Source organism: Equus asinus, chromosome 3 (genome assembly GCF_041296235.1).
Source record: "Equus asinus isolate D_3611 breed Donkey chromosome 3, EquAss-T2T_v2, whole genome shotgun sequence".
NCBI lineage: Eukaryota > Metazoa > Chordata > Mammalia > Perissodactyla > Equidae > Equus > Equus asinus.
Genome location: NC_091792.1, coordinates 49,360,830 through 50,514,262, shown reverse-complemented (window position 1 = coordinate 50,514,262; position 1,153,433 = coordinate 49,360,830). Strand labels below are relative to the sequence as shown.

Here is a 1,153,433-nt window from a genome sequence, read left to right as displayed (position 1 = left end):
AAAACTCATCTTCCACATGACAGCTCTTCAAATATTAGCAGACAAGGAGACTGTCCCTAGTGAATCTGCTGTTTTTTGTGCTGTGGTTAGGAAATTGTCCCCAGGCAGAAAGTGGGGGCAATTGTAGGGCTTGCCTTGTGGGTTTTGCTTCTTTCTGGGATTGCAATCATGTACCCTCTGTTGTTTGCTGCCTGAAAACAGTTGCTTTGTATATTTTGTCCAGTTTTATAGTTGCTTTCGGTGGGAAGTCTAGTTAAGTATCAATTACTCCATCATGTGAAGCTATGTTTTACATAGTCTGAATTTGCATTTTTGCAAACCTAAGCTGTTGTCTCAGACCTTGGAATCATGCTCAATGTCACTGAAGATTTATTAGCTTATTAAATACTCTTAAAATCTCAATGAGGTAGGTATAATTTTATGCTCACTTTACATATGAGGGACCTGAGGTACAGAGAGGTTAAGAAATTGCCCAATGTTACACAGCCAGAAAATGAACATTTCTGGGTTTGTATATAGACTAAAAAATAATGTACACTCAGTGTGGCTTTCTTTTTATTATCTCTCTCTTTTTTTTTTTTTAATATTGGCACCTGAGCTAACAACTGTTGCCAAACTTCTTTTTATTTTTCTGCTTTTTCTCCCCAAATTCCCCTGGTACATTGTTGCATATTTTAGTTGTGGGTCCTTCTAAGTTGTGTCATGTGGGATGCCGCCTCAGCATGGCCTGATGAGTGCTACCATGTCTGTGCCCAGGATCCGAACCGACAAAACCCTGGGCTGAGGAAGTGGAGCGCACCAAATTAACCACTCAGACACAGGTCCGGCCCTATCATTATCTCTTTAGCTGAGTGAATATTTGACTTCTTTTGCTCTTTTGATAACTTTGGAATAACTTTGATATCTAACTGTTACTATTCATTATTGAAAACATAAAATTACATCATTATCCCATTCTAAATTACTCGTGAAAGTAGAACGGATTACAATTTGGAACCAGAAACCACTTTGGGGGATTATAATCTTTACCATCCAAAGGGGCACTAACTTTTTGTCTGTTTTGTCCACTATTGTACCTTCTTGACGAGAAGAGTCCTGGAAAGAAATGTGCACTTAATAAATATTTGTTGAGCAAATAAAATTTTATATTTTATCCAATTTCATTGAGATGGAAACACATTTTTCACCTTTTATTACTTGAAACCTGATTATACTTATCCCGCAATTATAAAAGATAACTTCTCTGTATTCCATATTTTTCACTTGCCATAAAATCTTCTAAAAGTAGTGATTATCTCTGTTTTTTCATTTAATTCTTTGTATACATTTATCTTTTGCCTTATACAAGTAACACTTTTCATGTTAGAAGGTGCTAATAACAAGGCTTATTTTAAGGATAATTTGTTCTTGGTAGAGTAATAGCGATTTTTCATTGCTTTGACATAAATAATAATACAGATACAGAGACAGGTATATTTGGGCTCATAAATGCATCATGTTTACAAGATACATGCTTCCTTTAACAAATTAGTCCATTTGACAGCTCTGAATTGCAAAGATGGAAAGTACTTTGTTAATATTACTTATATTTTTGATCCAAGAACTATTGCACTTTAGTAAGTTTTTCTCCTGTGTGCTGTATCTTTTCAATTCAGTTTCCATATATTATCATTGTTCCGTGGAGATTGCTAGTGAGACATCTTCATGAAATCTTATTTTCAAAGCGTGAAATTCCAAAGGCTCCATTCTCCAGGGATTAAAGGTACCAGTGTATATTTCATGCAGTCACCAAAGGGAAAGCTCTGAAATATGGTCACAAAAGTGACCTTTTGTACTTGGGAAAATGGCTAAACCAGCCTTATCTTGATATAGGAGAATGGCTAGTCAGAAGGACAGTGTGAGTCTGTGTGTTTATCCCGACAGGAGTGAGGAATCCTTTGCAAAAAAATAAATGCAGAGCAATTCTCAGATTCTGAACCACCAGTTTTGAAAGGCATCATCCAATTAGTTTCAGTTTTAGTTTTACTTTTACAGCTTTAATGAAGTATAATTGGTATATAGAAAATGGTACACATTCAATTTATACCACGTGATGAGTTCTGACACATGCACACATCCTTGAAACCATCACCAAAATCAAGGTCATAAACATATTACATATTAGTAGTTATTCTTTAACATTTTTCTTGATGGGAAGAATGTTTTTTTGTTTAATCAATGGGAAGATGCTGTTTGGGTTACAAATAGACAACGAGCAAGGAAAATCTCCTTAGTCAATAAGAAAATGACATAAAATAAAAAACGTTTCTGCTTAAGAGCAGAGGCATCTCATAGGATTATTTAGACAGGATTTTTCTCACCTGGGATATTTTTGAAACAAAATATCTTTTGCGTAAAATTGTACACAATTTTGTGACCTTTTTTGCGTGAGGTAAGTAAGAAGATATGCTGAAGGAATAAACATTAAAGAAAGCTCTCAAGTATAACAGTGGTCTTACTGAAATAAAACAGACAATTTGTAGAGAAAATAAAATAAAATAAAAGCAACAGCAATCACCCATCTTCCTGAGGAGAAAGAGCCCATGTCAATGTTTTTTACAGCGTAAGACTTTGTCGGCTGGCACTCTGTCATCATTCGTTTCCATCTTGCCTTCATCTTGTAGAAGCCACATGAAGATAGTGGGTGAGAAAGTGACAAAGGGTTATGCTCAAGGATTGGATGAACTTTGGGATCATCCTTGGCTCCTCTCTCACACACCTCACATCCAACTCACCAGGAAATCCTGTGGGCATTACTCAAATCCGATCACTTCTCATCATCTTCATTGCTGCTACTGGAGCTCCACCATCTCTCGCCTGGGTTATGCAATAGCTTCTTTCCATGTCTCTCTGTTTCTACCCTTTTCCTACAATCTATTTTCCATGTAGCAATTGGAGTGACCCTTGGATAGGTAAATCAAACCACGTCACTCCTCTGATCAAACTCTGCAGTGGTTCTGCAACACTCAGAGTAAAACTGAAGTTCTCATGATGGCATACAAGGTCCCAACCTACGGGATCTGATCTCAGTTATTTCTCTGACTTCATCTCCTGCTCTTCTCTTCCTAGTCATTCCACACCAGTATCACTGGCCTTCTTGCCTCTTGAACATATCAGGCACCTTTCTACCTCAAGGTGTTTACTTGAGCTATTCTTTTTTCCTGAAATGCTTTCTCCAGATACCCACTCAGATATCCACGTTTTTCAAATCTTTGCTCCAATCTCACCTTTCAATGAGGTCTTCCTTGGCACCTTATTTAATATTGTAACTTATCCTCCAGCCTCCACTCATTCATTTCTGATACTCTTGACCCTAATCTTGTCCTTTTTTCCCCATGGTACTTACCACCTTCTACTATACTATATACCAGACTACATGTTCTTTATTATATTTACTGTTATTGTTAGTCCCTGTGGAGTACCTACTGCTCCCCACAAAATATAAACTTCATAAGGGCAGAGTCTGTTTGTTTTATTACCTGTTACATAATAAGGACCTAGAATTATACCTGGCATATAATAAGTTTTCAATAAATGGTTGTTGAAGGAATGAATGGAAGTTATCTGCTTCTTTGAATGGAATGAAAATCTGTGGCTGCTATTTAAAGTTCCTCATGAAACACTTTAACGTTATTTTAAATTCTTTTTTTTTTAAATAAGCAGTTCAAACACATGATACACAATTCAGAAGGCACAAAAACATGTATATTAAAATTAAGCCTCCTTCACAATTATCCTTAGGCCATCTCTTGAAAGGAAGCTAATTACTAGTTTTTTAAGTACTTCTTTCAAAGGTATTCTATATATTTAGAAATATATAGGCATTTATAAGCTTTCTATATTAACACGAATGGTAATATTCCATTTATCTTGATTTTGGTATCAAACAACATATCTTGGTGATTATCTTATTATAATACACAGAAGAACTCTCTTGTTCTTTTGAAGAACTGCATAGCAATCCATTTATTAATGGACAATTGGTTAGATATCAAATTTTGCTCTTCTATGTAATGCTGCAATGACTATCTTGTGCATGTGTTAATATAGCTGTAGGATAAAGTTCTAGAGGAGAAATTGCTAGATCAAATAACATATGTGTTTTAATTTTGAAATATACTGCCAATTTTTTCTCATGGAAATGTTAAAATTGACACTTTCTTCAGCAATATATGAGGATTTTTATATCATTACTCACACTGTGTATTATTAAAGATTTTGATCTTTAATTCATTTTATTTCAAATTGACACAGACTAACAGTAAAAAATAAAAACATTAAAATAGTGTAAAATGGTGAGCGAAAGCACTCAAGTCTTTCAGATACCTCATTTGCAACCTCCACGGATAATCACGGTTAACAGCATCTTGCATATATTTTCAGAAATTTTCAGTACACATACAAACATTATATACATAGGCATATAATTCTTTTATACACAAATTTAAACATAATTATACTTTGCAACTTACTTCTTCATCTGACACTATATCATGGATATTATTTCAATTAATATATATAATGCTACCTTATTTTTTTTTATGGCCACACAATAGAATATGTACCACGGTTTATTTAATCTAGTTTGTATAGATGAAAGTTGGAAATATTCTAAAGATTTTAAGATTTTAATTTAAAGATTTTAAAGATTGCAAACAATGATGCAAAGAATGGCTTTGTATATGCATCTTTAATTTGTTATTGCAAATATGTTTCTAACAGTCAAAAGACGTGCATCTCAAATTTTGATAGTTATTTTCAAGTTACTCTATTAAAAGGTGGAATGCTACTCTTTAAATTAGATATTTGCTTCTCTACATACTGTTGTTCTTCACCATTATTGCTTGTTTTTGTTTGCAGAATCAGTATTTGTTCAACTGATGTGGAATGGTGTGTATTCTAATGGGATGTGACATCGGGAAAAGAAACAACCTTTCCACTGCCATTGGGGATTCTCTACAATTCTGAGACTTCTACAAAATGCCATGTGTAGCAAACTCAGTGTATTTCAGATCTCTGGAGAGGTCTGAATTGCAATTGACTGCCTAGAAGGAAGTGACAGCATAGCACTTATGCTACTAAAGTCAACAGAAAACTTCGTTACTTTGAAAATTTTGTACATATAGGTTACTCTCCTACTGAAATTGTTTCCCATATGTGTCCTCCATTCTTCATTGTGACTTAGAGTTGCTATTATAGCAAATGAGTTGTCATGAATTTTGCATTATTACAATCATCCTTAAACATCTTTGCATACTGCCTAAGCTCAGGAGACAAAATTATTTACATATATTTTCAATCTATTTTAAAAAGGTATATACACAGTAGTCCAACAGTTCATTTGTTCTATGGTCTTGATAGGAAAGCTGGGAAAATATAATGGAATAGTTTGCTTGTTAACTGCAAGTATACGGTAGAATGAGCTATAAAATAAATTACTTCTTATAAAGATTTAAAAGACTAGAGGGTAAAAAATCCAGAAAAGTTGTTGCTGTTGTTTTGTTTTCCCAGAGGTAAGCAAATCATTTATTCTGTGTCTGTGCCTGATCCATTTTATCTGCCAAAAAACTTCCTTTTGTTTACTTTGGAAATGGTTTCCTTCCACTATTTTGTAGGGAATAGCTAGTTATTTAAAGCATCCCACTTTGTAGCTTCTAGACTCTTAGGCACTCCTCGTGACAACTTAACAAGGCAGTTAGTTATTTCAATACCAGGCCAGAGAATGGAGAGAAGAAGCAATTATAAAATATAATCACCTTGTTGTGCTGGAGATTGGGCAGTGATAGAATAGAGCCAGCCAGAGTGCATGCATATCTGGTATTCACTTCAGTAAGAGGAATCTGGTAAGAACTAGAGTTCCAGGAAGAACAGGGGTCAAGATCAAATGAAGAGAGGCAGGAGGACCTATGGCTTAAGTCTAAGGCAGTGTTTTCCAAGTTTGAGTGATGATAAAATCGTTTGATGATAAAATCGTGTGATAATATTTGTTAAAAGACAGATTCCAAGATCTCACTTTGAGACTCCAATTGAGAAGTGCTATGGGAGTGGAAGGAGGGGAGTGGCTAGGAATTTACATTTTAGCATATGATCCTGCTGCAGATAGTCTACCTACTGCATGTTGAGAGATAGTCAACATCTAGAGAGTTGTCTCAATCTAGTGGGTCAGAGGTTAACCAGGACATCAGTGATAAGTAGGGTTGGCATGCCAATTCTAGCCACTTCTAGCCAGAGGGCTTCTCCCATCTGGTTTAATCTGCCTGAAAGATTTGAATCATGTTTGTATACGGATCTGAGCTCTCATGGAGAGATAGATATAAATATTAGGATATTCCACATCTTACACCAAACAAAGGTAAGGTCAAATTAACAGTTTTCTTTTAGTTGTGTTGCTTTCCTTCGACATTTGTGACTTGGATCCAGACCTAACCTTTGACAGCTGGTGTCATGTTCATTTTTACTCAGTTTTTCCTACTTAAGAAGGTATTTTGGCTTTAGGTCTAAATTCTTCCCACCCAAGCTTCTATTTGAACAGCTTCTGTGTGTCTTCCTTTCTTCCATTCTCTTCCAAATGAAAGTTTGTTTTCTCAGTAGGAATAGACAATGACTTTAAATCAGACAACCCGAAAGACTACCTGTTTCCATGGATTCATGATTGATCTTAATCAGAGGTTCCAAACGCAAATGCCTCCCAAAACTGTGTGAGGAGGAGAGTATGTGAAGAACAGGGGAGTGAATCAGAAGGGAGTGGCAGAAACCTCAAACTGACAAGGACATGACTTGCCAAAAAACGTTAAAAAAATCAAAATGAAGAACCATGTTATCAAAACAAAACAGGTCTTCAGACTAAATTCTGACTGCTGGCCATCTGTCTATACCCTTGACTTAAAGTCTTACGTTGGTCAACTTGTAGTCCCTGTCTCAGGTGGTTATGACTTCATGATGGCACTATCGTAGTGACTGTACAATAAAGTGTTGTGTGAACATGGGAACACGGTAAGATACAGCACAGAAACTTTGGGATACGTTGGGAACAGTAAAAATAAGGCAGGTGGGGGAAAGAGAGAGAGAATATGCAAGCCGTTTCCAGTAATACTACCTACTTAACTTTGAATAAGCTACAGAGCTTCTCTGAGTCTCTGTTTCATGTGTAAAATGGGGACAAAATATCTGTTTCAGGAGATTTTCTTAAGGTTTAAGTGAGATAATACTTGTAAAACTACATAATGCTTGGTACATCGTAGGCACTACATAAAGTCTCTTAACTGATTTTATGTGGCAGAATTTACTAGGAATGTTCCGAAGATGATGGGATTTCTCTAGCACTAACATATGGACTTGGTGATGTGAAATGCCATGTAGAGATGCCTTCCCTCTCCCCTTGACAAGGCTATTGATTGGCCCCTTGTCCAAGGGTAAGCTGGAAATGTCGAATGGAGATTGTTAACGGCTGAGAGCAAGGTAGATTACATCCTTTTACTGCTAAATTCAAAGCCACACTTTTATTATTATCTTTTCTTTTTCCCCTTCTCCCTCACTTCTTGCCAAATCCAGGGGTGGTACCTACTCCTATTCTTGAGTTTTCTGAATGACACCCCTACATAGAGGTTACGGAGTGGCCCACTGCTCCAGGTATGGGAATAGGGTGGGTGGAAGGAATGGAGTCTCCTATGATGATCAACGGCAGGCTTCAAGGAGGGCTCACCTGGGCACCTTAGACCCTGCAGTGTGCCACTGAGAGAGGCCAGCTCCAGATCCCTCTGAGAACACTTTGAATTCCTTCAGCTTTGGAAGGTTATTTCCGCCACATATTCAAGGGAAGAGTGGCCAGATCCATCCCTTTTCTGCTGATGCCTCATTTCCTCTCTTCCACACATGAGCTCTGTGAAAAAAGGGATCACCGTGAGAAGTTGAAGAGAGCTGTGGGAAAGAGATAGTTACTGAATTATGGTAGGGATATCAGAACTTTGTCTTTAGGAGGCAAAGTTTTAAATCATAAGTGAGAGAAAATTTGTTGGATTGGATTGGACATACTGCAATGGGCAGAATAAGTTTTTTCATCTGGGCAGGGGTTGGGGTTTGTGGGGTAATAGCCATAGTTTTAAAAACAGAGCAAGTTTCAAGTAGTACATCTCTGATGTTTAACGGTTCAATTAGTACATGGCATGCATATTCTCTGAGCAATTTTCCCTGTTATGTTTTTGTGTTTACCCTAATCTCTTCATTCTTTATTCTCCCAATATCCTTGTGAGTAGCTGCATGTAGGTTACAAATAGGGGACACCAGTGTGGGACTGGGGTCCAGCATTTATTTCTGCTTGGAACTACTTGATTTCTATGGTTATCGCACCAGCAACTTTGGCCTCATTAAAAAGGGAGTCAAAAGACCTAATGGGAGTCGAATACTGTAGTACACTAACTTTTGCATTTCTTCCTTCAGAAGTGTATTATTGAGACCCTGTTTTGTGCCATATTCTCTTCTGGGTGCTAGAAACATATCTTTGGACAAAAGAAAGCCCCTATTCTTATAAAATTTACATTTCAGTGGAGGTACGTAGACCAAAAAAAAAAATCAGTAGCTATATTCTATGTTTATCATAAAGAAAAGAAAAGCAGAGTAGGAGACGTGATCCGGTGGGGGAGGTGGCATTTGACCGGCAACAACCAGTGGATGGAGCCACTTGAGTATCCACCTGAATGTTCACAGGAGAGGTGAGTGTTCTACAATGGCCTTGAATCAGAGAGCAATTAGCATGTGTGAGGAACAGCAAGGACACCCATGTGGCTGGAGAGGAAGAAGCTGGTGACAGTGGAGGTAAATGACATCAGAGATGTCCTCGGGGGCCAGGTCATGACCAATCACTGTAGGCCCTAGTAAAGACTGGCGATTTTATTCTACTAAGATGGAAAAATATTGGAGGCTTTGAATATAGAACTGACATTTTAAAAAGATCATTTTTACTGTGTGGAGAAAATGTCGATTGTGCCAACGATGCTATAATTAACACTTTATTACCTTGTTTGCACATAGGATGACAATGTGCAAAATCAATCCATTGATTTTGTTCCCATATTTACAAAGCAAAGTGTGCTCAACAACTATTATTTCATGGTATGATATGCCGCATGTGATGATATGCCTCTTAAGATGCAGTGCTTGAAGGATTTTTTTCCTAAGGGTGTCTTTAAGTCTGTAAAATAGTCTGTCCTGTTTTCAAAAGTTGTTGTGATACTGCAATCTGGAACTGTTCTGTTCTGCCTCTTTCAATCTTTTTATCCCATAAACACCATATCAGACCATAGTCTATTTGCTAGAATTAGGAAGGGGAGGTAAGTGTCTTAATTCAGTCAGTTCTAATTTATAGTATTATGACTTAAAAAAATTGTATGTATAAAAACTGGGATATTTTCAAGTTAAAAGTTTTGGATAATGTCAAAAGTGACTATTAAGTGAATAGTCTGGTTTATTTCCACAGATTTACAAATTAAAGCACCCCAGAGATGAACAAAGTCAGATAGCTTCGAAAAAAGGAAATAAAAATTAAAATAAATAATTTTTTAAAAATGTTATAGGGACTCAATATAAGGTCAAAGGTGAAAGGAACTGTGCGAACCAGGAAAAGAACTTCCAGGAGACAGCAAGACATTACCACTTTTAGACCGTTTTTTGAAATGTCTTGTTGATCCTCATTAAATGTTCTTTATTTTTAGAATAAGCTGAAATGTTCCTCGACTACCACAAAATGGCTAAAAATAGGATAATATATTCATCACATAAGCAAGGAAGGCCTTAGAGAAAGAGAATATGACATTTTCCCTCACAGCTGAATTTCTTGCTGAATTGGTGCTAAACGTCTGTGAGAAATTATTACTGAAAAATGAGATAATATCCAAATACTAAATAGAATATACCATCACTGAAGACAAACTTGCATATTTTATTCTTCCCTATAAAACAATAAATTATACCCATTTTGTCAGTAATAGACTATTAGTGAGCTAAAATTTAATTAAAAATGAGAGAATTAAGTCAATTTATTCTATTAGGGGAATAATAAACTGAAAATATGACCTTTCCAACTCAAAGAGGTAAAAAGTTTTGATATTCTGATTGATGTCTTTTTAGGAGATGCACAACTTTTAATAATTTATAATATTGTCACACCATTTCTTACCCTTCTCATCAATAAGTCAAAATATTTTACAATCAATAATTTTCATGTATTTTTTCCAAATACAATTACATAAATTTAGTTTCTACATACAATCATGCTCGCTTCATTTTAAAGTTATGAAACTATGTCTGTAATGACGTGTTACTATTGCTGTCCTTGTTTCTATTGGTGCTTGTTGCTGCTTGTTACTATTGGTGTGGTGATTCCAAACCCCAAAATAACTAGGCTGTTAGAGCAAAACAAAAAGAAATCCTTTGTGTAAATGAAGTACGTGGATACCCAGGAATATATGCAAACTCAGGCAATTGGATTAACCTGTTTAATTCTAATTTTCTTCATCTATAAAAAGGCATTCCAGAAAGATTAAATGAAATATCGTGTCTAAACATCTAGTATAGTAGATGCTACCCAAAATGTGAGTTCTCTTTCCTTACTATCTGATGAGTCAGTTAAGGGATATCATGATAGTAATTATATATAAAATAGAAAAATAGTCCTTGATTGGTAAATTCACTGTAATTCATGGATTTAAGGCAACAAGGAATTGAATCGCTATTCCTTGAACTGTAATCTTACAGCTAAGATGATGTAATTTACCAGCTCCAAGCAAAGGCAAATTTCAAGTGACAGGCTGTTTGGGTGCCTTCAGCGTTCTTATTTTCACTCATTTTTCTTGTTCTGTTGTTGTTTTCCCTTTGTCTGCTTTTTGAGCAACCTATACTATAGATTCACAGAATCGTGGAGTATGAAAGACTCTTAGATTGGAACATAAGAAACCCTTATCTGACGGAGGACTTCCTTCTACAGCCTGCCTAACAGGTGCTCACCTACCCTCTGTGTGTATACTTTCAACAGAAGTGAGCTGAAACCTGTCTAACCACACTTACGTAGAGCAGTGAGAGTTTTCCTAAACTCTCTTGAAGCTGAGTGTTAACTACTAAGTTTATACCATGGAATGTGAGCAAAAGTGATAAGCATTATTTTTAAATCAGAGATTTAAAATATTGGGGCATCCATCCTTCATGTACTCTCTATCTACTTTCTATGAGCCAGAACATGGATGTGCTTTCAGTGTAGCTTCCATTAGGTGGATAAAAAAATAGCTAAAAAGAAGATTGAAGAAACCTGACTTCTTAATGACAATCACCCTCTGCCTAGAACACTAATCATGGATTGTCATGTAATAGGAAAATAAACTTCTATCTCTTTAGGCCGTTGAATTAGTATTGAGTCTCTGATACAACACCTTGTTATTATCCTAATTCATGTAAGGGATGCTTCACTTTTTTTACTCCCTGCGAGAGATTGGTCCAGACTGGATTTATCTATTCCTTAAATGTTTCATAGAAGTTGCTTATAAAATCATTTAAACTGATGCATTGTTTACTGGAAGATTTAAAGAATAGATTTAATTTATTTAATGAGTATATCACAAGTCAGGTTATCTACTTCTTCTTGAGTTGGTTTTGGTAAAATTCTTTTTTCAAGTTTTTTTTTTAAGTTATCAAGTGAGAAACAACTAATTAATTTTCAGTTATTAAAAAGAATTATATAGAAGTATGTTTTTAAATGTCAAAATTTAGAAATAAAGCAGTTATTTCAAGGAATTAGTATTAATTACTGAGAAGGACTTACTAAAATACTAGATTTGTCAGTTTCTTCTTAAGGCTTAATAATTTTTTTCTCTATGTATTTCGAAGTCATGTTATTTGGTGCATATAAAAAAGCATATATGTTTACTATATTTCATCTGTTTGGAGTTATGGCTATTTCTTTCTATTTATTCTGCATTGTCTGTGTTTGTTTTTATTTCTTTCTTGCCTTTTCTTGGGTTTTTTTGCTTTTCAGATTTTGCCTTTCTTCTATTTTCACCCTTTACTCGTTTGAAAATTATACCCTCTATTACTCTACAAGTTTTAACATGCATATTACACACAACAAAGTTTAAATCTAATAACTTCACCCTCTTCTCAAACAATACAAGAAATTTCTAAATGCTCTAATATCAACGAATATTTCATACAGTCAGTGTTTGTTAGATTTCACTATGTTTACCATTTTCTTTGCTTGCTTCTCTTTGTTACATTTTACTTATTCTTTCTGCGACCATTTTCTTTGTCCTGAAACATATTTAAACGTTTAGTGGCAATCTCTGAATTGTAAAGTCGCATTTTTTATTTGAAAAAGTATAATTTTATTCTCTTTTTGAAAGGTAGATTTGCTGTTTGTAAACTTCTATGTGGTGGGTTATCATCTATCAGCATTTGGAAAAGACAGTTCTATGTCTTCTGATTACGTTGTTCTACTTAAGCAAGCAGTTGTCAGTTAAATATTTATTTTTATGTAAGTAGTTTCTCTTTTCTCTTGAGTTAACTTTGAAAATCTCTGTTTCTTGTGCGATGTAATGTAAAATTTTAAAATGAAGAAAATGACTCTATACTTTTTTAATGGATACATATACAGGTAGTAAAAGTATAAGATTATGATTGAGAATAATGCAGAAAAAATATTCTCTGTTTCTTTGTTATGTGTAGTTATATTATGATATGATGTAAAAAAAAAATGTTCTGCTAAGAGTTCATTTAGTTTTTTAAGTCTATGTCTTGGAGTTTTTAATCAGTTCTGGAAATTTCTTGACCATTTTCTCTTTGAATATTTTCCCTGCTCTATTCTCTCTCTTCTCCTATGAAGTTTCAATTTAATGTAGGTCAGATATGTTCACCCTGTTCTCCATATCTCACCCATTTAGTGATCACTAACACCAGTTCCCTCGTCCTTTCTCTCACAGCCAAGGAAATCCAGCTTTGGAAATAGGAGAGAGATTTTCCATGTAAAGATTAAGGCAAAGATTCTTTATTTGGAATCTCTGCAGCCTTGTTTGATGTATAGTCTCTTTGCCAGATGCTTCCTCTTCTTGATGAATGTTTCCAAATTTGCATATGGTGAAGTTTAGACAATAAGGGCCTGCAAGCATTTTTATATCTATTCTGTTTCATTTTGTTAATTCTTATGCTGTCATATTTTTCGCAGCTCTTGGGCCCATACTTGTCCAATTTTGATGGTTTCTGTACTCCTAGCAACAGTGAAGTTCATTAGCTTTCTTTGCTTGCTCATACTGAAAGGAGTATTACTCACCTTCCCAGAAAGGTCAATGAATTAGGGCAGGAGCACCTTTGAATGACAAGGTGTCATCTCCTTTGTGTGTCATTGAGTTAAGCTACTAGATCATTTCTGCACCTTGTAGTCCTAGCAACTGTGCATTGATGAAAGTTCAAAAAATGTTTAGTAAGTTACTGGAGAATTAGGAATAATGAATTATCTGTCATCAACATGCACGTAGAGTTCTGATTAATGGCCTTTTTTTGGTGATGGTAATAAATTTAATATACCTCTTCTTTCTTAAAGGACAATAAACTTGGGCTCTTTACTTTTATTTTTGGTAACTTTTGAAAGTAATCAACCCACACTGTCTGAGGGAACAAGGCTAAATGAATTAACAAGACTTGGATTTAATTAAGATGAACAAACACTGGAAGAAAGGAGGACTGTGCTTTTTGAATAGATTCCCTTTTATTGGCCAGTGAGTGCAATGAGAACATACATTCCACCATTTAATCACTAGATTTGGTATTTTAAATGTATTAATCTATTATTAATTAATTAATTTAAATTTTTTTACTAGTTTTATAGGCCAACAATGTTACCTGGTTTTAATTTTTATTTCTTTTATGCTGAGTGAAGTCGAACATCTTTACAGATAACTATTCTGGTATTTCAAGCTACATGAAACACTAGATGTGCACTTTAGAAGCAGAGATATCAGAGTGCCTGGTATATATCATTGACTTATGGGTTCTTTCAAGTACAGAAGGTAATAGAAGGAACAGATCAATATAAAAATCCTGGAATGCTTCATGAAAGAGATGGAAACTTGAAAGAAGAGGATTTTTGATCTGATATACATGGTTCAGGGGTCTGATTTATCTTACTTTCATCCACTAAGTATGCTCGTATATTGTCTAAAAGCAGTGGGAATTAAATATCAAAACAGGAAACCAATAAGCATGTTAGGATTTTGAACCAGAGCAGTTGATACGGCCTTTGTTCAGAGTGGGAGATGGACTGCATTGAATAATTGAACACAGAAAGTAATCATATGTGAACCAGAAATCTAAATCAAGCAAGTTAATAAGACAGGCCTGACAGGTTCTAGATAATCTGTAAAGTCTAAAGTAGCCTTGACCATGGGCTAGTTTTCTTTAAAGGAGTCAACTTAGGGAATTAAGTCTGGCCAAGAAGGATGCAGCTCCTGCAGGTTGGGCTTTTGCTCTAATGTCATCTGGAAGAGAAGCAAAATGGAGTAGATGGGAAGGGGTTTGCTCTGTCAACAGTGTAATGATGGGCCTATAGAGGTCATCCCTCTGCCCAACCAGGGGAGCTCTGTTTGGAGCAGGGGGAGAGCCTTTCCAGTTTGGAAATAGTACTTCTCTTGTTCCTTTGATATTTAGAAAATAGCTCAAATAAGAGGCGAGGACCAAATCCCTTAACTCTTGTGAAGTAAAATATTATTCTTGAAGTGGCTGGTCAGACTGCTCCTAACACTCATAGGTTTGGGCCACGACTGCATGTTAATTTAAAGGAGTAGGTGGAGTGGTGAATTGTTATTTACAATCTTCCTCGTATCTCTTGTACCCCTGTAGTTTCTATCGCCTATCAAATGCAGGGTGTTTGAAAACAGTGGTTGACTTTCTGATTACAGTTACCCCCACAGTTGTATTCTTCCTTTCAAAGGCAAGGGAGGCAGCAGAGCAGAAAAAAGAAAGCATTCCCAAGTAGGCAATTAGGACCACACAATTAGACATAAACCACACTGTGAACATTTGCCATCAGGAGGTGTCAGCAAGTAGAAAAAGAAATGCAAGTGGAACATCATTCTCTGTGCTTAAGAGAACTGAGTGTGGTTCTTAGATCACAGGGCAATGTCATCCTCAGCTAAACTCCACACTCCTTCCCATACTTTGTAGGTCTTTTGGAAAACCTGATTAAAAACTACTCATTCAGCTTTTATCAAGAAGAGAGACTGAACTTATTGGCCAAGGTGATCTTTGTAGCCAAGTTTCTGATGTCCAGAATAAGGTAACAGATGAGCAACCTCTTTATGGAATGCTCCCTGCACGAGGCTTGTTCTTTTGTGTGTGTTAGTCTTGAAAGGCATCACCATCATATACAATTCACACGTTAAAACTGCTGATAGAAGCAAACCCAGTCAAGAAAATAATTTTTTTTGTAGCGCTATTATATATTGACAATAATAATATATTCTAGTTTTTTCCCCTTGGTATATTGCTCTCTTCACAATCCTGCTCCGTTACGTTTTATCTCTCTCTTCTTTTCATTCCAATAAACTTTATCTGCTCCTACCTATTCTGTTATCTCTTTTCTACCTCTATCCTTCTAAGTACTCCTTTTATTTATTTGGAGTTCATTCTCCTCTCTCATTTAAAGCTCTCTCTGTCTCAGGAACGGCCACAGGATTCTGTGTTGCTGTTATTGACCTGCTGACATTGTTCTTGATCAAAAGTCTCAGTTGTAGTTTCAATTACCTTGCTGAGGATTTACCTACTAATTGATTTTGGCTGTGAATCATTCTTCAGGTGAAAGACCGAAACACGGCTGGTGAAAAGCCTCTAATGGAGGAAAAAAGTCAAACAAAACGACATGGACTTTTCACCTGTTCATTTCTAGAGGAGTGCGGCAGAGATATGTAAATAATGGAGCTATTTATATCAGCTGTCACTCTGCTTTACCCGAGAAGTAACTCTGCAGCTCCTTTAAACAATTCTGCCTGGCATCTATTTGGATGGGTGATAACTGTAAAACATTTTCAGTGTCAAGAACTATGCATTTTAATGCTCTTTTTCATTTTAATGGACTTGGAAGCTTTGAGAACAGTCCTGATGGAAATCTTCAACCAACCCTGAACCTACTGTTACATTAGACACTTAAAGGCAATGGCAGTAGTTTTGTCTCTGCAAATACGTAATCGTACGCACAACCAATTTTTAATTGAGAGCAAAAGAAGAAAAATAACTTTAATATTTTGGAACTGATTAGACACATTTCCCATTGGATATAGGATTTTTTTCCCTGAATTTAGAAATGCAAACATTTGGAGTATTTAAAATAAGTATGGTGCTGTTTGGCTAAATATTTGTCGAAACATTTATTTTGCTCTCCTGGAAAACATCCTCTGCTCTAGGCTATGTGATTCTTTCCAAAAGTTTCTTTTCTTTTAGTAAATGTTTTTATTGAGCTGAGGGGTCCTGTGCTTGACAACATATGTCTTTACAGTTTTATGAACCGGTTCATTTCCTTTCTCCTTATCTTTTATATTTTTGACTGTATCTAAAACATCCCAAACACATTAAGCTAGCTCACTGAGTCTGTATTTAGAAATAATGAAATGCAAAAATTGGATATTTAATTCTTTTCTTTGGTGCACCGTATTAAAAAACTTTGTAAATGGTTTTTGTTTTCTTTTGTTTCCATTACATTTGTAAATCATTTTGTTTTCTTTTATTTCCATTCTACACTTAAGTATCACACACAATTGATACTATGCCTGTATGAGAAAAAGCTCTCTTTTCATTATCAAGACCAGGGAACCTGGTTTAATTCACTTTCCAATGTGTAAGATACAAAAAAGAACAATTCTTTCTCTTTGAAAGTCATGCTGTGCAGCTGGTGTTATGTTAGAAATACGCAGTCTTCAGTATAAAGAATGCATATAAAATTGTAATTCTGTAAAACTGGATAGTGAGATCCTAGCTGTAGCTGCTTCAGCTGCACATCCTGGGAATTATTTCACTTCTCTGTATCTCATTTTCCTCTTTGGTAAAACTGGAAGCCATAGTTGCCTTAATTTGCAGGATTTTGAATGTAAAATGAGGTAATCAGTGATAAATGCCTCACAGTATAGGGATCTTTCCCAATGTAGGAATCACGATTGTGTTTGCCTTTGCAGGTCTTCACAAGGTAGCCCTTCTGTGACCTGTGAAACCCGTGAGATGTAGTTGAAAATAAATTAAAACTGTCTGGTAACCCAGACACAAAAGTGCTTATTCTAGCTCTCTCACTCACTTGTTAATGATGCTAGCAGTTTATTTCACCTCGCTGTTTATCACTGGATTGAAATATACTGTCAAGATAAGGAGATTAACTCATCTCACAGTACTACTGTGAGGCATAACCAATAAAAAGGAATTTCTCTGTTTAGAAAAATCACGAAAGACATAGTAAAATCTACACGACAGTGTTATAATTCTACCTTCCCAGCATAGCCTCTGGGATTGATGTATTCATGAATACAAATAATACACTGATTTTAGTACAGAGTAAGCAAATGTAATTTTTCTGCCCATTTATCCCGTCAAAGTGCACTTACTTCTTGAAATAGTTCATTCAGATTTTCCAGAATTGGTAACAATCAGTCACATCTTCATTGTACACGTGTAAACTCCATTGCTTAACATTTTTGTAAACCAGAGAATTCACAAACTTGTAGTCCCTAATTATTCACTGCTACAGGAACAAAAACAAAACAAAAACATGAGCTAAATGGTGTTTAGAGAATATTTTTGCAAATACCCTTTGATCATGGGGAGTAAAATCAAAATCTCACATAGTCAAGCTACTTTATTTGAAACACTTCAGTGATGGTATATTGGAGTGCAAATTGTGATAATATGAGCTAATTGGAAAGCCAAAGAGTTGCACAGGCCTATATTCTCCATCTCCAAAAGAACTGGTCTTATTACTCAGATTCTTATTGGAGTTCTTGGATGTGATTTTTTTTCTTCCTTTTGCTTGTTTTTTTTTTTTTTTTTTTTTGAGGAAGATTAGGCCTGAGCTAACATCTGTCAATCCTCCTCTTTTTGCTGAGGAAGACTGGCCCTGAGCTAACATCTGTGCCCATCTTCCTCTACTTTATATGTGGGACGCCTACCATGGCATGGTGTGCCAAGCAGTGCCATGTCCACACCCGGGATCCGAACTGGCAAACCCTGGGCTGCCGAAGGGGAACGTGTGCACTTAACCGCTGCGCCACCGGGCCGGCCCCTCTTGGATGTGTTTAAGTCACAGTTGAACTGCTTTATTCTTATCTTGCACCCCCTTGAAGTCAAACCGAGCAACCTGCTTCATCTTCTTCCTGAATGCCCCTGCCCAAACCAGATACAATTCCACTACTCAATAGCAAGTTAATTAAATGCTACTTAAGGTTTAATGGGGAATAAGGGAGAGTATTTAGATTGGACACCACAGAGCAAAGTTTCATCAAAATTCCTGTTAGATGTCCCCCCTAAACATTTCTCTTCCATTCCTAGCTGCTCCATCTTTTCCCCTCTTTTCCCCCCAACAAATCCTCGGTATCCCCAGTTATATCTGCATTTTCCACATCTTCTCTTTCTGTATATCCGATCAAGTCATTGCTACATACCCTATTTAGCTGAACAAAAGCCCCGGTTATGTTGTCTTTAGAAAGCAGTTCACTGACTAGAGAAGACTGCCCCTGGGAAGTTTCAACCATCCCTACTCTCAGTCTGGCAAATCCTGTCTCTAGGAAGCTCAGAAGGGAGCACAGAAATTTTCCTAAGTAAAATGAAATGTTTCTCTCGTAACTAATTATGAATTAAGAAATATTTGTTAAGAAGCTACTATTGTGGTCCAGACGCTATGTTAGGCACTTGAATATGACAAAATAACAACGAATAACAATACAACAAAAACAGAAACAAGGTCTATGCTTATAGAGAAGTAGCCATTTAATAGGAAAGATAGTAATTAACCAAAAGGAGACACAAATACAGTCACATGTTGCTTAATGACAGGGATACATTCTGAGAAATGCATCATTAGGTGATTTTGTTGTTGTGTGAACATCATAGAGTGTACTTACACAAACCTAAATGGTATAGCCTACTACATACCCAGGCTGTACAGTACTAATCTTATGGGACCACCATCATATATGCGGTCTATCATCGACTGAAATGTTATTATGCAGTGCATGACTGTATATGCACAATTATGATTGGGATAGCAATGAGGAAAGAGAGAATAACATTGTGCTATAAGCCTGTATAATTAACGCAGTCAGGGAGGTCAAGGAACCTTTCTCTGAGAAGCTGAGACATAAGGGAAGAGTAAAATTTAAGTAGGCAAAGGAAGAGGTGAGTGGTGAGGTTGTTTCAGACATTGGGAGCGCATAAGCAAAGGAGAAACATGAGTACTAGATGAACTGAAAGGAGGCAAGTATGGCTGAGGCATGGAAAGTGAGTAGAAGTATGGTGTGAGATGAAGCTAGGGAGAGGAAGGGGCCTGTCCTGGCAGGTCCTTGTAGGCCACATTAAGGATTTTGGTCTTTAAATCTTTTGAAAGTTTTTAAACTGGGACAGAGCATGGAGAAAAGGAAGGTCACACATCCACAATTATATTTTGATGCAATAGCTTTGAATAGAATTAGAGAATGAAGTGGATAGGGGAGGGCAATTGGATATGGACAAATAATCAGACAGCTCTTGCAGTACAGTCTAATTTAGACATAATGGGAGCATGCACCAGAGTGGTGGTAACCGAGATAGAGGGAAGTGAATGCATAAGAAAGTTAACTTGGGTTTGGTAAAGAAAGTGAGGAAGGGGGCATTTAGAGATGACTGAGGTTTGAGGCTTACAGACCAAGATGAAAGAAGGTGGCACCATTCATTGAGATAAAGATACTGGAAGTAGATCAGATTTGGGGAGGGAGGCCAGGATTTCCTTTTTTATGTGCTGATCTGGCGATGCATTTGCAGAATATATGTGGAGATTGGCTAGATGAGTCTGGAGTTCAGAGAAGAGGTCTAAGTTGGACATAAAATTTAGGTTCATTTCCATACAGTTGCTTCGTTGTTGTTATTAACCTTTTAAAAAATAAATTTATTGATATAGTTCACATACTGTACAATTCACTCACTTAAAGGGCATAATTCAATGGTTTTTAATGTGTTACAGATACGTGCAACCAACAGCAGCCTATTTTAGAACATTTTCATTTCACCCCACCAAAATTTGTATGCTTTAACTATCACCCCAGCCTTCTCTCAACTCCAAGCCCTAAGCAACCACTAATCTACTTTCTGTTCTATAGATTTCCCTGTGCTGAAAATTTCGTAGAAATGGAATCCTACAATATGTGGCCTTTTGTGTCTGGCTTCTTGTCTTATCATTATATTTTCAAGGATCATCCATGTTGTAGCATGCAGCAGTAGTTCATTCCTCTTTAGGTCTGAACAGTGTTGCCCTGAATGGATATACCACATTTGTTTACCCATTTCTCATACAGTTGCTTTTTGATGGCATAGTTGAGGTATGATTATTTAAGAAAAGATTAAGGTGTGAGAAGAAAACAGGGCTTTATGAGCCACTTTAAGAATTTCTCACATTTAATGGCCAGATAGTAGAGTTTGTAGAGGAGATGGAGAAATAATAGCCAGAATCATAGGAGAAAAAGCATCGAATTTTGTGTCATGGAAACTAAATAGCGAGAGTTTTTCAAAAAGGAAGAAATCAACAGTGTCGAACACTGACGTGAAGTTCAATAAGGTGGAGACTGAAAAGTATCTCTTCAGTTTGTGGATATGAAGTCAATTGATGACCTTAGCAAGTGCTATTTTGGAGGAATGATGGGGGAGCAAACTGTATTGGAGTGAATGGAGGAACCGAGATGAGGAAATGGAGGTAGAAAATGTAAATAATGACAGCCACATTTTAAAGACCTTGACTGAGAAAGAAAGAAGGAAAGGAGAAAAGGAGCTTGAGAGCTCAAGGGAAATGTGTGGTCAATGAAAGGCTTAAGGAATCTTAACCAAATCCAAATGGTTTAGTTATGAGAGAGAGATTAAATACACAAAAGACATCTGGAGCAAGTGAAATGGGCTCCCACACTGGATGGAAGACTAGATTTTAGACAGGAAAAGAGACAATCCTTCTACAGTAACATGAAAGAGTATAAAATGGATATTTTCCTATATGGGTGCATATGTATTTCATTTGAAAGATGAGAGAATTCCCATCTACAGGCCTCTATTTTCCTTGTGAAGCAGAGGTGAAATCATCTTCTGACCATGAAGAAGGAGGAAGGGAGGCCAGGGTTTTGAGGTGAGAAACTTGGAAAATGTCATTGTGGATATTGGACGGTGAGCTAGTCAGTTGGAAATTAGTGAAACCACTGGGCAAGATTGTGGGCTTATTTGAGGTGGTGATTATGATCATATAGTGGAATCAATCAACAATCAGAAATTTATTATCACTTTCTCTGGTAATTTTCCTAAACTCCTTAAAAATAGGTTGCTTCCCTCCCATCATAATCCACAGCTTTGAGCTTGAGATTTCAACCTTATTAATGGTTTTAAGGCAACAGGGAATGAACCAATGTACACCAAGAAGATCCACTCAGTGCTAGGTACATCATACCCAAGAGAGAGCTAGTAGGTAAAATCACAACTTTTTGTATTATTAGTTCTACTCTACTTCTATCCTATCCATCACCACTCATTTATTCATTTATTCATTAGAAGTATTTGCTTAGTGCCTAGGTGTGCCAAGCTCTCCACTACTTCAATGATTACCTATTCTTCCCTCTCCACCTCTTTGTCCTTTCCACTAACCTTCTCTTATTTCCTTTTTACTTTCTCTCTTTGTTTTCCTATCTCAGGATGGAGATGTTGGAGTCATCAATATTTTCCCATACTTTAATATCTTTCATTCACAGACAGATGTCTATGTCAAGCCTGGAGGTGATGTCTATGAGGCACAAATGGGTGGGGCATGAATGGTCTGTGAAGCCTGTTTACTATGAGACCCATAGGGATATGGGATAGAATATGAAGAATGTGTCATATTTTAAAGGTTTATTTATGCATTCTCCTCGCCAGACTGCCATTTTTTTATGGCAATTTCTGGAGTTTAGTAGCTATGCCTGTTTATTTAATAAACATTTATTGAACGACCATGTGTCTGTGAATTACTATGCACAGGAGGGAGGGGGAAGTAGATAGAGTACTGAAAAGAAACAATCTTTTTTTCAAGGAGCTCAGAGTCCCATAGGGTAGACACATAGGTGAACATATGCATTATAACATGATGTGACTAAGGCCACAACCTAAGTATGCCTGAGAACAGATTTAACACAGAAGAGTGTGGGTTAGTCAAATGCTTTTTGGTGAGAGTAAAATTTGAAATGATTTTGAATGGTGAATTGTTTACCAGGGAGTCAGAAGATGAGGCCAGGTGAGTGGGAGTAGTGCCTTATAAGCAGGTGGAACTACCAGCACTGCTAAGGCCTAGAAAGTATGGGGAAGACCGACAAGAGAAAAAGAAGGAAACATAGGCAGGGGTCATATTGCAAAAGGCCTTTTATCCATGCTAAGTGTTTGGGCTTTAGTTTATAGGTGATAGAAAACAAGTGAAGAGCTCTAAGTGGTGGGAATGACATGACCTAAGTTGTCTTTTAGCGCAATCATTCTGGTAGTAATATGGAAGATTGCCTAGAAGGGTTGACACTTAGAAGAAGGAGCTCAGTTTAGAGTTTGGGCAAGAGATGCAGAAGTCCTGAACCAGGTCTTGGGAGTGTGAATGCAGAGGAAAGCATAGATTCAAGATCCATAGAGCAGATAGGATCAACTAGGCTTGTGACTGACACGATGTAAAGGTGGAGGAGAGTGAGAGGAAAGACTGAAAGGTGACGCCCAGATTCTGGTCTGTGTGACTGGTTGAATGGTGGCACCACCAATGATGGTTCTGAGTACTCAGTGCGAAACAGGTTTGCAGAGAGTAAAAGATCTGTCTTAGGCTTGTTAACATGGAAGAGCCTCTGGAACATCTAGGTAGAGGTACATAATAAGTAGATTTATAGAAGTTAGGAAAGAGGTCTGTGCGAGTAATAAAGAACTGTAATTTTTTAGCCTAGGAATAGTAATTAAAATTATGAGAACAGGTGAGTTTGTCTAGAAAGAGGTAAAAGTGAAACAAGAAGAGAATGAAACATGGAGCCCTGAGAAAGACTAGTATTTAAAGGTCCAGTGGAAGAAAAAGATAAAAATAACAGTACAAAGTGGCCAGAGAGGTAGAAGAGAACCAAGAGAAGCCAGCAAAGGAGACAGATTTGAGGAAAACTGTGATAAATGTAAAAAACAGATAAGGTAAGGAAGCAGTCTTGTCCATTGGTTTGTGAATTAGCACAAATTAATGTCTTTGAAAAAATACAATTCCAAAGGTAGGCATGGGGATAACAGATTGGTGAGAAAAAAAGATCAGTAATCAGATGTTACTGGGTTGTGGGATAAATACAGAAAGTGAGGAAAATAAGAAATGGAAGGTAGACATTTTCAAATTTTAGCACAGCCAAGATGATGAAAGGGTAAAAATATTTAATGTCCTAGAGAAAGAGTTCATTAGGCTTTTTTTTTCTCTTAAATACTCAAAGGGCTAGCAGGTGGGATGTAGATGGCTCTTCTGCGTGGTTCCACATGTCACTGCTATCAATGGTAAGTGGATATTACCAAGAGAGGGAATATTCTAATAATTAAGAGCTTTCTAACATAGGAATGTCCTTCTTCGGAAAGAAATCTATTACCGTAAGACAAATTAAAGAAGAATCTGAATAGCCACTTATCAAAAAACTGGAGAGGAAAGTCCTGCGTCATTTAAGAGTTTGAGAGAGAGTCTTTTTAATGTGCGACCACATTAAATTATCTTTTGTTTATAATGGCTGACAATTGTAATTTGACTTAAATGAAAAGTCTACATTACAGGCCCCAGAATTGCTTTATAATTCTCTTCCTGTCTAATATACTCTCTCTTCTTGTTAAACCTTAGCTTGCGCTACCAAGAACTCATTCTCTTTGATCTCTGTCCCATTTTGCACACATCAATGGACTGAAATCCTCTCTTTGCTCATCTGCTTTAGCTTTCTTTCCATCCTGAAGCCTTTGCTCAGACTAGCCTTCTTCAAGTTCCTGTCACATCAGTTGCTCCAGCCATTTCTTCTGCTACTGGCATGTGTCAATCCACAGATCAATGATACAGCCGCTGTTCGTCAAGACGTCAGAAAATACACATGTGCTTTTTTATGTGTGGTTTGCTAATTTGGCTGGCAACTGCCATCCTATATCAGCATTCCCCAAGTGCATCCAAAAATTTAACAAAGAAAAGATTGACTTTGCAAGTAAAGAGCAAAGAGAAAAAAGTGACTATTTTATAAGATGAACAATTTTTTTGATATGTCACGGTTTCATGTGAGAAAAAAAGCTATATTCAAAGGAAGAAAGAGAGAATAATGAGGAGGGAGTAACAAAGGATGTGATTACTATTTTCTATCTATTTATATGCATTAATTGACTCATCACTGATAGTCCTGAACTATATCTATTTCTGTTTTATGTACGTGTTACCACTAGCGTTCAGAATTTTTAACGACGGAGCCATTCTAGGTAACTGTTTTCTTTTTTTTTTTTATTGAGTTATTGATAGGTTACAATCTTGTGAAATTTCAATTGTACATTAATGTTTGTCAGTCATGTTGTAGGTGCACCACTTCACCCTTTGTGCCCACCCCCCACCCCACCTTTCCCCTGGTATCCACTAAACTGTTCTTGGTCCATAGTTTTAAATTCCTCATATGAGTGGAGTCATACACAGATTATCTTTCTCTCGCTGGCTTATTTCACTTAACATAATTCTCTCAAGGTCCATCCATGTTTTTGCAAATGGAATGATTTTGTTCTGTTTTGCAGCTGAGTAGTATTCCATTGTATATATGTACCACATCTTCTTTATCCATTCGTCTGTTGATGGGCACTTAGGTTGCTTCCACGTCTTGGCTATTGTAAACAGTGCTGCAATAAACATTGGGGTGCACAGGACTTTTGGGATTGCTGACTTCAGGCTCTTTGGATAAATACCCAGTAGTGGGATGGCTGGATCGTATGGTAGTTCTATTTTTAGTTTTTTGAGGAATCTCCATACTGTTTTCCATAGTGGCTGCACCAGTTTGCATTCCCACCAGCAGTGTATGAGGGTTCCTTTTTCTCCGCAACCTCTCCAACATTTGTTGCTATTAGTTTTAGATATTTTTGTCATTCTAACGGGTGTAAGGTGATATCTTAGTGTAGTTTTGATTTGCATTTCCCTGATGATCAGTGATGATGAGCATCTTTTCATGTGCCTATTGGCCATCAGTATATCTTCTTTGGAGAAATGTCTGTTCATGTCTCCAGCCCATTTTTTGATTGGGTTGTTTGATGTTTTGTGGTTGAGTTGTGAGAGTTCTTTATATATTAAGGATATTAAGCCTTTGTCAGATATATGACTTGCAAATATTTTTTCCCAGTTAGTGGGTTGTTTTTTTGTTTCAATCCTGTTTTCATTTGCCTTGAAGAAGCTCTTTAATCTGATGAGGTCCCATTTGTTTATTCTTTCTATTGTTTCCCTTCTCTGAGAAGGCATGGTGTCCGAAAAGATCCTTTTAATGCTGATGTCAAAGAGAGTACTGCCTACGTTTTCTTCCAGAAGGCTTATGGTTTCAGGTCTCACCTTTAGGTCTTTAATCCATTTTGAGTTTATTTTGGTGAATGGTGAAAAAGAATGGTCAATTTTCATTCTTTTACATGTGGCTTTCCAGTTTTCCCAGCACCATTTGTTGAAAAGACTTTCTTTTCTCCATTGTATGCCCTCAGCTCCTTTGTCAAAGATAAGCTGTCCATAGATGTGTGGTTTTATTTCTGGGCTTTCAATTCTGTTCCATTGATCTGTGCACCTGTTTTTGTACCAGTACCATGCTGTTTTGATTACTGTAGCTTTGTAGTATGTTTTGAAGTCAGGGATTGTGATGCCTCCTGTTTTGTTCTTTTTTCTCAGGATTGCTTTAGAAATTCGGGGTCTTTTGTTGCCTCATATGAATTTTAGGATTCTTTGTTCTAATTCTGTAAAGAATGTCATTGGGATTCTGATTGGGATGGCATTGAATCTGTAGATTGCTTTAGGTAGAATGGACATTTTAACTATGTTTATTCTTCCAATCCATGTACATGGAATGTCTTTCCATCTCCTTATGTCGTCATCCAATTCTCTCAGAAAGGTCTTGTAATTTTCATTATATAGGTCCTTCACTTCCTTAGTTAAATTTACCCCAAGGTATTTTATTCTTTTTGTTGCGATTGTGAATGGTATTGTATTCTTGAGTTCTTTTTCTGTTAGTTCGTTATTGGAGTATAGAAATGCTACTGATTTATGCAAATTGTTTTGTACCCTGCAACTTTGCTGTAGTTGTTGATTACTTCTAAGAGTTTTCCAATGGATTCTTTGGGGTTTTCTATATATAAGATCATGTCGTCTGCAAACAGCGAGAGTTTCACTTCTTCCCTCCCTATTTGGATTCCTTTTATTCCTTTTTCTTGCCTGATTGCTCTGGCCAGGACCTCCAGTACTATGTTAAATAAGAGTGGTGATAGAGGGCATCCTTGTCTCGTTCTCTAAGTAAGTGTTTTCTAAATGGTTGAGGGCTTACCTTTTTTGAGTATAATAACTGTTTTCTTTCTTTTTAAAATTTTTTTTCCTTTTTCTTTCTTTTTTTTTTTTCCGGGAAGATTAGCCTTGAGCTAACATCTGCTGCCAATCCTCCTCTTTTTGCAGAGGAAGACTGGCCCTGAGCTAACATCCCTGAGCTAACATCCACACTCATCTTCCTTCACTTTACATGTGGGATGCCTGCCACAGCATGGCTTGATAAGCTGTGTATAGGTCCACATCCAGGATCTGAACCAAAGAAGCCCGAGCCGCCCAAGCGGAATGTGTTAACTTCACTGCTGTGCCACTGGGCCAGCCCCTCTGAAATATACATTAAATTGCTTTCTTAAAATGAAAATGCTAAATATAAATTTGACATTTCACTGATTCAGAATTAACATTATAAGATCAATTGATATGCTTATCTCATTGAATTACTCATTCCTTTATGGAACCTGATTAGCTATCAAAAACCACGTTAGGCTCTGAGTCTGCCATATAGTATACTACAAGGTGTGCGGGCTGCTTACACTTAATGGCCAGAGCCAGCTCTGATTTCAGACTTTGTGTTTTAGACTACCTTGCTGTCAGTCTCCTGGTTTTAACTGTTTTTGAGAGTGGACTCACGGACTCACCTCTAAGCAACCTCCTTCTCCACCTCTAATTTTTTGGATAGATTTTCTGTATACATAATAAAAATGAATCTATAAAGTAAGTATATAAACTGAATGTAAATCTGCTACGAGTGTCCTAAGAGGTTCTCCTTTGAGTAATTGCATAATTTTAGAGCACAAACGTGTCATCAATTTTAGGTGCTGAGAGGCCCCACATGCATATATTAAGATGGAAATAGATTGTTCAAGGGAACACAAACTATAATTGATTAAGTAGTTGCTACTGCTTCTTGTTTTCATTAGGATTGTGGATATATAAACAATATTCATCAAATAATAAACTCTGACTTTATGCTCAAAACTTTAGATTTTTTAGCATACTTCCATTTATTGGGTCCAGCTGATGGCTTTACTGACATCACCAAGATGGAGAAAATTTTATTCATTGAATTTCAGGGAGGTTGGGCTCACTCAGATAATAAAGAGGTCCCTGAGAATGAATAGTATTATACTTCTCAGGCAGTTGTAGGTAATGAGAAGGCTGATGTGGAGGGAGTGTAGGCTGTGGGATATAACAGGCAGACAGGAGAGGTGGGCGAGAGGCACTAACGTAGCAGAAGACTATGAGGCACATCGTCTAATTTCCCCCCAAAACTCCTATAATCCTCCCTAAACTTATCACACTCGTAAAATCATGTGATCAGATATTTTGTGGAAACAAGGATGAGGCTGAGCTTCATTTCTGAGTGGGACCTGAGGAAATAAAGTTAGAAATTTGCTGAAATCATAGACAGGAGTTTTCTGGACTTTCCAGGCCATGCTATTGGCCATTCAATCCAATTACTTAAATTTTTAAGGGAAATTTTTGGGTCCCCAAATGATTATTAGGTTACATTTAAACAGGAGTTAGTGCAAAAGTGAAAGACTAAACAGAAATATAGTTCATGTACTTGCAAATGGTTTTTAACCACAAGTAGGCATAAATTTGTAGCTGCCATATGGATAGGTATTTCTGTCATTTTTCTGTATGTAATGTAAACAGGTGTGTGTGCTTTTTAATTACTCCTATTAGACTAAACTGGTATTTCTGTGCAGGGATCTATTAGGTTTTCCATTTTTGCAACCCTTCACAGAACCTAGTAGAATTCAAGAGTAGTTAATTAACGTCATCTATTGTACCACTAACTGAATGTCAGAAATAGTAGGTTCCTGTTAGCATGAGCGAACCCAAATATGGAAGAGACATAGGCAGTGACAAGAGAGTTGAAAAAATGGGACAAAGGAACTGGTAAAAATAAAAGAATATTGAATACTTTAGAGCTACACAATAGAATTACATAAATATTAGGGCAAATATCCTGATTTTGATGCACATTGTGACATGTCATTAAAGTTTCAATGAGTAATTTATGCCATCCATCAAGCAAAAAACAAAATTAAACACAATCCAAAAAATCTATGGTTTAAATTAATGGAAAAAGGGAGGCATTTCAATGTGAGGCAAGCTTAGATGTGGTCCAGTGGGATATAAACCAAAACTAGGCTAGTGTTTCTCAAAGTATGATTCTCAGGTCACCTGTATTGCGATCATGTGATGCACTTGTTAAAATACAGATGTATGAGCCCCAGTATAAGATGCTAAGTCAGAGTTTCTGGGAGAGAGGGCTCAAGAATCTGGACTTTTAGTCTGCACCCCGAATAATTCTGCCCTGTTCAAGTTTGAAAGCACTGCCCTAGAATGTAGATTTCACTGTGATTTCAGAGTTGATGGATATGACTGATACTATAGGGTAGGGGAAAATGACAAGGGGGTATTTGTGGGTAACTGGGCAGGTATGGTAGTATGGAAGTGAAATGGACATTACAGGAAAATGGACGGGGATTTGACTAGCTGATGCCTTGGGCAAGTCATTTAATTTTCCTGATTTTCTGTCTTCCTTCCTGTAAAATGCAAAGAAGAGTGAGATTGTGATCTTGAATATTGATAATTTGTATAAAGAGCTTGACACATGTAGAGCGCTTTGTAAATCAGAGCTGTGATTGTTGAGCCCTGCGAAAGGAGATTTTACTATGCTTAAATTTTGCAACCCTGGATCTCAGGAAACTGCTGGAAGCACAAAGATACCATAGTTGAAGAAAATATTTTGTAAACTGTCCCCTAACCCAATCCAGTCATCACCAGTACTAGATACATAGAGGACAAATGTGATCCCATAAGAAATTCAGGGCCCGAGAGAAAAGAAAATAAAATCTATTGCAGGAACATGATAGCCTAATGCAAACTTTCTACTGCTTTGCACCAGGACATGATTACAAAGGAAAAGTGTAACTTCCTAAAGAGCAAAAAGAAATCATTTTGATTAAATTTGATGGGCTAGAAAAGATAAACGCTGCAGATAACAAAGAAACTAAAATTATAGCTCCCAGGAAGTAGAAGACGAACATCAAGTTTTTGTTGTGTATGTGATTAAATATCAGAGGAGCATGACAAGAAGACCCGAAGTGAGAAGAAAAGACATGGCAGGTAAAATCTGTAAATGTTCAGTATCCCTGTAGCGAATTGGTGCAGTTTCGTGTTTGTTTCTATGAAGAAATAACTGTTTCAGGCATTAGGCCCTGATAAAGATAGAAAGCAAGTCATGGATGGCTTATAACATAAATTGCAAAAGACTTTCTTGCGGAAGAAGCACAGTTAATCCTTTTTCTTCTCAAATTTTCAAAGTGAGTATTTGGACATTTGGGTGATTGTCAGAGGTAGATTTTAATTTTTACAGCTTTTTTTTTTTAATGTAGGGAGGGAAGCAATGTCTTCCTAGAGAATCCTAGCGTAATTATTTGCAGTTTGTTACGTGGTTGTAGCTCCAATGTTGAACCATTAGAGAGAGAAATATTCTGGTAGTAGTTAGATTATTGGCATCAGACAATTAGCAAAGATAATAAGACTTTCTTATAAATCAGCTGTTGTGTTTTTTCCCCCGGCTTTATTGAGAGATAATTGACATGTAACACTGTATACGTTTAAGGTGCACGAAGTATTGATTTGATAAACTTATATATATGATTACCACCATAGCTTTAGCTAACACCCCCATCATGCAAAATAATTACCATTTTTTCTTTTGTGGTGAGAACATTGAAGATCTACTCTCTTAGTAACTTTCAGATATATAATATGGTATTATTAACTAAAATCATCATGCTGTACATTAGATCCCCAGAACTTATTTGACTTATAACTGAAAGTTTGTACTCTTTGATCTTCTCCCACTCCCAGCCCCTAGCCTTTAGTGACCACCATTCTACTGTCTGTTTTTATGAGTTTGGCATTTTTAGATTCCACATATAAGTGAGATAATACAGTATTCGTCTTTCTTTGTCTGACTTATTTCACTTGGCATGAGGTCCACCCTTATTGTCTCAAATGGCAGGATTTCCTTCTTTCTCTTGACTGAATACTCCATTGTGTATATACCCCACGTTTTCTTTATCCATTCTTTCATTGATGGACACTTAGATTGTTTGGCTATTGTGGATAATACTGCAGTGAACATGGGAGTGCAGATATCTCGTCAAGATACTGATTGCATTTCCTTTGGATGTTTACCCAGAAGTGGGATTGCTAGATCGTACGGTAGTTCTATTTTTAATTTTTTTTGGAAACTCCATATACTTTTCCATAGTGTTTGTGCCAATTTACATTCCCACCAACAGTGCACAAGAGTTCTCTTTTCTCCATATCCTCACCAACATTTGTTTTTTCTTTTCTTCTTGCTGGCAGTCATTCTAACAGATGTGATGTGATATCTCACTGAGGTTTTGATTTGCATTTTCTCTGATAATTAGTGATGTTGAACACCTTTTCATGTACCTATCAGCCATTTGTATATCTTCTTTTGAAAATGTCTATTCAGTTCTTGTGTTCATGTTTTAATTGGATTGTTTGTTTTTCTGTTATTGAGTTGTATGAGTTCTTCATATATTTTGGATATTAACTCCTTATATGTGATTTGCTGATATTTTTCTCCCATTCCACAGGTTACCTTATCATTTTGTTGTTGATTGTTTCTTTTGCTGTGCAGAAGCTTTTTAGTTTGGTGTAGGCCCACTTGCTTATTTTTGCTTTTGTTGCTTTTGCTTTTGGTGTCAATTTTCAAAAGATTATTGCTAAGACCAATGCCAAACAGCTTTTCCCTATGTTCTCTTCTAGGAGTTTTACAGTTTTGATCTTACATTTAAGTCTTTTTTTTTTTAGGAAGATTAGCACTGAGCTAACTGCTGCCAATCCTCCTCTTTTTGCAGAGGAAGACTGGCCCTGAGCTAACATCCGTGCCCATCTTCCTCTACTTTATATGTGGGACGCCTACCACAGCATGGCTTGCCAAGCGGTGTTATGTCCACACCTGGGATCCGAACCGGAGAACCTTGGGCCGCCGAGAAGTGGAACATGTGAACTTAACCGCTGCACCACCAGGCCGACCCCACATTTAAGTCTTTAATACATTTCAAGTTAATTTTTGTGAGTGGTTTAAGATAGGGGTCAAGTTTCATTCTTCTGTGTGTGTTCATCCAGTTTTCCAACACTGTTTATTGAAGAGACTACGCTTCCCCTCATTGAGTATTATTGGCTCCCTTGTCAAATATTAGTTGACCGTATACATAACGGTTTATTTCTGGGCTCTCAACTCCGTTCCATTGATCTGTCTATTTTCATACCAGTACCATACTGTTTTGATTACTATAGCTTTGCAATAATAGTTTGAAATCAGGAAGTGTGATGCCTCCAGCTTTGTTCTTTCTCAGGGTTACTTTGGCTATTTGGGAGTCTTTTGTGGTTCCATACAAATTTTAGAATTGTTTTTTCTATTTCTGTTGAAAGAATGCCATTGGAATTTTGATAGAAATTGCATGGAATCTGTTATTTGTTTTTTAATAATGCTATCCAAGGAATATATATATACATACACACACACATATATATAACAGTATTATTCAAGAATTTTCATTATGCGTCTGTTTCTACTCAATGCTAAAATCTATTTTTAGCTTAAATTCCAACCCAGAAGTCTTTTCAGAAAAAAAATACACAAAACAAAATCCTCCTCCTATTGCTAATAAAGAAACAAACCACTGGTAAAGTGAAGGGAGAAAAAGCCGTGGGGCCACAGAACTCAATAGGGAAGTCATTCCTCAGTTTGTGTCCACCTGACAGTTAAACAGAATCTATTGAATAAGACTGAAGTTCCTTAGAAATCAGTTCATGAGGTTTCATTGTTTAGGCTATTAACTATAGGCAACTGTATACAATCTGATAATCACAGGTTGCTATGGGAAAATGTAGGACATCCAAAATAGAATTATCAGAATCAAAAAAGAGGATCCTAGATCAACCTAGAAGAAAATCATTCATTTGGCCATACCTAACCAAAGGTTTTCACCGTTAGCTAGGGATTAGATCTTCAGTCAGTATGCTCCATGATATTATTAAGCACCTAGTAGATACCAACCACATGCTGGAGAGTCAGTGGTGAATGAAGACATAGACTATGTCATCAAAGAGCTTACAATCTAAGGAACTAAAATTCCACACATCGTCTGTGTGCGTGTGCAAATATGCATGCTTGAGTTTAATGTACTCTAAACTATAAGTTGTCATTATTTTAGAATAGTTTATTTCACTCATTCTCTATTTACTCTTTCACTGTATTTCTTAATAAACTCTAAGACCATGCTACTGAGAAATAGCTGGAAGAGGCACACTGATGGTTCCGTCTGGATAACAGTGACTCATTATGACCAGGCCACCTGTCATACCCTCTGAGGAACATGGCCTTAACAGGGCTTACTTGAAGCTGCAAGTGCTATACATTATGAACAAAGGCACATTATTCCTTTACTATAGGAAAAAACCATTGTGAATGATTATACAGAAAAGTGATGTTAAATACAATAGATAAAATAGTCATTAACCTCCCTTTAAGAGATTTCAACAAGAATCCAAATTGACTTTTTTATGGGGAAGAATCCAATTTTTTCATAAAGTGTGTCATTATCATCTTGGCATAATTCATTGGCAGGGAATGACTCCTCGCACAGACACTGGTGATAACATGGCATTTGCATTTTTCTTGCATTTCCTTGTAGCTCAGAACTTTATATTAAAAAAAATGAGTAAAGGGTAAGGATAGGATCCTAATCTGTTCCTACCTTCACTGAGACATCAACACCTCTGTGGCATGATTTCACTGTGCTAGCCCAGGCTGAAACTGCCATTTTGATATTTTAAAAATTATATCTTCTAACTATCTCACCCAGTGCTTTAAAAGTGATTATTTCAAGCTCAGTTTCATCTTCTTGGTGATTTCTCACAATTCTGGTGGATGGAGTTGGTTTTATTTTGACATATGGTATAGTTATCATATCCAAATGGACAATATGGACTTTAGTCAAAGGCCTTGACTTGTTCCTTCTAAAACTATTTAGTATCCTAAACCAGGCAGCTGTGGTCAGGCTTCTAAATCTTCCATCTGACTTAGAGAGGAGGAACAGAAAAACCCAGCTTGATCATTTTTTTAAATATATAAATCTAAATTTAAAAGCCTCCAGTTAGTTTTTTCTCCCAAATTCATACATATGGAGTCACATGTGAGAGCACATGACTTCAGTTGCTTTCCATAATGATTAATTGCTGAGCAACAAAGGCTTCCCTAATTCTTCCGAAGGAGCATCTTCCTGGCTTACAGTTAATGCTATTCCCTTGACAAAGTCACTAGCAGGAAGGGGGAAAAGAGCTTGTTTTAAATAGTGAGCACATTTCCATTTGTCATAAGCCCAAGCTAAGCTTTTCACAGCTGCATTTCATTTGCTTTGTCTTCAGCTAAATAACCTCTAAACCAGGAAATTTCTCTTTAGTGATGATGTGACTGAGGCATGAGTGTTACCCTTTCGAAACATTCCAACCCGACTTCCTTCCTTTCTTTTAAATACTAAGTACATGGTCATAAATTAGAACATGCATAGATTTTCAGTTATATCCCATTTATTAAGATCTGACAGAATAACTCCATCTAGTTAAATCAAGTCGCAGGGCACTACAATTTATTAAAGGGAACTGTAATGCATCTCTTTAAAAGAAGAGCTGGGCACATCCTCTATATTCAGAGTTCATGGTGATTTAGCAGAAATGTACCGAACATTTCTTTTTCCTTCTGACTTTATGACATTTTTGAAAACTTCAGAAATAATAAACTAGAAAATGTAATTTTTCTCTCTGAAAGATTGTCTTGTGGGTTTGGTATTTCTCACTATCTAAAATTCAGTACTGTACAAAGTTTGCAGGTATGCATATCTCTGTTATAGCAGAGAAGTTGATAAGGAAACAAGTTGCAACAAGTCCATTTACTGTGGAGTTAGAGGTGTTCTTCAGTGACTTTCTGATCTAAATTGTCCCATAAGACAATGTAATCTTGGTCCTTTGGCTCTTGCGTAACAAACTATCAGTAGAAAAGTCATTTTAATGGTAGATTTAATTCTTTAAGACTGTAATGAAATAAACAACAACAAAGTGGCTAACAAAGGGGATAATAGAGACCAATGGTCATTATTTTTTAATTTTACCAATAATAAAAAAAAATCTGTGATGTTTCAGAAGGTGTTCTGTCACAATGGCCGTTTGGACTAAGGAGTAAGATCACTCAATGGCTCATGCTCCAAGTATATCAAATAAATGTGAAAAAATATATTCGCCGTGCTCTGTGAACATTAAAAAGTTACTTGCTTCAAAGGCGTGCATGAGCGCTTTCTTCTCTAGGCTCCTCGTGCTACTGTACACCAGAGTGGTCAAGTGTTTTAATAGGGAAACACTTTCAAGCAGGAAATCCAATGTTTTCTGTGTCTTTAGGGCTTAGTTCTGTTGGCATAGAGCAGTAACTCATCTAAATTATTCAGATCAGTGATGGAGTGATTGAATGAGTCGATGTGAAAGTTTTCTCTTAACTTTCAGGTGTCTTTACATTTTTAATTGATACAAAAAATATAGTATCAGTAAGATGGAGAAAAGTATACTAATGTCAGTGCTTGGAAATGCAGTAATTCCCCGGTTCCCACATGTGAACTGTCTGCCCTTAGATTTGCGAGCATTGCCATTTCGCTTTCCAGCTGCCTTTTTTTCTTCTGCACAATGTGTCCTTTGTACCTTCTCCATTGCTCCTGTGCTTTAGGAGCTGGCTTTTTTGTTACAGAAATTTTATTTATTAACTTCAGGGAATGCTAGAGTCCATCCCCTCCTTCATTAGCATAGTTGAATGTTAATTGTATTTTGACAACTCTTCTTTAGTTTTGTGTCTTTTCTCTCTTGTCCTAAATCAAGGAGGGATCCTTGTTTCATTGGCAGGAAAATCTTCAGTGGAATAATGACAGTAAATGGTTTGTTTGTTTTCCTTTAAGCAGAGATATAATTTGGTCTGAATAAAGAAGAAACATTTCTATTATGTTTTGAGTTGAAAAAGTTATGGGCATGAGGATAAAAAAAAGTAAATCAAATGAGAATTGTTAAGTAAGTAGAATAGTCAGTTAACTAGCATTAGCTGATTATCCAGGTAAATGCACTGTGCTCTCTTTCATCCCTGTCTCTGGCCAGTTTACAGATCAGAGACGAGTAGGTTAAAGCAACATTCACAAGTAATAAAAATTACTACCATTTACAGGTTAAATACTATGTGTCAGCTATGTGGTGAGGAGTTGACCCACATTAACACGTATTTGATCTTCACAGCAACTCTGAGTTAGACATAGTCCCCATTTTATAGATGTGAAAACTGAGATTTATAGAGGCTGAGATCATATAGCTACTTAAAGGAAGAACTATATGACTCCAAAATCTGTGCTTGTAAACTTATACTCTTCTATGAATTTAATGAACACTACTCTGCTGCTCTTTAACAGGATACTGATTATTTGGGGCACAGGCTTAAGCTAGCCATTAAAACTGTGTTTGGGGCCCAGCTCCATGGCTGAGTGGTTAAAGTTCCCGCACTCTGCTCCCGTAGCCCCAGTTCATGGGTTTGGATCCTGAGTGTAGACCTACTCCACTCATCAGCCATGCTGTGGCAGTGTCCCACATACAAAAACATAGAGGAAGATTGGCACAGATGTTAGCTCAGGACTAATCTTCCTCAAGCAAAAAAGAAGATGATTGGCAACAGATGTCAGCTCAGGATGTTTGAATTTATATCCTGATTTTATTTTTTCAGTCTATCTTTGACTTTTTTTTATCTTACAAGGAGAAAAAAATTAAGAGTGCAGGTTAGGCTTTTTATTAATCATATCCAATCATAACACATCCATGACCACAAATCTCCAGTGAGTAATCAGTTCTGGCAAACTTACCATACCTCTGCAGTTTCTTTTCTTCTCCAAAATGAGTATCCTATTCGTGCTCCTCTTTCTTTTATTAAATCTTCATCCATCAGATTTTTTCATTTGAACGCTAGATTCACATCAGATACAATTAGTCAAAACTACATTAGATACAGTTAGTCAAAATACTTCTTTTGTATAATGAAGCATTTTTATTTTACTTTCCTTAGGGTTTATAAGTGAAAATAAATCTAGAGTCTTAAAAATAGTTTATTCTATTTGTATCATTTTCTTTTTTTCTACCTCCCTGCCATTTCATATCCTCTGACTCAGCTAACCATGTAGCCTCATTTTCTTTTAGGAAATCAGTACAACTGGAGCTCCCTCACCTTCTTGGTAGATGAGCCCTACGATCCTTCCTGAATCTGAATCTGTACTCTCTCCTTCTACAAAGGATGAAATGATCTGCCCTGATCAAAGGCACACTTTCCATTTGTATCCTGGACCCCAATGACTCTTTCTTTTAAAAAAATTTTCCTCCTATGTTTATCCTCTTTCTCTCCTGTCTCATTGGTTTCTTCCTTTTTACTGAATTGCTCCTCCTAGTGGATAGACATGCTTGTATCTTTCGCCTTAAAAAAGAATCCTCTCTTTAGCTCCCATTTGCCTTCGGCTATTGTCCTCAAAACTCTGCTTTTCACTGCAGAACTTCTTGAATTTTCTGTAGTAACTGTCTTTATTTTGTTCCACCCATTCTCCCCTCAATCTACTCCCATCAGGCTTATGTTATCACTGATCCTTTGAAAATGCACTTGACAGGATGGCCCATGAAGTCCATTTCTCAAATCCAATTATCACTCTCTGACCCTGACTTCTCAGCAGCATTTGACACAGTTGACCACTCTCTTCTTTTGGAAGCACTTTCTTCTCTTTGCTTTCACAACATCACCTTTTCTTGGTTTTCTCTCACTTGATAGTCACTCGTTCTCTGTCATTTTTGCCTTTTCCTTTGGACCTTTAAATGTTAAGCTGCCTGTGAGCTTTGCCATTTACACACATTTGCTAGCCAATTTCATGGCTTTGAATACTCTCAAATATTTCTAGCTCAAACTTCCTCCAGAATTCACTTACCTACTTAACATGTCATTTGCGTTTCTAATAAATGTTTCAAACTTCCATTTTTTTCCTGTTCTTCCTCTGATCTTCTCGTCTCAGTAAATATAACCACCACCTTCTGAGTTACTTAAATTATCCTTGATTCATCTCTTGTCTTCATTCTCCATATTCGTCAGAATGGTTCTTGGTTTTACCCCCAAAATATATTCTGCTGAATATTCTCATCATTATCATCACCTCGATACAAGATGCTTAGACTACCGCTGTGGTTCCCTTACTGGTCCTCTGCCTCCACAGTCTTGTCTTCTCTACAAGTGACTTCTTTCATTCACCCATTTAAATCATTCCTCAGTGCAGTCAAAGAAATAATTTCTTTGAGCTGCAGGAACAGATGCCCTCTTAAATATAAACATTAGTTTTTATTCCATGAAAGATTCAGGTGTGGATATCTTTGTAGACGCCCCATGCTTGGTATAGCTAATTTGTAAACTGCCCAAAAAACTAAGACATCAAACAGAGCAGGGAACAAATGTCTGCATCTTTTATTCTTGCGGAAATAGATGTAGGTTGCAAATATTTTACATATAAATGACATTTTTATTATGATTTCTTCGCTATGCAAAATTAAGAAACAGGCTTATGCTCATGGGTTTCTACTTAAAAGCAGTCTGCTGACTATAATGAATCTTGGTGTATTACCATGATTGTGAATAAACAAAAGGCAAACCACCACTTCTACAATTGTAAATTCCTTGTATTTAATTCGGTTCTTAAAAAAACATGGGGTGAATATATCTGTCTCTAGTGTCACTATCTAGTCATGATTGCAAACAATTTCAACCGACTTATTATTATTTATAAATAAGAATTTTTCTAAATAATACATTATTTTAGCTTGTAGGTGAGAAAAGCTGCTTGGCTCACAGGCTAAGCAGGAGGAGGGATTCAGGGTACATACTCTACGTAGATGTGTGTCTTCATTAGTTAATGCTCTTTTTTGCTTCCTGAAATGTCTTTTGATTGATGTCAAATCAATAACTCTTAAACCATAAGAGGACACAAGAGGTTAAACACTTGTGAGGAAAAAAAAAGATTTCTATGAGGAAATTGGGTTCCAAACATATTAAGAAGCAGGAGGTGCAGTAAATTTGCTTATGGTATGGAAATTAGGCAATAAGCATTCTGAAGATGATCATAGGTAACATCCTTACTCACTTATAGGTTTGTAGGCCTATAAGGATCCGAAGAAGTCTTCTGATTGGTGCTCCTCTCCAGCAGTACACACTCATAAGATATCTTATATGTACTTGTTTGTGCCTTCTGTGGTCTACTGCTTGTTCAATTTCTCAGTTCTTTGACACATCCTTTTTCTTGGCGTCCTCATTTTCCCCAGACTCTGGACATAACTAAATTAATAGCTTTGACTTTACTCCCATATTTACTCCTCTATTTACTCAGTTTAAAAGACTGGAGGAAAGAAAGCAGAGAAGAAAGTGTTAACATTGTGAACTATCAATTGACTGCATCTCTAAAACGTATTATGAAAAGCACTTTCAAGTTTTGATTTGATTTACTAAAATTGAATTGTGGCTACAATTCCCTAGCAATATGTCTGTTAAGTGAGGAAGAGCTGTACTGCTTTTTCTTAGCAACCAGCTAACTGGAAGGCAAATTTTTATCAAGTAGAATGCAGTGCTTGTGCCTACTGAGGAGGTACTTGAAAGCTCTGCTGACAATGATAAGTATTTAATATATTAAAAGATATACACACTATTCATGGTTATTTTTGAATTCTTTGTACAAACTATTTATTATATAGGCCTCACTAAAAATTCATTGCTAGCTTCTTGGTGGAGATGGTGTTTTTTGTATATACTTTTTGGGCTATTCTTCACTGTTAAAATTTAGGCTGGCTATGTTTTAAGTTGTTTTATAAAAGCATTGTGGATATTTTGGTCCCAAAATTCTTCCAGTGCTGGCTAGGAGAGCCTCGGTTGTTTTTAGCTATTCTTTTTTAAGAGGCAAATAATAATTCATATTATTAGTGGTTGGTATAGAATTTCTTTTGCCTTTCAGGATTGGAGAAATCCCTAAAGGCTAGAGCAAGGCATCCGTATGGCATGGTGAGACTTCTGTGCTAAATTTGCTGTTAGGCATCTAGTGCATGGGGAAATGAAAGACAATTTCTTTTTTTCTTAAAAGTTGGCACCTGAGCTAACATCTGTTGCCAATCTTCTTTTTTTTTTCCTTCTTCTTCTTCTCCCCAAAGCCCCCCAGTACATAGTTGTATATTCCAGCTGTAGGTCCTTCTGGGTGTGCTATGTGGGATGGCGCCTCAGTGGGCTGATGAGCAGTGTCGTGTCCATGCCTAGGATCCAAACCATCGAAAACCTGGGCTGCGGAAGTGGAAAGCTTGAACTTAACCACTCCTCCATGGGGCTGGCCCGAAAGACAGTTTCAATGGTTCTTGGAATTTAAGTGTTCTTCTTGAACCTTCTGCTACAGAAAAATGAACATGGAAAACTTCTCTGTCTTCAGCCAAGGTAGGAGGTGAGGGATGATGGCTGGAAAAAATTATTTGACTTGCATCATATTTGGAGAAAAACTAGGAATTCCTTTGATCCTTTGGGAAAACGTGTATGCAGACATTTGAACGTATTCTTTATGATGTATGCCCCCAAACCTCTCATAATATCACCTTGCGTTCCTTTTCTATAAACTAACCCTTTTCTTTCTGATCACTGTGAATATTTTTGCTATTTACCTATTTCATTCTGTTAACTATCGCACTTCTGTGATTTAAAAAATCCTCTTTGCTATTCTCCAAGTAAGTCACCTTATAGAGATGGTATTGTGTCTTATTATAAGCAGTGGCTCCTAAATATGGTCTGCAAGAGACCATATCAGTAATTACAGAGGCATTTAATGTATGTATTTCCTCTCCCTCTTGTGTATGTTTGGGGGTGTGTGTGTGTTTTCCTGAATCTCACCACATCTCCCAGGTGATTCTTATACAAGGCACTGTATGGTAATCCCTCTAACTAATGTCACATTCCAAGCCCCATCATCTGACCCTTATAGAAAGACGGTGGAAGTCCTCAAAATTACCTGTTGGGTCAGGTATTCAGACAGTGAAGATTTTATGTGGGTTGTGAAGAGATGATAGAAATTTTTATCTTGGTGTAAGAGAAGACATTTTTATCTCTTGTGGATTTTGTCTCTTTGACAGGCTTTTCCTGTGGGGTTGGAGTGTAAAATGAGACCAGATCTTGTCCAGCTTGTGAGGCTGTGGTAACATGAGGCCAGGGTTCAGGGGACAGGAGGCAGGGAGTAATATCTCGGGCATGTTGTGAGTCAGAGTGGAACAGAGAAGAGCAGATAGGGTCCTCGTGGCTTTCATGAGGTTCAGAGAGTGGAATCTTGGCTAGCAATAAAATCTTTATTTGCTTGGAAGATGTCATCTTTGTCGTAAATACTCCTTGGGGAACTTGCTGGTGTGGCTAACATCATGGACTATAGTGTGATAGGATTGGTGGAGTGAGGATTCTGTTTCATGTCCCAGAAGACTTTGGTAAGGATGCTCCAGAGAGAAAATACGTATGTTGTAGTTAGCAGCAGAGTAAAAGTCCTAGAGTGCCTCTAAGGGCATCATTACCCTAGAAGACCCTTATCCTTTTTGACCCAATATGTTACATTAAAAAAACAAAACAAACCCAAAAACAAAATGAAAGAGAAAAAATTCAGGGTGATGTACAAAAGTGCAGCAAAAAATTCCTACTTTCTATTAAGACAATAATATTTTTTCCTAATAAAACCTGAATGTAACAGAAAAATGGACTGACATGGATAGGTCAATTCTGTTATATATATATATAATATAGACTTTTGATGAGTTTGCCTTAAAACAATTTGTGTTAAAAATGAAGACGTTTTCTTAAAGTGACAGTTACATCTTAACATTTTACTTTGTCATCATTATTACATGGTATTTGATGCAAATAAAATTGGTACACAATCTGGAAAAAATATAAAATTAAATAACAACAACAACAAATTCAAACCTGTGATTAAAAATATCAAAGTTATCAGTATTAAAAGGCTTTTTTCAAAGCTTGCCCTTGATATGTGCTCTTAGACACTCACTGTGGACTCTTTGCTCTTTAATTTCTAAAACATAGTTTTTTTTTTAGGTTATATTTGACATTGTGTTGACTACTAGAGCCCTGGTACTATTCACTTTCAAGCAGCTTCAACTGTTGCAATGTAACCTGGACCACAGAGAGAAAGGAAGTCTTGTGGATCCTTTCCAGGCATGAGCATGCCTGTGGATGGGTTCCTGAACTCTCACAGAGGGATGGTTTAACCCAAATTTCATCCTATTTAACTTGACCATTTAAAGGGCTGACCTTTTTGTAATGTAGCAACTTGAACAGATTCCACATCTCTTTTATGGCTGAACTGCTTTCTTTCCAATTGTTATTTTTTTACGTGTGAAAGGCTTTAGATCAGATACTGAGAAGCTCATAACACTAAAGGGAGCTTAATTAACGTCAATGGAAAATTCACAGTGAGAGAAAATGAAAGCAGCAAGCAATAGAAATTACATAGGCTTGATCTAGAAGCCCATCGGGAATAAACCCTGGAGGCTGAATGCCTTCAGGACAGTCTATCAGATCAAGGGAGAGAGAATAAAAAGTGGAATTTAAGTTAAAAGAGAAATCCCTCATTGCTAACTCAAAATTCTGCATTCAGAATATCTTAAAGGACAAGACATCTGATAGAGTCGGATCCTTTTTCTTTTTTCTTTGTGTTAAACCAGATTTTTGTGATTATACAGCATGTTATGGGGCAGGCCTCCAAGGAAGCCTGTCACAGGTGGATATGGGGTCTAGGTTTGAGAGTAGAAGGGCAGCTTGGAGTGTGATCACCTTCGTGGCCTTTATCGCAAGAGCATGAGTGCTCCTGTGAGTGAAGCCAGGAGAATCATCAAGCACTTAGCATATGTTGAGTCTGTAGGAATTGTAGATTCTTTGGGTCACTATTCTCTTTTGAGTCTCTAATTGCCTCTGTCCATCTTATTTTTGCTTTCAATTCTTTGCTTGATTTGAGCCTTTGGTGACATGACATGGCACAGTGGACCATCACTAATGAGAATAACTCAAGGGACTGAATCGAACAAGATCTTTAACATTTTTTAATTTTCCTAAAATCTGATTATATTTGCCATTTGTTGATCACGTGTGTTCCAAGGTCTAGATTTTAAAAAGAATCATCCATTTTCCAAATGGCCTTTTGGCTGTTAGAAGTTTTAATAGAAACCCCAACAGATTTTTATGCACGTTACATAGGTTGCTGGAGGAGTATCATGAGCTTGCAGTCCTTTCGGTAGCATAGCAACCATTCCAGGCGTGCCTGTTCCTCAGCATACACAGCTAAACAGCATGCTCAGTGTTCTCCCACAAGGCATCAGTGGCTGAGCCAGAGTCTGACTACGTCCTGGCCTTGACTGATCACACCATGGGAGGTGCTAATAACACGGAGAGTAAGTGAACTCTGCTCCAAAGCATTCCCCTCCTGCTGCTTTGAGACTCAGGAGGTGTTTAAGCGTTTCTATTATTATTTAGGTCCACACACACGAAATGAAGTTTATGATATTGAGACAAAAGTTATCCTCTTTTATTTCATTTATGACATTAGTTCCATAAATGGTTAAATATTTACTGAAAAAAAAAGAGCTGTCCATTGGTGTGATCGTCTGGACATTAACTTATAGTTATTGGCTTAATTTAGTCCCTTTCCCTCAACAGTGATTTTCTAAAACAAAACCAACCCAAACCAAACCAAAACAAGACAAAATAAAACCCTGCTACAGCAACAGCAAACAGCTAACATTTGGGCGTCCTCACTTTTCGCACAAACTCAACAAGGATTTCACTAATATCGTTTGATACTCTCAAACTCTGTGACGTATTATTATCCCCATTTTGCAGATGTAGAAACTGAGGCTCAGAGAAATTAACTCTTCTATCAAAACCACAGAGAAAGTTAGGGGTGGGAATATAAGCTCAGGACCAGCACGCTCCAAAACCTGTTCTGTCAGCCACTTTCTCTCTTTCTCCAGGGACAGTGATTTGTCATTGGACCCAATGCCCAGTGCAGAGCCTGACACTTTAGGTGAATAGTAAATATGTTTGGACTAATCTGATCCAGTTCAACAAAGATCTTCAGTTAGTCTGTTTGTAAGATTGTGGAAGGTAAGCAGTTTCTCTCCATTTCTCTAGGCACTTTAAATTTTTGAGAAGTCAGAATTCCAGGAACCCAGTTTATAACCCAAGAACCCTGTAGATTTGGTACAGACAGCTGTCTTACCGGGGACTTGGTTCACATAGCCCACATGAGAAGTTGGCAAATGGGGGGTGGGGGGAGAAGTGAGGGACATCTTGCTGCAGGATTTGAGTGAGGTGAGAAAGCAGGGAAAGGAAATGGATAAATTTGTTGTTGCCTCCGAGGTTAATGGAAAATATCCGTGCTTTGCTGAGCATAACTCACTGCATAAAAGATGCAGCAAAGTTGCTTAACAAGGTCACTCAGCTCTGCGGAGGTTTTTGATCTATGCTCAATCAAATCTTTTCACCTGCAGTGGCCGGTCAAACCTTGCAAGAGTCGTCGACCAAATTAGTCACCTGAAATTCAAGTGCTCAGAGTGCACTTTCTTAGGATTTAATTCCTTGTCACTGTCACCACCCAGGAATGACACCTCCTAATTGAGTGTATTCAGTAATGCCCAGAGGCTTCTCTGCTGTAAGTCCCAGAGGACACCTATTTATCTTGTTTAGATTCAGCCTATTTGCTGAAGAAAGGCATTTGTGTCAGCAGAAGGAGCCAACTTTGGAAAATAAGGAGGATCCCAACAGCACAGGTTTCAGTTATCACTGCATCACTCTCTAGATAAGCAAAAAAGAGATAACATTCTTTAAAATGTTGAAAGCATAAACATAGAGTTAAGAATTAAGACCTGCAGTTTTGGTCTCAGCTGTCATTAAGGAGCATAGTGCCTTGGTCCAATTCCCAGCCGCTCAACCTAGTGTTTCTACCCAGAGGCCACAGTAACGAGAAGAGATGTCAAAACCCCTCTTCATAGTGATGCTGGATTCCTCAAGGTCAGTCTCCTGGAGATACTTGAACCTTACTATTTTAAATATTATTATCGTGAGCTGTGATGAAATGCCTTGCCTGATTCTATTTCTGAGTATATTACAAACATGTTGACTATATACTGCAATGCTATAGCAAGAGACTTGTTTTCAGAGAACTCTATCTGGGAACTTCATGGACAGCAGCAAAGTTCTTCAACAACTGTCACCAGCATCTTGGCTGAAGTATTGGGTTTAATATCTCTCACCTGAACTATTGGGGCTGTCCTTTAATTGGTCCTCCCAACTCTTTTTACTCCCCACACCAATTGTTCCTACTCATTGGTGACATATGAATCAAAACTTTGTCCATGACACTTTTTCTGCATATATATTATTTCCTTATTTTATTTTATTGAGGTCACATTGGTTTATAACATTATGTAAATTTCAGGTATACATCGTTATATTGCCACTTCTGTGTTGACTGCATGGTGTTCGCCACCAATAGTCGAGTTTTTTCCATCACACATGTGCCCTTTTACTTCTTTCGCCTTCTCCCCACCCCCTTCCCTTCTGGAAATCACCAAGCTGTTCTCTGTATCTATACACATAAAAATTTTTTGTCTCCCTATTGCCTTCAGAATGAAATCTAAAAATCTTAACCCAACACAATCTCCCAATCATTTGTCATACGCATTTAACTATTCTGCAGTGAAATATAGCTGTTTTCTCTGTACGCAATATATATTTTTCTTCCTTATTTTTGTTCATGCTCTTGCTGTCTCCTGAAATGCCTGTCTTCCTCATCTTGTGGATGTTCTTTCCATCTCAAAGGCTATCTTTTCCTCGAAGTTTTCTGATGGTCTTAAAAAGGTTTATTTTCTTTCCTTTGAACCTCTATTAGCATCTCTCATGGTACATATCTTTACTCTTTATTTACTCTAATTTATAAATTTATATTGTCCTCTAATAAGGCTGTAAGTAACATGACATTAGGGATTATGTCTTATCTTTGTTTTGCATATAGTAAGATCTCAGCCAAAATTTTTTTTAAAGATTTTATTTTTCCTTTTTCTCCCCAAAGCCCCCCGGTACGTAGTTGTATACTTTTAGTTGTGGGTCCTTCCAGCTGTGGCGTGTGGGATGCCACCTCAGCACGGCCTGTTGAGCGGTGCCATGTCTGCACCCAGGATCCAAACCGGTGAAACCCTGGGCTGCCGCAGTGCAGCGCGAGAACTTAACCACTCGGCCACCAAGCCGGCCCCAGATCTCAGCTAAAATTTACTGAATTCAATTGAACTCTTGCTAGTGAGACTGATTTAATTTCTTCTGAGTATCCACTTGTTTCATTTCCATTTGGAGAATAGTGAGTGTCATTGGTGATAATCTAGCACCTGTAAGTTTTTTTAATAGTATTTCAAATACTGATATCTATTGAATGTGATCCGTTTCTAATGTTGAAAGGAAATAGGTTAAAGCTCACGGACAAAGGTTTTATTTTGCCTGAATTTCCCCCTACTTTTAATTCTCTTTGTCATCAAAGGAATTAGCCCTCTGCGGCATTTAATTACACATAACACTCCAAACTACTTGGCATTCCACAAAACTAGTTAAACACTGTGTATTGTTGAAGATGATAAGTAAAAGTAATTTTCATGTAATTTTACATACATTTGCTCTGGCAGGAACTAGAAAATGGAGATTGTACCCAGTAGCCTTTTTACATTTAATCGGTTGTTGCAATTTCCAGTATTCTCCTCTGGCATTTCCTGTATTCCAGAGAATAAACTGACACCTGTGACTTACAATGTTTTGTAACCATACTGAGACTTGACTTAAGAATTGTAGCATTTCAAACTGAATTGAAATGAAAATTAATCTTAGAGGCTATCATGCTTCATTAGGGATGCACAGGACAGGAATTTGCTAAATGTTCGACGGGATCTTCCTTTATATCTAGTTCTCACAGGTTCACGTGCCTGAAGTTTAAAAAACATCTTGGAACTACGATGAAGTCTCAAGCAGGAACATAAATTGGAGTTAACCATAAGTTCAAAACTACTGTTCAAATATTACTCTGGCAGCTTAAAAACTATAATTCAAGTTTTCAATATAGACTTTAAAAAATCTAATATGGTTCATCGTCTTTAACTTGTAAATACTCAACAAAAATCAATAATTATACCAAATTATTATTTCCATTATTTCTCTTTGATAGTATTGTATTTTGCCATTTTAGTCTTTCAGGGTCCTTTATGGCTGTCTAGAATAATTGACAAATTTCAAGACAAAACTGAAAAAAACCCTCTTCATTTTTAGGAGTAGGATAGATATTATTTTTTAAGACAGCAACTCTCTGAACTACAACTTGACAGAGAGTCTGTTTATAAACATCTGCATTTACCACCAGGGGAAAGGTGATTATATCTACTCACGATGATGTTAGGACTTGCGTATTTGCCTGCCTAGTGCAGCTCTGAGGTGTTGTCATATGGGGTTTTTGTAAGCATGAGGGATTTAGCTCTCAAATTCTGTGTTATCACTTTACCCTTTATTGGAATATAGCAGCAAAATTAATGACCTTTAAAATAAACAAACGCTAATTTTAGAACAAAATGCCTTAAGCTCTTCTAGACATGTTTTTAAGGCTTCCTGCAGGGATGCTGTCTGGTGACCACGCTTAGCTAGCATAACAATCATCCCAGCATGATGCTAGATACTGTTGGGCTGGCATCACTTATCCCACAACCATGTGATGCTATAGTGTGCAGAAGGTTTGGGGTTATGCTCAGTGACATTGTTTCATGATTGTTAACATCAGAAGGTGGCTCAAGGATGAAGAAGCAGTGCGTGGAGACTACCCGAGGAGCCTAAGTTTGAAAAAGGCAACAGATTACCGACACTGGCAACGTGCTTCATCTTAGCAGAAAAATATGTGACCGGGCCACAAAATTAGAGACATGTCAAGTCTGGAACATTTCAGAATATGCTGACTTAGTATGTAGTAAAATAGGGAATGGTCTAACTAATAATTGTAGGTGAATTCTGGCTGCCACTCCAGTAAACACTTTCAAAATTTATAAGTAAAATTTTAGTGAGGTATAATTATATACATTATATTAATTTCAGGTGTACAACATAATGATTCAATATTTGTGTCTATTGCAAAATGATCACCTCATAAGTCTAATTAACATCAGTCACTACACATAGTTACAAAAACTTTTTTTCTTGTGATGAAGACTTTTAAGACCTACTTTCATAGCAACTTTCAAACATGTAATACAATATTATTAACTATAGTTACCTTGCTGTACATTACATCCTCATGACTTATTTATTTTATAACTGGAAGTTTGTACCTTTTGACTCCCTTCGCCAATTTTACCCACTCCCCGCCTCCTGCCTCGGGCAACCATCAATCTGTTCCATGTATCTATGAGAGAGATTTGTTTTTGTTTTTGTTTATTTTTAGATTCCACATACAAGTGAGATGATATAGTAATTGTCTTTCTCTCTCTAACTTATTTCATTTAAAGATTTTATCTTTTTCCTTTTTCTCCCCAAAGCCCCCCGGTATGTAGTTGTGTATTCTTAGTTGTAGGTCCTTCTAGTTGCGGCACGTGGGACACCACCTCAGTGTGGCTTGATGAGTGGTTCCATGTCCGCGCCCAGGATTCGAACCGATGAAACACTGGGCCGCCTGTAGCGGAGCGCATGAACTTAACCACTCGGCCACGGGGCCGGCCCCTCTAACTTATTTCATTTAGCATAATGCCTTCAATGTCCATCCATGTTGTCGCAAATGGCAAAAAAAACCTGAAAAAAACCCTCTTCATTTTTAGGAATAGGATAGATATTATTTTTTAAGACAGCAACTCTCTGAACTACAACTTGACAGTGAATCTGTTTATAAACATCCGCTATTATTTTTTTGGCTGAATAATATACCACATTTTCTTTATCCATTCATCCATTGATAGATATTTAAGTCATTTCCATATGTTGGCTGTTGTAAATAATGTTGCAATGAACATGGGGGTGCATATATCTTTTAGAATTAGTGTATTTGTTTTCTTTGGATAAATACTCAGAAGTAGAATTGCTGGATCATATGGTAGTTTTTTTTTTAATTTTTTGAGGAACCTCCATACTGTTTTCCATGGGGGCTGCACCAATTTACACTCTCATCAACAGTGCACAAATGTTCCCTTTTCTTCACATCCTCGCCAGCACTTGTTATTTCTCATATTTTTGCTAATGGCCATTCTAACAGGTGTGAGGTGATATATCATTGTAGTTTTGATTTGCATTTCCCTGATAATTAGTGTTGTTGAATATTTGTCACGTACTTGTTGAGTAAATTAACTTTTTTGAATATTTGTTTAAAATCAGCTGTTTATCTAAATTTTTTAAATGGTAAAAACACACAATTGACAATGTTTCAATGTACTGAAAATTCTCTGTTAATTTTCATTTTCTTTTGAGAAGGCTAATTTTTCTTTAAGGATTTTAAAAGCATCCTGATTTTTTTTTTGTGATCCAAAGCTGTTAATGGAAAAATGCTAACATTTTAGAGACAAGCATATCACAGTATGAAAGGTGTGTGAAAAGTATTTACTTTGTTATTTTTTATTCACAGGCATTTCATATAGACCACCATGGGTCAGTTCTATGTTTACGAATTTGTGCTTATCCGTATTTTGGTCGGAGTCCTGGCAAGAAATAGATGGCTCTCTCTATGGGGTAATTGAAGAGAGTTAAATGAAAGGACTGTTTTAAAGTTGTGAGTAGCTTAAGGTAACCAATAGGGCATGGTGCAGCATTCTGTTAATGGTAGTCATGGGAACCTGTTACCATCTTCATCCTGATGGAGAAACAAGGGGAGTTTTTAGTGGATCCGTGGGAGAGTTGTGGCTGCAGCAAAGGGACACCAATAGAAGAGATATGCAGCTACTGTCAACCATTCTGGCCTACAGGGAGCCTGGGGAATAAACGTGTTTTCTTTCCAACGGTATCCCAATATCCTACTGTTGTCTTCCACTGACCAAACCCAACCAAAAGGCAGAGGCAAGGGACTTGGTTGATAAGATCCTTAGGGGTCAGCTGCCTGGGGCATAGAACAGGGTGGCAATGGGTAGAGTGTGGACTTGGAAGGGCAACCGGTGATACCAGCACAACTATTATATTGTCAAATCTTTTAAATAGTGACAGTGAACTTGTTCACTCACATGAGGTGGTAGAAAATCTGGCAAAGTATCTCAAAACCTTAAAAATCCTAATTTTAAGAACGTATTATATGAAAATGTCATAAATATGTAAAATGACTAAGCTATGAGATTGTTTTTCAAAACCGTTTATCATAGTACAAAATTCAAGTAATCTAAATGCCTTAAAGCAAGAAATTAATTAAGTAAACTGTAGTTTATCAATACAGAGAAGTAAAAGTCATAAAGTAATGTGGAAGTATATCTTATGACAGGGAACTACATTTCATCATAACTTTTTATAAAATAGACTTATGGTATGACCTTATTTTTCATATATAAAGAAACAAACAACATATATATGTAAAGCAAAAGGTTAGAAGGATAGTCATCAAAAAACAGTGGTTTTTCTGTTGGATTGTAGATAATTTTTTTAAATAAATTTTTTAAATGTAGGTTTGTCCATAATTTCAATATGTTTATGTATATATATGTTTTTATGGTGAATATGTATATTAATTTGGTTATTCAAATAACATTTTCAAATAAAAACGATTCTGTTTAAAGAAGAGTACTTGAAGGACTTGTATAAGGAACAAGTCAGTTTCTCTTCAGTTAGAATAAGGACCATGATGATGCCTATTGGAATTCTAGAACTCAGAAACTGATGCAGGAGTCAGGCAGATCAAAAAGATGGAGATCAAAAAGTCAATGTTATCTTTATTGATGGAACTTTCAGACCAGGGCTTAGGTAGACAAAAGCAGTAGGTTGCCCAGTTCTGTTCTCAGCCTAAGACAGCCCTATCTGTTGCAGGTGGCACCAGACATCCCCTCTCAGGCCCTGTCCCTGTGTTGCATGGAGAAGCAGAGCAGTGTGCTCCCTGGAGGCCAGTCATAGAAAGAGTAAGTTGTTGAGCTGTGCAGGCCTGGTTCTTTGTTGAAACATAGCAGTCTGAGAAGCCAATTCTTTCTCTCTGAGTGGAGAAATTTGAATGAAAGACCTACATAGAATGAAACCTGCCTAATACATCACTCTTACATAAAAAAATCAGTGCACGATTGCTTATAAGCTATTGTTATAATTTCATTGATATCAAGTTAATAGGAATGACATTCAGGTTAATTCAACAGACATCATAGCACTATGAGCCAGGTACACTGATAGCTGTTAGGGATGTAAATGTGAATAAGACATGATCCCCTGAAAAGTCGTACTCTAGAGGAAGTAACAGAATTAAACCACACAAAACTAACCTGCTGGTCTCTCTACATGTTAAACTGTCTAGTTCACCTATATATGCTTCTGTCCCTCAAAGGCAGCATGTCTACAACAAAATTCATTATCCTTCCCCATGAAGCAGTACCTATTCTTGGTTTTGCTTTTTGGTGAATGGCACTGTCAACCCAGTGAGCGGTCCATTCCAAAACCTGGAAGTCATTTTCAGCTTCTCTTTTCCTTAGTTCACCACATCCAATTGATGATCAAATCTGATCAAATCTATTCCTTATCATCACTTGATTTCATAGCCCCTTCTCCTTTTTAATGATCTTTGACCTATTCTCTTTCATCTGGGTTACGTCAAATGTTACCTAACGGATCTCCTTACCTACAAATTGCCACCTTATAATCCTGCCCCCCCACTGGTGCTAGAGTTACTTTTATCATATGTATAATTAATTACGTTCTTTCCTTACATAAAAAGTCTTGAATGACTCCCAGGCTTGAATGTATCCCTAATAACTTAGCTTGGTGGGCAAGGCTCTCTATTATTTGGTCTCTCTCTAGTTTTTAAACTTAATTTCTCAGCGTATGTTTTTTTTCATGTGATTATTGAACATTGCACTTTTTTGGACAATTTATTAATTATTTTATTTGAAGTCACATTGGGTTATAACATTGTGTAAATTTCAGGTGTATATTATAATATTTCAGCTTCTATATAGACTTCATCATATTCACCCACCATAATCTAGTTTTTATCCATCACCACATGTATATTCAGCATATTTTTTAAATTTGTTTGTTTATTCTTATTTTTGTGTTCCTAGTATAACAACGTATGTGTAGTTTCCTAATGTGGCATTCTCTTACCTCTCTGGTCTTTGAACCTATTGTTGTTTCTGCTGGGGATACTGTCTCCCATTCTGACAAACTCTAACTTGTCCTAAAAACTCCACTAAAGCATCTCTCTGTTGGGTTGAATTGTGGTCCTCTGAAACATTTATCTAAATCCTAACCCCTGGTACCTATGAATGTAAACTTATTTGGAAACATGGTCTTTGCAAATATAACTCAGGTAAAGATCTTGAGATGAAATCATCCTGAATTAGGATGGTCCCTAAATCTAATGATCAATGTCCTTATAAGAGACAAAAGGAGAGAAGACACAGACACACAGGAGAAGGCGATGTGCAGAAGGAGGCAGAGATTGGCATTGTACTTCCACAAGCCAAGGAACACCTGGAGTCCCCAAAAGCTGGAGAGGAGAGGAAGGATTATCTCCCAGAGCTTTCAGAGGGATGCTGCCCTGCCAACACATTGATTTTGCACTTAGGGCCTCCAGAACTGTGAGAAAATAAATTTCTGTTGCCTTAATCCATCCAGTTTGTGGTAATTTGTTATAGCAGCCCTAGGAAACTAATGAAATCAGTTCCTTAGGAAACTTCTCTTTGGGAAGCAGTATCAAATTACAGCTAGGCATGCGGATTCTCGTCTCAGGCTTGCATAGAAAGCTCACCTTATTAAACAATAACTGTGATTTTGGGCTAGATTATTAAGGTCTCTGAGCCCCAGTTTTTTCATCTGTAAAAAGGAGTAGTAATATTTACTTTATAGGATTGTGATAAGGAATTAAATGAGACAATCATGGAAAATGCACATGATGTAAAAGCTTGATAAGTGTGAACTGTGGTGTTGTTCTTCTTCTAAAACCCTGCCCCCAGTCAAAATTAAGTACCCCCTTTTAATGTGTTCCCTAGCTCCTTTTACCAACTGATATTGTGGTGTTCATTGCTCTGTAACTCCTTCATTTTTAGATAAGATATGTTTACAAATCTTTCCCCCTGGTTGCCTATTAAACTTATTAACGGCAGAACTGTGTCTTAGTCCTTCTTATCTGCCCAGTGTGTTGTCCAAAGCCAAGCACATGGTAGGCATTCAGTAATAATTGAATCGAGAGACTGTGGCACCATGATGATTTCCAGGATGGGGCCTGGTACAGCACTATGAAAGGATAATAAGATGCTCAGTAGATATGATTCTATGATTCGCTACAGGATTCATAGATCTACAGGACTTATGGGAAAACTCTTGCAATTTATACAGAGACAGCAATTGACCCACGTAAATCCATTTATTATTGAACTACTTTATTTTCAATTTTAAGATCACAGAAACTTAAACTAATTTGGGCCTAGATGTTCATGACCTTGCTCAAGAATTTCTTGCTCTGTGAAGTCTGCATTGAGATTCCCCTCCCTCTCCCCCAACTAAGTTAGTCATTTCTTTTCCTACTGTGCATGTGTTTCTACTATTGCACTTACACCACTGAATAGTCCATATTTATTTACTTAGTTGTCGAGTCTCTACACTGCTTGAGGACAAGCTCCATGTATTATTCATCTCTGTATCCTCAGTGCCTAGCAAGGTGCATAATAGGCAACAGTGAATATTTCTTGAATGAACAAATGAATGAATAGAATCCTATTGTTTACAGGTGATCAAAAGTAAGATCCAGAGCTATTGAATTGCTCACAGTTATTTGCAGGCCTTTGAAAACTTGGATAAGAACACAGAACTCCCAGTACCAAGTTTTGGGCTTATTCCACCACATTGAAAGGCAAATACTATGTGGGGGAATATTGAGTTAATATCCAGTAACAATTCTAATTCTCACAGGGAGTTGTACACTCTGCAAGAAAGTTAATCATTCTTCTCTTCCTATTTATCAGCCCATTGAAACTGGGAACACAGAGGAATTGCAAAGCCTGATTTGCTTGTCATGGACTAGACCACTCTCTTCCCATGAGGCTGCTTTCCCACTTAAATCATAATTCATATTCTGTGCTTTCTCGATTTATGCTTCATGGAATGTCAAACATTTTTTATCATAGGTTGCATAATGCAGCCCATTTATGGAATGGCAGTGGCTATAATCATCTTTTCCATGAGGCTAGTCCCACGGAGGGGAGGATTCTGTCATGACACTGTGATGAAAGCTAATTATTTTCCCCTTTCCATAATCCTTCTTCCATCATGCCAGAGAATGACTATCAGGAGATTGCAGCCAGACCCTTCTCCTCCTTCACTCAGACTCTGTCAAGAACTTTATTTACCACAGAGATGGAAAGTATCTTTCCTCCTGCCTTAGGGGCCTCTATGTATAATTTTGACAGTCTTTATTTTATCAAAGAAATTGTGTCAATTTAAAAACTGTAGCCTTCCTTACTGTGGTTGAAGATCAAATTTTAGATATAGAAGGATCTCTTTTAATGCTGAATTTAAAAAAGAATTTAAGGCCAAATTAGAGAAGATTTATACTTTTGAAAAGCCATTGGTGTTATAATGATCATTGCGGCATTGCTCCAGCAGGATTTCCTTAAGTTTGAATTCTCACCAGATACCACTATTGTTTTAAGCCATCAACAGGTATACATGCCACATGCATGTCAGGCTATATATATATTCAACATCGGGGGAGAGTGTTTAAGATCCCAACCAACCTGCATAACTTTATGTAGGATTTCTGATAGGTGAGGTAGTTGGTAAAGAAACATAGAGGCAAGCATCTCTGAGACCAATCCATCAATGACAGAACCAGTGCGACTAAGAATTTGATAGGTCCTTTCCAAATGGCAGCAGACATGCCCCTATAGACCAGAGCATACTCTGTCTGTATTTGGCTTTTCTCCTGCTTTTTTTGACATAAAGTAGGGGTCCTTTGTCCTGGCTACACATTAGAAATATGTGTACCTTATAAATATCTCAGGGAGCTTTTTAAAAAGTCCGATGACTGGGGCCGGCCTGGTGGCGCAGTGGCTAAGTTTGCACCTTCCGCTTTGGCAGCCTGGGGTTTGCTGGTTTGGATCCCGGGTGTGGACCTACATACCACTTGTCAAGCCATGCTGTGGCAGCTGTCCTACGTATAAAGAAGAGGAAGATGGGCACAGATGTTAGCTCAGGGCCAGTCTTCCTCAGCAAAAAGAGGAGGATTGGTGGGAGACATTAGCTCAGGGCTAATCTTCCTCAAAAAAGAAAAAAAAAGTCCAATGACTGAGTCCCATCCTAGTCCAATTAAATTAGAATGACCAGGGATGAGATCCAGGCACAGGTACTTTTAGAAAGCTCCCTAGGTCATTCTGTTGTGCTTTAAAACCACATCTAAGCTAAGTTTTAACTTGTAGTCACATTAGGGGGCTGACATAGTCCCCAGAAATGCATTCAAAACATCGTAGCATGAACTTCGCTGTCGACAGGCTACCAAAATGGTTATAAATTGCGTTCTTTTGCTTCACTACCCTCTCTGCTCACCACCGCAAACTCTCTCCCCAAGGCACAGTTTCCAAACTACTACAAAATGCCAATTTAATGGAAAGGTCAAGTCAAAGTAAGACCAGGGTGAACAGATGAGCCTTATATACTGTGCCCAGAACAGCCTACAGCTTAAAATGCCTAAACATACACACTTGACCATAGGGAGAAAAATCGCACAGCAGAAATATTCTAGGCAGACAAACGTCTTTCCTCAACTTCAGCTGCTCTCATTTCAGTTCAGTCTAAGTGTCAAGGCTGTCCTTGTGTGTTTCCCATCTTGCTGCTCTGAGTCTTTTCACTGATGCTTCTGCTTAATTGGTTGCATCTTCCCCAGAATTTGAACTCAAGGTCCTAGGAAAAGCCTTATCTATCTGGAACCAGTTAATACGGAAAGAAAGTCTTTTTGTGATCAGATCATGCCTTTTCTCTCCGCTATCAACCTGCACACCTGGTTCACAGCCCTCCATGAAAGATGACTCCTGAGGCCAGGGCCTATCTCTCGGGCCTGCGACGTCTGGTGACGTGAAAGGGGAAGTATTTGGGTTGCTCTTTTCTATTTAAGATTCACTGCTTGTGCTGACTAGAGCAGACGGACTGCAGCTGTGGTGAAACCTCTATTTGTTCCAGTTGGTTCTTTCATTCCCTCCTGGGCCATCTTGTAAATTGGCAGTTACAAGTAATGACAAAGAGACGCTCTCAAGGTTGGCAGGTGTGATGAGTAAGTAACACACCAACATATCACCTGCAGTAAAACAATCTCTCGGCTGTCCCCGTGAGATGGGAAAAAACCTCTCCACCTCTATCAGCTCTCCCCTCGAAGTACCGAAATTTCAGGTTCTCTTCACCGGGAGCCTTGAACCTTAGTTTGATTTAATCTCATAGCAGGCTCTATTTTCTTGCTCTACGGAAAGTCTAACCTATTTGAAAGGAAATGAAGTGAGCTGGCATACATATTGACTTCATTTTGGTAGGCAAATTCACTGGCTGGTGAAAAACATAATCCACCAGGATGGAAAGAGCCACTGACGAGCAGCCCCTGGACAGATCAGCAATTCAAGGTTGGCTTGGATTATGGCCATCTAATTTAACAACCCAGAGCTAAATCCACCACTTCATTATTCATAAAAAACTCAACTGTTTTACAGAGCCATTGTATTTTTAAAATTGAGTCCACTTCATCATATTGTCATCTATTTAAATTGAGATGAATAGATTTATTATTTATTTGGATTTATTTTATTTTGTTCTATTTTTGTGTAAGGCATCAAGGGTAAATAGTATAGATTTTAACCTGGTTTTTCAGAGTCCATTTCCTGTATGTCAGGCACTAGTAACTGATTTTCTGGGCTGTTAAAAAAATATATTTAAATTGATGAGGACCTTTTGTTTGGGAATATTATGACTTAAACTCCTTTTTTTGAGTGGCTATTGGTCCCAATGTGTTTTTTTTTTTCTTGTTTTGAGTTACCATTATGGTCATTTTTCTGGCATTAAGTTCAGTAATAAATTCTCTTTACTAATCTCCCAGAAAAGTCAGTTTGATTTTATGTACTTGGATTATAATAGTTTTTTAAAGCAATATGGATTAAAAGGCAAGGTTCAGAATTCTTGACCTATTATTAAAAAGAGCTATAATACATTATTACATTTACATCCATAATATTGTTAGGGACTCTTAATCCACTGATTATTCACCTGCTAGACAGTGAATGAATCACACTTCTTTAGAAACATTGTGATTTATCATCTTAATAGGAATTTGAATATTTTAGAAATATGAAGGGCTATAACCTCAGGACCCTCTTCTGCTGTTGCCAGAATGGTTATTCTCCTGGGAAGTTTATGTAACAAACAATTAGCAGGATGTGCCCAATGAATGTTGCCTCTGCTGAGCAGCCTAGATAGCTTTTTCCTTCTTCTTATAAATCCCTCTAGGCTTTAGGCGCTATGGAATATCGCCAATGACTGAGTGTTTTTAAAATGGAAAGGATCCAATTCCATCTCAGCCTTGTGACTTTCTCCTTGTTTTGTAATACATATAACCTGAAATCTCCAGTTATTGTATTTTTAAATGAAAATTTCATCTCTTTGTGGTCTTCTTGCCATTCAGCAGCTCATTCCCAACTCTTGGAACCACAATGGAGAGTAGAAGAACCATGTCAATGTTATGGACCAGGCATAGATTTGGCTCATAACAAAGAAGGAATCTTGAAGTTCTTAGGAAAAACCATTGTGTTTCTCAAGATTGTTTTAACATCAGTGACAATTGGGCCTGTTAAGGTAAATTATATCTTTTATTGAGTACTGAGGTCTCTGCTAAAGAGCAATCCAAGAGTGTCATTGTCTATACTGAGTTAAGATTCTGGAGGTTACTTGGGACATTGATCTGGGCTGGTAGTGGGTAAGCATGTCAGAATTTCTAGGACAAGACTTAGTACTTCTAAACCTTGCACAGTCAGAAATAAAAGGTATCAGCTTCATTGATACTTGAAAGAGCAGCCATAAGCAGTATCTATGAAGCACTGCTCTGCAGCAGTAACTTGTTGAAAGCTGAAGTTAGAAACATTGGTGTTTTTCATAATGAACAGCTATCATTTTGTCGCTTCCCTTCTGGTAACGGTTTTTCTCTTCTTTTGGGGAGATGCATTTCCTTCCACTTCAATTAATTATTTTATTTCATCCTCTTGGTAACAGGAGTGACAGCATACCTCAAGCTGGTGTACTTCGAGTACTTGTTTATTTTTGATTTTTGTTGCTTGTGCTTTTGGTGTCTTATCCAAAAAATCTCCGCCAAGACCAATGTCAATAACAATTTTCCCTATGTTTTCTTCTATGAGTTTTATGGTTTCAGGTCTTACACATAAGTCTTTAATCCATTTTGATACAACTTTTGTGAGTGGTGTATGATAGGGGTCTAGTCTCATTCTTTTACATGGGAATATCCAATTTCATCAGCACCATTTATTGAAGGGACTGTCTTTTCTCCATTGAGTATTCTTGGTTCCCTTATCAAATATTAGTTGATGTATATGCATGGGTTTATTTCTGAGCTCTTGATTCTGTTCCGTTGGTCTATGTGTCTGTTTTTATGCCAGCACCACACTGTTTTTGATTGCTATACCTTTATAATACAGCTAGAAATCAGGAAGTGTGATGCCTTTAGCTTTGCTCTTCTTTCTCAAGGTTGCTTTGGCTATTCAGTCTTTTGTGGTATCCACAGTGTTTTTTAAAACATCAGAGCAAACAGTCACTATCACCAAAACTAATACACGCAAACTAAAATTGCTTTATTCAAAATATTTTTCCTTAGCAATAAAATGTCTATTTTATGAGAACTAATTTTGATTAAAATTTTAAAATACTTTAATTGTAAGTGTAAAATGTACTTCTTCTTAACAAAAATAAATTGGGCAATATGTTGAAGTAAGAGATTATGCAGACAATTTAGTCTTCACTATTCCTATCTTATTTATTTAAAGACTAAAAAGACAAAATATCCTGTCTTTTTCTCTCACAAATAGTTGCTTTTTTTAGAAGGAATAAATAATATCTCAAAAGGAAATATTCATTTTCTAACTGCAGAAGCAGTTATCGCTATTACAAACTAGATTATCTTCAATGGCGTCTGACGTACCTGGTACTCCAGCATCTCTATGAAGTCACTTGGGGAGAAATTCTTTAAAACCTCACCAGACACCTGAAATTCACTGTGGTTGGTATTGTAGACCATATTTATAACATCCCTGTGTCACTTGTGGTTTGTTGCCATGAGAGCTTTCCTTTCTATCATGCTGATTGGGACTGAGAATTTGGAGGCCTCAGCAAAGGCCAGATTATAGAACAAGAGAACTGAGGTCTCTGTGGCCTGACAGAGTTGGGTATGTAGACATAGGAGAAAAAAATAGGAGACTGTTGTTTTGGGTGTGAATCAAAGCTATGTTTCAACCTGGGAAATTTGATCTAGAGGGAAAAAGAAGGCAGCATGAGAATGCTGTTGGAAAAGGTCAGCCTGAGAGGAGTCCCCAGAGATCTGCTCAACTAGATATATATAGTTGGAGGTCTAGGTGAGCAGATTTGGGGATGTTAGGAGGATCCAGGTGCAACTAACAAGGACTTGGTTGTGGGAATATTGGGATATAGTCAGCAGGAATCTAGACTTTGGGTAGACCTGGACCCCAAGCAGGGAATGTCATCATTGGAAAGACTGTACTTAGTGCCAGAGACTGGGGGATGTAAGAGTTAAGTCACTGAGGACCTGGGTACTGGTTGGGAGGCTCCATTGCACTGGAATGTGAGGAAGGGCCCAGTCCTAGGGAACTCAGTCAATCCTAAACTACCATGGACTTCTTACACTCTGATGGAGATGCTAGATTATTCCCAACTTTGACTAAAAATGGACTAAAAATATTACTAATAGCAGCTAAGACTTACTGAGGACCTTCTATGTTCTGAGCACTGTTCTGAGTTCTTCACATGTATTAACTCATTTAAGTCTCACAGCAGCACCATGAGGTAGGGTCTATCTTTATCTACATTTTACAGAAAAAGAAATCGAGGCTAAGTAACTTGCTCACAGCCATATAGTTAGTGAGCCATGGAGCCCAGTTTGTAACCAGGCAGTCTGGTCTCAGAGCCTGTGGTCAAAGCCAATTTGCCATTGAGTTATTACAGTACTACTTACATATCAATGTCAAGCACAGCCCCAGGTTAGGATTTCCAGGAAGCATATTCTGAGATGCCGTTTAGTATGCAAGGCGTTCTTTATGGAGTGCCCTTGAGATCAACAACTGTGGGAGGGAAGCAAGATTGAGCAAAGGGAATAATCAACCAGTAGGGAGCTCTGGAGCTGAAATGGCCTGAGACAGTTGTCCTGTGTTGGACTGGAATGGCCTGGGCTGCCCTAGGAAGGGCATGCTCTACGGCAGACAGCCCTCTGTAGCTGAGGCATTTATGAAGGAGCTGACAGTAAAGGCTGCTTATTGGCACCACTCCTAGGAGTTGGGGAACTTTCTTAAAGGGGATCTGATCTGGGAAGTACAACTCTATGTCCATTACAAGTACTCTCATATTTTCTGAAAATATCTAGAAAATATTAATTAAGATTTATTCTGCTACTCCTGTCCCTTCATAGAGTGACCTTAAGTCTCAACTTGCTGGACACAGTCTTTGTTTACCCTTGTATTTCCAGGGTAATTATTAATAGCTCCTCCTTTTATTCTTCAAAGTATCCTGGTTGGATGTAAATTGTCTTCCTGCTGTGCGTCTATTTCTTCTTGTTCCTCTACTAATAATCTTTTGTTAATTTCATTCTAGAAAAAATTTATTTTTATAGAAATAAGGGCCCTGACTTTGTTTACACAATCTTTCAAAGATAAAACAATCATCAGGTTGGCCATCATTTATCTGTTATAAGCAAGCTAGCTGAAAGAAAAATTCAAAGTTTGAAACCCATAATTCAATATCTTTTCTTTTTTTTTCTCTGCTTTTGTTGGTCTGTTAATATCTTTATTTCACTTCCCTTTTGAAACATATATTAATTGTATATTTAAAACCTTGGTTGACAATTCTTTTTTTATTGCAGAAACATTGGATTATAACATTATATAGCTTTCAGATGTACATCATAATATATTTTGAGTTCTGTGTAGATTACATCATGTTCACCACCCAAAAACTAATTATAGTCCATCATTACACATGTGAGTCTAATCACCCATTTTTCCCTCCCCCTTTCCCCCTTCCCCTAGGGTAACAACCAATCCAATCCCCATTGATATGTGTTTGTTTGTAATTGTTTTTATCTTCTACTTATGAGTGAGATCATACAGTATTTGACATTCTCCCTCTGACTTATTTCACTCAGCATGATACCTTCAAGGTGCATCCATGATGTCACAATGGCCGGATTTCCTCATTTCTTGTGGCTGAGTAGTATTCCATTACGTATATATACCACATCTTCTTTATCCATTTATCCCTTGATGGGCACCTAGGTTGCTTCCAAGACTTGGTTATTGTGAATAATGCTGCAATGAACATAGGGGTGCATGTATCCTTATGCATTTGTATTTTCAAGTTCTTTGGATAAATACCAAGCAGTCGAATAGCTGGATCATATGGTAGATCTATTCTTAATTTACTGAGGTTACTCCATACTGCTTTCCATAGTGGCTGCACCAGTTTGCACTCCCACTAGCAGTCTACGAGGGTTCCCTTCTCTCCACATCCTCTCCAACACTTCTTGTTTCCTGTCTTGTTAATTATAGCCATTCTGACTGGAGTGAGGTGATATATCACTGTAGTTTTGATTTGCATTTCCTGATAGCGAATGATGTTGAACATCTTTTCATATGCCTGTTGGCCATCCATATATCTTCTTTGGAGAAATCTCTGTTCAGATCTTTTGCCCATTTTTTTAATCAGGTTTAGTTATTTTGTTGTTGAGATGTATGAGTTCTTTGTATATTTTGGATATTAACCCCTTATCTGATATATGGTTTGCAAATATCTTCTCCCAATTGTTATGTTGTCTTTTCATTTTGTTCATGGTTTCCTTTGCTGTGCAGAAGCTTTTTAGTTTGAGTCAGACATGGGACTTGAAAAAATGCTGCTAAAACTGAAGTCAAAGAGCGTACTGCGTATGTTTTCTTCTGGAAGTTTCATGGTTTTGGGTTTTACATTCAAGTCTTTAATCCATTTTGAGTTGATTTTTGTGTTTTTGTGCATGGTGTAAGGTAATGGTCTACTTTCATTCTTTTGCATGTGGCTGTCCAGTTTTCCCAACAACATTTATTGAAAAGACTCTCCTTTCTCCATTGCATGCTTTTGGCTCCCTTGTCGAATATTAGCTGTCCATAAATGTGTGGGTTTATTGCTGGGCCCAGAATTTTTTCTCAATTCTGTTCCATTGATCTGTGTGTCTGTTTTTGTGCCAGTACCATGCTGTTTTGGTTACTATGGCTTTGTAGTATATTTTGACATCAGAGAGTGGGATACCTCCAGCTTTATTCTTTTTTCTCAGGAATCCTTCAGCTATTTGGGGTCTTTTGTTGTTCCATATAAATTTTAGGATTCTTTGTTCTATTTCTGTGAAAAATGTTGTTGGAACTTTGATAGGGATTGTGTTGAATCTATAGATTGCTTTAGGAAGTATGGACATTTTAACGATGTTAATTCTTCCAATCCAAGAGCATGAAATATCTTTCTATTTCTTTCAACAATGTTTTATAGTTTTCGGAGTACAGAACTTTCACCTCTTCGGTTAAGTTTGTTCCTAGGTATTTTATTCTTTTTGTTGCAATTGTAAATGGGATTGTATTCTTAATTTCTCTTTCTACTACTTCATTGTTAGTGTATAGAAATGCAACCGATTTTTGTATGTTGATTTTGTATCCCACGACTTGACTGTATTCATTTATTGTTTCTAAAAGTTTTTTAGTGGATTCCTTAGGGTTTTCTATATATAAAGTCATGTCATCTACAAAGAGTGACAGTTTCACTTCTTTTCCAATGTGGGTCCCTTTTATTTCTTTTTCTTGCCTGATTGCTCTCGCTAGGACTTCCAATACTATATTAAATAAGAGTGGTGACAGTGGACATCCTTGTCTGGTTCCTGTTCTTAGAGGGATTGAGAATGATATTAGCTGTGGGTTTGTCATATATGGCCTTTATTATGTTGAGGTATTTTCCTTCTATACCCATTTTATTTAGAGTTTTTATCATAAATGGATGCTGTATCTTGTCAAATGCTTTCTCTACAAGTATTAAGATGATCATGTGATTTTTATTCTTCATTTTGTTAATGTGGTGTATCATGTTGATAGATTTGCGGATGTTGAACCATCCCTGCATCCCTGCAATGAAACCCACTTGATCATGATGTATGATCTTTTTAATGTATTGTTGTATTCGATTTGCTAGTATTTTGTTGAGGATTTCTGCATCGATGTTCATCAGTGATATTGGCCTGTAATTTCCTTTTTTTGTGTTGTTCTTGTCTGGTTTTGATATTAGGATAATGTTGCCTTCGTAGAAGGCATTTCTGATTTTATTTATTTGAGCCTTCTCTCTTTTTTTCTTGGTGAGTCTAGCTAAGGGTTTGTCAGGTTTGTTTATCTTTTCAAAGAACCAGCTCTTGGTTTCATTAAATTTTTCTATTTTTTTTTAGTCTCTACTTCATTTATTTCTGCTCTGATTTTTATTATTTCCTTCCATCTGCTGATTTTGAGCTTCGTTTGTTGTTCTTTTTCCAATACCTTTAGATGAGCTGTTAGACTGTTTATCTGGGATTTTTTCTTTGTTGAGGTAGGCTTGAATTGCTATAAACTTTCCTCTTAGAACCACTTTTGCTGTAGCCCATAGATTTTGGCATGTTGTATTTTCATTTTCATTTGTCTCCAGGAACTTTTTGATTTCTCTTTTGATTTCTTCATTGACTCAGTCGTTGTTCAGTAGCATTTTGTTTAATCTCCACATTTTTGTGGCTTTTCTGGTTTTCTTGCTGTAGTTGATTTCTAGTTTCATACCTTTGTGGTCAGAAAAGGTGCATGGTATTATTTTGATCTTCTTAAATTTATTGAGCCTTGTTTTGTGGCCTAATATGTGATCAATCATGGAGAATGTTCCATGGGCATTTGAAAAGGATGGATGCTCTGTGGTTTTTGGATGGAATGTTTTATCTGTATTCACTAAGTCCATCTGGTCTAATTTGTCATTTAAGGCCAGTGTTTCCTTTTGGATCTTCTGTTTGGATGATCCATCCATTGGTGTAAGTGGAGTGGTAAATTCCCCTACTATTATTGTGTTATTGTCTATTTCTCCTTTTATGTCTGTTAATAACTTCTTTATATATTTAGGTGCATCTATGTTGGGTTCATAGATATTTACATGTGTTATATCTTCTTGTTGGGTTGTTCCCTTTATCATTTTGTAGTCCCTTTCTTTGTCTCTTGTTGCAGTTTTTGTTTTAAGGTCTATTTTGTCTGATATAAGTATTGCTACCCCCACTTTCTTTTCTTTGCCATTTACATGGAATATCTTTTTCCATCCTTTCACTTTCAGTTTGTGAGTGTCTTTAGGTCTGAAGTGTGTCTCTTTTATGCATCATATATACGGGTCTTGTTTTCTTATCCAATCAGCCACCTTATGCCTTTAGATTGGAGCATTTGTGCATTGACATTTAAAGTAGCTGTTGATAAATATGTACTTATTGCCATCTTGTCACTTTTTTTTTTCTGGGTGTTTTAGTAGTTCTTCTCTGTTCCTTTATTTTTCTCTTGCTCTCTTCCCTTGTGGTTTGATGGCTTTCTTTAGTCATATGTTTGATTTCTTTTGTCTTACTTATTTGCTTATTTATAGGTTTCTGTTTTGTGATTACCATGAGGATCCAATATAATATTCTATGTATATAACAGTCTAATATTGAGTTCATAGACTCTTTAGCTTGACCTTTTTCTAAAAGCTCTACTTTTTCACTCCCCTCCTCCCACATTTTATGTTTTTGAAATCATATCTAATCTCTTGTTTTGTGTGTGTCTGTCCGTTAAACTCTTCTCATTGAAGTAGGTGATTTTAGTACATTTGTCTTTTAACCTTCATATTGTCTTCACAAGTGATTGATCTGCTAACTTTACTATATTTTACCTTTACCTGGTGATTTTATTGCCTGATTTTTTTGGGGGAATTTTTTTTCCTAATTTTTTTATCCCTATTTGTGGTCATCACTTTCACACTTAAATAAGTCCCTTCAGCATTTCTTGTAGCACTGGTTTCTTGGTGATAAACTCCTTTAATTTTTGCTTGTCCGAGAAGCTCTTTATCTCTCTTTCCATTCTGAATGGCAACATTGATGAACAGAGTATTCTTGGTTGTGGATTTTTTCCTTTTTGCATTTTAAATATGTCATACCATTCTCTTCTTGCCTGTAGAGTTTTGGCTGAGAAGTCCTCTGATAGCCTTATGGGCTTTCCTTTTTATATCACTTGTTGCCTGTCTCTTGCCACTTTTAGGATTCTCTCTTTATCTTTAACTGTGGATATTTTAATTATAATGTGTCTTGGTGTGGGTCTTTTTGGGCTTATCTTGTTTGGAGCTCTCTGTGCTTCCTGTACTTGGATGTATGTTTACTTCCTTAGGTTAGGAAAATTTTTGGCTATTCTTTTTTCAAATAAATTCTCGGTCCCTTTGTCTCTCTCTACTCCTTCTGGGACACCTATAGTACAAATGTTAGTGCACTTGATATTGTCCAAGAGTTCCTTTAGACTGTTCTCATTCTGTATAATTCTTTTTTCCTTTTTCCATTCAGCTTGGGTGATTTCCTCTAGTCTTTCATCTAGCTTGCTGATCAGTTCTTCTGTATCCTTTATTCTGCTATTGAGTCACTCTAGTGAAGTTTTCATTTCCAGTACTGTATTCTTCATTTCTGATTGGTTCTTTTTTATATTTTTCAGTTCTTTGTTGATGAACTCACTGTGTTCATCCAGTCTTCTCCCAATATTTGTGAGCATCCTTATGAGTTTTTGTTTGAACCCTTTGTCAGGTAGGTCACTTATTTCTGTTTTGTTTAACCCTTTTTCTGGAGTTTTGTCCTTTTCCCTTGCTTGAAATGTATTCCTTTGTCTCCTTATTATGCCTCTTTCTCTGTGCTTATATCTGTCTATTAGGTGAGTCATCTATGTCACCTATCTTGGAGAAGTGGCCTTACATAAGAGAAGCTTTTTGAGGCCCAGCAGTGTGATTCTCTCTTGTCACCAGTCCAAATGATCCAGGAGTGACACCTTTGTGGGCTACTTGTGTCCTTCTGCTGTGGCAGGGTTGCTCTTAGTGCAGGTAGCCATGGAGTCTAGTCTTTCCTCCCTTGGTCAGCTATTTGTAAATCTGGTTTGGGAAACCACAGCACCCTTGGCTACAAGGTCTAACTGCACACTCCTGTTGCAGTTTTCTTGTTAACTGGGTAGGAACCCAGTGTAGCTGCTTGCTAGGCTCAGGGGCTTACAGTTGCTATAGGCCCCAGGCCTGCAAGGCTGTTGTCAGTTCTCTTAGGAGTGCAGCTGAGTGGGACTGGCCCTAGGCACAGGAGCATTCGATTGTTTCAGGCTTTGGAAGGTGGGGCTGATCCTTTTTATGGCTATTTGTGAAGCACAGGTCTTCTGTTGCTGATAAGCCTCAACCCCCACAGGACCACACACACCATCAACACAGTCCTGGTTCATTCACACTTCTCAATCCCCTGAAGCATACCCTGACACCCCACTGCAGAGGACCCCTCTTTCCAACAATGCCCCCCACAGTTCACCTGGTCCTCACACAGGCCATGCCCCACAGAGGCAGACACACTCACCTGCCTGTAGAGAATCAAGGTGCCCAGTCAATGCAGGCTGACAAGTAGCCTGAGGGCTTGCTGTTGGGCAGAGCTGGTCCCTAAGGCGGGCTGCCTGCCCTGGCTGAACTAGATTAAATCTGTGCTCTAGTGGATATGACAGACCCCTCAGCTAACAGACCAGGGGAAGAATTTCAAAGGCATCTGCCGGGATCTGTGTCAGCATGCCTGGACTAGGTCACAGCAATGGCCCCCACCAATTTCTCAGTCTCCATAGAGGTCTCTCCTCTCACTGAGATGCACCCAGAGCCTACCAGGTCAGTCTCTTTTCACCAAAGGACTATCAGATTTCTCTCTGGTGATTTCAGGTTGCAGAGATGGGTGAGTTTGTGCATGAGCCCTTTAAAATCTGAGTCTTTTCTGTTTTCATCTGATAACTTTTCTGGCACTATCCCTGCTGTAGTTAATAGCCAGCAAAGCCAGATAGTAAGACCTTCGTCTCAACTGTGCTGAGTCTGAAGGCCGATACTCATAGCAGTATTGGCCCCTGCTCCAGACCTCACTTCTCCATGGAGGGCTGCAGACCTTAGGGTAGCTCCCTCCTGGGTAGCTGAGAAACTCCACTCCTCCTGAAGGTGGCTTTTTTTTCTCTCCAGAAGGAATTTTTGCCTCTTCTGCCTTAGTCAGGACTGTCCCTTGTTGTGGGGGTTCTTTTTATCCAGTTTTCAGTTTTATATCCAGGGTCATTTTTTCAAAAATGTTGTAACCTGGTTGTGTTCATGGGAGGAGATGAGTTCAGGGTCTGCCTACAGTGCCATCTTGATGAGATCTCCTCCTCAATATCTTTTCTTATACTCATCTTGATGAGATAGTATTACCTGTTACTAAGGATATGTTTTCTTTAGTTTTGTAAAATATCATGTAAATATGAGGCTGGAATTCTTTAAGACTGGTTACCTAAATAGAATAAGGTCTATTGTGACACTTTCATAAAAATTTTGTTTTAAAATTGGAATAAATGAAATATCTTCTGGTCTCTTTGCACTGTATTCAAATGAAGTAGCATCAATACAAACACGTGAATTTTGCTAAGGCATCACCTCCACCCTGTGTCCCTTACCTTGGAACCAAAGCATCTTTACCAATCTTTCTCTTTTTTTTTGTGAATTGCAAGGTGGCATTCTCTATGATCTATAGCTCCTACATATCCTTCTGCTATGGCCTCCTGACTAAATTCCTTTTCTCACAAGCCATTAGAAAGGGGTACCTGGCTTCCAGAGGACAATCATCATTGCCCCCATGACCACTTTCCTTGCCTAATGATGCTCTCTACAGTGTTCAGGCCCTCTCTGCCTCATGGTCCCTGCTACCTACTGACCTCCACTTGGGTATGTAGAGTTGCCCACCCCCTCTCAGGGCTGGGCTCAGATGCAGGACTGATTGTGTTTTTAGCTTCATTAAGACAGTCCTGCTGCTTTCACACCTTGGTCATAGTGCATCACATCTAATCCATGAAGTGGGCCAAGGGAGGTCCGTAGATTCTCTCTGTTCTCTTGCCTCTCTTGAGTTTGGTCCAGGCATGTAAATGCAGAATATCAAAGGTAATATTGACTCCTTACATATAAACCCATTAAACACATGTCTGGAGGATCACTGACCCATCAGTTCAACAGATGTTAACATTTTCAAAAAGTTAAATAGAAAAACCTTTTAGTGGGTATATGTTAAAGATTCAGGGATCTATTTAGGTTGTTAATGATACAGAATAACAAAGTTAATTACATACATACACACACACGTATGTGGGGAAATTAATTGATAGAATAAGAATGCTAACTTAGATTCAAAACCAGTTAATGTCCTACAGGGCAATACAATGGTGACCTTTGGGTTATCTTACCTTTTCTAATAGACTGAAATAATTTTCATCTCTCCTGGACATTTGGAACTTACTCATTTTCTATAAGATAACATTTAACTTTTCAGAGTCCAAGCCCTAATAACTATTAAATAGTAACTCAAATAAAGTTACATTTTCTAGAGAGTCAAACAACCCTCAGGGAACCAGATATCCCTCAGCAGGACTTGTTAGACAATGCACTGGCGTGATTTTGAAAAAGCTCACTGTAATATTCTTGCTTTATTTTCAAGTTTTGGATAATTTTTCCTAATATACATATACCATAACAGGATTATATATATGACATATAAATATACCATAAAATTTATGCCATAGTGGGATCCCCACACATATAAGTAAGGATGCTCAGAAATATAGTTTGCCTTTAGTAATATTACTCTTAGTTTACCTTTGCTCCAGTCCATCACCTTTTTTGTTGGTTTTTATCCCTTTTTTCTTTATTTTATGTCTTTGCTGTAGGTCTATCTTTTCACATAAGCTTCCTGAAATCTGTTGTGAAAGATCATTGGGTATAAAAAATTAGCAAATAAAAATACACGTATTACATCAAATACCATATAATTAGAAGTTTATAACACTAACTTGATAAAAATTCATTTTAGGTTGAACATATCTATAATTAACTTAATGTAAATTTTTATAAAGATGGAGTGATTTAAAAACATAAAATTAAATCAAATAATTAAAAAATTGAATTGCTTAAAGTATCTGGTGATTATGACATTGGCATTGAATTTTCACAAACCTGGATTTGATTTCTAGTTTTAATTTGTTAGTTATATGACCTTAAGCAGGATACTTAGAGTTCATTTTCTTATCTTAAAATGGAGATAATGTAACCAGCTGTTATGAGCTGAACTGTGTACTCCCCCAAATTTATATGTTGAAGTTCTAACCCCCAGCACTTCGGAATATGGCATAGTTGGAAATAGGAAGTTTAGTTAAAATAACGTCATTAGTGTGGCCCCTGACCCAATATGACTGGTGTCCTCATAAGAAGAAGAAATTTGGACACAGACATGGGCAGAAGGAAGATGATATGAAGAAACAGGGAGAAGAGGTGATCTACAAGCAGATCCTGGAATAAATCCTTTCCTTGCAGCCCTCAGAAGGAAGCAATTCTGCCAACACCTTGATCTCAGAACTTCCCAGCCTCCAAAACTGTAGCAAAGTAAATTTCTGTTGTTTAAGCCACCTAGGCCATGATGCCTAGTTATGGCAGCCCTAGCAAACTAATACATCAGGGTTGATATTCAGCTGGTAAGCAACCTCCAGGATAAATTGGTAGTTATGATCTGGGTCTATACTGATAAATCAATGGTGGGGCTATGGTGGTTGTTAACATTTTGAATATTACCCCCAATAATACCTACTATGTAGACCCTTGTAAAGTGCCAGGTATAGTATTTACTGTATAACAGGCATCCAATAAATCAAATAATGCATCCTTTTCCAAAAGAACATCTAAGGAAACTAAATTTGTAGGGTATGGTGAGGTGGTGTTACATAGTAATGGAAGAGTTGGAGAAAGATGGGAGTATGTGATAACACACCTGCCAACTGGATATTTGTCTTTTTTTTAAAAAAAAAAAATAACAATTGATATCAGAGGAACGGCCATATTTGAAAATTTTAACTGTGTCTTATGTAATAATTTCAAAAGAATATTGATTAAATAAAAAAAACCTCTCCTGATAACAGGATCTTATTTCGTGAGAAGTTTAGGAGCCCCAGCTGCTCAGTATGGGAACAACTTAGTTCGCATTATATTGCTGGCCAGATCATTTGTTTCTAAGAATCTTCCTCAATTCTACATGTGGATAACCACGTGGCACATAACAACATATTAGTCTTTTAGTGTCTCAAAGCACCTTCTGAATTTTAATTAAAAATGGAAGTATTTTGTAAATGCATATACTTTGTGCATATAAACATTAAATATAACATAATTGTATGTAATGTAATTGTATTTGTAAAGATTTTTCCACTTCCAATGCAGAAGGGAATATGAAAGCTTGCTAATCTCATGTTTGATATGGTAGCAGCCTTTGCCAACTGGCTTTTCTCCAGAACTATTACGTGCTAATGTTCCTAAATGTGCTACTATCATCACTGTTCAATATCAGAACATTCTGCAGTGAATTGAAGTATACAGACTGAACTGAGAAAACATGCTGCCATCATTTTTGAACTATTTAATTTTTTTTCTATAGGATGAAAGCAAGAACTGGACCAAGTAATAATTATTAATTACTTATTTAAATACATGTTATAGGCTGTGGAAGACATTGGTAATGAAGGGCAGTAGCTGCTCATGAAGAAAATTTGGACCTGGTTTTTCCAGTGAAAAGAAACTTTTACTAAATCCTAAGCTGCTTCCCACATTAACCCACTTCTTTTCAAAGAGTTTTGTCTCACTACTTATATTTTTATTTGTTCATATATGAAATAAGTCTTTAGATAGGGCACAGTCTGGTTAAACACCTTTCTTTATTCTGCACTGAAACTCACTTACTAAGAAAAATAATGGTTCGTAAAGTCTTCAGAGTTTTTCTAGGAAGGCACAAAGTAAATGCGAAATATTCATTATAAAGGGAATATTTAAACATTTTCCTTTGGTTGTTGTTCTGTTACAGAGAATGTCTACTATTATCTACTATGAAGTTCACATTTGGCTGTTTTCAAGGAATTTCAAATGTTTGGTGGTGTTGACCCTAATTTACTTTTTTACTTTTTTTCATGAGAGTCACATTAATCTCTCTGCCTCCTAAATATTTATTTTAATAAACCTAGGTTCTATGTCTGCCACACTGTGGAAGCATCTTGTGGAAAAGCACAGAAAATTAAACTTGCTTATCTATTGTTGATTTGATATTCAATGGAGTTATATTAAAATCTGTCCTCAGTAACTGCTTTCTCAGAGGTCATAAATCTCAGCTTTTGTAACGCACATCACAGAATATTTTTTCTCATGTTACTTGGGAAAATGATATATTTCAGATCAGAGAGATAAGTTAAGATACAGCTTATTGAGGCCAACTTGATCAGATTGCAAAAGATAATTTAGGTACTATATACATTTTTTTCAGAATGGTTAGTTTATAGTCAGACTAAGCATCAAGAAACTGTGTACTTATCCAACTGTGCACAGCAGGGACAGGATAAAATGTACATAAGACTGACAGCAAGGGGGGAAAACAAACCCAGGAGTGATGGCATCTACTTAAATGGAAAAAATTTACTGTTTATTAACTGAATGACTATAATACAGAATCAATTTTATACATATTAAAGAAATATGGTCATGTTTTCTAAAACTATCGAAAAGGTAAAATGATTATAGAACTAAAAGCTCTTCCAGGTGCCACAGGGCTCAGAAATATTTGGAATTTTTTTCTGGTCCTGCTTGTCTGCAGCACGTATACTATGTTTATCTAGAATGAGGAAAGAAATTTCTGAATTGGATGGGTCCACTTGAGTCACCATGCAAAGATGTACCATGCTTAAATACTTAGCAGATAGTCTTTAAAGGCATGAAAATGAAAGGAAATGCTTTAAACTATTTACTTTTGAATTTTAAATGAAGTCTTAGTTAAAGCTGCATAGCTAAGATACAGTCAACTCCATCATTCAAATAAGAATCATCACTGAACATTCTGATTATAAGTCCATGTGAAATAAGCAAAAAGTTTTTATCTTTTAACATCCAAATACAGAGAAAAATGACTGACTTCTTCACTGAAGCCAAATGCTTTAAAATTCTATTTATTTTTCTAATTACTGATAGAGGACTGGTAAAATAAATTATGGCATATCATTGCAATGGAATGTTCTGTAGCTCATTAAAAATAACAGAATAGATCCATATTTTCAGGGTGAAAGCAAATGGTAGACTAATATATATTGTATAATACTAATTGCTTAAGCAAAGTTTAAAAAGACTCCCCATTGTATGTTTTTTGTCTTTGTGTGTGCTAACAGTTTTCTAGACAGTAATCTAGAAATCCCCAGTGAAAATTTGGACTATGGATTTGAGTGGCAAAGTTTTTACCTTTATATTCTTAGGTTATGTTTGATTTTTTAAAAATTCATATTTATGTTTTACTATTATAATTTTAACAATGAACTTGATTATTTTAAAGATCAATTGATTTTCTCAAACCCTGCTTTCTCAATGTTGTACCCTACAGTGGGAGATTTAAAATAACAGAAACTCAAGCTAAACCAGCTTATGCGAAAAGCAGAAGATATTTTTTCACAAAAGGCTCTTCTCCTCAGGAACATGAAGGAACTCTAATTATCCCAGCTTATGTCATTTGCCAAAGCCTTGGAGCCGTCTCTAACATAAAGAGTGGTGTTTGCAGACATGCGTGATGTGATTTCTCCAAGACCCAAGGCCAATTATTGTGGCAAAGGAAACATCACCAGAGTTTCAGCCTCTAAGAGAGGGCAGCCTGTTTTCCAAATAAGGGAGAGGTGCTAGGCAGACAGAAACCACAATACACACAATATTTGGAAAATGTATTTAGATATTATTGTGATTAATAAAGTATAAATCATTTAAATGTGTTAGTAAATCAATAGTACCTTTTTTCACTATAGATTTTTCTCAAATAATAGACACTAAATGTATAAGTTCATTTTTGTAGGAGGGGCTAAACAATTTTATTAACATTTTAGAATTTCCCCACTTTCAAAGAGTTGAGACCACTGGTTGAGGTCTGAACTAGATTACTGGCAGTTTTAACGAAGAGTGGGTACAGATGGGGACAGATTTTGGTAGTAGAAAGTAGAGAAGTTTGAAACTGCCAATTACAGGAGCAGAGATGAGGTAAGAGTAAAAATATTGTACCAACGTCTTGGTAATTATTTTAAAAGCTTCACAATGAAATGAGTGTACAGATACATGGCAGTCAAGAAGCAAATGTAGTAACAATATTTTGTCTTTCTGCTTTTAACTTAATATATTTATGCAGAAATAATATATCTTTTATTACTGTTTATTTAAAAGAAGAGGGTTACTGTGTAAAAGATAGTATGGGAATGCCAAACCAAGGGAGAAGTGAGCAGATTAGGGAGGCAGGTAGGAAGACTTTGGGATTCAGGTTTGGTTTCCTCAAGGAGCATTTTCTATAGCAAATGCTTGATGGTACAATCAAAATATTTTTGGCAGAAAAACACTGAGAAAATCCCACTGGCCTCCGAAGACGAGACAGAGTGATTTAATAGTGACACTGTGTCCTATTGCTGCTGTTTTGGTTAGTGAGTGAATACACTGGCAGTTGTGTGTAAACTGAGGTGCTAAGAGAGGTTGAAAGGATCAGCTATTACATTTGAAAAATGTTTTCACTGTAAAAAACATCGCCACTGTCATGAACAACATAAATATATTTTTGAACACCTACTATTTGATATAGCTCTAAGGTTTCTGGGATGGATTTGAATTGCCTTTTGCTTGCAACAAGGAAATCATTAAGGGAGAATATGTCATCAGTCTCTGCTTCCTAATATAACTTAATGAATACCTGGACCATATTAATCATGGTTAATTCAATGCTTAGTGTTTGTTGTCCCAAAGAGAAATCAATCCTTTTGGAGTATATTACAATAAACAGTGTTTTCTGGGACTGTCCAATCCAGACTTTAGAATCTTCCTTGAAAATGGCAGCTTAAGTCTTTTCTTGACAAATTTTTGAAGGATTGTTTATTTGAGGATTTTAAAGAAAGCCAATGAAAGAAACTTTAGTCCCTTGACTGAGGTAGGTGAGATAAGAAATAAATGGCTCCATGAGTTGGGACTGGGAGTCCGAGCCTCTGGTCCCCGGGGCGATGTAGAAGGCTGGTGGCATCCTCGGCCATAGTTTTGCTTGATGCCCAGTGGAGGCAGTGGCCTGCCACGGACACAAGTTGTGGCGGGGTCGACGCAGGCTTCCCGAAGACCCTTAGCTCTGCCAGCCCCACCGGACTGTGGCAGGACGAAGGGCTGTGCTTGCCAAAGCAAAGGATCAGTGGTGAATGTGGCTCTCCCGGGCCGGTCACCTAGTTGGGGTAGGAAAGGAAGAGTGAAGGGGCGGGAAACAGATGGGAGGGAAAGGCAAAGAAGGAGGTGCGTCTGGCCATGAAGAGCCACCAGCTGCGGCTTCCTGGGCCGCGGGGATCTGCGTCAGAGATGTAGTCCAGTGGACCCCTTTCAAATGGAAGAAGAAATTAACACCTGAAATGTACACAATGTTATAAACCAATATGACCTCAGTAAACCAATTAAGAAAAAAAAAGAAATTTAAACCTTTAGATTTCTTCTTAAAATTAAACAATGGAAGTTGCTCCTGAAGTGCTATGTATAGTTAGCTATTACTTGACAGTTTGAAAGGTTTGTCTGACTTATATTTCAACAGAGCCAAAACTTCTGCAGGTCACCAAAGCAAGAAAAGGTTGAAAACATTAGGTGGAATCACATATAATTGCTGTTTTTATAGGTCAAAACTGTCAAAAATCAGCAGTTTTGTATGATTCCAACTTATAGATCTTCCAGTTGGCCAGCAGGTGGTGAGTGGTAGCTGGTAAAGCTGCCTAATGGAGGGCAGAGGTTTGGGAGCAAAGACCATCTTTATCTGCCAAATGTCAATGTGAGCAGTGACTTTCTCTTTCCTTTCTTTCACTTTTCCTTCCTTCCTTCCTTTCTTCCTTTCTTCCTTGCTTTCTCCCCCTCCTGCCTCCCTCCCTTTCTTGCTTTGTTTCTTCCTTTACAGTAAGAACTCTATTGAGATACCATCCATGTAGTATAAAATTCACTCATCTAAAGTGTACAATTAAATGGCATTTAGAGCAATGACTTTTTCAAGCTAACTGGAAGATCAATGGCTGGGAGTTACTAACATGGATGACGACCATATCAGTCAATGTTTAACCAGACAAGCAGAACCGTTAGGAGATACATATTGAGAGATTTATTTCAAGTAACTGCTTTGCATGATTGTGGGGTCTGGGCAGGCAAGTCTGAAATTTGCAGGGCAGGTCTTCAGGAAGGGCTAGCTGGAAACTCTTAGCCTAGGCTGAAGTAACAGCAACAGGTGAAATTTCTTCCTCAGAGAAGCCTCAGCCTTGCTCTTAAATTCTTTCAACTGGTTGAATCTGGCCCATCCAGATTATCTAGGATAATCTCCTTTACTTAGAGTTAACTGATGACTTTAATTGACTTATAGACAACTAATGATTGACTTTAATCACATCTACAAAATACTTTCATAGGAACACCTAGATTAGTGCTAGATTAAATAACTGGATATTATAGCCTAGCTAAATTGACACATAACATTGACCATCACAATGACCTAGAAAAACCCTTTCAACATCTAATTAGAGATAATGAAAACATTTTATAGCAAGATAATAATCAAACACAGAGCTAAAAGGCTCTTTACATGACAGTATACTCTGCCATAGCATTGAATTCTAGCCTTGTTTTTGCTAGCTTTCAGAAGTGGTTGGGGCAGGTCAAAAAATCAAGCACTTCAATTAAAACAAAAAAGTTTCTTTATTTTAAAACATTAGATAGTCAGGAGATATATTTTGATGTTTTCCCTTCTGAGAGCAAGTTGTATTCTAGGTTTCAGGCTAATTTTGATGTTTGTGTAATAATTCTTAAGCATGTACAGCATAAGTTACTTTGTTATTTCTTAGAACATGGAACTCAGAGAGGGCTTCCAAATTTTCACTATTACAAATAATGTATCAGTTAACATTTTTTTGCACATAAGTTTCTTCTTGAGTGTTTAAAAAAACTTTTTCTTTAGAAATAAATTTAGGCAGTTGCATCAGCATCACAGCAGAGTCAGTTGTTCCTTTTGTCTTTCCCCTCTAAGTTACAACTAAATTGACATTCATTAACCAGCAGTGGATTCCCTGCACATCACAACAGGGCATCTGTGAGATCCATGAAGCCATGCATCTAAAGGTGGGTGGACTAGATCCCCAGGAGGCAGTGCAACTAAATGAGTGCACACCTCCCCCTCCCTGATGGCAGCAAGCCAGGTCCTGGATACTCACACAGCAGCCAGAACAACTGTAAGAGGAGGTGGGGGAAGTCCAGCCCATGAGAATGCTTTGGAGTTGTAGCCCAGCCTGTGGGAGGCCCTGTGTGGGAATACTTCCCATCAAGGGGTGGTGGCTCAGCCCTGGTGAAGGCACCTGACCACTGAGAACAGAACATGCGAGAAGGCACCCTGCCCACTCAGGAAACACCTCTCCCATGGATCCCATGGAGTGGCAGCTCAGCCCTCATGTGGGGGCCCCTCCCACCTAGCACAGCACAGGTGAGAAGGTGCCCTACCTACTCAGAAGGTGGTCCTCCCATGGAACACAGCAGCTCATGGGACCCACTGAGTGGTGGTTCAGCCCTCAGGAGAGTGCCCCTCAACCTAGCTTAGAAACTCAGCCAATCCTCTGCTGAGCATGGTGGGGGGGCCCCATCCATGCAAGAGTGATCTGTTTGCTGAGCACAGAGGGCTTGCCGATGGTGCACAACCTGCCTGCCCAGCACAGAGTCTCTGCCCACGTTAGTGCAACCTGCAGAGCAGCTGTGACAAGCCCACCCAAACACAGAGCAGCCCTACCTGCAAAACTTGAAGCAGACAGGGCAGGATCATAAAACACAGCTCCTTCTCCCCGCTAGTGGTGGCAAGTGGAATCTGCAACCTGTTACTACAACAAATGTGATGGCAAAGGATCAATTCATCAAACACCAAGAAAAATTACAGTAACCCTTCAGAGCACAGGGAAAATGACAAGTCTCTAGCAAACAATCCTGAAAATCACAGAGACTTGCAATTTAAACAACAGAGAATTCAAAATAGTTATCATAAGGAAACTCAATGAATTACAAGATAACTCAGAAAGACAGTTCAATGAGCTTGGGAGTAAAATTAATAAGCAGAAAGAATACTTCACTAAAGAGATTGAAACTCTAAAAAAAAAAAAAGCCAAACAGAAATTCTGGATATGAAGAACACAATTAATGAGATAAAAATAATCTAGAAAGCATAAAATAGAGCTGATGTTATGGAGGACAGAATTAGTGAATTTGAGGACAGAAATTTAGAAATGCTTCAGGTAGAGGGGAGAGAAAGATTTTTAAAAAATGAAAAACTCTTCAAGAAAAATCCAACTCAATTAGGAAAAGCAATATAAGGGTTTTAGGTATTTTAGAAGGAGAAGTGAGGGAGAAAGGAGCAGAGAGCTTGTTCAAAGATAATAGCTGAGAAATTCCCAAATGCTTGGAAGCAACTGGATTTATAAGTACATGAAGCCAATAGAGCTCCTAATTACATAATGCAAAAAGACCTTCTCTGAGGCATCGTATAATATTAAAACTGTCAAAAGTCAATAACAAAGAAAAAATATTAAGGGCAGCAAGGCAGAAGAAAATAATCTGCAAAGGAACCCCTATCAGGCTTTCAGCAGATTTCTCAGCAGAAACCTTATAGGCTAGGAGACAATAGGATGATATATTCAAAATATTGAAAGACAAAAACTTTCAGCCAAGAATACTCTATCCAGTGAAACTATCCTTCAGATACAATGGAGAAATAAAAGCTTTCCCAGTTAAACAAAAGCCGAGGGAGTTTATCACCACTAGACCTCCCTTACAAGAAATGATAAAGGAAGCCCTCATACCTGCAACAAAAAGGCAAAGGTTTACAAAGCTTTAAGCAAGGAGATGAATAAACTGACAAGATCAGAAAATTGCAGCTCTCTATCAGAACAAGTTATCAAACACTTAATGATAACATAAAAGATAAAGGGAAGGAGAGCATCAAAAATAATTATAAACACTTCAGTTTAGTCACAAACTCACAACACAAAACAGAATCATTTGTGATGATAACTCAGAAGGGGAAGAGAAAAGAGATCGAAACTGCCTAGGCTAATGGAGATAAGAGGCTATCAGAAAATGGACTATCTCATCTATGAGATCTTATATACAAAACCATGGTAACCACTAAACAAAAAATCAGAGCAGAGCCACAAATCATAAATAAAAAGAAAACTATCACAGAAAACCACCAAACTGAAATGGCAGTCAGAAATACAAGGGAAAAGAAACAATGGATATATAGAAAAACAAGAATACAAGAGACAAAATGGCAGTATTAAACCCTCATATATCAATAATCTCCCTCATATATCAATAATCTCTCCAAATGTAAATGGATTGAGTTCTCCAATCAAAAGACGCAGAGTGGCTAGATTAAAAAACAAGATCAGGGGCCGGCTCTGTGGCCAAGTGGTTAAGTTTGCATGCTCCGCTGCCGTGGCCCAGGGTTCGGATCCTGGGTACGGACATGGCACCGCTCGTCAGGCCACGTTGAGGCGGTGTCCCACATCCCACAAGTAGAAGGACATGCAACTAAGATATACAACTGTGTACGGGGGGTTTTGGGAGATAAAGCAGAAAAAAAAAAAAAAGATTGGCAACAGTTGTTAGCCCAGGTGCCAATCTTTAAAACAAACAAACAATCAAAAAACAAAAAAAAGCAAACAAAGCAAGCAAAAAAACCCAAGACCTAACAATATGCTGCCTCCAGGAAACACATCTCATCTCTAAATACAAACATAGGCTCAGAGTAAAGGGATGGAAGATGATATGCCAAGCAAATGGCAAACAGAAGAAAGCAGGTGCTGCCATACTTATATTAGACACAGCAGATTTCAAGATAAAAAAGAAAATGAGAGACATAAACAGGTAGTATATAATGATAAAAGGGACATTCCACCAAGAGGAAATAACGTTTAAAATGAATATATATGCACCTAACACAGGAGCACCAAAGGATATAAAACAACTACTGACAGACCTAAAGGGAGAAATTGACAGCAACACAATAATAGTAGGGGACCTCAGCACCCACTTACATCAATGAATAGATCATCCAGACAGAAATCCAACAAGAAAAGAGCAGCCTTAAGTGAAACAGTAGACCAAATGGACTTTATAGATATAAATAGAACATTCCACCCCAAACCAACAGAATACACGTTCTTCTCCAGTGCATGGAATATTCTCAAAAACAGATCATAAGTTGGGAAACAAGGCAAGCCTCAGAAAATTTAAGAAGATTGAAATCACATCAAGCATATTTTCCAATCACAATGCTATGAAACTAGAAATCAACTACAAGAAAAAAGCTGGGAAAGGCACAAATGTGTGGAGATTAAACAACATGCTACTGAATGACCATTGGATCAATGAATAAATCAAAGGAGCAACAAAAAAAAAAAGTCTAGAGACAAATGAAAATGAAAACGCAACATACCAACTCTTATGGGATGCAGCAAAAATGTGCTAAGAGAGAAATTTATAGCAATACAGGTCTACCTCAACAAACAAGAAAAATCTCAAATAATCTTAAACTGCACCTAACAGAACTATAAAAAGAAGAACAAACAAGGCCCAAGGTCAGCAGAAGCAGGGAAATAAGAAAAATTAGAGCAGAAATAAATGAAATAGAGACTAAAAAAACACTAGAAAGGATCAAAGAAACTAAGAGCTGGTTCTTTGAAAAATAAACGAAATTGACACACCTTTAGTCAGACCCACTAAGAAAAGAAGAGAGAAGGTGCAAATAAAACTAAAATTGAAAGAGGAGGAATTACAAAGTGTACTGCAGAAATACAAAGGATTATAAGAGAACACTATGAAAACTTATATGACAACAAATTGAATAATCTAGAAGAAAAGGATAAATTTATTAGACCCATCCAACCTCCCAAGCCTGAATAAAGAAGAAATAGAGAATCTGAGTAGACCAATCACAAGTAGAGAGATAGAAACAGCAATCAAAAACCTCCTCAAAGCCGAAAGTCCAGGACCAAATGGCTTCTCTGGAGAGTTCTACCAAACAGTCAGAGAAGAGTTAGTACTAATCCTTCTCAAACTCTTCTGAAAAATTGAAGAAGACAGAATATTTCCTAATTAATTCTTTGAGGCCAACATCACCCTGATACTAAGACCAGACAAGGACAAAACAAAGAAGGAAAATTACAGGCCAATTTGGCTGATGCATATCAATGCAAAAATCCTCAACAAAATATTGGCATATCAAATGCAACAATACATTAAAAGGATCATATTCCATGATCAAGGGGGATTTATGCCAGGAACTCAGGGATGGTTTGACATCCACAAATCAATCAATGTAATACACTGAATTAACAAAATGATGAAAAAAAATCACATGATCATTTCAGTAGATGCAGAGAAAGCATTTGACAAGATACAGCATTCATTTATGATAAAAATTCTCAATAAAATGGGCATAGAAGGAAAGTACCTGAACATAATAAAGGCCATATATGAAAAACCCATAGCCAACATCATACTTAATGATGAGAAACTGAAAGCTATCCCTCTGAGAACAGGAACAAGACAAAGTTTCCCACAACTCTTTCCACACCTATTCAACATAGTACTGGAGATTTTGGCCAGAGTAATTAGGCAAGAAAAAGAAATAAAATTACCCAAATTGGAAAGGAAAAAGTAGAATTCTTGCTGTTTGTGGATGATGTTATTATATATATAGGAAACCCTAAAGAATACACCAGAAAGCTATCAGAAATAATCAACAGCTACAGCAAAGTTGTGAGGTACAAAGTAAACCTACAAAAATCAGTTGCATTTCTATACACTAATAATGAACTAGCAGAAAGAGAAGTCAAGAATACAATCCTATTTACAATCTCAAAAAAAATAATAAAATATCTACGAATGAATTTAACCAAGGACCTAAAAGACCTATACACTGAAAACTATAAGATATTATTGAAAGAAATCAAAGAAGACACAAAGAAATGGAAAGCTGTTCCATGCTCATGGATTGGAAGAATAAACACAATGAAAATGTCCATATTACCTAAAGTAATTTACAGATTCAATGCAATCCATATCAGAATCCCAATGACACTCTTCACAGAAATAGAACAAAGAATTGTAAAATTTATATGGAACAACAAAAGATCCTGCATAGCCAAAGAAATCCTGAGAAAAAAGAACAAAGCAGGAGACATCACAATCCCTGACTTAAAAATATACTACAAAGCTATGATAGTCAAAGCAGCATGATACTGGCATAAAAACAGACACACAGATTGATGGAACAGAATTGAAAGCCCAGAAATAAAACCACACATCTATGGACAGTTAATCTTTGGCAAAGGAGCCAAAAACATACAACGGAGAAAGGAAAGTCTCTTTGATAGATGGTGTTGGGAAAACTGGACAGCTACATGCAAAAGAATGGAAGTAGACCATTATCTTATACCACACACAAAAATTAACTCAAAATGGATTAAAAACTTGAATGTAAGACTTGAAACCATAAAACTTTTGGGGGAAAATATAGGCAGTATGCTCTTTGACACTGGTCTTAGCAGCATCTTTTAGAATACATGTCTACTAAGGCAAAGGAAACAAATGAAAAAATAAACAAATGAGACTACATCAGACTAACATCTTCTGTAAGGCCAAGGAAATGATGAAAAAAATGAGAAGACAACAAACCAACTGGGAGAAAATATTTGCAAATCATGTATCTGACAAGGGGTTAATTTCCAAAATATACAAAGAACTCCTACAATTTAACAACAGAAAAGCGAACAACCTGATCAAAAAAATGGGAAGAACATATGAATAGATATTTTTCCAAAGAAGATACACAGAGGCATGTGAAAAGATGTTCAACATCGCTAATTATTAGGGAAATGCAAATCAAAACTACAATGAGATATCACCTTACACCTGTCAGAATGGCTATCATTAACAAGACAAAAATAACAAATGTTAGATAGGATGTGGAGAAAAGGGAGCCTTCATACACTGCTGGTAGGAATGCAAACTGGTGCAGCCACTATAGAAGACAATATGAAGATTTCTCAAAAAATTAAAAATAGGAGTACCATATGTTCCAGCTATCCCACTACTGGGTATTTATCCAAATAACATGAAGTCAACAATGCAAAGAGATTTATGCACCGCTATGTTCATTGTTGCCTTAGTCACAATAGCCAAGATGTGGAAGCAACCTGAGTGCCCATCAACTGATAAATGGATAAAGAAAATGTGGTGTGTGTATATATACATATGTAATACTACTCAGACATAAAAAAAGACAAAATCATCCCATTTACAACAACATGGATGGACCTTGAGAGCATTATGTTAAGCATAATAAGCTAGATAGAGAAAAACAAATACTGTATGATTTCACTTACATGTGGAAAACAAACAAACATGGGGATAAAGAGAATGGATTAGTTGTTACCAGAGGGGAAAGGAGTGGGGGGTGGGCAAAGGGGGTAAAGGGGCACATATGTATGCTGACAGATGAAAACTAGACCATTGGTGGTGAGCACAATGCAGTCTACAGAAACTGATATATAATAATGTACACCTGAAATTACACAATGTTATAAACCATTATGACCTCAATAAAATAATTTTTTTAAAACGAAAGTAATTTCAGACTTATAGGAAAGTTGCAAAAATGTCCAAAGAATTTCTGTGGTGGTTTATACAGATTCCCCAAATATTAATATTTTACCAATTTGCTTCATCATTCTTTTTCTCTCACTTTCTCTTTTTATATTATTTTTTTATTACTATTATTATTATTTTCTGAGACATTTGAGAATAACTTGCAGACAAAATATTTTACCCCAAGTGTTTTGGTGTAAATTTCCTAAGAACAAGACATTTTCTTACATAACCACAGTATTCAAAAACAGGAAAATAACGTTACAGTACAATAACATAACAGTACTAAATTCTGCTTAGACCTTGTTGCTATTGACAACTATTCCGCAAATTATAACAAAGAAAAATAATTCAAAGTCCATCTAGGATCATGCATTACATTTATTCGTCATGTCTCTTTAGTGTCCCTTAATCTGGAATAGTTTCATAGTCTGTCTTCCACGATCTTGATATTTTTGAAGAGGACAAGTTATTTATTTTGTAGAATATCCCTCAACTTGAATTTGTCTGATGTTTTTTCATGATTGGATTCAGGTTATGCATTTTTGGCTAGAATACCACGGAAGTGATACTGTGTCTTTATTGGTGCCTCATATGGAGGCACATGATATTTATTGCTCTTTACTTGTGATGTTAACTTTGATCACTTGGTTGAAGTGGCATCTGCTAAGTTTTTTTAGTGCATATTTACTATTTTTATCTTTGAAATTAGTAAGCATCTTGTGTAAGAGATACTTTAAGGTTATGTAAATGTCCTATGAGTAATAGAAAAACAGCTTCTGACCCAGGAGTTGGCCTGGTATTACCACATAGACCTTGATTTTGTTATGAACTGTCTGGGTTAGGGTTTGAACACAGATAAAACCATGGATATTGCCCAAACTGAAAAATGAGCAAACATCCCTATATCCTGACTATTATGAATGACTATTGCTTCTTTATCAATTACGGCTCTTCTTTTCTCCTTCTAGATAAGATTTATTAAGATAACCAATCATAGAATTACCCTAATCCAAAACTAATCCCCTTCTTTAAACTCTCTCTAAAATCACCTAACAAGTATAAATCCTATAATTTATTATATCTTATAATTTATTACATAATTTGTTATATCCTTTCTAACACCTTCTCACTGAGATGGCCCACAGTGCCTCATAGTGTGCATCCTCCTTTGTTGCAACAAGCAATAAATCTAACTTCTTCAGCTACTAATGTGTTCCTGGTGGTCTCTGGCTGGAGGATATTGTCAGATGCTTTAAAATTATGTAAATGTCCTTTTTCACATTAAAATTTTACCCATTAGTTTTAGCATCCATTGATGCTAATGGTCTGAAATGAGTATTACTATAATTGCCAAATGAATATTTTCTGATTCTATCAATGCTTATACATTATTAGTTCACATTCTAGTATAGGGAGAAGATTTGCTTCTCCTTATTTATTTATTTATTTATTTATTAACATTAGTATAGGTTGAGAGATTCTTATTTCATTCAACACTTTATAGTCTCTTAGCCTCAGTATTTATTTTGATGCTCAAATTATTGCAGGTTTGGTCAGTGGGATCTCCTTCAAGCTGGCTCTTGTGTCCTTTTGTGTGACCACATCATGTTTAAACTTCTTCTTACTTTCCACAATGGCAAAATTTTCTCAGTCCATCTTCTATTCATTGTATTGGAGTTCCTAGTCAGGGTGCAAAAAAAGAAAAATAAATGAGTAAAATTAAATAAAGAAAAGAATTAGAAAGAAACAAAATGATCTGTATTTATAGATGATGTAATTATACACATAGAAACTCAAAAGAAACTGAAGATAAATTTTGGAAATAGCAAGAGAGGTTAGAAAAAAATGTCTAGCTATAAAGTACCACAGAAAAACTAAATGTAATTCTTATTTCTGAAAAGCAATTTGAAAATGCCTTTTAAAAACATCTTTTTTAGGATTGCTGGGAAGATGGTGGTGTAGGAGGACTCTGAACTTACCTCCTCCATGGACACAACAAATTTACAACTACTCTTGGACCAATTACGTCTGAGAGAGAGAACTGAAAACTGGATAAAAAGAACCTCAACAAAGAGGGACAGTGCTGACTGAGGTGGAAGTAGCAGAAATTCCTTTTTGGAGAGGAAAAAGCCATATTCTATCCATGGCACTTCACAGCCACGAGTAATCTTGAGGTATGAAGCTTTTCCCAGAGGAGTGGGGGATCTGAGAAGGAGAGCTTTGCCACAATAAGCAGCTTTTGGACACAGCACAACCAAGATAAGTGTTATAATATCTGGCTGTGCTGTCTGTTGACAACAATGGGGACTATGCCTAGAAAAGCTATCCAACATAAGGGAAAGAACAGCTGGCTCTTAAAGGGACATGGACAAATTTACTTGTTTTGGAAAGCAACCAAAAATCACCAGAAAGAAATGTGCACAGTGCTTTGGTGAACAGAGACTCATTTGATAGGCTCTGGGTGTATCTTGGTGAGAGGAGAAACCTCCCCAGGCTGGGACCTTCTCCCCAAAGACTGAGACATTTGCAGCAGCCATAGCTGTGACCTAGTACAGGCATACTGACACAGACATTGGCAGACGCCATTGGAGTTCTTCCCCTGGACTGTTAGGGGAGGGATCTGCCCCACCCACTAGAGCACCAATTTAATCCAGCTGAGCTGGGGCAGGCAGTCCTAAGGAAGGCAGTCCTGGCATAAGAAAGGAAACAGAGATCCAGGTACAGGAAGTACAGAGGCCAGCAAACAAGGTAAACTGAAAGAGGCCTACATGAAGACACATTACAATTAAAGGCTCAAGAATTAAAGAGAGAATCTCAAACGCTGCCAAGAGAAAGGCAGCAAGTTACATATAAAGGAAACCCCATAAGCCTATCAGTTGATGTCTTAGTAGAAATATTACAAGCTAGAAGGAAGTGGCACAATATATTTAAAGTGCTGAAAGGAAAAAATCTACAGCCAAGAATACTCTATTTGGCAAGGTTATCATTCAGAATGGATGGAGAGATAAAGAGTTTTCTAGACAAACAAAAACTAAAGGAGTTTCTCACCAATAGCCAGCCTTATAACAAATGCTAAAGGGATTTGTTTAAGCAGAAAAGAAAAGACCACAAACAGGAATAAGAAAATTATCCAAAAAAAAAAGCGACAAAATCACTGGTAAAGGCAAAAATATAGTAGAGGTAGCAGACCAATCACCTATTAAGATAATATGAAGGTCAAAAGACAATAGTATTGAAAGTACCTATTTCCATGATAAGAGGGTAATGGACACACATGCACAAAATAAGAGGTTAGACATGATATTAAAAACATAAAATTTGGGAAGAGAAGAGTAAAAGTAGAGCTTTTAGCAAGAGGTCAAACTAAAGCCATCATCAACTTAACATAGATTTCTATATACATAGGTTATTATATTTGAACCTCATGGTAATCACAAACCAGAAACCTATAATAAATGCACAAAAAATTAAGAGAAAGGAACTCAAACATAATACTAAAGAAAGCCATCAAACCTCAAGGGAAAAGAGCGAGAGAAGAAGAAAAAACAGAGAACTATGAAACAGAACAAAGGAACAAAATGGCAATAAGTACATATTTATCAATAGCTACTTTAAATGTCAATGGACTAAATGCTCCAATCAAAAGGCATAGGGTAGCTGATTGGATAAAAAATAGACCCAAATATATGCTGTATACAAGAGATACACTTGAGACCTAAAGACATGCACAAACTGAAAGTGAAGGGATGGATAAAGATACTCCATGCAAATGGCAAAGAAAAGAAAACAGGGGTAGCAATACTTACATCACACAAAATAGACTTTAAAACAAAAACTATGAAGAGACAAAGAAGGGCACTACATGATGATAAAGGGAACAATCAAACAAGAGAATATAACACTTCTAAATAGCTAAGCACCAAACATAGGAGCACCTAAATATATAAAGCAATTATTAACAGAGATAAAAGGAGAAATAGACACAGACACAATAACAGTAGGGGAATTTACCACTCCACTTACACCAAAGGATAGATCATCCAAACAGAAGATAAATAAGAAAACATTGGCCCTAAAGGACACATTAGACCTGATGGACTTGGCAGATACATACAGAACATTCCATCCAAAAACTACAGAATACACATTCTTTTCAAATGCACATGGAACATTCTCCAGGATAGATCATATATTAGGTCACAAAACTACTCTCAATAAATTTAAGAAGATTGAAATAATACCTAGCATTTTTTCTGACCACAGTGGTATAAAACTAGAAATCAACTACAGGAAGAAAATTGGAAAAGGCAAAAATATGTGGGGGTTAAACAAAATGTTATTGAATAACAATTGATCAATGAAGAAACCAAAGGAGAAATAAAAAATATTGGGAGACAAATGAAAATGAAAATATGACATGCCAAAATCTATGGGATACAGCAATAGCAGTTATAAGAGGGAAGTTTATAACAATACAGGTCTATTTTAACAAACAAGAAAAGTCTCAAATAAACAATCTAACAGTGCACTTAAAGGAACTAGAAAAAGAAGAAGAAACAAAGACCAAATTCAGTAGAAGGAAGGAAGTGATAAAAATAACAGCAGAAATAAATGAAATAGAGACTCAAAAACAATAGAAAAAAATCAATGAAACCAAGAGCTGGTTCTTTGAAAAAATAAAATTGACACTCCTTTAGCTAGACTCACCAAGAAAAACAGAGAGAAAGCTCAAATAAATAAAATCAGAAATAAAAGAGGACAAATTATAGAGAAAAAGCTCAAATAAATAAAATCAGAAATAAAAGAGGACAAATTATAACAGACAGCTCAGAAAGACAACAGATTATGAGAGAATACAAATTGGATAATCTAGAAGAAATGGAAAAATTCTTAGAATCACATAACCTTCCAAAACTGAATCAAGAAGAAATAGAGAATTTGAATAGACCAATCACCAGTAAGGAGATCTAAACAGTAATAAAAAATCTTCCCAAAAATAATAGTCCAGGACCAGATGTCTTCCCTGGTGAGTTCTACCAAACATTCTAAGAACACCTAATACCTGTCCTTCTCAAACTCTTCCAAAACATTGAAGAGGAGGGGAAGCTTCCTAACTCATTCTAAGAAGCCAACATTACCCTGATACCAAAACCAGGCAAGGATAACACAAACAAAGAAAATTACAGGCCAATATCACAGATGAACATCGATGCAAAAATCCTCAACAAAATACTAGCAAATAGAACACAACAATACATTAAAAAGATCATATATCATGATCAAGAGGGATTTCTTCCAGGGATGCAGGGATGGTTCAACATCCACAAATCAATCAATGTGATACACCACATTAACAAAATGAAGAATAAAAATCACATGATCATCTCAATAGATGCAGAGGGAGCATTTGATAAGATACAGCATCCATTTATGATAAAAACTCTGAATAAAATAAGTATAGAAGGAAAGTACTTCATCATAATAAAGGCCATATATGACAAACCCATAGCCAATATCATACACAGTGGAGAAAAACTGAAAGCTATCCCTCTAAGAACATAAAGCAGACAAGGATGCCCACTTTTGCCACTCTTATTTAATATAGTTTTGGAAGTTCTAGCCAGAAAAATCAGGCAAGAAAAAGAAATAAAAGGGATCCAAATTGGAAAAGAAGAAGTGAAACTATCACTATTTGCAGACGACATGAGGTTATGTATACAAAACCCTAAAGAACCCGAGAAAAATCTTTTAGAAATAGTAAATGACCCTGGTAAAGGTGAAGGATACAAAATCAAAATACAAAAATCAGTTGTATTGCTATACACTAATAACGAGGTAGAAAAAAGAGAAATTAAGAATATAATCCTATTTACAATTGCAAGAAAAAGAATAAAATACCTAGGAATAAACTTAACCAAAGAGGTGAAAGACCTGTACACTGAAAACTATAAAATATTGTTGAAAGAAAGAAATTGAAGACATGAAAGAATGGAAAGATATTCCGTGTTCTTGGATTGGAAGAATTAACATCGTTAAAATGTCCATACTTCCTAAAGCGATCTACAGTCAATGCAAACCCTATCAAAGGTCCAATGACATTTTAGACAGAAATAGAACAAAAAGTCCTAAAATTTATATGGAACAACAAAAGACCCTGAATGACCAAAGCATTCCTGAGAAAAAGCAACAAATTTGGAGGTATCACACTCCTTGATTTCAAAATATACTACAAAGCTATAATAATCAAAATAGCATGGTACTGGCACAAAAACAGACAAACAGACCAATGGAACAGAATCAAGAGCCCAGAAAAAAACCCACTCATCTATGGACAGCTAATTTTCAACAAGGGAGCCCAGAACATACAATAGAGAAAGCAAATTCTCTTCAATAAATAGTGTTGGTAAAACTGGACAGCCACACGCAAAAGAATGAAACTATACCCCAAAATTAACTCAAAATGGATTAAAGACTTGAACGTAAGACCTGAAACCATAAAACTTCTAGAAGAAAACATAAGCAGTACACTCTTCGACATCAGTCTTAGCAACATATTTTCAAGTACCGTGTCTGATTGGGCAAGAGAAACAATAGAAAAAACAAACAAATGGGACTACATCAAACTAAAAATCCTGTGCACAGCAAAGGAAACCATCAACAAAATGAAAAAACAACATAACAACTTGGAAAAGATATTTGCGAACCATGTATCTGACAAAGGGTTAATGTCCAAAATACATTCAAAATACATCCAAAATACATATCCAAAATTAATAAAGAATTCATACACCTCAACACCAAAAATCCCTAGCAACTCAATTAAAAAATGGGCAAAAGAGCTGAACAGACATTTCTGCAAAGAAGATATACAGATGGCTATAGACACATGAAAATATGTTCAACATCACTAATTATTAAGGAAATACTAATCAAATCTACAATGAGATATCACCTCACACCCATCAGAATGGCTATAATTAACAAGACAGAAATAACAAGTGTTGGAGACGATGTGGAGAAAAGGGAACTCTCATACATTGCTGGTGGGAGTGCAAACTGGTGCAGCCACTATGGAAAACAGCATGGAGATTCCTCAGAAAGTTAAGAATAGAAGTGCTGTACGATCCAGCTGTTCCACTGCTGGGTATTTATCCAAAGAACATGATAACATGAATGACTAAAGGTACATGAACCCCTATGTTCATTGTATATTATTTACAATAGCCAAGACTTGGAAGCAACCTAGGTGCCCATCAAGGGACAAATGGGTAAAGAAGATGTGGTATATATACACAATGGAATACTACTCAGCCATAAAAAGATGAAATCTTGCCATTTGCAACAACATGGATGGACCTTGAGGATATTATGCTAAGTGAAATAAGTCAGATAGAGAAAGTCAAGTACTGTATGATCTCACCATAAATAGAAAATAACAACAACAACAAACAAACACATAGAGACAGAGATTGGATTGGTGGTACCAGAGAGAAAGGGGGGAGGGAATAGTGTGAAAGGGGTGATTAGCCACATGTGTATGGTGATGGATGGTAATGAGTCCTTGTGTGGTGAACATGAAGTAATCTACATAGAAATCAAAATATAATGATGTACTCCTGAACTCTGTATAATGTTATAAACCAATGTTACCTCAATAAAAAAATCATTTTAATAGCAACAAACACTATAAGATATCAGCAATAAAATATAAAAAAAGTTGTACAAAAAATCTAATTTTAACAACTTCATTGATAAAGCATAAAGAAAGACTTAAGTAGATGGGAAGATAAACCATATCCATGAACAGGAAAACTTAGTATCATAGAGATGTAAGTTCTCTTCATAGCGATCTATAGATTCAATTCAATTCAAAACAGTATTTCAACATGGTTTGGGAGTAACTTGACGAACAGATTCTAAAATTTATGTGAAAAGCAAAGAGACAATGATAGACAATCTTGTTGAAGAAAAATAGAGTGAGCTACTTAGTAATAAGACAGTGTGGTGCTGGTGTGAAGATAAATAAAAATAAAACAAAATAGGGAACTTAGAAACGGACCTAAATGTTATATGTGATAGGGATAGCATTTGCAGATCATTGGAAGAAAGAAGGGACTATTCAGTAAAATACCTGGCATTATCACATACCCTATGTCACACATTCCTTCCTGGGTATACTTTATAGATAAATTCCTGCACAAGAGATGTACAAAATATTCATATTAGCACTAGGATAGAAGAAGATAGAAGATATTTATGATACATACAACTGCCAAAGAATTCCAATAAATCCATAAGAAAATAGATACAAAATCAAATGGAATAATGGACAAAATATGTGAACAAGCCTTTCACAGGAAAATATGAATGACAAATAGTATTTGAAAATGAATTCAATCTTATTAATAGAGAAATGAAATGTAACATCATTTACAGCTACAAGATTTACAAAACTTGAACTCTGTTAATACCAAGTGTTGCGGAGAATGTGACTCAATGGGACATCTTATATACTGTTGCTGAGAGGATAAATTAGTGCTACCAAATTGGAAAAATATTTGGCATTATCATATACTCTATGCCACAGACATTCCTGTTTTAAGTGAATTTTCTGGATAAACTTCTATGCAAGAAATTTAAAAAATGTCCCTACCAGCACTATTCATCATCATCATCATCATAATTGAGAACAACTCAAATGTCAATCAAAAGCAGATGTGGAAAAACACACATACAGATTGATGGGGGTATGTCAAAGGGACACAGAAGCCAACCGAAAGAGCTCCCAGTGGCCAAAGTTGGAACAGTTAGAGCAACAAAATAATAAAGTATTATTCAGTTATAACCCAAAGTTAGAATTAGATAGAGATAAAGGTTGCACAAGGTTGTGAATGCACTAAATGCTAGTCAATAGTTCACTTTAAAGTGGTTAATTTTATGTTTATGTGAATATCGCCACACACACAAAAAGAGGCAATTATCAGCAGGGTTAGCAGCAATCTCCGAGAGCAAAATAATAGTACAGTCAACAGAGTAGCAGTAGAAAGCAACATTCTTCCCTAACAGTCTGTGTTTTCTTGGATTTCTAAAAAAAAAAAAATTTTATGGTGGAAAATATTGGATTTCCATGGTAAAGAAACAAGAGCACAGAGCATGGTATTTAGAGATGTGCTCTATATGGTGTATACTCACCAGAAAGTGTAGCCTGGGTCACATCAGTTCAAAGTATTAACCATTGCTGTTAATGAATAAAAGGATCCCATGTTTATTGAATTCTTTTTAAAAAGTGGGACTCGGCTAATTGGAAGCTCTTTGCATGTAGATGGAGCTTTTTAAATGTAGGCTGTTGAGGGGGACACCAAATGTCAGTATGCTTAGCTCTTTTCTCATGGGTTGGTCAGATTCTTCAAATAAGTAGATTGCCAGATTTAGAAAAAAAATACAGCTGCTCAATTAAATTTTACTTTATTTAAGCAAAGAGTAATTTTTTAGTATAAATACAACCTAATTATGATGTGGGGATATGGTTACTTTGCAAAATTATTCATTCTTTATTTGAAATTCAAATATAACTGAGCATCCTGTATTTAATCTGGCAACCCTATGGACAAGCCTCTTATAATCTCCTGCCTGGGGTGTAGAATCCTTGCTGCCAGCGTTCTTAGACCTAGGTGCAAGCAGAAGACTGGGGCTACCATGTTTCCTATATAAATTTTCAATTAAATGCTTCAGTTTTTAGTATAGTTCCCCACCATCTGTTTTACTACCTCCAAAGAAGAAACTTCCAGTCTTCTGCTGAGATGGAGGTGGCCTTTTGACAATTTCAATTTTCCTAATCAACTTTTAAATTTTACATCTATTTTTAGTTCCATGTTTACACCTACCTTCATTTCTATCTTCATCCTTACTTCTAGATGTACTTGTTACCACTAGTTCCTGACAGTTTTGCCATCTGTGGTGGCAATTGTCTTTCTTCTTGGCTTTCTTTGCAGCCAGTTAAGGAATACGTTTACTCCATCTTCTAAGACAGTTATCATTTATCCATCTATTTTTCAGCTTTATAAGTCCCTCCATTTGGGGAGGGAGCAGAGGCAAATATACATCTTCACATCTTCTTTAACCAGAAGTCAAACTGTCCTAGTCTGTTCAGGCTGCTAGAATACCATAGGCTGTTACCCAATATTGGTTATAACAACAGAGATTTATTTCTCACAGTTCTGCAGGCAGGGAAGTTCAAGATCAAGGTGCCAGTAGATTTGGTGTTGCGAAGTTCTGCTTCCTGGTTCATATGCTTGTCCTCACTGGGTGGAAGGGGCAAGGGAACTCTCCAGGATCTCTTTTATAAGGATACTAATCCCATTTGTGAGGGCCTCACTCCCATTACTTACTCACCTCCCCAAGATCTCACCTTCAAATACCATCATGTTGGGGATTAGGTTTCAACATATGAATTTTGGGGGCACACAAACATTCAGTCTATAACACAGATCTAGATGTTTTAGTAGATGATAGTCAAAAAACAGATAATCTTAAGTAGACTTTTCCTGGGAATAAAAAGTGAGAGAATAATTCCCAACTAATTTTATGAGGGAATATAATTTTGATACAAAAAAAAATTCAGAAAAATATTTATAAGAAAATACATTTCATTTTTCTCACAGATATTAAGACACCATATCAAGAAATTTGTTACATTTGAGTATTTCTTTTAAATTATCTATATTAAAATAATTGGAAATAAACATTGTAAGCAAGTTGAATTATACCAGGAGTGTAAGGATTTTTAACATTAGAAAAACCTGTTAATGTAATCAACCAAAAGATACAAAGAAAAATATATAATTGTATCAAATAGAAGAGGCATCTGATAAAATTCCCCACCCCAATTCAAGAGAAAAACTCATGGCACACTAGAAATAGAAAAATAGAGATAACCTATATTCCTACCAAATATCAAGACTAAATACCATAATTATCTACAAAATATCAAGATTAAACTTCATATGTATCATTAGGAGCATTCCAGTTCATGTCAAGAACAATGAAAGCATGCTCACTATCTATGCTCCTAATCAGATTGGACTGGAAACTTTAAATCAGCTCAGTTGGTTGGGAATAGAAAATAAAAGATATGATGATATTAAGAAAAATAAATACAACTCTCACTCTACAGATAAAAAGATGGCCTACATAGACAATCCAAGACAATCTATAGGGAAATTATTAAAACTAAGAGCAGCCAGCACAACTACTGATTGCACAGTAAGTTACCAAAGCTAATTGCAATTTTATACATCAGCAAAAATTTTTTAAAAATTAAAAATGTAGTTTTTAAGAGCCAGAAAATATAAGTACCCAGATAAAATCTAACAAATGATGTTTTAGACTTTTATAAAGAAAACTATAAAACTCTATCAAAAGATATATTTAAATCCCTAAGTAAAAGGAAGTTTTACAGTTTGGAAAATTCAAGAGAACAAATATATCACTTACCTCCTAATTCACTTTAATTTTTATTACAATTCCACTTAAAGTTCCAGTAGAGTTTTTGCGATTTTGTATGGAAATATAAAAGCTGATTCAAAACTTCTCACGCATCAGTAGAGGGTCAAGAATAATCTTAAAAATTTAAGGAATACAGAGTATAGATTCACTTTAGCAGATATGAAGATTTGTGATGAAAGCTATACAAATATAAAAAACAGGGCTGGCCCAGTGGTACAGCAGTTAAGTTCGTACATTCCACTTTGGTAGCTTGGGGTTAACTGGTTCGGATCCCTGGTGTGGACCTAAGCACTGCTTGTCAAGCCATGCTGTGGCAGGCATCCCGCGTATAAAGTAGAGGAAGATGGGCACGGATGTGAGCTCAGGGCCAGTCTTCCTCAGCAAAAAGAGGAGGATTGGCAGCAGATGTTTGCTCAGGGCTAATATTCCTCAAAAAAAAAAGTCTTTTAAAAAAATAAAAAATAAAAATATACATGAAAATGATAAATACTAAATTCAGGATAGAGGTTATATCTGGGGAAAAAAAGAAAAATGGAAACCAGAAGAGGTACGTGAGGCTTTAACTGTATCTGAAATGTCTAATTTCCAAAAAAACTCTAAGGCAAATATGGTAAAATATTAAGGTTGACAGAGCTGGTGTTAAGTATATTATTCTACAGTTTTCCCATATGAAATATTTCATAATACAAAGTCAAGATAAAAGATTTAGGCATAAAAATAAGAAACTTTGGGGATAAATTAAAATATCTGACGTACCATGCCACGAGTCACTCCAAAAATGTTTAAGCTGCTTTCTTCACTTTTTGCAGTGAGTGATTATTTTCTGGCCCACATCCTAATGAAGAAAACCTGGTAGCAGAAGTTCCCATTGTATTTTATAAATATAGACCTAAGTCCGGTTACAACAAGTCAATGGGCCCATCTAAATATTTTTATTGGCAGTTTACTTGGCAACCCTCTCTCTCATCTCCAATTGTGGTCATTGCATATCTTCACCACCTTTTTCCTGGATTTCCCCCAGCCCCACTCTTTCTCATTCTTGTCCAATGACCTGCCCCTGAGAGGACACCAGATGGGAGTTAAAACCTACATTTGCTCCCGTCCTTTCCTTTTCCTCCTTAGGCTCAGAGGATGACAAGTCTCTCCTTTTATGAACTTGAAGCTGCACCATTAGGCATCTCTCTGGCAGTTTTCCTCTTTGACTGTATCCTCAACCTCTTTTCTCTGTCTTATTTACCTTCCCAGGATCTGCTCTCTTATCTGTAAAATGGGGACAATAAATACTAATTTCCAACAGTGTTACAAGCATCAAATGAGATCAAACAGAGAATCTATGTAAATGTTAATTTTTACTGTAAAAACCATATGTCTTCAAGAAATTATCATTTGCAATCTAGGTTTTTAAGTGTAGAAAGATTTTATTGACTTCCTTAGAAGGTTCTATTTATATCATATTGGTCTCTAAAACACCTTCAGAACTCACCTGCAAAAGTAAATTCATAAACAGAAACCAGAGAAGAAAAAGAAAATGAAATGTGTGCCAAGTGTTAAAAGTGAACCACAGGGAAGATACTTAAGTTAGTAGAGAAGTATTTATTTGATAGTCATCCTGGATTCTCTTCATTCTGCTTTTTTTCCCATAAGGTGATATTTTCTTCTCCAGAACTAATCAGAAGAAGGTTTGGGTATTGAAAGTGCATGTTTTAAAATTGTTAAAAACTGATGTATTTTCTTATGTTCAAATTGGTAATTGATAGAGAACTCTGAATGAACAGCAGGACATAAAAATACTTTTGAACAGTATTATGAACCATTACAGATGCTTTTTTTGGACTAGCTGCTCACTTCCTAAATAGATGTATTTGATAGCTTTTCTCATCTAATAAAAGGATGAATTGGAAAAATATGAACAGATTGTAATAACCAAAAATAAATGAACTTGACAAGCTGGAAGAGCAGCAATTGCCAATGGACTGAATAATAATGTAGGAGCACTTTGGCACGTGCGATTTATGTATGAATAAGAAAAACTTTTGACATTTTAGTTTAGAACAGACTGCCTAGAAGTGGATTTTGGAAAACATAACATTTTTAATATTCTAAAAAATGTTTTTCTGAAATGCACAGTCAACTATATTTTACCTAATAATTTTAAATATCCTGTTTTTCTCCCTCTGTCTTTCTTTCTTTCTTCATTTCAAAAAGGTAAAAATAAAATTCTAGGAATGACTACAATGAAGACTAAGTTCTTCCTGTTTTAATTCCATATTACCCATAAAAAGTGAAAAATTTAACCTTTTGCTTAAATATCTTGATTACAGTTGATATCTCTGAAAATAGGATAATCATCTTCTTAGAAAACTGGCATTTTCATTCCAGTGGTTTCTTGCTACCTACGTAATCTTGAGCAAGTCACTTAACATCGCTAAGCCTCGGATTCGTCATATGTAAGAAAATAGCAATTCAAGAATGTTGTGATAATCAAACTGCAGTAATGCATCTGATAGCGTGTTAAAAACTATAAAGTTTTTAAACTATGCCAAAAGAAGACATTTTACACATACATTTCACACATTATCATTTCCCCATTGGCATTGTCGGTACCATGTATTAGAGCATCCAGATGATTGAGCTTTTATTTTTCAATCATATATTTGGCATTGTGTAGAAACATCCAAGCAGCCATAAACCAATTAAGCATGAATGTATTTAAGCATTTAAGAAAGGAACCTGGCAGAGGTGGTCTACTCTCTTTGTGTTATAGCTAAAGAAACAAAGCCACAGAGAAGTAAAGGGAGAACCCAGGGGCAAACCAATAGCTCGATAATAATAAGGGCAGGACTTGGGGCTCAGGGGTTCTGAATCCCTCCTAGTGGTATACTCTTTACTATCCCATACTACCTTCCTTTTCATAAGATAGGGAAATAAACCATTGCTTATTGTCTTTGCGAGTCCTGTTTAGGTATTTTTATGAATTCTTCCAAACAAGAAACATTTTTTGAACACTTCATGTGATGGGCAATGGGAATTTAAAGATAAAGCACAACTGTTGCCCGCAAGCAATCACAATGTAATAGAGGAACAAGTGTGTGTGAAAAGAGCAGCAATAAACCAGGATATGTACTTTACTAGGAATACATAAAAAAATGTTCAGAGATGGTACTAAATAAGGGAACAGAGAGGTTATGGTCAGGGTAGATTTCTGAAAAAAGAGGCACCTGATTGATTTGAATGAGAAAGAATTTGCCAATTGTGTGTGTGTAGATGTAGGGGTGGAGGGACCTGATGGATATGGCTGAAAAAGAACATTCCATATGAAAAAGGACAACATGTGCAAAAGTACAGAAGAATCAAGAAAACTTGTGTTTGTAAAACAGCAGGCTGTGTTGGGATGTAGACTGTGAGGGAGGGAGAAGCAGAGGAAGGGTTTAGAGAGAGAGAAGAGGGAGAGAGAGGCCAAGGCAGGTGAGCAGACCTGAGTTGAGATGTGAGAATCAAAGAAAGCAAATACTATAGTGTAGAGTTCTTACAATCAAAACCAGTGGAAAGCTATTAACGGGTTTAATGTAGGCAGACTAGTCTCCCTTAAGTTAGTTTTTTTGTTGCTGTTTTCAATTAGAAAAATTATCTCCCTGGAGCAAAATGGAGGAAGAATTATAGTGGTAAAAAGTGGAGAGGGAAGGCAAGTTAGGAGACTATTGAGAGCAATGATGGGGTTTGATCTGAAGCAGTGGCAGAAGAGATAGGAGAATGGATAACAAAGACGATGAGGCAGGTATTGATATCCCCATGCTGCAGGTGAACAAATTGAAGCTCAGACAAGCTAAGTAATCAGCTCAAGCTCCCATGAGCCAGGAAGGAGAAGAATCCAGATTGAAACACTGGTCTCTGTTAACTCTAATGCCAGGGCCATCTTCCAAGCTGCATTCCCCTCCGTAAGTCACATCTACCTAAGGAGGCCACTGTCTTAATCATCCAAAGCCACTTAATGAGCCCAAAAGGCATGCTCAAACACAATGCTCTTTCTACTGTGGCACCATATGTCCTGGATCAGACATTTTACTTTAACAATTTCATTTTTTCTTTAGACAAAACTGCTGTAAGAGTACAGTTTACCTTCCTTTTGGAAATGCTATTATTAATGATCAAATAATACCTCTGAGCCAATTTGAGTCTCTACAGGTGGAAAAGAAACTGTACTTAAAAAAAAATTGTTAATACAACCTGTCTTTTTTTTTTTTTAACAGGCTCATGGATCCCAAGTATTTAATTTGTCTAGGCTTCCTTCTTTCCTTCCCTCCTTCTTTCTTTCTTTCTTTCTTTCTTTCTTTCTTTCTTTCTCTCTTTCTTTCCTTCCCTCTCCCCCCAACCTCTGTTTTACTTATAGAATGGTGGGGAATAATCTGTAAAAATTATGCAGGTAGAAAAAAGTTAGTAGAAATTTTAATAAAAGCAAAGACTTTGTTAGTACTTGGACTCATTTAAAAATTTTTCATGTGTATCAAACTTAATATACTGTTTAATATAACTATTCTCTAATAAAAAGTAAGATGAAGATTATTGAGTTTTTCTGCCTTTTACCTGGAGACTAATCTATAAATAAGAAGATCACACTTAGATTTCTCATAGAAGTCTTTTACTTAACTAAAGGAAGCTTTGTTAAGGGAACAATAAAGTAAAAACAAAAACCCAGCTATTTGTTTTCAAAATTATTTAATTTTGAATTGTATAATTCAAATACTTAGTGGGAGGTTTTAATCTTGGAAGACTTGAGAGGGGACCATTTTAGGGAATACAACTTTGGCAAAAGAAGTGAAAGGAATTGCAGAATCTAGGTTTTCATGAGGACACACAATCAAACTGACATCTCCTTTAGTGTACAATTGCTTTTAGTAAATTTTAGACTAAACATACAACTCTGGAATAAACAAACTTCTCATGGAGTAAACCAGGTCTTAGTAAATTTCTTGTCCATGGAATAAAACTCACGTTTTATGAGGGCTCTTGTTACCGAGCAAAAGTTGGCTTGCCTCCTGGAGAGCTAAAATCAGCCTCTCCACTAGAAGTAGTTGTCGCACCAAGTAGAGCTTACCTGCAGCAACTAGGAGGCCAGGTGGAATCATTTACAAAGTCGTGGCTGTCCCAGAGCACAAGGAGAGCAGGGGCCTTTTATTTCAGATCGGGAATGAATATTCAAAAGGGAGAGGTGGCATTTACTTGGGCAGGCTCAGTTGGCATCTCTCAGTTCATCAGCACAGGTGCTGCTCCTGTGGTGGGGCTCAGTCTGGTTCAGGGGGTTGGTGATTGCATCTCTTAACATGACAACAAAAAAAACAATTTGGAGAAACAGTTAAATACTTCCAAAACCTCCCTTGAGTTTCTCAGGGTAATTAGTCAGTGACACTCTCAACTCTCTGATGTGTCCGATTTTTTAAGTGCCTTGTGATTCAATTGCTTTGAACAGTAGAATTAAAAATGAGCTTAAGAAATTGTGAAAACTGAGTCAGGAGTTTCAAGTTGATTCAAGACAAATTTGAATAAAAATTCTGTTTCTCATTTAAGAATAAATAATAATAGCACCCATTGGTATTAGTCAGTGTTCTCCAGAGAAACAGACCTAACAGGATGTGTTGAAGGCAGAGTTGCAGTTTGAGTCCAAAGGCAGCCTGCTGACAGAAGCCGTCTTGCAAGAGGAGGTCAGTCTTGGTTTTATTAAGGCCTTCAACTGATTGGAAGAGGCCCACCCACTTTATGGAGACCAATCTGCTTTACTCAAAGTCTACTGACTTAAACATTGATCTCATCCAGAAAACCACCTTCACAGAAGCATCCAGAATAATGTTTGACCAAATATCTGAGCATGATGCTTAAAATTAATTAACTACAATAACCTTATGTGGTTAACTTTGTCATCATATCATCTCAAAAGAACATTCTGAGTATTAAATGATTTAACAAATTTCAAACACTTAGGACATTTTCTGGCACACAACATTAATTGAATGTTGACTCTTATTGTTATTGATAATCAAGCAGTTACTTTGTTAAGACATATTGAAAAAAAATGACGGTTTTATAGCTTGTATAAGAAATACTTCTGTTTGAATGATGAGACATTTTAAGTGATCATGAAAAACATCCAACATGATGTAGATAAGAGCTTCCCAGTAAGTTGCTGGATGTTCTCATTCAAACTGAACTTTTGCAAAGAGGCATACATTTATGTATCTATCCCAAGGTAAATACACCAGAAAAATTTCTTTTACATTGCTTGCCCTGGCAGTTTTAGAGATACAACTCTTTCCTTTCCAGGGGCTAGAAAAAGCTCAGTTCCTCAAATCTGATCAGGAAAAGTGGCTTGCTTCCTTTTAAATTTAAAGTTTGTTCTTTAGCTTCCACTTTCCCTTTTGCTACTACTGGGGCATCAGTATAAAATAAAGGCTCATAAAATCTTAGGCAGCAGCATAGTTACATTACTCACACTTAGTTCAAATGGAGAAATTCGTTACAACCAGAAAAGTTACGAAAGATGTGCGGTTCCCAAGAGGATTGGCCTTCCACCCAATAAATCATTGATGAATGCACAAGGTTGTAGCCTGGGCTTCCCTCTTGCACCTATTTCGTTGTAGGATTCTCTTCTGCCCGGCGTCTGCTGCCCGCATGCTGATCTAACAACTGAAGCTCAAAGTTCAGAGATGAGCAGTGTCTTGCTCTGACAGCAATGATCTTCTCCCTTTCTTCAATAATTGCGAATTCTGTCAAAGCATATTTTTTTTAAAACAATCATAATTTGTTAGGAACTCTATACTCAGATTCCTTAATAAATCATCTCTTTTCTCAGACAATGTTCTGACTTCCCATTTATTTTGAGATGGTTTGAAATTACCATCTTTTATTACAAACGCCCTTGGCTCCTTTTCCTTTTTGTTCCACAGGCTTTGAATTGCTTTCCTTCTCCTCTTGTGTCATATGGGAGTTCGTTCCCTGGGCAGACAAATTTGCTGCTTCTGGTAGGAAAAAGTGTTATTCAGCTGCTTCTCTTTTGTCCCATGTTCTTTGTTTCTCAGCCTTATTAATAGTTAATCGTATAAAGGCCTCTGTTCGCTGCAATTGCAGGCATCCTGGGTGGGCATTGGCGTAGTCAGCCTGCCAGGGTTGAGGGTGGGGCAGCCGGGGTAGCTGCTCAATTGGGCAAATTGAGAAAATGTGGTGAAGGTGTTTGGGGTGCCCTTTGTCCCTCCTCTTGGGTGCCCATCCCTCCGACTCTTGCAGCTGTGCCCCTCCCTTTCCATTTTCTCAGCCAATGCTCTTCCTCTGTCTTCAGAACCTTTTATCCCTGAGAAGTTAATTCAGGAGTTAAGGATCTCATGTTACCTCTTAATTTCCATTATACATGATGGCAATATGAAGACAGCAATATTCAACCCAAAGGAAATGAGTTGAATATCTAGGCTCCTGGGATGGATAGCGTGTCCCTTCAACCACATTATATAGGTGATTACATACTCTATTTGTCGGGGGTCATTAAAGAAGTTCTCACTGTGAAGTCGATCCTGCTGGTTTCCTGATAAGCACACAATGTATTCGAAGCTCCTGGTTTCCCACTCTGATCCCAAAACAGTGCTGGTGTCATCATCTCCCAGTTGTTGACAGCTCACAGCTGTAAACTTTCTTAGTAGACTTCCCATCCACCGGTTGAAGCCATCTAACTGAAAAACTTCTGGGCCATTATTCTTGCCCTGAGGGCAGCCCACAGACATGGCCAATGGCTGACTGATATGCAGGACAAAATCCCAGCCACCTCACCTAAAGCTGAAACTACTGTGGGTTACCATTCAGGCTCCCGAACTCATTGGCTCAGCCAGAAGCTGGTTTCCGTTGAACCCACATCTTTGCCTAGCTTCTACCTTATCCCTACTCTGCTCCCTTCACTTACTTTTAGGCTTCTCCTGAGAACACTATCTTAAAATCACTTGCACAAAAATGCACCCTGAGGCTCTGCTTCTAGAGGACATGACCGAAGGCCCTGAGCATAAGGTTAGGGAACCAGCAAAGCATGGAACCTAAAAGAGAGAAGGAACATTTTTTGCAGAAAGAATTTGGTATTTCAAATTTTAAAAAATAACATCGAAGCACTCAGCATGGAGTAAATCAGAATTTTGACTTCTTTTTTAGAGTTTCATATTGTTTTCATTTTGAGTTACATCAGGCAGGTCACCTAATCTCTTGAGTGCTTAGTTACTCTACATGTCCTAATCAAGCATTGGTAGTAGGAAAGGGAATCTGTTGCACGCTCCCGTTCGTTTTCCATTCATTCAAAACTGCTGCCTCTGTGGATTCATGAAAGGAGAAATGCACATAAATTGTAGAATTCACAAATTTAACCATGTGCAAATCTCATAACTACAAATGAATCTTCCAAAAGAAGTGCAGTGGTGAGCTGCTAGGTGGTAATGCCTGCTAGAGGAATTTGCACTTGGCCACTCTAGGAACAAATTCTGGTCCAGGGAGGTGTGGGATGCTCTGGTATTTTCTGTATATTAAAGGAGGTCACATCACTTCCAGGATCCAGTTAAGAACTGTGAGCTTGTTTTGCTGGGCATCCTGTCTAGAAAACGACCTCAAAGACGGAGAAAGTCCAGAAGAGTTTATCCTTCAATGGCAGCAGGCTTCTGCCTGATCACGGAACTGTTCAAATTTAGGCAATCCTCTTATTGGATGGGCCATATCTCTTCAATTTTCCACAACCCAGAGCCATGTCTGTTTATGTTCACATATCACATTTAAGGAAGCTAGATTTACCCATGTAAGGCACACTCTCTATTCACAAAATTAACGTCTTGTTCTCATACTGCATCTACGGTTCTTCACTGATTGAAGGGTTTTACATCCCATCTCTGATCTGCCTCTGGACCTTCTCATTTGACCTTGGTATTTGGATTCACTTGGTTTGGTTCCCTCCTCCTCCTTTACTTACCCTTCTTCCCTGTTTCCTCACAGGAGCTCCTGCAGATGGACAAACCATTTGAGCATCTTCCAGGATAAGTGCACCAGCACTGGCTCATTCTTCAGCCATATCACTGCCTCATCTTCTTAGACACCATCCTCAATGTAGCCCTCACAATAGAACAAGACAAATAGAACACAAGGGAAGCCACCAAACAAGTGGGAGGCTTCCAACTGCCAAGCTTCCGAATAGATTAAGTCTTTACGTTCTACCACCTTTGCTCCAAGGACTGTGAGATCCCCATGGGATGAAAGGTAGGCTGATTTCTTGAATCTCTATGTTGACCTCATCCTGTCAACCAAGGTTTTTCACTAGGGGGAACACTAGCTTACAAAATGCCTCCTGTCCATGTTGCAATTACTAGAGCTTCAGGAACAGGGTCAAAATATTTTTTCTATTATGACTATATCTACTGCTACCTATCTTTTATTGCATACCTACTATGTGACAGGCACTGTGCCAGATACTTTTAGAGTCGTTATTTTTAACATCTTATTGCTGCGTGCGGGGGTAGGTATTATCTCCATTCTGCAGATGAAATTGTGGTTAAGAGAGGGCTAAGCTCAGACATTAAGTGACAGGAAGGTCTGACTTCCAAGCCTATATCTTGTTACATCCCTTTTTATTGTTCTCCAACCACTCATCTCAACCTAGTAACTATCCATTTGCAGAGTCCCCTGTATTAGTTACGTATTGCTGCAATACAAGCTTAGTGGCTTAAAACAACACACATTTGTTATCTCACAGTTTATGGGTCAGGAGTCTGGCCATGACTTAGTTGGCTTCTTTGCTCAAGGTCTGGAAAACACAATCAAGGTGTCAGCTAGGCTTCCTTCCTTTCTGGAGCTTGACGTACTCTTCCAAACTGTTAGCAAAATTCATTTCCTTATAGCTGTATGGCCAAGAGCCCTGGCTTCTTACTGGCTGTTGGCTGGGGGTCACTTTCATTGCCTAAAGGACCCGCACTTTCCATTGGCAGTTCACAATATGGTTGGTTGCTTCTTGAAAGGCAGCAAGAAAGTCTCCCTCTCCAGCGTGCTATGATGTAGTAATATATGCTTAACCTAATCAAAGGAGTGATATCCCCAAACCTTAGCCATATTCTATTGATTAGAAGCAAGTCGCAACTCCTGCCCACACTCAAGGGGAGGGATCCTACAGCGAGTAGATTATTGGGGGTCACATCAGAGTGTTTCTACCACAATTCCTTACCAAATTCTCACAGGGCTGCCGATGAAGGTTAGAAAAGAATAGCTCAGAGCGTGAGAGATGAAGTTCCTGCTGCTTCTGCTGGTTCCAGCTGCCATTTTCCTGCCCAATTTAAGTGGAGGGAATATTATTTGTCTACTTTGCTGGGGCAGGGTGACAATTTGGCCATAGAATGCTTTGATATCCATGATGAAAGACTCTTTATAAAGCCAAAATACATTTTTTTCCCCAAAAAAGAAAAATAGAAAGAAGTCATCTGTTGCTAAGGAAACCACAACCTTTCACTGTGCTTATTTACAAAAGAGACATATTCAAGAGTCTTCACTGTAGGAACAGAGATTGTGCTGTATGTTGGTGAGAATAAACAAAAAATATCATTCCTCTCAAATAGAAAAAAAATCCATTATTTTGCGTCGCTGAAAATATTTTATTCTCGGAAGTTCAATTCAAAATTCATCCCTTTTTCCCCCTGCTATTTTTGCCTTGTTCACATATGAAACTTCTTTGAAATTGGCAAAATCTTTGAGGCTGGGCAAAACATAAGAAGCTGGATGGAGATTGGGCAAGCTATCAACAACCAATTCAAGAATGGCCTGGCTAAAAGGTTATGGGCTCTCCCACACCCGTCCAGATTGCGCCTGCGCACTGTCAACAAAGAGCCAGCATTTTTTAATACTTACTCTTGGCATATCATCAGACTCCTTGTGTGATTGCTGAAAGGATCACATTCTCAAAAAGATACTGTGGTTCAAGTCATGCTTTTTAAAAAGGCAGTTCTATTTTCAGGTGTCTGGAATTTTAGCTAAAATGATTTAATGCAGTTTGACTCTATGCATCGCCTTCACAGACACTTCAAATCCAAGTCTTCTCCTTTGTGTCTTTGTAGGTGGCCTCCTCTTCCAGGGTCGTGGTGAACAGGCTTGCTGAGCACAGGCCTCCAATCTGAGGTCCGATGGGACTGCTAGTTAGAATCTCCTCAGGGATTTTCCAGGGATATTTACTTGTGAAAGTGTAGAGGAGAGACAGGATGGGGCAAGGAGGAGATAACTAGTGTTCGCATCTACAGAAATGTCGTCACATAACAATGGTGTGTGTCTGGTAACATGATCCTAGTTAGCCTCACTTTAAATCTAAAAGAAGAGAAAAGACATCTGGAAATTGAGGAGAATATTATTTTGGATTGGCCTTGTGTGCAGTCTGTATGCCACTAATTCTTCTGCTGTTTGTTACTGGAGGAAAAATATTTCCAAGTGGATTTTATGTCTTCTCTTCCTTGGTAGGGAGCTGTGTGCTCTTGAAGATTGTTCTCACCTACTCCTGCCCTTGATCATTAACGGGATGAGGAGAGGGGTGTGGACTTAAGAACCCTAGTTGTCCGAAACCCATATGCTAGGCAAGCAGAGCATTGCAGGGGTTTAGCTGCACTGTGGACTGTAGATAGTTGACTAATAAAGGGAATAATTATTTTATATCTTCTATTTGTCTCAGATGTCCCTTTCATAACTCTCATTGCTCTATGAGTCCAGGCCTGTGCTGATGGAACAATATCTTATTCATTATTGTAATGACTACATTGAAGTTTGTTAATTCAAGCTGTTAAGTTCTCTCTAGGAAAAATTCTCAAATGGTTGCAGCCATCGTTTAAACAGATCTTATACTGACGATCATAAATACAATACAAATAAATATGGAATAAAGTTCATTCTTTAGTTCAACACAAAAGGGTTAAAACGTAATATTTAAAACAATGCTTTGAATCACTATTTTGCCATTGTCATTTATATCATACTAAGAAAGAACAATGTGAAATAGATTTCTAATTATCATTCAGTCTCAACAGGGTATAAATTTATAACTTTCTACAGGAAAATATAGCCATTTTAAACTCCGCATCTGCCCACAAAAGAAACGTTACGTGAGGCCAGATGTGTGAATTACTGGAAATTATACGGAAAATTTTATCTAGGGAATATAAGATGGACCTGGGTTTCAAAGAGAGAATGTGTCATTGTATTCCCCAATTTTCAATATTATTATACTAATAATTGAGGAATCAAATACCTGGTTAGAAGCTAGGAGTAAAATGCTAACATTCTTCTAATTTTAAGTTATGAGTAGCACCATATGTTTCTAATAGCACCAAACACAATGTTGGTATTTGGTAGTAAAAGAAAAAAAAATAAAACCACTCAGTTTGTATGGTTGCATAGCAATAAGGCACAGCTGATTTTTTTCTTTGTGAGGAAGATTGGCCCTGAGCTAACATCTGTTGCCAATCTTCCTCTCTTTGCTTGAGGAAGATTGTTGCTGCTCTGGCATCTGTGCCAATCTTCCTCTATTTTATGTGGGGTGCTGCCACAGTGTGACTTGATGAGCCATCCCAGGTTTGCGCCCAGGATCCAAACCTGTGAAACACGGGCCGTTGAAGTGGAGCAGTGCGTAAACTTAACCACTAAGCCACCAGGCTGGCTCCAAGGCACAGCTGTTTTGAACCTGACAGGCTACACAAAAATATCTACCCACATTGTCTGCCTCATATATTTCTTTGTTGCTGGGAGATTAAAAGCATCAAGAAGGTAAATGAAATGGGCAGGAAGACTAAGTGGAAACACTTACCTTTGGTCAGCCTGTTCTGCCTGAAAATAGCAGAACATAATGACTTACAGTGGTAAACAGAGTTTATTTACTCATAGTCTGCTTGCTATTTTAGATCAATTCACAGCCTATGTAACACTCACAGAGAAGCAATTTCGTAAATTGGAAAAAAGAATTAAAGATTAGATATAATTCTAGAAAACTATTTGAGAAAAAATTTGCCGACTTTGAGAAAAACCTATCTTTCAACATCAAATTAAGCTTAATTCTAGCCCGCACACAAATATTTTTCTTCCTTTTAAAAACTTTTGGAAATTGAAAAATCAACAGATTATTTGGAAATCATTTCATTACCTTGGATCAGGTATGAAGCCATGGACGTGATCTACATATTTAGTAGTTATAGGACTTAGAAATAAGATTTGTCAATGAAGGTTCTTAGCCAGCCTATTTTAAAAGTTAGTAATTACGTCCTTTTCCAACTTTCTCCACATACTCTGCAGCCTGTGAAGTAAAATATTTTCAATAGAAATTGATGATTAAAAGGTGGAGGAGTTTCCAATATGTGATTAGAGAATCTCCTAATCTTTTTTCATTGGTCAGACAATTTCATGCAACTTGTCACTAACAGTGGAGAGATATAACTACAGATTCGCTGTCTCTACCTTGTTTTGCTCTGTGGAAGATGAGCAGAGATGACCCTAGATTTGTAGATTTTCAAATCCCACACTTACCTCATATAAATACAAGTGCAGATATAACATTTTATATTTAAAAGGCATCTTAGCAATCAATAAATGATGGATCAGAGCCAGAAAGGTACAGTGATTTGCCTGGAGTCATGAAGACTGATAATGTCAGAGCTGAGACAAAAGAGAAGGTTTCCTGGTTCTTAGCCCACTACATTCACAGCACCCCATTGAGGCATCAGAATTTGTTTTAATTGTGTAAAGTAAATATAAAAGTGTTACATTGTGATTTTCAGAACTCCTTGTGGACTTCCATAGGACATGTTTTCTAAATGATTATGGAAGCTTAAGTTAACACATGCTGCTTTTGAATAAAAAAGACATTTTTTTCTTTATAAATTTCTCCTTGCTTTTACTGTAAGTGCCAACAACAGAACCCAAGCTGTCAGTATCTTCATTTTTAAAAAGCATACAACAGAAAGTGGTTTAAAAGGTCTTATGAGGGGGCTGGCCCCGTGGGATAGTGGTTAAGTCTGATGCACTCTGCTTTGGTGACCTGGATTTGTGGGCTCGGATCCCAGCTGTGGGCCTACGCCACTCGTCAATTATGCTGTGGCAGTGACTCCCATACTAAATAGAGGAAAGATTGGCACAGATGTTAGCTCAGGGAAAATCTTCCTCACCAAAAAAAAAAAAGTCTTATTAGGGACGTGATGAGCTACACTACAGCCAAGATTGTGCCTCTTTCTCTACTTAGATGTGTTTGATAAATAATTTCCGTAGTCTGACCATCTTTTACATTCCTACAGATGCTACACTACACAGAAACATCAAGCAGATTAAGCAGAGATTTAGACTTTTTTTTATTAAAGTTAACATATTTAAAATGAAACAAGAAATGCGTTTGGTTAGAATTCAGTGTCTCCTCGGTGAATTGTTCTAATAACAATGCTGATGCCAGTGGGTTTTAAATGTAGTTAAAAGAGTTTACAAATACACACTAAAATTATATAATAGCCCGTGGTCATTTGGAGCTACGTGGACAAGTGCTAATGGCAAGGGTTCCAGCCTGTATTTTCCCTGAAATCACAAGCTTGTTATTTGATAGGAATTGAGTTCAAGTTTGCCTTGTCAGGTGGACTAAGACAAATTTGGCACATGAAAGTTGGCTAGCAAGAAGCAATACTGAGTAGAATCACTAGGTGCCGCAGAAGAGTGGTTAGGCTAACTTAGACTTTGCCTTCTCAGGAAAGAGCAGTTCTCATAGGAACTACTGGTTGGGAAAAGAGTTTGACCTAGACATCCTGTCAAGTCAAGCTGCAAATCTCAGCTGCTTTCTGACTAAAACTTTCCATTTTCAGTGGCTTACATGCCCAGTAACTATGAATCTATACTTACTATTTAATGTGATTCTGATTGCAGTTGGGTGCATGTTGACTGAAGAAATATATTATCAAGGAAGTTGACTTGCAAAGTCAGTGGTTTGGAAATCTTTCAAGCTCCAAATAATCTGTTCAAATGTCAATTTAAAATTCTTTGTCCTGTCACCTTCTGATCATTTCTACGATGCAATATTTATGTGGGTTTTAAATCTGGAAAAATTTTTTTAACGAGTGAGCTTTGGTGGGACATTTTACTCTTAATTCTACCACCTTGATGTTGTTCAATACAATGAGAATACATCCAGATCTTAAAATCGGGTATCTGTCTCTTACCTCAGCTGAATAACAATTCTCTCTATTTACTCTTGTGATGTGTAGGGGTTGGCAAACTTTTTCTATAAATGGCTAAATAGTAACTATTTTAGCCTTTGCAGCCATGTGGTCTCTGTCACAACTATTCAACCCTGATCTTATAGCACAAAAGTAGGGACAGGCTGTAGGTAAATTAATGAGAAGGGCTGTATTCCAGTACAAATTTATTTACAAAATCAAGTGGTGGGCTGGATTTGGCCTGCAAACTGTTAGCCAAACTGGGTTTTAGTAAACTGTCTGAAGTGAGAAAAACTCTTAAAAAAGTCCCTGAGCTTTAAAAGTCTCTTTACTAAACTGCTAGGAGGAGTGTTCCATAGAGTGAGTCTTACAAAAACAGCTACTTATAAATTTATTTCAATTCATGAGATATGTGAAGATATATTAAAGTTAGTTGATGGGAAGTAAAATTAAGAAATCTACTATTCTCGTTATTTAACAAATTATGAGGGAGTATAAAACTAAGTCTTGCAGAGATTACAGAATAAATGTAGCTGATTCGTCAATGCCAAAAGCTAGAAGCGATCAATTTAGATCACTACAGTCTGGAAGTCTACTCAAGAGAATGAATTATCCAGCCCATTAATTTAAGAATTGGCTAGTGTTGTGAGAACTTCTCTAGTTATTGATACTCTCATTTGCATCTTGGCCAATAGAAGGATAACTTGCCATTAGAATTGACGTATTAGATTGTGAAAAAAAAACTAATTCCTATTTTTGAGACATACAGTTTGTCATCTGAATTTACTGCTAAGAATATATAATACTACTGGGTAAATAAATAAGTATTGGCCAAGAAAGTTGCTTGAGGAAAACCAGGCAGTCTGCCAAATAAAACTAAGATCAAATATAGGAAAAGTTTGACAGATTCTACATGCTATTTTTATGAATATTTCGTTTAGTTTTTAGTCTCTGTTTAGGAAACAGAAGCTATGAAATTATTGTTTCTAGGTACACTATATTTGTGTTTTTATGACTTACATGACAAGCAGACTGATCAGGGCTAGGAACGTGTTAGAATTAAGAATGGAGGTGTAGGATATGATGAAAACAACAGGACCAATATTCTTGATGGTTTGAACAAGATTATTGTATAGGTTCAATGATGAGTGGGAAATTAATAGAAAATGTGTGTTAAAATATGAAGAGGATAAGCAAGCACATAAAACTTGATTTAAGTTTTATGTAGGCATGCAAGCAGGCATGTAAAACACTGATTCTAGAAAGGGCAAAGTGTGATGGCCTGCCTACAAGATGACCTTAATGTTCCTGCCTTCTGCTATTCACTCTCTTTGTTTAATTCCCTACCACAGTGAATGAGTGTGTGAGCAATAGAATGTGTCAGAAATAATGATATGTAACTTTTTTTAAAAAAGATTTTATTTTTCCTTTTTCTCCCCAAAGCCCCCTGGTACATAGTTGTGTATTCTTAGTTGTGGGTCCTTCTAGTTGTGGTATGTGGGATGCCCTCTCAGCATGGCTTGATGAGCGGTGCCGTGTCTGTGCCCAGGATTTGAACTGGTGAAACCCTGGGCTGCTGCAGCGGCGCACAGAACTTAACCTCTCGGCCACAGGGCGGCCCCAGATATGTAACTTTTGAGGCTAGATGATAAAAGGCATTTTGGCATTTGATGTACATTCTTTTGGATTGCTCATTTATTGTTATTGTATATATTTAGGTGTACAACATAATTTGATACATATATACATAGTGAAATGATTACTATGGTCAAACCAATTAATATGTCATTGATATATACCATTTTTGTGTGTGGTGAGAGCACCTGAAATCTACTCACTTAGAATATTTTTAGTGTTTAATACACTATTATTAACTATAGTCATCATGCTGTATGTTAAATCTCTCGACTTATTCATCCTACATAACTGCAACATTGTACCCTTTGACAAACATCTCCCCATCTCCCCACCCCCAACTCCCCAACAGCTCCTGGTGACCACTGTTTAACTCTCTGCCTCTATGAGTTTGATAGCTTTTCTTTTTAGATTCCTCATATCAGTGAGATCATACAGTATTTGTCTTTCTCTGTCTGGCTTATTTTACTTAGCATAATGTTCTCCAGGTTCATCCATGTTGTCACAAATGGCAGAATTTCCTTCTTTTTCCTGGCTGAATAATATTCCAGTGTGTGTGTGTGTGTGTGTGTGTGTGTGTGTGTGTGTGTGTGTAGCACATTTTCTTTATCCATTCATCTGTTGATGGACACTTGGGTTGTTTCCCTATCTTGGCTATTGTAAATAATGCTACAATGAAAGTGGGAGTGCAGCTATGTCTTCAAGATATTGATTTCATTTCCTTTAGATATATACCCAGAAGTAGGATTCCCAGGTCATACAGTAGTTCTGCTTTTAATTTTTTGAAGAACTTTTAAACTATTTTCCATAATGACTGTATCAATTTACATTTCTACCAACAGTGTACAAAGGTTCCCTTTTCTTAACACCCTTGCTGAATGCTTGTTATCTTTTGTCTTTTGGATCATAGCCATTCATTTAGACGATTTTGATTTACATTTCCTTGATGATTAGTGTTATTGAGCATGTTGTCATGTATCTGTTGGCCATTTGTATGTTCTCTTTTGAGAAATGTCTTTTCAGGTCCTTTGCCCATTTTTCAATTGGATTATTTGTCTTCTTGTTATTGAGTTGTTTGAGTTCCTTATATATTATGGATATTAAATTCTTATCAGATGTATGGCTTACAAATATTTTCTCACATTCCATAGGTTGTCTCTTCACTCTGTTGATTGTTTCCTTTGCTGTACAGAGACTTTTTAATTTGATGCAATCCTATTTGTCTATTTTGCTTTTGTTGCCTATACTTTGGGTATCATATCCAAAAAAATCATTCACCAGATCAATGTCAAGAAACTTTTTTCCTGTGTTTTCTTCTAATAGTTTTACGGTTTCAGGTCTTATATTTAGTCTTTAATCCACTTTGAGTTGATTTTTCTATGTGAAGTGAGATAAGGGTCTAATTTCATTCTTCTTCATTTGGAAAATCAGTTTTCCCAACCTTGTTATTGAAGAGACTGCCTTTTACCCATTGTGCATTTTTGGCAACTTTGTTGAAAATCAACTGACCATAAAAGTGTGGATTTATTTGTGGGCTGTCTATTCTATTCCATTAGACCATGCGTCTGTTTTTATGCTGGTACCACGCTGTTTGATTACTACAGCTTTGTAGTATATATTGAAATCAGATACTGTGATGCCTCCAAATTTGTTCTTTTTGTTCAAGATTGCTTTGGCTATTTTTTGTGGTTCCACCTGAATTTTAGGATTGTTTTTTATATTTCTGTGAGAAATGCCATTGGAATTTTGATAGGGATTGCATTGAATCTGCTTGTGGGTAGTATTGACATTTTAACAATACTAAGTCTTCCACTCTATTAACATGGGATATTTTTGCATTTATTTGTATCTTTTTCAATTACTTTCATTAATGTTTTATAGTTTTCAGTGTACAGAGCCTTCACCTCCTTGGATAAATTAAATTTATTCCTCAGTATTGTATTTTATACTGTTATCAATAGGATTATTTTCTTAATTTATTTTTTGGATTGTTCATTTTTAGTGAATAGAAAGGCAACTGATTTTTGTATGATGATTTTGTACCCTACAACTTTACTAAGTTTGTTTATTAGTTGTAACAGTTTTTTGATGGAGTCTTTAGAATTTTCTATATATAAGATCATGCAAACTGAGACAATTTTACTACTTCCATTCGGATCTGAATGTCTTTTATTTCTTTTTCTTAACGTATTGCTCTAACTAAGACTTCTAGCACTCCATTGAATAGAAGTGACAAGAGTGGGCATCCTTGTCTAGCTTCTGAGCCTAGAGGAAAAGCATTTCGTTTTTCACTGTTGAGTACAATGTTAGCAGTGGGCTTGTCAAATATGGCCTTGGTAAATTGAAGTGTGATCTTTCTATACCCAGTTTCTTGAGATTTTTTATCATGAAAGGGTGTTGAATTTTGTCTAATGCTTTTTCTGCACCTATTGAGATGATCATGATTTCCTCCCTTCATTTTGTTAAGGTGCTTTATCACACTCATTGATGTGCATATGTTAAACCATTCTTGCTTCCCAGGGATAAATTCCACTTGTTCATAGTGTGTAATCCTTTTAATGTGCTGCTGAATTCAGGTTGTTAGTGTTTTGTTGAGAATTTAGTTAGTTAGTACTTTGTTGAGAATTTTGCACAATCGTTTTCTGGCTTTGCTCTCAGGGTAATGCTGGCCTTGTAAAATGAGTTTGGGAGTGTTCTCTTCAATTTTTTGGAAGGGTTTGAGGAGGATTGTCATTAATTCTTCTTTAAATGTTTGGTAGAATTTACCAGGGAAACCGTCTACTCCTGGGCTTTTCTTAGTTGGGAGGTTTTTGATTACTTATCCAATCTCCTTACTCATTATTGGTCTGTTCAAATTTCTGTTTCTTCATGATTCAGTCTTGGTGGGTTGTAAGGTTCTAGGAATTTATCCATTTCTTCTAGTTTATTCAAATTGTTGATGTATAATTGTTCTTTCCAGTTGCCCTTGCTTCTTCTCCTGGATTGAACCTCCTGAATCTAGACTCTCTGTATTTCTGTCTCTTGGTTTAATCCCTCTTTGGGGGAAAACATACTCTCCAGTGTCATCCTGGAAAAGGTAAAGATGAGGTATAACTTTTCATACCTTGGATGTCTGAAAATGTCTTTACTTTTAGATTGACTTCTTGGTGTGGTATAGAACTCAAGGTTGAAAATAATTTCCCCTCAGAATTTAGAATAATTTTTCCAGTGTATTTTAGCTTCTGATACTGCTGTCCAGAAGTTTGGTTCATTCATTCACCAAATAATTATTGATGCTTACTATTTTACAGACACTGTTCTAGTGTATTTCTAGGGCTCTTCGCTCCTTTTTGTGGATCCAAATTTCTGTCTGGTATCATTTTCCTTCTAATAGAAGGATTTCCTTTTATATTTCTTGTAGTGTTGGTGTGCTGGTGATGAATTTTCTCAGCTTTTGCTTGTCTGGAAAAGTTTTTATTTCCTCTTCTCTTAAAAGATATATTACCTGTGCATAGAATTCTAGGTTGATTTTTTTTTTCTTTCAATACTTTAAAGATGGCGCTATACTGTTTTGGCTGTCATTGTTTCTGACAAAAATTTGGCTGTCATATTTAGCTGTCATACTTCATTTCTCTCTATGTAATGTGTCTTTTTGGGGCAGAGATACTTTAAGATTACTTTGTCACTTTTTAAAAGAAATTTGTTTATGATGTGTCTTGATGTAACTTTTTTCATATAACTTATGCTTGGAGTTTATTGAGCTTCTTGGATCTGAGAGCTTAAAATTTTCATCAAGCTTGGGAAGATTTCAACCATTATTTCTTCATTTTTTTTTCTGTCTCCCCCTCCCAACTTTCACAGCTCATTTTTTTTCTCATTCCATAGCTCATGCCACAGTTCACTTTTCTCTTAGTCTTATTTCTTTTCATATTTCATTTTGGATAATTTCTACTGCAACATCTTCATAATCATTAATATTTTCTTATGCAGTGTTTAACCTACTGTTAATCTCATCCAGGGTATTTTTCCTCCCATACATTTTCTTTCATTTCCAGACTTTTGGTCTGGGTTTTACTGTCTTCTATGTCTCTTATTATGCTCATGCTTTCCTCCACCTTCTTGAACATATAGAGTATATTTATAATAGCTATTTCAATGTTCTTGTCTACTAATTCTATCTGTATCATTTTTAACCTCCTTCTATATTTTATTTACTCATTGCATATTATATTCTCCTGCTTCTTTGCATATCCATTACTTTCTGATTGGATGTTAAACCAGACGTGGCAAATTTTACCTTCTTGGGTGCCAGAGTTTTTATTTTGTATTTGTAATTTGTATTTATTTTTTATTGAGGTAACACTGATTTGTAACATTATATAAATTTCAAGTGTACATCATATTTCCACTTCTGTATAGACTACATCCTGTTCATCATCAAAAGTTTAGTTGCCATCCATCACTGAACACACGTGCCCCTTTACTCTTTTCGCCCTCCTCCCACCTCCCTTCCCATCTTGTAACCACTAACCTGTTCTCTGTATCTGTGTGTTTGTTTATCGTTGTTCTCGTTTTATCTTCCACATATGAGCAAAATCATATGGTATTTGGCATTTTTTTCATATTTCTTCAAATATTTTTTGGCTTTGTTCCTGAGTAAAATTAAGTTACTTGGAGATAATTTGATCCTTTCAAGTCTAGCTCGTAAGCTATATTAGTCTAGAATAGCCTTTAATCTTGGGTTAATTTGATATCACTATTGTGGCACAATATCCTTCCTAAGACTCTACTTGATGCTTCATGTGTTAGAAAGTCTGTCCCCTCTGGCTGGGCTTAGAACATGAACTATTCCTGGTTATTTTTAAGCTCTGGGGCTCTTTTTTCAAGTGGTGCTTTCCCCAAACTTAGTGGTTTCCTTTCGGCATGTACTGATCAGTAATGTGGGTGAAGACTCAAAGAGGACTCTATGCGTATCTCCACAGGTCTCTTTCTGTACAGCTCTCTCCTCTTTAATTCTCTACCTCAACACCTCTGGCCACGTTGGCCTTCCTGAACTCTATCTTCTCAACTCAAGCAAATCACTGGACTCTGTTGGGTTCCCCTTCCCTACAGCTTGAAAACTCTCTCCAGGCAATAAGATGGGGCATTTTTAGGTCTCATCTTGTTTCTTTCCTTTCTTTCAACACTGCCTATTGTCCAGTGTTGGACAACTGTTGTTTCATATATTTTGTCTAGTCTTTTAGTTATTTTAGGTGGCTGGAGGCAAATCCAGTTCCTGCTACTCTTTAACAGATGAAAGTAGAAATTCTGGGGCAGAGGTTTTGATGGGATGTGCGAGGAGTTTTTTCGTGATATAATTTTATACCTAGGATATGAGGTAAGATTGTACTATAATGCAATTTCTTTTAAAAGTAAAATCAATTTTAATGTTTTTCAAATACATTGATTCTCGACTCTCATATCTTATGTGAATTGTTAGGAAGATTATAATTGGCAATTATTTGCCTTATGAAATAACTTTAATTTTCTGTTTTAGCATTTCCTTGTAGTATTTGTTATTAATTGAAGAACCAAAAACAATGTATTTTCTTCTGTTTCATATTTTTCAATCCTATATTTTAAAAATTCTATAAGTTAAAAATTTTATAATTAATTATATTGTGTCTATTAGTCACTTTTCCTTTAATTATATTTTTTCTATTAGTCTTTTTTACTAATCATATTCCCTATATTCTAAACCACACTAAACTGTTGATTTATGATTTAGTTGACAGTGGATAGTTATATTCTCTAAACAAGATGCCTGGATCAATTGTGTGTAACCATATGTAATCCTAAAGTTCTCCAGGAAATACTAGCTTTGAGGCACAAGTGAAATCATATTTATTTTTATTCCTCACTTCTGATGATTCTCAACAATACCCTTCATGTTTAAGCAGTGTCTCAAAGCATTTCTCAGCTATTTCTGGGAACCCCCAAAGGCATATCTCATATACGCCTATAAACCAGCGTTATGCCAATGAATCACCTGCAGTTCATCATATAGCATCCACCATTTTTGACATCCACTGTGTATAAAGTCACTCCATAAAGCCACTCTGCTGACATGGTTGATGGCACTCATGGTGAAAATATCACAGTCCTTGACAAGGGCATTGCCCCGTGATTCTTAAAATGATAGCATGGTGTTGGTTTCTGTGCAGAAACAGGGAGAATGCGCTGGGAGTTTCTCCCAAAATCTCTCTTAAAATAGGTCAATTTCTGGCATTCATTCTTTACAGAGAATCTCATCAAGTCCTTTATGAAAATAGTTCCATCAGCTTCTAGCCTTTACTTCTCCAATCAATGTGATTCAATGTGGTTTAAAGGAGCCTGATGGGTAATAGATACAATAAATTCTCTTAATCATGTTTTTCCCTTTCTCCCTAGGGAAACTTGACCTAACCAAACTACTAGCTCCTTCTGTAGTTACAAAATAATCTCCTCCACGTGTATTAAAGCATAAAAATTGTGCACAGAAAGAGGATGGATGCTGTTCCCATCAACAAGTCAAATTACTCAGGTACTTTTAAGAAAATTGATCCCAGATAAGCTTTAAACAAATACATCATAAAATTTGCAGTCTCTAATAAACCATGATAATTAACTCTATTTTTAAAAAGCCAACATATATCAATAAGTGGGCCATTTCCTACATCTAGATTGTGTAGTTTGCTTATTTTCCTGGATAAATAATGATCCATTGTTCTAAGAGCTTTACATGTATTAACCTATCTAATCCTGACAACAACCTTATGCATTAGGCATTCATATTTCCATCCCACAACTTGCCTAAATTTCCACAGCTCAGAAGTAAAGGAGCCAGGATCAGAACCATGTTAGTCTTGCTATGATATTTTGCCACTCTAAAGAGGAAGTAAACTCTAGGAAGAGTTCAGTTGACCGTAATTTTGACCCCTCTTTGAACACTTGTATATAAATTTTTATGTACCTTTATTTTCTTATTGCCCTTTAAAAAATTATACTTTTCAGAATTTTCAGATTGTGGGTAGAGTTTTGTAAGCTAAATATCTAGATGAAAACTGAAGATTCAGTAAAACAATTGGAGATTTCTAATTATCTTAAACTGATTGGACAAGTGATCATGTTATTCTTTCATTTTTAGGCCTTTCATATATATACAAATATATATATATATACATACATACATTTCGTGATAATTCTGGATATTTAGATATTAATCTATTATACTTGACGATTATAAAAATAATATTTTTGTGTGTGGGTGTAGTGTATTGGTATCTTTTTTGCTTCAAAGTGACATAAACATACATCTGCTTAAATTAAGCCCATTCCAGTGAGCCTAACTCTGGAATAGAATAATGAACCAGGAAAATGTCTTTTTTTTCCCCAAATACATTACTAAGCCTATTTCAACTGATCCGCTTGATTAAAACAACTGATCCATCTAATACATTCTAATGTCAATATATTAGAACTAAAAGTCTGGAGCAGGAAGAGACTTGTAAGCATTTTGCACTTTATTGAGATATGGGTAGCACTGGCACCCTGATGTCAGGGCCAGCTGTGAAAAGATGATTTCAGATACTATTCTATAAACTTACCTAAGGAGCATACTCTTTGCTCCAGAATATTGCCTGCAACTGTCACATGATATCCTCAATCTAGGTACCTCTCTGTAATTATAACTGAAGGGGCCGTTTTAACTCAGTTTTTTCTGCTATCCAGCATCTAGTTGTTTCCTTGTGTTAATACATTGGTATGCAGTTGGAGTGTCAAGTCATGGAAGCAATGGGAGAGGATTTTGGTAAGGGAGAGGTACACTATTCAGATTTGAGTGAATATAGTGTTGCAGTGTGTAGCTTGGAGACACGAACTGTCTGGGGTTGTGGAATAGTCAGAAGAAGTGATGAAGATGAAGGACGAAAAAGAGAAGTGTGGATGATGCTTGTTTCAGTATTTTACTGCACTTAAACTCTGTTCTCAGTTGAATTCTGGTGGTCTATGCTATAAGCCACATCTTGAATTCCCGTTAGATATCTGCACACATCCTAAACCCAAACAAGGTTTCTCTTTCCTCTGAATTTCTTTGAAAGTCATTTATGTTTCTGCTACCCTCTTTAATTCTCTGTTGATTTAGGCTTAGATTTAAACATTTTTTTCAGCTTCCCAGTAAAAAAACCTGATGAATTTTCATCTTGAAATATCATTTATACTAAAATTTCTTTTCAAGTGTATTCATTATATAACCATCAAGTGTTAATGATTAAGTTATTTTACATGTAAAAACTTGAGTATTGTATAAACAAACCACTGAAGCAGCAGAGAAATGACTTCTATAGAGTCCTTTGCAATTGACAATGACACTAGAAAAATCTTTGTGTCAGAAGATAGTTTGAGGAAATTGCTTTGTCCTGTTCTGTGCATGGAACAGGGTCATCCACAAAGTGTGTGGACAGAAGGCATACCACCTACTGTAGTGTGGCTTTCAGAAGGGTCAGCCTTCCTGCCTGGCAAGGCTTTCAACCATGCGATTCTTTATAAAGACTTAATTCTAACTTTGTTTATAATTTATTGAGTATATTTAGGCAAAGTACTGAATACATACATTCTAGTCCACTTTCTCTGTGATGTTTGCATTCTTAAGCAGTATGACATATTCAGGGTAAGTTCCATGTTACTGTATATTTACAATCTTTTATGATTATAAGAAAATGAAGTAAGTGATTTCTTATGATGAACTGAATGAACACTTGTCTTTCTTCAGTTCATGGGGGTTTTTGTCCTTGTATGTCATACATAATAAATATATACCCAATATTAAGCATAACAAGCTCATACCCATATATGCAACAAACAGATGTATACCATGTGTGGCAAACATGGAGATGTGCCCACAGATCGTCCTTCAAAAAAGGAGAGTGGCCAACTTATAGCCTCCTGTTGTTAACCCCTTCAGGTCCACCTCAGTTTTTGAGTCAAGATCATACTATTCTTGAGGTAAACAAGTCAATGACAGAGCAAGAAAGTGGAACAAGGGCCTAGCCATTTCCACTCAAATGTGATTCCTTTAATGGATAATCTTTGCACTTGTGGTCCTTCTTGGGCAAACAGGGACTTTGTTAGATCTGCATTGCTGTCTCAAGGCTCCCCATGCCTGATCCTGCTTCCTCTCTTTTGCTTTCACAGATGTTACACCCCAATAAACTTTCGGTACTCTTAACTCTGTCTCAATGTCTGCTCCCTGAAGTCAGCACCCAACTGCTGTGGTAGAGTTGTAAAGTTCACTTTAAGCTTTTGTTCTTCATGCTGACTTCCAATTTCTCACTAGAAATTAAAGAGAAAATGTAGTATAATTTAGTCTTCTTTGGAGAATTGCCATTATTGTTCATCCTCTCTGAGCCTTCCAGTTGTATGAAGAGAGTAAAACTAGTTTTTATAAACACACCTATCCTTTCCTGGGCAAAATTTCAGTGCTGCAAAATGATGGTGGGAATTTCAGACCATTAAACTCAAATTTCATCACCATCTTGGCCTTTTCATTAAAAAAGAAAAATCCAGCCTACGTTCCCAGCTTGATAAAATAGACTACTGCACTCTAATTGGTCATTTTAATAAAAGAAAGTGGCTTGTAATCATATAAGCCTCAGCTATTAAACAATGTTGCTTCAGTAACCGACATATGTGCCTGCTCTAATGAAGTCGCCTAGATCTCTAGGTGCTAGGAGATTCATTTGAGTCATTTAAAGTCAATTCTACAAAACTTTAAACGTGCAAAATGATGTTAGTACCCTATCCTATGGCTTCTAAACTTTAAAGTAAGGCTGAAATGGTTTTTATTAGGTTAATTGGCTCAAATACGAAGTTTCTGATTACCAAGTACATGCAATATAGATGGAAAAAAGATAAAATACTGCTTTTGTATAAGAAGATAAAGCTATTTACAGCTTCAGTTGGCTAACTGTTGAGAAATTAAATAATATAGCAGCAAAAGACCCAGGAAATACTCCTCTTCTTGGAATATTTTTAGTCTCTAGTTTTCTAAAAGCATTATGGAGTTCCCACTATAACAATTTAAAAAGACTGGATCTGCAGTCGACATATCTACATTTATATCACAGCCTTGCCACTCGCCTGCTGTGCAAAAATGGCATCATTTAACTTCCCTTAGATCTGGTTTTTTGGTCTATAAAAAATTTCTTCCAAAGATTGTTGTCATCTCCACATGGGAAGATGTGCATGATAACACTTTGTAAACTTAAGATTTATTCTGGTATTGAATATTATTTTTTTCTATATTATCAAATCTAAAAAGCAGAGGTGACTTATTCTGAGAAAAGTTATTAGGCATTTTGCAAGGAAAATGAGGCAAACATGTTACTATCAAGTCATCATCATTACTTCAACCACAAACAGCTTGGCAGCTTGGAAGGGTATAGAGTGACGATGACTCAAATCTATCAATTTCTGTACATTCGAGCTTTGTCTGTCATGGAGTGTGCGATCAGACACCAGTCTTTGTGACATATTCATTTGCTAAGTGACCAAGTATCTCTGAATTTGAAATATCTATATTTGCAAGCATTTGTTAAGAACTTTTGGTTTTGTATAATGTACTCTTGCTCACATATTCATATATATGCAAATTCTAGTCTTTCTTCTCCTTTTTTCTTCCTTTTTCTTCCTATTTTTTGTTAAGAAATACTACCTGTATTGCATCATGTGGCCATAAATGTAAGATTATACAGTGAAAAGACCTTTTTATGGCTTAACTTGAACCAACATTGTTCTCTTCCAACAGGGCTGCCTTTCCCCATAACTATCCTGCATCCTGGAGCTCATTTGTGTTACTGTAGTATTCTTCTGCAAAGCAAGTCTGATTTTATTAAGAAAGGGTGTGACAGGATGTTTTCCAAGATGTGTCTTTGCCAACAGGAATATAACATACAATATATAGGATCTTATATAAAAAAATCTTCAGAAATGCTACATAGGTATAAGTCGCTGCATCAAAACATTTCTATTCAAAAGAACACATTTCTGCTCAGTCAACAAATATTTTTTGAATACCTACTATGTACCAAAAAGTTTTAAACTGTTAATATTCCACCATAGCTACTCAACAAAGGGAAATGAGATCGTCATTATTCCCTCATTAATACATGCATTGAATTTTCTCCAGGTTTTAAAATAAAAATTAATACACTCACTTCATTAAAATTGCGAACATTACAGAAGATTGACATAAAATGGAAAGTAAAGGTCTCCTCCCTCCCTCCAGAATTCCCATCAACAATCCTCAGAAGTAACCACTCATAACAGTTTGTTGTGAATCCTTTCAGAGTGCGTGCATGTGTGTGTGTGTGTGTGTGTGTGTGTGTGTGGGTGTGTGTATAATTAGTCTGCTCAGCCTGCTGTAACAAAATGCCACAGACTGAATGCTTTAAACAACAGACATTTAAGACATTTGTTTTTCATCGTTCTGGAGGCTGGGACGTGCCAGCTGATTTGGTTCCTGGTGAAGGCTTGCAGATGTCTGCCTTCTCACTGTGTCCTGAAATGGTGGAGAGAGAATCATCTCTCTTCCTCTTCTTATAAGGCCACTAATCTCATCATGAGGACCCACCCTCATGACTTCATCTTACCCTAATTACCTCCCAAAGTTCTTATCTCTAAATATCATCACATTGAGGGTTAGGACTTCAACACGTGAATTTTGGGGGAGGCACAATTCAGTCCATAGTGTGTGTGTGTGTATTTACACACACACATTTATGTAAATATATATAAAACAATTTGAATCATATGATAACAACTGTTAAGCATTATGATTTTTCACTGGAGTAATTTTTTTAAATAGACTTTATTATTTCGAGCAGTTTTAAGTTCACAGCAAAATTGAGTGGAAGATATAGAGATTTCCCATATATCCACTACCTCACACATGCATAGGCTCCTCCATTATCAACAGCCCCCACCAGAGTGTTATGTTTATTACAATTGATGAACTTACATTGACACATCATTATCACCAGAGTCCATAGTTTAAATGAGGATTACCCTTGGTCTTGTAGGTTCTATGTGTTTGGACAAATTTATAATGACATATATCCACCATTATACATGCATCATACAGAGTAGTTCAACTGCCTTGAAAACTGTCTGTGCTCTGTTTACTCATCTCTCTTGCTCCCCTAACCCCTGGGTCTCACTGATCTTTTGTCTGTCTCCATAGTTTTGCTTTTCCAGAATGCCATATAGGTGTAATCATACAGTATGTGGTCTTTTCAGATTGGTTTCTTTCACTTAGTAATATGCATTTAAGATTCCTCCATATCTTTTCATGTCTGGGTAGCTCATTCTTTTTAGCACTGAATAAAATTTCATTGTCTGGATGCACCTCAATTTATTCATTCACCTACTGAAGAACATCTTGGTTGCTTCCAGTTTTAGCAATTGTGAATATAGCTGTTGTAAACACCCATGTGAAGGTTTTGTGTCAACATAAGTTTTCAGTTCCTTTGGCTAAATACAAAGGAGTGAAATTGCTGGATTGTGTGGTAAGAATGTGTTTAGTTTTATAAGAAACTGTCAAATTGTCTTCCAAATTGTCTGTACTATTTTATCCTTTCACCAGCAATGAAAGAGATTTCTTGCTGTTCCACATCCTCACCAGCATTTGTTGTCAGTGTTTTCAATTTTGGCCATTCTCATGTTGTGTAGTGTTATCTTACTGTCTGTTTAATTTGATGACACGATGTGGAGCATCTCTTCATATACTTATTTGCCATCTGTATATCTTCTTTGCTGCAGTGTCTGTTCAGATATTTTGCCCATTATTTAATTGGATTGTTTGTATTATTGTTGAGTTTTAAGTGTTCTTTTTATATTTTGGATAACAATCCTTTATCAGATACATCTTTTGCAAATATTTTCTCCCACTGTGTTGCCTTAATCATCTTCTTGACAGTGTCTTTCACAGAACAGAAATTTTTAATTTTAATGAAGTCCAGCTCATCAATTCTTTCTCTCATGAATCATGCCTTTGGCATTGTATCTAAAAAGTCATGGCCATGCCCAGTGTCATTTAGATTTTTCTTCTATGCTATCTTCCAGGAATTTTATATTTTTGTATTTCACATTTAGGTCTGTGATCCATTTTGAATCAATTTTTGTGAAGGGTATAAGGTTTGTGTCTAAATTTATTTATTTATTTTTGCATGTGCAGGTCCAGTTCCAGCACTATTTGTAGAAAAGACTATCTTTTATCCATTGTACTGCCTTATCAAAGATCAGTTGATATGTTTACGTAAGTTTGTTTCTGTGCTCTTTATTCTGTTCCATTGTATTTTTCTTTTTCTTTTTTTTTTCCACTACTACACTCTCTTGATTACTGTAATTTTACAGTCAAATATAGTCAGTTCTCCAACTTTCTTCAATATTGTGTTGGCTATTCTGGGTCTTTTGCCGCTCCATATCATATTAGGATCAGTTTGTTGATATCCACAAAACAACTTTCTGGGATTTGGTTGGGATTGCATTGAATCTATAGATCAAGTTGGGAAGAACTGACATCTTGAAAACATTGAGTCTTCTTGTCAATGACTGTGGAATATCTCTCCATTTATTTAGTTTCTCTTTTTCTTTTATTTTTTTATCAGAGTTTTGTAATTTTCTTCGCATAGATCTTACACATATTTTGTTATATTTATGCCTAAGTATTTCATTTTTGGAGTTGCTATTGACTAATTTTAACTTGTGAAATTTTTGTTGTGTAAATAATGTAATAACAATATTAAGGGAGATTCAAAAAAACTAAAATCAACAAAATAATGCTACCCATATAGTTTGGCTTATTAACATTCTCTTCCGCTTCTTTTCCACATGAACACCTACTTTGCAGATATATGATTGTATTCCACATACTCTTTTAAATCCTATGCTTAAAAATTGACATTGATGTGGATATTTTACTTGTGACTATGTTGTTTTAATAATTAACCTTGGCAAAAATTGTATGTATATCATTATTCATTTCTGCTCATAGCTGATTTTTTTTCTTACTTATAACTGGGAAGTTGGTTTTAAAATTCACAACTTACTAGGAAAAGTAGTATGAAAATACTCTTACATGGCTACAAGTCTTCTGTACTTTCTAGCTATGTGACTTTGAGTATGTTCAGAACTTAACTATACCTTATTGTTCTTGTTTGTAAAGTGGATCTAAATAATACATCTATCTTTTTCCTAGAGTGCAATGAAAGCTAAACCCTATGATGTATTTTAAGCTCTTAGACTATTCTCCAGCATATAGTATGTGCTCAATAAATGATAAATGTATATGTTTATTAATTAAAATTATTAGTAAAAATGCTTATTTAAAATGTTTAGCATATTTAAAATGTTAGATATATGGTTAAATCAACATCAGATGATTTGAGGTCCACAAACTAAACTATCAACCAAAAGATACTGCAATAATGCTGCCAAAAAAAATATCCAATGATATTAAAGTTGTTTTTCTTTTCTATTAGCACTGTAGTACAAGATGGATAGACCAGTCATGGATGACTCAACTTTCTCCATTAATCAGAAACTTCCATTGACTTGGTTGATTGCTGACAACTATTTTCTGAATATATGCAGAAGGCAGTGAATGGATGACCTACAGAAAATATCATTGTGAGAAAGCTATGTGTAGAAATGCAGCAGACCATGAAGAGTTTACTGTACTTAGCAAAAAACATAACACTCTCAGGGCTGCATAAAAAAGTAAGTCTTTATGCCTAAAATGCTGACATTCCAGAGAGATGGATGTCTATTTCTAAGTTCTCCTGAAGAACAACATTAGCTGATCCTCAGGGTATGGCTGAATTTGCTACACAGAGCAGCTAGAGTGACCTCAATTCCATATCCATCAATGAGATTTATGATTTGATTGTAAAAGGCAAAAAGCAAAAAATGCATTAAATGCTAATAGGATCCACAACAAAAACCTTACAAGGAATATACATATGCATGCATGTATGCACAAATGCACATACATGGACACATTTTGATTGTTGCTTTGCCAGAAAGATATACAGAAGAGTCTTCATTGTATGATTCGTCTTGATCCAGAGATGGCTAAAAATGATGAAGAAAATACATAATTTAAAGTAAATCGTGGCCTTTTCCCACTTCTTGATACTTCTAAAGATCCTGAAAATTTCCCTTAACGTTTTTTGGTTGAGGAGAAAGACTGAGCAGGTTGGATCCATGCATAAGTATTTTACAGTCGAGCAAAATTTTATGGTTCTTTACAACAATCCAAGAGAGACTGGGCTTTCTTCCAGGAGCTATCCCTTGCTTCATTAATTTTAAGGCCACCTTTAACTGCACAGATCATGATTACTTAAGAAGAATTCTTATACCATAAGGACAAATAAAATTTCAATTGGATATTTAGGCATTTGATTCTTTTCCAAAAAACATAGGGGCTGTTTTCTGAAATTCTGGGGACAGATGCAAAATTGAACACATTCAGGGATGGCATGATCTTGCTTAGCAATAGTTTATGTAAAAAAAAAATTGAGTATATTATTTACCAGAAATTGTTTCCTGCTGGAGTTAAAATAATAAAATGAGATTTCAATAACGCTATTTGCAACTTAGAGAAAATCAGAAGCAGCAATTTGAGTTACCACCAAATGTTTAATAGTCTAGCAAATCTAGTCTTGTACACGGAGCTTGGAAAAAAAAATAAGGAAAATTTACTTTGAAGATTTTCAGTTCATAGAGTCTCAGGCTTTAATGGAAACTGGAAATCACCAGCACCTCACCTCACCCCTTTAAAAGACCATCTCCCATATCTCCTATGGTGCTTTTCTCATGTGATCTTTCAATCTCTGCCTTGATGTCCCAGCACTTGCACTGTTGGACACATGTAGTTGCTAGAACCGCTTACATGGAGATAAAACTCATCCCTAAAATGCTCACTAGTTTTTCCTGGATCTGCCTCTGAATAGGAGAGAAGATTTGTTCCTTTTGTTTACTAATGAGCTTTCATTTGATAAAAAATCACAATTGCTTTAGGAAAACTATTACATTTTCCCCAATATTTTATTACTTATGCTAAGCAACTATATGCACAGACATTGAAGCTGAGCTGAGACAAAAATTCCTACTTGCCACTTCCTCGTTGTGTGACTTTATTGAACTTTTCAAAGTCTTAGTTTTCTTGTTTGTAAAGTGTTACAAAGCAACAGACCTTATAGTCTCTGAGCATTAAATAACAATGCAGGCTCTCAACAGATGTTAGCTACTGTTTTTATTCTTTTCAACTATTCCTTGAGTAACTTAAATCCTTAAGGGCTAGAATAGATCCAGATAAATTTGATTTGAATCTACTTCTTTGAAAAAAGTCAGTGTTTAATTTCTATAAGTTTCTGGGAGTGGAGGTTGAGAGAGAAAGAGAGAGAGAGAGAGTGTGTGTGTGCGTGAGCATGAGTGCATGTGTGTGGTGTTCATAATGGCCCTGATATCCATTCTCCTACATTAAACCTAGCGTATATGGGGTTAAAACCAAAGCACTCATTCCCTGCTTACTCCCTGGCTCCCTGGATCCAGAATCCACAATCTGCTGTGGAGACAAATGGCCAAGGACAGCCACCTGCACATTCTCTTATCAAATTCTTCAACATGTAAGGAGCTTCCCAAGGCCCAACGCAGGCTGGTGGGAAAGCTCCGACTAGCAAGGCCACTGACTCCCCCACCCCCTCTACAAATAGACACATTCCTTGCAAACTTTAAAAACCCCTTGCCTCCCATCTTTTGGGGAGATGAGATGAAACGAATTTGAGGGCTTACTCTCATCTCCTGGCTGACATCACCCGAAATAAAAACCCTTTCCTTGCCATAAGCCTGGCATTCTAGTTTTTATTTGGCCCCTCTTGTGTGGTAGGTAAGGAACCTATCTTTGCAGCCAATAATAGTGTTTGTGTGGTGTAGTTGCATTTCTCTGGCATCTCAAGCTCTGGCATTTTATCTCCATTGAAGTCTTACTTTCCATGATGTGGGTTATGGTTATTTTTCCTGGAGTCAATCTAAACACAAAATTTGGCCCCATTTTGATTACATACATTCATATATGCACATGTATATACACTCAGGTCAAGTCTCTGAATATGCAGAAACTTTAATAAAGGTTTGGGAAATTAAAAAGGCTTTACTTCATGGCATGTAAAAACTTAAAATTGAATATCTGACTTCTCTGTTCTAAAATGTTTTCTCTACATTCAGCTATGTGTCTTTGCCACCTCTGTTTTATGATCTCCTTCCTCTCTCTCTGGAGCAAAACCACGGAAATTCCTCTGAGGAGCATTTCCTTATGAAAATGATCAGATTCTTAAGATTCAACTGGTTTAGAATTTAAGGGTACTAGTGACAGGTATTACAAAAATTACTTGGCTTTAATTAATAAGTTCCTCTTTTTGGAAATCTTATCCCTTCATAAACTTCAATGACAAAATAATGTAATCCTACAGAGAGCTTTTCTGCATTGCCAATTTGAGAAGATAATGTAGCTATTTATGGAAGATCTTTAAACAAAAACAGTTTGATTACCTTGAAATCACTTGCAGATGTTATTCAATATCTTTGCAGTTGCTGTAAGATTACAACTGAAGATACGGCACTCGTTATAGCCATCTGTTTAATTCTTTGTTGAGAAACTTCATCCTTGTAGCTTTTTCAGGATGATTTTTGAGTCCAAATATGAGTAAGATAAGTGTTTAAAATCCTTGTCTGCATAAGAACCTAAGTAGTTACTTGTGGAATTTTAAGTGTGTCTTTATTAGATGAGATTGTAAACATTATGAGGGCAGACATCCTGGCTGTGCTGTTTTCTGCTGTTTGCTCATCATTTGGCACAATGTCTGGCACATGGTAGAGTTTCCATAAATATTGGTTGAATGAATGAATGAACGAACACAATTTTAAAGACATATAACAGAATAAAAATGTAAAAAAGTATCCTTAATTCATTTTCAGATGACCAAGCCAGGTCCTTAATATCTGTCGAATTGCCCAGCCTTTCAAAAATTAAAACTACAGTTTTAATAATCACAAGCATTGTGATTAGGATTTGGCATTAAACCATGACCACATAATCATGACGTCTAATTATGATTTGACAGTAAAATAAAAGTTATGGAGAAAAGCAAAGGAATAGAGTGGTGAGGCCCAATTTGAATTATTTTGGTAATGGTTGAGATTTCTTAGTACTACTCACATCAGAATAATAATTATTGGTGAAGAACAGTGTAGGAGCAACCTGTTATCATTTGGAAAAATATAGATAGAATTTTTACAGGACCCTTTTGTTAGATATCAATACACAACTGTGTCTCCCCTCTCCCCTCCCCCAGTACAATGTAGATTAACACAGAGAGCCAAGAGTATGAACTCTGAAGCCAGGCTGCCTGGCCTGGCTTTGTTCTGTACCTCTCAAGTCATTAACTTCTGGGCAAGCTTCATAGCTCTCATTGCTTCAGTTCCTCCCATGGAAAGTGGAGATTATAATGTACCTATCCCCTAGGCTTATTTAATATCTCTAAAGTTCTTGAAAACTACACTTTCTTCTCCCCCTTCTTCACTCCCTCCGTCCTTTTTTCTTCCTTCCTTTTTCTTCCCTCCCTCCTGTTAGCACCTATAAACATATGTTCCCTACCCGCCACATAAGAAGGGCCAAATAAAAACTGGCACTCCAGACTTATGGCAAGGAAAGGATTTTTATTTTGGATCATATCAGCCAGGAGACAAGAGTGAGCCCTCAAATTTGTTTTGTTTTTCTAGTCTCCCCGAAAGATGACGGGTGAGGGATTTTAAAGTTTGTGAGGAATGTGGCTATTTGTAGAGAGGCAATGTGAGCAGTCGGTGGCCTTGCTGGTTGGAACTTTCTCACTAGTCTGCATTCAGCCTTGGGATGCTGCTTTCAGGAAGGAGGAGGAAATGATAAGGAATCCAGGTGACTGTCTGTGGCCATCTGTCTTCATGGCAGATAGTGGATTCTGGAGCCAGGGAGCCAGGGAATAAGCAGGGAAAGAGTGCTTTGGTTTTAAGCCCATGTATGCTGGGTTTAATGTAGAGGAACTGATATCAGGGCCAGCATCTCTCCCTCCTTTCTTTCTTTCTTTCTTTCTTTCTTTCTTTCTTTCTTTCTTTCTGTCCTTCTTTCTTTCCTCCTTCCTTCCTTCCTTTATTTCTCTCTTTCTCTTTCAAAACAGTGTTTCCCTTAATTGCTGTTTGTTTCTAGAATAATTTCATAACATACTTTACATTAAGTTGAAACATATGAAATTGGTTCAATGTTTTTTGGGGGACTACAAAATGGGAATTTATAGCTTGTAGAAAGAAGATGTGATAAACTTAAATAAGCAGGTAAAAGTAATTAAAGTCATGCCTAGGTGATGTTTAAATTAAGATTTGGGTTATCCTCTGTTTTCCATATAGAACTCTCTTTTATTTCCTCCATGCTGAGCAGAATTATGTCAGCTATCACATTATTATTTCTACTACTTTATTTTATTTACTTTAAGACATGTTTTTTTTTTCACGCTTCAACATCTCTGAAAGTGGGATGCATTTTACAAACTATAAAGTATGGTAGCCACTGTCAGCCGTACATCACAAAGTAGCTCTCACTGTTTGTGCATACGTGAATTTAGTCATAGCTGTACATATTGTCATGCCTGCACTGGAGTTACATGCATTGCTGATGCTACACATTTTGAGTTTGGTTGTGATTTGAAATGTCTAAGATATGTTAATCCATGATTTGATGTTTAAAAAAATGCTGTGGAGAAAACAAAGGAAACAGAGCAGTGAGGTTTAATTTTGACATTAATGAAACAAATGTTTGTCATTGCAGTTATAACCATGATTGCATTATTTTCTTTGAAAGCAAATCCAAGTGCTTTGTGGAAACTAAGAAGTGTAGAGACTCACAAGAAGAAGTTGTGTTACGTTCTATTACTGAAGTATTTTCAGAATGATTGCATCTGTCACTGTGATGCAATTGAAAGTGAGACAAATTGTTAATATCTTCAGATTAGATTTTTTAAAACTTCAAGGCAAAGAGACACTAGTGGGATGAAAGAAATATTTCAAAAAGTATAAAGTGAAAAAAGTTCTAAGTGATAAGAAAAAATTATATCATGGTGTAATTAGTATTATTTATTTTAGTAAATGACAGACATGTGAAGGATGACGTGAGTGGAGCCATATTAACATAGAGCTGGAACAGCTATTTCAGAGGAATTGCCTAGTACGTCTTGTTTTCGTTATCTTTCAAACTGGACCAAACCTCCAACATTCCAAGAAGTCTGTAAAACAAGAATATCCTGTTTGTAAGGACTGATAAAACTGGATTTGCTGATGAATGAATCTCTAACCAGTCAATGAAGACTAAGTCTAGCCTTTCCTCATAGACTAGCCACCAATAGACTCTTCTTTAATACAACTTACCTCATCTTCCTCCTTTTTTCCCATAAAAACCCTGAGCCCCTCTGCTGTAATCAGGACACTATTTGGGTTTCCACCTGAATCTGTGCTCCCCAAACTGTAATTCTTTGATCCCAAACAAACTCTTTGCCTCTTAAACTAGTTTTTGGTTTTATAGGTTGACACATAAACTAATGATGTATCATACAACCAGTGTCATCTTAGATTCATTGAAATAAGGTAAAATATTTTGTGTTTGGCCAATAACCACAACAGATTTTAATTTCTTCAACATATATTACTTCAGCGCTTCCCATGCGTAAGACAATAAATACATTAAATGCTGAATTAGTTTCCAAAGACTTCCACAAATACAACCACAAAGTGGGTAACTTAAAGCAACAGAAATGTGTTTTCTTATAGTTCTGGGGGCTGGATGCCCCAATTCAGGGTATTGGCAGAGCCATACTCCCACCGAAACCTGTAGTGGAGAATCCTTCTTTGTCTCTTCCTAGCTCCTTGTGGTGGCTGTCAATTCTTGGCACTCATGGGCTTACCAGCTGCCTCACTCCATTTTTGCCTCTCTTGTCTCAAGGCATCCTGCCTGTGCGTCTGCATCTTCACATGGCCTTTACCTCTTCTTATGAGGACACCAGTCACATTGGATTAGACCCTAACCCTAATGACCTCATCTTAATGTCATTACTTCTGCAAAGACCCTAATTCCACATAAGGTCACATTCACAAGTGTCAATACACCACTGTTCTCTCCTCTCTGTTATATAATAACAGAGGTTAGGGCTTCAACATATCTTTTTGACAGATACATTCAACCCATTACAGGTGCTATTTGTGAAACAGAAAAGATGAGATACATATGTGTTTGGCATACAAGTTGTTTACATTGTGGTAGAGAAAGATATATTGTATATAGTTTATATATACAAATGATAATACAAGTTGTAAAGAAATAGCAATTATAAAAAAATTCAGTTAAATGTCAGAAGAGTTGAAATGAAGAAAATCTTACTTTCATAGTACCTATCCTCTAGCAACTTCCATTCCAAGAAACACATAAAACCATAAACATGTCAATGCTTAGGCTACTATCCCAGCAGTGTCCATTAAATAATTAACTAGCTACATTCATTAATGTTTCATATATAATAGTATTCTCTTTTCCTCTATAGTTAACCTTGAGACAAACATATCTATATTGATTTATAATAATGATCTCCACTTCCTATTTGATTTGTAAGGTTAATTGTAAAAAAAGATTATTTTTATTACTTAAATACAGAAATCTCAAATATAAAATACATAAAAATAAAACAATGTGCAGAAACTTCTTAATTTTACCCCAAAGGCATGAAAGAAATTTTATATTTTTCCACAGTTGACTTTTTCCTAAATCAGGAATTTGCTTAGACATTGAAGTTGCCAGTTCAACAAAGAAAATGAAGTTGACTTTTTTTTTTAAAGTTTTGTTTCTATGTTTTGCTTTTGTTTTCTTTTATATTAAAATTTTTTTCTGGCTTTATTGATTTATTTTATGTATTATATCAATTATATAGATATAATTGACATATAACTGTGGAAGTTTAAAGTGTAGAATGTGTTGATTTAGTAGACTTATATATTGCAAAATAATTACTACTATAGCATTAGCTAACACTTCATCACATCATGTAATTACCATCTCTTTTTTGTGGTAAGAACATTTAAGATCTACTCTCTTAGAAACTTTTGAGTATATAATACAGCATTATTAACTATAATCACTATGCTGTACATTAGATCCCCAGAACTTATTTTCTTTCAATTTGATGCTGTGCATTAAACACCTCTTTTCCTGCAGAAGGGCTATATTTACGTGTGTTTTGTGTTGATATTCTTTGGGCAGATCAATGAATCACCCTGAGGCTCAGTTTACCCATATATAGAAAGTAAGTGTTGGGCAGATTTAAAGTGGCCCCCATCATTGCTACTTACTGGTACCCGTGCACTTGTATAATCCCCTGCTTGGAGTGTGGATGGGACCTGTTACTTGCTTCTAACAATAGAATATAACAAAGGTGATGAGATGTCATTGCTTTGATTACATTGTGATATATACAAGACTTTGTCTTGCTAGAGGATATATTAGAGAGGTTGCTCCTCACTGGCTTTGTGGAAACAAGCTGCCATGAATAAGTCGCCATACTGGAGAAGTCCAGATGGCAAGGAAATATGGGTGTCCTCTAAGAGTTAAGGCTGCTTCCAGCAATAAACTGAAGCGCTCAGTCCTGAAGCTACAAGGAAATGAATCTTCCACAAATGCAAGGGAGTTTGGAAGCAGATCTTTCCCAAGTCAAGTCTCTACTGGGATCACACTCATGGCCAGAATCTAAACATGTGGCTGGGTAAGATCTTGAAAGAGAACAGTTAAGCTGTGCCCAGACTTCTGACCCACAGAAATGATAAAATAATAAATGTATGTTGCTTTAAGTGGCTAGGTTTGTGGTCACTTATTATGCAACACTATAAAACTAATACAATGTAGATGATATTATGAACTTCTCACAATGGTTGTAAGCAGTAAATAAGGAATGCATGTGAAAGACTCAGGAGCAGGCATGGCATATTGTAGGCACTATTCACATGTTAGCTCCTATCCTTCCTCAGAATCCAGAGTATGCACTTCTAGTCACCACAATTTAAAACTAAGGCAATATATGAATGGTGCAGAAACCCGACAATAAATTTACCTATAAAAATATTAATGTGTATTAAAACTTGGCTGATTTTCATAGCAGCAATAAAAAAATTCAAAACAAAATTGGGTGAGGAATGAGGAGATGATCAGTGAGATGACGCTTTATTGCCAGGAAAATTTTTCTGGGTTAAACTTCTTAAATTGCTATAGCAAAACTTTCAAACTTAGGAAGCGCCAAAACACTATTATTGAATGAACTTAACGGTTCCCAGTATGAAACATAGATGATGTCTGAGGCTTCACTGAAATTTGTCCAGGGTACTGTTCTTTTGATTTTTTCCTTATATGTGTGCTTCAAGATAGAAATCATTAATGTAAAATAGTTCTCAGAAGACTTTTGCAAGGATTAACTTTAACATTTACCTTTTAACTGAATCCAAATTCTTATACCAATTTTGAGTCTCCTATTTACCTTCTAAGTATATTTGTGTATACAGATTGGACTTAGTATGTGCCTTTTTTTCATTCTGTTGTTGATGATATCAAGATCTGAAGACATTTAAATAATAAACTTAGACACTATGTCTTCATTTGTGGAGCTTTGTCTTCCTCCGTATTCATCATTATTCAAAATCAGACTCACTATTGCCACCAAACTAATTTGCAAAATGTTAAAAGACAACGTTAAGTAGTATTTTTTCTCTTCTTTTCGATCTGCTCTTCTTTAAATAGTAATTCCACTGTGCTACTGTGTTGATTGTGTAACAAAGCAACAACGTTTTTTACTAGATTTGAAAATAATTTATACATTAGCATGATGAAATCAATTTTATTGCAAGTCTAAAACCATAAATGATGCCATCACTACTATCCCAGAAAGCCTATAATGCAGTCTTTGCCAAATTGTATTTCATGGAATATTTCTCCACAGAGTTCCATATACAAATTAAATGAAGGAAATTTTGAGTGCAACACTGAGAATTTTGATATGTTAATGTGCATTCCAAGTAAGGTACATATAATGTAGATTTTCAAGACATTCATTTGATCCTAGTTCCCTTAAAAGAATCACCTGTTATCATATCCTAGATCTAGAATCTACTGAAATCCATTTTGGGAAATTCTTCATTAACTTTTGATGTTATAAAGTGTGGGACACTTGTTAAGGGGGAGAAAACTCTGATTTATTTGTTTCTATTGGAAGAGGATCCAACCGTACTTGCTGCTGAGGATTGAAGCCTCACCTTATGTATTTTATGCCTGCCTAATCCGAAAAGTATGATTCATTGATTCAGGAATAAGAAAGAATACTTGAATATGAGAAACATCATAGCATATTCCAAAACTAAGAGTTTACTCTCAAAACTTAAAAAAAAAAAGAAATAGCAAATGTGCCTATGGTTAAATATCAAATAGTGGGAAAGAGGTAATAACGAAAAGCCACATTGACCTGCACCATCCTTCCAACCCTGCCAGTTCTGCTTCTCGGAATCAGCCACTGTTTTCATTTTTGTCATGGTTACCACGTGGCTCTAAATAACATATGCTTATACTTCATTTAATTTAGATACTGTTTATTGACTTTCGGTAATGATATATGAGAATTTGCTCATATATACAGCCTTTCATATCACTTCCCTCTCTCCAATAGCTAGATTAACATCATCCTTGGAATTATGCTGGCCACCTCTACAAATTCAAACTACCTAAGCTCTGCTCCTTGTTCCATCGCTTAGAAGAAGCTTTTCTCTTCCCTTTGCACTTATCAACCTCTGTCAGCTATGCCTTTACTCTTATACTAAGAACATAGATCATTTTATTCCATCCTGTAAAAATAGTCTTCTGTGATTTGATTATAAAAGTATAAACCAGTTGATGAGTACATAGTCAAATACAAAATACTATAATAATGTAATGACAGTATGTAAATCACTTTTGCTGTAGTATGAAAGTTAAAAGAGAAAAGTATTAAAAATAACTATAAATACAAAAAATTGCTAATGAGTACACAGTACAAAAAGATCTAAAGTATGACATCGTTAAGAAAAGGGGGAGTGGAAGAGGTAAAAATGTAGAGTTCTTGTACATGATTGAAGTTATTAACAGCTTAAAATAGACTGTTATAATTATAAGATGTGTTATGTAAGCTTCATGGCAAAAACAAAGAAAATACTTATAATAGACACATAAAAGAAAAAAGAGGAAGGAATCAAAGCATATCACTCCAAAAAATCAACAAATCACAAAAGAAGACAGCAAGAGAGGAAAAGAGGAATAAAAGAACTACAAAACAGACAGAAAACAATGGCAATAGTAAGTCCTTACCTATCAGTGATTAAACATAAATGGATTAAACTTTCCAACCAAACGACATAAGGTAGCTAAATGAATTTTTAAACCCCCCAAATCCAACTATATTTTGTCTACAAGAAACTCATCTCAGCTTTAAGGACACAGATTGGTTCAAAGTGAAGAGTTGGGAAAAATTATTTTAGGCAAATTGTAACCAGAAGACAGAATAGTGGTTATACTTGTAACAGACAAAATAGACGTTAAAAAACTGTCACAAAAGACAAAGAAAGTCATTATATAGTGATAAAAGGGACAATTCATCAGGAAGATATAACAATTATCAACATGTATGCATCCAACTTCAGAGCACCTAAACAAGGCAAATATTGACAGGTTTGAGAGGAAATACATAGGAATACAATAATAATAGGCGACTTCAATACTCACTTTCAACATGGATAGAAGAGCCAGACAGAAAATCAATAAGGAAACAGTGAACTTGAACAACACTGTAGAACAAACAGACATAGCAGATACATACAGAACATTCCATCCAACAGCAGCAGAATACACATTCTTCTCAAGTACACATGGAACATTTTCTAGGATAAATCATATGTTAAGCCAAAAAACAAATCTCAACAAATTCAAGAGGACAGAAATTATATCAAGAATCTTTTATGACCAGAAAGTTATGAAAAGAGAAATTAATATCAAGAAGAAAGCTGGAAAAGTCACAAATATGTGGAAATCAAACAACATATTCTTAACCTTTGAGATAAGGGAGAAATCAAATTGCAAATTAGAAAACATCTCAAGACAAACAAAAATGAAAACACAACATACCAAAACTTATGGGATACAGCAAAAGTAGTACTAAGAGGGAAGTTTATAGTGACAAACACCTAAAATTAAAAAAAATCTCAAACAAAAGGCATGACTTTACACCTCAAGAAACCAGAAAAAGAAGAATAAACTAAGCACAAAGTTAGCAGAAGAAGGGAAATAAAGATAAGAGTGAAAATCAATGAAATAGAGAATGGGAAAACAGTAGAAAAAATCAACAAAACTAAGAATTGGTTTGAAAAGATGAACAAAATTGACCAGCCTTCAGCTAAGAGAAAAAGAGAAAAGACTCAAATAAATTACTGTACATTATTATATATAAACAACTATACACCAAAAAATTGGATAACGTAGAAGAAACAGACAAATTCTAAGAAACACACAAAGTACAAAGACTAAATCATGAAGAAAGAAGAAATTTGAACAGATTAATAATGAGGAGGGAGATTGAATCAGTAATTGAAAATCTTCCAACAATGAAAAGCCCAGGACCAGATAGCTTCATGAATAAAATCCACCATATACATAAGAAAGAAATAATGCCAATCCTTCCAGGAAATTGAAGAAGACTGAACACTCCCAATCTCACTTTATAAGGCTGCTATCAACCTGATATCAAAGTCAGACAAAGACATTGCAAAATAAAACAAAACATAGGCCAATATCCCTGATGAACATAAATGCAAAAGATCCTAAAAAAACCCAACCCACTAGCAAACTAAATTTGATAGCATATTAAGAGGATCATACACCATGACCAAATGGGATTTATCCCAGAGATGAAATTATGGTTCAACAAATAACGTGATACACTACACTAACAGAATAAAGGATAAGATCCACATTCACATCTTCATAGATGCAGAAAAAAACACTTGACAAAACTCAACGCATTTTCATGATAAAAATTCTCTACAATATAAGGATAGAAGGAATTTACCTTAATATGTTAAAGACTATATATGATAAACCCACAGCTAACATCAACAGTGAAAGCTTTTCCTCTAAGATCAGGAACAAGGTAAGGATGCCCACTCTTCCCACTTTTATTCAACGTAATACCAGAAGTTTAGAGCAATTAGGCAAGAAAAAGAAATAAGAGGCATCCAAAATGGAAAAGAAGAAAAATTATCTCTGGTTGCAGAAGACATGATCTTATATACAGAAGATCCTAAACTCCACACAAAAAATTGTAAGAGCTAATAAGTGAATTCAATCAAATTGCAGGGTACAAAATCAACATGCAAAAAACCAGTTGCTGCACACTAATAATGAACTATCTGAAAAGATAAAATACTTGGGAATAAAATTAACCAACGAACTGAAAGACTTGTACACTGAAAACTCTAAAACATTGAGGGAAGAGATTGAGGAAGACACAAATAAATGAAAAGACATTCCATTTTCATGCATTGGAAGAAATAATATAGTTAAAATATCCATACTACCCAAAGCAATCTTCAGATTCAATGCAATCCCTATTCAAATCCCAAAGGCATTCTTTACAGGAATAGAAAAGACTATCCTAAAATTCATATGGAACTACAAAAGACACCAAATATTCAAAGCAATCTTGAGTAGAAAGAAAAAAGCCAGAAGCATCATGCTTCCTTCTTTTCAAAATATGTTACATAGCTACAATAATCAAAACAGTATGGTACTTGCATAAAAACTGACATATAGCCCAGTGGGACATAATGGAGAATCCAGAGATAAACTCATGGTTGCATGGTCAATTGATCTTGGGCAAGGTTGCCAAGAATGCACAATGGGGAATGGACAGTCTCTTCAACAAACGGTGCTGGGAAAAACAGATATCCACATTCAAAAGAAAGAAATTGGACCCTTGTCTTACACCATTCACAAAAATAAACTCGAAATGGATAAAGATTTAAACATAAGACTTGGAACTGTAAACTCCTAGCAGAAAACATGGGGAAAAACTCATGGTATTGGTCTTGGAAATGACTTCTTGGTTATGACATCAAAAGCAGAAGCAACAAAAGCAAAAATACAAATGACATGTGGGACTAAATCAAACTGAAAACCTTCTGTAGAGCAAAGGAAACAATCAAATAGTGAAAAGGTAACGTACAGAATAGGAGAAAGTAGTTGCAAACCATCTATCTGATAAGGGATTAATGTCCACAATATATAAGGAACAAATACAACTCAGTAAGAAAAAAATTTGAGTAGACATTTCTCCAGAGAAAGATATATGGTATAGGTCAAGAGGTATATGAAAAAATGCTTGATGGGGAATCAACACTGGAAATGTAAATCAAAATCACAATGATATATCACACATGTTAGGATGGCTATTACCAAAACAACAAAAGATAACAACTGTTGGCAAGGATGTGGAGGGATTGCACCCTTGTACACTGTTGATGGGAATGTAAAATGGTGCGGCTACTATGGAAAAAAGTATGGTAGTTCCTCAAAAAATTAAAAATTGAATTAACATGATCTAGCAATCCCACAAAAGTATATTTCCAAGATAATTGAAATCAGGACCACAAAGAGATATCCGTACTCACATATTCATTGCAGCATTAATCATAATAGCCACAATATGGAAACAATCTAAATGTCCATCAACAGATGAATGGATAAGGAAAATGTGGTTGATACAAACAATATTATTCAGCCTTAAAAATAGTAAGTCCTGCCATACATGTCAACAGGATGAACCTGGAGAACATTATGCCAAGTGAAATAAGTTGGTCACAGAAGGACAAATACTGCATAATTCCACTTATATAGATTATCTAAAACAGTAAAACCCATAGAAACAGAGAACAGAATGATAGCTGCCAGGAGTTGTGGGGAGAGGGAAATGGGAGTTGCCATTCAATAAGTATAGTTTCAGTCATGCAAAATGAATATGTTGCAGAGATCTTCTGTACAACACTATACCTATAGTTAACAGTACTCTATTGTGTACTTAAAAATTTGTTACAAGGGTAGATACAATGTCAAGTATTCTCACCATAATTTTTTTTAACGTATGGGGAAAAAGTGTAGAAACCAGTAAACATCATTGCACATTCATTATCTTGAGAGTCAAATCACACACAAACATGTTTCTTTTACTCTGGGTCCAATGCCCTGTTCCTCTCAAATAATCCTTCTAGTATCTTCTTCAAATGGATTTTCCCTTCCCACATTCCAGTTAGATTTATAATACATTCAAGTTTTTCAAAATTCTCAATTACATTATCAGTTTTAACTATTCCTCACCTGTGTTTTTGGAGAATTCTCTGTCTACTTCCTCACTCTTGGTAAGGACGCCATTCTGGACTTTGGTTTTGCAGGCCTCCTGCACAGGTATATGGGGCAGAAGCGAGTACCCTTCGTGGCTAATCTGGATTAGATCCATTGTATTTCAGATTACGGGCCTGTCTTTTTCTTGGTTAACTTTCTTATATCCAGAAGTAACTTACTAAGAAATGGTTCATGGGAAATAAGCTTAAGTCTTGGCATGCTTAAAAGGATTTTCTTTCCTGCTTTTACATTAATTTATAATTTTGAAATCATAAAAATTTAAATTCACCTTCTCTCAGAATATCGTCTTCATTGTCTCTTAACAGTCACTGTTGTTGATAAGAAGTCTTACATCAGTCTAATTCTTGTTCCTTTGTAAATAAACTCTTTCATTTCCTCTTTGAAAGAATTTCAAATCTCTTTATTATTGGTGTTCTGAAATTTCACAATCATATACGTTCTACTTTGTTATTTGTTTGTATGTTTGGCTATTCTACTGGGCGGTTGGTAAACTTGTAAATATGAAGACTTGAACCTTTCAGTTCTAGGAAATACTCTTATATTATCTCTTTTATAGTTTCCTTATGTACATTTTCTTTAGTCTTTCTCTCTAGAATTCCTAGAATTAGAAGGTGGAACTATTTCATTCATGTGTGTATTTTATCTTTCCTCATATCATTTTTTAAAATTAATCAAGCAAGAAATATACAGGCATAATTATTTTGGCCACTTATACCCTGCATTTCTTCTTTATCTTCAGTCTTACTATTTAATTTATTTTAATTTCTGCAATCATTTTAATTTCAGAATTTTTTTCTTATTCACTGAACAAACATGCTGTTCTTGTTCTACAAACGAACTATGTTGTTAAGTGACTCTGAGGTACCATATTTTTAAGTTTTTTTCTGTCTTTTGAATTACGCCTGTCCGTTGAATCTTTTTTTTTTAGGTTTGAACTTTCTCTTTATTTTTTTTTTTTTTTTGAGGAAGATTACCCCTGAGCTAACATCTGCTGCCAATCCTCCTCTTTTTGCTGAGGAAGACTGGCCCTGGACTAACATCTGTGCCTGTCTTTCTCTGTTTTATATGTGGGACCCCTGCCACAGCATGGCTTGATAAGCAGTGTGTAGGTCCACACCTGGGATCAGAACCGGGAACCCTGTGCTGCTGAAATCAAGTGTGCGAACTTAATCACTATGCCACCCGGCCTGCCCCTGAACTTTCTCTTTTATATTCAAGGTATTTTTTAAAAATTTGATATTTCTTGATTGTCCAATGAAGGATTGAAACAAAATTAAAAGTTGATTTGGGGCTGGTGTATTGAGCTTGTTTTTGATGGTTAAGCATCACTTTAAGATGCTTGGCTGGTAAACTATGATGGGACACCTCCTTCTAACGGACAATATTGGAGCCATGTTGCCCAGGGGGAGCCCAGAAGCCAAAATATCCATTCAATTTCTGTTCATTTAGGGAAAAACTCCTAGGTTTTTTTTTAACTCTAATTCTTTTGTGTGTGTGTGTGTGTGAGGAAGATTGGCCTGAGCTAACATCTGTTGCCAATCTGTCCTCTTTTTCTTCTCTCTCCAAAGCCCCAGTACAGCTAGTATATCCTAGCTGTAAGTCATTCTAGTTCTTCTATGTGGGATGCCACCACAGTATGGCCTGGTGAGCGATGTGTAAGTCCGCACCCAGGATCTGAAACAGCAAACACCAGATTGCTGAAGCGGGGCCTGTGAACCTAACGAATTGGCCACAGGAGCAGCTTTGACTCTTAGGTTTCTGTGCTTTGGTTTCTCTATTTAGAACAGGGAATTAAACAACTTTGGAGGTCATTGGGAAAGAAATATTTGTGCCTGTGTGTTATAAATATATATATATTTGTATATGTTCAAAATATTTATGTTGATAAGGATGCATGATCAAAAAGGATTTTGAAGCCCATATTGATAACAATATATCTAGTTCAAGTGAAAATGATCAAATCATTAGGCTTTGGCATATATGATATCAAATTAAATGGCCATGTACATTACCTGAAATGGACAGTTAGATTAACTTAAGTATGTTATCTTTGTAATCAAAATTTGGATGTGGGATTGAGACTTGTGAGAACACAAAACTCATTTCTATACTAAGACGGGGAAACTTACGTGTGCTAGTTCATTAATATAAAATGCTGTTGTTACATAAAATCACTCTAAAAAGATTGTTATCCTACTTAATATATTTACATGTTGAGCTCCTTTTTTATGAGAATAATTTGAGCATCTGAAGTATAACAGAGCTAGTACCATAGCACTCTGTCGAAAATGCAAGTGTGTGGAATTCTGCAGAAGTTCTAGCCATGATAGAGCACCAGGACACAAATGAGTAAACTGGCTAATTCCTCAGGGAATTGTAAGAAAGATCTTTTCTTATGGACATTATCTAGTTTCTGCCTTCTCGTTAATTTGTAAAAACTTACTTTGTGCAGATACTCTACAAGGCAGTCTGAGAATAATAATAAAAATACACACAGATGACATCTTCCTTATGTGTAACAATGCTTTAATATAATTTCCATTTTTCAGAAAGTTTTTTTCCCTGGATGTAAGCATATTTTATTTTATTGTGGTAAGAACACATTATGAGATCTACTTTCTTAAAATTTTAAGTGTACAGTACATTATTGTAGACCATAGGTACAGTGTTGTATATCAGGTCTCTAGAGCTTATTCATTTTACTTAACTGAAACTTTATGATTGTTGATTAGTAACTCCCCATTCCTCCTTCCCTCTAGGTCCTGGTAACCACCATTTCACTTTCTGAGTCTGTGAATTTTACTATTTTAGATACCTCATATAAGTGGAATCATGCAGTATTTGTCTTTGTATGATTGGTTTATTTCATTTAGCATAATATCCTCAAAGTTCATCCATGTCCTCACATATTTCAGAATTTCCTTATTTTTTAAGGCTAAATAATACTCTATTACATGTATATACCACACTTTCTTTATCCATTCATCTGTTAATGGACAGTTAGGTTATTTTCACAACTTCTTTGTTGTGAATAGCAATGACTTAGAAGTGCTAACATCTCTTTGAGAGCTTGATTTCAATTCTTTTAGATAAATACCCAGAAGTGGGATTACTGGATCATATGGTAACTCTATCTTTAATTTTTTGAGGAAACTTCATAATGTTTTCCATAGCAGCTGCACTACTTTTCATCTCACCAACAGTGTGCAAGTGTTCCTATTTCTCCACATCCTCTCCAGCACTTTTATCTTTTGGGCTTTTCTTTTTGATAAGTCATCCTAAGGTATGATATTGCATTGTGGCTTTGATTTGCATTTCCCTGATAATTAGTGATATTAAACATTTTTCATATATCTGTTGGCCATTTTATGTCTTCTTTGGAGAAATATTTATTCAAGTCTTTAGCTCATTCTTAAATCCAGTTATTAGTTTTTGTAAATTCATTTTAATGAAACCTAATTTTCTGTGCAAAGGATTTTTCCAACTTATTTTATTAGGCAAAATAGCTAAAATATACAGAAAAATTGCCTTTACCCTTGTCATCTGCCTTCTTCCTCAACTCCTCCCCTTTCTTTATTCATGCTTTTCGAGAGAATCATCTGAAGTAAAAAGGAATCAAGGCTCTGCTATCAGAAAGTCTCTCTACCACTTCCTGATTGAGGTCCTGAGCAAGTTGGTTGCTTTCTCAATTTGTAATCTGCATAAGGATGACCACAACAGTGAACTCATTGGATTGTTTGAAGGATTAAATTAGATAACATGTGACAATGACCAACATTGGCTAAGAATATAATACGAAAATAAAATCCTTTTTCCAGTCTGATTTTTACTCTTCCTGTCCAAGATTTCTATATTCCAGTTGACATTTAGTTAAGCACTTTGCAGTGTTTTTGTCTCCAACCTATTATACAATTTCCTTCACATCTTAACCCTTAGGTGATTCAGGTCCTTCAGAAAATATAGCCCACTGATGCAAGATCCTTTAGCCAGGCTAGATTCAGCCTTTCTTCCATGGACAATTTTCCTTTTGTACAAGAAACCAAAATCAAAGTTACATCAAACATGAGTGTTTTCTGTGGCAAAGATCTTAAGGAATTCTTTATATTCTCCAGTATGTTAAAAAACAACAACAACAGTAGTTTTGGAGATAATTTCATCATTTCATGGTGTCACTAACCAACTCTTCATTTTTATGAGAGTAATTTTTTAGTTTTTAGATTATCCTTGCCCTTTATTTCTCCACCCTTTTTTTGTGTGTCTGTCTCTTGGCTATTTTTGTTGCTCATTAGTTCTTCCATCAGAGGACGGGAAATGGAAATAAAAGAAGATGAAACTCATACTCAGGCAGTACCTATGCAATATAAATGGCCCTTCAGGGGTGAAAGAAAACCCACCTGATTGGCTGTGGGGATCTTAATGACTGAATTATACTCACTATTCAATTTCAGACTGTTATGCACACAGTTCTGGTCAGCTACTTAAACTCATTTTTCTTCTTCAAATGGTTGATTGGTACTCATTACTACAGTGATATCCATCAGCCACCAAGGCCATCAAGCATGCTGAGTGATGGTCTTGATCTTTGATTGGTGGGCAGCTGTCTCCGCATAGCTTTCAGCCTCATCCAGGTCTGTATGCTGATTCACTTACCTATTCTCATTCCCCATCTGCCTGCTAGGGCTTGGCTTCTCACCACAACTTCCAATTCAATAGGACCTTTCAGATATACTAATATCCTGGGAGCCAATATAGGTAAGGACTTCAAGGACAGAGGGAGATCCAACTTTTTCACTCACTTTTCTGGCCAGAATGAAGGTAGGATTGGTTTACTTTCTTAAATGATCTATTCTAAGGTTTGGCCACCGATAGTTTTCCATTTTTTCCCTGAGATTTTGTTTTTCTATAAATGTCACAGTCCTTGCCAAAAATATAACCTTGATAAAAAACTGACTTGTTTTTCAAAACATCAAAATTCAGTTTATTATAACCAGTTATACTGTCCATAGTTAGTTTAGAGCTATATTTTGTTAACACTTTCTGGTCACAGATTTGGTTGTGGAACTATGGATGTCTGTGGGTTTCAAGTAAGTTTGCTTTAACTTCTCATTAGCATGAGAATTAAGAGTGGGGTACAGTCAGCTGAGTTATGTATAAATAAGTTATTTTTTACAAGCAGCTTTAAACTCTTGGCTAGAGTGCTTCTCTATTGTTTAACAATATGAATTAATAAAACTTCTGAAACCACCTATATATTAAATGTTTCTTTTAAATTCAGTGTCTCTGAGTGAGTCTTTATTCCAATAGAAAAAGGATAGAAAGAAGCCCTGAGAAGCTCCTAGTCAGACACTCATTGGATACTTCAATTGCCTATTGCTGGCTTAAGATCGTTCATTCCAGTTTTCAAATCTTATTCAGCTTCCAAAAAAAGTGCACTCGAAAACTGTAATATTAAATATTGGAACCCCTCCCTCGCCACACACACACATTGGCTGAAATTGCCACAACTGCCCTCTGAATGTTGAAATAACCCTAGTAAGAAAAGGTTGGAGTAACTGTGGCAGAAGTCTTTTCTAGCCAGGCTCATTTTTGCAATATTTGGACTGATAACATTATGACAGGACACCCTGAGGAGGCAAAGAAAAATGGGATTAGGAAGAAAAGGGAAGAACAGGAAATTAATGAGGAATTTGTATGAAGAGCAAGGAACAATAGAGCTGTGGTTTTCTAAATTTAGGGCTGTATGAATACACTCTGTGTCCTGCAGTATAAGAGAGCGGTAAGCCAGTTGCTGGAAGTCTGATCTTCTTTGAATATCCTCTTCTTCTTATTTTTAAAGGAATTAGGCTGAAGAGGAAATGTGCAAGGTAAGTTGACAAAGTGTAAAATTCATTTCACACCCATTCCTGAGTGTCTCAAGAAACTGGCTCAGAGATTTGAAAGGGCAAGCCACCGTATGTATGAGGAGTAAAGACCTGGTCTTCAGGCCCTGCGGTGGCAGACAATAATCCCATTGTGAAAACTTATGACAGGAGCGAAATTAATTAGCTCTCTCCTCCAACTGTGTGAGGCAACAGCGAGAGTTAGAACTCAGAGGAGCACCCCAGCGGGGGACATGGACTTCAGAGGAGAACAAGGAGAGAAAGTACTTTTCTCTCACCAAATTGTCACATTCATGTCACAAGGAAAATGGATGAAAACAATAAAAAAATGGCATTCTTTCCCATTTTGAGCATTTAATTGAGATCTTAGTTTGCTTTTAAAAATGAAAGTGGAGTAATTAACTCTGTTATCAGACAACAGCCAGACTGCAATGATTATTTAGAAAAGTTAGAAAGGGTGTCTGTTCTATAGTCAATATGACCTTTATCATTTATTAGGTTGTTTATCTGGCTGCTTTAAAAAGTTTTTCAGAAACTTTTCCTTTTAATTACGCGGGTAAATATCTTTGTGGTCTTTATTAATTGATTTTTAAAGTCACATTCAGAATTCCGTGCCTTGCATTTGCAAAGGTCAGGAATGTTTTGCACATAAATGACATTGAGGGAGAAGTTCTATAAATAATATTTCTGATTTTAAAAGGTCACATGATAAGAAAGAAAAAACTCAACTTTGTACTTCATGTGTCTCAGACATATTGTGTGCTTTTGTAAATGAGTCCTTTGCCAACATACCATATAACATGCTCTTCTTAACACTGACATTTGCCCCTCAATAATCTAGATTTTACTCTAACTAAGTTAAAAGAAAGAGTATGCCTCATATGACTCAGCAATTGGTACAAATCTGATTAGGGGAATTATTGGAGCCATGAGACTTTTAGAGTTTGGAGGAATGTTAAAGATGAGCTTAAATGCCTTCTTTTACCAAAGGAGACGTGAAGACCAGGCATGTTACATGGCTTGTTCTAATAAGAGAACTACTTATGCAGGAGTGGAGCTAGAACCCAGGTACCCTGATTCCCAGTTTTGTACTCTTGGTTAATGTAATCTCAATGAGCTACTGGCAGCACTTCCTTTAGAAGGAAGGTGTTCACACAACTACTTCTCAAAAATAAAGTCTAATTAGATTTTATTTTATGCATGTCTTTTTAAATAAGTCTTTATTGAAGTATGATATAAATACAGAAACGTGTCAACTAATACATGTACAGTTTGATGAATTATTATGAAGTATGCACATTCATGGACCCAATAATCAAATAAAGAAATAGATTATTGCCTGCACCCCAAAAACTCCCCCTCGGGTCCTTTCTCTGTCACTACTTATTTCCTATCCAGCGACAATAACAATCCCAATTTCTGTCACCATATGTTAATTTTTGCCTGTTTTCAAACTTAATGTATAAACAAAGTCTTCTGGTCTGGCTTCTTTTCCCTCAAGATTTTGTTTGCAAAATGTATCAATGTTGTTTTGCATGGTTTTTTCCTTTACATTGATGTTTGGTCTTCCATTCTGTGACTAAATCACCGTTTATTTATCTGCTCCAATATTGATGAACAGTTGGGTTGTTTCCAGTTTTGGACACTTAGAAATAACACTTCTGTGGATGTTCTTGTTCATGTCACTGGATGAATATATATGCCATATCTTTTAGGTGTATTCCTAGAAGTGAAATAAGGTAATGAAATATGCATATGTTTAACAGACACTGTCAACTTTCCAAAGTGGTTGTGCCAATTTACACTCCTAACAGCAGTATGTAACTTGTTCCACATTCAGACCAAAGCCGCATATTACCAGAATTTTTACTGTTATCTATTCCGGAACATATGTAGTGCAGTCTTATTGTGGTTTTGATTTGCTTTTTCCTGAGGGCTAATTACTTTGAACACTTTTCATATCATTTATTGGCATTTTGTATTGTCCCTTTTCGAAGTTCCTGTTCAAGTTTGCACTTTTTTTTTTTTGGCTTGTCTACTTTTTCCTCATTGATTCATGAGTTCTTTAGGCATTCTGGATGAGTTTTCGGTTAAAAACATTACAAGTATGTTCTAGTCTGTGGCTTGACTCTTTATTCTCTGAAGTGTGTTTTGGTGGAAAGATGTTCCCAATTTTAGTGTAGTCCAATGCGTCACTTTTCCCCTCATGGTTAGTGTTTTTTTAATGCGTATGTGCTCTGTTTAAAGATATTTGTTTATCCTCAAGGTCTTGAAGTTATTCTCCCACGTTATCTTTTAGCTGATTTATTGTTACACCTTTGATATTACGTCTCTAAGCCAACTGGAATTGGTTTTTTTTGTGTAATGTAAGGTAGAGAATTGGCATTCATTATTTTTTTCACATAAATATTTCCAGTGTGCTCAGCATAATTTCTTGAAAAGACTGGCCTTTCCCGACTGCTTTATAATCTACTTTTTTCATAAATCAGGTGTCCACATATGGGCGTATTTCAACACTTCCTATTCTGTTCCATTGGTCTGTTTGTCCTTGTGCCAATACCACACTAATTTAATTTCCCACGATTCTACTTTTTTGCAAATCCTATTAGTTTCACATTGGCCCTCTCATTCCAGATTCTCTCTCTATTTCTACATGCAGCCTTCTGGGTAACTCTGCCAGATTTGTTTTCCAGTTTGTTATTGCCCTCTTCTGATATGTTTAATTCACTTTTAAATCATTCCATCGAATATCAAATTTGTTCTGAAGTTCCACTGAAGTCTTGCTCTATTCCTAAGATTGTGTCTACTTTCTTATGTCTTTAAACATGCTTATGTTCTCTTTCAGATTAAGTTCCATTATCACAAAGTTTTTTATGACATTAAAGTGTGTTTGATGATTCTCATTTACAATTTTGTTTGTTTTGTAAATGTTGATTATGTGTTCATGTTTGGTGAAGATTTTTTTTTCCTGTGATCATGCCTCAGGACGAGAAGACGTTCCTCCACAGAGGTTTAGAGTGTGCTTCTGCCAGGTACCTTACACATATCATTAGTCTGGGGCAAATTTGTATGTTAAACCCCAGCTTTCTGTGCCACATGCCGATGCAAACCCCAAATCTGTGTTAGGTCAGGCCCAAGATTTTTCAGTGGTTTCTTTTTTATCCCGAACCATCACAGTCATAGACCTTGTCACCTCTCAAAGGATGGGCTCCTGGCAATAATATATATGAGATATTCCCAAAAGGAACAAGTATGGCACAAATATAAAATGTATTGCTTTTTATTTTATATAAAGATGCTACTCATATATGTTTAGTACAAAGAAACCTTACAATACTTAATAACATTCACTATTACAAATGTTGTAATAATGAATTGAAAGTCTAATTCAAAAACTACAAGGGGAAATCTTTCCCCTTGTATGGTAGTCTGCCCTCAGAATATTGGAACTGAAAGAACCTTATTGTACTTTTTCTCCATTTATATTTTACATTGCATTTTACCTGTCTCTCCCCTGCCCCACTTTGTCTAACAGAACGGAAACTCCACCGTGCGCGACATGTCTGATGCACAGGAAAGTGCACAAACTTAAGTCAGTGCTTTAGTGATTGTGTATTGAGCAGACCAGATGAACTTGAGCGTTTTCATCCTGCTGTCCCTGTCGCTAGATGCTTCAGAAACTAAGTCTCATGTATACTTAGAGGCAAACATGTAGCACTTTGTGAATCATGCACTCTCTTTCAGATCAATGGTCAGAAAGATTCTAGGCTGAGCGAAGAAGCAGATAATGAGAGAAAAAATCAAGGAGAGTAGGGCTGGAGTTAATTCATCTTTGTTAAGAATCTTCATTGCAGAAATATTGGCAGCACTGGCCGTGAGATTCTAGCTGAGGATGAAAAGAAGAAATTCTTATTTTCAATCTCCTGGGGAAATAAGAATAAAAATGAATTGTACTGGGAAAAAAAAAGCAAGCAGAATGTTTTCATCTGACTGATCAGAATTCTTCATAAAGCTCCATATCTAAGATTTTCAACTTGCTCCCGGAAAGAATTGGCAACATGGAGAGACACAAATTATAGGTACAGTAAGAATGAAGGCAAATCCAACAAAAAGCTTTCAGTTTCTTTCATTTTAGTTGAATATCTCAGCATTTCTTAGCTCTTAATTTATTTCTATTTTAATTCATATGATTCTTAGTTGGGACTGCAACGACTAAAACATTAAGGCTCCATCCATGCTAATGTGTCAAATGGGGATCTTTTTCATTTGTATCATCTGGATTTAAATGTTCCCTCGGTTACAAATTGTCTTAAAATGGAAATCAACCTGATGAGAGTTGAGAGTACTTTTTGTACTAAAGGATAACTTCATTGAATTCGTTAAAATCTCAGAACTTTAATAATGGATTATTCGTGTTTAAAGTGACAGAATGGAATTTTGATTTTTTTGGTACATATCTTTTTAAAATATCAATTAGCTTTCTCCTAGATCTAATTGAGTTTTATATGGGATGAGCTATGATGGTTATTAGCTCATATGTTGAAAAGGGTGACATACAGAGTTGGCTTCTTTTTTTATAGGTGCTTGTAGGTGTGGTGGTGAAACTTCTAAGGACAACAGCAAGAAGACCCACATTCTAAACCATCTCCCCTTTGCCTGTCCCAAAATACTACATCCAGTTAAATAGGCAAATGCTCTTATCATTGATATCTTTTCCCTCTCAATAGGAAAAGATTTAATCTAGCTGCAGATAGAGATGGACTGTTTAATGTACCAAACAAATTAAGTCAAAGAGAATACAGAAACTTCTCAGAATTCTCCAAACATTTCTAGTCATTCTTAGTTTGATCAAATGCTAAAAGTAATTCATCCTGTAGAAGTAATAAAAAATTCAAATATTTAAGGCCAGATATATAGCTGGATTGGAAATAGATTATATTTAATTTAAAAAAATTTCTATGTATCTAGTAAAATTTGGCTCTTTGTCAATCAGAATGATACAAGACCAGAAATCTAACTGAAATTTGCCTACTTATCACTTCACTTTCTATTTTTCTTTAGCTTCAGTGAAAATAAATGTATCATTACCTTAATGCCATCTATGAATAATACCCAACAGATAATGTTTACAGAGCACTCGCTTTATACAGAGTTTTACAATCACTATCTTATTTAAACTCATGCAAGCTTATGATATAGGTTCTATTTTTGTCACTTTCATTTCATATATGAGGAAACTGAGGTTTAGCAGTGGCAGAGCTGAGGTTTTAAATTGGGTTTCTCAAAACACAGAAGAAATCAGGATTGCCATGTACCTGGCAAGCCAGGCAGATAACCAGTAAATAATTAATATAACTGTATCTATCTATCTATCTATCTATCTATCTATCTATCTATCTAATCATTGATTCTCAAAGAAATAGGTAGAGAAATTATGAGTGTATTTACTATGAATAGATGTAGTCTACCTATGAATTTAAAGGCTGCATTTTTTTTACAGCCATGGAACTGATTATTGAATTTACTTAATTCTCAAAGTTTCTTCATAAGTCTGTTTTAAGATAAAATTATATGGTATCTGTTAGGGTTCTTTTAGTTACAAGAGACAGAAAGCACTTACATTCTCTTAAGAAGAAAGAATAGTAGTAAAATATTGGCTTACATAACTAAAAAGTCCAAGGATGGCATGAGACACAGCTTGATCCAGAGGCCCTAGTCATGTCATCAGGACCCTATTTCTCTCTATGTGGTGGTAACTTGACTGCCAGCAGTATCAGGTTTTCAAATATAAAAGAAAACTTACTGTTTTTCAGCAGGTCCACCTGCATCCCAGAACTAATTCTACTGAGTCTGATTTTGTCATGTGGCCATTTTTAAGCTCATCATTGTGCACAGGGAAATGTTATGCTTTACTTGTCCGTATGTCTGGGTCATATGCCCACTCCTATAACATGGAATTGAGGGGGGTGGGCAGTTCTGTACAATTCACGTGGATTAATGATGGACATTAGTAGCTCTTCAAATTAAATTTAGCAAATTATTTTCATAAGAAGAAGGGATGGATGCTGTAGAGCAAAAAAACCCAAAGTTACGCTGCAGCTTTCCTAATAGTTCAAATATTTTACAAGGGATTTGGAATTCCTTCCTAGGAAAGTTATGGTTTTAGGGCAGAACCGATGAAAAAAAGTGCATATCAAATGCTGAATTTTGTTGTAAAGCGTTTGAAAATGCTGGCTTTTTACCAATACCAAAATATGATTTTTGTGAGTTAGCTATACAAATGATGGATGATAAAAATAAGATCATCAATTATAATTACTGACTAAAAGTAAATATGTGGGCCTACCATATAGACGGGTAAGTCATTCTACATTGAATTAAGAACCTCGTCTATCCTACAATCCAGAATTTTCTGCTGAGGGTCTTATTTTGAGGAGGAAACAAATAGCGGATACCCAGGGGTCATTTTTTCTAAATAATCTTATAACAATGTAACCTTCATTTCAATGCACTTCACAAGTTCCCTGGGTCATTAGTTCCGGGATTATTGTCTTTGCTGGTCTGTATTTCTTCTCCTGGCACTGTGGGTAATGCCTGAAATATGGGCTGGTATGATATACTCAGTCCTCTTGCTGGCACCCTTAAGGCAAGATTAACACCCTTAATACAAGATTATTAGAAAAGGAGCTTAGTTAGTAGGAAAATAAACACAAATTCCAATAGCAGAAAAATATATGGAAGCTGAAATCCTTCATGTCACTGCATGAGCACAGTTTAGGTGCATTTCACTTCACCCTTAGTGTCTACAGAGGTGGACAGATTTTTTGGTCCTACTATGCCACTGATCTTAGAAAATTATACATGATTTAACCCTGGCTATAGTAACCAACATTTGCAAGTGTTTGCAAATATGCTACTTGATTCTGTCCCTTTCAATTAATTAAGATTTTTTGGGTCACTTTATGGCTGTCAATAATGGAAGAGGTTTTTTTAAATTTTATTTTTTCCAGTTTTATTGAGATATAATTGATGTATAACACTGTGTAAGTTTAAAGCATATAATATGAAGATTTCATACAAGGACTTACTGCAAAATGATTACCACAATAAGGTTAGTCAACACATTTATTACCTCACATAGTTGCCCTTTTTTTTTTTTGGTGAACATTTAAGATCTATTCTCTCAACAAATTTCAAGTATACAATACAGTATTGTTAACTGTGGTCACCACGCTTTACACTAGATCCCTACTACATATTCGTCTTCTAACTGGAAGTTTGTACCCTTCGGTTAACAGCTCCCCATTTCCCCTACTCCCTAGCCCCTGGCAACTACCATTCTACTCTCTTTTTCTATGATTTTGATGTTTTTACATTCCACATATAAGTGAGATCATACAGTATTTGTTTTTGTCTGATTTATTTCACTTATAATGCCCTCAAGATCCATCCATGTTGTAACAAATGGCAGGGTTTTCTTCTTTTTATGGCAGAATAAAAAGATATATACGTGTGTGTGTGTGTGTGTGTGTGTGTGTGTGTGTGTGTGTATCACATTTTCTTTATCCATTCATCTATTCCTGGACACTTAGGTGGCTTCCATGTCTTGGCCACTGTAAATAATGCTGCAATGAACATGGAGGTGCAGATATTTCTTCACAGTAGTGATTTCATTTCCTTCAGAAGTGGGATTGCTGATAGTTCTATTTTTAATCTTTAATTTTTGAGGAACCTCCATACTGCTTTTCATAGTGGCTGTACCAGGTTATGCTCCCACCAACAATGCATAAGGATACCCTTTTCTCTACATCCTCACCAACACTTGTCTCTTACCGTGTGTCTTTTGGATGATGACTATCCTAACAGGTGTGAGGTAATAGCTCATTGTGCTTTTGACTTGGATTTCCCTGATGATTAGTGATATTGAGCATCTTTTCATGTACCTAATGGTCATTTTTATGTCTTAGTTCGAAAATATCTATTCAGGTCCTTTGCTCATTTTTAAATTGGATTATTTGTGTTTTTTGTTGTTGTTATCGAGTTGTATGAGCTCCTTATGTATTTTGGATACAAATCTCTTATCAGATAGATGGTTTGCAAATATTTTCTCCCATTTCATAGGTTGTCTTTTCATTTTGCTGATTGTTTCTTTTGCTGTGCAAAAGTTTTAGTTTGATATAGTCCCGGTTGTTTATGTTTGCTTTTGTTGCTTGTGTTTTTGGTGTCATATTAAAAAAATCCTTGTCAAGACCAATGTCAAGAAGTTTTTTCCTGTTTTCTTCTAGGAGTTTTATGGTTTCAGGCCTTACATTCAAGTCTTCAATCCTTTTCAAGTTAAGTTTTGTGAGTGATGTCAGATAGGGGTTCAACTTCATTCTTTTGCAAGTGAATATCCAATTTTCCCAACACCACTTACTTAAGAGACAGACTATCCTTTCCCCAAAGAATATTCTTGACTCCCTTGTTAAATATTAGGTGAGTATATATGCAAGGGTTTCTTTCTGGGCTCTGAATTCTGTTCCATTGGTCTGTATCTATTTTTATGCTAGTACCATACTGCTTTGATTACTATAGCTTTGTAATAATAGTTTGAAATCAGTAAGTGTGATGCCTACAGCTTTGTTCTTCTCTTTCAGAATTGCTTTGGCTATCTGGGATCTTTTATGGTTCCATACAAATTTTAGGATTGTTTTTTCTATTTCTGTGAAAAATGCCATAAAAATCTTGATAGGGATTGCATTGAATCTATAGATGTCTTTGGGTAGTATGGACATTTTAACAATATTAACTCATTTGATCCATGAACACAGGGCAGCTTTCCATATATTTGTGTTTTCTTCAATTTCTTTCATCAAACTCTTATAGTTTTCAGTGTACAGATATTTCACCTTCTTGGTTAAATTTATCCCTAAGTGTTTTATTGTTTTCTATGCTATTATAAATGGGATTATTTTCTTTATTTCTTTTTCAGATATTTCATTGCTAGTATATAGAAATGAAACTAGTTTCTGTATGTTGATTTTGTATCCTAAAATTTTACTAAATTCATTTATTATTCTAATAGCTTTTTGGAGGAGTATTTAGAATTTTCTATATACAAAATCTGATCATCTGCAAACAGAGACAATTTTACTTCTTCCATTCTGATTTGGATGCTTTTTTGTTGTTGTTGTTGTTGACTAATTTCCCTCGCCAGAACTTCTAGTACTATGCAGAATAGGAGTGGTGAGAGTGAGCAGGCACCCTTGTCTTATTCCCTAGCTTAGAGGAAAAGCGTTCAAACTTTTACCATTGAGTATGAAGTTACCTGTGAACTTGTCAAATATGGCTTTTATTATATTGAGGTACATTCATTTTATAACCAGTTGCTGAAAGTTTTTATCATGAAAAGGTGTTGAATTTTGTCAAATGCTTTTTCTGCACATATTGAAATGATCATATAATTTTTATTTTTCATTTATTAATGTGGTGCATCACACTGATAGACTTATGTGTATTGACTCATCCTTGCATCCAAAGACTAAGTCCCTCTTGATCATGGTGTATGATCCTTTTAATGTGATGTTGAGCTCTGTTTGCTAGAATTTTGTTGAGAATTTTTGTACCTATATTCATTAGGGATATTGGCCTCTAGTTTTCTTTTCTTGTCGTGTCCTTGTCTGGTTTTAGTATCAGAGTAATGCTACCTTGCGGGAAGGGTGACATAGATAAAGAGAAACTGTTCCTCTTACCCTCTTCAATGCATCCAATATTGGCTTTTTTCTTCTCCAACAGTATGATGGAACTTCTCTGCTGGACTCCTGGACTTCCACAAATGCTCTCCTGTCCATGAACGATGGTTTAAATCAGTGTTCTTCTAGAGCAAGATGGTAAAAAAAACCTCTTATTCTGCCATGTGAATGATGTCACTCTCCCCTACTGGAAGAGATTTAAGCTAAGCCCTGGAAAACTTTGAAAAATAGCTGATTAACAACAGGGGAGAAAAGTGTATTACCTTACTTGAATGAAACCCTTGACTTGAAGTCCACAGGTAAACACTAGCCTATCAGTACTGATGCTTCCTTCTGAGGCATAAGAGTATAAGATTTTTCCTTATTAAAAAAATAAAAGTAGAGGTTGGCTCCATAGGTAGTGGTTAAGTCCGGCGTGCTCCACTTCAGTGGCCCGAGTTTGTGTGTTTGGATCCTGGGTGCAGATGCACACCACTCGTTAAGCCATGCTCTGGTGGCGACCCATCTACAAAATAGAGGAAGATTGGCACAGATATTAGCTCAGGGCTAATCCTCTTCAAGCAAAAAAGTGGAACATTGGCAACAGATGTTAGTTCAGAGCAAATCTTCCTCACCAAAAACAAAAGTGAATCGTTTACATTTTCATTGGGTTTAATTTTACCAACATTTCAAAATGAATGAAAGAATTTTCTTTTTGACTGATTGGCTTCAGTTGTCTCAGAATCTCTTTTGTGCTTGTAATGGTTACATTTCTATTCACTGATAATATTCCTGATAATATTACTACTAATAAATATAGCTGATGCTTCTGAATGTTCACTTTGTGCTATGTATTCTGCTAAGAAATTTTTAAGACTTTTTCTCAGCCCAGACTCCTGAACAGAAACCCAAATCTGTATAGCTAACTGCCTACTGGACATCTTCCCTCTGATGTTTTCAAGATACCTGATCATCTTCAGCCCCAAACTTGCTATTCTTTTGTGTTTTCTGGGTTAATAAATTGGATCCCTTTCCCTCAGCTCCTCAGTCTTGGATCTGGACATCATATTTGGCCTGTTGTTCTTTCTCTTCATCCCGATTGATGAAACATTGAGCCATAGTTTATAAAACTGTCAATGCTAGCCTACAAGTAGCTTGCAAAGTGGTCTATCCTTCTTCATCTCCGTGGCTGTCATCTGGTTTACACCTTACCTGTTCCACTGCAAGAGGGGCTTTTTTTTTTTTTTGACATATGACATTGGTTTCATATTGACTTATTAGCATATTAGTTTCAGATGTAGAACATAATGATATGATATTGTATACATTGCAAAATGATCACCACAATGAGTCTGGCTGACATGTCACTTTATATAGTTACAAAAAATTGTTTTCTTCTGATGAGAACTTTTAAGATCTATTTTATTAGCAACTTCCAAATATGCAACACAGTATTATTAACCATAGTCACTATGCTGTACACTACATCCTAGGACTTATTTATTTTGTAACTGGAAGTTTGTACCTTTTGACCACCCTCACCCATTTCTCCCACCTTCCACACCGTCCTCTGGCAACCACCAAACTGTTCTCTAGATCTATGAGCTTGGTATTTTGTTTTTATTTGTTTTGTTTTTTAATTGAGGTATAGTTGACATACATCATTATAATAGTTTCAGGTGTACAACATAATGACTTGATATTTGTATAGATTTCAAAGTGATCACCACAATGTCTGGGTTAACATCCATCACCATGCATTGTTACAGAATTTTTTTTCTTGTGATGACAACTTTGAAGATTTAACCTCTTAGTAACTTTCAAATATGCAATACAGTGTTATAAACTATATTCACCATGCTGTACATTTCATCCGCATGACATCTATTTTGTAACTGGAAGTTTGTATTTTTTGACCCCTTCGCCCATTTTGCCCATCTCCCCAACTCCTGCCTTTGGGAACTACCAATCTATTCTCTGTGACTATGAGCTTGGGGTTTTTTTCTTTAATTAGATTCCACATGTAAGTGACATCATACAGTATCTGTCTTTCTCTGTCTGACTTATTTCTCTTAACATAATGCCTTCAAGTTTCATTCATGTAGCAAATGACAAGATTTCCTTCTCTTTGGTGGCTGAATAATATTTTATTGTATATATATGTACCACATCTTCTTTATCCATTCATCCATCGATGGACAGTTAAATTGTTTCCATATCTTGGCTATTGTAAATTATGCTGCAGTGAACATGGGAGTGCACATATCTTTTCAAGTTAGTATTTTTGTTTTCTTCAGATAAATGCCCAGATGTGGAATTTCTGGATCATATGATAGTTCTATTTTTAATTTTTTGAGGAACCTCCATATGGAAACCCATAGTGGCTGCACCTTTTGACTTTCCCACCAACATGCGCAAGGGTTCCCTGTTCTCCACATCCTCACCAACAGTTGTTATTTCTTCTCTGTTTGATAGCAGCCATTCTAAGAGGTGTAAGGTGATATCTCATTATAGTTTTGATTTGAATTTCCTGATGACTAGTGATGTTGAGTATCTTTAAGTGTACCTATTGGCCATCTGTATGTCTTCTTTGGAAAAATTTCTGTTCAGATCTTCTGCCTATTTTTAAATTGAATTGTTTTTTGCAACTGAATTTCTCTTATTCAGTAAGTTGCTTTTTCATTTTATTGATGGTTTCCTTTGCTGTGGCAGAAGCTTTTTAGTTTGATGTGGTCCCATTTGTTTATTTTTGCTTTTGGTGTCAGATTAAAATAAAATCATTGCCAAGACTGTCAAGGAGCTTACTGCTTACTGTTTTCTTCTTGAAGTTTTATGGTTTCAAGTCATACATTCAAGTCTTTAACCTATTTTGAGTTAATTTTTGTGGATGCTGTAAGTTAGTGGTCCAGTTTCATTCTTTTGCGTGTAGCTGTCCAGTTTTCCCAACACCATTTACTGAAGAGACTATCTTTTCCCTATTGTATATTCTCTCCTCCTTTTTGGTTGATTAATTGACCATATAAGTGTGGGTTTATTTCTAGACTCTCTATCCTGTTCCATTGATCTATGTGTCTGTTTTCATGCCACTCTCATACTATTTTGATTACTATAGCCTTGTGTAGTCTGAAATCAGGAAACATGATGCCTCTGGCTCTGTTCTTCTTTCTCAAGACTTTTTTGGCTATATGGGGTCTTTGTGGTTCCATACAAGTTTTGGGATTGTTTGTTCTGTTTCTGTGAAAAATGTCATTGGAATTTTGACAGGGATTGCATCGAATCTGTAGATTACTTTGGATACTATGGATGTTTTAACAATATTAATTCTTCCAATCCATGACCATGGTATATCTTTCCATTTATTTGTGCCGTCTTCAATTTCTTTCATCAATGTCTTGTAGTTTTCAGAGTGCAGGTCTTTCACCTCCTTAGCTAAATTTATTCCTAGGTATTTTATTCTTTTTGGTGCAATTTTGAATAGGATTATTTTCTTAATTTCTCTTTCTGATAGTTTGTTATTCATGTATTGAAATGCAACAGATTTTTGTATACTGATTTCTTATCCTGAAACTTTATTTAATTCTTTTATTAGTTCTAACAGTTTTTTAGTGGAGTCTTTAAGATTTTCTATATACAATATTGTCATCTACAAATAGTGACAGTTTTACTTCTTCCTTTTTGATTTGAACGAGTTTTACTTCTTTTTCTTGCCTAATTGCTCTGGCTAGGACTTCCAGTACTATGTTGAATAAAAGTGGTGAGGGTAGGCATCTTTGTCTTGTTCCTGATCTTAGAGGAAAAACTTCCAGCTTTTCACCATTGAGTGTGATGTCAGGTGTGGGCTTGTCATTTATGGCCTTTATTAGGTGATAGTACGTTCCCCATTTATATCCACTTTCTTGAGAATTTTTCTCATAAATAGATGTTGAATTTTGTCGAACACTTTTTCTGCATCTATTCAAGAGGCTCTTAAAGCATCTCTTTATATCTATCCTTGCTGCCCTCTGACCTTTGCTCCACTCTACAGCCAGAAAAATGCTGATGTGTTCACATCACTTTTGAAACATTCTCCTATAAAATAAACATCTAGTTTCCCATTCTACTCCATCGGCTGCCTATTCCCTTACCCCATACTCCTGAACATTCAAGTCTTAGTTCAGAAGATACTTCTTTGGAAGAACATTCTTGATTCCTTACAATCACTTAGCTATATCTATTATGAGTCCACAGTACATTTTACTTTTTTTTAACTCCTTACAATTATGTATATACTAACTATCTTCCTCACAAGACATAGACTACATGAAGGCAGGAAATACAGTCATGTTCACCATAATATTTATATTGTCTAGCATAATGCAAACACTCCATAAATGTTTTTTAAGCAAGTGAATAAATCCTACATGAGTCCTCCAGTTCCAAGCCTGGACTCTTTACACTATGCCATTCTGCTTTTAGACACATTTTTATCTTATTTTCATGTCATAAAAATTCAATATTTGCCTCAGGGCTCCAAAAGGAATACCCAGTATATTTGATGTAGACTTTCACATTTGCTTTCTATTTAGGCAATATCTCAGTTTTTCTTAGTAATGATTTCTCAGGCTCTTTTTGAAATCTTTAGTAAAAAGATCAGAGAGGAATGGGCGTTTTTGAGTGAAAGTGATTAAAGTACATTTAAATGGTGCTGGATTATCTGAAGGCAAATTAAAAATATGCTTCAGGCAAAAGATTTTGAATATTGACATTTCCCGAAAAGAAAAAATGTAATCCTGATGGAAAAAGTCAGAAATTTGTTAAACTTCCTAAAACTCATCTGAATGTTTATTATTGGTTTTACTTTTGATTATATAAGCGGGCTCAATTATATTAGGCTCACTAAAGGCCTTAACGGGACTCAATTTTGAATATTAGTGTTAAAGAAAAATGTTTGATTTTCTACCTTTTCTAAACCAAGGATCTTCACTTTCTGTATTAATAATAATAACCCAGTAGTATTTTATATCAGATACTACTTCAGGTATTTTTCATGCATTCTCTCTAATTCGTGTTACCATGAAAGTTAGGTGTTATTCTCACAATTTTATAGATGAAGAAAGTAAGAGAATGGCCAGGTAACAAAGTAAGCTCCCCAACCTGCATTCTTTCTGGCAGATCACACTGGTTCATTCTGTGAGAGAGGGGATATGACTTCTTCCTCATCATATTCATTCTGGTAAGACAATTCCAATTCTAACCATGCAGCAGGATTGCATATATTGCTTCAATCTGCTTAAATTGGCTACTGTGCAAAACTGAAGTGAAGCCCTCGCAGCTCAATAGAAAATCCATATGTTCCAGCAAGATGCCCGCAGGGAAGCTGCAGATCTCTAATTTGAAACAATCAGTACAACAGGGCGTGTGGCATGGCTGCTTGGAAGAAATATACAAGAGTTTCGGTCATTGTAGTTGATGGAAGAACTGAGATTTATTGTAGAAACTCAGTATTTTCTTTAGAATCACTCATTGCATGGATCTGGAGTCAGCAGCTAAATTTCCTTTATTCAGGGCCTAGTTATGTCACTAACTGGCTAAATGAAGTTATTTAGACAGAGAGCCGTACCCAGTATTATAAAGCTAGGGCTAAAGTTTGAGTAAATAAAATAGTTGGAACCAGTTTAATCCAATAAAGTGTATTGAATAAGTCAAATTTACCTGAGAAAGTTTGGAAGTAGCTAAGATGAACTGGGAAATTCTACAGCTGTACTTTGTGGCAGACCTTTATTGAAAAGGTCTACTTCAACTGCTTAGAATTTTTTTGGCTTTTGTCCCTGAGGTGGGCCCTTGAGGTGGCATGGATCAAGGCCAGCTCTTCTCCTTTGGTGGCACTAGTAGATCCTGGATGCTCAGAAAGAATGCTAGTGCTGAGCTAGACCTGGATACAGGCTCAAGGAGAACCAAATGTGTAACTGTTTGCAAGAGTTTCTGAAGAAATGTACAGGAAAAGTGATAAGAAAAGTGAATAAATCAAGTGGTAATTTAGTCAATGTAAAATGAATATCTAAACCAATGAACCACCTTTACCTCAAAGGTAGATAGTAACGTTTTCCCTTAGTTTTAATTTGCTAGAAAATTTCCTCTTTCTTTCTTTTTTTTAAATTCTCCTTCATAATGCACAAATTGAAGGCAGCCCTTTCCTTTCTAAGCCTACTTCCCCTGCTGATGACTCGCCCTTCCCCCGCCTTCTTGACTCATCCCCTAAGATATGGTTTGCCGGCCTGACTTTCTACTTGATGCCTTCTTGCCTCTTCATGTGAATTTCAATGAGTCACGGTGGCTGTGCTTATTATAACAGTTCAACACGCAGCTAGTTCTGTAGTTACAAATGCACCAACTTTCGTGGAATATGACGGTTAGAATATGGTGTTAATAAGGCCAAGTGTGCTTATCCTCTTATAGGTTCATTAGTATCACTCAGAGAAATTGTCCATTCTAAGGGTAGCATTAGGGATTATGCCTCTGATCCCAGGGACGGAGCATGCCATTGTGTATATGGTGAAGCAAAGATTGCCCTTGTCCCCTGATATCCATTCTCCACTTCTTCCACAGTAAGAGTAAATAAACACCAAGGAAAAAGCCTAGGACAGCATTTCGCAGCTTTCCTTGCAGCACAGTGTGGTCATATGTCCAAAGCTATACTGTAGGAGTGATAAACTGGAAGGACCCTGGGTACCTGAAACCTGAGAGCAAGACAGCCCAACCCTGCTCTGCCAATGTCCAACCTTCTACATGAGAAAGAAATTAACTCCTGTCTTGTTGAAGCCACTTTTATTCTGGGTCTTTGTTACTCAGGGGTGAACCAATCCTAACTGATTTATAAGGCAAAGAGTATGAATGTCTCCAAGAACTACTGTTGGTTTTATTTAGAACATATATCTTCAGCATATTAGTCAAAATTATGAAAATAATTGAGCACAATACTTAAGTGAGCATTCAAGATTATATTTTGCACTAACTAAATTTAACAAAAAATTATTCAGTATTGTCTTTTAGATTAAATTAAATGAGAACATATATAGTTCCCCAGAGTAAATACCAAGTACATAGTGAATGTTCGATAATAATTATATTATCCTCCTTCTAAATAAAGGCACTGCATTTTCTTTATAAAGCTCTTATTATTTATTTTTATTATAAATATCGTTACAAAGTAGTATAATAGGGACTTCCTCTGATCTGAAAACTGCCCCACTGTGAAAACACTTGGATAATCTGACTACACTCCTCTAGAATAATTTTATCTAAACACACAAATTGTCTTATTTCAAAGCAGCAATCTTTTCCCACTATGGAGCATGGTGGGAAAGGAATGAACTCTAGTGGCCCTTAATGAACCATGCCTTCTGGGAGCCATGCTCTTGCGTGGTCATTGTCCTCTCCCACATTGACACTGGGTTTGGCCAGGTGATTTACTTCGGCCAATGGGACATCAGCAAACACAGGGCAAGCAGGAACTCGATATATGTTTACACATTGGAGCTTGCTCTTTTTGAATGTTGCTACCACCACGTGAGGAGGCTTAGACTAGCTTCCTTAAGGATGAAAGATCATGTGGAGAGAAGCACCCAGCTTCCCCGGCTATCCCAGCTGAGCTCAACCCCCAGTAACCATCCAGTTAAAGAGAACTGATTATGTGAGTTTAGGTGAGATCAGCAGAAGAACCAGAGTCATGAGAAATAATAAATCACTATGTTTTACACTAGTAAGTTTTGGGGTGATTTACTACTTACCCACAAATAACAGATACCTAAACATATACAAACTTCTTTTGTGTATGAAGTATATAATTTTTTCATAGTAAGGGATAGAGTAAAAAGACAACTAAGCTTTACTTTTCTCCTTATACTTTATCACCTTAGCAAAAAACCTAACCTCCTTTTTCATGTGTTTGACTGCTAGAAATCAGAGGAAAACATCAACAATTAAATTTGTGCACTGTGGAAATTCTGACCAGAGACTGACAGATTGGTTAACTGCGTTAGGAGCCTATCTACATAACATTGTTTTTTAAATTATAGAAAAATGTATCATAATAAAAGTCAAGTATTTTGTTTTTAAATTTCAGGAACTTTAATGGAAGCTAAAATCCAATGTGAGAGAGAGAGCGAGAGCAAGCGCACGCATGAGAGAACGGGATTGTCATGCTGCTATATTTTTAAGAAGCAAATAACTGAGGAACCAATCATACAACTCACCAGGCTATTTACCTGTTTTTTAAGAGTTCCCCTTGTGTGTTTATTCCGTTAGTGAGAGACTGATTGGAGGCCACTAGATATTTCCAGTAGCTGGAATTAACTTGCAAAGCAGGCAGAGCTGGGTTCCCGTTTGCTTTTCTATCATGATAATCTGCTTTCTAGACTAATGTTTTCTAAATATTACATCTTGAAGTGTTTTTAGGACATCTAGGAAGAAAATATAAATATCGTTTATATTTAAGTGGCATTGATTCCATAATTTCAAAATCCCCATCCCAGCTGTAAACTAGCTGTCCTTATCATGTTCAAAACAAATGAACCCACTCCTAGTGAACGTCATTTCTCTTGATGCAGGTTTATGACAACACTGACACTTTCATAGTGAGGTAAATATTTTATTATAATTTTGTTATTTTGTTAATTCATAGTTTGTAGGTCTTTCAAGGATCTTTTTCATATGCATAATATGGATAAACACTGAGTCTAAAACCCAGAATGCCTGAATTATAGACCCAGATGTAACATTGCCTAGTCGTATGACTTACAAGTAAGTAATTTAACTTCTCCAATTAGTTTTTACTTTAAAACATGTGCTTAGTAATATCTTCTTTGTTTTCTTCAAAGGATTTTTGAAGAACGAAACAATGTATGAGAAAGTATTAATTGGTATTAATAACACTTGACAATTTAGAGTAAGAAATAACTGAAATTATGACTGAAAGATCTCTCCTTAAAATCTTCTCAATACTTATGGGGCCGGCCTGGTGGTGTAGCAGTTAAGTTCGAGCACTCTGCTTCAGGGGCCTGGGGTTCACAGGTTTGGATCCCGGGCACAGACCTACACACCACTTATTAAGCCATGCTGTGGCAGGCGTCTCACATAGAAAATAGAGGAAGATGTGCACAGATGTTGGCTCAGGGCCAATCTTCATCAGCAAAAAGAGGAAGATTGGCAGCAGATGTTAGCTCAGGGCTAATCTTCCTCAAAACAAAAAAAATCTTCTCAATAATTCTTAAGTATTCATGCATTATATATTTATGACACTGTACATTGAGGTAGTTCTATGGATAGTGGTCTAAGAAATAACCATTCTCTCAATACACTTGAGAGAATATTATTGAGGAACTAACGGAGAACTTTAAATCTGGAAATATAAAAGCAGGAGGCAGTGACTTTATCATGAGGAATCCTGTGCCCAGTTTGGGAACTTTCCAAAGACACAATAGAATGATTTGGCTTTCAAAAGTGTTAGTTAAACATGACATGAACCTTATTCAAAGTGACATTTGGTCTACCTTGCCATCCTTCAATTATATCTGAATTGCTTGCTAATATATCCTGGCATTTGAAAAGTAAAATGTTTATTATTTCCTGTGAATGTTGAGTTTTCTTTGTACAGCAAACACGCTGGAAAAAATATGCTAGAGTGTACCAAAACATACATTACAGACAATGTTATTTGCGTGCCATCAATCTTATGTTTGACTTCAAAACATTATTTGAATCATTTGTGTGAAAACACGATCTTTGTCTTTTAGGAATTTATCTCCTCCTGCTGTTATTTATCTTATACTGTATTATGACTTCAAGTGAGGGAAAAGCAGCAGGAACAGATGAACTCTTAAAAATAAAAATCCTGTTTTCATGCAAATACCTCTAATAATTAAAACAGAGAAAAGGGAAAGTCGTCCACAAATTCTCTGACAAAATTTAATCAAGTTTTTCAGGACTAAAAAGGCTTTCATGTTTTGATTTGACATCTGAAGTCAGTGGAGTTTGCATATGTTACTTTGATCTTTAAAACCTGTTAAAAAACAAAATTCAACTGAATAAATTTGAAGATCTAATTGGCTTTATCCAACAATTCATGAAACAGGCAACATCTCATCTACCAAGTAGAAAGGAGGTCTGAGGAGCTGTGCAAAGTGGAAGGTTTTTAAAGGCTGAAAGGGGATGGGACAAGAAAGTCATAAACAAAAGAAAGGATTATTTCAGGCAAAGTCACCTTCCTTTGGGAGAAGGGCTGGGATCTATTACGTAGATTCCATCACCAGTACTGATCAAGTAATTCCAGATTGACTGCTTAAAGGTCACATTCCTAGGGGTGACTGAATCTACAACTAAGTCTTGATTTGCTGTTGTGGAGACAAGTGACTCCATTTTAGGCCTGTCTTTTTTTTTTTTTTTTTTAACAAATCTTACATGGTCTTGGTGCTAGTGACATTTAATGGGGCCACTTAGGTTTCCTGCAGTCTTTTTCTCAAAAGGGCTAAGGGGAAACTAAACACAATGTTTTCTCTCAGTTTGGTTTACAAACATTTGTTGTATTTGAAGATGACAATAATATTGTGCGTGGTATATAGACACATATGTGTGTGTGTATATATATAATTGTTACACTACTTTATATTTGACTAGCTTTGTAAATTAAAATATATTTCTCTGACAAAATAGTAATTTTCAGCCATTTCAAGGATGGGAATCTATTTTTGTCTTCAAATAATTTTGTCACCTTTCCACATGATAAAAGTTTCCTTTTTATTTATTCCAACTTTGGACAATGCTTACTGTGTACATAAAGTTTTGAACATCTTTTAGTAGCTGTGCTTACCCCACTTCTCTTGCCAAAATAGCTGATTCAGTGTATCTTTGATTTGTGCTTTTCTTTTTTTAGTGAGGAAGATTGGCCCTGAGCTAACATCTGTTGCCAATCTCTCTCTCTCTCTTTTTTTTTTCCCCCCAAAGCCCCGGTACGTAGTTGTATATCCTAGTTGTAAGTCCTTCTAGTTCTTCTGTATGGGATGCTACCACTTCAAGGCTTGATGAGCAGTGTGTAGGTCTGTGCCCAGGATCTGAACTGGTGAAGCCTGGGCTGCCGAAGTGGACTGCGTGAACTTAACCACTATGCCATCAGGCCTGCCCCAGTATATCTTTAATTTGGTTCTTTATTATTGCATTTCCATTTTGTATGTTGTCTACAGGGCAACTTGACTGGGTTGATAGATCTGTTTCCATGATGATTCACTCACATGGATGCCAAGTTGGGTGCTGGCTGATGGCTGAGAGCTCAGCTGGCATGTTGGCCAGAGGCCTATGTTGCTTTCTATGTGTGTCTCACTATAGGCTGCTTGGAATTCTTCATAGCTTGGATGCTTGGTTCTAAGAGTGAGAATTCCATGAGATGGGAATAGAAACTATTGGTCACATAATGCCTGGGCTCAGAAATTTGGTACAGTATCTTTTTTCCCATATGTCATTGGTCAAGCAGTCACAGAGCCCACTCAGATTCACGGGAGGGACAGGGACAGCACCTCTTAATAAGAAGACTGTCAGAATTTTCAACCACTTTTAATGTATGACAATTCATTAAAAAAAATAAATCAAGATCCAGATATTGGTAACTAGGCTTTACGTCATCTTTTCAAAAGATCAGCATTCTCTGCCAGTCACTCTAGAGGGCACAATACATTCCAGAAAAACTTACTCTTCTTCCTTTGCTCTCTCCTGTGCTAGGGCCTCTCTAGGACTGCATAACAACCCTGCAGCTATACAAACTACCACAGATCTTATTTCTTGGGCTTGTTTACTCACATGGCACCAGCATATAGGGAATTCAACTTCACAGTGACACTAGCCCTCTCTGCTTCTGGTTGAGGTCCTTGGTGACCTTCAAGCCTTCACTGGGAATACTCAGACGTCCTGTGACAACAGTAGGCAAAGAATTATGGAAGGCAATTCTGTAATTTAAAAAAATATGGAATCAGTGAAGAGTTGTTTCTTCTTATCCTCTCCTGAAACCTCCATCATCCCTGACTCTAGGACCTATCCTCTTTCCTGCCCACACAGGCATGGAAAGGATTGAGTTTTTCTCTTTTGCACAGTTGGTGAGATTCCTTGTCACTCTTTTGCCATGTCTTTTTAAATAGCAAAAGGCCTTACCTGGGGAAGCTAAAAGTAGTTCAAACTAAGAATATTGGATTTGGTATTCAAATGAGTGGAATGTTAATATTTTCTGGATGTAAGGACTTATGACTGACTTCTCAATATGGCGATTTTGTGGTTTAGATAAGCTATGGCTTGTGAGGTGGTCACCATCTCAGAAGATAGCATCACCTAGATGTAAGAATGACATTTGAGATGAAAGTTAATATTTGCACATAGCTCTTATGCTCTTTCCAGGTCTTCTTCTATGTGGAGCCTCCCACACAGTACATCTTTCTTCCTGTCACCTCAAGCTTAATGTAAAGTTACCAAACCTACCTCCATCATCACTTCATCACTTTTACTTTAATCCAGACATTTGGAGGCTTGAGAAATATACACAGATCTTTATCTGTCCCGTGTGACTTAGGTTTATCCAAATTTAGATGCAGGTCTATGGAGGAGATGAACTCAGCGTCCATAAAAATGACAATGGTACTCTGAACTCTAAGTTCAAACCCCTAGGCAGATTACACCTTCCTCTGAAACAGAAACAACCAGCTGGGCTAATCCTTCTGAAATCTTTCATGAAAATATGATTCTCAATTATAAAGGAGTAAAATCAAGTTTGCAAGAAGAATCTATTCTTATTTAACCAGCCAGTTTTAGTTGTTCTGTCATATTTTACTTTTATGATAAATAGTAAAACATGCAGAAGCAGTAAGTTGATTTTCAATTGTCCCCTTACCTATAAATTTCACAAGAGCCATTCAGTTTTAAGCGTTAAATTTGACCTAAATACAGAAATATGAAAACACACCCATGGTTCTATAGTACCTTAGGGGGTCTGCATGATCTTAGAACTATCAGATGTCAGAAGGTCCTAAATATGTCATGGACCTTCCCCGGCCAGTGAAGATGCGCTCGTGAATGGCACAGACTGCACATTCAGACCGGCCTTGTCCATCTGACTCCGAGGACATTTGATCTTTCTTCCTACTCTGAGGCATTATCTGAATATGTCATTAATTCATTTGGTGAAAGAAATGCACCATCTTTAGATTAAACCAGTATTTTTGAGGAACATGAGCCCTGATCTAACATCCACCGCCAGTCCTCCTCTTTTTGCTGAGAAAGATTGGCCCTGAGCTAACATCTGTGCCCATCTTCTTCTATTTTATATGCAGGATGCCTGCCACAGCTTGGCTTGATAAGCAGTGCATATGTCCACTCCCAGGACCAGAACCCACCAACCCCCTGCCTCCGAAGGGGAGCACGTGAACTTAACTGCTACGCCTCTGGGCTGGCCTCTAAACCAGTTTTAATTGTAAATTACTCAAATAGAATGTTAAGAAGAAAAGAGCACATTAATAACGAGGCTAAAATTGCTGACATTTTGGAGAATGACTCTTCCTCTTCCTTCTAGTCATCTTTTCCTTCTAATCTCTTCCTCCTTTGTTCACCATTAATGTGCCATTTTTCTTTCTTCTCTTCTATTCCCTTCAGGTTTAGGGCAAACTATCTTTTCCTAAACTTCTTTATTAATGGCATAACTTTAGATAACAATCAGAACTTTACTAGCCTAACACCTTCTGTGATCTAACTCCTAAAATAAGAGAACTTTAATTAGTGTGACTTTTGGTGCCACAGAATTGGCTACAGTGAGTAGAAAAAACATTTCTTTTTCGAAAAACCTTTACCAAATGAGATACCTGATTGACCATCAGATATTAACAACGTCCTGTGGTATGAGGCACTCAATTTAAAAACAGTAATAATGAAAAGGTTAAGAAAGGAAAGACTGCCTGTGTCAACTACAAAAAATGAGGTAAAAAATTTCTTCTAAGCTTTTATTTTATTAACACTATCTTTCCCTAATTTAAAACTTTCATTGGATTTGAAAAGAATAGTGAAGACTGAAGGGAATGTGCGATTAAAGAATTATTCGTGGTTGAATACCTGCAAAAAGTTCCCTAGCAAGTCCCTGCTACCTCCTCACCGAAAATATTCTCGTTCTGTACCAGGCCATAGTCTGCTCGCTCACTCTCCTCTGCTCTGATTCCCTACAGGGCTACCCCATAACCACGTAGGTCCTAAATATTCATAACAGACACTTGCCAATTTCTCTCCTTTCATTCCTAGTTAACTTTCCTCTTCTAAGAGTAGCTATATCCATGAAGTGTTTTATAGTGGTGTTAATTTTATGCATCAACTTGGCTAGGCCATGAGGTGCCAAGATATTTGGTTGAACATTATTCTGAGTATTTCTGTGATGGTATGTTTTTGTAGGAGATTAGCATTTAAATCAATGAATTTTTAGTATAGCAGATTGCTCTCCATAATGTGGGCCAGCCTCATCCAATCAGTTGAAGGCTTGAATAGAACAAAAAGATTGGCCTCCGCCAAACAAGAGAGAATGAATTCTCCAGCAGATTGCCTTCAACTGTAACATCAGCAATTCCTGGTTTTACAGCAGACTGCCTTCATACTCAAATGGGAACACTGGCTCTCCTGGGTCTCCAGCCTGCTGGACTACCCTGCAGATTTGGGACTTGTCAGCCTCCATAATCACATGAACCAGTTCCTTATAACAAATCTCTTTCTCTCTCTCTATACACATCTCATTGGCTCTGTTTTTCGGGAGACCCCTGACTAAGAAAATTGGGTTTCGTTGGGACCCCAACTATTAGATTGCCCTATTACCATTTAGCAATCATTCAAACACTGTTTAATTTCTCTCAGTCTCTGTTGAATATCTTTCAAAAAATATTGAAAAATGAAGTAGAATATTTACACAGTATACTCATACATGCAAAAACTTAGTTTTCTTTTTTGTTTATAAAAGTTCTCTTATTGTTAATGAAGCACCACCCCACTAACGGGGATTGGGGGAGGGAAGAAAAGCTAAAACTTGACGAATTTAACTAGAACTCTTCAAGTTTACAAGAGTTTCTTTAATGTTGTCTCAGTTTGTTTTGGATGATTATTTAATAAAATTCGAGGTTCAATAACTAGTTTTGTGTCTGTCTAAAAATTTTACTCTTTCTCCACCTCTTCCTCAGGAGAGGGTATTTAAATGTAAGAGTAAGTTTATGATGATGGATTAAGGGACAGTGGAAAGGCTGGCCTTCATTCTAGTCTTTGTGTACTTTTCACTGACCCCTGTGGAAGTGTCCCTAGTTCTTCTTGGCCACTGGGCATGCTGTTCAAATATACTATAGGTATACATCACTATTGAAAATCAGGACCTGTCCTTTCTGAATTGGCAAAAGTCCTGGGAAGTTGGACCTTGCCCTCCACTGAGTAAGGTCCCATTTTGGCTTGCCTGGCACTAAAGATCCCTCTTGTTCTGGGTGGGACTTCCTTTTAGTCCTGAGCCTGGTGGTCCACCCAGTAGTTTTTGGTATAAGAGCATTTTACCCCTGCCACAGTGATGACAACTGGGCCCACTCATTAGCAAGCTTGCTAGCCGAGTAACACGTGAACCTAGAAAGATTTTGGAATGCTACCTCCAGCCCATCCTCTGTCTAAATATGCCAGACCGCTCTTCTTATACTATCCCCTCGTGTTGGTTTGGAGCACCATTCAAAGAGGTGAGATCAGGATTCAGGAGCCCTCTGAATCAGACATTCAATGAGGTCCCTATCTTCTCAACACAAGCCAGGGGTGAGGGGATACTGAACATACTCTAAAAAGTTTCATCTTTCTCATCAAGAAAGAAATACCTCTTTCTTCCGGATTTCCCCCTTACTCTCTTGAGAGTTTTCTTCCATGTTACTTCACCTTCTTCTCTACTTACAATATGTGCTGCAGTCTAGGCAAACTTCACTCATACTTTTTCTAAGTAATAACCTTCATGGTGTAGCCTTAGTGAGATAGTTATAAGGGAAATAACTGGATTAATTAGAAGAGAAAATACATTGGTTTAATATTTTTGAAGCATAATTCCTGGTATATTCTGATAGTCACAGTATTTCCCTTGACCACTTGACCATTATGATATTATATACCTACATTTATATGTCATGAATCTCTACTAAGAGGAACAGAATTCTTTCTTCTTTAGGTTTTACTGAGAGCTGAACATGAATAAATAAAAACAAATAAATATTCTGTAGACTCTACCACTTGAAATATAAAGATTTTAGGTTCTGTGAAATGTGGTCATAAATCTTCTTTTAGAAAATGTAGAATTTTATAAACTTTTTTCAGGTATGTGGTTCCTTAACATAATATTACCTTCACAATGATTACCCAGTCCAAGTTATTTGGGGGCAGTGTCATGGTTAACTGCATTTATCAAACGATGCCAATAGCTCTTAACTTTGAGCTGAAAATTGTACAGTCTACTAATTTCTATCACTCTATTCTGTGCTTTGCATATAATGATTATTTGCTTATTATTTTTAAACATCTCAGAAATTGGAATACATTCTGCAATGACTGGCAATTTTAGAATTTTTTGCAACATACATTAAATAGGATTTCTTATGTGAGAGGGTTTTTCCCTGAGGAATAACCTGACCTCAACTGCAGGAGCTCAGGGAAAAAGAAGAAAACCTGGATTTAATAGCTAGCATTCAATGCTCATGAATCACAGAAATTTGAGAATATGCGTTTTATGTAGAGAATTATTGACAACTAGACATGATATAAAATCCTGATAAGTTACATTGGGGTGAGAAAGGGCTACAATCCTAGTAGGGGACAAGAAAATAAATTGGTGGTTTTTACTAGAGCTGAGATAATATGGTAGGGTTAAAGGAAAGATTTGGCTTAAGGGACAGGAGTGACTAGGACTCATTCTCATAGTATGGTCCCAACCTTGGCAGATGGATTAATTCTACAGTCCATATGTTAGCATGCAGGCATCTGTGGTCAGCACTGGATCAGGATAAATGGTACTAAGCATGAAGGTTGAAGATACAAATGCCTACAGCTGAGAAAGACTGGTAACTATCAAAGAATAAGAATAGATGTTGAAAATATAAACCTTTGTCTAGTTTATCTAGGTCTCATTAAAAGGTTGATCTCTTTGTTATCGCTAAAATACATGAAAACTATGCTGGACATCCCTACTATTAACTCTGTCATTTATTCATTCAACAAATGATTACTGGGCTTCTACAAAGTTCTGAGCAGTGGGGGATGGAGCTTAACAAAACAGGCAGAGTTTCTGCTCTCACTGAGCAAGCTTTCTAATGATAGTCTTGGGGCAGGGCAGGCAACCCCAAAATATCGCATGATAGGATATTGATTATTTTGAATTAAAGTTATGTGAGAAGCAGAAAGGGTATTCTGTCTCTGTTCCTCCTGAAAGCGGGAAATAAATCTCCCCTGTGAAAGGTGCTCTTCCTGTATCCTTGTCACCAGAGTGAGGGGATGCAGGACTGAGAAACTTGGATAAGCAAACCTTGCTAATTTACTACCTTAAGCCTACACTCTGCTTAAATGCCTCGCTAATTACGTACCTCAAAACTAAGTTTCTTTGTCCTGTCATTCCTCACAAATTTATTATTTCTTTGTGTAAGATATATATACTGCTTGCTTTGTTCACTCTCTGAGCATCCTTTCTCCGTGATCTCCAGTATGTGCATATTAAACTGAGTTTTCCCCCTGTTAATCTGATCTTGTGTCAATATTATTATTGATCTAGCCATAAAACACAAGAGAGAAGAAAGGGGATTTTCCCTACCCTGACAAACGGATCGAGACGAGAAGCCAGTAAGTAAACAAATAATTTTTTAAAATGTCATGGTATGATAGACTCTGTGAAGGAGATAAACTAGGTAAAGTGACAGAAGGTGGCCAGGTGGAGAGCACTTTAGTAGGCTGATCAGGGAAGGCATCTGTGAAGAGGCAACCATAGAGAAGAGGTGTGAACCATAAGCAAAGATCAGCCATGACAAGATCAGACACCACAAGTAAGCACTTAAAGCAGGAAAATCTTGGATCAGTTAAGTTATATTGAGAAGGCTTGCAAGGCCAGATCACAGTGGGAGAGGGGAAAAGGTGCATTATGAAGTAGATATGAATGAGACCATGGAGCCTAGCAACCATGGCAAAGAATCAAAATTTTATTCTAAGTACAAAGAGAAGCCATTGGAAGGTTTTAAGCTGTAGTGTGACAGTCCGAATAACATTTTCTCAAAATTATTCTTTTTTGGACAGATGATGTTAAAGCAGGGGAGATTGTTTGCCAACTTTCTCCACTGTAAAGGGACCATTTTCCCCTTTCCATGCACTGGCCTTTGTAAGCAGGTCACTAAGTCCAGCCCACATTCAAGGGAAAGGTAATTAAGCTCCACTTCCTGGAAGGGGTTATCTACGCGTATTTGAAATTAGGTGAACACTACTTTATGCATGTTATGTATTTAATCTGCATTACAATCTTGTGAGCTACATACGTTGCACTAATCACCTTGAATTTACAGATGAGAAAACTGAGGCTTAGCAAGGTCATGTAACTTTCTTAGTGTTACCCAGCTGGATTAATACTTATTAATAAGGAGCATCTGGTTCCATAAGGCATTTTGTTAACCCCTACTACTACTATTGTTCCCCATCAAGCCTGACTAATAAAAACAACCTGGAAAAATCAATTATAAAAAGAATGTAAACTTATGGTTCCCTATGTAATAACATTAAGAGTAAGAATAGAGAAATTATTCTATTTCTTGAAATTTTTGAACACCTGACCACTATATCTGCATAATAATTACATATTTCCTAAAGTTTAAAAAAAAAATCTTCAATATGTGTTTAATCACTTACAAACTTAAAGAATTAGGAGAGGGGCAGGCCCCGTGGCTGAGTAGTTAAGTTCATGCGCTCTGCTGCGGCGGCCCAGGGTTTCGCTAGCTTGGGTCCTGGGGGTGGACATGGCACTGCTGGTCAGGCCACGCTGAGGTGGCGTCCCACATGCCACAACTAGAACGACCTGCAACTAAGATATGCAACTATGTACCAGGGGGGATTTGGGGAGATGAAGCAGAAAAAAAAAGAATTAGGAGAAAATACAGAAGGGATGTGCATGTACCATTTTAAAGGTATTGTAGTATCAATTCTATTAGCATTATTCTTGGTTTTAATTTGCCTAGTGTTTCATTGAACTTATTTATAAAGTTATTACAGCATTGTACATTATAATATGTTTGAATAAGCTGATAAGCTTTAAATATGGCTTAGTCTACTTTGTTTACTATTTTTATATTATGTATCTGGCAATTACTTGTAATCTAGAGGAGAAAATTTTGATGATATTATTCTAAAAGATAAAAATTATTGTTAATAAAAAGTATATTGTTTGGGGTTTCTTTTTAAAGTCATAAAAATGCTCAAAAATTGACATGGTGATGGTTGCACAAGTCTGTAAATATACTAAAAACCATTGCATTGTATGCTTTCAATGGGTGAATTGTATGGTATGTGAACTATATCTCAGTAAGCATGTTTAAAAAAGAATATTGTTTAATTCTGTCACAGTAATGACCAGTGTGTAAGATTTTTTGCCTTAGAGCAGCCCACTCCAAGGAAGAATGTCTGTTTCAATTTTCTAGATGTACCTTCTCCTTTGCCATCAGTAGGTTGTGTCAGCCCTGGACACCCTAGTGGTGGAAACAGCTATTAGTGACTGGGTTCCAACGTGCCAGGCCCTGTGCTGAGCAATTTGTATCAATAACTCCATTGAATTCACTAAGATTTGTAGATGTTTGTGTTCCCGTTTAACAGGTGAGAAAAGTGAAACTGAGAAAGTTTAAGTAATTTACCTTTATTCATACGGTTGGTAAGTAGTAAAAGCAGGAAGTGAACCAGGTCTGCCTGATTTCAAATACTGCACTTTAACTTCCTGTCCTTTCATGTGATCCCCTCTTGTTGTGATATTCTCTTGCATTGAGATGGTGAAGGGGAAGAGAATTTTCCATCCTAAAATATGTCTCTTTGGCATAATAATTATTTTAGGCTGATTATTTTTAAGAAAGAGCAGATGTAGGAAAAGCTCTAAAAATCAAGTAGAAGTTACCCTTTTGTAAGAGACCCTTACAAGGGAAATCTCCATCTGTAAGGATATCTCTCTCTCTGTACCGAGAAGAGGAGGATGTGTAAATTTCTAGAAACTCATATCAATGGAGAAGACGTGGACTTAAATCTGCATAAAAATCACACCCTTGATTACTGTGCTTTGCTTAGTAATCTCTCATAACTGATCTCCCTCTTCCCACAGCATCTTCTTTTGTCTTTAGCTATAGATGGTATTTAAGGTGGTGGCTTGGACCATTTCAGAGTTACTCAATTTTCCTGGATCTCTCCCACATCTATACGAGGTATATATGTTAGTAAACTTCTGTTGTTTTTTGTCCTGTTAATCTACCTTTATCACATGTAGGTCTCAGCCAAGAACCTAGAAGGGTAGAGGAAAAATTATTTTTCTTCCCCCACAATGGGAAATAGATTAGGTGATTGAATGGTGCCCTTTTCCTCTGGTAGTCATTTTCTCCCTCTCCGCCTTCTCCTCCCCTCCCCCTCCTCCTCTCTCCTCCTTCTCTTCCTCTTCCTAATCCTCTTCCTTATCCTCCTTTGTTTCAGGCTGACAACTAAAAGATAATGAAGAACTGTGGAAAAAAGTAGAAAACAGAACACGTAACTCAGGAGTAATGGCAGTTTAATTAAATTCTGGCTCCTTTCTGCAAGTTTTACAGAGGAAAAGGATACAGTCTTGGACTTTATTGTACTACAAAGTCTTGATTCTAATTCCTAAGAATAGACTTCCTTTTTAAAGTCGCCACCTCTCTTGTACTGGTTCAGAGTGGCCACAGATCACTGGACATATGTGGTGCCACATTCTGGAATGGGAACTGGGGCAAGGGAGGTAATTGTTATCTTGTTTGTGGGTGGGGCAAACTGTCCACAAGGGCCCCAAATAAATATATAATCTAAGTAAAAACATTCACTTTGAAAATGAAGCTTCAAGACAAATCCTTTAATTCACCCTACCTTCTCCCTCAACAGAGGGTGCTGCTAATCCCTTCCTGTAGAGGAATTCTGAGACTACCACTCCCGTGGTGCGTATTGTCAAAAAGAAAAACCAGGCCCAAAATGGAGTTACCTGAGCTAAGCCCCACACCAGCAAACCAAAACTTAGTACCTAACCTAACTGCAGTTTCAGCCTTTCCCAGGAGTGGAATTTTAAACCAATCAGTCTGGAATTTTCCGATCAACACTAGTGAGATAATCTGCCCTATAAGACCCCTGCTGTACCTGGCTTTTAAGGAAAGGTGACCTTGCCTGAAATGATCTGCTCTTTGTTTTTTACCTTCTTCATTCCTCCCCTTCTGCCTATAAAAACATTCCATTTGTACAGCTCTTCAGAGCACCCTTCTATTTGCTGGACGGGATGCTGCTTGACTCATGAATCGCGGGAATAAAGCAAATTAGATCTTCAAATTTACTCAGTTGAAATTTTTTTTGAGGAATATTAGCCCTGAGCTAACATCTGCTGCCAATCCTCCTCTTTTTGCTGAGGAAAATTGGCCCTGAGCTAACACATGTGTCCGTCTTCCTCTGATTTAGGTGGGACGCCTGCAACAGCATGGCTTGACAAATAGTGCATAGATCCATGCCCAGATTCGAACTAGTGAACCCCAGGCTGCCAAAGAGGAGTGTGTGAACTTAGCCCCTATGCCACCAGGCCAGCCCCACTGAATTTTAGTTCTTTAACAATATTTTGGGAGAATCAAAAACTTATAAAGTATGGTCTTTTCTCTCAATGAGCTTATAATCTAATTGGAGAGTAAATATATAAACTTGTGGAAAAAGTAAATAGCAATAAAATATATATTAAAGTTTTTTTTTCAGGCACCATTTTTTATAAAAATGCATTGATGGGGTTCAGGGCAGGCCACCCCAAGATGTGCTCTCTTGTTTGCAGATTATTTTGAGCTAAAGATGATAAAGGCTCAGAAGACTCAGGAAGAACATTTGACCTTCCCCTAACTAAAAGAATTTAAGAAAGAAGCCCTGTTTCAGGAAGGAGCTAATGCTAGGAAATAATTATAGTATAATGTAAAATACGTGTGTTAAGAAAGGCACCAACAAGCCCATTTTTTATCAAAGTTCTGTCTCTTGGGCCACATGCTCTATAGGTGGCCCAGCAAACACTTGTTTAACAAACATTTGCATTTCCCTCTTCATATAAATTGCCTGCCTTCCCTTTGAAGTCCCAAACCACTTTGTCTTTAGCTGAAGATGGTATTTAAAGTGGCAATTTCAGCGAGTTGCTCAGTTTTCCTGAGTTTCTCCCATGTGTACATGTTATTAAACTTTGTCTGATTTTTTCTTGTTAACCTGCCTTACATCATTCTAATTATTTGACCAACCACAAGAACCAGAGGAAAGCTGGGTGGGAGAATACTCCCTTTTCTCCTATAGCATAGTCTCATTTTCCACTCTTTAAAATCACATTCAAAAATTGGCGAAAGAAGGCCTTGCAGAGTGAGCAAATGGGAGGTGGGGGCACTCTGACCTAATCAGAGGGGAGTTGGGGGTTAGGGTAAAACATGATACAGGGCAGAGAGACTGGCACGAAGTTGAAGGTGCATGTAGTGGGCAAGGTGATGCCCTGCGGATGGTGGCACTGGCAAGACAGGGGGTGATAGGACTGGACAGCTGGGGGGCACACTGACTGGCCTGGGGCTGTGCTACCCAGCTTGCCTTACTGCGGTCCTGGGCAGCCAAGGCCTCTCCCAGCCCTGGAGCAGAGGGACTTCAAGGGGCCAGCATAGGCTAGTGTTGTACAACCCACAGTTTCCTTTCTGTGGTCCCTGAACTTGGGCACTTAGGGTGAGAGGAAGGGGGTGCTACAGGAAGGATGAAGAGGAGCAGAATTTGCTACCCAAAAGTGTCTCTTTGGCATAAGGATTATTCTAAGTTGACTATTTTTAAGAAACAGCAGACACAGGGAAACTCTGAAAATTGAGTAGAAGTATCTCTTTTGTAAGAGACATTTACATTTACAAGGGAACTCCATTTGTACGGGTGTCTGCGCCTCTGAACCAGGAAGAGAGGATGACTCCAAATCTCTTGAAACTCCTATCGATGGCGAAGGCAATGACCTAAATCTGCATAATGACTTTACCCTTGTTTTCTACGTTTTTCCCAGTAACTTCCCATAACTGTCTCCCACCCCACAACATCTTTTGTCTTTAGCTGAAGATGGTATTTAAGGTGGTGGCTTGGGCCATTTCAGGGAGTTACTCAGTTTTCCTGGGTCTCTCCCATGTATACAGGAGGTATATGTGTTATTAAACATCTGTTTGTTTTTCTCCTATTAATCTGTCCTTTTTTACAGCCATGAACCTAGAAGAGTAGAGGGAAAATTATTTTTCCCTCCCTACAAGGGCAGTAGCATCTGCTGCCAATGGCACCCTCCAGGTCAAGCCCCACAGTGCCCAGAGTCTGAGGTGGGAATGAGGGTAGCTAGTGACACAGGCTCTTCTGGGATGAGGGCACAGGAGTTCCAGTCACTGTGGGAGGCCCTGGGCAAGGGAGACAATGGACTCTGTCCTCCACCAACTGGTTGGAGGGCAGGACAGCGCAGGGCTCTGTCTAGTGCTCTGTCTCTGTCACAGAGGGGCTAACGCATCTGATAATTCCAAACCATTGCGTCAAATGTGTATAGTAAACCAAATCAGTAAATCCAGGAGTAGTTTCTCTATACTATTGAAAGTCTCCTTAATGTGTTATAGTTGGTTTAAAAAACATCAGTATTTTGGGGATCATCTTCCATTTTATGCGCTCATGTTTACAAGTGCACATACCCACTTCACATACCAACAGTCTCAAAAGTTGGCTTTGGACTGTGCATTTTGCTGGCTAGCTGGCTACAAGACCCAGCCTGGAGGCAGGAGCATGAACTAAGACACCTCACGAGGACCTTTCCAGAACTCTGATTCTTAGGTTATATACCAACCTGAGACAGGGAGAAGAGGTAACTCTTGGAATAATTTCCAGTAGCATCACACTCCACTTGTCATTTCATGTTCTTGACCCAGAAAAAGGAGAAACTATTTGGATGCAGTGGCTGGAGCTTTCACTAAGTAAACAAATAAAATTAATGGAGCAAGGTGTGTGGCTCTGCATGTGTGTGTCTTTCCATCACAATGTCATATGTCATGAAGATACAGGGAGTTCTAAGCAAGATGAAGCAAATAGCAAAGCAATTTGTAATGCAAAATGTAGATTTATTCAGCAAGCAATACTTTTGACCAGATAGAAATGATGATAGCTCCTTAGGAGTTTATAATGATATTACTAGATTGCAAAGATTGTTTGAATAAGTAAGATGCTGTCAATACTTTCCAAGAATGACATTTATTTACTCTTTACTATATGGATATTAGTAGACACTTTGAAAAATTAGAATGTAGACATATAGCTAAAATGAAGAGACTTTACATTTTAGGAGATGCAAATAAATGTGGACTATTTCTCATAGTTTATCCTTGCCATTTTAATCTGTTGAATTTTATTGCCAGATTATTTTATGATTATCAAATCAAATAGAATTTCTAAATTATTGCTTCCATAAATGCTCACAAAAGGGTTCCATAAACTATGACTTGAGGACAATCTTCCCAAAGCCCATTGGCACACAGTGAAAAGGAAGCATAATATTTAGCAGGGGTCAACCGCATGCCAACCAATTTACTCACATCTTTTAAAAATTTAACCGGTAGTCAAGAGTTTAAGTAAACAGTATATGTTCACATAGCTAGTAGATGGAGTCAGGATTCTGATCCTTTCCATTATGTCATTCTACTTCTCTGAAGCCACTGTTTTGGATTCATAGAAGGATAACAAGTAATTAGGCAGAGACTTTCCCTTTCTATCATTTGTTTCCTTGTATATATAGTAAGAAAGTGTTTCTTTTTGTGTCATTGGAACTTTGTAGTTAAACAGAAGAAAATACTTGTAAGACAATTATCAAGTGGGAAACATTTCAGTGATCAATAATTATAGACTAATTTGATAAAGCAGTCTAAAGAAAAAGACCATTTTGTAGTAGTAAAAAAAAATTAAGTAATTTCTGCTTCTTTTTTTAGGCAAGGTATTTTGAAACCTTAACTTATCCAAATTTATAAGTACACATTACTAGGACATATGCTAGTAAAAATTTGCAGTTTTTTTTATATTTAAATTCATTGATAAATACACTGGCAATACTATATACAAGTAAAACTGTCCTCTTACTGTTATTTAGATTTGTTTCAATACCAAGACATTCCATAATCTTAACCAAACTTCTCCTTTAACTTCAAAGCTTTAACTTTCAGGACTGGGAGTGTATCTCCTTAAGATGACATCCTCTAGGAGGATATAAATAAAGAAACTTTGGATTTGGAGGAAGATGGGTTTGGACCTTCAGGAATTAACCAGTGAGGCCCAGTGATCCTTAACGGCACCGACCACTGGGACTACCCACATGAGTGAATGCCAAACTTTAGCTTGTGTAGTCATGCATCGCGTAATGACAGGGATGCTTTCTGAGAGATGCATTGGTAGGTAATTTCGTCACTGTGGAAACATGTACTTATATATATATATATAATGTATAGAGTGTACTTACACAAACCTAGATGGTATAGCCTACTACACACCTAGGCTGTATGGTACTAATCTTATGGGACTACCGTTGTATATGCCGTCAGTCATTGACCAAATCATTATGCAGTGCATGACCTGCATTTTTTTGATCCCTTTTTGAGGTGCACTCCCTCTCCTTTCTAAAATTGTAGATTTTTCTTTTATCCTTATAGCCTAATGAACTTTCATTTTTCAGACTTAAGCAATTTTAAAATTTACATTTATATATGTAACTATATTGGAAATGAGTATTAGAACAATTCAAATAAGACAGGAGAACCAGGAAAAAGCCTGTTGTGCCCCCTCAAACTCATTTCTTCCTTCTCCCTTTGCATCCCATCCCTAAACTTGATGTATATTGTGTGAAGTCTCTTTCTATGCATATGCTTGTATAAGTTTGGCTTTCTCTTTTACATATATGAGAACATTTTAATCAAAGTCTTTGTTGACTTGCTTTTCTTTGTCTTTCCTTCTCTTTTTTGGAAATCTTTACAAATGTCTTTTATTCTTTATTCAGATTGTCATGAACAATGCTGCAGTAGACATCCTTATACATATATTTGTACATATGGGCTATCCTTTTTGTAAGATATATTTCTAGAAGTTGAACTGCTGGGTCAAAAGGTATGCACATTCTAAATATTAGAACATATTACCAGATTGCTTTCTTTTAATTCTATCCATAGTGTATGAGAGTTCTTGAAGACAAAATTTTATCTATCTTTTAAAATTTTACAATTGAATGCCCAAAAAGATATCTTATTTTTATTTTGAATTCCTTTGATTACTAAAATGTTAAATATATTGGGATATTTTTATATTTACAGGTCATTTGCATTTCTCTTTCTGATAACCCTTTGGAAAGTTTTGCTCATTTTTACTGGATTTATAAGAACTCTTCACATATTATGGAAATTTACCATTTGTCTGTTGCACAAACTGTTTATATCTTGAAAATATTTTCCCCAAATTTGTTGCTTGTATTTTAATTTTGCTATGCAACTTATTGAAAAGAAGTTTTAAATTTGCATATAATGAAATCATTTAATTTTCTCTTATGACTACTGAGAATTTGTTTAGAAAATCTCTTCCAACTTGGAATTGTAATAAAAAATAGTTTCCTATCTTGTCTTCTAACTAGTTTTTAGAATTTTTTTTTTTAAAGATTTTATTTTTTCCTTTTTCTCCCCAAAGCCCCCCGGTACATAGTTGTGTATTCTTCGTTGTGGGTTCTTCTAGTTGTGGCATGTGGGACGCTGCCTCAGCGTGGTCTGATGAGCAGTGCCACGTCCGCGCCCAGGATTCGAACCAACGAAACACTGGGCCGCCTGCAGCGGAGCGCGCGAACTTAACCACTCAGCCACGGGGCCAGCCCCTAGAATTTTTTTTTTTTTTTTACATTTAGATATTTAAGTCTATCCGGAATTTATTTTTGAAAAGATATGAAATAACATCTAACAGTTTCTCCCCAAAGCACATCTAATTGCCTTAACACCACTCATTTAACATCACTGCTTTAAAAACTACTAACTTATGAATATTTTCATATGTTTATATATCCTCATATATATATACTACATATTTATACATTCACTATATATGCATGTAAGCAGGTATTATGAATATATATACACACGCATACATATAATGCTTATATACATGTATAGTATATGTATATATGTATGTACATATAGTATATAGAACATATGTATACATACATACATATGTATTTGGGTATTTATATTTCCTTAATAAATATATTGTACTTCCTATGACAATAATAAATTTTTTTAGTTAAAATATTCTATGACATATTTTGAATATTAAAGGGCAACTCCCTACTCATGTCCTTTTTCTCACACTTTTGGAGTTTTTTTTGTACATTTAATTTTCCAAAAGAACTTCAGAGTTACCTTAAGATCCATTTTAAAATCCAAGTGAGATTTTGATTATGTTTACATTGAATTATAGGTCAATTTTGGAAGAATTTATATCTTTATAATATGGAGTCTTCTCAACCAGAAAATTAGCATGATTCTCCACTGATTCAAGTATTCATTTATGTCCTTCATTAAATAAAGCATGTTTTACAAAAGTTTTTTACATTTCTCATTAATTTTATTCCTAGGTGTATCATCCAGGACTAGGTTTGGCTGAAAGTAAAAGAGACTCAAAGTAATAATGGAGTAACAGTGGCTTAAATATGAAAGAAGTTTATTTCTGCCTTACATGGAAGTGTCTCACAGAGGGCTGATATGGTAGCTCCACTGCACAGAGTCTTCAGGGCCCCAGGTTCCTTCCACTTTGCCCCATAATCTCTTAAGATGTCTGTTCTGGTCCTCATGATTTGGGATAACTGCAAGAATGCTAGAGACCACATCAGCATTCCAGGGAGGAAGACTGAGGAAAAGATATACAAGAAGGAGTCCAGGAGAAGATCCAGGAATCTTACAGGGAAGCATTTTGGAAACTGATACAGAATGATTCCACTTATATCCCACTTATATTCCATTGGCCAGAATAAGATGTCACATGGCCACCACTTGGTGGCAAGAGAGCCTGAGCAATATTTCCTTACTCTGGGATACTATGAGTCAGCAAAAAATCCAGCATTCTATTAGTACGGAAAAAGGAGAAATGGACATTCGGGTACAACTAGCAGACTCCACCACAGTAAATACTGTATAGTTTTTGTTGCTATTATAAACACATAGTATTTTGCATACACCTTTTCTTGTGATTATGTAAACAGAGAAAACTCAGTCATAACTTGAGAAATAGTGTCCAAAAACTCCTACCTGATAAAATGTAGAATTGTGCCATTGTTCAGTTAATGGAATGACCAAGGTGAGACTATGTGGCAGCCTGATGGAGTTCTAGGGTCAGGCAAGGTGGATCCCAAATCAACTTGGTGCTACCTGGGGACAGTTCTGCCTTCTGCGCCTGCTTAGGCTTGCCAGGATGTCTGAGAAAATTTAAGGAATAGTTAGGTCACATGGTAGCCTTTTGGTTTATCCCCTTAGGGAAGACCAGGTTGGCAGAATTCTAGGACACCGGAATTCGCCCTTGTCCTTTCCCTCAGTTGCCTGCAGTTCCCTGTTCAGCATCATTCTCTTTCCACATGCCCCTCACTCAAAGGTAAAACTTCAGCCCACCTTTCATTTAGAATGGGGGCTCAAAGGAAGAAGAGTATTATTTACGTTATGTACAAATTCCCATCAGTGGGGGGTATATTATAACAGAGTTTTTGGTAATATCTGCACATTGTAATAAAAGTCAAGAAAAAGATAAACATAAAAAGTAAGCAAAAATCACATATAACTCCATATGGTAAAAGTAGGGAATATTATTTTTTCTCCTCTCTCTCTCTCTCTCTTTCTTCCTTCCAATTTTCTCTTTTTCTGTAAACTTACAAGATGACTGTGAGATGTTACGTAGATTGATCTGCACAGCTTTGCTGTTCAATCACCCATTCTGCCACCTATAGTGTTCAAACCCTTCCGACATCATTCATCTCAGCTACTGAGCTGGTGGGAAGTGGGCTCTACAAGCAGGTTGTCTCCCAAAGATGATGCCCCAGGCAAATGTTTACAATATTTTTACCTAGTAAACCAACTTTTTTTTTTTAAGCAAACCAAATCAAAACAAAAACAACAATCTGTTTTCCCCATAAGCTGATAAAATGGCTCAAAATGGGTTGGAATTCAAATGAAAATAAATCACCTCTGGACACCTTCAGGACTCGCAAACTTTGAGCTAATAACTAAGGGGGAAATGTATGAAACAGTAGAAAAAGGACTCAATTATACTTTGGTTTGGGAATATTCTTGCCTGAAGTGAGACAAAACCATTTGTGTCTCAGTCCTCATGGGTCGTCATCATCTAAGGTGGTACGGCGTAGTGTTCAAGATGACAGGCTCATAGTCAGGCAGACTTGGTTTGCAATCTCACCTTTGCCCATTACAATCTTGGCTACATTATTTGTTCCTGCTAAGGCTCACCTTCCTTATCCTTTTTTTTTTTTTTGATTGGCACCTGAGCTAATAGCTGTTGCCAATGTTCTTTTTTTCCTCTTCTTCTTCTCCCCAAAGCCCCCCAGTACATAAATGTATATTCTGGTCGTAGGTCCCTCTGGTTGTGCTATGTGGAACACCACGCCAGCATGACCTGATGAGCGGTACCATGTCCATGCCCAGGACCCGAACCAGTGAAACCCTGGGCCGCTGAAGCGGTGTGCTCAAACTTAACCACTTGGCTCTGGGACCAGACCCTCACCTTCTTCATCTTTTGACTGAAGGTAATAACAACACTTTTCTGGTAGTGTTGTTGTGAGCATTAAATGAGATAATTCATGCAAAGATTTTAGACCATAGTGAAGTCAATAAACATTAGCTATTACTACATTATTATTATTATTATTATTATTTGTACTCTTACTATGCAAAGATGTTAATCTAAACTCTGTGGACTCTAAGGGAGGTAAGGTAAGATGTTAACCCTTAATATGCTCAAGTGCAGTTTGGGAGAATACGTTTAACAAGTCATAATCACGTTTGATAGGTAAAGATACCATGCTTCTTATTAAGGCTTCTTATTAAAGATACCATGCTGAATTATGAATAAAGGCCTCCATTGAATCACCTTGCCCTGTATCTATGCTTCTTTGCAATGTGATACTGCCATTTCTCCCATAATGGGCAGTCTATTTCAAAATTCCTTGAATCTAGGATGGCTTTGAGATTTGATTTGGCAAAAGAGATATTGTGTGACTTCCAAAACTAGACCTTAAGAATTCTTGCTACTCCCACTTTTGCTGTCTTGGAACACTTCTGCCATTATTTGAAGAATCTTTGCCTAGATTCCTGGAAGATGAGAGACCATGTGGAAGAGAACCAAGGCACTCCAGGCAATATCCAGTGCTAACTGCCAGGTGCTTGAGTGAGGCCATCTTGGATCATCCAGCCCCAGCTGAACCATCAGATGACTGCAGCCACATAAGTGATCCCAAGAACAACCAGCAGAGGAGCCATCCAACTGAGCTCAACTCAAATTGCTCATGAGCAAGTAAATGGTTCTTGTTTCAAGCCACTAAGTTTTGGGGTGGTTTGTTGTGCAGCCATAGTTAACTGATCCCAGTTGTGTATATTATTTGCCTCTACAAACTCCTTCCATTTAAACAATTTGAAGGCCCAGGGTTGTGCTTGTGCATATTGCTTTAGGATACATATGATGGATCCTGGGTCTAGATGTTCCTGCTTGTGCTTGCTAAGTCCCCATTTGAATGGAGAGATTTTTCTTGGAAAGGAGGTAAGCTGCAGCATTCAGACAGTAAACCATATGATCTAAGAAAAAAGACAAGTTTATATCTTTTGTATATTTCTGCTTGAAATTGAATGAGAAAAATAGTTTGCACTGAGATTGTAAAATTAAAGTAGAATATGTAGTAAAATTTTAATAATCAGAATTCTGAAGGGCTATTTTCTTCAGAATGACACTTGAAACATTTGAGGAATAAGGAGGAATTGGAACTTGCACCAAGAAAGGCTTAACTGAGCCAGCCCTCATGATCTAGTGGTTAAAGTTTGGTGTACTCCACTTTGGCAGCCTGGGTTTAGCTCTGGGCATAGAACCACACCATTCATCTGTCAGTAGCCATGCTGTGGTGGTGGCTCACATAGAAGAACTAGAAGAACTTACGACTAAAATATACAACTATGTACTGGGACTTTGGGGAAAAGAAAAAAAGAGGAAGATTGGCAACAGATGTTAGCTCAGAGTCAATCTTTCCCAGGAATGAAAGAAACAAAGAAGAAAAGAAAGAAAGAAAGAAAGAAAGAGAGAGAGAGAAAGACAGAAAGAAAGAAAGGAAGAGAGAGAGAAAGAGAGAAGGAGAGGAAGAGAGGAAGGCAGGAAGGGAGGAAGAAAGAAAGAAATGAAGAGAGGAAGGGAGGAAGGGAGGAAGGGAGAAAGGGAGAAAGGAAGAAAGGAAGAAAGAAGGAAGGAAGGGAGGGAAGGAGGGAGGGAGGGTGAGAGAGAGAGAGAGAAAGAAAGAGAGAGAGAGAGACAGAAAGAAAGAAAGAGAGTGAGAGAGAGAGAAAGAAAAGAAAGAAAAAGAAAGAGAGAGAGAGAGGAAGAAAAAGAAAGAAAGAAAGAAAGAAAGAAAGAAAGAAAGAAAGAAAGAAGGAAAGAAAGAAAGAAAGAAAGAAAGAAAGAAAGAAAGAAAGAAAGAAAGAAAGAAAGAAAGAAAGAAAGAAAGAAAGAAAGAAAGAAAGAAAGGAAGAAAGAAAGAAAGAAAGAAAGAAAGAAAGAAAAAGAAAGAAAGAAAGAAAAAGAAAAGCTTAACCATGCTTGGTCTCAGGAAATGTAAATCATCTCTGTTCTTCAAATGACATGGGAACCAGAAGTAACTCCAGGCTAGATGCTGGAACTCAGGGAACAGCCAAGTGATAAGCCACTTCTTGAAAAAAGGAATGAAAGAAAACAAGAAAGGTGAAAGTATAGAAATTTTAGGGGTTGAGAACTTTGCAAAAGGGTAAAAGATGGCTGTTTAAAATAAATGTGGGTTAGCCTAGAGTCTGAAAGAAGAAAGAAAGGAGGGAAGAAGAGAGGAAGGAAAGGAAGAAAAGAAGGAAGGAAGAAAGGGAGGAAGGAAGGAGAGGAGGTGGGAAGGAAGTTTCTGTGGTCAAATCAGGATCTTTCCAAAAGCCTGAGCCAGAACCTACAAAGCGTACGTTCGCTAATGGATCAAAGTTTCTTACAGCCCAGCATAAGGAAAGCTCCTAAGGGAAAACAGGAAAGGATTTCTCAAAGGTCTGAGAATGTTTGTAGAAGTCACAGTGTAGTAACTTGCCCTTTCTGGTAAACTTACTTGGGCTCATGTTAAATGACTAATATATTCTAACTCTCATCTCACTTTCAAAGAGAGAGTTGAAGACCGCTTTGTTTCTATTTTCCCATCTTGTAAACCTATTTACATAAAGCAATCAAGTTAAATATTTCAATTACATTTCAGGTTGAAGACATTTTGTTGTAAGACTAGAAAAGGAGGACTCAGGGCCAGCTCCGTACCTGAGCGGTTAAGTTTGCACGCTCCTCTTTGGCTGCCCAGGGTTTCACTGGTTTGGATCCTGGGCACGGACATGGCAGTGCTCATCAAGCCATGCTGAGGTGGCGTCCCACATAGCACAACCAGAGGGACCTACAATCAGAATATACGTTTATGTACTGGGGGGCTTTGGTGAGAAGTAGAAGGAAAAAAAATGATTTGCAACTGACGTTAGCTCAGGTGCCAATCTCAAAAAAAAAAAAAAGGAATGCTATCTTAAACTATAGGTGACACCCTCTCATTGTCTCATCATACAATTTATTGAGAAATTTATACATACACTATCTTCACATGTCTATCTTCCATTTACTTTCAATTCACTGTAATCAATTTTTACTCCCACTCCCGTAAATCATTAACTCTTCTTCTAAGGTCCCCAAGGTTTGTAGTAGAAATATTTTAGTCTTTATTTTTCATGACCAGTGTATAGCATTTGACAATAATGTACACTTCATAAAATTCTCTCTTCCACTGACATCTGTGACCCAGGTTCTTCCATCTCTCTCACTAGATTCCCTCACTCTCTTTGTCCTTTAAACACCAGTGGTCCAAGGTTCTACTCCATTGTTGGAACTCTTTACTCCTTTTTTTGCATAGTCTTCCTTGTCAATCTTATCCATCCTTCCCCATGAGTTTCTCTCTTTTTTTGTTTAAAGTATGCTTTTATTTTTGATGAGGAAGATTGGGTCTGAACTAACGTCTGTTGCCAGTCTTCCTTTTTTTTTCTCTCTCCAAAGCCCCAGTACATAGTTGTATATCCTAGTTGTAAGTCCTTCTAGTTCATCTATGTGGGATGCCCCCACAGCATGGCTTGATGAGCGGTGTATAGGTCTGTATCCAGGATCCAAACCAGCAAATCTTGGGCAGCCAAAGCAGAGCACACAAACCCAACCACTATGCCACCAGGACGGCCCCTCCCACAGGTTTTATATCACCAGCAAGTTGTTTACTCCAATTGTGTTTAGTCTTTATTTCTTTCTCAAGCTTAAAATTGAGTGGTATACTCAGCTGTAATCTGTGTGTCTCTTGGATGTTCCTAGCATGTAACACCAATTTTATTTTTCTTTCCCCCAACTTGCTCTCCTCCTACCCCCACTCTGCGCCAGTATGAATTCATCCTGTCATACAAGGTAGAAACTTCAGAGTCATCCTTGACTTTTTCCTTTTTATTACTTTAAACATCCAATTAGTCACTAATTGTTGATATTAGTGACGAATATCAACTTTAGATATATAGGAAAATATCCTTAGTCTCTCACTTCTCCAATCCAAATATAATATTGCCATCAGAGTTCTCTTTGTAAAACCGAAATCTAATCATCCTACTTAAGTACCTTTGGTGGTCTCTTATCCTCCATTGAATAGTTCATAAATCCTTTGAGTTTGATAGAAAGGACATCTTTCACAATGTGGCTTCACGGTACATTTCAGCCTCATTTGCAGCCACTTTCACTGCAATTAATACTACTACCATGGAACTATTCTGCATTTCATGGATAGACCGTGTAACATCAAACTCCATATCCTCTACTTGCTAATCTATTTGCATGGGTGTTCTTCCTCTCATCCATCTGGTTATGGAATAGATGAAGGAACGAAACATTCCTTAAGACACAGCTCACATGTTATTTACATTGTGAAGTCATCCTTGATAGTCTCAATTTTTCCTCTTAGTCTTTTATAAGTATTTTTATTTAGAACATATCACATTGAATTACAATCATTTTTTTTGTGAACAACAGTGAACTTCAAATATCCAGTCCCTTGCCCAAAGCTTGACCCTTGGGATGGTATTTACATATACACCAATCAATTGGCTTATGAATGAACGAATGGGTGGCAGCACTTGATTTTCTTGTGCCAGACTATTTTCCTTGTCATATTTCTATCACTAGTTTTCAAGTTGAAATACAAACGCATGACTTTGTAATAGAAATATGAATGCTTCTTATTTAATGTTTCCTTTCAAGAAAATGTACTTCTAAGATTGACGTTACTAAGACAAGTATTGATGGCTTGATTGCTTCTCTCTATTCTTTTCCTTACCCTCAAGTTAGTTATTGAATCTCTAGGTTACTGATTATAATACTACTGGCAATGGTGATTTTCGTCTTGTTGAATGTGAATTATAGATTCAGGTCTCTAGACAAATCAAGGTTCTTTTTATCTGATTTAAATTTCTGCATCATGAATAACTCTCTCAGTCTGTACTTTCACCATGTTAAGTTTGTTTGGAGGTTCCATACATGGTTTTGTATACCTTACTGAAAGCTAAATGCAGTTTATTTAGAAAATTTAAGAGTGATGGGTGATTTTTAAAAAGTCCAAAAGCAAAATATGTATCTGTTTTGTAATGGTGATTTTTCAACTTTATTTAAAATATTCTTTTAGAAATTATACATTTCTCTGGGTGAGTGAGCAGATAATTAAGCAGAAAATTCCAGTTAAAATGGCACTTCTTAAAAGTTAGAAATCCAGTGATTTTGCTTATTTTTATTTCACTTTTTAATGGTCACATACTATTCCACTGAATAAATGGATCATACCATTTGTTGACAGGACATCTATATTGCCTCCAATTTTTTACCATTACCAGCAATGTTGTTTTATTTTATCAAATGTGAGCTTATTTTAACAAAAATCTTTTGTCCGACTTTCATATTTTTGACAGACTGATAGAGGAGTAGTGGTATTTCAGAGTAGTTTTAAAATTTCATTTTCCATTATCAGTGCTCAAGATCAACTGAACATCTTTTTACACGTTTAAAGGCCATTTGCATTTCTTTTTCCACAGATTGCCTGTTCATATATCCTGCTCATTTTTCTAATTGTTGGTTTTTTCCTTCTGTTTTAAAAGATTATTTAAACACTAAGATTATTAATACTTTATCATTGATAAAGTACTATATAAGTTGAAAATATGATACATAAGTTAAAAAATATGAGATATAAGTTGAAAAAATGTTATATAACTTGAAAATATTTTTCTAGTCTTTGACTTTTTTTATCTTGATCATGATAATATAACATTTTTCATACACAAGAGTGTGGAATTTAAATTTATTTAAATTTAGCATTCTATTTAGTGTAATTTATCAATCATTCTATTATTGCATCTTGATTTTAGTTAGAAAAGCTTTTCATAGCCCGAGGTTATAGAAGAATTTAGCCATGTTTTCTTCTAATACTTGAATGACTTTATTTTTTACATTTAAATATTTGATCTATTTAGAATCTATCGTAGTGTACAGGAACAGTTTCAATTTTATATTCTGTTATTTTCCTATCCAGTTATTTCAAAACCACTTATTAAAATGTTTGTATTTTCCCCAGTGATTTAAGATGCAGCCTTTATCACGTGCTAAATTTTCAATGAGATTAGTTCTACTTCTGCATTTTTCAATTCTATTCCATTGGCCTGCCAGCTTATTTATACTCCAGTGCCACACTGTTTTAATTACAGAAGCTGTATAGTATGTTTTAATATCTGGCACAGCAAAATACCTCCCAACCCCCAAGTGCTTTTATTTTTGGTACTCTCCTGGCTATTCCTGATTATTTTTTCTTTCAGATAAATTTTATATTCAACTTGTCTGATGGCAGAATAAAAAATAGAATTAATGGTGCTTTTATTGTAAATATTTTATGTTTATAAGTTAAATTAGTCATCCTGTTTGCTCTTGAATACACTCCCACAAATCCAACAACGTTGTTCTTGTCAAAGTCAACAATGTCATGTTTCAAAATCCATAGGCCAATTCTCAGGTCTTCTTTTCCTTGACATCTGCATAATATTTGACATAGTGTGTTATTTCCTCTTCTTTGAAATACTTTCTTTACTGGGTTTTCAGGACATGACTCTCCTAGTTTTCCTCTCACCTTACTGGAAGGTCCTTCTCTCTCCTCTCCTGGTTTCTTCTAATCTCTCAGATCTCTAAACTTTAGGGAGTCCTAGGACTCAGTATTTTGCCTTCTTTTTGCCATCTAAACTCAAACTCTTTGGTGATTGCATCATATCTTACGGGTTGAAATACTATCTATATACTGATGACTCCTAAACTTACATCACCTGCTCAGGCATCTCTTCCATTTTCCAGCCCCTGTATCCAACTACCTCCACTTGAATGTCTGATAGTCTACAGTTTCACTTAGATTTCTAATAAGAAGCTGAAAATTAGCATACCCCAAACTGAAATCCTGATCTTCCAACCTCAAAACTGTCACTCTCACTCCTTTCTTCTAGTCTCATAAATGACAAATCTCTGTTTTCAATTGTTCAGTTAGAACTGTTGGAGATATCATTGACTCTTCCACTAATAGCCTGGTGCAAGTCACTCCTGAGTTAATGCAATGGCCTCCTACCTGGGCTCCTTGCCTCCACCCTGGCTTCATAAAAATGTTCTCAAAACAGCAGATAGACTTATCCTGTTAATACACAAGTCAAGTCATGTTGCTCCTTTACTCAAAATTCTCTGTTTTTCCATCTGATTTAGTAAAACCAAAGACCTTACAATGTCTCGAAGGCTCCACCATATCTAGCGCCTAGTTCCTTTTCTGACTTCATCTCCCACTACGCTCACTCTTATTTGCTCTGTTGCAGTCCCTTGTCCACGAGACACTCTTTGCCAATATATCTACACTGTTTGTCCCATATGTCCTTCAGGTCTTTCTCAGATGCCATCTTCTCTATTGAGGACTTTACCACACCACATTATTTAAAATTGTAACTATATTCTCATTCCTTGGCACATCTTACCCACCTTCCTTGCCTTATTTTACCCGTGGAGTTATATTTTGACATCCTATTAATTTTGTTTATTTCATTGATTCATTTTTGATATATGCCCTTTCAAGAACGTAGCCCTCAAGAGCAGGGATTTCTTTTTTTTGAGGAAGATTAGCCCTGCGCTAACATTCATGCCCATATTCCTCTACTTTATATGTGGGATGCCTGCTGCGTGGCTTGATAATCGGTGCGTAGGTCTGCACCCAGGATCTGAACTGGCAAACCCTGGGCCAACAAAGCAGAGCACACAAACTCAACCACTTCACGACCAAGCCGGCCCAAACAGGGATTTTTCTTTTTTTAACTGCTGTATCCTCAACACCTGAAACAATGTCAGGTACTGTTCACTAAACATTTACTGAATGATTCAACAAATGAACTAAAATTAAGTATGTATACTTTATGCTTTAATTTTACTTAATGTATTATTGATTTTCTAAGGTGATCAGTATTGAAAATGATCATATTAACCACTAGACTATTAATTTATTTGACTATTTTAAATGGATTTAAAGGCATTTCTATTTTTTTTTACCTGTACTTTTGGCTTTTAAGATTTCCTCTTCCTGTCAATCAGAGGATAAATAAAGAAAAAACCCAAAACAAGGCAAGTAACTTAACTCAAATAAAATGCTAAGCCAGTTTACTTCATAAACACATTACCAAATGAATGCACAGATTATCCAGTTTTTAAGAACCAACGATTAACTGTGACACTTTTCAAGGAAATGTCAATCAAGTAAATATTTTTCTAGGAGAGTCAGTTAAGCGATGTGAGATATCTTCAGTTTCAACATTCTTAGTTTTCCATACGAGGAAATGGAGGTATCAAAAAGACAGCCATTAATATTTTCCAGTAACAATGTCACGCAAGAATCTGGATTAATAGTGAATCATCAGTTTAGTAATGTTTTCCCTAATATCTGTTCTGAAACAAAAATTGAAACATATGAACTTATGAGTTAAGTTTTTGAGGTCATAGGCGAGATTATTTAAAATCAAAAGGAGCTATCAGAAAATTTGTTCCATACGGTAATCATAAGAGATCATAACGCATTCCTATCTCCTGGTCAAATATCTTCTTCAAAGTTCCTCTTTAAAAAGCACGTTTTAGCTGCTGCCAGTTCCCTTACAAGCTAAGTAAATAAGGCGTTTATGTACCATCAACTTAGTCACCCACATACGTAGTGTGGTCTGAAGACCACTGAGGAAGTTACTCCTCCTCTCCCACCACCACACAAACATTTCTCTTCCTTAACTTCTTCACTTCTTGAAGTAAGAAGGGTCTGGAGCAAATGGAACACAGGAAAAAGTAACTTCTAATGGTGAGAGAGGGAGACAGGAAAGATTGAGAATTTGAAGTTCTACTTGCCCTGATGTTGCATTGTCGAAGGGACCGTAACATGAAGAAATCAACTACCTGCCATGGAGTTCTAGAAGGAAGAAGTTTCGTAGATGGAGTCTGACCAAATTTGGAACAACAACTTTGCCTCCTTCATATTTTGAGTATAAGCCAAGTCAAGTAAATAGCATAAGACGGTTTTCCATAGGTTACTCAAAGAGAGGAAGTTGTAAGTTCAAGAAAAGTATGACGTAGTTAATCCTATATAAGAAAATACTTGAATTGTTGCATACTATATCAGCTCATTCTCTTTTAGTGTAAGAAATGAAAATGGAAAATCACATAAAATACCATGGAAAAAGTACGAATGCATAAGGTAGATAGATAAGTTGAATTTTAATTACTTTAATTTTAATGTTGTTCATGATAGAATTGATTATGAAGCCAAACTGAAAAGTGGTTATCCCCTGGGCAAATGCTAATGTTCTCAAGACTCCCAACAAGGATATATTTAAAAAGGTGAAAAGAGGTTAATAAATTGCATCATAAGAATATCATCCTTTAAGCTAGATGTGCTCACAGAAGGATCACATCATCTCTTAAATGTATGAGTTTCCTTGAATTCAAGAATGTATCCCAATTAGAGTAGCTGTCAGCTTTTCATGCCTTAAAGCCACAGCATAATCTGTAAGTATGTGAGTAAAATTCTTATATCGGAAGAGAAAAGCTCATTATCTCACCATAACAGCATCAAAGGTGCTGTGAGGGACATTGTAATGGTTTGAGTGTCCTCTGAAGAGAAGGAAAGGGGCAGAGGCGTGTCATCGCACAGATGATGTGCTATGTTGTGTGTGTCACTGGACACTTGAAAGAGCCATTCTAGAAGGTGGGAATGTCTTTTGCATATCACATGTATGCTGGCTTTGTGATGATACAGTTCAAAATTAATATTGTGTTTAATAGTCTTTAAAAACTTGTCTATTTTCTTTCAGTGATAGAATGATTTTGCTACTTATCAGCCAATTAAATAGAATGTACTCACTGGGATCATCAGAGATCATTTTTTAATAACTCAAGTTTGGAGGAACGTGTTAATATACTCACATCATAGGAACATTTGTAAAGAGCATTAGGCATTAAAAGTGATTGAAAAATTAAATTTCTGTCTTAAGACTAATGTTGAGCTCCAATTGTTTTCTTCATATTTTTAATCTATCATTGATTTATCATGTGACTTTAGGCAAATTGATGGACATCAGCTAGAGTATAAATGGTGAAATTTGTAAAAGAATAATTCCCTTTCTAGTTTAGAATCTCCTTGGTGTAACTGTCACATGAATATCAGGATTTTGAAGCTACTTTAAGTCAAGTCTTATGCAAATGAATAACCATATATATATCCATTTTATTATATCAGCCTATATTCTCTGGATATGCAACAGATTCTTTCTTTTATATTATTCCCTTCATGCATGGTAGTAACATAAGAACTTGATAAACATACTAACCCCTCCAAAATCCTATAATCTCATTTTGTGGTAATATACCCAGTATATGACTTTATTTCTAAATAGTTATGGCAAGTTGTATACCATCATTTGTATCCAACAAACATGGTGTAAAATTTATCAAGATTTATTTTAGATTACTAATAACTTCCAAGTTTGAGAAAATTTCACTATATATTTTTAAATGTCTCAAAAACATCTGCTCCTTTTTTTTCTCTTTGTAACAGTGACAGCACTAAAGATCCAACATTGAATAACTCACTCAAGATCATAGATGAGGCCGGCCCCATGGCCAAGTGGTTAAAAGTTCACGCACTCCGCTTCTACAGCCCAGGGTTTTGCTGATTGGGATCCTGGGCATGGACGTGGCACCACTCATCAAGCCATGCTGAGGTGGCGTCCCACACAGCACAACCAGAGGCACTCACAACTAGAACATACAACAGTGTACTAGGGCGAGCTTTGGAGAGAAGAAGAAGATGAAAAAAAATAAGATTGGCAACAGATCTTAGGTGCCAATCTTTAAAATAAATAAATAAATAAAAGATCATAGATAAAGTAGATTGTGGAACTAAGACTCAAGCTCTGGTTTTTGGTCTCTGCATATTTCTGTTAACACTCATGTCAAAGCAAGAGTATATGAATATTTTAATATACTGCTCAAGTTGTGCATGAGTTCAACCATAAAGGCAAGACTTTTCCGGCAAACTGTCTCTGAATGATATGAGTAAGATGAGTCTGTTAGAAATGAGAGTTTTAACATGTAGTATAAGCATATTTAGCATCTGAAAAAATACTGTCAGTTCTGTGTCAAAATATGTGAGAAGTGCGCCCTTGTTCTCTCTGACAATTATCTGTGAGTTTCCCAGATAACACCACTGTGAATTTCACATAATATATTTTATAATATTTTCACATATTCTTTAAAAGAGAGAGTTTGGAGATAATGTTGATCACATTCTGTGTCTTCTCAATGCCAAAATAATCTTTTAAAATAAGTCTATTTGTTTGTTTTTGTTTATACAATGCCAGGATTAAAAAGTTGAGCTTCTCATGAAGCTGGCTAATATTTTTTAAGCAAAATTTATTGGCTTCTGTGGTTGTTTTTGTCCCAGTTAATGATAATAAATAAAGAGTTCAAGGAAATAGATTGTGACATGAGGTATTATTTTCAATGGTTTTATCAGAAAAGGCTTCTTGGAGGACGTAAAATTTGAATATAGGCCTGAATGAAGTCACAAAGAAGATAGCTGGGGAAAGGACATTCTAGGAAGAGAAAACATCTAATGCAAAGGCTCTGAGGTAGGAGCACGCTTGACTGATTGAAGAAATACCCAGAAGCCAGGAATTAGTGATTCTGCGTAAGGGTGATAAGAGATGCTAAAGGAAAGTTAGCCAGGCCAAGTCATGTAACTGCAGAACTTTGCAAATTTAAGGTAAAAACTGAATTTGTTTTCTAAGTATGATGGGAAGCTGCAGAAGGGTATTAAGTGAGGAATAATCAGTTTTAATGTCTTAAAAGAATTATTATGACTACTCTGTGGAGAAAAGACTTAGAGAAGAAGCAAGGACTCAGGATGCTTTGATTATGTTCTAGGTGAGAATAATGATGGCTTGGAATGGGGTGATAGCAGTGGAAGAAACAAGAAGTGTTAAGATTTGCCTTATTCTTTAACAGAATTTGTTGATAGACTTGAGGTGAGACGTGACGTAAAATGAGACTCAAGGATGATGGTACACAAATGACAGTACTATTTACTGAAGTGAGGAATCTTGAAGGAGAAGTATTGGAACTAAGACTTTGGTTTGTAATGCTTACTCAAGTGAAGACTTTTGCGTATATTAATCTGAGATTCATCAAAGTTGAGTCTGAAGTGAAACTTTAAAGTCTTCAGCATAAAGATCATATTTAAAGTCAATGAAATTAGAAGAGATCACCCAAAGAATTAAGGTAGAGACAAGACACAATGAATAAACCCCCAGGACACTTCAGCATTTACAAGTTAGGAAAGGAAAGATATCCGTCACAGGAGATAGAGAATTGTCATGTGATATTGTGATTTATAAGAAATATATATTTGGTCATTCAGATGACCAAAATATATTTCTCATGTATACTTGGTCATTGTCCACAGCTCCTGGTTCACAGCTCCCAAAACCTTTGGACTTTCCTGAGTGAGGGGAGCAACGAAGATGTCTTTTATTATGTTAATGAGGTGACTTTTGGACTGCTACTAAGAATGGGAGCTAGTTGGTAGTGGAGCCAATCATGTGATTTGAGGACTGGAACTTTCAATCCCACCTCTGGGGAGAAGAGGGAGCTGGAGGTTGAATCAATCACCAATGACCAATGATTAACCAATCATGCCTATGTAATGAAGCCTCCATAAAAACCCAAGAGAACAGGATGTGGACAGCTTTCAGGTTGTGAACACTTGAGATGTGGGGGAAATGGCACACCTGGAGAAGGCATGGAATTTCTGCACCTCTTCCCACATACCTTGCTCTATGCATCTCTTCCATTTGGCTGTTCTTGAGTTGTATCCTTTTATAGTAATCCAGCCATGTAGTAAGTAAAATATTTCTCTGAGTTCTGTGAGCCACTCTAGCAAATTAATCAAATCCAAGGAAGGGGTCACAGGGACCTGCAATCTGAATCCTGTCCATCAGAAGCCCAGGTAACAACCTGGGCTTGCAATTGGCATCTGAATTGGGGGGAGCAGTCTCGTAGGACTGAATCCCTTAACCCATGGAATCTGATGCTATCTCTGGGTAGATAGTGTCAGAAGTGAGCTGAATTGAGTTAAATTCTCGGATATTCTGCCGGTGTCTGAGAATTGCTTGGTGTTGTGTGGGAAGCCACTACCCATGCACACGTTGGAATTGACACAGGAAGCCAAAGCATCAGATGTTAAAAAAATCAGAAAGCATGGTGTTTCAGAAGTCAAATGTCCAACCAAGGCATTTCAAGAAGGACACAATTGAATGTTTCAAAAGTTTCCAAGAAGTTATATAAGATAAAGACCGAAAATGAAACACTGGAAGAAGTATTGTGAAGATCATTGATTAACTTGATAAAAGCTGTTTTAGTAGAGTAGGTGGAATGAAATCCTGATTGGAGTGAGACAGAACCAGTGAATGTGAAAGTTGAGTCAGGGAGTGTGGACAACTGAAGTTTTTCTTTAAAGAAGAACAGAAAAATAAGGCAATAGCACTAAGAGGGATTTTTTTAAGATAGAAGAAGTGAAAGTACATTTGTACGCTGACCACAAGATCTAGTAAAAAGAAAAAAATTAATAGTGCGGAAGAGAGCGAGAGTACTTGAAGATGGGTAATTCTGGGGCAGATGAGAGGAAATAGGATCTAGAGAATAAGAAGAGTTGATGCCTTAGCAGGAGCAGGCGTATTTTGTTGTACAGATGATATCATGTGAGGATAAGGAAGTTACCTAATGAGAAGGTCTTCATCTGCATGTGACAAGGGGGAGGGTTATTGAGGGGTTTGGGAGAGAATAGAAGATAGGAAATAATGGCCCCAGTAAGTCAGAGAATGAGTTGACTAAGGCAATGTAGTAGGACTGTAGGCAGTGAGGAGAGTTCACTGAGATTGGAATAGCCTGGGATAAAAGTAGCAAATCATAAACTTGAGTTTGATTTGGGCAAACGCCAATATATGAGCAAATCAAATGTAATAGGTGAAGAGTCTGGCAGCTGTGGTCTCTGAGTAGCCACAATATTTAAGCTTGAGTAAATGACTATATTAGTTTCTTGAGCACTTTTCTGATTTGGAGGACAATCTGCTTTTACATTTGTTATCAGGATTTCAACAAAGCCAGTTGGCGTTTAGAGTATGCCTCCATTCCAAGCAAGGAACGTGGAGTGCTAATTCCATAAACTGAGGCAAAAAACCAACCTTCACAATGAGAAGAAAAGCAGAAGAGAGGAGTGTTTTGCTAAGGAATCCAGGTATCCAGATCTACTCAGCTCACTGGATCCTGAATCTAATATAGTAAATCTTGTCTCAGACCAGGAATTCTGACTCAGTGGGGCCTCCTAATATATTCCTCCTCCTGGTCAGGTTAGGCTCAATGTCCAGGTGGGATTGGGTCTCCATTGAAGGGCCAAGATGGTGGCAGATAAATGAGGCAGAAAAAAGGCATGATTGGAAAGGATTAATGAGTTCGAAATCGTCTTTTGGAAACATGAAACTGAAGGTGCCTCTAAAACTAGCAGAAAAAGTGAAATGTTTTCAGGACCAGATTTGAATTACAGTGTTTGGTGAGTAAATTTGATGCTGTTTTCATTCAGCTAAGATTCAGAAAAGAAACACAGCCTTTATCTTGTGACAACTGAAAGCATGCACATCCATCTATAAAGATGTTCTTTTTGTTAAACTAAACTAAAGCACAAATTGATCACGTGCGTCCTTGGATAGAGAACAGTGAATGACAGAGGGTACAGAGTCTTTAAGCACAGTCTTATGATCAGTAAGGAAAGCCTGTACAATCTGTTTTTTTTTAAATCAATTCTCCATAAAAATAGGGAGTTTGACACTGAATTGGAACTAAGCAAAGGCAAAGATGTGAGAAGTGAAGATAAATTTGCACAGAAACTTTGTTCCTGATGGTCAAGCTCAAAGCAATGTCAGAACGTGACACCTCTCTATTAAGTGAGTAATTAACACACTCATTATGAAACAGCTCTCAAATTACAAGTATCATAAATGAGTTTTGCACAGGTGTTGGAGCTCATTTAATTTGTGTTCAAATCCTATGAGAGCTCCTAAGAGTATAGATATTTTACACTGTTGATTACAGCAAAGCCTGGTGCTCTAGAGGCCCAAGGGAGGGAGGACAGATATGATACCAGACATGACGTCCCATTACCTAGCCGTGTAAGGTGTTGGGCACTGCCAAAGCGCTATTGTAGGTTTCCATTTAGTCTTAGAGGTCAAGGCCTTATAGATGCTGCTTGCACCAGTCCTTCAAAGAAGATGGTAACTCTCATGTAATTTTCTGTTTCTTTGTCAATAAATGCAATGCTGAATGATCAGCTCCCAACATAGTAGAATTTGATGATAATTTGAACTCAGTATTTTATAGTTTCTTAGATCAACACCGTGAAATTGATTCACATATTGTGAATTTCTCCTATGAAGCATTTTCTTATGTATTCTATGCCAAGGAATAAAAACTGAATGAAAATGTTTCTGCTTATATATTGTATGAGCTTTATCCTGTATAATTTGCTACATAGAATTCCTAATTCTTATTTTGGTGTCACTGAATTCAAGTTCTATTAAAACTTTTATTAAATTTCCTACTAACCTTCTTTTTTCCACCAACATGATTTGGTGGCAGATGAATGATGATTACTTTCCAAAAGAAGAAAAAAAATTACTCTGTTTATCAAAAGCATTGAATACATATGAGACAAGTTAAGAACCAAAGAATTTGGCTATAAAAAATGTAGTAGTCTGAAAGAGATAGTTGCATGTTAAATTGTAAAGAATCATGTTTAAAAACTATTTTGATAATATTTATTTTAATGTAGTTCTCTTTTAACAGAAATCTTACATATAAGTTGACTCAGCTATTTTACAGAATATGTATATGTGTATACACACTTTTTTTTTTAAGATTTTAAAATTTTTCCTTTTTCTCCCCAAAGGCCCCTGGTACATGGTTGTATATTTTTTAGTTGTGGATCCTTCTAGTTGTGGCATGTGGGATGCCACCTCAGCATGGCCTGATGAGTAGTGCCATGTCTGCGTCCAGGATCTTAACTGGCGAAACCCTGGGCCACCGAAGCAGAGCACGTGAACTTTACCACTTGGCCATAGGGCTGGCCCCTACACACTTTTTTAAAAATATAATTGATGCTTTTTGGACACATAGAAACCTGCTAGTGGCCAATTTTCATTAATTCCCTTTTAGAATAAATAGATAATTTAGAAGATAAATACTTCATGTAGTACATTCAACTGTTTCAGGTACTGTGTGATGCATCACACATTCTTCATGCTTTATTTTTAAAAATAGTGTGTTTTTTTATACATTGTGGAATTAATGAGTATTTAAAGCTCAATGCAATATTGCTTGACTAATTATGGGTATATACATTTTAACTTAATGTATTACTTAGTTTTGAAGTAAAATATAGTATATATATTCTATTACTTAGTTTTGAAGTAAAATATAGTATATATATTCTATCTACTAAGTAAAATTGAGAAGAGTTCTTTATAAAGGTTTTGAAAATTCACTATTTAGTAAAGTGACTCTAAGTCAGAGTTATAATTCTGGTAAAGGTTAACTACAAAATCTTATAAAAGCCACTTAACCTTTCTGGGCCTTAGTTACTTTACAAGGTATGGTCTAAATGATTTCTGAGATCCCTTTGAGCTTAAATTATATGAAGTTGTCAAGCTGTGTCAAAATTTTTATGAAAAGTAGATAACAAAGTAATTACAGTGCTATATCAGCTGTGTTATGAATAGCTGTAATAATAAAGTATAAACATTTATCAGCAGAAGTTTATGTAATGACTGGTATGCTGACCATCAAAAAATTAGTGTTATATTTTCCCCTTAAGAGGATTTAATATTTAAAATAAACCCTTTCATCTTCTTAAATCCACAGGTGGGATTGCTTGCTACAAAGGAAAATCTGAAAGAAGTAGGCTTACACAAGATCTGTTTACTTTAAGGATAAAATACATAATCCACACATCAGATTAGATATTTTTTCCTCTAGAAAATGACTTGTTTTAAAAAGAACTGTGTAAATAGAAATTAGACTACCTAATTTAAATATTCAAAGTTAACAGATTATTAATGACAAAACCAGCTCTTAACAATTTCAGAGGCCTTCCATATGTACTTATTCATTTGATCTGCATGATGTGTTAGTGAAAGAAACAGTGCAGATATTACTATTTCTGTTTTACAAAGGAGGAAAATGAGAGTGAGAGAGGTACAGTGCATTTTCTAAGGACTTACAAGTAATGCAGATGTACAACCTCCCCCATCGCTCCTCCCAATCCCCTGGTGTGTCTGTGGGCTCTGTATGCATACAATGGGGAAGTTTAAGAAGAGAACATTCAGTCTTAGGGTCTCAAACTGGGAGGCCCATGAGTAGGCCAGTAGTTTGCAGTTGCTGGTAAATGATTGTAGCTTCCTTCACTTATCCTCAAAGATGGGGTTGGAGGGTTTAGAGATCTCTCAGCCTCTTTTTGCCTGGAAACCTGCAAGAGGATCAGAAATCAGACACCATCTTTTTTTTTTTTTCCTGAGGAAGATTCGCCCTGAGCTAACATTCATACCAATCTTCCTCTTTCTTTTCTTTTTTTTTTTTTTAGTAAGTGGGCCACCAGCACAACATGGTCACTAACAGAGCAGTGTAGGTCTGCACCTGGGAACCCAACCTGGGTCACCAAAGTAGAGCACACTAAAGTTAATCACTAGGCCACTGGGGCTGGCCCAGACACCATCTTTTTCAGGACTGCTTGCCCCAGAATAAGACACACAGCTCTTTTCTTGATGTGTAAGATTTCTATCATACAAAAATATAAAATAAAAAAAACAAGAGTGTTGATTTTACTAATAATATTTTCTATTTTACACAAGGAGAGAAGTTCTCATAATTAAAAGGCGGACCCTTTCTCTCACTCATGGCTCCTCACTTCTTCTCCCCATTCCTCCTTCCAAGACACCTCTTCAGGTCTTACAGCGAGAGTCCTCTTCCACCTCTCCAGCTCTCTCAGGAAAAAAAGCACATTTTTGGAGTCTTGTTAATTCAAGAATTTCAGTTTAGATCTAGAGGCTGACTGGAACTTATTCTGCTCATTCATTCCTGATAGTGAAGAAAGCGCGATGGGTTCTTTTCTGAAAAGTCAGTGGGCATTGTCACTCCAGCTCAGTATTCCTCACTTCCCCAACAAGTGTCGATGTTGCATTTCTCACAGTTACCTAAAACTATGACATCTCAAAAGATGAATGTGAATTTTCTTTCAAAGACTGTGAAGGATGACATGAGTGGAACCATCTTAAAATAGAGCCAGAACAGCCATTTCAGAAGAGTTGCCTTGCACATCTTGCTTTCTTTGTCTTCCAACCTGGCCAAACCATCAGTATTCCAAAAAGTCAGCAACACAACAATATCCTGTTCATAAGGGCTGATGAAATTGGACTGTGCTGATGACCGAATTGCTAACCAATCAGTGAAGTAGAGGACTAGCCTTACGCCATCTAGCACCAATGAAATATTCTTTCAAACAACTTATCTTATCTTGCTCCCTCTTTCCCATAAAAACCCTGAGCCCCTCTTCTGTAACTGGGACACTACTTGAGTTCCTACCTGAATCTGTGCTCCCCAAATTGCAATTCTTTGATTCTGAATAAACACTTTTCCTCTTAAACTGGTTTCTGTTTAGGCTGACAACTACAAATGTAGCATCATATGAGGAAAGCTTGTTTATACTATTAATACGACTTAGGCTGTCCTACTTTCAAATGAATATACTGACATCATTTTTCTAAGGAGCGTTTGACAAACTGCAGAGCCTGCTTATATTACAAAGACCACCTCATTGGCTATGAATGACTCTGAACCATCTGGTATAGGTGGAGTTATCCCAATGCAGTCTATTTTGATTCCAAACTTTCTGCTGGCTGGGGATGAGGTTGCATTCAGTTCATTCTGGTGATATATGTATGTATATAAATATATGTGTGCACACACAAACATATGCATATATATGTATATATATGTGTATGTAGATACATAGATATAATACTTGGTTCTCACTATTTCATGTTGCCTTCCAACTTGGTAAATCTCTGATTCTGGCTTTAATGTTAACAATTACCATGAAAAACTTTAACAGTATTTCCCCAAACTTTCAGTTTTTCTTTGTTTCTTGCCACACACGCCTTTGAAACTAGGTGTGGCAAAACGACTTGCTTTGGACAATAAAATGTGAATGAAAGTGACGTGTGTTACTTCTGGGCAGAAGCACTTAAAAGCTACCATAGTTTCTTCATTTACTCATCTCCTGCCATGATAAACCATAAAGTCTTGTATTGAGGTGGCAACATTATAAGATGGTAGACTTCTGTCCCTAGCTGAATCTGTGTTGGACATAACAAGTGAGTGAGAAATGAGCCTAAATAATTTTAAGGGTGAGATTTTGGGGTATTTGTAAACACAACATAACTTAGCTTATCCTGACCATTATACTAAGTCTTAACAGTATCTTTTAATTTGTTGAATCCTGAAAGTTAGTTCCTTGTCTTTATATCCCCAACCCCTTCTAATACTATTTCACTGTATTAAAATAATTTTTGTTTTACTACCATGACTTCCCAGAAGATTTGTGTGTTTGTTTGCTTTTATACATACAAATTCTGCCATGACACACATGCTAAAATTGTTGTATATTTACTTTCCCCTGAAAGTTTTAAATACACAACACATTTTGAACCTAATGGCACAATTTTTAGTATTTCTACAGAGGTTTTTTTTAACGTATTATTTGAAAATATTTGAATATACTATAAAAGAGGAGTACATAGGCAACACTCATAAGATGTGTTAGGTGTGTATATATAATGAGTAAGCAAGTAGCTTGTGAGATATAGACAGAATTTATAAGATGATCTAAGTAAAGATAAGAAAGGTAGTAAGCAGAGCCTGTGTAAGATTAACATAGCTACAAAAAGATAGAAAGATCAAAAGACACCTAATTTGTGTGATACTCTAAAAGTATGGGAGACACATAGTATTCATGAGGCACCAATTATATGTAAGCCCTTGAGTATTCATAAGGTTTTAATTTGATCACTCACTGGTAAAGTCAATTTTGGCCCCATGTGTCTTCTACTTAACAAACACAGATAAAATCCATAGCTTCTCATAGGGCTAATTGGTCAGTCCAGTGTTTGCTTAGGTTTACTTGTCCTACATCTCTCTGTTACAACAAGTATGTGTGCTGGTCCCAAGCTACTTCTGTCTATGAAGTCTGTTTGTTCAAACCTCAGCTTTAATGCTTGTAACTATACCATTAGTGGGACAGTGTGGCTCAAAAGAGAAAGAGATAGAGAGAGAGAAAGAGAGAGAAACATATGCACATTGTATTATCCAGAAGTTAGTGTCATCTTCCACTCTGCTTGCACACTATTTCAAGCCATCTTTTCCCCTTTGTTTCTAACTATGTATTTTAATTGCTTAAATATACCATATCATTTGAGCATTTTAATTTGTTCTGTGCCTTTCTCTTCTGTGGGATTTAGGATCTTGCCTGCAAGTGTACTTGGAGGATACCATTGCATCAAGATAACCTACTTTATGACAATTTTCTTCATAACAGGGAATATTCTAAGGCAAGACTAACAAACATCATAGCAATGTTAGTTTGGCTGCTCTATTTGAGGATTATTAATCCTGCAATACAGCTTGGGAAACATATTTGTAGAAATGCATATTTATTTTGTTTTTCTGAAAAATTACCAAAAGAAGAATGTTCTGAATACCACAAAGCATCTTCCAGCCCATGCTTCTTTAAACAAGTTGATATCCAAAGTATTTGATAGCTCTTTAATAAACTTTGTTTAAGGGGCTTCTATGTGTAATGCATTATGTTAGATAAAGTGGAAATTACAAATGTGTAGAAGATATAATCTGTCTTCAAGGAACTGATGTCTGGTAGGGCAAGGAAAGTTTATATGAGGTAAAATAGTACAAAAAAAGTAAAATGTAAAAATAAGCAGCAATAGAGGAATATAGAGGAGAGATTCAGAAGAGGGAGAGATGTCATTTACAAAAAGGAAATCTGGAAAGGCTTTATGAATTTAGGAATGGAAGGAATGTAAAGATAAAAATTTTCTGAGGAAAGCCAACTGCCTGCTATGGGGACTTACAGAATGCCATTACCTTGGAGAGAATTTACCAAGTGATAAGGCCAATTTACAAGTTAATTTACCTTATTTTTAAATGCTAGGAAACAGAAGTGAACTTAATAATTGTACTACTATAAAAGAAACACACTGAGAATTTATAATTCTATGGTAAAATATTGAAAAACATGAGAGCAAACATCTTTGGGGCAGAAAGCATACATTGACAGTGAAATTATCTTCCAGAGAACAAGATTGTGTTGCTATTCTTAAAATGTGCTTTAAATATAAACTTTATGTAATACATAAATTGCTATTAAAATAGGACATATAAAACATTATTGCCAACTCGTACCAATCTCATGAATTCTACCACTTTAAATACTATAAGCTTCTGTACAATAAAAATATAGAGATTAATGCTTTTAGAAAACTTGGGAAAATACCAACATTTCGTATATATACCAATTCATTATTTTGGGAGCAACTAGGAATATAGGAACAATGTGCTATTGGAATTTTAGTGCTGCTGAAATTTTAGCTATTCTTTTTTCTTCTTCTTTCTTTAGCTTTTGCTTGACATGTTCAGCCATTATAATGATCTTGGTTTCTTGTGAATAGAATAATAAATACTGCTACAAGAACTAATTAAATTATGTACACATGTGTGTATTCTTGCTTAAATTTCTAGAAAATGCCGGGTCTCCCTTCATTGTGTCCCTTTGCCCAAGAAGACCCTAAGAATCAATCGTGCACAGTTAGGCTGTGCAAAGTGCTGTCCAGGGTGCTGAACCAGGCTTCTTGACCCAAGGCTACAGCCTAATCACCAATCCAGCCAAGTGCTTTTTCTTGCTGTACACTTATGTGACTACAGGAATCTCAACTGTATACTCAAGAAACTACTATCAATTTCCTGTATATGGCTCACAAATTAAAGCCTAATAATCAAATTAAGTCTAAGGTCATGTCTCAGCCTTACATGAGCTTCAAAGCTCATTTTAGGCCCAGTGGTGCAGTGGTTAAGTTTGCACGTTCTGCTTCAGAGGCCTGGGGTCCGTTGGTTCAGATCCAGGGTGTGGACATGGCACCACTTTGCAAGCCATGCTGTGATAGGCGTCTCACATGTTAAGTAGAGGTAGATGGGCATGGATGTTCGCTCAGGACCAGTCTTCCTCAGCAAAAAGAGGAAGATTGGTGACAGATGTTAGCTTAGGGCTAATCTTCCTCACAAAAAAAAAAAAGCTCATTTTAGTAAGTACATAATAGACTGATCTGTAAACTGGAATGATAGTTTATTAATTCTTACATAAATTGTACCTAAATGAATGCTTATCAAAGGATAAATAGTCCCACTTTAGTCAGAAAATACTAATAACTAGCATTTACTATATACCAGGCACTGTTTAAAGTGCTTCATACATATTAGGTGATACAATCATCTCAACAAGTCTATAAAATCAATACTCATTACTCTCATTTTACAAGTGAGAAACTTTAAGTACATATCTAGAAAATGATGAACCAGAATCCTGCTCCAGGAACCAGTTTGGTCAGGAATAGGGGTCAGGGTACTCCCTTAATTCTAATGTATTTTTTTTGTGTGCTCACTAATAATAATCAATTCCATTTGCTATTTATTTAAATAAAGGCAATATTGCACATTGATTAAGTGGGCTCATAGGATAGACTGCCTGGGGTCTAAATATCACCTGGGACATTGGTAGCTGCATGACCTTTGCAAGTTGCTTTCCTTTTCTGCACCTCAGTTTTCTCATCCATAAAATGGGGAAAATAATAATGCTTGTGGTATAAATTTGTTGTGAGAATTATATGAACTAATCATATCAAGTACTCAGAAAAATGCCTGGCATATAACAGACCTCAGTGAACATTAGCTATCATTATTGCATGTTTGCATGGCCTTAATTATGCTGCAATGATAGTTTTGATAAATCTTTATCTTGTTCACAAAAATTTTGTGGCCAAAGGACATGATTTAAACATTTAATTTTCTTTCTTATGAATTGATTTTACTGTTTAAATATAGAGGCTTGGCTGTTTTTTAATTCCTCCTATTCATCTCCTAAATTTGGTCTATGTAGCTGAGTAAATGTGAAACAACATAAATTACAAATGAACACATCCAAACAAACAGTGTTTTTCATTGAACAGCTAATATACAATATATGCTATTGACGGCAGAAAAGTAACCACTATCAGCATTCGTACATGAACCAAGTCAATTAAAGTTAACAGAAGAATTGCTGTTTCTTGGCACATATGGTTAGTTAATCATTATTGGGCAGCTAAGACAATAAAGAAACCAGAAAAAAGTGGGCAGTTGCCACAATGAGATGATCAAATGAGATACACTATATAAATATCTAGCCAGTATTGAATCAGGGACACAAACAAAATGGGCACTTTTGGAAATGTTGCAATGCAACAATTCCTAATAGATAGTGTTTCATTTTAATATTAGTGTCTTTCATTTATAAAGCATTCATATGATTAATAAATTATCCTACGTTTCATACCTTGACATCCAGTTAAATTTTGGTTTGCAAAAGAGAAAACAAACAAACAAACAAAATGCAAGATGAAGTTTTCATCTTTAAAAATTTCAAGGTCAATAGGAGAGAGAAATTATGGCAATACAGTAAGAGGAGGTATGTATAAAGTGGCGTGGGAATAGAAATGAGGAGAGGCATGGGAGGGAGGTTTCAAAGAGTATCTACTTTTTTGACTTTCTGAACTAGTATCTTATTAGAAAGTACAGTTTAGTTTTTAAGGTGTAGGTTTGAAGTGAGTTCTGATTTCAAGTCTTGTTTTTACACTTCATGGTTGTGTGAACTTGTGCAAACCTCTTAAGCTTCATCTCAGCTATTATAATGAGTATTAAATGAGATAATGCATATAAAGTACTCAAACTCTAGCCTACTGGTGTTCAGTATAATGTTTCTATTATAAAAGATGAGAAAGAATTTGCCATGAAAGAGTTATTGTGTGTGGGTGCGTCCCTTTCAGAAATAGGAAAGAGATTACTTACAGCAAAGACGCAGAGAGTATGGGACTTTAGTAAAATGTAAGTGCATGTGGGCAAGCAATAGAAGAATAAAACAGAAAATTAGAGAGTTTAGGCTTTATTTCAATATGAGGATATTTTTAATATACGTGATGGAAGATTTGATTGCCTGGGGAAACACATAGTGACAAAGCCAGTATGAAGTCAGTCATGTTTTAAATGAGCCGCCATCTAATTAAACGCCATAGCATGATTTTTAAAAAAATAGTAGTATGCGTGTATATGAGACTGATTATTCCCAGACAATTCCTGGGTGCATAAGGAATTGTATATCATTTGTAACAACTCTGTTTGTAAACTACTGCCAATGACGATGCAGAATACTGAAGATTTTGCTCAGGGGAATGACATTTGCAGGTTTGCATTTGAGAAAGGGTACTCTGTCCATGGTCGAAGGATGGGCTGTAACAGGGTGAGGGAGAGGGTGAGAGTGCAGGCATGAAATCAATTAGAGGCCATTTCAATGGTTTGAAGAAGGGATATGTATCAGTCTGTGTCTTGGTAGGAAATAGAGGGTGCAATCTGCTGGGATTTATTAAAAGACATTTTAGTAAAGAAAGTACTTACTGAGATGTGGGTTAAGTTAAAGTAGCCAACAGATTAGGGCTAGCAAGAGGAGGAGGAGGCCATTACTACCCTTAAACCTTATTACCCTTACTGCTCTTAAGATATAAGAACCTGGTTGAGGGCTGGAATCACGGGAGAAGCTGTAATCGTGAAGCAAAGCAGTATCCATCAGAACCACTGTGAAGCAGAGAGGGAATGTGGGAAATATAAACCCAACTCTGTCTCTTTCCACTCGCCAAATCCTTCTGGTACCTACAAACCAAACTCAACCAGAAGCCAGAAAGCAAAAAAAAAAAAAAAAAAATTCGAGAGTGGTTAACTCTCTGGGACACTGAGAAAGACAAAGAAGAATATAGACTAGATCTAGAGGGGCAAACAAAATAGCCAGAATAAGATGAAAAGAGTTTAAATAAGGACAGTGGCAATGGGTGTGCAGAAGGAGAAACAGCTACAAGAAAGTTTTGTGAAGTGGGGTCCACGGGACTTTGTGACTATGTCACTCACATCCTATAGGGCTCTACTAACACACATGATAGGACATTGGATTGAAAACATATAATGACAGAGTTGTCATGACATCAGGCATACTTTAAAAGAACTGGCATTTTAATTAATGAAAATAGAATAATTTGTTAAAAAATTAGCTATATGTTTATATATGAGATATTGATTATTCCAATGGGATGTGAGTGAGAGAAAAGATCTTGCAGTGATATTTAGATTTCTTGCTTGAAAATCTGGATGAATGGTGGAATTATTTGCCAAGAAAAGGATTACGGAAGACAGAGCAGGAAGGAAGAAGGTTTGGAGTTGGACTTAAGAAAAGGAAGTCAATAAGTTGCATGAGGTTCATTTTTAAGGAGTAAAATTGTTTTATCATATTCCTCTTGGGTTAATCTTGTTCCAAAAGGCTTCAAAGTTAATGCTGTTCTAAAGTTGCAGTATTAACAACTTATTTGGAGAAAGTGACAGCATACAACTTTACAGTGAAACATAACAATTTCACAGCTAGTCATCACTTACTGTGAAAAAATATCCCTGCAATGAAAATCACCCTCCCACCTGATCAGGACAACTGCAGAGAAAACTCTCTTGCCTAGATATATGGCTTCAGGGTCTCCAATTCCCTGGCAACAACTTGAGAGAGCTTATTAATGTGATATTAGGAAACTGAACTATGATTTTAAGACATTGACAGTTCTGTTAGGCTCAGCACTGTGTTAAAAAATGGCATATTTTTTCCACTTCATTTGTTTGAAGTTGTTTTATTGACATCATGACCCTGGGCCTTGAAAGCAGTGATTTCTTTCTCTCTTTTTTTGATATGATAAATTACTCTTTAATGAACATCTTTGTGGATAAATATTTTTTCCCCTGCATCTATGGTTAGTTTTCTATAGTAGATATTTTAAAAAATCAAATCAGTACCTCAAAATCTATGGGAATTCTTAAAGCATTTGGCATGTATTACAAGTTATGAAAATCTTTTCTTGATACTTGAAAAATTATATCTCAATTTTTTAACTTGAATTTTAGATTTCAATTTTCATGCTTTTTTTTTGCCACTGGCATTTTGTTTGTGTGTGTGTGTGTGTGTGTGTGATTTCTCTATGTCTCTTTCTTTCTTATCTACTGAGGTCTTAGTGCTCTTTATTGATTTGTATGAACTCTATATATAGAATATGTTGCAAATATTTCATTCAGTTTATTAACCTTTTAATTTTTTTCTTTTTGAGGAAGATTAGCCCTGAGCTAACTACTGCCAGTCCTCCTCTTTGTGCTGAGGAAGCCTTGCCCTGAGCTAACATCGGGCCCATCTTCCTCTGCTTTATATGTGGGACACCTACCACAGCATGGCGTGCCAAGCAGTGCCATGTCCTCACCCGGGATCCGAACCGGTGAACCCCCGGGCCGCCGAGAACCGGAACGTGTGAACTTAACCGATGCGCCACCAGGCCAGCCCCTGATCTTTAAATTTTTATATGGCATTTTTGATATTCAAGAAAATTTGTATGTTGCTTAATAAAATATGTAACTATTTTTATTTGTGATTTCTTTCATTGCTTATATCTTAGAAATTCCTTTCCCATGAGATAAGTGCCTATCTATATGTTTTTCTTAATTTGATTTTAATTTATTTTTATAATGTTTAACACAAATCCTTCCAGACTTATTTTGGTTCATATACCAAATAAAGCAAATAATTTAACCGCTTTGTGCATCAGGTTTCTCTCTTATAAAAATGGGAAAAATAATAGTACCTACCCTGGAAAGTTGTTGTGAGGCTTAATTAATAGACGTAAAGTGCTAGAGCAGTGGCTGACACACAGTCGATCCTCAATAAATGGTAACTGTTATTATTCACAACCACTTGTCTGAATTTTAAAATCTAGAAATCTCTGAATAATGAAAATTTTTTCACAACTCATTTGGCATAAAACATGACCTGAATTGATATGAGTCTTATTTTATCACACTTGATCTGAGCCTTCATATATTTCACTGCAGACATATTGCTGTGTTTGATTTCAGGTTGCTGAACCAGTGGGGATACTATACAAAATACACTGTATACTCTATATTTTCTTTCTAAATGAATAAAAAGTTTGAGGATGAACTAGTCCCCAAATCCAGGCTATATTAGTTATTGATCAGTTGTTAAGTGCCAGGAATCATCCTAGGTATTATCTATATTCTGTTATTTTACTTAATCATCACAATGGTCCAGTCATACATTCATTCATTCACCAACAGTTTCCAGTTTCAACCAATAGGCCCCGTTCAGGGTGTTTGGAATATTTCATTAACAAAGCAGATTAATTTCTCCTTCCTTTGTTGAGATAGCATCTTAATTCTTCAGACTACATCATCACTGCTTGTTATAATTAATAAAATAACTTTTGGCGGGGAATGAGAAAAAAGATTGCATTAAAAGTACACTAGAATTGCACACATCTTGATTTCAAAAACATTAAAATAAATTGAGAAAAAATGACTTTGTATTTTACAGGAGAAAGTGAGGTTCAGAGAGATTAAGATACACTGATCAAAGTATAATAAATAGCAAAACTGGAGTGAAAACCTTTTCAAAGGCATACTCTTTCCTCAGCTCCATTTTCAAATCTGTTAGAAAGCTCTCCAACGGAATATATTTTACTTTCTTCCTTCTTGCTTTTCCTTCTCCCTCTTCTTGCCCTAGTCATCATAATCAACTACACATAACTGAATGTCCACTATAACTGTACACAAGGCCCTATTTAGAACTGTTACAACTTATCTTACTTATATATCACACTTCCACTCTACTTTCTTTTCTCCTAAAATCTTCACAAGTGAGAGGTATGCAAGACAAGTATTATTAACTTCCTTTTCCAAATGAGAACGATAAGGTGGCCAGGTTAAATGAATTGCTTAAGTCAAAAAAGATATCATTAAGAGAGTTAGGTCCAGAAGCAACGTTGCAGCCCTGTGAGCTCTTTTCACATGGCTCTCAGTGTACTTTAGGAATGAAAGTTGACTTGGAAAATCAGGAATGTCTATTGAGGTGTTTCCTAGGCAAATATATCTGTTAGCGTTTTATCTCATTATAGCTAAAAAGATAGAGCCTTGGGAAAATAGTTTGCTGCAAAGATCAAGAACTGTGACTCAAAAATCAGAAAATTATTTACTTGTTGTGAGTATTTTATTCTGTGTTGTCCTTAATCCCATGCCTATAAATGGGATCAACCAAGGTAATCGAAGTAATTTGAGGATGTATACACAATCACAAGATCTGGGTGGAAATATTGACAGCAGATCACTCACACTGCTATTACAGCTGAAGACCATGAGCATTTGGTTAAGAAAAATTTCAACTTAAGATGATGAGGAGCTGACATATGCTTAGGTAAATCATCAGCATCTCTACTTTTCAGATACTTTTATTTTAGGAGAAAATTGTATACATACATTCTTTCATAGCCTACTATTGCTATCCATAGAGTTTTCTTTTCCTTTCCACAAGCAGTGTGTCTATTTCAAGAGAAATTTTCCTTATCCTTTCCTCTATCTTTAACCGAGTGTAGTTCATCTGTGACCACTTTTATGCCGTGTTAGTGCCAAACGACCACCATTACCGACAGAGCATCTGGAAAATGAGCATCACGTCATGGGACAGGCTACCTATTCTGTAAAATAAGGATGCTTAGTGACAGAAGAACATACTGAAGCCAAAGTCAAAATAACATTAATATTTAGATCACGTGCTCAATAAATTAATTTATGCCTGCTAACGCATCTTATGGATATAAGGATTCCCGTTGTTTACCTTACTTCATAAATGACAAATTAATACAAAAAGCTGGGTTAGCAGCATACCTTGAAAGGATGATAATCTGTTATGTGTACCTTTTAACCTTCCCATAAATCCATTCAAATTTGTTAGCAGAGTTGCTAAATATCAGCCGATTATCAAAAAGGTAAGATAAAAAAGGATTATGAAAAAATCTATACTAAATCTTTCTACTTAAAGAAGCTTAGTTATACATTTGTGCCCAGGGAATATTACTTTCCATGATAAAAACATATAGGGCCTTTGAGAGGCAATACATAAAATGATCTATTTTCCTTGCTAATATCCACAGTAGGGAAGAAAAGCTTCATTTGGATGGGTGATGCAGTTTGCCTTCCCAGACACACTAATGGATTAGCTGTACAGAGAAGACAGTTGCTGAGGTGGTCTTCATCTTTATGTAAATTAATGGTTTATGGCTACTTTTCCTTTTTCCTTCATTTTACAGTGATCTGTCTCCAAGTACAAAATCACCACACCTTGCTTTACGTCTCAAACTGTTTAAGGATAGATTAGAAACTAAAATTTAGTTGATACCCTGAGATTTTTTTTCCTGGTAAATAACTTTGGAAGCATTTCATTAACGGAGATAATGGAAATAAAATTCATGATAGATTTGATAACTGATGGCAAAGTTCACAAAGGCATAATGTCCACTCCACCATATATATATAGAATGGAATACATATATATATTCACCACACTTCCAGTTTTTCAGAGGAAGAATTATCTAAAAGTTCCTAGTATGCTATTACGAGACCAGCCTCCACGTGTTTAGGCTGATAGAATAAAATCTTGAATTTGACTTGTTACTGATTTAGTTGCCTGGCCAACATTTTAACCTCCCTAGCTGTCTGTTTCCTCATCTTCAAGAGAAGTTAATAAGACATTCATGTCATGGGGTAATTTTAAAGATCAAACAGACTAATGCACATAAGCACTTAGCACAGTATTTGGCACATAAGGGCTTAATAATACTAGTTTTCCTTATAATTTATTATTTATCAGCGGTTAAAAATTCATAGCTAAGAAAAAGTTTTTAAAAAGTCATTAGCTAGTAATGAGTTTATTAATTCAGATAAAACTAGAGTAATTTCATATTTCATGAAATCCACAAGGGAAAATATTAAAAGGTGTCTGTTTTTTCCCACCAAAATATTCATTGTTTTTTGAAGGGAATCATGTATCAATATGAAAACAGTGTAGCAGACCATCAATAATTGGGGCAGAGTTAATATTTCTACTCTGAATTTTCAATTCCAAGAGTTAATATATTCACCATTTAAACAAGATTAGAACGTAAGATAGATTTGTAAGACATGAGTTCAGACGTATTTTTTCCTAAGAATTATTATACTTTTTTCAAAGTAACAACTGGATGTTTTATTTCAGTTATTTATAGCCAACCATTTGGATAAAAATATCTTAAAATATTCAAACAGCATGACTTAAAAATTACAAATAAAGAGAAAAGGATTCATTAGAAGCAAGAAATGTCAGTGAGACAGGCAAGGATCTTGGTAGGTTAACACACACTGGGAAAGAAGTTCTTGTAGAGATGCAGTAAATTCACTTTGCTAAGATCAAGGGCTTCCGCGAAGACCACAGCTGGTATTTTCAATTCTCAAAGAAGGCCAGAATGATATAACTGAAGACTTTTCCATAGGACCAGATAAATGATCACATACAAATGCACTTCATTTTTCTTACAGTAAGAGATACAAGTTTTGTTTAACCCTTTAGAGTAGTGATAAAAAAATGCTGAAGGATACACTTTCTGATCTTTCTGGTTATTTGTCTAAGTTCCCCAGTCTGCTAACACCCGATGACCTTCTTCTTGTCTCCATACTTGTGCATTAGTCCAGAGAATGCCAAAGAACAACAAGATAAACAGAAGCGATGAAGATAGATGGGGCATCAGAGAACCAATCTAGGAGGGAAAGCTTACAACTTGACCTTCTGATATACTTAGAACAGCATCATTAGCAGTTCTAATTACTTTTTTTCAAGCAATTAGATCCTTTGTCTATTCTCAAAGACGGTCATTGCTTACGTTACCAAATTCATACCACTCAGGGTTTTTTATCATCTAGTTTATTTCCTAGCAGCCCTGATTTTAAAAAATCTTCATTATTTGATATTTAAAAAATACTCATTTCTAAAAGTTGCTCATGCATTTATATGTTCTTTTGTCCTTTGAACGAAAGGATAAGTGATTATCTTAAAAATTTTTTTAATCTTTAAAACAAAAGCCAGGATGTTAACAAGGGTGTGAAATATATACTTACAAAATATATAATATATATTAATGATACCTAAAGTGTTTTAATTTGAAAACAAATAAATGTAAGTCAATATTTTTATATTTCCTACATTATTTCCAAACTATATGCATCATGGCCTTTTTGATATTTTATTTTTAAAAATAATTTCTGATCCTACTTTTTCACACAATTTATTACCTTTCCCTTAGAAGAGTCCTAGTGAGTTTCAGAATTTCATAATCCATTAACAAGCTTGTTTAATAGAGTGACTAGCCTTCAAGTTGTTGTTATATTGAGTTCTTCTCTTTGTATTTACAAAGATTAAGGAGTTCCTAATTGTACCCATATTTATAATAAAGGCTATTCCAAGTTTCTTTATACTTCTAAAGGATGATGGTGTATGAACCCGCTGGCAGAGACCACATCTTCCTACCTACAGCGAGAATTTTTAACACGAAACTGCCCTAGACTGATGTAGGATTGGCTCTCAGACCTGGGGTGTATATGTGTGTGTGTATGTGTGTTTTCATTAATACAAGGGAATCTTCGAAAGTATTGATGCTGTATGTTTATTCCTCTAATAAAACATCTATTGATATAAAGAATATTAAGCAATAAGAATTGACATCACATCTTTTATGGCTTATAATGAACTTCTTATGATTTAAATGGTTCATCAGTGATGACAATCCTTGGGTGAGGCCACGAGGAAGTCACTTCTAGAATGTCCACTAGTATTTGGTGGGGAAGGAAGGAGGAAAAAAACTACAGCCACGAGGAAATTACAAATGTGGGAGCTTGAGGGCGGCGGTCTTTTCCGTGTTAGTATCATAGGGTCGTCGTGGCCCCCCAGGATCCCCATGCATTGTTTCAGATTCTTTCGCCCATAAACAGTACATGCCTTTCTTCATCCTTTTAGCTGCTTGTCATTGACGCTGCCACCGGCCAGACATCCTAAACTTTCTCACTGAGGCTGGGGCTCCGGAGTCCCAGGGGTTCTAATCATTTTCCCAACTGCGTCATAGGTGTCTGTCAACGTGCTGGGGCGCATGAGCTGCCAAGAAGCCAAAAAACTTTCTCCTTACCCTTGGCATCTGCCGTCAGTCTAAACACTGAGTTAGGAATCTTTGCAGCAGAGACAGCACTTTTCGTCCTGGGCTCTATCCCCACCACACCCACCCTGCCCACACCCTCGGAACCACCTTTCCGCAGACCCCTCCTTGACTCCAGTTAGCCAGGCCAGGCAGGTTCTGGGTACGCCTAAAGGCTTTGCTGCCGCCTCCGCCCGTGCCGTGTTCCCTGCGTGAGCGCTGGATTATTCCAGTCTTTTGAGCATGGCAGATTTCCACCGGATGACATCATGGGAGCCGAGCGAGTGCCGGCTCCGAGAGGGGGACGGAGAAAGGGAGGGGGAGGAGAGGAGGGGAGAGGGCTGGGAAACCGAGCCAGAGCCGGGCTGCCTGCCATCCGGCTGCACGTCCTCAAGCTGGGGAGGAGCGCTCCGCCCGCTACTGACAAAGGATGGGAGGATGCCTGCGCCCCGGGATGCTCGATGCGCGCAGCCCGGCGGCCGCCTGAGCGACTTCGCCCTCCGCCGGTGAGTGGTTGCAAAGATCTTTTATCAGCCTCGCTGCGAGCCCGTACCCTCCTCGGCTCGCCGTCCCGGGCACCTGTGTCCCTGACCCCGAGCAGGGCTTGGCACAGCACCAGACTCGGAGCACAGGCAGCAAGTGCCTTTGCCCAGTGGGTCAGCGGAGGAGCTGAAGCTCTTGGTTGGGGTTCGTGGTGGGTGCTGCGACCCAAGCCCCTGGCGGCGGGCTCGCCCTGTAGGCGCCGCTCTGAGTGGGGGCTGTTCCAGCCGGCTGCTTGGGGTAGTTACCTCTATTGGCCGGCCAGCGCCAGCCTTGCGCGCAAGCAGTTTCTGGTGGATCCCCAGTGCGCGGCGCGCTGTTTACGCCGGCTTCTCACTAGTCACCGAGCCGCACCCCTCGGAAGGCGCGGAATCGATGACGGCCACTTTACAGGCTCACGCGCTACCAGTGTGGGCTTAGGGGGCGGGCACCGATTACCCAGGGGGGGGCGCGCCCTACGGACCACCGAGGGCAGCCTTTGTTTCGGGTTTAAGGCTGATGTGCGTAAACCTAAGTCAGGCTGTCTGCAACTGTCCAGTCGGATCCGGGTCCAGGCACCCGCCCGTCTGTGCGAGGGATGCCATTGTGTTCCTGCTGCAGGCGGGACTGAGAGCTGGGATTTAAGACTCGAGAAGAGTCCTGCGCCCACTGGTGAGTGTTGCAGTTGTCCAGGTGCAGAGCAAGCTTCTTAAGCTCCAGGAAGTGAAGTGACCAATCGAGGCAGAAGGACGCCCAAGTTCTGTCCCTGAGCGGTATGAGTGAAAGAGCAAACTTGACGAGACTCCCTCTCGCTCTCTTTTTTCTGGTTTCTGAGGCGCTTGTTTTGAGGAGTAAAATAATCACAGTAAAATAATCTGTGGCAGGTGGATGGAGTTAGAGGCATGTCCAGTATATAGTTAGGGAGATCCACGTTTTTCTGGAGATCCCTTTTGTTATTCACTGGTTCCGGAGGAGGGTTGCTTGCTAAACATTGTTGAGCTCAGTATCTGTACTGTTATAGAGCCTTGTAGGCTTAAATAGGAAAGATTCGGAACCCGCTTCACTGAGAGTTGTGCTACGTGTAAGCGTTGTAAAGCCAACATACCAATACCCACGCCTCCTCGCGACCTGCCGGTTCCAGACATATTTTATCCATGAATTCTTTCTGTTTCGGAAAAGTCCAATTTTCAGATCACAGAGAAGTGGTGATACCTATTGGAATATTTGACTTTAATGTCAGTTTATTTTCCAAATAAACATTTTTGAAAAAGGTGGAAGGAAGCCTAAGTTTGCTACTTTGGGGTTTAGTTCCTTTTCTTTTTAGAGTTTCATCCACTGCAATCTAAAATATTTAAAATTTTAGGAACTATTTCATATTCATGAACTTAGGGTATAGCAAATGACCCCTGGATACTAAGGAGATTCTTGATATACAAGTTTGATATTCCAGCATCTAACATAATATTAGAATATAAGAAAGTCACAATCACACTTATAGTTCAGATGGTCATTTTATTTTCTTTTTCTTAAAAAAGGTTTTCTGATTTTCCTTTAGATTGTTTCTTTTTCCTTAAAGATAGGTTATCCTAATGAAGCTTTTCTAAAACAGAAGTATCAAAGTAAGTTTTCTTGATTAGTGATTGCTCTTCTGATAAAGTTTGGGGTCTTTTCGGAACAGACATAAAAGAAAATTATTGGAATAAGAAATGTGGTGGAAGTGGAAAAGGAACTGGGAGAGATAAGAGAAGGAGATTTTGCTAAGTGTAAAAGGTGGGACAATAATGGGCATCAGAGGATGTCACATCAGTTTTGTTTTTGGAAAAGCTCATTGCAGCTTTTACATGCTTGTCTCTCTTTCCAGCAAGTGCAAGGTTAAATGTTTGATTATGTTATGTTATGTTGAGAGACCAATGATAGGACCAAAGAGAGCTTGTCTTTGTTCAAGACTTCCGGGGTTAGGCGCAACATTTTCTCCTGTGATTCAGAAATAATTTTTGTTTCATTATTTATTTCCTGACTTCTTATCACAAAGGGCTCTACCTGTTTCTTTGAAAGCTTTATTTCTTTCTAACTTTATTGTACTCATCTCTTGATAGTAAAGCTTAAGGAGTTTTATGTGAAGGTTCTTAGAAAACCTGTTGCTCATGCTGGCTGCTTTCCTGAAATGTTATAATAACAAAATCTTTTTTTGAAATTAGCGCAGAGAACATATGGTCTGCTGATGTGCTTATGTGATGGGGAGTACCTGACATAAAAATATACATGTATATGAAATATATATAACCCCAGTTAGACAATCATCCAGCAATGATAAGCAGGAGGCACGTAGTATTCGGCCCATGATTTTTGGCAGATGATGTTTCTTTTAACAAAAGGATCTTTTATCCTTTGTATGTGGTAAGAAAAAAAATGTACATTAAGGATAACAGGTTGTATTTTATGTCTGAAATGTTTTATTTCAAAAATATTTATCCAAGAAGGTCAAAAATGCTCTGGCACTTCACTGCACACGCTAGGATATGTGAGGAAAGTCCTTAGAAAGTGTATTTTGTAAATATATGTGATTTGATATATTTTCTAGGCAGGAAAATATTATTTTTAAAAACATAGGAAGTAAAATAATGTCCTTGAACTAGAGAATAGTCTCATAATGTTTTTAAATGTATTTAATAAATATTTTGGCTATTTTGTTACACAAGGATTCTTAATCGGGAGAGATGAGAGGAAGTTGCCTTATAGGACAAAAGCAAAGCTATAGTATATTTCCCGGAATAGGCAATAGTGATGTTTCAAGGTCATGGAAAAGAGCATTATATCAGAGCACTGCAATATTTCCAAGAAAAGATTATGTACAAGGAACAAGCCTACACAATTTGGTAGCCTCTTGCTTTCATCATTCCAGTTGTTTGAGTGAACAGACACTGTAGGATCTCTGTGATATAGAGAAACTCTCTCATTTTTCTTGAGGCAAAATTATATCTTGAACTCAATCAGAAGGTTCTTTTATGGGCTTTTCCATGGTGTAATTCAAATTCTAGTTTAAGGATGCTTTATGGATCCCAGAACATTGTGATTTTAACTTTTGTGTAGGCCTTCGATATGGAAATTGGTCAGTAAATCTTTTTGGCTGAAAGGTTTTGGCATCTCAGCTTCTTCTGGAATTAATGAGTTAAGAGTGAAAGGCAACAGTTAGAGGATTATTGAAATATTCAGGAATAGGATATCTTATTCATAGGGTAAAATAATATTGTTCATGGAGTTCTTAAAAATAAAGTTAAAGAAAATAGAGACAAAATCTCCAGAAACCGAAATTATCCCTTTGTTATATATTGAACACCTATTGCAACTTAATGGACCTATATGATACTATTAATTCATTTGCTACTTCCCAGTGTGAGAATGAGGAGCACTGTGTAGGAAATGTGTTGTGGTTTTGACTTTATCGTCTAATTGAGAACGAGTCTCTGAACCTTTTGAACATTACTTTCATTTTACATAAAATAAAGATGATAATGTCTGCCCAGACTTCCCACAGGGAATGGTGCATAGTAAATGATCTAATATGCAAAAGTGATTTTGAAACTATGGGAAGAACTACCTAACAAATATTATCTCTAAGTTAACTTTTTAACTTCTAGGTCTTTTCAGTTAAAGTTGTAAATTTACATAGAGGTGAATCCAGTTTGTGATTTGTCTTTTAAACATCTGGTTTTAATTAGTGGCATTCTTGACAATTCATTTAATATAATTTATCAAAAAAATTATTAAGTAGGTTGTTATATATCTTTTTAATTCAAGTTTGCTGGTAGTAAATTCTCTCATTTTTTGTGTGTTTGAAAATGTTCTTACACAGCCTTTATTTTTAAAGAATATTTAAGCTGGACATAGAATTTTTTGTTTGGCAGTTATTTTCTTTCAACACTTTAACTTGTATTCCTTTGACCCTGGCTTCTATCAAGTCTGTCAGTCTTATTGTCGTTACTTTGAAGATAAAGTGTCTTTGTCTCTGGCTGATTTAAAATTTTTTCACTTGCCTTTATTTTTCTTCAGTTTTACTGTCATGTTCCTTGGTATGGTTTTCTTTTTATTTGTCCTTAGCGTTTGCAGAGCTTCTTGAATTTGTGGACTGATGTCTTTCATCAGATGAAATTTATTGGTGAATTCTTGTTATATAGCTCTCCTCCATGCTGTCTCTTTTTCTGAGATCTCAGTTGTATATTTAATACATGGTTTCACTGCGCCCAACATGCCTTTTACCCTTGTTTCATTATTTTCCACTCTTTCTTTCTTTCTGTGCTTGTTTAGATATTTCCTTTTGACCTTTTCTTCCAGTTTCCTAACGTTCTCCTACACTATGCCTATTGTGCTGTCAAGCTCATCTATGGGTTATTACTCTAATTATTGTATTTTTTCCAGTTTTCAAATGTGCATTTTATTCTTTTCTATGGATACCAATTTATCTATTTTCTTCATCCTTTCCTCTGTTACTTTGAACATAGTAATCAAAATTATTTTAAAGTTTTTGTCTGCTAATGCCATAACTGGATTGCTGTGAGCTTCTTTTCAGTGTCTCTCTTTACTCTTGATTTTATTAATTGTGTATAAAAATTTTACAAGTCTCTTTATCCAAGTCCAAAGAGTTGTCAGCATTTCTTCTATTAGGCAGATTAAATAGAGAGGTGGCCAGTTGTTGTAATCCAGTCAGTGACTGAGTTGACTCAAGTGCTCATAGACTTCATCACCTGCAGGGGCACCCAGATGCCAAAGTACAGATATCCAGAGCCTTCCACTGGTGTAGTCACAAGTATTAAATACAATTCAGGGGAAGACTTCTGAGAATCCTGCTCTTCTTTTCAGAATCTTTCTTCTTGGTGTCTTAGCCTCCTTCAGTCTTGTGTGGAACTTCAAATGTCAGCAGTATTTTGTGGGTAAAACCAAGCGTGTACCAGCTTGGTGCTTCGTCATTTATTTCTCATTGGGATCTTGGTGTCTCCTATCTCTAACTTTTTATCTTTAGCTCCACAAGGCTGCCAAAATTTCTTCTGGATTCTCTACCCCAAATCAGTAGTCTTCTGCTCAGGCAGAGCCCATGTTCTCAGGCTCTTGCTGTGTGTCTAGATTGGCAAGTGACCCTACTCTCTGTCCCAGGGGAAAAAAGCACCCTCAAAAATTCAGCTTTCCTGTTTGATGCTTCCTGCATCTGGAATCTTGAAACCTCTAGTCTTGGCTTCTTCAAGGCTCACCAACAATTCTTTTAGAATTTTTTTTTTTGTATATATATATATATGGCTTTTCTAGTTGTTCTTGGTGGTAATGTTGGTCTACCGTGAGTTACTCCACCATGACTCTCAGCTGAAGTGGGTTGTTGTTTTTCACTGATTACAAAAATAGATGTATAGCCATGCAAGATCATTACTTGGTGATAAAACTGGTGTTAATAATCCCAGCCCACAGGCCCCTAGGCAATACAGCTAACTCTGAACCAATTTGATTTAAAAAGTATTGTCTTAAAAAGAGGTTACATTCTACTAAGTACTTATATTCTGTACAGTATGGTTTGGAGACAGCTTGTCTATTTCCTTTTTGAAGTAGAACCTAGCATCAGTGAAAGCCAATGATTCAAATAGCTAGTAAATTCAAGTTCATGGTAACTAAATGTAATAAATTGGCAAAACTTTTCTTTTCCTTAGGAGTGATACACACACACACACACACACGTGTATGTATAAAAAATAACACTCTTTCCTGAACATAAGCACTCTATGATTTAGGAATCGTCCTAATTTACAAATCAATTCCACATATAGAGAGTGAACAATGTGGGAAGTCTGAAGCCTCTCTCTTCTTAGAAATCATTGTCCTTTGTTTTTCAAATTGTTACTCTGAAAAGCAACTGATACAGGAGATATCATATGCATATAATAAAATCAACAAGTCAATAATATATCAACTTCTTATTGGTATATGGATAAAACTCAGAATATATTTCATCCAGAAGAAATATTACAAATGGTGCTTCGTTGTTTTAGAAATAGTGTCTTTGACAATGCTATACTGAAAACATGACCTAAATTAACTATAGTTCGTTTAGTGGATTAGCGTAGGATTTTTGTTGAATCTGTCTATTGATGGATGGATTCTCAAGGTGAACTAAAATGTATAATGCCATTTTTAAGTGATTAAATATTTCAGACGACACAGTAGAAACCACTGACTTTTTGGGACACAATCAAGTGGAAGTTGGAGAATACCTGGAATGGACTTTTTTGCCTGCTTTCCATTTGATGTTCTAACGTGCATAGGAAATTCACTGAAGCTTGGTGAGAGTGATAACTTAGGTACTGTGGTGTTGCTGGCTCATTATTTGGGGCTGACACTCTGATGAGCAATGCTTTGATACTCATAAGATATATCATATGCCTCTTGTCTCCTGTCTTACATCCTTTCAGCCTCATTTCCGGTTCTATGACTGTGGCAAACATTGTAGGCAGGCTGTGACTCACTTGTGCTGACTTCTTCTCACCTTGAGCTGTGCTGAGTATCTTTTACTCTGTGACTTTACAGGCATGTCTTATGTCTGCCTCTGTCCCTGGAAGTGCAGCCTAGAGTGGGGAGGAGCTAACACCACTTAGGAAACCCCTCCATCAGTAGGAACCGGGTGGACAGATCTGAGAGGCTGTCTATAGTTCCTCAGAAGGTCTGGGTCACATAGAGCCTCAGTTGGCCATGGTGATGACCCAGCTTCGTACACTTGTATTGGTTCTTATTCTGTCCCCATTTCACTTTACCTGGTGCTTCATTCTTACTCTCTAGGATCTCCTTCTACTATTGGTGCATAAGTTTTTATTTCAGATTCTGCTTTTGAAGGGAATGTGGCTAAAATATATTGTAAATTAGCTTTTTTCTCTAGAGGAAAATGAAAACAAAGAAAGAAAAAGAATCAAGACTAAATCCCAAGCCACATCCATTTACAATGAGAGAAAAATGGTAAGGAAGAAGCTAAAATAGAGTATTTTTCAAAGATATTTTGTTTATAAATTCATCATCTTTCCGGTCACCAAATGAGGCCAGTTAAATAATTCGTTTAGTAAGTATGAGGTCATCTCTTGACCTAATGATTAATTTCCTTTCCTCCCTTCTTTCTTTTTTACTTCGATACAGCATAACTCATTTTATCGCATTTCACTTTATTACACTTCACAGATACTGTGTTTTGTACAAGACCCTCCACTGGCAAAAAAAAATACAACTGGTTGAAGGCTCAGATGGTGGTTAGCCTTTTTTAGCAATAAAGTATTTTTTAATTAAGGTATATACATTGTTTTTTTAGATGTAATGCTGTTGCATACTTAATAGACTACAGTATAGTGTAAACCTAACTTTTATATGCACTGGGAAACCAAAAATTCACGTGACTTGCTCTGTTACCATATTTGCTTTATTGTGGTGGTCTGAAACTGAACCCACAGTGTTACTGAGACATGCATGTATTTATTTATTGACCATCCACTCTATGCCCTGTACTCAGCCAGGTCCTGGTGGTATAATGAGTAAAAATGTGACAAGATTCCTGCCTCTTCAGAGCTTTTTATTCCTGTGAAATTAGTTAAAAAATCTTACAAACAAATGCACACATGCGAGAGTGAAAGCACTGAAGGACAGGTACACAGTGATGAGAAAGCCTTTCATAGGGGAGTTTGACTTGGGCAGAGAGGTTTGGGCAAGACTCCTTCAGGCGGTGACACTTGAGCTGCCATCTAAAGGATGAAAAAGAGTTAGTTAGCTGGAGAGAGAAGGAAAGAGTTTTCTGACAGAGGGGCAAAGGGTGTGTGCTCAAGATCCTGTTGCTGGGAGAAGTTTGGCAATTTTGAGGGAGTCACAGACAGCCCAAAGGAGGAAGTGTGATGTGGATTGAAGAGATGTACCAGATATGAGGGACTGTCACAGAATATTTTGAATATTAAAGAAAGAGGTGTGTGTGCATGTGTGTGTGTATGTGTGATGGTGGCAGCGAGGAGAGGCCTCACAAGTAAACAGGATGATAGAGTAGCAAAAAAGAAATATATGAAGGATCTGGGGAGAATATTGTATAAAATATGCAGACCAACAAACATGAAGAGTTATGAACATTTGAAAAGTATGAGAAGTGTTTGTTGTTAATGCTGTTGAGTCAATTCTGTCTCCTAGCAACCCTGTGCCCATCAGAGCAAAGCCCAGCTGCATCTTTTTGTGCCATCCCCTCATCTTCCACTGCTGTATCAGACTGCTCCACTGCTATGCATAGGATTTTCATGGACAATTTTTTCAGAAGTGGGCAGGCAGGTCCTTCCTAGTCTGTGCTAGTCTGGAAGCTCCGCTGAAATCTGTCCACCATGGGTAACCCTGCTGAAATTTGAAATACCAGTGGCATAGCTTTCAGCATCACAGCAATAGGCAGCCACCACAACGTGACAACAGAAGGGTGGTGTGGTTCCTTAGGGAAAGGATCCTCTGCTGCCTCCACAAGATCTCCAAATCTTACCCACTAGACCACCATGGCTGGCTATGAGAATTGTAGGAATTGATATTTTTTAACCGAGTGATTTTCTAAATAAACAGGCTTGAAAAAAAAGAGGGAATAAGATATTTATTCGTTTACTGCCAATTTATTTGTCCTAGCTTGTGATGACCTTAAAAACTGTATGTGAGACTTTTTCAGTTCTATAAAGTCATGCATAGCTTAATGATGGGAATACGTTCTGAGAAATGTGTTATTAGGTGATTTTGTCATTGTGCGAATCTCATAGAGTGTATTTACACACACCTAGATGGTATAGCTTACTACCACCTAGGCTATATGGCACCAATCTTATGGGACCACCGTGGTATGTATGGTCTGTCTCTGAAAAGCTGTTATGGGGCACATGACAGTACTTCACTTCCAACATGGATAGAGGATTCGAACAGAAAATCAATAAGGAAACGGTGAACTTGCACAACACTGTAGACAAAATGGACCTAACAGACATGTACAGAACATTCCATCCAACTGCAACAGAATACACATTCTTCTCAATCGCACATGGAACATTTTCTAAGATAGACTCTATGTTAGGCCACAAAACAAGGCCATATCTAAGCAACGCTACATTGTTATGAAATTTATATATTTTTACTAGTTATCTCTTAATTTTGGGGGTGGTTAAATTATAGATAGACTTTTCTCTTTTAAAAGTATTTCAACTAAAATTTTACTTAAGATTCACTTTAATAGTGTAACACAAAACGAATCTGTATATATGCTACTCAAGCATGGTGCACAGCGACATTTAATTACTCAGTCCCAAGTCAGTTCTTGTACTTAGGTTTTAATAAAGTTAAATTGCTTATGTACTCACACAAGTGTGGATTCTGGTTCTGCTAATTTCTCCCAAATTTGAAATTCAAAGAATTAGAGACAAATTATTTTCCACTTAAAGCTATATTTCCTTTAATACTTCTTAGCAGTTTTGACTTAATTGAACGCAAAGTTATATTCCAGACACAGTGTGAAACGACTCTTTAAGATTTAGCATAATATACACAATAGCTCTTGCCAGCTACCTTTCCTTTTTAATGAGATAACTTGGTTTATTTTTATAGGTTACTTTTAAACAATCTTTTTTGAAATCTCTTAACCCCGTGAGTATGTCTTATTTTAAAAGCAATAAATAAATGAATAAACAAGTATTTATTTAATAACTACCACATGAAAGAAAGATTTGTGCTATGAACAATTGCAGGGAATTAGACAGAAGTGGGGGAATTAATTGGGAAGATTATTAAGATATTTAGTAACAAGTATAAAAGGTAAAGTCTGGGAATTTTTGATTTATTACTAATGGTGTTCATGGAAGAGGATAATCGCTCACAGACTCAGAAAAATAACCTTAGAGAAAATCCCCTCCCCTATTTTTTGTAGACCAAAAGTGAAAAAACAAGTCTTAAAAAGCAATGATAGAAGACACTCTTCCGTGGACTTGTGTTATAAGGATGAACCATAGTCGTCAATTTGTAGAAACAGTCAAAAATGATGCAAAAGATGTTAAAGTTTTTCCATCGTACATTACCCAGTAACCCAGAAAGCCCAAAAATATATTTTGGGGACATGTAAAAGGGATCTTAGAAGTCTAATTACAATATGTTCTTTAAACAATGAAAGGAAGTATTTCAAAATGTTGATAGTGGTCATTGAACTATGCTTAGTTTTTCATCCTGCTTTTTTTTATTTTCCAAATACTTTTTAATAAGTATGATTTACTTTTACAATAAAAATGTAAATAAATGCTTCTTGAATAAAAAATTTCATATCTGAAGGAAAACTTCAAAATCTTAACCTCTGTTAAATCTGAATAGTTCTTTTGTGGGTGTTTGCTATTTTTTAATACTCTTCTGCATGTATATATATAGAGTTTGTGATAAAATTATATACAGAGGAAAAACTGATATGAAAGAAATCTTCTATTTCATGCTAAATTATGCTCTGTGGAGATATATCTAATGCTAAAATTTTTTGCGCAATTTGCCTCTCAATAGTATGAGACGATGTGTGTCTGGCTGTTTCTCAGTGGGATCCAAGAATTGATGTTTGTTTTAAGTAAGTTGTTCTAAAGAAATTGTTGATTATCCTCACTCACTTATTCCAATAAATAACTAAGAGGACAATCTAATATAGCCAAATCTTACTTTTGTGTATTTTCATGAAAAATGAAGAGTAATGTGTATCTCCCCTCCCCCCCTTTTTTATGGTAGTAACAGTTATATAGATTATAGACTTTGAACTCGTAAGCCCCTGAGTTCATCATGGGTCCTACTCACTTAGCAACTGTGGTGTGAATTTGATAATGTACATTTCACCATGTGGATGCTAGGGGGGTGTCTGTGCTTTTAGAGATGAATCCTTTTATGTTAATTCTTCCTCAATGAGAAAAAAAATTATTATCGTTTAATTATTATACTTAGGGAAACATTTGTTAGATAAAGGAGTTTTGAAAATTGATTTTAAGCATAAGTTCAGTTTCCCTGTTAGAGGAGTAGAAGATCATGGTAGTTGGAAAAAGCTCAGACTCTAAGCCATTTTGAGCTGTCTAGGAATCTCCATTCATTAGTTAGGTGACACTGGTCAAAATGCTTAACATGTTTGAATATTGGTTTCCTTATGTTCAAAACATGGATAATAGTACCTTCCTGCTAGGGTTCTTATGACAATTAATGGTAGTAGGTAAATTCCCTAATAAATAGTGGGTATTTAATGTAAGTAGTTTGTACCATTATTAAAGCTAAATTATATATTCTTTAAACACTCAAGTATAGTTTTCTTTATAAGATACATGTCATACATTTTAAGCTTTGAGTTGTCTTGGTACTTTTTGTGTATGGATAAAATTTGAAGATTTAGTTGCAGGAGAAGCTAAGACAGTTGGCAACAACAACTACCACCATCTCCAAGTAAATCCAAATGAATGAATGAATAGTATTAATAATTGGCATTCGTTTACAGTGAGTGCTTTTGTTTTTCCTTTTTCTCTTTATTTTTTAAATTTTCAATAAAGAGAGCATATCACTTTGATAATAGTAATACCAAGGCAGCTACTTGAAAAAATAAGTTAATGGCTTAATTATTAGTTTGTGACATTCAATTTGATATCCAAGAGTATTTTTGCTATACCATAGTAGCGTAATAAACACAATACAAAATAAGAGAACGAATGTGGATTTTTTCAATGTTTTTGAGGCTGTAAAACTAGAAGGTAAAACATGTTTGTTGTAAAAAATTTAAGCTATATAGAAGTATCAAGTGTGAAAAGTGAAAGACCTCCTTTGGTTCCCTCCCAACTCAAAAATATTTCCTTCCTGAGATGTATCCACAAATACAGACATTTTGTAGTCATATACATTAATTAGCTCAGATATATTAGAACATACACACTTTAATAAATACATATTGTGTTGTGCCTTATCCTTTTTTTTTTTGGTGAGGAAGATTGGCCCTGAGCTAACACATCTGTTACCAGTCTTCCTCTTTTTTGCTTGAAGATTGTTGCTAAGCTAACATCTGTGCCCATGTTCCTCTGTTTTGTATGTGGGACACTGCCACAGTTGGCTTGATGAGCGGTGTGTAGATCCACGCCTGGGATCCAAACTGGTGAACCCCAGGCCGCCTAAGCGAGCGGGAGATCTTAATCACTATGCCACCAGGCTGGCCCCAGCCTTATATTTTTATAACATCCCTTGCATATCTTTTTCATGTCTATATAGTCTACTGACTGTATGGTATTACCTTTCTGGAGATATTCAGCAGTTTGACTTCTAGAAAAACTCTTGTTTCTGGGTACAGAGAAACATGAATTTATGGGAGTGTCATTTGTATTAATTTAAAACTTCTAAAAATCCTAAATTATGGTATCTTGATGCACCTGAATACTATATAGTAGTTAAAATGAATGAACTAAAATTTACGTGTCAATGTAGATCAATCTTTAAAATTTAATTTGAGTGGGAAAGAAAGTTTCAAAGGATAATTATAGCGTTACCTAACTTTTACAAATTTTATAGACAAAAAAGAAATTCTATATGTTAGTTACAGATCCTTAAATATGGAGTAAAATGGTGAAAACGTGGCCATGGTGTTCAAATAGCGGTTTGTATTTTCAACAGATATTTCTAGACCTGTCTATCCTCACAGATAATGTTATTGCTCTTCATAACGGTTGTACTAGTTTACACTCCCTTCAGCAATGTGTGAAGTATTATCAGACTTGTTATTTTTTGCACGTGTGTTTAAATATCTCATTGGTCTTTTATTTTCTTATACCTGATTGGTGTTGTTGAGCATCTTTTTATATTTAGAAGGACCATTCAGGTCTTCTCTTTCATAAATTGTCTTTTAAATCCTTTGTTCTTTTTTCCCCTCAGTTTGGATTTTTTTCTTCTGAGGAAGATTAGCCCTGAGCTAACATCCGCTGCCAATCCTCCTCTTTTTGTTGAGGAGGAGTGACCCTGAGGTAACATCTGTGCCTATCTCCCTCCACTTTATCTGCGGGATGCTGCCTCAGCACAACTCGATAAGCAGTGCGTAGGTCCATGCCTGGGATTTGAACCGGTGAACCCTGGGCTGCTGAAGCAGAGCGCTCGATCTTAACCACTGTGCCACCAGGCCAGCCCCTAAAATGGATTTTTAAGAATTGTTTGAACGTTCTGAGCACTAACTTTTTATCACTTATATGAATGAAAAATATTTTCTTGCTTACTGTCCCTTGTTTTTTAATTGTATTACGACGTCATTTATTATATAGAGATTTTGAAATTTTATTACTCTGTTTTATTATTGGTTTCCTTTTTGAATTTTGGTTTTGCTTGTTTGTGTAACTTTTTCTTAGAGATTATAAAGATATCACCTAGTTTCCTACTGAAGCTTTAACTACATTTCGCACTAAGGTCTCTGGCATGGTTGGAATTTAATTTTGTAGTTGTTTTGAAGTAGAGATCGACACTCCCTCCCGACACCCCCCTTCCATGTACAAAGCCAGTTGTCCTAGTTTAACTTATCCCACTGATTTGTAAGGCCAACTCTGGCATTTGTAAGTGTAATATATTTAAATCTGTTCTGGATTCTCTATTCTGTTCCACTGATTTGCCTAATCCTGTGCCAATTCAATACTTAATTCGTTAATCCTTTTAACATTATAAGCAGTCTTTATATCTGTTAGGAAGAATTCCACTCCTCATTCTTATTTTTCAAAATTGTCTTGGCTGTTATTTTATTTGTTTGTTTATTTAAATTGTTTCATTGGAGTCATATCGACTTACAACATTGTGTAAATTTCAGGTGTACACCACTATATTTCAGTTTCTGTATAGACTGTACCGTGTTCACCACCAACAGTCCAGTTTTTATCCATATTATTTTAGAGTCTGCCTTTAAATTCCATATAACATTCTATGTGATGGATATTCTTCATTTGCCTCTTTAGACCAATTCTCCATGGAACTACATCCCTTGTGCTTTTAGCTTCTAACTTCTAGCTGGGTTTGGTCAATGGGAGACACCAGCAGGAGATTGGGGTCGGGAGAGGAGAGAGAGAGGTAAGGAAATTTGTTCCTCTGGCTCTGTCTCTGCCCCTTAGCAAATGTGGCAGCAGATGCATACTTGTATGCCCACAACTCCTATACTACAAGGTTCCAGTTCCATCTGGATTTCTGTAACTCCATTCCTTCCCTTCACCCCATCAGGCCTGGGAGGTAGTGGTGGTTGTGGTAGTGAAGGGGAAGATAGTAGATAGTGGCATCCTTCTTTTAATTATCATCACATCTCTGTATCTAGTCTCTTTGGATGTGCTATCTCTTTGCTCCAAACTTCTGACATACACCTTGCTGGGATTGGAAGTGCATCAATTTTATAGTTTGAGAGACCTGCCATTTTTACAATGGAGCCTTCCAATCCATATATATGTTACACTTCTCCATTTACCTAGTTCTTCTATGTGCTCCAGTGATGTTATAAATGTTTTTCTGTAAAGGTCTTTCTTACCTTTTTAGAAATTTATTCCCAGGATTATTATTGTCTTTGTTGTAATTGTGAATGAGATATTTTAAGAGATACATGTTATAAATGTTGATTGGTGATGGATATTGTTTGTTACATGTTGATTTTCCATCCAGCAAACTTACTAAACTATTTTATTTCTTCTAATAGACGTTTTTGGAGGTTCTGTTCTATAGGCTAAGTAGATAATCATGTTGTCTCTGTATAGTAAAAATAATCATAATAATCATTAGTAATTACTGAGAACTTTTTCGAAAGACATACTTTAAATGGAGTCAGTCATTTAATCTTCATTTCAATCCTATGATATAGATACTATTATTAATCATGCATTCACATTTTAAAAAATTTTCTATTTTTTAAAAATTTGTTTGGCTTTCCAGCTTTATTGAGATATAATCGACAATAACATTGTGTAAGTTTAAGATATACAATGTGATGATTTGATATAGGTATGTATTGTAAAATGATTACCACAGTAAGTTTAGTTAACACATCCATCATCGCATATAGTTCCTGTTTTGTGAGTAGTGAGAAATTTAAGATTAACTCTCTTGGCAACTTTTACATATACAATACAGTATTGTTAGCTATAGTCACCATGCTGTACACTATATCCCAGAACTTAACCATCTTATAACTGGGAGTTGGTACCCCTTGACCAGCTTCACCTACTTCTCTCACCCCTTCATCCCTGACAGCCATCATTCCACTCTCTGTTTCCATGAGTTTGGATTTTTTAGGTTCCACATATACATGAGATCATACAGTATCTTTCTTTCTCTGACTTATTTCACTTAGCATAATGCCCTTAAGTTTTAACCCATGTTATACAAAATGGCAGAATTTCCTTCTTTTTATGGCTAAATAATATTCCATATACATATGGTATATTATACCATTCACATTTTCTTTGTCCATTCATCCACTGATGAACATTTAGGTCATTTACATGTCTTGGCTCTTATGAATAGCTCTGTAGTGAACATGGAGGTTTGGATATCTCTTCGTGATAGAAATTTTATTTCTTTTGGATATATGCACAGAAGTGGGATTGCTAGATCATATAGTAGTTCTATTTTTAATTTTTTGAGGACCCTCCATAGTATTTTATCTAACGATTTACCAGTTTACATTCCCACCAGCAGTATACAAAGGTTCCCTTTTCTCCACATCTTCACCAGCACATGCTATCTCCTGTTTGTTTGATAATAGCCATCCTGACAGGTGTGAGGTGATATCATTGTGGTTTTGATTAGCATTTCCCTGGTGATTAGTGATGTTGAGCACCTTTTCATGCACCTGTTAGCCGTTTGTAGATCTTCTTTGGAAAAAATGCCCATTCAAGTCCCCTGCCCATTTTTTAATTGGATTATTTGTTTTTTTTGTTATTGAGTGGTATGAGTTCCTTATGTATTTTGGATATTAACCCTTTATCAGATATATAGTTTGCAGGTAATTTCTCCCATTCAGTAGGTTCCCTTTTCATTTTGTTGATTGTTTCTTTTGCTGTGCAGAAGCTTTTTAGCTTAATGTAGTCCCACTGGTTGATGTTTGCTTTTCTTGCTTGTGCTTTTGGTGTCATATCTAAAAACTCATTGCAAAAACCAATGTCAAGGAGCTTTCCCCTATGTTTTCTTCTAAGAGTTTTATGGTTTCAGATCTTACCTTTCAGTCTTTAAGCCATTTCAAGTTAATTCTTGTGTGATGTAAGATAGAGGTCCCAACTTTACTAATCATGACAAAAGGAGAGGGGACTCAAAATCAGAAATGAGGGGGCTGGCCCCATGACCAAGTGGTTAAGTTCGTGTGCTCTGCTTTAGCGGCCCAAGATTCCAGTCTATATTTAATGAGTGTTTTATTTTGCCTCATTTGGAAATTCTTTTCTTCTATCATTTGTTGGTTCTGTATTTGTTTGGTGTTGGTATGTATGTGTTTGCCACATAGAAGCTTGAAACAGAATGGAACACATGCATGTTTTATGTATACTAAATTGTTTTCTTGTGAGATTTACTGTTAATAAGGCTTTTACCTCCTGGAGTATTTTATTGTTAGAGACTATGGCAATTGTGTATGCAACCAGAATCTATGTATCCTAATCAGTAATTTTTTGTCGTTGTGAGAAATGATTCCAACAATTATATTTTATAGAAAAACATGTTTCCAGAAAAATAATTTAAACAAAAATGAAGCAGTCTGTTAGGACTGTAACTAAAAGTAAACAAAATATCAAAATGAAAAATCGGAACAGAGGAACAACTATTGTAGATGATACTGTTTGTAGATGAGTTTCTAGTTATAGCAAAAGTTTGTCTCTTTTGCTTGCTAAACTGTGTTAAATACTGTTATATAAACTCCTTGTCATTTTATAGCTCTGGTATTTTCATCCTCTGCCTTGACCAGCTTTTGATAAATCACAAATCACTATTTAAATTTTAACTAGTGAAAAAAGTGCACCATTTGAACCTCAACTGTATTGGTTATTACTCTGTGTTATAAAGGAAAATTCCTGACCTTTCCTGGGTAGTAAAATGTGACTGTTTTCCAGTCCAGTTAGTTTTAGGTGTCTGTGTGTCAATAAACTTTGGTAGAAGGCCACTGATGGAGGCAGAGCTTCCTAGAGCTCCCTAATGGCCTTACCTTCATCCACATAAATCATATGTCCTTCAGACATGAGAACTAGTAAAAAAACAATTGTTCATTTAGATTCCTCTGGTGTGGAATAAATACACCACTGTTTTCCTACAATAGTTCAGATAATAGAGAGTTGACCATTTTAAAACAAAATAGAATTGTTCACATGTGTTTGAAGGATTACATGTTTTAAAGTATGTCTATCTCTGTCTTCGAGATAGTCACACACGTAACTGCCCAGAGGTTTTAGGTATTATTCATTGTTCCTTAGAAAAGATTTTCTATATAAGCCGTTTTCTCTATTTATTCATCTGCTATGTCTTTAAAACTTCTGTACCCTAGGCATACTTAAATTTAAACTACGTATTTGGTTTTACTGAGGGTAAAAAAATATGAAGAGTAAGTCTTAGAATTCTACAAGTGCTTAATGTACCCAGGAGTTTTAGTGTGCCCCAAACACTCTGGATTTGTGTTAATATTTTGGGGCCAACCAGGTAGGGATGTATGATTAAAATTGTTAGTGTTCATTTCTGTCAATGAAATTGCACTCCATGTTCTGTGGTCATTATAGTGCAGTGTTGTGTATGTCATTTCACAGTCCACTCCAGAAGTTTGTATACCTTAAAGGCAAAGTTCTGCCTTCATGAGTTATCTTTTAAAATTGTACATGTTTAGAAGGCAAACCTCAGAAACGCATGACCAGGGTTAATGTTTGATTATGCTACAATAAATCCTCCTGGTGGAGGATTCTTTTGGGTGTATTCAACTCCCTCTACCAAAACCAGCTTCCTGTGGTTGTAGGGAAATAAATGCAAAGGTCATAGTTGCACAGATGTCTGCAAAAATGAGAGAATGATCACAGAGGCAGAGTTCAAGGAAAAGGAGGAGAGAGGCAGAGTGAGAAAGAGGAGAGAGAAACTGTCTGTTCTCAGATAAGTAGCAGTTGCAGTAAATACTGCGGATGTTTTTAGTGTCCATAATGGAGGGACGCAAATTCCCTTATGGATTTATATTATACCAATCCTTATATTAGCAAATTTGAAAGTGTGGCAACAGCTGGCATTAAAAAAGAATGGTGGTTGATGAAGGATCTAACTTAATTTGAACTTTGAATAACTGTAGACAAAAAGCATAAGAATTCTTCTGTTAATATCAAAGGTTTGATATAAGGAGGTACCTATGTCAAAAAGCAAGTGTGGAACACACAACTTTGCAGGGAAGAGAAGAGGATAAGCCAATAAAACTTCAGAAGAAGAGAATACAGCCAGGGCTAGGATCTGTTTCAGCCGTGTTTAACAAAGTGTTTCACCCGTCCTTAATGATCGTTATAACCAGAACTAGTACATAGCATTAGGTTCATTTATATGTGTTTGCTTCAGTTACCTAATTCGTCAATAAATCGTATACAGTGGGCCCTCCCTACCTGCAGATTCTGCATCCGCGGATTCAACCAACTGTGGGTCAAAAGGCCTATGATGGTTGTGTCTGTATTAACATGTGCAGACTTTTGTTTTCCTGTCACTGTTCCCTAAACAATACAGTGTAACAACTATTTACATTGCATTTACATTATTTTAGATATTATAAGTAATCTAGAAATGATTTAAACTATACGGGAGGATGTGCATAGGTTATATATGCAAATTCTGCACCATTTTATCCAAGGGATTTGAGTATTCTCAGATTTTGGTATCGCCAGGGGGTCCTGGAACCAACTCCCCCTCAATACCCAGGGACGACTGTGCATATGATTTACTATCAATTGTGGATCCAGGTATTCTCCACTAAGAATTTCTGTTTCTATAAAAATTCAGAGTTGGAAAATCCTTTCAGCTATTATTATAAATAAGTATATGAAAAGGATCATCGCAGTTGAAATTTTGGTGCGTATAGCAGGAACGTCAGTGCCGAGAGCCATTTACTGCAGTGTGTCTCCAAGCACATCCATGGACTTCCTGCATCAGAAACTTCTAGAAAGGCTCATAAAATGCAAAACCACTTCCCAGACCAACTCTTTGGGTGGAGCTGAGAAGTGCACATTTAACCAACCCTTTTGGTGATGCATATATATGATGAGCCCCAACTTGATAGAATGCTGGCCAAATAAAGCCTATTCCTGTTTGAATATGAACACATGCCATGGTCTTACCACGGGCATTCTATTTTGTGTTATTTTTCTTTCATTCTGTCCCTGGAAGTACCACAAGTAGCCACCTGCTGTGTTAGACATATTGCAAAACTTGGAAAAAAACCCAGATCTTTTCCCCCCTAGTGGACAAAGCTGGAAGCTTTTATCTTGCAAATGAAGCCGGTGGGAGGAAAGCCAGCCGTTCTGCTGGGTCGCAAAGTCTTCATTATGGTCTTCTTGTTAATGATTACTCAAGGACAGTTAACGAGATGAGCTGGGGCAAGTGTTGCTACAATGGTCGCCTAATACCTCTGTGGCATGCTGATGGCATGGAATGATCTTGGGGGTCGTGCTCATATTGGCTACTAAAATATGACACCGTCCGAAATGATGCCAGTTTTATTTTAAAAATCTATATTCAGTGCTTCTCAGATTTTGCTGTGAATCGCAGTCACCTGTAGAACTGCTAAAAATCCAAATTTCTGGGCCTTGCTCCCAGAGATTCTGACAGTTTTAAGTGAGAACAGCCACCTGTCATTTTCCTAGTGGCCTGCCTCTCCCAGAGAGATGGACTTACAGGTGGGAGCTAAAATGTAAGCACGTATGTTATGATTTCTATGTAAGCATTATCAGTACTTATGAGGATATTTTTTTAAAAATAGACATTGTTACTGCAAAGAATTCACTATAAAAAAATATTAAGCTCTAGAGGATGCCTTATTTATTTCATACCATAGCTAATACACTGAAATTGCAGATAAAAATGATCTGAATATTATGTTGTGTATACAGTTGGTTAAACTGTACATCCACCTTATAATATATAGAATATGGACTAGGGACTTCCATGATGTACTTACAGCACATCAGGAGTAAGGGCTTCAGAAAAGCTTAACTGGGCATCATAGACTTTAGAAAATGTTTCTTCGCGACAGAGGAAGCAGCTAAGGGGTCTCTCTTGGTGGGTAGCAGAAATAGTAGCTTGATTGGAGGGTCTCACTTCAGACAGACCTGCTGAAGTTTGTTTACAGCTTTTAAATGCATCGGACAACAGTACTGAAAACAGTGGCAAATGAGGGGAACAGTGAATTCCTCCCAGAACATCACTTCGTGAATAGAGTACTATCTCTCAGAACCACCACGCATGCAATGACACACATCAGTGGACTTAATAGAGTGCTTACGGGCACGATGCAAATGTCCACGTCTGCCAGAAATTCTCTACCAGCTGGATGCGAAGGAACAGAATTGCTTTCCCATTAAACACACCTAACGCACTAGCAGTGTTTACTCTGAATCCCCAGAAGAAAACAGAAATCTTTTTTGTAATTTAAGGTTAGGCTTTCTGGAATAATTAGAGAAACTCCTTCTTTAAATGGATTGAGATATCAGAATATATTAACATATCTTCCTCCAAATATTTTAAAGAAAAATGCCATTCCTATAAAAATACGTGGAAAAAATTAAATGACCTCTGTAGCTTCCTTTTATATTTCTATGTTTTTATTTTTTTTAATGTCCAGTTGCTGAATGCCCAATATTATCAATACTTTGAAAAAGCCAGTTCTTAAAGTAACAAATATCACTCAGTAACATTTCCTATTTCAAAAACTATGCTGAACTTGGTTTAACAGTCAGAAAATAGATTTCGTTTTCTTGGGATGGTATTAATAATATTAATCCAATTACAACTTGTTTTACAACTTGAAGATCTTATTCACTGACTTCCTTCCTTCATGATATCTGCTTAAATGATAAAGTACTTAAATTAACCATTTACCAAGAGTGATATCAGCTTATGCTTCTTTTTCACTTTTTTTATGTCTCCAAAGCAAAAATCATGTTGAAAATGTCATTTATTTTTATAATATTAATTTTAGATACTCTGTGTAGTAAGTCTCATTTTGAAATTCTTGCTATTCTGCTTCTTATCACAGTTTTTTTTTCTTAAACAAAGCCAAGGTTTCTTTTATCTTCTAATTCTTTCTGTGGTGCAAAGGAAACTTCCCTGGTGCCTCATATTCAATGTTAGTTGGCCAATGACTTTCTTTTTAGCATTTGTGCCCCTCAGTCACATGGGCTGTCTCAAGGCTATCCACTTAAGAGGGACTTCTATCTATTTCTAGTGATTCCAAGAGATCCCGGGGGCTCCTGCTATGCATCTAGGTCTTCACAACCCTCCTGGGCTCACGGTCCAAGGAGCAGATGTTCCCTAGCAGAGGAGGTTCCACAAGGTCTGTTCTGGCTCACACCTCGGGCTCTAGTTGTGTACTGTGGACTGACTGTTGTGAGCTCAAAGTTGTTGTGGGGGAGATTTTCATGCCTTCCTGGGGAGTGGCTCATATTCTATTTATTAGGAAAAAATAGCCACAGTCTATAATTTCTGCAGTGTTTCCCTCTCCTTATGATTCTCACCTTGCCACCTGTCACCTGAGCGCTGGCGATTTACAGACTCAATGGGAGAATCTGAAACTTCCTGCTGCCATGATCCCTTCCAGAAAATGGATTTTTCCTTCTTTCTTCTGAGATTTCTGGGAAAAAATGATTTCTCAGCTATCTATTTTGTACAAACTTATTACCTAGCTGAAGGTTTTATTTTGTCAATGTTGGGATGGTCCGAAAAAACCTCTTTTAGTTTTTATCAATTACAAAGTTTTCACCGGTTGACACTCAGTACTTAAGATAAAATAACTCACATTCATTTTACAATGCCACTGTCACTATGGGATTCTGACTTTCTTCTGTATTGAAATTTGAACTATAATCAGAATTATTCTCTTAAGTGTATTATTATTACATTATAGTTTTTTTAAATTGGCATTTCTTATATGTCTTATGGGGATATGGTAGGCTGAATAATGGCCCCCTGCAATATCTCCATTTTCTGATTCCCAGAACCTATGACTGTTAATTCTTATGGCAAAAGGGACTTTGCAGATGTGATTAATTTAAGGATCTCGAGAAGGGGAGATTATCCTGTATTATCTGGGTCGGACAAATGTAATCACAGCAGTCCTTATAAGAGGGAGACAGGAGGAATCAGAGTTGGAGAAAGAGGTGTGATGACAGAAGCAGAAGATTAAGTGATGTGCTGTGGGGATGGAAGAAGAAGCCTCAAGCCAAGGAATCTAGGTGGCCATAAGAAGCTGAAACAGGCAAGGAAACAGGTTTTGTCCTCCAGAATGAACCAGCCCTACCAACACCTTCACTTTAGCTGAGTGAAACTGATTTTGGATTTCTGATCTCCAAAACTGTAAGATAACAGATTCGTGTTGTTTTAAGCCACTAACTTTATGGTGAATATTATAGCAACAATATGAAACTAGTACAGTCTGCATAAGTATGAAGGAGAGTCTTAGACTTGCCTCTCCCCAAAGATGACAGAGAAGATATTCCTGTACTTTGGTGTGATATGAAATTAGATTGGCACACATGATTTTTAAACGTAGACTATTTGCACAGAGAGGCAGTTTGTATATCCACAGTATCATGATAATAAGAGTAATAGTACCTTTTCTTTTCCAGGATTATTGAAAGTATGTGTATGTGTGTTGGCATAAATATTCAGGTGCTTCTTATGAATCTGAATATGTCTTAAATGCATTACAAAGATTACAATTTAATCCTCACAGTCTGTGAAATATCTGCTATCATCCCAGTTTTATAATGAAGAAACTGAGGTTTAGTTGACCAAAATCATTCAATCACATAGCAATAGAGTTGTTCTAGCTGTAGTGTTTCAGGTTCTAAAAGCCAAATATTTATTTAACCACCATGTTATATTATCTTCTATATATTTGAAATTTCTTGAAACCTTTTGAATAATGTAAGTTTGAAATATCATCATTTACATGGGACTTTCCTGTTTTACCTCAAATGCGAAAGAAATATTTTCCTTTCTTCCTTCTTGTTTCTTCTTTTGTATTATATTCTTTATAGATAACTGCATGTACTGATAAAACATCCCTCCAAGTATAGTGGTTCTGATTATGATATTCGAATTCTGTAAATTATAGAGTATTTGAAGTCTTAGGAAAACCCTTACTCTCTAAAATTGCATTAATTTCAGAAGCATTTCTATAAAGGGATATGAAAACTATAATATTGAATAAACACTGGAAAATGAGTACTGTATTTTAAACAGGATATACTGGAAAAAAATATCACCAGCGTTTCTTATATAAAGATTAGTAGTTCTGAATGAGATTGCTCATGGAAAAAGGATACTTCAAAACTGGGAGATGTTGAGTGGCTGATGGTTTGCTATTATTAACTTTGTGCTTTGTTTTAATAATACTGTTGGAGATGAAGAGAATGAAAATGCAGAGGCATTGTAACTTCAAAGTTCGCTTCTATTCAAGGGTTGGACTGGAAAATGTTTTTATAGTTCATAGTTTATCTAGCACTTTGAGAAGTACAATGGACTCTTTCATGTGGCTAGTATAGCTTTCAGAGGATGCACATTAGATGCCAGGAAGTTAAACATGAACTTGTGAGTGGGAGGCAGGTGTCTTTTGGTAACTCACAGTAGATTGATTACCAGAATTAATTCAAAAGCTGTGGCAGGGAGAGGCTTTCTTTTTCTCCCCCATCATTATTCTATCCTGTTCTGTGTGCATTAGTAACTACCCCTGTGTGTCAGGAGGAGTAAAACTTTTCCAGATAGAAGAAGATCTTCAGGTGTACAAAAGCTTTGCTTACTGTTAGAAACTCAAAGCAGGTTTTGTTGATCATAAATGAACTGTCTTCGCTGCTAGAATGTAAGATGCTCGAAGACAGGGAGCTTGTCTGGCTTATTCTTGTGGTATCTCCAGTATCTGGAAAAGAGTATGAAATATAGTAGTGTCTCAATAATTTTTGAATGTATGAATAAATTGGCCAAACATCCCCTGCCGTGGTCACATACAATTAAAGACTAGGAGATCATATATTTTTTTTAGGTAAGAATCATATCTCCTGGTTGTTTTGCTTCATAATGCTGGTTTGTTATTATTATTAATTCATTCTCTGACCATAGTTTTATTTCTAAGTAGAAACAATATTGTTATTAAACTCCCCTGGAGTTTAGAGCCCCATGGCTCTCACATCAGGCTCCAAGTCTTCTCAGAAGAATATCAATATGTTCTCTTCCATCTGGATCTTTTGTGAGGACCCAAGGAGAGTGACACCTACTTATAAGCAAGCTATCATATATCTGTGTCTTTGGCTCCTCTAGATCATGGGAACATACCATAGAACTCAAAAAGAAGTTGACATTTTAATTGAATAAAGATTATCTCTATATTCTTCATGTCTTATTGCAAGAAATCAGTTTGTACTCCCTCTCTCTTCTCCCTTCTCCCTAAATAAAGGCAGTTTATAAATCAACACCGACTGAGGTGCAGTCTGGGCTGCTGAGCAAGCTCTATACTTTTAAGTAAGACAGATCTTCTACAAAGAAAATCAGGCAAATTCTCTTGATGCCAATTATTGGGCAGAATGTCTAGATTTTTATCTTCCCTCTTCTATCTGCTCCTAGAAAATTGCAGAAATATCAGATTACCACTCCCTGCCACCCCCCCCCCCAAAGAGGCAAGTGTTCAGTTTTCATTCATTTAATTTAGTTTATTATTTAATTCTTCCTGCCTTTTCAAAACAAATTTTTAAAAATCTAATAAGATTAGGGATAAGGCTAGCATCTTAAACTCTGGGTACTGATAAAATGAATATATAGAATAAATTGTATTAAATGTCATGAACACAGACATTTTCTATTCACTTTAGCTCTAAAATAGGTGTTTTTCATTTTATTTCTTTAAATATTTTGGTTCTTGCTTCTCTAAATTAATGTCCACGAAGTACAGAAGCTCCTTAGTGACTACAGAACTCATAATTAACAATTTTCTTAGTACTTCTCTCCTTTAAACAGCTATTAAGAGCTTCATCATTCTTCATTTTGAAGACTAAGATAGGAATATGCCTTGATTCTTCTAAGAAAAAAATGAGAGCACAGTGGGGATATAAGAACTAAATAATTAACCCACTTTGGGAAATGGGACAAGCTGCCTTTACCAGTATGATAAATTAAAAGAAAATAAAAATAGCTAAGGATAGGCAAAGGAAATAATTTCAGCATCATTCATTAACATGACCCAGGAGGTACAGCAGGCCCCTTGGAAGAGCTGGATGATAGAGGACAACATCTGGCCCCTTTGCCTGAAATAAATGTTTGTTTCTGGCAAAGAAAAGAACTTACCCGATGATTCTTCATTGTTACAGCTCTGCAGGCCATTTCTCAGCTGTGTGAGTCACCAGTGGCAGTTCTCGTTCAGCAGCATTTGGAAGGACACATAGAAATAAAGTCTGGAATCTCTGATAATGCAAAAAGAGAGATATTCGAAAGAGGTTTTCGAGAACTGCACATCACTTCTTCATTTAGCGGAGTCCAAAATCAAGCTGTTCCTTACAATTTGTTTCCACTTGTTCTCCATTTATTCACTCAACAGAAGTTGAGCACCTGTTGTGTGCCACACTCAGTTCAAGGAGCGTAGGAAATGTCAGTGAAGAAACAAAGGCCCACTTCTCCCCAGCATACTCTCACTTGGAAGGTGATCCCACTTGTGAATCCCAGGACAGAAGGAACTTAAAAAAAAAAATCTAGAAATGTGAGTACAGGTACGTGAGTCTAAAAAATAAACCAAGGAATTTTTTAAATTAAAAAATTAAATTAATTTTGATTTACGTTTACATTTTTTTTCTTAAGGACATGTAAAGAAGGATAGTCCTGACTCATTTAGGCATTATGAAAATCTCTATAATGTATATGGCTCTTTGTAAATCTGCATTCATTCACTCATTCATTCATTTGTTCAAGTTATTAACCCTAGTGCCAGGTACTGTGCCATAATGAAGCTATCTTTTGAAATGATTCAGCAGCATCTCTGAAGTGAAAAGACTAAGCTTTTTACATGCCCAACTGTTTACGTTTAAGCATATGTACATATACATACAGGTTTGGCAATATCAGCATTTGTCGGAATCATTCATTACTGTACTTGGTACTAGACGTACTGAGAGGCAGAAGATGACAACCAGGTCTCCAGAACCCTTTGATCCACCCATTAGATGTATTCTTAAAAGACTAACTATTTGTGAAAAATGCAGTTTATATATATATATTCTCTTCAAAAAATAATAGATTATAGAGAATTGTAAAACACATCTTCTGTTTAAAAGTATTGAGAATTTTTTCCCATAGCAGTGAATCTATCTATTCAGTAACATTTGACTTCTGTACATTTACAGAATATAAAATTTTACTTATCCCAGTATTTCTTTTGTCTCTTTATTACTTGAGCTCAACTCCTAAGAGGCTCATTTTCGATATCCTGGTATATCTGGGGAATTATGTGTTTAGGTCCGCTTAGCTCATTTACTCAGAACTAATGAGAACAAAGTCTCAGCTCTGATACCCAAGGGAACGTGTGGTCATTGACTGTACACTTGCCATCTCAGCTCTTAGCTGGAATGGTGACTTTGTCTCAGCAGCAATCAAACCATAGGCCTGATAAAACTCATGTTATTGTTAAAAATTCTCTTTCTATAAATCCCTGATCTTATTTGTTTACTTAATTACTAATAAAGGCATTATGAATGATTTTTATTATTGTGAGAATCATTAAATCAGGTTTTGGTATATTCTTATGAAACTCTTCAGAGAGCTTCTAATATTTGCAATGTGTTGTCAGGTTCTGGAACTCAGAAATACTTTAGTGTTGCCAAAAATGAGGAAAATAAGTAACTTGGAAAAAAATAGCAGCAGATGATAAAATATTAAAACTGTATTTAATAGAGAAGCCAAGTCCCAACGATAGTATTTGCAGTTGACAATATTCACAGGCTAGTGGTAAGCAAATTCACATCTGCATGAGGTATGAATTACAGAAACAATTTAAAGTCGTGGCTTATTGATTGTAGATTTAGTACCTAGCGTAGTCCTTGGCACATGAAAACTGTTTACTTACTGTTTGCCAAAGGGAAAAATTAACTAATGGGTCCATGAATTGACTTTGGTTATGAAGAACCAAACTTTTTAAACACAGAGAGCAAAAAACTTCTTTACTTTAATCTTCTGTTTCATTAATTCTCAGTGCCTGGGTAGGTTGGTTCAGGATGGGTGTGTTCCTTTGTTGGAGGAGGTCGTTGAGAGGATGTGACCGCCTGTTGACCCACAAGTTGTACGTGGGCAATGGATGATTCCTTACCCTCTCTGCTGTCCTTGAAATGTACCTTCCACCCACCGTTCCCATAGCTCAAGCCATTTCAAGGACATAATCTTGAAAGAGCCGTGTGTTATTGAGACCATCTGGACTAGATACCTGACTGAATCCAGTTAAGGCCTCTATATAAACTTTTAAGATTCTGTTGGGTAAGTGTGGGGATCTACTTGTTTTGTGGCCACCCAAGACAAACCTCTGGGTAAGTTCCCTTGCTTATTAAACCTGCTGCCTACCAGTCTGGAGTGGCCTGCCTCTTTCTTTCATCTCTCCCCACCCTTCGTGTAAGGGGGCCAGTTTCTAATTTCCCTAGGGGAGCTCCTTAGGTTGTGAACCCACATCCTTGCTATTTTTTAGACCCATTTTGTAGATGTGCAAATGGATGGACAGGAAGGTTAGATTTTGCCAGAATTTATGGTTAAGTAGCATCAACAGGAAGAGAAGTGGCTCACAGACTCCAAATTCATTTCTGTATACTAGTCCATTAAAGCTGGTTGCCTTTCTAGATCCTCAGTGAGCCTACTTTTTATCACTTGGTTTCACTCTCAACCAAGTCGTGGAAGAGAACGTTGACATAGAAAATGAAATAATCAAATTTTGTTGAAGATGAACCCTTCATTTTAATATTCAGAGGTGCTGAGTAACAACACACACACACAGAGTCAATAGAAGACTATTAATATACTCAAAACCAAGTGCTCCACAAAGTTACCCTTTCAAGGCTTTACTTTCTTTCTTTCTTCCTTCTTTTTTTTTTCTCTTTCTTTTAGGAGGTTATTTGATTCTCACTATGGTGTGAAAGATTGATGGACAGAATTATCCTGAGCCATTAATAAGCCAGTTAGTATGAATCATCACTAACTTGTAGGAGCGAAAGATTTTTGTACAAAGGTAGCCTTATTTCTACCCCTTTTCTGTGATGGTTCACATCCTTTGCTTTTAATACCAATAAGGACAGAAGAACAAGCATTTGCAATCTGTTACTATGGCGGGTTGCCTGCCACACCTACAAAAAACAGTGAGAAGAAAGTAACCCTCATACTAATAATATTCACAAATTTTATCCTGAAAGCAAATGTATTCTTACTACAAGTATAAACAACTCCTACTGTGAAAGAAAGTCACAATAGGAAATTTTCAATAGATTGGTTGCTGCTTCCAAGATGCATTATTTTAAAATATGAATATTTGCTTTAAAAGGAAAGAAAGAATAAAAAAAAAAAAACACTTGTCCTATAACCCTTGCTATGTATTATGAAATAAATGGAGTAGGAAAACTGATTTGCATGAAAAAATGATGGCAGAGACCTCTGGGTCCTTTGAGGCCGGTCATTTATTTTACAACAGATATTGCATATTCTGTACATAGCCTGAAAGACAAAATCCTTTCTGGTTAATATTTCCATTCTTTCTGCCTCATCCAAATATCGTATTACCTTCCTGTTTTAACACCACTTCCTGCTGTTTACTAAACATTCCTACCTGATGGGCTCTCCTTCATGCATATTGGCAATTTTCGGAATAGGCCAATTTGGTTGTTAGTCTCTCATCTATCAAGAAGACAGCACTGTCTTCCCCTTTGATGGTCTGGTTGGAAAATCTTCCCTTTCACAGCTGTGAACTTTCTGCCTCAGCATTTTATATTCATAAGTTTGATACTAATGTTGTCTCTCAGTACAGCAAATGCAAGTTCATTAACTCTCATTGAACAAGTAACTGTTCTTTCCACAACTACTTATTTTAGTTGAAAAAGAAAAGAGTTTCTATTGAAAATACTATGTAGTATACTAAGCTTGCCTGATTGGTGATTGGAAGAGAGAATATATATATATATATACCCACATAATTTTATGTGCTTACAATTACATATTACAAATATATACAATTTTATAATATAATATTTAAATTACATCTTATTTTTATTGTGTAAAATCTGAAGCATATACAATAAGAGAGAGGACAATAAAATGAACTCCCATGTTTCTGTTGCCCAGCTTCAACAATGATCAACTCATGGCCAATCTTGCTTTTACTTCTGCCTTCTCCCATTCGCTCAGATCATATTGAAGAAAATTACAGACATTTCATTTCACTCCTACATTTCAGTATATATTTTTAAATACAAGGACTGTTAAATAACTATATGCACAATACCACAATCCCAACTAAAAATTAGCAGCATTAAAGTATAGTTAATATAGACAACTCGTAACAAACTATGTTAGAGTGTTTCCTTTCTAAGTCAGCTTTCAGAACCCCTCAGTGAAAACTACAATCTTATAACTCTTATTTGGCATCCAAACTGTATCACAGATGCCCAGTTAATCAAGATGCTGTTAAAGTGTGGCACTAATTACACTGAGTTCTAGGTGCTGGAATCAGGGCTTTTCTTTCTTGTGCTCAAGGCCAGCCCTAAAGTAAATTTTGCAATGCAGTAAAGCTGATCTTCTTTTCTGCATCCTGGATCCTGGCTCTTGCCTACATATTGCCCCCAGGACTCACAGTGGTGCAGGGAGCCCAGCCTCTTCCTATCCTCCACAGTGCTGCCTGCTACCATATCACCTCACTTTGTTCCCTGCTCTCATCCCCAGTGCAATGTCCTATTCTTACAGAATTCCTTTCCAGAGTAAATTTCAGTAGAAAGGCAACCTGTACTAATACCCACCCACCAAGATATGTGAATTAGAAATAATCATTTTTCTAAAAGCAGCCTTTTAATAGTTATTTTTGAAACAGTCTTTGGCAGGAAAAACAGGAAGGTAGGAGGAGATGGGAACCGGAACAACAGCCATTTGTGTTCTGGGTAATATGTAAACTCTGGGCATCCTGAAAGTGACAAATAAAGAAGACATGACAAGACATGTTCTAGCCCATTATTCCATCTTCTTCTCTTTCTGTCTGCATGCCTATCATTTTTCTTTGTCATAACCTTAATAGGAACAGACAGAATAAGAGGAAGAATAAGTTAGAAGGGGAAGAATAAAAGGTAGAAAAGAAAGACAGAGGTAAGGGGAAATGCAGGAGAGAGAGGAATGCTCTGTGGGACATTGAACTATGTGGGATGCTGGCATATTTCTAAAGAACAAAAATGTTGAGAATAGGACTACCCATGTATTTATTAAAACGATTTTTTTAATGATAGGAATGTGAAAGTTTGTCTTCTCTGCTATTGTATATGTTTGAAATTTTATACCACAAGGATAAGTAGAAGTATAAATATAATATTATAAAAGAGATGATAATGAGGTTGAGAAGATTGAGAGAAGTATTCAGAGAAGATTTTTCTCTTTCACAGTGTGCATAAAGTTTATCCTGAGAATTAGAAATTATATATGTATGGATGGGTAGATAGATATGTATATATATACACACACACATACTCATAATACTATATATAAATGTGACAAAAAGAGAAGGAAAATGGGGTGAGTTAAAGCGTTCTTTCAAATGCTTACAAATGACCTGTTAAGGCCAATGATTCTGAAGAGAAAGAATAGAAGTGCCCTCCTGTGGCATTTTAATAGTCTTGTATTAATATCTAAAAATACATGCATATATGCAAGTAAAGCATAAAAGGCTGAACAAAAGAAATTAAAGTGCTAAAATCCAATTGTGCAAATGAGAAGTCCAGAATCAGAGGGGTGGACTTTTATTCTTTGTCTTGAAAATCTTGGTTTTAACAGGTTGCCTTGTGAAGCACTTGAAAGAATGATTTAACTGACCCTGTTTTTCCTTTCTTTCTTTCACAGGACCTTAATTATTCACCATTGTAATTAATTCTTGCATTTTATACTGTTTTTTAATGTTACTTATTTTGAATGGCCCACTATTTATTTTCCTGTTTCTTTGCCATCAGTAAAATCTCCGAGATCATAATAAAAGGCAATGCTATTCACTTAGGAGAGGAAATCTCATGATTATTTTTTAAATAAGAGAGGAGAAAAGAAATATTAACTAGTGATATAAAAAGGACGAATAAAACTACTTAAAAAATATTTTCGCCAGAAGAGCTAATGGTTAAGTATCTCAGACTTTCAAGCAGCTTAGTTATCTCACCCAAAAAATGTAAAGCTGTAATTCAGGAATGGATGTACTTGTATGTGTCTGTAAGTAACATTCAAACTTGCTTTTATAGAAGTGGATCACTGTTACATCTGGGACGTTTGGCAAAAATATGATTTATATGTTTCAACAAATATAGGTATAGTTTGAATGGTTGGTAACGGCTTCATTTCCCAAAGGGTGGGAAAAAACCAAGTGCTGTTGCATAACCATTGAGAGAAGAGCTCTCTTGCCAAGTAGGATGGCAGTGTTTTGCATACTGTAATCCTATCCTGTATCAGTCAATACCGCATTTTCAGAGACCCCCTGAATGCCTCCATGCAGAAGACCAACTATGCGTATGTTCTTTACCGTGTTCTTGCAGTGGTTTTACTACATCTCCACATTTGAACGTTGTCTGTTCCACGTATTTGCAAAGGAAACCCTGTCAGCTTTATTTCCTCAATGACAGATTGGATAATCCTGGATTTTACAATTTGCGGTGGTTGAAACATATGGAACTTTCATCTTGTGATTGTCGGTGGAGTTTAGGCACGTGTGTGTGCGTGCACAGAGCATTGGCAGCAGTAGTGGCTGTGAGTGAGAGATCAAGTGATGGAGGGAATGAGAAAACAACTATTCCTAACTTCGTCCTGTACCCTGTTGTAGAGGATAAGACGGCAACTCAGTGAGCTGTTTCTCTGGAAAGACTTTGTGGGCTCTGAACAGACATCACACTGTTGTTGTTCAGGTGACAAAATAAGGTTTGCAGGTGAAAACACCATTTTTTCTCATCTTTCTCAAAGAATCAGGAAGCCAATCAGGTGGCTTTAGAAGCAGAAGGTGAGAATGCCGTTGGCATAGGCTTGGCATTTTCACAAAGAGGCTTTCTCTGTGGTCACCCCAATGGAGAACAAAGGAGGAAAACTGAACAGACGCTGTAGCTAAGAGACTGGTGTGTGAGCGAATGTGAGACATCCCTATCAGAACCCCAAGAAACACCGGAGGACCCTCTGAGGAGGCGGTGGAAATGTGATGTGAATAGATGGGGGCTCGGAGCCATTGTAATTGGGCATTAATATAATTATGATTTTTTTCTCTTCCTACCTCCCTTCCTTCCTTCCCTCTTTCCTTCCTTCCTTGTTCTTCTTCTTTTTTTTTTTTTAATCTCAAGCTGGTGAAATCTGGAACACATGGACTGCTTTTCTTATATTTTAATTGAAATATATACTATTCTAATACTTTTGGCAGGAAAGGGTTATAAATTTAAAAAGAATCAGATGTCACAATTCCCGTAAGTAAAAGATTGTCACAGAGGTCAAGAACAGTTTATTTTTGCCAGGGCGCATCTGTTAATTTCTCACGATAATGAAGATTTTATCTGTTTCTGGCAGTTTTTAATCTTGTTCCGGGAATCAAATGACAGAACTTTGTTTTGGGTGGAAAGTCCCCTTCCTTCCACAATGAGGTAAAGATGTACAATACTGAGAGAATCGTTAAGGGATATTTAAGTTCTAAACGCAAGAGTGCATTACATATGCTTAGGTTGGTAAGGTATTTGAAATACATTAGTGATCCTGCCAGGAAAGAATTCTTAACTAGAAGTTTATTCTATGGCAAGAATGCTTAAACTAGGCATCTTTTGTGAATTACTGTGCTGTACTTCAGTCTTAGCATGTGAATTATGTAAATTAACACAATTTTAAAAATATATATTTGTCTGTTTAAATATATTGCTTGTAAGTTGATACACTGACTCAACTAGATACTAGGGCTTTGCTCTTCAGTTGCCATATTATTGATAGCATTTGGCTTCTTTAAGAAATAGATTAAGGCTGAAATAAATTTTTTATACCTGACTGGGTGAATATGTTCTTTTTGTAATAGTTTTAAGGCTTTAGAATACTTCCTTGCAGTTGGTATACAGTTGTGGAATTCATAAATCTAAATGTCACTTCTTGCTGTTTTCAAAATAAAAAGTAAATGTTTACAGTGTTGCTAACATTTCATTGCCTTTTAGAACACACCTAATTTGTTGGGCTCATTTTCCCTCTACATAGTCAGATATGAGAAAATGTGTCCTTTATTAAAATATTGGTCTACGTCTAACTTTAGAATTTTCTCCACAAATATTTTTAAAGCCTCTTAAAAATCCATGCTCCATAGCCGTCTGCTCTTCTGATTCCAGGCACTGTCCCTCAAGTTATAGGATAATAGATATCCTACATTGTGATGGGACACAGTTTTTAACTCCAGCCATGCATCTCTCCTGAGTCTCAAACCTGAGACCTTTCCTTGGATGTCCCACATTCAACTCACACTTGACATGCCTCATGCTAGACCTCTCCCCAACCTGCTCTTCCTCCTGTCTTAAAGGATGGCTGCACCAGCTTTCCAGCTACACTAGCCAGAAACTTCATGGGCTGGAAAGTCATCATAGATTCCTTTGTTTCCCCAAATTCCTATATCAAATTAGAAACCTAGTATTAAAGACTGGTTTTCTGTTATTTTCCCTTTTCTCTCTACTGACATTGCTTTAGAATAGGCTATCATAGTTCTCCCTAAATTACTGAGATGGCATTCAAAGTGGCCTTTGCTTCCAGTGTCACCCTCTTCAGTCCATTTTGGATGCAGAGCTCAGGGAGTATCTGAGCTTGTCACTCCCTGACTTAAAAGCTTTTCAAAATCGTTTTCAAATGCCCAGACATACAAAATCCTTCTATTTTGCCTCTACTCATTTCACTGACTTAGGCATGACCATCCCACCACATTCCTCACTCTCGCCCCCATCTTAACTCCAGCTGTTACAAAAGAACTGCAGATTCCTTCTTTAACACTATGATACTTCATTTTCTCATCACTTGCAGCAGCTGTGCTCTTCACTCTTTCTCTATTTGTCAAGACTCATCTCAATAGTCACATCTTGAAGGGGGTTTTTGTTAACTGTCATTGAGCTATGCTGCTCCCTCTGTTTTCTCAGAGGATTCAGTATGTATCCAGTTGAGGCTCTGGCAGTATGACTTATAATTGCTGGTAAATTGTCCATCTCCTCATTAGATTACTTGAGGTTAAGGCTATATTTCTTATAATTTTTGTATTTCTAGGGCTAATATAGCATCTGGCATGTAGTAGACACTCAAGTATATTTTGGCTGACTGAGAACCAGATAATAATAATAGCTAACACTCATTAGTACCTGTACTTTCCAGGGATGGCTCTAAACCCTATATATGTTTTCACGTTTAATCTTTACAACAGGACTGTGAAGTAGGTACTATCATTAACCCTCTTTAACTGATGTGGAAACTGAGACACAATAAAGTAAATACCTGGGGTGACAGCAAGGAAGTGGAGAATCTGAGATTAGACTACAGGCAGTCTTCTGTTTGGCTCCAGGATCTGTGCTCTTAACTTCTATGTATGAATAAGTGAACTTTGTGGTTTGATCGAAAACTTAGTAGTTACTGCAGAAAATTTGTGGTTATCTTATTGCCAAATCTAGTTTGTGTAAATGAAACTATACAAACAGCACTTTGAATTTGTCAAACAGGTATTGCTTTGCTGTATATATTGACAAATACTAGCTTCCCGTGGTCACTTTGCTGTACCGCCAAATTTCTCTTCTGCCTACCAACTCAGGGGCCCTTGCCCACTTCTCTCGTACAATTTTCTCTTCAGGAGTTTTGCTAGCGACTACCTTTAGAGTCATGTGTTCTATTATTTTCATCATTATATTTATTTCTCCAGGCAGCCAATTGATCCTTATTTTTTAAAAATAATACCTTTGATATAACAACTTTATTTTTATTAAAATTAAAGTTCTTTTTAAATGTAATGTAGACCTACTGGATGTCTAGATCAGAAGATAGTCTGGATGAAAAGATGCAGCCATTTTGCGTCTCATGGTCCTGTAACCATGACCCCGCCCATCCTGTTTTTATGTTGCATTTAACAGTGTTTAGAGATTTGCTACTTCCATCATTGTATCCTTGGAGGGGAGCTACAATCCTAGTGAAGGCAAGAATAAAAAATATATATATAAAAAAGGAAGAGAGATGTGAGAAGTAAAAAACAGTAGGAAACTTAAAATAATAGCAAGCTTTATTTTGCTGCCTGATGAGACAATATGCTGATTTGGGAAAACATGAATTTGAAAAACATTAAGGATACTCTTACAATTAAGGAGGTTTCAAGCACTTATAACTGAAAGTTTTAGAATGGACATAAAAATGTAAAATAATGAACTGTGTCTTTAGTACTTGCCATAGTCCCTGTTCCATATAATATGTTTTTAAATCTTCATGAAAAATGTTTTTATTTGTATTTATTTTTGGTTTTTATTTTTCCCCTTGCTACTAGGTACCAATTATTTGTATGTGGTAACTTTGCCATATCATACTATAAATTTTTTATAAAGTGGAATGTTTCTATCACATTTTTATACTTTCTAGGTTTCTTGGTCAAGAAGGTCATACTTGTACACTCAGCTTTTTGGTACAATTCTTCTTATATTGGTTTTGCAAGTTTTCTTTTACTTAAAAATTTTTTTAATTTAAAATTGTTTTAAATTTAAATTTTAAATCATGTTAAATCCATTTTTGCATATAGAATAAGATAAGGATCCAATTGAAGATTTTGAAGTGCATAGCCAGTTATGCCGATCATTTATATATAATCCATCCTTTAAAAAAACTGTATTGAGCTATAACTTTTGTCATGTTTGTGCACACATATATATGTAGATGTCTATATGTATATATCTACACATACGTATACATATAATATGGATTTATTTATTTTCATTGATCTATTTGTCTCTTCCTATTCCAACATTTGTAACATATCAATATGATTACTTATCTTGTAATATAAGGCAAATCTCTTCCCTTCTCAAAATTATTATTATTATTTTTTGGTACTGCTTTTAGGTGTTCTTGGAAATTTATTTTTCCATATGAGTTGCAATATCATTTTATTCAATTAAAATTTATTGATATTTTAATTAGAATTGGATTACATTTACATGCTAAATTTTTAAAAATTTATGTTTTGCTATATGTCATCCAAGAAAATAGAATGCATCTCCATTTACATCTTCTTTTGAGTCCTTCAAAAATCAGTTCATTATTTTCTTCAAATCAATCCTTTGACTTTCCTGTCAAATTTATTTCTAAAGATTTTATATTTTTTGCTGCCCTTGCGAATATTTGTTCTCAATTGTTTTCAAATTATTTATTGCTAAAATAGAGAAAAAGATTGATTTTTTCAAACTATTCTTACATGAAGAATTTTATCAAATTATCCTAAATTTAATAATTTTCAAACTTGATCCCGAGTTTTCAAAGCATAAAAACATACCATTGATTCACCACAAAAAGTTTCATGTATTCTTTTCCATTATTTATACAGGTAATTTCATTTTCTTGTCTAATTATATTTACTAGAACCTCTAAGTTAATTTTGAATGATACTGTGATTCCCTATGCAATTCTCAATTATCAATGAAATTGTTTTAGTGTTTTAATATTTGAGATCGTATTAGCAGTTCATTTTTGTTAGGTAATTGTAATTGTATATCAGCAGTGTTCTTCTGTTTCTATTTTACCTAGAATTCCTTTTAGGAATATGAAATGTGCCAAAAGCCTTTTCTATCCCTAATGATACGATTATATGATTTTCTCCATCTGTTTATTGGTAAAATTGATTATGTTATCAGATTTCCTGATATTAGATACTGTCAGGTTGTTTTAAAATCATCTCTTTGGGAGAAGCCCAAGTGGGAGCTGTTTCACATGTATTAGATCCTCAGAATTCATCTGGTCCTCAGCTCTGCACTCTCCGAAGCTGGTCTCCAGGCCCTCACTTAATCTATAATTGAGAAAACCCACACCAGTTCTCTGTCTTGAGACCGTAACTAACACTCACTTACACCCTTCTGGCCTTTGGCTGAGGAAAGACAGCAAGACTGGAGCTGAGAATGGAGGGATAGTGAGCCATGTCTGGTAGACATGTCCCCAGAAGTTTGGGCTCCCAATTGTGTTTTTCTAAATTTTATATCCCTAATCATATTTTAAGGACATGTCTATAGTTTTCCCTAAGGGAAGCTTTGTTACTGTGGGATCACCAGTTCCAAGGGCTTGGATTTCTTTTAAGGATCTGAATCCTTAGCTCTTTCCAGGTTATAGTTAACTGATACATTTTCAGTTTTTGATCTTCTCTCTCTGTTTGTTTGTGCATATAAAGCTCAAACATATCTGGATGGTAAAGGATATAGATTGTGTAGTTTTTGCCAAAGGAACCCGTATTAGATAAGGAGCCGGTATTTTCTTAATGGTGGCTCTCAGCTTACGGGTAAAAATTGGGACTTGGAGACAGCCTCGCTCCTTTCCTTTCAGAGCTGTGTAACTTCTTTGACTTCATTCTTATGAAAAGGAATTCATGTTGCCCACTATTTCTCATCATTTGAGGAACAGTAATTCCTCAGCTCTCCTGCTTTTAGTGTCCTACTCGCCCTTTCCTCTCATTAGAGATTTCGGATAGTAATGTTTGCCTTGGGAAGTATCATCTGACAGAGAATTCTGGAATTAATTCTCTAATGAGTCACTTCTAGCTCATTAGAAAATTTTCATGATTCCTGGACAAATTAGGTAGTGTGCAAACTCTGTGAGGATAGGAACACGGTTTGGGTTTCTATTATTTCTCCAGCATCAAAAATAGTGACTGGCATAAAGTTGGTGCCAATAAAGATTTGTTGAATAGAAAATTGGATTCAGTAATTCACAATTAGACACAGGAATGTGTGAAAAACATCATAGGGACTGTCCTGACCTACATAAACCATAAAGGTGTGTGTATATTATTCTTCTTATAGTATAAGAAACTGTACATATTTTAATCTGAAAATGTTTAGAGAAACATGACATAAACTACTTGAGCTTACAGGTTTTTTTTATAATACTCGTCTAACACTTTTCTTTGTTATTCTCCATGATTATTTAGAAAATATGCATAAATTTTTTGCATATTATTTTACTATTCTCATTCTAGGATATAAATATGACCCAGGCATGGCCCCAAGCCACATATAAGCCATTCGCAAAGTCTGTTACCTCGTCTATGTCTTTGTTTTCCTTTTTGGATAAATTTTCTGAACTAAAGAGGAAAAGTAATTCTTTAAAGTATAAACTTTAAGAATATGACATTTCTCACGTTCTTTCCTTACTTCAAAGAGCCTTATCAATGACAATTTTAAAAACATTTCTACCACACATGGGTTTATTAAAATAAAACATTTTTTATTAAAGTAATTTTTCTCACTTTTCCATGGAAACAGTATTGCACATAGCACAGTTAAGAGGCGAATCAGCCAAGTGAAGGTACTTTCTGTTTGGGATGCTGCTTCTCGTGTTTGCTTACTTGTAGGCATCAGGAAAGTACAGCTGTCTTTTGGAGTCCCCCCCAATTCAGGTGCCTAGAACAAAACTTGAAGAGGTTCTTCAACTCTGTACTTTATAGTGACAACCAAATAAGATGAGTATTATCAAGTCACAAGATGTATTGAAAATTATATAGTTAATTTAAGAAGAAAAGCGTATGTGTTCTCTTATATAAGTATATTACAAGTGATGTAGATTAGAGTTCTGGTGTTAAATTTTAATTTCTCCTATAAAAAGGACTTTCATGGCTAAGGGAAATGTAAGAGCAGTCCTTTGTAATCCAGGTTATGCAGGGTCTGCCAGGCTTCTCTTTGTCACATTGCCACATCCCATCCTGCTTCAGGGCATGCAATAATAGCTGCGTGGAATCCACCATCAGTGAAGGTTCTCACGGGTTATACTCTAGACAGTCACCTTTCAAATGTGTTTCTATAGAACAACTATCCTTGTTCCTCATTGTATGAAACTTGAGGCAATTCCTTCTATATTTACCAGGTTCTTAAAATGCCTGTCATTTATTTTGTCCTGTAATGTTTTCTCTCTCTTTGTAGAGTACTATCACTCTCTGACATCTATCTCTGTGTCCTTCTACATAATATCCAATCATTTTCACTTAGCCATTTCTGAATTATGTTGTGGCAGTATGAAGATTTTATGTATCTCACTCTTCAGAAGGGAGAATCAATTCCAAATTGAGTATGACAAAACCCAAACCTGCCCCCCCATTAACATCAAACACTTCCTCAGGCTGTAGTTTTTACTTTTCAGCCATCATCCACATGATTGCAAGTTGTAGTGCACTTTTTCCAAAATACGAGTCTGCAGTTGATAAAAGATAACATTCTTTTTGAACAGTTATCATGTATAAGGACCTGTTACAAATGCTTTACATCTATAAATGCATTTAGTCTTTACACCAGCTCTATGAAGTAGATCTTGTTATTATCCCCATTTTTTGGTAGATGAGGAAGCTTGGATAGAGAGAAATTAAATAACTTGTCCAACTGACACTTTTAGTACAAAGAGAAACCAGGATTGAAATTCAAGCAATTGGACTCCCAAGTTCACGCTTGTAACCATTACATTGCACTGCCCCTTAAGACCTTGAATTTTCACTCTTTCTGGAGTTAAAAGTAAAGTGCAATTTCTGTCTTGTCAATACTAACTATATATATTTAAACTATGAACATGGATCAGGTTGGAGTCCTTGATTCTAGGTGAAAACCATCCCAAATTGCACAGAGCTGAGTCTGGACATGTTATCAGCTGGGTGTTGTGGCTGATTACTAGATCCTGAAAATTAGTTTTTAGCCAGACTATAAGTGCCTCACCAGGAAGGTACATACTAACAGGGAATCAAAAACAGTCCACTTAATTCACGTCTCCCATCAACCCACAGCCTATAAAGAGCCACTCATCCTTTGGTCCAGAGTTTTCCCACCTAGTCAGAATCAATACAACCAAAATCTTGCCTACCTGCAATGGCTTTTCTATTCTCTGTTATTTGATTTCCTTGCTAAGGCAGAGTCTGCTGATTGTCTCCCAATATTTACTCTCCTTTTTTGAGGAAAAGTGCTGCTCAGCCAAGACTGGTTTCCAGCTCTCCTTGTCATAGGACTGACCAAGTGACTAAGTTCCTGTCAATGAGATGAGAGTAGATGTGTATGGGGTGTTTAAGGAGGCTGGTCTCCTTTTTCACCCTTTTACTTACTTAGTGGATGTTATGATTGCAGATCTAACCCCCATCCTTGACCATAGAGAAGAGGGTCATCCTCCACGAATCGCTGAGAGGGGAGCTGGAAGGAGCTGGGGTCTGAATGCAATTTTGAGGAACTACTCTACCAACCATGGACACCACATATCCAGGCTTTTTTTTTAATATGAGAGAAATACACTTCTGTTTTGTTTAAGCAAATGGTATTTTGGGTTTCATTGCATCATATAGCTGAACTTAACTGACACACTCTCTAAGTAGAAGAGATGAGTTTTGACCAACTGAACAAATGGACAATAGAAAATCAGATAAACAGGTTAAGAAGAATTCGCACATGGTGTGGTTTAGAGTAGAGTTAGTTGCTTATCTTGGAATAGAAATTTATTTACTTCACTTACTTTGCTTTTCACAGGAAATAGCATATATCAGAAAAATGTCTTCAAGATATTGTCCACTAGAAAGAAAATATAATAATCAAGGCAATATTAGAATAACTTTTAGCATGAAAGAAATATTCTTCAGCAAAAAGGTATTCTTTGATTCTCTTTTGTAGGTATCTTTCACTTCTCTGAGCAACTTTGTTTTATTATTGTTGTTTTAACAGATAAATAAGAATTGTAGAACTCAGATACTTAAAAATATTTTAGAAAGGTTTTGTTGTTATTGTTCTTTATTTTTTAATTTTTAAAACCCAATGTTGGTACTAATGTTTAAATACAACTTTCCTTACTTTCTCTCCTTTTCCATCCCTTGCACTGAAACCCCTTATGAAATTTTTATCCCTTAAAAATGAGCCAACTGAGATATGAATACTAACTAGTGGGCAGAAGAAGTCTTTTATTGCTTGAAAAAGTAGTTGCTAGTGTAACCTATTCATCCTTATTTTTACCCAACCCCTCTCTCCCAAACCCTGACATCATTACTACCTTTGGCATGGCATGCTAGGACTGGGAGTTTATTTGGCTTAGTATATTTACATCACTAGAATATCATTTACTTATCTCTAAAATAAGGGTGCTTCTTAGTTGATCCTTTTGATAGCTTATATTTCTAAGAGTTTGTTATTAGCATAGTGTAACTAGATTATTATTGGATATGATCTAGTTATGATTCATAGGGATCTCATATAACTAACAGTCTCCCAGTACCTCCCAATGCACCAGCCAGACACCTTGTGAAAAATAAGATTTCCTGAGGCCACTGAAGGCCTTCAGCTTTCTGATACAGGTCAGTAACTGACCTGAAACAACTAGAGCAACTTCTAAATCATCTGTAAAATGGACTGTTGATTCATACACTAGACAAACTTGTCTCCATATGTTTCCTTCCTTGCTGCAATCTGGTAGTGACACATTGGTATGTACATCTCCCTTCCTTATGAGAATGTGGTTGACGGGATCCTAATGGTGTGTAACATAGTTTTGCATCTCAGAGTGATTTTCACCTTGTAGAATTAGAAAACTTTGATCTAAACATTGCCTACTTGTGTATTAAGTTCTCACATATCTATAATGTTTCCACAGTGGTTTGCTCACTATTGTATCAAGATCTTAATGAGTCTTTTGCATTGCTTCTATATTTTCCACAAGATGGCGTTGTAATTGAAAGTTAGAGGTCTGTAGAATTTTTTTTAGGTCAAATTAACCCAATACAGAAGAAAGCTAAAGTTGGCCTTGTTCACTTGGTTTTAATGAGATCTGAAGTGTTTTATGGAGCATAGACAATCTTAGTGCTTAGTGCATAAAATGTAGCTTGGCCAACTCCCTCAGCATTCTGCCATACTCGAGTAAACTGTGGAATAGCTTTTCTGTGTTTTTTTCTTGTACCATATTAGATATTTAGTTGGCAAGTGCCTTTTAAAATCATTTCTAAAAGTTGTTGGATTGCCACTATTACAGATAAGAGTTTTTAGGGCCAGTAATCAAAAAATGTAAATTTTCTGACATTTTCTTGGTTGAGCAAAGAGAAAAGGACCTGAGAGATTACATTTTACATAGTATAGTAGAATAAAAGCCATTGCATTATAAACATAGTGAACATAGCATCTATCATACCATAAGGATTCAATATATGTTAAATAAATAAGAAGTAATAGGAGATGGGAATGAAAAGATGTGATGGCAAGGACCACACTAATAAATTACTAACAAAGAATTAACAAATATTTATTTAAAATTTTGCATCGCTTTGAAACTGCATAGTGACCATATAGTCTCTAGAATAAGGTAAATTTTCTAACCCATATCATTCTTAATGTATTTTAGTTTGGCCAGATTTCTCCAGGGTTAAAATCTTACTGGCCCCATTGGGTGCATATGTAAGTATTGACTAGCAAAACTCCTGTTGCCTACAGTAAAGGTCAGTAGAGAGAAAGCAGTTGTTCCCAGGTGACTTTCCCTAGAGATGTGTGATACATGAGATTAGTCCAGTTGGTTCCAGCATTGTATGGCTCTGTCCTGCTAACAAATAAGATAATTAACTCTATAGACAAGTTGTGATGAGCACTCCATTTTAAGGTCTGAACTTGAATAATTATAGACAGGAAGTGTATTTTTCTCTAGTCGTTACAGAAGTCATGATGAAAGAAATGATCCGTTCTGATATAGACCAGAGAATTCCACAGAGCAATTTGGGGTAGAGAAGACCATCAACAGAACATGATGAATGAGCACAAATGAAGGGCTCTCTGTAGAAGCTGAAGGATTTTAAGTTTATCTTCCAAGCAATGAAGGATTTTAAGCAGGAAAGTGTTAGGATTTGATTTATTTGTTGAAGCACTTCCTCTGGCATCTGAATAGAGAATGGATTAAAATGGATGCAACTGAAGTTGGAAAGCCTGTTTTCTTTCAGGCAAAAGATAATGAAGATCGGAACTAGGGCAGATTAGTAGATGTATAGAAATGGTGTATTTGAGAATTATTTATGAGAAGAAAATGTCATGGCTTGATAATTGATTGAATGTGGGAGAGGAAGAAGGCGCATACTGATTCTCAGGTTGTTGGTGTGGATGACTGGGTAGATTTAATTTTCACTTACCAAGTTAGGCAATCTAGGGAGGAGAGTATTCTGGGAAGATGATGCATTCACTTATTCAAGGGTTTTGTTTTCTTTTAGAATAAGTGTGATTTTGGAGAGGAAACTTATTAAGCCTAGTAACTATTTAAAGCTGGTGATATTGTTACTTAGGGAGAAAGAAAGGAGAAGAAAGAGGAAGTTAGAGGCCTCACAGAGGTCATACCCACTTCACTGTTTTTCCTGTCCTGTCCTGACCTTTGTTCTTCTATTTCTGAAACATATCTGAGAAATATGTGTTTACTCTGCAGAGGATCTAGACTTTTGGCACAGCCTGTTCTGAACTTAGATATTGGGGAGGTCATTGTGGGCAGGTCCTGAATGCTTAGGAAGTCAGATGATTGAATGAGTTACTGCAAATTCATGCATGGTTATTTAGCAATCTACAGTTGACTAGTTTTCTTGAGTTTCCCAGATGAAGACAAGTCATCCTTAGTGCCAACGTCGTCAGTGTTGAGGGTGTAATTATATCTTCAGAGAAATCCTGAGTTGTCCCACAGCTGCTTCATTGTTCTAATGTGTAGTCTTGGAGTTTGTGGATCTGTAGAGGCCACAGGACTTACACAAGGCTGACTCCATATGTTAACATACTTACTTTTCTAGTGTAAAATATCTTCCTCTTTAACATGGACTTGCTTTGAGTTCAGCATGGAGAAGGAGGAAACTACTGTGAGCAGTACGAGAATAAGAATTTTTGTAAATAGTAGATACTTTCTTTTCCCAATCTTAGATAGTTATGGCGAGTGTAAAGAAAATAATTTACAAGTGGTTCATTTGTTTTAGTATCAAAAGTAGAGTTACTTGAGGAAAGTGCTGTATGTACAGCTCCAGCAGAACATCGCAAATGTGACTTGTATATCATGGCTGTGAAGCTTCTGGGGTATCTGTATCCTGTACGTTGAAGTTACCTTTTCCAGAAGTTCAATTTGGAGCTCATAGGAATTCTTGGAAGAGATAAGATCTGATTCACCTGTGTCTGGGGTAACAAGAAATTTGAATACCATCTTCTATTCTGGCAGTGGTAGTGCCACAGGTAAAAATGGACTTTTTTACTTGCACAGAGAAAACTGAAAATATATGATCATTATAGGTCTCATTTGAAACTTGGAGATCAAATGGAAAAAAAAAAATCAGTCCAAAATAAAGGATAAGGCAATCATTGTTGAAAACGTTAACAAGAAAACCATAAAGCTCCTGTCCATCCCAGGAAGATCTTCAAGATGTATTTAATCATATTATTTAGTGTCTTTATTATTTGATGAATAAACATTGTTATATGTGATATAATTCCTCATCTCCATACAAATATGTACTTCTTACGTGAAACACACCTGCTGGCAATAATTCTTCGGGAGTAGATGTAATCCAAATTCAATTGACAATTCTTCACAAATTTCATCAATCAGATTATGAAAAAAAATGTTGACACAAAAAGGATCATCATCAAGATTAATGTGACTCAAGATGATTTTGGAACCATAATTTTTTTCCTTAGTTTCATAGCAACTGGGAGCTAACTACATGGATCTCTTTTTAAATGTCTCAGAACTTAAACACACGGTTTGGACAGATGGTCAGTGGAAAGATTTCCTGTAGAATTGTTCAATGAATAGTAATCTTTAAGAAAACGTATTTTTTCTTAAAATATGCATAGCAGAGGCATCAGTTAATTCTATACATCCCATTCCAAAAGGTTCCAAAATGTTTAATTTTAGTTACCTTCATATTGTCATAAAGCTAAAGAAGATGTTTCTGTAACTGACATTCATAGTTTGTTTGTTTTTTTCTGCCCCAGGCTCCCCCTGGAGAACGACTGAGAGTTTATTTAAGAGAATCTTGGGTGTTATGAGTTGTAATACTCATAATAATAGCTCAGTATATGTCTGTCTGCAGTTCAGTATAGAGCACGGTGAACTAAAAAGAATAATTGTTTCAAGAACACTCACCTGTTAGCATATTAAATAAATGATAAAGAGGAACGTCTTTGTCTCTGGAGGCAAATGCAGTATTTACAGTGCTTTTGGAATGGTTCCACTTCTTTTCCCTGAAATTCTGTAAGATGAATTCTACGGCAAAGTATCAAAAGAAGGAAAATGTTTTTAGCGGAAAGTTTCAGCACACAATCTCAGAACTAGGTTTTCAAAATTGGGTCTGTTTCAGTTTTTATTGTAGACCCACAAATTACTAAATGGAGAAGAAAAAAATCAATATTTATTCTCCATTGTCGTTATTAGGAAAATTTCTAAACTGTGTGTGACAAATTATATTTTTGTATTTCCAATTATGTCGTTTGATTTGTTCTCTATTTCTTTATGAGACTGCATATTTACTTTTTATTTAATGATTTAAAATTAAGAAGCTATGAGTAGTAGCTTTAAGGAACTATGTAATTTCTCTCCGAGCAAATTGTTACACACAGTAAAGGATTAAGCACCATGAAATAATATATTGTCCACTGTCGTAAATATACTTCAATTTTGTGATGAAGAGAAAATATTTTCATAAACAGAGTGGTTTTAATGGTGTCATGAATGAGCATGTTCTTTATGAAAATGCTTTCTTCTCCTAATAGTTCAATAAAACTTCAATTCCTTTTTTCCTAATGATTTGGAAAAGAACTTAAAAGGAACATTATTTTATGTGTTTCTTTGAATAACAAAAAATGATTTGCTGTGAAAAAGAGTTCCTGCATTGCATGAGTTTGATTTTACACATCATTCTTGATAAGGGAGCTATCAAGCATCAGAAAAAGAGCAAGTGATGTCATTGCTATTTCTGATTTACCATTAAGTTCTTAAACAAAGCACAGGGTTGCCATTACCTGACTTGCCCAGCAATTCCTCATACATATCCAATTGTCTGGTTTCGTTCTTTTTTTTTCTCTTAATTTTTTTGGGCATACCATAAAATGGATCTTATTCTGTTGAACTTGATTCAGTTCCACAACTAGTTATTGTTTGATTATTGTGTTCTTGAACTATGCTAAACCTAGAATACAGAAAGAGAGGATAACAGAAAGATATGATTTGCCCCTGTCCTCAAGGCATTTATAATGGTGTTAAGAGAGCAAGTCAGATTTTATTGATTTGTAACAGTTGTGATGCCCACCACCATGGCCCGCTTCTTCTAAATTATACTGCCTTGTACCCAGCCCCCTGCTTGGGAATGCTCTGCTAGATGTTGTTGATCTGTAGCTGAGCATTTGACCCACAGTATTCCATCTGTAGACTTGCCAGCAATTCTTCCGGGGTCCACAGGAAGGGTTCTGTCAAGAGTGTCATTATCATTGACTCTTTCTCAAATGTGGAGGGTAGAACAGGGCAGACACACAGTGAAAAGCAGAGTCATGATACAAATACACACACACACAAAGTGCTATGTAGATTTTACGTATATATAAAATCACGTATATGCACTATACATACACACACATATATATACGTATACTCATTTTTAGTATATATACATATATAGTGTAGATATGTGTATATACTATGTATGTATACACACAAACACACACACACACACACACACAAAGTACTGCTTATGAATTCATCAGCACTTGGGAGCTTCCCAGAATTATAGAGCTGAAAAGGATTGAAAATGTTTTTGGTACATACACAAATGGTAAAATAGACCTTTAAAAATATCTGGGGCAAGTGATTCTATAATTATAATTCTATCCTGTTTTCGTGTTTATTTATTCCTGCAGCTTGTTTTTGCTTTATGCCCAAATTGACCGTTTCTTTGAACAATATAGATTTTTATTATCTATCATCTGTCTGTCTAGCCTTCTACCTATCTGTTTTTACTGATATAAAGTTTTATATAACCCTCAGCTACACCTTCTTTTTTCTCTAACAGTATTTTTTATCCTATGTGATCACTTTATGAGGCCATAAGTCTTTAAAGCATTTTTATATTTTGTTTTTTCTTAAATAATACCATTTGTAGCGATCTTGCATAACTAGTTGAGCTCTTCTGGAGCTTGGGTAAGCAGAGAACTACAAGGACAGCAAAGTGAGCTGATTTTCTAGGAAAATAATTATGCTCACAGAGCAGCATCTTTAGCGAGTGTGGTTTGAAATCAAGAGATTCCACCAATGATATCATTATAATTCTCTACTGATTTCTTTGTCCTCGAATCCAGAAAAGAAAATAGCGGATAATTTATTCCCCACATCTGTTTGTTTCGTTCAACATAAGTATAATTTCTAAGTTAATGTTTGCTCACATATCTCACATTCAATGCTAGGCTTTAATGATATTTCAAGATCCTCTGTGAATTATGTCAAGTCATAAGCATTGTTGTGATTTTTTTTCTACTTAGAATTAAATATGTCATATTAAGGTTAGTGGTTTTTGAAAGGGTGCTTGATCTAACTACTCTAGGTTGAGAGGCCAATTTTCTAGTCCTGTCACTCTAGCTTTCCTTGTACATTGTTCTGTATTCATTAGTGTATAGTTACTCCATCTGGCAGATGGAAAAGAGTCAGTGCAGCTATAAGACAACTTGAAATTTTGACATGATCAGTAGGCTCAAGGGGCCAATAATGTGAATGAAGACACATGATTTGAAAGCATTTACAGCACAGTAGTTTTGAAGACTCCACCATTATGCTCATGCATTCTTCCTGAAAGGAGGCATATTAGGGAGTTGCAACCATCTTATAGTTTCCTGGTCTTGTTACATTGTGCAAGTTTCATTATAGTTTTGTTTACTTTGATTGCGCCCATACTCTGTCTCCTGATGAGACAAGATGAAACGGCATTGGATTCAGGCTTTCCCTTCCTCTTGCCCAGAGGGCTGGTGGTGGGAAGTAAGAGCCCCTGAGATAGGACAGGGATTATATAGGGTGGGGAAGAGAGGGCTCTGACCTTCGCTGGCCACATATCCATCTATCAACTATTGACGTCTCAGCTTTAGAGGAGTAAATAGGTTGCTGCTATCTTTTCCTTCCATTCCTGCATTCACAACCTCTTCAGTATCTCCTTAAACTCATTGGAGTTACTTTGGCTACTGCCTTGCAGGGCTGTAAGGAATTCTGAGAGGCTTTGTCTTCCTAAATACTGACTTTTTCCAAATTCCTGAGAAGCACAGCCCAGTTTTTCCCTGTTTTCTAGATTTATCAACTCATCTGGGGGTTCTGTCCCCAGTTCAGAAAATCTAGAAAAGCTTTTGGTCTTGTTGGGCAATAGATGAGCTGTGAGTAGCGAGGAAGTCTATTTTCTATTCCTTTTATGTTTACCCAAATCTTTTGATCTTTTGTTCAAGCAAGAGTTTTTCTTATTCCTCCAAGCCTAAGGGCTTAAAATGAAAAACTCAGAAGAAAATAATTAAATATTAGAGGGCCACAGTGTAAGAAAATACGGAAAATGTGTGTGTAACATCTCTAATTATTAACCCTCCCCCCCCACATTTAAAATTGCTCAATGAGTAAACGTTGTCACTGGTGATGATTAATTTATGGTTTGTTGAGTACCTAACTTTTAATGAATATCTTTTATACAAGAGGCTAAATTAATATTTTCTCTCTTTATTTTATTAAATATGGTCCTTCTTTTCCAGATGAGTGATAGATGGGCACAACAGGGCTGGTTGTTTTGTTTTAATTTATAAACTTTCTGGATGTGCACTATTCTATTAGGACATTTATTTACCTTTTAATCATCATTTGTCCATCTCAGTTTTAGGAGGAATACATTATCCTTTCTGACAGTAAGTATAGATTATAATCTAAATTAAAGAAATATCAGAGAAGGACCTTGGAGGTCACCCGAAATCAAGCGACTATTAACGTTTTCCTGAACAAAATAATCTTATTGCAGTGGGGAGAGAATCATGTAAAGCTGAATTGTCTGCAGGAAGGAGATGAGCATGAGGTGGCAGAGTAATGGGGAAGTAAGTTTAGCAACAACATCAAAAATAAGCATTGGCTCATTTGTGACTTGGGCCGTGAACTTGGATGTCCACCTTTTCTTTCTGGAATGCAGTTTCTTCTCTAAAGAAAATGAAGTTGGTTGATTTTAGTACATAGTTTCTCAAGATTTCACAGAATTCTATAATTCAAATAAAATGTAGAGAGTTTCAGCTGAAGAAAAATGCTATAGACTTGGATGAGGTTAATTGACTTAATTCTTTTTCTTGAGTGATCATAATCTTCCTAACATGTTAAGGAAAGATAAACAAATCTGGAGACTACAATGCTTGAGAATGAATTTGTTTTTGACAGTGATCAATTCCAGAGAATTAAAATTCCTGGCTATGTTTTTCTCTTTTAATCTCATTTTTATTTCATATGTAGTAACAATAACATGATTTCACCTTAATTTAACTGTTTGTGAATAAGACGTGTGCATTAGTAACAATTAGTAACAACATTTTAAAAGTTCAAAGCATTATTAAACATGGAAGAGAGTTTATTATTTAACATGCTGCAGTATTATTCTTTTGCGTATTATTTGAAAATCTTAGCTACATATGGAAAATATGCAGAAATTTTCATTATTAGTTCTTGGTTAGTCAAGTATTAAATGTAGTTTATACAAAATAAATACTTTTAATAAATGATACTTTTATTTTCTGTGAAGCATCAATTTACTAGTCTTTGAGGTAAAGATTACTCATGAAATCATGGGGTTTTAGAGTTGGAAGCTACCTTATTCTCAACCTCCTCATTTGTTCATGCTGTTAGTTATTGGCGCCACTGGAATAGGGCCCACGTGCTCTGATTTCAATTGCAGTTTTCTCCTGGTCGTATAGTTCGCTCTGGCCTTCTTTCAGTTCTTTCCGGCATCTCATCTTTTCCTATCTGAAATGTTCTCTCTCTGCTTTTGGGCCCCCACTCCTACTTGTTTGTCAGATTTCAGCTGAATACCCTTCATCCTGAGACCGCCACTCAACACTGTTAGTCTTTCTCAAAATATTTTGTCCTTTTCCTTCATAGCACTTAATCATAATTTGTAATTTTCTATCTGTGTGTATGTTGTATATGTTTGGTTAGTATCTGTCTTCCCAACTCAAGTGCAATCCATTTGAGGGTAGGGGTCATGCCTTTGACGGACTACAATCGTTTCCCAGTGCCTGGGACAGTGCCTGGCACGAAACACAATAAATTTGCAATGAGTAAGTTACAGTGTGAACTGATGAATGAGAGGGCCCTCTATGATCAGAGCAATGTTTTGGGGTTTTGCAAATGATGTTGGAAACTTAGACTGTGTCTACATTCTCAAATCTATTTGATGAAAACTTTCAGATTCATCAAACATCTAAAAATCTAAAAGCAAATCTAAAAAAACGAAATAAAAAGTGAATGATTTACTTACTAAATATAGATTTCTCCTTCCCACAAATAAAACAAAACATGCAAAAACCCTCCTGTGGACCCGGTAGGCACTGACACAATCCTGCTCTTCAAGGTCATTTATAAAGGCGTAGCATGTGAGCATAATGGCTGTATCAAAACACAAAATTTTGATGTGAATATTTAAGCTAGCAGGAAGCGTTCACAGGTTCTAGGATCACAAGGGTTTTCATTTTATCTTGGGGAAATAAGTTATCTTTTCATGTGCCTTGCCACAACCCATTTCAATACAAAGTATTTCCATCAGAGTAACCTAACACTTGAAATCCAAACTAGGTAACTGTCTGAGAATTTATATAAATTCTCAGAAATTATCATTAAAGAACTCTGAGCTAGATCTGACCACTGCTAACCGACACTAAATAGTTTCAAAATGAGTCAAGATGTGAAGAATTAGGAAGAGGATAGACCAGGGGGGTGCACACATGACTTATTTATTTCAAAATGTACTTGCAGTATATGTAAAAGCTCTTAGCTTACTAGATAGTGACACACACTTTCCATTATCGGCTTGATTGGCTTCTTTAGAATTTAATAGACTATTGCTGGAGGCCTCAGAGTTTGCATTTTTTCGTCCCGCAACTGCTTTATGTTCATGGATTATCTTCAGGGACATCTATCTTTGCTTTTCTCCCTTTGGTGATAGCTAATCATGTAACATATTTCTGGCATCTCTTCTGCAATCTCCTATTTATGATTCTAATTGCAAGCTTCTATGCTATTTTGTGCCTCGCCATCTTCCAGTCTTTAGGGATTAATTTATAATTTGATTGTTTTAGAGAATGTATTTTAGGATGAAATAGCTTGGCGGAGTCCGTTTGGAAGGGGTTGAATAGCACATCGGCTTGATATCTTAAATGCCAGCGGAGGGTAGGCTAGGGGAGCTTTCACTCACATTATCACAACAATGCCCACAGGGGCTATAACTTTCCTCTTTCCTAATAGCACCTACGAAAATAAAATTCCCTTCACTTTGTCTGTCATGAATTTCACTTAAGATCCCAGACCTGAAATGTGTGTGTGTGTGTGTGTTGGTGGCAAGGGTGGGAGGAACGCATGGGTAGCTGTGGTAGTGAGGGTGAGGTGAAATGAGTTCAAACCCCGTGAGCTGTATGTTTCGCTCATATTACTCCTTCCAAAATGCTGCAGAAACACTTGTAAGGGCATGACCACAATTCCATGTAGGAATGAAGGATGGTAATTTATTGAGCACCCACTCTGTGCCAGGCACAATGAAAGATAGTCTACACGCAATCTCCTTTATTCCTCACTTAATTTTGTGAGGCATCAAAGATGGGGAGGACACAAAAGCTCAGAAACGTTAAATCACCTGTCCAACCTGGCCCAACATTTTAGCTGCCTTTCCTCTTGGGGCTTCTGGAAAGTGTCTTCTTCCTCACCACAAATACATTCTTCCTTTCTTGGAAGAGACATGTGTATTCTTATTCAAAAGATCGAGTTTCTTAATGCTATTGTACAGAAACAAACCATAAAGCAGAGAGGAGCCTGGTGAGTTCTAGGGGCCCCTTATTGAAAGAAGAGAAATGAAGGTGAGCTGGGCAGCAGAAAGTGTGTCTGTTCACACGTTGTCATGATTTATTCCAAACTAGAGAGAGAATATGAATCAACTCTGTGGCAGAGATAAAATTACAGACCCCAGTGTGAGCCTGTGGAATTGAGAGTGCCAACCACTCCCACTCCAGAAACATAAACATCTATTAGTGATTTTAAGATCTCGTTTGGAAGCCTTATATTTCTAAACATGAAAATAGACTTGTAATTATGTCTAACTGAATTCCTTCATTCTGCACATAGATTCTGTTCTTTCTCTAGGCCTTAATAGGGTGCTAATTAGAATATTCTTTTTAATAGAGCTCATAAACATAAAACATCAAAACTGTGTTTTCAGGCTTTTTCCCAGCCTTGTCTTCTGTAACCAAAAATCTCTACTTTTTAGGCATCATGACACCATGGTTAGTAAAGATTTACCATTTCTCAAAAAAGAGATTTGGAAAGTTCAGTTGGTTTTGAGATTTTTAACTACAAAATTATAATTTTAATTCAAGACATGTTAAAGTTCAAATATGCCATTTAAGGGGCTGGCCTGCTGGCATAGTGGTAAAGTTCAAGTGCTCCCCTTCACCGTCCCGGGCTTCTCTGGTTCGGATCCTGGGTGCAGACCTATGCACCACTCATCCAGCCAAGCTGTGACAGCATCCTACACACAAAACATAGAGGAAGAAGGGCACAGATGTTAGTTCAGCAACAATCTTCTCAAGCAAAAGAGAGGAAGATTGGCAACAAATGTTAGCTCAGGGCCAATCTTTTTCACCAAAAAAAATAAATAAATAAATTACATGTCGGGGTTATTTTTAAAATAATTTACAGCAAAGAGTAATCATGTTTATCTTTGTTTCAGAGAACAGAATGCTATAAAATCCTTTATATTAGTGCCACTTACCTAAGTTCTTTTCCTCTGGAAGAGCTGAATATGGCATTGCATAGAGTTGTAGGCCAGTAGCCAACCAGCTCAATTGCTGTCTGACGTTAGAACATCGTGGAAGATAGATTGGAACAATGTTTGTGATCTAGGTTATTTTCATCAGTTGCATCAAATAAGAAAATTTTCCTCTGTGTGTCTAGAGTCTGTGCAGCCTTGGCTGGAATGCTTTGACTGAGCTTGTCAGATTTTCTTTTTTCCCCAAGATTGTCACCTGAGCTGACATCTGTTGCCAATCTTCTTTTTTTTCCTCCTTCTTCTTCTCCCCAAAGTCCCCCAGGGCATAGTGGTCTATCCTAGCTGTGAGTGCCTCTGGTTGTGCTATGTGGGATGCTGCCTCAGCACGGCTTCATGAGCGGTGCCACGTCCACGCCCAGGATCCAGGCCAGTGAAACCCTGGGCCACTGAGGCAGAGTGTGCGAACTTAACCTCTTGGTCACGGGGCCGGACCCTGACCTTGTCAGATTTAATTCAGGAGGCAAAAATCCAACTTTCTTTCTTTTTTCTTTTTTTATTGAGGTCATAACAGTTTACAACATTGTATAATTTCAGTTGTACATTATTATTTGTCTGTAACCATATATATGTACCCTTCTTCCCCTTATACCCACCTCCCAACCCTCTTCCCCTCTGGTAACCACTAATCTGTCCTCTTTGTCCATGTGTTTGTTTGCCTTCTACATATGAGTGAAATCATACAGAATTTGTCTTTTTCTGCCTGGCTTATTTCCCCTAACATAATATCCTCAAGCTCCATCCATGTTGTTGTAAATGGGGCAATTTTGTCTTTTTCAGTGGCTGAGCAGTACTCCAGTGTGTGTGTGTGTGTGTGTGTGTGTGTGTGTGTATACCACATCTTTTTTATTCATTCATTAGTCAATGGGCACTTGTGTTGCTTTTATGGCCTTTGTGAGTAATGCTGCAATGAACATAGGGGTCAAAAGTCTCTTTCAATTGTTGATTTCAAGTTCTTTGGATAAGTACTCAGTAGAGGGATAGCTGAGTCATATGGTATTTCTACTTTTACTTTTTTGAGAAATCTCCATATTGTTTTCCATAGTGGCTGCACCAGTTTGCACTCCCACCAGCAGTGGATGAGGGTTCCCTTTTCTCCACGTCCTTTCCGACATCTGCTATTTTTTTCTTGGTGATTATAGACATTCTAATGTGCATAAGGTGATGTCTCAGTGTAGTTTTGATTTGCATATCCCTGATGGTTAGTGATGTTGAACGTCCTTGCATGTGTCTATTGGCCATCTGTATATCTTCTCTGGAAAAAAAATGTCTGTTCATATCCTCTGCCTATTTTTTCATCAGGTTTGTTTTTTTATTGTTCGGTTGTATGAGTTCTTTATATATTTTGGAGGTTAACCCTTTGTCAGACATTTGAATTGCAACTATTTTCTCCCAGTTGGTGAGTTGTCTTTTTGTTTTGTTCCTGGTTTCCTTTGCCTTGCAGAAGCTTTTTAGTCTGATGTAGTCCCATCTGTTTATTTTTTCTTTTGTTTCCTGGCCTGAGTAGATGTTGTATTTGAAAAGATCCTTCTAAGACTGATGTCAAAGAGCGTACTGCCTATATTTTCTTCCAGGAGTTTTATGGTTTCACATCTTACCTTCAAATCTTTAATTCATTTTGAGTTAATTGTTGTGTATGGGGAAAAATAATGGTCTACTTTCATTCTTTTGCATATGGCTGTCCAGTTTTCCCAACACCATTTATTGAATAGACTTTCCTTTTTCGCTTGTATTTTCATTCCTTGTTGAAGATTAGCTGTCCATAGATGTGTGGTTTTATTTCTGGGCTTTCAATTCTGTTCCACTGATCTGTCTTCCTGTTTTTGTACCAGTATCATGCTGTTTTGATTGTGATAGCTTTGCAGTATATTTTAAAGTCAGGGATTGTGATACCTCCAGTTTTGTCTTTTTTTTTTCTCAGCATTGCTTTAGCTATTTGGGGTTGTGAAGAATATCATTGGGGTTCTGGTTGGGATTGCATTGAATCTGTAGATTGCTTTAAGTAATATGGACATTTTAACTATGTTTGTTCTTCTGATCTATGTGCATGGAAGATCTTTCCGTTTCTTTATGTCATCATCGATATCTTTCAATAATGTCTTATAGTTTTCATTGTATAGGTCTTTCATCTCCTTGGTTAAATTTACTCCTAGATATTTTATTCTTTTAGTTGTGATTGTAAATGGGATTATATTCTTGCATTCTCTTTCTATTAGTTCTTTATTAGAGTATAGAAATGCAACTGATTCTTGTAAGTTGATTTTATATCCTGCAACTTTGCTGTAGTCGTTGATTATTTTTAATAGTTTTCCAATGGATTCTTTAGAGTTTTCAAGATATAAAATCATGTCGTCTGCAAACAGCGAAAGTTTCACGTCTTCCTTGCCAGGTTAGATACCTTTTATTTCTTTTTCTTGCCTAATTGCTCTGGTCAAACCTCCAGTACTATGTTGAATAAGAGTGGCAAGAGTGGGCACCCTTGTCTTGTTCCTGTTCTCAGAGGGATGGCTTTCAGTTTTTCCCCACTGAGTATGATGTTGGCTGTGGGTTGTCACATATGGCCTTCATTATGTTGAGATACTTTCCTCCTATATCCATTTTATTGAGAGTTTTTATCATAAACAGATGTTGTATCTTGTCAAATGCTTTCTCTGTATCTATTGAGATGATCATGTGATTTTTATTCCTCATTTTGTTAATGTGGTATATCACATTGACTCATCTGTGGATGTTCAATGATCTCTGTGTCCCTGGCATAAATCTCATTTGATCACAGTATATGATCCTTTTAATGTATTGCCATATTTGGTTTGCCAATATTTTGTTGAGGAAAAATCCAAGTTTCTTAATGTCCAACAAAGTGCCTGAGTACTTTTGATTACTTGGCTCATTTTCCTTAGGCTAATACCTCATTTCATTAATAAAGGCAATTTCTAAAATTCCTTCTTATTATTTACGATCTGCTGCTTTCTGATGCAATAATTTCTTTCCATTGCAATCTTTCTAAGATTTCCATTTAACATGTCAAAGTTGTCAGGACTTTTAACACTACTTTTTTTTTATTTCTCCATTAAAACATAGATTTTAGAACTATAAATTATTGTGGACAGTTAAGGGATTTGGTCTAGGAAGCTGTCTTAATGGTGTGAACATAGCTCTAATGGAATGAATATAATGCCACTTCCTTGCACAAGGCCTAGTGCATAGTGGAAACCCAATAAACATTTGTTGGATGAATGCTTGCTTAGTACATATTTTTTAATGATAATTTTGAGCAGAGATTTCATTAGTATGAATATGTCAGGAGGGATATATTGTGGGATAGTATAAGTGCATACTTTAAGATTCATTTCTTTTAGAATGTCAAGATTTTTAAATAAAACTCACTTGAAACACATTTTTTCCCTCCCCCTTATGGGACCTTTACTTTCTTCCCCTTCTTTTACTTAGACTTTTTTGTCCTGAGAAAATAATCTATTCTATAATTTACTTCCCTGAAGGGAAAGTGAATTATCTTCTGTTGCTTAATTCCCTCTAACCATAGCAGAGTGCTTCACTTGGCTTCAATCTTTCTGTTGGTTTAACTTGAAGAATAATCAAGTATAACTTCTTTCTACAGATATTCTGAGCAGAACAAGTCCTTCTAGTAACAAGGGGTGACATTTGTCCACAGAAGCAATAATATATTGCCCATAACCTTAGAGAGTTAGTTCTTTGTAAACATCCTAAAAGAAAAGCCCGTTTTAAGCTCTGGTGGGAGTTGAGTGTAACTTTGTAGAAAACAAACCTGGGAGGCCTTTAGAGAAACCAACTCGTGAAGTTTTAGGAATAACCAAATCCGTGCAAATGTATTGCAGTACATTCTATTATGTGAAGCAAAATATGAAAACTGTTTAAAATATACAGAGAGGAATTTTCCACATTCAGGTGGTAATGGATTACTTCCAATGGGTCTTCACTGCTCAGACTTTGAAGAAAGTATCTGTTGCAGAAAGATTTTTGGGTCATAGAGTTTTTGTTTTTGTTTTAAGCTGCACTCAGAAAAAGAAGTGCTACTTCAGGCTAATTAATTTGTTCATTATATTCATTCTCTCTTTGCAATGTAAAACAATCTGGAAGGGCCTTTTTTAAAATCTATTTTTACTTAACATTTTAAGTTATTTTTATGCACTTGCTCCATATTTAAATTTACTATAAAAATACTGCTTTGTAGTGGGTAGCTCATAAGGGAAAAAATGCGTTTATGCTGAAACATCCAGGGCTTTTACTTATGATTATGAGTAAAAATTCCTAATATGTTAGAAGTCTTTTGAAACTCTGAGTCTTGTATTTTCACCTCTATCATTTGACATTGTTTTAAGATATATTGCTAGATTAAATAGGTGAGGATTAAGATTTGACTTATCTTGTAAAGTTGATATCAGAATTCAAAATCATAAGGTCTCAAATAGAGGAGATTCATGGCATCTATTTAATATTTAAGTAACGTGTTTTAGGTAAATTGAGTCACATGATTTCTATATTTTATGGCTCCCTCCCCCACCGTTTATTTTATTGAAGTGTAATTGACAAAACAGTATTATATTAGTTTCAGATACACAACATAGTGATTCAATACTTTTATGAATTATGAAATGATCACCACAGTATGTCTAGTTACCATCTGTCACCATACAAAATTATTATAATATTATTGACTATATTCCTTATGCTGTACATGATATCCCCATGACTTATCTATTTTATGACTGGAAGTTTGTGTTTCTTAATCCCCTTCACTTATTTTGCCCATCCCCCAACCCCCCTCCCGTCTGGTGACCACCAGTCTGTTCTCTGTTTTTATGAGTTTGTTTATGTTTTGTTTTGTTTGCTTTGTTGTTTAGATTTCACATATAAGTGAAATCATACAGTGTATGTCTTTCTCTGTCTGACTTATTTCACTTAGCATAATACCTTCTAGGTCCACCTATGGTGTTGCAAATGGCAAGATTTTGTTCTTTTTTATATCTGAGTAATATTCTGTTCTCTCTCTCTCTCTCTACACACACACACACACACACACACACATATATGTGTATATATATATATATATATATATATACACACCACATCTTGTTTATTCATTAGTTTATTGATGGGCGCTTATGTTACTTCCATATCTTGGCTGTTGTAAATGCTGCAATGAACATAGGAGTGCATATATCTTTTTGAAATCGTGTTTTCGTTTACTTCAGATATATACCCAGAAGTGTAATTTCTGGGTCATATGGTAGTTCTGTCTTTGATTTTTTAAGGAACTTTCATACTGTTTTCCGTAGTGACTGCACAAATTTACATTCCCACCAACAGTGTACAAGGATTCCCTTTTGTACATATCCTCACCAACACTTGTTATTTCATGTTTTTTTGATAATAGCCATTCTGACAGGCGTGAGAGGATGTCTCATTGTGGTTTTGATTTGCATTTCCCTGATGATTAGTGATGCTGAGCACCGTTTCACGTGTCTGTTGGCCATCTGTATATCTTCTTTGGAAAAATGTCTATTCAGGTTCTCTGCCCATTTTTAAATCATATTGTTGGGTTTTTTGATATTGAGTTGTATGAGTTCTTTATATATTTTAGTATTAATCCTTTACCAGGTATAGTGTTTGCCAATGTCTTTTCCCATTCAGTAGGTTGCCTTTTTGTTTTGTTGATGGTTTCCTTCACTGTGCAGAAGCTTTTAGTTTGATGTAGTCCCATTTGCTTATTTTCACTTTTGTTGGCCTTGCCTTAGGAGACATATCCAAAAAAATTTTGCTAAGACCCATGTCAAAGAGTTTCCTACCTATATTTTCTTGTAGGAGTTTCACGGTTTCAGGTCTTACATTTAAGTCTTTAATCCATTTTGAGTTTATTTTTGTACCCCTACCTTTTTAATACACTTTCTGTTTTAGAATAATTTTAGATTTAGATTTACAGAGAAGTTGCACAGATAGTATAGGTAATTCCTATATACCTTGTCCATTTTACAATGTTTAACATCTTACATAACCGAGGTATGTTTATAGAACTAAGAAACAATTAGTTCTTACAGCATTACTGTTAACTAGACGCCAGACTTCATTCAGACTTCACTAGCTTTTCCACTAATGTCCCTTTTCTATTTTACAATCCCACCCAGAATACTGTGTTGTGTTTAGTCATGTTATCTCCTTCGTCTCCTCTGGTTTCTGACAGTTTCTCAGTCTCTCCTTATTTTTCATAACCTTACCAGTTTTGAGGAGTACTGATCAGCTATTTTGTAGAATGCCTCTGAATTTGGGTTTATCTGATGTTTTCCTCACGAAAGACTAGGATGAATACTACAGAGGTGAAGTTCCCTTCTCATCTCATCACATCAGGGTTACCTGCTCTCAGTATGACTTATCACTCGTCGTGTTAATCTTAATCACCTGGGAAGGGGCGTGCTCAGTAGGTTTCTCCACGGTAGAGCTGCCTTTCCCTTCCCTTCCCGTACTCTCTTCTCTGCAAGTGAGTTATTAAGTCCAGCCTAAACTGAAGGCTCCCTCTCCATTTTCAATGACTCAGGGAATATATGGAGGAAATTTCCTTATTGTTTACATTGTAGAAAAATTTAATAAACCTACCATTTCTTGTATGCCTTCTATATTCATTCCACTGTGCTAAACATGGTTTATCAATAGTTTCTCTTAGTACTACAAACATACAAGTAGAGATAATTATTTCAATTTACAAGTGTGGAAACTAGAGTCAGAGATTAAGCAATTTGACAGTGTCATACAGAACAAGAACGTGAACCCAAGTCTGTTGGGGGTTACTGTACTTCCTTTTAACTGTTAGGCGATACTCCCTCCTTGGTAGACATCCCAAACTTCACCGAATTTGGCCATGAGACATTTTAACATGCTTGTTTGTTTGTTCTGCCTTCCTGGTTCCATCTACATTAAAAGATGCATATTTGGGGCAAGTATTTTAATATGAAAAAACATATGCAACTTGAAAATTCACCTTTTCTAGACACTGTATCTCCATGACAAGAGCTGTGCAATCATATTAGGTAGATGTGGGGTCTTAGGATGACAGAGGGACTGTATGCAAGCACACATGAATATTAAATTCGAGATACATATTGATGCTCTTTGAGCAGTTAAAACTTCTTTGAGCACCAGTGGAATGTTTGTGCTGCGTATTAAACAAAAATAAACAGCAATGACAGATGTAGAAGAAGTGTGACCATCTTCACAAAGCCGGTGATCCCCAGACTATTGGGGGCACATAAGTATTACTATTTGATTGATTTCATGACACTGGTCTGGAGTCATAAAAAAATCTAGTGTTTTTACTACTTACTTTTTAAGTCAAAGTGAAATTATTTTTTATTGAGAATTTCAAAATACTTCTTGAGATGATTATAGATTTTCTAATTATACAGAAACAAGGCTGGAAATTTCTGTTTAAGCTACTCCTCCCTTCTTTTGAACTACCGAACAAATTTCTCTCCTTTGATTGATATTGTGTGTTTGTGTGAATGTGTGTGTTATAGTTGTGTTTTCACATTCATCCATAATTCCTCTGCATTCCACAACACTCTCTTTATCTAGTCAATTATCAAGTGCTATTGATTGTAGCTAACTCTCAAATATACTTCCCTCCTCTACCCCTTTTCCATAAGTTTAGGTCATCCTCTTCCATTTCTTTAGCAAATGCTTCAGCTTACCACCTGTTCTTCCTACTTCTACTCTCTTCCTCTTTTCTCTTAGAAGAAATATCTTGATCATGTGACATTTCTTCTTAAAAATCTCAGTGCCTCCCTCATATGCAAAATTGATATTCAAAGATATATGCACAAGTTGATTAAAAACTTGAAACTTATCCACTTATCCATATCCCTATTTGGATATGTCTTGAAATTTAACCACCTTAATTGCTACACTTTCTCCCTTGCAATCTTATACTCCCACAACATTGAATCTAATTTAATTCAAATAAAATCTTGTTTTCTTCTTCCATGACATTTCACATACTATTTTCTTGTTGGAAATGTCCTTTTGTGTTCTCTATGATCATGGGGGGTATTTAAATTATGTATTTAAGTTGTTGCACCTTTATAATATATTGTAACTATTTGTAAGTATACATGCCTTCCTTACTGGTCTGTAAATTTCTTGAGGCTAGGAGTCATGAGATATTTTATTTGTATTCACAGTTTCTCGACAATACTGTGCATGTCAAGTAGAAGTTCAATAAACGTTAAATTGAATTGAAATGTATAATATATGCAATGTTTATATATTATTGATTATGTAAATCTGCTAAAAAAAATTCTTGATTTGAGAAGATTTCATAGAGCACAGTGAAGAAGAAAAGGATTGTAAAGGAGAGGAAGAAAGAAATTTAGGAAACCTTAGAACCAGGTGGTTTATGTAACGTGAAAAAAATACAGTCTAGAGTTGGGACACAAATAGATTTTACTTGTAGCATTGACTCTGGTCAGCTGGTTGTGGCTGGAGTCACATGTGAGAAGAGCGATGAGTTTATGGCAGGATTCAGAAGGAAAGAGAGAGAAAATTGATTTGTAATGTTGCCGTGGGCACAGGAGGAAAGATGCGGAGCGTCCCAGCCTTGAGTTTGCTGAGTTGCCTGTGAAGCAGTAGTTCTTAGGATCTTTTGATGTTGAACGAGTATTTACGTGGGAATACTGTTTGGATTGAAGCATAAGCAAGAGGGTTTTCTAGCTATGCAATTTCTTGCCTCCTATTCTCTTAATTGATCATAACACAAGTATGTTGTGATGTTCAGGTTGAGAATTGCTGGTCTTCCCAACAATGATTCCCAACCAGCGGGTCTTAGATTCCTGAAGGACAGAGGAATTATTGCAAGGGCTCTTCATGTCTATAGGCACAACAAACATTGTCTTTAGTTAAAAAAAAAAGTCATTAAATTATATGTATTAGTGATTTTAAAGTGTATCTACCAGCTATTGTGATTTTTAATAAAAAATAAAATTTGTCTGAATAATTTACTAATTGTATAGTAGCTTCTTGTCATTATGGGTTTTCTCAATAAATGAACACTAAAATACTATTTATTACTGTCATATAGGAACATGTGACTTTTTTTCACGTTCAAATGGTTTCTTATACCCAGAGAGAAGGGATAACATTGTTTAAGAGAAGAAGGTAGTGAACCAAATTTAACTTTCATGGGTGTTGCTAAACAAAAGTGAAAATATGATCAAATGATTGGTGAGGAGAAAGAATTGTTACATAGTATCCTGAATTTTACAAGACTAGTAGAACATTTTAGGGAGGAGTGACAGTGATATACCAACATGTAGGGAAAACACTGCCAATAGAGATTTAAATGATTACGAAATACACATACTCTTGACTTTATTATAGTAAAAACGTACATTGAAAAAAGTCAGTTGCTAGTATTAAGGCGAATTCATGGCCACTGTTTTTCATTGATTCTAAGGAGCACATATTTTACACATTTTAACATTTCTGAAATTTATATGCAGCTTGCAGTTGCTATCGTACAGTTGGCAGTTGAGAAGTAGTTTTTATTGCCTTCACGTGAATAGACTTTGTTGTGGCTTATGTCATTCCTGGTGGTGACAATACAACGTAATCTTGGCATATGAATAATCTTGACAGTTCAGGAAACAAACTGTGTGAAAACCATTTAGAGGGGAGTATGATTCCTTTATGTTGTCTGAAAACTGGTTATTGACATTTTCTGTTAAGATCAAGAAAGCATCAGCATCAAAACCTGCAGTGTAGGTATACGAAGCTTGAAGACAATTCTAGAACTTTCTTTTTAAGAAATGCTGCTTCACCAGTTTGCTTGGTGGCATAGAGGATAATTCTGCATGGAAAAGAAAAACAATGATCACTTTGAATGTAAAATGTTTCACAGAAGTTAGACTCAATATGAAAAAGTTTTAGAAATACTCTTTTTTTTTTTTTTTTTTTTTATTAATGTTATGATAGATTACAACCTTTTGAGATTTCAGTTGTACATTTTTGTTAGTCATATTGTGGGTACACCACTTCCCCCTCCGTACCCTCCCCCCACCCCCCCTTTTCCCTGGTAACCACCGATCAGATCTCCTTCTCAATATACTAATTTCCACCTATGAGTGGAGTCATATAGAGTTCGTCTTTCTCTGACTGACTTATTTCGCTTAACATAATGCCCTCGAGGTCCATCCACGTTGTTGTGAATGGGCCAATTTCGTCTTTTTTTATGGCTGAGTAGTATTCCATTGTGTATATATACCACATCTTCTTTATCCAATCATCAGTTTCTGGGCATGTAGGCTGGTTCCATGTCTTGGCTATTGTAAATAATGCTGCGATGAACATAGGGGTGCAACGGACTCTTGAGATATCTGATATCAGGTTCTTAGGATAGATACCCAGTAATGGGATGGCTGGGTCATAGGGTATTTCTATTTTTAACTTTTTGAGAAATCTCCATACTGTTTTCCATAGTGGCTGTACCAGTTTGCATTCCCACCAACAGTGTATGAGGGTTCCTCTTTCTCCACAACCTCTCCAACATTTGTCGTTCTTGGTTTTGGATGTTTTTGCCAATCTAACGGGGGTAAGGTGATATCTTAGTGTAGTTTTGATTTGCATTTCCCTGATGATTAGCGATGATGAACATCTTTTCATGTGTCTATTGGCCATATTCATATCTTCTTTTGAGAAATGTCTGTTCATGTCCTCTGCCCATTTTTTGATCGGGTTGTTTGTTTTTTTGTTGTTAAGCAGTGTGAGTTCTTTGTATATTATGGAGATTAACCCTTTGTCGGATAAGTGGCTTGTAAATATTTTTTCCCAATTAGTGAGCTGTTTTTTTGTTTCAATTCTGTTTTCCCTTGCCTTGAAGAAGCTCTTTAGTCTGATGAAGTCCCATTTGTTTATTCTTTCTATTGTTTCCCTCAACTGAGGAGTTACAGTGTCCGAAAAGATTCTTTTGAAACTGATGTCAAAGAGTGTACTGCCTATATTCTCTTCCAAAAGACTTATTGTCTCAGGCCTAATCTTTAGGTCTTTGATCCATTTTGAGTTTATTTTGGTGTGTGGTGAAAAAGAATGGTCGATTTTCAATCTTTTGCATGTGGCTGACCAGTTTTCCCAGCACCATTTGTTGAAGAGACTTTCTTTTCTCCATTGTAGGCCCTCTGCTCCTTTGTCGAAGATTAGCTGTCCATAGATGTGTGGTTTTATCTCTGGGCTTTCAATTCTGTTCCATTGATCTGTGGACCTGTTTTTGTACCAGTACCATGCTGTTTTGATCACTGTAGCTTTGTAGTATGTTTTGAAATTGGGGATTGTGATTCCGCCGGCTTTGTTTTTCTTGCTCAGGATTGCTTTAGCAATTCGCGGTCTTTTGTTGCCCCATATGAATTTTAGGATTGTTTGTTCAATTTCTGTGAAGAAAGTTCTTGGGATTCTGATTGGGATAGCATTGAATCTGTATATTGCTTTAGGTAGTATGGACATTTTAACTATGTTTATTCTTCCAATCCATGTGCAAGGAATGTCTTTCCATCTCTTTATGTCATCGTCAATTTCTTTCAAGAAAGTCTTGTAGTTTTCATTGTATAGATCCTTCACTTCCTTGGTTAAGTTTATCCCAAGGTATTTTATTCTTTTCGTTTCGATTGTGAATGGGATAGAGTTCTTGAGTTCTTTTTCTGTTAGTTTATTGTTAGTGTATAGAAATGCTACTGATTTATGCACGTTAATTTTATACCCTGCTACTTTGCTGTAGTTGTTGATTATTTCTAATAGTTTTTCTGTGGATTCTTTGGGGTTTTCTATGTATAAGATCATGTCGTCTGCAAACAACGAGAGTTTTACTTCTTCGTTACCTATTTGGATTCCTTTTATTTCTTTTTCCTGCCGAATTGCTCTGGCCAGCACCTCCAGTACTATGTTGAATAGGAGTGGTGAAAGTGGGCACCCTTGTCTTGTTCCTGTCCTCAGAGGGATGGCTTTCAGCTTTTGTCCGTTGAGTGTGATGTTTGCTGTGGGTCTATCATATATGGCCTTTATTATGTTGAGGTACTTTCCTTCTATACCCATTTTACTGAGGGTCTTTATCATAAATGGGTGTTGGATCTTGTCGAATGCTTTCTCTGCATCTATTGAGATGATCATGTGGTTTTTGTTTTTCACATTGATTGACTTGCGGATGTTGAACCATCCCTGTGTCCCTGGTATAAATCCCACTTGATCATGGTGTATAATCTTTTTGATGTATTGCTGTAATCGGTTTGCCAAAATTTTGTTGAGGATTTTTGCATCTATGTTCATCAGTGATATCGGCCTGTAGTTCTCCTTCTTTGTGTTGTCCTTGTCAGGTTTGGGGATCAGAGTGATGTTGGCTTCATAGAATGTGTTAGGGAGTTCTCCATCTTTCTCAATTTTCTGGAACAGTTTGAGGAGAATGGGTATTAAGTCTTCTTTGAATGTTTGGTAGAATTCTCCAGAGAAGCCGTCTGGTCCTGGACTCTTGTTTTTGGGGAGGTTTTTGATTACCGTTTCTATTTCCTTACTTGTGATAGGTCTATTCAGATTCTCCATTTCTTCCTGATTCAGTTTGGGGAGATTGTAGGAGTCTAGGAATTTGTCCATTTCTTCCAGGTTGTTCAATTTGTTGGCATATAGTTTTTCATAGTATTCTCTTATGATCTCTTGTATTTCATTGGTATCTGTTGTGATTTCTCCTCTGTCATTCCTGATTTTATTAATTTGCGATTTCTCTCTTTTTTTCTTGGTGAGTCTGGCTAGGGGTTTGTCAATTTTGTTAATTCTTTCGAAGAACCAACTCTTTGTTTCATTGATCCTTTCTATTGTCTTTTTTGTTTCAATATCGTTTATTTCTGCTCTTATTTTTATTATTTCCCTCCTTCTACTGACTCTGGGCTTTGTTTGTTCTTCTTTTTCTAGTTCTGTTAGGTGTCGTTTGAGGTTGCTTATGTGAGCTTTTTCTTGTTTAGTGAGGTGAGCCTGTATTGCGATGAATTTCCCTCTTAGGACTGCTTTTGCTGCATCCCAAATGATTTGGTATGTCGTGTTCTCATTTTCATTAGTCTCCAGATAAAATTTGATTTCTTCTTTAATTTCTTCAATGATCCATTGTTTGTTGAGAAGCGTGTTGTTTAGTCTCCACATTTTTGCACCTTTCTCTGCTTTTTTCTTGTAGTTGATTTCTAGTTTAATAGCATTATGATCAGAAAAGATGCTTGATATTATTTCAACTCTCTTGTATTTATTGATGTTTGCTTTGGTTCCCAAAATATGGTCAATCCTTGAGAATGTTCCATGTGCACTTGAGAAGAATGTGTAACCTGCTGTTTTTGGATGAAGTGTTCTATATATATCTATTAAGTCCATCTGGTCTAATTTTTCATTTAATTCTATTATTTCCCTGTTGATTTTCTGTCTGGATGTTCTGTCCATTGGTGTTAATGGTGTGTTGAGGTCCCCTACTATTATTGTATTGTTGTTGATGTCTTCTTTTAGTTCTATTAAGAGTTGCTTTACAAATTTTGGTGCTCCTGTGTTGGGTGCGTATATATTTATAAGTGTTATGTCTTCTTGGTGGAGAGTCCCTTTTATCATTATATACTGTCCCTCTTTATCTTTCTTTATCTGTTTTGCTTTGAAATCTACCTTGTCTGATATTAGTATAGCGACACCTGCTTTCTTTTGTTCGTTATTAGCTTGGAGTATTGTTCTCCATCCCTTCACTCTGAGTCTGTGTTTGTCTTTGGGGCTGAGGTGTGTTTCCTGGAGGCAGCATATTGTTGGATCTTGTTCTTTGATCCATCCTGCCACTCTGTGTCTTTTGATTGGGGAGTTCAATCCATTTACATTTAGAGTGATTATTGAGACGTGGGGGCCTTCCACTCCCATTTTGTGTCTTGTTTTCCGGTTTTCTTCAGTTTCCTTTGTTTCTCGTCCCATGGTTTAATCTGTTCTGATGTAGAGCTGCTACTCTCTGTTGTTGTCCTTCTACTTATCTCCTCTGCTCTTGGTTTTGTAGCCCCTTTCCTTTTTTGGATTTTTCAGGAGTGAGGGTTTTCCTGAGGATTTCCTGAAGAGGAGGTTTTGTGGCAATAAACTCCCTTAATTTTTGTTTATCTGGAAAAGTTTTTATTTCTCCATCGTATTTGAAGGATATTTTCGCTGGGTAGAGAATTCTCGGCTGTAGATTTTTGTCCTTCAGATTTTTGAATATATCATTCCACTCCCTTCTAGCCTGTAAAGTTTCTGCCGAGAAATCTGCTGATAGCCTGATGGGGGTTCCTTTGTAGGTTAGTTTCTTTTGCCTGGCTGTCCTTAATATTTTCTCCTTGTCGTTGACTTTTGCTAGCTTCACTACTATATGTCGTGGAGTTGGTCTTCTTGCATTGATAAAGTTTGGAGATCTATTGGCTTCTGTCACCTGCAGATCCATCTCCCTCACCAGATTTGGGAAGTTCTCAGCCATTATTTCTTTGAATAGGTTTTCTGCCCCTTTCTCCTTCTCTTCTCCCTCTGGTATACCTATAATCCTTACGTTGCATCTCCTAATTGTGTTTGATAATTCTCGGAGAGTTTCTTCATTTCTTTTAAGTCTTGCTTCTCTCTCCTCCTCTGCCTGCAACAATTCTATATTGCCATCTTCCAAATTGCTAATTCTTTCCTCCATATTATCGGCCCTACTGTTCAGAGCATCTAGATTTTTCTTAATCTCCTCTATTGTGTTCTTCATTTCCAATATTTCTGTTTGGTTCTTCTTTATCGTATCAAACTCTTTTGTGACATAGCTCCTGAACTCGTTGAGTTGTCGGTCAGAGTTCTCTCTTAACTCATTGAGGATCTTAATGATGGCTGTTTTGAAGTCGTCATCATTTAGGTTATATATCTCATTTTCTTTGGGATTGTTTTCTGTGTATTTGTTACCTTCTTTCTGTTCTGGAGATTTAATGTATTTTTTCATATTGCTTGATGATGTTGATTTGTGCCTCCGCATGGAGATAGAGTTTAGTTGCTCCTTTCACTTGTTTCAGCTGCTGTGGTGGGGGGAGCCGCTGTTTATACTTCACCTACCAGGAACCCTGTCCGTAGTTGCTAACTGGGCCTGGGCCCCTCTTCGTAGCCACAGTGGCCCTTTGTATTCCCTCCTCTGCCGTGGGGGCCGTCACAGGGGGGCTTCAGGCTGCAGGTGCCTACTGTTGCAGCCCACCTAGATGTGCTCTCTCCTTGGGGTCTGCAACGGTGTTATGGGCTTTTCCAGCGGCCAGGGGTGGGATCACTTATATTTGTTGCTCCGTTGCTCTCTGCACCCACCAAAACTCACTTGTCCTCTATGGGTCGCAGGAGAGCTATTGGCATCTTCTACAGTCTGTGGTTAGTACACTTAGCTATGCTGCTTTTGCCCTGGGGTCTTCCAGCCTTGTGGCTGGCGGCTGGGTGCCTTCTACTGGTGCTGTGCAGAGGCTTTCCCTAAGGCTGCTGTGAGCCTGTAGGGTTTCCCACTAGGCTACTAAGCTGGGTCTCTGGAACTCTCTCCAGCCCCAGTCCTCTCTGAGATCTCCGGCAATCCCTAGCCCCACGGGGCGGGCAACGGCAGCTGGGGGTCGCCCCGCTCTCTGGGATTCTCTCCGGGCCTCTCCCCGAGCCGTGAATGTTCAGCGTGGCCCCTCTGCTAAGGGCAGACAGAGAGTTTTGTCTGCTGCCCGGGCGGAGCTCCGGCGCTTCCCCTCCGGGTCGCAGGACCGGCCTTTGAAACTTCCCCCCGCCCCGGTCCTCTCCGAGATCTCCGGCAATCCCTAGCCCCACGGGGCGGGCAACGGCAGCTGGGGGTCGCCCCGCTCTCTGGGATTCTCTCCGGGCCTCTCCCGGAGCCGTGAATGTTCAGCGTGGCCCCTCTGCTCAGGGCAGACAGAGAGTTTTGTCTGCTGCCCGGGCGGAGCTCCGGCGCTTCCCCTCCGGGTCGCAGAACCGGCCTTTGAAACTTCCCCCCGCCCCGGTCCTCTCCGAGATCTCCGGCAATCCCTAGCCCCACGGGGCGGGCAACGGCAGCTGGGGGTCGCCCCGCTCTCTGGGATTCTCTCCGGGCCTCTCCCGGAGCCGTGAATGTTCAGCGTGGCCCCTCTGCTAACGGCAGACAGAGAGTTTTGTCTGCTGCCCGGGCGGAGCTCCGGCACTTCCCCTCCGGGTCACAGAACCGGCCCTTGAAACTTCCCCCCGCCCCGGTCCTCTCCGAGATCTCCGGCAATCCCTAGCCCCACGGGGCGGGCAACGGCAGCTGGGGGTCGCCCCACTCTCTGGGATTCTCTCCGGGCCTCTCCCGGAGCCGTGACTGCTCAGCGTGGCCCCTCTGCTAACAGCAGACAGAGAGTTTTGTCTGCTGCCCGGGCGGAGCTCCGGCGCTTCCCCTCCGGGTCGCAGAACCGGCCTTTGAAACTTCCCCCCGCCCCGGTCCTCTCCGAGATCTCCGGCAATCCCTAGCCCCACAGGGCGGGCAACGGCAGCTGGGGGTCGCCCCGCTCTCTGGGATTCTCTCCGGGCCTCTCCCGGAGCCGTGAATGTTCAGCGTGGCCCCTCTGCTAACGGCTGACAGAGAGTTTTGTCTGCTGCCCGGGCGGAGCTCTGGCGCTTCCCCTCCGGGTCGCAGAACCAGCCTTTGAAACTTCCCCCCGCCCCGGTCCTCTCCGAGATCTCCGGCAATCCCTAGTCCCACGGGGCGGGCAACGGCAGCTGGGAGACCTCCGTGCCCTCCGTGTCTCTCTCTGGGACCCTCCGGGCGCCCCGAGCACCAGGCTGGGTCTCCCCGTCAATGGCGGGGAGAGACTCTCCCCGCGGGCTCAGGTGTGCAACTCCAAAGTTTCCCTCTGCGTTTAGGAGTAATTGCGGGGGGTTTAGGTAGGGTTCTGGTCACCTGTTTCCACCGTCGCTCCTCTGTTGTGTTCTCGCTCCTGGCCTAGATGTGTGTGGATCCTCTGGGGGCGTCCGTTGGAAGAAAGCCGCTTGCGGGTACTAGGCTGCCCGTCGGGGTCGGAGAGTTTTCACCTATTTCCACATCCTCCCGGAGGAAAGTCCATTCGCCTTCCGATGTATAGTCGCGTGGGTGTCTCAGACGTCCTGAGATGTTGTCTGGATATCCTTTGTCAAGCGATAAGTGTCCAAATAATTGTAGACTCGAAGGGCGAGAGACAAAGAGGACTACTCACGGCGCCATCTTGGACCCCCTCCTAGAAATACTCTTAAGCAATTTATTTTGCCTACATTTTTCAACAGGAGTTGGTAGAAATCTGTGTATAAGTAAATCTAAAAGAGATCTTTTAATAAGTATTAAAATAAAAATTCTAATTGATAAGAAATTACAGTGACAAAGATTTAAATAGATGTGATATTTTTTGTTCCTTAGAGGCACATAAAATAGTGGGATATTTATAATTGATTGCATCTTACATTCAATCAAGCATGGAAAATCTCTTAGTTGGCAGTACGTAAACCGGAAATCACTGTTAATTGGTATTTTAGCAAAATCTGTGAGACAGTATCAATAATATTTGTTGAATCAATGAATTAATAAATTATAGTAAGTGTAAATAACAGTAAAATACCTAAGAGAATATAATACATCTAAAGCAACTCCAAATCATCAATGAAATATAGAATTAAGTTCAAATAAATAATTGTATATTATTGCACTTGAATGGTAATCCAGACATCAGTCTCTATCAATCAGATAATTTTGCTGCTAAAACCGTGATTCTGTGAACCAGTAGTTTAGAGAATTTACAGCATTTAAATTCATAGCCGCAGAAATGACATGTAATAAACAATGTTAATTATATGTAAATGAAAATCTATTACATTAAATCTTTTCCAAAACAGATTTTCTCTTCTATTACTGCAATCCAAATTTATTTGAGTGATCAAGAACTTTGTTTTATAGTATTGAATTATAAAATCAGAATGCAAAAACTCTGATCAATCTTTCACAAATTCTCAAGCATTTAAAAGTTGTAATCTGATGATGTCCTTTGTCATCAATAGAGTTTGAGTCCTCTGATCTTTAACCATATTTTCTGGGCTACTGAGTATTTCTAAAAATTTTAGTTTAAAAGTCAAGATAAATAAATAATCTTAATATTATAAATAATCGTGATATTTAAAAAAAAATTTCTGCTAAGAAATGCATAAACCCAGAAATATTTAATACATGCAAAACTTTCAAATATAATACTAGTGGAATATTTGTAACTAAGGTTATTTGGATTTGTCTTCTTTATCTTTGAAAAGTGTGTCTATTTCTAGAAGTTAAATAGAAATAGATTTGAAGGATTATTTTTCATGATCTTTCCTTCATGGGCTACTTTATGACAATTTGAGATAGCATAAAATCAGTTCTTAGCTTTCATAAAAATGAAGCATGAATACTTTTCAAATTATTTTTTTTTATTTTACAGCATTTTTTCTTTGAATGATATGATTAAAAACTCATTTATGCATTTTATCTTTAAACCACATAACTGAAATTCTCAATATATTATTAGTAAAAATTAGGTAAGTAAATAAAAAATATATATTATATAATGTCGGGTTCTTAACTTCTTCTGAAGCTGTCTTTTTCTTTTCCCCAATTATGATTTTAATTTAATGACATTACAAGAATTTAAAATGGAGAGGATCAGTTTTTGAACTTTAGGAATGGTTATGAATATAAGTACCTGCCTTTTGCAAAGCAGTAAGTTATAAACCTCAAGAGTATATATAAAACTCTTGTGATGCAATATCTTTTCATTTGTTTCAATTGATGAAACTTCAAATAATGTAAGAAATAATGGATGAGTCTCCCTGATTTTTTTATGTAATTATAGAGACATCATTATTTATCCATTCATCAAACTTGTACTGAGTGACTGGCAAGCCCCAAGGACAAATCAAGGTGTTGAGAAGGCAAGATGAATAAGATCAAGCCTCCAACTTGAGAGAGTCCATTTGCTAGTGGGGAAAATAAATTTGCAAATAAATAGTTACAATCCGAAGTGTGAATTCTATTAAAGAGACATGTATGAGGTGCTCCTGGACATAGGGAAAGAAACATATGTGTGTCTGTGGTGAAGAATTTAAGAACAATTTTGGAGAAAGAGATGAAATAAGAGAAGACACAAAGGCATTCTATGAAGGCATAGAATTAACAAGAAATAGGAGATCATTTGTTATGGCTAAAATACAGAGAAAGCCCGGTGATAGAAGATGAGGCTAGAAAGATAGGCTGGGATCATAAAGTAAAAAGGCTGAGTATTTTAATCTTTATGTTTATAGAGATGATAAACCACTGACGTGTATAATGCACGGTATGATATGATCAGATTTTTGAAAGGTCTTTGTAAGAGCAGAAGTGAAGATGGAATGGTGGAGAATGATTAGAGACACAAAGACCTGTAGCCTATGAAAGTCTGATCAAATGTGAGATATGGGAGATGAACTAGCCAAGCTTTGACTCTGTTGTTGCTTCAATCAGGAAAATGAAGGTTTGAACAAGAAAGTCTATTTTCTTTAATCACTCCTGGAATCTCACTAACCTCCTACCTTCTGCAACAACTTGCCTCCTATTCACACAAAACTGGCTACATCAATGAAAATATATTTTCACGTCAAATCCTACTTTAAAAAAATCTGTCATAAGGATCATAAACCCCACATAATGACCAATGTATTTCAGGTTCATTTTGAACAGCCTTCAAAATCCAGATATCAAAAAATCTAAAATTATCCATAAAATCACAGAATATTAAGCGACATCAGAATCCCTTCTTTAGACGGTGGCAGTGAGCAAGGCCACACTTGGAAATTCCCAGACCTCCCTAGGTCCTTTGATGCTGATGTCAAACAGCATCAAGAGTGGGCACCATTTGTGGTTCGTTCATCATTAGGCTCCAATATATAAAGCCCCAGTTACTAGTGTTTGTTTTATAATGAGCACTGATATACTTTCAGCCAGAAATCATCTATGGTAAACAAATGAGGCCATTAACTTAATTAGGATAAATTGAAACTTACAGAATTTGTTAAAAAAAAAAACAAACAGAGCATAGCAAATATCAAAAAACCACAAGTATTTTATCTGGAGCATTTAAATCTCAGACAGTCAAGATTTAAGTACTTTTTACCTAATCACTTCTAGCAAGTATAATGAAACAATTTGGATAGTCAAGGAATGAAAGAGGATTTGTAGAAATAGGATTTGTTTATGTTTTCTTTATGAGAGCTAAACTGGTAAATACTTCAGGGACTGTCAATTACAAATGTTACATGATTTCTGAGAAACTAATGGTGGAAAATCCTCATGTTTATCTTGAGTCTTTCCCAAAGATTTCAAAAGAACGCCATTCATGAATGGAGCAGGTCTCTAGAAATGTGGTGAAAGAAGAAAATTTGGCTAATATTTACATAATGACATAACCAGGGAGAGAGAATCATGATAATTGTTGAATGAGAGGGAAATCTCTTTTTTATTTATTGTATTATCTTTTTTTTTCCTTTTTTGCTGAGGAAGATTTGAACTGAGCTAACGTCTGCTGCCAATCTTCCTCTTTTTGTATGTGAGCCACTGCCACAGCATGGCCACTGACAGATGAGTGGTATAGGTCTGCACCTGGGAACTGAACGCAGATCACCAAACTGGAGCATGCTGTACTGAACCACTAGGCCACTGGGGTTGGCCTACATTATCTTTTATTATGACATTTTTGATGTCATAGTATACTATGATGTATGCATAGTATACATGATGGTATGATGACATTTTTTTCATCTCTCACAGTTTTCATTAACTCGGCTTTTACACCTACAAATTCTCATGCTGCTTATTTCCTTTTTAAATTTCTTGTTCATAGAGCTACTCCATTCCTAATACCGAACAACACAGTCCAGTCTCCATCATTGGGAGATACCTCCTGTGATCCACATGGCTGTCACTAAACGTCCTAGGCACCATTCACTTTCCTTTTTCACTTTCTTTCTTGGAATTAATTCTAGTGAATTCCTTCTTACAATCCCTACTAAGAATCCTCATTTTTAAAAATCAAAAATCTGAATTTTAATCTATTTGAAAGTATTCTATGTAGTTTTGGCTCTTGTGATAAGATTTTAAACATCTGTCTTTCTCTGTCCTTTGCACGGTAGCATTGGCTGCTTCTAAAGTCCATGAAAACTCAGACTTCAACATTGAGTCTCTTACCTTGAGAATTTGCAACCCAGGATTTTCAACCATACGGATCATAGATTTAATCTTTGCCTGTGACATTTCTGTTTCCTTCCTACACCCACACAGCATTTCTTTTTTGGATACTCATAAGCTTCCCATAGCAGCCTCAGTTAAAATTATATCTTTGTGTTTCTGGGCCAGTTTATATTAACAGTTGTAGAATTCATTTCAGTGTACTCTGATTTTCAGCTTCTCTGAAAAGTATATCACTGTAATCTAATGGTTTAGTAAACAAATTTCTAAGAACTTTTATTTTCGCATGCAAAATTTTATGTAATGCAGTCAACAATTAACTGTTCTCGAGTGACCTTCTGAAATCTCTTATGAAAACAAAGATGCTAATTTAGTGTTCATGTCGTGCCAGCACCACTTCCACACAATGATGAAAAAGATGTTTTTCTTGTGCACGTCCTGAAGTAAGAGAGATTGTGAAGACCTCAAAGTTTGAATGTAAGATTACTTCTCATTTAAATCCTAGTAAAATTGCATAAAAAGCAATCAGGAAGAGAGATGTTGTCTCAATGACTTTTAAAAATTTGACTTCCTGATTCTAAGGAACGCCTTGGAGTGTATTCTCTTAATCAAGATGTCCAGTGACATCTTCGCTGCTTTGAAACTGAGAGCTCTGTTACAACATGACAACTTGGTCTTATACTGTATTGTCATTTAGCTTATCTTGGAGGCTGTCCTTCGGAGTGACAGGCAAGAAACCTCCTAGTAAAAATAATGACAGGTAGTCCTTGACTATTTGCCCTGAAAATGAGTTCATTTTCTATGAGGATGGGTTGTTTTTCCCTTGTTTCCACTCCCATGAAATCCCTTCCATATACTTGACTACCGATGACAATAGACTTTGCAGAATGCTTTACCGGAGGGATAAATGACCTTTAATGTAGGCTTTATCCACTTTACATTACACACACACACAGATACCACACACCCACACACACGCATAAATAACATAATATATGCACACCTACATAATAATACCTGAAATCATCTAGCATATATTTCCATGCTCTTTAACAAAATATTATCATTCATGGTGCTGAGGAATTGCATCAATTTTGTGTTTCCCTAGAACCTTATATATTTTCTAAAGAAATACATTATTCTAGGAAAATAATTGGAGTGAATGATCCAGTAACTGTAAATTAATTGGCACTAACATTGCTAAAATATGTAAATAGATTCATAGGTAGTAGTAGCTAGTTTCAAGGACTTTGAGGGATTGATGATAGGAAAAAACTGATACAATTCATGGATTGTTGGATTCAATTTTTCATGCAGTAGTGGTCATATGTAGCAGGAAACATTTTACTTTTTTCTTTAATGTGACGTTGTATACTGATTTCCTAGGTAGGATTGCCAGATAATATACAGGATGTTTTTTAGTTAAACTCAAATTTCAGATAAACAACAAATACATTTTTAGTGTAAGTATGCAATATTTGTGGTCTATTATACTAAAAACTTTCCTTGTTAATCTGAAATTCAAATGTACAGAATGTCCTGTATTTTTATTTGCTAAATCTGGCAACTCTACCCATGTGCCTGGTTTTTCACCAGTTTAGAATGATCTCTGGTCCATTTCTGCAAAGTTGCTTGCCTGGGAGATGTGTTTTCAAACATGCCTATCATAAGAATCATGTGCGGAACTTCTTAAATGTTTCCAGAACCCTACTCTGGAGATTCCGATTCAGTGGGTTAGGGTGAGACCTAGCAATCTTTGTTTCTAACAAGTGCCTGGACCAATTCTCAGGATCATGCCTGTCTGCACACTGCCATTAGAAGCCCTGCAGGGCACCTGGCCCTGCCCAGCAGCCTCCTTCTAGTCCCCTCCCCTCGGTTCTTCCCAAGTCATGGGTTCTCTTGATGTGATGTCTCTCCAGTGGCCATCATTCAAGAGCTTTAAACCTGAACACCAGAGGGAACCCATTGAGTTTTATTTACACAAAGCATGGGGTCTGTGGAACTACATGCCATTCACAAGCAAAGAAGGTACAGTCTGACTTTTTCTCTCTGTCTCTGAATAGTTTTACTGAAGTTAGGCAGGCTTTCTCTTCACAGTAAGTTCCACATAGTTTAGTATTTTTATTGTATTATTATCATTATTATTTTATTTCTAATATTTTTCAGTGTGTCTAATCACTGAATTCAGAGTTTAACCCCAACCTGCATAACTCTGCTTGATGGCCATGGTGCTTATTGCTACATATAAGAATCATGTTACAAGGGTTATGATGAAATCCCACATTTGGAAAGAGGGGAGTAAAAAGACCAACTCATAAGAGTTCACATACATAGTAAGTATCTTGTATAGTTTGTGTTTTCCAGGTATTCAGTGGTTTAATTTTATTACACAGTGCATTAACTCCTCCCTAAACATATGAATGAAATCAACAAGGTGACCGAATCCTCATGTATCAACTCACAAAGCTTAGATTTTCTGTTTGTTTTGGGGGATGAATATTTACTTTTAATCTCAATGGTGTCAGGATGTATTGAGAGTTCTACTCAAAATTTGTTTTTCTTAAAAATGAGTGTGGTTTGGGTGTCAAATTATTTCTCTAGGAGAATCAAGGAAGAAAGTTGATGTGATGTGAAGAAATTTTTGATGAGGCAAAAATTTAAAATTGTCAGTTACAGAAACAGACAGAGAGAGAATGAAAGTTCAATTGTGTTTGAAATAAAAAGGAGCTGTCATCCAAGAGACTTCACGCACATATTGAGAGTCTGTGTCTCCATCTGTGCCAGCTTCTCCTTTTAACACTGCGATTCTCCATGGGCAAACAGAAGACAATAATCGTTAAATAATAAGTCCTGTCAGGTTATTAGTCTGTTAAAGTAATTTAGATAAAATGTTTTGTGCTAGGATGTTTTCTTTTTTTCCATTCCTGATGGAATTTGTTAATTGTGTTAACTTGAAATAAGCAAGCCCTTAGGAATAATGAGATACGTAAAAACTAGAGTTTTATTTAAGGTTAAAACACAAACAAATTACAGATGTCTTATTTTGATTTTCAATAAAATATCTTAACCTGTATGTGACAAGTGAGCCAATTTACGTAAAATACTCAGGGTAAATGATTGGCATATACTAAGAACTTAGATACTGTGGTGGTTGTTTTTTATTATTCTCATGATGAACTTTTTGATAAAAGTTTCATAAAAATCACACAGCCAGGGCTTATGACTACAATTTCTCTTTATCTTTTGGGGAGTTGAGCTCAGGTAGACTTTCCTGCTCAATACTGAAAAAGAAAGTTTTCTAGCCCTTTTGTTGTGGTCATTTCAGTTTATGGAGTATTTTCCTTCTGCCTATCAGTTGCATTTAGATTTTTATATTGGTATTTCATTATTTAACTTGCATGTTTACTCCCCACAAGAGGTGCTGGGAGGGGTGAGATGAGATCAAAGTAGCTTAGATTACTATTTTTTATTAGAAGTTCTGTTGTAGGAGAGCATGACCTGAATTATCATTAATTTTCATGATATATAATCTATGGCTTCAGTTTAGCCTCTTTTGAAAAATACAGTGAAGAGGGGGCCAGCCGGGTGGTGCAGCGGTTAAGTTTGCACGTTCTGCTTCAGTGGCCCAGGGTTCGCTGGTTCAGATCCTGGGTGCGGACCTATGCGTTGCTTATCAAGCAATGCTGTGGCACACATCCCACATATAAAGTAGAGGAAGATGGGCACGGTTGTTAGCTCAGGGCCAATCTTCCTCAGCAAAAAAAAAAGGAAATTTGGCAGCAGATGTTAGCTCAGGGCTAATCTTCCTCCAAAAAATTTTTAAAAAATACAGTGAAGATAGAACAATTACTAGGATATTTAACTCAAAAATAGAATATCCTTAGCAGTAATAGCAGTAATAGCAGTTCGATTTTTAGGCTCTTTTTTGGTTATGAAATATTAATTCTTATTGACATATCTTATAATTGCCTTTGTTCTGAAGCTCTCACAATTCTTAAAATCTGTAAACATAAGTATGTTATTATTCAGCATGGTCAAATAGTTTCTTATTATAAAAAGTACTTTATGGGGGCTCACCAGTGGTGTAGTGGTTGAGTTTGCACTCTCTGCTTCAGTGGCTCAGGGTTTGCAGGTTCGGATCCCCAGAGTGGACCTAGCACTGCTCATCAAACTATGCTGTGGCGGCATTGCACATAAAATAAAGGAAGACTCACACATTGGCACAGATGTTAGCTCAGCGACAATCTTGCTCAAGCAAAAAGAGGAAGATTGGCAACAGATGTTAGCTCAGGGCCAATCTTCCTCATACAAAGACAAAACAAACGAACAAGCAAAGAAAACTATATTCCCACTTGCAGTAGTAAAACTTCTTTTGTAAAATAAACACTTGCTGAAGAGACTGCCATTTTGTCTATTATTATGTGATCAGTTCATGAAGGAAAAATAAAATCAGACACTATAAATGCATATGTATTTTAGCTATGAGAAAAACTTAATTCTGTGTAAGTTAAAAACCCAAATTATTTGTATTACTTTGTATCTAATTTTCCCATGCTATATTTGGAAAAATGTGCCAAATATATGTGTTATTGAACTATTTTTTACTTCTCAGTGTCGATCAAGGAGGAACAATGTTTGTGATGGTTGAATATCTTTGTGATTTTGATCCACTTGTCCCTAACATACAAGGTAATTACTGATCGCCAACTCTGATGACAATAAAGCGTACCCTGGAAGTCAGAGAGTAAGACTGATCTGTTCTTGGTTTTCCCAGGACTGAAAGCTATTTAAAACTATTTAAAAGTTGGATTTTTTTTAATCCAAACTAGTTTTTTAGCTCTTTCAAGATGAGTTGCTTCTTTCAAGATGTGCAGCTATGACTTGAACACTCAAATCCTTAGTTACCTAGTTGTCATGATATGCTATAAAGGTGTATGTGCTCAGAAATACTATAGGACACCCTATTTCCTGTAGAGTTTTCCTACTGTGGTGAAATGAGCCAGACCAGCTATCTTTTTTCTTTTCTTTTCTTTCTTGTCTTCTTTAACTTAAGCACTGGGATAAAGGCAAGTTGGTCTTGAATGTCTTTCCATTTGGTCTACACTTGCATATATATCAGAATACTTAAATGAGTAAATTATCCAAAACATTTAATCTTGCTTCACATTCAAACTAAGAATCTGTTTCTTTCCATCCGCTAGGCGCTTTGAATAGTCATCCATCTAAAATCCTATCATCTCAGGACCTAAGCTTCCTCAGTTTGAGTATCTTTTATCTCCAGTTTATTGCTTCATTCCCTCCAATTGAATTGATTTCAAAATATCACGAATCAATCTTATCATTGACTCCAGTTGTCTTTTTTTAAGTCATTTTCTTTCTTAACCACAAGTAGCGTTTGACATTCAATAATTCTGTCTGAACCAGAAGTAACTACTGATTCTTTTGTTTATAATAAAATGGTCCCTTGTTGATAAATACAATACACTAAACCAAATCAGAATTCAAAGTATTGCTCATTTTTGAAAATCCTTCTTCCCTTGGTTTCTATGTTTGCCGCCCTCTCTACCTTCCATACACACTCCCTCTTGAATTTTCTCCTATCTTCCTTCTACTGTCTTGGTCTTCTTGGCAACATCTTTTAATGTCTCTCTTAGTGCTTCTGGACTCCATGCTGTTTTTCTTACTGTGTCCAATCTTTATAGGTGATCTAGCGGCCTACGAAAGCTTCAGAGAGTACGCATATAGTGATGAGTTCCCAAGGCTTTCCCAAGCTGCTAGCACTTCTGGAAATCCTCACTTGGACGCTCAAAGTGTCTCAAAGAGGATTCATCATGATACCCTTGCTCCCCAAACCTCTCTCTTTTTCTTTTTCTGTGTTCTATCTCTTAGTGAATATCACCATTTTTCCTCATTTCCCAGGCCTCTTCCTTGAGGGCAAGTGTGGAAACAGATAAACTTTATCAAAAAAATCTGAGGCCGTTCCTCTAAAGTGGCTTTTATATGTTGTGAATGTGGTAGCGAAAGTGTGTTTGATGCTGAGGAGAGAGGAAAAGCGTGGCATTCTGAACCCAAAGAGTGGATAAGTGAGGTTACTATGTAAAAGAAGTAGGCTTTTTGGGCAACACTGAATATCCATTTGAATTTTTTTCCAGCACAAGAATGGAAAGATCAATAGAATAGAATCAAAAGCCTAGCAGTAGACCTAATTATATAAACCACTTTAGTACATCATGAAGGTGGTATTTCAAATTAGTGCAAAGAAATGAATTATTCAAGAAAAGGTGTTGAAACAACTGGCTGACTATTTGGAAAAAGAATAACATTGGTTCTTTCTTTGTGACACAAACCAAAATAAACTCCAGATGGATTATAGATTTATGTTCAAATATTGAAACAAAATTTTATTACGCATGTCAACTAACTCAGAAAATAAAAGGCTGGATGGTTTTCCCAAATTTAGGTACATTTTGGGAACAGCTATGGGACTCTTTAAGGTATAAATTCAGACTTTTATTTTTCCATCTCAAAATTCTTAAAATTTATTTTTTTCTAATATTATTAGACCCATTTTACTAAGTGAGTCGGTAGTGGGAAGTCAATCGGTAGATATTTCTATATTCTTATTTCTAGCTGACTCTACCTAGATATGAAGATATTGGCTGTAATTTTGTAGTTCTGAAAATTTCCGTGGTTTTGTTAGAACAAAGACTGGTGATTTCTAAGAGAATCGTTGAGCAATTATACAATACTTTGGGGAATGAAGAGAGGACTGAATGGGATGTCTTCCAAAAGAGCATTTATGTCACAGGACAATATGGAAAAATGCATTACTCATAATCAACCTGAATACTCAGGAGAAATCTTGATTCAGACGTTTCTCAATGTTTCAGTTAAATTCTTATATCTATTGTGATGCATAATCTTCAGGAACATAAGTATCATTTATTGTGTAGCAAAAATACATGAATAACATAAAATAGTGAGATCAACCACATGAAATATTCAAGCAGAAGCCCAATTATGTCATGATGGTTTTTAATTTGTTCAATTCATTCATGCCACAAATAGGTATTGAATAACTACCACATGCCTTTCTTCTTAAGGGCTGAGTATACAAGTCATACTATTTTCCATCAAAGAGTTTACATTAAAAGTCAAAGACAATGGAGTGTAGCAAGCACTCTAATGGGAATAAAAGATGATGTGGGAGCACTCATCCAGTACTAGTGAGTAAAAGGCTTTCCTGAGGAGGTGATGCCAAAGTTGAAGCATGAATGATGACTGCCAAGTGTCAGCCAAAAACAGAGGTGGGTGGAGTGAAAGGGAAAGGCATTTTTGAGCAGAAGGAAAATGTGTATACAGATCTGAGGCAAAAGACAATATGGGATATTTAGGGGAACTAAAACTGGTTTGATAAGTTTGGACTATCTTATGCAATGCTGAGAAGTACCAAAGGAGGAGGTTAAAGGATCTGGATCATGAAGAACCCATATATCATGTTGAACTCACAACTTCATCATTAGGGCGATATGAAGCTGTTGACCTGAGAAGATGTTTTATTTTGCAGGAATGGTTTACTGTAACCTAAATTCTGTGAATTTAGCAACTCTGAAGTGGGGCCTGAGAATCTGCATATCTAACAGGTTCCCAGGAGATGCTGCCTCCTGGTCCCACACCACACTTGGAGATCCACTGTGCAGAGAAAGCAAGAGTCTATCCACAGCCCCAGTGTCTGCCGTCCAGGCTGCACAGCACACACACCTCGCGGTGGGCTGTCAGTTTGTCCAGCTTCTTCTAAGAGATGATTTGAACTAATCACAAAGTGTCCCACACTTCTGCAAACCTTAGTCACACCTGTAAGGCCAGGACTCCCCGGCTTTCAATTATTATCAAGATTCTCATCCCCACACCAGTCACACTTCCCTCATCTGGTCCGATGTCTTGGATTTGCTTCCTTCCTTCACCATTTCTCTCTACTCTGTGGCCCTCCTAGTTTCTAATTTACACGCGATTCCGTAAATCAATCTTTTCTCTGAACGTCACTTTCACTTTCTTGTATTAACTGAGTTCTATTTACATGGAGTTTGTTTCTTCTCCCTCACGTCACATATCTCATGGAAGGATCCTCCTTTCTCCCAACTACACTTTCAAATCGTTCTCTTTCCTCCTGCAATCCTTGTCATCTTGAACTCTCAGACCATCTGGTTGTACCACTCTCCTCATTAACATCTCCAGCTCTCTAATTCACCCATAATTGTGACTCTGTGCTTGAATCTTTTTCAGCTTTATCTTCCTACATCCTGGCCTCTTAGTTCCTTGAATGCTTCACCTTTATACTCCTTAGCCATCTACTGTCATGATTACACTTGCAACCTTATCACCACCAATAATTATACGTGCTCTGAGATCTCTATTTCAACAAGTTTTCTATCAGACTTCCACCTACCAGCTCCCCTTATCTAGGAGCAGTATTTCCATCTCATCAACCCTGCCAATAAATTTACCCATCCTACTTTCTTACCATCCATCACCACTGTCTTGCTTCACTTCCCACATAGTTCCACATTTTCAACACTCCTTTGCAAACATCCTCAACTCTCTTGCCCTTCTTTCCTTCAAAAACATTCAACTGGTCTTTTGGTGAAAACACTTTTTGTTGAAAGTGGCAGGAAGACAATTTAACTCATTTGAACCAAAAGAGAAAATTTTTGAGTCTCACAATTTGGAAGTCTAAGAATCCAGAACAGCTGGATGTGGAGGTCCAAGAATGATCAAAGGCTTCTGTCTTTCCATCTCTCTGCTCTATTTTCCTCTGTAGGAGTATTATTCCCAGGCAGTGAGAATGACTCCTCAATAGCGTTACACTTAAACAATGTTTAAAATCAGTGGCCTTAGAAAAAAGCTCTCTAGCAATCACTTATAAGTGACTCTGACTCTGCTTGCATTATACGCCCATCTCTGCATCAATCACTGTGGACAGTGATTTGTTGTTATTAAGAGTTCAGTCTTTGAAGTCAAATGAGCCTATGTTCAAACTTCAATTGTGCTTTATGCTAGATTTGTGACTTTGAGGAAATAAACTTTCTAAATCTCAGTTTACTCAGTGCTAAAATGGAAGTAATGATAAAATAGGTGTAACAATAATATCTTTCTTATAGGATTATTGAGAGGATTAACTGAGAGAATCTATGTAAAGTACTTAGTATAATGTGTGGCACGCATTAAATATTGAATGAACTGTTAGATCTCAATCTATTTCAAAATGAGATGGGATAATTCTCCTTCAATTAACTTCTGTCTTAAAGTTTAATTTTTCCTATTGTTTCACTTCTATGCCAACACGTGAACTTAAGAATCATTGTGTAAAGTTTTCAAAAGGGTTTTGCTGGTATTTTGATTAAAGTTTATTAAACCTATAGGTAAATTGGGTGAACATTTGGATTCTCCAGAAAAATGTTACATTTCTTATTTTTATATCCCTCAGTAAAATTAGAAAACCTTTACATTTCTCAATATGTAAATATTTATAGATACTGTATAGAATAATGTCGTTTGTCCTTGAAAATGAGATCAATTTTTGAAATCTTATTTTTAACTGATTATTGCTGGTATATTAAAAAGCTGTTGCTTTTTAAATATGCATTTTGTAATCTGCCAGCTTCCTGAATTTTCTTAGCTCTAAGAAATTTTCCATTGTATTGACTGGACTATCTTGTATAGACTGTCGTGTGCACAGATGATTTTCTCTCTTCCATTTTATAACATAAAACTTTTATTTTGCTTTCTTTTCTTATTGATTTAAACTATAAGAACATTTCAGTAGACTGTGAGTTTTATTAGTGCAGGATTATGTTACCTTTTTAACTATGCTTCTAACTTCTAGCACAGGGCAGGAGTGTAAAAATTTACCCAAATGTGTTTTTGGCACCTATTGAAAATAATATATATTTGTCTCACTTAAATTATTGTAATCAATTCTCAAAAGATGAACTATTTTCAAACGTACAGAATAATACCTACTACTTAATTGGGCATTTGGTTCATGCTATACAAAACTGGTTTTAATTTGATAATATTCTAGTTAGCATTTTTAATTTGTATTCAAAACTAAGATTGATCTGTGGAATTTTGATTTTGTCTTTTTTGTCATATTTAGTATCAAGGTAATTTTAGTTACACACAGAGATTAGGGAGTATTCCATAGTCATCCACACTTTGGAATAGTTGAACAATATAGGAGTTACATCTTCATTGAAAGTTTATGACAGAACAACTCTGTCATATTTTTGGTGGCAACTTTTTGACAAAATTTTAAATTACTTCTAGCATATTTTATCTATTTCAGTTTTTTTCTTTGTTTTTGAGGAAGATTAGCCCTGAGCTAATATCCGCCACCAATCCTCCTCTTTTCGCTGAGGAAGATTGGCCCTGAGCTAATATCTGAGCCCATCTTCCTCTACTTTATATGTGGGACACCTGCCACAGCATGGCTTGATGAGCAGTGGGTAGATCCGTGCCTGGTATTGGAACCAGTGAACTCCAGACCTCTGAAGTGGAGCGTGCATACTTAACTGCTGCACCACCGAGGCAGCCCACTTCATTTCAGTTTTTATTTCCTCCTAATTACATTTAGGATATTTATTTGGAAATGTTCAATTTATGAACGTTTGAATTTTATTATTACAAAATTTTATATTGAATTTCTCTCATTTTGAAAAATGTTAATTTATGTACATAATACCTTTCTTTTATTTATTTATGTTTCTTTCTTATTTGTTTTGACAGAGGTGTTAAAATTTTGTTGTTCTTTCAAAAGAACTCTTGCTTGTTTTATCAATTCTATTTTCCTATTTTTTCCAGTAGATTAATATATGTGCTTATCTTTTAAAAATCCTTCTACTCTATTTTGTTTTATTTCTATAATTTCTTCAATGATTAGTTCAGTTATTTTTTTCTGTTAAGATATTTTAAATCTTGTATAAATTTTCATCAGGTTAGAAAATTTGGTTGCATCCTTTAATTTTTATGTATTCTAAATTTTGGCTTTTTTCTCCTGACCTAAGAGGTACATTGATCCCACTTTAAGTTGTATACAGATTTTGGTTAACCATTTAAAAATGTCTGTTAATTTTCAGGTAAAATAGAACACTGATCTATAGTGACAAAAACTATAAGTGGGCCTAACTAATATATTCTGAGTTATGTATATATGCATATGCATGTGCAGATATTGGTAAATCTGTGTATAGCTTATTTGTGGATTTATATTTTTACCCTTCTTAATTCATGGCTTAGTCTAAATCTTGTGGAAAAAAATTAAAAAGTAAAAAAAAATACAGCAATTGAATGGTGTGAATAAGAAATTACTCCAAGTGTGTAGAGTGAAGCAACTATTTGGTTTTATCTGCTCGTCCCCGCCCCCCCCATTTCTTTTGTATAACAGATTGACTCCCAAAAGGAATTAATTCATATTGGGTTTTGTCATAAATGTTAGAGTTTCGAGATGTCTTGTTAACAAAAGGGGGATTCAAGAGTTCCTTTATCTGCTGCTACTCAAATGCATTTTATTTCAAAAACACTGAGGCATTGCTGATAGATCCTTAGGAAAATGCATTCACAGGTAACTTCCAATCTCACTGAGCCACAGTTGAAAGATTTTTCAAGGTCAGTTCTGGCGTCAGCTAACGTTATACTATGTAGCTCAGGAATTATTTTAGTCTTTGATTAATGGGCATATGTTTGATGTGTCATATAATTTTGTGAATGCTGAATCAAATTGCAGCTTAATTAACTTGATTTAGTGGCTTGGGAGAAAGCTTTTAAAAAAATTTTCCCTAATTTGTTGCTTAGTTTTCTTTTTTAACTTTTAAAAATTCTTTTACTTATTAATTTGGAGCCTTCCTTTTAATGACGGTTCCCCTTAATTGGAAACTAATGTGAATGGACTACAACAACTTGGCCCGTTTTCTGTATATGATCCTTGCTGTCCTGATTTGCAGGTACATCAGTTTGTTCTTTTCCTCATTCATTGCACAAACCGTTATTGATAGAACCTAAGTATTAGGTACTGTACTAGATACTGAACTAGATCAATGGTGAGCAAAAAGGAGTTCTTGCTTTCGGGAGACTTGCAGTCCAATATGGGAAATGTGACTTGTTAAAATGTAAAGGTGCAATTGTGATACATGTGAGAGCGGTACGTGTTGACATATGAGCATACAATAAATGGGCTGGGAGGCCAGGGATGGATTGCAAAGGGAATGGATCTTCTGCTGAGACTGAAAGTTGAGGAGAGACTCTCCGGGAAAGAAGATTCTTCTAGGCAATGAGAGGAGCATATGCAGAGGCCTTGAGACGGGAGGAAACAGGTATATACATAAAGAACTGAAGAAAAGTCTAATGTGGCCTGGATATTGACAGCCAGTAGGAAAGGAGTTGAAAAGAGGCTGGAGAAGGAGAAGGTATCTGCATTCTGCAGGGTCTTCTTTTATATGGGAAGATTGGTTCTCTATTCTGAGTGTAATGTGAGGCCAAAGAAGTGCTTTAACGGGGGATGTGGTCTGATTAAATTGACTACTTCATTTAACAAATATTGATCAAGTGCCTATTGTCTGTCACACATTGCTCTAGGCACTGGAGACAACAGCAAGGATTGAAACAGACAAAAACTGTCCTCGTGCAGTTTATAATACAATGCAATGTTTAGTAGGTCAGAGAATTCCTCACTGAGGAAGTGACATGTAAGGAAGAATCTGAAGAAAGTGAGGAGATGCAGGGAGGGAAGAATGATGCAAAAGCCCCATGAATGCAGGCAGACCAGATGAAACGATTGTAGTTGTCCTGACTCTGGATACTGTACAGCTCACAGCAGGTTGGTGGCTTCTCCCTCTCTTCCTTATTCGCGCGTTCTCTCTCTCTTTATAAATGAGTAGATGTACGCACGCACGCACGCACGTACGTACGCACGTACGTGTTTATGTGCGTGCATATTATATACAGTAAATTAAGCAATGGACATGGATAAAATAGGCTAGAGAGAGAATGTAGAGTGAGAAGAGTAACAGACTAAGGCAAGATTTTATGGCTGGATGGAGAAAGACGAAGTGGCTCTGAAGATCTGGGGAAAATACCACAAGTATGTTGTGTAACGGAATTCAAGGAAAAAGAAGAAAGTAGTAGTTTCATCGGTAAATGCTACTGAGGGGTAAGGACAAGAACTTCAGCATATTTTGGGTTTATTGATTTTAGGATTACTAAGCCCTGTTTTGATGGAGTAATGGCAGCCAAATCCATTAGAATGGAATAAACAAGAGATGGAGAGCATGAGAATAGGTAACTTTTTGAAAACTTTTCAAAAATATGAAAAGAAGAAAAGAATAAAATAGTATCCGAAAGAGATTGCTGAATTGGGGAATTTTATTTTTAGGCAGAGACTCTGGAGTGTTTAGAAGTTGATGAGATCCAAGTGAGATGGAGATATTGAATATACAAGTGAGAAAAGAGAAAATTAATAATTAAGTTTAATGGGTAACCTTAACTTGGCAAATACTATGAGTTTTTGTGGAGGCACAACTCTGGAGGCAATGTCTCTCCAAAAATCATCAGAGTAATCAATTTGGTTATTGTTATCACTTTAAATGTAGTTTTCCAGTATCAACTAATCTCTATTTAATGAATGATGTTGCTTCTTAAGGAAAAGGGAAAATGGCTTCGTCTTTCTCTTGGTTGAGTATTTGACGTCAGTGATTCACTGCCTCTATCTTGCTTCACCAAAGATAAATGGAATCTGCATATTACCTACCTTTACAATGCATGACAGTTTATAAATAGCCAAATTTTAGGGGCTAATATTAAGTACCTGAGTGGAATTTAATCAACTATTAATCTCTTTCTCACTTCTGGGTTATTTATCAACTTTATGTCAAGGGACAAGGAAAAATTATCCAAACATTGTTTAGTACAATCATCATTAATTAGTTAACACTTATCTAGAGGGGTTTTTAACCTTTTTCTCCCCCAAGGATTATCCTAATGTCAAAGTAGAATAAAAAATATCTACAGCAACCCTTAACTCTTCCAGGCTTACCATTTATCATAAGTCAATTAGCTCTCTACTGGAGGCAGGGGAGTGAAGGGCTGGTTGTGGGAGTCTGCATAGCAGCAGAAAGAAACAAATCTTCTGGGAAAATCCCTTCCCATTCCTCTTTTGATAGCTTTTAATTTTTGTCATTAATGACCAATACTTACTTACTCTCCATTTCTTTTCCAGAACTCTTCGTTTATATGTGGTTACTGTATTTAGGTTAAGGGCAAATTGGCCTTATCTCTTAGCATATTTTTACAGCTTTCAGAATAGTGTTTACTCTTAAAAGTGGACTCTGAAGCACATGCTGTGTGTCATGTGGAGAGTTAATAAATCCTGGCCAATTGGTGATATTTCAAACCTAATCAACACCAGCGCTCTTTACTTGCACAAACAACCATGAATGACAGGGGATTTGAGAATGATTTTCACATCTAATAGAACTTTCAGATAAATTTTCCTTTTAATAATTTTTTCTTGGTGATCCATATGAATCCTTCTTATTATGAAAAATAAACTGTCCAGAATTCACTGAAGAACAACATAACTACATGTTAATTGTTCAGGGAAATGTTGCAGGCTTAAACAATTTTAGATGTAGATATTGGATCTACTATTTGCTATAAACAAATTTTAAATGCTGATAAGGACCTATGAGTCACCTTCATGAGCTGAAAGAATGGTTAAGTTGCACGTGCATAAATATTATCATTTGCTACCCACTTGCTCACCACCAAGGTAAAGCTCCAGAAAGAGTAGAAATTGAATAAACAAGACACTCGTTTCTTTCAGTAGAAAATAATTTACTATCAGTGTCTAGTTTTAGACTAAGTAAATTTAGCTTTGTGATTTATTACCTAAGACATTTTCTTCTCTACTGTAAAGCCTCATGTCAAAAGAGATGATTTTGGAGAGTTGGGGACCTTTGATGAATTACCTGCAATTCTAGCAGTTTGAACTGAATATGGATTTCTCTATTCCTCTTTTAAGTACATGTTTGTTTATTCCTTTCTCAAAAAAACTTTGTAATAGCCCTCGTTTGCCTGTTTTCTTCTTTCTTATCATGGTTTTAGAGCTTTGGCTTACTTCTAAGAATAAGCTAGCACATATTCAGAAATTCTCTGATTAAAAACACCAACAATGGACTTTTGTTAAATTTCAGTTACTATTACTGGTGAAACACATACATGTGTCTTACTGAGGATATTCTACTGTAGTTAGAGTTTTAGTAGTCCTGTTCAAGATCAATCACTTAGATCTTTTCTAAGGCTTTGTACATGCTGGAAGTTCGTTTTCTTTCTTAGGAGGCCACATTCTATCGTGTAGATACACAGATGAGTTTTGTATCAGCATAGATGCTTTACCAATCTCTGGTTGTTCTTTAGTGAGAATCTTATAAAAACATTAATTGGTAATTTTCTCTGAGTTTAAAATTCAACATATGCCTGTGATATAAAGCTCAAAATACAAATAATTGAAACACATTATCCCACAAATATGGGAGCTAATACTTTGTGTATTTTGTTTAGTATTTTATATTAAAAATATTTGTACATATACACTTATATATAACTAAGAATGTATATACAACTTTGCATCACAAATCTACACTTAGGAACAAAGCTATGTGATATACCATTATTCAACTGGATTATAACTTGTTTCTCCATTGGTTTATTTTTGGTTATTTAAGATTTTCCACTATTTTTATTTTCTCAGTTTTTATTGTGTGATGTTTAATATATACAAAATATACAATATAGATTTAAGTGTAAAGAATGATGCTAAAACAGATGCTACTGTACCCACCACCTTACTTAAAAAAATAGAGTAATGCTAATTTCTTTCCAGCTGAAATCCCCTCAACCACTCAGAAGTATTGTCACGCCTTTTCCTTTCTTTGATTTTCTTATAGTTTTATCACACATGAATCTATTCCTAAAAAATGCATTTATTTTGCATGTTTTTGAACTTTATTTGAATGTAATCGTATTTTATATATTCTGCTGCTTGTTTTTTTCACTAAACGGTATATTTGGGAGATGCATGTATTCACGTATGTATTTATAGTTGATTTATTTTAATGGCTTTGTGTAATTCATTGTTTGAACAGATTCAAAGTTAGTTTTACATCTTTTGCTGGAAATTTGGGTGATTTTCAATTTTTTGCTATCACAATGTTGTAAGCATTTTGTGTATGTCTCCTGGTGCATATATGCAAATTCCTCTTGGGTAAATACTAGCAGCAAAACTGCTGGATAATCACATACACATATTTACAACTTTATTTTTATAATGCAATATTTCATAAAGTGGCTGCATCAATTTACACTTTTACCAGCAATGGATAAGAGTTCCTGTTACTTCACATCTTTATATACTTCTTTTTATCTTCATAGCACATGTAATAATTATTATTTTTAGACTGTTTAATTTTTACCAAGCTGGTGGATGTGAAAAAAGATATCTCAGAGTGGTTTTAATTTGCATTTCCCTGTTCATTTATGAGAGTGACCCTCTTTTCCTTTTTAGTAGGCATTATTTTGTCTTTTTATTTATATGTTTTGCTCATTTTTTCATTTTATGTTTTCTTTTTCTTGCTAATTTTTGAGAATTCATTATATTACATATTCTGAATATATATTCATTTTTTATATATGTTGCAAGTATTTAAAGTTTATAATTTGTGTTGCCATATTGTAGTATCTTCAAAATATGGAAGCTTTATATTTTAATGTAATCGTAAATGCATTTTTTCACTTTAATGTTTGTGTTTCTTGATTTTGTGACCTACCAAAGATCACAAAAATTCTTATTTATTTTTATGTAAAAGTTTTCAATATTTTCTTGGAATCCATGTTAAATTGATTTCTATTTATGATGTGAGATAGGTATTCAACTTGTTTCCCATATAGATAACCACTTATTCTGTTGCTGCTGTAGCAAATATCACAAACTAAGTAGATTAAAATAACACAAATTTATGATTTCACAGTTACGTAAGTGAGAATCAGACATGGATTTCACTGGACTAAAATCAAGTTATCAACAGAGCTGGGTTTCTTTCTGGTGGATCTAGGGTAGAATTCGTTTCCTTGTCATTTCCAACTTTTAGAAACCACCAGCATTTCTTGCCTCATGGTCTTCTTCTTTCTTCAAAGCCAGCAATGTCACATTTCTCTGACCCCTTTCCCCTGTCACAACTCTCTCCTTCTGACTTCAGTCTAGAAAGATTCTCTAGTTTTTTTTGGTGAGGAAGATTGGCCCTGAGCTGACATCTGTGCCAATATTCCTCTATTTTGTGTGTAGGATGCCTCCACAGCATGGCTTGATGCATGGGGTGTAGGTCCATGCCTGGGATCTAAACCTGTGAACCCTGGGTCACCAAAGCAGAGCACATCAACTTAACCACTACACCATAGGGCCAGCTCCAAGGTTCTCCATTTTTAAAAACTTGTGTGGTTAGATTGAGCCCATCTGGATAATCCAGGAAAATGTTCTCACCTCAAAGAGTATATTCTTAATCACATCTGAAAAGTCCTTTTTGCTCTTTAAGGCAACATATTTACAGGTTCTGAGTTTAGGATATGGACATCTTTGAAGGCCATTACTCTGCCTACTACTTCTCTTGCCTTAACATCATTGATTAAATTGTCCATTGTTTACTTAGTGATTTGCAATGACTTCCCTATCAATTATCAAAATTTGTATAATTATTGTCTCTTTCTTTATTTTATCCTGTCAGTTTATTTTTCTATTCATCATGGTACTTGAATTTACTACTGCAGCTTTAAAATAAGTCTCAAAACTTATAGTGTTTTCACCATTTTCTTTTCCTTTTTCTTTAGAAGTTACTTGACTACTCTGGCTCTTTTGTCTTCCTTGTATATTTTAGAATCATTTTGTTGAGTTCCGTGAAGAATTCTGTTAAGATTTAGATAGGAATTTATTTAAATTTTGGGTAAATTTGGGAAAAATTGATATGGCTACCAATTTTAGTGTTTTATACATGAATATGGTGTATTTGTCTAACATTTTTTCCTAGTTTGATGAGTTTTTTTTAACATGGATGAATATTCAATTTTCTCAATGTTTTTTCTACCTTCGTTGTGGTAGTTGTGTAATTTGGCTCTTTTAATTACTTAATATAATGAATTACATTTATGAATTATTATAACTATTGAAACAACTTTGAATTTCTGGGGTGAACTCAATGTGATATTTATTCACGTCTATTTAGAAATATACTAGTGAACCAAACACACAGAAACATCTATCGTTATGGAAATTACATTTCAGCGTTGGTAGTCAGACAATAAACGAATAAACATGTATATTTATAGTTTGTCAAGGAGGATAAATAAATTGGAGAATATTAAAGGGAGAGAGAGAATATTAAAGTAGGAGAGAGATTGGGAGCATAAGACAGTAATTTTAAATAGGGTGGCCAAGAAGACTTCCCAGAGAATGGGACATTTGAGAATAGAGATGAAGGACATAAGAGAGCAATTCTGATTATTATCTGGGAGAAAAATCTTTCAGCAGAAGCAACCACAAGTACAAACACCCAGAGGTAGAGTATACTGGAGGTTTTATGGGATAGCAAGGAGGACGATAGGACTGCAACAGAACCAGCCAAGGGGGAGACTAGGCCAGACAGTATATGGATACCAGATGGGGAATGTCCCTCAGGCCAATGTAAGGATTTTACTTTTACTATCAATACTATGAGAAACTATGAGAGATTCTGCAGCAAGAGAAGTGGCGTCATCTGTTATATGTTTTAAATGAAGACTCTAGCTCTGTGTTGAGAATAGGTTGTAAGGGGTCCAGAGCAGAAGCAGAGGGGCCATTTGGGCGGCTGTTGCAAAAAGTTTCATGAAAAGAACAAATCGATAAAAGGTGACATGCCCAAACTGACTCAAGGAGAAAGAGAAAATCTGAATCTTACCTTCTCATCTTGAGTCAGTAGGTTAAACCTCCTCCTCTCCAACCAAAAAAGGAAAGCCAAAACCCAAAACCAGCTCAGACACTTTTACAGGAGAGTTCTAGCAAACATGTTAAGAACAGTTAATGTTACTCTTACAGAAATTCTCCCAGAGACAAGAAAATGGGACACATTCTCTTAATTTTATGATGGTAGTATAATCTGCACATTAAAGTTAGATAAAAATAGTACTAGAAAATAAAATTAAAGGGTAATCCCTTTCAGGAATCTAAACCCCAATATCATTAGAAAACCGGCAATGAGTAACAAAGATAGTACCTTATAATAGGCATCTCAAACTTAACAGAAGTTCTAACTTGCACTACATTCTCTGTCACCATCAATATTTTCTCCTGGTACTTGGCAACTCTTTTCAATTTGCTGAGGTTTCTGACTGCCTGTTTCTTCAAATAGCATTCAGGATTGAACCCCTTGTCAACACCTCTACTATAATCAACCTAGTTCAAACAATTACTATATTTTCACTTTAACAAGTTCAATGCATGATTCTTTTTCATATCTTTCTGGACAATTTTTTATATTCTAATGTCACTCAGAGTTTAATCAGGAAAACAGAAGCCATGCTATATGTTTCAATAATAATGGTTTATTATTAATTAGGGGCTTTTACTACTGTTGGAAGAGCTAGGGGAACAGACATGGGGAATGCAGCTGGAGAAGATTAGAGGGACTCTGGTTTATATCAGAGATCCCAGCCTGAAAGACCAGTGTGGGTACAAAAAGCAGAGCTTAAGGGATTTCTGAAGAGTCTGTAAATCCCGCCTAAACTAACAGTGAGGGCTCATGAAGGGGTCTGCAAGCCATCGTTTCTGCCATGTCTAATCCCACACCTCCTGAATATAAAGACCTCCTCTTCTCCTTCTCCTTTCAACTTTCATGAGTTTCTTTCATTAGCAAATTCAAACCTGCAGCAGTGTACCTGGAGGGAGACTTTGGTGGACACGGGTCCCAGACTCAAATGGGAGTGGTAGCAGTGATGGCAAATTGACCATCCTGTGTACTTCTCTTGTTCTTTACTCATAATTTGATTCCTTCTTTTATTTTTTAACCACATTAACATATTATTTTGTAATCTATATCTAATGATACAGATATTTGATGTCTTTTCGAGTTTGAATTTTCTGCCCATGTTTCTGCTAATTTTCATTGCCTTGTTTTATCATCTATTTTGTGATTTTTGTCTTAGAGGCTCATGGTCTTTGATTCGCGGGAGGCCTGTTTCATGGGTCATTCTTCCAAAGAAGATTGATTTTATTTCTACCCGGCATTTTGGACTGTTACCAACATGAGACCACTTTGAATTATTCTCAGCTGGCAAGTTAGGGAAATGTACAGGTAGCGTGAGTTCAGGCTGAACCCTGTTTGAGAGCTGAATTCTGGTTACAAACTCCACAGGGAGCATTTTCTCCCCCCACTCACAGCTGAGACTGCAGGCTCTCCTGCACAGTTAGCTAGTTTATTTATTTTTGCTTACTAAATCACCAATTTCTTATAACAGGATATAACTCAGGAACAGCCACGCGGAAGAGATGCATAGGGCAAGGTCTGGGGAAAGGGTGTGAAGCTTCCATGCCCTCTCCAGGGGAACCAGTCCTCACGAATCGCCACGTGTTCACCAACCCAGACGCCCATTTTTTATTTTTTGTTCACACTTTCACTGAGTGCATAGCACTTAAGTGAGGATCTCAAAACTAATTTTGTACTTGGTATGAACCCTGACTTTGTCTCCTGTGTCACTGTTGCTGCAGTCATCTCAGTGTTTGAGTGGGGGCAGATCCATGTTCACTCATGTGGTCCTGGCTAGATTCAGTTCCTCCCAGACTGTCGGACCGTGGATCTCAGTTTCTTCCTGGATGTTTGCCAGAGGTGGTACTCAGTTTCTGGCCACATGGCCCTCTCCATTGGACAGCACACAACATGGCACGTGGCTTCATCCAAGTGGGCCACCAAGAGGGAGAAAGAGAGAGGGGGCAATGGGGAGGCAGGGAAGTCACTATATTTTATAACTTATTTTCTGAAGTGACATCTCATTGCTTTTGTTATAGTCTACTCAATGGGAGTAAGTCACTAGGTCCAGCCCACACTCAAGGGGAAGGGATTACATAAGGGCCTGAATACTATGAGGCAGAGATCACTGGGGGCCATTTTAGAAGCAACCACAATATCTTATCCAGAATATATCTTCTTCAGAGCTTCAAATATGATCTCTTCTCTGGTCACTCTAATAGTGAATCTTCCTTCTATATACTTCTAACTCTCAATTTTTCTCTAACTTTCTTATCACATACAGACTGTTAAGTGTATGTTAGATGTTTGTGTCTATCTTAATTCTTCATAGGCTTCTAAACTCCATCAATATTGGACTGGGATGTGCACATCATTTTATCCCACCAAACCTTAGCAGCATATTCAATATTGAGCATATACTTGGCTCTTAATGAATATTTCTTAAATTGCTGAATTGAATTAGCATCTTACTTCTGTTGTTTCTCGCTGACAGGAAGAGGAATTTGTTTTCTCTTTGTTTTAGTGACTGATTATGTTAAATGTTGCTTTTCCGTGTTATTTTGTTAGACTAGAATACAAATATTTAAGGCTAAAATCAATTCTCAAAGGCAAAGGATCTGAACAGAGATTTCTCCAAAGAAGATAGGCGGATGGCCAACAGACATATGAAAAGATGCTCAACATCCTTAGCTATCAGGGAAATGAAAATTACAACTACAATGAGGTATCACCTCACTCCAGTCAGAATGGTTATAATTAACAAGACAGGAAACAACAAATGTTGGAGAGGATGTGGAAACAAGGGAACCCTTGTACACTGCTGATGGGAGTGCCAACTGGTGCAGCCACTATGGAAAGCAGTAGGGAGTATCCTCAGAAAATTAAGAATATCGTCCAGCCATCCCACTGCTGGATTTATCCAAAGAACTGGAAAACACAAAGGCATAAAGATACATGCACCCCTATGTTCATTGCAGCATTATACACAATAGCCAAGACGTGGAAGCAACCTAGGTTCCCATCAAGGGACGAATGGATAAAGAAGATGTGGTGTTTATACACGATGGAATACTACTCAGCCATAAGAAATGATGAAATTTGGTCATTTGTGACAACATGGTTGGACCTGGAGGGTATTATGCCAAGTGAAATAAGTCAGAGGGAGAAGGTCAGATACTGTATGATCTCACTCATAAGTAGGAGATAAAAACAATGACAAACAAACACATAGCATTGAGATTGGATTGGTGGTTACCATAGGGGAAGGGGGAAGGGGGGAGGGCAAAAGGGGTGATTAGGCTCATATGTGAGGGGATGGACTATAATTAGTTTTTGGGTGGTGAACATGATGTAATCTACACAGAATTCAAAATATATTATGATGTACCTCCGAAAGCTATGTAATATTATAATCCAATGTTACTGCAATTAAAAAAAATAAATAAATAAATTTCCAAAAAATAAAAGATTTTGTTTGAACAATAGCCCTTGGTTTGCATATCTAACCTCTGTTTTCATGTGCAAAGTTCTTCTTGAAATGGGCAGCCATTACAAAGAATCATCAATCTTGTTTCCTTTTCTGAGCTATGAAAATAAATATTTAATTTGAGAATTTAGATAAATAAGTCTAAAAGTCAAAGGATTAGGTGGGTTATGAGATCCATTGGTACTGCTAAGCTCCTAACTGATAACTGTGGGCCCCAAGAACTCTGTGGATTAGAATCTCAGAGGCAACATTTAGACATTTATTTATTTTGAGAATGGGCCTAAATAGTGAGTGCATTTAAGGCTGTCATAGCAATTAATTTTCTTAAGTTGGAAATGTAACTGGTTTCTGGTGGTAATATTAATAATAATCATCACATCTGCTAGTACTATTTTAATGGTGTTTTATGGTTTTACAATGCCATTTCATTCATGTAAGACATCTCACTTGATCCTTAGCAATTTAAGTTGGGCAAGATGGCAAATGCTATTGTTCATATTTTCTTGTCTTTATTTATTACTTTATAATTGTATTGTGGTAAGAACATTTAATATGAGATCTACCCTCCTAACAGATTTTTAAGTATACAATACAGATTGTTAACTACACACATAACGATGTACAGTGGATCTCTAGAGTTTATGTTGCTTAACTGAATTTTTTTTCTTTTTTAGGAAGATTGGTCATGAGCTAACATCTGTGCCAATCTTCCTCTATGTTTGTGTATGTGGGATGTTACCACAGTATGGATTGATGAGCCACTGATGTGTAGGTCTGCACCTGGGATCTGAACTGTTAAACCCCAGGCCAATGAAGCGGAGCACATGAACTTAACCACTAAGCCACCAGGCTGGCCCCTTATCTGAAATTTTATACCCATTGGTTAGTAACTTCCCCTTTCATCCTACCTCCTGCCCCTGGGACCACCATTCCACTCTCTATTTCTATGTTTGACTATTTCCTGTTCCATTCATATAAGTGGAATTGTGCAGTATTTGTCCTTCTGTGACTGGCTTATTTCACTTAGCATAAGGTCCTCAAATTTCATCCATGTTGCATATTGCAGGATTTCCTTCTTTTTTAAGACTGAATAATATTCCATTGAGGAATCTGAAGTTAAATGAGGTTAAGAGATTTAACCAAGGCCACATATCCAGGCAAAGATAGACTACACTAGATTTGTCTCTCTCACAATTGACCTGTGTGATTGTAGCTTTCAAGATCCCTTTAGCACTTTGTTCTAAAAATGAGACATCTGTTCATTTATTCATTCATTTAGTATTTGTTCAGCACTTACTGCATATTCCAGGCAATACTTTGACTGTATTTAGAATGAACAAAATAGGCATGGTCCCTTCCTGCACAGATTTACAGTCTTTCTGCTGAAACAGATGTTAAACAATCTTCCAATTATTTTAAAATTATAAATGTGATGAGATACTATATGACCACACAGTGGTTCCTAATTTGGTTGGAGGGGGGAGGCAGTGAAGGAAGGCTTCCCTGAGTCACTGCCATTTAAGCTGAATTATGATCGATGATTAGTAATTTGTCAGGGGAAAAATAGTACAGGCAAGGAAGAGCAGGTAAGAAGACCTGGATGTGGGAAGATGTTGTCTTGGTCTAGGAACTAAAAATTGTCTGGTGGCTGGATCAGAGTGAGAGAGGGGGAAGTGCTATTAAATGAGGCAGGGGCTTTTGAATGAAACATATATTCTAAATTGGCAGAATTTCCTCAGTGAAGAATCCAAAGAGGGTGTCTATGACAGTGTCATCTGGATATTTTATAAATTCCTCAGAATGATTCTTTTTTCTTTGAGGAAGATTGGCTCTGAGCTAACATCTGTTGCCAGTCTTCATCTTTTTACTTGAGGGAGATTGTCCCCGAGCTAACATTTGTGCCAGTCTTCCTCTATTTTGTATGTGGGGTGCCTCCACAGCGTGTCTTGATTATTGGTGTGTAGGTCTGCTCCTGGGATCCGAACCCCCGAACCCAGGGCTGCTGATGCAGAGTGCATGAACATAACCACTAAGCCACTGCCCCGGCCCCATGGAATGATTTTTATCTACACTGCTTTGCAGAATTATAATTGGCTGTGAAATAGGTAATGATAATAGTCTTATGTTCTATTTTCAAAACTTCTTAATTACTTACTAATTTCTGATTACTTAATGTATAGATTTATCTTCAATAGTTTTATCAAATTCTGAATAACATATTTCAAATTGATATTTCAATTAAAACAAAGTCACAAACTTATCCTCTATGTTACGAATGAGATTTCCGAAAGGAGCATGATAATATATTCTGTTGTGATTGTGTATAAAATAATAATAGTGAATAGAGTATTACTTAATAATTTGTCAAGTACAAACCTATGAAGTAAATCAAAATTAGGAACAGTACTACAATATTAAAACTGGATTTAAGAGCAGCTCTGCAGTCTGTAACAATGGTGAAATTTGCAAAACTATGGTGGCAGATCTTATATCTCAATTTTGACACTAACTCTTCATGCTTCAGTTTCTTCATTAGTAGAAAGAAATGAATAAAAGTACAATGTTTCTCATATTACCTTGTAGATGATAAGGAGATTTTAATTTTCCAAAAATGTTTGTATTATTAAGTTGAGCTGCCTCATTCTAGTCTTGATGCAGTTTTTCACTTTAAAAAATATGAAAATTAGGAGCCGGCCCCGTGGCGCAGCAGTGAAGTGCACACATTTAGCTTCAGCAGCCTGGGGTTCACTGGTCTGGATCCCAGGTGCGGACGTGGCACTGCTCAGCAAGCCATGCTGTGGCAGGTGTCTCACATATAAAGTCGAGGAAGATGGGCACGGATATTAGCTCAGGGCCAGCCTCCCTCGGAAAAAAGAGGAGGATTGGCAGCAGATGTTAGCTCAGGGCTAATCTTCCTCAAAATAATATATACATATATATATATAAAATAATCAAATAAAGTTGAAATCTTTAAATAAATGTATATTTGAAACTATCAATGTGGTTTATATTCAGAACACACAGTAAAACTTCTTTACCTCCCCCTCATGCCCGTTGATTGCTGTCTAAGTCCATGTGTTCTTTTCTGCCTCAACTTTTCTCCAGACTTTCATTCTCCTCCTGGGTCTCCCTCCATCTCTTGTCTCTCACTTGCTAGCACACACACACATACACACAAACATACCTCTTGAAAAATGGCCTCTTCTCTTTTTCTCAAAGCGTCCCGAAAGTCTTTAATAAAATCGGCCCTCGTGACCTCTCATCCTTCTCATCCACTCCTCTTCTGCCCTCCTCTTCTTGCCACCATTTCTAACCTACTCAGTTAGACTAGGAAGGGAAATAAGTACTCTTATTTTTCCTGTTTATCCTTACTATTACTAGATGTTTGTGGGTCCCATGGCTGGGGGGCAGGGCATGATATTTATTTGATTCACTCTAAAATTCATCCCTCTCTCAATGAATCCCCACTTGTTCCTCCTTCTTCTATGGTTGAGAGTTTATAACTGTCATTGCACCAGACACTTTAGCATCAATATAACTGAATGCTACGTGTCCCTTTTTCATATGCCAAACAAGTGCTAGCATCCTGCTTGCCCAAAGTTCAACGAAGTCCAATGGTGGTTTCTGAGTTGTCCACCTATGCTTGGTCTGTGAAATGTGATTGGCTCGCCATTTGTAATAGTGATCTCATCTCTACTGGGTGTACAATTGGAAAAAACTAATTGATTGAGGATACGAAGTGACTCAGGCTTGGCTGGGGCTATGCGGGGGCAAATGATGGAGCAAGATCCTTGCTTGTTGAGAATCCAGTTTTGATGGGCTGAGGCATAGTTTCTTCCCACATCTGTCACATGGTCGTGCATTTCCTAATCAACAAGCATCTTTTATATACTAGGTTCTATTCCAGGCTCTTGGAATATGTTCACCTCTGGGGAGGTGCACAAAATAAATAAGATTCATTCTCTCATGCAGTATTCTTCCTATTCTCATGGAAAGCGACAGTCAACAAAAAGCTTCTGTCAATTGAAAATATAATATTAGGTTGTTCTAAGAACCATGATTCTTTCTTAAAACATTTATTAATACGTTCTGTTTTATTTACGGAATGTATTAAAGAGTCTTGGTGGTCAGAAAGCCTTTACTGTGGAAATGATATTTGAACTGAGACCAAAAACTTGAAGGGGCTGGCTCTTTAGAATTGGTGGAAAAATATTTCTAGTAGAGAGAACAGCAAGAGTAAAGGACCTAAGATGGTAAGCTCAGTCAGGTGGGGAGAATATGATGATTCAGGAGTGGAGGGATGCGAGAGGATGTCAGAAAGACAGTCAAGGAAGATGTCGTGTAGAGCTATGAACAAGAGTCTGGATTTTACTCTGTGGAAGGGGAAAGCCATTTGAAGGTTTTAAGCAAGGACCTAACATGATTTGCAATACATGTTTTAAAAAGTGGCTGAGAGAAGAATGCATTGGAGTGGGTCAAGAATGTATGATTTTGGAGAGGTCGCACAATCTCTGAGGTGTAGTTTCCTCATATGCAAAATGGAGATGGTAGTATTTACCTTATCAGATTATGAGGAGTATTTTCCAGGGTTGCTGTAACAAAGTATCTCAAACTCAGCAGCTTGAACAACAGAAATGTATTGCCTCACAATTCTGGAGGCATGAAGTCCAAAATTAAGGGCCACGCTCCTTGTGAAAGTACAGGGTAGGAACTGTTTCAGGCCCCTCTCCTAGCCTCTGGGAGGGCCTTGACTTGTGGTAGCGGAACTCCAATCTTTATGTGGCATTCTCCCTGAGTGTCTGTCTCTGTGTCCAAATTGCCCTTTTTTTTTTTTTTTATAAGGACACAGTCATATTGGGTTAGGCCCACCACTAATACCTCATCTTAAATAATTACGTCTGCAATTTCCAAATAAGCCCACATTTTGAGGTACTTGGGGTTAGGATTTCAACATATGAATTTTTGGTGGAAACAATTTAACCCATAACATGAAGATTGAATGAAATTATTTATGTAAAGAATTTAACAAAATAGCTTCCAAATAGAAAACCCTCAGTCTATCTTATCTCATCATTATTTATTCACATCTTTGTATTATTGGTGTATATGTAGTCTTGCTAAAGGTAGTTACTCATCTTTGTGTCCCCACTCCTTTATAGCTGATAGCCTGGGGCTTTTGCATACTCCAGGTACTGAATAGTTGATAAATGCTCTTTAGTCCTATTTATACTGATACACAATTAGATTCTGCATGTCTAATAGTGGTGATGTTTCTGTGAGTTTCTATGGCTAAACACAAAGTTATAAGTGTCTACTCCAGTAAATATCTAGAATAAGGGGAAATAGTATGAGTGAAATTATCAACCAGGTTTTGCTGACTTCAGCTGTATGTCACGTTTGCTTGGTCAAGAGAAATATCTAAAGTGAGGCCTCTGGAGCACATTGGGTAAGTAAGCACACCAAGTGGAATGGTTACTGGAGAAAGTGTGCCAACTAGAGAGAAATAGAACAGGGGTAGAGAGTTAATTTACCGCTTTCTTGAGTGAAGAATGATCCACAAGTTCTGCAAAATTTAAGTAGTCTTAAAGGACACGTTGTTGACAGATTTATCTTATATTCTCTTACTTAGTCTAGCACTGCTTCAAAACAAAGCAATTTATTGAACCCAGTAGTCTCATTATTCTGGAGGTTTATAAGGTTAAAAGTATCTGGAGTTTTGTGAGCAACAATAGCGTGAAATGGGATATTAATAGTGCTGTGCATGTTTATTGCACCTGTGAACACAAGGAGACTGAAGCTTGAGGGCTCATGATCCTGAGTTAGAAGAAAAGAGAAAATAAAAACTTTGTATTAGATTATTTTAATGTTAAGAAGAAAAGAACTTACCTCCACATTTCTTGGCTATTATCTTTTTACAACTTGGTCAGTCGTTCTCACTTCTGCTTCTATCTTAGAATCACCTGGAGATATCTAAAAAATATGCTCAGCCCTATTTCAAATCAACTGAATCATCGCAGGGGGTGGCCCAGCGGCAGCCAGCGTTGAGAACCACTGTTAGAACAGGGTATTTCTCTGTGGCAGTCAATTAGGATAGTGATAGCTGTAGGATATGCAAATTACAGAATGGCAACCAAAAATAGTTCAGCTTATCTCCAAAGAGCTGAACATCTTAAACCTGGTGGTTACTTTAGAGGGAATAAATCTATGCAAATGCCAGAAGTTATGTCCATACACTTATTTCCAAGGGTCACGTAGAATTTACGTATATACACTACCTTGGGGATCACATAGATTCACCACTCCTGAAGAAAGCAGAAAACTTAATAGTGCACACTGCTGAACTGTTATCTGTCTAGTGTTTGTTGCAGCTCTGCATTAATTAAGAATTACGGAGCAACCAGCGTTGATGTAGGTGATGCACAGGGATGGCATGGAGTGGGGAGGAATGCGATCAGCCTCTTCGCTGTGGAAGATGAAGACTCAATGATTCAATTTAATACAGATTTACTGTTTATTGCTAATTTTTGCTGGAAAAATACCTAGATTTCACTTTTAAATATTATAAGCGTGGTACCTATTGTGTAGGAAGTGCTCAGTAGATTTCTCTCTCTCTCTCTTGTTTTTAATGGATTTGCCGTTTGACATAAAGAATGGACAGACTTTCAATGACTATCTGCTTGATTTTATAGTCTCATTTATGTTGGCCTATAGATAGAGAAATATTTTGGGTCCCAGAGGTTAGTATTTGCCTCTATAATTCTGAAATGTCATTATTTTTCACTGTTAATAAAAGCCTTAGACTTTAAAGATAACAATTCCCCAGAATAATCAAAGCAGAGCTATTAAAGTGAGCAAGAGGAAGGATGAAAAATAAAATCAGACATTACTTGAATACATGCTTATAATCAAAGGGCTGCACTATATTTCGAAGCCAAAAATAGAATGGATTATAAAATGTCTGCATAAAATGATCAAAACATGAGACCCCAAGTACGTTTTCTTGATATATGTTGTAATTCTTTACACATTGAAGAAGCTCATCTTAACAATTGCATTCAGTGGCAAAGAACTCTAAGACTCAAATGTAATATTAACTACAATCCCTATGAGAGAAGATGATTAGAGCTCTGAATTAGGAAGAGGGGGTCACACCCCTAATTAACTGTGGAATAGAAACCAGAACTCAGAGCTCCTAACCCCTAGTGAAATGGTGTTACCATCTGCAGAGTCCAGGCTATTTTCCTGAAAAAGCTTTCTTTCTCGCTTGTTCTCTGGCTCTATTTCTTGCTTTTATGCCACCTTTCACTTATATTATTCAAAACATAAAAATATAGAAGTTGCCTGGGCCCAGTTGCTGAGTGGTTAGGGTTCCACAGACTCCGCTTCAGTGGCCTGGGTTCCTGGGTTTAGATCTCTAGCCAGGACCTACTCCATTCATCAGCCGTGCTGTGGAGGCATCCCACGTACAAAATAGAGGAAGATCAGCACAGATGTTAGCTCAGGGAGAATCTTCCTCACCAAAAAAAAATACCTATATATGGATATAGAGAGAGAGAGAAGTTTAAAAAATATTGTTTTTTTTGTAAAAAGTGAAGAATTTTAATTTTTCTCTATTTTCCTTCAGAACCTATTCATATGCACAATTAATTTTATTACAGTTTTCTGCATTTTATTAAATATTTAAAAATACTTTATACATTATGTATTTATACATTCTACATTTTATGGTTTTCACTTAAAATTTTATTTAGTGCTATCCCATGTTTTTCCAAAAATATTTATGTTATCTGACAACCCATTATTAAGTCACAATAAAATTTAGCCTAATAAAATATAAAACAAATATGTTAGAAAGAAAAAAAGGAAAATATAAAACGGGATTGGCAGTTTATCGTAACACATATTCAAATACTTTTCATATGGTTAGGCCTCCAATATAGCTCTAAGGTTTTTGATAGTCACACCGAAAGGAAAAATTCTACAAAACCTACAAAATGTATTATGTCTGTAAGAAAAACAAAAGAAGTCATCCAATTGCTTCTTTTTTCTAACACTAAGATAAAATTGAAGGTATAAACAGATATGTGGATCAGCCGGGGGGTGGATATGCTTGGGTTTACATTCTGAATAGGCAGCCTTTCATCTCTGCATCACATTTGGAGTTTCACTGAGTAACTGCATTGTAATTTTAAGCAAGAATTCATCTACTGATTGATATTTGTAATGTTTCCAATATTTGTAAATATTATGTGGTGAACAGTGTACATATAGCTTTTCCTTCTTTTGACTCCTTCACAAGGACAAATTCCCATGGTTGTGGAATTCTTCATTCTTAAGCTGTACTATTTAGTTATTTTTCACAGGAGTTGTGACAAATAAGTTAGTATAATCAATTTATGAATTCATCGGCTTTCCCACAGCCTTATCATCTTAGAGTATTATTTCTTTTTTTTTTTAAAGCTATTCTTTTTTTTTTTTTTAAAGATTGGCACCTAGGCTAACAACTGTTGCCAATCTTCCTTTTTTTTTTCTGCTTTATTTCCCAAACCCCTCTGTACATAGTTGTATATCTTAGTTGCAGGTCCTTCTAGTTGTGGGATGTGGGACGCCACCTCAACATGGCCTGACGAGCGATGCCATGTCCGCGCCCAGGATCCGAACCCTGGGCCGCCGCAGTGGAGCACGCAAACTTAACCACTCGGCCACGGAGCTGGCCCCTATTATTTCATTTTTAAATAAAGTACACTTGGAAATAGAATTAATGGGTGATATGGCACAAATATTTTTAAAAAATAAATATGATCAAAATATGCACCAAATTGACTGCATCAGTTTATATTCTTGGCTTTAGGTATGCCTTTTAGGCGTAGCTATTGAAATCTTCTTTTAATTTATTTTATAATGCTTGCTCCAGTCATGTTTCCAACTTATTCTTGGACTTATTTTGGTGATTAATTTTCTTAAAAAGTTATTCAAGATTACTTTAATAATATTTTTTATGATATTCTTTTATAATGCTAAAAGTTTTTCTCAATCTGTAGTCAAGTCCCCTTTTTTATTTCTGGTAGTGCCTATTTTTGCCTTCTTTCCTTTTTTTTCTAGTTATTCCTGTCATTCAGTTTGTTCTTTGAAAAAATCAGTGCTTTTAACTTTGTTAGTCAACTCCTTGTTTTTCATCTTCATTGTAGATGTTTTCTCTTTTCCTTTTTTTTCTAGCTTCTTGTGTGACAAGTAAGTACACATTTTCAGCCTTTTTGTTTTGACCTCACTGCATTTAGGGAAATAAATTTTATTTTTAGCACCATTTGGATCTATCCTAAGCTTTTGGAGAATAGTGATAAAATTTTCATTTGATTGTAAGTAGTTTGTAATTCTCTTTTATTTAGTATTTGTATTATAAAATTTTCAGATACTTGGTTTTTATTTAACTATTATTGTTTGTTTTCTAAGTATTCTATTGTGGTCAATGATTAGATAGTGACTTTTATGATATAATTAAAAAGTTTTTTCTTGAGACTGCCTTTGTGGTCTACTAGCCAGTCAAATTTTTAAAATATTTTTTACAATTAGAAGGTTTATTCTGTTTATTGGAGGCATAAAGCAATTAGGTCATTTGTTAATTATGTCATTCATAATCCCAATGCATTTCCTGTTTTTGAGGAATTTGGTCTACTGGTTTCTTAGAGAGTTATATCAAGTTATCAGATATGATTTATAATTTGTTGACTGTTTTCTGAACTTATATCAATTTTTCTTTATATATTTTAAGGTGCTTCTATAAGGTACATAAATATTTGGGACTCATATCGTTTGGTATCTTTCTTTGTCCATTTGAAAACCTTTCCTCTTTGATTTTAATAATTCAACAACCGCTATTTTACTATTTTATTTTGTCTGATATTGCTTTTGCATCTTATTCTTTTGACCATTCCTGAGCCCTTTGATTTTAGGTGGGTCTGTTGTAAGCAACATAAGCTGAATCTCATCTGTGATATTCTCCATTTTTTTAATTGGTGAGGATAAATCATTTTCATGCGTGGTATTATTGAAAAGTTTGGACTTATTTCTGCCATATTATTTTGTCTTTTCATCTTTCCTGCCATTTGTTAGATCACTGAATTTTGCCCTTTGCTGGTTTGGCAGTTATAATCTATATTCTTTTAGGGACTATATTTAAATTTTTGCTTTAATTTTTTGTTTTATGAAACTTCATATTATGAAATAATTATAGACTCATGAAAGTTGCAAAAATAGTGTAGAGATATCCCTGTACCTATGGCCAGTTTTCTCTAATGGTAACATTTTACATAACAACAGCACATTATCAAAAACCCCAAATTAGCATTGATATGTAAGTAAATACACTGTAGATTTCATCAGTTTTTGCATGGTTCACTTTTTACACGTGTGTGTATAGTTCTGTGACATTTATCACCTGTATAGATTTGTATAACCAACACTGCAACCAAGATTCAGAACTGCTCTGTTCACAAAGGACTTCATAACACTACTGCTTTATGGTAGCACGATCTTCTGTCTCACTCTGGCTGCCACTAATCTGCTTTCTAGCTCTACAATTGTGTTATTACAGGAATGTTATATAAATGGATTTGTACAGTGTGTAAACTTAGAGTGTTTTTTTTCACTCTGCATCCAAATTCTCAATGATTCTCTTGTTTGTTCCTTTTCAATGCTGAGTGATATTCTATTATATGAATGTCCCAGATTTTGTTTATCAAGTCACCCCTTGAAGGACATTGGCTTGAAGGACACTGGGTTATTTCCATTTTGGGGCTATCACCCAAAAAGACTGCAATAAATATTTGTGGACAGATTTTTGTGTGAATATGTGTTTTCTTTTCTCTAGAATAAGTGCCTAGGAATATGCTTCAATTTTTAATGCAAAATTAATCTTGTATCTTTTTTAACAAGTTTAGCTTTAATCAATATTCATATCTTCTCCCCGAAATCAATGTACTGAATATACTAAGTAGACTGCATTTTTGTTGAAATTCAACACTCTTATTGCCTCTAATTTTAGTTTCAATTTCCTGTTGAAAACATTCTTGGGGGGGGCCGGCCAGGTGGCACAGCGGTTAAGTGCGCACGTTCCTCTCAGGTGGCCCGGGGTTCACCGGTTTGGATCCCGCGTATGGACATGGCACTGCTTGGCAAGCCATGCTGTGGTAGGCATCCCAAGTATAAAGTAGAGGAAGATGGGAATGGATGTTAGCTCAGGGCTAGTGTTCCTCAGCAAAAAGAGGAGGATTGGCGGCAGATGTTAGCTCAGGGCTAATCTTCACCAAAAAAAATTTTTTTAAAAATTAAAAAAGTAAAAAAATTAAAAAAAAAAAAGTTCTTGGGGCTGGCCTGGTGGCCTAGTGCTTAAGCAAACTTAACATGCTCTGCCTCGGTGGCCTGGGGCTTGCCAGTTCAGATCCCAGGTTCAGGCCTACATACTGCTTGTTAAGCCATGCTGTTGTCGACGAAAATAATCCATAACCAATCTATAAATGAAAATTTGGGTGAGTTTATTCTGAACTAAAATGTCAGGACCATGGCCCAGGGCCTTTCTTCCCGAAGGAAGAAAGGGCACCAAAGAAGTGAGATATACAGAGTGGTTATATACCCCAAAGAGGATGCTTTACATATGATTGAAATGTCCCTCCCACAATAGTCACAAGATTGCCCTGTTGGCACTGTACTTGATGGACACAGCAGGTAGTGGGTCTGCTATCTTGGCAGGCACAGCAGGAAGCAAGTCTGTTGTCTAGAGCTGGCTGGTCACAGGTGAGCCAGCTCACAGGTGAGCGCAGCAATCAGTTCCTAGCCTAAGGAAAGATGCTTAATCCTTAAGGAACTGCCAACGTTGGGAGGGGGAGGGAAGTTGCACCTTTATCTCATGGGCCTTTGTTCTTGCCAAAAGAAATGTCTAAAGCAGATATACAATGCATGCTTAACAGCCACGGTCAGGCCCTTTTGGAAAAACAAGGTCAGGCCGAATGAGGTTTACACCAAATGGGTTCCTCATATACTCCAATATATCCTATTGCTTGCCTTTTCTATTTGTCACTGTGGTGGCATCCCACATACAAAATAGGGGAAGATTGGCACAGATGTTAGCTCAGGGACAGTCTTCCTTAACAATGACAAAAAGTAAATAAAATCATTCTTTTAATTTGTATCTATTTAAGTATTACAAGAGATTTTATTAATTCAGTTGCTTTACTTTTTGTTTTGCATCTTATTATTTCCTTCTAGGATTTTTTTCTTCTTGGTGGAATATAGTTTTATTAGAAAAAGTTTTGTGTGTGGTCCCCTTTCCTAGTACTCAAATGTCTGAAAATGCCTTTATTGAGCTCATTTCTCTTGAATAAAAGTTGAATTATTAGAGATTTCTAGATTTAAACTCTTTTCCCAGAGCATTTTAATGATCTTGTTTTAATCATTCTTGTATTTAATTTTTCAAATCATAAGATTGAAGTACTGTATCTTCTTCATTTTTGGGATAATCTATCATTTCTATTTGAATGCTTTAAATTTTTTTTTCTCATCCTCATTGTTTTCAAGTTTCATTTGACTCTGTTATTGCACCCTACTGTTTTAATCCTTTTTATTATAAAGCCCTTTTGTAATTCCTTTTCATGGCTCTTTCATTTGGAGATCTAGTCCCTTCCTTTTCCCCCTCTCTTAGTTTTGGAAAATTCTCGGGCATTATTCCTTCCAATATAGATTAACTTGCATTCTCACTTAAATAATCTCTTTTTTCCCTCTCTGAAACTATTAAGAGAGAGATTTTGGAAACTCTGAATCTGTGTTCGTTCCCCATTTCCATCTTTAGTCATTTACTGAGTTTGTGTTATAACAATTATATTTCTCGTTTTTAATCATTCTTATTACTGTAAGATTTTTGTTGCGTTACGTTCTATGCTTATTTCACGTAAACAACGTTTCCCTCCTTTCTCTGAAGACGTTAACTTACTTATTTTAGTAAGTTAATGTCGATCGATTTATTAATTCATCTTCTCGTGTCTAAGTTTTTTAATGTGTAAAATCTGTTGATTCTTGTTGATAGTGTTGGTCTTTCTCAGGTGTCTGGCCTCCCAATGGCCTTGGCTTTGAGGCGTGACCACATGAGCTGAGGCTGTTCTTCAGCCTGATGAGGGTGCTGCGCACATCCACAGCTGCTGGTGAGGCTCCAGTGGGAGGGAGCTTCCCAGTGCTTCCTGCATTGAAGTTTATTGCTGGGGCCATGTCTCTTCCCTTTCCTTGGGATTACCTCTAGGGATTTTCTTTTCTATCTTTTTTTTTTTGAGGATGTATGAGGTTGTATACTTAAAAAACTGTCTATTCTGTCTTTTGTAGAGATTTAGTGCAGGAAGGGTGATCCAGCGTGTGCTTAGTTTTCTTGTAAGCTGAAGATTTAGATGTATTCACAGTAACACTGGCTTAAATTGTACCTAGTTAATATAGTAAACTCTCTTTTTCATTGTATTGCTTAAGTTAGGCTAACCATCTCTTTTAGGATTTTTTTGTTTGTTTGTTTTTTTGCCTCCATATATAAGTAGGTTTAAAAAAATTCAAATCCAGGAGGCTGGCCCTGTGGCCGAGTGGTTAAGTTCGTGTGCTGTGCTTCGGTGGCCCAGGGTTTCACCAGTTTGAATCCTGGGTGCGGACATGGCACTGCTCATCAGGCCATGATGAGGCAGCATCCCACATGCCACAACTAGGATGACCCACAACTGAAAATACACAGCTATGTACCAGAGGGCTTTGGGGAGAAAAAGGAAAAATAAAATCTTAAAAAAAAAATTCAAATCCATTTGAGGTTTAGTAATCATATCTCTGGGATAATTTGAGTATTTCTCTCCCTCAACCATTTATTTTGTCATGATTTATTTAAGATGAAAACTATTGATTTTTTAAACAATCATTTAAAAAATCCATTAACACTTTGTGCCTTTTTTGGATAAAATTATTTAAATTGTTTTTTACTTTTCTTTCGTAGCCTTCCTAAAATTGAGTTATCAGCTTGTTATTTTGTCAGTTTTGAAATGTATCTTTTTTATTTCTAGGTTGATTTCCATCCTGTTAAGATGGTATTTATTAGCACACAGCTATGGTGTGTTGTGTTGTTGTCTGTGTGGAGAATTCTGTTGGAAGGGTTAGTAAGGCAATACAGAAATTTTTTCATGTAAGTCGAGTCCTGAATTTTTCAAAATGACTGTGAATTATAAAGAAGGCAGCATAAAGTTTTGTTTTATAGATATTACACGAAGTAACTTGCCTTTACCGTCATCCTGATACATAGAGAGCAAAATAGTATCTGTTTACACACTGTGTAAATCAACAGTTTGAAGGCCGAAAGTGATCATTGTTTCCCTGTGAATTTCCCTTTGGCCTGAGGCTAAAATTTGGCATCTGTGGGATTGTGTAGGATTTGACTAGGAGAAGGGCCAAGAAAGAAAAGCTGCCAGGGCAAACATTATATTTCATTATACATAAGCATCCTCAAATGTCCTCAGTCTCATGGCTGACACTGTATCTTTTTTCTGTTGATCAATTCATAAAATGGAAGTAAAACACTGAGCTCGAATTGGGTAAATATAATTATGTTCTATGTTTGAAATGGTATTATACCTTAGAAGTATGGAAAGAGTGGTATTCTATGCAATGTTAAGCAAAGAGCAAATTCAAATAGAATTTGCTGGGGAAGTACATTTCACAAATGAATAACTCAGAGAAAAGAACACAAGGCTTATATTAACTATTTAGTTTTACATAATGATTAGCTCATAGTTGACCATTTATTTATATGAAATTGCTATGCTGATAGTAATTGTTCATGGTAATATTTTTCTTGATCTTTGTTGTGGGTCTATTAAATGTTAGTAAGAAATGACATCTCTCAAATCGTTTCAGTGCTCCCCTCCCAAATTTAAAAAACAAAATGAAACAGGTAGGGCATAATGAATTAGCTCAGATAGCACACATTCAGGTATTCCCAGTTGATAGATTTGAAGGCCTGGATGCATTTTCTTCTTCATTTCCGCTTTGCATTATATTTTCCCCTTTTCCCTGTTGTAGTCAATGCTGTTAAAATATTTCTATAGATTGTGGTAATTTTTAAAAATTTAAACTACTTTGGCTGTAATGGATAATGTTATTGGTTATTAAGTGATTAAAAAACCAAACTCTAATTTATCATGTCTTATGAGATTTATGATTAATTATTGAATTATTTAATCAACCTGGGATGACCTGGGATGAGAAATAACTTCTCAAAATATAATTAAAATAAGTATAATTTATTAATATGATGTATGTGATGTTAGCTTTATTAATTAAGAAATCTTGGAGTGGAAAATTGAGTTACCATTTTTCCTCTAGATTTATTTCCTAGTTAACATGAGATCAAAATAATACTGAAACTACTTGGCCTACACAATTTCAGGGTTGATCTTTCGTATTTTCCACATTGTTCCACAGAGAGCATCTTCTGTCTTGGCTTTGTGAGGGAAAAATTCTAAAATCTGATAACAAATGAAGATCCATAAGATATGATGATTCATTTGAATATTTACTCTTAAAAATATCTGCCTTCTATTTTTTTTTATTCTCTCTCTCTCCTCCTTGTTTTAAGGCTATATTCTTTCCAATAATATCCTGTAGCATAATGGCTTTTACTGTTCTTGGGACCTGGAAATGGCCACCCCAAGATATGTTTCTTTGGCATGATGATTATTTGAGGCTGGTTCCTTTGCAGACAGGAAAGCAACTGAAAAGTAGAACTTGCTTACCCTTTGTAAGAGACATTTACATTGTAAAGGAACTCTCCATCTGTAAAGATATCTTCCTCTCTGTACCAGGAAGGGGAGATGACCTTCTCTCTAGAAACTCTTAATCAATGCCAAAGACAAAGACTTAAATCTGCATTTTGTTTACTGTACTTGTGTGGTAGTCTCCCATGATCGACTCCCGCTCCCAACGTTGGCATTTCTTTAAGGATTAAGCATCTTTCCTTTGGCTAGGAACTGATTGCTGTGCTCACCTGTGACCACCCAGCTCAAGACAATAGACTTGCCTCCTGCTGTGTCCATCAAGCGCTGTGCCTACAGGGCAATCTTGTGATTATTGTGGGAGGGACATTTCAATCATATGTGAAACACCCTGTTTGGGGGTATAGAACCACTCTGTGCACCCCACTTCTTCAGTGCCCTTTCTTCCTTTGGGAAGAAAGGCCCCGGGCCATGGTCCTCATAAAGCTTTGTTTAATTTTCTCTTGCTATTCTGTCTCATGTGAATTTAATTCGTTCTCTGGCCAGACGAACCCAGATTAGGTAGAGGAAAAGTCTTCCTCCCCTACACTGTGCATATGAGTCACTCAAAATCTGGCTTGGATCTGCCCTCTCTGTGGAGCTCCAAATACTATCACCTGAATTTTACTCCCTTTCCTCTAACTCACATGACACAAACTCAACTGATTATCTTTCCTGGATCTGTCGTTCACTGTGTGATCTTGGACAGATCCCTTGAACTGCCTCAGTTTCACTATTAGGAGGTTAAATGAGATAATACAAGTAGTGTGCGTAGAATTGTGTCTGGAGGTGCTCAATAGTTATTTGCTATTATGGCCACCTCTTCCCTCCATGATCTCCTCTCTCGAGTTTTCCATTTCTGTCAGTGGAACCTCCATCCAATCACCAAATTATCATCTTTCAGTTTGCTCTTTTCCTTGTCTCCCACAGCAAATCCATGAACTTCCATCAATTTTTTTTTTTTTTATCCCAAGTGACTATACTCTAATTGCCTGGGTCATTTCATAGCTGGCTTTAACTGTTCTTCCTCATGCCTCCCTCTTCCTTCCTTCCTAAGTTCTTACATATAGTTAGGAAAAACTTCCGAAATATAGTTCTGTGTGTTCTTCCCCTACTAATAAATTTTCAATGGATTTCCCAATATCTACAAAATAAAGTCCAGCTTACTTGGTTTTAGATTCAGGACCCTCAAAAATGGGATGTCTAAGCATTTCTCTCTCTATCTTTACTGTTCTCTTTGTAAACCTTCCCTCCCGTCACACTGAGCTGCTTTGATTGCACATATACACCACGTTTTCCTTTGTCAGAGTCTTTATGTTCCTGCCTGACTCAGTGCCTCAGAATGTCTTTCTTCTCATGTCCATATGAGCAAAATCAAACCCATATTTTAAAGGTGCAGCTCAGAGCCTTCCCTCTTCCCAGCGATTTCAGGTAATCCAATCATTCCTTAATGTAAATTCTCACTTCATCTGTATGTGCATTGTATTAGTTACATGTCCTCTTTCCCATTTGTCTTTAAGTGTCTTGATGGCAGAATCCATAGCTTCACCTTAAAAACCTTAGATTCAAGTCAAAGATATTAGAAGCAGTCTCTTGTTTCTTTTCCAAAATAGTTTTTTAAATGAGAAATTTATTAAGCAACCTAAGTTCAGTGATGTTTCCCATTCAGTAAGACACATCATAGGAGAGAAAATATTTTAATTGATGACAATTTTTAATTCATGGACAATATTCATTTCTGAATAAATATCTTGCAGAACTGAGATTTTCCTGAGTTTAGTGCTATATATATTCAATGATATTTTAATAGTGGTTTACATTTTTAACAACTTTCCAAAAAAAGTCTTTACACTTTCAACTAAATTAGGTTTTGTGATTTTTTTAAGACAACAAACTCTTCAGAATGAACTGTTCTCAAGATGTTTTAATGAGATACAGAAAAGGTTATACTAGCCAATATATTTAGCATTTGTTTTCTAACAGATGAACTTATGAATTTTTGAAAATGTTTTTTAAAATATGCTTTTCAGTGATTCATTTAGTTAAAACATATTCTGCCCTTTAAAAAAGAACATTTCTGTCAATCCTCCAAATATATTCTATAATTTAAGCTTCTAATTAGGAGCTTTACCATACAAATTTTGCATTAAGATTTTGGCATAACATAAATATTGCACATTCTTGGTTTTTCAGTTCCCAAGACATGCAGTTAGCCATTTTTTTTGTGTGTGTGTGGAATTCTTAAAAGTAATTGGTAGTTTCTCTTCAATTTAGTTTGAAGTAATTATTGAACATCTTAATTATAATTACTACTTGGTTTTAGTATATTATTAATAATAGTGTAGCTTTTTCTATCATGAGGAAAGATTACCTAGTAAGCTTTTTATATTTATAAAGGCTAAGGACAGAGGGAAGGCCTGAAAGCTAGTCGTGTTGAATTTTAGTCTCAGTGTTTTATGTACTGTTTCATTTATTAATTCACACAGTCGTATATTCAACAAGTATTCATTGGGTGCCATTTTGGGCTCTAAGAAGGGTGTGGAGCTACAGAGATACTTTGAATACTGGAGCTAAACCCCACCCTCAAGTTAAAATCAAGAGGAAGAAGGACTGAAGGCTTCCAGAACTTAGATTAGTTGTCCAAACAGAAAGCAGTGGGATCCACACTGAAACCCAGGTCTAGCCTTTCCGTTTATGCCATAACCCATGGCCATGAGATCATGAATTCTCTCTGTGCCTTGCACCTCTCTTATGTTAAATGAAGAAGCTATTCTGCATCTTCCCAACCCAAGGAATGGGCTAGGGTAAAATAAGATCGTGTAATTGAATTCTTTTTGAGCTTCTGTGAATTCAGAATAATGCCATAAAATTCTAAGGTACCATCATGTAATAGTGGCAAAATTTATGAATCATGATCTTTCTAAGTAAGACACTTAAAATTCTGATGGTAGTAGCTTGTGCTCCAGCAACTCTTATCTTATAAATTGTTCCGGAGTCTTATATAAAATATGAGAGAATAACATGGAAGTCATGGAATACAGATGATGATTACTGATATGTAACACACATGTACTTAAAACCAACAAAAAAGCTTTGTGATTAAATTTATGGGTTTTGGCTTTTCTGTTATTAATATTGTTGTTAGCAAATTGGGAATAACCATGGGGGGAGAATGTGTTTAACTTCAATTGAGAGGATAAATCCTATGTTTGGAACTGTTAAGGTAGGGGCCATTTGTTCTTTCACTAATCTCATAAGGTAATTTCTGAACAAAATACCAGCAACACTTGGTAAATAGTTTTGCCTTTCAAAAATAAGAAGCATCTTTTCAGGGAATCAGAGTTGGCTTATTTACATATTCCAGTGGATTTATTATGAAATTGACAATTTCCTAGTCCTTATATATAAAATAGTATAGTATATTGTGACCTTTACTGTTTTTAATCCTCCTGATTGCAGGAAGAAATAAATATAAAGGAAGAAGTAACAATTGCCTTAAAAATGAGACGTCCCCACTAATATTTTTTACTTTTTTGACATATGCTTTTCTAAACTTTCATGGCCAGTGGTAAACATTGGACTCTTCATCATCTAAGGAAACAATGCAGAATATATTACTGACTGTCTTAAAAATCATTATTCATTTATTCTTGTTCTGTTTGTTTCCTCTTGACGTAAAATAATTGTTTTGCATATGGAAATCTAGGTTGAGTTTCAAAAGCAGCTTGAGAGTTTGTTAAAATCTTTGATAACATGGAGGGAAAACTGTGAGAGACACAAAAATCAAATTCCAAGAGAAGCATTATAATCATTTTTATACCGAGAATCACTGTTGCCATCACCATTGCAATCATCGTGCAGCCATTACCAGGCAGACATTTAAAAAGCTTTAAAAATGGAACATTTATTCTCGCAATGCACCTTGGGATTGGTGCATATATTTTGCTTCTTTTATTAAATGCAGTTTGTGAAGCTCCAAGATGGTACGAGACTGGCTCAAAGTCACAAAAAATTAATAACAGAGTTAGAGAAAGAACTCTTGAAATTACATTACTAGGTCCAGTATATTGGTCACTAAATGATCTTACTCCTCCACCAGTGTTTAATGAAAAAATTGTATGCCACAATTTGATGTATGGGATAGTATTGCAGGCATAGTATAGGTCAATTGTTGATTTTCTCTAGGCCCTGACCTTTGTGAGCAGATCACTTTAATTTCTTGATCTTTAAGAGCATGATATTATTTACTAATGACTACATGTATTTAGTAAGTGTGGAATTTTATGGGATGATGTGGGTAGATTGTATTTTCCAATATGGGCTCAAGAACATCTCACATTGCATGTGCTCCGTATTAATGGTAGGAGTCTAATTCTGCTCCCCTGAAATCTGGGATCTTAGTGACTCACTTGTAACCAAAGGTGATGCTGCATGAATTCTCAGGCTTGATCAGAAGAAGCCCTGAAGCTTCTGCTTTGGTCTCTTGGAGCACTCACTCTTCTTCCTCTCAGATTCTCTCTCTGGGACACCCGACTCATTCTGAGATTCCCAAGTCACCCTCAGAGGCCACATGTAGCACTGACAACCCTAGTGAGCTCAGCCTTTAAGTCATTCCAGTTCTAATGCTAGACTTTGTGAGAGAAGAGCCTTCGATGATTCTAGACCTCAGTTCTTTGAGTTGCCTTCATTTCTTCAAATTTTAGCAACTGAGGCTCTTGAACTAGATGCAAGCCATCACGTTGCACACTGTCCAAATTTCTGACCTACAAAATACATAAGCAAAATAAAATGTTTCTTGTTTTTTCTTCTAAATTTTGGGAATTAGCTATACAGTGATAGATAGTTTGAACAGAGGGTGAAAATAAACTCTTTGGACAAAATAAAAATTGTTATAATATCTATCTTTTAACATCTCTGCTGGAGCAGAACTTTGATTGTACAAGTGTATGGATGAGTAACTGCATCACTGCCGTCAAGTGCGTAGAGATTCTCATGCACAGGGCCTCCTATCCCAGGTTGTCAGCAGCCTGACCAGTCACACATCCTTCCCAGTGAAATTGCTTGTTTCCCCTACAAATTCTGCCTGCTTTAATCAACAAGACTGAGACTGTAAGCACTGATCTGTAAAGTGCCCACAGCAGTGGATGGGCGGTGATCTTTGAGTGTGGGACGTGCTCACAGGGATTAAAGATCCTTGTAGAAACTTCAGAGAGTGGAGTTCATTGTGATGCAGAGGCAAAGCCTCTTGGTAAACAGTGACCTGGGTGAGGGAGGGGAAGTCCCTGACCCTTACCTAGAGCATCCCTCAGGAAGCTGTCTATATCTAGTTTCTTTCACCACCTCTCCTCCTAGGGTTAATTCAAATAATAGTAAAAGGGTGAAACTAAACCTCTGAAGAGAAAACAGCAAGATACTGATTGCTACATATACCATAATTCCATTTTTTTAAAAAATATTTGTGCATACATGTATGCATGAAAGCTGTCAGTGGAAGAGTAAAAACCAGTGTTTAAGGGAATACACCACATTGCTGAGAGTGGGTAGTAACCGCTATGGATAGAGTTAGAAGAGCTGAGAGGGCAGGTTAGGAAATGAGAATTAAATCTCTGTCTCTCTGTCTCATTCTCTGTCTCTTTCTCTCTCTGCCTCTTTTTCTCAGTCTCTCCTCTCTTTCACCTTCCCTCCATTCTCCCTCTTGTTCTGAATATAGCAGAACCAAACCATTACAACATAGATCTCATAGATCTGTCTTGTTAAAAACTTGGTCTCCTAAAAGACATGTATGTTCCACATTTGATCAGACACCCCTTACATATCATCTCAGATGCTCTCAGTCTTTTTTGTTTCAACCATTACTGAGTCAACCAGCTCTGCATAGGCTCCAGTAGACTTCACTCAGGTACAACCTGGCAACCCCTCACCTTATTCCCCGCTATATAATTCTTTTTCCCTGCCAAAGGGCTTCTTTGTTGATTCCAAAGGGTGGGATGCTTAGCACTCATGCACTTGTAAACTCAAAAGTGTGAGGGATTTAAGAGTTTATCACAGAAACTTTTGACCAGTGGAAAAGGGAGACAGTAGATAAAAATTTCCTCTTTTTCCCCCAGGTAGAATGTCTTGATGTGAAGTTTCTGTTTTTGCAGGTTGACATATGTTTGTACAAAAGTTTTCGTTTGATATTTTGCATTTCTTCTTAAAGTAGTAGGATACGAGTGTATGCTTCAGGCTCTGCTTCCTGCTAAACCCAGTATAAGAAATGTAGAAAGGAAGAATTTCTCAATTTTAAGCCTCTTGATCAAACCCTGAACACCTATCATCTTGACAGACTATTGTCAAGAAAAATTAAGATTGTGGCCAAATATTAATTGATGAGGAGTTTTAGGCTGGTTACTTTTAAAACTGCAGATGAGAAGCAGGCTCTGAGGAGCAGAGTTTGCTTGCCCTTTGTTGGGAGACATTTACATTTGTAAGGGAAACCTCCATCTGTAAAGATGCCTCCCTCTCTGTGCCAGGCTTTATCTCTAGAAACTCTTAATGGGGATGGCAAGGGCATAAGTTGGTTACTGTCTGTCAACCTCATGTAACTGATTTAGGGTGGTGGCTTCTGGCTTTACTTAATCCGATTTGATTCTTATCTAAAAGTTGTGGGACCACCCAATGGCCAGACCTCACCTGCACTGATACCATTTTAACTTTTTTACATGTTCTTTCCTTTGTCTTGTAAAGAGATGGCTCACATACTTATGCCTTGAATTTAGCCTTACTCTCCACCTATGTTTGCAGCAGTAGTGGGGGCTGCAGCAGTGGCTCCTCCTGCCCTTGGGCCCTGTCCCCACACAGCAGCAACATGCCGGCACCAGCTCTGTCTGCCCATGGGTCCTGTCCCCATGCCAGCGGCAGCAGCAGCTCCCCATGCCAGCAGCAGCTCTGACTGCCCATGGGTCCTGTCCCCATGGCAGCAGCAGCATGCCAACACTAGCTCTGCCTGCCCATGAGTCCTGTCCCGATGCTATTCCACACTATTCTCTAAATAAAAGAGCACTACTGCCAGATCTTGAGAGTCCAAGAAATCTTTCTTTCGACTCCTCAGCTCACCGACCCTGCATCATTAATCCGTCTAAAGTTTTGAACTCAGGGCATCAATGTGTGATGAGTGACCACTGGGCCAAAACATCAAATGAAAACTTTCATACAAATACATGCCAACCTGCAAAAACAGAAACCAGTTTAAGAGGCAAAGCACTTATTTCTGACCAAAGAATTGCAATTCGAGGAGCACAGGTTCAGGTAGAAACCAAATAATGTCCTACCAGGGAGCAAAAGTCAGGGGCTTTTAAAGGCAAAAAAGAGAGGTTGTGTTACAAAGAATTTTAATTGGAGTGGGAGGCAGTGAGAGCTAGTCTTGGTTCAACATTGATTGACTATTGATTCTATCTTCAGAAAGTCCACAGTGCTCAGTCTTTCTGATCAGGATGTTCATTCTCCTGCTGAATTCTCAAACAATTGCTTATTAAACCAATGGCCATTTTGATCCCCTGCAATGGTTTGGTCCAGTTCAAGGTTCAAGACAGCAAAGCAATTTCTCTGGAAAGGCTGCTCTGAGTCTATTTTAAAATGGGTCCACTATAGTCAATTTTGACACACATAAAAATGCAAAAAGTAAAACTTAAATTTATATTATTTAAGCCATTTCTTGGTAGAGTGATTGATGGGACCTAAGATAAGAACGGCTAAAGGCCACTTATTTCCTAGAAAATTAAGGGACAGGCAGAGGAACAAGAGATAGTTCTTATTAAACATCAGCAGTGGGAGTGATGGGAGAAAGCCAGGAGGGAGTGATGATCTGGAAGCCGAGTTCAAATGATGCAGACATGTAAAGCGAGATGAAGAATGAAGTCTCCATTGGAACTGGGCTTGGAAACTTGTTCAAATACTAATATATATTGTGGAAAGCTATTTCTAAAAGATGGCTCAACTTCTTTCAAAGTAAAACCAGATAAAACATATTCAGGCTACCTCACGTGCTGGTATTAGTGGTCACTTCTAATGGAATGTTTGCTACTTGTATTACAAAAGAAAAATTCTGGAATCTGTGAGCTAAAAATGAGCTTGGAGAACCTCATTGAAGGAATTGGGATAAAGCAACATGGCTGATTGGTGGCAGAGCTGAGGCGGGAATCCAAGTCTCCTGGTTCTTATTCTGTATGTCCCTTTAGGTCATACGGTCCTTGAAATGACCAAGTCTGTCCTACTTGTCATATAAGCCCAGTGTCTGTCTCAATACTGAGCACCTAGAAAGTGCTAAATGAGCATTTATTGAATTAATGAATAGCTGTGGCCACACAGTACTTGTTTAAAGCGAAGATGCTCTCTTGCTATATTTAAACATGGACTTATCAATGCAAGATATAGAGGAAAGAAATGCTTTCTTTAAGATAACATAACAATAGTATTCAATTAAGAATGCTTTCTTGCTGTCAGAAAGCTTTTCATCAATGTGAAGTCAAAACTAAGTTCTGTGAAATTGCTGAGGAGGTCAAAGTAACGGAAGAAAGGACATGACATACACACACACACCTTTTTTTAAAAAAAATTCTGTGAGATTTCAAGTTTTCAAGAGAGAGTCTATTTTAACATGAGTGCAGATGTCATAGGTTTATTACTGGAAATGTTGACAGGCTCATGGTTTAGGTGGATTACCAAAGTCTCTAAGTACAAGGCATTTTCAAATTTTGTCAAAACAGTTTCTTGTACTCAACGTGTGTTTGAATTACCGGTAATGTTCTTCTCCCTGACAAAGCAGTCTGAACACTGTGTAATCCAGAAGGAATATCGGAGATGTCAAGGACTGCCTAACTGTAGTCACGTCAAACCACATGATTAGGAAGATCTCTAGGGATGTGTCTTTTTCAACGTACTACTGAAGTTTAAAAAATGTTCTCAAATACCACAAGTCTTCTAATAAAAAATTGAGCTATTGGTAAATTTTAAAATAATGTTTTTTAAAAATACATTAAAGCCTAAGAATCTGCTTATAGGCAGGAATTAGTAACTAAGTAAAATTATGCCTTTATCCAAACAAAACAGATGTTCCAAAGTTCTTGCTGTAAAGATAATGTACTTAGATCATGACACAGCCACTTCCCCCTCACTCAGAGCCTATTCGCTTTTATTGATACACAATTTAAATAGAATCTCAGGTAGCAAATTAAGAAAGATGAGAGGAAAGTTTTAAAAGATGAAAGTTTTGATACTAATAAAAAAATCCCTCATTTAACTGGAAAAATAAGTTGCAAATTTGACCAGAATTTGGTTAATTAAGGTTTTATTTTATATGTTTACAAATACACATTGAGACAGGAACCAGCCAAAGGAGACAGGGCCATCTGCAAGACCCCTGGCCCAACAAGATAGGGCTCCTAACCAATCGACAAGCTGGGATAATCAGATAGAGGCTACCAAGATCCACATTTTGCAGCCTCTGGACTTTCCAGGATTTACGCATGGCCCCTAGCACTCAAGAGTCCACTGAAGGTGACCCTAGCCCCAGTAGCATAGTAAAAATCATGCGCAGGAGTGGAGATCTAGCATGCTAGTCATACATGCGTCGCATGTAGTAGCATCCTACGTGACGGCGCAGGTGCAAGCACAGCCCCACCTCTACATGCCATGACAAGGCGCTCCTCCCCAGCCTTTGCCTGATAAAAGCCCCAAAACCCTGTTCCTTAAGGAGCTGGTCACCTGCAGCTTTCCTTTCCACGTGGGCTCCCTTGTGCCTCTCCTGTGCGCAAGCTAATAAACCTTTACTTTTCTACTCCAGTTTGTTGTGTCTCTTGATTTCCATCCTGGGAGACAATAAGAACCCAATGTGCCAGTAACAACATTATTTCATTAAAGACATGGTTTCTTTTCATAGAAACTCATTTAGTAATTCTGTTTTCTAGTTTCAATTGTAATATTGCTACTTTAAAAATACCTTTCTTAATCATATTTTGTCAAAATCACAAAATGTGATGAATGGAACTTTTTTAACCTTTTTTTAAGATGATATTTAATTTCATAACTACCTTCTGAGGAAGAATTAAAAGTATAAATAAATATAAATTTACTACATTAGTGATCAAAATGTAATGTCATCAAGGGATGTCTTATGGAGGACTCAGTTCTTACCTTGTAAAGTAATGCAGATTGTGCTTAAGTGGTAGAGTTACAGTGAGTTTCTCATTTGGAAACTTAAACCTTTTTGTATACAAAATCTATAAAATGTCAGTATGAATAACGCTAACCAGTTGTTGATTCATCTTTCCATTGGATTTACTGTGGTTTTTCTCTGTTGGCTCTCTTTTTCTATTCCAATATTTAGTCTCCACTGAAGCACAGAAGAAGGGGTTCTCACGTGCCTGAGTTTTTTGAATCTGCTTTTGAATTAAACTCAGACTTATTCACTGGGTGGAAATAACTTTCAAGAAAAGACTATGGAATCGCTAGTCTAAAAATTGGCAAATTACCAATGCTTACATGGTTTGGATAAATTGATTCCCTATGAATTTCTACTTAGAACTTATGAAGGGAATTTGTAATAGTATTCTAGAATCATTGAACTATTTTTGTTCAACTGTTTTTGATTTTAAAGCAGAAGTGATGGCTTCATATGTATAGATAAATAATTTTAAAATTTCTTGAATATCGAGGCCGGCCTGGTGGCTCAGCGGTCAAGTGCACACTGTAGTGGAGGAAGACATTTCCTCTTCCCAAATGTCGGTTCGTCTGGCCGGAGAACGAATTAAATTCACATGAGACAGAATAGCAAGAGAAAATTAAACAAAGCTTTATGAGGAACCATGGCCCGGGGCCTTTCTTCTCGAAGGAAGAAAGGGCACCGAAGAAGTGGGGTGCACATAGTGGTTCTATACCCCCAAACAGGGTGTTTCACATGTGATTGAAATGTCCCTCCCACAATAGTCACAAGATTGCCCCGTCAGCACAGCGCTTGATGGACACAGCAGGTAGTGGTCTGCTGTCTCAGAGGGCATAGCAGCAGGCAAGTCGATTGGAGCTGGGCAGTCACATGTGAGCACAGCAATCAGTTCCTAGCCTAAGGAAAGATGCTTAATCCTTAAGAAATGCCAAAGTTGGGAAGGGGAGGGAAGTCAGTTACAGAGGTTACCAGAGAAGCACAATAAAATGCAGATTTAAGTCCTTGACTTTGATATTGATTAAGAGTTTCTAGAGAGAAGGTCATCTCCCTTCTTCTTCCTGGTACAGAGAGGGAGGCACCTTTTACAGACAGAGATTTACCCTCCAAATGTAAATGTGTGCTAACAAAGGGCAAGTTCCATTCCTCAGATCCTCCTTCCCTGTCCCAGTTTATCAAAAGCAATCAGCCTCAAATAATCCTGATGCCAAAGAGACATATCTTGGGGTGGCCAATTTCAGGTCCCCACAACACGTTCTACTTTGGCAGCCCGGGGTTCTCTGGTTCGGATCCCAGGTGCAGACATGGCACTACTTGGCAAGCCATGCTGTGGTAGGTGTCCCACATATAAAGTAGAGGAAGACGGGCATGGATGTTAGCTGGGGGCCAGTCTTCCTCAGCAAAAAGAGGAGGATTGGCAGCAGATGTTAGCTCAGGGCTAATCTTCCTCAATGACAAAAAAATTTCTTGAATATCCCTTAAAATATGTCGCATGCATCAATTACTCATTGATTTTTTTCTAAAGTAGTTTTTAGCATTTTGTTAAAAGAAATGATAGGTTTGCGTTTTAGTCTTTTTGAGGATATGTATTCTTACATTAATTCCTTTTCATTGTTAGTAAGAATTCCATGCCTGAAATTCATTATAATTTTTTTGCTGCTGTGGTTTGGTGACTGTTAGGCTTAACTCTAAGTCAAGCACAAAGCGCTGAGCTGCATTTTGGAGGGATGGTTCAAGGGCAGAAAGCAGCACTTTTTGAGCAGCATTATTTTAAAAAAGAGAAGAAGAACATAATAGAATAGAAAAGAAATATCAGAGTGCTTTGCAATTAATGAGGGAAGAATTATTTTGTAAACTTTTATTTCAGGTAATTTTCTTGTTTCTGTGTGTGTGTGTGTGTGTATGTGTGTGAAGCCATGTACCCGAGGGGTACTGTGGATGTTAAGCCAATTTGCTGTTTTCCTGTTTAACTTGAGAGGTGACTCAGGGGTCTAGAGGATTTCTGAGCTTGTTTTGCAGAAGAAAGAGAATGCCTCCAGGGAGGTCCCCATCACTGGATGGCTGGTCCTCAGCAGCACTTGAAGCCCAGAAGTCAGATTGCCCAGGGGCTTCTCGGGAGTGACCCCTTTGTTTCCCAAAGCTCCTCTTGTGAAGCCCCTTAGCTCCATAAAACCTTCTGTCCTTGGGGAGGCAGATTTGAGTGAACCCAGGCTTCCTTACTCATTTTGGCCCATTCGAATAAATCTTTCTCCATCTCCAAGCACGGATGTCTCAGTGTTTGGCTTGCTGTGCACCTGGCACATGAACTTGAGATTAAGAGGTTCGGTATCATGTGTCTTCGTACTAAGTCATCATATAAAATATATTTCATGCTGTGGGTTGTAGTCAAATGACAAAACTAAAACAATTTAGTAATGAGTTTGATGTTCTTTATGGAAGGGAAAACTATCCGTGGATTGGGGGAGTCCAGTGCCTCACAAACAGTGGAGCACTCTTCTCAAGGGATTTTGAACAACAACTGGTTTTACAGGCCTTAGAAGTGGCAACGCGCAAACAGGGTGTGATTGGCCAGGAGTGCACGTCTCAATTTATTTAGAAAAATCAAGGAACAAAGAAGTAAGTATACCCAGAGTTGGCTTGGCATCTGGGGATTGGCTGCCTGGATGTGCGTACTGCATTTCTGGTCAAGTGGAGATTTACAGGAACACAGAAGTTCAGTTTGCTGATGTAGCCCACTGGGCAGGATCAGCTCCATTTTGGGCTCAGAAATTTCTTTCAAAGTAGTCAAACTGTTCAGATGTCGTTGGTCTTAGAAACGCCTACAGATCATGGGAAAGAAGAAAAAGAGGAGATGGTTACAAAGAGAGAAGCAGCGACAACACAGAGTAATGTCAGACAAGCAAGAGAGGCATGAGGCATGGAGTGCTCAAAAGTATCAGAGTGGCAGTAAGTGCTTCCTGTTTAAGTGAGATGTAAGTCGGAGCCATCAAACTTGGCAGGAAAGAGGTTTTTGGTGTCAGTGAAGAGTGTAATTTTAATTGGGTGTTGGATGCAATGGCCGGATTTTTAAAGAATTAAGGGCTAACAGGGAGATGAAGTCATGTCATCAGATGTAAGTGATTTATTCACAGATTTGAAAATAAAATGGAAAGAAAATAAACAATAATTAAAGAGCATGGCACCAACTGGGAAAAAGTTGTTCAAGATGTTAGAAAGTTGAGTCTATTGGAAAGAGGTGCCTGGATTTGGAAATGTGAAGAAGCAAATGAGAGATATGAAAGTGGAGCAGTTATGTAATGCTGAAAGCCAGGAGGATTCACTGGCATGCGGTTAACAGAGAGAGACAGCGACCGACCACCAGCGAAGTGGAGGAAGGCTCAAACAGGAGGAAGCATTGTCAGGAGTATATCAAATTAACACAGTTTGCGGGAGTCAGAATGTGTTCTAGTTCAGTTCTCATTATTCACAGATGCTGTATTCCTGAATTCACCTACTCACTAAAATCTATTTGCAACCTCAAGAGCAGTGCTCTCGGCGCTTTCACTGTTGCCTACACACTCAGAGGAGCAAAAAATTTGAGTTGCCTGATGCACGTGTTCAGAGTTGAGATCAAGCAAAGGAACATTTTGCAGTCTTGTTTCAGTCTCATGCTGTGAACAAGTCTGGTTTTTGCACTCTATTTAGTGCCATGTTTTCCCCTTTTTTTTGTATTTTGTTGGTGATTTCACTGTTTAAAATGTCCCCAAGCATAGTGTTGAAGTGTTGTCCAGCATTCCTAAATGCGGGAAGACTGTGATGTGCTCTATGGAGAAAATACGTGCATTAGATAAGCGTCTTTCAGACATGAATTATAGTGCTGTTGACTGTGAATTCAACATTAATAAGGCAACAATATATGTTAAATAAGGTGTCTTTCAATAGAAGCAGACATGAAACAATGTTATTTATTGATCAGTTGATGGAAATGTGAACACATATTCCCCGGGACCTAATCCAGTATTTCCCCTGGAACAATGGTTCAGTATTTGCTAATTCAACTTTCACAGTGACAGTTTAAAACCTAACTACTGGGAATGACAAGAACTGACTATACTTCTAAATAGCTCATATTTAAATGGATTATTCAAATGGAATACTGATAATCCTTTTAAAATATTTCTCAGTTCTGTATTTCATTCTACCATAATATATTTTTTTCACCAGGGGGCATGGTAATTGATAAAACGTTTTTCGTAAGTTTGTATATTGAAGCAAAGAAAGTGTATTTTATTATCTTTCCACAAAAACCCAAGCTGATTGAGAGAAATTTTATAACAATATATTCAATTGTTATGGATTTTTCAGATAAGGAGCCATTGAAAGTGGCTTGTGTGTTAAGTGATTTTTTAAATAATATTTTTAAAAGTATTTTACGTGTTTTTATCATCTTATATACCATAGATAATAGAATATTGATATGTGTGTTTTCCATCTGAGTTTGTGTCTTTAGTACAAATTCATTTCTAAACTTTGATCAATATTGTAAACAGTTTGTTAATGTTTCCTAAACCCTCTGTTTTGTTGGTTCAACTGTCTATTTTTCCTGTACGCATTTCTGAGATAATCTTACTGTTTGTATCATCAGCTAGGAAACCTGGTAGAGAAGGGAAAATACTTTGAGGCAGTCTGCTATAAAGCAGTTTTTGTAGGAACTATGGAATAAAAATTCTTGAGAACAACCTTCTTGCATCTATGCCTTTGCTGCCCTCCAAAGAGAGATCACATAATTAGTTAGTGGCAGTTACCCCTGTTTGAGTCATAGGACTCAACACATGCCAGCATTCTGAATATTTAATATAGGTCCTTCTGAGTATTTAACAGGAAGGCACAGATGGTTCATCACTTTAACAGGCATTTAACAAACCAGATAAGGTGAAATGGAATATTTCTGTGATAAGAAGGTAGAAATGATTGAAGAGAGGAGAAGTTAGATGAAGACTTCACCCTCATTAGAGCCTCTGAGCCAGAACCACTCAGTCAAACCACTTCCAAGTTCCTGATGCCCAGAAAGTGTGTGAGATAATAAACGCATGTTGTTTTAAGCCACTAAAATTGGGAGCAATTTGTTATGCAATGATAAGTAACTAATACACGTTAGTATTATTTTACTTTGAATCAAGAATTTAAATGTATCTTTGCTTGTATTGCTCAATGCTATTTGTGGGAAGGAGTAATTGAAACAAGTTTAGTACTGAAATTCCAGAATTCTCAGAACATCAGGAAAATCTTAGTCCTGAGTGCTTTGTTGTCTAGATATCAGGGGACAATTACTGGCCAAAAGTAGAACAGACACGTAAGCAATGCTGCTTCCCCTTATGTAAAAGGCCAGTACATGAAGTGGAAGAAGAAGGCAAAAAGAATGAATGTGTTTTCTTTATACCAAAATCTGAATGTAAGTGGGTTTCTTTACTAATGATTTCTTGTACCTTTGCTGGAGAAAGAAGAGCAGCAAAGAAGTTAAACTAGAACTCAGAAAGTAAACTATGACTTAGACTTTCTCTGGAGAGGTTCCAGATGTCAGCACTTACAGTAGAAAGGGAAAAACACTCGGACTAAATTTTAGGTTAGGTTCAAGAGTTTTCCTGAAGTATATTGTGCTCTTGTAATGGATCTAATACATTAGAACTAACATGAAGCAAAATGCAATATTCTAAAGAGTCAATTGATGCTTTTGTATGTTTTTATTCTAGAGAAATATCTAAGATTTGGAATTTGAGAGACAGAGAAATAGGGACTATTCCCACTGTCCTTGTGTGTGGAGAAAGCAGAAACCAAGCTGGATATAATGTTTAATGTACACATGAGGAGAGAGTGACTTGGGAGAGAGAAAGGAGAAGCCTAGGGGAAAAGTTTTAGGGAATGTCCTTATTTAGGACATAGGAGAAGAAAAAGATGTGAAGGAAGGGAAATTAGAACTAATTGTAGCAGGAAAAACAGAGGATAGAATATTTCAAAAGTGTGGATACCCCAACTTGATTTAAGTGGTAATAAAACTAATTTGAGTATGAACTCTCAGTTTTTTCTCTTCATAAGGCCCCAGCAAAGACTATCAGAATCTGTTAAACCAGTAACACCGCTGAGTAGAAATTCAGTTGCTGAGGTAAATAAGGATTCTGATAAGGATAGTTTAAGTGGAAACCTTTCCCATTTTATCTGATGCTAAAAATCTTTTTAAAAATTCTGTGTCTGTCTTTGATTTAAGATCTTATGGTGCCTCAAAATCGCATCATTTTCATTGTATATTTCTTTGGATTTAAGAGATTAAAGAGAATTAGTTCTAATACCAGGGCATATCTTGAAAAAGCTTATTCCAAGTAAATCCATTATAAAATTTCATCTTTTATCTTTGACTGTTCCCCTTAGAAGTGCACAGTAACGCATTTGTCAAGGAAGAAAGGATAGTAGGCTGAAACCATGTATTGGTCATTTATTATGACTTTCACAGACCTGTCAATAAAATAAGTTCACTGGCTAAAACAAAGTAATAGATTAGTGGTTTTATTGTTGTATTGTTGTTTTTATGGGTGTCTCTTGTTCATTTTATTTGAAGTTTCTGGCAAAATAAATCCTAGAAAAGTTACATATGCATTGTATGATATCTTTGTAGGCATGTACAGTAAATGATTCTTGTATAGTTTATTCAGCATGGCATACATTATAAGACTAGAAAGGGGTATTAGAAGGCTGTCAAATTAAAAGTTTTTTCTATTGTTTATCTAGACATTAATAACTCTAGCTTGTTAAACCATTCTGTAGTATCCAGAGGGTAATTTTTGTCCTTCATAGTAATTTTAGAAAGCAGACAACTCCACCGTGAGTTTCTCACAGGCTCTTTACTTCATCTTAATTTGGAATGTGACTAATAGAGCTCAATTGATAGAGACATTCCAGAAATAGACATTTAAGGTGGGTAAGAATCAATTCTCACTGAAAAAAAATTCAGAAATAATTTGCCATTTGATTTGAATTTCAATTTATAATATTTATGTGGCATCAAATTACAAGAAAAACTTGACTTTCTTATAAATTAAGACATAAAATGACTTTATAGAGGTAACGTTTGGATTTCATGTTTCCATTTTCTTTTTTGGTGGTGATATGGTATTGCTATATCTTTCCTTAAATTTCACCAAATTATTTACATGATTCAATTTACAAATATATAAAATGGAGACCTTTATTTTTCTACGGATTGAACTGACCAGGAAAGTATTATCTCAGGATCTGCTCTTCTTGGCTGGGCCTGTTGCAGAGAAAAAGGGCCAGCTGGGAGGGATAGGACCCACAGTTTGAAGCCCAGTGTGGAGGCAACCTTCTGAAGGCATGGTTTTTAAAGGCACAGACATCATCTGTAGGCACCTGTCCTATTCATTGTTGGTCCTGAGTAATTTAGTCCAGGATAATGGTGTGTCATGAGAGGTAAACAGAGCTAGGTCCTGATGGATGTAAGAAGGGAGGTGAATAGAAGAGTCAGGCAGGCAGCCACGCACACGGATTCTAGTCTGGAGCAAGACCCTAGATGCTAAGTTGTAACTAGGGGGAAGCTCTAGGGATGTACGGTACTGAGGAAAATGTCAGGACCTTATGCCCAGACAGATTATGTCATTGGGCAGGTTAATAAGATAGCAACTCTAGAATGGTGAGCAAAACTGGGATCTGGTTATCAGTACCCACTGAACAGTAGGAATAACATTTTAGAAATAAGCGGAAATCTAGTTGTTCTCCAAGCTAAGAGTTAAAGAGTAGACCTGCTGATTTCCTTTATTGGTGTATTTAGCATACACTCACTGGGATACTGTTAAGTACCAAATAATGTGTTATGATTCTGAGTCCAAGAATACTACTTTTTAGGTGCTTAAAAAAACCTCCTGTATAATACCAGGATTACTTTTAAAACAGAGCTGAGCCTGTAAATGGGATTCAGGGAGAAATTTTGTCGAGGCAGGGGATGAGAAGGGCCTGACAAAGCTAGTTACTCACAGTGGTGAATGAATCTCATGTTAAACATGTAAGAAGTTTTATAGAATAATATAGCACAAGTCTATGTGTGTTTCTGTGTATGTGAATGTGTGGTTGTGTAACTACTATTGCATCTTGCACTGAAATTGAAGGTACAGCTAGACTTGTATGTGTATAAGGTTTTCTCACACTTAAGTACTCTTCAATCAGCTAAGCAAAGGGTAAATTAATTAACTAACAGTCCAATGTAACACATGAGAAAACGTGTTCGATATGATACCATTCAAGGCCCGGACTTTTTATTCAATATATTAAGCATATTATTCATGAGTCAGAGGAATAACCACATACTATGTACATTATTATCAAAGAATCTGATTTATAATCAATTGATGGCTGCATATAGGCAAAGGTTGAATATTTCTAACCTTCAGGATATAAGAGATAAGAATTTGTATTTTTTGATTATTGGTTATCATTCGCTGATATAAACATTAGTGTACCTGATCCCTGTCAGATGCATTTCTTTGTTATTATATATCTCTGGTCATCATGAGGCATCGTATCCTCCTCTGACATGATGTATGCCCCTGTCGTGGTGTATGTGTGCATTGTGCGTGTCTACGTATGTGTGTGTATGATAAGACTTCATAAACCCAAAGACACTGAAGTAGATTCAACTGTAGTCCCAGGAATAACACTAAGCACTGTGAGGAATTTGTGGTGTTTTATAGCAATGGACATAAATGTAGTATGATAACTCTCTTTATTAACCTTCAAAAATTAGCAATCATTTTTGCTCAGCGTTCAAGTGAAGACAGTGATTACCGTCAAAAGATGATGAATGAAAATGATGTTGCTTGATTAAAATTAGGTTTTACTAAAATTAGTACTGACTTTGTTCTTTGTGAACTAATCAAGCTTGTCACGTAAGTGGTTGCCTTCTTTGCTTTAGAATGGATTCTATGTAAATGCAATAACCTAATGATTTAATTTCACAATTTCTCGCTGGTCAGTCATTCTATTATACATTTTATGATATCATTATATAAATTAACTTGACAGTTATTGATGATATGACTAAGGGTCATTCAATCATTTTTGTCGCAATTGTAGTATCAAAGCATTTAAGTTGTCGATAACCAGTCATAAGGGCCTGAATAGACTGGGTTATAGATTTAGGAACTTCATTACACTCCTGTTAAAATGTATTACTTTTACCTTTATGAGTCTGATCTATAATATTAAATTCAGAATAAAGAGTATAGAAGAAGAGAACACATTCTTTCAATAGTTTAACATTGGGTATTTATGTGTAATTTGGGCTGAGAGCTGGGAGCAAAGGACAGGATATTCAGTCTAAAGCTGTGCATTTTGATTGTCAGCTCTTAGCCCCCCACTGCACATCAAAACGACTACACACATTTAATAACACTTTAATTCTGTTCTCCCACTTAGGAATGTGTGTGCCAAGCACTTCAGAGTGTCCTTTTCATACTTCTCTGCTAGGCTTAAAAAACGACATGTTAACTGTTACAAAATTTGAAGGATTTACATGCTAGATGTGTTCTATTTTGAACCAGATTGCCAAAGTACGTGCAAGAGGAAAGGGAGATTCTAACCTACCAAGAACCTAACAACTGGAGTGTCTAAATTTTAGCATGCTTCAAAAAATTGACCAGTTCTCCATAAATGGAATTATGAAAGAAGAAGCCATATTATGATATGTCAGGAATGCTGTGGAAGAAATTTTTGTGGAGGTTGAATTGGGTAACCTGTACTTTTGCTCCACCCCAAAACATTTTATTATTATTTTCTTTTTCTTTATAAAATCTCTGTTATGCCTTGTCTTTCTCCATGAAAGCAACGTAGACTTAGTGGTGAAGATAGAATTTGACAAGCTGAAGAAAATACACCATTTTTTTTTTGCTCTTCACTTTCACTCCAGACTTTTCTATCCATGCACATGTTGTTCACTAAGCGAGAATTCTCCTAGTTGTAAGGAGAAAGTAGGATTCCTTAAGCATTTGTGGTCTCTTTTTCTATAAGTATTGTTCCCAGATTTCTAGGCAGCAATGCTTTTCAAGGATTGGATTATTCTGATATTCCAGGGATTCTAACATTTCAGTACTATGCTTGTTTGAATGGATACTTCTATTATTGTCTCACAAGTCGCTGAGCAATAAAAGAAAATGCCCATTTAAACTCTTTACCAAAAGTAATAATAATAGTAGCGTATATTAGTTATTCATTTCTGCATAAGAAGTTACTCCCAAATACAATTTACAAGTGGCATAACTGGGTGGATTCTGGCTAAGAGTCCTTCATGCAGTTGTAGTCAAGATGTCAGTCTGGGCTACAACCATTTGGAGACTGAACTGGAGCTGGAGGTTTCACTTTCAAGGACCACTTACATGACTGTTGACCAAAGGCTCAATTCCTCATTGGCTATTGGCAGCCGGCTTTAGTTTCTTGTCATGTGGCCATTCCATAGTGCTACTCACGACATGGCAGTTAACGTTCCCTAGACTGAGTGATCCAAAGAGAGAGAGAGAGAGAGAACCATGGAAGCCACAGAGCCACAGAGATGCCTTTCATTACCTAGTCTCTGAAATTGCACACAAGCACATCCACCATATCCTATACATCATCAGAAGCCATGCACTAAGTCTAGCTCACGCTCAAGGGGAGGGTAGGCAGGCTCTACATTTTGAAGGGAGAAATGTCAAAGAATTTGTGGACATTTAAAAGCTACTACATAGCACTACTATTGACAGTAGCTACCATTTAATGAGAGCTTATTATTTATTAGACACTGCTCTCTATAAGCACAAAGCTGCTTCTCTGTAACCTCCCTTTCTACCTCAGATGTGTCTGATGCACACAGATGCCCTTGCCTTTGCATATGCTCACAAAGCTGTGGCATCCTTTTCCTTTTCTTCCTCTTACTTACCGACTTTTCTTTATCTATTAATTTCACTAGGGCCTTCTTTCATGTGTTACTCTGTCCTCTCCTCCGTCTATAAAGACTGGAATTTGGTCTACTAACCTCAGAAACATCTATTTGTTTTCCCTGATCAAGAAGGCCAATCGATTTACATCCGTTTGTTCACATGAACTGAAATTTCTCAAGAAATCCTTAGCAAAGGGACTAAAGAATAAAACTGGATCCTCTCCTATTTAATATCTGAAGACAAAGGAATTGTGGAGGGCCATGAATTTCCTCAGATATTCTTGTTTTAATAATTTAAAAAATAAGAAAAAATTAGGTATACATTCTGACTTCATTCCTGGTGTATGCATTAGAATTAAGGGAAACATTTTTTTCCTGAAATTTATAGATTTGACCATCATTCAATCTAGTGATTTTTTTGGTGTAATCTCCACAATAAACCAAATAGTTCCAAGTGCAGATTAACTGGTAAAGAGAACTTTTCAAACAAAGACTGTTAACAATATAATTAGCCAAGAATAAAGCTACTTATTATAACATTCCATTTAACCCAATTAGGGAAACTCTTGTGTTTAATTCATTATATAGTTATCCCCTAATAGATTTAGGGATTTTTAAGCTTTTTGGACCAAATAAATAAAATATAGTGATAACAAGAAAAATTCAACCCTCTGTCGTTAAGAGGGGAGTCTGTGCCTCTAAACTCAGCCGGATTCACTGTATTATCTGGACTGTGTGGTTTGGAAAACTGAGTGGGCTGCTTCCTCTATTGTACTTGACCATCATCATCATCAGTTAACTTTTATTGAGGTCTTAAAATGTGAGCATATTTTGCAAACATTCTGTAATTTAACTATAAAAACAAGTCTATAAATAAGTCCTCTTACTATATCCATTTTGTAGATGGGGACACTCATGTGTCTCTGAGGACACATGAGGCATGGAGAGATTAAGTGACTTGTCCAGGGTTACATTTCTAGGAAACAGTAAAGGGGGACTCAAATCCAGGATTCCTCTTCTTGCTGCGTCATCCTTTGACTATCTTATAGTGCCTCCACCATGTATGACACAGCCTTCACCAGCAATACTGCCTCTACCTTCCATCACAACCTAAGAAGGTATTTATTTTCTTCTCAAACCCTTGGCAAAGGAGTCTTGTAATTGGCTGAGTGTAAAGATATAGATGATTTTTTATTAGCAACCTTGGATAGGCACAGCAGGATATGGTGGGAAATATCCAAGACTACAAGAGCACTCATCTTGTCCTTCTCTTCCACACTGGGTGTTTTTTCAGTTTTAGTAAATTAACACTGAGGTAATATAGTGGCTTTGGCTAGTTTTAGCACATTCGTCAACACTGCCTGCCTTCATCTACACCCTGACCCCCAGCATAATCTGTATGAAGAAGTATTCTTATCATCCAATATCAGCAAGTGCCGTTCTCTTCAAAACCTTATGATATCCTTGACCATGGTTTTTGGAGCCCTGTTAACAAATTTGTTATTCAGTGCTCCTTGTTTTTTATGATATTTAAGATGCCTACAAAAATGGAATGGAGGGATTTCTCCCAATCTCTATTTACTGAGTGTTACTTTCAGTTACTCCACTAATTCTTTGGGGAAAATCGTATTGTAATAAAACCTGCATTTTAATATTTTCATTAATAGACCTCCTTGGCTTTTTAGCTACACTTTCTGTCAGCTTTTATGGATCAAGCCTTTCACCAGAAAGCAAACAAATGTCAGAGAGATGAGAATGAGGGCTGGAAAGGAGAAGGACATGTAATGCTTAGTCATTTGATATGGTCCATGGCTGTTGGAAATGTATTTGTTTGTATTCTCTATCCACTAAGTACAAAGTTCTATATATTATGTTCTATTATACAAGGTTCTATTATACGTATTGCAAAATATGTCTAGTAAGACATATATGTGCACTACATAGATATATGTATGTCTGTGTAGATGCATGTATCCATTTATACACACACATATATATGCACATATATAATATACGGATGGGGATGAAGGCAGTAATTACATATATACACATATACACGTATATATGTATATCTAATGCACATATATGTCTTATTAGACATATTTTACTATGTCCTATCCTCTTTGTACTTCTCTATTTTATCTCACTTTTTATTTGTTTGTATTTTTGCACTGAATTTTGGGAGAATCTTTTGGGTTAAACTTTTATTTAAGTAATGTGATTTTCTGTTGGTTTAGTCTACTCCTCAATCTATTTGTTGATTCCTTTACTTGTTTTCCTCTTATTTTTATTTTAGCAAACAGTCCCCCCCCAACTATCTTTCTTGTTGATTTATGGAGGTGATAGCCTTTTGAATATCTGAGGGTATTAAATACACTACTTATTTTTTCTGTTCCTTTATTAATTATGATTTTCAGGAGTTACGCTCTCTGTGAAATTCGTAAATAGCTTGGTCAGACTTCTCTTATTCTTAATGTTAATTTTCTTCAACTTTTTGGTGATTTGAGGATATCTATTCATATTTGTGGTTAAAAATTTAGATTAAATAGTATTGACAGCTGGAGTGCATTTTTAAAGTCTAAATGTAGATTATAGAAACTCAGTGTGTTGCTCATTGGTTGGAGGGGTAGGAGGTACTGTGGTAGCAGAATAGACAGGTGGCATGTTTTCTGAGTGCTGGGCCCCTTGACCTCTAGTTAGCTAAGAGTACTGTTCTCTTCCAGGACCCAGTTTAGGGTGCCCAACTCAGAATTACACTTGCAGCTTCAGCTGTACACACATGGTTTGGGGGAGGCTTAAAAAGAATTATATAGGACTATATCCAAATAGTTAAAACTATACAAAATAAGTGTAAAATAAGTGTAAATGAGTCAATACACACAAACAAAAGAATTGTTGAGCGCCTGCTGTGTTCCAGATAATATCCCAAGCAAAGATAAAAAAACTGATTAAAAGGGAAAACAGGAATTGATGCTAGGGAGCAGACGAGTATGTGGGTGAGGAGGCTGGTAAATTGTAGTAAATGGAAGAGCATCATACCGTTATCTCAGTTTTCGTGTACTCTGGCAGTATTTTCACTTTCCCAAGCTGAGCTGGTGTTTACTGAAAGGAATCGTAAAGCGTATAGTGTTATGCTTATAGCAGATTTGTAGTTCCTGCATAGAAATGTCGACATCTACAGCATGAAGTACCAGTGGTTAAACTTTGCTTCCCTATGCAAACTCTAAGTCAGTATCCCCAAGGACTGGTGTGCATCACTCCACCATATGTGGAGTTTCTAAAACTTAGAGGTGCAAGGTCCACACATTATAATTTCTGGTTCAGAAGACTCTCAGTGGAGCCTTTCTTTTCAGAAATGTTTACATGTGATTCTGATGGATTTGAATTGAGAATCACTGGCCTAAGCAGAAGAGAAAGACAAAAGGGAGAGAAAATAAAGAGATTATAAGAGAAGAAATAAGACAAAAAAATGAACATGAGAAATGGTGAGGGGGCCAGTCCTGTGGCATAGTGGTCGAGTTTACATGCTTCACTTCAGTGGGCCTGCGGGTTGCAGGTTGGGATCCCAGGCGTGGACCTAGCACTGCTCATCAGGCCACCCTGTGGCAGCATCCCACATAAAATAGAGGAAGATTGGCACAGATGTTAGCTCAGCGATAATCTTCCTCAAGCGAAAAGAGGAAGATTGGCAACAGATGTTAGTTCAGGGCCAATCTTCCTCACAAAAAAAGAAAGAAAGAAAGAAAGAAATGATGAGGCTGAATTGGTTGTGTAAAACGCATTATATAACAGTTGATGGTGTAAAACTCCTCCTGCCCCTACGATTTCTTGATTTCCTAACAGTGTTGCCATCAGTAACCTCCCTGCAAGGTGGAATGACTTTGAAATTTATTCAGGATAAAGAAAGATTGAAAGAAGAAAATAATAGCTATGGTTAAGTTTATGGCATGCATTAAAACCAGTGGGAAATGTTTCAAATGAGCACTTAAGCCCAACTAACTTGGCGAAGAATTAGAAGTATGTTTCATTTGTAGGAAACTGCCAGACTGTTTTTCCATGTGGCTGTATTATTTTGTGTTTCCACTAGTAATATCTGAGAGTTTCAGTTCCTTCATGTTATCACCAGCACTTGGTTTTATCAGTTTAAAAAAATATGCTTTCTTTAATTTAAATTAAAAAAATTTTGTAAGGGGCTGGCCTGGTGGCCCAGCGGTTAAGTTCGCACGTTCCATTTCGGCAGCCGGGGGTTCGTCGGTTCAGATTCTGGGTGTGGACCTATGCACTGCTTATCGAGCCATACCATGGCAGGCATCTCACATATAAAATAGAGGAAGATGGGCATGGATCTTAGCTCAGGGCCTATCTTCCTCACCAAAAAGAAGAGGATTGGCAGCAGATGGTAGCTCCGGGCTAATCTTCCTCAATAAAAAAAAAAAAAAAACTTCTTAAATTCTAATATTTATGTTGTAGAAAATATAAGAATATGAATAACTCACAGGAGGCTTGAGTAACACTTCTTCCTAATCAGAAAAGGCACACCTTTCATTTGATCTTTAATTGACAGTAGGATGACCTAGAAGGAATAATGAAATCAGAGACCAGCCAAATAACTAAGGAATATGAAGAGAATATATAATTACAATTGATATGCTTATTAGTCACAGTGAAGTTTCACGTGTTTTTTTCCTGTGCTTACAACCTTCAGTTTCAGTGATCACAAAAACTCCTTCAGAAAATAGCGGTCTTGTCACTGGGTGTCAGGTAATTTGGATATCATAGGCCCAGAATAATAGGCAGTGACGAAGTTTCTGCAATGCCTGTAATTATATGCCACTTGATTTTATAAAATTTCCTTTAAAAACATATTGACAAAGGAAAATAAACTTGAGACAGAAAATAATCTATGCATTGAACAAATGCTTCTTAAATATCTACTTTATAAAAGACATTCTGTTAAGTGTTGCAGCAGACACAAAATGGGATGTCATTTGGTACAGGCGGGGTAAGACAGTTATACAGTTATCTCTGGTTCAAAGTAGATTGTGAAATGTACCATGGGAGACATACGCCACAGAACCCTGGAGTTGGGAGGCAGAAGCAATGACATCTGTTAGGGGGAATTAGGGAAGTTTTCTTGACAACAAAGAAAATCAATTTGGCCCTGAAGAATGCATAAGTGTTTTTCTGTTTGTTCATTTTGTTTTGATTTTTAGTTATAAAAGTAAGGTTATTGTAGACAGTATTGAAAATCCAGATGCTTAGGGAAAGAATTACATCTCTGATTTCACCACTCAAATAAAACCGTAATTAACACTTGAGTATATTTCACTTTAACCTTTCTTTTACCTCCTATATTTGAGAACATAGTAAGTGTATTTATATGCTGCTTTTTAAAATTAATATTATGTTAACTTAAATAATTTAGAGTTGCACCATATTTTAAAACTTCTTTCTAGTTATTATATTGTTAATGGTTGTTTATTCCACCAGTGTAAATGTTCTAAATACTGAGCCAGCCTCCTTCTGTAAGACATTTAGGTAATATCCTAGGTTTTGCTAATGTAAGTTACGTATTGAACATTGTTTCATGTAAAGCTATTTTCTACATTTTAGATTTTTTTTTTTTTTGAGGAAGATTAGCCCTGAGCTAACATCTGCTGCCAATCCTCCTCTTTCTGCTGAGGAAGACCGGCCCTGAGCCAACATCCATGCCCATCTTCCTCCACTCTTTTACATGTGGGACGCCCGCCACAGCATGACTTGCCAAGCAGTGCCGTGTCCGTGCCCAGGATCTGAACCGGCAAAACCCGGGCCGCCGAAGTGGAACGTGCGAACTTAACCGCTGCGCCATGGGGCTGGCCCCTACATTTCAGATTTTTATAAGATGGATTTCTAGGGGAGAGGTTACTAGATAAAGTTCGTGAAAAGTTTTAATGCTAGTGATACGCAGGCAGATTGGGGAGAGAAGGTAAGGGTCGGGGCAGAGAAATACAAAAAAGAGAGAAAAGCATAAAATTAAAATAGCAACAGAGGTAAGAATTCTAAGATATTTATGATGACTATCTAGTTCTCCACTTTGACTAACAGATAGTGTATATGGAAAGATGCTATAAAAGAGAATGCTAGAAACGTCCTGAGGCAAGACTAAAATTTCCTAAACTGTAATATTAGTTTCTTTGGATAGTAGTGGGTAACACTAGAGAGTGCTCTGGATGCAAATAAGTTCAGAAATTTAACAACTGAACAAATTAATCCAATTTAAAGATTTTATTTTTCCTTTTTCTCCCCAAAGCCCCCCGGTACATAGTTGTGTATTTTTAGTTGTGGGCCCTTCCAATTGTGGCATGTGGGATGCCGCCTCAGCGTGGTTTGACGAGTCGTGCCATGTCCGCGCCCAGCATTCAAACCAGTGAAACCCTGGGCCGCTGAATCAGAGTGCTCGAACTTAACCACTTGGCCACGGGGCTGGCCCCAAATTAGTCAAATTTAAAAAGATTTTTGCAGGAATTTTCAGAGCCTTTAATAAACTAATGTGAGTCACTATTCTCTAAGAGGAGAATATAATTTGTATGGTATATGTTAATAAATATGTTTCCTACATATGTTTTACCAAGGAACACTTTTTTAAAAAGGCAGAACTAGTATTTCACGAAACCCACTTTAGAGATTGGTAGGCTAAGGCAGAAAGGATTTTTTCACTAAGGAATTTGCGCTCAGTTCGATGGGCATGAAAGTCACTAGGGAGAGCGTATCTGCTCACGTTTACAATGAATGGTGAAATCTTTATCTTTGGATCTTCTTCCCAAAACATTGAACCTAGCTCACATAAATATCTGTTGGTTGAAGAATGAATGCAATCAATATTCTTCATCTGCTTTTCCAATAAGTTGATATTTTGCACTCAGTATTCAATCTTTTGACTTTCCTGGTGCCTTTCGAAGAAATGCTGAAGTCCTCAAATGTTGCTGTTAACAGCCACAAGTGTCACCATACATATGTCCTTGCGTGACAGCTTCCAGCTCCTCCCTTCTCTCTTCTGGGTAATTCAGAATGAAACAATACAACCTATTTCCTCCCTATAGATTTGCTGTTGTCATTTTGCATTTCTAAAGCTTCATTATAGGTTCAACTCTACAACATTATGTTTGAGGTCTTCCCTCACACTTCCCCCATACTTTATTATTCCTACTGTGTTAACTGATACAGAGTTCATGCCCTCTATCAAATACTGCCCTTAAGGTAGAGTAACACACGTCATAAACACTGAAGAGTCATCATTTGTAAAACTGCCATTCTGTCTTTATAGTTTTTGGTTAGTCAGACATTTGTTATAAAGAAGCTCTCTCTCTCTCTCTCCCCCTGCCTCCTTTACTCTCCCTCTCTCCTTCCTTCTCTTCTTTCCTTTCTCTCTCCCTTTCTCTCTCCCTTTTTTACTATTTGGCAAACTCTGTAGAACTCCCTCTGGAAACAGCTACCTATGAAAATCTGGGTGAAAGGTATTTTGCCTGCATATGCTGACAGGATTTATCATTCCTGTTATCTCTACAAGTCTACCCTAGTAAGACTTTTTTTTCCTTTTATAAAAATATTTTACTGGGGGCTGGCTCCGTGGCCGAGTGGTTAAGTTCGCCCGTTCCGCTGCGGCGGCCCAGGGTTCGGATCCTGGGCGTGGACACGGCACTGCTCATCAGGCTACGTTGAGGCGGCGTCCCACATGCCACAACTAGAAGGACCTGCAACTAGGATGTAGAACTATGTACGGGGGGGTTTGGGAAGATAAAGCAGAACAACAACAACAAAAAGATTGGCAACAGTTGTTAGCTCAGGTGCCAATCTTTAAAAACAAACAAACAAACAAAAAACTATTTTACTTAGAATTCAGTCTGCCTTTCTTCTTAGTATACATAAGTCATATATTTCTTTCACATATCTGAAGAGTCAACTTTTTTTTTTGTAAAGAAGATTGTTGCTGAGCTAACGCCTGTGCCAATCTTCCTTTGTTTTATGTGGGGTGCTGCCACAGCGTGGTTTGATGAGTGGTGCTAGGTCAGTACCTGGGATCCAAACCTGTGAAACCTGGACCACTAAAGTCTAGCACACAAACTTAACCACTATGCCACTGGGCTGGCCCCAAGAGGCACCTTTTTTGGGTTATGCCTTTCTGAAATATTTTCCACAAATTAATTTTCTCAACACATAAAGCATAAAAAACATAATCTAAATGAGGGGCTGGCCTGGTGGCTTAGTGTTTGGGTTCACGCACTTCTCTTTAGTGGCCTGGGATTTGGGGGTTTGGATCCTGGGCATGGACCTACACACCACTCGTCAAGCCATGCTAGAGAAAGATTGGCATGGATGTTAGCTTAGGGCCCAATCTTCCTCACAAAAAAAAAAAGAAAAGAAAAGAAAAACCCATAATATAAATGAACAGGAAGGCAGCAGAAAATGAAAAGACACATATTGATTTAACATCTAAAATTCTAAAAATATCAACTCCTATTCTAAAGAAAATAAAAGTGTTGACAGGTGGTATTCAAATGCAATTTCTTTTTTACTAAAGTGGCAAAAAAACACCTCACATTTATCCTTCTGTAGAGAGTGTAATAATAAAGTGTACCTGCATAACACACTGAATCAATTTAAAGGTCACCTACTTAAAATTTCAAACCTTCTAGCTTATTAAATTATAAAGAGTCAATTTCTGGAGGATATTTAATAGCAGATACCAACTGCTGTCTTCCCATCATTTTGCCCTGCTAGGTCTTTCTCTTGGCTATTTCAACCGTGATTTCTTTGTACTGGCATGTGTCCCTTGAGCTCAGGGAACATGGTTCAGAGAATGATCATAACTGATCCAAAGCATTTCTGATAGCTCATTTTCCTTTCCCTGTGATTGGTCTGGGAATGGACATGTTATCCAGTTTTGACCAATAGAATATGAACAGAGTTTGCTGGAAAGCATAGCTGTTCACCCCTTCTTCTTTCTTCTTGGAACACTGATATTCAGAAATATAGCAGCAGCTGTTTTGTGACCATGAGGCAACATACAAGAGTAAAAAATCACCAAAATATTGATGATTGAGAAGAGAGAAAAAAATCCTATATTTCTGAAAGCATCACTGAACATCTGTAACCATCCCTGGATTTCTATGTCTAGATGTCTGTTTGTATGAGAAAAATAAACCATTAATTCTTTAATTCACTATAGGCAGTTGCCTTTGTTTTCAACTAAAATCAATTTTGTTGGATGCAAATTTGATGCTGTGTATTTGTTTTTACTTAATTATGGTTAACATGAGTGTAAGGGACTATGAAAACTAAGTTAATCCTATGTTTTTATGAATTTTATTTTCTACTCTTCCCTTAGGTATCAATTGTTCTCTCTGATTGTTTTCATTCTCCCATAACCACTATCATAGTTTCATGTATTTCTCTTTCTCGGCTATAATTTAATGCTATTTGTATAATTCCTTATTTAATATCTGTTTTGTCCGTTAGATACATATCATCTCTGATGTTTTGAACGATGAAGCACAAGATACCCCATAATGTTTAATCTAATTTATAAGTTAAACACAATAATATACAGATCTGTTCCCATGTGTCTTCAAGACTGGTTTCAGTGTGGAGGTGATTTCCTTATTGTCAACAATTTACCAGCCAATTTGTAGACTCCTGTAGTTGTGTATACTCTAAATCTGGTGCACAAAATGTGATGATGTCCATTAGGGTTTAATGTTTAAAGTTATGGAATACATCTTTGAAAGATGAAACCAATTTTGAAGGGAATGGGAGATTCTAACTTTCTTCTTCTTCTTTTCCCCCCTGCATTTTTTCAGACTTCACTAGGAGGAAGAGTAGGACAAACAAAAATATTTTGAGACAGGAAAAAGAAGTGGCCTACAATGCCCCTAACAATATATTATTCGATGTCCCAGCAACTTTATTTTTGTTATAGTAATGGACTTCGTTTGTAATAACTTTGTGATCTGTAGGGATGACAAAATATACTTTTCAAAAAGTTTTCAGTACTTTTCAGGTAGTATAGTTTCCAAAAAGTTAAAAATATAACCCTTGTACAAATACAAGATGATAACTATTTTATTCAAATCATTTATTAGGTAGGGACTATTAAGATGGTAAACCTGGTTTTAAGTATACTTGAGAAACAAGGATTAAATAGTCCATTTGGAAAAGTATTAAAAAGTTTTAGAATAAGATTGCTAGGTTAGATACACGCAAAGCTGTCATTGTGTCTTACACGGCAATAAAACCATAACCTTTAGAGGTATTTTCTCTACTGGACAGAAATCTACACATTAACATGTCACTTTGCAGTGTCTTTAATTAATTGTAATTAAATAGCAATGATAAAATCAAACACAGGTATCTTCTCCTGGAGATTTAAGTAAGCTGAGTGAGTTTGTTCTGATGTAACATTAAAAGAACATATTGCTCACAATGTTTTTTGGTCCTTTTTCCAAGTTTTAATTAAATTTTAAGGGGTTAATCAGAGACGCTGTACAGTTAATAACCTCTAGAAATGTACAGAGGTACTGAATTTTTAAATAGCTCCCTTTGAGACTTGATGACTCTTGCTTCCTAAATCATTTCAGTGTTCTGAAGGCATAGCCCAGATACTGCCTTCTACCTGTGTTAAGATTTCATCAGGGAGATTGAGTGGAAATATTGGATGATCCATCCCTCTGAAATCCATAGCATGAAAAACTGGATCAACGTAAATGTAAAATATACTGGAATTTCAAGTTTTACATTATAATCGGTTCTTCGTTATTATGATACAATTGATGCATGCTCTTTGTATTACGTATTACCATATTGCTTTGAAGAAAATTTATTTGAGATCATTGGTTTTAGATTAGAGATAAAAAATACATTTTGAACTTCAAAACTGATTTCCAAAATGGGCTAAGAGCAACTTGTGAGTGTGGGCAAACGTGTCATTTTGTTTATTAATGGGTCATTTGTTTCTGAGTCATCTTATTGTTGTTCTTTAACCACTAACAGTAATAACGATAGCACTAAATATTCAATTTTAATATTCTTCTTCTATATGATTAATAATAATATACTTCATCACCATTAGCATCTTCCTCGATGAATGCACAAGCTGAGACAGATGCTAGGAATACTCATGAGGATTTTTTCAGGAAAATGCAAATCTCATGTGAAACAAAGCTAAGTTTGTACTTCTCAAGAAGAAACTAAATAGTAGGAAATTAGGGAATAAAGTAACATCTTTCGTAACCCAAATCACTACTGTCTGGATTCCCTGAGTTCTCCAGCCTTCTGGGGAATACCTTTTACATTAGTAGGAAAATAGCATGGCTCGTGCCCAATTTTCTAGCAAAGATTCCCTTGAGGCTGGTGGTCTCTGGTCACCTCCTTTTCCTAATCCTGTTTCTGGCTCACTGTTTCATCTCCTGTGGCGACCGTCCTTTCACCCCTCTTCCTTTATTGTCCAACCTCATTAATGCAACATTGTGAACTTATGATTTTTCCCAAAGGTTTGGGACTGAGACAGACAGATGATAGCATAGAAAGGAGCAGAAATGCCACTTAAATTTGAATACTTAAAATTCTTAGAATTTGAATACTTCAGTTCTTAGACTTTCATGATCCGTCCTCATTACAGAAAAGTAATTTCTTACTAGCTGTTTCCGGTAAGGTCTCTCCATTATCTCCGGATATTTCAGTATTGTTCTCCTGTTACTGAATGCCAGGTACCTATTTCCTCTTTATAATTTTTTTTTGCCTTATGATACAGGGAAATTTAGCCCGTTACCTAAATGTTTCTCATAAAGGCTTTGATTGTCCAATGAACCTTGCCTTTTTCAATCAAAAAGATCATCCTAAAATATATTCTTAAAGAAAAAGCCTGAGACTTCTGTGAAAGTACTTCCCCTCCCCACCATAGCAGAAGCCAGGCCATCTTTCCTTGAAAAAAGTCATTTTTTTTCTTGTTCTTCCAGTTATAAAATTATTCCTCCACTGAAAACCTTTCTTAACACTCTGGGTGAGTTGCTGGGGTTTTTGCTGGTGAGCAGGCATTTCCCCAGCCTGGTCTGTGGAGGTTTTCTCATCGTATATGCGCAAAGAACAGGAGTACTGATGTGTGGGGAGCACCTTTCAGGCTTCAATTTGGCTTCCTGGGGACGGACGCGTTCTGAGGCTGATGAGTCTGCTCTTCCTCCGTTTTATGTTCTAACTATTTTAATAACCCTTATAAATGATCTGGGCAGAATGTGTTCCTGAGACAAGTAGGCCGTCAGTGTTGGCATCTCGCACTTTTATTACCGAAAGTGTTGTAAGTCATTCCTGGGAAGTAATGCCCTTACTTATGTGGGGACCTGGAATTGGCCACCCCAAGATATGTCTCTTTGGCATCAGTATTATTTGAGGCTGATTGCTTTTGATAAACTGGGACAGGGAAGGAGGCTCTGAGGAATGGAACTTGCCCTTTGTTAGGACACATTTACATTTGTAAGGTAAATCTCTATCTGTAAAAGGTGCCTCCCTCTCTGTACCAGGAAGAAGAAAGGAGATGACCTTCTCTCTAGAAACTCTTAATCAATACCAAAGGCAAGGACTTAAATCTGCATTTTATTGTGCTAGTCTGGTAACCTCCTGTAACTGACTTCCCTCCCCCTCCCACCGTTGGCATTTCTTTAAGGATTAAGCATCTTTCCTTAGGCTAGGAACTGATTGCTGCGCTCACCTGTGACTGCCCAGCTCCAAACAATCTACTAGCCTCCTGCTACGCCCTCTGAGATAGCAAACCATTACCTGCTGTGTCCATCAAGCACTGTGCCGACAGGGCAATCTTGTGACTATTGTGGGAGGGACATTTCAATCACATGTGAAACACCCTGTTTGGGGGTATAGAACCACTACGTGCACCCCACTTCTTCGGTGCCCTTTCTTCCTTCGGGAAGAAAGGCCCCGGGCCATGGTTCCTCATAAAGCTTTGTTTAATTTTCTCTTGCTATTCTGTCTCATGTGAATTTAATTCGTTCTCCGGCCAGACGAACCGACATTTGGGAAGAGGAGATGTCTTCCTCCCCTACACTTATTTCATTGTGATTATTTAAAAATGACTTTTTTTTTGGGAAAAAAACCATTTTTCCCTCTAATAGTCTATCCTCGATCCTTAGTAGTACTAGCTGGTGCTTTTCCCAAAACTTATACAGAGCTGTTGGCCTTTGATGGATAGATAAATGAATGATAGATGAATACACAGAATCAATTTTTTATTTGTTTGTTTAAAAAATGTGTCAAAACTTTTGCCTTTATGTGAAGGCTTCTTTTATTCCAGGCTAAAGCTATTAAAGCCTACGTCAGAATTCCAGGCAGTAGGATATAGACAAGTGATGTCTACTCCAAAATTGTATTGGGATGTTATCTGGTCTGATTGAATGAGGATATATGAAAAACTAGGCTAATCATATGTGAGTTGTAATTTAGTGATAATATTTAGGCTGCCGTAATGGGATTCTCTTCAACAGCAGAACAGAGTCATTGGCAAGCAGCCGAAACATTGACAAACTGTAATCTCTAATAAATGAGAGTGAAAAGGTGCTTGCTCTGAAGATTTTTGTTTATCTCCAGTAGTTCTAATTCTGCATTTGTACTCCAAGCTATATTTATTTTCCTGCCATTGATCAAGGTAAAAATATCCTGATATTTCTAGAATATTTCTATTAATAATTTTGTGAATTTGTAATTCTATGTTTTTAAAAATTGATAAAAACTGGGTCTGGCCCAGTGGCGCAGCGGTTAAGTTTGTGCATTCTGCTTCTCGGCGGCCCGGGGTTAACCGGTTCGGATCCCAGGTGAGGGCATGGCAACGCTTGGCAAGTCATGCTGTGGTAGGCGTCCTACAGGTAAAGTAGAGGAAGGTGGGCACGGATGTTAGCTCAGGGCCAATCTTCCTCAGCAAAAAGAGGAGAATTGGCAGCAGTTAGCTCAGGGTTAATCTTCCTCGGAAAAAAAAAGAAAAGAAAAAAGAAAAATTAATAAAAACTAGTAATATTCTTAGATCAAGTAGCTATAACATTTGTAGATCACAGAGCTTGGTAGACATATTGTCTTTTTAAAGTCAGGAATTTTCCCTGCATCAGCCGAGACCTGGAAGAGCTCTCCTTTCACATGGTTTTCTCCTGGAATGAGACACCTGTAGGCCATAGATAGTCCCTTTATTTTTCAAACCCTGTAAAAACTTAGAGTATAAACTCTGTATTCTCTCATGAAGCTCAGGATAATTAGAATTTAAATATTTTTCTTCATCAGTAATTAATCTAATCCAAGAAATGACTTCGCTTTATTAATAGAAAACTTAACTAAACTTGATCGTTCCTTTGTTAGCAAATGGGTTCCAACTAATTAAATTTTCACATAATTATTTTTTCAATCTGCTGCCATTCCTTGTAAAGCATACTTTTTTCTTCCTTTTCTTTATTAGCATCGCATACCCTTTCACCTTAAATTGGGAGATTTAATGAAATACTAATGAGACTTTCAGATTCAAAAGAATGTTTAACAATGTTATTTTCCAAGACATTTAGAATAAAGAGCTGTAATTGCACATCATTTTTCCTTTGGCTACCTGACAGTTTCTCCTGAAAGACGCATTTTTATTTCTAAACAAATGAATCAACTGCCAGTGTTAATACTCATGGTGCTTTCTTAAATAAAGGTCAAGGGAGAAAATGGCCAAGCCATAAATGGAAATACTTCCATGTGTTTAAATGTTGGCATCATCATTAACACATTTCTTTTCACAGAGACTTTCAATGCACTTTAGGTTTGTCCTGTCCTTGGGAAACACTTTCTGTGTTGCCACACAAAATTGTGTCCTACATATCCTCATTAATTATATAGGCCCTATAAGAGAACCAGCTTAAGCACAGAAATAATATTTTTCATCTTTTCACTGTATACTCTTTGATCACTTCTAATTATATTGCAACAATTTTATTGTATTATTTTTTATAGAGAGAATAGAAAGTTCAGAATTTTCTTTAGCATGATTGGTTGAAAATTGTTTTTACTATTGTTATTTTAGAAAATGTGTCAGCTCCTCATTGGTAGTGCTATACCATTCTTTAGGACCATTATTAGCATTCTTGATTTTTGTTCTAGAGTTCTGACTATTCCTGCTCAGCCTCATCTCTTCCTCCTTAGATCCCTTAAATTTTGGGTACTTTCTCAACTTCACTTAATTTTGTTGTTTGAAGTTCTTGTCCAGATGTAGTACAATCAAATTATTTCAAGAATCAGATAATAATGGGAAATATGATAAGAGGAATTGGTGGAGATTGTGGTGGATCCTAGAACATGTGATCTACCTAAAACGTACTAAAGTTTTGAGAATAAACTAAAACTTTTTGCTCACCAAAGAAAACAGTCCCTTGATCAGAAGTTGGCCAACAGCCTACCAATTTGTGACATGTCTTCTAGACCAACAAATAATCTGATGATCAGAATTTTGAGCACCTTGTCTAATGACACAATACTATGGTAGAGCCATGAATTGGATCTAGATCTGTCATTTACAAAATCTTTGATCTTAGTTTGATATTAAATTATCATATCATATTAGGCCTTTGAAAAATAGAGACATTTTCTTGAGAATAATGGGGATTCAATGAAGTGAAATGATATAAACAAAGGTGTTTTTTAGAAGGAACCTTTGTTTATTCTAAAAAACGGATTGTAGACTTGCAAGTACATATGGTTTCATGTTAACCAGAAAGGAAGGTGTTAGGAATTTGTGTAACAAATTATCATAAATGTGGTAGCTTAAAACAACATCTGTTTATTATCTCACAGTTCTGAGGTCACACATCTTGGTGGCCACCACCCAAAACTACTGCCACAACTTCTGCTCCTAACACTACTCTTATTTCTGTATTTTAGGGCCTGCACTAAGTACTTTATTTGCATTAGCTCATTTAAATATTGTAAGAACTCTATGAAGTAAGTTTTTAGTATTATGCCCATTTTAAATATGATGGAACTGAACAGTGGTGGTCATTGGAATTGATTCCATCAGCAATTGAGTATTTCTCCCATTGTGTTTCATTTAAAAGTGGAAAGCAAACAAAGAGTTTCCTGGGATGAAGAAAATATAAGAGGATGTCACTGCTGTGCTGAAGTATTCCCTCTCCCCTACTCTTCTGTATTAATTATGTCGCTTTAATTTAGCTAAAATAGTGCTGTCTTTTCTTCTTCTCCCAAATACACGAGTAACCTTTCACAAAAACTATCTTAGTGTATCATGCATCATCCATTCAGGAAAACAAAAACCATTATAAGTCTTGCAAACAAATACCGAAAATTTGTTACAGAGGTTTTGGGAGGGTGGGAGGATGAAAGAAGTGGATGTATTCCTGATAACTAATAACTGTTGGAAACTCTTTTTATCCTGTTGGGATAAAAAAGAATAGAGTGGGGAAACCAGAGTCCAGGAGCAGTTCTGCTGTGGGAGTTCACTGCTGTCCTAAACCATGGATCCTCTGCAGAAACTTCAAAGGCCACTCAAGTCTCTGGCCACACACTGCTGACAACACGACTGACAGACACATCACTGGAAGCAGAAAAAAGAAGAAAAGTTTCTCTCTTCCCATTTTTACTTTCTTCTGGTGCTTTCCATTGGTAGAATTCAAACTAATCCAGCATGAAAGAAAGTCTAGGAAATGTAATTTGTGGGTTTTCCAGTGCCTTGAGATATAAAGAAAAATAGAAAGGGGCTGGTGTGTAGCTACAAATAGTCAAATGACTAGCATCCTGGGAACAAATGCTATGGGAAATTGGTGCAGTTCCTGAAGTTCCTTCTTTCCTCTTCACACTGTTCTACCACTCTTCTCAATCAACCCCAGACCTCTTCCTCTGTTTAGAGGTGACAAATAAAAATGGCAAGCAATAGGATATATTGGAGAATATGAGGAAGCCATGTGGTATAAACCTAATTCCGCCTGACCTTGTCTTTCCAAAAGGGCCTGCCCAAGGGCGTTGAGCATGCATTGTATATCTGCTTTAGAGATTCCCTATGGCAAGAGCAAAGGCCCTTGAGATAAAGGTGCAACCTCCCTCCCCCTCCCAACTTTGGCGTCTCGTTAAGGATTAAGCATCTTTCCTTAGGCTAGAAACTGATTGCTGCGCTCACCTGTGACCGCCCAGCTCCAGACAATAGACTTGCCTCCTGCTACACCCACCAAGATAGCAGACCCACTACCTGCTGTGTCCATCAAGCGCTGTGCCAACAGGGCAATCTTGTGACTATTGTGGGAAGGACATTTCAATCATATGTAAAGCACCCTCTTTGGGGGTATATAACCACTTTGTACACCTCATTTCTTTGGTGCCCTTTCTTCCTTCGGGAAGAAAAGCCCCGGGCCATGGTCCTCAGATTTCAGCTCGGAATAAACTCACCCAAACTTTCATTTATAGATTGGTTATGGATTATTTTCATTGACAGAGGTTTAAACGGAAGGAGATATTCATCTATTTTCCAAGAGTACCTTCCTTCCCCTCTGTTGAATTTCAGCCCTGTCTACTATTGCTAAAATTGTTACCATCCAAGGTGGTGTGGTTTGCCCAACGCAAGACATGCCAATAGTTGAGAGGCAAGGTGGTAGGAGAGAAAGGGTTTTTTATTACAGCTTGCTTGCAAGAGGGAAGATAGCCTGCTAATGTCTGAAAGAACCATCTTACGGAACAAAGATTACAGGTCAGTTATATACAGGGCTGGTCTCTAGGTGGAGGAGGTGGCTGGTCTCTGGATGGGGCGTCCATCTGATCTCCGGATGGGGGCAGACATCTGGTCTTAGCCCCTGATTGTCTTTTGTTTTACTGGATATGCATCAGAGACAGGAGCAGTGCCCTTTATTCTTTTAGCTGTCGTTGATTATGGCTGTCAGCATACACTCTCTGCCTAGGGGTCATCACATTCCTCAGGAACTCAAAAGAACAAAGTTATAGACTTATACCAGCTGGGAGGGGCCATAAAATCTACAGAGCCTACAAATACCCCAGAGACAGATCTTTACTTATCTAGGCAAACTAAAGCAAAGAGTCAAAGGGGCTGGTGAGTCAGATTTAATCAGAAGTCATTCAGAGTTATAATATGGTTTCTTTTCTACAGTATGGCTTCCTTCATGTCAGCTTTGTGTGGAGCTGGTATCAGAGTCTTCCTGCTTTATAATACAGTCCAGTCACAATTTCTGGTCCTATCTAAGGCATCCATTCTAGTCCTATACTGATGTGGATCTTATTGTTTTTATTTTGGAGAGAAGAGCGGTAAATTCTTGAGATTAGTTTGTTGTATTAAAATCAGGACTTCTTATTGAAATGTTAAAGGTGAAATTTTCAGTTGTAAATGATGAGGATATTTAAGCTGATTACTTTTAAAACTGCAGATGAGAAGCAGGCTCCGAGGAGTGGAGTTTGCTTGCCCTATGTTGGGAAACATTTACATTTGTAAGGGAAATCTCCATCTGTAAAGATGCCACCCTCTCTGCACCAGGAGGAAGGTGGGATGGCCTTATCTCTGAAAACTCTTAGTGGGGAAGGCAAGAACTTAAGTTGTTTACTGTCTGGCAACCTCATGTAACTGACTCCCTACCCCCAACATCCTCCTTTGTCTTTAGCTGAAGATAATATTTAAGTGGTGGCTTCTGCCATTTACTTAATCCGGTTTGATCCTTATCTAAAAGTTACAGGACCACCCAATAATGAGACCCTACCGGCACTGATACCATTTTAACAACCCTTTTTACATATTCTTTCCTTTGTCTTGTAAAGAGATAACTCACATACCTATGCCTTAAATTTAGCCTTACTCTCCACCCATGTTTGCAGCAGCTCCTGATGCCTGTGGGTCCTGTCCCCACACAGCACCAGCTCTGCCTGCCCACGCGTCCTGTCGCCATGCTATTCCATACTATTCTCTAAATAAAAGAGCAGTACTGCCAGATCTTGAGAGTCCAAGAAATCTTTCTTTCGACGACTCAGCTCACCGACCCCACAACAGTAAAGATATTTGTCTACTTTTTCTCCAGAAGCTTTATAGTTTTAGCTGATATATATAGGTCTATGATCCACTTCAAATTAATTTTTGCACATGAAATGAGTTACGGGGTCAGAATTCATTTTTTCTATGAATATGTTTCTCTTGTCCCAGCATGATTTTCTTGAAAACACATGGTGTTCAAAGCATATCTTGATTTATTCTAGATTAAATCTAGTTCTAGATTTAATTTTTTGAGGACCCTGCGTACCATTTTCCATAGTGATTGCAACAACTTACAACCCACCAACAGTACATAAGCACTCTTTTTTCTGTATATTCTCACCAATACTTGTTATCATTGCTTCTGAATAAGAATGGCCTTACCCTAGTAAATTTGTTTCAAAAGAGCTTGCTTAACGTCTGGCTGATCCTTTATAACCCCACAATAAGTTCAATTGGACAGGAAAAATAAGATGTCACTAATAAGTGGCACAAATCTTCATTTTCATTTTTATCATTTCAATACTCAAAGAAAAAAATCCAGAAAGTTCTGTGAGACATTTTAGTGTATCCGTTGTTAGTGCCAACATGTTAAGTTCTCTCTCCAACTTTCCTAACTTTCCAGAGAGCTGCCTATTACCTGCAGCTAAGTCTGTCTCACAAGATATGCAGTGCGGTGAACAGTAGAGTTAAATCTAACATGCAGAGTCCTTCTGGATTGCTTAAAGCCCTGTTATGTCTCAATATTTCTGCTAATAGGTTGATTTTTAGTATAAACAACACATTTCTTATCATCATATATGTCACTGCTCTATTAGTTCCATTTTTAATTTAGTTTTAATTCACACATTTTTTAAAGTAACAGAATATCATGAAATTATGATAACTAATGAATATCATTCTCAGGCTTAGTCATATATTTATCTTTATGTGAATATTCTCATCAGAATATATTTATTAGTACTGACAATATAAAAATATAATTTCTTACTAGGATGAAGAACTATGTACATTTTACCTGAAGGTTCAAACTCAAAAAGCCCTAACTACATTTTTTTTGACTTAAGGTTTTTATTGAAATTTCCATTTCCAGTTGTCTGAAAGTTGTTTTTGCAAACTAGTGGAATAGTTGACATTTTAAGAAATTTTTTAAATTGAGATATAATTGACATATAACATTATATTAGTTTCAGGCGTACAGTGTAATGATGTGACATTTGAATATGTTGCAAAGTAATCACCTCAATAAGTCTAGTTAAAAATCTATCACTTCACATAGTTATAAATTTTTTTTTCTTGTGATGAGAACTTTTAAGATCTACTCTCTTAGCAACTTTCAAATCCATAGTATAGTATTGTTAACTATCGTCACCATGCTGTACATTACATCTCCAGGACTTATTTATTTTATACCTGGAAGTTTGTACCTTTAGACCCCCTTCACATATTTCCTCCACCCACCACCCCTGTGTCTGGTAACTACTAGTCTGTTCTGTGTTCCTATGAATTGTTTTTTTTAGATTCCACATATAAGTGAGATCATGCAGAATTTGTCTTTCTCTGTCTGACTTATTTTGCTTAGTATAATGCCTTCAAGATCCATCCATGTTGTTGCAAATGCCATTTCCTTCTTTTTTTGTGGCTTGATAATATTCTGTTCTCTGTGTGTGGTATGTATACACACACACACGGATCACATTTTCTTTATCCATTTATCCATTGATGGACACTTAGGTTACTTCCATGTCTTGTCTATTGTAAATAATGCTGCAGTGAACATAGGGGTGTATATATGTTTTTAAGTTAGTGTTTTCATCCCTTTGGATAAAAACCGGAAGTGGAATTGCTGGATCGTGTGGTAGTTCTAGATTTAATTTTCTGAGGAACCTCCATACTGTTTTCCATGGTGTTTGCATCCATTTACAGTCCCACCAACAGTGTAGAAGCGTTCTCTTTCTCTATATGCTCACCAACTCATTGCTTCTTGCCTTTTTCATAATAACCATTCTAACAGGTGTGAGGTGATATCTCACTGTGGTTTTGATTTGCATTTCCCTGATGATTAATGATATTGAGCACCTTTTCACGTACCTGTTGGTCATCTGTATGTCTTCTTTAAAAAACTGTCTATTTAGATCCCCTGCCCAGTTTTTGTTTTTTTTAAAGATTGGCACCTGAGCTAACAACTGTTACCAATCTTCTTTCTTTTTTTTTTTCTGCTTTTTCTCCCCAGAACCCTCCAGTATATAGTTACATATTTTTTTAGCTGTGGGTCCTTCTAGTTGTGGCATGTGGGACACTGCCTCAACATGGCCTGATGAGTGGTGCCATGTCCGCATCCAGGATCGAAACCAGTGAAACCCTGGGCCACTGAAGCAGAGCGTGCGAACTTAACCACTCGGCCATGGGGCCGGGCCCCCCTGCCCAGTTTTTTGATTGATTTTATTTTTGCTCTTGAGTTGTACAAGTTCTTTATATATGTTAGATATTAACCCCTTATCAGGCATATGATTTTCAAATATTTTGCCCCATTGGATAGGTTGCCTCTTCATTATGTTAATGGTTTCCTTTGCTGTGCAGAACCAAATTACATTTTAATTCATAAAACTTTTGTTATTTATCATGTACATATTTCAATTTCTAAATGTACTTTCATAGAGCAGAGAACCAACATTTTAAGCTAATGTAATTTATTGAGCCAAAAGGACACCTCATATTTGATATGTACTCTTTAAATTTTTTTGAAATTAGCTTCTAGTTTTAATATTTAAAAATATTAATGACATAATTTTGGTAGCATATATTTGTATTACCTTTTTTCGCCTATGGTCAATGTGTTATGTGTAAGTTTTAAAAATGAAATTCCAGAGAAAAGTGACTAAAGGCATATTAAAAATTTATCCAAGTTAGAAAATGAATTACTTATACTAGGGATTTTTATGTGACATAAAAATACACACATATAACATAAGCACACATACATATACGTGGGCTTGTCATTTGCCTATTTGACTTCAGTTACATTTTTGCCTGTTGTTGTTTTGTATCTCTCAGTGTGTATATATAGTGTTACTATAATGTTACTATACATATATATATGTGTATATATGGGAGTCTGAAATAAGATGGTGAAACAAACAGGTGTGTCTTTCCCCAAATCCATGAAATAACAGAAAGCATATTTTTAAAATTAACATATATGTTAACATCTCTGAAAAGATAGAAAAATAGGAAGATATCTTTAATTAAATAGTTTAGAGCACTGGCTCTGGCTACAGATACAGTGGATTTTCAATGCTTGACTCACCACACATTGGCTGGATGATCTTATACAAGATACCATAGTTTTCCTCCTTATTCTCCCTAGTAAGATGGGGGAAATAATCATTCCTTACACGGCTTTCATGAGGATTAAATGAGTGAAATGTGTGCCAAGAGCTTTGCATAGTGCTTCGGACATAGTAAATGTTCAATAAATGTTGTTGCTGTTCTTCTGTTCCTGCTTTTGTCTCTGCTTATGCTTATCATCATCATCATCATCATCACTATTAGGCAAATTATTAGCTGCTTTCAAAGGAAGTCAAATATCATTTGACACCATAATAATAGTCTTCCTTCTCAGAGATTTTGCCCCATTGATTTTTCTGCATTATTTCCTTGATTTCTCCCTTTCCAACTTTTCTTTTCCAAGAGTATTTAAACATATTGTAGTATCCTCCTTCTTAAAAAAAAATTCATTTAAATCTGCCTTTGTGCTAACAGTCTATGTTCCTTCAAAGCAAAATTTATCCAAATAATTGTCTAAACATGTCGCCTTCACTTTCTTTCTTTCACTTCTGACTTTAATCATTCCCATATGGCAGTTGGACAAATTTTCCTGCTGTGTTTCTCCTTTACTCACACACACAATACTTCTGACAGCAGATGTGTGGGGTTTTTCCCACACCAAGCAATTCTCTGCAACACTAGCGAGTGTCCTACAATTCAGTTAAATTCTGACACTAACAGGAGTTATTGCAGACACTACAGGTGAGGGGCTCAGTTCCAAAAGACTGCCGCCCACTTCAGATGCCAATTACAGTAGTAGGGCCTGTGGATACCCACAATTTCTGTCCAACTTGCTATAAATTTGAGGTTTCCATGATCCTCTCTTTGGATTTGATCATTTGCTAGAACAGCTCAAAGAACTCAGGGAAACATTCACATTTACCTCTTTTTTATATCATAAGGGATAAGATAAAAGAAAAAGATGAACAACCAGATGAAGAGATACATGGGTTGGGGTCTTGAAAGGACCCAAGCACAGAAACTTCTGTCCCTGTGGAGTTGGGAATTGCTGCCCTCCTGACCCATGGATGAATTTGCCAAATGGGAAGCTCCCTGAACCCCATACTATTGAGATTTTTAAGGAGGCTTCATCATGTAGGCATGATTGATTATGACTCCATTTCTAGCCCCTCTCCGCTCTCAAGATAATGGGGGGTGGGACTGAAAGTTGCAAGCTTCTAATCATGGATTGGTATTTCTGGTGAACAGCCCCCATTGAGGAGCCACAAAGAGTCATCTCAGAACAAAATCCCCCAGGAAACTCCAAGGGATTTAGGAGCTAGATGTCAGATGCTCCTATTGCCTAGGAAATTAAAGGTCTTAGGAGTTCTGTGTCAAGAACCAGAGTCAAAGACTAAATGTTAGAACAAAAGATTCTTCTAGCACCCATGTTTACGAGGGTTTTAGGAGCTTTGTGACAGGAACCAGGGGCAGAGACCAATATCTAGATTTGATTTTCTTGCTGATTTTCTGACTCTTCCTCATCAACTTTGCTGCCTCCTACTTCTTAACACACTCCTAAATACTGAAGCTTTTAAGGCTCAGTACTGGACTTATCCTCTTATTTCTTAGCTTTGTTCATCTGCTCTCATAATATCAAACACTATCCATATTCCAAGGCATACTAATATTTCTATCTCCAAATGACTTGAATCTTCAGAGCTCCAACCCATATCTACAGCTGGCTACTTGACTTTCTCAGTTGGGTGACATACAGGTATGTCAAACTTAATATGCCCCAAACTGAACTCTTGATCGCTCTTCCACATCTCTCTAATTTTCTCCATTTCAGTTTGTGGACTCTACCTTCATCCAATTACTCATGCTAGAAACTGAGAAATTAGCCTTGATATCTCTCTCTCTCTCATCTTCCCTATGTAACCCGACATGAAACTCTGTCAATTCTACTTCTAAAATGTTCTGTAGCTTTCAGCCATCAACTTCTCTTCATCTTCAGAGATGCTGATAAATGATCCAGCCCCTCTCACACTTAGGCAAGTGTAATCGTTCTATTATCAATCGCTCTCTGTCCACTCTTGCCTCTTTCTAATTAATACCCCATACTGCAATCAGAGTGATCTATCAGTGTTTCCTTACATATTCTTTAATTTGTAACTGAGAACTGAAATAGTATAGCAGCCCTTTCTTTTGCACTACTCACAGAAGAACAATTTTCAAGAAAAAAAGTAAAAAACATTTAATTGTATGTAACTTTCCTAACCAAGATGTTTATTCAAATAACTCATTTCAGAGTCAGTAAGGCCTAATTATTTATCTTTTTTTGCTGTGTTTTGTAATACTTTTTTTCTCCTTTTAGTGGTCTAGTTTCTTCTCATCGTTAATTCTAAATGACACATACTTTTCATGAAGCCTAAATTTTCTTCTAGAGGCCACTCAGTGAAATTAATTAAGAGATTTTTCATATCAGTAATATATTCCAATTATGGATGCTTGTTAAATGGAGAGGATTGATTTTAGGAGAAGAGGCAGTGATTCACAAAGGAAAAAGGCAATTTGTAATGCTATATTTATACAATGGGAATAATTAAAAGCATTGATATGATTAAAATATTTCCTGAGAAGACACAGTAAATTTTGTTTCCTTACTTGAATTTGCCTACATAACATCCGTCTAGGGATAACTGTCATTCCTTAAAAGCTAGAGAAATAGTCAAGCAAGAGAGAAAAGTTAAGAGTCTTTACAGGCGGTATCAGATAAGAATAGTGCTACAAAATGGAACAAAAAGTCTTGTTTTGTTTCATTTATTTTGTCCATTCCTTGTTCTCCATGAATCTACCTCTGTTTGCCTTAATGTTGGTTGCTTGGCATTGCAGAATTTCTAGAAATATATGTCCTAAGACAGCCTTGCAGTATCAGAGACTGTCTGGCTACTAATCCAACCCATCTCCTCTTCTACCTGGGTACACAGCTAGGCTATCTGTCCCAGACTGCCTTGCAGTTAGGTTTGACTGAGTATTAGCCAGTGAACTACGAACTGTGAACTGTGAGAAGATTGCAGCCCTGGGCCATATAAACCTCCTTTGTGTGACGCTCCATGCTCTGAGGTTTGATATATAGGTGAGCGTAGAGATCTTGGAAACCACATTTTCAAGATGGCAGAGCTGTAAATTGGAAAGAAATATTCCTGAATTACCAGTGGAAGAGAGTCATTGGATCAGAAAGAGCATTTTGTCCTTGACTTGAGCAGAGAAACTAATATGTTAAGACACTGGGATTTTTGGTGCTCTATCCATCAAAAGAGCATTGCCTTGCGGCCAGCCCAGTGGTGTAGTGATTAAATTCAGGGGCTCAGCTTCAGAGGCCCAGGGTTCTCAAGTTCAGATCCTGGGTGCAGACCTAGCACCACTTGTCAAACCACACTTGGTAACATCCCAGATAAAACAGAGGAAGATTGACACGGATGTTAGCTCAGCGACAATCTTCCTCAAACAAACAGAGGAAGGTGGACAGCAGATGTTAGTGCAGGGCCAATCTTCCTCACACACACACACACACACACACACACACACACGCAAAGAGCATTGCCTTAACTAATGTTAATGCCATAAAATGGTAACCTGATTCTCTAGCTTTTTCAATTAAAATTTTGAATAGAAGGAAGCTTTTAAATGCTTACTTTTCGTTATCCAGAGCTTTCACTCGTTTCCTTCTTGTGAACTAGCACTGTGTTTGCCTGATACCACCTATAAAGCGTCTTACCTTTTCTCTCTTGCTTGATCATTTGTCCAGCTCATGAGGAATGGCAGTTATCCCCAGGCTGATACAACGTGGGCAAATACAAGTGAGGAAGCAAAAATTGCTGTGTCATCTTGGGAAATATCTTTACAGGGCATCTGGGAGGACTCATTTAACTTTAGTTAAACCTCTGCCGTTGGTCCCTGAAGGTTCAGCTTCAGGTCAAACTCCTTTCTGGGTCCGTTAGGCTGGACATGAAGTAAAGCTCATATTTCTCAGTTTGCAATGGGGGTAGAAGGAGACAGAAAGAATCTAGCCCAAGGTGTCAGAAGAAGCCATCTTTTATAGATATAAATTAAATCCTGTCACTTTCTACCTTCCCATTGCACTTGAGTCAAATTCCACATCTTGAGGTGGCCCACCAGGCCCTGGCCCCTGCCTGCCCTTCCAGCCTCCTTTCAGGATCTATTTCATTCTACCCACACTGATTATTGCATTCCTTGAAGACCCAGAGCTCTCCGAAATCAGTGATTCAAACATACAGTCCCCCTGCCTAGCATGCTCCTCCCTGAAACCTTTGCCCAGAAGCTCCTGTCTTCCAGGCTCGCCTTAAGTGTCACTTATTTAGTGAGGCCTTATCTATTTCCATCCTAGTCAAAATTGGTTTCTTTTTTTAATAAGTTTTCTTATCAAAGCATGGTTTTCCTTTATTGAAGCTATTACAATTTGTATTTGTAAATAGACTTTTATGGTGATTTGTTTAAAGTCGCCTGTTTTATTCCCATCTGCATTCGTTCCCATTTCCTGTAACACAGTAGTAGGGAATATTTGTCAAATGAATAAATGAATGATATTAAAACAGAAAATTGAAAAGTCTGTTAAATTTATTGGTCCACAATCAACTAAACATTTCCAGATACGCAGTGCTATCCCAGTGTGAGCATGTTATATAGATGTATTAGGAAATAACATTTTTATGCATTTTAAAATACAAAATAGAGGCTGGCCCAGTGGCATAATGGTTAAGGTCTCATGCTCCGCTTTGGTGGCTTGGGGTTCGTGAGTTTAGGTCCTGGGCGTGGACCTGATGCCGCTTGTCAAGCCACACTGTGGCAGCATTCCACATAAAATAGAGGAAGATTGGCACAGATGTTAGCTCAGTGACAGTCTTCCTCGCAACAAAGCAAAACAAAATAATGATGACTTGTTTTGGCATATAGATTACTGTACTTCAGTTTTTTCAAGAATAGCTTCCATTCCTCCTTCCTCTCCCCAAAAAAGATCAAGGAGGAGAAGAAGTTTCTATTGCTTAATGAATTTATACAATAAATATGTAGGATATATGAGCATTTATTTGACTTTATTATTGATGTAAACTCTTAGTTTGAGCAATTATTAAATATAATTATTACACGTATTGACTATATTCCAATTAAATATATGAATATCTTATGATTACTTACATAAAAAAGGTATAGCTTAATTTGAGTAATAGTTAGTTTTAAAAGGAATGAGGCACTGATTCAAAGGTAGGTTTTTGATCTTTGAAAGCCATTCTTCCTTTATTTGAAACAAAGGTAACTGTAGAGTCTGTATTATAATAAATTAAGGAGCCAAAGTGTTTCCTTCTTTTCCTTTTCTAATTCTTAGTTTGCTGTCTGACAAAGCAAAGCACTGTGTTTTAACATTTTTAGTGATGGAAGCTTCTTTTTGTTTTTGTTTTTTTTGAGGAAGATTAGCCTTGAGCTAACATCTGCTGCCAATCCTCCTCTTGTTGCTGAGGAAGACTGGCCCTGAGCTAAAATCCATGCCCATCTTCCTCTACTTTATATGTGGGAAGCCTACCACAGCATGGCTTGACAAGCGGTGCCATGTGTGTACCTGGGATCCGAACTGACGAACCCCAGGCCACCAAAGTGGAACGTGCACACTTAATTGCCGCGCCACCGGGCTGGCTCCCGTTTTGGTTTTAATGATAAGTTTTCTGGAGCAGTTTTGGCGTCATTCAATAGAAAGAGAGCAAATGACATAAAAGTTTACCTTAGTCTATGTATTATGAAATAAAAATGTATTATTCCTCATTTTCACCTCTTGCCAAAGGTAAGTAGGGGCGGGTGTCATGATGCCTTTAGTGCTCAGATGCAGAAATCTAAGAATACAGAACAGAATAGAGTGAATCACTTATTCTTCAGTCTTGAACTTAATTTTTACATTTACATTATTAAATCTGAGCCTATTGTTAATGGTCATTGTTGAGGAAGTCTGCATCTAGTCATATCCCCTCAGAAGATACTACCATGAAATATATCATCCTGAGAACTTTTATCAAATTGTGTAGGGTGGTTGAGTTTTTAGTTTTCTTTGACTATCTTACAATTTATTTTTACTATCTTTTTATGGTTGTAGAGATATCTCACAGTACTTTAGGTTAAATGAATTTCAGGAACCATTAGAAAAAGTTTTTTGAGGTAGAGAATTCTGGCTCATCTTAGTTGGATAGTCAGAGCAGCGAGATTACAGAAACATTTCAGATTTTTAGCAAGCTTTTCAGAGAAAACGAACAAACAAAAATCATCCCTTCATACCATCATCAAATCCCCAGTGGAACAGGGTGTAATCTAGGTGATTACTCATTTAGAACACTTCGGGTTATTTTCAGTTAAGTGAGAGACTTAAAATCTTCATTCTTATTACATGATCTTGTAGAGGAGGAAGACATTTCCTCTTCCCAAATGGGGGTTCGTCTGGCTGGAGAACGAATTAAATTCACATGAGACAGAATAGCAAGAGAAAATTAAACAAAGCTTTATGAGGAACCATGGCCCAGGGCCTTTCTTCCCGAAGGAAGAAAGGGCACTGCAAAAGTGGGGTGCACATAGTGGTTCTATACCCCCAAACAGGGTGTTTCACATGTGATTGAAATGTCCCTCCCACAATAGTCACAAGATTGCCCTGTCGGCACAGCAGGTAGTGGTCTGCTATCTTGGTGGGCATAGCAGGAGGCCAGTCAATTGTCTGGAGCTGGGCTGTCACAGGTGAGCACAGCAATCAGTTCCTAGCCTAAGGAAAGATGCTTAATCCTTAAGGAAATGCCAACGGTGGGAGGGGGAGGGAAGTCAGTTACAGAGGTTACCAGACTAGCACAATAAAATGCAGATTTAAGTCCTTGCCTTTGGTATTGATTAAGAGTTTCTAGAGAGAAGGTCATCTCCTTTCTTCTTCCTGATACAGAGAGGGAGGCACCTTTTACAGACAGAGATTTACCCTACAAATGTAAATGTGTGCTAACAAAGGGCAAGTTCCATTCCTCAGAGCCTCCTTCCCTGTCCCAGTTTATCAAAAGCAGTTCCATTCCTCAGAGCCTCCTTCCCTGTCCCAGTTTATCAAAAGCAATCAGCCTCAAATAATCCTGATGCCAGAGACATATCTTGGGGTGGTCAATTTCAGGTCCCCACAATCTTAATCTAAGAAGATGGACACTCCCTGCTTGTTACATGTCAGTTCATTCCCTGACAGAAAGAGACAGCAGAACGATTTAGAGCAGGGATTTGCCACTGCCGAGGCCAAGGGTCAAGCCCACCTTCTTCTTTGTGACTCTAGACAACTTACCTGCACAAATCTTATTTTCAGTTTTCAAATCCAGATGACAATAGTGTGCATATCTCTGAGTTGTTATAAATAGTAAATAAAATAAAAGTTCTTTGCACAGTTTGGGGACATATTGACTTCTCAATAAATACAAGCTCTCATCATTACTAAATAGTAAGATGTAGCCAGCTGTTTTTTTTTTTGCTGAGGAGGAAGATTTGCCCTGAACTAACATCCGTGCCAATCTTTCTCTGTTTTTTCGTATGTGGGCTGCCAGGACAGCATGGCCACTAACAGAGCAGTGTATGTCCGCACCCAGGAACCAAACCCATGCCACCTAAGTGGAGCACCCTGAACTTAACCACTAGACCACCAAGGCTGGCCTAAGACGTAGCCAGCTTTTATACACACATTGTTTACGCAGCCAGCTTTTATACACACATTGTTTTTCTTTCTGTCAATGACTAACAATGAAATTAATTCTTAAGTATCTATTTTTTTATACAAGATTAGGAATAAGGTTTTCAATCAGAATTAAATAAGAATACAGGGTTTTAAGTCATTAAATCGAAGGGAGGAATACAGTAAAACACTAGATAAAATTAAAATCTTCTTGAAATTGTTCACTGTATTTACATAATTGTAGTTTTAAAATAATTGAATACTGTTTTATTTAACTTTGTTTATACGAAGAGAAATTAGGTTTCTTGATTGTACAGAGACATCTAAATACTGCACTGGTAGAGAATTTCATGTTGCAAATATAAAGTTAAATATTTAATACTCCCATTTCGGTTTACAAGTCCTTGAGGAAATTACCTTCTGATGAAGCAGGACGAGGCTGGAAGTGTTGCTTCAGAGAAAATCCGTAGTATTCGGCGCTGAATGTCTTTTGACACCTTCAGAGTTACCTTTGACATTCTTTTCACAGCCTCAACCATTACTGGCTTTCTGATGCCTGTCACAGGACGCATTTTCAGGATTCCGGAGTTTCTGAATCAGACAAGCTTGCATATTTTATTAAGCACAAAGTTTTTAACACAGAATGGTTAGATAAAACTGGGTCATTGCTACTGAATAGTGAATGACACACTTAATGTCATTTTTCACTGGCAAAGTCTGCTCTGTACTTACAGTGAAATGTGACTTACACAAAGGACTCATATTATTTTCCCTTTGCCCGGCTATCTTAAAGAGCAAAAAGGGAAATCGTGATTTTTAAAAACAGAATCTCTTATGGAGGTACATCTCTAAAATCAGGAGGAAAACATTACTTATCCCAAACAATTTCTGTAAGTGAAAGTAGAATTTTTGATATGACTGCTATTGTATGTTGGTTTCTAATGTTTGTTCTTTTAGCTGCATTCAAAATGGTGAACAGTCAAGGCGTATCATCTTTTGTTTTGAGGGACTGGTGCAAAATTTGGGAATTTTTTGACTTTTAATGAGACTTCATGTGACAGGCTTTTATTTACACGCTAAACCATGCCTGGGCACATAAAACATAATAGTACCTGTTCTTCATATGTAGTGGGAAAAAATATCACATCAAAACAAATACAGAATAGGTAATTTTCTGTAATTCTGTAATTCCCTCTGTAGAGGGTATAGGTGCTAGTAGAGTTATGTTCAAAACGCTATAGTGAAGTAATGATTTTAGAAATATAACACAAATCTGTAAGCATATAAATATTTTTGATTATAATTGAAATTAGCTTATCTGTGGATCTGTATTTAAACATGATGGTTGAACAAATTTTACAAGTTAATGTAACTCAGAACTTTCTATTTATAGTTCAGCCTCAGTTGTCTTATCTCTTCCACTTTCTCCCCAACATGTTTATTTTCAAGTCGGGGTGTTTTTTACCAGGGCTCCAGATTGAAAGTGATGCAAATCTCTATGACTCTCAAAATCCTCCAGTGAGGGTTAATTTTATGTGTCAATTTGACTGGGCCATAGTGCTCAGATATTTGGTCCAACATACTTCTGGATGTTTCTGTGAAGGTGTTTTTTGTCTGAGATTAACATTTAAATCAGTGGACTTTGAGAAAAGCAGGTTGCTCTCCATGATGTAGGTGGGCCTCATCCAATCTGCTGAAGGCCTTAAAGAACAAAGACTGACCTACCCTGAGCACAAAGGAGTTTTGCCAGCAGACTGTCTTTGGATTCAAATTGCAACTCTTCCCTGAGTCTCCAGCCTGCTGGCCTATCCCATCAGATTTTGGACTCACCAAGCCTCCACAATCACATGAGCCAATTCCTTAAAATAAATCTTTCTGTATATATACATATCTTGTTGGTTCTCTTTCTCTGGAGAGTTCTGACTAATACAACTCTCCTAACTAGTTTAAGTTTCTATGGAGTTTCATATTAACTCACTTTGCCCCTTGACCCTGAGGAGGGGTGCAGAGAGCAGGGTCCCACATGACCGTTCTGTAGCTAGCATCTTCTTCTCTTTTCTCCAGACTCTTACAGTCCAGAAAGCATTGCCTGGCTGCCTGTTTTCCTTCATTCCTTTGTTCCTTTGTTCCTTTCTTACTCATTTGTTCATTCCTTCCTTCCTTCCCTCTTTCCTGAGTGCCCAGAAAAATGGCTCTATTATCTTATGTTCTCCCATCTCTATTGTTAATTATAAGCTTTTTGCTTGAGTCTTCAAGTCTTTAACATGCAAATTTTAAAGCAAAGCTCTTATAATTCTAAAAATCCTATAAACCCAAGTTAAGGCCTGATTCTAGGCATTGAAATCCAGGGCTTTCATGACTATTGTCCATATCAAGAGGGGAAAAAAAAAAATCAGAAACGCAGTCCACTCCTTTGTTCTCTGAGTTTGTTTGTGTGTGCATGTATGGGTGCTCATTTGTGTGTTTTCCTGTTTTAGTTGAATGGTGAATGGGAATAGGTCGAAAGGAATGTAAAGAATGAAAATTACATTGACTACTTCAAAATATTGTCTCAGTACACTTACTATAGGTTGGCAAAGGAAAGTGAAAAGAAGATAGATGTGACAATTTCAAGCATCTTGAATGCTTTTATATTCTGCAAATGACATAAGCTAACCGTTGGAAGGATTTGGGAACTATGATTATTGTTATGTAGGCCCAGCAGAAGGAGGTAACAAGATATAAAGCAGCAAGGTAGGCTGGAAAAGTATGCACTTTAATCAGACAAAATTGGATTTAAATGCTGGTTCCAATACTAGCTATGTGCCTTGGACAGGTTTCTTACACAAAGGCATAAAGATACTTGCACCCCTATGTTCATTGCAGCATTATACACAATAGCGAAGACTTGGAAGCAACCTAGGTGCCCATCAAGGGATGAATGGATAAAGAAGATGTGGTATTTATACACAATGGACTACTACTCAGCCATAAGAAATGCTGAAATCCAGCCATTTGTGACAACATGGATGGACCTGGAGGGTATTATGCTGAGTGAAATAAGTCAGAGGGAGAAAGTCAAATACCATATGGTCTCACTCATAAGTAGAAGATAAAAACAACAGCAAATAAACACATAGCATTGGAGATTGGGTTGGTGGTTACCATAGGGGAAAGGGGGAGGGGGGAGGGCAAAAGGGGTGATTAGGGTCACATGTGAGGGGATGCACTATAATTAGTTTTTGGGTGGTGAACATGATGTAATATACACAGAATTCGAAATATATTATGATATACACCCGAAAATAAATAAATTAATTAATTTTAAAAAAACAAAAAAACCCCCAAAACAAACAAACAAAAAAAACAAACTAAGCTTTGTGATTTTTTCACATATTTAATAGAGATACTATGAAATATCTGCCTGATAAAGATTTTTGGAAAATTAGTTTTTACACATTCTAGTCTTTTAAAAATGCAAATCAATTTATACCTTTCTTCTATTTTAAGTATTTCGTTTCTTTAACAAGGGTTGGGAAACTTTATTTCTTATAACCATAACCTATAACTTCTTACTGACTCTGCAACCATATTTCATGCCACTTTCACCGATTACCCTCTATGATTCAGTCATATAGAACCTTTTTAGTTCATGAAATCGAGCGCATTCTCTCACCTTTGGGTTTTAGTGTAGATGGTTTCCTCTGCCTAGAACTCTCCTTCAACCATCTCCTTAGCTTAGATAGCTCCTGTCTATCTCTCAGATCATCTAAATGTAATGTCATTTCCTTGGACAGTCTTTCCTGGCTCCCTAATCAAGTCAACTCCTCAAGCTACTGGCTCCCGTACTGAAACTTATCCTTCTGTAACCCTTATAATACATGAAATTATTTCTTGTATATTTCTCTTCCCTACAAGTTGCAAACTCCAGTAGAGCTGAAATAATTTTTGTTTTGTTCATCACTGCATCCCCAGGACCCAACACGGTCCCTGACTGTGAATGCTCAATAAATATTTGTTTAATTGAGTAGAAACAGAACACACCTAGTTCAGCGGACAGAATAATCCTTAGTTACATTTCCCTCCTCTCCCTAATATTTTGAGAAATGCATTATATATTGTATTTATAGCAAAAATAATTAAAGACTTCTATATCATGCTAAGGACTTTGGATATTAAATCCAAACTAGCCTTTCCACAAATAAAATTCAGAATTTCTGTCCCCAAAATTGCTCCTTCCCTGTTCTTCCCCTTTGAGATGGCATCCCTCCAGGTGCTCAAACCAAGGATCAAAATATTATTCTTAATTATTTCTTTATCCTGTCTCTCATATGCAATTGTTTAATAATTCCTCTTGACTCCACCTCCTAATTCACCATTATTTTCCTTTCCTAAGCCACTCACATGCCTTGACTGCATTATTTCAGTAACCTCCCAACTCTTGTCCTACTAAAAATCCATTTTCCCAAAGCTGTCTTTTTTTTTTTTTTTTTTGCTGAGGAAGATTAGCCATGAACTAACATTTGTTGCTTGCCAATCTTCCTCTTTTTTTTTGCTTGAGCAAGATTAGCCCTGAGCTAACATCTGTGCCAATCTTCATCCACTTTATATGTGGGTTACAACCACAGCATGTCTAACGAGTGGGGTGGGTCTGTGCCAGGGATCCAAACCCGTGAACCTGAGCCGCCAAAGCAGAGCGCACTGAACTTGACCACTACGCCATGGGGCCAGCCTCTCAAAGTAGTCTTTTAAAACATAAATCAGATTTTGTGCTGAGAAGATTTCAAGATGTTCCTGTCATTCTAAGATAAAATCCAGCTGCTTTTTCTTGATTTGTAAGGCCAGTATGAGTTTCAGCAACGTTACCTCCTCCCACCATCTTTCCTCTGGCTCACTCTTGTTAGCCAAGCAGGGCTTGCTTTCTTTCTTTTCCCAAAAAATCCAACCTCTTTCTGTTTCTTGCCTTTGCTGGCTGTTTACTCTGCTTGTAATGCTCTCTGCCCCACGTGCTCACTGGGTCTTAGTTCAGTCAACACCTTCATGGGAAGAGCTTCCAGATATCTGCCTATATGAACATTCACCATTTTTGTAGAAAGGTAATTGTGGGAGCAATTTAATTTGCAAATATTTGTTAAATATCTGTGTATCTGACAAAAGACCTTGAGGACTTCGTAGACAATGGAGACATGAACAAAGAAATATTTTGTAGATCTGTACCTGGAAAGAGAAATAGAATCGAACAAGTTAGGGAAGAGGTCCATACACAGGAAACAGGTCCAAGATATATTTAGAAGATAGTAAGTCGCCAGCTCAATATGATTCAGAGCACAACACGTTAGAGGGTGGAGAGGTAAAGTGCACCTTATTTTCTTAGTTACTTTAATCATATTAGGACTTAGCCATCCTTGATGCTTCCTTTGAAAAACATCTCAAAATGATTATTTAATCTTCAAAATGATATTTCATAAATATCTAGTCAATAAATAATATGACAGGCACTAAAACCCAAAAATAATAAGATGAATAAGTCATTCTAGAGGAAAAGCCAGACACACAGCAAATAATACCACATGTTAGCTGCAATGGTATAAACATGCGTACTGTGTCTATATGCACAGAGACGGGACACTTTTCGGAATCTGGAATCACCCAGGAAGACCTCTTGTGGAAGGCATAACTTAGCTGGTTCTTAAAGAAAACGGTAACTGAAAACAATTGAGGATTGCAGGGAGGTCCCAGGAAAAAGCGCGAGAGCAAGGACACACAGGTGTAAAAGTATGGTGCTTTTGAGGATACTTGTAGCATTTTGTTTCTGCTGTTGCATACAGCTTGGGGTACAGTGTATTGGGAGCGGAGACTGAACACATACACGGGCCTAGAGGACCGTATATGTCCTGATAAGATGATTGGGAGGATGTTGCGAAGCCACTAAAACTTTAAGCAGGGGAATGACATGGTTATATCTCCACTTTAGAAGTATCAATATGGCAGATGGATTTGTGGGAAGGAGAGCAGGAGGATAAAGTTTAGTATCACTTAGAAGCTTAATAGACAGCTGTATACAAGAGAATGTTGAAGGTCTGAAACCAGGAAGTGACAATGAGGATGTGCAGAGTGGAAATACTGGGGAGGTAAACTAGGCAAATTTTGTGGGTGTTTATTTTTGAGACAGTTTGCTTAAGCTTATTAGATTATCTCACTGTTTCTCTTGCTATGTGTGGGTTATAGGGTTTGGAACATATGATCAATCTAAGCACACATAAGTCAGCAATCTGAATAGGATTGTTAAAATCCATAAAAATTTTACTGCTGGCATCTGGGATAATTTCTAGTTGCTGTTTCTCATTTTATTTGAATCTATTGCTCATATCCTTATAGTAAGGGTTTCAGGAAATGTATTTCTATTTGCCTAGAATTGTAACCATTTAGTTCTGTGCCTTTCCCTTTTGATTACGGTTCATATTATGAGATGGGACAAAATGATACTTCTATTCTCAATTTGCTTATTGGAAAATAACAGACTAGACACAAAATAAAGCACGATGTTTACTCAAGGCTTTGGGGTTATTTACTGGTGGAATTATGGCTCAGACACAAATTTCCTAGTGCCTGTTTTTCTAACTCATCTCAATAGACCACCGTATTAACTTATCATCTTCCTGAATATTTTCTACTAAACTCCATACACCTGTGAAAAAATTATTTTAGGGAAATATTATTTTCATACAGGATGTTTAACAAATATAGGACATATACCTAGCACCTGCTGAAAAAGATCTCATGATCCTAGTGGAAGAACTAATTAAAACCAGTAATATTATTTTATTCGCTTACTAAACACAAAGCAGTCTCAGAAAGGAGAAAATTATTTCTCTCTAAATGGATATATATGGCTTTTAAATTTTATTCCCGTATCGTTTGCCATATGTAAAATTGGTTAAATGGTTTGGTTTTGTTATAATTTGACAGAACAAATACAACCGAGATCACATTATGAATGAGAAATGGAAAATTCATGCTATTTTATAACTCTTTAATTACCAATTACAAATCAAATTCTTTATTTGTGAGTTTTCTGAAAGCTTTTCAATCTAAAGACAGCCTACATTATAAGATATTTTGGAAAACACCAATAAAGAACAGATTTAGCTTTTTAGAAGATGATTTCGGCTTTTTATTTATTTTTTCATTTGAGAAGAAATCTCATCAAAAATATGCTTTTTTCTATTCACTGTGTTATTTATTGTCTGCTACACATATTCTCAGGCTATTTTTAATCTAGTGTACAGATTCAAAGATAGACTCATCCTGTTTCAGATCTCTAAGATTGAAACATCAAATGGGTACTTCTGAAGAGTGACTCATTGAGAGTAGGGTAGAGAGGAAGGAGGTCCTTGTACATTCACAAATCAGCATCCACGTGGGCATCAGAGAGGATTTCTTTTCATCTTCAGCCACTCATAGCTTCTTACAAGGAAGATCTATACGCTAGAATAATTTTTCTGCTTGATCTGTGTTACCTGTCAATTCCTTTACACATAAGACTGGTGAATATTAACGAGGAGAGCAGTTTTCTACAACGGTTCTCTATCAATTATCTTTTCTCTTTTACTCATTGTCTTCTTTTTCTTTTTTTAAATCACAGCTTTCTTAGGCAGAGGAAAGACACTACAACCCAGTTAATAATTCTTGCTCCTGTTTTCAAGTGAAATAAACTCTGTAATTAAAAGAAAAAGTGGAAAGAAAAAATTTACAAGGAAGATGTTGCTAAAAAGACAAAACAAATTACAATGAATTTATTAGTAAAGTTAATTTTATGTAATTTTGGGGGAAAAACTATTGTGATTTGTGCTTGATTTATATTTTAAGACAATGATTTATAGAACTAAAGAAACTCAGTACACTTATTATTTTAATCGCATGTTGCAAATTATTTAAATCATGCAAAATAATTTTATAGAGTCAATCAATTATCCTTGAGGACATTATGCATTTATCTGTTTTAACAAAAACATCATGGAAAAGAGATATCCGAACCTCAGAAAGTAATAATAAATAGCAGTAATCAATGGTAATAAATAGCAGTAATTAAGCTATCATCTAATTCAAGGCATCATCGATGATTCCTTTATCAATCAAGGCATTTATCAATGTATTGATTGCTGGAAAATTGCAACTATGTTCAAATTGAATTTTCAGCATTTACTGATGTCTTTATTGTTAGTATAGTACAGAAATGAAAACCTCAATAAATTCTAGTTATAAGCCAACCTGAGTTATTAATACCAGATTTCAGTAGTCCCTAATAATTCACTTAAGTTACACCATGTGTAAAATTAAGTCTATGGGATTTCGGTAAAAATTCCAAAAATGATTTATAATTTTGACTAATTTAAAACCCAACAAGAAGAAACTCTTACGATCAACAAGCTAGGAGCTATATTTGAAGTGTCATTGGTCCACGTTTGTGGAATTTTACTGCTGGTCTGGATAGTCCTCAAAGAACTTAGAGTTAATGGAGTGACTGTAAGGAAAATATGTTTTCTCTTCATAGTCAGCAAAGTTTTCGGGTGTGTACATTGGTGGTTTAGAGTTTAGTATAACATAATTCATTTTAAAATTTCTGAAATATTAAATTTTTGAATTTTATTATTTGATATCAAATGTTTAAAACCATGCTTTTCTCCTTTCTTATGAAAACCCACTAAATGCTCATAGAATATGGTCTTAACATTTTGATATTAGTCAATAATATCCTGCTAAATTTTATTATAGAATGACAACATATAATTAAGAGATGTAGACAGTAAGTGTGAAAAGTTAATTAACTGAAAGATTTTGACAGACACTAGATAATTAAAAATTAAAATGAAAATAATTTTAAAAAATTTAATTATGTTTTAGTTCATATTAGGATGCTAAGAAAAGTGAAAGGGGATGTTTTCCATTAGCTAGATTTGTTCATCCATCATGGTAGTTCTCACATTATTCTCCCAATGAAGTCATAATGCACTTCCCACCTGCAGAGCCCTTAATCTGTTTCTGAAAGTAATTTTAGAAATTAGAATACTGCTGTGGCATTAAAGTTTAATACTTTGTTGGCACCGTAGGCGGAAACCACTAAAGGAAAAAAACTCTACAAAATTGAAACTAAAATTATGTTTCTTATCATTTTTTCTTTTCACAAAGAAACTTGTGTGTAATATAGTCATGAAGACAAACAATTTAATTTATGTCTCACTATAATGCTCTAGGAGTATTAGCTGTACCTTATTATGTCTCAGCCTTAGTTTCCTGATATTTTTTGTTGTTGATGATGATTCTAATTGACTTCTCCTATTTTTGCAAGAGACAGCTTATCTTTGTGAATCATGGACAATGGACATCAGGATCTTTAAAACAGGTTTTAGTCTAGTACATACCAAAATCTTTATACCACTAAAGCCACTTATTTAGAATTTCTAACCACAGAAGTCAAATTTTGGGGGATATGTGAACAAGAGCCAGCTGCTTCTTAAAGATGTAGCTTGTTTATTATAAGGTTTTTAGTTTGAGGCTTATCTGACAAACATCGGACTACTGGCCTGAATGTTATAGGTCGACTTAAAGGACTCTATTTGATAGGTGCTGGAAGTTTCATGACAACACTTATTCATTCACCAACTGTTTATTATGTGATGATTATTATTCTAGCACTGAAGATGAAATAATGAGCAGACATGGTAATTGCCCTCATAGAACATTCATTGGATTGTCAGTGCTTGGGAGGACAGAAGCCGTCTTGATACGTGAAGGGAAATTTGTTTATTCTATTGAAGAACAGTAAGTTGAGGAGGTGTCCTCCCTTTATCATTCTCAGAAATTAAAATTTTGTCTAGAATTTTCTTAAGGAATGCTTCTTCCAAAAAGTGTCTAGTGAAAGATGGAAGTCATTGGCATAGCAGACATATGTCCCTAGTGTGGACTAGTGTTCTGTATAATTTCTTATGGGGAAGAGAAACTCTTAATATGGCTAGACTTGAATCTACCTCTGACAACTTTACTAAAAGTTTTGTGTTTTAAAATTTTAAAGTTTATTACTTTTTAAAGCATTAGGTGGTTATTGGGAAAACTATGAAGACATATAATCCTATACTTAGTAATTTGCAAAGTAAAATAATTTCCAGAGAAATCCTGTTAAGCTTTTAGTCATCACTTTGCACCTAATCATTGTGAACTTACTACAATGTCAGTTTTCTCCCTAGTGTTTACTTAACAGGGTGCAGTTCTTCACTATTTTTTTTTCCATTGGTTTGTTTTCACTTAGGTTTATTAAGTATTTACTTTTTGTATTTTACCATTGGATTGTTTTCTATTACCAGTTCCTCCAAATAAAGTGTCACCTGAGCCATAATTGTAATGATAAGAATAATAACACAACGTTACAACACATATGATGTTCATTGTGACCAGGATTTAAGTAGACATATATAATGTGAGTATGTGCCTATCAGTGAATGTGATCATAGTTATTTCAAAGAAAACCATTTAAATATGGGCAAATAGGAGGTACAATCATCACTATCAAAAAATTGGACTATATTGGTTTATAGAAATCCATTTGCCTCGTCTCAAATATATTATGTATTATAAAACTTTACCAAATAGTGATTTTTCAGAACAACTACAAAATCATATTTCCAGTACAAACGTGATTAATTCTGCAGTTATATGAAGAGAAGGGACAAACCCTATAGTTGTTCAAAATTGCATTTCTTAAAGCAAAAATAAGAATAAATAGCAGTATTTCCAAGAAATTTGTAAAACAATTGCCGTGATAATTACAAATATTATAGTCAGAGACAAAGTAGAACAAGTTATTGACAAAATCTCTTTGTTAAATGACACTGCCCAGCACCACACTACGTTAATGATATACATTGTAGAAAGTGATTGCTTTTTAATATGTATTCTAACAGACATTTGATTTTATAGCTGGGTCGATCAACTGATGTGCAGATTTTGAAGCAAGCTCTTGGCATATGTACAAACAGAGTATGAGGGGGGAGTGTCCTATGGTGATTCAACTCCACCTATATGAGGGGTAAGAAAGGACAGGTTTACTTTGAAGTGTAAGAGTTTTTCACTGAATTTTAATCCGTACTCTGAATCTTGATTGTGTTGTGTATTGAAGACAATAGTGAAAATTATTATGCAATCACTATCACCAAATATTACTCTTTTCAGTATGCTAGAGAACTATATAACTTTGCTTATCTACCCTGAGGTCAGCTGACCATTGAAGGTAAAGACAATTTCCCAAGTGTTTGAAAAGAAACAAACAAAATCAAAACAATAAAAAAAACAGTTGTTTCTTGATACCAAAAGCATAAGTAAAGAGAAGTTGTGTGATTTCAAAGAACATGCTTAAGTAACTATCTTAGTAATGAATCCCAAGCACTTAAAACCCTGAATCTATTTCTTCAAGACTGAAGGAGAAAGATTTCTTTTCATGTGGGTATATCAATGTTTCATGTGAAGATGACACTCAATAATCAAGAAATTGACACTCTCACAGTACTCCTTCAAAACATTTTTCCTTTTAAAGTATTTTTTAATGTATTTGGACATATGTAAGAACCACAACAAAATCTAGCAAAAGCAGGGAGAAATAATTTTCAGGGCTGTATGCCGTCAAAATCAGATTTGAATTCCATACACTGCCCTTTCTTCTAAAATAAAACATTCAGCCTTCCAGTTTTGAATGTGCCTTGCTCACTGACTTTGCATCTGAAGGAGTGCTGGAAATGGCCCTTAATGAGAAAACACTCATAATTTCTGAATCTACATTCAATCTGAATATTCTAAAGTGCTTTATAGTGCCAAAAAATGATTGCCATTTACAGTAATTTTTGTTAGGAGATTAGATTTCCCCATTTGTAGAATTAAAGAGTCAGAAAAGATGGAAACTGACACACAATACAATCTCTTGGCCATCAAGAAGGTTGAATAGATCTATCTATTATTTATTTATTTATTTATTTATTTATTATAAACAACATAATTCCTATCATCGTATGAAACAATTCTGACTAGTAATTTTAAAAGACCATGCTTTATTCTTATTGCTAAACATTGTCTTAATTTCTTTAAATTCACAGTATTCTCCCTTATCTGTGGTTTCACTCTCTGCAGCTTCAGTTAATTGCAGTTCGAAAATATTAAATGGAAAATTCCAGAAATAAACTTTTGTAAGTTTTAAATTGTGTGCTGGTCTTAGTAGCATGATGGAATCTTGCACAGTTCCTCTGAATCCCACCTGGGACGTGAATCATCCCTCTGTTGGATCCCCAACCATCTGCAATGTCTGCTCCTGACATCCAACCATCAACATCATCATGGCTTGATGATCGTCCTTCTGAAGTATTGTCAGGTCAATAGTAGCCTGGTGCTACCTCACAATGCCTATGTCATTCACCTCACTTCATCTCATGGCGTAGGCATTGAATCATCTCATAGCATCACAAGAAAAAGAAGGAGGAGAAGAGTGAGTACAGTACAACAAGATATTTTGAGAGGGAGACCACATTCATATAACTTTTATTACAGTATTTTGTTGTAATTGTTCTATTATTAGTTGTTGTTAATCTCTTTCTGTGCCTAATTTATAAATTAAACTTAATCATAGATATGTATATATAGAACAAACATAGTATATACAGGGTTCAGTACTGTCCATGGTTTCAGGCATCCCCTGGGGGTCTTGGAACATATCCCCTGTGGATAAGAGAGGACTCCTGTACCTACAATTGAGATTCATATTGTCAAGCACTCAAGGAGGTCCTAACATCAGTGACTATGACAGCTGCTAGGAAGGCCTGCCAGGCTTCCGTTGATTTAACCAGTGACGAGACAACAGGTCCAAAGGATTTAGATGGTTTATTCCTCACAGCATAACAGCCAGCATGGGGTTTATGTTTATATCAATTCTTGATGTGGAGGGGGCCCACGTAGATATAGTGCACACAGTGGGTCTGTGCCACAGCTGAGGAGAAATCCCTGACTCATAAGGGGACTGCTACCAAACCTGCTCATCCTCTACTTCTGGGAGAGACATTATCCATATCCAGGTCAGGAAACCAGTTTGCCCTCTGACTCAGAGGAGATACTTCCTTTATCACCCTGGAACGTGCCTGGGAGAGGAGGAACTTAACTTTATTATCCCAGTACAGAAGCAAATCTGTTGCCTGACCCACAGCAACCTTACAAATGTCCTTGAACAAAATTATCAAAGCCCTTTGCTCAGGTGTGTGGAAATGCCAGCCCCATGGTGAACATTTCCCAACACACATGTGCATCCAGTGCCCATAAATGGTGGACAGATGCTGAGAGTTTCAGCAGGATTAGAAGATAATGTGCATTTGCACTCAAATCATAATTGCTTCAGTCATAGTTGAAGGCAATTTGAAACTGTCTCAAATCATATCATTTTTAATAAAAACACCATTTATATTGACTTACAAACATGGAACCTACTTTTGACACACTCAGAAATCCTTGGTCTAAGTGAAAGCCTTTGAATATACTCCCCATCCTGCTATTGAGATTTGGCCGTATACCCTGTCCACAGGAAACATATGGGAGACTATCCCTTATATTATAAAGAAAACTATAACACTTAACTAATTAAATGGTAGGAGATCAGAATGAACTCTTGTGATATCTTTAATTTAACTGAAACCTGGGAGTCTCCAAATGGCTCAACATTGCTGAGGCTTTTACTCCTGTGAGCCTCCCCTGCTAAGAACGTGTGCAAAGACCTAGAACTGAGCAAATCTTGGTTTTTAGTTAGAAGTGGGAGAGCTTATTCTCTTCTCAGATTGTACTGTTTCCTCTTTTGAAGAAGGATGTGACAGTAGGGGCAGATGGGGCAAAAAGCTCCCTTCCAAACAAGGGCCCCAGAAATGGAACTGGCACATAGACTGGGTCATTGCTTGGATGACAGTTGGTAGCAGGAAGTTGGGAGTGAGCAAAGTGTCTGTTCTCAGAATTTCACACAAGTGGGTCATGTAGAGCGTGGCCAACAATGATATAAATTCTTTTAGGATGACAGGTTTTTAAAGGGGGAGGAATATACTAATAAAACAATTGATAAAGGCAATTTTTCTATCCTTGAGATGATGCTAAACACCAGTTAAACATATATATACTTTGGCGGTTGTGGGGTTTCTGGATTACTCCATGTTTTCAAAGATTATTGAAACCAGAAATCAACATTTGTCCTATGAAGCCCTTAGCTAAAATAACAGACTATTGCAAGGAAATTTACATAGTGGCCTGAAATGTTTTTGCAACTAGTTCTACTATCTCCTGCATTATGAAAGGAATTTTAGTGTTTATTTTTCCTGAAAATAAGAGACTTATTTATATAAATCATCTGGGTATATTCTTACCTCAATGGGGAAAGAAAGTTTTATTTTTGAATCTCCCCAGAATTTCTGGCAAAGATTTGTAAATAGCTCTTCCTTTAGAAGAACTGAGTCTCGGATGACATGAAAACAAGCATGAAATTAAATTGTTGAAATATATTGCTTTTCAACAATCCTTATGTCTCTAAGGACTTAATGTTGTTTCAAAGTGTGGATGCTTCTATAATGAAACCTGTTGTGCTCATACATGGTAAAATTAGATAAGACCTCTTTGCTGTGTGCAGATCTTAGAGATTGATTAACCTTGGAAAGCAATTTTCCTAATGAAGTTATTGCGTGTAACAATTGCAATATTTGCATCATTTAAATTAAAGCTAAAATCGGTAAAAATAACCATTCAGCCAAATGCCTTATGTGTTCCATATGTTTATCACCAAATTATTAGCATTAGAGCCTCAGTCAACACTAATTTAGTATGCTAATACAACATAAAACAAAGGCAAACAGAAATAAGCTAAGAGGGATTTATCTAGTATTTTTGCCCGTTCTCGATGCCCATCCTGGATATCTAAATATAACGCTCAAAGAATTTTATGAGGGCAACAAAATGATTTATTTAGAATGACCTATTTTATCCTAATACCAATATTTTAAAATTTTGTTTTGTTTTTTAATTTTATTTTTAAATTTTTAAAAATTGTGGTAAAATACACCTAACATCACATCTTGACTATTTTTGTGCATACAGTTCAGTGGCATTAAGTGCTGTCACTTGTGTTGCTATCACCACCATCCATGCACAGAACTCCCTTCATCTTGCTATGCCTATATTTTTGTACGACACGCTCTATGCAGGTTTTGATATTAGTATCCAATTCATAATCACTAAGAACCCTGGGCGAACTCTCAGCATTGTGGTTAGCCAAGACTAAGGGGATGGCTCTGATCAGGCTCGGTTCTCTCTTGTGTATGCCACATGGTCAGCTCAACATCAGAAGTCCGTTGTTGCTTCAGGGGCCATACGCCAAGGAGTTAATGTTTGATTATGTCTTTGCTTAAATATATTACTCTGTACTGAGTTTTTATCAACTATTTTCTCTGGAAGGTTTTGCTTTCTGTCACTTGACTAGGCAAACTTCTGCCTGCTGCCTAGCATTGGTATAACCCTTTTCATCTCCGGCAGAGTCGGCGTTCTTCTGTGCAGTTTGCCCCCTTCTGTGCATGTAACAATGGATGTATGCCTCTTAGTAGAAAGAGTGACTTTCTCTTTGATATGGAAGCTAAAAGTGGATTCTCAATTACTAAGTAGGTGATATGGAAAGGCTGAAATTAGGTGTGCAGTAAAAGCATATAGAAAATATTTACTGGAGATAGTATTTTCTGTTTATTTCAAACCAAATCTTGCAAGTTTATACCTACGATGAGTGTGAGGTGGGGAGAGACAGAAACCTAACTGGAAAACTAAGAGTGGCTTAGCAGAAAATTGTAAAATCCACATGATTTGACATGTAAAAATTGTGACAATAGAAATACTGGAAGAAAAAATAGGATACATCCTTTATAACCTTGGAGTGAGAAAGATTTTCTCTGAGTCAAAATTGAAAAGATTGAAAAAAAAGATTGATGGTTTTGACCATATAAAAATTAAAAACCTGTATGTAACAGGAAATCCCATAGACAAAGCAAAAGGGGATGACAAACTGAGAGAAAGGTATTCTACTCTTATCACAGACAAAGGATTATAAAGAGAGAGAACAACATCTCAGTGGACCAGAGAGCAAAGCATTTGAATAAATAGTTCTTGAATATCATTTTTTAAACACAGCATTGGGAAATTTCTAAGGTTGATAATACACTCTTTTGGCAAAGCTGTGGGGAAAGAGACTTTCTCACATCTTCATATTGAAGTGTATATTTGATTTCCCTATAGAGGATGACTTGTCAATAACTTTTAAAGTTGTGAATTGACTCAGTAACCTCACTTTGGGGAATTTAACTTAAAGGTGAATTATGCAGTTGAAGAATGACATGGCACTAAGTTATTCGTCTTAACATTGTTGTTTTGTTTTTGTTTTTGCTGAGGAAGATTTGCCCTGAGCTAACATCTGAGCCAGTTTTCCTCTATGTTGTATGTGGGTCACTGCCACAGCATGGCCACTGATGAGTGGTGTAGGTCTGTGCCCGGGAACTGAAGCTGGGCCACCGAAGTGGAGTATGCCGAACTTAACCCCTAGGCCATGGGGCCAGCCCCTTAACATCGTTTTTAAGACAAAAGATTAGAAATACATCGTCTGTCCATCAGTAGAGCACAGGCTAAATAAATTATGGTACATCCCTACAGTGAAGTACTGTGTATGAGAGAATGAAGGAGCTATCTGTTTTAAATGGACAGGTTTCCAAGTTTTATTGTTTAAAATAAAGTTTCAAGGGGCTGGCCCCGTGGCTGAGTGGTTGGGTTCGCGCGCTCGGCTGTAGGCGGCCCAGCGTTTTGTTGGTTCGGGTCCTGGGCGCGGACGTGGCACTGCTCATCAAACCACGCTGAGGCAGCATCCCACATGCCACAACTAGAAGGACCCACAATGAAGAATGTACAGCTATGTACCGGGGGGCTTTGAGGAGAAAAAGGAAAAAATAAAATCTTTAAAAAAAGTAAAATAACAAAATAAAAAAAAATAAAGTTTCAAAATTGTGTACAGTATAACAGGTTATCTTAGGTATAAAAGGGGGCAACTCTATCCATTCATTATTTGATTATGTTGCATGTAGCATCTCTAGAAGAATATACAAAAAATCATGTGACAGTCCCACTGGCTGTGTGGAAGAAGGGACTCGGGTCCGTTTTTCAATGTATACTGCTTTTTAACTTTTTAGTTTTTCAACCCTGAAGTCATATTCCCTATTAAAATCCAAGAATAAAATAATTTGAGAAAGGAAAATGTAAAAGTATTAAAAATGTAAAATAGGAGGAAGATATAAGAACTGAAATTGTTTATACCAGGCAGAGGGAAGTTAACGTTAAATTGGCGATAGTCTTCAAGCTTAAGGGCTTCAGTCAGAATGAGGGATTTAGACCTTGATCTCTTGGTCACTTCAAATTCTGAGACCTTATCATTGGACATGAAGGGCTTTTTTTAGAAGTGTCATGTCCAGATATTTTCTGTCTCCATTAAGAATAGCACAAAGCAACGTGGGCTTAAATTTTTAAAGGAAAAGTATGATGCTGGGTTTGGGAAAATGTCAAATTATCCATTTCTGATAATGGCAGTCTTGACTGTATTGAGTATTACTATGTAGTTGACTTTGGGAGCTTTTTCTTCATTTTATTTCCAATTAACTGAACTTTAAATGACATTTATAATTGTTGCAAACTTCTGGTAGTATAAATGTAAAATTAGAAAAAAATGACTTCCGTCCTATTCGCAAGAGTAATTATGGTATTGTAATTGGTTTTTGTTGCACACACATCAGATATTTTTATAAATGTATATATATACTAAAAAATTTGTGTATATTATACATTATAGATAGAAAGAGAGAGAGAGGGAGTGAGAGAGAGGGAAGGAAAGAAAGATTTTCTTTGCAAAGGCAATGAACTTACATACTTCTTTGCAGGTTGCTTTTTTCGTTTACAAATATGGCTTGTTTAATCTTCCTGATACCTATACATCTACCGCAGAAGATATGTTCTGAATGAGTTTTGCTCTTTGAAATTTATTTATGTATTATTTATACCTTAAGGTAGTCGATTTTATTTTTGTAAATATTCTATGGGAACGTTAGTAGATTAAAAAATTTGCTGTGTGTCTGTTAGTCAAACATATTGATTAGGGACTGGCCCAGTGGTGTAGTGGTTAAGTTCATGTGCTCTGCTTTGGCGGCCTGGGGTTCGCCAGTTCGGATCCTGGGCATGGACCTACACACCAACACCAAGCCATGCTGTGACAGCATCCCACATAGAAGAACTAGAAGGTCTTACAACTGGGATATACAACTATGTACTGGAGCTTTGGGGAGGAAAAAAATATATAGATAGATAGATTATATTTTATAATTCTCTCTGCATCATCCTTCCCTTATTCTTTTTATTAACCTGTGCCCATCTCTCACTGCACAATGCCTTCTACGGAAGTGCAGAGACCTAAAGGGACTCTGATTTGGTGTAAATTTTAATGTCTTCATGATTTTCTTCTTAGTCTTTCATAGCTATTAATCATTTCATTGCCAAGGGGATGTTTATCTGTAGATTTTATTCTTTAGTTCATTTTAATGAATTTCAGAGAAAAGAAGAGAAAACATACCTTTTACTGAAGTCCTAATTATACAACACATACTGTCTATTGTAGGTTGTGTGCATAATTAAGTCCCGACAGGGAAAGCTTATCCTGGCAAATGATTTAATTCAGTTTACATTCAGGGAATTTGTAATGTGACACTAAAAGCAGAATTTCAAGAATCTGTAGTATAGTCCTTAGTTAAAATACATTAACTTGACACAGAATTTAAAAATAACAGTTCATGAATTGTGTTGCAGCAATGTATGAGAAAGTTGACAAATCTAAGGAACAATACTCTAGTTTATTTTTAGAAAATCTTTGAGTTAGGACTATACTGTCATGTTGTAAGCAGCACTTAGCACATCTGTTTGATGGTACTAAAAATATAATCACCTTCCCAAAGAAGCATCATAATTTAGCACTGCTTATTATAGAAAATTCATCAAAAAACTGTCATGGAAATACATAACTTGGAAGTGATTTTATTTGGGGTTTTATTTTGTAAGATTTCAAAATTATCTTATGATGCTTCTTTTGTGTGCTTAACTTGGAGTCCATTCATTTGGCCATCTTTCTCTGCTGTGGAATTAGTCGTAGTTCCAGCACATAGTTGATATAACTTATACTTATTGAGCCTGAATATGTGCCAAAAATTAGGCTTGGATGTAGAGATAAAATTATGAACAAAAACTAGATACAGTCTCTGCTTTCATGGAGCTTACAGTCTACTAGGGTGGATTTACAATCATCAAATAACAAGTATATATACCTTACCTTATACACACGCTATATATGTATACATATATAGCATATATGTGTATATGTTTGTATATATATGTGTGTGTGTGTAATATACACGTAAATATGTATGCAAAAGTGATGGAAAAGAGATACACAGGATCATGTTGGGAGCTAAAATTAAAGGTTGAGTAGGAGTTAACTAGTCAAAAAGGGAGGCTAATGTATTCCAGGCATAGGAAGTACTCAAGCAGATGCTTTTGTGGAGAAGAAAAGTTGGTGAGTGGAGGAGCTAAGAAAGGCTTAGATGGCTGACCGCGGGAGAAGCAAGGGGGACCGAGCCTTATGGGAGATAGTAGGCCATACTAAGAGTTTGCTTTTCTCCTAAGAGCAATGGGATTCTACTAGAGGATTTTAAGTAAGGAAATGAGATGATGAGAATTTTACTTTGAGAAGATTTCTCTGGCTGCAAAATTGAAAACAGGTTTTAGGGAGGCAAGTGGTGCCTAGGATGGATGCAAGTAGCCTGGGGAGAAGATTATTACATGGCTCAGGTGAGAGATGGCAGGTTGGACCAGAGCAGTGGGAGTAGAGGAGGAAAGTGGACATTGCAATTCTAATTGCATTTGTCCTTTAAACACTAAGTTCTACGTTAGTATAAATTTTGTTACTTACTAATCCATTACTTACGAAGTCTTAGTTATAAAATAGTAAGATTTGGAGTGACTTGTAAGGGATTTAGTAAGCTAACTTGTCCCTAAGAATTAGGGTGAATTTAGATGACTGCACACACATTTTCTGTCTTAATGTAAATAAAATATTTGGTATTTGCTTAAAGATGATATATCGCTGTTCTTCTGCTACATAAGCCCCCTTATAAAATAAAGGAGCATCCTGCCAGTTATCATATTTTAATAAAACTTACAACTCAAACTATTTTATTGTTACCAGGTGCTGTATAATTTTTACAATCAATGCAACTGCCAGTTATAATTTAAAAAATATTAGATGGACATTAAATGGACAGCTAGAATACTAGAATACTATTAGATTGCAATTTCTGGTAAGTGATCTGGAAGCTTAGTTGGACTAATAAATCTTTAATTTTAGGCAAGAATGTTTTACAAATTCTTATGTAAATATTTAAATGACAAAAAATTCTTCATCTTTTCAAATTTAGCACATGCTGAATTCATCTAATAAATCTTTATTTGTTACATCTAATGAAATTCTTACCAGAGGGGCTGGCCCAGTGGCGTAGTGGTTAAGTTTGCCTGCTCCACTTCAGCGGCCTGGGGTTTGCCAGTTCAGATCTTGGGTGCAAACTTAGACACTGCTCATCAAGCTGTGCTGTGGAAGCATCCTACATAAAAGAACTAGAAAGACTTACAACTGGGATGTACAACTATGTATTGGGGCTTTAGGAAGAAAAAAAAAGAGGAAGATTGGCAACAGATGTTAACTCAGGGCCAATCTTAAAAAAAAAAAAAATTCTTACCAGAGCAGAAGCCCTAACTGAATATAAATTCTTAACTTAGGGGGCCAGCCTCGTGTTGTAGTGGTTAAGTTCACGTGCTCTGCTTAGGTGGCCCGGGGTTTGCAGGTTGGGATCCTGGGTGCAGACATGGCACCACTCATCAAGCCATGCTGAGGTGGCGTCTCACATAGAAGAACCAGAGGACCTACAACTAGGATGTACAACTGTGTAGCAGGCCTTTGGGGAGAAAAAAAGTAAAAAAAGGAAGATTGGCAACAGATGCTAGCTCAAGGCCAATCTTCCTAAAAAAAAAAATGAACTTCTAAAAAAATTCTTAACTTAAAAAAAATATATATATATATAACTATGTGCCTAATCTTGAAATTTTTCGCAAGTGAACTTTGGAAAAATTTCGTTTATCTTTTTAATTTAGTGCTCTCACTACAAAGGATTTGACCTTCATAAGCATGGTGTGACTTCAATAAAGAAACAGACAGCACTAAACAATGTATAAATGCTAATCATTGTTGGAGATTCAGCAGAGAATGAAGCAAACACTTAACATCAAGAGTTGGACTAGTATGGACTTAAGTTTTGCTAGTCTGTCCTTGCTGTACACAATTAGCCAGTATTCAAGTTCTCCTCCCTCTGGACATTTACCAGTGTATGCTTAGGTTGAGCAAAACTTTCTTCTCAGTACTTTTCCCACCTTTCTCAGTCTTTTTATAGGTTAGAGAGCATCTAATGCTTTTATGCAAATCAAAATTTTCTTTTGAGAAAAAAAATTTCATAGAGATTTTACCAGATGGAGAGTAATTAACTGCAAATAAGAAGACGCATTAATAGTACCTTATAAAAGGGACATTTGTCATAATAGCATATAGGAATGAATGTGCAGTTTCCTCATTAAACTACACTTTATTTTGTGTATGTGTGTGTGTTTTAATTCCAGGTAATTCATTTTTATAGTTGACTTTTATGTTATCCCCTAACATGAATTAGGAAAATTGTACTTTTCAATGGTTTCTGTAACACTTTGGGGAAACATTGTGACTCTGAAACTATTCAATATTATTATACTAGTGTACTAATTCATAAAACTTGCTACTTGTTCCCTTTATTTGTTCAACTATTACATATTTTGCCATGAGAACATGGCTATGAAAAATTGATGCCGAAAGAAATTACGATACAGGACTAGTGACAAGTGGAGCTTATTAATTCTTAATAATTTTAGCTTAAATATAATGAGAATTTACTATGTGCAGGACCCTGTAATAAGTGATTTGCTTAAGAGCTAGTTTTGTTGAATCCTAGAAAGAAGAGGCTGTGGCTTCCTCCTTACTCATCACCTGCTGCTTCTGCTCCCTGGGGTTATGCACCTCGTGGCTCGGTGGTTGAGAAACCGCTTATGGAGCCAAAGGACTCCTGGGGTAGTGCCCAGGAGAACATGGGAAGAGCACGTGATCTCTTCCTAGACCACGCCACCAGCAGCAGAGGGAAAGTTGGTGCTGTGTGCTTTTCTTCTCTGTAAACTGAGGTCTTGAACTTTTTCTGTAGGTGTCCTCATCTCACCTTCAAAAAAAAGTCAACAAACAACCATGATGCAAATTTTTCCAATTCACAGGAGAAACAGTTCTCCATGTCTTTGTAACTTTCATTTTACCTAGGCCTGTAGTATGATTATCCTCTTCTTATCACATTTTTAATTTTTTCACCTTGAGCTATATTTCTTTCTTTCTTTTTTATTTTTTTATTTTTATTTATTTATTTATTTATTTTAAAGATTGGCACCTGGGCTAACAATTGTTGCCAATCTTCCTTTTTTTTTTAAGGATTGGCACCTGGGCTAACAACTGTTGCCAATCTTTTTTTTTTTTTTTTCCCCCTGCTTTATCTCCCCAAACCCCCGCTGTACACAGTTGTATATCTTAGTTACAGGTCCTTCTAGTTGTGGGATGTGGGATGCCGCCTCAACTTGGCCTGATGAGCGGTGCCGTGTCCGCACCCAGGATCCGAACCCTGGGCCACCTCAACGGAGCACTCAAACGTAACCACTCGGCCACGGAGCCGGCCCCTATATTTCTTTCTTTAACACCTATAGTTAAATGGACCACTGTTTTTGAAATGTCAAAATGTTATTATTATCTGACGTAAGTCTTCATTTTAAAAGAGAAAACACTAACCTCTCCAAATACGTTATAACATTAAACATTGTAGTGATGTTTAAATTTTCATATACAAAATAGCAGCATCAGTAATCAATGATTTAATCTGGGAGGCATAGAGCATACATCACTTACTGCTTGAGCTCCTTAAGTCTGATGGGAGGTACGTAAATAATTATAATTGTTTCTCTGTTACCTCATTAGATATAAACTATATTTGAATAATGAATGTACTATATTTGAATAATGAATGTGATTGGGTTCAAGGATGTTTTTACAGAAAACTAGGAGGTTATTTTTGAAAGTATCACTGCACATGAATGCCCTGTTTTAGGTCCATAAAAAAGAGTGTTCTGTGGCCATCCCCCTAGGGCAGATTGTTACATGTTAGGGACTCTGATGATGGAATTACTGTCCCTCTCTGTCCAGTCAATATGGCTGTAGTGTGTATTTATGATCCAAGAAGTGCTAGGACTACACTTATAGCCACATTCTCTCTGTCTCTCTCTCATACACACACATACACACAGAAACACACACACACACAAATCTACCGTGATAGCATGGTATTTTACTTGAAATTGTGAAAATTGTAAGCCTTAGTTTCTCCTGGGTTTGGAACCATCCATTTTTCCTCTTTAAGAAATATGGTGCTTACTAGGTGTCAACATTAAAACTTGCTTTCATTGAACTCACATTTGGTGAGTCTGTGTTCTTTATTAAAAGATCCACCTTGTTAGAGGGAGAAGAACTTGTTCTTGGTTTACCTTAAAATTAGAAAATGTTTCTGTATTGAATCTGAAATGTTGGACTACCTTTACTTCTTTCGTAATCCTCTCCTTTGGCATTTACAAGCCAGGCAATTCTTGGTGCGTGGCAACTGCACAATACTGGAAGTCAAATACCTTGGGTTCTATATTCAGTTCTGCCTTTTACTAATTGTGTGATTTTGGCAAATAACTTTACATTTCTAAGTCTTGGCTTTATTACCTACAAAATGATCCCTCTTTTGGCCACAGGGAAGTTACTTGTGTGAAATAATGCATGTGAAATAATTCATGCATTTAATCATTTGATCAGGATTTATGAACAGCTTCTATGTGCTGGAGATATGGCACAGAATGAGACTAAGCTCCTAGTCTTGTCTAGTTTCATTGCAGTAAACTCGAAACTTAAGTACTAGACAACGGTAAATATTAGAAAAGCCGTCTAACTTTATAATATATTATTTATGTGCTTATTTATGCAGCCCACTTAATTAAATTGTTGGTTCCGTGGGGATAAGAAACATGCCTTCATTCTGATAGATCCTTTTCAAAATATATATAGCAAAGTAGTCACATATAAATCAAACTGAATTTAAGGAAAAAAATAATGGAAAATCCAAGGATGAAGTTAAGCATTTAGAAGCCCTCACAGCCAGTCACAAAATAGGTTATATTTCTGAAACTCAGTTCATTTTCTACCAGACCTAGCGCTTGGGTTTTTAGTGTCATAGAAGGCTGCAAAATTAAAACCCTTGCCGGTGGATATAATGAAGATATCTCTATGAGACAGCTGTGTGGAAAAAAAATACAATTAGCAACATAAAAATGGACTGTCTCTGTGATTTTTATCCATCTCAGAAAGGCTATACCTTGGATTCCCAAACTGTTATAGCAGGAATATATTAATTCTGGTCATGATTTGATTCTCTGTGATCATGGTCCTGTATCCTTTTTGTCCCAAGGGAGTTAATTATTTTAGGCTGATTAAATACTAGGATTGCTAATAGGGTTGGCGTTACTTGAAATCATTTTAAAATGGGATAATTATTTTTTTCCTTGGGATATATGTCAGTCTGAACAGAAAAAAAAATCTGTGCCAAATATATTGATACCTTCAGGTAGTGCTGAATGATACTAAAAAATTGAGGATATTTTACTTCTATGTCTGCCCATGTGACTACACCAATGTACTGTGTTTAACACTTCGGTCAAGGCCAGGTGAAAAATGATTATGTCTCTCACTCAAACCATGGCCTTGCTTACCCAATGGCCAATCATGTTCAATCAGGATCTGAGGAAGTAAGATGTAATGAGAGATTTTTATGTCCTGTGAATACCTCTTGGTATTGAAAAGTCTCTTGAAACTTGGTCTTGAGTGAGATAAGGAAGAGGTCTCCCCTTTTATTTCCTATCAACAGACTGGTATTTTAAATCATGTTTAACATTATGTCCCAGCAGACATAGATACCTTTTTTTGGCTTGATGAGGACTGATGGATAATTTTAGGAATATTGCTAGGTTATTGAGGCCCAAGTGAAAATAATTTAGAAAAGGCTCCATGGGTGAATTAGTCAGGGTTCTTCAGAGAAACAGAACTCATAGGATGTGTGTGTGTGTGTGTATGTGTGTATGTATGTGGAGAGACAGATTTATTTTTATTTTAAGGAATTGGCTCATGTGATTGTAGGATCTAACAAGTCCAGGTCGGTAGGCTACAAGTTCCTGCAGGAGTTGACGCTGAAACCTTGAGACTGAAGACAGTCTGGAAGCAGAATTCCTTCCTCTTCTAGGGACCTCAGTGTTTTTCTTAAGGCCTTCAATTTACGGAACGAAGCTCACCCGTATTATGGAAGGTAATCAACTTTACTCAAAGTCTACTGGTTTAAATATTAATCACGTCTAAAAAATTCCTTCACAGCAACACCTAGACTGGCGTTTGACTAAACAACTGGGTCCCATAGCCTAGTCAAGTTGACACGTAAAATTAACCATCACAGTGGGGTCTTCTCAAAATGAAGTTTGCCATAGACTTTATTTTGCCTTGGAAAAAAAGAGGTGTAATAAATACTATTAAAAAGACCCAAATTTTACCATTAGAACTACTAATGTGGGCACCTATGGAAAAATAGGGGGCTAGGTTGTAGAGACCTACATCTAGATTTATGCTTTGAAGTCTTACATTTTCTTAGCTTTTATAGACATAAATAAAGCATGGAGAATTTTGTAATAATAATATATTAATTGTAATGATATTAATTGCTAGTCAAGTCTTCCACATTTATTATCTCATTTCATTTTCACAAGCCTAAAGTAGACACTAATTTTATGTCTACTATAAAGATGAAAAAACTGATGCTCAGTTAGGTTGAGACTTGTGCCAGGTCACAGAGAGAGTGAGAAGTGGAACTAGGATAAATTATTGCATGTGTTAAGGCTTTTCTGCGCCCATCGCAGTTCAAAACACATCCTAAATGGGAGGCTGTCCAGTTTCTGGTCCTTACGCGCACTGTCTGCATGGACCAGAGTACTTTGTAGCCAATTTTTATAAAGAAACTCTCTTTCCTCCAAATTATAAACAGATAGCTAATTAGTAATGCCATTTTAAAAGTATGACTCTTTCTTCCTCCTGAATAATTTGTTGAAATTAGTTTTTTGGTCAATATTTTCTACAACAATTGTGTGAGTATTAGGCACAACTATACGACTATTTACAACTGTTAAATAGTATAAATTTTTAAAGAAATGTTTTGGAATAACAGAAAATTATTTCAGTTTGACCTTTAAACTCACGGAGGAAAGTTAAGCCTTATAAGCTTAATAAAAACACTTACCTACTGATGTTTCATACAACCAATACTAAGGTTGAGCTTTCTCTGCCAGCCTTTCTAATCTCTCACCATTCCTCACTTTATACTCTTGGCTACAATCATTCGCAAGTTCTTTCTGTTTTCTGAACATCAAAGTTGTATTTCTAAAGCCTAACACAGTGTCTGGCCTGCAGTGCTTGATAAATAATGCCAGAAAGAAAGGAAGGAAGGAAGTTAGGAAGGAAAGAATATTCCCTAGAAATTTTCACTTTTTAGCTCTGCACTTACTTTCCTTCAATCTCTTCCTTTACTCATATAGGACTCTTACTTGCATAATTGGCGGCCAGGAAGCTAAGAGGCTATGGAAAATGTAGAGTGTTGATCAGATGACTATGCAGTCATTTCAGCTCTCTTCCCTTATTGTTTTTCTGTACCTCTTGCTGTGGGTTTGTCACACATTTTAAGGCCGAACATTGCACATTTGGATCTCAGCATGTGCTGAGCAGTAGTGAAAAATACTTATCTTTGCATTTTGCATTCTTATTTTAATGCAGAAAGTAGTATTGACCAGCTTTTTCTAATGAACAATTTTAGAAGGTTGGTTGTTACTGTAATGTTAGATAATTTCTGCAGAGTAATTGCTTTTTTTTTAAAACCTCCCAAGAAATTCTCCTAGCCATAGAATGACAATTGTTATAAACTTGGGAAACATGTTTGAAGGATGGGAAAGGCTAGAGATTGCACATGCCGTTATTATTTTAATATAACAATTTGTCCAATCTGCCATTGTAAAAGTAATTTCTATTGATGATATTCAGCACAAACAGTCAACGTCATTTAGCTTTGGCTTGAAACTAATGACTAGGAGAACCAGTCATAAGAAGATGTATTTTGGGCCAAATAAAATTGAGTAGCCAATGTGATAGCCAAGTGTTCATTTTATTTGTTCTTGCTTCAATTTAATCATATTTGTCAGTAGTTTTTTAGTATAAACTTGAAGAAAAAATGACTTTTCAGGTTAAAATATTAATCTGTTCTGGAACTTTTAAAAAATTGCTCCGTGAAGTCTAAATGGAGATTTAGATGCAAAACCTAATATTTGGAAATAAATATTTGGTATCCTTTTTACTCATAACTTGTACATTCTACTTTGTCAGTTTTCACTCCATTAGATTTCAATTTTAAGAATTTTATGAAATAACTATTATAGTGACATTTAAAAAAATTGTCCTTTATATAGTAATCCATCAAACCCACAAAAATAATAGAACTTTAAGATATTCTTATACAGATTTTTTACATTAATTTTTGTCCCTTAATTTTCTTTAAAAAGATATTCTTGTGTGAGAATGGGGATAGAAAAATTGTGCACCCTGTGTATGTGATAAAGAGAGAGGGAAAATATGATAACTCTATATAGTTTGCAATTTGCAAAATTCTTCTATATCTAATATTCTTTCTGGGAATACATTACAGACTTGGAGGAGGTAAACTGAATTTTAACTCAAAAAGTGTTTTGTGTGCTTTATTGGGAATTTGCTATTATTATTCTCAAAATAATTTGTCAATACTATTCTGTATATTGGGAGACATGAGTAAAGAATAAGCTTCTAGTAAACTCAATGAGCTTGCAATATTCTGAGAAGCATGGGCCAAGGCTTAAAGTTTTAAATATTCTTTATGAGAGAAAAATTAACTTAGGTCTCTGGTGCTCAGAAAATGTTACTTTCTAATATTCATTCTAACTTAACAAACATTTAAGTGATTAGGAGAAAAAATATGTTGTGTTCGCTGCCCATAAAGTGATTATTGATTCATAGACAATATTCCCATTTTCTTAGTGGTTTTGATTTTATTTTAACTAATTTCCTCATTCACTCTGTTCTAGGCACTAGAGAAAAGAATGCAGCCACATAGATGATGAGCTGTAATTCCTGCTCTAGGAGACTAGAGAGAATGAGGGTTGATGGAGGATCATGGGGTAGACAAGAAAGGGACATCTGAGTTTGGGGGAAATAGAAGTGATGAGTACAAATGCTCCATATTTGATCACAGGGTTCATGTTTGGTATCTTAATTCTACCCCATGAAGCCAGATGGCTGTTGGAGAGACTAGCTGTGTTGTAGAGACTGTGGAGCAGGACAGGTGGATGGAGCTGATAGTAAATTCTATTGAATAGAATGGAATATTCCCTGGTGAAATCAGAATGTCATTCTCAGCAGAGTAATTGAAAAACTAGAGAAATATTGTTTTGTTTTTTAAATTTATGGCATCAGATTTAATACACATTTTTGGGGGGGGTGTTTTTGTTTGTTTTTATTGCAGTAACATTGGATTATAACATTATATAGCTTTCAGATGTACATCGTAATATATTTTGAATTCTGTGTGGATTACATCATGTTCACCACCCAAAAACTAATTATAGTGCATCACCACACATGTGAGCCTAATCAGCCCTTTTGCCCTCACCCCTCCCCCCTTCCCCTAGGGTAACCACCAATCCAATCTCCAATGCTATGTGTTTGTTTGTCGTTGTTTTTATCTTCTACTCATGAGTGAGATCATACAGTATTTGACTTTCTCCCTCTGACTTATTTCACTTAGCATAATACCCTCAAGGACCATCCATGTTGTCACAAGTGGCCGGATTTCATCATTTCTTATGGCTGAGTAGTATTCCATTGTGTATACATACCACATCATCTTTATCCATTCATCCTTTGATGGGCACCTAGGTTGCTTCCAAGTCTTGGCTGTTGTGAATAATGCTGCAATGAACATAAGGGTGCAAGTATCTTTATACATTTGCGTTTTCAAGTTCTTTGGATAAATGCCCAGCAGTGGGACAGCTGGATCATATGGTAGATCTATTCTTAATTTTCTGAGGATACTCCATATTGCTTTCCATAACGACTGCACCAGTTGCACTCCCACCAGCCGTGTATGAGGGTTCCCTTCTCTCCACATCCTCTCCAACACTTGTTGTTTCCTGTCTTGTTAATTATTCCCATTCTGACTGGAGTGAGGTGGTATCTTGTAGTTTTGGTTTGCATTTCCCTGATAGCTAATAATGTTGAACATCTTTTCATATGCTATAAACTTCCCTGTTAGAACCGCTTTTGCTGTATCCCATAGATTTTGGCATGTTGTATTTTCATTTTCATTTGTCTCCAGGAATTTTTTGATTTCTCCTTTGATTTCTTCATTGATCTAATCATTGTTCAGTAGTATTGTGATTAATCTCCAAATTTTTGTGGCTTTTCTGGTTTTCTTCCTGTAGTTGATTTCTAGTTTCATAACTTTATGGTCAGAAAAAAATGCATGGTATTATTTCGATCTTCTTAAATTTATTGAGCCTTGTTTTGTGGCCTAATATGTGATCAATCCTGGAGATTCTTCAGTGTGCATTTGAAAAGAATGTGTATTCTGTGGTTTTTGGATGGAATGTTCTATGTATATCCACTAGGTTCATCTGGTTGGTCAAACGTGTCGTTTAAGCCCAGTGTCTCCTTATTGATCTTCTGTTTGGATGATCTATCCATTGGTGTAAGTGGAGTGTTAAAGTCGCCTACTGTTATTGTGTTACTGTCTATTTCTCCTTTTATGTCGGTTAATAATTGCTTTATATATTTGGGTGCTCCTATGTTGGCTGAATAGATATTTACAAGTGTTGTATCTTCTTGCTGGATTGTTCCCTTTATCATTATGTATTGCACTTCTTTGTCTCTTGTTACAGTTTTTGTTTTAAAGTCTATTTTGTCAGATATAAGTATTGCTACCCCTGCTTTCTTTTCTTTGCCATTTGCATGGAATATCTTTTTCCATCCTTTCACTTTCAGTTTGTGAGTGTCTTTAGGTCTGAAGGTTGTCTCTTTTATGCAGCATATATATGAGTCTTGTTTTTTTATCCAATTGGCCACTGTATCCCTTTTGATTGGAGCATTTAGTCCATTGACATTTAAAGGTCATATTGATAAGTAGCGATTTATCAATAGCTAATATGTATTTATTGACATTTTGTTACTTTTTTTTCTGGGTGTTTTAGCAGTTTGTCTCTGTTCCTTTCTTTTTCTCTTGCTCTCTTCCCTTGTAGTTTAATGGCTTTCTTTAGTAATATGTCTGATTTCGTTTGTCTTACTTATTTGCTTACTTATTATAGGTTTCTGATTTGTGATTACCATGAGGATCCTATATAATATTCTATGTATACAGCAGTCTAAATTGAGTTGATAGACTCTTTAGCTTGACAGCTTTCTAAAAGCTCTACTTTTTCACTCCCTTCCTCCCACATTTTATGTTTTGAAATTATATCTAACCTCTTGTTTTGTGCTTGTCTATCCGAATATCATTGAAATAGGTAACTTTCTAACTTTGTCTTTTAACCTTCATATTATCTTCACAAGTGGTTGATCTGCTACCTTTACTATATTTTTACCTTTTCTAATGATTTTATTGCCTGTTTATTGGGGGTATTTTTGATCATTTTTTTATCCCTATTTGTGGTCATTGCTTTCCCACTTAAATAAGTCCCTCCAGCATTTCTTGTAGAACTGGTTTCTTAATGATAAACTCCTTAGTTTTTCTTGTATGGGAAGCTCTTTATCTCTCCTTCCATTCTGAATGACAGCCTTGCTGGGTAGAGTATTCTTGGCTGTATGTTTTTTCCTTTTACCACTTTAAATACATCATGCCATTCTCTTCTTGCCTGTAGGGTTTTGGCTGAGAAGTCCGCTGATAGCCTTATGGGATTCCCTTTGTATGTCACTTGTTGCCTTTCTCTTGCTACTTTTGGGATTCTCTATCTTTAATTTTGGGCATTTTAATTATAACGTGTCTTGGTGTGGAGCTCTTTGGGCTTATCTTGTTTGGAGCTCTCTATGCTTCCTGTGCTTGGATGTCTGTTTCCTTCCTTAAGTTAGGAAAATTTTCAGCTATCATTTCTTCAAATAAATTTTCTGTCCCTTTGTCCCTCTCTTCTCCTGCTGGGACACCTATAATACAAATGTTAGTGCACTTGATATTGTCCCAGAGTTCCCTTAGACTATTCTCATTCTGTCTAATTCTTTTTTCTCTTTTCTATCCAGCTTGGGTGATTTCCTCTAGTCTTTCGTCTAACTCGCTGATCCATTTTTCTGTATCATCTACTGTACTATTGAGTCACTCTAGTGAATTTTTCATTTCCAGTATTGTATTCTTCATTTCTGATTGGTTATTTTTTATATCTTCCAGTGCTTTACTGATGAGCTTACTGTGTTCATCCAGCCTTCTCTCAGTATCTGTGAGCATCCTTATGATATTTTATTTGAACTCTTTGTCAAGTAGGTCACTTGTTTCTGTTTCATTAAGTCCTTTTTCTGGGGTGTTGTCCTGTTCCCTTGCTTGGAAAGTATTCCTTTGTCTCCTCATTATGCCTCTTTTTCTTGCTTATTTCTATGTATTAGGTGAATCGGCTATGTCTCCTGATTTTGGAGAAGTGGCCTTATGTATGAGATACCTTATGAGGCCCAGCATTGTGCTTCCCTCTCACCATGAGTCCAAAAGATCCAGGAGTGACCCCTTTATGGGCTACTTGTGTCCTTCTGCTGTGGCAGGATTGCTCTTACTGCAGGTACCCAGAGAGTCTAATCTTTCCTTTGTAAATCTGGCTTGGGGAGCCTCAGCACTGTTGGCTACAAAGTCTATCAGCACACTTCTATTGCAGGTTTCCTCTTAATTGGGTTGGTACCCAGTGTAGCTGGTTGCTAAGCTCAGGGGCTTACAGCTGTGATAGGCCTCAGGCCTACACAGCTGTTGTCAGTTCTCTTAGGAGTGCAGCTCAGTGGGGCTGGCCCTACGCATGGGAGCACTCAGTTGTTTCAGGCTGTGGAAGGTGGGGCTGATCCTTTTTATGGCTATTTGTGAAGCACAGGTCTTCTGCTGCTGCTAAGTCTCACTCTCCACGGGACCACACACACTGTCAACACAGTCCTGGGTCAGTGCATACTTCCCAAACCCCTGGAGTGTACCCCAATGCTGCATTGCAGAGGCCCCCACCTCTCCACCAATGCCCCCGACAGTTCACTTCGTCTTCACACACCTGCCCTGCCCCACAGAGGTGGACACACTTGCCTACCTATAGAGGATCAAGGCACCCAGCCAATGAAGGCTGGCAAGTAGACTGAGGGCTTGCTGTTGGGCAGGGCAGGTCCCTAGGGTGGGCTGCCTGCCCTTGTTAAACTAGATTAAATCTTAACTCTAGTGGGTTTGGCAGACCCCTGGACTAACAGGCCAGGGGAAGAATTTCAATGGCATATGCTGGGGTCCATGTCAGCACGCCTGGACTAGGTCACAACAATGGCCCCCACCAATGTCTCAGTCTCTGGAGATGTCTCTCCTCTCACTGAGATGCACCCAGAGCCTACCAGGTTAGTCTCCTTTCACCAAAGGACTGTCAGCCTTATCTCTGGTGATTTTATGTTGCTGAGATGGGTGACTTTGTGCATTGACCCTTTAAGACCTGGATCTTTTCGGCTTTCATCTGATAGCTTTTCTGGGGCTATCCCTGCTGCATTTAATAGCCAGTGAAGGTAGATAGTAAGACCCTCATCTCATCTGTGCTGAATCTGAAGGCTGCTTATAGCAGTATCGGCCCCGCTCAGGACTTCACTCCTCCAGGGAGGGCTGCGTACCTTAGGGTGGCTCCTGCCTGGCCAGCTGAAAAACTCTGCTTCTCCTGAAGGTGGCTTTTTCTCTCCAGAAGGAATTTATGCCTGTTCCGCCTTAGGACTGTCCCTTGTTGTGGGAGTTCTTTTTATCCAGTTTTCGGTTTTCTTTCCATGGTGATTTTTCCAAAAATAGTTGTAACCTGATTGCGTTCATGGGAGGAGCTGAGTTCAGAGTCTGCCTACACAGCCATCTTGACGAGATCCTAGAAAAATATTGGATTTGCTATAACACCATCGGTTTCTTAAACTCATACTTGCATATTGGTTGGCAAATCTCTTGAAAAGCAAAGTTTAAAGGGCCTAATGCATTTTTATTTTCTCAGCACTCATTCCCCATATTGTGAGGCCTTTGAGTGACAGGAAGAGTCAGTATCCTGAGGAACTTGATAGTAAGCTTTATTTTTTAATCTGTTGTTCTTTAAAAGTGTACTTAAACTTTTATTAGGCTTTGGATTCTAGTAATTTGCCTTTCTTAATAAGCCTTGAGAAAAAATAATGTAACCTTACTTTTTCCTTTTAATGGCATAATAGTATAACTGATAAAATTTCTTATTTTTTAACCCTTATTTGAGAAATAATCGCTCCTATTCTTAGGATCTTCTAATCACTTGATTCACTTAATATGGCAGTATAATAAGCATTGTGATAATTTGTGTCCACTGGATAATATGTTTTAAAAGCAAGTGGGTGGATGTAAACAGACACATAAATATTTATTATATTATTATTCTATTGTGAGTATAGTTTTTAATATTGCTTCATTGTATACTCATTTTTCTAAGTCAAGAGTAAATTACAGTAATGGAAAAACTCAAGCTCATAAATAATAACTCTCTTTTTGTACTACTTATGATGATGGAATTTACAATTTTCAATATTCACATTGAAAAGGAACAGTTGAAATAAATGGTAAAACAATTAATGTTTACTGAAAGGACAAAAGTACTGTGAAGTACAAACACATACATCGGACATTTTTTCCTCATAGGTTAATTATACTTACTACTCAGTTAATTGCAATATTTGTTGAATGAAAGAATAAACATCTTAAAACATCGGTTACATTAAAGGATAAACATTCTTTTTTTTCCAACTCGGGGTCTGTATTAGTAATTAGCAATAATTAGTGGTGTAACTCAAAGTTAATTTCATCAGATTTGCTTTGACATCTTTGCTAAAGTACATAGGAGCAATCATAATGGCTCATGGACATTTGTAGGCTGTGAACATGAATAAATTTTTCGTGCCAATCGGCCCATCATAATGGCTTCCCCTCTGTGTTCTGGTTCACTTTTCTTCTCACCTCCACAGGGATTTGTCCTATCAGTTTTAAATAAATTTCTTTCTGCCATTTAGCTAAGTTTTACATGTCCTTCAAAATTAATTGTAAGCATAAAATCTTCGAGTATTCTCAATCAGATTTAAATGGCTCTGCCCTCCTCCACTCCTGTAGCACCACTGGGCATGCTTCTACCATCACAATCATACAATAATTGCACTGTGGTCAGTACAACTGTAACAGACTGTAGGCGTTTCGAGGGCAGGAACCATAAATAAGCCAATATTTATTAAACACTTAGTAAGCGGTAGCCACATACATTAGTCTCCTACATACGTACTAGTCACATACATTAGCTCATTTAATCTTCAGGACAGTAGTGATTGTGAAAGATAATGCTGTCGCTGCCCCAAGCTCAATAAACATTTGTTGACAGTATTATTCATGACAATAATAATAATAGCCCGTATGACAATAACTTTAGCCTGTATAGGAGTATACAGACTAAAAAAAGAAAAATAAATATATGAATGCCACCACCCATTTAACAGGTGCGACTGACATTTATAACAAACTCTAAGATACTTTCATCAAAGGCAGTTAAAGGCATTTAATTCCTGTTAAGCTTCATGAAGAAATATACCTTTGCAACATCTGCAAAGACTTTTTGTGGCCAATACAAAGTAGTTTAATGTGTTATGTTCTTGGAATAGCACACTGAAATTTTCTTTAAAATGTGTTTACCATTTCCATGAAAATATGAAAATTTAAATTTTCATAATAAGAGCTGGCTCGTTTTTGCAAGACCTAAAGCATTATCCTTTCATTTTTTTCCTTTTGTTTGGTTTTCCTGGACACCTGCCTTTGTGGGAAGATAGCTGAGAATTTTGGCTTTCAAAATACACCTGAGTGCAATTAAGCAGACTGGAAATACAGGGAGCAGTAAGAGTCAGAAAAACTGGCTAGGACATGGCATACGAATTGCTGTTGCTAAATGAAAGGTAAATGCATATTTGTGGAGGTGATAGATCTTTAATTCTCCAGGTGATTTTAAATTGCTTGGCTATGCTTTCTGGCTGAAAATGATGTATGGGTTACTAAGTGAGTGAGTCATTCATTCTTGTAAGTAAAGATAGTAAGAGAGGAAGGTTGGGCCACTGACCCCTTGACACGCAGTACAACAAGCACTGTCCAACAGTCCTGGGTGGTCATGGTTTTGTATAATTTTTGTCTTTTCAATAGGCATCTTCTTTTAAATATGTTGAAAACACTTTGCTTTTATAACTCTTTAATGTTACATATATTAAAAAGCATAACTTACATTTATGTTTGGGGGTTTATAAATTGTCATTATTCCGGCAGAATACATTTTAAAATTAAGGACAAGTTTAGAGACTAGTTATTTTCCTTGTAACCTATGGTCTGTCTTTTTAAAACACTCCGCATTTTGATATAAGATTTTTTGGATAACTTGATTATATAAGTGAGGAAATAATGAAAAGCCTTTAACTAGCTTCACACTTCATTTGGACTTTGATGGAATTTTATTAGACTGAACAAGCTCACCCAACATGGCTATATATTTATCATCTTGTGCATGAAATGAGGGTGCCAGAGGAAAAGGCATGAAGAGACAAAAGGAGCACTTCAAAGGCAGGAATCCTGATTAGGCTGATGGAATTCTATCCCCAGGTTGATTTTTGATAGGCATAAAATTCTTTGAAATTCTTATCCCAAATTCCAGTGAGAGTGTGTCTTGTTAGAGCTGAGCCTATCAATCTCTGTTCCTTGTATGAATTAATTTAAAAAAAAGTTTTGCAAATGAGTTGCTGCATTATTTGCTGAGCATATTCAGCCTCTGTACTTTCACACGTGAGTCAAGCAGACATGAAAGGAAAAAAGCAATTGGAACGGTGTTTCACTCTACTGTTTTGCTCTCCGAGGTCCATGATCACTCTGGTGACACGGTAGGCGCTTGACGTATTGGAGTGGTAAAGACACAGGAAAGAAGGGAATTGAGAGGGAGGAGCACTCCAGCTTAGCTGACAGCTTCAAAAGATGAAGGAAGAAGTGGGACTTGAGATCATTGGGCAACAGAGAGCTCAAGTCACCTCACATCCCCTTCATGCCCACCCAATGTTGACACCAAATGCAGGATCTTTCAGCTCGTGCGTATTTTCTGTTTTTGTTCTTCAAAAGATTCTTTAATAGGTAATCCACATTCACCAGACAAATTCTGCTTAATGGAGGGAAAATAAAAACTTTAGTTGCCTTAGGCAGCTTGGGTTGCCATAACAAAATACCATGGACTGGGTGGATTAAACAACAGAAATTTATTTTCTCATAGTTTCAGGGGGTGGGTGTCTGAGATCAGGGTCCCAGCATGATAGAGTTCCGGTGAGGGCCACCTTCTTGGCTTTCAGACTGCCCATTTTTTCTTGTGTCTTCACAAGGCCAGTGGGACCAGGGGTGGGGATGATATTAACTTGAGGGGCTGGAGAGAGACAGGGACAGGGACAGAGACAGAGTGTTCTCTCATGTCTCTCCTTAAAAGGACACTAATCCTATTAGATCAAGGCTCCACCTTTGTGATCTCATTTACTCTTAATCACCTCATAAAGACCCTATCTTCAAAGAGTCACATTGGAGTTGGGACTTCAACATACGAATTTTGGGAGAATACAAACGTTCAGTACGTAACAATAAATAGATAGTAGTAAGTGTCTCTGGCTCAAAGCCTTTACCAGAAAAATTGCCAGAATCACAACCAGAAGATTCTATCTCCCTTATTCACAGAATCCTTGAGTCATCTAACATGTGCTCTTTGCATTTCCAGGCATCTGATCCCCTGCTCTTGGTTATTTCCTGCCTTTTCAACATTGCACTCACTGGTGAATCCAATTCTGGCCATAGCCAGGCTTCTTTCTCTTACATTGACATTATATTCTATATACTTCCTTCTAATAGTTAGTGGGTCAGGAAGGAAGGAAATCAGAGAGGGTCTTACTTACTTCATTGCTGTTTTCTTATTAAAGTAAGAGAAATAATTCTTATTTAGAGAATAATGCTATTCATTATTGCATGTATTATTTCATTTTAACCTTTAATTACATATATTATTTCATTTTAATCTTCTGTGTGGGATGCCACCACAGCATGGCCTCACAAGTGGTGACTAGGTCTGCACTCACAATCTGAGCCAGCAAACCCCAGGCCACCAAAGTGGAGCACGTGAAATTAACCAGTCGTCCATGGGGCTGGCCCCCAACTCCCTTTTCTAATATAGGCATTTAGTGCTGTAAATTTCCTCTAAGCACTGCTTTAGCAGGATTCTTCCAAGTTTTCATATATTTTTGTTTCATTTTCTTTCAGCTGTTTTAATTTTCCTTTTGATTTCTTCTTTGACTCATGTGTTATTTAGAAGTGTTTGGTTTCCAAATGCTTGTGAATTTTCCAGATATCTTTGTGCTACTTAGTTCTAACTTAATTTCTTTGTAGTCCGAGAACATACGTTGCATTATGATGAATCTCTTATATTGAGACTTATTTTTTCATCCAGATATGGTCTATCATGGTAAATGTCCCATATTATTCTGAAAAAAATGTGTATTTTACCCTTGTCTAGTGAAGTGTCCCATAAATGTCAAATAGGTCATCTTAGTTGATAGTTGTTTAAGCGTTCTATGTACTCACTAATTTTCTGATCACTTGTTCTATTATTTATTCAAAGAAGATACTGAAATCTTCAACTGCAACTCTTGATTTATCTGTTTCTCTTTCCAGTTATGTAGTTTTTGATTTATGTATTTTGAAGCTTCAGTTTATCTCGTCTTTTATTTTCTCGCCTTTCTCTCAGGTTGATTGAATCTTTTTTTCTGTTCCACGGTTTTTCCTTCATCAGTTTGAAAGTTGTCCATAGGCGCTATTTTTTTTTTAGTGTTTACTGTAAACTTTTAATATTTACACTTTTAAGTCAAATATGAATCAGGATCTCAACCTTACTTCCAAACACTGCAGTCAAATTTCAATCATTTTGTCTCCAATTACCTTTTCTTGACTTGTATGCTGTTTTGGTTCTGTATTTTAGTTTTATCTTGGTTTTTAATTATCTATATATTATTATAATAATTTTATCAAGTCTTTTTTGCTTTTTAAATATTGTCACATATTTATCAGTTTGCTTGCTTTTCATTTCTTTCTGTATCTAAGACCTCTGTGTGAGATAACTTTATGTTTGCTTTAAGAACATTCATTAAAACGTTGATTAACTCCATTGATGGAAAATATCTCAGTATTTTTCTAAAATTTTCTTAATTTATCCTCTTTCATGAATGTTATTTTCATTGATATAGGATTCTAGGTTGACATTTATTTTAATGCAGCACATAGAAAATAATATTCCACTGTTTTCTGGCTACCATTGTTTCTCTTGAGAAGTTAGCCATCAGTAAAATTCTTGCTCCTTTAAAGGTGACATGTTTTTTTTCTCTCTAGCTACATTTAAATTATATTCTTTGATGTGTATGTGTTCTGCTCTTTCCTCATAATTTTGCTAAATATTGTTTTCTTTTTATTTGTCCTGCTTTGGATTTTCTGGACTCTTGTATCTGATAACAAGGTCTTTCATCTATTTGGGAAAATTCTCAGCTATTGTCTCTTTAAATTTTGCCTCTGCCTCATTGTCTCTTCTTTTCTCACCTGGGACCTTAGTTATATATTGTTCTTGATATATATATTTTTTTAATTCCTCTGATCTACTCTTCCCTTAAGAGGCTCACTTGTATGGACTATATTAATCACTTCCCTTTCCCTCTGGCTTCCAGATATGTTCAAATAATGTGAGGCATAGGCAGCAGATCAGAGGAGGGAGGAGAATGGATTTGGCCTCTTATTTCCATTGTTCCCTCATTGCCAGCTAATTGGCCATTTACTAAAGCTCCTTTCAGGCAGCTCCCCCCTTATAGCTGTCCTCTCTGAGTTCCATCACCACTCCCTTACCTTACCTTTCCTTTCTAGGTCTAAGGTTATAGTGCTCCCCACAGTTACTCACAGTGGGATACTAAAGCACATCATGTAGTTTCCTTAAACTGTGGTAAAAAATGTGAAAATAGTCACTCTTTACCTCTCTTCAAACTTCTCAATTTGACTTTCCTGTTTTCCAATCAGACTCTGAATTATACAGATATTTATGACACCTGATCATTGTGTCCTCCATGACACCTAACCTGCTCTCCATAACTGGTATCTCTATGTCTATCTGTGCTACATGTAATTTCTTCCAGTTCAAATCTCATTTCTTTAGTTGTTCTAATGATGATTTTTGGATTAAATGATTAACTTCTAAAAGTTCTATTTGGTTCTTTATGAAATCTAGTTACTTATTATAGTCTGTGGTTTTCATTCATATTTTATTTTCTTGTTTTTTACCTTCAAACATATAAAACAAATTTCTTTTATATGCTGACTGATGACTCCTATATCTGAAGTCTTCATGAGTCTGATTCCATTGACAGATGTTTTCATTGCCTCTTGCTTATACTTTGTTTCTTTTAGTGTTTTGTGCTTTTTTGAATGTGAGCTTATATTTCTTGAAATCTAATTTATGGAAATTTTTTGAGTTTTGGGTTGAAGATAATTTCCTCCAAAGGATTGGGTTTTCTTCTGCCAGGTCCCTCAGGGAATTATGAATCATGGATCACTATAAATTAAAACATTATTGGAATTTGGGCCATCTGAGGGATGGCTGTTGATTGCTACTAATTATTAGCAGCAAGGCAGGTGCATCTAATTCATGTTTATACTATGTTTATAGCCATTTGGTGTCCTACATCTGAAGAGCGGATTTCTTCTTCTAGATACTCTACTTGAGAGAAACTCCAGACGTTGTCTCCTAACCTTTAAGTTATATGAGGCTATGAAAATATCAGTTCCAGTTTATGAGGTCTAACATTTGCCCTCAAGATGAAAGGTATCATTAATGCTTCATTCTTAGTTCCCATCTTCACTTAGGTTTTGGCCTGAGTAATAGTACTATCATTGTTATTATTTTAACATCTTGTGGAGAGATTTAAGAACATGCCTCCCTAAATTTTATCTGACATTCATAATAGTTTTCAGTTGAATGGTCTGTTAGTTAGTCAAAATACTAGAAATGGTAGTCATCATTTTATTCTTATCCTTTTGTCATTTTGTATCAGGTATGTCTTTTGTTAAAAGCATAGGGCCGATTTTACTGTTATTGAATCTGAGGTTTCATGTCTTTTAATTGCCTGGTCTGCCTTCTCTTATCTTGTTACATGTTCTCTGATCTTTAAAATTCTTCACTTGGGTTATTCCTGAAAAGTTTTATGGAGAAGATAAGCCTTAAGCTGAATTGTGATGAAAGTGTATCTGTCAGTTGGGGTTTTATAATCAAAGAAGAAGGAAAGAGCACCAGCTGTCAGTGGTTGAATTCATATGTTCATTTTGCATCATGCTGTTTCCCATATTTTAAAAGTAGCATATAAAGAATTATAGCCAAAGGTTTTTTTATGTTAACTTCCTAAGCATTGTTTTTTTTGATAATAGCTATTTTATGGTTCTCTAAGTGTAAAACATTTTCTAATTTCAAGTCACATCAGAAATCTAAAGTCAGATTGTGATAATGAAATTTTACTGTATATTTCTAATGAAAGATGGTCTTAAAAAGTAAGAAAGTCTTTAGAATCCATAGTAATTTGGATGGCTGATAAAATTCATGTTTTATACCACTTAATGATGCTAACAAAAAAATCATAGTGGCTGTATGGTTGTGGTATTGAGTATAATATTAAGAAGGATACTAGTGTCAGGTCCTTGCTCAGTAGAAATGGTGTCTTGAAGGATAAGTAGTATGTTTCAAAGGCATTTTACAGGTCAAAACATTGAATGTCACAATTTGCTCATAACCATGGCTCACTGTGCTCAAGTTACAGATAAAGAATAGGATCCAGAGAAAAGAGACCTTCTCTAATAATTACCCCCAGTAATCTTTCATAAATATTTCACTTATAGCTCCTTTACACCAATTTTACAAACTTTTCTACACACCTTTACAAGTATTACCGGACTAATGCACAAGCTAATGTTGAGAACATTCTCTGATGATCTGCAATGTAAGGAAGCCCTCTTGATTGCCTGAGATGAGCAAAGTCTGCATCAATGATTTTACTTGTCATTTCTAGCTCATTTAAGTTATCGTTTAAAGTATAGTAACAAAGTCCTAATGAATTTGTTTATTTTTCAATTCTTCCTAATTTGTGTCTTTTATCCATATCATCTATTTAGAAAGAGAGAAACATATATTCTATTCAAAGAAAAAATTAAAATAAGTTAGATTTATAATTTTTTTCTTAAATAGGAGTTTTGTGGTGGAGAAAACCGTCTTTCACCATTTATGTAATTTATTTAACAGAGATACAATGAATATTTGTACCATTGCACATAATTCCTAATTTCCAGTAGTTTCAAGTTAACATTTTTTTAGCCTGAACTATGTGTGCAGTATTTAATCCTTGCATTATGAGGTTAATTACTTTGTTATCTCCATTTTGTATAAGAGCAAACTGAGACTTGGAGAGATTAAGTAATTTGAAATGGATTCTAACTCTGTCTGACTGCAGAGCCTGAGTTCTTAACCAATGCTATATTGAAACCTGAATATGTTAAAACTTGGTGTAAACTAGCATAATTATTTCTAGAAATCTAGATGTAACATTTCTGAGTACTATGATTATTATTGAGACTCATGTTTATGAGAAGTATCTGTAATTATTACATAAACTGGCTGCTTAATTAATGAATCTTCTCAGATTTCAAACTCATAAACATATGTGAGCCAATTAATTAGGTGGTATCAAAACAATTGCCTTTAAAAATAAGAGCCACAGTGAAAAGAAAATATTACTGGCATAATATCTGACAAAGAGGATAAGAAAATAAAGGAAAAAATATGGGCCAAATTGAGAAAAGAAACAGAAAAGAGCTTATCAGAGTTTGAGTGAAACCAACAAAAAATTAGAAAAATCTAGAAGTTTTAGAGGACAGATATTTATTTATTACTTTCCATGTGCCAGGCCCTGCAGTAGATGGTGAGAATATGCAGATCAATAAGATATGTTTCTTTCTCTGAAGAAACTCATAAATTAGTGCACAAATTCATAAACAGCTAGCGATAATAGAGTGCAAAGTACTGAAACAGTTCAAAGTAATAGAGAAGACGTGATTAATTCCTTGTGTGGAGGATGGGCAGGGGATGGAGGAAGCAGGATGAGATCCTGATTCTACTTTCTAAGAGAAATTCCTTTATCCAGGTTCTCTCTGTGGAGTCTGTCTCTGTTCCTGGTATCTAAGCTGATCCTTTAAGGACAATGTGATTTTGCCAGGTAGAGATAGGGAAGGGCATTTGAAATTGACTGTAGATAAAAGGCAGAGAAGAAATAGTCCATATTTCAGAGAGTAGTGGGACAGGAACAAGGACTGTTTATTGTCAGAAGGAGTGTGTATTAGTGTGTATTGTTTTGTAATGAATTGTCAAATATTTGGCAGTTGAAAACAGCATTCCTTTTTTGTCTCAGTTTCTGTAGGACAAAAGTCCAGGCATGGCTTAGTTGACTTTTCTCCTGAGGGTCTCACAAGGCTTAAATCAAGGTGTCAGCCAGCCTACATTCTCATCCAGAGGCTTGACTAAAGAGAGATCCTTTTTGAAGCTCCCTCCGGTTGTGGGCAAAATCCATTTCGTGGTTGCTTGCTTCTTCAAAGCCAGAACCAGAGGTAGAATCTCTGATACTTAGCGTCTATGACTTCTAGACCTTCTTTAAAGAAATCTATAACTCTTTAAAGGAGTCACCTGATTAGATCAGGCTCACCCAGGATAATCTTCCTTTTGATTAATTGATTAAGGACCTTAATTACATATGCAAAATCCCTTCCCCTTTGCTATATAATGTAATCTAATGAAGGCAGAGACATCCCAACTCTATGCCATATTCTTTTGGTTTGAAGGAGGTCAAGATTCTGCTCTCATGCAAGGGGAAGGGATTATAAAAGGGTGTGACTCATTGGGAGTCACCTTAGGGTATGTCTGCCTCAGACTGGAATGATGGATGGGGAGAAGTAGAATGAGATAACCTCAGATAGGAAGGTGTAACCTTACAAGTTTCAACCATTTAGACTAAGTCTATAATTTTTTCAAATAGCATCATACTACTTTTCCATCATAGCATTTTGTATCAGCATGTCCTTTACGCATATAGAGGTATGATTATTTGATTAACACTATTAATGCCTTTCTTCTGCCATAACTGTGAGCTCTGTGAAGGCTGTGCTTTTTGCTCCCATTCATCATCTTTTCCCAGACCTAACATAGTGCCTAACACATAGCCCTTGTTCAGTAAATATTCATTGAATGTACTAAATTATACTAGGGTTTTGGACTTTATTAGCATTAGAGGATCAGAGTTTTTGAAGCAAAAGAGTGACAGGGTCAGACTGTTGCTTTATACACCTTGAGTCCAGTCAAACTGTGAAGGATAGATTGAATGGAAGGGGTTGGCTGTAGCTAAGAGACTATTAGGCAAGCTAGGCCAACCTTGTTAACAAATACCAAGCTGCCGTGGATTAAACCAACAGAAGTGTATTGTTGCATTTTGTTGATTTGTTTGTGTGTGTGTGTGTGTGTTTTCCTACCAATATCTCAGGCCAATGAGGAGCAGCAGGGGTTTCTGTTCCCTGCGGTGACTTAGGGACTCAAAGTCTTTCAGGTATTGGTTTCACGTACACAAACACATATGTACAACCACATATGGGCAAACACACCCGCAAACAGGCGTGCACATACTCTGAAGCCTGGGCTTAAGAGTTAACTGCTGGAGCCTCTGAAGGCAGTCAGTACACCAAGGAAGAAAATCCTTACACGGGTGATTACATGGAAGAGTTTGTGAGCCTAAACCAGGATGGTCCATGTCCCTTCCTTCCATATCCTTTTGCCTGGAACTCAGCCATATGACAACCTAACTGAAAGGGAATCTGGGAAATGTGTCCTAGCTGTGTGGCCAAGAGAAAAAAGCAACTGAACTGGTGAATAACTGGCCAGTCTCTGCCATAGTTGGTTTTTATGGTCACCAAAGATCTATTTTCCTTTTTTCTCCCACACGTAGAATACTTTTACCCACTTCACAAGAAATACAACCTCAGATCCCATCCCGTTACAGCAACAGTTCAAAATCTAGTCTCTCTGAGTAATATGCAGTTGTTCTTATTTGCTACAGATGTGATTATTGGTGTTATGGTGGATTACTAACCAAAATAAAAATACAAGTTATCTCCTTCTCATTTCCTCCCCTCTAACCCCCACCCACCTTCCCCCTGCTAATATGCAATGGTGGGCAAGACAGAATAACATCAATAAAATGTCCCACTCAGAAAATGCAAGAATGGGAGGCACACAGCAGTCATAACGGTGAAATCTTCCTAGGCAGGCATTAGGTAGATTCTCTACCCTGGAGGTGGGGAAAACTAGATCCTGATTCTACTTTCTAAGAGAAATTCCTTTATCCAGTTTTTCTCTGTGGACTCTGTCTCTTTCCCTAGGAGGACATTCCCTGTCAGTTATCCTTGTTGGCCATATCCGAACTGGATGTAGGGGAGAATACTCAGTCTTCACAGTCTACTTGTTGCCAGAGCAAGCTTGTGGTCCTGGAAGTTGTTTTATAACTCAAAACTGAGAGGCTCTTTTATTCTGAGTTCGCTCTTTTTTTGGCATATGATCCCCTTAAAGCTTGGTAGTAAGTTATAGACAATTACATGCGCCAGTATTTTCTTAGACATACTTCTACAAGTCTGATTTATTTCTTTGCCCTTGTGTGTCTCTCTCAACTTAAAGGAGGCTGTTTTGAGGTCACAATAGATGGAAAGGCTACACTTGACGTTTGACACATTGTATCTTCTGGTTCAAAAGAAGTTTGCTGGGCATTTCTTGCTCACAGTCTTTTAAAATTGTGTCTCATACTTTGAGGGTCTAGAAGCAAATGGATTTTCCAATCTTAAATGCTCCAAATTTATGAGTTTTTTTCAACCTGCACGCTATTTTATTTTCAGCCTGTGCATTGGCCAGGTCATTGCTGAGCTCATTTGTTTTTAATATCTTGCCAAAGATAGTCAATGGAAGTCAAATGCACGATATTATAATTCTTTCCAACGAATGCCCCCAAAACTCCAGATTCATTAGCATGTGTCTTTCCTTTCAAGTGATCTCAGGAGACAGTCAATAAATATTTTGCCATCATATAACTGGTTACCATCTTTTCAGTTTCGAATAACAGATTATCTTCTCCTGACAATTGACAATTAAATCAATGTTAGGTTTCTTTATTAAAGCTATACTCTCCTTCAAGTTACCAATTTCAGTACTAGTTATGATTTGTTCACTACTTTAAGTAGAAATTCAAAATTTCAGTCTCCTAACACACTGAAAGTTTGGTTCTTACATCATAGTCCAAAGCAGGTTGGCAAAGTGTGGGGGCGTGGCTCTGTCCATGAAATCACTTGAGTCTTAGGTTCCTTTCATCCAAAATTCCTTATCATCCACGGTCTTGTAGTTCTCTTCCTTTTTTTTTTTTTAAAGACTTTATTTTTTTTCCTTTTTCTCCCCAAAGCCCCCGGTACATAGTTGTATATTCTTAGTTGTGGGTCCTTCCAGTTGTGGCATGTGGGACGCCACCCCAGCATGGCTCCATGAGCGGTGCCATGTCCGCGTCCAGGATTCGAACCAATGAAACACTGGGCCACCTGCAGCGGAGCGCGCGAACTTAACCACTCGGCCACGGGGCTGGCCCCTTGAAGTTCTCTTCTGATTCCTCTCGGTCTGACCAGAAGACAACAGGAAAGAACGAATGTGTAAGATTTTGTAGGCGATTTTATAGCCCAAGTAATATGTGTCATGGAACAGGTGGTATAGATCACTTCTACTCAAATTCTATTGGTCCAACACTGTCACAAGGCCACATCTGACTGTAAGGGAATCCAGAAAAGGATGTCTAGCCATGTGCTCAGGAGAATATGGGAAATGGTTTTGTAAGCATTTAGCCAGTCTCTGCCATTCCATTGGAAAGCTATGGTAATAGACTAAGCAAGATAGGACAAAGACCTAAAGTAAGCACTGAAAATAGCAAAGAAGTGATTTATTTGTTTATTTATTCATTCAGCAAACGTGTACTAAATATCAACTCTGAGCCAGGTAATGTGCTTAGGACCTGGAGAGTCCTGCATGGCAAACTTCATAGACAGCCCAAGTCACTGCCCTCGTGGATCTTACACGACAGTGAAGTTTAAAAGGCATCTTGGTGGTTTTATTCTGTCCTGTATATAAGCATGTCACATTTAAGTAATTTTATAGGGTGTAAGCTTATCCTTAGTATTATTAAAAAGCATGCAATTTATGGTATTTATTTATCTATTTGATTTTGCCGAACACTCTTCTGGGTACAAGGAATGGAGAGTAACCTAAAGCAGTAGATGTCTTTACCCTTCTGTACCTATATAACTAACATATGTTCCCAAAGAGGAGACTAATAAAAGTAGCTTGGTGTCCAGATCATACTGAGGAGAGGTGCTTGGTATAGTCAGTGTTACACGTTCTCATTGGAGGGGGAATGATTCTTAGAGCAGAAATACTCATGAAGACGATGTCATTTAACCTAGGCCTTGAAGAAGAGGGAAGAATAGAGGGATGTGGGCTGAAGAAGACATTCCTGGTAGAGGATGACTGGGAACAAATGTAGGAAAAGGAATAGCAGCTGTGGAAACAGGCCAGTTTGGCTGGAGAGAGGCTGCTTGTGGAACAGTTGGATGAGAGAATTTTAGATTTAGAGCTTTCTTTCACGCTTTATATCCATATATTTCATTTATATTTCTTTATTAGAGGAAAGTACAAAATACGTGGGCATCATTATTTTTTAGTGAATTGGTTGTCATCAAAATTGCATTTGTTGTCCTCAGCCGCAAAGTGCAGCACTCATTCGAGTAGCTGTTGAAATAGAGTAGGAACAGAGTCTTTTTTAGCCAATTAAAACGTTATCTTATTTCTAAGCATGCCACTGATTAAACCTCAGTTTTAAAGACCACAACTTGTCATTTCTTTTGGGTTTTGAATATGGTACCAGGGGCATATACTCTCCCGGTATTCTGCTGATGAATTTAGTCGAGTGAATGTCGGAACAACTGCTAAGAATAGGAATGACTGCCACATGCCTCTGAAGAATCATTAAAAAAAAGTATTGAAAAACCTAATAGACTTAATATTGAAGTTATATATTTTTTCATGTTTGTTATGGGTTGAATTGTGTCCCCTCCAAAAAAGATATGTTGCAATTCTAACTCACAGTAACCCAGAATGTGACCTTATTGGGAAACAGTTTCGTGGCAGATGTAATTAGTTAAGATGAGGTCATAGTGGAGTAGGGCGGACTTGTGTTGTTATAAGAAGGCCATGTGAGGACACAAACAAGCATGGAGAACATCATGTGAAGACAAAGGAAGAGCTGGTGTTACACAGGTACAAGCCAAAGAATGCTAATGATTGCTGACAGCCCAGAGACTAGGAGGAGGCAAGGAAGGAGTCCCCCCCATGTTCCAGAGAGAGCAGGGCCTGCTGACACCTTGATTTCAGGCTTTGCAAGACAGTAAGTTTTTGTTCTCTTAAGCTACCCAGTTTGTGGTATTTTGTTGTTGCTGCCTTAGGAAACTAATACAACGTGCAGTGGAATGGATCAGATGGACAGAGCCGTTTTCGACAGAGCAGTTAGCATTGTTTTTATAAACTGTGATGCTTCCTTTAATTCTTGAGGAAAATACTTTGTTTTATCCTGAATAATGTTATGCCCAGAAGTTGTCTTTTAAAAATATTAATATAATTATTTTGATATCAATTTAACAAACTACTGTTTACCAGTGCTTTTTTTAAGAGTTTATTCTTTTATAATTATTATTATCATTTTTGTGAGGAAGATTCTCGCTGAGCTAACATCCACTGCCAAACCTCCTCCCATTTTGCTTGAGGAAGATTAGCCCTGAGCTAACATCTGTGCCAGTCTTCCTCTACTTTGTGTGTGGGACACCTCCACAGCATGGCTGATGAGTGAAGTAGGTCCACACCGGGATTCAAACCCACGAACCCCGAGCCACCGAAGCGGAACGTGTGGAACTTTATCTACTGGGCCGTGGGACTGGCCCCTCCACTGCTGTTTTCGATGGTTCTCCAGAAGCATGTTTCAGTCATTCCTATTAGTATTTTTAGTATTATTTTAATTTTAGATTTGGTGAAAACAAATTAATATGTAAATATATAATATCACATGTAAATATATCCCATAATATCATTTTACTTATGTGCATTTCTTAGAATTATATTCTGGTTCTGAAGATTTTCCATGTATGGAAAAATGAATAGAATTATGTGTGGGTATAAATCAGGGAAATAAAAAGCAAATTATAGGGATCAGAGAGGCAGCAAAATCAGAGGAAAACACCTTAAACTAAAAGGCAAAATAATTGACTTTTAGTTGTGGCATTGCTATTTAGATGCAGTCTGTCCTTAAATCATTTAATCTCTGGACAAACCTCACTGATTTCCCTGTAAAACTGGTGTAATGCTGATATGCTCTCAAGATCAAATAAGAGACCTCACCCCTCACTCATATAGTTCTTGGTAAATCACAAGGGCTCAGAATGGACCTGTTAACAGATGTGTAGACAGTAGGCTGGGGGACTACTGAATTAGGAAGGGATGTATGTGGCATTCTCAGCCTCCTATAAAATAACAAGAATTTGAGTTTCTTTTCCCCATTTCTCTACCAACACTACTCTTCCTCTATTTTTCTATTGAAGCCAGATCTAATTGTATTTAATCACTTCAACAGTAGTTTTTGACTATGTACCAGATAGTTTTTTAATGGACACTGAATATCTAAACACAAATATGAAACTGTCATTGTCTTCAAGAACTTAAATGAAGGTTTGGTGTGAAATTCATTTGGAATTCTTGTTAAAAATTTAGAATTCGAAGCTTTATCTAGAAATTTAAGTTCGGTAGGGTTGCAGTAGGACCCAGATTCTGTGTCTTAACAGGGACCGTAGGTAATTCTGGAGCGAGTTGTCTACAAGCCACTTTTGAGAAAACCTCTGGTCTTAATGATCAAAAACTGATTGAAACAGTCCATTAAGTCTTTTGCTGGTTCTTTATTGCTTAAATGGACACTTCCCCCCAAAATCATGATTTATTACCACTAATATATGTTACTTTGAATGACACCGAAGGATGGAAATTCTTTTGAAGAGAAAGTAAGATGAAGAGAAAGGTATTATAGACACTAAGATTTGTTTTACATGAAGAAACCCTTTCAATAGAAATGCTTAAGTCCACAGCTTAAACAAGAACTGTTAAGTGTGTAGGGAACAGATGTTAGAGAATATATATTTTGCTGCGTGAAAATCTTTCTTTCAAATTGAAAAAATTAAGTATTACTACATCTTCAGTAGGAGTAGTGGAATTTTAATGAATTACCAGAGTTCTTGAAATGAATAATGTTAATTCTATAAAAATCATGAAATGCACTTCTTTAGTTTTAGAAAAAGTTGGTGTTGGTTATTTATAATGAGCAGGTATGAGATTTCAGGTAGGGACAACAGAATATGGTGAACTTGGAAAAGACCTGGGCTCAAATTTAGGGGTCATGAAGTTAATCTTACTGTGTCACTAACTACCTGAATGAGATCATGAAGAACTTTAACATGCCTAGACTGCCATTTCTACCTCTGTAAAATGAGGAACAGAGGCTAAATAAGCTTTAAATTTTGTTCCATTTCTAAAAGATGTAATTGTACATCTGTGATTTTTAAGGTATCTATTAGCAAATTTCACCGCATGACTGGAAATTTATTCCTTTTCTTTAAATTGGCCTAGTGACAAGACATTTTTCATATTTAAATAGCTATTTTTGAATTTTATTATTGCTGATATTTACTCCGTAAAACATGCAAAAGTACATGTAAAGCATTATACTGTTTTTTAAAGCGTATTCATTTACAACAAATTTCACATGCATAACCCACGATGTATGAAATAGATCCAACTCACATTTGTGTTAGCTCTTGAGTGGCACAAAACACAATATAGAACAGGTAAAGAGAATAATCACACTTCTCTGGGCTTTTATAGTTTACAAAGCAATTTCTGAAAGGATCATCTCACTTAAGGTGAATTTAGTATTTCAAAGAAAAGGCATGAATAGGTTCATGTATTTTATATATTGTTGTATATATATATATATCATACATGTAGTTTTATCTGATTTTTGTAATAGTACATGTATTTAAGAAGTCTAAATCAAGACTTTAAAAATAAAATTATATTTTAAATGCACAAGAAGAGGAGGCTATTTAAAATAATCTGTGATGGGTTTTTCTTTTAGTTTCAGTGATTTGTATAATGTATATTCTGAAAGTCAGCATGCTTCGTTTATGGAGAGCCCTACTGCATAAAAGTCCCGTTTATTCATAAGTGCTGATCTGTAAAAAGTCAAGCCATTCTTCCTTAAAGTTGATAGAATTGTTTCTTTACATGTAGACATGCTTTCTTTATTAAAAGAAGCATCATATCTGTATTGTATCTACACACAGGTGATATTGTATAAATAATAGTGTTTGGCTATTTTTCAACATTTTCAAACTTTCAATTTAACATTTCACGCTTATAAAGTTTTATTTTATCTCACTGGTTCTTTATCCCTGCCCGTCACCCCCGAGAGTACTTGAGGTAAAGTTATTTCTTCTATAAACTGCTTTGGAAAGTTTTCTTTTAGGTTAAATGGATAGGAGTAGCTACTAAGTAGATAAGCAGAGAATAGGTATATTACAAATTAACCGTTTCATTTTGTAAGTCTAAGATGGTTCCAACTATTGCTTTGACGGTTAATACATATTTGGGTATTTTTCTGTATGTCTAATCTAATCATTATTTTTGCCTAAAGTACTAGTTTATATATACTTTCTCAAATTCTCTGGAACGATGGGGGAGATTCTAAAACATAAATGAAAAACTAAACTATTTTTAAAAAATTCACAAATAATTTTGGTAGCATCTTGGCTAAAGTAATCTCCTCTAAGTCACTCTGGTTCCCATTGTTTTATTTTGCTTTTACTACTTATCACCACCTGAAATTATAATTTACTATGTATGTCTCTTTGTAAGTGCCTGTTTATTTTTTCTTCCTGTCTTCCCCACATTCCCACTAGAATATAAAAGCTCCATAAAGGCAAGGATTTTTGTCATTCTTATTCATCATTGCAACCGCAGGACTTAATGAATGAATGGATGGATATGGTGAGAACTGTATTTGCTAACTTCCACTCAGCCAAAACGTTCTCAGTACGGTTGTGAAGAGCAAGAGCCAATACAACCTGAAGATTTGGGAAGGTCAAGAAAGTTGCAATTTTATAAACGAGTGAAGTCAAAATTTAATGTGAATAGTAATTAGGGAATTACGGATGTTGACAAATAAAACTTGGAGTGACTTAGAAAGAAGTACTTTCAGTTTTAGTTTTCTATTTTAGTTGAAAGCACAAAATGAAATAATCTGAAAAAACATTCCAGCCAGCACTCAGTGCATTCTTTTCTTGGAGCAGATTCCAGTGGAAGAGAGGAGGCCTATTCTCGCTATTTGGACTAACCCTTATGGGAGATGATGGAGCTGCTTTCAGTCAACTTGCACGAGCATAGCAAAATTCAGAAATTGAGATAAGGAACCTCTGAGTCCCAATTGCACTCAATTCTTTTGAGCACAATTTCTTCTGTCTGAGGCAAGTGAGAGAATCTTACTTCTGCCAAAGGCAAAAGACTGTTGTTCAACCTAGAAAGCTGATTCTAGTCTCAGACTTTTCACCCGCGAAATTTCATATGTAAGAATAAAGCTCTGCCCAAGAACGAAAGATGTCAACTTTGTCACCACCAACTCAAAACCCAAATGGAGAAATTTCTGTAGTAATTTTATCCTTGGAGCTGTCTTCGCTTTCCTGTTCATCATTATCTTAGTTTTGTACTGCTGCTGTAACAAATTATGGCAAACTTACTGACTTAAAACACCTCACATTTATTTTTGTACAGTTCTGGAGGTCAGAGATCCAGAATGGGTCTCACTGGGCTGAAATTGAATGTCAGCAGTGGATTCCTTCTGAGGGCGTTAGGAGAGAATTTGTTTTTCTTGCTTTGTTCAGCTTCTAAAGGCCACCCACGTTCCTTGGTTTGTGGCCCCCTTCTATCTTCAAATCCAGCAATGGTTGATAGTCTTTCTCATCTCACATCATTCTGACACTAGCACTTGTGCCTCTCTCCTCCCATTTAAGGTCCCTGGTGATTACACTGGGACCGCCCAGATGATCCAGAATAAGGTTAGCTGGTTAACAACCACAATTTAGCCTGCCACCTTATGTCTCCTTTGCCATATGACATAACATATTTATAGATTCTGGGGATTAGGACACAGACATCTGTGGGAGACGATCAGATCATTCTGTCTACTAGATTATGTATTTTCTTTATGAAGATTTAGGCTTTCCCCAAGATGAATATGTCTCTAGAAAGGGGACAATTCTACTTTCATATCTGGTTAGAATGGCCTAAATCTGGGATAGAAAAGGTTGCTGGAGTAGAGTGAAGTCAGAAATGTCATGGTGGCAACTTATTTTTTCCAATTAGACTTCTCTGCTCTTTAGAAGAAATGCCTGTTCTCTGTATGAAGACAGCAATCACATTCCTTGTTATATGTAACTACCTATTTGCAGACTCAGGTCTCAAATAGGACTTTCTTTTTTTTGAGAAAGATCAGCCCTGAGCTAACATCTGCTGCCAAGTCTCCTCTTTTTGCTGAGGAAGACTGGCCCTGAGCTAACATCTGTGCCCATCTTCCTCTACTTTATATGTGTGACGCCTGCCACAGCATGGCTTGCCAAGTGGTGCATATGTCCGTGCCCAGGATTCGAACTGGCGAACCCCAGGCCACCAAATTGGAATGTGTGAACGTAACTGCTGTGCCACCGGGTTGGCCCCTCAAATAGGACTTTTTATGCAATGTTTTTTGTTTTTTCGGTACACTCATTGTACTTAACAGGAACTTGTGAACCCTGGGAAAGACTTGAAACCAGTGCTCTGTGTTAGCAAAGAATACAACACTCCAGTCATTCTCAAAGTTTTTAGAAAGTAAAGTTAATAACAAGTCATTTAAAATCATTATTATCAGTCCAGGTGAAATTTAATAATGAGAGTCATATGCTTGACCTCTCTGACAGATTCTAAATAAGAATTAATCTCTGTGATTAACTTGCAATGGAATTTCACGTTCTAAATATGTGCAGGTAAGACCAACAGTTGCTTATTTTTTTTAGTGTTTTTGGCAGTAACCGTTCCATCACATTGTTTTATGAGGCAATAATACAGTGTCTAAACAGAAAAACCCTGGGCACAAATAATTTATCCTATTGAATAACGAAGAGATTTCCATCAATAAATCAGGAAATCAGATTATTTTTCATGCAGGCCAGGCCCAAGTGAGACACTCATAACTACAATAAAAGCCATGATTAATGATATTTGGATGTCAGAAGTCTGAAAATTTGACATAAATTTATTAAATATCCAGAAATTCATAAGATAATTCACACTTCAAACAAGCAGTCTGAATGTCTTTACATTATTCATCCAACACCTACTACACCGGAGAAGCTTCTGATTTATCAGGTATCTCCAAAACTATGTGAATTCGTGGTATTCTTGAACAAAAATATGAATTTTTACTACTGACTTAAATCTAAAAGTAGTTGTTTTTACTGAAAAAGTCCTTGAAGCTGTTGCTAAGGAATCAGCCTTGGAAAACAAGGGCAAAATATCATCAAAATCTCTTGCCTAAAAAGGAGAAAAGCCCTGAAAAGCAGCCATTTCTCAGGGAAGCTTATATGTAGTGATAAACTTTTCCAAACCTGCCCCATCCTCTAGTTGTTGTGCCATAAAAATATCTTTCTACACTATTCTGTGAATTGTATATTCCAGGTTCTGATACTTCCTGAGATGGCATATGTTGGATTTAATAAAAATTCACTTTTCAAATGCAAAGAGCTCAGAGAGGGTCTGGAGTCCATAGGACACACTAAACATGTCCTATGCATGATCCTTGCCTACAGGAAATGAAATATCTTGTTAGGATATAAGACTCAGATATATGTGAGACCTTTACATTAGCGTCTTTGTCCATGTTAATTGTTATGGATGGTCAGTAGGAAGAAAAGGCAACATTAGCTTGAATCTTCAAAATTACTTATAGAAGTTAATCTTTTCTTTTAAAAAAGAATTCACAATGCACAGTGCTCAGCTAGCCAGAATTTTCTAAAGGACTTGAAACATATTTAACAAGAGTCAGCTTGGTTAATTGCACTTGTTTTTTTGTTTTGTTTCTTCTTTTTTTTGAGGAAGATTGGCCCTGAGCTAACATCTGTTGTCAATCTTCCTCTTTTTTCCTTTTTTTTCCTCCCCAAAGCCCCAGTACATAGTTGTATATTCTAGGTGTAAGTCCTTCTAGTTCTTCTCTGTGGGATGCCGCCACAGCATGGCTTGATGAGCCGTGTGTAGGTTGGTGCCTAGGATCCGAACTGGTGAGCCCTGGGTTGCCAAAGTGGAGCACTTGAACTTAACCACTATGCCCCTGGGCCAGCCTCCTGCATTTTTGTTAAAATAATTTTTCTTTCTATTTGAGAACCTTCATGGAATTCTATAGAAACCCCAGCTTCAGGCAATGGCTTACATAGAAGCAACATAGAAGTGACTCTGCTCACTCAAAGATTTTACAGACTAAAAATTTGTTGAGAAAGTTAAGTATGAACAATGAAACTAGGAGAGAGATAAAGAAATGGTAGAATGAGGTAGTGATTAATTGAGGAGAAGATGACTGTCCATCATTGGCAGTAATAGATTACTTAACCAGGATCTATGGAGTATGGCGTTTCCCTGAAGTGTCAGGATTATCTGCTGTCATTAGTCAAAGTAGTCTTTATTTTCACACTGACTCATTTTGGAATTATATTCAAGAATTTAGCAAAATCCAGTGGACTGACATCATGTCAACATCCCCTACTGGTAGTTATAGCTCCAGTATCTTTTGGTTCTCTGGTAAATAGATTGTCCTCGTTAGATACTTGTGTGTTTTCTTTACCCCTGGGTTCAGGATATCACAACTGGGTAGCTATTACTATAAAGTATTTTTGGTCATAAGAAATGAAAAGAACCAGTATTAATTCTCGGAGCATGATATTTTCTAATATCTCAATTGAATTTGATTATTAAAAAAACTAAATATGATTGTGTTAATTTTGCTTCATTAAATTTTTATCACATTTGAATATTCTGTAGGTTATTCTTTTCTATATTTACCTAAAATCCAGAATGAGTTTTTAAATTTAGTTTGCACAAATTTGAGTAATTGCATGGGACGATGAGAGTTTTCTATAAAGTCGCTTTAAACACTTATTCCTGTACCCTTTGACAGGATCTGTGAAGAATTTGCTTTTACCTTGTTGCCATCTTACGTAAAGTGTTCACATTGCCAGTTCAAATGATGAACTCTGTATTGAAAGTACTAGTGTACTTTTTTTTTTTTTAAATTACAAGAGCCAGCCTTGCTGTGAAGTACATTGCCTGGAGACAGGACAAAAGATAGATGAAGGAAGAACGAGGGGTGTGATTTGGTGTGGTAAGGTGCAGACTCGTTAAACTTAATCGAGTTGGTTAGGGGGAGGGCATGGTTCTGTAGATAAGTTTCTTTGGACGGCTTTTCTTTGTAAGTAGCTGCCACTGAGAGAGCTAAAATGAAACTTGCTATGGTTGTTTTCTAGATGAAGCAGATAAAAGTTAACACTGGTTGATCACATAGAGAAGGAGCCAATAGCTGTTTCAGAGACAAATTGCAGATCTTAAAATAGTGCTAGACAGGAAAAGATTCTAGAAGCTTCATCCTTAGAGAAGGCTGGTAGTGGGGCATATTTGCCAAAGGAAAGACCAGGAAGCCATTGTTGCCTGCTGCTACCACCAAGGGAGCAGTTGGTGATGTTTCCCTCGCTTTCCCTTTACGCTTAAAGGTAAACTCATCAAGAAAATCACTACGTGAAGCCAATTTCAGAAGCTTCTGTTGAGAGTAATAGTGTCAGGTTATAGGGGCCTGTTACTCAAAGGACCCCTAGACACTGAGGGTAGCAAATAGATTTTGATTCTTCTGCTAAACTTGATGAATTGTCAGAGACTGCCTGGAGCACAGTCTTGACAAAGTTTAGGAAATGACGTTCAGGTTTGTTGAGTAAGGATGCTATAATAAGAGATATCCTTTATGGATGAGAGTGAGGGATATAGGTGTAGTTGAGCCACTCTTAACTAGAGTTCAGCAAATAAATATATCTATATCCTTATCCCCTAGGGGTATATTTTATATTGATATAGATGGAGAAATGTTGGTGCTATTAGAAGTCCAAAAGATAAATGGTGTAATTCAGAAACGGAGATGTTGATATGCTAACTGGCCCTTAGATTCATGATGTGGGGGCCTGGAATTGGTCACCCCAAGATATATCTCTTTGGCATGATGATTATTTGTGGCTTGTTACTTTGCAGACAGGAAAGGAACTGAAAAGTAGAATTTACTTACCCTTTGTAAGAGACATTTACAGTGTAAAGGAACTCTCCATCTGTAAAGATATCTCCCTCTACCAGGAAGAAGAGGGGATGAACTTGTCTCTAGAAACTTTTAATCAATGGAGAAGACAAGGACTTAAATCTGCATTTGTTTATTGTGCTTGTCTGGTAACCTCCTGTAACTGACTCCCCCCACCCCCAACATCCTCCTTTGTCTTTAGCTGGATGTGATGTTTGGGCTGGTGGTTTCGGCCTTTGGGCGGGTTGCTCGGCTTGCCTGGGCCTCTCCCATGTGTGCATTGACGGGTAAAGATGGCAAGCAGTGGGATTTGTTGGAGTACGTGAGGAAGCCATTTGGTGTAAACCTAATTCGGCCTGACCTTGTCTTTCCAAAAGGGCCTGACTGTGGCCATTGAGCACGCATTGTATATCTGCTTTAAAACATTTACTATGGCAAGAACAAAGGCCCTTGAGATAAAGGTGCAACTTCCCTCCCCCTCCCAACATCAGCATTTCCTTAAGGATTAAGCATCTTTCCTTAGGCTAGGAACTGATTGCTGCGCTCACCTGTGACCACCCAGCTTGAGACAATAGACTTGACTCTTGCTAAGCCCTCCAAAAGAGCAGACCCGCTACCTGCTGTGTCCATCAAGAGCTGTGCCGACAGGGCAATCTTGTGACTATTGTGGGAGGGACATTTCAATCATATGTGAAACACCCTGTTTGGGGTTATATAACCACTCTGTGCACCCCACTTCTTCGGTGCCCTTTCTTCCTTCGTGAAGAAAGGCCCCGGGCCACGGTCCTCATAAAGCTTTGTTTACTTTTCTCCTGCTATTCTGTCTCATGTGAATTTAATTCATTCTCTGGCCAGACGAACCCAGAGAAGGTAGAGGAAATGTCTTCCTCCCCTACAATGACATAGGTTATACTTGAGTACACAGGATAATTAACATGCCTCTGGAATTGGTGGCAGGGGGAGAAAGATGAAGTGAGGTATGTCATCTTGTGTCCAGAAATTCCAGTGGGTCTAAATCTAATTTAGTATCTCCTTATTTTCCTAAAGGTTAATATAGTCCATGATATATATTGTAATATTATTTTTTAGCACTTACAATAGCCATTAAATACACATGCTTGTGTATAGTGTTTTTTAAATTTTAATTCTCTAGCATTGGTTTTTTCATTCTGCTTAAAGCATCTTTGAATTTTCGAGTAAAGGCATTCTCCACTCCTGCTCTGATTAGCCACCCTCACAGCAAGGATCAACAGCTCCTCCTTTCAGGTCTGTTTTTCTCTTATATAAATACTACAGGTCATTTCTGTCACTCCAGCACTTCCACTTTACTCTCCCAGCCCCTTGATGACAGGAGAAGGTAGACATCGTGTTACACATCCCTTCTCATCTTTTTGGCTTTAGGTAGCTCAGCTGCAGCTAACCAGTGTTTGAAGTTTTATGGAGGGGAAGTCACTACCTGTCATAATGTCACCATTTCTTACATGAAAAGGACAGGGTTAATGAATATGAGATTTTGGAAAACTTTTAAAGATCAAGGTTTTCTACTTAAGCTTGGGCACAGAAAGATTGATAATGCCTTTTCTGAGGTCCTTTTCCAGTTCTCTTGAAGATATGTTAAAATGTTAACAGCATTTCCTCTTGCACATGGCATTCGTGTGTGTTTATGGTTGCATATTATCAGGTTCTCTGAGACTTTCTGTTTGTTATTAATTGGCTAAGTCTGCTAATTTTGTAGAAAATCATGTTCATCTTACCATGGAACTTCATACTTCCACAGAATTCTTAGATTTTCATTTATTCGGTCAGAGAAAGAAAGTGTGGCTCTACTACCCTTTCCACAGATGAAGAGTTTAGTTTCAGAAAAGCCCAGAAGGAGTTCTAGTAAGATAAGTGAGAATAACATTCTTACTTCTTTCTGTTATAATTTGTGTGATGGCTAAATCTATGCCATAGCAACCTAAAGCTCACAATACATTCATTTTTTAAAACAAGGTTGCCCAGCAATGATAGCCTTTGGTTCTCTACTTACCCACACAAGAATTTAGTCCCTCAGAAATGTTTTACTTATGCGGAGAGCCTCTCAGGGAAGGAGATGTCACTCATGTGCTCAGGAAGAGCCTCCAGATGAAGAGATGCTAGTGCCTTTCAGTCTCTAGCCCTGATGAGATCCAGGTAAGGCAAGGTGACTTGCCTTAAGTCAGTGACTATCTCCTGCTCTTACTGTTCACTGTCACCAATACTCTGCACTGCTCTGCTTATGCCACTTCATCTGAAGTGTGGACATGTCCATTTCTTTATTTAACCAAATACAAGGAGGGTACAACTTCAAATTTTTGGTAAGTCTATTCTAAAGGTTCAGGGACTACTAGAAAGAGAAATACAGTGCAATGATAACATGTAGCTACATAGAGTTGGTTCCCACAGAAAACATGTCTTCCACCTGCAGGGTCCATTTTAATTGTGCTTCTATACCTTTAGCTCCTGGCTGACCCCAATACGGCAAGTGCCCCAAACCCATTACTACCGCTATCCTCCAAGAATACCTACATGTCAAAGTCCAGGCTCTACTTCTGAGCAGTGACCCCAATGTTCAGAGTCAGGCCTTGCTCCCTTGCTTCTACTTCTGGTCTCAGGCTCTAACTCTTCTTTGGCTCACTGACACTTGAAACCCTTTATCTTTCCTATAAGAATGTCTTCTTGTATTATGTCCCTCACAGGACCATCACATCAGTACATTTCCCAAAATGTAGGTGGGCCAGTCTTAAGTAGCACCACGTATAGGTCATTAATTTTATAGTGTAGATTGGGTTTACCTAAGCCCAGACCATTTTCTTTTTAAAGTCTTTCTTTCAATAAATGTCGTTTTAAAGCTATGGGCTGAAGTTTTAGGGGCCTCAGCTTAGGTTGTTCAGAGAGTAACTTCTCAACAGACACACAGACACATACACACATATTGAACAAGCAGTAGTCAAATATTAAATTAATACAGAACTAAGAAGGACTTCTCCCAAAGAAGCATTCAGATGTTTCTGAATGTTTTGTTTCCTCCAGCAACAATGAGAGGTGACCCTCTTTATATTTAGATAATAAAGACCTTTCTCAAATTATTTTTACAGAACTAAAGAGATTCATTCCTCAGATCCCACCAAAAGTACAGCTCAAACTAGTTACGATTTTAAAATCTTGCTCCTCCCTAGGTCCTGCTCCTCAAGGTTAGCAACCAATCAACCAACGAAACAGAAAATTTAAAAATATCCTCTTATACATTTTTTGCTGTTGTCTATTAACCCAGTTGTTAATAGGTACGTAGCCTTTCCCCATCCCTTCAGCCAGAAATAATCTCTTCTTCCTTATTCATTCCATATGGCACTTTGACACTCTCTTGTGTCACTGGCTCTTTAATCCTTTGGGTACCACTGTCTTCATACTTTATTGTAAACTCTTGAGGACGTAGACAAAGTCATTTTTATTTATGTGACTCGCTCCACACCACTGTACCATCATTTTTGGTAAATAGATGTCTTTTTGTGTAACTGTTCTCTAAGAGTAAGAGTCTTATGTTATGGACTCTAACTCAATTTTTATGACTGCTTTAGAACAAATAGTAATAGACTCTTACAGCTCTTACATTTAACGGTCATGATCATTGACAGAGAGGTACTGAGGCAAGAGATTAGAGTCAGATGGGGAGCAGCTTCCTTCACTCCCTGCATGACAGTTTTCTCATCCATGAAATGAGGATGCTAATGGTACCTTCTTAATAGTGTATTGTAAGGACTATTTGGAGTTATTTCATGAAAAGCTTTTAGAACAGTGCCCGACACACATGCTTCATACTCAGGAAAGGTTAGCTATTGCTATTAACATAGCCTTGGCCATGTGAAAGAACAGTATCTCTTTAAGTCAGGCCAAAGGGGAAGAATTAAATATACAAAATATATACAGTATGTAGCCTGGACTTCTCTGTTAACAGCTTGTCATTTTGTTTAGTAAATGAGATTCAAATATTTTACAGTTTTGTGGTGTGTGCGCTCCTGAACTTAAGTAGCCCATTGACACAAGCTCAGCTTGTAGTTGGGGGTTCTATTTTCCAGGATTAAAAAAGATAATAATAAAGTTTACAATTACAGAAAGAAAAGAAAAACTAGGTCATATCAGAGATCAGCAAAAAAAGTAAACTAGATGAAAAAGAACTTAATATAATATAAAGAATATATAAGGAAATTTCTTATTTGGTCAAATAAGTCCTCTAATAAACGTAAAGACATCTCCAGTCCTCCCCACAATTCACTAGCTACTTGCTGTCACTGTAGCACTTTGACCCTAAGCAGTCCTCCTCGGCTTTGTCATTACTACAGTGAGAAACACCTGGAGGAAACTAGTAAGCAAGGAGTAAAGCAATAGCTGTAAATTTCAGAAATTACCACCAGGGGCAAGTGTGCTTTTCAGTCGTTTTCCTTGTGCTCACTTTACAACTTCCTCAAAACCATTCCGTAATAAATCCAACACTGTCAGTTCTTCTTACTAACCTATTTGAATTTGTATTTATTTAATTTGTAGCCTAATTAATTTGTATTTGTCGTTTGTATTTTTTTGTGGCCTAAATTTTATAAATTTGTAGCCTAAATTTTAGTTTGTATTTTTTTTTTTTTAATTTGTAGCCTAAAGATTTTTAGTTCAATCACAGCGAGGAAAAATATTCCCCAGAGATCTGGAAAAAGTACAAATGATTAGATACAAGAATGGAATGTACCCTTTCATCATTAATCATGTACTTTGTTAAATACAGTTCTCAAAATTAAGATATTAAATATTTCTTTTTTGTTGTGACATGTTTTGCTAGGAATACATATTTTGATATATTCTGAAAGAGAAAAAAGTGCTGTTATTTTTAGATATTGACCCAATGAACCTAATTCATAGCATTTGGTGAGAAACCTGAAACTTGCAACTTAATATTGTGAAAGCATGTTGCTAGCTGAATTTTCCTTGCTGCTATTAGAAAGTCACTCTGTTGAGTTGCGTGAAACATAGTACCATGTATTTTATCAGGTTTTTTCTATCATCTTCTATTATTACAATATCACAGAAAAATATTAACGTAATTATTTTATTCAGAATAGTTCTCCTTTTGACGTATTCTGGGGTTTCAGTCTAGTAAGTAACAAGATTGCCTATTAAGAAGAAGAAAAGTCTTAAGGGAAGTCCTGACAACTTTAAAGTTGGAAAATGGATGCCATTTTCAGTGTCAGAAAGTGGATGCCAATGGTAAAAATTATGATAATACTTAGGCAAATAATGAGAGCTGAGACGTTTGAATTGAATGGAAAGATAACACTAAAATCGTAATATTTTTGACTAAGGTAAAATTTGTCATACAGTTAAATCTCAAAATAAGGTTTCTAGTATCCTTAGTTATCAACACATAATTTAGACAATTAGTTCCTTTCGTTCCTTTGGGGGCCAACAAGCCTTTCACTGTTTTGTTTTGTTTTGTTTTTGGTGAGGAAGATTGGCCCTCAGCTAACATCTGTTGCCAATCTTCCTCTTTTTTGCTAGAGGAAGATTGTTGCTGAGCTGACAATCTGTGCCAGTCTTCCTCTATTTTTGTATGTGGGATACCGCCACAGCATGGCTTGATGAGTGGTATGTAGGTCTGCGCTTGGGATCTGAACCCGTGAACCCCAGGCCACCAAAGTGGAGTGCAAGAACTTAAGCACTACACCACTGGGCTGACCCCCAACAAGCCATTCATATAAGTCCTACTGTTAACTCTCTTTCCCAGAGATATCTCAGTGACTGGGGAGTGATGTATCAAAAGTTAGCATTCATGTTCCCAAGTTGTAGAATGACATACAGTAGTACCTACTTATTCATTGTTTCACTTTCTCTGGTTTCAGTTACCCAAGGCCAACCATGGTCTGAAAATATTAAATGGAAAATTCCAGAAATAATTCATAGTTTTAAATTGCACGCCTTTCTGTGTAGCATGATGAAATCTCTTGGCATCCCACTACATCCTGCCCTGGATGTGACTCATCCATTTGTCCAGCATATCCCTGCTGTATACACTACCCACTCATTAGTCACTTAGTAGCCGTCTTAGTTCTCAGATAGACTGTGGTCCAGTATTGCAGTGCTTGTGTTCAAGTGACCCTTATTTCACTTATTAATGGCTCCAAAGTGCAAGACTAGTGATGTTGGCAGTTAGGACATGCTAAAGAGAAGCTGTGAAGTGCTTCCTTTAAGTGAAAAGATGAAAGTTCTTGTCTTAATATGGAAGAAAAAAAATGAATGCTGAGGTTGCTAAGATCTATAGTAACTTTTATTGCAGTATCTTGTTATACTTATTCTATTTTATTATTAGTTATTATGTTAATCTTACTGTGCCTAATTTGTAAATTAAACATTATCATAGGTATGTATATATAGGAAAAAGCATAGTATGTATAAGATTTGGTACTATTCTTGGTTCCAGGCATCCAGTGGGGGTCTTGGAATATATCCCCCATGAATAAGGAGGGACTGTATTTTTCAGCTTTAGGTAGCCCATGTCACAATATTGCATTCTCTATATCCTTCTTCTCTTCCATGCCACATAGATTAGCTTCTTTGGTAATGATTGTACCTGGGGAAATATGTAGCTTTAATAGTCTCAAGTAACTTTTTTGCTGCAGAGTATTTATATGGAGCAGGTAAGCACCAGATGCTATACACAGCATACAGGTGACTCTCCTCTGAAAGTAAGAACAGATTTGTCCAACTTTTGCTTGAAGGCAACCTATTGCAGCTTACATATGCTTTGTTACTTGGATCGCTGCCCTGTATTCTGGCCTTCCATTGGCTACTATGATTTTTTGAATCAACATGTCACCCCAGAATATATACTACTCCTCTCTTTCATCTCCTAAATAACGCCTACTACAACTCTAGGATGCTGATGGCTTAGTGCTCAGGGGTGATGCAGTGAATTACAACCTAAGAAAAAGAAATAGTGAAAACTAAAATTTGATGTTAAATTCTGAGTATCCCAGAGGAAAAAAAAACAAACTTGCTTTAAATTTAAATTTTATAGGGGTCCTCTCACAGAAATACTCACATTCTTAGTTTGATAGAAGACTTATCAAACTCTTGTAACTTTCTAGACAGAACACTTCACTTCTTTTTATTGTTAGTCTTGCCTTAAAAATTATCCTCAAGACAAATCTGAGTGAAAGAAACAAAGCCAATTACAGTCACTTCCCAAAGAGTGATCTATTTCAAATTGCCATCATTAGCTACACAAAGACCTGTTTGAAATTACGGTTGTTTTCTTTTTTTGATATTGCACTAGATCAATATTTTAAGCAAGCTTTCCACTCCCACCACCTTTAGAGATTGAGGGAATCATTAATGATATTTTACAGGAACTGTCATAGTGAACTGCAAAGAAGATGAGACTGCTCTTGTAAAAACACTCACTATAAGGAAGAATTCTAGAAAGAATGCAAGCAATTAAGAACACTACTGTGAGCCACCTAGCCCATTGAAGGTGACAGTCTCTAAATAACTGTTAGAGTCAATAATCCATAACTAGATTTAGAAAAAGTAGGGAAGTGGCATTTTCTAGCCACTTTCTGTCTTAAGTATATTTTTTCTGCTGTACTATGCATTTGTTTATATTAACCATTTACTCAATTTTATGTAACATATATAATCATCCAGGACCAATTAAACCTTTGCTTTGTCTTAAAGTGGCCAGTTAAACTCTTTTAAGAAGAGTGAAGCTTAAAAACCTCAATTAGGTCTATTAAAACACATAAAGCCAAAATTTTGATGGACAAAGTGAATAGATGTGGTGAAAAATAGTCCTTACACGATGGTGTTCAAATAGACATTTTTCTAAGTGATTCTCGTGAGTGATTCTCATAAATAGCAACTCAGAGTGACCTGATTATGACTATCTACATTTTCTTCACCAAGATACCAAATGTATCTGTCTTAATCGACAAAATACTCCTTTTAAAACTTCTTAAAAGTATAGGACACATATGCCTAAAGACTCCGAAGATGCAGGGTCAAAATGACTACAAGCATATTTGCCAAATCTAACATCAATCTAAATGATACTTAGTGTTTCATGTCAGTGATTGAGAGAGAAAAGGACAGTAGAAAAAGCAAGCACAAGCTAGGAGAGGGAAAACCTTAGTTCGGGTCCTGGCTCTGACTCTACCTAAGTGTATGACCTTGGGCCAGTCACATGACCTCTTTGGATCTCATTTTCTTCTTCTGGAAATGAAGAAGCTAGAGCTCTGTCTAGATTTCCTCTATGTTAACATTCTATGGAGATAGGTTTTTAAATATTATATTAAAAATAAAAATGATTTGTATTTTTTCATCTTAAATGTTTAATAACTATTGATTCTATAAAGCTGAATTCAGTATGATCCTACATGAATATGAATTCATTTTGATTCTGATTACTAATGAATATATCATGATAAATCAAAATTCAGCATTATATTCTCCATGTAAATAGTTTCACTTCCTTCAGAATTTATGCTAGTAAATACGCTTGTTGGGTATCCTGTAATGTTTCTTAGAACAGAGGTTGGTTTGGTACATTTATTTCAGCATTTGCTATGAGGTGCTCTCAAATAAATGCTCATTTCGTCACTTGTTATAGTCATTCCTGTACATTCCAATGTAATATGATATGCTTCCAAATGGATATTAACATTTAGTATGGAGAAATTCAACATTTTCATTGGGCTGTGGGCACTACTATTTTAATTTTAATTTTTAGCTATTTTTATGGTATAATTCACGTACCATAAAATTCATCTTTTTTAAGTGTGCAATTCAGTGATTTTTAGTATATTTACAAAGTTGTTCGAACATCACCATTATCTAGTTACAGAACATTTTCATCTAGTTTCCAAGGAAATCCAGAATGACTTTCTTCTATTAATATAAATGTTTTTAATTTTATATTAATATAAAATTAATAATATAAATTTTGTATTTTATTTAAATATTTAAGTTAATATTTTCTACTCATATAAAATTTTAATTGTTTAGGTTAAATTTGACGTATGTTTTATCCAGATTCTTTTGTCTTGTTGGGGAGGGGAGGATTCCTGCACTGGGATGTTGGAGGTGGCTGAACACGACTCCGAACAATGGAAAGATGAGATTGACAGCAATTTATTAGTCTCCTATACTTATAGCCCAGGTGAGGATGACACTGCATTCCATGCAAGGCCATATGGGGCTTGCACTCAGGAACAGTGGCAAAACAGGGTCTATAGGAGGCAGGCTTTGTAGTATCAAGAGGAGAGGTGTCCTCTGGTTCCTGCAGGAGGATCTCATTGGCTCGTTTAAATAATTCTGTGGGCTGGCTGGGAACTGAAACCCACTACTCAGGGATAAACAGGGACTGTGCCTGATCCCTTTGATAAGGAGGATTGTTTGTGTAGGGGACCTTGCCCATGGGAACAGAGTGGGAAGAGGAACTTGTAGTTAAACCATTCAAAACCCTCTGATTTTACCAGATGTCAAGGCAGCACGTAACACTGGGCCATAATTTTAGACCCTATTTTGAGTGAAATTAAAGAAAAGACAGTTTTGGCTTTTAATTATTTTGATAACTTGATAGTTATTTTGATAAATGAAAGAGCAAACACCCTGCGTTTTAGTCAGGGAACTATTAGAATTGTCATTGTTAATGATCAAGAGATGTTAATTTAATGTACTTTTTCAAGATGAATAAATTTGAAATGAGTCGTATGTTCATTGAACGCACAGGGGATTAAAGTTGGAAACAACCTTTCCAAAAGTTATTTGGGGTGACATCTCTGTCTCTTGATTACTTCCAAATGTGATGTTGATTACAGGTTTCTGATTTTTTTTTTTTTAAAGATTTTATTTTTTTCCTTCCCAAAGCCCCCTGGTACATAGTTGTATATTCTTCGTTGTGGGTCCTTCTAGTTGTGGCATGTGGGACGCTGCCTCAGCGTGGTTTGATGAGCAGTTCCATGTCTGCTCCCAGGATTTGAACCAACGAAACACTGGGCTGGCTGCAGCGGAGTGCGCGAACTTAACCACTCGGCCACGGGGCCAGCCCCCAGGTTTCTGATTTTTTTTAAAGAGATATTTCAGTGTCCAGAAAATATCTTTTCCTAAAACTTGACTCAGTCCATTTGAAAAAACAAATATAAAGGAATTCACTATGTTTGTGGAAAAACTAGATATAGAAAGAGCTTCTACCTCAAGTAAATCTTTTCTAATGAAATAAATTTTTTTATATCATGCTGCTGCTTCTTATTCTTATCCTTTTCTTCCTCTTATTATTGTTACTATTATTATTCAGTAGTAGCTCAAGTTATCTTACCTATTTCAGCATCATATCTATTCATCACAGAGCATCATCCCCAGTCATGATATACTTAAACTGATACTACTCTGTACAAGCAAAATAAATGCAAATTTGATGGTTGAAATGAAAGATTCCAGATGGGAGTTTCAGGGGGGACAATTTCTCCACTGAAAACAAGAGGAAATGGTCTGAGACTACCCTTTGAAGGATTCATTTCAGAAAGGGGAGAGTTCTTTGAAATGAAAGGAAGGCTCTTAAAATGTTCATTCTCTTGTTAAGGGAGGCCAGAACCTCCTCTAGAAATTTGTAAAGGTATGATAAAATCTCATCTGTTTGGAAATACTTTTCTATTGATGGTAGCAAGAAAAACTAGATAATCACTTGAAGAGACCTGTGATACACTATGTAAGGATTCTACACACACAACAAGGGACTACGAAAGCTAAAGAGGACCAGCCTTAGAAACACTAGTTATCTAAGTGTATTTTATTAGTTTAATTAAAAAATTGAAAATATATGTTGTAGCAAAAAAATGGATGATATTATTTTCCCCAATTTCATGTTTAGAGGCCATTTTAATTGGTTTTATTAATACAAAAACTTAAAAGCCAAAAGACCAAGGGAAAACCAAAAGAGGCTCAAGTGAAGTATTGAAAACTTGGAAAATACCATTTTAATTTACAAGAAGATTAAATAGTTTTATGGCCCAAAGATGTGTAGGAACATAAATATGTATTACACTTTGGTTCTCATAGTCGTTAATTTTTTCTAGGCAGATATATCACTTCTAATCTACTTTATTATTATAGATACACTTAATACTTTGATATATTTTTTTGGCCAGCCCTGGTGGCCTAGTGGTTAAGTTCACCGTGCTCTGCTTTGGCAGCCTGGGTTCAGCTGCCAGGTGTGGACCTGCACCACTTGTCTGTCAATGACCATGCTGTGGTGGTGGCTCAAATACAAAAAGAGGAAGATTGGCAACAGATGTTAGCTCAGGGCAAATCTTCCTCAGTGAAAAAAAAATTTTTTTGATTTATTTTTAAAAATTTTAATAATATATTTTTTCTTTTTTTTTTTATTTTTTTTTTGAAGAAGATTAGCCCTGAGCTAACATCCACCGCCATTCTCCCTTTTTGCTGATAAGTGATGCATAGGTCCTCACCCAGGATCTAAACCAGCAAACCTGGGATCACCAAAGTGGAGTGCATGAACTTAACTGCTATGCCACCAGGATGGCCCTTTCCTTTGATATTTTTAATCTTCAATATTTTGAGAAAAAAATATATTCAACTTTAATTGGTTTATTTTCTAGAGCTTATTAAGTGCTAATAACCTTATTTTATTGCAAATATAACGAAATCATTTTATAGTTTCCTTATCTTTGATTCAATTGTATTTAAAGAAGTGCTACACGGATATACTTGTTTGTGGTTAATTCATTAAGACCCTATAATGAAACCACAAAAGTAGATTAACGTTACAAGCTTATCTTCAATCATTATGGCTCTGTCTTACAAGTACGTTTCGTATATGTCTCAGATTCATCTGGCTCAAAGTATCTTCTCAGTGCCATCCTCTTCCCTTCTGACCTCATTGTAACCATTATCTGCTGCCACATCTTCTGAAAAAGAGACTTAGCTTAGTGGCTTAACAGTCACTTTAAACTCTCTCAGAAATCCACTCCATTCAAGCAAACAAGTAGTAAAATGGATCTTCTTCCAAAGTGCTAAGATTTCCCAAATAATAATGCTTTTATCTGCTTTTCTTTAAAACATGATTTATTTATCAAGTCTAATTAATCTTCACTCACTTGGGGCCATATTACTTTATATAACATTGTATGGTATCTGTCACATTATATATGGACATAATGCAATAATCTTTATTAACATTTTATATATTTAAATTTACATTATGTTAACATTTTATACATTTAAGTATGCACATAATATGTAGTTGTATATGTGTATTTATGTATATATGTGTAAATATATTAATAATCAATACAATCACTTCAATGACACGGAACATTTCTTCCTAAATTCTCTTTAAAGTAGCTTTGGCGCTGTATAAAAATGTGTTATAATCTTATAAAAGTATATTGACTATATCTTCTCTCTATGTACTTGCAAACAGATATAGTCTTTCTTCTCTTAAAGAGTCTAGGGTCATTATTCTGGGGCTCAAGTGTAAAAAAGATTCTAGCTGTGAATCTAGATGCCTAGAATGGACCCCTGAATGGTCTGATTTGTTGGGACTGAGAGAAGGCTCAAGCATCTGCACTTTTAACAAGCAATCCAAGTGATTCTGATGAAGATATTTCTTGGATCACATTTTTTAGCATTCTATTCTAGATGAGAATCTCCCAACTCAGTGTCAAATACAATTATTCATTAAGTAACTTATCTTTATTGGTGGCTTTAATAAATTTAAGCAGATCTTTTACTGAATTGTTGACTGACTCATTCTAAGAAAATGTCAAAATTTAAAAAATGACAGTGTTCCATATTTCCATATATAGTAACTTCATTGCTGACAATTGTGTTTCCAAGTGGAATTCTAGTTTAATTCAACCATAGTTCATTTCCAATATTTCTGATTTACATGGAGTTGAGGAGACTCTGCATGGAGGAAAGAAGACATGAGAGGCACTAATAACCAACCAACAGGACCCTGTCCATTTATTTGAATAAGAGGATCTCAGAGACAACGATTAAAGCAAATTCCGCACGGAACTCCTTCAAAGGACACATGAGGAAAATGAGAGGAAATATCAAGGGTACCTATTACCCTGCCTAAACCTCACAGGTGTTATCCAGATTCAGGTCAACTTACTCCATAGCTTAGTTGCTTGGGGAAATAACTGCTTGATTAAACTTGGGAAATTAGGTTTTCTCTAAGACTGATACTCTAACAGACTCAATAATGCTTGATTTTTGTGTCTTGAATCTTCTATTTTTTTTTCCCAATTGGTAATACAAGCATATGCTAAAAGAAACTCAAAGAGTTCGAAAATAGAGAGACCAAAGTGATTCTGTCTTTTGCTCTTGCACACAGTTCTCTCATTCTCCTCCTTAGAGGCAACTGCTATTTGGCATTTCTTATGTATATTTTCAGAGTCTATTGAATATTGTGGCGTGTGTATTGGACGAGGGGAGGAGAAGTATAAATAAATGCATGTTAGGAAATTCCCTTGATTTTAAATTAGCAAGAGACGTGCATTAAAGAGTGACTTAGTGGCTTGAGTTAAAGTCACAGAGCAGCATATTTGCCACCAGAGCATTCCTTAGATACCAGAGGAAATATTATATATTCTTCAAGTAAGCAAGTATTCTCTCCGGGGAAAAAAAATGGAATTTTAAAGCAGGTACTGCTTTCGACAGACAACAGAAATTTAAATGAGAATGCACTTTAGCATAGTGAAAATTGTCTGAGTTCTAAGATACCTTGAGATTGTAGAAACACTGGTACCCAATCAATTGTTCTGGCGGAGTAAAATCAATGTGTACCCTATACTAACGTGTTTGGAAAGCAATTTGCAAGTTAAAGAAGAAACTGCTTCCTTTGACCCATTCATGAAGTTTTTTTGTAAGATCTAACTAAAAAGGTTTTAGAAAGATAAAAAAATATAATGGCCAAAAAGGGCAAAGATCATAACTTATTATTGATTAAGAATAACTTTGAAAATAAAACTTTAATTGAATGCCTACTATTTATAAGATATTATGCTAACATTATAAAACATCCTTGAGGAATTTTCAGTAGAGTTGGGAAATGATAAATATGTGGAAAAAATAATCTTTGCCTAATAGAGTATCTGTTTAGAAAGTGAGACCATATTAAGTGGAAGTGGACTCTGTGCATCATAATCTCTTCGGACCTGGGCTACTCTCTCTTTCACAAAGAGCAGTAGCTCATCCAGGTCGCTGAGAGAATCAATTGCAGCAGCTGGTAGATGTGTAATGTCCACTGCTGGGATGAGCCAGATGCTCCTTTAGTACACATCAAACTTCAAGAAGTTTAGCTCTCTTTTAGGCTGTACTTCTACTGCCCTTACCAACAGCCAAGGTAGTTTATTTTTGGTAAAGTTATCAGTAATTGACTAGTCTTTGGACATTAGAGTTCATGTAGGTCAGACATATATTCATCTTTCTTTAGGTAAAATTTCACTGTTGCATGCATGTACACGTGTATTTGTGTTTATATTTTAATGTGATGAGACTTTAAATTAAATAAACACTATAGTGGTTTTGAATCCAATAAAATGATACTCATCTTCCTTGTCCAAGTTCACAATCAATGGAGATAGAGGAGTCATAATGACTAGAGATCAAAATATCGGTTTCATTCTTGATAAAAACCAGATTGGGATAGATGGCTTCTTTTTTTTTTTTTTTTTTGAGGAAGATTAGCTCTGAGCTAACATCTGCTGCCAATCCTCCTCTTTTTGCTGAGGAAGACTGGCCCTGAGCTAACATCCATGCCCATCTTCCTCTACTTTCTATGTGGGACGCCTACCACAGCATGGCTTGCCAAGTAGTGCCATGTCTGCACCCGGGATCCGAACCGACGAACTCCGGGCCACTGAAGTGGAACATGCACACTTAACTGCTGTGCCACTGGGCCAGCCCCCTGGGATAGATAGGTTTAATCCACAGCTATAATGGGCCTGTCCTCCAGCACTGCACTAGGTAGAATTTTCTACTCAGTCATTGGCTCATTGGGCACGCACAAGCTTCCCCCACAGGGGCAGATCCCTTACTGCAATGGATGAGAGCACCCTGGAATGCATACATCCTGCTGAGATCTACTTAGAAAGAGAACCCTGAAGGCACTGAGCTACATTTTCCCTCTTCCTTCCTTCAGATATACCAATCAGACAATTTATTCCTCTTCCTCCTTAGAAAGTTCATTTCAGATCTGGGGCAACTATAGTACAAGTAGTGACCAGGACATTGTATTCCACCAGAAAGCAAGAAAGTTTAAGGACTAATGGGATCATGTTAAGAGGAAAGATAACCCAGTTTGAAGACATTCCTACAGGATAAATTTATGACGTATTTGAGCATCTAAATATGATAGTGTCTACAATTGATTGTAACATATAGTAAAAAAAAATCATGACAACAAATACATATATGCATAATACATACATATATATGTATGTACATATATAAATAAGAAAGAGGGAAAGAAGAGCAACATCTTTTTGTGGAAGATACGCTAGATAAAAGGTATGTGGAATGATAAAATTAGAAATTCAGCATTTATAACTGATTCGGGTAAGGGTCAATCAATGCTAACACCGTCTTATCAATGATCGTTGGGGAACAGGTTATTCCAATGTTGGCAAAAGAATCCAGCACAGATTCCAAAGGGAAAAATGTACATTTACGTGGCCAGAACTGGCGGTCATCTTGGCCAAATGACTACATTTACAGTTCATTATCACCAATGGTAGAGCAATGTCATAATTTTTTATTTTCTGATATGATGCAATATAAAGAAAATCACTAATAAATAGGCTAATACAGCCTCTACGCTCCGTTCCTGATCCCAGCAAAAGGAAGAAAGAGAAAGAAGGTGAGGAAGGAAGGAAGGCAGGGAGGGGAGAGAGGAAGAAATGGAGGGAGGAGGGAATCCAGAGAGGGAGGGAAGAAGGAAGGAAGGAAGGATGATTGTATCGTTCTATTTCTGCCTCCCTACAATTTGTCTCTCTTGAAGTATGAATCACTTATACTCCTAACACATAGGAAGCTGCAGGTTTTTGTTTATTGCATTTTATTTTGTCCTACTGGCTGTTCTGTGTAGGATTTCTTGCTGTTAGAAGTCAGCACATTTTAAGTAGTAATTCAAAATTAGTATGATACATAGGATTTGTAAATATTCTCTTGTAATTTTTCTGGTGAGGACTAGTCAGTCAATGCATTCCTGAAAAAAAATTTACCTTTGAAAATAGACATTTCCATGGCATGCATCACGTCTTCGGTACACAAACTTCATGTAAGAAATTATGTTTTTATGTAAAGCTAGTTAATTCGCTGAAGGCCACCTAAGAGCTATGTTAATTAAAATGGAACTATTTTATAGAGCAAAATGGTGTATCCATAAGCTACTAAGAGTAGCCGGCACAGGAAACCAGTTTGCTAACTGGGCCATCATCAGTAGAATTTTAAAAGATTTGCTCTTCCCTTTGATAATTAATTCTTAGAATTCCCAGTTTCACATCTTAGAAGGACGGTCACAAATAGTTTCCTAGTTTTGTTTACCTATAATCCTATAAGAGGGAAGTATAAATTCCTATTAGTAAAACATAATATTAATCTTTTTCTCAATCGGGTCTTAGAAACTATCATTTTCCTTGAGCATTATGATGCCATTATAAAAACCGCTCTCTCAAGTTTTAAAACAAATTAGGTTTACAATTATGGGATTGTATTTCCAAGTGCCAAAACTAATTTGCTCTGACAGGAGGAATCTTTTCCCATAGACAAATCTTCAAGTTCTTCCATTGTTTAATGGCAAATTAGATAGCAAACTTCTCTCTCCGTACCTGCATATACTTTATTTAGCCTCCTTTCATCTGCTCTGCAAACGCTCTTAAAAAACTGTATCCCATGGCAACCCCCAGTGGCATTTTAGCTTCCTGTCTCCCAACTGAGTTCATCTCTCCTGGGGAAACCACCTCAGCACTTCAAGGGCGCATGTTTCATTAAATTGGATGGGGTTTGGTTTGTGAGCATCCCTGCCACAATTTGCATTCTCGAGGATGGATATTGCATATACAATCCTTTATCCTTACAAGAAGATACTTGATTTTCACATGGTTTGTGAATCATGTTTAAATCCCAAAGAAGAGAATGAGTCACGTTATTTCACAAAATCATTACTCTCCTGCCTGTAGACAAAGAAATGACAGATTATCATTTTTATCAATGCAAAGGAAACTTTCCATCCTAGAAAGTTATTTGGAAAAAAACCCATAAATTTAGAATTTTAGTGGGAAGAGAAAAATTCAAGTGCATTCACTGCATATTTATAATACATAACTATATCAGTTAACTTGTTAATTTATGCTGAGAAAATTGTGGCATGCTGAAAAGAACAGTGAGCCAAAACCAGCCAGCCTGGGATCTATTCCCAGTGGGGCCACTTACAGCCATAGTATTTAGAGGTCATTCAATCTCTCTAAGCCTTGATTTTCCAGTTTAGAAAATGGGTGAAACTTCCTAGGGTGTTTGAAGATAATATGAGATTTTTATGCAAACTCTTCATTAATGGCAAGGCACTCTGCAGGGTTTATTTTTACACTCTCTACCTCAACATTTTATTATTGTGAGTGTATACACAAGTGAATTGTCTACACAGTTAAAACATGATGATATTGTAGCTTTAAGCACATTTATTCAAAGCAATGAAATAAAGTGAAGTTCTAAATGAAATCAATGTTGGCATTTGAAATCTTCAGTGAGAAAGGAAGAGTAAACTGTTGTCCTGCGTAATCTTTCTTATGAAACCAAAGCACTCCCTAGCTCAGTATTTGAATGGAAAATTGCTTTTGTACCTTTGAATATACATCAATAGTTTAATAGCTGTTTGGAAAGCATAATTATTTTGAAAAATGCCTTAGTATTCTATTGTGATAAACCACTATAAAAAATAAAATTCATATGTGCTTAAAAAGATATGTTTATTTTTAATGTGTTTTGTTCTATTTTTCCTTCCAGATGTTATCATCGATGCTTAAATTTAAAATGATAATGTTTATAAAAGTAGTGTGTGACTTTTGCATTCTGATGAATCTTATTCAAAACATTAATTTATTTCATATGCTTTACAAAACTCTGGATTGCACATTACAAATACATATGATTAAAATTCAGTAGCATAGGATTTACTTTCTAAAATAAATGTGATGATTTTAGAAAAATTTTAAAGCTAGAAATTTATTTAAAACAATAATTCATTAAAAGACATTCAACATTTGATTGTACTACTGATATAGAAGAAACTGTGGGAAAAATCTACACTGAGCCAGTATTTCGATATACAATAATAATCATATAATGAAAAAAATCATATTATGTACATAATAAAATCATATAATTAACTAATTCAGAGAAAAATTAGTATAAGTAGTTGTAAATACTTGTCAGTGTACTTTTCAATGACTGCCTCTCTGAGGCTATGCTATCCCTTTTTGATAATTAATTCGCAGATAATCCATTCAACCTTCAAAATTAGGAGAATCTCAAAAAGTTTTCTGTTTTTGCTTAACTACGACCACAAAATAGGAAAGTACAAATTCATACTAGTAAAATACTATATTAATTTGTTTTTCTTAATCAGTTCTTTGAACTCTATGTTTTCTTAAAGAATATTATCAAGCCGTTATAAAACTGCTTTATCAAGTTTTAAAATAAATTAGATTAACAATTATGAGATTATATTTCCAAATGATAAATCATAGGTGGGCTAATATTTTGCTAAAATAACACTTTCAACTTCTCTGTGCCAACTGTTTCTCCCAAGAGTCATTGTGCCTTTTAGTTGACAGAAGTATTTAAAAATATGATATGCACTCTTTTTCTACCCCCACCTTCACTTCCCTTTCAAGACACTCCAGTTTGAGAGCCATTAGGTAGGACCAAACAAAGTAGGCATTTGTACAGGTGGACATTGGGCTGGGAGGCAGCAGAGCAGGGTGTAAGAGTTCAAAAAGGGTAAAGAGGGAACCTAGGTGTTAGGCTGTTGACCTAGCACAAAGTATTAGTGTCTGAGGGAGATGATCAGGGTGGCTGCATGAAGGGAGTCATCCAACACTGGATTTTGGAGAGAGAAGTCCACAATGGGGAGTAGATCAGAGGAGAGTGAGCATGTTATTTCATGTTAGCAGAGGAGCATCATCAGTGAAGAATGGATTTTTGGGTCAGTAGGTAAATCCATTAACAATTTTGTAGGGTATTGCAGAGATTCTACTGTCCTGAGTTCTCACCTGCAATGCGTGTGTGTGTGTACATCCCTTCCTTAAAGCTTTGCCAAAGTGTATTCTCAATATTGTTTTTTTTATTTTTGCCTTTCTGAGAGATGACAAATAGTATCTCATGGGTATTTTTAAGTTGTATTTTTTTTTATTATGAGTACATGAGCCTCATTTCATGTGTTTGAAGGTCATTTGTATATCATTTCTTGTGAACTCTCTGTTCATACTTTTCGGCCATGTCAATTGAGTATGGTGGTCCAGGGGTTAACATTTGATGCTCTCACCGCCACAGCCAGGGTTGGTTTCTGGTCAAGGAACCACACCACCTGTTTGTCGGTTGTCCTACCGTGGCAGTTACATGTTGCTGTGATGCTGAAAGCTGTGACACCAGTATTTCAATAGCAGCAGGGTCACCCATGGTGGACAGGTTTCAGTGGAGCTTCCAGACTAAGACAGACTAGGAAGAAGGACCTGGCCACCAACTTCTGAAGAAAATTGGCCATGAAAACCCTATGAAGAGGAGCGGAGCATTGTCTGATATAGTGCTGGAAAGTGAGAGGATGGCACAAAAAGACCGGGCAGGGCTCTGCTGCTGTGCATAGGGTTGCTCGGAATTGAAATCCAATAGATGGCACTAACAAAAACTAGGGTTCTAAGTTGTTTTCTCTGTAATTTGAAAGAGTGTGGTCAATATTCATAGCTGTTTGTCTAAGAGCTTATAATTTGTGCTTTGAATTTACTAATGGTACATTTTGTCATTCTAAAAAATATAAGTGAATGTATCTGTATTTTAAAAATATAGGTGAATATGTCTGTATTTTCTTTTGTAGCTTCCGGATTTTACATCATTGTTAGAAAATTTGACCTCCAGATTATAAAAAATTAATCCATGTTTTCTTCTAGTGCATGTATTTCTTTTTTATATTTGGGTGTCCTGTCTACTTAAAGTAATTCTGTTCTGTGATGTTAGATATGGATCCAACTTTATTCAGATGGCTATCCATTTGTCCATACATTTTTACTTAAACATCCATTTTCTCCCAGAATTATATTGACCAGTCTAGTTCTTGAATGTCTACTTCATGTGTATTTATGGGCCAGGACAATACCATTTTAATTCTAGAAGCTTTATGGCATGTCTTACTGTTTGCTGGGGCTGAGGCCTCCCTCATTTCTTTTTTTTTTTTACTTTTTTAAAATTTTTTTTTAAAGATTTTATTTTTTCCTTTTTCTCCCCAAAGCCCCCCGTACATAGTTGTATATTCTTCGTTGTGGGTCCTTCTAGTTGTGGCATGTGGGACGCTGCCTCAGCGTGGTCTGATGAGCAGTGCCATGTCCGCGCCCAGGATTCGAACCAACGAAACACTGGGCCGCCTGCAGCGGAGCGTGCGAACTTAGCCACTCGGCCACGGGGCCAGCCCCTCCCTCCCTCCCTCATTTCTTTTGTGGGGTTTACTCACTTTTCTCCATTATCTATTTTTCCACTTGAATTTTAGAATCAGTCTGTCTAGCTTTAGAAGAAAAAACAAAACAAAAAAACCTTTCAGCGTTTTTGGAGATAATTAAAAATGTATATATTGACTTGAATAAAAATTATTGTTTTGTGATTACTTTCCATCTTCATAAGTAAAGGTTTTTTCAAATAAGCAGTGTTCTTTTCTTGATAAATTTATTCTAACCATTCGAACTTTTTGTTGTTGTTGTTACTTCTAATGTGAGATATTCCCTTGCATTGTATCTGGCAAGATAGATGAAGGCTATTGATTTTGAATGTCCAGTTTATATTTTTCAATCTTCCAAAATTTGTTGCTTTAGCAATGGATTTAGCATTGTCTCAGCTCTTGGGTTTTCCATGCAAACCATTCTATCACCTGCAGATAGATAGTTTATCTCTTTCTTTTCAATGCCTATGTTTCTCATTGTTTTCTCATACCTGATTACTATGGCTACTAAATCCAATAAGAGTGAGCACAGTTGCCTTTTTCTTAACTTTACTGAGAAAGCTTAATAATTCCCCATTAATATGTTGCCAGAATGAAAGGGTTAAGAACAGAACCAGTTAATTCTTTGACCCTACGGACTGAGAAGTGATCTTATTCAAATTCCTTATAACTTTAACACAGGGAATATATAGAAGCATACCAGATCCAATGTAAATGTGAATTTCTAATGAGGTTATTATTTACTGAGTTGAGCACTCTGTACCAAGTAGTTGGAATTACGTTTTTCTAAATAGTAATCCGTGCTATGCAGCAGCACAAGAGAATGAGAGCAAAGTGCAAAAACTGAAGGACTGGCAAAGCCACTGGCTTCCCTGAGCTGAGACGGTCTATACCTCTTTATTCCCATCCGTACCTCCAGAGTCTCATTTCTTAGAAACATGTGCATCCTAGGTGTGATTGTGGATATCAGAAGCTGTGTCTGGGATTTACAAAACTCTTCGTGTGTTTGCTGTGTTGCCTATTCTATATTCTTTCTTTCTTTTTTTCCAGCTTTATTGAGGTATAATTGATAAATAAAATTGTAAGATATTTAAAGTATACAACATGACGACTTGATATACATTGCGAAAGAATTCTTCCTTTGATTTAATTAACACATTCATCACCTTTCATACATTTTACTTATTTTTTTGATGAGAACACTTAAGTTCTAATCTCTTAGCACTTTTCAATTGTACAATACAGTGTTATGAACTATAGTCACCATGTTATATATTGGATCCTAAGATCTTATTCATCTGATAACTGAAAATTTGTACCCTTTTGCCAATCTACATGCTTTCTTAACTTAAAGTTGGTCTTGATTAAAGCCTATTTTATCTCATGTGCTTAAGTATCATTCTGAGCCTGCAATGCAGAGTGGGAGTTACAATGACTTTGGGTGAGATGTATATATATTACATGATAAGTATGTATTTATGGTTCCTATTCATAATGGTCTTATTAAGAGTGGATGTTGAATGACAAAAACATTTTCAGCAGTTAAGATGATCATAAGATTTTTCTCCATAAATCTATTTATATGATGAATTTTGTTAATGAATTGCCTATTATTGAACTATCCTTGCATTCCTGGAATAAATCCCACTTTGTACTGATGCATTACGCTTTTTAATGTGCAGTTGGAGTCTATTTGCTAATAATTTACTTATGATTTTTTCATGAATAAATATATAGACTGAGCTGTAGTTTTCTTACATAGTGTAATTTTATCAAGCTTTGATATCTATTATATTTACTTCATAAAAATAATTTAGAAATGCTTCTTTGTTTTCTCTCAGGAACAATAAATAGTATTGGCATTATTAAGTCTTTGAAGATTTGTTTGATTACAAATTTTTGAAATATTTGAGCCTGCTTCCTCTATGAATGGTATTGTCTTATAACTTTCTTTCTTCTATAGAAATGGGTCCATTTAAGCTTTTTTCTTTTCTGTGGTCAATTTTTGTAAACTGTATTTTCCTGTGAAATTATCCGTTTCAGCTAGAGTTTCAAATTTATTTGCATGAATTTGTGCAAAAAGTCTTAGGATATTTGAACATCATTAGTTTCGAAGGTTATTCTCTTTTTGTTACTTTTAAATTGGTGTCATTATGATTTCTATCTCCTAGTCATTAGTTTTATTAATAGTTTTGATATTTCTATTATTTTTTTCTCAAAGGATAATTTATTATGCCTTTTTAAAATATTTAACTTTGATTTTTGCATTATCTTTATTTTTTCCTTCCTTTTACTTTCTTCTGGTTTACTTTTCTCCCAAGTATTTGCATTTACTATTTGACTCATTTATTTTATTTTATTGTATTTTATTTACTTTTTTTTTTGCTTTATCTCCCCAACCCGCCCCCCCCACCCCGTACACAGTTGTATATCTTAGTTGCAGGTCCTTCTAGTTGTGGGATGTGGGACTCCGCCTCAACGTGGCCTGACGAGCGGTGACATGTCCGCGCCCAGGATCCGAACCCTGGGCCACCGCAGTGGAGCACGTGAACTTAACCACTTGGCCACGGAGCTGGCCCCAGACTCATTTATTTTAATTTTTTATTTGTGCTGACATATATATTTAAAGATGTGAATTTTCTTTGATTAATACTTTTATTATATCCCATAGAGTCTGACATCCTAAATTTTCATTATCATTATTTTTTAAAGTATTTCAGTTTGGGTGTAAATTATCCCTTCAAATATATAATCACGTAAGTAAGATTTTTTAAACTTTTATGTGACAGAGACTTTAACCATTTTTATTATTAATTTATAGTTTTATTGCATTGTGACTAGGAAATATTGCTTGTATTATTTCTACTGTGAGACTTGCTGAAATTTTTTTAAGGACCAATATATGGTCTATTCTTACTGATGTGAAGAAGGTGTGCCTTCTGGTGTAAAAAAACCCCTTATTAATTCTCATGTTTAGGTTATCTATATCTATATATGTTTTTATATATTTTAAATATTTTTCCCACTTGTGTCTTTGTCTGAGAGTCTTGTATTATTAGTGTTTTTCCATCAATTTCTTCTTGAATCTACTTGAGTTTGTGCATTTTAAAGATAGTTGTGGTGTCATTTTATTCAGATTTTTATAAGTCATATCTTTATTGCTATTTTTGGCATTTGGCATTACAAAATGTCCTCTGTTGCCTGCTTTAGTATTTTTGGATCTGAATTTTACTTTCTCATATCAGAATTTAAAACTACTGAATTTGACTGTCATTGCATTTGATTTGTATTGGCTGAAATACCTTTGCACATCTTTTTATATTTTGCTTTTCTGAATTTTGGTTAGCTGCTGATCTCATAATTAGAATAGAATTTAATTTTGTTTTTTAGAAATAAATTGAAAGGTGAATTAAGCGTGTTTATATTTATTGAAGTCACTGATATCTTTGGTCTCCGTTCTGTCTTACATACTCAGGTTACTGTGTGTATTACATTTTGTGTTACTGTTTTGTTCATTAGATTTTCTATTTACTCTATTTTGTATTTTTCTTATATTTACCATGGTTTGCATCTTTACTCTAGTGATTATATTTGTGCTAATACTTGTTACAATGCCCTTACTACTTTCCCTTACTTGTCTTAAATAATATCCATTATTTACCTCTTCCTATGTGGCAATTAGTCTAGTCTTTTCCTTCTCTTCCCATTTTTTAGTTGAATTATTTCTACTGTGTTTAAATTCATAACCTTTACCTACTATTCTTCCACAAATATCCCAATCTATCTTTTTACTTTAGGGTCACAAATAAATATTTACAAATCTCATGACTAGTTCATTTGTCAAAATTTCCATATTTATCTCTTGATTAGCTGAAGCTCATACTCCACCTCAGGAAGAGCTCACAAGTACAGTGTCCTCTGAGTTCTTGCAAGTTTAATACTGTTTTCCTAGGTCTTAATGCTTAAATTTAACTCATCTGTCTGTAAAATTGCCTCATACCTTTCACTATACATTGATAATGCTTCTCCCATGTTTTCTTACTTTGTATATTTCTGTCCAAAAATCTTTGGTCAACCGACTTTTCTTTTGTTTTTCAGTGGATCATTTCTTCTTTTGCTATGTGCAAAGAGAATTTTTTTCTTTATCTCAAAATCTAATAATTTTATTAGGATGTTTATTAATATATATCTTGGAGTTGACGATTTTCCCAAGTACCAGTGATGCTTTCAAAATTTAAGCATTTTTTTTAAATTTCTGGAATGTTTTCTTGGATTATATTTTTAAATATTACTTCTATTGCATTATATCATTTTTCCTTTTTAGTAACTCCAGTTACGTGTGTTTTGGATTGTTTGTCCCTATTTATCTCTGCTTAAACCTTCTTTTTCTCTACTTACTATTATAAACTAATCGATGTTATTTGTGTTCTGTCATCACTAGGACTCCTCTACACTTATCCACTTCTGTACTCCTAATCTATCCCTGCTCAGGAATGGACTCTGAGCTGTCAGTGTTGATTTCAAATATTCATTTACATATTATTGAAAATTTTATAACTCTCTCTTGGTTTTGCTGTAGGATACGGGTGATTTTATTTTATATCTTTATATTTATATCTATTTTTTGGAGGAGTATTAAGAGATTCAATTTCAGGCCACTGTAATTTTGTTATGGAAATCAGAAATTCAATTCAATTATTTAGACAATTTCAATACAATATATGCAAATATTGAATTTTGGTTGGTATATTTAACAGTATTTTTGCAGACAAATAATTTATAATAATTTTAATTTTGAGAAGCTATATTTACATTTGGCAAAGGCTACTGAAAACATTTTGTATATTCTGAGAAAGCATATTTTCAAGGTATTTGGTAAGTTATTACTGTAAATATTTTACAGTACTTCAATGAATATCATGCTGGATTTTAAAGAATGGCTTAAGGTGTTTAGTTCTTGATATCATGATTTCTCATAAATACATATTACTACTAGGTTTAGTCAATATTAATTGAAGTATTACATAGCTTCCATTTACATTTATCATAAGTCACCAAATTGCATGCATCATCCTGAAACTTACTGTGCATAGTGTGTCCATGGACCAGCAGTTTCAGCATCACTTAGGAACTTGTTAGAAATGCAGAATTTACAGTCCAGTTCAGACCTACTGAATCATAGTCTGCATTTTAAAAAGGTCCCTAGATGACACGGTTACCCATTAGAACGAGATAGGCATTGAGCTAAAATAATGAGGAATTTATTTTTTTTAGTATTGTAAAATATTCTTTTAAAGTAGAAATTGTTCAGTTATTTAAAACAGACATTGATTTGACATTGATATGGCTTTTAATTTTGGATGAAAGATGGACGAACATTGGAATTCATACTCATATTGTCTTCTTTTTAATTCTTGTATTTTCTTCATGTCAGAGGTTAGTATCAGTGTCAAGAGGTTCAGCCACTATTGCTTTGACTTTTCCTAATGCTTTTAAGGGATACACACACATACACATACACTGAGTTTGTTGTACATTTTTTTCTGTAACGCAGTGCTGACCAATATAACTTTTTTGAAATATTTTCTCTCTGCACTGTTCAGTATAGTAGCCAGTAGCCACATGTGATGAGTACTTGAGAATTTTTAATTTGATTTAATTTTCATTGCTTCAGTTTCCTACTGTGTCTACTGAGAACTTGGAATGTGGCTAGTACACCTGAGGAAATGAAGTTTTAATTTTAATTACTTAAATTTAAATTTACATGTGGCTAGCGGCCACTGCATTAGATAGCAAAACTCTAAAACAGACACTGTCAATGTACAGCCTGCTTTTGTATGGCCCATGAGCTAAGAATGCTTTTTATGTTTTTAAATGATTGTACACACACACCCACACACCCACACACACACATACACAGGAATGTGCAACATAGAAGAGACTATATGTGGCCTGCAAAGCCTAAAATATTTACAACCTGCCCTTGACAAAAATATTTGCAGACTCCTGCTCTAAAATTGTAATCTTACTTAGTACAGCATGCTGAATTAGGAAATAAATTTAAAAGCAGATATTTTGGAACATGAGTCTAACATTGTCATTAAGTGATTTATGAAAAGAATTACATCATAGCTTTAAGGTTTTACTAGTATGAATGGAGGCATCAATTTAACTTTCCCATTGAATATTTATAATGCTTTCATGTTTATGGTTGACAAATTTTCAATATCATCCAAAATTTAATTGAAGCCAAGGAAAGTTCTAGAGATTTTCAAACTCACAAGACAAAATCAGTGACATCCAAAGAAATTTTTGCTGTATCGTTAAGTATTCATGGTTACAGGCTGGATAGCAAAATTAAAAACTTAGTCCTTAGAATGTTCTTTTGAATACCTTCTCCTGAAATCAAAATTTTACTGAAATCAATTATGTTTTCCGTGTATTTTGGGGCAGCTATGACATCTGCCTAGCCATCAAAACTTTTCCCCCCAGATTCTGCGTTTTAAGAATCTACAAAAATTGTGTCTTCTTGTTGTATCTCCTGGAAAAAACTTCACAAATATGCTTACATAAAAATATCAAAATTTTGAATAATCAATTTCTCAATAATTATAATTTGTTACACAAAGCTAACATAGTGATCTGTATCTAAAATAACTTGAGTTACATTTAAGCATTTCCTTCAAAATGAATAATTCATTACTTCTCCAATAAATCTAATTATTTAATTTTGTATATCCTTTCTTAAATTATGTGTCACATTACTTGATGCCAATGTTGGTAGTCTGAATGAATATTCTTTTGCAATATTATCGTGTTGTACTATGATCTTTGCCAAATGCAGAATATTTTCTTTATCACTCTTACAAACTTTCTTGGATGATCTTCTGAACACATTTGTCTTGCCAAAATTTAAATTATTCATATTATATGTTCAAAACATGTCATCTCTTATTTTCATTAGTGTCTGTTCTTCAACAAAAATAGTTATTGATTTTTCAAAATTAGATTTTAATTTTAAATACTTAACACTGTGATTGCTCTCCAGTCTACTTTATTCAAGTTTATTGCCTGTGCATAATTAATCATTGCTCATTCTCAAGTATCTATTAATTTTTCTTTTTTGAGGAAGATTAGTCCTGAGCTAAGATCTGCTGCCAATCCTTCTCTTTTTGCTGAGGAAGACTGGCCCTTGGCTAACATCTGTGCCCATCTTCCTCTACTTTATATGTGGGACGGCTGCCATAGCATGGCTTGACAAGCAGTGCATAGGTGCACGCCGGCCGCCCATGCAGCACATGCGACCTTAACCACTGTGCCACCAGGCCAGCCCTCGATTGATATCTTCTATGCCTGCAGAAATTCAGATTAACTATAAGATCTTTTTCATAAAGTAACTAGAATGTAGTATTTTTTTTTAATTTGAAAAAGCAGAATATAACAAACATCTCCAAACTTCCTACCTGTGCTGTCTTCTGTAAAGTCAAACTTTCTTTGGTGAGAGGGATGATTTTCAGAAAAAATAGCTCATTGATGAAAATTAAAATATATGTCTACGTTCTGGGATTTTAAGGGAACACGTTGGTTTGACGAATTTTTCAGGATTTTTTTCTCGCTAGTTTTTTTGAAAGTCAATAGTCTTTGTGGGCATGGAGATGGAAGATAATTTCATATCTTGTTCCATCAGTGATGATTTATGCCACATTCTGCTAAAACTAATAGCTCTGAGGTCTTCCCTCCTAGCTTTTTTTGGTCGTTCAATCTTCATTCTCCAAATTTTTTTTAATATTCCAAATAAAAAATTTTTTTGTGTGTATGATAATTTTTATCAGAATAAAATAAGCTTATTGCAGTAATTGTATTCTGATAATTTTATTGTAAATTTTACTATTTTTCTAACACTTAGGGACAATAATATAACATAATATGATATGATATAGTATCCAGCCTGTATTGGAAAGAAACAGAAAATTTTAACACCTAAACAAAACACCTGACAAAATTTCCACCTAAAAAATACAATTATTGTGATATAATGGGTAGATCATTATGCAGTAATTTCTAATTTAAGCCTATGTTAATGTTTACTTTTGGAATATTAATGATTAAATAATAACACTTACCTAATGATTTCTATCATAATGAGAGTAACTTCTAGACTTTAATAGGGGACTCAGAAATACCTTCCTTTATGTTCCAGTAAACAAAAAACAGATGATATGAACTACAGTAAAATATAGCCAGTGCATTTACACGAATGAGTGACCTTTTTATTTTATGACTGTATACATATAATTTATGTACCTCCATATGATGGTGGATAGATTACTTAAAGAGGGAGGTAGATCGAATAGAAAGAGGTAGATAGAAGATTGATGGATATATCAGTTTGAAGCCCCAGCTACTTGTTTAGCAGTACAGATTGTAGATTATCATAGATGTTATTAAATCAACACTGTTGTTCAATTATCAAATCTTTAGTTTATATCCCATTTACTGGAAGTTTGTCATAATAAATATGCAAATCACCTATTTTTGGATTAAAGTTATAATAAAAATATGTTTGAAATGAGTGGGGCACCCTTAGATGTGCTATGCTCAATCTGAATAACCAAATCTGTCCAGCATTTTTAGCGAAACAATAATTTCCCCTTTAGTTTACATTATCCCTCTTTCCCAAAGAATCTGCAGTGGTCATAGTGGGAGTGACTTGAAAAATAACCTCATGTCTAATCATTATGGATCATCTGTTGATTAAATCTTGACATGCCCTCACTTCTGCCTGAGCAGCTTATTTCTGGGATAAACTTATCTATATAACTTTCTATTCACTTAGCTTTCTCTCAGGATTCTCTTCAGTCACTCAGGCAGAGATAATTTTGACACCCATCTCACTAAATGCCCAAATATGTAAGAACACCATTGGTGACCACAGTTTAGTCTCAAACTCCCTTCTTCCCCAGAGACATATCTCTTTTCGTAAGCTGTGTTCTTCCCTTTCTCTTTTCCTCCCTGCTTCTCTCACTTCCTCCCTCTGTTCTTTCCTTTGTTCTCTCTCATGCCATATTACACAAAAGGAAGTAAATGTTGGCAGATACATATGAAGTGGGAAAATATCTGATTTATTAAACTTTCAAAAGGCCAGCTAGAGAACCTAAAATAATGAAGCAATAGAATGCATGATACTAATCTCTCTCAATTAATGACAATATAACTTCTGCATAACTTGTTAGGGTTTCTGTTTGTTTGTTTTCGTTATGCTAATAGATCCATTGATATTTCGCAACGCTTTGTATTCGGAACTCAGACTTTAATATCTAAATTCCATTTAAATTACATAATCTGTAAAAATGGGATTCTTCGAAATATGGAAAATTTTTAAGTTATTCAGCTTAGTTTAAGCAAAACTGAAAGTTGTTGGACTCTTCTGAGCTAAAGAAGGATATTGTTTTTTAATTTGTAAAAGAAGTCATTTGCAATTGTTGATGGATATTTGATTGCTAAGATCCTATTTATTTTGGGTATTTGAAAATGCACAATTTGTAAAAAAATTATGTAGTGAAAGTAAAAATAACGACGACGTATTTTTTAAATTGCATTCATAATAATTTTTGAATAATTGAAAAATTAATGGAAATTCTCATGGGTCTATATAATGTATTCTTCTCTTGTGGAAACATTTTTGTTATTATTATTGTTATTTCTCTAATTGATTACCTGGTTTTCAATTTGTTGTATATAGTTTGAACTTAGTTTTTCTACCATATATGGTTACAATGTGTTCCCAGTGGCAGCAGCTGACTTTTGTAAATCACCTCATGTATTCTATGGGCAAGCTTATTTTAAATAACTATTACACTACCTCTGCTTTAGCTCCATGCACATTCATTTTATAAATAAATACAACTCTGATATGTAAATGTCGTATTTTCTCGACAGATACAATGTTACTCCATATATTTTTTGAAAGATGATCAATAATATCCTCTATCAGCCCAGTTCAATAAATACCGTGTTGTGATCTTTCTTCACGTGAAAAAGAATATGGAGAGATTCTAGGATATCGATGCCAGTTTACTGCAGGGACAATTGGCATTCTTAGCCCTGTCATCCAGACATAAGCAACTCAATATTGCAGTTGTGTTTACTTTCTATTGCAGTGGATCTAAAACAAACAAGAGGTGGAAGAGTTGGTGCTGTTTTATACATGAGGATATAAGAGGCAGTGAAGTGCACGGCTTGTGAATATTTCTTCTTAATGTGCTGCTTAGAATATTTAAGAATCCAAAAATGAAGCTGTTGCTTAGCTTCGCACAATGTTCTTTTGTTTATCTTTCAACTGCTTCATCTTTTTATTCATCCTCATTATGTTTAAAACATTCTGTCAATTTCAAACTTCATCTTCATGAAACGACTGTATCAAACTGGGGCCAGATATTCTAGCTTGAGTTTTAGTTTGTCCTCTGTCTTTACAGCAATTGCTGAGTATCCTAGCTGTTCCCAAGCAAATAAGTGGCATAAACAACCTTTTTGGTCTTATACCAGAAGAGATCGTTTTGAACTTTTTATTAGAAAATAAAATTTCAGTTGACTCGTTCATAACGTATAGAAGTAATTAGGTATTTTGGAACTGTATAGAAATTGTTATAAGTTCTTTGACAAGATCTGAATATTGGCACAATGACATTAGGAGCACTTTCTGGTACATCATAGTTTAAAGACTATTTAGATAGGATCCAATTTGTACAATATTTGTGTGGTCCTTCCATTTACAAACTTAGTTTCCTTATAGTTATTTTTTTAAGTTCAGCCTTTAAGTTTGTTTAATTTTCTTTTTCAGGAAATGTACTCAAGAAGAGTTCTGAGCGAATATACTCAGTTGTCCTGCTGTGATTAAACAAGGCACTGCTGTATTTTGTAAGTTCATCTATTTTTATCCTAGATAAAGCAGACTGTCTGTTGCAGAAAACTGCTTTTTCATTTGGCATTAGTCAAATCTTGCTTTAATGGAAGACTTAATTGATTTTATTTTTTCAAGCTTTCTTTTACCTAAATTTTATTCAATTTAATGGATAGTGAAAAGCATTTTTTTAAAAAAGATGAACTCTGTTTCCTCGTGTCTGTTAGTCAATATTTTAATGACTCATGATTAGAACTTTGTCAGTTGAGCCATTTTAGAGTTACAGTGCTGTCAGTAATACTGATTTGGCCTCGGCGAATATATTGGTAATTATAATATTCTCCATTTCAGCAAACAAATATATTTGATCTTATCTGCAGTAATTTCCTTATGTGGCCTATGTAGGTAACTGACTGCTGACCATCTTTAGGAAACATATTGATTTCATCTTGTTACTAATACTTAAATTTTACATTCAAGCATTATAATATTCATCATGTTGACATGTATACTACATGACTTTCTTTGATGTACTAGAATCTGTCTAATACTTATTTGTTTCACATGACAGAAAGCAAACAAACAAAGGCTACGGTGTGGAGAGTCATGAATGATATTAAATTGAGTGTTTCCTGAACTTGTAAATTTATAATCCTTCTGATTACCTCAAAGTTGAAATTTTGCCATTTCAGTTTCTAAAACACAGTATAAAGCAAATAGATTTTCCCCTCTTTTACAAGCTGCCTTCTGATATGGAGATAAAATAGGCCCTTTGCCTCTAATTAGTTTTCTATGACAGACCCAGTAGATTGAGAGAATGTAATACATCATTTATTTTGACAATTGCAATTTTTTCTTGTATTTTTTTCTTTTCTTTAAGGTAGACTGCTTCCACTAAAAAAGAGAAAAAATTATGCTATATCGCCCCATCATAACCAGGTGGAGGATCAATCAGATGAAAAGATGTACCCAAAGATTTGTAGTCAATGCACAGTAGCCGTTCCAAGCGCTCTTCGTCGGAAGTATGTGGTTACCATAGTATTTATGAACAACTTACTTAGTGCTGAGTGTGGTAACACGAAGAGCACACTTAAAGGTTACAGCAAATTTTAGAAACCTTTATAGTAATTTGGAGGGCATAAAATCAGTTCAAAAATATCTTGAAATTGATGGAGAATCACAGATAAAAAAAAGGACAATCCTATCAAGACAGATATTAATATATCTCATGAACAAAAAACATAAAGATTGTGTAGGAGATTAGCAAAAAACCTTCATCTTAAATTTAAACTATGACACAGCAGCTTCAATTTTTTTCAAATCCTGTCCATTTATATTATTATTTTTCGCCATGAAAACCATGGAGTTTTTCTCCTAAAACACTGCATTTAGTAAAAGTGATCAATTCACTACTTTTTATTAGGTAAAGATTTATCTATCTATATATGTATCTTTTAAATTCTGATTTTTTTGATCATTGAACAGCAACAGCATTAAATGACTTTATAGAATTTCTTAATAGGCAATATTTGTTGAAGATTTACAATGTATCAAACCCTATGCATGAAAAATGGCAAAGAAATTTGGTGTTGAATAAGACACATGCAGTTTTATCAGTGGTGAATATACGTTTTCTATTAAGATTCACAGAAGTCTCCTGTTTCCTGATTACGACATCAATCTCTACTGGTCTAAGAAATCAAAGTTGAGAACCATGGACATATTATTAGAACTTAGATTGGTAAAATGCAAGAAAGATTTTTAAGAACCAGGAACAAATGGTCACACTCCTCTTAATTATTCTGAGCACTTGTAGTCTATTCAGCTAGTGAAGTATCTGGAATATATGGAGGAAGTGCTGGGGAGAAATAAAAATTGTGATTAAAAATTCTCACTGATAGTTTCTGTGATAAAAATTTAAAGGGAGTAGAATAATTCCATTTGAAGAAGAAAACAGAGTGAAATAACTGAACATTATTCTTCATGTATTTGAAAAGGTCTTATAGAAAAGGTGACCAAGTCTTGATTTTTTAGTGATTAACAAAAACCTGAAGTATAATAAACCTGAACAATTATCAGTGTAGATTTCCAAGCTGTGAGAATTTCTTTTTTTTTTTTTTTTTTTACTTGTGGAAGATTGTGCCTGAGCTAACATCTGTGTCAATCTTCCTCTTTTGTATGTGGGACACCATCACAGCATGATTTGATGAGTGGTGTGTAGGTCCAGGCCCGAGATCTGAATCCATGAACCCTGGGCCACCTAAGTAGAGCATGTGAACTTAACCACTATGCCACTGGGCCAGCCCTGAAGCTATGAGAATGTTTAAGCACTAGAATAACTACAGATAGAACTTTGAAAATCCCTTATTTTGAAGAGCCTTTTAAAACAAAATGAATCGTATCTTGCAAGGACTGTCAGAAAGAAAAAATGCTAATTAATCCAACACGAAATCTTCCAAACCCAGGATTATATGATCATAAATTAGCTACTGTTTTACATTCTGCAGTAGGCCATTAGCGTCAATCAACATTGGCTTTGCTTTTCTGAGGCCATACAGAGGAGGAAGCTAACTAGTTTAGCAAAACTTCTCCTGCTCAGCTTTGGTCCCACTTGAATAACTGTCAAGTCCCTGATGGAGAATTAGTACAGTTTTCTCTAGGGGTGTAAAAGATGATCAAAGTAGACCCTCTGCCTTTGGAATGAGAACTTCTCTGGGAGCTACGCTGATTTTATCTGGCTGGAATTCAACTAAGCAAATGTTTTAATGAGCACATTTTAAAAAAAATCACCGCTATCTTTTTGCTGTCTGTTATTATTATTCCTTTAAGAAAGAATTGTACTTCATAAGGTAATACCTCTCAATAGAGTCCTTTTTTGTTTTTGGTATTTTAGACAATCGGTGATTTCAGCTTAGAAATAACTCTACCTTCTGACTTATAATGCTAGTTATTTTATAGACTTTCTTTTCCCAGAAACGCGGTAGAGATGAAATCCTCACTATATTTTTTCAAGCTTTTTAAAAATTTAAGTGGTTCAATCAAATGAATATTTGTGCTAAGGGCTGGTGGGAATAAAAGGAAAGTGCAAATTATGACCAGTGCTTCCAAATTGCTACAATCTCATTGTGGAGGAAAATTAATTACATAACGTTAATGTGGGATTAAAGTCAGTGAAAAATGAAGACTATATGATAACTCTGACCTCCTACAACATATTGATTCTATCATTTGCATGCCATGTACATATTCAAAGAGATGTAGGAAAAAATCCGAGTGAATAAAGTGTGATAGCTATTCAGAGAATTAGTGTAATTAAGATTGAGAAATGAAATTTAGATAAAACTTAGGTGGATACTAAAGGACTGATTTCACAGGTAGGATAAAGTAAAAACAACAGACTTGACAAAAATTTGTGTAGAATGTGATGATCTATCACAGCTTTAAAGATATTGGAAAGAGAATTTTACAAACTGAGTAGTCGGAAGCAAAGCTAAGTAGATAAGTTTGGTCTAAACCATGAAAGGTCTTAATTCCATGCTAGGTAGCTTATACTTTAGTGGGAGGGGAAGTCACAAGACACATTTCAGTGAAATCCTCTCCTATCAGTTCCTGAATAACTGATATGGGGAGAAAATCAAATACGATGCCGTATTTCTAAATATGAATAAGTAGGAAAAAGTACAATGAATGGAAATATGAAAATTGAGAGTTTGCTGTGCAGGGGGGAGTTTGTGTGGATGATACATACAATGGGATCTTCCAATTTTTGAGACATCCTCAACTTAATTTTCCAAGGGTGTCTTATCTCTACATATATTTTTATCTCAAATCCATTCTTTTTGTTTTTTTATATCATTGGCATTTTTTAGAATAAGACATATGGGTCATTTGCATTTATTTTCATCTTATGCTGTCACTGAACATCTAGTTTATCTAACAGTGAATTTTTAAGTGAATAAACTTAGGAGTCCTTGAAATGTTGAAAGAATGGTAATTCATTTTGGAATAGTTTTTACCCACCTCAGGTCCAGAGTTGACATCTAGGAGTATTGTTTGCTTCGTTAAAGACATGAGGTGTTTTGTGTTTTTTTTTTTTATAGCCATAGACATTTTGAAGTGACAAGATGGATTTGATACCTCATTTCATTTACAAGTACTTTTCTTACTTTCCTAAAAGAAAGAAATATACTTGGTCAGAAAGGGATAACTATGAAGTGGTAGCCTAGATGTTTCATTTGTTGATTTTCTCATTCCTCAATAGGCATCTATTTATGATGTGGACAGAAATAACTTAGATATTCTCTGAGGAAGATAAAATGATGCTTTCCCTGAAATTTAAACTTTTCTTTAGCTACTTAAGCAATATTTGTAAAAATACACATAGGCTATATGAAAGAGAGTGGTATGGATGGCATGGATACCTAGGGAAGCTGACATAAAAGGATGAAAAATAACAGTATTTTCCTAAGTGTCAGTGAAGAATAATTTAGAATAAAAATGTTTATTAATAACTTTTCAAGAGTATTATGAAGCTCAGTGAGATTTGTCCATGGGGACCCTTTGGAGGCCTCAGCAACCAGTTGTGAGAGATAAGAATTAATAACAATAGTTTCAGCCATACAAACTAACATCTTGTAATCTGTTTTCAGATATATTTTTACTGTTTTGTTTTTACCATTTATCACAGTATATTTTTTAATGTTAAATATTGTCTAATCTAAAAGACATTTGTGGTGATTGACAAGAAAAATATAGACTATGAGCCAAAAACCACTGATACATGATGAATGTCATGAACCAGGTGCAAAATTGAACAAGAGATGGTTGAATCAAAACAAAACAAAACAATCAAATGTGTGGGAAAAGCTATAGCATTTCACTATATAGCTTTGAGTTTGCTAGACTCAGCTTGGCTAAGAGAAAGGATAACAGTTCATCAAGAGAAACATCTTTCTCCCCCATGTCTTATGAGGATGCTTATACATTTGAACAACATAGTGGCATATAGTCTCAATAGAAACTTTGTGAAATATGGTAAAGACCTTCCACATATGGTTGTCTCTTGCATCAGCCTTTGGTAGACACCCTGAACAAAACTTAAATGCAATTAAACAAGGAAACAAAGTGATTATGGCAGCTTTCTGATTATCTGTAAACACAGGGAAAAAGCCTGAAGAATCTTGAAGGAGTGAATAGTCAGCAGCTTATTCCTCAGACAATTATCTTGAAGATCAACTGTCTCCAGCAGGCTTAAGACAGGAGTTTTATGGCAGACAACTCGTAAGCAATATTTTAGTGTGTATCTGAAGGGCAGGGGTTTTTTATTCCTGACTGAAAAATCACTTCTATGCTATAGATAGCAGGCATATTGAAAATAAAGATATTCCATTGTGAAAGTTAAAGATTGTGAATTCATTCATTTAGACAATACGTAAATTTACTTGGCATATGTTGCTGCCCATTCTGTTTATCACTAGAAGTTGAGGTACCTATGTGCAGGATGAAAGTGTTTGTCAGGAGGGAACTCTAAATGCTTAAAAGCATGCTAAAAGGATACCTAAACGTTTTGAATGTCTTTGTCATAAAGATTTTGACCCAAGATCTTGAAGATACACTGTATACAAACAACACTGTAAAAGCTTAAGTGTCTCTCCTCATGAGTTTAATTTGATTGAAACTCCCTCGTGCTGAATCTCTAGGTAAACATCATTTCCAAGTATAGTGATGGAAAATGTGTGTGTTTCCCCTGTTCTTTCTTTTTTTTAATCTATGTTCCATACTAGGGAGTTGTGGCAGTTTTGTTATTTGGAGTAAAGCTCTTAACACCTCTAAATGGAAAAAAAATTGATGTGTAACATAAGTCCAAACGAATAAGTGTAAAAATTAGAAGTCTGTAAAAGGAAAATTCACAGTTTCTTTTCAGTTAGAGATTCGTTTATAGAATAGAGATCAATATAGTTAGCATCAGTTCCCAAACTAACAAAACTGTATCTGTTATTCTTTCTCATGAGCCGCAGCAATGGTCCTTGCTGATTAGCAGACAGATGCTTATTGCCTCTTCTTTGTTCATAATTACTATCAATTCCGTCCTTGGGGCATCCATGATAGAAAACAGAACAAAATTAAAAAGCATTGGGTTCTCCCTTTTCGTTGCTTTTTAAAAAATTATATACATATGTATATATAACACACACACACACGCACAGATTCCTGACATTACAACCTCAAAAGCAAAATTGACAAAATTCTCTTTTGAATAATTTCTTTTTTAAAAGAAGTTTTTTAAAGTGTGACAAACTCTAATTTGTTTTCTCAACATAATTAACAGCTGTGACTTTCTATTTCATTTGTCTTAACATTCACATTAATGAATTCACCTTTTGTCCTGCTCTGAACTTGATATTGAAAAAGGTTTTATGCATCATTGCTTCTTAATATACCTCAGGTAATTGGTCCTGTTACAGTAGCTTGTATAATACTTCTCTGAGAAAATGAGAGAGACCTTCTCGAGAAATAGAGTTTATCTTAAACTGATTTTGTTTCAGAGAGGTCATTATCAACATGGATGTTTGACAAAGAAATATATAAAATTACAGAAATTGAGAAAAGTATTTTGTAGATAGACTGATTGACAGACAGATAGATACTATTGTTCCACATAGCCTCAAATATCCTTAACATTAAATATTCTAACATCCCAATTTTCTGTTGTTAAATAAATGAAAATGAGCTCCTTGCAAATTTACTTGGAAGCAGAATAGTACATGAATAGTACATAAATATCTCAATCTCCTGAGATATATGACTTTGCCAGACTATTATCTCATCTTTGCCTCTCTGAGTCTTCTGTGGGCTGAGGACCGTGAACAAGTCAAACCTTTTTTATGCTGCCGAGAATACTGGTGTCAAACTTTCTGTTGCATTTTGAAGAGACTGAATCAAAGCCTTGTTGATGATGACAAATGCAGACATTTCACTGTAGTTTGAGGATTCTCCACATAAGTCCAGCATTGGTCATATTTCAAATGCTAAATCTGCAAAAGGGAATCTTTTCTGGTTTGCAGTGGTACAGAAAATGCTCCATTATTTGGAGCCAAAAGAGGAAAAATTGGGCCATTTACGTGGACTTTCTCTATGGTTAGTTTGGGTAGCTCCTCAGTGTTTTTAGTCTAAAGGCAAAATGATCATGTGTCTAAATGCATTTCTCATTATGTTTGTGGTCACGCAAGAGTTAGGAACGTGGATACTCAGCCTCAGCCGTTGCACAAAAGCAGGCAAAGTCATTTTTGCATCACATTTAAGTCTTCACCTGAGTACATCTCTCTTCTCTGGTTGAGGAGAGGATGTAAAGATCTCCATTTTTTCTTAAAATGGCTGGGAATACTGTATATTGGTGATTATGTTCTGTCGCTTGTATTGTAAGACAACAAATCACAAATTTAAATTTAAATTTAAATTCTTTAAATGCCAATCCTAGAATAAGACTGAAGGATAAGACTGAATATTACACCATGGAATAAGAGAGAAGTGTATTATGAACTCAGCTAGATGGGGAATGAAATCATTCCCCTGAATTGAGTCGTAACGTTTTAGGATTGCTCTTCAATAATTCCTTCTCACCCTTTGAAACAAACACTTCTTGGTAATCTTTTCTGTTTTTGTTTTTCTTCTTCTGCTCTTCATTGCAGAGTTGCCTTTCCTATATAGCTAGGACCTTTTAGATAAGTGATAAGCTAAAAGAAAGTGTGTGATTAAGTTGTTTTATTGTGAAGTGAATCTATATACATTCTCATAACCAGAAAATATAAGCCAATACTTACTTTTGAAATTATAATAAATATTATTTATTTATTTATATATAAATGGTAACCTTATATTTACCATCATCTTTTGATAATATTAAAATTTGTTTTAAAACATGGTTTCTTATAATTTTTGTACTGTTTCACTATTCAGTCAGAGAAGCTGAAAAGTTAGGATTATATATATACTATTTGTTATGGGAGAGTTTTATAAAGGTTTACGTAATTGCAGGAGTTGGTTATAATATGTCTGTAAGCCTGTGTCTTTGCATGTGCTTCTAGAATTTGAAATCCACAGGATAGGCAGTTGGGAAGATGCATATAAAGTGGGAAAGAGCAAGCTGTAACTCACAAGCATGAGCTGAAACCAAGGAAAATGGATTAGAGCTCATGTCAGTTTTCACTTCTGGTTGCTTTCAAACTTGTTGATATAGATGTCATAGAGGAGTAGCTGGTGCTCATCATCATCACAGAGCTAAACACATGTCTAGCCCAAAAGAAGCTGAAGGAAGATTCAGGGAAAGGTGAACTAGTGGCAGGCTCGGCTTCTGTGCCACACCAGTGAAATGAGCTAGAAGAGAAGCTGCAGAGTACATGAGCTACAAAGGCACTCGATGACTCTGCCCTGCTCTTCCCAATAAAAAGCAACACGGCTGCTGCTTCACTTGCGCCCACAGACCTTACAAAGATGTCTCCATGGCCCACACAAACTGGAATCATCCAGGGTAGGAGATTCTGAGAAATGTTGTTTATCCTACCCCAGTTGACACATTACAGAGCCACTACGTGCCATGGGATTTGGAAGTCTGGTGAAATTTATGCATCCCCTATCAGAATAATGTTTTTAATATTTTAAATACATGTAATAAAATTCAGAGGATTACAAAGAGAATCAATTTTTTAAAATACATTTATCAAAATATGAGAAACCAAATTTGTGATATAGTAATAAATTTTGTAATACATTAAATAACAAGATCTAGGCAAAAGTTTAATAACAATAGTAATTTTGAAACTGTGATGAATGTAAATCATATTTTACAATATTTGTAACAAAATGTGAAATGAAAACCTATGATGGAAAGTTCATAAATATTGCTAATTCTATTGTGGTTTGTTGACTGAAGTCATAATTCAAGAAAATGATAAATTTTCAGTTAGAGGTTAGTGGAAATAAAGATATGGCTTTTTTCCTATCCACATGCATGAGTCATCTGAATTCTGTTCATAGACCCCATAGATAGGATCTGTACCTCCTAGGATAGAGCTCCTCCTTTGGAGTCACAAATTCTCTTGGTGAAAGATCCTTACCTATACTTATTTTTTAAGGTATTAAGTTCAAAAAAACATTTCTGAGACCTACATGCCCTGCTATGAGGTATTACATGCTAAATGATGTCTGCAGTATAATAAACCTCACACTTTTTTTAACATGTCTATAGTTACAAAGTCTTAATCATAATGAACAGCATTTCAGCGTGTCTTTGTGGAATGTAAAATTAACATTGCCACAGAAATTGCAATGCTAGATTGTTAGTAGGCTCCCCAGGGTTTTCCTTTTTGCTATGAAAGCTGCAATGGATTTCTTCATAGTTTAGACACAGTAAAATAGCACCATTTAAGCCATTTAAGCTTCTGAGGATGGCAGGCACTAAATGTTTTCAAATAAATTTCTTTCCATTTGTGTTATACTTACAGGGAAAAAATTTATTTTTGCATGAAATAAGATTGCAGAATAATGCACAGCTTATTAAATGGATATTGCTACATGGATACAAAGTAAAACAATATTAAATATTAGTATAGAATATCAAATTTATATCTCATTCTCTTTCTTAATTTGTGCACCCTTTCTTAGTTTGTGTTCAACCTAATTTGTTCTTGAGTATTCCTTAAGAAGAGAAGGGCTCTAGCGGCACAAATGTTTAATAAAGAGTGTATTTAATTTTTTTGGCTGAATTTCTATTATTCCCTTATTTCAAGATAATATCAGAGATAGCAATGAAAGTTGAGTTACTTGTTTACAGTAACAGATACAGGTCATGATTAGCAATTAATAATTATAATCTATTATTATTGTATTTTACCGTAGTGTCTAAAATTCACTTTATTATATGTTATTTCATTTGATAATCTTGAGACTACAGCGCTGAGAGGGAAATTTTAATTTTCTTGATTTCATGGATAAAAAAACCTCTAATGAAGTGAGGGAAAATGATTTTCCTAGGGTCACAGTCGCATCGAAGAAACAGATAGTGCTTGTTCTAGAACTCAAGTCTTCATCCTTATATTACCTTTCTCTGATAATGACATTACATTTTCTCATGTTTAATTTCACACAATAAAAAATATTTTATAGATTAATAAGAAATTGTGAACCTTCATAATTCTTATATCTGCTCTTAGGAATTAGAGGAAAAGCAGTAGCCCGATATTAATTACGTAATTTTAAAGCAATTCTGGTTGCTCCATCAATTCTGTGTTCTTTGGTGTAAACTATTTAATAATTTGATTTTGTGTCTCTTTCTTGGTTTGATTTTTAAAAACTTCTGAGCTGATTCTTGATCGACTGTTCATCACAGTATTGACGTTCCCTGTTGGATTGACTGCTACTGTTTGCAGTTACTTTATTTTACTTTTCGTCTTTGGTGGGTGGGGCGGTGGGTGGGGTAGTGGAATTTATACTGTGTGAACTAAGTAGCTTTTTCTGAATGTGAGAGCACCACTTTCCTCCGAAATGTTACAGTCATCCAGAGCATTGTCCGTTCTTTCTCTCCCAACCATCCAATCTTTCATTCCCCCTGGCTGAAGTTAGACAAGCCTCTACCATCGCAATTTTCCTCAATCTTTATGTCCCACCTTCATCGATGGTTGCTGGGCTGTTCCTAGTACCCGTTTTCTCTCACCTCCAGGTGTGCAGCAAGTGTGGTTTTATAGTTTCAATGATGCTCTTTACCTTTATTGAGGGGCAGAAATGTTGTATACATTTTAGCTATTACAAAAGTGAGTCAGCTGGGGTTCTAAATGGTTTATGTATCAATTCATTTAATCTTTAAAGTGATCCTCTAGGGTGGGAGTTATTATTGTTGATATCTTCATATTTCAAATGAAGATAGTGAAATAGAGAGAAGTTACGTAACTTGGTAGAGGTAATGCTTACCTTAAAAGTGTTTGTATTGGAAACCAGGTAGACTGGGTCAGGAACTCCAACTCTATTCTACCACTCTGGTACATAGAATATAGCCCATTGACCCAAGCCTTCTAGCGTCATATGGCCAATGACAAGAGCTCAGTCTTTGGAGTGAAACTTAAATTTAGATCTTGACTCTGCTACTTTCTCACTGAGTGGCCTTGGGCCTTAGATCAAGCACTTATTCAGGCTCCGCTCAAGTGAACGTGTTTGTAAAATGGTAATGATTAGTCTTTACTCTTTCATGATTGTTATGTGCTTTACATGGTACATAGTAGGTCTAAATAAATACCAATTAAATTTTCTTTATATAATGTCATGAGCATTTAATATATTAGACATTATTAAATATTTAATTAAAATGTTCTTTTGAAAGATTGTGGCAATTACTCACCTGTCTTTTTAACTTTAACCAATTTTTTCCTGTTTTGTATAACACTACTGTCATTTCCCAAGTAGTATAGACATAAATTCTCCCAATGTATCATTGATTCTCTCCCCTTTTTTGTATTGGATACTTTGTGGGTCACTAGCAATTATTCTGTACAACATAATGTTAAAATAATTACTTTGGATCTACTTTGTCTCTGAGTGGTTGTCAGAAGTGTTAAATTCTCCCCAAATACCTCTGTCTTGGAACATCTTGTCATGCACTGCCTGTGGTCAGAAAGGTACTTGAGGGGCCGGGCCCATGGCTGAGCGGTTAAAGTTCTGTGCACTCCACTTCAGCAACCTGGGTTTGCAGGTTCAGATACTGGGATGTGGACTTACTCCACTTATCAGCCATGCTGTGGAGGCATCCCACATACAAAAAATGGAGAAAGATTGGCACAGATGATAGCTCAGGGCTAATCTTCCTCAAGAGAAAAAAAGAGGAAAATTGACAACAGATGTTAGCTCAGGATGAATCTTCCTCACCAAAAAAAAAAAAAAAAAAAGCTTGATGAAGGTCCCTGTCACAGCTTTGCCACTAACTTTATTCTTGGAAAATCCATTTATTTTCTCTGGGGTGCGATTCTCTATAAATTAAGAGGAATAATCTTTATGAAATGTCTATTAAAAAAGCAAAAATTTATTTATTTATTGTACTAGCCCTTCTAGCTTTCAAAGCATATATGTACATAGCCTAAGTTGAGCTAAATCGTCTCTTTTCAAAAGATGAGAAACCTGAATACAGTGATCTGTGGTGTGTCTAAGATTTGATCACTGGTGGCAGAAGTAGACTGAGCCAGTTTTTTTCACCATATTTTTGGCTTCTGTAAGTTATGAAGCAAATTACAAACTGATAATAATACTAACAATCATATGTCTTCCCTTTGAAATTATAGAAGTGATATATATCAAAGTTGAAAATAATAAATTTGGGGGCTGGCCCGGTAGTGTACTGGTTAGGTTCGTGTGCTCTGCTTCGGCAGCCCAGAGTTTGCGGGTTCGGATCCTGGGTGCAGACCTACACACTTCTCATCAAGCCATGCTTTGCCAGCATCCCACATGAAATGGAAGAAGATTGGCACAGATGTTAGCTCAGCAACAATCTTCCTCAAGCAAAAAGAGGAAGATAGGCAACAGATGTTAGCTCAGGGCCAATTTTCCTCACACACACAAAAAAGAAAATGATAAATTTGACCTATGCCAAGTTTGAAAATAGAAAAAAGTATTTTAGAATTTTATTAAATATTTAAATTTATTTAGGAAAATTTCACCTATTTATGATATTTATTTTTCCCATTTAAAAACATCATAAAACTTTTTATTTTTCAAATTGCATGTTTTTCTTAGTAAAGATCTGCAATTTTTGAAATACACTATCTAAAGATGTCTTGTTTATTTCCATATATTTTAAGTTTTGCTGAAATAATAAATGAGTACTTTTTAAATTATATTTTTAACTGGCTATTGCTCATAAGAAAGTATGCTAAAAATTTCCATATCTTTAATGAAATCTTTAGGCAAGATTCTGTAATCACACATATTAGTTTTACTAGATTATCAGTTGAATCTTTGTTTCCAGGCTTACATTCCTATCATGTGTGTATGTATGTGTGTGTATATGAGTATCTGTGTTTGTGTATATATTTATATGTGTGTAATGATTGCAAATACAATTACCACTTCCCAGGCATTTTTTAAAGTGCTTTACCTATATTAACTCATTTATCTTCACAATAACTCTATATGATATGTTCCATTACTGTGCTTATTTTACACCTGAGTAAACTGGAGAACAGAGGTTAAGGAACTGTCTCAAGGTCACCAAGCTAGTGATTGTCAGCTAGTGAGAGATAGGCCCTGGAATATAACCCAGACTGTCTTGCTTCGAAGTCTAAGCTCTTAACTTCTGTGCTATTAGGCCTCTCATAGCTTTCTTTCCTCCTTTCCAACTACTATAAGTTTCATTTCTGCTTAGTGTTTTGTTGTATCAACTAAAGCTTTTAGGCCATTTCTATGTATTAGTCATGATATGGGTATATTTTAGCCATATTCAGACTTTAAAGGGATTGCTTTCAGTTTATTTACTATTAAATTTTTTAGGAGGGGTGTGTTATTGTTATGATAAAGATATCTTTCATTATGTGAAGATATATTCTTATATTTTAATTAAACTCAGAATGTTTCTCAGAAATGTGTTTTGAATATTATTGATTGACTTTCAGCTGCAAGATGATTATAGATGTTTGATATATTTTATTGATGTTTCCAAATAGCTTAATAGTTCTTTTTTTGTTTTTTCTTTTTTTCTTTTTGCAATCTAGTGGTAAATAGCACTTAGCCGTGGTTCTGAGTTCAATTTTCATGAAGTTAGTTTTTAATATTTACATTTATATTCTTAAAATAGCTTTATATTTTGTATAATCTTTGTTAGGCTTTTAGATCAAAATTATATTAATAATTCTCAGTCCTTGGGGATACTTGCATATGGTCTGTTATTTCCACACCCTTACTCTGTTAGCTGAGACTTGATTGTAAGAAAGAAGAGCTTAGATAACCTTGTCGCACTGGGGCCCATGGCACCACATTAATGACTACTACAATGTGATTACTGGCACCAGTGGATGCAATATTACTCTGTGTTTCCTGTACATTGTTTCCTGGTAACTACTCCTTGGGCCAACTTGGCTGTACTTTGAAGGGTATTGCACTGTGTAATTCTTTATTCTTCCATCCATTTAAGTCTTCATTCAGCTGGTGCATATCTGTATCACACTACAGCATCGTGAACTGCTCACTAAGCTGGGCTCATGGCAGACTGCTGGCTTTAAAGTCAGTGTACTGATTTAGTAACTGAGAGAGGCGTAGGAGTACAAATTATTTCATCTCCTTTACCTGACCACAGTCCAGCCCTTTTTAACATGCAGGGCCGCCTTTCTTCTTCTTACAGGCATGTCCTGAACAGCAGACACAAGGAAGTCCAAAATAGTGACCTGAAAGGAATGTCTGGATCTTAAGTATTCCTCTCAACCTACCAGGCATGCCCTTCCCTCATTTGGACTGAAATCTAGACGAATGAATTGGGACACATGTCAAATAGGTTAACAAAAAACACTCCAGTTATTTCAAACAGAAAAAAATGTTATATTAATACTGTATTGGTTATAACAGTGTTGAAGGTGCTAGAGGGGCAAAAAAGGGGAAGATAAAGTTATGGGGCAAAAACAAGAAAAGAGAAGGCAACTCAAGAATTAGTGACTATTTCTTTTTCTTTTCCGGCCTGGAGTGGAGGTGCAAAAACTTTCCCATACACTAAGGGTATTGTATCGAGAGGGCTTCTGTTGCTTGATCCCGGATATTCAGGAGCTTATTCTAGTCTAAAGCAGCTTCCAGAAGCCCTCACTGCCGCTGTCCCCTCCTTCAGTGCTGAAATTTTTGCTACACTGTCCTGCTGGAGATGCCAGCAGAAAGTTGAAGTGAAGAGAGTTACATTTCCCTTTCTCCTGCCTTCTAATTTTCAATTTGTGCCTCTTATTGGAAGACCTTGATTGGAAGTTTGACCAAGGGGATCTTGGAAAAGTAGTTTGTAGTGTCACCGACTCCTTGTAATACAACAGAGCACAGAAGAGTAGGAGTGGAGGCTGAGAGCAAAAGGAGAAGAGATGAAACTAGTCTTTACCTTTGGTTTCTCAGTGTCTATTCTCAACTTTCTATGCATATATAATTTCTACACAATGATAAAAACAGGTTTGTGCTTTTGTTTAATATGATAAAACCATTTTCATACAAATGAAAAGGCCCTTCCCTTCTTCCCCAAAAGGAAGAAACGATGTTTCAACAGTGGTCATATCCATCTCTGGGGATGGTCATTCCTCTTGTAGTTTAGGAATATTCCCATTGGATAAACTTTAACCTAAAACCACATTTTAACGTATAAATTAATAGGGGAAAAGAAGAGGGAAAAGTAAGTTTATATATTCAAATAAATAAGGAAGAATCCATACACATGAGGCTAACAGCCTCATTTCTGTAACTATAACTTCCTCATTCACTATGCATTCCATCTTCCCCTGTTATTAGCCAGAACCTCAGCTTGTGAAGGTTCTTCACCTGTGGAGTAATCCAAATCTCCTTTTCCAGAATGTCTTAAGTTCTATGGTCCTGTGTTTATGGATTTGTTCTAGTTTTCTGTGATCAGTAACCATTGGATGTGGAATAACAGGAAAAGCTCCAGAGATCTTATAGACATAATCCTCCCTGTCCTAGTGTGTATCAGTAAACCAATTTCCTTCTGATAATTGGGATCAATCAACCTAATGAGTAAAGTTACTTTCTTCTTTGACAATTGGTTCAATGGGAAAAAAATTCAATATTGGACTGGTAGCAGTTTCAGTGTCCAATTAAATTAAAACAATATTTTATCCCTGGGGGAAGCATTATACCAATGGGGACCAAGAACTCTGGACCATTAAAGACAAAAGTTTTGGTTAATGAAAGTAAAAATTCTGCAAGTGTGTCAGTGGGTCTAACAGAGGAATCATTTCCACTAAATCCATGTCTTCTAGCTATAGGGGGGAGAATTGTAAACATGTTTAATCTATATACTACATCCTATTAGACTGTACGCCAGCTTCACAGAATTCTTGAACTGAGCCTTCAATAGTCTATTCTACCATTCTGTCAGATTAGGTGCCACTGAGTGATGGGGTACATTGTAAGAGTTGTGAATTCCTTGATATAAGCCTTTTGTTGTTCTTTGGTTAAAACCAATGTTGTATGGGATACACAATGATGAAGAAGGTCTTCATGAGTTCACAGACATTAAAGCTTGCAGAAACATTTTGGTCAAGGAAGACAAATGCATATACAGGATAAGGGTCTATTCCAGTGAGTACAACTTGCTGTTCACAACATGATGGAAGAGATTCAGTGTAACTAGTCTACTGCCAAATGGCTTGCTGGTGTAATAACTGAGAGCTCATTACTGGTCTTTGTTGCAGGCAAGTTAGGTAACCAGCAACAGTAGTAGCCAAATAAGCCTAGAAGAGGAAAGACCGTGTTGTTGAGCCATGTATAACTTCCAGCCTCACCCACAAAGCTGCTTTACCCTAAGATGAATGGAAAAAGATGACAAATATGGACATTTTGGGTCTTTTTTATTTTTTCCACCTAATTTTTGAGATCCTCCACATAGACACACACACACACACACACACACACACACACAAACAAACTACCTTGTTAGCTCTTCATGGCTCTGCTTAGATGTCATTTACTCCATCAAAGTTTCCCCAAATTCCAAGAATTAGTTAGATGCTGTTTTTGTGTCGCATGATATCATGTATTTGGTAACGTACAACATTTGTAACACTATAATATAATTGCCACTTAACAGCATTCCCAATTTGACAGTAAAGTACTTGTAGACAGGCCATATCTTGTTTATTTTTGAGTCTCTAATTGCTAGTTCTTGTGTGTCACATAGTACTTTATTCTGTTTGTTGACAATGCTTGCAAGTAGTTCTGCTTGATATTTGCATTTATTACTTAACCCATGAGGTATATTTTTAAAATTTTCAAGTGATTGTGCTTTTCTGAGTGCCTACTCAAACTTTGTTGGTAATATCTATTTTCATTAAACTATATTCTTAGAGTATGACATTTAATTTATTTATTTTAGAACTTATTGAAATTTCCTTCATGACTTCTTAAAGGATTTGCTTTAGAAAGTATTTTAGCATTTTAAAAAATGTGTATTTATGTTATAGAACACATAGCCTGATGCATAATTATTAAATCAACTAGATATCAATACTCTACATCTTTTATTTCTTATTTGTTTTTAAGCTATAGGATCTGTCAATGATTGAGAATGAGAGATGTGTTAAAATTTCCCATTCTACCAAATCTACCAAATGCTGATATTTGTCACCAGAGTGATATTTGGCGTGACCTTATTTCTTTCACAGTCCATTTGGGTATTGGGTATTGGGTGTAAGTTACCTTCTAAAATTTGAACGAGTGTAGATCGATGGCAGGTTCCCTAGCTCCTGTGTTCCGCGGTCATTTTCAGGGTTGTTCTGCTGTTCTGAAATGAGGTGATTTCTTTGGCCCAAAGCCTAGGTCTTGAACTGTCCAATCAAGGGAGGGTTTCCTGGAGATAATAGTCCTTTTCTTCAGGATCTTTCTCTGTCCTTAGCTTTGATGTTTTGCTCATAGTGTTCAAATGACAGCCACTCCCTCCCCTCTCTAAACCTCACAAACTTTCTGATTAGTTTTTCTCTTAGTTTTGCCACCTCAGTGTCTGCCCTGCTTTTTTGGTCCCTAATAATGATGGGCCACTGTTGGTGTTTCTCAATACCACTCTATCAATCTTAGATTAGTTAAGTTGCACCCACATTTTGGCCACTGTTTTGTCTGTTATGATGAACTTTCTGTGTTATGAGTTTTTGTCTTTTTAATATTTTCATAAGTATTTTATTATGAAGCTGGAGAAGTGATTCAAAAGCTAACAGATGATATTTTCAACCAAAATTCTACAAACACCAATTTCAATGGATATATACTATAATGTCTTATAGATAGACTCTTTACCAATTGTTTAATCATAATATTTCAAAATTGGACAATTGTAAATAGGATAATAAACATTATTTGTAGAAATCTCTATTTTAGATTTCTTTAAAAGAAATTTACAAAAGTAGAATGACTGAGTCATTGAGTATGAACATTTCTGAGCCTTTGATATATAGTGAAAAATTTCTGTCCGAATAGTTTATCTTTAGATCAATACCACGAAAGCCTTTGCTTCAAAAATCCTCAGCTATACTGGAATTTTAATTGAAACTATTCTTATCCAAAATTGCATGGCAAAAATGGTATTTCATTAATTTAATTTATATTTAATTGGTTAGTGATTTTTGTACTTTCTTCATATTTTGTTAGCTCCTTGTGTTTCTACTTTAGTGTCTTGTTTGATAACATGCTTTGCTCATTTATCTGTTGACTTGCAGAATATTTCTTATCTGTAAATACTCCAGTTCAGTATGAATTCCCAGTCGCCCTTTTATTATATTTGTATGGAAATGTATCTTTTGTTCAAAAAATTTTAGCAGAGATTATATCTAATCAGCATGTATTCATCTTTTATGAATACATGTATAAAGATAAAAATCTAATTTATATTTTATTTCCAAAACCCTGTCATATTTTTAGAGATGTATACACAGAAAACTATCTAACATTTAGTTGCATGGACAATATTAAAGTGGTATTATGTTACTTAGTTGATTCTTTCTCAAGAAGAGAAAGAAAACAAAACACTTTGAAATGAATACTATCTGCTTTTTACAAGAAATGGACACTGTTGGCTTGGAGAATAGATTTTATAGTTAAGTGCAATTTAAATGTCTGTTGCTAAATCCTAGGAGTACTAGCAGGATCATTCTACATCAGGTACATGTTTTTATCCAGCTTAAAATTCTGTTTTTGATGTAGACTCTAAAAAAAGTTTTCCATACATTTATAAGTCAAATATGTTTCCATTTTAGCATATACCTCTTCTTACATGTAATTAAAAATAAAATAATTCCTGTTGTATAAAACATACTTCTTTCTGAAAACCTTGGTTCTCTTCTTTTGTGATTATCTTTATCAAGTTGTGTTTTGGATTTACAGACTTTAAACAGATTCCCTCAGAGTCTTTACACCTTTATTTGTAGTAAAAGATTATAAATAATATTTTACTTTAAACATTTATAAATATAAAGTAATCTTGATAAGGAAAATATTAAATCATTGAAATCAATTTTAGGTTAGCTTTTCAACCTGTAGAGTCATCAAACTTTATTCATAGGAACCTTTGAAAAACAATTAATCTATACCCTTATCTCAAAATAGAGTAATACTTACATATTTGTGATCAATGTATAAATAATTAATTCTGAAAGACTTCCAGTATCTAGTTTAAAGACTAAATATGTTGCGAGAAATAAAAAAAAAGCATTTTTAAGAAAGTTGGTTAATTATCTTATTTTTCTGACATCTGCATTAGCACTGTTCCTGATTCCTGATTTATGGTTCTAGGGAGGGGAAATAATTTTCTCTTGTCTCTAATACCACTTCATGTGTTAGAAGATGACTTCTAGGTCACTTTTCAATTTAACATCTCTATTTAACTTTCTGCTGCATTCCAGTGTCACCCATCCTCTCCTTCAAATGTAATAGCAACTTTGGAATTATTGGAGTGATAAGGGCCAAACCTGGCTCATTTGTTTTTCCCAGATTCCAGTTGGGTTTTGTGTCTTTAACTTGTAGAGCCTGAGAAGAAGACTCCATTAGTTAGGGAATGCAATGAGGATTTGTTCAGTTCCTTGATAATACCAGACAGTTGTTTTGTCTAAAATCCCTTGGATTTATGCTAGATTAAACAATTAAATTATTCTAGGCTGATATGCCTCTAGCTGGGAACCTAGAATGAAGATAAAATGGGCAAAGGAGTAAACTGTTTGTGAGCAGAGAACATTCCTCTTATATAATTTTAATTGATTTAATGTGTTTCTCTGGCTTTAATCCATTGACACAACTTAATTGGTGGGCACTGTGAGATCCTGCATGAATTCCTTTACCCCACTATCTATCTTACATTTCTCACTGATTGTGCGTATTACACTTTGCCTCTTTTCTGTTTCTTCATGTTTTTACTCAGAATAATGATAACTATTTTACAAGAGGACTAGAAACTCTTTTCTTATTAAGAATGAGATGATGGTAATTTACTTACACAATATCACTTTGAAATATTTATGAAATATATTTTACACATACTAGAGAATAATAATTCTGGCCAACACTAACAGAGAGGTAGGAAAAATATTTTCTCTAATCATAGACATGTTCTACTTTTGTGGTTATTGACTTTTTTTCAGCATCCTTAAGTCTCTAGTAAGACAGATAAAAGCTCAGTAATTGTCCAAAATATACAAATCCAGTTGGCTAAATTAACCGTGCTTTCTTTCTGAGGCTCAGTCATGTGGCAGCACCCCCAAAATGTTGGTCTATACCTACATTTGCTGAGACATAATCATTTACTCCTTTGTTCGTTAAATAAATATTTATTATATACATACTATGCTCCAGACATTGTTATATGTGCTTTATTAAATGTTTTTAAAGTTAGTTTTCATATCACTATGGTTTGAATACCTTTCATTTTGTAATTATTGTTATCATATTTCCTTTCATTCCCTTCACAAATATTCTTTCCTCCTCTCAAGCCACCCTCCATCTTTCAAAAATTATATCAAATTACTTCAGTCCACATCATGATGGCAAATCATTAGTAGAAATTGTTTGTGAGTTCTTGGTGATAATTGACATTCAAGATTAGTATTTTCACTTAACATCTGTTGATTCCTTAAACTTAAGTGCAGTGTGCTTTACTGATTAAAAACACAGAGTATGAATTCTTCTGGGCTCAAATATCAACTCTGCCACTTTTTAGCTATGTGGTTGCTAATCTCAACATTTGAGTTCTTAATCTGCAATGTAGATGAAAAAGTTCAGTGAGATAATGAACAAAACATAATTAACACTGAATGACTATCACTCTTAATTACTGGTGTTTACTGTAGTGAAACATGTTTAATTTTTCATGACTAAATGTGAAGTGCATTATATTAATGAAGCATTTAAGGTTACTGTTGACCATTTATATATTCATTAAAAAAATGGCTTCATTTTTTAAAATAAAAGTTTAGTTTAGAAAAATCATAGTGCAATATGTTTTTCTAATGGTAATCATTTGATAAGATTGTGATACACCTCTATGGCAAATGTATATTTTTAGCCAGTATTCGTAAAATTTACATAGAGGTCTTAGATACAGGAAATAAAAATGTGCCCCAGTGTGTCAAACTGAACCAACACTTGAAAAGCAGAAGCATATTTAGAAAAAGAAAATTCATTTTTTATTCTGTAGGGCTAATGGTGTTTAGCCTTTAATAATACTATAACTCCCAAGATTTAAAATGAGCCAGCAAAACACCATTTTGGAAGATTGTATTTCTAGAAGGCATATCATTTGTTTTTAATTGCCTTTTCCTTCTTTTTAGTTATTTTTGTTAACCAAAGTCATCGATTCCTTGTAATTATTAAATAACTCATTCCCATATAAAAATTTTCAATCAATCGTAGAACCAGGATGTTTGACAAGATTTATTTTTTTCATAATTAAATCCTGACTTTGTTCCAATAATATTCTTTCTTATCTCACTCCTATCCAGAAAAGTGGTGAGGAATACATAATCATAATTATCTTTCATAATGTAAAAGATTTCCATGCACCTAGACAGAGTCTAGAATTGCACTATAGAATTGTTGCAGGTATATTGAAAAAAACTCAATTGGCATTTGCCCTTGAGAAATCTGTAATCGCTATGCTTCACTTTAGGTGTCCAAGAGTATTATCTTGATAACTATGTATTATTTGTAATGCATAAAGCTCTTCAATTACAATATTCCTTCTTCAGTCTATGCCTTAATGTCAATGGGAATTTGGCAAGTGAAATGACAATGAGGTGTGTTTAAAAGGGAAAGTGCTATTGTGAAGAGTGTAATACGACTTGTTATTCTTACTATTTTACACTGTTGGGCTGGAGAATATAATCTTCTTGTATCTGAGTATACAGAATTTTATTTTTTTATCTTTAGCTCCATTATGGCACTGTACAAAGTGAGATAAATAAGAGATTCTCCTAAAGTACATGGTTTTGAAAGGGCTGAAAATCTCTTTTTATGTAAGAGCAAATTTAATGTGGACTAAATCTTTGCAGTTTATTGCCTCTAACAACATCATAAAACTAATATTTTTGGTTTATCTAGGGATTTTAAATAAATTATAACTCAAAGTATATCTTAGATTGATATGAAGACCTATATAAATAGAATTGTGAAATACAAATTTTGCTGTAACTCAAATAATAAAATCCACTACATGGAAAGCATTTCAATCGCTGGAAAAACAATCGTGTATTTTGGATATATCAAATTAGATTATGTAGATGCAAGAACTATATTAAAAGAAGAAATGAAGAGAAAGCTTATTAAATGATCCATATGTTAAGATTATGCAATCCAGCAACAGAATGTAGCAAGTGACAGCATAAAGAAAGATCTTCTTTGGGCTTTGTGGGCTTAATAGATGAAGTCCTTCATAAAATAAAAATAGATGACCATCATTTTATTTGATTTCTTTAGTTAAAAAAAATCATCATAAACTTTTTTACTACACAGAAGCAGTGTTTCATTTTATATGCTCTGATAAAATCTGTAATGCAGTTTGTTTCTTTGACTTTAGTAATGGTGCAAGTAATATGACCAAAGAAGCTGAATCTTAAAGAACCATGAAATACAAACATTATGTCTCCCAGTTAAAGCATTGGTAAAATGTTTACTTTGCAATATTTCTCACTTGAATTTTGGAAGTTGGCAAATTTAGAATTTATATAGAATAATAGCTTAGAATAAGAAATAATAGTTGCTTATTTTACCAAGCTTGGGAAGCAGCAGTTACATTTATTAATTAAATTATTTTCCAAATGAAAAAGTATTTTTTATCTAAAGTATGGAAATTTTATCTCTTCCTTGTTTAAATACCTTATCTAACTGTAGAGGTAAGGCATTTAAAAAATATCATCTATAGTATGGAAATTCAGTTTAATCCACCAAATATTTATTGTATAACTTTATATCCAAGAAATGAATTAGAGCAGCTGGGGAAAATAATATGCAATAATCCATGATCTCATACCTTAGATCAATTATAATAAATTACAGTTACTAATCCAAGTTCAACATTTCTAAGACAGAAATCTTTTATTTTAGGAAATTTGGTAGGGGAGAGAATGTAATTCCAGCTTCACTTAACTAGCTGTATGACCTAGAATAATTTCCTCGTTTTTATGATCCTCAGTTTCTTCACCTGTGAAGTCGAATAGATCGCACCTCCCTGATGAGCCAATGATGATGCAATGAGATAAGCAAACCAAAGTGTTCAGTGTAGGCCTTAGCATTTGGGAAATGTGCAATGATTTTTAGAGGCTTCTACACTAAGTTAGAGGTCTTTTGCTGTATGAGGCTAATGAAGAATATATCACAGAACCTAAAATAGGTTAAAAAAACCCACCTCCCTAGGTTGAAATGACCTAAAAGAGGTATGACTATTGGAAATAGAAAATAAATGTACTACAAATGATTTCTATCTTTGCCTCTATTTTTGTGCCTTTAGGTTTTATACTGTAGCGTTGGAAATTACTCTTAAGGGTGCTCTTAAGCCTGTTCTGTGAAAGTGTAGAATCAGATTTTAAAAAGTGTGACTGAAGCAGAATTTAGTGGTGCTAGAGTCAACATTAAGGCTGCTGAAAACATTTGCTCACTTTGGTTGTTTCCTCAAAGATCTAACCAAGACCTGTCTATACCAGACCTTGGGATGCAGCTTTGAGTTGAGGGGGATGCTCTGAAATATTCTGTTTTACTTCATTAAAAAAAGAAAACCTGGTATATTCTTTTTGGAGTAATCTTTTCACCACCCCATAGAGACATAGCCAAGATTTTCTCATCTCTGACCTACCTGAGCTCCTCCTTTTATTGTCTGAGAAGAGGCAGTGGAAGCATCACATTGGTGATTTCTTTTGTCCCCTAGTAGTGTAGCTAAAATGCCATGTGCTCTTAGTGAGCGAAAGGAAAGAAGGAAATATAGTAAATGAGAGACCTTCCCTGTCAAAACCACCATTTACATATATTTTCCAGCAAAATGTAGGGAAAAAAATCTCAATATGTGAGAAGAGATTTGAGATTCAGGGCAGAATTATGGCAACATGAGTTTTTAATGTCGATTCTAATTTAAGTATCCCACATGGCTGGTGCTGATTTGTAGCAGTGATTGGTGAGGATGTGCTTCATTACAGTCCTGTTTCTCCTCTGCTTAAAATGGATTGCAAGGCAGGATGAAGGCATCGAATTTGGCTAATTTCAGGAATGATCACAGTGCTTGCTTCATGGGTTTGAAAATGAGATACAATTTATGAATTGGTCTATTTTTAACACGTACATTTCTTTGCCATTACTCTGAACAAATGAAAGTGATAATACGATGCCCAGTTACTTGATGTTTTTGTAGAGTGGCCTCAAAGTCATTTTCTAAGTTAAAATACAGATAATGTTTGTATGTGTGCTTTCTAGGAAATGTGTGGTTCTTTTTAATGAAGTAAAAATTTTACTATCCCTTTCTGCTTCTTTTTCTTTTTTAATTTCTTGTAAAATTGGCATCTTCTAGATCATAAATCAACCCAAAGACATGTTGAAGACCAAATCGAGAGGGGGGGCAGTTAAGAATTACTGTAAAGTTCTTTCATCTTTTGCTTCATTTCTTATTATGCAGATTTTTTGGCAAACGATATAATGGGGTCTGTAAATTAATATATTTAAGCTGATGGCAATAGGAAATGGAGCATCTGTCCCTAGTGTTCTTGGGGATAATTTACTTCACTAACACATAATTTCATGCCTTGTGAAGAAGAGAGAAACTCTTGACTACTGAAGGTGAAATGAGAAGACAGGCTTCACTGGAGAAAAACAAACTTGTATGCTTTGGAGAATTTGACAGTTACAGGTAATATGCATATGCATGTATGAAGAGGAAGAGACTTTGGGGAAAGCAGCCTCTTGGGGCTGTTTGCATAATTTGGAAAACACTAAGGCATGAATAACTTGCTTTGCTCTGTTGGCAAGGTAGACAAGATGACATGCATAGGACGTAGTGAGCAGGTCTATGTACATTTGCCAGCCAGATGGTACAAGACAGTTTATTAGCACAATGTTCTTAGAGGATGTCTTCATTAGCTTTCTTTGTCAAGATGGCTATTAATCTAGTGTGGCTCTGGTGGAGCCATGGATGACATGTACCCATTTTGGAAAAAACCAAAGGCTTAACATGTATGTAGGTAAAGGTCTAGTGATCAAATTTCTTAATAGCTCAAGAGGATAGACAAGGACCCAAGATCTGAATTATTTTTGTGTGTGTGTCTTATGTGTGTGTGTTTCCATGACTTCTAAACCAAGCTAGGAAAATAAGAGAGGCATTTTTACCTTTTGCCAAAAAGCTAAGAAAAGACCTTGTGCTATGCTGTTAGGTGGTGAGTAGAGGAACACTTACAGAATATGTTTCAATTCCTGTATTTCCCTGGAGATCCCAGGATTCTGAGAAGATTCTCTTGCTTGGAGGGCTCAGTTTATATCTTTGAGCGAGGAAGAGCAGTAAGTATTATTTTTTATTTAGGGACTTGTCATAAAGTTCTTATTCTACAAAAATTTTTCTTAGCTAAGTTATTCCAAAAAGTTCTTACATATTAAAACAGCATTACTTCCCATAGCCAGTGTAAATAAAATCAGAGAACAAAATCTACTTAATAATGATATTTGTGTGCTATTTTGAATCAGAAACGGTACTGATTTTGGTAGTTTAATATGTAAATATTTCTCAACTTCAAGATATTTACCTAGTGTGACATGCTTAAATCATGATGTGCGAAATTTACCAATGATAACTGGTTTGACCTTTGTCCAGCAATTTTTAGAGGTTTTTTTTTCTGAAAGTAACTTCAGGATTTCATATGTAATTCTCTGAGAACTTAGAGCATTCTATGTTTCTCATGCCTTTAAAATATTTATATCTTTTACTTTTGACTCTTCAGCCAATTTGTTGCAAGAATATATTTGACTATTATCAGAATAAAATAGAATAGATAGATAATAGAACACTACTGAGCAAGAGTCTGAAATCTATAAAAGATAATGGAGAATAAATTTTAGTAGAAGTTTGTGATTCAGTAAAGAAAAATGAAAATAGAGATTCTGTAAAAATGTTTATCTAATCTATGCCTCAGGAATTTCTTCTAGTGAAAAATCTATGCTCCATTCTCTCCCTCACCCTTGCCCACCCTCACATTTGTAATAATAGAAATACAATGAAGACATATAGCTGGGTATTTGGAAGTACAATAAAGATTTTATCTATTGATGTATAACCAACCACCCCCAAACTTAATGGCCTAAGTAAGTTGACTATTGTATTTATTTATGATTTTGCATCCTGGTCAGGGCTCAGCTGGGTGCCTCTTCTGCTGGTCTTGCTGGGGGTCAGTCATGTGACTGCAGTCAGTTGGCAGGTCAGCTATGGGTAGGGCTCAGCCCTGATGCTGGAAAGGCTGGGAATCTGTCTTATTCCATGTAGTCTCAGGACCTCTTCTTCTCCACATGACATATCCATATGGCCTCTTCAGCCAGATAGTCAAAGTACTTACCTGGTGTCACAGTGACATAGACTTGGCACAGAGTCAATTTAACTGTATTCTATTAATAAAAGTGAGGCACAGGGACAGCCCCAAAGCAAGAGAATCATATTAGACTAGGGCATGAATACTAAGCTATGGCTTGTTGTGAGCTACCAATGTAATAGGCTACCACATTAATATTAATATATTATGTTTATATATAAAGAGTATCCACTTTTCCCATAATAAACTTGTAATATTAATATTATGGAAATATATGCTACTTAAAGTGCAAGTAAATACTTCTTTTAGAATATGTGTATTGTAAAATTCTTTTTTATTTTGATAATGGTCAAATTATGACTACTGAAAAGTAAATAGATAGAAATAGGAAAGTAGATAAAATTGACCAAAAGGAAAAGACGCCCTAATCCTTTTACAGACAAGAGCAAATAATTAGGAAAGCTCCTTGACTAGAAGATTCATTGAATTGCTATGTTGGAAACACTTATTGTTTTGTTAAATTAGAAGTTACATGAGGCTTTAAGTTTATTCTCTGTTCTGGTAATATTTTCTTAAGTATCCCTCCATAATGAACTCTACTAAAAATAAGAAGGCATGTTGTCTAGACAAATACATCACTATAAAAAGACTTGAACATATTTATTAACATTGTAAAGAATAGAGTTTCTATAAAAGCACTGGCTTTGGCAATTGCTACAATTGTTGACCACTTTATGGTAAAGAAGTATAATCGTCGTGATCATCTGATTTCCATTTTTAATGTTCAGTTTGGCTGAAAATACAAAATTCTCTTTTGTTCAGTGACTTTTCCCCTGTTTTTCTTAAAATAACGGCCTTTCAGAAATAGTAGAAACATATTTTTTGACAAAGAATAAATAGGGAGAAAATATTTGCCATATGTAACATGCAGAGTGTTAATATCATAGTATAAAATATATTTTACAATGGAATAAGAAACAAATACATAATTCAATAGCAACGTAGACAAAAATATCAGCAAGTAACTTAGAGAGGAAGAAATGAAAAAGTCCATAAATGGATAAAAAGATGCTCAACATCCCTAAAAATAAAAGAAATGCAAATTAAAGTAATAATGTGATGTAATTTCCCATCCATCAAATTGGCAAGAGTTTGAGAAAACCGACCCATATATTAGTGGTAGGATTGTAAATATGATTTCTAAACATCAACACAGAATTTTATACCCAGAAATATACCAAAAACATCTCTTAATAAAGAGGGTAAAGTGATCATGTCTAATCTGCTCATAAGTCAGTCTTTGAATTTGTAGGTTCAGCTGTTGTATTTATTCTAGAAGTTCTGTGTAGTCCTTTTTCAAAAATGTTAGGTATTTCTCATAGTTTTCTGTTAACTGATGTTATTTTAAATCTTGTCTTTTATGTCTTTGAACACAGTTCAAAGCATAGTTATTTTTTAATCTCTTTCTTTGAATTCTAATATCCAATGTGTTTTCATGTCTTTTTCTGCTCTTTGTTTCTTCTAGTTCTTGTTCATGTTTCCTTTTTTCCTAATGTACTCGACTCTTTTTCTCTCATGAGTTGCTTGTTATTGTTATTATTATTATTTTTAGAAAATTACTTTTTGGAATTCTTTTAATCCTAAGATGAAAGCTATCTTTCTTCAAAGAGATATTTGATCTTCCTCTATCGAGCACTACTCTGGGGGGATGTCCTCAGGCTCCACCCCCACCTTGGGGGCACCCCCTGGCATCTAATGCTTTCTCTCTCACTCTTTGTAAATATATCAAAACAAAAGATATACAGCATGGTAAGTATAGTTAACAATACTGTATTGTGTATTTGAAAGTTGTTAAGAGAGTCTATTTTAAAAGTTCTCACTACACACACTCAAAATTCTAACTATGTGAGGTGATGGATGTGTTAAGTAACCTCATTGTGGCAATGATTTTGCAACATATACACATAAGAAAAGCATAAATTCATTGAATTTGGCAAATGTCCTCACGACAAAGCAGAGTTCTGGGTTCCAATTAATCATCTGAGTTCCGACTATCACTTAGACTTTGGCGTAGATATCTGTTATGTATTACTGTAATAATGATATGTAGTAAACAATCACAGTACCTCAATGATATACAAAAAAAAATAAGCATATATTGCCCATGTATCTGACATGGTCAGCTAGGCAACTCTGAAGGTCTTGGTGGGGCTTGTTTAGCTGTGTAGGGGTCAGCCGGCTGTCTGCAGAAGATGGCCTCAGCTGACATGACTGGAGTGATTTGATGCCATTTTTTATTGTTCTCTTCCTCTCACTGGGCTAGCCTGGGTATATTCCTCTCATGGTTATCACAGAAGATATGATGATGAGTGAGAAAATCCAAACATGTAAGCACCTTTCAAGCCCCTGCTTGCAGCATGCTTGCTACCATCCCATCAGGCCAAAGCAAGATACATGGTGAAACCAGAGGCAGAGTGGGAGGTCACTACATGACAAAGTGTTTGGATACACTTTGCGTTGAAGATTGGGGGTATTGTTTTCAATTTAACACAGCTCAGTAATTTCTTCTTATCTTGTCAGTTCTGTGATGCTATTAAGAAGTTAATTGTTTTTATATTTACTAATATTTTTGCTGTTTTCCTTGGCATGGATGGTTCAAATAGAATAGCCCAAGAGAACAGAGACGGTTTTCAATGATTTATTTTTTAAAATTTTCTGTAATTACTGATGTATTTTAAAATTTTGAGGCAGGTGTCATCAAATATAAAGCATGTATAATGTCACCATTACAAATGGTTGAGTTGGTTGGACCAAACGTTAATGTAATCCAGGGTGGCATTTGTTTTGTTCTTATAATTAGATAAAAGATTGACTTTTTTCTTATAATGACAATCGAACATATTGACCTATAAAATGAAGAAAATATGAAGCGTACTTAACCTAAAACATCTAGAAGAAACCACTGAAGATAGATTTTTAAAAAATGATATGATATTGCTCTTTGTACTATATATAACCTGTTTTCATTTCACTTCAAAACTCACTGAGGAAATTTTTTCGTGTCTATAAATACTCCTCTACTACATGCTTTTTAATGACTACATGTTACTTTATTCTGCTGTTTGCCACAATTTATTCAGCCAAACACCTGTTTTTAGACAGGTTGGCTCTACTTTTTTCAATATTATAAATAATGTAGAAAGGAATATTTCACATGAAGATTTTTATGTTCTTTATGTTAATTTCCTTAGGTTAAGTTATATGAATTAGAGTGAATAGATTAAAGTTTATACCCATTTTCAAGAATGTGATACATATTTCTATATTTGCCTCCAGAAAGGTTGTTTACCTGTTGCATACTCTAGAAATGAACGAAGACCACTCCAATGAGAACAGACAGGGCATATTTATTCAGAGCTTGCTGTATTGAGGGAGTCAGTCTCCAGCACTTGCATTTGCAAAGACTCAGAGGCAGTCCTGTGAGTGGGAAAGCTTTAGAGTCAAAGGAAGGGAAGGTTTCAGGGATGCTTTGATTGGAGGTTGGTGGCATGTGAAAGCTGGAGGCAGGCTAACCAGAAGCAGTGCCTCTTATGTGACTGGTTTAGGGAGCATAGTTAGCTTTCTCTGGTTGGTCCTGAGTTGGAAGCAGGGACAAAATACACACACACACACACACACACACGCAAACTGCTGGTCAAGTCCTGACTGTTCTGGGCCAGTTGCTGCAGAGGTTTGCTTTTTGGCCTGATTGTTGAAGTTGTGGTTTGGCTTCCTGACTTCTCATGTTGATCAGAGTTCTATTGCTGTAGGTGGTCTGGCCATTGCTCATTTGTATATTCAGTCTTTCAACACTGAAAGAACCCTCTACGACTTAAATGCTTAATTTGCATTGTGGTTTTATTTATGTGAAAAAAATCACTTTTAAAATTAAGTATTTATAGAAAGTTCTTGGCAAAATAGTTGATCTATAGCAAGGTCTTAGCAAATGCCAGCTATTATTATTTACTTAGTTAAGTTTAACTTTCTAAAATTGTGTACTTAGCATATTATCTCTTATCAAAATTCAATGGCATGTAATTTGCTACATCATTGTGTTAGTTCGGGATGTTATAACAGGATACCATAGATTGGGTGGCTTATAAACAACAGAAATTTATATATCAGAGTTCTGCAGCCTAGAAAGCCCAAGATCAAGGTGTCAGCAGATTCATTATCTGGTAAGAGCCAGCCTCCTGGTTCATAGACAGCCACATTCTTGCTAAGTCCTCACATGGCAGAAGGGGTGAGGGAGCTCTCTCGGCTGGGGGGGCCTCTTACATAAGAATTCTAATCTCCTTAGTGATTATGAGGGCTCCACCCTCATGACCTAAGCGCTTCCCAAAGGCCCTACCTCCCAATACTATCACATTGGGGATTAGGTTTCAACATATGAATTTTGCGGGAACACAACGTTCAGTATAGTAATGATGATGTGAAAATCTTTAGCTGACATTCAGAGACTCATATTCTTTCCCTCATGTGTACATCCAAGACTCATCTGCCTATTCATACAATCAACTCATAAATCATAAATCATAACTCATAATGTCTGCACAAATCACTGTACTTCAGAGAAACTTTGTTCCTGACTCTGTTTACACTATTTTTTTCTTTTCTGGAATTCCTTCTCCCTTCTATGTGAATTCTACATTTCTTCACAACTCACTCACTTCCATCTCCTATGTTAAAATTAGTTACCCGCAGACTCTTTTCCAAGAATTTTTATTGTACTTGATATCGCTACCACTAATTTGATATCATATGTTAATTTTTTCCTGTCTCTCTTATCTGACCAGTTCAATTATATGCCAAGGCAAACGGTCTCACACATTTTTATATCTTCTTTATTGCCTAATAAAAGAACTTTTATTAATAGATAATCTATATTTCTTGAACAATTAATGTTTTCATATGAAACCAAGGATTTGATACGAAGAAAGTTTTTTTACTAGAGATTACTTAACTTTAGGATTTTTGTGCTCTCCTTTTTGTAAAGGAGATAATGCTTCAAGTTTCCTTTCAAAGAGATGAGAATAATGAGAACATTTAAAATTTATCTCTTTCTAGAAAAGGGATTATGCAGTGAATAATAATGTTAGTAGGAACACATGAATAAACACTGGGAAATAATAAAGCTTTTGAATTAATTTGTTGCAGAAGAAACAATTATGAGCTAATATTAGCAGTTTCTGTCTTACTCTCACTGCGTATCTCTCACAATGTAGGAAAGAAGTCATGGCTTTTCCTGTCAGAAATGACTTGCTTTTCTAGATTTTGCCTAGCTCTCAGGGCAGAGCAGAACTGCTTTTATTACTCCTCTTTCTGGTTTCACTATCTTTTGAAAAAAATCTACAGATGCATGGTCATATTGTTGGCATTGGAATTATCTACTTGATATGAATTCCACTTTCTTGCACTAAAAAACTCATAAGAGATACAATGAAACATTTCTCTTTCCAATCAGAGTAGGGTAGTTGGGAAGAAAAAGGTGTAAAGTTTTATTTTATATAGTGTTTACTTACCATAGGAGCCAGAAACACACAGCAGGGTGAGAAATGTTAAAAGCAAAGTTTACCTCTAGGAAGCTATGTGTTGTCAGCAGCAACCTGAGGAAATGTCTTATAGAAAGAAAGAACAGCAGCAAAGCATCTCAGAGGATCAAAACGGAGCTTTAAACATTCATTATAACAAGTTGGGTTAATTTGGGGCAATGTCCTTGTCTATGTTTGCTTTATTAACATTAATTTTTAAAAACATTAAACAAAGTACAATCTGTGATTAAGTGCAAGTGAGCTTAATAAATAAAGTTTTATTCCTGGAGGGATAAAAATACATTGGATTTTCTTAATATTTAAAATGATTATTTTAATCACTATTAATTTTTGCTTTGAAATGAATCAGAGAAATATAAATTTTTAATTTATAGCTTTTATTTGTGAAAACTATGTAGTCTGTACCAAAACTCAACCACTAGAGAAGAATTATGCTTTCTTTTTTCTATATTTCCTTGAAATTTGGAAAACACTGCTAAATACTTTCCAGGATACTTATTGATAGTTATTATTTTTACAAATGAATATTATCACATTCAAAAGGACTAAGATGTTTCACTCTGAAAGGGGGCTAAAATACTGCTTATTTATTATTAGTTTTTTAAACTTGAAAAATGACGATTTATAGCTCAAGGATCAAGGTCAAAGCAGGTTCTTATATTACATAATTGAACATTTTAACAGACTGGATTTGGTGTTTAGGCATAAATAGGGTGTTGTGACTCTGCCTGCATTGTAAGTATTTGATCGCTTATTAGTATATAGGAATAAAATTCACTTTGCATTCCTTAAAAATCCTTCCAAATGAATAATGCCATGCTATAGAATAGATATAAGCATGTAATTTGTCATCTAAAGCAGAATACTTTTGACAGGCAATGGAGCGCTAAGTAGATATGATGGTGGGGCAACTGGAGTAGATGTGGACCATCTTGGGCAGATCAGAATATGTGGTCACACTACAAAGAATACACATTGAACCCTTCCCCACATTCCCAGCTAGTCAGTTTTTTAAATGAACACCCTCTTGGTTTTATATATATATTTTATATATATACACACACATTCTAGTAAAATTCTAGATAAGGATCTTTTTAAATTTGTGAGTACAATCTCAAACCTCTGGGGGGAAAACACCTTCCATAGGGTACATTAATAGTGGATTTTATCAAAGGACTCTACATATCACTTATGTATCATATTTAACATTAACTGTCATGATGCAAAATTCTTTTAAAACAGTTATTCTACATGTTTTGACGCAACGTTTGCCACAACTCAGTTCCTCTAGCTATATTGCTATAGAGAATGCAAAAATGCAGCTTGAAATTTTAAGAATAATATCTGGATTATGAGTACAAAATAAAGGCTAGAAAACTTTATGCACAATGAAAAGAACTCTTTGACTTTTGTTGAAGATTAGAAAAATAAGAGGCTAGGCTCTTTACATGGGGCTAGATGATGTAATGGTCACGGATGACAAAACTGAGCTACTTCAGTACAGATTTACTTACTTTTTTTTTCCCATTGAGAATACGTCTATAGAAATATTCCAAAGTGAATTCAAGGTCTAGGGAAAAAATTCCATCTTAAGAGGCTGAAAGAATATTTCAAGATGAATCAGTTATTCATATTTGGGAAAACATGATGAATCAAAGAATTGGTGAAAAACCAAGATGGTTAAAGTGGGGGAAGTTGGAATTCACAAGCAAAGTACCCAAAGAGCATGACAATTTATGAAAGAAATTATTTTAAAAAACAGTTTATGAGCAAACAGAAATAACAGCATTGTGCGTGGGAACCAACAAAATTCTGATGTGAATGAATGACTTCTGATTAATTAGTCCCTTTTTGGCTGTTGGTGTTCAACTTATAATTTATTGGACTGTTGTGGATGGGGAAAGACTACAAAAGTCTCTTATGTTGACTTTGCAAAACAAGTGGAGGAAAGAGAACACAATGATAGGTTAGTTGGTTGAATTTGTAAGTGATTGAACGACCATCGTCAAAGAGTATTGATTAATAAATTGATGTAACTTTGAGGACCACCCTCCAGCAGCATGTAACTAGTCTCTCCATTATTTTTGTTAGTGATACTATGGGGAGGACATCATTTATACATTTAGCAAAACAGAACATGATGCATGAACGAAAAGGATAAAATACATTGTTCGGGAGAAATGTAGAGAAGAACATCTCCAGTGATGCTTATAAAAATCCATTTCATCTTTAGAAAATTACAACTATTGAAAAGCTCTTACTTATGTTGAATGGAAACTTATCTTCTTATAACTTTTACTTCCCTTTCTTGATTCTTTTCCTTGGGGGTTATAAAGAATGTTGGACCTTTTTTCTAAATGAAGGCCATTCACTTATTTGAAAGCTCTCATCATTGTTCCCACTTTGTCCTGGTAAAAATCCTCAATTTTTCAATTATTTATCAAGTGATATGGTTTTGCATTTTTATGCAATATTTATTATTACCCATGGGTCACAAAATATTTTTATGCACTTTATCACATCTCATTCCAGGGCTACAAACAATATAAGAAATATTATCCGATAAAATTAGAATAGTGTATGATTATCATCTCCCTTATTTGGGGTTTTATTTTCTGTTAATATAGCCTGAAAGCATACAGAGATTTGTTCTCCAATGAGATCATTATCTATTAAATTCTCCAGTACATTTTTTAATATATGCTTTTTCTAAACCACTGTTTATCTAATTCATAATAATATTAAAGTGCAAATCCTTAGCTAAATTCTTATAATTTTATATTATAGTTACCAAATTAGTATCAAAATATGGATATTTTGGGCAAAAGGGACTACACTTGATTTAAAAAGCCCTCATTTTGTTTGTATAAAAACACTATAAGTAGAATGTGACCCAGCAACAAAGTTAAAATCATTTTGTTTGCAAATTGACTTGTATACTAAATTATCTAATTTACTTTAGACAAAATTTCCATTCTACACATGAGAAAACTGAGACACAAAGAGGATAAACAACTTGACAGTGTTTATATCAATACGAGGTAGCAGGCCTGAGATTCAAATAACTGGGTTATTTACCTACCTCTAACCTTGAACTTGTTGCAAAAATATTTTTACTCAATTTTGTCCATCTTTATGAAAAATATTAAGGTTAAATTTTATCATTGAATTTTTGTTACTTTAAAACAAGTGTATGATTGTAAATCATCAGATAGTGCAAATTTGTGAGTTTCACATACTCTGACATTCAGAATAGATTCCTTTGATGAGAATTTACAAAAACATACCCACCATCATGATCATGGACATCTGTATTTATTTACATGAGTTAATCTTGATTGGAAAACAAAGATCGTTCAATAAAGCTTCCATGTTGTTTAGTTTCATTTTCACTGTAAAGCTTGATGGTGCACAAAGGCTGCAATGCTGCTTCCATGGCCAGGAGTTTTTGCCAGTAAACACATAGCATGCCAAGAAAGCTAAAAATGCATGTTTTATTTATCCATCCTGAAAATGTATCAATCATGTGGAATTTTTTCTGAAAAGCATCAGTTTGAAAAGGCTGGAACTTTATCAAACTTGAATTTGTCTCAACATAAAAGCCTCTTCTTGAAGCGTTCTACAGAATTGCTTATCACATTGCTAAGAGAAAGAATGTATATGTGTTGGAAAGCTCTCGGTGAAGCCATATGCCCTAGAAATGTCAGGTTGGTTTATGAGGAAGCGAACTGAATCAGTGCCTCTATAACAAGACATCGTTTACCCCAGAGTCATTGATATTCTTTTAATATTTTGAATCAGACCATGAACGAATTGGCAGCTGTTATTTCCCTTCAACATGAACTAGACGAAACTGCTCCTGTTGTTCTGTCAGTAAAACCAGCTCTTATGTTCATGCATCAAATATCAACCAAGAATTCCTATCCTGTGTGTCCCTTTTACAAACTGTTAAGGACATCAGTGTCTTCAGATGGTGAAAAATTTCTCTGCTAAAACAGACTTCAACTGGAAAGAAACCTTGTTACTCTGCATAGATGGAGCACCTGCAGTTCTTGGCAACACATCTGAATCTGCAATTTTAGGGAACAAAGGAGTTCAACAGGCATCATTGTGATTCATTGGTTTCTATATCTGTGAATATTTGCATCAAAGACTTCGCCAACCATCCCAAACAAATCTTTTCCATTGCCCTGAAAGTTGTCAGTTTTATCAGAGACAGAGATTTGAATAACCAACTTTTTCAATAGGTATATTTTTAAATGAAGAAATGGAATAAAATTTGAAATTTCTTTTTACTACATTGATGAACTTTGGCTTTCAGTGGATGTGTCTCAAAGAGGTGGATTAGATTTTAGACATTTCTTTAGGGAAAAATAATTGCCTTTTTTTGTTAACTGAGGTTAAGTTTGCCTACACATAAGGGAAAAAACAAAAACACCTTGACTAAAAGATAGAAGCTTATCCTTCCCTTTCACATAAGAGGAGTCCAGGTGTAGACAACCCAGAGAGGACAGCATTTCCATTAAGGATCTAGGCTTTTGTCTTTCTGCTTCCCTACTTTGGCCCGTTGATTCTGTCCTCACAGCCACCTCATGAGCCAAGATGGTTAGTGGCTTCATGTTTGAGTGTCGTCTCTAGAAAGGATGAAAGACAAATGGGCAAAAAAATTTCCTTCAGCTATGTTCAGGCAACTTTCCTGGAAGTCCTGCACAGCATATATATTTCTCTGTCACTGGTCAGAACTTAGTCATGTGACCCCACCCAGATATAAAGGAGACTGGAAAATCTAATCTGAATTATAGGAAATAATATGTCTGGAAAAATCATTAGGTATCTGTTCCTAAGTTTGAGAGGAGGAACTTGAAGTTGAGGAAAGCAACTGGCAGTTTCTACCACACTGATTCGGAACAATTTAGTTGGATACATTTCTTCTTACCTTCACTTCTTTGGTGATATTCTTGTGGTGTGAATGAAGTAATATTTATCATTTCAAGGTGCTGCAGTCTTTGTTATAATTATTACAAGAAAAAAAGGCATGAGCAGGGCCAGCTAGATAGTTTGTGGGGCCCACTGCAATATGAAAATGTGGGGCCCCTTGTTTAAAAGCAGGAAAAGCTGTTTTCTTTTGCAGTCTCTCTCGTGAAATGTCATGGTGTTTTTATTTGCTGTTGAATGTCATACTCTGTCAGGCACAAAGATGCTCCTGAGATGAGGATCAAAATTCACAGGTGCCTGCTTGCCCACTCTGCAACTCCGTGCACCCCTCCCAAAGCCCACACCCAGGCCCCTTCTGGGGGTATAGTAGCTGGAGTTGCTGAATCAGTGGGAGAGTGAGAGGCTGAGAGCCTGTCTGCCCTATGGAGATGAAGAGATGGCAGGAAGCAAGAGCATCTGTAAGCTGAGACCCCAAGCCCCTGCCACTTGTTCCATTGTCCCCTATGCTTCACTAATAAAACACAAATTCAAAGAAAATTATTAAGAATTTAAGAATGGCAACCACAGAGTATAAACCCGCAAGTGCCGTGCTTGGGGTACTTTTCTGAACATGGAGCCCTGTGTGACTGCACTGATAACAATCCCTTAAAGCGGGCCCTCGTTGTTAGTTATTCTACCCGATCTATTTCCGACCTCAATGAACAGGTCAGAAATAGACAACACTACTAACACTTTTAGGTTGTATTTTCCAGAGACAGACTCTGACATGAATGTTCCCGTGAAAGTGATTCATTAGGATGTCTTCCCAGAAAAGGATGGTAGGAGAACAGAGGAGTGGGGTGGGAAATGAGATTCTAAAAATTCTCATGGCAACTTTGTCTCAAATGCTCAGGAGATCTCTTGAGCCAGTGCGAGTCACACCTATGAGTTTCCCTGACCAGAAGAGTAGGAGAACCAGAAAATTTATACCTCCACACTTGCCAATTAAGGGATAATCCCCTGGAACATAAATTCTGAAGAACTTTCTGTTCTTCCAGAAGCACAAAGCCAACATTGACTTGGGCAGCCTGAAGAGAGCCCTTTAACAAACATGCAGAGGTACTGACTGTGGGAGAGAAAGCACACACAGCCGGAGCATTGCTGCACTAGAGAATGGTAAAAGGGTCAAAGGGATATGGCCTGAGCACCAACAGCGTGTCCTGCAGTGACTGTCCAAAACTGAAGGACTGCTTCTGCAGGCTACAGTGGCAGATATTTACAGACAACTGGAACCAGTGCAAAGTTCTTTGAAAGTTACTTCTGCAAGGTGAATGTTCATACCTTTCCTTGGTGACAAAGATGAGCGGCATCAATAATGCAAACTTGACTAAAAAAGAACAAATTGACTTGAATGAAAAACTAACATTCAAATCTATCATTCAAAGGTCTTCAAGAAATTAAGTTCTTCTGCTACAAGCCACATCTGGCAAAGTTGATAATGGGGATATTAAAAAAGAGGATGGGGAGTGTTGCATGCATATGTATGTGTGCATTTTTATATAGAGTAACTATAAATTTAATCAAGTTTCAAAGCAATGGTCCCCAGAGGACCATTATTCTGGGACTGTCTTCTTTTCCCTAATCCATGCTACTTACTTGACATATGTTAAGCCAAAAAGAGGAATGTTTAAGATGACTAAAAGTTCAATATAAATCTATAATTATTTATTACTACTGTCCTTTTCACTTTACTTGTTTATCTATCTAATGAATATTTATTAGTGCCTAGTGCCTGTATTCTTGGAGAGAAGTATCCTTGACCCGCCAATCCAAGGGGCTTCCCTACCCCTAATGTCTTATCACATTGTGCAGGGTTATTTCCTTCATTGTAGTTTTCACCAACTTACTGTACCTTTTTCATTTGCTTGCTTATTTATTTTTTTCATCCTTCCCACTTACATAGCCCCCAACAGACTGAACAGAGGATTGAATTAGATAATATCCAAAGTGACTTGCACCTTTCATATTGCACGATGCAAGAAGAATTTACTAACAATTAGAGCCATTCCAAATCAAGATGGCCTTCTTCATGACACAGTGAGTTATTACTGCACTTTTTCAAACAGAATCTGAGTATTCGCTTAAGATGTCAAAGAGATGATTCCTGAATTAGAAAAGGAGGTTGAGTGGGATATCTTTAAAGGTTACTTTCATCTTGAGAGTAGAAACCGAAAAAGAAAAACAGTAAAAGAAGAAAGAGAAATAAAAAATAAAGCAAAGAAGAATGGTGAGGTACTTGAGCTGTTTCTTTATGGGCTGAAACAGGGCTATTTTAGAAGGTTAATAGAAGAAGCGTGTGGAAAACACAGTAAAGCACTGCCTTAAATGCTTCCTAATGGCTAGGCACAGCTAGGAAGAACATCTTTTTTGGAGAAATTGTGGCCTGTGCCTAAAAAGCTGAGATCCAAGTATTGCTAGTCAAACAAACATTTACTGTAGACAAATTAGAAAACCAGGAGTTGGATTATCCTTGAACCTTCTCAATCACATGCAAACGTTACCCTGTCAGGCATCATGGTCACCATGATGTGTGCCAGCATCACAAACTGCCCAAAGGCTATTACTAAGTTCAAACATGGCACCATTGAAGGATAAATGTCATTAGACTCCTAATTTTCATTTCTCAAATTATATTGACAAATATGAAATAATATTATAATATTATAGTTAAAAAATGGTCAAATGTCCGGAATTTCGTATGGCTTAACCTAAAACCATGAGACATAGTCATTGATAACTTTGAAAACAACATCAAAGGACATCTCTTCTTTCTTATGCATTCAAATAGACTTTCTTTACACAGAATTTAAAAAGGTTTTTCACTGTATCCTGTGTGCTATAAATCACAAAGTTTCTCTAAATCAATATGCTTTTTCTCCCAATAATTTACTAAATATTTTACAGAATTTAATAATTCTGTTGATTTTTCACTGTCAAATAAGATTTAATTGTATTCTCTTTTAAAAGGACTCTACAAGTAGAAAAGATGAAAAAACTGTATGAGACAGTCACTAAAAGAAAAGAGCCACCTGGATGTACAAACTATGATTTGGAAGGAAAGTTCTACAGTGAGTTGACTCCTTTCATGGTTCTACTCTAGGATAATTTTAAATACCTCTATTCCAACTCTCCTAATTAGTCTTTATTCCCTATTGGTGACCACTGTGATTCCCCACCCTGGTGTCAGGAACTGGCATGGACCTAAGATTTTACCTTGTTTGCAAGGTAAGTTACCCAGCCAGTTTCATAGATGCCAGCAGAAGACACAAGACCTCTAGGTCAGAGACAGAAGACTTGGTTGTTCACTGCAGGATGAGCTTTAGTGCATCAGTTTCCCTTTCTCTCTAAACTTCACGGGAGTGATGAGGAGTATCGCAGGTGGGTACTGTGCACGCAGTAGGTTTATGTCACCGCCAAGGAACTCTGAGCTTGGGAAAGCTTTAACCTTACAAGGCACTTCTAGCAAGCATATCCAATCTCTGCGCGGGAGGAAGGCATTGACTTTATTATCCTAATTTGAGAAATAGACAGTCTCTAACTTTCAAGGGTGATGCTATGCAAACATCCTTGAGAAGATAATACATGGGCTGGCCCCGGGGCCAAGTGGTTAAGTTCGCACGCTCTGCCTTTAGCGACCGTGGGTTTCACCGGTTCGGATCCTGGGCACCGACATGGCACCACTCATCAGGCCACGTTGAGGCAGTGTCCCAGATGCCACAACTAGAAGGACCCACAACTGAAAATATACAACTATGTATTGGGGGAATTGGGGGAGAAAAAGCAGGGAAAAATAACAGAAAGAAGATTGGCAACAGTTGTTAGCTCAGGTGCCAATCTTTAAAAAAAAGAAAAGAAAAGAAAAGATAACACAAGATGTGTAGAAACACCTCAGAGAATTGTCTTATAACATTGGTACTAGATTTTTTTTTTTTAGTAGAAATAAGATAGCAAGAACTGTCATTTGATCTCGGCTGTTTGTTGTCTGGAGGTCAGAGTCATGCCTATACACACACACACACGTATCTTGATGTATTCAATATCTGAAATCTTGTTGGTGCAATATTCACTTTCCATGGATGCAAATGAAAATTCTTTTGCATTTGGAAAGGGCTATGTAGGTAAAAGCAGAAGTGTCCTCTAAGGTAATGTAAAAGTTCTCCATTATTTTGAAGGAATCAGGCTAATTTTCTATAAATTCTGTATTATCTCGAAAGACTTGTGTAGTTCTAATGCATTGTCTGCTTTGTTTTCCCCTGAACATTACAAAATAGTATGACAATTAATTGTCTGGGCTTTGGAATGAGATAAAGTCAAGATAAATGCTGGCTTTGCTGCTTGCTAGTTATATGTTCTCTGTAAGTCATGGCTATGTCCTCGGGAAAGGGAGGAAGTATTATAAGCTATCTCATCAAATTTTGACACTTTACTAGAGTGTTTAGCACATTTTTAACATAGAAAATGATACTTATTAGGGTATGAACACATATTTAGGACATATAGAACAGCATGAATAAGAAAATAATTTTTTTTTCCTACCGGGAAAACGTACTGTTAACATTCTGGTTTATCTGCTACATGAGCATATAAAGACACACGCATACATAAACACACATATGGAGTACATCGTATATACTGTATTCTAAACTACCCTTCCTTCTTAAAAGCGTGTCAGGTACATTTCTCAAGTTGGCTAAATATTCGATAGAAAGACATGCTTATCAGCAGCTACACATCATTACGTCATTTAGATGTATTATAATTCAACTAACAGACATTTAGTCTGTTTTCACACTTAAATATATGTACATTTTTATATATACCTCTGAGATGAACACCATTATACATAAGATAAAATCTGAGGAGTACAATTGGAAGGTTAAAGGGAGTGAGCACATTAAAATTTTTTGAAACATGGGGCCAAGTTGATCTCCATTGTTAAGCAAAAGGGTGACATAACCTCTCATTTTGAAAAGAATTACTCTGGTTGCTGTGTAGAAATAGGAGGGCATGAGAGGAAGCAGTGATGTGAGTTAGAATAGTACTTATCAAACTTCAATGTGCCTGTGGTCACATGGGGTAACATTAGAATGCAGATTCTCATCAGTAGTCTGCAGTGGGCCCGTGACCCTGCATGTCCTGCCATCTCCCAGGTGCTGCTGATGCTGCCTGCTGGTCTGTGGACCATGTTTTGAGTAGGAAGAAGTTAGAAGACAATTTCAATAATTGAAATGAGAGATCATGGTGGCTTAAATCAGAGCATAGCAATGGAAGTGTGGATGTTTGATGTATTTTGAAGATAGAATGATATCTCTTAGGTCTTTGAGCTACTGAAGGAATGGAAGTGCTATTAATGCAGATAGGGAACACAGTGGGAGGATGAGTTGGGGGTAAAGATAAGAGTTCTATGCTTTGACACATGAAATTTGAGTTGCCTAGTAGTTTCCACCTAGCATCCAGGTGGAAATGTTAAGTAGCACTTGAAAATGTAAGCGCAGAATTCAGGGAAGAGTTCTAAGATAGATATATACATTTGGGACTTCATCATACTATAAATATGTGCCTATCTTAAAAGATGCAAGGAAACAGTGGCAATAAAAATATAATTTTATTAGGCGTCTCAAATTTGTGTGGGCGTGTGCACACATGTGTGAGTATGTATGATAAGAATTAGATGGTAAAATTTACTTTCTGGAGCTAAACTGCTATGTTTTAATTCATCAGTTTAAAAGGAAAAAATAAGTGAGATAATTTTTAGTAATGTTTTATGTTAATTTTATTTAGAAAAGAGATGAATACCTGTGACCAAGGATATGTTTTTAGTGTATCATAAGGAAATGAGTGTGGTATATAGAGGTTAAGACATTATGTTTTGTGTCAGACATCATGGGTTTAATAACTGCTCTAATTCTTAATAGCTGAGTAAATCTAGCCAAGTTAATTAACCTCTCTGATCTCCAGTATTAAAATTTGTGAAAAATGGATTCAAATACATGTTCCCCAAGACTGTTGGGAGGAATAAACCAGAAAGTGTTTTTAAACTAATAATTGATACTTAATACATTAGGTTCTTGCCATCTATTAACTAATGTTCAATAAATATTGGCTTTTAATAGTTAGAATATTTATTAACTAGATCAGGAATTTTTGTGTAAGAGAATGACATCGAGTTGACTTTTTGTGTGTGCTTTTTCTTCCCTGATAGGTAGGGATAGATTAGATAAGAAGTAAAGATGCATGAAATCTGTTATGAAGGCAGCTAAAAGATGATAAGATTTAACACATTTAAGGAAAAGAAGATGAAAAAACTTACCCTGAAAATTAATTCTAGAAAGGAATTTTCAATAGCTCTTTGGTATTGATGGGAATATTGCAGCAGGAAAAATAACTAAGACAAAAGTTCCAAGGAAATTGGAAGTTTTTACAAGAATTTTGCAACATAATAAGGTCAAGATCTAAACTAAAGAAATTGAGATCTGCAAATTTTGAGAAGTCAAAGGCAAAGGAAACCCTTTCCATGTCATGACTGGATAGGACTGAGATAAGAAAACAAGAAGTAGTAAAGGAAATGGAACTCTGATGGTCCATAAATGCTATGATGCTACACATGTCAAGAGAAAATGCCAGTCGTAGTGAATTTTTTAGAGGTACAAATTAGTCGTGTACTGTGTTGTTTTCTGAAAAATCTTAAAAAGTGAACACATGCTAAGAACAAACTGTCCAGGGTGCAGTAAGTGAGGATATACAACAAAAGGATGGTCGTTTGACCTTTGGCTTCCTTTTAGTCCTTGCATTTTTGCAGAAGTGCTCAAAAAAATAGCTGGAAGGTAATATAGAAATTATATTTTAGATGGTTTGATTAAGTTTTTGTCATTGTGGATGAATGTAAATTCTCTCTAAAGTTATCAGACGTCACTTATTTGGACTCATCCTATTAGTTATAACTTTTTCTCTGTGTAGAATAAACTATTTTATGTATTAGATTCTAGAATTTTAATTTTGCACTGTGCAACGATGTGCTTCATGCGTTCGTTTAGAATGATTAATAATATATATTTTGTGTGCTTGTGAGGAAGATTGACCCTGAGATCTGTGCCAATCTTCCTCTATTTTGTATGTGGGATGTTGCCACAGCATGGCTTGATGAGAGGTGTGTAGGTCTGTGCCCAGGATCCAAACCCAAGAACCCTGGGCTGCTAAAGTAGAGTGTGCAAACTTAACCACTATGCCACTGGGCTGGGCCCTGATTAACAATGTATAACATCAAAATTTATGAGGTTATGTACTGAATTTGAAGGAAGTGCCTAGTAGATTTAAAGTGTAAATCAGGAATGAAAGTATATATGTGTCTAAGCTGATTTTTAAAATTTCTATTTATAAAATTGGGACTGAGTAATAATATATTTTTCAGGTGACTGAGGAATATGGCATCTGACAGAAGATCGGGGACCATTTTTCTTACAGTTTAATTTTTATTAACGTTAGATTATAGTCCATATCTATGGAGATTTTGTTTTGTTTTGGCTTTTGCTTTTTTCAGTGGAAAGAACCAAAATATATTAAGCACCATAAGCTTTTGAGAGGATTTTGGATGTGATAGGCACTGCCTTGTGAGAGAGGATGGTTGCTGGACGGGTGAAAAGATGTCACTCCCCTGTAGGAGCTACAAATCTAAATTGGGAAATGAGGTAAATAAGTGAGAAAATATAAGTACAAATACAAGGCACCAATTAATTGCCCACATATGGATTTGTATAATATGAACATTGGAGTTTATCAGATTAGAAATTTCTTTAGTCCTAGATGCTCAAGGATGAGATTATTTTTCTAAGGATTTAGATTAAGCCTCGAAGGTTGGATGTGATCTTATTCGGCAGAAATGGCCCACAGTGGTCTTTCTGGAAGAGTTCATAACCAGATAATAGTGCCGAAAGAACATAAGTCTGTTCAGAAAACAAAAAAGTGAAGAACAGATTAGAATTACAATATCTGTGTGGTCAAATAAGGGGGATGGTGGTAAAACTTGCAAAATTAAGTTGGGATGTGATCACAGAAGGTCACTGTTTTGTTTTGTATTGCTGCCATAACAAATTACCACAAATTTAGTGACTTAACACATTTATCATCTCATAGTTCAGTAGGTCAGAAGTCCATGAGGACTCAGCTGGGTTCTCTGCTCCAGATGCCCCAAGACTCAACTTAAGGTACTGGTCTGCCTGGGCTCATTGCTGGAGGTTCTGGAGGAAGGTCAGCCCAGGCTTACTCAAAGCAGAGTTCTCATTTCCATGTGGTTGTAGGACTGAGGTCTGTTTCCTTGCTCCCTGTCATCTGAAGGTCATTCTCAGCTTTTCTAGGCGTTCTCTGGCCAGGGCTTTATTTATATGGATGTCACTGAGATTAGGAGCAGAATTACCAAACCATGTTTTAGAAAAATATATTTGGATATGCCTTTAAACAAATTTAGTCTATTTCAAATATATGTATTTATATTTAATAACACTTATGAAAGATTGTATTTCCTTGAGGACTATTCATTTAGTTAAAGTAATTAAGTTTGTGGCAGTGATTTTGTCCTGAGGTTTAAAGTAGTATAACATACTGTTCTAACCTTTTTATAAAAATGTTAATCTATATTCAATATACATTTCTTTATTCTCCACCAAGATAGACCTTTTTCTTAAACAGATCTGGAACTATTTCCTTTCCTATACAACTTTTTCTCTCAGTTTTCCTCAAAATAACTGGCTGCTTCCCCTCACCCTGTCCTAGCTGATCATATATCTAGTTACTTTCACTAATCCTAGCACTAATTATGCAATTCAGGTTTTTTCTCATTCATAGAATGCAGTGGTGTCTTGAAAATAATGTTCTTCATGTTCACTCATGTATTGTAGGTCTAAATATTTGTTTTTATTAATATTTCTTATCTTGAATTATAAACTCATTACAGTGAGTTTACAGTGATTTCTGCTAATAAACCATAATTTCTAGTGAAAAGCAAAGACATTTTATGAGTTATCTTGATAGGAAAGACGAAAATTATTATGTTCACATTGGTCATTTAAGACTATACCAATAATTAGTGTTCAATAATACTGTGAAATAGTGCTTGTAATTGGAATAATTTTATTTACATCAATTAATCAAAAACTGGAAATGAGCTCCTAGTAAGTGTTGGGAGACAGTTCTCCATGGGTCTTTTGTGTTTCTGTACATCTTGTGAACAGAGGCACTGACAGCTTTTGTTCTGGATGATCTTTTCAAGAGCATTTGTAGAGCAAACAGCCTTCGAAAATAGCAATAGTGTCTCTTCCAGGAAAGAAGGAAGATTTGTTGGCTGTCCAGTATAGTAAAGATAATGTGTCCCTCTGGGGCAAAAGCCCATTATAAAACATTAGGATTAAGCTCGAGGTTCCTCTCCTGTAATGCAACCCACTGCATATGCAGATGTCACCTCTCTTCTGTTATGTCAACCTGAGATAATTGGGGCGTAGGGAACAGTGAATGAAAATGGTCATACATTGGCTATTGCTATTGCTATGAGTAATTAATTGCCTGTTGTCTGTGACTCAGGAATCTTGTGTTTTCTGCTAGAGTCTATGAAACTGAGGCAGGCTGGCATGTTAGCTTGTGAATAGGGTAAAATCCCAGACACTTCCTGGTTCTTGACATTACGTTCATGTATAAAATAAAATAGACTATATCCTTGTCTTCATGTATCTAATAATCTAATAATAATGTTGGGCTGCTTTTATTTGAGACAAGGATGGCAGAGAGAAAAATCAGGAGGTGGAAGTGTATTATGAGACCATTTTTTTTCCCTATTAGTTCAGTATATTTTGCTGTTTTTTTAAAACTAAACCACAATACTTTCATCAGTGTCATTCCATTATTTCTGCATTAAAAAAAAGCTAAACTAAACCTGAATCATATAACCTTTAAAATTTACTAAGAGAATATTAATTTTAAATTAATCAAAGTTGCACTCATTTAGAAAGTTTGAAATCCTTTAAAAGGTCCTTGTTTTTCTTGCTTGTTTAGTTGATTGATTGGGGTTTTAGGGGAGATTTTTAGGAATACTTTGATTATTGTTTTTAGTTGTCATACAGTCATATTGACTCTGTTTCCTTTTGGTGTACTCTTCTGTGACTTTAGATATGTGCAACCAGAGCCACATTGGTTCCGTAACCCAAAAACTCCTAGAAGGTCCTTATTTTAATTTCCATTTCTCTGAATTACTAGAAAGGTCATCTTTTCTTATATTTGCTGAGCATTAGAACCTCAGTTCTGTCCCCTATCTACCTGTAGACAATGCTGTGAGAGTCATTTTAGGCTTAGGGGAGGGAAATATCACGTAAAAAAAAAAAGGGATATTATAGGTGATTTGAAGAGGAGAGAGGAAGAAGCTACTAGAGAGGTTCCTAGGCCTAATTCCAGTCATCCGCCATCTGTTCCCTCACAGTCTAACCTCTCCTCTCATAGAATGATTTATTTTAATTAGGATATGAGTTCTTACTCATTTAGGCTGGAGAGACTCAAGGTGGAGGTTCAGAGGGCTCGGTCTTGGATCCTGGCCCAGGATGAACAGCTTCTGAGGACAAAAGACAGAAGACAATGATAAATATGCTTCACTCTTTTAGAAGATAATATTAATTAAGAAAAATCAATTGAGAACTGTTGGTTGTGTCATTTTGCAGCAGTATTGGTATCTCTAGAGAGCAGGGGCAATAAATGATACATCATGGAAGTGGGGACAAGTGTCTCCTTTTCTAAGCCCAGATTGATCACTTAAATCTGATTACAGGACCATTTTTTTCATACACAACACCCATCTTAATTCTAAGAAATAAGATTACCTAGTATACTATGGGAGGTACAAAGAAAAGCAAATGAAAGATTATAAGCCTGCCATGAATCTTCAATAGTTCTCAAACCTTAGCGTACATCAGAATCACTAGGAAGGCTTGTAAAAACATAGCGTGCTGGGCCCCACTAAGAAACTCTTAGTCAGTATATCAGAGTCAGAACTAGCATTTATAATAAAGTCTCAGGTAATGCTGATGCTGCTGGTGCTAGGACCACACTTTGAAAACCACAGCTCCAGGCTGTTGGTAGAATGGAAGAGAAAGCGCATTTAAATATTCTAATCTAAAATACAGTGCTGTTTGTTATAAGACATATACTAACTTGGCTCTGTAATTAATGTCTTCATCCACTCAACAAATAATTGCTAAGTGCACATCAACTAAGGAATCACTATGCTGGTAGTTGTAACACGTAAAATTGATGAAGTAGTCATGAATCCCATCCACAAAGGGCTTCCAGGCTGAAAGAAGAGATAAGGCATGTAGAGGACAATTATTTCCAATAGAAAGACTAAGTGCCATAACAAAAAGTGTGGATTTAGTGCTATGGTGGGTGAAGAAGGGTTTCTGACAGAGGTCTAAAGAGTGCAGGGGTTCTGGTGACTAGGATAGCCTTCACAGCTCTATCCATGGGGCTAAATTCTCTTCTTGCCGCAAGTAATATATTTAGCTTACACATTCAGATGTTGCCATGCAATTTTCTGTCTATTTATGTGACACATATCTGGATATATTTGCCACATACTGAGAGCCAGAGATGGTTGGCTTGGTTGGCTTCATGATATAATATGTGGTAATAATTTTATTATATTGTTATCCTATTAACATTGTCAGTATCATTACCTGTGAGATATCAGGTTGGATTTAGTATCAGAGAGCTAATAAAATTGCACACTTTCAGGAAAGGTAGTAGTTACCATATATTTGATAAAATAGACACACAATTGTAGCAAGATAGAGTCTTTCAGCATAACTCTTCGGAATGATTTTAGATTAAACAATTCAGGATTTCCAGGTATATTCTGTAATCCTTAGCTTAAAAAACAGTCAGTACACTTTTAAAATTCAATTTGTACACTGGAAGCTCTCCAAGCACAAAATAAAGCCACTCCTTTAAATACAGGAGAGAAGTAAGTAACAACAAACATATTTGCTGTGTTGAACAAACTCTTATTTTGAGTGTTAAGGAGGGAACAAGCAAACTTTGTCATGTGTATATTAGGGCAAAATCCAAAACTATATTGATGTTTAAAATATATTTAACATTCATGTCTTCTAAAAATCTACTTATTAACCATCAATACACATTCATCCCAATTTAGAACCTTAATTTAAAGAAAAATTCAAAGATAGCTTTAAAGTTTTCAATTCTGTAAATATATTTTCAAATCTATAATTTTATATGTATGTAGGTGTGTTTGTAAAAGTTCATGAGGTGGGCTTTATTTTATCTAAGGTGAATATGCATATTCCCAGTCTGTTTTACTTGCTTGTTTCTAGAAGTATTAGACGTCATAAGGTAGAACTCAGGCTTGCAGTACTCAGTGTGGGAAGAATCCATCCATTCAAATACTGCACAGTAGAGACCACTTCCATTTTCTTAAATCGGATGTCAAGAATTCTTGAAGTCCTCATTTAACATTCCCTGAAACTCTGCTAACGAGTGGCATTGTACTACAATAGGAAACTAACATGTCTATCCTTTTATTTATCTGTATGTGATGTGAAGAGGTGGAAAGAAACAATGTCTTAAGCAGAAGATTAACTTGAGCCGTAGTGAATAATAGATGAAAGCTCACACTTCAGGGGCCTTCTCTTCACAGTTCTTTCTGTTAATGCAACTTCCAGTGAGTAGGTGTCTTTGAGTGAATTGGGAAGGGTGACAGATACTTTATTTTAACTGCGATTACATGAGCCTTGCATCTTTGGTAGTAATAGCACATAGAAAGGACATCTTATATTAAGAAAACCTCTTCACTTAATTTTGTTGCTTAGGTTTTTATTGTTACATGGCAAATGCAATTTCAACCCAGTTTCTTTCTGTGTAACTTTATTGGCGTGTCAAAATCAATACATGTTGCTACTCTGAGGCAAGAAGTTCCACAAGGAGAGTCAAGTTTTCTACCAAGCCTGTCTCCTATTGCTTTTCGAAGCATCTTAAAAAGCTGGATTAGCAACTGTCACTGTATGTTGAATTTAAAAAGTAAAACAAATATACAGAGCTTTTCCCATTTCTCCAAATTAATGACTAGAGATGAATAGATTATTTTACTCCCTAATCTAATACACACCTATGTGTATATGTATCTGTTCAAATTCCATATGTTAGAAGTTCATATTGACTAAAAATTTGAAGATATGCATTAAATTAATGTTTTCCTTCATCTTACTTCAGCTTAACGGACTCCTGTAATTACATTTTATTGTCCTTTTATTTTAAATTTCTGTTCATAGTCAATTGTACAAATTATTGATTGTATCACTTGAAATCATACAACTGGAGATAATAAATTTGCTAATATAAGTAAGGTTTAATAATCTCAACTCATAACAAATCATTTTTAATGTAAAATAATACTAGAGGATTAATAAATGTACCGATTATAAACTAGCCAACACTTATCTTGATACAGAGTGAAATTAAGACCGATGGATATAAGAAAGACGGAGCAAGAGAATGGAGTTTGCCGGAGACAGTCATTCTACCCTGCAGTTTTCCAAGGGGCAGCCTATGCTTTGTTAATCGCTCCTCCTAACTGATTTCAGAGTGGAGATCTAGTAAACTATTAAACAAGCAAGAGAGTCCAAGTAGAAAAAAAGGACCACCCATAGCCATCTCTAGCTTATACAGCTCCTGTACAAATTTTAATAAGGTGGTCCATCAAGTTAGATTTTTAAAACATACTATAGTAGTAGAAAACTTGAGGTATATTAAGGCCAACAGATCAGGAGATAATTATTATTAAAAAGATAATTTATTACTCACAGTTCCCGAGGTTAGGGGACCACGCCACTCCATGGTGGCCATACAAGGAAGCACTGGTGTTGGCGAGGAGCCTTTATTGTGGTTTCCACAGGCAGAAGCTAGTGAGGTAACGTGGAAAGGCTGGGGATTGGCAACTGTGAATGAATTTGGCAGGCTCTGGGGCATAGGGCCTGTCCCTGGTTGTCTGGTCCCTGGCCCTGGGGTGATTAGGACCAGAGTGCAAGACTCAGTAAAGGAGGTGGATGGGGGTATGGACTGTGGATTTGTTGGTTTTGATTTTAAATAGTGTGTCCCCAGGAAGAGGGATTCTCTTGGAAGGGACATGGTGGCTGGGAGAGGGGAGATAATGGCGGCAGGAACTCAAGACAAGGTAGCTCAGGTATATTGTTGGGTTGTCTGAAACAAGCTGCATCCAGGATATGCATGTAGGGCAAAGTTAAAGCAGCAAGTTTACAGAAGTCAGAAACATGGTTAATACATTAGGTGAATTAGAAAGTTATATCTCATGCTAGTTACTCTGGTTAGCTCGCCAGACCCAATCTCTGCCTTTCTCTGACCCTGCTCTGGGCACTGAGATGCTGATCTTAACGTACTGCATCATTCTAGCTCTCTTCATTCCTGGCTTGGAGTTGGACTCAGCAATGAGACAACCACCAGAGATTGGAAGGTGGGAAGAATAGGTCTCGATATTTACATTCTTCCTGCTCCCTCCTGACATTGTCCTACTTCTAATTATAACCCCTGTCAGGCAGCCCTTCGGTCACCAGTTCTACTTTTACCAATCTCTGGTAACATTCACCTTGTCCGTTTGTATTTAGGAGTTGTTATGAATTCCCATTGTTTCTACCCCCTGGGTGTTCCCCATCCCATGTAGATTTTTTGCATTTTGTGCATATTTCTGTAAACAGTCCCCTTAATAAACTATCTTCAATTACACTATGCATATACCTTTTTTTCCTTGCTGGGACCCTGTTACACATTTTTCCTAGTTAGGAATAGCTCTGCAAGTCCCAGCTTAGTGAAAAGAGTTGTAGTTTGTACTAATAAAAAGGCATCTCTCAGGGCCAGCCTGGTGATGTAGCAGTTAAGTTCGCGTGCTCTGCCTCGATGGCCCAGAGTTTCTGGTTTGGATCCCAGGCACAGACCTATGCACTGCTTATCAAGCCATGCTGTGGCAGCAATCCCACATATAAAAAAGAGGAAGATGGGTACAGATGTTAACTTAGGGCCAGTATTCCTCAGCAAAAAGAGGAGGATTGGCAGAAGATGTTAACTCAGGGCTAATCTTCCTCAAAAAAGGAAAAAAAAGACATCTCTTTCTTCTGTCTAACGCCATGCCTGGATGCAGGATTTGGTAAGTAAACATAGACTACAGTTTAGCTCCCACTAGCCTTCTTGCCCTGTGCTTCACAAACTAGAGAATGCATTCACAGAGAAGGGAATGCAACAATCGTGCAGTACTTGCTGTAAAAGAATAGAAAATAGAGAGAAAAGGCCGGGTTCCTGCCTCTCACACCAAGTGTTTATATTTAGGGTTATTTTTCTAATATATTTATACATTAAGCATTGAGAATGTGGCTGTACTTGTTATTCACAATTTTATGTGACTATATTCATTCAGATACAATAATACTGTGGTTCTTATACGTGACAATCTTGTGAAAGCTATGGATCTTAAATTTATGGTCTTCTATCACAAAATATTATTGTCTATTTTTATATTAGTTCATTTATTTTATATTAGTTCATATAAATTGCGGACTTATACATGAAGTTTATTTACATATGAAAACAGACAACTTGCGTAGATTTTTTCTCAGTGGAAATTCACAGGTACATCAGTGAGGCTCAACTTTAATGCCCTGAACCAATATCTGTTAAAAATTATAGATTTTATGAGGGTTTGAGAGTAATTTGGAGAAAAAAATGGGAGCAGTTCTAGTAAGGTGGGCATGAAGGAAGAGTGGAGAGTGAGGATGACAGAGAGAAGAACTTAGATAGCCAAAGAACATTATGGCAGCACCCAGCCAGTGGAAGACTGTGAGGACACCTACCTGAGCTGGGAAAGGACTCCAAAATAGGAGTTGGAAGGTGACTGAGATGTGTTGCTTATCACTTTACATTTTTGTTTCTGTAGTAGATTCACACTGCTTAATATTGGCTGTCATTGTAATCAAGCTTTGTATTCCGTCACTCCTTGTCTCTATATTTATTTCCTTGATGATCTTAACTAGTGGCATGGCTTTAAATATCATCTATATGCCAACAACTCCAAAATTTCTATCTCTAGCCCAGCCCTTTCTCTTGAATTTGACTCATATATCCAACTGCCCATTGAATATCTCTGATGAATGTCTAGTAGACATCTCAAATTCAAAATGTCCTCCCCACTCTCAGACCTGCTCTCCCTGTGGTCTTCTCTATCTTAGTTGAACAGTCAATTATCCATTCAGTTCCTCAAGGCCAAAACCTTAGGGTTTTGTTTTACTTTTTTCTCTTTATCTCATATTAAAGTAATCATGAAATCTTAGTATCTCTTCCTTTAAATATATCCAAAATCTAATTGCTTATCACTAACTCCATTGCTAACACTCTGTTCTGAGATATCATCTTACCTAGAGATGAAATTACTGGGTCATCAGACATGCATATATTCACCATTAGATGATGTCAAACTGTTTTCCAAAATTACGTTCTCCTCCCCCTTCCCCAGAAATGTTTGAATGTTCTCTTTGCTCTATATTCTCACCAACAGCCTTTTAAGTTTTAGTCTTTCTGGTGAGTGTATGGTGGTATCACATTGTGGTTTTAATTTGTGTTCCCTGATCACTGAGGTTGAGCAGTTTTTTCATCTATTTATTCACCATTTGTGTAGCATTTTTGATTAATTTTCTGTAATAGTATCACTTGTTGAGATTAATGAAATAAAAATAAATTTTGTGTGTGTCCTATTTTTAAAACTAAATTTGAATATATAGCAAAAAACAGATTGTGTACATTTCCATTCTTGGAGCCCTTGGATTTATATTATAAGTTAATATCAATTTATGCATTCCACTTGTTTATAGTCCATATGTTTTCAGACAGCATTTGAATCACTAGAAGGAATTCTGCAGGTTAATTTTACAGCTTCCCATTTCAATCAAAGTCGCTTTTCTCTAACTGTCTGTATCAGAAAACAGATCTTCCTGGCAGCTTTCTGCAGTCTTTCAATCCCCCTCTGAAACTGTAGTGTAGAAACAATGTCAACAAGCCAGAGGTATCTGTCAGATTGTTTAGAAACCATAATTAAGGGAGATTATCTACAGGTGAAGAAGATAACTAAGCTCTCAGAACTTCATTACCATTAATCCGAACTAAAACATATAGCCTTTCATTAAGTCATTTTTAACAGTTCTCTTTTTGTTAATATAAACCCATTAACTAGATCTAATTTCATTATTTTTCATCTATTTAAAGTTTACTTAGAACCAGAGAATCTACTGTGTTTGATATCAGTACCCTCATTAAAAGTGTTTCGTATTGTTTTTGTCAATGTCAACGTTTCTTTCTTTCTTTTTCACACCTCTGGTGGTCTATTTACATGGAAATACTGGGTTACATAGATATTTTGCTTCCCTAAAAGGTTTCAATTAATAGGCAACAAAAGAGCATATTTTATATACTTTATATTGAAAAGTATGCGTAGTTATTTTCTTTCTAAAAGTTATAGGAGGTTGTCAATTTCCTGAAATAGTCTAAAGAACTTGTTTATATATTTCATAGTTAGGGTTTGGGTAGTGCCTGTTATTTTTCTAAACCAATGGAGGACTACTTAAATTTTATTCATTTAAAAGAACCAATATCTTATATAAATCTAAAGAGAAGCTGTGGATTTAAGTGATGGTTGTCAGGTTACTGATGAATCAATTATTTCCTGTGAGCACAGAGTAATACCACTGCTCCTCTCTATTTATACCCATTTATGCTTTTGCACACATTTAGAAGATCCTTGGTGAAGCTTTCACACACCTGGTTTCACTAAGCTAGTTAAGACTCTTTGATTAGGCATAGTAATGTTATATGTCCAAGTAATACTTTATATGAAAACATGCAAATACCATTCTTTTGGTCAGAAATGTTAATTAAAATAGAAAAATATAGTCACATGCATAAAATTAATGGATATCAGTGGCATTTTCTCTTTGATATCTGCTTAATGTGACATGTTACATGTATTTAGAAGTATATGTATGGAAGTCAATTTGTAACACCTATCTTTGTTAAGTTCTCTGGATTTGGGAGCAAGAAAACTGTGTTTGAGAAGCCTAGCTCTATTACCTATTGTCTCAGTGACTTAATAAAAATCATTTAACTTCTCTGAACTTTGGTATCCTTGTGTGTAAAACTGGGTTAATAATGGCAAAGAGTCACTTTGAGAAGTAAAGAAGTACTACGTATGCAAAAAAAGCTTTGTAAATTGAAATATTATTCTTGTTTGTATGCCATTGGGCTATGCCACTTTAATTTTCTTAAAAGAGATTTTTATTGTACGTGATATTCCACAAAATCTACTTTAAAAGTTCAAATAAAGCTATTATCAGATAATTGTAATATTTATTCTGTTTATTCATCCTTTGAGAGAAAAACAGTAAAATCTTGCAGGTGGCATTTTAGATTTTACTAAATGCAATATTTCTTGATCTTACTCTAATTTATAACAACTTGCCACATTCCTGAGGCTTGGTTTTATGCACATACTCATACATTTGGTTATTTAAGCTTGTCGAAATCTGAACTCTGTTAAATAGATTTATTAATCTGGTCTTATTTATTTCTTAAAGAATGCTTTTATTATACATTTTCCTCAGTAGTAGCTGAATATAAATGAATTAAACATGCACTATCATAAATGTTTAAGAAATGCAAGGCCACAAAAAATATTTTGACATTTTAATTGTGACTATAGACACTAAAAGACTTGTATTAGTAGCTGGTGATGCTTTATAGTGTATAAAGAATTTATCTTGAACTTTAGGGTTGTCCGTAATAATCAAAGAAATGCAGATTAAATTAAATTTATTCATATGCCGTATCTAGATGAATAGTTCTGAGACTTAGTTGAATTTCAGAACCTTTGAGAATCTGATGTAAGATATTGTTCTTCTCCAAAGAAGAATTCTTTGAAAATTCCCAGAGACTGGAAATTTCGCATGAGGTTTCAGAAGATTCCTGGATCCCTATTGAAGTCCATAGATTCATGGCGCCCATATTAGGGTATCTTGCTTGAGTAGTTACTTTTTATTTCAAAAAATAAATACTTAAACACTGGATACAGTTCATAATACACAAAAATGTAAAAGAAACATTCTTATAGTCCCATCTAGAGGTATTCACTTTTCTCTTGGCATTGATCATGTCATCAAATATTCTTATACAGCTTTACCTTTCATAGCTGGATATTACATCATTGAATGGAAGCACTGTAGTTTTTAAACCAGTCTTTTCACTGTTAAATATTTAGCATGCTTACTTTTCAATATTATAACCAAACTGCAATGAACTTACTTATAGTTAATAAAAAATTTCCAGAAGTAGAATTTCAGAGTGAAAGGCTAGAAACTTTTTTTTTTTACCTTTCAGATTAAATTTCCCTCTAGGGAAGTTTTATCAACTTTAATTACTACCAGGAGTTGACAGCCAAGGCCCCACTTCCCTGAATATTTGCCCCTATTGGATATTTCCACTTATATAACAATTTTTGCAAATTTTGAATACGAAACATAATTTTATTGTAATTTCATGATTACTAGAGAGACTTTAAAAAATCAGGCTAAGTTGTCTATGATTTATATAAAAATACACACACACAAAAAGCAGTTATAACTACCAGTGTCTATAATCAACACAAATGTGGCAGGACAGTTGGAGCCTAGGGAAAGATAGGTAGGAAGGTAAGTCTTCTACTAGCAATGCTTGCAGCTTGGAAGAGCAGGGATCACTAAAGTAATTAAACACACAGCTGTTAGATTGCTAGAGTTCTTATCTAAGTTTTAAGACATAGTAGCTATAAAATCATAGGCAAATTAGGTAATTGCTCTAAAATTTTGTTTACTCCTTTGTAAAATGGAGGTAATATTATTGCCTGTTTTATAGAATTTCTGTGAAGGTTAAATGAAATATTTCGAGTCGAGATCTTAGCATGGTGCTTGGTACATACTAAGAACTCAACAAAGATGCTCAATGTCACTAATCAGCAGGGAAATGCAAATCAAAGCTACAATGAGGTGTAACCTCACCCCTGTTAGAATGGCTACTATCAAAAAAACAAGAGATGACAAGTGTTGGTGAAGATGTGGGGAAAAAGGAGCCCTTGTGCACTGAGCAGCCACTATAGAAAACAGTATGGAAGTTCCTCAAAAAATTAAAAATAGAACTACCATATGATCCAGCAATTCCACTTCTGGGTATTTATCCAAAGAAAACAAAAACACTAATTCCAAAAAGATATTGGCACCCCCATGTTCATTGCAGCATTATTTACAATAGCCAAGACATGGAAGCAACCTAAGTGTCCATCGATGGATGAATGGATAAAGAAAATGTGGTGTGTACATGTGTGTGTGTGTATAGTACATTGTATATATATATATATATTGTATCTATATATACAATGGAATATTATTCAGCTATAAAAAAAGAATGAAATCTTGCCATTGTGACAACGTGGATGGATCTTGAAGGTATTATTCTAAGTGAAGTAAGTCAGGCAGAGAAGGATACCATATGATATCACTTTTATATGGAATCTTAAACAAGCAAACAAAAAAGAAAAAACAAGCTCATAGATACAGAGAACAGATTGGCGGTTTCCAGAGGCAGGGTGTAGGGGTAGGCAAAAATGGGTGAAGAGGATCAAAAGGTACAAACTTCCAGCTATAAAGTAAGTCATGGGGATGTAATGTACAGCATGGTGACTATAATTAGTAATTCTGTATTACATACTTGAAAGTTGCCAAGAGTACATCTTAAAAGTTCTAATCACAAGAAAAAATTTGCAACAAAGGACTCAATAAAAGTTTGCTATTATTCTTTTTTTGTATTGGCAACCATTTTTATGACATTAATAGTATCCTGCAAACCAAAAAAAATAATTATTTGGGCAGTGCAGACTTATTACATTATTGTTTAATCATCCTGGGTCTTGTGGCTTCAAAATGATTTTCTATTGTACTTGGTATTTTGAATATTTTCGGAAGGCATTTTCTTGACAAAGCTGATAGATAGAGTCACATTTTAATGTGTTAAATTGAATGCAAAAATGAACAATGGAACATAAGGAAAAGTGCAAAAGTAAGGTGAGATTAAAAGGCATATTTTTGACTTCTCAAGATATTTGCCATATGGAATCACTGTGCCTCTTGTGCATATTTCAGTTGTTTTTTTAAAGTAAATATGATGTTGAGAAAAATACTTTCAATAAAATATCTCTGAATTTGAACTTCTTTTAGCTGTCGTATACTCATTTTTCAGGGAGTATACATACGATGGGATTATGATTAACATAATCCGTGCACATAATCTAAAACAACAATATTCCACTTCAGTCTCTTGCTCCAGAGCAATCACTGGAAACCATTCTTGCTTTACGTTTGTTAGTGACTGCATTCATTAATCTTCATTACTTACATTTTGAATTCTCATCAGTATTCTTTGGCTCCCAGAATCGTAGATGAAATTTAGTTCACGTATTTAGCCCCTCTCGTGGTTTTTAGTCACCTCAACTCTAATATTTTAAGTGAGATTATTGTGATTCGTTATTCTCTTGAAAACTTTGTAACTATAAATATATATATGGAATCTTCTATTTCTTGTTCATAAACATCACACATTAACTTTTGGCTCTTTACTACAAAACATGAGAATTTTGTATCCTCCACTCTGAACTCGATTGTTTATACCCCTTCACCTTTCCATGAAATTCTCATACAGATTTTTGTGGTGGGAATTGTTTTTCTTTCCCCCATTGTTTCTTGTAAAGCAAAGAATAGCATTGCATTCTCATCTGCTCAAAATTTTCTTCTCTTACAATCTCCTTCTCTTCCGTCCACTTACATCCTCTTCTGAACATTTTCAATCCACCGCTCTAATCTCTCTCAGCAAAAGATCCCCTTTCAAAGATATACTGACTCATTCATGCTGAAAATTATGTTGCAGTTATCATCAATGCCACACAGATTTATGTGTGATACTGTATTATCTTAATCAATAAATAGAGCCTGTTTTATAGCTCTTCACTCCTCCACTATGCTATTTCCTCATGGTTTCTTGCATACCCCACAGCGCCTAATTCCACTCTGGACACTCAGTAAACATCCCACAAAGTTCTTTAATTGTAATTAAAAGATGAGCACTCTCATATGTCATTTATGATTAGGGTGACTCTTTTGTGTTAAGGTAAATCTGTCACAGAAAATGTTTCTCTAAACAGGTAGTTTGATCTTGAAGAAGGATACAAAAATAGATGGCAGATTATCATACAAGGTTATTGTACAGCAGTTTTTCATCTTCACTGACAGAGTTTATGATAAGAATAAATGTTTTTTTAGGAAGAATATTAAAAATGCTTTTGCAGCTTATAAAACAATAGAAAAGATGCGTTAGCTCCTCCTCTAAATTTTTTTTTTTAATTAATGTTATGATAGGTTACAACCTTGTGAGATTTCAGTTGTACATTATTGTTAGTCATGTTGTGGGTACACCTCTTCCCCCTTTGTCCTCTAAATTTTTAAACAACAAGGTAGATTCTCATTTTTCTCCAAAAAGCCACTTTTTGGGGGAGGGAGTTTTCTGTCTTTGTTCTATGACATATTTCCATTTGTTATTATATTAAAATAATATTCTTTTCAAATTTTAAACTTAAAATGGGCCTTTTGTAAAAGATGATTAAAAGTATTGAGAATTATTATTATTTATAAATAGAGGAAACAGTAACGGATATGTCTTATTGTATATTGCTTTTCAGAAAATACAGCTGTCCTCTTATTGGTTTTCCCTTTTCCAGGTATTTTTGCTACTGACTGTTGTCAGTTTGTCACCTGTAACACCCCTATGAAAGGTGGGAGCCAGAAAGGATAAAAAGACACTTTTTCAAAAACTTTTTTCTCGAATTCAATGATAAAAGAAATATAATTTTAAAAAAATCTCACAGCCTTGAGAAATAAAGCCAGATAAGAAATATCTATGGATTTAAAAACAGCATTTGAAACTATAAAACCCCTGATGCATTTCTCAAAGGACTTTAATGGCTTCTACCTACAAATCCTAGAGTAAACTAAAAAATTACCTTAAGTATCGTATTCAAGCAGCCCTAAATTTATCACTTAGTAATCATATAATAAAGTTACTTCCAATCAATACAAAGAAGGTAAAACTTAATAAGGTTTAATACACCCAACAATATGTGACCACAGACATTTTTCTACAACAGTGCTGCCCAACAGCACTTCCTGAGACAATGGAAATTTTCTATTCTTCAGGGTACAACCAGGTGATTGCTAGCCACATGTGTCTACTGAGCACTTGAAATGTGGCTAGTATAACTGAGAAAGAGATTTTTAGTTTCATTGAATTAGCCACATGTGGCTAGTGGCTAATGTCTTGGACAGTGCGGTCTTAGAGAAAAGGAAGACTGCACACAGTATTACTCAAGTTCCTGGCAGGTAACACATTGTACGTTCAACAGGATTTAACTAAAGAAAAAAATAGTGGTAATATGCTGTTTTTGACAGTATATGTAAAAATAAAATGTATGACAGAATAGCACAAAGGATGGGAAGGAATAATTGGGAATTATTGTAAGGCTTTTATACTACAAAAAAGACTGGTCTAAAGGTTAGTTCTCAACAAATGGTGCTGGACAATTGGATGTCCATAGGCAATGAAATTAACCTTGATATATACCTCACACCTTATGTAAGATTAACTAAAAATCATATTCCTAAATTTACATTGTAAAACTGTAAAAATTCTATAAGAAACCATAGGAGAAAATCTTTTTGTCCTTTTGTTAGGCAAAGAGTTCTTGGGTATGATATAAAAAGCATATCCAGAAAAGAAAAATAAATTAGACTTTATCACAATTAAAATATTTTGCTATTCAAAAAATTTTAACTGTTAAGACTCAAGGAAAGACCCATATACCAAAGTAGGTACAGGGGTTAAGGAAATAAAAAAGAGAAGGTGAATCCCAGAGACTAGTAACAGCATGATGTCATTTTACCCAGAGTTGACAGGGCCAGAGAATCAAATGATGTTACCACAACCCAGTAGGAGCTAAAACCCTGGAAGAGGGGCCGCCCAAGAGAAGCTTCCTTGGGTGAGGAAAGTACCACTGGCAAAGCTTCAGTGAGGCAAGAGGTAGCCCAAGAAATAAATAATCTACCTCTAACCACCTTCTCTCAGTTATCCTACTTCTGCTTCCCAGGTGGAATCCAGAGGGTGGGGGAGCACGGGTGATAGAGTCTATAGAGGTCAGCCTCTCAGGGCGCACAAGAGAGTGGAGAAGAATAGCAAGTGGAATGGGGAGAACACCCCTCAGATTCCATTCTCTTTACCAGTCAACTTCTATCTTTGTCCTTTATTTCCTAAAAATGCATTCCCAATGCAGAAGAAATATAAAGTCCCATAGCCGCCATATCTTTGCAGAGTAAGGTCAATTCAGTCATAATCTTACCTGGATCTTAGATTGTACAGAAGGTCTAGGTATTTTGCTTTATCCCAAAGTTTTTTCACCTTGATAAATGGCAAAACTACCCCAGAGAAAGCTTGCGGAAGATTTATAATATACACTTGTTGCTATATTACAGTTTTTCAAAATAACCAGCCCTCTCTCTAAATTAATATGTTGCAGATCTGTAAACTGATTTAGGTCAAGAACTAGGTTAAGGGGCTGTGAAACCCCAGTGTGACTTGATTCAGATTTATTCCCAACAGGCATAGATGCTTTATCTCACATTTTATCTAGAATCCTTGGTGAATACTCCCATATTCATAATTCTGGCTTAGTCCGGTGTTACAATTCCTCTTCCTTTGAATAAAATCCTTAGAATATTTCCCAGCACTCCTCCTTGCCTCTTGCCAAGTGAAATTATCAAATGTCCTGCAACTCCTTCAGAGTATACTGTTTCTCCTTTTGGAAAGGGTCCATGCGCTTTTTCCTCTGGCTAATACTCAGATATGTCTCATTTTGGGACTGGAGGCAATGAGGAGTGGTGAAGATGGATTCTGAGAATAATCAACATGCTAATTTGAGGCAAGTGCCCAAAGTGAAGTCATTGAAACATTTCTTTGCAAGGAACATTGGTTCCCTGAGCTAAAGGAGGGGAGCTGCTTCCATTGGCAAGAACATTTCAGGAGGATTTCTGGATTCGAAGTTTCAGCTTTGTCTGGTTTTGCCCAGCGTCTAAACCCCTAATGTTATGCTTCTACTCCTTCCCAACAAATTTTATTTCCTTAGGACAAATGATTTGGCAAGTTGTACATTTCACTGGCATTGCAACTCTGTAGCCCCTAGAGTTAGATCTTGGGTTTGGTTCTCAGCCTTGTCTGTCCTATGCTACTACAAGTAAGGGATTATTTTAAGGCTTCTCTTAAGATTTTCTGAATCTCCACCTGTGACATGAATTAGGAGTTCAGTGTTTTAAACGTATATTTATCTTTGCATAAATTCTCCAGAATAGTCATAAGCAATAATTCCACTTCATAATCTTAGCAGTCACCACTTTTTTTTTGCCCTAGCCACTGTCTGGCTGCATGCCCAGTTATGTGAGCAGTGCTGGATAGGTTGCGGAGAGACTGAAAAAAAGACCCAGAGATGGTGAATAGGACATATGGGTTTATTGGGAGTTACTTACAGGGATTTCCAGTGGCAGCTGGCTGGATGGAAATGTGCGATTGCCACTGCAGGTGGGGAGGGGGTCGCTTATATAGGCGGGGGACACAAAGGCTATATGCTTGCCAAGAGGGGCTGTCCCTGGTATGACCAGCGTTCTCAGGAATAGTAGCTCACATGGAGGGGTTTTGTGTTCCTTTAAGACATGAAGTTTTTTGAGTGAGATAAGGTAAGATCCAGGTTGGCCAGGCCCTGGAGCATTACAAATCCTAGCAGCTGGGCGTCCTTCCCAAAAGGGGGCCAGAAGGACACATGGTTGCAATGGGCTGGTGGGCTCTTGCTGAGCAATCAACGCCCAGGCTCTACAGCCGCTGAGTGCCAAAGACAGTTGATCACTCAATGATTTGTGTTCAGGCAGTAGTTGATTTCATGTCATTCTAGTGCAAAATAGAAAACTGTGATGTTGTTCTGTCAGGTTATCAGTCTGGTCTTATATAGGAGAGCAAACTAATTGCAGAATCCCGCTCATAATACCAATTATTCCATCAGTTAGGGTTGTGGCAGAAAACAGGTGGCATATTCAAAATAGTTTTACTAAAAGGAATTTAAAGAAGATGGAGCTAAGTGAACCAAAAGAAGATGGTGAGGCACCCAGTGGGTGATTACAGTGGGAATCCTGGAAGGAACAGCAGAGAAAACACAGGGCATCTGGAGAGACCTAGAGAAGTTGAGGAACCACTCAGCAGGTGCTATAGTCAAAGAGGAAAGCAGCTGCTGTTAATAGTGTAATGAAATAGGGAAGGGATTGGGAGAGTAAATACCTTGATCTCACTCTCCTCCCACCCTCCATTTCCTCGTTGGTGCTTTGCATTTACCGAACGCAGCCAAAGTCAGAGAATAAAGTAGTCTCGTTGAAGCAGTCTGTACTATATCTTAGGATACAGAGCAGAGCAGAGAAGGACAGAGAATAGGAGAGGCCGACAGGAAATAATGAGCACAAACACTTTAAAAGAATCTCAGGTAATTTCTGAAAGATCAGTATGTTAACTTCTCTTGTGACTACAGGTCTTAAAGTAAAACTTTGAGGAACTTAGTAAATGGATTTTGCAGTATAACCTAGATGCCATCTAAGAGCACCCTGTTCTATTATATGAAAAGTGTTATGACTTGAAAACCACCATGTCATTCTGTGATGAATCCATTATTATTTTGGTAAACAAAGTATTTGCATTTGGTATGCATTATTATGGTAAGCAAAAACAGCTATAAAATGAAGGTTCATTTTACCAGGAAGTCCACAGCAATTATACAATTGTATGTAAATAACAATAAATCTAAGTTTAATAATAATTTTCTTTGAGTATGTTTTTATTAGTGCATATGTAGTGGTTTCTAATTGTGATTTAATTTGAATTTCAAAAATAGTAATTATGTTGAATATTTTTTCATGTACTTATCAATTATATATCTTCTTTGATAAAACATCCATTACAATGATTTGCCAAATTTACATTGAGTAACATTGAGTGCCAATTCTTATTACTGAGTAATAAGAGCTCTTTTTCATATTTTCAATATATAACTGTCTAAATAGAGGTTTGGGTATAAATATAGATATGTAGACATAGGTATAAATATTTATAAATTATAAAATATATATAAAAAATATATGTGGAATCATGTATATGTGAAATGAAAAGGTAAGCCATGGAGTGAAAGAAACAATATATATAATATTCTATTATATATTTTGATATAATATATGTTGTATGTTATATATATCTGCATATGTATTTTATATATGTAATATATAATATTTTATCCCACTCCATGGGTCACTTTTTCATTTCTTTAATAGTGTCTTTCAAGCACAGTGTTTTTTATTTGAATGAAATTTATCAAATGTTTTTCTTGTATATTCATGGCTTTCTTCTAGCTAAAAATATTTGCTTAACCCAAGGTTGCAAAGATTTTCTCCTGTTTCCTTTTAGAGATTTCATTGTTTTAGCCCTTACACTTTGCTCTTTGTTCTAATTTGAGTGAAATTTTGTCTATGGTGTGAGGTAAGGATCAATATTCATTTGTTTCCAAATGTACAGACAGATATTACAGCACCATTTGTTAAGAAATATGTAATTCTTTTTGTTGAATCAACCTGACATAGTGTAGAAAAATCAGTCAACTAGAGATGTATGAGTATAGTTGAAAACTCCCTATTTGTTTCCATTGGCCTGTTTGTCTATCCATTTACTAATACCACACAGTTTTGATTGCTTAGCTTTACATTAAGTCTTGAAATCTGGTAATCCAAGTGCCTCAACTTTGTTCTTATTCAAATTTGCCTTGCTAGTCTGGGTCCTTCGCATTTCCGTATAAACTTTATAATTAGCTTATCAATTTTTATACAAAGCCTACTGGGGTTTTGATTGTAATTGCATTGGATCTATAAATAAATTTTGGGAGAATTGACATAACAATTTTGATACTTAAAAAAACATAATCTATTTCTCCATTTATTTAAGTCTTCTCTATTTTCTCTCAGTAATGTTTTGTAGTTTTCAATGTACAGATCTTATGTACACTTTAATTTATCCCTAAATATTCTTATTTTTGGATGCTATTGTAAATGATGTCTTTGAAAGTTACATTTTGTAATTGTGGTCAGTAGATATAAATGCAATTGGTTTTTTTAATATGGACTTTCAATTCTGTAATTTGTCTTAATTCACTTAGTTCTAATTGTTTTTTGTGAGATTCCTAAAGCTTGTCTAGTTACCTGGTCATGTTTTCTGAAAATAAAGACAATATTGACTAGAAATTATAAGAATGATCATCCTTGTCTTGTTCCTGATCGTAGGGAGGAAAGCATTCAGTTTGAGTGTTTGCTTGTCTTTCATTAAGTGTGATGTTAGCTAGAAATTGTTTATAAATATCCTTTATCAAGTTGAGGGAGTGTCTTCCTTCTTCCTAGTTTGCTACCATTTTATTGTTAACAGGTGTTGAGTTTTATCAAATGCTTTTTCTCTGTTTATTGAGTCAACCATGTTTTTTTCTCTTAGTCTACTATGGAGCAATACATTAAGTTTTTATTGTTAAACTAACATATTTACCTGGGATAAGCCTCATTTGGTTGTGAGGTATTATACTTTTTATAAATATTGCTGGCTTCATTGTGTTAAAATTATGTTAAAGATTTTGGCATTTATGTTCATAGGGGATATTGGTGTGTATGTTTTTTCCTTTGGAATGTCTTTAGTATAGGAATAGTTTTGATGTAAAAAATTAGTCAGAGGGACCAGCCCAGTGGTGCAGCAGTTAAGTTCGCATGTCCCACTTTGGCGGTCCAGGGTTCACCAGTTCAGATCTCGAGTGTGGAGCTACACACTGCTTGTCAAGCCATGCTGTGGCAGGTGTCCCACATATAAAGTAGAGGAAGATGGCACAGATGTTAGTTCAGGGCCAGTCTTCCTCAGCAAAAAGAAGAGAATTGGCAGCAGATGTTAGCTCAGGGCTAATCTTCATCAAAAAAAAAAAGTTGATTGGAGAAATGTGCCCTCCTTTTATATTTCCTGAAAGAATGTGTGTCAGACTGGTATTTATTTCTAACTTAAATGTTTGTAGAATTCCTCAGTGATGTCATCTGGACCCAGAGTTTTCTTTGTTAGACAGTTTTAAATTATGAATTCAATTTCTTTAACAGAAATAGGGTTATTAAGATTTTCTGTTTCTTCTTGAGTCAGTTTTATTAATTTGTGTCTTTCAAAAAATTTAAATATTTTATCTAATTTGTCAATTTTAATGACATAAAATTGTCCATAGTATTATTTTATTATTCTTTTAATGTCTGTTGAATATGTAATGATGTCTCTTCTTTCATCCTTGTTATTGGTAAATTAGAGCCTTTTTATTTTTCTGTTGATCAGGTTAGTTAGAGATGTGTCAATTTTATTTATCTTTTCAAATATTCAGATTTTGGTTTCATTGATTTTCTCTGTTTTTTTCTAATTTACCAACATTCTCTATTTTTCTATTATTTCCTTTTGTTAAAAATTTACATTTCATTTAATGTACTCTTATCACTTCTTAAAGTGGAAAATTAGATCATTATTTTTAAGTGTTTTTTCTCCCCTAATATAAATCTTTAAAGCTATAGATAATTTCCCCTTAAGCACTGATATAAGTGCCTCTCACAAATTTTGATTTGCTGTGTTTTCATTTTCATTCATTTCCCAATATTTTTAAATTGCCCTTGAGATTTCTTCTCTGGCTCATGGGTTCTATTAAAATATATTAATTGATTTCCAATTATTAGAGGATGATCTAGATTTCCTTGTTATTGATTTCTAATTGTATTCCATTGTGATCAGAAAACATGTATTTGATTATTTCACCTCCTTTAAATTTATTGAGTATTTTTTATTGCCCAGGGTGTGACATATCTTCATGAATGTTCTATATGTACTTGAAAAGAATTTCTATTCTGAAGTTCTTGGGCAGAATTGGTTGACAGTGTTTTTTAGAATATTCTTATTTCTACCTCTACTGTTAATTACAGAAAGAAGAGCGTGGAAATAAACTATAATTGTAGATTTGTCTTCTTCAGTTTAAATTATCTGGAAAGCTGCCTTAGCTTATCATAAAACTTTTCGTGGAGGTAAACACTGACACCTTTCTAAACAGATTCATAATTTACCTTTTAGTATTCATCACATGCTATTAAATTTACAGACTTCTATTTCCAACCTTAATTAAGACAATCCTTCTAGATAGAGAGATTAACGATTACAACAGATGAAAAATCACCAGTTAATTTTAAAATTCTAAACTGAGATCTATGTTTTTATTGCTTTGTTATATTGATGCTCTTCTCTTATATAAAAGTAAACATTTTTCCAATATAGTTCTTCTATGAAGGAAAAGATGTCAATTTTAAAATTCTGTAAAATCTTCATAATAGAATCATATAGTTCAGATTGTGTTTTATTTTCAAACCAACCATATATATATGACCATTGTCATATGGTCTGGGAATAAGTTCCTCTTAATATTCTACTCAAATGTTCTTTCTTCCTTAATGTAACCTCCACAGGGACTAAAAATAATTACTAAATTCTATCTAACTCAGTAGCTGTATCAGCAAATAATCCAGCCCCAATGATCCAATTTATTCTTTTTAAGTATTTTAGATAAAGTTGTTCAGTTTCTGTGCATATATGTGTGTCTCTCTGTCCTTTTCTCTTTCTTTATACATTTATGTTCATTGAGTGTTTTATTTAATTTTCCAGCCAATGCCTACAGTCCTCTTACGGTAGTAAATTAAGTTTGTTTTCTAAAATTTAGGTGCTTCTTATGATTATTTGGCATCTATGGTGACTGCCATCTGTGAAAATATTCAGGAAATGATGTCTTGCTTAACCCTTATCTCTTCAGTTCAATGATTCATAATCTGGCATAAAAATAATTTAGAACCTCTATGTTTCAATTATTTTCTCAACCATTTTAAAGTCAATTTTCTATATTTTTGACCTGTTAGTACTCTAATGACTCTACATTCTTGGGGAAATGATCAAACAGTCTAAGAACCTGTGATAGATATACTCATTTAACCCACTACTATGAAAGCAACGACATTATTATAAAGCACATTGAGCTGGTGGCACTGTTACTAAGCCTTGAGAACATTCATGGACTGTTTGACTTTGTGGCATGGACTGCAAGGACAGCATAATCAGGGTACCACGATGAATCTTATCAGCATGTCACACAATCAATACTGCATTTGCTCTGCATTCTATCAATCAGTACTGTCTGTTAACATGTTGTTTTAAAGGTGTTTTGTGTCAGGCAGTGTTAAATTTAATCTTAAGTCAGTCATTGACTCTATGTGGGAACTTGGGCAAGTCATATATCTCTCAGATCCTCAGACCTGTTCTTTGTTGACTGAAGATAGTAATTCTGCCTAGAAAGATTATGGTGAGAGCCAAATTAGATAATATATATGTAGAGTACCTGAAACATTGTGTGGCAGTTAGTAGATGACTCAACAAATAGTAATTACTATTGTCATCATTATTATTTTCTACAACATGATAACTTAAATTTATAATAATGATAGTGAACTGCTACAACCCTCTGATCACGAAAGGTTACACTGTGTAAACTAAAGTTTGGGTACAAGTATTTGCTATTTTCTTATAAGGCTTAGTTTTTAAAAAGTGCTATTCAGTATAACATGTGTATTTATATTTAATCAACGAGAGGAAATATATATTATAATCTTTCCTCTATATATTATAATATTTCCTCTTGTTGAAATATATATTATAATCTCTTTACATGGAAGATACTAGGTTTTGCTGTGTGCTTGAATACTTTCTTAGGGAGAGTTTGAAGGAACATACCCAATTATTTTTTTAAACTATATTTAATATTCACTATTCTTTAAATATAAGTATAGTTTTATAACTGAAACATTTATGTTTTATATTATCATAAATTGTATATAATGTATATATTGTAATTTTAAACCTCAAGTATAGTTGGTTAACTCTTACTTAGTGTTTACTCCATGACTAGCCGCCTGCCAAGAAGTTTACATGCATTATCTCCTTTATTTAATTTAAGTAGTACCATAGTACTCCTGTGTTAATAATTGATGCTATTTATATAGAATAAAATGAAAAGAGAATCTTACTACCTTAGGAAATTGAAAAATCTTGATTATTATTAGTACTGTTAAAAATAAAGAAAATATTTAATGATTATTACAGTGCTCTAATTCATTAGATTTTAGAGACCTAATCATGAATATAGAGAACATCCTATAAAAATGACGTATAATATAAGTCGGATATATCTGATAAATCTTTTGATTTATTCTTCTTAGAAAGTAGTTATAGTGATACTCTTAAATATTCAATAGCCCATTTTCAAATATTTTATGGTATTTCATACTTCATTTTATGCCCTTTAATCTTTTTATTGAGTGTCTTTTCTCTATGAAATTTTCTTATACTAATAACTTTAAAAAATCTTTGGTACTTCAAAGTTAACTATATTAGGAGTCTGTTCTATTATTTATGCCTCCTTTTAGACATTTTCGTGTAGAATCCGTGTGTGTGTGTGTGTGTGTGTGTCTAAGCCAGTCACTAAAGTTATAGTTAAAGAATGTGTAATTGACAGGCAATGTAGTCAATAACTAGACAGAAAAATTCTTCATATTTGTTGCCACAAGCTGATGATTAAGTCTTCTTGATAAGATCTAACACCTCTCATCCTCTGTAATTTTCTTTTCTATTTTTTCTGCTATTCTTTATGGTAAGTTATCAACAGTGGCGGACTCTCTGCGTATTCCTACTTTATTAAAGTATATTGCCCCATAGCATTACTATTTTTATACAAGGACCAATCTTATGTACAAAGGATAAACACAAAATCTAATGTCACAGAATCCCCAAATTAAAAGGTACTTAAGAAGTTATTGAATTCAGCCTTAGAAAGATTTTTTAATTTCTTCTTTAATTGTCCCAATAAAGTAGTATATTCCCTACTTTAACATTAAAGTTTCTTCCTAAACTTTCGATTAAAAGAGTAGCTTGTTTTTATTTTCAGAGAGCTCTAATTGTGATGATTTTCTTTTTTGTACTGACTCAGATGGACCTCTAACTGTTAGACTGTGTTCTAGACAGGGAATGCATGTTCTATCATTTCAAAATACCCCTGGCTTGCCACTTAAGTTTAGCCATTCACCACCCGCTCCCATCCTTTTTTCTAGCTCCTCCAAGGCCCCATAACCAAACAGAGTAACACACAAAATGAAGACACTGATGGGTATTCTTCATTCTCAGGCTAATTTTTTAACTGCTTTTCTCTGCTCTTTGCTCTCACTACACCATCCTTTGACTTCTCTTTCTATCCTTAGCTGTTTCCTTGGACTTGATGCCCATTTATCATTTGACTAATGTCTTGGCTCTTGTCGATGGTTATTCTCATTTCCTAAAAAGATATGCCAGCTTAGAACCCAATAGATACTACTCTAAGATACCCAGTAGATACTGCTGCTAAGACTCCATCCCCAGGACCCTCTGCCTTCACTGGTCCTTTATCCGTGCTCACATTTTCAGTCTCACACCTCGTAGGCTTTCATATGTTTTGCCTCTCACGTGGGTCATTTTCCTGTGGAGCACACCTGCCTGCTTGTGGAAGCCTAGACCTCCACTGGAATATCATCTCCATTTTCCTGGCTATCTGAGCAGCATGGCTTTCATAATGCTCAGGTTCAGGAAATTGCTGGCTAGTTTTTGTACACCTGTTATTCGCCCCTCACTGGAAAGCGTTTCTTATCTGAAGAAACATTTCACTAGATTAGATGAGGAATAGAGTCTATTGTATAGAGTTAAAAACAGGAATATCTGAGTGCTTTTACTAATTCTCTTAGCATTTGAAATGTAGAAATGTAGATTTATCCTTCTGAATATTACTTTCCTCTTTTCTAGAAAGAGATCATACTTATCTTAGCTGTCTGAATATAGATTAGGTAATGTTTAACCAGAATTTCTTTAATTCATCCAAAAAAGAGTTTTAAATAGAAGCAACAAATTAAGCAGTTAAGGTTTCAGTTATTCCTTATTTTCCATTAGTGATATTGCTTTTTATAATGGTAAATTAAAATGTTAATATAATATTTTCACCTATATCAGAAAATGAATTAGAAAATAATATTAATTTAAAAATAACAATATATACAAAGAGAATATTTCGTGAATTTAGCACACTTTTTTCTCTGGGACCATTATATTAGCTACTCAAAATTAACGAGTAGCTTGTTTCTTATTTAATTTACTTGTTTCTAAAAGTCTGCAAGGATGATACATGCTGGTTTAAAAAATAGGAGTAAGTAATTTTGTTCTCAAAAGGATCAAGTGATGGTTTCATATGCTCAATGTTCTCTTAAAATACGTTGTCCAGTTGGGATTATAGCCAGTTATTTTTTAGCAGCTCACTGAAAGTGTGTTGCTCATACTCTGTTAGGGGATGGTTAATAGTGAAAATGATTCAAAGCATCTGTCTATAGGAGTAAATTAGTTTCCTAGGGCTGTTGTAACATAGTACCAAAAATGCAATGGCTTAAACAACAGAAATTTATTGTACCACCGCTCTGGATGCTGAAAGTCTGAGATCACAGTGTCAGCAGGGCCCTGTTTCTTCTAAAGTCACTAAGGAGGCATCTGTGCCAGGCCCTGGCTGTTGGTAGTTCCTTGGCTTGTTGTAGCATAACTCCAAATTTCACTTGACATTTTCCCTTTGTGTATCTCTGTCTCCAAATTTTTCCCCTTTTTTGAGGACACTGGTTGTCCTGGGTTATGTACTGCACTTTAATGACCTCACTTTAAATTGATTACTCCCATAAAGACCCTTTCTCCAAATACAAACGTATTCTGACGTATCGAGGGCTAGGACTTCAACATATAATTTTGGGGAGACATAATTCAACCCAAAACAGGGAGTAGTATAGCTCATTGAAAGAAGTGTTATAAATTCTGATGAGATTCCATGTCTCATTTCTAAAAGCCTGCAAGGAATATACATGCTGGTTTGAAAAAATAGGAATAAGCAATTTTGTTCTCAAAAAAGTCAAGAAAGATTTTTGTGCACTGAATGGTCTCATAAAATACGTTGTTTAGGTGTAGTTATACCCAGTTATTTCTTAGATTATATTATTTTGTGTAGAAAAACAAATCCTTAAACTACTAAAAGTGGAAAATTAGTGGTCACCTGTTGTTGAAAGTAGCATAATTTCCAACTTGTAAAATCTTTGTTTAGCATATAAAACTATTTAGTAAAGTGAGTAAATATAATTTCCATTTTTAAAAGTTGAAAAATAAATTATGGACTAGTTTTATCAAAGGATGCTCATTTCCAAGTTATATTTTCCAAGTGAAAAAACACTAATAAATTTTATGTTTGACTGAGAAAAACTTTGGGTGAAATAAAATAGATAAATGTGTATCTGATAGGACCACTATGAATTGAAGATATTCTCCCTAGGGAGAATGTTGTGTGGGGTTTGGCTAAAAATCTAAGTGTGTATCTATAAACAACTTGTGAAAGCCAATTTTCTTATAGTAAACCACGTCTTTATTCCTTCAGTGATATTAAGATGGCATTTTGACTATGCCCATACATGGCTATGTGGAAAATTAACCAAATTTCCTAAGTCTGCCGATTATTTTAGAATGTTAGAAATACAGCCTGTTCAGCGGCAGAAAATACAGAATGTGATCTTATGGTAATAATTCTGTCATTATGAAAATTTACCAGATTTATGTTCTGAATTTTGACCTGTTATCTCTTATAGAACTTTCCAAAGTACTGATTATTTTGTCAAAAAAATCATTTGTCATAACTATTATGTATTCTGAAAATAATTACCAGTAATGCTAGCTTAATGAAACTTGATATTTTTCACAATCAGTGGGCCATGACAGTGAAAAATATGGGAAAAAACTCGGTAGTCTTCAAATGTAATAATTACCTCTTGAATAATAAAAAATTGAATCTTGCAGAAATTTGAGAAAAACTGTTAGTAAAAATCAACTTCCAAAGAGGAGATGCAAGTAATTCACAATTATGCGATAAAATGTATTTCTCTCAGAGCAGCTAACAGTGAAATAATCAATGCATAATGTGCATAAATAAATGTATTTATTACATAACTTCTTTTTACTTAAAACATGTCTAAACTTTATACTCATCAGGTTTGGTCTGATCATGGTGAAGGGCAGGAGTCCCTGTGAATCAGAAGATGATTCTGCACTGACTCTGCCATCAACTAGTCTTCAATTATGTCAAAACATTTAGTCTACCGGGACCTTATCTGGTCATCCGTAAAACAGTAGAGTGCTTTCTCATTTTCCTTCCAAATGTAAAATTCTATGATTCTATTTTCCACTTAAACTGAATAAAGACTAGTAAGAAGAATTTATTTATAGGAAATACAAATAAATAATATTTGAGCAGATACATATATCTGTACTTCTGGACTCAAATTTTAGTCAGGCATCCAACATAATGTTATTTGTTTTGTGTTTTGTGTATGTGCTCATGTGCATGTGTGTGGGCATCTGTGTGTGTGTGTGCTTGACTAGGAATGTCAGGGCCAAATCTCCTAAGCTTAATATCTTAAAACTGCATAAGAAGTGCTTAATTAAATTTACTCTTTAATTTTCTGATGGATTAAGTCAGAATTTTGACATGAATGAGGAGAAACTACTGTTTCCTTCCTTAAGTCATTGAAAGGCTGAGGGGAACTATACTGCTAAGCTCTGAGAAGGCTGGGCTTTATGAGACCGCTGGAGTTGCTGATGGTGAAGCTCCAGAATATGGAAGGGGAGAGGGCATCATTGCCCTGGGTGAAAATACCCCCCTTACCTGCCTTCCTCAGAGATAAAGGTGGAAAGGTTCTGAAGCAACAAGTGACTTGAACCCCTTTTACCATGACTCCCCTTCCCGCATAAATGCCAGTCCATCCTTTTGGGATGACTGCTTTACATTTTCTGAAGATAGGTGAAAAAATAGATATTTGCCCCAAGCGATTTGTTTTTTTCCTATTAGCTCCTTGTTCAGCCAGATATACTAATATTTTGAAAGTTATAGAGAACGTTAACAAAGATTAACTTGCAGATTTTTATACTTAGAGAGCAAGCCTGTTTAACTTAATTTGCCAAAGTAAATCTTGTTTTTTTAAACAAAATTTTAAGTCCATTTGTCTGGCCAAGAAAGTAAAACAGACCATAAAAACTTGATTTTATTTAATTCTATATTATGTCCACAAAGCTAATTAAAGCTTACTTTCCTTAGATTTTTGATTACTTCTAACATGTCTTTTTTTAGAGAATAGAATAAAATGATTTTTTTTTCTTTTCTTCAGCAAATTGGAAAGGAGCAAAGATCAGTCCTATGAAGTTAATAAGGAGATTCTCTATCTGATGATATTCTTTTGTCATGAGTATAATATAAAAATAGAAACTAGTACAAGCGACTACTCCAGTGCCTGCTATAATTATCACACGTTTTATGTGACTGTGAAGATTGCTATTGATTCTCCAAAAGACTGGAATGATTTCCTTTGCTCCATTGTGATCTGTTTCAACCTCAGAGAGTAGATGTGTCTAAAACTAGGACCAATACTTTCCAGAGAACAAAATAAAAGATCTTGAGAGTTTATCTGATCCCTCATCCTTCTTCAGTATTAAAAATTGGTCATCCAATTGCTTCTGAAAGATCTTCAGGGGCAGAATTTCTACATTAAAAGGATGTTCTTCTAATTACAAAAGATGCTTGCACGTGCCAAATATAATCACAATTGGATTCCAACAATCAGACAGAACCCAGGAAAACATAGCCTTTTAGAAATGCTTAATTACATTGCAGAGTTTTTGTAAACTCAGAACCAGAAATTTTAATTATTTTTAAATTGATTTTTTCCTCATGTTATTCCCGTTGATCTCGTTTTGCTTGTTTGAGTTTTTCCCTAACTCTGCATAAGTACATGCTTCAGCATTTCCCCAGTAAAAATAGCTTTTCAATTCAAGTTCCTTTCTCCTTCTCTTTTACAATACATCATAAAGTCTTGTTTTTCCCAATAACCTCTGACAGTGGCCATCAAGTGCCTTGTGCAATGGCACATTGCAAACCCATTTGATCTAGGTTTCCTCCTTCTTACAAAGGACGTTGTAAAATATCCTTTCCCCAGCTCAGAATGCCTTGTTTCCATTTTCAGAATTCTCTTAAAGTTCTTATCTTTATTACTTCTATGCCCTCTATCAATGTATTTATAACTTTGATATTGCTTTGCATAGACTTTCCCTTTTTTGAAGCCCTTGAACTGGTTTCTTCCCCCTCCTGTCCCACGTTTCAATCACTGTCACATTCTAGTGGCCATACAGGGCTGAAAGCAATTGATAACCTTAAAGTAATTTCCCACGTTATTTAAAGTAATGTCCTGAACTTGCACATGCCAATCTCAGACTCATCTCCATGCCTTGAAGTGACTTAATCACCTTATCTCTGCTAAGCCCCAACCTGGGCCCCAATTCCTCCTTAGGATGAACTATTTAGACCTATGGTGATTTCTTGGTGTTCAAACCTTCTTTGACATTTACATTTAATGTTCTATATTATGTTTCAGATATTATGTGCCATATATCTTTTGAACTGACTTACCTGTATATTATCCCTCTAATGACTTAGCAAATTCTTTGACTCACGAGATTGCCCTACATAATTTTAAATACTATTACCTCCTGCCCCGTTAATTCTTAGCATAATTCAGAAAACAGAAGATGCATAATAAGTGTTTGTTGAATTGAATTATAAGTCTGTTCAATTAATGCATTAACATATGTTTACTTGGTTTCTTGTCTTTGCCTGATACTGTGTTTCTTTTCTTGATTAATTACCAATCAAAATAAATAAACTCCTTAGAGGCCCATTTTTTTCTTGAACCTGTCAAAGATCGAGGTAGGTCTTCTTTTGTTTTATTTTCCTTTCAAACTAGGGATAACCCAGGCCATTGAGAGCAAGGAGAAATAACAAATCAGAATCTCTTTGGGAAAGTTGAGGTCCTAGCATTAGAATTACCAACTGCAAATGCCAAATTTAGTAGCCAGAGACGGTAACTGAGGTATTGTTCCCAGAGCCAGAGGGTTGGAATCAGAAGATGGAAGCAAAACACATGTAATTCAAGCATGTGTATGGAATAGTATCCAGGTGGAGAGGGAATATTCCAGAATGATTTCAATAATTATAGTCAATAGTTTCCACAAAAATCAAGTTTGGAAGTCTCCATCATGTATTGCGAATGTCTATGTAGATACAAATTAGCTGAATGATTCCAGAATCCACAGTTTTTCTCTGGTAGCATGGCCAGTGCCTGGTTGGTACTCAGGTCCTGGATGCATTCCTTCCTGTTTATTCCATAGGGTTTAATTTCTGCACAAGATAGACTGTGCTCCCATAGGAGAAATGCATTCCACAACAGTTTTCCTAGTTTTGGATTGTTATGTAATAAGTCATGCCCGAGAGACTTCTGCTCCTAGTCGGCAGAGCACTTTGGGAACTGTTTAAGGAAAGGTGTTACATAAATGCGAGTCATCGACATTAGCTGACGTATGTTCCATTGTTCCAAGCCGGCAGTGTATTAGAACACAAAGAGTTAAAGCTTGTTTTTTTTTCCCTGATGCAATTTGAAAATTTTAAAAGCTTAATTTGTAGCAATACCTAATACAATCCTAGTTAAATGTTTATGAAACATCCTCGTTATTAGTTTTCCTTGTTATTTCTGAAGGATTTACTTGAAAAGACATAATGAACCTTCACTTGTTTAGTGTGTAAAACACTCTAGGAAGTAAATATCCTTTTCCTGAAATTCAATTTATATCCTAAATTTTAAAATACAAGAAGGCTAATTGAAATAACTCAACCACGCAAATCAAATTAACTTGAAATTTAAATCTGATTTTTGCAAAATCTCAGAGTAAACAAAGGATAACCTCACACACATAATGAGGTACAGGATTAAGACAGCCATTTAGTTAATTCAAGCTAAAAATCTGCTTTCCTATAACTTCGATGAATATTTTAAGCGAAAGTACTTAAGTTTAAATTATCTGGAAAGCTGCCTTAGTTTATCATAGAATTTTTCGTGGAGGTAAACACTGACACTTTTCTAAACAGATTCATACTTTACCTTTTAGTATTCATCACACGCTATTGAATTTACAGACTTCTATTTCCAACCTTAATTAAGACAATCCTTCTAGATAGAGGGATTAACGATTACTTTTAAAGTAAGGAAACGCCCACCTCACATGTACAGGTCACAGATGTGATTCTTAAGCTACAGAAATTCTTAAGCATTATCCACTTAACTTTGGACGTGACGTTTTTGGAAGTCTGGTTTTTAGTCCCTTCCTTAAAGCTCCTATATTTCATAAATACACTTCGTAAGCTAAGAATGGCGATGAGCAAATACCAGGTTTAGGGCTACCTAACACTGTTTTTTGCTATTTTAAAGCAAGAGATTTGTCACTAGGCAAACTTTAATTTGTTTTTTGTCTAAGGTTCTTTTATTGATATACTGCAGTGATTCTTGAAATTGGTTTGTACTGGAATCGTCTGTGATATTTTAAAGAAGTGTCCCCGTCAGGTTTGCTGCAGCCTTACTGAGCCTGAATCTCTGATAAAGTGATGCTGAGGGATCTCCATGTTATGAAATCTCCCAGGGTTAGCCTGGTGGTGGGCGAGAGCCACTGCCAGAGGGGGGTGAATTTACGTTAAAAAGAGCACACAGTTAGACCGAACTTGAAAGTACATTGAAGTATTTATTTCAGCAAATATTTAAATTCAAGACTTTTTAGCGACTGTTACATTGGTTATTTTTGTCTTAGGTGCCAATGAGAGTACCAACTATTTTCACTTTTTACCTCTATCCTGAGTTTAAACAAATTGGAACGTCATATAAAAACGGCCTTATTGTAGTAGTATACAAAGCTAGGGAGAGATGAATTGCAGCTAGAAACTACTTTGAAGATCTTCTCGGTGATTAGGGACTAATTAGAACATATAAGCAGTGCCTGAGGATGTGTAAAAACAGCAGATTTCCAGAATTTTCCTTCTTTTGACATGGAGAAACACAAGAGATAGAGAGAGATCTGATCTATTCACAATGTCCCGAAAATATAAAGGGCATGCATCTAAAATGAGAAAAGAAAACTGTTCTTTTAAAGACAGAATACCAAATACCCTAACAAAGAAGAAAAGATCACAGGAGAGAAGTAATTTTTTAAAAGTTACTGTATTTTGAGAATTCACTCCACTGGTTTTTTTTTTTTTTTATTTGAGGGGCAGAAATTTGGGTTAACCATTTATTTTCTCCAAATTGTGTAACTATTAAGAGGACAATAAAGTCCTTAGCAGAGTCTATTTCCTGCCTGGAAAAGCAAGGAGAAGCTACTACTGATTCTAACAAGTACATTTCAAGGAGCATAGGAGTTGCAATAAACATGAAATGGGTAGCGTGGCGCTCTGTGCCTCAGAAAGATGATGTCTTCTGACTCCTGTTGCTGATGTCTCACTAAGGAAGGTACAGGGAACCATCAGCTCTCCTTTACAATCAGCCAAAGAAAGGGATTTGCACTTGCTCCCCGTCTCTCTCTCTCTCTGTCTGTCTCTCTCTCCTCTTATTTTTTAACACCTCATTCGATGCTCTTGACTTCAAGGCAGATTCTTTGACCTAAGCAGATTATTGAGGATGCATGAAGGACACAGCCAGCTAGCCGCGCTTTTCAAGGAAGAGATTTGGCTCCAAATAGGACACTAAGCTTTTCAGCCTTCTGCTGTTTACCTAGTCAGCAGGATCCAGTGTCTCTGGGTGCTTAGTGGACTCCTGGGGAATCAGAGGAGAAACAAAAGCAGAAGTGGCAGCCGCTGCAAATGTGGGAGTCTGTGCCATTAAAGGAAGCAGTTGCTAATAAGGGCCTGTGAGACCTAGGTTTCCTTGGTTTCCATGACAGTTATTAGGTACCATAGAAATTGAATTGTCTCCCACAATGCTCTTAGGGGAGGGGGGTGCTCCAGTGACAAAGCAGTGCAGTTATGACTTGCAGTAAATTGTCCTTTTGAGAATGCAACACTCCCTGGATTATTTGCTCCAGCATTTCTTTTAGACTCCCTTTCAGTGTGTTTGACATTTTGGCCAGAGACCCTGGCTTCTGCTGCACAGTGTCTCAAACACTATTTTTCCCCTTTTTGTTTAGAACTGAGCTTGGCAGAGCAAGGATATGAACAATTGTGCAGGTGGGCTACTCAGGGCGAGTGAAGAGCTAAGGCAGCCAATCAGGGACTGGCAACCTGCAACCCCGCCAGTATGCCCCTCCACCAGAGTTCCGTAATCCCAGCCCGGGAGACTGCCAGCAATGGGAGAAGTGCAATGGGCAGAAACAAAGAGAAGAACAAGGAAGTCGAGGTAAGAGGAGGTTTGATTTGATAAAATAGGACAGCCAAGCCAACAGCAGCCAACGCTGCTCTTTGAGCCTCAGGATGTGGCTAAGGTTTCAGAGCAGCTGGGCATCCCCCTTCAGTGTATAATAGTGGATTGGAAGAGAATCATTTGTAACTAACAGGAACATACTGAACGTAACCTTTATTTTCTGAATGAAGAAAGGGACTAAATCCATAAGGACACTTGCTGCTCAGCAGAGAAAAACTTATGCCTCTTTTTCTAAACATTCTACAGAGTCACTTGGGACTTTTATGGCTCATGGGGCACAACCTGTCTGTCCTGGATGACCGTGGACATTGCTGTCACCCGTTTTCAGACAGTGGGGCTGTTGATGTTGATGTTTGCTAATTCTGCCCACTTCCCATTAAGCCAGAATGTTTGAAAATAACTTTCTTGACAAAATGACATAGAAGCCAGAGATATGACAGCCGTGTCACTGAATACATAACATGAATTAGGATGACATTTCTGTGCCCCATAGGATCTGTTGCTCCCGGTATTCATTCAGTGCATGCATGTGTATTACTTTTGCTTGATGTCTGTTTCACTTGTATTTTTTCTTCATGAAAAAAGCATTATTTGAAATTTATATGGGCTAGAGAAATATCATATTCAACTTATGACATTTAGGCTTTATTTGGCAGTGAAATTTAGCAGCTGTTATTCTAAGTTAAACTGCTTGAAAAGATTGGATGCTGGGAACTGATTTCAAAGCTTTTTAAGAAAGAGATTGAGCAGACCAAGGATATTGGGTGAAAATATTATAAATATTGTCGTGTTCCCTAAAAGGGAGCTTGAGATAGAATGCCAGAAACTGTAATCCTCTTGTCTCCATAGCCCAGCTGTTGTCTAGTCCTGAGGTCTCAGTAGTTTTGTGGAAAATATCTTGCCCTGCCTCTAGTTCTGTAATTCTGGAGTTTCTGAGAATGAAAGTTCTTTGTAAAGTGAGGAAAATTATTAGCTTAATATTAATTGGAAATATTCTCTTTAATATGTCTCTCTCCTTTGACTTGGTAATGTGATTATTAGAACAGCAAAGAGCTCGTAGCTTTATTGGCATGGGGGGGGGGAATGGGGGACACTGATTAATTCTGAAAATAGGTATGGAAATGCTAAAAGCAAGATTTATAAAAGTTGTATGTTACTTACTCATCATCTAGATTCTCTGTATGAATTTAAGATAATTTTGGAGGAAACTTCATATGAAGATATCGGGTGGCAATTTTGATATCCAGAATGATCAGCATCTGACTGATATTTGGAAATGAAAACATTGTTTCAGTTCCAGGTGCCCCCTCCCCCTTCTTTGGCATCATGTCACTGAAATCTCCTGCTTTTGATGTCTACTTGGCGATGAATCAGATAAAGCTGGGATGGCTTACATTACTTTTGAAAGAAATAAAACCAACTTGTTTTTTTCAATGTTAGAAATAATAATGAAACTATTTTATCTCAAATAAAAATAGCCACAGTCTTTATCCAGATATTGATGTTAAGCCACATCTTCAGATATCCTCACAAATCTTTTAAAGAAGTATCCATTTATGAACAACTGCCTTTCTTTCAGGGGCAAACACACCTTAATATGTCACAACGTGAGTCAGTGGGCATTCTTAAAAAAAAGGAAGTTAGGTTAATTATGAGAAAAAGAAAGGAAACTCCCAACCTACATGTTATTTTAAAAAATATGCATAGTTCTGAGTACCAGAAAGGGAACTATTTTTCAGGTTTCAAATACTTCTTGGTTTTCTATAGGATGGAGTTAAAAGTTTCTCTTAAAGAGTATATTTGAAATAATAATATTAAGTTGCACAGGCCACTAAATCTCTTCTTTTGATGAACTAAATAAGTAGTCTAAAAGAGTTGTAAATGCCATTTAAGGTGGATAAATTAAACAACATACACCCTGTGTGTTGGAAAGCAAGAAGAATCTATTCAGGACAATGATTTCTGTAATTTCAAGTGCTGATTCTCTCTAAAGGAAGGTTAAAAACATCTTGTACACATATGGACATTTCCTGATTGAACAAATGGGACACATCCTCCTTTGAAGTTTCTTTAGTGTGTTTTGCTTGTCTTAAAGTTATCCAAATCATGCATGTGCCTATGGGGCAAATGATCTAATTTCAGAATTAAGGATTTGCTAATTTAAATGTGAGCCAATTTAATTTGTTCTGTTAGAAGCTTGGAGTCTCTTGAATATACTAATCTGTACACTTTATGTCTAGATTTTTTTTTTTTTGTATTTTTAAGGCACATAAAGAAAAAAGGGAAAATAGGGAAATTATTAACTATTATTACACTCCAGAGTATCTAAGCAGTAAAAAAATAACTGCATTAACGTTTAAGAAAAAATAATAATTCTAACTCCAAGCTTTATAATGAATATATATTTTGACTTTTTTCTTCTTTTTTTTTTGATGAGGAAGATTTGCTCAGAGCTAACATCTGTTGCCAATCTTCCTCTTTTTTTTGCTTGAGGAAGATAGCCCTGAGCTAACACCTCTGCCACTATTTTGTATGTGAGTTGCTACCACAGCATGGCTTGCCAAGTGGTATAGGTCCGTTCCTGGGATCTGAACCCACGAACCAGGGCCACTGAAGTGGAATGCACCAGACATAACCACTACACCATGAGGTTGCCCCAACGTTTTGACATATTTTGCATGGCGTAGCATTATAACTGTTTATCTATTTGGTTAATAACCCTGGAAGTGCAAAAAACAAAACAACACATTACATTCAGTGTGGATACAGTTGGTATTGATGTTTAGGGGAAGGCTGCAGATATATCTTCCAGAGATGTCCACTCTACGGGTTGTTTGGTCAGTTAAAGGACAGTGCCTCAGACTTGCATTCCAGAGGCAAGATTTTATTAGCACAACCGGAGATGATCAATTTCTTTTGAAGTGGATAGACTAATCAAAGTTATAGATTTACATTCAATGTAGCTGGTTCAATTTATTAATTTATGCCTGTAGATAATTTTTTTTAGCGATGGAATGCTTCAGTGCAAGCTGCAGGGAAGTTTGAGAAAGGAAGTTAGTAATCAGACTTTCTTTGGAAATCCATGGAATCCCTCGAATCAACGAGGGAAATTAAATGGCTTAGGGTGGAGGATAGTTCACCTGCACCTTGGGACAGCCACAACTTTGGGGAAACAATGGGGAAAGAGACCTTTCTAAAGAGCTTCTCAGCTCTAGGTCTCTCCAGATCTCTCATTCTCTAGTTGAGCAGAAAGACTGACCAGTTTAGCTTCTTTAAATCTCATCGTCTACTCTTCTAAGTGTGCCACTTTGCTTCTATTAATCCCTTTTTTCCTTCTTTTTTAGATATGTTAACACCACTTATTAGGCAGCAATTAATTCATGTTATGGATTTGGGTCTACAAGATATCTGTCTCTTACAAGAGCAATAATATTCTTAGCACTCTAGGGGTAACTTAGTTTAATATTCTATAACTGGAAATCATAATGACTGTGTAAATTCCAGTCTTAAGTCAACCTCTAGCACGTACTTATAATTCTCTGATAATTCTAAGCAGATGTCTCTAAGGTCCACTCTGTTTCGAATGTAGAGATGAACTAGGGATCATAGCAAGGATGCTGCTGCCACCTGCACTGCGTGCTGCCGTGTACTCCATCAGCACAGTCCATTCTCAGATGATGGGAACTGCGTAAGAGGGGAAAAGAGGACCTGAGCTTCATGCTTCTAACCCTTCCTCACTCGCAAACTGACCATGCAGGGCAACTGTGCTTTAGAAGGTTTTTTGGGGGAAAAAACCCACAAAACTTTTGTTTATATGTACACTTTCCTTTACTGCTTTCATGATTTTATCATAGTTTCTCTACTTCAATTTTTCCTTTTTTTTCCCCAAAAAGAATGTTTAACTCTCCTCCGCTTTTCCTAGGATATCCTTTTCAAGATCTTCTACTTGCCTTTCAAATGATGGCCCAATGGGACACCTTTCCTTCCGCAAAATAGCTGCTGATCTGTTACTCAGCAATCCTTTCATGAACTTCAATGAATTGAAAAAAATATGGCTTTTTGATATATATTCTTTGCTTTGACCATAGTAGATAAATTATAGATTTATTAATTCTATTTCTTTAGTAGAAAATCATAAAAGTTAAATAATACATTTAATCTCAGGGTCAGAGTCTAGTTTGAGATTAACTAATCCAATTTCAAATTCTATGTGTTTCTTTACGATTAAGGTACCATAACCTTTTCACCTTCCTTAAGCAAAATTGATAGAATCAAAGGATCCCAGAATCACAAAGTCTCTTAAAAATTCTTTATCTTAATTCCATAATTGAAACCCATAGAGAATAAATAACTTGCCAATGTCACATGACTAGTTAGTGATAAAGTGGGACAAAAACTTCTGAATGCCAGTTTAGTGCCCTTTATATTATTACTGCACTTTTTCAAGGCACAAAATTATAATTCCAAAACATAGAAGAGTTAATGTGATTCCAAAGCTGGTGACTCTGAATGGGGGAGTTTGGGTTTCTGTTATTGCAGTTACCTCTTTATGACTCATAAGGTCAGGTGGGATATAAAATGGATCCTACTTATAGAATACAGCTAGAATTAATTTCATTAAAATTTAGAAAATAAAGTAAAATTAAATAATAATGGAGGAAATAGTTTAGTGGGGAGGATATTGAGCTGAGATTCAGGAGACCTGAAATGGAATCTTGGTTTCACTAAGCCTTTTAACCTTGAGTAAGTCATTTAACCTCTCCAGCTCGTCCCCCAGAGAAAAATGCATCTTTACTAGGAAATGCAGAAAAAAGTACATTTACTAGATTTCATTTCAAAAATGAGAGCATTTATTTTCTTCTGTTACTCCTTTAACATAATCATGTGGCCGTGATCCACTCTGGGCACACAAAGACCATGATTGTCTTCAAAAGGCATGTTTAACTCAGGCAGGATAGGACTGAGCAGTAAAGACTCACCTTGAGTGGACACCTGTTGTCTCTGCTGTGCATCATCCACCCTTCATTCTGGTAACACTGATAATTTGGAGAACCAACCTGCCCATTTTCAGCTATATGATTCAGGATCGGCCTTGATTGGCTAAAACTGGTCAGTCTATCACAATACTCATCATAGTAATTGGTTTAGGAATGGACGCATAACTCCATCGGAATCAATAGCACACACTGAGACTTCTGGACTTTTTAGGAAGAGAAATCTTATTGCTCCTAGAAACTTCTGGAATAGACTCACTTTCTTTTGGATGGTTTGTATGAGGACATGAGGTCTGGATCTGGATATTGTGAGGGAAAATGTTGGAGCTTCCAGGGGACCAGAGATGCTCCTAATGCTGAAACTGACTTGTAACTAGATAGGACAGAGAGACAAAAAAAATAATAAGTTCTGAGTGATATTGGTTGAGCCACCAAGTCAATCCTTGCTTGAAACAAACCCTTATTCAAAACTAAACAATTTTCCAATGAAGTGATAAATATATGTCCTTTATTGTTTAAGCCATTTTGTTGTTGTTGTTGGATATCACTTACAACGTGACAGGGCCCTGAATAATTCTTTGCCAAAGTGTAGTTACAGTAGTTTCCTGCAGTGTCACCTGTTCAACCACTGACTTCTGAGACTGGAAATAGCTGGGATCCAGGTAAAGCAATCACACACATTAATTTATGAATAACCCGTGCACGTTTACCCAGAATTCTCTGTATTAACCAAATGAAATGTGTCTTTATCAGGTGTGAGTCCGACATTATAGGGAGAATGCTGGGGGTGGGGGGGGGGGGCGGGGTAGAAAGGCTAATTCTCTTTTTCATTTCTCCAGAAAAGCACTTTCCAACTACTCTCCCGAGTCTAAACTGAGTATTAGAGTCCCATGTGCTTAGAGTGAATTCCACTGAGTATGCTAATAGTATTAAAATACTTTTATATAATGAAACCCAGAAAATTTCCATATTATTATTTGCTTTTGGCAATGAAATTAGCATAATTCACATTAATTTTTCTTATTTAAAACAGATGTTGTGGGTAATTGCATTAGTAAGTAAGACTGAATAACACATTTTATTGACAATTAAATGAAAACAATTAGTAATTGCTGATACACTCTGGTCAGTGTTTTTAAAATTGTGGGTTCAATTAGGCAGGTAGATTGTTAAAACTTTTCCTTGATGTGTATTTTAAAAAAATTATTCCGAATTCATGGGTGATTTAATGAGACTCAATGTGATCATTGTGTTTGAGAGATTCTTGAACAAAAATCTTGATGTGGAAGTGTCTTGGAGCATGGGAAGACCAGGTGTAGCTACACATGTTTTATTAATCAGGATTTTTAGAACTTCTGATTAGACAGCATTTAACTCGATTCTTTGCAGCAAAAGCGAGAGCTTCCAATTCCAATGTGAATTTAGAGTCCCTCAATTCAAGGTGCTGCTTAAGGGGGAGGATCGCAGTCTGAGTATTACTTTCCTCCAGCTCGTTCCTACGAATGTCACCCTGAGCCACTTGCAGCAGCCTTCATAACCTCCAGGTGAGGCTGAGAAATGACATCTATTCGAAACTCATTCTCTTGCTGCCTCTGCAACCCCGTTAAATAATTGAAATAGGCATGACACAAGGGTAGAACTGGGGGTAAGGCTAGGTCTTAAAAGAGTGAAAAGGAGACTGGAGAAAGGGACAGAGTGCTCCAGGGTGCTGGGCATCTGCCCTGTGGCTTTCAGCCTCTCACTTTGCACATTGATTATCCCATTCATCAAATTGTGCAGATCTGGATAAGGAAGGCAAAGACGACAACTGCAGAGGGATCTCTTTGCCCAACCACTGCCAAAGAATACACATTCTCTGATACAAAAGAACACTTTGAATTCTTTTGGATTTGTACTTTTGATGTCAACATCAAAAAGAGAGTTTCTTAGGAAAAGAATTCTGGCACCAGGAATCCATTGGACTTGCAGTGCTGCAAGGCACAGAAAAGCTCGTGTGTGACATACAGAGCGAACAAACATTTGTTAAGTGAGGCACCAGCTGTATGTTTTCACAAATGGTTACATTTTTTACAGATTGTAATTATTCCTACCTGTAAACCTGCACAGGTTTACTCCTAAGCAAGCTCTGTACAGTGATGTGTGGCTAGGATTGCTACTGGCAAAAGCTGTATGTGTAAGTTAGACAACTTAGATTTGTAACACAATTTTATTCAAAATTAGTTTTCATCAACTTACAAAATATGAAAGAGATTTATTAGTGTAAATTTTACAAAGCTTTAAAATTTCAAATTCCAGCAGTATGTTTTATTTTAATCTAAAACTACTTTCTCTCTTTTTTTTTTTTTTTTTGAGGAAGATTAGCCCTAATCTATCATCTGCCACCAATCCTCCTCTTTTTGTGGAGGAAGATTGGCCTGAGCTAACATCCGTGCCCATCTTCCACTGTTTTATATGTAGGACGCCTGCCACAGCATGGCTTGACAAGTGGTGCGTAGGTCCATACCCGGGATCTGAACAGGCGAACCCCAGGCCTCCAAAGTGGAACATACGAACTTAGCCACCCGGCCGGTTGCAAAATTGCTTTCTCTTTGATCATTTACTATGAAACTACTACTGTAGTTCCTTAAGATTTTAAAAGAAGTGATGTCTGCATACAATTAGCTAATTACACAAAAAAGATTCACCTTTACAGCAAGCATTCCAATGGAAATATAGTAGAAACTTGATGCTTTAGATTTAGAAGGACTCTCCAATGGAAATATAGTGGAAACTTGATGCTTTAGATTTAGAAGGACTGCCTAGATTGCGAAGCAACAGAGTGAGGTAGTTAACAGCATGTGTCTGGAAGGAGACTAACTCGGTTCAAATCTGAGCTTTACCACTTTTTATCTCTAGGACCTCGGCAAGATTAATTGACATTTCTGTGCCTCAGTTTCCTCATGTGTAAAATAGTGACAAATGTGAGGACTACCTCATGAAGTTGTGAGAATTAAAATGAGTTAATATTTCTAAAGTGCTAGGCAGATTTGTTGGGACAAAATAAACACCATTAAGTACATGCTAAATGAAAGTGCTAAAGGAAACAATTCCTTATGTTGACTATATTTTTATCAACATATTTTATTGTTCATAGTGAATATGACTCTAATATCTTCCATTAATGATAAAGTGGTGAAGAAATATTTAAGGTTGGTTGGCATCATAGATGGAGCCTTTTACAATAATGGTGATAAAAATAATGAAAATAAAAAGCTAACTCATTGCTATTTGAAGTTTGCCAACATTCTGACCTCTACTTCTATAGACCATGTCTGTTTACCTTAGATAAGTAAAACCTAACCTTATGGCTCTTCTTTGCCATCTTACTTCAATCTTATAGCTGCTGAACCAAGAATTTCCTAGAGTCAAAAGTTTATAGAGAAATACACGCTATCTTTCACTTCTGTTGCATGCACACATTGCAAGTGTTCTTTACTTATGTTAGCATGAGTATTTTTCAACATTTCATGGGCTTTTAAATTTGAGTACTGTAAATATCTGTTATTTTGATAATTCTTTTCACTTTATCTTTATGGTAGTAACACTCTTAATTGCCTTTTCTTTCATCAACTCTTCAGGTTTTATAAAGAACAGGCCACACTATGAAAAACTAACATAACCCATGATACTGAAAAGGGAAACTTTGTTGCAAGTTTACCTGCATATGATTATTTTGTGAATTTTTGAGCCCTTAGGAAAATGGTAATTTTGTAAATTTTTCTAAATCACAATAAGACTTTTCTTAACAAAATAACATTGTGTTGAACAGCTTTTAATTGGTCTTCAACTGCACAATGACGACTTTATTATAAATGTTGAACTTACAGCATTTACCTGAGGTATTGGCCTCAGGTAAATTCTATGTGAATTACTCTGTGAAAAGTCTTTTTTCTTCTGATACTCTTTGGGGATATCACTGTTTACAGCATCAATAAAATGACTCAAGTAATTGAGAAATGCCTAAGGAAAAGCCACTGCACTGAATTTGAATTGGAATAACAGAATATGAGATATTTGGGAGTTTATTTACATGAATTGGTTGACACTATAGATGGTTTTTAATGGACGTCAGTCCCTCTGCTTTTGTATGATGTCCACAAAGTAGGTGAACATTTTCCCCTACATGCCTCAAATTGTAGAAATCCTGGGCTTAATGGCCCTAAATGTGGATGGCTAAATATCAGCTATTAATCAGGTTTTCCTTTCTCCCTGGATTTTTCATACATATATTTCTGGCAATCAGCATTGACAGATAATCTCCCTGCCCAACCTGATAAACGAATACTCTCTGAAGGAAAGGCAGCTTTTCTCTAATCCTGGTACTAATATAATATGTATAATATATATTTTATATATTTATAATCAGTATTCTTATTATTCCAGCTGATAAATATTGAACACTTAGTACATGTTCAATAACAATTGTTTTATGTGCTTTTTATGCTAACTCACAACTTCTCTGGGAGATTATATTCCAGTTGCTATTTCTATAATGTATTGCCCCCAAACTTAATGGGTTAAAGCAACCATTTTATAATGCGTATGAATTCTGTGGGTCAGAAATTTGACAGTATAGTGAGTGGCTGTGACTCCAAGTCTATGACTTGGAGGTGATTCAAATGCTAGGGACTGGAATGATCTGACAGCTCAGTCACTCAGAGGTTGGGCATCTGAATTGGGATGATTAGAAGACTAGGACTGCCAACCGAATAACCTACATGTGACCTCTTCACATGTCTTCGCATCCTCACAGCATGGTCCCTCAGGGTAGCCAGAATTCTTACATGGAGACGCAAGGTTCTAAGGGAGTGTTTTCCAACAAAAAAATGAGAGGCTGCATTGCTTTTAATGACCCAGCCTCAGAAACCACCCAGCGTCTCTTAAGCAGTAGCCTATTAGTCAAAACAGTTGCTCACGTGCCTACCTGGATGCAAGGACAGTGGATATAGATCCCACCTTTTGATGAAAGTAATGTCAAATAATTCTGGGCTCATGTTGTTAAACAACTACGGTTCACCTGTGGCCACAATTACTTACATTCTTTCCTTTGAATTCCAGGGTACAAAATGCAATTATTCCCTTCCCCAAGTCCTTTGAATTCTCATCTCATTTGGTCATCAGCTACAAGTCCAGGATCTTGGCATCTAAACTTCCCAGCTGCAGGTGAGGCTGCTTGGGTGCAGTTCTTCTGGTATCTGGATGTTTTCAGTCTGAAGAACTCTCAAATAAAGAAGCAAGTTATCTGTCTACCACACACTTAACACACAGTGGTTGAATAGCCTCTGTAGACACTCCTATTCAAAAGGAGGGAAATAAGAGACACACAGCAGTCACTGATGCAGAGCAATTCTAAAATCCAGCTGGGTACTTATTGCAAATTCTTTGACTAGAGTCTATTCCTATGTCCCAAAAGCACTTTCCTGAGTCTCTTGGTTCTGCTCTCCGACTCCTCGTGATTCTCTTTCTTTATTCTTTCTTTTCCATAGGATATGATCTGTACTTCAAGTGAGAAGCCCTCTCAAGCTTGCTTCCTGCACATAAAAGGTGGCAGGTCCAAAGGCCTCTTTTTATTTTGGACTGTCTGTGTCCCTTTCAGTCAAAGCTGAGAAATTTCTTTAAACATTTTGTGGATTTCCTGTGTTTCAATTTATAATCCTCCTAATTAGACAAAAGTCATACCCACAATTCTCTTTGAGATAAACTCAACTACGTTGGCTTCCTGTGAGGCTACTGGGGATAAAGCTCTTAAAATTCTCAGAATCTCTATTGTTTAAAAGAAAGAACTTACCAGGATGCTCAAGATCCTTAGAGGCCCTTTGTCTCTTTGAAAGGGTTTATGAGGCACCACTTCCAATCTTTCTAAGCTCTTACCAAAGAATTTTTATACTCATTCCCTTGACTTCCTCTTAACCCTGAGATGTTTACCTGAGAGGAAACAGGATTTGATATTTGCCCTGAGGCATTTTCCTAATTTGAGACTGTTCTGGGAGAGATGGGGATGGGGAAATGGTTTTATTTCTAAATAAAAGAGCAAATCCTGGCTCTTTTATATTTCCTCTAAATTTTCCTTAAAAACTGAAGTTTTCTTTCAGTTTGTCTCTACATTGGTATCTTATCATCTACAGCCTGCAAATCCCCTTAGCTATTTTTTCTATCATGAGAGTGTTGCCAAACTTTCTGCCACTAACAATAGTCACCCTCTTTTTCAAAGTCCAATAACAATTTCTTCCCAAATTTTCTATCCTTGATCAGCTGTCTTCTTGACGTCTTTCCAGCCCTTCCTAGCAGTTTCCTGAAGTCTGTATTAGTAGGGTTCTTCAAAGAAACAGAACCAGTAGGAGAGATAGATCGACAGAAATAGGGAGAGATAGATGGAAAGAAACAGATTTATTATGAGGAACTAGCTCACGTGATTAAGGAGGCTGAGAATTACCCAGATCTGCAGTTGGCAAGCTGGAAACCCAGGAGAGCCAATGGTATAGGTTCCAGTCTGAAAGCCAGCAGGCTTGAGACCCAAAACGAACCAATTTTTTTGTTCAAGCCTGAAGGCAGGAAAAGACCTATGTGCCAGCTCAAGCGGCAGCCAGGAGGAATACAGTCTTACTCAGCCGTTTTGTTCTATTTAGGTCTTTAATTGATTTGATGAAGGCCACCCATCTTAAGGAGGGCAATCTGCCTAACTCAGACTAACGATTCAAATGTTAATTTCACCTAGAAATACCTTCACAGACACACCCAGAATAATGTTTGGCCAAATGTCTGGGTACCCAATGGCCCAGCCAAGTTAACACACAAAATTAATCATCACAGGGTCCTTCAGCTTCTGTCTGACACCTGACCCAAAGTTGAGGCAAAGGTTTTGGGTTTTTCTGGTAGCATCTTTCTTCCAGGCACCATATTTCTTTTACAGTTACTATTGCCATATAACAAATTACCCCAAAACTTAGTGTCTTACAACAAACACTATTATGCTCATGAATTCTGTGAGTTGGAAATTCAGACAGGGCTTAGCAGGATGGAACATGGCAGCAAAGCAGCATTCCCTGCTACAGGATGCCGGAGGCCTCAATGGAAAGATTCGAAGGTTGGAGAGAATAACTCAAAGTTGGAAGCTGGAATAATCTGTTGGTTTGTTCACTCACATTTCTGGTATGTGGGCTAAAATAACTCCAACAATAAGAATGCCAACTGGAGCACCTACACATGGCCATTTTGTGTCACTTGCCTTCTTCACAGCGTGGTCATCTCAGGATAGTCAAATTTCTCAAATGGAGGCTCTGGGTTTCAAAAGCAAGTATTCCAACAGTCAAGACAGAGGCTGCATCACCTTTTATGACTGAGTGTTGAAAGTCATGCAGCATTATTCTCACTAGACTCTGTTGGTTGACATGAGTCACAAGTTCACACTATTGAAAGAGGAGGCGTCACAGACCCTACCTCCTGGAGTGAGTCATGTCAAATAACTTGGGAGCCATGTTTAAAAACATCACAAGTTGGAACTGTCATTATCTTCATTTTGTAGTTCAGGAAATTTGGGCTCGTAAAGGTTTGGTACTTTCTCTAACCACACATACTTATTAAGAGGCAAAGCCAGCATGTAAACCCGGGCAGTCTGACTCCAGAGGCCATGTTTAAAACCACTATATTACCTTGCTTCTTCCCACTGTGCAATGCAGAAGGTATGTTTTAGCATTCTAGACCTTAAAGAGGGAATTCACTTTCATTTAAAATTGTTCATTTATTTGCAAACATTTAGTGGTGCCAACAAGAGCCAAACACAGCCTAGGTACTAAGGATACAGTGGTGAATAAGAAGGGCATGGTTTCTGTCTTAATCCAGCATAAAATCTAGTTTCTCATTATCTTTCTCAAAATACTTGTTATTTCTTGCAATACATCTTTGTCAGTTTTTAGTGTCAAGATTTATTTTTACTGTAGGTTTGTTCAATGTGGCTATGGTAGATTAATTGCAGTAATGGCCCCTATTTATTTTGACTCCCTGTACTTAAGCCCTTCGGTAGTGCTTCCCAAGACTGTTTCTGGGCTTGGCTATCCGGCTTCCTTTGGCCACTGGGGGAGTAGGAAGAGCAGTGCAAGCGGAACCTTGAAAAATACTTGTGCATGAGCATTTGCCCTCTTGCTTTTCTTGCAAAGTGGTTAAAGCCAAGGTAGTTATTGGACCATGGGAGAAATGTTGTGCAGTCAATGGCATTGCCCCCAGCCAACAGATAGCCAGTCACTTGACATGTTAATGAGGCTGCCAAAGGCCAACCAATCACCAGCTGACTGCAGATGTATGAACAAGCCTCGCTGAGATGATCTGAGCCAGATCCAGGCCTTAATAACTACTCCACAGAATCATGAGCTAAATAAATGGATGTTGTTTTAAGTTTTGCAGTAGTTTGTTATGCAACCATAGGAAACTAATGCAGTGGTCTTCTTTAAAACGTATGTTCATGTTTTTTGTTCTAGAGACTTTACTCTTGATAAATTTGTACAGCTCATTTTGATAGTCCCTGAAGAACTTAAAGACAGATTTTATGCTTGCTACACTATTTTTTTGAAAGGATATGACAATCTATTTTAATGCCACATTTACATATAGAAATCATCTTCGCCGTTGCTAGATTGGTTAATTTCAGCTGCTAAACTAACTTTACGACCTTAACAATTACACTGATAGTGACTAATTCTGATTCTTCTAAATAGAACCCTTTAGATTTCTATACTTAATAGAGCTCTTAAAACGTACATTTAAGACTTTTGGGGTTTTTTTGGTCAAAAAATAGCTTTAGTATAACTAAATCTAATACTTAAATGTAGAGTATACTTTAATTTTTTAAAATTGAACAATTTCACATGCAAATTGCAAAATCCTTTTGACAAGGTTCTTTCCCTTGACTAATTCATGTTTCACTCTTTTGATAATATTTTGAATGATAACATAAAAGGCGTACATACTTCTTAAATATGTTATATTGTATTTGGAAGGCTCAATAATATTAGATGATATCCTAAGAGACTGAGTCTTTTCATCTAGCCCCTAGACCTGTAAATACAGTAGCTTTCCAATATATCTTACCATAGAGAACATATTTTTAAAAAATATATGGGCAAAGACTGTTTTAATTTCTTACAGGGTCCATTCAGTCATTCCATGTCTTTCTGATTTCCTTTCTTTCACCTTAGTTTCTCCAGCTCTACCCTAGTTCAGCCTCCATGCTTCGGGACACATTTTGTCTCACCTCCCTAGTGTGCCAGCTTCAAATGTCTGCTCCCTGCTCACTTTCTTGGTTTCACTGCCATTGATAGTTCCTTTTGGAGAGGCAACCCCTCCCCTAGCTTTGGCTCTGTGGAACCTTCACTAACAGAGCTAAACTGACTGGCAAATCTAAAGTGATAAATTTGAACTAGTTCACTTGTGAAACACTGCAATTCTGTTGTATGTAGTAGAAATGTCCCTCCAGTTTTCTATGACCAGTGACCATTGGCTTTTCTTCCACTTTGAGCACATGAAGCTCATTTCTGCCTCAGGGGTTAGAATTTACTGTTTCCATTTACCTGCAATGCTTCCCTCTAATACTTTATGTGTCTGGCTCTACCCATCTATCTGAATTTGTCTTAAAAGGTACTGCAGTTTCCTGCCCCACTTTCTATCTCACTACTTGGTTTTATTTGCTTCAATAATGTGGATCACAATCTGAGGTTACCTGCCCTGTCTACTCCTACTTGGCAATAAGGCACAGAAGTGAGAGGAGCTTTGTCTCTCTCCTTGGTTATAGTCACAGTGCCCAGAGCAGTGTGGGCTTGTTACAGCCTCACAGTAAATATGTGTGGGATAAAGAAATTGTGTTTAGAACTAGTGAGATGATAGTCTCACTCTAGTCTATTCTGTTCAGAACTTGCCAGCAGAGTTGTGTTTAGTTCCAATTTTTGCATTTTAAGAGCTCTATTGACTAACTAAAACATTCTAAGAAAAGGACCGCCCAGGTAGGTGAAGAGGCAGGAAACCATTTTTCTATAAAAGTCTGCTTAGGAGCGTACATAGGTATGTCTTAGAGAATAAGTATTCTACATAAAATCACAATCTTTGGAATTATTTGGAGAATTGAGTTAGGGGAAAGGGCCTAACCATGTTCTATATAGCACTGGAATACATAACCTAGAGTTAAAAGGACACAGTGTCAGAGTTGGGTGAGAACTTAGATTAAAAGTAACCGAGTTCCTCTTTTTCAGATGAAGAAAAATAGACCCTAGAATGTTTATATCAAAATATCCCCCAAGATGTTACAGATCTTGTGATGCAGCAGTAAAACTAGAATGCAGGCTTCCTGACTCTCACTCATTTTTCTTTACACTGTAATTTTCTTCCTTTTCACCAAACATCATTGTTTTCTCAAACACTTGAAAGTATTTGAGGCTCCATTCATGCATTCATTCATTCATTCGCCTATTAACCAAAAACTTATTGAGTACTAACTGTCTGTAGCTGTTCTTTCAGCTAGGGAGAGTGTACTCACGTAGATGAATGCCTGGTCCTCATAGAATTTACATCCCTTCGTGTGGTGAAAGAGGCATTTGACTAAGTATAATTACTGAGGTCAGAATTAGTCTTGCAAGGAGGTAGAATCTTTGCACTGTACATAAGATCGTATTAATATTGAGAACTGGATATTTTGGCCTGAAAACAAAAGGGACTACTTTGTGAAGCAGGAGAAGAGTTCCTCAGTCACTGAGATGTTCAAACAGGCAGAGAGAGGATTAGGAGGGAATGTTCTAGAAGAGATTCAACTTCCAAATGGGGAGAAAGTCAAGTTCCTTTTCCTTTAGAATCTGCTTTGCTCTATTTTGAAATATGTCCACATAAATGATTAATTTGTTATGAAGGAGTTAATGGAAGATTCAGTGCAGTCCCCAGGGGGCCTGATTGGCCCCAGGATCCTCCAGGACCCATGGGACACAGAGTCATTGAAGATTCTCCGCTCAGATTGCTTGATGCAGACCTGGGGCACAGCTGGGTCCCTGTTACCCATCAGGTTACTTTCAAGATGGTAAAAGTAGAGCTTTACAGCATACTATAACTTTTCAAACTAGTAGCTTGTTCCCAAACAAGTGTTTTTAAAACACCTATCGTGTGCTTAACACTTGAAGAGATGTCATGAACAGAACCTGGAAAGATGTCATATCATGAGAGCGATTAAGTCGTTGTGCCTTCTACTGGAGGCACTGTCCCTCTTAGGCCCTTGCAATGTGTGAGAGCTACTGAGCCCCTGCTCTGTCCTCTGTCTGTAATTATCATCCTCCTGCCTTCCTGCTTCCCAAGTGTCACTTTGGTGAAGTGATTTAATGAAAAATATGTTTCTTTGAATATAAGTAAGTCTGTTAGTTTAAATAGTGGTTGCACATTTCAGATATTTTTGAGACTATTTTTTGTCATTCTCCTTAATTGTTCCCCTAAACATGCATTATGAACTGAATAATTTCCGTCCGTTAAATGGCATCATTTTCTCTACCATTCTGAATTTCCACTCTAATCTACATATTTTTGTGAATGATAAATGCATTGATTATTAAGCTACATTGCATCAGGTTTAAGAAAAATTGGATCAGAGAAACATGTTGTATATCGCATATATTTCTGTTTCATGTCATTTGTTTTGATCTGTTGCCCATCCAGATGGACTACAACATATGCCACTTTGATCACTAAAGATAAATAATGGAGGGATGAACTTACAGTCTGAGGAAAATCATTTTTACTTTTACATTAAATTGAATTTAGTTTTCTGTAAAAGCAGGAGACGATGTTAAAATAAATATTCCTATTGTGCTGTTATGTACCAACTTTATTGTCAAGAATCAGTTCCCCAAGAAGCATTATTTCTTCCCTGAAATCTCTCACCCCATGGACAGAGATCTCTTTGAACACATTTTAAAGCATCCTCATTCCAGTGCAAAATTTGCTTTAACTTGTAGAAAATACCATAGGAAACACACTGAATTTCATGACCCTTCTCTTAGACTTTTGTTACTTGAAATGGTATTCTTAGATGTTGAGCTTAGCACAAGATGTGAGAATGCGAATAGTTGACCAGCTGTGCATACGAAGAGGGAAAATGTGACCTCTGTGTCTCTGGTAGTGTGTGAGCTCCATCCCTCTCTTAGGAAAGCCTTCCCCTTCCTTTCTTGTCAAAGCCGTCAGAGAAGAGGTGACCACTAAGGAGAGCACCCGCCCAACCTGCCCACAGGGTCTCTGCTGACACAAATCCCAGCCATGTGCCTATGGCTAGCTGCAATGCCTGGCTGCATCCCCTTTGTGAGCTCTGAAATCCAGGCTAGTTCTAGGACCTCTCAGCCCTGTAGATCAAGCGCTGCCACAGCACCATTTCTCTCCCTACTTTACGCAGGCGGGGGGAGGAATTAAGCTTAGCCCTCCTAATTAATGCACTGTGGCTCGACACAGTGAGTTTGGATAAACAATTCCTGAGCCAAGAAGTCTACTCTTCATTTTGTTGCATTTTATTTTCTAGGGCTGGTTTCCACTTCCGAGGGATGTTTGTTGGATGAGGGGCAGATGGAAGAGGAGTGGTGCTGAGTGAGAGAGGAAATGATTGCCAAGTATTAGGATTTGGGTGTCTACATCTCCAATCCCATGCTTCTTTTAAGTGCACATAGTATAGTGTGCCCAACTGGGAAGGAAGCCCTGGAACGGCAGGAAGGCAGAAGGCATTGATTCAGTGCTCGGCACAGAGGAAGAGCTCAGCAAATGCTGGCGAGGTGTAATGGTGTTTTTGATTAATGCTCTTTGTATGCATTAAGTGCTATAAATATTATTTAATAACAGTAATACATGGAAGATGATTGAATTTTTTTGTATTTTAGAGAAAAACACAATATGTGGTAGTAATTATTGTCTTTGCAACAAGTGGTAAAACGTGTTCCCAAATGCTGAATTTGGAAATTGCCCAGGTAGAAATTCAAGTATAAACTTTCCTCTCACATCATTTATTTTTGCCTTGTTTACATAACAGGAATGTCTTTAAGTGAGCATTAGAAATGCCTTCCAAAAAACCAAAATAAGATTTTCATTTTTCCTGAATACATGAGGTACATAAGGTACCGTGAATAGGGTCTAAGGAGCGTACAAGAGACTATTTGCAATAAAGGATTCTCATGGAGATGGATACAAGGGGTTTTGAATTTGATGCTATTACTAGGGAAATGCTTGCAGCAAATGAATGCTTACAGCAGCCAATACTTGCCACAGGGGTAAAAGACATTTCCAGCCATCCAGGGGCGAGTCTCATGAATGCTTAATGGGCATCCCATCAGCTAGAAACTTACTCTGAGACCTGTCCAGGAATGACTGCTGTGATAGCTAATTTAGTGTGTCAAATTGGAGGATATTATGGAATAAGATTGTGTGTCAAATTGGAGGGTTTTTTTTTTTTTTTTTTTGGTGAGGAAGATTGGCCCTGAGCTAACATCTGTTGCCAGTCTTCCTCTTTTTGCTTGAGGAAGATTGTCGCTGAGCTAACATCTGTGCCAATCTTCCTCTATTTTATATGTGGGATGCTGCCACAGCATGGCTTGATGAGCAGTGTTTAGGTCTGCACCCAGGATCTAAACTGCAAACCCTGGGCCACTGAAGCAGAGCATGGGAACTTAGCCACTACACCACTGGGCCAGCCCCTGGAGGATGTTTTTGAATGATACTAACATTTAAATTGGTAAACAGATTGTTTTCATAATGTGGGTGGGCCTCATCCAATCAGTTGAAGGCCTGAACAGAACAAAAAGAGTGGACTACTCAAGCAAGAGGAAATTCTTCAGTAGGCTGCCTTCTACCTTCATCTGCACTATCAGCTCTGCTGGGTCTTCGCCTGCTGGCCTACTCTTCAGGTTTTGGACTTTCCAGCCTCCATAATTGCATGAGTCAGTTCTTCATATTAAATATCTTTATATATATTATTGTATTGTGTATACACATATTATATACAATATTGGTTGTATTTGTACAACCAATTGTTGGTTGTACAGTTGGTTCTGTTTCTCTGGAGAATCCTGATGAATACAACCACCAACAGCCTTTGAATGTTCCTCTTTCTTGCCAAAGGAAGGAATGGGGACCTGGGAAACTAGCTGGGTGATGGAGCAGAAAGTGAGAGAGTAAGAAAAACATTGACAGCTGTGGATTGAAACACTGCTCTTTTTATTTATTTATTTATTTTTTTGAGGAAGATTAGCCCTGAGCTAAGTACTGCCAATCCTCCTCTTTTTGCTGAGGAAGACTGGCCCTGAGCTAACATCCATGCCCATCTTCCTCTACTTTATATGTGGGATGCCTACCACAGCATGGCTTATTGCCAAGTGGTGCCATGTTCACACCCGGGATCTGAACCAGCGAACCCCAGGCCGCAGAGAAGCGGAACGTGCAAACCTAACGGCTGTGCCACCGGGCTGGCCCTGAAACACTGCTCTTATAATGCTTTGATTGAGCTAGTTATGCAGATTGCCAAAGTGATTTGCCTTTCTTAAAACATGTCTTTAAAGTTAAAAATAAGTGGAGAGGCTGGCCCCATGGCCGAGTGGTTAAGTTCATGCACTCTGCTTCAGCAGCCAGGGGTTCCCTGGTTTGGATCCTGGGCGTGGACCTAGGCACTGCTCGTCAAGCCACACTGTGGTGACATCCCACATAGAAGTAGAATGACCTACAACTGTGATATACAAGTATGTACTGGGGCTTTGGGGAGAAAAGAAAAAAAACAGAAGATTGGCAACAGATGTTAGCTCAGGGCCAATCTTCCTCACTAAAAAGCATATTAAAAATAAATAAATAAATGGATCACAAGGAGTGCAGTAGCACAGCGAGATCAAGTATTGATCACTGATCACTTGTTTCCCCTGTCCTTTATTGCTCCTGACTGATCTCTATTAAGGACTACGCTTGACTCTGTCAACAGGTTAACTGAGTAAAAGATAATTTGACAATATCATTCCTCTGCTGAAGTGACTTTGATTACTTCCCACTGCCTTAATAGTAAATCTAATTTGCCTGTCATGGTACACAAGGTGCCTTAAAGATCCGATTCCAAAAGACATTTCTCCTTCCAGGTCTCACTAGGGTCTTTCCCTCTCTGATTGCTGGAGACTTATTGATCTGCTCATCAGTGCGTGAATATGCCACTATGCTGCTGTTTGCCCTCTACCATTGATGTGCTTTTCCTGTTCTTTGGTGGCTGAATTTTTAGCCCCAATTGAAAAGGAAACCCAGCTGTAAAATAGTTTCAATTCTATAGAATCAGAAAATCTCCTCCTTTTTGCTGTCAGAGCACTTTTGACCTGTCCCTGAGCACAGCGTCACACCAGTTTCTAGTGGACTTTGCTGCGTGCAAGTCTGACTCTCCTGCTGGAGCTCTGATGTCAACTGTGTTCCTTGATCACTGTGTGACACTGGGAAGTTATTTCCCTACTAAGGCCCAATTTCCTTGTCTAGGAAATTGTGAAAATAATAGGACTATTAGGAAAATTAAATGTTTTAATACATGAAAGTATTTAGATTGGTGCTTGGCATATAGAAAGAGCTCTAAAATATTAACTTCAATTCATTTATCTATCGATCTTCAAGAAATATTTACTGAGTGCCTGTTACGGGCCCAGGCATTGTTTATCACCATCACCCTTACAATTATTGAGTTCACAATCATCTTTGAATGCTGAACATCTAGCCCAATAAATGTCACATAGATGTTCATTATATGTTTATCGATGTAAGAATTGCTTCGGTCATTAGGCTTAAGCGTTAGGAAATTGGATGCTCAGTTTCATTCTATTTATTAGGTAAAAAGATACAGTCTATAGCTATGAAAAACATGCTTTATGCCCTTAGGCTGCTTTCCTTAATGGTCGAGAATTTAAATAACCTAATTAAAATGAAATACTATCTCCCTTGTATGCAAAATAACTATGTTTATGAAGACAACATATTATGAAATTACATTGGAAGCAGCAATTTATAAATAGTACGATTAGGTATTTTTGTCTTAGTGTACTGTAGCAAATTTTAGTATAATTAGATATAAATTTAACTTTTGAAATATTAATGATCTCAACTCTTTGAAACAAAATCGGTATAACTTTGCAAGAGCTACATATATAACATTAGCTGTTGGTAATAACACAAATCTCAAATGCAAATATACTTAAATTTTATAATTTTTATGTTATTGTATCTAACATCTCTCAGTCCCTGCTATATTATAAATCACACTCAAAATTGTGAGAAACACAAATGGAAGTATGTCCTTTCCCACATAAAGATAACGCACACATTCTTAGGTGTCAAATGTAGAAACTATGGATTGAGACCACCACAGTCTGTGTTACACATGCAACTTTAGTAACAAAGCAGACTCATTGTTATGTGCTCTGATTATGTGGTTTTCAGATGCCTAAACTTGTCCATTTGGGGATAACTGACATAGATCAACTTGGTTTAATGGCATAGTGTTATAGTCTTTTCAGGCTAATAGTGCAAATGTTATAAATTCAGTGCTACTTTAGAGATGAACGTGTCAACTATTCTGATAAAAATGTCATATACAATAGGAGTGGAGTCAAGAAAGAGATGGGTCTGGATTCTTAATGCTGCTATTTGGCAGTGAAACTGGGTGGGCCTGGATGGGCTGAACACATGTTACCGCTACATTGGCAAGATCAAGGATTACCGGGGAACCGTGATCCCTAGCGAAACCCCCCTTGCTCCACTGCCAGGTCAAACTTGTGGCTCCTGTGGAGAGAAAACCTACTGAAGTGGAGTGGAGATTCACTGAGGCAGGAGATGAGGTATGGGTCTTCACGAGATCAGGAAGAATTATCCCCAAACCTGAATTTCCCAGAGCTGATGGCATTGTCCCTGAAACATGGATTGATGACACCAAGAACACATCAGTGGAAGATGCTCTGGAACAAACCTGTATGCCCCATCTAAAGACACTGGAAGAGGAGGCAGTGGAGGCAATGGGGATCCAGGGGACTTAGAAACACAAGAAAGTCTGTTGGTATTGACCCTGGGGAGAACAGCTTCTCCCCTCCTTGACTTAAACTTGAAATCTGGAGCCACCTCTTCTTCAAATGGCAATAAAGAGCTATGATCCTAAAAATAAAAAAAATTAGAAATTTAATTTAAAATTTTAATTAAATTTTAAGCTTGAGACCATTATTCTTGACACCTTTTTGAGTGATAAAGCAAAGCTCCCCATCCCAGTTGCAGAGTCAGGGGTGGTAGAGAGATAGGTAGAAGATAGAGTGATGGCAGTATTATTTTGTTGTTGTTGTTTTATTTCTGTGGTAACTTTACAGCATTTTAAAGTCATATACTCTACGTTTAAACATTTATCCCTAAAAATACCTGAGCTATAGAACAGTCTAGATGTACCTATATCACTCTTCTACTACAAAGGGGGAGAAAACTTTCTTTCTAAAGCTATGAATTGAAATAAATGACCATTTACAAAAAAAAAAATTATTTTAAAATTTTACTATCTCATTACCTTAACAGAGAGCAATGCAGCCTAGTCACAAGGAGCCCAGACTCTGGAACCAGACCACCCAAGTTTAGTTCCACTGACACGCTCTCTGTGGCTCAGCTTCCTAATTTGTGAAACAGGGATGCTGAAAATAATAATCCGTACTACATAGGGTGATCATGAGGATTCACGAGCTGACACATGTAAAGTGCTTAGAATAGTGTGTGTCTAGCACAATGGCAGGACTATATCTGGACATCTCACTCCAACAGAAGAGACCCTTTCCATGATTGAACGGAGTGCTTAGAATCTCCATAGTTTGAAACAAAATCTCATCCTTCTCACTTGTCTTCTACTAGTCTGTAAGTACGTGGACTGCTGAGGCTGTATCTTATTCATCATTTTTTCTGGTTCCACTTAACATTGGTGCTTAATAAATGTCTGTCGACATGTATGTTTTTTGAACCACTTGAAAATCTAACATTGGTGTTTCATTCCTTTTCAGTTCTCAGGCGTAATTCTTCTTTTTATTTATTGCTGAAGCAGATTTGCCCTGAGCTAACATCTGTTGCCAGTCTTCGTCTTTTTGTCTTTTCTTTATGTGAGCTGCCGCCCCAGCATGGCCCCTAACAGACGAGTGGTGTATGTCTGCGCCTGGGGACTGAATCTGGGCCGCCACAGCAGAGCATGCTGAACTTAACCACTAGGCCACCAGGGCTGGCCATAATTCTTATATTTGTATAGAATCCTTGCCATGTAACACTATAGCAAAACTATCAGTAATTCACAGTTTAGATTGACTTTTTGTTTAATTTTGCCAGAAAGCAGTTGGGTACCAACTATATATGTCAGGCACAATGTTGTTGGGCACTACTGATACAAGAATAATACCAGCATGATCTCAACCCAGGATGAGCTCAAAGTTGCTCATTTAATGCAATATTCTCAATCAAAAGTCCTGAGGCAATGGGAGATTTTAGCATTTTCTGTATGTTTGGAGGAAGTCAGAGCTGTGAGAGACTTTACATTGAGTGGCTCTAGGAAAGCAGAGATGAACCTGAAGGCACCGCCTGTGGAGAGGGTTATAGAAAAGGGAATCACGAAAGAGAGAAGCAGAGGGTGAGAGAATAAAAAGCATCGTAGATAAACTTAGTTTTACCTGATTTTAATTTTTTTGGACTAACAGTCCTAGGAAAGAGGGTTTTGGGATTATCTTAACCTAAGAGTTCTCAAAATGTCCTCTTGGACCCGCAGCATCAGCAGCCCTTGGGAACTTGTTAAAAATGCAGATTCTTGGGCCGTATTTCAGGCCTTCTGAGTCGGAAGCTCTGGGGGATGGAGCCCAGCAATCTGGTTATCACAGGCCGTCTATGTGGAACCTCTGTCATCACCTAACCAGACTGCATGTAGATAATTATTTACATTCACTGCCTATTAAGTTAACAGTAATGAAACATTTTTTAAAACATCATCATTGTGATCTCTAAATAATTACTGCATATGGGAGTCATGTGTTTCTGCCAGTCCTGAAGATAAAGAAGTAGTTCTTTTCTGCTTTCTCATTAGTGATAAAAATGACATAATTAGACAGCTCACAATTCAAAGCAGTATTTGCTTAACATCAGATGATTATTCGTAATAATAAATACCATAGCTATTCAGAGAAAGCAGCCATAACCACAGGTGCAGGGCATTGTGGAGGGTCAGGAGTTCGGGAGAGGTGGGCCGTCCTGCTCTAGCTCTGGGTTCCTAGATGAGCCTTCTGCTTGTTTGTTGCTGAGTAACAAACCACCCCAAACTTGGTGGGCTAAAACAACAATTTATTGTTCTCTCTCATAGTTCTGGGGGTTTCCTGGGCTCAGCTAGGAAGTTCTTGCTTGCATCTCTTTTTGCAGTTGCAGTCTGATTTCAGCTGGGATAGAGTTTCCAAAGGTTTGGCTTGGCTGGATATCAGCAAGCACTTCCTCGCTCACAGTCGTGGCCTCCTTCTGTCTGCACTTAGTGTCTCGTCCTCCAGGGTCTCTCCACATGACTCGGGCTTCTCACGGCGTAGCGGTTTCAGAGAGGTGCTCATCTTATGATGCAGCTGGCTTCTGAGAGAGGAAGTGGAACTCCAAGGCCTCTGAAAGACCTGGAGATGACACCCTATCAATTCTGCTCTGTTCTGTTGGTCACAGCAATCACAGATCAAGTCCTGATTCAAGAGGAGGGAATACACAGGTGTGAACACCTGGAGACACGGTTTATTGGAGGGCCATCTTTTGGAGACCAAGTACCACAAGTCACTTCACTGACAATCTCTGGAAAATGTTGGGTTTGACTTAGAAGATCTCTGGCATGTTCTTGCAAGTAGCTGCACCTTTCCATGGCTCACAAAACTTCCCTCAGTACATTGTAATTCACCAAGGAGAACAGTAAAATATATCCAGAATCAATATCATCAATTTTCTATTCCCATGGCATTTTATTTTCAGTTGGTTACCAATATGGGCTGTTTCATAAGAAAAACCAAAGAAATTTTTCTTCAGGTTATAAAGCTACTAGCAGCCTCCCAGAAAAATATATCTCTAATGCTGATGAAGCATCTTTGCTTTAGTTTCCTCTCTGCAGTCAGAGCACACTAAGGCACCAGGCCAGAACACAATCTCAAAGTGATGATATATAACCAATGAATTGGTGTATGTAAGTTTTTTTTAAAGTCAATAATACCTTATATATTCACTTTAGTGAGGGTTTTTTGGGAACTTTTATCCCATTAAAATCATTGTTCCTGAATAACATAATGGTTCTATTCTGATCCAAATGTTTCGAAGTACAAGGTTTTGTAGAGAAATACGATGCCCTGTAGGAATTCCTGGTGAGTGGAAATAATTGTGGATTTTCTTAGAATTTTTTGAATATACAGGCTCTACTGCTCAGAGTATTTATCTCGAGAGATCAAGCCAGATGCCATATCCTTGTATGAAAGTCATTAAAGTTTTACCAAAGAAGCAAAATAAAATTCTAAGCTCTAAATCATTAAAAATTACTTTTAAATTGCTTGTTCTCTTAATGTAGTACAGGATTTTTACAAGATTTGAATCTATAGTAAAATCTTTATAAACTATTCTTTGCTAGGATGCCAAAAACATCTTTTCCGTAATATATTACTATAGTGTATAAAATTTTAAAATGAAGGTGATTGGAAATGTTTATACCTTATGCCTTAGACAGTTTCTTCTTTTATGCTATTTACGTTTGAATGCCTAAGCAGAACGTTTTTCTTCACATTTATAGTACACAGTATGTACACAATGAACTACCCGCTGTTCAAATTTAGGTCACAGTCATAGCATATTTTTAAATTATTCTCTACATCAGTTAATTAGGGGATGTGGACCTGTGAATTTGCATAGAAAACATTTTGCTTTATCTTTCTTATCCAGCCACGTTCACTTTGAAGCCTTCCTGGACCACTCTGTATAAGTAGTCAGCCACAGCCCCTCTCCTACCTCCCCAACTCATCTTATTGCTGGTCAGCGCCTAGCACGGGGCCTGGCATAATGAAGATGTACAATGACTATTTGGTGAATGAATGAATACCTTTGTTTCCTTAATTGAGTGGAAAACATTCCCGGTCCCAAATGACTTCAACTTGAACCTTGGGTTTCTAAGATCACCTAGACTAAGCACGAGTCTGTTAAGTGCAGGTTCTCCCAATTCTCAAACCCTAGGTGATTGGCTTTTTTGAGTGAAAATATTTGAAAACCTTTTGTAGAAATCTAACTTAGGTAAAATTTAACATAAATACTAAATTATAATACTAATATAAAGGGTAAAATTTAGCATAGAAACTAGCAAGTTATATTTAGTGTTAAGATTTAAAATGTCCTATTTTACAGGTTCGTATAAATCACATTTTAAACATTTTAACAGATGAGTGTTTCTTAATTTAGAAGTAAAAAGGAATGTTAGAATTTTCCATTTTGCCCTCAGAAAACTGGGTCATAACAGCAAAACGAATGGCACAAATGTAAATCACTAGAGCATGGTGAAACAGTGAGTTATTCTCTTCTAGCAAATGATAATATGTTCTGCTCGCTACAGCTTTTCATCATGGAGTTCCAAGGATGCTAAGGAAAATTAGAACAGTTGCCCTCAGTGCAGTAGTACCTTAACTTCACTGTGTCAGAGAAGTGTTTTTAAACTTTGGGGAAAAGGAGTCAAAGAGAAGTTAAAATTTTAGGTCAGAGAATAGTACTGGCATTTGCTAAGAAAGGACAATAAGCAAGTTTCTTGACCATGCCAGTTAAGTGTCCCTTTGATCATGTAATGCTGCTCCAGCTAATGGCAAACTGTGCTAGAACAAGAGACCAGTTGTGGGGAAGGGTAGCACATGACAATTTTTAAGTGAATGGTCTAGTGATGCTATACCATATAACTTTATTTTTTTTTTTGCATCTGTTTAAGTAAACTAGTGATTTAAAAATCAGTGGTACTCAGCCAGTTTCACATATTAAAAATGGTAGAAAAATACAGTCATGCATCTCTTGATGATGGGGATACGTTCTGAGAAATGCATTGTTTGGTGATTTCATCATTGTGTAAATATCACAGAGTGTACTTACACAGCCCTAGATGGTATAGCCTACTATACACTTAGGCTGTATAGTACTAATCTTATGGGACCACCAACGTATATGTGGTCCATCACTGACCAAAATGTCGTTATGTGGCACATGACTGTATTTGACTTTTATCTTTTTAAATGAAAGCATTATACTCATTTTAAATATAAGAAATAGTAATGTCACATTTTTAGTCCTCCCTAGGACTATTAATGCTCAGTAGAGAGCATGTGCATCTTTATTATATGGGAGGTTAAAATGGGATTGAGTAATTGTTATTTAGCAACTATTCTATAGATGAGTGTATAAGTTTTCTCTTATTGCTTCTGTGGACTGAATTGCATCCCCCAAAGTTCGTAAGTTTTAATCGAAACTTCCAATGTGACTATATTTGGAGATAGGGCCTTTAGGGACATAATTAGGGTTAAATGAGGTTGTAAAGTTGGGCCCTAATCCAATAGGATTAATGTTGTTATAAGAAGAGGAAGAGATACGAGAGAGCTCTCGCCACACACATGGAATAAAGGCCATGTGAGGACCCAGTGAGATGGTAGCCATCTACCAGCCAGAAAGAGAGGTCTCACCAGAAACCAACCCTGACAGCACCTTCCTCTTGGACTTCCAGCCTCCAGAATGTGAGAAAACAAATTTCTGTTGTTTAAGCCACCCAGCCTGTGGTATTTGGCAGCCTGAGAAGACTAATATGGCTTCTGAATGAACCGCTCCAAATTTTATTGGCTTAAAACAACCATGATGAGTATTTTGCTCAGTTCTGAGGGTCAGGTATTTGAGTACAGTTTGGCAGGGACAGCCCTTCTCTGTTCCATGTGGTGTTGCATGGGGCAGATCAGCAAGGTGAGGAGATTCCAAGGGGACCTCATCCACACATCTGGGGTCTTGGTGCTGGCAGTTGGCTGGGGAGCTACAGTTTTTCTTCATGTGGCCTTTCTCTTTCCACATTATTTCTACTTCTCCAGTGATAAAATGGCCTAGACTCCTTTACATGGCAGACGGGTTCCCTTTTTGTGAAAGTAGAAGCTGTAAATCCTTTTAAAGTCTGGAGTCAGAACTCCCAGAATGTCACTTTCACTATTTTCCATTGGTCAAAACAAGTCATTCCAAATAGTCTGAGACGACTGGGAGATTTTGTGCATGGTAAAATGAAACAGAACATTCTGAGAGTGAGCTCTCCTTTTTGCAATAATTTCAGCTGATTATAGACTACAGTAGACTTTAAAAGATGAACTTAGGTCACTAAGCAGTATAAGTAAGATAAAGCAAAAAAACAGGATGAAGAAAATCTTCTTAAAATTGACTGAATATTACTTTTATCATAACAAACGCTAAATTTGATCTGTTTTATGTTGTGTGATCCCAGGTTTTGCTCAGTATGTAAAATAGTTAATATCTTACATGGACAAGGAAACAACTTGTAAGTATGTATAAGAATCAAAAGAGAACACATCCATTCATTAATTTAAAAACCTAATAATTGTCTATTAAATGCTTACTACCTACTATGAGAGCTTCTGGACACTGGATATACAGTAGTGAACTAACAGAGGCCTTAACTTTGTTATCCCTAAGAAAGTCCCTAACGAAGTCATCAGAGCTTTAAGTTTCTAGTGGGGAGAGACAGATAACAAACAAACAATTATGTATTAAGTCAGGTGGTGAGTACATGGAAAAAACAAAACAGAAAAAGAGAGAAAGTGATCGGAAAGAAATTGAGTAAGGGAAAGTTTGCTATTTTAAATAGAATAATCAGGTTAAAGCTGTCAGAAAAGGCAAAATTTGAACATCTCAAGATAATTAGAGAATTAGACATGCAGAAATCTGGAGGAAGATCCTTCTGTGCAAAGGCCCTAAGACAGGAATGTTCTGGAATATTCTAGCAAGAATGGCTGAAGCACAGTGAGGGAAAAGATGGAATTGAGAAGTATCCAAGGGCCAGACATACAGTCTTTCAAGCTATTGTAAGACTTTATTTTCATTCTGAGTGTGATTGAAATTATTCTAGTTTTTAAAAAGCTCTCTGCATGCAGTGTGGAGAATAAACTGTAGGGAAACACAAATTGAACAGAGAACCCATTAGGAAGCTGTTACAGGATTCTGGGGAAAAAAAATAACACAGATGAGTTCCTGGGTGATACTTGAGGTTGTACAGAGAGCTGGTCAGATTCACCGTATACAATGAAAGCAGAGTTGATCTACTTACATAAGAAATGGGGTGTAAAATACTAATAGTAAAAAATGACAATGCTTTTTGGCCTGAGCAGCTCATTGAAGAGTAAGAGCTATTTCCTTAATTGGCAGCAATGGGAAAAGAGCAAGTTTCGGTATAAAGGAAAGCAAGAGTTTAGTTTATATGTAAAGTACCTAACACTGTATCTGGCACATGTTTAAGAGGATGCTCTGTCCATTTGATATTTTCTATTCCTCCTTTATAACCTTATTTCTACAACACATAAAAAGTATCCTAAAAAGGGGGGAGGGGCAAAAAAGAGCCAAGCTCTTGACAGCAAAACAGAGCATTCTAGCTAGGAATTTTCATACATTCAGAGTAAATTTGATATCAGTGAATGGGATGGCTTCCTGGGCAACACACTGTCATCCACTCAGTTTCATGCTAGTTTGGTTAGACTGCATGAACTTAACCAAAAGAAACCCTAAAGCCACTGCTAAGATTAATTTCTCTTGACAGTCACTACACATGTACACAGAATTTCAGAAAGAAATTTGTCATAGTACATTGATGATTGTAGAGTTTAAAAAATCATTTAGAATTTAGTACTGTGGTTTCGTTACACAGCTATATTTTTTTTCTAAAGAAAAACTACTCTCAGCTGTAACTATGAAATTTCTGTTGGTAAATTCAAGTTTAAAGGTGTGCTAAAACATTAGCAAATTCTATTTACCTTAATACAATTCTTTAACAGTTGAAAATAGTTATTTAAGTAATAAAAGTCACATAAAGTTTCTGTATTTGCAGGAAAATAATCATTTTTGGAGTTTTCTAATAATATAGATAAATATTCTGGGATAAATGATATGGGTGAGCATCAGGGGTTCTTGTTGATTGAGTTCTTAGCTTATTTTGGCTAAATATACAACCATCCCAGTATGTGCAGTTTTGAAATCCTTTGATGAAGACATAAATTTATAGCGGCTATTTCACATGGAACGATAAACATACTATTTAAATGCTTATGCAGATATTTACTATAAAAAGTCATTTTGCCATTCCATATCTATTTGTTCATTTCCCCGAAAATCACTTATCCGTTGTCCCAACACATAAATTACACTGTTTACTTAAAATAATATGTGGATCATATATTAAAATTTTGTATTGAATTTGGTCTACTTTACTGACATTTTCCTTATTTTGTTGCCCTTATAGAAAATGTTCTCCTTATATCATCTTTATTTGTTGCTCAATGGAACAGTTAACTAACGTGCAAATCTTAGTAATAATTTACTAGTGAGATAAAGACCTACTTCTGTTCTGCAGCTTTCTGGCAACAGCACTGGCTTCCTTTGTTGGCTAATTCAATAGTGACTTTAACTATGGGATTTCCAAGGTAGAGTGTTATCACATCCTGTGTTATTGATGTGACGCTAGTTCATTCAACAAATATTTTTGAGCCCCTATGATATGGTAGACATCTTCAACAAATATTTGTCGAATAACTGAATGAGTTAAAGAAATCTGTCTTACAGCTATGACTTGAGCAGAATTTTCCTTTGGTTTTTTACTTTGGAATAATTTCAGATTTACAGGAAAATTATGAGGATATGATAGAATGTTGTCATATACTCATCACCTAGCTTCCCCTAACTGAACATCTTACATAATTGTAATTTTTACATATTGCTTTTGTTAAAGTTAAGAAATTAACATTGATCCTATCCTATTAACTACAGACTGTTTTTAAAGATTTCACCGTTTTTCTGCTCATGTCTATTTTTATGTCCCAGGATCCAATCTAGGATACCACATTGCATTGATCATCATGTCTCCTTATCTCTTTCTCCCTGTGACAATTTTTGAGCAGACTTTTGACATCTATGTCCAAAATATTTGAATGTCTAGAGTTTGTGTTTTCATCGATCATTAAGTGTCTATCGTAATACACTGTTCTTGGCACTAGAAAATAGACATGACTAGAATATTCTTATCTTAGAGAGGCTCATAATCTATTGTGAGCAAATAATTCCAGCAATGACATAAGTGCTGTAACAGAGGAATAGTGAGGATATAAGGAAAACCATCGGACTCCCACTGGAATCATTAGATTAGATCTTCAAGGACAGTGAGTGAGACTTCTACAGTTAAATGGGAGCATTCAAGACAAGGAACGGCATATGCAAAGGCACAGAGGTGAGAAGCACAGCATAGTGACTGACGAGACTGGCATGCGGAGTGAATGAGTGAGTAATAAGAGAATACAGAGACCAGGGGGAGTCGGATCCCAAAGGACTTATATGTTCTACTAAAAAGCGTGGGCTTCATTTCTCAGGCAATGAGAGCCACTGAATTTTTTTTTAAGCAGAATCTATAAAGATTTTCCCCTATATTATGTGACAGAGATTGTTATAAGATCATTAGATCATTCTGGGGAGTTATGCCTGTCTACTAGATTTTTATTTAGAACAGTGTGGTTTTCTCAAAGATTGATTTTCCCTTAATGTTCAATAAGGATTAGGAGGGTCTTTAGGACAAAGGCTATCATTCATAAACTTTTTTAGACATTCTCTCTCTCCATAAGTAAATTTTAGTAACAACCAATGAAAACATACTTACATTTCACCTTTATTGTCCAAATTTTCTATATTTTCCTACAAATAAGAAATGTAGTGGGACACAAAATCCAAACCAACAAAAGCAAAAATAAATAAGTGGGACTATATCAAACTAAAAAGCTTTTGTACAGCAAAGGAAACCATCAACAAAATGAAAAGGCAACCTACCAAACAGGAGAAAATATTTGGATATTGTATATCTGCTAAGAGGTTAATATCCAAAATATGTAAGGAACTCATACAACTTAACAGCAAAAAAACAAACAATCCGATGAAAAAAGATGGATATAGGATCTGAGTAGACATTTTTCCAAAGAAGACATACAGATGGCCAGCAAGCTCAAGAAAAGATGTTCAACATCACTAATCATCAGGGAAATGCAAATCAAAACCACAATGAGATGTTACCTCACCCCCTAAAAGACAAGAGATAACAAGTGTTGGCGAGGATGTGGAGAAAAGGGAATTATTGTGCATTCTTGGTGGTAATGTAAATTAGTGCAGCCACTATGAAAAATAGTATGGAGGTTCCTCAAAAAGTTAAAGATAGACTACCATATGATCCAGCAATTCTATTTCTGGGTATTTATCCAGAAGTAGGAAAAGAAAGAAGGAAAAGAAAACACTAATTCGAAAAGATATATGCACTCCCATGTTCATTGCAGTGTTATTTACAATAGCCAAGGTATGGAAACAACCTAAGTGTCCACCAGTGGACGATGGATAAAAAAGATGTGCTGTATATACACAATGGAATATTATTCAGCCATAAAAAAGAAGGAAATCTTGCTGTTTATGACAGCATGGATGGATCTTGTGAGCATTGTGCTAAGTGAAATAAGTCAGACAGAGAAAGACAAATAGTGTATGATCTTACTTATATATGGAATATAAACAAAAATCCTAAATTCGTAGAAACAGAATAGATTGCTGGTAGGGTGTGGGGAGTGGGCAACATGGATGAAGATAGTCAAAAGGTACAAACTTCCAGTTGTAAAATAAATAAGTCCTGGGGATGTAATGTCCAGCATGGTGACTATAGTTAATAATGCTGTACTGTATGTTTGAAAGTTGATAAGAGAGTAGATCTTAAAAGTTCTCAACACAAGAAAAGAAAACTTTTAACTGTGACGTGATGGATGTTAACTGGACCTATTGTGGTGATCATTTCATAATATATGCAAATATAGAATCATTATGTTGTATATCTGAAACTAATAAAATGTTATATGTTAACTATATCTCAATAAAAAATTATAATGGATGTGGACAGAACTGAGGGCTGTAGAAGAACACAAAGAATGTTGCTCAAACCTGGAATGGTTTTCTGAATGTGGAAAAAAGTTGTTAATTTTATAAAAGAATGAACATTTTTAAATCCCAACTTAATAGTTTGCTGAAATCGCCAAGTCAAGCACCAAAGGAAGGAATTTTATTCTGAATTTATACAAGGCACAGGGGATAAAATTATACATTTTCAAGCAAGGCCAGGCTGTTTTTTGTCTGTTTTAGAAGCCAGTATTGTTCAGACCTTGCTACTCAATGTATGATCAGCATCACCGGGGAGCTACTGGATCACTACCTGTTACTTTTGTAACAGGATCCTCTGTGATTCGTATGCACATTCAAGTTTTAGAAGCACTAACTTAAGACATTGGTTATTAGATTTTTAAATTTTTATGAAGAAATATGTGATAGCCATAAATAAAATCACGGCTGTAGTTTATTTTTAAAAGAAGAAAACTTGTCAAGACAATGTGCTTGCTAAAATTCTTCTAGAAAGGAAAGAACATTGTGTATGCCTATCAATCTTTTTGAATATGCGTTTTATTTTTACCTAACAGCATGCAGGGACAAATGGGAGCACTGTTTTTAAGCATCTCTAAATGCTACTTCATTATATTTCACTCCTTCTGATTCTGCTTTTTTAATGACTGAGTGAAATTTACTATATCAATCTTCCAAGAAAGTTTTAGATATGTAACTTTAAATGCTGAATTCTTTAACCTACCACGTAAATATTTGGGTTTATGTCAAGCTTTAATATGACTTTTATAAAATTCTGAATTTCTTGGGAATTTAATTATAATATCTTTGTATTCTTTGTGATTTCTGCAAGAACTATAATTCCCGACTGTATTTTAAGTGAAATTTTAATAAATGAAAGATAGAAATAATTTACCTTTCAGAGGACCTATGTCCTTTTCGAATTATTTCCTTATATATTTAAAAGTGTCTGGTTAGGGGCTTATTATATACAAAAGTATTGTTAGAGCTACAGTGATTTTTGCCTTCAGGAAATTAGCATCAAAGTCTGGGATGCTAGCTTGCTCATGAATAATTCTGATTCATTTATTTATTGTTATTAATCTAAGACAGGGATCAGCAAACTTTCTGCAAAGGGCCAGATAGTAAACATTTTAGCTTTTGTGGCCCATACAGTCTCTGTCTTACCTACTCAATTTTGCCATTGTAGCATGAAAGTAGCCATAGCTAATAAATATATAAATGAGCATGAACTTGTTCCAATAAAACTTTATTCATGAACACTGAAATTTCAACTTTATATCTTATTCTTCTTTTGATTTTTTTTGTAGTCACTTGAAATTGTAAAAGCCATTCTTAGCTCATAGGCTAAACGTAACAGCCAGTGGGCTGGATTTGGCCCGCAGGCTATAGTTGGCTGACAGCTGATAGAACGCATTGAGTATATGAATGTATATTGATGGTAGTTTACTATTGATTATAGATTTAATAGGAACCTGATGAGTTCCTGGTATCTAAACTATAACATTGCTATTATGTTTTTGTTGATTTGAGAAGAAAACCAGAGACAGAAAGAGATAGAAGTAAAGAGAACTAAAAATCATTGAGAATGTATTATGTACTAAACACTGTGCTCAGCATTTTCCATGTTTCATTTTATTTAAACTCCCCCATATCCCAATGAAATAGGTAGCATCATTGCCATTTTACACGAGAAAAATTGAGGCTTAAATAACTTTTCAAGGTCACGCAGCAAGTCAATGGCAGAATTAATCCAAGTCTGGCTTCACATCCTGAGATGTTTGCACTATAACACATTGGCCACAATGACTCACCAACAGGAATGCATGCTGTATACTAAAAAGATTTATTTTTTGAGTCAGATGAGAGAAAGTGTCACAGAGAGCGTAGTGTTTATTTGGAACCTTGCGGTGGAATTCTGACAAGCAGTAGGAAAGTAGAGGGAGGCATTCCAAATACAGGGGCAAAGCTAAGAAGATAGAAGTTCGAGGTTAAAAAGTAGGCAGATGGAAGACCACTTTTGAATTCCCAGTGGATGTGACATTGTTAACTTACTCCCCTTCATTTCTCTGCCTCTTCCTCTTTGTAATTTTTAGCTTTTGTAGCCTGATGAAAACGAATTGATTCACATTCTTCTTTTTACTTATTTGTCTCTATTCTTGACCCAAATTTTCAAAAAGTAAACTCATTGCTGCTCCCCTGGCAATTCTGTGCCCGAAGAAAAATTTCAGAAGGAGCCTCCAATTTCCACCAATTGTACTTGGCAGTGTGCTGTAATAAAAGACTAAGGAGGTAGCTGATAGAGGTTGTGTCTTTCACACACCATCGCCTTTTGTACTTTCTCAAAGCAGATTACAGCCGCATAGCTATTTAGATGATATGCAAATTATATCTGGTCACAGAATTTGAGCTAGATAATAATTACTACATAGGCAGAGTGGTGACTGTTTCATTAACACAACTATGCACCTTATTACAGACTCTGTTTTTGTTGTATGGTGAGAATGTTGAGAAACATAATCTGCATTTTCCTCTTAATAACTCAGTCTCATATGTAATATGTGTTTAATTTTTAGGCACTTTAATTCTTCTTTGTTCAGGGATCCCTCATAGCCCAAAGAGCTGAGGTAACACAATTAGAAGTTAGTATAGAACATCTGCGCTAGAGTCCAGAGTAAATGTTAGAAAAATGATATGAGAAAGTTCTGCCCTAACAGAGGTCCCCATGTCTTTGGGTTAGCATTTTCTACAGTGCACATCATTCTATAGGATAAAGAAAGAATAAAAAAATGTGTGAAAGAACCTCTCACAAAGAAAATCTACAGTATCAAACAGTGTTCGATTTTTATGCAGGAGATGGAAGACATGACTTTGTATTTTGAGGGTCAAACTCAAATATGTTTCTCATGTCCTAATGTTTATTTAGGGAAAAGTAAGCGGTTTTCATGGAGTCTTAAAGAGGTAAGAGATCAGTAGAGTCTCTGTTGCTACTAAAGACCATTTTCCAAGATTTAAGAAATGTCCTGTCCTTTATAAATGTTAAATTATATGATGAAACGAAAAAGAGGAAACACCGTCAGGAAACATTTTATAAGTGGTGACTCCTGTAATTCACAGGATGCAGCATATTTTGAAATAGTAACCTGGGGACTGTCTGCTTATGACAATATCATCCTAAAGTACCTCTAGCTATAACATGTTGAAATAGCATGCATTGGGGAAGCTACAGCCATGAGTCCAACTCTTCTTTCCTAAATAATACTTTTGGCTGATCTAAGCTGCCCCTAGATCTTTAAAGCCAACTGTCTTATCCACACAACCTACCCAGGCAGGATCCAGAAAGCAAGCTGTGAGCTGCAGTACTTGCCTTTGACAATTATCCTGGTCGCCTTTCTGCTTTACGTTTCTACTTTTTCTCTTGCTCTCTCTTTCTTAGTTCCCAGATTCCAGCCCTTGCTCCCTTGGAGCCTTCATTTCAGGACTACCTTCAGTCAGTCATGCAGATTTTCTCTCTCTTATTTGCCAAGACTGTACTTTTCTTCCTGGTATTGGCTTTGGTTTTAGTTTTGGCCTGTGTATTCTCCACAAGGAAGAATCCTGTTCACTTAAGTAGGCATATTTTTCACTCTTCTGTCTCTAACACAGGCTTATATCTATGTTCATGGCTCTTCACATCTAGATTGCAGCCTGCTTCATAGGTGAGAGTTCAGGACAAGGGTTTGCTGAAAGGCAGCAGAGGAAGAGTGGGAGTTGCTGATAGATAGACTTAACGACAAAATTACAGCTATGGTTAAGGACAAGTGCAAATACCGTAGCCTATTTTCAGAAGTAATAATCTTTTATCTCCTTTTATTTTTTTGCCTCTGTTAAGATCAATTTTCCTCATTTCGTCTAATGTTTCAGTTGAAGTTTAACTCCGTTTTCAGAATACCATCAAAGTGGGTAAGGTAGTATGTCTATGTACTTTTATTATTTTTCTTTGATAGCTAATCTGTTCAGTCTACATGACTTGACTGTACAAGAATATCACTTCTCATGCTTTTGCAGTAACCGTAGTAGTCTCTAATTAAAAGTCACTAGGCTCACTGCCTCCCTTGTACAGAACTGACACTGAGGTGAGATTCCTTCTAACGTCAAGGAGAAATCGATTTCTTTAGATCTATTTCTTTAAAATGCACTTTTAATAAATGTACACACATATAATCCAAATAACCCTATAAACTAGGATGTTTTCCTCCCCTAAGGAATCGTTCATAATAGTTAAGCATCATAGCATGTACTACGGGAGCTTCATATTTCACATCTTACAGAGCCCATGAAGGGGTCACATGGCTCCAGGATTAAATCTTACTCTTCATTCACATGCCCCTGGACGTGCTGATTCTGATTTTTGGCTCTCACAGTCTTCAACCCATTATTCTAATCTTTGTTTTTGCAGTGTTTCGCCATTTCACTTGCTTGCTCAAGTATCCATGGTATTTCCAAGCTGCTGCTGACTGCTCCTTTAATTGTGGACTTCTCTTCTTGTTTACTTTTATTTTCCACTTTTCCTCCCTATTGCACAATCCCGTGCTGTACTTAGGCTTTCTTCTGTGTCTTTACTCTCATTGTTTGTTTTGCTTGGAATGTCTTCTCTCCTCAACACTTAGCTGTATCGTGTACATGATTTTAAGTCCAGCTCATGTTGTTTACATAAACCCTTTCCTGAGAAACAGGCGCTCCTTGATCAGTCTTTAATTTCCTTTGTGCTTATGATCTCAACTAAAATACCTGGCAATTAATCATACATGACTTTTTTCACTAACTTGTGTTGTTTCCCTAACTTGATTGTAAATTTCATAAATGTAAGGAATTAAAATTTTTGCTCCACAAAGTCTGAAAGTACTAGACACGTAGCAAATTCTTAGAAGACTGTTCTTTCTAATGAAAATACATGTGCTCTCTGTACGGTATCAGGACAGCTACAATTAATTTAACCTCGAAGCATTTGCTTCTTAATATGAAAAAAAATGTAGCTAATGATACTGCCTGATTTGACAGTAATATTGCTAATGAACCATTAAAACATAAAATGCACCATGTAATACCATTTTAAGACATTGATTATTTAGTTTAAAATGCCATTATTGTATGTTTTATGCCTTTATTTTTATTGCTAGATTTTGATTTTGTATCTTTTGTAGATTTGCATTGTGCTGTAACAGAAAGACACACTGTGGCAAAGAAACTAGGTAGAATGGTGAAAAAGCAAACCGTAATCAAGAGGAAGGGGCCGGCTGGTGGTGTAGTGGTGAAGCTTGTAGTGCTCTGCTTCAGCGACCCAGGTTTGCAGGTTTGGATCCTGGGTGCGGACCTACACCACTCGGCAACTCGTGCTGTAGCAGCAGCACACATACAAAATAGAGGAAGATTGGCACAGGTGTTAGTTCAGGGACAATCTTCCTCACCAAAAAAAAAAAAAAAAGAGAGAGAGAGAGAGTAGTGATTAGTGATGGCTGGGGATGAACATAGAGACATCTGCATTGGGCAATATTACTATACCTTTAGAATTTTGATAGTAGTCAACAGAAATAAAAACGGTTAAATCATGTGTTTCTTTTCCTTCTAAGAAACTATAACTACAAAGCAATTTTTAGTCCCCAGATATGAAATAGAAAACTAAGAGAAATAATTACAAACTAAAAGTAATTTAGCATACACAAAAGGAAACTAAGTTATCTAAGAGACAGGTGGTTATTGAAGTCATATTGGCTTAGAACATTGTGTAAATTTCAGGTGTACATTATTATGTATGAGTTTCTGCATAGACTGCATCATGTTCACCACCAATAGTCTAGTTTTTATCTGTCACCATCCATCTGTGGCCCTTTACCCCTTTCACCCTCCCCTACCCCTTTTCCCTCTGATCGCCACTAATCTGTTCTCTTTATCCATGTGTTTGTTTATCTTCCACATGTGAGTGAAATCAGACGGTGTTTTGTCTTTCTCTGTCTGGCTTCGTGCACTTAGCATAGTACCCTCAAGGTCCATCCATGTTGCAAATGGGACAATTTTGTCTTTTTATAGCTGAGTAGTATTCCATTGTATATATACCACATCTTTATCCATTTATCCATTGATGGGCACTTGGGTTGCTTCCGTGGTGTGGATATTGTGAATAATGCTGCAATGAGCATAGAGATGCATAAACCTCTTTGAATTGTTGATTTCAAGTTCTTTGGATAAATACCCAGTAGTGGGATGGCTGGAACATATGGTATTCCTATTTTTAAGTTTTTGAGGAATCTCCATGCTGTTTTCCATAGTGACTGTACCAGTTGGCATCCCTACCAGTGGTGTATGAGGGTTCCCTTTCCTCCACATCCTCTCCAATGTTCGTTATTTCTTGTTTTGTTAATTATAGCCATTCTGACAGGTGTAAGATAGTATCTCATTGTCGTTTTGATTTGCATTTCCCTAATAATTAGTGATGTTGAACATCTTTGAATGTGCCTGCTGACCTTCTGTATATCTTCTTTGGAAAAATGTCTGTTCCTATCCTCTGCCTATTTTTTTTCTTTTTTTGCTGAGGAAAATTAGCCCTGAGCTAGTATCTGTGCCCATCTTCCTCTACTTTTTTTTATATGTGGCTTGCTGTCACAGCATGGCTGAAGAGTGGAGTAGATCCATGCCCAAGATCCGAACCTGTGAACCTGGGCCACTGAAATGGAGCATGCCAAACTTAACCACTATGCCATGGGGCCTGCCCCACCTCTGCCCATTCTTTTGACTGGGTTGTTTGTGTTTTTGTTGTTGAGTTGTATGAATTCTTTATATATTTTAGAGATTAACCCCTTGTCAGATATATGACATGCAAATATTTTTTCCTACCCGGTGGGTTGTCTTTTTGTTTTGTTCATGGTTTCCTTTGCCTTGCAGAAGCTTTTTAGTCTGATGAAGTCCCATTTGTTTATTTTTTCTCTTGTTTCCCTTGCCTGAGTAGACATGGTATTCAAAAAAGATACTGCTAAGACCGATGTCAAAGAGGGTACTCCCTATGTTTTCTTTTAGGAGTTTCATGGTTTCAGATCTTACATTCAAGTCTTTAATCCATTCTGAGTTGATTTTTGTGCATGGTATAAGATAATGGTCTATTTTCATTCTTTTGCATGTGGCTGTCCAGTTTTCCAAACACCATATATTAAAAAGACTTCCTTTCTCCATTGTGTGTTCTTGACTGCCTTCTCGAAGATTAGCTGTCCATAGATGTGTGGTTTTATTTCTGGGCTTTCAGTTCTGTTCCATTGATCTGTGTGTCTGTTTTCTGCCAGTACCATGCTGTTTTGATTACTATAGCTTTGTAGTATATTTTCATGTGAGGGATTGTGATGCCTCCAGCTTTGTTCTTTTTTCTCATTATTGCTTTGGCTATTTGGGTCTTTTGTCGTTCCTCATAAATTTTAGGATTCCTTGTTCTATCTCCATGCAGAATGTCATTGGGATTCTGATTGGATTGCATTGAATCTATAGATTGCCTTAGGTAATATGGACATTTTAATTATGTTTATTCTTCCAATCCATGAGCATGGAATATCTTTCCCTTCCTTTATGTGTTCTTCAATTTCTTTCAGTAATGTCTTATAGTTTTCAGTGTGTAGGTCTTTCACCTTCTTGGTTAAATTTATTCCTAGATATTGTATTCTTTTTGGTGCCATTGTAAATGGGACTGTATTCTTAACTTCTCTTTCTGCTAATTCATTATTAGTGTATAGAAATGCATCTGATTTTTGAATGTTGCTTTCTAGTTTCCTATTTCTCCTCTAAAAAATTACCACAGGGGCTGGCCCAGTGGCACAGTTGTTAAGTTCACACGTTCTGCTTCGGTGGCCCAGGGTTCACCAGTTCAGATCCCGGGTGTGGACATGGCACCGCTTGGCAAGCCATGCTGTGGCAGGCATCCTACATAGAAAATAGAGGAAGATGGGCTCGGATGTTAGTTCAGGGCCCGTCTTCCTCAACAAAAAGAGGAGGATTGGCACCAGATGTTAGCTCAGGGCTAATCGTCCAAAAAAAAAAAAGTTACCACAAATTTAGTGAGTTACATCACAAATTTATTATTTTACAGTTCTGGATGTCAGAAATCTAAAACTGGTCTATGGGGCTGTGTTTCTTCAGGAGACTCAAAGAGAGAACCCATTTCCTTGCCTTTTCTAGCTTCTAGAAGCTGCCTGCTTTCCTTGGCTTGTGCCCACACATCATTCTGACCTCTGCTTATATTGTCGTATCTCCTTCTCAAACTCTGACCCTGCTGCCTGCCTCTTACAAGGACCCTGTGATTATATTAGGTCCACCTGGATAACCCAACATAATGTCTCCATCGCAAGATCCTTAACTTAATCATATCTTCAAAACTCCTTTTGCCATAGGAGGTAACAGATTCATAGGTTTTGGGGATTTGGACAGTGAATCTGTGCAGGGACATTATTCTGGCTATCATAGGTACAAACATATTAAGACTGCAGCTCATCATCTTCCCACTTTTAAGTACATGGAAAAGAGTAACAAAAAAATGTTTAAATCTGGGATTTTTAGACCATATTCCTGGGAAATTATCATGTAAAGTGAAATACCTTTCTGCAAGTGAATTTAGGTTGAGAATTTTCACAAGTCAGAATTTTATAATGTATTGTTCCTCATTTATACCATTTCTTTGTACGTGTGCTGATTCAAAAATGTTCAAATAATTATTTGTTGTTCACTGAATGTGCTATTTTCATTCATATCCCCCAAGCTTGTATAAAAGGCAAATGCTGCCTACATTTTAAAAGTTCTGTAAATAAGTACCCTGTATTTAAATACAGATCTGGAATTTCATTATGTTTGTCAAACTTTCTAATGATATAGAGGTAACATCTTAACAAAATGTCTCAGTGATATTTAAGGGGCATTTTTATAAACAATGTAAATTCATCCCATGGAAAATAGATCATGGAAACTTAATCATTTTTTTAATTACTGAGAGGGACTATTAAGATGCCACTGTCACTTTAAAAGCATGGCCACCATCAGGTTAAGTTAGCAAGATTACCTAAAAATAAATTAATCATCAGTAATTGTTCACTTGTGCTCAGCATAATCTGGAACCTTTTGGGGAACACAAAATAAATGTAAGCATGACCTTTCTACCTGTCTATTTGGGGAGATTAGGTAGATAGTCTATTCACGTAAACTAAATTTCTTTAGAAATCGAACAATGAGCATGGTTGTCTTGGATTAGAGGAGTCAGGAAACTTTTCTGGTGGATGCTATTTTGAATTAAGCCATACAGATGCATTGGATAGGCAAAAATGACACCATGGATCAATATGGAGTTTATTAGAAACAATGGTGTGAAGAGAAAACCAGGGCTGGAGTGAGATGATATTGAGGGGTCTATTTTTGAATCTGTACAGAGGGATCAGATTAAAAGATCCTTTAGGACATGTAGAGGAATTTAGACTTGGTAATTTGTAGGACATGTAAAAATCAACAAATCAAACAAAGAAAACCATAGAATGCACAGTCTCCCCACCCCACAGCACACGCTAGAAAATATGCTTTGGGCTGTTGAGGGGCAGTGATGGAGATTTTTGTCTGTTCTTTTCGCTGATATTCAAGGTGCCCAGAACAATGCCTAATATATATTTATTGAATTTTATTGAATGAATGAATTACTTGAATTAATTTTCCATGTAACATTTTTGTAAAAAATCAACTTTAAATTTAATATTTTAGTATAAATGATATGACATCAATTTGGTGCTGTATGGATATAGGTTAGGTTTCTTCTTTTTCCCTAGATGTACTAAAAGTACAGGATGAGGAGCTGGTTTCATATTTTCCATAACAGAGACCTAAGAAGTAGGGAGGCTGTGAGACAGTGGACTATCCACTTCTCAATAGAAAGATTACTTTGTTCAGGCTCCTCTCTAAGGCCCAACCGTCCTCAGAATCTCCAAGGCAGACAGAGACTTTTCTAGAGGAAAGCCTTTTCCTTAAACTGACTAAGAAGCAGAACATTCTGACAAACTTCCATGATATATGTGTGGATTTGTCCTGTTTTTTCTTTATACTATTTTATCCTTTGAAATATCAAGATGACTCAGTAAATGAATAAGGTGTATACAGGGAAAGTGCAATTTTCCATTAAATTCATGTCCAAAATATTGAGTTGCTAATAATAAGTTAGTGTATAGAACTAATGTGATTTGCAATTGATGTAAAGATCTATAATTGTAACATTACTAGGGCTGAGTTCAATAATTCAAAGACCTAGGCTTTTTTTTTTGTCACTTAACTATTAGACAAGCTAATTTAGAAATATTATTCATGATGATTTTTCATACCATTTGAAAATTATCCTACTTTTACCTACCCACCATAATCAATGCCAAACATATTGACAATCATAGATATTATGCTTATCATAAAATATCTCATTTTATATAATAGCAGGAATTTTTGGTTACCTTATTTTCTCCTTGCAGCACCTACTCTCTGATTAGTGACCTAAAATAACTCATAAGTTTTCACAACAGAGAACCCCAGAAAAAAAAATTTATCTAGCCTACAACCAGGAATTAGGAGAAAATTAGGAGAAAACTAGAGATTTCTATGAAGATAAGGGTAACAAGTGAGACTTGTTATTTTCTTGAAATCTTAGTGAGCAGAGGCTAAGGTAGGAATTATACGGTCATGTCATATACCCAAGAGTCGGTTTTTGTCGGTGTTGCTGATGTGTGTTAGACAATGTCATTTTGTGTTTTACCCGTACCCCTGGGACTACACCATAAATGAACTGGCTTATGGAGATAGAAGGTGACCAGCAACCTGTGCTTTGAGTCCCATGGATATAAATAGTCAATTGATACAGGTGACTTCATCATTTTATCTTGAAGCTGTGTCTAATCACTTTAGATTGATACTAATCTTTGCAAGACCTGAATCAACTAAATTATCACGGCTGTCTGTGGACATGAGGCAGGATGGAAGAGTAGAAACAACACTGGATTTCTGGTCAAGAGATACATGTTCTAATTACATCTCTGCCTCTAATTAATGTGACTTTGGGCAAGTTACATTATGGGTAGACCTCAGTTTCCAATCATTACAAATTGGGTTTTCTGGAGCAGGTGTTAAGATAAGTTTGGGGTTCAAGATGTGTCTTAGACATCAACACTTTGGAAAGAAAGTGGGAGGAAGTAGGATTGAGTTGAGGAAGAATTTGAACTGCACTTCAAAACCAATACAGCTTTGGCCGGCCAAGCTGGGAGCTCAGGAGAAAATGTTGCACATTAGGGTGCCCCATGACTGGCTGAAATCACTGGATCTTTCTCCTCCTACCTTGCTTACTCAGTTGCTGGATGTGGACTGCTCCTGAAAGGGCATGCCATCAGGCGAGGTAGCTTTCGGCAGCTGAAGTAGATGCAGAGGAAGTGACAGCTGGTGACTCTCCCAGCTGGGTGAATCCTTCCGTAAAGGACAGCATATTTCTGTGTCTACCACCCAGAGTCAGTAAATGGCACATTGTAGTGCAGGATTCAGGTAGGCCTTTTGAATGAATGGTAATGGGTGAATCATAAAATGAATATTAGATTTAACATTCTATAAATCTGTGATTCTGGCCATAATAAGCCCAGTATCAAATTCCTAGGACGGCTGTAGAACCAGCACAAGGAGAGAGGTACAGTCTGAAACGCTAGGAGCACTTACAGAACATAAGTGCCGGTGTGTCCATTGGTGACCCTCTATGAGTTTTGTTTGTCTAGAAACCAACTCCTGAACAGAACTTTTATTGTCCTTCGGAAAACCACTGCTCTCCTCCTGTTGTAGCCAAGTGCTCTGCTCTCTCTTGGCCTAGAGGTGGGTACCTAAACCTAGCTCAGCCAATAAGATGCATTTTCCCTAGAATTTGAATTTTGAGATAACTGACAGGGCTAGAAAAGAAATCCTTGGGGCTGATTCGTCAAGATGGCAGCTGCCTGAAGAGACTGCCCTGAAGCCTCAGTGCTTCCCTGGTCTTGCCCTGATTGAGATGAGTATCAAATTTTTGCTTTGATTCTGTGACCTATGTAATAGTATTCCAGCAAATGCCTTATTTTTTTCTCTTAGGTAACCAGAGTTGGTTTGGGTTGCTTACAAAATAACCTTCTACAGATGGTACCCAAGATAATCCAAAATAATAATGATGATAATAATTATTATTATGTATTACGTTCTGTGAGTTGATTTCTGAGACGACAATGCTGAAAGAACCAGTGTATCTATTTTGTTCCTTTTTCAAAGGAGAACTTTCTACCAAATAAACACAATTTCACTTTGGAAAGGGGGTAATGGTGGGTGGTTCAGAATCCAAAGGAATTAATTAATGAAAACAAAGAGAAAGCTAATTTGAGAGGAAATAATTGCCATTCATTATAACGGAGAATTTTTGATCAAACAGAGCTATCCAAAATAGATCTGGAGAGGTAATGAATTCTTTCCTGTAAGTCCCTATGGGGAGACAAAAATAGAGGAAAAAATTTCTTTCTCGCAAGACTGTTGGTGAGGATGGGTTTCCCTTCAATTCTCTCATCACTGTCCAATTACTTGTCAGGGACAGGAACTTTGATGAATGTCTCTGCACATGGGATAATTCACTTATCCCATCAGCTCGGGTTCTTAGAAGCACTGGCTTGTCAACATAGGTAGCCCAAAGTCAGGAAGCTGCCCAAGAGGCTTATAGGACAATCACTTTATCATCTTGATGTAAGTCTTAACAGGAGTTATGATTAGGCAGAGAACCACAGTCCTATCCAGAAAACTGTGTTTCCAGAAGAACTCCTGGATCTGAAGAGGAAAGTTGAAACCCCTGACTAATTTCCTTGCTTGACTGCTTTATGCTACTGCACCTTGAGAGTGACTTCCAAATTGGCCGTGGTGGGTTTGACCACTTTTCCAGGCCAATGCTGATATGGAACATTACAGCTTCACAGATATTTCACCAAGTCAGACTGTGACTTATGAAAGATGCAACATAAAGCAGTAGAAAATAAATATTTTAACATGCTGTTTTATTGTTCACGACACCAAATAGAACAGTTTTTACTGAGAAAGTATTTCTAGTTTAACTACCCCTTCACACTAAATTTCATGTATTGTATATTTGACTTTGACCAAAAAGTAAACACAGAAGAAAGTTCTTTGGCTTAGGAAACATAATACAGAAAGAAGTAGATGGTTTTACATTATTTTATTTAAATGAAGTATTTGTGAGTGTAAGTTAACACTTTTTAAAATTGAATCATAAATTTAAACAGTAATTTAAAAACACTTTTATAGTGCCTACTGTAAGCCAAGCGCTGTTTCAAGTGCCTTACATATATGGAATCCTTTCATCGCCACAACAACTCTGTGACATGGAGGCTATCATCATCGCCTTTCCACAAATGAGAAAACTGGGTCCTTAGGTGTACTGTTTTTCAGGGACAACCAGAAAACTGAGGACTGTCTCTGAAAAATCAGTGATAAAGAGAAATCTGTCCAGATTAGGCAGATTAGGCAGAACTTGGAGCAGTATATTTTGTTGTCATTTTGTCTGGATTGAGAAATACCTAAAAAAGTCACACAGGTAGGAAGTAGCAGGGCCACAATTCAAAAGCAAGGGAGGGGATCTTCCAGAATCCAAATATTTATCCTTTACTGCTTATCTAACGTACATAACTGGTTCTAATCAGATAGCTATGTTTCCTAACTGGTGCTACATCTGTCCTGTTTATTTCTGCCTCAACTGTTGCCTATGTTCCTCCATGTTCATGCTTTCTGAGAATATCCTTCTCCTCTCTTTGAGTTATGCACCTCTGTTCAGGGCCCAGCTCAATCTTAACTCCTTCACAAAGCCTTTCTTGACAGACATAACTAAGATTGAGATTGCCTTTCTTTTCACTCTTAAAGCTCACAGTCTGTATCTGACTACGACCAATGCTGGGTGCCTCTTTTAACAGCAGAGAGCAATACAAGGCCCCAATATGGCACCTTTCTCAAGGGGAACTAGCCAGCCACCTTGTACTGAGTTATTACTTTGGACACCTTCCAACAGGGAGGAGGCAGTAATTTCCCTTCACTGGAACAGGATTGCATTCTGCATATATGTTTGTAGATATGTCTGCATATGTATTTCCATACCCAAAATGCTTCTACTAGCACCAACATCGATGGTCTTATTTACCTTCATTTTATTCCTAGGACATTGCTTAGAGCCAAGAAACTCATTTCACACCAAAAGAAGTGTGCTGATGGGCTCAGGTCCCTCAAATTGTCTGGTCTTATTTATCCATTTCATCACTGTAAAGCAGGTGACCTGATAGAATAGTGGAATGGTCTATTAAAACTTAATTATAGTGCAGTTTATGAGATTATGCCCTTAAAAAAGTGAGAGTTTATCTTATAGGATGGAGAATTTGTTTTGAACAAGTGGCCAATGTATTATGTCATTTCGTCTATAGCTAGAATATATGCATCTGGAAAGCAAGGGGCGGAAGATGGAGGGGCATCCCTCACTATTTCACTTAACAACTCCTTTGCAGAGCTTTTGCATTTCTTTCTCATAATTTAGACTCTACTGATTTGAATTTCTTACTTCCTAAGGGAAGAAGCCTTTCATCAGGGAACACAACAGCAGTTTTATTGAATTAGAAGTTGAGACTGCCACTTGGCTGTTTTGTGCTTCTCCTGCCATTAAACCGACAAGCAGGTTATTGCACTGGCTGGCATGGTTGATCTTGATTACAAAGGAGAATTTGGGTCACTGCTACTAATGGGAGCTGAAGGAATATGTCAGCAAGCCCAGAGATTATTGTGATGATTCCAAGCCCAATGGCAACAGTTAGTGGAAAATTATGGCAACCTCAAAAGTATTTGTATATAGGACCACTGAGGATTCAGATTTTTTAAGAATGAAGATTTAGGTTACCCCATATGCTGCTAATGACAAAGGGCATATGGAATTGATAGTAGAATAAAATACTTACGAAAACCAGTTATAGCTTTGTGACTATTTTGTCACAAAATGAGAACTCTATCAATGTGAATATTTAATTATATATTTTGGGTGTGAAAAAAAAATATGTATTTGTACATATGTATTCGCCAATTTCTTTTTTATCCCGCATTCATATCCTTTATTTTATTTAAGACTTGGTGGTGGTGGTTTACTTCAAAATTTAGTCTTTAGGTTATAGAATATTTGGTTTGGATTTTGTACTTCCTTTTTAGGAAGAAGGTGAGAGTTATTTCATTTATATGAAATCTATTTGCAAGTTTGTTATACAGAAGCACAAAATTGCTCCTGTTTTGACTGAGGATGAACTTTGCTCCAAACCCACTCTTATGTGCTCTGTTTCAAGAGGCTGAGCCTGAGGTTCTGAAAACAACTTTCTCCTTTGTCAGCCGATTCCCTGTGAGTCCACCCAACTGGGGACACTGGAAGGAGATGGGAAGACGTTAAGAGGAATCTTGCTCCTGTTAGTATCATCCCAGCAGATGGCATTTCGCTCAGTCAGCAGGAGTTGGTTTACGTCTCAAGCTTCTTTAGTCATTTCCAGAACCAGCCTTAACATGCTCACTCAGAGAGAACAGGAGCAGGTAGGCAGCATCTGCTCCCCACAGGTCTCAGACCCAGTTACACAGTGCCCATCCTCTGAGCTGAAGTGCCATTATTAGCCTCCTCAGAGATCTAAGACCGAGTTCCTAGTGTTCCTTTCTGAGTTCCTGAGATTCTCGTATTAGCCAGATGTATCAATCAGGGTTCTCCAGAGAAACAGAACCAACAGGATGTGTGTATATACAGAGAGAGATTTATTTTAAGGAATTTTAAGTGCTTGTGCACCTGTGGGGGATTGGCAAGTCTAAATGCTGATGGGGTGGGCCAGTAGTCTGAAGACTCAGAGAAGAGTTGCAGTTTGAGTCCAAAGGAAGTCTGCTGGAAGGATTCCTTCTTCTCGGGGAAGGTTGCTGTTTGTTCTATTAAGGCCTTCAACCGATTCGATGAGGCCCATCCATCCTATGCAGGGTAATTTATTTTACTTGAAGTCTACCAATTTAAATGTTAATCTCATCCAAAAAACACTGTCTTAGTCAGCTTGGATGCTATAAAAAATAAATAAATAAAAACAAAAAACAAAACGTATAGACTTGGTGGCCTAAACAGCAGAAATTTGTTTTCTTACATTTTTAGAGGCTGGAAGTATAAGATCAAGGTTCTGGCTGATTCAGTTTCTGTGAGAGGTCTCTTTCTGCTTTCAGATGTCTGGCTTCTCTCTGTGCCCTCCTATGGCAGAGAGAGCGATCTCTTTCTGTTCCTCTTCTCATAAGGCCACCACTCATTTGATTAGGGCTCCAACCTTATGACCTCATTTAACCGTAGTTACCTCCTAAAGACTCTGTCAGCAGATAGAGTTACATTGGGGAGTTAGGGTTCAACATATGAATTTTGGGGGGACAAAATTTAATCCACAGAATTCACCGACCCCCCCCAAACTCATGTCCTTATTGTTTGCAAAATATATTCATTCTATCCACACAGCCCCCGAAGTTTTAACTCATTCCAGCATCAACTCTAAAGTTCAAAGTCTCATTTAGAAATTATCTAAATAAGATGTGGTCAGACTTGAAGTATGATTCATACTTAGGCAAAATTCCTCTCCAGCGGTAAACCTGTGACACCACATAAGTTATGTGGTGGCAAAATATGAGGATAGGACAGGCATAAGATAGACAGACATTTCCCAGAAATATCCGTAATAATGTTTGACCAAATATCTGGGTACCGTGGCCCAGCCAAGTTGACCAAGTTGATCATTACAGACCTCAAGCCCTCCTCGAAGATCTAAGTCCCTACTCTGCTGGAGCCCTCCTTTGAGTGTCTGAGGTGTCTGCAGCAACCAGATGGTCACAAAAGGGTTTGAATCTCAGGTCTGTGACGCCCCTCCTCTGAACTTCTAAGGTTTGAAAACCTCCATGTCTTTTCTTTAATTTCCCCAGTCCCGGAAATGATAGTTGATGCCTGAGTTATTGTCTAACTTAGTGCTCTCCTTTTGCTTTTTCAGTTCTCCCAACACTGCTTAACAAATTCCCTGTGTTAAATTCTCCATATTAAAATATCTGATGTCATTTCTATTTTATCTATTAGACCATGGCTGATATACCGTAATGTCTTAGATCAGTCTGCTATAGCAAAGTAACGTAGACTGGATGGCTTATAAACAACAGACATTTATTTCTCACAGTTCTGGAGGCTGGAAGTCTGAGATCAGGGTGCCAGCATGGTAAGGTTCTGGAAGAATCCTCTTCCTGGTTCACAGCTGGCCATCTCCTTGCTGTGTCTTCACACGGCAGAAAGCAGAGACAGTGGAAGCAAGATCTCTGTGTCTTTTTATAAGGCACGGATCCCATTCATGAGGGCTCCATCCTCAAGACCTAATCACTTCCTAAAGGTCTTGCCTCCTAATACCAACATATTGGGAGTTAGGATTCCAACGTACAAATTTGGGGGGAACACAAACATTCAGTGCATTGCAATAATCCTGGTTTTCCTGGGACTATCCTAATTTATATCTATTTTTCCAATGTGTTTTTAATGGTACCCTCTTTCACTCTCTAAAGTATCCTAGTTGAACAATAAATTATGTGATCATGCTAAAAATAAGGAAGTGTGCGCTAGAAATCAGGACACCTGGGATCTAGTCCTGATTCTGTAAAAAATGCATGTGACCTTGAGCAAATCACTTAACCTGAGGAGTAGGTGAGTATTTCCACCATTTATTACACCTCCCAAACTCTTAGATCTTACAATTTGAGATACTTTCGTCCAATTTGCCCATGTATACCTAAGTGTGTTACCATTGAGATATTGACATAAATCTGAATAGTATTAGAAGGTGCCAGAAGAGGTATGAATTTTGAGCAGTGTTCTGGGGAAGAGAAAAAATATGATAGGCAAAGATGAACTGGGAGAGCTTTTCTGAAAAAGGATTGTTAAATTTGATTAACACCAAAATTATTGCAGCAGGAAAGATAAATATATTTGATAATTTTAATGTACATACAACTATAGATAAAAGTTAGTAATTACCATTCACTGATTTTTTTTTTTTCTCTGTACAGGCACTGATTTAAGTGCTTTGCATGTAACAATTCATTTAACTCATAATAATTCTGTCAGGCAGGCACTACTATTATCCTCATTTTATCAATGAGAGATTCAGAGGGGTTAAGTAACTTCTTTGAATATATATAGCAAGGAAGTGGTGATACTGAGAATTGTACTCAGTGGTGCAGTTTTATAGCTTCTATACCATAATTTAAGTATTGAGATCAATATAGCTTTAGGTGACATAATGGGGGTGTGAGTGCTATGATGGTAATCAATTTGCATTATATAAGTCTATCAAGTCAACACATTGTACACCTTAAACTTACACAATGTCAATTATATCTCAGTAAAGCTGGAAAAAAAGATCAATATAGCTAGATGCAGAAGAAATACGATTACAATGCAGCTTTGATTAGAAGAAATCTTCTACTTAAGCTCTGTTAAATATACGTGGATTGTTCTTTTTTGGAATTGTGGAAAACTTTCCTGTTCAAGATCAGAGTTTCTTAGAGTATATGGCTCTAGTCTGTCCAAAAGGAATCATCATATTCCAGGGCCCTATCCTCAGATACTCTGATTCAGTTGGCCTGAAGTGAGGCTTAGAAATCTGCATTTTAATTACATTCCGAGTAGTTGTTTTGTACCCTAAAGTTTGAAAGAAACTATTTTATAGCCTTTGAAATATCAAGAAAGCCATGAGGTACCTGAGAGACACACTGTGTTAGTTTGCCAAGGCCACCACAACAAATGAGACAGGTTGGATGGCGTAAACAACAGACTTTTATTTTCTCTCAATTCTGGAGGCTAGGAGTCTGAGATTAACGTGATGGCAGATTTGGTTTCTCCTGAGGCCTCTTTCCTTGCTTTGCAGACAGCCACTTTCTCACTGTGCCCTCCTGTGATAATCTCTCTGTGTCTGTATTGTCTGTCTCCTAATCTCCTCTTCTTATATTGACACCAGTCATATTGGTCCCCAACCATCAGAATTTAATTAGTTACCTCTTTAAGGATCCTACCTCCAAACACAGTCACATTCTGAGGTACTGGTGGTTAGGACTTCAACATATGCATTTGGGGGAACACAATTCAGCCCATAGCACTCACTGACCACATGTCCGAGCTTGTTCAGAATAATCCCAATTTACACCTGATATGCTGGTATAATTTTTATTAGAGCATCTTCTCAATCTCAAAAATGTGCCAGTTTGGACCATAAATTATGTGGTCTCTGTATTTAAAGCTTATGAAGTTAAACAGAAGCAGATATAGGTCTTTTTTTTCCTCTGTCCCACTGGTATCTTGAGGACAATTGAGAAAATATTAGAGTAGTGAAATTTGAAAGTTACATTAAAGCAGTAATGTCTTTTACATTGTATTACACTGAAAATTAAAAACTCAGTGAAAGGAAATTACAAATTACCATGCTTACAGATTTTACCATTCTCCACATGTGCAATTTTCCTTGATTTTGTTACTTTACATATTACTTTTTTATAGCCAGCCTTCATAATATTAATATAAAACTTAAATCAGGATTTTAACGTTTTTGTTCAAAGGCTGCTACAAACATAGTTTAAATGTCATTTCTATGCAGTTTTTACTCAAAAAGAATATAGCAATTCACCTTTCTAAAGTTGTGATTATGCAATCAAGATTACCCCAAGTCAATTAAATTCTCTCTGTCCTAGTTTCCTCATCTGTAAAACATGAGTCATAATACCAACTACCCTACGATTATAAAAATTGTAAAGTTCACATAAATGCTAAGAAGCCCCCTCTGCCTCCACCTAGCTCTTCTTCCTGATTCATTTTCTCACTGCCTCTCCTTCAGCACTTGTCATACTGTTTTGTCTTATATTTTTGTTATGTCTAAGCCATTGGGATGTTCACTCGAGGCGAAGACACTATGTTGGTGTCTCTTTTTTAATTCCTTGGACCCAGCAGAATGATTGGCATATAGATAATAGTAAATATTCATGGAGAGAAAGAATAAATGAAAGAAAAAAGAGTGAATGGATGAAGTTGGTAAAGGCAATTTGCTTCAATTTTCTCTACTCTAGAGAATTACACAAAAGAATCACAGAAGAGATCATTCAAGGGCTTGAACATCTCATGGAGACTTTTCTAACATGAGTAAGCTATACATACAGCATTCAAACATCAAATGTCTACTTCGCAAGTGGACAATCATAAGAGGAGCCCTTAGACAACATATAAGAGAAAGAAAGTGTACAATTTCCCCTTCCTCATGTTTCGTTTAGCAGAGAGAAAAATTTTTAAAACTTGGTATTGGTACAAAAACTCTTTGCTCATGAATCTTTGCTTGCATGAATGCACATATTCCATATTCAAATGGAATGCTAATCAGAAAAATCAGCTTGATCTCCTATTTCATCTTAGAATCCTGTTAAAATGGATATATGTTAGCTCCAGGGTACATTTCTGATTTTACCAAAAATCCATAGACGATCTTCCATCTTTCTTTCTTGAGGACAATTTCTATATTATTTGTTTTCACTTTGTATATAGTCTAGTGTAAAATTACTCTGCACACTGACCAGCAAACCTGTTTCATGTTAATAATGGAAGCATTATTTCTTGAACTCGTTAAGATCATTTAAAATGAAATATTGGAATCATGAAATCATACATAAAAATCTTCTAGATATTCCCTTTGAAAATATAAAGGAGGCACTTCTACAACTGAAAATTTGCATGGCTTTATTAGGATAAAACAACATCTTTCCTCTTTTTTTCCCCCTCACATGCAAATATTTGTTGGCTGAATATAATATGCAAATTCCCACGCTAAACTTGAGTTTCAATGAGTGTAACTACTCTGCCAGTTCTTTACAAAGATAGTACTAGCCGTTTATTTAAAATTGAAATTCCTCTCAGCTGCAAGGCCTGAATTATAAATCTGGTTAGTCCTGTCTTAGTTGGAGTCATCTGCAACATGAAATGTGACTGGCAGTTGGAACTGGCACAGTCTAAGAAGGGAGCTCTCATCACCCCAAGTTACTCTGTCCCATTTTACACAACAAAAGTGTGAAGTCTCATTATAAAAAAAGAGAAGGAAAGACCAACCTTTAAGGCTATCTTAAATAAAACAAGATTGTAAAAATATTTGAAACCTTCTCTTTCCCAATCTAAGTTGTGTATCTCAATTTGGGAGTTATTGACAATATAGCATTTTGATGGCTTAAAGTTAGCATTGATTGTGCCAAAATGGATTTTTAACCTATTATTTTTAGTTATATTTAGCTGTTCTCTACAGTACATTCTATTCTAGGACTTTGTCCATTCTAATTTTGCTAGAACTCTCTGAATAATAATGAAGTTAATCATCTCCCGTGAGAGACATTTTCATGGATTCTCAGGAGTTTATCCTGATACCTGTCCAAGTTTTAGTTTGTAAGTGGCAAACTTTTTCTCTCTTTTAAATCTCCTTAAAATATAAATGTCTTAGTTTCAGAGAAATTTAAATTAAATCCTGAGTGAGATTCTATTACTACTACATACACCAGAGTGTCTAACATTAAAAAAAAAAATACTGACAATTCTAGGTATTTATGAGGACACAGAGTAGCTAGAATTCTCATGCAGTGTGATGGGGGTATAAATTGATAAAAACCACTTTGGAAAATGGTTAGACAAAATTAGTAAAGCTGAACATATGCATATACTCTTTCCCAGAAATTTCATTTCCATGTATATGTGCAGCAGAGAGGAGTACATATGGCTGCTAACGGACATGTACAAGAATGTTCCTAGCAGCTTTATTCATCATAGTCCCTAGCAGGAAATGAACAAAATATCCATTGGCAATCAACAGAAAAGTACATTATATTCATACAGTGCAGAAATTAAACACACACACACAACTACAACTGCTTGAAAAAATGTGGATGAACCTCACAAAATATTAAATGAAGGAATCCAGGCACTAAAACATACATAATGTATGATTCCATTTATATTAATTTCAAAAACAGACAAAACTAACTTATGGTTATTTGCAGCCAGCATAATCATTACCTTTGTGGGCGATGTTAACTGGGTGTTCTCCATCTTGACCCAGATGCTACTTATATAGTCATGCTAATTTATTAAATGCAACAAGGGCACAATTAAGAATTTTCCCCTTTATATATGTGATACTGCAATTAAAAAGTTTGCAAAATATATTTTATATGACTTAGTTATTATTTGCATACTGAACTTGAAAGGAACTAGAAAAACTAAGGATACTTTGAAGCTAAATAGTTTTTGGGGTAGGGGAAGCTGTGGGAAAGTATTTATAAATTTTAACCATTAACTTTCCTTTTTATATTAGAAATTTTATTTTTTTTCATTGCTGGGATGCACTTATTAATGTCAGATTTTCCGTTCACGTACTTTAGTTAGCAAGCAAGTAATATGTTATTCACTAATAATTAAACTATGCTCCTCCCCCAAAATAAACAGTAACTATGAGAGATTCGGTCTAATAAAGGTCTGTCACACTTAAACTTCAATCTTACCCATCTTCTTATGTTCTACCCAACTAATTATCCTTTATTTTCAAGTGAAAATTATTAGATATTTCTTCAACTTTAATCTCTGAGGTTCTTTGAACTTTTAACAGATGCAAATTTTCAGAGAGAATTATTTATTTTTAACAAAAGTCTGGATATATCTCACTTGACCTCTTTTATATTTTAAAGCATCTTACGTTTGTGTTGAATAAAAAAAGTAATGCAGCCATGGATTAATTCACAAGAATGATTCCATTTCCAGAAGAATGTTTCTTAGCAGTAATTAAAGATAGAGGTGTTAACTAGAGAACATTTCCACTTGTGGGGACATAGAACATTCAGTTACTTAGTTACCTGGGATGTTTGAGAAACAGCCCATTTTGCAAGTGAGGTAAACGGTGGGCCTTTGCGTCCCCAACAGATGCTGCATATCTGCACTTCTGGTCTGAATGATTTCCTATGAGCAAAACCTTGTATTGTTTGTTTTTCCTTATTATTCTTTTCCTCCCCTCTCTTGAATAGACTGCCAATATATTTTCAGGTAAATAGAAAAACATTTCAGAACTGCCAGTCTTTGACCAAACACAATCATTTCCCATGAAAAAGTCTTTATTTTTCTCCCCATGACAAGTTCTTTAAGAAGTTTCTCAGTGATTGCAGCCCTGCATGAAGAGACCAAATTCAAATCCAGTGGAGAGCAAGATTAGAGGAATGAAACTGTTCTCCTGGGACCTTAGAAAGCTTTGTGTGTGTGTGTGTGTGTCTGTGTGAGGAAGATTGGCCCTGAGCTAACATCTGTGCCAATATTCCTCTATTTTGTGTATGGGACACTGCCACAGCATGCCTTGATGAGCAGTGAGCAGGTCTGTGCCCAGGATCCAAACCCATCAACCCTGGGCCACCAAAGTGGAGTGCATGAACTTAACCACTATGCCAGCGGGTCGGCCCCAGAAAACTTTTTGAGATTTAGGATTCTGCAGAGTTTTGCTCATGAGTATAAGTCACTGTCATGTTATTTTATACCTGTACCCATAGGGCTGGGCCAAGAATAAATTGGCTCATGGAGATAAAGGTATCTATGGAAATAAATTTTGTGTATGTATGTATTATGTTGCTGTTTAATTTCTTTTTCCTCTAGTTTACTCAATTATGAATTAATTATAAATGATGGGGGGAAAAAGACAGGCAGTGCAGCACAGTGCTTACGAGTTTGGACTTTGGAGTGAAACTGTCCAGGTTTGACCTACAGTTCTGGTCCTTGCTGGTTGTGTCCCCTCGATCAGGTTTCTTATCCTCTCTATCCCTCCGTTTCCTCATCTGTAACATCTACACTCACTTCAGAGTGTCAAAATGATCAAATGAATTTATGTTTGTAAAGTTGTAAGAGAAATCTTTGGCACTATACGTGCTTTGGTAAGTAAAATAAATAAGGAAAACCTAGAAAGAAATAAAGTAAATAAAAGAGAAAATCACCCATAGCCCCACCACTGACATGGCCTTTGACTTTGTTACTCTGTTTTTTTCTATCACTGTTCCTTGCTCTATAAGACCTCTACGCACACAAATGTGAATGTGTTATACTCCACTTTCTGAGATATTTTGTTCATGTTGATATGCATATCCTACTCCTTTTCCTTAGCTCATTGCTGTTTCTTTACTTCTAACGCTTGTTCTTCTCATCTCACAATGCCAGAGCCTTGTCCAGCCAGCCCTGAAGGTTTAGCTCAAATGTATTGACTCCTCCTTTCATCACTCTCCAAATGAGGATGTTAATTTCTTCCTCCTCTGGAATTGTAAAAGGTGTTCTTTTATAGCGTTTAAGTTCTTTCTGTTTTGTGTTGCAGTATGACTCCAATTTTCTAAAATAAAATATCTATTTATCCATCTACCTCCTTATCATCTATCTATCTATCTATATAACTATCTACACCTATCTATTGTGAAAAGACTGCAAAGAAACTTCCTAGACGTTGACAGTATTTATGCCTGCATTATAGGATGCAAGTGATTAGAATTTTCTTTTACTTTTTTAATAAAATTTCTGCAATTCCAATACATTACCTTTATAATCGTAAAAGCTTAATATTGCAACAGCATAAATGCCTATATAAAAATAAGATTACTTTAATCTAGAAATAAGAGAAATGCACTGTCATCTTTGAATAGTTTAACTTTAGGTTAAATATATTTAGATAGATTAAATAGATTTGGTGGGTTTACCTTCTGGCTTTCAGCATATTGATCTTAGACTCACTGGGGTGAGGTAGCATATAAGATAGTGTCCCTCTCTCTTGCTTATTCCAAGTACAATAACTAGTTTGTAATAAAAACTGGAATATTCAGCTTAGATAAATAAAAAGTAATTTTCAATAAGAAATCTTAAAAGAACTGCTGAATATTTTCCATACAGACTGTTAATTATTGAAAGCAAAGTGTACTTTTAACTTGCTCTAGACATACAGAAAGCAAAAAGCATGTAGAGAGGAATTAAGAAATACCTATAGAGAGCTGAAAAGGAAGTTGGTGATACATATCTTTAGAATGATTAAGGATTCATTTTGAAAATGGATTTCGTTGTGCTGCACATATAAAGGAATAATGGATATATATTTTGTTGATTTTAAGGGAAAATATTTATCATTTGAAGAAAGCAATTAGAAGTGAGTTCACTTGATCTTTCAAAGTTTATTTCCAAGTGATGATATTGTTTAATCATCTTGTGAGGTTAAGCAATGCTGGGTCACCATTATGTGCTCTTCAAACATATGTTTTAACATCTTTTTCTCAGTAGGGCTTTCTTCAAGCCCTGTGAGAAATACATGTACCTGATACATGTACCTTTGTTTACTTAAAGAATTCCTTGATTTTTGACAAAATTTCCTCTATCTGTAGCTTTTCTTAGGATGAAATTTTCTTATGATTTACTTGGTTGGGCAGAATTTGACAGTTTGTCTTTATTGGTGAGTGAGTTTTTCTCTAAAACAGCCCTGAAAAAAAGTTTGTTGAAAGAAAGTGCATTTGTTATATATCTATTGAAAGAAACAACTCCACACTAATAAAATGGAAACAAAAGAGTTGTTTGCTCAGTGAGGAACATCTATTGATGTGTGTCATTTGGCATTAAAAGGAGAGTTAATTGCTCTTCCTGAACTTGCTTTATTAGCTGAAATGTCTATCCAATGTAGTTACGAAAATACATTAGAGAGACACATTTGAAATTCAAATGATATAAAACCAAACAGCACTAATTCAACACCCAAGTCATCGATTGTTCACAGAATTGCAAATTGCAATAGCTGTATGTGAGTAACAGATGGGTGAATTAAATTTATGTTATAGCCTTTCTGTATGTTATGGGAAGCCTGACTGCCCGAGATGTTTTGGTAAAGTGCAACGGGCCTGTATGACTCACTATACAAACACCAAAGGAAACCATTTTTGTTTAGCACAGAAAATTGGCCTAAAAAGAAAATCCCAGTATTGTTATGCTCTTTTTTTATGGTGTAGGAGGTGCAAAGTACTTTTTCAAGTGTTCAAGATTCCTGAGAATTTTTTCCCAACCTAAAGCATATTAACTAATTTGGAAGAATAAAAGAAACAACAATCACTTTTTTCTCCAAAAATTTAATCCTGGTTGTCCTGAGAATTAAACAGTTCTGATAAATCATAAATAGAGATTTTCTTTGTAATAGTATCACCTTTATATCTTTTTTCATCCAACACAGCTTTAATATTCTGAGAAGAAATATACAACCCTTGAAGAATCTCTGCAATATCTTCTTATTATTTCTCACCTTATTACAGATCATTACATTGTCTTACTTTGCTCTCTTACAATTCCAAGTCATCATGAGAGGGTTCTAGGAGTGGTCAAATGGTTTATAAAAACTACTGTCCATGATGATTCTCCTTTTTCTTAGAATCCACCACATATTGCCCTTGGATTTAAGGCAAGAATATAACATAAACGTAAACCTCTAGATCTACATGCTTTCTTTTGAGCTGATGACTTAAGTCAGCCCGAATATAGGCTCATAAACATCTTAAGTGTGATCCCCTGAAAGGATTTTTACTTCTATCCTCAGGCAAGCTTAAATTTAAGCTGCTCCAAATGAATAACAGCCTCCTCAATTTCCAACCATCTCCAGAGGAATTAGATTCTATAATTCATAGCATCATGGGCTGTTTAAGAACGTTTCCACCAGGCTATGTTTTCTTCTTCTCATTTAAATTTCTTATTTGGTATTTTAAACTGATTTAGCCTGTTTGTTCTCCTTAGAAACAAAGACATTTGCTATCAGTTTCTTTGGAGAAAAGTACTTTGATATAATTCAAGATTTGAACATGCTAACCCTTTTCAAATTATATTTCCTTCCAAATTTGACATTATTAAAACTTTATAGATTTTATTTTCCATTTATTTATTTATTTGTAGCCAATTTGGTAGCTTTTGGTTGAATCCCTTTTTACTTTTTATGAGTTTTTGTTTACGTTGTTCAGATTATGCTAATTAAGAATTTATTCAGCCCTGGAAATTCAGCCCTAAAGCGTAGTTATCCTTAAGACTTATTTCTGCAAGAAGATTCAATAACTCATTTCACTCAACATATTCCAAAATTTCAATTAAAATGTGAAGTTATGGCAAAAATACTTCCAAGCCTCTGACCTTTTTATCTCTGTCAGCCCATCCTGTGTCATCAGGACTGCAGGCAGTGCTGGTGAGTGCAGAGGTCCACATTTCAGAGGGTACTGAAAGCATAACGCCAGGGAGCATTGCAAGAGGACACTGAGAGAGGCTCGAGGGAGCCATAGTAACATAGGGCTGGTGGTCTACCTCCAGAGAACCGGCAGACCTTATAGGACACAATGCCATTCTTCCGGAATCTGCAGATTGTAGAATAAGTAAGGCAAAGGAAGGCAGGCTTCTAAGCCTAAAAAGAGACGTAAGAGTCATTGGAGGTGAAAGCGAAGGGTAAAACCGATAGGAAAAAGGACCAAGAAAGCAGCATCACAGTTCACCAATACCAGGCCTAGTGTCCCTGACCAACGAGGAGAGTTCTTATACAACTGACTCTTGCAAGAAGGTGAGGAAATCATGGGTATACTGGTACTTACATGGGAACTGTGCTAATTCCGTGTTTCTGTCTGGAATAGGGTGTTTATAGTGGGGAAAGAAAACAGATCTTGACCTCAGAACATTTCTAATTATACCATCTAACATTTCCCAACTAATCTGGGAGCCACAAAGTAGTTGTATCTTTTGAATACCATCTCTGTGCCAGATCCTACACATCTGGTTATCTCATTTTAGTTTAATCGTTCTAGTAATTTTTCTAAGAAGCCCATGAAATATTAGTCATTATCTTCCTTAAGGCAAAGATATGCAATTATGAAGATTTAATTACTTACCAAGATCACCCTCAAGTGAGGAGAAGGAGCTGGATTCAAATCAGATTGTGCTCTTTTCCTTAAAGACATGTATGTTTTCCTGTAGACTGCTAGATCTGTTGTCATCCACTTACTACTAACTGTCATTAAAATGGAGGCACTCCTATTTTCATTGCAGCATAAGTCACAATAGCTAAGACTTGCAAACAAGCTAACTGCCCATTAACGAATGAATGGATAAAGAAGATGTGGTATATATACAAAATGGAATATCACTCAGCTATTAAAAAAAGATGAAATCTTGCCATTTGTGATGGTATGGATGGACCTTGAGGGTATTATGCTCAGTGAAGTAAGTTAGATGGAGAAAGTCATATACTATATGATTTCACTCATAAGTAGATGATAAAAACAACAACAAACAAACAGATAGGTGCAGAGATTAGATTGGTGGTTACCAGAGGAAGGGGGGCGGGAAGAAAGGGGTGAAAGGGCCCTTATGTACAGTGATGGATGGTAAATAGTCTTTGGGTGGTGAACATTATGAGTCTACTCAAAATCAATATAATGATGTACACAAAATTTATATAATGTTAATAAACAACATTACTTCAATAACAAAGAAAAAAATGGAGGGGCCCTTAAGACTTAGGGCTAAAATCATTTTTCTAGTCCAAGAGACTGGTTAAATTATCTCTGGATTTTTTTTTTTTTTTTTTGAGGAAGATTAGCCCTGAGCTAACATCTGCTGCCAATTCTCCTCTTTTTGCTGAGGAAGACTGGCCCTGAGCTAACATCCATGCCCATCTTCCTCTACTTTATATGTGGGACGCCTACCACAGTATGGCTTGCCAAGCAGTGCCATGTCTGCACCCGGGATCCGAACTGACGAACCCCGGGCCACCGAAGTGGAACATGTGAACTTAACTACTGCGCCACCAGGCTGGCCCCAAAGTATCTCTGGCTATTTTGAGTTATTTAACATTTTAGTAATTTCTTTTGAAAATAAATACATTGATATAATAGACTTCATGTCCCTATTATGTACAATTCATTTTACTGAGCTACATAATTGGGTATAATGATAGGAAAAGTGGAAGTCCTTTAAAATGTATCCTTTAAATATTTTTTAAAAATTAAGTTAACCTATTTCTTTCTAATTTAAAGAATTTCTGTTCATTGTACAAATTTGGGGAAAATAAAGTAAAATATAGAGAAAGAAAGAAACATACGCATAAACTTTACAGTCTAAGACATTCTCATTTTATATCCTTCCCAATTATATAGGTAAAATATTGATCTTTTTGGTTAATTTGTAATTTTTAGTAAAATAGTTTAGATACTTCCTGTTTTATTTCCTTTTTTGTATATTATTTATTTGTATCTGTTTCCTGTTGTGTTGTTAATCATTGTCTTAATGAAAATAGTTACGCTCACCCTTCTTGAAGGACTTTTCCTCCTCTCAGAAACTGGCCAGCTCTAACGTCTTTCTCCAGTATTTTTACAACAGATTTTAAGCAAACAAGAAACGTTTTAACATTTGCTCTTCAAATGAAATCCAATCCATAATAGCATTTGTGAGTCAATGATAACCTTAGGGATTCCTGCTCATAATTTTAAGAAGAAATCAATATCATCTTATGGATAGTGTGTTAATATAGTTTTATAAGTAAAAAAGGAAACAGCTTTTTTGCTTAAGAAATGTTTATGACCTTGCAACAGCATATCTCTCTGTAGGAAAAGACAAACTCATGTCAGAAACAACTTAATTTCTCATGAGTTAACACTACAGGAGAAAAGAATATCTCTTAAGACCTAACTGTTACAAACATCCATACATAAATTCCACACTGATGCAAAAACATTTAAATTCATGCAGAAAGTATTTTATTTTTCTCACAGAGCTTATCTTCAACAAATAGCGCATTTACCTTTTGCTCCTCATTGCTTGTTTCTAACCAATTCTCAGTTAATCCACACATTAGCAAAAATAAACACACAACAAATAAATAAATAGTAAATAAAATGACTCCAGGTATAAATTTCTTTATTGCCAGGAAGAGGAAAATGATAGACATGTTTTAATGGACAAAAACATCCATAATTATGAAGTAAAGTTGCGCGTTTGTGAAGATACAATTTTTTCTCATCTCTTAACCTTTATTGCCACACCTCCCCCGCAAAATCAAGCATGCTAGATTTCCACAACCTTCTCACATTTTGGCCCCCTTTCTTAACACCCTTTCAGTTCACTGCAAATGCTTCCATATATTTTTCCACCTAAACTTGTATTCTCTTAGAGAACATACATTATATAAGAATATAACACTATAAAGAGAATGATAAGACAAGACCCAGATTGGGAGAAAATATTTGCGAAAGACATATCTGATGGAAGTCCTGCATCCAAAATCTACAAAGAACTCTCTCTTTTTTTTTGTTTGAGGAAGATTAGCTCTGAGCTAACATCTGCCACCAATCTTCCTCTTTTTGCTGAGGAAGACTGGCCCTGAGCTAACATCCATGCCCATCTTCCTCTACTTTATATGTGGGATGCCTACCACAGCATGGCTTGACAAGCGATGCATAGGTCTGCACCTGGGATCCAGGCCGGCGAACCCTGGGCTGCCGAAGCACATTCTGTGCAAACTTAACCACTTCACCACCCGGCTGGCCCCTACAAAGAGCTCTTAAAACTCAAAAATAAGAAAATGAAAAACCTGGTTAAAAGGTGGACCAAATAAAAGATACTTTACCAAAGAAACTATGTAGATGGAAATTAATCATATGAAAAGATGTTCAACATTATAAATTGTAAATTAATGGAATGCGATGCCACTACACACATATCAGAATGCCCAAAATCCAAAACATTGAAAATGCCAAATACTGGTGAGGATGTGGAGAAACGGAAACTCTCATTCATTGCTGATGGGAACGTAAAGTGGTACAGCCACTATGAAAGACACTTTGGCAGTTTCTTATAAGACTAAACATATTCTTACCATAAGATCTAGCAATGATTCTTCTTGATATTTACCTAAAGGAGTAAAAACATATGTCCACACAAAAACCTACACACAAATATTTATAGCTGCTTTCTTCATAATTGCCAAAACTTAGAAGCAGCCAACATATCCTTCAGGAGGAGAATAGATAAACTGTGGTACATTCAAATCAAGGAATGTTATTCAGTGCTGAAATGAAATGAGCTATCCAGCTATGAAAAGTCGTGGAGAAACCTCAGATGCATATTCCTAAGTGAAAGAAGCCAGCTTGAGAAGGCTACCTACTGGATGATTTCAACTATGGGACATTCTGGAAAAGGCAAAACCATGGAGACAGTGAAAAGATCACTGGTTGCCAGGGATTGGGGTGAGGATGAGAGGGATGAGTTGGTGAAGAAGAGGGGATTTTTAAGGCAGTGAAACTATTCTATATGATACTGGAATAGTGAATACATGTCATTATACATTTGTCAAAACCCAGAATGTACAATACCAAGAGTGAACCCTGACGTAAACTATGGCCTTTGGGTCACAGTGATGTATCAATGTAGGTTCATCAGTTGTAACAAATGTGCCACTCTGGTACTGGACTTTGATAGTAGGGGAGGCCATGTGTATGTAGGGGCAGGGAGAATATAGGAAATCTGTACTTTCTGCTCAATTTTGCTGTGAATCTAAAACTATAAAATAAAGTCTATAAAAAAAGAATAGCACAGAGACGTTACCTGAAGCGTGACTTGTCTGGTGGTGCTTAGAGGATTTAGCCTACTTAGTATCTGGGCCTAGTAAGATAATTTCTGTGACTCATGGGGCCATCAGGGAAGCAGGGATCATACTTGTGGCCATTTGGAGCCATATCTTCAGAATTGCGTTTTCTCTGAATTCCTTCTGCTGGCACTCTTCTCTCCTCTCGTGCCCTCACACATCTGTGTACCTCTTGCCTCTCTTGTCTCAGATTCTGGCCTGCCATGGTTCTTAAATGACCTCTATTGTGCTAGAGTGAGATAACTCCCAATTTTGATGCCAGTTTTCCTTACCTTGGTATCTAGGGGTGGAGTAAAGAAGGTTCCTGGCTCTGGGACAAACATATTAGAATCTGGAGCAATTTATGGGGATCCATATTTTGAAAGACTATGGGAAACCACATTAAATAAAAAATGCAATTTCTGCTCTCTACCAGCCCTGGGCTAGGTCACAGTTACATGTACTGATACGCATATTTTCCAGAGACACAGAAAATCCTGCCTGACTCCGGCATTCAGTCAGGCTGTGAACTCCATGTATTTTTTGAGGCAGTTTACAGCAGATTCAACTCAGATTCTTACAGAGTTCAGTGGAAGACCTAACTATCCCCGTGGTAGGAGAATTAATTTCCACTCTTCATAAGCCACCCAGTGGAGTACTGGAATTAAATATTCCATGCTCAGGTTCTTAAAGCAGAAAGTTTTTGGATCAAACCACTGGTCAACTAGGAAATCAAGTAAACATCTCTCAGGTCAGCCTTGACTGATTCTACCAGATGAATATTTAGGGGCCCCATGACTATTCTAATCATTCCTATTTTAATAAATGTGGTTCAATAAACTATGTAGTCATTTTTTAATTGAAACTTTATTTTTAAAACCGTTTTAGATTTATAGAAAAATTGAGCAGATAGTATAGATGGTTTCCATATATCCCCTAAAACAGTTTTCCCAATTATTGAAATCATGTTACATTAATATGGTATACTTGTTAGAATTAATGAACGTTTATTGATACATGATTATTAGCTGAAGTCTGTAGTTTGTTCAGGTATGTCTTACGTTCTATCTAATGTCCCTTTTCTGTTCCAGCATCTCATCAAGGATGCCACATTACATTGAGTTGTAATGAATCCTTAGGCTTCTCCTGGATGGTCCTCTATTGAAATTTTCCTGATATTTTTCTCATAATTAAACTGGGGTTAATGGGTTTTGGGGAGGAAGATCACAGAGATAAAGGGCCATTTTCATCACATCATATCAAGGAAGCATCTTTTCTTCCTTTTTTTTTCCAATCTTGCCCTCTCACATTTTAATCTTGGCATAAGAGCAAAACATACTTTTTGTTCTGTAAGTAAAACAAAGCATGTTCCCATTTAAACCCCCCCAAATGCATCCCTTTGCTCTTAAAATAAAATATACAAACACGTCACCTTGTTGTGCAATGCCCTGCAGTGATCTGGTGCCTGCATATCTTTCTGGCCTTATTTTGGCTACTCTCCTTGCTTCCTTTGCTTCAGCCATGCTTTCCTAAAGCACCAGCTCAACTTATTCAACATAGTTATTATGCACTAACAGCCGAAGGACTCACTAATAATACTTAGTGTACACACAGTCTCTAAATAATAGTAGACACCTACATGAAACAAACATGACAGAAGCAGTGAAGCAGAAGTCTGAATAAAACATACTAATATGTGTCTGTTAAGATTTGTATTATCTACCAGCTTCATTCACTGTTCTTTTATTCTCCTCCCAAATTTTTGGGTGTTCTTATCTCCTGGTTTTCCACATAAACTTTAGAAACTCATGAGTTTCTCAGAGAACAAAATAAACACTTCTGGTATTTTGATTTGAATTACGTTATATTTATAAAATAATTTGAACTATTTGATATTTTTATTGTACTTGCCAGAATGTTGTATATTTAATTCTCTTACTCAAAAACCTGGCAGTCTGATTTATTTATCAATTTTACTTTTATTATTTTTAAAAAGAGAAACAAAATAATATTTGTTTCTCTTTTCAACATATTAATTTTGCTTTCAATTGTTAATCTCTCTTTTCTCGTATCTTCCTTAGACTTGTTCCTAGTTTCTTGAACATTTAGTTTATTTATATTCATTCTTATATATTTAAAAATAAGAAACTTTTCAAAAAGTAAATTTCCTTCTAACTTTAGCCTGGTTATTTCCCTTAAGTTTTATTTGTAATTTTTTGATACCATAATTTTCTTAAAAATCTGTAAGTTTTGTTTCCTCTTCAACCAAAAATATTTTTAAGAAAAAGTCTTTTAAATGTAATATAAATTTGATTTTTACTATATTCTTAAAATATTATGCCTGTATAATTTCTGATTTGGGGAATTTTTTCAGAATATCTGAGTGACTTTTTTTTTTAAAGATTTCATTTTTTCCTTTTTCTCCCCAAACCCCCGGTACGTAGATGTGTATTTTTAGTTGTGGCATGTGGGATGCCGCCTCAGCATGGCTTGAGAGCAGTGGTGCCATGTCCGAGCCCAGGATTTGAACCGGCAAAACCCTGGGCTACTGATGTGGAGCAGGTGAACTTAACCACTCGGCCATGGGGCCAGCCCCTGAGAGATTTTTTAAATACATTTTTGGCATAGCTTGACATGTACTCTTAACAAGGTACAAAGGTCAATTTTTTTTTTTCTGAATTTAATCTTAATCACCATAAAACCATATACTCTATTCTTTTCACTTTCTGGGTTTTTTTTTTTCAATATTGGAAAAGCAGACATTATATACAGTTTTATTGCATGTATTTATTTAGTAGTAAGTAGAGAGAGGATTAAAGTTTTATGACTGTTTACAGGCATTATTCTTCTCTTATGTACATTGCTTTTTGAAAACATTGGTAAAAGTTAAGCAATTTATTTCCCAGGGAGCTTTAAAACTCTTAGCATAGAGAAGGGAAGAATTACATTGGAAAAGTCTATTTTTTTCACAGGTTTATCATGATTATATTTATTATAAAAAGAGTAATTGTCACTTCCATGAAATGGTATTTTACTAAGGATTTGATCAGAATGTCTGCAAAAGAAAAGAAAATTAGCCAATAGTTAAGAAACATTTTAGATGATGTTTAAGGAGGCAGTAAAAAGTCACTTTTAAATTGACTTTTTCATAAGTTTTCATATCTATTTTCTCCTAAGTAGAGAATAAAAATTTTTCCACACACTGTGTAAGTCATGTAAATCTTGAATAATAACTATCAAAAGCTATCATTTATTTCTGCAAATACACAAAGAACAAATCATGTTACTCAAACTCTTATCTGCTTTAAAAAATTGTCATCACCTGCTGTGCAAATGTTAAAGAAACATATAATCAGAGGGAATGAAAGGCGAAAGTCTGATCAATTAGCATTTATTAATGCCCAAGATATGCTCGGTTTGTGCGTGTAGACTGTGGTGACAGTTACAATAAGTGATAGCAAGAAGTGTCAGGAGGAGGGACACCAGAGCACCCCTGTCCAGAAAGCAGTAGAATTGGTGTTATGACAGCTTCCTGTGTCTGATACAAGTATGGCCATTACAGGGTTTCCCCTCAATTATCTTCCTCTTTATCAAAAACGTATTAAATGTTGACTAGCAAGTTGTACAGGTTAAATACTCTAGTTTTTAGTGCAAATTCTGGACCTGAGGGGAATTTCTGTGTCCTTCCCCTGAGTAACGTCAGATTCCAGAGAGGTAGTGGGATTTCAAGACTTGTATGTAGGGAACATCGAAAGTTTTCTTGATAAAGGAAGAGGTTCTAGACATTAGAATATAGCAGTGGAAAAGACTGTTAACAGTTACACAGCACCATCCCAGAGAAGGCTATGTTCTAAGTAAAAGCCATTGTAGTTTATTTTCATCACAAATTAAAGCAGAAGCAAATCCCTCTTTGGGGCACAAAAAATTAGTCAAGAACCCTATTACCATCAAAAATAGAGAATTGAACATCAAGCCCCCAAGCTGTTGTTGAACACCATTATACGTGTGTGTTCACGCAAAATGCGGAAAATATAAAGGAGATTTTTAGCACTGTCAGGCACTTTGACTAGTTAAGGAGAAAAACTAAGTAATAAGATCTTCCATTTTTTATAACTTTGTAATTTAAAAAATCCAAGTCTTTCATCTCTAAATGCCTCAAAAATCAGTAGATACTATTTATCAACAGACTGTTCTCCAAAGATACTATTTATCAACAGACTGTTCTCCAAAGAAAACTTACATTTCATTGCAAATCATAATAGAACAATTTAACTTTTATAATGTATCATTTATTTAGAAAAAGCTTTGTTTTAAATAAATGAGTGACTTATTTTATAATATATCTTTTAATTTACATAGTTCTTTATATTTGTCAAAGTATTTTTGCATGCTTTATTTCACATAACATTATCCCTAGTGACTTCCTGAATAATTTTCTCTTCTTCCTGCAGCATTTCATTTTTATTTCCAAGGATTTTAGACTAGGGTTAGAGCCACTAGACAATTGAAAATGCCACTCTTATACTGACAGGCCATGTGACTGTTTTGTTTTGTTCTGCTTTGCCTATTCCACTGAAGCAGACAAGAAGGATGAAGGTTGGCTGTCTTAATGATCAATGTGGATCACCACATAATTAGGTTGAAGCTAGCAAATGGTAATAAGCAGGAAAATGGTCAAAACAATCAAATTAGCCATGCTTAAATCCAATTCAAAAGCCAGCTCTGGTGGATTTTAAGGATAATTTCTTGTATGCAAATGTCTTTTTCCACTCATATCTGTCTTTGAAGGCAATCCCAAATGTCACTTCCTTCCGCCTTCCGTGACGCTACCTACAGTACTCTGGATAAATCTGCATTTAAAAGTCACTGACTGTTTAGGGGATAATTACGTAACACATCTTTCTTTGTTTAGTTGGTTCAGATCCAAATGAGAGAGAGCTCTTTGTTTGTCAATATCTACTCTCTTCTCCTTAAGTAAGAGAACTTTGAGTTTTTAGCTGCACACAAGACTTCCTAAAATAATGACTACATTGCCTGATCTCCCTCTCAGCAACTAGGTGTGGCAATGTATCCAAGTTCTGCCCATGGTTTGTAAGCAGAAATGTTCTTACAAGAAGAAAGCCCAGGCTTCTCTCCCATTTTTTCTTCCTCTTGGCTGAAATGCAGATGTGATGGCTGGATCTGAAACATGGAAAGAACCTGCATTCCTGAGGACGTCATGATGCTCATCTGTAAGCTCTAGACTAAGGATTTTATTTTTTTCCTGAAAGAAGAAATATTTATCTTGCTTAAGGCATTCTGTAGTAGTTTGCTAGGGCTGCCATAGCAGACTGGGTGGTTTAAACAGCAGAAATTTATTTTCTCACAGTTCTGGAGGCTGGAAGTCTGATGTCTGATGTTAAGGTGTTAACAGGGTTGGTTTCTTCTGAGAATCTCTTCCTGGCTTGTAGATAGCCATCTTCTCCCTCTGTCTTCACATGGTCTTTCCATTGTGCGTGTCTGTGTCCAAATTTCCTCCTCTTATAAGAAAGTTAATCATATTGGATTAGGGCCCACTCATATGACCTCACTTTACCTTAATTACCTTTTTAAAGGCTGTGTCTCCAAATACAGTCACATACGAATAGAGTTCTGAGGTACTGGTGATTAGCACTTCAACATATGAAGTTTCGGCAGGACACAATTTAGCTCGTAACACATTCTTTTTTTGTTAACTTGTAGCTGAGCACATTCCTAACTGATACAATGTAGGGGATATTCAAATGCTATGATAGCTGATGGAAGTTAGACCATTAGATGACCTGGCTGAGATGTGTGTACATAGCAGGCTTCCTAGAACTTTTCCACTCAGTAACACTGACTTCCCACCCAGTCTCAGGCACACACTTCCCCCTGGTGGGGAAAACCTATCCTACAAAGCTTGTTGTTGCATGGCAGAGAGCAAACAGAAAATGTTCATCCTGAGTTCCAAGAGATAGACCCGTAAGGTACCAACCCATATGTGAGCTGTTTCTTCTCTTGAATTCACCAAATAGATTACTCAATCACTCCCATCCTCTGAAGATAAGTGATGAGAAGAGGAAGACAGACCTGAGGTCTTAATTAAAAATTCTCCACATGGAAACATGAAGCAAGGGGGAATGACTTTTCTCTCAGTAGTAATGCTGAATAAACTACCTTTCATGTACCTGCTACTACTGATATTTTTTCACATTATTTTGCATCCAATTTTCTATTAAAGGCTGATAACTTATTGCAAGCCAGAAGTCTTGAGCATGTGACATATAAATTTACAAAATTTATTATTAATTACTCAAACTCTCTCTTGTAGGAGAGACTTTTCACCAGAAACTTTTGAAAATTACTTATTGGGAAACTTAATAAATATGGAACACTTGAGATGGTATATTATAGGACTAAGTTACTATATATAAGGAAGAGAACATACCATTGAGAAAATGTTGAAGCCACTGGAAATTACATGCTCTCAGGATTTGGTTCATTTGTTGGCATAATAGTTTTATTGGAACACATTGTTTATATAGCATCTATGGCTGCTTTGTGATAAACAACAAAGTTGAGTCATATGAAAGAGACAGTATTGTCCACAAAGCCAAAAATATTTACTATATGGCCATTCCTGAAAATATTTGCCGACCTGGGCATAGACGAGAGTGATCTGAAATACTTTAATTTGTAGCCATTAGTTTGCCTCTTTTTTTATAGTAATCTTTTTTCCAGTTTTATTGAGAAATAATTAACATATACATCACTATAGATGGTATACAGCATGATGATTTGATTTATATATATTGTGAAATGATTGCCATTATAGGTTTAGTTAACATCCATCATCTTGTGTAGATACAATGAAAGAAAAATAAATTCCTCCTTGTTCTGAGAACTCTTAGGATTTATCTCTTAACAGCTTTCCTGTATACCATACAGCAGTGTTAAGTATGGTCCTCATGTTTTACATTATATCGCTAATGCTTATTTATCTGATAACTGGATGTTTGTACTTTTTCGCCACCTTTCTCCAATTCCCCCTCCCTCAATCCCCCCACCTCTGGTAACCACAAATCTGATCTCTTTTTCTATGAGTTTGATGGGAGTTATTTTATTTGTTTTTTGGATTCCCCATATAAGTGAGATCATTCAGTATTTGTCTTCCTCTGCCTGATTTATTTCATTTAGTATAATGCCATCAATGTCCATCCATGTTGTTGCAAATGGTAGGATTTCCTCATTTTTTATGGCTGAATAATATTCCATTATATATTCACAACAACTTCTTTATCCATTCATCCATCAATGGACATGGGTTCTTTCCATGTCTTGGCTATTAAAAATAATGCTGCTGTGAATATTGGGGTGAAGATACCTTTTAAAGTTAATATTCTAATGTCCTTTGGATAAATACCCAGGAGTGAAATTGCTGGATCGTATGGTGGTTCTATTTTTAATTTTTTGAAGAACCTCCGTACTATTTTCCATGGTAGCTGTACCAATTTGCAATCCCACAAACAGTGCATGAGGTTTCACTTTTCTGCTCATCCATGCCAGCATTTGTTATCTCTTGTCTTTTTGATGATGGACATTCTAACAGTTGTGAAGTGATATCTCTTTATGGGTTTAATTTGCTTTTCCCTAATGACTAATGATGTAGAGCATCTTTTCAGGTACCTGTTAGCAATTCATATATCTTCTTTAGAAGAATGTCTATTCAGGTCCTTTGCCCTTTTTAAAATTGGATTATTTGTTTTTTTCCTATTGAGTTGTACAAGTTCTTTGTGGAGTTTGGATATTACCCCTTTATCAGATACATGGTTTGCAAATGGTTTCCCACTCCATAGGTTGTCTTTTCACTTTGTTGATAGTTTCTTTTGCTGTTCAGAGGCTTTTTAGCTTGATGTAGTCCCACTTGTTTATTTTTGATTTTGTTGCTTGTGTTTTAGGTGTGATTTCCAAAAATTATTACCAAGACTCAAGTCAAGGAGCTTTTTTCCTATGTTTTCTTCCAGGAGTTTCCTGGTTTCAGTTCTTAAATTTAAGTCTTTAATCCATTACAAGTTAGTTTTTGAGAGTCGTGTAAAATAGCATTCCAGTTTCATTCTTTTTCTATTTATTGAAGAGACTGTCCTTTCCCCATTGAGTATTCCTGGCTCCTTGTCAAACATTAGTTGACTATACATACTTTGGTTTGTTTCTGGGCTGTCAATTCTGTTGCATTGGTCTGTCTGTCTCTTTTTTATGCCAGTACCTTAGTGTTTTAATTACTATAGCTTTATGGTATAGCTTGAAATCAGGAAGTGTGATGCCTCCTGCTTTGTTCTTCTTTCTCAGGATTTCTTTTCTTATTCAGAGTCTTTTGTGATTCTATAAAAATTTTAGGAGTTTTTTTTTCTATTTCTGTAAAAAAAGGCCATTGAACCTATAAATAGCACTTGATAGTGTTGACATTTTAACAATACTAATTTTTCTATTTTAACAATATTAATTTTTCTAATCCATGAGCATGGGACACCTTTCCATCTTTTGTGAGTCTTTTTTGATATCTTTCATCACTGTCTTGTAGTTTTCAGAGTAGAGATCTTTCACCTCCTTTGTTAAATTTATTTTTAAGTGTTTTATTATTTTTGATGCTATTGTGAATGGGATCAATTTATTTCTTTTTCAGAAGATTCGCTCTTAGTGTATAGAAATGCTACTGATTTTTGTATGTTCATTTGTATCCTGCAACTTTACTGAATTTATTGATTCGATTTAATAGTTTTTGGTTGAGTCTTCAGGATTTTCTATACATAAAACCATGTCATCTGCAAATAGAGATAATTTTACTTCTTCCTTTTCAATTCTGATGCCTTTTATTTCTTTTTCTTGGTTGATTGCTCTATCTAGGACTTCTGGTAGTATATTGAATAAAAGTGGTGAGAGTGGGCACCTTTGTCTTGTTCCTGATCTTAGAGAAAGAGCTTTCAAACTTTCACCATTATGATGTTAACTGTGGACTTGTCATATATCACCTTTATTATGTTGAGATACTTTCCTTCTCTGCCTAATTTGTTAAACATTTTCATCATGAACAGATATTTAATTTTGTCAAATTTTTTTATGTTTATTGAGATGATCATATGATTTATTCCATTAATGTGATATATCACCTTGATTGATTTGCATATGTTGAACCATCCTTGCATTCTAGGGATAAATCCCACTTGATCATGGTGAATGATCCTTTTAATATGAATTTAGTTTGCTAACATTTTCTTGAGATTTTTGCTTCCATAGTCATCAGTAGTTTTCTCTTCTGATAGCATCTTTATCTGGCTTTCTTATCAAGATAATTCTGAGTTTTCTTCTTTTAAATGCTAAATCATCAAATAGAATTGGTTATATACAATTTAGTTATTCATAGAAAATTTTGATGGATTAATTCAGATATATACTAATTAATTCTACATTTCTTTACAAACTGAGGATTTATTTGGCCCTTATTTGTAGAATGTTTTCCTATGCTTAGAAAATAATGATGCCCCTTCATCTAGGCTAAGGACCAGTATTCTAGTTAAGATACAATTAGATAATTTTATTTATTTCCAGTACATCTTAATGAGAAAAATGAGTTGATAATTTTTTAATAGATTTAACTGAGTAGCTAGTGAAATTTTTTCTCAGTGTATTAATATGTAAAGATACTTATTTACTAACATGTCTGAGTTTCATTAATATCAGATACAAGCTAACTCTTAGATAACCATCTTTTAAATATCTGTATGCAAATAACCTGATTGTTTCCCAGTGCATGATAAAAGAAAATCTTTGAAGTAATTTAATCTGGATTACTCAATTTTGTTTTCTATGAAATTAAAGCTCTTTAATTCTTCAAAATTTATTCAGAATTCAATAAGTAGTATAATGTATTAGATTATGGAAGATAAGCCTTTATTTTTAGCTCAGAAATCCAAATAAAACTTTTGATTGAATGCTGCTTAATGAAAGAGAAATGAGATTTATTTTTGTGCTATAAAATATGCCCCCCCACTGGACTGTTGAACCCACTCCCTTATAGAAAGCAAACGTTTTCAATTACAGACATAGAACTCTCTCCCTGGAAAATATTTTGTAGTGTTTCATGGTAATTATAGTGTAAGTATGGATTATACATGATTGTAAGTGTCACTGTTATTTACCACAGTAGGATACAACTTATGGGCTTGCAATGACAGAAATACTTATGTTTATGCATATGAAAGATAATGTTAAGCCTCTGAAATCAGAATCCTGGAGTGCTACAAGAGTTTATTATCATCTCACATTCAAACAATTACCATTTCTATTATTGCTGGTAGTTTTCCATAGTAACCACTACCTGAACACAATTTAATTACATTATACAGCAATTTAAATTAAATCAAATTAATCCAGGATGGGCTGTTTACAGAGGATATTATGCTACAGTGTATCAATTAATACTTATTAAAAGTAATTTTTAAGCCTAGGAGTTCCACAACAAAATATATTACTGGGAAAAATGATAATGTTAAAAATGAGAAAAATAATGAAGAGTGTTATTGATTTTCTTTTCTTAATGTTACATTCTGACAGATAAAGATAAACTTTATTGTTCCACTGATTTTATAGTCTCTGTTTTCCCTGTAGAGTACTATGGATTTAAAAGCTATATACTTTTTTGTTAAATAGACTTATTAACACATGCTAAGTAAAGACACCCGTTAATTTCACTTCTAGGAATATAAATGCAAAGATTATATGGAAAGATGCCCATCATAGATTATTTATGATAAGTTTCAACCTTTGGTAATATGTTAAGTCAAGGGGGCTGGCCCCGTGGCCGAGTGGTTAAGTTCGCGCGCTCCGCTGCAGGCGGCCCAGTGTTTCGTTGGTTCGAGTCCTGGGCGCGGACATGGCACTGCTCATCAGACCACGCTGAGGCAGCGTCCCACATGCCACAACTAGAAGAACCCACAACGAAGAATACACAACTATGTACTGGGGGGCTTTGGGGAGAAAAAGGAAAAAATTAAAATTAAAAAAAAAAAATCTACTACTTTAAAAAAAAAAAATATGTTAAGTCAATTGTGATCCAGTCCTATGATAAAATATTGTATAGCCATTTAAAAAGAGGGTTAATATGAATTTTAATTAAATCAATAAATTATCATAAAATTATAAGTATATTATAAAATTATAATATACACACACACAGATATACATATATAAACATATACTAAATGCTTAGTAGTTATCCCTGGGTTGTGGGGTTTACATTTTTTCTTCTTTCTTCTCTTTTATATTTTCCTTATTTTCTTCAGTGACCATGTATTATATTTGTTGTTGGATAAGACACTTGTGAAATACATTCAAAATTTAAAAGTATTGATCAGTTAAGAATTCTAGGAACATTTGCTTTGTGTAGGACAGGATTTTGGCTATGATATACCTGGCCAGTTCAAACTCACAGAGATGTAAGAAACACACTCGCTAGTCATCTATGTACAATTGTCCTTTCATTTTGAACCAGTGATTGTTACGTCTGTTCAGATGCAGCAGGAAAGATGCATTGTGCATATAGTGAGCATTTCATTGACATGTCAATCACTTGCAGAAATCGAAACATTTTAAAGTGATGTGCTTTTCACCTCAGGGAAAAAAATTAATGCAATCAATCAATTTGGCAACTGGAAATGACCTTTTTAATTATCTGTTCTTCTCTTCTTATTTACAGCTGTAGAAACTGAGAACTTGGGTGGTTGTGTCTTTGTTTGAAAGGACCAACATAACTCATAACCAATGTCCTTGGTGTCATTTCCCAGAATTCCGCTGATAAGTATCTTATACTGTATGTATGAGACTGTGCTTTAACTCTGTCTTTTCCTAACGGATCACAACTGGTGGTTTTTATTTTAGTCTAAGGTTACCAACCATCCTGGGCTTCTTGGGACCCTTGATTTTATCACTACAAGTTCTATATCCTCATAATCCCATTGGTTACCAGTAGATACTGTTGAGATAGGTTATTTATCATCCATGTGTCTAGTCTTGCCAGTTTGCACTAGAGAATCTTTTTATGTTAAATACACCTGGCTAGAATCCAAACATTTCTGGTCAGTGATCCAATCTTAACTTTTGGTATTTAGTGTGATTGTAGGGAGATGATCACAGGATTAACTTTTGATCATTTTATGCATTCCCTGCCCCAGATATCATGACTCGCCATTAGTCATGTAATTCATCAGACTCATGTAAGGATGCCTGGTGGTATGGGTCCTCCATTCTGGGTAAGGGAAATTCATTGGCTTCTCCTTTACACAACTTACTGGTTTTGACCCTTGTGATTTAGCACGTTACTCCATCTTCCCAGAATTCCTATCACCTAATTTATGTTTCTAACCTCCTTCAAAATCCAGCACAAAATTGTCAAATTACAGGATAATATATACATAGACCACAACTCATTTTATTCCATTCAACATGGAGTTGGAATTTTATTGATATATTTTCTATGTTTTAGTGTCTAATACATTCTTCTTAGCCAACTTGTAAGGTTCTTTCTTTTTTTCCCAGTTTTATGGAGATATAATTGACATATAGCATTGTGTGAGTTTAAGGTGTAGAACAAAATGATTTGATATATGTATATATTGCAAAACAGTTACTGCAATACGGTTAGAAACACAATCATCACGTCACATAGTTAGAATTTCTTTGTAAAATATTCCTTTGGGATCTTGATAGGGATTACAATTGAATCTATAGATTACTGTGGGTAGTATGGACACTTTAACAACATTAATTCTTTCAATTCATGGACACATGATATCTTTCCATTTATTTGTGTCTTCTTCAATTTCTTTCATTAATGTATTATACTTATGAGTGTACAAAGTTTTCACCTAATTGGTTAAACTTATTTTTAAGTATTTTATTGTTTTTGATGTTATTGTAAATGGGATTATTTTCTTTATTTCTTTTTCGGATAATTCATAGTCAGTGTATAAAAACACAACTGATTTGTGTATGTTGATTTTGTATCATGAAACTTTATTGAATTCATTCATTATGTCTAATAATTTTTTAGTGGAATTTTTAGGATTTTCTATATATATCAAATCATGTCATCAGCAAAAGGAGATAATTTTACTTTTCTTCTGATTCAGATGCCTTTTATTTTTTTTCTTGCCTTGGAGGCAAGACTTTCTTGATCATAGAGGAAAAACTTCCAACCTTTCACCATCGCATTTAGTATTAGCTATGGGCTTGTTATATATGGTCTTTATTATGTTGAGGTACATTTCTTCTATACCAATTTGTTGAGAGTTTTTATCATGAAAGGATGTTGAATGTTGTCAAATGCTTTTTCTGCCTCTATTGAGATGATCATACAATTTTTATCTTTCATTCTATTACTGTGGCATATCACATTTATTGGTTTGTGTATGTTGAAGCATCCTTGCATCCCAGGGATAAATTCCAGTTGATAGTGCTGTATGATCCTTCTAATGTCCTGTTGAATTCAGTTTTCTAGTATTTTGTTGAGAATTTTTGCATTTATATGTTGGGAATGTTGGCCTTTAGTTTACTTTTCTTTTTGTGTTATCCTTATTTTGCTTTGGTATCAGGGTAATGTTGGCCTCATAAAACGAGTTTGGGAGTATTCCCTTCCCTTCAGTTTTTTGGACAAGCTTGATAAAGATTGGTGTTAATTCTTTAAATATTTGGTAGAATTCACCAGTGAAACTGTTTGGTCTTGGGCTTTTCTTTGTTGGGAGGTTTTGAAATAATAAATTCAATCTCCTTACTCACTTTTTGTCTTTTCAGATTTTCGAATTCTTTATGATTCAGTCTTAGTAGGTTGTATTCTTCTAGGAATGTATCCATTTTTTTCCAGGTTGTCCAATTTGTTGGCAAATTCTTGTTCCTAGTAGTTTCTTATAACCCTTTGTATTTCTGTGATATCCCATAAGTTTTGGTATTTGTATTTCCATTTTGTTTTTTCAAGATATTTTTCTATTTCCTTTTTGATTTCTTCTTTTACCCATTGATTGTTCAGGAGTATGTTGATTAATTTCCACTTATTTATGAATTTTGCAGCTTTCCTCTTACTATTGATTACTAGTTTAATTTCATTATGATCAGAAAAGGTACTTGATGTGATTTCTATCTTGTTGAATTAACTGAGACTTATTTAGTGGCCTATCATATAATACATTCTAAAAAATGTTTCAAATGGGCTTAAAAAGAGTGTATTTTGCTGCTATAGGATGGAATGTTCTGTATATGTCTATTAGGTCCATTTGGTCTATGGTGTTGTTCAGGTCCCCTGTTTCCTTATTGAATCCTTGTCTGAGTATCCATCAATTATTGGGGTAGGATATTAAAAGTCCCCAACTGTTGTTGTATTGCTGTTTATCTCTCCTGTTAGTTATGTTAATATTTGTTTTATACATTTAGGTGCTCCGAAGTTAGGAGTATAAATATTTACAATTGTAGTATTTTCTTGGTGAATTACCCCTTTATCATTATATAATGACTTTCTTTGTTCCTTTTGACCATTTTTAATTTAAAATCTATTTTGTCTTATATATGTATAGTTGCCCCTCTTTCCTTTTGGTTACCATTTGCTCAAAATATCTTTTTCTATCCCTTCACTCTCAATCTATATGTGTTTTTAAAGCTAAAGTGAGTTTCTTGTGGGCAGCATGTCGTAAGATCTTATTTTTTATCCATTCAACCATTCTATGTCTTTTCATTGGGGGATTTAATCCATTTACATTTAAGGTAATTATTGATAGGTAAGGACTTATTATTGCCATCTTGCTAATTGTTTTCTGTTTTTGTAAATTCTTTATTCTGTGCTTCCTCTCTTGCCATCCTTGTGGTTTGATTACTACTTGCAGCAGTATACTTTCACTCCTTTATCAAAATCTTTTGTATGTCTTTGCAGTTGGATGGGAACACTGTCTGGAGTTCCTTGTTGGGTGGGGCAGCATGCTATGCTCCACAATTAGATGGAGTCACTGGCTGGGCTCCCTGCCTGGGCAAGGTTGCAGCCTGAATTCAGCAATCAGGAAATGCTATTGGCTGGGCTCTGCTGCAGAGCAAGGATGGAGGCTGGGCATCATGGGTGAGTTGTACCATAGACTGTGTACTGAGGCTGCCCAGGGTCACTGTTCGGTCTCCCTAGTTAAGTGGTGCCAGAGGATATACTTAACAGCTGGGTCAGGCTACTAGCTCAATTCCCTGCCCAAGTGTAGCTGTAGGATGGCTCTGCAGCTGCCTGGATTCTCCCATCAGGCTTTCTGTTACATGGGACTGGAGGCTATACTTAGCTGTTGGACAGGGCTGCAGATTTGCTTCCCTGCCCAGATGGGACCATAGAGCAGTCTCCCTAGCTGATACAGCTCCATTGGCTAGGGACTTGAATCAGGCAAAACTTACCACTGACCTCCCTGGCCAAACAAGGCTACTGGCTCCGCTTTGCAGATGAGCAGAGTCACTGGCTAGGATCTCTCCTCAGGTGCAGCTTCAAGGAGAAATGTGATCTGCCAAAATCCGAGTACTGGTTACTGTAAGCCCTGCCCCGCTTCTCATTTCTCTCTGTTCTTCAGTGGTCAAGCCCCACAGATTTCCCCAGTGATCCCTGGGAAGTAAGACCCAAGTGGATCTCCTGGAAGTGCCCAACAATGCTAGGGAAGCTGGCTGTTCATCTTGGGCTCTTTTTCTCATGGGAGAAATCACAGGCCCAGGGGGTTCCTCTTATGCAGACTGTGCCAGCCTAAGGGAGGGGCAATGCCTTCAGAATGTAGCTGCTCTTCTTATTATTCTAATGCAGTCCTTCTCCGTCTCTGTGGCCCAGGGGCATGCTTCATCCTCATTCCCAGGTTCTGACATTTTCACAGTGGTATCTTGTCTATCAATAGTTGTTATTTGGTCTTCTTGTGAGGAGACTGAAGTCAAGAATGACTTGTGTTGCCATCTTGATGACCTCACTCCTAGCTTGCAGGTTTCCAGTTCTGAGAATATGTATTAGCATTATGTATTTTCTGTCTCTTTGATGCTTTGTCTCTCTTTCTCTCTGTCTCTGACCATGTCAGTAGAGTATCTTTAAGTAACTCATGCAACAAACATTTTGAATGTCACAGGTACATGGTTAATATTGTTGACGGAAAGCTATTATCTATGGCAAGATGATGGTTGTAGATTTTCATATTAGCGGCTAATTAAAATCTTCTGTGTAAGTAGGATGTAGGCTGAATTTCAATCTTCATCTTGATTACCAAGCTATATTGCTGAGTTAATCCTGTAAAATGAACCATCAAGGCTACATGTCTTCTCATATGCATACCATATACCGGCATCAGATTGTAGTAGCATTTGGATAAATGTCTTGAGGATGAAGTCTCTTATGAGTAGCCAATTGAGTTACGATCTTTAAAGGGATGCAACAAATATATTTCAACACCAACCTCCCAGATTCTAGTAATCTCAAGCTATCTCAGTTCTATTGGTGTTGGAATATAATGGGTGAGCCAGGTGCTAGGAACTCTTGGGTGAGCTTCCACATGTATTATCCTGAATTAATGAACATTGGCAAAATTATGTAGGAGTCAGACTTTCTTAGTAACTGACATAGTTCAGTTTGATTTAGTTTCTAAATAGGAGAAATGAATCAAAATGGATAGGGCAGACTGACTGGATCAAATAAGAAATTACAGTTAGAATTAATTTCAGCCTGTTAACTCACCCAAACTTTTTTCCCTCCTACATTATTATTATCTTATTTGATTGAAAATGCAATATAGAAGTTAAGGTTATTGCAGAATTTTCTGATCTCAGAACTCTGTACAAACATGTAGCTGGTTGGTTTAGAATGAAATGTTTTGTTATGATCTGGGTACTTTGTTTAGATGGAAACATTGACAGACTAATGAGGTAGGCAACGTCTCCTAACCTGTATGTTTTCCTTCAAAGCATTGCTGAGGTTGATATTGTAACCTATTATTACTCTTACAACTCATTTGTCACCTGTATAGTCCTTACTTTCTCTTCAAACAAAACTAAGCAAAATGACACAAACACACACAGAAAACCAACAAGCTTGTACTGATACATAAAAAGTATATTCCATTCATTTACAGTTTATTTTGTTAAGAAAAATATAAAACAAAGATTTTACAACAGAAATATAGAATGAAAAAATCATCTAAAATAAGAAAAGCAAATATGTAAGAAAATATAGTTTATAAAATAGCACATAAAATTTAGGTCTGAGCTTCCAAAAGCAAGGCAAGTATGGAAAAAGGATTGCTTATGTAATTCTTAATATCAGATGGCATAAAATACATAAATTATCGAAAGAATGCCAGTGTTTCTGGCATTAAAGTCTATAAAGGAATTTGTCACATGGATCTAACAAGAATTAAAGACAATATATAATACTATCTGAAAAATGATTTTGTAAACATTGCAAAAAATATTATTTGTAAAAATATTCTATCTAGGGGCCGGCTCAGTGATGCAGCGGTTAGGTTACACGTTCTGCTTCAGTGCCCAGGGTTTGCTGGTTTGGATCCTGGGTGCAGACCTATGTACCACTTAGCAAGCCGTGCTGTGGCAGGCATCCCACATAAAGTAGAGGAAGATGGGCACGGATGTTAGCTCAGGGCTAATCTTCCTCAAAAAAAAAAAAAATTCTATCTAATGATTTTCAATGAAAGCCAAAGCAAGTGATTAAATTAATACTGAATGAACATATGTTGGTAATTTGGGGTGTGTGCGCGTGCGCGTGTTCCACCTGATATCAAAGTCAAGCCTTAGATACCTGATCTCTCAAAAAACAGAGAGAGGATGTTCCTTAAACAGTGTTTGTCAAACGCCAGTTTTCTTGCTTAGGACTTTGACAGGATCTAGAGAGTCCTCAATTCAACGTTAAACTTCCTGTCCATGGCCTGAACCTGCTACATTGGTGATAAAGGAAGGAACATATAATTTGAATTCTAGCCAGATTCATGACAAGCTTTCTATTCTCTCTTCTAGATCCCCTCATCTCCATTCTAGTCTTTTTTATCTCTTCAACTTGAGCAATATTCCACCTCGCCAAGGTAAATCGTAATGAACCTGGGTACTTCTCAGATTCTCCCTCCATACCCAGTTCATTTCCCCAGTTGCACATTAAGGCCCAGGGGAGATGCTTAATTCCCTGTAACTAGAAGTCGACAGGATGAGATGAGTAAAGCCAGTGGTCAACAAGAAAATCCTCCTGTGGAAGATGGAACGAAGCATAACTACTCATCCGTTAATACTTTTGTGCTAAATAAACTATCCATAATTCTGGTGTTTCATAGGTAAAATGTAGTGATATTGCTCCGTGTATCCATTGGATAAATTTTAAGCTTTCCACAGAATACCACAGAGATTTAGCATCTTAGCATCATTTTCTTTTCTGTCTGAAAGACATGGAGTAAGTCTGAATTATTCAGCCACATATGTTTACAAGGAAAAGTATGAAAAACATTTTTGAGCTTTCCGTGTAAGCTGGAGGATCCAATGATAGAGTTTTCTGATGGTAACTGGTTAAGTTGACTGTATAATTGGAATACTTTGTCGACACAAGAAGTGCCTTCAGCCATGCTGTTCTCAGGTTGCTCTTCCAGAGACCAGGTGGAGAAGGAGGCATTGGTAAATGGAGATCTTTCCACCTAAAGGATTATCTTAAGAGTCTGATCATCATCTTAGCCTTCAAACACCTCACAATTAGCGTCAGAAGATGCTCAGAGGTAAAGCAACAGTGCAAGTTACCTGATCTGTGACGATGTCTTCAGGGATATGGACTGGACATCGTTAACATAGCAGAACTGTCCCTACCCCTACTTTCAGCAGAAATTCCTCCTTTAAATACTTTATTTTCTCTTTTTTCTGTGATATAACTCAGATATATGTCCTTGAAAATACATGCAAAATAAACTTGAGATTGAAGTTAGCTCAATATTGGGGTGGTCATGTTCTATTTCCAAAGTTTAAGTTTTTAAGCTTAGATAAAAGGTGTAGAATTAGTAAAAAAGCATATTATGTTTGTTTTAGATTCAGTAGATTGTTCAAAGACGTCATTAACTATGTCAGTGAATGTCCACATGGGCACTTATAAATATTTGTTGAGTGGAGTTGAAAATTGCAATGAGCTTGCCATTTAGAATTATTTTATAATTTTCTTCTCTTCCTTGTTTCAAAATTAAAGTACAATAATGTTCATTATGCCCCAGTTTCTTCATCTGTGGTAGGAGAGACACCTACCTACCCTGATGGATGATTGTACCTCTGTTAAAGAAGTTTCCCCATAAGGCACTTCAAATCACTATCCAACATATGTGACATATTTGCTCTAAAAGATGAAACATAAAATTCTCATTAATGATATCTCTTAAATAAAATATAGGAAGAAATAATTGTGAGGCATAATAGAAACAATGTTTTTGCTTTTGTAGTAAAGCAGGTTTTATTTATTTCCTTTCCTTAAGCAATGTGAAATACAATTTAGGAATCATATGTACTGGTCCACTATATGATTGCACATATCTGTTAACACCAAGGCAAAAGAATCAGAATTGGGTGATTCAAAGTGAGTTAAAATGTGCATGCGCATGCATATTCACACACAATACATTTTTTAAATTTGAAAATGTCCAGGATGTGTATTTAACTATTACTTCACTTGGAATAAGGTATAAGACTGTTTGCTTCACAGCAGTAGAGGGAACTTTACGAGGTAAACTGTTGTCTGCTCTTTGCAGACACTACAAATCATTCTGGATTCAGTGTCAGCGGCACTGAACACAACGAGGGGAGCCTTGGTGAGTAGACGAGAACTGAGCTTTACTCATTTCTGCTCCTGCTTCTCAAAGTTCTAGTTCAGCCTTGGAAGCTCGGATGCAGCTTATCTCAAGATAGCTCTGTTTAATCTGTTAATTAGAGATGGTTTAGTTAGTGATGATGTCAGAAATACTTCTTTAACTTATTCAAATAAAAGGAAATAAGCATACAATTGTTCAATTTGTTGTTGTCGTTGAAAATTGTATCACTATTTTAAACAGATGGATTATTTCTTTTAAAACCTAAAACACCCAATTAATAATGAACATAAAGTTTATGTAGAATATTCAACAGTCAGTAGAATAACAGTTTTTATTCTATATAAGCTTTTAAAATGTCTTCTTACTATGTAATGATTTAAATAAAACTAGTGATTGAAATGATTGTACTTAAATCATATCTGTCCTATTCAAAAAGTACAAATATAGATCATCTGAAGAGCATAACCCAGACACACTTGTTTTTTGTTTAATATATGTCATGCTTATTAGAATCACTAAACTGTTTTCTATTTGGCTAATATTTTCTGTTCTAAAATTATATAAAAATTACAACTTTGAGGCAAATTCTTACAGGTGCAACCCATTTAGAATTCAGCCTTGGAATCTTATAAAAATGTTTAGAATCATAGAACCCCCAAAAATGACTTACTAGCAATTTCAAGTTAACCTGCAATTAACTAATTGCTGAAATGTTCAGTTAAATTGGAATGCTGTCTGTTTCTTAGCTTGTGAGAATAACTCCTTCGTCATGATTATGTCAGGACAGCATTAGGATTTAAATTTTAAGATCCTTGGAAGGGGACTAGATAGGGGAACCTTAAAATAAGAAATCTGTACTTTAATGGAGCAGATGCTGAGTGTCAAAGGAAATTCAGCCAAGAAGAACAAGATAGTGGGTGTGTCAAATAGATCAACTGCCTATGGACATCAGGAAGGTCTAACCAGAAAAATGGGGTGTTTGCTGGGGAGACTGGGCACAATTGGAGGAAATCCGTATTTGGTGATGTAGCCCTTGGCACAGTGATATTATGGAAAGTCTGTTATCAGATAGCAAGCCTCTATTCCAAAGTATCAAATAATTGTTTAACATTTATATCAATAGGTTCCGGTCTCTAGGTTTCTTCCCTGAAGTAGTTTATACAGTATTTTATTTTCTCACTATGGTTTCCAGGTGAGTTTGTGTGTGTGTGTGTGTGTGTGTGTGTGTGTGTTTACCTGCAGAAGGGAAGGAAGATATATAAGGGATAAATTAAAAATTAAAAAATTACTCTACTTACCGACAGGAGTTAAATATTTGAGATTATTTTTTCAGAAGCTTCAAGTAAGCCTTACAAGTTATGTGATTTGCCTGAATTAACAATAATCCAAGTCTTCTGGCTCTTCAATCTATTTTGAAGATCTAGTAGTCATTAGGAATCATTTTAGAAATGGAGGTCATTGGGAACAGTCTATAGAGTGTGAAGGGAGGAGGGGCATTTGGATGTACAAGTTTGGAGGTAGTGGGTGGGAGAAGACCACATGCCTCTCAGCAGAGGGGGATGGGAAGGCATTGGAGAAGGGGACAATAGCCCAGACTACACTGCAGCCCTTACTGGAGCCCTGCTTTAGCAGCAGTGATGGTGGAGTCAACAATAGTTTTGGACAATGTAGCCGGAGGTACAGCAGGGAATTGAGATAAGATATTCAGAGGCTAGAAAGAGCATTTATTTGCAGAGGTAATCATAGTATGTTTGTTTGCTGTGACTGGCAATGGGATGCTTTCTAGAAACAAAGAGAGAGAATTATGACTATTTCTTTTTGATAGAAAGACTAAGTTACAGTTATTCCCTCCCAGTCAGAGAATCAGGAATACAACAATTTTTACTTTTCTAGAATAGTACACTAAGAATTTCCTAAGTGAAGCTCTTTGTTTAGGGGTGAAAAAGGCATTAAAGATGCAATGGGGGGCTGACCCAGTGGCATAGTGGTTAAGTTTGCATGCTCTGCTTTGCTGGCCTGGGGTTCATGGGTTCAGATCAGATCCCAGGTATGGACCTACATACTGCTCACCAGGCCATGCTGTGGTGGCGTCCCACATACAAAATAGAGGAAGATTGGCACAGATGTTAGCTCAGTGACAATCTTCCTCAAGCAAAATGAGGGAGATTGGCAACAGATGTTAGCTGAGGGCCAATCTTCCTCAGCAAAAAAAAAAAAAAAAAAAAGGATGCAATAGGTGGTTTTAACAAATGTATGCAAAGTACATTATTATGGAAATTGTGTCTCAAAGATTTTCTCATTAAGAGAAGGGCCAAGAATCAGTACATATAAAACACTTCCAAGTCTGATATAGTCACTGTTTCAGTGCCACTTAAGGTGCTCTGGGAGTCAGCAATAGCGTTCTCTTGGTCTGTGTGATAAGCTGTCTCTAATTATAGTATCAAACCACTTGAAAGGTTGTGTATTGCCTTCTTAATATTTAATTAGATTTTAAAAATTAGCATTCTCTGATAGTAATGTAGGCATATTACAGCTGCTAGGGCTGATGGAGAGACCCCCGTAGGGTCTGAGGGTGTGATTGACTTTAGCCACGATGGTGTTTTGATGTTTCCTCCATCATATCTTGTTCTACAACATTGTCAAGTATATCTAACAGTGCTTTTGACATGTTACCATCCATTCCCACAGACTTCATTATCCTTCTTTGAGGCGGTATTTGGGGATATGAAAAATACTAATGAGCAGGGTTTGTTTCCCACTGGCAACATTTTTCTGCTCATCCAGCAGTTTTACTGCAGCATTTTTCACTCAAGTGATGTGGTGTAATACCATTTTCCACAAGGCTTGTAATTTATTTGATATTAATTTTAAAGACCTAGCGCCTTAGACATAAAGACAACAGAAGCCAGACACTCGAGGCTGAGCTGTATTTGCACTGTTGTTTGTTCTGAAGTTCCTGAAATGAGTGCTTCAGTAGATGGGATAAAGGGGGAGATTATAGATGGCTTGGTCGTTCCTGTAAATTTTGCAAAACCTCTGAATATCTGAAATAGAACACAGCGATTGCTCTACCGGGAAGAGAAATGCCATTTCTGCTGTAAATCTTTACTGCCCATGCTTTCACAACCCATTTGTCAGTCTGTGCTTTTCTCTAACAATTTTAACCCTGAAAAAATATCCCCAGGGCCAAAAACTTATTAAAACTCTCTGTGTGGAGTAAGTATGCTGCCTTGGGTGCCCTACAGAGCTGCAGAAAGAGAGAAGGCTGGTCCAACCCCTACTGGCAATAAATCTAATGAGAGCCACAGGCAAATAAAAAGGACGATGTTTACAAGACAGGTGACCAAATATTAATAAAGACACCGACATTCATAAAACAGGCTGAATGGAAAGTTCACCATCAGTTAATAAGCTTATTACACCAAGAAGAGGACATACACTAGCCCTACTGCTACTAATGATAACTACCACTGAAATCCTCTGTATACGAGACAATTATTTACCCTATATTAAATCTTTACCATAGCTCCTTAAGGTGGTATAATCATCAATTGACAAAGGAGAAAAGTAAATTCTTTTTCATTAAGACTTTACTTTTTAAGAGCAGTTTAAGGTTAGAAGCTAAGTTGAGGGGAAAGTACAGAGATTTTCCATTTATACCCTGCCCCTTCACATGCATAGCCTCCTCCGTTATCAACATCCTCCACCAGTGGTTACATTTGCTACAGTTGATGAGCCTACATTGACACATCATCACCCAAAGCATTTAGCTTCCATTAGAGTTCACTCTTGGTGTTGTACATTCTACGGATTAGCACAAATGTATCGCGACGTGTATCCATCATTATGGTATCATATAGAAGATTTTCATTGCTATAAAAATTCTCTGCTTCCCCTATTTACCCCTTTCCCTACCTGCCAACCCCTGGCAACCACTGACCTTTTAATTCTCTACATAGTTTTGCCTTTTCCACAATGTCACAGTTGGAATCATACTGTGATTAGTCTTTTAGATTAGTTTCTTTCACTTAGCAATATATATTTAAGTTTCCTCCATGTCATGAAATGACATAAAAGCTCATTTTTTTTTTAGTGCTGAATAGTGTTCCATTGTCTGGATGTGCCACAGTTTTTGCATCCATTTACTTACTGAAAGACATCTTAGTTGCTTCCAAGTTTTGGTAATTATGAATAAAACTACTATAAGCATCTATGTGCAGGTTTTTGTATGGGCACACATTTTCAGCTCCTTTGGGTAAATGCCAAGGAACATTACTGCTGAATTGTATGCAAGAGTATGCTTAGTTTTCTGAAAAACCTCCCAATTGCCTTCCAAAGTGGTTGTACCATTTTGCATTCTGACGAGCAACGAATGAGAGTTCCTGTTGCTCCACATCCTCACCAGCATTGAGTGTTGTGATTGCCACAGATTTGGGTCATTATAATAGATATGTAGTGGTACCTCATTATTGTTTTAATTTGCATTTCTCTGGTGACGTATGATATGGAACTTTTTTGTGTGTGCTCCTTTGCCTTCTATATCTTCTTTGGTGAGGTGTATGTTAAGGTCTTTGGCCCATTATTTAATCAAGTTGTTTGTTTTCTTATTGTTGAGTTTTAAGTGTTCTTTGTATGGGGTAACCATTCTTTGTCAGATATGTCTTTTGCAAATATTTTCTCCCAGTCTGTGGCTTGTCTTGTTCTCTTGACATTGTCTTTCACAGAGCAGAAGTTTTAATTTTAATGAAATCCAGATTATCACTTCATTCTTTCATGGGTCATGCCTTTGGTATTGTATCTAAAAAGTCATCACCATACCCAAGAACATCTAGACTTTTCTCCTATGTTATTGTCTAGGAGTTTTGTAGTTTTGTTTTACATTTAGGTCTGTGATCCAGTTCACATTAATTTTTGTGAAGGATTTAAGTTCTGTGTCTAGATTTATTTTCTTGCATGTGAATGTCCAGTTATTCCAGCACCATTTATTGAAAAGACAATCTTTTATCCAATGTATTGTGTTTGTTTCTTTGTTAAGATCAGTTTACTATGAAAAGTAAGATTTTAAGAGGCAAATTTACCTAACAAAGGTCATCCATCTAGTTTATCTTTGTAAAAGCTGAATTTGAACCCTAGGTTGTCTATTTACTACTCTATATTATGCATCATTTGCAATCAATAAATATGCTTAGAGAGGTTCTCACCAATTTGGCATAAAATCATGTGATGAACTAGAAGATGGCAAAAGTGGTATCTAGTTTGTTTGGTGGTAGACAGACCAGGACCTGCCATAAATATCTAGCGTTACTTAAAGCATTTTATTAGTGTCACCTTGGAACCATTATTAATATTAAATGTTAATGATTAAGCCACTGTATTGAAATTTATGGTGTCATTGGTTCCTTGATGCATATATTTATGATATGTTAGCCTTCCCATTGAAAGCTCTCAGAAAGATATTCACTGTCAGATTTAGATAAGTCTTTGATATTAATTTTTATTGCCTTTCCACCCCCACTAGAATATGAGCTCCATGAGGTTTTATTCACTAAAAAAACCCATGCTCAGAATAATGGCTGGTACATAGCAGACTCTCAGTATATGTTTGTTGAATGACTGAAGACAGATTTAGATCAATAGTGATTAGAAACGATTGACGAAAGATCTTTAACCTTGTCTTTCTTTACCTTGCTAGACTTATTTCCAGTAGCCAACTACAGGACAAGTACCTAAGTGCTGTTTTTTAAGCCTGAGCCTGTGTGCTGTATGTGGGCATTGCATTTCCTGGGATAGAGGTTATAGAAGCAAGATCCATTGTTAGATCAGAAAGGTCACCACATCGGAACATTGATAAAGAAGGGTTTTTTTTAGGAAATATATCCCGTGGATAGGAATATAATGATGTCTGCTTGCCAATTCTCCATAAATAAATCTTTAAATATGATAGAATAGCAGTCAGCATTCATTCATTCAACAAATACGTGTTGAGAGTCTGCTATGTACAGTCATTATTCTGAGCATGGTGTTTTTCAGTGAACAAAGCTTCATGGAGCTTATATTCCAGTGGAAGTAGAAACACAATAAAAACTAGTACCAAAGACTTATAAGGAAAATGTCAGTCAAGGCAATGGATAGAAACAAAGCAGGGAAGAAAGGTAAGGATTCCTGGGGAAGGGGATCAGTGGAGGTCTCACTGAGAAGGTGACAAAGGACATAAGGGAGCAGGGTATGTTGATACTGGGAAGCAACTTCAAGGCTGAGGAAAGACAGTTACTAAGACCCTGACTTGCAGCATGACTCATGTGCATAAAAAATAGCATAGCTTGAATTATTGCAAAACCCACCTTCTTGCTGTTTAGTAAGGAAGGGAAAACAGGGAGAAGCAGGCCTGCGTGTGTGTGTGTGTGTGTGTGTGTGTGTGTAGTGGGTGAGATTGGGAGTCTGAATTTGAATATGTTATGTTTGAGCTAATTATTAGACATCCTGATGGAGAGGTCAGGAATTCAGTGGTAAATATCAATCTGGAGTTCAAGAGAGAGGGCCAGGATATGGACAGTTGGGAGGCACCTACATTTAGGTAGTATTTAAAGCAATGAGACTATTGATGTCAGTCAAGAACTAAGCCTAGATAAAAAGAAGAGGTCTGAGGCCAAAGCCTTGGGGTATTCCTATGTTTAGGAACGAAAATGAAGCAAAATCGGAAAAGAAGATGGAAATAGAGGACAAGGCAGTAGGAGGAAGATGAGGAAGTCCTATGTCCTAGAAGTTAAGTGAAAAGTGTTTTGAAGACAAAGGGAGTAATCAATCATATATAGTGCTGCTAATAAAGTGATAACTGACAACCAACCATTAAATTTAACCATGTGGAGTCATAAGTGACCTTGAAAAGAGAAATTTTAGTCAAATAGTAGAAGTAAAAGTTTAGTTGCAGTTGGATACTGAAGTGAGGGGAGAGGAAGTAATTTGAGAAAAGGGATTCGGAACAACTTTTGGAGGAGAGGAAATCAAAGGAATAGGGTGACTGCTGGAGGATAAAACAGTTTGTTAATTTAATATGGAGAAAATAAAACATGTTTGTACACTGATGGAAAGGGTGAAGTAGACAGGAAAACAATATTGATACAACAGAAAGCAGAAAATTGTTGGAATAATGTTCTAGGCAAGAGGAGATGGGTGGTTTCTAGTGCCCAAGTAGAGCACTAGAGAGCATGGGCTTACCTAGGATCAGGGAGAATTTGTTCACAGTAAAAGCAGGAAGATAGATTACACGGACACAATTTGTGTGCAATTTGTTAGGTAGATGGGGTGGTGGGAATATGTACAAGTTCTTTCCTGATTGCTTATATTTTTTCAGTGCAGTAGAAACCCAAGTCATCATCTGAGCACAAGGATGGGGAGGAATTGCTAGAGGTATGAGGAAAGAAGATATGTTGTAAATGCAGTGTGATTGCTGGGTCCACTTAAAGTAGGTAGTCATAATATCGATGTAGACCAGTTAGTATAGTTGTGTAAGTTTTTTCTAGCATCTTCAGATGGGCAGGTACTGAGTAGGCATCAAAATGGAGTTTACCAATCCTGGAATTTTTCCAGGCATGAAAAGTCATGAGAATGGAAAGAATGTGAGGATGAGTACAGGAAGTGATTATAATAATGGACTATGGAATTTAAGTTTGGTAGGGATAAAGGTGAGAACATAAATTAGACAATGGACAGAAAAAGATGGTGGGTTCAATAAATTATATATGCCAGTGGGTTAAAGAATTGTTGGAGTCAGATACCGAGGTAAAGAGCTAGAAAGATATGAAGTACTGGGAAAAGGGTGAGATATTTGACCTGGAGATTAAGGATGCAGTGCAGTTGCTGGTAATGACACCGTGTATATATATACTGTGACTCAGTAGAGATTGGCCATGGTGAGGTAAAGGAGTTGAGATCAATGGAATTACAGGCTGCAGTGCTGAAATTACCGAGAATTATTCAGGTGTTGTGGAGAGAATGCGCAATGAGATAAGAGCTAAAATAATCAAGAAATGAAGGAGAGTAGATCAAGGGTGAATTGGCTGCATTGAATTAGTAGGGATAATGTAGCTTGGTGACATGCATTTGAAAACTGAGGTGTTTCAGAGGGGTGCAAAAGAATCATCTAGAAATGGCTATGAGGAGCATGAATGACTCCCATCTCCCAATCCTGTGGTACAAGGGCTGTGGGAGGGAAGTATCATCATAAGGTAGTAACTTTCTATTTGTTCAATTCCCTTTTTCAGGCACTTGGGAAAATTAACTATTTTTGATGAGGATACTGCCAGGATCAGAGAGAGGGATTGGGAACACTGGTATGTCAACTGTAGTTGCAACAGACTAGAGACAGAGGAGAAGTGAGGAGGGAGATAAAAAGTGAGACTATTATACAAGTCTAGGTGGAAAGTTACGAGAATTTGGGAAGAAGGGGTGCCGTAGCAGGACAGTTGGAGGAAAACCAAGAAAAACACAGTCAAAGGAAGGAACTTCAAGAAGGGTATGGACATCCTTAGATTCTCAGAAGGCCCTAAAAACAGAAAGGTTAGAATGCCTTATATTGACCATTTAAAGATCAGAAAACTGAAGCACAAAGAAATAAAATGATGAATTCACGTGGCATGACTGATTACAATGCGGTAGAGCTGGCACCAGAGTTCAGCTTTCTTGACTTCCAGACAGTGCTATAGTCAAACAATAAAACGAAGTCCCAACAGAATCCTGTAGTTTCTGTTCTTGGTTTCATCATCACTACTATTGTTATAATTAATCGCATGCTAATAAATCCTAACTTGAATAGAACAAGAAATTATTCTTGGTTCTTTTTCAGCACAATATATATTTAACATAAATTCAACAGAAAACAAGAAGACACAATCAAAGAAAAATATGAAAATGTAATCAGAGGAAAATGTTTGCACACAATATTTTATGATTGGTTTTAGAAAATCATTTTTATTTTACAAAACACTGATTTCAAAGCATCCATCAGTGCTGTTCACAGTGAAGTAATTGAGCCACTTCCGCTGGGAGCTTTCGTTTCCTGTTTTCAGTTGCGTATGTGTTTATTGTTGGGTGGTCGGGGTCCTGTGTACTGCATGACTGAACAGTGATGTCCAACAGGAAGGTCAAGGGTTAGTTCTGAGGAAAGAGAGGGGCATTGTCTGTTCATTACCTGCATCTTAGTGATAATTCAGGCACTCACCCAGCGTGCCTGCTGGCAATATATGCAGTTAAAGCCTCTACTTATCCATCAGTAAACTCAGAAAAGAAAAAGCAAAACTTAGCTACCTCCACCCTCCATATGCAGCCCAACCAGAACAGAAGCCTTCTTTCACAGCATCCATCAGGAGACTTCCTGAAGTTTGTGGGACAGCAGGCTTACAGATAGAAACCCTCAAGCATTATCTGTCCTTTCTGCCTCCCCCTGCACTATGCCCCTCAGACTTTGGAAGGGCAGTGGCTAACCACATGAGCGATTAACTGTGAAGAAATGTGCTCACCCTCACTTTCGGTTCAGGTGGCAGGTGTTATGTTTAGGTTGAGATAGTTACCTTTTTATAGCAAATATGGTGCTTATCATCTGCCAGTCATCACCGTTTGAGCCAGTTCATCAAGCACCCAGGAAGTGTAGCTATCTCAGAAAAGCAGCTTGTCCTAATATGATTTATTCCTATGTTCAGGAGGGTTTAATTGACATTTTGAAAGAGGAAACACAGTAAGGGCAATAATGAAGCTAAACAATTCCAAGTCACTGTTACCCTCATTGCATGAGTACACATCTTAATCATTTAAACTGCTGCAAACTTTGGTGCTGCAAACTTTCTAGCCATTGCAAATGCATTGTTATACTGGCTCGTTTGTAGGTAGAACTGCATATGTGTATGCATGGGTGAATGAGAGTACATATCTTTCAGCAAGCTGATTTTAAAGAAACTTCAGTGTATACCTGTCTCCATTCTTACAGAGGTTGGCAATGAAGCTGATCTCTTCATTAATTGATCATTCATTCATTGATTCTCTATATACTTATAAATCTATAGCTTTGTACTGAGCATGTTGAGTACATAGCCAAGATTATGGTTCAATGCTTTCTTTAAATGTTCTTATATACCTATGTGGAGATTCACACAGGTAAATAGACAACTACAATATAAAGTGCCAAATGCTACAATCAGGATGCTATAATAACATAGAGGAAAATTACTAAACCTATGCAGCCTTGGAGGAAAGTTTCGTCTCACAGTTAGCTGAGTCCTGAAGGATGACAGACGTTAGCCTGCCATTTCTAATGGGAAATAATATTACTTTATACCTGAGACTTCAGTGGCCTTGTAGTTCTGAATCACCATCTCGCACTGCTTTATTTTCTGGGATGATGCAAGAAAAATGAGGAAATGGGTGAAACGATTTAATTGATGTAAAAGTTGGCATTAATCCAAGCTATTGAGGCCCATGGTGAATGTTCATATCCTGTTTGACTAGAGATCAAATTTCAAGTAGGTAATCAGTTTCTTTTCTGGCTGAGTCATTCTTGCTGCCTGTGAGCACTTCTTTGTTAGTCTTGGTTCCTGCCTGCCTGACATATGGTGGCTCTCTGGCTCACTCTTACATGCTATAATGAGGCTTCAGTGAATGTTTTTGGGAAGCTACTAAATGTCCCTTTATCTTGACTTAAAAGAAAAATCATTGCAATTAATTTATACATTTATTCAAAAGACACTCATTAAGCTTCAACTATGTGTCAAAGGCTCAGTACAGTTCCTTAACATTTTCTCACATAAATTTTAGAAATAGTAATTAGCTATTCAAAAAGCTGGGGAGAATACTATGTAAATTTTTGATAATTATTTACCCAGTTCCCCTTTTCATTTGTTTGCATAATGTGTTGGAAGGCAGTTCTCCACGGTTGTCTTGCGTTTCTGCGCATCTTGTGAGTGGAGGCACTGACTGTGTTCCAAACTGTCTTTTCAAAGATGTGTGTACTGTATAGCAAACAGCCTTGGAAGATAGAGATGGTGTCTCCATCAAAGCAAAGACAGGTTTGCTTACTGTCCAATATAATAAAGATAATGTCTCTCTCCAGGGCAAAGTTTACGTGGGCTTACTGCCCTTTATAAGATCTGGGTTCCCTAAGCTCAGAGTTGCTCTCCTGTATACAACCCACTGTGCATGCAGGTTCACCAAGCCCTCTTTGCATTATCTTGTGGAAATTTTGGTTCAAGCAACCGGCAGAAATGTTAATCCTCTGGCTATGGCCGTTGCTATGGGTAATAAAGTCATTTTTCTCTGACCCTGGAATCTCATGTCTTATGTCAGCATCCATGAAACTGTGGTGGCTAACTAATTAACATGAAACTAGGGTATAATCTCAGACCCTTCACAGTTCTTGACATAATGTTCTCTGAAGTTGCTTCTCTTCTACCATCATCTTCTTTCCTTATGGTGAAAAAAATAAATAAATACATGAATGAATAATTCTTTACTTAATATAATTTATTAAGGAACCTACTTAATATAATTTTCTTTTTGAGGAAGATTACTGCAGAGCTAACATCTGTGCCCATCTTCCTCTATTTTATATGTGGGATGCCTGCCACAGCATGGCTTGATAAGCAATGCATAGGTCTGCACCTGGAATCCAAACTGGTGAACCCCGGGCCACTGAAGTGGAATGCATGAACTTAACCACTACACCATTGGGCTGGCCCCTATAATACTTTTTGTATTTATGCCTGTATTTTTTTTTTTTTTTTGATTAGGAAGATTGGCCCTGAGCTAACATCTGCGCAAGTCTTCCTCTGTTTTGTATGTGGGATACCACCCCACAGCGTGGCTTAGTGAACAGTGTGTAGGTCTGCACCTAGGATCCGAACCTGCGAAACCCAGGCCGCTGAATCGGAGGGAGTGAGCTTAACCACTACACCACTGGGCTGGCCCCTCTACCTGTATTCTTTATGACAGATATTTGCCACATGATGACAACTGTAGCAGCTTGTACCTTCCCAACTCAAGCAGCAAATTTCTTAAGAAGTATTTTTGTAACTAAGCTATACAGCACCTCAGTAGACCATCTAGTTGGATTGTGAGCAAGCTTGAAGGGTCTGCTCCCATTTCAAGCAGCAGTTCCACTCTTATACGTTCTGTGTATTAGATATCTGTCTAAGGTTTGGGGCAATAAATGAATAACTGAAAGAAATAAAAAAAGAATGAATGAATGAAGTAATATATAATAAGGACATATTTTAAATCACTGCTCTATATTATGCATTTAAAAGATTTCTAGTCTGGAAAAGAACTAGCTAGGACGTGGTGTTCATACTTTTTTCCTCTATTTGCTTTGTTAACTTAAAATGTGAAACTCAGTGACTAGATGAGGCCATTTGACGTTTTTATTTTTTATTTTCTACCTGTTTAAAATAAACTGTTAAAATGCCAATGGGCTGAGGGCATTGTCTTTTGTTGCTGTTGTTTTTCTCTGTGGAAGCCCTCCCCTGTTTCTTGAAAAGGACAGGTTAATACTGGATAGTATCATTTGATGATTGTAAAATACAAAGCAGGACACAATCTTTTACCAAAATTATTTGCTAATAAAAGAAAAAGCCATCATGTATGTTATTAATCATCTCCAGGAGGACAATTATCGAGAAATATATATTAGAGGAAGGAAAACAGAAGTGCAGGAGAACTTGTTTTGCACCGTAACCTGCTTTGCTCCTGTTAAGCCTTAGATGGTAAAAGGAATCAATGTTCCACCAATTGACAGGAGCGCCCAAGTCAGGGGGAAAGAGATCCGGAGCCTCAGGGAACGGTGCAGTATTCATGGGAATGGACCCCAGACCCCCTGCTTGTCTTGCGCAATGATGGCAGCTCTTTTAGCCTTTTGTTTCCCTTCATTGCTGTGAGTAGAAAGACTTCATAAATTTCCATGGCAAAAGTACTCCTTTGTCAAACATATTGTGGAATAAATGCTGTGGATCTATATCCACGAGAAATGTGTTGACCTTTAAAAATGAGAAAACAAAACACAAAATAGGAACAATGTTCGAATAATTTAATCGGGAATCTCCGCTTTGTGATCTTTAGTTAACACCTTTTATTCTAGGTTTTCCGCTTACAAGTTCCGGTGTTAAAATTACTCACCATGTGAGCTAGTAAAGTCATTTATCTCCATGGGATCTAACTAAGAAATCAGGAAGACAATTACTCACCTTCTCAGGATGAAAATTTAATTACTGTTTGTATGCTGCCAAGATAAAGCACGGAAATAATTATTCCTAAAACATATATAATGGAGCTCTCAAAACTGTGACCTGACAAGATTTTGGTGACCTCTTTTCTCTTCACAAGGTGTCCCCTGAGCTTTGAAGCTTATTTCTGTCTCTGGTGTTTGAAATATAGGTTAATTATACTAAGTAGTATGAAGTCAGAAAAATAAAATGATTATGAACAACGGTAATGTATTTCAGACTTGCATAACATAATTCCCTGAATATTTATGCATTTATTAGATGCTAGTCTGTTCCTGATGTTGTACTAGGAAGCCAAAAATAGGTCAAGTTTGGAATCTAGCAGAAATTTTACCAGTGATGACAGAGAACTGGCTTCTCTCAGGTTAATGAGATTTCCAGAATTTAAATATTATATATCCAAAAATACACAATTATTATAAAAAGCAAGCCTATTATATCACAGAGCATATTGACCATAAGTGCAATGAAAAATAAAAAAGTAAATAATAAAAACAATAAGTATATAAATAAGAATATATGTCTGTCTAATCAGGAAAGTAGAAAATGCTTTGAGTATTTAAGCAGGGGGAGTGTAATGCAGGGAGCTGCTTCCACAGGTAACGGAATTGCCAATAACCGTTCCTCATTCCTCTCTATGTTATCTGATATAATTTCTAATTCCTTTCAGATCACTGTGCCTCCCTGTTCTCTAAAAAACACTAGCATCGAAGCTCATTCTATCAAACTGTACTGCCTACTACCTCTCTTTGTTATAATTATCTACAGGCCTTTGATCAATACCTTGTAGTTCCTGAAAATGTTAGCCCCTGGATAGTGACCTTCGAAATTGTTCTCTCTCCTCTTCAAAATTGATATCTTTCTTAAAAATTATTCCTATATTTATCCTTCAAATTATCTTATTCATCATTTCTTTGTCCTTCTTTTCTACAGTATCCTTGCCTCCATCCTAACTAAGCCATCCCATCCTATGTCCGTACCTTAGACAATTCTGTTGACTTTCTGCAGTGAGGAGAATGTTCTGTACCGATGCTGTCCAAGACAGTAGTGCTATAGACTACTAAAATTCCCCCTAAAATTCAAGTGTTGAAACCTGATCCCTAATGTGATGATATTTGGAGGTGGGGCCTTTGGGAGGTGACTAGGTCACAAGGATGAAGGCCTCATGAATGGGATTACTGTTTTTATAAAAGAGACCTCAGAGAGCTCTCTCATACCTTCTGCCATGTGAGGATACAGCAAAGAGATGGCCAGGTATGAACCAGAAAGCAAGTCCTCACCAGACACTGAATCTTCCAGTGCCTTGATCTTGGACTTCCCAGACTCTAGAACTGTGAGAAAGAAATTTCTATTGCTTATTAGTCACCCAGTGTGTGGTATTCTGTTACAGCAGCCCAAACACAGTAAGACAAGTAGCCAGTAGCCACATGTGGCTATTGAGCACTGGAATGTAGCTAGTGTGACTGAAGAAGTGAATTCTAATTTTATTGAATTTTAATTAAGTAGCCACATGTGGCTCATGGCTACCATTTTATATAGTGCAGTTTAGACCTTGTCATTAATAATAACTCTACCCGTTCCGTAATCGCATTTTCATATATACCCTTCTCTGACCACCCTGCCTATATTTCTAGCTTACTTTCTCTAAAACCCATCTCCACCAATTTTTAAATATCCTCCCCCGGACCTTGAATCTATTGATCTTACCACTTTGCACTATCTTTAGCCCAATGAGCTTCTCATTATCCTCCTTGCACAGCTTGGGTTCCATGATCCATCATTGTAATCACTCCCTTGTATGCACCGTTCATCTTGCTTACTCTTTTTGCCCTTCTAGGTATTTGGTTGGAATCCTCCAAGTCTAGTTAGATCTAACCCTTTGCCTACTCTGGACACTCATCTGTTCCCTGAATGTGGCTGGAAAAGAGTATGCAAGCCTCCTGATGTCTCTCTTTAACTTCCTGGCCACTTACTGCAAGCAGATCCATAGAACTCCTAGGCAATCCCTGTTTTTCTAGTTCATTCACTCTCTCACTAACCTGATCAAACATTTCATACTTTCACCTCTGTTCTGAGACCCCTGAGGCCTCCTCTCTCATCCTCCCCGTCAACTGATGTCTTTGCTTCATATATCACCAGAATAGAAACAATTGGAAAAGAACTTTCATAAGCCCTTCTGCTGTCATTTACCCATCCCTTGATCTGTGCCCATATACTTGACACTTTCCCTCCTTTTGCTGAAGATTAAGTGTCCATGATCTTAGCTAAGGCAATGTCTTGACTTGTGCATTAGAAACAATTCCCTCCATCTTACTCAAAGTCACTGGAGAAATTCTTTCAGAAATCATCAATTTTTCCCTTGTACTCTATCATTCCCATCAGCATACAAGCATGCTGTCATGACTGCCACCTTAAACAACAAAAAATCTCATAATCAAACACACCCTTCAAGCTGTACTCTATTTCTCGATTCCCATTGCAACAAAAATGCTCAGAAAATTGTCCATACTTGCTATTAATACCTTCCCTTTCTCTCTCGAGCCTACTCAAACAAGCATTTTTCCTTCTTTGCCAAAACTGCACTGTCATGCTCACCAGTGACCTTCACCTTCCTAATTTACTGACTAAGTCTTGGTTTTTCTTTTGACAGAGCATTTGACCTAGGTGATTACTTCCTCTTCCTTATAGCATTCCCTTCAGTTGACTTCCAGGACACGTCACACTCTCATGCCTTTTCTCCTACTTACTTCATTAGCCATTTTTTCCCTCAGATTTCTTTACAGTTCTGCATGGTCCCCTTATTTATCAATTTTGGATTCCTCTGGGACTGAATCCTTAAACTCCCTTTCTTATCTATTTTCACTTACTTCTTAAGTGATTGCATTCATCTCTTGGTTTTAAAACCCATCTACATGCTGATTACTACCAAATTTATACCTGCATCCCAGGACTCTCCCCTGAAAACCATACTCATTATTCTAACTCTCTTCTTGACATTCCATTTGGAGTCTCATAAGCATTGCAAATTTAATTTGCCTAAAACCAAATTTCTAATCTCCTCGTCTCAAAAAACTAACATTTTATATTTCCCCCACCTCATTGAATAACCACTCTATTTTCCTAAATGCTCTAGTCCAAAACCTTGGAGTTATCCTTTATTCTCCTCTCACCCCTTTTCCTACCTCCTCCCCCAAACTACATCCAAGCAATAAAAATAAATCCAGAATCTATCTACCTGTCTTCAGTGTTATTTCCTTAGCCTCAACCATCATAGTCTTTTCCCAAGGTTACTGCAAGAGCCACTTCATTGGTCTTACTGAATTTGCCCTTGTCTTCCTGTAGTCTTATCACAACAAAGCAGCTAGAACAATCCTTCTAAAACCCAGTTAAACTTATGCTCCTCAGCTCATTCCCCACCCCTATCTCTCAAGCCTCATCTCTTTCCACGCTCAAATCTTCCCTCTGCTCTAGCCACATTGGTTTCCTGCTTTTCCCGGGCCATTATCAGACATGTGCTCCTTTGCATTTGCCATTCCCTCTGTGTGGAGGGATGTCTATTGTTACCTCCACATCTTTACTATCCCCTTCTAAGGACTCCTCAGCATCATATTTCTTAAAACATCTTGCCCTAGATGGCTCTGGATTAGATTCTACCAATAAAGCTTCTGGAGGTTCTTGAGATTCGCAATGGTTTAAACTCTTAAGAACCTCAATTTGTAAAAAGCTATTCAATATTGATGGCCGAGGTCTTTGGCAGCAGGTTCCCTGACCTTGCCTCCCCAGCCCCTCCAAAGCTTATGTAAATTTCTAATACCCTATATGAAGACATTCATTCTTGGAATACAAGGAATGGCTTCTGTTTTCCTGAGTGATATCTGACATATGCTCTTTGCAGAGAAATAGACTTCCTCTCAAAGCTATATTCCTCCCTTCTTCATTTCCTTCAGATATCTACACCCTGTCCTATAGTAAACTGCACCCTCATTTCCTATCCCCATTTCCTGTTTTATAGGCACTGATTTATCCCCACAGCACTTATTACCATCTGATGTACGATATTGACTTGCTTTTCTCGTCAGTGCCTTTGTCCCCCAGTAGAATGTAGGCTTCTTAAGGGTAGGGATGCTTTCTCATTCATTCGCTGCTGCATTCTCATTGCCAGAAGCATGTCCAGCATCTATTAGGCTCCTAATACATATCTGTTAAACGAATGAAGGAATAAATCTGGTTATACTTTAAAAACGAACATAATGCTAACTAACATTTAAATAGTGCTTACTGTTTGGCAGACATAGTTGTAAGGGTTTATATATATTAACCCATTTAATCCTTCTAACAATGCAATGAAGCAGATATCATTATCACTGCATCTCACAGGTGTGGAAACTGAGGCATAGACAGACCATGTAATTTGCCCAAAGTCACACAGTTAATGGAGGGCAAGGGTCAGTGTTTGATCGCAGCTAGTCTGACTCTAAAGTCCACTCTTATTTCTGGCATTTTGTCATCTCTGCTAAAACAAACCGCAAACAAAAAGAATAAAAATGAGGAGGAGGCGAGCCCATTTTAAAATTTCAAAACACTATGAATATTTTGTGATATAAACACAGAACATTCTTTTTCCTTATTTATTTTGACGCTAAAACATCAGAAATTGCAGCATACATTCCTACATTTAAAACTGCACCAAAAATAGTAAATGGTATTTGTCATTAAGAGGTTTTTTTGGTCTGTAGGTAGGAGTTTGGTAATAATCACTTACTAGAAAGATTTGTTGTAAGGGTATAGGCAGAAGTAAAATAAGAGGGTGATGTGGTGTATAGGGGAGTATATGACTTCTGGTCTATAAAATATGTTAGAAAAGGGAAACAGGACCAGCACGTGATTCTCATTGCACATGAGGGGTGAGCACATGTGACTCTGGAAATATTCGGGCAATCCTGGGACTAAGGTCTGAGAAATTTGATCAGGATCTCTTTTGTCAATCTTTAATCTATTGCCTTTACCTTTTTTCTTTCATCATGTAACATTTATTTGTTGAATATGTTTGGCTGTACTACATGGTAATGAGACCATATCAAAGAATATGACATAGTTCCTGCCCAAATTACATTTATAATTTAGTAGAAATGCTTAAGAAATTACCATGTTACATAGCCTCTTTGTTAATGATGAAGCTTCTGGATTCCCACTGCCTGGGCTCAGGTCCTGGTTACAAAAATATTACTTGTGTGACCACGATCAAGGTGTTTAATCTTTCTGTACCTCAGTTTCCTCATTCTTAAAATAGAGATGAAAAGAATATCTACCTCATAGGTTTGGTAAAGGGTTAAATGGTTTGATAGGTCTATAGCAATTAGAACAGTGCCTGGCACATGGTGAAGACTCTGTAAATGTTGCTGGTTATGTTAATGTAATATACATGGTCATGGTAAACTACTTGTGTGCCTAGAATATGGCATTTCATTTCAAATCTCTCTGTTTTCTCCATTCTTTTCCTTCTTCCTAACATTTTTTTGGAAAAACCTACAGTTCTCCTCTTGTGTTTTTCCTTTACTCTTACACTACTAGCACACTCATAACACTTCTGACACCAGAGGTGTGGAGGTTTTTCCTCACAGCAAGCAATTCCCTGTGACACCAGCTGGATCTTCTACAATTTAACTCAATTCTAACATATCTACCTGGAGATAGTATCAGATCCCACAGGTTAGGGGCTCAATCCCACAAGACTGATCCCATCCCACCTCAGATCCCCAGGTTACCCACAACTTCTGTCCAACTTGGCTACAAATTAGAGGTTCTCATGACTTCTTCCTTGGGTATAATTAATTTACTAGAGTGGCTCTCAGAACTCAGAGAAACACTTCTTATGTTTATCAGTTTATTAAAGGACATGATAAAGGATAGAGATGAACAGCCAGATGAAGAGATACATAAAGCAAGGTCTGGGAGGGTCCCAAGCACAAGAGATTCTGTCCCCGTGAAGTTGGGGTGTGTCACCCTCCCAGTATATAGATGTGTTCCCCAGCCTGGAAGCTCACAGAATCCTACGCTATTGGGATTTTTATGGAGGCTTCATCACATAGGCGTGATCAATTACTAACTCCATTTCCAGCCCCTCTCCTCTCCTTGGAAGATGGAAGCCGGGGCTGAAAATTCCAAGTTTCTAATCATGGCTTGGTATTTCTGGTGACCAGCCCCCATCCAGGGGCCATCTAGGAGCCCATCCTGAGTCACCTCATTAGAACAAGAGATGTTTCTAGTGCTCTTTTCACTTACGAAATTACAAGAGTTTTATGAGCTTTGTGCCAGGAACTGGGGGCAGAGACTAATACATATATTTTCTATTATCTCATACGTGTCATCCTCTGATTCCTCACTGAACTTCAGCTTGTTATTGAAACTCAGCTCAAGCATCAACTCAGAACTCAAATATCACTTATTATGCTAAAATAATTGATACAATTTACTGTGTAAATTATTTACTTGGATACATGCTTCCAACTCACGGGGACCATATGGAGCTATTTTGCACCCTCAGCATCTAGCACAGTGTCTGTCACGTAGTGCGGAAATTAAACAGCAACAACAAAACAGTGCTTGCTGCACAAAACAGTGAGGATAGAGGAGAGATGTCATGCTCTCTAAGAAGAGGACCTCAGGCTGCCACCCAAGAAACCTTCAGAGGACCTGAGCCTTGAGGAATTTCCAACTGTGTGGTCTTCAGCCTGAAGAGGTTAGAAAATGATTTGGCCTGCACATCAATACGTGATTCATTTCTCAGGAATGGACTCTGACCTAATTAAACAGATGTATGAAACCAGAAACTGCAGTTTGTCAGTTAACAGTGAGAAATGACTCTCACTCAGACAAGAATATTCAAAGTACAAATGATCAGTATGTTCTCTTGCTAATATAGACACAACTCAGGAGGCCCTTCAATAAGTACGTGTTGAGTAAATAATACATCAAGGTAGAAATACACAGGTAACGCTTGGAAATGGGGATCCAGAACTCAAAGATTGGAAAGTGTGGCATTTGAAAGTGTTGTATTTGGAATGGAAAAGTCTCTTAGGCAAGAGAATTTGAGGCAGGGGGAGAAGAGGATTCAAGGCAAACTTTGGGTAACCTTTGACCTTTTCATCCTATCTTTCAAAAATGCCTCTTCACCTTTATAGGAGGAAGGTTCCTTGACCCAAAGAGTGATGTTGTTCTAGGCTTGGAATTTGTTGGCATCAACGGTCTTTCAGATTTTCTCCTGCCAAAAGCCTTTTCTTTTCTAAACCGTCACCAAGGAAAATGCTATATGATTTTCACTTTGGAAGTGAGAAATCCTATGTAGCTTTCCTCCAATCACAAAAAATCTTTTCTCCTTCAATTATATTTGTATTTTCTGCATTTTTTTCTTATATGGACAGAAGAATCTCCGACCCCATCCTTTTCCCTGTTTGCTATATTGAACTCATCAAGTCACAGGATTTGGATGATTTTTGGTAATGCCTCCCTAACATCTGTTTTCCTTACAAACTGCTTTACAATAATTTAAGCCATGGGTCTCCAATATTTTTTTATTGAGATGCTTTATTATTTAAAAATATTACCACACATTTCCTAAGTATTTCATTTTGCTATGTTTATTAATAAGTTATATACAATTAGCTATATACTGAATAATTATATTGCATAAATCACACATAAAAACAGAAATTCAAAAAAACTGAGATAGACCTCAAAAAATTATGTGTTTTTAAAATTTATTATATTATATTTTTAAATGTTATCTATTGTGATGGCTTCATACAATCCTTAGCCAACATTGTAAAGTCCAAAGCATGACGATGGCAGGGTACACCACGGATGATAGAGGACATGAGGCATCCCTCAAATAGTAATCTTAAAAATTGTATTGTTATTTATGACTCCATTTAAGATCTGATTAAATCATAATTACTTCATCTATGTAATGTGGCTGATGAAAAGCTTGCTATCCCTTTTCATAATTATTTTTGACTTGTGTTACTTTATTTTTTATCTTCCATCAAGTGTTTCTTTTAAGGCAGCTATAAGCCATTTGTCCAATGAATGAAGATCAATTTACTAAACTAAATTAAATAATCTTAAAATCCATTTAACAGGGCATGTCTAAACTAAGCAAGCTTGAAATGTGCTGAAAATAAATGATTGGATGAGGTAGCCACTGTCCATTCCTCCTCACGAGGGGTACACGCTTTCCCCTCCATGAGCCTAGAAAAAACTGTGAAGCAGACTGAGTGAGGACGCAGGTGACAGTCATTGCACATTAAAGCTTAGTAAAGCGTAGTCTTCTTTCTATTTACATGTATGTAAATATATATTTTCTTCCTAAGCCCTACACACTGCCTCATTTGCTTATTCTACTTTGGACTTCCATTGATTTAAATTAGGTACTTTTCCAAGTTTATCCCCAAATGTCGCTAACTGCAGAGGAAAGTAATTCACATTCCTGGAGATAGGGGCATTAGCTTTAAAGTGACAGTCACTAAACTTTTTTTGGAGTTTTCTTGTTATATCTTTAAAAATCTTTAAAAAGAAAAACAGCTTTCCCATTAATTCGACCATATTGGTTTTTAGATAAAGTATTTTTTTCAATTACTAACCATTTTCTAAAATGGATGTCGTGTCCGCCTTCTGGCTTGGGCTATCTGCTGCTGTGTAACTATGTTTATGTAAGTTTGAGAAGCAAGTTTAAGGATTGCAGTTTCAGGTCAAAGATAAAAGAGATCTCATTAAACTTATTTAGGGTAGTTTGAAATCAGTCAACACTGTGATGATTATGTTTCAAAACCTGGTGGCTCAGCCACACATATGACCTTCCCAGGTACCAAGAGATCTTACAACTGAGGATCTCAGTCAACATGAGAGACAGGGGAGTGGAATGGAGGTGCCAGTGCTATTTTATTACATTTGTCTCCACAACCTCTCAGAGGGAAGAGAGGCTAGGCTCACTCCATTTTAAAATTTATGTATTTAAAATATTAAGAAAAAATGAATGAATGCCCAAATATGGCCATAAAATATATTACATTTTAAGATAGAAAAGGAAACAGTGTATATTCAGATGAGATATGTTTATTTTATAAGTATTAAGTTTACTTAATATAAAGCTCCCTTCCCTTTCTTTCTCGAAGTACTTTAAGCAAGGATTTGGTCTCCAGGTCTCAGGGGTGAGTTACCTATATGAGGGTCTCTTGGGAGACCACGTAAGACCATTCCATACCATTACGGTTCCCTGGGCTACTCCACTAAGGGACTTGGGCACATCTGGCAATCATCCATCAATCCCTTTTGTTCAGAAACTAGTTTTAAGACACTATTTATAAAACCAGTAAATCAGAGTTTGCTCTATCATTGAATAAATGAAGAACTGTTTCTTTATCCCACTATAGTAATTGCCAGAGGAAATGGTCAGTAATCACAGTATATGTATTTCAAAGGCTTGTTGATATCTTCATCCACCAAACAAAGATCTAAGAACATTAATTTTCTATTTTGTGACAGATTTATTGAATGACCCTAGATTCGATACAGACTGGGACAGGCAAAGAGCTCAAAATGGTGGTATATTGGCTGAATATTTACCAGCAGTGCTCTATAAATTGAGTTCTATATTTAGCAAATAAAAATATAGGATACCCAGTTAAATATAAGTATCAGATAAAAAAAATAATTTTGTAGTGCAAGTATGTCCCATGCAAAGTTTAGGTCATGCTTATACTAAAAAAAAAATATCCAATGTTTGTCTGAAATTCAAATTTAACCAAGTCTCTGTATTTTATCTGGCAACGCTATATATAAGCTCAGGGAAAAAAAATATTTCAACCATAATATTCTTCTAAAATCTCTAGTAGAGGCACTCTGTAGTCTGTTACCATATAGTACAATATCTGATCATTTTTTCAGAGCAAATCTTGACTCCTTAATTAAGAGCTGCATCACTTACTGCAATCTTTCAGCAAGTTAAGAGACAATAAAATATTAATAACAACCCTTAATGACTTGGTGATTATGAGCCTTTGTATCTTCACTTGTAAAATGGAAAAAATGCCTCTGTATGTCATTTTTAATTTTTTAATAAGGATCAATAATAAATTAAATGGAATTTATTTATATTTTTAAGTGGAATGGAATGTATTATCATTGTTCATACTCTGATAGAAGATGGAAGGAAAAGGATATTAACATCTGTTTCCCTTTTCCAATCTCAGTTCAGAAACAAGGCTTAGGGGCCAGTCCTTTGCATAGTGGTTGGGTTCGGCATGCTTTGCTGCAGCGACCCAGGTTTGTGGGTTCGGATCCCAGGCATGGTCCTACACCACTTATCAGCCACACTGTGGCAGTGACCCACATACAAAATAGAGCAAGACTGGCACAGTTGTTAGCTCAGGGCTAATCTTCCTCAAGCAAAAAAAAGAGGGAGATTGGCAAAAGATGTTAGCTCAGAGCAAATCTTCCTCAGCAAAAAATAAAAATAAAAACAAGGCTTAACATGTGAAAATATAGAGTGAAATGTTTAATTGACTTTCCTACCTTTGATCATATTATCTGTGATATGGCAATTACCCTTTTCCACCTAGATATCTTTGCAAAGCATCTCAAATATGTTTTACTTTTGACGTTTGTTATGTTTAAAATACTCTGAATTCCTATAAGGTCGGACCTATCCATATTCAAGTGTAGTTAAAAAAATGCATCCCCAGGGCAGCCCCATGGCTGACTGGTTAAGTTTATGCTCTCCACTTTGGCAGCCAAGGGTTTCACCAGTTCCAGATCCCGGGCGCGGACATGGCACTGCTCATCAAGCCATGCTGAGGCAGCATCCCACATAGCAGAGCCAGAAGGACCTACAACTAGAATATGCAACTATGTACTGGCAGGGCTTTGGGGAGAAGGAGAAGAAGAAAGAAGAAAGAAGATTGGCAACAGATGTTAGGTCAGTTGCCAATCTTTAAACAAAAAATTAATTAATTAAATAAAATGCATTCCAGAGGTGATTAGGTAAAGCACGTATGCCACACGGTGCATCCTGAAAGGTAGGAAAATGGATTGTTTGGAGGAAAGCAGCAGATCTGACCCTCAGGTTTCACCAGCCTCAAATTCTCCTGTTAAATCAGCAGATCAGGTAGAAAGGTACCCAAAGTCCAGATGTCAAGAGTGGAATCTCATGCATGCAACGTAACTAAATGCGATCCAGATGCCAGCATTTCTGGGCATCCTGGTTTGTATGAATGATATGTGGTTGACTGTGCCTCCTTTTATTAAAGTTACTTTCTAATCATTAGGTGTCTTCATTTATTTCCAGTGATGAGGAGCTGTATAGACAGGAGAAAATGATAGCAAAAGGAGCAGCTCCTATGCATCTAGGACAACTAGAAATAAGTGACGATGTGAGGTAAAAGTGCTGTCGGCTTGTTTTCCGCACAGCTGGCTCACAGGTGCTGAATTATGTATATTTCAGGTCCTCCGGCATATAAAAATGTATTTACGAAATTATTCTTTAATATTTTAATGTGATATCAACAGTAGACATCTAATATCATAATAGTGAGAGAACAAAAAGAAAACCTATTAAAAAAGTGAGCTGCCGGTGGTCTTCGACAGGCTGTGTGAGAAGTCCCAAGAGACAGGAGTCAAAATAAAAAGACAACTTAGATAACTTCTATAGAATGATGAAACCTAAATGTAGGGAAATTTGCTTACACATTCATAATCCCCGTAATAATATTGTAGCTACTTAGCTGACTAAAATGGCACATTTTTGCCTGAAGGCCGGGGCCTGGACTAAATCGCTTCTAAGATTCCATCTTCCGTGGGTCTCGGGAGCTTTCAGACTATAACGATAGCCCTCCATAGTGGAAGTTAACATTATTGTGTCATCTTTGCCTTGGCAAAAAGAGATTAAATGAATTCTCAACTGGCTCAGTTATTACCCGCAAGTCCCAGTGATCCCATTCCTATGTTTATTTCCGTGACAAATGCTTCCCATTATTGTGGACTCTTTTAACAGCACTTTCAAAATGAGACATCCCCAAATTTTCTTTTTCATCTCTGCGCTGTGAAGTACTGCATTTCTGCAAATCAAAATGAGCAGCAAGTCTCACGGCCTGTAGAAAATGAAAATACACCAGTAAATAGGATCTGATACTGCAGACAGGACCCACAATTCATTTTTTTATGTAGCTTTCTTCAGGAAGTGACAAAGAACTTATTTATAGATATTTTCACTGGGGTAGACTCATAATCAAGATATTTCATTTTCATGACACTCCCTTAAGGGAGTGACAGTCACGAAACATTAAACTACCTTGTTTCTCATGCAGAAGAGCTAGAGTTCAGGCTGCTGTCAGATTTAATAAATGGTGCCCGTCCACACGTCTTTGACTGTTATTATTGGTGTTATGTGGCCAAGTAAAGTTCACAGATGTGTTTCCGTTCTTCAATCTTTCCATAGAGTCCTGTATACTATTCCCTATAGCCCTTGTCTTTTCTCCCACCAGACCCCAACCAGACTGACTCTGTTTGCTTTATTACTTCTCTTCCCCTATCCCTTTTTATATATTCAGCTATTTTGTAGATGACACACCTTGACAGCAGGAATCATCATATTTATTCTCCCCCAGTGCTGAGCAAAGGGCACAAAGTGGGTGCCAAATAGATGTTTGTTGGGTGGTTTGATTCCTCATACTTCACGGAGTGAATCAGAAACGTTCTGTGAGCTTAAATGTGCACTTGAAGGTGATGAGATCCTGAGGGTGTGAAGCTGTAGTGATGTCCAGCTCTCCTGTGTCTGCTCTGTGCTGTTGCCCATGGTGATGTCGGTATGCCAATCTCCTGAAACCTTTCTTTTTCTCTGTAATTCTAATTTGTTCTGCAGTAAACATACTTCTGTCTTCCTCAAGTGATTTCTGTCAGTGTGGAATGACGGTGGCTCGCTCACATTGGCATGAACAGGACACTTGGATGGAAACTCAGGATATATGTTGAATATTTAACAGTTTTAAATCAAGCTAATGCATTTAAATAAATATGCTCTCTCCTCCTATGTTGAAAAATATACCTTTATGCAATAAATTGCTTTTAGAAAGTATAAAGCTATATTGTTATGTAACTACAAATTAACAAAAATTCACAGATATATTAATGATTGTTGCTCGTGTCTATGTGTGTCCCAATGGATCAAGAAAGTTTGGTGGAATGATGCAATAAAATCTTACTAATTCATATATTATTATATATTTATTCAAGAAAAGTTATTTTCTTGCTCTCATCTTAGCAAAATAACTAATTATGTGGTTACAATCAATATTTTTTATATAATTTGGATTCCAGCAAAAGGATTGAAAGAGTAAAAAATTAACTATGTTCAAAATACAGAAAATTCAAATATGTTATAATAACAATGTCCACTAATGTAAATGTAAAATATGAAACATTTAAATTATTTTCATATTACTTATTAAGAATTATTTTTCTAAGTATTCAGTTATCTATTTAATTAAAAAATAAATTATATTTGATAAACATCAAAATCTGAAAGCAAAATTATTTAAAGGTGAAAAATTTAAATTTATTTTCTTAAAAGTTTCTTACTTTTTATTAAATAATTTTGTAAAAATAAAAGTATTTTCAATTCTGTGTGCACTAGTTGCTAACGTATTGATCAGCATCAGGTTTCATATACGTTATAACTCGATCCATATACAGATCCTCCTTGATTTACAATAGGATTGTGTCTTGATAAAGACATCCTAAGTTGAAAATATCGTAAGTCGAAAATGCGTTTAATACACCTAACCTACCAAACATGATGGCTGAGCCTAGTCTAGCTTAAATGTACTCCAAACATTTACATTAGCCTACAGTTGGGCAAAATCATCTAACACAAAGCCTAATTTATAATAAACTGTTGAATATCTCCTGTAATTTATTGAATACTTTACTGAAAGTGACAAACAGAATGGTTGTATGGGGGCAGAATGGTTGTAAGTGTATCAGTTGTTTACTCTCGTGATCGGGAGCTGACGGGGAGCTGCAGCTTGCTGTCGCTGCCCAGCATCATGAGAGAGTATCCTACTGCGTATCACTAGCCCAAGAAAAGATCAAAATTCAAAGTACAATTCCTACTGAATGTGAATCGCTTTCACACCATCATAAAGTCAAAAAATCATAACTCGAACCATTGTAAGTCAGGGACTGTCTATATATATAGTGTATATGTATAATATATAATATTTATATATTTATTCATATAAGTATTTAAAGTATATATAATACTTATATATGTCGGTGTCACAATCCAATGTACACATCAGGATAGATGTAGAGAGGGCTGATGGCCACTCTGAGTTTATTATAACCAGCGTTTCAGTATATACATAGCTTACATCTGTTAAACATACACAGGTGTTCTGGATGAAATAATTAGCAAATGCCAAGAATTCTTAGTGATTTCTCAAGGAGCCCTCCCTCGGCCTCTGTTTTGATATTATCATGTTATTGCTGTGCTCGTATATTTTTATCTCGGAGCAGGCAAGGTCTCCTAGGCAACGGCCCCTCCTGCTCTCGATATCGATATCGTGTCTCCATCTGTGCCCCCAAGCAACTGCGCCTGTCTTAGGTTGCCTCCCCCTGGAGGTCTTACCTGTCATTGGCTGACTGGCCTTCTCACCTCTGGGTCACAGTTTGTTGGCAAGCCTTTTCCAGTGATTATTAACCCTTCCTGCATCAGGGCGGCTACAATATATAGTACTATATATGTAGTATTAACATTAAGAATATTATAAATTGTTTAATATTGCAAAATTTTCCTTTTCCACCATGCACAACGGTTGCAAATGCCTTGCTCATAAGTAATTATCTGAAGCACCATGAATTGAAAATTAAAGACAAGTAAAATTTCCAGATAGTCTATGTACTATATCCACTGCCTTTTATTCTCAACATTTTCTTTTTTGCTTTTTTTGCTGAGGAAGATTAGCCCTGAGATAACATCTGTTGCCAATCTTCCTCTGTCTTTTGCTTGAGCAAGATTAGCCCTGAGCTAACATCCATGCCAATTTTCCAACACTTTGTATGTGGGTCCCCACCACAGCATGGCTGACGAGTGGTATAGGTTTGTGCCCTGGATCCAAACCCACAAACTCAGGCTGCCAAAGCAGAGTGTGCCAAACTTAACCACTTTGCCACAGGGCCAGCCCCTTATCCTCAACTTTTGATTTTAAAAACTACATATGCACACAACACATACACACACACACACACACCCCTCCAATTCCTTTCTCTAATATATTATTTTTGAATTACTAAATTACATATGCTGGTAGTAAAGCACAAACAATATATTGCATATAAAGTAAAACGAAGTTCCTTTCAGTTGCTCCACCCCCTCCCATTGTCCACTTTTCCAGTAAGTATTGTTAGCAGTTTGATATAAAACTTTCTAGATTTTTGCATGTGTATGTAACACACACATATGCATATGCATGCGTGTGCACACAACACTGTTTTTAAGCATAGGGGATGATAGTATATATTAGCCTGAAACTTGCTTTTTTCACTTTAAACAATATATCAAGGGCATCAACCTCTTTCTTTGTTTATAATGAAAAATCGATTTAATTGTATCCCATGAAGGGTGTTTATATTGTTTCTACTTTTTTATAATTATAAATATTGCTACCATGAAAGTTATATTTATATAAATGTTATATAAATTTAGCTGGTATATGTGGGTAAAATTGTGCCACCTGACAACCATGCTAGTGTCTTGAGCACCCCCATACCCAGGGATCCTGTCAGGTTGCCTCAGTTTCCCCAGTCTGAACCCCAGGACCCTGCACATCTCCCCCTAATAGAGAAACTGCAGAGGTGATGTCTGGCCCACAGGCTGTCTCCAGGACTCTGTTACAATGTGCTCAAGTTATACAGAATCTTGAGGAAGCTTTTTCTTTAGGATAGCTCTTTCAAGATCGTCTAAAAGATGAGTTTCCCTTCTAAAATTCTTCCTTGGTGAAAATCTAAAATTCTTTACTTTTAATACTTGAATGCTTAATATCGTTTCACTGTGGGAACAGATTGTCCTCTGTTCATCGTAATTTCTCAGAGGACAGATCTCTTGGATGTGTATTACACACTGCTGCACAAATGAAACTCTCACACTGCTATCCAAGACCAGTCCTAAACATTTCCTGGGTGGAAAAAGGACCTCCAGAGGGCACCCAGAATAAACATATCTAATTAGCCTACAATTGCTGGTGCAAAAAGCTGGCTTGAGATGGTACACAGATAATGGTACCTATAAATTATTTTTTAATTCTGCATGAGCCACAAACTACTGAAGTTTATTTTATGGCTCAGGGAAGAGGCCTTCAGTTATGTTAATAGGGAACCTCCTACCATCCTCTCAGCACCCAAGAGAAAAATGGACTCACACTCATGCTGCTGGCTTCAAGGTCATGCCTTCAGTCCTGCCTAAACTCCAGAAGAACAAAGGGCTGGGACAAGACTGAATCCAAAAAGGGGCTGAAGGGCCTCCCAGATCCTCAGTTAGGAAGGCCTTTGGCAGGGCAGGATGATGCCCTAAAACCCCCAAGAGACTTCCAAACCCTTCAAACCCAGGCAACTTCAAAGCAATGCCCCCTTGATTGACTGGCAGAGCACAGAGTCTTCCTACTTACTCTCTGAGCACAGACCAAAACCATAACAATTACAGATTCATGTGGGTGAGCAAATATCCTTTTCTTTTTTTTTCCATACCAATACCTCCTACGTCTGCCCGCTTACCTCTACTGCTACTTACTTCTTCCTTAAGGCTTACCAGATAAAGAAGCTGGTGTTATGCAGAAGAAAACTTGTACTTGGAAAGTGTCTGCTAAAGGCGTATGTGACTGCAGAGCATTTGGCAGAATTCCTGCAAACGCTTGCCAAGTGAGGTCAAGGAGAAAGAGGGCAAGCAAAGGGAGCAGAGGGCTCTTTGTTCCCTGACAAAGTAGCTGCAAGAGAAAAATGAGAAACATAGGAACATCTTCAGATAGCTTGGAAAACCTCCTATGAATCCACATCTGAAAGTACATATTCATCTCCGCCGCTCCCTAGCCTCCGCTTTCATGTCTGTGCATATATGCACACAGACATGTGCACACATGCTTGCATGTGCATACATGAAGGCCATGGGAAGAGGTTCGGCTTCCATCTAAGTATAACTGAATCATTGGAGAGTTTTAAGCGACATTATCAAATTTACATTTGCAAATTTTACTCTGACTGCTCTGTGAACCCTGTGCTATAAGAGGACAGGAATACAGCAGGGAGGTAAGAATATAAGCAGGATGGCAGCAGTGTAAGTAGGTCTCATGTTTTTTAGATATTTTGTACGTAAGGTGAATAGTGAGTTGAGGAGAAGCAAACTTGTGAGAGGAGGAGTTGTCCAGGGCTTACTTTTGGACATGTTAAGTTGAGATGTTGAATAGGGATTTGAATATACTAATCTATGGCTGAGGAAAGTAAAAGGTTGGGGTGGTAATAAAATTTGAGAGTATAGATTATTTTCCAGACAGTGGGAGAAGAGTGTAGATCAGTGATTCCCAACCTTGCCCGTTCATTGGAGGAAATAACAGTGCCCACATCCAAGTATAAACTAATTGAATAAAAATGTCCTGGATGGGACTGGGGCAATGATATTTTTCACAATTCTCCAGTTGATTCTGATGTACAGTGAGGATTGAGAAACATTTTGAAGAGAGAGAAGAGAAATCAACTCTGGAATGTACAAAGAAAAGGATAAATGGTGAACATATTGAATTAAATCACCAATGCCACTGTCACTTAGACGTTTAATCAAGAACATTTCTGTAGCGATGAAAATAACTGATCTTGAGATCACAAGTGATGCAGATAAAAAGAGCTTATAATATAAGGCTGTCATTATCATTTATACAATACAGTTCTTAATACGGTCTCCATATAGTTAAGCATAGATAATAGCTATTATTCAGAATCCCATGGAGTTTTTAAAATATGTTTTTGGGCTACTTTCTGCTTCCTAAAACTTCAAAGAACTTGTACTAATTAAAGAATGATTTAACGCAATTAAATTTATGATTGAATCCATAAAGTTATTTTCCTATGACTGACTAATTAATCATCAAGCATTATTAGCTTCACACTTTGCTCTCCATAGTCTTTTTGACTGTCAATATTTCTTCTTGTAATTATTTGGAAAGTCTAGCTAGTTAATTTTCTGACTTAGCCAGCAAATTGATGAAAACATATTCCACATCCACATGCAAGATTGTAAAAAATAGTCAGCAGTAGACTATAAAAAAAGCAAAAGATTACTTTGTATTTTTATTCTCACTTGTTTTTCACCCTCTTTTTTTGGGGTAATACCATGTATTTTGATGATTTCTAAAATTGCTTCTATATCAATCACTGCCAAATCTACAACCCTAACCCTAATCTTAGTCTTGGTTCACAAGGATGCTTCACTGGCAGCTGAGCAGCTTTGTATAGAGGCCCTTCGGGTATCACACACTCCACATGCTGAACAGGGAGAAGAACAGTTAGGAAGCTGTGGTCATCGTCCACATGAGAGTTGAAGAATTCGAATTAAGCCAGTGGGAGTGGGAGATGGAGAGAAGAAGCTGGATTTGAGATACATTCTGAAGTCAATCTTTATTTATAACCTGGTGGCTTACTAGAAGTATGGGGGGGACCGTAACCATGGATGACACCCACATTTCTATTTTAGGAAACTGAGAGGATGGGAAGTCTTAATACAAATGGAAGTTTTAGGTGACAGAACAATTTTTGAAGAGAAGATAAGTTCCATTTTAGACACAGTAATTCTGCTGTTTCTATAGGACATTGGGGTGGATATACTTGCAGTTGGCTGTTGAGTCTGGATTTGAGGAAACAGGTAAGGGCTACATTTATAAATTCGATAGTCAAGTGTCAATTTTTACTATTCAGAGTTTGTCAAGAGACAGTCTCTCTGGGAATTTCTTCATCTTTAAAATGAAGAGATTGTGTCTAATAATTTTTTTTAATTTCAATTCTAATGTTTTACTCTTCTGTATCTACTCTACAGACATGTCTTTATGGTTCTGTGTTCTCTAATTCTCTAATATCTCTCTGCTTGAAATCTACTTTCTTCTCTTTTCCAAATAGCAATTTATTACTCAGCCTTCAAAGGTGTGCTAAATTACCTCTTCTTAGTACCCCTGATCAGAATCAGGTAATCATTTCCCTATATCCCAAACAATATCCCCCAAACAGCCTGTTGAACAAGTGGAAGTAACTTGACCCTGTAGTGCTGTTTGCATGAGTCTTAACAATTTACAAAATCCTAATCAGGCAGTTCACTTCCGTAAAGATTTTGTAGTTTGATTTAAACATGGAAAAGTTGGGTTCAGTTTCTACACATTACTACCTGCAAGAAAAGGGGATAAATAAAGATTGCAACATTTTATTCAAATCAAAAGAGAAGATTCATGAGCCCAATTTCCATTCTGGCATTGAGCAAGATAGGTCATGCTGTGGAATTTGTGAGTAGTTCTCATTGCATGTTGTGATGGGGAATGTAATTACGGGACTGAATTTCTTTCATATTGTGATTTTAATCATCACCAATTTAAGGTTATTTTGGAAGAAATTGTGACAGATTATTGAGATTTAGTATATTTCATTGCTGAGTCTTGCTGAGTTGCTTTTCCACATCAATGACTTTGGAAGGAAAAAGTTCTAAGAAACTCAAAATTGTATATGTCACAAAGGTTCCTGAACACATTTAACTGAAGACTAATTGAAGAAATATTTTCAAAAAGAGTATCATTGATGTGTTAGAAAGAAGCACAGGCCTTCAAAATCAAATTCAACATGTGTGTTAACGCGGCAAATAAAATTGAGCTCATTCCACCATTATGAATTGTCCTTAACTGACTAGAATTACAGAAAGAGGGTAATTATAGAGACATTATATAGATATGAAGTAAAATTTTTTGGAGAGCTTCAGAAATTTTATTGTATATAAAAAATACTTCATGTCCCTGTGTTTGAAGTGCAAACCTCAGGGTACGTGTGAAATGTGGTTTTTTCCTATACATCTGGATCCGTTTCAGGAGGAACAGTAGGTTCACCAGTTCGGGGTTCGCCAGTTCAGATCCCGGGTGCGGACATGGCACCGCTTGTCAAGCCCTGCTGTGGCAGGTGTTCCACATATAAATTAGGGGAAGATGGGCACAGATGTTAGCTCAGGGCCAGTCTTCCTCAGCAAAAAGAGGAGGCTTGGTGGCAGATGTTAGCTCAGCGCTAATCTTCCTCAAAAAAAAAGAAAAAAAAGGATGAAATGTCCCAAAGGCGAGTATATAAAATATGGAATTTTTCTGAGAATTTCAATAATCCGATGCCACCGTTTGTCTAAAAATCTATCTTTTATAGACTTTTGTAAGCTAGGATCAAGTGCCACCTCAGTGATATAAAATGTCACTAAAAAATATAGCTAGGCCCTCAACGAACATAACCTCCAATGATTACCGTATTAAAAATGGCATTTCTACCTGAATATTTTCTCAACATCAGTCTATACCTAGGATATGCCTGTAGTCACACAATTTTATATTAATAGTGTTGATTTAATTTTTTAAACTTGATTTTCTGTTGCTACAAAAAATTTACACTTTAATAGCTAGAAAACTATACTTCAGCAAAAGATTGAAGGTGAGTGAAGTTACGACACAATATACAATACCCTGACTTTGTGTTCCACTGATAAAAAATCTCAGTCACGTGTATATCCCTTTGGTATGAGAGTTGATGCTACACACCAAGACTAACATACCAGCTATTAAAATATTACAGTGCTTCTACTCCAGTTGGTAATTAAGGCAGAGCTTAGCCTTCTGAGTGTGTACTCTTGTCACCTGGCTGCTCTAGCATCTCTAGTAATCCAACAACCAAAAGGGTAATATCTGATGCAATTGGTAGTACCTATGCCATACTGGTTGTTAAATATTTTGAATGTACTCAGCTGGTAACTATCCCTCTGATGCCTATATCTATCTCTTTTGCTAGACTAAGATCTCCACAAGGTCTCAGCCTAGACTATACTCATGTTTATGGACTTCCAGTGTGTGGGATATAAAAAGGAATGCATAATTATTTTAAATTCTTTAAAAATAAGAGTTGAACCAATATTCAGTTTCCAATACTGTCCTAGCCCCAGTAGTTTAGAAAAAAGGGGCTGGGGCAAGGCTTACATGCTAATTCTTGTTAGAGGGCCAATTATGCAGCAGCACAGCGGAAGGAAAACACATAAAAGATACTGCATTATTTTTCTTCCCCTAGCTTCATAAGAAAACATGACCAGTTGCCTTGTACAAAGAGGATGTGTCCAGACAGAACAGGGAGATCTACGCCTTAGAATAATCCATGAGCAGGGAGGAAGGGGAAATAATTTTATGTCCTTTTTTTCCATTTTATGTCTCTCATTGATCTTAGTTTTCCCTACTGGGAGTTAACTCCCACGCACTTCTGGATTGTGTTACCAGGCCACTAAAGGCAGATGCTGGGGAAGCTAGACCTCCTATGAACTTACTATCAAGTTACACAGGGTTGTCATAGCAGCTCCAGCTCCCACCACGAGAAGCCTGGTGGGTGCCATGCCAAAGCCCAGCCCTGACAAAAGCCTGACTCTTGAAAGGAGATGAGATAACCAGAGGTCTTAGGAAATGAGACAATAGCAGCAGAGGCCAAGGGGCTCTGCTGTGAGCAAATGATCAAGTCCCAGAAGCTAAACGAGTCTGGATTGACATAGAAATAAGGACCAGTACAGTTTCTAAAAGGCTTTTCATTTTGAACACTTAAACTTGGTGCCCTCTCCCCACACCATAACCCCCACTACCGAAACAGCAAGTTGTGAACTTGCTAGATGAGAAGCTTAAAAGGGAATTTTACTTAAGTTTCAATTTCGTCAGTCTGATAGAAGGAGGGAGATTGTCCATTAGCTGGAGAAGTTGATTATTTTCTAGTATCTAATGAATTTGGTCTTACCAATATGACTTTACTATTTTTAAATAAATTCTGAGAAATATCACAACATGGAACCATGTATTTTCTGGTATTCTGGTACAGAATATTTTGAAAGTATCTTTTTTGTGTGTATGTGAGGAAGACTGGCCCTGAGCCAACATCTGTGCCAATCCTCCTCTATTTTTTTTGTATGTGGGACACTGCCACAGCATGGCTTGATGAGCAGTGTGTAGGTCCATGCCCAGGATTCGAACCTGTGAAACCTGGGCTGCCGTAGCAGAGCACACAAACTTAACCACTATGCCACATTGGGCTGGCCCTTGAAAGTATCTTTTTTAAACAAGTTTTTTGTTTTTTCTTTTGTTTTTTCCAGCTTTATTGAGATGCAATTGACAAATGAAATTGTGTATGTTTAAAGTGTACGATGTGATGGTTTATACATATGCATGGGGAAATGATGATCACAATCAAGTTAACACATCCATCACCTCAAATGGTTACTTTTGTGTGTGTGCTGTGAAGACTTAAGATTTGCTCTCTTAGCAAAGTTCAAGTATACAATACGGTATTAACTATAGTCACCATGCTGTACATTAGATCCTGAGAACTTATTCATCTCATAACTGAAAATTTATACCCTTTGGCCAGTATCTCCACATTTCTCCTATCCCCTAGTCCCTGGCAACTACCATTCTATTCTGTTTCTGTGAGTTTGACTTTTTCTTTCTTGGAAGTAAAATATGGATTATTTGTTTTAGCAAAAACACTTCTCCTTGAATACAGGTAAATTATGGTTGATCATATTTATCTTATACTAAAAGATATGGCTTTACTGTCGTATAATCTCTTCTAATGTAAAAGCAAAGAAGTTACTTACCACACTACCTATTTATTGTAGAAAAAGCAGGCATGGTTTTCAAGTATTTCTAATATCAGGTAATTCTTTGCTGAGAGCTTTTATCTTCCAATCAATTCTCTGAAGAGTTTGCTTTCATCTTCTATGATGGGTACAGATTTACCATTTTTCAAGGGTCCACTTGTATAGATTTAAATGAAAAATTGCGTTTTCTTTGGCATTTCAATCTTCTCAAGTTGACTCTGTCTTCTCTTTGGTTGGCAGTCCACTTTGTTTCACTCCAAGATGATACACTGGCTCGGACAGCGCCCAAAAATATTCACTTTACATATGACCAAAAGACTGACCAGAGCAATGCAGAATACCTAAGGTTATTTTGAATTAGAATTAAAAATCACTTACACTGACATATTTAGAATTTAGTTCCACTAACTGTGTTTGGTAAAACATCCAACTCCATCTAATGGTTGATCTTATTATATTGTTGCTCTTAAATTTTTCCATTTAAGTGTCTTCATTTCAAATCTTTAAGCTGCTTCTTAACTAAATTAATAAATAACTAACCCCAGTATCAAATATTCTTCCTTGGCTAATAAAGTCAATTGTTTTGGACATTAAAGGTCATGAAATTAGTCATTTTAATAAACTGTCTAAAACAAAATTTTCCTGGCATTTCATTTTGGATTACTCATTAACTAGGAATCCCTGGGCTCAAATATTAACAAAAAAGAGGTATTGTACTGAACTACATAATAAAGGAATAAGCACAAAATTTTCATATAATGTAGATGAAGATATCAAAAGCACATCCTGTGACTATTTCCTTCTATGTCTGGTTTTGTAGAGTCACATACATATACTTTAACACAATAAGCCAAATGTGATGTATTTATTTAAAAATGTTTGTGTTTTTCATGTCAGTTCACTTTTCTATTCTGCCTCTACTTTTCTATCCATTTTACTATGAAGTCCTCTAGAGGGCAAAGACTTGTATTTAACGTTCTCTGAATGAGTCTCACACAACACCATGAGCAAGAAGGTACTTAGTAAGTACAGTTTTGATATTGGGATAGATAGTATTAGGCATAACGCCAGTCAAATATTGATCCCACTATTATATTCTACTGAAACAATTTGATTTTTTCCCCCATTAGATCTTTTACTAAATACCTCTAATTGTGCCAGACCGTGTAAAAAACAATGCACTTCTCTAAATATGATTGTGAATGAGAATCTTACCACAATACATAAGAAAAAAAAGGTACTTTGTGTCTCACATATGAAAACTCATGATTTATACTCTATTGATTGCTTCCTTTGGTTTCAAGCCATCTTAATGTTTCTCTGAGCTACAATGGAAAGGCACTATCTCTAGACTGACAGTTTCTTTTAATCCATCCCATTTTGCTTCACTACACTGTTAGGTCATTGTGACAGCAATCAGGGAAGAAATGTGCACTTCAGATTCTTTGTCATATAAGTTAATTAATTTTAAATAACATTTCTCTTCTACAGTATGTAAAACACTATCTATAATGTGCCAACAAATACAACCAAGCAAATTAGGAAACCTGGGTACTTAGGCAGAAATGCAATATCTCTGCTCTATTTTGTTTGTATCCTAAGTATATTTGGAAAACGGCAAGGATAATAGAAGTGGGATTGGTTTGAATGATAAAACTTTTCAAATGGAAAATGTTTGTGACACATCTTAATGACAATAGTCATTTGAAGCAACTAGACTCCTTGAGTATGATACAGAAATTTAGAAAAACTCTATATAGAAAATTGAAAAATAATTCTTTCTATTATGAGTCATTATTTTTTCCTTATATTATTGAACTTGAACAACATGGAGATCCTGTTTAGCCAGAAAATTGACTGTTAAACCATGTGAGGTGTTATGTGTTGGACCTTTGACTAAGTAACTAAATTGAGTTCCAGATTCCTAGAACAAGAGCAATATTTAAGTATGTAAATTTCTTAGGTTTTACATTTTTCTCATATTCAAAGATAGTGTTGGGAGAGTTCACTATTTCGCAAGATGCCACTTTCCAATATTATGTCCACCAATCTGTTTACATGTTGACTAACATATCAGTTTGAGATTTTGGTGTACACTTTGGCATGGACAATATATATTAATGACAAGTCTGATTTTTAATAGTATAAAATCTGGACAAGGTATTATGTAAACTTACCTAAATCATGAGGTGATTTACGAATATAGCCACATAATTTTCTATAATATAATCATCGGTTTAATATTATTTGATAGCCATAGTGTTTCCTTATCTTAAAAAATAGACTTTTATAATGTTCTTTAATAGATAAACTGCTTGAAATGCTCTCTTATTTCAGAATTTTTCTATCCCTCTGGGTTGTCTGACAGAAACTATGGAGATAATTTTCAATAGTAGCAAAATGTAATATGTAATTTGTGTTTTTATTTGATGGTGACTTCTGGGGTCAAAACAAGCAAGACATTAATGGCCCTGAGGCAGATTTTACACCTGTTCTGGAATTACAGTCTCTCAGGTCAGGATTTCATTCCTGCAACCTACTGTATGTGCAAAATTGAGTCTGTTTGCTCATCGCCTGAGCAAATCCATTGGATTGCTCTTGTTATTGGGATTTACCATTGCCAAAGGTCGTGAAGCATCTTTATAACAAATTCTCTAAAGAACAGGCTGCTATTTATACTTGGCTGCTCAGAGGCCCTACTTAAGCTTGCATAAATCTTCAAATTATCACGGATCTAGATTACGGTTGGGGAAATAAAGCTTGCAACTTCAGTGTTACTGAACTCACTCATGTAATCCCTGAACTACACTATTCCTTCCTGATTTTCTTCTGCCTCTCTAAAAATCTTTTTCATTGGCTACAGTAACTTTGCTCCTTCTAGCCTATTGTTTAAAGCTTCAGACATTTCTTGTGAATTATGGATCAAATTTTAAGAAGCTGTTTAACACATTATAAAGGACCCATTAAATGTCACTGAAAAAGGTGTCGTCAGGAATATGACAGCAGGGCATAGTGTCACATTAAAGTCTTCTGTCTATTTCACCTGACTCTATTCATCTTTTCCGGAAAAAAATCCTCTGAGGTTGAATACTACTTGCTTTTCATTACACAGGCAGTCTTTGGAGGCTTATAAGGTTCACAAAAGTCCCTTTTTATTGTGTCAAAAAACAAAGTTTCCTTTCTTCTTTTATTACTAGTTCAAGTTGTTTCTCCACAATAAAACAGAATACATCTTAAATGTCGAATTTATCTTCAGATGGATGTTCGCAGATGCTGTTTTAAAAGTTACTATTCACATATCCAAATTTGGTTCTCATGGAATCAGTTCCAAATTACACATTTGTTTGTGTGTATATATGTATATTTTTTTCTCTTTTGTGGTGAAATTAGACAGTGACATTAGAACCCTGCAAAAGCTCATTTTTTTGGTGCATTCAAATTGTTTTGTTTTTCTCTTTTAGCATCAACTGTTGAATAGTTTTCCGCAATATATCTCATATGCACTGGTTTGGTGCCAACATCCTATTTGTCATTAAAGTTGTTTGCAGTTTTTGTCATATGCTCACAAAATGACTTTCTCTCTTTATGATTTTAATTTTAACTTACATCTTTACAGCATTTTAATACATTTGTATGTAAACAGTGTTAAAAGAAGGTTCAGCATTGGGTCATAAGTTTTTGCTTTTCAATATATATGGGAAATATTTTCTTTATTTTGATATTCTACATTTCTTCTTCCTCTTTTAATATTCATTGAACTTTATCGAGTGTCTGCTGAGTGCTGTGGTCTGTTTTTGGAGCAGGAGACATAAGAGACTTATTTGAGGACACCCTCATCCCTTCTCAGAGTACTCGCAATGGAGGTGGGGAGGCAGACAGTGCACAAATAATAATAATGCAATGCAAAAGGCACTCTGATAATGGAGTAAATAAGCTACCAAGTTCACACGAACAGGGGAGCAGGTAGACAACCAGGCAAGATACCACAGGGCTATTGATGAAGTAGTCTAGTATATACAACATGACGAAAGTATGAGAACAGGAAAGAGCCATTACAGGGAGATGAATACAGACAGGAGATTACAAGAAGACTTACCAGAAGGATAAGCTTCTCAGAAAAAAAAATGAAAAAGTAGTGTATTGAAAATTAATACACTTTCTATCACTTTGAATTTTGGGTATTGGTTTATAATCAATTAAACTGTGATATTTAAAACTTAGATATTACTGAATATTTATGTCAGTATTTTTGGAATTTAGACCATGTAATTTCTGGGAGTGGCAAAGAGTAGTTTGTGGCAAATAAGTGATCTATAAAAAGAAAAATCTTGGTAGTAGACATCTGAATTATTGGTCAGGTCAAGTGTCGGTGATTAAGTGAGATTGCGTATATGATAGCAAATTCATCATACTTTTGCTGCTGAAATGTAATTCTGATGTGGTCATACACAATAACTTTAATGTTAACAGTAACTAAATTCTGCTATATTATGAATATTATCCTGTGTTCAAATAGCCTCATATGGAAGGAAATCCATAAATAGGCTTCCATGTGATTAGTATTACAAAATTTGGTTTAAAAACTTACGATTATTAGTAGTTATTTAAAAACTTAAAGAAACCAGATGGCAAGTTTAAACAATAAAATTTTAGAACTACATCGCCTTTTTTTCTTCATTTGATGTAAGTATCACAATTAGAGACTAGATGGAGAGGGAAGCGGGAGATTCATTAGGAGTGAGTACAAAGAATTTACTGATTCTTGTTATATACTTGCAGCTAAGAAACATCTTTATATGAATGTAACCTTTACAATGTGCAAAAGAATTTTGAGAGAACCACAAAGATATCTTTGGAACATTAGGTTAAAAATAGGCAAAAAAGATGAACACCAATGGTTGATGATATTCAAGCATTAACAAATGCTCAGAGTTACATTAAGTATGTAAAATGCATACTAGGAACATCAGAAAATATCAAATTATGTTGTTAATTGACTTCTAGTTCCCTCAGGGCCGATGTAAAGAGGGAAACATGTAGCTGTTTTAGAAGAGTTACAGTGTCAAAAAGATAAAATCTCTCTTTGATTATAAGAAATTTAGTAGAAATTTCAGCTGGCAGTATAGGAAAGGGAAGGAAAAGAGGTACACAGTCCCTTAGCATGGACAAAACAGAGGGAAAGTTGTATATGAAATATTTTAATCTTAAGAGTTTTGCAAAACTTACCAGAAAAAAAACTGTATTCATGTAAATGATCCAGGTCCCTGAAATAAACATAAATATTTAGGTAAGTTTGTATTTACATTCTCATACATTTTTTCATCTGTTAGCTAAGCAGAATTTCACATTTATATTAAATAATAACCTAGCTGTTATGGTTTTCAGTGGGACAATGAGAGGTGTTTAAAATATTTGATGTGTAGCTCAGGGCAAATATTCCTCAGCAAAAGAAAAAAAAAGGAATAAAATTGATGTGAAATGTTCAGTCACATCTGTCTGGTATAAAAGCATATGCCTTTCGGAAACTTGCCTTGAGTAATGAGAGACACAATCATCTTGAAATCAGCTCAAAGAGCAAGAGAGTTAGAAAGAAAACCAATCTTTCTGGAAGCCATATTTTCAGGGTCTATGTGAATGGTAAAATCTATATATATGAAAATGTTAAGTAAAAAGATGTAGACATTCCAATGACTTTCAAGATGTGAGATATAAATCTCTGGGTTGGATTACAAAGTTATTAAAACCAGAACTTAAATTCACATGGCAATGCATTTTCTCAATAAATCTATGTTTAAAATATACTTACTATTAAGTCGATGGCTGCTAAACTTTTTATGATAAAAAGATGTTTTAACACTGGAAAAATTGGAAACCCATATTTTACCAAAAGCCTTTAAGTGTGTTTGTAAAACTAGTCAAGAAACCCAAGTTTCTTAGTGAATCAATATCAATACATTGTGTGTGTGTGGTTTTTTTTCTTTCTTACATGCTCACACTCTCATGCCCTTGGTAAACAGAATATTAAGGAAGTGGACATGTCTGGTGCACATCACAAAATGTGTTCTTCAAAGGCGTTTCATTAAATTCTATGAATTTCATACTTTCACTAAATTCTCTCATTTCTGAGAGAGATGGGGCTGGTAGTTATCCTATTTTCAGCCCGCTGGTGATTATTTAGTTTGGAACTTTGAATAAAATCCATTTGGTCACTTTTGAATCTCAAACAAGTAATACATATTCTTCTGCCAGTCTCTTCGAGTTATTTATTTATTTTTCTCCTGACAAGGTAAAAATAACTCCAGTCAAAATTTCTAACTTCATCTAAATCTTTCTCTATAATAAATGCCTGAACCATATAATTTAGAATAATTTGTTGGAGTCATTAAATTATTAGCTTTCGGATATGTGCACTTTTCTACTGCCTATTCATTAGAACTGTATGTTGAAATAAAGTGTAGTTTTCACAGACCTGAAAGATAGAATCCATATTTCATTTTTTAAAATACACTTTTTATTTTATAACAACTTTAGATTTACAGAAAAATTGTGAGCATAATACAGAGTTCCTGTATACTCTGTGCCCAAGTCCCACTATTATTAATCTCTTTCATTAGTGTGATACGTTTGTTACGATTAGTGAACCAATATGAATACATTAAAATTAACTAAAATCTGTACTTTATTCAGATTTCGTCCATTTTTACCTAATGTCACTTTGCCAGTATCATATTCAGGATACATTATATTTAATCCTCATGTCTCCTTAGGCTCTTGTTGGCTGTGACAGTTTTTCAGACTTGCCTTGCTTGATGACCTTGACAGTTTGGAGAATTTTTGGTCAAGCATTATGTAGAATGTTCCTCAACTGAGATTTTTCTGATAATTTTTCTGGTTGTTGGACTGGTGCTATGGGTTTTGGGGAGGAAGACCCCAGAGATAAAGTACCATTTTCATCACAGCTTAAAAGAGAACGTACCACCAACGTGACATCACTATTGATGTTGACCTTAATAACCCGGCTAAGGTGGGGTTTGTCAGGTTCCCCCACCATAAAGTTACTCTTCTTTTCCATCTTTCCATCTTGTACTCTTTGGAAAGAAGTTACTCTATACAATCTGCAATGGAGTGAGGAGTTATGCCCCTCTTGAGCCTTTGAGGGTGGACTGTCTACATAAGTTATTTAGAATCTTGCCTGAGAGATTTCTCTGTTCTCCATTTATTTCTTTATTCAATCACTTACTTATATCAGTATAAACTCATGGATATTTATCTTATGCTTTGGGTTATAATTTGATACTACTTTATTTTCTTGCTAAAATTATTCCAGCTTTGGCCATTGGGAGTTATTTTGTTTGGCTCCTGTGTCCCTTTGGCATAGATCCACAACTGCATTTGGTTTGTTTGGTTGTTTTGTTTTGTTTTGTTTCTTAGCATTATCTTACTTTCTGGCACTACAAGTTGCTCCAGGCTCATCTTGTATGTTTCCTGTCCCAGCCCTGGGATCAGCCATTTCTCCAAGCATCCGTGGTTCCTTTGACTGGAGAGTAGTATTAGAACCCAAAATCTGGGCACTAGTAGATTCATTGCTACTGAAGTGTCATTGCTTCTAGGCCCTCTCAACCAGCAGAACAAGGAGATATATGTATGTATAGTAACCCATGTATATACACATATTTATAGGTATTTCTATATGTAATCAGTGCATAACTCCAGTATTTGTGTATAGTTGTATCAGAATTGTTAACCTGTCCTTCCATGAGGAACAATTTTATGAACTAAAGTACGATGCCTATGTATGATATTTTTTGCTTTAATCTTACAGACACCACTCATTTCTAAAGTTACTTAGGTCAGCACATTTTCCCTCACACTCTCCAGTGAGTTCGTTTCATACATTTGTAATATATTTAGATTGTATTTTTCACATTATCCTTTGTGCTGTGAAGTTCTACAGATTTTCACAAATGAATGGTCTAATATAGCCACCATTACAGTATCATACAGAATAGTTTCACTGCCGTATCACTGATCATTTTGCTGTTGCCATAGTTTTGCCTTTTCTAGAATGTCGTATAATTGAAATCATACATAAAGTAGCCCTTTTCAGACTGGCTTATTTAAAAGAAATATACATTTAAAATTCCTCCATGGCTTTTTATGGGTTAATAGTGCATTTTTATTTCTGAATAATATACCACTCTGTGGATATACCACAATTTGTTCATCCATGTACCTGTTGAAGGATATATTAATTGCTTCCAGTTTTCAGCAATTATGAATAAAGCTACTAAAACATTTGTGTATAGGTTTTTGTGGAAACATAAGTTCTTGAATCAGGTAGGCAAATAGCTACAAGTGCAATGCTCGATTGTATGGTAGGATTATGTTTACCTTTGTAAGAAACTATCAAATTGTCTTCCAAAGTGGGTGTACCATTTTGCATTCCCACCAGCAGCACATGAGAGTTCCTGTTGCCTCGCATCCCTGCAAGGATTATATGTTATCATTTTGTTGGGTTCGAGCCATTCAAATAGATGTATAGTAGTATCTCATTGTTTTAATTTGAAATTCCCTAATGACATATGATGGCAAGTTCATATGCTTATTTGTCATCTGTATAGTCTCTTGGTGAAGTGTCTGTTCAGCTCATTTGTCCATTTTTTACTGGGTTGTTTGTTTTCTTACTGTTGAGTTTTGAGTTCTTTGTATGTTTTGCATACAAGTCCTTTATCTGATATGCATTTTTCAAATATTTTCTCCCAGTCTGTGGCTTGACTTGTCATTCTCCTAAGAGCCTTTCACAGAGTAGAAGTTTATAATTTTAATAAATTCTAACTTCTGAATTTTTTTCTTTCAAGGATCATGATTTTAATGTTGTATCTAAGACTTCATTGCTGAACCCAAAGTCACCCAAATTTTCTCCTTTGCTTTCTTCCAGAAGTTTTATAGTTTTGCATTTGCATTAGCTCTAAATCCATTTTGAGTTAATTTTTGTGAAAGATGTCTAGATTTGTTTTTTTACATGTGGATATCCAGTTCTTCCAGAACCATTTGTTGAAAAAGACTATCTTTTCTCCATTGAATTGCCCTTGCTCTTTTTCAAAGATGAATTGATTATAATTGTGAGTGTATTTTTGGACTCTCTTTTCTGTTCCGTTGTTTTATCTGTTTATTGTTTTTCCAATACCACACTTACTTGGTTACTATAACTTTGTAGTAAATTTTGAGACTGAGTAGTGTGAGTCCTTCAGCTTTATTCTTCATCATTGTGTTGGCTATTCTAGGTATTTTGCCTTTCTATATAAACTTTAGAATAAGTTTGCCAATATCTGTGAAATAGCTTGCTGGGATTTTGATTGGGATTGTGCTGAATCTACAGCTTAAGTTAGGAAGAACTGACATCATAAGATTGTTGAGTCTTCCTATCGGTGAACACAGAATATGTCTGCATTTGTTTAGATTTTCTTTGATATTTTAAATCAAAATATTGTAGTTTTCCATATAGATACTGTAACTATTTTGTTAGATTTATACCTAAAAATTTCTTTTTTGGGTGCTATTGAAAATGGTATTACTTTTTTAATTTCAAATGCCAATTGTTCACTGATGGCATACAGGCATACAGGTATATAAGAAAGTGATTGACTTTTGTATATTAACCTTGTATCCTGCAAATATTTCTTCTGCTTTTATGTCTCTGTTTTCTCCTTCTGATATTCCAATTATACATATGTTACATCTTTTGAAATAATCCCATAGTTCTTAGATGCTCTGCTCCTTTTTCCATTCTTCATTCTGTTTGCATTTCAGTTGGGAAGTTTCTGTTGTTCTACCTTCAGGCTCATTGTTTCTTTTCTTGGACACGTCCAGCTTACTGATGAGCCCATCAAAAGCATGCTTCATTTCTGTTACAGTGGTTTGATTTCTGGCATTTCCTTTTGGTTCTTTCTTAGATTTTCCATCTCTCTGCTTATGTTACCCATCTGTTCTTGCATGTGGTCTACTTTTTCCATAAGAGACCTTAACATATCAATTACAGATATCTTAATTTCCCTATAATTCCAATATCTGTGTCATATCTGAATCTGGTTCTGATGTTTTTATGTCTTTTTACATTGTTTTTTCTTGCTTTTTAGTATGCTGTCTAATTTTCTTGTTGAAAGCCTCATGTGGTGTATCTGGTAATAGAAAATTAGGTAAATGTACCTTTAATGTGAGTTTATGTTATTCTGACTAGAAATGGGACCGTATTTAATGTTTGCTGTAGCTGTAGCTACCGGATGCTTCATGTTCTTCTGGTGTCTTTATGTTTGTCTTCCCTGTTGACTTTGAGCCTCTCCAAGTACTCTTCCTCAAAGATAGTTTGTAATAATCTGCTGTCATTATCCTGAAGCCCTGTTGGTATGGTCGTAAGCTACAGTAGAGAGGAATTATTCCATAATTTTATGATTAAATCTAAGTCTTTCAGTGGGCCTGTGTTCCTGGACTATGGCCTTCGCAAGTGTTTCTTAGCTTCCTTCCTACTTTAAGTGAGTCAGGAAGGCTAGAAAAGCCTGTGCTGGGAGAAATATGCTTTATTCTGGTAAATTATTTAGACTCTGCTAAGATATTTTCCCCAGAGAATAACTCTTTGTTCTAAGAATGGTTTAGGAGCATCTGATTATGGTTACTCTTCCCTTCTCCCTACTAGTGCCTCAGTGGTATCTTTCTCTGCTATTCATCACGAGATCTAGGTGAATTTGCTGGTGATTAAACCCAGGAAAGTATGGGGCCTCCAGCAAGATTGCAGCCTCTGGGAAGTTCTCACTCTTCAGCTAGTTCACATGATACCTCAATAATACTTCAAAATTACTGTATGTTATCACCAGTTTATGGTTCCTGTGGCTTCTCTCCATGTAATATTCTGAAATTGCCCATGATTCTCTGTATTCACCTGTCTTTCCATATTTTGGGGTGGTGGTTTGTTCTACAACCTCATTCTCTGATGGTTCCGAGAAAAATCGTTGATTTTCAGTTTGTTCAGTTTTATCTTTTTGTAAGGATGGCTGTGATGATTTCCCAACTCTTTTCATGTCAGATCTTAAACCAGAAGTCACTCACTTTTCATTTTTTATGTCTAACAGATTGGCCCAGCATACGTGCTGATTGTTGAACTAGCACAATCAGCTTCATGAAGAAGCATTTTAGTCCTCGCTGAAGAACAACTCCCCCATCTCTGGTGTGGATATTTGTGTGTGACTTTCCTTTCATCTCCTGAGTCACTTCCCTTAGTATGTTAAGACTGAAGGAGTCACTGTTACTATAATTTTCCCAAAGTTGCCTACCTAGAAGCTGCCCCTTTCTCCTATTCCTAATATTCTTTAGTGTTATGGCTCATATGACTACCAGAACTGTCTCTTCAAAAGCTTCTCTCTCCGCACTCCTCAACAGAGGAGGAAATGGGAGCCCCACTTCCTCTTACTGTGTCATTTCTTTATTCACCACCAGGCCTCCTCACAGGCTAGAGTAAATGAGAAGACTTCCCAGAAAGATCAGTGCTTCTAGGAGGAATTACAAGGTAGAGGGAGAATTTTTAGAGAGAAAACTGCATAGGTAAATATATCTTTCCTATAGTCCAAGCAAAAAGCATTTAGGAATTTAAACCTTGACTACGAGTCACCTTATGGTGGTTCCCATTTCCTAACTTTACTCAAAGAAGGAGAGCTCATTTTTTTCTTATCATTCATTTTATTAACAACAATTATTTATTGGACTCTATGTCAGTTAGTGTTCCACATCTTAGAATACAACTATGAACCTCTCTCTCCACTTGAGAAAGTTCACAAACTACTTATGGAAATCACAAGGCCCCCAGGACACATTTCCGTTTCATAGCAGTAAATTTAACAAATACGGTTATTCTGTCTAAAGACTTCCAAAATTCATCTCCAGTAGGTAGTCCTTGGTAGTCTTCAGCACTCCAAGTGTTTAAGAACAATTCGTAGTTGTGTGTGAGCACTTCAAAATATCCACCCAGGGTTCCAGAGTAGCAGTCGGTGTGAGTTTTAGGCTTGCATGTTATAGTTTTCTGAGTGTGTAAGGAGTACTCTTGGAACACACACACACACACACACACACTCTTCCAAGGAACAAACATTAGCTCTCAGAGATATAACAGTCCAATGAGGAAGGGAAGCATATTCCTAAGTGCCCACTCCTCTTATTTGTAAATTGTTTCTTTCATAATGGAGACTGAACTTTGTTATTATTCTGGGGGAAGAAAGTGTTTAATAGTTGAGACTTATATTTCGTAATACCACTTAGCTAAATAAATATACAGCCAAATCTCTAAAATTTTCAGTTGAAGAGTCCTTTCAAATTTTTAGACAAGGAGTATTCTCAAGTCTCAAATTTGAGTGTGGTTGTCTGCATGAGAGGAGGTGGGGGAAACTTTCTCACTTACAAGTGTGTGGTGAAGAAGGGGAGCAGTTGACGAGGGCTGTAACTGTACTTTGCTGAATTTGATATGGAGTGGGCACATTTTAGGAAGGAAATAGTTGAGGAGGCAGAGGGGCAAGGTAGAAGCAGGCAACTGCATTTTTTTCTGTGGGCTCAAAGTTCTTACTTTAAGTTTAAATTACATTAGACTTGGGATGCAATAAGGTAAGTGTAGTAAGCTTCACTTGGAGAAATCAGCTAGGCTTTCTTTCTGCCAGGTTGTGCAACTCCAGGCGCACCATTCACATGGCGTTTTATGTGAAGAGCATCTCTTGGAGCACAGTGCCATTTACATGGATTACAATGTGAATGATGCCTCCTGGAGTTGAACAACACAGCTGGTAGTGGCAGAAGACTTTGTAATAGTAATAATTTTAATTTTCATATAAATTATTTGTAATTTTATTTTTTTTGGAGAGTCATCCAGAATCAACTTTATCCTTCAGCTCATACTAAGTCAAAGTCTTTTCTCAGAATTTTCGTAGTACTCTGCACTACCATCAAAAGTTAGTCTACTTGTCAGTTTCCCCTATTATATCTGAGCTCTGGATCTCTTTAATCCCTGTCCCAATAGTTCCAAGGACTGTGTCTGGCACAAAAGAAGTGTTCAATAAATGCTTCCTGAGTTAAAAGTAAATTATTCTCCGTGAGATATGCCCAATTGCCTTGCACTTCTTTCTTCCTAATTTTAATTTGTTGTCAATTTAGTTCACAGAGAATGCACTGTGCTCCTATTTATTAAATTAAATATCTGCTTGAAGTAGCATATTAAAAATTAAGCTTAGTTAAATCTCAATTTCCTGTGATCATTATATAAGTTGCTCATTGCTGCATCTCATATTAACTTGGTTCAATGGTTAGATAGCAATTAACATGAATGCTTAATGACCACTTTCTTATTCTGATATATTACTAATGATACTTACAGTTTAAAGTGCTTTAGGGTTAATTATAAATGCTCATAATTTGCTTACCCTTCTGACTGATAGTACATTCTTATGCCTAAGAATATGATAAGTACTCTAGACCTGTGTAGGAAGAATTCTGGTCTGCAGAGGCTCGGCAATCAACATTATTAACCCTTCAGTTATCTTAAATCACCTAAACTATTTCTGGAATTTCTACTTTATTATCAATGATGCAAAAAGAGATTTCTTTAAAGTGTGGCCTATGTCTGAGTGTTTTGTGACAACGGAAAATAAGATATTGTCTTGAGCAACTATTACAGTCTTAACCACAGGAATTTATGGGACGAGGCAATGGATCTCTCCTTTTTTTTCCTCTCTCGCCCCCTTTCAATTTGCCTACACCCATGCTGCTTCTTTGGAGACCATTTATTTTATTTATTTTTTTTTTTGTGTGCTTTATTTATTTATTTATTTATTTTTTATTAATGTTATGATAGATTACAACCTTGTGAGATTTCAGTTGTACATTTTTGTTAGTCATGTTGTGGGTACACCACTTCCCCCTCCGTACCCTCCCCCCACCCCCCCTTTTCCCTGGTAACCACCGATCAGATCTCCTTCTCAATATACTAATTTCCACCTATGAGTGGAGTCATATAGAGTTCGTCTTTCTCTGACTGACTTATTTCGCTTAACATAATGCCCTCGAGGTCCATCCACGTTGTTGTGAATGGGCCAATTTCGTCTTTTTTCTTGGCTGAGTAGTATTCCGTTGTGTATATATACCACATCTTCTTTATCCAATCATCAGTTTCTGGGCATGTAGGCTGGTTCCACGTCTTGGCTATTGTAAATAATGCTGCGATGAACATAGGGGTGCAACGGACTCTTGAGATATCTGATATCAGGTTCTTAGGATAGATACCCAGTAATGGGATGGCTGGGTCATAGGGTATTTCTATTTTTAACTTTTTGAGAAATCTCCATACTGTTTTCCATAGTGGCTGTACCAGTTTGCATTCCCACCAACAGTGTATGAGGGTTACTCTTTCTCCACAACCTCTCCAACATTTGTCGTTCTTGGTTTTGGATGTTTTTGCCAGTCTAACGGGGGTAAGGTGATATCTTAGTGTAGTTTTGATTTGCATTTCCCTGATGATTAGCGATGATGAACATCTTTTCATGTGTCTATTGGCCATATTCATATCTTCTTTTGAGAAATGTCTGTTCATGTCCTCTGCCCATTTTTTGATCGGGTTGTTTGTTTTTTTGTTGTTAAGCAGTGTGAGTTCTTTGTATATTATGGAGATTAACCCTTTGTCGGATAAGTGGCTTGTAAATATTTTTTCCCAATTAGTGAGCTGTTTTTTTGTTTCAATTCTGTTTTCCCTTGCCTTGAAGAAGCTCTTTAGTCTGATGAAGTCCCATTTGTTTATTCTTTCTATTGTTTCCCTCAACTGAGGAGTTACAGTGTCCAAAAAGATTCTTTTGAAACTGATGTCAAAGAGTGTACTGCCTATATTCTCTTCCAAAAGACTTATTGTCTCAGGCCTAATCTTTAGGTCTTTGATCCATTTTGAGTTTATTTTGGTGTGTGGTGAAAAAGAATGGTCAATTTTCAATCTTTTGCATGTGGCTGACCAGTTTTCCCAGCACCATTTGTTGAAGAGACTTTCTTTTCTCCATTGTAGGCCCTCTGCTCCTTTGTCGAAGATTAGCTGTCCATAGATGTGTGGTTTTATCTCTGGGCTTTCAATTCTGTTCCATTGATCTGTGGACCTGTTTTTGTACCAGTACCATGCTGTTTTGATCACTGTAGCTTTGTAGTATGTTTTGAAATCTGGGATTGTGATTCCGCCGGCTTTGTTTTTCTTGCTCAGGATTGCTTTAGCAATTCGGGGTCTTTTGTTGCCCCATATGAATTTTAGGATTGTTTGTTCAATTTCTGTGAAGAATGTTCTTGGGATTCTGATTGGGATAGCATTGAATCTCTATATTGCTTTAGGTAGTATGGACATTTTAACTATGTTTATTCTTCCAATCCATGTGCAAGGAATGTCTTTCCATCTCTTTATGTCATCGTCAATTTCTTTCAAGAAAGTCTTGTAGTTTTCATTGTATAGATCCTTCACTTCCTTGGTTAAGTTTATCCCAAGGTATTTTATTCTTTTCGTTTCGATTGTGAACGGGATAGAGTTCTTGAGTTCTTTTTCTGTTAGTTTATTGTTAGTGTATAGAAATGCTACTGATTTATGCACGTTAATTTTATACCCTGCTACTTTGCTGTAGTTGTTGATTATTTCTAATAGTTTTTCTGTGGATTCTTTGGGGTTTTCTATGTATAGGATCATGTCGTCTGCAGACAACGAGAGTTTTACTTCTTCGTTACCTATTTGGATTCCTTTTATTTCTTTTTCCTGCCGAATTGCTCTGGCCAGCACCTCCAGTACTATGTTGAATAGGAGTGGTGAAAGTGGGCACCCTTGTCTTGTTCCTGTCCTCAGAGGGATGGCTTTCAGCTTTTGTCCATTGAGTATGATGTTGGCTGTGGGTCTATCATATATGGCCTTTATTATGTTGAGGTACTTTCCTTCTATACCCATTTTACTGAGGGTTTTTATCATAAATGGGTGTTGGATCTTGTCGAATGCTTTCTCTGCATCTATTGAGATGATCATGTGGTTTTTGTTTTTTATTTTGTTGATGTAGTGTATCACGTTGATTGACTTGCGGATGTTGAACCATCCCTGTGTCCCTGGTATAAATCCCACTTGATCATGGTGTATAATCTTTTTGATGTATTGCTGTAATCGGTTTGCCAAAATTTTGTTGAGGATTTTTGCATCTATGTTCATCAGTGATATCGGCCTGTAGTTCTCCTTCTTTGTGTTGTCCTTGTCAGGTTTGGGGATCAGAGTGATGTTGGCTTCATAGAATGTGTTAGGGAGTTCGCCATCTTTCTCAATTTTCTGGAACAGTTTGAGGAGAATAGGTATTAAGTCTTCTTTGAATGTTTGGTAGAATTCTCCAGAGAAGCCGTCTGGTCCTGGACTCTTGTTTTTGGGGAGGTTTTTGATTACCGTTTCTATTTCCTTACTTGTGATTGGTCTATTCAGATTCTCCATTTCTTCCTGATTCAGTTTGGGGAGATTGTAGGAGTCTAGGAATTTGTCCATTTCTTCCAGGTTGTTCAATTTGTTGGCATATAGTTTTTCATAGTATTCTCTTATGATCTCTTGTATTTCATTGGTATCTGTTGTGATTTCTCCTCTGTCATTCCTGATTTTATTAATTTGACATTTCTCTCTTCTTTTCTTGGTGAGTCTGGCTAGGGGTTTGTCAATTTTGTTAATTCTTTCGAAGAACCAACTCTTTGTTTCATTGATCCTTTCTATTGTCTTTTTTGTTTCAATATCGTTTATTTCTGCTCTTATTTTTATTATTTCCCTCCTTCTACTGACTCTGGGCTTTGTTTGTTCTTCTTTTTCTAGTTCTGTTAGGTGTCGTTTGAGGTTGCTTACATGAGCTTTTTCTTGTTTAGTGAGGTGAGCCTGTATTGCAATGAATTTCCCTCTTAGGACTGCTTTTGCTGCATCCCAAATGATTTGGTATGTCGTGTTCTCATTTTCATTTGTCTCCAGATAATATTTGATTTCTTCTTTAATTTCTTCAATGATCCATTGTTTGTTGAGAAGCGTGTTGTTTAGTCTCCACATTTTTGCACCTTTCTCTGCTTTTTTCTTGTAGTTGATTTCTAGTGTAATAGCATTATGATCAGAAAAGATGCTTGATATTATTTCAACTCTCTTGTATTTATTGATGTTTGCTTTGGTTCCCAAAATATGGTCAATCCTTGAGAATGTTCCATGTGCACTTGAGAAGAATGTGTAACCTGCTGTTTTTGGATGAAGTGTTCTATATATATCTATTAAGTCCATCTGGTCTAATTTTTCATTTAATTCTATTATTTCCCTGTTGATTTTCTGTCTGGATGTTCTGTCCATTGGTGTTAATGGTGTGTTGAGGTCCCCTACTATTATTGTATTGTTGTTGATGTCTTCTTTTAGTTCTATTAAGAGTTGCTTTACAAATTTTGGTGCTCCTGTGTTGGGTGCGTATATATTTATAAGTGTTATGTCTTCTTGGTGGAGAGTCCCTTTTATCATTATATACTGTCCCTCTTTATCTTTCTTTATCTGTTTTGCTTTGAAATCTACCTTGTCTGATATTAGTATAGCGACACCTGCTTTCTTTTGTTCATTATTAGCTTGGAGTATTGTTCTCCATCCCTTCACTCTGAGTCTGTGTTTGTCCTTGGGGCTGAGGTGTGTTTCCTGGAGGCAGCATATTGTTGGATCTTGTTCTTTGATCCATCCTGCCACTCTGTGTCTTTTGATTGGGGAGTTCAATCCATTTACATTTAGAGTGAATATTGAGATGTGGGGGCCTACCACTCCCATTTTGTGTCTTGTTTTCCAGTTTTCTTCAGTTTCCTTTGTTTCTCGTCCCATGGTTTAATCTGTTCTGATGTAGAGCTGCTACTCTCTGTTGTTGTCCTTCTACTTATCTCCTCTGCTCTTGGTTTTGTAGCCCCTTTCCTTTTTTGGATTTTTCAGGAATGAGGGTTTTCCTGAGGATTTCCTGAAGAGGAGGTTTTGTGGCAATGAACTCCCTTAATTTTTGTTTATCTGGGAAAGTTTTTATTTCTCCATCGTATTTGAAGGATATTTTCGCTGGGTAGAGAATTCTCGGCTGTAGATTTTTGTCCTTCAGATTTTTGAATATATCATTCCACTCTCTTCTAGCCTGTAAAGTTTCTGCTGAGAAATCTGCTGATAGCCTGATGGGGGTTCCTTTGTAGGTTAGTTTCTTTTGCCTGGCTGTCCTTAGTATTTTCTCCTTGTCGTTGACTTTTGCTAGCTTCACTACTATATGCCGTGGAGTTGGTCTTCTTGCATTGATAAAGTTTGGAGATCTATTGGCTTCTGTCACCTGAAGATCCATCTCCCTCACCAGATTTGGGAAGTTCTCAGCCATTATTTCTTTGAATAGGTTTTCTGCCCCTTTCTCCTTCTCTTCTCCCTCTGGTATACCTATAATCCTTACGTTGCATCTCCTAATTGTGTCTGATAATTCTCGGAGAGTTTCTTCATTTCTTTTAAGTCTTGCTTCTCTCTCCTCCTCTGCCTGCAACAATTCTATATTGCCATCTTCCAAATTGCTAATTCTTTCCTCCATATTATCGGCCCTACTGTTCAGAGCATCTAGATTTTTCTTAATCTCCTCTATTGTGTTCTTCATTTCCAATATTTCTGTTTGGTTCTTCTTTATCGTATCAAACTCTTTTGTGACATAGCTCCTGAACTCGTTGAGTTGTCGGTCAGAATTCTCTCTTAACTCATTGAGAATCTTAATGATGGCTGTTTTGAAGTCATCATCATTTAGGTTATATATCTCATTTTCTTTGGGATTGTTTTCTGTGTATTTGTTACTTTCTTTCTGTTCTGGAGATTTAATGTATTTTTTCATATTGCTTGATGTTGTTGATTTGTGCCTCCGCATGGAGATAGAGTTTAGTTGCTCCTTTCACTTGTTTCAGCTGCTGCGGTGGGGGGAGCAGCTGTTTATACTTCACCAACCAGGAACCCTGTCCGTAGTTGCTAACTGGGCCTGGGCCCCTCTTCGTAGCCACAGTGGCCCTTTGGATTCCCTCCTCTGCCGTGGGGACCGTCACAGGGGGGCTTCAGGCTGCAGGTGCCTACTGTTGCAGCCCACCTAGATGTGCTCTCTCCTTGGGGTCTGCAACGGTGTTATGGGCTTTTCCAGCGGCCAGGGGTGGGATCACTTATATTTGTCGCCCCGTTGCTGTCGGCACCCACCAAAACTCACTTGTCCTCTATGGGTCGCAGGAGAGCTATTGGCATCTTCTACAGTCTGTGGTTAGTACACCTAGCTATGCTGCTTTTGCCCTGGGGTCTTCCAGCCTTGTGGCTGGCGGCTGGGTGCCTTCTACTGGTGCTGTGCAGAGGCTTTCCCTAAGGCTGCTGTGAGCCTGTAGGGTTTCCCCCTAGGCTACTAAGCTGGGTCTCTGGAACTCTCTCCAGCCCCAGTCCTCTCCGAGATCTCCGGCAATCCCTAGCCTCACGGGGTGGGCTACGGCAGCTAGGGGGTCGCCCCGCCCTCTGGGATTCTCTCTGGGCCTCTCCCGGAGCCGTGAATGCTCAGCGTGGCCCCTTTGCTAACGGCAGACAGATAGTTTTGTCTGCTGCCCGGGCGGAGCTCTGGCGCTTCCCCTCCGGGTCGCAGAACCGGCCTTTGAAAGTTCCCCCCCCCCGGTCCTCTCCGAGATCTCTGGCAATCCCTAGCCCCACGGGGCGGGCAACGGCAGCTGGGGGTCGCCCCGCCCTCTGGGATTCTCTCCGGGCCTCTCCTGGAGCCGTGAATGCTCAGCGTGGCCCCTCTGCTAACGGCAGACAGAGAGTTTTGTCTGCTGCCCGGGCGGAGCTTGGAGACCATTTAAATACATTGCTTTCTTCTGGATGATTCTCTGATTCTAAAGCAGCAGGTAGTCAGTGGATGCAGATCATACAGAACAAGTCATTAGACAAAATTTCTCTCTTATAATATGATGTGTCCAGATGTAATAATGTACCCACCCTAGGCCTTTTTTATATTCTCACATATTCTTCATTCATATCATAAAAAGCTGAAGTGAAGCTATGTGGTTAAATTGCTTTTACCATTTCACACATTTAACATTCTTTATAAATATTCCTATGAATATGCCCAAGTTAAATTATAAGGTTTCCAGTCTTCCAGACCATAACCGAGTATCGTGTTTCTTTTCTGTTTTCCCACAACAAAGAGTACAGTGTCTATGGTGAATACTCTATGATTATTATGAACATATTATTTAGGTAAAAAGAGTATGTATTTTAACTTGAATTATTTAGCCTATCTAATCATTCTAGAATTAAGATAATAACTGTCACATGCAAAAGAAAACTAGAATGCAGTTGACATTTTATTATACTACTTCAGCAGGTATAGCCAAAAGTTGAAAAGCTTTGTCATGGTGAGGTGTTGATAGCAGTTCAGCAAAACAGTTCAAAAAGATGATTTGCACAAGCCAACTTTAGGGAACACGTCTAAGATCGAGAGGAGCAGGCAGGCACCTCATACTTGAGCAAATAAGTTTACAAGTCAAAAAATTAGAGAGTCAGATCTTAGTTGTTCTCGGATTTTAAAATTCTCTAGAATATTGCACTGAATCCAACTCAAATAAAAAATGATAGTAATCCTCATCTTATGGCTCTTCCATGCCTACTTCAGTACTTACAATACAGTAAGGGCTCAACAAATACTTATGGTTTAGTATTGACTGAATAAAGAGGAACATAGCTATGATGACCACCACCACAAAAGCGTGCTGCCAATGAAATTAAACTGTCTTATTCAGTCTCAGAAACTGAATGGGAAATACGAAGTTGGCTGCCTTTAAAATCATATCCCAGAATGGGTATTGATAATATCACAATTTTGTAGGCCACTTTATTATGCTTTTTATTCATGCCTGAATTCAATATTTTATTGTAAGTACTAAAGTGATGTTTAATTATAGAGTTAAAATTTTTTAAAAATAGGCAAATGACTTACAAGTAGAACATTTGTTTATACTTGATTAAACTATTTTGGTCATTATGTATCATTTCACTCCTTGCCTTTGAATAAAGATACTCATTTTCATTTACTCTTAGCACACTTCAAGAGATGTAATTAAAAGCTGATGAGTAACCAAGATACTGTATACTGAGAATGTGGAAATATTTACTTTCTGTGGAGTGCAAATTAGTTGGATATGCAGATTTTGTATAACATAGATAAGAATTTTCAATAAAATCTCAAGCAATATGTTCAAAAAGGCAAGCATTAATAATTTGTTGCTCTTTCAAACAGTTGTTTTTAAGCTCCCCTCACCATTTCCCTCCATGTTAAATGAATGACTCACCCGTATGAGATTGCCAGTCTTATTAAGAAATCCATTCCATTGAGTATCTTAGACTTAATTTTTATGAAAGTTTTTTTTTTATAATTTCCCTATTTACATTGTTCAGATCCATTTAACTTGAGTGTTTTGTCATTTAGAGTAATAACTCATCAATCCGTTAGTGCAACCTTTCTTTATGTTACTTTTCTTAGAGCTATGAAATGTGCTATTTTGAATCCCTAAAATATTATAAACCACCAGATTGCTAATTGCTTTAGATGCTGTGAAAAATAATTACTCCACATTATTTCTGATATTTAATTGACAGTGTAATGCATTTAACTAAAGACCTGCAATAAACTATTTCTAATTACGGAGGGTGGTGGAGTGGAAAAGTAGGCTGTAAAACTTTACAAAGGAAGCAGTCTTTTCTCCATTAAGTTAAAAGGCATTGTTGATATAACTTTTTCAGAGACAAGGAAAAAAAACACATTCCCCCAAATGAGAAGCTCTGGAAAGCTGGAAAGAGTTGTGGAATATTTTTACTCATGATAGAGTAAGGAGATTTGTTAAATTATTATTTTTGAGTAGACTATACTGCTGATGGATGTCGTATACTAAATTTACCATGCTTGCAGTAAAATTTCTCCTCTAGTTGGCAGAACTTTATGAAGGAGATAATCTTGCTGCTGCCAGAATGAGTAATCTTTATCCCTGGCCTGTGTTCAATTTATTCTGCATGTGTAGAGCATTCAGTTGAAGATCTGTGCCAAATTTTAGATGTCATTGAAATATGTAGATATATCAGGAACTAGATCTGTTCTTAGCTCCCAAGGTAAGATCTTCTTGTTATAAAATGATCCCTGAAAATGACACTTAGAACCTGTTGCAAGGAGTTCTCGTAGTCTAGAAGTGCCATAAATCGGGGTACAAAAGATGTTAGGCCTTTTGATTAGAAGCATACTCTTTCCATTGTTCTGTGGCTCTGGGTTAATATTAATAATCGGCATATCCTTCTTTTCCCCTTATGACTCCTGGTTAAAATAAAATGTCTCCATTGGTATTTCATTAAATTGCTTATTTCATTTCAAATATGTACCTTTTCCAAAAACAGATGACTAAAATGAGTGACCTGTTTCAGGGAATGTAAATTGTTTTCAGCATTTCAGAAATTGAAAAGGGATAAGAGGAAGGAGAAAATGCTGGGCTGGTGTGAAGCGATAGCCCGTAACCCTCACAGAATCCCAAACAACACTCGAACACCCGAGATCTCAGGGGATTTGGCTGATGTCTCACAAACCTCCACATTGGTGAGTCAAAAGTTATTTTACCTCAAAATGGCTTGTATGTACATGGGACGCTAAGGAAATGGGAAGAGACATGGCTTTCTAAGTAAACATTATTCTTGTTTATAGTGATATTTGCAATGTATTATATTGTTCATTTAGATTGAGTTTAATTAATGGATATTAATAAAAATATCGTAATGTAATATAATATTTGAGTTTGATTCAGATTAAACGACAATTTGTTTTTCCTTCTATTTTTTTGGGCATTGCCCTTCCATTATGTTAGTGACCTTAAAGAGATATTTAAAGTTTATATCTTGCATTCTATACCTGTGTAATAGAGTCAGTGAAGGAAAATCAAGTACAGAGTTATCCAAAAATAATGAAAAATCAGAATCACAACTTCGGTATTTTCCTGTATATATTTAAAAACTGTCTGAAAAAAGGGTTCAAAAATTATAATTTTCACATAAAATTGTGAATTAAATAATTGCAAAAACGATTTGAAGACCAAATCAATAATATCCTCTTTTATGTTTTGTTTTCTGCTTTGGGTTTACATACTTGGCTTTTGCTAGCCGTTATTTCCCAGTGATCCGGAAAAGAGAGCTCATTAGCAAGAGGAGTTTTACATGTTCTTTGTTTAGATTTGGGCTGGAACATTCTATGATTTTACTTAAGAAAAATTCCATTCAGTCTCTAAGTTTTAGATTGACATTAGATATATTTTAATTATTGTTTTACCATTTTATACGAACACGTGTTTTCATTAGCCTGATTTGTTAGTTGATGAACATATAATTAAATATGAGCAAAGATTTTAGAGATATCTTTTATTTTTGAGTTATGGGATAATTTCTATTATTTTTACGTAGAAATACTGATCCTGAGCAAACATTATTGAGTGAATATCAAGAGAAACCATCTAAAGGAAAGGCTTTTGGTTGACAAAACATAGAAATAGAAGTAGGAATCCTGCTTAAATTCTGTCATCTTAGATTGTGGGGAAGGGCAGAGGGTATGCAGAAATGTGTGCAACATGACTGGATAGTCAATGTTCTCCGGGATAGATTCTTTGAAATTATTATCTGCACTCTTTCATCTTACTCCAACATGATCTTTTGTGAGTTGTTATTTTCAATAAAACTACTTGGCATGAGTTAACACCATTTAAACATGTGTGTTACATAATATTTATATATAAAGCTGGACTTTCATAGATGTCATGCAATAGCTAAAAATTTTAAGATAAAAAATTACTTCTGTGCTTTCATTAGAGTGGCTTTGGTGCTTAATTTCTATTTCATAGAACCATAGATCAAAACCATGAAGAATTTTGAGCAAACATTTGGCCTGGTTTTCTCCTATAATTGGGTAACCTAATATTAACTTCATTTTACAGATGTGTACTGTGACCCAGAGAAATTAATTTGCTTTGCCAGTGTCACTTCATTAGTAAATGATAAAAGGATTAGTAGAAGCCAGGCTTCTAAAGGCAAGGCTTTTTCTACTACACCACACTGTCTCACTTTCTTAATGGTGTTTTCTTCCCATTCAAATACTTCTAGTGAAATAAAAAGGCATCAAGTTACCAATTTAATTAAATCTAGTAATTAATCTTTTCAAATCTAATGCTGTAGTAAAGGAGTAACCTCCTGCCACTATAAGATAACCCCAAAATATCAGTTTCTATAACATGGAAAAATGAAATATGTCTATCTTATGACATGACCCATGTATCTTGGGCAGCTCTCCTTGGAGGTTCACTGCCAAATGACGATTCAAAGATACAGAATCTTTTCATCTTTTGATGCCATCTTCTTAAGCTCATGACCTCTTAGGTCACTGAGGAAAAGGGGAGAGACTTAGTGGGCCATCGTGTGTGGGCTATTATGGAACAGGCTTGAATATGTGGATATCCTTCCATTTGCCAAAACCTAGTCTCATGGCTCCATCTGAACTGCAAGGGAGACTGATAAATGTTAGGAAGCTATCTGAACAGGAAAAGCAGATGGAGCTAGTGAGCATCTAGCCCATCTCTACCACAGTCTACCTTTCTGGTCACCAAATATTCATGTTACGTTTCCACTCTCTCGTGAAAAATGATTATTACTTTCCAAGAGAGAGAACTCAGAATTCTTTCAGCAACTGAATTTAGCTCAAATCCGTGATCCATGAAAAACTAATGACTCTTGGTTATTTATTGTCCTCATCAAATGATGATGATGGTGAATAAATTATCTGTATTTTGAAACCAGCTCCCAACATACAGATATACCCGATATACAAGAGAGGAGTAGGAAGAGGGAAATAACAATAAACATGCATGCTTGGAAAGACAAAGAATCAGATACATGTCGCAATTAGAGGTGAAATCTTGCTGGACTGACAGTCTAAAGTCGCCTAAGCTAGAGGTCGAGGAGAATCCTTGAATAGGCTCTGACCCTGCTTGCTGGGAGACCTCCCTTGTCCATAGTTCACTCCAGCATCTGCATGTGCCCTCTGGGAAGTTCTTCCTTTTCTATCATTCTCCATATCCAACTTTGAAGGGCCTGTTCAGGGTTGTATAGGCTTAAAATATTTTTTCCTGTTTGGGAAAAAATTGGGGACAAAGAGTTGTTTTAAGTCCTAAATATTTCAAAGCTCCTAATTCTGAGATCATGGTATTTTAGTACTACAATTCTCTGAAATCTTAGTAGGGTTCCAATCTATTTGCTTCCCAATGGTCCACGTGCCTGGGAAAGTTCTTTCTTGGATGCCCTTGCCTTCTCTTCTCCAATGTCTCTCTTTTAAGATCATACTCTTGAAAAAATAGGCAGAAAGACCACATCCTTAACATTATCTTTGTGCAGAGATACTTTATTCAACTGAGAAGTTTTACTGAGTGTCAGCTCTAAATCTCGTATTTGCCTTGAATCTCTTTATTCAAATGTAGATTTGTATTGGGGCTTTGTTACTCAACACCTGCATCAATGTCGTGTCCCACTATTTGGGGTTTAGAAGAAGCCAGACATTTTGCCCAATAAGCCCTGAAACTTCTAGGTTCTCTCTACTGCCAGTCAGCTTTGCTTTCACACTGGCTAATTAATTCCTGAGCCCTTGTTTCCCTTGTAACACCTTGCTGAATCTGACCAATAACAGTCAATATACATTATTAAGTTTTATTTTTCAGTCTATGTTGAATGTTGCCAGCCAAGCAGGTCCACTGTCTGCCTCTCAAGTTAAATCAAATAGCACTTTTGCCAAGAGTTTTGCCAAAACGTCATGCAGACACATGGCTTTCTACCTTTGAAATCAGTTTACCTGCTGCCCATTGTCCAACCATTAACTAATGCCGTGTATTTCAGATTTTTGTTATGGTAGCACAGGCTTTGGCTACCAATTTCTGTATTTGGATAGTTCTAAAAGTTGGGATACAGTCAAGAAAATAGAAACCACACCAGTAATTTTAACAGAGAGAATATGCCATGGAAAATTATTAATCTACTCTTAGAAAACTGAACAGTCAAAAAGGTACATAAATTTAGTAACTCTGAGAAGTAACAACCACCCAAAAGGAAGAGTAACCAAAGGAGGAGGCTAGTGTTATTTGAACCTAAAGGGCTAGAGGTGAGGCCCCTCAGAACTGCACCCCAGACTCCACGGAGAGGTGTTTCTCAGCCGCTGCAGGAAACTGCAGAGTTCAGAGGAGGGACCCTGAGGATCTAAGACCCAGACCCCTGAAGGGAATGTGCTTGGCCATCCTTATCTATTCAGATGGGAGGGAGGAGATGGTGTAATGAAGATAGTTCAGGGAGTGTGAAAAAAAACTTGGAAAGTGGACCGACCCTCCACTGCTGACTTAAAGAAATGTTGCTGGGATGACACTAACAGAAACAGAGGGTAGGCAAGAAGGAGACTGTCCTTTCTCTCTGCTCCTGACTTCTAGTTCCCTTTAGTACTAGCATTGGCAGAACCTGATGAAGAGGTCAATGTCAAAGGAGAAATCTCATTTGAAGGCTCCAAGCTCCAGCATCTTGAGGTAGAATACAGAAGAATGGATTTAAAGCTGAGAGATATTCGCTTGGTAATCAGTACAGAAAATGAAGGATAGGAGCTTTAACAAATAAACTCAGAAACTTCAAAGGTTTCACATGCTAAAGATTTGCTTTTGCTCATGACTTAGTCTGATTCAGGTCATTTTCACTCTCCAACAGTGAATGCAAGGAACCCTGCTCCTCTCATCTCGTAGGGCTACTCCCTTAAACACAAGACCTCTGAGTTTGTCAGATAAAGGAAAGAATCTGAGTGGGTGATCATGGAGATACCTGGTTAGGCTTGGAAGTAATATGTATCTCTTCTACCCGGATGCTGTTGACTAGAAACCAATGACATACCCCAATGTATCTATTGGAAAGATGGAAATATAATTTCCTATATGACCAGAATAGCAAAATTGAGAATATTTAGCTAGCTTCTGCCATAAATGCATTCCTTGTTTGAGAGGTAGCATTTTTTGTGCTACATTTCCATTTTGTGCACCCAGAACATTTGAAGTTTTCCCATAAAATCATCTCCCATCCAAAAATAATGCGATGAGGATGATGACAAGAAAGAGGATGAGGATGATGGCTGATTATTATGTGCCAGGAGCTTTTCTAAGCATTTTACATGTATTCTCATTTTTAATAGTCACAACAATCTGAAGAGATAGGTATGATCATTATTATCCCCATATTACAGAGAAGGTAATTGAGGCATAAAGTTAAAAACTTACCAAAAGTGACTTAGGCAATAACTAATGAAGCTGAGATTCCAACAATCCGAAGTCTAAATCTAGAGGGTCACTCTACCATGTCTCTCTTAGGTTGGGAATGGGAAAAACACAGTCACTATTTGAATTGTATACATTGGCTAACCACAAAGATTGTAAATGAGATAATAATACATTATAATGCGGCATAAAGACAAACAGGACCTTTTCTTTATAATCCCATGATTGTATGTATCTGTTAGATTATTCTCTGCTTTGCGTTGACTGATATATAAATATGGCCAATTCCATAGCCGTTTTCACCATTGCATCCTCAATAACTGACCTGATTAAAAATAATAGGGTTTTATTGTTTTATCTATAAGGCAATTCAGATGACTTGCTTTTTAAATTCTGAAAACATTTATTTAGTTTAAAATCTTTCAAATTGAATAAGAACATTGAGAGGTTTGAGAGATTTTTCTTATTAAGCAACTATCTTCAATTTGTAACCTAAGGGGTTGGGGAGCATCCTCTCTTGTGTGCCAGGGAAGAAACCTCTCTTTTAAATTTGTGTAACACAAGTTTACATGTTAAAAACAAAAACAAAACACCTAATGCCAACTCTACCTGAAAGTAGTACAAATCAAATCAGAGTTCCAATATTAAGTTTAAAATGAGAACAAAGGAGATAATAAGAATCAGAAATAAGAAGGTCAAGGATTTTATGAGGAATAGAGTTGAAAAAAATCTATGGAAATCAAAATAGGGAGATCAAAAAACGTCATTTTATGTGTTCAGCAATGAGTCTAGAGAAAATTACTTTCCCATAATTAATGGTGATTCTTTGCGGCTATAAATAGACTGTAGTTAGGTAGAAAATAACCAAGTGACACTCTATGTTTGATGAGGTGATTTGCCACTTCCAAACATGTATTCTTTATCTCAGGGCTCATTTTCCATTCTTCTGACCATGGCCTGGAGTGAGGTGCTTGCTGCTCTAGAAAAGACTACAGAGAAGAGCCTAGATAAGAAAACTTTCAAGGACAAGTATTTAATACATATATATGCATATAACTCAAATCCAAAATGATTTTTAATAAGATATATGTTTATAAAACTTTATAATTTTCAAAGCAGTCTTTATGTCCATTGTTTCATTATAACTCCCACCCATACTGAGATGTACACAACACAAACTTAATTATCTGAATAGGTAATGAAATGGAGACATTGTTAAGAGTTTAGGTAATTCATTCCCAATCAGACCGACCCACTTCTTCTAATTTCTAGGTTATTTATACACCAGACCAGCTATGGGAGGTTGTTACTGTTGTTCACATAATACAAGTGAAAATACCATAACTCCGAAAGTTTGAGTAACTCTCCTCAGTAGCAAGTAAGAAGGGAGCATTAGTGAGATCTGGTTTCTGTCTGATTTTAAATCCCGAGATTGTTCCAATTTGCTGTAAACTCTCTCTAGTAACAAGGCATAATTTATTGATAATACACATTTTAAAAATAAATCTGCAGCTACTGGACAAAATGCATCCTTATACAGTCTGATGAGTATTTATTACTAAAACAAGCAGCTCAAAATATTCATGTTTAATTGTATTATAAGCACTTATTTTCAAACTAATACAGTTGTTTGAAGTTTAAGGTCCATACTTATTAGCATATGAAAAATCAGGAATGAAAGTGATGTGCTTTCTTTTTGACTTCTTTTAGAAGTGCGTAAACTGATTACATGTTTTAATTGAGGAATCATGTTATTATCAGCTTCCTTGTTGTTGTTCTTATTGCTCGTAGGCTGTACTGTTATTTCCTTTGTTTTATATTAAACCAGCCCACTTGGCCATTTGTGTGCTAGAGAAGAAATCAGCCCCTTGAGACATTTTTGTCTAGAATCCCACTCTTTATGATTTAATGAGCACTGACATCCCCTGGATATCCACAGAAAATGAATAAATGCATAGAGTTTGTATAACTTCAATTAATTAGAAGTGACCTTATCATTTAAAATAATATCACAAAAGAGCAAAATTTAATGAAAACCTACGGGAAAGTAAGTCAGGTAGTAAGTCTATTTTGCTATAAATAGATGAAGATAAGCTTTTTTTCTTTATTCTATACCAAAACTTGTAAAAATGAGGTAGAATGAATATCATTGCTATGGAAATAGCCATATCCAAATCTAGTAGGTTGAATTATTTGTATTAAAAATTAACAAAATATTTCAGATTATTTGCCTTCTGTTCATAACGTTCACCAATGGAATTGGTTGAATTGATTATAGTATAGTATGTTAAATCAAATATATAATATTTAATCACCAAATAGGAGTGAAGAATTACATCCTTTGGATCAATGACCATAAAATTTGATCTAAGTCAATTATCTTGATGCACAGATGTTAACAAAATTAAACCAAGAGGGAAAGTAGTCTGCTTCATAAATTAGTACTATGGAAATGATGTTTATTATGTAAATTAAGGAGGTGGGAATGAGGACCATATATGTATTCCTAATGGATCTAGATTATATGCCTAAAAGTTTCTTTCCCTAGATATTTCTGTGTCTTGTTCCCTCGTTCAGGACTTGACATATCTACCATAACAACCTTGACTAGCTTTGCTCCTAATACTGCAGCCCCCGTGCCTCACCCATTCGCTCTCTATGCTAATTCTGGATTTCTTACTTTTTTCATAGACTCATCTTTATCTGAAAATGTTTATTTAAGTATGAATGCATGCTGGCTTATTTTATGTTTCTCCAAACTAGGATTTAAGATGAAAAATGGAAGATCTGTCCTATTTACCTCTATATCCCTGGTCTTTGGAATATATTAAGAACTTAATAAAATGTGTGGAATGGATAAACAGCTTGAACAGAGAGCATGAACTGAGCAAAAGCGAGATTGTTTTTTGTTTATAAAACTCTATTAGGTGCAGTATCTCTTATATTAAATCTCTTCTGCTTATCAGGAATGCCATATGCCTGAAAATGTGAAAGAACTGATATTAAAGATCAAACAATTCTGAGATGGTTTCTGTGACCAAAATACGTAGGTAAAGTTTTGGAAACTGAAATCATGATTATAAAATGTACATTCTGTAGTAATTAGATTCTGCCTTTGGTAAAAGTTTAAAATATTATAGATAATTTTCCCTGCACAGAAGACAATGAAATGTAAATTTGTCCCTATTAAGAAATCACATGCACCAGTCTGTATTTACCTGAGTCGTCTTCCTCACTCTCTTCCCATTTATTCTCACCATCTATGTTTAGTCTTACCAGGCTAAAGGAAATCATACATCTGCCTATAGCAAATGGATGGGTATTGCCCCACAAACATAACTTCTCTCAGAAACCAAATAAAAGGTAAATAGAAAGAGGACTTTGAGTATATTAAATTTCTCATTAAACCTATTGATTTTTTTTCAACAGGCTCACCCTTATTTCTTTTAGCCTCTGAGCAAGTGGACCAGCTGTTTATTGCGCAATGGCCTTTATGCATTCTGAAAATAAATTGTCAGAGCAGATAGAGTTTGAAGTTGTCTTTTTGTTTTTACCTCATTTTCTTCCTCCTTTTAATTCTTTCTTATTTGATTCTTTTCAGTTATTGTTTTTAATCACTATTACTTAGTCTTTTCTGTGTACTGCCAAAGGCCATAACGAATGAAATCTTAATTTTTATTAGAATAACTGTAAAAAACAAATGAAGAAAATTAAATAAAAGATATTTTGCCTTTCAAGAGCTTTGTTTTTGTAAGAAAATAAAATCATTAAAAATATCTCTCAATGGTTGTCATGGAAACAGATTGAATTGAAGAATGCAAAGAGGAGACTGATGCTTTGAACATCACACCGTGAAGAAAAATTAACATTTGCTAGCTTAAAGTAGTGTATTAACTTTAATTGTATAGTTACTGAACAATGTCAAAACATGATTATTCACAATAGTAATGATTGATCTAAAAATGCTCCTCAGATGAAGAGATCTTTTCCTCTCAGGAGTAAATCACAAGATCACGTTCACAGGTGTTCTTTGTCAAAATGTGTCAAGCCTGCTTAATTTAGATATAAATTAAATTGTAAGCTCCTCAGAAAGATACTTAATTCTCAGTAGTTTAATTTATCATCTGTATAGTATTTAGAGCATATTAGTTTTTAGATATCCTAATTTTATTATCTGAAGACCAATGGGCAGACTTGTATGTACCCAAATAGGAGAGGCCTTATACATAAAAATATATAGATAAATAAAACTTGTACCTAGAAATAAGTGGAATATGTCAGAGTAGGACTAAAGAATCCAGAGCTCTTTCTGTGTAACTATCTTCTTATTCAAAAGACAAATATGAGAGAGTTCTAAGGTAAATTTATATGTCAAAGCATTATAATTAATAATACAGTAGTAATATTTTTAATGCCTATTCTATGCCAAAGAGTTTAGACATGTGTCTTAAAACTTCATGGTGACTCTAAAAGTAGGTGTTGCATTATACAAACGGAGAAATTAAGAAAAGGAGCAGAGCAGGAATCCAGAGTCCTAAATGTTTCCGTTCCTCCATGCCAGTTCGCAGAGAATATTCTGTTCATATAAGTATTTGACAGTTACATGATATAACACGATGATTCTTCACCTAGAACAACGACTCTACTAACTCTCCATTATAGTTCTTACACTGCCTAGTGAATGAATTCTTTGGTATCCAGGGTTGTACATTCTTGAGTTATAGTTTGGAACTCCAGAGCTGTCTCTTATTATGGAACAAAACAGGGGTAAATGAATCACGGAGGAAATGGGTGATTGGACATATTCAGAACTATTTGAATCATAGTAACCACCCAGTTTAGGAAGTATCTTCATTTATTCATTTAACTACTCTCTATTGAGAATCAGCTTTGTGCCAAGCACTATACCAGGTAACAAATATATGATATTTTTTAAAAAGATATAATCCTTATCCTCAAGAATCTAGTGAAAAAGACGAATGAATAGGTCAAGAGGAGGCTGAGGAGTAGACTAAGGTGTTAGAAGAGCCCCTGGATGGCTACCTAACCCTGCTGAGGGAGTTCAAGTGTTCCCCAAAGACTGTTAAGAGTTGGTGATGTAGGGGCTGGCCCCGTGGCCGAGTGGTTAAGTCTGTGCGCTCTGCTGCAGGCAGCCCAGTGTTTCGTTGGTTCAAATCCTGGGCACGGACATGGCACTGCTCATCAAACCACGCTGAGGCAGCGTCCCACATGCTACAACTAAAAAAAAAAAAAAAGGACCCACAACGAAGAATATACAACTATGTACTGGGGGGCTTTGGGGAGAAAAAGGAAAAGATAAAATCTTTAAAAAAAAATTAAAAAAAATAAAAAGAGTTGGTGATGTAAAGAGGATGGTGGTTAGGAGAGAAGAGGAAGGGGCATTCTGTGACCCTGCATAAACCATTTATAAAAAACTTCTGTGTTATGTTTACTTTTAAAGACCTATTACTTATTTGTTGTAGTAAGTCAACAGAATCATCTTCAGGAATTGACTTAGCGAAATGTACTTAAACTAATACAAGATTTTACTTTCTACAGTTAGTAGAACTAAATATTTTTGTGTAATTTGTTCCACCTTAATATCCAACATGTCCTGTAGTCTTATATTTGTAGGCTGTAGCAGCACTTCTGATAATTAAGTGGCCACATAAAAGTGGGTTCTATTGAGAAAACAATGAGCCTTCCCAGTGAACAGTGAAGAGGAGCCATGCGTCAAAACATGTTCTTTGGGAAGGAAACACATACATGTAAATGTATTTATACTTGCTCACTTGGCAAAACACCCAGTGGGAAAATAATACAACAAAAGCTAACATTTGTTAAATACATACTATGTACCAGGCACTGTTCTGAGCACTTGATGGTTAACTCATTTAATCCTTACTGCAGTGCTCTGTAAAATGTGCAAAATCCCCATTTTGCAGAAAAAAGAGATAACTTGCCCAATTTATCCTGGTGCTAAATCTTATTCTAGAACCCGTGCTCTAATACACTCTTCTGTGCTTCAAAATATATATTCAGGAAAAGATAAAAATGCTGATTGTTAAGAATAAGTTTAATTCTGATTCATATTTAAATCTGAATTTTTTGTGGACTTTTTTGAACACATTTTATATGTGTGTGTGTCCTCTAAGCAGTATATATAGACAGATTTTTTTTTAATATTCAAAACAGCCCTCTGCTATAGATGTTATATTCCCCATTTCACAGATAGAAAAGCTTAGGTTTTGGCTAAACATCTTATCCAAGGGGATTCATTAGGCTCTGAAATAGCTCAATTTAGTGTATTTATATATTGGAGTGGTAATCTTGTCTAAGATTTTTATTTGCACCTACTAAATTCAAACGAAGTGTAATTTTAAATAGTGTTTAAAATGAATATGGAGAGGAAAAACTTACTTTTGCAATCCATATTTGAAATAATTGACTGAGTGATTGTCCTCATGGGTACTAATAATCATCAAGCACATTTCTGGAGGAAGGGATAAGGTTATTTAATAGCTTCACTTGTGTAGGCTTAATTTGTTCTAACTGTTTAGCACAATATCATCCAATAAAATGTCTGTTCAACATATGAAGCAAATCCCTTAGGTTAAAAGCCAAAAGCAACCTTTATTTGATGGCCTGTTAAATTATTTTTATATCATCATAGTAAATGGGAACTGTAATTATTAGGTGACATAATCCATGAGTACAGCTTTGTGATTCCACATTAGGAAACCAGCAACTCTAATACAGATATGGGAACTTTGACACCTGGTTTTTATGTGTCCAATGCAGCCTACAGGAATAAAATTTAATTTAACGATCCAGTAATTCTTTAAAGATAAAAAATGCAATAGCTTTCACACTGCAGTTACCAACTTGTCAACTTTCACAGACACATTGTCACACCACCCAAATTTTATTACACATATTGCGATGAGACTGCAAACAAAAATTGGTTGTCTTGTTTTCATGGGTTGAGTAATTCCACCAATGGAAATTAGACAAACCAGCACTATTCAAAGAGCATGACATTGCTCATGTTGTTATTGCCTCTCACTATGCCAGAATAAACTTAAATATTCGTGCAGTTATATGCATAGTGTTTTATTGAAGCCCAGAACCATATTATTCACTAAATTTTCTGAAATGTCTTGTGATTAGCTCGAGTGCCACTGGCTTATGTTAAGTTTTTTACAGAGACACTTAGTAAAAGACATTTAAGAAAACATGTTCTTTTACCTAGTCTTTATGCAATGTCTTTGCTGATCTCTGTATTACTATAATACTTTGATTTTGCTGCATATGAGTAAAGACAGAGTGGAGATTAAAAATAAGTCTGCTTCTCCATAAAAAAATGATTTTATTCTACCTTCTTATTTAAAAGAGACCAAGTGATGTTTTCTTATTAGATTCAAAGGGTCTCTCCAAATCATCTTCTTTTCCTTAACTACTTGCCTTCCTACTCAAATATCTACTTCCCTCTCAGGGTAGTGATTCACTTCTTTTCCTTCCTGAGATCCCCAAAAAGGGTTATGTAAAAATACACAAAGGAATAAATCCATAACAAAAACAAAAAGATTTCAACAAATTTAAGAAATGTGGGAAGCAGAATTTATTTCATTTCTGTATCAACTTTGTTGTCCTGTTTTTCTAGGAATATGGTCATTTTCTCAAAATGATATTGGATTCTCAAATTTATTAGAATAAAATTGGTCATATTATTTTTTAATGTCTATAGTGGTGCCATCTTTTCCTTCTATTATTGGTATTTTTGTCTAGTCTCTTTTTTATCATGATGTTTCTTGCTAGTTATGACCATGATTTTCCAAAGAACAAATCTTATACTTTGTCAATTTTCTCTATTATATATTTGGTTTTTTCTTAACAGCTCTACTGAGATCTATTTTAAATACTATGAAGTCTACCCAATTAAAGTGTACGGTTCAAGGGTTTTTAGTATATTTACAGAGTTGTGCAACCATCAGTATAATCTAATTTTGGAACATTTTCAGCATCCCCAGAAGAAACTTATATCCATTAACAGTCACTCACCAGCCCTCCCACCAACCCCACCAGGCCTAGGCAACTACTAATCTACTTGGTCTCTTTAGATTTGTGTACTCTGGATATCTTATGCAAATGGAATTGTACAATACGTGTTCTTTTGTGACTGACTTCTTTGATGTTTTTGAGGTTCATCCCATTGTAGCATGTGTCAATGCTTATTTCTTTTTATTGCCAAATAGTATTCCATTGTATGAATACACTACATTTTGTTATCCATTCATCAGTTAATTTGGGCTGTTTTCACTTCTTGGCTGTTGTGAATAATGCTGTTATGAACATTCATGTAGGAGAATTTATATGAACATATATTTACATTTTCTTGGTTAGATGCCAGTGGAATTGATTGCTTACATGGTAACTCTATATTTAACAATTGGAAGAACTGCCGAAATGCTTTCCATAGTGGCTTTACCATTTTAAATTCCCACTGGGAACATATGAGGGTTTCATTGTCTCTATATTCTCTTCAGCACTTTTTACTGTCTGTCTTTGATTATAGCCATTCTAGTGGGTGTGATGTGGTCACTGTGATTTTAATTTGCCTGATGACCAATGATGTGGAGCATTTTCATGTTTATTAGCCACCCATATAACTTTGGAGAAATGTCTATTCAATTGTCTTTTTATTGCTGAGTTGTCAGTTATTTATATATTCTGGACACAAATCTCCTTTTACATATATGATTTTATATATCAAAATGTATGCAAATATTTTCTCCTAGCTTGTGGATTGTCTTTTCACTTTCTTGATGGTATCCTTTGAAACACAAAAGATTTTCATTTTGATGAAATCCAACTTAGTAATTTTCTCTTTTTTTTTGAAATTTTTTTCAATTATTTATTTTTTTATTTATTTGGTGGGGAAGATTGGCCGTGAGCTAACATCTGTTGCCAATCTTCCTCATTTTGTTTGAGGAAGATTGTCACTGAGCTAAGATCTGTGCTAATCTTCCTCTATTTTGTATGTGGGATGCTGCCATAGCATGGCTTGATAAATGGTGGGTAGGTCCATGCCAGGGTTCAAAACCCACAAACACCAGGCTGCTAAAGTGGAGTGTGAACTTAACCACTCTCCCACCTGACCAGCTCCTTTTTTTTCAATTATTTGATTAAGATCATAATGGTTTATAACATTGTGTAATGTCAGGTGTACATTATTATTTATCAATTTCTATATAGGCTGCATTGTGCTCACCACCTGTAGTCTCATTTCTATCTGTCACCATACATATGTGCCCCTTTACCCCTTTCACCCACCCTGCTCAGCCCTCTTCCCCTATGGTAACGACTAATCTGTTCTCTTTATCATGTGTTTGTTTATGTTCCACATATGAGTGAAATGCTGAAGTATTTGCCTTTCTCTGTCTGGTTTATTTCGCTTAACATCATACCCTCAAGGTCCATCCATATTGTTGCAAATGGGACGATTTTGTCTTTTTTATGACTGAGTAGTATTCCATTATATATATATATATATACACCACATCTTCTGTAAGCATTCATCCATAAAAGGGCACTTGGGTTCCTCCCATGTCTTAGCTATTGTGAATAATGCTGCAAAGAACATAGGGGTATGTAAATCTCTTTGAATTGCTGATTTCAAGTTCTTTAGATAGATACCCAGTAGTGCAATAGCTGGATCATGGACATTTCTATTTTTACTATTTTGAGAAATCTCCATACTGTTTTCCATAGTTGCTGCATCAGTTTCCATTCCCACCAGCAGTGTATGAGGCTTCTCTTCTCTCCACATCCTTTCCAACCTTTGTTATTTTTTGTCTTGGTGATTATAGCCATTCTGACAGGTGTGATTTGCATTTTCCTAATAATTAGTGATGTTGAACATCTTTTTGTACATCTGTTGGCTATCCGTATATCTTCTTTGGAAAAATTTTGGTTCATGTCCTCTGACCATTTTTTGACCAGGTTGTTTGTTTTTTTGTTGTTGAGTTGTATGAGTTCTTTATATATTTTGGAGATTAGCCCCTTGTTGGATATATGATTTGCAAATATTTTCTCCCAGACAGTGGTTTGTCTTCTCATTTTGTTCATGGTTTTCTTTGCCTTGCAGAAGATTTTTAGTCTGATGTAGTCCCATTTGTTAATTTTTTCTTTTGCTTCCCTTGCTTGAATAGACATGCCATTCAAGAAGATGCTGCTAAGATTGATGTCAAAGAGTGTACTGCCTATATTTTCTTCTAGGAGTTTTATGGTTTTAGGTCTTACATTCAAGTCTTTAATAATTTTCAGTTAATTTTTTTTTTTTAAGATTGGCACCTGAGCTGACAACTGTTGCCAATCTTCTTTTATTTCTTATTTTTAAAATGTTCTTAATCTTCTCCCCAAAGCCCCTCAATACATAGTTGTAGATTCTAGTTGTAGGTCCTTCTGGCTGTGCTATGTGGGATGCTGCCTCAACATGGCCTGATGAGCGGTGCCATGTCTGCACCCAGGATCCAAACTAGCGAAACCCTTGGCTGCCGAAGCAGAGCGCGAACTTAACCACTCGGCCACGGTCCGGCCTCTTGAGTTAATTTTTTGTGTACGATGTGAGATAATGGTCTACTTTCATTTTTTTGTGTGTGGCTGTCCAGTTTCCCCAACACCATTTATTGGAGAGACTTTCCTTTCTCCATTGTATGTTTGTGGCTTGTTTGTTGAAGATTAGTTATCCATAGATGTGTGGTTTTATTTCTTTGCTTTCAATTCTGTTCCATTGATCTGTATGTCTATTTTTGTGCCAGTACCATGCTGTTTTGATTATTATAGCTTTGCAGTATGTTTCCAAGTCAAGGATTTTGATGTCTCCAGCTTTGTGCTTTTTTCTCCAAGTTGCTTTGGCTATTCAAGATCTTTTGTTGTTCCATATAAATTTTAGGATTCTTTGTTCTATTTCCATGAAGAATATCTTTGGGATTCTGATTGGGATTGCATTGAACCTATAGATTGCTTTAGGTAATATGGACATTTTAACTATATATATTCTTCCAATCTATGAGCATGGAATGTCTTTCCATTTCTTTATATCTTCTTCAATTTCTTTCAATAATGTCTTATAGTTTTCAGAGTATAGGTCTTTCACCTCCTTGGTTAAATTTATTCCTAGATATTTTATTCTTTGTGTTGTGATTGTAAATGGGATTGTATTCTTGACTTCTCTTTCTGCTAGTTCACTATTAGTGTATACACATGCAACTGATTTTTCTAAATTGATTTTTTACCCTGCAACTTTGCTGTACTTGTTGATTATTTCTAATAGGTTTCTGATGGATTCATTAGGGTTTTCTATATATAGAATCATGTCATCTTCAAACAGTGGGAGTTTCATTTCTTCCTTTCCAATTTACATTCCTTTTATTTCTTTTTCTAGTCTAATTGCTCTGGCCAAAACCTCCTGTATTATGTTGGATAGGAGTGGTGGGAGTGGGCACCCTTTTCTTGTTCCTGTTCTCAGGGGCATGGTTTTTGGTTTTTCATCATTAAGTATGATGTTGGCTGTGAGTATGTTATATATGGCCTTTATTATGTTGAGGTGCTTTCCTTCTATACCCAGTTTTTTAGAGTTTTTATCATAAATGATGTTGGATCTTGTCAAATGTTTTCTCTGCATCTATTGAAATCATCATGTGGTTTTTATTCCTCGTTTTCTTAATGTGGTGTATCACATTGATTGTTTTGCGTATGTTGAACCATCCCTGCATCCATGGTGTAAATTCCACTTGATCATGGTGTATGATCCTTTTAATGTATTGATGTATTCAGTTTGCCAATATTGTGTTGAGAATTTTTGCATCTATGTTCATCTGCGATATTGACCTGTAATTTTCCTTCTTCGTGGTGTCCTTGCCTGGTTTTGGTATCAGAGTAAGGTTGGCCTCATTAGAATGAATTAGGAAGCATCCCATCTTCTTCAACTTTTTGGAGTAGTTTGAGATTGATAGGTATTAAATCTTTGAATGTTTGGTAGAATTCTCCAGAGAAGCCATCTAGTCCTGGACTTTTCTTTTTTGGGGGAGGTTTTTGATTACTGTTTCAATCTCTTTTTTGTCAGTGATCTATTCAGATTCTCTATTTCTTCTTGATTGAGTTCAATTTTCTCTTTTATTGCTTTTGCTATTAGTGTTCTATCTAAGAAATCACTGCTTAACCAAAGATCACAAAGATTTACACCTGTATTTTCTTCCAAGAGTTTTACAGTTTTAACTCTTACATTTAGGTCTGTGAGTCACTTTGAGTTAATCTTTGTGAATGATTTGAAGTAGCGATCTACATTCATTCTTTTGAATGTGGATATTCCTGCAGTCGAGTTGTTCTATCCCCATCTGCCACTAACTAGAAAGACTAAATAGAAAAACTATTTTTTCCCTATTCAGTTGTGTTGGCCCTTGTATATTTGTTTTAATTTAATTATTTTGTTCTTTTAGATTTACTATTTTCCTTCTTTTATTTACTTTGGGTTCAATTTGTTGTTTATTTTCCAATTTCTTGAGACAGATATTTAGATCATTGAATGTCAGCTTTCTTCTTTTCTAATATAAGGCATTTTAAAGCTATAAATTTCCTTCTGAGTGTCACTATTCCTTTATCACTTATGTGATATAGGACACGTTGGTCCTTAATTATCATTTGATTCAAAATAGTTTCATATTTCCATTGAGATTTTTTTAACACCCATAAGATATTAGAAGTACATTTCTTAGCTTTCAAATTTGGGCAGTCATTTTTCTAGTTATGTTATTATTGATTTAAATCCTTTAAAATTTGTTTAGATTGTTTTATGTCCCACTAAATGGTAATTTTGGTAAATGTTCCATATGTACTTGGAAAGAATGTGCATTTTACAGTTATTAAATGCAGTTTTATAAAAATCAATTAGCTCAAGTTTATCAATCACGTTTTTCAAATATTCTATATCCCCACTGATGTTCTTTTTGCTTGCTTGTTCTAGTAGTTCCAGGGAGGTCTGTTAATATCTTCCACTGTGATTATAAATTCACCTTTTTAATTTTGTCAATTTTGCTTTATATGTTTTGAAACTATGCTATTGGTTGCATAAAATTTTATTTATATCTTCATTGTGTATTGGCTATTTTATCATTATAAAATGTTTTTCCTTATTCATAGTAGTACTTCTTTCTTTGAAGTCTACTTTGATATTAGTTTAGCTACACCAATTTTCTCTTTGGTGGCTTTGGTATGATACATTTTTTTTTTTTGCATTATTAATACTTTCATTTTTCTCTATCATTATATGTCAGTTGTGTCTTTTATATGTAGCTTATTAATAGATGTACTTTTTTATCTACATGAAAAATATTTGTTTTTTAATTGAGTTTAATCTGATGACTTTTAATTTTGGTGTTTAAATCTACTATCTTACTATTTTTGTCTGTGCACCAACTATTTTTTTGTTCCTATTACCTTAATTTGAATCTTAGCTCTGCCACCTTCTATTTATGTAATCATAAGCAAATTAAGGCTCAGAATTTTTAAGTAATTTGACCAAGTCTAATAGCACTGGATCAAGAATTCAGTCCTTCCAGCTCTTAATACTGCCTCTAACTGTGATTCATGGTATTTTCAATTCTGAATCTGCCACTAACTAGAGGTATGTCTTTCAGTTAGATACTTAACTTCTCTGTGATTGTAAGCATATGGTGTTTTTAATGTCCCTCCCCACCAAAAATTCATTATCTCTCCAAAACAGTCCTATGGTATATTTACAGCAATTATTGAAACCCATATTAGAATGGTTTGCTTCAACTTGCCTACCCAAAAGTCAACCTTTTCAAATTGTTCTCTAATTACTCTGTGAGTTTTCCAGGAGGCTAATTCTCATGAGTTCAGAAATAATTTTCTTATATTAATTCTCTCATGTTCTTCTGTTATAGCCCTGTGATCAAGCAACCTCTGTGCTCTTTGTTGCCAATGGTCCACTTGGTATCGCTGTTTTTGTGGAGGACACTTTCCTGATGATTACTGTTTCTGCCACTCTGTTAGCTTGACCAAATGGACCTTTTTCATTCCTTGTCTTTGTCTACCTTATTCCAAAGGTGGAACTTTATTCCTCATAGTGGATAGAACAAGATACATCTTTTAACAAACCCTGAAGTACAGGATGAAGATAAAGTGTGCATCAGAAAATAAATTATAACTATCATATAGGTATGGCTCTGAAGATGGGTCCCTATAAAGCCAGCTCCTTTCAATTACATGGAAACTTCTCACTGGAAACATCCTGGAGAGCTTCACGCTAATGCCTGGCACTAGGAAGCAAAATAAATGTTTCATTCAATCTTGCTTAAGACCATCCTATGTTACCGTATATCACCAGACTACTCCAAGGGAAACTGTGCCAAGTCCAGTTATTTTTATTTTTTCTTCCAAGAGACACTTTATTATATTATTTTTCCCATCTCACAGATGGGAAAGCTGAGATGAAGATATTACAAGCAAATTTTCCATTGTCATTAAGCCAGGTAATAATAAAGAAAAAGAAACTTTTTCTAATCATATTATATTAACTCTTATATAAACTAATTATATATGCTTTTGTAAAGTACATGTGAAATCCTCAAGTTTGAGATATATAGCCAAAACCCATAGACGAGTTGGACTATTCATCTGCCTGCCTGTCTAGAAAGATTTCTGACTCTGGGATTTTAGAACTCGGGATGTCGTCTTACCTATTCCTTTACATTTATTGTGAATAATGAGAAGAATATTATCCTAGCTGTTATACAGGACTTTTATTTGCTATAAATATAACTAATATAAGTATTTATGTGCACTTACAATAATAACACAGGTCTGCCTATCCAGAAAGCTTCACTGATCGGAGCATATGCCTGTGAGGACAAGGTATAACTATAAAGAGATTGACTAGGATCCAATATGTGAAAAAGAGTTTCATTTTCTCAGAACGCTTTATAGAAATTGAGCAAGCTTATAAATCTTGTGTGTCCTATTTTATTTATGTATATCACAAAAATTATTTGGAAGGACAGAAAGCAATCTGTATAATTTCTCAATTAGTGAGGTTATTTGGCAGGTTTTTATGAAGTGACCAATTCCCACTACCATTCTTCTAAAGTTACAACTTGGATGCACATAAAACAAGGGTGTTTTTCACATGCTTTTATTTCTACGTCAAATATGAAATTAACTCAGGTGCTGATTTACAAGTACAATTTTATGTTTTGTTTTGTTCCTGGTAGAGAACATATTGTCTCTTTCTCTGAAATCAAAGGAGTGAAGTACAAAAGCGTGGTGCAACTGTTTAGTTTTGTTTTTTTTTTTAATGTAACAAGACAACACATAAAACGGCTTATGTTCATTGTCTTTTGTTTGTCAGAATGGCTGAAAAGTGAAGACAGGGCTCCCAATTGTTCCTGTTGCTCACTTGTGGGCATGGTCCTAATGATGAAATTGCAGTTCACTGTATTCTCCTTCTAATTGCTTTGGGAAAGCTCTGACTGATGTTATACCAGGGTGTACACAATAAACCGAAATTAATTATTCCATAGTAATTGTCCCCATTTCCAATGAAAGCTCTGAATTATATTTACTTTATTCAGTTGTCTTCCTAAATAAAATAACATGCTCCACACCGTGTTATTTTTTTTCTTGCAAAAGTAGCCCAGATCACTCGGTCTGAGGTGAAAACAGTAAATAATATTTTGGATCAAACTTTAAGCTGAGCTAGATGAGAGAAATGGTATCTTATTTTTCAAGTTTTGGGAGTTTTTACTAGGCCTTTCAGTTTTGTCAAGTGAGTTATAGTAATAATGAGAAAAGCAACTTAATTTTTTTATGTCACCATAACATTAGCTCATTTTATTCTCACGTCATTTACACGTATTATGGAGGAAAATTATTACCTTCATTATACCAACAAGAGAAGCTTGAAGATTTAGGGATTTATTCAAGATCTCAACTCATCAGGGACAAGGCCATGTCTCTGATGGAATCATGTAATCCTGACTTTCTACCTTGCTGAATCCTAACTTGTTCTTTATTATCATGAATTCTGTGCCTATTGTATACCTTTATGAAGGGCATCACAATTTATCCATTTGCCCAAATTAGAAAGTGAATTCCTTCTGGTCATGTACTTACACTCCCTTAATCATTGTCTTATCAAATCTACCTCAGGTACATCTTTTCAATTTGTCCTCACTTCAGTTCATGCCTTCATCATATCTGCCCTGTAATATTTCAGTAAACTCCTAATTTGCCTTTTTGCAGACAGGTCTTATTGTCTTGCTGTAAGGTCTTACTGTTTCTAATCTGTTTTGAACTTTGCTTAAAAGTTGTCTTTCCAGGGGCCAGCCCGGTGGTGTAGTGATTAAGTTCATGTGCTCAGCTTTGGCAGCCCAGGGTTTGCAGGTTCATATCCCTGGTATGGACCTACACACCACTCATCAAGCCATGCTGTAGCAGCATCCCACGTACAAAATAGACAAAGATTGACACAGATGTTAGCTCAGCGGCAATCTTCCTCACACTCACACCCAAAAGGTTGCCTTTCCAAAACATAAATAGAACCCAGTGCTCTAAAACCATCAATAGCTCAGCATTATCCGTAACACAAACTCCAAGCTTGTTAGTGTGGTATATGAAAGGATCTTCACACTCAAGCTCTGTATTTACCATCATGAATCCTTTAAGTGGCTCAAGCTCTGCCACACCAAGGCATTGCCACATACGCTGCAAAAAAGACCACGGAAGTGCTGAATACCAGCTGACAAATTCCTCTGGACGATTTTCTGTTATCTTCCTTTGTCTTCATGGATTAGCTTTCCTGCTTCCCTTTTCCATGAAACCTTTGTTTTGGCAGTTTGGCTTTTTATTTTCCTTTACTTCTGTTTGGATTTGAATTTAGTAAATAGCCTGACTTTGGACTTTAGCCTCGGTTCTAACCTGGCAGCTCCTTTGGGTGCTGTGCCTGGAAAATTTCCTTGGCTCTTATAAGGAGAGGCGATCTAAGTTGAAAGGCATCAGGCTTTCGCTCCCTTTATCAGTCAGGGTTTAGTTCAGAAAACGGAAACTACTCTAGGAAGTCAGTTAAAATAGGAATTAGTTTGTTGGAAGGGCTGAAGAACTTTTCACCTGAGCTTTTTGGAAGTACTCCTAGAACTACACTCACTGGCCCACCAAGGATAGTACTAAGTCTGAGATCAGTATTTGTCCTAGGCCATGCTGGAGCAAGAGCCCCCGCCTATACTATCTCAACTGCCTCTCAACATCTACAAAACTAATAGCAGATTAATAGCAGATGCTTCACTGCTGCTGCTGGAGACCCTTAACATCTTCACAACCTTGACTGAGATCAGCAACTGCCACACAAGTGAAAGAAAGAAGACCTCATTTCAACTTTTCTAAGTCTCAGGACAGCACGTAATTTGCTAATTTGCATTGAGAACCCTAGCTGCAAGGGAATCTGGGAAAAGCAGTTTTTAGCTTTCCAAATCTGGAAGGAGGGAGGGATGGAGGCTGAGCCAGCTGGGCCAGAGTCCTCAGCACCCTTCCAGCTCCGGCTCCTATGCTCTTTCTCTGACAGATGCAACATTCCTTTCTGCTCCCCTCTGTTCTTGCTTTTTAGTCCAACGTGACCCATCAATATACTATGATTACGCTGATAAAAATATATGTATATTTAAAGACAAGTAGCAAAAAAAAAAAGAAAAAGAAAAAGAAGAAGAAATATTCCTAGGTAATCTAGGACAAGTTTTGACTTTATCAGGCACTGTTAGATCTAGTCTGCATTTATCTTCCAAGCAGTAAAGCAGATAAGAAACCGAAGCTAACTATAAAATGAATCCCATTCCCAGAGTGCTCAAACATTTTGAATTAAACTTTTGGAGGCTCTAATTAAATTGTTCACAATTCAAACTTACCCACAAAATCCTGACATTTCCACATTGCTCCAGGCTATACGCAATATGTTTTTGAAACCAAACCAAAAACTGGACTGGCCAGATATAATCTATGTGCTGTTTGAAAAATTAGTTTCAGGAAATTAGGAAGTCAGGCAAGGCCGAGTTATTAACCTGTCTATTGGAAAAAGTGAGAGGGTTATCTCCTGTGTGCGTAGGGCCTCTGGTCCAATTGTTTATCTAATTAATTTACACACAAACATAGCTGCTCACATTCCCTTCAGGACAGATCTGTAAGGAAAAAGTGAAATTCATAATGTACATTTGCATTTCCAAAAGTGATGCTGACAGAAACAGCATTTACAAATGGAAGCTTGGGTATTTAATGTTGGCATATATGTGATTACCATATGGTCCAGGGAGAAGAGCGATCTCCATCCCTTCTTCCCTTTACTCTGGGCCTGTGTGCACTGCCCATAAATCCAGGGAGGGGCCACTGTGCACTGCAGAAAGAGCAGTATGGAGATTTGGCAACTTCTGCATATTGAAGTTTCTTGCTCTGAGGGTAGCTTAAATTGGCATGTATGAAAATGTGTAAGTCAAAAAGGAGAGTCACAAATATTCTAGTGACACAGGGTGGCTATACTAGGCTCTATGTGATGATATTCCAGCAGCTTGAATTTTGGTTTTTATCTTAACTGAAACAGGTCTTGTAGTCTCCTTTGTGTCTATGTTGCAGAGTAAGGATGGAAAACTTCTTATCATCGAACTATTTTCAAGATGTGGTAGTGTTTCACAAAGTGTTTTGAGATTCTCTGAGTAAATTAAGTTCTTAGGAAATCCATAGCAAATAGACACAGAATGAGGAAATATGCATCTAGTGGTCAGAAATCATGCTGATAAAAACGTTTCTTTCTTTTTGAGTGTTCTTTCCTCTTGTCCTTTTGGGTGTGAAAGGTTCCAGCTGTGGTATCCAGCACTCCCAGGTGTGAGGGGTGATTGAGCTGCTTAGCCTGGCTGGCTAGGTGCCCCTTCCCAAACCCTTTGCTCCTTGTGCATCTCTCCTCTCCTGTATGTTCATTTGAAGAGAATGACCAGGATGAGGGGCCTGTGCTTCTCTTCTTCAATCAAATGTCTAAGTAGCTCTCTACTCCCTGTCCAGCACCTCCACAGTCTGCCTTCTGCTTTTGTTCAACAGGAGATTCAAGATTTGGAAGTTATAAGTGTTTCTGATGAATTTGTCTTCAAATAAAAGACGTAGAACCCATAGTACTTGTTTTTTTGACCCGTTTTCTCCTAATACATAACACAGATCCACATGGCCAGAATATCCAGTGTTTAGGGCTGAGGGAGAAATTAAAATGATGTTTTATTGTCCACAGTGAGTTGCTTTACCAACCATTTTTTTTCCTTCTAAATGGTCTTTGAGATCTTGTGTTTGTGTATATAAAAGTGAATATATATTTTTCTTATTTTTAATATAAGTACTCTCTTATTTCTCCCTCTCGACATCAATTTTACTTGACTTACAAGAACTCTAAGCATATCAATGAATATGTTCTTATGTTAGTTTCTTAAAATTATTCATTTTAATCCCTTGAAATGCGCCTCCATTCAGCTGCATTATTTGGAAGTCATGTTTATATAAGCAAAATAACTACAGAGCAAAATTCCATAGTGACTGAAGCATTAGATTGTATTGAAAAACGAGGAAAGGAAGAATGATATAAAAGGTAAAAGTAGGTATGAAAACCAGATGAATATCAAGATTCAATTATTTCTCATACTTATTTCACTCTTCCAGTATCATTCAAGATGCTTCTGTAAAGTTAAGAGCAAGTTTTAAAGAAACAAGGAACATTTAAAAAATAAACTGAAAGCAAAAGTTTTCAATCAGGATGGATATCAAGACCACATGAAGAATCTCTGTGTGTGTGTGTGCCTGTGTGTGTGTGTTTATGTTTACTGGGGACAGAATACCCACAGTTGTGCCTCATCTCAGACCCGCTGAATCAACACTAGTGACATGCATTCTATAAACACACTTAGACTAGGGCCACATTTTAGTTCAGATTTGTGCTTGTTTAGCTGTATTGGTTTAAAAGTCTCCAGTCAAGAAAAAAAAAGGTCTTATTTTCATTGATGATATGTCTAACTGCATGGTCCGTTAAACTTCAGTTTTGCAAAATCGAAAAATAAGGTTCAATTTATGCATAGTATACAAAGAATTAACAACTATCTGTAACTTACAAAGCATCCTTGGAGTATGTCCAGGATTAACTTCATTGGCTGTAACTAGCAGAAAGGTTTTCTGTTCAGCCGCATTTTATTGAATGCTAAGCATGTGACAAGCATTGGGCTAAGCTGAGGGCACTTTTTGCTTTTATGAAGACTCTTGCCTTAAAGGAACTTACAATCTAAAAGGAAACAATTCAATGTCAGAAATAGTTCACTAATCACTATTTTAACCAACTTATCTATTCAATGAATTTATAAATCACGTCAATTAAAGTAGAAATCTAATCTACCTATTGCAAAGACATTATTTGACCTAGCTTCTTATTTTTATAATGTTATTGATTAGAATAATCCTACAAAAGTGTCATGTGTTGTAATCTTCAGTAATTTGGTTTTTTTGTTTTTTTTGTTTTTTTGTGAGGAAGATTAGCCCTGAGCTAACATCCGCTGCTAATCCTCCTTTTTTTTGCTGAGGAAGTGGCCCAGAGCTAACATCTGTGCCCATCTTCTTCTACTTTATATGTGGGATGCCTACCACAGCATGGCTTGATAAGCAGTGCGTAGGTCCATGCCCAGGATCCCAAACAGTGAACCCCAGGCTGCCAAAGTGGAAGGTGGGAACTTAATGGCTCTGCCACCGGGTTGGCCCCCTTCAGCATGTTTTCGATCCCTGAAATGGTTGGTTCTCTCTCCCCAAGGCTCTCCTAATCCAATGGGGAAAAAGTCAATGTGTTCATCAGAAATCTGATTAGTGAAAGACAACTAAAGCTAGAAGAGGTTAATAAATAAATTGTTCTATACCAATACATATCTTCCATTCAGCCTAAGCTAAAAGGAGACATTCATTACTTCTGCCTCTCAGAGAGGGTATGAGAATGAGTATAATATAAATACTTTCAGTTTCCATTGGGAATGGCAGTCCCAAAAAAAGTTTTTTTACTGATTCCCTCTTTCATTCTAAAAAATGAAGATGTTCATATTTTCTATATGAAAAATGACCATGTTTACGTAATCTTAGACTGTAGAACATACCTTGTACTCATTAATTCTGCAGAGATAGGTGTGAAGAAACCATAAATTTTACCCAGTTTTTCTTTGTGGAAAATACCTAAATATTGTCATTTATAAGTTAGGTTTGTTAATATTATTTCTCTGTTGTGCTGCCTTTGACCGTGTTCTTACCTCTGCTGGAAACACCGCCATACACTGAATTCTCCGTGGACATACAGAGCTCAGCATAAGTATTACATTTTCATAGCAACCTTTGACCCTTTCACAGTAATTCCTCCCCTCTTATTCTGTATAACACCTGCTGTTTCCTCATAGCACTATGTTTTCAAATTATTTAATCAGTGTATTTATTTACTTGTATTTTGTCTGTTTCCCTGTGAACTCTGTGAATCAGGGTATATGTTGATTTTGCTGAATATTGTACCCTAGTTCCTAATACAGCACATGTTTAGAATCAGTAAATATTTATTAAATCAATAAATGACAATGGAATATTCTGTAGTTCAATGAAATCTATGTTTATGTGCAACTTTAGGGTAACTCATCTTCATAACTGCATGAATTTGGAGAAAAACTTTATAAAATAATTTTAAAATTTTCTGTCTGGAAGGAAAATCAACGAGTAAAATTTCAAAAATGAAATTTTTACATAATTAATAGTGATTATTGTTCTAATGTTGGCTTCTTCCCAAACCAAAGAGAGAAGAAATATCTTCATTGATGGTTGTTGGACGCTAATACCCTCCAAAGATATCTTTGTAACTGTTGGATCTATAATGTGCAAGTAAATTGCCAATGCCAGATTGTACTAAAAATTGCAAATTGCCTTACATAACTTGTTAAATTATGAGACAATAATCTAGATAATTAAACAAGGTAAAGTAATAGATAAATTAACTAGAGAATAAAATTTTTCATCAGCTACTTTTAACATCTCATAAAACCATATTACTTGCCAACCTTAGTCCATTTATCAGCATTTGATGTCTATAAAAGTTTCGTGACAAACCGAAGACCTATCAGTGTTTGATGCATAGAATGGACTCAAAATATGTTACTTCCTATGCTCACTCACTGAGGATAGTTTTATAAAAATAGTGTTACTCATTTGTTGTATGACAATAGCCAATACACTTCCATGATCTCCACTGGAGGTGTACAGGAGAGTGCATTCAACGTCTGGGTGGCCATGCATAATTAGCTTTGATAAAGCCCATGTTCATATATAAGAGGTGAAAGATATGCTGCTAGGAGCTGATCAACATCATTATTTCACTGAAATTCTGAAATGAGTTATGATAACTTAAAGGAAAAATATTTTGGTGAGGAATAATTAAAGTGATCAACTATTGTATAAATATGAAGTGCTATGTAGGCATTTATATTCATTCAAGATTTTAGAATTGAAGAGTTTATAAACTGAGAGGACAGATTGTGTTCAAAGATAATTCATTGCTTTAACATAAAATCCTACATAAGCGAGAAGTATTATAAAAATAAATAATAAGGCACCTTTCTGAGAGGTAAAACATCTAGATTAGATTAACTACTGCTGTTCATAACAAATGACAGGCAACAAAATAAGGTTCAGTATTGTTAAAAAGTAGAAAAAGTGGGCCAGCCAGTGGCCAGCCTGTTTGCCCACTCCACTTCAGTGGCCTTGGGTTCATGGGTTCATGGACCTAGACACCACCCATCAAGCCATGGTGTGGTGGCGTCCTACATGCAAAATAAAGAAAGACTGGTACAGATGTTAGCTCAGGGCCAATCATCCTCACCAAAAAAAAAAGAAAAAAGTAGAAAAAGAAAAGTACACCCAAATATACAGATACTGAGAACATATGGTAACATAAATACACAGAGTCAAATGTTACTGTTTCTCATGTAACAAGTTTGAGCCCCTTGACACCTAATTTGGGACAGGTGTTCATTATATCAATCTTACATCCTTTAGTCCCTACTATAAACATCTTAATAAGTCAATACTGACTCCACATAATGATCTGATGGAACAACTGGAAAGGAAAAGTGCTAGATCGATAGAGCAGAGCAGTTATCAATGGGAGATCCTGAGCAGGAAAGACAGGAGAGCAAAGACACATGGAAAGAGAATATAGTTTCTCCTGGCTCAGAGGGAAGACTGCTCTGAGTGGAAGAATAACCCTTTCCTCCAGAAAAGACCATGTGGAACCTTAATTTAAAAAAAAAAAATTAGGCATAGAACCTTAATTAAATATATATGTATAAAGATAAACGATATACATATAAATGTAAACGAAATACATATTATCAATATAAAACGTATATTATATATATACATACAGATATAATAGATTTGGAAATAAAATAATTCTGGAATTTTTATTTAAATATATATAACTTTAATATAAAATTAATATATAATGCATATTTATGTATCCAGCCTTGAGTGATGACATTAAGTATTTATTGAAATCATCAGAAACTGATCCTGTGTACTAATTAAGTCTAATTTGTTCAATTGTTTCTATGCTTTTTTTTGGTAACCCCATCCCCTCAAGTTATAGTTTGTTTTTATTTCTGCTTTTCCAGATATTGTGATGTTGGAACTTTGCCATTTAGATAAAGACAATTTATATGAAAGGATTTTATAAATTTTAAATTTCCATAAAAAGGGAATATATTATCTAAACTGTCTATAATTTCTTTTACTCAGTTTCTGCTGCTAAATCTTTAAAATAACTTAATTTTAAATGTATTTTGGCTCAAAGTACATTGATTGGGTTTATGAAATTTAGAAAACTGAAATATAATTTTCCTGGAGACTTGCATTACGATCATCCTTATTAATTTTTTCTAGGTTACATTATTTCAGCATACTTTAATTATTTCTTCTGATCATTCTGCTTTGTGAACGTTTATGCTCCAGCAGTGATAGTGATAAAATGGTTCAATCATGATGGAAAATTATCAACTCAGTTAATCATCCGAGACTAATTTAATGATCACTGATATGGTTTTCAAACAACAATAATGCTTTATATTTGATAACCTGGATTTGGTTAGGAAATTGTTTTTGCTGTAAAATTAGAAAAGTAATAGCTCTCTTAAATCTCTACTGTCCTAATGCCTACCTTTTATCTTCCATTAGATAAAATCAAAGTAGTGGACATGGCAAGGTGTTTAGAATTGATTAGATTTGGGTGCAGATTCTGGTTCTGCCACTTATCACTTGCCTGATTCAGGCCAACTTGTTTTAAACTCCCTGATACTCAGTTTCTTCATCTGTAACATGAAGGCAATAGTACCTTCCTTGCTGGGTAGCTGTGAGAGCGTCTATACAAAGCAGCTGGCAAAGCACATAGCATTGTAATTGTGTTTTATGACCCAAACTTCAGACATCAGAACACTTCTGGAGGGCTACATTAATATGGAAATTTGAAGGAAATTCTTCATCCGTTCCCTCACTCCTCTGAATTGTGATGGTCTGAAATTCTATCAATTTGGTAAGTGATATGGACGCAGGTGGCATAAGACTAAAGAATATAAAGTGAGTATTTGTGTTGGCACCAGAACAGATTTAACAATGGGGGAAGAGGAGGATAGGACTTTAAGTAGCTATAGTCTTAGAGACCACAGCTTATAACAGGGTTTCTCCACCCAGATCCATGAATGGAATTCAGGACACTACAAGTCACCTGGAATTTTATGTAAAATTGTATGTGAAGTGTACTTTTCCAGAGGGAGGAGTTGCAAATTTCATCAGATTCTCAATGACATGTATGACCCCCACACCTCAAACAACTGGTTTGAAATCTAGCACCTCTTCTTTTTTTGACTTACAATTTGAATAATTAGCAAATATATAGATTCAAGTTGTTTTTAATAATTACTCTTGCAATTTCCTGGTTGTGTATGCACGTTGCAAAGAGTCTAAATAATTATAGGGTAGGTGAGCTTTAGAATGGAAGCTTAAAAAGAAGGAGTGAGCCTTTCCTGTGATAAATAAATCATGTGATCTAGTGCACAGAGTGGATGTTCATGAAAAGGAATGCGAATCATTTGTCTCTATAGTTACATATTCCTTTAGATTCCCAACTTAGAAATCAAACAACAAAAGATTTGTGTCTTTTGAGATACAAATTAAAAAAGACATTCAAAGTTAAGAACACAGTTTAAAAAAAACAGGATAATTCAAAAGTAATTAAGTCTTTGCAAAGCATAGAGAATCATGCAATGTTATGCTTTTTTTTTTTTGGCTGAGGAAGTTCCGCCATGAGCTAACACCTGTTGCCAATCTTCCTCTTTGCTGAGGGAGATTCACCCTGAGCTAATATCTCTTGCCAATCTTCCTGTTTTTGTGTGTGAGTCTCTGCCACAGCATTGCCACTGACTAGTAACGTAGTTCCACACCTGGGAACTGAACCTGGGCCACCAAAGTGGAGCATGCCAAATTTAACCATTAGGCCACTGGGACTGACCCAAAATTATGCATTTATTAATTTTATCTAATGACACTACCTCGTAACCCCACCAATTTCCTTGCATGTCTGCTGCCAGTGGCAGTAAGAGGAAGTAAAGTTACAGAGGGAACCCTTGCTCCATGCTTTCTTTTGCCAAAGAAGCTTCTGTTTTGTGCTGTTTTGTGACACTGGAGCCACAGATGGTGTTTTCCCAAGAGAGGATTGTAACTGAATAGTTCTATTTTCTGCACTAATAAAAGAGAAACTCTTTTCCCAGTTCTTGGTAATAAGTGAGAGATTTAGAATTTGAAGTTGCAATTTTCCACCTTCGTGGACTTTTGTTCTGCAAAAGACAGCTTTTCCTTGACTTGTAGAATTAGTCATTTCTCAATTAAATTGGGAAAGAAATGAAAAGTTAGAGAGAACCTAAAACTAATAAGGCAGTCGCTTTCTAATCTTGCTAACAAAATTTTTATGATTAATTTTTAGTTTACCTTCTTTGAGTCTTTAAATTTTTGTCCCATAGTATTTTTCAAGTTACCTTCTAGTGTCAGTGATTTAATTTACCACAAATTTCTCAGCTTGGATGATTGAAATTATTTATATTTAATATTATTCTAAAAATATTTATTGAATGCCTACTCTTACTAACCCTATACTAGGCACTGACCGTACATTGTTCTTGACCTCATGGTCTAGTTGGAGAAATAGCCACTAATTAAATAACCAAACACACACAAAATGTAGAATTGACGTTGTGATAGATGCTAGAGAGGTGTGGTAATTGTGGTAAAAGTACATATAATTAGAAAAGAAGACTGTCTTGGAGAAGCAACACTTGTGTTGAGATCTGAAGGGTAAGAGTTAATTGAGCAAAGAAAATGGGGAAGAGTGCCCACCAATGAGGAAACTATGTACAAGCACCCATGGTAACAAAGATCATAGTGTGTATGAAGATCTAGAGGGCCAGTGAGGTTGGAGCAGAAAGAGCTGCTCACATGCATTACAAGATGAAGGGGAGAGGTAGGGGCAGGGCCATGCTGGACAGCAGAGGCTGGGTTGATAAGCTTTCTTTTTGTTTTTGTTTTCTTTTTTGGGAGGAAGATTAGCCCTGAGCTAATATCTACCACCAATCCTCCTCTTTTTTCTGAGGGAAACTTGCCCCAAGCTAACATCCGTGCCCAACTTCCTCTACTTTTTTTATGTGGGACACCTGCCACAGCATGGCTTGCCAAGTGGTGCATAGGTCCGCACCCAGGATCCGAACTGGCAAACCTGGGGCCACTGAAGTAGAATGTGCGAACTTAACTTCTGCACCACCAGGCTGGCCCTGATAAGCCTTCTTTTTACCCTAAAAACAATAAAGAATTTTAAGCAGGTAGGCAGCATGATTACATTATGTTTGCTTTTTTTTTTTTTTTTTTAAGTGCAGCCTGCAGGACAGAAAATGAAGTGGGACAAGAAAAGATGTGGGTAGACTACTTAGGAGGCTATTTCAATACCCCAGGAAAAAGACAATGATAGCATAGGCTAGAATTCATGGGAGGTTGTGTCTGGGGATAGAAAGAAGTGGATGTGTAAGAGATTTATAAAGTCAGTTTTCTAGGATTTAGTGATGGATTGAATGTAGGAGTGAGAAGAACAGAGAGAGACAAAACTGCACTACCTTTCCAGCTAACATATTTTGATGAATAGGTTGCTGTTATTATAAGTAAAGAACACTGAAACAGAGTGGGTTTGCGTAGGCTGTAAGGAAGACAATAAAATTCATGTTAGCCATTATGACTCTGAAGGTATTTTGAACCTCCAAAATAAAAGGAAGATAAACAAACAAACACATAGATACAGAGAACAGATTGGTGATTACCGGAAGGGAAGGGGTTGGGAGGAGGGCAAAAGCGGTAAAGGGGCACATGTGTATGGTGACTCGGCAATTAGACTTTTGTTGATGAACATACTGCAGTCTATACAGACGATACAGAAGTTGAAATATAATGATGTACACCTGAAATTTACATAATGTTATAAACCAGTGTAGCTACAATAAAAAAAATGCCAGGAGACTTTGAATAAATGATTTGCAGCCTAAAGAGTGGTCTGAGTTGGAGATATATATTTGTAAGTCATTGAATCTTTGAGCATGAAAGATTTTTCTAGTGAGAAAGGATGAAATGAGAAAAGGAGGCTTAGAATAGAGCTTGGGAAATTGTAAATTTTAATGGCCACGTAGAGAAGAATGGACCTCTAAAGGAGACAGAGAAGGAGCAGCTGAACAGTTATAATGACTAGGAGAGTGCTGTGACATGGAAGTGTATAAAAGAGAGTGCTTCAAAAGGACAACTGAGGTCAGCATTGTAGAATGTTGCTGAGAGGTCAGATAAGAAGAATGAAAATATTTATTATACTTGATGATGGAAATGTCAGCATCGACCTTACCAAGAGCTATTAGGCACAACCTGGAGAATAAGTGGGAGGTGAGAAAATGGAGACATTGGGTACAGGTAACTTCTCTGAGAAATTTGGCTGTGAGGGAGAGAGAGCCCCAGCTGGAGGGGAACATAGGGTCAGTTTTATGTGTTTATTTTTACTGAGGTATAATTGACGTATAACATTATATTAGTTTCAGATGTACAATATAATGATTCAATATTTGTATATATTGCAAGATGATCACCACAATAAGTCTAATTAATATCCATCACCTCACATAGCTCTAATTTTTTCTTTTATAATGAGAACTTCTGTAGAACTCGGCAATTTTTAGGTATACAATGCAGTGTTATTCACTATAGCCTCATGCTGTACATTGCATTTATTTATTTTATAACTAGAAGTATATACCTTTTGGCTATCTTTTTTTGCCCATTCCTCACCTCCCCACCTCACTTCTGGCGGCCACTAATCTTTGCTCTGTACCTATGAGGTCAGTTTTTTGTTTGTCTGTCTGTTTGTTCTATATTCCACGTAAGTGAGACATATAGTATTTGTCTTTCTCTGTCTGACTTATTTCACTTAGCATAATACCCTCAAGGTCCATCCATGTTATCAAAAATGGCAAGATCCCATCTTTTTTATGGCTGAATAATATTGCATTGTGTGTTTCTTTATCGTCAATTCATAGACAATCATGCCGCAATGAACATGGGAGTGCATTTGTCTTTTCAAGTTAGTGTTTTCACTTTCTTTGGCTAAATATCAAGAAGTGGAATTGCTGGATCATGTTCTATCTTTAATTTTTTGAGGAACCTCCATACTGTTTTCCATATTGCCTGCACCAATTTACATTCCCACCAACAATGCACAAGTGTTCTCTCTTCTCTACAACCTCACCAACATTTGTTGTTTCTTGTCTTTGATAATAGCCACAAAACATAGTTTCATATTTTTAAAAAAAATATTTAGTGTTTTTCTTTGAATACACAGACTTATGCTTGTTTAAAAGATGATAAGAAGGTTTCAGGTGAGAGGAAGAGTCTGAATATAGAATTCAACAAAGGAACCATCTCGTTTATGGTTTCCAGAGGCAGAAGGGAATGAAAGCTGTAGCACAGGTAGAGAGAATGGCTTTAAGTAGGGAAAAACAGCCTCTCGATTGTAATAGGAGCAATGACAGAAAGAGTAGATACATATGTAAGTTGGTTTGTATGATTGCTGTCAAAAATGTCAGGGGGGTATTGGGAAGATGAAGAAATTTCCATCTGAGAGCTTCTATTCTCTTTGTAAAGTAGGAGGTGAGATCATTGCTGAATGTGAGGGATTTGGAGAGGTAGGACGGTATCAAAGATGTGATGAGACTCCAAAAGTTTTGAAGTCATTGTGGTAAATTGGAGAGAAGGTTTTCAGAGAGACAAAGTAAGGTTTATAGAAAGTATTTCAGGGCATTTTTGAGTGTGGGCATTACTTTATGATGGAACGAATCTGACCTGTTGTGACACTCTCTCAAGCAGTGCTCCTCAGCTCTGGGGAAGCCTTAGGGAACACAGAGGCACAGTAGTTTCATTCTACCATCCAAGGGCAATGAAAATACCAAGAGTCAGGGACATCAGAAAGGATGTTATTAAAATAAAAAACTGGATTATCAGCTTGATAAGAATAGAAGTGAAGAAAGCAGAGAGGATAAAGGGCCATGATATCTAAGTGTGTTTTAAAAATGGTGGTAGTGGGTATAGTTAAATAATAAAGGTGAATTTGGAAGTGCATTCATTAGAAATGATGACAAGTTCACCCTGTGACTCTGAAGGAGATGGCTGAAGTGGAAAGAGAGAGAAGATCACTGGGGATAAGGAGGCTATGGTGATGATGGATCGTTAGAATGAATATTGTCACTAGACAGACAAATAGCAGGCTCTGGGCCAGAAAAGAAGACTGTGAGCCTGGTGCCAGAGTCTTTATTAAAAGAGAAGCAAGCAGGATGTCTGCACATGTTAACAGTGAGAAGGTGGTAAATGTGATGGCATGTGCTTCAAAAAGGGAAGTAACCATACGGGAGCTCTGATGGGGAGCAAGAAGAAAGCCAATTTCTCTTCTTGACCGTGAAGTTCATGGGATGGTGAGAAAATAGCCAATAATGAAAAACTGGTGTCTTGAGAGGCAAACTAGAACTCACTTAAGACATGGAGAGGACATGGGGCGGCTTTGCATATTTTGCAGTGGCAGTTCCAGAGGATGACGTGGAAGGGTTTATGAAGACGGAGAGGGATTAAGACTGAGTTGGGGGTGAAGAATTCCAGAGCAATATGGGAATGATATACTTGACTTGAAATGTTCCAGTAGTATCAGGAGATATCAGAAAAGAATTTTCTAACCAAAAGGAAATGGTAATTCACGTTGATTTAAAAAGCAAATATTATGGCATGCATCCTTTATGTCTGACAGGATTCATTTACATTACAGGATATTGTGCAAAATCCCTCAGGATCAACAAGATAAAGAATCTTTTCTTGTCTTTCTCTTTAAAAAGAAGCAGATTAAAACAAAGCAGTGAAATAAAAAGAAACAATTGACATATTATTAAATGAAGCAACCCAAAACAAACTAAAACATCTGAATAATAATTTCATTGTAGGTACCTTTCCAAGTGGCTTCTAAAAGGTGTGTAAACCCTTGACAGAAATGCCACTGAATTCTGACTGATATGGAAGTTTTATTTTTAATTCAACTGAATGTACACACTATTTGGGTGCTGTCCTATTAGACATATCCTTGAGTGCAACAGATCATAAACCTGGTTTACAGTCGTGTAAAACTCACTTCCGTTAAAGAGTAAAGAGATAGTGTGAGAACACTTTTACACCAAGGAAAGATGATGTGCTTTCTGAAATATGTGATATACGTAAAAGACTGGGGCCAGGAAAGCCTCCAGAGTTGAAGAGTAACAAAGTGAAGAGTAGTACAATTGAGGAGACATTGTTTTATCGTCATTTTGAGTGAGCTATAATTATCGAGGAGCTGCCTAGCATTGTTTTTCATCTTATGACTGTTTTCAAAATATTCTGCAATTTGAAATCATGCAACTCATGTAAAATTTCTGAGAAAGTAACAGACAAAGCCAAAGAGTGGTGAGTAGACAGTGAATAGGTTTGGAGTCAGAAAGACCTAAGTCCTAGACTGCTTTCACCATCTAGTAGCTGTGGGCCTTGACCAGGTTAGTGAAGTCCTCTGAACCTCAGTTTCCCCGTTTGTAAAATATAAATCATCATAGCTACTGAGAGCCTGCTGGGAGGGTTAAGTGAAATTGTGTGGCTAGTGTATGACAAAGTACCTGACCCACACGTCAGTCAGTGTAATCCCTGAGCATGCGCTGGGAACCAGACCTCTGGTTTCAGATCCCAACTCTGCTACTTGCTAACCGTGTAATTTTGGGCAAGTCTCTTACCCTTCCTGCAATTCAGTGTTCTCATCTGTAAATGGAGATAATAACACCACTTAGCTTAAAGGGCTGTTATCATAATCAAATAAACTTATGCCTCTTTGAACACAGCCTGATGCATATTAAGTATCGAATGTTTATTTGTAAAAATCGTATTAAAATTAATTATAAAATAGTATTAACTAATAGAAATTATTAGTAGTACTATCCTTAAGGACCTTTTGTTAGGGTATCCAGTCAAGAAGGAGAAAATGTGTGTAGGTAAATAGTTTTAGTTGAACCACATGTTATTTTAAAAAATCACGCTAAGGTATTATTTTACTCATCTGATATGGTCTATATGCTTTTTTGAAGATCAGTGTAATTCATGGTAATGATCTGCCAAAAAAGCACATAGGACTGTATGAGATATAGTCTGCTGCTTATTGATCAGCCCCAGGTTTTACTCCCTTTTCTTGGCCAATTCTTCAGTGACTTCACCGCAGTTTAGATGTAATTACAAACATCTGGTCCCACTGACGTCCCCTTAGTTTTACAGCGTTATTGCTCAAGCTCCAGATATTCTTTTCAGAAGTAGCATTTTATTGCTCATTTAGTAGAAATGAGGCAACTCTGAGTGCAATATGGTTGCTGTGAAATAAGTAATTTCTGGCAACCCAGAGAGACAATGTTTCCTACTTTGTTCTTGGTAAATACATGCACATTTCCCTTGAACCGTATTACTTGAAGACAGTGTTTACTTTTTCTAGCCACAAAAAGGAGAAATGAAGGGAGTTAAAATGATTGAAAAAGATGGATGCAATTTTTATTTTTATTTGGTTGGCTCATTTCCCCACATTTCTGCATTAATTTTTAAGCAGATAGTTCTCACAATTTTTCTATGAGGAAAGAACAAGGTACCTTTCTGGAATGTCTCATACAATATTCTTGTATCTTATACAAACTACAAAGAACAGGCATTAAAATTATTAAAATTCTTGGAAGACTTAGAAAGCCCTAATCCTTTGACATCTTTGAAGAAAAGGGTCTTACTATATGGAACAGTAAAAGCAAAGAAAGATCAGCTGTGGAGGAAGGCAAAGAAGCTGGGCCTTGAGCCTGGTATATGAGGGCTGGAATCCCAGCCTTCCCACCGGCTGGCTGTGGCTTCATCATCAAGCTATTTCCTCTCTCTGCGCCTCTATAAAGTGGGGCTAATAATACCCGTCAAGATGTGTTGTGAAGATTTAATGCAATCGTGTGTGTGATGCAGCCAGTGCAGTGCATTACTGATAACACGTGCCCTGTTAAACTTCTTCCTTTCTTTATCAATAAGTACATGTAGCACAGTTTTACTTGACAATTTTCTAGATCTGCCGCAAAAGAAGTTTCTTTCAAAATTGCAACATAATTATTTAGGTATTAAAGGAATAAGGATGGAGACCATTTTATTTACAAATATGTACATTTATTATCACTGGGATCTTTGGAGTTTTTACAGTCTTAGTTTAAATGGAAAACTCATGAGGACAGGTTATGACAAAAGTAAAACATCCAAAGTTTTTCTTCTTCTTGTTTGGAGGCAAAAGCATGTATTCATGTCAGATTTAAGGTAGAATGCCAGCTTGTACTTTATCATAATAATGTTGCCATTACAACTGTACTTGCAAACTAGCCAAACATATTTTCTTTATTCATGAATATATCTGGTTAGCAACTGTGGCCTTTCAGTGAAAAACTGATGCTGACCGTTTTCCAGCATAAATGCACTTACTCTAATTTTAAAAACCAGTAGAGAAAAATCTTCAAATTTTCAAACTTTTACAAATTTATTGTAATTCTTGTAATAAATGTGAAATTCTAAAAAGAGATACTGACATTTTATGATAGTATAGAATTTTAAAATTATTTTAACTTAATATAATTTCAACATCTCAAAATCCTGTAGTGTTTATTGATAGTTTTTTTACAGACAAGAAAATTAAAATAGAAAATAAATTATTTGCCCAATGTTAAACAATATCTGTGTTGAATCAGAAATATATCCTAAGTTTTCTGGATCTATTTTTAGATTCATTTCAATTGCTTTTATAGCATGCTGCAAACTTTCTTCCCCCTAAATAATTGGAACTATGGCAAACAATTTTACAGTCATGTTAGAGTGATTTTTTTTTTCACATATGTTACTTACTGGCTTCTAAGGATGAGTGGTATTTGCAATTAGTTTAATCATTTTATAGGTTTATTTTTGACTGAAACTATAATAAAGTAACCAGAATATTGTATGTAACAAAATTAAGTGAATGAAAGTAATTCATTTACTAAAATATAAGCAGATGTAATGCAATTTCAGTTTTTCTTCCTTAATCTCTTTTATAAAATACAGTTGACTACAGGAAGCTTTATGGAATTGTATCTATATAATATTCTAATATAGCATTCTAGTTGGGTTAGCAAGAATGCATGCTGTGCATTGTCCTGAGGAAATCTGAGGGCAGAACAGTCTCATGAATAATGATGCTTATTTACAGGTGACCAACCAGGATAATAAAGTAGTTTACCAGAATCAAGACAAGATAATAACTAACATGCAGGTAAACTGACATAAGAATCTGAGAGTAGAGTCAACTTTTGGAGTCGGACAAATATAGGTTTGAATTCCAGCTTCTCCACCCATTATCTCTGTGATGGATGTGATGAAGGTTACTTAACCACTCTGGTCCATAGGTTCTTCTTCTCTGAAGTCATTGAAAGGGGTATGGTGGCAAGTGCCCGGGCTTAGAAACCAACTTGACAGTGTTAAGACTCAACTCCATCAATGGCTAGTCATGTAATTTCCAGCATGTGATAAGTCCACAATTCCTAAATCCGTAGAAGTCTGAAATCCCAATGATTTTTATAGTTCACTCGACTACAATATCCCTCCTGTGCTGACATGCGCTGTTTATAACTTTACTTATCCCACTTAGCATGGAGTCTAGTTTTGCTGCTGGTTTCACCCTATACCTTGTTGTGATGTTATATAACTTATGGTTCATGTATCATATTGCCTTCTAATCTAAAATAAATAATATAAAAAATCTGAATTCCAAAGCTCAGTTCCAAAATGTTTTAAGCAGACATTGTGGACCTATGCCTAATATCTCTAAGCCTCAACTCCTCGTCTATGAAATGAGAACAAGAACCATACCTGAGTTACTAAGTTGTAGAAATTAAACAGCATAATCCGTGTGAAACACAGTGCCTACTAAATTGTAAGCACTGAATAAACATGAATCATTATAATTATATTAAAGCTTTCTCAATGCCTCAGATTTTCTGCTCTTTTCTAATAAAATTTTCTAGGCTTTACTTTCATCTGTAATTGAATTATATTCTTATTTCCTCCCAATGTACTCTTGCAACCAAGGGATCAGAAATTTGAATTCACTGTTTCCTCCTCCTTCTCTGTTTTGGTTTTCTAAATACTAAAAATATTTAGGAACCTTTTTTTGGCAATTAGTGCATCTCCAGAATAGCCTGTTTAGTGGTCCTGAAAATCTTGAAACTTTGGCCCATCTGAAGTGTAAATGATAATGTTATTTTTGGCAAAGGAATAGAGTTTGTAAAATTAGACAAAACACGTCCAGAGAGTTTGAAAAAGTCAAGAAAGGAATAGCTGCATATGTGACCAAATGAAAAACTTGACGTCTTATCTAGTCTGTCCAAAAGAAGAATAACAGGCAAAAACTGACAGGTTTTCAATAAAATGGCCCTTTACTTCAGCGAAACTTCATTGAGCTAACCAGATGTGACCACAAAAACTAAGAACAGCAATATTTACTACCACTCCTTGGTATTGGACAGTAACACCTGAGTCACTATTTCTTAAAGGTTTACTGAAGCAAATTCAATGGCTTTTGTGGGTGTTTTTGGAGCTGAGGTGGAGGAGCATGGCTTCAGAGTGACTTCTTAACCATGGGTGAAATTCTGTATTCGTCGGTATGTCTTATTTATATTCTACTTAAATAGTAGAAAGTATTGAAAGACGTTTCTTTAAAACACTAACATTTCAGATTTATAAAAATAATAAAACAATCAAAATTTTACCTAGTGATTTTTAATTTTAAATTCAACCAGTACTTTGGTCAGTCAGTGGATTTTTGTTTAGGATGAGAACTTCAATTTTAATTTCAATCCAGAAAAATTTTTCATACCATCATGAAAATTGTTGTCATATGAATAATGTGCTGAAGAATTTCAGGGACCATCTGGACATTGTAAACCCAGGAAATTGTGGGCCACAAAGACAGAGATGGATTTGCCTGTAGATTTTTATGCTTAGGCCCCAGAGAAGCAGTAGAACCTGAATGTTTTTCAAGATTTATTGAGACAGAATTGGTATACAAACACTGCACATAGTCAATATAAACTATTTGACGAGCTTGGACTTATGTATACATTATCACTATCATAATCAAGGTAATGAAAATAGCCATCACCTCCAGAAGTTTCCCTGTGTCTCTTCATTTTATTTTTTTATGTAAGAACCCTCTTAACAAACTTTTAAGTGCACAATACCATATTGTTAACTATAGGTGCTAGGTTTTACAGCAGATCTCTGATACTTTCTCACTTTGTATAACTGTAACTTTATACCCAGAACCTCATTATTTTTGGATAGAAGTTTGAGTTTGCTACTTTGTAAAAGAACATTAAAGGTAAAAGAAGACATCATGGAAAAGTTCAAAATATTGTTGGGCATTCTTAAATCTATTTATGATTAATAACTTTTAAAAATACTATTGAATTACAGACTGTGGAAAACACCGTTATCATTCTGAGCTTAACATTGCTGGAGATCTTGTGTCAGCTCAGAGAGGAGGCATCCTCAGACCTATACACTGAACTTTCTCCATCATCCTCCTCTTCTTCATTTTGTACAACCTCAGCAACCTCAGTTGTCTAGATCAATGATGGAGTCCAAGCTTAGGAGAGCAATCCTAGAAGTTTACTCTAAAAGGTTCAGTTGTTCATTGCCAGGTCCCTCATATCAGTCTTTCCCAGTTGTATCTTAGTGGCCAGGCATTCAGACTGGAGATGTCTCTCAACCTGATAGTTTTTGCTTAGAGCTTTTTAAATGGCACCATTTACAAGAAACCTTACTGAGGAAAATCTGAAGACAAAAAAAAAGGTTTATAGAAGTTACTGAGCTCAGGGGGTTTGAAATAAGCCTAGAGGAGAGGTGTCAAGATGGCAGTATAGGCAGACTCTGAACTCACCTTCTCCCACAGACACAACAAATTTACAACTACCTACGAACAATTACCCCTGAGAGAGAACTGAAAACTGGATAAAAAGAAACCCCTCAACAAGAGACAGTTCTGACTGAGGTGGAAGAGGCAGAAATTACTTTCCAGAGAGAAAAAAAGCCACCCTTACAAGCCACGGCACTTCACAGCCAGCTGGGAGCAATCTTAAGGTATGCAGCCTCCCCTGGAGGAGTAGGGGACCTGAGTGAGGGAGTGTTAGTGCTATAAGCATCTTTTGACTCAGCACAACTGAGATAAGCATCATGATATCTGGCTTTGCTGGCTATTGGGTACAATAGGGAATACCCCTACAAAAGCTATCAGACATAAAGGGGAAAAAAAGCCAGGTCTTAAAGGGCCCATGTACAAATTCATCCACTTTGGAAAGCAACCTAAAATCACTAGAAAGAAATGTGCACAGTCGTTTGGTGAAAAGAGACTCACCTGATAGGCTCTGGTTGCATCTTGGTGAGAGGTGAGACCTCTCCAGAGACTGAGACATGGGTGGTAGCCATTATTATGACCGAGTACAGGTGTGCTGACACAGATTCTGGCAGAAGCCATTGGAGTTCTTCCCCTGGCCTGTTACCCCAAGGTCTGCCCCATCCAAAAGAACATCAGTTTAATCGAGCTCAGCCAGGGCACACAGTCTGCCCTAGGGACCTACCTCACCCAACAGCAAGCCCTTGGGCAACTTGTGGGCCTGCATAGGCTAGGTGTGTGGATCCTCTGCAGCCAGACAAGTGGGTCCACGTGTGTAGGGCAGGGCATGTGCAAGGAGCAGGTGGGGCATGGGGGGCATTGGTGGAGTATGTCGGGCATCTGCAATGGGGTGACTAGGTCCACTTCAGGGTAACAGGGCATGCACATAGAGCAGGATGTGTTGATGGTGTGTGTGGCCCTGTGGGCAGTGGAGCTTGTCAGTTGCAGAAGACTTGTGTTTCTCAAATAGCCTCATAGGGCATCAGCCCCACCTTCCAAAGCCTGAAATACCTGGATGCTCCTGTGCCTGGGGCCAGCCCCTCTCAGCTGTACTCCTGAGAGAGCTGACAAGAGCCTTGCTGGCTGGAGGCCTACAGCACTTATCAGCCCCTGAACCTAGAAAACAGCCATGCTGAGGGCCTACTCACTCAACAGACAAACTGCAACAAGAATGTGCTATTAGACCTTGCAATCAATGGTGCTAGGGCAGCCCATGCCCAAAAAAGTGACTAAAGGGTCCATAGCAACCACATGCAGCTGAGTATTATGACCAGCCAACCAGGGGGACAGCCTAGCTTCTCAGGGCAGCTGCAGCAAAAGCAACCCTGCTACAACAGAAGGACACATGTAGCCCACGCAGGAGTCACTCCTGGGGCATTTTGAACTAGTGACAAGAGGGAAGCACACTGCTGGGCCCCATAAGGTATCTCTTACATAAGCCTCTCTCTCCAAGATCATGAGACACAGCTGACCCACCTGATACATCTATATAAGTACAGAGAAAGAGGCAAAATGAGGAGGCAAAGGAATACATTCCAAGTAAGGGAACTTGACAAAACCCCAGGAAAAGAACTAAATGAAACAGAAATAAACAATCTACCTGGGACTGGCCCCATGGCTGAGTGGTTAAGTTCATGCGCTCTGCTTTGGTGGCCCAGGGTTTCACAGGTTCAGATCCTGGGTGTGGACCTAGCACCACTCATCAAACCATGCTGAGGTGGCATCCCACATATCAGAACTAGAAGGACCTACAACTACAATATACAACTATGTGTTGGGGGGGGGGAGGCTGTAGGGCAAAGAAGAAAAAAAATTAGCAACAGAAGTTAGCTCAGGACCAATTTTAAAAAACAAACAAACAAAAACAATCTATCTGACAGAGTTCAAACAAAAAGTCATAAGGATGCTCACTGATCTTGAGAGAAGAATGGATGACTTCAGTGAGAACTTCAACAAAGAACTGGAAAATATAAAAAGGAACCAATCAGAAATGAAGAATACAATATTGGAAATGAAAAATTTACTGGAGGGACTCAATAGCAGAGTAGATGATACAGAAGAATGGATCATTGAGCTGGGTGAGAGACTAGAGGAAATGACTCAAGCTGAAAAGATAAAAGAAAAAAAGAAATAGAAAGAACAACAACAGTCTAAGGGACTTCTGGGACAACATCAAGCATGCTAGCACTCATATTATAGGTGTCCCAGAAGGGAAAAACAGAAACAAAGAGGCAGAAACTCTATTTGAAGAAACAATACCTGAAATCTTTCCTAATCTAAAGAAGAAAACAGACATCCAGGTATAGGAAGCACAGAGAACACCAAATAAGAGAAACCCAAAGAGGCCCACACCAAGACAAATGTGAAGAATTAAAGATAAAGAGAGAATCCTAAAAGTCACAAGAGAAAGGCAACAAGTTATATACAAAAGAAACCCCATAAGTCTATCAGCTTACTTCTCAGCAGAAACCTTAGGGGCTAGAAGGAAGTGGTATGATATATTTAAAGTGCTGAAAGGAAAAACCTACAGCCAAGAAAACTCTACCCAGCAAGGTTATCATTCAGAAAGAAAGGAGACATAAAGAGTTTCCCAGACAAGCAAAAATTAAAGGAGTTTATCACCAAGAAACCAGTTTTTCAAGAAATGCTAAAGGGCCTTATTTAACAGGGAAAGAGAAGACCACAAATAGGCATAAGAAAATTATCAAAAAAAAAAAAAAGGCAGTAAAATCATTGGTAAAGGCAAAAATACAGTAAAAGTAGTAGATCAACTACCTATGAAGATAATATAAAGATCAAAAGACAAAAGTACTAAAATTACCTATTTTCATGATAAAAGGGTAATGGATACACAAACATAAAAAAAGAGGTTAGATATCATATCAAAAGTAAAAAATGTGGTAGGAAGGGCATAAAAGAGTAGAGCTTTTAGAAAGAGGTCAAACTAAAGAGATCATCAACTTAATATAGATTGTTATATATGTATGCTATTATATATGAACCTCATGGTAATTACAAGCCAGAAACCTATAATAAATATGCAAAAGTTAAGAGAAAGGAACCCAAACATAATACTAAGGAAAACCATCAAACCACAAGGGAAGAGAGCAAGAGAAGAAGAAAGGAACAGAGAAGAACTAGTAAAATACCCAGAAAAAAAAGTAACAAAAATGCAGTAAGTTCATACATAGCTACTTTAAATGTCAGTCGACTAAATGATCCAATCAAAAGACATAGGGTGGTTTACTGGGAAAAAAGACCAAGACCCATATATATGCTGCATACAAGAGATAAACTTCAGACCTAAAGACAGTCACAAAATGAAAGTGAAGGGATGGAAAAAGATACTCCATGCAAATGGCAATGAAAAGAAAGCTGGGGTAACAATACCTATCTCAGACAAAATAGACTTTAAAACAAAAACTGTAACAAGGGACAAAGAAGGTCACCACATAATGATAAATGGAACAATCCAACAAGAGAATATAATACTTATAAATATCTGTGCAGCCAACATAGGAGCATCTAAATATGTAAGTCATTTATTAGCAAACATAAAAAGAGAAATAGACAGCAAGACAATAATAGTAGAGGAGCCTAACACTCCACTTACAGCAATGGATAGACCATCCAAACAGAAGATCTATAAGGAAACATTGGCCTTAAATGACACATTAGACCAGATGGATTTAGTAGCCATATACAAAACATTCCATCCAAAACCCACAGAATACACATTCTTTTCAAAGGCACATGGAACATTTTCCAGGATTGATTACATATTAGGCCACATAACAAGTCCCAATAAATTTAAGAAGATTGAAATAATACCGAAAATCTTTTCTGACCACAAAGGTATGAAACTAGAAATCAACTACAGGAAGAAAATCAGAAAAGCCACAGATCTGTGGAGATTAAACAAACTGCTATTGAACAACGATTGGCTCAAGTAAGGAATCAAACGAGAAATCAAAAAATTCCTGGAGACAAATGAAAATGAAAATATGACATGCCAAAATTTATGAGATACAACAAAAGTGGTTCTAAGAGGGAAGTTTATAGCAATACAGGCCTGCCTCAACAAACAAGAAAAATCTCAAAAAATGTAATAGTACACCTAAAGGAACTGGAAAAAGAAGAACAAACAAAGCCCAAAATCTGTAGAAGGAAGGAAATAATAAAAATCAGAGCATAAATAAATGAAACAGAAACAAAAAAAAAAAAAGAAGGAAAAAATCAGTGAAACCAAGAGCTGCTTCTTTGAAAAGATAAACAAAATTGACAAACCATGGGGCCAGCCTGGTGGTGTAGTGTTTAAGTTTGTGTGCTCCACTTCAGTGGCCTAGGGTTCACCAGTTCAGATCCCAGGCATGGATCTGTGCACCGCTTATCAAGCCATGGTGTGGTAGGTATCCCACATATAAAAATAGAGGGAGATGGGCGCAGATGTTAGCTCAGGGGCACTTTTCCTCAGCAAAAAGAGCAGGATTGGCAGTGGGTGTTAGCTTAGGGCTAATCTTCCTCAAAAAAAAAAAAAATTGATAAACCTTTAACTAGAGTCACCAAGAAAAAAGTAGAGAAGCCTCAAACAAATAAAATCAGAAATGAAAGAAAAAAAAGTACAACGGACACCTCAAAAATATGAAAGATTATAAGAGAATACTACCAAAAGCTATATGGCAAAAAATTGGATAATCTAGAAGAATTGGGTAAATTCTTAGAATCATGCAAACTTCCAAAACAGAATCAAGAAGAAACAGAGAATTTGAATAGACCAATCACCAGTAAGGAGATCAAAGCAGTAATCAGAAACCTCCCCCAAAATAAAAGTCCAGGACCTCATGGCTTCCCTGGCGAATTCTACCAAACATTCAAAGACTTAGTACCTGTTCTTCTCAAACTCTTCCAAAAGCTGAAGAGGAGAGGAAGCTTCCTAACTCATTCTATGAAGCCAACATTACCCTTAAATCAAAACCAGACAAGGACAGCACAAAAAAAGAAAATTAGAGGCCAATATCACAGGACCATCGATGCTAAATTCCTCAACAAAATACTAGCAAATTAAGTACAACAATACATTAAAAAGATCATGCACCATTTTCAAGTGGGATTTATTCCAGGGATGCAGGGATGGTTCAACATCTGCAAATCAATCAATGTGATACACTACATTAACAAAATGAAGAATGAAAATCAGACAATCATCTTAGTAGATGCAGAGAAAGAATTTAACAAGATACAGTATCCATTTATGATAAAAAAAAAACTCTGAATAAAATGGGTGTAGAAGGAAAGTACCTCAACATAATAAAGGCTATATATGACAAACCCACAGCTGCTATCAATCTCAGTGGAGAAAAACTGAAAGCTATCCCTCTAAGAACAGAAACTAGACAAAGATGTCCACTTTCACCACTCTTATTTAACATAGTATTGGAAGTCCTAACCAGAGCAATCAGGAAAGAAAAGAAATAAAAGGGATCCAAATTGGAAAAGAAGAAGTGAAACTGTCACTATTTGCAGATGACATAATTTTATATCGAGAAAACCCTAAAGAATCCACCAAAAAAACTTTTAGAAATAATAAATGAATATGGTAAATTTGCAAGATACAAAATCAACATACAAAAATCACTTGTGTTTCTCTACACTAACAATAAAGTAGCAGAAAGAGAAATTAAGAATACAATCCCATTTACAATTGCAACAAAAAGAATAAAATACCTAGGAATAAACTTAACCAAAGAGGTGGAAGATCTGTACACCAAAAACTATAAAACATTGTTGAATATTGTGGAAGACATGAAGTAATGGAAAGATATTCTGTGCTCTTGAATTGGAAGAGTTAGCATAGTTAAAATGTCCATACTTCCTTAAACAATCTATAGATTCAATGAAATCCCTATCAAAGTTCCAACAACGTTTTTCACAGAAATAGAACAAAGAATCTTAAAATTTATATGAAACAACAAAAGACATTGAATAGCCAAAGGAACCCTGAGGAAGAAGAGCAAAGCTGGAAGTGTCACACTCCCTGATTTCAAAATATACTACACATCTATAGCAACTAAAACAGTGTGGTACTGGCACAAAAACAGACACACAGATCAATGGAACAGAATTGAGAGCCCAGAAATAAACCTAAACATCTATGGACAGCTAATTTTTGATAAGGGAACCAAGAATATAAAATGGAGAAAGGAAAATCTCTTCAATAAATGGTGTAGGGAAAACTGAACAGCCACATGCAAAAGAGTGAAAGTAGACCATTATCTTTCATCATACACAAAAATTAACTCAAAGTGAATTAAAGACTTGAATGTAAGACCTGAAACCATAAAACTTCTAGAATAAAATATAGGCAGCACACTCTTTGACACTGGTCTTAGCAGTATCTTCTCAAATACCGTGTCTACTCAGGCAAGGGAAACAAAAGAAAAAATAAACAAATGGGACTACATCAGGCTAAAAAGGCAAAAGAAACCATCAACAAAATGAAAAGACAACCTAACAACTGGGAGAAGATATTTGCACACTATATATCTAATAAGGGGTTAATATATATATAAAGAACGCATACATCTCGACAACAAAAGAACTAACAACCCAATTAAAAATTGGCAAAAGATCTGAACAGACATTTCTCCAAAAAAGATATACAGATGGCCAATAGGCACCTGAAAGGATGTTCAACATCATTAACTATCAGGGAAATGCAAATCAAAATGACAATGAGATATCACCTCACTCCCATCAGAATGGCTATAATTAACAAGACAGGAAACAAGCGTTGGAGATGATGTAGGAGAGAAGGGAACTCTCATACACTGCTGGTGGGAGTGCAAATTGGTACAGCCACTATGGAAAACAGTATGGAGATTCCTCAAAAAATTAAGAATAGAACTACCATACAATCTAGCTATTACATTGCTTGCTATTTATCCACAGAACATGATAACACGAATGCACAAAGATGCATTCACCCCTGTGTTCATTGCAGCATTATTCACAATAGCGAAGACTTGGAAGCAACATAAGTGCCCATCAAGGGATGAATGGATAAAGAAGATGTGATATATATACACAATAGAATACTACTCAGCCATAAGAAACAATGAAATCCAGCCTTCTGATGACATGGATGGACCTTGAGAGCATTATGCTAAGCAAAATAAGTCAGAGGTAGAAAGTCAAATACCATATGATTTCACTGATAAGTAGAAGATAAAGACAACCACAAACAATCACACAGAGACAGAGATTGGATTGGTGGTTATCAGAGGGGAAGTGGGGAGGGAGGAGGACAAAAGTGGTGATTACATGCACATGTGCATTGCTATGGATGGTAATTAGTCTTTGGGGCATGAACATGATGTAATCTACACAGAAATCAAAATATAATGATTTACACCTGAAACTTATATAATGTTATAAACCAATGTTACTGCAATAAAAAAAAAGTTACTGAACTCGATGAAAATCTATAGCATTTCTTTTTTCCAGTGCTTCATTATTTCTACAATACAAATCAGTCCCTAACATTTTTAAATTATATATATGTATTTTTTTTTTTTTGAGGAAGATTAGCCCTGAGCTAACATCTGCTGCCAATCCTCTTTTTGCTGAGGAAGCCTGGCCCTGAGCTAACATCCATGCCCATCTTCCCCTACTTTATATGTGGGACTCCTGCCACAGCATGGCTTGACAAGTGGTGCATAGGTCTTCACCCGGGATCTGAACTGGGGGGAACCCCAGGCCTCCAAGAAGCGGAACATGTGAACTTAACTGCTGCGCCACTGGGCAGGCCCCTGAATTATATTTTTATTTTAAAGTACTTTTATTTTGACCAAAAGCTGACCACATATATCTCATATATGTATGTCTGTATTTGACTTTTGTGTATCTCATATGTATGTATACACATACGTATATATGTTATATAAAAGTAAAGTAAGCAAAAAAAAAGAAAAAGAAATGATATCTTTTGCACAGAATGATATCCTCAGCGGATTCTATTCGTTTCATGTAGTTCTGGTTTTCAGTATAAACTATGACCTTTCCTCTGACTTACTGTGAAATCATGGAGGACTTCATAATAGCAGAGAGGGAACCAAACAGCAATTTAACATTTTCGGTTCTTCTGGAAATTTTCTCTTACCAAAGAGATGGGCAGAAATGGTATTTATGACTAAAGTGTTATTTTGAGATAAACAGGAAAAGTGTGAAATATTATAGATGCCATTATAAAATGCAAATATCACAGCAGAGTGGATTAGGTGTTCAGGTCTCAGCTGGGTTTTTCTTGAACCTATTATTTTATAAAGATAAACACTGGTAAATTTTTTCTTCTTAGTATTAATAAGCCACTTTGCATAAACCATAGCTCTGCTTGTCTTACACAAATCATGACCCCTTTGTAAACTTTCCCTGGGAATATATATTAATTGACTAAACAATAAGAAAGCATTTTTAAATTTAAAATTGTATGTTAATTATCATTTGCAGGAGAGGATTAAATAAAGTAAGAAGAGGATGGTGGAATGAAAGCTGGAAATCACTTGCAAAGATGCAAGAAGAGAAGGAAACAGGCGAAAGGAGCAGAAAGAGGCCTTGCTGTGTTTGGGTTGAGGTGGATAGAGATGATTCTGGGATTTGAAATCCCAAATCTGTGTGAAATAGACGAGACGATGTAATCTAACCTCCACCCCAGCAACGAATCTCATTTTTCCCTTAAGTACAAAAGTGGATTTAAAATGCATTTCCATGTGCCCTTCCCCTCACGTTGCCATTTCCATATCCTAGGCCTCCCACAAGTGACGTCAGTATCTCTGACTGAAAAACACCTTTGTTAACCAACATTCAATTTCCACAACATACGTTGAAAAGACATTTTAATTGACACTTCAGTTTGAAATGCCCTTTTCAGCTGTAGCCTTCACATTCAGGCTGCAGAACTTCTGCTAAACTAGGTCAGTCAGGCTGGGGCAGGACTGCCGACTGTGTGCTTGCATCAGAAATGCTTATCTAGAAAAGCCAGGTAGTTACCATGGAGAAGGGACGTTCCAGGCAGCATGGGATTAGTGAAATGGACATTTTATGTCATGTGAGCAGGAGTTATTATTGGGTTTTGGTTAGCTGTGGTTTTTGTTGCTGTTACGTTGCCAGCTTAGAAATAAACTGTCACTCAGTATCTGCATATAAGTAATTTTTCTCTCTCTCTCTCAAAATACTGTGTCACAAAATAGCACAACAGGAAGCCAGCAGTGCAGGAAATGTGTGTAGCACTGAGGGGACAGAATCCAAGGGAAGAGCTTGACTTTTGCTATGATTCCCCAGAGAGTCTGTGACTAATTGCTTCAGGGCTAATTCTGTAAATCAGAAGCAAAAATTTTAAAAATACCATTAGAAAAGTGTTAAACCTTTGCGTATAGCAATTTTCTAATAAAAATAATAAATACTTGGAGAAAATACAGAAAAGCATAAATAAGGAGACAAAAATTACCTGTGACTTTACTACCCAGAGATAAGTACCATTAAATTTTGGGTATATTTATTTCCAGTTTGTTCTGTATCTATTTTTAATGCAGTTGAAATAATTCCATGTGTAAAATACTACATTTTTCCTCTTTACGTTGAAAGAGAGCCATTTTCATAACTTTACTAATAAATTCTTCATTAGCATTATTTTAATAGCTTAATAATATTTATTAAATGGACATGCGAAATTTTATTTAACAGTGCCCTTATTGTAATACATTTGGATTACATCTAGTTTGTCACTTCTACAAACATCTTTGGGCATAAGCATTCTTTTGATAATTTTAGATTATTATCTTGGAATAGATTTCTAGAAATGAAGTTATAAGATGATAAATAGAATGAAGATTGTAAAAGCTACTTGGAAAAAGTACGAAATTCCCTCCAAAATAGCCGTTTACATATCCATAAAATGTGTATGAATACCCATTTCACATGTAAGCATGTGTATATGTATACGTAATAATACACACACACACACACAGAGCATATAACATTTGACCAAAAGCTGTAATTTATCTTGCTTTTGGTTTTATCAGTGATACTTTCTTTTTGAGGAAGATTAGCCCTGAGCTAGCATTCGCTGCCAATCCTCCTCTTTTTGCTGAGCAAGATTGACCCTGAGCTAACAGCTATCCCCATCTTCCTCTACTTTATATGTGGGATGCCTGCCACAGCATGACTTGATAAGCGATGCATAGGTCTGTGTCCAGGATCCCAAGTGGCAAACCCTGGGCTGCCGAACCAGAGCACGTGAACTTAACTGCTACGGGGTCAGCCCCTCAGTGATATATTTTTAAAATTTTTATTAGCTACTTATGTATTCTTTTTGTGAATTGTCTGTTTATATATTTGACCCACTTTACTACTAGGAACATTATTGCTATCCTTTATCAGTTTATATAAGCATTTTAAATAGTAATCTCCGTGAAAATTTTAGCAAATATTGTGCTACATTTATTTTTTCCAAATACATTTCTTTATTTAGGATTTTTGACAAAACTGAAGTTCTTATTAATATATTTTTCCACTTTACCTGACATTTCCTTTGTGTCACCTTCCATTTTAAGCTTAGAAAATTTTTTTCACCCTGATATTTGTTAGATATACCTTTTTGCTTTCTTCTGGATTTTATCTTATTTTCTTTTATGTTTATCTCCTTAATCCATCGGGAATTTAGTTGGTTGAGCAATGTTCTATTGGTCAGAAATTTTTTTATTGTGAGTAATCACAATGCTTTGGACTAAGGTGGGCAGGCTTATTGGTCTATAAAATTGGGAAGGGAAACATTGTACCTGCGAATAAGATGGATGGAATCAGACAACAGGTTGCTTCTCACATCTCTCCTTCCCTCTGCATACTAGTTTCATCTTCTCTTTTCAGTGGGGAAATGGTGACCATCTATATATATCCTCACTGCTTTGCCACCAGAGAGTAAGTCCCACCCTGCTAAAGCATTCTTAAGAAAAAGCATCAGTTGTCACATCATTCGTCATATGTCCACCCCAGCATCCAAAGAGGTCAGGATACTAAGATTAGCTGTCCCCACTTGAGCCACATGGCTGGAGTGGGAAGGGAATAGTTACCCCAAAAAGGAAGGTGCTGCAGTTGACAGGAAAAGAGGAGGTGCTAGATGGACAAAAAGGGACTGGGGCTCTGAGGTGGGAGTGAGACTTCCTTTCAATGATCTGTTTGAATTTGTTTCCCTGTTTGGAGTTTGTGGGGGTTGCTAATAGAGCTCTCATCCCTCCCACTCCTTCCACTCACCCAGAATGTGGAGCCAACCAAGAAAAAAAACAAGGACATCAGACAGATGGTAATTAACACACTAATATATTGCCTGTAATGCTGACTAGAGAAAACAGCATGCCTATTGCTCGACAACTGGGTTTTCAAGGTGTAACTCCTAAATTGCACCCATCCTTCCGTGCTACAGGCCTGCTCCTAGGAAGGGGAGAGTCCCCCGGGTGAGCCTAGGACATGGATGAGCTGAGAGTCCAAGCATCTCCTCAAGGACAGGTGCTTCCAAGTCTGGAGGGGATTTTTCCTGAGAAAGTGAATAAAATGAAACTAGAATTAGGAGAATCTCTGAAGAATCACAGTATTTAAGGGATTGATAGAAGAAGAAAAATCCTCAGAGTCCTCAAAAAGAAAAATTAGGGTAGGGCATTTTGACAAGGTAAGAGAAGAACAAGGAAAGACAGGCTTCTGCAGGCGAGCCTTGTGTTTGTGTTGGTATTGTGATCATTTAAACCCACCCACTGATCACCATCACTCTGTCAGTCCGTAGCAACTAATGTGGCGGCACAGAATTCAGTCATGCTGGAATTCTTCCTAGAGCGCCGCGCTCCAGTGCTTTCAAACCTGTCTCCTCACCGACAGAAAGAAAATCTGGAGCCTAATGACTTGTCTCTAGAGCCTAATGTCATCACATGTTTACTTTTCAATTAGAAAAATCGAATAGAAATTTAACACGATTTTTTTTCATGCTACCGCTATTACACAGTAAGAAAAGCTAAATTTAATGTTTGGAGCTCAAAAATGCCATGTCGAATTTTGATTTGCAACAACTTTGCTGTTGAGTTGAAGAATGTTTGAATTTATAGCTTTTAGAACTGTATTTTTAGTTTCTATTAAGTACAAACTTGCTAATGTTAAAGAAAGGTGTGTATGTTTGATATTTACAGAATTCCCTCTTGTCTTCATGGATAACGCAGGTAGCCAGTGTGTCTGGGTATTACCCAAAGGTGAAAGACTACTTAGGACTACATAACTTTATTACAATCTCGTTCCAAAATTGGAGTCATTGAAATTTCCAAAAGAGTTGTGTTTTTAAAACGAGTAATTTGAAACGCAAGAGACTAAGAGGCAATGAGAGTTGGACACACAGCTGAAGATCAGGACAGGATAGGAAGTAGATTAAAAGGGAATAATTTGAAGAAAAATGGTGAGATGCAAGTAAGTCATTTCTACATTTTTTAAAAATTATTTTAATGAACCAGTTCTCAGGCATTAGTGCAAACTTTGGATTTCTGCTCTATGAATGACTCATTCAACTTTACACGAAATGTTATTTTATTATAGCTGTAGATCTCTGGGAGATAAAACCTCTTTTATTTTCTCATAAGAGGTGGCAAAACAGGACAGTTCTAATTATATTGATTTAGTCTGGTGATTCTTGCTTAATTTAATTAGAAGTTTAATTACTGACCACTGATTTTTCTTCTAGATATTTTCGTATTCTTTTAGTTTAATATTTCTGTTGAACAGTGTTCAAATTTTGATGAGCATCAGAATCCCCTGGAGAACTTGTTAAAACAGGCCTTTTATTCCTGACCCTAGAGTCTTTACTTGAGCAGGGCTAGGATGGAACTGAGAATTTGCCTTCCCATCAAGTTCTCAAGGTAATGCTGATGATGCTGGTCTGAGAACCAGACTCAGAGAGCCAGTGCTGTAGAAAAGTGACTGTGACTCAAGAATAGTGGTACTGGATGTGCTTACCTTTCAGATATTTCAATTCTTGGTTCTAAAATGAACCATGTGTCTCTCTAGATGTTGGTTGCTTAAAGCTGAGAATTTGCAGGGCCCGTGGGAATACAGTTTTATCAGTGAGGGAAGAGGTCTGTGAGCAGTGCTGTTGTCGTATAATGACGGTTCTTTACATAGGTCATTTCCCTATGATCTCAGTTTGATTCAAGAACTGCTTCTCAGATTATTTTTTCTCAATCAAGAGTGGATTTTAAGCATTAACATGTCTAGAAAAGGAAGGACATACTGGAAATAAATAAATAAAAACATGCCTGCCATGTTGAGTGTTGAGTGTTTTCAGAAGCATGCTCTATGAATCAGCTATTGTTTCAGCTGCAGAAATCAGAAATTCAAGGATTAACAAGTGATTTCAAACAATTCTTCCAAAATGATCTCCTATGTTTGTGTAAGTGTAAGACTGTACCTACATAGAAATGTTTTGCTAAGATACACTCTTGACTTTGCAACTGAGATTAAAGACTGAATTTACCTTTTTTTTTCTAACTCACATGGAATTGAAATGGAAAGATGCGAAAGAACGTTACATTGGGGAAAAAAATAAATGACTTCAGCTTCAAGTAAAAATGCCTACCACCTTTTACTAACAATATAATACTCTCAAGTGGGCTCTGAGCTTGAGCTGTATACAAAGTATTACATGAAGGAGAGTGCGACTGCAAAGCTAAAAGCTATTTACATTCAATGGATCTAATTAAAATGCAGTTTAAAGGCACCTATGAATTCAGGAGAGGGAATAGGTATATTCTTCAAGTACATGTTTTACATTAAGAAAATAGTATTTTAAATTATTCAGAAATAACTTTACTTCCAAATGACATATGGCTATAAAGACCACTCTTTTCAAAAATTCCAACAGGGGTATTTTGGCAAGAATTCAACAGATTTAAAAGTCTAGGGAACAGAGAAATGAGGCTTAATGAGGTGAGTCAGGTAAAAAATGAGTGCTTCTTTTGTCACTTGAATGTGACACAAGAAGTCATCTCTGCTATGTGAGAAAGAAGTTCCAAATCAGTATTAGGATAGTCGAGATAATGACTTTCTATAACATTGCATTCACTGGAGTCGGAACAAAGCACCTTGATATCTTTAACTGATTCAGCTTATCGTCCTCACCAGAGGAAAGAACTACATTTTTAAAATTTATTTTCCCTATATAAATGAAATAAGATCCTGGTAGTAATATATGCAAAGTTACAGAGTACAGGCTCTGGGCAAATCAAGTGAAATTTGGTCAATGGTTTCCACTCAAGAACTGAATATATCTAATCTATGTTCAAAATTACTTTTGCTTTCCAATTTCAAATACCTTCTCTCAAGACAAAGAAATACTCTTAAAAATACTCCTGTAAAAATACTGTAACTGATAAACTATATACTGAATACATCACAGCAATTTAAAAAAAGAATGAAGAACGTATCCACGCAACAACATGGGTGAATCTCAAAACATTGTGTTGAGTGAAAGAAACCAGACACAAAGAGGATATTCTTTGTTTTTCTATTTGTAAGAAGTAAAAGAACAGGCAAAATTAATGGAAGGTGACAGAAGTCTTGCTAGTAGTTACCTCTTAGGAAGAAGAATTGATTGAGAAGGGAAAATAGAGAGCTTATTAGGATACTGAATATTTATATTTTGCTCTGGGTGCATGTATGAGTGCATACAAATGTAAAATTTCACTGTACTCTGGACTTAAGATTAGTACACCTCACCAACTTTGTTGTACCGTAATAAAAAATGAGTAAAAACAAATCACTGTAAATAATTCAAGTTATTTCAGTAGCACAACTCAAAATATTTAAACAAATAGAGGAAAAATCAGTGTTTACTTAGAGAAATTTAGGAAACTTATAGGTAGATGTCCAGGGGCAATTTTTTTCAGGAAATGCTGCAAAAAGTATTACGTTTGTCCTTGTATGGCTTTCGAATGATTCCAAATAGTCCGCCTGAAATCCTCACAAGATCAAAAATTCATGGATTGTCCATGACTAAACACAGGAAATTCAGGATTCATCCTTTATAAGTTCTGGGTAGAAGATTAACTAAAATGTGTGTATATATATGCAGATATATACATATATATGTGTATACATATATTTTGGCTTTCTTTAAAAACAAAACACAGTCCTTGTTCTGTCGCCAGTTCACGAGTGACACGGTAAGGGTATTACAAATTCTTTAAGAATTGCCAATGGAAAGCACATGAAAGTCAGACGCAGTCTTCCATGAGTGCCGGTTATAGACATGAGCAGTTTCAGTACCTGGTGTTCTTCCCCATGACGATTTTGGTTTATGGTACAGAGATAATCTACAGGATTTAAGAGGCAAATAATTGATTTCAGAGATACTTTGAACTTCTCAGTTATTATCTGTTTGTTCGCTGATGTGAAAGCTGGGCTTGTTACCTGGAGTTTCGAGAGGCTGACAACATCTTGCCCAACATCTTTTCCCTGATGGAACATCCACAATGGTGTTTTCATTTAAAAGGTTTGCAATTTCCTATTGCAATGATTCTTGATGTTCTACAGAGTCTGAAGACTTTATCTCTGAAAAACCATTTTAAAAAGTAAAGCATGTCATAATAATGATCTAAAGCCTCAAAACCGGATGTTACTTTGTTGTTTCTTGCTTAAATATAGTGAAAAGGAAGTCAAATATATTTTATCATAGAATATAGCCTAGAATTATGTTTCCATATCTTTTTGTAGTCAGCAGAATTCTCTCTATATAAGAATATTGACAGGGAGCGGGAGAGTGGTGTGTTATGTCGCTGAGTGCCTATTAATTTGTATTTGAGATGTTGTAGTGAAGAGGAAAGACCCCTAGGAATTATATGTTGGATGTTTTAATAAAATAGAGTAGCAGAGGAAAATGACGTTGAAGAGAAAAGACAGCATATGTGCCAATAAAATAAAATACTGATTTATAATTAATAACATAATTAAAAATTTAGAATTAAATAATGAAAATTCAAATTGACTATTACATTTCTTAGTCCAGTTCTTCACTATTAAAGAATGAAATAATGATTAGTGCTTTATTTTTTAAATCTATAAAGATATCACATTTTAAAGAGATTTCTTTTTCCAGAATCTAGTTAAGAAACATCAAATATTTGTAAGTATGTACATTTTTTTATTATTATTAGAACTCAGTTGACTTAAACTTATATACCTTTCTGCATGCTAGTTTCACTTGCCTGATTCAGCAAGGAATTAAATCTATTTAAATTATTCTTGCCTTTTCAAATATTCTTAGACATCATATTCACTTTTAGAGCTTACATTGAACATTTTTCAAACATGCTAGAAAATGTGCATCCTTTCTTCAGTAAAGCTTGGAAATTAAGGAACATCCAGAGACAATGCTTTGTCAGAATCATCAGAATTTTTTTACTAAGAATCTCTACAAAGGAACACTCGGAAGAGTGCTGTCCAATAGAACTTCTGTGATGATAGAAATGTTTTATCTGTGCTATCCAAAAAGGTAGCCACTAGCCACCTGTAGCTATTGAGCATGTGCAATGTGGCTACTACAAATAAGGAAGTACATATTTAATTTTATTTAATTTTCATTAATTTAAATTTAAACATCCACATGTGGCTACTCACTATTGTATCAGACAGTACAGCTTTAGACTTATAAAAAGTCAAGTAGAGGGCCTCCATGAAGACAGTAATGACTGCCTGACAATACCATTGAGAAGATGAAATGGCCTAACATTCATAAGGCGCATAGATAGTGCCTGATACATACTAGGTGCTGTACATAGTAACGTTCCTTCCTTTTCCCCATGTAGTTCAGCGCTTAGCCATTACTGTTCCTTTCAGAGATTAGCTGACTTTTCCACTACTTTTTATAGTTTGTTTCCTCTTCTCCCTTAATGTTCTCCTTCTAAAATTCTCTCTCTCTGTCTTTCTTGCTCTCTCTCTCTGTGCATGTGTCTCCTTCTTTCTTTTTCTATCTTTGCTCTCACTCTCTTCTTTTTTTTTTTTAAAAGATTTTATTTTTTTCCTTTTTCTCCCCAAAGCCCCCTGGTACATAGTTGTATATTCTTCGTTGTGGGTCCTTCTAGTTGTGGCATGTGGGAAGCTGCCTCAGCGTGGTTTGATGAGCAGTGCCATGTCCGCACCCAGGATTCGAACCAATGAAACACTGGGCCGCCTGCAGTGGAGCGCGCGAACTTAACCACTCGGCCACGGGGCCGGCCCTTCTCTCTTCTTGTTTAACTAAACATTCCATCCATTGCACTCTATTATCTTACCTCTATTTCTACTCTTCCACTCTTTTGTTTTCTCCTTCCCTTCGTGGTGGGAAAGGCTATTCAATAATTACTTTTCGTTCCCAAAATAATCTCTCCTGAATATAAATATGACCTGGGAATGAACTTTCTTGATTAGAATTTGGCACTGAGTTCAGAGAGAATAAGTCTGCCCTGAATATATGCAACCATATCCCCAACCTCATGTAGCTGAGTGGTCCAAAAACCCCGTCAAAAGGAGAATCAAACTTAAAGTGGTATTATGTTGCTAATGCTCCCTTAGTGCAAATGCATACCCTCTCTTAAAGAATATAGCTTCAACCAAGGCCTCCAAGAACTTCCAGGTTAAAGTTCAAAGAAACATGTGCTTAGAGTTTAAAATTACACACAAACACAAACACACAAGCTCTCACATGAATGCAAGCAAAAAACAAGAAACAAGAGACAAGAGACAGCAGACTCAGACCCACAAAATTAAGATGTTGAAGTTATCAGTCACAGAACATTAAATAACTGTGTATAATATGTTAAAAGAAGGAAAAGAGAAACAAGAAATTATGGGCAAGTAAGAAGAGATTTTTAAAACGATCAGCAGACTTAGAAAATAATCAAATGAAACTCTAGAAATAAAAAATAATAATTAAAATTACAAACCCCATGGACAAGTTAAGAAACAGATTAAATGTAGCTCAAGAATGTCCATGAACCAGAGCATCAAATCAAATATACAACATGCCACACAGAGAAAAAGAAATGTAAATTATAAAAGAGATGTTAATCAAAACTGAAAATAACGTGAAAATGTGTAACATATATCTATCTTGAGTTCCGGAAGGAAATAATAGAGAGAAGGAATGTGGCAATATTTGAAGAGAGAATATTTGACAACTTCAAGAATTGTTGAAAAACATCAATCTCACATCAGGAAGCCCAAATAATCTCAAATGGAATAAACACACACACGCACACAATCATATCATAGTGAAGCTGCATGACACCAAAATCAGAAAAATCTTTAAAAGCATCCACAGAGAAAAGACAGATCACTTATAAAGGACCACAGACCTCCTGATAGCAAGCATGGAAGCCTGGGGGTAGTAGAAAAATATCTTCAATATATCAGGAGAAAAAAAAAAAACAGACAATTCAGAAAATATGAAATACTTTTCAAGAATAGCTGAAATACAGACAAAGAGAAATAAAAGATGGAACTTACCATTGGAAAGGAAATTCTAAGATATGCATCTGACAATTGGAAAATAATCCTAAATAGAAGATCTGAGATGTGAGAAGGAAAAGGGAATAAAAATTAAAATAATGATATCAGTACCCAGTTTGTGAGGTGAAGAATAAACGGATCCAACGTATTGGACAAAACTAGCATTAAAGTCGTGACATGTGATCATCTTAAAGCAATCAGATTCAAATGCTATCAGACTTAAAGCATTCTCGGGCCATTTATCATTCAGGAGGAAGCAAGTATATTGCTATACTTCGTACTTTTTTAAATAGAAAGGTTAAAAGCTATATAACTACTAAAAAAATAAGCGTAAAGAATATACCAAAATAGTGGAGGGAAAAGAATAGAACAGGGGAGGAGCAATCCAAAATAAGCCCAGAAAAACGATGAGAATAAATTGAAAATATCATAGTAGATATGTGGAATATACTCACCAACTAAAAGAGATTATCAGACTGTATTAAAAGTAAATAAATAGGGCTGGCCTGGTGGCACAGCGGTTAAGTTCACACGTTCCTCTTTGGCAGCCTGGGGTTCACCACTTCAGACCCCAGGTGCAGACCTACATACTGCTCATCAAGCCAAGCTGTGGCAGGCATCCTACCTATGAAATAAAGGAAGATGGGTATGGATGTTAGCTCAAGGCCAATCTTCCTCAGCAAAAAAATAGGAGGACTGGTGGCTGATGTTAGCTCAGGGCTAATCTGCCTCAAAATAAATAAATAAATAAATAAATAAATAATAAATATAGTAATGTGCTATTTTTAAGAGCTGCACCTAAAACTTAAGGACTCCGAAAAATCAAAAGACAAAGGATAGAAAGAAGTATGGAAAGCCCACACTGCTCCTTTACCCTTCTCCTGCCCCTGGCCTAACCAAAAACAAAAACAAAAACTGATGTAGCTATAGTAATATTGAAATTAGACTTTAAGTCAATTTTATTGCTAGAGATAAAGCCTAGGACTACATTGATAAAAGTTTCAATTTCCTACAAGAATATGATAATTACAAATTTATATACATGAAATATCCCTCAAAACTACGTGGAATAATTGATAAATCCTCATCATAATGGAAAATGTTTAACATATTTCTATCAATAAATGATAGATCAAGAACAAAAATTAATAAAGTTACAAAGACCTAAGTAACATAATGTGAACATGCAACGAGATTGCATTTCTATACAACTAAAAATTAGTTAGAAAATATTATTACAATACCTGGGAACTAGTCCAACCAAAAATGCGCAGAATCTATGCAGCAAACTTTCATTGAAAGACACTGAAAAACTAAATAAATGTGATTGGATGGGAAAAATCAATTTCACAAATTGACATTTTTATGAATTAATTTATAGAGACAATTCAACTCCAATCAACTGAGATGTTCCTGCAAATTGATAAACTGAGTTCCAAACATATATGGAAAGAAAATAGGTGAAGCATGGTCAAGACAGGTTGGGAAAAGAACAAGATGAAGTACTACATTTAAAGTACTGACGAAGAATGTTCTATTCCTTAATTTTGGTGATCCACTTATTGTTTTTAACCTCAAAATTATTTTCTATACTTTTTGTGTTCGTATGCTGTATTTCACAATACATTTTTTAAAAAAACTAACATCATGTAAATCTAAGGCTCATGGCTCTGCAGAATTCACAACTGAAAACTAGGATATTTCACTACTTTTGTAAAGAACTCTTACTAATTGTTATGCACTTTTTTTAAATAAAATATATTTTAATATTAATGTAATGCATGTGTAGTTTAAAAAATTTGGAAAATACAGAACATACACAGAAATGAATAAAAACTTTCATGACGCTTACCTCCAGTTTAAACACTGTGGATATCTTATACCTCTTCTAGTCTTTTCCTCTGTGCTAACGTGTGCATCTGTTTGTGAAGTTTTACAGATTTACTATTCTATTATGTGTCCATTTGTGCTAAACTTTTATTTGCCAGTACTAATTTATTATTTAATGTGTTAGGAATTTTGCAAAACTACAGCTTTCTTGTAAGAAGGTGTAGTTGAAACTGATATGCTTAGTCAAGCAATTCTTATCAGAAATAACAGTATTTTAGAGACTAAACCTTGAAAATGCAGCAGAGAGAGATTATATAGCCTGAAAGACATATAATGTGTAGGGAGTGTATATTTTCAGTAATCAAAAAAGGAAAAGTGGGGGAAAGACAAAGGAAATATGCATCTCATACACTGATGTCACTCTGAACCATCAATACTGTGCACCATAGCTGCTACTCAGTTTGTTAGTTATTAAAATGAAGTACAAAGTGTTTTCCTCAGCAATTCCCTTACAGAGTTTGTTGTTAAGAGTTTGCAAAATTTATTTCAACAATTACTGAGAGAGAAGATATAACGTTGAACTTAATAGTATGACCAAACACTTTCTACACTGTTCTCTCACTTTATCAGTAAAATCAAATTTATCTTCAAAGCCAGGAAATAGCATGAGTAGTATTTCAAGGGAGAGTAAGGAGAAATTTCTTAAAGGTTGAGAAATTCTTCCCCTGAGCTTCATATCTTTTCCTACGGCAAGTTGGGGAGAATTACAGGCCTTGGGCTGGATGTGGTCTTCAGCAAGTGATTTTATAAATCCACCAATGCCAGGAACACTTGAGACGTTTCTAAATGCTGTTTTCATCTTGTGAAATATATTCCTGTTACTACCTAACTAGAGAAAATAGTAGGATGGTATTTGCGTCTTACATCTCTAGATTGAGATGACATTTTTGCCTGTGTAGTTCTAGTTTTCATTTAGGGATAACATTTTTTTACTGCTTTTTAATTGAAAAAAACAAGTGGGTGTGCACACAAAGGAAGAAAAACTAAAATTTACTTAACATCTGCTATATGTCAGGCATTGCATTGAGTTGTTTATACACACCGTTGCGTTTAGCCCTCCAAGGAGTCTGGGAAGGAGGTTTTATTTTAGAGAGGAGACTTAGAGGAATTTCAGTGCCTTGCTTTGCTTAAAGTCAAAAGTTATAAAGCAATAAAACTAGTGTCTATTAGACTGGGTGCCCCTAATTCCCAGGCTGGTACTTTTTTCATTACTCCATACTTCCTCCTCAGGCTCCCAGTTTAACTCCTCCCTGTAACAAACAACCGCCACCTTATGAAATACCAGTAAGTACATGGCAATATGCATTTTTTAAGTGTTATGCTTCTTAGTGTTTAATTCTAAATTCCGTATATAGAAAATTGCGTCTAAATCAGAGTTGAGTGATTATGTTTTACTCTTTAGTTTAAATAGTTATTCAGATGCTTTAATTGCATGCCATGTGCATTGGAAGATGAGAGCAAGAAGATGATACCAATTAAGTAGTTAAGATTTAGCTGTACACGTGATGGGGATTTAGCCACATCGCTATGAAAGAATTATACCTACATTTTAATACAAATTTACAGATAGAGAATGTGAAATATACATTGCAAATATTAGATTCTGAAGATTGGTGATCATTTGTTGTACACAAGGAGATACCTGTGTTGGATTATATTTTGGATATGCTGATCAGAAGAGCAAAGGAACAGACATGAATCATATCTACAAGTCAGTGAATTAAAATTAAGCTGATCATTCAGTTTTTAGTAGAATCTAAATATTCTCTTTATTAAAAATTGGATATCTGTTTTTTACATTTTGTTTTGTCAAATAAAAAAATGTGAAGACTAAGGCAAGGAAAAAATTCTCTTGCAGTAGACTCTAGGAGATATTTACATATTTTTGGACCGATATGTTGTTAATCTAAAAGCGTTGGTGGCAAATGCAGGATTGAAACAGTGAAAATCCTGTTCATTGATCCTGTCTTTATGAAGTAGCAAGCGAAAGGAAGTATTTTGATATTAGGAAAAAGTGACATCATGACTTAAACACACATCTTTTCTTTTTCCCTCTTGATTCTCACCAAGAAAAAGGCTCAGAAACACTTATTATTTGGGCAGTTGAGGGACATTAGCATTGAAAGCAAGAAAATTTCTCCTAGCGTAATATGGGCATTAAGGCAGAGGAAGCTATTATGGACTAGTGGGCTATGAAAGCAGAAAGCTTTAGGAACGATGTTTAGGAGTGATGCACAGAGAAGTCTAGTGAGGGTGGAGTGAAGAGTAGTTGTTAAGACACTGGAAATCTAATTTGTTCACAGGCAATCAGAAAGAAATCAAAGGAAAGAAACTAATTGAAGATGTGAGATTAAGTTGGAAAAGTTATGTTGCTTCAAAGGAGCCCGGGAGAGATCCCTGGGTGAATAGATTTGCCTTGTAAAGAGGAGGGAACTCTTTGGGAGCCAAAGTCTCAACTCTCATTATGCCACCCTGTAATACCCACTCTTGTCAATCAGAGGTGCTGTTTTGAACTGGTATGATCTCATATTCTAGCATAAAAAGATTTTTGATTGACAAATTATTCTGAAAAGTTAATATGAATATGTATAATTTCCAGAGCACAGAAAAGGCTAAGATGTTATGAGTCTAATACATAATTACCTTTAAATGAGCTCTCAAGATAATTTCACTGTGATATTCTTTTGGATTTCAATAATAATATATGTGGGTTTGGATTTTACATGAGGCGTATTATGATAGAAACCTGTCTGTAATGGAAACATATAAAATGCATAACAATGGCTATATATGCACACAGTTGTCATAAGTCTCTAAATCAGAGTTGGTTCATTTTCAACTAGGAGAAGAAAACACATTAGTATATGCCTTAGTTCAGGTGGTGACTAAACGTGCTCCTACCATGTTATTTTCTTTATTGTGCCTTTGGAACTCTTAAAGTGCGTGGTTTTTACATTCTTATTCTGAACTCATTGTTGGAATGGCCTCCCATGCTAAAGCAAAGAGTCAATAAATGAATGATTTTCTCAGCCCTTTTTTCAAAAATACATTAAAAGAAATTGAAAACATGGTAAGTATATTTATTGTTAGGAAGTGTTTATGAGAGACTCTTCTTGATGTAAATACTCGCCCCTTAATTGCATTCCTTGCATGCTAACAACCCCTTCAGCCAGGTCACCTAGCAGCCATAGAAATTCTGTTTTCAACCCTCCTGCCATTCCTGGGAATGTAGCTCTCATTCTTATTCCTTTCCTTCTCATTCCATGCTGCCTAAGAAGACACCCTCCTTCCCTCACCCCCAGACCCCAGCACTTTTGGTTTAGTTTTGAGTCATCTGTGCTATTAGAGGATGAAAAATTTATGCTCACACTGCAGACAGGTTCAGACTCATCATTTCTGTGGGTCCGTTTTCAAAGGAATCTTTCAATTTAATTTCTAGGATAAGTTGAGTTTGATTTTACTCTAATGCAGGTGGCTTTTATTTCAGGCCTTTGTACAGCTGAAGAGACGTCACTAGTACCCAAGTGAAATTTGGATAAACTAACGAAATATTCTGCCTTCAGAGACCTTATGAAAATCCACCCTATTAATAACTACATTAGGTGGAAGACATGGGTTTTTGTCATTTCAGCACCTTTCTTCTATCAAGTGGTTACTTTCTGTCTATGTCACTGGGTAATTTAAAAGAGCCAGTACCATCTATCTTTTCAGAGCTAAAAGCATTTGATGATTATAGAATAACAAAAATAAAGATGCATCTAACCTTCTTGGAAAGATTAAAACGGTAGGAAAATAAAACACCAAACTGCATGCTTCTTTTTAAATTTCCTTATTAAACACAGTGAGCAAGTAATTACTATACATTTCTTTCTCAGATTTTTTAATATCATCATGGCCCAAGAATGCCAAGATCACAAAAACTACTACGTACAAGAAATTTACTGTAATCTCAGTTAATAATGTGCTAAAATGGGAAAGGTCTCTGAATGTACGCATTAAAGGTGAAATATAGACATCGTAACCTGAATCCCCAAGCTCCACACGGGTCAATCTTCACTTGTGTTTTGTTCAAAGAATAACAACCAGAAGTAAAAATAATAAATTTTTATTTGACTGTCTCAAGGCAGAGTAATGGAGAGTTAATATAAAACTCCATCACCATTTCTCAAGATCTTTCTTTTCTCCTTCCTTCTGATCTCAAATAGCCCAAAGCTACTTCAAAGCCTATCTCTTTTCATGATTCACTTTTACCTCCTTGTCAAAATGATCCTCCACACTCAAGTCATGATGCTTTTTTTCCTCTTTCTGCCAATCCTTACTACCTATATTTTTTCTACCTTTATTAGGTACATCAAATTAGCATTTCTGGCTTCTTTGATTTTTCTCTGGGATTTACCCACTAATCAAAATTCTCAAAACAAATCAAGCCCAGGAGCTGACTCTTTGCTTCTTAAAAATTGTGACAAGGGGCCAGCCCGGAGGTGCAACAGTTAAGTTTGCACATTCTGCTTTGTTGGCCCAGGGTTCGCTGGTTTGGATCCCGGGTGCAGACCTATGCACTGCTTGTCAAGCCATGCTGTGGCAGGAGTCCCACATATAAAGTAGAGGAAGATGAGCATGGATTGTTAACTCAGGGCCAGTCTTCCTCAGCAAAAAGAGGAAGATTGGTGGCAGATGTTAGTTCAGGGCTAATCTTCCTCAGGAAAAATAAATTGGGACAAAAGGAAAGATTATGACTACCCGTCTGTTAAGGATTTTTACCCTGTTTTACATACGTCAGCACATACGTGCCAAAATATATTTCAGAAGCTATTTCAGTACCAACTATCGTTTCAGCACCAACTATAGGAAAGACATTCTCACGTTGTATTAATGAACTTCTTGAATTGAGTAAAGTGTGGATTTAGTCTACAATTTTAACATGAATTAAATTTTAGCATTGGCTGCTGACAAGTCTTAGCAAACTACATAAAGTCTTTGTACATTAAGTGAACTTTGAGGTAGTTACCTTATGCATATAAGTGCTAAAAAATATGTCTAAGATGTTTCTAATATGTGCTAACAAATTTGTCTCTGGTTGTGTTACTGAGCAAGGGCTCTCTCTGCCTGTGTGCACAGAAGCCGATACCACGTACACCAGTCTTTGAGAGAAGAAAGTTTATTACGCAATTGATTGGCAAGGAGACAAGAGGTCAGTCTCTCAAATCTGTCTCCCCAGTCCAGGGTGTGGGGTAAGATTTAAGGGATCAGGGAGGGCTGGCTGGTATGCAGAAGTGCTGTCAGGATGAGTTTTAATTGGCAGATCAAAATTTTCTCTTCTGCACGTATTACTGCCTGGCTCCGCTGGCCCCCCAAAATAGCCTTAACATCCTCTTGTTAAGATGAGGTCAGCACAGAAAACAAGGGTGAAGTTGTTGTGTAGATTTAAGTCATTCCCTTCTCTACTGGTAAGAGTTTCTAGAGATTTAATTGTTTTCTCCTTCCTGGCTCAGATAGGAAGGTACCCTTACAAATCAAAATTTCTCTTATTAAATGTAAATTTCCCTGTGTCTGCTATTTTTTAAAAAAATAATGAGCCCCAAATAATTTTTATTCCAGAGAGGCATATTCTGGGGTGGCAAATTCTGTTCTGGGTCTTCTGGTTACAGTTAGATATGCCTAAAAAAGTAAAGTTTAGGTCTGAGACACTGAGTTATGTATATGATTCATAGGGAAAAGAAATAATAGTAATGATAATAATAATAATTTGCCAAATACTTGTTTTTTACTGGATTTTTGGTGCAAGATTTAAATGCATTGTTTTATTTTGTTCTCCAGAATTTACAGGGGTAAAATAACTCTTCTATTGTCATACTGCTAGCAAAAGCAGAGCTAGAACTCAAATCCCAATTATAATTCTTATTAAAGCTCCTTGTGAGTGAATGACTACCCCTTGCAACCATCCTTTGGTTATACCTACAAAGTGCTGTAATGAGATCAATAAAATGGAGGGCATCAATAAAATATTTGAAAAGATGAAAATGCCTCTCACCCTAGGTATTTATCATGTATATTCTTTTTAGTGTGGTTATTCTTCTGAATCGATGCTCCTAGAACTCTTCAGTGTCATATTATTTTCACATTTGATATATAACATTTTTGCTTACATAGATAATGACTATATTAAATAAGACAGATGCAACATTGAGCTTTATGGCATTCTTAAGTTTTTACTTAATACATGACTATATTAAAGCATTTCCCCTTAGGGTTCTCCAATTAAGTTCCTACAAATCCATTTATTCACAAATAAAACAAAAAGGAAGGGGGTGGCCCTGTCATGTAGTGGTTAAGTTCAGCACACTCCACTTTGGAGGCCTGGGTTCACAGATTTGGATCCTGGGCATGGACCTATACCACTTGTCAGCCATGCTGTGGCGGTGACCCACATATAAAGTGGAGGGAGATTGGCACAGATGTTAGCTCAGGACTAATCTTGCTCAAGCAAAAGAAAAAAAGGAAGTTCAAGTACTATATTTTTCCCATGTAATAAATAATGATGGGTGATATTATTCATGTTTACTTCAAGCAATATACATTTTTTCATGTGCATGTATCAAAACACCTGGTATATTTGATAAAAATGCCAATTTTACACTGACCACAGACCTGCTAAATATACAAATACAGGAAGGGAGGGCCAAGAATCTGAGTTTTTATCAAGTTTCTCAGCTGATTCTGATATGCATGAAACTTGAAAAATTTTGCCTAAACTTTTTATACTTTTTTCAATGTATAATTTTCTATTTATTTGCCGTATTTTACAGAAATGATTTATGTCATTTATGTTTCTATCCCAGAATATTTGCATGTTTTAAAACAAAAGGTTAATGAACAACAAAGTAAAAATACTTTTACATTGTAACCCAGAGAATAAAATAAGTATTGACAAATCTATACTGATTTTAGTAAATGTTTGAATAAATAAATAACTGGGGGAAAAGAGACAAACCTTTTTTGTAGAAAAATTCTGAAGGAAAAATGCAGAAGGAATGAGAGAAATAGAAAGTCACCTTTAGAACCTGCCAGTAGTAATTGCTGCAGGTAAAATTCACTGATAAATGTTAAAATTACTGGGAAGGACTTTAAGGAGAAATAGGATATTTGCATAGCCTCAAAGTATCTCCTCCAAAATATTTATTAATTATGTGATGATTCTAACCTATTTCCACAAATTCTTTGATTCTACCCCCTGCAGGAGATGAAGCTTCACACCCCCACCTCTGGAGTGCAAGCTGAATTTAGGGAAACATACTCTCCAGAAATGTGGCAGACACCACTTTACCAAATGATCAAGGTTAACATCAATAGTAATGTCACATTGATAGCATGTACCTCCTGACCTGATGCAAAGAGAAAGGCACTTTCACCTCTGTGGTGTTCTTTCCCCAAATCCATAGTCCTAGTCTAATAATGAGAAAAAACAAGACAAACCAAAGTTCACTGACATTCTACAAAATACCTAGCTAGTATTCTTCAAAAGTGTCAAGGTCGTGAAAAACAAGGAAATACTGAGAAACTTTCACACATCAGAGGAAACTAGGGAAATTGATGAATAAATGCAATATGGTATCCCTGACTGTATCCTGGAACAAAAAAGATGTTGGTGGAAACACTAGTGGTATCTGAATTAAGTCTATAGTTTAATTACTATTATTGTACCAATGATAATTTATTCATTTTGATAAATATGCATAGGTAAAATGTTAACATTAGGTTAAGCTGTATGAAGATTACACAGGAACTCTGTTATCTTTGTTAACTCTTTGTATCATCTTTATAATCTAAAACTATTACAAAACCAAAAAGTTTTTTAATATATAATAAGTTTAACATTTAGCTTTCCAGGAATATTGGCAAAGCTCATGATTTTATGAACACTATTTACTCTTTTCATTTTGTATATTTACTAGAATATCGTACTACTGTCAATGTTTAAAAAGCAAATTTAATAAATTCTATTTTATTATTATTCATTATTTATGTGAAAATATATATGTATAATTTTGTAAATTATATATAATTTTATATATATGTAGAGAGAGAGACAATGAGAAAGTTTCTATGTAATTGCTATAATTAGTTTGAAGAGCCATTTTAGGAATAATTTTTGTTGTCTAAATCTTCAAATTTATCCCAATCTAATACAAATTTTAACACACCTAAGCAATTTAATTTCCATTAGAGATTTATAAATATTTAAATTCAAAAAGTAGAGGAGTGATAGAGTGAATGTATGAGTTTCCTGTTGCTGCTGTAACAAATGCCACAGACATAGTAGCTTAAAACAACACAAGTTTATTATCTTACATTTCTGAAGGCCAGGAGTCCTAAAATCAAGGTGTCACTAGGACTGAATTCCTTCTGGAGGTTCTGGGGGAAAATCCATTTTCTTGCCTTTTCCACTTCTTGAGGCAACTTGAATTCCAAACTCCAGGACCCTTCTTACATCTTCAAAATCAGCAGCGTAGCATTTGCAAAACTCTCTCTCAATATGACCATTGCTTCCATCCTCGCATCTCTCCCTTCAGTCTGACCCTCCTTTCTCCCTCCTATAAGGACTCTTTTAATTATATTGGGCCCATGAAACTAATCCAGAATTATCTCACCATCACAGAATTCTTAATTTATTCATATGTGCAAGGACCTTTTTGCCATGTGTGGTAACATATTCACAGGTGCTGGGGATTTAGATGTGGACATCTTTAGGGGACCGTTACTCTATCACGTGACTTTCCATTCTCTGACATTTGGAAAACTTGTTACTTTTAATCAGGTACTGTGGGAATATATTTGACAGATACTGTGGGAATGTGTTAGCTATTATTTGCCTCTTCTAACAAAGTTGTAAAGCAGAATCTTACTTTTATTCTTCAATTAATAGCCACTAACAACAATGGAATATTGTTCTCCCATATATTCTCACATTGTGTTTCATAAGTAAATTTTTTTTAATAATGAAAACCATTGTCTTAATTTTGTTTTGGTTCTGGCTAAATGAGAATAATAGAAGCTTAATTTTAGATCAATATTTGACAGTACCTCTATTAGGAAAGACTCCTTAATTATGATTGTGTATCAGGGTATGAAATATCAGCTCCTTTAGATGAAATGCCTGTGACATATTTTGAATCGGAACAAGCTATAGAAGTCAGCAAGTAAATTGCAGACTTCTGTATGAGAAACTTTGGGAGAAATTTTCAAATTGCAATTTGACAGAGTTGAGGAACTAATACCATTTATGTCATTTTTCCTATGTGATGATGGAGAACTGCAAGTTGGAGTATTTAATTTTTAATCACATTAAGTTCTAAAATCTGTGGTTCTGCCTTCTAGCAGCACTAAACCTACAAACCTAATACAACTCATATGTAACTATTCTACAGTTTTTTAAGACTAATTATTTCTCTAGCATTTCTCTTGTCACAATGTGGCTATGAACACATTTCTCCATTCTGAAGTCAATATCCTGGCTGTTACAAAAGAATATTGATTGGGAACAGGCAGTGTTTTACAAGAATGAGGTTGACAAGTCTACAAGTCAGATAGAAATCTTTGAATGCGGGATTTGAATTTCTCAGTAAGTGCTTGGGAGACAGAAGAATCAAGAATATCTAAAGTGGAATATATATTTGTGAGAATCACAGATTTTCTGTCAAAAGTTGCTGTTTGGTTGAAAAGAACCTCATGTGAAAATTTCTCTTTAGGAGAACATATCTATTGATTTATTACATGTTTTTATTTGCTAAGCATTTGAAATATTTAACGGTTACTGATTTTAGCAGTCCTTATTAAATAGCATTATCTCCCAGTTTTTATTTTTCCAGAAATGGAAAGTCAAACAGTAAGCAAATTATCAAAGAGCGCATGTCAATAGCGTGGATAGAAACAGACCTATCAGCTGAGTTTTCGTTCTATGACTTGGCCGAATTGCCCTGCTCCTCCATGACAAACTTGTCCTGGGGCTCCAAAAAAGTTCGGTAAACTTAGGATTCCTCAAGGCATAAAGATATTCATCCATCCATCAGACATTTCACCTACCTCCTAAGAGTATCAAACCATACCCCAAATGAAAATGTTACTCCATTTGAAGGAATTTATTTTTCTTATGGATATAGATTAGCTAATGTTATGATACTTTCCAAAATGAAACTTTTACTGTGCTCTTTTATCATTTAAGACAAAACATTTTAGGATATCTGAAATTTTGGCCAAAAACATTCATTTTACAAAAATGAAGAACACTAATGTCTGTTGATTAGAGTAAATGTACTCTTTACCAACACAATCAAGACCAGTGTTTCGTGGATTCATTGAAACAGTTGGTTAACGATGTAACAATACAAATTATCTATCTATATATTTAGTATAGCTAAAATAATATAAGTGCATATTCATTTACTAAGTTTTGGATGACACACATTTCCTTTGAATACAGAGCCTCCACTTAGAGTTCTTTGCTATCTTGTTTAGACCACTTATGATTTGTAATTTTGTTATTTCAATTTCTTCAAATTGAGAGACGCGTTTAAAGACATTTATTTTGAAAAACCCATCTTGAGATCCAAATTCTTGTACATATTAACATTGTTTAATCCAGTCTTTATAGTTTCTTTATACACACCTTATTCAACAGTATTTTTGTAACTATTAACTAATCATTTTTGTATCTTTCCAAAAATATGGCCTAGTTTTCATGTAAGAAACTCTTTTTTACAATTATAGTTAATTTACCTAATATTTAATTGAATTATGTGATTAATGCTACCTTAAAAATAGCTAGCTTTCCACAAAACTACTCTTTTGTTTTTGTATATATGTAAGACTGTATTTCCAAACTTCCCTTGTGGTTGAAGATGGCAATGTAAATAAGTTCTCCCCAATAGAATGTGAGAAAAAGTGTGGGATTACTTCTTGCCCAAGCCCAGTGAACCTCCCAGGAAACTGGCTCTGTGTTCTTTTTCACTTCTTGAGACTGGGATGATAATGACTAGAGCAATTTTTGAAACCATATGTTGAAAACAGAATACCTTCTCTTTTCCGGGGTCCCTAAAGACTTAATGGAAAAGAACTTCCTCTCAGTTGGGCCTATCCACCCTAGAGAGTGAGAAATAAACTTCTGCTGGTTTGAACCATTATATTCTCATCAATCATAATACAGAAATTACTATCTGAGTTAAGGTGCTGCTTTAACAAAAACTTAAAATATTTAGCATTGGTTGAGTGGTCATGCAGCAGGCTGCAAGCAGCAAGCGAATAGACACTGCAAATTGGAAAGCTATAAACTATGTTTTGATGAAACTATGACCTATGGTATCTAGAAAGACATACCAACAGCCAGCCAAGCCTATAGTATATTTTAGTAGTTGAATTGTAGAAAAGTTTGTCTACAAAATGTTACTTAGAATCTAACAATATGTTCTCTTATTTGTGAATGAGAGTGAACAACTGCTTAACTAAGGTGAATCAGAAAAGAGGAACGGACTGATCTATTCATCTATTCGGAGTCAGTTTGCATGCTGTAATCCTTAGGAACTGATGCAATTTTCTGTAATCTGACCTTTTCTCTAATCTGACCTTTTACATTAAAGCGGCTGTAAGGTGGATTGGTGATGAGGGAAACAATTGTTTCAGGGCATAGAGACAGAAGGTAGCTTTCCAATTCTTTTTGTGAAGCTAACAGAATACTTCAGAAAAATAATGACTTTAGAAGGGTTGCCATTGGTAGAATGGATCCAGTGCTGTTTAAATGCAATAGTCTGTAACCTGCCTGGCTTGTAGCTTAATTGGTATAAAAAAGTTTTTAAAAAATAATCTTCCATTCCTACATTTACATGCTATTTAGAACCTTCCTATATTTAGCTGCTTTGGTTTCGAATGTTGAACTAACCGAACTGCCGGTGCTTCCTTGTAATGAGGAGTCAGGTTTCTGACATCAACCTATTGAAAAGAAACTCTATGGCTTTTTTTTTTCAGCAGCCTGCTTTATACTTCTTACTGGGCTAGGTACTCAAGAAACTCCTGTTGGTTTTTTACTTGATTGCTCTATTCTTGCTTCTGGGCAGTATATAATTTGAAGCTTTACTTATAAGAAATCATTAGCATATTATATCCAGAAGTCATGCTAATCTGAGGTATACAAAACTATAAGGAATAGACGAATGAGCCACTGAAGTATTCTCAAGAAATTCATAAACAAAATTTGCATAGAAACCACTCCTTACTGCCAGATATGTCATGGCGCAAGAAAGGAGAGAAAAGCTACCCTCTCCAGGGTTCCTTGGAAATAGTTTTAGGTTTAAGGAGAGAATTAGATGCGTATTTAAAAAGCCCTATGAAGAAGTCTATCATTTTATCTAATTCTCAAAATTGTACTCAAGAGTTAGTCTAGGCCTTGGGAGTTCAGCGACCAGATCTTGTTGCTCGGGTTACAGACCCTAAGGGTTAGCAGGCAGGTAAAAGTCAATCTTTTGAAGTCAAATTTACATTGCTTTCTTTGCTTTACTGAATCCCTTTAAAATAAATGATGTAAGAAGGCAAATATTTCCTGTAACTGGGCACTTTCAACAGACACTTCACCAAAGAAGGTATATAGATGGTAAATAAGCACATGAAAAGATGCTCAGCACCGTTATTCATTAGAGCAATGCAAATTAAAACCAAAGTGAGATACCACTGCATACCCACTAGATGGCGGACATTTAAAAGACTGACAATGCCAAACATTGGTGAACATGTGAAGCAACAGTTGGCAGTTCCTTCTAAGTCAAACATATGTTTACCATATAACCAGCAATTCCACTCTTAGATATTAACACAAGTGAAAGAAAACTATGTGTGCCCATAAAGCACATGTTGAAATATTTGTAACAGCTTTATTTATAATACCCAAGTTGTGAAAAAAGCAAAATGATCATCAGCTGCTAAACAGATAAGCAAATTATGATATAACCACATAATAGAATCTTGCTTACCAATAAAAAGTTGTGAACAACTGATATATGCAGCAACATGGATGAACCTTACAAATGTTATGCTAAGTGAAAGAAGCCAGACACACAAAGGTACAAACTATATGACTGCACTGATATTACATTCTAGAAAAGGCAAAACTATGGGGTAGAAAACAGCTCAGTGGTTGCCAGTGTCCACTAAATTGGGTAGGAGGAGACTGACTGCAAAGGGACACCAGGGAACTTTTTGAGATGATGTAAATTTGTGAATTATTATTGCGGTGGTCATTATCCAACTGTACACAATTGTCAAAACTCAACAAACTGCACATTTAAAATTGGTTAATTATATTGTATGTAAATTATATGTCAATAAAACGGACAGAAAAACAGTATAAAATAGAGAAGAAAAAAACATTAAGCGAAAGTATCATCCCTTGTTTGGGGGGGCTTGCCTCTTGTACCTGATATCTTTATACTCCTGAAAAATATTTCAGAAAATGAAAACACAAGCCTGCCAAAACAAATAAACAGATAACTCCCAAAGAAAACTTATGGTCTCTCTACTGATCCTAAGTACTTGGTTTTTCAATGTTTATCACTATGGTATTTAGAAAATAATTTTTGAAAGAATCAATTGATAATAACCCATATGAAATTTTTCCACAATGAGCATGTAATACATTACAATAGAAGTCCTGAAGCATAACCCAAAACATCCACAAAAGCCACAAGGGACTTGAAAATAATGCAACGCAGCCATCTGAGAGAAAAATAGATATGCAACTTTATGCCATGTTTTTAATTTATGGATACAGCCATTCATCATAAAAAAAGGTTGAGTGAAATGTTCCATCATTAGCAAAAGAAAATATCTTTTTGTGGAGTTTATATTCTCAGTAAATTCCAACTGCAAAGCTACCATTTGAAAGATCCATTCATCTTCAGAGAAGGCACAATCTTATCCTCATGGAGATTAGCATGCAACTTCGACATGATTCATTGACCAAAGCTTCTGAGAAGACAGTGTCTTGACCCAGATGCAGATAATCATAAAACGCTCTGACTTGAATCACATGGATTGAAATTCTATGCATTTTCTCTTTAAATATGAATTACAAATGACTTCCTTTGCAAAGGGGTTGAATTAAAAAGCAAAAGAGGTTAGAGTAAAAGAATTGGTAGAGTACAAAGGCAGAGTATCTTGAGGGTAGAAAAATGCCACAAACTGTTCTATATTCTCAAAATCACCTATTTTATTTGCATGTAGTGAGAGGATATATACTTTCAATTCAAATCTTTTTAGATATTCTAAATCTTATGACCAGGACTAACCATTCTACGACAGTGATGATATTAGTAAGATCTCTCCATAATTCCTCTATATATTGCCTTGCTTATATGATTTAACTATTTTTCACAGAAACTAATTTGAATATCTTCTGTGTATGAAAAACATGCCAAGCGCTGGAGACATAGAGATGTGTGAGAACGACAGTCAGCTTCCAATGGATGAATAGTCTAGTAAGGAAGAAGACATGAGAACAGTCAAGTATTACAAAAGGCAAAATGCACTCAATACTTGAATAAAAATAAAAGCTAAATGCTATTGGAATATTTGAGCTTTTTCTTGGATACATATTTTATGAATTTTCTTCTTTTACCATGTTACATTGGTAAATTCCAATTACGTAAACAACAATATAAAATTGAATGGGCTACAGAGAGAGAGGCAATGGATGCTGGAAAGTGGCAGATCTGGCTTTGAACGCAAGACATGAACCTTATTAACTAAGCGACTTTGTGCAAGTTCCCTAATTTTCTCTGAACCCTAATTTCCTTATTTACAAGTCATAATCATATCAACTAATACATTCTTCTGAGTGTTTGTAGTAATTTAAAGATAATGTATGCAAAGATTGAAAAGTGTCTCTCTTGTAGTAGGACCTAAACAAATTACTAGTTTCCTTTTTGCTCTCCCTCTCCCCATGTCATTTCAAATCCATGGCCTATCAGACTCTTCTTGACAGAAATGTAACTTAAACCTGAACCCTTTCCAGGAAATTGTTAGCAGAGTTGCCAGGGCAATTGCTTATCTGCATTCTCACTGTGTCACTTCAGCTTCTCCTTTGTCCACCTATAGATGCTCATAGCACTTTAGTTCATGCACAAACTCCTCTCCCTCTTCCTGAGCGTCCATCACAGGATATTGTAAATGATCCCACATTTCTGGCCTCCTTTTTATCCCACTCTTTTCTTCTCTATTCAACTCAGATAAATTTGCTCACTGTTTTCTCCTTGGAAACATTCTACTTCATCCAAATCTGAGTGCTTTTCCCAATATTGATCTTACTCATGCCCTTTTTATTATCTTAAAATCAGGGAATCAAGCCCTTTACTCTGTCCCTGAAATTATATCTGCTCTGTAAAGCCCTCCTTGAACTGAGAGTTGGCTACAAATTCCTCTTAAATCTTCCTGAATTGAATTTGAGACCATCAGGACCCAGTCACGTAATGCATGTTCCCCTTTGATGTGTAAAATGTTCATAATGTAATCATTCAACAATATTGGAATGACTACCACATGACAGGCTTTGTTCTGAGCATAAGAGAGTCAGCACTGAAGCACCGGAACAAAACAAGATCCCGTTCTCATGCAGAGAGAAAGGAAGGACACATGGACCACAAACAAGTAAACAAATGTATAAATCAGTACCATGGGGAAATATTCAGCAAGGGAAAGGAAGAATGATTAAAGGCCTGTCTAAGCTGACATCCGAGTAAAACTTTGAAAAAAGGAAGTAAGCCATGCTGGTATTTGTGATAAGATAATTCAAGAAGGCAGAATAGCAATACAAATGCTGAAAAGCAAGAGTTTGCTTGAGAGTGACTGGAGTTGAGTGAGTCAAGAAAGTAAGTGGTAGAGATGGAGCGAGAGCTAGCTCAGGACCTATCTCACCTGGAAGTAGTGATTTGGGATGTTCTTGCGAGAGAGAGAGAGAAATCCATTAGAGGGTTTTGGACAGAGAAGCAACAAAACATGACTTTTCTTCAGGGGGGAAAACATTGAAGCAGACTTTGGATACAAATTCCCAATCTCTTACTAAACTATGCTAAAGTAGTCCAAGTTTTTTTTTTTTTTTTTTTTTTGAGGAAGATTAGCCTTGAGCTAACATCTGCCGCCAATTGTCCTCTTTTTGCTGAGGAAGACTGGCCCTGAGATAACATCCATGCCCAACCTCCTCTACTTTGTATGTGGGACACCTGCCACAGCATGGCTTGACAAGCAGTGAGGAGGTCTGCACCCGGGATCTGAACTGGCGAACCCTGGGCTGCTGAAGCGGAAAGTGCAAACTTAACCACTGCACCACCAGGCTGACCCCAGTCGTCCAACATTTTTGAGGCTCAGTTTCCTCCTTTAAAAAATCGGGTTAAAAATAACTGTCTTGTCAAATTGAGAAGATTAAATGAGGACTTACCAGAATGCCTAACATATGGTGAAACTTTATTAAAGTACTCAACATTATCTAATTTGCATTTGTCAACATCAGCTTTATTTCTTTCCATAATAATGTTTTTCTCGGGATCACATCTAAGCAACCATGGAAACTTTGGATAAATGCCAAAGATATCCATTTCATTATGCTTTATATATGCAATCTTAAACCAACTTAAGAAAAATCCAAAAAAATCTGGTTTTAAGGCAAGACAGTAAAACCAAGTATGATTCTAATTTCTTGCGAATAGTGATTTGGCCTGTTTTATATGACTTGAGAGGAACCATTCATGGCTTTACGTATTTTTGTTGTTGTTGTAAATACATTCATGAACATATTTTAAGGGAAAAAGACATGGAAAATCTTAGTCTTACTATTCCTCACTGATTAATTTTCAAATGACAGCCTTTTCTTCAAGACATTATGTAAAAAGTCTTAAAACAACTTTTAAGAGTTTCTTGGCAGAAATTTGAACCCAAGGAAAATGGAGATTATTCTGTATAAGACTGTAATAAACCTGCATTCTTTAAACCCACTTAATTTTTTGTTTTACTGAAACTCAACTATGGGATTTTTTTATTACATTGAAAGAATACATTTATATAATGGAAACTTTTAACATTTTCTAAAATTATTATACAGTAAACAAAAGCAGAACATTAACATAAGCGCAAAAAGAAACAGCACAGCATTAATGTAGAGCCCCTAATAAGGAGGGTGACGTGAGCAGGATCTAAACCTTTCCCTCTTACTTGGCTGTGAAGCCACGTGGAGCAGGGTGAAAGGTGTGAAGGACAATAGCAACCTCCCAAGGCTATTGAACCTGGGACACGTGTGACAAATGAGGTGTCGCCCACTGATTTTGTCAGTCTCATACTTCACAATCTCTTATCTGTAATAAAGTGGGAGGAGAGAGAAAATGATTTTCCCGTATTCTGTATTGTTTGAACATCATCACCATGAATCTTTCGAGAGAGGCTTCACTATTATTCAGGCAACTGCAGCATTTGCCTGATAGTCCCATGGAATGTATAAAACTGTGCCATTCTGTGGCTTATAAAAAAATCCCTGAAAAAAATTAATTCAGTGGTATTATCCCCCTATTTAAAATCCTGAGGCTCAAAGGATGCAGGATCCTCTTTACCTCATATTTATTTTATAGTCAAAGGAAACTATAAGTTAGCAAGTTTGTTCTCCAGATATTTGCCTGAGCTTGGTGGGAACCTGGCTCCCTTTTGAGAAGGCTGGTTTCTGGGTAGCCCACTGAAACAGAAGCTGCTTCTTCTTCTCTCCATGTATGTCAGGAAACTTCCAGTCCACGACTGCCCCACCACTGTATAGAACACCTCTGCTTTCCTGAGGCACGTGCCATCTTCTGCTGGAATCAGCCCTGAGCAGCAATGCTTCATTTACTTTTTTCTGTTAAACTTCTCTCCCATTGTCTGTAGCAGCTGTCTTAAAACTTCCATTCACCTTAAAGCTTTGAAGCTGAAACCTTCCCGTTCGCTTTTAGCAAATTAAACACTTACTTGACAAATAAAATAGAAGTCTGCAGACATCCCCCACAGCTGGATTTATAAACTAGCAGCACTCATCCCTACCTCCTTCCTTTTTCTGATGCCCTGGGGGTTACCCTTCTACTTGAGACTCCCTTCAGTGTCTCCCTGTGGCAGGAAGAATTCTCAGATGCCCTCCAAGATTCCCTGCCCCCTGAGTAATCCCTGGGGATGTGAATATATGGATTTTACTTGCACGATGAGGTTATTTTGTGGGATGATTGACTTTCAGATAGGGAAGTTATCTGGGTGACCTAACCTAATCTCATGAGTCCTTTTAAAGCAGGGACCTTTCTCTGGCTAGTGGCAGAAGGGGAAGTCAAAGATTCAAAGCATGAGCATGGTTCAATGAACTATTGCTGACTTGAGGAGGGAGGGGATCATAGGCAAGGAATGTGAGTGCCCTCTGGAAGCTGAGAGCCACCCCCTGCCGACAGCCTTCAAGGAACAGGGACCTCAGTCTTACAACCACGAGGAACTGAACTCTGCCAACAAGATTAAGCTTTGGAGCAGATTTTTCCCTCGAGCTTCCAGACAAGCCTTGGTTTCAGCCTTGTGATAACTTGAGCAGAAAACCCAGTCACATCTACAGGACTATGAGATTTTAAGCTACTAAGTTTGTGGCAATTTGTTACATAAAAATAGAAAACTAATACACTCTAGATCTATTCTTATCTCTTTTTAGGAATCTTTTTATTAAACTATTTCCAGTCTTCAACCTGTCCTTGCTGCCCTATTTATACTGTCATTATTACCACCACCACCACTATCTCTAAATATGATTGACTATACCAGACGTTATATTTAAATACTTTAGCTTGATTATTTCACTTAAAGCTTCATAAAAGCTAAGGATCTTATGAAAATGCAGATTGTGAGTCTGTGGTCTGAGTTGGAGATTGAGATTCTAACAAATTCCCAGGTGATGCCTCTGCTTCTGATCTAAACGCGCATTTGTGGATATAATTCAAGAAATTCACTAGAATTTGTAGTTGCAAGACTAGCCTGATTGATATGAGTAATTTGTCTTAGGCACCATTCTTATCAGTTAGATAATGATCAGTGGTATTGACTAGACTTTGACTGAAATATCTGGTGTAGTTTGATATTTCTCAAAGTGCAACCTGAACGGGGAGGGGGGTGGGGAGATAATCTGATGGTGATTCCTGAATTCCATTTCTATCCTTGAGATCAGATTTGCTGGGGTAGAGCCCAAGAACTTGTATTTTTAATAAGATGCTCAGATGACTTTTACATTACTTGAAAGCAAGGTTTCTCAACCTAAGCACTGTTGACATTTTGGACCAGATAATTCTTTTTTGTGGGACGCTGTCCTGTGGACTGTAGAATGTTTAATAACATCCCTGGTCTCTACTCACTAGAGGCCAATAGCACTTTCCTCCCCAGTTGTAACAACAAAAAAATATCTCTAGTCATTGCCAAATGCCCCCTGGGGGGCAAAATCTCCCTTGGTTGAGAATCTCTGCTCTAAAGTTTAGGGATTACTGATTTAGGCTTGACCTAGGAAAGGGGTAACTGAAAGTTCACAGATTTGCAAAGGTCTCAGTCACTATTTTACTTTAAAAAATAGAATAAATGTATATTCATAAAATTATGTTATAAAAGTTATAGCATGGTTTAACTTGTTTAATTAGAAAGGTCTAAGTAGAGACTATTTTATTTCTAAGTGCAACTTTTTTCAATCACTGCTTAAGTTTTAACTGAACAATAATTTACTCTTCAATTTGTAATATCCTAGTTAATACTCATGCCCTTATAAGACTGAGTAGTTCTTCTACTTTTCAAAAGACCATAACTGTCTGAAAGGAACTATTAAAAAGAAGTTTTTTCTTAATCTTTTGTCCTCTTAATATTTCCTATGAACAATGAAGTACTCTTTCTTTTCAACCTTTCTGCCTTTTTTTCCCTATCCAGTTTACTGTTTCTTTGCTTCTGGCAAATGTCTCTGCTGAATAGTAAGTCACCCTTTTCTGTGCAAAGAAGACAGATAAATAAGTATCTGATTCTGAAAATTTCTCAGGGTCTGTGTAAATCCTTATTGTTATTATGTGAGAGAGTGTGTGAGTATATGTGTGTGTGTGTGTGTTTCAGCGACAGAAATCTTATTCTGACAACCGTGCTTCTCTATCACATACCAATAACAACGCCTCCTTCGAACTTTATTATGATATGCTGAAGTTTATTCTTAAGGCATCTAGCAACTAAGCCAATGTGTGTCTGTGTGTCCATGTATAGCTTCAACTAGTCATTTTGCCATCCAGACACAATTCTTTATTTTCCGTGTAAGCATTTTAAGCACAATTTTAAGTTTAAAATCACTTAAAGCATGATTTCAAATATGTACAGAGTCACCCCGTGACCATTGATCTCTAGTAGTTGGTAATCTAGTCTGTCTGGTATGTGCCATTCTAGGTGATTATGATGCATGTTAAATTAAGTGTATCCCAGCTACTGTTAACTTTTCAAATGCAAAGGCTGTCAGGGAGGAAATGATTTGCTGAACAGGATTGTAGTAGTATTGTTAAAGTTGGCCTGAACACTGCTCATTCATTCTCATGTCAATCATTTAGCTTTTGTTTAGGAAATCAATGCCACAGAGTAGTATAAGAACAGGTTCTTCAGAGCTGGACAAAGATAGATTTGACTCTAGCTCTGAGGCACCGCTTTGGCAAATAAATTCTCTAAATCTTAGTTTCTTCATTTGTAAAGGGGATGAACCAACCTCATAGATTTCTTGTGAAGATTAAGTGAGATAAAATATATAAAACGCTTAGCACAGGAGTAGGCCCATGGAAATATTCAATTTGTAGTATCTATCATATTATTATTTTACTTCTCCAAAGCTATTGCCTGTCTGGCTATTTGTTTTCCTTAATATTAGTGTAGACAAGTAGGCATGGCTAGATCAGAAATTTGTTCATGTTAATTCTTAAATATATATATTTAACATATAAATTTATATATAGCTGTAAGTCACTTGTTAAAATATGTTGATCTGCTTTGTAAAAAGCATAACAGCAGAACTGTCTCTGCAGTGGCCTTATGCTAATTGAGGAAAAATAGGTATTATTAGCTGGACTTATTCACATGATATGCAATTTAAGATACATATCCGCACTGTATATTTTCAGCGTTATTGTAGGCACCAAGACATCCAGAAATTTAAGAGAAAATCATTTACTGTCAGTTGAAGACCTCATGGCTTAAAGAAAGAGAATGGATAGGAAATTTAATCCCAGTCCTGTAGGTAAAATAATTATTGACTTAAAGTTTGCTACCTATCTGCCAGAACTCAAACCAAAAAAAGGAGATTTGATTTGTTTTACACAGATGAATTTTCAGAAACTCACTGCAAAGTACAAAAGGTTACACTCAACAGAGTTCTAATTAGCATTGTATTATAGATGATTCATTCAGCCTTTGAAATTTATTGAAGCTCCTACAAAATAATAATTATCTATTTCCTTTAAAAAAGTCAGACATTGCTGTAGCATTGTGATAATAAAATATTTCAAACTCTTTTGCCCGGCTTTTTTCATTTAGGGCAACCAAATAAGCTTCCCTATTGGGCAGAATTTTTCTTGTTTTGTTTTTCCCCCAAAATTGGAGTAAAACTACCCATACTTCTAACTAATTTGAATTATATCTGTAAAATATTTATAACCTTGTAATAAAGCCAATTCAAAGTACCTCTGTGAATTACTCATTGAAGTTCACAGTTTTCTCTTCAACAAGAGGTGATGTAAACACTTAATAATGACAATTCTGATTTTTTTCCTAGTTCTACTTTTTTAAAATTTCAGCTTTATTAAAGTATAATGAACAAATAAAATTGTAAGATACTTAAAGTGTACATCATGGTGATTTGATATATTTATACATTTGAAAGGATCACCCTTATCTAGTTAATTAACACATTCATCACCTCACCTATTTATCTTTTTTTAATTAGTGAGAACATTTAATTTCTACTCTCTTAACAAATTTCAATTATACAAAACGTTGTTATCGATTATAATCGCCATGTTGTACATTAGACCCTTAGACCTTATTTATCGTACAGCTGATAGTTTGTATCCTTTTACCAAATTCTCTGATTTTCCTTTTGTGTTGTTTTTTGAGGAAGATTAACCCTGAGCTAACATCTGTCACTAATCCTCCTCTTTTTGCTGAGGAATATTGGCCCTGAGCTAACATCTGTGCCCATCTTCCTCTACTTTATATGTGTGACGCCTGCCACAGCATGGCTTGATAAGCGATGTGTAGGTCCATGACTAGGATCCCAACCAGCAAACCCCAGGTCACTGAAGCGGAGTATAGGGGCCGCTCCCTCTGGTTTTCTTTTTAATCTGAGAATAAGTGGCAGTTGAAATGATTTTAAAATGTTTGCTAACATTAACCAATTTAAATATTATTCCATATATTACTTGTAATTTTTTTTTAAGGAATTCCCATTTATGAGGAGAAAACAAGATGATCAGGGGCTTCAGAATGTCTCAGCGGGGAGAACCTGTAAGAGATTTCTCTTCTTTTGTTCTATGTGGAGAAAGGATCCAGGCTTCTGGAGATCAGTTAAGCAATCACAGATACTGAAATCCTGTTTTTTTGTTGGTAACATTTGGACTGTTTTTAAAGAGAAAAAAGTATCTGTCCTTTTAAAATAATGAAGATGACATTTTAAAAGACAATGTTGTTTTGTTTGGAAGAGAGACAGATTTGACTGTCTGAGGGTTTGCTGTGATTTAAAAGTCAGAGTAAGGATCTTCAACTGGAGAGGAAATCCTAAATTAAAAGCAAAGGATGTAAATTAATAAAAATAATGAAATTAAGAAAAAATGTCAGCCAAAATGCTTCAAAGCAGAATTGTCATACACTGTGCAAGCTCCTAGACACTTTAGAGAATATTTAGTTCAACTTTGACCTACCAAGAAAATCAAACCTTAGAATTATATTTTTTAAATTTTCCCTTAAATCTTATAATAAATATGATAGCTCATTTTGAGCTTTTTTTGAGGTTTTTTTTTTTTTTAAATAAATGCGCTCTTTCTAGGTAAATCTGGCTGTTCCTTTACAGAGAGCCCCAAACTGAAACTTTAGTCCAAACAGGGAGAAAATCCAAGTGTCCTGCTTGGTAAATGGGCATGATGGCAACACAGAGCTTCAATGTACTACTTCACTAGTAGTAACATTTATCAATTGCATAACGTTAAGTTCTTTTAGATTTTTTTTTAAATAAAAGATTGTTTTAAGGTGTAGTAGTACAAAATGAAATAAAAGAAGTAAAAGCAAATTTTACAATGTTAACTTGAGGGAATACATAAAATCATTTGATCTGTAGGTGAGAGTAGATCAGAAAATAAGGGCATGAAAAAAGGCCAGTATAATGTTTGGTGTCATTGCTGGGTCAAAAATGGCAATATTGAGGCTGAAGACAGTACAGTGTCTGTTCTCTATTGATAACCAGACAGAATCGAAAATAATCAGATTTTCACAGGTTATGAAAAAATAAGTTTCCTCTGTCCAGATAGCCTTTGCTTCCCAATGGGAATGAGTGGAATTTCTAAGAAGGAAACTGTGGAATCAGGCAGCTCTCCAACACTGACAGGCTGAACACCCTTGGGAAGGACAGTTAACTTTTCCACGTCTCAGCCTCCCTATCTGAAAAATAACACAGCAGCATGTACAGGCATGCCTCATTTTATTGTGCTTTCCTTTATTGATCTTTGCAGATATTGTATTTTTTACAAATTGAAGGTTTGTGGCAACCCTGCATCGAGCAGGTCTGTTGCCACCATTTTTCCAACAGCATTTGCTCACTTCATGTCTCTGTGTCACATTTTGGTAATTCTCACAATATTTCAAACTTTTTATTTATTATTATATCTGTTATAGTGATGTGTGATCAGTGATCTTTGATGTTACTATTGTAATTGTTTTGGGGAGACACAAACCATGCCTATATAAGGCAATAAACTTAATCGCTAAATGTTGTGTGTTCTGACTGGTCCACCAGCCAGCCATCCTTCCATCTCTCTCCCTCTCCTCAGTCTTCCCTGTTCCTTGAGACACAATATTGAAATTAGGCCAATTAATAACCCTACAATGTCCTCTAGGTGTTTAAGTCAAAGAAGAATCGCACATCTCTCCTTTAAATCAAAAGCTGGAAATGATTAAGCTTAGTGAGGAAGGCATGTCAAAAACCAAGATAAGCTGAAAGCTGGGCCTCTTGCACCAGTTAACCAAATTGTGAAGGCAAAGGAAAAGTTCTTGAAGGAAATTAAAAATGCTACTCAAGTGAACACATGAATGATGAGAAAGCAAAACAGCCTTATTGCTCTATTCATTCATCTATCGGTGGACGCTTAGGTTGCTTCCATAACTTGGCTACTGTAAATAATGTTTCAATGAATGTAGGGGTGCATATATCTTTCTGAATTAGTGGTTTTGTTTTCTTCAGATAAATACTCAGAAGTAGAATTGCTGGTTTGTATGGTAGTTCTATTTTTAAATTCTTGAGGAACCCTTTACTATTTTCCATAGCGGCTGCACCAAAGGTGGTATTGGTTCCCACCAAGAGTGTCCTTGTGAGTGTTCTCTTTACTCCACATCCTCACCAATACTTGTTATTTTTGTCTTTTTGATAATAGGCATTCTGACAACTGTGAGGTGCTATCTCACTGTGGTTATGATTTGCATTTCCCTGATAATTAGCAACGTTGAGCATCTTTTCATGCATCTGTGGCCATCTGTATGGCTTCTTTGGAAAAATGTCTATTCAGGTCCTCTGCCCATTTTTTAACCAGATTTTTTTTATATTGAATTGCACGAGGTTTTTATGTATTTTGGATACTAACTCCTTATAAGACATATCATTTGCAAATATCTTCTCCCATTTAGTAGGTTGCCTTTTCATTTTGTTGATAGTTTCCTTTGCTGTGCAAAAGCTTTTTAGTTTGATATAATCTCACTTGTTTATTTTTGCTTTTGTTGCCTTTGCCTAAGGAGACAGATCCATACAAATATTGCTAAGGTCGATGTCAAAGAGCTGACTGCCTATGTTTTCTTCCAGGAGTTTTATGGTTTCTGGTCGTTCATTTACATCTTCAATCCATTTTGAGTTTATTTTTGTATGTGATATAGAAAGAGGTCCAGTTTCATTCTTTTGCATGTAGCTGTCCAGTTTTCCCTGCACCATTTATTGAAGAAACTGTCTTTTCCCCATTGTATATTCTTGCCTCCTTTGTTATAGATTAATTAATATAAGTGTAGGTTTATTTCCGGGCTCTCTATCCTGTTCTATTGATCTATGTGTCTGTTTTTGTTCCAGTAGTGCGATAGCTTTGATTACTATAGCTTTGTAGTATGGTTTGAAAGCAGAGAATGTGGTATCTCCAGCTCTGTTCTTTCTCAAGATTATTTTGGCTATTTGATATCTTTTGTGGTTTCATACAAATTTTAGGATTCTTTGTTCTAGTTCTGTGGAAAATGCCATTGATATTTTAATAGGGATTGCTTTGAATCTGTAGATTCCTTTGGGAAGCATGGACATTTTAACAATATTAATTCTTCCAATCCATGAGCATTTACTTGTGCTGTCTTCAATTTCTTTCATCAATGTCTTATAGTTTTCAGAATACACGTCTTTCACCTCCTTGGTTAAATTTATCCCTAGGTATTTTATTCTTTTTGATGCAATTGTAAGTGAGATTGTTTTCTTAATTTCTCTTTCTGATTGTTCATTATTGGTGTATCGAAACACAGCAGATTTCTATATACTGATTTTGTATCCTGCAACTTTACTGAATTCATTTATTAGTTCTAATATATTTTTGATTGCATCTTTAGGGTTTTCTATATATAGTATTGTGTCATCTGCAAACAGTGACAGTTTTACTTATTCCTTTCCAATTTGGATGCCTTTTATTTCTTTTTCTTCTCTGAGTGTTGTGGGTAGGACTTGCAATACTATTGTGAATAAAGGTGGTGAGAGTGGGCATCCTTGTCTTGTTCTGATCTTAGAGGAAATGCTTTCAGCTTTTCACCATTGAGTTTAATGTTAGCTATGTGTTTGTTGTATATGGCCTTTATTATGTTATGTTCCCTCTATACCCATTTTGTTGAAAGTTTTTGTCATAAATGGATGTTGAAATTTGTCAAATATTTTTTCTGAATCTATTGAGATGACCATATGATTTTTATCCATTTTGTTAATGTGGTGTATCACATTTATTGATTTGATTCAATGAATTTGATTCAACGAATTTCCTTCACATATAACCCAGGTACTTTTCAAACTTCTGCCTCTGTGCGGGGCTCAGAGTGAGTGAGTTTGTGCATGCCCTTTAAGAGTGGTGCCTTGGTTTCCAAAGCCCTCCAGTTCTTTCACACGTAAGCCCAGCTGGTTTTCAAAGCCAGACTTTTTGAGGGCTCATCTTCCCAGTGCAAGTCCCCCCCAGGCTGAGGAGCCCTGATGTGACGCTTAGCCCCCTGGCTCTTCCAGGAGGACCTCCACAGGTGTGGTATGTTTTTATACCACATCCCTGGTATGAAAACATCCTCCTCTGTGATATACCATTTAGGAGTACTTTATTGTTTTGTAAACTCCAGGAGGACCTCCCTCCAGCTTTGTCATATCCCTCCCACTTGTGGGTCGCTGCATGCAGGGTGTGGATCCTAACCAGACCACATTTCCAGCTCTCCTGCCCATCTTGATGTGACCTTTTCTTTATATCCTTAGTTGTGGAAGATCGATTCTGCTAGTCTTCAGATTGTTCTCAGCGATAGTTGTCCTATATGTAGTTGTCGTTTTGTGTGTCTGTGGGAAGGGGCAAGCTAAGGATCTTCCTACTCCACCATCTTGATCCAATCTCCAGGCTGTTATTATTATTTTTTTTAGCAAAGAAGAGTATCCCCCTACAACCCTTCTCAATTGGGATTCTTGGTGTAAAAAATATCCATAGTAAACCTATTCTGACAGCTATACATTGATAGTGGACCTGGTGGTAATGTTCAACTGCTCAGAAGCACAGCAACGTTCCAGTGTGTAAGGACTATAAGAAGGGTGTAGGGTTCCAGCCTACCTCTTCTCCTCCTTAAGCTCTGACTTGCCTGATGAGATTGAATTTCTAAACTTTAGATCCTGTCCCTTCCCCCAGGGGTTAATTTTAGAACATGATAGCAAATATATTGTACCTGCAACTAGATTGTATATTTGAATAAAGATATTTCTTTTTTTTTTTTTTTTTTTAAAGATTTTATTTTTTCCTTTTTCTCCCCAAAGCCCCCCGGTACATAGTTGTGTATTCTTCGTTGTGGGTTCTTCTAGTTGTGGCATGTGGGACGCTGCCTCAGCGTGGTCTGATGAGCAGTGCCATGTCCACGCCCAGGATTCGAGCCAACGAAACACTGGGCCGCCTGCAGCGGAGCACACGAACTTAACCACTCGGCCACGGGGCCAGCCCCCGAATAAAGATATTTCTTGAAAAGACATAATCAGCCATTATATTTTATTTTCATGTGCTAAGTTTTCAGACCTGTCGAAGTATAAGTAAGACATAGATATGGAAGAGAAGAATTGAGACAGATAAGCATTCTCTTCTCTAATTTACATAAGCGCTATAAGACTTCTGGATCTTTTTATTTTTTCCAAAGTTACATTTGTTTTCTCTGGATAACACTTTCTCTATGCATTTTTCCCTTAGTTTCTCTAAGTGAGAATAAAAATCTCAAGAGGAATGCTTAGATGATTTATAGGTGTCACCACACCTCGGGTATAAAAATATCGTCTTCTGTGATATACCACTTACGAGTACTTTATTGTTTTATAACTTGTCAGGAAATTGCTGGAGTTTGACTCTTATTATGATTGCATACTCATGTGAGAACTCATTGATAATCATAAAAAGAAACTCACAACATAAATTAAGGCAAAAAGCAATCTTAAACATGTCATTCAGGATTCAGAATACAGAGAGAAAAAATAATCCTTCCCTAAAATACGTTGCAGACCTCCTTTCTCCAATGCCATTTGCTATTACCGTTTTAGTCCACTGTATTTCTCTTACCTGGGAGAGTGAAATAAGGCTTCAAGCACACAGTCAGCTGTTATACTGAAAAGGAGAATCTATTTAGAGAGGCAATGGCTGTCTTTTATGGTAGGTCCACTGAAAGTTCCAAATTGTAGTTTCAGCTCTGGCAGGGAACAGTGGTACAACGTTGAACAAAAGTTAACCCTATAAACCTTAGTATCCTCAATTGTGTCTCTTAAGACAATAAGACTTTCTTATCTCTTCACAAATTTTATGGGGATCAATGAGATGATATGTAAAAATGTGTAAGAACTGAAAATTCCATATAACTATAAAGTATCTCTTCCAGCTTCCATTTTGAGAAGTAAATTAGACTTAAGAAAACTTTATATAACACAATAGAATAAATAAAATCAATAAAATGCCATATAAATATCATTTTCTTAGTTTTAATTACCCATCTCAGTTGCCTCCAATCTATCAGTTTAAGATTATGACTACAGAGCTAGGAAATATTCTGTGAATATTCATTGAATTATTTTAAGATACAGCCAGCTAACCCCAAAATGTTGCTACTTGGACACCATGAAAGTGGTAAAGCCATTGTTTCCATGGCTGAGACAGTGGTATTTAACAAGTACTCACTGAAAAAAAAATCGGCATACACATTCCTATATACATTTATTATAAACTTTACTGATATCAAGGATATGTGGAACATCATTTACAAAGAATAATAAAATATGCAATACCCTTTATTGTAAATTCCATTTGGTCATTTAATTTTCACAGAATGCTTTAGTTGATTTTTGTGATATGCTATATCCATAGCCAACCTATGGCTGCAATTGACAGATGAGTGTTGCTCTGACAAGAATACTGGTTGATTTTTCTGTCTTATTTGTCAGGAAGATGAAAGTGAAACATCAAAAATGTAGATTGGAGCATCACTCATTCATCAATGGTCAGTGATGAACGTGTTCTTTGGTAAACTGGATAATAGTCTTGAAATACTAGAAGAATATTTTCTCAATATTTTATACTACTTAAACTATAATAACTAAAGACAAAATGCACTTTTAAATCTAATCTCCATTATTAACATTCTCTTTGCAATCTTAAAGCTAACAATGAACCTTGATTTATAGCATTTGCTGATTTCAGTGGTATACTCTCACCATGGGTGATATCAAGCTACCATTGTGATCTCATTAAATGAAGAATTGGGAAAAGATGCATAGCAGCATAACGATATACAGTCATGTGCCACATAATGATGTTTCGGTTAATGACAGACTGCATACACGACTGTGGTCTTATAACATTAGTACCATACACCTTGGTGTGTAGTAGGCTATACCATCTAGGTTTGTGTAAGTACACTCTATGATGTTCCCAAAATGACGAAATCACCCAACGATGCATTTCTCAGACTATACCCCCATTGTTAAGCGACGCATAACTATATAGTGTTACTACCACATGGATACAATAGACATAAATAACTTCAAGAGCTTAGATAATTGTAAAATGTAGTAAGATAATTAAGAAGTAATGAGTTTGAGTGTTTATTATCTTTGTTTTTAATACAGCTTATTTAATTGTGACTTTATATAATTTAACTTCTTAACAGTGCCTGTGATTAACAACTGGTACAATATTCCCCAAGATTTAACAATTGGCTCTCATGAGCCAGTACAAGCCAGCTCCAACGTACTATTGGTCCCAGGTTATGGTATCTTAGTGACAACCTGAAACAGACAATGTAAGAAATGGTTGAAACTAATAATACTCACTTGTTGACTCATCTATGTCTAATCTCCATTAGAGATTATAACCTTATAACCCATCTTCGGTTTTCTGTTGACACAGTTACATGGTAGCTGGAGTTGTCACCAGGGAATTTGAGACCATGAGACCACATAGTATTCAGAGAAGCGTACTTCTCAGGAATTTCTCTAATCCCAATGAGTGAATAATTTTCACTACAAAGACTAATTTTCTCAAAGTAAAACATGGCTAGCTGTGAAGTTCTATTACGTCCTTCTATGGACGTATAGAAGGATGTATGCCACTGTTTCTCCAAAGAATTAGAAAATATAGCAACCTTGGAGATTTTTCTCCTGTGCTAGGTGGCCTCAACTCTTACTGCAATAAAATAAGCATTTCAGCCCCTGAAAGTATTTCAAGGAGCTTCTGCATGTGCTTTCTACCCCTTAACATATTCTTCTTCCTATACTACTTGTCTTATTAAATTACACGTCCATTTGTCGTTATCAAAGTAAGAAACCTGGATGTCATATTAGGTTCCTCTTTTTTACTCACTTTCACAACTTATAAATCACCAAGATCTTGTGTTTCTTCTTTCTGTATAACACTACAATCTATTACTATCTAAAGTGCTGGAACAATAGCTAGGAAGCCCCCAGTAACTCTTTTAATAAATGTGTGGCTTCATCAGTTGACTCAGGCACAGGCCAAAAAAAACACGGAAATGAATGGGTCTAGACCCTGTGGTGACAGGCTAAGCCTTATATTTTTAGCCTTAATCACCTGCACTGGCATAGAATGGCATGGTGTTTAGTTCTTCATAAAAAATTTAAAATGAGAAGTTTTTAAAAAAGGGAAATGGATGTTATGCGACTCCTTAGGCTTGTAGCTGTATCATCATAAAACTTTTGCAAATAGATTTTAATGTTTTTTTTTCCTTTAATCTAATTTACTTGCTTGCATAGTACATCCTAGAATAGAATGAGTGATGTTTGGGACTAAATAATTCACTGCCAGTATGACAGCATGACATTAATTAAGAAGAAGAGTTATCAGAGTCCTTAATGTCAGAGTCTTCATTGCTATCCAGTACAAAATGTCCCCAAACAAGAAACTACTGTCAAATGCCAGGTAGTATGTGCTGAAGTGTTTCTCTTCTTATTAACTTTTTTTTTTTAGCAGACTGTAGAATGCTAAGGAGGAAGTCATTCAGAAATCCTCTAAAGCAGTTATCCTCAAACTTTTGTGGGTCATAGCTCCCAGTGAGAATATTATAAAGGTCTGGATTTTTCTTCCCAGAAAAATGGATATTTACATATAAAAACCAGTTTTGCATGAAATTTCGGGAAGTTTTACAGTCTGCAGATTAAATACCAGTGCTCCAGAGAAATTCAGTTTGTGTAAGACTTAGAAAATAAAATTGATTAGCTTTAAGGCAGGGGAGGGTGAATTCATCCCTGAACGACACAAGAATGTCCAGCCCTGCAGATAAACATGCTCCTGCTCAGTGAACAAGAACATCAGAACAGGTATGGAAGTAAGGACAGAGTGCAGGTCGTGGACTCATTTATTTTACCAGGGGATTTCCTAGGGCCTCCCTGGATTTCTGTCCTCAGATTTCCTTAAGGATAGAATAAATTGTAACAGAGAAGAACTGCATCCTGACTGATTTAGACTGAAATAGGAATCATAAAGTATTATTATCGAAGCTTTCTCTTTTTACTACACACAGAAAAAAAATAAATGTTTAAATTATGCTCAGAATGCTATAAGCACGTTTTATGATCCAATGCCATGAGCATATCACTTGCATTTTGCCTCTGGGTTTATGTTGTGCCCGGAACATGGCTATATAATTAGAGCCTTGTTATGTACAGTAGGAAGATGCACAATTACTCTATAATGGAGAAGACTAAGTAAGCTTATGAAATGGCCGTTTATGTTTTCATTATGGACTGTCAACTTAAAAAGCAAATTTGCCTGTTATTTTACCCTCAAAATGAGGTTATTTGGAAATAGCCAAAAGAATCCCAATTGGGGATGTGCATGCTATGGCGAGCCATAAGCAAATTCAGAAAACCAAGGAGGGGAGCTTGCTTTTATAGAGAAAAAGGGGAAGCAGGGAGGGGCTGTTCAAAAGAAAGTCCATTGGGAGAAAGTAACAGTTCAGGGCAGCAATGGCTTCTCATTGGCTGGGCTATTGTGGGGCTGGGAAAGAAATTATCCTTCAGTAGTAAAGTGATTTTACTTCCTTTCCCAGATGCAAGCGTATATCTTTTCCTGTTTGGTGTAATTGACCATGTATGATAGGGCATGAGAGCTCCCCCTACAGGCCTTCTTGGCTCAAATTTAGTTAAGGTTTCTTTTATTAATTTCCACAGGCCCTACTTTTATTATTATATTCATAATGAACATTAGGGAAGTCTATAATAAGAAACGTAGCTCCAAAACATGTTAGCTGTCTAGACAAAATATACATGTAAGACTACACCAAGATTTCACATGTTCAGCAAATACATTTGAGGGACATGATTTAGATTTTTTAATTATTAATTAAGGTAAGGATGCTATTTGGATAATTTTAAGTCATTTTAATATATGTTTACAATGGCTAATGAAGTGATGTTAAGGGATGCAATTTCTTCTAAAAAATTCTGGAATGTAAAAATTTCCATTCTTACATTTAAATTGACTTTGGTATATATATTTCTTTTCAACTTTCTGTACACATAAAGGGATTTGGAGAATTATGACAATTTTGAAGATGAAGTAGCCCAAATAATGCAATTTTTCTTTAAATATCCATTTAAGAAAACACGTATTTTTTTCTTTACACATGATCCAGGTAATTGCTAGAATTCTTCTCTTAATGTATGACACATTCATAGTTACTTTTGCAAATTTCTTTAAACAAAGTACAAGTAATACTTCTCTTCATCACTTGTTAGAACAGGATTTTATGAAAGCTGGTTTCATAAAATGCTTGAGTATTACTCATATAGGTTAGACACATAAATGTGAAATACAATAGTGAATAAATGCAAATTTCTGAATATTACAAAGTAAGAAAGACTATTTTGGAGGAATAAAATTCAAATGAGAGAGAGACTTCTATAAAAAAGAGTACCTTTGGTCCTATTCCCTTATTTTCCATTGCTGAAACAGACTAAATTATTATTTGGCTTGAAAAGACCAATGATATCTGACACTATTATGAGAAAGAAAAATGAGAGATCTAAAGTCTTTCTCAGTTAGTGTTTTTTATCCCAAAGAAAAAATATTCTGTAATGTATATTTCAATAAATAAGCTCAATACCCAAAGTGAATGGAGAAGGAACGGGGAAGAGCAAGGTTATGTGTTGTTCTTGATGGTTGGGGAATTACTGGAGATAAATATTTTTGTTAGATCATAAATGTTCCCAGACTATGTGTAGTCTCTTTGAAATGTATCAACTTGCCTAGGCTGAACAACATTTCCCAGAATTCCCTTCATTGTGTGTTTCCAGTTAAGACGGACAACAAGGGAGACTATGGGACTCATGGAGGTCAGAGTGGAGCAGTGGCCATTCTATCATTCAGACATGGTGTCACATCTGCTGGCTCCTCATTGGAAAAAGGCTACATCCAGACCTGAGATTTCTACTTCTTCCCATGGATCCTCCTTTAGCTTCAACTCCTGGACTCAATGACAAAGGGTCTCAGCTTCTGCAGGACACTAATATCTTCAAGATCAGAGGCAGCAAGAGCTGACATGGGTTCCAGTCTGTCCTCATGGGCTGTAACTCATGCTTGTGGCTTACGGTTTATCCTTGCTCCTCCCTACTTCACATCCATCTTCCCTTCTCTACTTCCTGCTCTGTAGATTTTAAGCTCCAGCATCAGGCAAAAAGTCAAAAGAAACTTCTTAACCAGCTCCTCGATGTGTAATGTCAAATCTATATGACAAAACTCTTCATATATAAATATATATCCTAATGGTTCTGCTTGTATGATTAAAATCTTACTGATTGATAGAGTAAATAATGTTATCAGCATTAGAACTTCTTATATTTTTCTAGTTTTAAAAGGATTGTCTCCTAAATGCAAATAATTTTATGCTTGCATCATCACTATCCTAATAGTAATCCTTTATGGTTATCTCATTGGGTGCATTTGTGTTTTTTTTGAGGAAGGTTAGCCCTGAGCTAACATCGGCCCCCAATCATCCTCTTTTTGCTGGGGAAGTCTGGCTCTGAGCTAACATCTGTGCCCATCTTCCTCTACTATATATGTGGGATGCCTGCCACAGCATGGCTTAATAAGCAGCACGTAGGTCGGCACCCAGGATCCAAACCAGTGAACCACTGGCTGCTGAAGCAGAATGTGCGAACTTAACTGCTGTGCCACTGGGCTGGCTGCTCATTGGGTGCATTTTTATTTGCAGGTGTCTGCACAGACGCATTCTTAGACAATTTCCATGGAGTCTGGAACTTAGGGTTGGGTTAATAATTGCAAAGCTGCAATCTCAACAAGCAAAGTGTAACTTCCTACCTATTTAAGTTTAGCAGAAATACGTTTAACTGAAGAAAAATAAACAGTTTCTACTTTCCAAAGAAAAATAAAATGGAAAATAAATTTATAAGATAAAATATTGACAAACCCATAATAACTGAATTAGTAGCTTAGAAAATTGAGTACACCATAATGATAAGACCCACAGTGAATTTCTGAGTTATTAAAAAAAAGACTTCTGCTTTTCTATGCAAAGAAGTAGAATTTTTGTGTATTCGATTCTACATTGCAGTAATACCCAAGGGAAGCACCTTTTAACGTTAAGTTTTATCTCTAGGTTTTCATCCCTTGGGAAAATCTATAACTAGAAATACTTATCAGCATATGTGCAAACTGGTAAACATCAGCCAAACCAAAAGGGAAACATTTTCCCAGTACTCTGAGAGGAAGGTAAGATTATCACTCTCTACTCAAGCATAAGAACTAGAATAAGCTAGTTACAATGTGTGCAAGATAGAATAATGGCCTCCCAAAGATGTCCACATCCTAATCCCCAAAATTTGTGAATATATTTTGTTACACGGCAAGAAGAATTAAAATTGCAGATGGAACTGAGTTTGCTAGTCAGCTGATTTTAAGAGAAGGAGATTATCATGTACAATCTGAATGGCCTCAACATAATCACAAGGGTCCTTTAATGCAAAGAGGGAAGCAGAAGAAACAGAACCAGAGATGGCATCATGAGAAAGATCTGATCATCCATTGCTGGCTTTGAAGACGGAAAGGAGCTGCAGGCCAAGGAATGTGGGCAGCCTCTAGAAGCTAGAACAGGCAAGGAAACAGACTCTTTGCTAGAGCCTCAGAAGAAACACAATCCCATTTCAGACCTCTGACCTCCAGAACTGTAAGATAGTAAATCTGTGTTGTTTTCAGACGCCAAGTTAGTGGTAATGTTTTACAACAGCAATTGGAACCTAATACACATGGTATCAGAACAAAATGAGCCATTGAAGTCAACAGTTTCAAAAGAATGTATTTGTGCTCACATGAGTTCTCTCCATGCTACTGAAAATCAAGCAGGAAAATAAGAATAAATGTGACAAAATTTACATAAAAGGAAGTGTATCCATATTAAAAAATCATAAGGAAATTCTGTTTTCCCAGGTTTCTAACTTTTATAAAAGAAAAAATTTTTGAAAGAAAGAGAAAAAAAGATTGAAATTAACATGTGCAACACTGACTAAGTTACATCTCCATGTCCCCTACTGCATTATATCTTTTGATTATGCAGAGTTCATTTCAGCTCAATGTAGATTAAACTGAATAGTGACATTCCCAACTGGACTACCAGATGGAATCACATTTTAATTAACTTTTCAACCAGCATACAGATGTGCTTCTTGTGATCATTATCAAGGAATCATTTGCTTTCGGCAAAATGAGAAGCCCTGGTGGCAGATTGTAGCTTAGAATGGCTGATCACATCACGAGATCATTAACCTTAAAATGCTTTAATCTTTTATTGACCAAATGAACAAAAAGCTTATAAATGGCTATTGAGTGTATCTAAGGCACATTATCATGTACCTTTTGAGAGAATAAATTAAAGGAAATATTTACATGATAAAATAATGATCTAGGTATATTATTAAGTTCCAAAACTGTCATATACTTTCTGAAGCTAAGCTTCCATTCATTAATGAAAGCACACATCATTGAAAGAAAGAACTTACCTTGCTAACAGGTTTTCTTCCTCATCACCATCAAACAATTCCAATTTATATCTGATGCTTCAAGAATAATAAAGTCCCTACCTTCCAAATGCTTACACTTTAAAAAGATTATCAACATGACTAATTTGTCTGAAACAGAACAAAATTGACTATAAATGAAACATAAAAGAGAAATAATTAAAAATAGAAAGACAAGACAGCTTATATTTATACAACTTACTCTTTGAAGTAATGTTTACTTCAGTTCTTTTCAAGCTGTAGTTAGTAACTCTAGTAACTAGGATTCTAGTAATTAAAAACACTAGTAATAATAAGCTTTTCCTAATATTTAAAACCTTTTATTTGCTTGTTCCAATATTTATAAGTGGAAGTCAATGTGTAAAATATTTCTATTGTTATCAGTTATTAAATTACTATAATATGTTCAATATCGCAGGAAAAAACAAGAGTTATCTGTGTTTAAAAATCTCAGGCTGTGAGACAATACAAAGTAGCATTTTAGGAGGTCAGAACCCAGCTCAAATTATTCAATGTGTCTTTTAAGGTGTCAAGGTGGAAAGCATTCCATCATTCACTCCGTCTTAACTCATGAAAGTCACAGCATGTCTATTAACCTGGGTAGAAAACGTTCACTGAATGAATTGAAATTGCAACTTAGGCTTCTGTCCTTCAAGTGTGATAATTTATCTACCACAGAAAATCAGGATTCTTCTAGCTCCCTAAGTGACCATGGAAAGGACACCTAAGCTCTCTGGATCTCAGTTTATTTATCAGAGAAACGAGTAATTTCCAATTGTAATTAGTACCTAAGCCTGTTTTTTAACTAAAAATATCTCATATGCAACTCTAGTGTTTAACGCAGATAATGGTGGAATGTCTTTAGTTAAACTTGAGCTGGGCTGGGGAGCCTGAAGTCCCACTCATACTGTCACATTTCTCTACATGCAGCCCCCTGAGGCTGGATTGAAAATTCACACAGCCCTCCAGCCTAGCTCAGTCCAGCTCATTCTAAGTGTAACTTTTTCAGGACAGCGGCAATGACCCCCCAGCTGGGGCTCTGGGGTTCCTGGCTTCCCCATCTCCCAACAACGTGGCTGACTCAGGAAATCTGGTCCTGAAAATACTTATTCTTGAAAAAAAGATTTTCTAGAAAGAGAAAACTAATAAGAAAAGAAAAGAAAATGAATAAGAAGAGAAAAAAACACTAGAACAGAAAATGAATAATACTGTTACCCTTAATAATTCATATTTTATCGTCTCTTTCTCTAGAGTATCATTATGCCTTTTTCCCTATAACTAAATGGAAAAATTACGTCAAGAACTAAATAAATAAATTTCAGTGCAGGAGTGATTTCTCTGAAATATCACTTTAACCCTTTTAATAGGCGGGACTCAAGACTCTTTTATCGTGAACAGAACGAGTTCTTTTTGAGCATAATGTGGCATGTTAATGCTTGTCCTTGGTGTAAGAACCACTCACTCATTTGTCCATGAAGCCAAAATGACCATGCGAATCAATGGCCATTTAGTCAAACAATGTAAAATAAATTCTGAAAAGCCAAGGATCATGTTGGCCAACAGAACCCTTAATTCATTTAAAACACTTGTTTGTCAAGCTCTGAAGGAGCTGTTAAACTAAGTTACATTTCTGTTGTAGTTCTAGTCTTTTGGAAGAACTCACTTTTTCTTTTTAATGTTTTGCTGCTTCTGAGCTTAACAACAGTCAGAAAAGCACTTGTCTTATTAGGTAATGTTCTGTTCAGTATTGCCTGAGCTGGCATTCTTAGGATGCAAAAAGTGATATCGTTATTCCGGACTCAAGATGGGAATGGGCAGGGGATCCAAAAGACAAGCTGGATTGAAGCCCAGCCAACATGCTAATGCTTATTGTGCCCCATTTCCCCTGCAGTTTATTTGGAAATTCATTGGCAGTAACTCTATGCTATTATAATTTAATATTTGGATCACGTACCTTGTTCTGCCCTAGCCTCATGGTGCTTCAAATCTCTTCACATGTAGGCCCGAGGTCTATTATGTAGGACAGACACTGAGATAATATCAATACCCAGAAGAAGCAACTGTGGAGACTGAGTTTGCACATCTGTGATCTCTCTAATTCAGAAAGTATGTTGATAATGAGTTTGTGTGTTTTCCAGTAAATACAATGACTTTCCCCTCAAGACTTAAATTTGCAAACGTTACTGATTTAACAAAGATTTGGATTGTAGGAAGAGTTGAGTTTAAGGAAAAGATATTGCAATAAATATCAATTTCTATTTTCATCTGAAGTGTGATTATTAATCCAAGTAAGACTTCAACATAACAAATATGGGCAGCCCATTTCTTCTTCATCCTCTGTGGCCTCTCTGGCCTGCAAGTCTCTGATGAAAGGAATTTAAAGACCATTGGAAAATCATCTCCATTTTTTTTTTTTAAAGATTTTATTTTATTTTTTTTTTTCCCCAAAGCCCCCGGTACATAGTTGTATATTCTTCGTTGTGAGTCCTTCTAGTTGTGGCATGTGGGATGCTGCCTCAGCGTCGTTTGATGAGCAGTGCCATGTCCGTGCCCAGGATTCGAACCAACGAAACACTGGGCTGCCTGCAGCGGAGCGCGTGAACTTAACCACTCAGCCCCCATCTCCATTTTTTTTCTTGCCACATACTGGCTTTTGTCATTTGAGACATTTCTGCTAATTTTTTCTGCAGATGTATCACACAATATCAGAATCCTAAACAAATTGACCTTAGGAATTTGAACATAAACAGTGAGTTTATATTGGACACCTGAAGATAAAACATTTCATTCAAATTTCACATTGTCATTCTCAGAACACATAAAAGGTAGTATTAGAGTCCAAAATATTTCTTTTTCTTCTTCAATTTTAAAAATTAACCTCCTTTTATACCACTTTCCTCTCTAAGGTATAAAAGCCTGGAATAGTATTGGTGTGGTAGTAAAAGCCCTGGAATAGGAATTAGACAAATAGGGTTGAATTGTGGCTCTTTCTTTACTGGCTGTAGAACTTTGGATAAAGCATTTTTCTGCTCTGTGTCTCAATGTTCATCCTTGCATAGGGGCTATTGTGATGGTCTAAATATAAACTATATGTGTAAGTATTAGTAAGCTCAATGTTGCTATATCTGTTAAGTAGTGTTTGAGTTGCTTTGAAAGAGTCACAAGTAGCTTTGAAGTGAAAAGCATCTGGACTGCACACAAGCGCATGATCTGCTCGCCACGAGACAATAGCCAATCGTCAAGAGGCAAGATGGTGGCAGAGAAAGGGCATTTTATTACAGCTTGCTAGCAAGAGGGAAGATGGCCAACTAATGTCCAAAAGAACCATCTTAAGAGGGGCACAGAATCTTGAAGGAGTTATATAGTCCAATGGATTACAAGGGACGAGGTTAGGAATGTTGACCCTCTAGTGTTACAGACTGGGAGTTGCCACACCAGATCTTTCAGTTTTCATTGATGATGGCTATCAGCATAGAATTTCTGTTTGGGGGGTCATCACATTCCTAAGGAACTCAAAAGAACAAAGTTATCGTCTTATCGTAGCTGGGAGGTATGTGCACTAGCAGGGGTCATAAAATCTACAGAACAGGTGGATCTCCTGGAGGGTGCAAATCAGCTGGGTTAGTTAGTCAGAGGTCATTCGGAGTTACAACACAGTCTCTTTTCTACAATATGGCTTCCCTTATGTCAACCTTGTATTGAGCCAGTTTCAGGACCACTTAGGTAATTGCTGCATATGCAGGCAAGGTCAGATTACATAGCAGAATAAAATTCTCTCATGCTCATTGGAAGGGGTAAGGTTGCCACTAATATATCTCTGATAGTAGGTAAGGCCCAGTAATTTGAATTCAGCTGATGATGTATCATTGGTGATACTCCTGCTTCCCCAGGAAGACAAAGCCTTTGTGCACCTTTACATAGTTTTCTATGTCTTCCAGGAAATTTGTCATTCAGCCCCAACTGTATTGAGCTGGCTCCCACAATCTAAACCATCATCAAGGGTTTATATTCTTTACTAGCTCCCTTGTTATAACAGAAATACAGAACTGCTTCCCTACTTATTTTGGTGATTTTATTTTCCTTTTAAGATGCTCAATACTCCAAGGTATGTGGGTCAGCTGAACAAATTGTTTCACCTCTTGAATCCTTTTCTTTCAGGAGGAAAATTGGATCTTTGCTCTGTGGTTCACTTTTTATTTCTTTCTGCATGATGTGCCCAAAATGACACTGTCAGACACAGCAAGGCAGTTGTGTTCACTGCTGGTGTTAAGTTTGGAAATTCAATTGACAGAGAAAACCAAGAGCCTCAGTATTGTCACAGATTCAACTTGCAACATCTACTTAAGTTGGTGTCTGCCAGCCCTAACTTTTTAGGTAAGCTAGCATAAGCTAGCATGGCAGGCTTTACCTGCTATTAGAAATCTAAGTCACATAGGACACTATCCCATGATGTAGCATTATTTGAAGGGCAAAAACGTCATTAATTATAATATATAACTTCCTGATTGCTATCAGCTAGCCAGGAGAGAACAGCACTCTTGGTGCAATTTGTTGATTGGAAATCTGTTGTAAGTCTAAAACCAGGGTTTTTCAAGAACAGTGCTATTGACTTATTGAGTGGAAGGAATTCTTTGTTGTTAGGGTATTTTTCTCTGCGTTGTAGAATACTTAGCATCTCTGGCCTCTACCTGCCAGAATCCAGTAGCTCCACCACCACACCGTTACTCAGTTGGGAGAACCAAAAATTCCTCCAAATGTTGCCAAATTTTTCCCAGATGGGGTGGTGGGTAATCACCATTGGTTGAAAACTACTAATCAAAAAATAAAGAGAATATTGAGACTGGAGGCAAGATTGCAGTTTGTTCTTGGGATCTTTGCTTTCCCTTTCTGCTTCTTTACCCCTCCCATTCTCCCCCTAGTCTCAATGCTTCTAAAAACCAAATTCTTGTTCCCGTGTAAGTGTGAAATGACATTTTACATTCTATGTAGGAGCAAAAACAAAAGCAACAAAATTCTAATTGTGAAGTTTTAGATGTTGAACCTTTGCAAGGTCCTGGTAGTGGGAATAGATAGCACAAAAAAGGTTGACTTAACTTTCCCAAAAGATCATTTCCAGATTGAAGCCAATAATCTGAGCAATCTAGACCTTGTTGCCTTTTCATTATTAATGAAGTCATATAATTAGTAATAACCAATTTATTCACTGGTATATGATTCCATCTGTAAAACCTAGGTTGTCTAGACTTGTGAATCTCACCCAGTAGGTATTTGTTGTTTTCTTTCCCAACTTTCTGTTCTGTTCTCTTCCAGGAAGCGCCACAGATATTACTTTTAGATGAACCTCTCTTCTAATCTTGGTGCAGGTGATCTAAAAGGGGCTCAACTTCTGGCTGGAGGAGTGATGCCCACAAGACAGACCTAATCGAATGAGAGTAGGGACTTTGCTGGGTTTATAGAGATGGAGGAAGGCTTCCTTTCCTGCTGGACTTGAATCAGGAAAAACGTAAGGCTGGAGCTGTCAGGAACTATCACAGCTATATGGAGTCTAAGAATGAAACCAGACATGAAGGAGAACACAGCTCAGCAAAAAGGGGAGCAACCTGCTCCTGATGACAACTTTCACCCTCTGAGAGCAGCCCAACATTTCGACCTTCCAGTTATGAGTCAATCAGTTCAGGTTGAGTTTTCCATCCCTTGCAACCAAAAGAGTCTTCACTGAAACATTCAGTTATTTCTGATAGTCCTTGGAGTTGTCTCTTGTTTGTTTACAAGTAATCTTACCTTCCTCTGTTCTAGTAGCCTAAATGATGTCTGCTGTTCTCCTGTCATTGCTGTTAGTGCTGGCAATGACACAGTAACACCAATGTCTATGCAAAAGAAGGTATTGCTCAATGTTCCCAAACCAGCAAACATCAATCCTAAGGCCTTGCCTTCTCTGGCTGCATCATAACCATAATAGAGTAAGGAGAAAACCAGCTTGCTCACTCTGTCTTTGTCACACTTTATCTTCTCAGTGTGGAAGCAGTGTTACTTCTGTCTCACCGAGACTCTAATGAAAATACCTTTGCAGCACCTGTCTATAGGCCTTCCAGCCGTGGGAGGTAGACGTGAGCTAGTAAGTCTCAGCGTTCAAGGGTTAGAGGCTATCGAGGCTTCCTCTATCCCCCATCCCCAGGTCTCTTGAGGGTATTTATGACAATATATTCTCTCTTACGGCCATCAACATTTCAGGAAAATGGAACTAAGGTGATAAAAGCAGACAAGAAAACAGCAATAGCAGGCTCAGTGAAAAGGTACTTTCCTGAACATTAAATAAGTGAAATGTTAAATTAAAATTTTAAAACCCATGATATCCTTACGCAGGAAGAAATCTGAGAGATCAATCTATTTTAAAGGAGTCATTTTATATTATTCTATTTCTCAATAAATGAGTAGATGCAAAAAAAATTCATGAAATATATGTGTGTGTACTTAAAAGAATACATGGAAACAAAACCTCACATACTCATCATTCTGTTGAAGAACATTGCCATAAAGTTTGCATACCTTTGACTTTATTGATAATGAAAAATTACTTTGCAAAGTAGTTGTAGCAATTTAAATTTCCACTAGCAGGTACTAGCAATAGCTATACATTTTTGACAAGATTTTGTATAGTAAAGCTATTTAGTTTTTGCCAATTTAATGGAAATAAAATGTTATCTTATGGATTTTGCTTATATTTTATGATTACAAATGAAGTTGAACAGCTTTTCACATATTTACTGAACATTTGTGATTTTTCTTCTTTTAAGTGCCTATTTAAACTATTTTTGTCAATTTTTCCAGATATTGTTTTTGTCTTTCGCTAACTTTTAGGTATTCCATGAACACGTATTACTGCTATGTCAATTATATGTTCTGTAAACAAGGTATGCACATTTGTGACTTGTTCTTTTTCCTCCTTTTTATAATAATAGTGCTTAACACTTATATAGCACTAACGATGCCCCAAAAATATTTGAAGGTGAAGCAACTGAGGCCAAAGAATTACGTGAAATCTAATAGCAAATTGAGAAGTGATATCCTTCAATATTGTATCTTTCAGCCATGAATATTAAGTATCTTTAAGTCTATTTTACTTCAATAAAATTTTGCAATTTTCTCATAAATCTCTTGATCACTTGAAGTTAGATATATTCTTATATCATTTATTATAATTTTTTGGTAGTAAATTTGCAGTTTATAATTGTATGTTTATTTTATATCCAGAAATTTTCTAAAGCCTTTTTATAATTTATTCGTAGATACTTTTGAATTTTTCTGTATAGAATTGCATTCTCTAAAAAAGGGCTGTTTGATTTTCTTCCTCTCCTCTCTTCTGCCTTTTATTTCTTTTGTCATGCCTTATTGCATGGCTTAGACTCCAAAACAATGTTGAGTAGAAGTGGTGGCAATTGACACCCTTGTCTTGTTCTTAATCTTGAAAATAATGTTTTTGGTATTATACAATTAGTATAATATAAATATGCTCTAGGGTTTTTCTGACTGTTCTTATATCAATTACAGAAAGTTCCATTATATTCTTAGGTTATAAAGAATTTATTTGTCATGAATTGATGCTGAAGTTTGTCGATTCTTTTCCATATCTTTTAGGATAAACATATTACTTTTCTCCTTAACTTTGTAAATGTAGTGAAATATACAACTTGTCCTTCTAAATTTAATCTACTCATAACCAGAGAGAAATACAAATTTGTCAATTTTATTATATTTTTCTATATTGATGGATTTGGTTTGCTAACATTTTGTTTAGAATTTTGCATCTATGTTTATGAATTAGACTTTTTTTTTCTCTTAAATATCCTAGTTTGGGTATCAAGGTCATGCTAACTTCATAAAATGAGGCAGAGTCATTCTTTTTCATTCTTTGAAGGAGTTTGTGTGGATTTGAAACTCTTTGCTCCTTAAAAGTTTGGGGGAACTCAATGGTAAAGCCATCTGCCCTCTGGGTCTTGTATTCTTTTCATAGGATATCTTTAACTATTGATTCAGTGTCTTTACTAGTTACAAAGTGTTTGGCCTGGGATCCCTAGGAAACAGAATAGTCCAAGACAATTTATTCATGAGAAGCACGAATGAGGGACAAAAGGAATGACATAGAGAAAGATGGAGAGCCAATATTTGGATGTATTATTGAGTTGGCCACTAAGAGCTCCTGCTTGGCTGGTTTCACCAAATAGTCCCTGTGAAGCTGTAGAACCACGTAGTATCATCAACTCAGTAAATTCAGAAGATACAGTTGACGAAATTTAATAACTGTTCATGATAAAAACTCTCAGCAAACTAGGAAAAGAGATCACCCCAATTTAATAAAAACCATCCACAAATACTTATAGCTAGCATTATATACAGTAGTGAAAATAGAACTCCCTAAGATGTGGAAAAGGCAAGCATGAATGCCCTCATCACTTCTAATCAACATTTTACTGGAGGTCCTTGCCAGGGCAAGAAGGCAAAAAAAAAGATTAAAAGTCATAAAAATCAGAAAACAAGAAGCAAAACTGACTTTATTTTTAGATGACCTGATGGTTTGCAAAGAAAATCCTAAGGAATCCAAAAACAGAATATTGGAATGAATAAGTGAATTTAGAAAAGTCAATACAAAATCATTGTACAAAAAAAATCAATTATATTTCTATTTGCTCATAAAAATGACTTTAAAATGAAATAAAAAATCAATACTATTTACAATAGCCTTAAAAAATATAAAATACTCAAGAATAAATTCAACAAAATGATGCACAAGACCTGCACACCTAAAACTGTGGACAACTGCACAGAAAAGAATATATGATTGCATTATTTTAGTTCTGGAAGTTCCATTTGGTCTGTCCTAGATTCTGATTGATAATTTTAATAGACTTTTCTTATCGACTTATATATTCGATTCCTTCATGTATTTTATTAAACATTTTAAACATATTGCTTGTCTCACACTTTCAGAATTTGAAGCCTTTGCATGTCAAATTCAGCTGTCAGTTATTTTGCTGACTCTCATATACGATACCTTGTTTTCTTGTGTATTTTGAGTTTTCACTGTGAGCTCATATATCTTGGAATGTTACCTGTGGGAATTGCTTTGAGATCTAAAAGTAGGTTCCATCAGAGAAAATTTATATTTGCTTCTGCCAGTACCTCAGGGCCCTACCAGCTTGAGATCACTTTAAAATAAATTCTCAGCTTGAGATATTTTGGTCCAGCCAGGTAATGTGAATTCGGGCTAGCTATGGTTACAAATTCTCAGGGGAAGGTATTTTTCCCTCTTCTAAGTGCTGTGCTTCATGAAAGACAATTTTCTTTATAGTTCCCTGAAAGGAGATGAAATTTTTCTATTTCTTCATGACACTGACAGTATAATTCTTTAATGTTGCCGATTATACGTGCTTCTCCAATTAGACTGCACAACTGACAGACCTTGAACTTTGTTTCCTTTACTTCAGTGAAGTATGATATTAGAAAGTGTTGACCGAATGTGCTCAAGATCAAAGACCATTTTCAATGGTTTACTTATCTCTCTGGATGTGTGCCTTCATTTTGATTGGCCTCTGAGTAAGAAACCCCTCAGTCTGCAAAACTCCCCCACTGCTGCTGCACAATGGTGAGGATGAGGGCTCTTGAGGTGCAGTGACTTTGCTAGCTTATGAGAAGCATGATATGGGTGGCAGTTGCCTTAGCACATGTTTTTGAGGAAACAGAGCCTGAGTCAAAATACTATATACTAAACATTATCAGAAAGTATGTTTCAAAAAAATAAGAAGTTAAAAGAGGAAACAGGGAAAAAAGGAAAGCAAAAAATGAGGGTGTGCGCAAAAGGAACTCTCATTCATTGCTGTTGGGAATAAAAAATGGTACAGCCACTGTACAAGTCAGTTTGGTTGTTTCTTACAAAACCAAACATACTCTTATCATCCCATCCAGCAATCATACTCCATGATGTTATCCAAATGAGCTGAAAACTTATATCCACACAAAATCCTGCACGTGGATTGGTATAGCAGCTTTACTCATAGTTGCCAAAATGTGGAAGCAACTAAATGTCCTTCGGTAGGTGAATGGATAAACTGTGGTAAATCCAGACAATGGAATATTGTTCAGTGCTAAAATAGATGAGCTAACAAGCCATGAAGAGACATAGAGGAAACTTAAGTACATATTACTAAGTGAAAGAAGCTAATCTGAAAAGACTACATACTATATAATTCTGAGTATATGACATTCCAAAAAAGGTGGAGACAGTTAAAAGATCAGTGGTGTCCAAGGGTTAGAGGGCAGATAGGTATGAATAGGCAAAGGACAGAGGATTTTTAGGGCACTGAAAATATTCTGCATGGTACCATAATGGATACATGTCACTGTAAATTTGCCCAAACTTATATAATGTACAAAACCAAGAGTAAATCCTAAGGTAAACTGTGGACTTTGGGTGATAATGATGTGTCGACGTAGCTTCATTGATTGTAGCAAATGTACCACTCTGGTGCAGAATATTGATAGTACAGGAGATGCGCATGTGTGGGATAAAGGGGTACATTGGAAATCGTTACCTTCTGCTCAGTTTTTCTTTGAACCTAAAATTGCTCTACAAAATAAAATTTATTTACAAAAATTAGAGTGTGCATTACTGAACCTTCCCAGCTTCACAACTCAGCTCTGAGCTTCTCTAAGATGAAAGGAAGTTCCTAAACTCCTTGGAGGAAAAGAGGCCATGTCATCCATGCGTGATGCTTACTCTCTTTCTCATTGTTAGCTCCTGGGAGTTTTCTCCTGATGCATTGCTGGGATGAACAATTAGAGAGTGTCAATTTTGATTAGATGCTGTACTCTAAGCAGAAAGGGTGAGGAGATGAGTAGGGTCTGTACCAAGCCTTTTGAGAGCTGTGTATCAGGCGTCAGCGTGCCCACCTACCAGCGGAGTGTGTTCATGGTATTTGCCCCAGCATTATGGCCTCATTAAGATATCGTCCTTGTGCTTTTCTTTTCAATTATTTTTTTGTAAGAAGATGCACATAACGAAATTAACCACCTTAACCATTTTCAAGTGTAAAGTTCAGTGGTATTAAATAGATTTATAACATTGTGCTACCATCACCACCATCAATCTCCAGAACACGTTTCATCTTGTAAAACGGATACTCCATATCCATTAAACAATAACACTCCATTCCTCCAGTCCCCTGGTCCCTGGCAACCACCCTTCTACTTTTTGTCCCTATGATTTCTACTTCTCTTCAGTGTTTCACATAAGAAGAATATACAGTATTTGTCTTTTTGTGTCTGGCTTATTTCACTTAGCATAATGTCCTCAGGGTTTGTCCATGTTGTAGCATATGTCAGCGTTTCCTTCCTTTTTAAGGCTGAATATTATTCCATTGTAGTATATACATGTTTTGCATACCCATTCATCTATCAGTAGATGCTTGGATTGCTTCTACATTTTAACTATTGTGAATATTGCTGCTGTGAACATAGCTGTACAAATATATCCTCAAGACCTTGCTTCCAATTCTTTAGAGCACACACCCAGAAGTGAAATTGCTGGATCATATAGTAATTCTATGGTTATTTTTTTGAGGAATTGCCATACTATTTTCCACAGAGGCTACACCATTTTGCATTCCCACCAACAATGCACATGGGTTCCAATTTCTCCACATCCTTACCAACACTTGCTATTTTCTGGTTTTTTGGTAGTAGTCATTCTAATGGATGTAAGTTGGTATCTTATTGTAGTTTTGATTTACATTTCCCTAATGATTAGCAATGTTGAGCATCTTTTAAAGTTATGTATATATTGACCATGTGTATTTCTTTTTTGGAGAAATGTCTATTCAAGTCCTTTGCCCATTTTTGAATCAGGTTTTGTTGTGTTTGTTGTTTATTTTTAGGACTCCTTTATATATTCTGGATACTAATCTCTATCAGATATATGATTTACGGATCTTTTCTCCCATTCTGTGGGTTTCCTTTTTACTCTGCTGATGGTGGCTTTTGATGCAGAGACTTTTTTAATTTTCATGAATCCAATTTATCTATTTTTTCTTTTGTCACCTGTGCCTATGGTGTCATACCCAAGAAATCATTTTCAACTCCAATGTTACGAAGCTGTTGCCCTATGTTTTCTTCTAAGAGTTATATGGTTTTACCTCTTCCATTGAGGTCTTTGATCCATTTTTAGTTAATTTTTTTGTATGGCATTAGATAAGGGTCAAATTTTATTCGTTTGCATGTGGATATCCAGTTTTCCCAGCACCATTTGTTGAAAAGACTATCCTTTCTCCATTGAGTTGTCTTGGCACCCTCCTCAAAAATCATTTGACCATATGTACAAGGGTTTATTTCTGGACTCTGTATTTTATTCCATTGGTCTGTGTGTCTGTCTTTATGCCAGTACCACACTGTCAATTACCATAGCTTATAGTAAGTTTTGAAACTGGGAAGTGTGAATCCTTCAGCTTTGTTCTTCTTTTTCAAAATTACTGGGGCTATTCGGGACCCCTTGAGGTTCCATATGAATTTAGGATAAGATTGTCTATTTCTGTGAAAAAACATCAAGGGGAGTTTGATAGAGACTGTGTTGAATCTGAAGATCACTTTGTATTGACATCTTAACATTATTAGCCTTGCAGTCCAATATGGGATGTGTTTCCATTTATTTGTCTTCTTTAGTTCCTTTCGGCAGCATTTTGTAGTGTTCATTGTATAAGTCTTTCCCCTCCTTGGTTAAATTAATTCTTAAGTATTTTATTCTTTTTGATGCTATTGTAAGTAAAACTGTTTCTTAATTTCCTTTTTGGATTGTTCTTTGTTAGTGTATAGAAATGCAACTGATTTTTGTGTGTTGACTTTGTATCCTAATATTTTGCTGAATTCATTTATTAGTTCTAATAATTTTTTGTGGAATTACATGTAACACACTAATTGAATTTATACCGGCTTAATCTCAATAGCATAGAAAAACTCTGCTCCTTTACAACTAGCTTCATCCCCACAACCTTTCAGTTGTTGATGTCACAAAATTACATCTTCATATATTGTGTGTCCAAAAACAAACAAATGATTGTTTTAAATGCTTTAGTCTCTTAAATTCTGTAGAAAACAAAATGTAGAGTTAAAAACCAAAGTTATAATAGTGCCGGCTTTTAGACTAATAATTGCTTTTATTTAATGTATTAGTGTCTTAAATCATCTAGAAAATAAGAATTAGAGTTACAAACCATTGTTATGATATTACTAAATTTTGTAATTGTCCATGCATTTACCTTAACCGAGATCTCTGTTTCTTCCTACAGCTTCAATTTGCTGTCTAGTATCCTTTCAGTTCAACCTATAGAACTCCCTTGAACATTTCTTTCAGGCAAGGTCTAATGTTAATAAACTCTCTCAGCTTTTGTTTATCTGGTAATGTCTTAATTTGTCCCTTACTTTTGAAGGACAGTTTTGCCAGATATAGAATTCTTGGTTGACAGTCTTTTACCTTTTATACTTTGAATATATTGGTCCACTGCCTTCTGGTCTCCAAAGTTTCTGGTGAAAAATCTGCTAGTAATTTTATTGAAGATCTCTTGCATGTAGTGAATAACTTTTTGCTTGCTGTTTTCAAGATTCCTTTTTTGGTCTTTGGCTTTCAAAAATATGATTATAATGTGTCCCAGTGTGGATCTCTTTGAATTCATTTTACTTAGAGTTAGTTGAGCTTCTTGGATGTTTATAGTCACATAATTTCAGCAAATTTGAGAAGTCTTCAGCAATTGTTTCTTCAAATATTTGCTCTGTGCCTTTCTCTCTCTCTTCCTTTTCTGGGGCTCCTGCAGTGTAGATGTTGGTCTGCTTCATGGGGATTCACAAGTCACTTAGTCTCTGTTCACTTTTCTTTAGTATTTTTTTTTTCTGTTCCTCAGACTTGGTAATTTCCATTGTCCTAACTCCTAATTTGCTCATTCTTTCTTCTGCCTGTTCAAATTTGCCTTTGAATCTCTCTAGTGAATTTTTCATTTTAGTTATTGTACTTTTCAGCTCCAGAATTTCTTTTTGGTTTCTTCTTAGGTTTTCTCTTATTAATATTTCTCATTTGTGTATACATAACTTTCTTGACTTTCTCCACATCTTCCTTTAGTTCTTTGAGCATCTTTAAGGCAGTTGTTTTAAAGTCTATCTAGTAGATCTGCCATCCAGTTTTTTTCAAGGACAGTTTCCATTGATTTTTTTTGCCATTTGAATTGGCCATATTTTCCTATTTCTTTGTATGCCTTGTGATAGTTTGTTGAAAACTGGACTTTTAAACCTAATCGTGGTAACTCTGGAAATCAGATTCTCCCCCCTTCCCCAGGGTTTGTCAGGATTTTTTTTGTTTTTGTTTTGTTTTTGTTGTTGTTGTTGTTGTTTTGAGGAAGATCAGCCCTGAGCTAACATCTGCCACCAGTTCTCCTCTTTTCGCTGAGGAAGACTGGCCCTGAGCTAACATCTGTGTCTATCTTCCTCTACTTTATATGTGGGATGCCTGCCACAGCATGGCTTGATGAGTGGTTCCACGTCCACACCCGGGATCCAAACCACCGGACCCTGGGTGGTGTCTACTGTACTGACAGCCAAATTGACCAAAATTATTTGCAATTTCCCATCTAATCCTTTTCCTGGAAACTTTAAGCCTTCAATAGACTCCAGAGTTCCAAAATAGTTACATCAGACAGATTCTGCCAATATAATTGTTGTCTAGCTGTGGAAACAGCTTCCTGGTGCTTCCTCCTCTGCCACCTTCCCAGATCCCATTACCTTCTACACTTTTGAATATGTGATTGAGTACATTACCCAATACATTATGATGTCCCTTGAAAAATAAGCCATGCAACACATTTGAGAACTAAGTATTATGAAAAATTTTATTTCTGGTGTGAGATTACTATGATTTTTAAAATAGATAATCCAAATTTGAAACTAGTTTTATTTTATTGTTTTTGCTTTGGTCACTTGAGAGCTCAGAGCCAAAGTTTCAACACTATTTAGTGGAGAAAAAATGTTTAGGAACTTAAAATCTATTTTTCATAATTTGTATATTCTCTTTCTCTCCAGTTTTATATCTTTAGTGTATAGATATATTTTCTGTCTCAATTTTATTATCGTTTTTATATTTTTATAAGTTGTCTCGATCTTTTGTGAAATGAGGCAGCGTGTATATACATACATAAAAGGATAAATATTTCTTATTTTAGGGCAGAAAGTATAATGAGCCAATTTATAGCTTGGCTTGCTTCTTTAAATTGTCATATAAACAATGCCCAATCAAGGAGGAAAATATGCTCTATAAATATTACTTCCTTACCTGCCAGGTTTTCATTCTACGCACTTTTATATCTTATTCATTTGACCCTCATACAGAATTTGTCAGTAAATTAGGTATTTTTCTTTCCGTTATGCAGACAAGTCAAGTGAAGATCAGAGAGCTTAAATAATTGCAAATCTTAACTCCACAATAAAGGCTCATTTCAATACATGGTGCTGAACTTTTAGGAAAAAATGATTATTATACAGAAAACCCATTGAAATCTGATGAATAACATGCTGTATTTCCATTCATGGAGTGTGTGGGATTTTATTATAGTAAAAATTTTTTATTATTAATATTTCCGATTGTCCTCTAGGAAAAAAAGACCTTGGTTTGATCGTACAAATAAAATACTGTGAAAAGTCACCGAGTGGTCCTTGGAGTCTTCTTGTCTTAACAAAAACATGCACATAGTAATAAATCAATCAATGCTCCCCGAGAATGAGCTAAGTACAGTCACTTTGAAAACTGCTTCAGCACCTGCTCATGAAATAGAAATTGATTTAAAAATAGAGGTCAGTTTATAAATTTAAATTGATCTTTTATGGAACAGTTCTATTTGCAGTACTTCTTACTAAAACTAAGGTGATTTATTGCAAACACTCGACCAAAGCCGCAGCTATAGTCACAATGTGTTATCACACAATTGGGAGTCTAAGTTGTGATACAAAATCCATATTTCAGCACCAACTTCTGGGTATATACTTGCTAAACTTTTTTAAAGTCTAAGAGAGATTACCAGTTTCAACAAATTGTTTAGCACTATTCTGTGAAAGATAGTGTATCATCTTTCCATTGTTTGTTATTGTAATTGAATCTATTTAAACAGGAAAGCAAATTAAGTGTGGTAATTAGTGTCCAGTTTCTTTATATGTTAACTTTACATAATCAGCCACAGAAATAAGAGCCTAAACATTATATTTCTCTCACACACCATCTTATTTGTGCATCTCTGTTCATTTGGCTTAGTCTGAGAACAATCTTTAGATGCTTGGAAATTCTGCTGAACAAACCTTTTCTCATGTGATTGTCTGTAGCCAGCAGGTGAGAGCCAGTGGAATGAGTAAGAGCAGAGGAATAGTTCTGCCTACTTTGATGTCAGATAATTTTATAATCTGTATAAATTATATAATAACATCAGATAATTTAATAATCTTTGTTTAGAACCTCTACTGAATGCACAATGTTAGACAACATTCTAGAGTCTGTTTCTGACATTGCTTCCTTCCAGATTCAAGATTGTCCACCTCTGTTCTGTTCTCCCAATAATTCTTCTAGAATGAGAGTCAAGGGTATTGTTTAAAACGAATGTTTTATTTTCCCACAATTAAGAGCAGATAAGCTCTGCCTGAACATGTGCTTTAAAACTACTCTTAAAATAACAATAGGTGAACATAATAGTTATTTCTTATAGTACTTCTTTCTTCTTTGGCTTAAAGTACCAGAATAACTTTGATGTAATGTCTGCTTAAGTCAGGTATGTTTAACTGACCAGGTGTGTGTGTGTCATGAGAGCAAATAGTTTTGTAAAAGAAAAAGAGCTACAGGACAAAGTCAAATCAAAATACTATTTCTCACCCATAGCACCATCGATCTGGTCTTCACACTGAAATCTTATCAAAGCAAGTACTACTACAAATAGATGAACTAGAGACAGGTGAATAAGAAATTTTAAGTGCAGAAAGGGTCTCAGCCTTCTGATTCATCTTCCAGGAATAGCCCACGTTGTCCCACACTGTTCAGGTGGTTAACTCAATCCTGCTGATTCTACAGACTAATGATCTAAACACTGAATTCAAACAATTGTCTTTTCACTTTCCTTCTTCATTAAAGCCTGTGTATAATTAGACACACACAGATAATCTTATCTTTGCTTCACATAGTTAACCTTCCTCTTCTGAATACTGCTCAGAGTCCATATCCTTCAGAAACCCCTTTTTAACTGGAGCTGAACCTATGACCATGCTGGCCTATGAGTGAAGATGTCACTACCAACACACCATCATCTGGCTAAGAACTTTGATGTGGTTTCTTTGCTCCATGCTGAGTAAAAACAAGTCGTCATAACAATAGTAGCATCGAGGGATTCCAGAAGTACTCTCCTTTCAGATGTAAAATGTATACAGGTGGTTTCCATCCTGCATAGCTTGTAAATTGTAGTTTTGCATTCCTACAAACACACGTGTGTTCCTTCAATCCTCTTCTGTTACTTCTCTTTGTCCTTTTTCTGCCCTTAATTCCTTCTTCCCAGTCTAGACCTGTCAGAGGCACCCACAGGCATTAATGTGTCATTTTGAACTAATGAGTCTGTTGATGGACAGATTACACATCCTCCCTGTCTCACCTGGGCTTCGTGATGAAACAGGCATTGGCCAAGGTGCAGCTTTAATCACTGCCTTTGGAAAATTATTTCTCTTTCTAAGTTAATTGTTCCCTGATTACCATAGAGAACAATCTCCTGACTTTGACTTTATTAGTCCTAAATTTTTACTAGCTGAGCTATCCTATCCAAACTATTCCCATCTGTTCCTCTTAGTATGGTGCAATTGCTCTCCAGGAATAATGGAGTAAATGAGAATTTCTCATAAGAGATCCCCATGGAGTTAATGCCTACACTAACAGTCCCAAAGATGTTACTGGAAATGTCAGTAGAGTAAGGAATGAGGTAGTGGGCATGGTGACTAGAAAGACATGAAAGTAGAGATCACTTACTGCCTCATGATCCGAGTGAAGTTCTCAATCTGCTCCAACACAAAGGAAGAAATGGATCCTTCTCCTGTTTCCATAAAGCAGAGCAAACACCAGACTATCACATTTAGTACTGAGAGCGTGGCAATAGGAATTACCACAGAAGAAAAGAAAAATAGAACTTTAAACTAAAGATTATGTATTTTTCCTTGAGCTCATTGTCCATAATGTTCACAGAGGTGAGGCCATCTCCTTCCATTGCTCCTAGCCTACTGCCATGTTTCAAGGGCCAATTTCTCTCGCATTAATTGGAATCTTCTTTGACCTTGTTCTGTCTTCTCAGGATCTAGAGTCAAACTCTCTCCTTAACACCGGCTGTGAAGAGGGTTCTTCTCAGCCCACAACAGGTCCCAGTCCTTCCTGCTCCAGTGTGATAGGTGGAGAGAGCATCCATTTCCCTCAGAGGAAATCCCTGCTCCCACCCCTGCCCTCATTCCTACGTGTATGGCATGGAATGGTCTGATTTTCCCTAAAGCCTGTAAAGATGGTCACTAGAATCCACAACACATGCCTCAAGGTCTCAATTATTCAATCTAAAAAATTGGGGCATGGCAGTCCAGTAAGGATCTATATTTAGACTAAACATAATTCTAAAGATTTGAGGACTAATTCTGATCTACAGACATATTTAATTTATGTTACTATACATAATATATAACAAAAAGATTAAAGACATGAATTTCTCTTACTTCACAAATGCAGACATTGTTCGTTTATATGAGTATATACTTTTCCTGTATTAGCTTCACTTAAAAAGTTCATCAAATTGCGCATTAAAATTCAGAAAATATTTTGATTCATCAACTGCCAGTTTTCTAGTTTCAATCATTTGAGGAATCTAATTCCTCCCAATATGTGGAAACTATTGTCAGCTTCAAAATGGCATTTTGTCCCATCCGTGTATTCTATATCTAAAAGCTAGACCATGGTTGACTCCTAACAAAATCACATGGGAGATGTTTTAAAATACAGATTTCTAACTACCACCTTAGATCAATGGATTAAAAATCTTTAGCATACAGTACTTTGAATTTGTATATTTTTAATGAGTGTCTTCAGATGATTCTGATTCTGAGTGAAGTTTAAGAATCACTATGAGACTTACCTGCTTGAAATAGAGCAGCTCAGGCTCTGACCAACCACCTTGGCCCGCGTGACTCCTTCAAGCATCTCCCCTTAAGTGCAGCTGGTATGTAAATGGGAGATACCTAGCTTCCAGGCAAAAGTATGATGCAACACTGTGATTCCAGTCCCTACTCTGGCCCTCAGTAATTGTGTGGATATCCGCAAATTATTTGTCCTCCTTGATTTTAATTAATTCATTCTTAAAATAGAATTCTTTAAGGGTGGAATGGGATAATGTAAGTGAACTGTTTAGTGAACCGTACAGTTTCCTGTAAGTAGAAGGCATTATAATTAACGCCCAGATTCTCCTTTCCATAGCCTGTTGCTTTCTTTTCTCTTCTTAGTCCCTCTGAAAGAACTCAGTTTACATGGAAGGCTAGAGTTAGAGCAGTCAAACTATAGCTGCGAAAGCAGCACTTGTCTCTCTGTCTCAGCCTTTCCTATGTAAGGTGACAGTTCCTAATCTTTCAGATGTAGAAAGTTAATCCGTTTTAGGACTGGTCAATTGACTGTCATGTTTGTTTGACTTCATCCAGTGTTCATAGCAAGCCTGAGGACAAGGGATGAGAAAAGAGAGAGAACACAATTGGAGAGTACAGCTCAATTGGTGGATTTGTTCTCCATAAAGAACATTTCCCTAAGCCAGTGGTCTCCATGAGTTTTGGTTATGCAGCCATCATAAAAAATTTGTAAGCATACTCTCAATGTGCCTATATTTTTTTAAAAAGTTCAAAAATGCGTATACTACAGTATTAATTTATTATATAGATTATAAACATATACAAAAATAGAAACTCAAAAGGATGTGATAAAAAATAAGTAGAGTTGTATAACATTGTGAAGATGCTTAATGCCACTGAGTTGTACACCTAAAAATAGTGAGAATGTGGGGCTGGCCCAGTGGTGCAATGATTAAGTTCCCACGTTCTGCTTTGGCAGCCTGCAGTTCGCTGGTTTGGATCCTGGGTGTGGACATGGCACCGCTTGGCAAGCCATGCTGTGGCAGGTGTCCCACATATAAAGTAGAGGAAGATGGGCACGGATGTTAGCTCAGGGCCAGTCTTCCTCAGCAAAAAGAGGAGCATTGGCGGCAGAGCTCAGGGCTAATCTTTCTCAAAAAAAAAAAAGGTTAGAATGGTAAAGTTTATGTTATGTATATTTTACCATAATAAAAAAACATTTTTTAATGTGTGTAGAAATATTATTCTAACATATCAATCCACAATGCCTGTGTGCCCGGTGGTAGTTGGCTGGAGAGATGAGAGAAACTTAAAGGAAGTGTGAGCATACCATATTCCTTGACCCCACTATTAAAGGATAGACTTCCTGGGAGTCAGATGTCCATCAGGAAACGTCCATGACTTTGGAGAAAAACAGACGCACATTACCAGCTATGTAATCTTGCGCAAGTCACTTAAACATCCTGACGTTAGGTTTCCTAATTTTTTAGTGGGAGGTAAAAAAAAAATTACATTATATTTGTGTGAAATATGTATTAGTTTACATTAAACATTTCATGATCCTCAGCATAGCTTCATAATATAGATTATTATTCAGATTTTTTTAATGAGAAGACAATGATTTTAAAAAATTAAGTAACTTATCTAAGATCACCCTGTTACCAAGAGGATTCGGAATCTGAATCCACGTCTCTGCCTTCAGTGCGAATCCTCATTCCACCCCCTAGAGGTGGTAGGAGGTATACTCACCTGCAAGGGTCTTTGTGAAGATTAAGCAAAATGATCAAGGTAATGTATTATGCACAATTACTTGCCTGAATAGAACCTGTTTGAACACTCTCTGCTTGACAGTTTCTTTATAATATGCTGCATAATAAGTAGTCAATAAATAGGTGAAGATTTGGGTTTTCCATAGGGGCAACAGAACAGTGCTGGAAATGTGACCCCTCGTTTTAATTGAAGAAAAGTAAGACTCGGCAATTTTGAATGACTTACCCAAGGTCACGTAGCTAGAAGAACTGAGTTTAGAACCCAGTTGTCTCACACTCAGGCGGTGTATTTTACATCACACCTTCTGCCCTATAAAAAGTAGTAGATAAAAGAGTACCATAGACAAGAAAAAAGCAATAGAGAGGATAGTTCCCAAATGCACAACCTGCAGTCTGAAGGATCTAAGTAGAAGACAGGAGATGTCCATTCTGACAGATGTTATATGTTAGAAATGGGAAAGGCTCTTCTTTGCAGCAGGTAATGTGGAAATCTCCTCTTCTCTGATTGCCATGCTGCGTCCTCTGGTAGCTCTTGAGAGCAAGATGCATAGCTTTCTGTGTACTACCTGCTTTAGAGTTTCTTCATTCCACTCTTTACATAGTCAGTGAAAACAACCCAAAATGCATTACATTAAGTGGAATTACTGTGGGAATACAATCTGCCATGAATCTCTTGCATTTCTGCACATCTTGCTAGCAGAGGCACTGTGTTCTATAGTGTTTTTCCAAGGATGTTATGTTGTGAAGACCCTTGGAAAAGGGAGCTAGTGTCTCCCTCTATAGCACCAGACAGGCATGCTTACTGGCCATCATAACTGATTTGAGTTCCCTAAACTCAGGGTTTCCCTCCCGGTTACACAGCCCATCGACCTCACCTGGCTCTCTCTCCATTGCCCATTGTGAATTGGGCCACAAAGAACCAGCACAAATGCTTATACTCTGACTACTGCTGTTGCTATAAATATTAACTGTCCTTGTCTCTGATGCACAAGTCTTATGTCTTCTGCCTGCGTCAGTGAAACAGGACCTGTATGGAGACCAAACCATGTAATCATAACAACACTTGTGCCCTGCACTGAAGGAAGTTAGGTGAGAGCATAGCAACTTGGCAGGAGGGGGTGGGGATGGACACAGGTAGGTTTTACGAAGCTATCGGTCTTTATCAAGGACTAAAACTATAAAACTGTTTCAACTCTCTCTCAGCTGCTGTGTGATCACCAAGTCTCCAATTTCAAATGACTGTGAAACAAGGTTAGTTCAGTCATGCAGCCTGCCTGTAATCAGGTAATTTACATATTGGCCAGTAAATGACAAAAAGTGACTGCAACAAGAAAAAAGTGAATCACAATTTATTGTTTCTTTTACCATCACTGAGATATTCTAACCTATGGGTGGAATGCTGTATCAGAGAGAATTAGACTCTACCACAAGACGCACAATGAGAAAAGTAGTTTTTTTTACCACAGGACAAGATTTTGTGAAGTCCTAGAGTGATAATCGTTGCCATATTTTAAAGAAAATGTACTTTAATCTTAACATGAAAGTGTCAAGTAAAAATGATCTCTGAAAATTAGCACATAAGGGAAGTTTAAATGATTACATATAACTGAACACTTTTTCTAAGAGAAGATTGCTTCTTCCTGAGAATTTATTCTGAATTGATGTTAGCAAATTTTGCATGATTATCTCTTACGATATTTTAGTTGTTAAAAACTGAATAGTGTTCTTTAAAGCTTTTAAAAGAGGGGATTTTTGAGTTCATGACATTTCAATTTAGTGGTCTTTTAAGGATGTGGTATACTTTGAAATTACTGTACTCTCACTCTTACCACACATATAATTTTGCATTCTACTTGGCGTAAATGTCAAGAGTAAGGATGTCCTTTTCATCATACTGAATTTTCTCATATATAACAATTAGCCTCCATAATTTGTGAATAATCACTTGTCCAATAAACTAGCCTACTGTGTCCTTTTATGATTTGTCTAGTCGTCCTTCTATTTCACGGATAGAGCTGAATCAGTGACAACTCTACGAGGGGTCTCCGTAATGTGTCACATGGAGGAAGACTATAAAATCCATTTACTCTTCAATTTGTTGTAAGGGCTTGTGGGATAGTTGAGATAGGAACAAATATTTATTCCACATGTAAACTTTCTTTAGAGTAAAAAAATGAAAATCAAAATTCTATTATATTCTATTTTGGAGAATATTGTATTGAGTGCTTGATTTCTATGACAGACTAATATTTTCTTCCATAAAGCAAATATTACTAACCTGAAAAGAATTGGACCAAAAGAAGAAAGGCTTCTGAAATTTCAATCACGGACTTAAGGAATTATTTTTGTTCCTTTTTTCATCTATGATTTTATCAGCAGCAACTGACATTTCAATTAGAAACTAGTTAGGAGGCGGGTAGAGGTTCACTACTGGGCCTAAAAATTACGAATATTTCTGATGTTTGAAGTAATTTGTAATTTAAAATATGCTTCAGGTTTTAAAGTTTCATGAGCGCTTTTTTGCCATCCATCCAGCTGTGGTTTTTGTGTTTATGGCAGTGAAATATTTTTCCCAGGCTAACTCCTGAACAGAAGAATGAAATTTTGTTCTGCTTGGCATTTGTGAGAAATACAGTTTGGGAGAGTGTTAATTACCTGGCATAAAGCACTCCTTAAAACACCATTTTGAATAAGAAAAATAGCCTTTTACTAGGCACATAAAGACATTTTGGGCATATTTTGGTATCTAATGTGAATGTACCAGGTGGCTGATAATACATTACTTCTCAATTTGAAGAGGCTTTTGTTACATAAAAATGTAAACTCTCATGTGTCATATTACCGAAGAGGCAATAACAGATGATGAAAATATTCTTATAAAAAATATGCGAAAGCTCCTTGACGCTAAATATATTTTGGGATTTGATGACAGATGAGTGAAACAGAACTCTATGCTCATAAGCACCAGGCTCTGTTCTGTCACGTAGTTCAAATGGCTCCAGAGAAGGCTTTGCTTCTCTGGTGGAAACTTTGGTAGAGACTGAGAAACAAATGTTTGTTTCCAGGGCCTGAAATCAGATTTAAATATATCTTTGGTATTTTTCTCTTGACTCTATTAATTAAGACTGATTTGCAAACAGACGGAAGTCTCCTCCAGCCTTTTCTGAAGCAACACAAGTCAGAACTGAACCACTTTGTTAACACCAGGTGTATGGGGCCCAGCCTGCTGATTTCAGATAAGCATGAAATCCTACCCCGTCTTCTTCAATGCGTGCACATCCAGACCTCCAGGAAGGCGGAACTGCTTCCAGAGGCAATTGAAGAAAGCTCTGAGTGCTGGGAGGTGACTTGAAAGAATGGCCACAACCACAGGAGTAGTCTGATTAAAGGACACTTAAGCACCAGGATTCTACTTTTGTGGCCTGACAAACAAACGAAGTTCCCTTGCACATCCCAGTTTTGCTCTCTGTGAACACAGATGGCTCTGCCTTTGTGCCCGAGCTACAATGATGTGGTTTAAAACATTTCAACACAGACCTAGACTTGCTTCTCTGCTTTCACCTGCATTAGATATGATGTGTTCATATGTCATGTGCCACTGGATGTGTTAGGTCCATCATAAATTTATTAAGCCTGCCACTTTTGTGTACTAAGACAGAAAACTAAAAAAGGATGCAGGGTTAAAGAGGTATGACAAAGTAAATTAAATTTTATGCCAGACTTCATTTGGAATGAAAAACAATTTCTTGCTCATACGTGCACAAAAACTATTTGTTGACTGTGATAGAGTAGAAGCATTCTAGTTGAGTACTTTGGAATTTTCTTATTATATTTCTCAGATGTGATATAACTTAGTGTCATTTACTATCGATTTTTTATACAGCTCTTAGTTTCTTTAAAATAGCCTATTTTTTTTACCCTATGTCCCATAGGCATCATAACATCCTTTATGTTTTAGGTGTCACTACCCACTTCAGCATGATTCTTTGCACTCTGGGAAAAGCTAGGTTGGGAGCAGTATCTACATTTGTTTTAAGACTCTGATCCTAGCACATATACCACTGAAGCATATCACAAGAATAAAAAGAAAATGGAAGGAAAATTTTAAAGGAGTGACAAAGGCTATTCCAGGACAATAGCATACCAAGAAGAGTTTAGCATTATCTGGATAATTACATTAATATATTTTTATTGAGTGCATAATACTCTTCCAGGTGATGCAGTTGTCACACTGAACAAAACACACAGATTCCCCATTGCCATAGCTGTCACATTCTAATGGGGAAAATGGACAAATAAATAAACAGTTATTTAATATAATACCAGTTGGTTATAATAGTGAGTGAGGGGAAAATGGACAAATAAATAGTTATTTAATATAATACCAGTTGGTTATAATAGTGAGTGAGATAAATTGGTTGGGGCAACAGGATCGGTAATGAAACGTGATGATTATGTGGGGGCTACTTAAATAGTGTGGTCAGGAAAGGCTTCTCTGAAGAGCTGGTTTTTTTTTTTTTTTTTTAGGAAGATTAGCCCTGAGATAACTGCTGCCAATCCTCCTCTTTTTGCTGAGGAAGACTGGCCCTGAGCTAACATCCATGCCCATCTTCCTCTACTTTATATGTGGACGCCTACCACAGCATGGCTTTTGCCAAGTGGGGCCACGTCCACACCCGGGGTCCGAACCGGCGAACCCTGGGCTGCCGAGAAGCAGAACATGCGAACTGAACCACTGCACCACCAGGCCGGCCTCAGGAGCTGATATTTGATTAGAGAATTAAAGAAAATGAGGAAGCAAAATTTGTTAGTGTTTGTAGGGACGGTGCATGCAGCTGAGGGAATGGCCAGTGCTCCTGATCGGGAACATGCTTGACATGGTCAGGACCACTAAGGAGACTAGATGGAGTTAGTGATGGAAAGGAAACTATAAAAACAGGATGAAACGCTAGCCAGGGGCCAGATCATGCAGAACCTATCAACTCTTAGTAGGAACTTGAAATTTTATTCTAAAAATAATGGGAAAGCAAGAGAGGACCTTGAGCAGAAGAGTTTTATGATCTGATTTAATACATTCTTGCAACTTTATTGAGGTATGATTGACATATGCTATATTGTAAATGTTTAAAATTTGATAACTTCTGACATTTGTTTAAACCTGTTGAAACCATTAATGCAATCAACATAATGAACATAACCTTCTCTCAAAAGATTTCCTTGTATCCCTGTGTAATTGTCTCTCTTGCCCTTCCACACCACCTTCATCCTCAGGCGGCTACTATTTGCTTTCTATCACTCTAGATGGGTTTGAATGTTCTAGAATTTGGACATGTCATTCTAGAATTGGAATATTACAAAAAATGTGTATTTTTTTGGTCTGGTTTCTTAACTAAACGTGATTTTTTTAAGAATCATCCACGTCATTGTGTCCATCAGTAGTTTAATCCCATTTATTGCTGAATAATATTCTGTTGCATAGATAATCCAAAATTTGTTTATGCCTTCACCTGTTAAAGGACATTTAGATTGTTTCCAGGGTTTTTTGCTGTTATAAATGAGGCTTCTATGAAAATCTGTGTACAAGTGTCTGTATAGACATATGCTTTAATTTCTCTTGCATAAAATATCTAAGAGTAGGATGACTGAGACATATGGTAGGTGGACATTTAACTTTTTAAGAAACTGCCACATTATTTTCCAAGGTGGTTGTACCATTATCCATCCCACCATCAGTGTATGAGTGTTTCCACTTCTCCATATCATCTCAACAATTAGAATGATCAGTTGAGTTTTTATTTTTAAATTTTAGCCATTGTAATTGCTTTCTAGTGGTTTCTCACTGTGGTTTTAATCTTCCTTTCTCTAATGATGAACTAAAGATGTTAACTATCTTTCATGTGCTTGTTTGCCATCTGTATGTCTTTTTTGGTGATGCGACTGTCCAAATCTTTGCACATATTTGAGTTGTTTGTTCTCTTATTGAGTATTGAAATTTCTTGGTAAATTCTGAACAAATGTCCTTGATCTGATATATTTTCAAATATTTTGCCCTGTGTTTTCATTCTTTTATCAGTGTCTTTTGAAAATCAGAAGTTTTTTAATTTTGATGAAGTCCAGTTTATCATTATTTTTTCTTTTATAGATTATGCTTTTTGTATTTTACCTAAGAAATCTTTGCCTAACCCAGGGTTACAAAGATTTCTCCCATCTTTTCTTCTAGAAATTTTACAGTTTTAGGTTTTCCATCATACCTATGATTCATTATGAGTTAATCTTTGAACAAGACACGAAAGCTAGATTAAAGTTCCTTTTTCTCTTCCTTCTTTCCTTCCATCCAACCAACCTTCCTTTTTTCCTTCCTTTCCTTCCTTTCTTTCTCCTAATAAGATTTTCCATTTTCAGTGCTCTATATTCCTTTGTGTCAATCCAGGTTTTCATCTGGCATCATTTTTCTGCTTGGAGGACTTTCTTTAACATTTTTTATATTGCAAGTCCACTGATTGTGCATTCTTTTAGCTTTTGTGTGTCTGAATATGTCTTTATTTTGCCTTCATTTTTGGAAGATATTTTCACTGGGTAAAATTATAAGTTGAAAGTTTTATTTTTCTTTCATTACTTTAAAGATGTTGCTTGACTGGTTCTAGCCTGCATTGTATCCAATGAGAAATCTACTGACAATCTTATCTTTGTTCCTCTATATAATGTATCTTTTTTCCTATTAAAATTCTTTTTTTACTTTTAAAATTGTCGGTTTACCAGTGATTTGAAGCAATTTAATTATCATGTGTCTTCATATAGTTTCATTTTTTTGTTCTTAGAGTTAGTTGAGTATCTTGGATCTGTACATTTATAATTTTCATCAAATTTAGAAAATAATATTCTTTATTACCTCTCTCTCCTCCACTAGGGATTTTAATTACATGTGTATTTGGCTGCCTGAACTTGTCCTCCAGTTCATTGCTGCTCTCTCTATTTTTTCCATCTTTTTTCTGTGTTTAATTTTTAACTGTTTTTTTTACTGTCTTCAAGTTCACTGATCTTTCACCTGCAAACGTAATCTGCTGTTAATTCCATCCAGCACAGTTTTCATCTCAGACTTCATAGTTTTCATCTTTAGATGTTTGATTAGAATCTTTTTAGCTCCTTCATATCTACTTCTTATGTTCAGTCCTGCCTTTAGCTTCTTGAACATATGGAATAGTCATAGTAACTGTTTTAATGCCCTTGTATAATTCTTTTATCCTTATTATTTATAGATCAGTTTTGATTTATTGATTTTTCTCCCCAATATAGGTTGTATTTTCTTCTTCTTTGTATACCTGGTAACTTTTAATTAGATAACAGACACTGTGTATTTTACTTTGTTGTGTACTGGATATTTTTGTATTTGTAAAAATATTTTCAACTTTGTTCAGGGATGTGGTTTACTTGGAAACAGTCTGATCTTTTTGGGTCTTGCTGTGAGGTTTTGTTAGGCCAGATAAGAACAGATTTCATTCTTAGGTCATTTTCTTCACCATTACTAGGCAAGACTTTCTTAATACTCTAACCAATACCCTGTGAATTATAAGGTTATCCACACTGGGTGTTAGTTACAAAGACTATTCCTGGTAGTGTATGATATCCGGGCAATGTGTCCACTAAATTTTTTGACTGGTTCCTTCAGATAGTTTCCTCACATTCCACAGCTGATCAATACTCAGTTGAATATTTGAAGAGTCCCCCTGAGGATCTCTGAAGCGCTCTCACTGTGCCGTTATCTCCTCTCTGTTACTGAGCTGTATGAAATCTAGCCTCTTTGGTTTTTTTCGACCCCCACCACCATCTCCTCAACTCAGAGAGCCTGCCAATTTCTGCCTGGGTTCTCCCTTGCTGTGCTAGTACCTGGAAAGTTTCCAGGTATAAATATGGGATAAATGTAGGGTGATTTTATTTATTTTTCAACTCTCATGATCACAGTTTTCTGTTGTTCACTGTCTTGAGAGACATTTTTTCTTATACGTTGTTGCAGTTTTTACTTTTTTGTTTGTTTTTTGAGGAAGATTAGCCCTGAGCTAACATCTGCTGCCAATCCTCCTCTTTTTTGCTGAGGAAGACTGGCCCTGAGCTAACATCCGTGCCCATCTTCCTCTACTTTATATGTGGGACGCCTACGACAGCATGGCTTGCCAAGTGGTGCCATGTCCGCACCTGGGATCCAAACTGGCGAACCCCAAGCCTCCGAAGCGGAATGTGCGCACTTAACCACCGCACCACTGGGCTGGTGCCTTGTTGGGTTTTTTAGTTGTCTGATATGGGATGATAAATCTTGCCCCCATGACACCAACTTGGCCAGAAATAGGTGGCTGAATAATTTCAATTTATTCTGACTATGCAGTTTTGCAGTGGGAAGTGCTCACAGGATTCCTATTGCTGGGTAGCCTGATTTACTTTTTTAAAAAAATCTAGTTTCCATGAGGATAATGGATTATGTATGTGGAGGAGTATGCTGGGCCATAGGGAGCTTTACTTTACTCTTTTTTTCTGCACATAATTAAAATTTTTTCAAAATTTATTCCTTTAATTATATACCAAGGGTTCCATGAAAGATGTGAACAATGATATCTCCTCTCAAATGCAGTTCTCCAGGGCCCTAGATTATTTGAGTTGCTCTTGTCCCTCACTATTCTAGGGGTGATTTAGATTTGGACAAGTAAATTTTAGTTGCCTATTAGATACCAATGCAGAGATGCTAAGTAGGTAGTTGGAAATGATGAGAAGGAAGATGGACAGATGAGTCTGAAATTCAAAGGAGAGCTCAGACAAGGAGTTACGAATTCAGATGCCTTCATCCTATTGTTTATCCTTAAACCCATAGAACTAGAAGAGTTTGTCCAATGAGTGAATATAGATAGAAAAGGCAAGAAATCTAAAAGGTTTCTAAAAGAAATCTAATTTTCTAATTTTAGAAATCTAGATTTCTAAAAGAAATCTAATCCCTAGGGCACTCCAACTTTTAGAGATCTGAAAAAGGAGAAGAATCAGCAAAAAGGCACTTACAGTAGTTAATGAAGGTAGGGTGGCATTGGGAGACGAAGAAGCAACAAAAAATAATTGACTTTTATTGGTGTGTGATGCCAAGAACTCATCAAGCCACAATTAGTAGGCGTAAATCATCCTTTGGATGTGAAAGAAAGAAAAAAGAGCAGTTACACAAGCAATTAAATTATTATTTACTACTTCTGTGAAGGTCGGGTTGATAACCCCATTGATCACTTATTAAACATTCTTTGTCACATAAAATTTATATATATTATAAATTTTAATTATTTTTATGCCCTTTAAATTTACATTTTACTAACTGTATTGTCAATAAGCAATAGAGAGATATAGCTGGATGTCTGGCATATAGTAGCAATAAGTATTTGTTGATTGAATGAATAAATTAATGAAATAAAGAATATTGAGTGAGTTCAGCTGAATAAACACTTCAGCTTATGGCATTTAAAGGAGAGCTTGTGACAGAAACAGAAGGGCTACAAGTTAACTGGGGCTTTGAGTGAGTTACTTCACTCATTCATATCTATTTCATCTGTGAAAATACAAGGTTCAAAAGGTATCTCTATGATCTGGTGTTTGATCATGCTTTGATTGTTCATGATACACATTTCTCCATATGGTGTTACTTTTAAAATATTAATTTGACAAAATGTGCTATTCTATGCAATAAAATGATATCTTAAAAGTTAATGACAAATGATCACGTATATTTCTCATCATTTTTTAAAATTTCACATAAGAAGATCATTGGGAGCCATGAAAAATACAGCAAAATGTTATTCTAAACAAGATTGTTTGAGAAAAATGAAAGATATTAACTGGATAGAGGCTAAAATTTTTACATAAAGTATCTCATTTAATTCTTACAATAAAGTACTTAGTGATAGGTACTATTATTATTTACCTTTTAAAATTGCAGCAACAAGTACAGAGAGGCTGTTTCCCAAGATTGCCCAGTTAATCAACAAATGATTGAGCCGGGACTGGAGCTGTGGGATTTCTGACTTGAGATTCTGTGCCTATACATGCTGTTCTGTGCTGCCTCACAAGCACTGACTATGAAAAAGTTACAGGATTTATTTTTAAATTAATTTTCTAAAGCACTTATTGGATGGAAAATGTATTATCTATTATCATTTAAATTCTCATTGTTTATTTTCTCATACCATACATTGTCTGTGTTTTCTTCTTTTGTGCCACTATTTTTATCACCCACTTTCTGCTACTTGAAATATAAACTCGCTAAAATAAATGAATCAATAACTATAACATTGTATCACTCAGGACATTTATTTTTTTCTGGAGACGTTATAAATGAATATATCTTATTAACTTAAAACATTTATTCTTACGTGACCATTAACTTCTGTGAAAAGATTTGCTAGCTTGCCCATTTAAATAACTATGGATAACATCTTTCTAGATTTGTAATAGCTTTTGGACCTAGAGTTGCTGCTTAGCAACTAACTCAAACTTTGCCAGTTCTCTGCGCTTTTTGGTTTTTGCGTGATGCTCTTTTGCATGTGACTGCACTCCAGCCCTGCCCACAGGTGATATACCCATGATCCCCAAGGGACTCATCTGCCCTAGGACAAGTGAGTGAACGCCGCTACAAGAACAAATGGAACAGCATGTCCTTTGAATTTCGTATGCAAAGGGAGCACATTAATAATCCTTTAACATGATAAATTCTACATACATGTTTATAAGTTAAGCTGCTTCTTGCATTTATTAGAAATAATGGATTTGTATGGCTTTTCAGGTTGCTTGATTTTAAGTTGACTTCAAGTTAATTCTGTCTCGCACTAACATCTTATATTATCATCTAGAAGACCGTGAAACGACTCCTACCTATGACTATAAAGGCAATTTGCAAGTTACTCTGTACAAATACACATTTATAAAATTTGCATCTTGTACTCTGAAACAAATTTAAAAAATTAGGACTAAAGCCAAATAACTGTATCTATTGGATGTGTGTTTTTTGTTATTTTACATAAATCGAATCACATTTACCAGATTTGATAGGCCTCCTGGAACCTGCTGCCTAGTAAAGAGCCATCATCGAAGTCCAATTTTGTTCTTCCATAAAGACTTTCAGAAACCCAGTTACATAAGCATGTGAATCTTCCTGGTGATAAACAATAATTTACTAACATTTTGATGACAGCCCGTATCTATCTTCTTATATTCTTAATCAAATTTCTGTACTTTACATTTTTTTATATTTGTCAAAAATTTTAGAAACTAAATTGTTCCCTGGACTATCTTATTATAAGTGGAGATCCAGGAAGTGTTGATTTTTATTCATCCCATAGAGTGTGGTTGAAAATTCATTAATTTTTTTGAATCTACTTCTAGCCAAAGGTCTTAATGCCTTTGAACTTCTGATATTGAAGTAGAGAATTTTCAGCAGATATGTCAACGCTTGTTTTATTATATTTTATCCATAGAGATTATTTCTGTTATGAGAAATTCAAATGTCTTTAATAAATAGTCATTACTTCGTGTTCCTTTGGGCACATATGTGCGAGTTTTGGATCTCAGTGATTTCCACTGAGATTAAAGGTTAGTGCCTTCAGATTTTCCCATCTGGTGGTTGAAATCATGTAAACACTTTATAAACCTAAAGATGTCCAAATATTTTGAAGTTAATACCATTGCTGGGGGAGAGTCAGCTAAAGTAGATGCAATATAGGTTATAATACTAGGATTCCAGGTAGCACTTTTAGCGAGGACAAAGCCACTGCTTTCTACTTCTTTTTAAAATTTCGGCTCGTCATCTTAAGTCGAAGTATGATTTCTTCTGATTAATCCAGGACAGCTACCACACATTCACAAATAGCATTACCACATGGAGGAGTTGGTAATGTTGTAAATACAATCCAAAAGATAATATACTATGACCAAATCAATCCAATGTTGCTTTGTATTTATAATTTAGCCACATTTTAAAAACAGGTATAGATTTTAATTTTTCCATTATAAATACATAAAATAAAGGCATATTTTATTATTCACAAATGAAATATCATGTAAATTACCATTGTATACTTATTATCTATTATTCTCAATACCCATGCTAATATATCTCTGAAACAAACATAGAGGATTTTTAATAGTTCCATTAAATTTATTAAATATCTGTGATGTTCCAGGCAGATATTAGATTGGATTTAAAGAGAATTAAAATGCAATTGAAATATAGTCCCTTCCTTGAGAAACACTGTGTCAAGTAATGATAGTAGAATAAAACATATACACTTACCCCCAAATCAATTTCATTAATAATTGCTATTTTATATACAATGAGTTTCCAGAATTCTTATGTAAAAGAAGTTTGAGGACAGTAACCTAGTTAGAACTGGGGAATAGGGGAGTCTATGGTAGCTGAGTAGCTAAAACCTTTTATTTTCAAGCCACTTCTATCACTGTTTATTGAAACATGTGCCAGAAATCCTACCCAGTTCAGTACTTATAATATTTCTAATCATTAAAAACCCAACGAAAGAATAACACGAGACCCTGAAGTACAGTGACAGGCCCACGGTGACACAGCTAGTGAGTAGTGAACTGATCTAGAATTTGAACCAACTACATCTGACTGCAAATTCATTCTTAGGCTTATTATTATTACTATGCTCACTATGTATTTCTATTTAACATCTTATTTGGTAGTCATAAAGCATTTTTTCCCATCTCTTTATGGTATATTCACATTTCCTCATGGTTGTGCATTACAGTATGCCAACTTGTTGAGACTTTTCTAGAAGTGAGTGAGGCCCACTGAGGCTATTAGTTGTGTCGTCAGGTGAGAGTCTGAGGCAGACCTGTTCCATGCACTGACCTTGTCCTATTGGACAGGTGAGGGTCTCACACCTCTGCTACTATCCATAGGCGAGATTTGAAGGGGGTTTCAGTTTTATGAAGAAATGCTTCATAACATATTTATGAAACTAATTTTTCTAATTTTCAAGAAATGGATTCAGAACTTCTCTTTCTAACAGATTATGCCTCTAATGTAATGAAATACAGGCTGTATCTAAATAAAATTTAAAGCTTATATAAAAGATTAATTACGTTACCATTTGTTTTTCCCATTATGTTCCAAGCTAAACACTTTACCTCCACTTTCTGATTTAATTCTCCCAACAACCTTCAGAGGATTGTATTATTATCAGCAATCCACAGATGCATCAACAGAAGTTGCAAGTGGATAAGTAACTTGCCCAAGGTCACACCGTATGTGGTGTAGTTGAATTTGAGCCCAATCATTCTGGCAAATTTACTATTTATTAGTTAGAATACTACATTAAGTAATAACTCTCCAGTGCCACTCCTAATCACTTCCTCCTGGATACAAGAGACTGCATATGTGGAAAAATGAAGTTTGATTTTACTCTTGGCCTTTGTGAGGTCACTTGTTCCCCTATCCTCTATCATTTGTCTAATAATTAATCTAATAATAGTGGGCAAGAATCCTGAAATTCTTTTCTAAAGTGTGAGTTCAAATTTTTTTGTTTGTTTTTTAAAATAGCTTAAGAAGGGGCTGGGCCGGTGGCATAGCAGTTCAGTTCACATCTCCACGTTGGCGGCCTGGGGTTCACGGTTCAGATCCTGGGCACATACCTACACACCACTCATCAAACCATGCTGTGGCATGAGTCCCACATATAAAGTAGAGGAAGATGGGCACAGATGTTAGCTCAAGACCAATCTTCCTCAGCAAAAAAAAAGGAGGATTGACAGTGGATGTTAGCTCAGTGCTAATCTTCCTCAAAAAAAAAAAATAGCTTAAAGAAGAAATTACTCTGTAGCAGTGGAGAGAGATAGAGAAAGATAAAGGGAGAAAGGATATGTTAAAGCTGCTCTAATAATTTGGAAACAATCTGGCTGTGATCTTTTTCATGCACGCATGAGATTTGCGTTCATGCAAACTAAGATTGACTTTCAGGCTGTCTTCCTAAAAGATCTCCAGGAAATGTTGCCTTCAGATTTATAACTCTAGACTCCCCAGTGGACCAATATTATCATATAATAAGAGATTGTCAAAATTGGACTGTAAATAAATGACAATGAGGGAGAGGCCTGAAACTCAGGCAATATCAGCTTTCCTGGGATGATGTTCTGATCCTTATCCAGGTCATTGTGCCTGTTCATTCAACTAGGGAAATTTCATGTGTTCTCAGCTATTTACTTATCAGAAGTTACATACCCAAGGATAAAATTTCATCGTATTTCTTTATATATTACTGACACAAGGAAGGCGGGAGAAAGAGTTGACTAATGGAGTAGGGGCAAGAAAAGGAGCAGCCAGGCACAAGAATGGACTAAAGGGTTGAAGAAGCTACATCATATGGAAGAGAGGCTCTTCCACAAGTACAGAGGAAGAATTACCAACCTTTGCATGGATCATAAATTTGCCTAAACATACATTTGTTTGGACTGCAATTTGTTTAATATTTTTAAATTTTATGCCTTCAGATATGGGATATATTATCTTGTTTCTCACAGAAATACAACTATTTTCTCACACCAAAGCTGTGATGTACACACACGCACACACACACACACTGTGTATTTACCTTTAAGAAAATGGAAGATGGAAAATGCTAATTAAAACATCCCACCATGCAGCACAAGTTAAATGGTTGGTCTCTAATGTGTGGTCTGTCTTACAAACATGTCTCCAATCTTAAATTCAACCTGTAGAAGAAAATATATAACTCTTATATACAAAAAGCGGTTTTAAAGCTACTTGATAGATTTTCTAGTAGCTGCAGACTGTGGTTGATAAAATATGACTATACCTCCAGAGTAACCTTCTAAGATCTTAATTTGATAAAAATAGCAAAAATTAGTAAGGCTATAAAAAGAATACTAAAGATGACTTTTATCCATCAGTCTAGAAAGAAACAGATGGCACTTCCAAATTGGATAATATGGGGAGAATTAATAGTCTATTTACAACAGGTGTGAGCAGAATAGAAACAAAATACAAGGGATAGTTCAGTAACCCCCTGGCTAGAAACAGCGGTGGGTAGCTACCACCCACAGGCTTGAAAAGGCAAGGAGAAGAAGCATTTTCCAGAACCCAGAGATAGAGACGACTTTGTGGAGAGGGCTACCTGACAAATGCTGAAACCTCAGGTTAGGGACACGGTCAGCTTCTGGTGATGTCTCAGGGAGGGGATAATTATCTGATCTCATTATCCTCCATTCCCATAATCTCCTACTGGGGCTCTGCATTACTGGAATGAAATTGGAAGTCAGAGAGCACAGCAGCCTGAGATGACATCCATCCAGGTGTGCCTCCAGGGCACAGCAGTGTGGAGAAGAGTGGGACATGGTTTTAAAGGGACAAATGAAGATATCTATCACACCTGTGAATATGACATTTGGAACTCAAATAAACATGATGTCTTTAACTACTACTGAAACTCTGAGATTCCAAGACAGAAAAAAAAGCCTAAAAATCAGTGTAATGTGAAGCATTCATAGAAAAAATAATCAATTAATAAGAAATGGGGCTTTATATTTTGTTTTTTCAAAAAAGAAATTTTTTGGAGGGAAGTTGATGATATAGATATTCCTTTTGGCAATATTAAGTAAAAAGATTATTGTGAGAGAAAGTATATGACCAAAAATAATTTTATATATGGATCGATAAAAAATACAAGTTTTGTAAATTACGAGTATATTCTTTGGATACTAGAGGTATAGTGACCTTCCTGTTTTTAATATGAACATAGTCATATAGTATAGAATTGTGGGAACAAATAAAACTGCTTATATTTCACTTTTTTTTTTTTTTTTGAGGAAGATTAGCCCTGAGCTAACTACTACCAGTCCTCTTTTTTTGCTGAGGAAGCCTGGCCCTGAGCTAACATCCATGCCCACCTTCCTCTACTTTATATTTGGGACACCTACCGCAGCATGGTGTGCCAAGCGGTGCCATGTCCGCACCTGGGATCCGAACCGGTAAACCCAGGACCACTGAGAAGCGGAACATGTGAACTTAACCACTGTGCCACTGGGCCGGCCACATATGTTTCACTCTTATAAGGGTTCAACTGTTGTACAGTAAAAGCTTGTACTGACCTGATCTATATACTGTAAAAAAAAAAAAAAAAGTGGCAGTAATCACCTTTTGACACAAACCCCTGAACTGAAATCATCACCGTCTGCATTTCTGCCACCACTCACTGCTTCTCATTTTCTATTTTTTCATAATTATAAAGATGTGTGAATTTAAACTCTCAGACTCTTTCCCATGCTCTGGCAATTTAGTCTATGATCACTTTACTACATTCCTTTACTTTCCATCCAAATAAGACTCAGTTTGAAATATTTTCAGTACTGGAGTGTGCAGACTTTTTTAAAAAAAATTTCCTTTTGTTTTCATGCTAGGAATTGTAATTACTGACTTGTTCAGAATGACATGTCATTCTGCGGCAGACAGTCTTTCTTTTAGAAGTGTGAGCATAAAGGGCATGCTGTTGCATGAATTTCTCAGGGAGGGAGGAAGATTTCCATCACATGTTTTTTATATTCTTTATTTCCTAGCTAATCCAATGGTTTGGGTTGTCTGAATACAAATAAAGCTTTTATTCATTATCATAATTCGTAAGATTAGCAAGTTTTTTCATTAAATTTGGTATTTGGAAATGATGTTTGTTATTCAGAAAATTAAGTCTTTTCAGAAAATTCTATATAATGTGAAATTTAATAACAAATGTGACTGCTTACAAGTAAGTGTCATTTTCACTAATCTTTCTTTAACTCTAGAAAATCCAAGCTTAATAATCCTAATACTCCTAGTTTATGTTTATACAGGGCTTTACAATTTGGAATACGCTTTTTCAAAGTTTATCGTATGTGCTTCTACAGTTATTCTGTGAGGTAATCATCGTGTGTCCTCATTGCTCAGTTTGCAAATTTGGGAAGCCAGGGCCAGCGAAGGTAGATGATTTTCTTATGGTCAGATGGTTAATCATAAAGCTACAATTCTAATCTAAGTGTTGTAACCACAAATCCTGTGATTTTTTCCTACCAATCCTACTTGACTCAATAATTAATTTGGTGCCTTCATGTCCCCGGTACTGTACTGTCTTGAGGAATATAAACATGAAATGTTTCTTGCAGCTCTTTTTGATCACACACACATGCTTTTATGATGCATAATATTTGATAAGTAAGACTAACTTTGCCATTTTTATTTCTTTAATTTTCTTAATGTGATATTTTGCCAAGAAGACTATGAAAAACAAGTGAAACTACACCACGCAAAGACGTTTAAAGAAAGAGCTAAAATATCCCCACACACCTGTCTGCTCGCCTTTAGTTTCACGATGCTGAGGGCCCAAAGGTAACCATTGTGAATAGATTGGTTTGTCAATAGCCAATGCTGAGTCAGCATATTTTTGTTCAGTCAAAAATATACGCGTAAACACATAAACATCTAGAGGTTCTGGATACTTGTTTTTAAAGAAATGAAACTGCCCCCATATTGTCCTTTAACTCTCTTTTTTACCTTAATGATTCATATCATGGATATTACCGCTTGCCACTAGACATAAACTTTGTATTATATTTCTGTATGCACATCACATTCATATATAATTTTACATAAATAGGTATTCAGCATGCTCTTTTGCTTTTTAAGGATGTTTTATTCCTTATCTCCTCTCTCCTTCTTTTTCTTCTTCCACTGGGCTCTCCCTCTGCCCTCCCACCATCCCCCCACCATGTTAACATAGCTATGTATATCCTTCCATGACTTTTTCCATGTTCATATAGCCATATACAAATGCATAGCTACACACAAATATGTGCACACTTAGATACTTATGGAGATTCTGTCCTTATTTGTTTTACAAGATAACCACCTTATACCACTACACATTCTGCTTTTCACACTCAGTCCTACTTGTGGGAATCCCTGTATGTCGAGTGGCAGAGTTAATTCATTCTTCTTTTACAATTGCGTAATATTCCAAAGTGTGGTCCTACTATAACTTATTTAATCATTTCTCTTTTGATGAGCATTGTTTACTCTACCAGTCAGGATCCAGAGAGGAGAGAGAAACCAGACTTTTTGTTTTAACACAGAGAATTTAATATAAATATTTATTGCCTGGCTATGAAAGATCGTTATCTAGGTAACAGAAAAGGCCAAAAAAAAAAGAAGAAAGAACACCAAGATATTACAAATTGGAATTGCAGGTCTGGATAAACAAAGGAAAGAAATAGGAATTATTAAAAGCTTTGAAGAGGGATCCCATGGCACTGAAACTCACACTTCTAAAGAGGGAGCGAGGTGGCTGGTGCTGGTGTCTAAAAAGTGCAACGAGTCTGTTTCTGAAAACTGTGTGTTAAAAAAACCTCGCATGGTACTCAGCTGCTGCTACGGGGGAGAAGTGCAGTTTCCAGGGTAAAGAAGCATTTCTAGGATGATGCTCACACACACAAGAAGCAGATAAGCAGCCACCAGGAAGCAAATAGGGCAAAGCAAATCCCGTGTTCCTTCAACCTTCCAGTTTCCTGTGTTGCCCCCTCTTCGCAGAGCTTCAGGTGAGGCCAGGTAACGAAACAGAAATGTGGTTTGCAGAGTCCCAGCTCCAGAGTAGAATTCAGGAGGGTGGGCTTACAGCTTTGAGACATTAACTTAACAACTGGCGCGTCTTTATTGCCAAGATTTTTTTTTTCAATTAAAAACAGAGCTGTCTTAAGTATCCTTATTCACAAATCCTTATGTACAATGCTTTTATTTCTCTCGGATAGATTCCCAGGAGTGAGATTACTGCATAAAATGATATTTGTAATTTAGCAGATGTTGTCAGATTTTTTTTTCAAATGATCATGCAAAAATTCACCGACAATTTTTAAGTATTCTTTCTTCTTGTCCCCACAAGCAACAGATGGCATCACTTCAATTTTTCTAGCACAATGGGTATAGAACAATGTCTTGTTACTTTAATTTGCATTTTCATGATTGCTTGTGATTTTAAGCACCTTGTCTTATGTTTATTAATAGTCTGTACTTCCTCTTTTGTGAATTTCTATTCCTATCTTTTGCTTAATTTTTTTCCATTATGTTTCTTTCTGTTGCCTTTTTTGTGAATAGACAAAACCTCTGAAAATTATAGAAAATGAACTTCATCAGTCTTCTGCGTTGTACTTTTTTCTAACTATTGTTTGTTTATTCACTTATTGTATATTTTCCAGGCATAATAAAATCAAATATGACTTAAAGCCTCTGGTCCCTGTATTAGTTAAATGGATCTTCCCCACCCCAAGACTGAATGTATAATTTAGGCTTATTTCAAAGACTTTTTTTGTTTTTCACATGTAAGACTTTGTCCCATCTCAAGTCTATGATTGTATATGCCATTTGATATGGGTTTGACTTTTGCTTTCACACAGATAACAGGTTGTCCAGAAGCATTTATTATATCAACTATCCTTTCAATATTGCCTTGAAATACCAGTTTTGTTATCTGTGAAATTCTTATATCTCTTTCTGGATTTCCTAGTCTGGATTTCACTGACCTTTTGGTTAATTCTTATGCCAATACCATATTGACTTAATCACCGGGACTTTTAATATGCCTAGCATAAGATCTCCTTTTTTTCACTATTTTTTGGCTATTCTAGGCCTTTCTTTTTCTATATATGTTCTCTATGATCATTTTATCTATCTCCTCTCTATTTCAAAAGAGAAAAAACTCAATTGGGAACTTAATTGGAACTACATTCTATTTATATGTCAATTTGAAGAGAATTTATATTTTATGAAATTATCTTCCCATCAAAGGATGGTGCTTTCATTTGTTCAGATCATGATTTAACTCATCAGTATACTTTATATTTTTAATAAGATTTTATCATTTCCTTGTTAAATTTATTCTTTGTTGTTTTATAGTTTTTGTTTTTATTATTACATTTCTGGATGTTTCTTACTAGAAGAGAGAAAGCTGTTGATTTTGCAGTATTTCCCTTAGCAGAGACTAAACTGTTATAATAAATAAATCCAAAAATGTGATGGCTCAAAGAAATACAAGTTTATTTCTCTCTCATGACAGTTTAGAGTGTATGTTCAAACTGTCAGAGGGCCCTTCACCATGTGGTCATTCAAGGACTCAGGAGAATTCAGCTCTGCTGTCTTTAATATGTGGTTTCTTGGCTTGCTCTGATAGCCACCATCCTAGCACAGAGCAATAGAAAAAGAACATGGAAGAAATTTTAGATTCATGGGACAGGCAGGAAACTGACAATTGTTAGCTCTGTTCGCACCTCACTGGAGGGAATTTAGTCATAGGCAACCTGTAACTGGAAGGAGCAGTGGGAGATATAATGTAACTGGGAAGATGTATAGCCAGTTACTATTGTGTTATTACAGAAGAAGGGATAAGGGATTTTAGGAAATTTAATAGACCCTGCCATGGTATAATTATCCTGTATCTAGCCATTGTACTAAAATCTCATTAATTGTAGTAGTTTTCTTTTTTTATTTTTGTGAGGAAGACTCCCCCTGAGCTAACATCTGTTGCCAATCCTCGTCTTTTTTTTTTTTTTTTTGCTTGAAGAAGATTAGCCCTGAGCTAACATCTGTGCCAGTCTTCTTCTACTTTGTATGTGGGATGCCTCCACAGCATGGCTGATGAGTGGAGTAGATCCACACCCGAGACTGGACCCCAAGAACTCAGGCTACCAAAACAGAGCCCAAGGAAATTTAACCACTTGGCCATGGGGCTGGCCCCAATTGTAGTTTTCTTTTTTAACAAGAGACACTTGGAATTTGTGTAATATCATATCAATAAGAAAAGATTGTTTTATTGTCTCTTTTTCAATATTTTTCCCCCCAAATGTTTCATTTTCTTGTTGTTCTATTTGTTAGAAACTCTTGAGACAAGCTGAATAATGATAATAAGAGCTAGCATCCCTAACAGAATTTCTTTAGTTAACCTAGTTCTAGTATTTTACCGTTTAGGATAATATGTGTATTGGGTTTTAGAATATTGTCATGATCGCTTTAAGAGGTTTCCTTCAATTTTTGTTTTACTTAGAGTTTACATTGTAGTAAGAATGCCCAAGGTTTGTCAAATATCTTTTCAGCATTTAATTGTGAGATCATATTGTTTGCTTCTTTTAATGTATTAATCTAATGAATTATTGACAGATTTCTTGATAAGGAAATATCTGAAATAAGTCCTATTTATTCTATTCCTTGTGCATTTTTTTGACGCACTACTGGTGTAACGAAGATATATGCTACTATTTAGATACGTGCTAATATTTTTAAAGAAATTTTTCATCTGTAGTCCCAAATAAGACTGGGGTATAATTCTCTTTTCTACTTATTTCTTTTTGGGTACTATCTTAACACATTTAGAGTTTCATTTATGCAAAATCAATCATATGAATTAGGGAAATTTATGTTTAATGGTCAGGAAGGGCACAAGTAAATTTGGAATTATATGTTCTTTAAGAGTAATATGCAATTCAGTTATGAAATCATTATACCCTTATCCTTTTTAGGGCATAGAGACATTTATTATCCAATCTCTTCTTTGTTAATTAATTATTTAAGTTTTCCTCTTCTTGAACAAGTTCTGGCAACTTTTACTTTGCTAGAATATAATTGATTTCCTCTAGGTTTTCAAATTCATTGAGACGATATTACATGTAGCATTCTTTTCCAATTTTTCTAGTCTTTTCTGTGTGTCTGGTTGTGCATCCCTTCTCATTTCTTATGTATTTCTGCTCTCTCTTTCCCATAATAAGTCTTATAGGCAATTCATCTATTTTGTAATTATTTTCAAGGACTTGCTATAAGAAAACATTTTTTTATCCTTCTTATTTATATTCATTTAATGTTTTAGCTTTTATATTTTATTATTTTCTTTTTAGTACGTTCTTTTATTTTATTTTGTATTTTTTACTGTGTTCTTTAATAATGAAGGCATTTATAGTTATAAATTTTTATCTGGATATAGCTTTTGCTGCATTCTCTATGTCTTAGTATGATATTTTCTAGTTTCTGACTATAATTTTCCAGAAAGTTTTCATTTCTTTAGACCAAGCATTATCAAAAAATGTTTTAATTCAGGGCAGGCCCCGTGGCCGAGTGGTTAAGTTCGTGCGCTCTGCTGTAGGTGGCCCAGTGTTTCACTGGTTCGAATCCTGGGTGTGGACATGGTACTGCTCATCAAACCACACTGAGGCAGCGTCCCACATGCCACAATTAGAAGGACCCACAATGAAGAGTATACAACTATGTACCTGGGGGCTTTGGGGAGAAAAAGGAAAAAATCTAAAAAAAGAAAATGTTTTAATTAATTTTCAAGTGATTAAGATTTATTAGTCACATTTCAAATTTTTATTTCTAATTTTATTGGCTCAATATCAAAAGAAGTGCCCTGGAAAGTCTCTACTTGAAGACTTTTGTTAAGGTATTATTTGAGGCCAAAAAATTTTAAATGTTTCATAGACATTAAAAAGAGCATTTTTCATTTAATGAACATGAGATTTTTTTATACATCTATTAATCAAGTTTTTATTGCATTATTCAGTTTCTCTATGTCTTTGTTTTTTTTCTGCTTATAAACCACATTGCTTTGAAAGACTTGTCTTCTATTCCAAGCTTTAATTAACCTAGCAAAAATAGTTCCATTGTCTACTTAGAATTCTGCAGATGACCCTCAAAATTAATTTATTTTTTTTTCCCTTTCAAATACTCTTGACTTTTAGCCCAGGGGGTGAGGACGGGGGTAGGGGGGAGGCAGGAGGTGCAGGCAGCAACAAAGGCAAAACACTACAGAATAGCGTCATTATCAGTGGTCTGCATGAGATTATCTTATTCTGGTTTCTTCACTCAGGAACAATTAGCTTTTTCCTTCAGTTTACGTAAAAAAAAAAACCCTCCTTCAAGGTTCCTTACTGCCCTCTTATGATCAATGGTATAATACAGAGAGAATTCATATGTAGATACATACATGTCAAGCCATATTGTGTATTCTTTAACATGGACCATTCCTTTTTCAAAGAACTATGTCCCTTTCCTTGGATTATAACATCAAAACTATGTTAAAACAATTTAGTAATGATTTTCTCATTTAGTAATTATTTTTTCTTACTAGAAATAGAAATCCAACCATGTTAAGTAAGATCAAATTTTAAAAATGATTATTTTATGAATAATAATAATCACAAAATAAAACTAACAATATCAGGTACATTCACATCAAGCCAAAAATTAGAAGTTTCTTGAAGGTATTAAAAAGCACTTATGGAACTAGAAGTCTCTTCCTCTGAGTACTGTGAGTGATCTGCTAAGATAGATCATTAAGATTACTGCTTGATGATCCCATGTTTTTCATGAAGACTTGTCTGGAACTCTTGTTGGTTCCAACTTTTAGTGACCTACAAGGTCACTAAAATTTGGGTACCAGTAAGTTATGTGAGATTCCAAGACAGCTTCTATTTAATGTAAAGTAAAGAATTTAAAGTGATCATAATGAGGTATGACAACCGTATTTGACTAATCTACAAAGAAGAATATGTCATTTCAATAGTAATGGGACAAGCCACCCAATTAATTAGCAGTAAATTGCACAGATTGCTTTGGAAGTGTTCCAGGAGAGAAAGTGCTCTGGTGCTTTGCTTCAAAGGTAAAGCAGACCAAACTGTGGGTACAGAAAAATCTGATTTTTCATTCTTAAATTTTATGTGCCAGAATCTAATCCGCAACAGAGACAGCATTGCAGGGCAGAGAAACTAAAATGTTTGTGTTAAAATTACGAATCTGGTAACCTGTGATGATCATTGTGATTTTTGAGGGAGCTCTTTGGGTGTTTCCTCTACCTGTGAATAATAATGGAAATATTATATAACCTTACAGTCCATAAAATGTTTTCATTTATAATTCATTTGGTCCTTAAAACAATCCCCAAGATATTATCTTCCCATTTTACAGGGAGGAAATTGAAGTCCTGGAATGTCAAACAATACACTCCTGCTAGAACTAGTACACTACCACAGGTCCAGTTGCAAGTCAATCTCTGGCCCTACATCACTGCCAGCACAGCAATAGTGTGCACCGCTCTGTTCCCATATGTCAGCTGGAATAGAAACAGTAGAGAATTTAGCCATAGCAAAATCGTTAACCTTTGCCTTAGCTTGTTTATTTTTTCAATGCTTAACCTTGTATTAGGAGAAAGTGGAACCAATGGATTTCAAATTAAAAGATCTCTTGAAGTACCAAATAGTCAAGCAGATGCCTCCTCCTTGTTAGCTTGGAGATGCTGGTGAAGAGCATGGGAATTTTCTGCTTATTATAACCCTGTGCTGGACTCATTCGTAGTTGTGGAGAGAACCTAACTCTCCTCCTTGTTTTTATCTGAAAACACCACAAAGTCCTATTTGGTTTGAAAAATTAAGTAATCTGGTGCCAAATTGAATTTCTATAGTACTTCTTGGTTCTTGCTGAAAGACATTTCAATTCTAGCTCCTTAATCATGTTCTCAAATACGATGTTAATAGAGAAAGCATAACTAAACAATCACCACAACAAAACTGCCCCCAAAGCCTATTATGTTATGTGGCTTATTTACTTGTGTCCTATGCAATAGTGTGTCAAAAGTCCTGAATTTCACTGAGAGGGAAAGATAGATTAGTTTTGTTTTCTAGTCTCTAGAAGAAGGGTTGAGATGTCAGTAGAAAAGTACCTCTCTCCATCACCAGAGAAAGCTAAGCAAGGAAAAATGTTTGTGGGTAGCATATATATTAATCTCCAGAGGAATCATGAGGCCATTATGAGGTGTAACTAATCGTATTGGTGTGACTCATCTCAGTCTGTAATAACATCTCCACAGTGACATCAGGGGTTGTGTGAGATGGATGTTGCATGTGAAGGAAAAAGTACTATTCAGCTGGAATATCTGCAAGCCTGTGCATGACACAGTGACAGTTTGCAGTGAATGCAGCTACTGTTTTTTCACAAGAACACATTTGTCATAGCCTGTCATCACTGTGTTTCCGAAACTGTCTCAAGCAGTCATCTTGGGGCAATTTCAGACTCGCAGGTTGTTATAACAACTTAGTTCTCAAAAATGACCTCTGTCAAAACGCATCGTAGTTGTCTACTCAGGTCCACTTCAGTGCTGAGTGCAGATGCTCAAAAAATTTGAAAAAAAAAGAGTCCTAAAGTATTTCAGTGGCGATGTTAATTCAGATCCTTCACAAATTTTGGTCTCTAGAACAGGTTCTTCCAACATTTTCTCTACAGAAGAAAAGGTGTACTATGATCTCTTGGTGCATATAAAATTTATAATACCCATGCGTTCTGATTTGTCAGTCAACTATCCACCGAAAGATAATTGGCAGAGTGGAAAGAGCAAGCAGACGAGACTAGACAGAAGGCCTCGGGCCAACCCTGGCATGGGCCCCAGCGCTATGATTGCCGGGAACAGAAGGCCTCGGGGCTTCCAACGAGGGGGCGCCACTCCGCGACGTCCCTTTCTACTTTAAAATTGTACGACTTTTTTAAAAAGCATCTATTCAAAAGCTTTGTTGCATGCTTTTTTTCTGCGAAATTGGAAATTCTTTAAGAGGCAAGAAATGTGTGTATAATTTTTTTGAAACTTATTTTTGTTTTAAATTTTAAAATAATTTAAAAAGTATTTTTGTTTTTGAAGATTACCACCTGAGCTAACATCTGTTGCCAATCTTCCTTTTTTTTTCTTCTTCCCAAAGTCCCCCAGTACATAGTTGTATATTCTACTTGTAGGTCCTTCTGGTTGTGCTAAAACGTATTTTTAATTTAAACAATTAAATGTTTTAAATTTTAAAAGTTCCTTTTAAATTTTTAAACTTTTAAAAGTAAAATAACAGAATAGGCCAATAAAATGCTTAGTTCAGAAAAACATGAGTTAGATTACATACCACGTACCTGGTATGCAATATTTACTGATACTGAGAACCAGAATTTACTCAGAATTTCCTGGTAGCAAAAGGGGAAATAATTGGCTGTATTTCCATTTCTAATTTTATTTCAAAGGAACCACATACATTTTTCTAGAGAAATAAGCATTTCCTGGAAATAAATACTCCTAGACTGATATATACCCTGATGTTAATTGCAACATTTTCAAAAGGACACTGACATGTACTAGAAAAATAAAATTCGGTAAGACAAAGCCATCCTCTGTAAGCAATTTGTACGTCAATCAGTCAGAACAATATTATGGAGAGCATTTACACGTTGGCCTGTGCTGTGCTTTCTTTTCTCAGCAGTAAAGACTATTGCTATATTTTTAATCAATGTCTCTAATTTTATTTTTCAGAATGACAAATCCCCAGGGCGATCTGCAAGTCGATCAAGTAATATTTCAAAAGTAGGTGAACTGTATTCATTTTCTTAATTGTTTATTGTGTTCTACATTTTATGAGTTCAAGTAAATATTTTATAATGTTTAACCTGTAATTATTATTTATGAACAATACACAAATATGACTTGTTAATGGTTTTAACAATTTTAAACTTTTACTGTGATAAAAAGACATGATTTTACACAGCAAAAATGAGATTTTTTTTTCCTCTTGAATGCTGTACGCAAAAGATAATTTGCTCCTTTCAAAGTGTCATGCAAAGTGTGTTTTTTCTCTCATTGCAAGCATCATAGCACTGCCACATACACAAATTGAAAGTATATCAACATTCATGGTACAATTTCCATGAATTCAATTTTTTCAGGTGTTTGCGCTGAACTATGCTAGAATTTAACCAGGACAGGTTTTAGAAATCAACTTAATTTAAGACATCAATTTGGACATATTTACTTTATAGAGTCAATGGATAAAGAAAACAAAATACTCCCCAGACTGTCTGTAAATCCAGCAAGACACCAGAGTGTTGAAAAGATTATAACATGGGAGAGATACTCTAGATTTTTATTTTGCCTAGAAAACAGAAATTGAGAGCCATTACCTAAAATGACACACTATGCAATGTATAGACTTGGTGCTTGGGGAGAGAAAAGTCATTTAGAACCATTTGTCAAATTGGAAAATTATGACTTCCAAAAATATAATTCAGACAAAGATGGATGTACCATGAATAAAACTTCTGTTACAGGGCTCCTCGATGCCAGCACCCTTCCACAGCCCAGAACTTAATTTTGTATTTGTCATTTTACATTATTTTCCTTCAAGAGGGCGCCCCCCCCCAAATAGTAATAAACTATAGGCATTACAGAACATAGATCCACTTCCAGTTTAGAGAAGTTTTTGTTTTGTTTTCAGAAACAAAAGACCTTATTACTCATTGAAAAATATCAGCAGCTAGAGTATCAGCATTTTCTTAAGCTGATTTCCTGAGGCCATCTCTTATGAGACAAAGCCAAGACCATCAGGTGACACCTGCAAACACACTGCGTTGGTTACAGGAGTGGAACCGTACTCTTAGGAAACCCTAATATTTTTGATAGACAGTAAGCACACCTGTCCTTTGCTCCATAGGGAGACAATATCATCTACGCTGTGCACTATACACACATCCTTAAAACGATAGTGCAGAGCAAAAGCAGTCAACGTTTCTGCTTACCAGACATGCAGAGATGCAAGAGACCCATAGAGAATTGTATCTCAGTACTTAGTACTGAACATTTCTAATTACGTTCAAATCTGGGTACCTTCATAGGTATGTGGCTTAGCGGTTAAGGACACTAACTTTGCAGGAGAGGATCTGAGTGTAGGTTGCTGCTCTGTCACTTCTCACTTATTTGGCCATGAGACATTCACTTAACCTCCCTGAGACACAGTTGTCTCCTCTGTGACACGGTGGTGATGATATCAGTCACTTGAAGGTTTTCTGAAGTAGTTGTAAATTAAAGCAATACCTTTCAAATGTCTGTCATCTTAGTCACACCATGAAGAGCCTTGCCTGCACCTGCAGAACATTGTCATCATTCTGAAGGTGGATGTTAATGTTGACCTAGAGACTTGTAAACAGTTCTCACAACTCTTTTGTCACATCAAATATTGTTTCATGATCTGGGGGTGAAATCTTATCTGCATTTCCAAGCGGCTGTTTGAGTTTGACATAATGCAGCCTGTTTATAACTTTTAGCCTTTTAATTTATTCTTTAAGAAATAAAAACGTCAGGAGTGTAGTTTCCCTTCTGTGAGTTCTTTCAGGCTCTGATAGTATTAATTGCATCCCTGTGTGGGAGATAATTAATGATAAAATTCATTATGTTCAGAGAAAAATGAGAAGCTCTCTTCTTAAACAGTCACTCTAATTTTAAAATAGCAAAAACTCAACAATCACCCACCCGTAGAGATAAAATATAACTTTCCTTTTAGTTAAGCCAATATAACTTTCCTTTTATTTATGTTCAGAATGACAGTCACAAATGCTAAATACATGGTTGAGGCCTCACTACTTTGTCATTAATTACAAAGTGATAAACTCTTCATTAAGACCATGTAACTTACCAAGTACGAAATGGGAAAATCTGGCAATGTTTGAGTCCTTTACCTTTTAGAGTGGTGAAGAAAACATTACAGTGGAACAAGGATATTTTTTCTCTACTTTTGTCAAAATAATTTTTATGTCAAAAAAAAGACTGTGAGCTTTTCAAGGGTGTGATCATCAGTATAACAGAGTAGTTAAGAGCATGCATTCCACAGTAACTGCTTAGGAGGGTTGTTTAACTTTCTTAGTGACTCTGTGTGTGAAAGGAGACTAGCTAACACTTATCCACCTCTCTGAGTGGTGCTTAGAACAGCGCCTGGCATTCACTATTCTTATTAAGGGGCTCTTAATTTATATCTCAGTGACAGCAGCAAATAAGTGCTCAGTAAATCTTTGCCAGCAAGTGAATCTGAGACATGGCTTATAATATATGCATTGTTTCCTGAGTGGAATAAGAATAGATAACAGACTGGACAGGATTAAGTGAAATGTAAGTGATCTGACGCAATTTTACTGAAAACAAAAATACTGCATATTCCCGTTTCCTTAAAAAGTGTATGTATATTTAACAATAATAAGTTAAGTCAATAGCAGCATTACTCATAACGGGCGTCTTCCTTAATTTTTATCAAGTTGGTACCATCCCCAATCTTTTGATACAGGAAAATCACAGCTACTACAGAGGACTCTATCCAGAATGACACAGCAGAACTTAGAGTAAAGGAGTTGAGATACAACATATACATATAATATATACGTAAATTAAGTAGAATTGTATAACTCTCTGTGCACAAAAGATAACAAAACAAGCCTGAGACTCTTATCCTTAGAAAGTCCTACTGGCAAGGTTGGCCCTTGGCTGGCATCTGAGAACTTGGGTTCAGGAGTGGAGTCCCACCCTAACTGATAGGAATGGTTCATTGTGCCTAAACTGTGCAAACAATATGGTTTATCATAAATACCTGCTTTCCTTGTGGGAGTCTGGAATTTTGGTAACATCCTAGACAGCGGGTACCTGTATGACCAACTCCAATAAAAACTTTGGGCATTGAGTCTCTAATGAGTTTCCCTGCTAGACAGCACTTCACATCTGTTGCCACGACTCATTGCTGCAGGAATTAAGCATATCCTATACTCACTGGGAGTAAACTTTTGCAAGTTTGGAAGTTTGCTCCTGGTTTCCTCTGGACTTCACCCCATGTGTCTTTTCCCTTTGCTGATTTTGCTTTGTTTCCTTTCACTGAAATAAATCGTAGCTATGAGTATGACCATAAGCTCAGTCCTGTGAGCTGTCCTAGAAAATCACTGAACCTGGGCATGGTCGTGGGAACCCTTGGTGTACTAGTCAAAAAGTATAGACAGAGAGTGATGACTTCTATTTGGTGAGGATAGGATAGCATCAGAGAAGGCTTCTTGGAAGAATGGTATACAAACAGGGACTTGAAGAGTGGGTGTAACATAATCAACTGCCAGGAAAATATGTTTAAAGGGATATCAGTACAAGGCGTGGAAGCTAGGAAACATGGATTATAAGGAAAAAGGTATATAAAATAGTTTTTAGGGGACTTTGAGATGGAATTTTGAATAATAAGATACATTCTCTTTAGTCCAGTAGACAAGTGTTATTTGGCTTGGAAACACAGATGGATTTAGAACCCACCAAGATCCTTGAGAGGTTTTTAGCAAATATGTATGAAACTGAATGCTATTATTTTTGCTCTTCAGGATTGTAGAAACATGATCTTGCTGTTGTGGATATGACATACCCAAATGTGGCATAAATAACAAGTGTTGAATTGTTAATGAACATAAATTTTCTCCTAGATCTGTACCTCTGAATCTTTTTACTCTATTTGTTCAATTGCAATTATACTTTGAGTTTTCTGGTCTTCCCAACTTTTAATTTTTTATTAGTTTATGTTTCTAGTTTGTTTGAGGACATATAAGCCAGTTAGACCTATGGTTCTCTTTTGTTTTCTTATTCTAATAAAATTTGTGTGCCTTGGATGTTAAAGTTGATCTAAAAGCTATGGAGAAGCTATATAGGTTTAAAGTAATGTATGTGAGATGGTCGAAATATCTTCAGTGTGAACACAGCAGCATTCATTTATCCATCACTTTTTTATTTTTTGAAAAAGTGCCTTTGATATTAGTGCTTGTTGCTGCTTTTTGTATGGCTCACAAATAGGTTCCTCAAGATGCAAAATTAGCTAAATTTGGCCTTACTTTTATTTCTTCTGGGGTGAGGGATCATTATATTCAAGTAGCAACAGTATATTATGTATTTCACAAGAAAAATCTTTCAAAAGCAAACTGTCAAAAGGAAAGAAGGCCTTGTACTCTCAATTCAAATCAACATCTAGAATTTTCTTCTAAACAAAACACTTTATGCTTTTTGGTCTATGTAGGAAGCAGCTCACAAAACCTAATCTACTTATGAAAACAAATTCAAAAGCCACTGTGTTAACAAAATGATATTTCAGTTAGTTTCCATCATTTCCTATTACATTCCAGGGACTTTATTTGCTTGACAAAGCTTCATCTAAACTGTTCAGTTGCTGTCTACCTTGAAATATATATAACGTTAAGGCAAAGATGGTATATAGTATATAAAATATTATTCCTAAAGCTTTCTCTTGTCTGTGTACCCTAGTTTATTCTGCAATAAATGAAGATGGCTGGTATAGCCAATACAGTTTATTCAACAAACATTTTTTAAGAATGTACTATGTATAAGGTATTCTATGAATTACAGCATTTTAGATAAGTGTTTTCTTTTGATCAAACACATACCTTGAATTTAACTTTTGTAAATCTTCATCTCTCCATATTTTGCCAGATTTGCCTTTAAATTGCAACTTATTTTCTAGCAAGGTCAAGGTGAAAGTGTTCCCAAATGTAAATCTACTGGGAACTCTTTCAGCTGAACCTGAGCCAAGCATTTACATCTCTGAACAGGTGTTGAAATGTTCTGATTTATTGAGAGATCCATCTTGGTTTGCTTATACAAGGGACCTATAAATCAGCAATACCCTCAGACTACATACCTTTAGGGGGTAAGTTTGATAGGTTGATGAAGTAAAATGGGGTGTAGAATTAGGAAACAACTAGAAATGAGGTGGACTAATTTGAGAACTGTCATAGAGCCTGAGTCAGAGTCTGTCCTGAGACCAAAGCTGAGTAAATGAGTACAACTTGAGTTGAATTAGGAAAGGTGGTGATGGAAGATTAAGACAGCCTGAGACCTACTTACATCCTGAGGCTTTTTCTTTATATACACTCACTCCTTAGGTCTCATGACTATATAGAATCAATGCACCAACAACTCTCACATAGATACTTCCCACCCAGGTTTCTGCCATGAATTCCAGACTCAAATATCTTACTCAAATTTTCCACATAAATGTGTACTAGGAATCTGTCTTAGGTCAGGTTTCCCGGAAGCAGATCCCTAGATGAGAATTTTTTGCAGTGATTTACGATGGGAGTGTTCCCAGGAAAAGCCATTAAAGAAGTAGGAGAAGCAGGACAGGCAAGAGGAAGAAGTCAAGAAGTTTCTCCTGAACCCGCAAGGGGAGTCTGCAGTATAAAAGGAACCTGAGATTGTCCCCACTTGAGGCATGGAAACAGGGCTTTCATCCTCCCACACCAGCCATTCACTGGCTCAGGGTAGCTAAGAAGGAGGGAAACTTCTGGGCACTTCAACTCTCTTCACATGCAGTTAAAGCTGTCTAAGAAGCCAAAGACGATTTTCCAAAGAGAATCATAGAGAATCATAGGTGCAGGACTTTAGAAACAAAAGTACCCAGATGCTGAGGGAGCCATGTACTGAAACGGTGAAAGGGGCCAGACTGGATCTTGGCAGAACACTGGCAGCATCTGCTATGGCCCATCCGTTGCACCACTCAGATCCATATGAACTCATTCCATTCTGTCATGGATATTTATAGAAGATGATTGGTCACAATTTCAGAGGAAACAACTCAAAGACACAGGTTAGTAGAATGAGCTCTTGCTATGGCAGCTGCTGAAGCTGTAACTGATTCATCATCTTCTACCGCTCACTCCAAATCTCCCTCATTCTTGATTATCAGTTCTGTTAGACTAGGTGGCTTACTGGCGAGGTGTCTCTGACTTCCAATCCTGATTACCATGCCCTTAACACGCTCTGGTTGCTGTAATCAACCATTTGAAGTTAAACCTGGTTGTGGATAAACAAAAAAACTGCTGCAGTGGATCCCTCAAGTTTTAAAATGTTTCTTCCTTCCTCATTATGTAGCAGCAACCCTATCTCCCCCTAATGGGCAAGTCCAATTGTTCGGTGAATTGCTGCTCTTCTTACCAGACAATTTAACTTTTGTTATCAAGCTCATGCGGGTCACGTGGTCCAGTCACACAGTCAACTGATGTCCATGGTCAGCCCTTCCAGTCTTTCTAGAGCCAAGTAGCATACGAGGAGCTGTTGTCCAAATGATGAAGAGAACTCTGCTGGAACAGTATGGAACAGTATCTAGAACACTAGAGTTTTCACTGCAATTCTCCATTTGAGGCTTGACAGAGAAGCCACATTGCATTCCTATTTACTACAGTACCTCTAATAGTATGACATTTGCCACTGATTATGGCTCTGGCATCAAAGTTGCTTGTATTGTAGCTGGAACTTCTATAGAACCTTCTCTTATTCTAGGCCCCACTCAAAACTAGTAGCCTTCTGAGTCATCTGATAAAAGGTCTGAGTATTATTCCAAAGAGTGATTTTTTTTCTGCCTCTAAAACCCAGAATCCTACCAGCATTCCGGGTCTTTCTTAATAGTAAGGTAAAATGAAAAATTTGTCCTTCACTCTAAAGGGAGTGTATTGACCTGCACAACACAGTGGGAGCCCTTACATTTTCTCTGATTTGGCCAGCTCCTGAACATTTGTAGGATTTTTCTCCTGCACTCAGGAGCACACATGTCCTAAGAAGGCACTCAGATTATTGGCCTTTCCTGCTCATTAGATCTAATTAACAGGATATCGTTAATACAATGGACTAATCTGATGTTTGACAATTGTCAGACAATCAAGGTCCCCTCCAGTCTATATTGTGACATATCCCTGGGGCAGGACCAGGAATGTATACTGATGTTCATGCTAGGTGAGTGCAAACTTCTTTTGATGCTCATTTATGATGAATATTGAAAAGAACACATGACTAGGGTAATAGCTTCATACCACATGCCAAATATTGTGTTGATCTGCTCCGATAAGGACATCACTGCGGCACAGCAGCTGCAGTAGAACCACTACTTGGTCACATTGGCCAAAGTCTACTGCCATTTACCTGACCCACCAGCTTTCTGCAGAAAACAGACTGAGAAATTAAATGGGGACATGAGGAAAACAATCACTTTCATATCTTTTTAATTCTATTTTTTTACACAACAGCCAAAATGATCCTTTTCAAACATAAGTCAGATAGTGTCTTGCTCCTGTTTCAACCCTCCAATGGTTTCCTATAGCTCTCAGAGTAAAACATAAATCCTTATATTGACCGGGAAGCCACAAGCTGGCCCTGCGTTCTCTCTCAAATTGTATTTCTTATCGTTCTTCCTCCTAGTCACTCAGCTCCAAACACACTGACCTCTTGCTGTTCCTCAAACAGACGCTTTTGCTTCAGGGCCTTTGCCTCCATGCTCCTGCTGCACGAATGCTTTTCCCCCAGAAATCTGCAGGATTGGCTTCCATGATTTTGTTACATTTCTACTCAGATACCACCTTATCAGTGAGGACTGATATCGCCCTTCCTGCTGTATTTTTATTTATGGATTTTATTATAATCTGCAAAATTATGTATTTTCTTAGTCGTTTAATTCAAACTCTATGAGAACAAGAACTTTCTTTGTTCAGTGCTTCCTCAGCACCCAGAAAAGTGACCGATACGTGATATACACTCAGTGAATATGTGTTGACTGAATGGTGCCTATTTTGTTTTGTTGGTTTTAGAACACAGGCTCTCAACATGGAATCTGTGGATGTATAGAGCAGTGATCTTTGGACCAGGCCAGTCCATGAACTCATTGCCGCCAATACCCTCAAGATAGATAGAAGGTATAAGTGTTTATAATAGATGTAATTGATGCCCCACCCAGTTGCTCAAAACCAGCCACCTTCTCCCACCTTCTCTGAATGTTTTCAGGTAATTCACCAGCTGCCTCCCTCTCCAGAGATGTTCCCTAAGTCAAACGGCAGTCTTTCACCTTGGATACATAACATGTGAGCATTTTTTTTAATCACACTTTAATACCCACCAAAAAGCATCTATTGCAGAAGAGGCACTAAATAATCAGGTGGAAAGGATGACCTATCCAGTAGGCTCTCTCCTAAGCACCTCCATTCCTGTACCAGGGTCCATACGTGGAGTAGCCATGGTGGCAGAGAAGGATGCTATGCATGGGCATCAATACCATAGTCTCTTTCTTACCAAAGGTGATCTAGCTACCTCCACTGTTCAATGAATACCTGACCTGTCAGAAGCACAGACTGATGTTGAGCGCCCCAGTTTAGTACCATTTATGAAGAGGACCAAGCAGCTACTTAACAGCAACTTGATTGCATCATATTCCATCCAGTTTGGGTTTGCCTCTCATGTCAGGCCAGACCTAGGGTGGAGTAAGTGAAGCACTGGGCTCAGACACAAAATTTAAGGAGGTACCAAAAAATTCAGTAATCAAGATAAATTTTGATGCAATATTTTGTTTCAAATGTCATGCAAAAACTCCATGATAAATAAAATGTCAAAATTTTAAATAAAAACAGGGTCAGTGCTATATCAGGCCATATGCAGCCAGAGGCAAAACAAAAAATCTATAATACTGATTTTGTATTTACTTAAATTTTTGATATTTGTTCATCATGGATTTTTTGCATTAATTTTGATCTTTTAAAAATATTGCTTTAAAATATTTTCTCTTGATTACTGAGTTTTTTGGTGTCCCCTTACATTATGTACCTGAGGTGACTGCTTCACTCCCTCTCTCTAGTCCTGACCCGTGCCTCATGTGACAGCTTTCAGCCACCACCAACAGCTGAGAATTCTGCCTAACATCATCTAGACTCAGGGATTCATTTTATAGCAAAAAGGTGTGGCGGTGGAAGTGTAGCCATGGAATCCACAGGTCTTAACACCTACCTTATCAGCCAGATGCTCCCAGCCTAATACAGCAATTATATAGCCTTTTGAAGATGCATCAGAGGTATCCGCTTAGAAAAGATGTCCTGGGAGAATGGGGCACTGTCTTACAGGATGCAGAATGGTTTTTAAACCAACAGCCATTAAATGGTGCTTTGCCTCTTATTGGTTGAATGCTTAGGGGGAACTAAGGAGTAGAGGTAGGAGTTACCTGGCTCACCAGTTATCACCCTACTCCCAGTGATCCACTTGGGGAATTGTGCTTCCCACAGCCATGACTTTAGGCTCTGTGGATTTATAAATTCTGGTTCACAGAGGGGACCTTTCCACTGAGAACACAGTAAGAGTCCCACTAAACTGTAAGCTATGACTGCTACCTGGTCACTTTGAGCTCCTCCTGCTAGTAGCCTAGCAAGTAAAGAAATCTGTTACATTTCTAGCAGGAGCAATCAACTCTTATCCTCATGACAACATTCTACATGTTGGTAACGGGGAGAAATATGTTTGCTCCTCAAGTGATATAGCAGGGTGGCTCCTTCCCTTGTACTGTTGTGACTGTAAATGGGCAAGTATAGCAACCACAGCCTGATAAGGGCATGGTACCCAGTGACTCAGATCCCTCAGGCAGGCTACCTAGACCAGCAAAAGAGTTGACAAACAGTGAAAGGAATCTAGAAGGGTTGTGCAGCAAGGGAGATGATGAGTATCAGTTATGACCTTGGAACCAAATGCAGCAATGGGGGCTATATTTCATCCCACTTACCCTCCTCTTGTAAGTTGTTCCAGAAACTGTAACCAATCAGAATCTTGGAGAAGCTTGTCATGGTGGAATGAACATGATGTGAATCACAAGTGGATCTGAGTGGTACAAGGAGTCATCTAGAGTGGATGCTGTTGATTGCCCTCCCAGATCCCTGCTACAGACCAGCATCTCATCAGCCAGCTGCTGTGAGTGTTGGCTGATAACAGCTACAGCTGCTCCGTCTCCAGGGACCTGCCACTGACCAAAGAGGGACTTTCTCACCGGGGAGACTGTATACTCCCCTACTTCAGCAGGTCAGGGGCCGCTTGACAGGAAGCAGGGCACTGACCCCCTTGCCTCAAGGTGGGATTAACACTTGGTGCAATTTGTGTGCCAGAGCTTCCGTATGGGATCAGCTGAAGCTATGGCCCAGGCAAGACAACATTCTGGCTATCTCTGCAGCTCCTGCTTTGTAACTTCTTCCCTCTGCCTGTTTCTAAAATAACTGCCCTAGTAAATCGCTTGGACAAGAATTCTTGTCTCAGGCTCTGCTTCCAGGGAATCTGTCCTAAGCAGTTTAGAAACAGTTATAGCAATTCTACATTCTTACGACATCCAATCACATGCTCATTTTTAACTGCATTTTTTTAATATTTGTTCTTAAAGGATTGGAGAGAGAGAGAGAGAGAACTAGTCCTTCACCAAAGATAATTTGGGAAGCACTGCTCTTGGGCATCTAATATATTTTTAGAAAGTCCAGATTTCTAAATTACCTAGAGTGCTTTAGGGTCCAGAAAACAAAAACTGAAATTATTTTAGATTAATTTGAGTGTGTGTATATTGACGCCTTTTGGGAGAGAATACATGGTTTTCATCAGATGAAAAATTTACAAAGGTGAGAATTATGTCTTCCTGTATCTATAGAGAAATGCACATAAAAGATCAGTCTTTCAGATGATGATGAGCTTCATTTGTTTGCTAAAACTGGCTTGATCTGCTCTATTACTTTTTGTAAAACAAAATATGACAGCATCTATGATTTTTCACTCATGTATTGAATAGTTATAGAACCACTATTTATTGTATGTAAGAAATTATTGTAGATGCCAGACATTCAAAGCTATCAGAGCTACTAAAGTCACTGACAGTATGAAACATATATTCTAGGAGTATTGCATACTTCTCTGGATTATTATCTCCAGCCAAAAGGGTTTTTGGCTTTTGGATTTGTTTTTTTCAGAATTTCATCTAGGATGGGTCTCAGTAACCCTCCTGCATCTCAAGAACCAGGAAAAGCCCTAAGTTTGGGAAGCTTTGGGTATCACAACAGGTCAGCCACGCCTTCAACTAAAGCATTTTGAGGATCTGAGGGGGTCTAGTCTTGGGGACCAGATGGGGAAAGCTGTTGATCTGATGGATCATTGGTTGAGGTGACCTCTGTGACCACAACCAAAGGTGATAAAGGACAACTACCTGCAGGGATCTTGATTTGGATACTGTAACACTAGCTAGCTTTTGTTAACCAATTAATTATGTCTGAGGCCTCATGTCTATTCTGACAAATGATAGGTATGGGAGGGTTTGAAATACACTCTACTTTTTCCTTTGGTAATATGGTCCTTAAACTATGTAATCTTTATTTGGTTGTGGTTTCTTTCAACATTAGTACCATATTTAATTTGTTCAGCCTTCTGATAACAGGAAGAGTTGGAGGTACTTTATTCATGTACTTTAATGTGACAAACATTTGGATGGTTGGTGGGGAAAGGGATTAATCTCTAAAACAAGAAAATTTGGCTTCATAGTATCTCAGGTCTGCTTTTAATTTCACTTTTAAGTATTGTCCATGACGAAATCTCTGAACAGAGCGCCCACTAAGAAGTTAGGATCAATAACATTTTATCTCCTCCAACACTTAGTAGATGGATGTAGTCTTTCAGTGTTTAATCAATTTGCATTCTATCGGCTCTCTAAGCATCCCTTAAGAAGAAGATGACTTATTTCCAGGGAATTCCAAAGTCAAAGTAATTTTAGCTGAAAACAGAGTTAGTTGTTAATAAACACTATGTTTGTGGAGGTGAAATTCAGAAACAAGGCTGCAGGTTGGCTCATGAATTAGACACAATAAAGCATGGGATTACTGTTGGCATTTAGTCTGTATGCCCCGGATCTCCTCAGCTGAAGATCTCTAGCTGTCACTAGATATGTTGACAGCTCAGATCTCCTGATCCAATGCCCAGCCAAGTACAGACTCCTAAAGAACTCAGAAAAATATGTCATGCCAACCACTCAGTGGGAGAAAATAGGCAGAGCAGGAAAATAGAGTGCCAAGCAATATATTAAGCAACAGTGGCAGTGGCTAACTCAACATGTATCAGATGGACCAGTTCAATTTAACTTAAGGTCTTCAATATTGTCCTTGCATATTTTGTTAATTTCCTTTTTTAGCATAATATAAATTAATAGACTCATGAGATTAATTTAATATCTTATGTCTTGTATGTCTGTCTAATGACATGAATAGTTCTCACCCATCCTACAGATGAAAGGGGAAGTCTTTCTCCAAGAGTCTGTATCCTTCAGGTTAAGAAGAAAAGAGTTGTTTTATGATATGTAGAAAAGAATATTCTATACCGGTGAATTTTCAGGAGTGAGTAGCTGATTATTGACTCTTGAACAGTGCTATCCAGTATGGTAGCCATTAGCCATGGGTACCTATCTAAATTTAAATTAATTACAATTATATAAAATTTAAAAATAAGTTCTTTGGTTGCACTGGCTACATCGAGTGCTCAACAGTTACAAGTGGTTACCATATTGGACATATCGGACAACATAGGTACAGAATATTTCCATCATCAGAGAAATTTGTATCAGACAACACTGCTTCTCTAGAAAATATGTTAAACTCCTCTGTGGAAAGAAGTAAGTGAATGGTGCCTGGATGTTTTCAACATAGCTAGAAAAATATTTTCAATGTGGACAATATGTGATAATACTTAAAATGTCAATTTTCAAGTTCTTAAATCCTGACACCTGTTATTCAGCCTTGCTTGACTGAAGGTAACATTCTCATAACAAGAAACATTGAAGATCAAGAACTATTGATCATGAACGTGTCCCAGGGAGTTAAAGACACAGCTCTAATTGTTGTGACTGTGACACCATAGTAATGTTGGAAGATTTTCCAGACTAAATCATAAAACTAAAGTGGACCAGTATTTGGTTCCCATAATAATTGTGAAAGGGAATGAATAACATGTGGTTTTGTGGTGCCAGGGGGAGAAATCCTCCCTCACCACTGATCATCTGTTATTTTATACAGAGCAGAAATAAAAAACAGCTTTGCAGTTGTAGTTTTTTATCCAAAGGAAGGGATTTATTTTAAGTGAAACTGATTTCACTCAAGTTATTTCTAATTTTTGCAGATACTCATATATTTCAATGTAATGAATCTCAGAGAAAGAGGAGCATACATTCAAAGTCTAACTAGCCATGAATTAATAGTTTTCTGGGATGTTGGGAGGTGCAGATAGGAGATGGTGTAAACAAGAGAAGTGAATGCTGTCTATTAATACTCTAGGAAATCATAACTTTCTCCTTATGGATTTCCTCAACTAAAACTTCAGTGCAAGAAAAATTGATCCGAAGCCAAATTGGTGTTTCTATTCTTTGAATATCTTTAAGGTTCAATAAACTATACAAAATTTCTTTAAATTCATATTACTTGACATGGAGTTTGATGGTTGCATGCTTGAATTTTTCACCTATTATTTTATTTTAGGAAATAATTTAATTTTGCTGATTTCCTCCCTCATGACAATGGGCTGCATTTATTGCCAGCAAGTGTAAAGATTGATCAGTCAAGGACTTGGACATATTCTAGCTCAAATACTACAAGTAAATAAAAGAGGCATTGTTTAAGTCACTAAAAGTCAAAGAAATCAGAGTTTTTGATCAACTTTTACCATTAAAAGATGACATGTTGACATGTTGTCTGTAGGACCACACTAACATCTCCTCTCATTGCCCTTCCCCTTTTCTGTTATTTCTTTTATTGTTAGATATTAACTGTCTTTTTAAATTTTTTGCTGCCTTGGCTTTTTTTCTCTTTTTTTCAGGTTACAATTGAATCATGGTTTTTTTGTTGCTTTTTGTTTTTGCTTCTCTAACTACATCTATTTGGTTACTCGCTATTACCTAATATTCTTTTCCTTTCAGAGTCCTTCACCGCCCCCTACTTTTGAGCTCTTTCCATGTATCCTACAGTGAGGAGAATGTTGGCAGCTGTGATATTAATGTGCACAGTCAATTTGGATTGACTAGGCCAAATAAATCCACTTTGACACTTAAACTACCCAATTTGGCTGTCTTTGTTGATCAGATTAACTGGATAATTGTCAAATCTCTATCTCAGTAATTACTACAGAGACACATCATGTATTCCCTCATTTGATTCTCATTTCATTGAAATTTACAATCAAAGCTCTATGAAGGAATAGTGACATATAAATAGCAGCAATTTAAGATGAAATTCACTAAGCTCTTGCATTGTCTTCCATCTCAGCTTTCTGCTGAAGTGACGAAAGGAGAAAATTATGAGAATTCATCTTTCTTGCCGCCACCAGGAAAAGGATGAATAAAGGGAATTCTACATCCACTATTCTTAAAACCCATAAACATACTGAAATCTCAGACTTAATAACTTTTTATTTTTACCTTTAAAAATGAAAATAGAATAAGTCATTACTTTTTGGCTCATCACAGGCCTTCAGTCTGCTGGAAGGAAAATTTTTGCTGACAAAACTACAATAAACTAGTGTTTCAGCTTTTTATTCAGCAAGCATCTTTTATACCTGTTCTGTGCTAGGTGAAAAGAATATAGCTTCCTACATCTTGGGATGTACATTGAACTTGAAAGGCTGTTAGATGGGTCACTCAGTGATTATATTTCATATTAAGTGCTTTTTTAATTCCCAACTTGACATTTCCACTATTTCAAGATGATTTTATTTATAAGAGAAAGCAAAATACTAAAATTACTTTTCGTGCCTTCCCATCTAAAAACTTAGGCAAAACATGTATGCCAAAAAGCTAATAACAAATTTGCTCTTCCCTAATCCCTGTACTACAAGGTAAATTGTACATGGTTTAGAAAGACCTCTAAAGGAAGAGTTCAGTAAAAAGTCTTTGTTCTGACAACAGAAGAAAATGACTAAAAATAATAAAAACTGTAGTAATTATCTAATGGTTCCACAAATATTTCATTTGATTACTGCATTCCTAGGTTTTTCACAGTGAATTTTAATGGCAGATTCCTTTTCTACATAGGCATACACTGTACGAAAAAGCATTTTCCTCCTGCCAACTGAGTCTTTGACTTGCCTTGTTTTGTTTCTAAATGGAAAAATACCACAACAATAATAACATTTATTGAAAATTTGTATGTCCAACACTGAGCTCAACCCTTAACCCGGGAGATAAAATTTTCAGTGTAGGTGTTCAGAAAATCAGACCTTATGATAGAGGTAGTTCAGTGAGTATATATATTCAGGGTATTTGAAGGAGATTTGGAGAAAAATGTTAACAGAAATATGGCCCATCCATCCATCTTTCCACTTACTTTATCCCCTGCCACGTTCATTCACCCACATCTGAACCCAAGTGAGAAAATAGAACAACATATAATTTATATGTAGATCTTCTTTCCCAAGTATAAAGAGAAGCTTTGTTTGCTGCTTATTTACATAATAAAATTATATTTTTTAGAAATATTATATCTGAGGTAAAAGCATTGTTTCATATTGAATGTTATTTTGTTATTAGCACAATACAAGATTGGATTTTAAGTTTCTTGAAGTTGGAACTTCACAATGTCTTACTAATGTTAATAAGGATACTTAATGAGCACCTGCTGTGTGTCAAGCATCCTAGTTAGTACTGTACTCATATCATCACTACCCCTGACAGGAACCTTTTTAGACCGATTTGCAATTTAAAGATTAGAAAACTGAAACTTGGATTAAGTAATTTACCTTAAGTTGCAAGTTAGTGGGAGAGCCTGGATTTTTAACCTAGGCGTTGTACTCCAAGAGTTATTCATCCATAGTCTATTGTGCCAAACCACTCCCACACTCCTCTCTGACTTTTTTTCAGTGTGACACACACAAAAGTGTGAATGGCCATCACAGACTGTATAGGACTCATACTATAGAAGGAAAGGGAAGTGATTTCAAAAATAATTGGAAGATTAAGGTGGTTGTATTAAGAAATGATTTGGGGTGGCTTCTTTTGATAGACAGTAGGAAGTGCTTTGGGTTTCTTGAGAAGGGGAAGAGCATAATAAAAATGGTGCTTAAAAAAATAATGCAGGGGCAGGCCCAGTGGTGTAGTGGTTAAGTTAAGTTAGTGGGCTCCACCTCAGTGGCCCGGGGTTTGCAGGTTCAGATCCTGGGGGCAGACCTAGCACCACTCATCGAGCCACCCTGTGGCAGCATCCCACATAAAATAGAGGAAGCTTGGCACAGATGTTAGCTCAGCGACAATCTTCCTCACACACAAAAAATAATAATAATGCATTGTAAACTTGTCACATGTTGCATTTAAGATGTGTGCATTTCACTGTATGTAAAATTTTACCTAAAAAACGTATTGTACACAAATACGGAGTGCTGATTAATGATATTCATTCTGAATTATTTAGGAATGAAATGTAGTGGTATGCAACTTACTTTGACATGAATCATAAAAATAAGATGGATTTGTGAGTGGATAGAAGTGTGGATAAATAGATAAAGATGTGATAAAGTAAAATTAGTAAAATTTTAAAAGTTTGAATATTTATATACGGGAATTACTGCATAATCCTTTCAACTTTTGTGTATCATAAAATTCTGGAAAAAAATAGAAACATTGGTAGCAGTATGTAGGATAGATTGGAGGAGCAGAGAGTAATGCTCAGCTCAGATGCATTACAGTAAACTAGATATGAGTGTTGAGTATCTGGACAAGTTAGTGACAATGGGAAAGAAGAAATTTTGATCATGATTAATATTTAAAATAAAGAAATGAGTTACCCTTTAAAAATTAGTAATAAGAGATGAAATAAAGAGAGATGAATCTTGTTGAGATATTCTAGCCTGGTAAAAAGAACAAATGGTGGTGCTCTCATAACCTGGCATTAAGGTCCTCGGTGTGACAGGTGCCCAAATGCTGACATTCTTTCGAGGCACTTCTGTAGCAGCTTTATTTAGAGACTGACAAAACTGGAATTCTCACTAACATTGGCAACATACTTTTCAGTTGGGATCTCATGCCCTTCTAGAGCTTCTTTGACTGGCTACACCAATGTATATGCCATACCATGTGCTCTTCCTCTAATGTGGCATTCATACTCGTCTTTCAAGAGAAAGGCCCTATGTTCCTTCCCTTGAAACTAGGTGGACCTTTGTAATTTCGTCAACCAATTGAACATACCAGAAGTGATACAATGTCTTTTAAAGCTGGGTCAAACTTTTGCCTGCTTCTCTCTCTCTCTCCTGACACACTCCTTGAAAGCTTTGAAATGATAATGTAAGAATCCTGGCTGCCCTGAAGCCGCCATGCTGGAGAGATCACATAAAGAATTCACATGAGATAGAGAGAAGTGCCCAAGGAGTCTCACCTATTCCAGACTCAGCGGTTAGGGTCTTCTCAGCCCAAGTGGCAGACACATGACTGAGTGAGCTGCCTGTGATTCCTGCCCCAAGCCTTGAAGCCTCCCCAGTTGACACCAAGTGAAGCAAAGAGAGTTGTCCTTGCTAAGCCCTGTCCAGATTACAGATTTGTGAGCAAAATAAATGTCATAATTTTAAGCCACTAAGTTTTGGGATGATTTGTTACCCAGGCATCATAAGTAGAACATATACACACAGACTTTTGCCACTGAGGTCACTTTTTCCTAGCAGGAAGACCTGATTTCTTTCAAGAGTACTTAAACCCACAGGAAACATGAATACTTGCTCCTTAGCAGTGGAAGTACATCTTATTCCAACTAGTTTTCTCTCCTCACTCCACAGGAGTGGCCAGAATCAGTTAGTCTCTTATCTTTAAATTATTCTAGATGAGAGACAGACAGTAATCTCTAGCTTCCAAAATCTAGATGATAAATATCAAACTCAGGCCTACCACCAGTCCGTACGTCATCTTTGTGCAAAGTAGAAAAAGGCACCACTTACTCAGGATATTATTCTTCTGTCAGTCATAAAATTGCCATAATATATACTGATTTTATTAGAACAAAATCTTTTACTACCGCCTGACTGAAAATTATTTTACTTTGCTAAGCTATAATGTCTGTGCTGTGAATGGCACCAGTAGAGGACAGTGTACAACCTTCACAACTATACAGGCCAGTCTGAAAATTCTTAATTTCCCTTTACTTGACTTGAGACAGATGGAAGCAGTCTTTCAACCATACTGAATAGCACTTTTTTCCTATCCATCTTTTCTTCTTTACATAGCCTAAAGATGGTTAATGGTCTAGAAATGTCACAAAACTAGTTTGCAAGGGCCATCTCTTACCAAGCCCTACATAGACGCAATAGCATGGCCCTTTAATATATGGCTAATATATGCTATTTACCTGTTCTAAGGTGTGTTTGTGAAACAAGAATAGTCCCATTTAACATAGCCCCAATAACATTTGATTATTATTCATCTATTCAGCGAGTATTTATTGATCTTATATATATATATATATATATATATATATACATATCAGACACAGTGCCAGGCACTAGGAATACAAGGCTAAGCCATGAAATTTATAGCATAATGAGTTATTCAAGAAATCATGAAATTACACAATTATTTAACAGTAAATTTTGATAAGTGTTATGAAGGAATTTTAAATCATAGTGGAGTATCTCGGAGCACAGGTCTGGATTAAGAGCAGAGGTTCAGGCTTTATGCCGCAGAGATGGTGGCTCTAAATATAGGAAATGATATTCACCCAGAGTAAATGTATGAAAAAAAGATCAGAAGTCTAATGATAGAGTTGTGAGAAACACCCCTAGTTCCACAGAGGAAGGGGGACAAGGAGCCCTGGAAGAACACAAGAAGTGCAAGAGAGACAGGAACAAACCTCAGTGCTGAGTACAGGCAATCAAAAAGGAGAATGTTTAAAAATAAGCTGGTGTTCTAGAAAGCCAACGGCCTCAGAGAGTTTAGGGAGGATTGATACTAAGGAAAGATTATGAGGTTTGACAAACATGCAAGTATTGGTCAACTTCAACTTCAGAAAAGGGTCCTGAGTTTTATGATAAAGAAACAAGGAGGATATTACAGCTTCACAAAGAAGAGGAATTCCAATTAGGCTGTGGCTCCAAAAAAGACTTCCTAGGTAGGTTGAGCCTAAGCTGAGCTTTAAAGGTAAAGTAACGGTTAGAAAAAAAATGAAGATAGGAACAACTTGTGCTAAGCCATAGAGAAACAGAAGAGCATGACGTATTCCAGAACTACTAGTAGTTTGTAACAAATGGTTGCTTTTAAAAGAATGACAGAGAATGACTTATCTGTAGTGAGATGAGTAGGGAGCTGATCGCATAAGATCCTTGGACTAAGTTAAGGAGTAGAGCTTTACAATGAAAGTTACGGGAGACATTGAAAGATTTAAAGCAGGAAAATAAGGTGAAGAGATCTGAGTTTTAGTAAGAGCACTTTGGAAGTAAGGTTGATCAATTTAGAAAAAGACAGACAAAAAGCAAGAGATCAGTTAAAAGGCAAGTGCAGTTGACCCAAGTGAAATACGGGAGTTTAAGAAGTGGAGATAAATATGAAATATCCTTTAAAGGGCCAAATATTTAGGACTTGAAAACTCTGGCATTTGGGGACTAAATGAGGGAGGAGTCTAGGATGATGTTCAGGTTTTCGTCTTATTACCAGGATGAATGTGTGGGGCAGATACTGCCACTTATTGCTGAAGAGGACACAGGAGTAGAATATGAGTTGAGGTATCCTAGGGTTTTCTAAATGGAAGTAGGCTCTAGGCAGAGTGATCTGGTCTGTGGGAAAAAATAGACATATCAGCATAAACACCCAGAGATTTCTTCCGGTTAATGATCAATTAGGGTATGTTTAAGTCTGGGAACATATTCATGGAAAATCCAGTGATCTTTTGAAATCCTCAATACAAGTATAAACATAAAGCCCCAGATTTCTCATTTCACCTTCTCCCAAAGCACGCTGGCAGGAAGGGAAGTAATTTCAATCCTCTCTTCTTTCAAATGATTTGGATGTTTTGAGAGCCAAACACTACACTTGATGATTTATAGCCACATCTCACAACTGCACTGCACACTTCGTTCCTCTTGCCCAGATCCCACACCACAATGCCAAATGCTCATGCCCAAAGTACATGACTCATTAGTCCATGCACTCATTTTTGAAAAATCAGGACAGTTAGTTAGAGAAGTAAGATGTGCATTTTTTAAGCAATATTGACAAGTGCAGAAAGTGGTTTCACCTAAAAGGAGCTTCCTTTACACTTAGTGAAAAAGTTAAAAGTCACTGTGGTTGTCTAGCTGACTGAACAACCTGATAAATAAAAATGTTAATATGTGCAAGGCACGGACCTAAATTTCATTAAGCTCCCATAGTTCCAAGAACCCAATACCAAGAAAGAAAATGTAGAAAAATCCAAGGTATTCCTAAAAGCGTTAAGTCAGTCCCAAAGAGACACAGACAGTAAAGAGAACAGTATTCAGTATACTGCTGTCAGCTGTATTCCACATAACTCACACAAGTAGCTTATTTTCTGTCCAGGAAACGCTCTGGGATAGTAGAAGAGATATATTGAGTGTTTATTCTAAAATTACCTAGTGTGAGACTTCAGACATCTGTTTCCTTAAAGGAGTCTGCCTGACATTTGAACTTCCTTATAAAATTGCATTAAATATGTATCAGCTTGGAGGGCCTACCAAAATAGAATAATGCATTTTCAATTTAGTCTTGGTTACACTTGACCTGTTTTAAAGTGTTTCTCTAATGAAATGGAAGCTATACCAAAATTAATTCTATGCAAGAGGTAGAACAGATTCTGCGTTATTTAATCATAATGCATACCATCCACTTTGCCTGAGCGTAGAAACAATACAGAGATGGCGATTACTTTAATCTGGCAGACCTGATAACATTGTCATAATAATCAAAATGAAGTTCAGGTGGTTTTCTGACCTGAATGTAACACTCGTGTTTTACTATAAGAAATAAGGAAAGGCAGGGAACCAGAGAATTCCGCTGTGGCAGTTTTAGCTTGTAACTGTACTAATAATTCTGTATCAAGGGCAATTGAGCTAAGGAAGAAGGGTCAAACATCCAATCTTCTCCATTACTATCACCAACTTATCTGCTAAATGCCAGGCACCATTCTAGGCATTTTTCACATGAATTAATGCATAAGTGAGTTCATCCTTACGACCTAGCCTGCTTATTTAAAAATCACACTTTTTACAGATGAAGAAACTGAGGCCAGAAGCGTTTCAGTTACACACCTGGCGAGTTAGAAATTTGGGATTCCAGAGGCCATATTTCTTCCTCTCCAGCAGGCTGCCCTATTCAGTAATATATCAGCGCACAGTGTGTGCCAGGCGCTCTGCTGAAGGGTGAGAATAAACAGTGGGTAAAAAGTCATAATCCCTCACAGAGCTTTCACATAGTGGGAGCGACCGACAGTAGACAAATAAAGATATAAACAAGATGGCGTTATCAGATGGTAGTAAGTGCTGCTGAAGAAATAAAGAGTTGGCTTAAAGTATGAGAGGAAAGGCGGTATTTTTTGTTTGTTTGTTTTCAGTGAATAGGCAAGGCCTCTCTGAGAAAGAGATATTTTAAGGAGAAACCTGAATGATGCAAAGGCACCAGACATAGGTGAAAGACTATTGTAGCAGGGAACAGTAAACTAAAAAATTCTGAGGCAAGAATGAGCTTGGCATCTTCCAAGTAAGTACCGATAGAAGGCTAATTTGGCAAAAATGTAGTAAATAAGGGGGAGAAAAGAGTGCAATTAGATGGGAACAAATCATAATCCAGGTCATCCAGAAACTTGTAGAAACTTCTGTGCTTCATTCTGAGAATAATGGGAAGCTATACAGGAATTATGGTAAGAAAATGACATAGTCTAATTTATGTCTTTAAAAAATTGCTCTAGGTTCTTTCTCGAGAGTTGCTTATTTTATGTCTACTTGATTGCAGATTCTGAACAGGATATGTTAAATCTAAAACAACAATTGTTAATTTTCCTGTTTATCCCTGAAAAGTTTTGATTTTATGTTCGAGTGTATTATAAAAGTGCACATATGTTTATAATGTCATGGCTTTTTTTCTATTTTTTATTTTTTCCAGTATATAAAATCCTTGGATGTTCATGTGATATTTTTGCCTTAAATTCTATTTTGTTATGTTTTAAAATTGCTACCCCACCTTTTTCCTTGTTGCTCATATATTCCTTTTCAAAAAAACTTTGTCTTTTTGTTTTACAAGTGTCACTTACAGAAAACATTATCAAATCTTATTTTATTTTTTTGCTTTTTCTCCCCAAACCACCCAGTACATAGTTGTGTATTTTTAGTTGTGGGTCCTTCTAGTTGAGGCATGTGGGACGCCTCAACATGGCCTGATGAGCAGAGCCATGTCCGCACCCAGGATCCGAACCGTCGAAACCCTGGGCCACCGAAGCGGAGTGCACAAACTTTAACCACTCGGCCACGGGGCCGGCCCCATATCAAATCTTATTTTTTAATCCATCTGAGTATCTATAGTTGTTTCTATTTTCAATTATATATGAACTTAATTCTTTTTCTTGTTTTCTGTCTTTTCTTTTGCTTTCCTTTGATAGGTATAGTTTAGTTCTTCTAATTTTAAAGTATACATTATCTTTTTGTTCTTAAGGTGGTTGAACCCAGCTGAAGAACGATAGTGCATTTATTTAATCTTGTGAATTTTTAAACGGACCAATCCACATGTTCTCCATTATAAAACCACTACTCTAGCACAGGCTTATATTTCTTTGTTATTCCCCAACCCCTATTTTATTAATATTTTCTAGAACTTAATTTTCGGTTGTTATGGATAGTTTCTAGTCGTTTTTTTTTAACTAGGTCCTACCTATTTGTGCTTGTTCTTCTCCTCTCTCTCTCTCTCTCCCACTCTCTCTCTCTCTCTCTCTCTCTCTTTCTCTCTCTCTCTCTCTCACACACACACACACACACACACACACACACTAAATGTTACTGAAGAATTTAACTAACCCTTCTTCCCCTGAGACTTGTAGCATCTCTGTGGGGTTTTTTGCTGTTTTTCTTTACTTATTTGAGAACCTACTTCAAGAGGGATTTCACTGTATGACATTATCAAAAGTTCTGAAATCTTAGATGCCTGAGAATATTTTTCTGTCCTCCTATTTGAAGAATTATTCAACTGGATATTCTTCGATACTTTAAAATTTTACTCCATTTTTCTTGAATCACATGACACATCAAAATGTTTGACAACTTGATTCTTGTTCCTACACAGGAGATTTGCTATTTCTCTCTGAACATTTTTGGAATACTCTCACTGTCTTTGATATTCTTAAATGTCACTAAGTATGTTAGGTAATGGTTTTCCCTTCTCCCCCTTATTTAGCACTCTATAAACTCTTTCAACTAGAAATCTTCCATGTTTCTTTCATCTTATGAAGTTTATCTTTAATATTATATTTTATGTACATTTTCTATATCTTTATTCTTTAGAGCAGTCTTATAGAAGAGTTCCTCAATATTATCTTCCAAATCACTAATTCCCTCTTCATCTGTATCCAGCCTGATATTAATCTCCTCTGTTATGTTCTTTATTTCAACTATTACATTTTAATACTTAATGTTTCCAATTTATGACATTTTTCTTGTTTCATATTGCTGGTGTCTTACCTTTTCTGCTTAAGTATAAATATTATACTTATTTTAAATTATGACTCCAATTATTGTGCTTCAAATGGTGTATGTTGTTCAATTTAAACCTTTCTTTACAATAGTTGTATTACCCAGGGGTCTAGTATTTGATTTGTGAGCTTGTTTCCCTGGAGATGTTAGTTACTCTGGTCAGGGCCACTGGAAAGCCAGGGGTGGGGATAAATGACAAGGCAGAAAGCCCCAAACATCCAAACTACTCTTGATAAACTCCATTTGCTGTCACTCTTCTGGGTAAACTCATTGGTCAGATTTTCACCTCAGCTTTGTTCTTTTTCTTTTTTAAAATTATTTTATTGAGGTCATGTTGGCTTACAACATCATGTAAATTTCAGGTGTACATCCCTACATTTCAGCTTCTTTATAGACTGCATCATGTTCACCACCAACAGTCCAGTTTTCATCTGTCACCATAATTATGTGCCTCTTTACCCTTTCGTCCTCCCCATACCCGCTTCTCCTCTGGTAACCACTAATCTGTTCTCCCTATCTATCCACATATGAGTGAAATCTTATGATACTGTCTTTCTCTGTCTGACTTATTTTGCTAACTGTAATACCCTCAAGGTCCATCCATGTTGTCGCAAATAGCACAATTTTCTTTTTTTATGGCTGAGTAGTGTTCCATTGTATATATATACCACATCTTCCTTATCCATCATCCTTTGATAGGCACTTGGGTTGCTTCAAGGAACCCTCAAACATTGCTGGTGGGAATGCAAACTGGTGCAGCCTCTATGGAAAACAGTATGGAGATTTCTTAATAGATTAAAAATAGAAATATCATATGACCCAACTATTCCACTACTGGATATTTATTCAAAGAACTTGAAATCAATAATTCAAAAAGATATATGCACCCCTATGTTTATTGCAGCATTATTCACAATAGCCAAGACATAGAAAGAACCCAAGTGTTCACCTCAGCTTTTGAGATGAAATGTGATAAATGAGGAGGAGTCTTTCTTCTTAGATAGTGATCTAATTGCCCTGCGGATTTCAAAAGGCGAGACTGGAGGAGCTCTAATGCATGAGGGCACTTGGTCAGCTCCACATGTTTTCCTCAACTCCTCCACCCATAGCTTTTGCTTCCTTGTTGTTATTTGTGTTGTTTGTGTTTTGCTCTGTTATGTCTTTACAGCCCTGATTGTACCTTAAATCACTATCCTCTGGGTATTGGTGATGAGTTTGATGATGAAAGGGAAAGTAGTGATTGTCTGAAGGCAAAAAAGGCACTTGAAAGATCCCTAAAGGTCTTCCTTCACCACTTCCCACAATCCCAGATCAAGGCCTTGGGCAGTCTCCTAGGGGTGGATCAAGTCAAGTTGCTTCTTTGTTATTTAGGGAACTCTTATGATTCGTGTTTCGTTCTCTCATCTTTGGATTTTCTAGGTTTGATTTTGGAGGAGGTGGCTAGGAACCCATGCTAGCTTACCATCATGACCAGAGTTGGAGTTTTGTTTCGCAGTTTTTTTTTCTCACATTTCTTTGATTTGAATCAATATTATCCTTATTCTCCAACTCCAATTCATGAAGTATACTCATGACAGATTCCTAAAGTAATACATAACACAGGCATGCGCTGCACAACAACATTTCAGTCAACAATGGGCCGCATATATGATGGTGGTTCCATAAGATTAGTACCATATAGCCTAGGTGTGTGGTAAGCTATGCCATCTAGGTTTGTGTAAGTGCCCTCTATGATGTTCATACAACGATGAAATCACCTAACAATGCATTTCTCAGAATATATCCCTATCATTAAGCAATCCATGGCTGTATATCAAAGTCTTTGGCACATGGCAAACACTTTACAAAAGAAAAACTCTTGCCTTTTATGATATGTTGCTTATGGATTTCTCTAGGAAATCACAACTTTATTTCTTCTGTTTTTTTAGATGTTGAAATATCACATGTATTTTTTCACCTACATTTCATAGAATAGCTATTTTAAAATTCATAGAAGAGCAAATCTTATTTAATGGGATGTCTTTGTTTTGTTTAGACGTAGAAAAATTAGGGAATTCCTCTGTTTTTGTTATTGGAAACTGACTAAACAAATAAGAAAAATAACAACTAAAAGCTTAGTGTTAAGATGATTAAAAGGTGCTTAAGATGATTAAGGTGATTAAAATAAAATGCAACTGTCATAAAATACTGGTCAGAGTGTAAATTAATACAACATTCTTGGATTAATTAAATAATACTCATTCAATTAGGCTTTTGCTAAATGTTAAATCGGGAAATATTGAGCAAAAATCTTTAAATGGACGTGTTATTTTACCAGCAACTTCGTGTCTAGAACTGCATTCTAAGAAATAATGAAGGAATACACACAAATTAGTTTTTCTAAAGATGTTTATTTCAGTTTGATGTGTGTGGTCGGCTGAACAATGGCTCTCCAACGATGTCCATATCCTAATCCCTGATCTTCCATGGTAAAAGGGATTTTGCAGACATGACTAAGTTAAAGATCTTAAAATAGGAAGATTTTCCTGGAAAATCTAGGTGGGCCCAATGTAATCACAAAGGTTCATATAAGAGGGAGACAAGAAGGTCAAATCAGAAAAAAGACGTGTAACAACAGAACCAATGGCTGAAGTGATGTACGTTGAAGATAGAAGAGGCATGAGCCAAGAAATACCAGTGACTTCTAGAAACTGGAAAAGGCAAGGAAGTGGATTCTCCCCTGGAGCCTTCAGAAGGAACACAACCCTGCCAACATCTTGATTTTAGATTTCTGACCTCCAGAACTGTAAGATAATAAATTTGGTTATTTTAAGCCACTAAATTTATTGTAATTTGTTAAAGCGGCAATAGGAAACTGATAAAGTATATAATAGTAAAAAGTTAATAACAAATCAACTACAGAAAGTTAATTAACTAACGACACATCAAAAATATGTATTATGAAGCCATTGAAATTCTGTTGTAGGACCACTATTTATGTGCTAATACTATGTTATTAAGTAAAAAAGTCTTACAAAACAAAACGTTAAATAACTCACTTTTAACAAAGAAATTACAAATAAAAATAGCTGCATTTTTTACCTGCTTTTTTGTGTGCCAGTAGATGTTAGAGGGCTTTACATGTATGATCTCAATTACTGCTCCTATGAAGTGGATAATATTATCCCCATTTTGCAGATGAGGTAAATAAGGCATTGAGAAGTTAAAATATGTGCTCAAGCTGACACAGTAAGTGACAGATTTGAAACTAGGATACGAGACCCCTGATATGAGACCTCTTTGCATAAATAATCCTGGACAGGAAACAAAGCAAACGTTCATATAACCATGGTAATGCTATGTGGTGGAAAACAGGCAAGTTTCATTTTCTTCTTTTCTTTTTCTGAACAATAAACTTTAGTTACTTTTGAAATACAGAAAAAATAAATTTAAAAAAGAATCAAAAATAAAAGTTTTAAAATCTGTTGAGATGATCTTCAGAAAAATACTTCCAATTCTCATTTTTATTTTTAGAAAAGCATAGCACCTTTCTTATTTCAAACTAAATTGCTATGAGGATTTTACTTAAATATGTAATTGTCTAGAGAAGGAAATTATGTCGTGACCTACTTGATTACATACCATTCAGAGTTTTGCAAATCTAACATATGCATATTTAAATGCCAATACATTTACTTATAAGTACCAATAAAGATAGATAGGAGAAAATGTAGCATAAGAAATTGAACTAAAAAAGTTAACCCTAGTGGGAAAATGGCATCAAATTAGCCTCTAATATGACCCACCCTGTCACCGCTTACAAGTAAAGTACTTACAAAGACACAAAAAACTACCAGAATAGAACCATGCTTTAAAAAATGTGATGGGTGAAAGATTTGCACTGTGTTCTCGCTGAAAGTAAGGCAGCTGTCAGACTCTGCCTCCACTAGATCCCTTACTCAAATTAGGAAGTTTCTACTCAAGCAAATCTTGGCAGTTCTCCCTCTACTATGAGTGTTCTGTTTTTTGAAGTAGCCAGAGTGTTGATTTACAAACCTCCAGTCACTCTGAGCTTTTGTAAATCTTGTTGGTAATTGTATTTCCCAGAAAACAAAAAGGCAGATTTACAGAGAAATGACTAGAGCCATAGAAAGAGATGAGACACAAGAGCCTTTGTAACAGTAAGTATGATGATTTTGCTTTTTCATTTATCTCATCCATTTATAAGATTAGGTAGTAGGTGTGGGGGAAGAACCCCTATCCATCTACCTGCTAGACAAGGAGCTAAGCAAGCAGCTACATCCTCCATAAACTATCCAGTTAAGTGCAAGGGGAAGCATTTAACCAGCAGACAAGTGAACCCAGCAGGGATGAAGTCAAATATAATTTCATGGTCTTGCCATTGGCATACCCTAGGCCTGCCTAACCCTCCTCTTGTTCAAAGATTAATAAACAGAAATAAAAACAAACATAATTGCCAGGTAGTGCGGGACAAGAGAAAGGAAATATCTGAAGATTCAGAAGAAAAATAGAACCCTTACAACTAGAATAAGAATTTTGTCTTTCTTGTTAACCGTTGTATCCCCAGGTCCTAAAACATTTGTGTGACTGACAGTGGACATTCAATAAATATTTATTGAATTAATGAATAAATCTTTTAGAAAAGAATTCTACATCCTCAGTGGGTAGCAAGAAGTCTTTAAATCTATAAAGCATGAATGTAAAACTATAGAGAGAATAAGCTGAGACCAAAAACAAAAGAAAGAAAGGGAAATGTACAAAGTGAGAAAATTTAAAAGAAAAGTGCAATTGAGGGGGTAACAAATGATGGATATGAATAATTTTTCTTATGTATATGTATATCAAATACTTGTTCTCAGTCTGTAACCTTTTAACTTCATTTTTTAATGCACAGAAATATTTAAATTTTATATATTAGAATCTCTCTCTCTCTCTCTTTTTGCTCTTTCTGGTTTCTAGCTTTTATGTCTGACTTAGAAAAGCCCTTATCATACTAAGATTATAAATTGTTTTCATTTCTTTTATAGTTTTTTATGCAAATCTCTTCAGCCCAACTGAAATTTATTATTATGCATGATAAGAGATTTGTGTTTAACGAATGATATTAAAAAATAAACTTTAAAAGAAGTTACGTATGGTCCCTTCTCCTTCTCATAATAGCAAATTAAATAATTTGGATCATTACTTCCACCAAAAAGAGTTAGAAAAGCTGAAAAATTATTTAAAAATCATCTCCTTGAAGACTTTGGAGAATTAACATAAGAGAAATGAAATAGCAGGCAAAGATGCATAAAAGAATAAAAATCTGGAGTGGGGAGCTTGATATTTGGGGCAACTTTTCCCTAGAGGTATTTACCCATTTCAGAAGTGGCTGAGCAGCTGAGAATCTGAGAAGCCAAAGTAGGAGGCAAGGACCCACCCAATCGGGACCCCCATAAACAGCCCATGCTTTGGTGGTCCTTCAAGGCTAACCCTGAGGAGTAAGTGTGAGCAGGAGTAGCTCATTTCAGGTCATCTCAATGCCTGGACAAAATTAAGGAGATTCTGGATTACTAGTAACACTAGGTGCTTGGAATGAGCAAACCTAAATTCTCACTTTGCCTCAAATTATTTCTAAGAAGCACGGTTATGAATACAATGTCCAGTAATAAGAGATAACTAGGAATACAAAAAGACAAGACAAAAAAACTAAAGCCAAGTCAAGATTCAATCAGAAAAAAGGAGCTATGGGATGCATTCCAGGTATAGAGCATTTAACATAAACAGTGAAGGCTTATACCATCCCTGGAAGATGTGAGTGACTGAAGATTTGAGAAGCTACCACTGAAAATTGCAGCACTCAGCTGGAAACACCAAAATAGGACTTCTCAAAAGCTGTTGATTTTCAGAGGCTCCCACAAACTACCACAGTCTGCAAAAGTGAAATGGGTGGATCTCAGGGCTCATCAGAAAGCCACTGTGAATCTCAGGTCAGCCCAACATTTCGCTGCAAAAGTCTCTGGAGAAAAATGTCTTCTTCTGCCTTCCAGGTCACTTCCAAGGGTCTCTCACCTAGAAATATGCAGTGAAGGGACTTTTGAGAACTGTAATCTTTGGCTCATTTTCTTGGTTTCTAGAAGATGTATAGAAACATGGGAGAATTTCTTGATGAATTCAGAAGAATGAGAGACCTTTGAACCATAATACAGAGAGCACTAACCACAAAAGAAAAGATGAATTGATTAGACTGCATTAGAATGAAGAAATTCTGCTCATCAAAAGACATCAGTAATGGAGTAAAAAGGCAAGATGAAGTGTGAAAAGATATTTTCACATATATAACAGACAAATATTTGTATCCAGAATATATATAAAGAACTATGATTCAATAAGGGGGAAAAATCATCCTGACAGCCCAATAGAAAAATGGCAAAAGGTATGTCAAAAAAGTGAATATCCAAATAGTTAATAAATGTATGAAAGATATTCAAACTAATAGGTAATCAGGGAAATTATCAAGAAATTATCACTTGCACAGCAGTGAAAATAAATGAACTACTTACACATATAAAAATTTAAATTAATCTCAAATATAATATTGAAAGACAGAATCAGTCAGAAAATAATGCATATTGCATGGTTCTGTCTATATAAGGCTTAAACACAGGCAAAGCTATATCATAGTTGTTAGGACTACATATAGAGGATGCTGAAAATATTTTTTTTTTTAAAAAAGAAGGTAAGTACTATAGAAGACAAAAATAATGATTCTCTCTATGGTGGAAAAGGATGTAGGTGACTAAAAGGGGGTTTGAAGCCTGCTTCTAAAATGGGGATAGTGTTCTATCTCTTGACCTGATTCATTTTGTGATAATTCATTGAAATTTCTAGTTAATTTTGGTGACTTTTCTGCACAATATACTACTAAAAGGAAGTTACATATTAGAGTTCTGGCACTATCGTTTACAGTTCATTCACTGTACTGTCAACTGTGGGGAAATGATTAGGGAGAAATAATAAAGAAATATTGCTTCTGATACATTTGGTTTTGCCTTTCAGAGACATTATCCCAAATTATACTTACCCTTTCAACTTACCTTCTTTTGTGCTTTAGCCTACGCTATTCTTGCCACTCAGCCCTGTGCTGACACCATGTTTCAGTAGTAATAAATGTGCTCTGCTGTTTACCTGCCTCCAATTTGGCTTCCTTCCCAAATGTATCTGGAACGTCCTGGTCTTCCCTAAAGACTACCTTACTTCTTATAGGCTCTAACCTTTCCTTGTCTATTCTACCTCCATTTTCTCCTCTTCCTTCTTAGAAATAGTCATTCCTCTTTGCCATTCTCTGTAATTTGCATGATCCTATTGATATATTATCAAATATTATATGCATTCATTGTTTGCGTATCTGCTTCACTTGTAAGATTGTGGCCATTCCTGAGGGTGGGTACTTACCATCTTACTCATGTTCTATTAGGAGCGCCTAGCTCACTGTCTCACTGAGATTGGGAGCTCAGCCATCTTGTCGAATGTAATTCACTAGCTCATGGCCAACTTGCCAGTGAACTTGTGAAATCTGTATTTGTTTGGAATATTCCTGAAAAACTATAGTAAAGTTTCTCCAAATTATGTTTGTTTATACCACACAGAGTGACATAACAATGTCATGATCAGTTTGTCATATATTTATGTCAGACGGCATAGTTCAGTCACTAAAGTGCCACCAGTGTTTCTACCTGGAAATGTTTGACAGATTGTGATAGGGGCTGTGTATGCATTCATTCTAACATAGGCCTCTCCAAAATAAGCTTTTAAAAAAGCAGGCCCATAAAAAGATTACTTTTCCATCAAATTTTAAGGTTTTTATAATAATGGGCATTAAGTATGCTGTATAACGTAAAAATATCCCAAAGCCAGCAGAGATATCCTCAGGAATTCTCCATTATTCTGGAGTCTTCTCACATAATTCCAATCTTACTTGAAGATTAAGGAAAATAAGTGTGTGTATTTTGATATCATTAAAAGGTTTTATGACCCAATCAGCAGAACCCTATTTGCAACATCTTCTAATTTATGGGGCATTATTTGTTGTTTTTGTTCAAGCCTGCAATGTAGGGAGGAAAATTATATGTAGATGATGATTGAGAAGTGCAATATTTTTCTCTTGCTGGTGAGTCCTGTGGTAGCAGCCCTTCAGCTTCAGCCAAGTTTGCAGCACAGCACGAGCAGTTTATGATAATGTCCCTCTGCAGCACGGCCTCAATTCGCCCCCTGGAGTTCATGAACTGCACAGTGTGCTTTGTCAGAATGTCTGCAGGTATTCACACTGCTGGATTTTTTAAAAAGTATTTTGCACCTAACAAACTACTGGCTTTAAAAAAAATGGCATCAAACAAATTTTTTGTTTATAAAACTTCCCCTATGTTATTTTAGTCACCAAATATTAAAAGAGACAAGGCAGTGTATGGACACAAAATAAAAATGATCGCTTCTCTCAAAAAATTTAGAGTCCGTGGAGTCTAGGTATAACACAAGGATGACAAAAATTCAGGGTTTTGGGGTTTTATTGTCATTTCTATTTTCCAATTTAAAAGTAGAATTTTCAACTGTTTTTAAATTATGTTTTAAAATGGGAACATATAACAGCGGTTAGAAACAGGAACTGTAAAGCAGAACCTTGAAGTCTATGAAAACAGACAAAAAAAAAAGTTCTGAAAGTTCTATCTTGTGACATGACATCTCCCATCTGATTCCACTGCTCCCTGAAAATAAACTTGACGGTGAAGACCGTGGATAGATGCTCAATCCATTCATGGGAAGTAAGTGTAGCGTCAACTCAGGAAGAATTAGACCGTCGAGATTTTAATGAGTGTTACATTTATGGAGATACAAATGGTCTAAATCTCAATGTGTACTTCTTTGACAAATTCATGATAATAAATTCACGAAATAACCACTCTTTCTGTAACATTTACACAGCACTGACACAAAACCTGAGAGGATTTTATATGGGGTGTGTGTGCGTGCGTGTGTGTGTGTGTATTGTGACTAAAAAGAGGAAGAATTGCTTAGGAACAATAAAATGAAAAATACTTTTTTAATGCTCAAATATTGCTTCAAACTCAGTTTCAGAATCACCTACAAGATGAAGCTCATGAAACAGAAAAAAATAGCATAAAGCTGTGTGTTATAATGGCCAAAGCTTTCTCAAGCAAAGTGAAACCATCAGATGACAGATTTTATTATTTTCAGAAGACACGTGGACGCACGGTTCAAATGCTCTGGTTAACCTCATTCTTTACTTTAGAACTGGATAAATGCAGAGATATTAATGACTTGGGCCACTTATTGATATTTGTTCTCAATGTTTAGAATGATGATGTGGATAAAGTACTCAAGAGTAAACTAAGTAAAATAAGACATGTTCACTTACTATGTGCAATTTTAGTGAGAGCGTTTGCATGAAGCATAAACGTGACTATTTGCCTGAAGGGGTATGGGGTGGCTCCCATGCCAAACCCCTGGGGCACAGTTGGCTCCACTCAACATTCATCAAAAAACCCTCACCTCTGAGAAATTGTCTTCATATGCTCAACGGGGTGGTAAAACTGGTAACTTTTAGTTATTAAATAGTAATTGAATATGTTTTTAGAAAGATGTAATAAAATGCAAAGTATCTTTGAGAGTTTTATCCTATAATACAAATTTATTCCTTCTCAGGCAGGGGATGACAATGGTTAGAGTTTTCTACTCAGGATTGCAGCATTCTTTTTCACGGAGAAAAAAAAATCTCATAACAAAGGGAGAAAGGATAGATAAAGGGAATGAATTCACACTTCACCTTAATAATCTTCAAGCATAAAACCAGCTTTTTAACAGAGTTTTTTCTTTCAATGTTATGGTCTCAAGCAATAACTTCAAGGAATACTGAATATCTTTATCACATATATAAAAACTGTTGTAATGAAAGTAAATTATAAGCTGAGTGAAAGAACATCATGAGTCATCTTTACCCCCTAAAAATGCACTTTGAAGTGCATTTGAGATAGGAAGACTGGACAGTTCTTTTTTTTTTTTTTTTGAGGAAGACTGGCCCTGAGCTAACATCCATGCCCATCTTCCCCTACTTTATACATGGGACGACTACCACAGCATGGCTTGCCAGGCTGTGCCATATCCGCATGCGGGATCCGAACCGGCGAACCCCGGGCCGCTGAGAAGTGGAGCATGCGCACTTAACCGCTGCACCACTGGGCTGGCCCCTTGACAGTTCTTTTAAGTCATCCTGTCACATGAGCATCTGAACCTCTAAGGAAGAGGCTTCAGCTCACAAAGTTCTCTCCCAGAGCAGTATTCCGTTTTTGGCAGCATTTTCAGCATCTCCCTTTGCTTATATCCTTGACATAACCTTTTAAGCAATTTAAACACATTGTAATTTGTATGTGTAGTTACTTTGCTCAGTACTACTAAACGTTATAACATCTAGAGAGACATGGGAATTCTCCTGCGTACTAACACATAGCAGAATCAATTCTCTTTAATTCTGCAGAAAGTTCTGAAGTTCTTGAGATCAGGGTCATAGCATCACGTCCCCAACCAATGGGACAGATGGACAAGGCTCCATTATGACTTTCATGGGCCCAAGCCACATTTGCCTTTGCTGGGCCCTTTCTTCCAAAAAAAATATTAAAATTGTGTTTTATGATCATGTTACTGTAAAGGCAAATGTAGTCTGTATTCATGATTATACGTTCATTTTTATCCTATTAATTTTAAAGAAACTAAAATCAAAATATTTTTGCAAGCCCTTAAAAATGTTTTAGGCCTTAAATCCTGTACCTACTCTGCCTGTTGGATAAATTGGCCCTGCAGATAGAATATGTGTTTATTCCATCATGTTAGGAATTTCAAGCATGATTTTTAGATCCAGTTCACCTCCATACAGGACTGGGTTTGTTCATAACTATTTCTGAAAACACCTTAGTTCTTTGGAGATGTTGCACGGACCAGGCAGGATGGCGGCGAGATCCCCTCCACTTCTTAATCTATTTTATGATTCTTTGTAGTACTTAATTTGGAAAAAGGGGCCTTATTGCTTTTTTAAAAACTTTGAAACTCATTCATATGGAATCTATATATTAACAAATAGAAGTTGATTACTGTATTCCAAAATATCTTTTAACTAATTTAACCTTTTGTATACATCTTGGAACTTACTGGGCAATGTTGCGCTCAGTAAATCTTCCATATGTTGTGAATATTAAGTACGGGAAGGACTGCGTTATTTTCTTACTAGGAAGAGACAAAGAGAGATGGTATTACCCAAGTTCATTGCTTTAAACTTTTTCTTTGGTTTATTAAAAACCCATTTTTGTCAGACTTTTTCAACATTGTAATTGCCTTTGAATTTCATTGTCTGTGAAAAATAAGGTAGTGAGACTACTCTGTTGATTTATTTTTCAGTGTCCAATCTCCAGTTAAACAATGCAAATTCGTGTATCACAGCTGATTGCATTTGTCAGCTGTTTGGTGTTTTTGTCAGGTTTTTTGTCTTTTTTTACTACCCTATTTTGGCAAGTACATTGAAGCCTTGACTTAGCTGTGTTAAGAGCTCGAAGTTCTGATGAACAATCTAGTAGCAAGAGATTATTAGAAGAGATAAAAGATGCAGAGTGGAAGATAAGTTGATAAATATGAAATCCTAAGGATTTTTAGCTTCTATTAATTTTTATGTACTTGATACTTATTTCTGAAAATAAGATAAGAGATGTCAGCATGAACTTGTGTGACATTGTGATTTATAATAAATATATATTTGGTCTTTATCCCCAGTTCTGGCTCAGAGCTCCTAAAACCTTTGGAATTTCCTAAGTGATAAGTATTATAAAGGTGTCTTGGTATTCATAACAAACCCCTTTCAACCACACCTGACTTTATGCTAATGAAGTGACTTTTGGAAAGCACCTAAGAATGAGGGCCGGTTGCCAGGCAAACCAACCATATTGAATAGAAGGTTGGAACTTTCAGTCCCACCACATGATTTCTGGGAAGGGGAGAGGAGCTAAAGGTTGAATCAAGCTCAATGATTTAATCAATCATGCCTAAGTAATGAACGAAGCCTTCATAAAAACCCAAAAGGATGGGGTCTGGAGAGTTTCCAGGTTGGTGAATCAGAAAGCTTCCACATGCCACCATGATAGACCCCAAATTCCATGAGAAGAGAAGCTCCTTTGTTGGAGACCTTGCCCCATGTATCTCTACATCTTGCTGTTGACATATCCTTTAATATCCTTTGTAATAAATCAGAAATCTAGTGAGTAAATGGGTTTCCTTAGTTCTGTGAGCTGCTCTAGCAAATTAGTCAAACCCAACAAGGGGGTCATGGGAACCTCTGATTTATAGCCAGTCTCTCAGAAGTACAGGTAGCAACCTGGACTTTTGATTGGCATCTGAAGTGGGGGCAGTCTTATGAGACTGAGCTCCTAACCTGTGGAGTCTGATGCTATCTTCTGGTAGATATTGTCAGAATTGAACTGAATTGTAGGACACCCAGCTAGTGTCAGAGAATTGTGTATTTGATGTTGGGGAAACCCACACACACATTGGAATTGGGTCCAGAACCCTTACCTTGCATATATTAGCATATATTAAACTCAGAAGGTTTTAGAAGTAGAAGAGATCTGAGGACACAGTGTGTTAGAGAGAACACTGCGCCAGGGGAGTGGTGACCCCGGTAAGGCCACTTCCTGCTTGCTCTTGGGTTAGTGATTTAGCTTCTACAAACCTCTGCTTCCTTGCCTGTAAAATCCATTATTGGCAAAGATGAACATAAGACAATTAGAGACTAGCCATGTTGTAGATGGGATAATCTGAAGTCACTTCTAATAGTAAAGCTTAGAAATACTAGATAAAAATATAGCAAAGATCCTTATCAATGCTTAGCTATGCCAGCAAGAAGGGAAGAGAAAGCTCCAGGAATCAGAAAGGAAGAGGGAATCATAAACCAGAGAAATTGGCCTGAGAGTTGACAGTGTGGCTCTCCGAGGCAGCTGGTCAATTGTAATGGTCTAGTGACAGTGTGGCTACACCGGGGAGCTGGTCAATTGTGACCATCTAGTGGGTGTCAATGCCCACTCAGAAACAGAAGACAAGGTAATGAGCCTCCATGGAATGTAGAGGTGAAAAAAAAAAAGGCTCTTTAAAAAGCTACTGTCTTAGTGAAAGTGTCTGCTAGGAAAAAGACAATCCAAACACCCACACAGAGAGACAAAAAAGAAGCTTATCCTTTGCTTTAGCCTGAATTCTGTGTGTACAAGGGGGAAAAAAAGCCTCTGAGAAATTTAATCACCCCAGAATACATGAACTCCATTAGGGAAAAGACTTTGTTTTTGCTCACTGTTATGTCCCCAATACCTATAGCAGTGTCAGGAACATAATCAGAGCACAATAAATGTTTGTTTAATGTTTGCTGAATTAATAAATTTGAAGTTTAGATAAGCTACTGACACAATTTAAAAGTTGGATAAGAAACTACTACTTGGAAATGTGTACACAAATGTGAAGTTACCTAGTACCTTGCCCTTTAATTGCAGAGTAAAATATTTTAGACTCCTCTGGAATACTTAGAAGAAATAAAAGACGTGTTGAAAAATAAAGGCAAGATTCCTGCTCTTGTGGCTGAAATTTGTGATAAGTACTGTGAGCAAATAAGCAGAGTTATATGTCAGAGAATAACTGGAGAAGGGTACTGTTTTAGATACAACAAGGAGGGCCTTGAGATGAAACTGAGTGATGAGTCGAAGGCACATACTCTGCCAAGAATTGGAGGAGAGGCATCACAGTCAGAAGGAAGAGGAAAATCAAATTCACCCTTCCAGGGAAGAACTCAAGAGTACTGAAAAAACAGAAAGGAAGTGATTGTGGCTGGCACATAATGGACAATGGGAGAGTTGTAGGAAATGATGTCATAAAGATAAACCTCATGTATGACTTTTTCACCCATAGTAAAGAGTTTGAATGTTATTCTAAATACAATGAGAAGCCATGGAAATATTTTAATTAGGGGAGATGATGTCAGTTTGGTGTGAGAAGTACTATATTAGGAGTAAGCACAGAATATTATGGGAGCAACTTGAGAGGCATATGTAAAAGTCCAAGGAAATCAGAGAATGCTTCCTAGACTAATAATCATGAGATTGCAATTAGCTCAGAAAGAGTAAAGCATAGGATGTAAGGGAGGGAGGGAAAAGGCGGTAAAGATAACCAGGGGCTAGATCATAAAGCATGGTTAGCTACAATAAAAAGCCATGACTTGGTCTTTAGGAAAATGGAGTCTCATTGAAAAAAATCCAATTAGGAGACTGTCAATGTCATTTCCTCAAGAAATGATGCCTTGAACTAAATTTTTTAAAAAAAAAGTGGGACTGGAGAAATGTGGATAGATTAGAGATATTAATGTGGAAAAAGTAGTAGAACTTGATGATTGCTTGGATGTGGAAGACAGTGTAAAGGAGTGAAAGATGAAACCTAGATTTTCTATTAAAGATGGTATGGCAGACCCCATCTGCTTACCTCTACTTTTTTTAGACTGCCATTAAAATAAAACTAAAGGAATTTTTCAAAGCATAAAACTGTTAAAAAAATAGGAAAGAACATCACAGTAAAAAACTTGTGGTATTTGAAAAGCAGATGGAGCCATGAGAATTGAAGATGCAGTCAAGAAAGCTGACACCTAAGGTTTCAGTGGAAAAAACTAAGAAACTACTCAGTTTACAACAAAGAATTCCCAAAAGGTCCACGGATGACCTTGGGAGAGGGGCAAAGTTTGGGATGAAAGTACTAAAACTGGTTGAAAGTCTGTTTTAGAAGCAGTTAAACCCTCAGATCACATTGTATTTGAATGTACTGAAAGAAAAATTCAACTAATATGTAGAATATACTGAGAGGAAACTTCTAAGTACACAGACTAACAAATAAAAATTCAAAAACATAATTGACTCTAAGGAACCACTCCCAGCTGGTTTCAAGTGGCACCCAAAACAAACCATGCGTTCATGTATTTATGTATTCAAGTATGCATCCACACAGTGTAAGGTGATGATTAGATCATTAACTCTGGAACTAGACTTCCTGGCTTCAAATCCCAGCTCTGATACTGGTTACTGGTGTGACTTTAGATAGGATATGTCACCTCTCTTTGCTTCAATGTCCCTTTATAAAATAGGGCCGTAGAAGTATCCATCTCATGGGGTTGTTATGAAGATCAAATTTATATTTTTAAGCTCCTGGCATGTAATAAGCATGACGAGGTATTTGCTTCTCCTTCTATTACTACAACATGTCTGATTGTTCCAGACTCTGAAATTATAGTCAAGAAAAAGACAGTCTCATGGACGTTCTAGGGTGGAAGACAGCAGGTCTCCCAAGGACTAATAAATACATGAAGAAATCTCAGAGAGTGGTAAACGCTATGGAGAAAATGGATTATCCATTGTGAAATTATTCATTTAATATCTGTTTTCAGATTAAATAAATGAATGAAAAGATTTTAATTAGCATTGTATTACTGCTCTGTGGAATTTAATTTCCATCAACATATTTAGGAAAGAAGGAAACTAACATGGTAGGTGTACTAAACACTTTACACCTGACTTAATGTAAGCCTTATAGTCACGTATAATGCAGGCAATATCACTCCTATTTTACAGACAAGGAAACTAAGACTCAGTGAAATTCAGCAACTTTCAGGGGGCTTGGAGGCATAGGATTAGTGAGTTGGAGAACAGGAATTCAAACACAAGTTTCTCTGGCTTCAGAGCTCATGCCACATAATCCCATATTTTCTGGATATTTTAATCTTTTCTATTGAATAAATATTTTTCTAACATTAAACTTAGAAAATGGCTTTGTTTTCCCTTTTTTGTCCTTTTTTATTAGTTTTATTAGTTTAACAGCTACTCTTAAGAGATTGAAGTGCTTGACTATGTTTCTCTCAGAGATTTCAGCACAGCTTTTTATATTCCAACTTCATGCTTCTCAGTGACCTCAAAGAATGATAGCCAATATTTTTGTAAAAGTCATATGCCGTGGCCTTTTATAATATCTTCTATGCTTACTCATTATTTTTACTCTAACATGCTGACCTTAATATCTTCCCACGCCTTGTCACTAATCAGATCTTTCACCTTAAAGATCTCCCAAGGACTGCTTATTTCTCTTCTTTGTGAGAGCCCTCCTGGCTTGCTGAGTCCTTGTTCAAACCTTCTCATAAAGTGAATTGGAGTGCATTCTTTTTCTCTAATAATCAGGAAGTGGATTGTACTTCTTCAGCTCCTCATTTTGCATTCATCCTCACAGAGACATCCTCTCTCTGTCTTCTTGACGTGGAAACTAGATTACAGCCATTGAGCAATTGTATCAAAGACACAATGACAGAACCAGGTAGAAACAAAGAGGGACTCCACAGTGTATCATAAGGGGAGTTTCAATGAGCTGTGTTTCGGGAAAACTGCTGTGTTTGTTGTTGTTTTTATCATGATGCACTTTAAACTGACATCAGGCTAAGAGGTGACAAGTTGCTTCCGAGGCCCTTGTGTGGACAGACCCTACAGCCCCAGCTGCTGGGGACCAGCAAGGCTTAGCTTCTAAGTTGCAGATGTTATTTAGATCCTAAAAAATCTATTTAAAATTTCACCCGTTCAATCTGTCTGACAAATAGATTTAGGAACAAAAAACATTGATTATCATCAGTTATTTTCCCTGATATCCTTGTGCAATATGTTTTGATTTATAACTCTCTTCCTGTAAATTTCTCTTCCATTGTAGTATTAGGCATTCCTGTGGGTTTAAAGGAAATTAAGCTTAGAGAAGTTAAATTCCAAAAATACTCCCAGAAGCTGTTCTTTCTGTATGATGTAAGTCAACGTGAGGGCTCCGGTAGCCTATTTTGGTGCAGAGAATCCATTCGTTTTAATGGAATATCCAGTCTAATGGAGCATATTGTGCTCAAAGAAAAACTCATTCTCAGGGATGTGCTGAACCAGGTACATAATTTACCAGAAATGAAGTTAAGTTCAGCGTATTCTAGAAAAATGAATCACATGTGGCTTGGATCTTGTGCTATGCATTCAACTTAAATAGCACTGTTTGCCTCCTGCAACCATGATGATTTGAGAAAAGCCAAAAAATAGTCACACTGGGAAAAAAGGCTGCTGCGAACTCCCTGTGCTATTACATGGTGGGTTTTTTTTTTACCAAATATGGTTTCTGTAACAATACTTCAGACTATAACAGGGAAGGACAGAAAGAGATTTTTTTTAATTGTTATTAATTATGCGTTTGCATGTTTTCCTTTACTTTGCCCAAACATCTAAAGTTCTATATTCTTCTTTTTTCCTTTCAAATCCATTCTTCTTTGAGTTGCTATTTAGTAATAGGGTTGTAGTTTTAATATATACTCATTGTTATTTATATATTTTCTCCTTTTTTTCTCCATGATAATTTTCAGCTCCTTCATTATTTTTATTTTCCCTGCAATGTTACATATTTTGTTTTCTCTCCAGCTTTTTTGTTTTTAAATCTGGCATTGAAAGTGGCCATCTAGGCTTTTCTCATGAATTTCTACCTTTACTATAGACCAGGATTCAGGAAACTTTTTCTGTAAAAGACCAGATAATAAATATTTTCAACCTTGTGGGCCACACAATACATCACCACTGCTGAATTCTGCCTTGCAGTGTGAAAGCAGCCCCAGACAATGTGTATGCGAATCAGGATGTTTGTGTTCCAATAAAATGCCATTTACAAAAACAGGCAGCAGGATGGATTTAGCCTGTGGACCATAGTTTGCTGACTATAGAGACTATAGAATGACAAAGCGAATAAAATCTTCACAATTAACTAGAAGAGATGCAAAAATGACTCACCTACGTAGTTTCATGCACCAAACTTCAAAAGTTTGGACACAGAAGATATGCCTTAAAATTTGCTGACTCCTCAAATTTCATAATAAGAATAAACTGAACACAGTACTCAATTCTAAGGCAGTATTATGCACAGTGGGTAATATATTCATTGTCTAAAATTGGTCTCTCTAATTGTCTAACAGTTAAGCCTAATATGTAGAAATTAAGATCTGTATGAAAGTAAATATTTACTTAGTCTCAATTTCCTATGTTTTGACTCAGAAAGACAATTTTCCTTTAAAGGTAGTTTGGAAACATTTTCATTAACTAAATGATAGATTTTTTTAAAAAATCAGTCCCGGGGCCCACCCTGTGGCCAAGTGGTTAAGTTCACTCCCTCTGCTTTGGTGGCCCAGGATTTCACTAGTTTGAATCCTGGGTGTGGCATCACTCAGCAAGCCATGCTGAGGCAGCGTCCCACACAGCACAATGAGAAGGACCTACAGCTAGAATATACAACTATGTACTGGGGGGCTTTGGGGAGAAGAAGAAGAAGATTGGCAACAGATGTTAACTCAAGTGCCAATCCTTAAAAGAAAAAAGAAGTCCCTAAAGTAAAGGGGAAAATCCTGTTTTACTTCATGTTAGCAGAAAAACTTTACTAGTTGATACTCTTTTCTTGTAGATCAAAATTTATCAAACAACCTCCTGAATCTGTGTCATTGTTTGTGGAGAAGCCAGCCCTGCTGGTCTAGTGGTTAAGATTCAGCCTTCTCACTGCCCTGGCCCTAGCCCATTTCGCGATCAGGGAACCACACCACCGATCTGTCTGTGGGTTGTCATACTTTGGTGGCTGTGTGTTGCTGTGATGCTGAAAGCTATGCCACTGGTATTTCAAATACCAGCCCACCCATGGTGGACAGGTTTCAGTGGAGCTTCCAGATTAAGACAGACTAGGAAGAAGGACCTGGCCACCCACTTCCGAAAAAGTTGGCCATGAAAACCCTATGAATAGCAGCAAAGCATTGTCTGATACAGCGGTGGAAGATGAGAGGATGACGCAAAAAGACCACGCAGTGCTCTGCTCTGCTATACGCAGGGTCACCAGGAGTCAGAATCAACTATCATCACTAGCAACAACAAATTTGTGGAGAACGTAAGTTTGAAGAACATTTCTGAGAACAATATTTTACACAAAAATGGTTAAAACATACTTAAGAAAACGTGGTACAAAAGAGCATATACAAATATTGGCTTAACCTAAATTTTTTAAATTTTTAAAAATTTCGTAATTTTAAAAAAATTTTTGAAGAAAAATGGGTAGTATCACTTATAAAAACATATTGGATATATGATGTAAGAAAAACATTTGAATTTTAAGAGAGCCTAAAAGAAACATTGTGCAATAACATGATCATCTTTGCTCTTACATTCTTCTCTTCATTAGTATCATCTCCATCTCACTCTATTTATTTAAAAAAATATGTAATTTTCTTCCACATATTTCCCCTCTGGCCATTTTCTTTCTGTTATAACAAAACAATAACAAAAATAAATTAAAAGCTTATTTTGAAAAAACAAAGAGTTGCTTACCCTCCCCAAAAAGAATGTAAATCATTAAAGTCATTGCTAACTATTCAGAACCCACCCTAGTGTGTTAGTCATGCTTCTCCAGAGAAACAAAACCAATAGAAAGAGATTTATTATGAGAAGTTGGCTCATGAACTCTTGTGGCTGCACAGTCCCACAATCTGCCCTCTGCAAACTGGAGACCCGAAAGCTGGCGGTGTAATTCCAGTCTGAATTTGAAGCCTAAGAACTAGGGAGCTGACGATTTAAATCCTAGTCCAAGGACAGAAAAATACCAATATCTCAGCTCAGCAGGCAGGCAGGAAGCAAAAAGGGGCGAATTCCTTCTTCCTCCACCTTTCTGTTCTGTTCAAGTCCTCAACAAATTGGATGATGCCCACCGACATTGGGGGAAGCAATCTACTTTAGAAGGCCACAGAATCAAACGCTAATCTCATCAGGAAACGCCCTCACAGACACACCCAGAAATATGTTTAGTCTGGGCACCCCTTCCCTGGTCAAATAGACACATAAAGTTAACCATCACACTTATGGAGTTACTGAAAGAGGAACTGTAGCAATTTTCTGCTTTAATTAACTATTTCAAAATCAATATTTGAGAATTATTTATTCATATAAATATACTTCTTTCTTGTTCCTGACACCCCCATTTTTGGCAAAAAAAATCTTTGAAAACAACAAGATATAGAAATACAATATTTCAGTTAGTATTTCAATTAGTGCTTAGCCCACACTAAGAAGATTTTTTTTTTTCTTATTCTTAATCTAAGACCTTTCAGTTTACTAATAATACTATTAAATAATTCCATTCATTGTAGTCAAATAATTCTTGTAGCACTCCATAGATAGAGGGGTTTTAGGAGGATTATTTTGACAGGCCCACAGAAGCATAATACCCTAGGTCTCCAAAATATGTTTAGCAAACCTGGAGTGCTGGAGGAGCAAACCAGAGGGTTAAATAGCATATCTCCTTAGCCTCCATTAATCTCCAGTCCATTTGCTTTAGAGCAAATGAGGCCATCTAATTGTAACAGTAGCTGTGGAAACAAGGTTACATAGAGACCTAGCAAACTCATCTCCTTAGTCAAAAGACAAACATCCAAGCAAGTCAACTAGAATGCAAGGCAATGATTTATAAATCCAGTGGCAACGGTTCATCCAGAACTGAAGTGACTTTTAAGCACACATTTTTAAGCAGTGACAACTATACACTTTAGTGGGAAAATAAATCCAGGTGATCCAGTATTCTAGGAAATTTCAACGCTGTTTGACTATTAAAAGGAGGTGGAGAGACTTCAAGAAATTAAGTGTTAATAAAAGAGAACCAACTTTTTATTCTCTTTATTATAAAAGAACAAAAATGAATTCATCTACTTGTCTTTCCTGGAGGACAAGAGAAACCTAAAACCAACTCTCAAAACTACCTTCCAGAGAAAGGCAAAAATGAGTGCAATCACTAGCACTGCTGCGTACTCATTTATGACAACTCGTACACCTAAGCACAGTTAAATGTGCTGAGTAATTGATCTAAATATAAAGTCAAAGTACTAACTGTTTGTGATCTGATCTAACAGATGAGGCATTTGGCCTGGACAGTACAACCACTGGAAAATGAGGCAGTGTTAGTTAGCATTGTGAGAGTGGGGGTGGAGGATAGGGAGACTTCCGTAAGAATAAGAACACAACGTTTCCATTGGTGGAACTGAGATATAAATTCTATATTAACTCTCAATTCAGCAGCTTCTTGGGCAGCTATTAACAGTGCCAATCAAGTCAAAGAAATTACAAAAGTTTGGATGATATTTAATTCCGACATAGATAAACCAACTTTGTCTTGGTCCCACAAATCACTAGCACCAGTCTGGAGAAGAAGAACTTAACAATAAGAAAAAAGAAGAAAATAAATGGAAATCAAAGAGAGAGAGGCTAGCCTAGAAAGTTGCCTTTTAGAATTCTTTGGGGTTCCTAAATATGTTTATTGGATTTATGTTTTTTAACAAAAGTTCCACTCTTCTTGGGCCCAAGAAGAGAACACGTTGTTCCTCGTGTAGAGGAGGTAAGAATTCTCCTCACCCTCTTAGGGTTTCCAGCTGGGACTGACATAAGACAGACTAACAAGAGAAATGGATACAAATTTTATTTAATGAAATTTTATACGTACATGGGAGTCCTCACAGGAAAGTGAAGACCCAAAGAAGTGGCTAGGCCTGGGTACTTAAGTACAATCTTGAACAAAGAGTGGCAATTGTGGAAAAATAAATAAAATATATGGGGAGACTAAAGGAAAATAAGAATTATTTAGCAAGGTCTATTTGCTGAGGTGGATTTTTCTTGGCCTCTGCTCTGCTTGCCTGGTGGTAAGACTGTCTCCTTCCTCCTGGTATAGAAAGGGCATCTTTCAGGTGGGAATTTCATCTCCTGCTTTCAGGAAGAAAAGGGAAGTTCAGAGTGCCTTTCTTGCAGCTGCTGTTTCTCAAGTGCCTTTAGCTCAAAATAATTAACGTGTCAAAGCAACATATTTTGAGGTGGCATGTCCTGGACTCCTTCACTTGCGTGCAAATTTTATTTTCCATTGGCATAAACAAAGATATTTATTAACTCCTACATAAGTTCAGGAATTAATATTTTCCTTGTAGTTTCCTACCCCTGGTCTAATATGTGATAATTGCATAGAATAGACCCTTCATTTTCAGAAGGGGTACATCCCAAGACCTTCAGTAAACCCCAGATTTATAAATATCACAAGAGTTTCCTTCCTTTAGAAACCTCTTTTTTTCCTGCAAGCAGCCATCATTTTCTCGTACTATTATTAGTCATAATAACTAAATTACAGGCATAGTAATAACTTTAGTTCTTGTCTTTCTTCTCCCAGTGTTATTACTTGATTTCCCTATCCTCTCTCAATCAAAGTTAAACTGTCATTCTATTATTGAAAAGTGTCAGATTTGATGAAGTAACAACTTAGATGTTAAGAAATATTCTTTAGCTTCTTATACCAGACACTATTTAGAAATTAACATGTAGGAAGTGCAAGAATGACATATTGTAACATCAAGCAAATGCATTATATTTGCCAGATGCTAAAAATGATTTTAGGAACAACAGAGAGACTGCACTTATAGATTGACATGATAATGAGATTTTGTGTTAAAACCATAGAAACACAAATTATAAATGAAGGAAGTATGAAAACTGAGACTAATGTTGTAAAGTCTTTATTTACATCCTCTCATCTTATTGCCCATTTGTACCCCTTTGGCATTTGAAATATAGAAGTAAACATTGTCTTTGATATAGATAATAGAATTTTAATGAAAAATGGCCACCTTAACAGACAGGGAGCCCAATTGTCAGATGATCTACAAATCAACTATCCCAAAATTAAATGTGCTTTTGCTTATATAAAATTTCAATAATTCTTTATAAAAATCCAACTTATGGAGTTACTTAGGCATGAAGTTGGCAAGCTATTTAATTTGGTTCATATAATACAAGGTGACAGCTCAAGCTGTTAAATATACTGTAGGTGATATGCTGAATTTTTTGTATAAACATGGTAGAAATATGATGGGACATACTTTAAAATTTTCCAGGCTAAAATTATCTATAGTTACAGTCCATGGTGTTGAAATCTGAGCTCTTAACAGTCCTTTTATCTGTGCACATGAGTCCAGCCTCAAAGGTTTCTTCTGATAGCTCTTGGCCCTGCCTGTGTGTAAATCTTTAACTAATTTCCTTGTGATTGTTTGCCGGCTTTTTATTTATGCACACATTCTAGATAGGATCTTCAATATACTTAAGAAGATGCTTATATTTCCCTGACCTCATCTGACTCCACACTTAAAAGCCACATGCAATAGCTTCATGGAAGCATACGACCGGGAATATATAACGCTTAACTCACTTCAACTCTTTATTAACAACCCTGTTGAGAGACACAGCATTTATAAAGTCTTACCTGATCGCTAGCTTTTCCTCCAGGCATTCTGAGTTAAGCCAGATAGCAAAGAGTACTTTAGGTCCCATAGTTTGCTCTCTTATAGGACTGCTTTTCATTGATACAACCTAAATAAATCCAGGCCTTCTTGATCCCAATTTAGGTCCTGTGTCAACACAAAATGTCATTCAGAAGGAATGCAGTTCCAATTCCGAAAGCTCTGGTAAACTCTTTCGTAAGGTTTTCCTGGAGAGGTCTGTGGATTGGAGGTAGAGGTGGAGATGAAGCTGGAATCAGGTCAAAGAACACACACTAAGGATTCCTAAAGCTCCTCTCCTTCTCTCCATCCCCTCAGTTCTCACTCATTAAAACAGCTGCTCATCTTTGTCTCATCCACAAAACTCTAAACTGCTCTCAGCTCCCTATCAGTCTGTTCTTACTCCGTCTCCTTATTAGATCTTATTTCCTATTCAAGTGTTTCTTTTGTAGAGAAATCTATCCCACCTCTCTTTCTCCCTGCAGTATCACTATCTGCCAACCCAAATAACTTGATAAAGACCTGGCAGACAAACAGCGAAGATTTAAAAAGGGAAAACATAGAGGAAGGAGCTAAGAATATTTTATAATGAATATAGCAACAAATTTCAAACACATGTCCATTATTATTTTCCGATGGCATAACGTCAAAATAAAAATTTTCCTGTCACACTGAATTTTAATTTGACGTTATGTCATCGGAAAGTAATAATGGACATGCGTTTGAAACTTGTTACTGTATTCATTATAAAAATAATGTTAAGCATAAATGTTCATCACTGTTTCTCTTAAATGATCACCCAGAGATGGAAGTTCTCTTTGGTCTCAGCACCAGCAATTGTTCTTCTAATAATTCCCTTTGTTTTTCTATGGACAGTACAAATCATATGATTCTTTCATCACAGACTAGAAAACTTAGAACCAAGTTTGCTGCTGAAGCAGAGCATGTGAACTTAACCACTCGGCCATGGGGCTGGCCCCCTCGTTTTCTTATTATATTTTTTAAATTTTTAATTGTGGCTAAAATACACATAATATAAAATGTACTATCTTAAACATTTTTTTTTAAAGATTTTATTTTTTCCTTTTTCACCCCAAAGCCTCCTGGTACATGGTTGTATATTCTTCGTTGTGGGTCCTTCTAGTTGTGTCATGTGGGATGCTGCCTCAGCATGGCCTGATGAGCAGTGCCATGTCCGCGCCCAGGATTCGAACCAACGAAACACTAGGCCGCCTGCAGCGGAGCACATAAACTTAACCACTCGGCAACCAGGCCGGCCCCTATCTCAAACATTTTTAAGTGTACAAGTTCAGTAGCATAAAGTACATTCTCATAGTTGTGCAACCAATCTCCAGAACCCTTTTCACCTTGCAAAACTCAAACTCTGTACCCATTGAACAACTTCTCATTCTCTCTCTCCACAGCCCCTGGCAACCATCATTCTACTCTGTCTCTAAGAATATTGCTACTTTAGGTATATCATATAAGTGGAATCATATGGTATTCGTCTTTTTGTAACTGGTTTATTTCATTTAGCATGATGTTCTCAAGCTTCGTTCATGTTGTAGCATTTCTCAGAATTTCCTTCCTTTTTAAGGCTGAATAGTACTCCATTTTATGAATATACCACATTTTGCTTATCCATTCTTCCATTGATGGAAACATGGGCTGCACATTTTGGCTATTGTGAATAATGCTGCTATGAACATGAGTGTACAGAGATCTCTTCAAGATACTGCTTTCAATTCCTTGGGGTATGTATGCGGAAGTGGAATTGCTGGATCATATGGTAATCCTATTTTTAACTTTTTGAAGAACTACCATATTAGTTTCTATAGTGGCTGCACTATTTTATATTCCCACCAACAGTGCATGAGGGTTCTAATTTCTCCCTATCCTCACCAACACCTTATTTTCTGATTTTTTGATGGTCGCCAGCCTAATGGGTGTGAAGCGATACCTCATTGTGGTTTTGACTTACATTTTCCTAATGATTTATGATGTTGAGCATCTTTCATGTATCATTGCGTACCTTCTTTGGAGAAATGTCTATTAAAGTCCTTTGGCCATTTTTTAATTGGATTGTTTTTTGTTGTTGTGTTGTAGAAGTTCTTTATACATTCTGGATATTAACCCCTTATGTGATTGATACATGATTTGCAAATACTGTTTCCCATTCCATAGGTTGCCTCTCACTCTGTTGATTATGTCCTATGTATGTTGTATAAGTTACCTTAAATTCACTCTTGAGCAAGATGCAGAAGAGATATACAGATAGTTTTTTATTTTTTGTTTTGTTTTGTTTTATTTTGTTTTGCTGAGGAAGATTTGCCCTGGCCTAACATCTGTTGCCAATCTTCCTCTATTTTTTATATGAGCTGCCATCACAGCATGGCCATTGATACATGAGTGGTGTAGGTCCACACCCGGGAACCAAATCCAGGCTGCCAAAATGGAGTGCATGAAACTTAACCACCTGCCACTGGGGATGGCCTCAGATAGGTTTTTCTTTTAATTACCCAACTCTTTTTTGATGCCATTGCTTAAACCCTCTTCAAACCAACAAGCAGTCCTGCTACATATTTAAGAAAGTCCTGCAATTAATTTTGTATTATATATTTGAATCTTCCTGCGTATCTATTTATTCTATATTTAAGATATGCCTAAAATGCTTCATGTCTAAGAAGATCCAGTTTAGAACAATAACATAACAAAATAGCTAAATTTAAGAGTTCTATTTTCTACAAAACTGTGGAATCATGACTAGAGTGCATAAACTTTTCAAAACCATGCACACCAAGACTCTTCCGTAACACATGGTATATATGAATATAAATATCTTTTTTCTTTCCTTCCTTCTTTTCTAGTATTTTATTTCATTTCTTTTTTGTCCTTTTTCTTTGCTCCTTTTATGACCTTCTCTCAACTTTTTCCTTTCCAGTTTCTTCTCCATTCCTAACTTTGTACTTCTTCCTTATCTTTCTCTTTCTCTTCACACATCCCTCCTTTCCCACTTTCTTTTGCCCTTCCCTGTTTTTAACTGCGTTCTCTTTATTATACTCTATAGCAGACATTAATAATCTCTTACCTCAAGGATAGAAATATTCTTTGTTTTTGTGGCCTTCAGTCTATCTTTTCCCACCTCAATCCACTTTTTACACTATTACCAAATTAGACATTTTATTCTTATCAGGTTTATTTAGGAGAAATTTAGATTGCTACAACTCAAACAAATAAAACAATAGATTGCATCTCTTTAAATTGCTCAGTTCACTGAGTTTTGACATTAAAACCCTGCCAAAATACAGAACATTTCTATCAACCCTCAAAAGATTCTTTGGACTCCTATGGAGTTGTCCATCCCTCTTTCCACGTCTGCTCTCAGCAACTACTAATCTATTTTATGTCACTATAGATTAGTTTGCATTTTGTAAATGACATTGTACTGTATATACTCTTGTAACTTGCCTCTTTCGCTCAGCATAATTATTTTGAGATTCATTGATGTTGTTGCATACATCAGTAGTTTGTTTCTTTTTATTTCTGAGTAGTATTCTATGGTATGAATATGCCACAATTTGTTTATTCATTCACCTATTGATGGAGATTTGGATTGTTTACAATTTGGGACTGTTGTGAATAAAGCTGCTATAAACATTCATATACGAGTCTTGGTGTGGATGGACATGTGATTTCATTTCTCTTGGGTAAATACATAGAAGTAGAACGTATGTAGGTAAGTAGTAAGTAGGTCATATGGTAGGTGTATTAACTTTATGTGAAACTGCCAAATGGTCTTCCTTTTTCCATTTTCTCCAGCAATGTATCAAAGTTCCAGTTGCTTTGCATCCTGGTCAGTACTTGATGTTGTCAATATGTTTAATCGTAGCCATTCTGATGGGTATGTAGTGGTATGTCATTGTGAATTCATTTGCATTTCACTGGTGATTAACGATTTGGGGCATCTTTTCAAATGTTTATTGGAAATTCATATCTCCTTTTTTTTAAGTGGCTAATCCGATCTTTAGCTTAATTTTATTAGGTGTTTGTTTATTATTGAGTTATGAATGTAAGTATTATTTATATATTCTGGATGCAAGTTCCTTATCTAATATGAGCCTTGCATTTTCTCTTTCTTTATAATGGCTTTCTGAGAGCAAAGTTTTTAATTTTTATAAAGTCTTAATACACCAGCATTTTATTTTATGATTTGTGCCTTTTGCATCTCATCTAGAAAAATCTTTTGCTACTCCTAGGTCATAAAGATTTTCTTCTATGTTTTCTTCTATGAGTTTTATAGTTTTAGCTTTTGCATTTAAGTCTATCAATCACTTTCAGTAATTTTTTAATATGTTGAAGGTAAGGATTGAGATTCATTTTCTTCTATGTGGGTATCCATTTGTTCTGCCACCATTTGTTTGAAAGATGTTCATTGAATTGCCTTGGAATCTGTTGTCAATGAATTGATCATATTCATGTGGGTCTATTTCTGGACTCTATTCTGTCCCGTTGATGAATTCATATGTATTGTATGGTTTTGGTGCTATTGTAATAGAATTGTTTTAACTTCCTTTTTCAATAGACTAATCTTTTCGAAGGACACCTGTCATCATCCTTATCTCCTAATCAGAACCTTCACTGATTACATAGCAAATAATGTAGAATACCACTTAACTTGGCATTGAAGGCCTATCATTGTCTAAAATCTTCCTTTATAGATTTATCATTGACATCCTATGTTTCAAATAAAATTAATTACACACTGCCCTAAATGCATGCTCTAAATTTGCATATATAACTGTGTGTGTATACTCCAACTTGCATCAGAAGATGGGAAAAGGGTCAAGGATGGGGTGCAAGAATACAGTATATATTAGGATCAATAAGTAGTAAAAGGCTATGATATAGAAGAAAGACTCAGAGATTAAGCAAATTTGGTGTGACTTTGGAAAGTCAAACTAGAATTAGTGCTGGAAGCCACAGAGAAAGACTGACTTCTATTTGATACTAGGATGACACAGTTAGATGATATAGTTAGAGAAATGCAATGGACGTTCTCAGGAGGATAGTGAATTCTGTTACTGGCCAAGCAGGGGCTGGATGATCATCTATTGAGAATGTTATAAATGGAATAATGGTGTCAGATGGAGGGTAAACCAGGTCACCTTTATAAGATTCCCTCTAGTCCTGAGATTGCATAAATACATTCTCTAAATTTATTGACTTTTTAGTCATTAAATATCATACTCCCAACCAAAAAGAATCTTTCATACAGTTTTGACCTATTTCTGTTCCCTAGAACCAGTTTAATATTTCATTAATACTTAATTCTTCGATATGTTACTCATGAACTACTTCTGAAATTAATGGAAGCTTTTTAAAAAAAGAAGCTTCTGCAGCAGCATTTCCCATCTGAGGTTCTAGAATCATTCTTCATAGGGTATTATTAATGTATTACCAAATAAGAGAAGCCATTTGTAAATGATTATGCATGATTATTCTTTGTCACAACCATAAATTATATATCAGCTCTCCTAGTAGAGTGGATCTAAAACTGGGGAGGGCAGCAGGCGGCAACAACTTTAGCATCTTTCAAGACAATAATTAATTTTCAAAATGCCAAGGCCAATTGGCAATAGTTAACATTGCCCCCAGAGCACAATCATGGCCTAGATGCCATAGAGACAAGTTGCATTGCCTATAAATGGATTCTCAGAAAACCTAATTTGAAATTACTGCCTTTAATTATACTGCTGATATAAATAACTTTGATAAAATTAGTGCAGCTGGCCTCCTGTTTGTTTTTCCCATTTGAATGCACTGTACAATGTAATCATCTGAAATAAACATCCATTACAAAGAATGCTTCGTTTCAAAGAACATATTATTCTGCTCATCCAGCCAATTGTTATTTTTCCCTCCCCAACCACATTTCAATCTCGTACCTATTAAAGGGATGAACAAATTTCCAAGCTCCCGTAATGTACCAACTAGCAAATTAAAACAATTCATTGCTGCTGAATAGGGCCATGCATTTAAAAGATTTTAATTCATTTTTATCCTCAATTACCATGTTTTCTTTTTAAATAGACCTTGCCAGCTTAAAAATTGTTGAAAGATGTGCTCTTCTCTACACAATGTAGTTACGCCATTTCCTAAATAGAAATCTATAGCTTTAAAAGAAAGCAGAAGATGAATCTTTCATCTGATATGCTTTTTAACTCCAAAGTGAAAGGAAAAGTTCTCAAGACTTATGTAAAACTTTGGCCTCAGTTCATTTATTTTGTTACAGAACAGAATTGCCTCTTCTGCAGAGGAGAGTAGAGCCCTTTCTTCTTGGTTCACTGGGATGTGATTGTCATCTCTATCTCCATGGCAATCAGGACAGGATTTACCAAGGTCAATTCAACCTGGTCTGATTATTTCCAAGCTCAGTTCAACTCAATTCAACTATTACTGAACTCAATTCAGCCCCACAACTCTTTATTAGCTACCTGTTATGTACAAGACACTATGAAGATTTCCAAAATGAGTAAGACATAGCCTCCTTTCTCCATCTGGTAGGGAACCAAAAAAAGAAAAAATTAACTGTAGAACATTATAGCATTCTGAAAGTGGTGAGACAGGAACACAGATGATAAAATAAATGCTAGAGCAAGGGAGATACCATACAAGAAGCCAAAAGGGCTTTAGGAGTTCGAGGGAAAATGGTTGTGCATAAAGCTAGGACATTTAACTGGGCCTTGAAGAAAATTTCAAGCCTTTGTTCTTGCTGTTTTCTCTATAAAGACAGGCATAGAAATAAAAGTATGGGACATATTTGATAATAACAAATAAGTTAGATTGGAACACAGGTATTAAGAGGAGTGACTCAAGTTAATGCCAGAAGAAAAGTAGATGAGATGCAGAACACAAAGGCCCTAAAATCCCAAACTTGTCTCTTTGCATTTAATTTATTGAGTGGTCAGGACCCATTAAAGCCTTTTGATAAGGCAAAGGAAATGACTGAGACTATACATTAGGAAGATAAGTCTCAAAGCTCTGTGGAATATGGGTCAAAACAGAGAAAAATGGGAGGCAGTGAGAACTGTGAGAAGAGTATTTTCCTTTCTGGACAATTAACTGCATCGGGTTCCAGGAAGGGCTGGGATCTGAACTTGATCTTCTTGCAGGGGGATTTAGATTGGGCACTACACCTGCAGCTAGAGGACTTAAGTCCTCTACTTAATGGGGAATACATACAACCCCAGGAACAGGGAGATAGTCTAGGCTGACAGGTGCAGTGGCAGCAGCTGACCAATTTGTCTGCCAATACAGCCCACTCTGAACCTCCAATGTCTGAGTTTAAGTTCTCACAAAAACAGAGCCTGGGACAAGGACTTGTACAGGTAGTTGTTTTGGAAGTGTTCCCCAGGCAGCAGGAGTGAGGGAGAAGGAGAGTGAGACAGAAAAGGAGGAGAAACCAATAGAAAGGTTTAGTAAAGAGTTACTGGTGTGGCAACGAGGCTTGATTCCACCAGGATCTCCTATGACATGTAAAGACTGTCTCCAAGAACTAAGCAACTGAAAAATTGGGGGCTTATCCTCTGACTTCTGCCCACTTTTGGTTGAAGGCTGCCTAGGGGTAACATCTCCACACATTAGGCTATATTTGTACACAGCTTTTCATAAGTGGGTTGATATTTGGCCAAGCTGAACTTGACATCCTCTTTTATAGAAGCTTCCAGTTGACAAAGCCAGGCAACTGCCTATCTTTGTAATTACCATTGTCCCCTACATACAAACACTAGAGCTACTGCATGCTTCGCCATCCACCTGTGCCTCAGCCAACCCAGTAATTGTGACGCTATGCCTCACTAGGCATTATCACCACCCCACTTACTGCCAGAAAAACGTTCCCTGTAATTCTGACCATGAGTGACTCCTAAGTTCTATCTTATGGGTCTGCTTTCTAGCACTATTTCTGGTACCAACCATCTCTCAGTTTGGGTTTCCCTCAAAGCGGTACTGGTGGCAAGACTTTTGGTGCAGGTGGTATATTTCAGAAGTCATCCCAGGGATCATAAATGAGAGATTAGGGAACATGAGACAAGGCCAAGCAAAAAGTCAATTTAAGGGTGTATTGGAAGTCAGTTACAGGGCCTTGATTGTAGTGGGACTCCTGAGAAATATCCAAAATGTCTCTTAGAATTTTCTACCTGAGGGACAGGAGGATGGATCATTTATCTACAAGCTTCTGGCCCCCATTTTTTTCAGGGTTGCCTCTAAAGGTATTAACTCTCTTGCATTCAAGCTCGTACAAGACCAGGTAAATTCCCACGGAATTAGGAGTAGAAAGTAGAAAGCAAGTGGCACTCACTTGACGTGGGACATTGTTACCATGAGGTCAGTTGACACTCACAAAAAAATTGTTCACGAGAGATGCAACTATCAGAAGGGGACTGAAGGGATGTGATGCAGGATGCCAGAGACAACTGCCTCAATCTGTTTCTCTAGCCAGCTTCCAGAATGCCTACATTTTGCTAGGTAGCCTGGGTACTATAATGGCTCCTCAACTCCTTCACAGAATGGTCCCTATTCATTCCTCCAAGACATGGTCTTTGCTTTCAGAACTACCCTTATCATCTCCTGGTCCCATTGCTTCAATCTTGACTGCTGCCAAAGTTATCTTGCATCTGATCTATATCAATAGAGTGGATAGTTTTTGAGAAGTAGGGAGATGACGTGAACTGGAACTTCAAAGCAAATTCCCTGCCATAAACCCCCTGCTGGCAATCACTGTCCCATCTCAGTTTTTAACTGTCTGTTCCAATAGGACATGTAGGTTGGCTTAGCTTGGCCTCTGCAGACCAGTGCAGCTCCACGTGCTGGCCTTCTAGGGCCTCTCAAGGCAGGCTACACTCTGCACCATTAGTTGCAGCTTCTCTTTTAGAGCTGCCCAAAGAATTTAGCCTTGCTCTAAGCCTCTCTCCTCATGATGTGAATTGCCAAAGTTAGATCCGGCTTTCCCCTTTTGAAAAATGTTCAATTCCTTCCAAAACTTGATGTGCCGAAAGATGCATTGAGATAACTTGCCACACCACTCGTTTCTCCTATTTGTTGTCTGGCCTGTCTTTCTTTAGGCGCCATTTTTAATTCACAGAATTATAGACTCAGCTTCAAGATCACTTTGTCTGACATCTTGATTTTGTAATCAGTCAATGGTGAAGAGGTTTGCTACATAGAGTTTCTTAGGAATCCCACATGGCCTTCAGCACGTAGTGTGGTAAATTTTGCACAATATAGTGGAAAAAAAATGTGACTTTCTAAAAATAATCTCAGTCCCCTTATCTTCCTCCTGAGCCCCCTTAACTGCTGATGTGGGAAATGTTGGACTTTTTTCAAAAAAAGGCATCAGTCTCTACCAGTCCAGAACTTAATATATTCAGTCTTTCAAGATTCCTTCTTGTTTCCCTTCAAATTTCAGAGTATACCAGGGCAGGAATCTCTATTTAGAGTTCTATACTGCAAGTTTTTACCAGGCCTATTGCTAAAGCACCAACCCATGGCTAGTAGACCTGGTGACCAGCTCTTTGTTACATTTAAGCAGAGCTCTGACTTTCCAACCCATCTGGGTTTTCACTGGCCTCTTGCCCGGGTAGTCTTTTCTGTGTCCCTCTGTTATAAAGTCCCATGAACTTTAACTCTGGTGACCCTTGCTGACTTCTTCAAGCTAGCAATCTCACTTATCTTTCACACACTCACAAAGGCACAAGAAGACATCTGGATTTCCTTACCCCACACCAGGCTGGGGGGATGGGAGAACTGGCTCAGGTCCACCTGCCTCAGTCACCTCTACCCTACCTCACAGGTGCGATGTTAGGCAGTGCCCTTACCTACTGAGAAGCTGACCTGAAAGACATGCAGTCTTTCCAGGGATGGGAAGAACAAGCATCATGCTTTTTGTTTCCCCACATGCATATCCTTGTGAGCCATCCACGTTCCCTGCCCTGCCCCTCCACCCTCTCCTCAAACCACTTTCAACCCAAGATCATAAATGGGGAGAGAAGACACTGGAATTCATGCTTTGCTCTTCTCTTCCAGTCCTGCTTTTCAGCAACAACTAGTAGTAAGAAGAGGGTGATTCTTCTCTCAGTATCTTGTAAATTTCCTTTAAGTCATACCCCTTATCTCTCTACACTGTAGGTTGTAAAACTATGAGCAGAAGTCCAAGATCTCTTCTAGATATATAAAAGTGAGATTTGGGAAATTAGAAAACACCTTTCTCTCTCAAAATTATCAAGCTTTCAAGAATATTATCACTGGAGTTTCAGAAAAAATATCTAATATGAAATTTGGAGTAGGATGGTGTCCCCTTTGACCTAAGCCAGTGCTTCTTAACTTTGGATGCACATTGAGTCCCTGGGGCAACTTTTAAGAATTTTGATGGTCAGGTCTTGCACCCTGAGTCCCATTCCTCAGAGATTCTGGAATCAGGTCCCTGGAGCAGAGGTTTTGTTTTTTTTTTTTTAACTTCCCTAGTGATTCTAATTTTTAGGCAAGATTAAGAATCATTGACTGAAGGCTGTTATGTATTTTTTCTCTGAATGAGGGGATACTATTGAGTGCTTTGGTGAGGGAGAAAACATGATTTCCTGGGAATGAATAAAGGAATTCTAATATTTCTAGATTAGTGTCCTGTTACAACTCTTGGACACTCTACAAAGCAGTTATCTGATTAATGATTTCATGTTATCCTCCTAACAATTCTTTATGTAGATGTCATGTTGACTACATGTAGTTGAAGGAGGGAAATGGAGCTCAGAGAGGCTAAATAAGAAGTGACTTTGGGTCCAGCCCCGTGGTGAAGTGGTTAAGTTTGTGCACTCCACTTTGGTAGCCTGGGATTCGCCAGATTGGATCCTGGGCGCAGACCTACACACCGCTCATCAAACCATGCTGTGGCAGCATCCCACAGAAGAACTAGAATGACCTACAACTAAGATATACAACTATGTACTCCAGCTTTGGGGAGAAAAAAGAAAAAAGAGGAAGATGGGCAGCAGATGTTAGCTCAGGGCCAATCTTCCTCACTAAAAAGCATACTTTAAAAAAAAAAAAAGAAGAAATGACTTTATCACAAATATTGAAGGGAAAAAACCCACAAATCTTGATTCTTGATATTAATAGTTGTCATTTATGACATCATCATTAATATGATTAAAAAGTTATTTTCCTCTTTATTAAAGATTTTAAATATTACAGAAATGTATAACCTGAAAAATAAAGGTTTCTCATAATCCTGCCTCACAAAGATGATCACTACTAATTGTTGGGTGTATACTCCTCCAAAGGTGTCCTATTCATATGATAACTAATACATCATGGAAGCATTATTTACCCAAAAGAGATTGTACTATATGCAATTTTGAAACTTGACTTTTCACTCAAAAATATATTACACAAATGTGTGTGTATGAGTTTGTGTGTGCATGCATGTGGTATATCTCATTATTTTTAATGGCTTATGTATTTCATTGTAAATAACTAAATATCTGAGTTATTTCCAATTTCTTGCTATTACAAACAACACTATAATGAACATTCTTGTTATGATAAACATATCTTTGGGCAATTGTGCAAGTATTTTAACAAAATTGATTCCCATGAGTAGAATTCCTCACTTGAACAGCATAGACATTTTCTATTTTAATAGGTTAGCAACTGCCCTCCAAATAAGTTGTGCCAATTTACAATTACTTCAACAATGTATGGCAATGCTTGGTTTCCTCAACCTCAGGTACTCTGAGTATTATCAACCTTTTTTAAATGTGCTGATCTGGTAAGTAAAAAGAAATACCATTGGCAACTGAATTTGCATTTATTTGCATTTTATTGAGATTGAGCATCTTTTTACACATGGTTTTTGGTCATGTGTAACTCCTTCTCTGTGAACTACTTTTCTGTGTTTTACTCCTTTTTCTCTAAGATCAATCAACTTTTCTCTCTTGATTTGTAAAAGACCTCTCAATACTAAAGAAATTAGCTATTTGGCTATCATATATATTATGAAATATGGCATTATTTATGACTTTGACTTTTGTGTGAGGTTGTGTTGGTGTGTGAGTCTATATGTTTCTTTTTTATAAATTAGAAGTTTTTACTTTTTTGTTATGCTTATCTGTCTCTTTCTATATTAATTTTTTGTTTGCTATCACCCTAAGGAGGGGATTTCCTTCCACAATATTATAAACATGTTTAGTTATGGTTCCTTCTCATACATTTATGGTTTATTTTACTATATTTAAGCCTTTCACCCACATAAACTTTACTTTAAGCAATAAGAAAAAGATCCAGCTTTACATTTTTTGAAATGACTAGTCATTTTTCCCCATGCTATTTATTTAATAACCTAGCCTTTTTCCACTTATTTGAAATGCAACTTTCTTATGTACTAAGGTATAGAAAGAGAGATGATAGATAGATAGACAGATAACAGATTGATAGATAATAGTGTAGGGGAGGAAGACAAATCCTTTATCCGGTGGGTCCTTCTGGCCAGGCTACAAATTAAATTGGCATGAGACAGAATAACAGGAGAAAATCAAATAAAGCTTTATAACATGTGTACATGGGAGAGACTCAGGAAAACTGAGTAACTTGCCAAAATGGCTGAGCTGCCACCTTAAATACCATCTTTAGCTAAAGATAAAGGAGGATGTTGGGAGTAGTGGTTTGGAGCTTCAAGGGAGAGGAAGGCAATTTACATGGAAATTGAAAAGCAAATGTTTGGTAAGCAGAACTTTGATAAGGATGGGCTTAGCAAGGATCCTCACAGTCTACCATACCCAGAGTTATCTATGGTGATGGCCTGTCCTGGGAACAGGGCTTTTATATTAAGTTCTTTTAGATAATTAGGGGGAAGGTCAAAGTTTCTTTCAGAGTCTTTTGTTCTTAAAAATAATCAAGCCAAAGAGACACATTTTGAGGTGGCCAATTCTGATTCCCTACAATAGATTTCTAGTCTAATGATGTGTTTGTCCTATGCCATCCACATATTCTTCTAATTCCTGAAGATTCATGCTATGTTTTGATATCCAGTAAAAGTACTGTAGCCCCTGGTCCCACTTAGCTTTTGTTAAAGAATTTTCCTATATGTTTCCCTGTGTTACTTTTTTCACCTGATCTTTCAAATAATTTTTATCATATTTAAAAATAAAACAACTGATTGGGATTGTATTGCTTAGCCTATCCCTTTTCTTGATCCCCTCTGTATCCTGGATATATTGAATCTTAATTCTTCTCCCTGCGTTCAGTCAGTCCTGGATCTTTCAATTCTCAGCTGCCAAAGTAAGCTTTCTAGTGCCCATATTTAATCATTTCCATTTGTTGCTGAATATCTGCCAACAACTTTCCATTCATTTGAGCATATAACCCAAGTATTTCAATGTGGCATACAGGTCCTCTGTCTACTCCTTTCTCCTGACTTTGTATCACTTCTTATTTCACTCAATACCTTCCCTCCAATCATTACAAAACCTTCTATGCTTCCCATAGTAAGCTACATTCTCTCTCCTCTGTGCTCTTGCACATCCTTCTCCCTGTCTGGATTGCCCTCTTCTACTTTGCTCACACTCATCCTTTCTAGGTCAGGTGTCATCTCCTCCGGGACACTTACTTTAACTCTCTGCTCCATTCTGCATTAGGTGCCATTCCTTCATCAGATCTCCCATTAGGAGACTCTATCAGGATATACTAGACTGCATTAAAATTGCCTGTTCATTTACATCCCTTCTCCACTGAATGAGAAGCCCCTTCAGGATGTCATCTGTTCCTTTATTCCCAGAACTCACCACAGTATCTACTACATAATAGACCCTTAATTCATGTTTGCTGAGCAAATGAATCAAAAGTGACACAAGCTAGGGTTAGTTTCCTATCAATCAGCTGCTCAAATAGATTCCAGTCAATTTAGATACTGTCTAAGTTGGATGCAGGTAGTTTTTCCGAGAGGTCATCCTGGGAAGCACTACAGGCATGGGAAAAGTAAGACAGAAAAACGGGAATGCCAGTAAAGGGTGTGTTGATGAGCTAGTGACAGCTGAGTCTTGATCCAGCTCTGGACATTTTGAGACCCTCTGGACAGCACCTCAGAACTGCCCCTCAGGAGAATGGAAAAAATAGAGCATTTATTGACTGATTCCAATCCAAGAGTTTTCCCCAGGGGTTTTAACTTGTCCCACATTCCCAGGTTATGCCAGTGTGCAGCTAAGCAAAAGTATGTAGTACCAGAAAAGATCCAGGGCAGAGAACCCAAGAAGTACAGGTGCTCCAAGTGGGAAGCAATCAGCATGCAAGTGAACTCAGAATAGGACCAAGGGGACAGGGTGGGCATTACAGCATCTGCTTATAGTAACCTACCAGCAAACTGAACATGTATAAACTAATATTGGTTGTGAGTTATATGAAGACTCTTGATGGGCAACAAGGAATGATTTCTATTCCTTTCACAGTACTTAAGGGTCGTAGACATAAACACTACTTGATCAGTGTCATGGTGGACCGAAAAACTCTTCAAAGGGAAGGTGCACGTTTTTTAATGTTCTGTGTTATTATTCACTAATAAATCAGTAGAACATACATTTGCTCAGACCTGTGGGATGATAAAATTTGTTTTATGATGATTATATCTATTTCAGCATCTTTGCCTGTACAGCTTCATAGAACTGGTTTCAAGACATCGAGTAGCACATCCATCATAATGGATATCCATTATCATGCTCAACACTTTATGGTTCACATTCATAATAATATCATCAGTGATCTGAGGTCTCTTTGGGCTGTATTGCTTTTTTTTTTAAAAGAGAATGAGTAGTGAACTTCACACATGGCTTTTACTCAGTGTCTGCTGTATGCAGAACTCCCTACTAGTCTCAGTGATGTACGTGGGATAAGTGGTGGAAAATCTAACAAAACTTACCGCTTACTGCTTAGAGTACAGAAGTGCTTATATTTTACAAAAATTGCTTATATACTTGTTCAACGGATGCAGAGATGAAGTTGATTTAAAATTTTAAAAATCTTGAAATAAGTGAATTTTGATACAACTATTAAAGAAGATAATCAAACATAGACTGGTATTCAAAGATGATGTTCAAAGACTTTAAAAATACACACTGTTCATGGATAGAAAAGACTGAGAAAATTATAAGTGAGAAGTGTGCAGATGTAAATCAGTCTATTGGAGCTTGTTGAGAATGCCATCCTTCTCTCTTGGCCCACTGTTTCCTCTGCCTAGAATATTTTTAATCACTTCTTTAATAACTCCTACTTGCCTTTTAAGATTAGCTGAAGTGTCACTTCCTTTATTAGTTTCCTATGAATACTGTGGCAAATGACCTCAAAATCTGTTTGCTTAAAACAATGCAACTTAAAAAAAAAGAAAAACAGCATAACTTTATTCCCTTATAGTTCTGGAGGTCAGAAGTCAAACATGGATCTCACAGAACTAAAATCAGAATGTTGGCAGGCTACATTCCTTCTGGAAACTCTAGAGGAGAGCCTATTCCCTAGCCTTTTCCCGCTTCTAGATGCCTCCTGCATTTCTTGGTCAGGGCCCCCTGGCTTTTTCTTCAAAGTCGGAAGGGTAGAATATTCCTTCCTCTCTGACCTCTGCTCCCATCCTTCCATCTTTTCTCTCTGACCCTAACTCTACAGCCTCCCTCTTATAAGGATCCTCATAATTACATTGAGCCCACCAACATAGTCCAAGACAAATCTCCCCACGTCAAGATCCTTAACTAAATCATATCTGCAAAGTCCCTTTTGTTGCATAAGGAAACATATTCACAAATTCCTGGGATTAAGATGTTGACCTCTCGGGGAGGGAGGTGAGTATTATTCAGCCTACCATGCCTCCTCTTGAAAGTTTTTCTGATCTCTTGAGTTAGAATCAGTTTCTCTTTCTCTGGATCCTACAATTGTCTTTCTATATCTCTAATACAGGAAGTTTTAAAACTACTTTGAAATTTGGAGTTCATCTTTCTACCTGTACTGTTCTTTTCTTGGTGGCAGAATTGTGTATTTTTTCTGTGCAGTCAGACTGGCCTGAATCTGGAGCTAGGACTCCCTGGGCCTCCTCCTGTGTAAGGGAAGAGAACTGGTTTTCCAGGTGGATAAAAGAACAGATGGAGGAGCAAGATTCCTCATCTCTGCTCTAACACTTGCTCGTAAGGAGCAGCACCAATTTCTCAGTTTCCTCATCTATAACACGGAAAAAATTATAATATTTACCACATACATTTCTTGTATTAATGAGTGAACATATAAAAATTACTTAAACAGTGATTGGCACATAATATTCACTCAAAACTGTTAGTTATTGTTACTTCCCACTTGTCAGATTATTAAAGATTTAAAGAGACAATAGATAAAGCCACAGCACAATGCCTGGCACACGGTAAATTCTCAATACCTTCTAGCTTTTGACTTATCATCATCATCTGTATTAAATACAACAGGTTAAAGACGTCAAATAGAGTCAAGAAAATGCTGTGTTTCAAAGGTAGGAGTTTAGTGAAATGTTCTCGACTTTGTGCTAACAATCTGAATTATTTCAGGCTCGTTTATTCTCAGGCTCAGTATGGTCACAGAGTTAAAAGATGTGAGAGATCAATAATGTTGCAATGGATAAATTTTATTGGTTTCAATGATGAAATAATAATAACTTCAGGCTTTTAAACATTACAAAGTGTTTTCAAATATATTCTCTCATGGGGACTTGATGTGACGTAATGTTAACTCCGGGCAGTATCTAGCAGTCTAATGGTGATTTGATTATTTAGGCTTCTCAGATTACTATCACCCTTATCACAAAACAGCCTTTATGTCTTTTATTTCATAGGCTATCCATGTGTTACCCACTTGTTTCCAAGGCAAATTGAGCCATTCCGCTCAAATGTTTACTGTAAACAGAATGGAAACTTGTGGAATCATCTTCCTCTCTCATAAATGAAGCAATAGCAAAGTGGTACAGCATCTCAGCTGTTCCAAGTTCCTCAAAATAGTTTTACTTTTGCAAAACGAACCCTCTAACTTCCTATATTCTGTGAGCTGCTTTATGAGCAACATGACCGGCAGCCACGTTTGTTGTAATTTTTTAAATATGTGGAAAAAAAGCAAGATATCGACCATGTATTACCTTAACCAAGATGCCAAATTATCTAACTTGTTTCTCCAGGCAAGCAGCCCAACAACAGGGACAGCTCCCAGGAGCCAGTCAAGGTTGTCTGTCTGTCCATCCACTCAGGACATCTGCAGGTAAGTGCTCAGCAAATGATCCTATTCAAAAATCTTTAGAACAGTGTTTTGTATTATTGTTTTACATTCTGAGACTGTGTGGCTCTTGCTTCTGCCTTACATTGTCCTTTAATTTATGCTGGCTTGATTTTATTTTTCCTTTAGTGCATTTTCTTCATTTGATCTTTATTTACCAACTTCTGGGCCATGCTATCATTTTCATCATTCTCTCTCTCTGTTTTCCCATGACTTTCCTCTCCATTCCCATTTCCCATCCTTTGCCTGCTGCTCTGTCTAGATCTGCCATCTTGCATGACATGTCAGAAGATGCATTTGAGCATTGCACCCCTGTCATGGCGCTGAGCCCTGCTAGGAAGGAGTCGGGTAAGAAATTAGTAAAACAGAGGCCTAGAAGGAGGAGAAGGGCCTCTGAGAGATATGAGCATGCAGAAGAACAAACCAAGGGGAAAAGAAATGATTTTCACCTCCAAATCTCAAGCCCCAGATGGAGTGAACTTTACACAGATTCTTCAGATTCATCTTCTGCAGATGAGAGTCATTGGATTCAGGCAAAAAGGAGGGCCCATGTTCAATTCCAAATGTCACGAAGAAGAAGGAGAAATAATCATAAACCATATGGAAACTTGGATGGATCTTCTGCTCCTAGTGGAATTGATCTGGTAGATTTGGGATCCACAGGCAAAAAGCCACAAGAGCTGATTGACTGTGAGAGTTGCTCTTTAAATCTCTGCAGGGGAAAAGGCACAAGCTACCCAGAAGACAGTCTCTCCCCACCGAGAGAATCCTTTCAGATTAAGAAATCCTCAAGGAACCATGTGGAAAGCACAGGCAGATACCACCACAGGGATCCTCAGCTCTGGCATAGTCTTAGGCAAAACGAAACAATCAAGAAGAGATTTTCAGAAGCAGATTCCAGCCCTGAAATGTTGGCAGTAATGGAAGGCGGCAAGTATGTGGATGCTGCGGGGTTCCAGGTGAATAACTCTGTTCAGAAGCCTCCTGCCGCCTACGATGATGAGTCTGATAATTTAAAAGTATGCAGGTCAGTCACTGTAGAGGAAAACTTGATGCCATCCAAATATATTTCCTCCTGCCATGAGTGAGCTGTGTGTTTGGTCCCTACCCTCAAAACATGACGTTTATTCATACTATTGTCTGATTGCATGTGAGGTGATAAAACAAGAAAAGGTGGGTTTGAGAAGAACAATGTGGAAATGTCTGTGGATTTGAAAGCTGTTCCAGAATGGAATTAGATTTCCCCTTTCCCCTTGTTTTAATTGAATAATGATTTGTCCTGGTAAAGGAACTGATAAACCAGTTGAATCTTTCACTTGTTCTAGTTAAGACAAGACTGGAGGAAATATGAGAGTGTGAAACCTTAGACGCTTCAGTGCAAATTTGGTGAACTGTTAGCACCCTGACAGAAAGATATTCAAGGCTTGGAGTTTTAAGGTCAGATTTTTGTATCAGAAAAATCTCCTCTGCAGTCGGTGCTAATTCGTTCTCCAGTTGTCTGACTCAGCAGGGTAATTCAAGACTGCAAGGACACAGAAACAGGTCACGGATGTATCAGTGGGGTGCTGGAACCTTCAGGGAAAGAGACCACATTAACTTTAGAAATAATCATGTACTAAAAGGTTTCAACATGTAGACATTTCACAGCTATAAGACTGTGTTCTTATATGTTTTACCCAACTGTATACATTTTCAAAATAACAATGTTAAAAAGAATTATAGAAATATCCATGCTAGGATGCACAAATGAGACAATTTTAAACAAAGCAAATGCTTTTAAGTTTTCCTATTATATTCAGTCATTTAAGTTGATTGGATTCTGTTTGGGAACAAGGGAAGTTTTTGTTGCATAATGCTTGGTTGTTTGGGCTTGTTTATATGAAAGTTGAAGTTACTTTATAAAACTGTGTGTTTCCTGTGAATCACGTGACCCAGAGAATGCTGCCTATGTCCATTCAGAGCAGGACAAGAAGGAGAATTAAGCTGTGAATTTACATAATATTAGAATGGTTTGTGTCTCTGAAAGTTTTATAAGACAGTCCTTCATTTACTCATTTATTAAAATGCTCATTCATTTATTCATTCAAGCATCTATTATGCATCAGGCTTAATTCTAGGCATTGAAATATATTGCATAAGATTTGTATACTCTTTGACATCTTAGAGTTTATAGTCTGATGGGGACAACAGACACAAAACAAATGATTTCATGGTTAATATATAGTTACAATTGTGGTAAGGATTATGAGAACACATAACAAGGAAGCTTTACCTATTCTGGGAGATCAGAGAACTCTCTTAATGAAGTGACAAGATGGCTGAGGCTCAAAGAATGACAGAAATTGATCAAGGGAAAAACAGAGAAGCGCATCCAGGCAGAGTGCCACTACATGAAGCCAGGAGGAGGGAAGGAGTTTAGCAATCCAGGGAACTGAAAGCTGGCTGTGGTGGCCAGGGTGTGGTGAGTGAGGGGGATGGGTGGTGGGGATGAGGATCAACAAGTGTTGAGGGCCATGGAAAACATGCCAAAGGATTTAAAAGAGAAACAACACCATTTGATTTACATATTAATATAAGTTTCTTGTCATCTTTTTAATATAATTTAAGTGTGACTTAGCTAGAATGTTGGGGGATGGAATAAAACACCCTTTCTAGTCTAGACTAAGAACTCCCAACTTGTACCCATCTGTTGTTATTCCCCAGATCTACTTCCAACATAATTTAATGAAAGACAGTCAAAGAGGGTAGTTGTAGACTTAATGGTAATTGGAGGAAAAAGTAATGCTTGCAGTTAAAGTCATAGTGTCTGGTTCTCCTAACTTAGAAACACTGCTTTGGAGGGACATTTCAAAGACAGGATATTTAACTCAGACTTCTATTAATGAAAGTGGAATCAATGGGCCTATAGTTATTCTTTCTTGCTGTGGATTATCACCAAAATACACCCACAAAGCAAATACTATGGGTAGTGTATAATACTAGATGTCGATGATAAAAAGTGACAAAAGACTTGATTCTTCCCTTAAGCATCCTATTATCTATTGGGAGAAATTGAATGCACACCTGAAAAGATAAAAAGTTCAAGATAGTGCAGAGTGAATTTAAACAGAAGAACACTGCAGGAATTTGGAGAAAGAAAAATCACTGAGAGCTGGAACAATCCGGGAATGCCTTAAGAAGTGGGATTGGGACTGAGAAAAGTAGAATTTAGATTGGCAGAGATGAATGGCTGGCACTCCAGGCACTCAAAGCAAGGGAAATACCATGAGCCCAAACGGGGATGAAGGAATGACACTGTGCACTTATTTTTGTATAAACTTGTGTGACTAGGTTGGAGGATTAGCATAGATTGATAACAACTACAGTTTTTTTAAAAAAGACATCATGAAGAAAACATATATATCCCCCCAAGAGGTTTAACTCTATTCTGTACATCCTTGTTTTCAAACTGCCTTGATGAGCCTCTTGGTGCCAAAGAGGCTGCTTCAAAACCTGAGGACAGATCAAGGGGATTGTGCTCCTTTTAGCCCATCTTCAACCAGAGAAGCTTCATGATTATCTCTTTTATATAATGAGATTCTACATAATATTCCCTTAAGAAAAAAAAGAAGATTCCACTGCAAGAAATAATACAGACAGCCTTTGCTAAATAAAATAGGCTAGATGAAGAATATTATATGCAGAGTAGTCACAGCGTCCCTGAGGGTGTACTGGGAAAGCAACTTCAAGTTAGGAGAACTAGTTGTGATATGGTAGAACTATCCCACTTTGAGGTAAGTAGGACTAGGATGATAAAGGTTAATCAAAGAGAGGAACAAATGGCATACTGGCGTTCCACCAGGTGAATAGAACAATCTTAGTGCTTGGAATTGGTGAGAAGATAAAACAAAGGAGTCAAGGATGACTCCAAACCTTGGAACTTGGGAGACAGTAAATGCTGATGTTACGGACAAAGGCAGAAGAGGTCAGAGGCAAGTTGATTTGGGAAGGATATGATGAGTTCAATGACAGGCAGGCTATCTGTAGTTAGAATGACATTTTAGGGTCAGCTGTCCAGCAGACAATATGAGACATGTCACTGAAACGCAAGAGAGCAGTCAGGGCTGGGTGTGTATAAATTTTCAAGCACTGGTGAACTACACACAGGCCAACACTAAACAACTGCGTATTTACATTTATTGTTAACATGATGTATTAGCACAGGGCAATAGCACAAAGGTATTAAAAATGAAAATCTTGTAAAGGCCAGGAGGACATGTAGATTTGGGTATCATTCTCAGGGAGGTGACCATGAGGCCTGGAAAGTGAATGACATCTCTAAATGAGATCCTCTGTAGGAAAAAAGCCTCCAGATGGACACAGCCTGAGCACCAGGGTCCTCTGTGTAGAGGAGGAAGATGCCCCATGAGAGAAGCAGCAATTGCCTGTGAACTTGCACTCCTGCTGCTTCAGACATGCATAGGCAGGACCAGTCTCAGCCACAACCACAAAGCAGAAGAAGCTCCTAAGCCCTTCCTCCTTTTCTGTTCCTGGCACTTAGTCGCCACGTGGACACTCTACCCCCTTTCCCACCCTCATCAAAGCCTTATTCAGACAACATTTCTCTATTAGCCAATCATGACTTACAGGGAATTTAAATCATCATGCTATTGCACCCACAGTTGTGTAGTGGGAAAGGCTTTGCCTTTTTAATAGAAAAAAATTACCTTAAAAAAAACATGAATTAGATCATGTTAGCCCATGCTTGAGACTTTTCAATGGCCCCTTAATTGCTCTCAGGGAAAAGTTCAAAATCTTCCACATGATTTACAAGTCATATTGCATGATCTGTCTATCAGATCTGCCTTTCCAGCTTCAACGCCCATCATTAACAATGACCTGTTCATGCTGGTCTGTCTTCAGTTCGCTGAAAGAACCCAAGCCTGCCCCTTTCAGGGCCTAGAATGCCTTCACATTACCCCTTCTGCCCTTCTCTAGACTAACTTCCAGTCATTCTTTCTTGATTTAAATGTCATTTCTTTAGGGATACTTTCGTGATTCCCTAACCAACACGCAGGTCCCCTGGGAATCACTTCCAGAGCATAATTTTTTATTACTAGCTAACGTGTAGGTATTTTTGTGATTGACTGTATGAGATTTGTTCACTGCAGTGTCCACAGTGCTTGGAACAGTGCCTGGCAGATAGCGCATACTCAACACAGTTTATGAAGGAATAGATTTAGGGAAAATGAATTTTTCTAAAGGAATCATTCTTACTATGTGAAATCATAGCACTAAGTGGTGGATTACCTCACCTGCTATGGAGGCAACATGTAAAGAATACTCTACACCAGCAGTTCACAACCTTAGTGGACATCAGCATCCACCATAGGGCTTGTTAAAATACCGATCGCTGGATCCACCCCCAGAGTTTCTGATTCCCTTCCTCTGGAGTTGACCCTATGAATTTGCCTTTCTAAAATATTCCTAGGAGATACAGATGTTGATCTAGGGACCACATTTTTGAGGACCACTGTTCTATACTACAAATTCTCCATGGGCTTTAAGTGGGAAGAGAAAAGAGAAAAAGTCATTGAAAGGATGAGTTTGGGAAGCATGATTATAGTTTTCTGTCATATTCTATTGAATGCTGACAGAAAGCATAATTAGATTCCTTTCCCATATTTTATACTGTCATACCAGTGTAGTGTGGGTTGTCTCACTAAAACCAGAGACTGACAAAGTCCCAACTTTACCAAGAACTCAGGTGTCGGGGTTTGGCTATTATTTCCCTTCAAACCCACTTCCTCTTCCCAGCTACTCCCATTTCTGTCAGTGAGTCCACAGATCCCCTGAATTTCCAGTTTTTAACTACTTTTCTTCTGCATAGGGTATATCCAGTCTCCAATCCAGTCCTGGCATTTCCTCCTCCAGATCCTGCTTTTGATCTTTGCCTTCTTTCTTGTTGCCAATGTCCCATTTTGGTCCCTCTCTACACTTCTGTTCTCTCTTCGCATCCACACTTTTGCCTGCTACTTGTTTGGGTCAGGACTCTTATAACAGGTTAAAATTGACGGTAATCAATTCAAATGAGCTTAAGCAAGAAAAGGAGGTATTAGTCACAGAAATAGAAAATCCAAGTTTACAGATGGCTTCCGGGACTCCAGAAATTCAAACAGTGTGGTTCTTTCACTCTCTCTGTCCTTCTCTGTGTGTTTTTCTCATTTTCCCAACTGCAGACAAGCTTTCTTTGTATAGTTGAGAAAAGAGACAGTGTGGACAGAGGTAGCTTCGGGCTTACATTTTACCAGTAGCGGCTTAACAGAAAAGGGAAATGTTCTCTTCAAGCAGTTACACATGAAATCCCAGGGATGGACTATAATTAGCCTGCCCTAGGTTACGTCCTTGGGCTAATCACTGTCACCAGGGGCTTGGACCAAGTCCTTGAGTGGGAAGGTTGGATTTAAAATGTGGCTCTTAGAAACCCCTCTAGAACCTTATGAATTGTGGAAAGGACATTTCAACAGCAAAAAGAACAGTACCAGTACCAGAAGTGAGAAAAGAATTAGGAGCAGAAAAAAAAACCCAGTAGCACTCAACTATCATCAAATGCAGCTTTCCCCCTCCTAAATGTCTTTCTCTTCCTCTCCAAATGCCCATATTTAAATATGCTTCAATATTCACCTCATTTTTATCCTCTTTCATGAAGCTTTTCCAGACTACTCTGATCCACAGTGACCTTTTCTTCCTTGGAATTATCATCACCTATATAGTCAATATCACATGTTTACTACTCAGTTATTCTCTAGTAGTTCACATGTGTTAGTTCTCTTTTCCCTTTAGAGTAAGTTCCTTGAATATAGGAATCATATCTTACACCTATTTTGTGCCACATCCACTACTCAGAAGAGTTCTAGCATTTAGCAATTGCTCAAACAACTTTTGGAATGGCTTTGTAAGTGATTGCTAAGAGAGAAGACTTGCAAAACCATGGGGACGATAATGGGAATTGGGTATTGCAGGGTAAAACAAATCAGGAAGACTGAATTCCACCAATGGTTTCTTTAAAAGAAGAAGATCCCAAAAGTAAATAATAACTCCTGTTAATGTTCTAGTTCTAGCTTGGGTTGGGTGGTGAGATTGAAGGTTTACTTTATATTGTTTTGCTATAGCCTTCAATATGCATATTCTCATTTTTTCCTTAAGAAAAATTTTTGAGGAAAAATGGGATTAGAAAATACTAAAAATAGTCTATATTTTGACTTGTTTAATTCTTGACGGTTGCAATAACTTTAAACTAGGTGTGGGAAAATAGAGAAAATTTCTACAACGCAAAATGTTCATAGCAGAAGACTACTTTTCAAGAGCAACAGGATCAGGCTTTTTGACAAAGCACTAGCATTTATAAGATTGATTTAGATAATTTTTGAATAATAGGCCTTAGCTCCTAGGAAAATTGTGCCTACAATGGACCATTTTTATCCATACCATCATACTTGTGTCCTCATTTATTCATTCATTCACATATTGAACAACTATTTATTGGGAATTTACTCTATATCAAGGCAATGTTCTAGAAGCTACAAATACAGTGAGAAATACAGTACTAGTTCCATCCCTCATGAACTTACATTCCAGTTGGTAAGACAAATAAATAAATGTAAAAGAAAAAAATCCATAAGTGAAGCTGAAGTAACACATTGTATCTGGTAGAACAAAGCAGATTTCCTGAGGAAGTAATAATTACAGAGAAATCCAAAGGAGAAGTAAGAGTAAGTCAAGCAAAGAGAAGAGATAACCTGTTCCAAGAAAAGGATATGACAAGTGTGAACACCCAGAGATGAGTGAGATATGGCGCAGAAGGATCTCAGTGTGTTCTAGCAGAGAGCGGCAGGAGAGGAATGGCAGCCAACCATGAGGTTCATTATCAACCACAGTTAGGAGTTTGGACTGTGTTCTAATGACAAGGGGAAACTTAAGTGAAAGAATGACACTGTCACTTTTGTGTTTTGGAAGATCACTCAAGCTGCTTTGGGAAAATAAATTGGAGAGGGCAAGACTGAAGCCTAAGGGAATGGGTTAGGAAGGCATCGCTGTATCCCAGGGAAGAGGTTTTGGAGGCTGTGAGAATAAAAAGAAGTAGATGGATTTTGAAAGGAAATTAAACAAGATTTGATGATAAATTACATACGTATCTCAAGTTTTTTATTTAGAAAACTGGGTAGATTATAGTACCATTTACTATTGAGAGAACACACTGTTTGACGGACAGATTTAAAAGGAGGTGAGTTCAGTTTTAGACATGATATTTTGACATGCAAGACAAATATCCAAAGAAATATATCCAGAAGGCAGGTGTATATAAGGATCTAGAGTTCAGAAGGGTCTAGAGTTGACATTAGATGAAGATTAGGAAGTCTTGAGCACATAGGTCATGACTGTCAATATCTCCCATGGAAAATTTGTCAACTGAAAGGATGAGGAGATGAAGGACCCTGTGGAATAGCAACATTTAATGGCCCTGGAAGAGGAAAAGAAGCCAACAGAGAGAAGGAGCAGAATATCCCAAGAGGCAGATGAAAACCCAGGAGTGTGTGAAGGAAAAAGAGAATGCGATAACTGGAGGGAGAGATGAATTAGGGAGCCTATTTTTGTCTTTCGGTTTTCGTTTTGGTGAGGAAGATTGGCCCTAAGCTAACATCTGCTGCCAATCTTCCTCTTTTTTTTTGCTTGAGGAATATTGTCACTGAGCTAACATCTGTGTCAATCTTCTTCTAAGTGGGACGCCACCTCAGCATGGCCTGATAAGCAGTGCATATGTCTGCGCCCAGGATTCGAACCCATGAACCCTGGGCCACCAAAGCAGAACTCACAAACAACCACTACACCACGGGGCTAGCCCCTGTTTTTGTTTTCAATTTAGAGAATCCTTGAGCTCAGAGAGACAGAGAGAGAAGTTGAAGATGCAAAAAACTGAGAAGATTGTTTATTTATTAAATTCCCACAGAGAAGGTAGGAAAGGATGGGACCCAAAGCCCAGAATAGAAGTATTGCCATGGCAAGGAAAATAGATATGTCTTTCTTTGCAAAAGAAGTAAAAGAGGAAATGATAGACGTGGACAAATGTAAATCTACAGATTATAAAAGTTTCTTTTTGATAGTCTTGTAGAGTAAGGAGTTGGTTGCAGGGTCAAACATCCAGTGAAATTTGAATTTCAGATAAACAACAAATAATTTTTCATTGGGACACACTCATACTAAAAAAGTATTTGTTGTTTATCTGAAATTCAAATTTCACTGGGCATCCTGTATATTTTGCTAAGTCTGTCAATGCTAAACATAGCAAGATAGAAAAGCATTATTGAAAGTTCTGTTGAAGTTCATAACTATCAGTCTATGTGACCACAAACTGCAGGAAGTGTAATTTACCTCTGCAGTGCATCATTTAAATGCAGATACAACCAAAGAAGGTAACTGAACATAAACCTAAGGGGCTGATAGCATGAAACATCTACATTTCACGTTTAGCACAATTTTCTATATGTATCCCCAGATAAACTTGAAATTTAAAAACTAAGATGTACACTTTACGAATAAGATATTTAAAGTAAAATAACATTTCAGTGAGTAGTTTTGCTCTCAATATTTATTCAGAGAAAAAAAAAAGTACTTCTCTTTACCTTAACCTTTCAGGCAATTATAGTCATTGGGAAGCCTGGGTTCATAGATCCATAGACCGTGTAGGTCACTTTCCCATCTACTCTTTGAAGAGCCTTGGAACATCAGCACATGTTATCATCTGTCTCTTCCTTGGACATATTATTTCCTGGGGAAGCCTCTTTCCTCTCAGAGTCTCTAATTGTGAAAACATTCTTTTTAATATTTAATCAGCCTGTGTCCTTGTGTTTTCTACCTATTAGTCCCAGATTTATATTCATTCGGTAATAGATTTTTTTCTTACTTTTGTTGTGTATTCTGCTACTTCTTTCTATTTCTTTTTCTGTACAAAAACAAGACTGATGTTGTATTGTCAAAGTCCATTCAGAGCCTTCAATATTCTGGTAAGGAAGGTCATTCTAAATGACCTAATGAGAAGCATTCATTTCCAAGAAGCAACAGACTCTTAAGAAAGTTCACAAATTTATTCTCTTCCTTATGCCTTTGCCTTTGTTTTGCTGAGTCCTGAGTCTTGTAGGAATTAATAACAACTTTTCTCCTCTTCATTTTAATAACAGCTGAGTTGGTAGGAAATAGAGGTGGGAACACTGTTGGTAACCTGCCAGACGAGAGTTACTTGCGGTTACTCAAGATAGAGTCACAAGGTCTCACTTGCAGCTCTTCCTTTCTCTCTATCTGGAGTGGTCAAACTTGGGAAGGGTAAAATGGCCCTCTCTTCATTTGTATGATCAGAAAATGAGAAAAATGATGTGTATTGCAAATGTATACATAACTGGTATGACACTATGTTTTAGAACTAATTTCTTTCCTTGAAATGAATAATTTTATTCATTGCAGTCCTCAGTAAAAATTCAGATATACACTATACTACTTTATTTTACAAAGTAAAGGTTCTCCAACAAAAGAAAGAAAAAAGTTTATAACACCATATTTTAATGTTATAAATGTTTAGTGTGATTTCACACAGTCTATCAGCATTTATCTCACTAATTTGTATTTTGAATAAGCAAAAACAATGAATTAAGACACTGATATATATATACATATATCATGTGTATATATGTATGTATATGCATACACGCACACGAAATTTTATGAGAAAAATAACTTGAAAGGCTTGTAGACATAGTGTTTTATGTCTTTTTTATATATATACCTTTCAAAGACATGCCTTGTTCTTAGCAGGTTTTCTTTTGTAATTGTTCTCAACTTGAGAGATTATCTTTCCAGGAATGGAATGACAGTATCATCAATAATACTGATTGTCTTGACTAGTAAATTATCTTATACGACCAAAACCAAGTGGATTGATTAATTACCTTCTAATCTGGCTAAGCAAGTCACTCTGATTTTTGGAAATAGCATGTCTTCTGTAGGCCAATTACTTAACAAGTTGTGCTTTTAGAAAGGAAAAAACAATAGACATTTCTCTGCTCCTAAAACCATCTTAAAGTGGATTTGAATCTCAACTAGGAATTTTCGAACCTCAGAAAGCTTCAGGCAAAAGTCATAGAAGTATGATGCTCCTTCAGGTGGAAAGTCAGTATTTACATATTATAAAGCTATTTCTATTTGTTACATTTATCTTTGCTTTGGTAATTTCTAAGTTTGTTAATTACTGAATTATAACAAAGTGCAAAATACTGAATAAGAAGGAATTAGAGTTTGTCTACTTCTTAATTTAAAAAGAAAATGTGTTCAGGATTACAGTTATTTTAAACTAAGTGCTTCCTTTAATGAACTTATATCTGTTTGGCAGTATGCAATTATTTCTGTCTCAAAAAAAACAAAGAAGGAGAAAAACACTCTATCTCTTCTCTCAGTCACATAAATTTATTTTTAAACACATACATTTTTGCTAACAGAGTATAAACACTGTGTATATAAACTGATGAATATTGGGTACAGTGCTTGTTGCTACCAAATCATGATTTATATCTAAGAATTTATTTATAGCTTGAATATTTCCTCTATTTCTAATTACCACATTTAGGTTCTCATCTTCCTTATAACTGCTGTAGAGTAGTTATACATTCATTTCAAATCTTCTGCAATCGTCCTCAGACAGAAAATCTTAATTTAAATCAGGTAAATTTAAATACCAGTGTCTAATTTGGTTCTGAAATTAAAATGCCCCTGGAACAGCCTCGGTGAGTTGCCTTTTGTTCATAGCACCCTGACAGTCTTAAACTCAGCACGATGCTCTCCTTCCCACCTCTGTCAGGTGCAAGGAGGACCCCGGAGTCTATTAGTTCTCCTTCATTCACTCCTAGGTTTATGCAGAACTGAAAATGCCATAATACAGGAGCTCCTGCGTTTGGGAAGCTTCTTGGCGATGGATTTTACTTTAGACATTATACTGAAAACTTTCATCTTTCCTTCATGGTTATCTAACAAATGGTAATGAAAAGCTCCTTATTTCCTGCCTAACTGGCACCACTTTATTCTTATTTGGTCTTTCTGAGCCTCACCTTAACAAATTCTGATGTCTTTATTTTAGAGATTTTTTTTTAAGATTTTATTTTTCCTTTTTCTCCCCAAAGCCCCCCGATACTTAGTTGTGGGTCCTTCTAGTTGTGGCATGTGGGACGCTGCCTCAGCATGGCTTGATGAGCAGTGCCATGTCCACACCCAGGATCCAAACAAGTGAAACCCTGGGCCGATGCAGCGGAACCTGCAGACTCAACCACTCGGCCACTGGGCCAGCCCCTAGAGATGTTTTGATATAAGCTAACTCACAGATCTCTGAGGGGGTAACCAAATTAAAATATTTTGTCACACTAAGAGATAGTAACAATGGAGAAAATAAAGAAGGAATAAAGAAAGAAAAAATAATTAGAATAAAATAGAATTTTTTAATAATGCAAAACAGATTTATTTGTATGCACGACAATAAGGATTAGGATACTAGATAAATATACACTGTCATATATACACTGTCATTTACACTGTCAAAATGTCCCATGCATCAAAGGAGTCCTAGTTCCAATCAATATTTGAAGGCCTTAAAATTCTACCTGTTGGAGCTGGAAGGAACCAGAGAGATCACCTCACTCAGTGGTTCTCCATCTGGGCCATATGTTAGACTCTCCTGGGAAATTTAAAAAAAAAAAAAAGTCGCTGCCAGGACCCCATCCAGATCCCTCTGGAAATGATGTCTCAGCGTGGGTACACTTTTAAAAGGGTCCCAGATGATTCTGATGAACAGCCAGCGTTGAGAATCACTGATTTTTTGCCCAATCTCGGCTGAACAAATTGACACCCAGCAGATACACATATTGCAAGAACCATACTTCAGGCAGGAGGTCCACTTGGCAGAACTTCTAAAATCTCAACACACTAAAATGGAGCCTAGGGGTGAGCAACTGACGCAAATTATTTCCTCTCAGCTCCTGAAAACATTTGGGATGATTGTTCTCAAACTTGACAACTTTATTGGTGGAAATAGAAGGTAGGGTTGCTTTTAATAGCTTTCATCTTGGATTAAACCTGAAATTTTTCATCTAGTTGCAATTCACTTTCAAATTACACTATAGGGGAAAAAAACCACAACTAAATCCATGATTCTCAAACTATAGTCCTGCACCAGTAACATCAGAATCACGCAAGAACATGTTAAACACGCAAATTACTGGGCCCCAACTCAGACCTATCAAATCAGACACTCTGGGAGTGGGACCCAGCCATCTACTCTGACCAGGCCCCTATGTGAGTCTGCACGCTAAAGTTGAGAGCCACTGAGGTAGAGACTACAGATAAGAAAAAGGCAATTGTAATAGTGTGTGTGCATGCTGCAATGGGGTACATCTAGGGCGTTTAGAGTATAGGGAAAAGGAGCCTGATGCAAGTCTGTGCAAGAGGGACAGCAAAATACAAAGCAAATAAAGAAGATGGCATAAGTTTGTATTTGGTGATTTTCTATTTTAAATGATTTGGCATACTATATATACGTATTATGTGTGTATGTATATGTATGTATATCTATATATACGCACACACATATTTATACACACACACTCCAAAAGGATAAAATAGGAAATTGAGAAAATTAGGACACATGAAAATAAGGGTAGAAAAATACTAAATCCACAAAAATGCATATATGGAGATTTACTACAAGTTTAATTTTCATAGGCACAGTGGCTAAAGCAAAGAAAGAAACAGGATTCACAGAAAAGCAAACCAAGTGGTCAGATGAAACACACCTTTTGCTTGTAATGAGGAAGGACTAAGCAACATTTCTTTCATGAGTCCTTATAATGAGAACATTTCAATATAGTGGATGACATCCTTGGCTACCTGCAGGTAATAAACATGTTGCACGGCAGTCCACTTTCTTGGACAATCAAGTGTTGGCAGAGGAGAGGGTTAAGGTGCTATCATGAAAGTAGAAAGCTACATCAAGATAAGTGCTTAGAAAGATGGCTTCTCCAACTCCAAACCTCCCAGGACATTCAGTATTTGTGGGGAAGGGAACGTCAAAGAAACAAATGTCTGTGTTCACTGCACTTTTTTCTTGATAAACAGCTCAAGATCAATCCTTTCTTGTGTAAATGCTTAATTTCCCATGATGATATATAAAAATTTGCACATTCTTGCAAGGATGGTTTTAAAAATTATATCACGCTTGCTTTTATTTTGTTTTGTTTCATTTTCATTTTAGTCTTAAATAAAATGCGTTATTGCAAGAGCCTATTGATTTTATAAGAAATACAGAGATGTATCATAAAAGTCATGGATTACATATTTTTGATCATTTTGCATGCTCTACTATATACAATATGTTGTTAGTGAAGAAGAGAGAAGGTTGGGGTAAAGTTATCTTAAATTTGCTTAGGAAGAGCCTCAGAAAAATAGGAAAAAAAGAGAATATGATTCTTCTTCCTCACCACACCCCCCCCCCCCACCTTCCCAAACACTGAGCTAATGTGACAAAGTACAACTGTAGGTTGGTGCTACCCAGTTAGAAGAGCGTTCGTACCAATTTCCCACCTGACCTCACAGCTATATCCTTCAACATCCCTTGGGAGACATCTTAGGCCAAATTCTACTCTGTGAAAAAACAAGGCTCACAAATGTGTTCAGTTGTTCACCCTCTTCATACCTTTGCCAGTGGTGAGTTAGCACACAGATTAATTTTAAATATATTTATCACAGTGATGTGCTGCAGCAGTAAAGACAGACTTCTGTGGCTCCGTTTACAATGGTTTCATTCCCCTGCCTTTTGTCAAATGCCATTAAGGCATCAAGCATGGAAACCAGCAAACCCTGAATCAATGTGATCCATGAATATAATTTGAATATTCTTAATGATACGAAATATATATGTTGATGTTTATAACATATATGTATATGTGTGTATAGATATGTGCTCTTCTGTAACAGTTAAAGCTGTTATAATTAGGCTCAAATAAAGTGCTATTTGTATGAAATCAAACTGAAAGTATTAGCAGTTTATATTCACCAAGTACTTCTTTAGAGAATATCCACATTAAGATGTTTGAAAATTAAAATATAATTTAAAAATAAAAAGCAGCTTTCCTTATAGTAATAGTCAAGAGGTTTCTAAATATTAAGCACAGAATTTTGCCTTTTCCCTTTCCTTGTGCATTAAAAAAAATACACATTCTTCTTCAATATCAAGAAAGTGAAGGAATATTACTATCGTTTCGTATCAGCTATAAATCATGAAAAAACAAAATAAACAGAATTTGTCATGACAGTGATCTACTCTTTATTTTATTGGTCTTGCATCATGTTTAATGCAACACCATCCCTGAGATTTTCACACTTGAACTTGCATTTTGCACTTTCGTAGTTTATGCATGAAAAAAATGTTCTACCTGGGCCAGCCCCAGTGGCCTAGTGGTTAAGTTTGGCACACTCTACTTCAGCAGCCCAGGTTCTGTTCCCGCGTGTGGACCTACACCACTCATCTGTCAGTGTCCATGCTGTGGTGGCAGCCCCCCTACAAAAAGAAGATAGGCAGCGGATATTAGCTCAGGGCAAATCTTCCTCAGCCCAAACAAAACAAAACAAAACAAAAATGTTCTGCTTTACTTTTCATTAAACTCCATGTTGAAGTTATACTTTTAAAAATTTTTTATTGTTCCTATCTTCAAATAAAGACAGTTCCTTCAGAGACGTAACAAAAAGGCAAAGATAACAGGGAAGAGATATTCAAAATGATTACATCAGCATGCATAATTAATGATATTCTTTCATTTTGAGTGTGGAGGAAAAATGATCTCAATTTATCATTTAGATTATTTCATAGTGAAAAATTCTGTCCAAAAAGGAGAAAGATCAAAAGGTGATGAATTACAGGAATACAAAATGAAGGCCAGGCATTGAGAAAGACTCAATGGACGGTGATGAGTACTGAGAAAGTTCAAAGACACCCACAAATCCAAGCAGTTGAAAATGCTAATGATGCAGTTGAAGAGACCCCTTTGAGCTAGCAAACCACAGGGTAAATTGGTTTTATCTTCAAAGAAACTGAAACAGAAAGATCATATACCTAAATGGAATGGCCGAATACACATATTTGCATAGATCATACAAGTATACCATAGCTGGCATGAAATACCATGTTTTATATACTTAGAATTCAGACAATACAAGATATCCCTGGCATTGGTGCATGTGTGTGGGATTGAGCTGTGGGACGATAGGATAGTTTGTCCTATTCTTAGTACTTTTCCACCCTTCCAATGAAGAAGTATATTGGGCATAGAATGGTGACTCTAACTGATAGGGTTACACCTGCAAGTTTATACTAAAATATAAATGACAGTAAGTATAAATCTTTCGGTTGCTATGTAACCAAAATGTGACAAGGGCTGCTCCTGAGGTTGGACAGGAAGAGAACAGGAAAGCAATTCATATTTACTGAGAATAAAACATGGCACTTTTCCAACTTGTTCAAACATATAAATCCATCAAATATTTATGAATTTGTTAACTTATTAGAGAATGAGAGAAAAGAAAGTGGAGTATAGTTGGAAAAGTGTTCTTAAATCTTTGTATTTTTTTAGTTTATTTTAGTATTTCTTTTAGTGACTATTACAGTAGTTGTGGTTATTGTAAACAAATTGTAAAAACAGAGAAAACTACTATTTTAATTTAAACTTAATTAGCTGGATAGATAATCAGTATTTGGATTTTGATATATTTCCTTCTAATCTTTTTCAATGCAAATAATTTTTAATAGAATTATACTGTTTTCAGTTATGTCTCTTAATGACAAGATATAAGTTCATAGGCATAGCTTTTGAAGAATGAAACCTGTCAGAAAAATACCTTGATGTCTTTATTTAAACGGAAATTCTATCCTATCGGGTTTTTGAATAAAATAAAAGTTTTAGGATTCTATTTTTATAAGGAATTTTAATTTAGCTCCCCAAAATTGTGCTTTCTGTCCTATGATTGCAAAACAAATGTTTGGGATAATCAAATGGTATCAGAATCATTCTGGATATACTACACACTAGGAAAATGTGAATTGGAAAGAGGAAGTAAGGAGCCACATTATTATATATTTGTAATTGTCCTGCTAGTGGGAACGGTGTATTTCAAATATAATTCTTTGACATAATTATTTGTTATTGGAAATTCTACCACTATTTGGAAAAATATCTTTCTAACAGGATTAATCATTGAAATATCTCAAATCCAAGATAGTATTACTGCTCATGAGAAAGTATGAATCTACTTCCTTTTGCTTTTTACAGTGACTGTCCCCTTACAGTATAACTAAGTTAAAAATTAAATTATGAACATTATGGTTTCCAAGTGGTACCTGTGGTGACTGACAAATGCTCAGAGGCCCTGTAAGCAGATTAATCTTGAGCATCTCTCCCGAGGAGCCTTAATTAAACCCTGAAGTCAGTTTAGTGTGTCCTTTACTCCCATTCTCCCACAGCTCATCCCTATCTCCTTTTCCCAGTTGATGTCTTAGTTCTACCAACTTTACTTTTACAGTATCTCTTGTTCTCTTTTTCCATTCGCCCACTATTACACTAGTTCTTGTTCTTATTACTACTGACTTTGACTATTATAATATTCTCATCTTTTTATTATTAATCTCTGAGGTAACACACCAGACTACTTTCTAATAATCTTACCTTCTTACTCAAATTCTTTAGTGAAATCCCACTCCAACCGAATATAATTAAAGCTTTTTGTGTGTGTGCCTGTGTGCGTGTGCATGTGTGTGTGTGTGTGTGTGTGTGTATAAATGTTGGCACTAGATGACAGAAATGTATTTTAAGCCCTCCATAATCTTTCTTTATTTTTCAGCATGACATCCCACCACAATCCTACCCAAACTTTCACATTCCTTTCAAACTTGGCTGTATAGTTGACTCGGTTACCTGGTCAGTCCTATCTCTAAGCATTCACTGAATATATCTTCTATGTCTGGAGTATCCTACAAACTTCCATCTGTGTCTGTCAAAATTCTACCCAGCCTCCAATTCCAGTTCATACACTACATTTTCCATTAGGCTCTAACCACCTACCCCCACCCCAATCTGTATATATCTTTCCCTCCCTTGCATACAGCAGCACTTGATATGCACACATCACATGGTAACTTGGATTCTAGCTAGTTGTGCAGTTATCCAATGTATAAGCTGTCAAAGTATAAGCTCCCTGAAGGGCAAAGACGGAGACTTATTTGTCTTTGTAATTCTCACAGCACCATGTATAACATTTCACATAGTACATATGCAACAAATTATTTGTTGAGAGAGTGATTAAGTAAATAAATGAACAAATGAATGAATAAGTGAATAATTGAAGATTGACCATTCTTCACTCAAAGTGGCTGGAACTGCTGTAAAATATCAATACTTTGCCAAGGGACTTTACTTGCCTGTGTAGGAGAATTCATACGCAGAAGCATATTTCTAATTCATTCAATGCATTCTTGGTTATCTATAAATAAATTATCTGCTTTGTCAATTATCCATGGCAAGTTGAGACTATCTTTGATGTAATGCTCAGCCAGATAAGATTAATGAATGGACAAAAAATGGAAAGAAGTCATGGTTGAGAATAAGGTTATGAAGATTCAAACACTTAGCAATCACAAAGAAAGAGATATCACAAAATCAGTTTGAATTAAGAATCTCTGCCACCTGCAGAAAAGAAAAAGACAAAAAAATTATAATGATAATTTTTTCTGATAGCTCTGTTATTATGTGTGTACGAAAGACTTACTCTTTATCTGACCAAACATATTTATATGGTTATATCTACACATAAAGCAAATGAATTTGTGTTATCTGTCCTTTTGTTTTTCCTTTTCACCTCAGTGCATGCAGCTAATAAAAATTGAGCCCAATAACTTTAAGAATACATCTTTAGAAATAGCTCTAGTTTAATTTTGTCAATCTTAAAAACAAACCTAAAGACCTTAAAGCTGACATAAAATGAATTTTTGTGACGTGTGAGAATGTAGAGACAATCATTACATTGGGATATTCATTCAATGTTTATTATCTATTTACTTATCTATATGTCACCAAAATTATAAAGTAAATTCTGGAAAGGTAAATGCTATTGGGGAAAATCAGTTGCTTTACCCAGAAGTAGATTGCACTCTGAGCTCACTAACAGAATATGGATAGGGCAGCAAAGTGATGTTTAAAAGGGAAGCGATTATCCCAAAGGGCACAATCTGTCTTTTAGTCTCTCCTGACTTGGAGGATTTGGACAGTTTGAGCTCATCCTAAAACTAACAAGGAAGATCTGTTCTCTTGTTACGTATACTTGGGGCTGGGACTCTTGGAGCTACACATGCCAACATGCAAGGAAGAAAATCTAACGTACCCCATGAACCCATGGAGAATTCTGAGTCCCTGAAGAGGGCCTAGCCCACTATGAAACTAAATCACTAGGCTAGATCATAATAGAGGAATCCCTGTGAGAATCCTCGATCCCAATGAAGACTTCAACTCCTGGTACCAATAGGATGGAACCATCACCAGAGGTGGTAAGGGCCACAAGAGGAGAAGCTCAAGTAGAATCTTCCCAATCTGTTGCAGCTCATATGACCAAAATATCCATGAATTCGCATAAGACTTGGCCTCCTCTGCTTCCATTATGGGCACAGCAATTGGTGATTATCTTCTTCTCTGCTGTTTTCTATCAGTGTGATATCTAGTGGGAAGAAAATGCAGATGACCAGTTGCAACTTTGGATCAGCTCCAGCGTCAAGTTAGGAGCCAGGGACATTGCTATGTTGCTATCTTTGTTGTTGGTCATTCCCTACAGCTCTATGCAGATGGTCTGAGGTTTTGACCAAGTCAGTGGTCACAAATTAAGGCATGAAATTAAACTCAGGAAGTCATGCTATGTACCAGGGTTTTTTAAGTTGAAATATTCCTTTGAGAAAACAAAACACTTTAAAAACTCATTTGTGTGTGAAGAAATGTCAGTCATCTGTAGATGTTAAGAAGATTGTGTATAGATTCAGAATGACCAGTCTTATGATTACAAAAATTGTATCAGCTGACTATAAAATATTTTGATTCTTATGTCATAATTATATTTTTAATTAAAGTTTTCAAGATATTTTTCATCTAAGGCTGAATGGTAGCTTGTAGTACTTATCTTCATCTCTATAAAGGAAATCTTAGAAATCTGATTTATAAGGCCTTTTTCTTTTAATTCCAAACATGTGTGCTAGTTCCATATCAGTCACAGTTGCTGGAAATAGCTGTTATTAGGAATAATATTAAATAGTGTCCGTCTTCTTCTCTGCTTATTAAATGAGTTACTTCTCCTTTCTACAGCAGATCAGCTTGCTTGACTTCCTCTGATGCTCAGATAGGGTATAAAATTGGTACACTTCAGTTTAGTTCCTCAAATGCAAATTAAAGAGCGCATGGTATGTGTAAGGATCATACATTTCTCACTTTCATTATAAGTGAATTTTCCCGAAAGGTAAACAAAACACTGGTAGTTGGTAAAAACTTCCGAGAATTGCCAAACCATCCCACTAAGCTACCTCTTTTGGTCTGTGCTCTGTACATATTTAAATAATAGCTTAAAGTGTAGTATTCGCAGTCCATTTATGGTCTAATAATTAGCCATCTTTACTCTGATTTTTTAACACTCTTATCACTTAAATCACTTTTAGTATCATGTTATTCTTTCCATACAAAGAAGACCTTGCCTCCAAATATTAATAAACAGCAATTTATTCAGCTCATAATAGCAGAACTGGCATAGGTGATATAGTTAATAAACAGCAAAGACTAGATTTGTGTGGTATAAGATTTAAGAGGAATAAAACCTCAAGAAATGGAGGGAGCATTGGAGAGAAAGAAGATCTAGAGTCTATCTCATTAAATGTGTTATGTCTTAGGGTAGCTTAAATTTAGATGAGGTGTTATCATGAGAGGGAGGGTATCGTGGGTATGAGATGGTGTTCCAGGAGATTACCAGAGGCACGCATTTCCAGAATCCAACAGGGTGAGGAAATAACCATCTGAGCATTAATTGAAAAGAATACTATTTAACCTTTATTGACACTAATTAACTTAATGCTTATAAACAGTCCTATGAGGTAGACACTACTATTTTCCTACTTTATGGATGAGAAACTTGAAAATACAAGAGATTAAGTAATTTAACAGACGTAGATGGGCAGAACTATGATCCAAATGCTGATCATAGTTTTAACAATCACACCGGTGTTTCCCAACATTTTCTACTTCATCACACACATAGAACATGATAACATTTCTGAGTCAACTGTGGTTAATGGCCAACATACCTAGGAGCCTTAAACTGCTCTCTAAGCTGAGAGGAATCAATATCTTGGCACAGCAGAAACTTCTTTGTGGCAAAACTCACAGTCTGCTGGTAAGTTCTGTACCATGCCCCTATACCTGTATGTTGGGCGTTAGAGGGAAATATGGTAGGATAGGTAAGACAAATCCAAATTATGGAAGGTCATGTGAAAACCACATGAAGTAATTAGGATTTTATTTGATTTATTATAGAGTTCTTGGAGAGTGGCAGTATTTTAAGAGGGCCTGAAAAACTATGTTTTAAGAATGATTTTAAAGGAGCAAAATCTTAAAGACAGTTTGTGTACCTGTTGACAATTCAAAACTACTAGAGAGATGGCAGTGAGGATGAAAAGGAACAAGGTAAGAAAAACAGCGAGGGATAAAAATATTGGAATATTGATGAAACTTTGAATATAGAGTCTGAAGTACATGAAAGGTTCAGATAAAGGCAAGCTGAGAGAATGGGATACTTATGGAACGGCATCTTTGGGAAGAAAAGCTATTTTAGAGATGGTGAGATGTAGGAAGTAGTGTCTCACTGGGAATACCCCATTACTGCAGTTGGACATTATTGGAGTTGGCTGACATTTCTTGCTATTGAAGAGGTAGAGGTTGGTTTTGGAGATGGATGTTTTAAAACCACAAGTCTGGGAGTAATACTTGAAGCTGAAGCCCTAGACGGCCTCCCTAGGGTAGTCAGTGGACAAAGGAAAAATAAAAGGCTTAAGTACAAAACTTCCAGGATAAGCAGAGGGGAAATGCTGACAAAGAAATGGGGGGAAGAGGTGTAGAAATCAGTCTGTGGAAATGGAAGAATAACAGAATTGCAACATTGGAAAAGAAATATGAGGTCATGTAGTTTAATCACTCCTGTGTGGTGAGTTCCTTTTACGCTATGCTTGAATACTTTCAATGTTGGGAAATTCACACTCTCCTGGGGCAGTTCATTTCATCTTTGGAAAGCTCTGGGTATATATGTGTATATGTTTCATGGAAATTTGTTTCTTTTAACTTCTACTCATTGGATCCAGCTGTGGGACAGAACAAGATCAGTTGCCCTTTCACCCAATAGCCTTTCACATGTCTAAACAGAGCTGTCATATAATTTCCCCTTCCCTGCCTTTTTGTCCCTCTAAGATATCCGATATGGAAATTGGCATTTCTTTTTATTTGTCCCCAAATTACTATGCTCATTTTATTTTATTTTTTTATTGAGATATAATTGACATATAACATTATGTTAGTTTCAGGTGTACAACACAATGATCTGATATTTGTGTATATTGTGAAATGATCACTACAATAAGAGTAGTTAACATACTACACTCATACTTTAAAAGGTGCCCCTTTGACCTACAATTTTGAATTATGGTGGAAGAGTCTCAGCCATAAACTTAGCTATGTTAAATTCTATATTATTCCCCTATCGTCTCTCACCATGATCTCTCATCTATCCTACCATATCAAATTATCATCTCATCTGTCGTATCTCCCTTATCATTTCTCACCTTTCCAGGCTCCAGAATGCTAACATTTTTGTCCTCCATAAGTAGTCACTATTCCAATCCCTACAATCATCTTATATGCTGTTCTGATTCCACTTTTCCCAACTTTAAGGGTAGTAATATAAGAGAAGTGTCACAGAAGCCAAAAAGGGAGAAGTATCAAGGACGCAGGGTTAGTCGACAATGCAAAAAAACATCAGGAGAGATGAAGATCTAGAAAAGGTCCTTGGACTTGACTATAAGGAGGGTGTTGGTAGCTTAACAGAAAAGTAATCTCAGTAGTAAGGTGGATGGAAGAAATGTCTCCCTTTCTTACATCACAGTTCTTCGAGGTGGAAAATGAGAGAGTCCTATAAACTGAAAGACAAACACAAAAAATTGCTTTTATAAAAACATGCAATGCATTACGTTTGTTACCTAGCAGCAATTATTGTTGATTTTATTGATCATTTGTATATTGGCAATAATGTCTTACTTTGGAATAGTGTTTATATTTTGTAGTATTTTCTCATGTATCTTATTTGAGCCTCATAATAGCCATATAAAAATTCACAGCTGAGAAAAGCAACTGTGTCAAACCTTGTCTGAGGCCAGCCGGCATACAGATCTAAATAGACTCCCTCACCCAGCTTTCCTTGAGACATGTCTGTGACTGGACTGAGCTGGGGATTTAAATGTGTCAGAAGCTAACTCACCTGTATGGAGTCAGAATTCACGACTTTGGCCTTACAAGCATTTGCTCTAACCAACTTACCATTTCCTTCCTCTTTCAATATCAATTCTTCAGCGTCCTTGTGACTTACGGTCTCTCAAATCCATCCATTTCCCACCAGCTGGTTTCACTCACCAAACTGTTCCCTTAGAGCCTAGGCCTTATGACCAACTGTTTTCACACTGTATCCTCCAATGCACCGGAATCCTTCACTCCTTTGTCCTTCCCATTTCTGACCTAGTGATCTGAAGACTGTGAGATTGTGCTTCCAACTGTAGGATTGCTCTCTGACTGCTGAACACTGCCAGGTCACAAAGCAATGCTAACAGCGTCTACTATAAATTCGTGCTGTCTAATCTCACCAGGGACCTCACGGCTGCTCCACAATTCTAATATTCATGCTTGGTTAATTTTCCATCACATTCTCCAAGTGGCTTTTTCTAATTATTTACAGCCTCTATAAGACCTTAACCCCATGCCTTCCTGCCTTCTGTTTAGCATACGTGCTGTCTTCTATATCACAGAAGTTAATAAGACCTCGCAGACCCAGCTAACTCAATTTCTTCTGCCTTCACTAGCTTTTCATCTTCACCTATCATTTTCCCTCTATCTCTTGCTCAGAGAAAAAGATGGCTGTTTCCCTCCTGTGTATTCTTCCACTTGTCCAAAGATATTCCTCTACCATACTTTCTTTCCCCAGACTTTCTTGACTTCTCGAGATCCTTCATTTAACAATGGGGCATTCTCTTGCCTGACTGTGTTTTTAAATGTCTACCTCTCTGTGACACCTTCACTGCTGCTCATGAACAAGTTCAAGTTTTCCCTGTTAAAAATAAAATTTTCCCTGATCTGCTCTCCTTTCACTGTTATGCTATATTTCTCAAAAAGAGAGAGAGATTAGCTCTCTTCACTCATTTACTTGAGCGCTAATTTCTCATCTACTGCAAATATCTTTCAATATGGCTTCTGTCCAACATGTATTCTAATCATTTTTTAACTTAGTAAAGTGAATGCTAAGAATGAGTGCCAAACTCTGAAGCATGATGATTCATTTTGAGTAAAGATCAACAGCCAAATTAAAATATTACGAATATAGCAGTATCCGTAATTACTGTGCTTAAAAATTATTTAGTTGGAGAGGGAATGGAGAAAACTGTAGGTCGAAAATTGAGGGGATAGATCAGAAAGATTTGCCAAAAGAGAAGGGGAAAAAATGGCATGGAATATAGGAAGAGAGAGTCACAGGCCTGCACTTGAGATGCTGTCTGCAGGTCACAGGGATGCCCGCCTTTCGGAGTCGCATAAGTAAATGTGCTTTGCTGCCACAGCTAGTCATGGAAACCAAGGAAAGTTCTCAGAGATTTCTGCATACTCTGCAAGCTGAGAATCTCCCTTCTCCTTCCCAAAGTCACCACCTCAGTCTAGGTTCTTAATCCCTAGATGATTGTAATAGTTGGCCAAATGAGGTATCTGCCTCCGGGTTCTTCTCTCCCTTCAATTCCCGCAATATGCTGATGCTATTGTCTGATTTTCTTTGCCTATAGCAAGAACTAAGAAAATGTGAATGAATGAAATGATGGGTGAATGAATGAAAAAAAAAATCCCAAACTTACATAATCACTATAGCCTTCATAAAGTTTTTTTTAGTGATGAATTATTTAAGAAAAACTATGGAAAGCAAATATTCTGCCAGAGCCAAGAAACCTTGGCATGGGAGGGGCTGGGGAAGAATGGAAATCATTTTAAGATACATAAGACCAAAAAAAGCCTACTTTTCTTAAAACTCAAACATTAAGGAAGGGACTTTAAGCACACACACACACACACACACACACACACACACACACACACACATTTCCAAAATTTAATTTGCTAAATAGCATTTGAAGTCTGGTCTTCACAGAAAGCTAGAAATTATAAGGAAGTCAAAGTTTATTCAAGTCATAAATGGTGAAAGTCTCAACATATGCTGATTAGATTGTAAGCAGCCAGTTAAAATACTAAAATGTCAATAAAATCTGTGAATTTAGCTTTTTCCTGTCACTGGGTAACAGGTATCAATGTAGATCACCAATGAATTTACAGAATCACTCACTTCCAAGTGTCCATTTCCCATAAGGTAAAAATACATTGAAACTATGAATATTTTACTGTGCAATTTTATTTTAGTATTAAAATCATTTTCTCTACACAATTATTCTATTGGAAAAAACATGTTTATGTTTTCATTTATAATTTGGCAATTGTGGTTTATGTGAAGTATATCAATTTAAGAATTGTTTAATTCTTTCTGTAATGACATTATCATATTATTTTTTATTTCCAGTAGATATTGAAGTTGATATTTAGCCCTTAAATTCATTTAGAACAATCTCAACATGGTTTGAAAAAGACACTTGGGCACCAACTTGAGTTGGATAATGTAGAAAAAGTTCAAAATGTTAAAATCATGTAAAAATAAATCTTGTGAAATGGGAATGAAAATGAACTAAGCTTTTGATTTTCCGTATGAGAAATAAGCTTAATTTTAGGAAAAAATGATATTGCTGGCGGTGCTTCAGGTAACAGTTTCAGCAGAAATTTTTAAAAAGGAATCTGTAAGGTCTAGGAAGTTGGGTGACAGTCAGTATACTGCTCAGGGGTCACTTGGAACTCAGTAATCAGCAAGATCTTTGTTAAATTTGCTTATGAATACATTACTTTTTTCATGTCCGTAAAAAATCAGAGCCTCAGAATGATCTCGGCAGCTGTGCAGCATTTGACAGTATCTTGTTTTAGCGATGAATTATCAGATAGTGTTAACGGCAAATTTTTCTTTTTCAAATGAGAAATTTGCCCCCCATCCCTGCAGGCTGTTCATGGATCATTGGGCTTCAGGGCCAGCCAGGAGGGACTTTCATTTTCATTTCTTGCTTGTTTATTTAACCTTTACTTCGACTTTTGTTATTTGCAGAGGTCGCAGTGATGTTTTCGTAAATTTTGTTTTCATTATTGTTGATAATAGTCATACATTGTCTTTAACTCAGAATTGCCTTGTTTAAGGCAGGAGTAGGCAAATGTTTCTGTAGAGGGCCAGATAACAAATATGTTCATCTTTGTGGCCAGATGGTCCCCACAGCAACTCTCAACTCTGCATTTATAGCACAAACACAACTCTAAACAGTACATAAACAAATGTGCTTGGGCGTATACCAATAAAACTTTATTTATAAAAACGTGCAGCAGGAAAAATTGGGCATAGTTTGCTGACCCCTGATCTAAGGGAGTATCTTCGTGTGGAGGCAGGGAGATAAGAGGTTCAAGGACTTGAGTAATATCAATTTCTCATGCTGTACAATTCGTTAGGTTTCAATGGCTCCAAAAATAACTATTACAACAAAATGAAGTGTTATAGAAACTCAGATTTGCTTTCAATGGTTGCTTTTATGATAAGTCATAGTTTGTTGACTGAACAATTCCTCCACTCAACAAACATCTACTGAGCACCTATGATGCAATCAACACTCTATTGGCAATACGTGTGATACAAGTATACTAAGCCGTGTTCCCTAGGACGTACACATTTGGAAAGAGGAGATATTTTCTCGTGTTAAAGAATAAGCTCCCAGATAATTTTTAGTTTTTCCCCACCATATCAGCTTTTTATATGTGCTGCTACTTCCAAGCTCACTGCTTCCTACCTCAGTCCAGGGGAAAGCAGACACTGATTTTGAATTCCCTACGCTCTCATCCCACCGCTCACACCCGGAGAACTTTAGAAGTCAATGTTCCTTTTTGCTTACTTTATTTTTACTTATGAAAAAGAGACTCATGTCCTAGTGTACTGTTATACTTCTTTATTTTGAGGTTAGGGGAGTGTTGGGTTTCAATTCCTGTATCTTACTACAGTAGCAATCTGAGCAACCATTTCATTTCCCCTGGGGAGACAGCTAAGATAAATATATTTTTAAAATCCACTCTTTAAAACTCATGCTTCTGGAGAATAAGGCATATAGACCTAAAAGGCAAGGGCAGCAGCAGCTGTTCATTCATTCTTCCAGCCTGCCACCATGACAGCTCGGAAAAGTAACTATACAAATATTTTTTTTAATGTTCCATTTGTATTTCTGAGATTTCAAGCAATATTTCTAATCAAATTTATTAAGAACTTCTATCAGTTGGTTAAACCATAAGAATCATTGAAGCGCTAAGAGTTCAGTTCACAACCTTGAGATATGAAACCCTTATCTCACCCAATGAGGAAAACAAATTATTTTTAAAAATTTGAAGATGAGAATAATGAAGATTTCATAGACTGTGAATCTATGACACTAGAATTCACAGTAATTCAGTAAACTAGTTGAACTCTGAATTCCTTGGAAGATGTAGTAATTAACATTTTAAAACAATAGGATTTACTGTACTTGAACTTTACGTAACCAGTAATTTTTGTGACTTTTAAACAATGATGATTATTGACAGTTTAGGCCATTTGTTGTGACCAAAGACGTGTGCATGTTCCTGGGGAAATCTTTGTAATATTTCCAAGCTGAGACTTTCTGTATTCATTTTATTCTTTGCTAACATATTGAAATTTTTCAGATTTCTTTCACATTGGTAGAATAACATACTATTAAATTATACACCATGCCCCTATAAAACGATCATCAAAATAAAACAATGAAGTTATCAGATTACAACGTTCTCTAGAATACTTATAAGTCATAGCTTTTATATATGAAAGCAAGTTTAACTCATAGACACTGACCTATTAAATAGATTACGCTGGGGTATAGCTCAATATTTGTGCTGTTAAAATTGGCTTCAGTGCAGGAATGAAATAGTACATGTTTGACGTACTAGTGTCTAATGGTCTATGACATGACTTAAAACTCCAGCAAGGACCACACAAATGAAAGAAAATTAATATTGGGCATAGATTCAGTTCTAGCATCAAGTTGGAGTGAAATGTGCACGCGTTCTAAACCTCAGCTTGCAGTTTCTGATACTGCCTGGTATGAGTGAGGGAGGAAATCCGCTCGTGAGAAATGTTCTCTGGGAGAGCTCATCCAGGCTGCTGTGTCCTTCCCCAGGATCTGTCACTGCGAAGGGGATGAAGAGAGCCCCCTCATCACGCCCTGTCGCTGCACGGGCACCCTGCGCTTTGTCCACCAGTCCTGCCTCCACCAGTGGATCAAGAGCTCAGACACGCGCTGCTGCGAGCTCTGCAAGTATGACTTCATCATGGAGACCAAGCTCAAACCTCTCCGGAAGGTACGTATCTGCAGGAATTGGTTTGAGAGAGACAACTTGCAAAGCAGTTTTGTTTTAAAAATCCATTTCTTACCCCGGTCAGATATTGCTAAAGTGCTAATATCTGTGAAGAGTACATGTCTTGTGTTGGGCTCCATGTGTGAAATGCAGCCAAGTGTTTGCAAGATAACCCTTCCTTCTTCTCTGTTTTATATTCTAGGACCCTGATTTTTATATCACACTTCGAAATCAAAAGAAGCATGTGTGTGTGTGTGTGTGTGTGTGTATACAGATACATATATATATAAACAAAATATATTTGTAATTCCATGTAATTGAATTGATGGGAACTGAGAGAACTTTGTACTTACTAAGGTCAATTCCCAAGAAGGTTAGATAATAGATTACATTAACTAACATGAACTCATGTAATTTCTGGAAAGCCAGGCATTAGGTAATAGAAGAGAATGGTTTCTTCTGTGAAGTGTGGATAATTTTTTGTGTTTGCCTTTATTTGGGGATTTGGTTTGATGGTTCATGCATAATTAGATAGGAAGAAAAAGTGTTATTTTCCATATTGTGCATCAAGCTGTAAGAGAGAGGTAAGTATATTTTTATCTATAAACTTAATCTTCAAATTCCTCATTTATGTTATATTTTTCTAAAGAATGAAGGTAAGAACATGATTCAAAAATAAAGCTAGCGTCTCACTCAAAGCCAGCAAAGGCCAACTTGTAAAGCGTGCAAAATGAAGACAGTGAACTTTATGCAATTCATGCTTGATAGTTGGGCCTGTAACTTACTCATCTGTTTGCCTAACTGCAGCCTTACATATATGGATGCTTCAATTTCCAAAGGAGAGTGTGGAGACAACAATTTGAATAATGAATCTGCCTAGAGCGGCTTTTTCATTTAAATTAAATGCATAGCCAAAGTGGATAAAAAGAATGTTGCTTGGCTATAAGCCTGATGGGTTCTAGGATGAACAGAGATGTAAGGCAAACAAGAATATTCCAATAGACATCTCATCGGTGGCTGGCCATTGCAGTTCTTCCTTAAGTCTGTCAATTAGGGAGAGGGAGAGTAGCATTCTCGGCTTTTGTGGTAGACTTCATTTTAAAAATCTGCAAATGGTTTATAGATGTCAAAGCGATGCACAAAATGCCTTTGGGATACACTTTGTCTCTTTTTAACATACAGGGTGACCTGATTGCCAAAAGGTGACACTCTGTTCCTCCAAGTCCCAGAGCAATCAATGCCAGAAATAGAAACGGACCCTTAACTCCTTGCCGTTTCTTTATCCACTGAGCAGATGCTGTGTGCTGTCTGGAGTAGCTAAATGACACATGGTGCTCTATGATTCTGTACATTTCTCTTCTTATCCCTCGGGGAACTACAAATTATTTCATAGCATCTGTACATTTCTCCATAGTTTTTTTTAACCTACATCCATATAAAATTTTTATTTCAGCCTTGTCAAACATATATGAGGCCAACAATCTAGGATAATAAAAAATTCATATTTTCTTTTCTTCATGCTATCTATTCCCTTCCCCTTTTTTTGTATAATAAACAATGCCTGATGGAACTTGAAAAGTCGTCTCCTTCCACCTTCAGCTTTTATAGAATCACCTGTTATATACAACTTTGATCCTTTCTTAGTATTCCATTCTCGATAATGATAATTAGCAACCCTATCAGGGAATAATTTTTTTTCTCAACTAACCTGTTTGTATACCAGAGAAAGTGAGCTAACACATCTATCTTTTTTAATCTTCTTAATAATGAATATGTTGTGGCAACCTAGTGGGTACACACTATCTGTTGATTAATGAAATACCCTAGTTTCTTTCTAAAAACATTTCCTTTTACTGGTCATAAATATTGATGAAGGACAGCATGTCACCATCCTTCACTTTTAATAGCATTTATACAGCTACAGAGGATGTTAGAGTCTAATCCGGAGGTGGCTTGCTGACAGCCCAAGATGTGTTTTATTTGACTCACAGGCTTTAGCGTTTGAATTAGTTACCAACATTTAAAGATGTGATTATTTCATTAAAATTCCACACATCTCTATTTTGTTAAAATCACAGTATCTGGCTTTACTGGGACCACATTCCCATAGGACCACAAGCAGTGGAGCTAAGTGGTGGCTAGCCCCTTTAAAGGCTCTTTGCTTTCAAGTTCTCCACATTTCTCAGGCCGCCTGTCCTTCTGACCCTGAGACCTTGTGCCATCTCCACTCATCTGAGTACCTCTGCGGCTCTAGTTCAGGGGTCTGAATTTTCAACTCCTGGTCTAACATATGAGTCCTAGACATCAGTCACATGCATTCTCTTCCTGCTTCTATGATTTCTGAGCTTTAAAAACCTAGAAAAGGTATTCCTAATTTTTACTTTCTCCTTTGAAACTATGGGTCACTGGGGTAATACTTAAATGGCAGTATCCCAAATGACTTTTCAGATTCTGAGGTGATATGAATTATACAGATATGAGGCATTTTAAACTGTTCTAGATGATTTATTTTGATGGCACAAAGATTCATCAACAGTTTTCTTTTGGTGGTTTTTAAGTGGTCCTTAAGAATGACAGGTATACCATTTGGTTAGAATATATTTGAAGTACAGCCGGTTAATTACTCTCAACTCAGTAATTCCCTTATAGTTATAACGTTCCAAAGACCAACCACATGAAACAATTAATTTAGCTAATGATTCTGAATTTCTACCATTAGCCAATGGAGGCAGGAGATTCTGTTTAGATGAAATGGCTTCTTGAAGAAGAAAGGTGCAAATCTTCAGTCTGAAGAAACTTGGGGCTTAATAGTTACTCTAAAGATATCTGTAAAACGTTACCTCTTTAATTGCTGGTGTTACTACACCAGGATCTACAGTTAGCAAATTCATCAAGGTATCCCAGTGTTTCCAGAAGAAATCTTTAAAGTCTAAATAAAATCAAGGGCTTATTTGAGGAAAAGCAATTTTCATCATCTTTAAGTCAGTAGCTCAGCTACTTTCATAACACTCATTAAAAGTCCCATTAGTCTTCTGAGTTACCCAGAGCCAGAAATAGTTCTCAGGGCCCAGGAAAGTCAAGAAGTCACAAATACAGAAAGCACAGTGGCTACTCAGTGCAATTTGGAAATGCATACAATGTCGGTTAGGAAGCATAAACTAATCTCCTGTTCTGAAGCTGAAGAATTGCGTGGAGTTCAGATTTGAATCACACCTGAATGGGAGAAACCAGTTGTTGGCTATGAAGCCAAGCTTATGAGGACAGCAGATACTACAGACAACTTTATGTCCTCCCCTGAAATACTTCCTTGTATAGTTTTCCATATATAAATCATTTGACAAATATATAATACAAAATATTCACCTCTAGGCATCCTTTTATTCTTGTCTCATTTCTACAAAGAAAATGAGGCACTGAATCAATTAGTTTTGCTTTAGTAATGATTAGGTTGAACCACAGAAGTTGTCATTTTTGTAGATCAAAAATAGTTGCATATTTTAAAGTTCCTAATACGTAAGTTCTGCGTGAACTTATTAGGCCAAATGAAAAGGAATAATCATTTTGCTATTGCTACATTTCCACCATAATGACTTGGTTGAAAAGCTTTAGTTGAAATACTTATTTTAAAAAATAAAGAACTGTATTTGACAAATACTGTGTTTATTTCTTCCTTTCCTTAATTCGATGGCACATCCATCTTTCAGAAGAGTAAAAAGGCCAATGCAAGTTACCATAGCAAGTCAACTGCCCAAAGGTTATGATTGATGCTCTGCTGATCTGGAGGTCTTGCAGTTCATAACCTTAAAATTGGACAGAGCAGGGACTGAGGTCAGCTTCCTAGCTAGAGATTTCTAGCACCCTATTGAATAATGTTGCCTAATCACACATAAGAGAAATTCAACATGCATCGTTTATTTACCATTGTGGGGGATTTGCAATTTCACTAACACAACTACCAGATACTGAATTTCTGCTATGTGCTAGGTATTCAGAATATATAACTTAATTAATTTCATCCTCATTACAACCCTATTTTAGGTAGGTATATGAAGCCCATTTTACAGATGAGGAAAATGAGACCCAGTGTCAAACTTACTCAGTATCACACACCCCAAAGCTCCTCGATTCTACAGCTTGTGCTCCTTGCACTGTGCCACACTACCATAAATAGCTGACAGCCTCTCTCTGTAAGCATCAAAACTTTAGTTTTTCGGGTTTTGTTAAAGATTGGCACCTGAACTAACAACTGTTGCCAATCTTCTTTTTTTTCTGCTTTTTTTTCTCCCCAAATCCCCCCAGTACTTAGTTGTATATTTTAGTTGTGGGTCCTTCTAGTGTGGCACGTGGGATGCCACCTCAACATGGCCTGATGAGCGGTGCCGTGTCCACGCCCAGGATCCAAACCCTGGACCACTTAAATCAGAGCGCGCGAACTTAACCACTCGGCCATGGGACCAGCCCCAAAACTTTAGTTTTTATTTAAACCATTTATAATGGAAATCTTTCAAAATAAACCTTTCTAAAATAAAAATTTTCTGAGGTCTTCCTTCATAAACATGGATATTTTATCCAATATCTTCTAATAATTAGTTATATCATTATATGAACATCAATTATTTCATAAGCTGAAAACGTTAACAGCTTCAATAGCTTGAAAACACATATAAGGCTGCTTATCTTCATTCTGCTTCCGCCAGCTTGCTGTGTTTAAAAGCCCTTCTCTCTGCCCGTTGTTTCTCTTTCTTTCCTGCTCACAGAGCATCTGCTGTCACTTCTCTGTTCCTCCAATAGCCCTTATTCAACATTTTACATAGCTACTGCTTTTTTACTTTAAACAACAACAACAACAACAAAAATCAAGAGTTACAGAATTGGGTCTATAAAAGGCTGAAGTCGGTTCCGCATGAACGTCTGCAAGATTCTCTTTTGAGCGCTGGCAAGTTTTAGTGGGCATGGACATTCTGGATTCTAGGCGTTCAAGAATCATTCTAGGATTCTTGGCGTTCTCTTTCCCATCTTCCTTAATTCTCAATTTTATCAAATGACTTGGGATTACATGATAAGAAAACCCTCAGAAAATGAAGTTTTGATATCTCAGGCTGTTCCCCCATAATTAGAGCCTGGTTCTGGGGAGTAAGTTTGCTGTTTCATTTCTTCACAAATATATAACCCTGGAGTGAATGAAAATCTCTGCCCTGGTATGCGGCCAGACAAAGCTTTCTTTATACTTCTTGCAAAAACATCCACACTCATAATTTGCAATGCATACTCATTCTCTCATCTTCTTGCACTGATTCAGTTCCATTATTTTATGAACCCTAACGGCAGTCTAAGCGGTTTAGAATACCCTTAGGAAATGATTTTGTTTTCAAACTCACTCTCTCCAAATGAGCTAGATGAGTTTTCCACAACAAATTTCTCACTGTCCAACGGTGGTATTGTCTACAGCCAAACACTTCCCTTCTCTCCTGCTGCTTCATTCAGTGAGAAGCAGGAGCCCAGCAGGCCACTTAGCTGATTGTTGTGGGAAAGGAAAGGATGAGGAAACCCCAAAATAACAAAAAGAGGACCATTAAAAGAAAATTGCTTCAACTCAATTGGAACATTCTCCTTTCCACTGAAATGTCTTTCTTGTTGTTTTTATTTGTTTTATTGCCTTAACATATTTATCCTCTCAAAACTACAATTGAAGGGCCAGCCCTGGTGGCCTAGTGATTAAGTTCAGCACACTATACTTCAGCAGCCCGGGTTCAGTTCCCAGGCGTGGACCTGCACCACTCTGTTAGCGGCCATGATGTGCTGGTGGCCCACATACTGAAAAATAGAAGAAGATTGGCACAGATGTTAGCTCAGGGCAATCTTCCTCAGCAAAAAACAAAACTGCAATTGATATTTCAACTAAAATAATATTCCAGTTTGAGTAGATAACAACGCCAATATGTCTTATGAGGTAGAAAATACAAGTGTCTCATGCTATTTTCTAGTAGGTACTTGGAATTTATCATATGGCCTTCATCTTTTTGTCTTTTGAGGAAATACTGGTAGGTCCATTTGTCTTTGCAATTTACAAAAGTTGTGTAGTCAACTGGATCAGTGTTATAGAATAGTTTGTTCAAAATAGAAATACTCTTCTCTGAGCAGCAGAAGAGCTTATTCTTTTGTGAAGCTTCCATCCGTAAACACAGTCCTCCCTCTAGGCAGATTTGAGCCCACGCAAGCAGCAAACTGTGTTCTGAAGATTGTTCTGAGAGGGCTCTAATGAAGCCCAGTTGACTCATTCAGTCAGCTCACTGTACTATGTACTATGTGCCAGTCAAGTTCAGTTGCAAACCAGATAGAAAAAAACTCTGCTCTCAGAGAACATATAGTCCAATGCAGAAAGATGGAAAAGGATGAATTACTGACAATACTTTGTAATAAATTTGAAAGGCAGGATAGTAGGTAGGTGGTGGTGTGGGGCTCAAGGTGAGTGGTGATGTTGGGAGTTGAATGGTAAATGTAATTCAAAGAGAGCAAGCCACCATCATACGTTTGGTTTTTAATTGTGAGATCATCCATATAAAAGATTTTTTTTTTTACAATAACTATAAACACATAGCAAAATGACTGTCTTTTCTCTTTTGTTTTCCATGCTTCACAGAAGCTAGGCTAATCAAGAAGGTATTACTTAGCAATTGGACATCGAGGACACTGGAGAGAGAGAATTAGGGAATATAGAGCAGAATTTGATAAAGAATGTCACAAAGGAGACTTAAATAAACAACCCCGGAATATCATTGTTGGCTGGAACATTTCTCTTCGGTACTTCCGTGTTAGTTGATCCAATTACATACAACTTTAGCTCTGTTTCTCTCTTTGAAAGTTATCCTTTAAAGGACATAACCTCACTTCTTTGGTAAGAATGTCACCTTGTGTTACTATTCTAGATATGAAAAGAAACACTTAACTTACATTAGATTTGCTACTTAAATCTTTAACAGGATACAGTTTCACCATTGGGAAAATCCATTTTTATTTTGACAAGGACTATGGACATACAAAATGGAACTTCTTTTGTATAGTGTTTATTTTGATATTTGATACATAAACTATGGTTAAAATGATGGAATCAATATTACAATGATGCATGTGGAAAACATAAAAACATCAAATTAGAATGTGCAGAACACACAGATACACACACAGTTATAAAAAGATTTCTCCAAAGCAGCATCTTCACGCACACACACACATACACACAGTTACAAATAAAGATTTCCCCAAAGCATCATCTTCTGATAGAGTTGGGGTTTTTTTTTTAATGGGAATGAAGTTATATTTTTCTTTCATTTTAATTTTTCTTAAGATGATATAGTGATTGAGTTTTAAGTTACTTTTACATTTAAATTTTCCTCCAGCTAAAGATTTTTTTTCTCTCAGCTGGGATTTTTTCCTAATTCATTATTCCAATTTCTCAAATCTTAGCATCAAATATCAGAAAAAATTTCCTTTTAATTATTTGAACCATAAAACATTATAAATCAGCATGGCTTTTTTTAAAGTAAATATTTTAGACCAAATCAAATTCCATTTTCTTTTGGATTGACAAGTAGGAGAGAAATGAGGAAGACTTCAGTATGATCTATCTGGACTGATGGTGTCTAGCCACGTCGTACATGCATCAACATGTTTGTGTGAAATCATCATCATTATAATAAGATAGACAGCTGACAGTTTTCACTCCTAAAGAGAACTAATCTCTCACAAGCCAGATTCCTTCCAATTTTCTATTTTCCTCTACATGGTGCCTTCAAGTGGCTCCTCTTCTCTTGTTTCCCTCACGGATATACCACCCACAGCCTAATCATACCAATGCTATTATCTTGCATGTGAATGTTTTCCCCTGAATTAGGCCAATTTACCCACTCAGCACAGGTATAGCAGAAACCGTGAAATGTACAGCATGCAAGATTATAAAATGTGAGGGAAGCGGGACAGGAGGCAGAGAGGTTGCGCAATCCACACCCAGTTCTTTATCTCATTCTCCCTGGTAGAGAGTGAGTGATGAGCAGAGAGAGAGGCAAGCTGTGTTACTCCACAGGGAAACATGAAGCAAAGAAAAAAAGAGGTTTAGCTAGAAGACAACAGTGCTTTATTGCATGGACTTCCTTCCAGGGCACCGCATACTTCCCTCCCCTAGCACACAGAACCAAACCTACTCTCCAAGAATGATAAATATTTTGAAATCCTCTTTTAACTGAAATAGAAGGAAAGTAGCTAAATAAAAAAAGACAAATAGGCAATTCAAATAGTAAAGAAAAGAGTACTGGGCTAGGAGTCAGAACATCAAATTTTAGTTCTGGTTTTGAAACTTAATCCCTCTGAGCCTTGTCTCAGTTTTTTCATCTGTAAAATGAGGCGACTGAACATGATTATCTTTTAAGTTTCTTTGAACCTAAAATTCTGTGATATCATGAAAAGCAAAGTGAGGAACCCACTTTTTTTAAAAAAAGAAAGACACCTCAAGTTCAAATGTATTTTAAATGTTCAGAAAAAAAGGGAAATGGGTATAGAGAGAATCCTTCATGTTTAAAGTAGCTTAGGTTGTGTGGGACAGGATGCTGAGTAACAAAGGAGTCCAAGGTCTGAGAGCTGAAGAAATAACCTGTGTGCTTCCTTAAGCTTTGTTATTGCCCTTTAAAGCACACCATGGTGAGGAAAACAAGACATAGTCTCTCTATATTTAAAAAGAAAAAGCATTGAAAAGCATAATTTGGGGCCAGCCCAGTGGCGTAGTAGTTAAGTTCATGCACTCTGCTTCGGCAGCCAGGGATTCATGGGTTCAGATCCAGGGCACAGACCTACATACTGCTCATCAAGCCATGCTGAAGTGGCATCCCACATATAAAATAGAGGAAGATTGGCAACAGATGTTAGCTCACGGCCAATTTTCCTCACCAAAAATAAAAGGAGGGGGGCATGACTAAAAGAAGACAGGGAATAAGAAAGGAGCAAAAAAGGAAGAAGGAAGAGTAAGAGGAGGAAAGAAGCAGAGAGAGGAAAGGAGAGTGTTTGAGGGCAGTTGAGTATCAAGAAGGCATCCTGAAAAGTGACTGGAAGCTGGGTGTAAGTGTCCATGCCACAATTTTTCTTCTTATAAGTTGTAAGCAGGTGGCTAAAGACTAAAGTGAAGCAAATTCAAGTGATTCTTGACAGCAAAGCTGTTCAGCAGCCCTGAGACATACACAGAAAACTTCTGACCCTAAAAATAGAGGCAGGCTGGGCTGAAAGCCATTTTCTCCTTATCACAGTAAAGGAAACCAGTGTGGATTGAAGATATAAGCAAATCAGTTTAGTTGTCTAAGAAAGATATTCTATTTTCTTAAAGGTTAGAATTTCTGTAAATACAGAGCTAGTTTAATACAAAAGTTTATATTTTTTGAAGTATTTTTATCAATAAACAAGGTAACAAATTTTGAAGCTAGATTCTTTTCTGGATCTGAGAAATGGCTTATTCCCCACGAGCCTGATAATCTCCTATTGGACTCTATTCATAAATCAGACCACACCAACAGCCAGCTGTGTCTGAAGGACCACACGGAGAGGGTTCCAGTAATGCCAGTTATGATTCCTTACTCCTGCTTTATTCATTCAGTCAAGAGATATTTATGGACCACCTGCCATGTGCCAGTCACCATCCCTGGCACGAAGATTATAGTGATGAACCAGACTAAACTTCTGATCTCAGAGAATTTCCTGGGATGGGGATGGAGGCTGGGAGTTTGAAAAGGAGTTAGTCATAATATTTTTAAATGGACTTGAAAACAGTATGGGAGATAATTCTAGTAACTCCAGACAGGGTTAATATAATTTCAACTATTAAATTATAACTCCAGGGAAACTTATGGGAATTTTTAGGAGAAGAAATCCTCAATTTCACAACTAGCTCTGTTCCATTAGGGGAACAATTTGATAAGGAAAAATAAGACAAAATGGTTGTCACATGAATGTCGGGAACCAGAGCTAGAAAGATGAAGAAGACAACCCTTTCAAGATGGCTGAGGAAATTACCAACAGTATCTGCTCAGTCCCATAGGTAATTTCCTTTTTATCAGGAACCAGATAGGTAATATCAATGAATGAAGAAGCACTCTGGCTTTATGATGATAAATGGCAAATAATGCAGTACTGGGTTATAATAAGGAGTGGTGGAGACTGTGACATTCTGAAATAGATGTGCCTACTTCAAAGGAAGAGGTAGCTACTCAGCTCTAATTGATTGTTGCCAAATTAACTACTTTTTCATATGATGCCAAAATTCTAGATTTAATTTAATCTCTTCCAATTTTTTTAAGTAATAGTAACAAATTCAAATTTGAAAACTGTTCAGGCAAAGCAAAACAGATCTGAAGCCTTGATTCAGCCCACAGACCAAGAGTTTATGATCTCTGCAGGATAGAAATGTCCATATATCTCTGCAAATATTTGCCCAGTGGGCTACAGCATAATGCGGTGGAAAGAGCCCAGATTGAATGTGCAGAAGAACTGCACTCAAACCCCAGTGTAGTTGGCCTGTGGCCATAGGTGAGTCCTGTGACCTGAGATGGGTTCCTTGTCTATCAAAAAAGAGGAGGAAGGTGGAGAAGTAGCAATAATATCTACTTTGCCAACCTTTCAGGGTGTTGAGGAATAAAATAATGCAAGTAAAAGTACTTTGTAAATGGTAAAGTCCTATAAATTGGCGATATTATTCTTTCCCAGCTCTCCATTATCAACTCTGTAGCAAATTCACTTTCTGTTCTTACTAAATCAATATTTAGCATTGAATCCACTTTAAGGCCAATAAGAGAGTAGCATGCACCTTTTCAAGGAACTGACTAGAGAGCACTGGATGATTGCAGGGATATCTGCATTAATTAATTTGTAGTCCAGTGATTCAGAACGTGTAGTCATCCAGATAAGAGTTATGCTGGTTTAAGTTTGCAACCTAGTTTGTCTATAAGGAATTGCTGACCAAATTAATAAAGTAAGCAAGATTAAGACAGGAAAGTCATTAACATACTGGAACCTTTCCAGGAGTTCATAAAAAATGTTAAAGAAAATAAAGAAAATCATTAGCCTTGTCTGGCATATTTGAACAAAATTTATTTTGTGCTTACTTTCTAAAGTGTTCTGCTAAGTAGACCAGGCAGTCATTGGCGTATGAACACCTGATAGAGTAATTAATCATTGTTATAGATGCATTGAAATAGTCCTTTTAAAGACTTCTACAAAGTAATCCAATAGTCCAGTTATTTTTATTTACTCTATCTGACTAGCGTAATGATTAAGAGCTTGATTTCCAGAGTCAGTCTGCCAATGTTTGGGTCTTTGAAAGTGGTCGTTGTAGCTTTATGGCCTTGGATAAGTTACTTGGTTTCTCCACACCTGGATTTCCTCATGTGCAAAATGGAGATAATAAAGGATGTGCCCTTTACGTGGTTGTTAGGAGATCTGAGTGAGATAACGCATGTAAAGCACTTACCACAGTATCTGGAACATGTTGAGAAGAAACTTTAACTATTAGTATCTGTAAGTTTTAAATGGTTTTTTTTTCAACTTTTCAGCGTCTTTGGTAGTCCTAAAATGTTTAAGTTACAAGTGTCTTTTGAGTTTATGACTTCTTTCCAAAGCTGTTTAAAGCAGTAGAACTGTCCTTTGTGTGTGTGTGTGTGAGGAAGCTTGGCCCTGAGCTAATGTCTGTGACCATCTTCCTCTGTTTTATGTGGGATGCTCACACAGTGTGGCTTGACACGTGGTGCTAGCTTCACGCCTGGGATCTGAACCTGTGCCGCAGAAGCGGAGCATGCGAACTTAACCACTATGCCACCGGGCCAGCCCCCTCGCCTCCTTTTTTAATGCAGTCTTATTTAGGATTCAAAAATGTAAGAAAGGTAAAAGGATGCAGAGTTAACTGAAACCCTATGGTGTGACTCAGGAGTGACCCAGCTGATTAAACTATGGTGCTCCCTAAGGATCTCATATCAGCAAAGCCAAGATGTGCTCACTGGAGCCACATAGGGTACCCTGGAACAGTTTAGAGTGTTGGAAGATATGTTCCAAAAGACCATGTGCACGGATTGAGTACATAACTTCAACCCCCACCCTTGATGAGCCACTAGTGTTGGTTAGGTTCAAGAACCATTGTGTCAAATGGAAGAAGCAGCTGTGAACAACTCAGCAACATCTGTCAACACGAGCACCAATCCATGCTATTTCAGTGAAAGGAGAGACTCCCTTCCCTACAACTGCTGTCAATACCTGTCCTGTGAGTCCTGGAATTCAAATGCCTATGCACCTGACTCACCTGAGCCTTCTGGCACTGAGAAACCTTGAGCAACTGGTACCTTGACCTTCATCATGGATTCTTAGCTTCATGGTGCCATGGGAGTCTCTGGTTCTCCTTGACCCCAGTTTCCTGTGACATCTATAGACCAATTTGTGCAACTGTGTGCCTTACCTAGGGAAGATGATCCCAGCAGCCCAGATAAGTATCTCTTCCTCAAGGTGCCCTAGCTAAGAGGGCTTGGCTGGTACTAATCTTCACACAGCTCCTGAGGAAGGTTTGTGATCCAAGTCCTGATCATCAGAAAGATATTTCCAAACTCTTTTAATGAGTAGACTCAAATCAAAAAAGACCAAACTCAGGGGTTAATCTGTTTCTATAAGAAAATTATCTTCCCACCTTTCCTCATAGCTGACACCTTCTGTCTTCCCTTTGAGTGTCTCCTAATGCAAATTTCTGAATCATAGTTATCAGGTTACTTTGGAGGAATAGCAGAAATTATGCTCCTGGCTTACCCCTTGAGTTTAACTCAATGAAACCCAGCCAAAGTCATACAACTTAAGAATTCCTGCTCTTCACAGGCCATGATTTATCTCCTTCAAAAAACATTTTGATTTTGGTGGAAATTAGAGGATATCAGGGCTTATAACTTAGAACATACAACCCCAGTGCTATTTAAACACTTCCATTGGAGAGGGAAAGAATGACTTTTCCAATATTTTTTAGGAAGCTTCCATGACTTGGTGTCAGAAATTGATGAAGAAAACTCAATTGGTTAAATTGTATATTTATATTTTAGGCACCCATCAATTAAGAAAAAGAAGAATGTAGATTTTTTAAATCCCTTAGAAATCAGACAGCTAATAAGAAACATACAAGAAAAGACTTGAAAACAAAAATTGAGCAAATATTCCAGAAACTAGACTAAAAGGACAAGAGGAATAAAACAGTTTTTTGGAAGTCTTAGTAAAAGTAGTCTAGAGTTAGGTTAAGAAAATTTTTAGATACTGAGAAGAGAAAAAGAGAAAAGTGTGAAAGAAATAATGCAAGAGAGCTTCTGCAAAATGAAAGGCATGATTATCCAGCACAAATGAATAAAGACTTAGAGGTACGTTACTATAAAAATTCAGAATAACAAGAATAAATAATAGTAAATTTTGGAAGCTTTCAAAAAGCTTCTGATGAATTCCATTGGGATCAGAATTATGGTGTTCTTCCAACAATACATCCTAAGAGACGGTGCAGTAATAACTTGAGTATGCTGAAAGAATATTCAACCACAACTCTAATACTCAGCAAATATACCTATAAAATCTAAGAGTGGAATAAAGATTTTCAGACAATGCAAGGATTCTAAAAACTTACTTCCCATGCCCTCTTAGGAAACTTTTCAAGGGAGTGCTTGAGCAAAGTAAGGGACTTGATACAGGAAAAAAATTAGGATTAGAGAAGCACAGCAAGCAACATAGCAGAGGAGCAAAGAAGCTCCTAGCACAAGGGCTGTGCACCCAGCATTTCTAAACTATTTGAAAGTGATCACCCCTAGGGAGGCTGCAGAGGAGTAGAGCAGAGCAAAAGATATGTAGACCAAGAGAGTGACCAGCTTAGACTGGAGAATAAAATAGAATCCTCAGGATCAGAGGTCTCTGGGAAAAAATCAATTTGCTAGAATATTTGATTTGCTTGAGGAATAAGATTGAGGGGTTTTGGATAGGTGCAATGAAGGATATAGAAAAAAATTAAGGGAGGTACATCCTAAGCAAATAATTAAAAGAGGATTATCTCTAAAATGCAAGAGAAATTTATTGACAAGGTGAATTATTAGCCTCGAGCAGTGATTCTCAAACTTTTTGGTCTTAGAGACTCTTTGACTCTTACAAATGGGTTATATCTATCAATATTCATCATATTAGGAATTGAAACTGAGAAATATTCAAATATGTACTTATTAAATCATTTAAAAGTAACAATAAGAAACATTTGCATGTTAAGATTAGTAATATGCTTTTATGAAAAAAATTATTTTCCAAAACAAAAAATATTTAATAAGAACAGTTGCATTGTTTTTCATTTTGCAAATCTCTTTAATGTCTGGCCCAATGGAAGACAACTGAAATCTCATATCTGTGTGTGTGTTCAGTCTGTTGTGATACCATACATCATGGAGCTTCTGGAAAATCCTACCATACAAAAGTCTTCAATAATTATTATTAAATAGTTTTGACCACAGTGGTCCCTTGAAAGATTCCCAGATAACACTTTGAAAACACTGCTCTAGAGTAACACTTGATTTCTTAAAGAATTCCATTTTATATAGTGAAAATGTAAGTTCTTCTATTGATGTAACTAAAATAGCCATACACTTACAGTGGGAAGTTATGGGAATGTGAATGAGGAGGACCGTAGCATTAAATCACCAACAACAATAAAAAGAGATCAATAGATGATGTGTAATATCACTAAGTTGTCAAGCATAGAAGCATGCTATATAAAATGATGGAGGTAAATGTCAGAAACGTCACCTCCCATGTTTAAAAGTGATTGCCTCTAGATAATGGTAAAGAAAGGTGCAGAAGGATAGAGCAGGAGATTGTCGTAAAATGAAATTCTATATAGTCTTTAAAATGAGCTTTTTCTGTGGGTTTATGGAAATAATCTCAAAAATCGAATCACGTTTTGATTCAGTAGCCCTGAGGAGCACTTGAGATTCTTCATTTCTAACAAGCTCTGAGTGATGCCGGTGCAGAACCATAGTTTCTGTAGCTTTGACTCGCAAAAGCGGGAAGTTATTCCTAACTCAGGTCTTCCAGTAATTCTGATCGTATCAAAAAGAAAGCCTCAATTAGGTACTAGATTGTCTTTTACGTCTCTCCCATACTTTCTAAATTCTTTGAATGACATAGTCTCAGAACTTTCGTTAGGGAACAATATCTCACTAAACTTTAAAAGGAAATTCGTGAGAAAACTGGTAAAATCTTAATGAAGTCTGGAGTTTAGTTAATATTAGTGAATTATGTTGGTTTCTTTACTTTGACAAATGTATTATGGTAATGTAAGATGTTAACATTAGAGGAAATTGGCCAAGGGGTGTATACAGCCCTTATTATCTTTGAAAGTTTTCTATAAATCTAACATTACTCCAAAATTAGAAGTTTGTTTAAAAATGTTAAATAAAAGAGGAAATAATAAAAGCAGTAAAAGCTGAAATACTCTGGTTAGACTAGTGAGAAAAGTAAAGAAAAAGGGACCCAGAGTCCTTCCTGTTCTTTGATGCCCTTTGACCTCTGAGAGCCGCTGGAACTCTGAAAAATCCTTGGTCTCTAAAGAAAAAGATTACAAACACTTAACTCGAACATTTTACTTTATAAGGGGGAAAAAAACACAAGACCTACAGATTGTTAAACATCTTTCTCAAAATTGCATGCTTGTGTAAAATGATAACCAGAATGCAAGATTTCCTTGTATGTTCATTGCTTTTCACCAGCTATAGGTTTTACTTAGATATGCCTACTTTCTTCTCTAAAATAGAGGGGTTTTCTTCAGTATGACCACAAGATACACTCACATGTTTCATCCTGATAGCTTCCACATGAGACTGACCTAAGTGTGGTCACGCTAAGTAGACAAAAGACAGATGACCCACTTCCCATGAGAAATGATGTTCAGAAAGATGACTTCTGTCTTCTTGGATAAAATTCCTGTTTCCTATGGTCCTGTAAGAGTATTTGCATGAAAGATCCATTAGGTAGCTTGTCAGTTGATAAGGTTAAAGGACTTAGCTAAAAGCACACATGATGGCTTTGCATTTGCTTGGATTCTCTATATTGTTATCTTAATTGAGAAATCCTAACGTTTAGGACTGAATCAGAAGCTGTCCATGACTATTTCTATGTCATACTTCCCCAATAATATGCCTATTTTTCTCCCTAGTCGGTCAGTGAGTCATTGTTGTTGTCATGCCTGTTCACTTCTTACTTCTAAAGATACTTCTAAAAAGCAATGTTTCTGTTCATCCATTGGCACCCTAGAAATGATTCATAGGCTTGGCATGATAGTTTTTCCTCTAAGAGACATAAAGCCTCAAGAGTAACGCTGGCCCTTAGTAGGTGATGGGTCCATCTACTAGGCTTCCTTCTATTACTCAGGAGAAAAAGAAATAAATGCCACTTGGAACAAAACTTTCTTTTCTCTTGGTCTTCTTAGTCAATAGCACACTCTGCTAGGTTACCTTGGCCTTGCCCGTGTTGGAGCTGTCACCATCTGCCATTGATACTGTCTGTACTCATAGAGCTGGGGCTAGTGCGTCTCAACTTTGTAATTACAGAGGCAGTTCTTCTGCTCCTAGCATGTATCCTTCCGGTCCCAATTCCCTTCCACAATTTTAAAGCCAGGAAATACGAAAGGGAAGGTCAAACAGCCACACAGTATGTCTCATTCACTCAGGGCCCATCTCCAATAATAAATGAATCGCAGGATGCGACCATGTTGAAAATGAAACTCATACTGCAGTTTAAGCCAAAGAAAAGCATAGCTTTGCTTACCTTTAAAAAAAAAATCATTTGTGAAAGGAAAATCCAAGCTCCTTGTTCAAAATTGCTTTATGGTGATTTTTAGAAGCAGAGTACCAAAACTGCGTGCCACGAACAGTGCCACAAAGGGGCGCTTGCTGGAGGAAGGAAACGAGATTGTTTGATAATGTAGGTTTCTTGTAATAGGCTTTGTGTTTGAGGCTACTTCACAGATAACTCTCTCCTCCGCCTTGCCAGGATAATTGGACTAGAGGGCACATATGTTAACAGGTTTTGTTTCCTATTCAACTAATAACTAGCTTTGTTGTGGTAATCCTTATTATGCTCATTATTTAAGAATATGCGATAAGGGAAATTGATATTCCCCATAGAGAAGCTTTGTGGGAGACTGCTGGGGAATCAACAGAATCAGGGCAAGAGATATTTTTCTTAGCAGAATCAACTTTCACAGAATGTTCAGGAACTCCTGGAATCCTGTTGTGGGTGCCATGGTCTCGAGGAGAGGTGGGCAGACTCAGGAATAAAACCCTTGCTCTGTCTGTTTTCTTCCTGCGTTCCAGACTGTCTTGCCACCTTGATTTTTCATCTATTTTTTAACAAGGTTTGTGATAAAAAGTGAGAACTAATATTTCATAGGTCAGGTAACACTGCCTTGCAGTGGGGTTACTTTTCTTTTATCCTAATTTGGTAGATAGTTTGCAATCTTGACGTACTAGAAGGTCCTGCATTGCCATGGATTTCTTGATGCAACTAACCCGTGTTGTCAAGGCAACCCACTTCACTGTTTTCTCCCTTCTGGAAAACATTTCCAATATTGCAAACCCTAAGTCACAGTCATCTCTTATAATACGCAGGGTCAACCACGTCCCCCATATGCACAAAGCTATTACTTTTTTTTATAAGATATCATGTCATTACGGTGAAAGAATTTGACTTGAGGAATAATGTGTATATTAAAGCATTAAAGTTAAAATAATCCCCTAGCACTTATGTCCTATCTCTGCATTTCCAGGAGATGTGAGGCTGTTTACTACAGGCAGTTACATTTTTGAAGCTGTAGTAACAATGTTGGTATGTTTTGACTAATTTCTATGTGAATTGATTGCAATCAACAGCTTTTTCATGGTTTGCGAAATTAAATCCTAATTTAGATTAAAAGACAAAGTATTTTCTGGGGTTAATATCATCCATCTGTTATGGACTTTCACCCTTTTTAAGAGTCAAGGCCCAGTTTTGAGCGTTCTTTCCGTGTAAGTGGGTGAACTCCACAGTTCTCTGAGAAGCTAGGACAGCATCACACCTGAATTCAGAGATGAGCATCATGGGGAAAAGTGTCTTCCCAGAGATTGAGTGGTTGGTTTAAAGAAAAATCCCCATGAAAAGATAGTAAGGATCTTTTTACTCTTTTGTTAGCTCACTATTTACAAGAAGACTGAATTAGGTTAAGATTCTTACTGATGTTTGAAGATTTCAAGACTTTGTTTTCAAACCTAATCTTGGTAATACAACTCACAGGGTGCATTTAACCCCAATAGTAACTGGAAGTATTTCTTAGTCTCTCATCCAGTATGATTGATCTGGATTTCCAGTTAGTTTTTCAAATATTTATAAGACTTCCTACTCCTTACATTTTTGTGCAACAGTTGATTACATAAAACGTATCCATGTTTTATTTCATGATTCCCAAAGGTTGGAGAACACAAATATGTGGCTTTCAATGAGGATTTGTTATGGGTCTTAATGGCTCAGAGCATTTTCATGTTGCATGTTTATTAGACAAAACATACCTCAGCTCCTTTCAGTTGCCATTCTTATTTCAATGAACTAAAGAACTTTATCTATAAAATAATACAAATTATCATATCTACTATTGAAGAATTGACATTATTTCCCTTCCATTATTGTGATCTGACAGATCAGGCATTCAGATGTCAGCCAGCCTACAAAGGCTTTTAGTTGCTTAGCTCAGCCCTCCCCCGTTATATCCTTCAAATATCATTAGCGCTCCATCACAATGCACAAAGGATTTGAGCCTGCTTACAGAAATACATACCAAAAAGGCGAATGGTTAAGGAGGTTGTAGTAAAAGAAAGTGAATGGAGTGAATCATAAGGCACACATAAGGAGGACACGTACCATGGGTCCTGTGTACTAGTTAGATGGGAAGAGTTATCTGCTTCCAAGAGGTTTAGCAGCCAAAGCGAAGAGGGAGACATGGTCAATTAAATAATTTGTAGTAGTTAAATCTAAATATTTCAGCAAATGCACAGATTATCAGGTCAGTGAGGTCCCTGGTAAATTTTCCTCCGGGGTTACCATTAAGGACATTCGGTAGAGGTATAGATCATTTACAGTGATGATACACTAACATGCGTTAGGTCAATGGCCACAATGATCAGAAGAATTTACTGATTGCTTACTGGTTCCAAGCACTGTGCTGCGTGCTTTGTTATACACATAATCTCATTTAACACTACCAAGAAACATGAAATAGGTGTTCTTATCATAGTTTCACAAATGAGATAACTGACACCTAGAGAAGTTAAGTAAATTGTCTAAGGTCTTAGTTTTTACACGATGGAGCTGGGATTCGGTCTTAAGTCAATGCTATGCCCAAATCTATGGTTTTAAGCACTATCTTCTACTGCCTCTTTGGTTCAGAGTAGGGAAGGATCATGTCTATCTGGATGGTTAGGAGACATTTCCTGGGGAGGAGGAAGTTGAAACTGCTTATAAATGGTGATTAGATGTCTCCCAGTGAGACAGAGAGAGTTGAGGACATTCTAGGCAAGAAAACAGTACATTTTAAGTGCTCAGAGGATGAATAATCTATACATTGAATAAAGCTGGCTATGCCGGAGAAAGATGACCACAGGCAAGTTTCTTAACCTCTCATCCTCATCCACAATGGAAGTTCTAAAACCACATCCATCATAGAAAGGTTGTGAGAATTAAATTAACAATATAAAACTATTCATACTACGGTTATTGTTAAGACAAATGATAGACAAGGTTAAATAGAAAGCAAGTGTCAGATTATATAGGATGCTTTGCTAAAGAATGTCAACTTTATCCAGGAGGAAATGGGAAGACATTTAAGGGTATTAAGTAAGGAATTAATATATTTGTATTTTTGAAAGGTCACTCTGCAGCAATGTGTAGAGAATGAATTGCCCAGGTGAGTAAGCCAGGTACAATGTGCAAACTAGAAAACAGATGGACTCAATTAAAGCAGGAGCTAAGGAGACGGAGAGGAGGGCATTTGGTAGGATTCAGTTACTGAGCTATATTGCAAGGGAGGGATGAGGGATGCGGTTTAGGAAACCATCTCAGCTTTCTGGCCTGAGTGATTGGGTGAAGGATTTCGTTATTACCTGGGGAACAATATACATGCAGATAAGCAAATCAGGTGAAATGACATAAGTCCAATCAGGACACATGAGTGGGCCCACCAGGTCTAGAAGTTAAATCTGAGAGAGGTTGAGTCTGGACTCAGAGAGAAGCGTGGGCAGAAGTCTCTGGTAGTGGAAGCCTCAGGCTCAGATGTGAAGAGTGAGAAAGTGTGTGAGAATGTGAAGATGAGGCCCTGGGACTAAGATGAAGGGTAAGAGGAGAAGAGGAACCAGCAGAGAATGATACAGAGCAACAGCCAGAAAGTGGCAAAGGACCAGTGGAGAGTGACACTTTTGAAACCAAAGGTTTAAAAGAAATTGGAAGAGCCGACAGTGGCAGGTACTACAGACAGAACTGAGAGTAAACATAAAATTAGGAGATTACTAGTAATTTCGGCAGGAGTACTTTCAGTGGGGTAACATTTTTGACAACTGGATTTCAGGTAGTTGAATAATCAATGGAAGGCGATATAGGGGAGGAAAAATAATTTTTCCTCAACCCTTCTAAGTTCTCAACTGAGACCCCAGTGTAATATAAGACAGATTAACAGGAGAAAAGCAAACAGAAGTTTGCTAACATGTATACCTCCTGTATATATGGGAGAGACCCAGGAAAACTGAGTAACTCGCTGAAATGGCCCAAACCCCCACCTTAAATACCATCTCCAGCTAAAGACAAAAGAAGATGTTGTGTGGAGGGCAGTTATGGGAGATTACCGGGAAAAGCACAATAAACAAGGGTAAGGTTGTTATCCAGATTTCAGTCCCTGCCTTCTCCATTGATAAGAGTTTCTAGAGATTTATCCTCCTCTTCCTCGTACAGAGAGGGAGACAACCTTACAAGTGGAGATTTCCCTTGTAAATGTAAATATCCCTTACAAAAGGGTAACTTCTACTGATTTTCAGAGCTTCTCCCATGTCTGCTGTTTCTTAAAAATAGCCAGCTCAAGTTAATCCTTCTGCCAAAGAGGCATATTTAGGGGTGGCAAATTCTGCTTCCCCTCAGTGAGAAAGAGTTGACATTTGGGGAAAGGTGGAATATGCTTTCCAAAATGTTGCCTCTGAAGCAGTAAGCAATCCAGTAGTTATAGATGGAGCACAGAGCCAAGGGATGGATTGTTTACTGGAGATAAACATAAAAGAGTTCTTAAAAATCAATAAGATGAGCAACCAATAGAAAAAATATGGAAAAAAAGCAATTCACAAAGAAATGCAAATGGTCAGTAAGCACATATATATACACACACAAAATTCCACCTTATAAGCAATCTAAACAATGGAAATTTAAACAACAGTCTGGTACCAATTTTATCCTCTTAAATTGGCATTTAAAACAGGCTAGTATAGTCATGCGTCACTTAACAAAGCGGATTTGTTCTGAAAAATGGATCGTTATGTGATTTCATCATTGTGTGAGCATCATAGAGTGCACTTACACAAACCTAAATGGTACAGCCTACTACAGACCGAGGCTATATGGTGTTAATCTTACGGGACCACCAATGTATATGTGGTCTGTTGTTGACCAAGATGAGGTGCATGACTATAGCAAGATAATTTGCTATAATTTTCCTGGAGGACAATTTGGCTGTATGTATCAGAAGTCTTAAATATATCATGCAATTTTTTCCTTAAATTTCATTTCTAAAAATTTACGTTAATGTAGTAATCATAGATGTACACAATATTTTGCTCCATGAATTTTCTCTTGTCATACTATTAGCTATAACAGTGAACAACAAAATGTAAAACCTAAAAGAATAACACTCCTAGAAGAAAACATAGGGGAAAATCTATATGACTTTGGGATAGGCAAAAATATTTAGTTATGATACCAAAACCAAGCAAAATTTCTAATAGTGGGCTGATAATATAGATTTCAGTTGAGCTATATGATAGCATATATGCTGCCGTGAAAGATGAAATACAGTGATATTCATGATCTATTGTTAAATTTAAAAAATTGTTTTCAGTGAAGTATGTTAGTATAATCTCTGTTTTTTTTATTTAAAATTAAAACTGTTATTCAACATCATACAGAAGGTTCTAGCCAGTGTAATAATGCAGGGAAAAAACTCCAAATTGGAGAAGACTAAGTAAAACTATTTTTTGGCAGATGACGTGATTATCTATGTAGAAATATCTGATGGACTCTCCAAAAAGCTAATAGGACTAATAAGTGAATTTAACATGATTGCAGGATACAAGATTGATATATAACAATCAAATCTATTTCTATTTATTAATAAACTATTGTAAATTAGAATTTTAAAAATATCATTTGCAATAACATTACAATTATTAAATACTCAGGGATAAATCTGACAAAAGATGCACAAGATCTGCACATTGAAACCAACAAAACATGGCCGAGAGAAATTAAAGACAATTACATGGAGAGATCAACTGTATTCATGGATTGGAAGAGTCAATATTGTGAAGAGGTCAATTCTCTCCCCAAAACTGATCTATACATTCAACCCAATCCCAATAAAAATCCCAGCAGGCATCTTTTAAAATAAATTGTCAAACTAAATATAAAATCCATATAAAAATGCAAATGAACAGAATAGCCAAATCAACTTTAAAAAAGAAGGATAAAATTGAAGGAAAAACAGTACCTGATTTAAAGACTTATTATAAAGCTATAGGAATTAAGGCAGTGTAGTATAGCTGTCAAGACTGACAAACAAATCAATGGACCAGAACAGAGAGCCCAGAAATAGACCTACACGCACACAGTCAAATAATTTTTTGACAAAGGTGCAAAAGCAATTCAGTGGGGAAAGGATGGTCTTTTTAATAAATACAAAAAAACAAATTATGACCTGTATTTCACTCCACACACAAAAATTAACTCAAAATGTATCTTACAAATGTAAAACCAAAAACAATAGCACTTCTAGAAGAAAACATTGGAGAAAACCTTTTATGACTTTGGGTTAGGCAAAGATATTTAGATATGACACAAAAAGCAAGATCTATAAAAGAACAAATTGCTATTGGACTCTGCCAAAATTTAAAACATCTGCTCTTCAAAAGTCACAATCAGGATAATGAAATGATAAGCCACATACTGGGGAAAAATTCCAAATCATATATCTGATCAAGGACTTGTATCCCACATATATAAAGAACTCTGAAAGCTCAACAATAAGTAAACAAACAACCCAATAAATTAAAATAGGCAAGAAATTTCAATAGACACTTCATCAACTATGATATATAGATGGCAAGCAATCACATAAAAAGATGTTCAACATTGTAGAGAAATGCAAATTAAAACCACAAGGATCTACCACTACATACCTATTAGAATGGCTAAAATTAAAAAGACTGATCATACCAAGAATTGGGAAGAATGTGGAAGACCTGGAACCCTCACACACTGATGATGGAAATAGAAAACAGTATAACCACTTTGGACACCAATTTGGTGGTTTTTAAAAAATTTAAACATACACCTACTATATAATCTAGCCATTCCACCCTTAAGTATTTACCCAACAGAAATAAAAGCATAAGTTCACACAAAAACTTGCATATGAAAGTTTATAGCAGCTCTGTTTTTAATAGTCCCAAACTGGATACAACCCAAATGTTCATCAAGAGGTGAACAAATAAACAAATTGTGGTATAACCATACAATGGAACACTATCAGCAATTCCTTTTAAGAAATTAATATTGATACATGATACAATATAATTATGCTGAGTGAGAGAAGCCAGACAAAAATGAGCATATACTGTATAATTCGATTTATGTAAAACTCTAGTAAATGCACACTAAACTACAGTGACAGAAAGTTTATCACTTGTCCCCTGGGGATGGGATATGGAGAGACTGGGTGGGAGGGATTACAAAGGGATAAGAGGAAACTTTGGGAGAAGATAAGATGTGTTCATCTTATTGATTGTGGTGACGGTTTCACAGGTATATAATATCTGTCAAAATTTATCAATTTTTACACTTTAAATATGTGCAGTACATATGTCAGTTATATCTCAATAAAATTGTTTTTAAAAACTGTGTAAACAGAGAACAATTTGAGGCTTGGTGTCACGCAATTGTTCAGTTCTTGCTTCTCCCCACTAATTACAGAGTGGAAGGCTGCCCCATTATTATCCCACTAGATATCCAAGGCTGACTCCCCTCCCTACATGTACAAATGTCCTGGGACATTGTAAAAGGGAGTGCCCATGCTGGTTATGCACATCGGTTCTGAGAGAAGCATTGTGGCACAGAAGGGACACTCCTGCTTGGGAGATAGTGGGTGAATCAACAGATGGAGATAAATTCCAGTCCTCTTGGGCTCCACTGATGGTAGAATGACAATCCTAGGACACAAGGGCAGGTAATCAGAGGTTTTTAAGTAAAGGATGGATGGTCTTTGAGAGGTGACTAAGACCCTACATGGCTCCCATCTTTTAAACAATGTCTCTCAAAGTGGTCCTTTGTTAGACTCATTCTCCAAGTTCTTCCTGAGCAGTGAGACCTCTGCCTGCTAGAGCAGCTTCTAGATGACCCTAACTGTCATCCAGGCTCCCAACATGGGTATGTTTTTCCTCCTCACCCCATCCTCTGACCTCTTCTTAGCACAAAAAGAACCTGCCTTTATACTCTCCTAATTGTCAACCACTCCCCATATCTCCCCACCTCCATTCTGTAGTGCTCCAAAGAAATAAAGATATACAGAATTAAATTTCCATTTTACAGTGGCCTGAAAGTTTACATTCTAATTTATTTTATGTGCACATAAAGAAAAAAGATCAAAGATATACATTGCAGATGAGATTAAAAATGATTTGATTTCTGTTTTACTTCTCTGTATTTTATAAATTTCCTGTAATGAACATGCAATTAATAATAATGATGAGCTACTGTAAAATAAAAGCTGGGGGGGACATAGAAGCAGGTTTTCATGTTGAAGGGAAGGGGGCTATAGAGAAAGGGAGAGGAGTTAAAAACAACTGAAAAGATACAATCAAAGGGTGAAGGCCCACAAGGAATGATTAATTTGGACTGTAGAGGAAAATTTTGTCCTCTTAGATAAGAGGGAAGGAAGTAAGCAGGGTGTGAGCAGTTATAAATACATGTTTAGTCCGAAGACAGGAAGTTAAGGGAGTTCACCCATGAGACTATCAATGTTCTCCAAAGTAGAAGTCATATTTAAGAAGACCCACCATCAAGACATCAATTCTTTCCCTCCCCTGGAGGGAAAACCTAGTAGCAGGAGCTACTAGTTAGTCACCCTTTCTCACCTTCCATACAGCTGCAAGAATGCCTTTCTAAAACCCTGGTAATCCAAACTCCTTCCTACCTTAGTGCTTGGCAATTTGCTTAAACTTGGCCCAAACTCCAAATGCATGGCCTGGGACAATCTATATCTTGCACCTGTTTTCTGAAAGTGCCTATGACTTATTTTCTCTGTTTCTACATACTGTGTCCATATAGGCTGTCCCACTTCTGTTTGTGTAAATCTGATTTCAAAGATCTGTCACTTTGTAGATTTTGTTCCCAAATACACTCACCTCAACATTTAGTGAGTTCAGTAGCAGGAGAGGAATTCCATCACGAAGCCAGAGCCTTCCACATCCAACCCAACTCCTCCTCAACTCTCTCAAGCCCTCCATCCCCTCCTCTCCTCAGAACAACAGAGACGCTCTTCCTGTTGACTCCCTGAAAGACGTAAGCCCACCTTCGTGTCCCTTGTGGTCTTGCTTTTCACCTCAACTAGTCATAAAGAAATTTCTTTTGAACCGATTCCATGAAGGAAATCTGGGAAGACCATTTTCTACTTTTCTCTGCACATGCATCTGTCCATGTCAATCCCATGCCCCATCTTCCCAAGCTTTGGGTTGATAATCAAGGCTCTTCATCATCCAGTCCTGCCCACTCTTCTTGCCTCACCTCCTGCCCTTCCTTCTCATGATCCTCCTCACTCTTTGAAATTTCCACAGACAAATCTCTATCCCACACAACCCCACAAATTTTCACATAACCCAATGTCCACCCTTTCCTCTTTCCCCCTTTTATCATACTCAGCTCAAGCATCAGAAGCCTTTTATGACCTTTGATAGAAAGGGTATATTTAAATGGGAAAATTAAACCTATCCATTTTCAATGTTGGATAACTAAACTTCACCTCTTCGTTTTTATAAGAATAAATTATTAGAATAATATTAGATTGTGTTATCATTTAATTTCTATCCCTTTGCAGGAATCCAATGGTACTAGAGAAACTGACAACTGAATCTACAGAGGAAAAAGGTCTTTATTATCTGAATTTTAATAACTGGGAATGAAGGACATAGACAAAGAAACAAGGCCAACCCATTTTTATTAGATTTCCAAAGAGACGGGGGGAAAAAATGACAGACTATTAAATAAGAATTTTTGACTAAGCATTCCTCTCATATTCACTTCTTTCTCAAGCTTTAGGAAGAAAACTAGAATCTGTTCTAGAATATTACCTGTCTCAAGAAATTCCACAGAGAGCAATAAGACCTAAGGGATCATTACATGAAACAGACTCCTTGGCAAGGGCTCCTGAAGGTCCAGAACAAATCCTTCTGGTGTCCTCTGCACTGAAATGAGATGCTTAGCCACCCAGAAGCTCCCCTCGGTTCAAAGCAACTTCTTAAATAGAGGAAAACTAGATTTGGGGAGGCTAGGATGGGACACAGTTGCCTTTCTTAAACAGCAAAATATTGGAACACAGTTGAACATTCCCATGTAGAGATGAACAAGCGTTACACATGCTTTCCTGCCTCCCAGGAGGCTGAGATTCGGCATTTGGGATTCAGAGTCCATTCTAAGTCCTGCCAATGCAGAACTGAGGCCAGTTGTGGTTGCAGAGCCATTTTTTGTTTTCCAAACATGTGAAGTCCCTGAACCACAAGTCTCATTTCCAGCCTGTAGAGACTGTATGTACCTCCCGCCCTACCCGGGTCCAGTGCTTCCTTCTTTTGCAGGAAGTGGAGATATTAATATTAAGTCAATTCACAGGAAAGCAGTTCCAAGCAAGGGCTTTTAACCTCGAAAATGTCTCAGACCTCTTTGAGAACCCATCGAGAACTGTAGACCTCTCTCCAGAAAAAGTACACACACAACATTTTACATACAATTTCGGGAATTTATATAATCTTGGAAACATGGAAGATCTCTTCTGTTTAAAGAAAAGTCTTCAGTTTTAGGACAAAATTCTTAGCAAAGATTGAATTTCTGAAGTGCCAAAAACAAGTTCAAAGGTAATCTATTGAGCCAATTAATTATGCTTGATATCAAATCATTAATAAAACTGATTTTAAGTGTATTAACTAAAACTGTTCTATTTGTATTATTATATTATATTTGTATTATTGTATGCAAAATCTGGATCAATATTTAGAGGGATTAAAGCTTCATTGGCTGCCATTTAAGCTGGAGTAGAATATATATTTATTTATTAGATTTATTTCAAATTTTTATGTGGTTAAAAGACTCTGAGAGTAAAACAACAACAACAAACCCTCCACTCCATCATGTTGCATACAGTATTCAGATGTGACGCTACTGTTAAAGCAGGTTGGAATTAGGATGCAAGAGGGTTTTTTTGACCCAGGAAAATATGCATTGACAGTGGGCTGTCAGTAGAACTGGGCTTGCCCTATGGTACAATAGAGATTCCACGGAGAAACTTCTCTTTTTCTTTACTGCCATCCAAAGGAATAGTTTAGAAAGATAACTACACATACATACACACACACACACACACACACACACACTCACACACACATAATGAAAGATAGTAAGACAGTTGGGAAAGAGATGGAGGCACTTCTTAAATCAAAGTCCATTATCCCTCACTGATGGGCATTTATATAGTCCCCTGTTGTAACAAATACACAAAGTTCCACAATGATGATACTAATGTAAATTTCATGAAAGCAGGAGTCTTGGCTATCTTGTTCTCTGGCACCTAGAAAATATCTGATATGTTGTGATGCTTCAATAATTAGCTCCTGAAGGAAAGCATCTACTACTCAATCAAGCTAGAAACAAAAATCTGCTAATAACTTCCTGCATTACCATGGGCAAATCAGTTCAGTTCTCTGGGCCTCAGTTTCTTTATCTAGAAAATGAGGGGGTAAAATCTGGTCTTTTTAAATGTCTGCTAGTATTCCCTGTCTCTACGATTCTGCGTAGTGCATAGGCTCTTGCTCCTAAACTGCAAGGCCATGATCATTTCAGGCACAAAGATTGACAACCAGCCTGTGTAGACCCCACACGTGCTGGGGATAGTCCCTGAAGAGGAAGGAAGAGAGGCACACAACAGAAATAAACGTGAGAAATGGGCTTCTGGGGAAGAACATCACGGATGGCAGTGGCAATTCTGAGTCCTAGACAAGGGCTTAAATCTATAGAGACGAGGGAATATGCCATCTTATGAAATATAATCCAATTATTCTTTCTGTTTTCTTAAAGTCACAGTCCATAATTAAGGTTCCCATGATCCAGCACCATAGATTTTCCACTGGTTCAACTGTGCCTGAAGCAGTAATATACTGATATCTCTTCTAGAGGGTATGATATAATATTTTTCAACATAACCTTCAAGAGAAAACAGACAACCAACTCTTGGTTAAATATTTTAAAAGAAACTTTGTTTAAATGCATCTATTAATTAAATCTTTAAGAAATTTGTATTTTTACATGACAGCATATTAAGCAACCCAGATTTGGCTGGGTTTTTTCTTTTGGCAAGAGGGAGGGAGGTGGAATTATTTTCACTCTTGTGAAAAAATATTAGAGACTACAGCTCCTCTCTAATATATTTCCGTAAATTTTTATTTCCTCGGGGGAGTAATTCTTAAACTTGAGCGTACATAAAAATCACTTGGGGTGCTTATTAAGAATGCATATTTCCAGGTCCCGCCCCCTAGATATGGCTCTGGGACACAGCCTAGGAATTTGCCATTTTAACTGTTACCATGGCAATTCCAGTGCAGGTGTGCCTAAGTACCACAGAGTATATCTCCCCTCTAGACAGACCTTTAAAATAAGCATTTGTCCATTTTTTCTTTTTTTCCACTCAAATCATCTTCATGTGTGGTATCTTTGCACCCTCTAGTGGATGATTTTACTCAGCAAATTTTTTCCCTATAGTGTATCACAAATACCTTGCTCAAAAGGATTTTAGGAACTCCCATCTCTCATGACCTCCTTGACAGGAGACAATTAGAGATCAGGAAAACATTCATAAGAAAGGTTGATAAATATAACATCAGATTCATGTATACTTAGATATACATATAGTATGTAATATACATATATTTTATAGAGAGACAATTTTAATCTTGGTAAGGTTGATTGAATATAATATAGCTAATCTGGTTTATAAAAATATTTTAGCTCCTTTGGATTTACTGGTCACAATATTTTTTGACTATTAATACCTGTAAGGCTGATATTCTCACACACCAGTTTTCCATAAACTCCTTTGAGCACATCCATACAGTAACTTAGATCTTCCTGATTGCTCCCTTCTGGGCATCTCTTAGTACCTGATGGCTCCTCTGACACCTCTTCACGTTGGCTCCTAAGATCCACAGTTCTTTTCAAGATTCTGAAAGATTTGGGTGTTTGTTTTGCACCTCATGGCTTCTGTCTCTCTGAAAAACTTTGCTTGCTGGTACTAATACTTCAAGGGTCACAAGTTCAGCGGCCCACTCTAAGCAGGTAATATAAATGAGTAGAGTGTGCAGGGTATAAACCAAAGAGAGTGGTCGGGGCTAAGGCAAACTGAGGTTCTTACATTTCAAGGAATTCAAGATGATAATTTTTTAAAGCACACTATGGGCCTAATAAAACATCTGTGAACTGTATGAAACTTTGTTTCATTAACCAGTTAGGGACCCCTGGTTTACTTGAGGACTTACCATGTGCTATCCAACTAGCAATATAAGAGAATGTATCATTATCCCAATTTTACCCATCAGGAAACTAGGGCTTAAGGAGGTACGTTATTTGCCCCAAGTCAGACGGTTGAGATGTCCTGCCCGGGGGTCTAATCCAGGTCTGACTGAGCCAGTCTACTCCAGTCTGTGTGCCCAGTCACTTCCCTTCATTGCCTCCCTGAGCATGTGGCTTCTGGCCTGTTCCACCTGACCGCTGCATTGTGCTCCTCTCCTCACCCATCCCCCAGCCTCCCTGCTCCTTCCCCAGGTCTCCCGTCTTCCCCTGGCTCTTTCCAACATCTTCTATGTTCTCTTGGCCTCTGATTCTACTGGTGTGTTTGCATTTGGACGATATCTCATCCAGTAATTGACACCTCTCCACATCAGCCCTGAGTCACAATTCTTAGTAACTTATTCCTCACGTTGTCAACTAGTGTGACAATCATATCAATATAATTTATTTCTACTACTATTGCTTTTAAATAAGTGCACCTTTTCCTAGAACTTTAAAATGGTATTTCAATGATGCTTGGATTTTTGTGATAAGTTGAATTTGCCCTGAATTTACACCTCTACTTTTCTACTCAACTGGGCTGTTCCAAGAACTCTTATAAACACTGTAAAGTAATGGGAGCTCTTCTAAAATATTATGATGTCAGCTGGCCTCAAAAAAATTTTGAAAAGCAATATTCGTCTTCTATCAAAATCCAAGTTAATTAATTTTGAGGAAAAAGAGCCATTTCTTTTACATATCCATTCTCAGGTAGCTTCTTGAGTTTTGCAATCACTAAAATAGAATAGCAGCCCTGGGGCATGTTTCTGGACCTTTCTGATCAGGCTACCTTTCACGTTCTCCATTACTCAGGGAAGATATAATTAAAAACAAATATCCACCTTAATGCTTTCAGTTTATTTGAAATGTTTGAATCCCTTTAACCTTTTGTGAAAACTGTCACCCAGAACAGTATTTCTTTGGGAAGCCTTAACATAACATTTTGAATTCAGCTTCCAGACAAAAAGAATGAAAACTTCCTGGGGCATATATTGCAATCTGTGATTTTTTTTTTCAATCCTAACAGAAAAGCAGCTATCATTGTACAGTCTTTTAAATGATTCTACCTAGTATATGCACAATAACTCATCTATTTAGTCTTCTATTTATTCAAATAGTTAACCAAACAGATTTATTTCCCTGCTATGAGAGTCCATATTCAGAAAAATGTATTTGTACTTGGAAAACAGATGGGGGTGGAGGGTCTAGCTGCCTTAATTCCCTGTGAACAAATCCCAGCTCATCCCTTCTTCATCCTTCGGTGATGTTATCAACATGATGCTTTGATCTAGAAGGTAAAGACAATCCAAGTCTAAATGGATGTAGTGCTGCAAGCTCTAAGTTATGATAATCTTTTATGGAATTATTTTTAAGTGCCTGATACTGTTCTGCACTTATGCATTCACTCTCTTAAACTTGACCCTGTAAAGTAGGTGCTGTTCTTATCACCATTTTATAGATAAGGAAATGGAAGGATAGAGAATTAAAATAACTCACCCAAGGTCACACAGTACTTCGCGGTAGAGTCAGAATTTGAACCCAGAACCTTCATTTTTAACAAGTACCCCTTGGATCACAGATAGAGTACACTGTGAAAATGCGTAATTCATTCCTCAGTGATGGATTCAGCAAGACCTGAGTGTATATATTGGGAACTAGCTCTCCAGAGGACTCTGTTAGACAGCCAGGGCTGAAAACTACTTCTAATTATGAAGCACTCCCAGAATTGAATAATTTTTATTATTACTCCCCTCCATGTTCAGGTGATCCCCTTTCTCAGTGGCTCTGACTGTCAAAGGAGACAGACTGAGAGGGAACAAAATGAAGCCATTGATTTCAGGTTCCCAGGTATTCCTCTTCTTTATGGGAAAGTTTATAAACCATTCGTCAGTCAGACTGCCAATTGCTTACAGTGTTATCTTACCCTAACTGGGTATCAGAGATATCTTTACACCAACCTGGGTATCAGTGACTTCTTCCCCCAACTCCAAATCAACATGCACTCGAACTGTCGCAAGATGATAGTTGTCAATCCTCTGCTGAAATTTCAGTTCGTCGGACACAACGCCCCTTCCTCACTGTTCCTGCTTGTGATTTCTCTGGTTAGAGGCCCTGACCCCTGCTGCAGTGTAAGACCATCTCCTCTTGTCCTGTTGTCAAGAGAAAGAGAAGGGCTGCATTCAACCAAAAATGTATAATGTCCCTCCACATTGGACCATCCATGAACGATGCCAAATAAATATTTTCACTGGACCAAAAGTAGAAGGAGAACTAAGGGAAAAAAAGATTTTTCCAGGAGATTACAGGAGATTCAGAGCATTTGTGGATATAATGTTTGAGGTTTTGACTCTTAGTAAGAAAGCCAGGAGCTCCGTCTACATGGTTACTTATAATTCTGTTAAGAGACAGGTTTGCATAGTGTATATTTTCGGACTTGTGTCCAAAAGTGAGCGTGTTAACCAATCAGTGAACTTAACCGACTGCCCATCATCTACATCTCAACCTGGCTGTCTTGTTTCCTACTCAGCATCAGTTTTGTAGCAAATGTCACCAAAAGCCTGCAGAGGTTACATTGTTCCTTCCAATGTTCTCTCATCCATTTTTAAGAGGGAAATTATTTACCGTAGGCATATCTCTGAACTTGGGGGTTCATCACGGTCTCAAGAGTTACACCTCAGAAATGTTGAGTCTCTTGTTTGACTGTCTCCCAAAGAATTTGAAATTATAACCAATAAAATTAGATTTTAATATGCTCTCATGTACCTAAACACTAATTTGAAAAGTGAAATAAAAAATAAAACAGTTTGTTTTAGTGATTTATGAGTTAACTCCAAACAACTTTATTTTATTTCAAACAAATTCACTGATTTTGTGATTTTTCACTCAACGTGAAATATTTACATCACAGCCAGGTAACCAAACTGGTTTGCTGATTTCCCTTTCCTGGAACTAATTAGTTAATGACAAGGAGTAACACGTGTTATTTCTAATCTAGACTCCGTTGAGGTCACCCTACAGCTCTGCCAAGTGTCATTCGTTGGGCAGGTGCTTCTCGAATTTTAGCGCGCATCAGAATCACCTGAGGGTTTATTAAAACACAGATTGTAGGGCCCTGTCTCCAGAGTTTCTGATTCAGTAAGTCTGGTGTGGGGCCCAAAGTATTTCATTTCTAATGTTAGAAGATAAACTGAATCACAATAACATTTTTAAGAGTTTATTTGAGCAAAAATCCATTCCATTCAGGCTGCGCCAAACCGGAAGTGGTTAGGAGTGCTCCACCCACAGGAACCAGGGGAAAGACACAGAGAGAAAGCGCAGAAGCAAAGCAAGGGGCTCATTTGATGGGTATTGCTTAAAGCCTAGTTGGCTCCTTGCGAATGGCTGTCCTTAGCATTTTGACTTCATAACCTTGAGACATTTACGGGCTTAGACTTGGCTTTGCTTACATGGGCTGCATGACGTGGAGCCACCTCAGCCTAATGGCCTCCTTCTTTAATTAAACACCAACAAGTCCCAAGGTGATGCTGATGCCCCTGGGGTAACGTTCAGAGACACTGTCCCAGATCAACGAGCCCTCTAGAAAGACCACGAATACTCTAAAGCCCCACAACGTTTGCAAGGTTTACATACTATCTTCTGGCACAACGTATCTTACACTTGTAGCTAACACAATAAACTTTGAATTTGCTGTTTCCAGGTATCATTTTCACTCATATGTGGTAAAACCCTCTACCAGGATCAGAACGTTTTAAACAACTAAAATGTGGTTTTGCATTTATGCTGCGTTGACGAAATAACCAGAAAAAGCCTGTGCAGCTGGCTGGCTGGGAGCTCTGGGGTGTTGTCCGGCTGTATCTGAAAAATGCTGTTGGTACTAGCTGCTGTTTGGGCCTGGCGCCACCTGGTGGCGGTTGTTTGCTTTATCACTATATAGATTTGCTCATAGTTCTGGTTCCTATGGCTGTTAGAGAGTTGGAAAATGTAGTGGGACCGTGTCAAGGAAGAAAAGGAAATGGATTTAGTAAAGCAGGCCCTACCTCGTGTATTTTGATATTGCACAAATAAACTGCCTTTATTCTTCACTGGTACAAAGCATTCTTATTAGGCAGCATTTTTTAATTCATATTTTAAGACAGAATATGAATACAGGACAAGTAATTCAAATTAGAAAACCTACACAATTTGATTTAGCTACAGCAAATGGAAAATTTTGCAGAAACAATATTTTCATCAATTTAAACTCCAATTTGGAAGTCTTTCCAGAAAAATTCTAGTCGTATATTTCTGAGTAACAGAGTTCAGTTCTTTCAGTTTCAACAAGGGACCAAAGGCCAGGAACAGTAAAACAGATATCAAAGACCCAGAGATTGTAGAACAGTAAAGCGAGGTCCAAGACCACCTATGAGGAGGTGCTAAGATTTTGTGAAACTGGTTTTGCCCACCTTAGCTCATCCCCCAGTTTGAAGATGTGAAAGTGAACTTGAAGACCCATGGGGGGAGATGGGAGAGTTGGCAGTGTAAAGAGTTGTTGACTGAGGGGCCAGCCGGGTGGTGCAGCGGTTAAGTGCACACATTCTGCTTTGGCCGCCCGGGGTTCGCTGGTCCGGATCTGGGGTGCGGACATGGCACCGCTTCGCAAGCCATGCTGTGGTAGGCGTGCCACATATAAAGTAGAGGAAGATGGGCATGGATGTTAGCTCAGGGCTAATCTTCCTCAAAAAAAAAAAAAAAAGTTGTCAAAAGCCTGGTGGTGCACTGCGGTGCATCTTTCCCCTGCCCCTTGGGGAAGGGAAAGAGAATCGCTGTCTTATCATTTCCACCAGCTTCATTGAGACCACTTGTGTCGCTTTCACATGGACATTTGACTCAGGCCTGAATAATCTAAAGAGAAAGGCAGTGGCCCTGCGGCCCTGCAGGTGGCGAGGCACAAGTCAGGCTGCTCCCCTGGCAGAGAGCTGCGCTTCCTCAGTGATGGAGCGGGGTCCAGATTTTCTGTGTGCCCTGTGGGCAAAGCCAACAGAGTCATCTCAAAAGTGGAGCGTGATAATTTGCATCTCTAACAAGTGCCACTGCTGCTGCTGAGCAGGGGACCACTCTGAGCACCCAGCGGGGCTCTCCTCCCTAACATCCCCCCCTGGAGGCGTCACAGCGGTAAACTGTGTACACGTGGTCATGTGGGCATAACCCACAACATTGTTTATAAAACTGGGCAGGGAAGCACAGATGCTGTGTGTATTTGGGCAAATTATCAGTTTCCTATTCCAAAATCTTTTGTGAACTGGTACTGAATTTCAGCATTCCAGATATTAAATTAAGGCCTTTTCATGACAGCTTTGTTAAAAGAAGATTTCTATCCTTGCTTTCTCAATTCATTCCCCACTATGAAGCCTTGCAAAACTTATTCAAACTTTGTATGTAAACCTGAATATACAGGGTATAACGAACATTTTATAAGACGTTGATTTCTGCTGGTACCTTGTGTTGAATATGGTATGCAGTAATGTGATCATTCGGAAGAGGGCGCTGTGGCATTACATTTACTTGTGCGCTGGCTAGTGAATTTCTGAACGGTCTCTATAAGCAGAGTGGGAAGCTTTAATGGTCCCTTTACACTTCTCCTTAAAATGCTACTGAGGTTAGGAAACAAAAACCTCAGAGCTTCTATTGTCTGGAACAGAAGGAGTCTTGACAAATGATTTGGTACATCTCTGTCAGCCCCACTGATATTTTTCTACTTGAGCCTCATTAATTTTGAAGAATATATTCCAGCCATTTCATCAAACTGCTCCTTAGATTTAAGAAGTCCCCATTTTTAAGGGTTTTTTTTTTAAAGCTGATTTTATATTTGAGGGTTGATTTGGTATGAATATTTTGTTACTGAAGATATTCTCATCCACTTAGAACATTTAGGAGATTTGAACATTTTGTAAAGCTGCTTTTCTGCACCATCTTGTACTTTTTATTTGGTCATATGAAGATTGAGGTAATTCAAGAAATATTTATTATATCAGAAAATACGGTTGCCAAATGATAATATTCTATTCTATAATTATACAGGCTATTTAGATTAACGTTACAATAAATCAATAACAAAATGAAATTTTAAAAATCAGTTTTTCACAGATATGCTGTGAAGTGTTGATAAAAGCCAAGAAACACATGCCAAATTAAATTCAAATCTTCGCAATTCAATATTGAGTACTTAAAAATAGAGTCTTAGTTGAAGCAACTGTTTTTCCCCTAGCCTGCATTACTAAGATCTCTCCATTACATACATGGAACAATATATAAAATATAGTTTGATGAAAAAGAAAGTACAGGATGAAGTATGAATTGTTAATTCACTCTAACAGACCCCTATAAGGAAAACCATGTGCTGACTGACCAGGAAGAGAACAGGAATGGATGGTGTTTGTAAATAAAACATCTTTTTCTCAAAAATGTTTAAGAAGCTTTCTTGAGCATCAAGGTCAGGCTTTAAGTATTGTGTTCTCCTACAGAGGAAATTATAGGATGCTAATTGGCAGACGGGAAGGGAAGTTAGGAAGTATCTCTTTGGTTCTTTCATCAGGAAGTACATCTGACAGCAAGTAGCCGAATCCTGAGAAATAATGGCTTAATTAGAGGGGGCTCTATGTTCCTCCCCTATAGGAGGTGAGCTGATGCTGACTGGGCTCAGGTCTCTCCAATTCTCGAGACTTTCTTTGAGGTTGCAAGATGACTGTTGGCACTCTTACCATTAATTATGAATTCCAGGTAGCAAAGAAGAGAAAATGAAGGAAAGAAAGAAGGGGCAATTCCTGCGTCAGGAAGGCAAAAATTCGGTATCCCAGTAGATAGCCGCTCACATCTCATTGGTGGAAAAGAGGCAGTGTCCCCCTCTGCCAAGGAAGGTTGGAAGAGAGCTTTTTGCTGGGCGCAATGCCCGGCTTCATAGAATTAGTCTGCTAGTAAAGGAAGAAGAGAAGAATGGCGTCCTCTTCCCAAACCTCTTTGTTACAACCTCTGCCACAATCTGCTCTTATGACGATGAGGCAACTGGGCACAGAGAGGTTAAGCGACTTCACCCATGTCTCAAAGCCTGTGCCAGAGCCAGGACTTTATGTAACATAATGTGTGCCCTTTTGTTCTCCACTGAATTGTGTGTGGAATTATATGTGTGGGGGTGGGGTGGGGAAGGAGTGGGGTCTTCTGAAGTTCTAAAGATTTTGCTTTAGCAAAAGCATAATAGTGTAAAGAATGTAAAGGATCATGGATTATGGAAAGCTTGGTACATCAATTCACCTCGCAGAAGATTACAGTGATTTGATTCTCCTATCAAAATAATACAAAGAAAAATAGACACAATTCCTAACACAGAAATGAAGTGATACTCGAGCTTTCAAGGCATTCAAATATCCTTTGAGAGTCTATTTCTTCAAAGTAAATAACGGACACTTTCCCGCATACAAACCTTAGCTTACAACTATAAAAATTGTGGTCCTATTCCTCTCCCAGAATGAGGGAACAGCCCTCAACTTTCTGAGGAGTGTGACTAAGGGACAATGATTGTGACTGCAGTGGCAGCAGCAAATCAAGACTGCTCTAATAGGAGCTTCTGCCAATTTTCTCTCATGGCCCACAGGGTAAAATGTGTTTTCTAGGAGATCAGTTGTGAGCAGATGTTGATTTTCTCTCATAGTTGTCATTCAGCCATTCAAATACTTGTTAAATGCATACATTCGAGAATACAACACTATGTCAGGTTATCTATTAATCTAAGAAGAGATTACTTGTTGCTGCTTATAACCTAGTACCACTAAGAAGTGATACACCGAAACCTGAAAGGAAGTATCTTCAAAAATTGTACAGTATTAAAACTCTCTCATTCATGTTAAAGATGAGGAAACCACAGGCCGGCAACACATAAATGACTTGATTTAATCCATTTAGAGAAAATTATTGAAGGAAATTATTGTTTTCATTTTAATATAGATTTGTTATATAACTCTGCAGGTTTGAATTTCATATCTTCCCGAACATGAAGACTTCTTTGAATATAATAGTGTTATCTGAAATTGCAAATGTTTGATGTTTCCCTTTCATTCGTGATCTGTTTGGGATATTAAAGGGGAGTGAAATTTCCTGGCTAGAAACTCAGTTTTGTGTGATTCATTTATGATTGCAGTGGGAGAAACTACAGATGACCACGAGCGAAAGGAGGAAAATATTCTGCTCTGTCACATTCCATGTAATCGCCATCACTTGTGTGGTTTGGTCCTTGTATGTATTAATAGATCGGACCGCGGAGGAAATAAAGCAAGGCAATGACAATGGTAAGAGCACATCTTTTTTTCTTTTTTGAATTCTATGACGATATCCAGCGGTGGGTTGGGAAGTTGTTTCCCAGTTTAGGTCTCTATGTTTGATACACTAGCAAAACCCAGTATTGGCAGCTGAGTCCTCCCAATTATGTTACTGATTAATACTGTGACTATCAAGCATTGACCAAAGGGGATCCTAAGCTGAGATGTGAGATTTATCAAGTCCATGTGAACCTAAGTAGAGAGGAGTAGATAGATGTCACACAGCACTTTTCTAGCTTTTCAGGAACTAAATAAGGATCACAGATTCTGCCTGATGTGAAAAGGCAAACAGTTGTAAAAATGGAAGGTTTTTCACTTTATTTAATTCACTCTAATCATTGCTTCTTTTAAAACATGAGTAAGTGACACCCTATTAAAGAATGTGCTATAGTTTACTAGTCAGTACTACATAATTTGATAGAGTGGATTAACATTAACACTATGGTTTGAAATTTTAGCCATGCTACGTTGGATTGTAAAGGATGGTGTGAAGTCTACAAAGAAAGATGTTTAAACTCATTAAGGTATATTCTAACATTTAAAATGGATAGGTCGTTTAAAACACAAGCAAAAATAGGAAGCCCAATGGCTATAAAATATCGTTTAGCTTAACTGCTGAAGGTACCCAACCTGTTTATCATTGAGCTCTACCAGCTTTAGCATACAACTGGCAGAACAGTGAGAAATAATCCCCTAACCACTCCTCTCCCCTGTAAAAAAAATAATAATAATAATTAAATCACTGGAAAATTTGAAAGGAAAAATTGTTCAGAGGATAACGTTGTAAATTTGCAGTTATGAAAAATGTTTATGTTCCCCCTCAAAAACAGAAGAAAATGAAAGAAAGAAAAAGGTGAGAGGAAGTGAGGGAAAGAAGGTAAAGACTTTCAAAGGGAAGGGTCTGTTCCGTATTTCTTTGCCGGCGTTCGTGAAAACAAAAGGGAAGGCTGTTCCATTCTCACGCTCGCCCTCGTGGTGGCAGCAGTGAGCCCCGCATGTGCTCGCCTGGGCGTTCTGGAAGCAGAACGGGACTGAGCGCATAAAAGGCACTGTGAGGACTCTCCAGATGCACTGTGGCCATGGATTATGTAGTTCAAGTGGAAGGTGGGGAGGAGAGATGGTGACAGAGCTGCGGATCCCCCTGCCCTATTCTGAAAGAATGAAAGCGCTGCCGTTAGAAAAACAGGTAGGGAGGGGCTTTGATAGTTTTTTGGTTCAATGTTAACTCATCTATAAAAAATTTGTCAAACCACATTGTTTACAACTACATTATGCCTTGTTCTTGAGATGCTGGATTAAGAAACGTGTATTACATTCCTATTAAATAAGTTCCTTGAGGATAGGAACTTTTTTTTTTTAATCTATGTCCCCTATAGATATAGGTACTAGCCCAAGCCAAGTAACAGAAAGTGGGCCATAAACTCTGCAATCACGTATGCATGGAAAAACAGAGGCACCCCCCACATCCCCACCTTACTACACCCAACCTAAGACCTTAGGACTCAAGTCTTTTCCTAGCAATTAAGGGCAGACCTGATAGGTAGAGACAATATTTTCAGATGACTAACCTAGAGTTCAGTATTTGACAATCATAAATTCGTCCCAATGCAGCCTCGCCCTCTCCCAGTGGCCACCCTGACTTGGCCCAGCTGTGCTAGACTGCAGGGTTCTCGTTCTCTGGCCACGTGTGAGGGGAAGATTAAGGGCACCTCTTCTAGACAGAACAAGAAGCAGCAATCTCATATCCTCCAAATGCAGACAGGCCAGAACAACTCATATTCATTTTTCTCGATCGCTTTTGAAACATCTGAGTCAACAGTGATCATTTATCCTACAATGAACATGGCTGTCTCAACTTCAGCCACCAGTCTCTCCAGAACCCAAGAAATCCATGGCCCAATACTTCCATCCTTCCATTTATCTCTTATTCTCCCTGCTCATTCTCTAGTCTCCTTGGATATTCTTATGTCTTCAGTTGTCATTTCTATGCTGATAACTCCCTAAATTTATCTCCAGCTCATACTGCATTCCAACTCATGTGTCTGCCTGCCTCCTGAACTTCTCCATTTAAAGCTTTTCCAGGCAACCTAAACTCAATGTGTCCAAGCTCAGAATTTACTACCACTTCCTACTCTAACACCTGTGGGAAAGGCATTACTAACAACCAGGAACCAAACCCAGATATCACCTTTAATTCCTGATCTCCTCCCACTCCGTCACTTCCACCTTAATTGCCAAATCCTATTTGTTCTGTCTCATATGCCTCTGGAATCTGTCTGTTTCTCTCTTTCCCCGCTGACACCATGCATGTGCAAACTATCATATCTTTTACTTGAAAACTGCAACAGCTTCTTAACTAGACTTTCTCCAGTTCTGCCCACCTTCAACCCATACTCAATAATGTAATTACAGCAAATTTACAAAAACACGAATATGATCATGTCCTATCCCCACTTAGCCATTACTCTTAAAATACACCCTAAAGTCTGTAATGGGACTGTGCAGCCCACTGTGACCTTGCTGTAGCCAATTACGCTGAACATTGTTCAGCCCCCCAAATCTACTTCTCAGCTTTTTTCTCTATGTGAAACATTTCCTCCCAGCTTCTCTTGTCCACCACACACTCACTTAAACACTCGCGTAATCTCACATACCTCCCTGACCCCTACTCAGCCTTTGCAGTGTACCTGAAACATCACTCCCTCTGGGAAACTTAGTTAAGCTCCCTGAATTAGGATAATTATTGCTACTACAGTGGTTCTCAAATGTGGTCCCTGGACCAGCAGTAGCATCACCTGGACACTTGTTAGAGATGCAAATTCTTGACCTCTCCCAACTCTCGACCTAGTAATCAGAAATGCTGAGGGTGGAGCCAAGCAATTTGTGCTTAAGAAGCCTACAGGTGACTCTGATGCCCTCTCAGTGTTGGGGACCGTGTGCTCCCATAGCATCCTGCATGTACCCCTGACAGTGGAGTTTCTATGCTACTACAAAGCCTGAGTTTTATCCCCAGAGATTTAGATTTCATTATCCCTTACATGATTCTATCGTGTAGTCATGTTGAAAAGCTCTGCCCTACCATGAGACTTACTACACGTTATCACAATTGCTCGATTAATTGTCTGTCTCCCCTCGCCAATAGCCTCTGAGCTCAGAGCAGGCCAGGCCATGTCGGTCTTGCTCACCAGCATGTCCCTGGTGCTGAACACTGTGTCTGGGACCTGGCAGCTGGCCTAGTCAATGTTGTAGAAGGAATGATGAAGTGTGAATGCCTCGTACCCAAACTTTTCCACCTTGTATCTCATTTTCTGCATTTTTCTTCAAAAGATTTTTTTCCTTTCTCAGTTCTGGGTAGATGCAGGATTTCAGACCACAGTCTCCCAGTGGACTGTCACTCAGGTCCCTCAGTCAGATTTTCCAACAGAAACGCAAGATAATCAAAGGTCGGCTTCCCACTATATATATATCACACTAGGCAGGACCTCTATATTCAGCTCCTGACACTTATATAGTGCGTGACATCTATATATTTCTTCCTAAAATATGTATATAGTCAAGGGTCAGCTTTCTACCATATACTTTCTAAAAATTATTTTCCGTTTCTTAAAGGCCAGTGAAAATGAAATAACTTTTATCGTTGGTGTTCAGAGCTTTTGAATTAGGAAGCAGGCTATTTATCAAGAAGCAGTGCCCGAGGTGCTCTCTGCAGAGCCACTTGCCAAAGGGACAGCTCCTAACTCAGTTCATTTCAAATGGAAGCCACAGTGGCTTTTGTAAAGGGTATCGTCTCTACTTATGTGCAAATTGTATTTGAAATCTGACTTGCCAAAGTACACATCTACAGGTAGTGTGGGCATCTGTAGGAGTTGTTATTATTTTAATCTTCCTTTGGCATTGAGACTGAGTGCTGATCCTGAATTTACTTTAAAAGTTGTTGAAAAAAGTGCATAATTTTAAAGTCAAACATTTTACATCCATCTTCAAAACCTTCAAAAATATTTGAAGAGGAACAAATTGTCCTTCTTCAACTAGAATTGAGGTTGAATATAAAACAGCAAAATCTTTTGAACTGTAATAACAGTACGGGAAGGAAACTTCATATGTTTTTAAATGGTTGTTCCTTTAGATTAAATATGCATGATGTCCCAGATAGCTCTCTTACCTCACTCTCTTCCTCTCAAGCCTGTGATGACACAAAGAAAAAAAAAAGTCAAATACATGGTACTTGAAACTTTAACGCCCTAAATCACCCATGATGCCAACTCTAATTTGGCAACAATTGCTCTTCCTGCCTTATCTTTACATATTCTAGAAGAATGCTCCAGTATGCTCTTTGTTTGTTGAAAACAAAACACAAAAATATAGACCGAGAAAACACAACAATTTACACTATCTATTAAAGAGAGTGTAGATGCAGATTTTAACGTTGCCCCAGACCTGTTTAAATGTATACACCACAAGTGACTAGAATGACAAATTGATTTTGTTTGGTGACCCACATATACAATAGAGGAAGATTAGCATAGATGTTAGCTCAGGGCGAATCTTCTTCAGCAAAAGAAAAAAGAAAAAAAAAATACTGCCCTGCAATCTATATAATATTTTCCTTTTCAGCAGTGTTATTTAAACATTCTGTTTGAAAGTAATTTCATGTGCTGTTATTGTTAACAACTCAAATATGATAAGCACTACTTGGGCTAGTTATCAGAAGGCCAGGGTTCTAGTTCTGCCTAGTTCTAGTTCCTGGTCATTGGCTAGTTATTGCGAATAAAATAATCACTCTGAAGTTCAATTTCCTATTTGTAAAACTAAGTTGGACTGAATACTCTCCAAAGGTTCTTTCTGTGATTCATTTTTCAAAGACACCGTGAACTTGACCTGGCATCAGACAAATTGAAACATTGTGTTTATACAAATACTGCACATATTATCATACATTGTTTACTCACAGTGAATATTAGCATTAAAACAAGTTAGGGCAAAGGTTATAAATATGTGAACAAGCTTTTTTAAAAAAATAATTTATCCAAAAGTAACTAGGATGAAAGTAAAGGAGAAAACCACCTCCCCAGTGCCACCCCTCACACATGCCCTTAACAAACACATTTTGTGACACTGCATAACCTAAGCACCCAGCCAAAAATATCCCAGCTTAGCATTGAGATGCTTTTTCTAAATATACATTGTTGCTGCAGCTGTTAAATGAGGCAGGTTCTCTTCTGCTTTTGGGGATTTTAAAAAGCTCTTTAGACACACCCCAGGTGTCTCCAGTCACATGATCTGCTAAATAAGATATGCAGAATACTCTGAGAATTTGAATTTAGAAGCTGGAAGAGACCTCAGACACCACTGTTTTAAAGATAAGGAAATAAGCAATTTGCTTGATCTACAACTATGTTACAAACACCCACCGGGAATCTTGTGGTTTACCCAATTCGCATTAGAAACAGTGAAGCAGGATGTTACAGGTGACCTCCATGTGTGCCCCCAGGGGAGAGGGATGGGGACCCTATTCTATTACCAAGGAAATATATTTCAGAGAAACAGTATCGCTGGAAAGCCACAGTCCAAAAGGGGCCAGTGGATATATCCCAGCTTACAAGCCACTGTCGTGGTGGTCTGAAAGTTTGGCAGAAATATTTCCTGAAAGGTACAATCCACACAGTTACCACTCCAGCATTTCAGGACCTCTTACTTAATTTTTGGGGAGATTTCTCAGCCTTTCCCCATGATGGGAATTACAAGTGCAAGAGGTGCTCACACAGGGTGAGGCTGTGTAGTGCTGGTGGTTGCACTAAATGCTGGTGACCTGGCTGGCAGCTAACTGGCCCTTCTCCTCTCCTGGGTTCTGGAGGTTTTCATTACTCAGGGTCCATGTGGGTCATCCAAAGGTTGAAGTCTAATGATGTCAGAAAGGTCTTAGTTGTCAGCACCAGTGAAAGCTTTGCTCTTAAACTACAAAGCAACCAGCCAAAGATGTGTAGCATTTAAATCACTCAGATAACAACTACTTAATATTTATAGCACTTTCTCTGTGTCAACAAGTATTCATTTACTCCACCCTAACAACCCTATGAGGCAGCTATTATCAATACCTCCATTTTTAAGTGATGTACCACTTGCCTTTTGCTGTGTAACAAACCATCCCAAAACTTAGTGACTTAAAACTGCAACCGTTTATTTCACTCCCACTTCTGTAGGTCAGTTGGGCATTTCTTCTGGTCTGGGCCAAACTGGCTAGTTTCTGCAGGGTTCACTCAGCATATCAGCTGGCTGCTATACAATCAACAATGGCCTCCTTTACACGTCTGGCAGTGGGCGTGCTATGGCCGGATGGAAGGAGCAACTGAGCTCTGTGTCTTTCAGCATCTAGTCTGTACACCCTGCTTCTTCACACGGCGGTTGCAAGAGCAGCAAGAGACGCAAACCACAATATGTGAACACTGTTGACGTTTCTGCTGTCATATTTTCTGTTGTCCTATTGGCCAGAGCAAGTCCTGTGGCCAAGGCCACCATCAATAAGGGAGGGGATACCTGAGGACATGGTTACGGGGAGGCATAAACCAATTGGGGGCCATTATTACAACAAGCTACCAGAGATGAGAAAACTGAGAGCAAAGAGAATACCAGATAACAGGCCCAACACCTCAAAGAACCGAAATAGCTGCCTGAATTAGGATGGATAAAGATGTCAACAGTGAAGTAGCTGATTCTTAGGAATAAAACCCATAACCCTCAAGAATGAGTGGAGATTTTGCACAGGGGAACAGCCCTTGAGCAGCCATTAACCATAGTAAGGGAAATCCTATTAGGGTTTGGACTGCAAAGAAATTAAATAAAAGTCTGAATCTTTTGGGATGTGGGAGTTTCCTTAGGCAGGAAGGAAGGGGTTTCTGGGATTGAAGATGAGGAGATAGTGGCTGAAAGGAGATGAAAGAGACAGTTGGCTGCAGCGGTCCTGTTTATGGATTAACTCTAGTCTGCGGTTCTGAGAGGAAAATGCCCTTAGATAACCCCAAACTCTCTCTCTTGACCCAATTCCAATAAAGGGGTGAAGACGACATGGGAGATATTTTTATGTGAAAAAATAATTTGCAAATTTTACTCTTTCGTTTTTACCTTTTCATTCAAATTCTATAAATAGTTACTTTTACCTAGTCACCCGTTTCCCTCATTGGCTTGCTAGAAAAATCTTACCAAATTCAGACTCCCAAGAGCCTAGGATGAGCCAAAAGCTCCATCTTCTTTTTTTTGTCTAAAGTGCTTTCATCCACTCTCTAAATTCCCATACAGATTGTGGACTGTTTTTTGTGGTTCTAGTGGCACCACTTTCAGGCAGATGTAGTGTAGCATTTTCATTCATCTATCTCTAATTTGTGAAGTCTTCAATATCATACCGCATGACAAATCTACATACCGTCTTCAGCCTTTCCTGGAGAACCTATTAGCATGTTGATTGCTTTGGGATGGCATGGAAGATACTGTAGCCCTCAAGTACCAGATCACATGCATGCAATTATAGAAAGGAGGCCTGAAAGAATTTAATAATCCTATATTGAGACTGCTTGAGAATTTATTGCCCATTCTTATGGGATTGGCATGACGATATAGAAAGTGAATGAATCAGTTAAATTTATCTATTATGAAGGACAACAGAATATTCCCATTTTCTTAGAAAATGGTAGTGGACAGAATATCTACACCTCCAATTCCTGCCCAAGAATTTCCAAGCAGTATTTCCCATTAATGCTTAGGAGGTAGGGATGGGCAGAGTTTATTCCTACACCTACAGAAACTGCTCAAGAAAGATTCAAAGCACAAAGGCAGAAGTAGAGAGATCCTTGAGCTTCAGAGGAATGAACAGATGGTTGAATTGCCTGAAGTCGGATTTTCCAAATTCCTCTCCCGAACTGGCAAGTAGAGATAACTTTGTGCTATTGGCATTTCCAAGTGCAGGCTCCAGCTTCAAAGGTATATTAGTGAGAAGAAAGAATTCCTTGGGTTACATAAAGGATCCTCAAGGAGCAAAATTTTGTGCCTTCCCTTCTTTACCACACCCCCAGCCCCCACATTGTGTACATTCTTTCTTCTTTACAGAAGCGAGAACTGACCAGTCCAACAAAACAGAGTAGGAAGACAGTTTGCTAGGTCTCAGTAAAAGGAGGTAGACACATCTTACCAATGAAAACATTCTTGAAAAATCCATTTGGCCCCATTTCAGCATTTAGTGTCTGCTTTGCTTCCAGAAGAATAAAGCAAATGTCACTATTACAAAATATGGGTAGGATATTTCTTAGAACTCTATTCAGTGTTATAAGTAAAAGTAAATAAAACTCAAAGGAGAATCAGACACTCATACGGTGGTTTCTAACCAACCCTTCCTGGTCCACCATACTGAGCCATCTGTTATTTTACAGCCTTTCATATGAGTGAAGGCAGCTATTGTTCCCCCCCACCAACTTGAGGTCAGCAAGAGGTGGACTCTTGACCATCATATATTAAACATTCATAATTATGTGTGGCATAAATACTGTTGCAGTTACAGAAACTCTTGTGAAAATTTTAAAAACTATTTGTGAAAGAAACCCAATTTCTAGTTATGGTGATGGAAATTAAGAGAAAATATTGACGTCTAAGAAAGTGATGGTTCTCAGTGACAAAATATAAGATTAATGAAACAAATGACTAAAATCCTAAATCTTATGGATATCTGTACTCAGAAATTCTTTCTCTCTCTGGTGAGATGTGGCAGCTTCTTTTTTTCAATTTTAAAGGAAATGAGGTTGGGGAGGAGGAGCTGTATGTACAATCCCATACGTGTACATATATACTGAAATACACGTATCACTAAATGTATGTAAAGCTGTAGCTAGAAGGAATAAATGTTGCACTAAGTATCAAAAGTCTAACGTCGTATCTGCTAATCATAGTAGGGACTTGATGCTAGGAGGAGAAATAAGATCATTACAGTTGTAGGTGAGAGAATTTCTTCATAGACAATTTTAACAGTACTTTTAGAATATTTGAAAGCAATGAAGTGAATTCAGGTTATAATTCCCACTAGTTTACAATATATTCTTTATCCTTGAAATTTGGCAGGAAAGCACGGTCTTTTGAAGGAGCCATAGGAAAAAATTACCAAATCCATTCGTGACAACTTGGTGGTAACATTCTCTCTTTTTTATTTCAAAGGTGTCCTTGAGTGGCCGTTTTGGACAAAACTGGTTGTGGTGGCCATTGGCTTCACAGGAGGTCTCGTCTTCATGTATGTACAGTGTAAAGTCTACGTTCAGTTGTGGCGCAGGCTGAAGGCCTACAACCGTGTGATCTTTGTGCAAAATTGCCCAGACACCGCCAAAAAACTGGAGAAGAACTTCTCGTGTAATGTAAACACGGACATCAAGGACGCCGTGGTAGTGCCTGTGTTACAGACGGGTACAAATTCGCTGCCATCTGCAGAGGGTGGCCCCCCTGAAGTTATACCAGTGTGATGGAACCAGTTGGGAGGTTCTTCACTGAAGCGTATCTTTCTAGCTCTCAGTCACTACAAATGACAGAAGTGATCCCGAATTATTCACTCTATCTTCTCCTCTTTCTCCTGCTGACTCGTTTTTCCTTACTTTGCTCAAAAAGGAAAGGAGAAAATAAACACCAAATGACCAGGATCCCACGAAGCAGAGTCTAAAGTGTGATATGGAAATGTGAAAAGTTTCCTAGAGAATGATTTCCAAGACAATTAAGAACCAGTGGAGTAGGAACGCTTTTAGGCAATGACAAAAGACTAAAGGACACATGAGTCTTCACAGTCGCAGGGGAAAGTTCAAGAACACAGACTTGAATTGCAATGTGTATTTCTTCTAAGGCCTCGTAATGTTAACTATCTCATCTGGAAATAACGAACATTTGGTTGTAAACTTGAAATTGTTTGCATTATCCCTAGGGCACCTCAGAAGCGAACTTGGAGGATGCATATTTTGATATTCATACTTTGAGATTTTTATGGCTACAGTGGAGTCCAGTTGTTTTAACATATGCATGTTTTGAAAATAGATGCAATACACATTTGAAGATATTAATACTTGGAATTATGTTTAAATAATGAACAAAAGATATTCAGAGATTTTTTTGGGTTTAATTCGCTTTGGTCAATACCCACAGAAGTTGCAATCAACTATCAGTCTATATTTTATCTGGCTCCTCTTAAACAGTGCTGTCCAACAGAAATATAACGTGAGCCCCAAATGCAGGCCACATATGTAAACTTTAAATTTTGTAGTAGCCCCATTAGAAAAAGTAAAAGTAAATAAGTAAAATTAATTTTGATAATATATTTTATTTAACATTATATATCTAAGTTATTTCAATTTGTCAACATAAAAAATTGAGATATTTTACATCTTTTTTTATGAACCAAGTCTTCAAAATCCAGTATGTACTTTATCCTTATGGTATATCTCAATCTGAATTAACCATATTGGATAGTGCAGCCCTAAAATCTGCTTCATTTAACAGTCGAATCATTTCCAAACAGCAGCTTCATACATCCTTTTACTTGAAGTCTCACAAATGTTATTTTACAAAACGCTAAATTAATCAAATTAAATATCCTAGTTGAAGTCTTAAATGAAGATATAATTTCTCAAAAGGTGAAAAAACAAAAGTACAGAAAGATAAAGCAATCTACCTGTGGAAAAGTTCTGAAATTAACTTGTTTGCTACTATGAAGCACTTATGATAGGGAAAATAAAAATTTAACATTTTTATTAAATCAAGCATGTAACTTTTTTTTAATCCACATGAGGTGTCGCCTTGAAAGATGAGTAGTTATGATCAAGCATTTAGACTCAATTTTAAAAAGCTGATGGTATTTCCCCTGTTCAGCTGGCAAGCAAAAATACTCAACAGATTCTGTGATAAGTAATAACTTGAGTTGTTTAGGTTTGACAGTTGAGTTGATTATTGTGTTGTTTGCATATTCATGTAAAACTGAAGCGTGAATGATATTGCAGTGAGCTACATTAATGATTATAGATATAGTAGGCTGTCAAAGAAAGATGTCTTACATTAAAAAGGTGATTTATTTTTGCTAGCTGTCATATTTATTATCGTGAAGAGGCAACCATGATGGCCATAAGAACCAAAGCATGGGTATCACATTGCACAAATCTGGGTATCACATTGATGCACTTTGTAATTATCAGTGTGCTTGTTCTTCACAGATATTGTAGGTAAAAGGAAAAAGAAAGAATCTTTTAACAAGGAAAAAAGATGACATGAATATTGGTAGTGGCTGACAGTGAGTCCAAATAGTCCCAATTCCTAGAAATAAAGAAAAGGTAAACAATGTCAACTTTGTGTGTGTGTGGTGTGTGTGTGTGTGTGTATTCATGTATATACACGAGAAAAATGTTAAGGTTTTCAGTAAGTCAGGAAACAAAAGGTTTATAACATCTTTCTTCAAACTTGTTGTAGGGGCACGGAGTAAAGGCATAGGGAAAACAGAGTTGAGGGGACTAAGCTGGACCAAAATTTCTGCACAAATAAGGACATAAGTGGTGTTTAAAACATATGAACCTTAAACAAACTAGACTTTGTATTAACTTCCTCTTATATTTCCAGTTTAAAGGTTTAAGATAAAGACATTCATGGATAACAAAGCTTTGAGTGATTTAACCATGGCACCTCCCCCAAGGATTAATCTTGATTAAATTTTTCTGTTAATTTCCCTAAGCTTTCTACTAACCCATTTTTCTTGTTGTTTATCAATGGCAATGTGTTGTCTACAAACATTACTGGGGGGAAAAATCTAGTCACCAGCCAAAGAAATACTGATTTCTCTTTTGTTTGCTCTGGAAGGAAAAGGATTATTTTCCTTAATTGCCACCAAAAATACTGTTTAAATTCTGTACAAACCTAAGCAAGATAGCTAAGTGCAGAGCTCATTTCACACTGGGAGATGATTGGCTAAAATAAGGCGTCCTTTATTAAGAGCTACACTGAACACTAAGAAAACATGTCTAGAATGAGAAGGAAAGATAAGCATTACTGTATTAACAATACACGATGACATGGTGTTTTAAAACTATACCTTAATTCTCAAAATTAACTTGTATAGGCTTTGACTTTCTTGAAATGAGAATATAATATAGCTTCTTAGCAGGCTAAAAGTCAACAATTAATTCTGCTGTCCTTCTGAGCTCTTTTAAACCTTGAACTCCTGAATTTAAGTCTTTTAAAAAGTTTTCTTATAATAGCTGTTTATGGTTCAAACAATTTGAAATAATTATGTGCATTTAAACCTAATGTTGATTATTTTCTTTTTATATTCTGTGTGGCAATAGTACATTTGCCTTTTCAAGGAAAGGATTTGGCTTTGTGACAACACTTCGTGAACTGGATATAACCTTCAAAAACAAAAACTGCTCTCCAAAAAGACAATTTTTGAAGCATGTTTACCTGCTCAAGTAAGAAATAAAATGCAATGGAAACAAAAGATGGAAACTGAAGAATGAACTTACAGTTCTGCTAAAAACCTTGGCTTTTTATAATCATGAGTCTCTGGTATTATCAATACTATAAACCACAGACATTTATGCTGTTAATTTTTTAAAGAACTGTCACTTTTATTGTATAGGATCAAAGATTAAATTGTAAAGCAATGAAGTTCCAGTATTTTTTTAAAAGGGAAGCCCAAAAGGCAATTAAGCTTAAGCACAAACAAAACAAAACTCAAAACAAAAATGATCCTAACAACCTGGGATATAGCAATGGAGAAATTAAAGGAAAAAGGGTCCATACTGAAGGAGCGTTGAAAAATGCCCCAGGATTCAGTCTCACCCTGAGCTGCTGTTACCTGTGATTAGAGCCCCTAAGAGACGGCCTCGTAGTTACATTTATCTTGTTTTGCAAAGAGTCCTTGGGTACCCCTAAAACATCTATTCTTTGGCTGGAAATTTAGCTCCTTAGAGCAATGACATCACTAACATATTACAGTTGTCATGGGTGAGGTGGGGAAAATTATCCATCCGCCTGACATAGTTTACCTTTCCTTGCCTATGAACATTTTGGAACAAAGCAGAGCTCTTAAAACTTACTATCATTATTGCAGAGGTTATATAATTGTGTAGGACTTACACTTTAATTAAGAAAGATGAAAACCTTTTTTCTTTCCTAAGTCAGCCCAAAGGTGCTATTTTACATATCAATACAGCTGAAAGGAAGTACTGTCATTTTGGGCTGCAGTGTTTCCTCTATGTCTGAAGAAAGCCCATTTTGAAATTGGATACTGCATTAAAACAAACAAGGAAAAACTATTTTAACTGTGTGCAATTTTTGAGACTGAGTATTTGTACTTTTTTGGTTTTACCTAATTCTCTTGCATTAACAATTTACTGTTTTGTGAATAATGTGTACTAAGAAAAATTAAGGAAAAGGAACTAATTATCTGTGAGAGAAAGACTTTGTATATTAAACAAGTGACCCAAACCTTTGTTGTTGTTTCTATACTTTTTGTCTTAACCTACCAGGATTTCTGCAGAATTCTACTGTTACTGCCAAAAGGGTTTCTTCCACTTGCTGCAAGTCAAGCCAATAGTCAAGAGGCAAGGTCATTGGAGAGAAAGGGTTTTCTTACAGCTTGCTAGCAAGGTGGAAGATGGGGTGACTAACGCCCAAAAGAACCATCTCAAGGGGGGCACAGAATCTTGAAGCAGTTATATAGGCCAGTGGGTTTTAGGGGAGGGGTTAGGAATGTTAACCCTCTGGTGTTACAGACTGGGAGTCTCCACACCAGATCTTTCAGTTGTCATGTATATCAGCACAGAATCTGTGTCCAGGGGTCATCACATTCCTAGGGAACTCAAAAGAACAAAGTTATCTTACCGCATCGGGAAGAGGCCATAAAATCTACAGAGCATGTATATCTACTGGAAGGTGCATATCCAGCTGGGTGGGTTAATCAGAGGTCATTCAAAGTTACAATATGGTCTCTTTTCTACAATCTGGCAATCTTGCAACCTTGTGTTGAGCTGCTATCAGTATCTGCAACATCCAAACAGGTTTGAGTTCTTAACATTTTACAACGGTCTGAGTTTTTAAGCAGGGCCTGAACATACTTATAATTTTAAGGCCAACATAGGCTGACATTGTAGAAGGAAATAAATAGGTGCATTAATAAGAGGAAACCACTGGAAATAATCTACACTGACTTTCAAACTTAGTTTAAAAAATAATGGGAAAAAAACTTTAAGAAAAATCACAATGCAGAGAAAGGATTTTCTTGCGAATAAAGCTTGGATATGCATAAGATTATAACAGCATTTCTCAGAGATAAGAAGAGTGGATTCAGATAAATTTCATAGGTAATAAATACAAAGAGGAAGATTTTGAAATTATTTCTATTCCAAGAGGTCTGGTGATTAGTGAAGAAAACGTCCCTCTCCAAAGCCCCAACTTCTGAACCTGAATTCAGAGTAGACAGACTGCTGGGCCCAGGCTGTTCACAGGCCTTTCTATTAAACTGTTAATTGTACAAGCTCATTCTTCTGCCAAATTGGACATCTGAATTTATAGTCTTCTCCCACCTCCCAAATTACAGCAAACACTCCTAGATCACAAATCATTGGCACTGTGTGTTCAGCTAATGATTCTAAACCTGGAAGCTGTGATGGAGATACCCAGGGCAGCAAGAGTATGGCTAGAGATACCTTTACTGAGGGAAAAGGCAATGCAGGCAGAGGGCACAGTAGGTACCAAAGTCCTGAATGGGAAATGTCAAGCAAGACTCAGCCAGTAAAGAAACAAGCCTTGTTAGGGTCAGGCAGTGAATCACCTATGGAGACAGCAAAAGAAAGATGAAGAAAGGTGTCGGCTCCCCACAAGTCTTGCTCTACAGGAGAACACAAAAAGAAAAAGGGCCAGAAGATAATGCAGCATAAGGGATGGAACACCTTCTTGCTGAGATGCTGACTCCAGGGTGTATCTAAGCCATTCCATAGCCTGCAGCTATACCCTAAAGAGGCATGAGGTGGAAAGTCTCATACTTCTTCAGAACCTGGGTGACAACAAAAAAATGCCTCACATCTTAAGATAGGGAGGCAAATGGGAAGCGGCCTCTGGTAATTCCTTACAAGTATCCCATATCCTTGTGTTCCAGGAAGATCACGGGGCATTCCTCTAAGACTCAGGGTCAGATGCAACCAAGCCTAAAGTGGATACAGACCTGAGTCATCAAGGTGCCAGCACAGAGCTGTTATAGGAAATAGCTGGGCCATTCTAGGAATGGACAGAAAGCCAATGTGCCTGAAGTACAGTAAGCCAAGGGTGAGTGGGTCCAAACTGAAGTTGGAGAAGCAGTCGGGAGTCAAATCATTTCAGGCCTCTTTGGCTATGGTATGGAATATGAATTTTATTCAAAATATGATGGATGTCAATGTGTGTTCATCAAATGTTACCAATGGACAACTTTGGTGGGTGATGTTGATAATGGGGAGGCTATGCATGTGTGCAGGTAGGGGGTATATGGGAAATGTCTTTACCTTCCTCTCAATTTTGATGTGAATCTAAAACTGCTTTAAAAAAATAAAATCTTAAAAAAAAAAAATCGTTGGAAACAAAATTATACCCCATCAAATAAACAAACATACCATAAAAAAATGTGATGGGATGCTATTATAAGGACCTGAACAAAGAAGTAACATATTTTAGTGTGCATTTTTAAAAATTCATGAGCAATTCTGGAGAATGGATTAAGAGGAGCAAGAACTGGGGCATGAAGGCCAGTTGGGATGCTGCAAGCAGGACAGGCAAGACATGTTAGCCTAGGTGAGGACGAAAGCGGAGATGACCTGACATGGACCTTCTTCTTGGAAATAGAACCAGAAATACTCACTAATTAAATTAGACTGGGGGAGGGTGTGGAAGAGAGAAAGAGAAAAATCAAGGATGACTTATAGGCAGTTGTCTGGCTTGAGAAGTTAGATGAAAACCTTGGGGAGAATCAAGGTTCCTGAGAAGACAACAGGAAGTGGGACCCAGATCACAAGTATGAGTATTTGCCTTTGAAAGCAAAAAAGTTACTACATCCGTTAAGTGGAAAGAAAGGAAGATGATAAGTTTCTATTTTCTCAATGATGTATAAAAAGTTAACAGTTGTTGAAGAAGTTAGTATAAAAGTCAAGCTAGAAAGTATGAAAAAGTAGTAAAATTATCTCAAAGTTGGAAAATGAACTTAATGGGAAACATAATAAAATTGCCGAGCAGTTTTGCGAATTCACTTCAGATTTACAAACATGAAGGTTTAAGCTGCTTGGGAAGAGGTATGAGGGAGACAGATAACTGAGCGTCACCTCATTTGAGTTTTGAGAGAGGAATACTATGTAGTCAGGGCAGAGCAACTGAGAGTTCCGCAAGGAAGCAACTATGAACTCTGAATCTAAGCTGAATGAGAAATAACCTGAAGACAAGAGACAGATGATGCATAACAAGAAAATGAGGCCAAAGGGCAGAAATCAGCAATGGAGAGTGGAATGCTCAAAATCAAGTTTGTAGAAGGAATTTCAAGTGTTAATAAGAATCTGGGTGTCATTCAGATGCCTCTGATGGGATGGAGAAAAAGACTGGGAAAATGAAAGTTTATACTGTTAGATTCGTTATCCACAAGGCTACTGTAATCACTAAAATGATTGAAATAGGAGAGAAGAAAACTGATTGAGCTCTTGGCTAAGCTATAGTCTTCAATGAATGAAGAGAAGGCTCTTCTGGGAAGATAGGAAAGGGAGACAATGATAGAGCTCAAAGAACTAAGGGAGAAATTATTTGCAAGTGGCAGTAGAGCAAAAAGGACACCTATCCAATCTCCTGCCCCTGACATACATGGGACATCAGAGTAGAAAAAGCTTCTGTTTGAAGTGAACAGAGTCCTAAAAGGACAGCTATATCCGTAAGGGAAGGAAGTGACTAGGACATCAGGAAAAGAGGCCACAAATGTAGAGTTAGCTGCTCTGAGCTTAGAAATATATCACTAGCCTATGTCCATGAAGTTCAGCTCACTGATTTAGACCAGGGATTGGCAAACTATGGCAAGCAGGCCAGATCCGGCCTGTGGCCTATTTGCGTATGGCCATGAACTTAGAATGGTTTTTACATTTTTAAAGGGTGGTTAATACCACACACACACACACACACACACACACACACGAAAATGCACAAGAAACAGCATTTGACCTGCAACAGCTAAAATATTTGCTATGGCTCTTTACAAAAAAAGTTTGCCAGTCCCTAGTTTACAGAGAAGAAGTACCAAGAAAGTGAGTTACTTTTACTCTGTTCCATGGCCACGGCCCGCAGAAGTTATCTTACAAAGATATGCTGCTGACCGAAAGAGCTCTGGCTAAGGGAGCACAAGTTATCACCGCAAGAACAACACGTTCTACAGACAGTGATTAAAGATGTCATTTAAAAGCCTTACTCTAAAGACAAACTCTCTCTTAGGCTATTGTGGTCCAGCCAGGAGTGACAGGACAATTATGGTCCTAAATGGTAAAGTAAAATTTATCTGTTTTAGTTCCAAGCACTTGGCTTGTTATATTTTATGCTTTGATAGCATGGGGGAAAAACGAGGGACAAATGTTTGAGGGGGAGGAGATCTGCCATTTTCACAAGTTACTCATCTAACAGTATGGCTTTTTAAATATCAGACCAGATAAAACAGTTTTTATTTTCTTTACTATAATTTATGACTCGTTTTTATAGCCATTTTGAGACTAAATAGGAACCAAAAAAAAAAAAGAAGGAAATTTTCCAATGACTAAAGAGAAAGAAACTTATTAGGTACCATAAAAACCATACTTTTGCACAGATGACTAAAGCAAAAGCAAATCAGCATCAGTTGCATCACTGAAAATGAATTAGAACCATAAGAAGTGAAATTATGGAAATAAATTTTATTTTAATTTTCAGAAGTAAAAACCTGTAAGACTTTAAAATAAATTGTTAACAAGACTTAGTAGATATCTAGTTACCCTTACACAGCATTAACGTTTTATTTTTCTTTTCTTGAAAATACTCAAATACACTTGCAATGACATCCTTTAGAAAACAGACTAAAAGATACTTGCATTTAACAAGTTCTGTGAAGAACAACATTCTACCACATCCGTGTTTTTCACGATACTTGAAATACTGAGTCATATGTCATTTAACTTCTCTCTTAGAAGAAAAAGTAGCACAGTTGAAATAACTGGTTCATTAATCTTTAGCTCTGTTTCCACAAGTAAAACCTATCACTTTGCACAATGAGAAAGCAGAAGATGCAAACAAAAAGAGTTAACCTGAAATCATTTATCCCTATCAAAAGATCAAGTGTGGGAGAGCAACATAAGAATAGTCACTGTTTATTTTTCTTACCATTTATCTGCGGCTCAAAGATAAAAATAATGTACAATCCATCAGTGTATATGCATTCCATATCACATTTTCTCTATTTTATAAGGAAAGGACAGACGTTTAATGTTTAAGAGGAAGATTACTGAAATATTATTACTGAAAGACAAATCTGCTATCACGACTGCTCAAGAAGCATCCACAGGGCCCTCTTAGAAAGCTGGCTGCCGTTCCTGCCCCCAAGTGAGATCAGGTGATCCTGAGTAAACAGGAGGGCAAAAATTAAGACATTTTTTGTCCTCATTCATATTGCTCCCTCCACCCCGGAAATTCAGATTAAATGGATTTTAAAGATATTTTATTTCACTATATCTATTTTAGCAACTTAATGTAAATGAAAAGCAACATTCATTTTTAAATAAAATCATAACACTGTTTTTGAAACTGCAAAAGGGGTTCTCATCAAGTAAGAGAAGTTAAATAACAAATTCTTACATCCAGATAATTATTTACCATAATCAATTCAGGTGTAACTGGAAGCTTTTTCACATTATTTTCAAGTCAAGCAGAGGACAATTATGCCACTGCTGTCATTTCCTCATCCGAGTCATTTGAGTCAGAGTCATTTTTTAGTTCCAATTCCCCTAAATCTTTGTCTATGGCTGTAATAGTTTTCTTCTTGCACTTCTTCGGAAGTGCATCATTAGCACAAATTTTTCTCATTTTAATGTTTGGCAATTTCTTCAGATCAAAATCCCATTCCCTAGACAAAAGAAAGAGAGAGAGGTTTGGCAGAGGGTGAGGTGGGGAAGCAGGAGAAAGTCAACATTCAAAACTGAAAGCAGCAGAAGAAAGTTTATAAATTTATAGCAGATTCATATGCACTAGAAAGAAACAATATAAATGCATCAGAAAAAAAAAAATCCCAAGAACTGAGGCTTGCTTTTCCCATACTTACTGCATTTTCTCACTAAGGTACAACAGCAGTAACTACAGAGAGAATCCGACATATTCAAAACTTCCCAAGCAATATAGGGAATACTAGGCAGAAGTCAGAAGGCGACTCTGTTGCAATCTTTCATTCTCCCTAACCTGAACCTTCTCTATCAGGCCATATGGTATCAAGAATCTCAGAAGTAGGAACTAAATCAGACCTGGCAAATCTGAAAAATGCATAATCAGAATAAGTTTTTCTTTCCACACACAGTGGAAGCCACAGTTAAGTTTCAGTAATCAAACAATTTTTAGGCTTATAATAGGAAACTTACTTTTTCAACCTCAGCCTTTTCTGTGACAATCCTATGTTCATTTACTTTAGAAGCAGTGTGAAGACTGGTTTGAAGATAGAATTCTAACCAGCAACACTAACAGTTTCTGCTAATTTCTTCACTCATTTCTGGCTTTTTTGAGGGCAGGCAGAACAAACATTGTTTTAGAAATAAGGAGCACGCTTATGTACCTGATTAATTAATATTACAGGCAAAAAAAAATTAAGGTATAAAAAGAATATTATATTCCATGTAATTACATCATAAATACATGTACATGAGCCAAAAAATGAACTAAATCTTATACTATTAGAGCTAATCTTTTATGATTAAATACTAAATATTTTTCTACGAATTCCTAAGTATAAGCACAAAATAAGCTTAAAGGTTTCAAAGAATATGAATAGAGTTAAATTTATCTAATTTCAATTAACATAAAATTTCAGACCCATCAACATAGTCTAATTAAGACTAAAAAGATTAATAAAAACCATTTTTTAAAGATAACCCATGTTTGGGCCAGCCCCGTGGCTGAGTGGTTAAGTTCACATGCTCTGCTTCAGCGTCCCAGGGTTTCGTCAGTTTGGATCCTGGGCGCGGACATGGCACCGCTCATCAGACCATGCTGCAATGGTGTCCCACATGCCACAACCAGAAGGACCCACAACTAAAAAATATACAACTATGTACTGGGGGGATTTGGGGAGAAAAAGCAAAAAAAAAAAAAAAACAAAAGAAAGATAAGCCATGTTTGAAAACTAAAAAATTGAAATCCTACCCAGCAGTCTCTCTGGTCACAAAAGTGTACAGTAGAGAGATCACTGGACCAACTGGCTCTTGATGACTTAGCCCTTTCCCTGGTATCACTTCCCATTAAGCATCTTCTCCAGAAAAGGGTGCTGCGAACAGCCTGGGGATGGGACTCTGAGCCATCAAGTCTGCTGCCGTTATTTTACCTTTATAAAAAATAAGACCTGGGGGGGCTGGCCCCGTGGCCGAGTGGTTAAGTTCGTGCACTCTGCTGCAGGCGGCCCAGTGTTTCGTTGGTTCGAATCCTGGGCATGGACATGGCACCGCTCATCAGACCACTCTGAGGCAGCATCCCACATGCCACAACTAGAAGGACCCACAACGAAGAATATACAACTATGCACCGGGGGGCTTTGGGGAGAAAAAGGAAAAATAAAATCTTTAAAAAATATATATATATATTTATAAAAAAAAAAAAAAAAAAAAATAAGACCGGGGAGAAACAGTGAGATCAAGTTCTTTTAAGTACTACATTAAAGTATTTTAAAATACTCTGAAAAACAAATAAAAGCACCATATCACTATCATTTCAGTGTATATAAGATGTTCAAATAAACACAACTTGGGAAAATTCCTCCACTGATGAAAGAGAAAAGTCCAAAAGAAACCCCTAATTTGGTTTTGGCTCTAATATCTAGACTCAAAAGGAAGAAAGTTTATGTCTCCTGTATTTCACACACAGCTTCAAAGAACAATAAAAATGACAGACTCACCTAAAAGTTTTCAGATTACCCATATCTACAATGTCTGGAATCTCTGGGAAAGAAAATAATTTATACCTTTTAGGCAATGTTTTCTAAATTACAACATTTCATAGTTCCTCTTTTATTATCTCAGATACAACAAATAATAATTGACAGACAGCAAGAACATTCAAAGCAAGACAAAATTTCAAAGCATTGTTATAATGCTGTATGAAAAGTTAAGTTTTGCAAGTATAAAGGGCTTAGTTTAAGGTGATTTAGGGGGCCGGCCCAGTGGTGCAGTGGTTAAGGTTGCATGTTCTGCTTAGGTGGCCCAGGCTTCACTAGTTCAGATCCTGGGTGCGGACCTATTCACTGCTTATCAAGCCATGCTGTGGCAGGCGTCCCACATATAAAGAAGAGGAAGATGGGCACAGATGTTAACTCAAGGCCAGTCTTCCTCAGCAAAAAGAGGAGGATTGGCAGCAGACGTTAGCTCAGGGCTAATCTTCCTCAAAAAAAAAAATAGATACATATTCTGCTAACTTTCGACTTAGCTTGCTCTTCATTTTTCAGTTCAAAAGAAGGTGATTTAAGAACGCTATTAAATAATAAATTCTAGCACAGAATCTGTAAAATAAAACAAACCTATTAACAAAATAAACCCTGTCCTTTTAAACCATAAAAGATACCTGGCAAATTCTAACTATCAATTCCCTTAAAACAACATGCTAGGTTGTTTTACATATTTTCTTGGTGAAAAGTACACTTTTTTCAAGAATATACTTCACTTTGGCAAAGGAGAGTTCATCTGAGGAACGCAAACATTATTTAATATTAAAAAATCACACTATTCAAAATGTGAAAAAAATGTAAAGACAAACTATAATCAATAGATGCTTAAAAAAGTTAAAAAACTTTAGGCCCATTTTTAATAAAAACTAGGTATACGACAGTTCCTTACCATGATCAGAAAGTTTATCAAAATTCAATATGCATAGTCATACTTATTGCAGGAACACAGAGGCATGTGTAACAAAAATGGGAACACTGTGGCAAAAATTCTGGCAATGCAGTAAAATATTAATTAAAACCCAGTATCAATTAATAAAAAAGAGAAAATAAAAATGTTTGACATCATTGTTTTACAACAGTTTCAGAACATAAGAGAATGATTGGCCAGGTGATTAAAGGGTGTAAATTAAGCACAAGTTTTTTTTTTAAAAGAAATCCTAATCAAATGGGTCAGAAATAGTTATACCACCATGCGGCAAGGAGGGGGAGGTGTTAATATCTAGTCTTTTCTGAACCTTATCTAAATAGAATTTTGGTGACAAACAATGTGCCTACATTTCTACACACTTCTGAACTTGTTAGAGATCACAAACCTTCTTTCACCACATTCCCTGACTGTGGAAGGAGCACTGTAGCAGAGTTGGCAGAACACCAGATTTGAGTTTTAGTACTGGCTCTATCACCAATAAATGTTTTACCTTGGATGTGCTCTGTTAATTACTGTTAATTAATGTGGCAGCTACATGTGGAATAGACCTTAGGAGGAAAGAGCAGAAGTATGGAGACCAACTGGAGGCTGTTACAATGGTAAGGTGAGATGACGGTGGCTTGAATTAAGGAGACGGTGGTAGTAGCAGTCAAAGTCATCAGATCCTAAACATATTTTGCTGATGAGTTGGATGTGGAATGCGAAAGCAACTGCAGGGTTTCTGACCTGAGCAACTGGGCAAGTGGTGATGCCACTGACTGAAATACAGATCTTGCAGGAGGAGCAAGTTTTAGGAGGCAAGCTGGACTCTGCTTTGGGACATGTCAAGTTTGAGATGCCTATAAGACATTCAAATAGAGATTTTGAGAAACCCAAGTTTGGCAATGCAAGTCTGGAGTTCTAGAGACAAGTCAGTGTTGACAATATAAATTTGGAAGTTATCAGCCTTTAAATGGTATTTAAAACCACAGGGACTGAATGAAATCAACTTAGGAATTGGTGTAAAAAGAAAAGAGAAGAGGCTCAAGGCGAGGGATCTGGGCCAACATTTAGTTTGTGAAGACAAGGAAGATTCAACTTAGGAAACTGAAAAGTCATAGGCAGTGAACTAGGAAGAAAAGTAGGAAAGGTCGGGGTCTTCCATACCAAATAAAAAATGTGACAAGAAAATGAAGTGATCAATGCCCATTATAGCAACTACTTGTCTCAGCAACTTAAGGTCATCAAGGATGAGTACTTCTAGTTGAGTGGTGGGGACAAAAGCCTAATTAAAGTGGGATCCTAAAAAAATGGAAAATGAGAAAAGAGAGACTAGTACAGACAAATGTTACACTCTTAGAAGGTAACTACTTAGGTGAAAAGGACGTGGGACTGACTGAATCACTCCCTCAACCTCCTGCATTAGGTGCTATGTCAGGCACTTTGATAAATTAAATCTCATTTAACTTTTAAACGACCTGGGGGGAAGGAGGTATATGCTATATATCTCAATTTTTATTTATTTATTTTTTTTGGTGAGGAAGGTTGGCTCTGGGCTAACGTCTGTTGCCAAGCTTCCTCTTTTTGCTGAGGAAGATTGCTGCTGAGCTAACATCTGTGCCAATCTTCCTCTATTTTGTATGTGGGACATCACCACAGCATGGCTTGATGAGCAGTGTGCAGGTCTACACCCAGGATCTGAACCTGTGAACCCCGAGCCACCGAAGCAGAGTGTGGGAATTTAACCACTATGCCACCAGGCCAGCCCCTATTTATCTCAATTTTTAAGCTAATGAAAACAAGGCCTTGGGGGGTTAAGTAACTTACCCTGTTATACAGTAAACTCTAAGGGTTTAAGCCCAGATTTATCTAGGTCTAAAGCTATCCTCTGTTTTCTCAGTTAAGAAACTCACTTCTTAGGAATGATGAAAAGGAACTGCCATCTACTTCAGGGTTTCTAGGGTTACTATAGTGTAAGTGCCTGACATTAAGCTTTTTGATTGTAATATAAGTGCCTGACTCTGAACTTCTGATTGCTGAGACATCCATTTAAGACATCCATCTCAAATAAACATATTTCCAGCTGTATCACATAGCTACTAGGAAAACGACTAGGTAAGGAATGAGGCCACCCCCACTCCTAAACTTCCCCTTTTAGAAAGCCCTAGGTAACCTAGATAACTGACCACCTGAGTGACCCTCTTCCCTTCTCAAGCCCTAATTCCTACTCTCATGTTTTAAATTTGCCAATAAAGAGTGAACCCCCGAAACCCTAGGCACACTATCCTTAGACCGTAATAAAGGCAGACCCCCAGTATGTGCTCCCTCCCTCTTTCTCTACCCAAGACCTCGCTGTGTGGCCCTCTGGTGTGCTGTGTACCCTCCAGGACTTATGAGTAATAAATCTTGCTTTTTCCAAAGTTCCCTGTTGGTCGTTACTGAGGTGTGTCCTGTAAAAATAAAGAGAATGACAAGGACCGGTCCAGCCACAACAGTGGCTCCCACTGAGGAAATGGCTGTGGGGGCTCGCCACAAGTAGTACAGACTTGGGCAAGTGCCTCAGGTGTTTCTAGCAGACAGCATCACCATCAACAGGCTGAGACCGACACAACAGTTACCCACAGGCTATTTCCTTTAGAGTCTTATACTTTACTGTTATTATTAAAATTTAAAAATTTAATTTTGTTATTAAATATTTCATTTATTATACTTTCCAAACAAATCCACATCATAGAAATGCCTACAGGGAGCAGGCAGGGAATGTGAATGAAGGAATGTTCAGGACTATGGCAAGCTTGAGAATATATGGGCAAGTCCAAACAGGACAGCTGCTACTCCACTCTAGCAGATTATGTTGCCAGACCATCTGATTTTTTAAGAGAAGCCAGAAATCTACATTTTTCATGTGAAATGATATTTTTTATAATGACAATTAATAAGCCAATCAAATACTACATGTAGGCCATATGTAGCTTTTGGGTTGTCACCTGTTTGTGGGCTTTGCAAGCCTTAAGTACCTGCTCCTACTAAGTGCTTTTCTTCAGATGGTGTGGGTAAACTAATAACATACTTGTCTTTAGGAATGGTAAGAAATGCCACAAATCTAAGAATGAGTATTGAATTTTTATAGTTTCTCAAGAATGACTGCAACAAGTAGGTACTACAAGAATTACAAAGATGAGGACACAGCACCTAGTTGGAGATGGGCAGGTAATAACTCTATAACAAAGCAAATCAGGTATGTGCCAGAGGGAGAGAATAACTTTAGCGTCACAGCAGAAAGATATGATGTCACTCTCACAATTGGTAAGTTCGGGAATGCAGGGGGAAAAGAGAATGAATTAAAAAATTATTTCATACACTCACAAAAGAAATCAAAGACAGAATATCACACTAAACTGAATAGAATAAATAAAATTAAACCTCTGAAATGAATTACGAATCTGATATCGCTATGTATTTTAGAAGGAAAAAAGGAAAATCACAGTGAACACACCGAGGCCATATCCCTCATACTGCTGTCGCTCCCGCTCCATCGTCTGCTTGATGACTGTCTCCCGGGAACAGTGCCGCCTCCCCTGCCTGTCTTTGATGCTGTTATGTAATTCTATCTGCTCCAGCTCACTGCTGAATCGATTTAAATACCTGAAAAATAAGACAATGATTGGAGTAACAAAGTCTGTATGTTTGGCTTCTCGTACTTCATTTTAAACATAATCCCCAGCCTTTGCTTGTCCTTTAAATTCTTACGTTCCTCTAAGCTCCTCAAGTCCTCAGACCTCAGACTTTCCCTGGATAATTCACCCTTGTCCAAAATTTCAGGGACCAAATCACTGCCTGCTATTAAAGTATCTGTTCAACTCCAGGTCTTCACATTCCACCATCCCCTGGATGTCTCCGTTTGGATGTCCTGCAGAGGCTTAACACATCAACACTGAACTTGTCTTCATGCCTGCCCCCATCCAACCCCCAGCAAACCTGCTCCATCTCTTTGGCTCCCTGTCTCAGGAAACAGTACAATCATTCATCTAGTTGCCCAAGAGAGGAATGCAGGTGTCCTCCTTGACTCCTCTCTGACCCTTTTATGCCACATCTAAGCTTTCACTAAAGATTGAAACTTCTACCTTCTTAACAACTCTGTAATCCTTCATTTTCTTCACCACACGGCTACTAACCCAGCAGAGGTCACTGTCATCTCTTGCCTAGAGTGCTTCACCAACCTCTCAACAGTCTCCTGGCCAAAGCCATGCCCCCTCAGGCCATTATCCTCATTCTCACTCTGTGACCTTTCCAACGTTTAGCCGTGCTCATCTCGAGCGCCTGCTGTAAAAGCCTCCAGTGGTTCCCAATGTCCTCTGATGAAGTCCAAACTCTTACAGTGATACTTGTCTTTCATGAGCTGGTTGTCACCTATTGTACCTGTCACAATTCCCTCCCTGTTCTTTTGGTCATATTAAATGTCTGGCACATCACTAAACGTGTCACTCTCACCTCTGGGCCTTTTAGATATTGTTCTCTCTGCCTAGAGGCTCTTCCAACCACCCTACCTCAACCTGCTAACCCCTATCCTTCAGGCATCAGTTTGAGGATATCTCTCCAGGAAACCTTTCCTGATCACCAGAAACTGGCTTAAGTACAACTCTGAGGCCCAGAAAGGTTACAAACTTACTACAGCGGCCAGGCTACGATAGGAATCCAAAGCCTTTTTGATAACAAAGCCCATTTGCTCTTCTACAAATCCAGAACAGAACTGTCTCTTGAAGAATCAGACTGGAGAATTTCTTTTTCTGACCCTTTGTTCCTAACATGCCCAGTGTTTACCTTTCGATTAATTCACAAGCATCTTTCTTTGAATATCCCACTTTTTTGGGATCAAGATGATTTTGAAACCACTGCAGTTTTTCACCTGTAACAACAAGTACCAAGATAGTTTAACACCACAAGTCATCATTTAAGCAAGAAGTATTCATTATAATTTTCAACATCAATGTGTTTAACAGTATCAAAATTTATTTCAATGTTAAATATAAAACCTGTGTGGGCTCAAAGCTAATTAAACCAGTCTGTCAGAAACTAAATTGTCACATTTTAACTTGGGAAAGAGACAGGGGTGAAAGAAATGCTTTTCTGTATGTATTTTCTTACCCAATAAGAAGGCAAAATTTTTTTTTTAAAAAAGAACACTTTAACACAACATGAAGTTCTAAGTAGTTAAAAAGCAAGAGATAGAACTTGTCTAAAATAAAATGAAAATTTAATTAGATTAATGATGAAAATGGTATTTGCTGAATATTTAACAAGCAGCAGGCATGATGTCAAGAGCTTTACAATCCTGAGGATTAGTACTGTTATTATCCCCATGTACAGATGAGAAAGGTTAAGCAACCTGCCCAGGGCCTCAAAATTAACAAATACATTAAGCAGACAAGATCTGCCAGATACCGTGCAAAGAGTGACCGAGATTTATTACCAAAGAGCTAAGACATGAATAATCTGACCATCAGAGTCACTTTCAGTTAGATTTCTCAATATTACGGATCAAAAAATGGCCCTACTCGAGATATTGATAACCCATTTAGAAATATTATTCTATTACCTGATGAAGCATTAAAGATAAGGGCTCAAATACCTTTAATTTTAGTAATAAAGTCTAATAGTCACTATTTTGAAATCTCCGGCTTATCAATAAAACTTTGCTAACAGTAATTTGACACCTCCCAAAAAAAGATTGTGACACTGAGATACAGACTGAGGATGTATGTATCCACATCATTAAATACGAATTGCCGTTTCCAAAATACTTAGACCATAATCCTTCATAATTCTAATTGTTAGGGAGCTAGAATTAAACTTCAGATATAGGTAGGTAAGTAGACAGAGTAGACAGATAGGTGATAGATAGAGGTAGACGGGTAGGTAGGTAGATAAATATAAACTACACAGTTTCTGGAAAACTGAGCTAGATATTAACACTATTTGCTCTAAGAGTTTAATGACTGATTTTATTTTGTTTTGTTTTAATCAAATCTGGTAAAGAAAATTCACGTAGATAAAAATAGTATTTCACTAGGAGAGTCAAAAGAAAAACAGGTATAGCGCAGAACTTCACCGTACTGTACCCAGAATCTCAAATAAGTAAATCTACTTACCGACAAGGTTGAGACGTAACGCCTTTTCATTCTTCAGCCTTAGAGGAAAAGGTGCATAACGTGTTAGAAAATTTCCAAAGCAAGTTTTAAAAATCTGTCAAAAATAATAAGAAGAAAAGTTGCCCAAAGAACCTTCATTCAAGGATCATTCTTTTATGCACATGAAATTAATTTTGTTAACAGAGAAACATTGAACACCATGCTTCTCTCTTAAATCACTAGAACAAAATGTTGTCAGAAACTTTTTTTTAGCTCTTCAATGACTAAAGGACACCTATAGAACAAATCGTTCTTCTTTTTTTTTAAGATTGGCACCTGCACTAACAGCTGGTGCCAATCTTTTTTTTTCTTTTTTTTCTTCTCCCTAAAGCCCTCTGGTGCATAGTTGTATATTCTAGTTGTGAGTGTCTCTGGTTGTGCTGTGTGGGACACCACCACAACATGACCTGATGAGCGGTGTCATGTCCGTGCCCAGGATTCAAACCAGTGAAACCCTGGGCCTCCGAAACGGGGCATACAAACTTAACCACTCAGACACAGGGCCAGCCCCAACAAACCAGTTTTGAAAACACCAGTGGAAGCTTGATTGGGTTATGAATGTTCAGGCGGTTTTGCAATATGCAGAATACATGTGTATAAAAGAGTAATGAATACCTGCTAGAAGACTGAGTGCTGCCACCAAGACCAAAACGCATTACCGTCACCTCTTAACCTTCCACAAGAACAAAACAACGTTCACTTTTCATAAACTTGGAAACAACTATACCAGAGAAAAAGAACTCATTTATTCTCAGAAAACAGTCCAGGTAAAATATGACTCCTATTGTTGATATCCTCAATACTAATTCTTTCAGAAGAGATCTTTGGGTAGCTAGTTTTTGCTACACTTTATGCTGGCTACTGGGGATACAGCAATGAACAAAAAATCCACTGGCCCAGCCCTAACAAAGCAGACCAGAATTACCCTCTTGCTTTAAACAACCAGAAAACTGGAGAAATAAAATGAAGACTTTCTAATAAAAACTTTTTAGCCATAGAAGGGGAGTAGATATTCACAACACAAATAACTAGCTTTCAGAATATGCAAACAGTTCTTACTACTTAATAAAAAAACAATTCAATACCAAAAAGGGCAGAAGATTTTAACAGATTTTTCATCAAATTAAAGACATACATATAACCAATAAGCACACAAAAAGATAGCGAACATCGTCAGTCATCAAGATGTGCAAACTGAAACCACACTGAGATACACCATACATCTCTTAGGTTGGCTAACATTTTTTTTAAAAACCTACACTACAACATGTTTGAGAGGATACGGAGCAAATGTAACTCTTATATACTGGTGGTGAGAATACAAAATGGTACTATCACTTTGAATAAGGCAATTTCTTACATACTCCAACATTACACCTACCATATGATCAGCAATTTTTAAAATCTTAATTTCTTATAAACTCAATTTCTTATATACTTAAACATATATCTAGCATATGACCCAGCAATTCCAGTTCTAGAAACTGGAAGAAAAATGAAAACACATGTCCATACAAACATTGTGCGTGAATGTTCATGGCAGCTTTATTCATAACAGCAGAGGTTGGCAAATTTTTTCTTAAATGGACAGACAGTAACATGCTAGGCTTTGTGGGCCATGTGGTCAGTCTCTGTCACAACTACTCACTTCTGCCATTATAGTCTGAAAGCAGCCAGACAATATGAAAGAAATGGGTATAGCTGCTTTACAATGTAACTTTTTTGATAAAAACAGGTGGCTGGGCCCTTAGTTTGCAGACCTCGAAAAAAGCCAAAAAACTGTAAACAATCTAAATGACCAGCAACAGCTGAATGGATAAAAAAACTGCATTGCATATCCATACAATGGAATACTATTCAGTAATAAAGGAGAAAAGCAACTAATATATGAAATAACACGGATGAATTTCACAAACGTTATGCTAAGTGCAAAGCTGGCACAAAAAATTATATATAGTATGATTACATTTATATAAAGCATTAGGAAAGACAAATCTCACCTATCAAAATAGAACGCAAACCAGGGGTGGCCTGAGGCTAGGGGCGGAGAATGAGGATTGATTGGGAAGATACATAAGTGAATCATTTGAGAGATTGAAAATGCAGTATATATACCGATCATGGTGGTTATACCGATGTATTGGCAAAATCCCAAATCTGCACACTTAAAATACATTCATTTTATTGTATGTTATTTACACCTCAAAGCTGATTTAAAAAAATACAGAACACTTCATTACAAGGTAAAGAATGGCTCTGAGAGGAATTCATTCCTTTCAAATAAGCCTAGAAGAAAGAATGTAGTCAGAAGTCAAGTTGCAATAATTCTGAATGAACTCAACGGGGATTGAACTAGAGTAGTTCTCAGTCGGGATGAAAAAAAGTAGAGAGATTTGAGATTAATTATCAAAAGTAGTTGTTTCCTACATTCTTACTCATTATGCTTAGTTTCTCTTCATTAATTTTCCATACAAAGTCATTTTCATTTGGTATCCAGAGTTCTTGGCTACATACCCAACAGGACAAGACATGACAGGTACATAGCAACAAAATACCACTATGCTGAGAAATCACAAAATAAAGCTAAAATCATGATAGAGAATAGCCAGTTGCTGCCTCTGAATTGTGCACCACTTAAAATGTGCTAGTCTTCAAACCATAATAGTTTCTTTTAATTTGAAAAGAAGCAATATTTCTCATAGTCCTGAATCAGAACTTTCAAATGCTGAAGATGAAGAACATGTTCGAACTCTTACTCTATGCTATCACTGACTCCTGAAGCATCTTTAAGTAACACAGTCCATCACTAAGAGTCAACCTGATCAACTCAGCGGGTGTAGTTTTGTATCCTCTAGCATTGGTTAAAGGCACTACACCCTAACAGACACCCTCCCTGATCTTCCCCCAACCTCTCTTTCTGCCTAATAAGAAACCTTCGGAGGTGGTACAAAGAATCCTGGGTTCTGGTGAAAAGTATGGAAAGTGTATATTCCAAAATACCTGGCTACTTTTGTTCCTGAGAAAACCAAGTATTCTTTGATAGGCAGATACTACAAAAAGGTGGTAGTATCTAAGATGATCCCCACTGATTCTTGCCTCTGATATTCACGTCCTTGAACTCTTTGAGTACGGCTAGACCTAGTAACTGGCTCCGAACAAAAAACAGTGCAATAGTGATGAATGTCATTCCAAAATTAGGTTACAAAGACTGTCTTCCAACTTGGTCACTCCCTCTGACTCTGAGAGCCCTTGTTCTGGGGGAACCAAGCCGCCATGTTTTGAGTAACCCTATGGAGGAGCTCACGTGGCAAGGAACTGATATCTGCAGCCAACAGCCAGCCATGACTTGAGGTCTGCCAATAGCCATGAGTAAGCTTGGAAGCAGAACCTCTCCCTATCAAGCTCTGAAATGAACACAGCCCCAGCCCACATCTTGACTGTAGCCTTATGAGAGACCCTGAGCTAGAAGCACCCAGTTAAGTGGCAACGGGATTCATGACCAAGAAACTGTTTCAAGCTGTTAAGTTGTGGTATAATTTCTTACACAGCAATAGATAACTAAAGCAGTATCTGATAACTACTTTACTTATTATTTACATTATTATTTATTCCAAAAAGCCACAGGCACCTGAAGTTCAAGTTAAGTCCTCCTGGTACCTTTTCTGTCATCTTACAGTTGTTCCAACAATCTGAGTGCCTTGTCATCATCTTTTGAAAACATGCAACAGGATTTACTTGGTTTTAACAGAGATAAAATGTCTCCTTTAAAAAAATTATATTTAAGGGGAAAAGATTTTAAAAGAATATTAAATAAATAATACTAAGGGTCAGTGGTTCTTATAGTGTAGTCTTTGAAACAGCAGCAACAGCATCAACATTACCTGGAAACTTATTAGAAATAGAAAATCTTGGCCCTGTCCTAGACCTTCGGAATGGAAAATTCTAGGGGTGGAGCCCAACAAACTGTTTTAACACACCCTACACGTGTTTCTCCTATACACTAAAGTTTGTAAAATACTAGTATAGGTGATAGTAGAAGTTGCAAAATCATAGAAGTAGTATGTTATGTCAAAAAAGAACATAGCAAAATTCACAAAAGTGATACATAAATATTTGAAGTTTGAAAATTTGTTTTAAAGCAACACTGCTGTCATCATCATACCATTTATTTTAAAAAAAAGACCCTTCCTTAAAAAAAGAGAAAAAAATTAACTACGCTATCATAGAACTTGACTATTCTCTTCTTGAAAACTTCCAACCAAATCACTGTGAAACAGTTAACCTTTACTAAACATAGCTTTAGGTCTTAGGCAAGGAATCAATAAATAACAATGAAAGTGATGGTTTCTATCAGCTAGTATGCAAATTTATTTAGCATTATTAAAATGGTAAGACTATCCTAAAATAGTCAAAATGATGATTTTTATTGTCTTCATAACTTCATTTTAAGAATTTTTCTGTTTGTTACTACAGCAGTTCTTGGGGACTCCCCCAGGTGAAAGATTCAGGGGAGAACTGGCAAATTATACAGTGTGGGCTGCTGATCAGAAAAGGACAACTAAGGGACAGGAAGGGGGGAAAAGAAGAGACATTATACACATATTTCAAATTCTCCTATAAATTCTTCACATCAAGAATACAGACCAACTTTCAGAATGGCAGAATAAGGACCTATGAATCCACTCCTCCATAAAAGCAAAGAGAACACTAACAAAACTTATCAAAATCAACTTTTTCAGAAGTATGGAAATTAACCAAAGGCTTGTAACAATTCGAGGAGCATTCACTCCAGAAAAATGGCTCAGTCTCACTAAAAGTAGCAAGCTTTGCAGTGTTTTAATTTGCCCTAATCCCATTTCCCTCTCGCCAGCTCTGCACTACTCTTGAAAGCTAACAGACTAGCAACTCATGGTAGTTATAGAAACCATCCTCTTAGCAACCACTAGAACAGATCATGTTTGGAATTCCTTAAAAGCTCCACCCCTAGAGAACTGTCACCATTTGACCAGACAGGCAGCATACTGAAAAGCTCCATTCTGGGAGTTAGTTTGTCTCTATTTGATCTGACTCAGGGCTCTCTCGGTGGGAACAGCCCTACCCCCAGGGTGTTTTTAGAAAACAATCACCTGCAACTTTTTAACACAGCAGCTGCCTGAGGGATATTACCAGTTGGGGGCTAGCAAAACCAAAAAATTCAAAAGGAAAAACTCAGGAATGGAGGTCCATAGAGGGCTTTGAAAAACTAGCTCCAACATATTCCTGGGAATCTAGAATGCCACATACACAGTTGAGACTGTGTCCATGCCAAAGAAAGACCTGAGAAGGTCCTACTCTCTCACCTTTGGCTAAGCTTGATGCTCTGTGAAACAAGAAACAAAGTCCACTCCTAGACATATCTTAGTCAAACTACTGAAAGACAAAGAGCATATCCTAAAAGCACCAAGAGAAAAGTGACTCATAGCACACCAAGGATCCTCAATAAGATTAACAGTTGACTTATGAGAAACCTCAGAGGCCAGAAGGCCAGCTAAGGGATGACATATTCAAAGTGTTGAACACAAAAAGACTGAACCAAGAATTCTATATCCAGCAAGACGGTCCTTCAAAAATGAAGGAGAAATTAAGACATTCTCAAATAAACAAAACTGAGAGAATCTGTCGCTTTCAGACCTGCCCTAAAAGAAATATTAAAGGGAGTCCTTCAGGATGAAATGTAGCACACTAGTCTGAATCCACATGATGGAATAAGGGTCACCAGTAAAAAGGTAATTACATAGGTAAATATAAAAGACAGTACAAATATATTTTTGTTTGTAACACTTTTCTTCTGCTAATTTAAAAAACAAGTGCATAAAAATAATAATTATGAAACTGTGTTTATGGGTTTATAATGTATAAAGATGTAATAAATAAAGATGTAATTTGGGGCCTGCCTGGTGGCCCAGGAGTTAAGTTCACGTACTCCGTTCTGGTGGCCCAGGGTTCACAGGTTCAGATGTGGCACGGATCTATGCACCACTCATCAAGCCATGCTGCAGCAGGCACCCCACATATAAAGTAGAGGAAGAAGGGCACGGATGTTAGCTCAGCGCCAATCTTCCTCAGCAAAAAGAGGAAGACTGGGGGGTCAGCCTGGTGGCGAAGTGGTTAAGTTCACATATTCTGCTTCAGTGGCCCAGGGTTCACTGGTTCAGATCCCAGGTACGGACCTACCCACCACTTGTCAAGCCATGCTGTGGGAGGCATCCCACATACTAAGTAGAGGAAGATGGGCACAGATGTTAACTCAGGGCCAATCTTCCTCAGCAAAAAAGAGGATTGGTGGCAGATGTTAGCTCAGGGCTAATTTTCCTCAAAATTAAAATAAAATAATTAATTAAAAATTAATTAATTAATTTATTAAAAAAGAGGAAGAGATTGGCAGTGGATGTTAGCTCAGGGCTAATATTCCTCATCAAAAAAAAAGATGTAATTTATATGACAATAATCATACAAAGGAGAAGGTCGGAATGGAGTTACAGTGGAGCAAACTTTTTGTATAATATTGAAAGTAAATTGACATTAATCAGAACTAGATTGTTTTCAGTTGTTAGTTGTAATTTCCAGAGCAACTACTACAAAAATAACTCATAAAAAATATATAGTTAAAGGACCAACAAGGGAATTAAAACAGTATACAAAAATGCAATCTTGCGGCTATATGCACTTTTTATTACTCCAATAAAACCCCCCTATGATTTCCACATTACTAAATGATACTCACATTATTAAATCAAATTACTAAACCAATTCTCAGTCCTCGTATTAATCAACAGCAAATGACATAGGCTGACCACTACCTTCTCTTTGAAATCTACTTTTCCCTCCTCCTCATTTTCACTTGTTGGGTCCTCTTCCTTTTTCCAACCTCTAAATGGGAGACGGCCTCTGGACTCAATTCTTAGCTTCCTTTTCTTTCCTATCTACACTTATTTAATTAATCATCAGGTGATCTTACCCAGTCTCATGGTTTGCAATCCCACCTAGATGCTGATGGCTCCCAAGTTTGTGCCTACATCCCTAAGCTACTCACTGAACACTAGACCCCACATATCCAACTGTCCATTCTATACCTCCTTTTATATGTCTAATAGGCACTTTAACCCAATATATATCTGCATAGCTCACTCCCTCACATCTTTTAGCAGTCTGCTCAAATGTAGCTTCTTCAGAGAAGTCTTCCATAACCATCCTATGTAAAACAGAACCTCTCCCTTACTCTCCATCCCATAAACTTTTTTAGTTTTTCTTCATTGTACTCATCACAACCTATCTAAATTTATGTATCTGTTTTAGGTAACCTCTATTAAGAGCTGAATCCTTGTTCATCATTTTACCTTCAGTGCATAGAACACACTTAACAAATACTTGTTAAAATAAAAGGAAGGGAATATTGATGAAGGATAAATGTATAAATGGGCTTTACACCAATGCATAATATAAATAATGAAAAGATACTTACTTTTCCTTTTTCTCTTGTTTGTGAGCCTCTCTTGTAATTTGAGCTGCTTTTCTACTGTATGGATGGATGACTTTTTTTTCCCGTCCCACACTTTTTCCCTTTGGTGCTTTAGGCTAAAATGTAGGAAAAAATATGACACACATAGTCAGATACATAAGTGAATTCTGTCCAAAATGATTCCTTTGAAAGAAACTTTGAAGACAGTAATATATTGTTACGAACGATCCCACAGAAATACAAACGATCATAAGAGACAACTACGAGCAATTATACACCAACAAATTAGTCAACCTATGAGAAATGGATAAATTTCTAGAAACATTCAACCTACCAAGACTGAATCATGATGAAACAGAAAATCTGAGCAGACCAATTACTAGTAAGGAGATTGTCTCAGTAATCAAAAACCTCCCAACAAAGAAGAGTCCAGGACTAGAAGAGTTCACTGGTGAATTCTACCAAACGTTCCAAGAATTAATACCAATCCTTCTCAAACTCTTACAAAAAATATAAGAGGAGGGAACTCTTCCAAATTCATTTTATGAAGCTAGCATTACCCTGAGACTAAAACCAGACAAGGATGCCACAAGAAAAGAAAATTATAGGCCAATATCCCCGATGAACACACATGCAAAAATCCTCCACAAAATATTAGCAAATGGAATTCAACAATACATTAAAAGGATCATATACCATGATCAAGTAGGATTTACTCCAAGGATGCAATGATGGTTCAACATTTGCAAATCAATCAACATGACACACAACATTAACAAAATGAAGGATAGGGGCCGGCCCAGGGGCGCGGCGGTTAAGTTCACATGTTCTGCTTCTCGGCGGCCCGGGGTTCACCAGTTCCAATCCTGGGTGCGGACATGGCACTGCTTGGCACGCCATGCTGTGGTAGGCATCCCACATATAAAGTAGAGGAAGATGGGCACAATATTAGCTCAGGGCCAGGCTTCCTCAGCAAAAAGAGGAGGACTGGCAGTAGTTAGTTCAGGGCTAATCTTCCTCAAAAAAAAAAAAAAAAAAAAGAAGGATAAAAATCATATGATCATCTCAATAGACGCAGAAAAAGCATTTGACAAAATTCAACATCTATTTATGAAAAAAACACCCAACAAAGTGGGTACAGAGGGGACGTACCTCAATATAATAAAGGCCATATATGACAAGCCCAGAGCTAACATCATACTCAAGAGTGTAAAGCTGCAAGCCTCTCCTCTAAGAACATGAACAAGACAAAGACGCTCACTCTCCCCACTTTTATTGAACATAGTATTAGAAGTCCTAGTCAGCAATTAGTGAAGAAAAAGAAATAAAGGCATCCAAAATGGAAAGGAAGAAGTAAAACTGCCACCATTTGGAGATGACTTGATATAATACGCAAAAACCCTAAAGACCCCACCAAAAAACAAATGTAGTAAAGTTGCAGGTTAGAAAATCAATACACAAAAGTCTGTTGCATTTCTATGCACTAATGACAAACTACCAGAAAGAGAAATTTAAAAAAAAATCCCATTTACAATTGCATCAAAAAAGAATAAAATGCCTAGGAATAAATCTAACGAAGGAGATGAAAGACTTGTATATTGAAAACCACAAGACATTAATGAAAGAAATTGAAGACACAAATAAATGGAAAGAGATTACATGCTCAAGGATTGGAAGAATCAATATTGTTAAAATGTCCATACTACTCAAGACAATCTCCAGATTCCATGCAATCCCCATCAAAATTCCAATGAGATTTTTCATAGAAGCAGAATAATCCTAAAATTTGTATGGAACCACAGAAGACCCCGAATAGCCAAAGCAATCTTGAGAAAGAACAACAAAGCTGGAGGCATCATACTGCCTGATTTCAAACTATATTACGAAGCTATAGTAATTAAAACAGCATGTTAATGGCATAAAAACAGACACACATATCAGTGGAACAAAACAGACAGCCCAGAAATAAATCCATGCATGTACGGTCAATTAATTTATGACAAAGGAGCCAAGAACATACAACGGAGAAAGGACAGTCTCTTCAATAAATGGTGTTAGGAAAACTGGACAGCCAAATGCAAAAGAATGAAACTTGGGGCCAGCCCGGTGGTGCAGTGGTTAGGTGCACACATTCCACTTCAGCTGCCCGGGGTTTTGCTGTTTGGATCCCGGGTGCAGACATAGCACTGCGTGGCAAGTCATGCTGTGGCAGGCGTCTCACATATAAAGTAGAGGAAGATGGGCATGGATATTAGCTCAGGGCCAGTCTTCCTCAGAAAAAAGAGGAAGATTGGCAGATGTTAGCTCAGGGCTAATCCTCCTCGGAAAAAAAAAAAAAAAGAATGAAACTTGACCACTATCTTATGCCATATACAAAAGTTAACACAAAATGGATTAGACTTGAATATAAGACGTGAACTCCTAAAACTCCTAGAAGAAAAGAGAGAGAGTAAGCTCTCTGACATAGGTCTTGGTGATGATTTTTTTAATCTGACACCAAAGCAAAAGCAAAAATAAATAAGCGGGACTACATCAAACTAAAAAGCTCCTGCACAGCAAAGAAACCATCAACAAAATGAAAAGGCAACCAATTGAATGGGAGAAAATATTTGTAAATCATAAATCTGATAAGTGGCTAGTACACAAAACATATAAAGAATTCAAACTCAACAGCAAAAAATAAACAATCCAATTCAAAAATGGGCAGAACATCTGAATGGAAATTTTTCCAAAGAAGAAATACAGATGGCCAACAAGTATAAGAAAAGATGCTCAACATCCTTGATCATCAGGAAAATGCACATCAAAACCACAATGAGATATCACCTCACACCTGTTAGAATGGTTATTATAAAAATAAAGAAATAAGTTTTGGCAAGGATGTGAAGAAAAAGGGAACTCTTGGGCACTGTTGGTGGGAATGTAAATTGGTGCAACTACAATTGAAAACAGTATGGAGGTTCCTCAAAAAATTAAAAATAGAACTACGATATATCCAGCAATTCCACTTTTAGGTATTTATCCAAGAAAACAAAGCACTAACTCAAAAAGATACATGCACCCCCATGTTCACTGCAATATTATTTACAATAGCCAAGATATGGAAACAACCTAAGTGTCCACTGATGGATGAATGGATAAAGAAACACACATACACACACACACATACACAGAAATACAAACAGAAATGGAATATTATTTAGCCACAAAAAAAGAATGAGATCTTGTCATTTGCAACAACATGGATGGACCTTGAGGGCATTATGCTAAATGAAGTCAGTCAGAGAAAGAGAAATACTGTATGATGTCTCTTACATGTGGAATCTTTGAAAAAAAAAAAGCTCATAGATACAGATAACAGATTAGTGGTTGTCAGAGGCAGGGCGTGGAGGGTGGAATAAATGGGTGAAGGGAGTCAAAAGGCAAAAAGAAGAAAAAAACATAGATTCAAGTTGTTTTTCTAATAATATCACTCTCTGGCACTTACATTCCAAAATCCTATCTTACATGAGGAAGAATATAAAGTTCCAGGTATGGCTCACAGCCCCAACCAGTATCATCTTCCCAACCCAATTATAAATGATGTTTGTCCTTTACTTCCTACACCCTTTGACCTCCACCCAAAAAAAAATCTTGACTTTTGAAATCAGCATAGCATAGCATGGAGTCAGAGAGAACTGAGTTCTAACCTTGAACATTTCTTGAACATTTAGCAGCTCTGGGATCAACAGCAAGTTACTAACCACTCTGAGCCCCAGTTTTCCTCCCCACTGGATACAGCCATTGGCATCTCAGCCTCTGGATGCTGGATGCTTCGGAGGACCCTAATATCTGTGCTGCCAATCTCACAGGATTGTTGTGAGGATCTAGGGAGATAAAAGACACAAAGGATCTTTGTAACATTAAATAATCACATGTATAGATAACCAGAAGGCCTTGGTTATTTGCAAATGGCTCATGTACTCTATTGATTATCAATGTCTGCCGCCCTGCTCTGCCTCTCAACTGATCCCAGATGGGAGATACCGCCAGAGTGGGTAAGCAGCAGGCCCTCTTAACTGTCTACCCAACAACCACTCACCGCCTCCTCCTTCCCAACAGAACTCCAATCTTACTCACTCTCCTAATAACCAAGTGTGTGATGTGGGGCTGTACCCCGACTCAGCCCCAAAGGAGGGGTGAGTCTCGACTGGTCAAAACCAATCGTAGTAATGTCATTGCCCTTGTTAGTGACTGGTCAACGTAATTCTAACCAATGGACATAATGGGAAGTCTGCTAGGGGCTCTCAGAAATAACATTCCTGCTCTTATTTTTTCTGCGAATGTTGATGTCTTGATGCTTGAAGCTGTCACAACCATCTCTGAGCTCAAAGGGAAAAATACAAGGACAAAAGTTAGCCACTGAAACTTGGAGAGCCTCAGTGTCTTTGATCCTCATAATTAACTCTAGAGCTGCCTTGCCTAGAGATGTCTTGATATGTAGGATAATTCTGGTGATCACATATCCTTGTCTTAGTTAGCTTGGGCTAATATAATAAATTGCCATGGAGTGAGTGGCTTAAACAATAAAAATGTATTTCTCACAGTTCTGGAGGCTAGAAGTCCGAGAGCAGAGTGGGTGGGTTCTGGTGAGGGTCCTCTTCCAGACTGCAGACAGCCGGACCTCTCCTTGTGTCCTCACATGGTGGAAAGACAGGGCTGGTCAGCTCTCTGGCTTCTTCTTCTAAGGGCACTAATCCCACTCATGAGGTCCCCACGCTCATGACCTAATCACCCGCCAAAAGCCCCACTCGCAAACACCACCACACTGGTGACCAGATTTCAACATATGGATTTTAGGGGGACACAAACATTCAGTCCAAAAGAAAGGAAAGAAAACTAGACATTTCAGTAACTTTTTTATTCCTACATAATTCTCTATCTTATCCGACCTATCCACAAAGCCCTCAGGAATCCAGGCTCCTTCCATCTTGTTATCTACTATCCTTAGACTATAACCTCCTATATCTCCATATAGGCCAAGATACCTTAATAGCAGGTCCAAAATCCAGCCAGTAACAGTAGAAAAGAAAATCAAAAGGCACACCCCATTCCTTTAAGAGCAAGATCTGGGAAGTTGTAATCATCTGCTTGCATCCCATTGACCAAAATCTAATCAGAGGGTTATATAAGGGAGAGTAGGGAATATAATCTTTATTCTCAGAAAATAATACATTACTATAGAAGAAAAAGAGTCTATTAGAGAACAGCTGGCAGTCTCTAACATATCTAACCCTTAAAAAGGTCAAGTGTTTCTAGAATCTTCCCTTCAAAACTACTGTCACTGCCTTAACTCAGCCTCATGATCTGTCACTATAAGTATGGTCATTAGGCTGTTACTGCTAGTCCTTTTTTCACAGAAGTCACAGAGCTTATTTTTGTACAACACTAGTAAAGTCCCTCTCCCCTGCTATAAAGAGTTCTTGGGTCCTAGATCCTTAAATGGAAAACAATCTACCCCCAACCTACTTCTCCAGCATTCCTTCTCATTCTTCAAAACATCCTTCATGCCATTTTAATGAACTTCTCATCATTTCCAGAATACATGTTGCCATTTTATAACTTCTTGAGACTGTACTTGTTACCCCCGCCTGCAAAATCCTTTTCCTTACTTGTTCTCAAGGAAGGACCTCAAAGACACAGCTCAACACACACCTCAGCCATTTCATTTGTAAAACTCCCCAGGCAGAATTAATTAAAATGACCACCAATTCCTCACTCACACGTGTATTCATTCCTTCAACAAATATTTACTGCTCACTTCTTGATAAACCTGACCAGAAAAGATAGCTTCAAGTCTGAAACCCAGAATAGCACTGGAAGTTGGTTACAGATATAAGGAATAAAGAGTGAAACCATCATATAACAGTATGTGCATTCTTTTGTGTTTCTCTCTACACACGTGGAGGCAAGGGGAAGAAAGGAAGGTGTGATAAGGACTTTTGTGCATGAAGTTTACCCAGCAAACACACTTCAGAACTTGTGGTAGGCTGCCTCTAAGATGGCCGCCAATGAGCCTCACCTCCTGATGTTCATGCCCATGTATAATCCTGAGTGTGGACCTAATGACTCACTTGTAATGAACAGCATTTGGCAAAAGCGATGAGTTATCAATCCTGAGATTAGGTTATGAGAAGACTCTGGCTTCCAGCCTCACTACGCTCTCTTTTGCTCTCTTACCTGGCTCACTCTCATGGAAACTAGTTGTCACAATGAAATGAACTGCCCTAAGGAGAGGCCAATAACAGAGGGAGGCCTCCAGCCAACAGCTACCGAAGAACTGAGCCCTCAATCCAATAGTCCATGAGGAGCTGAATCCTACCAAGAACCACATGAGTGAGCTGGGAAGTGGATCGTCCTCAGTTGTGCCTTGAGATGAAACAACAGCCTCGGGTTATACCTTGATTACAACCTTGTGAGAGAGAAACCTTGAGGCAGAGGATCCTGGTAAGCCATGCCTGATCTCTGACCCCAGCAACTGAGATGATAAATGCTGTTGCTTTATGCTACTAAGTTTTGGGATAGCTTATTACACAGCAAGAGACAGCCAATGCAAGACGGAAAAACAAAGCAAAGGTGTGCTCTTTGAAAACATATCTTTATTCGATATATCCTAGCAAATAAAATGCTTTATAAAAATGAGGTCACAAAAATTTCAAGAAAAAAAGATGCTCTCTGAAGCCGCTAAAACTTAACTAAAGTTACACAGCTCTGAAACACTGTTTCAGCAATACATCCAAGTCTATAAAAAATTTCCTTTAAAGATTTAAAAATTTTATTTAGAACAAGAAATAGTCTGATACCCTTGGAGTACGAAAATGTTCTCACAGCTTTAGAAGATCTCAGTACAAAGAAGGTACAAAGAAACTAAACTTGTACTCTGACTCAACTGTAGTTTACAATTCCTTATAATAATTTATTCATGAAAAGGTTGCCTCAAGGCAGGATATGAATATATAAGAAGGCACAGAAATATGGACAATAACACTAAATTTCAAAACATTTTCATGTTTTTCAATTTATTACAATAAAAAAATGCTTCAATAGGGGAAAATTTAAGTAAAACCCTATCAATAAAATGGTAATCTATTAAGCAGTATATTCAAGCTAAATATCTCTTAAACAAAAAGAAATTAATCCCTATCAGTCAGGGGTTCTCCAAATTTATTTTGTAGCGCATTTGATGGTTTATAGAATGGTACAGAATATAAACAAATAACAAAACTGGGGAGATGATTAAAGTGTATTTTCTATGGAAGGTTAATATTTTATTTTATTATTATTTTGTTTTGCTTGAGGAAGATTCGCCCTGAACTAATATCTGTGCCAATCTTCCTCTATTTTGTATGTGGGTCACTGTCACAGTATGGCTGCCGACAAGTGGTGTAGGTCCGTGCCCAGAACTGAACCCGGGCCACCGAAGCAGTGTGCCGAACTTAACCACTAGGCCACGGGGCTGGCCCCCCGTTTTTGTTGTTATTGTTGTTGAGGAAGATTCACCCCGAGCTAACATCTGTTGCCAATCTTCCTCTATCTTGTATGTGGGTGGCCAGCACAGCATGGCTGACAAGTGGTGTAGGTCTGCATCCGGGATCCAAACCTGCAAACGCAGGCTGCTGAAGCAAAGCACATTGAACTTAACCACTATGCCACAGGGCCGGCCCCTAGATTAATATTTTATGTTTTAAAAAGCACCAAATTTAACTTTCAAAGATACAGCAAAAACAGCATTTCTTTTCACAGGTATAACTAATATACTGTTTTGAATAATTATGCCTACTCTGAAAAGTTTCTGGCACCACAGGAATATTCCAGTCAGAAAACTAGCATTAAAAGTACCTCTTGGGGGGGCTGGCCCCGTGGCCGAGTGGTTAAGTTCGCGCGCTCCGCTGCAGGCGGCCCAGTGTTTCGTCGGTTCGAATCCTGGGCGCGGACATGGCACTGCTCGTCAGACCACGCTGAGGCAGCGTCCCACATGCCACAACTAGAGGAACCCACAACGAAGAATACACAACTATGTACCGGGGGGCTTTGGGGAGAAAAAGGAAAAAATAAAATCTTAAAAAAAAAAAAAAAAAAAAAAAAAAGTACCTCTTGGGGCCAGTCTGGTGGAGCAGTGGTTGAGGCTGCGCACTCCACTTCGGCAGCCTGGGGTTCACCAGCTCAGATCCCCGACGCGGACCTACACATTGCTTATCAAGCCATGGTGTGGCAGGCATCCCACATATAAAGTAGAGGAAGATGGGCATGGATGTTAGCTCAAGGCCAATCTTCCTCAGCAAAAAGAGGAGGATTGGCAGCAGATGTTAGCTCAGGGCTAATCTTCATCAAGAAAAAGTATCTCTTTCCTACAATCTTTAGTGATTATTCAGAAAATTCATTCTAAACTATTCTTGGATTCATAATTGAGAGTAACAGAAGTAAACACATAAACAGTTTATTCAAACAGTGATAGAGAGAGGTATTTAAGGGGTAATATACTTCAACTATTTTTGTTAAAATTATAAATAACAGAAAGAAACTTTTCCTAAAAGACCATCAAAGTCATCATAGAATCTAGGCTCAACTAGAGACAGAAATGCCATTTAGACTATCCAGTGTAACTAGAAACCTAGAAGAATGATCATCCTACCTAATATACTCAAGGTACACGAAGGTATATGAACACTTAGGAAAAAAAAATATAAGCCTAAAGCCATGCCTACAACTGAGAAAGCTTACAGTATCATACCTTAAACACCAAAATAAATTATAGAATACGATATACTAAGTCACTTAACATCAGTAACATGATGGAAATGAGATGCACTAATTAAGAGAATCTTAATGCACTCCAGTACATTTTCCTTGCTCAACAGATAAATATGATGCCATGACAAGCGTCAATGACAATTAGTTAGGGCTTCCAGTAGGAACTTAATGGTTCCCCACATAAGCCTTTCTAAAGCCCAGTTTGCAAGGGCCATTTCACATTCAAGTTCACCTCTTCCTTGAACTATCCACAAATAACCATCTCAGATTTTAGTAACCTTTCTCTCTTGGTAGCATTTACCACTTAGCACTGAATAATATACTGCATAGACCAGTCACTTAATTGTACACTTGTGTTCTGTCTCCTCAAGAGCGGCTCCTTGAAGACTGCAAATATGCCCTATGAGTTTGAAAATAATAGTTTGAAAGAAATAAAAGTAGGATGTGGCCATAAGGGAACATTTACTGAGTACCCTCTGTATACTGGATATTCAGCTACTATGAATTAAAAATATTAAAAATGTTCTTTAAACCAGTGTGAAATATCTCACATAAAAGTAATTTTTAAAATAGCTCATAAACAATGCTCTCCTTAACATTAAGAAAATATCTTAATAATTCTCTAATGTAGACTTTAATGTTACTGTTCATGCAAAAATCAAGTTCAACTTCTTCTTTTATGTTATTCTCAACTCAGCTACCAATATCTAGTCAAAATTAACCTTTTTTTCCACATTCTCTGCTATCACCCTTTACAATTCTACCTTATACTAGAGTTATTTAAAAAAAAAATTTACTGAGTACATACTACCATGTACTAGGATAGGCAGTGAAGCTCCAGGATCAAAAACAGATATGGACCTGCCGTCACAGAGCTTGCAATCTAGTTAGCTCATGAATAACTACATCATTTAATAAGTGCTGACCAGAAAATGGCCAGAAGCACAGGGTCCTGAGACCATATATACATGGACCTAACTTTGGGAAATCAGGAAAGGCCTCCCTGAGGAAGTGACTTGAGACCTATTTGTTTTTTAAAAGGACAACCTGAGCTGCAGTATAAAGAATAGTTTGGAAGGAGGTAGCGTAAGAAGGAGCAAGACAACCGGAAGTATTGAAGTCATTAAGAGATGACAGCTGAGTGGCCTAAGGGTGGTGACAGTGAAGATGAAGAGAAATGGCAAAGTTTGAAATGTATTTTGAAGAGAGAATGACACAACTTGAATACGGAGAGTGAGGGAAAGGGAGGAATCAAGTATGACCATCAGGTTTGCCACACAAGCAACCACATGTTCAGAAGCACCATTTAGTAAGACAGGAATGGCATGGAGACAGGGGCATCAAGAATTCACTTTTAGATATTAGTCTAAGATGCCCGGGTGACAGTTAAATAGAGATGTGAAGCAAGTAAATGAATATGAGTCCAGCACTTAGAAAAAAGGTCTGGCCAGAAGATACAAATTTGCAATGACTTAGGGTTATAGGTGGTAGTTTAAAGCCACCAGAGGTAATAAGATTCCATTCAGTAAGAGTAAGAAAAGAAACGGGCCGAGGGCTAAGCTCAGATGAAGTACAGACACGTAATGAGCACCTATAACATAATGGGCACTGTTATAAAATCAGTAAGAAAAAGATCAACAACCTCAAATAAAAATGGGAAAAGGAATACAAACAAGTCATAGAAAGAGTAAACACAAACGTTTTTAAAATTTTGAAACAATGTGTGGTCTACTTTAAAAGAAATGTAAATTAAAACTTCAATAAGACAGAATTTTTAACGTATAAAACTGAAAAAGATTTACAGAAATTACGAACACTGCATTAGTGAGTGTAGGTGAGGTAGCAGTCTCACAAATAAGTGGAGCGTAAATTGGGACAAGCTTCTGGAGGGCAATTTGATAGTTCTTATCAAAATAAAAATTACACATCTTTTGACCAAGGAATGCTACCTCTATTCATTTAGTCTACAGACATATCTATACATGTACAAAAACTGTAAGAATGATCAATGCAGCAGTGCTTGTGGTAGTAAAAGAATGGACACAGCTTATGTGTCCATCAGACGCCTGGTTAAACAAATTACAGTAAAAGCAAACAATGGGATATCAGCTGTAAAAAGCAAGAGGCAGCTCTGTATCTACTTACACAGATTGATCTCTAAGATCCCGTATGACAAAGAAAGCAAGGGGCAGGAGTGTGTTTATTACGCTATTTACATAAAAACGGAGGTTAGAAGACATATACACATGCTGGTACACGCATATAAAATATCTGAACAGGTATCTAAGAAACTGACAACAGTGCTTGTTTCTGAGGTAAAGTGGGGCATTAGGTAACAGAATTGGAGGAACATTTACTTTTTGTGATAGGCAGAATAACGCCCTCCCTCCCAAAAGATGTCCATGCCCTAATCCCCTCAACCTGTGAATATATCACTAAACACAGCAAAAGGGACTTTGCAGATGGGATCAAAGATCTTGAGATGGGGAGATTATCGTGGATTATCCACCTGGGCCTAATATAATCAAAAGGGTCCTTATAAGAGGGAGGCAGGAGGATCACTGTCAAGAGAAGTAGATGTGGCGTTCTCTAGAAGATTTGAGGATGCTACACTGCCGGCTTTGGACATGGAGGAAGGGGCCAAGACCCAAGGAACATAGGCAACCTCTAGACACTGGAAAAAGCAAGCAAAGAGATTTTTCACTAGAACCTCTCGAAGGAAGTCAGCCCTGCCTACACCTTGATTTAAGCTCAGTAAGACTCATTTTTGGAATTCTGATCTCCAGAAATGTAAGAGATTAAATCTGTATTGTTTTAAGCCATCAAATTTGCATTAATTTTTCACAGCAGTAATAGGAAATTAATACACCTTTCATAGACAACTATTTTTTACTATTTGATTTTTTTAAAACCATATACATGTAATATTATTCCAAAAAAGGTTGGTACACTAGGTAGATTTTCATTAATGTCTTGTGCAGTTTTACTAACTTTCAGGAGCAAGTTTTTACTAGCAAGTAATCATCTTAATATTTATTAAGCTTACGGACATAAAAACAAGACACATAGACCAATGGAACAGAACTGTGAGTCCAGAAATAAACCCATGCATATATGGCCAAACAATTCATAAGAATCAAACTGGACCCCTATCTTATATCACTTGCAAAAATCAACTCAAAATGGATTAAGATTTAAATATAAGGCCAAAATCATAAAACTCTTGGAAAAAACCATAGGAAAAAGCTCCTTGACATTGACCTTGGCAATGATTTTTTGAATCTAAAACCAAAAGCGAAAACAAATAAGTGAGACTACATCAAACTAAAAAGCTCTGCACAGCAAAGGAAACAACAAAATGAAAAGGCAACCTACAGAATGAGAAAAAATATCTGCAAACCATATATCTCATAAGGAGTTAATACCCAAAATATATAAGGAATTCATACAACAGCAATAATAACAATCATCCAATTAAAAAATAGGCAGAAGACCTGAATAGACATTTTTCCAAAGAATAGACATTTTTCCAAAGAAGATATACAAACGGCCCACAGGTACATGCAAAAGTTTTCAACATCACTAATCAGGGAAATGCTAATCAAAACCACAATGAAATATCACCTCACATCTGTTAGAACGGCTATTATCAAAAAGACAAGAGATAACAAATGCTGGAGAGGATGTAGAGAAAAGGGAACCCTTGTGCACTGTTGGTGGGAATGTGAAATGGTGCAGCCACTAGGGAAAACAATATGGAAGTTCCTCAAAAAATTAAAAACAGAATTACCATATAAGCCATATTACCAACAATTCCACTTTAGATAGATCTGAAAGAAATGAAATCACTATTTTGAAGAGCTATCCACACCTCCATGTTTACTGCAGCATTATCTACAATAGAGAAGACATGGAAACAATCTAAGTGTCCACTGATGGATGAACAGATAAAGAAAATGTGGTATATGCATACATATGTGTACACATATTTATCTGTGTGTGTATATATATATATATACACACACATACATAATAGATTATTCTTCAGCCGTAAGAAAAAAGGAAATCCTGCCATTTGCAACAATATGGATGAACCCTGAAAGTATTATACTAAGTGAAGTGAGACAGAAAAAGACAAATACTGTATGTTCTCATTTACATGTGGAATCTAAAAACACCATACTCATAGAAATAGGGAGTAGACTGGCGGTTGCGGGGGGCGGGGGGGGGGGTTTGGGTGGGGGAGGCAGGGATATGAGTGAAATGAGTGAAGGTGGGTCAATGGGTGCAAACTTCCGCTTATGAGATGAGTAAGTTCTGGGGATCTAATGTACAGCACGATGACTATAGACAACAATATCGTATACCTGAAGGTTGCTAAAAGAGTAAATCTTAAAAGCTCTGACGACAGGAAAAAAAATGGTAACTATGAGAGGTGAGGGACTGTTAACTAAGCTTACTGTAGTGATAATTTCAGAATATGTTATGTATACCAAATCATCACATTATACACAAAGTTCTAAGTCAATTATATCTCAGTACAGCTGGAAAAAAACAATATTTGTTGTTAAAAACAAGATTTGCTAAAAAAAAAAAACAAGCTGATTTGTTGTTATTGCTCACATTTATGGGTGTGAAGCCAACAGCACATAATTCTTGTCATTAAGGAATATGCAGTTGTCAGTAACAGTTAATGTCTACAGTAATACGTAAGGATAAGACAAGGGAGGGATGATGGCACACTTTTTAATGGTTTATAATATAGCTAGTGGGAAAAACAAGCAAACAAATGCTGTGATAACAGGCTTATACAAAACAGGTGCATACCCATGAGTGCCTCGTAGTACAGTACACACCAAACTTAAAAGCACTAAAAATTTTTTAAAATAGAGAATAAAGAAGTGTTGAGTGGGATGGATTAGTGTGAAAACATTCTTCGTGTTAGTTGAATTAAGTTTTGCTGTAAGAAAAAGATATGAAGGTGGGACACTCCAAGAAAGATCCACATTAAGAGAAAATAGATGAACAAAGTAACAAAAGTGGACAACTTAAGCTGTGCTGTTACTATTTACTACTATCACTAAAGCCGATTACAACAACTAACATTTACTAAGTACCAGAAATTGGGCTAAGTGGTTTACATTTAATTTTCACAACAATTCTATAAGGTAGGCACTATGGTTATTACAATTTGATTGGGCAACTAAGACTGAAAGGAGTTAAGTAATTTCATCAAGATCATAATTTAGCAAAGACAAGTGCCAAACTCAGTCCTCTGGGACTCCATAGCCCACTGTGTGAGCTTACTGAAAGAAGTTTAGAGTAACTGATGTCAAAGTCTATACGGAAATCCTCCAGTGCCAAGCTGAGTTTAAATTTAAGAGAGGATGCAACAGAGCCTCTGTTCATGTGCCAGAAAAACAACAGGACAAGAAATGTGCCAATGAGAACAGATCTATATGCCACTTTTTGGACTCTTACGACAAGGCAATATACTCCTACTACACAGCCTGACAAAAGTGAAGTGTTAATAGTCAAGGACAACTACAGTCAAATGTCAATCAATCCCCCAATCACTCAGGCACAATCACATTAATGTCTGAACATTCCACTCTGAAAAGTTATGAAAGAAAATTATATTATAAAGGGTTAGAAATAGCACAAGATAAGCAAAAAGACCGAATTTACAAACATATATAATCTACAGCAAAAAGACTGTAGAGAGACACGAAAGACAAAAATGACAGCCATATAACGAATAGGAGAAAAAAGAAAAAGCAACAAAGAGGAGAACAGACATTGTGACCAGAGTACATAACTTTTTATCACCTTACAAACTTTACGTTGTTTTTATTAAAAACTAGTTCAAAAATGAATATTTATAAAACATGTTCCTATTCAAGGATTATTCTCAAGAACATAAAGATAAGTGAAAAAGCAAAAAGAAACAACACAGTTTTGGAACACAAACATAAGCGGTAATATATACAAATGCAAGACAATTATAAATACAAAATTTAGATACCGTCTACCTCTGAGGTCCTCCTGAAGGGTCTAAGTTCAAGGAGGGGAACATAGACGCTTTCAAGAGCTATGTTATGTTTTATTTCTTAAACTGGATAATGGATAAACGAGAGTTCCTTATACTGCTAACCTTTATACTTGTGTTATACAAACACTCTTTCGCATCCACTAAAAAAAAACAAAACTGTTTCAGTGCCGTGGCGGGAATAGGGGCGTAAAGGTAGGATGTGGGGCCTGAGTGGGTCACTGGAGGCGGTGAACAGACATCGAGACAAAGGCGACTGAGTCTACACGGGCGGCAGGAGGGGGCACCGGTGTGTGCAAGGAGAGCTCTTCCGAGTTTTGCCGCTCACCGCCCCACCCCCATGCACTGGTGAGTAGCAAGAACATAAAGGGGTGCATTCCCCCCGCCGCCCGCCGAGGCGCAGTGGCCGGGAAGAAATGAGGCTCAAGGCGAGAAGCGGCAGGGTGCCCCGTGCGCACTTCAGAACTCAGAAGCAGAACTTCACCGTCCGGATGCTGGCCCGGGGCCTACCTCCAGGCTGCCTCGCCCTGCCCCCCAACACCCCGTGGACCGCCGAGCATCACCACTTCGCAGCCTCCCTTCTCCCAGCTTTCCAAAGCCGCCCCCTCCCTCTCTGCTCGACAGGAGCTTCCAGGGAACCGAACTGTTCAAGGGAGCGGGAGGGGGCCCACCATGGTGACGTCCTCGTGGCCCCTGGGGACCGCCGCACTCCAGACCCCGGCAACCTCACCAAAAGCAGCCACAGCAGCTCACCACACCACTCCGGCCCGAACACACGTGGGGCCGGGGAAGCCGGGGCGGATCGACCGGAAAGGGCGGGGCGAGTCCAGTTCTCTAAAACGTCCCAGGGAAGCGAGACCGGGTCTTTTTCGCCCGCCTTGGATTTTAAGCCCTATCCCAGCGGGCAGCCTCCCTGCGTGCTCCCGAGGCGTGGCGGGAGGGAGCTTGGGGCAGGAGGGTGAGCTTGGCCCCGCGCCAGTGCTCGGCGAGGGGTTGGAGACGGGCTTGCCGACGCCCGGGGCTCCAGGCCAGTGGCGTCCCAGGCCTGGACTCGGATGTGGGGCATCTGCCCTGGTGCACAGCTCCAGAGCTGAACAAAGCTCCCGTTTTGGGGGATCGTGCCTCGCAGAGGCTGGCTACCTCCGGGGAGGGCTGCTCGGAGGAGGCTCGCGTCCTAATGAGGCAAATGGCCCTACCCTCTGCTCTTCCCTCCACCAGGTTACCTTGAGCGAGGCTTTCCCCCTAGCGTCTTAGGTTCTTCACCCTTAAAGGCCGCTTCCACATATTAAAGCCCCTCTTACAACTCGGTTTTTGTTTTCTTCTCACAATGTGTAAGAGCGTCTGTCTCACCTTTGCTTGTTAGAATTCCATAGACAATATATTCATTCAACAAATATTTATTGATTACCTACTGTGTGCCCTGCTTTGGGGGTATTCTGACGCTATCCGGGCCCTCGCCCAGCTCATAATCCTGTTCACCAAGAAAAAAGTCACTACAATGTATACAGTAGGTATATATTTGGGCAATTAGAATTGCAATTCCAGAAACACAGATTTAGGCAGAAACTCAAAATGTGCTCCGAGGAAGAAAAGGAGACAAGGGTTTATAAAGAAAAAAAGAGACAACTAAACAGGCTGTTTTGCAAAAATTGTGACTGGTGCTGGCAACAACTGTGAGTTCTTGCCTCTGCGTGATTGGTTGCTAAGGCCATCTCTAAGGCAGAAAGTTCTTATCTATGGGAAATAAGAAATCTCAAGCATATTTCTTGAAAGAAGGTCAAGATGACAGCAGTGAAGCATAGTTCAAAAGTTACATTCCATCAGGGTAGAGAATGGTGTCCTTGCACAAGCCTCATTTCCTTAATTGCCTCCTGACTCCATTTTAGAAGCCTTGACATGTTACTCTATTTTGTTATGCTGTCCAAAATCCAGTAGGATATGTCAAAAAAAAAATAAAAATAAATATTATTTCAAATAGTATAAGTACTCTGAATAAAATCAAGCTGGTGGGTTGGCAGGAAAGCTTTTACACTTGGGAGTTTCTGAAACCCTCTTATGGAAATGATAGTTGACCAGAGACCTATATTAAAGAAAAAAATTATCTAGACACTTGTTAAAGAATGGTAAGGCAGACTTTATTCACAGGGCGGGGGGCCGTCACCATAGGTATAGGAATCACTGCAATGGGGTCTTGCAGAGGGGAGAGAAATAAGGCTCAACTCTAAATGCAGCACGGGCAAGTGGGCATTTATAGCCAAGGACCAGGGTGGGGGTTAGTGGATAGAAAATTACTGAGAGGAATCATCAGGGGTAAGAGGACATTCTGACTAAATCAAGCAATCAAAATTTTTGCTGAAGACAGGCCAGAGTGATCAGATATCACTTGGGAGATGGTGGAGGACCAGGAACTTGATTGGCTATAGATATGGAGGTTGAAGAGCTATGGAGAACTGGGGATTCTGGCTAAATTGACTTCTTGTTAAAATTGGACAACGCAGAAAAGAACACGAGATCCAAAAGTACAGGCTTACTTGAAAAAGAGTTCAGGGAAACCTGAGTAGAGTTTGGTCAAGGAGAGAATCTTGTCACCTAAGTGATAAGAGAAAACTAGGCAGGGGCTGGCCAGTGGCGCATCGGTTAAGTTCACACGTTCTGCCTCTGGGCGGCCCGGGGTTCGCCAGCCCAGATCCCGGGTGCGGACATGGCATGGCTTGGCACACCATGCTGTGGTAGGCGTCCCACATATAAAGTGGAGGAAGATGGGCACGGATGTTAGCTCAGGGCCAGGATTCCTGAGCAAAAAAAGAGGAGGATTGGCAGTAGTTAGCTCAGGACTAATCTTCCTCAAAAAAAAAAAAAAGAGAGAAAACTAGGCATGGGAAGAAGCTACAGGCAGGGTGAAGTTAGGTGTGCCTAGATATGTGTGTGCAGGTACATGTATTTAATCAACAAATATATCCATTTTTAAAAATAGATTAAATTGTAAACAGGAACATGTGACCAGAAGATCCATGAATCTAGGGGCAAGGCATTTTCACATGGCTTTTAAGTGTGTGAAAGTGCTTTCTGTGTGAATCTACACAGTGAAGGTCACATTTGCAATCTATGCTGTGGAGACGTTATTCTATTGATGACTCCAATTAATCAGAATCTTTACATCATACTTCTCTACTCTAACCATTTCCTGGGAAGCCAACTTAAATCCACCCTAATCCATTCTCTGAGTCTGGCCCAGTGCAAGTCAGCTTCCTGTGTTCTATGTTACTGCAAATCCAGTAAATATTAAATCCTCATTCTGGCTGTTTGAGCTGTTACTAATGGCTCTGCTGATCACAGAATCTCTACCTGTTCCTACCCTATTTCTAAATTTCGAATTGCCAATAACTCAACAAGACTGATATCCTGAATTTTTTTTTTTTTTTAGTTTGGGTTTTGAAAATAAAAGACTTTATATTTTCCCCATTCATATTTAACCCCTAAATAATATTGATTATGGGCAAGGTGCCATAATCAAAATACACTTTAGCAAATGCACAAATGAGTTATGCAAAGTAAAAGTAAAAATAACAATAATGATTACTAATATTTGGTTGTAATTTAATGTGTACATGCACCACTTTGATAAGCAAAATGAATTGCCCCACTCCACCTCTCCAGTCCAACACCCCCACCACCCAATAACCACTGTAGATAGTTTGGAGACATCTTTAGAGAGATTAAGAAATATACAGAGATGTGTGTTTACATGTATAATGGTTAAGTAGTTATTAATGTTATATAAAATAGGCTATAAGTCAAGAAGTATTATGGTATATACAAAAGATCACTTGAAACTAATAAAAGGTTTCCATTTTAAATATATGTTCACTTAGTAATATGGCTCCAAATATAGATTAGAAAACTGATAAAATTTCAAGAAGTAGGAAAACCAACTGCCTTGGTGGTTTTTTAGTGATTAATAGAAACTTTTTTAGTAATTAATAGAACAAGCTGATAAAATATTAAAAATGATTTGGAAGACTTGACTACAACACAACTTGACCTAACATATCTATTTAGAATACGGCTTTCAAGAATACATGTGCTTTCAAATATATATGGAAGAGTTAACAAAAATGATCATATATCGGACCAGAAAGCAAGTCTAAACAAATTTGAAAGGATTGAAATTCTACAGAATATGCTGTCTAACCACCATGAAATTAAACTAGAAATCAACAACAAAAAGATAGCTAGACAATTCCCAAGTATTTAGAAATTAAGAATTATCTTTCCAGATAAGTCATGGTTAAAAAGGAAATCATAATAGAAATTAGAAAATATTTTGGGCTGAACTATAAGAACAAATTGTAGAAATATATAATCTATCAAAACTGACACAGAGGACTAGAAAAGTTGAATAATCCCATAATCATTTTAATAAACAGTCACTCAAATATCTTCTAACGATAAAATTACATGTCCAGATTTTTTTAGATTTTATAAATACATAGAAATAGAACAGCACTTCCTTCATATGATAAAAATGTGGATTGGCAATAGTGATGGGGGTATCATTGTCTTCTTCCTGACCTCAAAGAGCAAGCTTTTGTTCAACCACTTTGGAAAACCACTTTGACATTATCTAGAAAGTCGAAATGTGTACATCTTCCAAACCCAGGCATATACCTTAGGAACTACAGCACATGTCTCTCAGGAGCCATATACAAAAATATTCATAGCACTGTTGTTCATAATAGCCCAAACGAGAAAAAAAACCTAATTGTTAGTTAACAAGAGAATAGAAAACTAAATTGTGGCAAATCCTATATAGCAATGAAATGAACAAACTCCAGCTATGCTAAGGATAAATTTTTAATCATAATGTAAAAGAAGTAATAGATGAAAGGCTGCATACGGTATAATTTCATTTATATAAAGTTCAAAAACAGGCAAAGTGAGCTATACTACATTTTTTACAATACTTTCATAAGTGGCCAGCAATATTTGTTAACTCGAGTGGTGGTTATCTTGGTGTTTGCTTATAATTTTTCCTTATGTGTCACATTTATGTCTTATGTACTTTTATGTTTATAGGCTGTATGTACTTCATAATAAGAAGTGCTAAAAAAAATTTAAGCACAAATATATTACTCCATCATCTTTCGAATCCAGTATTATTGTTGAGAAGTCTCATGTTGCACTAATTTTTGTTCCTTTGTCGGTAGTTTACTTTTCTGTATAGAATCTTTCAATAATTTCGATTGCCTTGTTCTTCAATTTCACTATAGTGTGTCTAAGTATTGATATTTCCTTGTATGTCTTGGTACTCTATGGCCCTTTCGATTTCTTTTTGGGATTTGAATTATCTGGATATTGATAATTCTGTTTTTCTATCTTTTAGTCCTTCTTTTATATTTTCTATCGCTTCCTAATTTGATCTTCCAGTTTACTATTTTATTCTTTGATATAATCATCCCGCTGTATATTCCATCTATTGTCATCTTCATTTCAACTCTCTTATTTTTAATATATAATATTTACATTTGTTTTTTAAAGTAATTTCTCATCCCTTTGCTTTATTACTATATTCTTCCTTAACTCTTTTGAATATATATAGTGCTTATTTTAAACTGTTGGCTCATCTGTTCCAATAAATCTGTGTCATATGTTTTTCAATTTTATTGTTATTTTTTAAACTTTCTTTTAGAGTAGCTGTACTCCTCATGTATGTATTTTCCTTGTAGCATTGCATTTCACTGATGGAGTCAGCTGTTTTGTCCTGTAATGTGTATTGGGGAAGTGCTCAATACCTCACACCCTCAACTGTGTTCTTGGAAGATTTGAGAACAAGGAGGGTCCAGGCTGGGAGGAGAGAGCTCCAGGGCCTGCAGAACCTCTGCTGACAAGGAGAGCAGGCAGCGTGAATGTCTGAGAGCAGCTGTCATCTGGTACCAGTTTTCATGAACTCCTCACAATATTGGGAGGCTGGCGACGTTCCCCATTCCTAAGGTGAAGCAACAGAGACAAGAGCTAAAATCACAGCCTCTCCCCATCCTCCCTCAGCTGCCACAGACATCCTCCTCCCTGTCGACTGCTGTGTTCTTTGCCTGCCTCCCACCCCACCACGTGCTAGTTCCCATCTTCCCAGGGGTTTCTCACACTTGTAATTTTACGTCCAACTGCCAATTCCTTCCTGTTTCTGTCATTTTTCAGGGTTGATTTTGGAGGAGCCTGTGTTACTTTAACATTTTATCCCAGTTATTTTTAGAAGTCCTGATTATTTTAGTCAAATTAGCCTTTTGTCATATACGATGTAAACTGCTTGGTAATTTTTCTTTTGACCTTTTTCTGACAATTTTTACTGGGAGAAATTGTAAAATGTCTTTCAATAGGGACCTAGTTGTTATGTAAGTGAGTTAGAGATGGGCCCATCTAAAGTTGTACACAAGCCCAATGTCGTTTACTTCTTCACAGCAGGCTGGGACCTGGTAACTCAAAAGCCTGCTGGGGCACAACTCAAAGTTTACACATCCAGTTGTTTGAAATATAGCGCCAAAAGCGTAATTTTAGCCATTTGGAGCCTCCCTTCTCTGCATACCCTAGGAACATCACCCAGCATCTGTTAGCCATGGGTAAGATAAACCCTGGGGCCATAAAAGACCCCAAGCCACTGCTGCATCTCAGAGTTCTCCGGCCCAGAGTCACCCCACATGCTGCTGATTGACATCACCTAGACGCACAGCCCCCCTCCAAACTCCCTCTGTAATCCCCCACTCTCCCCACCTTCTGGGTACTGGCCTCCACCAGTGCCTCAGTATCATGCTCTGAGTCACTCTCCCAACACCCACCCCATGCAAATCTCAACGCACCTCCCAAATAAATTTCATTGTATGCTAGTACTGTCTCATGGTTATATCCTCCAACTCACTACACTGGTTAATGTTACAAATAATTATTTGCTGTTGTTTTTAAAAATTACTTAAATCTATATGTACCTATGTGATAAAATGTTGTAGACTTGTTAAGTAGAAAAAATGAGCTATGAAACAGCGTGCATTATAAATCTCCCTTAGAATAAAACATTGTGGAAAGAAGACGTGTATGCTTATTTGTGCATAGAAAACATCTGGAAGGATACACAATAAACTGTTAATAGTTTCCAAGATTAGGTTGAGGTGGGGGAGCTCAGAAAATAACTTTTCACTCTATTTATTTATAGTGTTTGAATTTTTCAAAAGAGTATATTTATAACTTTTTTTCCAATTTAAATAAAGGAAGACTGAGAAAAGCTGAATTTGATAATCCAAGTGGTCAGAGATTGTGGTGTCAGTAGAGATATGTGAATGCAAACAACAATATAGTGGTTGGTGATCAAGCTTGGGCTGCAAGTGGGCAAGTCCTAAGCCCTCGTACCTCAGAATGTGACCATATTTGGGAATAAGATCACTGCAGATGTAACTAGTTAAGATGAAGTCATTACTGGAGGAGGCTGGGTTCCTAATCCAATATGACTGGGGTCCTGACAAAAAGAAGACATTTGGACACACACGTGCACACAGGGAGAATGTTATGTGAATATTAGAGTTATACTGCAACAAGCCAAACGTTATGGGTTGAATTGTGTCCCCCAAAAAGATATGTTGTAGTCCTAACCCCTACCTTGGAGTGTGGCCTTATTTGGAAATAATCTTTCCAGAAGTAATCAGGTTAAAGGGAGGTCATTAAAGTGGGCTGTAATCCAATGTAACTGAAGTCCTTGTTAAAAGGGGAAATTCGGACACAGAGACATGCATAGAGGGAAGAGGATATGGAGAGCCACAGGGAGAGGGCAGCCATCTACAAGCCAAGGAGAGAGGCCTGGAATAGATCCTTCCCTCACAGCCTCAGAAGGAACCAATCCTGCTCACACAGTGATTTTGAACTTCTAGCCTCCCAAACTGTGAGACAATAAATTTCTGTGGTTTAAGCCACCCAGTCTGTGGGTCTCTGTCACAGTAAACCTATCAAACACTCACCAAAGCAGATCCACTGCCTTCTCCACTTGTTCTCAAGCTTGTCAAATAATTCTACTTGCTTGCATTAAATTTAATATTCAGCACTATATATACCTATATTTTTTTTATGGAGCTAACAAGACAAAGAACTCCCTGGTTAAGACCTTTATTATCTGACTTCTGCCCTCTTGCAATAACCTCACCTTCTCTGATGTGGATTAAGGCTGCCCCAGTTAGAGAAGCCCAAGGTGACATGGCCTACATGCCAAACTATACGACCCAGTGGACTTTTTTTATGGTATGAATTAGGACTGCCCCAGGGAGAGAAGCCCGGGGCATCCTCACCTGCATGCCGATCTATATGGCCAGATTCGTATCTAAAGTTATATGACCGCACAATAACCAGACCCCATCTGCACTGAAATCATTTAATGACTTTTTACATCATCTTTTCTTTTCTCCAATAAAAATAAGTCACGTACCCATGCCTTATAAAATTAGCCCTAACCCTCAACTCGGGGCAGCAGCAGGAGCTCTGACTGCCCATGGGTCCTGTCCCCATGCAGCAGCAGCAGCTGCTCTGCCTGCCCATGGGTCCTGTCCCCATGCTATTCCACACTATTCTCTAAATAAAAGAGCACTACTGCCAGATCTTGAGAGTCTAAGAAATCTTTCTTTCGACTCCTCGGCTCACCGACCCCGCATCATTCTCTACATTTATTTATTTCTCCAACTCCAGCTATCTTGCCTAACACTATCAAAACAATTCTCCAAAACACTACTGTAATCAAGACATTCACAGATGAAGATCTTTCCATTGCACTTCACCTTCAACCCAAAAGCGAGAGAACAAAACAAAACTCACAAACAACACCCTTGGCTCTGCTTCAAGGCCTTTTTTGAAATCTGGCTTCCTGCTTTCCCCCTCACTGTTTCTCAGCATGAATCTTCCCTTCCCGTCAGATTAGAAATTCTCTTTTTCTGCTCTCATAACTTTGCTCATGGGCTTCCTCTCCTGTTTACACTAACCAAAATTCTACCCATTCTACAAAGCGTAGGTTGAATATTACCTCTTCAATGATTCCTTCCCTAGTTACTAGCTAAGCATAAGCATTTGTTCTTCTGCCCTGGTATTGCATTTGGCACCAATGGGCATTTACTGTAATCATGTGTCTGCCTACCTGTCTTCCCTATTAGATTTCAGTTCAGTATCTGGAGGGCAAGAACCATCTTTGATTCAACTGTAGAACATTACATAAGTTTGTTGTCTATCAAGTATACAGTGAAGAAATGAATAAATTATTACTATTTTATTTTAAAAAATCTGCTGTGGCTGTTAAACATACAAAGCATTGCTCTGAAGATGAACTGTTTTGAACTTGAAAACACTATAAATAAACAGCGCAACAAGATTATTTGTCTACACAGCACAGCCAAAGTTAAATATTAAAATAATACATGGTGGAGATGGTGAATTGTCTACTGGTATTGATTCTTCCCTGTGTCTTAGGTCCCCCCACCCTAAAATTTAACAGAGCAATGGCCACATTGCTATATTTGCCAATCTCTCTTATTGTTGGGCGTGGCTAGGCAAGCAAGTTCTCACCAATGGAATACGAGAAGTGAAGTTTACAATGTGTAGGTCATTTCCTGAAAAAGAAATTGATCACCTCCCTTCCATCTTTATTTTCCTTCCTGTGGAGAGAGTGAAAGGACAGGATAGTGGGGCTCCGTCAGGTCCTGCTGAGCAGAGCTGCCTGGCAAGCCTGGACTTTCCACCATCTTCTGAACATTTACGTTCAGACGAAATGAACTTAAATCTTGCTTGAGCCACTTCTTCCCCACCCCCCACCCCCGTTGGTCATTTTATTACCATAGCCATATAACCTGAAAAGGCCTTTTACAATACAGTAATAAAAACTGAACACTTATTCTGAACAAAGATACTGGAATAACCTGCCTTAGGCATCATTCTCAATACTTATTTTGATTTATTTGATTGAATTTCAATAGAATGTAATAGCCAGTGTTTATAATGATAAGCATTAGTCATCAAAGAAAAGGTTAATGCTTCATTACCCTTTATAAGAAGAAAGGCAGATATTTGGTACATTTTAGAGAGTTTAATTTAAAATCATTCAAATGCCAAAGGTTTTGTGTTTACTAGAGCAGTACTAAATCTCTCTGGAAAATTCAACTAACCATAACAATGGGATTTTTTAAATAGTTCTTAACAATTAAGATTTCATTAGGGGCCAGCCCGGTGGCGCAGTGGTTAAGTTTGCACGTTCTGCTTCTTGGCAGCCTGGGATTCCCCGGTTCAGACCCCAGGTGCCACTTGGCATGCCATGCTGTGGTAGGCATCCCACGTATAAAGTAGAGGAAGATGGGCATGGATGTTAGCCCAGGGCCAGGCTTCCTCAGCAAAAAGAGGAGGATTGGCAGTAGTTAGCTCAGGGCTAATCTTCCTCAAAAAAAAAAAAAGATTTCATTAGACTGTACTTTGGGGGACTTTTTTTTTTTCAGTGAGGAAGATTGGCTCTGAACTAACATCGGTTGCCAATCTTTCTCTATTTTGTATGTGGGATGCTGCCACAGCATGGCTTGATGAGTGGGGTGTAGGTCTGTGCCCAGAATCCAAACCTGCAAATCCCAGGCCATGGAAATGGAGCGCACAAACTTAATCACTATACCACTGGGCTGGCCCTGGACATTTTTTTAAAATGACACCAAAAAGGTTAGCAATAATTAGTGTCATTAGAAATCCCAAGCTCCAGAGAGTCTTCTTGGGTCAGAGTGGTAATGTAAATGTGTGAAAGACGATAGAGAACAGTGCAGTATGGGCTACAGTTATCTGGAGAGTGTACGCCCCATATAAGGTCTTAACATTCAAAATATTTTAAAATACTGTTCTGAGGCTGTGCTAGAGTAAGTGGAATGAGACTTACCCTTTAGCCATAAACAACTAGAAAACCAGACAAGCTATACAAGGCAGCATTTTCGTACATTGGAAAACAAGCAGCACAAGACTATGACCCCTGAAGAAGAAAAACAAATGAAATGAATCATATCATGATCCTGGCTTTCTTCCTGGGGGCACTTTTCCAGACGCTGCTACAGGGAAGGGTATCTTACACAGAGCAGGGCAGTCTCTTGTTGAGATAACAGAACAGAGACCAGAGCTCAGAAGGACTGAATTGGCTAGAATTTTGGAGGGATAATGCTTACAAGGAGGGAATTGCCTGGAGAAAGACTTCCAGAAGTCTTCAAAGTGGTGCCCTTGCATAATGTAAACCTCTACAAGACCAGGCAATGACAACTTGGCAGCAGTACATCAAACAGTTTCAGAGCTCACATAGGGCTGAGACACAGTTGAGTCTTGGCTAGCCAGAGTCTGGAGGGTCTTTGTTGAACACTCAGGGCATTTAGGGGAGATCCCAGAGAGGGGATGTTTGGTATTGGAGCTAAGCTACCCCCAGAGTAAAGCATACATTATATCTGCCTCAACTAAGTGAAAATTCATAAAAGCACAAAGCTGCCTGTTAAAACAAAATCTAACACTCTTTAAAAGAATTTAACAAAAATACAATCCAGCACCTCAAAATAAAGTCCAGCATTTAATAATAAAAAAATTACTAGCTATATCAAAAAACACAACAGTGTAACTCATTACCAGAATAAAAATCAGTCAATAGAAACAGACTAAAAGAGACAGAGATAATGGGCTTAGCAGAGAGGCACTTTATTTTTTTCCCCAACTTTATTGACATGTAATTGACATATAACATTGTGTAAGTTTAAGGTATACAACATAATGATTTGATACATATATATGTTGTGAAATGCTTTCCACAATAAGGTTAGTTAGTATTTCCATCACCTCAAATAGTTACAATTTTGTGTATGTGTAGTGAGAACTTTTAAAAACTACTGTCTTGGATACTTTCAAATATGGAATATTGTATTATTAACTATATAACTGTTGTTATCTAATGCTGCAGATCAGATCCCCAGAACTTATTCATCTGAGGAGCACCTTAGCAGGTGGGCTGAGTTTCCGAAATATGTTAGTGCTCACCCCTCTCCTTCCAGAAATAAGGACTCTATAAACTATGGGGAAAATATGATAGGCAATAATAGCATCTGCTGTAATTTTCAAAGCAGTAATTCAGGAAGGTAGAGCACATTTCACCTGCTGTAATTTTCAAAGCAATAATGCAGGAAGGTAGAGCGCATTTTTTCCCCAAGAAACTTACTGTCTTAGATAAGAATCTTACCTTCACTTGCTCCATACTCAGCCTACTGAACTAACCAAATTCGAACAATAGAAGAAAAAAGACCAATTTAGCATTTGTGTCTTTCTTTTATATAATTCCGTTTTAACAAAATTCAACACAGTTCAGATAAGACAAGTTCCAACCTCCCAATATAACTCACCCTTACATAGCAAATTATATATTTTCTCCAATTAGTGTAAATCTCCTGAGTAACCAATATGAGTGTTCTGTTTGCTGTACTGCAGCCCAGTAGAAATTGCACTTAACAATTCCTGCGATTTATGTTTTTCCCTCTGTAGCTATTTGTTTTAGTGATGCTGCTAGGGTTTTCTTTTTTTTTCACTTGAAGTGCACACTACAATAAATACTTTTCCATACTATGAGAAAAAAGTTATAGTGAAAAATTCAAACAAAGGTAAAAGAAAACTTTTATTTATTTACTTTTAACAGGTGTTAAGTCAGGGGTTAAAACTGGCAGCCTGAAGATATGCTTTTTGTTTTTGTTTTTGTTGCGTAAAATGTTCACAAATTTTTCAATTTTTTTTCCTTCAGTTTATTATAAAAATAAATGCTGGACCAAGTTGAATGCCAGGGTTGGTACTACACATTTTGAAATTCTGAATGCTTTTAAGTGAACTTGTGTTCTCCAGTTTGTCATTGGCCCCTCCAACCCTCCTATGTTACATCTGACTGTCAGGTACCTGTGGTACCTCCCTAGTCAAGTAGCAGGCGCTTGAGTTTGTCATTCCCTACTTCATGTGGATAAACAAAATTAATAAATAATTTCTTCCTATTCGCAAAAAACTTTTGACTGTCTTCCAAAACGATCTCAAATGAGCAATGGACTTTTCTCCAAGACAATTAAATTTTTGGCAGGTTGGCCTAAAAATTTTTGGCTGGCCTTTTGTCAGTAATAGCCTCTTCTAAATGGGGAAACTAGAATGTGATATCACATCTTTGATTTATTTGACTGAGTTGTGTTTAAAGCCACACTGGGTAATTTTGTGTTATCAAATTATGCATACTTTATACTTATATGGTTATTTTCAATTGAATATTTTAAAATCTATTTTGAAATACTAACATTTTAAGGAAATATTATTAAGCATTTACACATAACTTCAGACTTCCCTTTAAAAAACTCAGAACACTTTAAAATATTTTACAGATAATTTACAAAATATTATTTTTTCATAATATTAAAAAATCCACACCATGTCAGAGAATGACAAAGAGAAATTCATAATCACTATATAGAGTATTAAATCTCCAAGACTACATTCTTTTCTTAACAAAACTGACCTTTGCTAATGTTAAAAACTTTCTATTTAATACTTTTGGAAATAGTTGTGCAATACTTTAAATGAATGGAAGAATTTGGGGACTTGAAAAGAAATGTTAAGTACTTCTTACTTGTCCCATCTTTTTTTCATGTGAACACTGCCTCATAGATCATTTTAAATGATCATCTTTACCAATTGTTTGGATTTATTAGAGCTCTCCTCAGCCAAAATCATAATGAGCTACCTGTGTGTTATATTAACTGCTTTCCTGTCAGTCCCTAGTAAGTGTACTACTAGGATGCTGTGAATATTTCTTTTCTCTAATTCCCATCTTTACTCTCTGCCCTAGTCTAGACCGTTTTTATTTTCCCTTCCTTTATTTGTCTAAAAGGATAAGCAAACATTAATTGGCAAAGGGCAAGGGGAATAATGAATACAAGATGGCTTCTTAAAAACTTTTCCAACTCCAACATTCCTTCAACAAGTCTTAAAATCTTGTTAGTGTCATACCATTATGGTTTAATATGTATCCTTAAAAAATTAAAACGATGGAATTAGTTTAAATGGCAAATAATATTTAAAATATTTTTCTGAGATGCAATGTAAGAGACATAAAGACAGTAAGAGTAGCGAGACCCCGTGAGTTGTAAACATTGAAATTGGGGAGTTTTTTAAATTACCCAGAAATTCCGTTACCCAGATCCGTCACCCAGAAATTCTGATTTAACTGGTTAGGAGTGCAGCCTGGACATGAGTTGTTTTTTTTTTTTTTTAACTCCCCAGATTATTCTAAAGTACCACTCGTCTATCTGCAGATTCTCTTTTCTTAACTTTGACTACACATTAGAATCAACAGATTCATTTAAAAAATATGGCTTCCTAGACACTACTTTCAGAGATTCAAATTCAGTTTGCCTAGAGTGGAACTCACGCATTGTTTTTGTTTTTACAGAATCATGATTTCAATGTAAAGTCAACATTAAGAATTACTGCTCAAGAATCAAGATTTGTAACATCACACCATGGGAGATGACATACTGTCATTCTATTTTTGTTTTCTCGATGACAAGCTGTAATTCTTGCCCACAAGAAGAGCTCAGTGGTACAAATTTAGTTTTACAACTAAAGTAAGTAAATTAATTATGTTTTAAAAATTATTATTTGTAGTAACAGTAATAGTATTTTACTGTATACTGGGAAAATTGCAGTTCTAGATATTCTGCCATGGAGTGGTTTCAGATTTCTTACTGCAAGTTTTGGTCAAATTAGTCTTTGCATTTCTATCTCTACAGCACAGTAAGAATTTTCAGTTGCTCCGAGGAAGGCTTGGCTGCTGTAGCGCTGCCATGTTGGTTAGATTGAAAGTAACTTTGGATCACTTCTATCAATAGAAATGCTGTGAAGAGTAAAAGATGTCTTAGATACAGCATTAATGCATAAAAAAAAAGCACGACGTCACAAATAGCTTCCTATAATACATGGATATAAGAATGCACCCTTTTGAATTTACAACATGAAGAGAAGTATAAAGAAATTTAATTATTTTTAATAATGTTGAACATGCAAGTGACAAACTAAATATTAAAAATCCATTCACTTGGGCAAGGAAGGACACAGCCGCACGCGGAGGGAGCCGGCACGGCGTATCTTTTCCTCCCCGACTCTCGCGATAACCACTGGCGCACGCGCTTGCCACTGTCAGTTGCTGAGCTGATTTCCACCAGGGGGCCAAGCAACGGCGCAGTGGTCACGTGACGGAACCGCCGCCGGCTGCGCAAGCGCAGGCGGTATTGCTCCGCAGAAACCACCAGGACAGCCGCCATGGCCGACAACGCCAAGCCCCGTGCGAATACGTTGCAGGTGCTGCGGGACATGGCCAACCGCCTGCGGATCCATTCCATCAGGGCCACGTGTGCCTCCCGCTCCGGCCACCCCACTTCGTGCTGCAGCGCAGCTGAGATCATGTCCGTGCTGTTCTTCCACACGATGCGGTATAAACAGACAGAGCCAGAACACCCTGACAACGACCGATTCATCCTCTCCAAGGGCCATGCTGCTCCCATCCTCTATGCAGCTTGGGCAGAGCTGGGCATCATCAGTGAATCCGACTTGCTGAACTTGAGGAAAATTAACTGTGACTTAGAGGGACATCCCACCCCAAGACTGTCGTTCGTTGATGTGGCAACCGGATCGCTTGGGCAAGGATTGGGTGCCGCCTGCGGAATGGCTTATACTGGCAAGTACTTTGACAAGGCCAGCTACCGAGTGTTCTGCCTTATGGGAGATGGCGAATCCTCGGAAGGTTCAGTCTGGGAGGCTCTGGACTTCGCTTCCCACTACAATTTGGACAATCTCGTGGCAGTCTTTGACGTGAACCGTTTGGGACAAAGTGGTGTCACCCCCCTTGAGCACTGCACAGACGTCTATCAGAATCGCTGTGAAGCCTTTGGGTGGAATACTTACTTAGTGGATGGCCATGATGTGGAGGGGTTGTGCCATGCGTTCGGGCAAGCAACTCAAGTGAAGAACAAGCCCACTGCCATAGTAGCCAAGACCTTCAAGGGCCGGGGTATTCCAGACATTGAGGATGCAGAAAATTGGCATGGAAAGCCAATGCCAAAAGAAAGAGCAGATGCAATCATCAAATTAATTGAGAGTCAGATACAGACCAATAGAAATTTCATAGTGAAACTCCCTCTTGAAGACTCACCGCAAGTCAGCATCAGGAATATAAAAATGACCTGTCTGCCTGATTATGAAGTTGGTGACAAGATAGCTACTCAGAAAGCATATGGTTTGGCTCTGGTTAAACTGGGACGTGCAAATGACAGACTTATTGTGCTGGATGGTGACGCAAAGAACTCCACCTTTTCTGAGATATTCAAGAAAGAATACCCTGAGCGTTTCATTGAGTGTGTTATGGCTGAGCAAAACATGGTAAGTGTGGCACTGGGCTGCGCCACACGTGATCGAACTGTTGCTTTTATTAGTACCCTTGCTGCCTGTTTGACCCGAGCATTTGATCAGATCCGGATGGGAGCCATATCTCAAACCAATATCAATCTTATTGGTTCCCACTGCGGGGTATCTATGGGTGAAGAAGGATCCTCCCAGATGGCTCTGGAGGATCTCGCCATGTTCCGAAGCATTCCCAATTGCACCGTTTTCTATCCAAGTGATGCCATCTCGACAGAGCATGCTGTTTATCTGGCTGCCAGTACCAAAGGAATGTGCTTCATTCGGACCAGCCGACAAGAAACTGCGGTTATTTATACCCCACAAGAAAATTTTGTGATTGGACAGGCCAGGGTCATCCGCCACAGTGTCAATGACAAAGTTACAGTTATTGGAGCAGGAGTTACTGTCCATGAAGCCTTAGCAGCTGCTGATGATCTTTCTCAACAAGGCATTTCTATCCGTGTCATTGACCCGTTTACCATTAAACCCCTGGATGCTGCCACCATCATCTCCAGTGCAAAAGCTACAGGTGGTCGGGTTATCACAGTAGAGGATCACTACCGAGAAGGTGGCCTTGGAGAAGCTGTGTGTGCAGCTGTCTCTGGGGAGCCTGACATCCTTGTTCATCAGCTGGCAGTGTCAGGAGTGCCCCAAAGTGGGAAACCTAGTGAATTGCTGGATATGTTTGGAATCAGTGCCAGACACATCATAGCTGCTGTGAAATACACTTTAATGAACTAAAATAACTGATTTCTTTAAAAAGTCAGTCTGTTGGCTTTGGTTTTAAAACTCTGGTATCTTTATATTACATTTATACTTGTTATTACAAAACTATCGTTTATAGCTGTACTGTTGTGCTTTGTTTTTTTAAACCCATTTAACACCTTTCTTCATTCCTAATTCAGAAATTCAAGTTAACCACGTTTCTAATAAACCATGACTATATATGTGTACAAATATCATTCTCATTTTTGAATCATTAAAGTAGGTTATAACATTTTAAGTAACAGAATAACAAACAAGCACCGACCCGGTGGTGTAGTGGTTAAGTTTGTGCGCTCTGCTTCAGTTCACAGGTTTGGGTCTCAAGCACGGATCTACACACTGCTCATCAAGCCATGCTGTGGCAGTGTCCCACGTGTAAAATAGAGGAAGATTGGCACAGATGTTAGCTCAGGGACAATCTCTTCAGACACACACACGCACACCATAATAACAAACAAAACAACCACCTAATACAAGGTTTTCTGATAAGACTACAAATAACTGACGAGTTGGAAGTCAATGTAGATGTATCAGTTTCTTAAGTGTGTATAATTTGTTTGTACATAAAGAAAATGTGTATCTAATTGTAGACTTCAATAGTCCAGGTTTTGAAGCAAGTTCCAGCTTTCATATAATGCCATCCTACCTGTGGCTTCTGGGGTAATGTTTGAGTGCGATTGCGTTGGAATTTCCTCTAAAGTCTGCCTACCTCTCTCAGTTACTGTTTAGAAGCTATAGAGCGGCAGTGAAAGCTCTTATGGTGGACCATACCACTTGTGGTGACTGTTCTATAAAGAGATGAAAGCATGACTAGTTATAGTCTGCACACTACACTGTTTTGTGAGGTTTCAGAAATGTTTCCTTTTCTCAGTTACCAAACCAGAGTGCTAACATGATTATATTCATCTACTAAGGATACTCAAGTCAATGTAATAAAGCATTTAAAAACCAGCAGCTTTGTTTAGTTTGTACCGTCTATGTGTGATTTGGTCTGTCCCTGGTAAGGAAGAAACTTCTATCTAAACCAGAAGCAGAAAGAAGCATCTCATCCAACAGCATTCCTGGAAAAAGGTCTGAGCTTGAGATAAATCACCAGGGAAAAATGTGCGGACTGAAAAACCATCTCTTAAGCAGAATCCTTATTTTTACCTGTGATTGTATAAATTATATGGCTGAAATACAAGAAAAAAGTACCAGTCAGGTAAATTCAAGATGGATCCAAGTTTCAAAACGAAATTTAAAATTATTCTATGTCTGATATGTCAGGTAGTTAGCTCCTTATTTTTATTGCCTTCATTAAGAACCCTCATTACGTTCTTTGGAGGCATAACCAATTTGTGTCAGGAATTATTGTTCTAGAAAGTGTGATAGAGACCAAAAAATACTAACCTGTGGATTGGAGAAACTGGGGCCCACTCATTCTTTTCTCTGAGCTGGTTCTGGTTTCCTCTTTTGAAAATGGGGCATAGTAATTGTTGTTTGTTTCATAAGGTTTAAAAATGATTTTTTCAAAATAAAAACAGTTGCGTTAGGATCATTGTAGAAATGTAGAAAAAGCAAATAGGCAAAAAAATCTACCTTATCTCACACACACAAAATATCCATTTAATTGTATTTGCTAGCACAAGACCTATAATGGTAGATCTTCCAAAACAGTCATTCTCATCTAGTAACATCAACCAAATATTACATATATCCATGACTGGGGTAGTATTGAATAATAAATCCCCATCCTCAGATTCTTCAAACCTTAGAGATAACATTGATACCACACACATGGTAAAGTAGATAAAATACTGACACAAAATTGCTTGTTGCAATTTGAATGTGCGTACTGGGCAAGGCTTCAACTCCTATGGCTTGTAGCATGAATGTGGAGTGAAAAATGGTCTGTTTCCAACCAAAGATGCATAAACACATCTTTAATAATGAAGTAGATCAGGGTTTGTTTTATGACTAATGGAATCTCAGAGACCACGAAAAATATTTTTTTAGGAGGATGGGGAAGCCCTTAAGAATCTTTCCTGGAAAGGTTCTATTCCATGAGGCATTGACCAGTGGCCATCAGCTCCAGAAAGAAGAAATAAGAGGTGAGCTTTCTTGTGTCTACAATTCTTCAAGTAAGGTGGAATCAAGTCCCATTTTATTATATTGAATATTCTCCAGCCTGGAGGTCTTGTGTCTATGGAAATCGTTCTGACTGATACTAAACCTTGACCACTAGAGCTTGTGAAGATTCAGTTTTGACTTTGATAAACAACATGATCACTGGTTTAATTCTGCTCTTTTATTCATTGTTTTGCCTAGAAAAAGGTCTTCTAGATTATCAAGAGAGCCTGATGACATTCCAGGGACAGCTGTGACCACTACAGCTGTCTTGCTTATGGTTGTGCTAGCAAAGGCTAGCAAGTGGTCATCTGAGAGTGATATGCTGTGTCATTTTAATTCCATTGGATATGTTAAAAAGGTAGTACAACAATTTATTTAAAAAGGTAATATTAATAATATGACAGAAATTGCATCCTTAAAATAATGATAAAAATTTAGATGCAACCTTTAATTTTCTGGGAATATGTGAGGAAAAGATTTCAAGACCACTGGTTTGTTTATTGGGGGCCCATTTGTACCAGATAGACAAGACAAACTGCTGGCCTGAGGGATGAATCCAGCCTACGAAAGTCATCCTATTCCAGCCCGAGGTTGGAATAAATCTAAAACTTATTTTCTTACAAAAACCAATTCAGAAATATTTTAAGATTCCAAACTGACATAATTAAGATAACTCTGTAGGAAATAAGATCACTTTATTAATTTTACTTTAATAAAAATAGCTATGTCTTCTGATTTATCAATGTTAAGTATAAAACAAGCTTATATTTTATTCTATTGAAGTTTGCTTTTTCTAAACTTAAATAGGTTTACTGATCAGATAGGCCAACTTTACTGTTACATAGTGTTTATAATTATAAAAAATTAAAGCTTACTCACCTTAATTGAATCATTGTTCTGATAAGCTTTGTTTGGAAACTAATCATATTTTGTGGTATGTCAGCTTAAAGATAATTTTCAGGATCTCTAGGTAACTTAAAACCTTGGACTAATATTGACAATTCAGAGAATAGATTCTGAGGACAGGTTTCTGAGCAGACATCATTTAGACAACTTTTAGACCATATCTGTGGACTGGATCAGGATGCCCAGAACTCAGTTTTAATTGAGAATAGATGGCCTACTGTGACTGCTACCCCAACATCCAGCAAGACAACAATTAATGACTGAATGAACTGATGAGGGAAAATTTATTGTGGTTATTTGTTTGGAATATTGTTGATTTTGTTTTTATGCTCTATTTTTATAGATATATAGGGAAGCTATTTCTTAGGCTCTCTAACCAACAGTTATTTCATAAATTCTACTTTTGTAGACTAAAGTGAAACATTTCAAAATAATGTGTGATTCTCATGGCCCACTTCTCCCCAGAATTGGAAAACTCTTACTAAATCTCTTTTTGTATCTTTGTTATCTTTGAACCTCCTTCTTATCAAGTCATAATTGGTTATATTATGCAACCAAAGCTTTATTTTGAGTGTCTTATGTGAGAATGGTGGTCATCAAATCGGATGTGATAAGCCATTTCAAAGAACAAATACTAATGCAGTTCTGAGGCCAATGTCTACAAAGTCCTTCTGGGAAAACTGGCTTGATATAGGTGGTAAAGAAGTTAAGGAACCTTAATAAATTTGGAGCCTGTGAGAAAAGAAGAATTCTTCCCAGTTTTTAGATACTATGGTAAGAACTGGAAAAGAGAGTTTTTTTTTTTTAAAGATTTTATTTTTTTCCTTTTTCTCCCAAAGGCCCCCAGTACATAGTTGCATATTCTTAGTTGTGGGTCCTTCTAGTTGTGGCATGTGGAATGCCACCTCAGCGTGGCCTGACGAGCAGTGCCATGTCCGCACCCAGGATTCGAACTGACGAAACACTGGGCTGCCTGCAGCAGAGCGCGCGAACTTAGCCACTCGGCCACGGGGTCAGCCCCTGGAAAAGAGAGTTTTTTGGACTTGGATTCCTAGCCTCAGGACAGCAAATGATAGAGCCTTCTTAAACACATGCAATCTTTAGAATACTATCTCTCATCCACAGTTTACATACTGCATGTGGTGCTTATCCTCTTCTCTCTTTTCTACTTTCCTCCACACTCACCACAACTGAAATATCTGAAATTATTCAGTAAAAGGATGTCCTCTAGCATGTGTATACTTTATTATATAAGATACCATACCTTCAGTTACTGTGATAAAGGCTTCTTTTGGTTGTTTATGAAAGTAGTTCATTAATTTCCAGTCAAGACATTGACTCTTCAGTCTTTCCTTTGCTGGGCCCAGCAAATATCTGATCTTTTCTACAGTACTGTTTCCAAATACCGTTTCATTACAGGTTGATTGGCAATAGTCTTTCCTGGCCATGGTTTGACAAAGCTTTTCTCTCCATTCTGTTCTCCAGGCAATTTCCCATAATTTTGACAGTATTCCCCCATTTCCAGGCTTACTTGTACCTTATCCCTTTACTTGCACTACTTCTCATGTTCTCTGGGACCTTACTTGGTTACCTATCCTTACTTTTTTTTCTGAAACCTTCAAGAGAGCAGATGCAGCAGCAAAAGGAAGATGAAAGCTGGATTACTACAGGTAAGGGTGGGTAAGTAGTGAGGAAATTAAGCCAGGGATATAAGACAAGCCTTTTGAGAATTTTCACTACTAATAGGGCAGTGCTTGAAAAGGTAACAGGTTTATGGAAATAAGTTTTTAAGATTGGTGGAGACAGAGGTCTGTATTAGGCTTAGAAATCAATGGAGAAAGAATACAATAAAGTTTTAAAGATGATATAAAATTTGAAATTATATCAAGTATCTTTTCCGACTATGGTATGACTAGAAATTAATTACACAAAGAAAATTGGAAAATTTACAAATATGTGGAGATTAAATAACATGCTACTGAATAACCAATGGGTCAAAGAAGAAATCAAAAGAGAAATTAAAAAAATACCTTGAGACAAATCAAAATAGAAATGTAACATACCAAAATTTATGGAATTCAGTAAAATAGTTCTAAGGGGCAAGTTCATGGTGATAAATACCTACATCAAGAAACAAGAAAAGTCTAAAATAACCTAACTTTTTACCTCAAGGGACTAGAAAAAGAAGAAAATCCAAAGCTCAAAGTTAGTAGAAGGAAGGAAATAACAAAGATTAGAGCAGAAAGAAATGAAATAGAGACTACAAAGATAACAGAAAAGATCAATGAAACTAAGAGCTGGTTCTTTGAAAAGACAAAATTGATAAACCTTTAACTAGACTCACCAAAAAAAAAAACCACTCAAATAAATAAAATCAGAAATGAAAGAGAAGATGTTATGACTGATACCACAGGAATACAAAGGATCATAAGACATTACTATGAAAAATTGTATGCTAACAAATTGGACAACCTAGAAGAAATGGGTAAATTTCTAGAAACATATAACTACCAAGTGTGAATCATGATAAAATAGAAAATCTGAGCAGACCAATTACTAGCAAGGAGATTGTATCAATAATCAAAAATCTCCCAACAAAGAAAAGTCCAGGACCATGCAGCTTCACTGGTGAATTCTATGAAACCTTCAAAAAGAATTAATACCAATCCTCAAACTCTTCCAAAAAAATGGAAAAGGGGGAAACTCTTCCAAACACATTGTATGAGGCCAGCATTACTAGACAAGCATGCCACAAAAAAAGAAAATTACAGACCAATATCTCAGATAAACATAGTGTAAAACATCCTCAACAACATGTTAGCAAACCAAATTCAACAATACATTAAAAGGATCATGCATCATGATCAAGTGGGATTTATTCCAGGGATGCAAGGGTGGCTCAACATCTGCAAATCAGTCAACATGATGCACGACATTAACAAAATTAAGGATAAAAATCATATGATCATCTTAATAGAGAAAAGGCATTTGACAAAATTCAACATCCATTTATAATAAAAACTCCCAACAAAGTAGGTATGGAGGGAAAGTACCTCAACATAACAAAGGCCATATATGACAAGCCCACAGCTAACATCATACTCAACAGTGAAAAGCTAAATGCTTTTTCTCTAAGATCAGGAATAAGACAATGATGTCTGCTCTCACCACTTTTATTCAACATAGTATTGGAAGTCCTAGCCAGAGAAATTAGGCAAGAAAAAGAAAGAAAAGAGATCTAAATTAGAAAGGAAGAAGTAAAACTGTTACTATTTGCAGAAGGCATGATATTGTGTAGAGAAAACCCTAAAGATTCCATCAAAGAACTATTAGAACTAATACGCAAATTCAGTAAAGTTGCAGAATACAAAATCAGCACATAAAAATCTATTGCATTTCTTTACATTAGCAAACTATCAGAAAGAGAAATAGAGAAGAAATCCTGTTTACAATTGCATCAAAAAACAACAAATTTAACCAAGGAGGTGAAAGACCTGTATATTGAAAACTATAAGACATTAATGAAAGAAATTGAAGAAGACACAAATAAATGGAAAAGTATTCTGTGCTCATGGATTGGAAGAATTAGTATTGTTAAAATGTCCATACTACCCAAAGCAATCTACAGATTCAATGCAATTCCTATCAAAATTCCAATGATATTTTTCACAGAAATAGAAGGATTAGGATTTCACGGAAATCCTAAAATTTATATGGAAGCACAAAAAACCCTCAATAGCAAAAGCAATCTTGAGAAAGAACAACAAAGCTGGAGGCATTACACTCCCTGATTTCAAAGTATATTACAAGGCTATAGTAATTAAAATAGTATGGTATCGGCCTAAAAAGAGATACATACATCAGTGGAACAGAATAGACAGTCCAGTTAAGTAAACCACATAAATCCAGACCATCCCTAACTTACAATGTTTCAACTTAGAAGTTTTCAACTGTATGATAGTGCAAAAGCAATATGCATTCAGTAGAAACCATACTTCAAATTTTGCGTCTATCTTTTCTTGATACACTCATGATACTGGGCAGTGGCAGTGAGCCACAGCTCCCAGTCAGCCATGAGATCATGAGAGTAAACAACTGATACACTTACAACCGTTCTGTATCCATACAACCATTCTGTTTCTCACTTTCAGTACAGTATTCAATAAATTACATGAGGTATTCATGTAATAGGCTTTGTGTTAAAAATTATAAAATAGGTTTTATTATAAAATAGGCTTTGTGTTAGGTGATTTTGCCCAACTATAGGCTAATGTAAGTGTTCTGAGCACGTTTAGGGTAGGCTAGGGCTAAGCTATGATGTTTCGTATGTTAAGTGTATTAAATACATTTTTGGCTTATGATATTTTCAACTCAATGATGGTTTACTGGGATGTAACCCCGATGTAAGCTGAGGAAAATCTGTACTGGATAAGCAGAAGAGTATAATTCATACAAAGAGAAAACCTTTTAGACTTGAAGATGTCAAGTAAATTGACATATTCTAGGAAGTATAGGAAGCCTCTTGCTGAGAGGTCTTAGGCAGACAGTCTGGGTTCAAATTTTACTCCACCACAGTCTTGCTGTAAGACCATAAGCTATTAAGATCTCTGTCCCTTGGTTACTTCATCTGTAAAATGAAGATAATAACAGGATCAACTTCACATGCTTGTTGGAGGATTAAGTGAGTTACAAGGCTCTCAGAATGATATCTGGCAAAAAGCAAGCACTATGTCAATGTCAGTCCTTATTGTTGAAGAATAAAGGTTGAATAGCCCTCATGTTTTTTTTTAAAGATTGACAACTGAGCTAACATCTGTTGCCAATCATCTTCTTCTTTTTTTTCTTCTTTTCCCTAAAGCCCCTCAGTACGTAGTTGTATATTCTAGATGTGAGTGCCTCTGGTTGTGCTATGTGGGACACCACCTCAGCGTGACCTGATGAGCGGTGCCATGTCCGCTGGCTGGGATCTGGACCAATGAAACCCTTGGCTGCCGAAGCGGAGCGCTTGAACTTAACCACTCGGCCACCGGGCTGGCCCCAGCCCTCATCTTCTTAACTTGCGTTCCTGAAGAAGATCTGTCCCACCCCCTTTCTAAGGCTCTCTTCTCAGGAAGTGTCTAATCGCATCATCTCCTGCCTTAACCCTTGGCAATTTTGCTTCATCAATTTTCTCTTCTTCCAATGCCTTCTGTCTCTCCCCAAGGATACTGAAACTCTCTTCTCATACTGAGATAAGACCTCATACTGAATTCAGCTGGAGGTGAGCTGACAAAGTGTTCCCAAATTTTCAAATCTGAGTGCTTTGCAGTTGCCACAGGCCCACCCACAGTGCCGAATTGTAAGGCCCCTGGAGCCACTGCCACTTGTGTGACTCATTCTGTAGTCACAATATTTTACTCATCATACTGGCTTCATATCATCTTGAATTTTTCAATGTTAAAATTGGCCTTATATCAACACAACAGCTTCGATGTTTTTGTCTTTCTATTTGAGATTTTAAAATTAAAAAAGACAATGCATACTTATTTTAATGGAAAAAGTAATACAGAGTTTTATTACTAAAACATTATTGATTTTGCACTTTCCAACTCATCTCTTATCTCCTCCGCCTTCTCCATACTCAGACAAACGGCCTTTTCTGAGAATAGGCCTAATCTTATTAGGATATCTAACACCTGTAAATTTTTTTGTTTTAACTAAAATGAAACCATTATCTACCTATTACATTCAAACTTTCTTTTTTCACTTACAGTATACTATAAACATCTCTTCATATCAGTGGATATAGATATAACTTATACTTTTTCTAGCTTCAAGGCATGGGTGTAATAATTTATTCAGCACTCCCCAATTGGTAGACATTCAGATGCTTCCATGCTACAGTAAGCAGCTTTGTATACATATTTTTATCTAAAGGGTTTTTTAAAAACTTTCTGTAGGTAAGATTCTAAAAAATGGCATTGGTGATCCAAGGGCTATGTGTCTTTTTATGTTAACAGTTATTGACATTACTTTCCAACAATCATTTCAGCAAGTCTCCCTCTTGTTTTTCTGAATCATTTTCAGCAGGGGATGCTTTCACTCTTTTAATTTTTGCCAATCCGATGAGTTAAAAATAGCATCTCATTATGTCTTTATTTTGTGTTTCCCTTACCATTAGGGAGGTTGAAGTTAGTTTTATATGCTTGTCGATGTTTGAATTTTATCTTCTATGAATTGTCTGTTTGTATCCTTTGATTCTTATTTTCTTCAATTATTTGCCTTCTTAATATTAATTGAGCCCTTTGTATATTGGAAATATTAAATATTAAAACAAATTTAAAAGACAAACAATAGAATCAGTAAAAAATTACAGTGAAAATGATGGTAAAAGCATTAGTAGCACTGGGCACATAGAAATGGTAAATATTGTTGAATTTAATAATGCAATCAAATATGTTTATTTCTTCCTCTATGGGTTCTGGTGTGCTGTCTTTTTAAAGAAGATCTGCCTTTCTCCACATCTATTGCCAAATCTAAGGCTATACAAATATTCTCCGAGATGATCGCCAATAATTTTATTTCATTTTTATATCAGACTTAATTGAGATTTCTAAAAATATTATTTCAAGTGGAAGTTGAGCTTTTTTCTTCCAATGAAGTTGAAAAAATCATTTTTTAAAGATTTCAGATATGCAGATTACACTCCCCGAGAGAGATATCTGTTAAAACTGAGCTAAAGCCAGTTACAGAAATTTGAGAACTGGGCTTTTCTTTGATCCAGTATATCTTTATTTCTGTAATTCCTAAATTCGAGGAACTTTTACCTCATGGGCCTACATTTATTTCCAAAGAATTTTATGCTATTTTGACTTATATATGGGATCTGAAGTGAGACAGACCCGAGCCCACATCTGCTGTTTAGCTTTTGACAAGGTGTTCACTTGACTTCGGTAATTGTTAGTTTCCTCATCATGACAGTGATCTTTTTTTTTTTAAAGATTGGCACCTGAGCTAACAACTGTTGCCAATCTTCTTTTTTTTTTTTCTGCTTTTTCTCCCCAAAACCCCCAAGTACATAGTTGTATATTTTTAGTTGTGGGTCTTTCTGGTTGTGGCATGTGGGACGCTGCCTCAACGTGGCCTGATGAGGGGTACCATGTCCAAGCCCAGGATCTGAACCAGCGAAACCCTTGGCCACCACAGTGGAGTGCACAAACTTAACCACTGGGCCACGGAGCCGGCCCCCATGACAGTGATCTTAATGAAACCTATAACATGGGGTTATTGTAAGGATTAAATACAATAATGCATTTAAAGAAAATAGCATAGTGTTTAATAATAATAAGCTTTAAACAAATGCACCTATTATTAAAATCTATTAAAAATTTTTCTGATTATCTGAGATAATGACTGTATGCTTGGTTTAGAACTCAAAAAAAAAGAAATTTCAGATTATTACAAGGATGATATACAATGGACTGAAAAGTATCATTGTGTTTTAATATTAAAATTTCAACCTAATTTGTTTTTTTCTTTTAAAATTTACTCCAAAAGTAATGCCATTGATATTTATTTATTTATTATATTTTAGTTCTGAAACTTTTGGACTACAGTCAATTGATTGGTGACTTTAAGTTGATATGCTGAATGTCATGCATAATTCTCACTTTGAAATGTATTTGTGATAGATGGTAGATACAACCACTACATGCTTTTAAGCAAATATTTCTTGATGAGTATTTCTCTTAAATTTCTGAGTAGTTTCTATATTAGTTTGCCATCTGCAGACATTCTCAGACTTTTATAGAATTGGATTTTTTAAATCCAGCAATTTCAGTTGACCAGTAGCAAGAATAACTTGGTTATACTTTGGTTTTCTGCCTGAAAGTGATACACCACCATATTCCTGTTCATTCTCCATCCCAATCACTTTAGATAATGGATTTTCATTTCTTGTGGCACTGCTGGTTCCTTTGTAGTTTAATCAAGTAGGCATGTTCATTTTAAATACTGATTTTTTTCCCCCGGAACTGAGTCTCAGCTTAAAATTGATGTAGCCTATTATAGTATGTCATATCTTTCTAGAAGAAGATTTTTGAAATATTTTACTTATAAAGGAGAAAAAAAATTAATCCCCACCAGTCTTGCATCAAAAAGAGTATAGTACACAGATGGATTCTCATATATATTCTAGACTGATTTTGTTTACTGGCAAGGAAAAAAATTGAATCTGACTTACTTCTGTTTTAATCAATTTTCTTTCAGGCGCAAGTAAAAAATAGAATTCAAACAGGCTTAAGGAAAAGGGGAATTTGTTGCCTTTCCTAACTGACAAGTCTAGAGTTAGAGGAAGCTCATGTATCGCTGGATTCAGTGCCAAAATGATCTATCTTTCCATCTTTGGGCTCCCTATAACTCTGCAGTAGCTTTCTTTTCATAAAGGCTCTGCTGGGCGATGATCACAATGACCACCAACTGTATCAGGTTTATATTCTACCACTTAAGTCCCAACACAAAATAGAAACATATCTTTCCCAAGAATTAAAAGACTCAGGGCTGACTTTACTTGAGTCAGCTTGGATCAGGTAATATTTCTTAATTATCTGCCATGATTCTAATTGGCCAGGCTCAAGGCTTCTGCCTGTCCCTGAAGTCTGCAGGTAGATTCCACTCCACCTGAAACATTTAGCCTGAAAGTACAGGGGAACAGTTCTTCAGGGAAATCTAAGGTGCCATTGTGAGTTCCTCCGTATCTTTACCAATAGGCGGTGGAGTTAATCCTTTTGATTTCAGCCATTCTAGTGGGTGTGAAAAGGTATCTCATATATACAGATTTTAATCTGCAGACTCCCAATGACTAAACACGTTAAGCACCCGTTCATGTGTCTGTTGATCATTAGCACATCTTCCGTGGCAAAGTGTCCAAATATTTGGTTCATTTAAAAAATTGGGACGTTTGGTTTTTTTCCTATTGATTTGTAGGTTTCTTTATGTATTATGGATACAAACCCTTTGTTATATGTGTTGTAAATATTTTGCCTCATTCTGTGTCTTGTTTACTCATTTTATTAATGATAACTTTGGAGGGGCATACATTTTAAATTTTTATGGAATTTAATTAATTAATTTTCAAGTTTCTGGTTAGTGTTGTTTGTGTCCTGTCCAATAAATTTTGCTCTTTCCAATTTCTCAAAGATAGTCTCCTCTTTTCTTCTAGAAAATTTATAGTTCTGGGTTTTATGCTTAGATATATGAGACATTTCAAAATAATTTTTGTGTTTGGTGTGAAATAGGAGACAAGTTTTTTTTTTTTTTTTACTTTGTTTTGTTTTGTTTTGTTTTGTTTTCCGCATACAGATATCTAGCTGTGATATAGCAACACTTGTTAAAAAGGCTTTCTTCTGCTCGCTGGATGAACTTGGCACTTTGGATGCAAACGAATTGGCTGTGTGTGTGTGGGTCTATATCTAGACCCTCTGTTCTAGTGATCTAGTGATTCTAGCTCAAGTGATCCCGTCTCTATTTGTACGCCAGTACTCTGCTATAACTTTGTAGTAAGTCTTGAAATCAGGTAGTGTAAGAGCTCTAAGTTTGCTCTCTTTTTTCAAGATTGTTTTAGCTATTGTAGATCCTTTATGATTCTATAACACTTTTAGAATGAACTTCTCTGTTTCTTTAAAAAATGCTTGATGCAATTTTAATAGAAATTATGTTGAATCCATAAATTAATTTAGAGAGAATATTCACCACAACAATCCATGAATTATTGTAATTTTCAACTTATTGAAGTCTTTTAAAGTTTCTCTCAATTGAGCTTTATGGGTTTTGCAGAGAGATCTTTCACATCTTATGCCAGATCAGGGTTTCTCAACTTGGGCATGACTGACATTTTAGAGCAGATAAATCTTTGTTGTGGGGTGCTGTCTGTGCAGTGTGGGATGTTTAGCTGCTTTCTGGTCTCTACCCACTAGATTCCAGAAGTACTCCCTGAGTTCTAAAAACCAAAATTATTTTCAGACATTTGCCAAATGTCCCTGCAGGGACAAGATCACTTCCAGTTAGAAACTGTATGCTAGATTTAGTTTTTGGCATTTGAATTTTTTTTTGATGCTGTTGTAAATGACACAGATTTTTAAAAAATTTTGATTTCTGGTTATTTATTGCTATTATGTTTACCATGTATCCTGAAGTCTTTCTAAATTTACTAACAAGTTCTGATAAGATTTTTTAGGGGTAGATTCCCAAGAGTTTTCTGTGTACACAATCATATTATCTTAGGATAAATAGAGTTTTCTTTCTTTTTCTAATACTTATGTATTTTATTCATTTTTCTACTCTTCTTGCACAGGCTGTGAGCTCCAGTATGATGTTGAATAGAAGTAGTGAGAATGGACATCTTAGTCTTGTTCTGAACCTTGGGGAAAAAAAGAAAGATTTAATATTTTACCATTAAGTATGATGTTAGCTTCAGGTTGTTGTAGATGGGCTTTACTATATGAAAAAAGTTCTTTTCAGTTCCTAGTTTGATGAGAGGTTTTATTATGAAAGGATGTTTAATTTTGCAAAATTTTTTTCCTAAATCCATAGACATAATCATTTTTTATTTTTTGTTCTGTTAATGTGAATAATTACATGGACTCATTTTCTAAGGCAAAACCAACTTTGCATTCTTGAGATAAACCCAACTTGATGACGATGTGTTATGCTTTTTATATATCACCGAATCCAATTTGCTAATACTTTCAAAGGAGTTTTTCATGTTTTCATTAGGGATACTGGTCTTTAATTTTTTGTGTAATATATCTGTCAGATTTCCATGTTATGATTATTCTGGTCTCACAAAATAAGTGGGGAAATATTTCCCCATTTTCTGTTTACTGAAATGGTTTGTGTAAGATTGATATTATTTATTCTTTAAATGTTTGATAATAATCAATGAAGTAGTCTGGGCCTGAAATTTTCTTTGTGGAAAGGTTTTAAATTGTGAATGCAATTTCTTTAACTGATATAGGACTATCTTCCTATAATTGATATGGGACTATTTTCCAGATTTCCACTGTTTTTCGTATCCATTTTATTTTTTTCAAAGAATTTGTCCATGTTATCTGACTTGTCAAATTTATTGGTGTTAAATTTTACCCTTCTTCCAATATAGTCTTATTATCCTTTTAATGTCTAAAGAATCTATAATTACGTCTCCTCTTTCATCTTTCATTTGTATTTGTATTATCTGTTTTCTTAACCAATCTTGGTAAAACCATATCAATTATACTAATCTTTTCAAAGAACCAACTTTTAATTTTATTTATTTTTCTATTCTTTGTGACTTCCATTGCTCTCCTGCTCATATTCTTTATTTTTTCCTTATTCTGTACTTTTTTTTTTAACTTGCTCTTACTTTCATAGTTCCTTAAGGTGGAGCTTAGATGATTAATTTTGCATCTCTATCTTGAATATTTTATAATATTTTTATAGTAAGTGCTTCAGCTACATCATGCAAAGTTTGACATCAAGTATTTGAAAATCTCCAAGTATTTTTTGATTTTCCAGATATATCCTGTTGTTTATTTGTAATTTAATACCATATTAGTAAAAATATACCATGTTTGATTTTAGTTCTTTATTTTTATATTTATTAAGATATTTTGAATAACCCACCGTTTGATCTAACCAGATGAATGTTGCATGTGCACTTGAAAAGAGTGTATTTTTTTTTCTTTGATTGTGATACATATATCCATTTACCCTAGACACTTGGCAATATAGAAAAGGTAGGTTCTGGAACACTCTTATCCTAGTTGTAACTCTGTCTCAAGAATGTATTTTCTATCGTTGTTGGGTGTAGCATTCTATAAATGTCAAGTAGCTCAAATTTGTTGATAGTGTTATTCATATCTTCTATATCTTCACTACCACAGTAATTCACTTCTAATTAATGCCAGCATATCATGCCAAATAATTTGTAAGCCAGATTCTAATTATTTCCTCTTCTATAAAAATTGGTGAAGGAAACTTTTCAGGAAGGCTTAGATGTGGGCTGAAGGAAGAGCAGGACCAGCAGAAGCGTGAAAATCCTGTTTACGTAACTTCCTTGGGTTTTCAGAAGATAGTCCAAATGGATATTCCAGTTAACATGGAATGCTACTGTATGTAATTTGCATTTTGAATTGATCTCATAATGCTGAGGTCTTAATGAGTATCTCATTTCTTAATGTCTCCCAGTGTCCAGTGATCAGAAGTTCAAGCCAGAACACTATCTCAGAAAGGAGAATTACTTTCAAAAATGGTTTGAATATGCTTCAGAATTCAGAGACTTTGTTGTGATTTTCCTATCAAAGCCGGTCACAGTCTCCATAGCGCATTTAAGCATCATTGAATCTCCTAGATGACAGAAGCTGCTTAAACTTCAGCCTGTATTATCTAGAGAGTCTTTTCTCTTCTAGGCTCCACTAAAAGTTGACAAGTCTTTGGATCATTAAGTAAATGTGGTATATGTTGCTTCCAAATACTGAGCATTGAGGTCTTTTAATAAAGGTTACAAGGTACAGGAACATGTTACTTCGTTTGATAGGTGAAATTGTGATACGTTGAAGGCCACTTTACCACCCCCTCCCCCAGAAACTTCACTAAAGTAACAAGACACCTGTATTTTCCAGGTATTGATCTTTCTTTCTCTGTATCTCAATAAACATCTAGAATATTTACATTTCCTCCTTTCCAGGTTCAGTTAGCATGATGTCACTGGTATAGTAAGATGTCCTGTGGGATGGTGAGATGACCCAAGTTCCTGTTTAGTTATTGACAGCAAGCAGAGTTGACATGATTCTGACATAAAGTGCTACAATGTCCTACCATTCCTCCAAGGTAAAAGCAAATTGCTTCTAGAGTTGTCTGTTTCTCAGATAAGAGAAAAAAATTGTTTGCAAAAGCTGTGATGGGCTCTGATGATATGCCCCAGTAAAGACAGCAGCAGCAATTGGCATGTGACTATCAGATTAAATTTATTATAATCCACTGTCATTCTTCAATATTCATCAATTTTCATTTCAATATTCATTCAGTTTTCACACTGTCTAAAAGAAACATTAAAGAGAAAGATGATAGGAGTTATTTCTTGTTGTCTCTCCCTCTCTGGGGGTTGTAAGTTCTGTGAGGGCAAAGAATTAATTTTATTCACTGCTGTATTTACAATACTTAGAACCCTGCTTGTCACTTAATCAAATATTTGTTGAGTTAATGAATATTTAGATATAAATAAATTGAAAGATGTATGAGGGATTTATAAGGGATATGGTTAAAGATACAAGTAGGGGATCATAACTTGAAGGCATTTTTATGCAGAGGATTTGGGAATCTATTATGTAAGTAGTGGAGAATTACTGAATAAACTTTAAAGTAATGTGATGATTTATATTTTAGAAATATGATTAAAGTGTTAAAGTGGAGGATAGTTTAGAGGGTGAAGAACCTGAAGGAAGGGAGCCCTAGGAAATAGTACAAATTAGAGAGAGCCACCTAGGTCTTCATGCTGGTCTCATGCTTCTATTCCTCATTTAATCATTGTTTATAGTGGGTTAGTTAATCCATTTGTGATAAAATTCTGAGAATAGAAATCAATTTTCTTAACTTTATTAGAAGTATCTATGAAAAATCACAGCAAATATCATACTTAGTGATGAAATGTAAAAGTATTTCCATTATGGGAGAATAAAAATCCGACAAGGATGCCTACTGAGAAAGAAAAGAAGCAGACCTGACAGCTATGAGCTGATTGCTGACCCAGCGCTCACAGCAAGGCTGTGCTGTTTCTTCCACAATATAAATAATTTCAGAGAACATCCACATCAGCCAAGGTCACTCTGTGAATGCCCGTGATAGAGTGAATGAAACCAAGCCTATTCCTTAATCAATCTGAGCACAGAAAAATAGAAGATCACTGTGCCCTTCACGAAAATAGCCAAGCATCCTCCTCTGCACACTATATGAGCTACTGCTATTTCTTTTATCAATTAAGCTTTAGTCCCACTCCATTCCACCTATCCTCGAGATAAAAATTAAGATACACATCCATTGAATTTCCCTCACTTTCTGACAACACCCAATCTAGAGCAAAACCCACTTTTTTGATTCCTCTCCAAAATGAGCTAACCCAAGCCCCAATCCTATAACAGTCCCCTCCTAATGTCTTCTTACTGAGATATCTCATTATTTTCCCATGGTATGCAGTCTCCCTTCCAATAAGTAGTAAGCCCAACATTGACTCTGGTGTTTCTTGTGGTCTTTTGCTAGTAAGCATCTACACTACTTTATTGCAAATATTAAACATTACTCAGAGTGAGGGAGAGAAAAACAGACTCTCTTAGAAGAGATACAAGAGAGGCAATATCCCCAGGACAGAGAGAGGTTTCACTTAAAGTGTGAAGATAAAGGAAAAACAACTGAGGATCCAAGCCACCACTTACAGTTGTGTAGGCTGTGTTCTTCCACAAGGCCTTATGCACAGGGAGCAGGAGAAGCTAAAAATCCAGACCAGATCCCACTAGCCAACTGTGTGCCCTGACCTGGAACTCTCACACTGGGAGAGAGGAGAACCTTTGATAAATTGCATAGTGGCATAGTGTGACAGCTGTGCTACTCATGAGGTTCAAAAAGATTTTGCTGTAGACTCACCATAAGTTTGGGAGAGAGATGGACAGAATTCTATGGGAATAAGGGTGGATTTGTAAGTCTTGGGCTTCGTGCACTGGCTGAAGTAATCAGGGATAAAATACATGACATTTACGATATCCTCAACCCCAATTGTCTCAAGCAGAATGTGGCAGTGAGGCTACTGGATTTGGCGATCCCTTCTGCCAGGATCATGCTGAGCCTGGGCCCCCTGTTCACTTTCTCTGTCAGCGAGGTGAAGGCCAGGGGCAGGGCAGTCTCCAGTAGAACTCCTGTATCTGTGAGTCTCTCCCCTACCATCAGAACAGGAGACACTCTGTGGCATCCACTTAATTCCTGCCAATTGAGTCACAGAGGCCAGGGGTAGGGCAGTCTTACTTGGCATACGGAAGTCCCTATTTTCCCTCTGTAATTTCTACTGTTGGAGATGTGGTGGGCAGGGGAAGGTCACACAAAAGAATGTCTCCTTTCTTGCTTTCACCCATGCTCGTTCTCTTTCTCTCTGATAGGAATACTCTCCCACTTTGTTTGACAAACAATTGATCTCACCTCAAACTCAACTCAGGAATTAACTCTTTGGTGAAGGCTTGACTGACTTCTCCCCCTTTGAACTCCCAGTATTTTTATTACAGCACCATCTCAATACCGTCTATGTATTTACACATTTCTTTCTCCTTAAGAGTACATAATATCTTTTATTCTTTTTGTGTTCATCTCTCAGCACAGTACCTGACACATGATGATGTGTGATTGTACTGAGTCAAATATCTTGGGCTGAATTGATTTGGAGATAAACTAATGTGATCTAATGGAATGAATATGATATCAAAAGGCAGAAAACCCAGCTTTCTAGCTTCACCTATGCTAACTACATTCATTTGTACAAGTCTCTTAACCTCTGTATATTTTCATTTCCTAATGTGTAAAAATGAAGGTATTGGTTGATCTCTAACATCACTTTCAGCATCAATACCTAATGATTCAGATTGATATGCCTCAGGCTTGACCTTTTTAGCTGAGTTTTTGTAATTTGTATAAAGAGCAGTGATGCATTCGTGGCTCAGAAAATCAAAGTGGTCATTGATATTAAGGCTTTTGCTCAAGCACTAAGGGTTAACTAGGAGATCTGGCTATGAACACAAATATTTCCCAAGGAGATCAGATCTCTCACACTGACTTAAAAACAAATAAGAGTATAATTTATCAAGCTTTATCTAAGTAGAATTCATACAATGAACTTGGGGTCTATCGAATTACCTTGAATATAAAAAGGTTTTTACAACACGAGGCCGGTTTGGAACCTGTGATTTATTGCAATGATTTCAAAGCTTGCACATATACAATTATCTTGTGTCATTAAAGGATAATTTCCTTTCCACATTTTGTATTAAAAAAGAAAAAATCTTTGGCTGCCAAGAACCAGATATCATAATAGTGTGATTTAAAATGAATTAAACAGCAACAGCAGCTATGGTGGTATAAAGATGATGTTTACAAATGATTGAATGGCCTCTGAACTGTTTCCACAAAGAGCTGCACTAACTCATAAAACAAGGACCTTCCCATTATCAAAATTATGCTATTTCCTCAAGCTGCTTTTATAAAAGAGATAGGTGATTTTTTTTGATACTAGCAGGTAGATAAAACAATAGTATATTTTTATGCAATCTAAAAATAACAAATAATATTCAATTTTATCAACCATTATGGATTTATAATGTGTATATCAGGGTGGTGAGGGCAAGGAATATGTCATTCCAAGGAGGTGTCACAAGCTTATAGTAATTATATAGCATTGTATGTATTGGTCAGTATACCCTGAAGAGTGACAAGGGCAGTTCAGGTCATGGTCTTTGCCCTTAATAAGCTATTGTTGCAATTCTGTGTGAACATGAATAAAGCATCAAAACACTATGGAATTTTCCCAGCTGAAAAAATTGCTACAATTATATTCAAATGACTATCAAGGCTTTTAAAATTACTTTTGTAAAAAATAAATTGTCTTTGAGTAAAGAATGTCATTTGTGCAAATACTAGGTCTTAGACATATTCAGTTTGAGATTTGAAAAGTGATTACTATTCCCCAAATAACAGAAAAATATGTCTACCCTTTTATTTTGGTGTAAGGCCAATGTAAATGTGCTAAAAATCTTAAAAATGAGTTGGTACTAAAATACATTCCAGGAAAACAAAGCACTTGTTCTTAGTCCATTTCACCAACACTATGTTCCTATATAGAAAACAGGAAAGTCACTTCTTCTAAGTGACAGGAAAATTGGTGTCATTGGTGAGACAAGTGATCGACACCGCCCTCAGGTGTTCCTGACTTTCTGATGCCACAGTGTATCAGTTTCCTATTGCTGCCATAACAAATTCTTATCATCTAGTGGCTTAAAACAGCCCTAATTTATTATCATAGAATTGTGGAGGTCAGAAGTCCAAAATGAGTCTCACTGAGCCAAAGTCAAGGCGTCATCAGGCTGCACTCCTTCTGAAGGCTCCAGAGGACAACTGGTTTCCTCTGCTTCTCCTTGGCTCATGGCTCTTTCCTCCGTCTTCAAAGCAGATCACTCCAGCCTCTGCTTCCATCATTGCATCTCCTTTTCCTGACCTTCATGTGATTATACTGGGCTCACTTAGGCAAGATAATCTCCTCACCTCAATATCCTTAACTTAATCACATCTGCAAAGGCCCTTTTGCCATATAAGGTAACATATTCACAGATTCTGGGGATTAGAACATGGACATATTTGGGAGGCTGTTATTCTGTCTTTCATACGTAGACCTCTTTGTAGTCCAGTGAAGTCTATGGTTTCCTTCTCAGAATAATGTTTTTAAATTCATAAAATAAAATACATAAGATTACAATGAAAAAACTCATATTGAAATACAATAATCAAAATAATTAAAAATAAATGTGTGCTATAGTAATATGTATCTTTTAAAATTGTTGCATTACATAATAGTTGCAATGGCTAATAATAACTATAATAATTTCAAAGTAATAAAGATCATAAACAGTGTTTTCTGCAACTGTTAATGATATGAAAATATCCATAATTTCTATGTACTGCTAATAGTGTTGGGTTTTTTTGGTTTTTATATAAATTAATAATTGGAGGAAATGTTAAACTTCAATTCAAGGTTAAGGCAGAAAAATCATAATTTTTATTTTCACCCATGATCTTGGACTGCAGGTTAAAAATTCCTGCTGTATACATATAGCAGAAAGAAATGATTTATGATTTCAGTGTTTTTGTGTGTGTGTGCATGTGTGTGTATGATTCCCATTGACCAATATGGGTCAAGGAACTTGCTATTACTCTGTAATTATACAACCGTATTGGCTTTTTTCTATTATGCAGCTACTAACTAAAAAATAAAATAAGGCCAGCCTGGTGACGAAGTGGTTAAGTTTGAGAACTCTGCTTCAGCTGTCCAGGGTTCACAGGTTCAGATCTCAGGTGCAGACCTACACACCACTCATCAAGCCATGCTGTGGTGGAGTCCCACATACAAAATAGAGGAAGCTTGGCACAGACCTTAGCTCAGGGACAATCTTCCTCAAGCAAAAAGAGGAATATTGGCAATAGATGTTAGCTCACGACTGATCTTTCTCACCAAAAAAAAAAAAAATCCTGAAATAAACGAATTATGGACATTCTTTATCAGAAATCTATATTATGAGATTTGTCACTTTGCTCAACATTAGACACTAAGATATTCATAGACACATGACAAATCCTTCTGTGTGCCTTCAAATTTCAACATATTGTCATGATTTATTTTAATATTTATTAAGCAATGGGCTTCTTATAGATACATAACATAACACTTGTCTAAGAGTTGCATTCGATTTACATAATAGGATGTACATATCCTGTTACATGAAAAACATCTAAATGCGTTTTGAATATGTTGTGGTTTAATCATTTGTGGTTTTTGTTAAATAAAATAGTTTTTACATTTTCATGTAATATGCAGGCTGATGTCCTTGAAATCCAAAACAAAATGAAAGAATTATATGCTATAAAGGCTTATGGGAGGCTGAAAGACTACCTTCCAAAACATATTTTTATCCTTTGGGGATAAAAATATCCTTTGGGGAAAAAATTTTTATTTTACAATAAAGTAGAAATTCTTCATCTTTTTTCACTTTATTCCTTAAAAGCCCATCTTCAGTAAGCCTTAATAAGCAGGTATAATGTAATTAATTATAGAGCTACATGCATAGACTAAACATATATGTCTGACTAATTAGAGAAAGATTGAAATATGTTTTATTATGTTCAGTACCTGAAAACTCAGAAATTTAAGCAAAAATATTCTACTTTGATGCGCAAGTTGCGTCTCAAGGTGGGGATATTTGGGCGTTAGATTTTTTAGTGTTTTTAAAAGTTCTTTACAGCCTTACTTTAAAAATATCAGTGTGTTCCACTCAGTCATGGAGTCTGCTTACACCTTCTAATCACGGATTCTGCTTGTATTTTGATTATCCAATAAACACATCTTTTTCGCTAATGAGAAGTTGTAGGCTAAGTGCGACTGTTTATCCAAGAAAGTAGACTCAGGCGTAAGAGTCACACAGGAATGGATTTTGCATGTCAAAGCCCCTGAGTGCTATTACAGCTTTACTGGACTTGTGGACATGGTGAGTTACAAAAAAGACATGTTCTGCAACAATGATAGGAACACTGAGCTACAGCCCTGAGATGTTTCGTGTTGACTTGTCCTTGCTGACATTGTCACCACGTCATTCCTGCAAGTTTTCCTGTATTAATCAGGGAGTCAGCATTCTCTAATTTTTAGTAGTTTCAAATTCTATATAATTTGGGGGATATCTGTGTTTGTGTGTGCATATGTGTGTACCTGTGCAATTTCCATAAAACAGAAAGCTGCCATGATGAACAAGTTTGAGAATATTTGAATCATGCTAATAAGACCTGCTGTATTAATGTCCTATTTTTTCTCCACTGAAGACACTTTCTATAAGGAAAGGAATCTGCATGTTTATTTTTATTTCTTTATTTTTGAGGAGAGTCACAGCCTTAGTTAAATTATTGTAACGTAACTAAGGCATCCAAGAGCTCAACTGTTGGGAAGTTATATTTATTGGACACTGGATAATATGTTCCCTTGATCAAGTGATGAGATAAATCTGAGTTACTACTCTGGGAGTCATAAGTGACATTTGTTAAGTGGAAGGTTATTGTTAGATTAAAGGAAGTAAATACAACTTGAGAAATGTCTTTTATTATTTGCGACTAAATATCATTACAATTTTTGGCAATGACTTGCCAAAGATATTCTCCAGTGTGACTGCATACAATAAAACATAAAAATTCAAGCAACATGAGTTGAAGAGTTAGAAAATTGCAGACCTAATAGTAATCTTATTGTTATTTGCTGCATTTAGTGTTTATTTACCAAATATCTATTAAAAGGCACTGCATTCATTAGGCATTCATTAGGGAGGGCACTGGTAAGGCAGATGAACGCTCCACGATTCTGCTCTGAAATCGTAGTTTGGTAGAGAAGGATGCAAAAGAACAAAACCAACCACAATACCGTCCATAAAGTGGCATAATAGATATGTACATGAAATGCTCTGGGGCTAGAGAGTGAAGCATAGTTTTAATTTAAAAACTATTCACAAAAGCTTTCAAGATAGAATTGTATTTTATTGAAGCACATTGCTTTGGAAAAAGGAAGATTAGAATTTTAACTCTATCACTGACTGAGCTCATGCAAGATGTTTGTTCTTTTGAACCTCAGATGTAACACTGAGAATAGCAATAGCTAATATCTATGAAGCACTTACTATGTCCCACTCATTGTTCTAAACCCTTTATATGTATTATCTCACTTAATCCTTACAACAACCCTATGAACTAAGCACTATTAATATTGTTCCCATTTCACAGATGAGAAAAATGAGGCACAGAGAAGTTAAGTAGCCTGGCCAAATTCATAGCTAACATGTGGCAGAGCAGGATTCAAATCTAGTCAGCCTGGCTCCAGAAGCTAAGTTCTCAACTGTTAGACTCTGTGGCTTCCAGCGATGATGATGATGATACATCTATCTTAATTCAACGTTTGGCTTTCACAAGCCATACACAAATAAATATTACTCTTTTTATATTTTGAAAGAAAAGACCAAGTCACCTTTTGATGACGCGAATGGTCAGCTTTCATTAGGTGCCTATTTATATATATATTTTTTCAGACTTCTCTCACCTCTTTCTACTGCCTTCTCTGTCTCTTTCACAGTTAGAGGAGTGCCCATTTGTAGGTAGGTCTATCTAACAAAACTTCTAGCTGCAAATCATCATAAAAGATCTGTTTAGGAGTTAGTGAGTTTCTCCTGAGAGGCCCTGAGGCAAGAAGGCTTGGAGGCAGACAGACCAAGTCAATGCACAGTGAGTTCTGGAACACTGAGTTGTCTCCCCAAGTTTTTGCCTCCTGCATCAGACACATACTCTCTGACCCCTAATAATATATGAGGTTTCAGAGTAAGGTATTGTGGGTTTGCCACACACAGCAATCTCCATTTTATATTCCAGTGTGTGTGACATTTTCCACAGAGCCATGTCTATAAAACCATAGATTTTGGGTTCATTTACTACATATTATACTTAACACATCCTGTTAAAAACATTCTATAGATAAATATCCCCCTCCTAGCAAATATTATTAGTCTATTCACTCAGAGGTTCAGTTAACATATTTACAAGGAGATTACACTGGGTCTCATAACATTTTTCCTTTTCTCTGGAAGTGTTTCCAGCTAATTAAGGGGAGAAATGGAAAGAATCACAGACCAATGCTCTAATTTCTTCCGCCTCACACAGAAATCTTCCAGTGTTACTATGAGGAGTGAATGAAATAATATGTATAATGTGCCTGGCACATAATAAGTACACTGTTTTAGTCAGAGTTTTCTAGAAAAACAGAACCATTAGAATCTATGTGTCTATCTATGTATCTGTGTATCTATGTATCTATCTATGTATATATAAAGAAAGACAGAGAGAAAGAGAGAAGAGAAAAAGAGATTTATTATGAGGAATTAGCTACACAATTATGGAGGTGGAGAAACCCCACAATATGCTGTCTGCAAGCTAGAGACCCAGGAAAGCTGGCGATGTAATTTAGTCCCAGTTGGAAGAACTGAGAACCAGGGGAACTGATGGTGTAAGTCTCAGTCCAAGGGCAGGAGAAAAATAACGTTCTAGCTCAAGCATCCAGAGAGAAGAGGTGGATTCTCCCTTCCTCCATCTTTTGTTCTTTCGATTCAGTTCTCAATGGATGGGATGATGCCCCCCCACCTCGGAGAGGTCAATCTGCTCTACTGAGTCCACCAATTCAAATACTAGTCTCACCAGGAAACATCCTCACAGACATACCCAGAAATAAAGTTTTAGCCAAATATCTGGGCACCTCGTGGTCCAGTGAGGTTGACACATAAAATTAACCATTGTAAATTCACACTTGTCAACTTGGCACCCATATGCATCTCCTTAATCCATACACACACATTTTCTCTCTGTATCAGTTTTAATGTGTCTATCCTAGTGAAGAACTACTTCAGGAAAAACAATTTGCTCATAGAGTGTGAAATTTAAAAGACATAAAATGAATATATAGCAAACATGAATTTCCTTCCTATCCCTTCCTACCCTAACAAATAAATTTCCTTCTCTAGAGGCAGCCACTGTTTTCCGTTTTCATATTGTTTACCCAGTTTTGGGGGTTACTTCAAGCATCTAAAAATGTTTGGCTTTTAAAAAATTTATGTTTAGTCTATTTAGGGAATTCACCAAGGAAGAGAAGGTTCAAATGCTGAGTGCATTCTTTTACTCTCAGGAGTTGTGAATGGTGAAGTAAAAATGAGCACAGTCAGGAAGCCTGAGTTTTGGTCTTGTCTCTTTAATTTAGCTCTGGTCAACGTTGACCAAGTTATTCAATTTCTCTGATTTAAGTTACACAATAAAAACGTTAAACTGGATGATTACCCATAGGGACCCTCTTAGGTATACCATTTTATGATTCCTCATTTAACTCAACACACTTTTAGTAATGGTGCCTGGGGTCTGCTCTAACAAAAAATTTACTTTAAATAGTTCAGATTAGTCATATTTTCTCTTTACCCAGTTGTGAGGCTGCTACCAAGAGGTTTTCACAGAGGGGAAATCATGACAACTTAGGAAAATGCTACCAGATCTAATGAAAATCACTTCTTTTTTCTTTAGAAGACAGAGTGCTACCCTGAAGTGAGACATTCTATTAAGACTCGTACTTTTGACAGAGTTAGTGTATTCTAAACTGTGATGTGGGTAAGAACTGGATGACTTAGGGCTGTTGGACTGATCTCTGTAACTGTCGGAATAATTCCTTCCTGGACTCATTAGGCAATCTATTAAAAACTTTTAACCTGACGGAGAGGGAGAAAGGAGAGTTTGATTTAATTTAATTTAGAAACTCTGGGAATGCTTCATTCCATACCCAGTAACACACTGAGAAGGAAATTCTCTTTTATGCTCTGAAGCTGATAAAATTAAATTTTAGCCACAGGCTTACTAAGAATGTTTCCCAGTCTCCTCTGCAGTTTCATCCAAGAAGATACGTGGCTTCCAGATAAGATGACAAAGTAGAGCATGAACTCCCCCACCTGAACTCTAAGCCCACAGGCAAAAAAATAAAATAAAAACACTGGACAAGAAACATTTTCTATCCTGAAATCACGGAACAACTACAATTTCATACAAACAAATGATGTCTGCCTCATACAAAATAATTAGGACCAAATTGAAAAACAACTTCAAGATATACAAATCTCTAAGTCCAGAGAAACATGCCAGAAAAGAAGAAGTTCAGAAAGATCCTACTAATGGCCAGACTTGAAGGCATTAGGGTTTTGGGTGTGACTCAAATGTGGGCAATACGGAGAACTTCCGCTTGGAATCAACTTCTTCACTGCAGAGCGGGTATGATGTAGGTAGGGGAGAAGGAGAGCACTGACCGCCACACCGCCGAGATGTCTGCCCATCCTGCTGGGTATGTGCCAACCACATTTGGAAAATATTCTTTTCAGCCCACCAGCAATGCCTGGCAAAGTCCAGCTCTAACTCCCCTCTCTAGCCTGGTCTCCCTAACTCACGTGGCTCTTCTAAACCCCCAGTCAACTGAACGATTCATCATCAGTCTAAACAATGCACCATCTGTGTGTTAATTCCGTCTTTCTCCTGCTGCCCCTGCTGCTTGGCGTGAATTTCTTGTCGTGGTTCTTCCAGGAAAACGTACCTGTTGCAATCCTACTCAAACTTCAGGGTCTACTCATAAGCAACCCTCATAATCCTTTCTTAATCCACTGACTGTTTTGAGGACCCCAAACACTTTTTCCTCCTAAGAAGTCCCTCATGCTTTATTCTTTTGTGACATCTCATGTTCTCTATCATAACACAGTTATTTCTGTTCATGATGTAAGTTTCTTAAGGTGAAAATCATGCTTTTAGTATTTATTTATTCCCCGCATCTCCTAATACAGTTCACAGGAGTGCTGGTGAATCTATATCTTGATTTTTAACATTTGAAAATCACATGAACACGAAAAGTCTTTAACTCCAGAAAGATATTTTTCTCTGAACAGTGCACGTCTCAACATAGTAAAGCATGTCTTTCAAGGTCCTGGAATTTGTCACTGTGAAGCAAACGAGTTCCGTGGTTTCCTTAGACTTTGCCAGACATCTAACACGATAAATGTAACCCTTAACCTTGAAAGTCTTATTACAGCTCAGGTGACTTGAAAGTTCTCTCTCAAATGTTCAATTATCTTACATCAATTGCCTCACTTTTTCTAAATATATTGCTTATATATTACATCATTTGAGCAAAATTATAGGCAGAATTATTTTGTACTTTTTCTTGCTTAAATCCTTACTTTTATACAGAGAAATATTTTTTCTTTATTCTCCTTTGGAATGTACTGTTGTATACACACAAGAGTATCTATAACATATTTGTAGTTAAAAAGCATCTTAATAAGAGGAACAGACATGAATCTGTCACTGCGAGCACGAACAGCTTGCGTCCATCTGTGTACTCCTCCCTTCCTGATTTCTCTGCCTCTCACACATTAGCTGAATTTTGTATTTACTATTCTCTGCTTTTTCTCTTAAACTTTTAATTTTGAAATAATTTCAAATTATGTAAAAGTTTCAAGTACAGTACAAAGAATCCCCATATACTTAGATACACTCACAGTTATTTGTATGCTTATGCGCTCACACATACACATGTGTATATATAAAGAGAGAATTAACATATATATTTATTAGTTTCTCAGAATCTTTTGAGAGTAAGTTGCAGATGTCATTGCCTTCCTTTACCTCTAAATATTTCAGTATGATGTCCTAAGAATAAGGTATTTTCTTATATAACCACAGGACAGTTTCCAACTTCACTAAATCTAACTTTGACATACCATCCATCTAACTTACCATCCATATGCTCAAATCCTTATTTTGGTTTGTGATTCTTGATATATGTTATCAATAATATGTAATATAATCAGAGTGTATAAAATATAAACTTCTATTTTTTCTACAGTTTCCTACTAGCTCAGTGATTTCCAAATTTCTCCATGTGTGTAGGGATTTTGCAAAATTGGCAAAATAAATGTGATTTAATGGAAGGGACACAGGACTGAGAGTTAAGAGAGCCGGTGGCAATCGCTCAGCTTTAAGAATTTCTTCTGGGGCAGGCCTCGTGGCCGAGTGGTTAAGTTCGTTCACTTAGCATTGGGCAGCCCAGGTATCACCAGTCCGGATCCTGGGTGCAGACATGGCACTGCTCGTCAAAGTCATGCTGAGGCGGCATCCCACATGCCACAACAGGAAGGACCCACAACTAAAAAAATTTACAACTTTGTAGCGGGGGGCTTTGAGGAGAAAAAGGAAAAATAAAATCTTAAAAGAAAAAGAAGGAATTTCTTCAAAGTCGTTTGCTTTCTTGATTTTCAAGTCTGCTTTGTGAAATGAGGCATACCATTTAAACTTTTCAGTCCTTGGCCTACTTTTAAGAACTTTTTTTATGAATCATAATCTGGGAACTATACTGTCCCTGTTTGCACAGCAATCCTCTGACTTAAGAATTCTTTTCCACATATAACTGATGAAGAAACAGAAGGCCAGAGAAGTCTGTCTACAACCCCAAAGTCACATAGCCAAGAAATATCAGAGCAAGCATTTGAACTGAGATCTGATGGCAAAAGAGTTGTTTTTAACTGCTTGGCAGATCTAAACCAGGCATGTCAACTTAGCGCTGAAGTGCTCCACCAACTGGTCCCACATTGACAATTCTGACCCTGATGTCCTCTCACTCCTACCTTCCATCGTCTCATCTTCCCTACACCTACAGTGCTCCTTCCTGCCACAATGGTTTTACTGATGGTTTTCTTTTCTCCACCCTCTTTATTCACATCCACATCTCCATATCTCACCTATCTTCATGACCCGTCTCTCTCTGTCTCTTCCTCTGACTACTCAGCAGTCTCTTGCTTTCCTGAGTTCTTTTCAGATCTACTACCTTTACCATCATTTTGCTTCCTTATTGTGTTTTCCCTTTAGAGTTTAAAGTGTCTCCATTTAAAAAGAGTTTTTTTCCATTATCTCCTGGTGTGTCCATGATTAACTTAATGGAAAGAATTATACCATGTGTATCTTTTTACCACACTCCTTCATTATTTTGAGGCTGGACATGAAATAAAAGCTTAATTCCTACTGACTAAATTCATTTTTGTTTTTGCTGAGAAAGATTATCCCTGAGCTAACATCCATTGCCAATCCTCTTCTTCTTTTGCTTGAGAAAAATTCACCCTGAGCTGACATCTGTGCCAATCTTCCTCCACTTCATATGTGGGTTGCTGCCACAGCATGGCTGACAAGTGGTGTAGGTCCACATGTGGGATCTGAACCTGCATACTGGGCTGTCGAAGCGGAGCACGCCAAACTTAACCACTATGCCATGGGGCAGGCCCCCTAAATTCCTTTTTTAAATTTATCTGCAAATTATTTGAAAAGTTAGAAACATGACACAAGCCTATATTAATATTATTTCCAAATTTTGGTTTTCGTTTCTTTTTATCTGATACTATTTTATGCAATGATTTCTTAGCTTTCAGTTATCTTTCCAAGCATGATATTTATTGTTGACTGTAGGCCAGTAATAAGAGTCTACATGTCTGTAACCTTTCAGAGTAAGCTTCTCTATTATAATGGCCAATACTACCCATGAAATATGCATAACATGCCAGACATTATTCCAATCTAATCTCATAAAACCCCAAAGAAATAGGAATTACTTCATAATTTTATACACATCATCTACAATGCCCAAACAACCTATCAAGAGAGCCACTACTTATAGATACAGAAGCCAAATATCAAGGATATCAAGGATTTGTCCACATCTACTCCAATAATGACAGGAGTTATTATTGCAAGGCAGTAGGATCTGATTTCAAAGTCTCTGGCATTTCCTCCATGCCATATTTCCTTCTTCTTGGTGTTATACAATTTTAAAGCTATATTAGACAATGTAACACAGTCAATAGGTACTTTTTTCCTGATATAGTATAGAGGAAGTCAGTAGTTGAAGTGAAATATTTTGCTTCTTTTGTTAACTTTCTACATAATTTCTATTAAACTTTCTAATGATATTTTACATCGAGGGGTAAATGGGCTGGGTAGGAAAGAATGTAATATAGTCACTTTCAAAGCAAACTATGTTCATCCTTCATTCAAATAATATTGGTCTGCCAAAATTATTTTATTCTTAAAGATAATTATTTCATCTAACACAATAGAAAAAGCTTGGCTTTTCTCTTATATTAGACGCTAATGCCAAAATTCCTAAAATATTGGATAATAGAGTGGTTATTTTATAATACACATTCACAAGTATGATTCAGCCTATTTTGTATGTTGTAAAGTCCAAAGTATTGGTTAAACACACAGATGAAGGAAGTGAATGAATAAAAGTCAAGAAAAGACATTGAACTCTCAGTAAAAGGTAACAGAGCCAACAAAATACAGAGAGATTTAATTATTTTTAGGAAACTTCCCAGAAATAAATCATCCTGGATCATGCTCCTGAGATAGGTCACTGATTAAATTAACAAGCCAGGAAGCCTCGGATCCCAGAAATCAAAGAAGATAAAGTATAATCTTTGAAATTCTAATTTGTTCCTGAGATAGTGTTGTCATCACAGAAATGTTGGTAACTGATAAAGAATATCAGAAAGGCAGCGTGGAGAGTGGAAATTGGTGTGTGACAAGGAAGGAGTTCTCTGATTCTGGATAGTTGGTCTCCATTGTTTAGATATAACTATCTCTAAAATACAGAAAATCAATTTTATGAGTATAAAACTTGGCAGATGTGACTTAGGAAGATCTTACCTTGTGGGTTATAATAACAAGCTCAATAAGCAACGTTTTTCTATAAAATTTACTTTCCAGAATAATCAGGAATGAACTAGCCTGTTAAGATAATTGGCTCCAATTGTTAGGCCAGGTTAATTTTGATTAAATGTTTTCTAACAGGATTTGCTATAATTGGCTTAGATCAAATATATATGGGATAGTTACAATATATATACTCATAAAATGTTTTTTGAATTGTGATTAACAAATATTAAAGCACGGACATTTTTGTTCAAACTCTTCCTTTGACTCACTACAGGAAATTCTAAATTAAATGTCCCCTAAAAGAGTCTTCACTAACAATGGAATAATTTAATAGTACCAATTCTTAACCTTCTTTGATGGATGGATGTATCTCTCAAGTTACTCACATACATCGTTTTTGTCTACACAGCCTCATGAAAACCCAACTACGTGTAGCTAACAGACTTTTGGGTCTCAAGTGCATTAGGCATATTTGGCTTCAAACATTGGGGTTAAAACCTGCTTGTTTCATGATGACGTTATTATTTTTGAGGGTAAACTAACATGAAAGATAATGTTGATCTCAGCCAAAAAATAGTTGAAGATGTAGAGGAATCTGCTTGCCAGTTATAATAGTTACGAACACAGTCAAATTGCCTTTGCTCATCAAAAAGAAACTATTTGATTAGGGAATCTCCTCTTTAGGGGACTTTTTGGGAGGTTGTTTGTAATTGCCCCAGTCTTCCTCTTTATTTGCGTTTAAGCTTGCTGCCTCCTTCTGTTCCTTATTTTACCCTGATAATTGATGTTATAGCCTAGTGAAATGAGCTATTCAGGTATGATATTTCTATTAACCAACCTTGAGTCAGAAGTGGTCTAAAGTAATGAGAATTCATATGGTGCAATTCTCTTTCATCTGGTTCTCAGTTTAGGAATCCTGGGAAATTCAGCTTTATTGTAGAGTATGATGGATTCAAAAGTCCTAAAATTTACTCTGGAATACACCTAAACTCAAAGAAAATTCTAGAATAGGGTCAGTTTTACACTAAGTCAAATCCAGAACCAAATGAATTCCATTTAAAATGAACGGAATCATCCTGATTTTTTTTTAAGAGAAGTCTGTAGAAAGAAGACAAGACCACAATTTTGGCAGTTGTCACAGTTCCTTGTAACTATCATTTGTCTTTAACATCAGGTGGACATTTGCTCTGTTATTAGAAGCAATATCAGTCTAATAACCATAGGATAGATTAATATTTTGAATAAAAACTTATTTTGAAGGAACATATTCCCTGACTACAAGCATCAAATTAAGTCCATGTAAACAAGAGATAAATGGGTTCAAATCTTTTAAGAACAAATTTCTCTTAAGAAATTTTTAGTTTTCCCTTGGAATGTCCTGATCACAATAAAGATGTGGTTTGCCAGAAAATTCTTGACTAGTGAGAGTAATAGTCCTACTTAATAATACATTCTTTTGTAATCACAGATTCTTTTTTTTAAAGATTTTATTCTTTCCTTTTTCTCCCCAAAGCCCCCCCCCCCCCCCGCCCCGTACATAGTTGTATATTCTTCGTTGTGGGTCCTTCTAGGTGTGGCATGTGGGACGCTGCCTCAGCGTGGTTTGATGAGCAGTGCCATGTCCGCGCCCAGGATTCGAACCAACAAAACACTGGGCCGCCTGCAGCAGAGCGCGGGAACTTAACCACTTGGCCACGGGGCCAGCCCCCACAGATTCTTTTTAAACCAATGAAGGACATTAGTCCCAATTCTTCATTTGGTGGATAGGGTAAGTGGAAACCAGAGAGATTAAGTGATTTACTGAAGATTATATAGTTTCTTAGTGATAAAACCAAGATTTCATATAAATTCTGACTCCACAGCACATGCTGCAACAACCTGCCTTTTTTCATACTAATAAATTTATTAAATGGAAGATAACTGTAAGGCTTCCAGTAATTCTGATACTCAAATCCAATAGCTACAATACCTAATTCTCAGCATTAATGTACCTGATAAATGAAAGAAGATGTGAGAAGGTTTAGCAAATGGTTATGAATATTCTTACCTGTTTGAGTCTGGAGACTGCTCTGGCTCCTCTTTAAAGAATATTTTTCCAAAAAAAATGACTTGAATATTTAGGTCTGTCAAATAAGTAAGAGTGTCATCTGCATACTTCTAGATCAACATTCACAAATACTGATTCAGATGTCCTCATTTTTACTTTTCCTTACTAATCTCCAAAAACTCTTATCATTACAAAATATCGTGTTTGTAAAATGTTACAGTTTCCAAGATTGCAGCTTTTTGTACATCAGCTATATTTTTGGTAGGTGCTTATTCACCACCCTAATATTATAAGTAAGATTTCTCCAAATCATAACATAAGATGTATTTTGCCCTTTCCATGCCCACTGGGTATTGATTCGTGTGCACTTTAGTTTCATATAATTGCCCTTTCTTGTTTCAGAATTCATCTTATCCATTAATACTAAAGTTCCTTATTAATGTATTTATATCTGATTTCTTACTCAACAGATATTTGTCATGATCCAGTTAAAATCAGGGCCCTGCACCAGATCCTTTTGGAAACAAAAAGATGAATACTAAGCTATGGTTCCTATCTAGTTCTAAGGAGACCATTTCTTGAAGTAAATTTGTAGTTAAAGAAATCACTAAACTTTGAAATGTTAAAGTCAATTTCTTCTAAACAAAAGATACATGCATAAACAACATGTATTACAAGCAAATAGGGGAGGTAGATTATGTATAAAAATAGTTACAATCTTTAAATTTGATAAGTGGTATACGTACAGTATAAACTAAGTAACATGAAGGCAGAAATCAGCGAGAAATTAATTTTTTCTTTGGGGACATGGATGGGATTGTCAGGATGAGCAATCAAGTTCTGAGGGGAATTGTGTGTTTTATTTGCAGAGCTGTTGAGTTAAAGTTTTCAATATAAAGTCCAGGTGGAACTGTCTTGTGAATACTCAAAATTACGTTATGAAACCCAGGTCAGAAGTAGAAGTCAAAGATAAAGTTTCAGATAGTTGTTGCACAAACAATAATGGATGTGATATCAGACGTGGCTTCCATTGTAGATACTGAAAAATCAAAGATGTTACTTTACAATTCTAACATTTTGAAAGATGTAATTATTTTAGTTTTGAAGACTATTTTTCCATCATTTTTAAATTATGTTACTCTATGCTTGATTCAGAAGGGATTGTCTACAAAGCTAAAGACTTAAGGGTCTAGTTGTGTCTTAACCATACAGAGCTGTCTCAGGGTCTTGCTGGTACGTGTGATTGTTCATAAGACAGTAACACCCAAGGAAAATTGGCGAAGTGATTGTGCTGAGTATTCTGCTCTCTGAGATGGTGTAGTGGGGAACTAAAAGCACAGACATTAGAGTCAAAGTCTGGGTCCAAATCCTAGATCCAGCAACTTATGTTTTCTAGAGCTTTGGACAAGTCATTTAACTCTCTGAGCCTTAGCTTCTCATCTGTAACATGTGGATAATAATATCAACCTCAAATTTGGTGTGAAGATTAAATTTATACTGTAGTAAGTAATGAGTATTATGAGAGTTGCCCTTAACATTATCATTATCACTATCACCTAGTGGCAAATTTATTATTATTACCAAAATGGCAATGGAATTATTAGTATTTCAAAATGATGTTATTTGAGCCTTGTAAGTTATAGCTATGGTAACCAAATATTGGCCAGTTGTCAAATTCTGATGGATCCACATTAATAAGAAAATAGAAAACCCAAAATAATGACAAAAATCCTAAATTTCAGGAAAATGTATGGATACAATTTAGAGAATTTATGGTTAAATTCCTAAAGCCCTTCATTTGGGAGTTTGTAAGATTAATTTATGCTAAGCAAAAGATGTAACTATAAAACACACTTTTTGCTATGTCTAATTCTTTTGCAAGGCCAAGTCATTTGTAAAGATGTACTATTTCCCTCTTTTGGATCTTATAATTTAAGTTCCTGATAATTAAATTTCTTCTCAATTTATTATGATGACTGTAAGAGTCACACATACGTACATTTATCCCACACTAAGTCTGAAGTCAAAATTAGGGTAGGCTAAGCTGCAATAACAAACAGACCCTTAAAATTCAGTGGTTTAAAGAATAAGAAGATGATTACTTTGCTCTATAAAAGTACAAGGCAGGTATCTAAGTCAGCAGAATAGCTTTCTTTTATGTAATTATTCATTGACCAGGTTGACAGCCTCTCTGTTATATTTGATATGTTGCATCCAAGCTCACTGAGGGAATTGCCATCCTAATCAGTCAGCAGGGGAAAGGACCATGGAGGAACACATGTGGTAGACTTTATGAGTCATCTCTGCACGTGAAACATGTGACCATTGGGTAAAATCCAGGTCACATAGCCAAACCCGACTGTGGGGAAATGGAGTTTTGTTCTGTGCCAAGAAGGAAGAGGACAATAGATTTTAATGAAATCTCTGCTCCATTTGTCAATGTTAAGACAAATACACTTAGTTAAAATGGTTTCTGTATTCACTAGTTACTTTTGGGAGATTTGGCAGAGGTATACAACTTGCTCTGTTTCAGTTTCCTGGACATGTCATCTGATAAAAAATGAGACGATATGTCCTAAAACTTGATGTCAGACCATTGGTAAATGTTAACAAGAATAGGGACAAAAAGGGACACATGTCTATTAGTTTGAAAATTGACCCCTAAGTGAAACCATTAATCCATGGCAATTTCATGTTCTCCTAGGTCACCATGGTAATGGAAATGAATCAGCTTTTCATGAGACGAAATCTGTACTTCAAATATATCATTCGTATTGGCAATAATTTTCTTTAGTTTTCATGTTTGTTTTTACAAAATGAGTGTTCTAATTTTAACCCTTTATCTGCAGTGTTGGCACTGTGTTTTCAGTGAATGGTGTTGCAATTATACACAATGGGGAGTGAATCAGGTCATTTCAGTGTTTACACTTGCGTTTGCCGAAAATTCATATAAAAGATCCTCCTCCTCTTGTTTTTCCTAGACCCAGAAGCAAAATAAATTAATACATGAAAGAAAAATATGAATTAATTTAGGCCAAAATATTCTATCTAATTCAGTAGCCCTGGGGTTTGGACCTTGAATGCCACAGAAAATGTCAATTTGTTTTCTATTTTCACATGAAGTTTTGGCTAAAAGCTCTGATAGTTTATCAGTTTGCTTTCTTGCTCCTCTCTAAATTCTGTCTGAGACTATACTTTCTTCTAAATCAGTTTTGCATGGTTAGTACCCATTCAAACTAGCAATCACCTAATATCTATTAAGAAACTATTATGTATAATGTTCATTATAAATAGATCCTTTATGGGTTACAAACAAATACAAGACCAAACAAGATTCCTGTTCTGAAGGGACTTAGAATCTAAGGGGGAGTATAGACCACAAAAAGTAATTAAAAATAAATTACTAAGTGAAAAGAGAGAAATTGCTCGTCAGATGTTGTTTTAAAAAGGGAAAGGTCACTGAAATATATGATAAAAGGCAAAGACTTTGAATTTACCTTGATGTCATTCTTGCCAATGGCATGTAAAATGGCCTTTTGTTGTGTACATTCCATTACTTACTAAATGATTCACCTTGGTCACCCTCCACGTGTATGTATTTAGCGTAACACCAAACAGCAATGAACAAGACATACTTCTTGACCCTTATAGTCTGGTGAGGAGATAAACAGTAAGTAGGCAGTTACAATAAAATGTGACAAGTGTTATGATTTGAAAATTGTAGCATATGATAAGGAGGGTTATCAAATTTGCAGGAGTAAGGGAAAGCTACACGGAGAAAGTGAATTTACTGAGATCTAAAATATATTTATGTCCCACTACAACTAAAGTAGATCTGATTTGGATAAACTCCATTTTGTGTTCCCCTTTATAAAAAGATGCCTGATTATGCCAAAGAAAGTTTATTTTAGAGAGTTTGTAATGTTTTGGGAAAGAGTTCCAAATGCATCAAACAGCCCTCATGAGAATTCCTTCTAACGACGTCCAGTAAACTTGCCAACAGGAAAATATGCTTCAGATTACAATAGATATCACAGAACCCAAACAAAACAGGTACATTTTAAGCAGAAGTTTTACATGAGAGAGAGGTGCTAAGGAACTCTCTAGAATTTACCAATAAATAGTATACTACTTTGTAAGACAATATAAGGGGCACAAGGAAAACCATTGCTATTTATTTAGTGATAAAATGTCTATAGAGGATAAAGGAGGCATATCGGAATAACTGGCCCAAGGTAACTCTACAGTGACATCACATTCTTTCTTTTTTATAAGTAACAATATGAAAATATATTGTCTGACCTTTACCAATACATTTCATGCTTAATGAATTAATTAGTTATACATAAGCCTTTTCTCTGTGTTAAAACTTCAGTGACAGTAGAGATTCCAGGACCCCAATACTATCTATTTTACACATGCAATCCATTTATTTAATTTTCTAATTTCTCTAACCTTGGCCTGTGGATAAAGAGCTGATTTTGAGGGGTATATTTATGTGTGTGTGCACACATGCCTATCAGGTCTAGAGTTGGGGGTAGACTGGGCAGGAGTACAAGGTGATACGATTGAAATATATGCAGGATTCTATGAGCCAAAGTAAAAAATTTGATTCATTGCAGTGCTCTTCACCATGGCCAAGATTTGGAAACAACTTAAGTATCCATTGCCAGATGAAGGATAAAGAAAATGTGGTGCACACATACAATGGAATACTATTCAGCCTTTAAAAGGAAGGAAATCCTGCAATATGTGAAACATGGGTGAACCTTGAGGACACTATGTTAAATGAAATAAGACAGTTACAAAAGGACAAATACTGCATGATTCCAGTTATGTGAGGTGTCTAAATAATCAGACTCATAGGAGCTAAGAACAGTATGGTGGTTTCCAGGAGCTGGGGGTCAAGAGGAAATGGGGAGTTTCTAATCAATGTGTATAATATTTCAGTGATGCAAAATGAGTAAGTTCTAGAGATCCGATGTGCAACATTGTGCCTATAGTTAAAAATCTGTTAGGACAGTTAAAAATCTGTTAGGAGGAGTGACCTCATGTTAACTCTTCTTACCAAATTAAAAAATTTGAATTTTAATCTAAGTATGATGGGACTGGAGGCTTTTAAGCAGAGGAGTGACATGATCTGACTTAGATTTTTAAAAGGTCACCATGACTTCAGTGCACAGTGTACGTTAGAGGACAAAAGTGGCAGCAGCGTGACCAGTTAGGACACACTTACAGAATTCCTCATGAGACGTGATGCAGATGCCACGGACTTGGGTGTGATCCATGGAGACAGAATGAAGCAGATGGATTCATGTGTCTCCTGAAGATGACCGCATTATTCAGGCAAAAAGTGGTAAAGTAAAGCAGCATCTCTTTCTACAAGGAATAGATTATTTTAAAGTCATATTTTAATCAAGTAACCATTTTCTGTTGAAGTGTCCAGTGATTTCTTAAGTGATAGAGGATATAAGCAGTGCACGTTTTTGTTCATGCCAAGAAGCATGGTCCTAAGTAATTAAAACAGCATTTCAGGCATCTAAAAATAAACCCAGTGATATTCTGTGATATGGACCATTCGTGCTCGGCTATACCGGGTTCTCTGCTTCTGAAGCACACAGGTGGAAACCATTTCCTGGTCTCTTCAGTTAGTTGGGTCACGTGACTAACTCTGGCCTGCAAAAACTGACAGAAACTAACGTGAATTATTTTTGAGCTGAGCATTTAAATGTAGTCTTCTAGCTTTGCCTTCTCTCTTTTTGGTTGGCATGTGTTAAGATATCAGTCATCACGAGATGGAAGTAGACTGGGTCCCTCAAAGTCTTAACATAAGACTGAAAAATAAATGTTAGTTGTTTTAAGCTGCTGAGATTTAAGATTAATTGGCTACTGCATCATAGCTAAATATTAGTTACATTGACTAATACATATAGTCAGAAAAATATAAATATTATATAAAAATAATACCACATATTAACTTTCCAGGGTAAAAATTTGCAGTAGGATTATTTCAACATTTGTTTCGTGCCTACTGTGAAACAGAACCTCCATTTACGTAAAGATATATCCACAGCAAATTTTGAGTTAGGTGTCACTAATCTCATTTTTTTAATAGATGAGAAACCTGTGGTTTAGGGAGGTGCTGACTGTCTCATGTTTATACAGCTAAAAAGGGCCAAAATCAAGTTTGGGAGCCAGGTCCGCTGTCCTAGCATACTCCAGTTAGCTGTCATGTTCTGAGAACACAAGCAATAGACTCCATCTATCCTTTATTACTTCTAAGATTTTTCAGACAGGCAAATTTGTATCCAATTTCTTCCCCATAAGAGACTCTGAATTAACGTGTTACTGATTTTGATAATCCTTTATCTGAGAATTCAGATCCTCTTTTGCAGAAGCATTTTGATTTCATAGCTTATTTTATCGCCAATATTTTTCCAGGATTAGGAATTTTTATCATTCTTTGTGCAGTAGTTACTAAAGTCATTTTTTGCCTACCACAAGGTTTTGTTCCTTGAGATTCCAATATTTTGTGAATCTTTCTCCCCAGTTGCCTCTCTGAACTTCTTCCAGCATTAACAATATATAACACAGAGCTGCAGGATGTTTCCTTCGTGGTTTTTCAGCACTCACTGTCCATCTCATGAAGCAGACAGTAGGGCTACATAACACTTTTAAAAGAGAGTCAGTTTTAATGAGGCAAAATTGACATAAAATAAGCTGTACATATTTAAAATGTACAATTTGGTAAGTTTTGATGTATATATATATATACACCCGTGAGACCATCACCACCATGAAAAGAATGAATATATGGGGGGAGGAGGAAATGGGGAGATTTTGGTTAAAGGGTACAAAGTTTCAGTTACGCAAGATGAATAAGTTCTGGAGATCTAATATATAGCAGTGTGACCATAATTAACAATACTGCATTATGCCCTTAAGATTTACTAAGAGGGTAGATCTTAGGTGTTCTCACCACAAAAAAAAAAGAAAAAGAAAATGGTAACTATGTGAGGTCATGGATATGTTAATTATCCTGTTTTTGGTGATTATTTCTTTTTTTTATTTTTTATTTTTTAACTGCAGCAACATTGAATTATAACATTAGATAGCTTTCAGATGTACATCATAATAAATATATTTCAAATTCTGTGTAGATTACATCATGTTCACCACCCAAAAACTAATTACAGTCCATCCCCTCACATGTGAGCCCAATCACCCCTTTTGCCCTCCCCCACTTCCCCTATGGTAGCCACCAATCCAATCTCCGTTGCAATGTGTTTGTTTATCATTGTTTTTATCTTTTCCTTATGAGTGAGATCATATGGTATTTGACTTTCTCCCTCTGACTTATTTCACTTAGCATAATACCCTCAAGGTCCATCCGTGATGTCATCACAAATGGCCGGATTTCATCATTTCTTATGGCTAAGAAGTATTCCGTTGTGTATAAATACCATGTCTTCTTTATCTGTTCTTCCCTTGATGGGCACCTAGGTTGCTTCCAAGTCTTGACTATTGTGAATAATGCTGCGATGAACACAGGGGTGCATGTGTCTTTATGCCATTGAGTTTTCAAGTTCTTTGGATAAATACCCAGCCGTGGGGTAGCTGGATCATATGGTAGATCTATTCTTAAATTTCTGAAGATACTCCATACTGCTTTCCATAGTGGCTGCACCAGTTTGCACTCCCACCAGCAGTGTACAAGAGTTCCCACCTCTCCACATCTTCTCCAACATTTGTTGTTTCCTGTCTTGTTAATTATAGCCATTCTGACGGGAGTGAGGTGATACCTCATTGTAGTTTTGATTTGCATTTCCCTGATAGCTAATGACATTGAACATCTTTTCATGTGTCTACTGGCCATCCATATATCTTCTTTGGCGAAATCTCTGTTCAGATCCTTTGCCCAGTTTTTAATTGGATTGTTGGATTTTTGTTGTTGAGCTGTATGAGTTCTTTGTATATTTTGGATATTAACCCCTTATCTGATATATGGTTTCCAAATATCTTCTCCCAATTGGTAGGTTGTCTTTTTTGCTTTGTTGATGGTTTCCTTTGCTGTGCAGAAGCTTTTTAGTTTGATGTAGTCCCATTTGTTCATTTTTCTTTTGTTTCCCTTGCCCAGTCAGATATGGTACTTGAAAATATGCTGCTAAGACTGATGTCAAAGAGTGTACTGACTATGTTTTCTTCTAGAAGTCTCATGGTTTTGGGTCTTACGTTCAAGTCTTTAATCCATTTTGAGTTATTTTTGTGCATGGTGTAAGATAATGGTCTACTTTCATTCTTTTGCATGTGGCTGTCCAGTTTTCCCAACACCATTTATTGAATAGACTCTCCTTTCACCATCGTATGTTCTTGGCTCCCTTATCGAATATTAGCTGTCCATAAAAGTGTGGGTTTATTTCTGGGCTCTGGATTCTGTTCCATTGATCTGTGTGTCTGTTTTTGTGCCTGTACCATGCTGTTTTGGTTACTATGGCTTTGTAGTATATTTTGAAATCAGGGAGTGTAATGCCTCCAGCTTGGTTCTTTTTTCTCAGGAATCCTTTGGCTATTCAGGGTCTTTTGTCATTCCATATAAATTTTAAGATTTCTGTGAAATCCTAATCCTTCTATTTCTTTGAAAAATATCATTGGAATTTTGATAGGAATTGCACTGAATCTGTAGCTTGCTTTGGGTAGTATGGATATTTTAACTATATTAATTCTTCCAATCCATGAGCACAGAACATTTTTCCACTTATTTGTGTCTTCTTCAATTTCTTTCATTAATGTCTTGTAGAAAATGGTAACTATGTGAGGTCATGGATATGTTAATTATCCTGACTTTGGTGATTCTTTCACAGTATAAACATGTATCAAAACATCAAGTTGTATACCTTAAAATACATACAATTTCTATTTGTCATTTATATCTCAATAAAGATGGAAAATAAATATGCAAAAAGAAAAAAATGTATCCATCAGCAGAAAAAACTTTCCTGCGTCCCTTTGTAATTCCCTCTCCTGGTTGCTCCCCAATAGTCAATCAAAAACTGATCTGTTTTATGTTACTATAAATTTGTTTTCATTTTCCAGAGTTTTATAGATGGAATCATACAGTATATAAATATATTTTTTGTCTTCCTTCTTTCATTTAGTATCATTAATTTGATATTCATCCACGCTATTATGTATATCAATAACAAATGCTTTTTATTGCTGGATAGTATTCCATTTCATGGATATGCCACAATTTGTTTAACCATTTATCAGCTGATGGATATTTGGGTTGTTTCCAGCTTTTGGCTATTAGAACTAAAAATGCTATAAATACATATGTACAAGTATTTATACAGACATATTTTCTTTTTCTCCTAAATAGGTACTTACAGTGAAATGGCTAGGTTATATGGTAGGTTTATGTTTAAATTTTTAAGAAGCTGCCAAACTGTTTTCTAAAGTGTTTACACTATTTTGCATTCCTACCAATAGTGTATGACAGCTCCACTTCCTCCAAATTCTCACCAACACTTGGAATGATCAGTTGTTTTAATGTTAGCCATTTTAATAAGTGGGCAGTGATATCCCACTGGAGTTTTTCATTGCCTTAATGCTAATGATGTTTAACATTTTTTTGTGCTTATTTGCCATCTGTATATCTTTGACGAAATGTCTATTCAGATCTTTTGCCCACTTTTAAATTGGGTCCTTTGTTTTCTCATTATTGACTTTCAGAGTTCTTCACATACTCTAGATATATACACTTGGATATATGCTTTGCAAAAGATTATTTTCCAGTCTGCAGCTTTTCATTGCATTTTCTTAACAGTATATTTTTTTTGAGGAAGATTAGCCCTGAGCTAACATCTGCTGCCAATCCTCCTCTTTTTGCTGAGGAAGATTGGCCCTGCCTAATATCCGTGCCCATCTTCCTCTATTTTATATGTGGGACACCTGCCACAGGATGGCTTGATAAGCAGTACATAGGCCTGCACCTGGAGCCAAACCATCAAACCCCAGACTGCCAAAGTGGAATGTGGGAACCCAACTGCTCTGCCAACAAACCAGCCCCCCAACAGTGTTTTTTTGTTTTTGAGGAAGATTTACCCTGAGCTAACATCTGTTGCCAATCTTCCTCTTTTTTATTTTGCTTGAAGAAGATTACCCCTGAGCTAACAACTGTGACAATCTTCCTCTACTTTATATGTGAGTCACCGCCACAGCACGGCTGACATGTGGTGTAGATCCATTCCCAGGATCTGAACCTGTGAACTCAGGCCACTGAAGCAGTGTATGCCAAACTTAACCACTACACCACAGGGCCTGCCCCTTAACAGTGTCTTTTGAAGAACAGAAGTTTTAAAACTTGATAAAGCCCAATTTATTAATTTGTTCTTTTATGGATTGTACTTTTGGTGTTGTATCTAAAATATATTTGCTTAACTCATGATCACAGAGATTTTATTCTAAAAGTCTTAGAACTTCAGATGTTACATTTAGGTTTATGATCTATTTTCAATTATAAATATGCCATTTTCACGTTTAAAATTATCAACCATTCAAAGACACAATTATTTTGAAACTCTTTACAGATGTTACATAATATCTGTCTTAATCAAGTTTCCCACAGAACAGATGACAATTAGTGTGTAGCAGGTTTATTGGGAAGTGCTCTCAGAAACAAAACCTGTGTGTGAGTGAGTGGTGACAGGGGATGGGGCCAAGGACAAAGAAATTAAACTGCAGTGCATAAAGCTTTCAATAAATTCCATAGATAGGGATGGACCTTCAGATTTCTCGCCAATTGAGGAATGAAGGTGAGGACTTTGTTCCCAGCGTTACCCATCATTGAATGAGGGCTGTCCTTGGGAAGGGGTATAAGCTTGGATAAGGCAAGGACAGTTCCGCAGAAAGGACTCAGCCATGAGCCCTCAGCGGCTGGGGAATGAGTGAGTGGCTTGACCTAAAGTGGGGGTATCTGGGGGGAGCAAGTATCACACAGTCACTAGAATGTGAAGTTCTTTTGTTCCCAACGTAACAATGAAGAAAGTGAGCTAGACAGCTTGAGTAGGTTGCCTAGAGACATTCTTGCTTGTGATAGAGATGAGGGCAGAGCTCATTTTTGAAAGGTTTGTTGAGAAGAAACTTATAAGTTGAGAGAGGCTTTCAAATTAGTATAATGAAAATCCATCAAGTTAACTTTTTAAAATCACTCTTTGCTCCTAAACCAGTGATTTATGCTTGACTGAACCAATGTATTTTATTTTTTAAATGAAAATCTGTGCTACTGAAAATTATTAAGCTGTTTATTTTAGTGGGAAATATATGTTTATAGGCTTTTAAGAGAATCTTTATTTAAGCCTGTTTTTTTAGCCAAAGTGAGTGAGTTTGATGAAGGTTACAGACAGACTCTCAGGCTGACAGTGATGGCTTCTAGAAGGAAGAAATAAGTGATCCAGACCCATATAAATAATGGCTAACTTGGTCCAGTTAATTAAGGATAGACTGGGGAAGCAAATTCCTATTAGTGAATATATGCAATGCTAATGGTTGAGCTTTAGAGACCCAATAAGCTACTTTCTGAGAGTAGATTTCAAAACTGGAAAGAACTGTGTCTTTTTCTGAGTTTAGCAAACATTCATGTTGAATTTACTGTTATTTAATTGGTTATAAGAATCAATTCTTATTTTCTGGTTTTTAAAATAATTTAAAAGTTACATTTCTCCTATGAAATTAATATTTGTATTATAATCTCAGAGACAAATTCTCAAAATTTAAGGTGAATAAGAACAACTTGTGGTACTTTAGAAAGATGGATTTTTACATCCTCCTCCATCCCACCCACTCTTCTCAGGATGTGGATTGGGACCCAGGAATATATATTTTTAAAATAATTATTTCCTGAAGGTTCTGAGGAAGACAATTGTAAATGAAGAAATACTGTCAAGAGAATGTTATGCTCAGATTTACAAACCAATCATTAACTATAAATAACTGTCAGCTTCTTAGAATTGAAATTAATAAATCTTGAAGCTTAGGTAAAACACTTAGCTTAAATCTTAAAAGTATACTGTAGAATTCCCTCAAACGTCAATGACTGTAATTACCAAATCTAGTGTTTTGGTTGCTACAAAATAGAATTAACATTTTTTTAAAAAGGAAATTCTTGGGGTCAGCCTGGTAGCATAGTGGTTAAGTTTGCATGCTCAGCTTTGGTGGCCTGGGGTTCACACGTTCAGATCCCAGGTGCAGACCTACACACTGCTCATCATGCCATACTGTGGTGGTGTCCCACAAACAAAATGGAGGAAGATTGGCATAGGTGTTAGCACAGTGACAATCTTCCTCAAGCAAAAAGAGGAAGATTGGCAACAGATGTTAGCTCAGGGCCAATCTTCCTCACCAAAAAAAGGAAATTCTTTCTTTGAAAAAATAGTTGAGATATATATACACACATATCATATATATATTATATGTACACAATGATAATCATCGCCCCCTCCTTATCCAGGTACTTTGCTCCTTCAGCCTCACCTCCAGACTGTACCGTAAGTTGGAGGAAATGTCACAGTGAGGGGCTGGCCCTGTGGCCGAGTGGTTAAGTTCGCATGCTCCACTTTGGCAGCCCAGGCTTTCGCTGGTTTGGATCCTGGGCACGGACATGGCACTGCTTGTCAGGCCATGTTGAGGCGGCGCCCCACACGCCACAACCAGAAGGACCCACAACTAAAATATACAACTATGTACTGGGGGTATTTGAGGAGAAAAAGAAGAAAAAAAAAAGAAATGTCACAGTGAGAACCCTACTTTCAGAGCATTGAAAAGTGATCTTATTCTTCGCTCTCTAATGCTGGTTCTCCAGCTCCCTGCTGATGGTAGTAAGTAAGATTGATCCTCTTGACTCCAGGTTACTGGTTTGATTTAGTAAGAAGAAGAGAACTGGAAAGATAAGGATTTCTATCAGCAGAATCAAATCTGAATGGCTGTGAGGAAACGTGCTTTGATTCTATGAAACTCTCCTCTGTTCCCATCTAGCAGCATTGCTACTTACTGTGCCTAGTTGACAGCAATCAATGTGCTAAAAAACTACTTTTCAACCCCAGCAGGGCCATTTTCATACTTAAGTCAAAGTCATTTTCATAGTACCCCATCCCTGTTTCATTAGGGAGAGTGCTGAACAAGCAAATGTAAGATTTGATAAAACATATTAGCATGCTTGAAGCTTTTCTTTATCTGTTAGGAAACAACGATTTATGTGTACTTTGGTATTTAGCAAGTGGCACAGAATGTTCTATCAGACTTGTTAACGAAAATAACGTAATGATGAAAATGATACAAATGACCAGATACACAGAGAGAGAAAGCAAATTATACAAATGGAAATTCCAAAAAGGAAAGGAGATAGCAGAGAGCCTACTCAAGATGTAAACCCTCCAAAGTAGTATTTATAACTGAAGTAGAATGATGCCATACGACAGTGTCGAGATAAAAATGAGTCACTCTTTCTCTATAGAATGTGATCAGAAGGAGGATTACTTTACCATGTGGAATGGGAAATAGGTTTCTTCCTTTCAAAGGCTAAAACTCATAAAATTAGTTAACCAAGGATCCAGCTGCATGTAAAAAAAACTGCTACTAATGTTGATTAGGTTTTTAAAGAGAAATATTGAATATTAGCTTACTATTTATTTAAAACTATAGAACATAAATGTTTATCAGTGACGTAATAAAAATATCCTTAAATTTTTTACTGAGATGTACATGATGTTAAATAGGCTGCCTCATTTGATTTATTTTATCCACATTTGAAGATAGTCTGAGCTGACCCATACATAACAGAGAAAGAAGTGCTTCAGGCCAAGCTGGGAAAGAATGACTATAGAAAACTCTGGTGTTGAGACAAGGATCAAGCATGTGTACAAGGGATATTCACAACAGGAACTGCATTGACGGTGGCATTAAAGGAAATTTCCACAATAACACTGCTAAGAAATATTAAAGAAAAAATATAGCAAACTGGAAAAACTATGACCAAATAAAAGTAACTAAGTTATTTGAGCACTTTTTCATTCCAGGATTATTACTATGTAGCATAATAACATCATGATACTCACTTGCTAAATTTTATGGATTTTTTTATTAGATCACAATGTGAAAGTATCCATCTATACTCATTTTTCATAATTTAGTGCTAATGGTTAACTACTTATGTAACATCATTAACTTCTATAAACTTTAAAATAATGATTTGTATGCTTCTTTTGTGTCTTATCACCAGGTAAACAGGAAAGAGAGAAAAAGGAAGGGGATAAAAAGTTGAGAATTAATGGAAAAGTGGAACAGGAAAAATAAAGGAAAAAAAGCAAAGATGCCCTAGTTTCTCTGCCAATTGGAATGAGGAGAGCATAAGACATAATCCCTCCCACTGTAACAATGGAAAATATCAGATAAGTGACAAAATCATAGTTTTTAGAAAGCTATCAGAGACCAGCCAGGTGATGCAGTGGTTAAGTGTGTACATTCTGCTTCAGTGGCCTGGGGTTTGCCGGTTCAGATCCTGGGTTTGGACATGGCACCACTTGTCAAGCCATGCTGTGGTAGGCGTCCCACGAATAAAGTAGAGGAAGATCGGCACAGATGTGAGCTCGGGGCTAGTCTTCCTCAGCAAAAAGAGGAGGATTGGCAGCAGATGTTAGCTCAGGGCTAATCTTCCTCAGCAAAAAGAGGAGGATTGGCAGCAGATGTCAGCTCAGGGCTAATCTTCCTCAAAAAATAAAAATAAATAAATAAAAATAAAAATAAATTAAAATTTAAAAAAAACCCTATGAGAGACTTTAGCTTCTGGCAATATGGAGTAACAGTAACTGGATTTACCCTCCCACCTGAAATGATAAAAATTTAGACAAATTATATGAAATTATGGTTTTCCTGATAATGGACATCAGTCAAAGAAGGATAGCAACCCTCAGAGACAGGAAACAAATGAAATGAGCCCAATAATTGGGCCAGCTTGCTGTCTTTACAGAATCTCCAGTCTGAGTTCCAGTGAGAGTGAAGCCAGGTGGAATGTCTCAGACTCTCTGAGTTGAGGAGACAGAGTCAAGAATCCAGAGGAATCAAAGAGGCTAGAGTTTACGGCACAAAGTATGGGAGAGGAGAGAGCTGCACAGAGAGTGAATTATTGAGCTGAGTAGATCTCCTCCTCTTTGAGTATTCAGCATAGTACTGATCAGTGTGTGCACATGAGGAAAGTTCCCATGGCTGGGGAAAGAAGCATCAGAGGATTGGAGAACCAACGCTCAGCATTCACATAGAGCTGGAAATGGTGCCACCAGTCAGCTTGGAATCCTTATAATTCATGGAGCATTGAGTAGATTATTCATGAAGGTCTTGCCTCAGTAGTGGGGAATAATTATCCCTAGATTAAATGCTGCTCTGTTTCTGCCTAATAAATGATAAAATCAAGACCTAAACATGAAGCAAACATCATCAGGACTCATTGTAAATTCCTCAAAATAGTGTAAAGAGAAAATCTTAAAAGCAACCAGAGAAAAACAATGTCCTGCGTACAGAGAAACAAAGATAGCTATGACAGTGGATTTCTCTTCAGAAATGATGCCAGCAAGAAGAAAATGGAGCAACATTTCTAAAGAACCGAAAGGGAAAAAACCTGTCAATCTAGAACACTATATTCAGTCAAAATATCTTTCAAAAATGAAAGTGAAATAAAGATCTTTTCAGACACACAGAAATTTAAAAAATTAATCACCAACAAACTTTCGTTACAAGAAATGTTAAAGGAAATACTTCAGGCAGAAAGAAAATGACATTAGATGGTAATATGGATTACTGAATGAATAAAAAACATCAAAAATGGTAACTTATAGAAATTTATCCTAAGAGAGCATTAAGAGACATTTAAAAGATTCATATATAAAGAATATCACCATAGCATCATATTTAAAAAAAAAAAAAGGAAAGGAAGGAATCCAATAACCTTAATGTCCAATGATAAATTAGATAAATAAGGGGGCAATCATACAAAATAATATGTGCAACCATCAAAGAGTTTTTTGAAAGTATATTTAATGTTACAGAAAAATGTTCAGACTTATAAATGAGAAAGTTTACAAAATAATTCTACGGTATTATTTAACATCTTTTAAATTGCAAATGTAAATTTATATTCTCAAAAAATATGCTCAGTTTCTTATTCATGATCTGTTTTATTCCATTTTAGTTATCTCAATCTATTTTTATAGAATAAATTGGGATTTAAGTAATTAAATCACTTAAAAATATTTAAAAAGTCAGCTAGAGACACGCTTTATGCCTAACAGCCCATGAAATTATTCTAACTAGCCAATCCATGGGAAGCCCCAGAAACCTAGCTAACCCAACCCTACTTGCCACACATAAAGTGCCTCCTGCAGCTGCAGCTGCAGCTTGCTTTTACACTGCCCCCAAGTACAACCCTCTGTGTGGTTCTGCCTGGCAGTCTTATCTCATTTGGGGCTGTAACTAAACATTCTGCCTTTTCTCTATCCAAGTGTCATTAAGTTGTGTCCTTCCATCAAAAGAAACTTTAAACCTTATAAAACAGAAATTTTACAATTACAGTAAATATTATTCATGCTTTTCTAGATCCACTCTTTACTTGTTTTTACTTCACTTAGTACCTAGGACACTGACTGGTGTGGACAGCGTTAATGGCATCTCTAGCTTCTAGTTGGATTCAGCTAATGGCACACACTGCAGGAGACTGGATGGTTTGATGCGATTAAAGTCTGGATACTTATCACTGTGGCTCTTTCTCTGTGGGACTGCTGCAGGTTGGTAGTGTTCCTTCACCAAAAGCTTCTCTTAGGTAGCTCTGTTCACAGTGGTACTCTCCCATTTCTATTCCCCCTACCTTCAAGCCTAGATGTGATAACAGCTCCTTGCCATTACTGGCCGTGGAGCACTGCATTATCTCTAAGTGATTTCTCTAAATCTTGCTCGTGTCTTTGTAGAAACTCCGCTTATTAAAATATCCTCATGTGCTAGCTTGTTGTAATCCACCATCTTTTTCCTTCTAGGAGTCTGACTGACACAATAATGCAGTAGTTATATAATTTAAATACATATTAAAATGATTAAATATTTTTGTAGTACTTGGCTAGTAGAATTCCAAATATTCTAAATTAGCTTTTCCTGAACTGTTTTCCTTGGTACTCTAAAGTTCCAAAAGATGCTAGCAACTGTTGTTTCTAAAATGGGGAATTTCTTTTGGAAATATACCTATTAATATTTCCAAAAGGCTATCAGCTTAGCTGAAAAAAGAATTTGCACAAAAGGGATCTAAATAATTTTCTAGTGTTAAGTATACAATATGTTTCTCCCTTTTGGTTATTTTTGTAACTTTACGTGAATTTAGTTTTTTAAAAAATGACTAAAGCTTTGCTCTATTAAAATATAGAAACATAATAGCTACCACATATGACTGAGGCTAGGTTTGCAGTGGTGATTTTAAATACATTTTGTCCATATTTAGCCACCCAACAACACAATGAGGTATCAGCATCCTATTTTACAAGTGGGACTCGGTGAAAATAAGTAAACCACATAAATTTGCTAGTGATTAAGTGGTGGAAAAAGGATTCAAACCTGTATTTGATTCTAAAGCCTATGATATAACATGTTTTCATAATTTCATAAGAAAAATTTTTTGAACTTCCTTTCTGAATGTGAGATTAATTCCAAACTATTTCAAATATTCAAGTTCTTGGCAGATTTGTATCATGTCTAAGCTCACTCCTTTTCACTAATTTCTTTTTTCATTAAAAATAGGGAAAAGAACACTGCATTAAACAGAAAAATGAGGGCAGCAAAACAATTAAACGTCAAAATTTTAACAACAGACTATTAGTATTAAATTAGTTCTCCGAGCCTTGTTGCTCAGGCTTCATTCTTTAAATAATTTAATTTGGAATAAAATTACCAATGATAAACAGCTGTTTAGTTTGTGATATTCATTTATTAGTAGTTGTTAGACTATTAATTGATATTAACTGGATAATTAATCAGTTGATCTTAGTATCAGCTATTGATTCATATTAGAGGCAAAAAAGTTATAAAAGAATAATTTTAAAACATTAGTGCAAACCAAATTTTCCAACAATTACAATAGGCAATTTATCAAAATCAGGAAATGGAAAATTTTTGCACAGTTTCATCTGTTTAGACAGTTGCTAAGACTCTGATGGAGTTAAATGTCAGATTAGAGTCTGCCTTGCTTATGACTAAATTAAAACTAAACATTTCAATTTACTTCCATATCCTTTTGTCCTTTTGTGAGGACATGGATAGCTTGCCGTCAGCTGACTCTTGTGAATGGAAAAGTACAAGAACCAATGGTCAAATTCACAACTACAGTTCTTTTGGACACCAGGCAGTGATCTATCTTGCTCCTGAAGCTAGGTCTCAACTTAAGCTCCTCTCCTACTATACTGGATATATCTATCTCAGAAAATGTATTTTTTCCTTCTTTCACTAAAATTTGTGTTTAATCAATTCTAGCCTCATGCATCCTTTCTCTTAACTATTTATGTCTACTTTATGGAGCCTTCTTTTCTACTATGGTTTAACCAGAAGCCTACAGTGTAAGTCATTTCCAACACTCCTTAATTAATTAACTTCCAGTTGACCTTTCCACTAAGCAGATAAATTCAGTCTCCTTAGTGCCCTGAATAAAGCATGCAGTCATGTTAATTCAATATTCTCCTGAATTAGGGTGAATCTGTCTTCAGTGAAATTTGACAGGAGCAGTTTGTTTTGTAGAAGCATGGCTGTAGTTCCCACACACATACCATGTAGTCATTTTTGGATTCAATTACAAAGTTTAATATTTACTTTGCAAGGTTTATTGCTTCCACTGAGTTGAAGAGATGGAATAAGCTGTTTGGAAAGTGGCTGCGAACTTTAATTTTTAGCTTTCACCAAATCCATATTTCCATTAAAGTTTTTAAGAAGCTGAATTTTAAAATTGCCAAATCTGATTTCTCTTTCTTTTAGATTAAGGATCAGTAATTCTTTCCACAGCAGATGATTATTCAATTGTCAAGGAATAAAAACTAAGAAAAGATCTCGTTGATTGTGTGATGTCATAACTGTGCTAGATTTAGAAGAGTAATCCACTTAAAGATTGATCATTTTATTAAATTAGAGGGTAGGTTCCATTAGTATTTTCCCAAGATCATATTCAGCGATATAAATATGCCAAGAAACAGTAGAATTCATTAGTATATGCTTTCCACAAGTTAGGATAAACTTACATAGACAATGCCCCATCCCCCAATACCCCATGTTTTCATTCATTCATTCATTGATTTAACATTCTATGTGCCAGGAATTTTTTTCCCACAAAAGATTTGTTATGTACTCAAATGTTTGGGCATGAAGTATATGTTGTCACTTTTTTCTTGCCAAGCGTTCACTTGTGAATTTTATGTTCTAAAATATCAGAATGTGAAAAAAATTTAGTGGATAAATGTAATTTCAGTCTTACCACCTCAGTAGACTTTTCAGCTTTGTAATTACATTAACCTAGGATATATCTTTCTCCCTATTCTATTCCTACCTTATTTAAAAGCAAGAAACAAACCTGGGGATTTGGGGGAAAGATGATAAGGCCATATTTTGAAGAAGCTTAAACTGGATATATAGATCAGGATAGAGAAATGTTGGACCTCATCTGAAAAGTTTCATCCTTTGATTTGGGCCCCTCTTAAAGCCAGACTCTCATCCACTTTAAGAATCAATTTTAAAGTGGTCACTCAGATTTTGAACCTAATTATGTGCTTTCACATCATGAAGTCATCAGAAAATTTTATATCATCAGGAGATAATATTCAGTCACGTTGAAAATTGTCAAACACGTTTTTGAAACAATTTTGAAGACTTCTTGCGATATAAATTTAATAGTATTTCATGTGCTGAAATACTACGAAAACTGGGGAAACCAAAACCTATTACGTAAGAAAGTTATCCATTGAAATGTTCTACTTTAGACTATGTTTGGGCTCCAATTTCAGAAGAATTAGCCATAGGGTATGAAAACATTCTTCTTAAACCTCCCGAAGTCAAGGAAAGTGCCTCATCATGTTCCTTTAAAGCATGCTTGTGAGGACACTGTTTTACATAATATTTTCTCAAAATATTTTTAATTTGCATATAATTTTAGTCTTTTAAATGAAACCATGAACTCTTTCATTTTAAAATGTACATGTCTGCAGCTCAAGCAAAAAAGTCTCAAGTAACCATCTTGGTTCAGCTGCTGTAAAGTTATCAGTGGTCAAACTGATGCTCTCCTGATCATTCATTCCTCAGTAAAACTCTCTGCAACTAAACTGAATATTAAGTAAATGATACTAGAGTCATTCCATATTCTGGGGCTGGGCTATTTGTTTTCTAATGCTGCCCCCTTACGACAGGCCCAGTTGCCTGGGGCTTGCCTACCAGAAGCTCTGCCCAGTACCCTCCAAAGTCCAGAGTAACACTCCTTTGCCAGGCCCACCCCTCGTACCCTGCTTTGTGACTTGTAGCTTCAGCCGTGGGGGTCTGGGACACCATGCGGGACCCAGGTGGGCCATCCTCCACCCAGTTCTTTTTTCCCAGTTTTATTGAGATAGAATTGACAAATAATATTGTGTAAGTTTGAAGTGTACAACGTGATGTTTTGATATACATATATAGTGTAAAATGATTACCACGATAAGGTTAGTTAACACATCCATCACCACACATAGTTACCATTTTGTGTGTGTGTGGTTAGAACATTTCAGGTCTACTCTCCTAGCAAACTTTAAATGTACAATACAGTATTGTTAACAATATTCACCACGCTACACATTAGATCCCCAGAACTGAATCATCTTATAACTGAAACTTCGTACCCTTTTACTCAACTTTCCCCATTTTTCCCACCCCTCAGCCCCTGGCAACCACCAGTCTACTCTCTATTTGTATGAGTTTGACTTTTTTTAGATTCCACATACAAATGAGATCATACGGTCTTTGACTTAGCTGAGCACAATGACCTCAAGGTCCATCCATGTTATTCCAAATGACAGAATTTCCTTCTTTTTTATGGCTGAATGATATTCCACTGTATATATATATCACATTTTCTTTATCCACCAGTGGACACTTAGGTTGTCTCCATATCTTGGCTATTGTAAATAATACTCTGGTGAACACGGGAGGGAAGATATCTCTTTAAGATAGTGATTCATTTCCTTTGGATATATACCTGGATGTGGGATTGCTGGATTGCATGGTAATTCCTCTTTAAGTTTTTAAGGACCCTCCATAATGTTTTCCATAATGGCTGCACCAATTTACATTCCTGCTAACAGTACACAAGGGTTCCCTTTTCTCCACCTCCTCACCGTCAATTGTTATTTCTTGTCTTTTTGGTAATAGCCATTCTAACAGTCAGCAGTATGACCTTTAGTGACATTTTGTTAATGTGAATTTCCCTTCATGAAAAGATTCACTCTGGTTATTCATATCTATTATTACATTTACTAAGAGTATCTCTTTTTTATTTACTGAGAATAGATTTTCTATTATTATGAAATTAAAGGTGTAATTAAATATGGTTTATTTTTGGACCTGGCCCTCTCCTCTTGGTGCCCATCTTTTGGGTATTTCACTGCTTATTAGACAACTGGCAATTCTTAATCTCTGGTTCAGTGAGACTCCAGGCTAAAGCCATGTACTAAATTGCTGACCAATCCGTATCAATCTGCTGCATCTGTGAAAATGCTCACCCTGTCCAACCCGGATCTGCAGTGTCAGTAGCATCCAAGGTGAGGCCAAACATTAGGGAGGGACTAGAGGTCAGTGACCAGATGGAGGAAGTATAGACCATTAATTCCACCAATAGCAGATTCTAGCAAAACCCTCAAGGAAAGGATTGGGTCACTCGTACTTCCATAGACACCAGTGAGGGCACCCTGGAGTATCAGCAGAAAGCCAGGGTCCTCCTCTCTCTCAGTGCCGTGGTGTCATGTACATCTCCGCCCAAAGCAAATATCAGGTTCCACTTATTGAGGAGAAAGAGGTGGGAGGTATGAAAACCAGCAAGGCTTGGCAGTTACTATGAAGAAACTAAGTTAAATCTAAATAGGCTAACTTTTAGCTGGATTAGATTAAATTTAATTTTTTTCCCTGCTACTCTGTATTCGGGGGAGGAAGATCACATGCAATATAGACCCAATTTGTAGAGTGAACACTTTGTGAACATGCTAGAATATGTGATTAATATCTGTCTGTCTCTCCATTTACCTATCTATTACCAATAGTTTTTATCTGGATTTAAGGTGGTCCCCTATTTTCCCAAAGATAAGATCCTTCCAAGTAAATTTCTGGCCAACCTTACTATATAATCTTTTCCAGATGTAGGAGAACTATTCTATAATTATTCTATGTAATTTATTAATTTATCCGTGTATGCTTAAGTCACTTTTGTGTGTGTGCGTGTGTGTGAGGAATATTGGCCCTGAGCTAACATCTGTTGCCAATCTTCCTCTTTTTGTTCAAGGAAGATTGTCGCTGAGCTAACATCTGTGGCCATCTTCCTCTATTTTGTATGTGGGATGTCACCATAGGATCCGAACCCGGCATCTAAACCGGTGAGCCCAGGGCCACTGATGTGGAATGCGTGAGCTTAACTACTACACCACTGCACCACTGACCTGGCCCCTAAAGCCACATTTTTATATAAAACAATAATTTCTAAATAGTTCTTTTTGCAGTCTTACATTTCACAATGTTTTCATGCTACTCACATGCTTCTTTGACTTTAGTATCTTCATTTTCACTAGTGCTATATTTTAAATCATCTAATACATCTCATTTTTACTTCACCTGTGTTGCAAGAGCATACATATACTCTGTTTTTCTGAGAACAAAGTTTAGGTAAATTTTTTTTCTTCATATATTCAGGTATATATGGTAGACCACAAAGAAGTCCCAAAATGAAATTAATAGTTATTATCCCTGAGTTGATGGGTTATGTGTAATTTATGTTTTCTCCTCTCATTTAAATCCGTTAATTATTTCTCATTGCTATTAGGATAAATTCCAAACTTCATAACATGCCTCAAGCACATCTGATATTTGGCTGCCAATTATTTCTCTGGTGTCATCTCCTGGCACACCTTTGTCGTCACTTGCGGGCATTTCTAAGAATAATGGATATACCCTTCAATACTAATGATTCACAACATAACAGCTGAGTCAAAAGTTCTTGGATTTGAGGAAGCCTCAATCTAAGAGAATCAGAATAAATAGCAACTGTAGCCAGTAGCCAGCTATTGTTGAATGCTGGCACCTCAAATATAACTAATACAACCTATTGATAAGATAAGGCTGAATTTATTGCTTACTACAGGAAAGAACACCAGCTCTGTAGAGCATTGGGAGAGTCTCACAGTGGGGAATGTGCATGAGTTTGCTAGGATAACGAGGTACCACAAGCTGAGAGGCTTAAACAACAGACATTTATTTTCTCAGTCCTGGAGGCTAGAAGTCCGCCATCAAGGTGTCAGAGCAGGGTTGCTTCCTTCCGAAGGCTGTGAGGAAGAATCTGCTCCACTCCTGTGTCCTAGTTTCTGGTGGTTTGCTGACAATCTTCGGAGTTCCTTGGCTTGTAGACATAGGATCCCAATCTCTGCCTTCTTGTTCACGTGGCATTCTCCTTATGTGCATCTGTCTCTGAATTTCCTCTTTTTGTCAAGACACTCATCATATTGGACTAGAGCCCACCCTAATGAGCTCATCTTAACTTGATTACCTCTGTAAAGATGGTATCTCCAAATACAGTTAAATTCTGAGGTACTAAGGGTTAGAACTTTAACATGAATTGAGGAGAAACACAATTCAATCCATAACAAAAAGTAAGGTCAAAATTTATTGAGAATTAGAAAGTCTCACTTAAGGTGAGTGTTTCAATGCAGGGAACTAGATTGGAATTGGATAGGACCATGATTTTACAACCGTCCAGGATTGGAGGAAAGATCAAGGCCAGGATCTTGAGGTGTGACTGTTGATACTCTCCATTGAAAAGTTCTCTCCGGAAGTTCCTGTAAAGAACAATCAAACCCTAAGGTTGGGCAAGAAAATAAAAGTAACGTTAATGAAGATAGTGAAGTAGCCAAATCACGTTATTGTAGGTGTTTCTGGCACAGAAGTTTCAGTCCTCAGTGTCCAGGTTGAATATAGGGGGAGATGGTTTCGGTTCTCATTCTGAAAACTAAACTTAGGGAAACAACCATCTGAGCACAAACAGAATTTTTTTCACTGTTTAGCTTGGGAAAATGCTTGCATCAGCAGTAGATTCGATTTAAAATAATTCATTTAATTATAGGAAAGGATTATGTCAATTTTACTTCCCAAGGATTAATGTGAAATCCATTTCCATTAAAGGAGGCACGATCCAAACATACAAGAAAAGAAAAGCACTTTTAAAGCTTCTTCCCCAGATTCCTTTTTCTGAATGATTAACAGAGGCTTCCAGCTGTGTTTGTTAATCCTCATTAACCGAAAACCTTGAATTATGGCTGTTGCCATTTGCTAAACTCTGAAGCTAACTGCTTTATAGCATCATTTCATGATTGATCAAATGTGTGTCTCTTTTCTCTGTTCAAATGATAAAATGGGAATGGGAAGATCTGAATTTTCAGTGCTGGCCTTAAATCAGCACTTCCCAAAATATGTTCCACTGATGTAGTCAGTTTCAATATTTAAAAAAATCCTCAGTGACTCTTCACAGTTTAGAGCTTAGTTCTGCGGAACATGAGCATCACTAGGGATATTAACAAGTAATTTATCAAATGTTCTCAGAGGTCACATAAATTTAGAGAAATTAGATCAAACAAAATGAGACAAATTTCTTGACTGCAAGATATCTCAGACCTTTTAATATGCTAATGGACTATTATGAACCTTTAAAACAGAATATAGTATGCAATCTCCAAAACTTTTCCCTCCCTCTCTCCCTGTTTTTTTTTTTTAAGGAAGATTAGCCCTGAGCTAATATCTACCACCAATCCTCTTTTTGCTGAGGAAGATTGGCCCTGAGCTAACATCCACACCCATCTTCCTCTATTTTATATGTGGGACACCTGCCACAGCATGGCTTGATAAGTGGTGCGTAGATCCATGCCCAGGATCTGAACCAGCAAACCCTGGGCTGCCAAAGTGGAGTACGTGAACTCAACTCTTTTTTCACAGGACCGTCTCTTCCCCGGCTCCTGCCCCCCAACCGGCGACTCTCTCCCTATTTTTTTAACAGAACATCCTATGGGCTGGGATTCAGGAGGATGAACATTGGTGAACACTGCCATAGTTTAATATAGTATCTGCCAACTATCACTTTTCTCCCCAATTTTGCACTTAAATATGTAATCCTTCATATTCCCATACCCAATACATCCATTAATACAATTCAAATCTTTTATAGAAAAATTAGACTAGCTGATATTCCTCTGAAAAGGCACAAAGCACATCTCTTTAATTCCGAAAGAATAATTCAGTATGAATTTCTCTTACCAGTCAGTCACATACATCTTTTCTAATGTCCACCGATGAAATTTTCATTGCTTATTGCCCTTGTATTTCTCATTTTCTGATTATGCTCAAGATTCAAGTTTTATAAGGATGCATGATTCTCTGAAGACTTATTTTCTCTTGTTGGAAAATGCAATTAAAAAAATAATAAAAAATAATTGGGAAAAAATTCCTGCCAATTCAGGAAACCTCTCCAGAAAGGTAGAAGAGAAAGAAAACAATTTTATTATTGAATAAACATTAAGCCAGAATGTGACATACATCACAGACAATCAGCTAAGGGATTACAAAGATAGAAAGAAATATTGCCCTTGTATATAGCCAAGCAGATACAACTCATTATACACATGTTCCCAAAAGAAACAACAACTAGTCTTCAAGTAAGAGGACTTCACAGCACCATTTGTCACACATAGCTCAATCTAAATTCACGCGGTAATTGGGTGACCATCTATGTGAGCTAATTGGCTTTATCCAAAGAAAAAGTGTGACAGGACGTAGTTTTGGAATTTGGATGGAGGAGCCTGCTGAAGTTAGGCTCCGCCCCTCCCACAGAAAGGAGATGGGGACTCTCTCTTCCGTGGCTGTTACATTTCAAAGAGATGTTTCCTAGGTCCTTAAGAAAGACTTTTCTGGGTCATAAAGCTGGCAAGAGTTTTATTTAGCTTTGAAGAGATTTTCATACATTTTAAAGGGACAAAGCAAGAACTCACAATGACAGGTTTTCTAAAGTAAATGCTTCAAGAGGGGGGAAAATTTCTTCCCTTGTTTTCAACAGGAAGGATTAAGCCTCTTATTTTTAGTTTGTATTTGCCAGTACACTCTCAGTAGCTGACTTCCTGTTTCTTCCCGTATGAATATGGTCTTTTTAACGGGTTTTCTTGGTATTGAATAAAAGTTATGGCTACACACTCTTCTGAAGTATTTTTAGGTTTGGGAGGCAAATTTTTTTGCTGTTCCATAACGGAAGCATAATCGCGACCTCAGTTTGTCTACTACCTTTAAATTTTTGGAAGACTTTTACACTGATTATTTTAATTGACCTTCTTATTACTACTCAGAAGCAAATATTAAGATACTCTTTGCTACTTAGGGTGAAAATAAAATATAAAATACAAAATGCAATGATTTAAATGTAACTAAGATCATAAAATGACGATGGCACAGTGCAGTGGAAAGATCATGAATGAGAATGGGGAGCTGTTTCAAAGCCGAAAGAGAAACTCTGGATGTATCTTTGGAACTGCTTTGAGAGGAAAAATGAAGCCACTATATTTTGGACTGTTTGAGAGGGAATGACATTTAACCTGTTGGGAAGGGCGCAGATTTTAGAGCGTAACGAAGCTGAGTTTTAATTCTGGGTTTACCCTTCCTAGCTGCCTGCGTGCTTTGGGAAGCCCTGGATTTCTGCCTGATCATTGCAACATGAAGATAAAGATACCTATCTCACAGGATTATTGTGAGAACTCAATGAGATGTATGAGCAAAGGGTCTGACTGCCTGAGATGGGTTAAGTCCTCAGCAACAGATATTTCTTTTTTTCTGTTCCAGAATTCTAATTAGTGGTAAAGGTGGGCTAGACTTGGAATCTTCTCATCGCTCCCTTGTTCCAAGATCCTTCCTCTAGTTTAAGCTATATATGTTGTTAATAAAGGGAGTTCCAAAATGTAATGAATTTGGCTAAAGAAAGCCTTTTATGTGTTTTAATTTAGCTTAATTTTCATTTTAAAAATTTAGTGAGTTTGTTCAATGTACATATGGGCTCCAAATTTGAGACAGATATTTTTCTTTTAATGTGCATGTGCTTCAGCTGATGTTTAATAGTTTAATCCAAAATGCCTTTTACACTTCAATTCTAGAAGAGTATTAAAATTAAAAAGATTATCTAAAGAACAGCTCACTTATTTGGATTCATGTTTTACTACCTATGATGCAGGGTAAGAATACTTCCTATAAAAAAGGACTTTATGCCACCACAGATGAGAGCGAACCTGAGGTCTTGTGCTCCTTCCAGCTGCTAAATAGGAGCTGAATGGCTGAGGCTGTTTTTGTTGTCCTTTTGCTGGTGTTTTGGTGTCTGATGAACTGATCCAGCCTTGTTTATCCACTTACGCAGCCATCAGCTGGTGCAACTCATTTCCAGTCCCTCAGACTGTAGCAATGAGCCTCAAAACTCGGAAGTCAAAATATGTGACCTCCACCATCAAATCACAATTGGAAATTGTTTTATATGTAATCTTTTTCAAGGCTGCACATCCAAATACGCATTCAAAATCAAGCAAATAAATGTGACTGTTTCAGTAAGACAGTGACTAGTGGTATCTCTCTGGAAATGTCAGAAACTGAATTGTGCGAACATCTCTTAGCTAGAGAAAAGAAAACATTGCTTTTGCTCCATTTTATGAAAGGTAAACCAAAAAAAAGGAAAGAAATTACAATCTCTCTTTTTTAGAGTTTATTTTTGTGCTTTGACATTGAGAAATGGGAAATAAACTGTATTCAAGTGCTGACCAAGAAGATAAAAATCTATTCAGTGTGATACAAACGTGTTTTTGAGTCAGGAGAAGATATGAATAGACTATCTCTTTCCAAGAGACAACATTTTCTATTTAATTATACTACATTTAAAAAATCAAAATTATTTTGCCCTAGGTCATAGAAATAAATATATTTTTCTACTGTTCTGAAAATAATATGACTGGAACTATTCTGCAATGATAGCTGGGATTCTAACATATTTTTACAGTATTGAATACTTTCTTCTTTTATGTTAATTTTTCTTGTGAAGCAAGGATCTCAACTGGGGCAGTGTCACCACGGTGGATTTCGTCATGACTTGAAATGTTTAGAGGCTAACTGAGATGGGTCCTATTATCTCAGAGACTCTAAGAATCGATTATATGCACATAGGGGCTGAGGTATTGCCTGGAAGAATCATTTAAACTCTACATCCTTCCACATTTCAGGCACATTTTGTCATGATTACCAAAATGGTGAGATTGCCAATTGAAACTATCCTTGCAGAAGGGCTAAGAAGCATTGTCGGTGTTTTGTCCTTGAAGAAGAGTATGAGTTCTGAGTTTGATGGCCAGTACTTAGACCATTCCTGGACCAACCTCACATGCACCCTGGATCTTATGAAGAGAATAAGATATAATATGTACAGGCAGTCTCTGCTTTGCACTGTTGTGCAGGACCATAAAAAAACTTTAAGCTGAAATCATGCAAAGAATTCTTAGAAATTAATGGTAAAAATTACAATTGTTTTGTGATCTTTAAAAATTTTTCTTGGGGCCAGCCCAGTGGCTTAGTGGTTAAGTTCATGCACTCTGCTTTGGCAGCCCGGCATTCATCAGTTTAGATGCTGGGTGCAGACCTAGCACTGCTTATCAAGCCACGCTGTGGCAGGCGTCCCACATATGAAATAGAGGAAGATGGGCACAGATGTTAGCTCAGGGCCAATCTTCCTCAGCAAAAAGAGGTGAATTTGTGGCAGATGTTAGCTCAGGGCTAATCCTCCTCCTCAAAAAAAATTGTTAAAACATTAAAAAGATTTTTCTTCTACCATTGGTTTTAAATGTGTAGGGCATATTTATGTATTTAATACACTATAATGTAAAACATTAGAAACATTGAGAATGAATGTGTTTTATTTCTTTGGAAAAAACCTATAAAGAGTAGTTTGAAAAGTGCTTGCTGTCTTTTTCTCATATAACTTCTTACTGTGTAATGATACAAAAGGGGCATCTTTTCCATGCCTTGCAAGTTTTCATACTTCTTTCTAAATTTTGGTCAGCTTCCAACATTTTATCCTTAGTACTTTCAATGTCATGAGCTATCTCTGTCTCTTTAATGTGAATTTTGTTGCTATTGTCACTCCCACTGGGGATTTTCCTCACAATCCCTTTCCTCATTTATGTCAATAAGTTCATCTTAATTAGTCTTCCTAGTTCTGTATCTAGAGTCTCTCAAACAGCCGCAGTGGTAGCATTTCTATCATTAGCTGTTTCTTGTATGACTCCATTTAGGTTTGATTTCACATTCTCTTTCAGCTTTATCATTTTTCGTTTCTTTGTTGTACTTGTATCTTTATTGGCGGGTTTCCTTTTTCAATTATCCATGTTTGTACAATGTCAGGTGGATTTATCACCAGGCGACAAGGAGGCAAAGCAACTAACTGCTTTGCTGTTTGGGCACCAAGTGAATAACAGATGCGCAGCGACCCCTTGCCAACAGACTTTGCAAGAAGCGATGTGATTGCTCACTAGACATCATGCACGTCTGTCATTTACATTGTGGTTTGTGGACTAAAAAGCTAGCAGCGAAGTTTGTATTTTATGCAATTACTCAAAGTTAATATACCATGGTAGTTGAAATTTGAACTGTGTTGTTGGGGAATGAGTATGATGTAACTAAACCATGATAACTGAAATTTGCATGTAACAGAACCATGCAAAGAGAAGAGTGCCAGTACTAAAATATCTGCTTAACTCGTATAATACATTGAGGCCCAAGCAACACTACTTGGGGACCCTTCTAACAAAGAGAAATGCAAAGAGGAAAAAAGAGGTTTTTCTTTGCTCCTAGTTGTTAAAATTCTGCATCTCAAGAGCTCAAGGCAGTCTCTAGCAGACAGAATCACTAAGGCCAGTAAAGCAGTTGTTTCATATGTAAAGATGATTAGAAGAATAAGCTCCACAGAGTGGGAACCAGGTCAGCCTTCTACTCTGTATCCCTAGTGCCTAGCACAATATTGCGTGAAGAAATTCATTAATAAATATCAATATGGCTAAATTTTTATAAAAAGACTGAAATATAACAAAATTCTGCATTTAGTAAATATAGACTGGAAACAACAGTTTTTAAAAAGCTTCAAGACAAAGATCTCAGGTTAAAAAAAATAGTCAGGTAGCTTCAAAGGTTTCCTCTGATTGAGAGAGGAAATGACATGTTTCATTCAGGATCACATATTTGGAGCTTTATTGCAAGACTTATTTTTCTCTCCTTTTCACATTGAAGGACAGACTTTCCATCCCAGAAAGCTGATTGAATGTACCTAGGCCACAGTAACACCTGCTCTCTCTTTAGATTGGGAATTTCCCCATCTCCTTTTGAGAACTGTCAAAAAAGCAGGTTATACCCAGAAATTAGGAGACAGGCAAAATTGAGTAGAAAACATAGACAATGAAGCTAGGCCAGCATGGAAGGCATTATATCTATCTTCAAGGTTTCACCATTTCCTTAGTGTGGAGAACTCTAAACCAAAGTCAGCCCAACTCTATGTTTGATATTCAGTTCCACTAAGTGAATTATCCTATACAGAACACGGGGTTCTCATTCATAAATACAGAGACGAGGAGAAGCCCAGATGGCTACTGCAGTCAATGTTGTGTTGTTTCAAGTGGGCAGAGCAAGAAAAGATCACTCTTTGCAGAATGCTGCATTAATAAGATTTATTTCTGCCTCGAAAAACTAAATATCCCATTAGCGAAGATTGGTTATGTTGAGAAAAACATTAAATTTGAAATCACATTTGTTTAAAAATTTCCACATTTTAGTATAATTTTCTGAAAAATAATATATTTGGCTATTGTTAAATGATCCATGTTTTTGTTTAACATTGTTGAGTGGAAAGCATGTAAGATTCTTATGGTAGATGCTGGCGGTGGATTATAACGAAGGTACAGGCTCCATCCTCCTGGCGGCAGCACATCTTAATCACCAGCAAAGCACTAAGTGCCTGTTTTGCCAACGCAAATTCATAAAGTAAAACGAATATCATGGAAAAAAACCCGCCATGTGAGCATGGCACCAGCTTCATTATTTACCTTCTCTTGGAATTACACTGCAGAAAGAGTAGAAAATGTATTCTTTTAAGGGCTCAAACACTATCTTTACGCAATAATTATCTTCTGAATTCACATTCCCAGCTTCTATTACTATCTAATAACACTTAAATGCTATTTCATAGTTTTTAAAACTCCTAACTTTAGATTAAAACTTCTGAGAATATTAAAAAAAGATTACTATCAATAGGAAAAAATGAAGATATTCTTTTGTTGTGATAAACACTCTAAGTTTCAAAAAAATATACTTCTCATACTCAAATTCTGTGAAATAACAGAGAAGTACACACTTTTTAGGCAAATGAACTCTCCATATTTAAAAGTAAGTATGTCTAGTTTTTTAGGCCAATTTTATGAAATATGTTAAAAATTTTTTGTCCAGACAAAAAGGCTTACTTTAGTGTGTAAGGGTAAAATGCCAAAATTATGTTTGTTTGCTAGAAACATTGTTAGGCTTTGGAATTTTAAAGAAACAGTGATTAGAGAATACAAGTTGTTGTATTGTATATGTTTATAATCTCAAATAAAACCAAAAAGTCTTATATCATCTGATATAATGTATTATATGGAACCAAATTGAGGTAACCAGAGGAAAACAGAAGGGTACAACAGCAAAGGATGTCATATACGTGTGACCTTCTGAGAAAGGACGGCGGTGTTTAGCCTAATAGTGAATGAGTGGCAATCGGAAGAGTTATGGTTAAGAAAAACAAGAAACAACTGTTGATCAGAACAACCAAATATTAGTTTTGCAAATTATTTCATTGTCCCAAAATAGCAAAGCCCTGTTGATTGTACCTTCTTCCTCTTAGTCGCACACACGGTTATTGCTTTGATCGTTGTAGCGGCGTCATTTTATAATAAAATGGACTTGCAAAGATTTACAGGAAGGATTTACGTCTTAGTAATTTGCATTAAGCAAAACGTGTCGCTTGCTAAACAACCACATTTATGCCTTTTCACATATCACCACTATCATTCAGGCAAAATCTAACAAACTGAATAATAGCAAGTCTCTCCGAAAATCCAATTTTATCAAAGCTGTTGAGCTGTTATTCGTGAATCTTTACATCATTCTTTTTGTGTTCTTGATTTCAATTCTTTTTCTAGGATGAAAGAAATAGTAACAAACAGACATATGAAATTTGCCTGAAAGCTATTATCATTTCTAAGTGTAAGAGAACACTATTATTTGATGATTCCTTATTATTTGGACTACAGAGTATGTGGCAAAAGCTTGAAAATCTTAGCTATATTTTTTCTCTGTGAGTCTATGTTCTGTATATTTCTATGCTAAGATGTAAGGCATGACTGCTTATCTATTTTTTGGTGAGGAAGATTGGCTCTGAGCAAACACCTGTTGCCAAACTTCCTCTTTTTTTTTGCTTGAGGAAGAGTGGCCCTGAGCTAACATTTGTGCTCATCTTCCCCTATTTTGTATGTGGGACACCACCACACCATGGCTTGATGAGTGGTGTAGGTCTATGCCTGGGATTCAAACATGCAAAGCTGGGCCGCTGAAGCAGAGTACATTGAACTTAACCACTAGGCCACTGGGCTGCTTATCTTTAAGAACAAACCAACTGTGCATACATTTCTTGCTTAAGCCTTCTTATCCTCCCAGTGGCAGAGACAATCTGACCCACCAATGGTGAGAGAAGCTGCCTTCTGCAGTAACTGAAAAGGAATTGGTTCAACTTCATCCCATCTGTGACATGTTTGAAAAATTTATGGAAAGTATTACATGCATTTGGTTAATTAAAAAAAAATTCCAAAAGCACAGGAGGGCAAAGATGAAGTAAAATGTTCTTCCCTATAGCTATTCCAAGTCTTGGGAATCCTTCTAGAAACTTTTCCAGGCATATACAGATTTATCTCTATGTATATATGATAAGGGATTTCTTCTCATTGGTTCAAGTCTTTTAAAATCTGTATTGGTTACCACAGACATAGTGGCTTAAAGCAATATAAATTTATTATCTTATAGCTTTTGAGATCAGAAGTCTAAAAGGGATTGGCAAGGCTGTGTTCCTTCTATAAGCTTTAGAGGACAAATTGTTTCCTTACCTTTCCCAGCTTCTAGAGGCCGCCTGCATTCCTTGCTTAGTGGCCCCATATCCTTCTGACCTCTGCCTCTGTCGTCATATCTTCTCTGACTCTGACGCCCTTGCTTCCCTCTCATAAAGATCCTATAGTCATATGGAGCCTATTCGGACAATCGAGGATAATCTTCCCATCTCAAGATCCTTACCATAATCATGTCTACAAAGTCCCTCCTGCCATGTAAGGTAATTTGTTCATAGGCTTCAGGAACGGGACAGAGACATCTTTAGAGGGCCCTTATTCTGCCTACCGTAAGTAAAGTTTTTAAGTTCCTTTCATTCAGATTCCATACTTTTCTTATTTTGTTTATTCTTAATTATGTTATCTTTGTCATTTTTGTTGCTGACTATTGTTTATACTTAGATTGCTATCTAATGTGGGTTCTTTAGTAACTAGGAAAATATTTACCTTATTCAATGACTGGGTTCCCTAAAGATCCTCAGTTAAATGCAAGAAATGAGCTGTCTGCACTGAAAGCTCCTCAAATCCAAAGAAATATTTCCTGGACATATCTATCGCTCCATCTTCATATTGCTCCATCAGCGTTAATGGATTATTACTTCCTTCTTCAAATGCTTTTTTCACTTGTCCTCAAAAATGCCATTCTGTCTTGGGTTTCTTACTTCACTAACTGCTCGTTCCCAGCCTCCTTTGTCATTTTGCCACATCCCCTCTACATGTGTCTGTACAGTTCTTACATTGCTAATATTCTCTAGAAGTATTTATTCACTCTCTGGATATCTCTGGTCTCATGGCTTTCTACCACCCACAAGCAGGAAAGTCCCAAGTTTATGTATCCATCTTCAACCTCTCTCCTTAATTCCAGGCTTAAAAATTCAGCAGCTTTTTATTTTCCCTTTTTTTTCTTTAATTATTTTATTGAAGTCATATTGGTTTATAACATTGTATAACTTCAGTGTCCAAAGTGAAACTTTTGAATTCCTATCCGACAACCCTACCAATCTTCCCCCCTCCCCAGTCTTCCCCATCTCAATAAATGATACCCATCTAATCTTGGAGAAACACACATACACACACACACACACAAACTTGGAGACATAGTTGACTCTTCTCTTACATCCTCACCCAATTCAATATTAATACTGACAGCTCTACTTTTGAAAAATATTCAGCATCTCACCACTTTTCACCACCTCTATCATTATCATTCTAGTCTAAGACACCGTTATCAATCAATTGGATTATTACAATAGCTTCCGTTTGCTTTCACTCTTACTCCCTTACATAATCCAGAGTGGTCTTTCCCAAATGTTTAACAGATCATATCACTTCTCTGGCCCAAACCCTCTGGCTTATAATCTTACTCAGATCACAAATTCCCCACGCTTTGGTATTTTGACATATTTGTTATATTGACTCTGAAAAAATGAACCACCTCGACTTGAGATGGTTACAGGGCAAGTGGTGCTCTTGGAGAGGGAATTTTTCTAGACAATAAAAGAAGTATTTTGTGAAGAGGTTTAGGATATGAATGAATGATTCCTCAGGCAGAGTAGGAAGGATAGATGGATGGAAGAATAAATTAGGAGCTTGTGCTTGCATTGTGAGCAATGATGTCAAGAATGTGAATGGTGGGGATAGTTACTCCTGAGATTCCAAAGTTAACTCAGATATCAGTTTTGACCAAAGCTCCACAGATTTAGATTCAAGCTGAAAGAATCAAGGCAAGACTGTATTCTAAGGGGAAGCCCTGGGAACTAGCATATTCTTTGCAGAATCATAGACAATCATAGAGAACTCAAGAGAGGTGAAAATCAAGGGGACAGAATTGGTGTCACTTGGTTCAGCTACTCTTTTCCATCTGTTGATTCTCCAATCAATGGCCGCTGTTGAAAGTTCTCAGCTTCATTTTACTTAAAGGGGTCATTTCACTTCTAAAATCATCTCTTCTTCTTATTTGTTTTTCTTGAACTCTTGTCATATCTACGATCCTTATAAACCTCTTTCTCCATGTCAATTTTTCATTGTAGTTTTTAATTTTAGAAATAATTTCTTAGTGAAACTTCCAATGAATAGAAAAAAAAAGACTGTAGGATTTCTTCCACTTTGGTGTTTTTTAAGGTAGCTATGTGGCCTCAGTATTTTACAAGGTCATAATGTTCTTTCCCATGTGCAAGTGTGTATTTTGGTCAGTTCATAGGCTTTTAAGCCATTAGTACATTAGGACAGTTCAATTTCTCAGACTCACATTAAAAAAAAATCAATTACTGTGAACATCTTTAACCCTGTCTCCTAGACAGTAAGTTTTCCAGGGCAAATCTTTTTGCTGACGTGTGACACTGTTGTATTTAAATATTTCATAATATTCTCTTCATGCAGAGATATCATTTCATTTGTATCTTTTTATGACCTACCTTGATTATAATCTTAAAATAAGTGTACTATAGAGAAGCAAACAGAAAAATTATCTATATAATAATGCCTTAGGTTTATAAAGCATTTTTTTGATATACAAATCATTTTTACTGACATTCTCTTTGATGTTCAGAAGAACACTGTAAGCTAGACCCAAATCACCATGCCCGTTTAGTGAGGAGAAATAAGGATCAACAATGATTAATAGCTTCCTAGTAAGTATCGGCAATAGAACTGGAGCCCAGACCTTATGATTCTTGGTTCATTCTTCTTTGTACTTTGTGATACAATGGCCTTTAAATGGTTAGCCAAAAGAATCCACGTGATGATGTAACAATTTAGGATATAAACTGTATTACATTGTAACTATTATGGCATCCATGTTTTTACCCAATGGAGATTCCTTTTCAATTCATACCCAATCAGAAAATTATTCTTTTTTTTTAAAGATTAGCACCTGAGCTGACATGTTGCCAATCTTCTTTTTTGTTTCTTCTTCTCACTAAAGCACCCAGTACTTAGTTGTATATCCTAGTTGCAGGTCTTTCTGGCTCTGCTATGTGGGATGCTTCCTTGGCACGGCCTGATGAGCAGTGATGGTCTGCTACCAGGATCCTAACTGGTGAAACCCTGGGCCACCGAAGTGGAGCAGGCAAACTCACTGGGCCACAGGGCCGGCCCCAGAAAATTATTCTTTATGCCAAACTTTGACATAATGGAAGGGAGAATAGAATGTCTTCTTATGGCAGCAGCACAGAAAGAACAGAGAACACTGGGGCATCTGGCCAAAGAACAGAAGGTACTCAGAGTAGAGAAAACTAACCAGTCACAGCAGCTCGCAAATAGAGAGCTCACATGTAAAGCTGGCAAGAGGTGTTTTGCAGAGCGTAGAGAGGAAAACAGGAGACTCTAGACAATACAATAAGTAATGACTCTATACTTTAAATGAACTTTGAGTAGTTGCAGAAGTAGAAACCAGTCATTTTCTACAGAGAGTTAAATAAGCTCTCTTAAAAGTAAATGACACTCAAGCACAGACAGGTGTGGGAGAAGAACAGTGGAGAACACACACAAGAATCAGCAGAGCTCCGCAACAAAAGAAGAGAAAAATAAGTGCCAGACAGATCAGAAGCAATTATTGTAACCTCACTTGGTCAAGAGTTTTATCAAATTCTTAGAGAACCGGAAATCAGCATCTCATGGTAATTATATGTATATAGTTGTAGTGATTTCAACATCTATACTAATTATGTGTTCTCAGTTGGGAGGGAGACTTCAGCAGAAGACGTACTCTCCCTTCAGGATTGTATGTGCTGATTGTGTGCATATCTCTAGGGGGCGCCATTCACATAGACTATGCTAGACAGAAACTAAGTTGTGAGTACACTTGCTTAACTGCATTTCAGCTGCTCTTGTAAATGTAAGACTTATATCTCTTTATCCTCTGTTCATACTAGCTTTGTGTGTGTGTGTTATGTGTGTCTCCTTATCCTTGTTTCAGCTCAGTGGTCATCTCAGAAAGACTTTCCTTCGCTACTTGATTTAATATCCTCTCTGGCTTCAGGCAAGCTCCACTTTCTTACCCAATTATATTGCCTTCAAAGCACTGTCCACTACCTGAAATTATCCTGTTCGTTTATTTATAGTTATTTTCATTTTCCTGCTCCATTAGAGCACATATCTTCTCTGCGAATGAGCCACAGCTGCAGAAAAGTGTCTTGTGCATAATAATGCTCAACAAATACTTCTTGGGTAAAATAAATGAATATGATATCACATAATGTTTTGGAGATTAAATGAGATAATGAAAGCAATCTATCTGGCACAAAGTGTCTGGAATTTACTAAGCTATTTATTTATTTGTTTCTTTCTTTATTGATTGATATGTCCCGACATTCTAATCACTCCTTTACTTACAAACTCAACTCCTTTACCCTTTTTTGCTTCATCATGTCTGCCTGGAAAACTTTCAGCACTGGTTAATCCAACTATTTTCATATGCCCTGTTGCACCCACACAGTCGAATGCTGCTAGAGAAAATCACACCACAGTGCTGCTAGGTCTCTCTTTAGATTCATGACCGTTAAACTCACATAGGGCCCTTGAGCTGCCCAGCAATCCAAGCACATTTACCAGGCTCATTTTCTGTCTCTTCCGCTCTTCCTAAATGAGTTTTTAATTTCTTCTTCTCTCTCCTGAAACCACCACCATCTCTTCTCCCTTCTGACTCTCAGCTGATAACCTCATTCTATTGAGAAAATGAAAGCAATCAGAAGAATCCCACAAACTCCACTAAGACATCTGCTCATCTATTTCCATCTGGGTGGGAACATGCTTCCTGGGTGTGGGGCTCATGCAGGCACACGGGGACTCACAACAGAAAGACCTCGCTCTTGGAGTTTAATGCTCTGTGGTCCCTGTCTTACGATATAGTTCTTAATTTTATCTTTGAATTTGTGTTTTGTAAGTGATATCCAAAAAGATAATGAAGCATGGCTCAGAGCTTCGAACACAGGCCCTGCTCCACATTGCCACTCTACCTCCTCCCAATGAGTTCTTGATCATTAGGTTTCTGCCTCCAGCCTTTCCTTCCCACTCTTGCTCTTCTATGATCCTCCTCTCCACCACACCTGCCATCCTCCACCTAGGACTGCAAGTAGCATTGGGCTGGCTGTCCACATTCCACTGTCAGCCTCCACCCAAGGACACCTGGGAACAGGTGCAATGTGGGTCAGGGCTGGGTCCACGCCCCATGACATCTTGGGGCAAGGAAAGGCAGTGGTTGATCTGGCAGCCCCACAGCTCATTTGACAGGCAACTAGGCAGGAGGCCTCTAGCCCATTCCTGATCCCAGACCTAGGCACATCTTGGGGAGACAGTGATCTCTTGAGGGGTCACCCATTGTGATGGTTTATTTTATATGTCAACATGACTGTGCCACGGTGCAGTCAAATTATTCTGGGTGTTTCTGTGAGGGTGTTCTTAGATGAGATTAACATTTAAATTGGTGGACTGTGAATAAAGCAGATTGCTTTCCAAAATGTGGATGGTCCTCTTTCCATCAGTTGAAGGCCTGAATAGAACATACGACTGGCCTTTTCTGAGCAAGAGGGAATTCTGCCAGCAGATGGCCTTCAGACTTTGAATTAGTCAGGATTCTACAGAGGAATAGAATGAATAGGACATATAAAGATATAAAAGAGGAGATTTATTGTGGGAATTGGCTCATACAATTATGGAGGTTGAGAAGTGCCATGATATGCTGTCTGTAAGCTGGAGAACCATGAAAGCCGGTGGGCTGAAGTCCAGTTTCTAAGGCCTGAGAACCAGGGGGCTGCTGTGTAAGTCCTGGAAACTGAAGACCCAAGAACCAGATCCAACGTCTAATGTCTAAGGGCAGGAGAAGATGCAAGTCCCAGCTCAAGAAGAAAAAGAGTATGTACCCTTCCTCTGCCTTTTTGTTCTATTAGAATCCTCAACGGATTGGATGCTACTGGTCCACAAAGGTGACAGTGTTCTTGTATACCCATTTGACTGATTCAGTTGCTAATCTCTTCCTGAGACACCTCACAGACACACCCAGAAGTAAGGTTTTACCAGCTGTCTGAGCGTCCCTTAACCCAGTTAAGTCAACAGATTAAATTACCCATCACAGACTTGAACAGCAACATCAGCTCTTCCTGGGTCTTCAGCCTCCCAGCTGGGCTTTCTACAGATTTTGGACTTGCCAGTCTCCAGAATCGTGTGGGCCTATTCCTTAAAATAAATCTCTTTATATATCTATGGATACACGCTCATACATATAAATGTTCTATTGGTTCTGTTTCTCTGGAGAGCCCTGACTAATATACTTATCCGCCATAGGTCGAGCTGACAGCTCCGGGGAAGGGGAGATTGACTTCTGCACCCTTGTCCAGGGCCTTGCATTTTCATTTTTCATTTGGGCCACAAATGAGCTTGGTAACTCATTTCTTTTTAGTACTAAATAATATTCTATTGTCAGAATGTACCCCAGTTTACCCATTCACCGACTAAAGGACATCTTGGTTGCTTCCAAATTTTGGCAGTTATGAATAAAACTGCTGTAAGCATCCATGTGCAAGTTTTTGCGTGGACATAAGCTTTCAGTTCATTTTGGCAAATAACAAGGAGTACGACTGCTGGATTATATGGAATGAGTATGTTTAGTTTTGTGAGAACTTGCCAAACTGTCTTCCAACGTGGCTGTGCCATTTTGCATTCCCACCAGTAAAATGAGAGTTCCTGTTGCTCCACATGCTTCCCAGTATTTGATGTTGTGGCTCTTTTAGGTTTTCGCAATTCTAATAGGTGTGGCGTTCACTCTTTATATTTTTATAATTTAATTTGTGGGTATTTTGTGTTTGCCTCTTGGGAATAGAAAAAGTTTAATTGCTCAGTTTGATCTCTTTCTCACTCTATTTTTCTTCTTTATTTGGACCTTCTTTTCCTCCAAATATAACTATCTTCGCCCACGAAAATCAGTAAGTAAATAAGTAAAAACATACTCTGACATTGACACGGATGTAACAAATATGATCACTAGCTGAGGATGTAGCTTATCCCATCTACATGTTCTAAATTAGATTTGGCGATTTCTCTGAAGTAGTTTCATATGTCAAATTTTCTCTTTATTTCCTGAGGCAAAGGTGAATAGGATCTAAGTTCTCTCTTAACAATTGCTTTTATTTTTAAACAAAGAGTAGCAATTTGCTGGTGCTAAGATTCTTTTTGTTTATTTATTTATTCAGGTAAGACTGGTTTATAACATTGTATAAATTTCAGGTGTGCATCATTATATTTCAACTTCTGTATAGACTACATTTGGTGTTCACCACAAAAAACCTCGTTGCCATGGGACACATGTGCCCCTTTACCACTTTTGCCCTCCCCACCCCCTTCCCCTCTGATAACCACCAATCTGTTCTCTTTATCTATGTGTTTGTCTGTTTATCTTCCACATATGAATGAAGTTATATGGTAACTGTCTTTCTCTGACTTATTTCACTTAGCATATACCCTCAAGGTCCATCCATACTGTTGCAAATGGCAAGATTTCATCTTTCTTATGGCTGAGTAGTATTCTATGGTATATATATATGTCATCTTTTTTATCTGTTCACTTGTTGGCGGGCACTTAGGTTGCTTTCAAGTCTTTGCTATTGCGATAACGTTGCAATGAACATAGGGGTGCGTATATCTTTTTGAATTAATGTTTTCATGTTTGTTGGATAAATACAAGTGGAAAGATGGATTATATGGTGTATCTACTTTTAGTTTTTTGAGGAATCTCCATACGGTTTTCCATAGTGGCTGCATTAATTTACATTCTCACTAACAGTGAATGAGGGTTCCCTTTTCTCCACATCCTCTCCAACACTTGCTATTTCTTGTCTTTTTAGGAATAGCCATTCTCACAGGTGTGAGGTGATGTCACATTGTAGTTTTAATTTGCCTTTCCATAATAATTAGTGATGTTGAACATCTTTTCATGTGCATGTTGGCCATCTGTATATCTTCTTTGGAAAAAATGTCTGTTCAGATCCTCTGCTGATTTTTTGATTGGGTTGTTTCTTTTTTTTGTTGTTGAGTTGTATGAGTTCTTTATGTCTTTTGGATGTTAACCACTTATCAGATATCTGATTTGCAAATATCTTCTCCCAATTGCTAGGTTGTTTTTTTGTTGTGTTGATGGTTTCTTTTGCTGTACAGAAGCTTTTTAGTTTGAGGTAGTCCCATTTGTTTATTTTTTCTTTTGTTTCCCTTGTCTGAGGAGACAAGATATTCAAAAGCATACCTCTAAGATGGTTGTCAGAGGGCATACTATGTTTTCTTCTAGGAGTTTTATGGTTTCAGGTCTTACATTCAAATCTTTAATCCATTTTGAGTTAATTTTTGTATATGGTTTAAGATAAGGATCTACTTTCATTTTTTTGAATGTGGCTGCCCAGTTTTCCCAAAACTATTTATTGAAGACATTTTTCTTTCTCTATTGTATGTTCTTGGCTACTTTGTTGAAAATTAACTGTCCATAAATGTCGGTTTATTTCTGGGCTCTCAATTCTGATCCATTGTCCTATGTGTCTGTTTTTGTTGCCAGTACCAAGCTGTTTTGATTACCATAGCTTTGTAGTACATTTTGAAATCAGAGAGTGAGATATCTCCAGTTTTGTTCTTTTTTCTCGGGAATGCTTTGGCTATCCAGGGCCTTTTGTTAGTCTATATGAATTTTTGGATTCTTTATTCCATTTCCGTGAAAAATGTTATTCAGATTCTGACAAGGATTGCATTGAATCTGTAGATTGCTTTAGGTAATATGCACGTTTTAACTATGTTAATTCTTCTAATCCATGAGCATGGAACGTCTTCCATTTTCTTTTTGTCTTCTTTGATAACACTGTCTTATCGTTTTCAGCGTGCAGGTCTTTCACCTCCTTGGTTAAATTTACACCTAGGTATTTTATTCTTTTTGTTGAAATTGTAAACAGGATTGTAGTCTTGATTTCTCTTTCTGCTATTTTGTTGTTAGTATATAGAAATGCAAATAATTTTTGTATGTTGATTTTGTACCCTGCAACTTTACTGTATTTGTTAGTTATTTCTAATAGTTTTCTGGTGGATTCTTAGGATTTCATATATATAAATTCATATCATCCACAAATAGTGACAGTTTCACTTCTTTCTTTCCAATTTGGATACAGTTTATTACTTTTTCTTGTCTGCTTGCTCTGACTAGGACTTCTAGTACTATGTTGAATAAAAGTGATGAGAGGGGGCATACCAGTCTAGTTCCCGTTCTCAGAAGAATAGCTTTCAGTTTTTCAGTGCTGAGTATGATATTGGCCATGGGTTTGTCATATATGGCCTTTATTACATTGTGGTACTTTCCTTCTATAACTCATTTTATTGAGAGTTTTTATCATAAATGGATGCTAAATCTTTTCAAATGCTTTCTCTGTATCTGTTGAGATAATCATGTGATTTTTATTCTTCATTTTGTTAATGTGGTGTATCACATTGATTGATTTGCAGATATTGAACCACCCTTGCATCCCTGGAATAAATCCCCCTTGATTGTGGTGTATGATCCTCTGAATGTATTGTTGTATTTGATTTGCTGGTATTTTGTTGAGAATTTTTGCATCCATGTTCATCAATGATATTGGTCTGTAATTTTCATTTTTTATGTTGTCCTTGTCTGATTTTTGTATCAGGGTAATGCTGGCTTCATAAAATGAGTTAGGAATTGTTTATTTTTCTTCAATTTTTGGGGAAGAGTTTGAGGAGGATAGGTATTAATATTTGGTAGATTTCACCAGAGAAGCCATCTGTTCTTGGACTTTTGTTTTTTGGGAGGTTTTAATTACTGTTTTGATCTCTTTACTAGTGATTTATCTATTCAGAGTCCCTATTTCTTCTTGATTCAGTTTTTGGAGGTTGTATGATTCTAAGAATTTATCCATTTCTTCTAGGTTATCCAATTTGTTGGCATATTTCTTTCCATGATATTCTCTCATAATCCTTGGTATTTCTAAAGTATCTGTTGTTGTAATTTCTCCTCTTTAATTTCTGATTTAATTTATTTGAGGCTTCTTTCTTTTTTTCTTAGTGATTCTAGCTAAGAGTTTCTCAATTTTGTTTATTTTTCAAAGAACCAGCGTTTAGCTTCATCGGTCTTTTCTATTGTCATATCAGTCTTTATTTCACTTATTTCTCTTCTGATGTTTATTATTTCCTTCCTTCTACTGACTTTGGGCTATGTCTGTTCCTTTTCTACTTCTTTCAGGTATAGTGTTAGATTGTTTACTTGATATTTTTCCTGTTTTTTGAGGTAGGCCTGCATTGCTATATACTTTCCTCTTAGTATCACTTTTGCTACATCTCATAGATTTTGGGATGTTGTGATTTCATTTTCATTTGTCTCCTGGTATTTTTTTGATTTCTCCTTTGATTTCTTCATTAATCCAATAGTTGTTCAGTAGTATGTTGTTTATTCTCCACATATTTGTGACTTTTCCACCTTTCTTCTTGTCATTTATTTCTAGTTTCATACCATTGTGGTTGGAAAAGATGTTTTATGTGATTTCAATCTTCTTAAATCTATTGATACTTGTTTCATTTTCGAACATATGGTCTATCCTTGAGAATGTTCCACGTGCACCTGAGAAGAATATGTATTCTACTTTTGGATAGAATGTTCTCTATATATCTATTAAGTCCATTTGGCCTGGTGTTTCACTTAAGGACAATGTTTCCTTGTTGACTTCCTGTGTGGATAGTATATCTATTGATATAAGTGAGGTATTAAAGTGCCCTACTATTATTGTGTTGCATTTAATTTCTCCCTTTATGTCTGTTAATAGTTGCTTTATATACCTTGGTGCTCCTGTGTTAGGTACGTATATATTAATAAAGGTTATGTATTCCTGATGGATTGTCCCCTTTATTGTTATATAATGCCCATTTTTGTCTCTTGCTATCTTTTTTGTCTTGAAGTCTATTTTTTCCAATATAAGTATAGCTACACTTGCTTTTTTTTGGTTGTCATTTGCGTGGAATATTATCTTCCATCCCTTCACTTTGAGTCTATGTTTGTCTTTGGAGGTGAGACATGTTTTCTAGAGATAGCAGATTGATGGGTCTTGTTTTTTAATCCATTTGGCCACTTTATGCCTTTTGATTGGTGAATTCAATCTGTTTACATTTAGGGTGATTATTGTTATATGAGGACTTAATTCTGCTATTTTAGCTTTTGTTTTCTGGTTGTTCTATATTTCCATTCTTTCTTCTTGTGTTTCTGTCTGCCTTTCATTTGGGTGATTTTCTGGGAAGTGTTTCTCACTTTCCTCTTTTTTAATGTTTTGTGACTCTGCTCTGAATTTTTGTTTTGTGATCACCATGGGGTTTTCATAAAAGATCTCATAGACGGTATAGTCCTTTTTCTGCTGATAGCATCTTATCTCCATTTGCCTATGGAGGTTCCATTCTTTTCCTCTCTGTCTCTACATTTTTGTTGTCACAAATTATCCCTTTTTGTCTTGTGAGTTTGTTACTAAATTGAAGTGATTACAATTATTCTTAATGCTTTCTTTTCTGTTAACCTTTATGTTATAATTAAGTATTTACCAACCTATTCTTATATAGAGCTAAAATTTTCTGATTCTATTTATCTCCTTGCTCAAAGCTTTATAGAACTTTGCTTTTTTTGTTTCAACATTACTTATAAGGCAGAACTAGTGTTGATAAACTCCCTCAGCTTTTGTTTGTCTGGGAAAGGCTTTATTTCTCTGTCATATCTGAAGGATAATATTTCACTGGATAGAGTACTCTTGGTTCATAGTTTTTGTCTTTCAATATTTTTAATATTTCATTCCACTCTCTCCTAGCCTGTAGGGTTTTTGCTGAGAAATCCACTGAAAGCCTGGTGGTAGTTCCTGTGTATGTTATTTTGTTCTCTATTTCTGCCCTTAATATTTTTTCTTTGTCATTGACTTGACAGTTTTAATATTATATGTCTTCAAGAAGCTCTTTTTGCATTGAGGTAATTAGGAGTTCTATTAGCTTGTATGTCCATTTCTTTCCACAGGTTTAGGAAGTTCTCAGCTATTGTTTCTTTGAATAAGCTCTCTCCTCCCTTCTCCCTGTCTTCTCCTTCTGGGATACTCATTATCCTTATGTTGCTTTTCCTAATTGCATGGGATATTTCTCATAGAATTTCTCCTCTTTTTAACAATCTTAATTCTCTCTCCTCTTCCACTTGAATCATTTCTAAGTTTTTATCTTTTAAACTTAGATTCTCTCTTCCATGTGGTCTGCTCTGTTTCCAAAGCTTTCTACTTTAGTCTTCATCTTATTTATTGAGTTCTTCAGCTCCAGAATTTCTGCTTAATTGTTATTTAGAATTTCTATCTCTTTGGTGAAATACTCCTTCTGTTCATTAATTTTATTCCTGAGCTCGTTGAATTGTCTTTCTGAGTATTCTTGTAGCTTGTTGAGCTTCTTCATGACAGCTATTTTAATTCTCTGTCAGTTAGATCACAATCTCCCATGACTTTAAGTCTAGTTTCTGGAGAATTGTCATTTTCTTTTTGTGATACCATACTACCTTAGCTTTTCATGGTGCTTGATGAGTAGTTCCTTTGCTGGTGCGTTAGTGGTAGCAAAACACTTTCTTGATTAGGTAAGTCTTCATTGACTTTGATTTTGAGCTACTTCTGCTTGTATTTCAGAGCCAGGGCTTTCCACCCTCCACTGCCTCTGCCAGAGGTATCATCAGTGCCCTCACTGTGCTGCTTGTCCTCCAAGATTGCTGGTTCCTTGCTGCTTAAAGTATCACTGCAGTCATTGCACTGCCACCAGGGTCACTGAGCTGGTGAGTACCTCTGCTACTTCCACAGTTGCTGAAGCTGTGGGTTCCCCCACTGCAGTCAGGGGAAGGGAAGGGGATGGTGGGGCAGGAACTGGGGTCACTGGCACCTATGCCACTGCAAAGTTTATTTGGTCTGTAGGTGCAACTGCCATGGGTAGGAGGGCCAGAGCTGCAGATGCCACTGCAGCTGGTGGGGGAGCAGGGTCACTGTTCTTGGGATCGCTGCAGGCTTGGGTGCAGCTACCATGTGCACCACAGAGCTGCTACTCCCAGGTTTTCTGGGGGTGCTGGCACCTCCACTGCTGGGGGCACTGGGTTTTCAGGTGTCACTACTGCCACCAAGGGTGCCAGGGTTATAAGCACTACTGCCACCAGCACAGGGGGAGCGGTACCTGGGTCACAGGTGCCACTGTGGCTGGAGACTCTGGTCTTGGGCACCGGTGTGGTTCATGAAACCCCTGGTTATAGGCACCACCACCATTGCTGGGGGCATTGTGGTCTTCAATGCAGCCCTTGCTGCTTGGAGGGTCAGTGTCGAAGGTACCACCATTGGGGAAGCAGGAGGAGACTGGGTTGCAGGCACCACTTTGGTTCCTGGAGCCTCTGATCTTGGGCATTGCAGCAGTTCCTGGAGCCTCAGGTTGTGGGCACTACCACCACTGCAGGGGGAGGGGAACAGGCTGAGTTGCAAGTGCTGCCATGGTTCCTGGAACCTTTGGGAGCATGGACTGTCTTGGTTCCTGGGTCCTCTGCTCACAGACATTACCACAGTTCCTGGAGCCTCTGATCACAAGCATGGCCACAGTTCATGGAGCCTCTGGTAGAAAGCTGCTGCTGTTTCTCTCTTAGTTCCACCGCCTCCCAGAGGTCCAGTCCACCCTTCAGAGGTACAGATGTATGGATCTCTCAGGTGTTCTGCTTTGCTGTGCAGAGGATTCTTTATTGGACTATTGATGTCCTACTGGTTGTAACTTAGAGGGGAAGAGACAAAGGGACCAACTCACTCTGTCATGATGATGATGCCACTCTAGACTCAGATTCTTTTTAAATTTAAGTGGTCTATGAGAGATTTAACTTGTGTTTATCAGCTAACTTTAAAACAGAAACTTATTAATTACTTAAGTAATGTTTATTCAATCAGGAAAATTAAAGAACAGTATATAATATACATATGCTTATATATGTATATTATATATGTGTATATATACACATATTGTATGTATATAATATGCTATATACATGCTATATATATATATATATATATATATATATATATATATATGTATGTCATAATCTTACCAAATATTTGACCACTATTGGCCTTGGGGTGTGTATTCATTTAGTTATTGCTCCTTATCTTTGCATTTATATACATAGATTTTATTATTCCAAAAAAACATACTGTGTATTTCTTTTTGTGACATGCTTTGTTCATGCAATTATATGAGAATCTTATATAATCAGTACAATATCCTTTTATTATCTACATCATATTCCACTGTATTGACATATCATAATTAATTTTTTTATTGTTATAAGAATGCAACATGACATCTACCCTCTTAAAAAATTTTTAAGTGTACAATACAATATTAGCTATAGGCACAATGTTGTACAGCAGATCTTTTGGACTTATTCACCTTGCATAACATAAACTTCATACCTGTCAAATAGCAACTCCCCATTTTTCCCTTCCCCTAGCATCTAGCAATCACCTTTTTCTGCTTAAGTGAGTTTGACTATTTTAGATACCTCAGATAAGTGGAAATATATCATATTTGTCCTTCTGCGACGGGCTTATTTCACTTAGCATGATGTTCTTAAAGTTTATCCATGTTGTCACTCATGGTGCAGGATTGCCTTCTTTTAAAAGGCTGAATAATATCCCATTGTATTTGTATACCACATTTGCTTTCTCTACTTGTCTGATGATGGACATTTAGGTTGTTTCCACATCCTGGATATTGTGAATAATACTGCAATAAACTTGGGAGTGCAACTATCTCTTCAAAATCCTGACTTCAATACTTTTGGGTAAATAACTGTAAGTAGGATTGCTAGATTATATGGTAGCTCTGTTTTTAGTTTTGGGGGTAAACTTCATAGCAGCATCATTTTACATTGCCTTCAACAATGTACAAGTGTTATAATTTCTCCAAATTCTCACCAACACTTATCTCTGGTTTTGTTGTTTGTTTGTTTTTGATAATAGCTATTCTAACAGGTATGAATTATCTCATTGTGGTTTTGATTTGCATTTTCCTGATGATTAAAGGTTGAACATGTTTTCATATGCCTATTGGCCATTTGTATGTCTTCTTTGGAGAAATGTCTGTGCAAGTTCTTTGCCCATTTTTAAGATCAGGGTTTTTTTTATTATTGGCTTGTATGAGTTCCTTATGTATTTTGGAGAGCAACCATTTATCAGACAAACAGTTTACACATATATTGTCTCATTCTTCACTCTGTTGATTATTTCCTTTGCTGAGCAAAAGCTTTTTAGTTTAATGTAGTCCCACTTGCCTATTTTTGCTTTTGTTGCCTGTGCTTTTTGTGTCATATCCAAGAAATTGTTGCCAAGACCAATGTCTTGATGCTTTCTCCTGTGTTTTCTTCTAAGAATGTTTTAGTTTCAGATCTTACATTTAAGATTTTAGTCCATTTTAAGTTGCTTTTGGTGTGTGTGTAAGAGTCCAATTTCATTCTTTTGCATGTGGATATCCAATTTTTCCAACACCATTTGTTGAAGACACTGCCCTTTTTCCAATGTGTATTCTTGGTACCCTTGTCAAAGATTGCATGGGTTTATTTCTAGGTTCTCCATTCTGTTCCAAATGTCTATATGTCTATCTTTATGCCAGTACCATACTGTTTTAATAGCTGAAGATTTGCACTATATCTTGAAATCAAGAAGCGTCATGCCTCCTGCTTTGTTCTATTTCCCAAAGATTATTTTGACTATTTGGGGTCCTTTGTGGTTCCATATGAATTATAGGATTGTTTTTTCAATTTCTGTAAAAAAAGAGTACCCTTGGGATTTTGATAGGAATTGCACTGATTCTGTAGAATGCTTTTTATTGCATGGATATTTTAATAATATTAAGTCTTCCAATCCATGAACATGGGCTATCTTTCCATTTATTTGTGTCTTCTTTAATTTCTTCAATCAATATTTTCTAGTTTTCAGGGTACAAGTCTTTTAGCTTCTTAAGTTGATTTCTAAGTATTTTATTCTTTTGGATGCTATTATAAATGGGACTTTCTTAATTTGTTTTTCTGGTAGTTTAGTTTATTGTTAATGTATAGAAAAGCAACTGATTTTTGTACTTTGTGTCCTGCAACTTTACTGAAAGTATTTACTAATTCTTACAGGTAGGTGTGTGTGTGTGTGTGGAGTCTTTAGGGTATGAATATTTAATCTACAAACGGTAATAATTTTACTTATTTATTTCTGATTTGGATGTCTTCTATATATATATTTTTTTTGCCTGATTGCTTTTGCTAGGACTTCTAGTACTTTGTTGAATAGAAATAGCAAGAGGTAAAATGTCTGCTTTGTCCCTGATCTTAGAAGAAAAGCTTTTAATTTTTCACCCTTGAGTGTGATACTAATTCTGGGCTTTTTGTAAATGGCCTTTCATATTTTGAGGTAATTTCCTTCTAGTCTTAGCTTTTTAAGAGTTTTAACACAAAAGGATATTGAATTTTTTCAAATGCTTTTTCTGCATCTATTGAGTTGATCATATGATTTTTTTCTTTTGTTCTGTCAAGTTAGTGTATTGCATTAGTAGGTTTTCATATGTTGAAGCATCCTTGCATCTCAGGAATAAAGCTCATGTAGTCATAGTGTATGATCGTTTTAAGGGGATCAGTTTCCTAGTATTTTGTTGAGAACTTTTGCATGTTTATTCATCAGGGATATTAGCCTGTAATTTTCTTTTTTTATAGTTTCTTTGCCTGTCTTTGGTATCAGGGTAATACTGACCTCATAAAATGAGTTTGCACAAGATTCCAAATTTTTGAATAGTTTCAGAAGAATTGGTAATTCTTCTTCTTTTCTTTTGAGGAAGATTATCCCTGAGCTAACATCTGCTGCCAATCCTCCTCGTTTTGCTGAGGAAGATTGGCCCTGAGCTAACATCCGTGCCCATCTTCCTCTATCTTATATGTGGGACACCTGCTACATCATGACTTGATAAGCAGTGCATAGGTCTGCACCCATGATCTGAACTGGTTTTCTCGATAGTTTGTGATCTCTTGCTTCCTCTTGTGCCTGTCTGCTCTACCACACATCTTCTGGGGCAGCAGCACTCTCCGAGCTCCTTTTGTGTTCTCACTGGCTCCCAGGCATCTAGAGTATGCTAGGTCCTATCCATGCTCTGGAGGGACTGAAGCCAGTGCCTTGGGTGGTCACCTGAGAAGTTTAAACAGTGGATGTACGATTCAATCTTCTCTTTTCCTCCCCAGAGATGAACCAAGGGCTTGGAGTCTTGATAGGGGAGGAGCTCTGGTAGATGACTGCATAGTAGTCCAAACTGCTTTTGTTCTCAGTGACCTCCAGGCATTCAGAGTATGCCACATCCCATCAGTGCTGTGAGATGGGCAAGACAGAAGCCAGTCCCTTGGGCAACCCCAGGAAAAGGTGGAATGTTGAACCCATGGTCCAAATCTTTCATTCCCCAGGGAGAAGCTGGAATCTGGGATTTTTCACGAACTTGCTCTGTGCTGAGCCTAGGAGATGGGCAGTGGTAAGTACTTATGTGCTGGTCCAGACTGTCATCTTTTTATTCAGTAGCTCTCAGGTGTCTAGAGTATACTGGATCCTGGAAGTGCTCTGAGACAGGCAAGATGAGGCCAGTCCCTTGGGCAGCCCTTGGAAAATGAATTTTTGATGCATTGTCTCATTCTTTTTCTCCCCAGGGTGAAGCTTGGATTTGGAGTTCATCACCTTCTTACTCTGTGCTGAGCTGTGAGGAGGAGCCATGGTGAGTGCTTGCACACTAGTCCAAATCACTATCTTTGTTCTTAGTGACTCCCAACCTTAGAGTTCCTGCCATTGATCAGATTCAGCCAAGACAGAAACCAGTCTCTTGGGTAGCACTCTGAAAAATCCAAATGTTGAATGTGTGGTCCAATCCTTTGCTTCCCTCCCCAGGGAGAATCTGGGAGCTGGGGTTTTTCTCCAAATCTTATGACTCTGTGCCAAGGGGAGGGATTATGATGAAGTGTCTCAGATTTTCCTATCATCTCAGTTTTCCCACTCACCTGGGGTGCAGGAGCCTTTCAACTGGTTTCTGGATTTCCCACAAAGGGGATTGGTACTTAGATTGTTGTCGAATTGAGGTGTCTGCTGGGGAGTCGTGGGCAGGGAGGGAAGTCCAGGGTTTCCTATTCTGTCATCTTGCTGATGTCATCTCCTCCCCAAAATTAATTTTAACAATCCCCTGATAGTAAACATTTTGGTCATTTGCATTTTTTATTATATAAACTTTCCATGAATATCCTCTTACTAATTTTGTGTACATTCCTGATTATTGCCTTACTAGACAATTTCTTGGAATAAAATTTCTGGATCAAAAAGTACAAACATTTTAAGCCTTTTGAAATATATTTCCAAATTATACTTCCGAAAGGCTGCATGGATTTATAGTCCTTTGAGTAGTGCATGGAAGTTATCAGATAATATTTAAACCATCACTTAGTAGTGTTTAAGGATTAATCGGTCAGACAAAGGAAAGATACAAACATATGGGAGAAAGAAAATGGAGTTGGAGGGAAGGTGGGCAGTGAGTACTAAGCCTTACATTGATAAGATGTGTAATTGGTCTTCCAATTGCAGAGAACACAGGCTGAGCATACTGTTTATGAATTTATTGTGTTCTTGAATTCTTGTGAAAATCTTTTTCTCTTAATAGTCCTACCTTATAGCATTATAATAATCAAAATGTAATTGTCCTGGAAGCAAGGATGTGAGCACTCACTCTTAAATTTTATTCTTAAGAAACCAAACTCCACGAGCCTCCCTTAGTCCTCTTTTCTAAGCTATTCCGTCAGTACTGAAGCTATTTAGATAAGATGGTGGCTAAGAGTCCATTTAGCTTTTGGCCAAAAGTAATTTGCTGTTGGAATTCAGTGGAGATTCTGCTATAACATAATCGTTTCCTTAGTGTGGGGAAAATTGGACAATTATCACTTTGGGATGATTTATATAGAAAACTACCAGAGAGCTGGTGCCTGCTAGCTTTGCAATAATATGCCTGTCACAAGCCCAAAATGCCTCTTTCATCTACCTGAAATTTTCTTTGTTTGTTTTTCTTTTTTTTTTTTCCTCTTGGACCAGGCTGAAATCCTATGATAAAAGAGGAAAAAAATACTAATAGGAATAGTATACAATGTTAAGAAATGTTTCTGCCTTTGAATTAATAGCTCTTTTTAATCTTCCTGATTTTTTGGTACATGTTTGATGCAGAAGTGTGTAAATATTTTTGGCTTCAGCCTTGCTCTGGAAATTGCAGAAGAAAGATAAAGGAAGAAAGTGTTAATCCACTATTGGAAATCCTTCACTGATGGGAAAACTCACACATATCTGGGACACAGTACTGCAATGAAGCACAAGACAGAGGAGAACACAATGTCTTTGTATTATTTGTGAGTACGTCTGTGTGTAGCTATTTTATGTGAGCTCATTTTCTTTAATAATGAACAAAAAGAGACAATGCATATACACTGAGATTGCAATACACTGAGATAATTAGCTGATCTTGTCATTGCACACAGTGCTTTTAGGAAACACTTCTAACACCTTTCTTTAAGTCCTGGCATGGCTCACTTTTCACCAGGATAACGACCAGTTAAAAAGAAGTGGCTAGCAATAATAAACCTGCCAGATGCTGGTTTTGCTTTATTATGTTTTAAGATACTTCACTTCCCTCAAACCAGGTTGCTAGGGTGATATGTGACCTTTTTCTTTAAAAACTTCCTTTAAGCTGTGAAGCCAAAGAAGTGAACTAAAGCCAGCAGGACTGTTTTTAAAGCATAAGAACAATTTGAGATGAAAGGTGCAAGAAAAACAACAAGCTTGGAGTAATAGTTGATGCTTTATGTTTCCAAATAGACAAAAACATCCACACTGAACAAGAGAGCTTGTGAGAAGCAACTGATTTATGTCCAGTTGAACTTTTGAACTAGATACTTAATTTTCAACCATTATATATCTAATTGAAATGTTAGACATGTTACTCATTTGTAGATACACACTTTCAAAACCCTATTGGGAATTCATTTGTCTCAAAAGAAAAATAATAAAAATAATATAATAAGGGTGAAGCAATTATTATTTTGAAACATTAAAATGAAGTTGCTGGGGAAATCACTTGATAACAATAGTGAAGGAACTGAGAAATGTATTATTTTAAAAAATTTTTTATTTGTTTTTATTTTTGCTGAGGAAGATTAGCCCTGAGCTAACATCTGTGCCAATTATCCTCCACTTTATATGTGCGTCGCTGCCACACCTTGGCTGATGAGTAATGTAGGTCTGTGCCCAAGATCCAAACCTGCAAATCTGGGCTGCCAAAGCGGAGTAGGCTGAACTTAATCATTATGCCACGGGGCCAGCCCTGAGAAATTTATTTATTTTTTAATGAAAAGTGTATGTTCTCCAAGTCAAATTCTTATAAAAGCAATAGAATTCAATAGATCTGTATTTTCCCTGTTTCTTACAGAAAGAACCATCTATTAAAATGGTTATATTTATTCTCTTAACAACAAACACGACAATGTCCAAGTGAATATAAAATGCAGATTTTCAGTCCAAAATTTCTACATGGCCATCTGGACTTGGAAATTAATTGGAGAGAAAAGTTCATGACTCTAGAGAAACACAGCATTAAGAGTGGTTCTTTGAAAAAGACCAGTAAGTAAATAATTTAGTTGTGTATTTATTTTAGTTTTTAATGGAAGCTGTTTGGGACGCCCTCTTCTCTCATCTCTGTCCCGATGCGAGGCCCAGCTGTCATGTTTTGATAGTGCCGTGCTTTTGTAGTCTTGGTTAGTAGTCACTAGTATTGTTTTTCTCCTCAAAGTTTCTGTCCTCTTTAAAGCTGAAAGGCCTTCTCCATCTTGAAGGCTTTTGATCATTGCAACAGCTAATTGTCAACAATAATTAGAGTTACAGAAAGGCAGGAGAAAAATATTGTCTACTGTAAGAGATGCAGAGAGAAATTTCAGAGCTTCTGGAATTCAGCTGAAAATCCTAATAAAGGAAATGACTCTCCTAATGAAGAATTGCAGTCATCATAGAATTTTAGCAAAATAGATGAATAAATAAGAGGATCCAAAGGAAACCAGAATAGAAATGTTTCCTAGTTTTACACTCCTAACCATATCACTATTTCTCTTTTAAATAAGGTTTATCGCTAATATCAACAAAGTATTTTTATTGCTATTGAATTTAAAATGGCATATAAGCTAGGCATGCACATAACTCAGGCTTTCACAAAGCGAGAATGTAAGAGGCACAGTCCAGACATCCAAAGATATTAAGAAGGAAATACCATCATTTACTCAAGTTCCTTAAAGAACACAAAAGGCAATTAATTCATGACCAATAATACTTTTCAAATCTCATTTGTTTCTACTCTGTATTATACATATGTATATACACACACACACACATATGTATATAACATATATATGTCCTTTGGAGCCTTTTAGATGTTAAACCCCCCAAATGATCATCTAAACCCACCTGTATGGTTTTCTGTCTGTCTTTCTTCTCCCTCTTTGCTGTGAAGGTCAACTTAGCCCGTTAGACTTGCTTCTTAATTATCTTTCAGCTCTATTCATTTTACACGTTCTGCATCACACATACACAAAAAAGCAGGCAAATACATAACATTACTTGAGGTAGAGATTAGAGCACACGTACGAGTTAGTAAAAACATTCTCTTTAGGATGTGGGGAGTATCTAAATTAAATTAACAGACATCACATCCTCATTCATCTAAAAATTATTGTTTTAGCATAATAAATACAGTACAACACTTTATAGCATGATTTGCTGTAATGCAAGGTTGGATATAATGTGACTGTCATTTTGTTCACATCGTGTACCCAGCATCTTTGCTTAAATGGGGATAGGCTAATGTGTGAGGGGTTGTTTGGAAGTTACTGCCTTGTGGTTATTTGAGATGAGATTTCTCAGTTCAATGTAAGGCCATATGTGTACACTATAAGTTTCGCCATCTTTATCTTTGTACATTTATGACAATACAGTATCTGAAAAATAGTATATTTTTACTTATTTCTGGAACACAACATAAACTTTAAGAAACCGAATTTTGTGGACCTCATTTATATTTTTATGGTAAGATTCACCTTATATTGGTTATTTAAGCAATACATGCTTATTATAAAGAATTCACATAGTACAGAAAAGCACAATAAGAAAATAAAAACTTCACCAAAATCTTATCAACTACACACAACTTGTGTGAACATTGAATGAACACTATCCCATACTTTCCCTACCCAATACATAGGACTTTGCACTTCAAATAAAATATTTTTTAGAGAACATCCTCATACATAGACGTAGCCTAGTAAATCTTACCTAGCCCACAAGGTAATAAGCTTCCATCATTGATTGTCATCTTAAGAATTGCCATTCTTTCCGTGTGAACATCAAATAAAACTAAAACAAAGGGATCTAAATAGTCTGCTGCCCAGAGCATCTCAATAAATCTTCCATGTTGTTTATATAAAACTGAAAAATAAGAAACCCTTCCAGGTATGAAGAACAAGCATATGTCCCAACTGGTAATAGCAATCAACATTCTCATGCCCAGCAATCAGCATGTCGGCTTAACTGCAGCCCTTTTAAAATGGAGCTTGAGTTGGGGCTCTTGGGCCTAAGTGTTAACTGCACCCCCCCACCCCCCACCATGTTCATCTAAACCCATCTGCATGATTTTCTATTTATTTGTTCCAACATGTTCTCTCTGGTACGTGAGTGGGTTAGGGTGGTTGTAGATTATTCACTAGCTGCCTGTAATCCTTACGGAATTTAATTACCTCCTGTAGAGGCAGAGGTGGATAAGGTCAGTGGTTTTATTTAGGACAAGAGATGCCAGGTTTTAAAAAAAAGAGGCAATATAGGGTGGAGCAAAGAGAGAGCAGTGACCTCGAACTCAGACAATTGACCCAGCTGTTGACATGTATAAGTAACTTAGTTTTATAATCTTGTTTCCTCGTCTCTGAAATGAGGTTAACACCACATTAAGTTGTTGCAACAATTAACCTGGGCAACAAATGTTAAAATTAAATATAATTTGAACAAGTGTTGAAATTCCTAGTTCATCTTAATCTCCCTTTTCTTCAGGTTTCTGATTAATCCCATTATACTCATAAGAAAATAATATGACATATCTCCAGTGAGAAACTTAAATCAGATTACCGAGATGGTCAGGTAGGATCCAGAAAAGTAAACTCTGTTTCCCACCTCCCAGTCCATTTCTGTGTCCTCTGGGACATATTATTTCTTTGAAGGCCAATATGCTCTCCTTTAGTCACTCTTAAGAGTAAGTCTTCTTCTAACTTACTAGTAAAAAAGGCTGCATTTAGTTTCACAGCACAAAAGATGGAGAAGTCTTTTATGGTTCTCTCAGATACCGAATCTAGCTGTTTCTTAGGAAAATAATGCAATGTGTCTTAATGGGCAAAATTGATTCATGTGCCTCTCCTCCTGTTCAGGAAACAAAGGTCCTAGATCATTAAATAAGAGGCAGGGAAGCTTACTGGAGTCCAGACAATATGATTACCAGCAGATTAAAGATGCTGAAGAGAAGAAAATGCAGAGGCTTTCAGATTTCTGAACAGTAATAGTCTTAGCCTTGCTGGGGGGTGGTGAGAACACTCGTGCAGCCAGTTTTGAGCAGCTTTTTGTAGAAAAGTCCAAGTAGTATTTCTGAGATGACAAAACATATATGAGATCTGGGTTCTGCACATTGACTTAAAAACAAAAAGTAAGTGTATTTTGAGAGGGTAAGTTTATTAATGAGAAGTTAATCCACAGGATAAAGGTGAGTGTGCAGAGACTGGGATATTTCCGGAATTCTTTTGTCCTAATCGCATCCTCCACTCGTTGTACTCTTCTGTTCATTTCCGGCCTTTGAAAGCTTGGGATTGCAGAGTCAATCTTCAGCGGTAGTGGTGGAGGTAGTAATGGTGGTCATCGCAATAGGGTACAGTTTTAATGCTTCCTAGCGCAGGCACCCTCCTAGGCGCTTTCCATGCCTTAGCTCACTTCATCTGCACGGTGTTTAACAGCAGTGCTAGTACAGTAGCCACCATTGATTGCAGGCTTCTCAGGTATAGAAACTAAGTGCTAAGTTTCCTAAATACACAATCTCCTTTAACTGTTATTTTAATTCTATAAGGTTGGTATTATTTTATACTTTATAGATGTGGGAACTTATTTTCAGAGGTGTTAACTTAAGTCACTTAGCAGAAGTATGAATGTATTCTGGTATTTATATAGTTTGCAATTGGTGCAGCTAAGATTTGGATGAACAACTATGCGATTCCACAGCCTAAGCCTGGTTTTTATCATTATATGATATTGTTTTATTCAGACATATTTCATTATTGCCTTTGCCGTTAATAATAGATCATTTGTATTTGGGGTCTATTCATTGTATGAAGCGTTATACTGGACACTTTATTATGGTATCTTGATTAATGCTCATATTTACCTATATTATGGATCTTATCCCTATTTAATAGACGAAGATACTGGGTTTCAGAGAATTGGGTCCCTTGGACCAAGGTTACACATCAATCAAACGACTCTGGTGACATACTGATCCAGGCCTGTATTGATCCAAAGTCTATGGTCTTTCCATTAAACTCGACTGCTGAATTCACGCAGGGGAAAAAATAATAATAATAATGGTGACTGCATCATTTTTAGGTATACAGATATCTAGTACCACAGTTAAAATAAGAGTTAGATTAATCTGTAACTAAGACTAATAAGATAATCATGTTAATAGTGAAATAAGCTGCACTGACATTCAAAGACAAAATACCAAAGTGCTGGTGCTAACACTTTAATCTCACCTTATTTAGTTGCTGATAGTCATTAAAACCTGCTTGATTATGATTAAAATACCCCTCAAATTTCACCTCACAAATTCAGGTGAAGTGAATAGCACATAAAGTGTATTTTATCAGAATGATACCTTGGACACTGGTCTGTAGCGTTACAGGAGTAAGTGACAAGTCTTCTTTTATTCACCTAATTTTAGATTTTGTATGCCAAGCATAGGTTTTGCTGTGTGCATAGAAAATAAACATGAATACTTTTCCCCCAACGTTGACAGCAAGACAAAGATTCTTGCAATCACACGATCTATTAACATTATACTGGAGAGCTTAGCCAGGGTAATGAGTCAAAGACAGTAAATCATATAAGGATGGAAAAGGAAGAAATAAAATTGTCAGTATTGCAGACAATACATTGGTGTCTACAGAAAATCCAAAATAATCCACATACAGATCACTAGAATTAGTACATTTACTAGTTAGAAAGTCAACATAAAAATAATATCTTTATATTTTAGCAATAAACAATTCAAAAATGAAATGTCTATAATTTTACAATTAACATTTAAGATGACATTCAAAAGCAAAAAATACTTAGGAATGTATCTGAAAGATGTGCAAAACTGCTGTATTGAAAACTACAGGGGCCAGCCAGGTGGTCAGTGGTTAAGTGTCCACGTTCCGCTTCGGCGGTCTGGGGTTCGCCAGTTCGGATCCTGGGTGCGGACATGGCACAGCTTGGCACGCCATGCTGTGGAAGGCATCCCACGTATAAAGTAGAGGAAGATGGCATGGATGTTAGCTCAGGCCCAGTCTTCCTCAGCAAAAAGAGGAGGATTGGCAGCAGATGTTAGCTCAGGGCTAATCTTCCTCAAAAAAAAAAAAAAAAAGTAAAGAAAAGAAAACTACAACACATAGCTGAGGGAATTTAAAGACTACTTAAGTAAATATATATGAATTTGAAAATTTAATATTGTAATGATATCGATTCAATCTGAACTGATTTATAGGAATCCTATTCATTATTCATAATAGCATAATAAAATATGTTATTGTATTCTGGTGTGGAAATTCTAAAATTTATTAGAGAAATGCAAAGAAGAATCAAGGTGAAGAACAGATCTGAAGAACTTACCTACTAAACATCAACTCTTACCAGAGCTGTGAGGAAAGTACGGTCTTTTCAATATGTGATGTTGGGTCAATAGGATATCCATATGGGGAAAAAAAAATCTCACACTATAGTCAAAAACAATTCCAGGTGAATTGTAGTTCTTCATGTGAAACGAAATCAATAAAGCTCCTAGCTGAAAACATATATAAAATCCTTGTGACCTTGAGGCAAAATTTCTCCATCAGACCATAGAAAGCAACCTACCATAAAGGAGAAGATTGATCAATTCAAAACAGTAAATTAAGAATGTCTATTAAATAAAAGAGTGAAAAGACAAACCACAAAGTGGGAGAACAAAGAAGATATATACTCATATGAGGAATATATAAAGAACAACCGATCAATAAATAAAGACAGACAACCCAATATATAAGTGGAAAAAACGTGGACGGTTTTCTCACAAAGAAGAATATCCACATAACTAATAGATATATGAAAAAATATGCTACTCTTTTAATCATCACAAAAGAGCACATTGAAACCACAATGTGATACCACTAAACACCCTCAGGAATAGCTAAAATTTAAAAATAAAATCATAAAAATAGAAAGCCTCTAACATCCAGTGCAAGCAAGAATCTGGAGCAAATAGAACTCGCATACACTGCTGGACTGGTGGGAACATACACTTGTACAATCGCTTTGGAAAACTCTTGAGCAATATCAGCTCAAACTGATCATGCGCACAGCCTACGCCAGCAATTCCATTCCCAGGTATGCACTCAACCAAAATGTGCACAATATAGTCATCAAAAACACAGGTGCACAAGTGTTCACAGCGGCACTATTTGGAATAGCCCAAACTGGAAACAACCTAAATGTCCATCAATTCCAAAATGAATAAATTTCCCTATGTTTATCCAATGGAATACAATGAAAATAAATAAACTCCTAATACACAGTGAAATGAATGAATTTCAGATATATAGCGTGAAAAAAGAGGTAGACACAAAAAAGTAATACTATATGATTCCGATTATATAAAGTTCAAAAAAATGATAAAATTAATCTGTAGTCTGAGGAGCCAGAACAGCGCTTGCCTTAGAGGAGGAGACAGATGTGGTAACTAGAACAAGGTAAGCTTCTAGGTGCCGGAAATGTACTCTAGCTTGATCTGAGTGGTGATTACATGGATGTACTCCTTTTGTGAAAATTAATGAACTGTACACCCACGATTTGTGTATGGATGTCAGACTTCAGCAACAAGTCGCAAGTCAATTTAAAGAGAGAAAACCAAGAATTTGGTCCTTTAAGATGGAAAATTCTCCAGAGTGTTTGACATAGAATAAACTAGATAAGACATATATACAATATTAGGCAAGGAGTTAGTATAATCATGTACAGAAAAAATTTTAATTGTAAGAAAAAATATATAAATTCACATAAATATATATTTTTAAAACTAGTCTTTTTAAAAAATGTGCTTGAGAGAAAATCTAAATAGTCTACAACCAAAAAAAATATAAAAGTTTGTAAAAAATCAACTCCTTCAGGTGTTCAAAAATTCAACCCCAGGGGCTGTCGCCGTGGCCGAGTGGTTAAGTTCTCGCGCTCCGCTGCAGAGGACCAGCGTTTCCCCGGTTTGATCCTGGGCCCTGACATGGCACCGCTCGTCAGGCCATGTTGAGGGGGCATCCCACATGCCACAACTAGAAGGACCTGCAACTAAAATACAACTACATAGTGGGGGATTTGGGGAGATAAAGCAGGAAAGAAAAGAAAGAAGAAGATTGGCAACAGTTGTTAGCTCAGGTGACAATCTTTAAAAAAAAAGAAAATCAACCCCTTCAATGGGGCGTGGTCTAGATGGATGTATGGTTTTATACAGTCTAAAGGAGCACATTACAGAAAATTATGGAAAGTATTATAAGGAATTGATTTTAATCAATATAGTAATAATATAGTTTAAATCATAAGATATTTTTATCTTTTAAATATTTTTTCATAATTCTTTTGCCAAACATAATAATTATTGAAATAAAAATATAATTAAAATGGAACTAACAGAATACAGGTGTGATGATGAAATACAAGGGTACTAATGAAATGTTAGCAAATCATGTTTGACGATATTAACACACCATAGTAATGCTGGGCTTGTCCTATGATGAAACCAGGAAGTTGACAGTCTTTGTTTTATATTTTTTATTTTATTGAGGTCATATTGGGTTATAACATTGTAAATTTCAGGTGTACATCATTATATTTCAGCTTCTGTTTAGACTGCCTTATGTTCACCACCAAAAGTCTAGTTTCCATCCGTCACCAAACATATGTGTCCCTTTTGCTCACCCTCAGCTCATTTCCCTTCTGGTAATCACCAATCTGTTTTCTGTATGTACACATTTGTTTGTTTATTTAACTTCCACATATGTGTGAAATAATATGGTATTTGTCTTTCTCTGTCTGACTTATTTTGTTTAGCATAATGCCCACAAGCTCCATCCATGTTGTCGCAAATGACGTGATTTCGTCTTTTTGCCGCTGAGTAGTATTCCATTGTATGCATATACTGTATCTTCTTTATCCACGAAAGAACTCATACAACTCAACAACAACAACAAAAACAACCTGATCAAAAAATGGACACAGCATATGAACAGACATTTTTCCAAAGATTTACAGATGGCCAATGGGCACATCAAAAGATGTTCAACATCACTAATTATTAGAGAAATGCAAATGAAAACCACAATGAGATATCACCTCACACCTGTTAGAATGGCTAGTATTAAAAAGATGAGAAATAACAAGTGTTGGAGAGGTTGTGGAGAAAAGGAAACCTTCCTACACTGCTGGTGGGAATGCAAACTGGTGCAGCCACTGCGGAAAACAGTATGGACGTTTCTCAAAAAATTAAACATAGAAATACCATATGACTCAGATATTCCACTTCAGAGTATTCTTCCAAAGAACATGAAAACACTAATTCTAAAATATATATGCACCCCCTTCGTTCGTTGCAGCATTATTCACAACAGCCAAGACTTGGAAGAACCCTAGTGCCACAATCTCAATTACAGTCTATGAAGACTTTTTCCAACTAAAGTGAAATTCAGATCCTGCCACAGACACTTTCCCACTTTTTCTCTCCTTATCTCTGAACTTGCCAGTTTGTCTAGACCAGGGTTTAATTGGTGAATAGAGGCTAGATGCATCAGAGATGACGTGGAGCCTAGATTCCTGCTTTTGAGGTACCCTTTTCACTGAGAAAGTATGGTTCAACAAACACCCTGAGCTCTAAACCATTAAATTAATGGATTCTTCTCTTTTGAGGGGAAAGGGGAGAAAGGGAAGGATCTGGGCAGCAGGATGCTTGCAGTAAGAAAAGGAACAAAAGCAAATCCTCACCCTTTGTATTTATTTTACAAACTCTAAGAGCTGAGAAGTGAATTCTTATTTCAAGTTATATCATAAAGCAAGGAATAGAAGTGGGTTGGAGCCAGTCTGTATCATCTCATGAAAGCTTATTGTTAAATTTGCAGGGAATTTGCAAGTCAGTTGTTAAAAACAGCCATTATTTAAAAATACATAAACTTAAAATTAAATACGGTATGCATCACTTAACGACAAGGATACCATTCTGAGAAATGCACTGTTAGGCAATTTTGTCATTACGCGAACATCATAGGAGGTGTTTACACAAACCTAGATGGTATTGGCCTATATTACATACCTGGGTTATATGGTACTAATCTTAGGGGACCACCGTTGTAGATGCAACCGGTCATTGAAATGTCATTATTTAGCGCACTACTGTAAATGATATTAAAAACAAAGACAACAAGTATTCCAAATTCATCACTTCCTAATGTTCTTTGCTATCTTCTTTGCTCTTGAGGTTATCTACATCTTTTGTATCTGTATGGTGTAAATGCTATTCAATGGTGTGCTGTTGCATGTCTCTTCCCAGCTCCACAGTTAGTGAGGTCATGTTGATAGCTTGAAATCGACCGTGTTGGTGGTATTCACACTCCATAAATCACGAGCCCTACAAATCAGGGCCTTCCCACTCCGTTTCAGTTTAATAGCGTATCCTGAGAGACTCTGTTAATGATAAAAGTGTTTTGAGCATAATTCTCGACAGTCAAATCATTAGAAATCGATTTACAGACAAAGTACTATATATCATATTTATATATCTGCTCTCCCAGCCTAGTTAACAGTACTGGCTTTTCATTCTAGAAAGTGTCCCAGTTTCGATGGTAGATTCTGTGGTCACTCTCCTTTCAGAGCAGGCTTGCTCATCCTCAGCACTATTGATACATTGGGCTGGAAAATTCTTTGTTTTGGGGGACTGTCCTGCATATTGCAGAAGGTTTAGCAGCATCCGCAGCCTCTACGTACTACAAGTCTGTAGCCCCCTTCTCCAATTTATGACAACCAAAAATGCCTGCAGGTGCTGTAAAATGACCCTGTGGGGCAAAACAACCCCCTTCTGAGAACCACTGCCATACAGTATAAGGGTAAAAACAGTTCCAAAAGAAAGAAAAGTGGAATTTTCTCTGGTGCCAAAAGAGAAAGAGGTCTCCTCTTTTCTTAGATTCTTTCCTTTAAAAATGCCATTGTAAATTCCTTCTCTGTCCCTTTGATTTATAAGTCTTTTAAAAAGCTAAAAAAAGCCTTTTTCCAATTTTACAATCCAGGAAAGTTTTTCTTAAGCAACTTTGAGCCTTCTCTTTGAATTGAAAACATCAAAGGAACCAACATCCTGTCTCCCATGTCTGTGGGAGTTTATCCTGGGTGGCTGGCTCCAAGTAGTCACTATCTGCTTGTTGCAGAGATTTTCTGTCAGATAAAGATAACTAGCTAACACACCAGTACCAAGTGAATTTAGGATGAACTATGCAGAGTAAATGGTTCTGTTAAGTTCTCTTACCAGTGGGCTAGTTAGCATTTATCTGAGAATGTGTGGGTAACAGATTGCGCCTGCCTGGCTATTTTTATCAAGTATTTATCAGTATTTTTTTCAAATATTTTCTTTCCATCTTTACAATCTCTTTAGCAAATTCCCTGTGATGCACAGCAAGTCTAGTTTAATGCTTGTTCAGTAATAAAACTGCTAAATTCTTTACTGCTTTTGTAGAAAGAATTTGCTGGCTTGGTGGGAGATTTTATTTTTGTTTTCCCCAATTAGAACAACATCAGGGGTGAGGAGGAACAGAGAAAGCTGAAGCAAAATAGGACAAAGGAATGATGAAAATTGTATCACCATCAGAGAGAAACACAAGAAGCATTTAGTCTTAAGCATAAACCCTTTCAACAGCCAACTTGTCTAATATTTTGGGGGGACATGTTTTCTTTTTCCCCCTCACGTCTGCTCCTGAGTTAATACATGCTGAACATTAGTTCTCATTATTATCTGTCTTCAAGCTATTGTGCTCTGCTCCTATAGCTTCTGCCCTCTCTCTCATCCAGGACTCCCCTCACATGGAATATCATTCCAATGTCATTTCATTCATCCCCTCAACAAGGCTTTAAGCAAGATTATTATGTTTTGTAGATTTTCCTGAGGAAATGGGGCAGGATAATGAGGAAGAAGGCAGGATCACAGCACAGCAGAGCTGGCAGTAGAAAACTGAACATGGCACTCATTAGCCTAAAGTTTCTCCTTACCCTTGCCACGGGGACTGTGTCACTATCAAATTTTTTCTCTCCTCATCTCTCGAGTTGCCACTTTGGAGCTCTTACCTCTAGACCAAGGGTAATAAAGGATGTCCAAAACATCTTTGAGTATGTGTTTGTGGCTATTTTGTTAGTCCCCACAGTGTCTAAAAATACCATGTATCTAGGCAGCTACTAAGCTTGTTCCCAATTATGAAAATATAAAGCAGTTAGCAATGTAAGCAAATTTAAGAGAGTGCAATTATGAGATGCTAGATATTACATTTAGGATCCTCAGGTGAAATTGAGGTTGGGAAGAGGAGAAAGTCATAGCAAGCTGAATTTTGGAGAAAGCAAGAAATGATCAGAGGGAATGATATGCGGAGGAGACTGAGTGCCTAAAGAGTTGATAGTGACACAGAGAAAAGCAGACACATAGTTGAATCACCTCAGGAGCAGAACCTTAGGTTGAAGATTCATGGTGTCTTGTGATTGAGAACCCCAGTGCTTCATGGACACGCTCAATTCCCAAAATATATTTAATCCTTTGTGAGGACTTGCTATACATCTGTTCATAGATTTGGTCTTACAACACAGATTTATGTATCACCTGCTCTGTGTCAGGCTCTGTAATACACTCTGAGGATATACTGATGAATACCTCAGGCAAATCTCTGCCCTCATGGGATTTATATTCTCAGAGAATGTTCTCAAGAGATTCTTCACCTCCCTCTTGTCACATTTACCCTTACAGCGAACCCCATTTATTTAATATAACTAGGTTTTTTATAACTAATAAACCTAAATCAAACATTATACAAAGATAAACAAATAGAAAAAAATAAATCTCCTTCTTGGAATAGTCTTAAAGCTCTATACCTTGCCAGTGTTGGACAGCTCCCAGGCTTTTATTTGTAGGTTGAAGCTTATGGTATTACCATTTTTTATAGATCAAAATGATTGCATACTGGCCATTCCATAGTGTTAAACTTAATATATTTTCTTTATATCTGCAGATTACTATAAGAAGAAATTTCCTGTTTAAAACTCTTAACATTAAAATTCATTTTCAATATGATTACATGCTAGTGGCTAAATAATAAAAATACTTGAATGAAATCAAAATTACCTGAGAGAAGCACTTTTGAAAGGAAAGAGTATGAAATAATAAATTCCTACTGTTGAGGAATAAAATGTGGTGAATGCAAATTGACACTATAATATAAAAATATGTTCAAATAACATTTTAGAAAAATTAACTTGATCTTAGGGGGAAAGGATAGCATCAAAAAATTACAAGGACACTGAAAAATTAGACGGAGCAATATAACACTTCAGTAGGTTTCTATATAATGATGAAAACAAACATCTTGTCTTTGGTTATGTAGTTTGTTCACACTTAGAAGAAAATAAACTGGTATTAGCGATTCTGCTACTCTCTATATCTAATGGCATTGCATTATAAGTGGTGGATCTCTAAGTCCAAATTCGAGCATTGAAATAGGCTGCACCCATAGGGCAGAAGAAAACCCCTCAAGGAAGGTCAGAGTCAAAACAGGAACAATAACAATAAAACTAAACTCAATGTGCATTTCCAGGTCCTGGACAATTCCTCCTTCTCATCAGCTCTCTTCAGTTCAAGACAGTTACGACCACTATACCTGTTTCATGATGTAGTTGGCACTGATATTTCGAGGCAACTGTGGTGTGGGAAAAGGCAGAGGCTCATTCTCCTAGTGCTCTGGGCACGATGCCCAGGGTTGGGTGTCTGTTATTTAGCTTGCCTTTCCTACCCTTGTCCTCATACCTGAGAGTTGGGCTTACCCTGAGCAGCAAGTGATCATGAAAATTGTTTGTGATTACCAGAAAAGAGAAATTGTATGCTTCTGTAATACCTAACTTATCTAAAGTGTAAATCAAAGAAAATACACAAAAGATTTCAAAAGGAGCAATACTTATAAGCATAAGGATAAAACAAGAATATTTTTCATAATAAATGAAGTAGCAAAAAACAGCATGGGGAAAATGATAAATGCATTAAAATATAGAAAATTTTCTAAAAGAAACTTAATTTACTATGAGACCAATAGAGGTGTAATGACAGTTCCAGAAAGAGAAGAGAGGGCAAAAAATTTACATGTAAATACAAGGATCCAAAACAATCTTGGTTTTGGTGAGGAAGATTGACCCCCAGCTACCATCTGTTGCCAATCTTCCTCTTTTTTTTTTTCCTCCCCAAAGCCCCAGTACATAGTTGTATATCCTAGTTGCAAGTCATCCTAGCTCATGTATGTGGGATGCCACCACAGCATGGCTTGATGAGTGGTATATAGGTCCATGCCCAGGATCCAAACCAGAGAACCCTGGGCCACTGAAGCAGAGCACATGAACTGAACCACTCGGCCATGGGGCCAACCCTGCAAAAGCAATCTTGAAAAATAACAAAGTTGGACAACTCACTTTCTGATTTCTAAACTTACTACAATGCTACAGTCATCAAGATGGTGTAGTATTGACCTATTCAGAAATATAGATCATTGGGATAGAATTCAGAGTCCGGAAATAAAGCTTACATTTATGTTCAATTGATTTTTAACAGTTCGATGAGGAAAGAAGTCTTTTAAGAAATGTTGCTGGGACAACTGGATATCCACGGGCAAAATAATAAAGTTGGACACCTGCCTCATCCATATACAAAAACTAACTCAAAATGAATCAGAGAACAAAACATAAATCCTACAACTATCAAACTCTTAAAAGAAAACTTAGAAGTAAATCTGTGACTATGGGTTGGGCAATGGTTTCTTAGATATGACACCAAAAGCTCAAGTAACAAAGAAAAACAAGATAAATTGCACTTCATCAAAATTAGAAAGCTTTGTGCTTCAAAGGGTACCACATATAAAGTAGAGGAAGATGGGCATGGATGTTAGCTCAGGCCCAGTCTTCCTCAGCAAAAAGAGGACAATTGGCAGCAGATGTTAGCTCAGGGCTAATCTTCCTCAAAAAAAAAAAAAATGAACAAAGAATTTGAATAAACATTTCTCCAAAGAAGATATACAGATGTCCTATGAGCACATAAAAAGTTGCTCAACATCATTTGTCATTAGGACAATGCAAATCCAAACTACAGGTGATACTGCTTCATGCCGACAACCTGAATGTCCATCAACAGATGAATGGATAAATAAAGTTTAGTATATCAACACAAGGGAATATTAACTGTCCTTAAAAATGAATGAAGTACTGATACATGCTACCACATGGATAACCTTGAAAACATATACTAATGAATGAAGCCAATCACAGCAGACCACAGATTGTATGATTCCGTTTATATGAAATGTCCAGAAAAGACGAATCCATAGAAAGAGAAAGTAAATTAGTGGCTGCCAGAGGAAGGGATGAGGGTGGTTGTGGGGAGTACTCTTAATGGGTACAGAGACTTTTAGGGTGATGAAAATGTTCTACAATTAGATAGTGGTGATGGTTGCCGAACTCTGTGAATATACTAAAATCCAGTGAACTGTACACTTTAAAAGGGTGAATTTCATAGTATGTTAATTATATCTCAATAAAGCTGTTATAAAAAATAGATCTTAATCAGATTGCTGGAATAGGAGTAAAAGGAGTATAATGCCGGTGAGTTGACTTTTTTCTAATAGGTAATTCAAAGCTTTCTGTAACTTCCTGAAAATGATACAATGGAAATACCAGTTTCTGGTGTTGACCACCATAATAAACCCCTCATACCCATCTAAGCAGTAGGGGACCTTTTTTTTGCCACTCCTTACTGTTACCTAGCATAGTGTACTCAGGCTAATAAACACACCTATTTCATCAACAGTTTAAGAGAATATGTTAAAAAAAAAGTTTTCCAAAGCGAAAAAGGCATAACAAAGTCAAGAAGGTATTCTCTTTGGATTATCTGTGTCTCTATGTCATCTCTCCCCATCCTTATTCCTTTTGATTACATATTAACTTACTACAGCTTCTAAAATATTTACAAGTAGGATGGGAAAAATTCCAGCTATCTATGGGTGTCTGAAATGGGACTTCTTGTCTTATGGGAAAACAAGAAGCAAAGAAACTTGGGTTTTGGTATAACAGAGGAGTAAAGAGTGTACATACATTCCTTAAAGGATTTAGGAATTAAAGAAAGATCTAAATTCAGGTATCTACTGTCTAAATTCTGAGATCACCAATATGGTAACCTGAAAAATGTCACTGTTTCTGACAGAGATCTATGAAAACAGAGTTAGATTCAAATAAGAAACTGCTCTTTTCATTATCTTGTTCTAATAAGTCAAAGAAGGAAACTCTTTCTGATAAGAATCCTATTATTCTTTATAGAAAATCATCAAAATGAAGGCAGAGAGCAATCTGCCACAGTTTTAATCAGCATGCGTAATAGAATAAGAGGAAAAGACGTAGAAAAAGTAAGAGAAAAAAACAAACGTGACAGATGCTTGGTTAACTTGAGGAGAAAACAGGTGAGACAGATTAATTGGGGAAGAGGACTTCAAATTGGTATTATTGAGTGTGGGAGCCTGAGGCAGCAGACCTGAACAGAGAAAAAGAGCAAATAATCAAAAAACCCGAGATTACAGTCACCCTACGTGCCCCTTTCTTTCCTATCTCCTGAATTGCCACCAAAACTCTTAGCTCAGTACTGCGTACGTATTCACAACTAAAGTATTTCTAGAGACTGCTGAAGCTGCTGCTTAACATGTTTTATTTTATGTTAGGAGAGGAAAGATATTATTTTAAATGAACTTTAACAATGTTCACTATATCTCTAGAGAGATTTTGATTTTTTTACATCTAACACCTAATATTTTCGCTTATTTTAAAATAAGTTGGAATAACTTCACAAATTTACAAATGAAAATTATATGTTTTATGATAGGTAGTATATCAAACTATAGAGTTAGATGCAACTAAATGTTTTTGAAGTCAATAATATAAAAAGAAAATCCTGCTTTCATAACTTGATGCTAGGAATTGTTTCAATTAGCACTTCACAAATTCAACTTTTTGATAAAAATATTTTGTGTGTTTTGATTCTAAATTGTTAAATATATTAGAAATTAGACTTCTTGGGCTGGCCTGGTTGCACAGTGGTTAAGTTCGCACATTCCACTTTGGCGGCCCCCAGTTCTCAGGTTCAGATACTGGATGTGGACCTATGCACTGCTTGTCAAGCCATGCCGTGGCAGGCATCCCACATATAAATTAAAGGGAGATGGGCACGAATGTCAGCTAAGGGTCAGTCTTCCTCAGCAAAAAGAGGAGGATTGGCGGCAGATGTTAGCTCAGGGCTAATCTTCCTCAAAAAAAAAAAAAAAAAAGGAAATTAGACTTCTATTTATAAAGCACTTCACTCCAAAGTTTTATCATAAATTTGCATAATCTTTATTCCCAATAAATCAAACACCAAAGAAGTCCAGCTATTTTCTCATTTTAACAATGTTTTTTTGTGTGTGTAAGGAAGATCGGCCCTGAGCTAACATCTGTACCAATCTTCCTCTGTTTTATGTGGGATGCTGCCACAGAGTCTTGACCAATGGTGCTAGGTCCACATCCGGGATCTGAACCTGCAAACCCCAGGCCACTGAAGCAGAGCGTGCAAACTTAACCACTATGCCACCAGGCCGGCCCCAACAATGTTTTTATTAGGTATAAAGACATCTTAATATGCTATATAAAGTTTTTAATTAGATAATGCAGGTTCTAAAACTGCTGAATAGCATTGACAAATAAAAATGGCAAGCAATAGGATATATTGGAGTATATGAGGAAGCCATTTGGTATAAACCTAATTCGGCTTGACTTCTCTTTTTTTTCCTCCAAAAGGGCCTGACTGGCTATTGAGCACGCATTGCATATCTGCTTAGACATTTCCTATGGCCAGAACAAAGGCCCTTGAGATAAAGATGCAACTTCCCCCCAACATTAGCATTTTTCCTTAGGCTAGGAACTGATTGCTGCACTCACCTCCCAGCTCACCTGTGACCACCCAGCTGGAGACAACAGACTGACACCCTGCTGTGTTCACTGAGACAGAAGACCTACCTGCTATTTCCATCAATCGCTGTGCCGACAGAGTAGTCTCGCGACTATTGTAAAAGGGACATTTCAATCCTATGTGAAACATCCTCTTTGAGGGTATATAACCACCCTTATACCCCCACTTCTTTGGAGTGCTCTGTTCCTTTGTGGAAAGACTCTCCCGGGTTATAATCCTCAGATTTAAGCTCAGAATAAACTCACCCAAATTTTCACTTATAGATTGGATATGGATTATTTTCGTCGACAGCATCTTGAGACAAATTTGCAAACTTATCATCATGTTCATCCTCCTCATGAACTTGTAGTTTAACACAGTGTTCCTTATGCCTCTTATGAAACAGTGGTCTGTATTAAACAGCAGAAGTTCATGACTAAAAACAATTATGAACTTTATAATGGTCAAAAGTACCGCTGCGGTTTAAGTGTACAGCTATGTGCTTTATTTAAGTTCAGCTTGTGTCACCAGCATGCGCTTCTGGCCTATACTCATTACCCAAATGCACATGGGAACTCTCAAAACTCTTCTGTTCAAAGAAAGGAGATTAAATAATAAGTATTATTTTAATAGACATTTAAACAGCATCTGTTTGTGCCTTTGGGATTTTAATATCCCAAAACACTTCCATGAGCTCCGTGAAGGTTTATAGAACACAGTAAGGAAACAATGCTCCAAAGCAGTGCTAGATAGCACTGTCCTTGAAGATGAGGCTGCAAATGAGATCATTCATGTAGAGTGCCTCCAGTATGTCTGGAAAATAAAAAGCATCTGTTGTTGACGATGATGCTGATGATGTTGACGATACATGAATACTCTACTTTTTAATCACATTAATGACAAGTATAGTGCTTTCTTGGTATCATGTGTCAATTCAGTTTTTTCTTTTTCTTAGAGAGTGACTACAGATTGTGCCTGGATTAGAGAATGGACTGGAGTGTGGTCCATAATAATGCTGCTCTCTGTTCTGGCTTCTCTCCCTCCAGGGAAGACACTGATCTTCAGTCAGAGCACCCCTCTGTCCAGAGACCAGAGGAACCTTACAACCCATGCTACATGGTGTCCAAGCATCCAAGACTAATCAGAGTTGCTATGCCTGACAAAAACTATTGCTGTTCTGAAGGTCTTCTCTGAAGGATTAGGGAGTTTGAATAGTAGTAGATTACCCAAACTAGCATCCAAGGGAAGCATAAAGTTTAGAACTAGGAAATTTAGAATTGTGTGATGGATCTACTGTGACTCCTTTTAGATACATACATACATGCATAAGGCATAGAAAGATTACTGAAGGAAAATATTTACTAAAATGTGGTTGATGGGGAATAAGTAAGTAGTAGATATACAAATTATAGATTATATACACAAGCCGTTATCCAAAACTTGGGTCAGATGTGTAAAAAATATTACTGTCAGGATATCTATACCATATATTATTTACTACCCCAAGTATGGTCTGGAGTAGTATTCTATAATCAAAAACATTAATATTTCTGCAGCAAAATCCTGACTATATCTCCTAAGTGGTATAAATAAAGTCCATAATTAGCTTCACGTGAGTTTAGATCATCTCAGGTCAGTAATTAGAGATAAGGGTTTATTGGCATGCATTTATGAGGGAATACTAGGAACAAGAAGAATTTTAATGTATAATTTACAGGAGTACAATTGTAATATCTTGGCATCCTGTTATCACTGTGAAATAATAAGAAATATACATTTGGTTTGTGCCGTTGGTTCCTGACACAGAGCTCCTAAAACCCTTGTAATTTTTTGAGTGATGGGGTCATAGGAGTGTCTTACACAGAGCTCCTAAATCTCTTGGAATTTCCTGGATGATAGAAATGTCTTTTGTTCAAATGAGATGATTCTTGGTAGGTTCCCAGATAGCATCAGGAGGGGGGCTGGTCACCAGAAAGACCAAACCATGATTAGAAGCCTGGAACTTTCAGCTTCACCTCCCATCCTCTGGGAAGGGGAGAGGAGCTGAGAATTAAGTTAATAGTTGATCACGCCTATGTGAGGAAGCCTCCACAAAAATCCCTAAATTATGGCATTTGAAGAGCTTCTGGGTTGGTGAGCACATCAACATGCTGGGAGGGTGACACACCCAATTCCACAGGGACAGAAGCTCTTGTGCTTGGGACCGTTCTGGACCTTTCCTTATGTACTTCTTCATCTGGTTATTCATCTATATCCTTTATAGTAAACTGGTAAATGTAAGTAAAGAGTTTCCCTGAGTTCTGTGAGCCATTACAGCAAATTATTAAACCTGAGGAGAGGTTGTGGGAACCCCAGATTTACAGCCAGATGGTTGACACGTTGGGACTTAACGACTGATATCTGAAGTAGGGGCAGTGTTGTGGGGCTGAGTCCTTGCCTGTGGGGTCTGCTAGCTCTAGATAGTGTTAGAATTGAATTAAATTGTAGGACACCCAGCTGGAGTTGGAGAATTTCTTGTTGGTGTGAGGGAAAACACCACATATTTGGTGTCAAAGTGTTCTGTGGTAGAGAAACAGTTTTCCTTTAATCACTGTCCTCAAAACACTTCTATAGTAAATCTGAGAGCAACGCAGGACTCTGGCCACCATACTGTGCAAAAAGGTTACCTCTTAAATTACTTCCTGAATATCCACCACAATAAAGTTCTGGCTTTTAACTCTTTTGAGAATGTGTCTAATCTACATTGGACTGTGTCAGTAGCAGTCCCATGCCTGACTTATGAACAAATTAAATGGGTACAATAAAGTCATTAAGTGTTCAAGATTATCTGGGTTCTATATTATACTGCCCAGCGCTTGATATTCAATCCCTTGGTAAGAGAGAGAGAGATTTGAAATCCCATGGTTAAGAAACTCTCATTCTTTCAAATTTTCTGTTTATCATTCATGTACATAATGGAGTGTACATAATGGAGTTCCACTTCTAATGTGGATGAGCAGCGTCTACTGGACCTGACCCTCCCATAGATAACAATTATAAATACTAGGTCAGAAAAAAAATGAAAATGACCCAGAGCAAACTTCAAAAGACTTCCACTGGCCAAAGGTGAAACTATTTGAGTTTCTTCAATAATGACAATAAAAGCAATGAGTCAAAACCCAATAAATGTGTTTAAATCCATGAGTTGATCACTTTCTGACAACCAGTAAATAAATAAATAGTATCAAACATTCACCCTGTCTTTTCTGAAAGAACTGTACAACTGGGTAACCAAATAACGGATAAAGGAGAGTATCTTTTCATTAATGTATTTAATCTAATAAATGTAAAAGAAATGATAGAATTAAAACATCACCATTTTACAACCCCCTTAATGCATATACGTATACATATACAGTCAAAATCTTAGCAAAAATGAATGATTAATGTCTATCTCTATACACACATACATATACGCTTAATGCCTATATACATGTGTATGTATATATACACATATATACGCTTAATGCCTAGATATGTTTAATTTCATATTTATAGGAATAAAATGGCACTAAGCATGTGTATTTTCGTGTGTGTGTATATATATATAGAGAGAGAGAGAGAGAAGCATTAAGCATTCATGTTTGCTAACATCATAAAAGAAAAGAGAGGAACATAGTCTCTTCTCATAGCTAGAGTGATCCTTTTAAAGTATAAATCAGATTATATCCCATCTCTGATCAAAAATCCACAATAGCTCTCCATTTTCCCAAGAGTGAAAGCTGACGTCCTTACAAATGCCTATAAGGTCATGTAAGAACTGTCCTTGAGTTGGCTCCTTATTTAATTTCTCTCTCTTGACTGCACTCCTGCTACAGTGATTTCCTTCCTGTTCTCTGATGCTCGAAGTGTGCTCCAGCTTCAGGGCCTTTGCATTGGCTCTTTCTTCTTCCTGGAATGCTCTTTTCTCTGATTGCTACACAGCTAACTCCCTCACCTCTTTCACATTTTCACACAAAAGCTGTCTTCTCAATGAGGATTATGGAACCATCCCATTAGAACTTACATCCAGCGCTCTTCCCTCTCCTGCCACATGTACACACACACCCTGACTCTGCTCTGTATTGCACTCAGGCTCTTATCATTACTAATTTTCACTACTATATTCTTATGTGTTGAGTTGTGTATCCCCACTGCCCCCCACAAAAGATATGCTAATATCCTAACCCCCGGCACTCAGAATGTGACTTTATTTGGAAATAGGGTAGTTGCAGATATAATTAGTTGAATTAAGACAAGATACTATTGGGATGGGGGGAACTACTCCAACACGGCAGGTGTCCCTATAAGAAGAGGGAAGTTTGGACACACAGACACAGGGGGAAGGTCACCTGATGACAAACACAGAGATTAGTTATGCGCCTGCAAGGACCACCAAATCATTCCTATGGAATTCACTTTTTATTGTTCTTATCGCTTATTGTTTGTCCACCTCCTGCCACTGACACCCCCACCCCCATCAGCCCCCTCCCAGAAGGCAAACATCAAAGGAATAGGGATCTTTGCATTGCTATATCCCAAGCACCTAGAGGAGTTCCTGGTACACAACAAGTATTGAATTGATATCTGAATAAAATAATCCTCATATACATTTCCTCATCATTTAATCATGTTAGTTACGCTTTCTGCTTTTCCTAGTTTTTTTTTCCATTTAGTTTTCTATTATTTACAGTATTTATTATTCACAGTAATGGGCAACGTGGCTAGCAGGAATAATTTAAATAACCACTAAAACTCAATTTAAATCTCTTCCTGAATAAAATATTTTAAAATAATTGTTAAAAAGGAATGAGGTTGACTGTTTATAATTTTATCTCCATTTATTTCCCCTAACCGTGCTTTGCAAAGGTGCAATGGAACAAGTAATCAAGTCAGACACCAGGAGAGAATGGGAAAAAAAGGTAGATAATTAGCTCTTGAGTAATAGCCAGTTGATCAAACATAAATTGTTTAACACACTAAGCAAGTCTACATGAAATAAATTATTCTTCATAATAATCTTCTAAAACCATTAATCCTCATCTTAATGACGTCTATCCACCGATCCATTCAAACTTTTCAACTTTCAATTATTAAGAACATTCAGTCATTTCTAGTTAGGGAAGATAAATTGCTTCCTTGGAGTTCAATAGTTGAAGAGCCCCAAATTGGTTTATCCAGTGTAACTAAACTCATCTATCAGCAACCATAAAATGGTGAAGTTTGACAGTTATTGTACATTTGCTAATGTAAGTTACTCTGACAGGATAAAATACCTCCCTATGTGGTTACATTTGCCCTTATCAGTGAGTTTTGTCCCCTTGAGCCACTAAAGTTAAACCTTGAAGTTGATTGCCCAGTGAAAGTGAAAATAACCTATTGCTTTTAAATAAGAGATCTTTCCTCAGTTTAAGACTTATTTGGTTTTGGTCCATGGTGAGACAATAGTCTCGAATCCAAGCATTGAAAGGGGAGAAAGTCTTAAATCATGAAAGCTTCCTTTTCCAAAAGCAAACCTTGATGTTCTGAACATAGTTTTACTGTAA

At 36.6% G+C, this 1,153,433-nt stretch overlaps 3 protein-coding genes across 26 annotated transcripts; 2 read left to right on the top strand and 1 right to left on the bottom strand.

Moving 5' to 3' along the window:
* The first annotated feature begins 220,015 nt into the window (after positions 1–220,015).
* MARCHF1 (membrane associated ring-CH-type finger 1) lies at positions 220,016–988,334 on the top strand. 14 transcript variants are annotated; one of them, XM_070505009.1, is made up of 10 exons: positions 220,016–220,354; positions 473,939–474,015; positions 553,854–554,062; positions 697,763–697,911; positions 843,317–843,367; positions 907,984–908,063; positions 908,341–909,105; positions 936,832–937,012; positions 975,393–975,540; positions 984,763–988,334. In XM_070505009.1, the coding sequence occupies exons 4-10, from the start codon at positions 697,801–697,803 to the stop codon at positions 985,059–985,061; spliced, it is 1,635 nt and encodes a 544-aa protein (XP_070361110.1). In that variant the 5' UTR covers positions 220,016–220,354; positions 473,939–474,015; positions 553,854–554,062; positions 697,763–697,800; the 3' UTR covers positions 985,062–988,334. The 14 variants fall into 14 exon arrangements, with proteins under 14 accessions (XP_070361110.1, XP_070361113.1, XP_070361116.1 ...); XM_070505010.1 differs by lacking the exon at positions 220,016–220,354 and adding an exon at positions 220,927–221,039; XM_070505011.1 differs by lacking the exon at positions 220,016–220,354 and adding an exon at positions 433,192–433,253.
* A 5,158-nt stretch (positions 988,335–993,492) lies between these two features.
* TMA16 (translation machinery associated 16 homolog) lies at positions 993,493–1,027,029 on the bottom strand. Of its 10 annotated transcripts, none has more exons than XR_006525515.2 (10): positions 1,026,891–1,027,020; positions 1,015,965–1,016,056; positions 1,015,070–1,015,246; positions 1,011,384–1,011,496; positions 1,003,844–1,003,881; positions 1,002,516–1,002,600; positions 1,001,191–1,001,339; positions 996,743–996,785; positions 994,465–994,714; positions 993,493–994,210 (listed from the first exon to the last, which is right to left on the bottom strand). XR_006525515.2 is itself a non-coding variant. In XM_070505025.1 (10 exons), the coding sequence occupies exons 3-9, from the start codon at positions 1,015,076–1,015,078 to the stop codon at positions 996,768–996,770; spliced, it is 525 nt and encodes a 174-aa protein (XP_070361126.1). In that variant the 5' UTR covers positions 1,015,079–1,015,246; positions 1,015,965–1,016,056; positions 1,026,891–1,027,020; the 3' UTR covers positions 993,493–994,714; positions 996,743–996,767. The 10 variants fall into 10 exon arrangements, 8 of the variants coding, with proteins under 8 accessions (XP_070361126.1, XP_070361125.1, XP_044622946.2 ...); XM_070505025.1 differs by adding an exon at positions 998,442–998,554 and having other exon boundaries at positions 993,493–994,714; XM_070505024.1 differs by lacking the exon at positions 1,026,891–1,027,020 and adding exons at positions 1,019,259–1,019,403; positions 1,019,511–1,019,596 and having other exon boundaries at positions 993,493–994,714.
* Positions 1,027,030–1,041,573: 14,544 nt separating this feature from the next.
* Positions 1,041,574–1,043,454, top strand: TKTL2 (transketolase like 2). Of its 2 annotated transcripts, XM_070506556.1 has the most exons (2): positions 1,041,574–1,041,805; positions 1,041,920–1,043,454. In XM_070506556.1, the coding sequence occupies exons 1-2, from the start codon at positions 1,041,577–1,041,579 to the stop codon at positions 1,043,452–1,043,454; spliced, it is 1,764 nt and encodes a 587-aa protein (XP_070362657.1). In that variant the 5' UTR covers positions 1,041,574–1,041,576. The 2 variants fall into 2 exon arrangements, with proteins under 2 accessions (XP_070362657.1, XP_014706943.2); XM_014851457.3 differs by having other exon boundaries at positions 1,041,577–1,043,454.
* Positions 1,043,455–1,153,433: the final 109,979 nt, after the last annotated feature.

Bases quoted from the DNA above. Each gene is read 5' to 3' on its own strand.
- TMA16 (XM_044767015.2), bottom strand. The intron at 1,001,340-1,002,515 runs GTAAACACTGGG...CTTATTTTTCAG, and splicing joins GCTTGTGAATTAATCGAAAG to GTATTTAAATCGATTCAGCA. The intron at 996,786-1,001,190 runs GTGTGTTCACTG...TTTCTTTCCCAG, and splicing joins GTATGAGGGATATGGCCTCG to AGATTCCAGACATTGTAGAT.
- TKTL2 (XM_014851457.3), top strand. From the start codon at position 1,041,577: ATGGCCGACAACGCCAAGCCCCGTGCGAATACGTTGCAGGTGCTGCGG.
- MARCHF1 (XM_070505012.1), top strand. From the start codon at position 697,801: ATGCTGGGCTGGTGTGAAGCGATAGCCCGTAACCCTCACAGAATCCCA. The intron at 843,368-907,983 runs GTAGGTGAACTG...TTGTTTCTCCAG, and splicing joins GATCAAGTAATATTTCAAAA to GCAAGCAGCCCAACAACAGG. The intron at 908,064-908,340 runs GTAAGTGCTCAG...TGCTCTGTCTAG, and splicing joins TCCACTCAGGACATCTGCAG to ATCTGCCATCTTGCATGACA.